General features: G+C 39.8%; 1 protein-coding gene, 1 long non-coding RNA gene, 3 other non-coding genes and 1 pseudogene across 10 annotated transcripts; 5 read left to right on the plus strand and 1 right to left on the minus strand.

The window, feature by feature from the left end:
* Positions 1–177,362: 177,362 nt before the first annotated feature.
* LOC137202994 (uncharacterized) lies at positions 177,363–793,297 on the minus strand. 3 transcript variants are annotated; one of them, XR_010932836.1, is made up of 9 exons: positions 793,171–793,297; positions 720,988–721,130; positions 587,921–587,996; positions 508,970–509,115; positions 393,782–393,927; positions 330,042–330,125; positions 203,670–203,737; positions 202,806–202,882; positions 177,363–177,734 (listed from the first exon to the last, which is right to left on the minus strand). It is a non-coding gene; the product is annotated as an uncharacterized lncRNA (long non-coding RNA). The 3 variants fall into 3 exon arrangements; XR_010932834.1 differs by lacking the exons at positions 177,363–177,734; positions 202,806–202,882; positions 203,670–203,737; positions 330,042–330,125 and adding exons at positions 356,168–356,686; positions 363,968–364,064; XR_010932835.1 differs by lacking the exons at positions 177,363–177,734; positions 202,806–202,882; positions 203,670–203,737; positions 330,042–330,125; positions 393,782–393,927 and adding exons at positions 356,168–356,686; positions 363,968–364,064.
* On the plus strand, positions 735,004–737,002 carry LOC137202687 (ribitol-5-phosphate xylosyltransferase 1-like; annotated as a pseudogene).
* LOC137203061 (small nucleolar RNA SNORA18) lies at positions 753,134–753,262 on the plus strand. Its single transcript, XR_010932889.1, has one exon. It is a non-coding gene; the product is annotated as a small nucleolar RNA SNORA18 (small nucleolar RNA).
* TRNAD-GUC (transfer RNA aspartic acid (anticodon GUC)) lies at positions 792,966–793,037 on the plus strand. Its single transcript has one exon. It is a non-coding gene; the product is annotated as a tRNA-Asp (tRNA).
* A 401-nt stretch (positions 793,298–793,698) lies between the features above and the next one.
* On the plus strand, positions 793,699–793,770 carry TRNAW-CCA (transfer RNA tryptophan (anticodon CCA)). Its single transcript has one exon. It is a non-coding gene; the product is annotated as a tRNA-Trp (tRNA).
* Positions 793,771–801,791: 8,021 nt separating this feature from the next.
* TMPO (thymopoietin) lies at positions 801,792–829,178 on the plus strand. Of its 4 annotated transcripts, XM_067697621.1 has the most exons (9): positions 801,947–802,367; positions 808,422–808,548; positions 810,800–810,958; positions 816,366–816,463; positions 824,182–824,301; positions 824,401–824,496; positions 824,912–825,022; positions 826,053–826,141; positions 826,922–829,178. In XM_067697621.1, the coding sequence occupies exons 1-9, from the start codon at positions 802,089–802,091 to the stop codon at positions 827,205–827,207; spliced, it is 1,365 nt and encodes a 454-aa protein (XP_067553722.1). In that variant the 5' UTR covers positions 801,947–802,088; the 3' UTR covers positions 827,208–829,178. The 4 variants fall into 4 exon arrangements, with proteins under 4 accessions (XP_067553723.1, XP_067553722.1, XP_067553724.1 ...); XM_067697623.1 differs by lacking the exons at positions 824,182–824,301; positions 824,401–824,496; XM_067697622.1 differs by lacking the exons at positions 824,182–824,301; positions 824,401–824,496; positions 824,912–825,022 and having other exon boundaries at positions 801,792–802,367.
* The last annotated feature ends 22,658 nt before the right edge of the window (positions 829,179–851,836 follow it).

The following is an 851,836-nucleotide window of genomic DNA, read 5'->3' on the forward strand; positions in this document are numbered from 1 at the left end:
AGAACTATTCAATAGAAATGTAATGTGAGCCACAAATTCAAGCCAGACATAGAATTATAAATTTCTCAAGATCCACATTATAAAAATTAAAAAGATACAGGTGAAAGTAATTTTAATAACATTTTATTTAACATATTATATACAAATATTTTCAATACAAAATTAATGAGATTAATTCATATGTAAATACAGCCTTTTGCATGCTAGTTCTTCAAAATCCAGTGTGTATTTTACACTTAATACAAATCTTAGTTCAGACTGGCCTTATTTCAAGTGCTGTATGGCCACATGTGGCTGGTGGCTACCATATTGGCAACATCATTCTAGAAGGTATGATCTACACAGGACATTTAAGGGATTCAGAAATAGTGAATATATATTAACTATTATTATTGTTGTTGTTTTCTTGTCGTTGTTATTAAAATAGAGATCTGGTTAAGACAAATCCCATAGAGTCAGACCACCGTGTGGATTACCCCAAATACTGGGTTAAGGGCTTTGAATTTTATTTAATGGCCATGAGAAAGCGCTGGCAATTTTGAGTAAAAATGCCAACTGGGCTGTGTTAGATGAATTGGAAGAAAGGGCAGTTGGAGGTGAGAAGACCAATTAGAAGTCCAAGAGAGAGGTAATTATGGTGTGGATTCCAGCCAAGGCAGGGGAAATGGGAGGAAAGCAACAAACGGGATAATGTTCACAAAGACATGGTGATTAATTTCATTTGGGATAGGGGTAGAGAAACAATAGAGTCAAAGATGACTCTGTGGCAGATGGGAAGGTCGGGGGAAGAGTTCGTCTAGGGTGTACGGAGTGATTCTGTTCAGGTTTATACATGTTGAATTTGAGATCTAAGTAAGATGACGTCCTGATCCAAATATCTAGCAGGTAATGATTGGTATGTGGTCTTGGAGTTTATCTAAAGGAAGGGTTAAACCAAAGAAGAAAGTAGAGAACATAACAGAGAAAATCTGTAGGGGAATATGAAAACTGTCTTTAAATACCTAACGAATTGATATTTGGGAAAATGATCACAGTTTACCAGTGCAGCTCTGAAAAGCAAAAATGGCATTAGTCAGAAAAGTCATAGAGAGGCAGAGTTTAGCTTCATATGTAAATAAATTACCTAACATTTAGATAATGGTCCATTCATAGAATAAGTGGCCTCAAAAGGTAGTAAATTCCTTGGCCCTTTTTAGAGCAAACATTTAGAAATAAAAGCACATGTAGATACAAATCAGATGTCTCTCTTCCTTTCTAACAAGACATTGCATCATTTCTGTAAGAGCTTATCTAAACTCCAGTCTTAAACACATACCCTGAGTAGACTGTTAACCTCTACTAAACTCCTTTATTCATAAGTGGCTGTGCTTATGCCATCCCCATTCATAGTTTAACCACTGGCAGACAGGTTTGATTAGCCTACCTGGAGTCATCCTTCCTCTGCTTCTCTCTGAGCCTTTCTGACAGAGAATTCTCTCATCACACGGCTCTTCTGTTCTCCAGCCAGGGACCTATCTTCTTTTGGCTTTCTTCACTCTATTCTACCACTGATATCTATTAAAATGGCATGAAAGCTTCGGCTTCTAGGAAGATTTCATTACTTCCTTTACTCCTCCTCCCTCTTGTTAGATTGAATCAGAACCAATAAAAAGAACATTTAGTCAATTATGGGGTTAAGTTGTGGTATGAGTTTGGTATGATGTGAAAGAAGTAAAATGTGAACCTTCATGAGGCTGCATGGTCTCTCTCTCCTTCCCCTTTCCCTCCCTCCCTCTCTCTCTCTTTCCTCCCTCTTCCTTCTCTTCCTTCTCGTTTCCTCTTGGATCTTTTTCTTACTTTGGCTTGACATTGGAAATACTGGTGGTTGGTTAGAAATAGGCTTAATATCCCACTACGAATAAGAACTCTTTCTCTTCCATCCTCATATTTTTACAAAACAAGCAGGACTCTGGGAGGATTTGGGACATGCCAGATGACACCATTGTGTTTCCTCTTTTAGTTTTAGGCACAAATCCTGAAAGCAAAAGTTTTGTGGATCCACGTGACCCAGGTTATTAACTAAAACCTCCTCCGTTAGAGTACAGTGTAGTCGGTAAGAGCATAGACTCTGGAGTCAGGCAGCCAGGTTCAGTCCTGGCTCTACCGCTCATTAGCCGTGTGTCCTGGGTCAGATTGCTTAACCTCTGTGTTTCTCCCATTCCTAACCTGTAAAACAGGGATGAATTATTTCTGCAGTTGTGTGGCTTGCACTGAGAGTAAAGCAGTATCCAAACAGATGACATTCCTGTTCTGATAGAGTTTGCATTCTAGCAAAGAAGACAAAACACAAACAAATAAATATATGATTTGTTGAGTAGTGATAAGAGCAAAGAAGAAAAGCAATACAAGGTAAAGTGAGAGAGAGTGATGGAAGGGGTACTAGTCTATGGAACAATCAGGTAAAGCCTTTGTAAGGAATCATGTCCCAGCAAAGACCTTACATATAGCTGGGTGATGCATGTCCAAGCTGAGGGAATGGCAGGTGTAAGGTTCCAGTGAGGGAAGCTTCTCTGGGTGCTCAAGGAATAGTAAGGACCAGCATAACTGGAGTAAAGTAAGGGAGGAGAAAGTGGCAGAAGATGAAGTGAGGAAATAGAGAACAGATCATTTTGGCCTGTAGGCCATGGATGTTGGATGGTGTTCTAAGTGAAATGGAAAGCCATTAGAGAAGAGTCAGAGGTGACTGCAAAGTATTTTGCCAGTGCAGTTAGAATTCTGCATAAAGTTGTCATTTACTGAGGTGAGGGAAGATAGAGGGAGAAGCAAAATGGGGAGATCAAGTGCTTATAACCAGACACATTAAATTTGAGATGCCTATTAAATTTTTAATTGAAAAAGTCAAGTAGAAAGTTTAATATATACCTTTGGAGTTTAAATGGTGTGGTTGCTATGAGTCCATATGAGATGAGAACTAAGAATTGACCACTGAGTTTGATAACAAAGAGGTCATTAGTGACCTAGACAGGAATATTTCAATGTTTTAATATTTCAGTATTTCAATGCGAGGATGAAAACTTGACAGCAGTGAGTTAGAAAGATAATGGGAAGATTCTGCTTCTGGCTATGAGGATTGAGCTTATATCAAACCAGTCTCCTGCTGAAATAACTAGAAAAGCTGGATTAAAAAAAAATCTCTTTGAAGATATTTGAGATAATACTAAGACTGACAGTACTGGAGAAGCCAAGAAGAGAAGAGAAAGGAAGTACATGGAGGGAACCTCAATATTTGTTGCTGTCTTTTTTTCCCCATTTAAGGCGTTTGCCTATTCATAAGTGGTGCTGAGTAGAGGCTAGGAGACAAGAAGAAAGTGATAGGCAAGGAATTAAGAAGCTGACTGGACCTATGGACAGTCTAACGGAGCTGCAGAGAAAAAATTAGAGAGAGAGCTGGTGAATAGCTCAGGATTTCATGTGGAGACCCTGAAGGGCCTCATCCTGAGAGCAAGAACAACCAGAAACAGACCAAACTTCCCAAAGAGTAAGCCCAGCTTCTACTCACCTCAGTCACAGCCTGCAGTAAGAGTCTTCCAAAAGCAATAATAAATCCTCTGGAGCAGAGTGTCCAGGAGAACCTTTCATGAGGAGGTAAATGTTCTCTATCTATGCTTCTAATGAGGTAGCCGCCAGCCACATGTGGCTAGTGAGCGCTTGAAATGAGACTAGTATACCCAAAGAAATAATTGTTCATTTTATTAATTTTAATTTAAATTAATTTAAGTTTAGATGGCCACATGTGCTATTGGACAGTGTAGCTCTGGAGGAAAATAATATATTTAGAGCCTCAAATTATCTGTATAATTTTTCACACATCATGTCTACTTTCAACCAAAAATTACCAGGCATGTCAGAATATAAGAGCAAATGACCAAAAGACAAGAGAAAGAAATTATTAAGAAGAACCATAGATGATCCAAATGGATTAACTATGATTAATATATTTTAAAAACTTAATGAAGAGATGGGGAATTTCAGCAGAACACTGGTACTAGAAAAAATAGAAATAAATGGAAATTCTAGAATAGAAAATTTTAAAACTCAGTAGATGAGTTTAATCATAGAATAGAAACAACTTATGAGAAGATTAGGAAACTAGAAGACAGATCATTAGAAAGTGGATTGAAGTACAGGGAAAGAAGAATGGAAAATATAGAAAAACATCCATATGTCATATGAAACGCAGTGAAAAGGTCTAACATACATGTAATTGAAGTACCAGAAAGAGAGGAGAAAGAATGGGGTATAAACAATCATTCAAGGCATAAAAATTTCCAAAACTGAGGAGAGGCTTCAGACCATATTCAGGAGGGGTGAGCTATGATGGTATAAATTTCAGAGTCATGGGCTCAAACAGTCTATCCGTTCTTAGACTAAATGAATCAAAGCACTGTATCTCTTACCTAACCAGTAGAAGCTGGCATAAATCGATACACAGTGCTGGATTAGTTATCAGGTTACCCCTATAAATCTAAGTAGTTGATCTTATTAGAATAACCACAGTTAGAAAAATTAAACACAACAGGACGATGCCTTGAAGAAAACATAAATGAAAACACTGATTTTGTGTTGAATACCTGACTGCCCTCCTTACCACACTGGAAACTTGCAGCGTAAAAATGATGTGCCAATTCTAAATTCTTATTCACCTCCATTTCGTTTTAAGAAAATAGACTGGACCATATACTTTAATCTGCCTCCTGGTTCTCTTTTCCATATTAATCAGAAGTACCTCACTTACTTTAACTTCTTTTTTAGGGAAAGAATGCAGAGAATGAAAGTACCAACAATGAACCAGATACTTAGAATGGAAAGCTTACATAAAAGTAAAATAATGGAAGGAGAAAGGACCTAAATGTTATTTAGTTCAGGGAGTTCTGGAGGGCTTGGAAGAAGGATGAGACAAAATAGGGGTGGGAAAAAGGTCTACAGGGGCTCTTCTGATTTCCTTCTTCAGCCAGAGCTGTCCCGAGTGTTCAATTATGGTTTTATTTGAAGAAATGTTTCGACTGATTACATGAAGGTAAAAAAAAAAATACTTTTCAAATTGAATGGCCGCCACTGGTCTAGTCCTGCCCACTCAGTGAGGAAACTGCCTCAGAGAAGAGAACAGCAAAGCTTTAAATTACAATTGTGTGGAGCTTCAAAGCAACTTTTTTTTTTTTTTTTTTTTTTTTGCTGCAAAAAAAACCTCCCACGCTTTATCCAGCAAGAGTACTCATGTGTGAAATCTTACATTAGTCAAGTTGAGAAAGTTACCTGGATAGTTTTCCTGGCAAATAAATCAGTAATCTGAAATGATTTAGCATGGGACTAATGACACTTTGTATCATTTTAAGTACAGTAAACTTAATTACAGACACTTTAGAGACTTAGAAAAATGGCTACAATAATGGCACGTCATTAATTCTAAGGAAACACAGCTTCCTGGGCAACACCTGCTAGATACATGTAACTTCCAAGTTAATATAGACTTTTAGAAATTAATAGTTTCCTTGCTTTTAAGCCGCAGTGAACTCCCAAAATCTCTACCCAGCTATGCCAGTGTCCACAGTGGTTCATTTCAATATTTCATAACTTTCAGAGACTGGAGAAATTCAGTACAAGTATTGAGTACTGGACACAGAATAAGTAGAGGCTGACTCCTCTCCTCGGAACTGCACAATCCTAACACGAATCTTTTAAGAGAAGTAATATGTGCTTAGTGCAAGTATAGAAGAGAAAATAAAAGATGGCACTCTCCACAAAACTTTTTCATTTCCAACTACAAAAGTTGTGTAAACAGTAACGCACTTATTTTTATCACTTCTTATGTGTCTGATGGGCTAAGAAACATATTTATGCTCATTTTCTTCAGCCTTGATCAAATGGTCCTTCAGCTTCAAACATGAAAGCTTTCAAATCTTCTAGTTCTTAGATTTCAGGCAGAATTTTGCCTTCGTGGGCCATAAGTATCACGTAACTGTAAGAAGGTAATTGCAGCCACATGACACATCCATGTTCTTTGTCTATCACAGAGCAGAATTCTTATATTTTAATGAAGTCAGGCTTATCAGTTCTTTCTTTCATGGATCATATCTTTGATGTTGTATCTAAAAAGACATCACCAAATCCAACGTCATGTAGGTTTTCTTCTATATTATTCTCTAGGAGTTTTATAGGTTCACATTTTATATTTAGGTCTGTGATCTATTCTGAGTTAATTTTGGTGAAGGATGTAAGGTCTGTATCTAGATTCATTTTTTTGGCATGTCAATATCCAGTTGTTCCAGCACATTTGTTGAAAAAACTATCTTTGCTCCATTGTATTGCCTTTGCTCCTTTGTCAAAGATCAGTTGACTCAATTTATTTCTATTTCTGGTTCTCTATTCTGTTCTGTTGATCTGTTCGTCTATTCTTCCACCAAAACCACACTGTCTTGATTACTGTAGCTTTATAGTAAGTCTTGAAGTCAGGTGCTGTCAGTCCCCCAACTTCGTTCTTCTTCAATATTGTGCTGGCTATTTTAGGTCTTCCTATCAATTTCCTTGCCTCCTCCAATTTTGCTTATCATCTTACTTCTATAAAGTGGTTTCCCTTAGCTCTATGCTCTTGAGCAAAGTAAGTTATCTCACAAATTCTGTTTCCTTCCCCATAATTAAAGTGCTTGCATTAGAAAAAAAATGCCAAAATTTCTTAAAATTTCAATATTCACTGATCCCCAAATCATTCTTTTTACCAGACCACCTCCCTGCTTAAACTTCCATGGCTCCCCATTTACCTACATTATAAACTCCAATATTTTTTAACTTAGGAAAATGTTCTTTTTTTTTTTGTGGTATGTGGGCCTCTCACTGTTGTGGCCTCTCCCGTTGCAGAGCACAGGCTCTGGACGCGCAGGCTCAGCGGCCATGGCTCACGGGTCTAGCCGCTCCGCGGCATGTGGGATCTTCCCAGACCAGGGCACGAACCCGTGTCCCCTGCATCGGCAGGCGGACTCTCAACCACTGCACCACCAGGGAAGCCCAGGAAAATGTTCTTTTAAATTGTGTACCAACTTACCTTTCCAGTCTCTTATCCTTTTGTTTTAATCATGATTTACTCCATGAATGTTGGTTGGTGCCAGGCTGCACTCCATGTTCTTCCTACTTCTGTAATTTTCTCTTCAAACCTTATAACTTTCCCTACAGAGAGCCCCAGGAGACTACTGCAAATAAAAGAGTATAATCTGAGACAATAAAATAAAATACTTAACAAATTTTAAGAGATAAAGGAATGAACAGAATCGATAATGAAAAATAGGATCTTATAAAGTATAAAAAGAAGATTTGAATAGGAACCAAATAGAGTCTCCATAACGAAAAACTAAATGGCAGACTGAAGCTTAAATAGAGCTGAAAAGAGAATCAGTGAACAGGAAGACTGATTTGGAGAAATCATTCAGAATGCAAAACAGAGAAATGAATAAGTAGAAAATTTAAAAGAACATTTAAAGATGTGAAAGCAGGAATGAAAAGTTCCAATAATACTTCTCTTAAGAATTATAAGAAGTGAGAGAGGTCAGGAGGTAATTTCAAAGAAATATTGTTTGAAAAATTTTCTTTGAAAAGTAAAGATTAAAGTGATTACAGAAACTGATTAGAAAGCTCTTGCAGGGCTTCCCTGGTGGCGCAGTGGTTGAGGGTCCGCCTGCCGATGCAGGGGACGCGGGTTTGTGCCCCGGTCCGGGAAGATCCCACATGCCGTGGATTAGCTGGACCCGTGAGCCATGGCCGCTGAGCCTGCGTGTCCGGAGACTGTGCTCCGCAACAGGAGAGGCCACAACAGTGAGAAGCCCGCGTACAGCAAAAAAAAAAAAAAAAAAAGAAAGCGCTTGCAGAAAATAAAAATAAATCTACTACTGTATAGATCCTAGTAAAATTCAGAACATAAGAGACAAATAGAAAATATGATATGGAGCAAGATAAAAATATAGATTGCCTTCATAACATTTTCAAACTGACAATCTAAAATTCTATATTCTGCTAAACTTCCCTACCAAAATAAGAGTGAAATATAAATGTATTCCCTACCTTTAAGGAATTTATACACTGCTAAAAAAGAGATGAAGATTGGCTATCTAATACCATCTAAATGAGAGGTCAAGCAAACTCTTTCCGTAAATATTTTAAATATTCTGTGAATCTTTTAGACTTTCTTGATCACATAGAGTCTCTGTTGCATATTCTGTATTGTTTTACATCCCTTTAAAAATATCAAAACCATTCTTACTTACAAAATCAGGCTCTAAGCAGATTTACCTGAGTCATATTTGCTGACCCTGATGTAAACTCTCAACTTCTTATTTAATGACCTCTACTTTCTTTGCAAGCTTTTTTCTTCTTTTTCTAAAACCAGTATGTTGAAAAAAATATCACCTCGACATTGGATTTTCTTTGTTCCTTTGGTAGAAATCAGTTGTCCATATATATGTGGGTCCAGACTTTCTTTTAAATATTGTTCCATGGAGACACTCTACTCTGATATATTTAACAGAATAGAATATGTTTACTACAAACAATAGCAGAGGAACATATATTGTGTTTCTGTACTGTCCCAAGTGCTATGGGTGACCCAGGCAGGGCACAGTTTTTGGCCAGCTGTATTCAGAAAAATGTGCCTCTTTAACAAGTTTATGATTTAAAAGTGAAGCAGGGGCTTCCCTGGTGGCGCAGTGGTTGGGAGTCCGCTTGCCGATGCAGGGGACACGGGCTCGTGCCCCGGTCCGGGAGGATCCCACATGCCACGGAGCGGCTGGGCCCGTGAGCCATGGCCGCTGAGCCTGCACGTCCGGAGCCTGTGCTCTGCAGTGGAGGGGCCACAACAGTGAGAGGCCCGAGTACCGCAAAAAAAAAAAAAAAATAGTGAAGCAGTCAACTGGAGGCTATATCAATTCATATTTATCCTTGGAATTATGATCAAATATACTAAGATAATAAAAATTAATAGGATTCTGATCCTAAGTGTGAGCAGCTCAGTTGAATATTCACATTTAATGAATACCCTGAGCAGGGCAAACAACGGCCATATTACAGGGGTTGGTTACAAAGATGAATATAACAGTCACCTACTTGGAAGACTTCAGAATCTACAAACAAGAGAATTTGGGTGCATTAGTCAATGAATAATTTTAAATTCATGATTATCAGTTTCAAATGATTGTGTATTAAAAGGACATTGCAGACAAAGTCAAGAGGTTATTTTTGGACACTTACTGTAAGTCATTTAAAGAAAGAAACCAAGATGCTTCTGCCATACAGATAAATGTCTAGTTATTTCATGATTCTGTTTTCTTTGGGCTGTAATTTATTACTTACACAAAATTTTTAAATATATCTATTCCCTCAGGTACTTATTTGTTCAGATATACTTTGTCCTCTTGGTATCAACCACTAAGCTCAGGGAGCATTTAGATTAAAGACTCCTCTAAATCTTTCTTGCTTTCTGTAGAAAGTGTGGCTGTCTGTAGTGTGCGTGTGTGTGTGTGTGTGTGTGTGTGTGTGTGTGTGTGTGTTGGGTGGAGAGTGAGGGGATTATATATTGCTGTTGGTAGAGGGATGGGAAGATCTCCCTTAACAACAACAACAAAAAACTACTTTCTTTCTTGATCTTTTAAACAACCAAGAAATCCCTGTGACTTCTGCTCCCAACCATCAATTACATCACTCAGTCAAAACCCCAGCACAATCACCTTCCAGCTCCCTACATAGCTAGCTCTATACAACATAACTCCAGCCATCTCAATGCGGAGGCCACAGTATTAACAGAATGTAGCAAGTTGCTTGTGTTGCTTCACTCACAGTAATCAGAAAAAGAAGTCAAGCGGGCACATTTATCATGGTGACCTCAGAGTCTGTAGGTGAGATGCTCCGAAGGGAGAAGATACCTTTGATTAAGTTAAGACAAACTATAATGGATGAGAATTCTGCGCAAGTCCAATAAATCACCAGAGCCTTCCTAGGCTAGCAGGAATAAGAATCATTGGTAAATTAAAACTTGCTGCAATGGCTATGCTGATACCTTTAGTGTGGATTCTGCCTGGACACCTCTGCAGAGGAAAGCTGTAAAGGAAGTCTAAATAGTCTTGAGAGGATCTTTGTGATTGACGACTCTAAAACGTATTACCCAGTGGACTTTTTCAGGGCAATGCTTTAATAAACCTCTGTCTCTTTTAACTGTGGGATGTGGTGAAAGGTCTCTGGGCTCAATTTTAGCAATCAGACTGGCAGGCTGAAATGGCAATGGTATTGGGACCATTGTGTATGTGGAACAGCCTCTCCTCTGAGGGTCTGAGAGTCAGAAGGTGTCATTTGAAATAAGAAAGTGTGAGTCTTTTTGTTTTGGGTTTCTCTATGTCTATACATTTTAAAAAAAAAATTTCCCTGGGATTCTGAGGCCATGAATAAAATATGAGTGTGTTCTATTTCTTTTTTTCCTTAATGAGAGATTGCCTTGGATGGTAGGCCATTCCCTGCACAAAGAAAGCCACACGGTGGATTTATTAACTCTTAGCAAATGTTTGTTCGATTCTGAGTAATGAGGAGGTTGGCCAGTGCAGCAAGATAAAAGGCTTTCCCACTTTGTGTTTATCCTCTGGGTAATGAAAAAACAAATTGGCGATTTTGTATTTTTCCTGTTGGAAATTCATAAGGTCACTGGGGGGAAACAGAGAAGGTTAACTGGTATGAACATTTGCCTGTAAGCATGGTGTTGGGAAAGAAAGGTCACAAATGGATGAAATACCCCAAACCATAACTAGTGCCACTGCAAATGTAGAGCCCTAGGAAAAGAAATTACATTCAATGAAAGCAGAGCCTTGGGAATAGCACTGAATGCATGCAAGGAATCCCTCATTTTCAGCACAGACACATTGAAAAAAAATCTTCTGTAAACCAGTAGGATAATATCTCCCTTTCAAAAGTTTTTCGCTTTTTTGCCACTTTCCATTATCTCCCACTCTGTTGGCATTTTTTTCCTTCCTGCCTTTGTATTCTGTTTCCCCACCCCCTTTGCTTTTACATCTCCCATCACAGAGAAAAGCTACATGCTAAGAGTAGCAGGTAGCTAAGGGTCGAAGGGAGATGGGAGGAGAGGCTGGCGAACCTGAAGCTGGAGACTTCTGGTGACTGATAATCTACAAAGAGTTCAGAGCATTCAGACCAGCCTTAAGCTTCACCTGATAACTTTTCTTAATATGGAGCAAGATTAGTCCCTTGTTTCCTTTGTTAGACTCATGAGGAGCCAGAGAAATGGGATTGCCTGCAAGTTTGCAGAGAATTTCAGTTGAATATTTTGCTGCAAAGTTACATCAGTCATTCCCTTTGGATGAATAAACCAGTTTGGCTAAGGAATCTGTTAAGTTAGAAGGCAAAGACCATGGTCATTTCCTGCCAGCAATCTTATTTCTCTGCCCTGGGAAAAACTACTTTTTTCCTACCCCTTTAGGAATCCCTATTCTGCTCTACAACAATCTAGATTGGGTTAAAATTGGAAGAAAACTCTTCTGGTTGACTGATTGCTTTCCCAGAATATGAAATAATCCCTGTCCTCGATGGGGAGGTATCACCAGAATAGGAAAACTGAAAGAAGGATTAGAGAAAGAAAGAAGATGGAGGGGGAAAAGGGAAAGACGAATGGAAAGATGAAAGGGGTGAAAGACCAGTCTTTGAAAAGGAGGAAAATTATAGAAAAGAGGAAGAAACTGGGAGAAACCAAACTGGAAAGAAAAGTCAGTATAAGCTAGGGTAGACGAGGGTCTTGGGAAATAAGTTCATTCAGAAAAGGATAATGTTGGATTTCAATTATCCCCCTAGTTCTGTCCTTCACAAGTGGAAAATTACAGGGTTCTGCCTGGAAAAGTACCACCTCTTCATTCTGTATAGGAAGGAAAGGAAGACCAGAAGGTGCTCAGAGGAAAAGAGCCCGTGTGTGCATATGTTAACTCTGAACTTTGAAGCTTTGAAGAAAACTATATGGTCATGGAATCTTCAAGTCAGAGAGGACCATTGACATCTATCTAATCTAAATTGCTCATTTTGCAGATGAGAAAATCAAGGTCCAGATTATTGGGAGGGCTTATCCCACATTGAGACCGTCTGTTATAGTGATACAGTTGGGAGTTGAACCCAAATTTCTGCCTCCCTGTCATAGAAATTCTATAGCTGTTGCTAGAGCTGACCATTTATTTCTCATTGTAGATGCCTGGCCCCTGATAGAGCGCTGGGCTCCCGCCAGCTGCTCGCCCCTCACAGCTCTGACACTAGAAACCACAGGGGCTACAAAAGCTTTCCACGCAGGGGAGTGATGTAACAAAACTGGGTTGGCAGAAGATCATTCTAGCAGCTGAGTGTGGTGAGCAGGTGGGGATAAAGAAATCACAACACCGTAAAGCCCTGATAAAGTACCTGTGTGACCTTGAACAAACCCGTTAATCCCTGAACTCAGTTTTCTCACATATAAAATAAAGGCATTGGATGGTCCCATGCACCTGTAACGTTTCATGATTCTGAACCACCCCTATATGCAGTCGTGGCACTTAACGTTACTTAATTGCAACAGCTGACAGGCTATGACATGCCTGTCATTTATGTCCCTCGATGTTGGCCAAACAGGCCCTGAGGTAAATTGGCCACTCCACAAACAAATCCCTGAGGAATGGCAACTCTAGCGACTTGCCAGAGGCTGGGCCATGCCATCCAAATGGGGAAAAGACAGGAGCACACAGACATGTGTTTAACACTACTCCCTTTGATTAATGACTATTATCCAAGGTAATAGTCATAAAGTACAAAGAATTTACACAGCAAGAGACTCCCCAACCCCAACTAGCTAATAGGAGTAGAATTCCAGGGGTTCTGGCTGAAATAGTTCAGTATCTAATTGAAGGCAAAGAAATAACAGTCAGCTAATTCTGTCACCGGTGACATCGTCATCATGGAGAAAACCCAACTCCTCAATTGTTTCAAACCAGTTGCTCTCTTATTTTACATTTTAAAAGTTATCATTTCAAAGGAAAGACAGTCTCTTGTTAGAATTTACCATTTAGAATCAGGTTGATAATAGCCCATTATATGGAGAAGGAGGTCAGTGATGAGAGTTCTAAAAAAATAGTAAGCTCTTGTCATATGAAGATAGAAAAGTCTGCCGAAAGAGAAAAATGTTACGGAGAGAATATTGTTCGAATATTTTCAGAAATGTTGAGTGAGCTGTTCATAAAGCATTCTCTGAGGTTTGAGAAAAATTAAGTTACAAGTGCTAAATTAACAAACAGCTTTGGGATATTGGATAAACACGGGGAAACGACACTAGAATTTATTATTGGACATTCAAACATTATACCCACAACCAATAAGAGGAGCAAAAGTGATGTCGGGGAAATGGATTTGCCTGGAAGGAAGAACCAGGTAAACATTGAACGTCCACCCATTCAGAAGTGAAACGGTGTGTGAGTCTAACTCATTGATCAGACTGAAGAAAGACCTGCGATTAGGAGGAGGCATCTTGTTCTTTACTAGATTTGTTTTTCCTTAAAAGGAATTCAAAGGGAAATCAAAGAATTGGCCATTGCATAACTAGGGCTTTTATTTTTACGGTAACCATTTATTACAGATTTTCATTTATCTGAATTGAGAAGTCTTCCGTTTGATTTCTTGATTAGAGATTTGTCTTGGGTGATATTCAGATGAGCGATATTCAGATGAGTCTAAAAATCCAAATAAATATTAATGGTATGGGTACCAACTCTGTCAAGAAAAGCAGCCTGAGATGGGAAATGAAAGAACAAAGAGAGAGAATTTATTAGTTCTCCTAACAAAAACATTGTAGGGCTTCTATATGTCAGACACTGTGCTATGAACATATAGATCTCTGAGTTTTCAGAAGTTTCCTTTGAATATTGTGTTGAATGACCATTTTCTAACAAATGCTTTCATTCATAACTTATTGGAAGTCATATAATGGATTAACAAAAAGAAAAGTAACACACTGCCTCGCTCAGTTCTACTATGTGAGTCTTTTAACCACAGATAAATCAATGAATTTCTCAGCACAATTTTTTAAAATATCTCATGGCTGTGAAATTTTAAATGAAGGTAATACCAACAGTAGCTTTTTGTCATCTCCCTTTCCTTTCCTCTTCCCTTTCCCAATTTTTTCAGTTGTAGGATAAATAAGTACTTTATATATAAGTATATATAAGTACTTTTACTTTTATATTATCAAGGGTGATAGCATTTACATGTTGTTCTCCAATTACAATGGAATCTTTACTGATTTACCTAAATGTTGAAAGCATTTAAAAGCATTCCTGTTATTATGACCATGTACGTATGTTTTACTGAAGAGACAATGTGTACTCATATTCCATCTCTTTCTTTATGTTTCTCTCTGCCACTCAAGAATACAATGTTTTCAGAACCAAGGTCAAAAGATTCTTTATTCCTACACTTCGTTAAATTCTAATTTGTTTTATTTGGGGGACACAGTATTCTTATTTGTTTTCTGAGTTTTTGATCGTCTCTTATCCTGAGAAAAAATGTTATTGATGTAGTTCGGCTCTTAATCATTGCAGCTACTCTTTGAGATCCATTCCCTTCTACCTGAAGCCATGCTTGTTGGATGACAATAACCTTTTGTTCTGTAATTAGTTTTTCTTTTTTGGCCTGTTGTACAGCTGTCATCCTGGTCGTTCTTATCATTGGACTCTTGGTTTAGTTCCTCCATTTCTTATATCCTATACCTTCATTTTCTTGTTCTTAATCTCTGTTTTGCTGGAGTACATCCTTAAATAAGTACTTTGAAATAAGAAGGTAAACTTGAAGAGTCTTCACATATCTGAAAATGACTTTACTTACATCTGATTACTAGTTTATTAGTTATAGAATTCTAGAAACAATATAATATTCTATGAATTTTGAAGGCCCTGTTTTGTTGTTTTCTAGCATTTATTACTGATGGTGAGATGCTTGATGATGTTCTGCTTTTTATTCTTTTGTAAATTATCTTTTGTTTCTCTTTGGTAACTTTTGAGATCTCTATCTTCGGTGTTCAGAAATTATACAATGTTTTTTGTTGTGGGTCTTTTTTGGCACTTGAAAAACTCTTTTGAAGGAAAGCTTCATTTTCTTTCAATGCTGGAAATTTTTCTTCATTTTGTTTTATTAAAATTTTCTTATGTATAATCTACTTAGAAATGCACAAGTCATAAGAGTACACTTAATTATTGATTACGAGCTGAAAACATTCTTGTAACCAGCACTAAGAATGAGAAATGGAAGGATTCCAGCACCCCAGAAGCCTTCCTCATGCTCTCTTCTAATCATTCTGCCAATGTAACCACTATCCTTATGCCTAACAGGAAGTTTCATTCTTCCTGCTTTTGCCTTTTATATAAATGGACTCAATATATTATTTCTTTCCTAATTTCCTTCTATGCAAAATTTTCATCCTTTCTCTGGAACTCCTAGTAGTCAGGTTTAGACCTTCTGGATTGATACTTTGTATCTGTTATCTGTTCTCTTGTATTTTCCATCTTTTTTTGCTCTTAGTAGTGGAACATATTCTTATCTTCTAATATTTTACTTTTGGGCCACTTTTTTTTCTCTGTTACTTTTTCATATTATGTAGGCTATTGATGTAAATCTGAGTGGTGTCACAATAGGCCCCCAAATATAGTGACTTAAATAATAAAAAACATTCTTTCATTCGCATGTAACTGACATGAAATGGATGGACTGACTGTGCTACATGAAGACTTTCAGAAAGCCAAGTTCCCTCCATCATGTCACTCTGGGTGTATGCACATGTTAAAACATTAAATTTGTACATATGAATTAAAAAAAAATACTCTCTTTCCTTCAGGATTTTGAAATCCTTTTGTCTTCTCTTTAATCATTCAGTAGATCTTTAGAGAACTCTGACTCTTAAGGAAATCTTACTGCTGCCAGAGGTTTGAGGGTATATGTTTTGGCTCCTACCTTCTTTTCTTATATATATTTATTATATTTCACAATATTTACCAGATATGTTTTATGATTTTTCCCCTTGGGATCATGTTAGTTTCTTTTCTGACTTGACTATGACTTTTTCCACTTATTTTGTACTGTTCTTGTTTCTTGTTTGATTTTAATGACGTTCAAGAGAGAAAGTATGGTAAGATGATCATAAACCACATGCATCCACCATTTTGAAAATTTTTTTTCTGCAAGAATATTTGTAAGACATACTCATGCCTTGAGAAATGATGTGATTCATACTAGACCCACTGGATGGGTCTATCACCAAAAATGAACCTAGATCTGTGCAACAGTGTTGCTGGAATACAGCAGAGCAGCAAGGCAAAGCTATATTCTTTTCATATGTAATTGAAAATGAAAGGGAAAAAAAGAAACAATTAACATCCTAATATTTTTGAAATGCAGATCTTTTTTTTCCCTGAAGACAAAAGTTCAAGACAAATACTTGAACTGCTTGGTTACTCATAAGTTTAGCAAGGATTACAATTGGGCATAAATTTGATATGAATCAGAAACATTGTGCTATTGTGAAAAGCTACCATTATTCTGGGTGATGTTAAGTAAGTATGAGGCAGAAGAAACCAGAATCGATACTTCTAGCAATCTTTGTCAGACCTTTACTTTAAAAAAGTATCTAGTTTAGTTCATAAATTTTTATTATGCATCTTCTTTCTTTCCCAGGTTCTGCACTGGGCACTGAGGATGAAATGGGGAAAAGTTTTATCCCCTCACCTGCATGCTTTGAGGTGCCAAGTTCCTCTCTGCTACCTGTACTGTGTGAGTCCCAGTCTCCAGAAACACCTTCCTCAAAGTTTCCCAAGTACCCATTTCTCTGTTTCACGAGGTACTGTCCAAACCAGCAGCTGGGGTGCCTCAGGTAGCCCAAGGAATTCTGGGGCTCAAACTATGAAGACCTCCTGGACCTCAGAGCTGGTACCCCATTCCAGGAAGGAGGCCTAGCAAACAAATCTCTTCTACTGACCAGTATGATATTTCTTTCCAGGATCACTTGAGCTTCCAGGATGGTGCTGACTCATTGTTTATACTGACAGAAATCACTGGGAATTTGCCTGGGACACTGCCTACCTTCAAGGCAAACCTGGGGTAAGAATCACCCTTTCGGTTCGTGGAGCAGGATGTTCAGAGGCCAGGTGCAAGAGAATGCAACAGGACTAGGGCAAGTAATTTAGATGCTAGAAAATGAGGTGGGACTTCCTGGTGGCTCAGTGGTTAAGAATCTGCCTGCCAGTGCAGGGGACACAGCTTCGAGCCCTGGTCCGGGAAAATACCACATGCCGTGGAGCAACGAAACCTGTGTGCCACAACTACTGAGCCTGCATGCCACAACTACCGAAGCCCGTGCACCTAGAGCCCAGGCTCTGCAACAAGAGAAGCCACCTCAGGGAGAAGCCCACACACCGCAATGAAGAGTAGCCCCCCGCTCGCCGCAACTAAAGAAACCCCACGTGCAGCAACGAAGACCCAATGCAGCCAAGAATAAATAAATAAAATTTTTTAAATTGTTTAAAATATAATTTAAAAAAGAAAACGAGGTGCCTTGTATCCCACAGAAAGAAGTTGGACCTATTATTTTTTTTTTAACGTCTTTATTGGGGTATAATTGCTTTATAATGGTGTGTTAGTTTCTGCTGTATAACAAAGTGAATCAGCTATACGTATACATATATCCCCATGTCCCCTCCCTCTTGCGTCTCCCTCCCACCCTCCCTATCCCACCCCTCTAGGTGGACACAGAGCACCGAGCTGATCTCCCCGTGCTATGCGGCTGCTTCCCCCTAGCTATCTATTTTACATCTGGTAGTGTATATATGTCCATGCCACCCTCTCAGAAGTTGGACTTCATGTTGAGGTCAGTGCAGAGCCAGTGAAGGGCTTTAAGTGGCGAAGTTACCTGGTCAGATTATTGTCACCTTACTTCAAAAACTAACAAACAATACCTAAGGAAGTAGAGCAAAGAGAAGCAAAATGGCCAGAGGAAAGAAGTCCATCCTTAAAGTAAAGATTAGAGGGATAACTTAAGTTTTATTGTCCCTATAAATGATTCGGGGGAGGAGGACATGGAATTTCTCTACAGCTTTCTGAGAGGAAATGGACTTAATTTATATCAGGGGAACATTTGTGTGAACATGAAGAAGACATTCTTTCCTCTGAGAAGGAACACAGGAACGGGCCACCCAATGGGTCTCTATCCCTGGAAACTTGAAAGAAAACATATCACCTCCAGTGGCTTCTATCTTCTTCTTGCCACAAGGATGATGACGAAATCGAGAACCTTGGGAATTAGCGAGGGAACTTTCAGTTTCAAGTGACAGGGATGCATCTCAAGTGAGTTTAAATGAGGGAAAATTTATTGATTTACGTAATTAAAAAGGCAAGGAACTGATCTAACTTTAAGCATGGCTGGACCCAGAGGCTTAAAATGTGTCATCTGGAACCTATTTTTCTCCATCCCCTCCCTTTGCTTTCCTTTTTGTTGATCATGTGGCCCCAAGCTGCAGTTCCTATTACATCCTAATTCTTTAGCAAACATACTCCTCTCTCAAAGAGTACTGGCAAAATTCTAAATTGACTCTGATTGTCTTGGTTTGAGTCAAGAGTTTACCCAGGAACCAATTACTGAGAGTGAGTCGTTTGAATAGTCTAATTGGTCACTCGAGTCATATATTCATCCTTGGAGCCGGGGAAATTGGGCCAGCCTCACCTAAGGGCCTGAGCACGATGACGAGCTGGTGGTGGGTGATTCCCCAAATTATACTGGAGTGTTTTAATAAAGAAGAAGGAAAATGTGCTGGACAGGCAAAACAAGCAAATAACAACAAAACAAAACCACCCTGCACACACGTACATGTACACACATATACGTCCTCTCTACCTTTTATAGACTCTTTAATGACTATATTTACCAAGCTTCGTATCTTAAGATTATGAATCCAGCCAAAAGTATTCCTGGTTTTACTCAATTTTACTCTGTGATCAGTTATGCATTTCCCGTCATGCTCCACAAACTTGTTTGTTTCCATCCTGCACACTTTACAGTGAAAGCCAAGGCATAAGGAAACTAACTCCTTGGCTGTGGGTCACCCAATAAAATGTGTTCCTGTATATTCTCTGGACTGGAAATACCTCTTGGCAAGAAAATAATGGAACTAGCTGCCTTCATCATAAGGGAGAAGAGCCATGTGTAGCTTATGTCTGGAATAAAAAATCCAGTGTACAACTTTCAAGCAACAGATTGTCCCCAGCAGTACTGAGCCATGGGCAATGACAACTGAAGCCTTCTCAGGCTGTCCCCTGTACCTTAGTTGTGTTCTGAACTGAGAGCCCCAGCTGAGAGTGGTAGAGGCACCGTGCCCAGTTAATCCTTAACGCTCATGCCAAGACTGCCGACAAAGGGTCCCATTGTCACAGCACAGTGGGGCTATGGTACCAGAACGCTAGGAACTGGATGGTCACCACCAACTCATTGACTGAATGTTGTCTCCCTCCCCCACCCCCGCTTCCCAAAATGGAAATCAATGGTTGGCACTTAGCATTCATGAGCAGTCTAACAATACCACTCTTGATGCGCACATGCTCATGAGGAAAAGGAAATGGATAAGCTAAAAGCAGTCTTCACTTCCAAACCTCCGAGGGGTTGCACGCATCACTGACAAAAAAATTGATTTACCAAAATTATGACTGGTCCTGACTGCCCTTTTAATTGCATGCGAAGTTCAGTGATGATGTGTCCGATTTTCCTCGTGCGTTACAAAAATAAAAGAAGGAATAGAAAGAAAAAATATGGGAATCAAGAGTCCCTGAAATTTCCTTTCAAATTTTCAGTTTCAGCACTTACCGTGCTGGCTCTTTCTCTTTATTGCTTGCTAAAAATGATCTCCCTTTCAATGTTGGAGCTTATTCTCTTGAACCATTTCAGACAGTTTTCTGTTATTACTTTAATTCTCAGTAAGCTGTTGGCAATTGCTATCAAATTGCTTCATGGATCAATTCTTCCCTCATAGCCCATTAAATTTTGCTTTTTCGTCCAGAGTAAGAAGTCACAAACACATTTGGTCACATTTGGTCAGTGGGCCATAAGCCCTTAACTCCTCTTTAGAACTTACTGCGATAGACTCCCGTTAGAATTTCTTAATGCCCCATATTTATGGAGCTTTACATATTCAGTACCATATCTTGCTATTATGGAAAGGTCTGTTGGGATTCAATGTTATTTCCTTGGATATGCAGTCAGGAAGGGGTGTAAGTATACCGGATGTAGTTATTGGCTAAATCCCAAGTCTTGTTGGTGATTGCAAAAATGGCCACAGATTAGTCCTTTCCCTTTATCGTGGCCACTTGGCGATGTGACTTTGCAGCTTCTTTTGCCAATAAGTGTGTCTCTTTCCCCACCTGTTAAATGGGAGCTGGTCCTGCGACTTGCTTTGATCAACAGCATGTGGCAGGAGTTGTGATGTGTCTGTCCCAGGCTGGGCTTCAAGAGGCTGTGCATGCGTCTGCTTGCTCTCCTGGAAGCCTGCTTCCGACAGGTGAGCAAGCCCAGAGGAGCTTGCTGGGAGGCGAGAAGCCACTGGAAGGAGAGCCACGGTGTCCTGGCCTACAGTAAACCAAACCCCAGCTGACTCTAGACGTGGCTCAAATTACTGACCACAGAGCTAAATTAATGGTTATTGTTTTAAGCCATTGAATTTGTAGTTTATTATGCTATAAAAATTTATTGATAAAATCCTTATCTTATTGGAGCTGGTGGTCCTTGCCATTTTTAGCCTGTAAATACCACCTTCTAGCTTCTATCCTAAACTAAGAAATCCTTGCTGTATGCCTAGTTAGAAAATTAATGACGATAAGGATCTATGACTATAATATTTATGTCTATGATGGTATCAGCCCTCTGTTAAAAGAATATGAACAGAGGCTTATTGCCATTTAAGTAATGTTCCATCTTATCAACCCGACATTTAAGACCCTGCACAATTGGGTTTTAGCCTACCCTTTCAGCCGTGTATCTAATTCCATTCAAAAACATTTTCCTGGACTATCTGGATTACTCTATTTTTACCAAATTTCAATGCTTTCCCACCACCTTCCCTTTCCTCATACTGTTTGCACTCCCTGGAATGCCCTTCCCCTTATCTCTGTGCTGTAAAACCCCACATAACCGTCAAGGTCCGTTTCAAACGTTACCCCTTCCATGATGTTTTCCCAAAACATCCTGATCAGAAGGTATAATTTCTTCTTCCCGTGGAATGCTGAAATGTCTTGGCATCTAGCCTTCAGGAGTCACCAAAGGGCCTTGGGTTCTCGTTGCTTTGACCCCAGTGATGCTCTGGTATAGGACGTCACCTCTACCATTGTCATCATCCAAACTACTGAGCACTTGTCAGAAGCCAGACCCCCACATATTCGCTCATTTAGTCCTCTTCATTACCCTGTCTGGTAAGTGCCATTGCTTTCAGTTTATATGTGATAAAAATGAGGCTCAAAAACCTAAGTAACTGGGACTTCTCTGGCCGTCCAGTGGTTAAGACTCTGCGTTTCCACTGCAGGGGGCACGGGTTTGATCCCTGGTTGGGGAAGGTCCTTCATGCCATGTGGTGAGGCCAAAAAAAAAAACCCTCAGTAATTGGTCTAAGGTACCACAACTCCTGGGTGGCAGGTGCAGTATTAAGCCTGAGCTTTCACTTTGTCCCTTAGGTCTCCCTCACAGCCCCTGTGCAGGGACACACAGCAGTTGCTAAATCAAGGTCTTGGAGAGAGCATTGCCGGAGTTTGACCGCACGCATCAGCCCAAATGAACGCCTGTACTGAGCTCGGGAGTCAAATGAAGGGGAGAAATTGCTGAGAAGAGTCAATGGGGGTAGCCAGTCAGTAATACGGGGCTCTATCAAGACTTGTTTCTTCAACTTCCTTTGGCTAACCTAGAATGTTCTGAAATGTTTTATGAGTTGTAATTGCCAGACAGTGGCTCACCACTAGAGACACTTAGTAAGCTTCCTGCTATTCGCTGCTAATTGGGAACTAATAACTCCCCCACCCCCATACTTTCTGGTCGTAATCAGTTTCTGTTTGTGGAGCCTAGCTTGTCTGTACGTTGCCCATGTGACTGACACCCAAGAGGTTGGCCCTAAAGAATCAGATTTCAATATGGCAGCTGCCTTTTGGCCTAGGTACTGGGAGCACGTCAGCAGCTGAGATGCAAGATAAGAGGCGGAAAGCTTGGCTGCTCTGGAGGTACAGGCGAGCCTCTCTTTTACGAGGACTTTTCCCAGGACTTAGTTTGTTTGTTAGTTTGTTTGTTTGGAAAGCCACAGATCATTCTCTCACACGCATCAGGAAAGTGGGACAATTTCCCTATACTTGTGAGTGATTTCTTCTTAAAATAGTAAAAACAGAATGGAACTCAAAAGGCATCACGTTTTGGTTATGGAAAGGTGTTCTTGTAGACAGAAGTATCTGGATTCTCGCTTTGAATGGCTGGAATGATGAGGCTGACTTCACGTCCTGCAACCTGCCTGGCCACAGTCTTGGGCACAAAGACCCGGCTGGGGATCTTTGGTTCGGTCAGGAGGTGGCGTCTGCTTGGAAGGGGGAGCTCACACTGGGGGTATCTCATTTGGAGAGGTTTGGCCTTGAACCTGGGTGCTATGGGATGCAGACTTCCTGACTAAACCCGTGCTCCCATCAAGGAGTTTCCTGGGTCTGAGTCTCAAATGGACCCCCCCCCCCCCCCGCCAGAACCTTGGGTGTGGCTGCCTCAGAACACAGCACACAAGCCCTGAGCACCACAGCCAGACTGCATTACACCCGAAGAGGCAGCTGCCCGCACAGAAGGCTCTGGCTCTATGTAGATTCTGTTTCCGCCCAAGCAGCACCTGCTCTGGCAGATGGTGATCTTTGCCAAGTTCCCTCCTTGGCTTCCTAACAGTCTTGACCACAGTGGAGTTGCAGCGGGCTGGTGCCAGACCCGATCCCAGTTCAATTTGATACAGCAAATATCTATAGACACTAGAAAGGCCCGGCAGCGTGCTAGGCCCAGAGGGGAATCGGACTTGGTTTGTATTCTCCAAAATCTCTTTAAGTACATGATATAAATAAATGGCATTGGAGAGAAAAAACAGAGAGAGCTTGTAGTACAAACTGCTTCTCGCTGTGTTTTCCATGCTTTTACTCCATCAGGTTTCATTTGCTTCCTCTCTCATGAAGTCACTTTCTCATGTTCGGTTCTCAGAACAGCAGCAACAACAGCTAAGCCATGTTTCTTTAGCATCTTCTTGACAATTACTGTGCTTCACTCTGAACTAATAACCTACCATTCGCAAGAAGCTGTTCCTGGAGGCTCACGATCAGACCCTTGCAGTGCCTTGCACATAATCGGTGTGCCTAAGAAGCTTATATACATATAAGCGTCCTTCCTCAATGTATCAAGGAAGGATAGCCAAGTGGTTCAGTGTGTGTTCTTTGATCAGGATGCCTGAGTTGGAAGTGCGGCCCTGCCACTTACTTGCAGTGACACTAGGGGCAAATGTCTTTACCTCTCAGAGTTTCTCAATGTCTTTGTCTGTCAAATAAGGATAACAATAGCAATAACAATACCTCAACTGAAGGCTGTTATCAGGTTTAAGCTGTAAGCTCAGCATGTAGGGCATGTTAAGCACTTAATAAATATTATTATTACTGTTATGATTTTTTTCTTTGCCAAGCATTCTACAACGTGCTTTATCTGCATGTTTTTCACTGAATGTTCATGGTGTACACTTTGAAACAGGTATTAACATATATATATTTATTTCCCAAAGCAAAATCAAGACTCAGAGAGATAATAAACTTATCCAAGGCCAGAGAAGGGACTGACTCAGAGATCTATTCTCTCAGCCCCCAGCAACCACAGAAGTCACCTTCTGTGCTGTGAGAAAAGAAAGGCTCTTTATGAACTTAAAAAAAATTTTTTTAAAACACTCTGTAAAGTTTGTGGGAGGCTTATTATTCCAGAACAGGCAAAGGTTATTCTACACAACTCCATTGGTCAGTAAGTCTGGCGGTCCTTGAAGCAGGACAATTCAGTTCAGGGCTAAGTTTTCTCTGCAGTCTCCTTGCAGAATACTACTGTTATTTCCCATCAAACAGAACACACGGGAACTCATTTCCTTTGTTACTGGAACCTCTCCTTTCTCAGGCCACTCGTTATACTGAGAACATGCAGCCAGGTTATAACTTAGCATCTCTTCAGCAGTCTCAGGGTCCCATCCCAATTTGGGTCTTCATGAAAGAAAACTAAAATACAAACTGTCTCTGATCAGCTCCCTACCAATCAACGTCCTGGACAGAGCCAAGCGTGCACTCGCTCACTGTGCCTCAGGGAACCGGGAGTGTCTTTGGCAGGGTGGAGGGGGCTCGAGGTCCTAAACGATAATATTTCTACAGGACTCAACTCTGGAATTTGGTCGCTCCTGGTCTGTATGACCTTGGGCTTTTCTGCAATTGCTTCTTTTCTTATAAAGCAGATTCCCAAAAGGCCCAGCTCCAAGTGGGTCTCCTAGTGATGACGGTGGCAGCTCCCAGCAGCAAGGTCTTCCAAGAGCTACTCCTTGTTCATGAACCTACTGTGCATGACACCATGCCTGCCCCTGGGGAGCTCTCCTTTAGTGTGGGACTCCTGGCAGCAGCACCTTTCAGCGATGGCAGCTGCCGGTTTCCTGTACTAGAGGCCGTGGACCATCCTCCCTGCACTGACCTCCATACCCCTCAGGTTCTATGGGATCTTAGAGCCCACACTGAGCATCATCTCTGGAGGCAGCTTCCAGCTGGGCCTCTGCAGAGCCCTCCACTGACAGCAGTGAGAAACAAGCTTTTAAAGAACATCACCTCAGCCTTCAGAACTGCTTAAGGAGTAACAATCGCTACTGCTAATGATAATAAATTAATATTAACAACAGCTACCATTTTCACACACTTCCTGCGTGCAGGAACTATATTAATATATTTTATCTTCATCACAATTTTATGAGGTAAATGCCCCAATACCCATTTAAGACATGAGGAAATGGAGGACCAGAGAAGCTAAAGGACCTTACTCAAGGTTACTGGTTGGTAGGTGGCAGAGCCAGCATTTGAACTCAAATTTGTCTGACTTAAAAGCTCTTGCTTTTATCCTCAAATTTCCATTTGTCAAGTGATAGGTACCGTTCTGAGAGCCCTGGACACGTCGCCTCACGTAAAGAACGTGCGGACAGGGGGCGCCGCACAAACCATCCATCCATCTGAGATGGCCCAGGGATCCACCTAGCTCAGGCTGAGCCCTCAGGATTCTGGGGAGGCGTCCCTACCACCTGGAAGTGGCTGTCAGGACACTGGCCACAGCTTAAATTCATCACATCTCTGTCCTCTTTGCCAACACCTCTCCCTCCCACCTCTACAAAGCAGATCCCTAAGACATGCAAACCAAATTCCCAATTTTGGCTAACCTACTTTCCCTGAAAACCGGTGGCAATGAACGCGTCTTACATGAAATAAACTGATTTGTGGGTCTCCCAGAAAGCAAGGTGAACTCAAATCTAATAACTGGCATGCAGCTCCAACTTTGATTATCCATGAGTGGAGTACCCACGGCAAATGTTTAATCCCACATGAAGTAACATATGCCAAAGGGCTTTGAAAAGTATAAAATATTCTGCAGATGTCAAATATGATTATGCTTGTCAATGCCACACTCACCCTCCCAGCAGGTATGTGCTGAGGGAATATATGTGACGTCAGGGCTAGTGGGAGCCAAGTATATTGAGAACATAGAGACTCTGATGGGGAGGCCCAGTGATGTCAGGGTAAGAGCCCTCATATAGCAGTCAGGAAACCTGGATCTGAACCCTGACCCTGCTGTTAACAAGCTGGGGAAACTTTGACAAGTCACTGGCCTTCTCTGATCTTCAATTCAATAATAATTCAATAACAATAGTAATGACATACATAAAACAACAATTGCAACTATTATCAATGGATGTATACTCACTCCAAGCCATGTGCTTGTCTAAGAGCTTTGCATACAATAGTTCATTTAATTCTCACAACAGTCCTCTGTACTGTTAACATCCCATTTTACAGATGCATAAATAGAGGCTCAGAGATATGAAATGACTTAAACTGGCTTCATATCAAGCAAGTAAGGAAGCCTATATTTGGATCTAAGCCAAATTCTTTTTTGCTGTTCATTGCAAAATCAAGTGATTGGTGGGTTATTTGTGCTCTGTCTCCAGTTCACTTGTAGGAAAATTAGCTATGGTTAGGTTTAGAATTTGTTAAAATCCCAGAGGGAACAAATAGACTCCTAATAAGTGAAGCAGACGCATGATTGATTATGACATTTTCCTAATACATGAGCTATGCCTGCTCTCTCTTCGGAAAATGCCTTTCAGACTGAGGGCATTGCTCCCAGAAGAGGCTACCTTGGGAGAAAATGGAATATTATACTTAACTCCTCATGTTTCAACTATCAATTGAGCCTTCTCTCTTGCTGCTTCTAGACTGTGAATTTTTTTATGGAAAGTGCTGGAACTCATCTACATCCCCAGCACCTATCACAGTGCTTGTCACACAGTAGATCAACATTCAATGGCAGATTGAATAGATGTGTTTGCAGGATGAATGAATGTATAAATGAATGAATGTCTGGCTCTTTGCCCTGTGATTCTTTGTCCTTTTCTAGTAGAGCTAATTGACTTCCTGGTAGAGCTAAATGACTAATCTCGTCCTCTGTCCCTTGGAGTCAAAGAAACCTAGTTCAGCAGCTCAGGTATTGAGTCAACCTTGGAGCTCATGTTTCTCTGCTGTTGTAGGTCTCTGTCTGACTGCTTATGAAAAGGTAGTGGACATTTGTTGTTCATGAGTACCCAGAACCCAGCTCACCTTCTTTCAGAAACACCTGCTCCATCCTTTCATTTCATGTGACTCCTGTTGGGAGGACACTCTTCTCTTCCCTCCATTCCTTCCCTAGGAGTGAACCCAGGGTCCAGATATGAACAATCAGGGTACCCCATCCTCTGGCCAGAGTAATTACTTGCTTCATAAAAAAGCACATCACAGGCTTCCCTGGTGGCGCAGTGGTTGAGAGTCCACCTGCCGATTCAGGGGACACAGGTTCGTGCCCCGGTCCGGGAAGATCCCACATGCCGCAGAGCGGCTGGGCCCGTGAGCCGTGGCCGCTGAGCTTGCGCGTCCGGAGCCTGTGCTCCGCAACGGGAGAGGCCACAACAGTGAGAGGCCCGCGTACCCCCCCCCCCCCCCACACACACACACAAAGCACATGACTCACACTGCCCCAGTGAATCATAGGACTTTTGTTGAGCCAATAAGGAAAAAGCAGCCCTTTTCCACTAGGGACACTAGACCAGTTCAATGCAAGCCTATAGCTGCTTGTGGCCACCTTGCTGCTGCAAAAGAATAGCCTGTGTGACAGTGAAGCCACATTAGGAAGAGTTGTGTTAAGAGCTGAAGAGAGATGTATTCTTGACAACACAATGTACATACTATTTACGGATTTATCCATGCTTGGAACCAAGTCTGCTAGTGGACTTTTAATTATGTAATCCAATAAACCCAGCCTCCTCTTGTGTGTGTGGGAGATCTGACCACCAGCCTGAACTGCTGTATACTATGGTTGTTGAGTACTATGCTTTAAGGACCTAACCTAACTTGTTCCCACTGCAGGATACAGCCAGCTCTTCTTACCAGTGTCTGCCCCATGCTGGTGGTTGTATGTAGTCTCTAAGTCCCTGTTCTTTAAGTGTGGGACGGTTCCATCACTAACAGAGTCCTCAAGTTGCTGTTGTGACATATGTTAGTGGAGAAAACTGGTGGTTTTCAGTTAAAGATAGAGTAGCATGGCTTAATAGGTAAGAGCCTTCAATCTCAGGTAAACAGGGTCCAAATTCCACTTTGACTATTCAGAAGCTATATAAGATTAGAAAGTTGCTTTATCTCCATGAAACTAAGCTCTTTTGACTATAAAATGGGGATAAAAATGTCCCCACTGCGAAGAATTAGATAAGTTATGTAAAGTGCCAAGAGCTTGGCAATACATAGTAAATGCGCCATAAAAGGTATCTATTGCATTCACTTTTTTATAAGCCTTAAAGGTAATCTACCAAAAAAATCCTCTTTGGTCCCCCTTAAAGCTGTATACTGACTATTTTATGAAAAACAGATATGCTTGTACTTGGAAATAAAAAACTATCTTAAGGAATGACCACTATAACAGATTGTGTGATTCTGAAATCTTCAGACACTGGAGGTAGGTGGTTAGGCATATAGAGTTGTGTAATGTAGACTTTGGAAGGAAAACAAAAGACCCTGAGGATTGGCTTTTTTTTTTTTTTAGTTTTAAAAAGTTTCTGAAGATGTTTCCTTACCTCTCTCTCTTTTTTTTTTAACATCTTTATTGGAGTATACTTGCTTTACAATGGTGTATTAGTTTCTGCTGTATAACAAAGTGAATCAGTTATACGTATACCTATATCCCCCTATCCCCTCCCCCTTGCGTCTCCCTCCCACCCTCCCTATCCCACCCCTCTAGGTGGTCACAAAGCACCGAGTTGATCTCCCTGTGCTATGCGGCTGCTTCCCACTAGCTATCTATTTTACATTGGGTAGTATATATATGTGGGTTGTTTTTTTTAATTGACAGCTCTTGGGCAGAACAATAAAGATATAATTTATAGGGCAGCAAATAATTTACATGAACACAAGAAGTATGGAAAGCCATTTTAGATTTCATTAAAAAGGATTAGAGAAATATGGGTAGGACTTCTTGATATGAAACCAGCTAAATCAAATATCACAAGTAAACAGTTATGTGGAGGGCTTTATTACAATAATTTATTTACATGTATGCGATACTGTACTATGAAATTTTTAGAAGACAGGCATATAATGTAGAAGGAGGCAAAGCTAGTCTGCGCAATTTTTTTGAATGGAAAAAAATAAAGGTACAACTTGGAGTGAAAAAGCAAAATAATTGTGGTAGAAAAGAAATAGTAAGGAAAACATAATGATATACTGAGAGAGCAGTATTTCTAAAGACACGAAGGTCCTTAGAGAAAGGATAAAGTATGGTTGGCAGCGACAGTAAAATGTATTGTCGGGGAGGGGAAATTTCCGCCTCTACCCTGCTTGAGTTCTTGTGACTGAACTAATAATAAAATTGACACAAGACAGATTAGCAGGAGAAAAAGAAACAAATTTAATTCCTGTGCACGGAGGTCTCATAGAAGTGGGATCTAAGAAGGGGTGAAAGCAGGCAGCTTATATACTTTTTAGACAAAGAAACAATGAATTTGAGAGGAATTGGCAGGACAAAGAAACTTCAGCTTGGCTGCTTAATTAGTAAGGAATTTAAGCAAAGTTTGGGCTTGGGTAGTGAAGTAGTAGAGAATAACAAGGTTTCTTTTACACTGTCTCCTCAGCTCTGAATTCCCTGTCTCTGGTGGTAAGGATGTCTTCCTTCCTCCGGGTACAGGGAGGCCTCGTTGCACTTGGGAGATTTGCTTCTTGCGTTCAGGGAGACAGAGAGGAGGGTCCGAGCGTCCCTCTTGCACTGGCTGTTTCTTAAGTGACTTTTAATTCAAAATGATCAGTATGCCATTGGGGCATATTTTAGGGTGACCTGCCCTGGGCCCCCATGTTACCGAGCAAAGGACTCGCTGCCCAACAAGGATAGAAGCCAATACTATGGCACCGACCATTGAGAAAAGGAAGAGCCTTATCGTGAGGTCTCAGAAATCCCGGTAAGGAGACAGGAGGCGCAGCTCCAGTCTGTCTCCCTGATCAGGGCTTCAGTTTTATGAATTAGGGGAGGAGGGCTGGAAGTGCTGGCGGGGCAGGTTTTGATTAAGTGAACTTATTTACAAAACAGAAAGAGACCCGCAGACATAGACAACAAACTTACGGTTACCCTGGGGGAAGGGGGGGAGGGGTAAATTACAGTTTGGGATTAACAAATACAACAGGACTTACTGTACAGACCAGGGAACTCTACTCAATGTTCTGTAATAGCATATAAGGGTAAAGAGTCTGAAAAAGAACGCATATATGTGTGTATATATATAACTGAATCACTGTGCTGTACGCCTGTAACTAACACAACATTGTAAATCAACTATACTTAAATTAAAAAAAGAACAAAGAACTTGGCTCTTTATGCTAAGTGTGGGAAAGGGGCTTCACCAGGTCTTCCTGGACAATGGATCCTTTACTTCTGAAAGGGTCCTGGCCTTTAGATTCTTGTCCTGTCCCTGTCCCTTGGTTTCATGGGGGGAGACATTTTGGTTCCAGGTGTTATTTAAGATCAAAATTTTCTTCTCTGCGTGTACTTCGGCTGCATGACTTGCGGTTTTATTCTGTTGTCTCTGGAAACCAGCTCCGTGTTTGTTAGGAACAGGATAGTGCCCACTTGGGGGTGGTTCTGCGGCTACGTTTCTGTATGCCAGCCACAGAGTTCTTTCCCCGTCGATACATTGCGGTTTTTGTTCACACCCCTTCTACAGCCCGGCAGTCACTTACCCTAGGAAGCAATTCAATGCATTAATACATGTTAACTAATGGGTCTAAATTCAGGCCTCATGCTCTAACTCCATCACTGACAAAAGTCTTCTTTCTAGTTTCTCAGAGTTGGCTCTTCCCCCCAAATTGATTGCCTTAGGAGGAAGAAGAATGAGAGGTGGGCACCCTCCTAAGAGCTCCCCTGATTAAGAGATGAGGGCTCTGCAATTGAAACCAATTTCCTTTTTGAAATGAGGCTGAATCCCATCTCTGTTGCCTTTGACCCTCTCCGTTGTCCCTTTAAATGTCACATCTGCCCGCATCACTCAATATGTTTTGCATAAGCCAGGGATGCTTTCCCACCTGAGCTGAGGAGGGATGACGTCTTGGACACTGAGAATTCATCATCTTTATAGATGCTGAATGTGCTCAGTGTTAGAAAGAAAAACCACACAGCAAGGCCTTTAGAGGAGGGTCTGTGAAATCCCCTAATCCCAGGAATTTAGTCCTAAGGATTATTTCGAATGCCATCCCAGGGCTCCTTTAGTGACACCAGAGAAGAGTGACTACTAACAGCTTGGTAAAAACCACTTGCTAATGGTTGAGTGGCTGCTGTGTGGTAATTATTTTCTTTTCACTCCTGGGTGTAAATGTCCATTGGGCACGCACATCCAATGCTGTCGATCCTGGTTGGAGATCAATCTAGATTATTGGATGGGAGGTCGAGCAGCAATTCTGCCTCTTAGCCACCAGATGAGTATTGCAGAATCCAGGCAATGCTCCGTGTCTAGTGTGTGTTGTTTCCACAGGAAAGTTATCCTTGAATCTTTTTCTACTCCCCCCTGAAACTTGTAATTGGTGTGTTGTGTTTAAATCATAGTCTAAGCTTTGTTTGCTGTTAACTCTCCCAGGATATCTACCTTGAAGAGAAATAGCAAGAATAGGAGGCGAGTGTGTTGCCTAGAGAATTAATCTAAGAACTCAAACAGCATCCTTTCCAGAGGCAAGAAAATTGATAGAAAATGGTGGGTGGGACACAGCTTGCTGTCAGAGTAATCATCTTTAGTTGTAGGAGGGTGGGGGGCAGGTGAGAGTGATCACCATCAAGTGAAACGCGTATCGCAGAGAATGCATTTCTGGGAGCACATTTTGACGGCAATGCCTCGTCAGCGGCCAAATCTCTCGGCGGCTCGGCGAGCATCATTCTGCAAATGGCCGTTGCGGCCTGGATTTCATCACTTCACATTTGCACCTTTCAGCTTTTAAGGGCCATTAGCACCTAAACACTGCCCCATCAAAACTCGATCTGAAAGGAGTTGTTGCTGGCAGCCAGATAGCCCATGGAATCTCAGCCTTCGACAGTTCTTAACAGGTAAATACCTTTGCTTATGAGACAGAATGATGATCTGGAAAGGCTGGTGCTTGAAAACTCTGACGGTGTCCATGAGCAATTGGAAATTTGACACTGTTGCTCATCACGCTCTTATGCTCGTGTCCCTGCCCCACGGGGTGGGCTGGAGTATCAGAGACCTCGCCTTTTGAAAATTTTGCCTAATGTGAGACATTAAAATTAAAGGTGGTGTTTACTGTTCAGTTATTACATAGATATTCCCAGATTTACAGTGAGATATTATTTCTCTTGAAATGCTTCCTGTCCTTGCCAGTCACTGAATGCAATCAGATAGCTTTGCGTGGGCTGGCATACCAATTAGAGGCCTTGTCTGGGTTACGTGTGATGTCTTCCCTCCTAAACTCGACAGCACGTCTGCACGTAAACAGATACAGAGAGCAGAAAGCTCAATTCCCAGAAAAACCTAGAAACTATTTCTGTTCTTAAAATTACACGTGTATGTAGACTCAAGGTGGAAGGCAAAATAGCCATAAAGCTTGGCGAATAAAGGAAGGTTAATGAGGGAAAGAATCTGACAAAAATATTTAATTAGAATGCAATGGCCTGGCCCTATTATCTTGTATTATTATACATCTTGTCATTAACCAAATCTGTAGCTAAACTGTGGGCATTTGTCTTCATTATGTAGTAAAACAATATAATGAGCAAGTTCCAAACAATGAATAACTGCTCTAAAATCCTCCCAAACCTGCAGAATGGTAAATGTTTCTATTTCGATTCCATGGGCTCAGGGAGCTAGAGCTCAGCCCTGCTTTGAGAGAGGAAGGAATTCTTTTGTGTTTAAAGTTGTGGGTAGATGCGTCAAACCAAGGTGTCTTACAGTGTGCCGTCCAATGAACTTGGCATCCCGAGGCCCAGGGGTCTGTCTCTGCTGTAAACTCACCAGGAGAGACCCTTTTCGGATTGTAGTTTCCTTATCTGTCAGACATGATGGATCTGTACCATCTCGAAGGTCCCTTCTGGTGCTAATATTCTGTGTTCAAGAAAATGATATGAATTGTTAATTCTCGTTTGGGGTCTAGTTTAACTGATAGGCAGGAAGCCATTCTTCATTCATTCATTTGTTCATTCACTAAACATTTATTGAATGTTAATAGAATGCCAGCTGCTACTTCAAGTATGAATGGTCCAGAGATGAAATTTCTGCCCCTAAGCTAGTGCTGTTGTTTCCAGTCCTAACTGCACATTAGATCAACTGGGGAAATATTTTAAAACCCTGATGCCTGTGCCCTAGCCCCAGAGATTCTAATTAAATTGGTTTTCAATAGGGCTCCGTTCTAAAGTATGGTTTGGCTTGAGAAACTCCTGATCCAGAGGAAGATGCAGAAATTACAATACATTATACTGTAGTGTTAAGTATGGTGTTTCTGAAAGTCACGCCTTCCACTCACGAGAGAACTAACAGGGTACAGGGGAAGTTCTCCTGTAGGAGGTAACATCTGAGGTCAATTTTAGAAGATGAACAAGAGTAAAGCTGGCTGAGAGGTGCTGGGATTCAGGGTGGGCTGCCCCCAAATATGCCACAATGGCAAATTGATGATTTTGAATTGAAGTTAAAGACACAGCCAATGCAAGAGGGTCACTCTGACCCTCCTCTCTGGCTCTCTGAAATCGGGAAATAAATCTTCCATGTGAAAGGTGCACTCCCAGCATCTGGAGGTAGAAGGACACCCTTACTGGCAGAGATAGGAAATTCAGAGTCAAGAAGCCTGTATAAACAAGCCTGTTACTTCTTTAATTTACTATCCTAAGCCCAGACTCAACAAATTCTTCCTAACTGAGCACCTGAAACCTAAGTTTCTTTGTCCTGTCAATTCCTCACAAAAGTATTCTTTCTTTGTCTAAAAATATAAAAGCTGCTTTGGCTACTTCTTAGGTCTCATTTCTATGAGACCTCCATGTGTAAGAACTAAAATTTGTTTCTTTTTCTCCTACCAATCTGTCTTGTGTATCAGTCCAGCTGCAAGAACTCAAGTGGGGTAGAGGGGGGTATTTCCCCTCCCGGACACAAGGAAAGCAAATGTACTCCCAGAAGAGAGAGCTGAAGAGACATCAGACAACCTGGAGGTGCCCAGAATCCCTAGAAGTTCAGTGTGGCCAAAGCCCAGGGGAAAAGGCTCCCCAGATAAGGTTTAGCAATAAAACACTTTGGTACACACTGCTAATTGCTCCTCAATAACCCTTCATTTTAAGCGGGGGAGGGGGAGGAGGGAGGGGGGGCCTATAGCTACCCAATTAGTAACCACATTCGCCAGGTCCCTGGCAACTAAGTATGGCCACAGAACTAAGTTCTGGCCAATAGGAATGTGAAAAGAAATGATGTGAATAACCTCTAGGTCTCACCCTCAGAAAAATCATCTGCTTGCATCCACATCCTCTTTCTCCCTGCCCATGAGCTGAAACACAAAAATAGCGCTTCAACGGTTGGTCAACAGCATTCGAGGGAAAGAGAGAGAACAGATCAGAAGAAATCCCTTCTCTAAATGATACCCCGATCATCCACTAGCTTGGACTTGTACCCCAAGGGAGAAATAAAGTTTTTATTTTCCTTGAGCAACTGTTTGATATTCTTTGTTACAGCAGTATAGACTCTTAATAAATATACCACTAGAAGGTTATTCTGGTGAAGAGAAAAATCACTACTTTTGGAGGGGTAGCTTTTATAAACATCTGCTTCTGTGAAGTTCTGTTGTGGAAAGTATAACACAGGATCTTTTCAAAATCCTAGTAAAGGAAGAAATTTTCTGAATGATCATTTTTCACAAAGTACCCCTTGCTCTCAATGCAGTTTTGGTACCTCTAACATAGGCTGGTGTTTCTACATATCACAAGATTGTAGGTAAGTGGTCTTCATTCAACAACCAAGTCTGTTCTTTGGTTAATGAAGGCCCAGTTGTAATTCCAAAGATTTGTATTGTTAGAATGGGCCTGGAATTTGTCTTTTGTTTAATATTCTGGAATGATTTTGGTGGATGATGCCCAGACTTCAGGATAGTACAAGCTCTCAGGCATTTTATGGGATTTTGATTGAGAATGTTTGCAGGAGCAATTTCCAGGGGAACACTTAGGTGATACGCCTCAGGAGGTTGCAATCTCAGGTCCCAAGGGAACAGAAATCACCAGTGGAAACATGACTATTACTGGGGAAATCGATCTTCTTGGCAGGACATAAATCCCACCCCCCGCCCCTTGGTCGTCCTACGAGAGCAGAGGTGTTAACATCATCAGGACAGGAGAGCAAAGAAAACTGGTTTGAATGCCAGAGACTTCCCTCCTGCTTCACTCTATGCTCTTCACAGACCTGCTTGCAAACACTGGGCAACTGGGGGAAGTTGGTCCTGTGTGCCGTGGTGCCTGCCTTCCCAACGGATGGTGGTTTCCACCTTTGTTCTCCAGGGCTGAGTGTCCTCGTCCAGTCTTGCCCCTAAGACTATATCTGGGCTGAGGACCCTCTCCCCACCATCTCTAAGGCTCCTATTCTTTCAGTCTCTCTTGCTGCTGCCTTGGTTCACATTCCCATGATCTTTTGTTTTTTATGAATTTTTATTGGAGTATAGTTGCTTTACAATGTTGTGCTAGTTCCTGCTGTACAGCAAAGTGAATCAGCTATACGTATACATATATCCCCTCTTTTTCGGATTCCCTTCCCATTTAGGTCACCACAGAGCACTGAGTAGAGTTCCCTGTGCTAGACAGTAGGTTCTCATTAGTTATCTATTTTATACATAGTAGTGTATATATGTCAATCCCAATCTCCCAGTTCATCCCACCCCCCTTCCCCCTTGATATCCACACGTTTGTTCTCTACATCTGTGTCTCTATTTCTGCTTTGCCAATAAGATCATCTACACCATTTTTCTAGATTCCACTTATATGCGTCAGTATATGTTGTTTGTTTTTCTCTTTCTGACTTACTGCACTCTGTATCCCATGATCTTTTATCTGAGCTACTGCAGCAATTGGCTCCTAACTTGTCTTCCACCCTCCCTCCATCGTCTCCACTCTAACTTCACACTGTAGCCACAGACCCTCCGAGAGCACAAATCCAACCGTGCTACTCCCCTGCTCCAGCCCTCCCATGTCTTCCCTTTGCCCACTGGATTCTTATCAGACCAGGTCAGCCAAATTCCTATAGCTCCCTTGGTCTTATTCCTCATCCTTCTTCCCTAGATTGGCAGATGCCTTGCTTCCCTTGCCTTCGGGAGTGGGTGACATCATTTTCATTGCAGGGGGTGAGGGAGACACTCCCCTGAGATATACTCAGGGTATCTCTGAGCCAGAGTTCCCACTCTGCTTCCATTTGGCTCAGCTCTTGGGGAGCAGCATTTCTGCATGGTGAATGCAGCCAAAGAGTCCAACTGCTGTTAGCATACCTGTAACTGGCGTCTCACTATTTATGCTGCTTCTGCTCTCAGGATAAGAGATCAGATTGGCTGTGGGTGGTTCTTACAATATAACTAGCAAGTGACGGTAGATGCTACTTTCTTTTATTGAAGTATAGATTTTTTTTGGCAGCAAAAATTTTGAGATTTAATGTTTTTTGTTTTGTTTTTTTGTTTGTTTGTTTTGTGGTACGCGGGCCCCTCACTGTTGCAGCCTCTCCCATTGCGGAGCACAGGCTCCGGACGCGCAGGGCCAGCGGCCATGGCTCACAGGCCCAGCCGCTCCACGGCATGTGGGATTTTCCCGGACTGGGGCACGAACTCGTGTCCCCTGCATCGGCAGATGGACTCTCAACCACTGCGCCACCAGGGAAGCCTGAGATTTAATGTTTTAAATAGATCTTGTACTTTCCAGTTCACTGTGGTGCCCACCACTTTTTAAAAAATTTTTATTTTATATTGGAGTATAGTTGATTTATAACGTTGTGTTAGTTTCAGGTGTACAGCAAAGTAATTCAGATATATATATGTATACACACACATATATATATATATATATATATATATATATATGTTCTTTTTCAGACTGTTTTCCCTTATAGGTTACTACAAAATATTGAGTAAGTAGTTGCTTTCACTTTCACATGTGGTATGATTCTACAAAGCATGAATGTCTCCTCCCAACACCACACACACACACACACACACACACACACACCTGATTCCTAAGAATCAAAACATTATTTTAAAAACCTAGGGCAGCAATAGAGAACAAGAGAATAGTAAATAGGGTGACAAAGTATCAAAAAAAGAAGAAGAGAGAGAATGGTTTTGAAAGGGAATTAAAGAGACCAACTCTGAAACTCTGAATACTTCTCAGCTTTGTCAACAGCTGCCCCTAGGCCCAGGCATCTGTGGTTCACAGCCAGAGTTGATTGGCTTTAGGTGGCCTGTGGATCAATGACTGTAAAGACGCCTAACATTTGTAATAACCTATATGAAAACCTTCTGAGGAGTTGGGATTCTTGGTCACTAGTCCTCTTTCTCTGAATCTCTCAAGAAATAAGGAAGCAAGATATTTAAATGCAAAGAGCACAAGCACCGAGGATGAGACAAAATGGCTTTCGGTCCCAGTTATCCCATTTACTAGCTGGGTGCCCTCAGCTAAGTAGCTTAACCTGCCCGAGCCTCAGTTTACTTAATGGCAAACATAGGAACATAAACACCAACTCACCAGGCTACTGTGAGTCTCAATGAGATAAGCATGTTCGGTTGGCAGTATTGAAGCAGCACATAGAGGTGATCAACAGATAGTTTAGCTCATCTCTTCTGAGCATGAATCCCATCTATGTTAAATGATGGGATTTAACATAGATGGGACAGCCCTTCTCTCACAGGGCTGTTAGGATCTTTCATTACGTAATGTTCATTGAAAGACCCCTGTACATTCTATAGCACTGTATGTATAATTGAAGTTATTGTTGTTGCTTTGTTAATTATTTTTATGATTCCTCTAGTGATTATTTATAGGCACCTGGAGGTTAATGATTCTTAGTCTAAGGAATACAGATACCTGGTGCATGGGTGATACACGTCATTCCTGGCAGCTGCCCACTCATATTGGAGAGAAGGAAGAAAACCAATGTCAGAGAAAGGCTTGGCAATGCCCTGGAAGGCAGAATGAATAGACACCTAGGTTGGGACCTGGTTTTTGCTCTCAGATGATACGAGAAAGCTCAGAGCTGCTTTGCTGAAGCAGGGTGATTGTAAAGTCACAATAGGGCGTTAATCTTATATGATTGTTGTCACTGTCTGGTGAACCTCTACCTTACCTCAAAACTCAGCTCAAGCATCACCTATTTTATGTGGGTTTAGTTCCTTTTTCTCTATGCTCTCACAGCACCCCATACTTACCTCTTTTCATGCAGCTATCATACTACATTATACTCTATCCATCCATCCATCCATTCATCCATCCATCCATCCATCCATCCTTCAGTAAATAGCTAGTGCATGTCTCTCCTGGGCTGGACACTGTGCTAAGTACTCAAGTTATACAGGTGGTTCATTCACCTATTCCTTCCACTAGACTGAGAGCTCTGTGACCCTTTTTCATTCATGCCTATATCCTAGAGGCTTAGCCAAGGGCCTGGTACCTAATAGACACTCAGGAGATGGTTCAGTGTGGTGATTAAGAGCACACCAAGTCTTGTGTAAGTGGCTGAAGCCTTAACCCTCATTTTCCTCATCTGTTATAATAATACCTACCTCTACATTTACTCTAAGGATGAAAATAAAACACTCCCATAAAACACTTGGAAAGGTACCTGGGATCTAGTAAGTGCTGTATAAATGATAGCCCCAGTCATGATAAATCACTCTGGCTTACACTCTCAGGCATAGGAGGCCGGTCTGTCACAATGGATGGGGCAGCTCATGCTTCTTTGTCCTCCTTTCTCTCATCCCTCCCCCCCGCCCCTCATCACCAATGCCCCCCGTAACCACATACATATTCAGAAGTATCTTCTGGGTCCCTCTTGCCCAGAAACTCACCTGGGGTAAGGAATCTACTAAGGTCTGTGACAGGCCTTCCCAGTACCAGGTGTCATCTGTCTAGTTTTTAGCAACTTTGTCCCTTTCTGTTCTCATATCCAGAAGCATCCCAAGGGGCAAAACTCATATCCCAGCACAAAACACTTCACTTTAGAAGCAATACCGAAACTGTCTGGCCACGAACAATGTCCTTTTCCCCAGGATTAATGTTTCCTTTTCATAACTACTGATCAAATTAAGACTACAATGTGAGCAAAAGCAGAGAGTGGCAGAAAGGAAAGTACAGAGGATTCTTCCCGCCCTCCTCCACTGCCAACCGTACAAGTCTCAAAGCTAAAATAAAATTAAAGGGAAAGAGAAAGAAAGGGACCAAACTGATTAGGTGCTGGTATGCAGTTTAGAAAATCAGTTTAACTGAAGTTAAAAAAAAAAAAAGTGCTGTGGTTGTTCCTGTGATTGGATTTAAAAATTCATCTCCTCAGATAAAATCCACTTTGTCACTCTGCTGCCCTCTGTCCTGTCTCCAGGTCATCCTGATGTTGGGTCAATAGTCTCTGAATCGTGTTTCCTAGCTCCATGGCCAGTCACTGTGATGCTCACTTAATGACAGTCACCAGGAAGAATCTTAATCAAAATGTGGGTTTGGGGTCAGTTAAACCTGGGCTCAATTCCAGATCCATGCCCTTTGAGTTATGTGGCTTTGAGCAAGTTTCTGAACTTCTCTGAGCATGTTTCCCCATCTGTAAAATGGGTATAATAACACCTACCTCCCAAGGTAGCTATGAGGATTGCATAGGATATATACAATGCTCAGCATACAGTAGGTGCTCCACAGTTGAGAGTTCCTTTCTCTTTGACACCTGAAGATGTTACTCTTGTTTTTGTTTTGGTCTCCTTTAACATGTAAATCCCCATTAAATGTGTAACTCTTTAAATTGTTATCAATTTGTTATTTGCTCCCAAATGGGTTTCAGATTTTTTTTTCTGAATACAGGCTTTTATAGAGGAAGAAAGAGGACAGAGAGAATGTGATGGATACAGAGTAACCATGGGATCCCAGGGCGAAGACAGCTGTGGAGAGTGGAAGGATTACAGAATCAGGAGACCAGGAGCCCAAATCTACTTTATATATAGTAGTATGTATATTTCAATCCCAACTAACACAACACTGTAAATCAACTACACTCCAATAAAAAATTTTAAAAAACGTATCCATTTCCTCCCTTCCTTCCTTCCTTCTCTTTCTTTTTAAATATTGACGCTGCAAATCACAACAGTCACATTGTATAAAGAAGTGAGTGAGAAGTCCAAAAAAGTGATCCATTCCCTAAGCACAGGATTGAAAGTGTCCTGCTGGCATTACTGGATTTTGTAGCTGTGGGCAGAGTCATGACTTGAAGCCTAGGCTATTTTTCTGCTTCTTGTCTCTTTGGGCAACTTTCACATGCTAAAGGGACACACACACACCCACACACACACACCGTGCATGCAACACAATGTATGGCTTTATTTATTGAACTCCTGCCATATAACAGGTATTAAGTGTCTTATGGAAATTATAATTTAATTTTCAAAACTCATGTATAAATTTTTTATATCAATTAAGATTTTTAGAAATCCAATTCAAACAAACCAAAACAAAAGGAGAATTTATTGACTTATAGAACAAACAAGTCTAGAGCTACAGCAGGATCTAAGGACTTAACTCTGTCTTTCTCCATCTCCCACCTCTGACTATCTCTGTCAGGTTTGTGTTTAAACAGGCTTCTCCAAGGCTTCCAGTAGCTTCTGGTCTAATTTCTATCGGCTCAGTTACTCCAGCACCCAGAGATCATTTCCCCAATCATTCCCTAATATATCTTCAGTGGGAGTCTCATTGTCCCAGCCTGTGTCACATGCATGAACTTGAAACAGCCCCCATGGCCAGTGGTCACAGTGCTCAGAAAGTCCAGAGGCAGATCCCGTGTCCTCTCCCAAGAGTCTGAGGTCATCCTCTCACACCACATGCCTTGAGAGTGGAAGCCATGCTCTTCTAGAGATAACTAGACTTATGTTCCTGAAAGTATAGAAATGGTGAGAACAAGAGATGTGCACTGTAGTACCCCAGGAGGTGAGTAGTATTGTCCTTGTTTTGCAGAAGAAGAGATTGTAGGTTAAAAAGACTGAAGGACCTGCTCAAGGTCACAGAGCTGGCAAAACGAACCCAGGACTTGAGTTGACATTGGCCACTTTCAGGGTTTTCACCCTTATCCAGGTCTATGCTGCATAAACTAGAGGTTGACACTGAGTGAAGCTGTTAAGTCTTAGTGTCCCTAGATTGAGAAAACTCATTTTTGTCTGTTTTAATATCAATATAGCATGAGCATTCCTTCCCCCTTCACTATGTTCAATCCCTCTTTCTCTCACTTTTCCTCCTGGACAGATAATGGCTCTTTCTATCTACACTTCTTCACAGGCAGAGCCTCTATGTAAGTAAGTTCTTATTAGTAAATTTGGGGGGGGGCATATCTAATCTGCTTCCAGCTTTTTAAATAAAGGAAGTAAGAAGTTCTCAGCAATGTCAGCCTTGTCAAACTGAAATGTGTGGAAATCTAAGTGTGGCCGCCAGGGGGTCCATGGCGGGGATAGATTTTTTTTTTTAATTTATTTCTACATTCGTGTTAAGGTCAGTGTATTCATTTCACAGTAGGGAAGGATGAATTTTGACATTTTTATAACGGTGATTGATTGGTTTGTGTCCATTTGTGAGACTCAACATGGCAAGAGGCCATGGCTAATGGAAGAGGAGGGGGAAAAAAACCTCAAAAATAACTACTTTTGTCAGAAGTCTGCCTATCACCGTTTTGAAAGCTGTCCAGAATTGTGGACACAGATCCGAGCAGAAGATAGAAAAGTGTTCAACACACATTCATTAAAGTACAAAGGGAAGGTTATTGACAAGGATTTCATTTGAAATATGCATCCCAGCTGCCCCTGCTTTTTGCTGACAAACCTTCTGTGTCCCTCTCACGGAGGTATTACGGAGGAATGACATCTTCACAAAAGGGACCTTCTGCCTGGAACCCTCTTGCCCACACTTCATGGTCTCCACTGACGGTTCGGCTTATGTGGACCTTCCTTGGGGTGTTGGAGGCCTCCTGAGCCCTCAACTAGCTCTATGTATCCTGACCTTTGACCTCCACACGATTCTAATCAGAGCACCTGTAACTCCTCCCTCAATCGTTGTCCTCCTGGCTAGACTCTGAATTTGATGAGCTAATGAGGCTAGGGGACATGTGTGTCTGCTCCTTGTCGTATCTTACTTGACAAGCAGAGGACATAAAATTTATGGCAGGAGTTCCCAAATACCTATTAAATGAATAGCTTTTAAACCATTTCAATCTCTGCCTTTTGAGCTGTAGTATAGAGTCATGCTCTCATGTGAGGGAGATATGCCCTGGCTGATTTTACTAGCCATACTCTGGCACCATGGATAAAGAAGTGGACCCTTCTAAGTAGACATAAGTCTTGGAGAGCCCGTAGTACCATGAGTAAACTGTAACTTGAGTGCTTAGGTTACAGTTACTCAACTGTAACTTGAGTGCTCATGTGGTTAGGTCATTGCTAAAGAATAAGTGGAAATAATGAGGTTAGCCACGTATGTTGTTATATTACTGCTCTGAACACTGATTCCTTTCCTTCTCTCCAAGGATGAGAGCAAGCTTCATCTAAATTATTATGCTTGTAGGTGATTGATAGGGAGCTGTGAACATTTAACTGGAAAGCATTTCTCTATAAAAACAGAATACTGTTCCTTGGTGATTTGTCACATTTTTCTGTTATGACCTCATCTAATGTTTAACCACACTGAAGCGTCCATGTTGACCCAGGACTGCTTATTCCTGTGACCTCATGTGTATTAGGCTTTGTTTTAGAGCATCAGAAGTCAGAGACCTCTGTGTGAAGGTCAACTCCGGTCACCCCAAAGTCCTAAAGCTGATCCTTCTAAAGGCAATGACCCCACGTTTGAGCATTCCATGATGTCAGTGATATTTCCACAGGGCCTGGAGGTGGAAGTCACATGGTTCCGTTGACTCCACAGACAGTTCCTGGAATAGTTAATAAGTTACATTGTTCAGAGATTCCCTGGGGTCAATAATAGCTAGAAAGGTAACCTCAAATATTGTATTTTCTGTTGGGATTTCGCTTGCATGCTATTATAAAGGGATGAAATTATTCACTCATGGATATTCCTAGCCTCTTCCCTCTCCACTCTCTCCCCTAAAAGAATTTTGGTTTTATGGTGAATTATTTCTCCTCCTCTGTTCTAAAAATTCCCAGGGTGGTTCTTTGGGTTTCCACATTGCAGAATCTGAAGGGTAGGGAGAGTAGAAAATACCTAATCCAGGAGGGAGTTTATGGCAGCAAAATGGGCCTGATCAAAGTGCACTCCTCAGAGGCCATGTGACAAGTTGAAGGGGAAAGAGTATGATGGGTAGGGAGCATATCTGTGCGTTCACACCAGCCTTACAGCATGGGATGGAAGTACAAGGAGAGATGAAAAGGTATGATTAGGAAAAGAGCTAGAAACTCCCAGATATTGCAAGATATTAGAAAAAATTGGTGATGCCTAAGGTCACTAATAACAGTTTCATGACCTATGTACCACAATATGTTATATGACTTTCAAGAGACTTTAGGATGATTGGAAATTCTATTTTGACCACCTTTCTCTGCTTAAAGCTCTACAAGTAGGTCAGGACCCAAACAAATAGACTAGGCCCAAAGCATTATCTGTGACTTTCCATGTGTGTCAACAAAATAAATGGGCTTCTTCCACAACTAGTTTCAGGTCCTGTCTTAAGGACCTTTCCCTTTGTTTTAATACCCTCTGATCCAAGTCTCTTCTTCCAACTCTTCACATCTGAACCAACCTTGGGATTCACTTCCAGACTAAGTGACTATGGAATCTAAATTGGGGGTGAGTATCCACCTGTGAACGTTCTCTTACTCCTCCTTAGTATAGAATTAATAATATGCAGACCAAGCCTTGTCACACAGGGTCAGGCTGCTGCTAACTGGCCAAGGGATCTGTATCTGATGTGGCCCTCAGAGTTGAGTTGAAGTACATGGATCGCATCCCTGATGGTTGCTTCAAATGAACCCCATGGGTTCGCCTCAATAACTCTTTCCTGTGCCATCTCCTTAACACAATCTAAACTTCTGAGGCTGTGTTTTATTACTGCATCCTAAATCATCACTTGGAATGAAGTGTGTTCCCAATGCACAACACACCGTGTGCATTTTTCTAAATTTGCCCTTTTCAAAAGTCAAAGGAGAGTTAGTCACACATAGATTTTTCAAAAGTTCAGCCAACCCCACTCCTGTCTCTTTCAATAGCACAGCTCTTCCTCCTTCCTCAAACCCTGTTTATTCCTTCATTTTTCACCCATAAACTTGGAATCTACCATTCCATCTTCTTCCCAGAAGCACTGCCCCGGGCACAGGGGGATAATAACCCAACTGAGAAGCTTCTTTTTCCAAGATTGAGCAACTAGCATAGTATTTGACGCATAGTAGATACCCAATAAATATTTTCTGAATGAATGGCTCTCCTTCAGAGATACCCGGGAGTGTGTTCTCATGATGTCAGGAAGAGTGGAGAGTCAAGTTATCTAAATAATCCACTTGTAAATCGCTCAGCAGCATTGTATAAGTTTTTATTCATTCAAACAACTCATCTGCCTGGGCTTCAGGGCAACATCCGGGGCCATGGCCTGGTCTTTATACCTCTTTCAGATGGATAAAGAACTTGAGTTTGGTTAAGTCAAAGGCTTTGGTTCAAATCTGGTTCTGTCCCATTCTACCTGTGTGAATTTAGAGAAGTGATTCAACCTCACTGGCTCTTATCTTACCCGACTGAAAAGTGGGGATGATAATGCCTTCCTCACAGAGTTATAATGAGAATGAAATGAGATAAGAAAGCCTGGCATATGGTGAATGTTCAATAAATGGTCCCTGCTGGTATTGATTGATTCACTGAAGAGTCTTCTCTGGAAAATTAGAAGTTTTGAGTAGGTAAGTTAGCATGGATTCACTTTAAGGAGAAACAAAAATCTATTTTTATTTTTATCACAGAATGTTGCTCTACCTTCCCTCTGCAACTCATCTATTCTGTATCAAAATAATCTTGCTATTAGAAAATTCAGGGTCACCTTACCTAGGCAGGGGCTAATTTCCCCTCTAGAACATAATTTCTCATAATCCTGGACATAATAACTCCTCATATGCTTGAAAGCCATTAGTCAACATAAGCTCCACAAAGTAATATTTTCATTTAATTTAACATGTTTGTTGTTTTCCCAGGCATAATGGAAATAGGTCTATGGTCACAAGCCTTGCATCCTGGGCCATTGCCCATAGAGGAAAACTATCCCTAATTAGCACCTTTGTGCGGGCCTGTGGAAGGGCTGCTTTTCTTTTTTTTTTCCTCCTGCTTTCATCCCTTTGGCAAACATCCCTTGAAGGCTAGTTGTAAATGCTAATGAAATCGCAGTTTCTGTTGGAAGATGAAATCCCAGAATATTTGAAAGCTCAAAAACTCACTTAACACTGTGGTGCATTGTCAGGTATATTAATATTCTTTTGAGACTTGCTTGTTTATGTAATTTAATATCTATTTAAAGAGCATTTGTCCAAAAGTGAGGCGATATCTATTATGCCTCTCACTTCTACACCATCAGCAGGGAGAGCTCATCCTAGTCACCTGGTGGGGGTAAAATACATCATCTTTATCCTTCGAGTTTCAAGGTAATTTGGTGATAAGAACTACATAAATATATCGGTGGATAGATGCAAGCTGTCAGTCTCTCGAGAGGGATATTAATATCCCTAAATATCCCTAAAAGAATATGGTATGACTATTTCAAGTGATGCACTTCCTTAGAGCTCTGGCCTTGCTAAGATGCCTAACACATTAAACGCAGAAAACTGAACAGCAGGAACACATTTTGCATTTCATTTAATCCTCTTGATAAGCAAGTCAACCTACTTTCTGATCCTAGCAAAAATGTCTGGGTATCAGGCCTAAAGCCTATGCACCCATCCTAAGACTCCACATGAGGCCACGCGGAGGAGAAGAAAAATATACACTTCAGTTAAATGACTTGAACATGGACGGAGCGCGCTCTGGAGAGTGAAGCGGTCTCGGTTACTTCGCCGTCATTTTAAATTCCAGCTTCCCAGTCTATCTTAATTGCGTCGTTGCTGTTTCTCCCACACAGCCCTCTTCCCTCTCTTTATCTGCGATTATACGCTGGTGTCTGATGCTTCACTATAGAGTGTTGGGTCTTGACAGTATTTCCCATCACGGTGGGAGAATTTTCTATTTTCCCAGGCCCTAGAGATCAGCTTTGTCTTTTGTGAGAAGGAGACTTTCAAAAGACAGCTGAAGTGGATAAGAGCGGCCCTGGGCTCGCCAAGGAGGCGGCTGCACGTGAGCTGCCAGGCGCGGCATTAGCCCTGCTCCAGCTCGGCTCCGGAATAGCTGGTTTTGAGGGGTTTGGCTTAAGCCTATGGAAATAAAAAGACTTTTCCATTTTACCTGTTCCCTGGGATGGCCCAGAGTTACCATTCAGAGAGCACAGGAGGCCCCAGCCAAGAGGAAAACCAACAAAACTTATTGTAACTTAGCAGCAGAATCCCACAGCACAATGGCTCTCACGAGGGCAGACAAATACAGCCTTTGCTTTCCCGGCCTCTGCTACTTCCTTGGTTTATTTATACATTCAATAACACCATCAACGGGAACGGGAACCCTCCTCTCCTTGAGTCTGCGCTGCCAGGAGTAGACGTATGAGCAAGAGCTCTGACATATCAGTCAACAAGATCGTTGTCCAGGTTAAGTAAAGAGAATGTTGTCATGTGTGTAATACAAGACAAAACCATTATGCAAAATCAATATCTCCTTAAACACAAATTACTCTAATTAGGTTGGGACAATGGAGGGACTGATCTGTGAAGAAGTGAACAGCTTATTGCGATAATTATTTATTCTTTCAAAATAATTTTTCATCAGGTGAGTCAAGACATTTTGGAAGCTCTCTCTTACACCCCAGAGCTGACTTCCCCTTACTCCTCTGCTTTCTGAGCTGCAGCAGAAAGACTAATGTATCATATGAAGATTATTAGAGGTGGCCTAGGAATTGGAAGCTGGCATTAAGTGAGCTCAGACTGGCCTGTAACATAGGCTCTGAGATGCATTTATTGCATGGTTCTGCGGGAAGCAATGCATGGAAAGAACATTCGTGTTATTTTTGGCTTAGTTTTCAGTAAAATTAATCTTCATTTCGTTGTACTGAAAACAGCAAGCAAAAACAAATACCTCTATCAGAAGCATTACTTTCTACACAATAACGTTTTGGAATAAAATCTGGGTTTTGGTGAAGACATATTTCCACACACAGAGACTTTTTGCTGTGAGTAAGAAACAATCCAGTATATGTAATTTAAAATGCAAAAAGATACATGTAATAGAAGACAGTTACTACCTACTCTTGATCACAAAGAAAAACCTAATGAGATTGATATTAATGTTGAAGCCTGTATTTTAGCAGTGTTTGTAACTTTTTTCTCCAATGGGAACAATAAATGTGCTTTTATCAGGAGCCATAATATAGCCAAACATTTAAAGTTCTCCAAAATCTAAAGGGAAATAATACACAATAGCTCCTTGGCATGATGGTTTGGCTGATGGAATGAAATGTTAGCCTCACTGTAATTGGTGGAAGCAGAAGTGGCTCTAGCGTGGACGCTAAGAGTGCCAGGTGTTTGATCTTGGTCCTGAACAGCATAAGAAGAGCAAGAAAGGGCTGGGAGACTGGAAGAAGGCTAAATGCTATAGGCACCTATTTATACTTGAATATGGACGTGGTAGGCGGCTTCTGAAATGGCCCCCCATTGTCTCCATCTCCTGGTTTTCATGGCCTTGTGTAATCTCCTCCCCTTGGGTACAGTGACTTAATCATAATGAATAGAATATGGCAGACAGGATGGGATGTTACTTCCAAGATTACTTTACAAAGAGATGGGGACTTCTGTCCTACTCGAATTCTCTCTCTGGTACTGCCTGCTTGTTTGCTCTGATGAAGCCAGCTGCCATGGTGGGAGATGCTCTTTGGAGAGGCTCAAGTGGCAAGGTGACCTCTAGCCAATGGTGGGGGAGGAACTGAGGCCCTGAGTCCAACAACCAGCGAGGAACTGAATCCTGCCAACAACCAAGGCTGCTTGGAAGCAGCTCCTTCCCCAGCAGCACCTTGAGATGACTACAACTCAGGCTGCCACTTGGATAACCGCCTGTGAGAGGTCCTGAGCCAGAGGACCCAGCTAAGCTGCACCTGGATTCCTGACTCACAGACTTCGTGAAATAATACGTGTTGTTTTAAGCGACTAAGTTTGGGAGTAATTATTTATGCAGCAATCGCTAATGAATGTAGTGGAAAACTGAAAGTTTTATCAAGTTTATCAAATTAGGCATCACTTCTGGAATGGCTCAAGCCTCACTATTCCTCTTTTCAAACGATTAAAAACACCAACCTTGTCTACGGCTAGGCACCCATTTTCCTCTTTTCCTAGCTACTATCAAGCCTTCCACTTGGTCAGGGTCTGGTTCTGATGACTGCGGTGCTAGAGTTGATCCCTCAAATCCTCCAGAGCTTTCTGATGGCTGCTAGGGCCAGAGATCATATGGGTTACAGTGACGCAGAAGAGTTACCGTTGATGGGAAAACACCTCACTCCCAAAGTTCTTCAGAAGCTGATCACAGTTCCATAGTGGTAAGAGCGCTAGGCCTGATCCATGGAGCTCAACTCAACAATGGACACCTCCTACATTATCTCCTTGACAGCTGTGTATCTTGTGCAGGGAAGGCACCATGCCAGGTCTCTGAGGAATGCCAAAACCAATAAAACAGTTCCTGCCCTTTAAGAAAGCCCAGTGTAATGAGGAAGACAGGCACATAAATAAATAACTCTAATATGAAGGTGGAGTAAACATCTGAGTGAAGTACTCTCTGGCTGCTTTGAAGTGAATGATTAAAAGAAAGGAAAGTTTGGGGAAGTTACTTTGTTTAGGACTCTGTTAACCTGGGACAACAGAGAGAGGTGCTTTTCAATGGCGAGACTCCAAATTTTCTGAGGGAAGATGGAATGGAGGGAGTTTGAACTTGAGATATTATCTTATCGCTAACATGGTATGGTTTGGACTATGTTGTCATGCTGATCATTGTGTAACCTCCAGAAAACCTGGTCAAACAGCCAAGCTGGTGGGTAGTGAGTATAGCTTGAGATGGGAAATAAAATAGGAGTTAAATATTGCCCTGGATAGAGTGTGATCTTGGAGCTGACTTAATTGACGTCCTCTTTCTTCTACTTTTGGCAACCTGTGAGAGCAATACCCACCTTCCCTGGTATTACATTGTTTTTCTTCTCCAAGGAGGCAGTCAGGACTCTCATGCACAGAGGCTTTGGCTATAAATTCCCACAGGTTAACAGGATAAAAATATGGAGAATAGAGAGGCAAGGGTTATATTTCTGCCCTTTTCCAAGGCTGTGTGCCCACTCCTTCTTTAATCCTCCCTAAGAAGAAAAAATACTGATCTTATTGGTAGGATCACAGGATGTTGATTAGATCCCATTTACTAGAATGTAGGTTTGCCTTGTGTCAAACTGTCATGCGTTTACCTCAGACCCTTTTCTTCTTTCTCCTTTAGCTAAGTGGCGGAGGGTTAGGTGGGGAAAGATTTGGAGGTAAGACCTGCCACACGGAATCTCCACTGTCTTGCTTCTACCCTTTCATCTCATGAACTGCTTGGGGGTTCTACTGAGACCTAATGGAGAAACGCCCTTCTAAGGCTCAGGGACTAAGCCACAAGCTCCAACCTAGTATTACTGTAGCTCTGAATTGGGGGCATAAGGCTTTGGCCCAATTAGTGACTGATTGGACTATTCTTTCCCATTGGACTATTGGTCCCTGTGTATGAATGCATGTGTGTTCCTTCAGAATTTCAAATCTGCTACCCTAAAGATGTACAGTGCCATGGTGCTTCAGGGAATAAAGAATTTAATTTTGATGAGAAAATCTAGGAAGACTTCATGGAGATATGAATTGATTCTTGAAGAATGGGTAAGAATTTGGTTAAGTGGGTATGAAAGGTCAGGGCATTCCAGCATGTTCCAAGTTTAGGAAGCTAACTCTGGTGGCCCTGTGGGAGATGCATTAATGCTAGAGGCAACGAGAGGTATTAGGAGACAGTTGTCATAGTTCTGAGATGAACCTGACAAGATACTACAAAGAATAATGCTATACAGACAGTGTGGTGTCATCAGAAGTGGCATGGAATGAGTTATTTTTTGATAGGAGACATCTTAGTAAAATCTCAGTCAAACTTGTGATTTTAAGATAGCTCTTAGGGCTTCCCTGGTGGCGCAGTGGTTGAGAGTCCGCCTGCCGATGCAGGGGACGCGGGTTCGTGCCCCGGTCCGGGAAGATCCCACATGCCGCGGAGCGGCTGGGCCCGTGAGCCATGGCCGCTGAGCCTGCGCCTCCAGAGCCTGTGCTGCGCAACGGGAGAAGCCACAGCAGTGAGAGGCCCGCGTGCCACAAAAAAAAAAAAAAAAAGAAAGATATCTCTTAGGTTAGAACATGAACTGTGCTTAAAATACTGTATCTGGCAAAGAAGTGTTATAAAAGGAAACAAAATGCTTGGGATCCTTCTTTGAGGAGACTTATGTATAACCTAGTTTTACAGAAAATACCAAGATATTCAAAATGTTTGAAAAACACTTCTGAAAAATTTGCCTTAGAAGTGCAAATAGATGTGATTCTTCCATCGCCAATTTTGAATTGTGAAGAATAACACTGAATAGAGATGGTGAGGCAAGGGAACCTGAGCATGAATGGGCTGAAATGCCCAAACATGTTCAAGGACGTAGAAGAGTACATTGAATTGGTGAGCATTATTTATTTTCATTCCTGGACATTGCACTTGCCTATGAATATTCAGAGCTAAATAATAAATGGTTCTGACCATAAGAATCTTACATCTAGTGTATGTCATCTGGAAGAAATAAGTTCTGAACAACTTAAGGAGATGAAATGCATCTGTTGGTGTAAAGAAATGGGCTGCTCATTCCTGCTAAGAGGAGAGAATTGTTAAGTGGTAAGTATGTAGAAGTGACTTAGTACATTCCTTTGGTAGAAGAGGAAATTTTGAAAAAATGAAAGGCCAGATGTGAGCAGCTTTGATGGCCAGACTGAGGATGTTGGTAGAAGTCTTGGTGATGGGTAGTTGTCACACACAGAATAGCAAGTGGTTGCTTTCTAATGAAATCTGAAGGATGCTAAGACTCTCACTTGAACTAAAAACATCCTCTTTGAAATGGACATTACTTTGCAAAGGTCATAAACTCTCTTAAAGCACAACTGCCTTAGAAAAGCTAACATATTAAGCTGGCCTTCAATCATTCACACTTTTATTGATATTTTAGATAATATAATGCTTTCCTCCTAAGATCAGTTTCTCCAAGGTTAAAAAGTTTTCAGAGACCAAGAGAGGACTGAGAAGAAATTTAGAAGACCAGGGTATTTTCCGAGAAGGACATCCTGAGTTGGGTTTCTCAGGAGGACATAGTCCATAAAGAGGGAACAGACTGATGAGACTGGGCCGAGGTGGATTAGAAAGTTAAAGAAAATTATATGTGGTATTTAGACCAAAGTTTGCAGAAAGTTCTCTATTGGAGGAACACAGAAGAACCAATAGCCAAGATGCCTCTCCTCTTACGATCATAGTACTGAAAGAAAAGTCAACATAGGCCAATTAGCAAAATGTTGCTAATTGGCCTTTGCCACTTGGTCCTCCATGGTAAGTTGTTATCTCAGGATAGGGCAGGCCAAGAGAGTTGTATATGGTATTGGGCCTGGCTGGAAGGTCAGGATAAAGAGAGTAGCAATATAACAAAATAACACATCTGGGGCTTCTGTTCGTATAGTACAGTGGTCAGCCACGTTTTAAAAGTCCACTTATTAAATATTTTAAGTTTTGTGGGCCATATGGTCTCTATTGCAAATAATAAATTTTGTTATTATATTGTGAAAACAGCTACAGACAACAAAAAAAATGAATGAGCATGGTTGTATTCCAATAAAATTTAATTTACAAACATAGGCTATAGGCCAGATTTGGCCTATAGGCCATATTTTGCCCATCTTGGCATTGAACAAATATGCTGGTACAATAAATTTTTAAACATTGGAACCAAGACTAGGTTCAGCATATCCTAGCCAATAAGTAGTTACAGTTAAGGTAAAGAGTCCAGAATTGGGATCTAGGTATCAGAATTGGGCAGCATGGCCCAGACTGCTACTGTGTCTGTCCTTTGGTAGAACTCCTTGTTCAGAGTCCGGACAGGCCAAGAGAAGATGGGTCAGTATGGAGACCAGAGGAAATCTCGAGATGAACGCATAGTAGCTTGCAAGGAGGAGAAAGGGACTAATTTGGTTCAAAGGGAAAACAACATATAACCAAGTGAACTATATGGATCTAATGTTAAGTCCCTTCTCTATGGACAGGTAGGGGTTGGCATTTATGATATTGACTGGACGCTGCTTCACAGGCAGAGTGGCACATGGTCCTGTCCATTCTAACAAGCAGCAATTTCTCATATGTTTACATCTCCCGCAGCCCTGGAGTTCGGCCCCCTCACCAGAAATGTGTTTATTAATATTCCACACAGTTAATTATGTTTCTAAATTTCTTCATAGAATTCAAAAATGTGATTTGATTTGGGACATTCCATTTACACTCAGAGAATGAAACTATAATTCATCTTTTATGCCTTTCTGCCTTGCATGCCAAATAATACTCAAATTGTCATTCTCTCTACAGAACAAAATACCATCTTGAAATTGTTTATTCTTATTGTTTAAAACAATTTTGATTCTAGATTCTTTTATCTCAAGTTCTTTTATCTCAAGTAAGCAATACACATTTAAGAAATTAAAAGTCATATTATTTTTTCTCACTGGAATAATTTTCTTTTAGGCAGAATATTGTTTTGTCAAAAACTGGGATGTCTCAATGCTTTCTATAATTTTTTTTCAGATAATGCTAGACAGTGTGTTAGATAATTGTCCAGAATCTGAATCCTAGTTCTAACTCTGCCACCTATTAACCTGTGTAACCTTGGGGAAATTGTCTATATTCATTTTGTTTTATTCCATTTTGTTGCTTCTCTTTTTCATCCCTGGGGAAAAAAAGAGATATTAATTCTTCCTCTGGTTCTCTAAGTAAGAATCTGATGTGTCAACATATTCAAAAGTATATTGTAAAACCCTGTAAGAACAGTAGGTATTACTATTCATCAAGCATTTATTTTGTTCTCAGTTTGTACCAGGAGCTGTATAATAGATGAGGGTATAAAAATGAATAAGACTAGTCTCTTCTTTCCAAACACTAACTACATCAAATAGTTAATTACAAGAGATAACACTTTTATAGTATTCACTATGTTCTAAGCACTCTGTATATGTTTCATTTAATCTTTGCAGTATAAGTACAGGTATTGTTCCCACGTTAAGATGAGAATATTAACCCAAAGAGAGGTTAAGTAATTTGCCCAAGGTCACACAGCTAGTAAGTGGTTGAGTCAGAATTACAACTTAGGATGTTTGATTCCACCGTGCTTGTGCTTCTACATCATGCTGTATTGAATATTAAGACTATACATACTTAACTGAAGGTGATTAGAAAGTCATTAGTGATTTTAGAAAGCAAATAATTAGGAAGAAATAAAAGTAGAAATGGCCAGAAGAAAGAAATATTTGCCTAAATGTTTTCCATGAAACACAAGTCCCATAGATGCTCTGTGGGAAAAAAAAAGGATTGTGTGGTCAGATGTTTGGGAAATATCTTGACCTTCCTCAGAAGCTTAGTGTATGGTAACGTGGCAAAGTCCTGCTTAAAAGTGCAGCAGAAAGGATAACTAGCTCCTTTTGGTGGGTCTAATGGTTCCCAAAAGGATTTGTCCTCAGGATCCTTTTTCACCAACACAGTTATATGATTTCTGCTGAACATTTTGTCTCCCTGAAACACTGGTGTAGAACTTATCTTTGAAGCAACTTGGCGTGGAGTAGGGTATTGATTTGAAACAGCAAAATGAGAATGAGAAAGGGCTCTGACCAGGGGCAAAATAAGGAACTGCTGAAGAGCTTGTGAACACAGCTGGTGTTGAAAAACAACCATTGGTGATCATGCCAACTGGCATGGTTATGGGGTTATCTGTAGCTGTGCTCAGCAGTTGTGGAGTAGGGGCAGAGAAAGTGGAAGTTTGGGTTGATCTAGGATTAAAGACTGACAAGCAGATGAAGTAGAATATAAGAAGGGAGGAAATGAATTTACTATTAATATTTTAAAAGGACAAGGCAAAAATGATGTTGTTTCTTGTAAATTGTACAATCTTTAATAAACCTAGAGTCTTCAGAAATGTCACTGTATAAGCAACTTGACAAAGAAAACAGAGTAATGTGCTCATCAATTTTTTTAAAAGAATATTTATTTATTTGGTTGCACTGAGTCTTAGTTGCAGCTTGCCAGCTCCTTAGTTGCAGCACATGGTCTCCTTAGTTGTGGCATGCGAACTCTTAGTTGCAGCATGCATGTGGGAATCTAGTTCCCTGACCAGGGATTGAACCTGGGCCCCCTGAATTGGGAGTGCAGAGTCTTACCCACTGCGCCACAAGGGAAGCCCTGTACTCATCAATTTTGAGGGAAAGATAACTCTCTCCCTAAGTTAATCTAGCGTCCCTTACACATTCCTGTTGGGGGTCTGACTAGGACTTTCAAAGCACTGATGCTCAGACACCTCTGACATTATTCCCAGTACGTAGTAAATACAGGGGTCTCTGAGGCATCTTGACCAGAGAGGGCGCAGCCTAGATTGTTATCTCAGGTGCTGGTGGCTGAGTAAATGGCCTTGCTCAGTCGTGCCTAATGCACAGAATCCGGCTAAGGAAAGCAGTTCACAGGGCAACTGAGGAGAGTTGGAGGGTGGGTCTCTTGAAAGAGAGAGAGGGGGCAGGGCTCTCCTAGAAGGCAACGGGAGGGGCTAGGTTCTCTCAGTGGTTCTCCCAGAAGAAATAGTGCCCTCTTGCAGCAAATGTCGGTTGAGTTAGTAAGCACACCCATCACTTCCTAGGGCAGGGGTGCTTAAACTTTTAAGTCTTCAGGACTCCTTTACATCCTTCAAATATATTAAGGTCCCCAAAGAGCTTTGGTTTCTGTGGGTTATATCGATCGGTGTGCTTTATATTTGAACTGAAAACTGAGAAACATTTAAATATTTATTAATTTCTTTCAAAATAGAAATAATAAACCCACTACATGTTAACCTAAGTAAAATAAAATTTCATGAGAAATAAAATTTCATGTCATGGACTTGCATTTTTGCAGATCTTTTTTTTTTTTTGCGGTACGCGGACCCCTCGCTGTTGTGGCCTCTCCCGTTGCGGAGCACAGGCTCCGGACGCGCAGGCTCAGCGACCATGGCTCACGGGCCCAGCCGCTCCGCGGCATGTGGGATCCCCCCAGACCGGGGCACGAACCCATGTCTCCTGCATCGGCAGGCGGACTCTTCAACCACTGCGCCACCAGGGAAACCCCCTGCAGATTTTTTTAATGATTGGCTTAATAGGAGACAGAATGTCCCACCTGTTTCTTCCATCAGTCTGTCATAATCTGTTGCACACGTACATATAATTAGAAAAGGGAGAGGCATTCGATTGCTTTTCCATATCCATTGGGAACATTCTCCTTTGAGACCAAACCAAAACTCTAAAAGCGAAAGTGGTAGTTTCTTAATGGTTAGTTGCAAAGAAGAACCTGAAACCATATTGATGAACCCTTGGTACTCTGTTATATTAAAATTCATTGCTCCACCTCAGACTTTAAGTGGATGTTGTATCCATGCAGGGCTTTGTAACATCATGCACTGACCATTTGGAAAACATTGGCTCACTGAGATATGCAGATCTTCCAAATGTTGATATATGTCATTAAACGATATAAAATACCACATTTATTAATATCATCTTCATCTTGGCAGAAGAGTCTTTAAGTTTTGAAAAGCTGTCGAGCTCACAGCAGCCGATACAAGTTTTCCAAAATTCTAATTTTTGCTCGAAAGCTCAAATTTTATCATTGGCAACAAAAATTGCCAGTGTTTTCTTTGAAATGACAGGTTCACTTAGGGTGACCGACCATCCCTCTTTGCCCAAGATTGAGGGCTTCCTGGGTGAGTGCTAGGGTTTCAGCACTAAAATCTGGAAAGTCCCGGATGAACCTGGATGAGGCAACCTAGGTTCATTCACTTTTGAGAAAATATTCATCAAAAACTCAAGTCAGAGTAACTTCAGTCATTCCTTCCAGCAAAATATGGTGTTCCAAACCAAATACAACTAGTTCAGTTTGTAAATCAAATAACCACACAAGTGCTTTTCCTTCAGACAATCATCATTCTTTGGTATGCAGCAGACATGCTTTGATTTTCCTATTTTGTCACTCAGAATACTAAAAAGACATGTACTCAAGGGTCAATGTTTAATAAAGATATTAATTTCTACTGCTTCATTACAGGCATCCTTAAATACAGCTGGCATTTTTTTAAACATAAGCATGTGACTGTGAAGTATATCTTAACTACAGTGGTTTGGTGCCACTGCCTTAACTCATGCTTAGGTTATCAGCACTTTGTCCCACCATGGCTTCTGCACCATGTGGATACAAGGTCAACAGAGAAAATAAAAAGGTAAATAGTGTCTTACTGTATCATGAAAATAGCTTTCATCTCATGAACTGCCTATCCTCAAGAGTCTAGAAACCATACTTTGAGAAGCCCTGTCCTGGGGCGTAAGCCTTGCCAGGGGCTCTGTGTAAGAACTGGTTCAAGCATCTGCCCCTTTGTGAACCCAGAATTACAATCCTCTTTTCCTCCCTCCAAGGATCTTTCCAGGGTTCGGGAAGGTTTTCCTTTTAAATTCTCAAAGCACATGAGCTTCGAATATACCTTCCTTTTGATAATAGAATTCTGACCCTATGTCCACGCTTCTGAATAAACTTACTTTCAGTGATTCAAAAGCTCTCTATCTTCATCCTTGTAAGAGAATCCACCTTCTATGATCCCAACATGGTTTTCTGGCCCTATCCATCTAAAAAAGAGTGAACACAAAACAAATTTAATCTCCATTGGGTCACAATCCTGCTATATATTTTAATACACTTTAATACCCCAGTGGTCTAATCAAGGTAGAAAACTAGCATTGAAAAGAGAAGAATGGGACCATTTTCAAATTCGTTAACGTACTAATTTTTATTATTTTACTACAGGTATTAATAGATTTTATTTTGTAACATATACTAAAATTTAGTATAGGGCTGTAACATATACTAAAATTTTTTTTTTTTTTCGGCATGCGGGCCTCTCACTGTTGTGGCCTCTCCCGTTGCGGAGCACAGGCTCCGGATGCGCAGGCTCAGCGGCCATGGCTCATGGGCCCAGCTGCTCCACGGCATGTGGGATCTTCCCGGACCGGGGCACGAACCCGTGTCCCCTGCATCAGCAGGCGAACTCTCAACCACTGTGCCACCAGGGAAGTCCTATACTAAAATTTGAGGTTGCTATTGCCAGTAAGAAACCTCAGTTGGAATTATAAAAATAAAAATCACATCTTGTAACCCTGAGGCTTCTGCATAAAAACAAGGCTTTGTAATAGAAAGTAGACTCTGAGGCACTTTTCCTCAAGTCTTAGAGCTGTCCAGGGTTCTCGTTATCTGTCACAACATCTGCCATAGGTTGATGAAGAATGAAATAAATGTAGTACGGTGGTGACATTTTGCTACATTTAGGGTTTGAAATAGCTTTTTTTATTAAAAAAAAAAAAAAGGACAGATGAAAGGAAGCTCAAGACAAGATTGACAGGTAGACATATTCCCTGGAGACATACACTGCTATTCTTTGGAGTCAGAAACATAAGCTAGAATTAATTTAATTACATGGTTCTACTTTCATTTTATATGGCATTTTACAGTTTATTAAACATTTAACATGCCCTAACTTATTTCTCTTCACAGCATTCATAAAGTAGGTATATACTTTCTCTCTCCATTCGACCAGACGAAGCCAAAGCTGAATGATTTGCCCAGGACACATCAAAATAACCCTGTCTGCCGACCCAAAGTGCAATGTTCATCCAGGGGACAGCGGTGGCTTTATGAAAACCTTGGTGGTGGAGAGGAAGAAGTGGGGCCTGAGAAGTGAAAGGTGGCAGACTGGAGTCACTTGTTGATCTCTGCTAGCTTCTTGTGCTAGGCTGTTGGGAACACAGCATCATTCTCCTTCTACTTCTCCCCGGGGAACACATTTCCTGAATCCCTTGCCAGAGTGTTTCCAGATTAGGTGGAAGGTAGAGGAGAGACAGGTGTGATTTCATGGGTGCTTTAGCAAGAGTGTGTGGAGATACAGCCTCCGTGGGTCTGAGGTTTACAGCTGCCTCCCCGTGGTTTGCTGTGCTGAACCAAAGTCAGGGTTATAAACATTAGCAATCACTGCAGGTGGTTTCTCATGGTTCCTGCAAACTTCCTGACTCTCTGAAAGCTAATGGAGACCTGAGAACAGGCAAAGCCTTTACTTGCTTGATCTTTGAAACGCCAGCCCTTACCACCATGTTCTAAACATCTATAGTCCCTAAATTAAACTCCTGCCACCTTGAAATACCTGAGAGGCTTATTATTTTCTGAAAAAATACCAACTGGTAACTCCTCAACCCCACAAAAATGACAGTAAGATTTTTTAAAAAGAAGCATAAACCTTTAAGGACAACAAGAATGTGAGTTAAAACAGCACAGAGATGCCAACAATTTTTTTGGATGATAGAATTGAGTTGAGTAGTGGTAAATGACATATCAGAGAAGAGAAAACTGAAACTCAGCTCCATGTAGTGGTGAAACGCCGATTAGAAGTAAGCAGATTTATGCTGTACTATTGATTCCTGGAAAGTTTCAGGTAATTTTGAAGTTTATAACACAGAATGAGATAGAAATAAGTGGATTGATTGAAAGTCTGTATAAGTATAGTTCAGGAGCTGGAAAACTTTCTGTAAAGGGCCAAATAGTAAATATCTTAGCCTTATACGTCATGTGGTCTCTGTCACAATTATTTAACTCTGCAGGTGTATTGCAGAAGCAACCATAAACAATACTTAAACAATGGACATGACAGTGTTCCACTTTATTTACAAAAACAAGTGGCAGGTCAAATTTGGTACATGGGCCATTGTTTGTTGACCTCTGTTTGGATCATTAGAACCTTTCATCAGCTTTCATAGTTCTCCCATCCAGGACAAGACAAGAAATTTACTCTCTGGAAAGACTGAAATAAAGTGATTCTATAGTTGGGGACACTAGACACAGCTGGGGTGTGGATATGGAGTAAAGAGTCACATAGAAAATAGAACTACATGCAAGCCTGCTAACTGAGCCATGGGACCCAGAGAGACCTTACCTAGACTGATTCCTAAGAAGCATTTTTTTTTTTGAAAAGTGGAGGTAAATAACAAAGGAAAATTGAAAGTGGTTGCCTAAGGGGAATGAGAATCAGGTATGAGGTGTTCTTTCACTTTAGAGGTATCACAGTAATTATTTGACCTTTAAAAACATTGCATGTATTATTTAGATAAAATTAAAATTAAATTAAGAAAAAAAATAAAGTAGAGAAAGTCAAGGTACTGCATGTATGTTTCATGACCCCATGGAGTAGGCAGCGCAGGTATTACTATCCTGATTTTCCAAGTGAAGAGGCTGAAGGGTTAAATTCGGAAGCTGAATAACTTAGAGGGAAAGTTATTGCACTGGAGAAAGGAAATACATTGGGTTTATGGAGATTCTCTTGGTTAATCCTGACCTGTTTCCTCTCTTTCTGATATTTAAGTAAGTGTATGTTGGTAAGTTTTCAATCCCTTACCTTTTGCAGTGGGCGCCATCACTTCAGGGGAGGAAACTACAGGGCAAGTAGATGACAGAGCTCGTAATCCACACGCTATGGCTGCAGAAATTTACTTGGAATCATCACAACTGCCTTCCCCAGTTAGTTTCCCCAATGATAGTGGCAATTCTTGCCACTATCAAGACGCAAAAAAACCTACTTAAACAGATATGGCTAGGAGGAAGGAGGAGTCCACAAGAGAAAAGGTTTTAGCAACCAATGCTTGGATATCATATCTGCCTCTCATAACCTGGATGACGTCGGGCAACTGACGCAGAGCCTCAGCTTCCTCTTCTGTTAACAAATATTTGGGGGATTGTGATGGTTAATTTTACATGTCAACTTGACTGGGTTGTGAAGTGCCCAGACATTTGGTTAAACATTACTCCGATGGTGTTTCTGTGTGAGAGTAACATTTGAATTGGTAGATTGAATAAAACAGATTGCCCTCCCTAATGTGGATTGTCCCCACCCCGTCCGTTAAAAGCCTGAATAGAACAAAAAAGCTGAATAAAGGAGAATTTGCTCCCTCTCTGCCTGGTTGTCTTCAAACTGGGACATTATTCTTCTCCTGCCTTCAGACTTGGACTGGAACTTATACCATTGGTTCGGCTGTGTCTCCCATGACTGAAGATCTCAGGACTTCTCAGCCTCTACAATCATGTGAGCTAATTATATATATATAATTATTATATATTAATATGATATATATTATATTCTATATATTATATTCTATATATTATGCATTACATATAATATATATTAATATTATATATTAATATAATAATATAATTTTATATATATATATATATATATCCTATTGGTTCTGATTCTCTGGAGAACCCTGACCAACACAAAGGTACTAATACCTTACCTTTCGCCTTTGGATTTTGGAGAAAAAGTTTTATTTTGTATCATACTTGATCAATTGTAAGTATATGCACATGTACAAAAAGATAGGTCTTATTATTATAACCATCTTCTTGGAAAAAAAAATAAAGAAAAATCCAGAGGTGTAAATATTTGTTGATTTTTCTTTGAGCACAAGCAGTAGAAGGTAGTAGATTAGAGTGTGAACTTTGGGGTTAGATAGAAACCCTGCTGCCACATGTTAGCTATAGGATTTTGGACGAAGTACCTAACTTTACATCATCTCAGTATCCTCTGCTATAGAATGGAGTCAATAACACCTTTTCATAAGCCTGTTTTGAGGATGAAATGTGATAACATAAATAACATCTCTCACTCAGTAAATGGTGGCTAATATTGTTAAAGGTCAAACAATGACCAAGACCACTTGATTAATGAAGATGGGACTCCAACTCAAGCCCTCCACCCCTGACTGTTCAGCCCCATGACCTCCCACTTTATCAGCACTCTTGTGGTTGGAGAGCCATCCCCCTGATTTTGCTGGGTGAGAAAGAATTTCTCTGGTGCTGCTTGAAAGGGAATGGACAATTTTCTACATGACCTTCCTTAACTATACACATTTAATGAGAGAAGGGAAGCTTCATTTGGCATGAACAGTTCCTTTCTTTCCTCTGCTACCCGCTGAAATCGGGCTGTCCCCTAAAGGGAGCCTGTGATCTTAAGTCTTGGACTCCTTTTAATTAAAGCTGTGAATGGCTAATGACCAGCCTGCCAGGGGTGAGAGTTGGGTGAGGGACCAGATAGAAGCAAGTCCATAAGGAGTAAGACGTCAGTGGTTGTACAGACTATTGAATACCAGGCATCCAAGGCCATGATGCATAATTGCTCAAAATGATTTCTCAGACTTGGCACGAATGTATTAGACACACACCCACCAAAAGCCTTCATCCTTCTGAGACAGTAATGGGGCACTTCCTTTTCAAATGGGAAGTACCTTTCAGGGCTGCATAACCCAAGAAACTTGAAATTCTGCAGGTCAGCAACAAATAATGATCATTTGTTTCTGGATAAAATCCTGAACCTGTCATCTTTTTCAGAATGTTGCACATTTCCTGGAATGTAGGACACAGCTTACAGTTCTGAGCAGTTTTCGAGAGTGTGAATTAGATATCCTGATACAATGAAGAGTTGCTCAGGTTGCTATTCCACTTTTGATTACAAGAGTCCCCTTGAGGCTTTGCCTATGGGTAGATGAGTACTTTGAAAACTGTAGAAGCACTTTAAATGATTTTTATTTTTTCTCATGTCTCTGTATTTATTTTATAAAAATAAATTCTTCTTGTATATTATAATACAGTAAACTCTCTGGATCTGTGGTTCTTAATTTCTTTAGGGGTTTGAAGGAGGCAGAGCTCACAGACTTCTTGGAACTTCTCTCCACACAGATACCTACACACACACAGACACAAAGACACACACACACAATTTCATATTGGATTTTTAAGGAATCCTTGTTCTAAGAGCCATTGATTGGGATAAGGGATGGAATTAGACTGAGGAATAATATGTTCAGGGCCACAGAAGGAGGATTCTGGGGAAGATGGCTGGATGTTTGTATGCACTTTCATGAGTCAGCTTCTTGAAGAGCCCATTCAAAGGGTTTAGGTCCTAAAAGGAGAAAAGAAGGAAGGCAATTGGATAGAAAGAAGAGAGGAGGGAGGGAGAGGAAGAGACATTGAGGGTGAAGAAGGCAGAGAGGCAGAGACAATCAGAGAAGCTCAACCAATACTACTGATTGCTTATCTCCTCTACACCAGGCACAGTCCCAGGAACAGGGCAGGCAGATATACATGAATGTTGTTTTGTCTGGAAAACGTTCACAGAACAGAAGGGAGCACACGTGCAATCATTTAGCCCTGTAGAGGGGTGCACACGATGCCCAGAGAGGACAGTGGGGGACACTCAGGAAAGGTTTCAAAGCAGAGGAGAGATTTGAGTTGGGCCTGAAATCTAACAAGGATTTCAGCAGGCCAGGTGGGTTTAAATATTTTTAGCCCTCTTGAATACCTGGGGCTTTGTACTGGCGGCATGACTAATGTCATTGTTTGGACCTCCTATTTCAACTGGAATCATTCAACAAGTACATATGAGGCATCTGCTCTGCGGCAAGGACTGGGGGAGAAAAACAAGCAGCATAGCCTGCAATCTGCAGGAACTTAGGCTCTAGGCAGGTTGAGGATGCTGGCGAACACAGACCAGAGAGAGGCCAGGGAAGGTAGGAAGCAGGGGGCCAGGGCGAGGCAGTGGGGACAGCCCAGAGCAAGAGGCCTCTTCTGGATTCAAAGCATCTAGGGCAGGAACTGGCAGCTGAACCCAGAGAACTGGGTACGCCTGACTCAGCATCCCAGCACCTGGGCTTTTCCCAGTAGGGAGCACATCCATTCATTAGGTGCTGAGGAGCTCCTCCTCTGTCTCTTCCATTTTCTCAGCGATGTCATTTTGTGAATAAAAAAAGATTATTCTTGTTTGTTTGTCTTCATTTTTGTATAATTCCTCGAAATGCTCATCTGGAATAAGAAGATCCTTAGACCCAGCAAGCTTCTGGTTATGTTAGCAGAGGAAATAAATATTTTACAAATGCAATTGTGGTGGTATTCCATTTTTAAAAATCTATTTCAGCTGTGTAAGGAAGGTAACACATCTTTTCCTTCTACCCTTCTAAGTTCTCAGCTGGGGCTCTGTAACAAAAGACAGATTAACAAGGCATATTCAGTAGCAAACTAATTGAATACATTTTATGTGACATGAGCCTTCATAAGGAAATGAAGACCCCAAGAAGTGGCTGAACCTGAGTGTCTTACATTAGGTGTGATGAAGAGGGGACAGTCGGGGAAAGATGTGATAGGACAAGGGGGATGAGCTGAGGGTACAAACCTGGGGAAACTTAGTAAGACCTGTTCATTCCACTTGGCGTCCCTGTGTCTTCTGAGATAAGGACACTCCTTTCTTGGGTTGGGGCGGGGGTGTGATCCCTCACCTGAGGGCTTAGGACCTGCTTCAGGGGAAGCTCAGAGAGTCTTTCCAGCACCTGCTATTTCTCAAATTCTTTCAGCTTAAAATATTCAATCTTCCAAAGCACCCTGTTTGGGGTGCTGTGTCCTGAATCCCATCACATGCTCTCCCCAGCTTCTAATAGATTTTATTATACCTCACATGGTTCCCTGTTCTTAGTTCTCGGCTTAACTTCCTTAAAAGAGAAGGAAATGAATCCTCTGTCATTAGAGAGGCAGCTAAGGAAAATGGAATAAGAAATACTTGTCCCACTCAGAGACTATTTGAGGTTCTTCTAGGAATGTAGTCACTGATTTGTCATTTCAGACATGTTTATCCAGAGCCTACCCTATACTAGCCACAGTCCCAGGACCTGAGGATAAAGCAGAGCAGGAAAAATCAGTAAAAATCCCTGCCCTCCTAGACCTTACATTCTAGCTAGGGAGATGCACTAAAAACAGATCATTAATTAAAATATGTACAAAAAAAAAAAAAAAAAAAAAAAAAAAGGGCTTCCCTGGTGGCGCAGTGGTTGGGAGTCCGCCTGCCGATGCAGGGGACACGGGTTTGTGCCCCGGTCCGGGAAGATCCCACATGCCGCGGAGCGGCTGGGCCCGTGAGCCATGGCCGCTGAGCCTGCGCGTCCGGAGCCTGTGCTCCGCAACGGGAGAGGCCACAACAGTGAGAGGCCCGCGTACCGCAAAAAAAAAAAAAAAAAAAAAAATGTAATATCTCAACTTGATAAAGACAAATAAATGAAGACAAATAAAGCAAGGAGGAGGCATGGGAATGCTAAGGTAGGGGAAGGCGGCAATTTAAAATGAATTGGTCAGGAAAGGCCCTACAGAGAGTGGCATCTGAGCAAGTGGCAAAAATCCTACAAACAGACTTCCATGGGTCCACAAAGCCCTGTTGTACCTCAAGAGGAGTATTATAATTCTTTGGAAAGTCCTCTTTTTAGTGGTAAAATAAATAAAATATAAAATTTACCATTTTAAACTATTTTAAATCTACAATTCAGGGGCATTAATTACATTCACCATGTTGTACAACCATCACTATTTCCAAAATTTTATTGTTTCAAGCATAAACTCTGTAAACCATTAAGCAATAACTCCCCATTCCCCTTTCCTGCTGAGCCCCTGGTAACTTTTTAAAAAAATTTTTTTACTTAATATCTGTTTTATTTATTAATTTTTTAATTTAACATATTTATTGGAGTATAATTGCTTTACAATGTTGTATTAGTTTCTGCTGTATAACAAAGTGAATCAGCTATACATATATATATATATATATATATATATATATATATATATATATATATATATATATATATATATCCCTATCACCTCCCCCTTGCGCCTCCCTCCCATCCTCCCTATCCCACCCCTCTAGGTGGTCACAAAGCACTGAGCTGATCTCCCTGTGCTATGCAGCTGCTTCCCACTAGCTACTTTACATTTGGTAGTGTATATATGTCCATGCCACTATATCCAAAAATACAAGGGAAGAAATTGGTTCATGCTTAGGCAGGAGTTGATCAAGGTTCCAAAGCTTCCCCCTGCCCACCCACTGTCTCCACCAGTGAAGGGTCTTCGTAGTGTGTGGAAACTTTTCCTCTTTCACAGCTCCCTCCCAGAGGTGCAGGTCCCATCCCTATTCTTTTGTCTCTGTTTTTTCTTTTTTCTTTTGGTCTACCCAGGTACATGGGGATTTTCTTGCCTTTTGGGAAGTCTGAGGTCTTCTGCCAGCATTCAATAGGTGTTCTGTAGGAGTTGTTCCACGTGTAGATGTATTTTTGATGTATTTGTGGGGAGGAAGGTGATCTCCACATCTTTCTCCTCTGCCATCTTGTAGGTCCCCTTCCCCTGGTAACTTTTAATCTACTTTCTGTCACTATGGATTTGCCTAGTCTAGATATTTCATATAAGTGGAATAGTACAATATTTGTCTTTCTATGTCTGGCTTATTTCATCTAGCATAATGTTTTCAAGATTCATACATGCTGTAGCATGTGTCAGAATTTTTTCTTTTTATGGATGAATAATACTCCGTTGTATGTATATACCACGTTTTGTTATCCATTAATCTTTTGACAGACACTTGAGTTGTTTCCACATTTTGTCTACTGTGAATAAAGTTGCAGTGAACATCAGCATACAACTATCTGTTCAAGTCACTGTTTTCAATTCTTCTGGGCTTATATCTAAGAGTGGAATTGCTGGATCATATGATACCTCTATGTTTAGCTTTTTAAGGAAGACACTAAACTATCTTCCATAGTGGCTGCACCTTGTATATTCCCACCAGCAATGTACAAGTATTTTGATTTTTCCTCATCATTGCCAATATTCATTTTGTTTTGTGTGTGTGTTTTTTTAAAATTACACCTGTCCTGGTAAGTATGAAGTGGTATATCTCATTGTGGTATCTATTTGCATTTCCCTAATGACTAATTATGTTGCGCATCTTTTCATGTGCTTATTAGCCAGTTGTATGTTTTCTTTAGAAAATATCTATTTAAGTCCTTTGCCCATTTTAAAATTGTATTGCTTGTCTTCTTGTTGTTGAGTGTTAAGAGTTATTTATATGTTTTGGATATTAAATCTGTATTAGATATATGATTGGCAAACATCTTCTGTTTGGAGAGATCTTTTAAATAAAAATTTTATTACAAACGATTAAGGAATGGGGCAAAATAAAGAAGTGAAGGAAGCAGAGAACAGACTAGTCTTTGGGAAATTAGGTGTTAAAGAGAAAGAGGTAACTAGGGAAGATTTGTGATAAAGCTGAGGGATAGTTAAATGTAACAGAAGGTGGAAGAGAAGGAAGGAGACAGTGAAAAGTGATGGATTCAAAGAGAGGATAGTTGATGGAGAAGGTGGTAAAGACTCCAGAGAAAGGAGTGGGTACAGGGCTACAGAAAGATAGAAGGATATAATCAGAAATATGAGTCTGGCAAAAGGATGACAGTAAAGAGTGAACTCTTTTTCCTGATTTAAGAAGGAAAGTGATAAATCAGGGTTCCATGTCCTCCTTGCCATCTTCATGGATGTGAGAAGCCAAATTAAAATAAATCAGGTCAGTGTCATCTAGAATTTATAATTTCTCCCTCATAACTTCAATATGCTTCATGAATAGTTATTTATCATCAAAAGAGCCTCAAAGTTAGGCATAACACCTATGTCTGTACATTACAAACTTGAAATCAATTGTCTTTCAAAAGCCCCTAGATTTCCTGGGCCTTCCAATTTCCAGGCCAAAATGTTTTGCAAAGACCTGCCTGCCACTGCTCACTGTTAACGGCAGTGATGATGGAACTCTTTGTTTTGATATACCTGTTCTTGTAATTAAAGACCCTGACCAGTTGTTCCTGCAAAACCAGCCTTGTATCACCTCTGCTCTTGACGTGTTCCTCACCATATTAAAAGACCTAAGAAGAAACCAATTTAACTTGGTTAACCCAGGTTTTAAGAAACTCATTCGAACACAAAACACTTTGTTTTATATTAGCAACTATTAACCTCCCAAGGACCAGAATTCCAGAAAATACACTTTGGGAAATGCTGACATGGATGAATAATTCCTTTTCTGGAGTGTTCTGCGTCTCCTTAGTTTTATCTCACAAATGTCAGAAGAAAACCTGCTTCATCTCTGCCAGTGTTTTTCTTGCCTCCTCTGTAGCTCCTTTGCACTTTGCTTTTCTCTAGGAAACATTAAGAGTGGCATTCCCATGAATGGCATTCTCCAGAATCTAGTCTCATACTGAAAGCTGAAATATAATGAAATCTATGTACATATATATATGTATATGCATACAAGCACACACACGTCTATATTATCATTGTTATTATTATTATTGACTCAAATTCTTTCTACTGTTCTAATCTTTGACACCTCTATAGCAGTTTTATGGGCAACAGTCCATCGCATGGAATTTTTGAGCAGAGATAACTCAGTAGGGGTGTGTAAATGTGCCCCAGGGATGTGGAGAAGGCTGAAAATTGAACCCTGTCCGACACACAGCCTAACAGCAAGGTGGTGTGGCAGCACACGCCCGTCCTACCCATTTGTACTTAGAAAGGGGCAGTTGGTTCATAATGAGCTGGTTCAACAAGCCTATAGCTTCTTTCCTCCTGCTGTGAACATGAGCCCCTACTGTAATTGTAACAAAGTGATTCCATAAACAGTATGACCATGTATTAAACATATGTGATAGCATCAGATAGACACCATAATAACTACAGAATGTTAACAAGCACAAATGTGTTTGTGTTTGACAAAGCATAACACAAAACTTCTTTAAGCAGTGCCTTTCCTTTTAAAGGGCACCAGCAAGTCTGGAACATAAGATTCACATCAGATAAACAACCAAACAAGCAACAATACATCAGGAAAAAGAAAACCTACAAAATATGGATCCCAATTCCAATTTTCAGGGAACATACTGAGTTCCTTATCCTTAGCCTAGAATCAGAATTAAAAGGTTATTTAGGTGTAAAAAACTGAAATTTAGTGTAAGAAAGAAGTACACTTGTTGGGAAAATAAGTGCTAGTTGAGATATTTAGAGGACAAGGAGAGATAGAACCAGACTCAGGTCAATATGAAATGGCAGGCATCTATTAGAGGATGTGGGTCCCACTGCTGCCACAATGGTGACCTCCCTAAAGGTCAAGATAAAGGAAAATGGATGAAGAATATAATCTCATTATGGCAGCAACATATAAGAAGCAGACATGTACATCTGTGAAAAATACAAAATTGATGGGAAATCAAATGATCAGTACTTGAGGAACCTGTTTTGGAGAATACATTTCACTCATTGTGCTGGGAAGTGGGAAAAACACGGACTGGACATTAGGAGACCTTAGTTGTGAACTTCCCTGGGTAGGCTAACTCCTACAACAAACATTTCCCAAATATGAGTTGATTTGCATAATAAAGGTTTATTTCTCACACATATCACAGGCCTATGTGGTCCAGCGGTGGGTTCTGCATCACCAAGGCATTCAGGGAGCTGAGGTATTTCCCTCTATTGGCTCCATGATTCCTAGGGCTTCATAGTCTTCCGGATCACATCAGATCAGGAGAGGAAGAGAGAAAGAGCGAATAAGAGGGACTGTGTGAGAAGCTTTATATGCTCGGAACCTGTAGGTATCGCTTCTACCCACATTCTGCTGGCCAGAACTCAATCATATGGTCCCATCTATTTGCAAGGGGGGCTGGGAAATGTAGTCTTCCTATGAGTCAAAGAGGAAAATGAAAGGGGTTTATCTTTGCCACATAAACCTACAAGTGAAACTTTTTTGTCACTTTTCTGTTCAGTGGTCAGTTCTCAAATCAGACAGAACTGGATTCAGAGACACATTTCCCCACTTATCAGCTATATATATGGCCTTGGACTAGCTACACAAATTTTTGGAGTGTCATTCTTCCTTGCTTTTAAATTGGATAATGGTAGTATATTCATCATAGAGTGCCTATGAGGATTAAGCAATATGAATTATAACAAGAATTTAGCATAGTTTCTGGCATAGAATAAGCACTCATTAAAGGTTAATTATACTGCAAGATTCATTTCAGGTCTAAAGTTTGAGATTTTATTTTTCTTATATTTGTTATTGGCTAGTCAGCCTATAGCCATTGTCATCAGAGAAGGAAAATGTTTCAGAGTTGGCAAACATTTGACATCTGTGTCACCACTCTCCTCTCCCATTAACATTTTATCCATTGCTAATTGACAGCCACATTTTCCCCCTTTACGTTTAACAAGTCCGCAGAGTCCTTATAAACTCGGCATTAGAGTCGGCATGCATGATGCAACATATCTGCCACTGTGAATTTAAATTTTATCCTAATAAGAAGTGAGATCAAAAGCTCTGGGACTGGGCTTCCCTGTTGGTGCAGTGGTTGAGAATCCGCCTGCTGATACAGGGGACACGGGTTCGTGCCCCGGTCCGGGAAGATCCCACATGCCGCGGAACGGCTGGGTCCGTGAGCCATGGCCGCTGGGCCTGCGCATCCGGAGCCTGTGCTCCACAATGGGAGAGGCCACAACAGTGAGAGGTCCGCGTACCACAAAAAAAAAAAAAAAAAAAAAAAAAAAAGCTCTGGGACTAGTTGCACCATACAGGTAACAGGTTTGGATACAAGAAAGATCTTGATTTCAAAATTGAATTTAGCATTACTCAGAGAGGAGAAGAATGTAAAGTAATATCCAGTTGTATGAAGTCTAGCTGGGGAGCACGTGAGCCATAATAAAGAAAAGAGAATAAGGATAACTGAAGCTGATAAAGAATTTTAATGGCCATGTATCCCCAAATCAGAAGCTAAATTCAATAAAATCAGAGCTGATGAAAACCTATTTGATTTGAGTGGTAAGACATTTTCAGGCAGATCTCTGGATGCTATTTGTGTGCTGTGATGAGTTCAGGAATCCAGGTGGGAGAGGTGCTGCAATTGTCTGCATCTGCAGAAAAGGCAGGTTGAGTTCCATTCTCAAGGAACATATCCAAAAATACAAGGGAAGAAATTGGTTCATGCTTAGGCAGGAGTTGATCAAGGAAAGATTTTTTTTAATAATATGGAAAGAACCCCAGAGACGAAAGTCTCTTTCATAATAGCAGCAGAAAAAGATGGAAAAATCCCAAAGAGAAAACCTGCAGGGGCATAGCCGAGTGACAAGAAGTCAGAGGAAATTAATAAGAGGCCAGACGCAGCCCTCACAAACCAAAGATTCCAAGTGGCAGGAGGAAAAATGGCAAACTTTCTGCAAGTTCAGAATGGTGCAGAGAACCCGTGAAAATTAGGGCAAATGGATCTAAAATGAAAGTTTCAAAGTGAGGAAAATAAATTCCATTTTAGATTAGGACAGGGCTGCAACTGAGGAGTCTGTGAGTCATGGGGAGAGGCTGCCCACATATAGTGGTTTTGCCAGGCCATGCTTTTATCTCTAGTTCCTCTTTTAACCCTCAAATCGTCTTTCCTCTCTGACAATCCCTCATGGATGGCCACCCTGTCCTTCCACGCAACTCACACGGGGGAAAGAAACACAGTGGAACAAAACAGTGGAGCAATAAAACAGCCCACAGTTTGACTCCTAACTCTAGTACTTAATGCTTACACCCACTATTTCCTCACGTGTTTCTCAATAATGACTATCATTATTGAAAAGCAAAATAATTCCACTTTATTGTTCTCATTAGTGAAAAGCAAAGGAATTCCACTCTGCAGTTCTTCTATAGATTGGTGCCCTAAATATTTTATTTGATTGCTTTGTACAGCATTGAAAAAATAAATTGGACAACTTTTATTCCTGGTCATGAGAGACTAACAGGATCCAGACTCATCTTCCACCATAAATAACTAGAAAACTGGACAAAATATGTAAACAGCTGCTTTTGGACATTGGACCATAGGCAACAGAGGACTGTGGTCCTTGATAAATAAAGGAAAAAAACCCAGAGGTTAGCCCTAGCTTTTTTCCCAGAGGCAATTTCTGGATCAAAATGCAGAAAGGAAGAACCCAAATAAAGCCCTGCACTCTCTCAGAGTTGAGGAAATGGAGACTGTACATTGGGAAGGCTGAGGGAGCTAAAAATTTCAGGGGAGAGTATCAGAAACAATGGAGACATAAGCAAAAGTGCTTATGAAATCTACATAGGGCTCACTTTGAGCCTTTGGCTGAATACCAATAAGTATTTAGTATGGCTGAATGCCGTAAGTAATGAAATCATGAAATTTGCTTCATGAAATCAAGCAAAGGATAATTTTCAAGGAAAGAACAATTCTGGGGACTTATAAGCTAATGTCCCCAGAGCTCACACAGGACTAGAACTCTTTATGTTTCCGGAAGCCAGAGTGAAAAGACTATATTGAATACATGGGGCTTTCAGTAGAGACTTCAGAACACTCACAACTTACTAGTGGAACTAAAGTAACCCTACACTTACAATAAATAAAACTTAAAATCAAGTCTCAAAAAGATCAAAGTGATCCACAAGTAACTTCACTGCCACCAACAATTTTTAAAGGAAGAGCAAAAAAAGCAGCACTTAACCTTGTAAAGTTCATAAAATTCATTCAATTAAAATTGCAGCTAGACATGCAAGGAAGATAGAAAATGAGTCCTATAAACAGGAAAAAGAATCAATCAATATAAACAGATCTGTCATGACAGAGACGATAGAATTGGCAGAGAAGGATGTCAAACATGCTCAGTGTGCTCAAACATTCAAAGGAAAATATAATGTAACAAGGGTAGAAATAGAAGGTATAAAAAAGAACAAAATGAAATTTGAAATAAAAAATAAAATACATGAAATAAAAATTTTACTGGACAGGATTTATAGCAATTAGACACTATAAAAAATTCAACAAACTTGAAAAAGTAATAATAGAAACCACCCCAAAATTAAGCACATAAAGAAAAAAAAATTTTTTAAAAACCCAAGAAGAACCTCAAAGAAAATATCAAGTGGTCTAACATACATATTATGAGTCCAAGAAAAGGGTGTGTGGGCAGAACAGAAAATATACTTAAAAGAAATAATGGGAGACTTCTCTGGCAGTCTACTGGTTAAGACTCTGTATTCCCAGTGAAGGGGACATGGGTTGGATCCCTGGTTGGGGAGCTAAGATCCCACATGCCATGCTGTGGGGCCAAATAAAATAAAATTTAAAAAAAAGAAAAAGAAATAATGGCCAGAAATTTTCAAAATTTGACAAAAATTGTAAATCTAAAGATCCAAAAAAGAAACAGAATGCAAGAAAAAGAAAAAAACCCAAGATTCATTACAATCGAATTGTTGAAAAACAGAGATAAAGAGAAAATCTTAAAATTGGTGAAAGGAAAAAAGTCAAATAGGTATAGAAGAATAATAAGAAACACCTCAGACTTCATGAAAATTATGTAAACCAGAAGCAACAGCATGATGAATTTAAAGTGTTGAAAGAGGGGGTTTCCCTGGTGGCTCAGTGGTTGAGAATCCGCCTGCCAATGCAGGGGACACAGGTTCGAGCCCTGGTCCGAGAAGATCCCACATGCTGCGGAGCAACTAAGCCTGTGTGCCACAACTACTGAGCCTGTGCTCTAGAGCCCACAAGCCACAACTAATGAGCCTACACACGGCAACTACTGAAGCCCGCGTGCCTAGAGCCTGTGCTCCACAATGAAGAGAAGCCACTGTGATGAGAAGCCCACGCACTGCAAAAAAGAATAGCCCCCGCTTGCCACAACTAGAGAAAGCCTGCGCACAGCAACAAAGACCCAATACAGCCAACAATTAATTAATTAATTTAAAAAAGAAAGAAGCTTCATATGTTTCTGCCATCGCCATAAAAAGAACTTCCCATGGGCAGCTGCTGCCTCATCAAGCTGGACTCCAGAATGAACCCACTTGGATCAGAGCCACCCCAACTGCCCACAGACCATCAGGGAAAATCAAAGCTACTGTGGATGCCACAGCTTGAAGCAGAGTCCTCCAGCCAAGCCCAGCATAGAATAACAGAACTGCCCCATCCTGCCTGTAGAGCCAAAGGGGGCGGGTGGGGAAAGATAAAAATAAAAGTGTTAAAAGAAAAATAACACTGTCATTCTAGAATTTTACACTCAGTGAAAATATCTTCCAAAATTAAAGTGAAAATAAAAACTTTTTTAGACACACAAAAGCTAGCAATTTATTGCTAGCAGGCCTGAACTGTAAGAAATACTAAAGGAGGGTCTTCAGGAAAAGGGAACAGAATACCATATGAAAAATCTGAATTTACAAAAAGGAATGAAGAGAACAGTAAGTGGTAAATATGTTGGAAATATAAAAAATATTTTGTCACTTTAAAAATTCTTTAGGGGATACTAGTTTAAAGTAAAAAAAATAACATGTCATAGGGTTTGTAACGTGTAGAAATAAAATGCATGGCAAAAATAGCACAACTTATGGAAGGGGACAAATAGAAGGTTTTTACATTATATGTGAAGTGGTATAATATTATTTTATATAGACTGTGCTTAGTAAAGATGTAGACTGTAAACCCTAGAGAAACCAGTGAAAAATAAAACAGATTATGGCTAATGAATAAGTCTTGGAGATAAAATGTAGTTATAAAAATGTTCAATAAATCCAAAAGAAAGCAGGAAAAGCAGAGAAATGAACAGAAACAAGTAGGACAAATAGCAACCCAATGACAAGATAATAGATGTAAAATAAACATATTGACAATTACATTAAATAGTTGGTCTTTTCAGACTGGATAAGAAAGCTTTTATGGTCTGAATGTTTGTATCCACCCCAAATTTATATGTTGAAATCCTAATGTCCAATGTGACAGTATTGGTGGGTTGGGCCTTTGGGAGGTGCCTAGGGCATGAGGGTGGAGCCTTCATGAGAGGGATTAGTGCTCTTATAAGAGAGATCCCACAAAATTCCCTAGTCCCTTTCACAATGTGAGGACGCAGAGAGAAGTCTATGACCTGGAAAAGGGCCTTCACCTCACCATGGCAGCACCATGATATTGAAATTCCGAACCTCCAGAACTGTAAGAAATAAATTTCTTTTGTTTATAAGCCACCTAGTCCATAGTATTTTGTTATAGCAGCCTGAACAGACTAAGACAAAAGCAAACCCCAAATATATGCTGTCTAAAAGAAACTGGCTTTAAATATAAAGATACAGGTAGTTTAAAAGTGAAAGGAAGGGAAAGATATACAACACAAACACTAATCATGGGATAGAGTGACTAAATTAATATCAAAGAAAGTGGACCAAGAAATGTTACCAATGACAAAAGAGACATAACCTAGTAATAAAACACCAATTCATCAAGAAGAAATAACAAACTTAAATGTGTGTGCACTGAAAAACAGAGTTTTAAAATACATGAAACAAAAACTGATAGAAGAAAGGAGGAAATAAAAAATTCACAATTATGGTTCAAATTTCAAAATTCCTTTTACAACTGATAGAACAAACAAACAAAAAAATCAAGAATATAGAAGACTCGAACAACACTATCAATTAACTTGACCAAATTTATAATTAGAACACTCTATCCAATAAAAGCAGAATATATATTCTTTTAAAATACACACATATATTTACTAAGATATTCTATTCTGGGCCATAAAAAATCAGTAAATTTCCAAAGATTGAAATCTTAGAACGTATATTTTATGACCACACAAAATTAAATTAGATATCAAAAATATATCTTCAAAGTCTTCAAAAATTTGGAAATGAAGTGATATATTTCTAAATAACTTATTGGTAGAGAAGAAATCACAAGAAATATTGAAAATATTTTGAACTGGAGAAAAATTAAATCAAATTTTGTGGTTGCAACTGAAGCAGTGATTAAAGGAAAATGTATATCTTTAAATGCTTACATTTTAAAAGAATTAAATTCTAAAATAAATTATCTAAACTTCTATTTTAAGAAGAAAATAGAAGAAAAATAAGAACAATATAAGTGAAAGGAAGGAAATAATAAAGATAAGATGGAAATCAATAAAATAGAAAATGGATAAATTATAGAGAAAAACCAATAAAATCAAAACTTGGTTCTTTGAAAAGGTTAGTAAAATTAATAAATCTCTAGTTAGGCTGATATTTAATGAGGAGTGGGGGTAATGAGGAATGAAGTGGGAGATATCACTACAGAAACTACAGATATTAAAATAATAATCCAGAAATATTTTAAACAATTTTATACCACTAAAAGTTGACATCCTAAATGAAATGGATACATTCTTTGAAAGATACAAATTATAAAGCAAACTTAAGAATAGAAAATTTCAAAAACCCTATATCAATGTAAAAAACTGAATTTAAACTTTAAAACTTTTCTCAAAAGAAAACCCCGACCCCAGCGGATTCACTGGAGAATTCTACGAAACATTTAATGAAAACATAAAACCAATCCTGGGACATTACAAAAGAGAAAAATCTGTAGAACAATATTCTTCATAAACATAGAATCAAAAATTCCTCAGTAAAATATTAAAATCAAATCTAGATATATCAAAGTAATACACAATAATCAAGTGGGAATGTAAGTTTGGTTTAACATTTGAAAATCAATTAATTCACCGCCATTGTAATTCACCAATGTAATTTCTTTAGGAAAATAAAGAATTTTTGGTTACCTCAATAAATGCAAGAAAAGTATGTGAAAAATTCAGCATCCATTAATAATAAAAAATGATGGAATTAGATACAGAAAGAAACTTCTTTAATTGGAGAGAGAGCATCTACAAAAAACTTTCAGGAGATACTTTACTTAAAGATAAAAGACTGATTGCTTTCTTACTAAGACTGGGAACAAGGCAAGGATATTCACTCTTACAACTTCTATTCAACATGTCCTGGAGGTTCTAGCCAGTGCAATTAGAAAAGGACAAGGAATTACAGGCATACACATTCAAAGAAAGCAGTAAACTTCTATTTTTTCTCAGATACAGAGAAGATCCAAAAGAATTTATTAAAACATTAGTAGAACTAAGTCATTTTAGCAAAATTGCTAAAACACACAAGTCAAAATACTAAAATCAAGTGTTGCTCCATGCTAGAAATAAACAATTAGAATATTAAATTTCAAAATACCATACCATTTGGAATCTCACTGTGAGTATTCATAGCAGTTTTATTTATAATAGTAAAAACAAAGTGAAATAATCCCTATGTCCATGAACAGGTGAATAGACTTTTTAAAATGTGGTATATTCATACAATGGAAAACTACTCAGGAGAAAAAAAATTACAAAACATGTATGAATCTCAAATACACTTATGCTAAAATAAAGAAGCTAGAGACATAACAGTCCTTAGTACTCAATTCAATTATTATGAAACTCTAGAGAAGAAAAATCTAATATATAGTGAACAAAAGTGCATCAGCTGTTTCCTGGGGTTTGGGGGTGAGAAGGATATTGGATGAAAAAAGGAATGATTAAATCTTTTGTCTTGGTAAAATATTCATCTCGATTTTATTAGTGTTACAACATATTTATCAAAACTTATTGAACTGTATACTTTAAATTGTTGTATTTTATCTTATGTAAATGATGTCACAATAAAGTAAGTTAAAAAATAAGTTGAATTTGTCATTCTCTCTCCATTAGGACCTGTCCCTATGACTCCCTACTGCCTCATGCCAAGCCCACTTGCTTCTATGAGAGGGCCAGGAGCAGAGTGGGGCAAAAGGTAAAGTACTGATAGAAGACAAAATCTAAGGAGGCTCTCACTCTCAGTGTCATGCACAACCCTGTTCTTTTACACAACCCGCCTTGCCCTACAGCCTGGCTTCCATTCTCACTATTCTCTTAAAGATCACCAAAAACAACAGACTTTCTGTGCTTCTACTTACCATATACAGCTTTGAGCAATGTTGACAATCCTAATAACCTTGGGGTCTTTTATGCTTATTAGCTCCCAATTACAGGTATGCTTTGGTTTTCTACATACTCCTCCTTAGCCTGTCCCTCCACTGCTGTGGTGGTAATTATTCTGCTCTTCAAAGGGCTTCTATATCTTCCTTTGAGCTTTGCTTTCTATTCTGAGCTCCAGATCTAAATTTTCTCCAGTCACTGTAGAGTAACACAGGAAGTCTCATATTTACTTTACACTTTCCACCAGATAAATATAAAATCATCAGCTTTGCTCCAAATTACCTTCTGACTTCCCTCCTCAGATGTTCTCCTAGTTACACTACTCCCTTCCATCACCCCATTCAGTCAACTCTGTCTCTTATAAATGTTGCCTCTTTCATTTTCGCTGCTACCATCCACCTCCCCTCAAACTTGCAGTATAACTCAATACCTTTTACAAGTGTTGCCTGAAGACTCCCAGCCGCTCTATGCCTCCCAGTCTCTGTTATTCTAATCCACCCCACCCACTGGTGTCATCTTCCTGTAAATCTAATAATTCATCCTCCTCTCAAAATTCTTAAACGACTCTCCTTCAAGTACTGAGTAACAGATTCCTAGTTTATGTTCAAGGTCCTCCATTCTTCACACCAAACCCCACTTTTTGCTCTTATCTCCCATTACTCCTCTACTCAAATCATCTAAGGGGAAAATTGCACTTTCCCTGAATATACCATCTACTACATGTCTAACCTTTGTTGCTGATGATTGTATTGGTTTGCTAGGGCTGCCATAGCAAAGCACCACAGACTGACTGACTTAAAAAACAGATATTTATTTCCTCACAATTCTGGAGGCTGGAAGTCTGAAATCAAGATTTCAGCAGGATTGGTTTCTTCGAAGATCTTTCTCCTTAGCTTATATATGGCCATCTTCTCCCTGTGTCTTCATATGGTCTTCCCTCTGTGTATGTCTGGGTTCTAACTTTCTCTTATTACAAGGACATTAGTCATATTGGAATAAGGCCCACCCAAGTGACCTTATTTTAACTTAATTAAAGACCCTATCTCCAAATACATTCTGAGGTACTTGGGGTTAGGACTTTAATATACAAATTTTGAGGGAGACACAATTAGCCCAAAACAATGGCTATTGGTTTAGTATGTCTTTGTTCTACATTACAACCCATCCAGTCTCTACCCAGCCTCAAAAACCAGATCAGATATTACCTCTGTCTTGAAGTTTTTCCATATGGGCAAACCAGATAGGCCCACGTACTCTGCTGAGCCCCGGTAACATTCGGTTTGTACATCTGTCAGTATATGAATCATAGTCACTATGCATTAAAGCTACTAGTGAATTTTTCTTCTTCTATAACGTAAGTTCTCTGTAGCAGAGAAGGTGTTATTTTCATTGTGGTAACTCCCTTGACCGCTAGCATTGTTCTGGCACAAATAAACTTTTGTAATTGAATGGGGTACTTCTAGCTAGGTCAGCCTTCACGATAGGAGTTCAGGAGCCCAGAAAGGTTTTTTTCTGGTCTCCCATCTCCTCATGTCCTGATGTACTTCATTGGTTCACTTACGGCATTGATTCTAGATGAAGTACAATATCTTGAGAAGTGTGGTGATATTTTAGGTTTTTAGAGTAGATGTTAATTTTGAGAAAGCATGAAGAATATTGACAGTTGGGGCAGGGAAGAAAGCGACAAAGGAGTATAAACATTTATTAAGGATTTACTGCAGGATAGGTCTTTCAGAAACTTTTTATTCTTTTAATCCTCATGGCAATGCTATGGAGACAGGCTGTAGTTTTTCCACATCTTACAAAAGAGAAATCTGAGGCTCAGAGAAGATAAGTGACATGTAGTTATTGGTAGTTAGTGGCACAACCAGAATTCCAATGCAGGCCCAGCATGTTTCCAATACTTGGCCTCAAACTCTTTCTAAGAAGTCCCACTCAACTGTAGTTTGGGTAAATCTGAGAGTAACATAATACAGTGGTCCCCTACCCCTGGGCCATGGACCGGTGCCAGTCTGTGGCCTGTTAGGAACTGGGCCACACAGCAGGAGGTGAGTGGGAGGCAAGCGAGCAAAGTTTCATCTGTATTTACAGCTGCTCCCCATCGCTCACATTACCGCCTGAACTCCGCCTCCTGTCAGATCAGCAGCGCCATTAGATTCTCATAGGAGTGCAAACCCTACTGTGAACTGTACATGCGAGGGATCTAGGTTGCACGCTCCTTACAAGAATCTAATGCCTGATGATCTGAGGTGGAGCTGAGGCAGTGATGCTAGCGCTGGGGAGTGGCTGCAAATACAGATTATCATTAGCAGAGAGGTTTGACTGCACAGGGACGGTAATAAATCAATTGCTTGCAGACTCATATCAAAACCCTATCAGGGGAAGGGTAAGCTGGGATGAAGTGACAGAGTGGCGTGGACATATATACACTACCAAACGTAAAATAGATAGCTAGTGGGAAGCAGCCTCATAGCACAGGGAGATCAGCTCGGTGCTTTGTGACCACCTACAGGGGTGGGATAGGGAGGGTGGGAGGGAGACGCAAGAGGGAGGGGATATGGGTATATATGTATAGCTGATTCATTTTGTTATACAGCAGAAACTAACACACCATTGTAAAGCAATTATACTCCAATAAAGATGTTAAAAAAAAAAACCAAAACCCTGTCGGTGAGTGGCAAGTGACAATTCAGCAGCATCTGGTGGCAGGCCTTGTAGTGGCAGTGAGTTGATGTATTTCACTTGTACAGCCGCATCTGGTGGCAGCCTTTAAGTCAGAATCCGACAATTATTTTAGTCTGCACGTGGCCTGCCCATTATTTTATTTATCACTTCTGTCCGCACCTCTTTCCCACACTGTGCACTGGTGTCAGTCACAGTTTTGGTAAGCCCATAAGCTAACCCTAGCGAAAATGAGTAAAAAACAAATGTCACTGGAGAGCTTCTTTGAAAAGGGGGAAAGACCCAATGATGAGACAGCAGAAGACTCTAAGACTGCCAACAAAACGAAAGCTGCAGTTAAAAGAAAATATGAAGAGTGCTACTTAAATGATGGGTTTATTGCAACAGGTGATTCACATTCTCCAAGCCTGCTTTGTATAATATGTGGCGACTGGCTACCCATGAAACCTTCAAAACTGCTTCGCCATATGGAGACCAAGCACCCGGCATTAAAAGACAAGCCTTTAGAGTTTTTCAAAAGAAAAAAATGTGAACATGAAGAACAGAAGCAATTTTTGAAGGCCACCACTTCATCAAATGTGTCTGCACTGAGAGCATCATTCTTAGTGGCTAATCACATTGCTACAGCTAAGAAGTCCTTTACTATTGGTGAAGAGTTGATCCTGCCTGCTGCTAAGGACATTTGTCGTGAACTTTCAGGAGAGGCTGCAGTTCAAAAGGTGGCACGTGTTCCTCTTTTGGCTAGCACCATAACTGGACAAATTGATGAAATAGCAGAGGATACTGAGGCACAGATTTTAGAGAGGATTAATGAGTCACTGTGGTACGCAATCCAGGTTGAAAAGTCTACTGACGTTGACAGCAAGGCAACAATGCTTGTTTTTGTGCAATATGTTTTTCAGGAGGATGTGCATGAGGATATGTTATGTACACTTTTGTTGCCAACCACCACCACAGCGGAAGAACTATTCAAGTCTTTGAATGATTACGTATCAGGAAAACTGAACTGGTCATTTTGTGTCGGTATATGCACGGACAGAGCAGCTGCCGTGACTGGACGGCTTTCTGGTTTCACTACTCAGGTCAAAGAGGTCGCTTCTGAATGTGAGTCTACACACTGTGTCATCCATAGAGAAACGATGGCTAGTCAAAAGCTGTCAACTGAGCTTAACGTTTTTCAGGATGGGATTAACATTATCAACCACATTAAAGTACATGCCCTTAACTCACGTCTGTTTGTGCAGCTCTCTGAGGAGATGCACGCAGAGCACACGTCTTCTCTTATATGCAGAAGTGAGATGGTTTTCTAAAGGTAGATCACTGGCCAGAGTTTTTGAGTTACAAGAGCTGCTCCAGAGATTTCTTTTAGAAAAACAGTCATCACTGGCAGCACATTTCAGTGACACAGAATGTGTCGCAAAACTTGCTTACCTGCGTGACATATTCAACCTACTCAACGAACTCAATCTATCACTTCAGGGGAGAACGACAACCATGTTCAAGTCATCAGATAATGTGGCTGCATTCAAAGCCAAACTGGAATTATGGGGGTGACGAGTGAACACTGGGATTTTTTGACATGTTTCAAACATTAGCAGGGATTTTGAAAGAGACTGATCTAGGGCCTTCTTTCTCCCAGCTGGTGCATGTTCACCTATCTCAGCTTTCAGAAGAGTTTGAGCATTACTTCCCAACCACACAAGACCCCCGAACTGGGAAGGAATGGATCCATGACCCATTTGTGAGTAATCCAGGTGAATCGACTTTGTCCATGCTAGAAGAGGATCAACTGCTTGAGACCTCAAATGACGGTGGCCTTAAAGGTATGTTTGAGACAATGTCAAATCTCCATACGTTCTGGATTAAAGTCAAGGCGGAATATCCTGAGATTGCTACAAAAGCACTGAGAAGCCTGCTTCCATTTCCAACAGCCTATCTTTGTGAAGCAGGGTTTTCTGCAGTGACAGCAATAAAAACGAGACTACAGAGTAGACTGATCATAAGCAACACACTTTGGGTGTCACTGTCTCCCATCACCCCCAGATGGGACCATCTAGTTGCAGGAAAACAAGCTCAGGGCTCCCACTGATTCTACATTATGGTGAGTTGTATAATTATTTCATTATATATTACAATGTAATAATAATAGAAATAAAGCGAACAATAAATGTAACGTGCTTGAATCATCCCGAAACCATCCCCCTGCCCCGGTCCGTGGAAAAATTGTCTTGCACGAAACCGGTCCCTGGTGCCAAAAAGGGTGGGGACTGCTGACATAGTATATGGTATTTCTAAAGTGACAGGCACTGATCCAAGTGCCTTAGATACAGTCATTCATTTCATTTTTAAAACTTAGGAGGTAGACCCTATATCATCACCATTGTACCTAGGAGAAAACTGAGGCACAAAGATGTTAAGTAATCTGCCCCGGATTAAAGTAATAAAAAGTAGAAGGTCCAGGATTCGGCCTAAGCTGACTAATTCCAGAGCCGCAGCCCTAAACTACTCTGCTGTACCGCGTCTCTTCACAAGTGACCATCTTCCCTTGTATCCCAGGCACCCCTAGATTCACATTCCCACTTGGAATCTCTGCTCATCAGCTGTCTGATGAACAGCCGTCTGGAAGCCAGTCAGACACAGACACACGAGACAGGTCAACCTTTCCCAGTTTATTTCTTTCTCCAACTTTTCATAGTTCAGTAACTACTGAAATAATAGGTACTAGACATTCACTTTTCACCCTTTGGGAAACATGTTTCCCAGTCCACATGCCAGCACACATACCATCCAGGCCAAGCTGGGATGAGAATTAGGGTTTTTTTTCTCTTATGGAAAGTGCGTTTCACACATCTAGTTGCTCTCCATGGGTTGCTTTTTGGTTTTGGTTTTATTTTTACTTTTTGAAAGAGGAACTTGTAAATTGGGAAGTTGTCCAAAAGTGTATCAATTATTTACACATAGAGTTGTACGTGCAAATACTGTATTTCTGCAGACATTGTCCCCAGCTGCTGCTAAAATGCAAAAAGACATTTTACTAAATATTTTACCTGTGGCAACTTGCTTCTGTTTGTTGCCTTTGAAGAAGAAAATGGAATTTTACCACGGAGCACTGTGAGGTGTGTTCTGATCATCACATCTCCCCTTCTGATTCTCATGGTAGGCGGAGGACTTTTTCAGACTCCTTAACTCACTTGGCCCCTATGGAGATGGAATAATTGATCTCATTGGTAAATGTGGGAAGAATGGCTGGCTCAGATGCTGTTCCTCTTTTATGCTGTCTTGAACTGCTTCATGACTAAGAGAGGGAGTTCACCTTAAATGTGTGCGGCCGCTTCATACCGCAAAAGACACTTTCCCCACAAGACTTCAAACTAACTTTGGATTTAATCATTACATAAGAAGCAGAAGGCTTCTTGGGACGAATGTCTCTCAGGCCTAAGCTATTCCATGAGGGGAATCAGTGTCAGTGGATAGAGCAGCATAAAATAAAAATGCTCACAAGATTTTGTGGAGGCCAAAATACCAAATAGAGTTCACAGAGTGTGTCGAGCTGCCACCATCCAAATTTCTAAACCTTGCTAGAATGTAGGAAGACCTCAAGGGCCCTTCTGTGAGAATGAAGCCAATATGGAGACGAATGCTTTGTCTCTTGTACATGGTAAACACAGATGCCAAAATTAAGCTCTCGTGGGAACATTTCTGTCAATAGTGTTTAAGTTCATAGACTGTGATTCTGGAACAACTGGCGTCTACTAGATAATATCCTGGTGAGGCTAAAACTTCTCAGAATCCATTAAGTTCCTGGAGCGTCTTTGCCGATACTAATTGAGGCGATGCAGAGGACCCGTTGTATGTGGATTGCTTTTTTGTTCAAATTTGGAACACAACCATTTGAGAAAATAAAAGAGATAGAGAATGAAAATACAGAAAAAGACTAAATTGGAGTGAGTAGCCAGTTCTAGAAGCCAAGCAGATTTATGACTACTGAATTTCAGAATCCCACAGACCTACCTACTGGGTCTCCCTGATGCTGAGGCCAGCAGTGTCCTCTCTTCCCTCCACTGCAGCCAAGGCAAAAGCATGTTCCTTGCAGGAAGCTCCCCTCGAAGACAGGACAGTGAGCTAGGATACGCATGCTCTGTTATTACTCTTCTCCAGTGTAAAGGTGGAGAAGCCAGAGAAAAATTCCCCTCCTCATGGAAACCAAGAGTGGGAAAATGGTGTTTCCATCTAGCAAAGCCAAAGTCCAATATAGCTCAATTTTCCTATTTCGCATTTTGGATCAATCTGTAAAGCATTCTACTGTAACTTATGCCAAGGAGATCAGTTCTCACACTAGTATTTTGTACTTTTGCAACTGCTGTGGTTGTGCAGTATAGCCATCTAGAATAGCATTAGCCCTTTACAAGTTTGCACCAGGACTGTAGTAAGATAAGGTCTTGCTTTTCCATGGCGGACTTCAACAATACCTACATCATTTTCTATTGTTAATATTTCAGTGTAGACCATTCCAGATTCTCATGTCAGAAAAGGAGAAAAGTACTTCCTCTTATTCTTGGGTTGGGCAACCATCATTTTTAAAATAACCTTCAAATACTGGGGTAAGAGGAAGGAATCAAGCACATCTCTTTTGCCTTTTGTCACATGGGGCTCAATCATCTTGTTCTCTTTCTTACTCATATATATCTCCCAGGTTTTTCATGTATATATATATATCCTTCATTAATCATACATTATTCTACCCTCTCAACTCCACAAAGTCCCTTCTACAACAAGTAGATTTATTCCAGTTTTACATCTTTTTACAACGCTTTATTGGTGAGTAGATAAGATAAAAATAAGCTATATCTTTTTTAAAAATGCAATTGGTATGGCAGGTTTAAAATCAGTGGAGTGTGTCTGTAGAGCTGTAAAACAATGACTCTCATTCCTCTCCATTGGAGTGACGGGTCAGTGACAGATATGACCATTAGTTGATGTCCCATCTGGACACCTCGACCATCACACATGACACCTGCCATAGGCTTTGCTAAGCTGATTTGCCAACATTGAAAAGGTTACCAATCTGATTGCTTAAATTTTATTCCTAAGTCAGTTCTTTTCAGGTATGCCACATCACTGGGGCTTGGGGAGGATTAATGCATGAAAGTTTGAATTTCAGAAAGCATGTTAATTTTTCTCCAGTTATGAAAGACTCTGAAAGGTTTTCTTTTTAAAAAAAAAAAAAACACTTTTTTTTGCAAAGCATTAACTCTCAGTAAGTGTTTACCTTCAATTTTAACCTGAAACTAAGTTTGAGAAATTCCAGTCCACATGGATTTTGTTTTTACACAACTCATCAAGAAGGCGTACAGAAGACTGTCTCTGATAAAAAATGATGAAATTGCTACTTCAACTCCAAAAAATCCAAAGTGTTTTACTTATTATGACACCATTAACTGAAAAAGCTCCAATTGGCTGGAAATCCAGTTTAAATATCAGAAATTTCTATACTTTCCAAACCAAGAAAAAAAGAAATAAAAAAAGGAAGGAGGAGAAGAAAGGAAGGAGAGGGAAAAGAAGGGAGGGAGAAGGAGAGGGGAGACAGATTGAGAGAGGTCGGGGAGAAAGAAGGAAAGAAAAAAAGAATGTTGCAGGAGCTTGGGATGGACACGTGCACTACTATGTATAAGACAAATGACCAATGGGGACCTACTGTATAGCACAGGGAACTCTACCCAATATTTTGTGATAACCTATATGAGAAAAGAATCTTAAAAAGATTGAGTATATGCATAACTGAATCACTTTGCTGTACACCTGAAACTAACACAACATTGTAAATCAACTATACTCCAATAACATTAAAATATTAAAAAAAAAAAAAAGAGTGTCGCAGAAGCTGCACTGACTTTCTGAACAGCATCCACAAGAAGCAATTAGAATAGGGTAGGAAGGGCACTGAGCTGGAATCCTTGATAAACACCTAGAAGAAATCTCCCAATAAGGGCTCACTCAGGACATCACTGCCAACCATCTCCATGCTTTCCTCTCTACATCACCTCATTCTGTTCTGAATCTGAACTTCTGCCCTGCTTCACCCTGGAAGAAAATGATCCCTGCAGATGAGAACAAATATAAATGATGCTTTCCAGCCTCCACCTGCCTCTTCGTTGCTCTCCAGCCTTTGTTTTTCTTTCAGTGACGCCCTAACACATTCCACAATTCCTTCAAGCCAGACCTGGAGGTCAGACTGGAGAGAAAAGACTCAGTTTTCAATGAGACTTTGGGCTTATCTCGCTTGGCCAGGCTCCTTCCTGCTAGTGTGCTTCACCTGCAGGGGTCCGCCTAGTGTGATGGGAGCAGCTCACTCCCTTTAGCTCCAGAGAGGCCTGAGCTCAAAGCCTAGCTCTTGATTTCATTAGCTGTATGGCCCATACCATGGCCAGTTTTTTTTTCCAAAATGCAATTCTGACTGGGTGCCTGCCCTCCTCAGAGCACCTCAGGGGGTCACTATTGATTTTGTGCACAAAAGCCAAACCTTGCATTGTGTCTTATAGGCTCTGCAGATTCTGGACTCTAACAGCCCCCTTGAGTTTCTCCCCACACCACTCTCCCACTCACACTGAAAACTACAGCCCTCTGACATCTTCCTCAGTATTGTGAGCTCTTTTACTCGACTCTAGGATAGGGGACAACATACTTTTCCTGTAAAGACACAGATTGTCAATATTTTTTCAGGATTTGCAGGCCAAATGGTCTTTGTCACAACTACTCACCTCTGCCATGGTGGTGCCAGTGCAGCCACAGACAATAAATGGACGAACGGGCATGTCTGCGCCAAGAAAACTAGCCTATGGGAGGTTGGGAGCAGTTGGTGCGGATGCAGATTTGACCCATGGGCTGTAGTTGGCTGACCCCAGCTCTATATCTTCATCCGTGTTCTTTATTCCTTCTGCCTGGGACACCTTCCACCTGCCTCGCACATGAGCAACATGTTTTTAACTGGGGCTGCTTCTTCCAAGAATCTTTCCTGATGCCCCACTCTGGGTCACCTGCCCTGTCCCCAAAAGATTCCAAGACAGAAGGAGAAAAACAAATATCATTTATTAACGCATATATGTGGAACCTAGAAAAATGGTACAGATGAACCGGTTTGCAGGGCAGAAATAGAGACACAGATGTAGAGAACAAACGTATGGACGCCAAGGGGGGAAAGTGGCGGGGTGGGGGGTGGTGGTGGGATGAATTGGGTGACTGGGATTGACATATATACACTAATATGTATAAAATAGATAAGTAATAAGAACCTGCTGTATAAAAAATAAATTAAATAAAATTCAAAAACAAAAAAAAAGATTCCAAGACAGCCTGCACTTATCCCACCACTGGCTCACCACTTTATATTATAATCGCTTATTTACATATTTACATCACTCCCTGGACTGTAAGTTCCACAGGGCGGGGATGAAGTTTGCCTTGTTTATTTTATACCCAGTACCCTCACCTAGTAGGTACTCAAAAAATACTAGCTCTTATTGTCATGATCATCACAGTAGGATTAGGTAAAGTGGGTCATTTTGGGTGAGCCTGAAAACCTACAACTCTTCTATCAGAAAAATCAAACCGACAGACTCACAAAGGCAAAGTTTTCCCAAATCAGGGTTGCCTCAGGGTCTGCATGGAAGTGATTTTTGCCAGTTAGTAGGTGCAACGTCCCGAGCCCAAAGTCAGTGGTTCTCAGCCTTCACGTGCATTGGCATCACCTGGGAGAGCTTTAAAAGTTACTGTTACTTAGATCCTACCTGTGGAGATTCTTCTTTAATTGTTCTGGGGTGCAGTCTAGCATGAGAATCTTTACAATCTCCTCAGGTATATTAGTTCCCTTGGGCTACCATAACAAATTACCGCAAATTGGGTGGCTTAGAGAAACAGAAATTTATTCTCTCAGAATTCTGGAGCCCAGAAGTCTGAAATTAAGTTATTGGAGGCTCTAGGGGAGAATCCTTCCTCGCCTCTTCCAGCTTCCGGTGCCTGTCCACATTCCTTGGCATCTTGGCTTGTCCGCATCCATCCAGTCTCCTCCTCCATCTTCACATCTTCTCCTCTGTGTTTCTGTTCTCCTCTGTATGTCTCTTATAAGGACACTTGACATTGGATTTAGGGTCCCTTGGGTAATCCAACACGATCTCCTCTCAAGACCTCAACTTAATTACATCCGCAAAGATCTTTTTTCCAAATAAGGTCAAATGCACAGGTTCCGGGAATCAAAACATGCACCTATCTTTTGGGGAGCCGATGTTCAACCCCAAACACCAGGGAATTCTGATTTACAGCCTCCCTCTAAGTAACATGCACACGTTTGTAGGTGGGATGTCACGTCTGTGCCGGGGCTTGTGTGGGGATTGATCCCTTCTCCAGCCAAGTGAGAATTATTTTGGAGCATTCCTCACCCTGATGAAAGAGGAACAGAGGGTTAAGGATGGAGGGTGAGGAAATGCCGGACAAGTGAGACAAAGGAGATGCAAAGCATGGATTTCAGAACCAATTTCCCTGTTCTCTGTTCTTCCCCGCTCTCTCCATCAGAATTATCTTTCCCTCTTTAGAGGAATCTGTACTATCCAGACTTTTCTCTCTTTTATTTTCTTTCCCTTCCTTGTTTGAAGCATTCCGTCTTAGACTGATTATCTACAATCCTATCATCTCCTATTATTTCAAAGACAACCATGCCACGCCCTTCATTTGGTCAGACTTATAGACAAAATTGTGGACAGGTTTTTGTATGTTTCTTTGGGTAACAGAGACATTCATAGCTATGATAAAGGAAATTCTGCTCTTCTTTCAGATTAGTTGAGGATAGGAAGTCAGATGTGCCCCTATATTTCAGTGAAACCAGAGCTGTCTCACATTGAGGCTGAATCCTTTAAAAACTAAAAAAGGGAAAGAAGTGAAATGTGTAATCCTCAAGAAATTAGGTTCATGCTCCTTTGTTTGCTGTTTAATTTTCAAGTCATTTTACTTTAGCTCTTATCAGAAATAACTTTGAATATCTAGCAGTGATGATTATATTCTGGAAGGAGGTCATGAGATTGGGGATAGAATGCTCAGTTACCTTTTGATTTTTCCTCTCTGCTATCTTTTGGAAATCAGATATCAGAAGCTCCAATAATTGGCAGTACAAACAGTACATTCATGGCAATCCCCCAGCAACCTCTTTGAAGGGAAATGTCTAGTCCTTATTTATAATAAGATAATAATGTGATTTTGAAAGAGGCAGCATGAGTGTGGATTTTGTTTTGGTTGAAAAAAATAGAAGCTGCATTTTATTTATTTGTTTATTTATTTATTTATTTTTAGGCTGCACTGTGTGGCATGTGGGATCTTAGTTCCCCGACCAGGGATTGAACCCATGCCACCTGCATTGGGAGCTCAGAGTCTTAACCACTGGACCACCAGGGAAGTCCCTGCATTTTTTTTTTTTTTTAATGGAGGAACGGAAGGCTGTTGGATGCTGTTTAGATAAGAAGTAGCAGGAAGGTTATACTCACTGATGGGCTCTGCTGTCTGGCATGTGAGCTAATTCTCCCTGACTGCTAGCACCAACTCGCCTCTGCCATTTTGTTAGAGAGAAAAGAAAAAAAAAAGAAGAAAATACCCATTCTGCCTGTTTTCACTTTATTGTCTCGTTCTTATTCTAATCCTCCAATAAAAAGGGCAAAGTCCTTTATGCTGATTCAAGACTTTTTGCAATTTGGAGAAAAATCCTATTTTTTTCCTCCCAATTTTGATGAGATGTTGAGCAATCCTGGTAGACTAATTTAGGTAACTTTTCAGGTGTTCTTAACTGAAATGAGAATTGCCAAAGAAATGCAAAACATGCCAGCACTTATCGGAAATGCAAATGTGGCATTTGTTCAGCTTAATGTGAATAGCCTGGCCCAGGCAACAACAGAAGAGACAATTAGAATGCAGTCGTGGTTCCCAAAATTCACCCTTTCTTCCTGCTAATATGACATTCTTTCAAAAAGAAAAGAAAGAGAAAGAAAAAGAGGAAATGTTTGTGGCTTTTCTTCAGTACCGGCACAAAAAATGCCAATTTGGTACGGGTTTTATTTAAACTCAGAAAATCTGTTATTGCGCAAGTACTGTCAGAACAAAGTAGCAATAAAGGAATTTTATGTCTGTACTGCCTTCATTATGGCTGGGTTTTAAGAGCAATGGAACTCAGGTCAACCAGCGTTAGGAGCAACTGTGGGTATTATTCGCCACTGAGGACTGTGGCGGAATAACCATGTTTACCGCCAATCAATTTTCAATGATTTTATGCCATCATTTGGGAGATGAATAAAATAACTCTGTAGCAGGCATGCATGTAAATAAATTAAGCATTAAGAACGACCGAGTTGTAATCATCTTTCTTTGAGAATGTACTAAATAGTTGCAATCAGTGAAATGGACAAGGAATTGCATTAAATTGCAGTTCCAGTTACACAGCATAGCAGCTAAAACAAGACTGGTTTGAGAGGATGTCTGCAGGCAGGGCAGAATGCAGTTGTCTCCTGGGTGTGTTTTAGACTACAAAACCACACTGGGCAAATAAGGCATGGGTCACTTAACCTTCCTAAGTGAAAGTATCTATTATTGATGAACAAACAGCAATGAATGAATTCTTTAGCCATATATTACCATTTCCCTCATTTAAGCATTCAAGCCTTCAAGGCCTGAGAACCATGGCAAATATAAAACCAATTGTCCCCTTGTATCATAATGCCTCTTCCACAATGACCACTTTAATTATTCAGAGGATCCTTTTAAACATTAAGATTGATTAGGAATGAGAGGAGAGGGTTTGATGCAGACATGTGGATTTTATTTTCCTTTTTCTTTTAGAAGGAAAATGGGAACTGTGTATAGGGAAGCATTTTCTTCACTTCTACTGAGGTAATGGTTGGACCTCAAGGATGCAGATTTTCCAACATCTTCTCCAAAGTAAAGAGTAATGGTGCCCTCCAACTTCTCCTGATTTTCAGTTGAATAGAGGTACATTTGGCATCCCTGGATATGTGCTTTAGTCAAGAGATATCTTTAGCCTAACATCTTGATTTGTGATGCACATGAGCCAGTTTTTTTGAGGAAAATCTCAATGCAGAAGAAAAAGTATAGGTTTCAATGGTCACCAGACACTGGTTCAAATCCTGATTCTGCCACTTACAAACTGTTCTTAGGTTAAGTTTCTGACAAACTGTTTGTCTTTAGGTTGAGTTTCTTTGCCTGTCTGAGCCTTTTTTTTTTCTCATGGATAAAATGGACATCTTATGCTCACATCATATTAACCTCCTGGTACTAAGTCTAGTGTAGTGTTTGCACAATTGGTGGAGGCTGAAGCTGTTAGTCTCACAGTTCAGAAGAGTCAAGATTGTTCTTGGAACAGTACAGACGACAGGCAGCTAATGTTTACTGAGCTCCTACCATGTGCCAGGTAATCTGATAGATGCTTTCACATATGTCGTCTCATTCATTTCTTATGACACTCAAGGTACTTTGCATAATCTCCATTTTGCTGTGGGACAGAATGAAGCTCAGGGAGTGTGTGGCTTGCTTGAAGACTACTTAACTACTAGAAGCTGGGGTTGGAAATTAGATCCAAGTCTTTTAATTCCAGGTTAAGACCTCTCTCTCCCCATTGTTCCCCCAACCACGTGTGCCAGCAGAGTTAGGAGGTCTAAACTTAAGGTCTAAAAAATAAAGCCTTTATCTATGACTACGTTATTACTATGGTTGACTTGGCAATTTTTTACATTCGTCAGAATTCTTTGTCACAAATAAGTGAAATTTAAATAGTACCAGATTATGAATAAAGGAGAATTTATTGACTCAAGTAATGGAAAGCTTCAGGAGAAGCTGGTTTTAGGCACAGGTGAATTCAGGGACCCAAGCAAGTCCAATGGCCCTTGGTTGTCTTCATTCCTCCTGACTGTTGGCTGCATCTCAGTGGACTCTCCCCTTCCTCTAATAGGTGACAATATGGCTGCCAACATTTCCTTGCAAATAGCTTCACAGTGGAAATAAAGATCCTCTCTTCCCCACAGGAAGAGTTTCCAAAATGAAGTCTTTCCTTGGCAACTTGGGTCACATGCCCACCCCTGAATCCGTCAGTCTAAACCAGGACAGCTGGCCAGAACAGGGTCATATATATAAACTTTTGGAATCAGGAGTAAAATTCCGTCAGCCGAAACAGCATAAACAGAGACACGAGAGAGATGTCCCAAGGGAAGTGTCTAGAATTAATGTGAGTGAACCAAGTTATAGTTGCTGTTATGGAAAGAAAACTTAGAACCAAGCCTCTTGTCTATACACTATGTGACTTTGAGCCTATAAGAGTTCAGCCTTTGGTGCAAGACACACCAGATGAATTCTGGCTCTACCATTTTTCAGCTGTGTGACTTTGGGCAGGATACATCATCTCTGTTCCTCGGTTTCCTCATCTATAAAATGGTGCAACTCATAGAGTTTTGGAGGAAGACTAAACAGTTTAAAATATACATATCTATATCTATATATCTATCTACAGCTATAAAATGCTTGGCTATAGTAAGTGCTCATTCATAGCTGCTAGCAATCGTTTTAAAATTATTATGCCTCAGTTTCCTCGAATTTAACACAGGACTTTGCCTTCCTTGATTAACACTCAGGACGAAAGTGAGAACAAACACGTGATGGCACACTGAAAGAATAAGAGACATTCTAAAACAGTTTTGTGTTTATGGCATTGTTAATGAACTTACAGGAGTCAGATGCCCTTCCCTCACGGTACCTCTTTTAAGTAAAAATTGTCTGACCAGACCTTTGCAGTGATGTTGCTGGGATCCTACCATATTTGCCACTTTCCAGTAAGCTCCTCCAGCACGACTTTGCAGATGAGTGCTTGGCTTTTACCCTGAGTGAAAAAAGGGGAACCATTGCCTGTGTTCGGCAGATCAGCTCTCTCCTCTGCTCAAACCTTCCAGTGGCTTCCTATCTTAGAATAAAATGCAAGGTGCTCACCATGGTCAAAGGACCCTATAGAATCTGCCCTCCTAACTTCTTCCTCTCTCATCTCAGTGTTTCACATTCCCCTCTTCTCTCACTGGCTTCATTCACACTGGCCACCTTGATCTTTCTAAAATGTGAACATGGTAGGTATGGTACAGCCTCAGGGCCTTTGCATATACTTTTAACTATTCCTTACCCACCTTCTCACTTCAGTTAAATATCTGGGCAAATGTCAACCTTGTCTGTGAAGCCTTTTCTAATCCACTTGACACAAAATATACCCTTCAGCCTACCTTAACCTGACACGTTTTCTTTTTTTTAATAAGGGTTTTTTTTTTTAATTTTTAAAAATTAATTAATTTGGCTGTGTGGAGTCTTAGTTGCGACATGCAGGATCTTCATTGCGGCATGCGGGATCTTTTGCTGTGGCGTGCACAAGCTCAGCAGTTGCAGCACGCGGGCTCTCTACGTGTGCTTCACGGGCTCAGTAGTTGCGGTGCACAGGCTTAGTTGCCCTGCGGCATGTGGGATCTTAGTTCTCTGACCAGGGATCGAACCTGCGTCCCCTGCATTGGAAGGCAGAGACTTAACCACCAGATCACCAGGGAAGTCCCTACCCTGTCATACTTTTTATAAACACTCAGCTTTACTTGCCATTTTAGATATTTATTTATTCATTCATTTATAATGTTTTCCTTAACTGGAAAAAAAACTCCTTAAAGGAAGGATCATTGTTACTGTTGTTCATGGCTCCATCCCCAGTGCCTAGAAGAGTCTGCACATAGTGCTAGAGATTCAATAAATATTTGCAGAATGAATGAATAAATGAGGGATGTAAAAGTATCTGTGCAAAACTGGGAACATAATCAATATTCAATAAATGTTGGTTTAAAAATATATTTTCAGAGAGACCTTCAAGATGGCAGAGGAGTTAGACGTGGAGATCACCTTCCTCCCCACAAGTACATCAGAAACACATCTACATGTGGAACAACCCCTACAGAACACCTACTGAACGCTGGCAGAAGACCTCAGACGTCCCAAAAGGCAAAAAACTCCCTGCATAACTGGGTAGGGAAAAAGAAAAAAGAAAAACAGAGACAAAAGAATAGGGACGGGACCTGCACTTCTGGCAGGGAGTTGGGAAGGAGAAGAAGTTTCCTTACACTAGGAAACCCCTTCACTGGTGGAGATGTGGGGGGGCAGTGGTGGGCGGGGGGGAAGCTTCGGAGCTACAGAGGCAAGCGCAGCAACAGGGGTGCGGAGGGCAAAGCGGAGAGATTCCCGCACAGAGGATCGGTGCCGACCAGCACACACCAGCCCGAGAGGCTTGCCTGTTCACCTGCGGGGGCAGGCAGGGGCTGGGAGCTGAGGCTTGGGCTTCGGAGGTCAGATCCCAGGGAGAGGACTGGGGTTGGCTGCGTGAACACAGCCTGCAGGGGGCTAGTGCGCCACAGCTAGCCAGGAGGGAGTCCGGGAAAAAGTCTGGAGCTGCTGAAGAGGCAAGAGACCATTGTTTCGGGGTGTGTGAGGAGAGGGGATTCAGAGCACCGCCTAAACGAGCTCCAGAGACGGATGCGAGCCACGGTTATCAGCGCGGACCCCAGAGACGGGCATGAGACGCTAAGGCTGCTGCTGCCGCCACCAAGAAGCCTGTGTGCGAGCACAGGTCACTATCCACACCTTCCCTCCCAGGAGCCTGTGCAGCCCGCCACTGCCAGGGTCCCGTGATCCAGGGACAAATTCCCCAGGAGAGCGCGCAGCGCACCTCAGGTTGTTGCAACGTCACACCGGCCTCTGCCACCGCAGGCTTGCCCCGCATTCCGTACCCCTCCCTCCCCTGGCCTGAGTGAGCCAGAGCCCCCGAATCAGCTGCTCCTTTAACACGCTCCTGTGTGGGTGGGGAACAGACGTCCTCCGAGGACCTACAGGCAGAGGTGGGGCCAAATCCAAAGCTGAATCCCGGGAGCTGTGCGAGCAAAGAAGAGAAAGGGAAATCTCTCCCAGCAGCCTCAGGAGCAGCTGATTAAATCTCCACAATCAACTTGATGTACCCTGCGTCTGTGGAATACCTGAATAGACAACAAATCATTCCAAATTGAGGAGGTGGACTTTGGGAGCAACTGTAGACTTGGGGTTTGCTTTCTGTATCTAATTTGTTTCAGGTTTTATATTTATCTTAGTTTAGTATTTAGAGCTTATTAGATTCGTTTATTGATTTGGTTGCTCTCTTCCTTTTTTTTTATACAGATATATATATGTTTTTTCTTTTTCTCTTTTTGTGAGTGTGTATGTGTATGCTTCTTTCTGTGATTTTGCCTGTATAGCTTTGTTTTACCATTTGTCCCAAGGTTCTGTCTGTCCATTTTTGTTTGTTTGTTTTTTTGTTTTTTTTTTTTTCTTTAGTATAGTTTTTAGCACTTGCTATCATTGGTGGATTTGTTTTTTGGTTTGGTTTCTCTCTTTTTTCTTTCTTTTCTTTTTTTTTTTACCGGTATGCAGGCCTCTCACTGCTGTGGCCTCTCCCACTGCAGAGCACAGGCTCTGGACGTGCAGGCCCAGCAGCCACGGCCCACAGGCCCAGCCACTCCGCGGCATGCGGGATCCTCCTGGACCAGGGCAAGAACCCACGTCCCCTGCATCGGCAGGTGGACTCTCAACCACTGTGCCATCAGGGGAGCCCCTTTCTTTCTTTTTTAATTACTTTTTATGTTTTTTATTTTTAATAATTTTTTTGAAATTTTTTATTTTAATAAAATTTTTCTTTTATTTTATTATTTTATTTTTTTCTTTCTTTCTTCCTGCTTTCCTCCCTTTTCTTCTGAGCCATGTGGCTGACAGTGTCTTTGTGCTTTGGCTGTGTGTCAAGCCTGTGCCTTGGTGGTGGACATTTGTCCACCAGAGACCTCCTTGCTCTATGTAATATCAAACAGCGAAAGCTCTCCCAGAGATCTCCATCTCAACACTAACACCCACCTCCATTCAACGACCAGCAAGCTACAGTGCTGGACACCCTATGCCAAAAAACTAGCAAGACAAGACCACAACCCCACACATTAGCAGACAGGCTGCCTAAAATCATAATATGGTCACAGACACCCCAAAACACACCACCAGAGGTGGACATGCCCACCAGAAAGACAAGATCCAGCCTCATCCACCAGAACACAGGCACCAATCCCCTCCACCAGGAAGCCTACACAACCCACTGAAACAACTTTAGCCACTGGGGGCTGACACCAAAAACAACGGGAACTACAAACCTGCAGTCTGCGAAAAGGAGTAAGTTAAGCTAAATGAGAAGACAGAGGAACACACAGCAGATGAAGGAGCAAGGTAAACACCCAACAGACCAAACAAATGAAGAGGAAATAGGCAGTGGACCTGAAAAAGGATTCAGAGTAATGATAGTAAAGATGATCCAAAATCTTGGAAATAGAATGGAGAAAATACAAAAAATGTTTAACAAGGACCTAGAAGAACTAAAGAGCAAACAAACAATGATGAACAACACAATAACTGAAATTAAAAATTCTCTAGAAGGAATCAATAGCAGAATACTGAGGCAGAAGAACAGATGAGTGACCTGGAAGATAAAATAGTGGAAATAACTACCAAAGAGCAGAATGAAGAACAGAGAATGAAAAGAATTGAGGACAGTCTCAGAGACCTCTGGGACAACATTAAAGGCACGAACATTTGAACTATAGGGGTCCCAGAAGAAGAAGAGTAAAAGAAAGGGACTGAGAAAATATTTGAAAAAAATATAGTTGAAAACTTCCCTATCATGGGAAAAGAAATAGTCAATCAAGTCCAGGAAGCACAGGGAGTCCCATACAGGATAAATCCAAGGAGAAACATGCCAGGCACATATTAATCAAACTATCACAAATTAAATACAAAGAAAAAATATTGAAAGCAGCAAGGGAAAAGCAACAAATAACATAAAAGGGAATCCACATAAGGTTAACAGCTGATCATTCAGCAGAAACTCTGCAAGCCAGAAGGGAGTGGCAGGACATATTTAAAGTCATGAAAGGGAAAAACCTACAATGAAAGTTACTCTACCCAGCAAGGATCTCATTCAGATTCGACAGACAAATTAAAAACTTTACAAACAAGCAAAAGCTAAGAGAATTCAGCTCCACCAAACCAGCTCTACAACAAATGCTAAAGGAACTTCTCTAAGCAGGAAACACAGGAGAAGGAAAAGACCTCCAATAACAAATCTAAAACAATTAAGAAAATGGTAATAGGAACATACATGTTGATAATTACCTTAAATGTAAATGGGTTAAATGCTCAAACCAAAAGACATAGGCTGGCTGAATGGATACAAAAACAAGACCTGTTCATATGCTGTCTACAAGAGACCCACTTCAGACCTAGGGACAAGTGCAGACTGAAAGTGAGGGGATGGAAAAAGATATTCCATGCAAATGCAAATCAAAAGAAAGCTGGAGTAGTAAATGTCATATCAGACAAAATAGACTTTAAAATAAAGACTATTACAAAAGACAAAGAAGGACACTACATAATGATCAAGGGATCAACCCAAGAAGAAAATATAACAATTGTAAATATTTATGCACTCAACATAGGAGCACCTCAATACGTAAGGCAAATGCTAACAGCCATAAAAGGGGAAATCAACAGTAACACAATCATAGTAGGGGACTTTAACACCCTATTTTCACCAATGGACAGATCATCCAAAATGAAAATCAATAAGGAAACACAAGCTTTAAATGATACATTAAACAAGATGGACTTAATTGATATTTATAGGACATTTCCTCCCAAAACAACAGAATACACTTTCTTAAGTGCTCATGGAACATTTTGTAGGATAGATCATATCATGGGTCACAAATCAAGTCTTGGTAAATTTAAGAAAATTGAAATCGTATCAAGTATCTTTTCCGAGTACAATGCTATGAGACTAGATGTCAATTACAGAAAAAAACTGTAAAAAATACAAACACATGGAGGTCAAACAATACACTACTAAATAGCCAAGAGATCACTGAAGAAATCAAAAAATACCTAGCAACAAATGCCAATGGAAACACGATAACCCAAAACCTATGGGATGCAGCAAAAGCAGTTCTAAGAGGGAAGTTCCTAGAAATAGAATCCTACCTCAAGAAACAAGAAACATCTCAAATAAACAACCTAGACTTACACCTAAAGCAATTAGACAATGAAGAACAAAAAAAACCCCAAAGTTATCATAAGGAAAGATATCATAGGACTTCCCTTTTGGCGCAGTGGTTGAGAATCGGCCTGCTAATGCAGGGGACACAGGCTCGAGCCCTGGTCTGGGAGGATCCCACATGTCGTGGAGCAACTAGACCCATGAGCCACAGCTACTGAGCCTGCATGTCTAGAGCCTATGCTCCACAACAAGAGAGGCCGTGATAGTGAGAGGCCTGCACACCATGATGAAGAGTGGCCCATGCTTGCCACAACTAGAGAAAGCCCTCACACAGAAACGAAGACCCAACACAGCAAAAATAAATAAATTAATTAATAAACTCCTATCCCCAACATCTTCTAAAAATAAAAAGAAATCATAAAGATCAGACCAGAAATAAACGAAAAAGAAATGAAGGAAATGATAGCAAAGATCAATAAAACAAAAAGTTCTTTCTTTGAGAAGATAAACAAAATTGATAAACCATTAGCCAGACGCATCAAGAAAAAAGGGAGAAGACTCAAATCAATAGAATGAGAAACGAAAAAGGAAAAGTAACAACTGACACTGCAGAAATACAAAGGCTCATGAGAGATTACTACAAGCAACGATATGCCAATAAAATGGACAACCTGAAAGAAATGGACAAATTGTTAGAAAAGCACAACCTGCCGAGACTGAACCAGGAAGAAATAGAAAATATAAACAGAACAATCACAAGCACTGAAATTGAGACTGTGATTAAAAATCTTCCAACAGGGCTTCCCTGGTGGCACAGTGGTTGAGGGTCTGCATGCCAATGCAAGGGACACGGGTCCGTGCCCCGGTCTGGGAAGATCCCGCATGCTGCGGAGCGGCTAGGCCCGTGAGCCATGGCCGCTGAACCTGCTCTTCCAGAGCCTGTGCTCTGCAACAGGAGAGGCCACAACAGTGAGGCCCGCGTACCACAAAAAAAAAACAAAAATAATCTTTCAACAAAAAAAAGCCCAGGACCAGACGGCTCATAGGTGAATTCTATCAAACATTTAGAGAAGAGCTAACACCTATCCTTCTCAAACTCTTCCAAAATATAGCAGAGGGAGGAACAGTCTAAAATCTTTCTATGAGGCCACCATCTTCCTAATACTAAAGCCAGACAAAGATGTCATAAAAAAGGAAAACTACAGGCCAATATCACTGATGAACATAGATGCAAAAATCTTCAACAAAATACTAGCAAACAGAATCCAACAGCACATTAAAAAATCATACTCCAAGACCAAGTGGGGTTTATCCCAAGAATGCAAGGATTCTTCAATATATGCAAATCACTCAACGTCATAAACCATATTAACAAATTGAAGGAGAAAAACCATATGATCATCACAATAGATGCAGAAAAAGCTTTTGACAAAATTCAACACCCATTTATGATAATAAACCCTCCAGAAAGTAGGCATAGAGGGAACTTACCTCAACATAATAAAGGCCTTACATGACAAACCCACAGCCAACATCGTTCTCAACTGTGAAAAACTAAAACCATTTCCACCAAGATCAGGAACAGGACAAGGATGTCCACTCTCACCACTATTATTCAGCATAGTTTTGTAAGTTTTAGCCACAGCACTCAGAGAAGAAAAAGAAATAAAAGGAATCCAAATCAGAAAAGAAGAAGTAAAGCTGTCACTGATTGCAGATGACATGATACTATTCATAGAGAATCCTACAGATACTACCAGAAAACTAGGAGAGCTAATCAATGAATTTGGTAAAGTAGCAGGATACAAAATTAATGCACAGAAATCTCTTGCATTCCTATACACTAATGATGAGAAATCTGAAAGAGAAATTAAGGAAACACTCCCACTTACCATTGCAACAAGAAGAATAAAATATCTAGGAATAAACCTACCTAAGGAGACAAAAGACCTGTATGCAGAAAACTATAAGACACTGATGAAAAAAATTAAAGATGGTACAAACAGATGGAGAGATATGCCATATTCTTGGATTGGAAGAATCAACATTGTGGAAATGACTATACTACCCAAAGCAATCTACAGATTCAATGCAATCCCTATCAAAGTACCAATGGCATTTTTCACAGAACGAGAACAAGAAACTTCACAATTTGTATGGAAATACAAAAGACCCCAAATAGCCAAAGCAATCTTGAGAAAGCAAAATGGAGCTGGAGATATCAGACTCCCTGACTTCAGGCTATACTACAAAGTTACAGTAATCAAGACAGTATGGTACTGGCACAAAAACAGAATTATAGCTCAATGGAACAGTATAGAAAGCCCAGAAAAGACAGCCTTTTCAATAAGTGGTGCTGGGAAAACTGGACAGCTACAAGTAAAAGAAAGAAATTAGAACATTTCCTAAGACCATACACAAAAGTAAATTCAAAATGGAATAAAGACCTAAATATAAGGCCAGACGCTATTAAACTCTTAGAGGAAAACATCAGCAGAACACTCTGTGACATAAATCACAGGAAGATCCTTTTTGACCCACCTCCTAGAGAAATGGAAATTAAACAAAAATAAAGAAACGGGACCTAATGAAACTTAAAAGCTTTTGCACAGCAAAGGAAAACCTAAACAAGACAAAATGACAACCCTCTAAATGGGAGAAAATATTTGCAAACGAATCGACTGACAAAGGATTAATCTCCAAAATTTACAAGCAGCTCATGCAGCTCAATATCACAAAAACACACAACCCAATCCAAAAATGGGCAGAAGACCTTAATAGACATTTCTCCAAAGACGATATACAGACTGCCAACAAACACATGAAAGGATGCTCAACATCACTAATTATTAGAGAAATGCAAATCAAAACTACAATGAGGGCTTCCCTGGTGGCACAGTGGTTGGAAGTCTGCCTGCCGATGCAGGGGACATGGGTTCGTGCCCCGGTCCAGGAAGATCCCACATGCCGCGGAGCTGCTGGGCCCATGAGCCATGGCCGCTAAGCCTGAGCCTGTGCTCCGCAGCGGGAGAGGCCACAGCAGTGAGAGACCCATGTACCGCAAAAAAAAAAAAAAAAAAAAAAAAACAACTACTATGAGGTATCACCTCACACCAGTCAGAATGGCCATCATCAAAAAATCTACAAACAGTAAATGCTGGAGAGGGTGTGGAGAAAAGGGAATCCTCTTGCACTGTTGGTGGGAATGTAACTTGATACAGCCATTCTGGAGAACAGTATGGAGGTTCCTTAAAAAACTAAAAATAGAACTACCATATGACCCAGCAATCCCACTACTGGGCATATACCCTGAGAAAACCATAACTCAAATAGAGTCATGTACCACAAGTTTCATTGCAGCTCTATTTACAATAACCAGGACATGGAAGCAACCTAAGTGTCCATCAACAGATGAATGGATAAAGAAGATGTTGCACATATATACAATGGAATATTACTCAGCCATAAAAAGAAATGAAATTGAGTTATTTGTAGTGAGGTGGATGGACCTAGAGTCTGTCAAACAGAGTGAATTAAGTCAGAAACAGGAAAACAAATACCATATGCTAACACATATATCTGGAATCTAAAAAAAAAAAAAAGGTTCTTAAGAACGTAGGGGTAGGACAGGAATAGAGACTCAGATGTAGAGAATTGACTTGAGGACATGAGGAGTGGGAATGGTAAGCTGGGACGAAGTGAGAGTGGCATGGACATATATATACTACCAAATGTAAAATATATTTCTAGTGGGAAGCAGCCACATAGCCCAGGGAGATCAGCTCCGTGCTTTGTGACCACCTAGATGGGTGGGATAGGGAGGGTGGGAGGGAGATGCAAGAGGGAGGAGATATGGGGATATATGTATATGTATAGCTGATTCACTTGTTATAAAGCAGAAACTGCAGAAACTAATACACCATTATAAAGCAATTATACTCCAATAATGATGTTAAAAAATATATATATTTTCAGTTAAAGCTTCAGTGAGATTTTGCTGGTAGTTTTTGAGTTACTGGAGATAGTATCCAGCAATTGCACTCCTAGGTATTTATTCAAGTGATTTGAAAATTATGTCTGTATAAAAATCTGCAAGTGAATAATTTATAGCAACTTTATTCATAACCACCAAAAGTTGGAAGCAACCAGAATGTCTTTCATTAAATAAGTGAATGGATAAACAACCTGTGGCACATCTATACAATAGAATATTACGCAGAAATAAAAAGAAATGAGCTCTCAATCCACAAAAAGATGTGGATGAAGATCAAATTCATATAGCTAAGTGAAAGAAGCCATTTAAAGGAAGCTATATGTTATATGATTCCAATTATATGGCATCTGGAAAAGGCAAAAATCTAGTAATGGTAAAAAAAAAATCAGTGATTGCCAAGGATTTGGGGGAAAGGGGAGGGAAAGTTAAATAGGTGAAGCATGGGAAATGTTTTAGGGTAGTGAAACTATTCTGTATGATACTGCAATTGTGGATACATGACATTATGCATTTATCAAAGCCCACTGAATTTTACAGCACAAAAAGTGAGCCTTAATATTTGTAAATTACTTAAAAAATCATTTTTGGAGATCTAGTAGTCACAGAACGTAAAGCTTACTGTCTTAAAACAATCTGTGTTGCAAATGTTTAAGACAACCTCACTGGAAGGGGTGGGAGAAAAAAGTGGTGCTGACCAAAGTAACTTTGGAAATGAGTGGAATATAAAACTAAAGGCAAAAGAAGTTGTAGATAAACACCATATTCTAGTTGATAAAGTCATATCCCACAAGAATATCAGTTAACAATCCTGATATTTCTCTATGTGTGGACTGGAATTGAACAATTAAGTAAATGGATGGTGGATGGTAGAAGCCAAGTTTATCACTGCTGGAGCGGAAGTTTACAGATATACACAGGGAAGAGGCTAGAGTGATCCATGTTGCAATGAATCAGAATTAGAAACATCAGTATGAACTCATGTTTGGCTTAACATAGATACAGATGGTTCCATATAAAAATAGGTATAGATATGCATGTATTTGCAAATGAATACCACAATACCTTGCTGCATCAGCTGAGTTGTTCTAGAAGCAACAATACCCCCAGTAGCAGTGAGCACACCTAGTAGGCAGATCTTGGTTTCTAAGACCATTCCCCAACAAAAGGAAGAAAAGTTCCTTGAAGAAATAGCTGAAATTGCTGAGTCCTGGAATGGGACAGGAACTATACAAGACGAGTCTGGAGTATCTTATAGTGTCAGAAAGTAAGGACCAAAAAATCAAAAACAAACAAACAAGACCCCTCAATGACGAGGGTATGTCCAAGAGACACAGGAACAAACGGAAAGAGCTCCCAGTGGCCAGAGCTGGAACAATGTGAGCAACAGAATAAATAAAGTAGTATTGGGTTATAACCTAATATATGAAATAAATATCCACGAGCCATACTTATGTAAAGTATTGAATAAATAAATAAATGAGGGAGAATAGGCAAGTTTCCCATACAGAAGAATTTCAAATAATTTTAGATATTTCACCTTCTGGAATATGCGGTATAAGTCCCAGATCCCTTAAGTATAGCTGCACACAGTGGAGAAAACTAACAAACACAACCTCAGCCAGGTGATCAAGGTCAACAATCTCAGTGATTAAGTCATGTTGATAAACGTACCCTTGACGTGATGTGATGAAAATAACACTTCTCCTCTGTGGTATTCCTCCCTCAAATACATAACCCTAGTCTAATTATGAGAAAAGCTTCAGACCAATCCCAACAGAAGAATAGTCTACAAAATACCTGACTAGTACTCCTCAAACTGTCAAGGTCATAGAAAAAAGAAAAAAAAAAGCACAGACTGAGAAACTGTCACAGCCAGAAGAGCCTAAGGATACGTGGTAATTAAATGTGCTGTGTCATCCTGGATGGGACCCTGGAACAGAAAAAGAACATTACATAAAAACTAAGGAGATCTGGACTTTAGTTAACAATAATATATATCACTATTGGTTCATTAATTGTAAGAAACACTAATATAAGATGTTAATAATAGGAAAAATTGGGTTCAGGGTATGTGGGAACTCTCCGTACTATATTTGCAATTTTTCTATAAATATAAAACAGTTCTAAAAATGAAGTGGAAAATGTTACTGAAGACAGTCCCTGGGTAAAGAGCACATTGAATAAGGATGTGGAGAACAGAATAAAGAGGTGACAAGGGGGACTACCATCAGTGTCCCAGACTTTAACTGAACTAATTAACAGTTTTATCTACCTTCATTAATACATTTATCCAACACAGATCCATGCACGTCTGCATTTACCAGACCTATGCCAGGAGATGGGGATGCAATGGTGAACCAAGAAGGGGGCATGTCTGCTGTCCTCAGGGATCCAATGCCTAGGGAACCCAAACATTACTAAAACAATCATGAGTAAATGTAAAATTCCAGCTGTAGTTAGTGTAACAAAGGAGAAATACACAGAACAATGAGAACACAAAAAGGGGCATCTGAGTCCATCAGAGAAGCTAAGAAATGTGTCCTTGTCTCAATGTTAAAATCACAGTGGTATTATATGTACCCCTGTGAGAGAGTAGGGAAATACTTGAGCTGTTTGCTGCACAAAATATAACTATTTGAGATGTCTTAGCTTCGTTTCGTTTGTTGCAGTCAGCCTGAACAGATTGACTGTTGTGCAAACAACTTCCATTTTGTTTAGGTTTTGATAATTGTCATTTTGTTATAAGCAACTGCTTCTTGTTTGAAGTGGGAAACTCTGTAAGGAAGAATTCAAAAGATTTTAAGACTACCTGACAGGATTGCTTCGTAATAACAAACAGAGCCATGAGAAATGTTTGAAGTGTGAAAGATTACTTCCTCAGCGTTTTTGTATTTTTGTTGTTTTTTTTTTTCCTGGGTGCCCCGCCCTGCAATGATTTCCCCAGATAGATAAGAAATAATTGCTTGTTTCTTGAGGAATAAAAAGAAGGAATATCCTCAGGCTGCTTTCCTCATATTTGGTATGAATATGACTAGTGTCTATTCTAATCCTTGAGGCATTCTTAAGAGCCAGTAGATGAATTAAAAAAAGGCTTTAACCTTTTTCCTTTGCTCATTATGTAAATTCTATTTTTCAGCTTCCTTTTTTTCCCCCTCAAGTCTCAGTGCCAACTCCCCTCCCCTTAATTTTTCTGAATGAGTATTCTTCTCTTTTGTCGTTTTCCAGGATGCAAATTCTTTTGGGGTGGATGGGTATCTATTAAGGCTATTAATGTGTTTACAGGTATACCAATTTAGAATGTGGTAAAAGACAAGGAAAAAAAATAAGTAAGCGGTGCCCTCTGGGTAACGCCGTGGAGCTGACGGTCATGGCAAAGTTTTTTCCGAGCATTACGTGGTAATCTGTCTGCACTGTTAGAGTCGGTAGGGTATTCAGCATTCTAATCTCTTATGGGTAACAACTACCCAAGTAAATTAATTACAACTCGAGAAACGAACGTGCGCATCTGACACACAGGCGCCATTTTCCTCCAGGCAGGATGAAACAGCATGAGCATGGACATAAAATAATCATCAGACTCACTGCCAACCTTTGTCCTCATTTTCATTCTTGGTTTATACAGGAGTAACTAAGCAGGTTAGTGTCACAGAACTGGCTGTGGTTATTTTTAGTTTAAACAACAGTGTCTGCCTAAGATGAATGCATGTGCAAGATAGACTTCGCCCCAGAGAGCAGTTCATCTTTCCTTTGGTGTGCCATTTTCCCTTTACTGCCCCTCAAATGGATTCTGAACGTAGTATAGATTACATTATCGCATTAAATAAGGATGCATAAACTTCAAAGCGTTCAGAGTTAAGATGCACCTGGACTTTTAGATTCGGACTTGAAAGCAAGCTCACATTAACTGATGTATGAAGCGGTAATGGAGACACCTAATGTCATTGTCAAATTCCTATGAATAGTTTTTAAATGAGGCAAACCGAATGTAGGACTTAGGGGCTTTTGAATTATCCTCTCGAAACTGATGCTGCAAAGGAAGGGAAAAGAAAGATTTAATATTTTTCTAAAATCATATATTATGAAAGTTCATTAATATCAGTACCCAGAGCTAACCTTACATCTAGCTGTGTCCATTAAGTCATTTAACAAGAAAAATGTGTAACTCAGTTCTTGGCACATAGAAACAATGCTTTACATAAATTGTTATTTTTGTTTATTGCTTTATTCCTTCAACAAACATTCACTGGACTTCCTGTATATCCAGGCACCATGCAATTAGGTGAGTTCGCGAGGATACCTCTAGCCACCAGGCTGTGAGCTGAAATGACATGTCTTATTTCTGAGCCAAAGGTTGTAATTGCTGGTGCAAGACTCCCCAGAGCTCTCTTCCTCTGCTGGGGTTACTGAGAGAAACACATGTCTCAAATGGGTGAGATACAATATGGGGGAGAGTGCCAGCCTGGGTTCCTGAGTGTGGCCCGCTAACCCATAGTGGACATGTAGTATGAGTGGAAAACCAACTTTTGTTGTATTAAGCCACAGGGTTTGGGGATTGATTTGTTATTGTAGCATAACCTAGTTGATCCTGACTAATAGCGTAGTTCACTACTTAACTAGTAATCATGATGATAAGTGTTGCCATTATTAAGTTTATAACAAAAATCCTATGCGGTAGCTATTATTGTTCGTACTTGAGGAGACTGAAGCTCAGAAGGTCAAATAACTTACTCAAAGTCACATAGTTTATAAGAAGCAGAGAAAGACACTGAACCAAAAGCCCATGTCCATGAATATGTCTCCCACACTCTATCATAATTAGGGGCTACCCATAAGAATAAAGATCTTTTACAATATTAGGAAGATATTTACTGATTCATTCATGTAGTTCAAACCAGAGTAGAAGGAACTATGGTAAGACTTCCCTTGATACTCAGTGCCCTTTGGTTGCCCACCTCTATAGCTCTCATCATAGTCACTATTCCTTGTTGACCTCAATACAGAACTAATCTAAGTGAATATGAAAAGCCAGTTTATGGTGTTGAATAAAGTTAATGCGTCACCTTCACGAAGTAACATTTCGTTCTTAGTAAAGGCCTTTAGAAGTATAATGTAAATGAACAGGTGGTGGTGGGATTTCCACTACAGCAACAAAATAGCAAAGGAGAAATTTCTGAGCCAGTTTCTTGCATTAGAGTCATCAACTTTGCCTAAGGATGAACAATCTGTCATCGGTATTAGTGCCTCCCAAGAATATGCTCATTCTTCCCAATAGGCAGGGTCTTATCAGGGGCACACTGAGAACTCTTGAGATATGGGAGGATACAGCAGGACTAAAGTGTTTGGTGGAGGAAGGAAGGGTAGGTACACTACTACCAGCATTTCCAGAACCATTGTTCCTCACAGTTGTTTTTCTGGGAAGTAAGCCTTACCCAAAACATGACAGTAATTCTGTAAATAAAGTGGTGAATCCCCCTAAGATGATCCAGACTTGAATCTGTACTACTTACTGTAGCACAGTACTACTTACTCAGTAGATTAACTCTGGGGAAATAGTTAAACCTAAGTTCTCTCATCTGCACATTGGTTTTAATAAATAATATCATATATAATATTATTATTATATATATTATATCATCATATAATAGCATATGTCATCAAGTTATCATAAATTTTAATAAGATCATGGTTCTCCCATTTTTTGTATGATCTTGGGCAAGTAACTTTAAATTGTCTGAGTCCTATTTTCTCCGTGTCAACTCTATGTTAGAGGCCTTGTTCAAATAATCACCAAGATCCTTCTAGCTCTGGTGTTACAGATCTATGCATATGAAAGCGTTAATTGGGAAGTGTTAGAGAAAAGTAAATTTGATTACCTTATGATTGATAACGTTTGTACTGTACTATTTTGAATGCAGCAGTTCTCGGGAACAAGGCTTCTCTAAGACATGAAAAAGCATGGTCCTTGATAGCTTCCATATGGGACTATTGTCAGTGGCAGAGATTTGTCTCTGTAAAGGCCATTGGTCAGAAGCATAGAGCCCTCTGCTCCTCCTGCTTGAAATTGATGACCTTCTGCTCTAACCACCAGCAGGGAGACATCATATGTTTCCTGTTCTGATTTACACACAGGAGCTTCTAGCAGCACGTTTGAAATTAATGAACCCACACCCTCCAGAAGTCAGAAGCAGCAGAATCATCAATTTCTCATTGATTTCAAGGTTGAGGAATGAAGGCTCTGCCCTCTCACCTCCTCTCCTCTCCTCTCCTTGGAGGATGCATGGAGTACTACAAAGAAAACGTGGTTTCCAAAGGGTCAAAAAATGCTTCTGGAAGTCACTTCATGTTATCATCCCTTTACAATGATGATAAACCACTTATTAAGAGTTGACTGTATACTTAACCCTGAGCTCTGTTGCTTGCCTATATTTTCTTATTTAATCCTCACAACAACTCCACGATGTAAATGTTACTCTTATGCCCAGGACACTGAGGCTAGGAAAATAACTGGCAAGTCAGTTATAACTTATATCTGTTTGACTCCAAAGCTAGTAACTCTCAATTTTTTGGTATCAGGACTGCTTTACATTCTTAAAAATTATTAAGGGCTCCCAAAAGCTTTTGCTTGTGTGTGTCCTATCTATTAATATTTACTGCTTTAGAAATTCAAGCTGTGAAAAACTTAAAACAATAGAAAACACAAGCAAACATTTCATTAGTCACTAGGGCAATGATGTGATCACCTTATTTAACCTCTGGAAAACTCCATTATACACCCAAAAGAAGAAGACTGGAGGAGGCAGATAACATTGCAGTATAATGTGAGAATAATTTTAACCTGTGAACTCCCTGAAAAACTTTTGAGGTCAGTAGAGGTCCCAAAACCATCCTCAGAGAGCTGCTGTTATAACTTTCACATTCTACATTCTGTGCTAACATGACTTATATGTCTAACATAATGGTAAAACTGACATAAATGTCTCCTACAAATCAGACAGAGGTCTACAATTCTCAAATGCCTCATCTCCATAGTTAGGAATTCATACCCTCTGTCCCTTTTGAATATGAGGGTTAGTCTTTTTTTGACTCTTCAAATGGTTATTGTGAAAGGTCTATACAAATGAAAGGTGATATTATTATTACTCATTATTCATAATTCTCCCCTGCTCCTGCTTTACTCATAACCTGAAATCAAAATGTTATCTGATAACATTTCATCATCTCACCCCATGAAAGAGATATTGTTGGAAGTAGTTCATTTTTACCTTCAAGAAATATTTATCCAATGCCTACTATGCGCCAGTCACTAAGGCAGATTTACAACAACGAATGTAACTCAGTCCCTGTGTCCAAGAAGCTTAGAGTCTGACATGATAGGAAAGAATATACAAATCAAAATGTAATTTACAGTACATAGAAATATCAGGGATAACTGGAAAAATCACCAGAGAAAAGTTCTGTGAAAATCAAGCTCTTCGGCTCAAAATGTCTCAGGGCTGAAACACACCCTCTATTCATCCAGGCAACAATGCCTCTTGCTTCTTATCAGGGATGCAATTGGTCAAGGACACTAAATGGCTTCACAAAGTAACTTTTCAAGCTTTCCTTTTGGGCCAAGGTCTGGGCCTAGGAGCATCAGGCAGCCCCGCGCGAGGGCTGGGAACAGCATGTCCCAAAGGTTCCAGGTTCTGGCCCTTCCTTCCAGGACACAATGTCAAACACACAAAAGCTCCTGTCATGCTACATTTTACATTTTGAAATATGCAAGCATGTTTTAAATACTCTTAAGGCATTTATTTCTGTGTTTTGTTGTTGTTGTTGTTGTTGTTTTTGAAATGAGGTGTGTCCAGTTTTTAAATCTAACAACTACTTTTGGGGACTTGCCCACATCTCTGGGATGTGAATGGGGGTTGTGTCCCGTTTTACTGTCTTTTAAGTTTACATTTAACGTGTTTCTCTTCTCTGCTCCCCTTGCCCACTGGGGCCTCTCCTTTGGCTCCTTAAAGTTTGCTGCTTAGAGTGGAAGTTCAGCAGGCAGGTGATCATGCTGCAAGTTCTTTCTGGACCTCTGGCAAAGGGAGTGATCAGTGAAGGAAGGCCACTGCTATCTTGGGATCTGCAAGGCTGGGTGTTTTCGGTACCTGCTGTCCACAGCCCTCCACTGTTATCGGAATACTTTGCCAGTGCACTAATCTCTTTGGAGATAAAAATGTTAACGTGTTACTAAATGTTAATTTTCTTTTGCAGAAAATACAGTACCATGTCTGAGTTAATTATTAATATTTAAAATATTTCATCCCTTAACTCCCTCATTTGCTTTGCCCACGGTCTATTCAGTTCCTTTGTTCTGTAGAATTCTGCAAAATGTGTGTTATCCACTACTGAGACTGTTCTGCCCTGATGTATTTATTTGTTTCTGGGGGTAGCTTGTCCTAAAATGTGTGTAGCAAGCAGGTGTTTTAGGATAAAATTGTTGTCTGGTGCATGCTTTGTGTGGAATTCAGAGGAAAACCCAGATTCAGTGATGAACGATGCCAAAAAATGCAAGTAAGTAGCCATTGTTCAAATAACAGTGGTGCCGTTTCTCCTTTGTGGCCTTTTAGACTTTGTGGCCCTAAAATTCCATTTTATTGAGAACCCATTTTCTACCTGGTCTGTCCTGACAGGGTTGTTTGCTACTTTAAACGGTCTCTAAATAAAATTCTGTATTTCAAGAAAAAAAAAAAAAAAGGTAATTTACAAAAACAGTATGATAAGTTCGGAATAGGGGACCACATGGTAACAGCACCTCATTCATCTCTCAAAGACCAGAGGTGATTAAGAAATACACTAGTAATTTTACTGCTGTATTTCAAAGGGCCCGTTTTTAAATTTAACTCCATTATCCAACTCCATGTCACTTTCAACATTGACTTCTAGTTTTCTCTCCTCTATTTAAATGTTGAAGGTTTCTTTTTTTATATTCAGACTCATTGCTTTGCATTTTCAAAGTCAAGTCTCACTGTTATTCCTTCTCTAGGTCCTATTGTATCATTTCCCTGATATCCTTGGTATTCATAATATCTCCCAAATGATTACCATCTGTGAATTTCATCAGTGTGCTGTCTGTTCCCTATTCTGCCTTATGAATGAAGATGTTAAATAAGAACAGACATTGTAGGGCAGCTGCTTCCTACAGCACCCCACCAGAGTGCTCTCAGCGTTTAGGACACCATCTCACTGGCATTCATTATATTTTGTTTATAGTTTTTCAGGTAGCTTTGACTCCCAAGTGGTAAGGATGATGTTCAAATGAATTCAGTTTTGTGAATAAAATTTGAGGTAAGATGTGGCATACTTTCTGTTGAGTTCTGGGTTCTCGAAAGCAGTTACCTGACTGCCTCCCCTCCTGACCTCTGGCCCAAAATGACTCTAGTATTTGCTGATAGACTTAAAAATCTGCATGTGGAGAGTACTTTATCTCAGTGTACAGGATGATGAAATGGAAGTAGGTGTCATATTTTGATGTGAGGTGAGAAACCATGATGTGGGATTTGCAAGAGAAGTAATTAAAAATCAGTTAAGAGATTCTTAACCCAGTACCACAACAGGTTAGATTATTGGAGATTACAGTGTGACTTTTGGAGTCATTTGGTCCCATCCATTTACTAAGGTATAGGAGGGGTACTTCCCTCTTCACCTCAAGCCAGCAGAGAGAGAATTTAAAATAACTCAGAGAGTTCGATAACTATGCTCTGAAGTTTGGGGGATATTATATATTGATATTTTTCACCAACACAGAAACATCTAATGGTAAGAAGGAGTCACTGTCCTCGGCAAACTGCTTTCCTAGAATTATCTGAAATAATCTGAGCAAAAACTATGGAACCATGTATGGGATATGCACAAGAGAAACCCACTTGGGATCATTGTTATCTTGTCCAAAACTCATAAAAAGGAATTTTGCAGAGAGAAGCTAAAGGCATCACTCAGTTTTTATTGATGACTAGTGAGATATAAGTGTTCATCCAGAATAGAAATGAATTCATCTAGGTCAATGAGCTAGTACTGGATATGGGGTAGGAATAGTGCAGCTTGGAAGAGCCCATGTGTATCAGTTAGCTTTTGCTGCATAAGAAAATACCCTCAAACTTAGTGTCTCCTAACCATTTGTTTAGCTTGTGATTCCTTAGGTCACCAGTGTAAGTGGGGAGTCAGCAAAGCATGCTTTGCAATTTTAGGCTGGCTCACTCATGTGTCTGTGGTTAGTAATGGGTCTGTTGGGGGCTCACTGATTTACTGTAGCCTCAACTGAGATAGCTAGTCTCTGCTCCACACCGTCTCAACCTCCAACAGGCTGTTTCAGTGGCATCATCGGTGGTTTCCAAAAGAGAGTGAAGAAATGCAGGACTTCTGGAGGCCTAGACTTATAACTGAAATATCTTCAATTCCTTCACATTCTGTTGTTCATGGCAAGTGACAAGGCCAACCCAGACTTGGTGGGTAGGGAACCAGATTCCACCTCTTATTGAAAGGACTTGAGTCCTTTCCTGAATCTTTCTTTGTGTAACATGAACATAAGCTCAGAGGTGCAGCAGTCAACTCCTGACCATGAGGTTACAAGCATATTGAGAAAGATCTCATTCTAAGGATAGCAGAGGGGGAGAAAAAACAAGGATCCTTCATGCTTAATGACATCATTGAGTCACCAACCTGCCCCGCACTGCCTACTCCTGTTGTCTTATTGCATGAGACAAACTAACCCCTTTCCTGTTTAAGCTACTGTTTGTTGAGGTTTTTGTTACTTGCAGGCAAACACATTCCTAACTGATACAATAGCAAATTTTTATATAAGATGAGCTAAACTGAGCTGCACGAATAAAGAGGGATAAAATTAAGAGAAGAGTCATAAAAAAATGGATTGAGTTATATGAGAAATCATCAAAGCAGGTCGACTTTTTCTGGTCAGAAAAGAAAATACAGAACTTGGAGAGTGAGTTTAGCAAAATTGTGTGAATCGTTAGTGTGTAAAGGATTATGAATAAGCTTTGTTTTTTATAGAAGGAAAGAAGCAAGACCCAAGATTATACTGTAAGATTGTTAGATGGATAAATTCATCTCTGAAGAGAACAGTGTAAACACTGGGATTCTGTTTGAGCAGAATTGGCTCTGAACCTCCATTTCTAGAAATTTTTAAGAAGGTAACGTATATTTCCTATCTAAACTTAGATATATTTTTGTCCCAAAGAAAAATAAATTAAGTAACCCCTTTTCAGTATTTTTCAGCCTTATATTTCTTCAAAAAAAAGTCTTAGTTATACATAGAAGAAATAGATAAATATGTGAGGCAAAACCTGGTACCTTCAATAACTGGAGGTAAGGCATTCTAAGGATATGCCTTAGAATGCTGTCCTGGTGACCTATGCTTCTATTTTCTACATTCATAGTCAGAATCTTGACTTCTTGACTCTCCATGCCTCACATTTAGTTTTATTCAATAAAAGAATCTCATTTTCTTGCAGAGATTCTTGGTGTCTCTATACAACTCCTTCATGATAGAAAAGTGATTTATTTTACAACAAATAGTCATGGACCTTATAATTGTCTTTTTAAATCTTGTTTAACTTTATCATACAGCACATCTATCAGTTGCTTGAATCTATTGCCATCATTTTCTTCATTTGCTCCACTTTCTATGTATCACCTGAGGAGCCACCATCCTTTAGAGTTTAAGCTTTTAGCCCAAGATACCCAGGTTTAGTTATTGCAAATAGTCTATTCATAATATAGGTGACTGTTTCAGTCCTTGGAATGTTTCCTTTGGTTGTAACTTGTGGCATGCCAAAAACAAAACAAACAAAAGCCTTATTAAGACAGAATTCTATGTGGAGGTTATTTATTCTGGTTTATCCCGACTTTGACACCAAAATCAGGACTATAACAGTTATGTAGTGCCCATACAGATCAGGTACCTGCCTGGAAGGTTTACAAAAACAAAGCAGAGTGACTTCCCTGGTAGTTAAGAATCCGCCTGCCAATGCAGGGGACACGGGTTTGATCCCTGGTCCAGGAAGATCCCACATGCTGCAGAGCATGTAAGCCCGTGCACCACAACTACTGAACCTGTGCTCTAGAGCCCGCGAGCCACAACTACTGAGCCTGCGTGCCACAACTACTGAAGCCCACGCGCCTAGAGCCCGTACTCTGCAACAAGAGAAGCCACCACAATGAGAAGCCTGCGCACCACAACGAAGAGTAGCCCCCGCTGACTACAACTAGAGAAAGCCCATGCACAGCAACGAAGACCAAACACAGCCAAAAATAAATAAATTTATTTAAAAAAAAAACAAAGCAGAATTTGAGAATGACTGGAATCTAGACTATAGGATAAAAAAATATATGTCTTAAAACACATTCTTATATTTAAAAATTATGAATAAGATACTTTGAATTCTGACAGAAAAATCAAATTTCTCCTCAGTTAGGAACTTCAAGATCCATGGGGATACTTCAACACCCTTTTGGATTTTTCTTGCAATCTGTTCCATGCCATTCCCACCAGTTGGCATTTTCAGAGAAGTGTCTATACCTTGCTTTAGGACCCTAATTATTAAATATGACTTACCTCTAGTCTTTGATAACGCCTTTTCTCAAAGGATAATCTCCAAATACTGTCATCATCAATTAACTTTTATGGAGGGCTTAGCTTTCCATATTTCCTAAGCACTCAGGAAAATGTTGGCTGGTGCCAGAGGTGGATTTACTATGAAGCTAATGAGGTCAAACTTTGGAACCCTTCAATTGCACAGGCCCCTTCCAAGGCTCTGGGAGAGGACCCTATAAATGTGTAAAATTTGTACGAATAAGATAATTTAACCACAATTACTTAAGGCTACTGTTTCTTTCCATTCCCATCTCCACTCTGTCCTACTTCCCTTCAAGTCAGATAGCGATGTGGCTGTAGGTATTTGGGGATCCAGCTAAGGGGAGATTGAACTGCTCATACCTTAATTTGCATGGCATATACTTACGAGGCTCACAGCCCCTTCAGAGTATAGTTGAGATACTGCTAACCTTCCTGGTGATGACATGTCTCCCAGGCACTCTCCTGCTCTTCACTAGCTGCCTCACTCGGCTTCATGGCACCAGGGTGCAGGGGCAGAGGTCAGAGCATCATGTGAGCGTGTCCGATGGCAGGTAGCATGGAACATGTGTGGGTCCTGGAGGAGAAACGTGGTTTGAAACATGTGGAGAAGGAAGCAGGCCTGTGGAAAATCTTCCAAAATTATATTTCCAAATTATTGTCAATTGAAGAAGCAATCAGAGAATATGTAGCCCAAAGTATCATAGAGATATAATAGGCAGTTAAATAAAAACTTTGTTATTTTTTGTAATGTTCGTGGTATTTGACAGCTTTTAAAAATGTATCATTTGTTGTGATTTCTATTCTTATTCTAAATAAATATTTATTCTAGTAATTAAGTTGTCCTTTATAATTTTGTATTCTTTTTCTTAAAGTGGGCTTCATAAATTGTAAAAGCTTCAGGCTCCCATAAACTTAAATCCATCTCTGACTGAAGTCCCTCTCTCTCTCTCTCTCTCTCCCTCTCTCTCTCTCTCTCTCTCTCTCTCTATATATATATATATATATATATATTTATATATATATATGTGTGAGTGTATATATATATGTGTGTATATATATGTGTGTGTGTGTATATATACACACACACACACACATATATATATAGAGAGATCTCTCTCACACACCCACACACATACACACGCACAAAAACACATAGAGTTTAGCGCACTTGACTTGAATTTTTGTTCTTTACAACATTGCTTTTTGTTCGTTTGTTAAATCAGACTTCTTGGTAGTGCGATGGAGAAGGATATTTTAAATCTCTTTCTTTCTGGGGGAATAGTCCCTTATCCAGGATTGGTGGAGGTCTGAGCTGATAAGATGCTTTCCCATTAGGCTTCTCTGTGAGGTTCCTTTTCTAGCAAGGGGTTAGAATGTTTAACCACTTCGCCTGCATGATCAAGTTCGTGACCTTCCCAGTGATGGCTGTCTGTGTGTCACCATGGTCATCTTCTTCTTCCTCCTGCTCCTCCTTTAATAAACCCTATAATTTACCTTTTATTTTGTCCAAGAGAAAGAGATAAGGAAAATAAATGCACCAGGAAGAGTACTTTCAGCCCACAAGAAGTCAAGCTGCATTCCAGGTAGGGCTGCTCTTCCTGAGGTACCAGAGGATGGCACAGGGCAAAGCAGATGTGGACCCTCTGAATAGGATTAGGAGGATGTTGAGGCCAAACTGCAAGTGGTTGGTTCGGTGGGAGGAGGAGGTTCTAGTACTGGGGAAGAATCCACATAGATATAAAGTTTCAGGAAGTCTAAGAACAGAACCAGGAAGTTCAGAGACTCATCTAAAATCTAAATTAGAGATTGAAAGAGTCAAGTGACCAGGGGATGGAGAATGAGTCCATTGGAAACACTCAGAGATGTGGGCTCAGTTTATGCCCTAGATCAGAACCAAAATGGAGGTGGTATCAGGGATGCAAAACTACAGTCAGAGGTATGTGGGCCGTGAATGACATCCAGGGCCAGGTTGGCAGCCAGTGCCCCAGCTGCTCCAAACCCTGTGCTCCTTACTTTGAAGGACTGGACCTGGCTGTTGGCTGGAAATCACAGTGATAAGAGTCTTCTTTCCCTGGAGAACAGTGTGGACTCCAAGAGACAAAATTCGCTGTGGAGTTCATGACATTACCTTCAAGCAATGATTCCAATTACAAATACGCACAGATATGACTCACTTCATACTTTAATGGCAGGTGTCATTTTTAGAAGAAGATGAAGGATTCCAGGGTTCAGAGTACAGTCCCTCCCATAGCAAAGTCCTTCAACCCAATGATTCTCTCCATTAATGAATAGCAACATCTTCTCTTTACCTCGAAAGTACTTGTTAAAATCATTTATTGTTATTAGTGAGGTGAATTTTTACAAAATAATTCATTGTATTAACACTGTTAGTCTGCTTTAGAGGTTTTTACATTCTTCTTTTTCATTTAATGAACATAGCATACATCCTAGATGTTAGAGTTGCTATTATTAGGAAGAAAAGTAGCATCATTTAATTTTACTTACATATTTTATTTGTCCAACTGAGTGCTATTATGTCCCAGAATAATGAAGGATATTCATAACTTTCTCCATTCTCAAAATAAACCAAGGACTTAAAGTTTTCCCCAGGTACCTCTAGCCTTGAATTTTCAAGTATTATTCCTCCTTACACATTCCTCCATTTTTTTCTGTCAGACCTTCCAACTTTAAATATTGCTTCAAACCCCTGAGGGTTTTATAAGCTTAACCACAGGCAGCATTTAAATGGACTTTACTTATAATTAATTAGTTGAATGTGTTTAACTATTACTCATTGTCCAAATAAATGTAAAATAAAGTGCCTCTACTTAAATGTACAAAATAGCCGTCTATAAAATCATAAGCAATAAAGTCACAGAGTTGGATTTGTTCTATTTCTTTGGCTGAAATAAAAATAGAACGTCAGCTGCTTAATAACATTTTCTTATACTAAAGGAAGATATAGCACTTTTGATTGCCTATCAACTTTAATATTTGCTGATATGGAAAAGCGCTAGTCTCTGCTAAATATGGAGAAGGCTTGACCTACTTTATTTGATTTTAACATCTTGCATTTTAAAATGTAGGATCAAGGACTGTAGATTTTTATCATCTTTCCTTAGCTTTCTCTAAAATAAAGGCAATACAGGGAAATTTTGGAAGGTAAAAAGATGCGGGACTCTTGAGGCCAATTTAATAGAAAGGATTATTTTAAATAAATTTAAAAGTGACATGTTGAGACTTGTGCAAGGAGGCACAGAATTTTCTTCAAATAGTATAAAAAATCAGTTATATTCACAATGAATGCTTGGCTTAGAAAGACTTTATAAGCCTGTCCCTCTCATTTGCTTGTCTCTCACAAATCTGTCAGATACCGAGGGGCATGAGATATTGGGAATTGTTCTTTGGGTTTAATGGGAGAGAGGGCTGTGTTTGTCTGGAGGGAAAAGCCCACTGTTTTGTGTCAAGTTTGGGGCCTGCTGATAGAGCACTCAACAGACACGATTTACTGTGCAAATCAACCAAATCTAGAACAGAGAAGAGAAAGGCAGTGATATTACCTTCAACAGACACAGTTGGATGACAACACAAGGCAGGAAAGGTTTGCAGCTATCAGTAACCTGGGCAAGAAGTTACCTGAGAAACTTCGACAGCAGATAAGAGACGGCAAGAGCTGTAGAGGGAAAGAGGTGTCTGGGGCAAGCCTTGAGCCTACATGATCCCCAGAGTACTTACATAAATAGATATCTGGGGGTGGGAGTTGATTAAGAAGGGAGTTGGTGTTTTTGCAATCATAGAGGGCTGAAGGGTCAGAGAAATATGGTTTAATAGCTGATGTTACCTATTTCTACTGTCCATTATAACATGAACTGGGATAACATGGTTCCAAACAGAATTTTCGAAGAAATGATGGAATTCCAAACACTGTTTCCCTATAATTTACAGTGTCTGGACTACTGGGCTCTAATCTGTTAATCAACTACTAAAGAGTGTTTAAAATTTTCTGATTTGTGCCTGAATGGTTATGGCATTCATATAAAAATATATTATGCCCACTTGTTTGGGTTTGAGTGCCCCCCAGAACAGATCCTGACATAAGGATTTTGGAGCATGACCTCTTCAACCCCCTCCACTTTTGATAATTACTGCAAATGGATTGCTGGAGAGGTATCACAGTGTAAGAGTTACAGGCAAAATCTCTCAAGCCAAACTACTGGGTTTATGGTCTGACGCTGCCACTTACTAACCATATGGCCTTTCAGTAGTCCCTCCTGTCTGTGACTTGACATTCTTTTCAAAAAATGTTGATGCTACTAGGAGTCAACTCTTAGCGTTGTTGCAAGTATAAAGTAAATTAAAACAAATACTGTGCTTAGAATGGGGCCAGGTGCATGACAATTACCCACTAAATATTAGTTCCTTTTATCATGGATTTTTTTCACACAGCTTCAAAAATCCTTCTCAAAACAGTTCCAGGAAGCCACTGTCAATGAATAAGGGTTCACATAAGAGATGAAATCAATTTGTCTAGTCTCCATCCTCTATAAAGTGAGAAGACAATGATACAAGTAGAGACCTGTGTTTCTGTGTCCATATAGCTTTAAAGACTTGTGAAATCACAGAATCTCAGGGGAGAAAAGGACCATAATAGTCAGCCACTGTAGCCTCTGTGCTGCTCTGGAAATGTCTTCTGTAGTATGCCCTAGCGCACATGCATGTGGGCCTCTGCTTGCTACTCAATGCTCATCAAATTATTTAATTTTAACTTTAGACATTGTCTTAGTTCCAGCTGCTATAACAAAATAACATGACTGGGTGGCTTAAACAACAGAAATTTATTTCTCACAGTTCTGGAGGCTGGGAAGTCCAAGATCAAGGTTCTGGCTCATTCAGTTTCTGGTGAGGGTTCTCTTCCTGGCTTACAGATAGCTGCTTTCCTGCTGTGATCTCACATGGTCCTTCCTTGGTGTGTGCACATGAAGAGAGAGAGATTTCTTTCTCTTTTTTTAAAAGGTCTCTAACTCAATAGGATTACCCTAATGATCTCATTTAACCTGAATTACCTCTTAAAAGCCCTATATTCAAATACAGTCGCATTGGGAGTTAGGACTTCAACATATAGATTTTGGGGGAACACCATTTAGTCCATAGCAAACATTTTTAGTCTTACTGAACTGAATTTAGCCTCACTATAAGTCACAATTTTGTTACCAAGGGCAACAAAGGAAATGAGACGTCCTCCACATGACATACGTATAAGAATTCAAAACACTTAAAGTGTCCTCTCTAGTTTGTCTTGTCTTCAAGTTAAATGTCCCCAGTTCTTTCAATAATTTTTCACCTAGACTTCTCACCATCCCATGAACACTATATCCTTTGTTAATTTCTATTGCTTAAAAATGGCATCTACAATTGAAAACAATGTTTCCAATGTGATCTGATCAATATAAAATGCAAAGGAGGGCTTCCCTGGTGGTGCAGTGGTTAAGAATCCACCTGCCAATGCAGGGGACATGGGTTCAAGCCCTGGTCCGGGAAGATCCCACACGCCACGGAGTGGCTAAGCCCGTGCACCACAGCTACTGAGCCTGCGCTCTAGAGCCCGCGAGCCACAACTACTGATCCCGCGTGCCACGGCTACTGGGCCCATGCTCTGCAACAGGAGAGGCCACCGCAATGAGAAGCCCGCGCACAGCAACGAAGACCTGACACAGCCAATAAATAAATAAGTAAAATAAATTTATTTTTAAAAATGCAAAGGAATTAGTATCTTCTCTGTTGTTATAACTATTCTTGCTTTGTCACAGGCTGACGTTGCATTCAATATGTTAGTCATTGGATGACAGTTTATAGGCAATTAGCTTATTCTAGCATTTTAGGTACTTAGTAAGCACTGGTTGAATTGAACTGAAGTCCACTCTGAAGGGGTTTTTTGTTATCTTAAATTTTATTTTTTCTGAATCATCTCCTGTCTAAAGGGTTCACACAAGACTAGAAACTGGGCCATTTTGGCGTTCTCTTGATATTTTTGAATTTACATTAAGAACAGTAAAAAAGGTCTGGACCAGTATGGAGAAAAGTTGCAATGGATCAATATAGAAAGTGCCTGCACAGAAGAAAAACTGATAATATTTTTTTCATCTCTTTCCAGAACAAGAGAGAGAGTGAACAAAGGACTAAGCTTCTGTTGCGTGTCTTCAATAATTGCTTTAACATGTGACTTACATTTAAGCAATAAAGGACATTAACTAAGGGTTTAATATATGTCAGCTACTGTGCCAGACACTTCCGTATTATCTCGTTAATCCCCTCTACAGACCTGTGAGGTAGGTCTTATTAACCTCACTTTACAGAAAAGTTATGGAGCTTGCCTAACTTTACATGCTAAAGATAGTCCTTGTATAGGAGGCCAAATCCCACGTACTTTCCACCACACCTGAGCTAGTGAAACTGGGGTGTGCTGTGGATACTGGTACCACAGCTAATATATGGCATATCATCCTGGGACATTAATATTCCTGCTGGCAGGTATATTAGTATATATTAGGGTTGCCATAACAAATACCACAGACTGGGTGGCATAAACAACAGAAATTTATTGAGTCCTGGAAGCTAGAAGTCCAAGATCAAGAGATGGGCAGAGTTGGTTTCTTCTGAAGCTTCTCTCCTTGGCTTGTAGATAGCCATCTTCTTCAAATATCTTCATATGTACTTCCTTCTGTTTGTAACTGGGTCTTAATCACCTCTTCTCATAAGGACATCAGTCATATTGGATTAGAACTTGCCCCAATTACCTCACTTAAACTTATTTACCTCTTTAAAGACCTTTTCTCCTAATACAGTCACATTCTGAGGTACTGGGGGGTTAGAACTTCAACGTGAATTTCGAGGGAACTCAATTCAGCTCATAATAGCAAGTAATCAAAAGCATATTAAAAAGTAGGTGAAATATAATGCACAGTGGCCTGGACTCGAAAGTTTGATTGCTTTGGTTGGATCCTGATTCTTTCATTAACCATCTGAATGACCTTGGGCAAGTTATTTACCTGTCTGTATCTCAGTCTCCTAATCTTTAAGATGGAGATTTAATAGTATGTTTATAGGTTTTTATAAGGATTAATTGAATATATATATTTATATATTGCATTAAGTCCTGCATATTTATTAACTCTTATTAAATTATTGAATAAAGTAAAATGCAAAATTCTTTTAAAGTTAAAACATATTGTAGAATTTTTTCACTTACAGAATGCTGATTCAATCACATATATCCATTCATTGTCCTCTTCTAATGGGGTCGAGTGGAGAAAAAGTCTGAGAAACAGTTTCTGCTACCATTGATTTACCCTTCATGCTAGGCAGACTTCTAAGATGCTTCATGCTAGGCAGACTTCTAAGATGCTTCTTGATGCTTTCCACCAGTGGTATTCAGGCCTGATAAAAGCCCTCCCTGTAAGTGTAGGCTGGACCTAATTAATCACTTATAATGAATAAAATACAGCAGAAGTGTTGGAATGGCACTTCCAAAGTTAGGTTATAGAAATCTGTGACTTCCATCTTGCTTGCTTGTCCTCTTTTCTGGATCTTTTTGCCTGCTTTCTTTGATGGGGCAAGTCGTAGTGTTCGGCGTTACCCTATGCATAGTCCCACATGGCAAGGAACTTAGTATAGCTTCTGGCCCACAGACTTTGAGGAACTGAGGCCCCTCAGTTCAACACCATATAAAAAACTGAATCCTGCCAACAACAACATGATTAAGTTTGGAACTGAATTCTTCCCCAAGCAAACTCTTTCCTTTAAAGGCTTGGATGACTGAAGCCCCAATTGGCACCTGGATTACAACTTGTGAGAGACCCTGCGGCAGAAGACCCAGCTAAGCTGTGCCCAGGTCCCCAACCTACAGAAACTATGAGGAAAATAAATACTGTTGATCCAAGCCACTAAATTTTGGGATAATTTGTTATGCAGCAATAGGTAACTAATACACTCTTCTGAAAGTGAAGAATGTTGTGAAAGAAGATGGAGCCATCAAGATTCAAGTGGAAAACAAGATGCACGCAAACACAGCAGAAGGACATAAAGAGGGCTAGAAAGGAGCTGTCCTCCGAAGATCACAACTGTTTTCTAACACTCACTCTGCTCAAGTGGTTTTTCCCCATCAGCATCTCTAGAATCAACCCTCAATTGGATAGCTTGCAAATACCCTTGCTTTGCACCAGTTGCATTTCAAAGCACTTAAATTGCTCAACCTGCTCCAATACATTTACTCCTACTGTTTTCATCATTCACGATGCCCTCAGCTTTTATAATCTAGGAGATGACCTAAAGATCAGAGTTAATTTAATTTAAAATCAATGAACTAGAGAAGAAAGCCCCTGCCTCCAGCATCGACATTGAACTGCAGGCTTCTGCAAACTCGGGGCAAAGACACATAACAGCATATGCCATGTTGTTATTTCTAGCCAGGTGCCTACAGTCACACAATCACAAAATTCTACCTAAAAAGATTTTGAAAATTGGTCCCCACCTGATTTAATACTACTTATAGGAGACTTTTGTTTGATCAAATGAATTGCAAACCACTTCCTGGATTCATTTTTGAGTCTTAAATCCCAGTGAGTAACTAAAACCAATATTAATGAATCCTACATCCTTGATATATTGGACAAAGTCGCTCATGACTGAGATAATCAAAGGGCTTAGATTTCTGAGCAATGGTTATTATAAAATATTTGTGTTTTTAACTGAGTTCTATTTGCAAAGTTACTAACTCCTACTGCAAGAAGTAAGAAGGCTCTGTGATGCAAAGCCTGGGGGTATCTAGTTCACATGTAATTGTTTTATCCTCAAAGTCTGATTTCTGGTTTTCAGGGGTCTGCAGTGAGATGGCTTCATAGCTAATTGTTTTCTATTCGTCCACTCCTTCATTTGTTTATCCATTCAGCAAACACTTACTGCATATCTCTTCTATGCCAAGCACAATGCTAGATCTTAGGGATTAAAAATGAATAACACAGTCCCTCAGTCAAATAAACTAAGTTTTGCTATTGTAATAAACAAGCTCAAAATCATCTCTATGGCTTATCCCAACAAGTTTATTTCTTGCTTACACCAAGCCTACAAAGCCCACCTGATACGTCCATGGCAGCCTGGGTTTCTGTGTTTGCTGAGACAAGGGACAACCAGAATGGAAATCCTGGTAGCAGTAATTAAATGCTTCCATCAGAAAGAGACAAGAGCTCTTCTGTTTGCATGGTCAGGTCTGCCCCCAAGTAGAAGTGCAACCGCCAGAACAGTTTCATTAAGAGGAGAAAGAGAAATAGAAAATAAGATAATTTTCCACACACTGACTTTGATCCCTGACACTCTCCATCCAGTTCAGTTTTGTTAGCCTGTACAGACATGTCATGGGCACTTGTATGACTTTTTTTAAAACATTTTTATTGGAGTATAATTGCTTTACATTGTTGTATTAGTTGCTGCTGTATAACAAAGTGAATCAGCTATATGTATACATATACCCCACATCCCCTCCCTCTTGTGTCTCCCTCCCACGCTCCCTATCCCACCCCTCTAGGTGGTCACAAAGCACCGAGCTGATCTCCCTGTGCTATGCAGCTGCTTCCCACTAGCTATCTGTTGTACATTTGGTAGTGTATATATGTCCATGCCACTCTCTCGCTTCATCCCAGCTTACCCTTCCCCCTCCCCAGGTCCTCAAGTCTATTCTCTACGTCTGTGTCCTTATTCCTGTTCTGCTCCTAGGTTGATCAGAACCTTTTTTTTTTTTAATTACATATATATGTTAGCATTCGGTATTTGTTTTTCTCTTTCTTACTTCACTCTGTATGACAGACTATAAGTCCACCCACCTCACTACAAATAACTCAATTTCATTCCTTTTTATGGCTGAGTAATATTCCATTGTATATATGTGCCACATCTTCTTTATCCATTCATCTGTCGATGGACACTTAGGTTGTTTCCATGTCCTGGCTATTGTAAATAGTGCTGCAATGAACCTTCTGGTACATGATTCTTTTTGAACGGTATATGCCCAGTAGTGGGATTGCTGGGTCGTATGGTAGTTCTATTTTTAGTTTTTTACGGAACCTCCATACTGTTCTCTATATTGGCTGTATCAATTTACATACCCACCAACAGTGCAAGAGGGTTTCCTTTTCTCCACACCCTCTCCAGCATTTGTTGTTTGTAGATTTTTTGATAATGGCCATTCTGACCAGTATGAGGTGATACCTCATTGTAGTTTTGATTTGCATTTCTCTAATGATTAGTGATGTTGAGCATCCTTTCATGTGTTTGTTGGCAATCTGTATATCTTCTTTGGAGAAATATCTATTTAGAACTTCTGCCCATTTTTGTATTGAGTTGTTTGTTTTTTTTGATATGAGCTACATGGGCTGCTTGTATATTTTAGAGATTAATCCTTTGTCAGTTGTTTCATTTGCAAATATTTTCTCCCATTCTGAGAGTTGTCTTTTCATCTTCTTTAAGGTTTCTGTTGCTATGCGAAAGCTTTTAAGTTTCATTAGGTCCCATTTGTTTATTTTTGTTTTTATTTCAACTTTTGTAGGAGGTGGGTCAAAGGATCTTGCTGTGATTGATGTCACAGAGTGTTCTGCCTGTGATTTCCTCTAAGAGTTTTACAGGGTTTGGCCTTACATTTAGGTCTTTAATCCATTTTGAGTTTATTTTTGTGTATGGTGTTAGGGAGTGTTCTAATTTCATTCTTTTACATGTAGCTGTCCAGTTTTCGCAGCACCACTTACTGAAGGGACTGTCTTTTCTCCATTGTATATTTTTGCTTCCTTTATCAAATATAAGGTGACCATATGTGTGTGGGTTTATCTCTGGGCTTTCTATCCTGTTCCATTGATCTATATTTCTATTTTTGTGCCAGTACCATACTGTCTTCATTATTGTAGCTTTGTAGTATAGGCTGAAGCCTGGGAGCCTGATTTCTCCAGCTCTGTTTTTCTGTCTCAAGATTGCTTTGGCTATTCAGGATCTTTTGTGTTTCCATATAAATTGTGAAATGTTTTGTTCTCATTCTGTGAAAAATGCCATTGGTAGTTTGATAGGGATTGCATTGAATCTGTAGATTGCTTTGGGTAGTAGAGTCATTTTAACAATGTTGATTCTTCCAATCCAAGAACATGGTATATCTCTCCATCTGTTTGTATAGTTTTTAATTTCTTTCATCAGTGTCTTATAGTTTTCTGCATACAGGTCTTTTGTCTCCATAGGCAGTTTTATTCTTAGGTATTTTATTCTTTTTGTTGCAATGGTAAATGGGAGAGTTTCCTTAATTTCTCTTTCAGATTTTTCATCAGTAGTGTAGAGGAATGCAAAAGATTTCTGGACATTACTTTTTTATCCTGTTACTTCACCAAATTCATTAATTAGCTCTAGTACTTTTCTGGTAGCATCTTTAGTATTTTATATGTATAGTATAATGTCATCTGCAAGCAGTGACAGCTTTACTTCTTCTTTTCTGATTTGGATTCGTTTTATTTCTGTTTCCTCTCTGATTGCCACAGCTAAAGCTTCCAAAACTATGTTGAATAATAGTGGTGAGAGTGGGCAACCTTGTGTTCTTCCTGATCTTAGTGAAAATGGTTTCAGTTTTTCACCATTGAGAACGATGCTGGCTGTGGGTTTTTCATACATGGCCTATATTATGTTGAGGTAGTTTCCCTCTATGCCTCCTTTTGGAGAGTTTTTATCATACATGGGTGTTGAATTTTGTTGAAAGATTTTTCTGCATCTGTTGAGATTATCATATGGTTTTTATCCTTCAGATTGTTACTATGGATTCTGTTTGCTAGTATTTTGTTAAGGATTTTTGCATCTATGTTCATCTTTGATATTGACCTGTAGTTGTTTTTTTTTTTTTTTTTTTTTTAACACCTTTGTCTGGGTTTCCATCTGGTCCTGGACTTTTGTTTTTTGGAAGATTTCTAATCACAGTTTCAATTTCAGGGCTTGTGATTGGTCTGTTCATATTTTCTATTTCTTCCTGGTTCAGTCTTGCAAGGTTGTGCTTTTCTAAAAATTGGTCCATTTCTTCCAGGTGGTCCATTTTATTGGCATATAGCTGCTTGTAGTAATCGCTCATGATCCTTTGTATTTTTCAGTGTCAGTTGTTACTTCTTTTTCATTTCTAATTCTGTTGATTTGAGTCTTCTCCCTTTTTTTCTTGATGAGTCTGGCTAATGGTTTATCCACTTTGTTTATCTTCTCAAAGAACCAGCTTTTTGTTTAATTGATATTTGCTATCATTTCCTACATTTCTTTTTCATTGATTTCTGATCTGATCTTTATGATTTCTTTCCTTCTGCTAATTTTGGGTTTTTTTGTTCTTCTATCTCTAATTGCTTTAGGTGTACGTTTAGGTTATTTATTTGAGATTTTTCCTGTTTCTTGAGGTAGGATAGTATTGCTGTAAACTTCCCTCTTAGAAATCTTTTGCTGCATCCCATAGGTTTTTGGACCAAAGTGTTTTCATTGTCGTTTGTTTGTAGGTATTTTTTGATTTCCTCTTTGATTCCTTCAGTGATCTCTTGGTTATTTAGTAGCATATTGCTTAGCTTCCATGTGTTTGTATTTTTTACAGTTTTTCTTTTCCTGTAATTGGTATCTAATCTCATAGCATTGTGGTTGGAAAAGATACTTGATATGATTTCTGTATCTTCTCATTTTGCTTAACTTAGTGTGTTTGGGGTCTCCTTTTCTCAGGCTGCAGGTTCGTAGGTCCCGTTGTTTTTGGTGTCTGCCTCCAGTGGCTAAGGTTGTTTCAGTGCATTGTGTAGGCTTCCTGGTAGAGGAGACTGGTGCTTTTGTTCTGGTGGATTCGGCTGGATCTTGTCCTGGTGGGCAGGAGCACATACGGTGGTGTGTTTTCGGGTGTCTGTGACCTTATTATGATTTTAGGCAGCCTCTCTGCTAATGGGTGGGGCTGTTTTCCTGTCTTCCTAGTTGTCCAGCATGGGGTGTCCAGCACTGGAGCTTGCTGGTCGTTGAGTGGACCTGGGTCTTAGTGTTGAGACAGAGATCTCTGGGAGAGCTCTGGCCGATTGTTATTATGTGTGGCCAGCAAGTCTCTGGTGGTCAAGTGTCCTGAACTCAGCTCTCCCACCTCAGAGCCTCAGGCCTGACCCCTGGCCAGAGCACCAAGGCCCTGTCTGTCATGTGGCTCAGAAGAAAATAGAGAAAAAAGAGAAAGAAAGAAAAATAAAATAAAGTCATTAGAATAAAAAATTTTTAAATATTATTAAAATTTAAAAAGTAATAAAAAAAAAGAAGAGAGCAACCAAATCAATAAATAAATGCACCAATGATAACAAGTGCTAAAAATTAAGGTATGATAACCAAAATAAATCAGAAACTAGTCAGTCACACACAGCAAACCTCAAGTCTACAGTTGCTTCCAAAGTCCACTGTCTCAATTTTGGGATGATTCATTGTCTATTCAGGTATTTCACAGATGCAGGGTACATCCTAGTGTGGGTTTCCTAGTGTGTGGAGATTTAATCTGCTACTCCTGAGGCTGCACGGAAAAATTTCCCTTTCTCTTCTTTGTTTGCACAGCTTCTGGGGTTCAGCTCTTATTTGGCCTCACCTCTGCATGCAGGTTCCCCTCTGAGTCTGTTCTTTGCCCAGACAGGAGGGGGTTAAAGGAGTGGCTGATTAGGGGCTCTGGCTCACTCAGGCTGGGGGGATGGAGGGGTATGGAATGTGGCGTGAGCCTGTGGCGTCAGAGGCCAGTGTGATGTTGTAACAGCCTGAGACGTGCCACATGTTCTCCCAGAGAAGTTGTCCCTGGATCATGGGTAGTGGTGAGCTGCACAGCCTCCTGGGAGGGAAGGTGTGGATAGTGACCTGTGCTTGCACACAGGCTTCTTGGTGGCTGCAGCAGCAGCCTTAGTGTTTCATGCCTGTCTCTGGTGTCCGCGCTGATAGCCACAGCTCGCGCCCATCTCTGGAGCTCATTTAGGTGGTGCTCTGAGTCCCCTCTCCTCGTGCACCCTGAAACAATAGTCTCTTGACTCTTAGGCAGTACCAGACTTTTTCCTGGACTCCCTCCTGGCTAGCTGTGACACACCAGCCCACTTCAGGCTGTGTTAATGCAGTCAACCCCAGTCCTCTCCTGGGATCTGACGTCTGAAGCCCGAGCCTCAGCTCCCCGCCCCCACCCACTCCGGTGGGTGAGAAGAGAAGCCTCTTAGGCTGGTGAGTTCTGGCTGGCACCAATCCTCTGTGCAGGAATCTCTCCACTTTTCCCTCTGTACCCCTGTTGCTGCGCTCTCCTCCGTGGCTCCGAAGCTTCCCGCTCCCGCCTCTCCCTGTCTCTACCAGTGAAGGGGGCTTCCTAGTGTGTGGAAACTTTTCCTCCTTCACAGCTCCCTCCCAGACATGCAGGTCCCATCCCTATTCCTTTGTGTCTGTTTTTTCTTTTTTCTTTTGCCCTACCCAGGTACATGGGGAGTTTCTTGCATTTTGGGAAGTCTGAGGTCTTCTGCTAGCATTCAGTAGGTGTTCTGTAGGAGTTGTTCCACATGTAGATGTATTTCTGGGGAGGAAGGTGATTGTGTCTTACTCCTCTGCCATCTTGAAGGTCTCCTCTCTGAGACTTCCAAGTTCTCAGTTCAGCAGCATGGACTGGCGCTCTGTGAACTGTAGTTCCATGGGATGTACTCCTTTTATGATTTTTGTCAGGCCTTCAAAATATTAAACATATCTTGGAGACCCCCCCATTATAGTTCTCATGGACAATTAAAGGAACAGGGACTCCCCTTTAGAAATGACTCATCTCCCTTCCTCTGAAAATATTGTGGTTCTTCCCTCTCTTCCCCTCTGTCCCAGGTAGGAAAGCCTGGTCACTCCTTGAAAGTGGAGAAATGAACAAGAGGACATAGTTCAGACCAAGCTAGACTTTGAGAATTACATTAAATTCTCCATCATTTATTTATCTATGTAATCATTTGACCATTTGACAACTATGTAATAAGCATCTGTACTATATGCTGTGTGCTAGGAATGAGATAGTTATCAAAATAGACATGATTCAAACAATATATTGAGGGAGATTGTCAAGAAATGAGCAACTACAATGCAGTGTAGTAAAAGCTTTGCTAGAAAAGTGCAGAGACCTCTGGGGACACAATGGGGCACCCAATGGATAAGGGTAGGCCCTTGGAGGAAATAATGCCCAAGCAAATGTCTAAGATCGGCAGAGGAATAAGTTAGGTGAAAAGAGCGGTGGGGGGAATGAGTGATTGTTCCACAAGAACAAATGCCAGGAGGAGAGAGAGAGGGAGAAGAAGAGGAAGACAGAAAACAGAGAGGAGAAAGCAGATGAAGTTTTTGACATAATCAGGGAACTATCCAGAGCATAGATTCAAGGTGGGGGAGTTTTGAGAGACAAGACTAGAGCCATGAGGAGGAGTCAGGTTTCACAGGACTTTGTAAGCCATGAATAAGAGTTTGGACTTTTTCCTAAGAGCAATGGGATACCACTGAAAGGTTTCAAATAGAAGAAAGTGATATGACAGGTACTTCATATTTGAAGTAACAACTGCCTACTTTACAAAAAGCCTAGCAGTTTTTATGCTGGCAAAAGACCCAACACAATCCAATGCTTGTTCACAGCAGTCCTGGTCTTCGGCTGGTTTCCTTAGTAGGGAGATTTATGTAGAGTGAATTGGGGATTTGTGTCTTTGGTATGATTAGGAACACCAGGAGAGCCTCTAACACAAAACTATACTTTCCACTCTCTGCCATCAACACCGAAACCCCACTCTATTCACTTTTGTTTTTTTCATTTACCTGTTCATCAAATATGCACCAAGCCCCTGCTATGGGAATGGAATAGAGCTTGTGCAGTAAAGAAAAGAAGACAAGGACAGGGCTCTTGCTTTCAAAAGGCTAAAAGGTCTAGCAGGGGAGATAAGACAAACTGAATAGTATTGAAACAGAGCAGGACCCTATGGTCTTTACCTCCCCATATCCTCAGCCTGCCTTTTGTCTGTGAAAAAATTTTAGCCAAACAATAAATTTAATCAGAGAAGTGAGAAAATGCAGAAACAAAGGAAACCAGTCAACAGAGACCAAATAATAAGAGTTTAGTCATTAAGCAAAGTCAAGGGCCTTTAGTTCCTCCTCAAGGGCTATAGATAATATTCTGAGCCATATCCTGTGAGCTGTCTTATAGATACTAAAACCCCCAAAAGGTGGAAGAAGTTAACTACATGATGACCAGCCTGTAGCCATGACATAAGCTGCCACAGTTTCGAGAACTGGCCTCATGGAAATGGGAACAAACTGATCCTGGAACTGAAGATTAACTGTACTTAAAATAATCAAAATGACGCTGGTCAGACCACAGTATGATCCATTTCAAGATGACTGGCAGAGCTGACTGTGCTGTTTCTACATGTAGCCCCCTCCCTCCGTCTATAAAAGCTTTTGTCCACTGGTTGGGGAGGGGGGAGTCGGCCTTTGGACAGGAGTCTGCCCTCTCCCCCACCCCCAACCACTGCCCCCAGTTGCCAGCATCCGAAATAAAGCAAAGTTTCCTTTCCACCAACTTACCTCTTTATTGGCTTTTGAGTGGCGAGCAGCCAGACCCCCATTTTTGGTAACAGTATCATGTGTGGGAGGAGAACAGAGCTATAAGAATCCAGAGGAAGAAATGAGCCTTTCAGACTGGGGACCCCAGGGAAGGCTTTGTGTAAAAAATACCACCATGGCTGGGCCTTCAAAGATGAATATGAAAAGCTTTTGCACAGCAAAGGAAACCATTAACAAAAGGAAAAGACAATCTACCGAATGGGAGAAAATATTTGCAAGGGATACAACTGATAAGGGATTAATATCTAACATGTAAAAATAGCTCATACAACTCAGCATCAAAAAACAAAAAACCCAATTAAAAAATGGGCAGAAGAACAAAACAGACATTTTTCCAAAGAGGAAATGCAGATGGCCAACAGGCATAAGAAAAGATGCTCAACATCACTAATCACCAGAAAAATGCAAATCAAAACCACAATGAGATATCACCTCACACCTCATAGTCAGAACGGCTATCATCAAAAAGAACACAAATAACTAATGTCGGCAAGGATATGGAGAAAAGGGGAGACTTGTACAGTGTTGGTGGGAATATAAATTGGTGCAGCCACTGAGGAAAACAGTATGGTGATTTTTCAAAAATCTAAAAATAGAACTACCATATGACACAGCAATTCCACTCCTGGGTATACATCCGAAAAAAACAAAAAAACAAATTCAAAAAGATACATGCACTCCAATGTTCATAGCAGCAGTATTTACAAATGCCAAGATATGGAAGCAACCTAAGTGTCCATCAACAGATGAATGGATAAAGAAGATGTGGTGTATACATACAATGGAATACTACTCAGCCATAAAAAAGAACAAAATTTTGTCATTTGCAGCAACATGGATGGACTTGGAGGGCATTATGCTAAGTGAAATAAGTCAGTGAGAGAAATACAAATACTGTATGATATCACTTATATGTGGAATCTAAAAAATACAACAAAGTAGTGAATATAACAAAAAAGCAGACTCACAGATATAGAGAACAAACTAGTGGTTACCAGTGGAGAGGGGGGAAAGGGGTAAAATAGGGATGGGGAGGTGGGAGATACAAACTATTGGGTGTAAGAGAGGCTCAAGGATGTGTTGTACAACATGGGCAATATAGCCAACATTTTAAAATAACTGTAAATGGAAAGTAACCTTTCAAAATTCTATAAAAACTTTTTAAAAGTTGTATGATTTCCTCAGTGCTGAGCCACGTTTTCATCAGAAGTCTTTCAGCTCTCCAAGAGAAAAATTTAATGCAAATGAGCATAAACAAAAAGAGAGCATTATAGGCTCCCACACTGGGAAGTCCAGAGGTGCTGCTGAATTCAAGCCTAGCTGGATCCAGGGACTCAAGGTTATAATCAGAGCTCAACCTTTCTTTCTCCATTCTTATGACGGGTTCTCTCTGCCAGGCAAGATGGCTCTCAGCAAACCCAGTGTATTCATTCCACAGGGCTGCTCTAACAAATCACCACAAACTGTGTCTTAAAATAACAGAAATTTGTTTTCTCACAGTTCAGGTCTGAAGTCTGAAATCAAGGTGTCAGCAGGGTTGATTCCTTCTAGAGGCACTAAGGAAAAATCCATTCCATGCCTGTCTCCTATCTTCTTGCATTTGCCAGAAATCCTTGGCACTTTTTTTTTTTTTTTTTTTTGCTTTTAGATGCATTCTACAAATCTCTGCCTCCACCTCACATCCCTGTCCTCTCTGTGTTTCTCCTCTGTGCCTCTTTATTTAAAATCTTCCTCTTCTTTCTCTTGTAAGGACACCAGTCACTGGATTTAGCACCCACGCTAAATCTAGAATGATCTTTCTTGAGATCCTAAACTCAATTATATCTACAAAGAGTTCATTCCAAACAAGTCATAGTTTGAGTTTCCAGGTGGACATAAATTTTAAGGGGACACTGTTAAACTCACTACACCCAGCAAAGTCATCTTTCCCACTATCTATGGTACAAAGTCCCCCTCCAGTGGACCCAGATGGGATCATGTGCCTGATCTGTGGTGAAGGAATTGGCTGTTGAGTTTAGTCCCACCAGAGCCACATGGAGTGAGTTCTCAAGGGAAAAAAAATGTTCTGCTCTCAGAACAGGAGAAGACACATCAATGACAGGATCCTGGAACAAGCTCCTGGCAGAGCTTTCTGAGGGAGGATATGGAAAGGTCTTTGGAATCATTATGCTTCAGAAGTGAATGGACTGCAGAGGTTAGTGTAGTGGCTTCCATTCCCTATTACAGATGAGGAACCAGAAGCACAGGACAAGAATGATTGAAGACCCCTGGACCTAACAGTCAGTGAGGGACATTCTGTTTGAGGACATTCTGTTTGAGGACACCTGCATTTCGGGAGCAAGAGGCACCCGGAGAATGGCACAAATCAGATGGGGAGAGGCCAGTACAGGAGACATGGATGGATCTTCAAAACACATTTTACAATAATTCCTACAGCTATCCCTGCCTTAGTCTACTTAAGCACTTTACCTATGGAGCTCAAAATTAGACCACTGGTTTTCAGAGGCAACTCTGAAGGCCTGTGTTGATGTCATGTTTCCATCCATCTTCAGTGAAATTAGAAAATTAAGATAATGTGGAAATTTTTAAGCTAAATTAATTCAATTTTTTTTAAAAAATCATTTATTTATTTATTTACTACGTGTTTGGCTGCGCCGGGTCGGGTCTTAGTTGCGGCACATGGGATCTTTAGTTGCAGTATGTGAACTCATAGTTGTAGCATGTGGGATCTAATCTCCTGACCAGGGATTGAACCTGGGCCCCCTGCATTGGGAGCATTGAGCCCTAGCCACTGGACCATCAGGGAAGTCCCGTAAATTAATTCAATTTAAATGGCTACATGATGGTCCCAAAATTCTATCCTTTCTACTTTTTTGGTATTTGTTAAGCTGTTTTTAAAAATTAAACCATGGTCAGAGTAGAAAGTAATTACTATTTTGTGTCATTTAGTCTTGTGCCTGTATTTGGCAAATGAAAACGTTGGCAACCCCAGGGTAGGTTTCCATATTTCTGGACAGGGAGGGGATTTTACCGGCTCATGAAATCCAAAGGTCTTGGATACCTAATCTTGGCCAACTGCTTCATCTCATTAGGTAGCTCCAGAGCTGAGAAACCCCAGGGAAAAATCACAGAGGACTTCCCTGAACATTCATTTTCTAAAAAGGAAGGTAGCCTGGATTTTGAATTGATTTTTATTGTGTTTGGAATGTTTTAAGAAAGCTTTCTTTCGCTCAGGATGAGATGGAGTTTGTTAGCAGCATTTTTAGTTGCTAAGGGATGTGCCGGGCATCCCTTAGTGAAGCAGGCATGTGGTACTTCCTAAAATCCTGTAGCTTAGAGACCGTACCACCATCACTGCAAGTGTTCAAAAACTATAAGACCCACTTGTTGGTCAAAGCAGCTGAGCTGGTTGAAAGCCTCTGATTTATATGAAAACATTTACCCGTGCTTTTTCAAACAGGAAAATTAGCAGGGCATTCTTCAGAGTAATTGACCTGTGAATTTGAATTTGATTTGTTTATCCACAACAGCCATCACACCAAGTTAGCAATAAGCATGTTTCAGTCGAACTTCACGGTTGGTGACCCCTGAGTTGTACATTATCCATCATGCTACAGGCACTCCTGGCCCACTTTATCCAAGCCACTCTTGTTAGAATAACTGTTTGGAAGTAGGAGGGCCATTGTGAAAGCTTATTTAAGGAGCTAGTTAGACATAAAACAATTCTTTCCTGGAATTTAGAAGGGTGAGTTATCTTTGCCTAACCAGGAGGCAAAGAGATACTCAAGAGTGGCATATTGGTCATCCACTGGGGTAACCAGAGAGACCTGAATTTTCATTAGGTGGTCCTATTGTATCTACTCTCCACCTCTCCCAGCTTCCTTTAGGTTTGTTCATTTCCTGAAGGATGAAGGAGATAAACAATGCTAAAAAGCCAGCAAAGAAAAGAAATAAGAGTAATCTAGTACGTGATCAATGCCTCACCGTCCAGACCCTAAAATAGAGAAAATAGTAAACATCCCTTACCCACTTCTTTTTTTTTTTGGTCAACATCTTTATTGGAGTATAATTGCTCTACAACGGTGCATTAGCTTCTGCTGTATAAGAAAGTAAATCAGCCGTGCATATACACATACCCCCATACCCCCACCCTCTTGCATCTCCCTCCCACCCTCCCTATCCCACCCCTCTAGGTGGTCACAAAGCACCAAGCTGATCTCCCTGTGTTATGCAGCTGCTTCCCACCATCCATCCATTCTACATTTCCTTACCCACTTTTTATTCACTCACTGGTGTGTTCATTGTTTGGTTGGTACATTCATTCATCAATCCATTAAAAATCAAAATTTTATTAGTGACTATTACATGCAAGATATTCTTGTCTTAGGACATTGGATAGAGAGGTAATTAGAATGGACTTAAAGTAAAGGAGCTTTTAGTAAACTCATTTTAGCCTAGTGTTGAGGAGATTGTTGGTGTCCTGCGGGTACTTGGGTATCCTGTTGGCCTCAAAAGTGCCGACCAGGTTTCAGGCTTCTATTTCAGAAGAAGTGAAGCAGTCCAACTGACTGATTAGGGCTTTCTCCAGGTCTAATATTTTAAGGGAGAGAAACACATCATTGATGAGTTCTTCCCAGGGAAGGAAAGCAGACAAGGACTCAAGGCATAAGCCTGTCCAGGAAGAATGCATGTGTGTCTCCTGGAACTTAAACCCAAGGGAAATCTTGCTGGGAAAGAAGGGAAAAGAGACAAGTCACTAACCACCCTGAGTTGCCATTAATAAAATTTGTACTTATTGATATTAAGAATCATTATTGATTATTGGATATTAATAAACAATCCTAGCACAGGTTTAGTGCCTACTCATGACCATCACTGGGCTGGAGCCACAGACAGACAAAACATAGTTCTTACCCTACAGGAGCGTCTTATATAGTCATGGATGCATATTGGTGAAGAAAAAGGAGACAGTCTTGGTTTCAATTGAGCTTTGCGAAACACAAGAGGGAAGATAAAATCTTTTCATCCTTCTGGCATCTCATTGGAGGGATGGTTCTATCTGTAATTGAAAACAATAATAGCAACATATATTGCATATGTACTGTGTGCCAGGTACTATTCTAAGTGCTTTGAATACAAAGTGGGCAATCTGCAACCCAGAAAAGGGTCCTCACCAGAACCTGACCATGCTGGCACCCTGACCTCGGAATTCAGCCTCCAAAACTATGAGAAACAAATTTGTTATATATAAGCCACCTATGGTACTTTGTTATAGCAGCTTAAACAGACTAAGACAGTGATCAAGGAAGGTCTCACCAAGGAAGTGACATCTGAGCAGCTAAATGAAGTAAAGGTGTGAACCACGTGGACACGTAGAGGAAGAGTGATCCAGGAGGGGGAAGGGCAAACACAAACCTGTGTCTGTTCACTTCGAGAACACAGGCTTTATATGTCATGTTGAGCATAAATAAGACGAGTCAGATTTGGACCCTGAACTCAAGGAGTTAATAGTCAAATAGGGGGAAATGGGTAAGTTTAAAAATGTAAACGATTAGATTGATTGACCTCACAATGCACCTGACAATGAGGCTTAGGGCACTGTGAGGGATGAAGACAGGACAGGGATGATCAGGGACGACCTCAGTTTGGAATCAAACCTTTACTTCCTAGGGTTAAAAATATAGCAGTCTGATCATCACATGCAGTAAACAAAATCATGGTTGTGATTGTTTCCTTTTACCTTTTCCACAATAAAACTTGCCAAGAGTAGCGGGTTATACCTAGATCTGCATGTTTGTGTGATGGCCTGTAGCATCTTCTCATTGATATGGTGATAAATCTGAAATCCATCAAGAAACAATGGACAAAGAAGCTTTGCTTCACAAATGTTAACCTTAAAATCTAACGTCCCGTTGCTGCAAATAAAGGGATATTTGCTAAGAATTCCCAGCTAAAGCCACCAGTCAAACTCACTTGCCCTTCCTGGCTTTCTCCTTTTCTCTCTCATGCACTGAAGAATGATTTATCTTTTAACTTAGCCTTAATTCACAATTTCACAATTAATTAAACATCAGCCTAATCATTATACCCACAAAACATTTAAACTGATGTTGGGAGAATAATGGGGAAATGAATAATGCTTTGAAGGTCCATTTCAAATTAGTTATTTGATTAATGAATATTCCACAAGGGCATTTGGGAGATGACCTCTGTTGATGACTTAAAAAAAGACATGTCTGTTTAGATAATGAGAAGACAAAGCGAGCTTGAGTTATCTCTGAGTGTACGTTGTGTAGAATTACAAGGATTAATCCATATAAAATGTTACTTTTCCTGTGGCTTGCTGGAGATAACATAGAGTTGTAAGATCAATAAATAAAGTTTGGCATTTCAAAGATGCTGCTTGATGATAAACTGTGCAGTGCGCACCTCAGACTGCCAGCCGTGGTAGCTCTGAGCACGAGACGCCCACCGGAGGTTTATGAAAGAAAGCTGGGCTTGTTCCTGATAAGGCTTGCAGTGGGGCAGGCTGTTTGCCTCATAAGCTCTCCATAATCTCTCCTAACACCTGACCTTTCGATTTCTTAGATGTAGAAGAAGAAAATTGGTTGTCACCTGCTTCCTGTATATTCAAACAAATAAGAAACAGCTTACCTTGTTTTGTAGTTTAGAAGGAACCTTTTCCCAGCAGTTTCGTGATCAAAAGCGCATATTGCAAAAGGGAATCAAATATAGGTCAAAGACGCTGACTGCAGCGCATGATAAGAGTAAGACTGAGAAGGAGGTGTTTCAATCACAACCAGACTGCCTTCTTTATGGAGAAATACATATCACAGACTTGACATTGTAATCTCAGACAGTTAGGTTACTTTTCCTCCTTAATTATGCTAAATCTTAGAACAGTCCAAGCTGAATCAAAAATGGGGGTCATCAGAGTCCCCAAAGGATTGGAGTTGTTTGAACATGAAGCAAATGCTAGAGAAGGTTTAATTGCTATGGCCAGCAACATAGTACTTCCTTCCCTCCTGAGCTGTTTTTTACTTTAAAGCGTGGAAGTAACCCTCTAAAAGCAGGATTTACATTCATTCAATAGATAACTAATAATCCAGTGCTAAATAATTTCTTGGGAGCAAGTTGAGAACTTGAACTCTTGTGGACCCCAGGGGACCTTTGGATGCCCGTCAGAGGGAGTATAAGGCAGGGCCTCTAACTGCTACACACAAGAAGTTGGTAGGAGACCAGCTGTTGGTGCCCACCTCCTTCCCAACGTATAAAGGATGAGTTAACATTTTCTAAAACCATCTGTTGAGCAACTCTGAATGAGTTTAACTCTAAGGTAAGAAAGATGGACTACTCTTTTAGAAACAGGAGACAGGATATGGTTCAGTCTTCAAGGCTCTAGACTGAAATAATAGAAATTTTAGAAACTAGATCCTGGATCTAGTGGTGGCGTTGACACTGATTAACTGTTCAGCTTCATGCAAGTCACTTCATTTCCTTCCTCTAAAAATGGAAGAGCACAAGGTCCTACTGCATAGCACAGAGAACTATATTCAGTATCCTGTGATAAACCATAAAGAATGTATATATATATATATATATATATATATATATATATATATACACAACTGAATCACATTGCTGTACAGCAGAAATTAACACAACACTGTAAATCAACTATACTTCAATTTTAAAAGATAATAATAATTTAAAAAATTAAAATGGAAGCGCTTTGATCAGCTTAAAGTTTCCATTCAGCTCAAAATCTCTCTTCTTCTATTCCTTTGCATGGGTGAAAAAAATCAAGAAGTGTGGCAGTGAGATTTTTTGTAGTTGTTGTCACATGACCATGAGGGAGAAGAATTTATTAGCCTTTTGGGCAGTTGTTCTTTAGAACTGAGTCTTCAATTTTTGCTTTGCAGATGTCCTTTAACATAAATCACCCAGCAGGAAGTTATTTATTACACTCTGCATTTATCTGCACTCATTTCCAAAAAGTACTTGAGAGCCAGGTTTCTCATATCACTTGTAGTATTGCATGATGATTTTGGCATCTTTTGGCATACAATCCTTTTGGATTTGAGATATTCTAGCTCAGGTAGTATTTCTAAAGGTAATTGTCAAGGGAAAATCCTTGCTTTAATTTGGCCTTGAAAAGATTTCCTTATGCTGACTATTTTCAAGATAACCTTCCTCCAGGAGATCATTTAAAAGTCAAATGACAAGACTGGCTTGAATTTTCCCTTTTCAAGTCCAGAAAGATTTTCTTGAAATATTTGGCATCTTACTCTTTGACAAAGCAGCATTTGGGGACTGCCCGGGATGTCAAGCACTTTTTGGTTTCTTATCCTTTGCTCTCTATTCTCACAAATGGAGACATCCTTGCCATTGGGATCAGTTCATACCTAGGGCAGGGGGGATTTGAGTATATCTTTTACCTTTCCCTGAGCCTTGTATTGTGTTTTCCTCAATACTCCTTTAGCTTGACCTTTGAGCTCCACTCCAATGACTGATTTTCTACTATTGTGCCTTCATCTTTGTATCTCCTCTAGAGCCTCAATATCTGAGAGCAATGGTCGCCTAGTCTTTGAACTGGTGCTCAGTGACTGGCTCTGTGATATTCCCTGAAATTTTTCCCTGATGCCACCCACTTGCCTAGCTTTATCAGTCAATATTAGACCTTGTTCTGGTTCATTAAGAGGCTACAACTCTTTAAGAGTGCTCTCAGGGACATCCACCCACAGGGTTCCAGGGACCAAGGTTTTGTACTTACGACATTGGCTGTTCCTTGAATTCATTTCTTGATCCTAGTCCAACCAGAAGTGATAACGCAGCTTTAACATCCTATGTGATTCCATCTTCACCTGTATGCATTACAATTTTAACAATGTACAACACTATCTTTAGTCAACTAACATAAAAATGTTCCTTATTAATAATTGATCAATGTGCAAATTCCTTTAGTTATTTTTGTTAATAACAAATCCCATCCTCCAGAGTCTACACAGGGACCTGGATTTCACAATACCAGATGTGCCTGGACTGTGACAATCCCAGATTGGACTCATAAATACAATTGCTTTACTGATGAGTTAACCATCATGATATCCTGGTCCTTCTGCTTCCCTTCATCAGCAAGCTCGTTCTGTTATAGATGTCTGATTTCCTGTTTTAAATCCTCCTCTTTCCAGCCCCAGGACAGCCAACTATACTCTGCTTATCCACATGCAAATAAAGACAAGAAACCTGACTGAATAACAGATTGACATAGGACAGCTCTGTTAACAGAAAATGTCCTATTATTCAGAACCTGTAATGCCACCAGTGTCTTTCCAGTTTTCCATTTGCTCCTATTCTTTGCCATCTTTCCCCTTTCATTGTGGGTGCCACCTTCTCATTAGTATCCCAGCAGGAAAGAGTCTTCACAGAGAAAGTTGCTGAAGCTGTCCTTGGTGGAAACCTGTTCCCCTGCTTGCATTTTCATGGCTGAAACCCATGGTTATATTTGCTACCTACCCTTTATCACCTGGGCTTTCATGAAAGAAAAGGAATTTGAGGAGCAAGTGTAGTAAGAATCTAAAAAGACCAGAAAGTGTACTTAAGGACTGGATCTCCAGCAGAGCAGAGGTGTCTGGGAGAGTAGGTGCAGTCTTTATTCAGAAAGGGACCCAATTCAGAGGGCTTTTAAGTGCAGAGAAATCACACAGCTGATAATCATCAGACATGATTTTTCCATTGAACTGCCATTGTGGAGTCACATTTTAAGACACTAAACTTATTTTCCCCACTCCGTGAAAGTTCAAAATCAGGGCTATTGTGAGTATACCATACCTTTAAAGTTGGTAGGAGGGAGGGAATTTCCCCTCTTTCCTAAAGCAAAAGACGTTTTTACACATACAGATAGAATACATGGATAGGATCCTGGCATATGGCAGATGTTAAATTTGGCCTTAAGAGTAACACCTCACAAGAAAAAGAGAAGTGAGGGAAGCCTTGCTGTACAGTGTCTTCAGTGCAAACTTGCAAGTCAAATGCTATGGCTGACTATGGGGCAGAAATCTGAGTTAGTATTATTTTGGACTCATTTCTCCTGGACAATCAGGACTCTTGTACCCCTTGGGGCTTGGATGTAGAGAGGATGAGACAGTCTCTAGCATTTCCCTAGGATCCTTGATTGCTGGTATTGTGATGTAAGAGGGCGCTACTGAGCCATTCTTAGCAAGAATTTTTTCCCCGGACAAATTCTAGGATTTGAAGGCATAAGTGGCAGTGGAGATGGAGCCAGAGGTGCACAGATACAGTGATCTATACTCTATCTTTGTGAGTTATCTTTAAGACACCATTTATGGTTTTTTGCTTTGTTTTGTTTTTTGTTTTTGAGGAACTGTGGCTCTCCCATACCAGGAAGGGAATGTAGGTAACTTTTTCCATTATGGTGCCACTGGAAGGACTGATTGGGGCAAATTTCATCACAAAGAACAAAAACTTTGCTAAATTAATTAAGAATACAGAAGGAGCTCATGGTACCCATTTGTAGGAGGTTTAGCAAAGTTTTATACTGGCCGGCCCTGGAAACATGGAGCCTCAAGACTGAAGGACTTTCTGCAACTGTTTTTTCTCTTCTTCCCCATGGCCCAATACGACCTTAGTTTGCCCATATTCCCATAGAGATAATCCAATTCACTCTGTTCAATTTGGGGAGTGTTTCCAACATCTTCCCCTGGTCTAAACAGGACTGGCCAGGAAGGGACTCTTCTATGCCTAATCCCTAGCATGCTAATGAAAACATGGTGAGCACCCAATCAATATATGTTTATCGAATTAATGAATGAATGAGTCAAACAACCTTTAAATGAATTAGAGAAATATCACTGCAAAACCTCTTTACCCAAAATATCAGGGAAGCAACGATCTCATGGAAAACAAAAAGTGACTTGAATGAGGAATAGACACAAATGTTCACTGTACAAGGACCTCTGCTTTATATTCTGGATGGTGTCACAGGAGGAGGGAGGGAGGCACAACAGAAAAAAAATAGCTATATGTGCCCAAGGACATCAGGGATGGGCTTACTTCTCAGAGAGAGGAATATGGGACGCCAAGATCCCCAAATCTGCCTAATACACTGGCTTCATGTTTCAACCTTCTCAGAAGAATCATGTCTTAAAAGAAGATTTCCAGGAGAGGGACCACAAAAGATAAAGGTGTAAAGCTTTATGAGCGTCGAAAACATTTTGCACAGTTAGACTCCAAAACTCTCCATAGAGATGCCCCCTGATAAAGACTCCTTCTTTGACCAAATTTAAGTCAGGATCCTCTAGGCCCTCTTTGACTAAGCTTCAACTCTGGCCTGCCTCTAGCAAGAATTCTGTTAGGCCAGTTTAGCAATAATCCCTCACCCTTGGTATTACCTCTTGGTAATTTTCTGTCTACTGACCCTCTCACTTTCCTATAAATCTCTGGCTGTCCTTGCTGTATTTGGAGTTGAGTTCAGTCTTTCTCCCCTGTTGCAATAGTCTTGACCCCTATTGCAATAGCTTTGAATAAAGCCTTCCTTGTCATTTTTTAAAAAGTGTCGGAATGGGGTGTCCCTGGTGGCGCAGTGGTTGAGAGTCCACCTGCCAATGCAGGGGACACGGGTTCGTGCCCTGGTCCGGGAAGATCCCACATGCTGCGGAGTGGCTGGGCCTGTGAGCCATGGCCGCTGAGCCTGCACGAGGCCACAACGGTGAGAGGCCCGTGTACCGCAAAAAAAAAAAAAAAAAAGTGTTGGAATAATTTATCTTTTATACCCCTTTTTCCACTCACTAGCTATTCTTCCCCCGCTCCAGGCTACGTTCCCTGGTCTCTCTGGGGAAGAAGGAGAAATGTCTGCCACTTCCCGTAGCACCATCTAGAATATAAGATAGAGATCCTCACATCACTGAATTTTTGTGTTTATTCCTCATTCAAGTAAATTTTGGTTTTCTTTGAGACAATGTTTTTCTTCTCTGGTATTTCTGGTAAAGAGATTTGGCAATGATATTTCTCTAATTCACTTAAAGATTATTTGATTCATTCATTCATTCAACAAAAATATATTGAGGGCCCACCACTTGTTCATCTTTAGACCAGGTACTAGGTAAAGAATCCTTAAAACTCATAGTCACGTCTTTTGTTTTGTTTTCAATTTTTTTTTTTTTTTTTTTGCGGTACGCGGGCCTCTCACTGTTGTGGCCTCTCCCGTTGTGGAGCACAGGCTCCAGATGCGCAGGCTCAGCGGCCATGGCTCACGGGCCCAGCCGCTCCACGGCATGTGGGATCTTCTCGGACTGGGGCACGAACCCGTGTTCCCTGCATCGGCAGGCGGACTCTCAACCACTGCGCCACCAGGGAAGCCCTGTTTTCAATTATTTTTTAACTGTTTTCTAAAACATAAAAGAATTCATTGGTAAAAATGGAATGCCCTCAAGCACGTACCATCTCACTCCCCTCTCCCAACTTCTAATCTCCCAGGGAGGTTCTTACAGATTTTTCTCCAAGCCCAATATAAAAACACAGGTTCAAGAGACCCAACCGGACCCAACTTGCCATTTACAATTGATATCTCATGGCTGTTCCATCTTCATTTCCTTCAACAAAAGTTTTAAAATAATTTTGATGTCAAGGGAGTCAACTCTCATATGCAGTGTCTAGAACACTGTACATGACCCACAAACATCTGCTGAATAAATAATCTTCCACACAAACGCCTTGGTTAATGCAAGATCACCTGTTGCTCCCATGGAAACTTCTATATGTACTTTGCCACCAACGACAGTTTCTTTATCTGATCTACTATCATATAATATTTTACCCTTGTATGTATACTGCCCACGTTATTTGGTTGCTCTAGTCTTATATGTATATATTGTCTCCCAAGTAGAATAAAAACTTCTTGAGAGTTCAATGGTAAAGTTCACATTATTAAAAGACAGCAACGTGCCAGTCTTTGGACGAGGTGCTGGGGATACGGTAACAGCTAGTATTTATGAGCACTTACTACCAGACACATACTTCATTAAGCACTTAAAGTAGAATTAACTCTTTGAATCTCCATTACAGCTATGAGGCGGGTACTACGTATTATTAGCAACACTTCACCTATGAAGAAACCGAGGCACAAAGAGGTTAAATAACTTGCCTAAGGCTGCGCGGTAAGAGGTAGAGCCAGGTTTCTAGCCCAAACAGTCCAAATCCAGACTCCATGCAGCTTCTGAGATCTCTGTTTTATGGTCTGACTCATAACTCTCAGTTAATTAAATTGAATATATGGGAAGATAAAATTTTTCTACTATTCACTCAATCTTAAGAGAACTGTGTTGGAGAAAATAGGTTGGCAAGTTTGACATCTTTTTAGCTGGTGTGCGTGAAGAGATGCCTGCTGTTCTGGAAATAACTTCAGCATGACACTGTGTTTTGCCAGCCTTCCAGCTAACTTTAAATCATGTGGGTCACAACTAAAAATGCTCTGTCCTTTTTCTTGTTGGGATTTTGAATTTACAGAGCTTACATAAGTAGATGTTGTTAAGAAAGGATGAGCGATGATTTGATTCGGGTATATTTGCTCAGGAAGAAAGTGCAATCGAGAATTAGCCCTGAAGGGAAGGACTTCTGATACCAGTTTTCCATTCTTCAGAGAATCCACTGTGCCTCTAAGCAAGTCACTTTACTTCTATCTGTCTCTTTACCCTTTTCTAAAATGTGTGAGATAATCCCTATGCCTCCTGGAAGCAGATAAAGATGCTAGCTTATTTAAGTATCAGAAGAAAACGGGACGAAAAATTCTATGATTACATGTTTTTGTTATACTAAACAACAGCAGATCCATAAAAAGTTTAAGTGCCTTGACGTGCAGGTAGCACACCCACAAAATTAAGCCCCATTATGGCAACATTTTGAAGGAAGGGCTGCTTAACTGCTTATACCCACCCACTCTGGGTCCCAGAAGTTTAACTGAAATAGGCTTTGAGAGTCTATTCTAGAGGAATCAATATAAAATACCATCAGGAGGGGCTTTAACTCTAGACTTCAGGAAGACAAAAGAAACGGTTCAGAATAATGTGAATACACACTATAAAAAGACTAGGACGTCATGATACATACATAACAAATGATAAATTCTATGTCCATTAAATTCTGAGATAAATTACCAATTTGTCCTCACTTAGAAACTGATGACAACCCTTAACCAATGAGGTCAAAAGAAAAGTTTCATCCATTAAGTCTTTATTCAGACTCTCCTGGTTTCCTGTGTATGTGTCTCACAATCCGTGCTGAGGTTGGTAGTGCCTTTGTATTAATTTTCATTTCTTTTTGCAGGTAACTCTCAGTCTCTGCAAATGTTTTGGCATAAAGTTCACTCTAAGTGTTCGTTATCAATTGACAGGTATTTTGACACTTTCCAATAGACCCCTCAAGATGCCTGTAGCCACAATTTGCTAAACCCAGACTGGTGTATCTAACCCACTCTGCTTTACATGCTCTCTACTGTGCTGTGTGATGAACAGACACATTGAGTCACCCAGATGGGGCGAAGCCGAAGAAGACAAATGCTTCTTTCAGCACCCTGAAAATCTCACTACCCAACATAGCCCTGAACCTGCAAACAAAAGCAAAACCAAACACCTCTATATCTAATATCGTCATGCTTTAAGTCTTTATTGCCTTAACATCAAGTGCCGAGTGGCATCTTGACTTTCTTTTGGATAATGAAATACAAAACCTATCGTGTATGTGAGAAAGTGATGAAGTAAAGGGGGCAATGGGGAACTAACTTCAGGAAGTGAAAGAGAAAAGGTGTGTGCTGCATGTCATATCTGGTTTTGCATAGGATGGTGGTGAGATGGCTTTCCTTTGTTCCTTCCTTCTGAGGAAGGTACATATTTTGTATGTGTCTCTAATGCAGGGAGTTAGATATCTTTGTTTACCTCTACCTCAGTCCAGGGGCTCTATCTTTTCCCAGTTATCAGGAGTTATTTGGAATATGAGAGTAAGAGAATAATTCTACATTTGAAATTCTGTGGAGTAAGAGGGATGGATTAATTAGGAAGAAACTCAAGTGCATTGACAACATAGCTTTCAGCCCAGGCTATACTATATTTCTAAGTCTACCAGGTATGCAACCATACTTTGTAAATGAGGAAGGGTTGTCTAAATGCAAGGCAGCTTTTTGTTGTAAGAAGAGTCTGGGTACTTGCACACCCTTTGGCACTTAAATATATTGGCAGCAGCCAATTAAGCTCAGAAGCATAAACACAGAGCTACAATAGGTTTTCTTCCGATCGGTGTGCACTTCAAGCCCCTTTCCCATTTGACTTGGACCATTCTTTCTAATCTACTTTTCAGTGGAGCTGAGATTCATTTACCAGGCAGGCCCTCCTTGTGATCTTACCTGAGAAGACACACTTAATGAGCTGCATACACGGTGACAAGATTTGTGGGCAGATATTTGGACAATTAGTTCTGTGTTGTTTGTGATGTGGTGAGGACAAGACAGTCCTGGAATCTGGTCCAAGCTCTTTATCACAATTCATCATTGCATTCTTCCCACAGGAGGGAGGCCATCCATGCTGTCTTGGCAAAAGGTGTGTTCTTGATCCCACCTTCTTTTTCTTTTTTCTTCCTTTTTTGCAGTACTCGGGGCTCTCACTGTTGTGGCCTCTCCCGTTGCAGAGCACAGGCTCCGGACGCACAAGCTCAGCGGCCATGGCTCACGGGCCCAGCCGCTCCGCGGTATGTGGGATCCTTCTGGACCGGGGCACGAACCCGTGTCCCCTGCATCGGCAGGTGGACTCTCAACCACTGCGCCACCAGGGAAGGCCCCCACCTTCTTTTTCAATATTCCACGGAACAATGAAGGGTCGCTTCAAGTAAATACTTAAGCAAGTGGGGTTGAAACTGGAGTTTTTCAATTTGATATGGCATTAGACATAGGAGGATTCCCTCACCTCTTTTCAGGCAACTGGTGTGTCATGAACGGCTCAAGGCTCCCCATTACTGACTGGAGGTGGAGAAACAGAGCCGTCTTCAGACTTGAATTTAGCTCCTCTGCTTGCCAGCTGTGTGAACATGGACAGGTTACTTAGACTTTTATAACTTCAGTTACCTTATCTACCAAACAGTGATAGTATGCACTTCAGAGGATAGTATGAGTATGGGCTTTACCTGCAGGTGTTCCTTCAGCAGAGGTTTCTTAAAAGTCCCAGCTTACTTTAAATCATTGTAAAAGTAATCTCTTTGAAGACTTCTAGCAGAGAGGTAGCACTGCTTGGTGATCAGCCCTCACTTTGGCCAGCAAGGTGCCAGACACCAATACATACAATGAAAAGATCCAAGAAAGAAGAGTGGATCTTATGCCCCAGAGAGGCTGCAATGGTACAGGCTTGGAAGATGGCAGATGTACTGTGGCCCCCAGGACCCATGCCAATGATTCAGGTGTACGTGTGCACTTCACACGCTCCACCAAACATCCCCCAATGTCTGTGGCTCCAAGCCTATAAACCAGGGCCTGTACTCACCCATCTGGATTTCACCTGAGGTATGAGGATTTTATGAGTGCTATGGTCTGAACATTTGTGTCCCCCAAAATTCATATGTTGAAATTCTAACCTCCAAAGTGATGGCATTAGGAGGTGTGACCTTTGGGAGGTGCTTAGGTCATGAGGGTGGAGCCCTCACAAATGGGATTAGTGCCTTATAAAAGAGGCTTCAGAGAGATCCTTGCCCCTTCCATCATGGGAGGACATGGTGAGAAGGCTACGAAGTCTATAAACCAGGAAGAAGGTTCTCATGATCTTGGACTTCCCAGCCTCCAGAACTGTGAGAAATAAAGGTTGTTTATAAGCCACCCAGTTTATGTTATTTCTGTTATAGCATCCTGAACCAACTAAAACACTTCAATAAACCCAGCACATAGCGGGTGTTCAAGAAATCCTAGTCTCCTTCTCATCCCCTCCCTTGTTAAAATGCACTTGGCTATCCTGTTAATACAGTCATGCTACTTGCATGAATAAACATTGTTTGAGTGTAGTATTTGGTGGTTTTCCTTAGACCCAATATTTTACTTACCAAAAGTAGACACTTTTTATCCATTCTGTGTATGGGCTTAAATAGTACATTAAACAAATAAGGAATAGTCATTTATCCTATACTTTATTGTAATGAAATTTTGTTTTAAATCAGTGAGTGAAATTATAGGCATATAAAGGCTTTACACACAATAAAAATAAGTTAGACTTGCTACCAATAATTTCATCCTGAAAACCAAACATTTCACTTAGTCCTCATTGTGTGGCATGCTCATTTAGTGAAGCTGCTTGGAAGTTATTTTTAAACGCAGCCACTTCAGTCATCATGTCTCACATACTGTCTAGAAGATGCAATGTTTCATTATCAAATGGAAACATTATGTACTGTGCCATATGAGTCATTAAAGAAACAGCAAGATATGTTTTCACTCCCAAACAATAAAGCTTGTTACTATTATTGATGATGTCCTTATAGAACCTCTTAACTGAGAAGCTCAAATGACATTCTAATTGAACTACATAAAATTCCAATAATGCAGATATTCTAAAAGATTTTAGTATCCACAGTCCATGCTTTCATTTATTTAACAAGCATTTATTGAGCATTTACTATGTGCTAGATACAGAGCTCAGCCCTGCAGACTCAGAAATGAATAAGGCCAAGACAAAGCCTTATGTGAATCAGTTGGTATGGAGACAAATTTAATTAGAAACTATTTTAAAGTCTGGTTTACTTTAACCTGCAGAGTAATCTCTGTACACTGAAGAACCTCCTATTTAGCATAATTAAAAACAGAACCTCTTGGGATGCAAATTTCAAAATAAAAAAGCAAAGATGATTTCTGAAAACCATGTCATTTGGAAGAAACTGAGAGATCATTGAAAAATCTTCCTATATTCTGTTTAAGGGTATTTTTGGTTTAAGGTATGAGTGAGAGAAACTTGGAGCACATCTCAAATTGGATTTTTTTTTTTTTTTTGGTTATCTTAAAAGATTTGAAGAAAACTGTGCTTTAGAAAACAAAGACCAGAATGAGGTTTATATTTGGACCAGTGATTCACACTATATATGTTTGTCATTTTTCCATCAATTTCAGATAAGAAAAAGGGAATATTGATATAGTCAAATACCTAAAAAGACTATTACTAAGACAATTAATCTATTTTTTCTGATAAGTGTGAAAGTACTTAGGTTCTTATTGTTAGAGAGAGAATTTCTTTAAAATTTTTGATTCCATGTAGCTCTGAAACCCCAAAGTACTAGAAATATATATACATATAAATATGTGTGTACAGGTGAATTTCCCAAGGACTTTCAGATTTTATCATTAAAACACAATTCATACCACTATCAAAGATTGCTCTATGAATCTGTAAGCCCAAATTAAGGAAACGTTGAAACAATAATCAATAAAATCAATACATGTTTTTTAATAAATTTTCTATTGTTTTCCAATTGTGTACTTTAAAATGTTCCTGTGACATGTGCACAACACTTCAAAATGTTAATTAATTTATTTTAAAGTAATATATCTTACTTTATAATACTTACTGTATTAGAGTTCTAATTTGTAATGAAAAGATGATAAATGAATAGAAAATTACATTCCATAATGTGTCCTCAATGTTAACCACACCTTTGGGAAACCCAACAACATGGATCTTGAGAACAAAGCCGAGGCATTATTGTCTATGCAATGGACATTTACCCAAAGTTCAGACTTAGTACCAGGGAGAAAATGAACCTTCTTGTAGCCATCTCAATCAACAGAAATATTTTATATAGTCACTTACCATTTAATGAAGGTCTACTATGTACAGGCATTGCCCTGGGTGCTGGAGATTCAACAATAACTAACACACACTCTCCTCCGGGAGTTCATTGTTTGTCAGTGAAGACACTCAAAGCACAATATGACAGAGACCAATGGAATTTTTTGTGAGACTGTACCACCACTTCCCTATCCAGACAGGGAGCATTGGGACATTCTCTTCCTGGAATGCCCATTCCTTCCTTTTCTGAACTAGCTAATGCCAATCATGCTTCAGATATCAGTTTAAACAATACTTTTCCAGAGACACTTTCTCTGAGACCCTGCAGCCAAGGGTAGGTCCATCTGTTTTACACTTCCATAGCACCCTGTACTTTCTTTCTTTCTTCTTCCTTTTTGAAATTCACAGCACCTTATGATTATTTGTTTGATGCCTGTCTTTCTGCTAGCATATCTGCTCCACAAAGATAGAGCTTATGTGTCTTCTGTTCACAGCTGTCCCCCACATCTAGAACAGAGATTTCCATATCATATGCCCTTGGAAGAGGGCATCAGAGGAAAGCTGAGCAACTGTACACTTTCTGAATCATGTGAACTCACCCATTTTTATCAGACTCCAGGACTTCACCCTCAGCCTGCTGTCTGATCTCTGTCTGTTAGCTTTTCGCTACCTAAAAACTGATCCTAGACTGCTTGCCTGTAGGAGCCATCCAAACGGTTCTCTTCACTTCTAAGAAGCACTCAGAATGTAAACTATTCTTCCCAGTTTGGACCCAAGCTCCTCCCAAGTTTCTCTTTAGAACGGTTGACTTCCCTGTTGTTACCCCATGTTTGCATCACATGATCCCCTAGAGGCCTAGGTTGAGTTCCAGTTGAATATTTCTAGTCAAAATTGATGGGTTTGTCAAGTCACAGTGCAGACAACAAGCCTGGCAAGCATAGATCACAAAGAAACATTGCACATCGAAGGCTTTGTGTATGAAATTTGGTATCTTTTAATATTTAGGTTTAAATATTAATGAAATTTGTATTTGTACAAATTAGATGAGAAAACAAGGTGAGAAAAGTGCTTCTTAGATTCTCACGAGACAAATCAAGCAAGAATGTGTGCTTCCTTCCACAACAGAACATGTTTTGAAATTCCCCCTTCATACATATTTAAATTTGAAGTCTAGCAGCAGTTATTTCTTTACAAGGATGACCAGATTTATACAAAAGAAAGAAACAAAATACATTGGCAATCCAACCAATTTCTTGGTCCACTGGAAAATTACCAAAACATCACAATTTCACCAAAATGGCACAACCAGGACAATGCATTTAGGAAGTGCACACATAAGCTCTATAATGATATATTTGCATAAAGGGATATATATTAAAACATGATTTGTAATATAAATTCCTTTTATTTACTCTCATTTATTTTTGAAAGTATCTACAGGGTATACATTTCAAGTTATTTATAATAACCCCTGCCCTTAAAGAGTTAAATGAGATTTTGCCTGAGGAAAAATTTTACTGCTAACTCCTTATTTACAGTTAGATTTAGGTCAATATTGCTCAAAGAGCAAAGCTAATTAATGGGGAAGTTAGATTGGTTCTTAAGATACTTCCTATTCTAGTCCTTACTTGAAAGTAAAGATACAATTTAATATCCAAAATAAGTGAATTAGCTTGAATCCTACAGCTTCTTAAAATAAGTTATCTTGTCACCTTTCTTTGAAATCATGAAATACTAAAAATTCAAAAGGAAAGGTTAAAGAGTTGTGATACATTTGTTTTCAAATATCAAATGAGGACACAATTATTCTCACCTCAACTCCGTAAGAAAACAAAGAGCATGCATGCTTACCATGAGACAGTGAAAAAGAAAAGACATCTTCCCAAGAGTGACTAAAATACTAGAAAAGATTATCAAAGGAGACCCAGAAATCACTTTTGTTATTTTTTAACATCATCATATCCTTTCTTCAGAATACAAATGTTGTACAGCTATATAAAATGCAAACATTATGGAACTAATACAAAAAGTGAATATCACTCCCAAAGGTAACTCTCTGAAAAGTTTGGTGCTCTTCTCTAATTTATTATTATTTTTAAATGAGATTATATTACATAATTGCTCTGCAACTTGATTTTTATACTTATCAATTATCTTAATCATCTTTTCATATCATCAATATTATTTTCTCTCTCTTTTATTCTATTCTTTCCTTTTTTAATGGCTGCATATAAGTAATCCATTAAAAGAATTTTCTCATATTTTTAACAATTTTCATAGAGATAAACTTTTCTGTTATTTCCATCTTGAGGTTAGTACAAAAAATACTGCAACGAATATTCTATTATGTATTTATATGTAAAATGTGGAAGCATTTCTGTAGGAAAAAATTTCTAGAAAGGTTGATTCTTTTAAAAATTAATAGATACTCAATATTGTTTTCTGAAAGTTTGTGCCTGTTTCTACATACCCTTACAAGTATGGGTACCATCAGTTTTTAAGTATTTTTAAGTATTCTGCAAATTTGATAAGACCAACATTCTCTTATTTTTGGTTTCATTTGTATTTCTTTGAATCCTGAGTAATTTGCACCGAAACCACTTATTCTTTTTCTGTTACAGTATCCCATCCCTCCCTTATCCACAGGGGACACTTTCTAAGACCCCCCCCCCCCCGCCCAACCAGTGGATGACTGAAACTGCAGATGTTACTGAATCCTATATACACTATGTTTCTTTTCCACACATACACACCTATGATAAAGGTTAATTTATAAATTAGGCACAGTAAGAGATTAACAATACTAACTAATAATAAAATAGAACAATTATAGAGCAATTATGTGAATGTGGTGTCTCTCTCTCTCTCTCTTTCTCTCTCTCTCTCTCAAAATACATTGTTGTACTGTACTCACTTTTCTTATTTCTTGTGATGAGGTGCAATTCACATGCCAGGCAGGACACAGCAGGATGGTGCATGATCCCATCTCACTACTCAGAATTTAAAACTTATGAAAAAACAAAAAACAAAAAAAAAACTTATGAATTGTTTCTTTCTGGAATTTTCCACTTAATATTTTCAGACTGCAGTTGAATGTGAGTAACTGAAACTGGAAAGTGACACCACAAATAAGGGGAAACTACCGCATTTTTTCCTTTCTTTTCTTTTGGTTTGTTTGTCTTTTTCTTATTGATTTTTAGGAGCTCTTTATATACCATGGACAAAACACTTCTTCCATTAAATATTTTGTTCTTATTTTCTAACAGTATTAATTATATTTAACTTGGTTAAACTGAGCCACTTAAGGTTTACTGGTTCGAAGTCAGTGGGACAAGAGAGCTTGTATTCATAATTTTTTTCCTTTTTGGCTACTGATAGATATATCCATGCCTTCTAAGTCTGAGAGTAAATAAATAGATTTTCAGACATGAACTCTCCCTAAAAATACTTACCACTAACTAACTCATTTTTAGGAAGCTACCAAAAATGTTCCACAAACTCTCTCATGTGTGTCTCTTCCTATAAGGGCATTAATCGCACCATGAGTGCCCCACCCTCATGACCTAATTACCTCTCAAAGGCACCATCTCAAATACCATCATGTTGGGGGTTAAGGTTTCAACATGTGAATTTTGCAGGCACACAAACATACAATCCATAACACTGAGCTTTTCAAAGGTTTTTATTGTTCTTTTCATTTTCTTCTTTATTTTTTATTTTCTACTACCTGGGTTGAAATCTCAGCTTCATTATTTACTAACTATGCAACTTCAGAAAAAATTTTTACCTTTTTATGCTCTCATTTTGCCATTTCTTCACCTGGAAAATGGAGGTTATTCTATTTCCCTCATAGGATTGTGATTAGAATTAAATGTCTGTAATGTTATTAGCAGAGGTCTGTATTGCTATAGATGTAAATATATAGATAATATACTAGTAAACAGAGTCAAGTAATATAGCAAACAAATAATTCACTACAAACAAGTAGGGTTTATTTCCTGATGTAAGCAGACTTCATTACTAGAAACTTAGGTCTATAATGTGAATACAGTCACCATTACTTGGAGATAATAATAGTACATACCTAATAGAGTTGGTATAAGGATTAAATGAAAAATTTTTATTGAAGTATAGTTGATTTACAATATTGTGTTAGTTTCAGGTGTACAGCAAAGTGATCCAGTTACATATATATCTATTTTTTCAGATTATTTTCCATTATAGAGTCTTACAAAATATTCAGTGTACTTCCCTGTCCTTTACAGTTAATCCTTGTTTCTCATCTATTTTTTGTATATAAGTTTGTATTTATTAGTCCCATACTCCTAATTTATCTCCCCACCCTTTCCCCTTTGGTAACCATAAATGAAATATTTTATGTAATGCTTAGCTCAGTAGCTGGTAAGTATTAACTTTGAATATATTTTGGCCATTTTTATTCTTAACATTATTATTATAGATTATAGGTAAGATAGTATATGATCATCCAGAGAAATTTTGATATTTTGATAAATCTAACAACTCTTCTTGATTTAAATATATGAATTCTTATAGGTAAGGTGTTGAAAGAAATTTCTTTAATAAGAGAAAGAATAGCTGTGTAAAGATAGCTGGCAAATATCATATCCAACAATGAAACATTAGCAGAATTATCATTAATCGCACCACCAAGGATACTTTCTATCATAGCTATAATTTAACATAATTCTAGGAACTGTAGCTAATGCAGTAAGTCAAGAAAAGTATGAGGCACAAATACCTAAAACGAGTGAAATAATTTATTATTTACTTATGATACATATTTCTACCCAGAAAACCCCAGAGAGTCAACTTGTAAGCAAATTTAAGAAGGTGGCTGCTGACAAAATAAATAGACAAATTAATAGCTTTTCTTCTCTACCAGCAATAACCAGTTAGAAATCAGAATAGAATAAGAGTTCTTATCCACAGAGCAAGGAAAAACCCTAGCAATGAACTGAACAAGTGATGTGCACAGCCTATGTGAAACAAAGAATAGGATGCCACTGAGATTCTAAAAATATGTTTAAATAAAGAAGAAAATGCTATCTGCTTGGATGGATATAATGTTCTTTATGAAGATATTAATTTTATACAAATAAATCAATAACTTCAATGAAATTCTAGAGAACTTCTGAAGAAATTATATACCAAATAAAATCATAATTAAAAGATATTATATTACATGGGGAAATTTTCTCAATACAATGTGAAGTGAGGGAAGTAGAATAGAAAACTATATGCACTATATGTATTGCTGCTGTAAAGCTGACCTTGAATGACATAGGTTTGAACTGCATGGGTCCACTTATATGCTGATTTTTTTAAACAGTAAATACTACAGTTCTATACAACCCGTAGTTGGTTGAATCCATGGATGTGGAACCATGCATGTGAAGGGCCGACTGTAAGTTATACCTGGATTTTCAACTCATTGGAGGGTCAGCGTCCCTAACTCCCCCATTGTTCAAGGATCAACTGTAGTTTTATTTATAAAAATAAATAAAATATTAATTTAATTAAATTATTTAAATAAATATATTTTTATTATTAAATTACATTTTTTAATTAAAATTAAATTTAATTATACATTTAAAATACAGGAGCAATACATATAAAATATCTAAAAACATACTGCAAAATTTTAACACTGGGATGGGAGGGTGAGGACAGGGATGACTGGCAATATTTTCCTGTATTTTTTCCATTTTACACAGTGAGAATGTATTACTTTCTGTATTTTTATAAAAGGTATATACTACAGAAGTAAAATCTAATAAAATGAATTTATCAGTGTGAACTAAGTTGATGGTGCCATTTGTTTTCTGTCATTCACACTTGGGCCCTGCAAAAACATCATTATCCACACTCTTTTTGTGCAATGGATAATATATTTAATAATTAACTCTCCACATCCACAGTATGTGGAAATTATGCTTCAGTACTAAGTTTTATTTCACATAATAGATTTCAGTAATGTGTTTCAGCACACAGTATAATTAGTTAATGGGGTTATAGTCATAAAGACTTGGTCCAACATAGAATTATGTTCCCTTTAAGACCTCTTCCTCCTGAAATTATGCACTTTGCTGTGCCTGGATCACACATATATACACACACTTAATTTTTCATTTAGATGATCATAATTTGTGGCTTTCAGAGAGTGCTTTCTATTTTAATTTCTATTTTTACCTTGTGGTGGAAAAATGTCAATAGATTGAAAATCAGGTGAGGTTTAGAAATATTAGGAAAATTTACTAATAAACCTCATTAATACATCATTAAATATTGTGTGTTTGGAGTGAAGTAAAAGAGAAAAGTTCTTGTCTAGAAAAAAAATATAATACATTAATTTTTTAAAATGCACTTTTAGGGCTTCCCTGGTAGCACAGTGGTTGAGAATCCGCCTGCCAATGCAGGGGACAAGGGTTCTATCCCTGGTCCAGGAAGTTCCCACATGCCGTGGAGCAACTAAGCCCATGTGCTACAACTAAAAGCCTGTGCTCTAAAGCCTGTGAGCCACAACTACTGAGCCCACGTACTGCAACTACTGAAGCCCGTGAGCCTAGAGCCCGTGTTCTGCAGCAAGAGAAGCCACCGCAGTAAGAAGACTGCGCACCTCAACAAAGAGTAGCCCCTGCTCGCTGCAACTAGAGAAAGCCCGCACGTAGCAGCGAAGACCCAACGTAGCCAAAAATAAATAAATAAAATTAATAAAAAATTTTTTTAAATGAGAAAGAATATGTTAAAAAATAATAAAATAGGGCTTCCCTGGTGGCGCAGTGGTTGAGAGTCCGCCTGCTGATGCAGGGGATACGGGATCTTGCCCCGGTCCGGGAAGATCCCACATGCCGCGGAGCGGCTGGGCCCGTGAGCCATGGCCACTGAGCCTGCGCGTGTGGAGCCTGTGCTCCGCAAGGGGAGAGGCCACAACAGTGAGAGGCCCTCGTACCGCAAAAAAAAAAAATAAATAAATAATAATAATAATAATAAAATAAAATATACTTTTACACATTCTAACGTAAAACATTTTATTCATATAAATGTTATTTTATATAATAGTATTTTTATAGAGGATTCATAAAAAATTTTTCAACAGGCCAAAAAAAAAAAAAAAGCTAATTACTATTATTTCAGTGAATGTTTTCTTTTGTAATACAAGGCATTAAGAGGCCGTCTCCTGGTAGAAAAATGAATATGAACTCTTGTTGGTCATTGATACAAAAACTGTCTTTATAAGTTGATGTAATAGAATGCTCAAATTTGGAAGTCAGGTAGACCATATCAAAATAAGCTTATTTCTCTCTTAGTACTTCGTGTTACACTTTCATACATACTATTGTTAAGTATTTCATAATAGTTTGTTAAGTTTGACATTATTATTGTAATGGTTTTATCAGTATGATATAGGTCGATGATGACATTTATTTTCTGTCATTCACATTTGGGCCCGGAAACATGTCATTATCAACACTGTTACAGAAAAAAAAACTTTAATGCAAAGCTATTAATTTGCCAAATAACAAAGAAAATCGTAGAATTGAGGACAAATGCTCTGCTAATTAAAATGTACAGTACTTTTATTCTTCATAGTATAATATATGACTGTCCATAATATTTCTTCTGAAATTATCAATACTTAGTTATATTACATTTTGATGCATTTCCATTCACCAAACTCAAATGTCATGTAATTTACATGGAAGGGGAAAGTTTGTCTTTCTCTTTTGCAAGTGAGAAAGATACCCAGTCTTCTGAAAACTGGGCATTACATTTAGTCCCTTCCCTTGCAATTCACATTCAAGCCTTTGGTGTAAGTCCTGTCAATTCTGCTTTAAAGTTATTGCACATCAATTATTTCTCTCCATCTCCATTGACCCCACTCCAAGTCAAACCCAAATCCCTCCACCTGGACCACTACAGCATCTCCTAACTGATCTTTCCCCTCCACTTTTTTTTTTTTTGTTTTAGCTTACAAACAACAGAAATTTATTTCTTACGGTTTTAGAGGCTGGAAATCCAAGATCAAGGCACCAGCAGATTCAGTGTCTGGTGAGAACCCTTTTCCTGGTTCATATATGTTCATCTTCTTGCTGTAACCTCACATGGTGGAAGAGATCTCCCTTGATATTCAGGACATTCTCTGCAAAGTAGAGTAATCATGTCAAGCTTAAATTCATTTGTACCATTCCCCCACACCTGCAAAAGACCACAGTAGCTTCCTAGTGCTCTTAGAATAAAATAATCACATCCTAATTCTTTACCCTGTTTGCAGGGCTCCGCATGCATGGATGACACTTGAACTAGCTCTTCAACCTCCACTTGTGCCATAAATACCTCTCTCTCCACTCTGGCCACATGATCTTCTGCTGGCACTCTCTGGAGAGAGCTCTTAGCTGTCTCCAGACAATTTTACTAGATTCTTCTTTTATCTGGGTTATTCTTCAAATGACCAACTTCTTATCCAAGTCTCATCTTAAATGCTACTTACTTAAAGAGTATTTCCTTAAGCATTAAATCTAAGTAGGGCCCTGTCTTTTTAATATGATAGTATACTTCATTTGAATTTAAATTTATGACTGCACTATATTTACATAATTTTAAAAGTCAATTATTTTTACAGGGCTCAAAACAAAAGCTATTTTTCTCTATCTCATGTCTTACCTCCCTTCAATTTCCTCTTCAGAGAAGCAGACATTTAAAACTCATTCAGTAGCTTCTCCTGCTGTTTTCCTACATATATTTTTTGTTTTATTATATAAATTTCAGGCATACAGCATTATAATTTGACTTCTGTAAACACTACAGAATGATCACCACCAAAAGTCTACTTATCATCCATCACCATACAGTTGACTGCCTTCACCCATTTTGCCCATCCCCAACCCACTTCCTGTCTGGTAACTGCTAATCTGATCTCTGTATCTATGAGTTTGTTTTCATTTAATTTTGTTTGTTTGCTTTTTTTTTTAAGATTTCACATATGATTAATATTATGCAGTACTTGTCTTCTCCATCTGACTTATTTTACTTATAACACCTTCAAGGTCCATCCATGTTGTCACAAGTGTCAAGATTTTATTCTTTGTTACAGCTGAGTAGTATTCCATTGTGTGTATATATATCACGTCTTCTTTATCCATTCATTCACTGATGAACACTTAGGTTGTTTCCATATTGTAGCTATTGTAACTAATACTGCAATTAACATAAGGGTGCATATATCTTTTTGAATTAGTGTTTTCATGTTTTTTGGAATAAATATCTAGAAGTAGAATAGCTGGGTAATATGGTAATTCTATTTTTAATTTTTTGCAGAATCTCCATACTGTTTTCCCTAGTGACTATATCAATATACAGTCCCATCAATCGTGTATGAGGTTTACCTTTTCTCTACATCCTCTCCAACATTTGTTATTTCTTGTCTTTTTGATAATAGGCATTCTAACAAGTGTGACATTATATCTCAGTGTGATTTTGTTTACATTTCCTTAATAACTAGTGATGTTAAACATATTTTCATGTGCCTGTTGGCCATCTACGTGTTTTCTTTAGAAAATGTCTATTCAGATCCACCACCCATTTTCTAGTCAGGTTGTTTTTGTTGTTGTTGTTCAGTTCTATGAGTTATTTATATTTGGATATTAACCCCTTATCAAATATATGACTTGCAAATATCTTCTCCCATTAAGTAGGTTGCCTTTTCATTTTGATGATGGTTTCTGTTGCTATGAAGAAGTTTTTAGTCTGATGTAGTCCCAGTTTTTCATTTTTACTTCTGTTTTCCTTGCCTTTGGAGTAAGATCCACAAAAACATCACTAAGACTGATGTCAGTGATGTTACCACTTATGTTTTCTTCTAGGAATTTTATGGTTTCATGTCTTACATTCAAGTCTTTAATCCATTTTGAGTTAATTTTTTGTATGGTGTAAGACAGTGGTCTAGTTTCATTATTTTGCATGTGGCTGTCAAGTTTTCCCAACTTATTGAAGAGACTGTCCTTCCTCTGTTGTATGTTCTTTGCTCCTTTGTTGTAAATTAATTGTTGACATGTGTGGGGGTTTATTTCTGGGCTCTCAATTCTGTTCCATCGATCTGTCTTTTTTTGTGCCAGTACCATACTGTTTTGATTATGATAGCTTTGTATTATAGTTTGAAATCAGGGAGCATGATAATTCCAGTTTTCTTCTTCTTTCTCAAGATTATTTTGGCTATTTGGGATCTTCCATGGTTCCATAAAAATTTTAGAAATATTTGTTCTAGTTCTGTGAAATATGCCATTGAAATTTTGATAGGGATTGCATGGAATCTATAGATTGCTTTGAGTAGTATGGACATTTTAGCAATATTAATTCTTCCAATCCATGAATATGAAATATCTTTTCATTTGTTTTTGTTTTCTTCAATTTTTTTCATCAGTTTCTTATAAGTTTCAGTGTACAGGTCTTTCACCTCTTCTGTTAAATTTATTCCCAGGTATTTTGTCCTTTTTGATGCAATTGTAAATGGGATTGTTCTCTTAATTTCTCTTTCTGATGGTTCACTACTGGTGTAGAGAAATGTCACAGATTTCTTTATACTGATTTTGTATCCTACAACTTTACTGAATTCTAAATTACTAATTACTGTTATTTGTTCTACCAGTTTTGGTGTGGAGTCTTTAGGGTTTTCTATATATAGTATTATGTCATCTGCAAATAGCGACAATTTTACTCCTTCTTTTCCAATTTGAATTCCATTTATTTCTTTTTCCTGTATGATTGCTATGGCTAGGACTTCCAATACTATGTTAAATGAAAATGGAAAAAGTGAGCATCCTTGTCTTGTTTCTGATCTCAGAGGAAAAGCTTTCAGCTTTTTACCAGTAAGTATGATGCTAGTTGTGGATTTGTCATATATAGCCTTTATTACATTGAGGTCCATTCCTTCTACACACACTTTGTTGAGAGCTTTTATCATAAATGGATGTTGAATTTTGCCAAATGCATTTCCTGCATCAGCTGAGATAATTGTATGGTTTTTATCCTTCATTTTGTTAATGTGATGTATCATGTTGATTGATTTGCAGATGTTGAACCACACTTACATCCTTGGAAAAAATTCCACTTGATCATAATGTATGATTTTCTTTAATGTATTGTTGGAATTGGTTTGCTAATATTTTGTTGTGAATTTTTCATCTATATTCACCAAGGATTTTGACCTCTAATTTTCTTTTTTTGTGGTATACTTGTCTGGTTTGTTGGACAGGAAATGCATGTTTTGGTATCAGTGTAATGCTGGCTTTGTAAAATGTGTTTGGAAGGTTTCCCTACTCTTCAATTTTGGGGATGATTTTGAAAAGGATACATACTGAATGTCTTTGAATGTTTTGTAGAATTCACCAGTGAAGCTGTCTGGTCCAGGGCTTTTGTTCATTTGGAGATTTTTTAATGCTGCTTTAATTTCCTTACCAGTAGTCAGTCTATTCAAAATTTCTATCTATTCATGATTCAGTCTTGGATGTTTGTATGTTTCTAGAAATTTATCCATTTTTCTCTAGGTTGTCCAACTTGTTGGCATATAATTTTATGTACTAGCCTCTTATGATCTTTGTATTTCTATAATATAAATAGTAACTTCTTTTCATTTCTGATTTTATTTACTTGATTTTATTTACTTGAGTCTTCTCCCTTTTTTTCTTGGTTAGTCTACTTAAAGGTTTGTCAATTTTGTATATCTTTTCAAAGAACTAGCTCTTAGTTTCATTGATTTTTTTCTATGTTTTTTTTGTTGTTGTTAGTATCTATTTCATTTATTTCCACTGTAATCCTTATTATTTCCATCCTTCTACTAATTTGGGGATTCATTTGCTCTTTTTTGTAGTTCCTTTCGGTATAAAGTTAGACTGTTTATCTTGGTTTTCTCTTACTTTTTGAGGAAGGACTGTATTACTATGAACTTCCCTCTTAGAACCAGTTTTGCTATATCCCATAGATTTTTGTATGTTGTATTTCTGTTTTCACTTGTCTCTAAATATTTTTTGATTTCTCCTTGATTTCTTTGATGAACCATTAGTTGTTCAGTAGCATGTCGTTTAATCTCCACGTTTTTGTGGCTTTCCCTATTTTTTTCTAGTGATTGAGTTCTAGTTTCATATCATTGTGATTGCGGAAGATGCTTGATAGTATTTCAATCTTCTTTAATTTACTGAGATTTGTTTTGTGACCTAACATGTTATCTCTCTGGGAGAATATTCCATCTGCACTTGAGAAGAATATGTATTCTGCTACTTTTGGAAGGAATGTTCTGTACATATTCTAAAGTCCATCTGGCCTAACGTGTTGTTTAAGTCTAATGTTTCCTTATAGGTTTTCTGTCTGGATGATCTATCCATTCATGAAAGTGGGATGTTAGACAATTACTATTATTGTATTGCATTAAATTTCTCCCTTTAAGTCTGTTAATATTTGCTTTATATATCTTGATGCTCTTCCCATTCTTTTATTCTTTACCAAAACACCCTATGGATTTATTTCTCAAACACAACACAATCAGTAATACTGTTATGCATTTGTTTGCTCATTTGTTATCTCTCCTTCACCACTAGAATGTAGGCTCAGCAAGAGCAGGACCCTTATATGTCTCATTCATCATTGTATACCCTGTTCCTGGCACAGTTCTTGGAGCATGTGGGCTCTCAATAAAAATTGAGTGAATGTATAGTTTTTGCATGATAAACACATTAAGGCTGTATAAAAATTTAGACACTCACTCTTTCAAATATTTCTAACTTCTCATGTAAATTTCAGTAATACAAAAAGCAAATTATGAGCCATAAGACAGGCTAGTATTCCATTATTCTCTAAGACCAGACTTTTGAAAATTGGCTTATGAAATATTCAAAGGAAAGCAAAATTTTATTCAATCTAATTCAGAAAGAAATCTGACTTTAGTTTAATTGCTGTAATTGTAGTGAATGTCACTTTAAAATATATCTTGGTAAATGGATATTGTTAACAATAATATAATGTTTTCTTTTGATAATTAGTTTCTTGAAGCCTGTGTTTAGGAAATCTTTTCATTTTCTAATTAGTTTTCTTTTTTTGTTTGTTGTTGGATTTTTTTTCCTGAATAGTTAATTACATTTCACAGTACTTAGGGTAGACAATTCACAATCTCTTTTATCCGACTCTAGGTTTAACTTTTCATTTGGAGTTTTGTCATCCTATGCTGACTTCTGCTTTGGGTTGCTTCAAACGATGATTTAAAAAGAAAAATCTAGGTAGCACACTATGTAAACTCTAATCAAGAAAATATACCACGTTGCAAGTTAAATAAATACTTTAGTCTCAGACATGGGCATTTATCCTGCTCCTACTGTATGGATGATTCTAGCAAAAAGTAAAAATAATACAAACGGTTGTAGGAAAATAACATGTGTTATATCCTGCTATTTTTTAATAGGCATCTTCAAAGAGATAACCCCCTAAGAAGAGCTTATCTAATCTGAACTAAAAACATAAAGGGATTTCTTATAAATGGACTGACTTGCCTTGAAGTTGACATGTCAGGATTAATTATTAAAATAACATTTTATTTATGGAATTTTGTAAGTTAAATTACTCCAAAGCATGTAAAAAGAAAAAAATGATATTAGCCAGGCAGTTTGCCACAATTAAAAAAAACTACTAAATTGCACACAGCATCTCTCTGCCACATCTTTCTTTTACACCATTATTCAAAAACCTGGGAGTAGGGCTTTGTTCACCAGCCAGCAGTAAATATATTGGTTATAATGTCAATGAACTTTAAAACAAGCTCACCAAAACGGAACTCATTATTCTCCGAGGCACATCACTATTGGCATATGGTACATTCATGCCATGACTTTTCATTGTACAAGTGGGTTATATTTCTCAGAATGATTCTATTTTTTTTTAATGCTTAAACTGGCATTCATTTTTATTTACTGCAGATCTGAGAAGCTTTGTGTGGAGAAATACATCTTTAAGTAAATATAAATTTTGTCCTTGGTGACAGGCTAATACATATTACACCAGGGAATTTGGTAGAGATTGATTTCTGTTTGTGGGTAAGAATAATACTGGCATGTTTATTCTTCTATAAAGTTCATGAGGGAAGGAGATAAAGAAAAGATAGATTTTTGGAGTGGTTCTAATTACAAACAGATTACAGAATTGATATCCTATGACAGTAATGGAGAAGAATATGCTTCAATTATGCATTGATGTAGAATGGTGGATTATGGACCTGTGACCTGGTGAATAAATCGGAGGCAAGAGTGATTTGCAGGGAGAAGCTTAGTGTTGAGTTTCCCTAGGTGAGGCACATCCTGAAATCAAGGCAATCGTCTGAATAATTCTCTGCCAGACTTGGGACCTGGGGTTGATCAGAATCAGCAGATCATCTCAATAATATCAAAAGAGAAGCATATTTTGCTCCATAGGGAATAAATACTTCTGTAAGACAATAACAGCTTGAAAATCACATTTTTAGTCATAGGAAATACATAAAACATAAAAATATCGTTTCTCTTTCTCATCTTGGAGCCAAGTCATCAACAAATGTATGGTTTTGTCTTTTTTCCATTCTATGTACAATGTTATAAAGATTCAAAATGAACATAATCAAGGTGCATCAGGCATAAAAGTAAGACTATAAGGGAAGAGGTAAACAGTAACACAAACAAATGTACATTTTGGCTATATTTAGTTCCTAACATTTGGATACCAAGCACTGTTTTTCCCAGAAGGGATGTTAACTTGCCAAACTCTCATTCGGTGGAACACTACGTAGAGCTTATCTTTTCTTCCCTTACATTTTAAAAGGCTATCTGTTTCCCTCTTTTGAAATTACTTATTACATAAATCACTTCAAATCTTTTCTTGTCCCCTTTTCCTCAAATGACCCTAATGTCATCCCCAAGGGACAGACAGATGCAATTTCGTACCCCAAATCTCGACTTTAATTTATTTTATTATTATTACTAATACCTAACATTTCTCATTAGGTCCCTGACTTTACTCAGTGATCTTGTATTAGGCTCAACACGGGAGGCTTGGCATTTGCTCCACATTTCTGTTTTCTTTTCCATCTTTTTTTTGGCCTTTTTGTGTTATGAGCAATTTAGCAAAACAAAATATGAAAACTAGAACTAAAATTTGTGAAATAAATTCTTAATTTCATAAGTAGGCCTTTGACTGTCTCCCTAAGAAAGTAAATAAGTAATAAATGAAGACATAAGTTAGGAAGAAAAGGTTAAAATGAGATGATGGCTGCATTTGAGAATAAAGGTCAGCTATTAGTTTGTAGTGGCAACTTGCACACAATGATTGCTGTTTCCACAGTTCCCTTCCTGGGGAAGGCGCATGCCTCGATGGCTGTTCTGAACTAAGCACATTGTCTGAACACTGCAAACATTAAAAACTTCAATACCTGCAATTTCTCATGGATGGTAAATCTAGTAAATTTAATTCTCCTAAGTTCAACAATTACATTTTAGTAGATCTATATATGTCTCCCTAAAAAAGTAAATAAGTAATAAATGAAGTAATAAATAAGTAATAAATAAATGAAACCTATACTAAGAATGATAACTATATGAGCTAATATCTGTTGCACTTACCCATGCAGCAGGTCTATTTTATATTCATTATCTCATTTGATTTTCTTAACCACCCTATGAAGTGGGTTGAATGAGTGGGACTTTTTGGGTATAATCATAAGCATTTTCATTTGTCTCCCAATGTTTCTTTAAAATTTGTACAGTGAGAAAGTTCTTTCCACCCCACCTGGAAACATGGTCAGGCTCCATAATTTCTTTGACTTCTCTTAAGGAAGCAAAACTCCTATAGTCACTTTAAGCCATAAAATATAATCTCAATTTTAGTATATAATTTATGAGGCATATTTAAGGTAAAAGCTACTTCTTCCTGAGCCCTCAATGTCCCATGGTTCACATTAAGCATTCCTACCCAGGCCTACTTGCTCAGCTATGCAGGCCCACAGGACGAATTCTATGAAGATTTCCACACCTGGAAACACTCATGCCTTCTTTTAAAAAATAGCTTAGATCAAACGTTTATTAAATACAAAAGGATTTTATAAGGTATGTATAAGATGGAAAGAATAACAGCATAATGAACCCCTAAGTACACAATATCCAGTTTAAGAAATAGAACACTTTGTGTGCCCTTTGTATTATGTAGCTGTAGTTCATTCATTTCCTCTATAATATTTCATTGTATGAACTTACTATGATTTATCCATTTTATTGGGTACTATGGATTGACATTGTGCTTTTAAGTTGCATTTCCTTAACTACTGATGGGATTGAATATCTTTTCATATGTTTATTCTTCATTCATACCACCTCCTCTGTCATTTGCATATATTTTCTATTGTTTGTCCTTCTCTTACTGATTTTTAGGAGTTCTCTCTCATATGTATATATATCCTGACCCCTAGTCCATTGACTGGTATAGCAGTTAATATTTTCTGCCAGTGCATAGTTTGTCTTTTCATTTTCTTCATGAGCATTTTTGATGAAGAGAAGTTCTTAAACTTAATGCAACGAACATATCAATAATTTCCTTTATGCTTTCCATTTTTAAAGTCTTGTTTAAGAATTCTTCTTAATCACAAAATTTTACAGTGTATTATCCACCTGGAATTGATTTTTGTATATGGTATGATATGAAACTCCATGTCTTTTTTATCCATATGAATGATCCTCCCAGCACCATTAATTGCATTAGATTTCCATGTATCTGTGAGTCTGCTTGAGGAATTCTACATTCTGCTCCACTGATCAGTTTGTCTATCCTTGCAGTAATGACACGCTATCTTAATTACTAAAGTTTTATAATAAGTGTTGACATTTTGTGTGCCGCACTCCTGCATAGTTTTTCTCCATCAGGCGTACTGTGGCTATTATTGGCTTGCTGCCCTTCCATATAGATTTTAGAATCAGCATGTCACAATTCACGTACACAATGCAACACAACAAAACAAGGATTATGATGACCTTAACTCCATAGATTAAGTCAGTGAGCACTGACATCTTCACCATGGCTTGGTGATATGTCTCAATATCAATAGGACAATTCCTTCTTTCTTAACTACGGTTTTCAATGTTGCCTTGATTGTTTAGAGACATTTGTTTTTCCATACAAACTTTAGACTAAGTTTACCGAGTTCTTCAAAACATCCAACTGAGATTTTAGAGATTGCATACGTGTGAATTAATCTGGAGAAGAATTTACTTTTCCATAAGGGATAGAACCACCAAAAAGCATAAAATGTCTCTTCATTTATTCAGAACATCTCTCTCTTTTATTCAAGTTTTAAGATATTCTCCATAGAAGTCTTGCGCGTTCCATTTAAGTTAAAATTCTTTGTACTTGTTGCTGTTGTGGATGGTTTTTACTTTAATTAAATTTTCTGGTTGCTTATTGCTTTTGTAGAAACTGCTATTAATTTTTTACTTTGGTCTTGTATTTAGCTATCTTGCTAAACTCTTATTAGGTCTAACAGTTTGTCAGGTTTTATTATTTTTTAAAAAAAATCTTTCCTTCCAATCCTCGTTTCTCTAATTTCTTTTTCTTTCCTCACAACACTGACCTGGACCTTCAGTACTATGTTGAACAGTAACAAGGGTATTGGTCCCATATCACACACTCCTAGTCCTGTTATAATCCTTCACTAGGCTTCAAGTGCAGGAGAAGGAGTAGGGATACCCACAGACCAGCAGCAGGTCTTGAGGTTATATAGTTTGCAACAGTGGGAGCTGTGACAAACACCTGCATCATTTAATTCCAAAGACCTTGATCTTTGCACTGTATTTACAAAAAACACTAGAATTTAATTTACTTTGATAAATATGTATTGATCACCTGTTAGCACTAAATAAATATACCGAGTCACTGAGGTTTCTGCATAAAATTTGTATTATAATTTCATGAGAAACACATTTATATATATATATATATATATATATATATATAATATATACTACTCAATCCAAAAAAATTTTAAAAACAAACCCTTGGAATTTTCTCAGCAAGGAGATGCCTCAAACAGATTCATTAACCAGAAGATTGAACAAGAACACTGTCATTTTTCAAAGCATTAAATTATCCAAGTGAAATCATAACATCAGTTTTATAAAAGGAATATTTTACTCTTCACTTGAATAGTAGGCCTTAAAAGCTAAAAGTTAGTCATTTCAAGTTTGCCCTTCTTTCACAGTGGTATTTGTTTATTCATAATGAGAAGCCAGTGCCTTTGAAAGTAGACTATAAGAGGAAATAGATCTTTTTTTTTTCATTTTCCTAGTGACTGCACAAATGCAGGACCTCATTAATCAAGATGACTCCATTGAAAAGCTGACATTGGACACATCACCATGCAGTTGTCATTTTTGGCCCCCTGTGATCTATTTCAGTTTCACACACTTGCAAAACAAGTTTTATCCCCTTGCACCCAATCAAGAATCTAACTGATTGTCTTCGAGTATTTGAAAATTATTATAGGAGGGAAATGCATTCAATGAACATTTATTAAGCACCAACGAGGCTCTATGTGGCAGGCAAGGCTCTCAGCGTACAGAGAAAGATGTAATCATCTCCTCACATGTCTCCAAAGCCAGAGGAGAGATACAAAGTAAGCAGAGACTTCCGATAGCAAAGAATAAGAGCTGTAATCAAGGTCTGTTGTAGTGTTTTGAACGTACAGATGGATAATGTACTAGGTGTCTATTACTACATAGTATTACTACAAATTTAACAGCTTAAAAATGATACATGTTTATTTTCACCCAGTGGGTCAGGTCCTAGCTGGGTCCTCTCTAAGTTCTTACAAGGCTACAAATAAGATGTCACCTGAGGCTGTGGTCTCATCTGAAGTTTGACAGGGGAAAAATCCTCTTCCAAGTTCACATGATTGTTGAGAGCCCTCAGTTCTTCGTAGGCTGTAGTAATAGTGGTCCCAGTCTCTTGCCAGGTAACATTGGAGGATGTCCTCCAGTTTCTTGCCATGTGGCACTCTCCATCATTGCAGCTTGCTTTTTCAAAGTTAGGTTAGCAAGGAAGAGAGAGACTCAGCAAGATGGGAACTACAAATGTGCATAACATAATTAAGTACAAAATAATAACACATTCTGTCTACAAGCAAGTCACAGGTTCTGCCTATACTCAAGGGAAAGGATCCCACTGGGGCATGAGGACAATACAATGGTTCTGTCTGACTCAGATATTTACTCTGGCCCTAGGTGCTAACTGAGTCCTGAAAACATGGATGGATGCTCCAGACAGAATTCATCTCATAGCATAAGAGAGCAAAGACTAGTCAGAAACTTCAAGTAGTCTTTGGGACTGTTATATGGTGGGAAGGGGGTGATCATGGGCTGAAAATGGATGCTAATCATAGTAACCAACTTTTCAGAGCACTTACCATGGTCAAGTTTTTTTCAGAGGAATTTACATGTGTTGTTTCCCATTAATCTTTACAACCCTTAGTCTGCTTGGACAGCCATAATAAAACACCATAGACTGGAGGTTTAAACAACAGACATTTACTTCTCACCATTCTGGAAGCCGAGAAGTTCAAGATCAAGGTACCTGCTGACTCAGTTCCTGAGAGAGCTCTGTTTCTGGCTTGCAGATGGTCAGCTTCTCACTATGTCCTCACTTGGTCTTTCCTCAGTGTGTTCCCATTGGTGGGGAGCTGGGGAGAGAAAGGAAGATTTTCCTTTTCTTATAAAGTGAGCAATCCCATCATTAGAGTCCCATCTTCATGACCTAATCCAACATTAATTACCTCCCAAAGGCCCCACCTCCAAATCACCATGTTGGGGGTTAGGGTTTTAATATAGGAATTTGGGGGAGAGACAAACATTGTGTCCATAAAAAATTCCATGATGTTACTTTTATTAATATCCCCATTTTTCAGATGAGGAAGTAGAAGTGGAAAGAAGTTTAGAAATGTTTCCCCAGACAGGCAAAGAGAGACCAGGTTATAAAGAACTTTGTATTCCTTATCAAGGAATTTTAATTTTATCCTGAAGATACTGAGGGAATATTTCAGCTAAGGAAGAATATAAGCAGTTATATTTATTGGAAATTCTGTGTGTGTGTGTGTGTGTGTGTGTGTGTGTGTGTGTGTGTGTTCAGTGATTAGGGTCAGGGCATAGTGCAATAGTCTAGACAAGAGATGCTGAGGAGCTAATCTGTGGCAGAAGAAGTAAGAATGGAGGAGCGGGACTAACATTAAGATATATTTAGGAGGTAGAATCTACAGTGCTAAGGCACTATTTGAATGTAAGCATTGAAGGGATCAGGGATGATCAGGGATGATTCCCAGGGTTCTGATTGGGTAACTGAGTGAATAATGGTGCCACTCACAAAGGGAGGTTAACAGGTGGTGGAATGGGTTTGTAGGGAAGAGGAGACAGCTGCAAGTTCAATTAAGGGAACTTCAGTGAATTCAATTTTCGTTAAAGCAGGAGGTAAGGTCGTCAGCTAATGTATGGTGACTGAGGGCATGGCTGAGAGTGGAGGAGGTCTGAAACATTGCTGTGATGGATGCAATCTGAAATTAATAGAAGGTGAAAAAATCATGGCTCTATACTCAGGCCCAAAGGAGGTTGGAGAACATGAATTTGTGGTGGAGCCTAGCATTGGGCTCATTGTCTCATTGGGTGTCTTTTGTTCTGCCACCAGGGAAAAGAAAATGAATAGTGACAGTTGTTCAAGGATGGAGATTGGCAAGAGGGAGCGTCAGGAGGATAAGGGAGCATTTGTACTGTGAGCACGGCACCATGGCTGGGTGGAAGGCAAATAGAGCCAGAATAGAGAAGGGACTACAAGAACTGGCAGAGTACTGGGTGTCAATGGAAAGTTCACTGTCTTCCAACTACAGAGAACAAAATCCAAAGCGCTGATCAATACCCATAAGGTCCTACACGATCTTGCCCCTGGCTACCTCTCCAAAAGTCCCAAGCTATATCTTCACTAGTGTAATGGGCATAGTCCTGTTGCGTGATGTTGGCAACTGCTGCGTCTTCTGCCCAGATCATTCTTTCCCAAGTAGTCTACATGGCCCCCTTGAACTTCATTCAGTTTTCTCTTTTCTTCTTGACTTCTTAGAGTGGACTTCCTTGATCCCTTATCTAAAATAGCACCTATTTTCACTATCCATCCCCTTACAGAAATTTACTTTTTATTCTTAGTAATTATCGTTATTAGACACTATGTTATATACTGTCTCTTTATTTTCTGTCTCATCTACTAGACTATAAGTGCCAAGAGGACAAAGACTTTACATTATCTTTAAGTAATTGTTACATATATTTCAAAAACCAAATGATTTTAATGCACAATGTAAAGTCTTGCAGTCCCCTATTCATTCAGTTACTCTTCTAGAGGACAGCCACATGTATTGAATTCTTGTGTATTTCTCCAGGCGCCCCATGCAAATATAAGCAAACACAAATGCATGTTCTTAGCTTTCTTCTTCTTTTCTTGCAGAAAAGGGCACATATTAAACACACAACCGGGCTTGCTCTTCTGTTGCAGACCTTTCCCAGCAGTGCATAGCAAAAGTCTTCATTTTACTTTTGTTTTAGAGATTTAGAGTCTTTGGATTGTTTGATTTACAGCCACCTAGTGTTTCATTATATAACTATACCACGGTTTATTGGACATATGGGAGTTTTCTATTTCTCCTATTTAATAACTAGGTAACATTGTACATACATTATTTTATCTGTGTGTAAATATAGCTCTAGATTAAATTCCCCAAGGTGGTTCAATGTCTACATACATTTATAATTTTTATAGATATCAAATTCTCCCCACCCCATAGGGATTGTGCCAATTTATACTCCCACCAGCCATGTGTAAAAATGGTGTTTCCCCACAGTCTTGCCAACAGTGAATTTTTTGCCAATCTGAAAGATGAAAAATGGTATCTTGGTGTATTGTTTTGTTTGCATTTCTCTGACTATGAGTAAAGTAGAGCTTCCTTTCTTATGTAAAGGTCTTTTATGCATTTATATGCATTGTTCTTTTCTATGAACATGAAGTAAAACATGGTACTGTGAGTTGTTCTGGGCAGAATGTGCATCCTTACGTCTGCCAAAGGATAAGGATAAAAATGATGCTGTGACTCTGACTGTCTGGTACTCTTCTTCCAAGATGAATGTCTGGGCATCCAGACCTGACTGCTTAGGTCTAACCACATTCCTTGGCCTCCCATTATTTTTCATTCTATCTTTGACTCAGCTAACCTAGGGTTATCAGCTCCTCTGGCCTTGGATCCACTTATTCATCAATGTCTTCTCTCCTTCTGCTTATTGTTGTTCAGATTTAGTCCCTCTCATCAACTCCTTCTTGGACTCAATGTTCTACAACCTGCTCTCGGACTCAGGGTTCTATAAACTGCCCCCTTCCTGCCTTTGTCCCCAGAGAGTTAGGTGTTGAATACAGAAAATAAATGTTCTTTTCTCTCTTGCTCTTGTCTTTCAGCAGTAAGTGAAATCATTTGTAATTACCAAAGCCACGTGCTGGTAAATTCCTCTCTCTCAAAAATGTGGACAGCTGTCATGGAAAATGACTTCCTAAACTCATATGACTCTTTAAGAAATCAGAGGATGACAATCACTAAAATGAAAGTGTGTCTTTCAAGTCTTTGGGGGGAAACATATAATCTGTTTTTGAACCTCTGTATGGTGTCACTGGGTTGCTTGGTAGGTTTTTCTTTTGTTTGCTCTGTGTATTATGAAAAACAATCCTATTACTGCAAATTCAACTGAATTTAGCAAGAATTTATTGAGCACCTAGTGATGTTCTTAGCATTGTGCTAGAGGTTGTGGGGAAAATAAATGAAGTGTATGATATACCCTTGCCCTCGAGGAGTGTAGGATTTTAAGAAGAAACAATATGTATGCAAATAATCCAATTAGCTTGGAAACCCACAGAGTGCAAACATGGAAAAGTAGGGAATAAAATAAGTCATCTGGATATAAATTATGCTCCAGACACACTGGAGCATTCATCTACTCTGGACAAGTCAAACTTGTTCCTTCTTTAGGACTTCTGTCCGGAAAGCTCTATCTCTAAGCCATGGAATAGCTAGCTTCTATTTCTGATCACTCAAGACTCAATAAGGTCTTCTGTTTTTGTTTTTTTGTTTTTTTTGGCTGCGTTGGGTCTTCGTTGCTGCACGTGGGCTTTCTCCAGTTGCGGCAAACAGGGGCTACTCTTCGCTGTGGTGCGCTGGCTTCTCATTGCGATGGCTTCCCTTGTTGCAGAGCACAGGCTCTAGGTGCGTGGGCTTCAGTAGTTGTGGATTGCGGGCTCTAGAGCACAGGCTCAGTAGTTATGGCACACGGGCTTAGTTGCTCCGCGGCACGTGGGGTCTTCCTGGACCAGGGATCAAACCCATGTCCCCTGCATTGGCAGGCAGATTCTTAAGGACTACACCACCAGGGAAGTCCCAAGGCCCTCTGTATTAACCAGTCTAAATTATCCAGCCCTCTCCAGCACCAATAACACTTTCTCTTTTTTATTTTCTCCATACCATTCCAGTCTCTGAAATTGTTTTATTTATTTGTTTACTTGCCCAGTGCCTTCCTTCTCCCACCAAATGTAAGTTCCAGGAATGCAGGCACTTTGGTTTATTCCCTTCTATATTCCCAAGGACTATGCCAGTGCCCTGTACATGGTAGTGGCTCAGTAAATCCTTGAATTAATGAAACAGATGTACAAAATGGATGGGACTGACACTAAGAGAGATGAGAAGAAATCAAAGTCTGCTGGTGTTGCTGGGTGTGGCTTCCTGGATGTGGCGGCAAGTTGGGTAGTATTTGAAGAATTATGGCATTTGCACTGAAAAAAAAAGAAGGATCCTGACTCAATTATCCAGTTAGCTGGTAGATGTCTTGATGGAGAGAAGATTTAACAGGCTTTTAGATTTATTTGTCTTCTCACCATAGAGATGTGTCAAAACCAGCAAGATCCGCTCCCAAGGGGTACAGCTGTGGTTTTCAAAGCACTGTACACTGAAGAGTTTCCTGAATTGTGAAGGAAGAAGGGCTCCTGTTGCCACTGATAATCCATAAAAACCCATCAGGATGCTTGATTTTTGCCAATGACAGAATCTCCTTTGGTGTTCAAAAGTATACTTAATATTATTAGAGGACATTATTCCAAAAACAAACAAACAAACAAAAACTACAAGACTCGAAACAAGGAGTATGAGGGAAGTTAAATTTCATGTCTCAGGGGATTAATGTGGCGATGAGTTTAAGTATATTTTTTGGAACTTATTTTCAAAGACAGGGTCAAGCTCTATAGCCCAAGAAATAACCTAGAGACACTGTTGTTCTCCTTTTCTTTCCCAATCCAGTCAGTCACCAACTCTCATTAAATCTACCTTCTTATAACCTCTTCACTCCATGTTTTTCCCAATGCTACTTCCTTTGTGTAATTCTCCGTAGCTCTTACTTGGGCTGGCTGCCATAGCCTCCTAACAGAATCCCATGCCCTCATCTTGACTTTCCACATTGTAGTCAAATAAGTTCTAAGAAGCAAATCTGGCCACATCACACCCCTATTTAAATGAGTTAAGGTTAAGGTCCTCCTGTTATCTCATGGATAAATTCCAAACTCCAAATCATGATATTCAAGCCTATTCATGATTTATCACTTTTTCTCTCCCCCTAGACTTATCCCTCAATATTCTCCTAAAACTTTCCCCATCCTCAGTCACCTGTACTCTACATTAGAGACATATGGAACTGCTTGTTGGTCCCTAGACTAGCAGCACTATTTCTTGTTTCTGAACATACATTCTTTTACCCTATTGACCCTGCATCACCATTCCACTTCTGCTCTTACCTAAGCAACATTTCCATGTCTCAATGATGCCTCTCCAATCTTGGATGCCTAGTACTCTGGGAAGCTTTTCTAGACAGTCCCCCTACTATGCAACCAACATCATCTATTCACAGTGCCTCCATCCTCTACTTCCCACTGTTGTACTTATACTCTATCTTAATACCCTGATTCTCCCAACAGCCTGGGAGAGCCTTAAGATCAGCATATGCCTTATTCATCTTTGTATCCATAGCATCTTACATAAGTCTGGCATGGTTCCAATGGGTACCCAACACACATTTGTTAACTTCCAAAATAAGATACCCATTGCAAAAGACAAGAAGAAGCAAAGACTAGAAAAGTCATGTTTGCCAGAAGATAGCAATTGCAATCTTATAGTATCAGTCAAGAAAATGCAGGTGGGGTGGGGAGGGTGGGATTGGATATAAAAGTCTATGAGTTCAGTGCTGTGAAGGAACTGAAGACGCAGCCAAGAATGATTTTAAGTTCTTATTTTCCCAGCAAGGCAGCAGCTGGTGCCTGGCAGAAGGGGAAGAGTGCTGCCATGTCACTGAACAGCAGTCTTAGAGTAGCCACTGAGCCAGCAGCCTAAACATTCTTCCCTGGGCCAAAACGGGGCTGCAGGGAAAAGGTGGCAGCACAGCAAGCGTCAGCTGGAGAAAGCAGCAGAGGCCATGGTGGCATACCAGCAGGGGAACTGCTTCTCCAGATGAACCCAGTTAATTAAGACTAATAGGGCACAAGGCCAGCCTGAAGGGCTAAATACCCAAATTTTAGTTTATGAAGTCTCCCATGCAAAGAACCTCAACAACACCCTTTCTTTGCTTCCTGCCACCTATATCCTACACGCCATCAAACCTTGATCATAATATCTGATAAATGTCTTCACACATTGCTTCCATCCAATGTTCTTTGCCACAACTTTTACTCAGACCTTAAGACATTTAATCTAGACTCTCCTTAGCAGCCTACTAACAGATTTCTGTGTACAAAAATCATCAGTCTAAACTCCATATTCTTGGATTTTATTTGTCTACAGAAATTGAGCAATGTCATGTCACCTCCATTCTACCTACTTAAGGAAGGTGCCTTTAGTTGTTTTCACCTATTAAAAACCACCCTGAGTGGTGGATTCCTCCTAAGAAGCTAAGAGGTGACAGATGATATGATATTAGAATGGCCCCCAGATGCCATAGTCTAATGAGAATTCTGTTAATCCATTAGCTCCTTAAGATAATAGCATGTGTTATCAATGGTTCCTGCTATAGGACAGTGACAGGCAGTGACTCTCTTCTTAGTGACTAGAGTCCCTTCTCAAAAAATCTGCTTCCCTGACCATTTCTGTGGGTAATTTTATACTTCCAGTCTTCAACTTCCTCTGCTTTTTTTTTTTTTTTGCGGTACACGGGCCTCTCACTGTTGTGGCCTCTCCCGTTGCAGAGCACAGGCTCCGGACGTGCAGGCTCAGCAGCCATGGCTCACGGGCCTAGCCGCTCCACGGCATGTGGGATCTTCCCAGACCGGGGCACGAACCCGTGTCCCTTGCATTGGCAGGCAGACTCTCAACCACTGCGCCACCAGGGAAGCCCTCCTCTGTTTTTATCTGACTGCACTTCCACTCCAGCGAATGACTTCAGTTTTCTATTGGGATAGCAGCTTAGTTGCTTAAGGACAAGTTCTCTTTAATCTTTTGGTCCTCCCCTGCTAAAGTTTGAAAACTTTGTTTTTTTGGTTTTTGTTTAGTTATCAGAAGTTTGGTCAACACCTAACCCTTTCAAAACTCCTTTATGAAACCTGGTTTCTTCAGACCCCAGGAACTACTGTCCATGTCTGCTTTTAGGTCCCCACTTCAACATTATTCAACTTATTTATTCTTCTCCCATGAACTTTTCAGGATGGTCTTTTGATCTATGGAAACTAGGATGGTGACTGACACGTAGTAGCTCCTTAGTATTTAATAAGTTATAAAGAAACTGATATAGTGCCCATCGCATCACAGTTTTCACTAAGTGGTGTCTCTTAGGTATATGAATAAATGCATGAACAAATGAATGAATAAACAAACATAGATGTTGGATGTTTTCATCACAGGATAAAATGCATAAACTGCTAGAATTTCCAAGGGAGACCTGGTGGGTGGTACATTTTAAAATCAGTAGTAGGAGCTACTTTTTTTTTTTTAATTTTATTTATTTATTCTTGGCTGTGTTGGGTCTTCACTGCTATGAGCGGGCTTTCTCTAGTTGTGGCAAGCAGGGGTTACTCTTTGTTGAGGTGCGTAGGCTTCTCATTGCGGTGGCTTCTCTTGTTGCGGAGCATGGGCTGTAGGTGCGTGGACTTCAGTAGTTGTGGCTCGCGGGTTCAGTAGTTGTGGCTCACTAGCTCTAGAGCACAGACTCAGTAGTTGTGGCACACAGGCTTAGTTGCTCTGTGGCATGTGAGATCTTCCCGGTCCAGTGATTGAACCCGTGTCCCCTGAATTGGCAGGTGGATTCTTAACCACTGTGCCACCAGGGAAGCAAGGAACTAGTTCTTTTTGATGTCTAAAGGAAAAGAGAAAATGATCAGTCGACTTGAAAAGCAAATACTTTGCATAATTATTTTATTAATATTATGAGTGATGCTGGGCCCATTTGTTGTAAAGTGACAACCATTTCACAGAAATTGCTTGGGGCCAGTTTGGGGATGAAAAGTGCTTCTTTTCAATGTGTGCTTTCATGTGCCATCCACAGGGGCAAGGGAGAGACAAAGAGCTAACTTGGATCCTGTTTAGAAGAATCAGTCCGTTATTACATACTCCAGCCTCTTTCCCTGAAAGCCTTGAGGCACGGGACTGACTACACAAAGAGTACACGACCACAATGTATAATCAACAACTGGCCCAAAGTTAAAATGCTTCCAAAGGATGAATCTATGAAAGCCACAGGAAGACGCAGTCACAGTGCCCAGCTCATGAGGCCCCAAGAAATGGGGAAAAGGCAAACATTTCGGTGAAGGCAAAGACAACTGCAGCCCTAATGAACCTCAGAGAATCTTGCCTTTGCCTTTCTAGCACCTTCACTCTGACTCTCAGGGTCTTGCCTTGAGAATTCACTTTATTTTTTACTCTTTACTTAATTTGGCTACCTGACTCTCAATTTTGCAATTCCCATCATGACCTCTGACTCTAGCCCCCAGCCAATTCCTGTCTAACACCATGGTCTTTGCTCTTAGAACTCAGACACTGGGTTCAGCTCTCTAGCTTTTGCCCATTTCAAGACAGCAGCTCTCCCACACTCCTCTTTCCCCCACTTAGACTTCATCTGAAACTTGACACCAAAGGCAAGTAATTTCAGCATTTTCTTCCTCTCAACTCCTGATGGTTTACTATCTGTCAAAAAATAATAATAATTCTTTAGATCTGAGAAAGCAGAATTCTACTGAGAAGAGGGAAATCACTAAAGCCCAGAATAGGTCAAAGAATGTGCGAAAGGAAGTAAGAGATAGAAAAATAATGTTTCCGTTAATTAATTTATACCCTACTTTTCTCTAAAATAAAGTTAAAGGCATTTTGAGATACAAAAATTTATAACAAGGTTAGAAAAACCAGCAAAGAAAAGACCAGTTAGAACTCTTGGATCAAGTTACCAATTTGAGTGATGTTCAAAATGTATTATCATAAAACCTGATACATTTGCCAGAGGTTAAGCACAAATCTGGCCTTCAGCTTATCCTATACAATCTTTTATTCTACTTTTATGACTTTACTCGACATAATAAAAATTTGCTATTTTATTATATTGTCACCATAATAAAATTGTTGAAAGTCCCATCGTGTTCCATTTTATGGTATCACTGGCACGAATCTCACTTTTTCTTCCGTTTTTCATTTTCTTCATCATCCACGGGATAATACGAAAGAGACTGACTGGAATAATCTTGGGCTATTGGTAATAAGGCAAGGTCCAGTTGAAGTCTGACTCAAAGAGACTTTCACCAAGACTATGTGAATCCCAATACCAGAGTCTTCGACCATCTCTTTTCTGCTCCTTTTTTCCATTGCTATGGAAACCCACGTAATTAAGTGGAGGAAAGGTCCCAGAAACTATCTTGTTCTGGTACCTTAGATGGTTCTTTGTGATTCCAAGATTTACAGTGCCACCAATTATGTTCAGCTTTGTGTTTTGAACATCTCAAATTACATATAGTTCATATATATATCTCTGCAGGAATGTTTATCTATGAGAAAAAAATAAGAATGGAAAAATAGCTGAGATTGCAGAAAGAATGAAACCAGGAGCAGAAAAATATTATAAAAATCTAGGCATCTGACACTACTCTGCCTTGAGGAGATACTGCCAGGTTCCTACAGATGCTGGCACTGGGGAGAATGGTGTGGCTGTTACTGAGTTTCCGAATGATTATTGAAATTCCTCAGAATTTCAGTGTACTACCATTCCCTTAACATTCTTCTGTTGTTAGACATGCTGGTGATCCCCAAATTCCTGCCCTTATAAATACATCTATATACACATCTTTACTCATGAAAGGTTTTCCACATTATGGTATTTTCTTTGAGAGAGATTCTTAGTGGAATGAAGAGCTTCAGCTCCACATTCAGATTTCCTCTTCTTAATCTTATCTCCACCATTCATTAGCTGTGGGGCTGTAGACAAGTTACTTTACTTCTCTCTGTCACAAATTTCCTCTTTTTCAAAATTAGGATAATGCTAGCAGCCAATGCTATGGGGTAAGTTATGAAATGTAGTTAATATAATATCTAGAAAGGGCCTAGAAATGTAACTGATACATAATAAATGCTCAATAAACACTGTATATAATTTCCTCCGGTGGAAGTTAAACTATGTTTTTTCAGTTATCTGTGAACCCCCAAGCCCACATGCTAAGCCTTCGTCTTATTTGTACCTTCAGATCACAGAACAGTGCTCGCTGTATAGCAGGTACTCAAATAAGCTCCATGAGGGCAGGGACCTTCTGTGCTGTTGACTGCTGAATATCCAGAGCCTGTAACAGTACCTGACACCCAATGGCACACAGTACACTTTTGCCGAATGTATAACTCTTTGCAGAACTAAATGTAAGTCATTTGAAACTCGTGAGGACCTGAGCAGGAAATAGTTCATCATTTTTGCTGTTGTGGCTTGGAATGCTTGGAGTATGAGACTGGAGACAAGTTAAGTGTTCAGTGTCTGCGTGTGTGGCAGGGGCAGGGAGGAAGGAAGGGAGCTTTGTATAAGCAGGGAGTGCAAGCTGGGGACTCAAGGAAGAGGCAGAACATGCCCAGAACAGAAGGCTGCAGGATTGCACTGGGAAGTGAAGTGGGAGCCCAGGAGACCCCAAACTCCTGGGAATGGGGTGGGTGTGGAGAGAAGAGGGCAGGAGGAAAAAGGCAGGTAGAGTTGCCAGAAAAGCAGACTTTGCTTCTTTCCACTAAGACAGCCAAAAGAAAGGAATAAAGTTCTTCTCCAGAACGGTTGCTGACACGGTCAAGCTGTGAAAATGATTAATTAGGTAGTTTTCATTAAATTGAGGGACCACGGCACAGTGGAAAGAATAAGATGCCAGGGTTGGTTAGAGCCAACAGACTTGATGTACGGTTCGGTCTGTGCCACTCACCAGTACGTGACTCAACACCGAACCTCAAGTTTCCTGATCCTCAGAAAAGGCCAATACAGCGTCACTTACGGGGTTGTGGTGAGGGTTAAAACTTCCCCGAGACAGGGCGCTTGAAGCTTCTCTGTTTAGCGCCTGGCACCTAGTGGGTCCTTAATAAACGGTAACTAGTTGTGTTGAAATTAATCACAGTAATCAGGCCTCACAATAAAAACTGACATAGGGCTTATCAAACGAATTCTCTCCACTGCATGAAAGAAACATGAGAACAAGCCCAAATTAGCTTCCTATTTTCCAGCAGCAAGCAGAGGAGACTGCTGAAGGTCACAGCAGCCATCTCGTAGAGAAAGAAAATGACATGGAACACTGGGTCCCTGCTCATCGGCAATGAATGCCCACCCAATTAAGCAGATTAAACATTCACTCCGTGTGATGAGAAAGCCCCATGCAGCTGAGCTAGGCCGCCTTCTCTGCTTCCTAGTCCAGAGTCTCTGTTAAATCACCCTTCCTTTCCCTTCCACAGTCACGAAATAATTGGCACTTGTTTAATGCCAAATCTACATTTGTTTTGCATGGGAACAAAATTTGCTTGCAAACAGCTCTGTGTGTGAGCAAATGGGCGTTTGTGCTGGTAAATAAAATAGACATGCAGTTTTCTAGTTTGCAGATGTATTATTCAACAAAACAAGCAGAAATGGCCTTTAGTTTTCAGTTATTCCTAAGTACTTAGGAACAAATTGTAGCAGAAAAGCCCTTTTTATTTTTGTCATTTATGCCTGTTCCTGAGGTTTGCACATTTGTCCTAGATGCATATGTTATCAGAACTGACTAGAATTTCAAAACTTTTAGATTACATCTCTTTGATGAAGCAATTTAGAGATTTAACAAATATTTGCTGAGCACCTACTATGTGCTGGTTTGTAGGGATTCAGAGATGAAGTCACAGTGCCTGCCTTTGGGGGATCTTGCAAGTCACAGAGACTGATCTGTAAATGGAATAGGACAATAAAATAAAAGAATTACCCTGAGAGAGTGCTATGTGACAAGTTAGGGAGCAAAAAAACCAGAATCATTATTTCTGCCTGCACAGTTGGAAGAGATGGTATTTGATTTTAGCAGTGAAAGCAAAGAAAGAAATGGGTTTCCCAGGCTAAGGGAAAAGCATGGGGAGTTGTGAGAATCCAGGATTTTGGAGGGCGTTTAGTGAGGGGGATTTCATGTGTCTGGAAATGGGTAGTGGGAGGATATGAAGCTGCATTTTGAAGGGCCTTGAAAGCTGTGTCAAGAATTTGGACTTTATCAGTGCTTCTGTAACTTCAATATGCATGTGGATTACCTGGGGATTTTGTTAAAATGGTCATTTAATTCTGTAGATTTGGGATGGAGCTGGAGATGCTGCATTTTTTACAAGCCCCTAAGAAGTGGAATGCTGGTAAATATTTAACAGCTGGCTCTGGGGCCAGGGATCAGAAGGGCATTTTCCAATTCCCATGGTATAATTACTCCCACCATGGCCTATTTCAAGCTGTCAGCATCATGCCAGTGAAGGTGATGTTGGAAAGAGATGTGTACAATTGGCTTTTTGAAGCCTGTGCAAGCTGGCAATAGGACACCATGTCCCCAAGGTGTTGCCCAACCTTGCTGGCCCAAGGATCCCTCTTTGAATAGGAAGACTCTAGTACACTGGTTCTCAGCCTTGGCTGCCATGGGAATTACTGTGGGATTTTTTGAAGCTCAGGAAGGAGAAATACAGAAAACAAGCTCCTCCAAGCCCCAATTCACATATTCAGCAAGTATTTTAAGACACAGTGGCAAAATGGTCAGAGTAGCTTTATATTTTCCCCTGTTCCTTTTTGTTCCCTTTTGTGTTTCCCCTTTCTCACTCCAAGTGCGTAGAGCCCTTATCCAGTGCTCATTTTGCTGACAAATATTGTTTTTTCTTCTTCTTCTAAGAGCCCATAAATTCTATTTTCCTTAAACTTTTTTTTCTGTTTCCAGTCCTCTTAAGGAAAAAGAAAACCTTTATTTCTCCACTTCAGACTCTGGCTGGATATTGGTCAGGTATGGAACAATCAACTCTGTTTCAGTAGGTATTATTATAATATAAGCATTATAAGGCCAACAGAGCAGGAGATGATTGTCATTGAAAAGATATTTTATTATACGCACAGATCCCAAAAGAGGGAGTGCACACCACGCTATGGAAGGCCATATGAGAAAGGCCTCGTGTCGGTTATAAGGCAGAGAGGCGGGCACGATGAGCGTGAGCTTTTATTGTGGGAATGAAAAGACAAGGCACAGTAAGCAGGTTTAGGATTGGCTAGTTTGAATATTTTCAGTGGGTTCTGGAGCATGGCGGCTGTTCCTGGTTATCTGCTACCTTCCTCTGGGGTGATTAGGGCCGGTAGACAGTGGCTCAGAGACTAAGAGCCCAAAAAGGAAGGCAGTGGGGGGCGTGGACTCCGGATTGTTTGGTTTATATTTGAAAAGCACGTCCCCAGGAGAATTTCTCTGGAGGAGGAGGTGGGGGGTTGACCAGGAAGTCAGGAGGTCAAGGCAAACTGACACAGGCTTATTATCAGGTTGTCCAGAATAAGGCATGTCCAACATATGCCTGCAGGACAGATGTTAAAGCATCAAGTTTACAGACACTAGAAACACAGTTACTACAAACTCAGAGTGAGATATACTTTACTTACAACCCCTTTACCTTGAATTTTAAGAGTAGATACATTTTAACACCAATGACTCTCTAGAGTCTTTAATATGGTATTATCAGCTTTTATCCTATTATTCAATTCAACAAAACTCTGAGTACCTGCTACTTGCCAGAGGGAGCCATGAGTGCTGAAGCTGGGGAAGGAGACGTGCCAGGAACAGGGAGTGATGGAGGAAGAATGAATATAACACAGTTTTGGCCACCCTACTCCTTGCTACCTAATGGGAGAGACCAACATGCAAACAGCTACCTGGAAAGCAAGGCAGAATAAATTGAGGCTTACAGAATCTAGAAGAAGAAGATATAACAGGTAATCCCTATGGGATGCTGACTGTCTCAGCTCATCTTTGACAAGAACTGTGTGGAAGACAATTAAAAGTGGAAATCACTCACACTCCCCAGAAATGCAAATTTTCTGTGGTGTTGATCGAAAGGAGGATAATTTTCTCAGTATATCAGCCCTCCAAGTAGTATGCAGGGTGTTTTTGTTCTGAAAATTAAAGAGTTTAACTTGTAATTTTGTCTAGAGTGAAGGCTACTTCTTCAGCTTAAGAGTCAGCTGCTGGAATGTTGGAGGACAGTTTGGATCCGTTAGAATATGTTGGCAGAAAATAACGGAAAAACTGCCTCGTGGTAGTTTAACCCATAAAGATATGCATTGGTCCAAAGGTGAGTGGTCCCAGCGTTGATTTGGTATTTGTGGCAGATGGAAAAATGGGTATAATTCTTTGTAGCTCCTTCCAAGAGACTGAGCCTTTACCACCTCTTGAGTCTGGATTGCCTTGTCGCCTTCTTGAACTAATAGAATGCAGCAGAAGAATTGTTGGACAAGTTTTGAGACTAGGCTTCAGGAGACTTTATGCACTTCCACTTTTACTCTTGTACTCCAACTAACCATAATATTCCTGGACTAACTTACAGGAGGTGAGAGACTATGTGAGTAGAAACGGGCCATTCTAGCTGTGTACTCTCCCCACCTCTGCCTACCAACCAACTCTCAACTGACCTGGCAGCTGACCATGGATGCACGAATCAGACCAGCTGAGTCCTGAAGACCCACCCAGCTCAGCCAGCCCAAACTGCCACCTATAGAATCTTGAGCTAAATAAATGGTTATTGTTTTAAGCAATATTTTTGGAGTAACAAGAGCTAGCAGATACAGCACCTTCATGATGTCACCAGGAAGCAGGTTCTTTCTGCTTTTCTCTCCTGCCATCAACTGTGTGTCATTAGCAGTAGCTCCATCATGGCTAAAGGATGGCCACTGAAACTTGAAGCGTCACATTCTTATACTATAGTGCCACAAGATAAAGGAAGGAAAAGAGGAAAAAAAAAAAGCCTCTCTTACTGGTCCAGCATTTTACCAGCAGCATAAGCTCTCTCAGACAGCTCCTAGCTGATTTCACTCTGTGTCTCACTGGCTGTGACAGATTCACACAGCCTCCCTAGACAATCCCTGGCAAATGAGATAGTGTATATAAAGTCATTACATATTTATATGATGTTTGGATCAATTATGATTATTTTATTTTTTCTGTTTTTGCCTCTCCTTGCCTCTGGCAATAGAGGACAGGATCAAGTTTTCTGGACAGGGAGAAGGGTATTTTATGTGACAAGCAATCCAGCAGAGAACATCCAGCTCATAAGACCATTAATTTGTTTGGTACCTTTAAAGTTATCATTCTGGTAAAAGAAAATCTATACAATCACAACAAAGTTACTTATTTTCTTATAGTAATATCCCTGAGAAGCAGATAATCTGAAAAAGGCAAAAATGTCGTGTTATTAAAGGAACAACTTATAATTGGGATTCCAATAACTTGCAACTGAGGTGTAGTTATTTTCTGTAAGAAGCTATCAAAACAAGTTTTCTATCACCTGTGGAGCATAATCAAATACTTGGGAGGCAAAGGAAACTCGCAAGAGCATACACTTTATCTTGTTTGGGTTGAAATGAATATTCCCCTACTGAATGCTTTTAGACAATCTGCCACCCTACTGTGAAATATAGGCACAACCAGTAGATTGCATTTATAATACGAAATATAAAGTAATTTGACTGTGATTAAAAAACAAATAAAACAAGGAGTTCAACTCTTGAGAGGACTTGAGAGGCTGTGATGATATGTCTTTAATACTTGGATTGCATGTAGGAAAAATTAAACTTGTTCTGTGCCCAATGCTTGGTGCTTTTTTTAAGGAAGGATGGAGAAAGGTAAAGAGGGAAAAAGGGAAGGAGGGAGAAAAAAAGAAAATACAAATATGAATAACTGAAGAAAGTGTGGGTCTGGAAGTCAAAACAAAGTTTCAAGAACACAAATCTGGGCTCCTCATAAGGAACAACTCATAATGAAATTCAAGTCTTGGCCTCAGTGGGAACAGGTTGCCTGGGGAAGTCAAGGGATGCATGCCACTTGAAGTGTTCAAGGAAAAGGTACATGGTCACTTGTTAGGAGTGTTGTAAGTAATTCTCATGTAATAGATGAGGTTTGGATAAAGTGATATTTAATATCCTTTCTAACTCTGAGATGATCTGAGTTACAACATATACAATATTGATTAACTTAGTTACCAGGGCCAGACCTAGTCAAAACTATGGATGAGCTGACAGCATTTCCCCCCCAAATTCCTACTTCTTCCTTTCTCTAAATCAGTCACTTTATTTCAGTGTCCCCTTTCTTCTCTGTACCAGTTCTCCCTGTCCCCTATCCCATAGCAATACAGTCACAATCAGTCTCCAAAGCAAGCAAGAAGAGCAACCTAATTAACTCACTGTATTTTTGTGCTATAGACACAACCCAGTGATTTTCCCCACCAGATAAATTCCCATTCTCAAAGGACCATAGAGGAAATGCAATGCTTAGAGCAAAGGTATAAGAGAATCACTGAGGATGGTGTTCCAGACATCAACCTTCCAGACATATGGCTCTGCTTGCAAAAGATACCTCCTTTCTACCCCTCAAGGCGTGTGGTTGACTACCCACACTTGAAGTCTGCCCTGTCAAAAACTGAAGACTCTTTGGCAGTCATACAGAAGCTGCTGCTGCTGAGAACTTTGACTTTCGTTGTACAAATGGCATTAATAGCATAATTACCCCTACCTTGTTTCAGGTAAACAATTATGACTCCAGTATCTATTGGTATAGGTAATTGGGGCTTGATTTATACTTGCTGACACAATTAATAAAGTATAAAAATTCGCAGACAAGAGTGATCCATATGCCACCCAGCTTCTTGGAAAAGGAGCGTTTATTCAGATTCTTTGTAGATCTGCCCTAACCATACATAAATAGTAACATTTTCCCAGATACTTACGACCATGTGTGAGAAGAATACACATTCGCTCAGGAACATGTAAATGAAACCCACCCCAGTGTCTTAGCCAAATCTCATCATCTCTTGCCTGGACGCCTAAAGTAAACTCCTAACTGCTGTCTCATTCTTCTGCAATCCAGTCCCTTAGTGCCTCCAATCACCTCACTAGAACACATCAGATCACGTCACTTTCTGCCTACAAACCTCCAATGTCACCCTATGGCCAGAAGAATCAAGTCCAGACCCCCTAGCCTGCTGCACATAAAGGTATCATAGAAATACTATTTTCCTGACAAGTCCCAATTGTAAAATATCCTCCCTATTGTTATTATAATTTCCCAGAAATGTCAACAACTACCAGTTGGACTCTTATTCCTGCAGCAGCACAGAAAAAACTTTTGTTAAGCCGTGGGTCCCTAATATTTTTAGGAAGTTTGATCACAGTGATTAAAACAGAATAAAAGCCCTTTCTCATTTCCTGCCAATACCACTTCTTTCACCTACATATATACCAAATAGTGGAGGCATTCTTCACTCCTCTGCTAAAAATAAATTAATTAATGATGATGATGATGATGATAATAATGATAAATGTCTCTTTGCTTTTATCATTAGAGTAAAATCCAGAAATGCCAACATCCCACAGGGTCTTGCATGATCTACTTCCTTTTCATTCTCCGCCTAGCCTGACTTCCAACCACACTCATCTTTCAGTTCCTCAAACCCTCCACATTTTTCTCTGCTCCCGACCTCTCCCCAAACACCTTCTCCCTAATATAGGTCAGGCTATTTCTAACTCATCCTTTGGAACTCAGGCTAAATACCACTTCCTCAGAGCTGTCTTCTCTACAGCTCATTTAGATGTCCTGCAGGTTTCCTTGAAAGCACTTATTACCATTTAAAATTCTAATGGAATTTGTCAGATCATTTGTGCTTACCTCCTCCTGTATGAGGACAAGTTTCAAGTCTATACCCAATTCATAATCCCTAAGAGGAACCTATATATATATATATTTTTTAACATCTTTATTGGAGTATAATTGCTTTACAATGGTGTGTTTCTGCTTTATAACAAAGTGAATGAGCTATACATATACATATATCCCCAAATCTCCTCCCTCTATATTTTTGAATGAAAAATGATTAGATGCTGAAGAATGAACTGTAATTCAAAGCCAGAACTGTGAACACCCCACCATTTTTTTTTCATTGCTTGATTTAGATATGCTTCAGTCTTTTTTAAAATTGGATATATACCACAAAAACTCTCTTAAAACTGAGGAGTTTTAAGAAATTTCCTGGGGAAATCGTTGAGGCTTCCATGCCTAAACAAGCCTAATTACTTAATATAACTTAACTAAGATTTCCATAAAATGTCATCCATTAAATCACTCTATAAATAGGTTCAATAATAATGATATTTTTGAAATCAATTTGTGTAGCTATGTATAAACAGAGTACAAATAGTTTATATTTTAGATATGTTAGGGTTGAGCATTTAAATATATCATATGGCAAACCCCAGATATATCCTTAGAGTTGTACAGAAATTTTATTACAATATAGCTGTATTCCTTGTTTTAGTTCTCTAATGAATAGAATTGGGATGGAGGAAAGATGAATAACTGGCACTCAAACTTCAAGCTATGGTGCTGAGATTATAATACCTACCTTACAGTGTTATGGGAATTAATTAAAATAATATTGGAAATGCCTACAAAATGCTGTTGCTTAGCAGGCATGTACTAAATAGCAGCTACTATTATTATTTATCATGTTGTTATTATCACCATGCCTCTTAAAACCATATGTGAACAGTGTTATTATGGAGCTAATAATCGAAGAGCAATGAATTATTTTCTGCGATGGTCATTTTTGTGCAATTGCAAAAACTTGAAAAGCTCCCCATTGCCAGTGACTCCCCATTGCCAATTGGATAAACTCCCAGTTTTCTAGCAGGACTTTCCAAATCCTTTACAAACAATGGTCAAAGAACATGAAAACAGAAGAGAAAACACAAAAGGTCAATAAACATTGAATTTATATTTGGCATCACCGGTATCCAAAGAAATATAAATTAAAACAATGGTATGCTATGTTTCACTATCAAATTAACAAAGCTAATTTTTGATAATTTTGTGATAACATTTACAGTGGGTAAAGATACAATAAAAGAGAGACATTTACATTATCTCTTGCAGAAGAATAATTCATTAAAATAATTTTGAAAAAATTAATAATGTGTATCAGGACCCTTAAAACTATTCTTATTTTTTACCCAATGGTTCCACTTTTGACAATAATAATTGTTAATATTTGAGCCAACTACTGTGCTAAGTGCCTCATTTACATTTTCTGATGAATAAAGCCTAGGAAAATAATCCAAAAGTTAGAAAAAATATTTATGCAAAAAATGGTCTTTACAGAACTGTTTATAATGTCAAAAACTTTTTAAAAAAATCCATCAGCCAAGGAACAGTTTCATTCATTGTAGTAGATTACAATGCAACTATTGAAACTACGATTATGAAGAAGGGGTAATATAGAATTATGTATTAGTTATAATGTTATTTGGAAAAAAAACAATATATAGAATTGTGTGCAAGATTTGATTTCAACAAAAAAAATTCTTTAAAGCATGGGAGAAAGCCTGGAAATAAACACAACACATCAAAATATTAGCAATGATTTCTACCACATGATGAGATTATGAATGATTTAAAATTTTTTTCCCTTTATACTTTTCTAAATTTTCTATTTTTACAGTAAGTTTGTATCAATATTTTTGCGATTAGAAAAAAAAAACATAAAATTCCCTAACCAAATCCAATACACCTTTCAACAATAGCTTACATCATTCATTCCAGACCACTGTTTTAGATTCATCTTATGCCAAGCCTCCACACTCACCCATTCTGAACCTGATATAGATGCTCTGCTTTTATATCCCACCGTGCCTTCCCAAGTATAAAATTGCCTTTATGGTGTTCCATTTTTCCTCCATGACTCATCCTTTGAACCCCTCCATTTCCTCCATGACTTATCCTTTGAACCCCTACCCCCAAATGTCTTCTTCTCAAATAAACCTTCCTCTCAGGTAGTAAAGCTAGGCTCTTCCTGTGAGAGCTTAGTGCTCCTTAAACACACCTCCAGCATAGCACTCGTCACTCCATGTTATGCTACAATTTGTTAACTTGTCCACCTCAAAACAGTCAGCAATCTTTTCCTGGCTCCCTAGCACCCAGCACAGTGCCAGGCATGTTTGCTGGACAGATAGATAGATGGGCAGGTGGATGAATGGTTAGAAGGACATATGGAGAATAATGTTATATTAAGCTCAAAGCCACTCCGCAGCACAGACACTGACTGGAGAGAGTCACAAAGGTCTTTGAAAGAAGAATAAGGGAGGTACAAAGCATCTAATACTACTTGGTTAAATATATCAGTACCAATTTTGGCAAAGTAAAAGGAAATTAAGACAAATTCCTTCCATTAAAAAAATAGGATACTTTTTTAAAAAGTCATGGAAAAAGAACATAACCCCCAAGTTTTTGTATTTATGAGTTTGAGTTGCAGGTTTCATTTCATACGTTGGCTTTTGGGATAGGATTCACAGCTTTGCTCTAAGTTTTTAATGTGAGTTTTGAAGCTGTTTAAGGGGCTTCAAGCAGAGGCCGGTCTTGAAATAACTTCGGACCAGAAGACTGGGAGATAAAGCATTTCTTTGAGTGTGATGCAGACAGCGATACTTTTCATAATATCCAAATATTATTTTTCATCAAACCTGTAGAAAATTTTCAACCTGCCCTAATTTTTACCAATGAATCTAATAGACCTGGATTAAACTGTAGGGAAGATAAGAACATAAATTTCATTCCTTTCATTTCTTGTAATATTAGGGTTTGTATTCTTTCCAGCTGTAATAACCTCTAGACTTCAACAAAACTGAAAACCTTTGAATAGCCTTTCACAACCTTTCAGTGGAGTAATGAAGTTTTAAGTGCTCACCGGGGATTTTTCAGTTCAGAAAAATCTAAGCAGCAGTAGATATTAAAATCGAACGTTTACTTCAACGCTTTTACAGCCTAATGGGTTTTTCTGACCATGTAATTTTTAAAAGGTTGGGTTTCATTTATTAATATAGTGTACCCATGCTGGAAACCTTTATTCTTTAAGGTCTCTGATGAGAGTCTTACGGTTAAACCTTGGTTGAAAGCCAGAGGGATCAGCGGGGACAAGGAAAACAGAAACCTACAAGAGGACTTGCGAGGGCTGCCCCAAGCAGGTTGTTTTGGGTTTAGAAAATGGGGAAAAGTCTTCTCTTTATGACTTAAACACCACAGGAAGTGAAAAACAAATGCAGGATGGAGAGCCCCTGTGTTCACATAATTATGAGTGTGTGAGTCACTGGAGTTCACACAGTTACTCACAACCAAAAGGTCTGCCTAGGAAATCCAGCTATTCGCTAAACTGATGGGAGGGTACTGTTCTCTGGAGCTGCTCTACCAGGGACCAGTGGGAGGATGTTTGGAAACCAAGGAGAAACTGCAGGGTGAGCAACAGGCAGGCCCACACTTAAGCAGAGAGGATGGGATTTGGAAAGATTCCATTTTACACACTGTATGCTGAAACCAGTATGCAGAGAAAGCCTGCATGAGCTCCAACCAAGTGGTAATAAAAAAACAAATGCCACTTCTCATATGCATAATGCCTCCATGCAGTTGACGGAGATTTGCAAGATATGTACACTAGAGCGGAAAGGGGCAGGATTTATTTCCATTGACTAGGATGTAGTAAAGCTACTCTCAGGTTTATATATTATCCAGTGTGCTCTTTTAAATTATAAAATAAAAGTGCCACTTGAGGATGTAATTGAAAATAATATTGTAAAGTAAAGGAGCTTGGGGGTCATAAGAACAGATAGTTTGGCGTGTTTTTCATCTTCACATTTCACAAATAGATGGTTTTGTTCTCGTATGTATATGTGGCTCCCAAATTGGAATCTTGCCTTAATAGATAAGGCAATTTCAGAAAACATAGAGAGTGTACTGAATTATCCCTGTAACAGTTTTATAATGGTATCAGCATTCATCATAACTACCACATGAGAGGTATTTATGGTTTTTCAGAGACATGAAAAAATTCAGATAGGCAAAAGCAAAGCCAAAATCTCTTATAATTGCAATGGCCATAGGCAAAAAATCAGTATTTGGGATATAACTTTTCAGTAGATTCTATTTAACATTATGTCCTGAAGATTTTTTTTATATATCCCCTTCTATATTAATTACATAACACTGCTTTGATTGTTCTGCTGTAAAATTTTGATAAGGGCCCAAATAAGAATCATTAGAAACCGTGCCTCATTCTTGCAAAAGCTTTCATTTGAATGATTAACCCCGGTATCTCAGTCAAGATCTTGTCCTGTTTCTCTAGCTGCCTTGGTGGATCCCCATTTTGGGCTACCATAAACCGTATGGTATAATCAGTTCTTCCAAACATCTGTCACATAGGTGCCTGTGGAGCCACTCCAATCATTTACGCTATCATGCCCAGTTTATTGTCATTAACCTACTAATCTCCTGTATCTTTTCTCTCCTACTTTCAAATATTACCCCTTGATGCCTGATTGATAACTAATTCATTTCATCATTGAGTCACTCAGTAAGTATGTATTGTATGCTGACTACGTACCAGGCAATGTGCTTGACACTGGGGATGTGAAACAAAATTGCATCCTTCTTTACTCAATGAAGTTACCAGTCTACTGGGAAATAAGAATACTAACCCAACAATTACAAAATGATCATCAGAATCAGTAGGAACTTAGAACAAGAAACACCTTGGCCTTTCTGAAAGACTCAGGAAAGATTTCATCTTTCAAAAATATTAATATTTTTATGTCACATCCACATGAAGAGAATTCTTAACTGCCTTCTACAGCGTAAAGTGCAAAGCCCTCAGTTTGGCTTCATGACTCTATAAAATCAAACCCCCTCCAATCTGTCTAATCCTGCCTCTCATTTCTCTGTACACACTCTTCACTCCAGCTAACTCACTTCCCATCTATAACTGTTGTTGATCATGCTCTTTCCTCACCCAGAATACCTTCCCCAATCCCTTCTGATTCTCCAATCCTAACTACTTATCCAGGCCCATTTCTTTCATTCAGACTCCCTGACATGCCAACTAATATTGATCTTCCTCTGCTTTGGCCTTCCAAAGCAATTATTATAATGTTTCCCGTTTTAGTAAATATTGTGTGTGTGTGTCCTACATCCCTAAATAATGGATTGTTGGATCCTGGAGAAATGATTTCTTTATATCCTCAGTACATGGCACAGCATTATGTATGTCATATAATCTAAAAAAATGCTGTGTTACCAGAAGAGTGAATAAGTAATTGCACAAACTGTTTAACTATATACCATATAACTATGGTATATAGCTCTTCATTATTCATTTAGTTCATTTAGTATTATATCAAATGATATGATACTTCCCAACTACTTAGAGAGACTCAGGTAGACTCACAGTCAAGGAGCATAACTTGAATTCACTGAGCATTTGAAAAATATAAAATGAGTGCCTACTGTGAAGTGTCAGTCACCACACTAAGTATTAGGTAGTCACTGGTAGGCAAGACTGCCATGATGCCTGCCCTCCCTGGGCATACAACAGTCTTTGATGTGATAAATGCTCCATCCAGAGAGACATGCGATGTGAAGGGAATGCATGGTGCTGAGCAGAATCTAACATAATCTAGGAGGTCAGCAAAAGCTTCCCAGAGGCAATGAAAAAAATAATAAATTAAATATGTCCTGAAGGATAATAAGAATCAACAAAGTAAAGAGACAATGGTAGAGGAAACAGCAAGCACAAAGGCTGGTGGGCAAAATGAGTGTGTCATATCTGAGGACCTAGAAAATATCCAATACAGCTAGAACACAAAATGAGAGGAACGAAAGATGGAGCTAAGGAGGTAGGTGAAGATGAGATCATGCTAAAAACCTTGGAATTGACCCTAAGGGTGTTGGGAGCCTTTTAAGGATTTTAACGAAAGCGGATCGTATGAGATCTGTCTCTAGAATGTTCATTAGGCAAGGTGGAGGATGGAATGGAGGAGACCAAGGAAGGAGTCAAGGAGATTAGTTGAGAGGCTGTTGCTTTAGTCCAGGAGGAAGCTGATGATAGGCTAAAGTTGACTACTGTAGATGACATTGAATTGGAAGTTAAAGAACTATGTAGGCGAAAGAATGGAGAGGATGCGGTATCAGGACCTAAAAATCACAGTTATTGGACTTGGAAAACACAGTGGTTCCGGAATCAGGTAGACATCGTTCAAGTTTTGGTTTTTGTTCTCCGGGTGACTTGGGCTGAGTTATTTTGCCCTTTCTAGACCAGTTTCCTTGTTTATAAGATGGTGATTATAGCTGGCTCATGGAAGCTGAAACAAGGGTGACTTCAGTAAGAGAATATAGACAAACCTACTTCACACAGGGTTTAGTGCATAGGAAATGCTCAGAATTGTTAGTCCTTTTTCTTTCTTTTCTCCTCCACATGTGAGAAAACTATGTCATCAGGAAAGGTACCCGTTCTCTAGCAAAATCTTACCTTGATACAGCCTTTTATTGGAAATCTTTCTAGGGTGACTATTTTGCTCTGTTCTATGTTGCATGATGGCAGGGGCTTATGAACAATTAAACAGGTCAAGTGTTATTGACAAATACATTGGTATATGGCAGGAGAGAAGAATGGAAGAGATGGAGGAAAGCTCAGAGAGAGGGAAATGGAAAAATAGGGAAATTAAAAGAAAAAGCATGAGTTTAGAGGGTGCATAGAATTTATCACCTGGATGCTTTCTTCACTTCTATCATAAATTTATACAAGAAGAGGATTTGCTTTGGGGAAGATTGAAAATTTGCAAGGGTGCAAGCTTCTAGCAGCATGCAAAGAAAAATATTCTTTTACTGCAACTGTTTTATGGCCTAACCCAGATGGAGCATATGTTTACATTTGAAGGATTATTTCCAGCATTTATTTATCACTCTAGTAAAAATGTTAATTCCACATACATTTTCCAGTTTTACGTTTCAGATCAGTAATTTAAACCTTGTGGCAAAATGGTGAAATTACCAGAGTGACTTCATTAATCTTTTATTCCAGTGATTAACTGCAGCTTTCTTTTGGTGATTTTCACTGGACTCTTTGTCACTCTCTTCTTACTCTCTGTCCTGTGTAGCTTTGAACTTTCCTGACTATATTGGTTGTTCCAGTGTCCCTTTCTTTGGGGAATGTTTAGATCTCTAGCTTTCCATAAAAAGCCACTTCAGCCCATAAAGTTCAAGCATGCCCATGATTTAGAATCAGAGTGTTCCTCTCCCCTATACCTGGTGGACACATGACCCAAGCTGGTTCAAATAGAGTCTTCCTCAGGAGCTTGACCAGAGCCATAAGGAAAGAGGTGCTCATTTCTATGGGATTGGAAGTTGAAAGGACAAGTCAACCACAGGAAGAGTTTCCTGCCTGAAACTGAAGCCAATAGGGGAGAAAGGAAAGCTTACAACTAGAGAGAACAAGACAAGCCTTGCTGATATTCTCTGAGTACCTGGATCCAGACACACCTGAATCCATCGATCTCTCCTATGGTTGAGTTATATGAACCATAAGGTCTCTTGCTTTTCGCTGAGGCTTCTTTGTGTTGGCTTTCCATCACAACTAAAACAACCTGACCCCACTTTCATATTCAGTAATACCTAAATGCTTATATATTGATAAAAATACTTGCTAAGAGACATCTAGAACTGTTTTACTAGAATTCTATCTAGATCAACCCTTTAGCCCAGTTTTATATTAAATCTTTCTCAGAAATGTCAATTTGACAGAACTTCTAATAAAGATGCTTTCACTCAACATAAGCAATTACAAAATAATATTTGTTACTTTATAGATTCAGGATGTTTAAGAAGCTGTGAAGCTTATTGGAAAGAAAACACACTTTGAAGACAGACCTGGAGTAATATCCTACATCGGCCACCTAATAGTTGTATGATTTTTCACATGTATTAATAGCTATGCTGAGCCTCAAACTTCTCATAAATAAAGGGGGAGTGATAACGTATCAACACTTTGGGGAAGATTAAATGAAATTACATTTATAAAGTACTAACTTCACAACAGGGATATACTTAGAGTGTATTATGCTAAGTGAAATAAGTCAGACAGAGAAAGACAAATACAGGATGATATCACTTATATGTGGAATCTAAAAAACACAACAAACCAGTGAATATAACAAAAAAGAAACAGACTCCCAGATATAGAGGACAAACTAGTGGTTACCAGTGGGGAGAGGGAGAGGAGGAGAGGCAAGATAAGGGTAGGCGGTTAAGAGGTACAAACTACTATGTATAAAATAAATAAGCTTCAAGGATATATTGAATAACACAGGGAATATAGCCAACATTTTATAAGTATAAATGGAATAGAACCTTTAAAATTTTTGAATCTCTATGCTGAAACCGACAAAATATTGTACATCAGCTATGCCTCAATTAAAAAAAAAAAAAAAGTACTGACTCCTAGAGGGAAAAGAAAAGGGTTTTGTTCACTGTTACATTCCTAGACCCTAGAACAGTGTCTGGCACACATTACTATTTGCATCAAACAGAAATATCTGGTACCTCGCGAGTGTTCATTATATGATAACTAGGATGATGGTGTAATAATGATGATGATGTACCCGTGGGCTAGCAAACTGAGTCACTCATGGGAAAGAAAGTGAGCTGGTAACCTCATAGGAAAGCTGTTGAAGCTATTCCCCTATCCAAAGCGGACTCCTGACATTATGGAAGCTGACAAATAAGTGGCTTACTAGAATACTTCTTTATAACCCAGAACGTAAATGAAGGCCATACTTTTTTTCATTAATATTAATGAGTAATAGTGAGCATGCACTGAGTACTATGCTAGGTGCTAGCAATGTGATGAAGAGTAGCAACAGTAGCATTAAGAGTAACGACTAAGTTTTCTGAGTATTCTCTTTGTGCCAGGTACTCCTCTGAGCACTTTACATGTTTTAGCTCACTCATTCTCACAAAAGCTCTATGTCATTGGTGCTACTATTATCATCACAAGTCTACAAATAAGGAAACTGGGGCATAGAGCATTTAGATAACTTGTCCAAGGGTAGACAACTGAATCTGAACGCTGTTGCTCTGGTTCTAGGACCCACAGTCTGCTACATTTTCAGATCTTCTTTTTTAAAAAATTTTTAATTGAAGTATAGTGGATTTACAATATTATATTAGTTTCAGGTGTATAACAGTGATTCAAAAGTTTTATAGATTGTATTCCATTTAAAGTTATTACAAAATATTGGCTGTTTTCCCTGTGCTATACAATACAGCCTTGTAGCTTATGTATTTTATGCATAGTAATTTGCACCTCTTAATCCCCTACCCATATCTTGCCCCTCTCCCCTCACTCTCCCCACTGGTAACCCCTAGTTTGTTCTCTATAATATTCAGATCTTCTTAAAGAGCAACCAGAATGTGAGGACCAGAGTGTGTGGTCTAATAGTAGACATGAGGTGTCTAGTGTGCAATGGAACGGTGTTCTCTTTGTCCTAAAGAATGAATAAAACATGGAAAAGTATATCCGAACTCAAATTGAGTTTTCTCAGCTCAAAGACAAGGCCAGATCTAGAAACAATGTGAAGGTGTTTTCAAGATCGTCTTCTCCTCCCTGCAAGGCCTTTCCAACCAGCTCTGGCTTCCTTGGACATAAAGGTCTAGGAATTATTCTTCCTTCCTCCCTTTTTCCTTATCCCTATCACATGTCTTTCTGTTACTGAATACTTATTCCTTGAATAGTTTTTACTTAATTCTTGTGAGAGAGATTGGAGACACAAATTCACACAGGTGTTGAGGATTAATCATCATTCCATGGTCTTTCCCTAAAGTAATGAATCTTATTTCTTCCCACTTAAACTACTAAAGAGTTCTCTAACTGTTCTTCCAGACTTCAGTCTCTGCTCCTTTATTTTGGACACAGCCGAAAGGCTAAGCTTTTCCAATGCTGCTTTGAGTGACTTTCCTATTCCAAAATCTATGGCTGCCCACTTACAATAGAAAACAATTCAAATTCCTTAAACCAGAATTTGATACTCTCAACATCTGCGTCAGCCTACCTTTCGGATGTGTTTTCTGCCATGACTTCACACCTGTTTTACTGTTTCTTATGCACATCCACGTGCTCCAGCCTCCTCACTGTTTCCTATACTCTTCCCGAAACCTGGAGTCTTCTTCTCATCTTTTTCACTCATTTCACCCATTTACATTTTTTGAGCCTTTGCTTCAGGCCACTCATATTCTAGGCCCTGGGAATACAGCATTAATCAAGTGGGACAAGATATCTACTTCCATGGAGCTTTTATTCTAATGAGTGAAAAGAGTACATAAATAAACACAACAATTTCACAGAGTGATAAGTGCTCTGAAGACAATAAAACAGAGTGATGTGATAGAAAGTGAGTGGGATGTGTCATTTCACTGAGTGTTCAGGGAAAGGTATTTCTGAGTGGTTGATGTGTGATCTCAAACTAAATATCCAGAAGGAGCCCAGCCATGTGAAGATCAGAGAGTTCCAGGGAGAGAGCTCAGCAAGTACCCCCAATATTCAAATATTATCCACTTTCGAAGGCCTAGTTCAGATGCAGCCTCAGCCTCAAACTTTTTCTTATCTTCCCACCTGAATTTCAGCCCATAATACTTTTTCTTTGCAGTGCTTACTACTTTATATCTTGGATGTTAGCTATTTATGCACAAGTCTTTCTACCCTATTAGAATTTCCAATTCTTCAAAATCTGCTCTTCTTTTTATCACCTCCTGTACTTAATGCAATATTAATCCAGACACTCAAACATTTCGTGAATAAGAGAATAAAGGAAGGAAGGAATGAGCAAAGGAAAAATGGTGGAATTTTATTTCACTTGTGGAAGGAATGCAGAAGACAGACAGTAGGGATACAGAGTCTTGGAGTGCCTCAAAAAGTGCCACAAAATCTGCGAACGAGACTGGTTCTTCTAATAGGAGAATAGAATCCTCCAATTTCATTTGGCCCATTTTGGAGGAAGTTCGAAATAAATTTTGTGTTTCCGATGAGTGTTTTAAGCTTCTGTCTTTCACAGGGTATGTTGAGTTGTTCTGATGGGGGCAGACTCCAAAGCCATAGGGAAATTCTCCAAAGATCCAACAGTCTGGATCCTGGGCATACTTGAATGAATTTAATCGTATACAGCTGGAGGTAACTGTAGCACCAGTTTCTTAGTAAAGTTGGTATTCATTGAAAGTGACAAGCCTGACAACTTCATTAACGGCATTGACATTAAGCAACACTGACTGTGTCTTACAGTTAAATAGGAAAGGAAAACTTACAATTTTGGTACATTTTAATCAAACTCCACTGGTAGTCCGTGTCAGATCTGTCCTTGTCATTTTGTGCTCTGTTTTTTCAGCGTGCTCTTCCTTCAAGTGTTGCTGGGGAGATGCTCCTCTCCCAGCCCTCTCTCTGCATAGTAACCAAGGGAGGTTGAGGAGGAGATGCTGCATAGTGTTCACAATAGATTAGCTGTGAGCTCTCTCTCTCTCTGGCATGCTACCTACCACTCAGTGTCCAACAGACAGTTGCTAACTTTCATCTATCTGTAGAATGCTCACAGCCAGGAAAAGATGCCTTAACACAGTGTTTATTACCTTTCTAGAACCACTTCTGCCTTCAGATATTCTCCTGTAGGCTGAAATGCCTTTGTTCTTGACTGAGAAGGAATCCTGAATAGAGAATTAGTTTCACTTCCCCAATTAACCTAAGAGAATAAATGTGGAGAAATATAGCAGGAAATATTCTATAAGATGGAGGAATGACACACTTAGTGTGTCATGTTTTAGCAACAAATGCAGTTCAAAGTTAAAAAAATAGTTGAATTTGATTCAAATGTCTGGTTGAAATCACATCTTTTTAAAGTGGTGCGAATATGTCTTTTAAAATACTATAATGGATTTTTTAGTGTTTCCATTTCCTATATTTACTTTATGTTTATGACAATATCACATTTAGTAAGAAATCACCATTTTGACATCTTTCTTTTGAAATGTCTTTATTTTGTACATTTATTTCTTGTCAATGTTTTGAATAACTTATCTCTTTGAATGAGTTCTCTAGGCTTGTGCTTGTGTGGTATTTAACAAGTAGCTCTTAAAGGGATGTTGTAAAATAATTTGACAACCAGACTTAATTTTTAAAGTTGCCCAGTAAGATTTGTATGGAGTTTTAAGTTTTATTCTTCCTTGATTATATCTCTGTAGCAACCCAACATTTTTTTTCCCTCAACACAGCAGTAACCTCTGACATTGAGCCCTGTCTGCCAAATCATATGCCCAAAATTGGTAGTAATGAATCCAGTTCTCAGGTGGAGTTGAGCTGTCACCTAATTTCCCTGAGACGGTGTCAGAGGGATAATGCCAATGTGTCCACAGTGACATAGTTGGGTCTGCACTCTTGGGATATGACACAATTTTAAGAATGTCCATGTCAAAAGGACAGTGTTTGGCCTCCATCAGGGAAAGACATGCTCCTATATAAAATATAAATTGTATGTTCAAATAAAACACATGGGAAGAAAATGTCTGTGTGAAATCTTTTTATGCCTTTGTGCATTTTTCCTCTTACCCTCTGAAGAGTTCCCACAGGGCCAGCACTAAGTTTCTCTTCATTAGAACCCAGATTTCAATTTAAATTTTAATTAGAATAGATGACTAGAATATTTACCATTCTCTGTAGTTTCTGCATGAAGCTAATCAGCATCTAGAAGCATGTCCTATGTTTTCATAAAAAGATTAGGATCTTATTCCACAAAGATTTACTGCTATCCATAAAATTATTTTATATCCACCATACCACTATTTTTGTTGGATGAATCATTTTTGGAAGAAAAATATTGTTTTTCCATTTATATAGTCACAAAACCCAGCAGAAAACTTGATTTTACATATGCCCAAAACTTTCATTTTTATAAGATCATAGCTTTACTAACACACATCCCATAAATCCCTGGACTTTCCCCCAGTATTTCAAGTGTAATTTTGAATATTGTAATAATTTCTGCAAACTAAAAGGAAATGTTAGCAAGCACCCAATACATGCTATTCTATAACCCAAACTGGTTCCATGATAATAAATACAGATCTGAGTGATCATGTTTAATGACTATGAAATCAACACTTACATTTTTGCACCTTACAGTTTACAGAACAATAGCACTTATTCATTCATTCATGTAACAAGTAACTACTGACCTACTCTGGGTCAGGGACTGTTCTAGATTGGGAGGGTGGGAGGCAGATTCAGCAATAAATAGGACTGGCAAGGCCTGACCACACACTGCTTACATTTTCTCAACTCATTAGGAATACTACTATCTGTATTTTACAGGCTGAAAGAGTTCAGGCTCAGAGGAGCTACGTGACTAGCCTAACATCATCACATAGCTGATGAGTGGCCAAGCTGTGACTTAACACCTATCGCATCTTCCCTCCAAGGTCAATGTATTAGATAACAGTAAAAATAGGTAAGAAATTCAAGGTTCTCTTTAAGACAGTTCTTTTCTCCTCTATGAGGTCTATAGAACAAATCTATCTTAAAATCACAACAAATACCAACAACAACTCAAGTGGAAAAGAAAATTAAAATAAAACATGGTTATTCTCTGGCACAACTAATGCTTCACTCCATCTTAGCTAGTTTCATTCCTTCCAAAATGAAAATACCTTGGTCATTTCTTTTTATTAGAAAGATTATGCAGGCTGTTTGTTATGGACTGAATGTGTCCCTCAAAATTCATATGTTGAAGCCCTAACCCACAATGTGATAATATTTGGAGGTGTGGGCTTTGGGAGGAAGTTTGGTTTGGATGAGGTCATGAGAATGGACCCCCATGATGAGCTTAGTACCTTTATAAGAAGAGGAAGAGAGACCAGAGTTCACTCTCTCTCTCTTTCTCTCCCTCCCTCTCTCCTCCATGTGATGACATAATAATAAGGCAGCCATCGCCAAGCCAGGAAGAGGGCCCTCACCAAGAACCAAGTCTGCTGGCACCTTGATCTCGGACTTCTTAACCTCCAGAACTGTGAGAAATAAATGTCTGCTGTTTAAGTCACTCAGACTGTAGTATTTTGTTTTAGCAGCCCAAGTAGGCTAATACATTTATAAAAGAGAAATCAAAATACTGAAAAGAATGATGAAAAAGTAAAAATAATACAGTTTCACCATCCAGAGATAACCATTATTGCTCTATGTCAGTACATATATATCCATATATTTATTATAATTGTTAAAATATGATCAAACTGTATATGTTGTTCTATAATCCAAATGCATTCCATGTTAATAAATATAGATCCAGGGCTTCCCTGGTGGCGCAGTGGTTTAGAGTCCGCCTGCTGATGCAGGGGACACGGGTTAGTGCCCTGGTCCAGGAAGATTCCCACATGCTGCTGAGCAGCTAGGCCCGTGAGCCATGGCCGCTGAGCCTGCGCGTCTGGAGCCTGTGCTCCGCAACGGGAGAGGCCACAACAGTGAGAGGCCCGTGTACCGCAATAAATAAATAAATATAGATCCAGGTGCTCATTTTTAATGACTCTATAGCATTCCATTCTGAGTTTATATCATAATGTATTGAACCAATCTCCTTTTAATGGACATTCAACAGTTTCCGTTTTAATTAAAAAACAGCTAAAATTAACACCCTTTCATAAAGATCTTTACATACTTGCCTATCTGTTGCTATTGTATAAATTCTTAGGGGTGAAATTGAATGGGTATAATGGTGGACACATTTTAATAATCATACATGTCTCAGTTTATAGCTTCTACCAACAGGGTATGAGGCACCCATCCCTCATGCTCTTACCTTTTTAATCTTTGACAATCTGATAAGCAGGGGAAAATATTATCTCAGTGTAGTTCTTTTTATGTTTCCTTTTCTTCCTGATAATAAATTAATATTTATACATTATAGAGAATTGAGAAAAGTATATAAAATCATCAAAAATAAAACTCATTCAATAATGGTACATCCAAGAGGTAAACATTATCAACATTCTGCTATAGCTCTTTACATTACATTATTTTTCAATGTTATAACTTTTTAAAATAAAATTGGGATTATACTGTAAACCTGCTTTTGTTTTCTTCCTTTTTCAAAGTAAACCTTTTAATTGAAAAAATTATGTATACAGAGAAAGATTAACAAATCATAATTGATTAATTTTTGCCAAGTAAACACATCTATGTAACCATCATCCAGGTCAAAACCAGAAACATTACCAGACCCTTCCCCCACCCGCTGGAAGTCTCCCTTGAACTCCCTATCAGTTAAACAATCCCCTCAAAAGTACCCACTGTTCTTACTTCTATTACCATAGATTAATTCTGTCTGGTTGTGTGAAATCATATATTGTGTTCTTTCATTTCTGTTTTTTCACCTGACAAATATATCCACATTGTTGCATGTAGCTAGTGGTAGTCTATTCATTTTAATTGTTATATTGCTATATTATTACATTATTATACCACTATTTATCTCTTCTACTGGTGATGGACATTTGGGTTGCTTCCAATTTAGGTTATTATAAATAATATCAATACTACTGTGACATTCCTTCCTAAAGTCCCCTCCATCTTCCTTTTCTGGACCACCTGATTTCCAAGGCCTACTGTACAAGGACTATCCTGGGAATTCCATGTGTCCCTGTCCCCTGGGCTGAATTCTTACCTGGATTCCACAGCTTCCTCATTCTTGATTTAATCTCTTATTTTTATGGGTACATTTCCAGTAGCTTCCTGAAAAAGATGGATATGAAATATATTTTTTGAGAACTTACAGGTTGGAAATCATCTTCTCTTTGAATTATAATAGTGTTGCTCCACTTTTTCTAGCCTACTGTGTTGCTAGTGTGAAGTCCAACTTCATTCTCACTCCTGATCCTCTTAATGTCCAGTGTTGGGAAACTCTATGATAATGTGCCATCCTGTATATTTTATCCCATTCTCTGAAATGGGCATTCAGTTGGCTCTTTCAATGATTATACTCATGCTTTGCAATTCCTGGAAAATTTCATCATTATTTCCTTTATAATTTCTTTCCCTCAGTTTCCCTCATTCTAGCACTACTGACAAAAAAAATTGAAACTACCAATTTGCATTTTGTGTTAACTCTTGGGAGACCTCTTGAACCTTGATTCATCTTTCTTTTTCTTCTTGGAAGATTTTCTTAACTTTTCTGTTGATTTTTAAAAATGTTGTGCTAATTTATTTTTAATGTCCAAGAGCTTTTAAAGCCCAAGGTTTTCTATTCTTTTAAATAGGCTCTTGTTTTTATTTATTTAAGGAAATCATTTGCTGTTTTTTATTTGTTTTTTTATTTTGCTATGTGTTTTATTTCCTTTACTTCCCCTTTTAATCTGCTTCTTTGTTTTGATCTCTTTATGTAATTAGAGAATTTCCTCAAAAATCTGCGGATTTTTGGCTATCTGGTCATATTTTAAAATGAAGCACTAAAAAGCTATATATTCATAGGCCAGTTTGATAGTTAGTAGATTTCACTGTAAAGTTACTGGGAATGGTACTGGGTGACCCTCTAATGTCAAGGTCCATAGGTTTTCATTCTTGGGAGATTCTGTTTCCCCAAAGAGGACTCCTTCATTATCTTTCCTGAAGTGTATAATCCTTATAACCAAGATTCTGAAGCAGAGCTTTGAAAGATGCTGCTCTTTTCACCATTGTGTGCATGTGTGTATATAACTCCAGGACTCACAGGAGTTATTCCACTTCCCTAGTGATACTGGGCAAGTCATTAAGCTTTCTGAACTTCAGTTTTCTTATCAATAAAATGAAATGACAATTCCTATTTCATAGGGTGTTATGAGAATTAAAGCAGATATTATACATATAATATTGAACATATTGGCTGTATATATTCCAGTGAACGTTCTAGCAGTTATCATTCTAATTGTTAGTATTATTATTATTATCATTATAATCAACTGCACAATAGCAAGAATCTTCTCGGATTTAATCTTACATCTCTTTGGAAAACAACTTGCTATAATGGTAGAAATGGGAAAGAGTAAGAATTAAAATCATATTGTTCAGGTTATATCACTATTTATCTTACAAAGGCTCATTCAAGTCAGCATAGACACATTTGATAAAATGAGTGGAACCACTACATCAGTTATTCGTAAAACCAGTAGTTTGCAAACATTTTCTATAAATGGCCAGATAGTAAATATCTTAGGATTTATGGGACGAACTCTCTCTGTCACATTTTATGCCACAGTACCATAAAGGCAGCCATGGACAACTCATAAACAAATGGACATGGCTGTGTTCCTAATAAAACTTTATTTAAAAAATAGGTGGTGGCCCAACTTGGTTTGAAGGCTATAACTTACAGACCCTGCTTAAGAAAAATATCTTTTGTTGAAACTACTATAGCTGGGTTAATTAACACTATTTCTATAACTAACAAGCTCAAATTCTCAATGATGTAACACAATCAGTGTATATTTCTTATACAGAATCTTGTGGGCAGCCTTCCAATGGTGCTTTGGGGATTCTGTCTCCTTCTCTCTTGTGGCAATCCCACCTTTAAGGGTTCCTTGGAGACCCTTGCTGGATCCTTTTCATCCAGCCAGTCCTTGAGTAAAAAGAGAGAATGAAGAGGATCATGTGGAACTTCTCATGGCCAGGCCACACTTGAACCCACATATTAGGGGCCAGAACTAACTACAAAAGAGGCTGAGAAATATAACTTCCTGTAAAAGAGCCCAGTAAAGAAATGAGGATTGATGAGCATCTAGCCAAGAGCTACCAAAAAAACAAAAGAGAGAGAGAGAGTTACAAGTAAAAAAAAAAAAAAAAAAAAAAGCCATTCAGCTTTTGCAGAATATTTTCCCTCCAAAAAATCTGGATCATCTTTCAGGGTTAGTTAGCTACATAATTTGTTGGACAGAGTATACAATGAAAATGTGAGGCCCCTTGAACAAAAACCAGGTAAAAAGCTTTTGCCTTCCTTCTGTCACTTCTGTAGAGCTGTCACAGTATCTTCTTAATTTGTATTTAACCTCTCATTCTCTTGGTCATGGGGATACTTACAAGGCAAGGGTGCTCATAGGCACCCAGGGCCCACCCATAATTAGCACATGGGACCCTCTGGACCCTGACTCTCCCTGTATATGCACCGAAGCCCCCCAGTGCCACCCCCAAGGTAGAGGGTCAGCAGCCAGGACCCAGTTTGGGGCAGATGAGCCTGTTGTAAGCCAAGACTCCAAGACCCAGCTCCTGCTCTGTTGTCATCAAGCTTCACTTACAAAACACAAATTCAAAGATAAAATTATTAAGAATTTCAAGATGGCAACCATAGAGCATTAAATGCCAAGAGTGGGGGCCCCATCTAAGGGTGGGGTTGTATACAACTGCACTGGCCACATCTCATGAGGCCAGCCCTACTGTCCTTTCAGCTTGATCACTTGCTGAAGGGGAAAGGCCTAGAAGTCCCCACTTCAAGAAGTTTACTAAGAAGTCAAACTCAGAGCCTCTACCTGCTCCTGCCCAGCTTTTTCCAACCTTGTTCTCCAGAAAAAACATTACATCAAGCTGCTGTAGAAACTTGACTAAGATTGAATTGGCCTTTAACAAGACAACCTTTAGCTCTGGATTGTCTAAATTATTGTATGGAGGGACTTCCTTGGCGGTCCAGTGGTTAAGACTTCGCCTTCCAATGCAGGGGGTGCGGGTTCGATCCTTGCTCGGGGAGCTAAGATCTCACATGCCTCGTGGCCAAAAAACCAAAAAAACATAAAAACAAAAGTAATATTGTAACAAATTCAATAAAGACTTTAAAAATGGTCCTCATCAAACAAATCTTTGAAAAAAAAATAAATTATTGTATGGTAAGGAAATGCTAATGGACTCAGCACTCCAACATTAAATCATTCTACTATTTTTCATATATAACATTTATTCCTATTTTAAAAGTCATGCAGGTGAACTTCAGGAAGTTAACGACCCATTCATTATTTATTCCACGCTAATAACACTGTGAAAGACTCCATAGAGTCAGGGTGGAGAGTTCTGACTGACTGATATCCAATCCTATTTCCTGGATTAGCTTCATGGCCTTATGCAAGATGTTGCATTTCTATGAGCCCCCGTTTCATCATCTGTAATACTGGTTTGATAATATCCACCTCACAGTACTGTAGTGAGGATGACAAGGAGATAACGTGTACAGATCCTGGCACATAGTAAGCATTCAAAACATGGAAACCATTATTGCTATATGAATTGGTGATAATGCCAGTCATTATTTGGAGGTGGGGGGAAAAAGTCTTCCAACACAACCCCTAAACTGCAAGATTATGAGTTTAGAGGGAGAATGAGTTCTAAACAAAAACTGCAAAGCCAGGCAGTAAATACAAAAAGCCACAATAACAGGACATAACATGTGTGTTATAAGAGTATTAATGGTGCTGTAGGGGTTTCTCATTTAGATTGGAGACACTTGTCAGAGTCTTTCCAGGCTATTCTTGAGTCTGCTGGCTCTAAAGGTAAACACTTTTACATAATTTTCGGGGGGGGGGGGTCGGGGACACAATTTAAATGCAATGCCATTTAGTGGCTCAGGAATTTACAATGGGTCAATTATTTATGTGCGTGAAAGTAAACAATGTGATGCATGTACCCACAGTAAATAATAAAATCAGGAAATGTAAATAATAAAAATCAGGAAATGTAAGTGATTTCTGGATATTGCCTTTAGTGCTGCAATTCAGCCAGCATTCATTATACGCTATAAGCTCAATGGGGAAGAGGAAGCATCCTCATAAAATAAACATTTGTCTGAAAATTTTCCAGTTGAAGGAGAGGCTGGCTCTTAGCTCAGCTACCTCCACTGCACATGATGACTGGACATTAGTGAATCACACAGCCTGGGTCAGCCTAAAATTGTCTTATAATGAAACTGAGATATAATGGGAAGTTGTGCTATTTTTGTATTTCCAAAGAAGGAGGCCTCTCATACAGCTGTGCTCCTGTGTTGAAAAGTGACCCTCAAAACAAACAAGAAAATGATATAGGACAATCTAAGCTCTAAGATTAAAGGAGGTAACAAGACAATCTTGTTTATGCTTCATAAAAGGATGTTCTCACAACAGAAATACCTCTATGGTTACTGGTAATAAGAAAAGATCAAATTAATCAGCTTTCCCTGAACTCTGGTGATCCTATACATAATTTTAAGTATGGGAGCCCTACTTACCTCATCAGGTTGATTATATTTTTGACTTCAAAAATATCTAACTATTCTTAGAGAGTCCATGTATAGAGATACAGAAGTCTGCTCAGTTCTATAATGTCCTAGCAGAGTACTGGAATTGCATTTAAATGTGGACAATTAGAATGAACAAAAATTGCAAATCTCTTAGTGAATCACAAGGCCTGTTTTATGTTTGAGGATACTGTTACATAAGATATTTGTATCTGACCATGCAGTATATATGGTCTATAATATATATAGACCATGCAGTCTATTGTCCCTAGAAACATGTCTAAACCTGCTAGTTTCTCAGCAAGAATAGAGGCCATTATATTTTAAATGTGTATGCCAACATTGTATTTGTAAATGTCAGAAATTCACTTCTATGACTGTATTAGTTCCTTATGGCTGTTATAACAAATTAGCACAAACTTACTGGCTTCAAACAACACAACTTTATTAACCTACAGTTCTGGAGGACAGAAGTCTAAAAATAGGTCCACAGGCCTACATTCCTTCTGGAGGCTCTCAGGGAGAATGTCTTTCCTTGCTTTTTCCAGCTTATGGAGGCCACCTGCATTCTTTGGCTCATGGTCCCTTTCCTGCATCTTCAAAGCCAGCAGTGTAGCATCTTCTCTCTTCTCTGACCACTAGCCTCCCTCTTATAAGGACCCTTGTGATTACATCAGGCTTACCAGCATAATCCGGGATAATCTCTCCTCCACAAGATCTTTCATTTAATTACATCTGCAAAATTTCTTTCACTTTGTAAGGTGACAGATTCGCTGGTTCTGGGGATTAGGAGGGAGACATCTTTGGGGGTCCATTATTCATCCTACCACCATGTCTGTCATCACTGCAACTCTTTTTTCCACTTCATATGCAAATGCTCATATGATTTTATATATCAGCATATAAACAAGTTCAACTTTCTTCCATGGCTTAAATAAATAAATAGACCCTCTCTTGATGCCAAATCTCCCTCTACCTACCCTTCCTTATCTTTCTTCCCATTCATAGTCAAGTAATTGGGCACACTAACTACACTATCTCCAAGACATGTTTCTTTTTTCCAGTCTTAAAATCTTAATCTGCTGCTGCCTAACACCTGCCCCCACCACTCCATCATCATTTGGCAAAAGTCAAAAATGACATTTCCATTGTCAAAATCCTATCCTTATTTAACTTCTCAGTAGCATTCTGTACTATTGATGCATCTTTTATTCTTCAAACTCCCTCTTCCCTTGGATCTTGTGATAGACATTTGTTGCTTTGTCACCCAGAATTTTATTTTGGTATGGGCCCTTGGTTTTCCTCTAGGGAACACTCCTCTTTCCCTCACTTTCAGTGGTGTTACATTTATCCCCAGTAACTGGACTGGGTATGTGACTTAGGCCTAACCAATCAGCGCATCATCTGTCCTTGGTCACAGTGATTGGTTCAGGAACAGGCAAATGGCCCAATCCAAGTCAGTGAGGTTCTATCCCAGGACTTTTATTGGGACAACTGAGAGAGACTTTTTCCAACAGGACTATAGAAGTTGGCAGCCAGTTTGACACTGACCAGAGTCTGTGAATGAAGCCAACATGGAGGAGAAACGTAGAAAAGAGAGAAGAAAAACCATGTTGTGTTTATTTCATCTCTTGATTTAATCTAGGCTGAATTCTACCTCTGGGCACTTTGATTATGTGATCTAGTATATTCCTTTCATCTGCTTAAACCAACTTGAGCAGCTTTTTGGCCACTTTCAACAGAAAGAGCTTCACTTGACATGGTTGCCACCATGGCATCCTTGCCTCTCTGTTCTCTCCTCCTCAAGACTTTTTGGTCCTCCCTTTTTTCTGCTCTCCCTTAAACATTGAGGTCTCTGGTTCTGACCTTGTCCCTCACATTTTCACCCCTACATTCTCTTCCAAATCAATGTTCACATTGTCAGTTACCACCTGGATGCTCATGATGCCCGCATGTATATCTACAACTAAGACCCCTCCTGAATTCCACTTCCATTTAACCAATGATGCCTCCTAGATATTCCACAGGCAACTTACATTTAATGTATCCAAAGCAAACACATCCTCTTCCTCCCTACCACCACCCTTACCCAATCAATTCCCTCTTCTGTATTCTCTATCTTAGTAACCACCTCTTAAGGGTTGAAATGTGTCCTCCCAAAAGATAAATAGACCCTCTCTTGATGCCAAATCTCCCTGACCCCCAGTACCCCAGAATACACAATTCCATTATCCTCTGCTAGGAATCATACAATGATTGCTTATTGTTTTCAGGATAAAATATAAGCTTCTCAAAATAAACACAAGATCCCGCATTATCTCACCTCCATCAGTCTAGCCTTCCCTCCTGCCACTTTTCACCTTGAACTCCACAACTCCCGATCACCACATCTTGTAGCTCCATAATATTCTTTTCTTTCTCATGGCTCTGTGTTTTGTGCTCACTGCTGTCTCTGTAGGACTGTCCCTCCAGCTGATATACCAAACTGTTACTCCATCCTCAAATCTCAACTTAGTGACTATCTCCTTGGAGATAGTCACTCTCAGAAGCCTTAAATATTTTTTCTTCAGTCCCATCATTTTTGGTGCTTCCTCCATCATAGCACTTATAGTACTGCCCTGGAGATGTTGGTTTGCATGTCTGGGTTTTCTCAGGAATGTGAGCTCTCTGAGGGGAGCAACTCTGTCATCAATTTTGTACACTTTACATCTATCACAAAGATAAGGCCAAGCAGGGGTTCAGTAAATATCTGTTGATGCCACACATGAATTAATTAAAAATTAATTAAGTAAATTAACTAAACTAGAATTGTAAGAAATTGCTGCAAACAATTCAATATATCAGAATTTGGCTTTCATTATATTGAAGAGAAGGGATGGGAATGATCATTTATTGTGTTAATGCTTATCATTCACATTCATTCCTTCATTTACCAAACATTATTGCATACATAGGATGTCAGACCCTGTGTCCACCACTGAAGACATGAAGACAAATATGACAGACCACTGCCCACAAGGAGCTCACAATCACAACTACAAACAAATGAGTGTTATCCAGGGCTATAAATACATAAACAAGAGCCAGTAGAGGATCCTTTTGAGGCAATGGTTATGGAGCAGGGCCTTGGTGGAGTGGAGTAGTGGGAAAAGGGTAGGGAAGCGTAATTTAATCCTCACATCACCTTACTGCAGATATTATCTACAATTTACAGGTAGAAAAAACCCACCCGAAGTAATTAAATAGGAATTCTGATCTTTCCTCTCTTCAAAGAAAATGAAAAGGATTTAATTTGCAACCTAGAGACTGAACTGCCCCGGAGCCTGAGGGGAGGGTGGACTTTCTGAGGCTGCTGGCTCTGAAGGGGCCCCAGCAGCAGAAGCTGCCACAGACCTGGGGACCGCAGGCCAGAAGCAAGAAGAACTACAATCCTGCAGCCTGTGAAACAAAAGCCACATTCACAAAAAGATACACAAGATGAAAAGGCAGAGGGCTATGTACCAGATGAAGGAACAAGATAAAACCCCAGAAAAACAACTAAATGAAGTGGAGATAGGCAACCTTCCAGAAAAATAATTCAGAATAATGAGAGTGAAGATGATCCAGGACCTCAGAAAAAGAATGGAGGCAAAGATCGGGAAGATGCCAAGAAATGATTAACAAAGACCTAGAAGAATTAAAGAACAAACAAACAGAGATGAACAATACAATAACTGAAATGAAAACTACACTAGAAGGAATCAATAGCAGAATAACTGAGGCAGAAGAACAGATAAGTAACCTGGAAGACAGAATGGTGGAATTCACAGCTGCAGAACAGAATAAAGAAAAAAGAATGAAAAGAAATGAAGACAGCCTAAGAGACCTCTGGGACAACATTAAACACAACATTCGCATTATAGGGGACCCAGAAGGAGAAGAGAGAGAGAGAACCCAAGAAAATATTTGAAGAGATTATAGTCAAAAACTTCCCTAACATGGGAAAGGATAAAACCACGCAAGTCCAGGAAGCACAGCAAGTCCCATACAGGATAAACCCAAGGAGAAACATGCTGAGGCACATAGCAATCAAATTGGCAAAAATTAAAGACAAAGAAAAATTGAGAGCAGCAAGGGAAAAACAACAAATAATACACAAGGGAACTCCCATAAGGTTAACAGCTGATTTATCAGCAGAAGCTCTACAAGCCAGAAGGGAGTGGCATGATATACTTAAAGTGATGAAAGGGAAGAACCCACAACCAAGATTACTCTACTGGGCAAGGATCTCATTCAGATTTGATGGAGAAATCAAAAGCTATACAGACAAGCAAAAGCTAAGAGAATTCAGCACCAACAAACCATCTCTACAACAAATGCTAAAGGAACGTCCCTAAGTGGGAAACACAAGAGAAGAAAAGGACCTACAAAAACAAATCCAAAACAATTAAGAAAATGGTCATAGGAACATACATATCGATAATTACCTTAAACGTGAATGGATTAAATGCTCCAACCAAAAGACACAGGCTTGCTGAATGGATACAAAAACAAGACCCATATATATATGCTGTCTACAAGAGACCCACTTCAGACCTAGGGACACATACAGACTGAAAGTGAGGGGATGGAAAAAGAGATTCCATGCAAATGGAAATCAAAAGAAAGCTGGAGTGGCAATATTCATATCAGACAAAATAGACTTTAAAATAAAGAATGTTACAAGAGACAAGGAAGGACATTGCATAATGATCAAGGGATCAATCCAGGAAGAAGATGTAACAATTGTAAATATTTATGCACCCAACATAGGAGCACCTCAATACATAAGGCAACTGCTAACAGTTATAAAAGAGGAAATTGACAGTAACACAATAATAGTGGGGGACATTAACACCTCACTTACACCAATGGACAGATCATCCAAAATGAAAATAAATAAGGAAACAGAAGCTTTAAATGACACAACAGACCAGATAGATTTAATTGACATTTATAGGACATTCCATCAAAAAATGGCAGATTACACTTTGCTCTCAAGTGCGCACAGAACATTCTCCAGGATAGATCACATCTTGGCTCACAAATCAAGCCTCAATAAATTTAGGAAAATTGAAATCATATCATGCATCTTTTCTGACCACAACGCTATGAGATTAGAAATGAATTACAGGGGAAAAAACGTAAAAAAACACAAACACATGGAGGCTAAACAATACGTTACCAAATAACCAAGAGATCACTGAAAAAAACAAAGAGGAAATCAAAAAATACCTAGAGACAAATGAAAATGAAAACAAAACGATCCAAAACCTATGGGGTGCAGCAAAAGCAGTTCTAAGAGGGAAGTTTATAGCTATACCAGCCTACCTCAAGAAACAAGAAACATCTCAAATAAACAATCTAACCCTACACCTAAAGGAACTAGAGAAAGAAGAACAAACAAAACTCAAAGTTAGCAGAAGGAAAGAAATCATAAAGATCAGAGCAGAAATAAATGAAATAGAAACAAAGAAAACAATAGCAAAGATCAATAAAACTAAAAGCTGGGTCTTTGAGAAAATAAACAAAATTGATAAACCATTAGCCAGACTCATCAAGAAAAAGAGAGAGAGGACTCAAATCAATAAAATTAGAAATGAAAAACGAGAAGTTACAATAGACACTGCAGAAATACAAAACAACCTAAGAGACTACTACAAGCAACTGTATGCCAATAAAATGGACAACCTGGAAGAAATGGACAAATTCTGAGAAAGGTATAACTTTCCAAGACTGAACAAGGAAGAAATAGAAAATATGAACAGACCAATCACAAGTAATCAAATTGAAACTGTGATTAAAACTCTTCGAACAAACAAAAGTCCAGGACCAGATGGCTTCACAGGTGAATTCTATCAAACATTTAGAGAACAGCTAACACCCATCCTTCTGAAACTATTCCAAAAAATTGCAGAGGAAGGAACACTCCCAAACACATTCTATGAGGCCACCATCACCCTGATACCAAAACCAGACAAAGATACTACAAAAAAAGAAAATTACAGACCAATATCACTGAGGAATATAGATGCAAAAATCCTCAGCAAAATACTAGCAAACAGAATCCAACAACACATTAAAAGGGTCATACACCATGATCGAGTGGGATTTATCCCAGGGATGCAAGGATTCTTCAATATATGCAAATTAATCAATGTGATACACCATATTAACAAACTGAAGAATAAAAACCATATGATCATCTCAATAGATGCAGAAAAAGCTTTTGACAAAATTCAACACCCATTTGTAATAAAAACTCTCCAGAAAGTGGGCATAGAGGGAACCTACCTCAACATAATAAAGGCCATATACGACAAACCCACAGCAAACATCATTCTCAATGGTGAAAAACTGAAAGCATTTCCTCTAAGATCAAGAAAAAGACAAGGATGTCCACTCTCACCACTATTATTCAACATAGTTTTGGAAGTCCTAACCATGGCAATCACAGAAGAAAAAGAAATAAAAGGAATACAAATTGGAAAAGAAGAAGTAAAACTGTCACTGTTTGCAGATGACATGATACTATATATAGAGAATCTTAAAGATGCCACCAGAAAACTACTAGAGCTAATCAATGAAGTTAGCAAAGTTGCAGGATACAAAATTAATGCACAGGATCTCTTGCATTCCTACACACTAATGATGAAAACTGTGAAAGAAAAATTAAGGGAACACTCCCATTTACCACTGCAACAAAAAGAATAAAATACCTAGGAATAAACCTACCTAGGGAGAGAAAAGACCTGTATGCAGAAAACTATAAGACAATGATGAAAAAAATTAAACATGATACCAACAGATGGAGAGATATACCATGTTCTTGGATTGGAAGAATCAATATTGTGAAAATGACTATACTACCCAAAGCAATCTACAGATTCAATGCAATCCCTATCAAATTACCAATGGCATTTTTTACGGAACTAGAACAAAAAATCTTAAAATTTGTATGGAGACACAAAAGACCCTGAATAGCCAAAGCAGTCTTGAGGGAAAAAAATGGAGCTGGAGGAAATCAGACTCCCAGACTTCAGACTATACGACAAAGCTAGAGTAATCAAGACAATATGGTACTGGCACAAAAACAGAAACACAGCTCAATGGAACAAGATAGAAAGCCCAGAGATAAACCCACGCACCTATGGTCAACTAATCTATGACAAAGGAGGCAGGATATACAATGGAGAAAAGACAGTCTCTTCAATAAGTGGTGCTGGGAAAAGTGGATAGCTACATGTAAAAGAATGAAATTAGGACACTCCCTAACACCATACACAAAAATAAACTCAAAATGGATTAGAGACCTAAATGTAAGACCAGACACCATAAAACTCTTAGAGGAAAACATAGGAAGAACACCTTTTGACATAAATCACGGCAAGATCTTTTTTGATCCACCTCCTAGAGTAATGGAAATAAAAGCAAAAATAAACAAATGGGACCTAATGAAACTTAAAAGCTTTTGCACAGCAAAGGAAACCATAAACAAGACGAAAAGACAATCCTCAGAATGGGAGAAAATATTTGCAAAGGATTAATCTCCAAAATATATAAACACCTCACGCAGCTCAATATTAAAAAAACAAACAACCCAATCCAAAACTGGGCAGAAGATCTAAATAGACATTTCTCCAAAGAAGACATACAGATGGCCAAGAAGCACATGAAAAGCTGCTCAACATCACTAATTATTAGAGAAATGCAAATCAAAACTACAATGAGGTATCACCTCACACCAGTTACAATGGAAATCATCAGAAAATCTACAAACAACAAATGCTGGAGAGGGTGTGGAGAAAAGGGAACCCTCTTGCACTGTTGGTGGGAATGTAAATTGATACAGCCACTATGGAGGACAGTATGGAGGTTCCTTAAAAAACTGAAAATAGAATTACCATATGATCCAGCAATCCCACTACTGGGCATATACCCAGAGAAAACCATAATTCAGAAAGACACATGCACCCCAATGTTCATTGCAACACTATTTACAATAGCCAGGTCATGGAAGCAACCTAAATGCCCATCGACAGATGAATGGATAAACAAGGTGTGGTACATATATACAATGGAATGTTAGTCAGCCATAAACAGGAACGAAATTGGGTCATTTGTTGAGACGTGGGTGGATCTAGAGACTGTCATACAGAGTGAAGTAAGTCAGAAAGAGAAAAACAAATATCGTATATTAACGCATGTATGTGGAACCTAGAAAAATGGTACAGATGAACTGGTTTGCAGGGCAGAGTTGAGACACAGATGTAGAGAACAAACATATGGACACCAAGGGGGGAAAACCACAGGGGTGTGGGGATGGTGGTGTGCTGAATTGGGCGATTGGGACTGACATGTATACACTGATGTGTATAAAACTGATGACTAATAAGAACCTGCTGTATAAAAACATAAATAAAATAAAATTCAAAAAAATTTTTTTTAATTTCATAAAGTCCATAATATTCCTTTTTTCTTTTGTGGATTGACTTTTTGTGTTGTGTGTTAAAAGTCAAAGCTCATGCTCTCCAGACCAAACCCAAGGTCGTGTAGATTTTCTGTTTATCTCTGTAATTTTTACATTTTCACATTTTAAATGTCTGTTAATAAATTTGAGTGAGTTTGGCATAAAAAAAAATTGTAACCTAGAGCCCTAAGTCTGAAAATATCTCCTTTTAAGTTGTCCTTCCTCTCTTAAATCTCTCATACTATAGCAGCTTGGAGCCTCTCCCGTTCCAGACAACTGACTCCCAACTTCTCTCCTGCAACTGCTTCCTGTCTCCTAACCCACAACCTCTTGTGATTACAGTTGGCTCTCAGTAGTCACAGATTCAGCATTTGTGAATTCAACCAACCGCAGTTCAAATATTTTTGATGTGCTCAAGAGACTTGAGAATCTGTGGGTTCTGGTATCTGTGGGGGATCCTGGAAGCAATCTCCCTTGAATACAGAGGGAGATTGTATTTCTTCCCCACTTCTTCCTCAAGCCCCATAATCTCCCAGGCCAATGAGTCAGACTCCCTAGGAAAGACAGAAAAGAGGTTATCTAGGGCCACCAACATCCCCCTAGCCCCCCAGTTTCTCCACACAGTGCCAGGGAACTCCTAAAGGGTGAGGCTGCTCTCCAACTTTAATACTTAGCTAAGAAGAAACCTCATTCTTTCATTAAATACATTTTTTGAGTATATTTGGAAAAACTTGTGTGTGTTGAATCTATTTTTTCAGCTGCTCAGTTTATGAAATCTGAATACGGATCAAGTGTTTTCCATGAACAGTGCTTAGCAGAAGCATGCAGAAAATAACTGTTCTCATAGAGTTTGAATTTTAGTTGGGGCATACAGATAACAAACAAACATAATAAATAAGCAAATTATATAATACACTTGAAAGTGATAAGTACTACAGAAAAAATTTAAAAGGGGCATTTGGAAAGGACAAGTTTACTCACTTTGAAATGGGAGAAAGAGCTTCACAGAGATTGCCCAATTAGCAACTGGAAGAGTTCAATCTCTTTTCCCTACACCATGCTGCCCTAATTAAAACAGATTATAAAGTCATTATGTATTAATGGTAATATACGAATATAATGGAATATATGTGATTTAAATTACAATCACATTTCTAGAATACATGGTCAGAATAACTTGGGAGCATGCATTCACAGGGATTTTTTTTTCATTTTTAAAAATTCTTTAATGTTTTATTTTTTTAGTGTACAACACTATATTTCTATTCTATATATACTCTGTAAACACCAGACACATTTTAAATGTATTCTGGTAGTAATTTTGGATTTTGCCCTATTTTTAAAAGAATACACATTTGATTGTAGAAAGCACAAGTGCTCTTTATTGGAGAAATATGGGATAAATGAGAGACTCAGAAGACCTGAGTTCTAGTCTCAGATTTGCCACTACGTACATGTTTGGTCTTGGATAAATTATTGAGCTTTGTCTGTTCTCAGCCAGGCATTGAGCAAAGGTGACTTCCACACTTAATAAAAGGTCCTCCAAAAATGACAACAGTCTGTGAAAGTTCATATAAACTTGAATACTCAGTTTAGAAATGAATTATTTACACACAGGTTAACTGCCTGTTTTCTAAAGTTGTCATAAAAATGTCTAAGGGGAGAATTCTAATTTTTTTAAACATTTTTATTGGGTATAATTGCTTTACAATGGTGTGTTAGTTTCTGCTTTATAACGAAGTAAATCAGTTATACATATACATATATCCCCATATCTCTTCCCTCTTGCATCTCCCTCCCTCCCACCCTCCCTATCCCACCTTTCTAGCTGGTCACAAAGCACCGAGCTGATCTCCCTGTGCTATGTGACTGCTTCCCACTAGCTATCTCTTTTACATTTGGTAGTATATATATGTCCATATATACACTACCACTCTTTCACTTTGTCCCAGCTTATCCTTCCCCCTCCCCATGTCCTCAAGTCCATTTTCTAGTAGGGCTGCATCTTTATTCCTATCTTGCCCCTAGGTTCTTCATGACCATTTTTTTTTTTTTAGATTCCATATATATGTGTTAGCATATGGTATTTGTTTTTCTCTTTCTGACTTACTTCACTCTGTATGACAGACTCTAGGTCCATCCACCTACTACAAATAACTCAATTTCATTCCTTTTTATGGCTGAGTAATATTCCATTGTATACATGTGCCACATCTTCTTTATCCACTCATCTGTCAATGGACACTTAGGTTGCTTCCATGTCCTGGCTATCGTAAACAGAGCTGCAATGAACATTGTGGTACATGACTCTTTTTGAATTATGGTTTTCTCAGGGTATATGCCCAGTAGTGGGACTGCTGTATCGTATGGTAGTTCTATTTTTAGTTGAGAATTCTAATTTGATCGCCCTGGTGGTGCCTATGTGAAGTGGACTGTATTCTCTACCCTGTTACATGGAAAGTGAGTTATTGCCCTTTCTCTTTTAATTTTAAAGGAATCAAAGGGAGAAACTACCACTGCTTCCCTTTATTCATTAAGTCTCATTACTTACTGTAAAGTTTTATTAACATTAGGCCTTTGGGGTGGTCAAACAAAAGCACTGAATATTATTACTCTATATCGTGGTGTCTCTTTGATGTCAAATATTTACATTGATGCTATGTGATTACATCTGTGACATGTTTGCCCAGGATAACTATGCCTTCTTTAGGCTCCTTTATTCCAAGTTCCATGTCTTTTCATTTATCCCAGCTGGAAATTCTTTCTCTTAACTATCTCTCTCTTTGAATTCCATTCCACCCAGTAAGTGTAAGAAGAGCTAAAGACAGGTTAGTATTTCAAGTAACATCTCACCACTGTCCCAGGGAACAAATCCCGCCCCTTCCCCAAATTCGCTGCTTCCCCATCTGTCTCCAAAGCTCTCTAGGCTTTATTTTTTCTATCTGAGAATAAGACTTAAAAAAAACTCATAGTTTCTTTTCCCTTTTTGTGTCTGTTTCAGGACTATGGCCATTCCCTTATTTCTTACCAACTGAATATTTGAGAAATAGCCTGGCAAATGGACTTCAGGCTTCTCTACACAGAAGTCCAATTGGCTGAATTACTGAGTCCATCTTGTTCCAACCGAGTCTCTTGAATTCTGGTCAGGCTTCATCCACCCTGGGGCTTTCTTCTTACCAGCATTGACCCAGTGGGATCCAGGACTGTTTCCAACACCAGCTCTAACCTCAAGAACCTCACAAAAATGGGCATTATTTTCACGTTCCATCTTAAATAAGAGTTCCAGTGACATCTACAGCTCTTGCACCAAACTAAGAGAACTAATCCAGAGGCACCTTGTGGTTAGAGAGAACAAAGAGAAAGTTCCTATTGCACTCCCACTGTTGGCTGATTATGTAGGGAGATGTACGTCCACCCTGTCTAGCGACACTTGGTTATCAAACACTTGAAGTATGGCTAGTGCGACTGAGGAATTGAAATTTTAATTTTTATTTGAAAAGTTAAATCAGTTAAATTTAAAAACTGATGCTCAATTTGGTTATTAAAAAAGTTTTAAGGAACAACTTGGGCATGTGACTCTACGTTGTCAACTCTTAATTTTATGAAGCCTAAATACAGATCAATTATTTCCAACGAAAATTTAGTGTCCAACTGAGATGTGCTGTTTAGAAAATACATCAGATTTCAAGAACTTAGTAACAAAAAATATAAAATATCTCATTAATAATTTTATGTTGATTTCAGATTGAAATAATATTGTTTCTTTCTTGGCTGTGCCCTCAACACCTAGTCCAATGCCCTGACATGTAGTGGGTGCTCAATAAAGAGTTGACTGAGTGAGTTTTGTAGATGAGCTAGAAAACTGAGAGGCAGTAGAAGCAGAGCTAAAGAAGAATGCTGGGCCCTTCTCACCACTGTCTGCCTGTGAGCTGCTTTCCCACTGGTGAACAATGAATGTATTTCTTTTACATATGAGATGTGTTCAGTTGTCCCCTAATCTTTGAGTCTGGCTTTTCAAATGGATGAAAATGAGGTTCCAGAGAACATCAAACCGAAGCAAATACCATAGTGGATGAGCCAGTCTGAGCCAATTATAGTCTACAGACAAGGAACCTCATTATAAAACCCTGCAGCTGGGGCTCAAGGTGTGGTCAAGATCCCTTTCATCAGGTCGTGAAAATGTCACACAATTGGAAAAACACATTAGAGTCAATATACATCCATCTCCACACTGAATTATTGCCAAAGCTGAACATTTGCATTCAGCTTGAAAGGAAGGAAGGAAGGGTGGGAGGGAAGAAGGGAGGGAGGAAGAGAGAGAAGTACAGAGTAGCTGTCTAGACCTTGGTCTCACATGGTGTTGAATACAACAATTTTAGCGTGCACACAGGCACTACCTTGCTGTGAGAGCCAGGAAGGACTTACACAAAAGGAAGGTTAAACCCCAGGAAACAAGGAAAGGCATGAACATCTAATTTCCTTCAATTTGGTATGATGCTAAATAAAATCCAGCAAGAACTAAAGTGCACAGGACCACCCTGGCAGCAGGGGAGGAAAATCCAACACTTATAAACAAGCATCTTTCAGAAACCCAAACAAATTTTGTTTTTTAACACTTTGTAGTCAAGTCATAGAAATGTTTAGTTCTGATTTATTTATCTCTTCTTCCATTCATTTAATAAATTCAAACCACATGTCCTGTGCTAGGCTAGGTACAGGATGTAATAGGTAACTAACACGTTTTGTCTTTCTGAGGACCTTCAGTCTATTACACAGGAGAGACAGTCACAAACGAATAATCATATTGTAAGACATTTTTTTAATAGATAATTCTAGAACCCTAGTTTCCTAGGGCTGCTGAAACAAATTACAACAAACTTGCTGTCTTAAAACAGCAGAAATTTATTTTCTCATAGTCCTGGAGGTTAGAAGTCTGAAATCAAGGTGTCAGCAGGGACATGATTTTTCTGAAGGCTCTAGGGGAGAGTGCTTTCTTCCCTCTTCCAGGGTCTGGGGGCTCCAGGTGTTCCCTGGCTTGTGGCTACATAACTCCAGTCTCTGCCTCCTCTTCAAATGGCCTTTTCCTCTTCTCCATCTGTCCCTCCTCTGCGTGTTTCTTATAGAGACACTAGGCATTAGTTTTAGCTCCCACTCAGATAAACCAGGATGTCTCACCTCAAGATTTTTAACTTAATTACGTCTGCAAAGACTGTTTACAAATGAGATCACATTGACAGGTTCCAGGAGGTGGACAGGTTGCTCCTGTGTGCTCCTAGCTAAACCCCACTCTGCCCTTTTCTCAGCACTCATAGTCTCACCACCACTATCCGCCCTGTCATTACCACAGTGTGCCTTTTACACCAGTTACCACAGGAATCCCTGAATACCAGGCTAGCCTCATTCCCAGGACTGCTGAGGCAACACCCACCGCATCTGTCACTCTCTATCCTCCTACCTTTCTTAATTTTTCTTCATAGCACTTGTCATCACCTGAAATAATATATTTTAACTTGTCTATTTCCTCCCAGTAGATTGGGAACTCCATGGGGGGGCAGGGATTATTGGAATTTTTGTTTATTTTATTCCCTGCTATATCTCGAGACTCCAGACGACAGTAGGTGCTCAATCACTATTTATTGAATGAATGAATGAATGAATCTCATTGGTCACGACTTATACACATGACAAGACCTTCAAGGGAAACTAGGAAATGTTGTCTTTCTGCAAGTGATCATAAGCCTTGCTAAAAATTGGAAGGAGGAAAGAAGTATTGTAGGACAATCAGCAGCCCCTATTGGAGGGGGCACCCATTAAGTGATCTTATATAAACCTTATAAATATGTTTACCTTCACTAAAATAAAACTATAAAGCAGCGTGCAAAAATTATGTGCCTTAGGAGTTCTGGTGACAGAAAACCCTGTCAGCAAAAAAAGAAAAGAGGGCTTCCCTGGTGGCGCAGTGGTTGAGAGTCCGCCTGTCGATGCAGAGGACACGGGTTCGTGCCCCGGTCCGGGACGATCCCACATGCCGCGGAGCAGCTGGGCCCGTGAGCCATGGCCGCTGGGCCTGCGTGTGCGGAGCCTGTGCTCCGCAACGGGACGGGAGAGGCCACGGCAGTGGGAGAAAAAAAAAAAAGAAAAGGAAAATAGATATATACATAGATCATGAAACTCTACTGTTCATGTGAGCAAACTGGTCCTCAAGGAAGTAACAAAACTTACTCTGGGACACGAAATCCACTAAGTGTCAAAATGAGGGCCAAACCTTTTGGTTTTGTGTTCTCCCAGGTATGCCATGAAATTTCTTGTTATACTGTTAGGTTGTTGTTGACTTTCCATAAACAGAGACATGCGGGGAGAGAGAGATGACTATACCTGTGGTCAGAAAATCCATATCCTTCAGACAGGGTTAAAGAGTAAAAGGTGAAGGAAACTCAGGAGAAATGAGAGGCCAAGAAATTCTGAATTTGTGAACTCTTGTGTTTTAGGTGAAAAGACTTTAAAAATGTTGCACTAATGACTGTTGGAGTCCAGCTAGTTCTAGATGTCTTTCTGTTAATCCAATACCTTATCTGCTGTATTATTTACTTACTGAATATTGGACCTGTGCTTTTAAATGTAACCTTTTCAACTGGAATCATAGGTAAATTTCCAGGTTCATTTGTGTTAGCTGATTGGCTATACATTGTTGAAAATCAATTAAAGTAAAAAAAAAAAAAAGTCACCTTTCTATCTTTTCCAGATCCCCTCATAAGATCTGTGTTGTAGAGTGTGGACGATTTTGCTGGTGATGTATGAGGTTGAGCCAAACTCAGTTTCTCCTGTTCAGATGTTGAGTCTAAGGAAGTGCTGACAAGCAAGAGTGAAAAAAAAAAGAAAAAAAAAAGTTGGCACTTCTTTTGGCAAGCTATTTAACATGTGGAGCCATTATTATTTTAGAAAGAAAGATGGCTTCCTGTGACAGACCTAATCCTCTCTACCTGCCCACCCCCACCACTACCACATACACACAGAAGATCATCACCTTGCCTGAAGTCCTGAAACCAATTACTAAGAAATAATCTCTAAACCACTTGTGTCTTCATGCTGTGAAGTTTAAAGTACAAAGAGAGGAGACAAGATCTTTCTAACACAGGCAATTGATCCCGCCTCAAGGAAGCAGGATGTGAGTGGTACCGACATAGCATTGTGTTTTCCCTACCAGAGTCCTGACTCCATTACACAGTAATTCCTCCACTATTAGTTTTCACCTACCTACTCTGTGCTCTGTGAGGGAAGGATCTGTCTCTGTCTTTTCACCTAGACATCTCCAAATCTTCTATAGAGCTTGGGCATAACAGATAATAAATATTATTGAATTGAATCAATCCAGCTATCACAGATAAAAGGGAAGATTTGAGGGCTAAAGTAAGTGGGGGCATGGAGAGCATCAGGGTTAAGGAAGGGATATGTTAACATAAAAAAAATTGTTGAATACAAACTCAATAAAATAAAATATCTGCTCACTGAAATTTAAGTCTTCATAATCAGATGACCTCACTTTATAACCTAACAAAAAATTTTAAAGCAAGATATATTTCCTTAGCGTGCAAACAATATAAAGGGAGTCTAAACAACTTAAGCTATTGTTGTTATATTAATAGATGGCATTGATTTGGGTCAGTGTCATTTTAAGCTTCACAGGAGATAGAAAGAAGCATAAATTGGTTGTCATAGAAATTAGGACATGATTCAGATTCTTAAAGAAGCTTGATTGGAATTTGGAATTGACTTGCAATTCAATATATTTTTAGCTGATGTTGAAGCCAAACTCAAAATGAAATCTATCAGTTAATTAAGTGTATAGAAGAGTTTTTAATTAGATTTCACCAAAAGAATTGCTGTGATGAAATAATGGTATCCTATTTAGCATATTTGCTCCAAATTTCTCCTCCTAGCCCCCAATTCTACTCCAGCTTTTCCTAACCCCTCAAACAAAAAGAAACAAAAACAAACAAAGAAACAAACAAAACAACCTTTATGAGTATATGGGAGAGCTGTAATTTCCTGCCTTACTTGTCATAGGTCACTAGAGGTCCTTTTCAGGAGGTATTGTTTTGAGACAGAGAATGCTATAAAGTCCTTCAAATGTGTGAGTTTCACCCCAGCTATCAGTGTTAGAAGCCTCAAAATTCTAAGAAGTAGGTGACATGAAAGTTGATTAACTTAGCATTTGTATTTCTAAACATATATAAATTACGAAGGTATATATTTCTATAAATATAGTGCTAAGGGGAAAAGGAAAGCTCTTATATAAACCTTATATTACCTTTAGTAAAATGAAACTATAAAGGCAACACCTTTTATAAAGAGACTATCCTAACATTTTAAACTTATTAATTGTGTAATTATAGTCACTGCTTTTTGTTTATATTTACAATTTCTTCTTCACTAACTACTTTTCAGTATAACAAGGGCTAATGTCTATTCAGCTCTTACTATGCTTTGGGTGCCATATTAAGTATTTATGTACACTGTGGCATTTAATTGTCCCCAAAACCCACGGGATAGATACTATTATGATCTTCATTTTACCCATAAAGAAATTCAGCATAAAGAGATTAAGTGACTGGCCAAATAAATGGCAAACTTTTTTTTTTTAAGGACATAAGATCTTTTTTTTTTTTTACATCTTTATTGCAGTATAATTGCTTTACGATGTTCTGTTACTTTCTGCTGTATAACAAAGTCGATCAGCTATAGGTATACATATATCCCCACATCCCCTCCCTCTTGAGCCTCTCTCCCACCTTCCCTATCCCACCCCTCTAGGTGGTCACAAAGCACCACGCTGATTTCCCTGTGCTATGCAGCTGCTTCCAACTAGCTATCTGTTTTACATTTGGTAGAGTATATATGTCAATGCTACTCTCTCACTTTGTCCCAGCTTCTCCTCCCCACCCCGGTGTCCTCAAGTCCATTCTCTACATCTGTGTCTTTATACTTGTCCTGCCACTAGGCCCATCAGAACCATTATTTTTTTAGATTCCATATGTATGTGTGAGCATTTGGCATTTGGTATTTTTTTCTGACTTACTTCACTCTGTATGACAGACTCTAGGTCCATCCACTTCAGTACAAATAACTCAATTTCATTTCCTTTTATGGCTGAGTAATAGTCCACTGTATATATGTAGCACATCTTCTTTATCCATTCATCTGCTGATGGACATTTAGGTTGTTTCCATGTCCTGGCTATTGTAAATAGTGCTGCAATGAACACTGTGGTACATGACTCTTTTTGAATTATGGTTTTCTCAGGACATATGCCCAGTAGTGGGATTGCTGGGTTGTATGGTAGTTCTATTTTTAGTTTTTTACGGAACCTCCATACTGTTCTCCATAGTGGCTGTATCAATTTACATACCCACCAACAGTGCAAGAGAGTTCCCTTTTCTCCACACCCTCTCCAGCATTTACTGCTTGTAGATTTTGTGATGATGGCCATTCTGACTGCTGTGAGGTGATGTCTCATTGTGGTTTTGATTTGCATTTCTCTAATGATTAGTGATGTTGAGCATCCTTTCACGTGTTTGCTGGTAATCTGTATATCTTCTTTGGAGAAATGTCTGTTTAGGTCTTCCGCCCATTTTTGGATTGGGTTGTTTGATTTTTGATACTGAGCTGAATGAGATGCTTGTATAGTTTGGAGATTAATCCTTTGTCAGTTGCTTCTTTGGCAAATATTTTCTCCCATTCTGAGGATTGTCTTTTCGTTTTGTTTATGGTTTCCTTTGCTGTGCAAAAGCTTTTACGTTCCATTAGGTCCCATTTGTTTATTTTTGTTTTTATTTCCATTTCTCTAGGAGGTGGGTCAAAAAGGATCTTGCTGTGATTTATGTCATAGAGTGTTCTGCTTATGCTTTCCTCTAAGAGTTTTATAGTGTCTGGCCTTATATTTAGGTCTTTAATCCATTTTAAGTTTATTTTTGTATATGGTGTTAGGAAGTGTTCTAATTTCATTCTTTTACATGTAGCTGTCCAGTTTTCCTAGCACCACTTATTGAAGAGGCTGTCTTTTCTCCATTGATAAGGAGATAAGGTGACCATATGTGCGTGGGTTTATCTCTGGGCTTTCTATACTGATCCACTTATGTATATTTCTGTTTTTGTGCCAGTACCATACTGTCTTGATTACTGTATCTTTGTAGTATAGTCTGAAGTCAGGGAGCCTGATTCCTCCAGCTCTGTTTTTCTTTCCCAAGATTGTTTTGGCTACTCAGGGTCTTTTGTGTTTCCATACATATTGTATAATTTTTTGTTCTAGTTATGTGAAAAATGTAAATGACAGGGCTTCCCTGGTGGCGCAGTGGTTGAGAGTCCGCTTGCCGATGCAGGGGACACGGGTTTGTGCCCCGGTCCGGGAAGATCCCACAAGCCACGGAGCGACTGGGCCCGTGAGCCATGGCCACTGAGCCTGCGTGTCTAGAGCCTGTGCTCCACAACGGGAGAGGCCACAACAGTGAGAGGCCCGTGTACCGCAAAAAAAAAAAAAAAAAAAAAATTAAAGAAAAATGTAAATGACAAACACTTATCTCAAACTCCAAAGCATTCACCACCTCCCTTACTTTTAGGAAATGCTTATACATTTGTATCATCTGGTTACAGATAATATGCATAATAAAGACCCTTATCTCTCTTTATAATGACCACTCATTTTGTGATTTTATGACTTTTCGAGTGGTTCTGACTAGATCCTGAGTCCCACTTCTGTCACCTTCCCCCATTTTCATCCTTGTCCTGAATTAACAGTTCTAAATGTCAGCTTTATCTACTAACTTTCTGATGAAAAAAACCTCCTTCTCTAACATCCATTTTGCCTCCTTTTCCCACTTCCACTAAGAAAAATATTCCCAAAGGAAATATTCATAACATCTGTACACAAGAACAAGAAGAAAGAATTCTCCCAGTTGTCAACAAGTGTACTGTCACTCTTAAAGAAGCTGGGATCTGTTAAGATAAAATTTGGGGAGCTGAGTTGTACCTTGAGTGATTGCACATGGACTTCACAAAAGGAAGCCTACATACAAACTTATGCTAGTCCCTACTTTGAATTAAGCAATATTTTGAAAAATTACATAAAATTGTTTTATATTGACAACCAGATGAAGTGAGAATTGTGTGTGGATCCAGATCACCCTTTTATTTTGATAGAGTTATCACGTCTGCTACACAATGTCACCAATGTGCATGATGTTCCTTAGACCCTGGTATGATAGTTTTTCCTCTGGGTTTATCTGTGAAGTGGGAGAAAAAAAAATTAAAGCAACAGCAATGAAAGAATTCTTATTATGAGATGCATCAAAAAGAGTTAAAAAAAAGAAGTGTAATGAGAAGCATCCAGAAATGCAACCACTTCCCAATGTTTCCTTTGATTGTGATGGATTTCAACTAGAGTTGAAAGACATGAACAGTCTCTAGGTCCATACAGAGTGAAGTAAGTCAAGGAGAGAAAAACAAATACCGAATATTAACAACATACAGAGTGAAGTAAGTCAGGGAGAGAAAAACAAATACCGAATATTAACACATGTATGTGGAATCTAGAAAAATGGTACAGATGAACCAGTTTGCAAGGCAGAAATAAAGACACAGACATAGAGAACAAACATATGGACACCAAGGCGGGAAAGGGGAGAGGGATGAATTGGTAGATTGGGATTGACATATATACACTACAATGCATAAAATAGATAACTAATGAGAACCTGCTGTGTAGCACAGGGAACTCTACTTCACTTTATTGTACAGTAGAAACTAACACAACATTGCAAAACAACTACACTCCAATTAAAAAAAACAAAAAGACATGATGAGGACCTTCAAGATGGTGGAAGAGTAAGACGTGGAGATCACCTTCCTCCCCACAAATACATCAAAAATACATTTACATGTGGAACAACTCCTACAGAACACCTACTTAACACTGGCAGAAGACCTCAGACTTCCCAAAAGGCAAGAAACTCCCCACGTACCTGGGTAGGGCAAAAGAAAAAAAGAAAAAACAGAGACAAAAGAATAGGGATGGGACCTGCACCTCTGGGAGGGAGCTGTGAAGGAGGAAAAGTTTCCACACACTAGGAAGACCCTTCACTGGTGGAGACAGTGGGTGGGCAGGGGGAAACTTTGGAACCGTGAAGGAGAGCACAGCAACAGGGGTGAACAGGGCAAAGCAGAGAGACTCCTGCAAAGAGGATCAGTGCTGACCAGCACTCACCACCCTGAGAGGCTTGTCTGGTCACCTGTCAGGGAGGGTGGGGCTGGGAGCTGAGGCTCGGGCTTCGGAGGTCAGATCTGAGGGAGAGGACTGAGGTTGGCTGCATGAAAAGAGCCTGAAGGGAGCTAGTGCACCACAGCTAGCTGGGAGGGAGTCTGGGAAAAAGTCTGGAACTGCCTAAATATCAAGAGACAATTGTTTCAGGGTGCACGAAGAGAGGAGATTCACAGTACCGTCTAAATGAGCTCCAAGACGGGCACGAGCCAAGCTATCAGCTTGGACACCAAGGACGGGCATGAAACGCTAAGGCTGCTGCAGCAGCCACAAAGAAGCCTGTGTGCAAGCACAGGACACTATCCCCACCTAGGCCTCCCGGAAGCCTGTGCAGCCCACCACTGCCAGGGTCCCGTGATCCAGGGGCAACTTTCCCAGGAGAACACATGGCCCGCCTCAGGCTATTGAAACATCATGCCAGCCTCTGCCATCACAGGCTTGCCCCACATTCCATACCCCTCCCTCCCCCTGGCCTGAGTAAGCTACAGCCCCCTAATCAGCCGCTTCTTTAACCTCCTCCTGTCTGGGTGAAGAACAGGTGTCAGAGGGTGGCCGACATGCAGAGGCAGAACCAAATCCAAACCTGAACCCCAGGAGCTCTGCAAACAAAGACAAAGGGAAATTTCTCCATGCAGCCTCAGGAGCAGCAGATTAAACCTCCACAATCAACTTGATGTACCATGCATCTGTGGAATACCTGAATAGACAATGGCTCATTCCAAAATTGAGGCAGTACACCTTGGGAGCAACTGTAGACTTCGGGTTTGCTATATGTGACTGACTAGTTTCTGATTTTTAGGTTCATCTTAGTTTAGTTTCTAGTGCTTGTTATCATTGGTGAATTTATTTATTGATTTTGTTGTTCTCTTCTTTTATTTGCTTTTTTAAATTACTTTTTAAATATTTTTATTTAAATAATTTTTTAATTATTTATTTTAATCACTTTATTTTATTTTTCTTTCTTTCTTTTTTTTTTTTTTCCTCCCTTTTCTTATGAGTCGTGTAGCTGACAGGGTCTTGGTGCTCCAGCCCACTGTCAGACCTAAGACTCTGAGAGCCAAGTTCAGGACATTGAACCACCAGACATCTCCTGGCCCCACATAATATCAATCAGGGAGAGCTCTTCCAGAGGTCTCCGTCTCAGTGCTAAGACGCAGCTCCACCACAAAGCTCCTGTGCTGGACACCCAACGCCAAACAGCTACTGGAACAGGAGCACAACCTCACTCACTATCAGAGAGGCTGCCTAAAATCATACTAACTTCACAGACAACTCAAAACGCACCACAGGACGCGGTACTGCCCACCAGAAAGACAAGAACCAGTCTCATCGATCAGAACACAGGCACTAGTGCCCTCTACAAGGAAGCCTATACAACCCACTGAACAAACCTTACCCCCTGGGGGTAGACACCAGAAACAATGGGAACTACGAACATGCAGCTTGCGAAAAGGAAACCAAAAACACAGTAAGTTAAGCAAAATGAGAAGACAGAGGAATATGTAGCAGATGACAGAGCAAGGTAAAAACCCACCAGACCAAACAAATGAAGAAGAAATAGGCAGTCTAGCTGAAAATGAATTCAGAGAAATAATAGTAAAGGCAATCCAAAATCTTGGAAATAGAATGGACAAACTACAAGAAACATTTAACATGGACCTAGAAGAACTAAAGAGCAAACAAACAATGATGAACAACACAATAAATGAAATTAAAAATTCTCTAGAAGGAATCGATAGCAGAATAACTGAGGCAGAAGAACAGATAAGTGACCTGGAAGATAAAATAGTGGAAATAACTACCACAGAGCAGAATAAAGAAAAGAGAATGAAAAGAATTGAGGACAGTCTCAGAGACCTCTGGGACAACATTAAACACATCAACATTCGAATTATAGGGGTCCCAGAAGAAGAAGAGAAAAAGAAAGGGAAGGAGAAAATATTTGAAGAGATTATAGTTGAAAACTTCCCTAATATTGGGAAGGAAATAGTCAATCAAGTCCAGGAAGTGCAGAGAGTCCCATACAGGATAAATTCAAGGAGAAACATGCCAAGACACATATTAATCAAACTATCACAAATTAAATACAAAGAAAAAATACTGAAAGCAGCAAGAGAAATGCAGCAAATAACATAAAAGGGAATCCTCATAAGGTTAACAGCTGATCTTTCAGCAGAAATTCTGCAAGCCAGAGAGGAGTGGCAGGACATATTTAAAGTCATGAAAGGGAAAAACCTACAACAAAGATTACTCTACCCAGCAAGGATCTCATTCAGATTTGAGGCAGAAATTAACACCTTTACAGACAAGCAAAAGCTAAGAGAATTCAGCACCACCAAACCAGCTTTACAACAAATGCTAAAGGAACCTCTCTAGGCAGAAAATACAAGAGAAGGAAAAGACCTACAATAACAAACCCAAAACAATTGAGAAAATGGTAGTAGGAACATACATATCGATAATTACCTTGCATTTAAATGGATTAAATGCTCCAACCAAAAGACATAGATTGGCTGAAAGGATACAAAAACAAGACCCATATATATGCTGTCCACAAGAGCCCCACTTCAGACCTAGAGACACATACAGACTGAAAGTGAGAGGATGGAAAAAGATATTCCATGCAAATGGAAATCAAAAGAAAGCTGGAGTAGCAATTCTCATATCAGACAAAATGGACTTTAAAATAAAGACTATTACAAGAGACAAAGAAGGACACTACATAATGAGCAAGAGATCAATCCAAGAAGAAGATATAACAATTGTAAATATTTATGCACCCAACAAAGGACCACCTCAATACATAAGGAAAATGCTAACAGCCATAAAAGGGGAAATCGAAAGTTAACACAATAATAGTAGTGGACTTTAACACCCCACTTACACCAATGGACAGATCACCCAAAATGAAAATAAATAAGGAAACACAAGCTTTAAATGACACATTAGACAAGATGGACTTAATTGATATTTATAGGACATTCCATGCAAAAACAACAGAATACACTTTCCTCTCAAGTGCTCATGGAACATTCTCCAGGACAGATCATATCTTGGGTCACAGGTCAAGCCTCGGTAAATTTAAGAAAATTGAAATCGTATCAAGTATCTTTTCTGAGTACAACACTATGAGACTAGATATCAATTACAGAAAAAAATCTGTAAAAAATACACACACATGGAGGTCAAACAATGCACTACTAAATAACCAAGAGATCACTGAAGAAATCAAAAGGAAATCAAAAAATACCTAGAAACAAATGATAATGAAAACAAGATGACCCAAAACCTATAGGATGCAGCAAAAGCAGTTCAAAGAGGGAAGTTTATAGCAATACAATTCTATCTCAAGAAACCAGAAACATCTCAAATAAACAACCTAGCCTTACACATAAAGCAATTAGACAATGAAGAACAAAAAACCCCCAAAGTTAGCAGAAGGAAAGAAATCAAAAAGATCAGACCAGAAATAAATGAAAAAGAAATGAAGATAACGATAGCAAAGATCAATAAAACAAAAAGCCAGTTCTTTGAGAAGATAAAAAAAATGGATAAACCATTAGCCAGACTCATTAAGAAAAAAAAGGAAGAAGACTCAAATCAAAAGATTTAGAAATGAAAAAGGAGAAGTAACAACTGACACTGCAGAAATACAAAGGATCATGAGAGATTACTACAAGCAACTCTATGCCAGTAAAATGGACAACCTGGAAGAAATGGACAAATTCTTAGAAAAGCACAACCTTCCAAGATTGAACCAGGAAGAAATAGAAAATATGAACAGACCAATCACAAGCACTGAAAATGAAACTGTGATGAAAAATCTTCCAACAAACAAAAGTCCAGAACCAGATGGCTTCACAGGTGAATTTCATTCAAAAATTTACAGAAGAGCTAAGGCCTATCCTTCTCAAGCTCCTCCAAAATATAACAGAAGGAGGAACACTCCCAAACTCATTCTACGAGGCCACCATCACCCTGATACCAAAACCAGACAAAGATGTCAGAAAAAAGGAAAACTACAGGCCAATATCACTGATGAACATAGATGCAAATATCCTCAACAAAATACTAGCAGACAGAATCCAACAGCAGTTTAAAAGGATCATACACCATGATCAAGTGGGGTTTATCCCAGGAATGCAAGGATTCTTCAATATATGTAAATCAATCAATATAATACTCCGTATTAACAAACTGAAGGATAAAAACCATATGAACATCTCAATAGATGCAGAAAAGGCTTTCAACAAAATTCAACACCCATTTATCATAAAAACTCTCCAGAAAGTAGGCATAGAGGGAACTTACCTCAACAAAATAAAGGCCATATATGACAAATGCACAGCCAACATCATTCTCAGTGGTGAAAAACTGAAACCATTTTCCCTAAGATCAGGAACAAGAAAAGGTTACACTCTTACCACTATTATTCAACATAGTTTTGGAAGTTTTAGCCACAGCAATCAGAGAAGAAAAAGAAATAAATGGAATCCAAATTGGAAAAGAAGTAAAACTCTCACAGTTTCCAGATGACATGATACTATATATAGAGTATCCTAAAGATTCTACCAGAAACTATTAGAGCTAATCAATGAATTTGGTAAAGTAGCAGGATACAAAATTAATGCACAGAAATCTGTTGCATTCCTATACACTAAGGATGAAAAATCTGAAAGAGAAATTAAGGAAACACTCCCATTTACCATTGTAACAAGAAGAATAAAATACCTAGGAATAAACCTACCTAAGGAGACAATAGACCTGTATGCAGAAAACTATGACACTGATGAAAGAAATTAAAGATGATACAAACAGACAGAGAGATGAAAATGACTATAGTACCCAAAGCGATCTACAGATTCAATGCAATCCCTATCAAACTACCACAGGCATTTTTCACAGAAGTAGAACAAAAAATTTCACAATTTGTATGGAAATACAAAAGACCCCGAATAGCCAAAGCAATCTTGAGAAAGCAAATTGGAGCTGGAGGTATCAGGCTCCCTGGCTTCAGACTATACTAAAAGCTACAGTAATCAAGACAGTATGGTACGGGAACAAAAACAGAATTATAGAATAATGGAACAGGATAGAAAGCCCAGAGATAAACCCACGCACATATATGGTCACCTTATCTTTGATAAAGGAGGCAAGAATATACAATGGAGAAAAGACAGCCTCTTCAATAAGTGGTGCTGGGAGCCCTGACAGCTACATGTAAAAGAATGAAATTAGAACACTCCCTAACACAATACACAAAAATAAACTCTAAATGGATTAAAGACCTAAATGTAAGGCCAGACACTATAAAACTCTTAGAGGAAAACATAGGCCGGACACTCTATGACATAAAGCACAGCAAGATCCTTTTTGACCCACCTCCTAGAGTAATGGAAATAAAAACAAAAATAAACATATGGGATCAAATGAAACTTAAAAGCTTTTGCACAGCAAAGGAATCCATAAACAAAACGAAAAGACAACCCTCAGAATGGGAGAAAATATTTGCAAACGAAGCAACTGACAAAGGATTAATCTCCAAAATACACAAGCAGCTCATGCAGCTCAATATCAAAAAAACAAACAACCCAATCCAAAAATGGGTGGAAGACCTAAATAGACATTTCTCCAAAGGAGATATACAGATTACCAGCAAACACATGAAAGGATGCTCAACATCACTAATCATTAGAGACATGCAAATCAAAACCACAATGAGACATCACCTCACACGGTTCAGAATGGCCATCATTAGAAAATCTACAAACAATAAATGCTGGAGAGGGTGTGGAGAAAAGGGAACCCTCTTGCACTGTTGGTGAGAATGTAAATTGATACAGCCACTACAGAGAACAATATGGAGGTTCCCTAAAAATGTAAAAATAGAACTATCATATGATCCAGGAATTCCACTCTTGGGCATATACCCTGAGAAAACCATAATTCAAAAAGGGACATGTACCACAATGTTCATTGCAGCAGTATTTACAATAGCCAGAATATGGAAGCAACCCAAATGTCCATCGACAGATGAATGGATAAAGAAGATGTGGCACATATATACAATGGAATATTACTTAGCCATAAAAAGAAACAAATTTGAGTTATTTGTAGTGAGGTGGATGGACCTAGAATCTGTCAGTCAGAAAGAGAAAAACAAATACCATATGCTAATACATATATATGGAATCTAAAATGATGGTTCTGATGAGCCTAGTGGCAGGACAAGAATAAAGCCACAGACTAGAGAATGGACTTGAGGACATGGGCAGTGGGAAGGGTTAGCTGGGATGATGTGAGAGAGTGGCATGGACATATATACACTCCCAAATGTAAAATAGGTAGCTAGTGGGAAGCAGCCGCATAGCACAGTGAGATCAGCTTGGTTCTTTTGACCACCTAGAGGGGTGGGATAGGGAGGGTGGAAGGGAGACGCAGGAGGGAGGGGTTATGGGGATATATGTATACATATAGCTGCTTCACTTTCTTATACAGTAGAAACTAACGCAACAGTGTAAAACAATTATACTTCAATAAAGATGTAAAAAAAAAAAGACATGAACAAAACAGTCAATTTTTGCTTTCTGACTATGGTGGGCATAAAAATTAAGTGGGATTATTGTCTAACTAATCTTTCCCTAAGCACTGTTAAGAGATAAACTGAAAAGTATAAAAAATATTTGGAGTTTGAGCAAAAACCGATTGGACTCAACACCAAACAGGAGGTGGTTAGGGGTACTCTGAAGACAGTGGCCAAAGATAAGACTTATGTAGAGAAGGTACGGAAGCAAAACAAGGAAATTATTTGATTGGCTATAGTTTAAAGCCTAGTTGGGCTCTGATTGGTTGTTCCTAGGTTTCGATCTCATAACTTTGAGGCATTTCTAGGCGTTAGTTTCGGTTTGCTTACATAGGTAGCCTGGCAACAGAGCCACACCAGTCTAACAGCCTCCTGGTTTAATTAATTGAACAGCACATGGCTGAAATTACTTTTTTAGAGAAATATAATACATCTTGCCAAACAGCAAATTGAGCTGGAAGAAGAGGATTGGAATGAATTTGGAGTCAACACACCTGAGCAATTCTAAACAACCTGGAAAAAAAATCCTGTCTAATTTTGAAAGATCTTATAAAAAGCTTTCAAATTCCTGCAGACTCTCTACTCCATGTTAAGAAAACAAAACAAAACAAAAAAACTCTCACCAACAGTAAATGGTGGCTTCTCCAACTGAAGACCTCCATATGTTAATTTTCACAGACTCTTTATTTTCTTAAAAATTTTAAGCATTTCTTAAAGTAAATGAAGACAGAGAACTATATATCTCCATTCTCTTAGTCAAAACTTTCTAAAATTAAAGATTTTTAGTTTGAACTTTCCTTATTTTCTCTCCTTCAAACTGAAACCCCAAACCCATTTAGTTCTTTGCTCTTGGATCTTTCACTATATGTATTAGAACAAGTACATCTGAAAGCAAAATTTAGATTAAAATGCCTTAGGTTGAAGTGTTTTCACTAAAATATTCTCCATTTCAGAAAACTCTTTTGGCTTTTATTTACATTTGAACACCTTTGTAAATTAGGTTGTTTTTTTTCCCCCTAAAGTGGCTTAAAACTTCTGCATCCTTAACTGAAGATCCCTTGATTAGACTCAATCCAATAGGTTAAAAATGAGCTTCCAATAACTGCAGCTTCAAAGAAGCCTTCCTAGACTATAACTATAAAAAAGTCTACTTAGCCTACCATTGCTGAATAAGGAACAGTTATAAATGTCATTGAAAACCAGACTATTTATTATATTTCCCCATCTGCTTACTACATTGGTTATTTGAGTCTCTTCTAGGTGTAAAATGCTTTACATTAATAAATTCAAATGATGTCTGTTGTCTTGTACAAACACAGATGTCATTTTTGCAGCTTGAACTTGTTTAAGTTCACAAAATAAAATATTAAAAAATAAAAACATGAATTTTGAATTGAAAGAGGGAAAAATTGTAGTGAGCATGAAAAGCCCATGTTCAACTTTTATACATTCATCTCTTACTCAACTACACAATGTTTCAACTAATCACTAACCTCCACTAAATAACGCACTTTAAAAAGTTTTTTTGGTGTGATGGCATCACATGTAACCATTTCTTATCAACCCTTATAATGACTCATCCATAGATATCCAAATTCATAACCAGAGCAAAATCTGTTTTTCATTTTGTTTATGAAAATTGAAACAAGTTAGGGCATTGGTTACACAGGCCAATTGGTCATCTGTCTATTCTTAGCCACAATGATTTCACCAAAAAATGAGAAGATTTATTGGACCAATTAACATAGCCTAAAAGGTACTCTGAGGACACAGGTCTCAGCTTTTGTTTTCAAAGCAATACAGAGTAATAATGCTTCAATATGATTGCAGGGAAACTTTAATATCAAACACTGGCCTGGCTTGGGAATCTAGCTTCAAGCAATCCTCTCTCTATTTCTGTGAGATTCATATTTGACACATTCCAGCTCATTTTCAAGAGCCATGTCCAGCAGCCAGGAATGGGAAGCATATTGTTAAGACTGCATCTGTTTTCTCTGAGTGTGAATTTTGCACACTTTAGAACAACACTTCATCCTCCTGGAAGATGTCGTCACTTCATCCTCCTGGAAGATGAAATTGATTATGATGACCACTTATTGAGCACTTACCATATGCCAGGCATTGGACTAAGAAATTTTTATTATTTAATCTATAGGACAACCCTATGATACAGATATTATTATTATTTTCATTTAACAGATGAGGAGAAATAGAAGCTGAAAAGCCTCAGCCTTCACTGAGATCATACTCCTATAAAATGAGAGCTTCAGAACTACAACCCAGATTTGGCTAAGTCCAGAATGTATGCTCACAACCACTATGCTCTATTGATTTCAACTATTTAAAAAATCCAAACTCATTGGGTCTAAGATTCAAGGATGTTTTCTTGTTCATTTCCTTTGAGACGCCTCTGCTACTTTTTAATACCACTGACGAAAGCAGTAGATAAAGGCATAACTTCTATGGTTGCTGAGCTCTTTGGACTTATGTGCTTTGAAATTAAAGGAAAGATAAATCCTACTCGTCTCTTGGGTTTACTACAGAACTTGATAAAGAGTCATCAGCCTTTCTGCTGGGATATTTATCATCTTGGCAACCACAGAGGAGGAGATGATTTTGCCTTCAACAATAAGATTTTCCTCAGAGGTGTATATAAGGTAAACACTAACTGTCCCCGGTATCATTGAGGTCTATTTTAGCACAGCTGGGCTTATGTAAGGAAGCACAGAAGAGTTCAGACATTGTCTTCTACATTGGCTGAGGTCCTTGCAAGATGGGAGCCCACTCTCACCCCATCTTCCCAGTTTCCTAGCATCCAAGGCTATACTCTATGCCCAGATATTCACAGCTGTCCTCTGCTGCAGCCCACACATACAGAGCACCCTCTGTGGTGGCCTTAATTAACCCCTTTCCCTTTGGAAATACAATTTGTATTATATCCTCTTAAAGTCCTGCTTAATATTAAGTTATGGAATTCCAAACTTCAGACATGAGTAAGATTGTAAATATCATCTCTACAGTATCTCCTTGATACAGATAAGAAATCCAAAGCTTAGACACATGACCCAGATCACCCAGTTGGTGAGTGGCAAGGGTGGGAAAATGCTATACCTGCCTGGGGACTCTCAGTCCAGTGTTCTTTACATTGCCCTAAGTCACCACCTCCTATATACCATGCTGTCAGCCAGTTAACCCAAAAAACTAATCTGCAATGTAGATCCCCGTGAACAACACTTTCCCTTCCTTTCCAATTACTTTATGCATTTCAGCAGGGGATGCTTTTGAAGACAGGAGTAACAAATAACTTTAGTGATTTAAGAAGATCCAGGCCTAAACTGTCCAGTTAGAGAGACAGCCTTCTGGGCAACCAACACTTATATTCATTGTTAAGACACATTCATCATGGTTGTCTTCGGTTTGGCCCAACAAAAACTCTAGAAAGAACTTGGAAAGGCACAGTTAATCATAGAATGAATTATTAGATCAAAAGCAGGGCCTGTGAGAAAGCTTATAGAATTTAGGATTACTCAGCCTGAAGAAGAAGAAAAAGCAACTTTTGGAATTGCCTTTGGTCAAGGGGATTTATAATAGAGAAAAGAGTGACTTGTCTTCCATGGTTAGGATACACAAAGAGAAATTGGGCTTAAAGTGCAGCAAGATAAATGGATGGCCCCACTGAGTGCCAGTGTGGTCAGTCAGGTGGCCTCTGGAGGCTTTCTGTAAGCCTGACTGCAAGGGGAGAGCTTGACCTGCACTATACAGAAAGCCATCTTATCAGAGCTTTGGAGGACAGGTGTATGTCTGTAATGGTCAAGCCAGGCTCTTTGCTGACAGCAGAAGCATGACTGTGCAAAGTCTTCCTCACAATCACATTACCTAGAGTTGATTTTGTTTTGCTTTATAACTGCTGAGAAATTTTGAAGAATCACCTACCATACACAAGCTTCTATCATGTGGGCAATGAAGCTTCTACTTGTCATTGACAAAGGGATCAAATTTCATCCCATCTCAAAAAGAGAGTCCAATTTTGGACCATAATCTGGTTAAAACTGCTCTCTGCAAAGAGGTTTCTAAATCAGTTTCTTTCCTAGCACAATGGCATAAGATCTGCAATTCTCCTCTTTGAATTACTCTGACTGTGCTCTGAGAAGCACAAAGTCAATCTTCATTGCTACCAAATCTGAAGGTTAAGTTTCTGGGCAAGAAAGGAGGTGATGCTGAAGCCATGATCCATCAGTGATGTCAACCTGCCAGAAGTAACTTATCATGGCACAGGTATTGGACATTTAATTTGAAGCCTTCTTTTTTTTCCTCACTCCTGAGAATCTGACGTTCAGTCACTTTATTTTTTCTAATTTGTTGGAAGAAAGATGAAGAGAAGAGAATTTATGATCTCCAAACAATGAAACACCTTTTCATTACCATCATTATTGATTTCTTGTACCCCAGTCCTACTAGCATTTTGTCGTGTCCTTTTGAAAACTTGCAATTGTTTGAAGGCTAATTGTGAGGTTTGTTGGAACACATGTAAATCACCAATTCCTGTTTTTAAATTGAGAGAGAAACTCTGGTAGGAGTTCAAGGTAGGAGAAGCTTTTTTTATTATTAATTCCAAATGTGAAATGGCCTTTAGTTAGTTCATCTGGGTGATCTTAAGATGAAAGTCATCTTTTCAACGCCTAACCCCTCATAGATAGGCTAGTGAGTTTCAGGTTGGTAGGAAAGTAAGTTATCCTCTTCAGCAAAGCTTTTTGTGTATGGGGTGGGGGGGTGGGGTTAGGTATTTAGACAGCGGTCTTAGTGTTTAAAAATACTCTTTCTTACTAAGAATCCAAAATTAGCAAATCTAAACAATATGAAGTGAATTATATTTGCAGTGGAGAAGAAGACAGAGAAAGAGATTGAACTGTGGGGGAGATTCCATTCAAGAGATAATTCTAGAGGAGGAGCTTCAAGATAGCGGAAGATTAAGATGCAGAGATCACCTTCCTCCCCACAAATACACCAGAAATACATCTACACGTGGAACAACCCCTACAGAACACCTACTGAACACTGGCAGAAGACTTCAGACTTCCCAAAAGGCAAGAAACGCCCCACGTACCTGGGTAGGGCAAAAGAAAAAAGGAAAAACAGAAACAAAGGAATAGGGACAGGACCCGCACCAGTGGGAGGGAGCTGTGAAGGAGGAAAGGTTTCCACACACTAGGAAGCCCCTTCGCGGGCAGAGGCTGCGGGGGGCGGAGGGGGAAAGCTTCGGAGCCACGGAGGAGAGCACCGCCACAGGGGTGCAGAGGGCAAAGCAGAGAGATTCCCACACAGATGGTGCTGACCAGCACTCACCAGCCCGAGAGGCTTGTCTGCTCACCCGCCGGGGTGGGTGGGGCTGGGAGCTGAAGCTCGGGCTTCGGAGGTCAGATCCCAGGGAGAGGACTGGGGTTGGCTGCGTGAACACAGCCTGAAGGGGGCTAGTGTGTCACAGCTAGCCAGGAGAGAGTCCAGGAAACAGTCTGGAGCTGCCGAAGAGGCAGGAGACTTTCTCTTGCCTCTGTGTTTCCTGGTGCGCGAGGAGAGGGGATTAAGAGCGCCGCTTAAACGAACTCCAGAGACAGGCACGAGCCGCAGCTATCAGCGCGGACCCCACAGACGGGCATGAGATGCTAAGGCTGCTGCTGCGGCCACCAAGAAGCCTGTGTGCGAGCACAGGGCACTCTCCACACCTCCCCTCCCTGGAGCCTGTGCAACCCACCACTGCCAGGGTCCCGGAATCCAGGGACAACTTCCCTGGGAGAACGCATGATGCGCCTCAGGCTGATGCAATGTCACGCTGGCCTCTGCTGCTGCCGCAGGCTTGCCCCGCACTCCATACCCCTCCCTCCCCCCCGGCCTGAGTGAACCAGAGCCCCCGAATCAGCTGCTCCTTTAATCCCGTCCTGTCTGAGCGAAGAACAGACGCCCTCAGGCGACCTACGCATGGAGGCGGGGCCAAATCCAAAGCTGAGCCCCTGGGAGCTGTGTGAACAAAGAAGAGAAAGAGAAATCTCTCCCAGCAGCCTCAGAGCAGCGGATTAAATCTCCCCAGTCAACTTGATGTACCCTGCATCTGTGGAATACCTGAATAGACAATGAATCAACCCAAATTGAGGAGGTGGACTTTGGGAGCAATGATATATATATTTTTTCCCCTTTTTCTCTTTTTGTGAGTGTGTAAGCGTATGCTTCTGTGTGTGTTTGTCTGTATAGCTTTGCTTTTACCATTTGTCCTAGGGTTCTGTCTGTCCGTTATTTTTATTTAATTTTTTTAGTATACTTTTCAGAGCTTGTTATCATTGGTGGATTTGTTTTTTGGTTTGGTTGTTCTCTTCTTTCATTCTTTTTTTTTAAATTACTTTAAAAATTTTTAATAATTATTATTTTTTTATTTTAAAAACTTTTATTTTATCTTACTTAATTTTAGTTTATCTTTTTCTTTCATTTTTCTCCCTTTTATTCTGAGCCGTGTGGATGACAGGCTGTTGGTGCTCCAGCCAGGCTTCAGATCTGTGCCTCTGAGGTGGGAGAGCCAAGTTCAGGACACTGGTCCACCAGAGACCTCCCAGCTCCATGTAATATCAAATGGCGAAAATCTCCCAGATATCTCCATCTCAATGCCAAGACCCAGCTCCACTCAACGACCAGCAGGCTACACTGCTGGACACCCTATGCCAAACAACTAGCAAGACAGGAACACAACCCCACCCATTAGCAGAGAGGCTGCCTAAAATCATAATAAGGTCACAGACACCCCAAAACACACCACCAGAGGTGGACATGCCCACCAGAAAGACAAGATCCAGCCTCATCCACCAGAACACAGGCACTAGTCCCCTTACCAATGAAGCCTACAAAACCCACTGAACAAACCTTACCCCCTGGGGGTAGACACCAGAAACAACAGGAACTAGAACGCTGCAGCCTGCGAAAAGGACACCCCAAACACAGTAAGTTAAGCAAAATGAGAAGACAAACACACAGCAGATGAAGGAGCAAGGTAAAAACCCACCAGACCTAACAAATGAAAAAGAAATAGGAAGTCTACCTGAAAAAGAATTCAGAATGATAGTAAAGATGATCCAAAATCTTGGAAATAGAATGGACAAAATACAAGAAACGTTTAACAAGGACCTAGAAGAACTAAAGAGCAAACAAACAATAATGAGCAACACAATAAATGAAATTAAAAATTCTCTAGAAGGAATGAATAGCAGAATAACTGAGGCAGAAGGACAGATAAGTGACCTGGAAGATAAAATAGTGGAAATAACTACCACAGAGCAGAATAAAGAAAAGAGAATGAAAAGAATTGAGGACAGTCTCAGAGACCTCTGGGACAACATTAAATGCACCAACATTCGAATTTTAGGGGTCCCAGAAGAAGAAGAGAAAAAGAAAGGGAAGGAGAAAATATTTGAAGAGATTATAGATGAAAACTTCCCTAATATGGGAAAGGAAACAGTCAATCAAGTCCAGGAAGTGCAGAGAGTCCCATACAGGATAAATTCAAGGAGAAACATGCCAAGACACATATTAATCAAACTATCACAAATTAAATACAAACAAAATATATTGAAAGCAGCAAGGGAAAAGCAGCAAATAACATAAAAGGGAATCCTCATAAGGTTAACAGCTGATCTTTCAGCAGAAATTCTGCAAGCCAGAGAGGAGTGGCAGGACATATTTAAAGTCATGAAAGGGAAAAACCTACAACAAAGATTACTCTATGCAGCAAGGATCTCATTCAGATTCGATGCAGAAATTAAAACCTTTATGGCCAAGCAAAAGCTAAGAGAATTTAGCACAACCAAACAAGCTTTACAACAAATGCTAAAGGAACTTCTCTAGGCAGGAAATACAAGAGAAGGAAAAGACCTACAATAACAAACCCAAAACAATTAAGAAAATGGTAACAGGAACATACATATCGATTAGTACCTTAAATGTAAATGGATTAAATGCTCCAACCAAAAGACATAAACTGGCTGAATGGATACAAAAACAAGACCCATATATATGCTGTCTACAAGAGCCCCACTTCAGACCTAGAGACACATACAGACTGAAAGTGAGAGGATGGAAAAAGATATTCCATGCAAATAGAAATCAAAAGAAAGCTGGTGTAGCAATTCTCATATCAGACAAAATAGACTTTAACACAAAGACTATTACAAGAGACAAAGAAGGACACTACATAATGATCAAGAGATCAATCCAGGAAGAAGATGTAACAATTGTAAATATTTATGCACCCAACATAGGAGCACCTCAATACATAAGGCAAATACTAACAGCCATAAAAGGGGAAATTCACAGTAACACAATCATAGTAGGGGACTTTAACATCCCGCTTTCACCAATGGACAGATCACCCAAAATGAAAATAAATAAGGAAACAAAAGCTTTAAATGATACATTAAACAAGACGGACTTAGTTGAGATTTATAGGACATTCCATCCAAACACAACAGAATACATTTTCTTCTCAAGTGCTCATGGAACATTCTCCAGGATAGATCATATCTTGGGTCACAAGTCAAGCCTTGGTAAATTTAAGAAAATTGAAATCATATCAAGTATCTTTTCTAACCACAACACTATGAGACTAGATATCAATTAAAGGAAAAAATCTGTAAAAAATTTAAACACATGGAGGCTAAAAAATGCACTACTTAATAACAAAGAGATCACTGAAGAAATCAGGAGGAAATCAAAAAATACCTAGAAACAAATGACAACGAAAACACGACAACCCAAAACCTATGGGATGCAGCAAAAGCAGTTCTAAGTGGGAATTTTATAGCAATACAATTCTACCTCAAGAAACAAGAAACATCTCCAATAAAAAAACCTAGTCTTACACCTACAGCAATTAGAGAAAGAAGAACAAAAAAAACCCAAAATTAGCAGAAGGAAAGAAATCATAAAGATCAGACCAGAAATAAATGAAAAGTAAATGAAGGAAACGATAGCAAAGATCAATAAAACTAAAAGCTGGTTCTTTGAGAAGATAAACAAAATGGTTAAACCATTAGCCAGACTCATCAAGAAAAAAAGGGAGAACACTCAAATCAGTAGAATTAGAAATGAAAAGGGGGAAGTAACAACTGACACTGCAGAAATACAAAGGATCATGAGAGATTACTACAAGGTACTATATGCCAATAAAATGGACAAGCTGGAAGAAATGGACAAATTCTTAGAAATGCACAACCTTCTGAGACTGAAGCAGGAAGAAATAGAAAATATGAACAGACCAGTCACAAGCACTGAAAATGAAACTGTGATTAAAAATTTTCCAACAAACAAAAGCCCAGGACCAGATGGCTTCACAGGCAAATTCTATCAAACATTTAGAGAACAGCTAAGACCTAACCTTCTCAAACTCTTCCAAAATATAGCAGAGGGAGGAACATTCCCAAACCCATTCTATGAGGCCACCATCACCGTGATACCGAAACCAGACAAAGATGTCACAAAAAAAGAAAACTACATGCCAGTATCACTGATGAAAATAGATGAAAAAATCCTCAACAAAATACTAGCAAAACAGAATCCAACAGCACATTAAAAGGATCATATACCATGATCAAGTGGGGTTTATCCCAGGAATGCAAGGATTCTTCATTATACGCAAATCAATCAATGTGATACACCATATTAACAAACTGCAGGAGAAAAACCATATGATCATCTCAATAGATGCAGAGAAAGCTTTCAACAAAATTCAACACCCATTTATGATAAAAACCCTCCAGAAAGTAGGCATAGAGGGAATTTACCTCAACATAATAAAGGTGATATGTGACAAACCCACAACCAACATCATCCTCAATGGTGAAAAACTGAAACCATTTCCACTAAGATCAGGAACAAGATATGGTTGCGCACTCTCCCCACTATTATTCAACATAGTTTTGGAAGTTTTAGCCACAGCAATCACAGAAGAAAAAGAAATAAAAGGAATCCATATCAGAAAAGAAGAAGTAAAGCCATCACTGTTTGCAGATGACATGATACTATACATAGAGAATCCTAAAGATGCTACCAGAAAACTACTAGAGCTAATCAATGAATTGGTAAAGTAGCAGGATACAACATTAATGCACAGATGTCTCTTGCATTCCTATACACTAATGATGAAAAATCTGAAAGTGAAATTAAGAGAACACTCCCATTTACCATTGCAACAAAAAGAGTAAAATACCTAGGAATAAACCTACCTAAGGAGACAAAAGACCTGTATGCAAAAAATTATAAGACACTGATGAAAGAAATTAAAGGTGATACAAAAATACATGGAGAGATATACCATGTTCTTGGATTGGAAGAATCAACATTGTGAAAATGACTATAGTACCCAAAGCAATCTACAGATTCAATAATTCCCTATCAAACTACCACAGGCATTTTTCACAGAACTGGAAAAAAAATTTTCACAATTTGTATGGAAACACAAATACCCCGAAAAGCCAAAGCAATCTTGAGAAAGAAAAATGGAGCTGGAGGAATCAGGCTTCCAGACTTCTGACTATACTACAAAGATTCAGTAATCAAGACCGTATGTACTGGCACAAAAACAGAAATATAGATCAATGGAACAGGATAGAAAGCCCAGAGATAAACCCACGCACATATGATCATCTTTTCTTTGAGAAAGGAGGCAAGAATATACAATGGAGAAAAGACAGCCTCTTCAATAAGTGGTGCTGGGAAAACTGGACAGTTACATGTAAAAGAATGAAATTAGAACACTCCCTAACACAATACACAAAAATAAACTCAAAATGGATTAGAGACCTAAATGTAAGGCCAGACACTATCAAACTGTTAGAGGAAAACATAGGCAGAACACTCTATGACGTAAATCACAGCAAGATCCTTTTTGACCCACCTCCTAGAGAAATGGAAATAAAAACAAAAATGAACAAATGGGACCTAATAAAACTTAAAAGCTTTTGCACAGCAAAGGAAACCATAAACAAAATGAAAAGACAACCCTCAGAATTGGAGAAAATATTTGCAAATGAAGCAACTGACAAAGGATTAATCTCCAAAACATACAAGCAACTCATGCAGCTCAATACCAAAAACACAAACAACCCAATCCAAAAATGGGCAGAAGACCTAAACAGACATTTCTCCAAAGAAGATATACAGATTTGCCAACGAACACATGAAAGAATGCTCAACATCATTAATCATTACAGAAATGCAAATCAAAACTACAATGAGGTCACACCTCACATCGGCAGAATGGTCATCATTAAAAAATCTACAAACAATAAATGCTGGAGAGGGTGTGGGGAAAAGGGAACCCTCATACATTTTTGGGTGGGAATATAAATTGATACAGCCACTATGGAGAACAGTATGGAGGTTCCTTAAAAAACTACAAATAGAACTACCATACGACCCAGCAATCCCACTACTGGGCATATACCCTGAGAAGACCATAATTCAAAAAGAGTCATGTACCACGATGTTCATTGCAGCTCTATTTACAATAGCCAGGACATGGAAGCAACCTAAGTGTCCATCGACAGATGAATGGATAAAGAAGATGTGGCACGTATATACAATGGAATATTACTCAGCCATAAAAAGGAATGAAATTGAGGTATTTGTAGTGAGGTGGATGGACCTAGAGTCTGTCATACAGAGTAAAGTAAGTCAGAAAGAGAAAAACAAATACCGTATGCTAACACATATATATGGAATCTAAAAAAGAAAAAATGGTCATGAAGAACCTAGGGGCAAGACGGGAATAAAGACGCAGCCCTTCTAGAAAATGGACTTGAGGACACGGGGAGGGGGAAGGGTATGCTGGGACAAAGTGAGAGAGTGGTAGTGTATATATGGACATATATACACTACCAAATGTAAAATAGATAGCTAGTGGGAAGCAGTCACATAGCACAGGGAGATCAGCTCGTTGCTTTGTGACCAGCTAGAAGGGTGGGAGAGGGTGGGTGGGAGGGAGGGAGACTCAAGAGGGAAGAGATATGGGGATATATGTACATGTATAACTGATTCACTTCATTATAAAGCAGAAACTAACACTCCATTGTAAAGCAATTATATTCCAATAAAAACATTAAAAAAAAGAGAGCTAATTCTAAGTACAAAAGAGGTAAATTCATGTTCGTCATTTTGATACACGTCTTCCACTGTATCATTGTATCATTTGATACAAGTCTCCCAAATTTTACCTGAGATTTGTGACAGTGACTTAATCTACTGGGATCACCATAACAAAATACCATAAACTGGGGGAGCTTAAACAATAGAAATTAATTTTCTCACAGTTTTAGAGGCTGGAAGTCTAAGATTCAAGTGCCAACATGGTCAGGTTCTGGTAAGGTCCCTCTTCCTGGCTTGCAGACTCACCTTCTGGCTATGTGCTCACATGGTTTTTCCCTAGTGAATGCATGCAGGAGAGAGAGAGCAAGCTCTCTGGTGTCTTTTCTTTATAAAGGCACTCATCCTATATAAGGGTACCACCCTCTTGACCTCATCCAACCCTAATTGCCTCCCAGAGTCCCCATTTCCGTATACCATTATGCTGGGGATTAGGAGCTCAACATGTAAATTTTAGGGAGATATAAATATTCAGCCCATAACACACAGTAAAACTAGAGTTGAACTAAACTGTGCATCATACTCAACAAAAGCTTTACCTAGGTAAATCTTCCTTCTGTCTTTTCAGACTCTTAGGAATCCTTCAGAAATCCACCTCCTCCATCACCAGAGCTGCACCTTCACTGGCTCCATTCAGCCACATCTGCATTCATCCAGGAGGCTCCAGCTCTCTCCCCTTCCTGTCTTCCCCATCAAACTGCCAGTTGTCACCCAGGAGGTCATAAAAGGGACAGTGTGCATGATCAAAGGGGTGATCATGTTGCATTTTGTGTCATTCCAGGGAAATATCCCTCCTCCTTTTTCTTCTTCTATATCTCTGCCACCTGTCTTGTATATCTCTGATCTACTCTCTCTGGTTCATCAAAGACAAGAATCTGCACTGTTCCCAATGCCTTAGCAGCCTGGGAGAAGAACTTGATTATGGTTTACTTGGATAAAGTGACTTATAACTTACAGTGCTTTCATATTTTTCCAGTTTGTGTGATCCTCACTTTTATAAGGTATTTACCTGCATTACACAGATGAGGAAATTAAAATCAAAGAGTTGAATCGCTTGCCTGAGGACCATGGAATGTAAGTAGTGTATTCAGGACCCAAACTAAGTCCTCCCAACCGCAGCTCCCGGGCCCTTTCAAGACATCACAGATATCCCCATAGAAGAGCATCACATAGTCAGTAAACCAGCCAAATGTGGTTTGAAAAGATTTCTCCACAATCTTTGCAATTATGATACAATAAACTTTCTGTTGTCCAATTATTGTGAAATGCTTTTTTAAACATAAAAACTAGTAAATGTTAATAACTGAAATTCTATAAAGGAATGCATACATACGTGTACATATATTTTTTAAAGGATGGAGAACACAAACTTTTCTACTGAGCTCCCACCTCAGGCTTCTCTCAGTCTCACTCTTTTCATCCAGCTGCCTCCAAGGAGGGAACATGTATTTTTTGAGCTCCTAGTAGGTTCCCAGCATTAAGCTGCATCCCACATGAGAATCACAGGGTATTGACCAAGGGAATGCATTGTAAAGCCAGACAAACCTCAGTCCCAAACCTGACTGTGCCACCTAGCCATGGGACCTTGAGCTTATTAATTTTCCTTTCCAAGCCTCAGTTTCCCCATTTGCTAAACTGGAATAAAAGCAATAGCCAGAATGATTTTGAGTATTAAACAAGCTAACTCGTGTAAAACGCTCAGCACGCTAGCTGCCACGTGGTACGTATTGCCTGTCATCATTATTTTCGTTACCAGTTATTGTTCAAAGATAAGTAAGACAGTTCTACCTCAGAAGACTCAAGATACAGTGGGAAAATGAAACAGGCATAACTAATGCCAGTACAGGCAGATTTTGGAAAGGGAATGGAACAGAGACATAGATTGTCCTTCCACAGCTGTCTCCCTGCTAAGTCCCAAATGCCATAACTCTCGTGCCCTAAGACTTAGCAAAATCCTCACTGATTTAAACCCTAGTACATTTTCCCTTGGAAAATAGAAATCTTAATGCATGAAATTATGTCTGCAGAAATGGTAAGCATATGGGGTAAAAACTCAAAGCAAAAAAAAAAAGTGTAACAGTTTAGGACTCCAGCTTGATGTACTGTTGCAATTCGCAGCCTTGTCAGTCTGTTTTATAACACCATTGCTCAAATTTGTGACAAAGTCCCAGCCCCAGAATCCTAGAATGATGCAATTTGGCATGGATAGACTTGTTTACACTCTCTTCTTGTGAATATTTTCATTTAGAAGTTTCTTTCACTGGTGTTTCTGGTGTAGGCACCCCTGATTATAAGCAGGGAGGTAAAAATATCAAACCTCAAGGCGAAGTGGGACAGAAATTAAGCTGGGTCTGAGATGATCTCCCCAAGCCCCTCCCACTTACCCACTTTTCTGAGATGTCCCTAACAGAGATGTAAAGCCAGCACAGCTGGTTCACCAGGCATAATTGTATTTTCTTTTATTTACCAAATACTTCTCATGGGCCAGGGTTGCTTCAGGAAATTCATAATTAATATAATTCATTAGCCCTCATAACAACCCTATGAGATGGAAGCTTTTATTATTCTTAATTTACATATGTGGAAACTGAGACACAAAGAAATTAAGCAATTTACCCTAGGGCACAGAGACAGTAAATGATGGGGCATGAATTATGAACATAGGCCAGCTCTGGAATCCATATTTTAACCTCCATGCCAGTGTTTATTTGTGGGGTGTTGGTGTTGCTGGTTTTTCACTTATGACTACATGGCATTTATGAAACTGGCATTAGAAGTACAATGACTGTGAATGTGATTAGGACTCTTTGGGCACACCGGCCTGCAGAATTTGAAAGCATTAATGTTCCATCTCAAGAGTTAATTCTTGCACACTGGTTCATAAGGATTAAACCTCTCCTACTGAGATAATGATAGTTTTATATACTTCAATTTTATAATAACATGAATTCTAATGCAATTAGGTGGCCCTAATTTTTACTAGGTTTGTGATCTATGATCTTAAATTGTAGTTGTATGGATATGGGAGGAAACAGGGAACACCAGATATCGAACATACGGCTTTTTTAAAAACAATTTAAATTGGACTTTTATGTAATTTTTCATTTCTCAAATTCCTCTTTCACACTCAAATTGCAGAGCCAAATTCTACTTTAAACCAGATGATAAGTGGACAGATATTACAGTTCAGTTTTTTTTGTTTTTTAACATTTGTTAGAAGAGAAAGCAGTATATTCATTTAGTGCCTTCCTTTTCCTGCCACCATGAAATAACATACCTAAATTCAGTTCAGCAATTAAGAAGCATTGCAGCTCTATTACAGGTTGGAAAGTATGACTACTGCATGGCCACGGATTAGCACTTAGTTGGTATTCAATAAATAATTGATAAATGAATAGTCCCAGAGATTCAAGGATGAATACAATTCTTCCCTGCCCTCCAATGGCTTATGATCCATTAAGTCAGTCTTGAAAACCAACAACTAAAATGCAATGTGATAGATTTTGAGAACAATGTACATACATGAGCACTATAAGTAAGAATTGGTGGTAGTAATATTATATATACACAGATATATTAATAAAAAACAGGATAATCTCCCTTGTTCCCTATCTTTAATCTCAGCATCCTGAAATATTCTTAATAATAAAAGTTAAGTATGCTTCAATATATAGAGTTTAATTTTCCTAATAATAAAAGAGGGGTACACTATACATACTTTGGAATTCTACAGATATCATGCATATACCTCCAGGCCAACAATATGCATGTAATCCTTTAAAAAAATACATTATGTTGTATATGTTGAATATATCATAATGTATTGAATGATAAATTATAGACAATCAGGTTATAGCCTTGATTTTACTTTTTTGTTTGTGTGTTTTGTTTTTGTCTTTAAAAATCCCCATACATCTATCTTTCATTGTAAGTGCTGTTTATTTGTTTTAATCAGCTTTACTGAGGTATAGTTTATAACCAATGAAATTCACCCCTTTAAAGTGCACAGACTGATATGTTTTAACAATATGTATACAAAATATGTACTGTCATGTAAAAGCCACAAAAAGCAAAATGTAGAACACATCCACCACCCTCAAGAAGTTTCCTATGCCCCTTTGCAGCCCTAGCCCTCCACAGCTGCTGATCTGCTTTTATGACTATAGTTTGTGCCCTTTCTTCTTTCACTTAGGTTTTAGAAATAATAAACTAGATGTTTTCCAAAAATGTTCTCCTAATCTGTGTCTTGCCTATTCATGGCCTTAGTGTCTTTTGAAGAGCAAAATTTATAATTTTGAAGAAATACAATTTATTAATTTTTCTTTTCTGGTTTGTGATATTTGTGTCCTATCTAACAAATCTTTACCTAAAACAAGATCACAAATGTCTTTTCTTTTAAGACGTATAATTTTAGCTCTTAGGTTTAGATCTCTAATATACTTTGAGTTGGCTTTTATGTATGGAGTGAGGTACGGGTTGAGTTTTATTTTTTAACAGTATGGATATCCATTTATTATGAAACAATTTATTAAGGAGAATATATTTTCCACATTAAATTGTCTAGGTACTTTTGTCAAAAATCAGTTGAATATGTATGAATATGTCGATTTTTAGCCTCCACTTATACTAATATTCATATATATATGAATATTAGTATATTCATATATATATTCATATATATATATGATATATACATATATATACAATAATACTATATTCAACTACTGTGGCTTTGTCTTTAAGTCAGGTGATAAAAGCGGTCCAACTTTGTTTTTCTACAAGGTTATCTTTGTTACTCTAAGTCCTTTGTACATCCATACAATTTTGAAATCAATTTCTCCAATTTTATTTTTTTCTAAAGCCTACTGGGATTTGACTGGAATTACATTGAATCTACAGATCAATTTGAAGAGAACTGACATCCTAAGAGTACTAAGTCTTCCAATCCACCATATGCTTCTCCATTTATTTAGATCTTCTTTAAATTACTTTAGCAAGGATTTATAGTTTTCAGTGTAAAAGCTTTGCACGTTTTGTTAAATTTATTTGAGAATTTTATGTTGTTTACTTTATTGCAATATGTTTAAATTTTGATTTCTAATTACTTGCTGCTTGTATGTAAAAATACATTTGGTTTTTGAATATTGACCTTGTATCCTGAAACCATGCTAAGTTCAATTAGATTTTTTGTAGATTCCTTGGGATTTTTCATATATAAACTCGTGATTATACGAAAGAGATAGTGTTACTTTTTCCTTCCCAATATGTATGCATTTTTTTCTTGCCTTATTGTACCGATAAGGACTTCTAGTACTTTGCTCAATAGAAGTAGTGGGTGTGGACATCCATGCTTTGTACCTCATCTTAAGAGGAAAGCATTAAGTATTTCACCATTAGTATGATGTCTGTGGTTTTTTTCATAGATATCTTTTATTATGTTGAAAATTTTTCTCACAATTCCTTGTTTGCTACAATTTTTTTAAAAAATCATGAATGGTTGTTGAATTTTTTCAAATGCTTTTTCCTACTCCATTGAAATTAAACCTTTAAAAAACTTTTAATCTTGTTGGTATAGTGAATTATACTGATTGGTTTCCAAATGTTAAATGAACATTGAATTTTTTTGGAATAAATCTCAGTTGATCATGATATATAATTTTATATATTTTACATAGTGATGGATTTGATTATATTGGTCTGTAGTTTTATCTTGTGATACCTTCTTTGTCTAGTTTTGATATATTGGCCTCATGAAGTGAATTGAGAACTGTTCCCACCTCTTCCATTCTCTGTAAGAGTATGCAAAATTGGTATGATTTCTTCCCTAAATGCTTGACAGAATTCACCAGTGAAACCACCTAGGCCTGGAGTTTACTTTTGGGGAAGTTCTTAAATATAGATGTCATTTCTTTAATAGATATACGGTTATTCAGGTTATCTGTTTTTCTCCTTAGGTGTGCTTGGTAGTTTGTATTTTCCAAGACATTTTGTGTAAGTTGTCAAATTTATTGTAATATTTTTCATTTGTTATCCTTTAATGTTTATAGAATCTGAAGTGATGTCCTCACTTTAATTCTTGAGGTTGGTAATTTCTGTTTTCTCTTTTTTTTTTTTTTTTCTGGATTAGTCTAGCTAAAGTTTTATCAATTATATTGATTTTTTCAAAGAACCAGCTTTTGGTTTCATTTATTTTCTCTATCTAATTCTATTTTGTTATTTTGCATTCATCTTCATTATATCCTTTCTTCTGCCTACTTTGGGTTATTCTGTGTGTGTGTGTTTTTCTAATTTGTTACAGTTAAAGCTTGGATCATTTTTTGAAATCTTTAAAATCTCTTCTAATATAAATGTTCCATGTTACAAATTTCACACAAATTGGATAACTCTGTTCCATGAATTTTGATATTTTATGTTTTCATTTCAACTCAATTTAAAATGTGTTTTGCTTTCTCTTGTAATTTCATTTTCAATCAGTTATTTAGAAGTGTGTTATTTAATTTCCAGTTAGTGATATTCCTGATATTTTTCTTTTGTTGATTTCTAATTTAATTCATTTTTGTCACAGAATATAATCTATGTTTTCAATCCTTTCCAATTTATTAAAGAGTTCTTTTATGATCCAGCATGTTTTTTCTTTATAGAACTGATCTCTAAAGCGACACTGCTGTCAAAGAATATGTTCATTTTTATTTCAAATAGATATTGCCTAATTACTTTCCTTAAAAACACAATTTATAATGCCATTTCCCATATTGTCTTTATTGTAATATGTTATCAAATTATATTTTTCCATATATTTAGTAAAATATAGTACTTTTTAAAAAATTTTTGCATCTCTCAGGAAACAGGTAAGGTTGAGGAATCTTTTGGAAGTATATTATGCATTTACATTTTCTTATGACTTGCTTGTCAGTGTTCTTTGTCCAACATTTTATTTTAAACATAAAATTTTAAGAATTTTCTTGAATCTTTTGAATTTGGCACTATTATTTATGGAAATGACACATTTCTTTTCTTAATGTTTCTTTTATATAGTAGGTAAAAACAAACAAATATATGTGTATAAATATATGTATATATATTTGCTTTTTATAGAGTCTCTATAGATATATTTTTCTCTAATCCTTAAAACAGCCATCAAAGGACAGATACATTTATTTATATGCCATCAGTGTGTGTCTGGTACTAGTATTACAGCTTTCAAATTGTAGCTGAAGAAACAATTAATTGGAGTTACTCGTTGAAGTTTACACAGGAAGTGAATTACAGAGCTGAATTTGAACCCAGGTCTGTCTATCTCCAAAGTCCATGTCCTTATCACTGCAACATGCAGCCTTCTCTTAAATAAAGAAAAAGTTCAAAGTGCCAATGGTTTTTTTGTTGCCACTATTATTGTATGCTAAAAGAGAATAACAAGCCATTTATATATAAATGTTGCAGTCATCTCACCATAGGAATCATGGAATGCTACAGTCAAGAAATAGTCATGCAATCTCAAGCATTCAGAGCCAAATTCCATCCTCCTGTCAATGTCCAAAGATCACACCTAGTCTGTCCCACCCATATTGTGCACTTTCTCTTTCTGTGGACTCAAAATCTTACTAACTACTATGCCAGTTCCTTTCCCTCTCATACTAACTATAGTTCTAATGAAAAAATTCCAGAGAGTTATCTATAAAAGGTCAAGGTCCAAGAGCCTGGACTGATTCACGAAACATTCAATCACAGTTTCCACTGTAGGCCATGATCTGTATCCGTTTAGATGAGCCACAGGAGTCAGAGAGTTGAGGAATCCTGTTTGGCAGAATGGCAGTAAGTAGCCCCTCAAAATGCTTTGCATGCAATCATTATTATCTTAAATTCTGGAAACAAAGAGTGAGTAAAAGAGATGTTCTTCCCATTATCCTTATTATCTCCATAGAAGCAATTTGTGCTGGGTTGTCATTTTATAAAACTATGCATTGCAAATGCATCTGGCCACTGCTATGGTTCCTCCATTATGTAATGGCAGCTGACCTCCGCTCATACTGACATCCCTCTAACACATTCTGTCCACCTCATTAACACAGGCTTACGATGATATACTTACAGCCTCTCTGGTTGTTTGGGTCAATCCAGATAATTATTCCTAGTTAAGAGTTTTATCTCTTCCCTGAAGTTGTTGCTACCAGTAGGAGTACTTAACAGTTTTGACAAAAAAGAAAAGTCAACTACATCATTCTTGGCTCTACAGAGCAAACAAAAATAACATGGCTTAGCTCTGTTAAGATCTATTGAATAACGGTATCCAGGTGCTGAGGGCTTTTTAACTGTGAATCAATGCCAGGCAACATTCTAGACTCTAGGACACAGCAATGAACAAAACAGCAATTAAAAAATTCCTACTCTCGTGGAGCTTATATTCTAGAGGGAAATATATGTCTCCCTCATTTTATCATGCTTCACTTTATTGTGCTTTGCAGACATTGCATTTTTTACAAATTGAAGTTTTGTGGCAGCCCTGCATCAAGCAAGTCGATCATTTTTCCAACAGTATTTGCTCACTTCATGCCTCTGTGTCCCATTTTGGTAATTCTCACAATATTTTAAACATTTTTATATTTGCTATGGTGACCTGTGATCAGTGATCTTTGACATTACTATTGTAATTGTTTGGGGGCACCACAAACCACACCCATATAAGGCAGCAAATTTAATCAGTAAATGTGTGTGTTTTGATTTCTCCACCAACTAGCTATTTCCCCATCTCTTCCCCTCTCCTGGGGCTTCCCTACTCCCTGAGACACAACAATATTAAAACTAGGACAATTAATAACCCTACAATGGCCTCTAAGTGTTAAAGTAAAAGGAAGGGTCACACATCTCTCCCTTTAAATCAAAAGTTGGAAATGATTAAGCTTAGTGAGAAAGGCATGTTGAAAACCAAGATGGGCTGAAAGATAGGCCTCTTGCAGCAGTTAGGATAATATGAAAGTGAAACAGCCTTATTGCTGATATGGAGAAAGTTTTAGTGGTCTGGATAGAAGATCAAACCAGCTACAACATTCCCTTAAGCCAAAGCATAATCCAGAGCAAGGTCCTAACTCTTCAATTCTATGAAGGCGAGAGAGACGAGGAAGCTGCAGAAGAAAAGTTTGAAGCTAGCAGAGGTTGGCTCATGGGGGTTAAGAAGAGAAGGTGTCTCTATAACATAAAAGTGCAAGGTGAAGCAGCAAGTGCTGATGTAGAGCCTGCTGCAAGTTATCCAGAAGATCTAGCTAAGATCATTAATAAAGGTGGCTACACTAAAAAACAGATTTTCAGTGTTGAAAAGGCAGCCTTCTATTAGAAGAAGATGCCATCTAGGACTTTCATAGCTAGAGAGGAGAAATCAATGCCTGATTTCAAAGCTTCAAAGGACAGAATGACCCTCTTGCTAGGGGCTAAGGCAGCTGGTGACTTTAAGTTGCAGCCAATGCTCATTTACCAGGGCCCTTAAGAATTATACTGAATCTACTCTGTCTGTGCTCTACAAACGGAACAAGAAAGACTGGATGACAGCACATTTGCTAACTACATGGTTTACTGAATACTTTAAGCCTACTGTTGAGAAATACTACTTAGAAAAAAAGATTCCTTTCAAAATATTACTGCTCATTGAAAATGCACCTGGTCACCCAAGAAATCTGATGGAGATACACAATGAGATTAATGTTGTTTTCATGCCTGCTAATATAATATCCATTCTGTAGCCCATGGATCAAGGAGTAATTTTGACTTCCAAGTCTTATTATTTAAGAAATACATTCTGTAAAGCTACAGGTGCCATAAATAATGATTCCTCTGAGGGATCTGAGCAGAGTCATTTGAAAACCATATGGAAAGAATTCATCCTTCTAGATGCCATTAAGTACAGTCAAGATTCATGGGAAGAGGTCAAAATATCAACGTTAACAGCAGTTGAAAGAAATTGGTTCCAACCCTCATGGATGACTCTGAGGGGTTCAAGACTTCAGTGGAGGAAGTCACTGCAGATGTGGTGGAAACAGCAAGAGAACTAGATATGGAGCCTGAATTTGTGACTTGAATTGCTGCAATCTCATGATAAAATTTTAATGCATGAAGAGTTGCTTCTTATGAATGAGTAAAGGAAGTTGTTTCTTGAAATGGAATCTACTCCTGGTGAAGATGCTATGAAGACTGCTGAAACAGCAATAAAGGATTTAGAATATTACATAAACTTAGTTGATAGAGCAGCAGCAGGGTTTGAGAGGATTGACTCCAATTTTGAAAAAAGTTCTACTGTGGGTAAAATGCTATCAAACAGCATTGCCTGCTACAGGGAAATCACTCATGCAAAGAAGAGTCAATTGATGTGGCCAACATAATTGTTGTCTTATTTGAAGAAACTGCCACGGCCACTCCAGCCTTCAGCAACCAGCACCCTGATCAGTCAGCAGCTATCAACATGGAGGCCAGACCCGCCATCAGCAAAAGATTATGACTCCCTGAAGGCTCAGATTATGGTTAGCATTTTTTAGCAATAAATTATTTTAAAATTATGTACATTGTTTTTTAGACATAACGCTACTGCACACTTAATAGACTACAGAATAGTGTAAACATAACTTTTACGTACATTGGGAAACCAGAAAGTCGTGTGACTTGCTTTATTGTCGTGGCCTAGAACCAAACCCGCAGTATCTCTAAGGTATGCCTGTAAATGTGTCCATTAAAAAAAATATGGCTCCCAGCTCTGTCATTTACAAGCTCTAAGTGCTTAGAATTTACATAAGCTGAAAGTTACATAAACTGTCATTTTTCTCATAAGGGTAGTGATTATAGCTAGGGTGGTTATAAAGGTGAAAAGAGATAATATAGGTAAAGTGTTTTAGCACAAGGCGTAGTACATAATAAGCCCTAAATACGAATGAGATTTGTTATTATTATTTTACTACATTTCTGTTCACTCCTATTTTCAGAGACATTATACACACTATTTTAAAAATTTATTTTATATACTCTCAACCTAATCAGTCAGATGTCCACAGTCTAATTCTCTGTTGTATTATATCTGACAAAATTCTAACCATGTCCCCCCATATTATCTCTGCTCAACCACACTGCATTTTCTTTATTTTGTTTAAGTCCTTGTTACCTTAAAATGGATCAGATATATCCTCCCAAATCCAATTTGTTCAGCTCAAAGTTAACTTCCCTATACATATAATGTAGGTCACACAGGAGAAGGATGTTGATATCATGGGTGATTCATGGAGATGGAAGCAGTCATGAGAATCAACAGCACTGTGGAAGCTCTTGCAGACAAACAGACAGTCAAATGCATCATAAGGCAGGATGCTAAGGGACCAGTCAGCTCAGAAACATTGACTCTCTGTCACACACTGCTTAGAAGAAATGAATGGCAAAAAAAAAGGGACAATAACAAAAAGCTCTTATTTAAATCACTATGCAAGTGAGGATAGGGGGAGACATGGGGTGGTCTTAGAGCATTCAAATAGAATGAATAGGTCTGGAGTTCTAGTCTTCCCTCTGTCTCCAACCCGATGCATGACACTGAAAAAGTCAAATACCCTCTCCATGCTCATCTGTAAAATCAGGCCAGGCCATCTTATGCTTCCTTGTTGCTTCTATATTGCTTTTATATTGCTTCTATATTGCTAATCTCTGCTGCATAGTTATTTTTGAATGAGAAGCCTATAAGAATAGAATTTTTTTAAGGTAATTTCCTTTCTTCTTCATCAATAATATGGAGAAGATAAGACCTACCTGACAGGATTGCTGTGAAGGTCTAATTGGAAAGTACATGCAGAGCACTTAGCATGATGTCTGGGATGTTGTAGGTTACCAAAATGTGATGTTCCATCACGTCATGATAATCCTGACAATGTAAAATCATCAAATTAAAAAATGGCCTGTCTTTAAAATGAACTACCAAAAGAGAGAAGAAAGTAACAAATACAGAAACAAAATTAAAATATCTGGGTGGTGAGATTATGAATATTGTGGGTTCATTTTTCTATTTGAGAGACAACATAAGGTAATGGTTTGACTCATGGCTTTTCTTGGCACTGAAACCAGCTCTTTCACCAACTGTGGGACTTTTAAACAAGTTTTATAACCTCCCTGTAAATGAAGATGTAATAATACTTACTTATCAAGAAATGAGTTTATATTTGTGAAGCACATGTTAAGCACTATTTAAGTGTTTGTTAAATAAAATACTTTCCAAATCTGCAATCATGGACATGTGCACTCCTATAATGGAAAGGAAGGGATATTCTTTTATAAAGCAATGATTATTGTCCCTAATTGAGTAATTTTTTTCCATGCCAGGCCCTGTTCAAAGAACTTTATGTGGATCAACTAATCCTCATAATAATCCTGTGAGATGGGTACAATTATCATCAGAGGTGAGAAACATCCAGAGGGAGACAGTCCTGGTCTCTTCAGTCTCACCAAGTCACTAGGGCGAATCTGCTCATCCCTGTGTGCTCCCCTAGTTTGCTGGCTTCTGCAGATGGTATACCTTGGATCTCATTTGCCCAGAAGCTGAGCTGCTCCGGGTGAACTGGGACAAAACTGGACTAGTCTCACCTTGTCCTTTTCTCTTCCTGGCACCTGCTTAGGGATCCAGTTCATATGCTGCTCTTGCTTCTCCTCTTATCAAAACTAATTCTCTTTTCAGGTTCTCATGGAAGACAAAGTGATAGGCTGATGGTCCAAAGACTTGCTTTGAGTCTTGGTTCTATCTCAAATGCTGTATAGCTTTGAATAAGTTACTGGATGGCTTAGAGTGTGAAATTCATATGTAAATTTCAGTCCACTGTGTTTCTGAGAATTTTTGTCAGAGAGAAAGATGGAGATTGTTACCCATTAAGACACTGAATGCATGTTGTCTCAGAAAACTGAAAGGCGGACAATGTTTAAAATACCAACATCCACTCTAGACTTTGTGCTAGACTTGGAATGGCAAAGACTGCCCGAAATTACGAACCTCCATTTCCCATGGTGTTATTATACACCAATATAGGGAAATGTACTTCTGAGGGTCACAAAAGGTTCTAAAATTCAAGGTTAAAGTTTTTGACCCATTGATTTCCTGTAGTTGGATGCAGTGATTTCCATTAGGCAGAGTACCGAGTGATTTTCACTGTGGTGAAAGCCTGCCATTGAAATTGTCAGTGTCTTCTGAATATTTGCTGCTCCCAAGAAATAAGAGGAAGAGAAGCCACCTATAGAGTGATGTTTGTTTGCTTTCAGTTACTTTTATTACCCAGAATAATCCCAATTTGAAAGTCTCCAGCCAGAGGACTATCAAATGGGATAATAAAATGCTTGCAACATTTCTTTTTTGCTTTTCAGAAATTGCACATTTTGACACTATTTAGAGCAATATTAGTGTTTTCAGAAAAATGCTACTAGGTGGCATGCATGTAATTTGGCCTACCACTTTAAAAATTACTCTAACTTATAGTTTAGGACCTGTTAAATTTATGGCCTGACTTTTTAAAAAAGGAATGAATAAAAAGTTTCAGTGGAAAACTACAAATTTATTTTTACCCTAAGCGTTTTAAACTTGAGAAAGTAAAAGAATGTATTTGTTATTTTGACCTTTTACAGACCGATTTGTCTTGCAGGTAGCATTAGTAATTCTTCAACATCTACTAAAATTGCTAGCAGTTATGTGTATGAAGAAACTATTTCTCAGCCATTTCTTTGTCCAGAGCCTTTATGAAGAAGTCATTCTAATGTTCTGGTTCAAAACATTAACATCAATTGGAATAACCGTTTTCAGTATCACCAAGTAAATATCCACTCAGTATAAAAGAGGAATGGCTGCCTTTTGTTGAACAACTCACCAGATCTTCAGCTGGAAGAGCTGCATGTATTATCTATAAATTCACAACAACTGGGCTTCCCTGGTGGCACCGTGGTTAAGAAGCCGCCTGCCAATGCAGGGGACACAAGTTCGAGCCCTGGTCCGGGAAGATCCCACATGCCGTGGAGCAACTGGGCCCGTGCGCCACAACTACTGAGCCTGCACTCTAGAGCCTGTGAGCCACAACTACTGAGCCCGCACACCACAATTCCTGAAGCCCGGGCTCCTGAAGCCCGTGCTCTGCAACAAGAGAAGCCACTGCAGTGAGATGCCGGTGCACCACAAGGAAGAGTAGCCCCTGCTCACCTCAACTACAGAAAGCCCGCGCACAGCAACAAAGACCCAACACAGCCAAAAATAAATAAACTAAAAAAAAAAAAAAATTCACAACAACTCTGCGATGCAGATATCATTATCCTCACTTCACAGATAAGAAAGTTGAGGATTCGAGGATCTAAGATGCTTGATTGAGATCACACAGCTAGCAAGTTACAGAGCCTGGAGTAAAAACCAGGTTTGTCTTCTTTCTGATTCACCATAACTTACCAAGCTTTTTTAGAATAAAAAAGACAGCCAGGCAAAGAAAAGATTGATATGAAATTTTCCAATGCAGAGCTGATTCTACTTATAAGTTTCTCTAGTTAGAGGGAGCTGGCAGAGTAGGGTTAAAGTAATTTGGGCTTTGAAATCTACCAGACCTAGATTCAAAATCAGCTCTACCACTTGACAAATACATGGCTTTGGAGAAGTTACTTAATATCCACCATATCACCTCATAAAGCTGGGAAGATTAAGTAAGATAAATCTCATAAGTGCTGAACACATTACTTGTACCTGGCATGGACTTAATAAGTAGTATGCCTCTTTAGCCTATTACTATTTTTTAAAAGAACGTGATTCTAAACTGCCTAAAAATATAAGTATTCAAAAGTAGTTGTCTCATAACTTCTCAAGGCCACAATTATTGTATTTCTTTTGTTTTGTCACTTATCAGCAGGAACATAAACCACCTTCTTACAGGGGATCTGGAGGATTTGTAAGAGGACCCGCTTCCCCTGACACGTGTGAGAAGGAGCAGTTCGTTTTTTTTACCATCAGAAAAATAGAGACCACTTTCCTTCCTCAGATGCACAAGGTTTCTATTATGTGAAAGCAGATTGAATGCCGGTCTGACAAGATTTGGCATGGGGTCTAATAGGAACCGAAATGGAACTGGGACTCAACATGATTTATCACAGTAATTTTTATAAATACCAAAATGGAAAACTTTTTGGTGCTGGAATGAAAAAGTGAATTGACTGTCTGATCAAGGATCGGTCAGTACTTTTCCTAGGTCATTTGAACGGAACCCAAGGGATGTTAAAAGGACTTGAAATACCGATGTCTGTAGCTACTAAATGAAATCTGACCAACACCCATACATATAATGGGATTGAGCAGCAGTTGCTTTGAATGGTGGACAAAGTTGCTTTGCTAAAAGATGGTGGAGAACTGTATTTACTGGGTCTAGGAAGAAGTGACAATTGATTTAATCTAAGGAGTTCATGAGAGGGAAAGGTTGGCAGAGCTGAAGGCATATGCAGGCCAAGACCAAAGTGCTATCTGTAGGGAGGGCTCTCCAGGGAGAAGTCACTGCTCTCTCCCAAGTGGAAAAGCCCATGGAAAATCTGTGCCATGCAGAATTTTTTTTCACTTTTTTCCCACTATACTTTCTGACCAATCTGCAATGTTCTGCTGTTCTGCTGAAGTCTTGGGATAGAATTTTTAATCTTCTCAGTTCCATACTTTTGTCATAATTAAGTTTTGAAATAACATTGTTCTCATGTGTATCCTACTGGAATAGTCTTTCACTCATGGCTGCTGACTTTAAGAAACTCGATGACACTAGGAAGTGAAATCTATCTGCATTCTATATAGGCATTTATGTATTTATACAGTGTCTATGAAGCAGCATAAATGCAGTGTTCTTCTAGCCAGCTGCTCTGTCAGAATGATGATGATATATAGCTCTTCCAAACGCCTTACAGTTTATAGTGACTTTTCATACAAGGAAAAAAGAGGGAGAATATTTTACTGGGGACATATGATGTGTGGGATTCTATGCTAAATGTTTTATTCAACCCTCTTCATCACCTGTAAGATAATCATCATCTACATTATTCAGTTGAGAAAACCAAGGTTCAGAGAGGTTCAGCAACCTGTTCAAACACACAGCTAATAAATAGCAAATTCTGGGCTAAAACCCAGATATTTCAATCTAAGCCTGGACTACTATAGGAAGATAAAGCTCAAAAAGTACACTGGAGTGAGAATACTGAAGTCCAGCTAAGGAATTTAGACTTCAGTATTTATTTTGTAAGTGACAGAAAATTACTCAAGATTATGAGGAAGGAAATGTCATGAGTCTTCTGGGTTCTCTCAACTCAAGTCTCAGTGCCTTTCTTTTTTCTTTATTATGATATTCCTTATCTATATTCTTTCCATTCTTTCCATATTCATTCATTTATACTCTTCCATCTTATGAGGAAACTTCTCTTATTAACTCCACTTAATAAATCAGAAAAAGAGGTACAGAGGAGTAAAGGAGCTTTCCCAAGGTCAAAACCAGGGAGAGACAGGATTAGAACTCAGGTCTCTCTGGACTCAATCAATCACAGAGCATAACTCCGTGCATCTATGTACATAAATATGTATAGTAATAAGTATTTGAATATATAAACCCATATAAATTTCAGCTTACTGTAAACCCCGCTGTCAAAAAAATTTTCAAAACACTATATATTTCAGGTAGGGAATATCCGAAATGCCACGATGACGTATAACAGGAAAACAGCAAAACAAAGGAATACAAACAACTGTTGCAATCACCAAGCTGAAGTCTTGGGATGCAAAAGATTATTGAACTCTTTCACAAATATCTAAAAAGGAGTGCCTCTGTATTGATAACGACTCGTCATCATTTTTCTCAGCTAATATCATTGCTGCACAGAATATCATAAAGTTTAGGAACAAAGAAAATAATTTGAGAATCCTCTTCAGGAAAAAAAGTACATTTCAAGGAGAAGTGGATTTTTTTCTACTTGTTTTTGCTTTATCATGGCACATTAACTTGATGAAAATTTCCCTTGTGGATATGAGGAATGGTTTTGACCCTATGTACCTGTATATTTATTTTGATGGTTCTAAATTTAGCAAAGCATTATTGTCACCATTGATCCTAGAGAATTATTCACCTGTTAGTGAGTCAATAGCTGCATGGGTTTATGGTATCATGAGGGATATTGACTGTCAAGTTTCTTTACAGTAATTTATAATTTTTTAATTGTTCTCTGTTCCTATTCCTAAAATAACTAAGCAAAGATGATCATTTCACTGGATGAAGAAAATGTTCACATAAGTGATAGGGGAAAGAAGTGCCGGTGTATGTACTTGAGAAGAAATAGGACATGCCTAAAGGCCCCTAGAACTTTTCTAATGCTGGCAAAGCCTTAAGCAATCCTCAGAAGCCAAGTGGACTGTTGTCTCCCAAGAGAAGTGTGCCCTGCATGAAGTGGTTCCCCCCCTTCTCTGTCTCTCCATCCTGACTTACCTCTACCAGCTTTCACAGTGGATGACCTTCTTTCCCTACAACACTCAGATGCGGAGTATGCACTCAATAAGTATGTCAAATTACTGAAGTCATTCACAAGGCTGTTTCCACTTTTTTTACCATGAGCTCTTTAAGTACAAAGATGATGTGTGTTTATGGACTTTGCATGCCCAGAGCATTACTTCCTGCTTGGACCTTCATACATGCTCAGTAGATGTTTTTTAAGAGGCAGTATGGGCAATAGTAAGACTTTGGAGCCAGTCAGCCTGTGTTCAAATTCTGACTCTGCTGTTGACTAGCCTTGTAACCTTGGGCAAGTTACTGCTCCATGCCTCAGCTTCCTCATCTGCAAAATGGGATAGCAGAGAACTTAGAAGATAGCTGTGAGGATTTGGTGTGTTTTTATACATAAAGTGCTCAACAAAATAAAAGTTATTTCTCCAGCACAGATGGTCCTTGCCAAATGGCTGCTCTCCAGGTAATGACTCCAGGATCAAACTCTTCCTATCTTGTAATGCTATCATCTTTAACACCTGGTATCCAAGATTCCATGGAAGGGGAAGAAAGAGGATAATTATATCTGGAAGCTTTTCTTAGGAGCTAGGCCTAGTAATGACACGTGAGCCAGTCTCAGGACTCTTCCTAGATGCCAGGGAACTGGTCAACAGATCTGTCATTATGTGCACTGGTATAAAGTGAACCAGTTTAGTGGAGCATAGCATTCTCCCTGTCACTGGAAAGACTTCAATAGATGCTAGCAATTATTTATAAAAATCAAAGCTCTAAAACCATATAAGTAGATGTTCATAGCTGGGTAGTTTAGTTTCAATTGCTTAAGTACCACTATTTTAATTTTAAATTCAACTGCTTTCTTCATGGCCCTCTGGATAATTCTGGCAACACTCTACTACCATTGATGCTTCCAGTCCACCTGAGACCTTTAAACCTGAGGTCACAAAGACCTACTGAGGAAATGTGGGTGACATAAATGAACAATGCAGCAGAGGTGGGTGGGGACTGCAGGGCTCTGGGGAGTAGCACCTGCTCCATCAGGCACCATGACAGTGGTCAGTAGGAACACCAGCCCACCAGCCCAGAGTATGGGTCTCATTCTGCCACCCCATCCCCTGATTGTGTTCCCCCTGACATTAGGATATGGCCCCTATTGTAGGATGGTGGCTAAGTGCCTAGATTCTGGAACCAGTCTAGGAAGGTTTAAAGACCAACACTAAAACTTAACTGGCTGTTTACCCAGTTCCCCCATTTGTAAACTGAGGACACTAGTGGTATCCAACTCAAAGGATTGCTGAGTGGTGTCAATGAGCTAATATGCATAAAATATTTAGAACATGCCTCATGTGTAGTAAGTGTTCAATATACATTAGCCATTACTTTTCTTCTCATTACCTCTGGCTTAGTGGGCTGAATTTGAAAGTTGGGGCTTCAATTTGCAATTTTTGCTTTAAACTGTAGCAACTGGGATTCAAATCAGAAAGCACTTAGCAGCGTATAAAACCCAGCTTTAGAGAATAGCCCCAGCTTCCTGGGAAATGCCTAGCACCCCTTGCTTTGCTTTGCCCCACCTTCACTCTTTGCTGCCTACTCCATTCCTGCTTCTATCTGGCTCTTGATCTCTGTAGTTGTAGCTCAGATTTTTAACTCCATTCTTGCTTTTTGCATTGACAATATTATTTTTCTGCTTTGAACGCATTTCCCCCTAGATAAATTGAGTTCAAAGGCCACAATGCACCCTGACCTCTCATCCCTTTTGGCCATTACTACTGATTACTGGTCTGACCAAGCTGAAACTCCCAGAAGAAACAAGACATTAAGCAATTCATCCAAAGTCACACAGCCAGTAAGGCAAGGAACCAGGATCTGAACCAGATCCCATGACTATAGTCAGGGATCCCAAATTTTCAGCCATACTGTCATCACTCTATTTTGCTGAGGCAGAAATTTGAGTCTCAAACAATTTGGGGGATAACTTACGAGAACAAACCACTTAGCTAGGAAGTCAGCCTCAACCCAGGAGTCATACCTCAATGGGCCTTTGCTGTTCTCTGCTCATTATGGAGGTGTGCAGAATTCCCAAGAGGTGAAAAAAGCTTTGTTTCTCTATGACAAATGGCCATACAGTGAAAGATCAAGTTTTAGTGAAAGTTAAAAATGCATGCAGGGCTTCCCTGGTGGCGCAGTGGTTGAGAGTCCACCTGCCGCACGGGTTCGTGCCCCGGTCCGGAAGGATCCCACATGCCACGGAGCGGCTGGGCCCGTGAGCCATGGCCGCTGGACCTGCGCATCCGGAGCCTGTGCTCCGCAACGGGAGAGGCCACGACAGTGAGAGGCCCACGCACCGCAAAAAAAAAAAAAAAAAAAAAAAAAAAAAAAAAAAAAGCATGCAGTTAGCATCAGTGACAGAGCTGCATAGGAAGTTTGTGACTCTCAACAGAATTAAGAGGAGATTCATAAAGATCTGGATGTTTCTCTCGGAAAAACCACGGGTCTACACACAGAGTCACAAAATGATGGCCCACAAGCTAAGTCTTACGATTTGGGGGAGGAAAGAACATATTGTTAAAAAGCATTTGAAATCTGTTAGATAGACATGGACTCTCCAGTATGCCTCAGCTACTGGCATTCTTTTTTTGGAAAGAACGTCTATTATGTAATACATAATAGAATAAATGAGTATGAAGAATTAAGTTTCTATACATAACATTTTGCATTCCCCCTAAAGACACCCATTAATTATGTTACCCTATTGCTTAAACAACACAGAATAGCCGTTTGAAATATTTTAACACAATGCTTTTTTTCCCCATGAATCTTTAAACTCATCCGTAAAAGTCATGAGCCTGGAAGAATATTGTCTAAGGATCAGTGAAACGTCTTGTTGGTTCAGATTCAGGCTTACTTCACAGAGTTTACACAGCATGTGCCAGACACAGTGTTAAGAACTTTCACAGACTTTTCTTCTGCACAAAAATCCAATGTGCTTTAATAATATTATCCCCATTTTACAGTTTTGGAAACTTTGATTCAAAGAGGCTTAGTCATTTTCCCAATATCGTACCACTGGGAAATGGTGGTTTGGGGGTTCCTACTTAAATTCAGGGCTTTTCACCATTTCATGCTGCCTCCCATTAGTGTGATTCAGCCTTTGGAAATAATTTTCCAAAAAAAATAGCCTAGAAGAGTATCCATCCATTAAAAATTATTCCATTGTCCAAGTACCTTGTCATGACTGAGATGGAGGAGAGCATCAGTTGTTTGAAATATTTAATAACAATTCCTTGGATGGTAGTTCTAATTTTAGCTTCCTGAGGTCCCTGTTTCTTCAGGCAATGAATAATTTGCATGGCAAGTTTACTTCTGAGTAAGACACTAGAGTTGAATCCAAGGACACTTAGAATAGTTTCATAGGACAGTTTGGTTTCAGAACTGCATAAAAACTTGCTAAAAATTCTACATTTATGGTTCACTCTTGATTATATACTTAATTATTTTATAGTTTTCAAGTGTCCATTGAATTCTACTTCAACACAATAACCATTTATATTTCATAATGATAATGGCGAGATGGTGACTTTTTAAAGCTCATTTGAAACTCTATTTTTATTCCTGGTAATAACCTTTGACATTCCGTGGCCATTCTCCCTCCAGGTTTTCTAAAAATATTAAGAAGTGTGGGACCCAGGACCCAGTTTTAATCTCAGGTCATTAGACTCTTCCATCTACTACCCTCCTTGGTGCAGTCAATTAGTCCATTTTCCCTAATTTTTTGAAGATTTTTACTCCTATCTCACTGTCACACCCTCCAGCACTATTTTTACCTCAATTCTTTGTGAAGTCTGTAGATCAGAGCCTAGCCAGTAGTAAACATTGCAGGCTTTGTGGCTCAAGAGACAAAACAACTTACTTATGTAACAAAGCAGAAAATTCCTACCTGAGATGCCATCAGAGTCAATTTCACCCTCTGCCCCAGTGACCCAGATCCTAGAATCCTCTTCTTCCTGGAGAGCCCAGCCATTTCAACTTGGGCAGCTAGCCAGAGGTGAGGGAACTCACTGAATCTCTGCCTGCTGGGCTGAGATTCCACACCCTGATGCCTGGCAGCTGCCAACAGTGAAGTGTCCAGTAGGTAGGTGATGAATAGCATGAGTCTTAAGCAGTGATGAGGTGTGGTCACCAGTTGGGTGGCAGGCACTGGAGTGGAGGTGCGCAGAGTGAAGGAATGCACCGGCTGTGGTTCACAATGCTAGCCAGTTCCAGCAGCACCGGGGGCCATACAAAACCGGGCACTGGGCCAGAATGGGCCAGACTGGGCTGTGGTTTGCCAACTTTTAATGTAGATTATCATTCCAATACCTAGTCTCTCAAGCTCTGGACGCTTTTTCTTCCAATGATCTTGTCCTCACCCTACCTTTGACATACGTTTTCATGGTTATGACTTCTCAATGCAAAATCCTGCAACCACTCCACATAAATTCCATTCTAAGCACCCTCTCTTTTTTTCTTAACATCTTTATTGGAGTATAATTGCTTTAAAATTTGTGTTAGTTTTTGCTGTATAAACAAGTGAATCAGCTCTGTGTACACATATATCCCCATATGCATCTCCCTCCCACCCTCCCTACGTCACCCCTCTAAGTGGTCACAAACACCGAGCTGATCTCCCTGAGCTATGCGGCTGCTTCCCACTAGCTATCTACTTTACATTTGGCAGTGTATATATGTCAATGCCACTCTCTCACTTCGTCCCAGCTTACCCTTCCCCCTCCCCGTGTCCTCAAGTCCATTCTCTGCATCTGCGTCTTTATTCCTGTCCTGCTCCAAGGTTCTTCAGAACCTTTGTTTTTCTTTTAGATTCCATACATATGTGTTAGCATACGGTATTTGTTTTTCTCTTTCTCACTAACTTCACTCTATGTGACAGTCTCTAGGTCCATCCACCTCACTACAAATAACTCAATTTTGTTTCTTTTTATGGCTGAGTAATATTCTATTGTATACATTGTGCCACATATTCTATATCCATTCATCTGTCGATGGACACTTAGGTTGCTTCCATTACCTGGCTACTGTAAGTAGTGCTGCAATGAACGTTGTGGCACATGTCTCTTTTTGAATTATGGTTTTCTCAGGGTATATGCCCAGTAGTGGAATTACTAGTTCATATAGTAGTTCTATTTTTACTTTTTTAAGGAACCTCCATACTGTTCTCCATATTGGCTGTAGCAATTTACATTCCCACCAACACTGCAAGAGGGTTCCCTTTTCTCCACACCCTCTCCAGCATTTATTGTTTGTAGATTTTTTGATGATGGCCATTCTGACCGGTGTGAGGTGATATCTCATTGTGGGGTTTTTTTTTTTTTTTTTGACATATAACATTATATTCACTTCAGTATAGAACATAATGATTGGACATTTGTATATTGTGGTTTTGATTTGGATTTCTCTAATGATTAGTGATGCTGAGCATGCTTTCATGTGTTTGCTGGCAATCTGTATGTCTCCTTTGGAGAAATTTCTATTTAGGTCTTCTGAGCATTTTTGCATTGGGTTGTTTGTTTTTCTGATATTGAACTGCATGAGCTGCTTGTATATTTTAGGGATTAATCCTTTGTCAGTTGCTTCATTTGCAAATATTTTCTCCCATTCTGAGGATTGTCTTTTCATCCTGTTTATGGTTTCCTTTGTTGTGCACAAGTTTTTAAGTTTCATTAGGTCCCATTTATTTATTTTTGTTTTTATTTCCATTTCTCTAGGAGGTGCGTCAAGAAGAATCTTGCTGTGATTTATGTCATACAATGTTCTGCCTACGTTTTCCTCTACGAGTTTGATGGTATCTGGCCTTACATTTAGGTCTTTAATCCATTTTGAGTTAATTTTTGTGTATGGTGTTAGGGAGTGTTCTAATTTCATTCTTCTACATGTAGCTGTCCAGTTTTCCCAGCACCACTTATTGAAGAGGCTGTCTTTTCTCCATTGTATATTCTTGCCTCCTTTATCAAAAATAAGGTGACCATATGTGTGTGGGTTTATCTCTGGGCTTTCTATCCTGTTCCATTGATCTATATTTCTGTTTTTGTGCCATTACCATCTTCTCTTGATTACTGTAGCTTTGTAGTATAGTCTGAAGTCTGGGAGCCTGACTCCTCCAGCTCCGTTTTTCTTTCTCAAGATTGCTTTGGCTATTTGGAGTCTTTTGTGTTTCCATACAAATTGTGAAATGTTTTGTTCTAGTTCTGTGAAAAATGCCATTGGTAGTTTGATACGGATTGCATTGAATCTGTAGATTGCTTTGGGTAGTATAGTCATTTTCACAATGTTGATTCTTCCAATCCAAGAACGTGGTATATCTCTCCATCTGTTTGTATTATTTTTAATTTCTTTCAACAGTGTCTTATAGCTTTCTGCATACAAGTCTTTTGTCTCCTGAGGTAGGTTTATTCCTAGGTATTTTATTCTTTTTGTTGCAATGGTAAATGGGCATATATCCTTAATTTCTCTTTCTGATTTTTCATCATTAGTGTATAGGAATGCAAGAGATTTCTGTGCATTAATTTTGTATCCTGCTACTTTACCAAATGCATTGATCAGCTCTAGTAGTTTTCTGGTAGCATCTTTAGGATTCTGTCTATATATTATCATGACATCTGTAAACAGTGACAGTTTTAATTCTTCTTTCCTGCTTTGTATTTCTTTTTCTTCTCTGATTGCTGTGGCTAAAACTTCCAAAACTAGTTGAATAATAGTGGTGAGAGTGGGCAACCTTGTCTTGTTCCTGATCTTAGAGGAAATTTCACATTTGAGACTGATTTCACCTTTGAGAATTATGTTCGCTGTGGGTTTGTCATTTACGCCCTTTATTATGTTGAGGTAGGTACCCTCTAAGCCTACTTTCTGGGGAGTTTTTATCATAAATGGGTGTCGAAGGCTTTTTCTGCATCTACTGAGATTGCCCTATGGTTTTTATTCTTCAATTTGTTAATATGGTGTATCACATTGATTGATTTGTGTATATTGAAGAATCCTTGCATTCCTGGAATAAGCCCCATTTGATCATGGTGTATGATCTTTTTAATGTGCTGTTGGATTGTTTGCTAGTAGTTTGTTGAGGATTTTTGCATCTATGTTCATCAGTGATATTGGCCTGTAGTTTTCTTTCTTTGTGACATCTTTGTCTGGTTTTGGTATCAGGGTGATGGTGGCCTCATAGAATGAGTTTGGGAGTGTTCTTCCTTCTGCAATATTTTGGAAAAGTTTGAGAAGGATAGGTGTTAGCTCTTCTGTAAATATTTCATAGAATTCACCTGTGAAGCCATCTGGTCCTGGGTCTTTCTTTGTTTGAAGATTTTTAATCACAGTTTCAATTTCATTACTTGTAATTGGTCTGTTCATATTTTCTATTTCTTCCTGGTTCAGTCTTGGAAGGTTGTGCTTTTCCAAGAATTTGTCCATTTCTTCCAGTTGTCCAGGTTATTGGCATATAGTTGCTTGTAGTAATCTCTCATGATCCTTTGTATTTCTGCAGTTTCAGTTGCTACTTCTCCTTCTTCATTTCTAATTCTGTTGATTTTGTTGATTTTATTGATTTCTTTTTCATTTAGTTCTGACCTGATCTTTATGATTTCTTTCCTTCTACTAACATCTGGGTTTTTTTGTTCTTCATTTTCTAATTCCTTTAGGTATAAGGCTAGGTTGTTTATTTCAGATTTTTCTTATTTCTTGAGTAGGATTGTATTGCTATAAACTTCCCTCTTAGAACTGCTTTTGCTGCATCCCATAGGTTTTGGGTCATCGTGTTTTCATTGTCATTTATTTCTAGGTATTTTTTAATTTATTCAGTGATCTCTTGGTTGTTTAGTAGCATATTTTTTACCATCCATGTGTTTGTATTTTTTACAGTTTTTCTTGTAAGTGATATCTAGTCTCATAGCGTTGTGGTTGGAAAAGATACTCGATACGATTTCAATTTTCTTAAATTTACCAAGACTTGATTTGTGATCCAAGACGAGGTCTATTCTGGAGAATGTTCTGTGAGCACTTGAGAAGAAAGTGCAATCTGCTGTTTTTGGATGGAATGTCCTATAAATATCAATTAAGTCCATCTTGTCTAATGTGTCATTTAAAGCTTGTGTTTCCTTATTTATTTTCATTTTGGATGATCTGTCCATTGGTGAAAGTGGGGTGTTAAAGTCCCCTACTATTATTGTGTTACTGTCGACTTCCGCTTTTATGGCTGTTAGTATTTGCCTTATGTATTGAGGTGTTTCTATGTTGGGTGCATAAATATTTACAATTGTTATATCTTCTTCTTGGATTGAGTCCTTGATCATTATGTAGTGTCCTTCTTTGTCTCTTGTAATAGTCTTTATTTTAAAGTCTATTTTTTCTGGTAAGAGAATTGCTACTCCAGCTTTCTTTTGATTTCCATTTGCATGGAATATCTTTTTCCATCCTCTCACTTTCAGTCTGTATGTGTCCCTAGGTCTGAAGTGGGTCTCTTGTAGACAGCATATAAATGGGTCTTGTTTTTGTATCCATTCAGCGAGTCTGTATCTTTTGGTTGGAGTATTTAATCCATTCACGTTTAAGGTAATTATTGATATATATGTTCCTATTACTATTTTCTTAATTGTTTGGGGTTTGTTTTTGGAGGTCTCTTCCTTCTTTTGTGTTTCCTGCCTAGCAAAGTTATTTTAGCATTTGTTGTAAAGCTGGTTTGGTGGTGCTGAATTCTCTTAACTTTTGCTTTTCTGTAAAGGCTTTAATTTCTCCATCAAACCCGAATGAGATCCTGGCTGGGTAGAGTAATCCTTGTATTTTTCTCCTTTTCATCACTTTAAATATGTCCTGCCACTCCTTTCTGGCTTGCAGAATTTCTGCTGAAAGGTCACCTGTTAATCTTATGGGAATTCCCTTGTATGTTATTTGTTGATTTTCCTTGCTGCTTTTAATATTTTTTCTTTGTTTTTAATTTTTAATTTTTGATTAATATGTGTCTTGGCTTGTTTCTCCTTGGATTTATCCTGTATGGGACTTTCTGCACCTCCTGGACTTGATTTACTATTTCCTTTCCCATGTTAGGGAAGTTTTCAACTCTAATCTCTTCAAATATATTCTCAGACACTTTCTTTTTCTCTTCTTTTTCTGGGTACACTATAATTCAAATGTTGGTGTGTTTAATGTTGTTTTAGCAGTCTCTGAGACTTTTCTCAATTCTTTTCACTCTTTTTTCTTTATTCTGCTCTGGGGCAGTTATTTCTACTATTTTATCTTCCAGGTCACCTATCGATTCTTCTGCCTCAGTTATTCTGCTATTGATTCCTTCTAGAGAATTTTTAATTTCATTTATTGTATTGTTCATCATTGTTTGTTTCTTCTTTAGTTCTTCTAGGTCCTTATTAAATGCTTCTTGTATTTTCTCCCTTCTAATTCCAAGATTTTGGATCATCTTTACTATCGTTACTCTGAATTCTTTTTCAGGTAGACTGCCAACTTCCTCTTCATTTGTTTGGTCTGGTGGGTTTTTACCTTGCTCCTTCATCTGCTGCATATTTCTCTGTCTTCTCGTTTTGCTTAACTTACTGTGTTTGGGGGTCTCCTTTGTTCTTGGCTGCCCTAGTTCTTTGCATTTTCACATAAATTTTAGATTCCACTTGCCAATTCCTACCACACACACAAAAAAAGAAACTGCTGGATTTAAATTGGGATTTTATTGAATCTAAAGATCAACTTTAGGACTGTTGACATCTTAACAATATTGTTGTCTATAAACATGGAATTTCTCTCCATTCATGTGAGACATCTTTATTTTTTCTCAGCTGTTTGGAAATTTTCAAGTTTTCACTATAGAAGTTTCATACCTCTTTTGGTAAATGTATTCTTATGTATTTGATACCTTTTAAAGCTAATGTAGATGGTAATTTTTACCTTTATTTTAATGTGTTTATTGCTCTAATATCAAAAGGTAATTGATGTTTGTATACTAATCTTTTATCCAGAAATTTTGCTAAACTCACTAGTTCTTATAATTGTTTGAACATTTCTTTGGATTTTCTGATCACATTTGCTTTTAACTTTAGTAGTCCTACTGACTTGACATTACTTCTATGAAAAGTTCATCTCTACTTCACTTTTTACTTTTGTTTTCCTGGGGAGAAATTAGAGTAATGTGAGAACATAATCTAGATGACGAGCCAAATAGGACCCAAAGACATAAAATATACAAAAGATAATTCCAGTTAAGCTCTCTTTTTCTAGTCTTATCTTTCTCATTTCTCACTGAGAATTCACTTCAAGGACTGAAAACTTCTGGCATATTCCAGAGGAAAGTAAGACTTTCCCAATGGCATCTCCGGAAATTATTCCAAAATTCTCCTCCATCCATCTTTTCTATCAATTCTCTTTTAGGCCTCATCTCTGAAGAGTAGCAGATTAAACCATAGCTTCAAACTTTTATACCTTTAACAAAATCAGGAGTTACCTAGATGGCAATGTGCATATAATAAAAGACCAAAATTATGAGATGACTTTCTGATCTTATTGAAGAATAATATAGAGAAGTGAAAAGAGTTCAGGTTTTGGCATTTCAAGACTTAAGGTTCAAATTCTCTCTCTTCTACTTGCTGGATGAGTGGTCTTGAATAAATTACCTTTGTAAATCTCATTTTCTGCATCTCTATAAAGGAGATATTAGTCACTTCCTCTCAGAGATGCTGTAAGTGTTCAATAAGATGACACATATAGAGATTGGTTCAAGATGGCAGAGTAGAAGGACGTGTGCTCACTCTCTCTTGTGAGAGCACCAGAATCACAACTAACTGCTGAACAATCATCAACAGGAAGACCCTGGAACTCACCAAAAAAGATACTCCACATCCAAAGACAAAGGAGAAGCCTCAATGAGACGGTAGTAGGGGCACAATCACAATAAAATCAAATCCCATAACCATTGGGTGGGTGACTCACAAACTGGAGAACAATTATACCACAGAAGTCAACCCACTGGAGTGAAGGTTCTAAGACACATCTCAGGCTTCCCAACCTGGGGGTCTAGCAACGGGAGGAGGAATTCCTAGAGAATCAAACTTTGAAGGCTAGTGGGACTTGATTGCAGGACTTTGACAGGACTGGGGGAAACAGAGACTCCACTCTTGGAGGGCACACACAAAGTAGTGTGCACATCAGGACCCAGGGGGAAGGAGCAGTGACCCCACAGGAGACTGAATCAGACCTACCTGCTATTGTTGGAGGGTCTACTGCAGAGGTTGGGGGTGGCTGTGGCTCACTGTGAGGACAAGGACACTGGCAGCAGAAGTTATGGGAACTACTCCTTAGCATGAGCCCTCCTGGAACTGTCATTAGCCCCATCAAAGAATCTGTAGCCTTCAGTGCTGTGTCCCTTCAGGCCAAACAACTAACAGGGAGGGAACTCAGCCCCACCCATCAGCAGACAAGCAGATTAAAGTTTTACTGAGCTCTGCCCACCAGAGAAACACCCAGCTCTGCCCACCACCAGTCCCTCCCATCAGGAAGTTTGCACAAGCCTCTTAGATAGCCTCATCCACCAGAGGGCAGACAGCAGAAGCAAGAAGAACTACAATCCTGCAGCCTGTGGAACTAAAACCACATTCACAGAAAGATAGACAAGATGAAAAGGCAGAGGGCTATGTAGCAGATGAAGGAACAAGATAAAACCCCAGAAAAACAACTAAATGAAGGGGAGATAGGCAACCTTCCAGAAAAAGAATTCAGAATAATGATACTAAAGATGATCCAGGACCTCAGAAAAAGAATGGAGGCAAAGATCGAGAAGATGCAAGAAATGTTTAACAAAGATCTGGAAGAATTAAAGAAAAAACAACTAGAAGAATTAAAGAACAAACGAACAGGGATGAACAATACAATAACTGAAATTAAAAATACACTAGAGTGAATCAATAGCAGATTAACTGAGGCAGAAGAACGGATAAGTGACCTGGAAGACAGAATGGTGGAATTCACTGCTGTGGAACAGAATAAAGAAAAAAAAAATGAAAAGAAATGAAGACAGCCTAAGAGACCTCTGGGACAATATTAAACGCACAAGCATTCGCATTATATGGGTCCCAGAGGAGAAGACAGAGAGAAAGGACCCAAGGAAATATCTGAAGAGATTATAGTCGAAAACTTTCCTAACATGCAAAAGGAAACAGCCACCCAAGTCCAGGAAGCACAGAGAGTCACAGGCAGGATAAACCCAAGGAGAAACACACTGAGACACATAGCAATCATACTGACAAAAATTAAAGACAAAGAAAAATTATTAAAAGCAACAAGGGAAAAACCACAAATAACATAGAAGGGAACTCCCATAAGGTTGAGAGCAGATTTCTCAGCAGAAACTCTACAAGCCAGAAGGGAGTGGCATGATATATTTAAAGTGATGAAAGGGAAGAACCTACAACCAAGATTATTCTACTGGGCAAGGATCTCATTCTGATTTGATGGAGAAATCGAAAGCTTTACAGACAAGCAAAAGCTAAAAGAATTCAGCACCACAAAACCAGCTCTACAACAAATGCTAAAGGAACTTCTCTAAGTGGGAAACGCAAAAGAAGTACCTAAAAAAACAAACCCAAAACAATTAAGAAAATGGTAATAGGAACATACATATCAATAATCACCTTAAACATGAATGGATTAAATGCTCCAACCAAAAGACACAGGCTTGCTGAATGGATACAAATACAAGACCCATATATATGCCGTCCACAAGAGACCCACTTCAGACCTAGGGACACATACAGACTGAAAGTGAGAGAATGGAAAAAGATATTCCATGCAAATGGGAATCAAAAGAAAGCTGGAGTAGCAATTCTCATATCAGACATAATAGACTTTAAAATAAAGACTATTACAAGAGACAAAGAAGGACACTACATAATAATCAAGGGATCAATATCCAAGAAGATATAAAAATTATAAATATATATGTACGAAACACAGGAGCACCTCAATACATAAGGTAAATGCTAACAGCTATAAAAGAGGAAACCGACAGTAACACAATAGTAGTGAGAGACTTTAACACCTCACTTACACTAATGGACAGATCATCCAGACAGAAAATTAATAAGCAAACAGAAGCTTTAAATGACACAATAGACCAGATAGATTTAGTTGATATTTATAGGACATTCCATCCGAAAACAGCAGATTACACTTTCTTCTCAAGTGCACATGGAGCCTTCTCCAGGATAGATCACATCTTGGCTCACAAATCAAGCCTCAGTAAATTTAAGAAAATTGGAATCATATCAAGCATCTTTTCTAACCACAATGCTAAGAAATTAGAAATCAAGTAAAGGGAAAAAAATGTAAAAAACACAAACATATGAAGGCTAAACAATACATTACTAAATAACCAAGAGATCACTGAAGAAATCAAAGAAGAAATCAAAAAATACCTAGAGGTAAATAACAACGAAAACATGATGATCCAAAACCTATGGGATGCAGCAAAAGCAGTTCAAGAAACAAGAAAAATCTCAAATAAACAACCTAACCTTACACCTAAAGCAATTAGAAAAAGAACAAACAAAACCAAAGTTAATAGAAGGAAAGAAATCATAAAGATCAGCACAGAAATAAATGAAATAGAAACAAAGAAAACTATAGCAAAGGTCAATAAAACTAAAAGCTGGTTCTTAGAAAAGATAAACAAAATTGATAAAGCTTTAGCCAGACTCATCAAGAAAAAGAAGGAGAGGGCCCAAATCAATAAAGTTAGAAATGAAAAACAAGTTACAACAGACACCTCAGAAATACAAAGCATCATAACAGACCACTACAAGCAACTCTATGCGAATGAAATGGACAACCTGGAAGAAATGGACAAATTCTTAGAAAGGTATAACCTTCCAAGACTAAACTAGGAAGAAATAGAAAATATGAACATACCAATCACAAGTAATGAAATTGAAACTGTGATTAAAAATCTTCGAACAAACAAAAGTCCAGGACCAGATGGCTTCACAGGTGAATTCTATCAAACATTTAGAGAAGAGATAACACCCATCCTTCTGAAACTCTTCCAAAAAATTGCAGAGGAAGGAACACTCCCAAACTCATTCTACGAGGCCACCATCACCCTGATAGCAAAACTAGACAAAGATGACACAAAAAAAGAAAACTACAGGCCAATATCACTAATGAACATAGATGCAAAAATCCTCAACAAAATACTAGCAAACAGAATCCAACAGCACATTAAAAGGATCTTATGGGCTTCCCTGGTGGTGCAGTGGTTGAGAATCTGCCTGCTAATGCAGGGGACACGGGTTCGAGCCCTGGTCTGGGAGGATCCCACATGCCACAGAGCAACTAGGTCCGTTAGCCACAACTACTGAGCCTGCGCATCTGGAGCCTGTGCTCCGCAACCAGAGAGGCTGCGATAGTGAGAGGCCCACGCACAGAAATGAAGACCTAACACAACAAAAATAAATTAATTAATTAATAAATTCCTACCCCCAACATCTTATTTAAAAAAAAAAAAAAAGGATCTTACACCATGATCAAGTGAGGTTTATCCCAGGAAGGCAAGGATTCTTCAATATATCCAAATCAATCAATGTGATACACCATATTAATAAACTGAAGGATAAAAGCCATATGATATATATACACTACCAAATGTAAAATAGATATATAGTGGGAAGCAGACTCATAGCACAGGGAGATCAGCTCGGTGCTTTGTGACCACTTAGAGGGGTGGGATAGGGAGTGTGGGAGGGAGACGCAAGAGGGAGAAGATATCGGGATATATGTATATGTATAGCTGATTCACTTTGATATAAAGCAGAAACTAACACAACATTGTAAAGCAATTATACTCCAATAAAAATGTTAAAAATATATATATATGGTAATCGCAACAGATACAGAAAAGCTTTCAACAAAATTCAACACCCATTTATGATAAAAACTCTCTGGAAAGTGGGCATAGAGGGAACCTACCTCAACATAATAAAAGCCATATATGACAAACCCACAGCCAACATCATTCTCAATGGTGAAAAACTGAAACCATTTCCTCTAAGATCAGGAACAAGACAAGGATGTCCACTCTCACCACTATTATTCAACATAGTTTTGGAAGTCCTAGCCAGGGCAATCAGAGAAGAAAAAGAAATAAAAGAGAATACAAATCAGAAAAGAAGACGTAAAACTGTCACTGTTTGCAGATGACATGATACTATACATAGAAAACCCTAAAGCTGCCACCAGAAAAATACTAGAGGTAAACAATGGAGACACAAAAGACCCCGAATAGCAAAAGCAATCTTGAGGGAAAAATACGGAGCTGGAGGAGTCAGACTCCCTGACTTCAGACTATACTACAAAGCTACAGTAATCAAGACAGTATGGTACTGGTACAAAATCAGAAATATAGATCAATGGAACAGGACAGAAAGCCCAGAGATAAACCCACGCACCTATGGTCAACTAATCTATAACAAAGGAGGTAAGGATATACAATGGAGGAAAGACAGTCTCTTCAATAAGTGGTGCTGGGAAAACTGGACAGCTACATGTAAAAGAATGAAATTAGAACACTCTCTAACACCATACACAAAAATAAACTCAAAATGGATTAAAGACCTAAATGTAAGAATGGACACTATAAAACTCCTAGCAGAAAACATAGGAAGAACACCCTTTGAGATGAATCACAGCAAGATGTGGGACCTAATGAAACTTAAAAGCTTTTGCACAGCAAAGGAAACCATGAACAAGACGAAAAGACAACCCTCAGAAGGGGAGAAAATATTTGCAAATGAAACAACTGACAATGGATTAATCTCCAAAATATACAAGTGGCTCATGCAGCTCAGTATCAAAAAAACAAAGAACTCAATCCAAAAATGGGCAGAAGACCTAAACAGACATTTCTCCAAAGAAGATATGCAGATTTCCAGCAAACACATGAAAGGATGCTCAACATGACTAATCATTAGAGAATTGCAAATCAAAACTACAATGAGATATCACCTCACACCAGTCAGAATGGCCATTATCAAAAAATCTACAAACAATAAATGCTGGAGAGGGTGTGGAGAAAAGGGAACCCTCTTTCACTGTTGGTGGGAATGTAAACTGATACAGCCACTATGAAGAAAAGTATGGAGGTTCCTTAAAAAACTAAAAATAGAATTACCATGTGACACAGCAATCCCACTACTGGGCATACACCCAGAGAAAACCATAATTCAAAAAGACACATGCATCCCAATGTTCATTGCAGCACTATTTACAATAGCCAGGTCATGGAAGCAACCTAGATGCCCACCGACAGACGAATGGATAAAGAAGATGTGGTACACATATACGCTGGACTATTACCCAGCCATAAAAAGGAATGAAATTGGGTCATTTGTAGTGATGTGGATGGACCTAGAGACTGTCATACAGAGTGAAGTAAGTCAGAACAAGAAAAACAAATATTGTATGTTAACGCATATGTGTGGAATATAGAAAATTGGTACAGATGAACGGTTCGCAAGGCAGAAATAGAGACACAGATGTAGAGAACAAATATATGGACACAAAGGGGGAAAGCAGGGGTGGGGGATGAATTGGGAGATTGGGATTGACATATATACACCAATATGTATATAATAGATAACTAATAAGAACCTGCTGTAAAAATAAATTAATTAATTTAATTAAATTTTTTAAAAATAGGTAACACATATAAAGCACATAGCCCAGGGTCTGGTATGCTATAGCCATTTAGGCACTAGTTCTCCTTCTAGCTGTATTGTTTTTGAGATATACCACAGTTAAACTTTTCCCAAGATAACCTGGAATGTAAGTCACTGGAAATTAATTTGGGATTTTATTAAGTATATCTCATTTTTTTTCTATTTTTTAACTATAACAACATGTGAAAAATATTATTTTATTTCAGAAGAATTTAAAACTTGAATAATTTGCTATCACCACAAATAAAAGCAGCGACGGCAACCACTACAAATTCACATCATTACGCTTCTGTTAGAGCCTGATACTTTACTGCATCCCTAAATATCTCTTTCTCATTCCTTATAGCAGCTCTTTCAAGTCTTGTCAATTCTTTGCAATGCCTCAAGGACATCTCAGTCCCATAACTCTCAGCAGATAGGAAAAAATAAAAGCCATCAGCCATGAAATTCCCTTAGGACTTCTCCCCACCTACTTTGTTATGTCTCTGGCTCTTCACTTCTTCTGGCTCATTTTCCTTCTCATTTCAAGGATATTTTCCCCCTTCTTTCTAAGAAATCTTTGCAGTTGTATCCTTTATCTCATACTGTTTTCTCTTCCTACAAATTTACTCAACTGTTTATTTCCTCCATATTTCACACTCTTAATTTCTTCATCTGAACAGACTCTTGCCCCTGGCTTGCAAGCAGACTGAAAGTTTGGTCTTTGCTTTTTTCCTCATTCTGCATTAGCTTTTGGGGATTCTCTCATACTCTATCCACTCTCTTTTTCTAGTGAATCTCAAATTCTCAGCTCTGGCTCTGACTTCATGCGTGAACTCAAGGTCAATATTTCCTATTACTGCCTTCTTGGTATTTTCACTGGGCTATTCCACCCATAATTCAAATTCAGTGAGGCTAAAATGGAATGTTATACTCTCCCACTTCCCACCCTCATTTGGGCTTGACGCTGAGGAACGCTAAGCCCTCTGTGCTGGGCTAGTGGAAAAAGGGAGGAATTGGAACTGGCAGGCCTGAAGCTAAAGAAGCAAACTTAACCGTCAGGCCTATCCAGATGTGAAAAGCAAAAATCAGCACTGGAATGACATATAAAAGAGGAACTAATATAGTGAAGCAGGAGTCAGTAATCTAGAGCAATGTGGAAGGTAGGCGGGTGGGAATGTATTGCTCCCGAGTTATACTCCTGGTTGGGAATATGGTTCCATTTAATGGTTGAGGATATAAGAGCAACAAAAGCTTGTACGTTTCCAGGGCCCGTTTCAGTAAAAAGGTTTGAACCCAAGGTAGTTTTCCTTGCCTCAGAGATAGAATTGGGTACAGGTTGAAAAGGAAAGCTGACCCAGCAATCCCACTTCTGGGAGTATATCTGAAAGAAATGAAGTCACAGTCTTAAAGACATATCTGCACCTCCACGTTTACTGCAGCATTATTCACAATAGCCAAGACAACATGGAAACAACTTAAGTGTCTGGTGTTGGACAAAGGCCCATGGGATAATAGCCATAAAAAAAAAGAAGGAAATCTGCCATTTGCAACAACATGGATGAACCTTGAGGGCATTAAGTTAAAGTGAAATAAATCACTTTAATATGAAACTACTGCATGGTCTCACGTATATGTGGAATCTAAAAAGACTAACTCATAGAAACAGAGAGATTGATGGTTACCAGGGGTTGGGGGCGGTGGGAGAAAAGAGGAAATGCTGGTCAAAGAGTACAAACTTTCAGTTATAAGAGGAATAAGTTCTGAGGATCCAGTGAAGATACAGCATGGTGACTATAGTTAGCAATACTATATTGCATATTTGAAATTTTCTGAGTAGATCTTAAATGTTCTCACCACTAAAAAAACTAAGGTAACTATGTGAGGTGATGGATGTGTTAACTAATCTTCCGTGGTAATCACTTCACTATATATATATATATATATATATATATAAAATCATCCCATTTTACACCTTAAACTTACACAGTGTTATTTGTCAATTATATCTCATAAAGCTGGAAAGAAAGAAAAGAAAAGGAACGATGGGAGTGAGTCATAACAGGAAAAATACAGCAGGTATGAGACGTAGGTTCCTTGGGTGCCAGCTTTATGAAACCCAGACTAATTGAGCCAAATGTATTCTCTCTACAGACCTTTACTGAGCACTTACTGTGTACAGAGCAATACTAAGCTGGGGTCTCGGAATGCAATTGTGAATAAAAAGAAATTCACACTACACAGCCCTTTTTCTCACAGGCAGTCTAGGGAAAGTTATAAAACAGTGAAGAGCTGATTATGATATGGAGGTGGGAGGGAGATGCCAACATGGGGAAGTATAGTGTGCTGAGGGGCACCTAACACAGAGTCACAAAAATCAGGAAATGGATGGTGAACATTTGTTATGTCAGCTGCTAGCCCAGCATCTTTGATCTTTCTTTGAATCCTCAGGAAATGTCCAGCCTTATGCATCCCTCTTCCCTAAAATAGGATCCAGAAAACTTGCCACCCAGCCTCTTTTGTAACTGAGGCACAGGTGTGTTCCCTAGACCACACTAACCTGACTCATCTTTGAAAGACTTTGACTTAGAACTGTGAAAGAGGAATACAAAGGCCCCCATGGAACAATTTGGCTTTCAAGGCACCCAAGCCTTAGCAGCTACACTGGTTGGAAAGTCAGGTTTCTGAATCAGGTTAGTATCAATTTTGGCAACAGGAGCATTTCCAGTCAAGTCGAGGCTCCAAAATTTTTGATCCATGTAATAACATTTTCTTCTTAATAAGCCAGCCTTGGTTTCTACCACTTGCAACTAAAAAAAAAACCCCAACAAATATAAAAGGCTTCCCAGGGTAAGTGTTATCTAAACTGAGATGTCAACAAGGAGTGGGGTAGTTAGGGAAAGAGGAAAAATGTTTGGAGCAGAAGGAACAATATGGTCCAGTGAAGAGAGAAAGTATTTGTGTATTTAGGGGACTAAAAATGTTAGGTGGCATGGCAGATGGTGAGTAGTGAGAAATGAGACTGAACAAGCAGGGGCCTGGCCATGTAGGATCACACAATCCAGGTTAAGAAGCCCTTTACCAAGACTGACTCAGCAAATGGGCAGGATTGAGGTTATTGAGTTCATTGCCAAGAACTTAGAGGCTGAGCCAACTAGGTTGGCTCAGGCCAACTTCATTCCTGTATGCTGCCTCCAGGAATGATATTTTCCTCAAAACTCTCTAGCCAAGGCTGAGTCTCATTACCTTTATCTCCAAATTAGACATTGCAAAAGAGCAAGGTGTCTATCATGAAATATTTTCAAACATGGACTAGAGAACTACCTACGAAACTTTTATCTAACAGAGGTATTCAGTGGATGGACTTTCAATCCAGCACAAAAATGTAAGAAGATCTTTTAATCATGTCATTTACTCAATATCTCCATGTCAGTGCTTTTTCCCAGGGAACCCAGCTCATATTCTATTTACCACACCCAGAGACCCACTGTCCATCCAGACATAGTGCATCAAAACAGCACCAGTCACAAGTGCCAATTTGTGAAAGATCGTCACAACGTTGGCCACACTAACTTGATGCACCAAAGACCATTTGCTACTTGAAGACCTGAGATCAGCGTGTTCTCAGGATAATAATAGATATTGTTATAAAAATAGTGTTAAGGTCAAATAACATTGAGAAACACTTGTTGAAAGGCTTATGTGCTGAAAGAATGCTTGATGTGCACCAAAACCTCCAAAACAGAGACGATATGCAGCAGGTTCCAAATTTATCTGATTACTCTCTTGCCCACAAAACCCATCCTGGGTCATGATGTCTCTCTAATATGACCTGCAAGTCATGTAAAGCTGAGTCTCAGGTCAGTATTTACCTGAAAGAGAAAAAGATGAACCGAAAGAAACAACCCAGGTCATGTCACTCGTCCAGTGGCTTCCCATCTCACTTCAATATAGTTTTCCCTTTTGTGAAAAAGACCTAATTCCACATATCTAATATTTTCCTTTTTCACTGGGTTTTTTTTTTTCACTTCCTTGGGTTTGTTTGTTTGTTTTTACTCCCTTGGTTTTTATTATTAACTTCTTCCCTGTGGTGTTGGTCTCTCTCTGTCTTGGGGAAAAAGTTCCTTCATTAAGTTCACATGGAAAAATCTACACTTCCCAGGGTCCAATCAGATTTTTCACATCCTAACCTGGCTCTGGCACATTTTCCAATTAAGATACACACACTCCAATATAAACAAAGCCAGGACCTTGAGGAGAGCAGAGGAAGTTTCTTAATGAGGTCATCTGTTTTAAACAGCAGTTGATAAGAATCAAAAATAAAAAAGCTCAGGGACCAAAGATCAGTTTTAAATCAGTGTGGGGTAGGCAATGAAGACAGAAATCCCAGACCATGAAAATGCTTTGAATCTGCAGCTTAAATAGAAAAGCTACTTCCCGATTATGGCTATCCCCGCAGAAGGAAATGAATCAGAATTACCTTGTTGTCTGACACTGTTGGACCCCAAATGAACAGAAGGGCTCTGCAGAGCCTTCCATATTTGCCTAGAGCAGTGGTTCTCAGACTTTAATTGGCAATCAATCCTAGGCTTGTCAAAACTCAGATTTCTGGGTCCCACCCCTTGAGTTTCAGATTCCGCAGCTTACCCATTTCTATCAAGTTTCTAGGTGATGCTGACAATGTTGTTCTGGGGACCACACTTTGAGAACCAGACTTAGATGACAGCAAACTATGGCCTGGGACAAATCTATTGTTAATAAGTTACTTTCTCTTTTTCTTTCTTCCTTTTTTCATTTTTTTTCTTTAAAACACGAACAGCCTAATAGCAAAATGCTAGAGAGCAGACATGTGGATCAGAGAGACACTGGGTTCAAGCCCAGATATGTCACACACTCTCTGAGGCCCTAGAACAATTTACTTACCCTATGGAAACCCCAGTTGTCCCATGTGCAGAACAGGGCAACAACGGCTCACAACACATGGACTGTTGTGAAGATTGAGTAGGACAACGCTCTCAACAGAGACTCTGGCTCAAAGCAAAGCGCTCAATAAATGGGAACCACAATGAGTATTGTTTTGTTGATTTTTCACTGGTGCTATCCTGACCCTAAACTCCAAGTAATGAGCAAAGAGAGTCTGGGTGTTTTAAATTGCACTTTTCAAAACTCCCATGGGCAAGGCATATTAAATCTCCAGCCCTCCAGGACACAAACCAAGAATTAGTATAGAACTCATCCCCAAATTACCGAGGTTGGTTTTTTTTAAGATTCTTTTTTAACGGGAAAATATTTTCTCCAATTGCTTTTCCCTTTAGATGGTTCCCATCTGCAGCAGACATTGTACTTTGGGGCCCCCAGGCAAAAAATTCCAGAAGGGCTTCCTTACCCATTACTAACTGTAAAATAAGTAGGGAGTCCTCTATTTCTTGGGGATCCTCAGATCACAGTGTAAATATCAGTCGTTTCCTATCAGGCTTGGTTAGAACACACTGCTGTGAGCGCACATGGTATCCTCCACCCTTACCTCTTAATATTTTATACATCTGTAATCATTTCATGAATTGTTTGTAATAATTAATGTTTTTTTTCTCTCATCTAGCACACTTTTCATGAGATAATCATGTTTACTAAGTTCCCCACTGTACCCCCTAGAATAGAATCTGGAACATAGAAAAGTCCATAGTAAATATTTGATGAGGATCAGACCAAATGACTGAATTACCAAGAATTTGGAACAGCAGAATGAGAAAAGCAATTTATTTCTCTTGTGCATCTACCAATCGGCATGTTTCATGAATGTATATGCACTTGACAAGAAAAAATAAAATTTGATTCCGCCAACATGTTTTGGTGATTGGATACTGGAATTTCCCACTGAATTTAGGACTTCATTAATCCATTGTTTAAGAGCCCAAATCAAGAACCCATAATATGAGAATGTCTATTTAAGAAATAATGAGGTGTGGGGATTTTACACATGTTGGAAATTCAAATAATGGTATTGCATCTACATAGTATTTGGCAAAATTCATTCAACTCAGTTGTATTTTTTTCTGTTGAAAACTCTGATCTTTTTCCTTGTTACTTTCCTTGGTATATTTCCTTTAATATGGATACAAACGTAAGTGCATTTCTGAGCCTTTGCTTTCTTATTTTAAATTACCTCTCCACTTCAACACAAATTGTATATTTGGAATTCCATTTGTGGCCAAAATGCATTGTTTAATTGTGCAATATGTAATTTGTAATATAATTATGCTGGTCAAATTATTTCCTGGGCTGCTCAATTACTGTGATTATATTTGTTAAGTTTACAAGCCACATGCTGTTATTCTCCTTTCCCTCTGGCTGGTAAATAGTTTTATTTAGCTTTTAGTTCTTGGGTTCAGGGCTTCAAGTGGGTGTCATAAAGGGGAGTGAAATTTGATATCTTGTTTTCTACCATTACAGCCCCACTTGTGTTAATGAAGATGGGAGCTGAAGCTGAAAGACCCGGAACAACTTTTACTGTTATGTGTCCACTCAACACTTAGAAAGAGAGATTGATGATAGCACATTTCAAATTCATCTTCCAGAACATTCCACCTCAAATGGGGAAATGGCTAATGTTTATGGGGTGCTTTCTCTGTGCCAGCTACTAGACTAAGCACTTTACATACATTTAAATGTTCATCTTCAGAACAACACCGTGAGGTCAATACCATGATGATCACTGTATCTTAGCCTAGGTTCCTCAAAGAGCAGAGCCTGTGGCAGGGGCTTGTGTGCACGTAGCTGAATTTAGAAAGCGAACAAGGAAAGGGAGTAAGGACTAGGAGGAAGGAAACAGGGGAGTGTGGAAAGCCAAGCCAAGGGTGTGCTGTCTGGCTGATCTACTCTGTGGGCAACAGGGGTTCTAATTCATGAAGGTAGCTCTGAGAAGCTGTGCAGAAAGCACCCCAGAATTATCTAAGACTCTGAAGAGAGGAATATTTTCCCCCTGGACTTTGTCCCCTTGGTCAAGAGTTGTCCTATAGGGTGTTGACACCATAACACTTCCAGGACTGCAATGCCTAAGAGTAGTGAGTCTGGAAGGTGCCCCATGTGGCTGCAGCAGAGACACCCTGGGGCAAAATGTAGCACATGCCTGGGGAAGCCAAAGGGAGCTTCTGTAAATTACACCTAGAGTAAGACGGTATGCAACATGAAACTGGGCACTAGAGGCGTCCTATACACACTGTTTTTCTTTTTTTTTTTTCTTTTTTGTGACATACTTCAAAGACCTTTTATTAATATTCTTATAATTCACCAACATTTTTGTAGCTTTATTGGGGTATAATTAATATATAAATATACCCCCAAACTGCTCATGTTTAATGTATACAATTTGATGAGTTTGGACATACGCATCTACCCATGATCCACCACCACAATCAAGATAATAAATATATCCATCACCTACAAATGTTCCCTCATGTCCCTTTGCTTTTTCTGTTTTTGTTTTTGTGGTCTGAACACTTAACATGAAATCTACCCTCCTAACAAATTTTTAAGTGCACAACATCGGATTGTTAACTATAGGTACAATGTTCGCACAGCAGATCTCCAGAACTTATTCATCTTGTATAACTGTAACTTTATACCCATTGAACAACAATTTCCCATTCCCCCCCTCCAATCCCCTGGCAACCACCATTCTATTTTCTGCTTCTATCATTTTGACTATTTTAGATACTTCATATAAGTGGACTCATGCAGTGTTTGTCCTTCTGTGACTGACTTATTTCACTTAGCATAATGTCAAGTTCCATCTATGTTGTTGCAAATGAACCATTCTTGCATCCTAGGGATAAATCCCACTTGACCGTGGTGTATGATCCTTTTAATGTGCTGTTGAGTTCAATTTGCATGTATTTTGTTGGGAGTTTTGCATCTATGTTCATCATGGAAACTGGCCTGTAATTTTATTTTCTTGTACAGTCTTTGTCTGGCTTTGGGGTAACTCTCTTTTTCAAAGAAGAAAACTGAGGCTTGGAGAGGTTACCTAAGGATATAGAGCTAGTATCTGGCAGAGCTCATGATCTTGTGTCAGGATTCCAGCCTGTATTAATTTCCTAGGGCTGGTTAACAAATCACCACAAACTAGGTGGCTGAAACAACAGAAATTTATTTTCTGACAGTTCTGAAGGATCGAAGTCTGATAGGCAGTGATAGTCTATAGGCAGTGACATATGTACTGGGTTTGAAAAGGAGTCAGGAGTTTACCACAGGGAGAGGACAAGAAACAGCGCTCTCAGCAAAGTGAAGAATAAGGACAAAAGATGGAGGCACAGATGTGTATAGCATATTTTTGTGACAGCGCGTGTGGTTCTAAGAGCAGAGGGAGGGAGGGATTGGGGGTGGAAGGAGTAAGGGGTCAGGCTGTAAGAAACTTTTTTTTGGGGGGGGGAGTATGCGGGCCTCTCACTGTTGTGGCCTCTCCCGCTGCGGAGCACAGGCTCCAGACGCGCAGGCTCAGCGGCCATGGCTCACGGGCCCAGCCGCTCCGCGGCATGTGGGATCTTCCCAGACCAGGGCACGAACCCGTGTCCCCTGCATCGGCAGGCGGACTCTCAACCACTGCGCCACTAGGGAAGCCCTGTAAGAAACTTTTGAGTGCCATACTATTCATTCTACCTGTAGCCAACAAAATGCACCACCATATACATATATGGGGTATATATATATATATCTCCCGTCATTCTTTCTCCTCTTTCTCTTTCTCATTCTCTCTCTCTCTCTCATGCACATACATACAGGTACACACACACGTACACACACATACAATCCTGTGATGCTGTTTCCCATCTTAGTGTTGCAAATTCCTCCTTGTCTGTATCTGGAGACAAGAAAAATAAGGGAAAGAAAGGTTATGTGGATAAAATGTTCCCGAATGAAGATAAAGATAGCCCTTAACAGGTGGATCTCGGTGACGGCAGCTTTTGCAATTCACAGGATAATTTCTTTCCCATTTTCATCAAGACTACCCAGCCAACAATCTTTACCCCTTCAAATCATTCTAACATCATTGCCAGATTCATCTCCTGGGGAAAAATCAAGTGTATATCACCTTATTCCCCTGTTAAGAATCTTTCCCTAGTTTTCTAAGCCCATCAAGGAGATCCTGCTGTTCCCAAAAGCCACAGAGCCCACCAGAGGGAAAAAGGCTGTAAGGGGGAAAAATTCCTCTTAAAATTTTAAGATGAAATAGAAATATTTAAGGAAGGGAATCAAATAAATATGTTCACCTGGATATGACTCACATAGTATTTGTAGATAAGAACATGTTTGATGGTTTCTGAACTAGTGGTGTAGGATGTTGGCCTGGAAGAGAATTGTCTGTCAATACAATCATTTAATATGTTTGCTGTTTTGGAAGATGGTATGTGGGAGGAAACCTGAGACAGGTGGTTGTACTATATTTACACCTTGCTGCTGTTTTTCCTTCATAATCAAAAGTGACACTACCAGTGATAACTGCTATCTTCCGGGGCAGCTGTGGGTAAAAAAGCAGATATGAAGCCCCCATGCGCACCGCTTGCCTCTAAAGATGGAACCTTGATTCGTGGCTCTCACAGAAGTGCCGTCCAGTAGGTCTTCCTGCAATGATGGAAATGTTCTTTCTCTGTGCTGTCCCATTGCATAACTATGAGCCACATGTAGCAACTGAGCCCTCAAATTGTGGCTAGTGCAACTGAGGAACTGAATTTTTAATTTCATTTCATTTTAATTAATTTACATTTGAATAGCCATATGTGGCTAAGGCTATCATATTGAACAACACAGTCCTATACCTACCAGGGTCCTTTTTTCTAGTCCTGGGTCTCTTCTTCGTGTGTGTATGTGTGTTTTTATGGGTGGTTGTATTTGTTTCCTGAGGCTGCTGTAACAAATTACTTCAAACTGAGTAGCATATAACAACAGAAATTTATTCTTTTACTATTATGGAGCCCGAAGTCCAAAATCAAGTTGCCAGGGTTGGTTCCTGCTGGAGGCTTTAAGGGAGAATCTGTTCCATGCCTGTCCCCTAGCTTCCGGTGGCTGGCAGGAATCGTTAATGTTCCTCGGCTTGTAGGTGCGTCATTTCAATCTCCGCTTCTGTCTTCACATCACCTCCTTCTCTGTGTCTCTGTTTCTTTGTCTCAAATGTCCCTTTCTCTCTTCTAAAGAGATGCTGGTGTGGGACTTAGAGTCTATCCTAAATCCACAATGATCTCATCTCCAGATCCTTAGTTTAATTACATCTGCAAAGACCCTGTTTCCAAAAACGGTCACGTTTACAGTTACCAAGGGTTAGGTCTTGGACGTGTGTTCTGGGGGGACACAGTGCAACCCACTAGAGCAGTATTCTGGCACTTTCTTCCACAAGCAGGCTTTCGTGTGGGACACAAATTACCTTCCCAAACAACAATTCGCATGTTTGTCCTCATGATATCCAAAACCACACACATGCCTCTTTCCCCCAAGCCAACCCCTTTTCCTACAGCCTTCATACCTTGAGCTATTTTGACTCTTTTATATTCAGTCGATTACATTTTTAGGTGTTCTCCAATATTAAAGGTAATTCCCTGCTAGGGAAACAGACCTAACTTTGTTCTGTAAAAGCAATGCAACAGAGGTCTCAGGACACTACGAGAGCATTCAAAGAGTTTCTCTCCTGCCTCTTTTGGATTCTTTACTTGGAAGAATATTAAGTGATATCAGCACTTAATAAGACAGCACCCAGCTTTGTTTCAGCCATCTGCATGTGAGATTTCTTTTTTCTCAGGTGTAGGAGGACATATGGAAACTTCCTGCCACTTTGTGTGGGGAGGGGCAGCTACAGACACTGGAAGACTGTGGCTTCGGGGAAGAAAAGTGCCCTGACCCCATTCCTAGGTCCCCTGGAGTGGAAGCCATCGGCAGGGCAAGATCCAGCATAACCCCGTCATCTCCTCTGAGGTGGGATGTTCTTGGTAATGACTCTATATTTAGCAAGCTGGCACAATTTTTAGACAGAGAGTTCTCACAAGAACTTGGCAAACATTCCATGTTTCCTTTGCTGCAATATGTAGAATTGATATTTCTGACAAAATTGCTCACACATCTTAGTGTAACCTGTTTAGTAGTTGCACTTTGTTAATTTTATTTTTTTTCCCAAGCAAAAGGAAAAAAAGGATTAACTGTAAGGTGTTGGAGGCTGGGTAGGGGAATTTGACCACAGGTCTCCTGGAAAGTCAGGCCTGTCAAGTCTTCTTTGCTAGGGTTTCACATACCAAAACTTCCCATCCAGCCTCCCGCCCATCCTTGAATCACAACCACACACCTACCAGTAATGCTGGAATTGAAAGACCCTGACTAGCCTCCCTGTTCAAACATTCCACCTTTCCATTCATTCTGCACCACCCTAACAGCTTCATCTTCTAAAACACAAAGGCATTTAAATAGCATCTGGGCGGGAGGCTGATCCTCAGTGAATAATACACTGGTTTTTCTGCACTTTGCTGCACACTGGAAATAGTTCCTAAATATTTTTTAAATAAATGATAAATATTATAGTGAGTCCAAACATAATTGTTAGAACACCAAAGCCACTCCCTCACACATAATTAGAAGACTAAATTGATTTTTTTTTAAACTGTTCATTTAAAATTAAAAATTAGGGCTTCCCTGTTGGCGCAGTGGTTAAGAATCCACCCGCCAATGCAGGGAACAGGTTCGAGCCCTGGCCCGGGAAGATCCCACATGCTGCGGAGCAACTAAGCTCGTGTGCCACAACTACTGAGCCTGCGCTCTAGAGCTTGCAAGCCACAGCTACTGAGCCTGTGAGCCACAACTACTGAAGCCCACGTGCCACAACTACTGAAGCCACAACTACTGAAGCCCGCGTGCCACAACTACTGAAGCCTGCGTGCCTAGAGTCCGTGCTCCGCAACAAGAGAAGCCACTGCAATGAGAAGCCCACACACAACAAAGAGTAGCCCCCGCTCACCGCAACTAGAGAAAGCCCGCGCATAGCAACGAAGGCCCAATGCAGCCAAAAACAAATAAATAAAATAAATTAATTAATTAAAAATAAAAAATAATTAAATTAAAAATTTTAAAACCTGTAGTTCCCTCAAATTCCGAACTCCTTTTCCCAACACTCAAGATCCTAAAGCCTCACCCTCTCCTCTTCCACTGACTTCATCGCTCACCTCTGCCCTTTACAAATCATATTACTCTTGTGTTGTTATCAAATAGCTACCATTATTGCGTGTCAGTGGCTTTATACACTTTTTCTTATTTAATCTTAAAAACTATCCTATGAGATGGTTGTTATTTTTCCCATTTTACAGATGAGGAAAAGGAGTCTTAGAAATGTTAAAAGGTTTTTTGCTCAAAATCACACAACTGGTAAGCAGCAAGGCAGGAGTTTGAACCCATACTTGTTTGATATCAAAATTCACATGCTTAACCTAAGCACAGTCTCAGGCACAATGGTAGTGTTCAAAATCCAGTAGTTATTATTGGGTGTAACCAGGTACAATCACAGTCTGCTCTGTCCTGCCTCCCTGCTTTGGAAGGTCCTGTCTTAAGGACTTCTGTGAGCATTGGACAAACTGTACTCCCCTGAAAGCCAATGGCAGGGATTCTGGTTGCTATTGTTACAAAACAAATTATCCCCAAACTTAGCAGCTTAAAATAACTATTTTAATATGCTCACATTTCTGTGTCTGAAATTCAGACAGGGCACAGTGGGCATGGCTTATCTCTGCTCCATGATATTTAGGACTTTACCTAGAAAAACTCAAAAGCCATTGGGGGTGATTCGATGGCTGGAGATGGAATCATCTGAAAGTGCAACTAGCTGTCCAAGATGGTCTACTGATAAGGCTGTCCACTGATGCTCTCTGCCAGCTGGGGGTTTAGCTGGGAGTATTGTCTGGAGCACCTATTCATGGCCTCTTCAGCATAACTCAGAGTAATTGGACTTCTTAACGTGCTGACTAGCCTCCTTAGAATGAACATTCCAAGGGAACCAGGAAGAAGCTGCATGGTCTTTTCTAAACTAGCTTCAGATGTCATATAATGCCACTTCCACTGCATTTTTTTGGTTAGTAGGGAGTCATTCATGCCAGTTCAATTCAAAGAGAGGGAACATAGACCCCACCTCTTGACTGAAGGCATGTCAAAGAATTTGCTTACATATTTTAAAATTACTACATCAATATCACCCATAATGAAAGAACAATTTCAGTGAGAGGATGAACATCTGCTCCTGAAACTCAAGTATTGGAAGGGACATCTACATGGATGCTGAAGTCGCCATGATGATGACAGTGTTTGGAGCAAAAAGGAAACCTATGAACCAGTTGCCAAAGTCTTCAGAAAAGAAATATGAAGGGGTTTCTTGGATGTTGGTGGCAGGGGGTAGTACATGGCAACAACATGCAGAGGTAGAGGATGTCTTAACCAGATGGTAGTTACTATTAAACATAATCAGGTATAAGCACAATCTGTTTCCTCCTGCCTCCTCAAAGCAGGAGGGTTTTTTCCTCATAAGAGCAGAAAATTAATGGTCTACCAAGGCAATGGGCATCCAAGATAATGTCATCCTTACCTTTGACTCCTGTGACATTTGGAGAAAGAAAAATGACATGAATTTCTGAAAGGACTGCAACAGACTCAGTGCCCTCTGAGAAGAGCCAGGGTTCAGGTTAGGCAGAGACAAGAGTATTGTGTGATGGCCTCAGAATTATTTACAAAGGAACTCACTTTCCAGAGGTTCCAGTAAAGTGAGTTAGGAGGGAAGACAGCAGAAGGAAGAAGAGATATAGAAGATAAAATCTAGCAATGTTTGTGCCTGCAAGTAAAAGGAAAAAACACATAGAATTAAATCAAAGGGACATTTATTATATCTAACAAGAAATCCTGACAGAGATTGAGCCTGGATTCCTTTGATTCTACCCATCTGTCATCTACTATGTGTAGCAATGCCTCCCTCCGTAATACAAATATGTCTGTCCCAGCTACGTGTCACATCTTCAGAAATTAGCATCTACCCTTGAAGCAAAGGGAGAAGAAGCAAAAAAGACTTTTCTCCTCACTTGCCTATTTTTTTAATGAGGAAGGAAAGTTTACCCATAAGCCTTCAGCCTTCAGCTGACTTCCCTTAAATTCCACTATCACAACTTTCATCCCTATATCAATGGGGGATAAGGAAGTTTAATCTTCTTCCTCGTGATAGCACTTCAATTTGGGAAAATAGTAACATGATCCTTCTGAATCTTTTTGCTATTATGTTGCTTCTATGTAAATGGTTCCTTTCTGTATTTCTCTTAATGTACAGTGCCTACAAATGCTCAAAATTCTTATGTGAGAAAATAAGAGCAGATTTTATCCTCTTGCATCTGAAATACTCCATACTTGTAGTTGCTATATTGACAAGCTACAATTTGTGGCACTGTCAAAATACAACATTTTTTTGTCTCCTACCTTTCCATTAAAATGTAATCAGAGATGGTTTTTAAAAATGATATTTTTCTTACTCTTAAGTAACAGACATTCCTAAGGTCACTTTCAATTACAAACATACACTCAATTCGGTAATGAAAATGTCCATTTCGAGATAGGAATCAAAATCATCAACTTGGTCAAACGCTATATCCTTTCCACTTCCTCAGCTGGAGTCAGCTTCAGGCTGGAAGCCTGCAACATGAAAAGGGTGGTGGTTTCATGTGCTTGTGAACGGTGGTGGGTGGTGGTTGGCTTCTCTGTTTTTCCACTTGCTAGGTAATTTCTGACCTTTCCACACTAAGTGTGGAAAGTGTGGATAAGATGAAAGGAAAGGTGGATAAGATGAAAGGAAAGGTCTTAAATCATAACCTGCTCTCTCTCCGGGCTTGGCAGATGTCTAGTGCTTTTTTTGTGTGGGCGGGTGGGTGTTTTTGTGCACTTTGGTTGAGAATTGCATCTCTGAGGACCAGTTTTCCTGAAAATCTCTTGACCCTACCACACATATTTCTACTTTTACTTGTTGTCCTGATGATTATTACTTGAGACCTTTCCTTAACCCCTAGAAGTCAGCATTCTCCTTCATGTTCTTGTTACTGGGGCCGTTCTTCTCATACAGGTAGACAGATTAAACAGGACTCAAGAAAGCCTTACATCAGCTCTCTCTCATCTGTGTGGCCCACCTATGGTCTACTCCTCACCCCAACAAATGTTGGATGTAGCAGCTGGTTTTTATGCAGCCACCTCTATCCTCAGGTATGAGTCAGGCACCACCAACCCCGCCACGCCCCCCCCCCCCCCCCCACCTAACAATGTAATGGATGGAGCAGACACTGAAGTTCTCCAAATGGCTTCATGGAAGCTCCCGTCAGGGGAGCAGGCTGGAGGTAAAGTTACAGCTTTTGCCAAAGTAATTTTCTGCCCACATTTACCTCCTCTCCACATTCTGATCCAGTTTGTAGCTATTTCCTTAGCAACTCTGTACATGGTAATTTGTCTAACCCTCACTGTGGTTTCTAATATCTATCATGCTGGAGTCCAAGATAAACCCAAGGTAAGAAGAGTCTCATTCTAACCTGCTGTTTCATACTCATAAACATGTAGCATGAGGTCTTACTAGCCATCTTAGTCTTTCAAGCCACATTGAGTGTATTCTTTGCCATCATCCCTGTGGCAGACTGCCAGTGTTCTACAAAATCTGCTCTTCCTTTCTTCTTAGTAAACGAGTTTTAGCTTGTCCCTTACCTTCAGCTGGAGGATGCATTTCCTGACTCCTTTGCAGCTAGGTGTGGCCCTGGTATTAAGTTCTCACCAATAGGACGTAAGTGGAAGTGAAGAGTGTCCCTGTCATTCCATGTGTTTAAGAGGAAATCATGAGATTCAATTCTGGTTATGATGGAATAAACACACCCTACACTATCTCTCCCACTTAATTCAACAAAAAAGTTTGGGCAAAGTATATAAAGCAACTACCAGAGGACTCTGAAAAAGTGCTTAAGAACATGAGGACTGAATAGGAAGTTCAGGGCTCCAAAGCAACCCAGCAGTGTTGTTGTTATTGTTTGTTTGCTTTTGCTTCTGATATATGTTGACTTGGGCTCTGGATCGGCCCAAAAATGGAATCACAAAGAGGAAGCTCCAAGAGAAGCCCATGTTCTCTCGTCAGAGAACCAAGAATGGTAGTTACAAAAATCAATGCATGCGTGAAAACTCACAGAACTATACACCCCCCAAAATGAAATTTACTACATGTAAATTAAAAATTAAAAATTAAATTAAATTAAATTAAAAATTATAAATTAAAAATTAAATTAAAAATTATAAATTAAATTAAAAATTATAAATTAAAAATAACTTAAAAAAGAAATCACTTTTCCTGGGTATTCTTCTTCCAACACTTTAGAAAACTGGCATAAAACTGGGCCACTTTGCCCACTCAGGCAAGGATAACACCCTAGTGGATAGCAGAGGAATGGCACAGCGAGCACACCCAGCAGTCTGGACTACTATCTGGGAGGTCTGCTTTCTGTAACAACTTCACCTCTACTTTACCTAATCAAACCTCTAATGCTTTCCACGTGGATGACAACTAAACTGTGTCTGCCCCATCTATCATGGGTGCAGGCAGCTGTTTAAACTCAGGCAATGTGTCATCCAAGCTAATCTGGATTGTATTGGATTCACATTCTGTCATAAAACATATTTGCCATTCCTCCCGAGTAAGCCATACCTGAAAATTTAATACTGATAAAGGCATGGATAAATATGTTGATTAAGACCACAGAGAGAGCCACAGGGCACCAATGAACTTTACTTCAAGGAGAAAAGGAGAGAATGGAGCATGCTTACCAAAACATGAAGAACTGATAAAACTTTTCAACTGGAATTTCTATCTAGGCTGATAGCAATTAATGCTTTGTCAAACAAAGCATTAATCCATCTAATTATGTCAGGTCTAGCTTATTTTTCCCCATTTTATCCACAAGAAAATAATGGGAGATTTTTCATTAGTGACTTGCTAAAATGCAAATATACTCTGTCTCTCACATTTCTCTGGCAGTCTAGTTTTCGACAAGGCAAATAAAAAATAAATTTAGCCAACAAACCTCGGTTTTAGTATGCTAAAATTTGTCTTGGTGGTAAACTTCCTTTAGAAGGCAGACAAACAGTATAATGATCAATTCTAAAATCTTGTTCAGGAGTGAGTATACCAGTCTGAGATTTGCTGAATCTATACTTTACCCTCTTTTTGAAAATCAGAGTATCTTTTTTTCATGTCCAGAGTTTTCTGGCACATCTTTTCTTTGTCTTAATTTATCAACAATCATCAAAGCAGTTCAATGACCTGACTTACAAGTTCTCCACAACCATGAGAAATAATCTGGTTCACAAGCCCCCCCCCCAAAAAAAGTCACCTGTAGTACCTGGGTTGCCTGTCTTTCAAACTCTTTATCCAACAGAGGTTTCAGTCCTTCATATCAAAGTTCATTTATTCATTAGCTCATTCACCCATTCAGCATACATCTGTTGAGTCTCCTATGAGAACCAGACTTTGTTGGAAGTGTTGAAGATTCAGCAGAGAACCAAACAGACAGAAATCCTTCAAGGAGTTTACAATTAATCAAATAAAAGTATAAAATTATAGAGTGTCAGATGGTGACCAGTTGGATGAAGATGGATATTTTAGGGAAGAGGAGGCTGGTATGAGTGTGGGATTAAAATTCTTAAAAGCATGGTCAGGAAAGGAGTTACTGAAAAAAAGATTCACTTGAGCAAAAGATTGAAGGTGGGGAAGGAGAAAACCATGCAGATTTCTGGGGTAGAGGGCTCCAGGCAAAGGAAGTAGCAAGTACCAATGCCCCGAAGACAGAAACATGCATGATATGTTTGATAAACAGTAAGGACAGTGTTGCCGGAGTGGAATAAGTGAGTGGTAGAGAACTAGGACATGAAGACAGAGACGCGATGGGTAAAAGACTACATAGGAGAGGGTTAGTCTCCAAGTTCTACATTACTTAACCCGCACTGGGAGTTTCTGGGGGAATTTAAAACATTAATGACATATAGTGTTACTCTGCCTCCTTTCTGGAGGAGTCTCTTCTTAAATTTTTTTATTTAGCAAATATTATTAAGTACCTATAATGTGAAGGTGCCTTGTAGGGACTGTATAAACCTCCCAGGAACCTTATAGTCTGTTGGGAAATAAAGCCTTTATAACTCACTATGGGGACTTTAGCTTTTACTCTGAGCAAGAAGGCAAGCACTGATTTGAGTAGAGTAGTGACTTTGACTGACTTAGGTTTTAAATGGATCATTCTGGCTGCTGTGCTAAAAATAGATTCTAATAGTTCAGGAAGGAAACAGGGAAAACAATTAGGAGAATATTGAAATAATCTATGCAAAAAAGGATGCTTCAACCAGCATAGTAGTGAAGACAGACAATGTCAGAATCTGGGTACATTTTAAAAGTAGAGTCTACAGAATGGATGTGGGGATGGAAAGAAAAAGAGATGTCCAGGATGGATCCAAGGTTCCAAGTTTTTGTTTCCCCCTCCGAGGAATCAAAAAGAGTCACCACTTCTTTAGCTGGAGACAACAGTGGAAGAGGAGAATTGAGTGGAAAAAAATCAGGGGTTTTGTTTAGGACATTTTAATTTTGAGAGGTTTATTATATATCCAAGTGGAGATGATGAATAGGCAAGACTTGGAAAATGTCCAGGTGTGAGATAGAAATCAGGGAGTCATAAGCATATAGACAGAAGTTAAAACTGTGAAGCTCTAAGAAGTTACCGAGGAAGTGAGTGAAGACTAATTCCTAGGGCACTTGAATACTTAGAATTGGGGGAGATGAGGAGAAACAGCAAAAAAAGGATTGAAAAGAAGCAATCAGGAAGGTAGAAAAAGAAGTAGCCAAGACAGCGAGGTGTGTTGGAAGCCAAGTAGAAAATCATATCAAGGAGGACAGAGTGATCAAGAGTTACTGTTAGGAAAATTCAGACAAGGACTAAAGACCAACTATGTGGAGGTCATCTATGACACTTACAACAGTAATTTTGGTGATGTGCTGGTCTGAAAAGAATTGCAAGAGTGGGATGGGATCAGCAAGACTAGACATCTTTTTCTGTAAACTTATGAAGACAAGGAAACAAGTTGAATTTTGGTTTGTTTCTTTGTTTTTGATTTTTTTAAGGGAAAAATTACAACATCTTTGCATGAGGGAATGATACAGTAGAGCACAAAAAAGGTATAATTTTAGAAAAAAAAAGAGAGAGAGAGAAATTTCTGCAATGTTGTCCTTGAGTAGGTAAGGAGATGAGATCCAGTGGGCAGGTGAAGAGCTCGACTTCAGACAGGTGCAGAGAGATGGTGGCTTTTATTCCCACCCTCCATTTTTTCTAAGTAAATCAACAGGCCCCTCATCTTTTAGTTTTACTATCCTTATACATAATGAATGCTACTGCTTTCTATAAATAAGATTTAAGCTTTTATCCCCTGCTCATTGATCAGGTGAAGTGGCTCCTGGATAATTTTGTATTCATTCGTATTCATTGAGACACTTCATTGTTCCAGGACTGTCCTGAGCATCTGAGATGCAGCAGTGAACAAGACAGAAAAGGCCCTGCACTCCTAGAGCTTGCACTAACAGTAGAAGGAGAAGGCCAATGTGCCAGTAGATATGCAAATGAAGAAGATGAGTTCAGATGGTGATGAATGCAGAAACAGAATCTCCCTGGAGTAAAGAGGGTGGGAGCTTGTTTAGAGCGAGCCAAGGGGTCAGGGAAAGTCTTCAACACTTGAGCTGCAACCTGAACTTTGAGAAGGAACCTATTGTGGGTGAGGGACAGATGCTGGAGATGGAGCGAGAGACGATGCGGGGGAACAAAAGAAAAGAACAAAGGGAAGTCCAGTTTGATTGGAGTGTAGTGAGCACAAGATAGGCAGGTGCTAGAGAAGGTCAGGTGGTAAAGACTTGGGAAGGTGCTACAGACTGAATGTTTGTGCTTCCCAAAATTCCCATGTTGTGATCTTAACCTCCAATGTAATGGTATTAGGAAGTAGGACTTTTGGGAGGTGATTAGGTCATGAGGGTGGAGCCCTCATGAATGGGATTAGTGCTCTTACAACAGAGACCTTGAGAGCTCCTTCACTCCCTCTGCCATGTGAGGACACATCAAGAAGACAGCTTTGAACCAGGAAGCAGGCTCTCACCAGACAGTGAATCTGTCAGCACCCTGATATAGGACATCCAGCCTCTAAAACTATGAGAAACAAGTATTTATTCATTAAGACACCCAGCCTATGGCATTTTTGTTATAGTAGCCCAAACGGATTAAAACAAAAGGAGACTCAACTTTATGCCAAAGGCACTGGTAGGTCATTAGTGAGTCACAAGCCTGACCCCTATTCCCATTTTAAAGATATCCTTCTGGTTACTTGTGTGGAGAATGGATCGTAAGGGTATCTGGGAGCAAAGGAAACAGGGAAGAGGCCTCTGCAGTCCTCCAGGTAAGAGATGGGGAGGCTTGTTCAAGAACAGTGGCAGCGAACATGAAGAGAGGTGGATGGATTTGTTTTCTATCTCAGAGGTTTGACCAGAATGACTTGCTGATGAATTGGATGTGAAGAGTAAGAGAAAAAAGAGGAATCAGCGGTGATTCCTAAACTTTTGGCCTGAGTCACTGGGTCAAGCTGCTATAGCAGAGATGGAAAAACAACACAGGGGAGATTGGTTTGGAGGAACAGTGCAAACTTCAATTCCATTTTGGATTTAATTCGGAAATACCTATCAAACATTCAAGTCAAAACAATTACTAGGCAATTAGCTATAATAAGTAACGAGAGCTGACACTTCTATGGTGTTTACTACGAACTAGGCACGGTTCTCAGCACTTTACAAACATTAAATCGGCATAGATTACATTTACATACTGGGTGAGTTCACCTGGGGAGAAAAGGCAGATAAAGAAGGAGGCTCAGGAATAAGCCCTGAACACACTCGCATTTAGAGGTCAGTTAGATTCCCTTCTTCCCCAGATCCCCAGGTAAAAGTCACTGGTTATAGGCTTTTACGTAATAGATCAGAATTCCAAATCCTATTTGTTGACAACATCTGCACAGACAGCTGCTTACCTCCTATCTCTTGGTGTGTCTTCCAAAGTCCCAGGCATTAGTGGGAGGAATTCATGTAAATACCAGCTGTATACATAAGCCTTTCTGTTTTCTGTCTAAAAAATGATTGTCTCTAAGGATGCTTACCCAGTCTTAGATTGCTGTTTATCTCTATTTGAAATCCCCCCACCTCCCAAATGCACTGCAGTGGGAAAACGTATTAAGTTTCAGCTGGCTCTCCATCACGTTTGCTATACGCTTCAGGTTGTATATCTCAATTGGCCTTGCTGGAGAAAAATTCAGCTGCCTTCTTCACCAAATTTACAGCTAATTTCTTCCTCCCAGGGTAAGTTTTCACCTCCATCAAAACTCTACTATCTGGTAAGTGACCTTCTCAATTGAGTACTAGTATTGATATACATAATTCATGTTTCCTCCACTTGGAAAGTAAAAGGAGGAGGTTGCAAATTCCGCTTTACAGGAAAACCCCATAGCCAACAGCATCAGTCCCAAGGGAGAATGGGTTAGGGAGGGTTAGTGACCAGCATGGTAGCTGTGCAGGCCAGCACCACTCTTGGGAAAGCAACCGTGAAGAGTATACCTACTACTGCTGGATCAGTAGTTGCTTCTACACAGAAAAACAGCCCCTACTACACACAAATTTCAGTGCATTGCATTCTTAGGGCTAATTTAATAGCACTTACTTGAACCATTTTTAATGATGTGGGCCAACTGCTTAAATGGTAGAGGGTGCATTATCTTTTTCTCCACTGTTTTATTATTTGGGGAGATCAGACTTGGCTTCTATTCATGATCAGCTCCAAGAGACTTAAAAGGGGCTTTGATTCCAAAGTATACACATAAATTGTGTGGGGTTTTTGCCTTTTGGAGATGATGAAAGGCCAATATTTTTCTTTTATGCTTCAACAGTAAACAGAAGTCCTTCTGAAATCTTTTAAATAGCAATTCTTATTAATTACAAGTGAAGGCTTAAAGAGGGTTTAAATAAGACAAACCAAAATGATCATGTTGGTGGCAGTATTTCATGTATTATTTCTTATATTGTGCTCTCTTGCATACAAATTCTCTTTCTCTCAATCTCACCCTCTCTTTATTTTTCTCTACCTCTCTCCCTCCCTCCCCTCTCTCCCTCTCTCATTGTTTCCAATTTTCAGTCCTTGTCCCATGACATTTGTGTCTCTGATAGCATCGCTTCTGACCTCTTCCCTGGGGTTTTCCTGCTGGCTTCTCACCACAGCATCCAGGACGTATCCAGCAGGGAAATCATACGGAAAATGAATCTGAAAGCAAGAATTTGGCTCTTCAAGGAGATAATACAAGTCAGAAAATGTCTCATCTAATTCTCTGGATTCTGCCTTATAATCTGCCATGAAATATTGAACCCCTGATTTTAAATCAGAACTTGAAATGGGTCCAAGATGTAGATACTTAAATGAAAATCTTTAGGGGTTTTCCTCTCCCATATAAAACTAATATTTTGATTTTCTGCCAGTTTAGTATATGGATTTCAGATATGCTGATGAACTGATTTTTTTCAAAAGGACTACAGAAATAAACCACTGTGGTATGACTTTATTTGGGGAAACAGCTTCTAATTAGAAAACTGCTTCATTATTATTTATAACATGTTATAAATTAGGTTTGTGCCATGGTTTCTTAACCTAACTATTTTAAAAATCCTCCTCTATATTTTTAGGTGGAAATGTAATACGTAGAGCTACATTATATGGGAAAGAAACTGAAGCCCCTGGGTTACGTATTTTAACTTCTTAAGTAAAATGTAAATTTTTAAAACAGATCTAAGAGGAAAAACTGGCATAGTTGTATGATGGTAGAAAGCCCTCAAGGGTGTAAAACCTCTGTGTTGAAGGAACAATCTAGAATTTGGGAACAGCTAGAGGCAAAAGTCCTAGTGGATGAACACAGAGTGTTTAATCCCAAACCCCAAACCTATCAGGACAGGGCAGCCATAGAGTAGATTGGATGAAAGTTCACATGAACAGATGGAGGATAGGGTTCCTGAAGCAGAAGGAAAATCCTGTAGAGAAAACTACTAAGAGACTTTATCATATTTTCATATTTAACCTACTTCATTAATTCAGTTTTCCTAATGGTCTACCGTATGATTTCTAAAACCCATGAGTTGTTTTGTTCTATTTTTAATAAGAAATTTAACAGAAAAATAGCTCTAAGAGTCTGTTCTGAATCGCCTAAGAAAAATACCTGTATCCCTTCCCTGCAAGCTTACAGGAAAGAGGAGGAGAATTCTTGATTTAAAAGGCCTTCCTGTCCCCTCCACCCGCTCCAAGATTAGAGCCCCAGTGATCAGCTTTCCTAGCTCTCTTGATTTCTGCTTTATCATACTAGCAATTAATTCATCATCTGACACTTTTTGTTCCATGGACATCTTCCCCACTGAACTCTTCCAATGGACATCTTCCCCACTGAACTCTTCCAGGGATTCAGGAACCATGTCTGTCTGGTTCACTTTTCTTAGGCGAGGCACTGTATGGCATAGAGTCAGTGTTCAAGAAATACCTGTTGAATGAGAACACAAAGGAGCATGCTCTGGTATAGGTACAGACCCCAAGGAAGCTGGGAAGTTGGGAATGGAGCCACATGAGAAGGGTAACAGTAACAGCATCATCATCAAAGACAATATCAGTGCCCTTCTATTAAGTGCACACTCTGTGCATTATTGCCTTATGATTAAGAGCACAGGCCATGCTCTTTGTCTGCCTGAGTTTGAAAGCAGTCCCTACTCTCTCCTGAACTACGTGAACCTGAGCATGTTATTTAAGTGTGTTCTCTCTCTTTCCCCATAAAAAGAGGATTCTAATGTTATTTTTACCTCTTAGGGCTATCGTGAGGATTAACTGAAGTAGACACTGAGAAGGGTTTAGTATAGTCAGGCCCTCAGTGGGTAGTGTGCATTAAGCACTGGGTTGGAGTTCAGGGAATTCCTTTAGGAATACTGTGCACATGTGTCACTAACTCCACTTTGCGAAGCTGGAACCCCGTCTCTTGCTCTAGGTCATCCAGTGGTCAATCATGGAGCTGGGATTATGCCAGGGCATGCCCTCTCCCGAGGTGGAATCTTCACACTAGTTTCACTGACTCAGAGAAAGTTACTCGCCAACTAACTACTAACTACTACCATAGTTAAGACCCACTGAAGGGCCAGAAGAGATGGCCCAGGTGGTAAGAGTGAGCCATGGCTGCCACACAACAGGAACGAAGCCCAAAGTTGAAAGGCAAATTCTGGCATGGAACTCCACCTCACTGGCATACAGCGGGCAAGATGTTGAAAGCCTTGTTTGCTGCTGAAGTCATCAATGGAGCATCCCCACGGGGCCACAGAGGCCACTTCCAAAAGATTTCACCCACCTCACTCATCCTCTAGAACTGGCTAGGCATTGTCCTACCAACAAGGTGCCGATTAACTAATAAGTCACTCAAGGCATCAACAAACCTGGGTTGAATTAAATAAAACAAGAGCAGATAGTCTGAAAGGCAGTTGTCTCCCATTCAGTTAAGGAGGGAAAAGCCTAGAGAGAATTAGTAAAGAAATATGGAATATACATTTGCCTGCAGTTGAATCGTTAAGCGAAATGGCTCATGGTGCAAGCTAAACGAGAGTGCGGTTGTTTCCGTCTTGTGGTCCGTGTGACATTTTCCCTCCACTTGGGTCACTGACTCTTCAAATGCTCTATTGTGCCAGGCTGAAGGTATAAGTATTGGGTAGCTCTTAGTGATTCCTAATGCATAGGCCTACCTCTCTGTCAATCAGGAAGAAGGTGTTTCTTATGGAAAATACGGAGATAGCCAGCCAAAACTGGGTTTGCATTCTGACTCTGCATTGTCTAGCTTGGTTAAGGGACTTCAACCTTTCTGAGCCTCAGTTCCCAATAAAACAAGGAAGTGACTTCACAGTGATATAACAGAGATTAAATTTATTGGCCTATATAGTGCTTAGCACAAAGAAACAAGCATCCCCTGACAGTGTTCCTAGCATTTTCAGTCACCTTATCTATCAGTACTTTATGTAATCATTACAGAAGCCCTATACGGTCACTAATTGCTTAGCATCATTCCTGGCCTTGTAGACTAAAGATCTTGGTCTTTTCCTAAGCACAGCGGAAAGCCATTGAAACATTTCATGCTGAGAGATGTTGGGAATGGGGTAAGTGTCATGTTCAAATTTGCATTTTGGAAAGATTGCTCTGGCTACAAGGTGGAGAACAGTCTGCAGGGATGGCAGAATAGATTCGGAGATATGTTATGTGGTAATTATAGTAGTAAAGGTGAGGGGTAGGATTAGGATGGACTAGGGTGGTGGAGGTGATGGAGAAGGAGAGAAGTAAAGAGATTCGAGTGATATTAATGAGTAAACTCAACAGAACTTGGAGGTATATTTAGTATGAAGGATCAAAGAGTGGGAAGTGTCAAGAATGATACTAGATTAGGAATGTGTGATGCTCACAGAGATGGGCAACACTCAAAGAAGTCACAGGCTGGAAGTAGAGTGGGAGCAGAGCATGAGTTTGATCTTGGAGAGACTTTATTGGTATTGATTTGACTCACATACTATCAGAGATACTGAGTAGCCATTGACTGTACTGATTAGCAGCATGGAAGAGAGACTGGGGCTGGAGGCAGCATATAGAGAGTCACCTGCATGTGACTCTATTCTTTTAACCTTTCCATTGGGAATATTTACTTGTTTGTTTGCTTGCTTGTTGAAGGGTTGGTTGATTGATCGATTTGATTTCATTGGCTTTGGCTGTCTGAAATAGAAGCCCCTTCCTAACTGCGCTTTTCTGACACTGTTGAGCCTTCCTTGACGGAGCACAAAGAGCTTGACCAAAGTTCCCCTCAGCTCAACACTGCCAGAGGATGGGCTATGACTTAGGCTCGGCCAGTGGGATACTCTTAGCCAGAGCTCACCTATGACCCAAGGTTGTTGGGTCAGATAGAGGTCCTCATTAGCCCCAGCAGCAGCCCAAGTGGCCTTGAGTCCAATCTGTTTCTACTTCACAGTCTTTGCTGTGGTTCCTGTTGCCCAGCTCTAGATTGCTACCCATTATCCAAATTTCTGGTAGAGTCTATGAGCCTCCCATATCTTCACATAATTGTTCTTTTTATTTATTTTTTATTTTTTGCTTAAATTGAGCAGTTTCATGAAATTAAGAACTCTGATTGATACCTTTCCTTTCAATGTATTTTTCTTTCTTCCTTTTTCTCCAATTTCCCTAAAACTTCTTCTATCCTGAGTTCTTCTTTCTGACTGGCTACCTCCCTACCACCACCATCCTTTCTAAACTCCATCTTGCTCTTTACCTGTCCTTCCACAGACCCTCCTTATCTGGTCATAATATCAAACTAGGGATTCAGGGTTAGAAATAGAGTGAATACAAGGACTTTATAAAATCAAGAATTTAAAACTTGTGACAAGTTGGAAAGAGAAGCTGAAATTTATGGGATGAAATTTAATTGAGATAAATGTACATTTCTGAGCCTAGTTTCTAAAATGAAGTATAGAAGATAAGCAATGGTTTAACAGCAAATTATATTAAAAAACAAAACCAAAAAAACACTTAAGGAAGATTGCCAGATAAAATATCTGTGACATACTTATTCTAAATAATTATTCACCATTTATCTGAAATTTTAATTTAACTGGTGTTCTAGGTTTTTGCACCCCAATGTTCATAGCAGTATTGTTTACAATTGCCAAGGTATGGAAGCAATCTAAGTGTCCACCAACAAGTGAGTAGATTAAGAAGATGTGTTATATATGTACAATGGAACACTACTCAGTCATAAAAAAAAAAGAATGAAATTTTGCCACTTGCAACAACATGTATGGACTTGGAGGGCATTATGCTAAGTGAAATAAGTCAGAGAAAGACAAATACTGTATGATATCACTTATATGTGGAATCTAAAAAATACAACAAACTAGTGAATAAAACAAAAAAGAAGCAGATTCACAGATATAGAGAACAAACCAGTGTTTACCAGTGGGGAGAGGGAAGGGGAGAGGAGCAATACAGGGAAAGGGGGGAAAAGGGCTGTTATGGGCTTATATGAAATCATCTGTGTGAAACTTTTGAAAATTGTAAAGTACTATAGAATTTAATGACTCACTCAATTTTTTTTTAAAGGAGAAAAAAATTTAACTGAGTGTTCTATATTTTATTAGTAAATCTGGAAGACTTACTTTTAAGGTTCTAACAGACTGAAAGCTCAGTATAGGTCTTCAGACCTGGGTGCCCTGGAAAACAAATCAATTTTGCAGTATATGAATGAAATAATGATGACTAGAAGAAAGAAAGAAATCCCAGGATTTACTGAGCTCAGAGCTCATGTATTGATTGTTGTGTGCCTTTCCAGGACCCACTCTTGGAGAGATGCTAGTGAACTAGAGCACTGTTCACAGTGAGCAGTGATCATGGAAACCACATTTTAGGAAGAATAGCTGAAAGAATCTGAAAAAGGAAGACCAAAATGGATCATGCTGCCAAGACACCCAGAAGGACCCTGATTCCTGTCTTTTCTACTAAGCCTGGTTCTCCAGCCTTCTCCTTAACTATGAGCAGCCTAATGTCTCACCAAGAAATTTCTTTTCATCTTAGGTTTGCCAGTCAATTTCTGTTACTTGCAGCCAAAGATCTCAAATGATACAATGGGTTTTTGTATGAAGGGATACAAAAGGGATCTTTTACAGAAGAGAATTTGGTCATATTTAGAGAGCAAAGCTGAGAATGAAATCACACAAGTCAATATGGGAAAGAACTTTCTAATTATCTGAGTGATTCCAAATTAAAAAGGCCTGCGGATTGGTGAGAACCCATTACTAAAAATGTTTAAGAAGAGGTAGGATGACCAACAAATAGGGACAAGATTCCTCTCCTAACTGGGATAATAGACTGGATCAGATGTCTTATATGGCATGTTTTGTTTTGTTTTAACTTAGAGGACTTTGTTCAAATAAAATCTTAAATAGAATTAAAACAAAATATCATCCAAAAGCTGAGATACTGTGGTAGTTGTAGATAGGGATCAAGTTACCCCTGTTTATCCTTCCCCTAAACTTATAGACATTCCAGAATGGAACTTTTGGAACCTAGGACTTATTAAAGCATAGTTTAAAAATCACTGAACTAAAATACTTAATATTTCTTTGAGCACTTTCAATGTCTCAGGTACTCCACTAAGTACTTTTTATGTATTATCTCATTTAACCCTCTCCCAAACTACATGAAGTACAATTATTAGCCCCGTTTTACAGATGAGGGAATGGAAGCACAGAGAGGGTAATTAAGTTACTTAAGGTCACACAGCTAAAAGATAGGGGACCTAAAATTCAAATAAAGTTGCTCTGACTACCAAGATTGCACTATGAACAGCTATGTTATTTTGCTTTTAAGATTTATGACTGAGGGAAGTTTGATGTTCAGTGCTATCATTTCTACTGAGTTCTGTGCTCCTTTCATTCATTTACCATCAGATTAATTTCAGCTTTTCTAGGCTTTTCTAAAATAGCACCAACTCAAATGAATTTAATTTGTTTTTCATGAAAGTTCACAGTTTTCCTTCTAACTGGTTTTCCTTAATTAGTATTTTTTTAGAGTGGTTCACATACCTCTCTAAACTAGGTGCTTTAAGGTATCACCTCTTAGGGTTGACTGTAAAAGACTGTTACCTGCCGGGGTCAGCATTCGTTCCATCACTTTAAGCGTTCATTGTGCCTCCTTCATCTTTTCACAGCAAAACAAAGTGGGGGAAAGAGACTGGGTTCGTTTGCCTGGCTTCAGTTGACCAAATGAGGATGGAGATTTCTCTGATGATCACAGCCTGGAAAGGGAGGCAGGCAGAGGAAGAAAGCAACGGCTCACACTAATTGTCCTGGTGTTGCTACGACCTCTCTTGCCGCTGTCATGAAGAGTCAGACAGGTAGTTTGGAGGCAGCAGAAGGAGCAGGCTGACCTAATCAAACGCTGTCCTGACCATTCCTAGGAAAGCCGCCAGCTGCGGCTCGCAGGAAGCAGTAGCCAACGTGAGCAGTGTTGCTGTCACCCATTCTCCTCGGCTCAGTGTGATCCTTGACTCATGCTGTTAACCACGTCCTACCGTTCTCTGTCCCCATGTGAGGAAGCAGATTCCTAAAGGCACAGGCCACCAGGACCAGGCTTTATGTTAGGGGCCTGGGTTCCTGAGAAGGGGTACAAAGGAACAGCCTCCCCTCCCTCGTGCTCCTGCGTTCTCCTTCCCACACACAGGTGGGCGCTCTGTCACCTGTAAATCCACCCATCCATCCCATTACTCACTGCCGCTAACAGGCTGTCAGGGCCTCAGTTTTCTCTTTGTGAGGTGCTCTCAAATACTGTTTGTCTAATGTCGCCCATGAGCCCCAAAGGCATGGACCGTTATTTCATATTTTGTAAAGGATGGTGTAAGTTCAGCACTCCATACATATAAAATAGTGAATAGCAGATTTCCCCCATACCGAAGCCATTTCATTTTCTTCCACAAAACAGCTGCTTTTATCTCTATGCAGAAAGCCCAACGAGGGAAATATCTTCATTGCTCAGACAGCTACAAAATGTGATCACATTTTTCCCCACAGCTAATGTGCTCTTATGTATAAAATTTAAATTTGAAAGTCTGAGCAGATGGCCTATAAAGTTCTTGTTTTCCCTCTGAATTTAATTTCTTCCTGCTTAGAGTGGGATTTTTTTTAATCATTTGAAAAGGAACAATAAAATGTTTCTGTAGAGTGTAATAATCATTATCTTAATGATTGTTCACTGCCAGAGGTATCCCAGAGGAAAGATTGGACCTTGACTTTGGGTCTGGAATCTTACCTGCCCTGTCACGTTCACAAACATTAATCAGTTCCACAAAACCTTGCCAACTGGGCCCTGCACATTTTGGAATTGGTCATCATTCTTACTTGAACTAGGCAGAAGCTTACCTTATTTTAGAAAACAAAATGACCTAAGTAAATTAGTTGTATAAAGAAAAGAGGCAAAATATTAAGGCTCATTTAGAAAATATTGTTTTTCAGTGCTTTTAGAACTATTTTATTTCATTTCGTTCAGAGACATTAATGAGCTAATTACCTTTTTTACTAAAGGAGGCCCATAAGACTCCAACTTAGCAATACTTAATTGATCATCAGTTTTGGTGATTATATGTAACAAAATTGTGTTGTTTTTCAAACTAATTCAGATTCTTTTTTATCATTTACTACATTCAAAGGTATCTATCCTGGGCTTCCCTGGTGTCGCAGTGGTTCAAAGTCCGCCTGCCAATGCAGGGGACACGGGTTCGTGCCCTGGTCCGGGAGGATCCCACATGCCGCGGAGCGGCTGGGCCCGTGAGCCATGGCCGCTGAGCCTGCGCGTCCGGAGCCTGTGCTCCGCAATGGGAGAGGCCATCAACAGTGACAGGCCCGCGTATCGCAAAAAAAAAAAAAGGTATCTACCATAGGAAGGTTAAATAAGTTGATAAAATGTAGGGATTGACATCACCTTTTACTCCAAACATTATTTTGCAAGTTGAATTCATTGGCATCACCCTGCCCTTAAAATTTGCAGAGCTGAGTGGTGAGAGTACAAATGGATACCTATCTACTATATGTCCACATATTATTTATTTATTTTGCGGTACGCGGGCCCCTCACTGTTGTGGCCTCTCCCGTTGCGGAGCACAGGCTCCAGACGCGCAGGCTCAGTGGCCATGGCTCACGGGCCCAGCCGCTCTGCGGCATGTGGGATCCTCCCGGACTGGGGCACGAACCCGTGTCCCCTGCATCGGCAGGTGGACTCTCAACCACTGTGCCACCAGGGAAGCCCATACGTCCACATATTTAAAAGTCATAAATGAAGCTAACACATGTGAAATGAAGTACATTCTATCTGTCTATTTTCAAACATATACCTTGTCCTATACTCCTTAGTCTGGAAAATTGAAGGCCAGGTTCAAGTTTAGAACTCTTGGATCATCATGTACTATACCTGAACATGGCAGCACAGGGAGCATCAGTGCCCAGCCTACTATTCACTCACCTTCTCTTCCCAGTCCAACTGCATCCTGCACCGTGCAGGCTATCATGCGCTCACAGTGCATGCACCTCCTGGCTCAAATTTCCAAGCTCCAGCTCTACCTTTCTCCGCAGCTCCCTGCAAACAGCTGCCCCTTGGCCATCCTTCAGGCCTAAGGATATCAAACACTGGCATCATAGTCTTCCCTTGGAAGAGACCTATGCATATTCTGCAAGTGGGCTTAGGGCCATTGGGATAGGAAATTCCAGGGACATGGATATGAAGAATATAGTCTAGTAGGTGCAGAGAAGGGAGGGGTCCAGGTAGAATCTTATTTATCTATCATGTCATGTTCACAACCATCTACTGAGATAATAAAACCTTCGACTCTTGGCCCCAATAGTAGGGTTATAGCCACAGGAGACCCAGGGCAGGGGCCCTGCTAGCAACAGGACTGCCTGCTGTCACAGTACTATGAATCAGGCCGGCAGTACTTGTTTCACAAAGTAGTCACCAGGCACTGAGAAGTAGCACTGGCAAGGGTCCTACTATGTGCCGTAAGAAAGACAAACATCTATGAGATTTAGTCTCTGTCCTCAAAGAACTTACAGTCTAGCTGGGAAGATCAAAAGCACAGAAAATAATAGTGGTACAGAGATGAAAGCCCAAAGAAGAGGTAGAAGTCAAGTCAATGGTTTATTCTTCCCCAGAAGCAGTTAGGGACTAAGAATTATTAAATAAACAAGTCTTCTTTAACCACTTAGATAAAATGTTCTACCTTCCTAAATCAACCTTCATGACTCTCCTTGAAAGAAGCTTAATATTATCCCATAGAACACTCTGGAAATGAACAGGTTAAGATTTTGGCTTCCATCCCTGAGCAAGTCTGATGCAGGCAGGATTAGAAGGAGAAAGATTCAGCTCCCAGTTCAGCACATTGTGTGCCAACCCATCTGCCCACATCAGTGTCTATTTAAAAGTGAAGCCAATCAGACTAGCCCCATCTTCACCTGTCCTACTGATCGCCTATAGCAAGGGAGGAACAGAAAGCCCACACGTTGGTCTGGAAAATTGAGCCTCTGTGTAATTTCCAGTCGTGTGTCTGCTTGGAGGCACACAGCCAACAAAGCCATCAATCTGGCAGTTTTCTAACACTGACCCAGTATATATTTGCTAGGCCATTTGCACCATCTGCCATGCAAATGTCAGTTAAGGAAGTAGCAGAGAGTTGTGGGAATATCAGAGTTAAAATGCTATTTAGCAGGAATGCCCAGAGGAGAACAAAGAGCTGGGAGAGCCAAGGGCAATAAAAAGAGAACAGAGGTTTAACAGACCAAGGCTCCCAACCTTGCTCTCTCTTCAGGCTTATTTTATTACGGCACCTTCAGAAACATGGGCCTTCCTTACTGACAAAGACACTCTGTATGATTCCACTGAATTAAAGCTCTCATGTAGCAACTATATACATTACATTTATGTATAAACTTACATTTCATATATATAAATTATAATTTATATGTAACTATATATATAAATTTTGTAAGTTTGTATATATAATTTTATAAATTTTTAAAATTTATATATAATGTATATATAAACTTTATATATTCAAATACATAAAAATTTTAAGGGGAAAACCAGCATCCATAGTTCCATCTCCCTAAGATAGCTCCCCCCCCACCCCCATGAATATTGCCTCCTGGTTTGGGTCCATATGTTAGCAATACTTGTAACCATCTATTGAGCCCTTACTATAATATGCTGGGCACTGTATTAGCTTCTAATTATATATTTTTCTAAAGTTTACATCAACACTAAAAAGTCAATATTTTCTTCTAATTTTATAGATGCAACAAACAAGGCTCAGAGAAGTACTTTTTTAAGCCCCAGGACACCCAGCTTGTAAATGAAAGACCCAGACTTCAAATCAGTTCATCCATGTCCTTCATACTGAAGCCACTCCTGTGGGTATGCACACTTGTTTATACAGGGTTAAAATCACAGAGCATATACTATTTTGTGTTTAGTTTTGTTCAGTTAACAGGACATCATAAGTATTTTTTATGTCACTTTTAACAGCTAGATAATAACCTAATGATTTATATTGATTTATAGTTAATACTACAATGAACTTGTTGGTATATATAGGTTTTTGCATCTGTTGTATTATTTCTTTAGGATCAATTTCCAGTAGTAGATTACTGGGTCAAACAGTATGACCATTTTTATGGCACTTGGTATACATTGTCATATTGACTTTCAAAGATATTCTATTAGAAGCATATAAGTGTTTCAACTTATAATAACCACACCAGCACAGGATGTTTTATTAAACATTTTCCAATTTATTACATTTAAAATAGCACCTCAAGCTTGCTTTGGTTTGCCTTTTTTATTCCAAAGTTGTGATGGCTATTTCACCCATCTACTTGTTTATTGCTTTTAGGCTGTCTTATATAGCTGTTCTCTCTCCCTAGCCCAAGTCTCAAGGTGCTTTGTATAAATATGTACGCACTCTTCATGTGGAGGTACTATGACCTCTTTGCCTTATTGTCTTTATTTTTGCAGAAATATCTGAAAAGGAAATGCTAACATATAAAATGCCACTGACAAATCCTTCTCCAGAATGATGTCTAAAACTGAAATAAGAGATAGCAGTATGAGCAAGTTATTTGGAAATATATAGGTAAATATCAAGAGAAAGAGCTGAAAAGGCTTTAGAGAAGTAGCCTCTTGTGGGGTAGTGGGGGGCAGAGAAGGGGACAGGGCTGGGAGCTACTCGTTTTCATAAGTCTTGCATAACTATTTGACTTTTTATGTGGCAATTACAACTGAAGAAAAAAATTAAATTTATAAATTCTTCTCAACAAATGAATTGGAGGCTCACATAATGCTCTGTGCCCCTGCCTGAGAAAATCTTCCAATTAAGCTTCTTTCTTTCAAAAATTAACATGTTTTGTATTTCCTTCTTATTGCTCACAGCCACAAGATATTAAAAGGAAGGGACAAAATCTGGCCAAACTGTGTTCAAGGATGCTATCAGAGTCATGTCTTTCTGAATTCCAGATTCTCATTATTTCCCTTTTTTATGTACTTTGCATAGCATTAATTGGAGTTCCTGCATTGCAGTGGGGATTCATAACAGGAGGGGTCCTCTCTCCAGAGAAAAACTGATGCTCATTAACAAAAGAGAAATGAATCTTCAAATTAATTTTTTCTTGGGAACCTAGGATTCAAATACATGTGAGTAGTGGTCTGTCATTCTACTCTCTCTTATAGGAGAAAATCAAAATTACCTGAGATGAATCATGTCCCCTAAGACCAGGCTGATTTCTAGACCCAGACCCCCTGAGTTGAATCCTTGCTCTCCTACTTCCCAGGCATATGACCTTCGGCAGGTTATTTAACCTTCCTTTGTCTCAGTTTTCTTCTCTGCAAAATGGAGATAATAATAACACCTGCCTCACGGTTTTTGTAAGAAAGTCTTGAGTAAATACATTTAAAGGGCTCAGAACAGTGCCTGCCACAGAACAAGAACTCTATAAATGTTTTCAAATAACATTATTTTTGTTATTATTCTCATTTTGACAGTTTATCCTAGAGAGTAGGAAACTTTGTCCATGATCATAATGCATGGCATAACTGTGAATAGAGATTCGTATTGAATTAAAAATCAGATATATTCAAATACTAACTTTGACTCTGCTACTTATCAGCGGTGCAACTCTGTGCAAGACATTAATTTCCTCATTATACACTGGATCCTGATATCTAGACCATATGATTGACTGGGAAGATCAAAGAAGAGAATGCGTCTGAAATCTGCTCGTCTCGTTTTTGCCAGGATATGTTGCTCAAAGGGACAAAGAGAGCAGGGGCACATGAAGAATTATAGCAGTGACCTGAGATGGCTGAAACTGAACCATCTTCTCTTGCCCTAATGGTACCAATTGCAGGTGACTGGTGGGAGAGCAGTGGGAGCAGAGAAAGCTATTGAATACATGTTCATTACTTAACACATAATTACTGTTGAGCCAGGTGCTGTGTTGGGAGATAAATCAGGTCACTGTCCTCAGTGAGCTCAGCGCAGAGCAGGAAACAAAGGTAAACATCATTAGAATACTGTGTTCTAAGTACAAGAATAGAGCTATACAGATGGCTGCACAAAGGAGAGGTGCCTAGGGTGTGGGGAAGCTGCTTGGAAGGGAGGTGTATTAGTAATCTGTTGCTGTGTAACAAATTACGCCAAAACCTAGTGGCTTAAAACAGCACAGGTATGTTATCACACCACTTCAATGGGTCAGGAATCTGTGCATGGCTTAGCTGGGTCCTCTGTTTCATAGTTTCTTGTGAGGCTGCAGTCAAGGTGTTATTCCAAGTATGCAGTCTCATCTGAAAGCTCTACTGCAGAAAAGACCCACCTCCAAGGTCTGTGGTTGCTGGCAGAATCCATTTCTGTGTGCACTGTTAGAGAGAGCATCAAGTCCTCTCTGTTGGCTGGAGGCTGCCCTCGGGTCCTTGCCATGTTGACCTCTCCACATGGCAGCTTGCGACATCCAGTCATTCAAGCCAAGAAGGCAAGGGAGAGAGCTTACTCATAAGATCAACATCACAATTATTTGTAACCCTACCATGGAAGGGACACCCCATCACACTTGCCACGCTAATTATCCCACTACTTTTGCCAATGCTTGGCAAATCACTAGGGTTCAGCCCAGACTCAGGCAGGAGTTGGGGGGGTGGGTGTTGCACAAGGGCATGAATACATGGAGGCAGGAAACACTGGGGTCCTTCTTAGAAATAAGTCTACCCCAAAAGGACTCCTGAGCTGATTCTTGAAGCAGGAAAAGTTGATCTCAGTCTACATGTGAGAAAAGTAGAAGGTTGTGGAGGAGACAGGACAAGAAAACAAACCAAAAAAAGGGAATAAAAGGATAAATGTTATCTTATTTCTTAAGGTGTTGTCTTGGAGGAAAAGAACAAAGATGCACTTTAAACAATAGAAGGAAATTAGACAACTGATATAGATAAGGGAAGAATAGGGGTGAATTTTGAAGGGAAAAACGAAGACTTAGTCTTGCTTGTGGAATAGCTGAAAGCCACACTGCTGATGAGAGCGATTTTCCTAGATTTATTTTGAACTGGTGAGTGGATAAGAGGTCAGAGTGACAGAGGTGGGCATGTGCTGAAGCAAGGATGGCAGCCACAATCGTTCCCTTGGCTTTTTGTCTTTATTTCCCCAATAAATAGACCTCTTCAGGCTTCCCTGGTGGCGCAGTTGTTGAGAGTCCGCCTGCTGATGCAGGGGACATGGGTTCGTGCCCTGGTCCGGAAGATCCCACATGCCGCGGAGCGGCTGGGCCCGTGAGCCATGGCCGCTGGGCCTGCGCGTCTGGAGCCTGTGCTCCGCAACGGGAGAGGCCACAACAGTGAGAGGCCCGCATACCGTAAAAGAAAATTGAAAAAAAAAAATAGACCTCTTCATTAGACTGTGGTGGCCATTTAATTAATTAATTAATCACTTAGTGCCAGTTGCAACACTTTCCTGAGTCTTTTTAGCTTTTAGTGTAGCCCATGTTCTCATGTGCTTGTTTCCCTCATGTGCTTATAAAAAAAGAAAAAAAAAATGATGGCAAAGAATCATAGCCATTACATTGAGTATTTCAGCCTAGAATTTGACTTTCTCACTGGTCTCCATTATTCTGGCCAAGATTTAAGTGATTACAATGAGGAAGGATGATGAGTGCTCTCAATTGGACTTTGGAGTTCAGTTTGGTCACTCTCTTCTGCCTTGATGTCCACGGTTATAAAATGGGAATAACAGGACCTACCACCCCTATCTTTTCTAGTTGATGTCACTATTGAATGAGATAATGTAGTCAATACAGTCTAGAAATTATAAATAATACATAAGAAAGTAATTCTTTCCACAAATGGTTATTGAGTGCACTGCACAAGACACAGTGCAAATGTCTAGAATAGAACCCAGCCCTTATGTCTGAGTGGCTCAACAGTATTGGGAGAGAAAGACAACATTTCAACACATCCTTAGAATACAATTTCCTAAATGTGATGACAGAGACTTATACAAAAGCCATTAAGGCTATTGACAAATTTATTGCATCATATATTTTCTCCACATCTTTATTGGGGTATAATTGCTTTACAATTTTGTGTTAGTTTCTGCTGTATAACAAAGTGAATCAGCTGTATGTATACATATATCCCCGTATCCCCTCCCTCTTGCGTCTCCCTCCCACCTTTCCTATCCCACCCCTCCAGGTGGTCACAAAGCACCGAGCTGATCTCCCTGTGCTATGCGGCTACTTCCCACTAGCTATCGATTTTACATTTGGTAGTGTATATATGTTGATGCCACTCTCTCACTTTGTCGCAGCTTACCCTTCCCCCTCCCTGTGTCTTCAAGTCCATTCTCTAGTAGGTCTCAGTCTTTATTCCCGTCCTGCCCCTAGGTTCTTCACTAACACATGTCTCTTTTTGAATTATGGTTTTCTCAGGGTATAAGCCCAGTAATGGGATTGCTGGGTCATATGGTAGTTCTATTTTAGTTTTTAAAGGAACCTCCATACTGTTCTCCATACTGGCTATATCAATTTACATTCCCACCAACAGTGAAAGACGGTTCCCTTTTCTCCAACCCTCTCCAGCATTTACTGTTTGTAGATTTTTTCATGATGGCCATTCTGACTGGTGTGAGATGATATCTCATTGTGGTTTTGATTTGCATTTTTCTCTAATGATTAGTGATGTTGAGCATCCTTTCATGAGTTTGCTAGCAATCTGTATATCTTCTTTGGAGAAATGTCTATTTCTTCTTTGGAGAAATGGTCTTATGCCCATTTTTAAATTGGGTGGTTTGTTTTTTCGATATTGAGCTGCATGAGCTGCCTGTATATTTTGGAGATTAATCCTTTGTCAGCTGCTTCGTTTGCAAATATTTTCTCCCATTCTGAGGGCTGTCTTTTCATTTTGTTTATGGTTTCCTTTGCTATGCAAGAGCTTTAAAGTTTCATTAGGTCCCATTTGTTTATTTTTGTTTTTATTTCCATTTTTCTAGGAGGTGAGTCAGAAAGGATCTTGTTGTGATTTATGTCATGGAGTGTTCTGCCTATGTTTTCCTCTAAGAGTTTGATGGTGTCTGCCCTTACATTTAGGTCTTTAATCCATTTTGAGTTTATTTTTGTGTATGGTGTTAGGGAGTGTTCTAATTTCATTCTTTTACATGTAGCTGTCCAGTTTTCCCAGCACCACTTATTGAAGAGGCTGTCTTTTCTCCATTGTATACTCTTGTCTCCTTTGTCAAAGACAAGGTGACCATATGTGTGTGGGTTTATCGCTGGGCTTTCTATCCTGTTCCATTGATCTATATTTCTGTTTTTGTGCCAGTACCATACTGTCTTGATTACTGTAGCTTTGTAGTATAGTCTGAAGTCCAGGAGCCTGATTCTTCCAGCTCCGTTTTTCTTTCTCAAGATTGCTTTGGCTATTCGGGGTCTTTTGTGTTTCCAGACAAATTGTGAAAATTTTTGTTCTATTTCTGTGAAAAATGCCATTGGTAGCTTGATAGGGATTGCATTGAATCTGTAGATTGCTTTGGGTAGTATAGTCATTTTCACAGTGTTGATTCTTCCAATCCAAAAACATGGTATATCTCTCCATCTGTTTGTATCATCTTTAATTTCTTTCATCAGTGTCTTATAGCTTTCTGCACACAGGTCTTTTGCCTCCTTAGGTAGGTATTCCTAGGTATTTTATTCTTCTTCTTGCAATGGTAAAAGGGAGTGTTTCCTTAATTTCTCTTTCTGATTTTTCATTGTTAGTGTATAGGACTGCAAGAGATTTCTGTGCATTAATTTTGTATCCTGCTACTTTACCAAATTCATTGATTAGCTCTAGTAGTTTTCTGGTAGCATCTTTAGAATTTTCTATGTATAGTATCATGTCATCTGCAAATAGTGACAGTTTTATGTCTTTTCCAATTTGTATTCCTTTTATTTCTTTTTCGTCTCTGATTTCTGTAGCTAAAACTTCAAAACTATGTTGAATAATAGTGGTGTAAGTGGGCACCCTTGTCTTTTTCCTGATCTTCGAGGAAATGCTTTCAGTTTTTCACCATTGACAATGATGTTGGCTGTGGGTTTGTCATATATGGCTTTTATTACGTTGAGGTGGGTTCCCTCTCTGCTCACTTTCTGGAGAATTTTTATCATATAGGAGTGTTGAATTTTGTCGAAAGCTTTTTCTGCATCTATTGAGATGATCATATGGTTTTTATCCTTCAATTTGTTAATATGGTGTATCACATGATTGATTTGTGTATATTGAAGAATCCTTGCATTCCTGGGATAAATTCCACTTGATCATGGTGTATGATCTCTTTAATGTGCTGTTGGATTCTGTTTGCTAGTATCTTGTTGAGGATTTTTGCATCTATGTTCATCAGTGGTTTGGGCCTGCAAGTTTCTTTTTCTGTGACATCTTTCTCTGGTTTTGGTATCAGGGTGATGGCGGTGTCATAGAATGAGTTTGGGAGTGTTCCTCCCTCTGCTATATTTTGGAAGAGTTTGAGAAGGATAGGTGTTAGCTCTTCTGTAAATGTTTGATAGAATTTGCCTGTGAAGCCATCTGGTCCTGGGCTTTTGTTTGTTGGAAGATTTTTAATCACAGTTTCAATTTCATTACTTGTGATTGGTCTGTTCATATTTTCTATTTCTTCCTGGTTCAGTCTTGGAAGGTTGTGCTTTTCTAAGAATTTGTCCATTTCTTCCAGGTTGTCCATTTTACTGGCATATAGTTGCTTATAGTTGTCTCTCAGGATCCTTTGTATTTCTCTGGTGTCAGTTGTTACTTCTCCTGCATCATATTTTAAATATTCATCTTATCAATACTTCTGTGAAGTCACATAACATTTAACAAGTATTATTGTGCATCTTTTTGTTTGCGTGTGTTTGTTTTTTTTTACTGTCACCATGGTGTGGTGGTTAAGCACATGACTCTGGAGAAAGCCTGCCTGAGTTCAAGTCTTGGCTGTGATACTTTCAAACTGTGTGAACTCGGGCAAGTTACTTAAACACACTGTATCTCATTTTCCTCTTTTTTAGAATGTGGATGATAATAGTATCTATCACATAGGGGTATTATGAGGGTTAAATAAGTTAGCATAAGTGAAGCTCTTAGAACCGTGCTCGACATGTAATAGGCACAGTACAAGTGTGTGTTTTCATAACCATGGGCAAAGTCCTATGCCGGGCCCACGGATACAATGCTGAACAAAAGAATGTAGTCCCTGCTTCCTAGTAAGTTGGAGCTTAATGCATGAGTCTTATGCTCCATTACACACCAAATCATCTAAGCCAGGAGCCTGGAAGTTACCTGAGACACATCTGTCTTCCTCAATTCCACCACTGCTCACCCAGTCCTCATAACTGGTCACTGAGTCAGATCATGTACATTTTCCAAAGATCCCATATCTGTCCCCTTCTTCCAAACTCCATGACTCCCACATTCATTCAGTAACTCATCTTCCCTCACCTGTATCAGTGTCTTTGGCCCCAGTGCCTCCTTCATGCTGTTGGTTGTGTGTCAGTCTGAACACCTTTACCCATGACTCAAACCCCTGTAGTGTTCTTCACCACTTCCTGGAACAAAATCAAATTCCTTAACAAGACCCTTCATAATATGCTCCTGGAACATCTCAACACTTTCCCAGAGGCAGTGTTGCATAGTGGTTTAAGGACACAGACTCAGGAGACAGGTAATCAGAAGCGAGCTCCACCATTTACAAGCTCTATAATCTTGGTCGGATTAATGATTTAACATATATAAAGTACTCTGGCACAGAGTAAGCATTATATAAATGTTAGCAGTAATTATTACCTATGCAGTCTTATCTTGAATCTCTCTTTCTTAACTCCTCCATCCTATTACAACCATATAGAACCATTGTTCATACCCTATATGCCATCTTACCTGTTTATCTCATTCCTCTCATCTTCCTATGTGATAGACAGACCCTAGGGTGAACCCCAATGAGTCCCTCCTTCTGGTGTTCACAGCTCTGTGTAATTCTCTGTCCTTAGGTGCAGGTCAGACCTGTGATTTGCTTCTAACCAATAGAATATGTCAAAGGCAATGGGATTTTGTTACACTGTATAAGACTCTGTCCTAGACTAGACTAGAGATTCTCCTTGTTGGCCTAGTGAAGTAAGAGACCATGTTGGAGAAGATCACATGGCAAGGAACCGTGGGCAGACTCTAGGACCTGAGGATGGCCTCCATATAATAGCCAGCAAATTATGGGGCCCTCAGTCATATAACCACAAGGAAATGAAAACTGCCAACAACATGAGTGAACTTAGAAATACATTCTTCCCCAATCAAGCCTCCAGATGAAAATTCAGCCCATCTTACATCTCGAGTATGGCCTTGTGTGACCATGAACAGAGAACCCAGCTAACCCATGCCCAGACTCCTGATCCACAGAAACTGTGAGATAATAAATGTTTACATCATTAAGTTTGTGGTAATTTGTTACACAGAGATAGAAAACAAATATACCCTCATTCCCATTCTCTTGGTGAACTCCTATTCAAACCTCTGTTGAAGTGTTACCTCTTCTGTGAAGCCTTCCCTGATGCTCCCATGCACAGATGGCCTCTCCCTCCTGATCCCCCTATGGCACCTCTTGCTCCCTTTCAGAACAGAAGAGTTGCACTGCATTGCATTTTTACTGTTTACTAAGCTCTAAGTCCTTAAGGATGGGAGCTATATTTTATTCATCTTTGAATTTTCAGTTTCTGTAATACAATGTCAATTTTGTAGGAGACAGGAAGGAAGAGAATGAAAAAGAAGAAGAAAAGGGAGGATACCAGGGCAACTAAATGCTCAATAAATGTTTGTTGATAAGAGAATGAATAAACAGCACTTTGATTATTTTCTTCTCTGGTCTATTGAATTCCTCCGAGACGCTTTCATTTCACTCTGATCGGCATCTCAAATATTGAGGCTATCATCATAATAGATGACTAAATTATCACTAACTGGATTGCAAGCGAAAAATGAAAACAGCATTGAGAAAAGGATGCTACACCAAGAGAAATATTTTTATTTACTTCTATTTTTAAAAGAAAACCTGGGCAGAATAAGGTCCAAATAGTAGATGAAGAAGTGACGGGGGTAATTTTTTCAGTATGGCAAATACTGGAAATGCATGTTGAAATAGACCAATTGATAGGAAACGTGGATAAAACTCAACCAACTTGGAAAAGATCTCTTTTAACTTTATTCAACAGAGATAAACAATAGAACTAGCATGATTCTCAATTTCTCAAACTTTTTATGAAAAAGAAATCGAGTTACTTAATTTCTCTGATGGAAAAGTAAAACAATTAAATTACCACTTCTTCCTTCTCTAAGATCCTTGTCACTCCAGAGTGCATCGTTACTTATCCTTATTGTGCAGACTTCTTGTTTACCTTGTGCGTTATGTTATATCCAAAAGGAAACAAAAGCAGAAGAGGCCCACTGTACATTATATATATATAAAACCTGGCTGAAGCACACTTTAATCACAGGTAAATTCTGAATTGTTCCTGGAGTCTGCTTTCTGCAGATCAGGGCCACTGAGGGCAGGCAAATGATGAGCAATCCAGCTGCTGGGATGGAATGATGGATGGGTACATAGACAGGCACCTGCTGTTAACATTCAGTGACAGCGGCTGCCCTACAGTGTTATGGTACCTGCTGAGAGGAATAAGCATTAACTTCTGACAATAACAGCTACTTCGTGTTGCATGTGTGTCCAGGAACTTTTCAGTTTACCCACTTAAACTTTTCAGTTTAAGGAGATATTATACACGTCAAACATGTCATTCCCAGTGCCTGGCACTTAGTAGGAATATAGTAATATTAATTGAACATAAATCTGAATTGCTGCTCCTAAATTGTTCCCTGCCTTTGGGAAATGAATGCCTGTGATTGGAACTGGCGTTACCGATACTTAGGTCAATTTGGATGGTATTCTGGCCTGGTAGGCCAAACGTTGAAAGTTTAAGGGTGTGACCTGACACCTGATAGAGAACTGTTTCTTTTAAACTTAGACTTGTACAATGCCAAAAAGAAAACACAAAAACAAGAACATTGGATTTGACTCTGATCTTTTGTGTTCAAGAGGGAAAAAAAAAAAGCCAGTGAGTTGTTGGGGAAAACAACAAACTCAGTTAGTTGGTTCTATCGGAGCAGCAAATGGACTGTGTTTCTCTAAGCTTTGTACAGCCTGGGAGTCTCCCTTCTTGGGCCACCCTGAGTCTGCTACGTAAGGATAAGGACTGTCTCAGTTTCCTATTCCTGCTTCACAAATTACCACAAACTTAGTTGCTTACAGCAAGATATATTTATTCTAAGAACTCCAAAATCAGTCTCACTGGGCTACAGGCAAGTGGTCTACAGGGCTGGTTCCTTCTGGAAGCTCTGAGGAGAGAACTGGTTTTCTTGTTTTCTTTAAGCTACTGATAGCTCCTTGTATTTCTTCGCTTCAGGACACTTTTTCCATCTTCAACACAGCACCCAATCTCTTCAGCCTTCATCACACAGCCTCCTGCTCTGATAGGACCCTTATGATTACATCAGGCCCACCCAGATAATCCAGGATAATCTCCCACACCTCAAGATGCTTAACTTAATCACACCTGCAAGATCCCTTTTGCCCTATCAGGTAGCATATTCCCAGGTTCTGGGGATTAGCACGTGGACATCTCGGAGGACCATTGTCCAGCCTACCACAATGATTAACCACAAATCTAATTGATAGAATATTGAGAATTCAACAAAACAATGCAAACTTAGGAACAAAACCAAATCTTGGACTAACAAATGTGCTTTTAAGTGTAAACAGGGCATGTTGTTTTGAGTCTTTCAGCCAGCTGTTTCTCAACCTATTTTCCTTCCACAAGACAAGGTAGCACACTTGAACTTCTCATCAATAAAGATTGCTCACTCCCTATCATCTCAGTATTCCATGGCTGAGAACCACTGTGTTTAGCCCTTGAGAAGTCCACAGGGATGAATAATTTCCTAACTTTTGCTGTGAGGATCCTCTCCTGGACCCCTCTGTGATCCCCTGGTGACCAAGTACGTAAATTTATTTCTGATTGTGTTTAACAAACTCGGAGGGAATTTACTCACCCTTTATCAGCATAAAAATGTCCACACATCATGCTTTCTCCTGACTGACTTCATTTTCTGCCTCAAGCTCAGCCAGTGCAAAACAAAATCAGCTCCTGGGTTTTTACATCCTGTGCCTTGTACTCGTCAGGCCTATTGCTTCCAGTGGATGGGTGAAAATTGGGAGCTAGGGGATAGTGGGCTGGGTTGAGCCTGATTCATTCCTCTTGGTTTAGTTGGCTCCTGACGTCGTCAAAGACCAGTGTTCTATTATGTTTCCTGTATTAGATAGTGGCAGAGTTGCCAGCTGGGAACAGCTTGCCCTCTGCCCCTGCAATAAAGCCAAGCAAAGTCTGACTTGCCAATCTTGTGCCCCATCAGAATATCCATGGGCAGAGATTTTTCTCTACTTAATTAGAATCTGTCTTAGTGGGCCCACCAGGCCCTGGGAGCCCAAAGATGCTCCTACACAGCAGTTTTCCTTCTTTCTCTCTTCTTTTGGTTTGGCACTGCCTTGTCAACAGGTGTGATCAAGAGTAAGGAGACATGCAATGCCAGTGCTCCCGTTCTGGTCCAGGATGAGAACCCACGACTGAAAAGATGGCACTCACAGCATTAGGCAGGCTGCCACAAAATCATCCTTCCTTGGCACTGGTGCCCATGGTGAGCATCTAGGCAACTTTTGATTGGGCACCATGCCCTCCAAACAGATGGGCATGAATGTAGGCAGGCAAGAGACCATTTATTTATATCAACTGTATTTGCTGAGGGCAAGGTTCCCAGCTGGGAACATCAAAACAGCTCTTTGTCCTGGCCGTCTGCAGCTCTGATGGAGGTGAGGCAGCCTTGCAAATTCAGCTGGATTAATTTTGAAAAATAAGAACAATGTTTCTATGGACACCAGGGGACATTTTTGGCTCCCTTCAATGGTTCAGAGTACAGAGCAGGCTGGTCCCAAGTCATTTTAATAAAATCTCCCGTCCCTGTTTGGATTTGGTGGGAGAGAGCCAAGAAAGCTTTCCAAATAAGGCCAAATTTAGGTGAACAGAGTTAGCCTCACACGGAAGCCGGCTTTGTACACACAATGGTGTGGCTTCCAGAGAAAATTAAGCTTAAGTCACCAAGGCTCAGGTGCTAGGAAAGACATTCTGGTTGATCTCACCACTGCACCATTTTTCTAAGCATCCACTGACCTTCCTGTTGTCCCTCTTGTAAATGATGAATGGGATCAAGTGTAAGCTTAAAGTGCAAGGGTAGACCTTAGGCCAACTTCCATAAGAGCTTCAGTTGGCTTTAAGGGTAAATAGATAAATTTTAAAAGAATTATTACCTACATTTAGACAATACAGAGCAATTGAGCAATTGTAGAGGTCTCTGAAGAATACAGCCTTATTATTAATATTAGTATTAACTACTAAAACACACCGCTTGCTTAACAATGCATCTGGCATGGTCTTAAGCACTTTGCAGGCGATATTTCGATTCATCTTCACAATAATCCTATGGAAGTGGGTACTATCATTAGTATCATTACAGATGAGCAAACTGAAATTTAGAGAGACTGACCCGAAGTCACACAGCTAGTAACTGGGATAACCAGGGTACAAACCCAGGGCTGCCTGACAACAGAGCCCACGGCTGCCCCCCTTCCTCTAGAAACACTGAAAGCTGCCATTCTGTTTAGTAATTGGCTTGCTAACTTGGGGATGTTTCTTATAACAGGTTTAGGCCAATGTTTCTCAAACTTTAATGTGTCTACAGATCACTGGGGAGATTTTGCTAATATGCAGATTATGATTCAGCAGAGTGTGTTCAGTAGAACTGACCTGATTCAGTAAATTTCTGCAATTCTAATAAGCCCATGAAGGTGGCACCCAGCTGCATCGAGAGCAGCGAAGTTTCAGGGTAGAGCACTAAGTCACATAAAAATGACCAAGGAAGCTTTTAAAAATACCAATGCCCATGTCATACCCCCAGAGATTCTGATTTAATTGCTTAACAACCACTGGGTTAGCGATTCTCTTACTCACCAGCTTTTGTCATTTATTTGAGACAGGAATGCTGAATTCTAAAAGATGTCCTTGGTTGCATTCCTTACAGATGGAAAATAAGACAATGGATGAAGATGCGTTGTTGGAGGGCGCTCCCAGTTCCTAGTCAGTTTCTTTTCGTGATGCTGATTATATATAACAATCCCAGAGGCAACTGATGGGATGGACCTGTTACTCACAATGGTCTTGAGCGTGAACAGCTGGGAACGAGAGCAGGCTGAGATCAGCAGCACCGCTGCGATCGCTTAAGAGCAAAGTGTGACAAAATGTATGTTGATGGAGGTGACAAAAAATTATAATCAGAAACATCATCTTTCTATGGCATAGGTTTTGTTGATTGTTATTTTCTGGTTGAGAGGATCTGAATAGGGAAACCCGGAGCCATTCAAAACTCTACTGTGTCAAACCTTTCATTAATTACACATAACAAGCAATAGTATGGATCAGGTGCTCAAGGATTCCATTTATTAGAGAGGAGAAATTGATTCCATGTTGGCGGATATGTGGCCATGGCTCTTTCTGGGGTTTCCTGCTAAGTGTGATCAAACCAAAAGGACTATAGATTATTAAATCCAAATCAATATTTTTGCTGCAAAAGCAAAGCATTCGATGAGAGGGGAAAATAAAGTATCCTCTTTTCAGAAGATCTCAGTCTCATGTATTATCGATGCAAAGATCATCAGATAAAAACTAGATTTTGGGGTTTCCCTGGTGGCACAGTGGTTGAGAGTCCGCCTGCTGATGCAGGGGACACGGGTTCGTGCCCTGGTCCCGGAAGATCCCACATGCAGCTGGGATCATGGGCTGGGCCCGTGAGCCATGGCCGCTGAGCCTGCGCGTCCAGAGCCTGTGCTCCGCAACGGGAGAGGTCACAACAGTGAGAGGCCCGTGTACCGCAAAAAAAACCACAAAAAAATAAACTAGATTTTGGCAAGCTGTCAAATAAAAAATGCAGAGCGAATCAAAAATTTGTAAAATAGTATTGAGTTATTACAATTCTATTACAGATACCAGTAATCATTTTTACTGAAACAAACCTCTTATATGACTGTATAGCTGGGATGTTACGGTACGAGGATTTAGGACTCGACCTCATTTGGGGGAGGGGGAAAATACCACAAAATTAAAAATAAAATGTGAAGAGTAAATGATTTAGTCACAGTTCAGTAGCAGATTGAATAAAAACAATAGGGTTTTCCTTCCTGGGCTACATTTTGCTGACTTCCTTGAAAACTTACTGGCATTAGATTCAGAGCAGGATGAATTGCTTTATAGAATCTGTAAACTTAATGTGTGCACGTGCCACACATGCACAACGCAAGACATTGGAGAGGAAAAATGACTTGGTGAGATATTTTGTCACTTACGGATTTTCTTTTATAGAAAAAAATCCCAGTTTTATACTTTTATTAGCTGTCTCGTTTTATGTAGGAGCCTTCTCCCTCCCTCTTTGGGACTAAAGCTCTGACAAAGCCAGAAATATATTCAAGAATGGAGAGATGGCTGTCACCATTCCTAAATATTCAGAAGATAATCGCCAACCAAAGTTAGAGCATCTTGACATAAAACATCCCTTCAGCTCCCAAGCCGATTTGCCTATCCAGGATCAAATAAATAGCTGTAGTTATAAAATCATACATACTGATACGTAGTCAGCATCAGGAAAATGACACCAAGAACGTGTGACAGGGATGGCTGCTTTCTCTCCTTGGCTTTTCCTCCGTACCTGGGCAGAGAACAAAGACAGTTTCTTGGAACTAAAAATGACTCTGAAGGAAGGTTAAGTGTAGAATGCAACCAAAAGCATCAGCCCTGGGTTTTCCCACTTTAGGGCTAAAACTGAAATGTGACATTATTATAAGGATTGAAATATGAAACAACTTTGTCTTTAAGAAACAGAACTGACTCCATGTAAATGGACTTTGATCAAGAGGCTGAAAGGGGGAAATGTTTTACTTAATCAGACCCAGAGCCAAACTACCCCATGCCATGAGCCATTTCAGTTCTACTTGGGGATGGGAGAGTATGGTCAATTTTAATTCGACTTTGATAGGCGAAACTTTCATGTGAATTACATATTTGCCAATTTGCGTTAATATTAGACACTTAACACCTCACCTAAAGTGCTGATGCCAGGAAAGCCTGCAGGATTCATCATTCCCTATGCCTGAAAGAGCACAAAAAACTCAGATTCTCTGCCATGACCTATTAATTATGTTGAATCATTATTTTTGACTTGATGGTTCATTCATGTCACTGTGGCTGTTTTCAAGAATGTAGGAAAAATGCAGATGCCAGGGGAATTTTCATTTCTTACCTAGAGCCAACTTTAAAAAGTTCCCATGACACTTGAATTTGTCTAGGGTAACTGGTTACACGCTCTGTGGCGTTCATCTTCCCAAGACTAGGGCTTGATTATGCAGTGGTGGTCCTCGCAGTCACTAGACTAGGGAACTCAGCATAAACTAGATTAGGGTTGGAGACACCTCGAGAGAGAACAAATGTGTTGTTTGAAATGGGCCTGTTACGTGTTGCGTGTTACGTGCCCTGCCTCGTCACGGTCCAGTCAGGAAAACAGAAACCACACTCATGATTTCACACAGAAGGGATCTAGTACACGGAGTTGGTCATACAGGTGCAGATGAGGGCACAGGCCCTTTTGGCCAAAGTACAAATAAAAATCTCTAGAGCGAAATGCTTTCAAACTGCACACAGGGGTTTGGTCGGCTTAACCAAATGCCCTGGTTCAAATTGCATTTCAGCCATTTGGACCGCCTGACTTGCTTCTTTTGGGAGGTATAAAATCTCTCATTTCCTATCGTCAATTGCAACATGGAGTGGCTGAAAATTGTTCAGGCAATTACCGTGCTTCACCAACTGGATGCCTTTGGCCATAACGGGCATTTGGGGTTTGCAATAGCTCTGCTGTCATTTCCCTTCTTCTGGCTGATCCTGATACAAAGTGCTGACGGCTCTGAGAGCATGTCCTCTTGCTCACTGGAAGGGAAGTCACATTCCTGAAAAAATGCTGTTTGCTTTTAGATGTGCCACGATGATGGGAGTGGAAGGGTGGTGGACAGGAGGATAAGGACAGAGGAGATGGCTCCCCCCCAATGTTAATCGAGCCACCACTGATGAGTCCTGTTGACTCTGCCTAATTATCTCTCAAATTCATCCCTTTTCTCTATTCCAATGAATGTTCCCACTATGTTCCTTCAGGCCATTTCATTCCTCAGCTTAAATATCACAATGACCTTCTAGCTGGTTCCTCTGCCTTTGATCCAAACTTCTTCCTATTAATTCTCATGGCAGTGGTTCTCAGCCAGGGGTGTACCGCCCTCAGCAGCAGCAGGCATTTGGAAATGTGGGAGTGTTTGGGGGTTGTGATAATGGGGGTGGGGGGGATATGCTGGCATTAAGGGGGCAGGAGCCAAGGACACTGAAATACCTAATGTATTCATCTCCTATTGCTCTAGTAACGAAATACCACAAACTTAGCAGCTTAAAAAAATACCCATTTATTACCTCACAGCTCTGTAGGTCAGAAGTCTGACAAAGGTCTAAAGGGCTAACGTCAAAGGATCATAGGGCCCTGGAGGCCAGGTGGGAGAATCCCTGTCCAAGCACAGTCATGCTGTTGGCAGAATTCAGTTTCATGGGACTGTAGGACTGAGGCTCCAGTTCCCTGGCTGACTCTCAGCAGGGATTATTCTCAGCTTCTAGGGTCTCCCACATTACTTGGCTCATGACCCCTTCATCTTCAAAGCAGGTAATGATAGGTTGAATTCTTCTTATGCCTTGTGTTTCCTGCCTCCTCTTCTGCCACGTCTTTCTCTGACTTCTGCTTTGCTCTTCCATTTTTAAGGGCCCGTGTGATTAAATCAAGTCTACCCACTCTAAGTAAATCAGGATAACCTCCCCATTTTAAGGTCCTGTCTTGCAAAGTCCCTTTTGCCATGTAACATAACAGAGTCACAGTTTCCAAGAATTTGAACATGGACATCTTTAAGGAGCCATTAATCTGCCAACCACACCTGGAATGATCTGCACAACAGAGAACTGTTCCACCCAAAATGCCAATAGCAGCCTCACTGAGAAATATCTATCTAGAATGCAAATCTGACTGTGTCTCTTTCCTGCCTTAGAATCCTTCAGGGAACCTTCACTGACTTCAAGATGAAATCCAAGGCAGAGACCAGGAAGGGCTTTATGATCCACTGTCTCTTTAATCCTCTAGCTCACATGTTACTATCCTGACTCTGCCTCTTGGCTTCAGCCATACTGAATGATTTTCTGACCATCCGGTGTGTTCTCTTACCTCTCATTCCTTATGAAGTCTCTTTCCTCCACCTGGAACACTCTTTCCCCAAATTCTCACCTACCTTCCTTAACCTAACTTACTCCAACTCAGTTTTCAGGTCTTTCCTGATCTTACTTCCTCATGAAAGCCTGCCATGACCCTTCAAGTCTGAGTTAGGACTCTTCCCACATGCTCCCAGAGCACCTGCATGCCCACTCATACGATTCATCACACTGCTTTGTAATTTCTTGCCTGTTTGTTGGGTCTCCCCTAAGCTCTAAGAAGACAAGGACGGCATCTGTCTTGTTGCTGTGGTATCCATGGCACTCAGCTCACACCTGTCATGCACTCACAGTTTTATTAAATAAATTACGTGGTCATGTTGACTTTGATATAAAGGGCAGAGTAAATTTGGTTCCAACTCTTCCACAAGAGACATAATCATAACAATAGCCATGTACCAATCTTTGACAGTCAGAGAGCATTTTATCAGAACTTTATATCTGCATGAAGTTGGAAGTATTATTACCAAATCAGTATTACAAAGGAGGAAACTTTAAGTCAAACAGAATAAATAACTAATCATAGAAGCAGGTGGCCCAGAGGGGGCAAAGCTAGGAACCAAGTCTAGTTTCTGATTCTCAAGCCAACCATGGTACTTTTCTGAACCAACAACTAGTGTCTTATGGTTTATAAAGCATTATGTCACAGAGTCCTTATAACCTCACTATAAGATAAAAATGTTGATCCCTTTCTCAAACATGAGGAAAGAGACTCATCAATGTTAAGTGACCAAGGTCACACAGTGTATGTGGAAAATTCAGAACTAGAAGCCAGATATTCCACTCCTTTTGCTTTAACCATATCACCTATTAACTAGGAAGATGGCAGAACTTGGAGAGTAGAGAAGCCTATCTTGGCACTTTATTCTCAATTTCTTCAAGTCATCATCTCACACCTCCCTGCCCACATGCAAGGAACTTAAACCAGTGAAAAATCTATTTAGACAAATAGGGAACCCCTCTATTCATGAATCATATGTATATATATATATATAAAATGTATGTGATGAAAAGAAAGAGAATTATGTGAATTTAACATCCAAAAAGATGATAAGTGATTAATAATGGCAATTACCTTAAGAATAAATAGATTACCTTAGTGATCACAACACCTATGTGAAATAAAATCTAACCTTGAGGTGGAAACATCTGCCACCATAATGTATCAGTCAGCACTCTTTTGGTTCCTTTGTACCCAACCTCCAAGATAGCCTCCAATAGTCTTCATCTCTTGGTATCCACATCCTTGTGTATTCCCCTCCCACAATGAATCATGGCTGACCCATATCAACAATAGAATACTAAAGAAGTGACAGTGTGTAACTTTCAAGGCTAAGTCATAACAGACATTTGCATCTTCCACCTTGATCTCCTGGATTCCTTGTTCTAGGAGAAGCCATTCACCATGTCATAAGAGCACAAGCAGCTCGGTGGAGAGGTCTGTAGGAAGAGGACATGAAATCTCCTACCAACAGCCAGTATCAATGTACCACCACGTGACTGAGTCACTTTGGAAAGATCTTCCAGTCCCAGTCAAGCCTTCAGGTGACTGCAGCTCCAACCAACACTGAATGAACCAACCAACCCCAAGTCAAGACCACCCAGACAAGCAGCTCCTGAATCTCTGACCCACAGAAACTGTGAGAGATAATAAATGCATATTGTTGTCTTAAGCTACTATGTTTTATAGTAATTTATTAGACAGCAATAGACAGAAATACAGGTTGCAAGTGACAGAACTCCAATTTGAACTAGCTTTAAACAGAGTGGGACCTTTTAACCTATGTAACTATAGGAAGGTCTGGGGGTACATAGCTTCTGGGAAAATGGAATGAGGAACCCAAAAGGAATCAGACCCTTTTCTTTTATCTCTCATCTCTTTCTCTCTGCACATGTTTTATTCTTAAGGCAGAAAACACAGCCACCAAAATGATCAGGTGTTACATCTCACTTTCTCCCATCCCAAGGTCTGAAAGCCTGGAAAGTGCTCCAATTGTCCTAACACAGATCGCATGCCCATCCTAGACCAATCAGTGTAGGCCCAGCTGGTGGGATCCATGAGAATATGTCCAAACCACATGATTAGGGTGAGGAAAACATTTCTTAGAAGTGGAACGGGGCAGGCAAGAGTTTCCTTGGAAGTAGAACAGGAGGCCCACTGCCCACTGTGTGTTTGATTAGGAGCATGAGGGTGCATACATGCATGCTCAGGGTTGCTCTGTGCTAATCCCCTGGTGACACTTGACATTACTACTTTCACGTATCATTTCATCACCTGGCCCTAAGGACAAGCTTCTGACCAGCAAGAAGATCTTATCAGCCAAATTTCCAATAAGAAGTAAATCTTGGGGCTTCCCTGGTGGCGCAGTGGTTAAGAATCCACCTGCCAATGCAGGGGACATGGGTTCAAACCCTGGTCCGGGAAGATCCCACATGCTATGGAGCAACTAAGCCCGTGCACCACAACTGCTGAGCCTGCGCTCTAGAGCCCGCAAGCCACAACTGCTGAGCCTGCACACCACAACTACTGAAGCGCGCGTGCCTAGAGCCCGTGCTCCGCAACAAGAGAAGCCACCGCAATGAGAAGCCCACGCACTGCAATGAAGAGTAGCCCCCGCTCGCCGCAACTAAAGAAAGCCCGTGTGCAGCAACAGACCCCATGCAGCCAAAAATAAATAAATATAATAAATAAATTTATTACAAAAAAGAAGTAAATCTTGTTTTTCAAAGAAGGAGAGGAAAAAGAAAAGAAAAATTAACCCAAATCAGCTCAATATTAGAAAACCCTTTTTAAAATGCTTTCCCTAGAATGTAGGACCTAGAAAATGAGGTAGAGAAATGGTAATAATTAATGATAACAGACACCATCTATCAAGCACATGTCAGACACATGAGGTTTCTGGATATCACATAATTTGCCCCATCTCACAGAGCAGGTAAGTGCCAGAGCCAAGGCCACTCCTGGGTCTGTTGGTCACATAAGTCCAAGCTCTTAATCACTATGCAAAATACCAGAGATGGGGTCACATAAGTCCAAGCATTATCCAAGTTCCCATTTAGCACCTAAGCTAAACAGAGGCAGAGCAAGCTGAACACAGCTCAGGATTTATTCTCCTGTATCTAGCTAGACTTCACCTCAGCACTCCTCTGAGCTCCATCTGGGAGAACTGAAATCCAGCCCACACCTGCTGCTCTTGTCTATGAAACAGACCCAAGGCAAAGGTTTTCAGAATTTTTTTATAGCAAAACCTCTGCTTTTCATTGTCCTCAGAAATAAGCTTTGCTAAACCAGTTTCATTTTTGGGTGGCTCTCAGAGGGAGTTACATAAAAAGAAAACCCACGTGACTCATTGTGGCTGAGAGCAAACCACGTGGAACAAAAGATTTTGAGTGTTCATCAAGGCAGGCATGCCATCATCAGTGACAAGTGAGGTCAACATGCAGTTGAGGACCGTTCCTGTGGCACAACAACCATCAACTGTGTCTTGGAGAAGATATATCTCCATCTCGTGGTTTCCTTACCTGAAAAGTGGAAGTAAATCACATATCTCACAGTTATTGTGGAGACCAATTGAGGTATCATTTGTAGAAACACCCAGCACGGTACTTGATAAATATTGCTGGAATTTGTCTTTCATCAACAGGAATTTGTTTTGTTCTGTGTTTTAGTGCATGAGACTTTTCTCCTCAAGGAAATTATAAGTTCCTTATGTCAGAGACACCCTATTCTTCCTGTTCTGTACTCTACACATCACCTATGAGCAGGTAGTGCTCGATGTACTAACACAGTGGGCTGTGCTGGGCTCCATGGAGAGCACATTAAACAAACCAGCAGGCAGCATGCTTTCTGGCATGCTGCAATATGCCCTCATTTCAACCAGGTAACAATAATATGGATGAATACCTCAAAGGTTGGATAAACAGATATCCAAGCTAACAGGCTCAGTGACTGTAAGAGACAAGCCTGTAGATAGATATAAATATTTTAATCCTACAAGTCAAAAATAGTGTCAGTAGGTATAGGAGGTCAGTTGATAGGACCTACTCCTCCACTACCTGATCTAGGCAACCATGCCCTCTCTATGACCCCTTTGACAAGGAAACCCAAGGCGGCCACATTTCAAACCACATGATCCTATCACCTTACTCAGCTGCACAGATGATTGGACCAGAGCTAGTGTTTTAAGATACAACTAGGCACAGAATGAAGAATTGGGCCAATGAGATTCCTTCCCTTGGGAAACTGTCTTAGTCTGTTTGGGCTGCTGTAACAAAATACCATAGACGGAGTGTCTTAGAAACATTTATTTCTCACAGTTCAGGAGCCTGGGAAGTCTAAGATCAAGGTTCTGGCAGATTCAATGTCTGGCAAGAGCTGCTTCCTCATTCACAGCCATCTTCTCTCTGTCACCCCACATGGAGGAAGGAAGGTTTCTTTAAGAAGGGCAATAATCCTATCATGAGAACTCCACCTTCCTGATTTAATCACTTCCCAAAGGCCCCCACCTCCTAATACCATCACCTTGGGGGTTAAGATTTCAGCAAATGAATATGAGAGGGACACAAACATCCAGTCTCTAGCAGAATGTGAACCTAGAAATACTGAGAGAATAAGGCAGTGTGAGATGGAAGTTAAAACTAAAGTATACTATTAGGAGGCAGATTACAGTAGGAAATAAAGACTGGAGTCAGATGGCCTGGATCCATGTACCAGCTCTGTTAGTTCCTACCTGTGTGATCTTAAGCAAGATACTTCACCTCTCTGCATCTCAGTGCCCTCATCTGTAAAATGGAGATGATCATAGAACCTGCCTTGTAGGCTTAATGCAAGGATTCAAAGAGTATATGAATATGGAAAGTTCTTGAAATGATAGCTGACATATAGTTAGTGCCATACAAGGGATGGCTAGTATTACCAGGTAGACTCCAGGATCAAGGCAAGTCCATGCCATGTGCAGGCCATTAAGAGAAAGCAGAAACTATGAGAGACCATAGGAAGCTGGTCAATACTGAGGGATAATGAAGCATGTGCAGGGAGAAGCCATGAGTCACAAAGACCCCCTAGCTCATGAGAGAGATACACAGAGCATAACCTGTCTTGAAGATGAATTTCCTCCAATTTCCTTGAAATGGACTCCCTGGAGGATGGGTCAACCTGCCTGTTCTCTGAGCTGGGCAACCTAAAGAACCTAAAAACTTGGTTCAAGAAGGACCCTGAATAAGCAGAAGCATTATGTCTTTACTGCTAGGAAGTCTGCAAAGGCTAGATGGAAATAACATACCCCAATTTTTTCAGTAAAGAGAAAAATAATGAGGCTCTGAAAAAAATCCATCAGTATGCCCCTTACCTCATCATGAATTTCTGGTGCAAGCCCCAAGTTGGCATATAGGAGCTTTCCATATCTAGCAAAGTGATAACCCTTATCAAAGAGGCAGAGTCTGAAGCAAAGAATGTCTTGCAGCCCTGATAAGCTCTAAGGGGCTGGGCCAGGGTAATGGACCATAGGAGATGGAGCAGGGGTCTGCCAGCCTCAATAATACAGCATTGTTGCTGCACTGGAAAATGTTTTAATTTACATTTTCAAGTGCAAAATATTTCCCCCTCATGCTTTAGCTAAATTAGGTAGTTAAAGTCTGTGAAGTGGCAGTAATTGGAAACAATGGATTTTATATTTGACATTTATTATTTTAGTGGAATCTGTTTTACATTTATATCAAACATCCAAGGACACCTGAAGAAGTTGCTTTTGCTATTGCATTGCCATTTAATTCTAATAATGCACTTTGAATCCCCAAGTCTTGATTATAATTATATCGTTTCAGATGGAGTAAGAGATAGGATAGAGGTAAACCTTCAATGGCAGTTGTACCCCCATGCTTTCCTCTCCTTTGTTGAACTTTCATAGGCTGATAATTTGTTCAATGTATTTTACCCTAATTTTTTACACTTTCATGTCATTCTCTAATTACTTTATATACTTTAGTCTTACTTCACCACAAAGCTACTTAAGGGCAAAGAGCATGGCTTATAACCTCATAGTACTTGCTTTGAATTCAAGCACGTAATAAGAATGAAGAAATGTTTGACTGACTGTTCAAAACACATTAGTGTTATCTTATAGGCAACAGGAGAGCAGACCCCAGGGGAGGCAGTTGGAAAGACAAAATTCCAGTTTGGTACAAGGAAAGACTCTTATAGAGCTACTTAAGTTGGATTAGGCTGATCCAAAAGTGGTGAGTCCTTTGTCCCCAGTAGTGTTCAAACAGAAATTCAATGACCACTTGATAGTGAGGAAATCAGCCAGTAATTAAAAGGTTTGGAGTCAAAAAGAATTGGGCCAGACCCCTAGCTCCATACCTTAAAACTGTGCAACCATAGCTAAGTTACTGACCGCCCTCTGAGCCTCAGCTTCCTCATCTTTCAATGGGATAAACTGTCTACCTCTTATGAAAAGTGAGGAAACATATCCATGTAATGAATCAGATGTCCTGAGGGGCCCCCAGATATTCAGTGGTTCTTTCTCCCTTAAGACAGCCCACGTCTTTCATGGTGGAGGCAGGTCAAAAATTACCATTTCATTCTTGACTTTGATAATTAAAGAAACAGAGACTAAGCAAAGCTTTAAAATAAAATTCAAAGATAACACTAGAAATAAAACCAGAATGCATACCATCCAAATTATAGGAGAAGCTGAAAGTAACTGAGAAAAAAGGGAAAAAGAAAATCTAAGATGACAGAGGCTATAAAGTAAAATGATATAACAAAAATAACATATTTATTAATGTAGATGAAAGTATTGGTGCCAGGGCCCATAGTAAAGACCTTATGTACTTTATCTCATTTAGTTCTCACGTGCCCTAGAAATTGGCATCATCGTTATGTGCATTTTACAGGTGAGAAAACTATGGCTCAGGGAAATAGAAAATTCTTAAATTTACCCAAATTTGAACTGCAGTAGCCCAACCACAGAGGGCATCGTCCTAAACATTATGACACCATGTAGGAACAAAAGGAGGATGCATCTCTCTAGATTTCTAAATATGCTCACAGATCTACACTGGTAGAAGTGAATGGGTCATAAATAAATGAAAATATTAAATAGTGTTTATTTCTATATAGGTAGTGGGATTATGAGCAATCTCAATTTTCTTTTTTAATGTTGTCCATATTTTCTGAAATTTTCTGCAGTGAGCGTATATTTTTATAGTCAGGGGTAAGGCTGTAAAATTTACAATAGATTGTTCCTTTTCTTTTTATACTAGGAAGCCCTAAGTCATGGTAAAAAATTCTTGAGATTTTCATGGGATTTATGCTTCCTGAGGGAAAATGTTTCCAAAGGGTTCTCATTATTTCTTCCAGTGGAACCAGAATTAAAACTAGTAGATGAAACTGTTTCTTTTGTTGTGTCTAGTATAAGGACTTTAAAAAAAAAAGTAGAGGAAGGTTTTGTCAGAGGAAAACTAAATAACCTCTCATCCTATGTTACAATTTGATTCAAAGTAAAAATTTTAAAATATGGTTGTCAGAAGTTCTACAATGAAGTTTGAAGCACTGGTATAAAGCATGTCTCATCTGAGGAGTTCAGAGAGAACCCCACATCCAGGAAAAGCCCCACCCAAAAAGCAGCATGTGAGAGTGCATGCTACACACTAGTCATGTGGTCACACAGCAATACACTCTTCCCCAAAGTATTTCCATTCCACCAAACCAGAGAAATTGCCGGAAAGCATCCTAATGTTGAGTCCAGCCTTTCTTTTGCAAAGAGGAAACTGAGAACCTGAAGGGCTATATCACTTTGTTTCCAGCATTTCCTCCCTAGACAAAGCTGTGGCTGTCACTCACCTGGATTCCTCCCTTGATCTGATTCGTGCCCACTCCAGCCTCTCTCAAATCCACTTACCACCCACTGATCACCCCACTCTCCGACTCATGGCTTCTTACTGCTCTTACAATAAAGAACAGTGTTCTTACCATGTTTGACAAGGTCCCCCATAATCTGACCCTATCCCTCTCACGTTATCTAAATCACCTTCTTTAATTCTCTAAGTTCCGACTGCACTCTTCTTTCTGTTTTCCAAACTTGCCATTCTACCTTCCACCAAAGCACCTTCACGGGTGCTCTCTTCCTCCATCTGCTGGTCTCCTAGATAATTTCCACTCAGAAGCCTTCCCAGGCTCTAGTCCGAGTCAGATTCCTTTCACCCATCATCTATATGTCCTTCCTAGCACTCATCACAGCTGTAGCTTTACATTTCTGTGTCTGTTTTCTCCCACTAGGTGGTAAATCCCAAGGGATAGGGACGTGTCAGTTTCATCCACCATTCCATCGCCAGAACTAGCCCCGTGCCTGCCACATTGTAGGGCTTCATCAACATTTGTTGGGTGAATGAATGGGTGGCACACAGCAAGTCAAGGATAGAGCAGGCTAAGTCCTTCATCCCACACTATTTCTTTTACACTTTGGGGGACAGAAAAAGAACTTCTGGAATCCCAGGAATTTGTCCACCCTGCATTGTCTAAAATTGCTTATTCCTCTTATCTTAGAAACACAGTTTTAGAACCAGTGGGGCATTAGATGTCATCTAATCCAAGCTTCTCATTTTATAATCAAAGAAACAGGGGCCCAGAGAAGTTACATGGTTTCTCCAGGGCACATACCAGTAGTGATGTAGTCAAAACCCAAAACCCAAAACTAGGACTCCAGCATTGTTTCTAAAGAACCCATTGTCTCTTCCAAATAGGGCTGCCTTTATCCATCAGTTGTAGCTCTAGCCCAATACTTTTTTTCCCTTCTGACTTCTCTCAAAGTCTCCCTTTCCACCCTCGATCCCAAGTCCCCACTGAATTCCTGCATTTTACTTAGAGTGGCAAAACTACTTGCTTGTGTTTGGTTCAACATGTTTCCCTGACATTCTGAACTTTCAATAAATCAACCAATGACAAAAATGTATTCAGTCCCTCCTGTGTCTTCAGACTAATCTGGGCACCACAGGGAATAAGGGAAAGACACAAACGTCCTTATGACAGTCAAGAAACAGAAAAGCTACTTAAGGAAGTAGGGTTTGCACACCTAACACTACTAGAAGGGGGAAAAAAACAGTAATGTTAGTAATCAAGCTTTTGAATATAGACTCTAAGTGCTACAGAGATTCAGCCAAAGAAAGACAAGGAAGGCTGCATGTGGAAGGTAGAAGTTGATCTGGAGCTTGAAGGAAGGGAAGAACCTGGACCTGCAGAGAGGAGAGAGAAAAAGCAAATCACCATCTTCCAACAAAGGATAATGTCTCAATAAGCCTCATCAGCAAGTTTTGTAAAATATCAACCAAATGAAGAGCAGGGCCAGGTTTGGCAACATGAAGAAAAATAAGGGCGGAACGTCTTTTCCAAATTCCATAGGGACAACTGACAGACAAGTTAGTGAGGCTTGGAGTATGACTCTTAGACTCTGCTATGACCTCTCTGTCATCATCTTGTCCAGATGTCAATATTAATAGTTAATAATAAAGTCAACCATTATTGAAATCTAACTACATGGCATGCATTGTGTTAAGTGCTTTGCATGTATTGTCTCACTTATTCTCACTTAATCTTCCCAATACTCCTATGAGAACAGATAATTTTATTATCCTCACTTTATATGAGGAAACTGAGGCTTTGGCAGAGTAGATAACTTGCCAAAGAAGATTACATGGCTGGATTACATAAATCCAGTCTCAACTCAAATTCTCTGATCTCAGCCTGAGCAACAATAAAAATAACTCAGAAGTTTCCAATGCCATTTTTAAAAACCTAAATAATAGCGCAGAGCATGAACTGAGAAAACCATTCATTCTACCTATTATGGATAATTGTAAGCAACTTTTTTGCGTTGTGCAGGAATCCAGAGATGCAAAAGGGTCAGTTCTCACAACTTTACAGTATTAAAATTTCATTAGTTTAAAACCATTAAGTCATTAAGGGGGAGAAAAGCTACAGTGTATCTGAACTGGCAACCCCAAAACTACACGAATCCCTTTCCATTCTTCCCTCAACACTGAATTGTTCTTCCTGGTGTTAATAACAGCATTTTAACACACCCATTAGGTGTAACAGATGTAAACTGCAGCACCAAAGCAAAGAAGAAAGGGAGGGAGAGAGGGATTCCAAAAAATTGTCTTCTGTTATTGTCAAACGATGCTAGCCACCGCTTCTATCTTCCCTCCACCTCCGGTAATGTGTGTTGACAACAGTGACACCTCCTGGTGAAAACAAACTCGATCTCCTGCTGCATTTCATTTTGCTCACTCACTGCAAATTACTCTTGACTCTTCTTGTTGCCTCCAGGTGTAATTTTCTTTTCCTCATCTGTAAAAGCATACACTGACCGGCCCATCTTCAACCTCAGAAACTCAATAACTCAGTGCTAACCTGACCACAGAACTCCACTACACAAAGCCCCCCGAGTTTCATCCTGAACACGTCAGCATGATTAGCTCAGAGACCAAATTCATAGTCTTCCTACTTACAGCTACATTAAATATACGTAAAACAAACTAAATACCAGCTACTGAAAAATAGTTCAATTAAATCCTACAATGAGACTGCCTCTTGATTTTAATGTGTTTGATCCCCTGGGAAACATGGTTGGTGTATGCCTTTCTTTTCCTGTAGAATGCTTTTTTGGTCTCGGACTTGTGTAAATCATACAGCCACCAAAAAGACTAAAAGATGTTGGTATTATTGTTAACCAAAAGCAGTAAAAGATTTGTTTAATGAGTGTGGAACGTACTGTTTCATCTCATTTGCAGAACATTCTAGGGCATGATCCCTGTGGTTACCTTGAGAATAGTATATTGGAAAATATAGTAAGGTGTTTTGTCCCTTCTTTGAAAGCAGTGCAGCATTTTATTTGTTAAACTAGACCACTGAATAAGCATAGTTGAAGGAGAGAGGAATTGGCCAATCACAGGAGAGAGTGGAGAGCTCAGACTCCACGGTATTCTCCAATTTTATAAAACAGCTGAGGGCTTCTGTTGTTCTCTCTAAAAGGAAGGCATTGAGTGTTTCAAGGCATGAAGAATTTACCTTGAAACTGGGTTTGCTTCTATTCCATGCACAGTCTGCACAATGTGAGTGTTTGGCTAACTAAACCTTGTAAGTTCACAGGTTGGAAAATGTCTATGAACTTTCCCTTAGTTATGCTTTTATTTTGAAAAGGTTCCTCTGAGAGATCTGCACAGTAATTCTCAGGTGAACTTGCATCCTAAATTAATAAAAATTCAAACCCTAGCTCCTTCCCACATCTAGTGATTCTTTTGGCAAATAAATCTTGGAGATTAGATTATGTCTTTGCTATGCATGAACAGAAAACACTTGTATTAGAGAGAACAAAAGCCCTTCAAACTGATCAAAAAGGAAAAGGCAGTTGGGTTATGGAAGCTATGTTTTTGCTTCTGTTTTGTTTTTCAATGAAAATTGCGGTTGAAATTTCAACTTCATTCTGACATAGTGACGATTCCAAACATGGGCATTTCAAATCATGCATGCAAAAGCAAATTGTGGTGGAAGGGCCAGTTCCTAAACTCTCTGCTTGCTTTAAAACACACATGAAATATAGACAACGGGACTAGAGAATGTGTTTCATGATTAACCAAGCATTAAAATGACAGATCTGGATCATGTCAGCACATAATATACAGGTACTGAATTTATGTTTGGACTTCATTAAGTAGTTTATTTATTTCATCAACAGTGACTAAAGTGTGTGCAGTGGGTTAAGCAAAATGCTAGGTGTTGGGAACAATGATGACCCCTGCCCTCAAGGGAGATCAGTCTAGTAGGAGAAGAAAGAGTTGTTTGGGACATACATATACTAAAAATTATTCCTTATTTATCTGAAATTCAGATTTAATTAGGTGTCCTGTATTTTTATCTATTAAATCCTGTAGCCCCAGGAGAAGGTAAATGGGCGATTTCATCACAGCGTGAAGTGGTAAGTATGATCTGAGTGCTAAACAAGTGCATACAGAGGTACAGGTAACCCAGATTTGGGAACCAGTATCTAAACGATGAATAGGAGTTAACTAGGAAAAGAGAAAGAGGGAAGGGATTTCAAGAGGAAATGCAAGTTCAAAGTTCACATGGAGTCAAAGAGACTGGCACATGTCTATCACTGTTGTTAAAAATGACAGAGCATAGGGTGATAAGGCAGGGCAGATAAGCAGATGCCAAGCTATGGGGGCCCTATAAAGGCATGTGGGCACTTTTAGGACGGTGGAGAGTTGTAAAGGTTTCTAGGCAGAGATGTTATACAATCAGATACATGATTTAGGAAGACTATTCTGGGTGAATGGTGGAAAATGGATTGACAGCTGGCAAGACAGGGGGCAAGAAACCCGTTGAAATAATTTGCCTAAGGGACACTGGTGACTTGAACTAAAATCGTAGCAATGGGGATGTAAGAAGTGGGTAAATTAGACAGACACCTGTCGTAGAAATGGACTACGAGATAGGCACAAGAAGATTTGATAATCAACTGGATGTGGGGTTGTTGGAAAGGAAGGAATGAAGTATAATAATTGAGTATAATTGAGCACTTATAGATCAGTCACTATGCTAACTGCTACATGCATATATGTACAGTCCTTACAAGTCTATGCAATAGGCACTATTATTCCGGTTTTATAAGTGAGAAAAAATGAGATTTAGAGAGACAAATAAGTAATTAGCCTGTAAAGCTAATTGTAAGTGATGCAGTAAGAATGATGACCAGGTTTGGAGGCTGGGCAAAGGGCTGAACAATGGTACCGCTGACCAAGATTAGAAATATAGGAGGGTATACATTTGTGGGAAAGATGCTGAGCTCCTTTTTAGAGTTATTGAGTCTTAGGTGCCTGGGAATGATGTCTGAGGGAAACTGGATAGATGGGGTTAGAGTTCAGCCAAGGGACTGGACCAGGAATCAGGACTGGGAAGTCATCAGAGTAGCACTCAAAATTAAAAATATAGATAAGGTGACGGAATTCCCTGGCAGTCCGGTGGTTAGGACTCCATGCTTCCACTATAAGGGGCATGGGTTGGGGAACTAACATCCCGCAGACTGTGCCGCGAAGCCAAAAAAAAAGGAGTATACATAAGATGAGAGTACGGGTCACTGTAAGAGTATAGATAAGATGACCCAGAGAAGGTATACAGACTGAGACCAGAAAGGGGCCTAGGGAAGAATCCTGAGAAACACCAACGTTTAAGGGTCAGGAGTGGCCAGAGTAGTAGGGGAAAGACCAGGAGAAAATTGTCTCAAGGAGAAAAAGAGGACACTCTAAGATGTAGGAAGTGTCAGCACTGTGATTTGAGCTATGCGAGATGTGCTCTTGTATAGGAGCAGAAAAGAAAAGTTCCAAAGCTAGCTGGTTGAAGTAAAAGGATTTAAAAGAGTAAATTTAGGGTATATACTGGTGTACAAGGAGAGACAGATAAAACAGGGGGAGAGGAAGGTGGAAGTGTAAACTGCTGTGTATTCTTGCCAGCCCAGTGACCAGGTAGGAGTAAAGTCAATTTCAATAAAGACTAAACTGTACATTTTAATAAGTTCAATACAGACCAACACCACTCCTGGTTGATCTAGTCATGGGGAGGGGGGTGCCACCACCCCATGCTGATGGTGTTATTAGGAAAAACAAAGGTGGGGGTGGAGCCATATTCAACCAAGCAGGTTTGACCCAAAGGAAGAGTCTGGGGAGGTGCTGGGGAAAGGAAGGAGTTTAAAGTGGTTTCAGTTGATGATGAACCCAAGTGATTGGCAGAATGAAATTCAAAAAGAAATTTTTTTAAACATCTTTATTAGAGTATAACTGCTTTACAGTGCTGTGTTAGTTGCTGTTGTATAGCAAAGTGAATCAGCTACATGTATACATATATCCCCATATCTCCTCTTTTTTGTGTCTCCCTCCCACCCTCCCTCTCCCACTCCTCTAGGTGGACACAACGCACCAAGCTGATCTCCCTGTGCTATGCAGCTGCTTCCCACTAGCTATCTATTTTACATTTGGTACTGTATATATGTCAATGCCACTCTCTCACTTCATCCCAGCTTACCCTTTCCCCTTCCCGTGTCCTCAAGTCTGTTTTCTACGTCTGCATCTTTATTCCTATCCTGCCCCTAGGTTCTTCAAACCCCTTTTTCTTTTTATATTCCATATATGTTAGCTTATGGTATTTGTTTTTCTCTTTCTGACTTACTTCACTCTGTATGACAGACTCTAGGTTCATCCACCTCACTACAAACAATTCAATTTTATTTCTTTTTATGGCTGAGTAATATTCCATTGTATACATGTGCCACATCTTCTTTATCCATTTATCTGTCGATGGACATTTAGGTTGCTTCCATGTCCTAGCTATTGTAAATAGAGCTGCAATGAACATTGTGGTACATGACTCTTTTTGAATTATGGTTTTCTCAGGGTATATGCCCACTATTGGGATTGCTGGGTCATATGGTAGTTCTATTTTTAGTTTTTTAAGGAGCCGCCACTGTGCTCCATAGTGGCTGTATCAATTTACATTTCCACCAACAGTACAAGAGGGTTTCCTTCTCTCCACACCCTCTCCAGCATTTATTGTTTGTAGCTTTTTTGATAATGGCCATTCTGACTGATGTGAGATGATACCTCATTGTACTTCTGATTTGCATTTTTCTAATGATTAGTGATATTGAACAACCTTTCAGGTGTTTGTTGGCAATCTGTATATCTTCTTTGGAGAAATGTCTATTTAGGTCTTCTGCCCATTTTTGGATTGAGTTGTTTGTTTTTTTTTTGATATTGAGCTGCTTGTATATTTTGGAGATTAATCCTTTGTCAGTTGCTTCATTTGCAAATATTTTCTCCTGTTCTGAGGGTTGTCTTTTAACCTTGTTTACGGTTTCCTTTGCTGTGCAAACACTTTTAAGTTTCATTAGGTCCCATTAGTTTATTTTTGTTTTTATTTCCATTTCTCTAGGAGGTGGGTCAAAAAGGATCTTGCTGTGATTTATGTCATACAGTGTTCTGCCTATGTTTTCCTCTAAGAGTTTTTTAGTGTCTGCCCTTACATTTAGGTCTTTAATCCATTTTGAGTTTATTTTTGTGTATGGTGTTAGGGAGTGTTCTAATTTCATTATTTTACATGTAGCTGTCCAGTTTTCCCAGCACCATATATTGAAGAGGCTGTCTTTCCTCCATTGTATATTCTTGCCTCCTTTGTCAAACATAAGGTAACCATATGTGCATGGGTTTATCTCTGGGCTTTCTATCCTTTTCCATTGATCTATATTTCTGTTTTTGTGCCAGTACTATAGTGTCTTGATTACTATAGCTTTGTAGTATAGTCTGAAGTCAGGTAGCCTGATTCTTCCAGCTCCATTTTTCTTTCTCAAGATTGCTTTGGCTATCCGGGGTCTATTGTGTTTCCATACAAATTTTAAGATTTTTTTGTTCTAGTTCTGTGAAAAATGCCATTGGTAGTTTGATAAGGATTGCATTGAATCTGTACATTGCTTTGGGTAGTATAATCATTTTCACAGTGTTGATTCTTCCAATCCAAGAACATGGTATATCTCTCCATCTGTTTGTATCATCTTTAATTTCTTTAATCACTGTCCTACATTTTTATGCATACAGGTCTTTTGTCTCCTTATGTAGGTTTATTCCTAGGTATTTTATTCTTTTTGTTGCAGTGGTAAATGAGAGTGTTTCCATAATTTCTCTTTCAGATTTTTCATCATTAGTGTATAGGACTGCAAGAGATTTCTGTACATTAATTTTGTATTCTGCTACTCTACCAAATTCATTGATTAGCTCTTGTAGTTTTCTGGTAGCCTCTTTAGGATTCTCTATGTATAGTATCATATCATCTGCATCAGTGACAGTTTTACTTTTCCAATTTGGATTCTTTTTATTTTTCTTCTCTGATTTCTGTAGCTAAAACTTCCAAAACTATGTAGAAAAATAGTGGTGAGAGTGGACAACCTTGTCTTGTTCCTCATCTTAGTGGAAATGGTTTCAGTTTTTCACCACTGACAGTGATGTTTGCTGTGGGTTTGTCATATATGGCCTTTATTATGTTGAGGTAAGTTCCCTCTATGCCTACTTTCTGGAGGGTTTATAACATAAATGGGTGTTGAATTTTGTCAAAAGCTTTTTCTGCATCAGTGAAATGATCATATGGTTTTTATCCTTCAGTTTGTTAATATGGTGTATCACACTGATTGATTTGCCTATATTGAAGAATCCTTGTATTCCTGGGATAAATCTCACTTGATCATGGTGTATGATCCTTTTAATGTGCTGTTGGATTCTGTTTGCTAGTATTTTGTTGAGAATTTTTTCATCTATGTTCATCAGCAAATATTGGCCTGTAGTTTTCTTTCTTTGTGACATCTTTGTCTGGTTTTGGTATCAGGGCTATGGTGGTCTCATAGAATGAGTTTGGGAGTGTACCGCCCTCTGCTATATTCTGGAAGAGTTTGAGAAGGATAGTTGTTAGCTCTTCTCTAAATATTTGATAGAATTCACATGTGAAGCCATCTGGTCCTGGGCTTTTGTTTGTTAGAAGATTTTTAATCACTGTTCCAATTTCAGTGCTTGTGATGGGTCTGTTCATATTTTCTATTTCTTCAAGGTTCAGTCTCAGAAGGTTGTGCATTTCTAAGAATTTGTCCATTTCTTCCAGGCTGTCCATTTTATTGGCATATAGTTGCTTGTAATAATCTCTCATGATCCTTTGTATTTCTGCAGTGTCAGTTGTTACTTCTCCTTATTCATTTCTAATTCTGATGAATTGAGTCTTCTCCCTTTTTTTCTTGTTGAGTCTGGCTAATGGTTTATCAATTTTGTTTATCTTCTCAAAGAACTTCTCAACTTTTAGTTTTATTTTTCTTTGCTATCATTTCCTTAATTTCGTTTTCATTTACTTCTGATCTGATTTTTATGATTTCTTTCCTTCTGCTAACTCACGGTTTTTTTATTCTTCTTTCTCTAATTGCTTTAGGTGTAAGGTTAGGTTGTTTATTTGAGATGTTTCTTGTTTCTTGAGGTAGGATTGTATTGCTATATTCTTCCCTCTTAGAACTGCTTTTGCTGCATCCCATAGGTTTTTGGTCGTCCTGTTTTCATTGTCATTTGTTTCTAGGTATTTTCTGATTTCCTCTTTGATTTCTTCAGTGGTCTCTTGGTTAATTAGTAGAGTATTGTTTAGCCTCCATGTTTGTACTTTTTTACAGATTTTTTTCCTGTAACTGATATCTAGTCTCATAGCATTGTGGTCAGAAAAGATACTTGATACAATTTCAATTTTCTTAAATTTACCAAGGCTTGATTTGTGACCCAATATATGATCTATCCTGGAGAATGTTCCATAAGCACTTGAGAAGAAAGTGTAATCTGCTGTTTTGGGATGGAATGTCCTATAAATATCAATTAAGTCCACTTTGTTTAATGTATCATTTAAAGCTGTGTTTCCTTATTTATTTTCACTTTGGATGATCTGTCCATTGGTGAAAGTGGGGTGTTAAAATCCCCTACTATGATTGTGTTACTGTCGATGTCCTCTTTTATGGATGTTAGTGTTTGTCTTATTATGTATTGAGGTGTCCCTATGTTGGGTGCATAAATATTTGCAATTGTTATATATTCTTCTTGGTTTGATCCCTTGATCATTACATAGTTCCTTCTTTGTCTCTTGTAATAGTCTTTATTTTAAAGTATATTTTGTCTAATATGAGAATTGCTACTCCAGCTTTCTTTGATTTCCATTTTCATGGAATATCTTTTTCCATCCCCTCACTTCAGTCTGTATGTGTCCCTAGGTCTGAAGTGGGTCTCTTATAGACAGCATATGTACAGGTTTTGTTTTTGTATCCATTCAGCCAGTCTATGTCTTTCGGTTGGAGCATTTAATCCATTCACATTTAAGGTAGTTATTGATATGTATGTTCCTATTACCATTTTCTTAATTGTTTTGGGTTTGTTATTGTAGGTCATTTCCTTCTCTTATGTTTCCTGCCTAGAGAAGTGCTTTTAGCATTTGTTGTAAAGCTGGTTTCGTTGTACTGAATTCTCTTAGCTTTTGCTTTTCTGTAAAGGTTTTAATTTCTCCGCTGAATCTGAATGAGATCCTTGCTGGGCAGAGTAATCTTGGTTGTAGGTTTTTCCCTTTCATCACTTTAAATATGTCCTGCCACTCCCTTCTGGCTTGCAGAGTTTCTGCTGAATGATCAGCTGTTAACCTTATGGGGATTCCCTTGTATGTTATTTGTTGCTTTTCCCTTGCTGCTTTTAATATTTTTTCTTTGTTTTTAATTTTTTGTAGTTTGATTAATATGTGTCTTCGTGTGTTTCTCCTTGGATTTATCCTGTATGGGATTCTCTGCAAGTCCTGGACTTGATTCACTCTTTCCTTTCCCATATTAGGGAAGTTTTCAAATTTAACCTCTTCAAATATTTTCTCAGTCCCTTTGTTTTGCTCTTCTTTTTCTGGGACCCCTATAATTCGAATGTTGGTGCGTTTAATGTTGTCTCAGAGGTTTCTGAGACTGTCCTCAGTTCTTTTCAGTCTTTTTTCTTTATTCTGCTCTGTGGTAGTTATTTCCACTATTTTACCTCCTAGGTCACTTATCCGTTCTTCTGCCTCAGTTGTTCTGCTATTGATTCCTTCTAGAGAATTTTTAATTTCATTTATTGTGTTGTTCATCATTGTTTGTTTGCTCTTTCGTTCTCTAGGTCCTTGTTAAATGTTTCTTGTATTTTCTCCATTCTATTTCCAAGATTTGGGATCATCTTTACTATCATTACTCTGAATTCTTTTTCAGGTAGACTGCCTATTTCCTCTTCATTTGTTTGGCCTGGTGGGTTTTTACTTTGCTCCTTCATCTGCTGCATATTTCTCTGTCTTCTCATTTTGCTTAACTTTCTGTGTTTAGGGTCTCCTTTTCACAGGCTGCGGTTTCAAAGTTCCTGTTGTTTTTGGTGTTGTTTTGGTTTCACAGTTCCTGTTGTTTTGGTGGGTAAGTTTGGTTCAGTAGGTTGTGTAGGCTTCCTGGTGGAGGGGAATGGTGCCTGTGTTCTGGTGGATGAGGCTGGATCTTGTGTTTCTGGTGGGCAGGACCACATCCGGTGGTGTGTTTTGGGGTGTCTGTGAACTTATTATGATTTTAGCAGCCTCTCTGCTAATGGGTGGGGTTGTTTTCCTGTCTTGCTAGTTGCTTGGCATGGCGTGTCCAGCGCTGGAGCTTGCTGGTCGTTGAGTGGAGCTGGGTCTTAGCGTTGAGATGGAGATCTCTGGGAGATCTCTCACCGACTGATATTACATGGGGCCAGGAGTTCTCTGGTGGTCCAATGTCCTGAACTCAGCTCTCTCACCTCAGAGGCTTAGGCCTGACACCTGGCCGGAGCACCGAGACCCTGTCACTACACGGCTCAGAAGAAAAGGTAGGAAAAAAAAAGAAAGGAAAAAACATAAAATAAAATTTAAAAGTTATTAAAATAAAAAAAATTTAATAATATTATTAAAATTTTTAAAAAAAGAAAAACCAAGAAGAGAGCAACAAAACCAATAAACAAATCCACCAATGATAACAAGCACTAAAAACTAAACCAAGATAAACACAAAAATCAGAAACTGGTCACTCGCATACAGCAAACCCCATGTCTACGGTTGCTCCCAAAATTCACTGCCTCAGTTTGAGGATGATTCGTTGTCTATTCAGGTATTCCTCAGATGCAGGGTACATCAAATTGACTGTGGAGATTTAATTCACTGCTCCTGAGGCTGCTGGGAGAGATTTCCCTTTCTCTTCTTTGTTCGCACAGCTCCTGGGGTTCAGCTTTGGATTTGGCCCTGCCCCTGCATGTAGGTCACCTGAGGGCATCTGTTCTTCACTCAGAGAGGACAGAGTTAAAGGAGCAGCTGATTAGGGGGCTCTGGCTCACTCAGGCTGGGGGGAGGGAGGGTTACATAATGCGGGGTGAGCCTGTGGCGGCAGAGGCCAATGTGACATTGCAACAGCCTGAAGCGCGCTGTGTGTTCTCCTGGGGAAGTTGTCCCTGGACCACGGGACCCTGGCAGTGGCAGGCTGCACAGGCACCCAGGAGGGGAGGTGTGGAGAGTGACCTGTGCTTGCACACAGGCTTCTTGGTGGCTTCAGCAGCAGCCTTAGCATTTCATGCCCATCCCTGGTGTCCACGCTGATAGCCACAGCTCGCGTCTGTCTCTGGAGCTCGTTTAGGCAGTGCTCTGAATCCCCTCTCGTCGCACACCCCAGAACAATGTTCTCTTGCCTCTTAGGCAGTTCCAGACTTTATCCCGGACTCCCTCCCATCTAGCTGTGGCGCATTAGCCCCCTTCAGACTGTGTTCCTACAGGCAACCCCAGTCCTCCCCCTGGGGTCTGACCTCCGAAGCCCAAGCCTCAGCTCCCAGCCCCCAACCGCCCCGGCGGGTGAGCAGACAAACCTCTCGGGCTGGTGAGTGCTGGTCAGCACCAATCCTCTGTGCGTGAATCTCTCCACTTTGCCCTCCACACCCCTGTGGCTGCGCTCTCCTCCGTGGCTCCAAAGCTTCCCCCCTCCGCCACCCACAGTCTCCGCCCGCAAAGGGGCTTCCTCGTGTGTGGAAACCTTTCCTCCGTCATGGCTCCCTCCCACTGGTGCAGGTCCTGTCCCCATTCTTTTTCTCTGTTTTTTCTTTTGCCCTACCCAGGTATGTGGGGAGTTTCTTGCCTTTTGGGAGGTCTGAGGTCTTCTGCCAGCGTTCGGTAGGTGTTCTGTAGGGGTTTTCCACATGTAGATGTATTTCTGATGTATTTGTGGGGAGGAAGGTGATCTCCACGTCTTACTCCTCCTCCATCTTGAAGATCTCCCCCCACCCCCCGGAAATTCAAATTTTTCAGGTAAGAAGTCACTGTCAATCCAGGCTAACAGTGATTTGAAATGTTATGGACTGTAAAAGATGTTAAAATGTGAGAAAAAAAATAAAGAAATAAATAAAAAGTGCCCTAGACTCTATGAAATAATATAGTTATTTCATGTTTCTAGCAATTGGCCCGAAGGAACCATGGACTTCCCCTGGTGCCCCAGGAAATTGACTTGGATCAGAACTTAGATGGGTTACCCTGGGATCAGAGCTTACATTGCTCTGTCTTACTCTTATCCAAAGTACTGGCCCTGCCCAGAAGAGGTCCTGAAAGGAGAACAGGGAGTTTTATCAGGCTTGGCTCAATGATCAGGGTGATGGAGGCTTCAGGCCATAATTGTTCCAGTCCAGCAGAATTCTTCTTAGGGCAGATGGCAAGCTGTGTTACTGGGCTCACTGCAGAGACCAGATCACACTCTTCTTCCAAGTTAATAAAATAAGGACTAAAATAGTCCAGTGGGTTTAGTAACTACATTACTGCTTTTCTTTCCAAGAACAATTCTGATGGAATCGAGAAGAAAAATTGCATTGAGCTGAAGTTGGAAAGGAGGTGAATAAACAGGCAGTATGTGAAAATGATACTTATGATAAGCTCAGTTCTAAATGAAAGGACAGATATTTTGATCCTCAAATGTGGTGTCTGCCCATTTTATCTATTATGGAAGGTCAAAATAATACATTCCTGGAAAACCTTTTGGGGGTTTCACTGGTGAGGGAACCTAGTTTAAAATCAGTAGTTAGGGCTTCCCTGGTGGCGCAGTGGTTGAGAGTCCGCCTGCCGATGCAGGGGACGCGGGTTCGTGCCCCGGCCAGGGAGGATCCCACATGCCGCGGAGCGGTTGGGCCCGTGAGCCATGGCCGCTGAGCCTGTGCGTCCGGAGCCTGTGCTCCGCAATGGAAGAGGCCACAACAGTGAGAGGCCCACGTAATGCAAAAAAAAAAAAAAAAAAAAAAAAAAAATCAGTAGTTATATAGAACCAAAAGCTCTTGAAATGAAAGATTTCTTCATGCACTTGCTTCCAGATGTGTTAGATTAGACCACTGAAGAGACATAATACATTTTTGCATATTAAATGACTTTTATCTTTTTGATCCAGTGTGAAAGAATTTTTAAATTCGACTTGCTTTACTCCACTGACTAGCGTACATTTATATCTTTCTGTCTAGTATGTATTCCAGTTGACACCAAAGTGCTCTTCTTTAAAAACTTCCCACAACCATATTATCAGCTGCTGATGGCCTCCTCCACCCTCACATCATTATTCTAAACTAGTGAGGTCTTGCTGTCTAGGTAGTAGTTATGTTTAGAGATACATGGAATAGTTCTTAAAGTTCTGTTCATGATTTCCAAACTTGAAGAATAAAATGTAAAATAGGCATTGCCTCTGCTATCGAGGTTGTCCAGCGAAAGATCCAACTTTCTTACTCTCCAAGGAGAAGTAAAGCCACACAGATATGTTAACAGTCCAATGGTTCAGATTCTTTTTGCTTAGAAGATACATATTATTCTAGCTTCATCAGTCTAGCCAAAGAGATGTTTTGATGTATTCTCTTTATGCAGCTTAACTCCCTAAGTGAAATGGAGCTAGTGGAGCCAACAGTAAGATGTCTTAGGAGAAAACTGACCAATGAGAAAGATCATCTCTGCCCTTCTGACTTAACAGTCTTGATGAAAAGGACGTTTAAAAACTAGGGCTGCTTTTATTCCCTGGGGATCAGTGAGAGATCAGAGCCTCATTTAGGGGTGGGAATGCTGTGGTGTGGATCTTGCTAGACTACCTGATACTCTGAGACCAAAGTTAACAACTCATGACTTCTGCAAGAACATGGCAAGCAACTAAAGATGGGAACATAGCAGTAGCCGGATCTTCAGCCAAGTAGCGTTATTTGTATCATATCTAATGCCATCTACGTCCTTTCTGATAAAGAGCATCCAGGTTGTAAGAACTTGTACCTTTAGGCCAAAAATAAGAGGAAGGAATGAGCTAATGGGTGCCAAGTCTATATTTTCCTTTCGGTCTATTGCCTTTAAATCAGTAGGCTGGCCTTCCCTGGTGGCGCAGTGGTTGAGAGTCCGCCTGCCGATGCAGGGGACACGGGTTCATGCCCTGGTCCGGGAAGATCCCTCATGCCGCGGAGCGGCTGGGCCCATGAGCCACGGCCGCTGAGCCTGCGCGTCCGGAGCCTGTGCTCCGCAACGGCAGAGGCCACAGCAATGAGAGGCCCGCGTACCGCAAAAAAAAAAAAAAATCAGTAGGCTTATTTTCCTTCTGCTAAATATTTTGTGCTTATGAATGCTGAATTTGAAACAGGCAGCTGGACTATTCCAACTAGCCTAGAAGATAATTTGCAAAAATGGAAATTTTAGACACTGTGGAGGTTCATTAGCCTGGCTGGTAGGCCCCATGTTTGGATGTTCTGTGAGTTCCTTACTCTATTTGTTTCCTATCGCTGCTATAAAAAATTACCACATTCTTATTGGCTTAAAATAACAGAAATTTATTATCTCACAGTTCTGAAGGCCAAAAGCCCTAAATCAGTATCACTGGGCCAAAATCAAGGTGTCATCAGGATCACACTCCCTCCAGAGACTCTAGGGAAAAATTCATTCCTTGCCTCTTCCAGTTTCTGGTGGCTGCTGGCATTCTTTGGCTTGCAGCCACATCACTCCAATCTTCAAGGCCAGTATCTTGAAATCCTTCTGCTCCACCTCCACACCAGCTTCTCCTCTGTGTGTGTCAAGTTTTCCACTGCCTTCCTCATATAAGGATACATGTGATTGCATTTAGGGCCTAACTGGAAAATCCAGGATATCTCCCCATCTCAAGATTCTTAACTTAATCACATGCATAAAGACCCTTTTTTGAGCCCAGTAAGATAACAGTCACAGGCTCTAGGGGTTAGGATGTAGAGGGCCCATTTTTCAGCCTACCACACTCACTGCTTACCTATCATTGAACACATACAAAGTCACACAGATAGAGGCAGAGATCCAATCTGAAAGCAAATGACAAATTATCAGTTTACTCTTCTTCAAACTTTGCTATATTCAGTTATCAGGAAAATTCACTTGCGAAGAACTGTTTATTCAAACAATGCTAGATGAATAAGATGCCTAGAAAAACAAAACAAAAAACCTCTTTGGCTCACCACTTTGCATCATGCCTTAGGAAGAGCTTAATAAGGAAATGAGAGAGAAAACGGAGAACTAAAATCTCTCTACATCCTCTGATTGTGCTACATCTACCCTCAGTTTTTGTCAACTGACGCAGGTGTGTGAGGAGAGGAGAAAGAATGGAGTTGTCCACCCTTGGAATTCAATATATCCTTAAAATCCTTATAGAAACTCTGTGACAATGTGAAAGCCATTTGCTTTTGTATTGGAAGAGGACATGCTTCCCTGGGGTAATAAAACTCGATTCAATTCCCGACCCTAGGGAAGATACAGACTTGGATTCAGAGTTAAACCATTCAGAATTTAAATACATCAAATTCCTAATATCTTAAAAAGTCATGTTGGTGAGTCATCCAGGCAAGATGGTGTGGTGGATGAGATTAGGGGTGGGTATATATCAAGAGCAAAAACAAGATCTGAGAGCCTGCAACTCTAGAAGAGCCCAAAGTGACGCTGAACTTCAAAAACAGGAGAAAAACTGCCAGTGAAGCCTTCCAAAGGAAACTTTTGCTTTTTGTTTCCACCTTTTATTTCCACTATTTTCTCTCTTCCATTAAATATTTTCTAGCCCTATAATAAATGTGATGTTCTGAGTGGATATGAGTAAGAGGCATTCTGGGATTTAGACCAGAAATCACCCAACAGGTGAAGGCACACACGCGCGTGCGCGCGCGCGCGCACACACACACACACACACACACAGAGCTATCCTCACACAGAAGGCTGTATGAAGACACCCGTGTATGATGTGGAGGGTAAAGTGACTCTGGAAGCTAAATTGTACCGACGGTTTCTAATCCCAGCTCACCAGGGATTTATATTATACAATAAGGAAATGACTTGTTGGATAACTTCCAGAGTTTGTCTTAAAATTTAATTGCAGCCTATCTAACACTTTTATAAAACATATACATTTTACTTAGGTTTCTTAGTCAAAATATTCCTCTAACTTTTTTTTTAGTAAGTGACAAAAGTGTTCTAGCTGTAATTAATGGAGTACAAAAATATTGCGGAAACATGCCTTAAGGCTTAAACTATAATTCTATTACTAATATATTCCCTTGGCTTGCCTTTTGAACTCTGCTGCCTCTTGCCTTGCAGCTGTGTTTAATGAGTGGAGAGATTATTCAAATGAGCCCACAGCAGAGCATTATTTCTGAGGTGCTCGCCATCTTGAACAGGCATCCTCTCTCACAACCAGGCGGTCAGAGCAGACCATCCATTCCTCTTTAGTTACCCGGCCATGTATGTGGTAATATAATTCCACAGACATCCAATCACATCCCTAGATTTGGAAAGAAGCTACTAATGATACTGTGACCAAACAAAAGGACAGCAGAAACGGCCTTCAAGGTGACAAATGAGAAGATACCTACACCAGCCTCTACCCGGCTTCAGCTTTCAATTTGTCACTGCCTGTCAGTGATGGAGACTGTCAGTGTCTAATAATGAAAACATGCAGCCATACAAAATAGTCTCTTTAAAAAGCACTGTTTGCAGGCATATGGCCTTTGCCCCAACTTATATTGAAACGCAACCCATTATAAATGGGCAGGCCAATGTTTAATGATTTTTAGGATGTTAAAATGAGTTTCTACTCATGTAAGATTTAAAAGTAAGTATAACTCTCTAGGGGAGAAACCCCTGAGACGATTACAAAGTTGCCAAGAAAATTTAATAAGAACTAATTTTAAACTGATAAACATTCAATCCAATATGGTGAGATTAAGCAATAAGAATTCTTCCTGGGAATTTACAGAGAGATAAGCATCTCATGAATAAGTAAATTCTGAAACAGGAGGCTACAGGGTGTTTATTGATTTTGAAATCATTTGTTTGAGAAATTGCCCTTGAGGAAAAGACTATTATGTCTGATAATATAATAGTTATATTCAGAGACAACCCACTTCTTTGGCTGATGGCAGAATATAAAGATTACCCACCCAATACAAAATTTATAAGCAAAAATTTAAATTGCAAAACCCGGTTACTCATTATTATAATCTTCCATTTCCTAATTTCTAGAAGTTAATTTTCGCATGTAATACAAAAGTCAAAAATAAGTAAAAGCTAAATAACTGAAATCCTCGATTCACAAATAGTTTTGCTACAACTGGAATTGGGGAGTTTTTTTTGGAAAAAAAGGCTCTCTCCATGGACATCCTAAATTCCATACCCATTAATCCCAATTCCTTACACCATCTGTATCTACCTGTGCAACTCGGGATAATTCGAATTAAAATTTGGAGAAGCTTCTGAATCACTTCAAAATTTTAAAAACAAAATGTTCTTTCAATTTATCATTCTCATGAAAGAAAAAACTGCAATCATTTTTAACAATGGTTGGAAACATAAATGGTGTTTTGTAAATTCTGAGTTAGTCAGAAAATTCCAATACAATGCTCTGTGTTTTCTAACAATTAAAAAAATTATTTTTTTCTAAACACTTCCCCTGAAGAAAGTTGCCACATTTCTTAACTATCATCCAACATAAAGTGAGGTAATAGAATCCAATTTAGTTGCCAATGACTCAGTTTCTATAACAATACCATCTTCCATGATGAATCATTATTGGGTTCCACAAAAGTGGTAAAATGCCCATCCTCTCCTCCCTACCTCTAGTTTCTGAAAACGAAAGAGCAAACTCTCTCTCTCTCTCTGTCCTCTCAATTTCATCCCTTCTTATCCCTTCTAGAACTTCACTACATCAATTGTGCCCTCTTCTATGTCTATTCTGTTGCCTCTTCTGTTGGCTATTTCCTCTTAGCCTACTAACATGCTCAAGTGATCTTACTTCACTAAAAATTAAGATCGTCCTCTCTCAAGTTACCAGCTCATATTCAGCCATATTCTTGAGTAACTACACACTGGTCTCCACACTGTCACTCCACACACTGCTTCATCCTTTGATCCATTTTCCACCAGCAGGCTGAAACGTCTCCTAAACCTCCCCTGTGTTCAACTGCTTCAGGTTCTCTTAAAGTCACTCCCTTAATCCCTCTCTCTGCCTTCCATGACCCTGCATTCTCCTGGCTCTCCTGGCTCTAGCAGGCCTTCCTGCTAGCCTCTGAGCCTGAAATACCATCCTACTTTTCCTCCTAAAGAAACACTACAAATCCTTCAAGGTCAACATAAAACACCACATTGTCTGTGGAATCTTCCCTGACTCTGTCCAAAAGAAGGAATCATCCACACCTTGTACATACCTCTTTAAAGCTCTTATCACATGAAACGGAACTTCCATTCATTAAGTCACCAAACATTACTGAGCATCTTCTTGGCGCCAGGTACTCTTCCAGGCACTTGGGACATCTCAATGAGCAAAACCAAGGTCCCTGCCTTTAAGAAGCTGCAGTCCAGTGGGAATAATTGTGACACATAAGAGTATTATGTAGGAAAAAAAAGAATATTATGTAGTATATTAGAAGGTTATATGCCCTACAAAAAAAAAAAAACAAGAGTGCATCATGGAAGGATTGCAACAGTGGAGAAAGACCGCAGTTGTATGACAAAATATGATGTTTGCATGTTTGTCTCCCCTACTGGATTGTGATCTTCTTGAAGGCAGAAATCATGCCTTATTCATTTTTGTACGTCCAGAGATTAGCCCAGTGCCTGGTACATGGTAGATTGTCATTTATTCATCTGTTCCTTCAATAAACATCTATTGAGGAGTAACTGCCCCCCAGGACCATGCTAGGCACTATGAATAATAATAACAGCAACACTTATTGACTGTTTATTCTGTACCAGCTACTTCCATTTCATATATGAAGAAGCAAAATCTCAGGGAGGTTAAAAATCTTATTAGTCCAAGGTCACAATGTTAACAAATGGCTGAGCCATAGTTTGAATCCAGCCAGTCTGACTCCAAAGCCTGTAATCTAAGCTACGTTACGCTGCCTCTATAGAACCTATCCTCAAGCTGTGTAAAGCTAGCAGATAGGACAAATATTAACAAACTGTTCCAGAGGGACCAACCATCCTGGTTTGCCCAGGACTCTCCTAGTTTCAGTACTAGAAATCCTGCATCCCAGGAAACGACTCCGTCTCACGCAAACTGGAATAGTTGTTCAATCTAAATCTCTGCTCAGATTTTGCTTTCTCCATTAGACCTACTGACCTTTTAATCTACCCTCCTGCACCACACCCATATCCTGAACTACTCTTTCCTACCATACGTACTATCTTATAACAAACTATATAATTTGCTTATTTGTTATGTTCAGTGTTTCTTGCCCATCTATCAATTAGAGTGTAACGCAAGCACCCAGAACAGTACCTAACACTCTATAAAGAGCTGCTTTCTAGCACTCAAGAATGAGTGACCCAGCATGGCACGTGCCCTTAAGGAAATATGCCTCTCATTTTATGGAGTCAACAAGGAAGGTCGGAGACACCTTCCTGAAGGAACTGTGGCTAACTCAACAACTGAGCAGCAGATTGACTAGCTGACAAGGAGGAGCCCAAGGGTATGGGAAAAATATTCTGAACAGAGGGCATGACAATCACAAAGACCCAACTGGCATGGTGCTGTAAGTATGTATGTATGGGATGTGGGGTGCTTAGGAGAAGTTTGGAGTTGCTGGGATACAAGGAGCGAGGCAGGAATTGGCCAGATATAAGGATGAAGAAACAAGCATAAAATATATTTGGGTTTCCATCTGTCTTTAGCATAAAGTCCAAGCTCTCAACATACAAAGTCCTTTACTATCCCAACTTCTAAGCTCCCATGACTGCTTCATGTATCCATTCCAGTCAAGCTGGACATTCTCTGTTCCTACTCTAGACTGTCAAACCTTCTATGTCTTTACAGAGAAATACCTCTATTTTAAATGCTTTTCCCCTCCAGCTTCTCAGGCAATCTCCTTCAAGGTACAATTCAAAACCACCTTTTCTATGAACACCCAATGGCCCTATGAAAGCAATAGTCCTTTCTCTCTTAATGCTCAGAACCATTAATCTGCACCTCTAACTCTTGCCTGCTTTCTTCTCTCTGTAAGGTTACCTTTGTGCAGCATGTTCACGCCCCCTATCTACCTCTAACCTCATTTCTGACTCTCACCTCCTCTGAGGACTTTGGCTTCTTTCTGCTCCATGCAGTTGCTAGCTCCTACCTCAAGACTTTGGCACTGGTGTTCCTTCTGCCCGGGACTCAATCCCTCAAGATCTTCATTTGACTGTTTTTTTCACATCATTCAGGCCTGCTGCTCAGAGAAGCATCCCAGAACTCTCCCCCTGTCCCAGCCACTTTCTATCAAATTACCTCTGTATTCACTTCTTTATAGAGCTCACCAGTACTTTTTTTTTTTGGCCATGCAGTGAAGCTTATGGGATATTAGTTCTCTGACCAGGGATTGAACCCCAGCCCTGGCAGTGAAAGTGCCAAATTCTAACCACTGGACCACCAGGGGATTCCCTCATCAGTACCTATTTTTAAAATGTGTTTACTGGAATGCAAGCTCAATGAGAGCAGAGACCTTGTCTGTCTTGGATTCGGCTGACTCCCCAGTGCTTGTAACACATAATAGGATCAATATGTGTGGAAAGAATGACAACCTCATGGCCTCTATTAACTTACCAGCTAATTTGAGAACATAGAAATTCCTTTATGTCTTTGAACCCCCAAGACATAAAGGTGCATAGTCTTTTTCCTAATGGATAGTAGTCATTCAAATACTTACTGAATGACTGAACAAGATTTCTCTAGATATATTCTAATGATAAAAACCCTACAAACCAATGGCTTTTAAACTTTGCTGCCCATTAGAATCGCCTGGAGAGCCTTTTAGAAATGCCAGTGCCCTGGTCCCACCCTCTGATACTCTAATTCAATTGGTTTGGGAAGGGGTTTGGGCATCAACATTTTTTTAAAGCTCCTCATATGATTCTAATGGACAGCCAAGGTTGAGAACTGCTCTAAACCCTGCAAAAGAATGCTAAGTCCAAATAAAATGTTGAATTCCAAACAAACTTTAGGACATGGCCATTGATTTCTTGAATTGCTCTTCATGAGGAATTGTGAGCAACTGCCTGCTGAAAGAGAACACTTCGAAGAAAAAAGAAAAAAAGACTTCGGCGCCATACACTGAAGGAGGTGGCCTTTCAAAGCAAACACTTCTTAGACCCATCTACTGTTCACAACTTCTTTGGAAAATTCATTGGCAATAGCACATGCAGGACCCCACAATCAGACTAGGAAAATACTGTGTCATAAAGGCATTTAGAATCATTCTTGAAGTTATTTGGCGGCTTTATGCAAAAGGGTGGATTATACCTCCTTATCAAGGTATTAATATGAATGTATAAGCCCATTGTGCTCAGGATTCAATAGACCTGCAATGATTTAGGCAGAGAGTGTGTTTGTGAAGCAGAAGAAAGCCTGCCTAATTAGGAAACAAGGAACGGGAAAATAAATAAAGGGGTTGAACAAAGTCAGCTCTGGCTCTAATTTGCCTGGAGACATCCTAACACTTGCTGCCGAATAAATCGAATTTTTGCTGTATACATTCAATATTTGTTAATAAGCTGCCAGCTAGCAGGGTTTTTTTTTTTTTCCCGTTTTTCCTGTACATGCAGGGAATGGTGTGCATATTGTCAGGCTGGGACATGCAATGAGCCACATGGAGGCAACTCCCAGGCTATGGAGGGACAGCTTGGGCCAGGAGGGGACTGTCCCCAACTTGCAAAAACAGGGGATGGGGAACACAGGTGAGATCCATGGGTTTCACATACTATCTTGGGAGGAAAATATGATTTTTAGAGGCAATTTGACAAGGAATTTCTATCCTGCTAGTCTGGGTTAGCGTTTCTGAATGTGATAAATAACAGGGCTCTTGGACAGCTCATTTTTTCTTTATTTTGATACTCTTACAGCAGTAATCATGCCTCTTGTCAAGTGTTATAAAGATAAAGACAAATGTTCCCTATTGCTATTCTGTCAATGCAGCTCAACCCAAGCCAAAGAAAGGCACCCCTGCCAGATGTGTGGAATGTACCATTTGTCTTGTCTCTGTCACAGACTGAGGCCCATCCTATCCCAACAGGATCCTCAGGTCAGAAAAATTGAAATCCACTGCAGACAGTGTTGAGGTTTGCTTTACCTGATCTAGAATCCAGCACCCCATGCATGTTCCCTCCATGCTGACACCGAGATCTATCTTCCTTTTCTGGGTCTATTGATTAGAGCGTGCAACACATCTGTAAGGTCAAATAAGCAAAACAATCGCTTTGTCAAATAAGATGGGCTTTGGCATCAGTGATTTTTTTTTTTTAATCAGAAAGATTCTGCACAGTTGTCATTTATTGATGGTAGCAATATTTGAAAAACATGAAATGATTTCCAGAGATGTGGTTCAGGAACCCGTCTGAAAAATTGTGTATGCCAAAACAGATGGAGTTTGGCTTAATTGTTGAAATAAATTGCCATATGGAACAAAACACAGCTGATTACTGCATTAACACTAATGTTAATATGCTTCATTATTCTATTGTCATTGTAGCTACAGTTGTCACCAGACTTTAATCAACGTTTATAAGGGAATTCAAAGTGTGAAATTTGGGGCCCAAAGGAGATTTCAGACATCATCTAGTTATTTTACAGATGAGGAAACTGAGGCTTACAGAGGATGAATGATTTGTATTAAGGCATATACCCTACATCCTGAAAATGAAAGGTATTTTTAAAATGTAGGCCACATTTGGGCAAGTTATTCATAAACAACAAGGCCATTATAACTCAAAATAAAAAACAACACTACTGCAAATGAGCATGACAGGAGATTTTGTGCAATTAGACAAAACAGACAGGACTACCTAATTTGACACAATTTCTTCTTCATGCTTAGCATCTCTTAGTTAACACCCAAGATATTATATATGTTCTCTTCTGGAACTTTTGCAGTGATTTCTCGCTTAGTATCTTCTTCCCAGGATATTCTCAATATAAAATAAAAATCATTGTGGATGATAGGAGGAAAACACAAATAAACCACAGGAGATGTTGGGGAATAGAAAATGGGATATGAGAATAAAGAGATATCTCCCATTTCCAGTTGTGGTGAGTGAAGTGTTTTCCTTAGTTTTTCTCATAACTGTTGATTCTTCCCTGGTCCCCTTTTCTCTGTAAAGTTGGAAATGAATGGGAATTGATCTGAAAAGCTATTTCAAAAGTTATTACAGGATTGTCAGTAATCCTCTAAACCTAACTTTCGTCCCTACTGCCACCCCTACACCCGACACACAAAACCCTTTGAAAAGCTAGTGTTGGAAGTCTGAAGTGAGAAAACAGTAAGCCAGTAGCCATCCCCTACCCCCGCCCCAGCTCAAGGTCAGTGACCCAGAAACAAGTGAGAGGAGGCTCCAAACTCTGTGAAAGAAATTGTACAGTTGTGTTGAATGGATGCTTCGTTTCATGATTTGTGTTTCATCCTACTGCGGCAAACTTTTAAGAGATGTCCAAATCCTTTCATTTTCTCTGGATACCACCCCTGACAGAGTCCTCTGTTACAGTTCTCGTCACCTTTAATTTCCCTTTTATGTTAATTTTTTTCTATCTTTCCCTTCTCATTTGTTAGCTCCCGACCAGAAAAAAAAAAAAAAAGCAATTACCTGTGCAACTTTCTGCCTAATACACAATAGGAGCTCAGTCACTGTTATTGAATAAGTGCATGAATCTAGCATTTACTGAGCTCCTGAGTTCTAAGTACTGTATTAGGCAGTGTGTGTTTATGTGTTTGGGTCTGCAATGTTAAGCATGAGTTAGGGTAAAAGTCAAGCTGCTATAATAAAGAGACCTGAAAATATAGTGGCATACTTAACATGGGAGTTTATTTTTCTCTCACGTAACACACCAGCGGTAGGCAAGTGGTTCAGGATGGGTAACTAGATCTGATTTGCAAAGTCATTCTGGGACCTGAGCTGGTGGGTTATCTCTGCTACCCTTAACATGTGGCTTCCATCTCTGGGTCTAAGGTGACTCAATATGCCAGCCTGAGAAAACGAGGAGGGGAAAATGAGAGGAAGGAAGAGAGAGTGAAGAACAAGCAGCTTTCTAACCACACATTTCTCCCACTCACAGCCCACTGGACAAAACTTCGTCACGTGACCACACCTTAGCCACAAGAGAAGCTGGGAAATTTAGTCTAAGCTGGACAGCTGTGTGCCCAGATAAAACTCAAATATGAGGAGGTAGAGGAAGTGGGGAGGTCTATTAATAAAGAAAAAGAAAAAAGTGGATGTTGGGGGACTAGCTGTCTACAACACTGTGATAAAAGAAATATATATCTATATTACTCAGATGACCAAAATACATTTCTCTGATGTATTTGATCTTTGTCCATGGTTCCTGGCTCACAGCTCCCAAAAGCCTTGGAATTTCCTGAGCTATAAGAGCAATGGGAGTATCTTTGGTCTCTTGTCCTCTTCCTAAAATCACTTCAGAGCCATAAAGGTGAAATGGGTGTCTTGTTGTTCATAACAAGCCCCTTTTCACCACAACTGGGTTTATGTTAACAAGGTGACTTTTACAAAGCACCTAAAGATGGGGGCTGGTTGCCAGGGGAACCAACCTTAGATAAAGGGGTGGAACTTTCTGTCCCACCCCCTCTAATTTCTGGGGACAGGAAAGGAGCTGGAGATTGAATCAACTACCAATGGGCAATGATTTAATCAATCACGTCTATGTCATGAAGCCTCCGTGAAAACTCAAAAGCAAGCAGTTCAGAAAGCTTCCAGGTTGGTGAATCAGAACATTCCACATGTCACTATGCCGAGCCCAAACTCCGCGGGAGGCAACTCCTTTGTTTGGTACCTCGCCCTAAGTATCTCTTCATTTGGCTATTGATTTGTATCCTTTAATATCCTTTGTAATAATCTGGTCATCTAGTGAGTGAATGGGTTTCCTGAGTTCTGCAAACCACTCGAACAAATTTATTGAACCCGTGGATGAAGTCATGAGAACTTCTGGTTTATAGCCAGTTGGTCAGAAGTACAAGTAACAACCTGGATTTGCAAGTGGCATCTGAGGTGGAGGACAGTCCTGTGGGACTGAGCCCTTAATCTGTGGAATTTGATGCTGTCTCCAAGTAGTGGTGACAGAATTCAGTTGAATTGTAGGACACCCAGCTGGTGTCAGAAGTTTGGTGGTGTGGGGGGAAACTACCCCCCTGCCGTACGTTGGCACTCATGATCAGAAGCCTTATGTCTCTACCACAGTGTGTGTTTTGGAGAAAAGAGAAGCAAAAAGAAAATACACTTTGGGGTTCACAGAATATAAACAAATAGGGATATGAGCTATATCAGTTAGATTTTTCTGTCCCAAACTTAGCACTTAAAACATTTATTTGCTCACAGTTCTGTGGATTAGCAATTTGGGTTAGGCTCAGCTGACACCATTCATCTCTGGTCCACATGTTGTTGCTCAGACCCAATCATGTGTCAGTTAGCTGACAATAGCCTCATTGGCATGTCTTGTGGTTGCCTGTCTACTGCCAGCAGCAAAAAAAGTAACTGGTCATATGTTACTCATCATCCAGCAAGTAAGCCTGAGCTTATCCACATAGTAGTAGTAACAGGGTTACCAAGAGCAGCCAGGGAGGGTCCCGTGTGCTATATTTTTGAAGGTTCTACTTGCATCACATGTGCTAATGTCCCACTGGCAGAGCAAGCCCAGATTCAAGTGGTAGAGAAACTGATACCACCTCTTGAGGGCAGCTGCTGCAAAGTCACATCACAAAAGGGCATGCGTATAGAAAGAGGAAGAATTCCGGGCCATTTTTGCAAACAATTTATCAAAAAAGCTAGACTCAAAGGACACAAAAGAAGTATCATGTAACTTTCTGCAAAGCTTTATAAGAGAAGGCATGTGCTAAGATTCTTGGTGAAATTTTGTGAAAGGAATAATTATATATCTGTAGCATCATCAAAAGTCCAATCTAAGCAGAATGAACCATTTCATTCTCTAACTTAAAGAATTAAATAAACTCTTAAAAAAGAGTGTCATAGAAGCATTAGGAAAACAAAAATAACTCACTTTCTGGCTATCAAGAGTCATGCTCCCCAGAAAGAGTATATTTTGAGCTAAGCAAATAAAATTACATTAGCCCTGAAGAAACTTGGAGAGCATTTTACATATTCTCCCATTTTACCTTTCTAATTCAATTCCGTAAGTTTTTATTGCATACCTACTACATGCTAAGCCCTGTGGCAATTATGTAAAGACAAAGAATATTATAAGATTGTGAGTTTGGGTATTATTTTATTTCTTTTTTTCTTGTTAAATCATTAATAAAGTGAATTTGATGAGAGTACTCCTATTTTCTTGGTAGGAGAACTAAGTTCTGAGTGTCTTACAACCCAGTCCAAAAATGGGCAGAAGACTTAAATAGACATTTGTCCAAAGAAGACATACAGATTGCCAACAAACACATGAAAAGATGCTCAGCATCACTAATCATTAGAGAAATGCAAATCAAAATCACAATGAGATATCACGTCACACTGGTCAGAATGGCCATCATCAAAAAATCTACAAACAATAAATGCTGGAGAGGGTGTGGAGAAAAGGGAACCCTCCTGCACTATTGGTGGGAATGTAAATTGATACAGCCACTATGGAGAACAGTATGGAGGTTCCTTAAAAAACTAAAATTGGAACTACCATATGACCTAGCAATCCCAATAGTGGGCATATACCCTGAGAAAACCATAATTCAAAAAGAGTCATGTACCACAATGTTCATTGCAGCACTATTTACAATAGCCAGGACATGGAAGCAACATAAATGTCCATCGACAGATGAATGGATAAAGAAGATGTGTTACATATATACAATGGAATATTACTCAGCCATAAAAAGGAATGAAATTGAGTTATTTGTAGTGAGGTGGGTGCACCTAGAGTCTGTCATACAGAGTGAAGTAAGTCAGATAGAGAAAAACAAATACCGTATACTTATGCATATATAGGAATCTAAAAAAAAGGTACTGGGACTTCCCCTGTGGCACAGTGGTTGGGACTCTGCCTGCCAATGCGGGGGACTTGGGTTCAAGCCCTGGTCCGGGAAGATCCACATGCCGTGGAGCAACTAAGCCTGTACGCCACCAACTATTGAGCCTGCCAGCTCTAGAGCCCACGAGCCACAACTACTGAGCCTGCGTGCCACAACTATTGAAGACCACGCGCCTAGAGCCTACGCTCCACAGCAAGAGAAGCCACCACAATGAGAAGCCCGCGCACTGCAACGAAGAGTAGCCCCCACTCACCGCAACCAGAGAAAGCCCGTGCATGGCAACGAAGACCCAACACAGCCAAACTTAATTAATTAATTAATTAATTTTTAAATGGTACTGATGAACCTAATGGCAGGGCAGGAATAAAGACGCAGGCATAGAGAATGGACTCGAGGACACAGCAGGGGAATGGGAAGCCAGAACGAAGTGAGAGAGTAGCATTGACACATATGCACTACCAAATGTAAAATAGGTAGCTAGTGGGAAGCTGCTGCATAGCATAGGGAGATCAGCTTGATGCTTTGTGACGACCTAGAGGAGTGGGATAGGGAGGGTGGGAGGGAGGCTCAAGAGGGAGGGGATATGGGGATATATGTATACATACAGCTGATTCACTTTGTTGTACAGCAGAGACTAACACAACATTGTAAAGCAATTACACTCCAATAAAGATTAAAAAAAAAAAAAAAAAGAATGTTTTACTAAAGCTACCCAAGGATACAGTGGCAGAACCCAGGAGAGCATCCAGAGCCGCCTCTGCAGTGTGCTGGGGCACTGTTGACAGGAAGAAGGCAAACGAGACAAAAGAGGACTAGATGGGGACATCTCTTATTTTAGGAATGTTTAGATGTAAAAATAGGATCATGAAGAATTAGATGCAAGTTATAAAATTAACTCTATGTGGTTAGCATACATACTAATAATATGCTTCTAGAAGCTTCCATCTGACTCAGAATAAAATCCAAGTCCTTACTATGTCCTACAAAGGCCTGAAAGACTTAGCTGTTCCTCTGACCTTGTCTCCTAGCATCTCCTCTACCTCTCTCTGCTCCCACTACCTTGCCTTATTGCTGTTCCTCAGAAATACCAAGACATCTCATCTCAGGGCTTTGTACTTCCTGTCCTCTCTGGCTGGACCACTTTTCCTTCCCAGATCTCTGCAAGCCTTCTTCAATTCTTGGCTCAGAGATCACCACACTAAGGAGGCCCTTCCTTACTATAAACATACTATATGAAACACAACCCTCCCTCTGCCTTTCATTCTCTGCCCCCCTAACATGTTCTCTATTTTTATTCTTAGAGCTTATCATCTCCTGATTCTACATATATTTATTGTCTGTTTCTCCTACTAGAATATAAGCTCTTCAGGACCTGGTCTGTTTTCGTTGACTGTTTTATCCTCAGTACCTAGGAGAGTGTCTAGCACACAGTGTTAAGTAAACATTGGTTGAATGAATTTTTCATCACTGATGTACGTGCATAGATATATACCATGTATATACATCTATGCATATATCTATATAATCTACATATATCTATATAATCTACATATATAAACCTATATAACCTATATAATCTACATATATAAACCTACATAATCATACATGTCAATGCAGAATAATTATTAATGAAGCCCAGAACCATACTATAGCAATCTCTTCTCATCAGGGCCTTGCTGTCTCTCTAAAGTTGTTAACTTTATGTTTCTACCTGGTTCTGATCTTCTTTTGTTATTCTGTTTCATCGGTGCTCACTGATTGGTTTCTGATTCACATTTCACACAGATTCATGAACTTCACCGTCTTTTGTCAGACCAGGTATGACTAATTAAAGAGAATCCCAGTGACCTTCAATTGCTTAAAGTGTACTCTTTCAAGTAGAGAGAACATCTGCCTTGCAATGCATAGATGCCACCGATAATAGTTAATTCTATTGCTCTAGATGTTCCCTTTCATATTTGCTATTACATAAACCCAGGCAATGATGAAAGACAATGTCTCCATACAACAGATTCTGCATTACAAAATGCACCCCACAAAATTACTGTTACACAGCATCCACTGCAGATATATAATGAAGAGGTTCAAATGCACCTCGCAATAGTTCGGTATCCTATAAGAAAAGGAAGACTTTCAGATTAATTATTGCTTGGAAGCCTCTCAATTACACAAAAGCTCTTTGTTGTGTGATTGTCTTCTGCTTCTAAAATATCCCCTACCTTAAACAAGTGAGAATAAAAGCTGTCGGCTTCCTAGTTCACTGAGGTCTTGCCATTCAACCCTGTGGTTAGGTACACGTGAGTTACTGAGTACAGCGGGATCACCATAGAAGGAATTCCACAGAACCTGGGTAGGTGGACAGGAGGAACCATAGCTTGGAGAAAAAGGAAAAATGTTCGGGGGGAATTTGCAAGACAGCATCTACTTTCCCAGCTTTCAGTTCTAGCCCTTCTTTTCACCCCCAACCACTTCTCCAATTTAGACCCTCACAATCTCTCACTAGACTATTCTAATGGCCTCTAACTGTCCTCTCTGACTCCAGTTTCTCTCTCCTCTAATTTCTCCTTGACAGAATCACATGTGTCTTTCTCCCAACTCACAAATGGTATCATATCACTTCAACAGCCTTCAATGCTTCCTATTGCCCGTACAGTCAACTCCGTACCCCTTAGCAAAGCACTAAACTTCTTGCTGATCTAATCCCAGACCACTCTCCCAACTTCATCTCCCAGTTCACGCCCTCATTCAGCATCAACACTGCAGCTAAAGAGAGCTGCATATCAGGTACTTTCTGTGTTTTCTCATCTGATTCCTCTTGTTTCTTCCACCAAGAAATCATTCCCTTGAATCCAGCTCACTCCTCCATACCTAGACCACAGTGGACCTAATTCATGAGCCCTTCCCTGGGCCTTTCAGTAGAAATTAATTGCTCCCTCCTCCATGCTCCATCAGACTCTACAATTTCTCCTCTACTGAATATGTATCATACTCCTCCTTGTTATTGGTGTATGCTTTAATCTCCTCACTAAATTGTCAGCTCTTTAAGAATGATTTCATCTCCGTATCTCTTCTCGGGCTTTTACTATATGCTAGGCATGGTTTCAAATGCTGCAGGTGTACTAGTAGTTTTTTTAATACTTACAGCAAACCTACGAAGTAATACTTTTATCTCCATTTTATAAATAAGTAGAAAGAGGTACAGACAAGTTAGGTAATTCATCTACCCTCACAAAGGGTATTGGCGCTAGTCAAACTGACCCCAGAGTCCATATACTTAAACACTGTAGTATGAATATATTTAAATTTATCCGAACAAAGCATTTAAATAGTTCCAAAGACTGATAGAAAATGCTATAAAAGCAGGTGATAAGAATATTAGGGAGTAACTCAGACTAAAAAAGCCCAGAGAAGTTAAGCTGCTTATCCGAGTTCACACAGTGAGTTACTGGCAGAGACAAAATGAAATCTGGGTCTCTGGAGGCTGGCCTAGTGCTCTTTAAACTAGATCATGGCTGCCATGTGGTCCCTATGGAGTGACTGGTGAGAAAAAAAGAGATGAGAAATGTAAGTGAGTCTCATGTAACTGTAAGAAGTAATAAGGAACTCAGGCAAGGATGGATCTCAAGATACTGTAAGCAAACTCCCTAATAAACACACCTCTAAGGATGAATTTTTTTTAACTCTGAAACTCGAAAAACCTAAATCCATGGACCCAAGTGAAAACATGGGCAAAGTGTGAATGGACAGAACCTAAAATTTAATAGCAAACTCTTTTTTCAGTACTTACCACATGCTGGAGTTGTGTTAACACTTGACCTGATATAATCCTCACAACAGACCTATCATCATTACCATCAGCCTCATTTTAAAGAGACAGGAACAGTCTACGAGAAATTGAGTAAATTTCCTAAGGTCACAGAGAGGGTAAGAGGTAGCACTGGGATGCATATTCCAAACAAATGAATTTTTCAGGTAATAGAAGCTCATTCCTTGAAGCCCTAAAACCATTTTGGATTTCAGCACCCTTATATGCAGTATATACTTTCCTGCCTTCCAAGAAAAAGAACTGCAATATATTTTAATTTTTCACTTGGTTCCCAAAGTCATCAGTATGTGTGTCCCTATGCACCAGCTTCCTTCAAAATGGTTGTAAAGAGGCAATTATCATACAACAATGCCATACTGAGGCAGGTATACCTAGTGTCTGACAATAAATGATCTCTTAAATACTGTTTTCTTAGTCCCTTTGCCTGCTATTATAGTTTTCCCACTTTTCCTCATCAAAACATGGCAGCTATGATTTCTTGCAGTTATATGCCTTCATCATCCTCACCACTTGCTGCTATGGACTGGGAGACCACATAATGGTCATGTTAGAATTTGGCAAAAATTCAGAGCTGTTAAAATTTGAGCGAGGAGCAGAAATACTGTACCACAAGCAAAGTTCCTGAGCCGAAGTGAAGCCATGTGGTTTCCTTTTACTGGTCAAACCCCTTTCTTTAGCTGTATTCCTGATTATGTAAATGCTAAACAAATACTGGGGGCAGGGCTGGGGCTGGAGATGGCAATGTAACATTACCTTGTAAGGGTAGATTTATCAGAGTGAATTTTAAAAAGCACCATTTTTAAAGAAAAAATAATAAAATATTCTAATAGAATCATATTCTAAAAATTCAAATGCTGCTTTTAATCTTTATTAAATATTAGAGAGGTGATATGGTGAGATATAAGAACCTGGACTTTAGATCTGGAAATACTTAAGTTTTACTCTTTCTCCACTCCTTTCTGACAATTGACTTTGGACAAGTTACTTAATTTTCTCTGAGCCTCCATTTTTTATTTTCATATCTTAAATTGTGGATAATGATAAAACTTATAAACTATGTAAAGTACCTGACACATAACAGTTAGCTTTAAAATCCCATATAATAGAGTGGAGATCATATTTTTATTACTTGAACTTAAAATACACTTAGTCTCAAAGTTACTTTCATGGTCTAGAATTTATAACTCATAATAATATTGCAGAAAAGTTAAAAGAATTCATGTTGTCATCTCAGAAACTCTGAGGCTAGCAGAGTTTTACCTTTAGAGTTTTTGTATGGCTTAAATTTACCAGTCATCATTTGAGCCAGATGGCTTGAATTCAGTAGTTTCTTGCTAAATATCAGTTGGAAGGATGGATGGATGGAGGGATGGATGGAAAGAAATACCAACGCTTGGACACAAAGTTAGTATTTAAAGAGGATGGATTTTCAGTTGAATACATATGTGTACTTGCTATTTTATCGAGATTGGAAGCATCATTTAATACAAGATTGATTTGGCAATACCTACCTGCACTTGAGCTTTATGTTTGAAGAGACCTCAGAAACATGGGACTGGAAGAAAGAGGAGAGAAACCAGGTAGAGTTAGAATGGTGATGGGGATAGCACAGCATCTGGCCCAGCTACAGAGGCTGGCCCAGGGAAAGGCAGCTGTCTAGACTTAGAATCCAAGGAGTCCAGAAAACTCAGCACAATTCCTGGGTGAGCTGGTCTGACAGAGTGCACATGAATAGCAAATTGAAAAAGGAGGAGAGTAAGAACTCTCGGGAGATGGAAGAGGACAATAATGGCAGTGCTGGGAGCTCTATCCATTCCCTTTAGAGTTGGGGCCTGCAGTCTGATACACCAGGATGATGCCCTAACCCTCAGGGAAAGAGACTGAATGCAACCAAACAGGTTGATGTTTGGGGCCAGAGGGCCAAAGGAAATGGACAGAGAGATTTGGCTGACAGAAGAGTGGGAGGTAAGGTGGAAGTCCAGGAAAAGGAAGGTGCCAGACCAGATAAAAGCAAAAGAATAGCAAATACTACAACTCCAGCAGTGTGATGACAAAACAGTGTCCCTTCCAAATCTAACTGTTAAGAAAGCAACATGCCCAGCGCCCTTGCCTGGGTCCTGGGTCCTGGATCCCAGGTCCAAGAGTGGGACTCATTTTCAAGTCCTTCTGAATAGTGAAAATGAGGCTATATTTCTGCCTCACTCAGGATGAGCTTTAGAATCAGGACACAGCTGATGCTGGGTAGTGAGAATCAACTAATGAGAAACTGGGAAGGCAGAAGCAAGAGAAGCAATGCTGATATTATGTTTCTGAGGTAAATATACTTTGAAAACCTCCTTGCGGGCATGAACCAAGTTTTCTTTATCTACTCATACCTTATAACACAGCCTTGCATAGGGAGGTGGGCACTATAGTTAATCCTAAGCAACAGCTAAATCTATACTCATGGGTACAAAATAAGTACATCAGTACTATCTGTTACAAGCACCACTTACCTTTTTTTTCCTGTGTATCTGTAGACAAGGATATCCTGTCACATCCCCTTTGCTACTCAAAAATATTTTCATAGCTTCTGACTTTATCTGGGCCCACATTGCTTTTCAAAGGGAAGTGTTAATTACTTCACAGGATTTATCTGTTTATCTGAAACTCTCTTATCAAAGGTATTTTGACCCATACAGATTAGAGCTCTGAGCTTCTGAATAATTTTCTCTTCATAGTAGTGCTAAATTTAATTAAACAAACATTTGTTTAGCAACTGCCGTGGAGATTAGATGAAAGGATGCAAAGGAATGGCAGGCATATGGAGCAAATATGATTAAGACAAGGTCCCTGTCCTCAAGAAGCTTTAAAACTAGTCAAGAAGCAAGTACAAATAATGAAGTATGCTAAAGCTGAATGAAACAAATACTGTAATGAAAATGCAAAGAACATGGAAGCAATTAATTCCTTCTCAAACTGTGTATAATCTCAATATCACCTCCCTTGTGCATATCCTGGGTCCTCCAACAAATTGCACTTATTCTCTTCTCTAGTATTTATTCCAACCTATTCTCTTTAGTATTTATTCCAACCTATGAAGGGACTTTCTTAGGCTTTCTACCATCTTAGTTACATGTTCCCCACCCTCCAAGGAGACTGAAAGCTGATGGATGACTTTTGTGACTCTGGCACAGATTCTTGGACATAGAGTGCATTTAATCTCCATTTCTTGAATTGAACATAAGCACACACACACATACACACACACACACACATGCACACACGGACAAACACACACAATTAATGCCCATTGTTTCAGGAGCCAATAATTATTCTTAATACTTGGATTCCAAAAGATACCCCCGCAAGTATCCATGATTAAAATGTTGAATTAGAGATGGTTCATTTCCCACGTTTCAAAACAACTCTCTTAGCTATTTTTACTAAAGAAAGTTATAAAATCATGATTCAATTTCCTGATGTAGGAACATAAATACTTTACAGGGAAAAATCTAAATACATCACTACTTTAATACCCACAATGTATAATATCTATAAAATGAAATGTTAGCTCTATCTAGGCATACAAAATATTCAAAAACATAATCAAATAACAAAAACTCACTCTTTGCAGAAGACAGTAACTATAGTCACTTGGTTACTGCTTTAATGCATTTACTGCTTAAATGCATTAAAAGAAAAGACAATAATGTACAGCATCTGTATTAATTTAAAAGAATTCAAATCTTGAAATTGGGGCCAAATCCAGAATGTGGAACACTGAAATCAATAAATGCATAATTTTCACCTATGTATACTCCTCTAAATCACAGAATACAGATGATTTTTGAAGTAAACATTCCATTATAAAAAGACCTTGTCTGATGCTTACCAATGTAAACCTCTTTTCCAGGCCACACCCTTCACTGGGAATCCAAGGGCTGGCATTCAGTGTCCACATCCAGAGTTCTTGGATCTCCAATCTTTGCAAGTTATTCCTCAAAGAGTTTGATAAACAAGGATGGGTGGATAAGTTACTTTCCCCTAATGAGACTATGGCAGGGCTAGAGGTCCTAATAAACATGTGTTGGAGGAAGGAAGGAAGGAAAGAAGGAAGGAAGGAAAGAAGAAAGGGAGGATGGATTTCATTTTATCTGATGAATTTAAAATTTTAAAGTCTCCAGAAGTTCTCCTAACAGCATACAGCAAATGGAGAAACATAATTGAAGAAAAATCTAATAAATCTTGATAAGAATAAGAAGAATCAGTGGCATTTGAGTCACAGCATGCTCATACACTCTACAACCCAACTCAGTGCAATGGAAGCTCTATTCTGGGCAGTTACAGCCAGGAAAATGGGGCAAGAAGGGAAGAAAGGAGAGACTGAGGGAGTTTAACAGTTATTATGTGTCAACTTGACTGGACCACAAGGTACCCCAGATATTTGATAAGCATTATTCTGGGTGTTTCTGTAAGGGTGTTTTTGGATGAGATGAACATTTAAATCAGTAGACTGAGAAAAGAAGACTGCCCTCCCTAATGTGGTGGACTTCATCCAATCAGTTGAAGGCTTGAATAGAAAAAAAGGCTGACCCTCCTCCAAGTAAAGAAAGATAAAGTATTTTATATAGTATAGTGAATTTGAGAGTTACTCTTGCTTAGTTAAGCAACATTTCAATAATGGGAATACAATTTTCACCTTTGTTAAACTTGGTCTTAAAGTTATAATTTATTTTATGTTAACACACCTATCCTTTGTCATTGATTTTAAGAATTAGACTTGATTTAATTCTGCACCATTAAAAATCTTCTATACTCTGGTTCTAAATTAAAACTAAGTTCTGTTTAAAACTGTTGGTCCCCTATTAAGCACTCAATAGTGAGGCCCCACCAAAAGGAAGAACTCAGGTAAGGTGGATCCTTGGAAATGGGGCATTCATCTTCTACTCAGTCCTGGAAAGATCCCCATCTCTGCTGCTGCATAGAGCACATTGTCTCCTGAGATCAACTTGGAGACCTTTTGGAATATACTCCTGAGATATACATCTCCCACCTCAGAGAAACATGCAGTAGTAGGGAGGTCCCATGGTCCCCTCCACAAAACTCACATTTACACACCAATGAGAAAGCAAGGATTGGATGCTGCCACACAGAGAGCACAAAATGGCCATCTGCTTTAGTTTGTTAAGCTGAAAGAATTTATTAAAAGATAATGTAACCACACAGTTACACTAAAAAATAAATATTCATTTATTTATTCCCTTAATCCCTCCTTCCAGACCTAGAAAAGGAAATGGAAGGAGGTATGCAAAAGCAGATTCCATACAACCTCCCCACTTCAGGTCTTTTAAGTTACAATTGAATCTGAAAGAAAAGGCACATGGTGGGGGTGATGAGAAGATGGAGATGAGATTAAAATCAAATTTGAGGAGTACCACTTCTACAATGATGGTGTGAGAGTCTCCAAGAATCTTCCCCCCAGCAAAACAACCATAACTGATGAAATTTATTTTTTAAATAATTTGAAGTCTCTGGAAATTATCCTAATGGCATACAACAAGTGGAGAAACATTTATTTAAGAAAATCTAATAAATCTTGATAGGAAAAGCAAGAGTCTGTGGCATTTGAACCATGACCCACTCCTTCACCCGACACTCCAGCTCATTTCAATGGAAATTAAATCATGGAAAGAGCAACCATAGGAGAGCTAGAATAGCTATTCTAATATTAGACAAAACAGACTTTAAAACAAAAATATGTTACTAGAAATAATGATGATCATTTAATAATAATAAATGGATCAACCCATGAGTAAGATATAACACTTACATGCATATATGCACCTAACAACAGAGTCTCCACAATACAAAAGCAAAAACTGACAGATTGAAGGGAGAAACAGACAATTCAACAGTACTGGTTGGAACCTTCAGTGTCCCACTTTCGAAAATGGATAGAACCACCAAGCAGGAGATCAACAAGTACATGAAGACTTGAATGACACTAAATCAACTAAACCTAACAACATGCTATACAACAGTCCACCCCATAAAAGCACAATACATTTTTCTCAAGCACACATGGATCATTCACAAAGATAGACCATGTGGTAGACCATTAAAAAACCTCAATAGAAATGGAAAGATTGAAAGTATACAAAGAATGCTCTCCAACCACAATGGGATGAAGTGAGAACTCAATAACAGAAGGAAATTTAATAAATTCACAAGTATGTGGAAATTAAATAATATACTTCAAAATTACCAATAGGTCAAGAAGTAAATCACAAGGAAAATTAGAAAATACTTTGTGATGATGAAAACAAAAACCATAATATGGCAGACTTTATGGGATTCAATTAAAGCAGTACTTGGGAAAATGTATCAACTAAAGAAGCATTTGGAAGGAAATTATAATAAATGCTTATAGTTTTGAAAAGAAAGATCTCGGGCTTCCCTGGTGGCGCAGTGGTTGAAAGTCAACCTGCCGATGCAGGGGACACGGGTTCGTGCCCCGGTCCGGGAGGACCCCACATGCCACGTAGAGGCTAGGCCCGTGAGCCATGGCCGCTGAGCCTGCGCATCTGGAGCCTGTGCTCTGCAAAGGGAGAGGCCACAGCAGTGAGAGGCCCGTGTACTACAAAAAAAAAAAAAAGGAAGATCTCAAGTCAATAATCTAACCATCTACCTTAGGACACTGAAAAAAGAAGAGTGAACTAAATCTAAATCAAGCAGAAGAAAGGAAGTAATAAAGACTAGAGCAGAAATAAAAGAAATAGAGAATAGAAAAACAATAGTGAAAATCAACAGAATGAAAAATTGATTCTTTGAAAGATCAACAAAATTGACAAACATTTAGCCAGACTGATCAAGAAAAAGAAAAAAGGCTTAAATTACTAGACTCAGAAATGAAAGAAGGGACATCACCACCAAGCTTACAAAATAAATAGGTTTTAAGGGAATACTACGGAAAAACTGTATGCAATGAATTAGATAACTTAGATAAAATAAACAGATTCCTAGAGAGACGCAAACTACCAAGAAGAAATGGAAAATATGAATAGACCTATAACAAATAGGGAGACTGAACTAGCAATTTTAAACTTCCCACAAAGAAAAGCCCAGGATCAGATGCCTTCACAAATAAATTGTATCTAATATTTTAAAAAGAAATAATAGCAATTTTTTAGAAACACTTGAAAAAAACAGAAGAGAACACTTCCTAATTCATTCTATGGGGTTATTATCCTAATACCAAAACCAGACACAGATATCATAAAAGAACACTATAGAAAAATATCTCTTATAAAGATAGATGCAAAAAGATCCAACAAAATACTATCAAATCAATCTAGACATATAAAAAGTATTATACAACATGATCAAGTAAGGTTTATTTTGGTAATGCAAGGTTGCTTTAACATCAGAAAATTAATTAATGTAATCACCATATTTATAAAATAAAGGAAAAACCCACATGGTCATCTCAGTAGACACAGAAAAACAGTTGACAAAATTCAACACATTTTCATGATTTAAAAAAAAAAAACACTAAAATACCATAATGTGAAAGACCAATGCCTTCCTCCTAAGATCAAAAACAAGACAAAGATGTTCATTCTCATAACCTCTACTTAATTTTGTACTAGAAGTTCTAGCCAGGGCAGTTAGGCAGGAAAGAGAAAATAACAGCATCAAGATTAGAAAGAAAAAGTAAAAATATCTCTATTTGTAGATGACATAGTCTTTTATGTAGAAAATCCTAATAAATCCACTAAAAAACTATTAGAACTAATAAACAAGTTTAGTAGAGTTGCAGGACACAGATCAATATAAAAAATAAACTGTTTCTATAAATAAGCTATGAATAATCTGAAAATAAAGTTGAGAAAACATTTCCATTTAAAATAGCATTTTAAAGAACAAAGCACTTAGAAAAAAATTTAACAAAAGAAATACAAAACTTGTACTCTCAAAAACACAAAACATGTTAAAGAAAGGGAAGATCTAAATAAATGGAAAGATATCCCATGTTCACAGATTGGAAGACAATATTAAGATGGCTACTCCCCAAACTGATCTACAAATTCACTGCAATCCCTAGAAATATCTGATCTGGCTTTCTTGCAGAAATTGACAAGTTTATGCTAAAATTCACATGAAAATACACAGGACCTAGAACAGTCAAAGCAATTCTGAAAAAGAATAAAATTGGCAGACTCACTTCTCCCAATTTCAAAACCTGCTATGAAGTACTGGTATAAAGACAGACATATAGGTTAATGAAATAGAATTGAGAGTGTGAAATAAACTTTTACATTTATTATGGTCAACTGATTTCTGACAAGGAAGCCAAGACAACTCAATGGGAAAAGAACAGACTTTTCAACAAGTGGTGCTGGAACAACTGGATATCCACATGCAGAAGAATGAAGTTGAACTACTTTCTTATACTGTACACAAAAATTAACTAAAAATGGATGATAACCCTACATATAACAGCTGAAACTATGAAACACTTAGAAGAAAACATAGGAGTAAAACTTTGTGACCTTGGGTTAAACAAAATCTTCTTAGATACAATGAAAAGTACACGTGAAAGCACAAGTGAAGTGTACTTTTGTTTGTGATAAAGAACACTTGATATGAAACCTACCCTCTTAAACAAATTTTCAAGTGTACAATACAGCATTGTTTACTATGGGTACTATGTTGTACAGCAGACTTCCAGAACTTATTCATCATGTATAACTGTGTAATTGAACAACAACTCCCCATTCCCCCGTCCCTTCAACCCCTGGCAACCACCTTTCTGTTCTCTGCTTCTATGAATTTGAATATTTTAGGTACCTTATATAAATGGAATTATGCAGTATTTATCTTTCTATGACTGGCATATTTCACCTAGCATAATGTCATCCAGGTTCTTCTGTGTTGTCACAAATGGCAAGATTTCCTTTTTTTTTAAGGCTGAATAATAGTCCATTGTATGTATATACTACATTTTCTTTATTAAGATCATAGACTTTGAAAACATATTCCTCAGTATAATCACTCTTCCATGATATACTACCTGTTTGACCTTGGGCAAGTGACTAACCTCTCTGAGCCTATCTCTCTGCCTGTAAGATGGGAATAATGTACCTTGGACATAGTTCTTGCCCTAGTCCCTGACATGATGATCCCACAACTTCCCAGCCTATAACAAGTATTCAATAGTTGTTACTTCTGATCCTCCTTTTTCCCTTTTTCATTCCCTCCTTACCTCTTCTGGTTCAATTTGGATGCAGATATAAAGAGATTCACAAACATTTTCACTCTTTGGTTGTTGTTGTATTTAAGAGTTGAATGAGGGAAGTTAGTCAAGTTTTTGGTTGGTTTTTTTTTTGTTGTTTTTTTTTTAATACCAAGTTTGAAGGACAGTGAGGTAACAGACATGACCAGTAGCTCTCCATTGTAATAGCAATTCTGAGTGGTGAGAACACTGAGAAGCCCTCCAAGAAAAAAAATACTTTATGGCTTGGTTTCCCTATCTACAAAATGGGAATAGTTATAATTAACCTGCCTGCCAAGTAATATTTTTATAAGAATCAGATGAGTTAGAAAATGTGAAATGTTTATTTAAAAACACCCATAAAGATATTATACTCACACTCTTCTTTCACCTATCTATATGCTTCACTCAGTGAGAAACTGAGTTCAAAACAATTAAGAAATTCACACACCCCTCCTACTCTTCGCTCACACCCTCTCAACCCAAGCACCCCCCCAAAAAAATGATCATTCATTCTTGAATTGAATGTGGATTTTGTTTACTCTTCAGGAAAGTATCACTGCAGTAGAGCAAAAGTAATAATTCATACACATTCCACTATTAGCATTTCTAAAATCTTCAAAGTTAGAACTAGGAGATTTACTGCAGCTTTAGGAGATGCTGAAGGTGCCCCACAGCAATAACTGATGCTCTGAAAGCACACAGAGAGAAGAAATCATCTGAATTCTTTCCAGCTGTTTCTCTTCAAATTTATGAAATATTGATAGAAAAATATAAATAGGTATTAATGCTGTTTTAGTAATGATTCGGTCTGGTGGAGACAGAGCATAATTTATTTCCAGCCTGCAGGATTAACACTGGAGTTGCCACTGATTCTGCATTAATAGCCAGAAATGTGTTGCATCAGTCTGTGTGCTCCAGGTTTCTCAGGCAGGAAATGAGACCTGATCTCCCAAGGCATGTCTGTGGAGGACACTGCTTAAAGCCTCAACTCCAGTAGAGATGCCCTACTCACAAAATCATGAGCCAGAGACTCTATCCTGTCCTGTTTCCCCTGTTTTTCCAATGCCTACCTATATCAGTCAAGGATTGCATTTGGTTCTGAGTCTTAGAAAACCCAACTGTCAGGGTTTCTACAAGAAATCTGAGAGGTAATTGATAGTGTTGATTTATCAAGTGTAGGATATTAAGGCCATGGTCTCTCATTTTCTTTGTCTTACTATGGCTGCTAGAGCTCCAGCAATCACATTTATTACAGGCAGAAAAGGAAGATAGAGTATAAAATAAAGGTGGATGGTGCTGTCCATTGTATCAAGAAAGCAAAGGCCTTATCAGAAATCACAAGTAAGACTTCCTACTTACATTTCATTGGGCAGAACAGTGTTACATGGCCACCCATGGTTTCAAGGCAATCTAAAAATGTGAGTGTATACATGGAATCTAAAAAAAAAATGGTTCTGACGAACCTAGGGGCAGGACATGAATAAAGATGCAGGCTTAGAGAATGGACCTGAGGACACGGGGAGAGGGAAGGGTAAGCTGGGACGAAGTAAGAGAGTGGCATTGACATATATACACTACCAAATGTAAAATAGATAGCTAGTGGGAAGCAGCTGCATCGCACAGGGAGATCAGCCCGGTGCTCTGTGACCACCTAGAGGGGTGGGATAGGGAGAGTGGGAGGGAGATGCAAGAGGGAGGGGATATGGGGATATATGTATACACACAACTGATTCACTTTGTTGTACAGCAGAGACTAACACAACATCGTAAAGCAATTATACTCCAATAAAGATGCTAAAAAAACATTTAAAAATTTTAAATGTGAGTTTTAGCTTTGCAACTTCTATGGTAAAGGCAAGGGAAAGAGTTTGGAATGGATACTGAGAAAGCTAACACAGTAACTGGCTTGCAAGCTCTAAATTATATTTGACAGATGAATGAGGTCATTGGAACTGATTCTTGCCTCACTAGTAACTGGTAGAGAGAATTCTGTGACCCTAGAAGTACATTTGTCAGATCCAAATTAGGGTTCCCCAAATGAAACTATAATGGGGGGGTCAGTAATACAGATAATATCCCGACAGAAAATTTAGATGGATGGATAGATAGATATAGAGATACATACATACATACAAAGACACATAGCTACATACATAGAACATGGATAGAGACATAGAGACACAGATACATAGATAGGTGATGTGTGTATATATATATAATAAAAAACAGATATCTTCTTTATTAAGTAGAATAAAACCTTTTCGGCTGTGCAGCTCAGGCTCCCTAAACCACTCATCCTCACCTGGGGTGTGTGACCTACCCCACACCCCCAAACACACACATACACACCAAATATGCATCACACTGAAAGTGTAAAGGAAACAAAAATGAAGGAATGTTAAAGAGAGCCAACATATACAGGGGCACATGTGTATATTTGGGGAAGGGGTACAAAATAGTTGGGGGGAAGATGATCATGAATTGCATCTATTTATAGTCTCTGCTCCAGAATGTGGGAGATACTTTGCATCCACAGAAAGAAGAGAAACACCTTTCCCAGCAGCAAGACTGTGAGGCCTTCTTTCCTTCCCCATGGCTTCTAACGCCTACTCCCCTCCCCCTCCCTGCCTTCCCTGCTCCCACCTACGCACCCCACCAACAGGGAAGGAAATGAGGATGTGGGGCAGAAAGCCTGTGTTTATGAGCACTGAGTCCTGTTGCTTCCACCTCTTTAGTATCTCTCAGATCAACCAATTCCATTCCCCATGCACGGCCTGGGTTCAATCTGAGTCTACTCTGGCCAGAGCCACTACAGTGGTTGCCTGTTAGTGGCTCTCCCTGCCCTAGTGCTTGATCCACAATGTCCCCAGGGTTATTTTTCCCTTATCCTTCAAAGAGTATTTATGCACGTGTGTGCATTCATACATGCATGCATGCATATACACACACATACATAATATGCACACATGCATACACATACATGTGTACATACATATGTACATGCATACATTTATGCATACACACATATGTTTATAGTATTGTTTTTCTATTATACCTGATTTTTAAAAATTAAATATAAATCAAAGGTTTAAAATGACAAACAAGTATCTCCCTTCCCTCCACACACCTCCCATTCCCAGGACCACATGCTAGAAGCAATCATTTCAGACCTTTAGCTGATTCTGTAGGTAGTTGCCTCTATATTGCTAAGCAACATGCTTCTGATGCTCTTGCTGGATGTATCATTTCAGTATCACCTATTTCTGTTGTGATCTTCCTAAGGCACAAATCTTATCATGGCTCTCTGTCACCATAGATGGCTGTGCAAGCTGTGCACTGCCGGTCACCCAGAAGCACGCTTCCCTTTGTACTTCCTGGAGATGGTCAACGTGGCAGCCCTGTCTTCCCCCTAGATTGCAAGGTCTCTGAGACCTACGAGGGTCCTGGGCCAGACCTACCCCACCAGTTTCTCCTGGTCCACAACCAGGTAGTCAGTTTCAGGGTGACTGAATGTGATGGCTAATTTTATGTGTCAACATGACTGGGCCAGATATCTGCTTAAGTGTTATTTCTGGAGGTGTCTTTGAGAGTGTTTCCAGAAGAGATCAGCATTTGAACTGGTGATGGACTGAGTAAAGCTTGTGTCCCTCCCCATTGTGGGTAGGTATCATCTCACATTGAGGGCTTGAATAGAACAGGAAGGCAGAAAGTTGGAGTCCCTCTCTCTCTGCCTGAATGTGTGAGCTGGCCCATCAGTCTTCTGCCCTCACTGTCCTGGTTTTCAGGGTTTCAGGTCTGGACTGGAATCTACGCCACCAGCTCTCCAGTTCTCAGGTCTTCAAACTACACCACAAGTTTTCCTGGGCTTCCAGCTTGCAGATGGCAAATTATGGGCCTCCATAATTGCATGACCCAATCCTTATAATAAATCCTATGTATTATAGTAAGAATAGGTAGATAATAGATAAATAGATAGATACATACATACATACATACATACATAGATAATCTCCTATTGGTTCTATTTCTCTGGAGAACCCTGACTAATACGTTGCACAAGTCTGATGCCTGAGATAAACAGCAAACATGGCTGGCCCTGGTACAACAGTAAGAAATTAGGCCAGAATTTTGATATTAGATCTTGGTAACATGCAGTCTGTACAAGAGGCTTGAGAAGGCACCTTCCAGGGCTTTCCAATACCTGGTCCTCTCCATTTCGACAGGAGACAATCACACCATGAAATTCCTAATGAGGGAGCTAGAAGCTCTGCTCACCCTACAACCTCCAAGCTGGAAGCCACCTCATGTACTGTGTTGAAAACTCTGCCATTTGTTCTCAGTTCAGGAAGGTGTAACTTGTAGCAGGTTTGTGTCAGCATGTGAGCCAATTTCAGGACAGGGGTCATGCCTCTTTTTGACTGAAGATGTAGCTCTGAGCCAAGCCGGGTAGATCTGAAGGGAATGAGCACTATTTCTGTGAGAAGTCATCAAAGTTTGTGTTCTGCTTCTGCCTCTTTAGCATGGACCTTGCCCATTCCCTGAGAAACTGTGTCCCACTTCTCTGAGTCCAGACAAGAATCGGGGGATACACAAGGTTCTCTCTCTCTCCCTCTCTCTCTCTTCCCCTCCCTTCCCTTCTCCTTCCTTCCTTCCTTTCTTCCATCCTTCCCTCCTTCCTTTTTTCTCCATTCAAATTTATGTTTGTTTTGAGTACCCATAAAAATTTTTTCTGAGCTGGACCTGATCTGAGGCCTAAAATATGGGAAACTCTGATCCAAGTAAATAAGAAAATCTTCTAGAAATCAAAATACACAAAGCAGTATCTAGTCTTTATAAAATAATTAAAATATATTCTACTTTTGACAATAAACTAAGTCTTGTTAGGTTAGAATTTTGAAGTAGGTATTCAACAGCCTTCTCAGTTAAATAAGGCACTTCTTCTTTGCAATATGTAACTTGTTGCTGTAAGAACTTTGGTCAAAAATAGAGTCAGCAAGGTCTTAGGATAGAAGGATAAATAATGTTAGTTATGTCATAAACGCAGCAGTGATAGAGGATACATTTTCAAGCATAGATCCATATGGCTGGATTTGAAAGAATGTGTGTATATGATCTGTTTAAACTGATCTCTCCTTTTGTTCTCTGAAATTTCACCATTAGAGATTCAGTCCTTTGCTATAAATATTGCCCAGTCCCTGCACTTAACATGTAGCTATTTCTGAAGGAATTAACATATTAAGTGTCTAAGAAAGCATGAGTATACTAAAAGTGAAATAGGAACAGGAGGCGAAATGCAACAAAGACTCATTCCCAAGGGTTTACCCTAGGGTGTTTTTAATTAGGTTTCATTTTTTTGCAAATGAAAAGTAATTAAAATAGAAATCTAGTAAAGGCTTCCATCAAATATTTTAAAAATGAAAAAAATGAGCATTCACGATGATATTTCATTAGCATTTTCATTACCAATTTTCCTTTATCCTTGTCTACAAATGTCAGCATATAGACTGGGCTTCTTTGGTTTTGCTTTCTTTCATAGCTTCATGTTTTAAGCCCAGAAAATCTGGCCATTAGAAATTTATTTTTAAATGGATTAAGTGCTCTCCCAGGAGCGATCTTTAAACTTTTCCATCTATATTTTGATAAAACTCCACATGAAGTCAATAACAAATTAGAACATAAATATTTAAGCAGCTCAAAGATAAAATGAGAGCTTCCTTCTTTCTCTCTTTTTTATGTTGCTGGTAATATGCCAAACAGAGAGGGGAATTAAGGGTCTTGGGGAATATGTCAAAAGCCTCTGCTTGTGCAAACAAGAAAAACCTAGCAAAAGGTCACTAATCCAAGAGAGGCTGGTGTCACCTTGGAGTTGATCTCATTCACTTCAGGAATTCCTAATACTCTCTCCATCTTCTTCCTAGAAGTTTTTAATGCAGGAGGAAAGGCACTAATGATTTTTCTCGTGGGGCTTTTGCCCTTAATGAAGGCTTGCTATTAGAACTCTGCTATTTTTATTTTTTTTAATGTACAGGAAATTCTATTTATTTTCAAAGGACACCTAAAGAAGAAAAGGGTTCTTCATTTCAAAAGCAAATCAGATGAAATAAGGAGCAGACAGAGTATCCCCATTGAAAGAAACAAAGAATCAGTGAAATGAATATATGCTAATATATGCAAAGACGATTTCAGAAAGTGATGAACTTAAACAGATAAAACCCTGAATAAGCCACCCATTTGCTAAAAATCACTCCGAAAAGACTGTTTACTGGGATCACCTAGGCATGGAGATTGTCTATCAAGGAATGAACCTTATCTGTTCTGTGTGCCGAGATAAGATCTCCTGCCAGGGAGGATTTTTCTCAGGCTTTCATGATAATTGTAGATATTTGATTGCAAATCAGAATGTTTGTTCTACCTAATGAACAAAAGCACTGGATTAGTCAGAGCTGGTATTAAAAGTTGTTTTTGTTTACAGCATGATTTAGACTCTAATGTTCTTGGAGTACTCAAAGAACATTCTCAAATGTCATGTTTGTAGCACACACTAGTTCCCACTTTGTGCAAGCTGGAAACTGACAAATAAGTCTCCGCTTGCCCTTGACTAACAGAAGCATCTCCAGGCTGTGCTCTGACTAATAGGCAAGTGTGGGGAACAGTCCGGAGGACAGTGGTTTGTTCTGATTCACTTCCATTTCATTAAGGATAGGAGAAGGCATTCAGTGTCATGTCATGTCATGTTCTGTCATGTCCTGTCATGTCATTAAAGGTGTACTTTCAGAGTAACTTCATGATGTTTTCATCTAGCCGAAGGATAATAACACAAGGGATACTGAGAGGGGATGCCCAGCCAATCTCTCTAATCCATCTCCATGGGAAGGTAGAATGACTAGAATGCATGCATTCGTTCATCCAGCAAATATTGATTAAGCAAGTTCCAGGTACTGAGCCTGATGTTGCAGATATGACAATCAGCAAGAGAAACACTTTCCCTTACCACCTTTCCAGACACACACAACTGAGCTTACATTGTCCAGCTGTATGAAATTTGAGCAAAAATGAACATAAAGTCAACAGTATTTGTATTCAACTGTCAATTATTAGCAAGGAAGGGAGTCGATGTCTGCCTTATAGAAACCAGAATGTTAGCACCGAGAGAAAAAATGCGGACCATCTCTTTGTTAGGAGAGGTGATGAAATGGGATCAGAAAGCTTAAAGGTTTCACATGGGTATTTGAGTGGTAAAGTCAAAACTTGAACTCAGACTCTACTCTTCATCTGCAGCTTCTGCACCACCCCACAAGGCCTCCTTCTCCCACACCCCCACCATCCATGTTTGCTTCAGAGAAAGACAAAGTCTAATTTCTGAATGATGGCTACATAGATTACATCACGATGTAGTTAATGACAAAAGCAAGACTTCAATACAGGCATACTTTAAATAACACATTAGGCTTATCACTGCTGATATCTTTAATTTTGCCAAGGCAAAACTGGAGACAATCTAATGGGAAATACAGATTACTTGTTAAAATTATTAACAGAGTTAATGTGCTTACATTTGTTTACGTGTACTGGAATCAGCTCAGATATTTGACTGCAATGACAATATGTGTAAAGATCAATTAAAAGTCATAGAGCTGAGATATTGGATTTCCAGACCCTAATAGGATTTCATCTGCACTTGCTATATTATGTTATACAATTATAATTGAGCTTCCATCAAACCACAGAATCTGTCACCTCACCAATTTATTTTCCAAGCACTAATGCAACTTATTTCTTGCTGAGAATGCTTTTAAAAGCATAACCCTGAGGAAGAGAGGTGACACAAGAGATGACAGGCTTCTATTTACTTAGCAAACCTAGGTAAAAACGTGGACATAGGTAAAGTGAATTTGACAGTTTTAGGAGGGTCCTCAGCAGGCATTTGTTCATATTATGAAGAGCACCGAAGTGCTTTCAAAAAGAACTGTAAACAACACATACAACTCATGCTCACTTTAAGCCCTAATATCAGATTGATTCTCCGCCTCTTTATTGTAAGGTAGTCAAGCTAAAGGCAGAATTGATACAATATTTTCCTCTGGATCTTTCTTAATTATTTTTCCCAAATTGATATCATGCATTGAATTATAAAACAGACGTCTCTGTAAAAGAACTTAGTGAGGCTACTTTCACTTGATAAAATGAAAATTCTCTTTCCAATTTTGTTCAGAGAAGGGAAGACAATATCTAGAGACCATAGTGTAATACAGCTGTAAGATGACAAACATCTGGAATGACAGAACAGTGATACTCTTTGGAGAGACTCAAAGCTCCTATAATAATAATCTTGTGCTCCTCAAACTGACCTGTGATTGTACAGTGACGAGTGAGATGGACAGCTACCCCTGGCTGGCAGGGAGTGTAATTCCTTAGAATCATTTATTTACAGACAGTCATTAAGGGACACTAGAGATCATGTGATGTGGACCTCAACAGGAAAACCCCTGCCTGACAGATGTATGGCCAGATCCACCTGACATATCCAGGAATGAGGCATTCACCTCACTGAAACAATTGCCAGACAATTGTCAGAAAGTTCTTCCTCGTGCCTTGCTGCTATCTTCCCCTTTGTAACTTTAAGCCTACCCTCTGAAGCCCCACAGTGCAGTTCAGGTCAAGAAGTGCTTACTCTGTACCCACGTATTCCCAACAGACAGAGCAGATCGCAGGAGCTCTGCTGCCCTTTTCTTCAGCAGTCCTAACTCCTCTTCCTCACCCGTGGGTTTGTGATGGAGAATACTTGGACTGGGACACACTCCCCAATTCTACGATGCAATGCATGAGCTCAGAGCACACCTACACTCATTTTCTTTGGACATATAATATTTTAATAGATGCACTCTTGACTGGTCATTTGGAGACAATAAATTTAATCAAAACATTTTGTAAGCAATGCTATACTAAATATTTGAAAATCTCTCTCATGTATCCTCTTCACTCTACCTCTCCTGACTAATGCTCAATTCTCTTAATGAATTTATTCTCTGTCCTCTAAGAGAGAGTTTTCCTGAGGGTATCCAGGTCACCCCTCACACCCAATCAGTCACCAAGTCCTGCTAATAGTACCTCTTTTAAAGCTCTTCATCCCAAACTCCCACCCTGCTGCAGGCCACTGCCATCCCTCAGCAGGTGACTGCAGCAGCTTCCCATGCATCTCTGTGCCTCCATCCTTGCTCCCTTCCAATTACTGCTTTAGATCATCATCAGTGATCTTTCCAAAATATTAATCTCACCATGCCACACCCCTGCTGAAAACCCTCAGTAGCTCCCAATTGCTCTGAAGTCCAAACCCTTTATCTTCTCTAACATAAACTCTTTATAATCTGATCTCTTCTTAATTTCTCTTAAGTCTTATCTCTCTCCAGTCTCCCCCTTGGAAATCTTAGCCCCAGGCAAAGAAAACTCCTTTCAGTTTCAAGAACATGCTACATGGCCTTTGCCCATGTTGTTTCCTGTACATGAAACATTCTCTCCTAAATCTTCACCAACAACCCCTTCTCCCAGCTAATGCAGGCTTCCAGTCTTACATTGCCCTTCCTCAAGGACATCTTCTCGGACACTTAGGACACCAGCCATGCGTTCCCACGGAACCTTTCAATTCCCCGGGCCTCATGCTCATCACACGTTTGTTCATTACTTATTCTATTGCCTCTCTTCCTCTCTAAAACATCAGCTCTCTGACGGCAAAGCCCATGCCGTCTTGTTTACCATTGCACAGTGCCTGGTACACAGCACATGGCTATACACGTTTTTGAAGGAAGAGGAAGAAAGGAGGGACAGGGGACAAGGGCAGCTCTGAAGACACTCTGCCTTCCTCACCATTTTGCCCAAGTCTGACTCTGGCGACTTCCTATACCTTTATTGAACTACCATTCTTTAAAATCGGATTGTCAGCAAGAATTCAAGTGTTATCTATTGAATTGCAGCAGAGCTCAATTCCCCAGATGTGCACTGTTTAGGTTTGGTTTATCCTTCTCTCTCTTTTAACCTGTTATCCAAAGCATCAACAGAAAAGGTGATGCTGATAAGTGATGGTTCTATTTGCCTTAAAACTTTCCCTTCAAGGCATGGATGTAGGTATGCTTTCAGAGGCTGCTGAAAATATCATACTTCATGGAGGGAGGGGGAACATACTGGTTTTACCATATTTTTATGGTGAACTTAAAATGCTGAAGTGGTGTGGGATACATTGTCCTGGAAATTGCTCTCAGGCCTCCAATGACTTGGATGGATTCAGGATGAGGACTGTGAGATTTATGGTTATGACTGCAGTTTAAACCCATAAACCACAAATGCATATCTGACTGGAAATAAAAAGGAACTGAGTGTTACATCCTCCTAAGCAGATTCTTCCATAGAGTAATGTTGGAGAGGAATCTAGCCCCGAGTGCTTAACTTTGCAATTCAGAAGAGTTGTGACTTAGCTACCCTTATATAACATGGGCAGCTTTTCATTATGTTTATTTGATGCAGTGTTATTGAGGCAATATTTCATATGAATAATTCATTTCTACTCCAACTTTATCTAGCAAAGTCAAAAGCAGAATCCTAAATTTCAAAACAGATCAAAGAGTTCCTTAAATAAATTGGAAATGCCTTGAGTTGCCTGCTTTCTAAATCTCCCTGTCTTGTCTATGCATTAAGCAAGCACTTACTATGGGTGGTTAGATACCAAAATTATTAAATGTTCACAGCTCTCCCTGCATTTTCTTCGGCAAAGATGAATTTTAGTGCTCCAGTTTTGCACTGTTTCTTCTTGTTCTTATCCAGAAATTGAGTTCTATGAGAGCAGATCACATCCAAGTAATTTTTTTTTACATATTTTTAACTTCGGTTGTACATGCCTGACTTTCTGAGGCCATCTCAGCCCTGATTCCCTTCTGTTCACTGGCCAGCCTGATGAACACAGCGGGCAGGCTGGGGTGAATAAAACAGAGCAATTACATTTGGATGCTCAAGACTGCCAGCTGCCTGGGGACGCCTCACCACAGCCTCCCCATCGTGGCTATCCTCCTTTCAGATCTTACCAAGTCATGCAAGAAAGTCGCCCTTCAAAATGATTGACATCCAAAGACTTGCCCAGGCTTTATCCAGCCACGAGAGTTGCAAACAAGAATGGAGCAATCAGAGAGAAAAATTTAAAACGGAGGGAAAAAAAGTACTCAGAATCACTGAATCATACCTAAGTGTACTTTTTTTTTTTTTAATGCCTTCAGGTCAATAGGAAAAAAATTAAAATAACTAAAAGATCTCTTCAAACCATCAAAGAATGCTCACTTCGTAGATGACTGTGTTAGAAAGGGCCTCAGAGGCAGTCATCTGGCCATCTTGTTGTGTCCCAGAGGAAGACCATGTTTCCGGGCTGGGGCAGGTAAGCATTTGGGGAAGAGTGTGATGGAGACAAAGAAGTACAACAAACACAGGCATCAGAAAACTCTAACTTCCAATTGTAACTCAGCCACTTACCAGCTAGGGGGCCTTAGGCAACGTGACATACATTTCTAGATCTGTGTAATAGAGGAATAATACTACCTACTTTATGAGATGTTACTGGAAAACATAAATAAGTTGATATTTGTAGAGTGTCTAGTACATAGTAGGAAATGGCAACTCTTATTCAGTAATCTGGATTAAGTGTCTACTCTTCGGATTTATGTAGATATTCTGGAGGTGTTTACTGTTGCCTGTAGCACCGTGTGTTGAAGCTGAGTAAAAATATCTGCTACAAACATATTCCCTTAGTCACTTATCTCTGGAGTAGATATGTTTAGTTGCTTACCCAATAGCCAGATCTACCCGCTGCTTCCTCTGGGTGGAGCCTGTTTCCATCATGGAGGCTCAAAATGCCACATACTCATTTCCCATCATGCCTGTGGCTACGCATAAATAAGAGTTGCTGGGAACTTCTGGGAAGGAGTGTCTTCCCTGATAAAAGAAAGAAGAATGTGAGGAGAAAACCCTTTCCCACTCTCCAATCTTTCTGTCACATAAGGATATCCTTCAAGCTGCTGCAGCCACCTTAAATCTTGAGGAAACAGCCGAAACAGACTCTGACCTTACTCATTAATACCAGACAGCCATTGAACTAACCCACAAATGACCTAGCACCACACTCCTTGTCATGTGAGATAATGAAGTACTTTCCTCATTTAAAATATAGCCCCTCTCATTATTTATAACTGAACAATACAGCCCTTATTTCCTTTTCTTCCTCCAGGGCATCAAGAGACTCTTTCCATTTTATGTTTGAGCATTTGAGCAGGAGTATGCAGAAGTTATTAAACAGGAGTTTATCTTTATGAATAATGCTAATGAATTTTCCAGAGAGGTTGGGTAACTCATCCAATGTCACACAGCCAACAGCAGAGAAGAATTGGAACTCAAGTCTATCTGACTCAAAGGCCAGTCTTTTCAGAACACTGCTACTACATACATGTAGCTGTTAGCCAGTCCAAGAAGAAATATTTTAAGTAGGTATATTTCCCTTTTCTTTTCTACCTCTGCTTTCAGTTTCTATTCTGCATAATTCTAAATCTCCCAAAGTTTCACCTCCTTAAGCAAACTGACGTTGTGAAATTTCCCCTTCTTTGTCCTCCTTCTTATCAAAATGTTCCTGTTCTGGGTTCCATTTCCTCAGGAAGCCAATATGTCTAAAAAGTTAAAGCTAGATAATAAGTAAATTTCTTTAATGGGATCCTAGTTTGGAGAGTGCCTTCAATGGAAGTTTTCAATGCCCTAGTGGACACAAAGGGCTGGTTCAGCCAATAGGAGTTAACTGAGGGGTATGGAGCATGATTAGAATCCGTTCATTCCTTAAGCAGGTACTTATTAAGCACCTCACTTACTATGCCAACAGTATTCTAGACGCTAGGAATATAGCACTAAACCAAATAAATTCTCTCCCTTCATAAAATTTAAACTCCAGCTGAGGAGAGATAATTTAAAAATAAATATGTAATATTTCAAATGGTGAAAACTGCTCTAAAGAAAAATAAAGCAGGCTAACAAGAAGAGATTGGTGGGGGTAGACTGCCTCATTAAGAGTGAGCAGGACACACCATGCAAAGAAAAGGACGTAAATGTTAACAATATGACAATATAAAATTCATGGAAAAGTACAACGGGAGAGGAAAGTGAAGAAAACTGCAAGAAAGCTATTACCCTCTTCTTATAAAGTAGGACATCAAGAAATACTGCTAAACTGGATTGAACAAAAAAGAGAAAATTAACCATATTACTTAAAGTTACAAAGATGATCAGTAGAAAAACTAAAAAATCCTAGAGAAGAAAGGATAGGAGAAGGGATATTTTAAGAGAGCTAAATCCTCATTTTTCATTTCTAGAAGTCAATAGAAACTGCTTAATTGAGAAAATAGGTGTTATCTCACTTGCTAACTTTCACTGATCAGTGGTGGCTGCCTGGGGGTCTCCTGAGTAGAACTCCATACACAAGACCAGCTCTTTAAGAAAGTGGACTGTAATCAATTAATTAGTGCCGTCTGTCATGGAGGCAGAAAGTATCGATGATAGCCCATAGTCCAAGAACTGTCATCTCCATTTGGAGCAACGCCGAGTCATTTGGATATGGGATGGCCCAGGGCAAGGCGAGAGCAATAGCAGCAGTAAGAATAGGTTACACCAGATTAGAGAAAGAGAAATAGGATGATAAGGGGATTCCTGATACGATGGATTCTTATGTCATACTTTTCATTTTGATTGACAACATTCTGAAATGTACAAGGGAGATAAACTATAGAGAAGACTGACAGAAAAGAGTTAGCTTTACATCACTAATATAAGAATTAGGGGGCTTCCCTGGTGGCGCAGTGGTTGAGAGTCCGCCTGCCGATGCAGGGGACACGGGTTTGTGACCCGGTCCGGGAAGATCCCACATGCCGCGGAGCGGCTGGGCCCGTGAGCCATGGCCGCTGAGCCTGTGCGTCCGGAGCCTGTGCTCCGCAACGGGAGAGGCCACAGCAGTGAGAGGCCCGCGTACCACAAAAAAAAAAAAAAAAAAAAAAAAAGAATTAGGTGTGTTGGGCTTCAAACCCTGCCTTTCTGAAGTCTCAGAGAAGAATTTAAGCAACAGAGTTTCTAAGACGTGTGCCTTCCTTGGCTGGATTGTATCCAGTGACTCATTTAAAGTCAGTGAAATGTACTTTGGGTATTGTAAACCTTCAGTGGAGAAAACTTACTGTTGGTCCAATGAAGCCCTCCCTGCCGTACCAATTACCTAAACAGAGGATGCCAAAATACCAGGGTCCCAGCTGTACCATCATGCCAAATCCTGGGAACACAAACAAAGCTTGAAATCTTGTCTCTAATTAAATCATGTGGTGCCTGGTGACTCTGCTGGCCACCTACTCAGCAGAAAATCATGTGAAACTCTGAGCCGGCTCCCTTGGTGGCTAATGTCTCTAATAAAGACACAACCCCCAGCCTGTCTGTGCTCCCCAGGACTGGCACCAAATGAAGAGGACAGCAACACTTGTGGTTATCAAAAGGGCACGGTTAGAAAGCTGCCTACTCACTAAACAAAGCAACAGTGAAGCTTCATTAACACTTCAGTACTCTAAGTCCGTCTCCACCTCGGTGACAAGCACCCAGAGAGGTGACTATTGCAAAGAGCCCTACACTAGAGGTCTCATTCACACCCCAGCTCTGATACGTTTACTAACTTGTTCAACCTATATTCTGCCCAATCCTATGCTAAGTGATAGACGACCCAGGGTCTCCCACTCCAGTACCCCAGGCTCCATCAGTATCTGGGGCACCTCACTTTACAGTGTTAATTCCTAGGCATAAATTGTTTCCAGTGTGGACAGACAGGCTGCCTCTGTGCTGAGCATCCCATTGTCCATGAGGAATGATTAGTGGAGCCCTGCCTCCAAACACCTCTCCCACTTGGTCCAGGAACCTAAAGTTAGACACTTATCCCTTTAGATTCCTTATTAAATGCCCCTATAGAAATGGTTCTGCACAGTTATCAGCCATTAACACCTTAGTATGATATGTTCCCAGAGGAGAGCCTACTGTGTGCCTTAAATAGACTCTATAATCCTCAAAGTACTCCAGCAGGACCTAACCATTCTAACCATTCAACACACACACACACACACAATTTTTTGAGGACCTACTATGTGCAGGGCATTTGTGCTCAGGTGGAAGATGGTTTGGCATGTCATAACTAAAGGTAAATCACGTATGGCCCTGAGCACCGTCTAGTAGGAGTGATAAGACACATACATAAATAAATATTATACAGTGAATTTATTGCCATGACAAAGGTACACAGTATTATGTTTGGGATGTAGTTGCGCTAGAGACCAAGCTAGGACCTAGACATTCATTCAACACCTATTTATAGAGCACAAATGGACTCACTCATATGAGAGACTTGCAGGACCAAAGACTTTAATGTCAGAAAAAAACCAGGGTATCTGTGGGGTGCATATACAAGTGAGGGGTAAAGAAGGAAAAATGGAGAGACTCATAAGACTATCAGTTTGGGGTAGGATGATGGGAAAGGGGGGAAATGGGATATAAAATTAGAAAAATCAAGAGGTGACAGATCATGGAAGATTTTGCATGTCACACTAGAGAGTTCTAACCTTATTCTATGGTCAATAGAAATTGGGGGGCTATAGAAATTTTAGGGCTGTAAATTGACATAATCAAGACACTGCTTTCTACAAATTAACCTGGCAACAACATATGGAAGCAATTAAACTAAAGATAAATAAGGTAGGAGACCAGTGAGGAAATTACTGAGTGCTCAAAGAAAGAGGGAATAAGGGCATGAGCTGAACATTTGACAGTGGAAACAGAGAGGAGGATAAATGCTGGCATTACTGGGTTCTGAAATAGCCATCATCAGCTCCTTAAGCCCAAGTCTTGGGTCATATTTTCTACCGAGCACACCACATGGTGCCTGGCACAGAGTAGGCACGGGATAAATGTCAGAGGTAGGTAAATGGATGGATGAGGGAGAGGGAGGAATTAAAGATGGCGATGCTTGGGGCTAGATGTCTGGCACCACCTTTGGAATAGGTTTGGGAAAATGAACCATGATGGATCCATGTTGTTGACTGAGGGAAATAAGAGATCAGAAAATACCTGGATCATGGGGTTTGGAGACAGCACAAGGGACCTGGGATTTTGACAGGAGAAAGACAGAAAGCAGGAAAGAACAGCAAGGGGCTGATTCTAGGCTGCCTCTCAGAACAGGGGGTTCAGACTTGATACCCCATGGGTTCAGGGGGTGGCTGACCCCTCCGAGGACTGTCAGGCAAAAAGGAGGTTGATAAGCATTGCAGCAGGACAAGTGCTGGCATGAGGCACTGGTTACAAATACAGGATTTGCACTCAGAATTCTGACAGGCCTGTGCAGGAATCCTGATTATACCACTTACTTAACCAGGTCATGTTATTAGAAATATCCAGGTCTTGATTTGCTCCTTGATAGAGATAATCATACCAAATAGGGTTATTCAGGAGATGGAAGAGATAGCAGCTGTCCACCAAAAATGCTCACTCTCTGAAACTTGCACAGTCTGAGTCACTGCTAGGAGGAAACCACCCAGCCAGACAGCTGCATAACCCAGTCCCCCTTGTGGCCAAGTACTCCATGTGTTAGACAAAAGAATGTGAGCAGAAAAGACACATGCCTCTTCTGGCCAGTACTTTTTAAGGAGCAGGTAAACCTTTTCTACTCACTTTTCCCCAGCTAAGTGCTAGAGGCAGAGGATCCCAGGTCCTGGAGGATGTGCAGCAGCCCCATGGACAAGGCCTTCATAGCAAACCATCGTGTGGAGGAAAGCTGCCCTGGGACCACAGCTCCAGCAACAGAGGGCCCTGTGGACAAGAAATAGCCTCTTTGGTGTCAAAACACTGCAATTCTGTGGTTTATCTGTGATGGCAGGACACCTCATGCTAACAGATGCAGCAAGGATTACCGGATAAATAAGAGATAAAGCATGTAGGACTCTATCTACTCATGGTAAGTACTCAATAAACGGTAGCCAGAAAAAAAAAGTTAGAAGAAGAAGAAAAAAGAAAAATAGAACTTGCGACAATGAGCAAAGAGGATGGTTCTAGGGAGCTCTGAGATCTGTGGGGTCTGGCAGCTCTTTCTTTTGTTTAGGGCCTGAAGCAAGGTCTTAACCTAGTAGAAGTGAAGGTACTTTTGAGAATCTAAAGAGAGGGACACTTTCACAGGAATGAATGAATTAATGATAGTTCATGGGCCTCCTGAACCCTATCTTTGTACAAAACACACACACACACACACACACACACACTTCCCGCCAGCCCCAACTGATGCGCACACATGCTTATCCATCTCCCCACCCCCAAGCCAGGTTAAATTCTTTGGCTTGGAATTTGGAGCTGCTGACAACCTCCTACCTCCTCACCCTAGAGCCCATCTGCCAGGCCTGTGACAGACAGAATAATGACCCCTTGAAAGATGTCCATATCCCAGTTGCCAGAACCTGTGAATGTGTCACCTCACCTGGCAAAAGGGATCTTGCGGATTGATTAAGCTAAGGATCTTGAAATGAGATTATCCTGGATTATCCAGGTGGGCCCAATGTCATCACAAAGGTCCTTATAAGTGAAAGAGAAGGTCAGAGTGAGAGAGAAAATGTGACAAGGGTAACAAGGTCAGAGAATCAGAGATTTGAAGACACTATGCTGCAGGCTTTGAAGAGGCAGGAAGGAGCCACCAGCCAAGGAATACAGGTGGCTTCCTGAAGCTGGAAAAGGTGAGGAAACAAATTCTCCTCTGGAGCCTCCAGAAGGAACCAGTCTACCAACAAACAGCCTGACTTTAGCCCTGTGAAATGGAGTTGGGATTTCTGACTTCCAGAAATGGAAGATAAGAAATATGTGGAGATTTGTTACAGCAGCAGAAGGGAACTAATACACCTCCCCAGAACCAGTCCCCATGGCCCTGCTGCTGGGCTCCTCCCTGCCTTGGCTTGCGACACTCTCCGCACAGAGATAAGAGGCCACTGGGTTCTCAAAGCTTAGTCCCTAGAGCAGAGAAGCAAGGCCCTATGCCGATGGGCAGAGCCTCTTCACAGCACAGCTGTCCAACTATGTAATCCAGCCATTATCCATCACGAGCCAAACCAACCATGATGGCACACTAGATAACCACCAGCTCTATTAACTGGGAAGTGACTTCTCGGCAACCTAAAGGATTTCACAGTCAGCAGATTACTAATCCATTACTGGGAAGGCTTTACACTTTTTCTCAAGTTCTTCACAAGGTAGTCAATTAGTCAGCGGGTGTCATAAGATAATATTTTTATTGAAACTTCTACATCCGCTAGATTTGTTTTGTGTGTTAAACAATATAATGGGTGAGTTTCCAAATTCACTTCATATTTTAAAAGATGATAATGAGCACATAATGGCACCTAGACCCACATAAAACCTCCTCAGGTGGAATCAGGCCCTCTCTATCCCCCTACCATGGCTAAAATAGGGTTGGCAAGGTAGGAGAGGGTTACAGGCTGAATTTTATGCCCTGAAATTCCTATGTTGAAGTCCTAACCTCAGTACCTCAGAATGTGACTGTATTTGGAGATAGGGTCTTCAAAGAGATAATTAAGTTAAAATGAGGTCATTAGGGTGGGCTTTAATCCAATATGACTGGTATCCTTAAAATAAGAGGAAATTAGGACACAGACCCGCCCAGAAGGAAAACCATGTGAAGACACAGGCAGAAGATAGTCACCTACAAGCCAAGGAGAGAGGCCTTAGAAGAAACCAAACCTGCTGACACCTCAATGTTGGACTTCTAGTCTCCAAAACTGTGAGTAAATTAATTTCTGTTGTTTAAGCCACCCAGTCTATGGTACTTTGTCATGGCAGCCCTAGAAAACTAATACAGGGTTTTTTCTTTATCAGCACCCTAGAAATTGCACTGAAGATTTCTTTACTAGGCAAATAGCTGGAATTAATGTACTAAGATCTTGTTTCCAATATATTCAACTCTTTTATAAAAGTAGCAAATTGGTATCTTATATTCTGTCAGTGCAGTAAATAATCAGGCAAAAGGAACTAACATTTTTCAAATTCCTGCTATAAACCAGTCACTGTAATAAGCTCTTTACATCTGTTATCTCATTTAATCCTTAAAGGGGCATTGTTGTTTCTTAAAAACAAACAAACAAAAATACGCATGAGGAAATGAAGGCTCAAAGAAGTTAAATAACCTGCCCAAGGCCACGTGGATGCTTTGTGAAATTAACATCTCAATCTGTGTCTCTCAATTTCCTGTTTACCCCAGATTTTGCACAAACTTTGCCACACAGCTGCATGATATCTTTGCACTGAAAGTGGTGAGAGTTCCTAAAGAGGTATAAAGATTAATAGAGGCCCTATTCCATCTCCTTTGAGCATTCGAGCTGTTTCTGGGGAGAGGGGTACAGAGTAGTAAGAGTATGAGAAAAGGAAAAGCATCCTTTTTTTTGTATACATAGGAAACAAAAATCTGGCTGCCTATCGAGAGGGTATGTGCATCATTTCCCCTCCCTTGGTAACACTGCGGATGCTGCAGATGCTTGGGAGTGCAATAAACAAGTTGTAATATATTAGCACGAACAGTTGCAGTGAGCTCCTATAGCTGGCAGAATTCCTGAGAAATGGTTTTTATGGTACCGATCTCCTTGGAGACCTTAAATAACGGCCTCAAATGTATGGTACAGGGATCACAGGGTTTATTACTTTAGTTTTAGCCTGGTGTTCTGCAACTTATAGTTTTACTGATAAATTGGGATCCATTCAGCTGGTACATATTATGTGAGATTGTAGAACTGTCTCTCTGTATTGAAGGATTAGAAATGGGCAGATGCCTTGATTGGGTAATAATGGCGCTAGCCCAAGCTGTGCGTGTCAGACAGGGCCCGGCTGTGCATCTGGGCTCATTTTAAAGAGGAATGGGCTCACACAGTAGGACTGCACCCCTTCCTCTATACCTTCTAGTCCCAGAGAAACCCGACACGGAGTTAGTAGTCTCATGCTTTCACTACAACCTGGCTAAAGGCAAACAAATTCAGCTCCCTTTTGGGGAGGGTGGAGAAGATCTCCACTAAAATAAAAATTACACTTCTGAGTCTAGCAATAGAGGGGTGGCTTTTTATGCAGAACCTAGGAGTACACTGTTCCCTATTTTCCATGGATTAAGTTAAAATAAAATCTGCTTTTAGGGCTTCCCTGGTGGCGCAGTGGTTGGGAGTCCGCCTGCCGATGCAGGGGACATGGGTTCGTGCCCTGGTCCGGGAGGATCCCGCGTGCCGTGGAGCAGCTGGGCCCGTAAGCCATGGCCGCTGAGCCTGCGCATCCGGAGCCTGTGCTCCGCAATGGGAGAAGCCACAACAGTGAGAGGCCCGCGTACCACCTCTCACTGCAGAAAAAAAAATCTGCTTTTAGTGGCTGTGGCTGCTTTATATACACTTAATTTGACATTGTTAGCAATCAGATTTTACAGGCCATGAACATAGTACATTTGAGAGAAAGCTATTCATGTTCCTGATTTTCAACCAGTTGATCAGCCTCTTGGCTTTAAAAAAAAAAAATTATTATTATTATTATTTTTTTTAGGAAAGGGACATCAATTGAATTTTGTTGTGTTGGTGGTCTAGTTTTTAAAAAATCAAGCTAGTATGCAGGAATAGTAACTTTCTTTCAGCTGAAAGTCTGGTATAGATTTTAGAATTTGGACACTGGAGCCCTTTCAAATCCCACCTGACTGTTAATCTGTAAAGGATGAAGGATTTACACAAAGAGCCTCAACTCCAAGGTGTCATTAAGTTCTATGGGGTCAATAATTCCTGAAAATGAATTTAAACAACAAAGCTCAATAATTCTATAAACATTGTTAGCCTGTTTCTTTGGGGAACAAAGAGGACAGGGGGAGGAAGGAAATGGGCTTAGGTATGAGAGACTGGAAAAATGGTTCGAAGAGAAGAAACAGTCCCCACCCCCACCCATGAATTCTGGATCTTCCTTTGAGCTCAGAAGGTACCCAGTCTTCTGTAGTAAGAAATGCTTTCCAATGTGTGGATGTGCTTTGGGCTCAGTCCTGGGTAGCCAACCTTCTTCCTAGTGGGTCTGGTCCTGAGACAGTTAACAGTTCTTTATGATGTCATTCGGCTCCTTGGAAAGGAGATGGGGCAGAGGATGAAATGGACATCCAGTGTTGTGTGAGAGTTGCCATATTCCATGCCTCAGTTACATTAACTGCTGCTGCAGAGCCATTCAGAGCCAGCTCTGTTGAAGGCTCCTACCTGGTCAGGTACAAGGTAGCATCCTCATGGGGATTTTATCAAGGATCAAGCTAATTATTTTTGATAAATGGGAAAGATAACCCAGGGTGCTTACTATTGTTTAACCTATGGTAAGATTCTCAGTGGCCTTGTCTCCTGGGAAAGATGCATTCTGAAAATGACTCCTGTGAAAGCAAAGATCCAGTGTGCAGTGGCCATTCAAATAGAGGAGGGAGGGAAATGTGACAAGATAGAGGGAGAAGGATTCAACGATAATTATTGCTAACTTAAAAATAACACAGCAAGGGGCTTCCCTGGTGGCGCAGTGGTTGAGAGTCCGCCTGCTGATGCAGGGGACACGGGTTCATGCCCTGGTCTGGGAAGATCCCACATGCCGTGGAGCGGCTGGGCCCATGAGCCATGGCCGCTGAGCCTGTGCGTCTGGAGCTTGTGCTCCACAACGGGAGAGGCCACAACAGTGAGAGGCCCGCATACCACAAAAAATAATAATAATAATAACACAGCAAAGGAAACCATTGCCAAAAACCAAGACAACCTACTGAATGGGAGAAAATATTTGCAAATGATATGACTGATAAGGGATTACTATCCAACATATATAAACAGCTCATACAACTCAATATCAAAAAAAACAAACAATACAATTTTTTAAATGGGCAGAAAACCTGAACATTTTTCCAAAGAAGACATACAGATGGCCAACAAACACATGTAAGGATGTTCAACATTGCTAATCATCAGAGAAATGCAAATCAAAACCTCAATGAGATATCACCTCACACCCGTCAGAAGGGCTATCATCAAAAAGAACACAAATAACAAATGTTGGTGAGAATATGGAGAAAAGGGAACCCTTCTACACTGTTAATGGGAATGTAAACTGGTGCAGCCACAATGCAAAACAGTATGAAGGTTCCTCAAAAAACTAAAACTAGAGCTACCGTATGACCCAGCAATCTCACTCCTGGATATATATATGAAAAAAAACCCCACTAATTTGAAAAGATATATGCATCCCAATGTTCATAGCATCATTATTTATAATTGCCAAGATACAGAAGCAACCTAAATGTCCATCAGCAGATGAATGGATAAAGAAGATGTGGTATATATATACAATGTAATATTACTCAGCCATAAAATGGAATGAAATTTTGTCATTTGCAACAACATGGATGGACCTGGAGGTCATTATGCTAAGTGAAATAAGTCAGAGAAAGACAAATACTGTATGATATCACTTATATGTGGAATCTAAAAAATACACAAACAAGTGAATATAACAAAAAAGAAGCAGACTCACAGATATAGAGAACAAACCAGTGGTTAACAGTGGGGAGAGGGAATGGGGGAGGGGAAAAATAGGGGTAGGGCCTTAAGAGGTACAAACTATTAGGTATAAAATAAGCTAAAGGGATATATTGTACAAAATGGGGAATATAGCCAATATTTTATAATAATATAAAGGGACTATAAACTTTAAAAGTTGTAAATCACTATATTGTACATCTGGAACTTAGATAATATTGTAAAGCAACTATACTTCAATAAAAAAATAAAAATAACATAGTTATGTTATGGGCTAAGTTGTATCTCCCCAAAATTCTATGTTGAAGTTCTAAACCCAGTACCTCAGAATGTGCCTACACTTGGAGATAAGGCCTTTAAAAATTAAGGTAAAATGAGATCATATAGATGGGCCTAATTCAATATGACTAATGTCCTTATAAAAAGAGGAGATTAGGACACAGAGACACACAGAGAAAAAACCATGTGAGGACACCAGGAGATGTCTATCTACAGGCCAAGGAGAGAGGCCTCAGAAGAAATCAACCCTGCTGACATCTTGATCTTGGACTTCTAGTCTTCAGGACTGTGAGGAAACAAATTTCTGATGCTTAAGCCACCCAGTCTGTGTACTTTGTCATGGCAGCCCTAGCAAACTAATACACTCTCTAAGAAAGAAACTAATAAAAGATAGTACATGACGAAGGTGTTTCTTATAAGAGCAGCAATCTTGCCCCCCTTGCTCACCTTTCTATTCTAGCAACTCAAGAATGGTGTATCACAGGTGCCCCATAAATATCTGTTCCCTGCATGTGCCAAGCACACCTGGCCTCAGGACATTTGCACTTGTTACTCCCTCTATCTTCATGTCCCCATTCTCCCATCTGCATTGCTCACTCTTGCTCTTCCTTTTAATCACTCTCAGTGCCTTCTCCTTACTTGCGCTTTTCTTATTGCACCAACCACCTGACATGGCACATGGCTGTTTACTGTCTGTCCCCTCACACTGCCCACCCCCACTGGAACAAAAGTTCCATGAGAGTATAAGCTTTATCTTTTCTGTGCAGTTGATATCTTCAGCATTTAAATGGTACCTTGCACAGAGTGAGCACCAAAAAACCCTTGTTGAACAAAGGCATGCATTGGTCCTACAGTTATACTCTCCCTCAAAGTCATCCTCATACTTTCACTCCAATTCTGTGTTCATCAAACCACCTAATTAGTATCACTGATCTTAATTCAGTGAGCTTAACACCAGGAGACTTCTCTGAAGAGTGCTTTTTATCTTCTTTTTTTCACTTTAACAATAAGGTCAAGACAACAGACAACAGTTTTATAGATGAGTTCTAGTAAACATGGAAGGGTTTCCCATTGTCCACAAGACCAAGGCCAAATCCTTAGTATGTCATACTATGCTTTTTGTGATCAGGCTCCTACCCACCCCTCCACCCTCACTCTCACTACTCTCTGCCTCCTATTTTAAACTTTGATACATTGAGCCACTCATGACTAATCCATTCACTCACCCAGTTAAGTGGGACCTCCTCTGTGCCCGGGCACAGTCGTTCCCTGCACAGGGACCTTTGCATGTGTTGTTTCTTCCCCTCACCAACACCCTCCCTCTAGCTTTGCCAAGTGTTCTTTCACAGGCAGATTATAAGAGCTGAAATTCAGACATAGAAGACCACACCAGAGGAAGATCAGAAATGGCCACCAGGGAGCTTCAGGATCATGAAACTTATGCACAAAGAAGGGAGGGAAACCAAAGATAGCTACTTTATTTTATGTGGTCACTTGATGGCCATTTTTTCCTATGTTGTCCTTCATATCTGTCCCCATCAATGTAAATGTGTAAAAAGCAAGGGCTTGTAGTGATTTAACTCAACCTGTACATTTCATCCATTTCATCCCAGTATGTAAATGGGAACTTTATGAAAACTTGATTGACATTAAATAACAGCAAGATTCCATTTTGCATTCATGAGATGAGTAAAATGCATAAAATTCAAATGATATCAAGCATTGGCGAGGATTTGCAAAGTGAGTCCTCTTGTACACACTGCTGGAAGTGCTAAAACCTCTTTGGACGGCACTTGGCTCAGCAGTTCCATGTCTTGGCATTTACCCCAGAGAGACATGCACATGTGCCCAAGGAGGCATTGATGAGGGTGCTCATGGTAGTATTGTCATAGCCAAACATTGGAAACTATCTAAATGTCCATCAGTACAGGAATGGCTAGATGAATTCCAGCATGTCTATGCTATGGAATACTACATAGTCATTGAAAAGCATGAGATGTATCTATTTGTACTACGTAAACAGATCATCCATGTGAACTCCATGAACTCAGGGAGTTTGATTTTCTCAGTGGGTTGTCCAGTGTATTCTTAGCAATTCAGAACAGTGCCTGGCACTGAGCATTTACCTGAAAAATATTCATTGAATAAATGGAAGTTGAGTTAAAAAAAACATATCACAGAATATGTACAGTATACTACATTTATATGTGATCATTTGTATTAGAAAAAAGGAAAACAATAGTATTTTCTATGAATGCATATATGTGTATTAAAACTTAGGAAAAGATCTGGAAATATACAAACAAACTGGGAATTCACTGGGGGCAAAGTAGGGAGGGTCAATGGGGACTTCAGCTTTAATGGTAATGTTTTAATTATTAGAAGGAGAATATTCACTTATTACTTGGTTAATAAAAATTAATTTTAAAATGTTCCAATGCATGATTAAAACTATGATGCTTGCTCCTGAGGGAGAGGAAAACAATTAGTCCAGTATTAATTTTCTTTTGTCTAGAAATGGGATGAGTCCCAGAATTTGAAGATAGAACCCAATCTGCAACTGCAAGAAAATCGAGATCTACCAGGGCAAGAGCCAGGCCTTTAGGGAGCAGAGTGATGTCTGTGGAATTCAGGATGAAGAAATGGGTCCCAGAAAATTTACTTAGGAAGAAAAGTAAGGGATAAATAAAAAAGGTGGTTCATAAAGGATTCCAAAGTAAGGATGACTAGCATTGTTGAGTTACCAGCAGATGAACTGTTTTGGAGAAAAACCTTGCTCCAAGGGGAGACAATTTGTGATTTTGGAAATCCTGGGCTTGAAGTGACTGTGAGATGTCCTGCTGGAAATATCTGGTAGACAGGGGGATATTTGTGGAAATGGAACAGGGGTGATGCCAATTTGGAAGTTATTTGCGCAGAAAGGATAATGAAACAATGGAATTTGAACCAGCTCTCCACTGGGGAGAGTATGAGGAGAGAAGAGTAGGGGGCAGGTATCTAGTCAACAGCCATCCCAGCTAGGGAAATACCCAGGGATGGTGCTTGTCTTGCAGTACCTCTGTCACATCACTCAAAAGGTCAAGCATTCGGGATTCAGACAGTAATGACAATGACTGAACTTTGACCAATGTAAGTCAATAGGAAGCAACTATTAGCAAATTCATTAACTAGAGTCCTGTTGCCTGGACAGAGATGTCCTTGATTGCTAGGTCATCCCTGCCTGTAAGAGTTATGGCTTGTATGAAATGCATCAGTCTTGTGTTTCCTGGGAAGGTGTTTTCCCTTCATGAAGTATAAGATTAGTTTTACTGGACCACCAGGGCAGATTATCCACAGAAGAACACCAAACCACTACTTCTGTGCCATAATTTCAGGACAAGGATTCCTCGAAAGAAATGTCAGACTGATGCCCAAAACTCTATTGAAAGAATCAGTTCCTGCTTGTTAAAACTCTCAGTTAAAATGCATGTAACCCCCATGGCAATGGCACCTTGGAAAGCAGGCTGGCTTTGGAATCAGCCCAGCTAGAAATCAAATCCCACTTCTACTGCTTTAGCTGTCTGAGCTTACTTCTCAAGGTCTCTATTGCCACATCTGTAAGATGGGGTGATAATGTCTATCTGGCAGAGTTCTATAAGAAATAAAAAAAACAATGTATGTAGACCACATGGCACATAAGAGCCCTAGTATCAACAGCAGTGCCTTATTCCCCTGTCCCCTCTCTGAGGGAACAAAAGGAAACAATTCCTGAAAGCTAGGAGTGAAGAGACATGCTTGACCTACAATGGATTTGTTTCACCAAAGAATTCCAGACAACTCTAAATGATCACTATGCTGATAACTAATTCTTGACGAGGTAGGTCTATGCTCACCTGGATCTTGCACATCACCAAAGGAAAAAAAAAATCAACCTGACATTAAGAAAGGAATACCTAACTAAGCAGAGTCATAGATCTTTTTCTTGGAATCCTAGGTATGAGAAGAGGAAGAGGAAAGAAAAGTAGAAGAGTTCTTTCCTGGAAGAAGACAGTCCCGAGGCATCCCCATCTCACTTTAGATCCCTAACTCACTAGGCTTCTCCTCCTGCTCTTTGTGATGAGGCCAGTCCAGTATGTACTGGAAGTAGAAGGAATTAGGAAGACAAGAGGAGGGGAAAGAGCAGCAATTAGAGTGGAGCCAAGAACCCGGATCCCGCTTGCTGTCTCACTCTGCCTGCGTGGTGCCAGAGCACCTGGCCTCACAGTGGAACAGCTCAGCCATCAGTATGTTCCATCCACATGGTGCCAGATGCTTGAGTAACTGCCCCAACTTTTCATATTGTGTTTGCATGTGTGGCTGTCAAAAGACCTAGTCATGCTATAGAGTTGCAAATAAATAAAAAATGGTGGGAACAAACGGATCTCCTCCTCCTGTACCTTTCCCAATAACTCCTAGTCAGAAAGTGAATACACACATCCTAGTCACCCACACGCACTATTTCAGGGACATTTTAACCAACTGTCTCAGCCTATTTTACATTTCTTTACAGTATATATAGCCAAACGTATGATGACATAAAGATTGAGAGAACAGGTTCTAGAGCCTAAGCACCACAGTCCATCCCTGCTTTGCCGTTTATTAAGTTGAGTGACTTTGGCCTTGCTACTTAGTTTCTCTGTGCCTCAGTTTCCTCATCTGTAAAATTGTAAAATGTGGATATATTAGTACCTACTTTATTATTACAACCTGTGTTATGGGTTTATTCTGAGGACTAAGTAAATAGACATAAAGCTATTAGGACAGTAGATTCTACTAATGCAATAGCAGATCAGGCATATAGTTAGAGTTTAGTAAATATTAGTTATCATTATTGCTAATATTAACAGCAATTTAATATCACAAGATTGTGAGGGATCATAAAAGACCATCCAATCCCTGCATTTTGAGTATTATTTTCAACACTACTTCTTATCAATCATTCTATGATCTCACTTAATTCTATGATTAACCCTCAATTTTAGTATACTCTTGAGTATGTGTGTATATGCTATTTATCTACAGCTTTTAATAATGCTGACAAAGCATAACACAGTGACCACATGTCCCAGATTTTCTTGGATAACCTAATTTTACTCTTTTTTCATAAAAGGCTTTGATTTGCTGAATACATAGATAAATGGGATTTAATTTTTATATCATGGCAAGATTTCTAAATACATAATTTTAAAAATCAAGTAGAAATCTTTTGGTCCTGACTTCCTTATGAAAATGGTTATAATGAATGTATGTAATTTTAAAAGAATAGGTTCTAATGATTCCCATGTTGGTAACAACACATCTAAGAATTACAAAAAAATGTGGTGAAGGCTTTTGACCTAGAGATTCGTTTTGTCTCTAAGGAAGCTTGTTTGTACCTCAGTCAACAGAGTGCTTTATGCAGGATGTAAGCAATTAGAGTACAACCTTTGTGATTCACACTAATGACCACAAGACCCAATGAACACATGATCTACTGACTTTTGCTTATTAGTGAGAATGTAAAAAGATGAGATGAAAAACAGGCTGCTTTATACACTAAAAATATGAGAAATACATCTTAGTGTTATTTGTGCTTAGTTATTTTCCAATTTAGGATATTCATGTCGAAGGCATCTGAGAATCCAAAGCACTTTTAAAGAACTAACTGATTTTTGTCATCCTTGCTATTAATTATAGTGTGGCGGCTTCACAGAAGGAGATTAAACTGGCTATATCTCAACAGGAAAATACTAGAAGAAACTATTCTTTAGGTTTTGAGTGAGAAGACCTGGATTCTCCATTCCTGACTCTGTCATGGAGCAGCTATGTGGCTTTAGGCAAATCATACACTCATTTTTATGACTGGACTGCAAGACCACTGAGGTCCTTTAGAGCTTAGCAACCCATGAATTATAAGACTGATCAATTTTGTAAAATAAAAAAAGTTACAAATAAAAAAATAAGGAAATGCAAATCAAAACTACAATGAGGTATCACCTCACACTGGTCAGAATGGTCATCATCAAAAAGTCTACAAACAATAAATGCTGCAGAGGGTGCGGAGAAAAGCGAACCCCCTCTTGCACTGTTGGTGGGAATGTAAATTGATACAGCCACTATGGAGAACAGTACAGAGGTTCCTTAAAAAACTAAAAATAGAATTACCATACGACCCAACAATCCCACTACTGGGCATATACCCTGAGAAAACTATAATTCAAAAAGAGTCATGGGGGCTTCCCTGGTGGCGCAGTGGTTGAGAGTCCGCCTGCCGATGCAGGGGACACAGGTTCGTGGCCTGGTCCGGGAGGATCCCACATGCCGCAGAGCGGCTGGGCCCGTGGGCCATGGCCATTGGGCCTGCGCGTCCGGAGCCTGTGCTCCACAGAGGGAGGGGCCACAACAGTGAGAGGCCCGCGTACCGCAAAAAAAAAAAAAAAAAAGTCATGTACCACAATGTTCATTGCAGCTCTATTTACAATAGCCAGGATATGGAAGCAACCTAAGTGTCCATCAACAGATGAATGGATAAAGATGTGGCACATATATACAATGGAATATTACTCAGCCATAAAAAGAAATGAAATTGAGTTACTTGTAGTGAGGTGGATGGACCTAGAGTCTGTCACACAGAGTGAAGTAAGTCAGAAAGAGAAAAACCAATAAGTATGCTAACACATATGTATGGAATCTTAAAAAAAAAATGGTTCTGAAGAACCTAGGGGCAGGACAGGAACAAAGACGCAGACGTAGAGAATGGACTTGAGGACACAGGGAGGGGGAAGGGTAAGCTGGGACGAAGTGAGAGAGTGGCATGGACATACGTACACTACCTAACGTAAAATAGCTAGCTAGTGGGAAGCAGCCACATAGCACAGGGAAATCAGCTCAGTGCTTTCTGACCACCTAGAGGGGTGGGATGTGGAGGGTGGGAGGGAGACACAAGAGGGAGGGGATATGGGGATATGTGTATATGTATAGCTGATTCACTTTGTTACACAGCAGAAGCTAATGCACCATTGTAGAGCAATTATACTCCAATAAAGATGTTGAAAAAAAATTAAATTAAAAATTAAAAAAAAATAAGGTGTTTCAAAAGGATATTTTTCTGGATTCTTCTTTTGAAATTCTGCCTTTTCTTCAAGATTAATGGGGATTACTTAACTGCCTTACCTTGTTTAAATTGCACCCCTCTCCCAAAAGCTTCTATCTGGATAGGGCAGAAGAAACCACAGCCCCAGTCAGCCCATAGCGATACCCTCTGTCCACCCATGGACATGAAGTACCCTACACTAGAGCCATGCCTGTGCAGTCCATTCAAATCAGCTAACGCATAAATGGCTCCAACTTGGAAATTTCTGGTGGGGGTTATGAAGCCCCATAAAACTAAAAGTCTTTTGAAGAAGAAGGATAAGTTCATAAAACTTCTGCCTTAAGGCATATTATGGTAAGTTCTGAGGTAAGAGGTAGAAGGTACTCTGAGAGTTTTTAAAAGACCGTTAATGCTAGGGGACTCTGGGGAATTCTCATGGAGAAGTTGGAATTTGGGTTACATTTCAAAACTGAGTTGGAGTTAGACAAGCCAAAATGGTAGGGAGGGCATTTCAGAAGCAAAGATTGTCGTAAAGGAACAATTCAGAGGACAGAAGTGTAGTGAGTTGAATAGCTTCCCCCAAAAGATAATGTCCAAGTTCTATCCTCCAACATCTGTGAATGTGACCTTCAAAAAGAGATTCTTTATAGATGTGGATCTATGTAAAGGATCTGAAGATGAGATCATCCTGGGTTTAGAGTGGGCCCTAAATCTGATGACAGGTGTCCTTATAAGAGACATAAAAGGAGAAGACACACAGAGACAAAGGGGAAAAACTATGTCATGATGGAGGCAGGGATTAGAGTTATGCTGTCACAAACCAAGGAACACCAGGAGCCATCAGAAGCTGGAGGAGGCAAGGAAGAATTCTTCCCCATGGCCTTCACAGGGAGTGAAGCCCCGCCAACAGCTTGATTTTGGACTTGTGGCTCAGAGAACTTTGAGAGAATAAAGTTCTGGGTTGCTTTGCTTTTTTCTTTTTTTTTTTGCTACCTAGTTTGTGGTAATTTGTTATGGGAGCCCTGGGGAACTAATACAGGGGATGTTCTCAGGAATGGAATATGAGTGGTGCACCTGGCTCTTTCTTGAACGGTGCTTGTTGTCAAGAGACTGAGGGGAGAAAGGAAAGAGAATAATGAAAGGATAAGACTTCAAAGAAAGCCACAAATGATGTGGCAAGCTCTTTGAACAGGAATGGAGAAACCCACAAACATTTGAGACATAGTAGAAGTAGGCAAAGTAGGAAAAGTAGGCAATTATTAAGACTGGATAATTGGTGTTATGTGTGAGACAGACTTGCACGGGAATAAGCTAGAGATGGGAAACTATTACAAAAGCTAAAGGAAACGTAACATGGGGTTAAATGGAAGCAATGGTAACAGAGTTGAGATCTAGCAGATGTTGGGCTGAGGATTCTGTGATTAGCTGGATGGGTTAGGGAGCATGAGAGAGAAGGTCAAGCGAAGCTTGTGGAAGCTCCAGTTTTAAGGGTTTAAATAAGGGAAGAGAAGCCGGTAAATGAGATCTGGATTCCACCAGAGGAGGAAAAAAAGAACTGGTGGAGTTCCAAAGGAGGCTGGAATTTGGAGGAGCAGGCACTGTCTAACGTTATGGACAGGTCAACAGGCTTAACAAAGAGAGTTTGGTGATTAGGTGGTTGGTGGAAATTTTTGAGAGCCCAGTAGCTATGGAATAGCAAGAAGGGCATACAAATTATAAGAGAGTAAGAAAGGAAATGGACCTATCAAGTATAATGTACTCCCTTAAGATTATTTTGGTAAAAGAGAATAATATAGGATGTAGCTTGAAGTAAACAGTGTGAAGAAAAGGTTTTTTAGACTTTGATTAAGCTTTAGTATGTTAGCATGCTATCTCCAGAGAGCCCCTGCTAACCTGCAAATTATATGGGAAACACTAATTCATAGCATGAATACCTTTGCCAGATGAGCTAACTGTCACTCAGAAAGAGCTCTCCTTCAAGGATGCCTGAGGGACTGGAATATACCATGAATCTGCATTTACTAGGAAAGAGATCAGAGCAGAACAGCTTATGTTTTAATGGCATGTACAGCTGATGGTCCTGGGCAGCAGGGAGGTAGCATGAAGCCTTGGGAAAACAAGAGGTGGGAAGTGGGGATGGGGTAGGGAAAACCAGATGCACCAAATGACAACTGTGCCTACTTTGCCATTCTGTCTACAGACAGCCTCTGCCTCGCAGGTCCGCTAGTCACTCAGTGATTTGTCTGGTAATTATCTAGCAAGTATCCTCCAAAGAGAATTCAAGAAATGGGTAATAACCTGAAAGTACACACTGCCTCTGATTTCTGGGCCTTTTCATATACTCAGGAGTATTTTTCAAGAGTTTTCAAGAAAGTGCAAGGCAATTGCTGCCAGTCCAAGAAGAGTTTGTCCAAAGATCCTCTCAGAGTATCAGAAACAGAGAATTTCTAAATGGAAAAGACAAGTGGTCAGCCAGCCCTGCTCTCTGCAGCAACACAGGTCATTATCCAATACGTATATCATGGAACAAGCCCTCAGCAACTCATTTCTTCCTGTTTGTTTACCAGCTTAAATATTGGGGCCCATCATGCACAAGTTTCTTGCTAGCAGAGAATATCTAGAAATTTAACGACATTTATAAAGAAACATGAATACGGTCAGAAAATCAAGATATTCAATGGTCATTTGAAAGCTCCCTTAGCCTCTCGTTTTCCTATCCCAGCAACTCTGCCTATGCCCTCAAAACTGGTAAGAATTTACTGTGGTTTTTAAATGTTTTATTCAAAATTCCACAGCCATGTTTAGCAGCTGAGGATTACGCAGAGGGAGAAAATATGGAAAAACAGAAGACTTCCATTTTGTGGAAGATTAGACAATTCATAATAACAGCTGACTTGGTTATTGTAAGGTTTGAATGGAGAACACAGTCTGAATGAGAACCTACAAACTCAGCGTTTCATGGAACATACGAAGCGCTTCAATCTCCTGGGAACCTCAGTGAACACGTTAAGGTTGGCAGTAAAGATCCAGTGACAATGAGGTTAAGACCTGAACAAAGAATAGCAATACATATTTACCCCAAGCTCAGAAGACACAGACTTCCACTCACTCAACAAATATTTACTGACATCCTGCCATGAGCCAGACAGGGCTAGAAAGGCAAGGAACTCGTTATGAATCAGGAAGAAGCCAAAAGATTCAGCCTTTATTATAGTATGAATCATTTATAATGTGACATTGCATGGTGGTCCTCAAATGTGGAAAGAGACTTCCTCAAGTTTCAGAAGTGGTAATGCATGCGGGTAAGACAGAGGCTACGGGACAGATGGTGGCAATAACCCACAGAGTGACTGGAGATGAGGAGCATTCTAGCAACCCTTGGAAGTATGTGCCTCCAATGGGAGAGCAACAAATAGACTCTGAGTCATCGTCAAGGGAAGACTCCAGTGGTTCGGCTGCCCCAAGCCAGGGTCCTGCACAAATCCGATGGATGACTCTTCTTGCCCCTGCACAGTATCTCTTCTCCCTCTTTCTACTAACAGAACCCCAACTGCCTCTAGAAAATCCATTCTACATGACTCAGGTGAGACTAAACCTTCACAATACTCATCTCCCTTCTTCCTATGGCGAGACTACCAGAGTCCTAGACTTTTATTGTCAGACCTCTCTTTCTGCTGCACTTGAGAAAGTGCTTGTCCAAGAGGTGAAGAGAAATGCAGAACCATAAAGACATGGCTGGGGCACTGGAAGCCAGAATCTACCCCTGGACTTTTCATTACTTGAGACTTAGCTGCTTTGAATCAGCTTTCTGTTAAAAAAAAAAAAAAAAAAAAAAACCTTCAAAACTGCTAACTAATACAAAAGAAAGCTCCAAACCACTCCCAAACCAGGCTTGCTGAAGAACAATTAAAAAGTGGGAGGACAACGCTTTGAGACTAGATATCAATTATAGGAAAAAACCTGTGAGAAATACAAACACACAGAGGCTAAACAACACACTACTTAATAATCAAGAGATCACTGAAGAAATTAAAGGGGAAATCAAAAAATACCTAGAAACAAATGACATTGAAAACATGACAACCCAAAACCTATGGGATGCAACAAAAGCAGTTCTAAGAGGGAACTATATAGCTATACAAGCCTACCTTAAGAAACAAGAAATATCTCAAATAAACAACCTAACCTTACACCTAAAGCAATTAGAGAAAGAAGAACAAAACTCCCCCATGGTTACCAGAAGGAAAGAAATCATAAACATCAGATCAGAAATAGATGAAAAAGAAACGAAGGAAACAATAGCAAAGAACAATAAAACTAAAAGCTGGTTCTTTGAGAAGATAAACAAAATTGATAAACCATTAGCCACTCATCAGGAAAAAAAGGGAGAAGACTCAAATCAACAGAATTAGAAATGAAAAAGGAGAAGTAACAATTAACACTGCAGAAATACAAAGGATCATGAGAGATTACTACAAGCAACTATATGCCAATAAAATGGACAACCTGGAAGAAATGGACAAATTCTTAGAAATGCACAACCTTCTGAGACTGAACCAGGAAGAAATAGAAAATATGAACAGACCAATCACAAGCACTGAAATTGAAACTGTGATGAAAAAGCTTCAAACAAACAAAAGCCCAGGACCAGATGGCTTCACAGGCGAAACCTATCAAACATTTAGAGAAGACAACACCTATCTTTCTCAAACTCTTCCAAAATATAGCAGAGGGAGGAACACTCCCAAACTCATTCTACAAGGCCACCATCACTCTGATACCAAAACCAGACAAAGATGTCACAAACAAAGAAACTACAGGCCAATATCACTGATGAACATAGATGCAAAAATCCTCAACAAAATATTAGCAAACAGAATCGAACAGCACACTGAAAACATCATACACCATGATCAAGTGGGATTTATCCCAGGAATGCAAGGATTGTTCAATATATGCAAATCAACCAATGTGATAAACCATATTAACAAATCGAAGGAGAAAAACCATATGATCATCTCTAGATGCAGATAAAGGTTTCGACAAAGTTCAACACGTATTTATGATAAAAACCCTCGAGAAAGTAGGCATAGAGGTAACTTACCTCAACATAATAAGGCCACATAGGACAAACCCAGAGCCAATTTCGTTCTCAGTGGTGAAAAACTGAAACAATTTCCACTAAGATCAGGAACAAGATAAGGTTGCCCACTCTCACCACTATTATTCAACAGAGTTTTGAAAGTTTTAGTGACAGTGATCAGAGAAGAAAAAGAAATAAAAGGAATCCAAATCGGAAAAGAAGTAAAATGGTCACTGATGTAGATGATATGATACTTTACATAGAGAATCCTAAAGAGGCTACCAGAAAACTACAAGAGCTAATCAATGAATTGGTAAAGTAGCAGGATACAAAATTAATGCACAGAAATCTCTGGCAGTCCTATACACTAATGATGAAAAATCTGACAGAGAAATTATGGAAACACTCCCATTTACCACTGCAACAAAAAGAATAAAATACCTAGGAATAAACCTACATAAAGAGACAAAAGACCTGTATGCAGAAAACTGTAAGACACTGATGAAAGAAATTAAAGATGATACAAACAGGTGGAGAGATATACCATGTTCTTGGATTGGAAGAATCAACACTGTGAAAATCACTCATACTACCCAAAGAAATCTACAGATTCAATGCAATCCCTATCAAACTACCAATAGCATTTTTCACAGAACTAGAACCAAAAATCTCACAATTTGTATGGAAACACAAAAGACCCCGAGTAGCCAAAGCAATCTTGAGAAAGAAAAACAGAGCTGGAGGAATCACGCTCCCTGACTTCAGACTATACTACAAAGCTACAGTAATCAAGACACTATGGTACTGGCACAAAAACAGAAATATAGATCAATGAAAAAGGATAGAAAGCCCAGAGATTAACCCACGCACATATGGTCACCTTATCTTTGATAAAGGAGACGAGAATATACAATGGAGAAAAGACAGTCGCTTCAATAAGTGGTGCTGGGAAAACTGGACAGCTACAAGTAAAAGAATGAAATTAGAACACTCCCTAACACCATACACAAAAATAAACTCAAAATGGATTAAAGACCTAAATGTAAGGCCAGACACCATCAAACTCTTAGAGGAAAACATAGGCAGAACATTCTATGACATAAATCACAGTAAGATCCTTTTTGACCCACCTCCTAGAGAAGTGGATAGAAAAACAAACAAATGGGACCTAATGAAACTTAAAAGCTTTTGCAAAGCAAAGGAAACCATAAACAAGACGAAAACACAACCCTCAGAATGGGAGAAAATATTTGCAAATGAAGCAGCTGACAGAGGATTAATCTCCAAAACACACAAGCAACTCATGAAGCTCAATATCAAAAAAACAAACAACCCAATCCAAAAATGGGCAGAAGACGTAAATAGACATTTCTCCAAAGAAGATATACAGATTGTCAACAAACACATGAAAGAATGCTCAACATCCAAATCATTAGAGAAATGTAAACCAAAACTACAATGAGATATCATCTCACACCAGTCAGAATGGCCATCATTAAAAAATCTACAAACAATAAATGCTGGAAAGGGCGTGGAGAAAAGGGAACGCTCTTGCACTGCTGGTGGGAATGTGAATTGGTACAGCCACCATGGAGAACAGTATGGAGGCTCCTACAAAACTAAAAATAGAACTACCATATGACCCAGCAATCCCACTACTGGGCATATACCCTGAGAAAACCATAATTCAAAAAGAGTCATGTATCAAAATGTTCATTGCAGCTCTATTTACAATAGCCAGGACATGAAAGCAACCTAAGTGTCCATCAACAGATGAATGGATAAAGAAGATGTGGCATATATATACAATGGAATATTACTCAGCCATAAAAAGGAATGAAACTGAGTTATTTGTAGTGAGGTGGATGGACCTAGAGACTGTCATACAGAGTGAAGTCAGAAAGAGAAAAACAAATACCGTATGCTAACACATATATATGGAATCTAAAAAAAAAAGGAAGAAAATGGTCAGAAGAACCTAGCGGCAAGATGGGAATAAATATGCAGACCTACCAGAGAATGGACTTGAGGATATGGGAAGGGTGAAGGGTAAGCTGGGACAAACTGAAAGAGTGGCATGGGCATATATACACTACCAAATGTAAAATAGGTAGCTAGTGCAAAGCAGCCGCATAGCATAGGGAGATCAGCTTGGTGCTTTGGGACCACCTAGAGGGGTGGGATAGGGAGGGTGGGGTGGAGGGAGATGCAAGAGGGAAGAGATATAGGGACATATGTATATGTATAACTGATTCACTTTGTTATAAAGCAGAAACTGACACATCATTGTAAAGCAATTATACTCTAATAAAGATGTTAAAAAAAGAATCAATTGTAATGTAATCAATAAACTGTAGTGTTTATTTAAAAAAAACAGAAAAACAAAGAAGTGGGAGGAAACTTAAGTCATAGAGTTCCCTTTCCAAGCCAGCAAAATGGTGAGTCTTTTGAAAGAAGCTGTTTGATGCATAGCCTCAAACTGCCCCCTTACCAACCACCCTGCTCAAAATCAAGCTATTCTATTTATTTTTAAGATTGTAATGACATTTATTATGTTTTTTAGTTACAAAAGTTACATATTTTTATCATAGAAAGCACTTAAAAACAGAAAATGTACTCCCACCACCTGGAGGAAAATAGTATTAAACACTTTAACATGCAGACTTTTAAATGCATATACAACTTATAAATGCATATACTACTTTTAAAATTATCCTTCCCCCTTTTAACTTTAACTTAGTACTACATAAACATTTTCCACATGAATCATTATTTTCTTAACGTCTTTATTGCAGCATAATTGCTTTACAATGGTGTGTTAGTTTCTGCTTTATAACGAAGTGAATCAGCTATACATTTACATACATCCACATATCTCCTCCCTCTTGCATCTCCCTTCCACCCTCTCTAACCCATCAATAGGTGGACACAAAGCACTGAGCTGATTTCCCTGTGCCATGCAGCTACTTCCCACTAACTATCTATTTTACATTTGGTAGTGTATATATGTCCATGCCACTCTCTCACTTCATCCCAGCTTACCCTTCCCCCTCCCCGAGTCCTCAAGTCCACCCTCTATGTCTGCGTCTTTATTCTTGTCCTGCCTCTAGGTACATCAGAACCACTTTTTTTTTTTTTTGATTCCATATATATGTGTTACCATATGGTATTTGTTTTTCTCTTTCTGACGTACTTCACTCTGTATGACAGTTTTGAGGTCCATCCACCTCACTACAAATAACTCAATTTCATTTCTTTACATGGTTGAGTAATATTCCATTGTATATATGTGCCACATCTTCTTTATCCATTCATCTGTCGATGGACATTTAGATTGCTTCCATGTCCTGGCTATTGTAAACAGAGCTGCAGTGAACATTGTGGTACATGACTCTTTTTGAATTACGGTTTTCTCAGGGTATATGCCCAGTAGTGGGATTGCTGGGTCATATGGTAGTTCTATTTTTAGTTTTTTGAGGAACCTCCATACTGTTCTCCATAGTGGCTGTATCAATTTACATTGCCACCAACAGTGCAAGAGGGTTCCCTTTTCTCCACACCCTCTCCAGCATTTATTGTTTGTAGATTTTTTAATGATGGCCATTCTGACTGGTGTCAGGTGATACCTCATTGTAGTTTTGATTTGCATTTCTCAAATGATTAGTGATGTTGAGCATCCTTTCATATGTTTGTTGACAATCTGTATATCTTCTTTGGAGAAATGTCTGCTTAGGTCTTCTGCCCATTATTGGATTGGATTGGGGTTTTTTTCATATTGAGCTGCAGGAGCTGCTTGTATATTTTGGAGATTAATCCTTTGTCAGTTGCTTCACTTGCAAATATTTTCCTCCATTCTGAGGGTTGTCTTTTTGTCTTGTTCATGGTTTCCTTTGCTATGCAAAAGCTTTTAAGTTTCATTAGGTCTCATTTGTTTATTTTTGTTTTTCTTTCCATTTCTCTAGGAGGTGGGTCAAGAAGGATCTTGCTGTGATTTATGTCATAGAGTGTTCTTCCTATGTTTTCCTCTAAGAGTTTTATAGTGTCTGGCCTTACATTTAGGTCTTTAATCCATTTTGAGTTTATTTTTGTGTATGGTGTTAGGGAGTGTTCTAATTTCATTCTTTTACTTGTAGCTGTCCAGTTTTCCCAGCACCACTTATTGAAGCGACTGTCTTTTCTCCATTGTATATTCTTGCCTCCTTTATCAAAGGTAAGGTGACCATATGTGCGTGGGTTTATTTCTGGGCGTCCTACCCTGTTCCATTGATCTATATTTCTGTTCTTGTGCCAGTACCATACTGGCTTGATTACCATAGCTTTGTAGTATAGTTTGAAGTCAGGGAGCCTGATTCCTCCGGCTCTGTTTTTCTTTCTCAAGATTGCTTTGGCTATTTGGGGTCTTTTGTGTGTCCGTACAAATTGTGAAAATTTTTGTTCTAGCTCTGTGAAAAATGTCATTGGTAGTTTGACAGGGATTGCATTGAATCTGTAGATTGCTTTGGGTAAAATAGTAATTTTCAAAATGTTGATTCTTCCAATCCAAGAACATGGTACATATCTCCACCTGTTTGTATCATCTTTAATTTCTTTCATCAGTGTCTTACAGTTTTCTGCATACAGATCTTTTGTCTCCTTATGTAGGTTTACTCCTAGGTATTTTATTCTTTCTGTTGCAGTGATAAATGGGAGTGTTTCCTTAATTTCTCTGTCAGATTTTTCATCATTACTGTATAGGACTGCAAGAGATTTCTGTGCATTAATTTTGTATCCTGCTACTTTACCAAATTCGTTGATTAGCTCTAGTAGTTTTCTGGTAGCATCTTTAAGATTCTCTGTATAGTATCATGTCATCAGCAAACAGTGACAGTTTTACTTCTTCTTTTCTGATTTGGATTCCTTTCATTTCTTTGTCTTCTCTGATCACTGTCACTAAACATTGCGAAACTCTGTTGAATAATAGTGGTGAGAGTGGGCAACCTTATCTCGTTCCTGATCTTAGAGGAAACGGTTTCAGTTTGTCACCATTGAGAATGAAACTGGCTGTGGGTTTGTCATATATGGCTTTATTATGTTGAGCTAAGTTCCCTCTTTGCCTACTTTCTGGAGGGTTTTTATCATAAATACGTGTTGAACTTTGTCGAAACCTAGAGATGATCATATGGTTTTTCTCCTTCGATTTGTTAATATGGTTTATCACATTGATTGATTTGCATATATTGGACAATCCTTGCATTCCTGGAATAAACCCCACTTGATCATGGTGTATGATCCTCTTAATGTGCTGTTGGATTCTGTTTGCTAGTATTTTGTTGAGGATTTTTGCATCTGTGTTCATCAGTGATATTTGCCTGTAGTTTTCTTTTTTTGTGGCATCTTTCTCTGGTTTTGGTATCAGGGTGATGGCGGTCTCATAGAATGAGTTTGGGAGTGTTCCTCCCTCTGCTATATTTTGGAAGAGTTTGAGAAAGATAGGTCTTAGCTCTTCTCTAAATGTTTGATAGAATTTGCCTGTGAAGCCATCTGGTCCTGGGCTTTTGTTTGTTTGAAGCTTTTTCATCACAGTTTCAATTTCAGTGCTTGTGATTGGTCTGTTCATATTTTCTATTTCTTCCTGGTTCAGTCTCAGAAGGTTGTGCATTTCTATGAATTTGTCCATTTCTTCCAGGTTGTCCATTTTATTGGCATATAGTTGCTTGTAGTAATCTCTCATGATCCTTTGTATTTCTGCAGTGTTAGTTGTTACTTCTCCTTTTTTGTTTCTAATTCTATTGATTTGAGTCTTCTCCCTTTTTTTCCTGATGAGTGGCTAATGGTTTATCAATTTTGTTTATCTTCTCAAAGAACAAGCTTTTATTTTCATTGATCTTTGCTATTGTTTTCTTTGTTTTTATTTCATTTATTTCTCATCTGATCTTTATGATTTCTTTCCTTCGGCTAACTTTGCGGGTTTTTTGTTCTTCCTTCTGTAATTGCTTTAGGTGTAAGGTTAGGTTGTTTATTTGAGATGTTTCTTATTTCTTGAGGTAGGATTGTATTGCTGTAAACTTCCCTCTTAGAACTGCTTTTGCTGCATCCCATAGGTTTTGGTTTGCCATGTTTTCATTGTCATTTGTTTATAGGTGTTTTTTGATTTCCTCTTTGGTTTCTTCAGTGATCTCTTGGTTATTTAGCAGTTTATTATTTAGCCTCCATGTGTTTGTATTTTTTACAGATGTTTCCTGTCATTGATATCTAGTCTCATAGCATTGTGGTCGGAAAAGATACCTGATATAATTTCAATTTTCTTAAATTTACCAAGGCTTGATATGTGACCCAAGATATGATCTATCCTGGAGAATGTTCCATGAGCACTTGAGAAGAAAGTGTAATCTGCTGTTTTTGGATAGAATATCCTATAAATATCAATTAAGTCCATCTTGTTTAATGTGTCATTTAAAGCTTGTGTTTCCTTATTTATTTTCATTTTGGTTGATCTGTCCATTGGTGAAAGTGGGGTGTTAAAATCCCCTACTATGATTGTGTTACCATCAATTTCCCCTTTCATGGCTGTTAGCATTTGCCTTATGTATTGAGGTGCTCCTATGTTGGGTGCATAAATATTTACAATTGTTATATCTTCTTTTTGGTTTGATCCCTTGATCACTATGTAGTGTCTCTTCTTTGTGTCTTGTAATAGTCTTTACTTTAAAATTTATTTTGTCTGATATGACAATTGCTACTCCAGCTTTCTTTTGATTTCCATTTGCATGAAATATCTTTTTCCATCCCCTCACTTTCAGTCTGTATGTGTCCCTAGGTCTGAAGCGGGTCTCTTGTAGACAGCATATGTATAGGTCTTGTTTTTGTATCCATTCAGCCAGCCTATGTCTTTTGGTTTGAGCACTTAATCCATTTACATTTAAGGTAGTTATCAATATGTATGTTCCTATTACCATTTTCTTAATTGTTTTGAGTTTGTTTTTGTAAGCCTTTTCCTTCTCTTGTGTTCCCTTCCTCGAGAAGTTCCTTTAGCATTTGTTGTAGAGCTGGTTTGGTGGTGCTGAATTCTTTCAGCTTTTGCTTGTCTGTAAAGCTTTTAATTTCTCTGTCGAATATGAATGAGCTCCTTGCTGGGTAGAGTAATCTTGCCTGTAGGTTTTTCCTTTTCATCGCTTTAAATATGTCCTGCCACTCCCTTCTGGCTTGCAGAGTTTCTGCTGAAAGATCAGCAGTTAATCTTATGGGGATTCCCCTGTATGTTAATTGTTGCTTTTCCCTTGCTGCTTTTAATATTTTTTCTTTGTTTTTAATTTTTGATAGTTTGATTAATATGTGTCTTGGCATGTTTCTCCTTGGATTTATCCTGTATGGGACTGTCTGCACTTCCTGGACTTGATTGACTATTTCCTTACCCGTATTAGGGAAGTTTTCAACTATAATCTCTTCAAATATTTTCTCAGTTCCTTTCTTTTTCTCTTCTTCTTCTGGGACCCCTATAATTCGAAAACTGATGCATTTAATGTTGTCCCAGAGGTCTCTGAGATTGTCCTCAATTCTTTTCATTCTTTCTTCTTTATTCTGGTCTATGGTAGTTATTTCCACTATTTTATCTTCCAGGTCACTTATCCGTTCTTCTGCCTCAGTTATTCTGCTATTGATTCCTTCTAGAGAATTTTTAATTTCATTTATTGTGTTGTTCATCATTGTCTGTTTGCCCTTTAGTTCTTCTAGGTCCTTGTTAAACGTTTCTTATATGTTCTCCATTCTATTTCCAAGATTTTGGATCACGTTTACTATCATTACTGTGAATTCTTTTTCAGGTAGACTGCCTATTTCCTCTTCATTTGTTTGGTCTGGTGGGTTTTTACCTTGCTCCTTCATCCGCTGTGTATTTCTCTGTGTTCTCATTTTGCTTAACTTACTGTGTTTGGGGTCTCCGTTTCACAGCTTGCAGGTTCATAGTTCCCGTTGTTTTTGGTGTCTGCTCCCAGTGCGTAATTTTGGTTCAGTGGATTGTGTAGGCTTCCTGGTGGAGGGGACTGGTGCCTGAGTTCTGGGGGAGGAGGCTGAACTTTGTCTTTCTGGTGGGCAGGGCTGCGTCTTGTGGTGTGTTTTGGGGTGTCTGTGAACTTATGATTTTAGGTAGCCTCTCTGCTAATGGGTGGGGTTGTGTTCTTGTCTTGCTAGTTGTTTGGCATAGGGTGTCCAGCACTGTAGCTTGCTGGTCATTGAGTGGAGCTGGGTTTTAGCGTTGAGATCTAGATCTCTGGGAGAGCTCTCGCCGTTTGATATTACGTGGGGCCAGGAGGGTCTGGTGGGCCAATGTCCTGAACTCGGCTCTCCCACCTCAGAGGCTTAGGCCTGACACCCGGCCAGAGCCCCAAGACCCTGTCAGCCACATGGCTACCCCAGGGCATAGCGTGGAAGTGGCTGGAGGGAGAAGAGCCCAATCAATATTTTTATGCAGCATAATTTTAATGAAGCATAATATTCTATCAAACACATGTTCCATAATTTATTTAACCAGAATTTTAGGTTACTTCCAATATTGTGCTGGTATGCATAACATTACACACATTATAAACTTTTACATATATCTTCATCCTTGAGATATGCTCCTAGAAGTTCATCACTTGATAACAGGTATTAAGTCTTCAAAATTTTTGATAAATGACAATGGGATTTTTAAAACACTGAAAGAACTTCTTCCTTGACCCTTTTTGCACCAGTGGAAAAGAAGATTCACTAACAAGCTACATTCCTAACACAAACGTTTTGGGATATGTATTAACATATAGTAGTAACATATTGCTGCAGCATGTTACTACATGCTGTGGTAACATATTGCTACAAACTTCACAGTTACGGCATCCATTCATTGTCTCACCATTCTCTAGGTCAGAAGTCCAGAGGGCTTGGCTGGCTGCTCTGTTTAGGTGTCAGTTAGCCTGGGTTCTTATCTGGAGGCTCTGGGGGTACCTCTTGTTTCCACACTTGTTCCAGGCTCATTCAGTTATTGGCAGGATTCATTTCCTTCTCACAGTTGCCACATGACTCCTTCCATCTTGAAACCAACTACTGGGGTCCTTCTCATGCCTGGAATGTCTCTGACTTCTTCTGCTACATCTCTCTGACTCCAGCCAAGAAAGTTCTCTGCTTTTAAGGGCTCATGTGATTAGAATGGGCTCACCCAATAATCCAGAATAATCTCCCTATTTTAAGGTCCATCCCTTAATTACCTCTGCAAGGTCCCTTTAGGCATGTAATGGAACATATTATAGCTTTCAGGGATTAGAGTGTGGAAACTTTTGGGGGTGGCTATCCTGCCTACCAGAGGGTAGAATCACAAAGCTGCACTAAATAACTTTACCATCTACAGTCACCTGACTAGACATCTTCCCCCCCATGGCAATGTTTGGGGGACTAGTTCAGTCTTTTCAAGCATTTATGGAGAGATGCTCTCTTCGCACCTACTGCACACACCCCAGCAAGTTCCCAATTGGTCAAAGGGATTATCTTGTGAAACTTTCCAACATCTTTTGTTGCTAGGAAACCATGGTCCCCATTCCCTGAGGAGCAGGCTTCCCCTTAGATTTACATGCAGTGCTGTACCACTGTAATAAACTACATTGTGTCATGTGCTCAGGCTGTTGCCAGTCAAAAAGAATGTAAAAATTCAAGTGATTTTACATACAAATATAGACATGGGTGGCAACTCTGTCCCGAACATATGTATAGGTGTCTACATACATATAAATGTTATTGTGAGCTACTAAGTTTGTTCTTTTTCCCCCCTTGAATCTAACTCATTTATTCCTTATTAGTTTTCTGCAAAGGTTTTCTTTTCTATGGCTAATTTCGAAGGAAGTAATGTGAGAGTTTTCGCAAAAGCAGTTTCCATGGTTACACTGAAGTCTTGCTAAAAATAGCATATGATGTAATCAGTAAAACTTAGCTGCTAAAGTAACTAGACAAAATGGATCTGCATTTCTGTAGGAAGTTTGTTCTGTCGTTCAAGCTGTGTCTATGACACATGAAGAGAATAGTCTGAATTATTTTTGATGCCCGAGATTCCAGCTCCACAAACACTTCTGTGGGCAGCTCCCAAGCTGTTCACGCTCTGGAATTATTTCTAACACTGTGTGAAGCACAGAGGCAGAGAGAGACAGGGGAGAAGGGGCAGGAGGGAGAGAAGGGAATGGAAAGAGGTAAGTACTTCCCTGCTTCGTTTCTCCCCATGAGATAACCTCTCCCTTTTCTCAAACAGTCCCTTTAAACTCACTAACATGTGGCATAACATAAGGAAGAGGTGTTACTCAAATTTGATTCGTCTACACAGTCTAAATTCTACAGCGAGCTATCTACTCCGTCTTCCTCACTTTGTCTAGTGGGCTTTCTCTTGAGTGACTGAATCAAGGTTCAGTTCGGTACCAGAAGGCACTACAAGAGGGGGACCAATTCACGTTATTATTTCTCTTCCATTATTGCTGCTTGCTCCTTTTATATGACACTAGAAAACTGCAGACACCTGAGATTAAAACATCTTTCCTCTTGCACTTGCTGTTCTTTGTCCTCATTACATTTGAACTGTCACTCTGCACATCTGGGTCTCTGTTTCTAATATCCTTTTCCCCCACACTTTATATAATTGGAAAAGAGAGTCAAGAATGGCAGCGCCACCTGCTTCCAAGGCCATTGTCCCCCCAAATCTTTGAAGCCATAAGTCAAAAGAGGTACCTGCATCTTCCCTGCTTGAGCACCACACTCAGCGTCACCCCCTCTCTGACCACAGAGCCGACTCTAGCCTCCAAGGCTGCCATTTTGTTATTTCTGCCACAGTGTCTTCCTCAGACACCATTCCCTCCCTCTTCTCCCTCAGTTGTTCAAAAGGACTCTCTCAAATAAAAATTCAATCTCCGAACCAAGTTCTTTTCACTGGGTCTCCATCTAGAAAAGCCCTAGAAATATTTCTGGTTTCCTTTTGGAGCCAGAACAGCAATGCTTGTTTCTTGTCAGTTTGGGGACTCAGGGGGACACCATCATTTTATTTAGAGTTGATAGCCCTGGAGAGAGAAGGCTGGAAATGATTTTTAAAAGGCCATGCCCATTGCATATGTTGGCAATTTCTGAAATGCATCTTGATATCAGGGACATTGTTAACAACTGTATGGCCAAAGCAACTTAAAAGTCTATAAATTATGCTGGACCAAACTAACATGACAGTGTTCCTTTAAAAACACTGTCTTCTTAAGTAACTGGCTTTAGAAGGGTACTTGGAGCCAACATTTTTAAGTGACTTTTTATGGCACACCTCTAAGATTCATTTGCTTCTCATTACCTTCTATGGAATACTAACTCCTGAATATAGTCTCAGGGATAGTACCGGACCTGGTCCAGGAATTCTCAAAGTAATATGCATAGACAGTGTAATTCAAATGTAGAGTACATCAGGTTGGAAGCAGATGCTGTGAATTGAATGCATTTAAATTCCTACAGTTTTATTTATTGAGCTACTTGAATGGAGACATTCAGTGAAGGGTTCTCATTTCAAGGCCTAATTAAAGAAATCCACTTCACAGAGAGATGGAGGTGAGAGGAGAAAAGATGCATGAGGGCTGAAGGCCAATGTTACACAGTGATGGTAGCCCAGGTGTTCCAAGTGGGGGGTTCGGGAGATGCAAAGGGCTTCTTCCTGCAGGAGATATTTGTATTGAGGGCAGGTGTTTTCACTAGGCATTGTGCCAGAAATCTTTTCTGAGTTACTGATCCCTCCAGATGCACTCTAAATCCTCCTCCCAGCTCCCTACTCCCTGCCCAGAGAGTGTCAGCCCTGGGGGGCACACCCCATCGGTGGCTCCTATACTCTCTGGCTTCCAGCTGGGTCAGTCAATGCAGAGTCCTGACAAGACATGTGGGGAGTAGGGGTGGGAGGAGAGTGAGGTCAGGATATTTATTTCCTTGGTTCCTTGACTGTAGGGTCTTCATGAGGTGAATCCAATCATTGATCTTTCCCCTGATCTCTTCAAACCTGGAGGTCATAACAGAGTCTCTGCTAGTAGCCCTGGGTTACTGCACTGTTTTTTGTGGTTCACACACCCTATCCAACTTTTTGTTTAAAAAACAAACCCTCCTCAAATTAATATAATTTGCTAATTCGTGTCATCTATTGTTGGTACTCTAATTTCAGAATCTTTAGTAAATGAACACTTGTCTTAGTCCATTCAGGCTGCTGTAACAGAATGCCATAGACTGAGTGGCATATACATAACCATTGTTTATTTCTCACAGTTCTTGGGGTTGAGAAGTCCAAGATCAAGGCACTGGCAGTCTAGTGAGAGTCTGTTTCCTATTTCATAGAGGGACATCATTTTGCTGTGTCCTCACATGGCAGAAGGAGTGAGGGATTTCTCTGGGAACATTCTTGCCCCCAGCTTACTGATAAACAAAATTATAAGCTATTTATGATAATTTGATATATATTGTGAAAGGAGTCCTGCCATTGAGTTAATTAACACCTCCATCCCTCCTATATTTACCCCCTTTGGTGGGGGGTGGGGGGTACCTTTAAGTTCTACTTTCCTAGCAAATTTAAATTATACAATACAGCATTATCAACTATAGTCACCATGTTTTACATTAGATCCCCAGACCTTACTCATCTTATAACTAAAACTTTGTACCTTTTATCAACCTCTCCCTGTTTCCTTCATCATTCAGCCCCCAGCAACTACTTTTCTATTCTCCATTTCTATGAGTTTGACTTATTTTTTTAGATTCCACATGTAAGTGATACCATGCAGTATTTGTCGTCCTCTGTCTGGCTCATTTCACTCAGCATAATGTCCTCCAGGTTCATCCACGTTGTCGCAAATGACAGGATTTCCTTCTTTTTTAAGATTCAATAATATTCCACTGTATGTATATATCACATTTTCTTGATCCTTCATCCACTGACTGACACTTAGGTTGTTTCCTTACTTTGGCTTTCGTGAATAATACTGCAATGAACATGGGAGTATAGATATATCTTTGAGATAATGGTTTCATTTCCTTTGGAGATATACCCATAAGTGGAATTGCCGGATCATATGACAGTCTTATTTTTAATTTCCTGAGAAACTTCCATTCTGTTTTCCACAGTGACAATACCAGTTTACATTCCTACCAACAGTGCACAAGAGTTCCCTTTTATCCACATCCTCCCAGGCACTTCTCTTTTTTTTTTATAATGGCCATGGGATCTCTTTTATAAGGACACTAATCCCATTCAGGAGGGTTCCACCCTTAAGACCTAATAACTTCCTAAAGGCCTTCACTTCCTAGTACCATCACATTGGGGATTAGGTTTTAACACATGGATTTGGGAGGAAACAAACATTCAGTCTATGGCAACTCTTGACCCTTGATTATCTCATTTCTTCAGGGTGTCTCCTATGAGAGCTGGATATACGTATATATCCAGTTTATATATACATATATAAACTGCTTCAGAATGAGGAGTCATATGGGAGATCTAAAAGTGATCTAGAGAAAGGGACACTGAGTGTAACTAAAAGCACCTAGAGATAAACAGAGAAGATGGGGAGAGGGTAGAAATCACTAGGATTCACTGGAACTAGCTACAAAATACAAAGAATTGGTTAAAGCACAGGGAAAGTAGAGTGAGGTCATCTCAATGTCTAAAAAATATTATTTCATGAGTAATTTACTATCAATATGAAGCCAAATTACTCACTTCACATTACTGTTTGTCACTTTTAGAGACATATTTCCAACACGTTATTCTTTAAAAATAAGTTCAGGGACTTCCCTGGTGGCACCAGTGGTTAAGAATCCTCCTGCCAATGAAGGGGACACGGGTTCGAGCCCTGGTCCAGGAAGATCTCACATGCTGCAGAGCAACGAAGCCTGTGTTCCACAACTACTGAGCCTGTGCTCTAGAGACTGCGAGCCACAGCTACTGAGCCTGCGTGCCACAACTACTGAAGCCCACATGCCTAGAGCCTGTGCTCCACAACAAAGAGAAGCCACCACAATGAGAAGCCTGCACACTGCAATGAAGAGTAGCCCCCGCTCGCTGCAACTAGAGAAAGCCCGCACGCAGCAACGAAGACTCAACATAGCCTAAATAAATAAATAAAATTTATTTTAAAAATAAAATAAAATAAGTTTAAAAAATAAGTTCAATTCTTTGGGACATTCTGACGCAGTGTTAATCATCCCAGTGACGGTGATGATGATAAATAGCATCATTGTGATCCCAGCTGCCAATCATTTAGCTCATTCTGCTCAAGACGCTGGGCTAAGCCCTTTGCATCCTTCATCCTCACAGCAGTCCCTAAAACTGGGTGTTGCTATTCTCCCCATTGTCAGAAAAAAACGGAGCTGAGAAAAGCTGCAGGCTATAAGATGGAAGTGAAGAACTGGAATTCCAATCAGAGCTCCTAAGTCTTGGTTGCAGTCATCTTCCAACCTCCTCTTTCACTACCCAAGTGCATGTGGCTAGAGGAAAACACACAACTGTGCTAACATGTATTACCTTAAATGATCCCAAAGCTCAGAGGTATCTCAGCATCACCCAGCAAGAAATTCCCTCTCCCACTGTCCAGTACTCACACCCAGTCTCCATGCATAAACCACCCATAAGCTGATTACTTCCAAATTTATATCTCTAGGCCTAACCTCTTCCTAAAATTCCAGTCTCAGGTATCCAGCTGTCTTCAGAACATCTCCACTTATATCTCTAATAGATAACTCCAACATGTCCAAAATTTCTTAAAATTTCATCACTCCCCAGAATCTGTTCCTGCCTAGCTTTTCCCATCTCTATTTCAGAATGTAGGCACATTTATCTCATTGCTCAAGCTGAAAACATAAGGTCACTCTTGATCCCTCTTTCCTCTGTGCCCCCCTACAACCCACAGCAAGCCCTGTCCTGAGTCTGATATCGTACCAGCTCCATTACTCACCACCAGAGTCCAAGGCATCATAACCTTTTGTTAGGTGACTGCAGGAGTGTTTTGACTGGTCTCTCTGCTTCCCTTTTTACCTTCTTAAAGGCATTTAACCATACACTAGGCAGAATGATCTTTTCAAAATGCAAATCAGATCACAGCCATTCCTTTGATCAAAACCTCTGTACCTCCCACAATCAGCTCCATGGCCTACAAGGTACTAGAGGGCCTGACTGCTGTCCCCTTGCTGTCCTTATCTCTTACAAAGTTCTGCGCCATTCGCTTCATCCTAGACACACTGACCATATTGCTCTTTCTCAAAAATGCCAGTCCTCCTCACATCATGACCTTTGCACTTGCCATTCTTTCTGCCTGGAATGCTCCTCTCTTAGATCTCTCGTTTCATGCAGGCTTTTGCTCAACAGTCAGCTTTCCCTACCACTCAAAAATCACCCCATATTCCCTGCCCCCCATTACTCTTTATTGTCTCTTCTTATTCTCCTTCTTTTTGGGATGCTTTCTACTACCCGACATTTTGTTGCAGGGGTATTCATGCCTTTATCTTTCATTTCCTTCAAATGTAAGCTCCATGAGAGCAAGGACTTGATTAGTCAAGCTCTCTGCTGTATACCCAGAACCTAGAATCATGATTCAACCTTAGAGGAATGCGTAAGTATTGGTTTAATTAATGAAAGAAGAGAGAAGGAAGGAAGGAAGGGAGGAAGGGAGGAAGGGAGGAAGGGAGGAAGGGAGGAAGGGAAGGAAGGAAAGGGGGAGGGAGGGAGGGAGGGAGGGAGGGAGGAAGGAAGGAAGGAAGGAAGGAAGGAAGGAAGGAAGGAAGGAAGGAAGGAAGGAAGGAAGGAAGGAAGGAAGGAAAAGGGAATCTGGAGCCTATTGTGGTAAGCAGAATTACTGCCCCTCAAAGATACCCACGTCCTATTCCTGTGACTATGTTACAGATGAAGTTACAGTTGCTAGTATGATGATTTTAAAGTAGGCATCTCAGCCTAGATAATGCAGGTGGGCCCAATGCAATCACAAAGTTCCTTCAACATAGAAGGAGGCAGAAAAGAAGGTGAGAGCGATGTGATTGATGTAGAAGGACTGGATGCAGCATTGCTGGCTTTGACAATGAAGAAAGGGGGACATGAGCCAAGGAAGGCAGGCAGCCTCTAGAAGCTGCAAAAAGCAAGGAAACAGATTCTCCCCTCAAGCCTCCAGAAGGAAACACAATGCTGCTAAAACTTTGATTTTAGCCAGTAAAACCCACGTCAGACTTCTAACCAACAGAACTGGAAAGATGATAATTTGTGTTGTTTCAAGCCTGTGATAGTCTGTCACAGCAACGATGGAAAACCAATACACCGATACACATGTTCTAGGCTATACCACCTCTCCTAATTTTCCCTATTACTCTCTTAGTGATTTGGGGCTATTCTTCTGTCAGTATAATTATATAGTTATACTTCCCTCTTTTCCAACACACAAAAGGCATATTCTCCATCTCCTGTCTATATGTTAGCTATTAAACATGCATGATAAACATATTTTTGAATCAAAAATAGGACACTGAAATGAAAAATGTAGGTAAGTTTCCCGGCTATGTGACTTTGGGCAAGGTACTCTACCTTTCTATGCCTCAGGTTCTTCACTTGTAAAATGTATATTATAATAATAGTTCACTGTTCCCCAGACACTTAGAAGTAGATAACAAATACTCAATAAATATTAGCTACTATTATTATTAATGCATCCAATAGGAGAGATTATTGATGTCAAGCCTGTTTTAGAAAACTGAAGAAGCATAGACCCTACGTCATTAAGCCATGTTACCACCAAATTCTATACTTTTCAGTAGTTTTGCAGTCGATGGCTTTCTCATGCTGTCAAGAATGATTTAATCCATCACCTGAGCAAAGACTTTAAGTCTGACACTGCTCAGTGTGGGCAAAGATACGGAGAAATGGGCCCTCTCACACTCATTTGTAAGTAATTTGTAATTTGGCCTGAGTGTTAGATGTAAGCCAGCTGACCTATCTTACGTTTGCTTTTCTGTGTTGCTCAAAATTTGTATAATAAGTATAAATTATATTTAACCTACAAAATTTAAAAGCTGTTTTTATTTTGAACAAAAAAAACCAAGTTAGCCTCACTGATTAAAGTTTAGAAATTGTCTCTCAGTCTTCTCTGGAGTATATTTGTGGCAGAGAATATATGACCATGGCATATTCAATGCTCTTGTCCTCAACCCAGACCAAGGACTAGTACTTAGAATTTCCAAGGAGCACAACAACAACAAAAGAACAAAACCCTGAGAGCTCGAGGCTATAAATACGTATGGAGAAGTAATAATCTCTATTGCATTTTTCCCACACAGAATAAGATTGTTGCAAAACTTAGTAATGTGGTTCTTTCTTGAGTGGTACAAAGAGTCCATGGGTTACACTGCAACAGTGAAGAAACAGAGCAATAAAAAGGAGTTAGACATTTGGTCCAGTTGTTGGAGTCAACTCGCCTCTTTTGAGTAAACCAAATTCATTAGCATGTATTATGAGGATATGTGCATTCTACAGCTGCTTCCCACATTTCAAATTTGACACTAGATAATGCTTCTGACAGGTTTCTGATGAGTTCTTCCAACTTTTGGAAATTAAAAAATCACTTTCCACGGCTAGTTTAATATTGCTAGGGGGAACGGACTGGGGTATTGAATTGGTCAGCAGGAAGATTTTAAATACTGCATTCTGAACTGAAAGGTAGAGTGATCCTTTTGTATTTATTGATTTATTATTTTATTCACTCACTCATTCATTCACTCAGCCATTTATTCATTTAACAGTTATTTGAGGTCCAAACATGGTGCTAAGTGCTGGCAATGCAGCAATGGACAAGACAGACATGGTAGTGTCTTACTCTTCATGTAAAAATGAAAAGGAAGAATCAAAACTAAAATTTCCCTAGAAATCCACTGACAAGGACTAGTAAAAATTCCCACTCCATATTCTTTGATTCTGCATATTCTTTCACCTTTATTAGAGAGAAAAGGAGACCTACACATGTCTCCCAAAAGGACATTATGGATATGTGACAAAGTGCAGTAAAAAGAGACCAAGGGCAGGCATCTTGTCCATTCATTAATTCATTTACTCTTTCAACAAAAATCTGGGGGGCATCTACTATGTTCCAGGTACTTTTCTAGGTGGTAGTGATACAACAGTAAACAAAACATATAACATGCCCATTCTACTGGAGCTTAACATTCTAAGGAAGAATATTAACTACTTACATTTAGGAAGATTAAACATTAACATTTACCAAGAGAAAAAAAAATTAGGAAAATAGGTCTCTGAGTACCCTTCCCTCCTCCATTCTAGCCTACTGAAATATTGCCTTTACACGAGTACAAGGCTCAAATACCAAGCTGGCTATTTTTGCTCCTCTATATCCCTTTTATATCTTGCTGACTCAGAGCTCTTTATGCCTTGTGTTGTGTTCATGCTTTATACCCATTATAGATGAGAAACCTCTTGTCCATCTCCTAACAGCACCTAGGATATGGCACAACCTTAATAAATTCTCCTCCAAATAAGCACATATAAATAAAAGGATAAATGAATATTAAGATGGTTAATCATATTCCTTTCCTAGAAGAAAGCTGAATTAGATTAATACTCCTCTAGTCCATAAATAAAATTATTTTGATAGAAGATTCAATTAGTTTGCTATATAGTAATATTAATGTCAGTTATATTTGATGAGTTTTCTCAAGTTCAACAGAGTCAAAATTAAACTTTTTACTTTGTCTCTAAAACCTACTTCTCCTGTTGTTTTCCTTATATCATATAATGACACTGAAATCCTCTTGGTTGCTCAAGTTAAAAACTCTGGTCTCTCTTGATTCACCAAGCTCTTTTTTTGTTTATTCACTCTCCAATCCTCACTGATTTCTTTTTATTTTCCCTCATGAATATTAATACATTGAATCCACCTGAATTTTTCTCTTCCCCTTGGTCTCAATTGCCATGGCAATAGCAAGTCTAATTATCCCTTGCTTGAACCACTGAAGTTGCTTCCAATAGTCTCCCTGTCAACATTCTTTACCATCTTCAATTTCATCTTGCACACATTTTAGGTCACTCTCATAAAAATCTTTAATGACTCTCAAATTACATTGTTAGAAATGTTTCATTGAGAAAGTGTCCTATGGTTAAATAATTTGGGGCAATATTGGCTTAAACGCATTTAAACAGGTTTCTTTGTTGCAGGACTTCTTAGAGTTTGTGATACCCTACCCCGTATGATGAGTCTCCAAGAGGAAGTAAGTATTTCCCAACATATTTGATTTGAGACTTTTTTCATGTGAAACTGAGTCTGATATTGTAGGTTGGCTCACTCCTTAACCATGCCAACATCTTAATTCTCTATATTCTTCTATTATAGAAGTTAGAATAATAAACAAAAACAAACTCATTTCCTAAACTTCCTGGCTGCCAGGGTGCCTGAGTGACAGTTCTGATCAGTGGGATATAGACAGAAGCCATGGAGAGCCCTTCCTATTACCTGTTTCCCGTCTTCTCTTCCTGAGGGATGGCACTATCTAGGGAAGAGCAGGAACATGGCAGGAGCGTGTTTCCCTAATAACATCATTAACCCATGAACCAACCCTGGACTTCCCATAAGAAAATTAAACTCCTTTATCATTTAAGCTACTCTGTTTTGGATGTTCTGTTACTTGTAGCTGAATGCAATCCGAATCAATACAAACAACTCACAGACGCTGAGCACTGTTTGGCAAATAACAAAATACAAAATAAAGTTTAGATTTCCAAGCATTGCATACAACCCATTATTTTCCATACCTCTCCCTCACTGCTAACCCTTCGACGGTGCTAAAATTCTTAATAGTCCCAAATATCTCTTGCTATGAATTTATGTGATGTATTTAATATGTATACAATACATATAATATGTATGTCGCTTACCAGTTCTGTCCATTATGGCACCACAATCTTAACCGCAACTGTTAGTTGTATTCTTCTGCTTCAGATGTCTCTCTTAGGTAACACCTATAAGTACTGTTTATTGAATTAACCATAGCCAGGCCTACTGCTGTTAGTAACTCTACAGATCATTGCACATTTGGGAACTTCAGGAAATACATCTTTCCTTTACTGCTCACTCTGAAAACTATGCCTGCTACAAATGCAGAGCAACACCTTCCAGTCTCTCCTGAGTTAGAAGTTTTGTTGCTGACTCAGACTCCGTGGCAATAGACCCTTCTGTGCTGAGCGCTGCCTCAAAGTGTTTTTCTGCCATTACCCCCATAGACAATATCTGAGCTGCATCATCAACACACTCCACTGGTTATAGCTTTTGCTTTTCAGTTATTTTATACCCACTATCTTTCTCCTTTGGTATGACCTGCCCTTTTCTTCATTCACCTGGTAAATGACTCCTCATCTTGGAAGACACTGAGATGAAATTTCACCTCCCCTGTGAAGTCTTTTCCACAATATCCAGAGCTTCTAGAGCCTGTTCCCTTCCTTAGCATGTTGAACACACCTCTACTGAAGCACTGACTGCAAGGGAATGTAATTTCTATTCATGTGGCTCTCCATCCTAATAATCTGTAAATTCTTTATGAAAAGACATCATGTCACCTCTACATTTGAAACTCCAGCATCCTATCTTGTGCTTGATATATGCTAGATGCTGAATAAATATTTAATCAATGAATGAATAAATGACTCAACCAGTCAATGATATATAGTTGGTAGGAATATGGTCTTACAAATGCTTCAATTTAGCCAAGTTTGAATTTCTTCTCTTAGCAAAACTGTGTTAATCACCAAGAAGACTAGTGAAAGGACAGAATCCAATTCTAAACTGACTACATAGTCATAGCTTTATCATTACATATTAGGTACTACATATTGTTTTATCAAATACAGTTGACCCTTGAACAACATGGGCTTGAACTATGAGGGTACACTTATATGAGGGTTTTTTTCAATAAATACGCACAGTACTATACAATTTGCATTCAGTCGAATCTGTGGATGTAGAACCACAGATATGGAGAGCTGACTATGGGACTTGAGCGGTCTCAGGTTTTGGTATCCCTGTGGGCTTTTGGAACCAATCTCCTGCATATACCAAGGGAAGACTACTTAAAGTATATATGAATTATACTATAATTATTATCAAGATATAAAACGTTTTTAGCTACTTGTGAGAATATGTAAGTTACCCATTGAAATATAATTGCTAACTATTAAATGTTACTGATAAGATATGCTCCCAAAAATACCAGTACAAGTAAAGTCACATCTCTTTCATTGTTGCCAATAATCAGTTAAGTTCCCACCTGCCATAGAAGCAGGAAGTCCAATATTATCCTGTGTCCCTGCCAATTATCCAAGAACTCCTGAGAGCTTCCAAAGGTAAATCCCTTCTCCCCCTTTTCCAGGTGCACAGAGAATTCTGCAGATCACCACCATCACTGCTCCTCACCATCATATGGTGTCAAAATTAAAGCTCATCCCTACACAGTCCCACAGTCCCTGAGCTCATGTTCACTCTGGTTATGCCATGTCCAGGTTCTGTGGTCTCATTTCCTCAGTGCTCCAAGATTGTAATTCTAGTAGACATCTTTTCGGTTCACATAATTCCCAACTGTTAGGGCATAAGTCGGCATAAGGGCACCTAAATCCATCCCCTCCCCGCAAGGATATGACGTCTAAATTATCCCTACACCTAAAACCATTCTTACATCTCCCAAAGGATGAGTCCTCTTCCCTGCCACCCCAAATATAAAAAGTCTCTTGTTACCCTTTTTTCCTGATCATTCATGTCACTTTTCCTATATAACTCTACCAAGAGAAGCTATTAGTGTTTCTATAGTGTGCATTATGGACTGAATGTGTCTCCCTGCCTCTCCAAATTCATCTGTTGAAATCCTAACCCCCATTTGATGGTATTAAGAGGTGGGGCCTTTGAGAAGTGATTAAGTTATGAGGATGGATCCCTCATCAATGTGATTAGTGCCATTATAAAGAGACCCTCAGAGAGCTCCCTCACACCTTATGCCACCTGAGGACACAGAGAAAAGACTGCCCTCTATGAGGAAGCTGGCTCTCACCAGACACCAGATCTGCCAGTGCCTTGATCTTGGACTTCCCAGCCTCCAGAACTGTGAGAAATAAATTTTTATTGTTTATAAGCCACCTCATCTATAGTATCGTGGTATAGCAGCCTGAACAGATGAAGACAGTGCCAAAAGCTACCTTTTTGAGAAAAGCTAAAATTAGTGGTTACCATGCTGAGTTAACCCTTGCATGGTCTGAGCCCTAACAGGTAACTTCTGTAGGTAAAGAAGTGAGGATCAGGGGGCCTCAAGCATGACATTCCCCGGATAAGACACTCAGCTACATTAAAAGGAACATCAGGCCTTTGAGGCAACTGTCCTTTATTTCCATGGAAGAAAAGAGAAACAGAAAGAAGCATATCAAGAGAAGGTAACCAGGCTAAGAAGAGTATTTTCAACAGTGCAGAATACAAAGGTATACACACGTGAAGCAACGTAGTGACTTTGGGCAATGTTCCTGTCTAATTGTGCTTTAAGGGCTATACATCTTTAGAGAGACGAGGTCAAGCTCATTGTTTAAAAACACTGGCTAATATGCTTATCAGCATCTAGTTTTCCCTGCTTAAATCTGATTTAAATTGTCTAGAAGCAAAGATTGTATAGTGAGATCCTGATATATGTCATTATATGTGATTTGCTTGTCAAACATTTTTGCTTGAAAAATAGAAGTTTTTTCAGATAGTAAGATACAGAATGGACCTGCCAATATTTCACCCCCTCATAAACATTGATAATTTTACTATCTACAAATAGAGTCATCAAGACAGATGCCTCTGGGTGACTGAAATCCCTCTGTATGAAATGTTATTTACTGGCTAAAGAATCTTGAAACTGATTCTATTTTTCAAGTGTCTCACAGGTGAGCCATCATCCAGAAGCTACAGGCTATGAATTGGGGAGTGGGGGGGAGGCATCTTTTTCATTCTTCTGAATATACTCTTCACAGTTGACAAGATGTATTGTGGTATTGTGCCAGAGGGAGCCTTTTTCTACAAATCTTCACAAAATAATTTCAGAACCGAAAATAAAAATTAAGACACATAACAAAATTCTCTCCTCACCACCCCCCCACCCATCTCCCCTCTCTTGCTCTTTTTCTTCTTCTCTTTCCCTTCAAGTTCACTGAAATCTGAAATCCTATAGAAATTGCCTGTGGAAGTAAGAAGGTAAGATAAGGGTTTTAATACCAGTACTTGTAGAGCTAATTCTGGCAAACCAAAAGCTCCAGAACACACCATGGAAGCTCTAGATGAACTGTATTCTCCTTGAGGGCTGTGACTATATTTGTAGCACACTTTTCCTTACTACTCATAATCCATTTCCCATTTCTGGTACTAACTTCATCAGATAAGGTTCTTTGATTGCAAGAAACAGAAACCAACTCTGCTAATTTAAGCAAAAAGGATTTTATTTTAAATATATGGAGGAGCCCAGAGATAAAGGACTTAGCTTAGAAAGGCCAGAAACCAGGGAAGCTCTGATAGTGTAGGTCCAACAACCTGAGAACTAGCTCTCCAAGCTACCATCACTGAGGATGAGTCAGTAATTCAGTTCTTTGCAATTTTGCTCAGGATTGAAATTCCAATGAGAAAATATTCAATTGGCTGTGCTTGAGCCTGTGCCCACTCTTTAGAAGGGAAATTAGGGAGGTTCAATTTACAATCTGTCTATATGGTACCCAATGGGTAAATTGTAGCTTAAAAAAAAAAGGGTACTGTTACTAGAAAAAAGGGTAACAGATGCTGAGGAGTAAAAAGGGGAAAAAGGGAAATGACACATGTTCCAGGTGATCTGAATTTCTCTTAAGAGGCTTTACTGTATTATATTTCTCTGGTATTCCCCAGAGTACCTAGCCAAAAAGTAAGTGCAGAACACAGAGCAAGAACTCAATATATATTTTACTGATTGGTTCCCATCACCACTCACTAGACTATTACCTCCATGAGGGCAGGGACATTATCTTTTATGTATTACTTTTTTTTTTTTTTTTTTTTTTTTGCGGTACGCGGGCCTCTCATGGTTGTGGCCTCTCCCGTTGCGAAGCACAGGCTCCGGACGCGCAGGCTCAGCAGCCATGGCTCACGGGCCTAGCCGCTCTGCGGCATGTGGGATCTTCCCAGACTGGGGAACAAACCCATGTCCCCTGCATTGGCAGACAGACTCTCAACCATTGCGCCACCAGGGAAGCCCTACTTTTTTTTTTTTTTAACATCTTTATTGGAGTATAATTGCTTTACAAAGATGATATACAGATTGCCAACAAACACATGAAAGGATGCTCAACATCACTAATCATTAGAGAAATGCAAATCAAATGAGGTATCACCTCACACCGGTCAGAATGGCCATCATCAAAACATCTACAAACAATAAATGCTGGAGGGGGTGTGAAGAAAAGGGAACCCTCTTGCACTGTTGGTGGGAATGTAAATTGATACAGCCACTATGGAGAATAGTATGGAGGTTCCTCAAAAAACTAAAAATAGAACTACCATAAGACCCAGCAATCCCACTACTGGGCATATACCCTGAGAAAACCCTAATTCAAAGAGAGTCATGTACCACAATGTTATGTATTACTTTTATGTATCCTCAATGCCTAGCAGAACATCTAGAATAAAGGACCCTCAATAAATATTTGAAAAATAAATGAATTTTTAAAACTATCCCAAGTATTTAGATAAGTTCCTCTTAGCAACTTTTTTCACCTTTCTCTATTCTTCATTTATTCAACTTTCGCTTTCCTTAACTTTAGCCTGAGCCAGATTTGTTTTTTAATCAGAGACAAAACACTCTTAAGTGTCTAAACATTAGGAACAAAAAAATCCACCAGAACAAAGAGCTTTACCTGACGTCATGTTGATGGCAGTATGGTTTACTCTATCATATTTCCTATCATCTGAGCAAGAGAATCTGGAATAATACATTTTTTAAAAATCAACTTGTAAGCAAATTGGAGACTCTTAAAAATTTGCCCTCAGCAATTAACCACAGGCAGACCACATTCTCCATATGCCTATAACAATCTCAGGATTCAGAAACGCTGCTTATTATAGGAGACAGTAACTTGGAAAACCCCTTTTATTGGAAAAATTCCAAGGCAGAAAAACCATATAGATCTGATATCTGAATTTCACCTTTAATGTAGCCCAACTTTTCTTTAAGAAGAAATGGAGGGGGGGATAATAGTGTTCTTGACAGTTCATTTAATAGTTCAAATTTTAATTATATTTTGTTAATTGGAAGGATACACACTCCCAAGGAGCATTCTCTCTGCATAGCTGTTAGCCAGTCACAGTGAACCTAACTAGCCTTTTGTACAATTAACAGAGTTCAGTGGATGCCACTGCTGCCACTTGGCATGGCCTCTGTGTTTTGACAATGCGACTTCTATTTATGACTAGACTTGCTGACACGTGGGGTAAAATCTTAGGGTGAAGGTCAAGGGAAAGTTTCATTAGATAGCTTCAGCCTCTGAACTTCCTTCTTTTGAAGAAAAATATTTGCCAGATAATATGGGTCTTAGATCTCTGCAATTTTACTGTGTGGTCGATTTGGTAAATAAGTGGTGGGAGGAAAAGGTGAGAAACTTAATAACTCAAAGTACCGGTGTAAAGTACGAGACTGTATCAGTACTTCTCAGACTTTCACATGCATTCAGGTCACTGGAGGTTTTGTTAAACATTCACACTCTGATTCAGTGAGTAGGCCTGAGAGTCTGTATATCTAACAAGTTCCCACACCGAACTGCTGCTAGTGGTAAGAACCTGAATAATGAGTTCTGATCCACCCAAAGCATTATAAATCGGTCTGCTTAGAACATTCTCCTCTTGGCTAAAACTTTTGACACATCTTCCTTGCACACTCCAATCTTCTTTCGAGCTTCAGACTGTGAAAATTATCAGATACAAAGAATTTCTCCTTCAATCTATCATCCCCACATTTTCTTGTTTCTGAGTTTCACATGCCACCCTCATTTTGCATGAGCTCTGAACCTAACATATTAGGCTTGCCTCACACCTCAAACTTAATATGTATTTGCAATTCTTCATGAAAGTATAGTCATACTTCATTCTTTTCATGACTTCTTTTCTAATAAACTTCTCTTCGCTTCTTACAAGGATAAAGGGGGCACCCTCAGATATACACAAGGTATTATTTAAAGTATCGCCTCGTCTACTTACCAAAAAAAAAAAGGAAGAATAATCAACCTGCCCCTTAAGAAAAGCCATGATGGTTAGCTTGATTATTTTTAAATTTCAACCCACATCCACTGAGGGCAATAGAATCTCTGCTTAACTTTCAGTTCTTCCATCCTTTACAACTCACGATTATGCAGCACTACTTTTTCATCTCTGTTCAGAAATGGAGATGGCATTCCATCCACAGTGAACTTCTTTCCACAATGCAAAGAAGTCATTTCAAAGGGGCTCATTAACTACTTCCAGGCTCTGTGTTAACAATGGACTGAGACAAAAAACTCTGCCAGAGCCGCAGCCATATCTGTTCACAGCATGTCCTTGGGAGATTTCCCTGAGTCCTCCCGGGACCAGAATAGTTAAGTTCACAAGTCCTCCTGCCCTCTCTACTAGACCGGATTGATGGCTCACTGCTTTTTTTCTCCTCCAAAGATGACATTCGTCACCGAGCAGGGGGATCAGTATTGTAATCCTTCTTAGATTCTGTTGAATTGGAGTTTACTGCTTTGACCTTTGCAATGATACGTATTTTTTTGAACGACTGCATGTTCCATTTCTTCAGGGGATTTGAAGTGATGAGGGCCAAGGAGCTAGCAGTGGTGGGGAGGGATGCTGGAGGAGGGATCTAGAGTGATGGTGATGTGGTTTTTGACCTTCTAGCCCAGAGATCTGTACTCTGTGACTGAAGATATCCTGTGGCTATATGGATTAACATTGCAGAGGCTAAATGGCAAACCTGAATTGCATGTAGCAGGAAACTAGGGAATTTTTCAAGTCTAACCAAGTGCTGTACTGAAGACAATGGGATCATCCATAATGGCCGTCTGGCGCACCACGTCAGTCCGGACGGTTTTTCTCCATTTTATACACTCTGCCCTAAAAAAACCCACACTGGGCTTATTCACGTGCCAGTATGGGACATTATTTCATCAGATAAGAAGTCATGGAATGCCAGCAGAGATTGAGCAGGGGTAGACATGCTGCCCACCGCTATTTTTAAACACCATGACTGGTAGCCATACACCAAGCAGGAGAATAAAAATGCACAACTTACACTACTAATTACATGGTCTTCTTATATACCTCTTGATTTTTGAAATCTGACTTTGCAGAGAAAAACACTGGCATCCAAATTCAGAGTCAAGGTACGTTTGCAGGTGCCACTCTGTGCCTAGCACTGTGCCAGACCTCAAAAAGCCTTACAAGTTCCAGAGATGGTCAGCCCCAGTGGGGTTCGCAGATCTGCCCCTGTGCGTGATCTTGGGAAGTTACTGAACTGGGTTTCCTTATCTGTTAGAGAGAAAATGATTTCTATCTCACAGGGGTTGTTACAAGGATTAAATGATTAGAGAGAAAGAGAGAAAGAGAGAGAGAGAGGGGGGTATAGAAAGACATCAACATAGATAGATGTAAATATATCTTAGAATAGTAAAGTGAGCTACTATTATTATGAATGCTGTATTTAATTCTTACAGGGAAGGTAGAATTTGTTGTGCTCATGTCTTAGTCTGTTCCGACTGCTATAAAGAAAAACCACAGAGACTAGGTGGCTTATAAACAACAGAAATTTGTTTCTCACAGTTCTGGAGGTTGGAAGTTCAAGATCAAGGCACAGGCAGATTTAGTGTTTGGTGAAAGCCTGCCTCCTAGAGGGTTATCTTTTCACTGTGCCCTCACATGGTGCAAGTGGCTAGGGAACTCCGTGGGGCCTCTGTAATAAGGGCACTAATCCCATTCACGAGGGTTCTACCCTCATGGTCTAAGCACCTCCCAGAGGCTTCACCTCCTAATACCATCACACCGGCCTCTGTAATAAGGGCACTAATCCCATTCACAAGGGTTCTACCCTCATGGTCTAAGCACCTCCCACAGGCTTCACCTCCTAATACCATCACACTGGCCATTAAGATTTCAACATTATGAATTTGGGGAAGACACAAACAGTCAGACCATAGCAACCCATTTTACAAATGAGAAAACTGAGCCTAGGGAGCAAGACTGATGGGGAATTGCATTAACTCTTTCAAGCCATTTGATATCCTGGAGTAAGACCAAAGGAAAAAAGAAAGACCCCTCCACAAAAGGAAGAAAGGACTTTGCAACAGTGCCAGAAGTTGCTGAATAATCCAGAATCCCAGCTTAGATAATGTCCTGTACAACTTTCCTTCCACTGGCCACGTGTATTTCCTTCCATTTGCTACTCACTAAGGATTGGGTAATTTGAGGAATATGCAAAGTTAAAGGAAATTCTTGTGTATTAATACCTGGGGTTTCACGTACCCACCCTTTTTTTTTTCTTGTATAAATTTATTTCATAGATAAACTCACATAAATTTGCAAAGTCATGTGTACAGGATGTTCCTTGCTGCTTTTTAATCATAATAAAACAAACACATAGATACTAACAAATAGCCTAAATGTTTTTCAAAAGGTAGAATATACATTCATTATGGTACATTTTTCCAGCTTTACTGAGATACTGTCATATAACATATATAAGATTAAGGTGTACACATGGTGATTGGATACACATATATACTGCAAAATGTTTAGCACAGTGAGGTTAACACCTCCATTCTCTCCTCTCCTCTCCTCTCCTCTCCTCTCCTCTCACATAACTACCATTGTGTGTGTGTGTGTCTATGTGTGTGCAGTGATAACAGTGATATCCTGCCCCATGTTCTCTGATGATTAATATCTCCAGAGAGAAGTTACTCAGGGAAACACCTAAAATGTATGGCAGTGATTAGTACTTGTAGCCTGAATTGGACCTGTCTAACTGGGCTTTGTTTTTGTGTGTTTATTTTCTTTTCCCTGCTCAATACCAACTCAGAAAATAAGCGCCGGCTTTACTGGGGCTTTCTACATTTGCAAAAGAAGACCACAACTTTAAAATAAGTCTTGGATAAATAGTGATATAACTAAACTGTAGAAACTAGGGAATGTTAGGGGAAAAGTCCTTGCTGGAATGTTGGCAGAAAAGTAAGAGGTAAGGTTAGTAATGAGAGGCCAACTCTAAGGTTTGGGGTGAAGGAACAAGCACTGGGCTGCCAGCGTGTGGTCCAGTTCCTTTTCTTTAATCAACAGATGATTACTGAGCTTCTCCTCTCTGCAACCTGTGTGAGGAGGGTACTGGCAGTACAGGGATGAGTGAGATGCTGCCTCGTTCTTCTTGAGAGGAGGAACCTCTTACCATCATAACTGTGATAACACAGGGTCCTACCCTTCCAGTTCATATCCCAGTACTAGCCCACTATCCCTCAAATCCTCTCTAAGCTTTAACCATACAAACGGTTCAGCATGTAACACTGACTTCAGCATGGCATGGGCAGTACTGGTTTTGCCATTTAGTAGTTGTGTTACTTTTGGCAACCTGCTTAAACTAATTGAATTTCCATTTCCTCATCTGAAGAGTAGAGTTTATAACCCTCACTTCGTCAGAAAACTACTCTGAATGTTAGAGATGGTTTACATCAAGAACTTAGAATCAGGTATATACTAAATGGTCAATACTTGGTACACTTATTAACATGTTCATTGTAGTCAGACTTTGAGTTATTAACAATAACAAATACCATTACTTGAAATATTATTCAGCCATGAGAAAGGAGGATATCCAGCCATTTGCAACAATGTGGATGGACCTTGAGCACATCATGCTAAGCAAAATAAGTCAGAGAGAGACAAGTACTGTACAATTTCGCTTATACATGAAATCTAAAAGAGCCAAACCTATAAAAACAGACAGAAAGTGGTGGTTACCATAAGGGGACAAGATCGAGGGTGTTAAAGGCTACAACTTTGTAATGAGTAGTAAATAAGCCACAGAGATCTAATGCACAGTGTAACGGATATAGTCAACAATGTTTACACTATATAAATGATGTAATGTGATAAACACTACTACATCAGCAATCATATTACAATATACAAATATATCAAAGTAACATACTGTACACCTCAAACTTACACAATGTTACGTCAAATTTATTCAATAAAAAATTAACGATAAATACCATTACTATTTTTTTTTTTTTTTTACCATTACTATTTATTGCAAAAAACACTCAGTCCACTTTAAAGAAATGGGGGTTTATTTGAAGGATACAGCTGTATCCATTTCTGGGCCCCTGTCAGCCCCAAGCTCAGTGCTTTCTTCACTAAACAGGTTGGGTACAAGCTCTGGACCCAGAGTCAGACTAACGAAATTTGAATCCCTGCTCTTCTACTCATATGCTGGGTGGCAGCAGGGGGGCCTTAAGCATGTTGCAGAACATCTCTCCGCCTCAGTTTCCTTGAGTGTGAGATAAGGTTCATAACAAACCTCGTCTCACAGGAGTGCCATGAGAATAAAGTGACACCATCATGTCAAGTTCTTATCACCCAGCACCCAGCACAGAGTACATGCTTGATCAATGTCAACCACTTCAAAATTTTACAGACTTGTGTGGAATGGAATAATACAGGCTTGGACGTGGAAAGCTCCAGCATGGAAATATAAATCAAGTGCCCTTCAGAGGCAAAGGTGGCAATAAATATGTGTGGCTGGAGAGACCCAGAAGGGCTGTAATTCCTCTTTTTGCTTTAGCCTCACCATCTGTGAATTAACAGACCAGCTGGACAAGATGGTCTCCAAAGGCCAATAGTAGCTCAGGTTGGCTGTGATTTTAAGAAATGCCCCAGAGGAGCATCTAGTCTTCAGACTCAAGTGTGGGGAAAATCCTGGTGAGGATGGGTGGGGAGGAGGGTTATGGTAGAGGGGTCAGGACGAAAAGCCACAGGCATGACCTCTCCCCTTTACAGTCCAATCCACCTCCCCCCCAAACCTGGCTCACACCAGTCAGCACCCTCATTGCACTTCTGCTCATTACTTCACAGAAATAAGCCAAAATGTGGTGTTCCATGACCTCATAGAAAAGCAAGACAATATATATCACTCTGTAAATTGAATAGTGTGGCCAAATTCTGGTCTGGTTTGTAGTTAGGATGTAGAGAAAACACAGGCCAAATAGAAATCGGCAGACTAGAAGCCAACCCCTGGTCAAGCAACATAAAAACAAATGGCTAATAGTGGAGACTCTGGCCCACTTCTGAAGCAGGAACGTGGGCCCTCCGGGAGTTGTGGCTGCAGCTCACAGCTCATAATCTCTGCCACCCTTCAGGTATTTGGGGATCGTTTCACTTTTATTGTGATTTGAAATTATTCCATGACTCAATTCTATTGTTGTTCTGTGTACAATGAGTAACGAAACATTTTTAACAGCATCTTTTGGGCACCTGTTCCTTTGATTTTTCCAGCTTAATGACATTATTGTGAGGGCTTCAGGGACTGTTATGCAGATGTACTTCCTGGCGAAGTTGCTGCTTCAGGAGAAGTCATTACTTTTCGTGGGGCCCACAGGCACTGGAGAGGCTGCTCTGACAAACAGCTTCCTGCGACAGTTACCTCATGAAAAATATGTTATGTGTCAAATTAACTTCACAGTGCAGACCTCAGCTAAGCAGACCCAGGACATCTCCCTAACGGATCTTGAAAGGTGCCCAGAGTTTTAATTAAAATCAAGAATGTAACTGTGCTTAGTTTACTCCTCAGAGATTATCCACAAAATAATATGAAGCGCTTGCCTTCGCTTTCTGACAGAATAAATGAAACTTGATTTGTTCCTCCCTGTAATGTTTATTACCAGGGAAACTACATTTTAATTGTTGTTGACAAATATTCTGATTTATGGGGTGCATAAAATGGAACGCCGTCTAGATAGCATGTGTCTGCTTAACTTTTTCTTTGCAAAAATTTTGCTGCAGGAGGCTGTGCTAGCTGTCTGTCATGGGTATTCTTTAGGCCAAAGCATATTAAAGTAAATCACCAGATTGGATCTTGACTAGTAAAAAGAGCCATCTGTTAGGGAAAGATGTAAGCAGTGGGCGAGAGAATTGGTATTTGCCAACACAGGGAGGGCAAAAAGATCAGCTGGAAGAATGGCAGTGTCCAGGGGATTCTATCCAGAAGCTGGTTAGCTTTCCAGCATCCAAATCATGCATTTTTAATTCATCACATGGCAAAAAGACAAGTCAGACACTAACTGGCACCATAAAACAAAATGTGCACCATACCAGGAACTGTTCAGTCAGAGAGACTTTGTAGCCCATTCCACGTGGACCATTTTGTATTCTGTTTAAAGTTTCGAACTGAAACCTGAGGATGCAGACGTGGCTAAAGCATCTACTTAAATCATAGATTCCATTCATAATGCTCATTCATTATTAGGAAAACATTTGGAGGTAAATATGCCCATGGACTTTTTCAGAATATAGTAAAAGTAAATAGAGTAAAAAGTAACTTTTTCAGAATATAGTAACTGGCGTATATGGAATGTACCAATTTTACATATATATATATAGTCTTTCACATATATTATAATCTTTCAGGTATATTATATACTCTTTCATATATATTATATATAATCTTTCATATTCATATATATATATATATATAAATCTTTCACATGTTATTGACAGAAAGTGTTTGCTACCATATCATCAATGTGACGGTTCTGATGGTGGTCACCTTTTATATGTGTCTTTAAGAAAACTAGAATAGGGATTAATTCTAATGCTATATGTTAAAATATATATTAATATATTTGAGAACTATTAAGTTGAACAATCTTAAGACTCACAGTATTCCTTTCCACTAGGGATGGTTAGGCCTCAACAATACACAAAATTACTATTCTGTTCTCCCAGGTCTTTGTCCTAGAAAAAGCAAAATGGATATTAATGGAGGATCCTCTTTGCCCTCAGCACAGCTGTGGGCGATTACAGTCTTGCATACTTTGGTCTCAAGATTTTTCTTAAGGCTGCTATCTCAAACTTGTATCCCGACACATTTCACTTTTACTGCATTTTTAGCTCAAAAAGCTCTTTCAGGCATAATTAAATCATTTAATGTTCCTGGAGTGTTATTTCCCTCCTTAAGAAATGCAATTTCGTGTCATTTCTTTAATTTGAACTCCTATTAGTGTTTCTGCTTTGGAATATAGCTGTCTTTACGAAGTTCCTGCAGGTACATTTCCAATGCCTAGGATTTTAAGAAATTAACCTACTACTGCCCCACTGCAGATGGGCAGGGCCAGACCACTACCCCCACTTGTGTACTTTCTGTGGTATATTTTGAGACTTGAACATCACTGAGAGGGCTCAGCATTACATCTTAGCCAAGTTCTCCATCCCTGTCTCCTGGGAAGAGAACAATGTGACAATCAAACCTTTTCTTATAGTTGACATTTACAGGGTTCAAATAGAAAAATGGAGTTTTTTCTTCTTTAGCCTTGAAATTTTTCAAATCTCATGGCAAGTCTGGAAAGATATTAAAGAATTTTGATCACAGAGGCACGAAAGAATGGTTGGGACTCAGAGGGGTCATTGTAGAACCTGGAGGAGAATTTTGGAATAACTGCTCAATTTGGCAACTTTACCAAAAATGAAACAGTATCAAAAACAGCTGCTGTCTTAGCTCAGGCTGCCATAGCAAAATATCACAGACTGGGTGGCTTAAACAACAAAAATTTATTTCCTTACAGTTCTGGAGGCTAGGAGGCCAAGAGCAAGGTGTTGGCAGGGTTGGTTTCTCCTGAGATCTCTCCTTGGCTTGCAGATGGTATCTTCACACTGTGTCCTCACATGGTCTTTACTGAGTGAGTACATCCCTGATATCTCTCCCTCTTCTTATAAGGACACAAATCATACTGGATTAGGGCCCACTTATATGACCTTTTTAACCTTAATTAGCTCTTTAAACACCGTACCTCCAAATACAGTCATATTCTAAGGTGCTAGGGGTTAGGACTTCAACATATGAATTTTGAGGGAACAGAATTCAATCCATACCAGCTGCAAATGCTCTTAAGTGTGGAGAGAGCAGCCAGTGGGCATAAAATTAATTAAATATGCCCAAGATGCAGAGCACCCCACTGGGCAACATGAATAAAGAAAGGCCCATCCTTTGGACTTGAAGTATTTTCCTTCTGTGCCTGAAAGGGCTATATAAAAATCTATAGGATTCACAGCCCAAGACAATATCTTGGAGATAGAAAAAGATTCAAGAAATAGATAATTAAAGCTAAGTAACTGTTCATAGGATGTTCCTGGTTAATCTAGCCTCAGATTCATTCTAAGCCCAGTATTAGGGCACCGGATAAAACTTCTCCCAGCGGCTCTAGACTGTGCACTCCTCCGAGGCAGGGACTCTGTGTCATACATCTCTTGTATCTCTCACGCCCAGAGAAAAGCCTGACACATTCTGGGGAGATGTGTTTCCTAAACGGAAGCAAAGCCTTTGTCAGCAGAGCAAATGAAGAGACTGTGGAGAGCCTCAAGTCCTGCTGATTTCATTACATTAGGTGGAACTATCTGGTGTTTCTCTCAAATTAGAGCTTTTTCTGCCAGAGTGGTATTTGAAATAGAATGCACGACAACTGTGAATAAAATGAAGAATTCCCTTTAAAATTCACTTTATTCGTTCCCAGTGTTTACTCAGAAAGTACTTGCAGAGCATATTAAAGCATTCAAAGTTTCAGACGGATTAACAGCCCCCTTGGAATGTCAGGGGCCCCATGGAAATGATCTAAATATTTCCTGAAAACTCTCATCAAACTTCAGCACACTACATCATTTACCTTTACATATTTTCTTACAGAAATATATGACATGTGCTTTCTTCTCCCACTTCTATATCTCTTCTTCTACAGTGCTAGATGGAAATTTCTACTAAGTTCCTAATTTTACCCCTTATTGGTTTTATTAAATACCAGCCATTCAGCCAACTCACTCTCAGACAAATCATTGTTTTTTATCAACGAACTCTGGTTTTCACTCATTAGCATGGCAATAAGGGAACTTGTAAATGTTTTAGGTGTAACATATTAACTTTTCAGTTGAAGACTTAGCTGGGAAGCATGATGCAGAGCCCATGAAAGAATCAAGCCCATCCTTCAGACTCCAAGTGTTTTCTTAAAAGAATAGCTGGAAGAGATTATGGGAACATATGTATATGTATAACTGATTCACTTTGTTATAAAGCAGAAACTAACATACCACTGTAAAGCAATTATACTCCAATAAAGATGTTAAAAAAAAAAAAGAATAGCTGGTGTAAATCTTGGCTTGACTGTCCAAGATTTTCTTTATTCTTCTAAGTACTCAAAGCAATTTCACAAGTGTTCTTTTTTATCTTTACAATATCCCTCTCCAGAAAACCAGCCTTGGTACCTCTGTTTGGTGAATGGAAACTCACACAAGACGAGGTAAGTGTTTTCCTACAAGCCTCAGTGTGCAGAGAGCTGGGCTCCGGGGCTTCGCTGATTTCAGTGGTAGACCTGACTTTAACAGCTTGGAATGACCCTTCTTGAAGGTGCCTGTTATCTGTAAAGCTCCTGGCATTTTGTGGGCACTCATTTCAACTCAACTTGATGTAGCAATAGATATCAAATCAACTGAGCTTCAGCTAAAAATCTCTACAGTGGTTCAGGACCACTTATAAAACAAAGCCCCCTTGTAAATACTGTTTTCTTGATGGAAAATTATCAGCAGAGCCACTTTTAGCAACCAGGAGATGACAACTGGGAGGTGTTAATAATCCTCGCTCTGGGGCTTCCCTGGTGGTGCAGTGGTTGAGAGTCCGCCTGCTGATGCAGGGGACACGGGTTCGTGCCCCGGTCCGGGAAGATCCCACATGCCACGGAGCGGCTGGGCCCGTGAGCCATGGCCGCTGAGCCTGCGCGTCCGGAGCCTGTGCTCCGCAACGGGAGAGGCCACAACAGTAAGAGGCCCGCGTACCGCAAAAAAAAAAAATGAAAAAAAAAAATCCTTGCTCTGTAAGGAACAGAATTGTGACTATTATTGAAAAGACAGAAGGGACTTTTCCCTCCCACCACAGGACTCTGTCTTAACGCCATTGTTGACTGTAGCTCCAGATGAAGTTTAAGTTAGAACCACGTAAGCATAGAATCTTAGGGTTGTAAGGGGTCTTAAGGGGCATCTTATCCAGCATTCCATCCAATGCTTGAATTTCTTCCATAATATCCCCCAAATGATTGCCACTAACTCTTTGCTGAAGCATTTCCAATGCTGTAAGGGGCATTTCTCCTCTGAACATGTCTGAAAGATGAGGGCCTTCCATGTTTCACTGCCATACAATGAACAGAAATGTCTAACTTTGACATAATAATTCCTGTTCCACCTGGTGGGTTCCCAGACAGCTGATCTAATTCTTCTTCTACAAAATAGTACTTTTAATAGTTTGTGATACCCATCCTGTCTCCTTTTCTTCCAGCTAAACAATCCCAGCTCCTCTAACTGAGACAGGTTGGGAACTGGGACCTGGGCTGCTTTGCTGCAGTGCTTGCACCTGGACAAACATCTCCTTGAGCAACAGGGTACTGCACATGCCTCCTGCACACAGCACCACCAAGGCGGTGGACAAACCACCTAAGCAAACCCTCCAGCCTGACCCCTGGACCCACCCCTACCCTTCGCTCCATATAAGGAACCAGCTCCCACCCCCAACCCCCACCCCCGCCAGTGAACGTGAGCAAAGGAGACTGTTACTTGTTTTCGTTCCCTCCTGCTGCAGCAGGAGCCCCAGTAAAACCTTGCCTGAATTTCTGGTCTGGCCTCATTAATTTGTATTGATTAAGGAGGCCAAGAACCTAGGTCGGTAACAGACCCTGTTTTGCTACCGGTAACCTGTTTTTGTTCTCAGCTCCTCAGAGGTGGCAGTTGTGTTTGGTCTTTTTGTATCTTGCTGTTCATAATTTGCCCCAACAGTGCAAGCACGCTGTTATTTTTAGTCCCTTATAGTTTCTTTGTATTCTGTTGCTTGAGGAGATGTTTGTCCAGGGGCAAGCACTGCAGCAAAGGGTCCCAGGTCCCAGGTCCCAGCCTGTCTCATAACCACCCTTAATAGGACATGAATTCAGGTCACCATCTTTCCTTGTGGTCATGTCACAGACTGTATACATTTCAGTATTTATTCATTTGACAGATATTTATTGAGTGCCTACAGTATGCCAAGAACTCTCTCAATATATTCATACACTCTCATGTGAAGCAAAGAACTAAAAATCACGCTACAGATGTGATTTACAGCTCTGCAGACAGACTACAAAAACTTGGTCATTTAGTATCTTTCTGGATGAGTTTCTTCCAGAATATCATTTCCCATTAGACTAGAAGCTATACTTCTATTATTATAACTGAAGACTGAAGCAGTTTTATCTTGTTTCTATTTTTGGTTGTTGTTGGTTTTAGTCGGCAATAATGGCGGTCATTGTGGCAACAATTCCAAAGTCTCCATGGCTTAACCCTTTAATGGTTTTCTTTTGCTCACTTTTCAGGTGATATGAGGTCACAGATCAGAAGGCAAGGGCAGGGGAGGGGCTCTGCTCCACGGAGTCTTTCATGGACCCAGAATTTGGCATCTCCTAGTGTAACAGAGAGGAACAAACCTGACTCCATATTGGATCTATTCATCTTTTTTTCTTTTTTACTTTTTTTTTTTATATTGGAGTATAGCTGATTAACAATGTTGTAATAGCTTCAGGTGCACAGCAAATCAACTCAGCCATACACATACCTGGATTTCTTCCTTTAGCTCTAACCCTTGGGCTCTGTTGTCTGTGCTTAGTCATGTTGGCTCTGCACCTTTGTAAAAGAATGTTGCCTAGAGTCTGAAATATACAGCCTACTCTCAAGTCCATTCTCAAGGCTCCGACCTTTCAAGGTATATAGAGATAAAAAGTTGCAGAAACAGACAATAACACTTGTTCTCTTGTTGGAAGTTTACAGGAACATTGTGACCAGACGTGTGGACAGCTGCAAGAGCAAAGGATTCCTACACCAAGAAGTCTGAAATAACCAGCAACACCCCCTCCCCTTTTAGTAGAAAAGAAGCCTGAATTCTAACTCAGGTGAGATGGTTCTTTGGACACTAGTCCACCATCTTCTTGGTCTGCTGGCTTTCGGAATAAAGTCGCTATTCCTCGCCCCAACACTTTGTCTCTCAATTTCTTGGCCTGTCTTGTGATGAGCATTATGAGCTTGGACTCAGTAACACTAGGGCCTCAGAAGGCCCCAATGGATGAAAAGGGAAAAGAGAAATTGTGGAGAAGGCTTAGTGCTCTTAACTATCTTGGCCCACAGGGGAAGCACATCTTTTCCTCATGTTCTATTGGCAAAAACCCATCACTAGGGAGGTTGGGAAATGTAGTCTAGATGGGTGCCCAGCAAAAAGAAAGAAGCTGAATTACGTTGATTACAGTAGTGTCCACACAGCTTTTTTGGCAGCTGTCACTCACCATGGCCTTATAGCAAATTCACTGCCCATTTAAACCCTAAATCTCTTACAAAAGCCACATGAATTGTACTGTCCTAAATTTGTATAGTTGTTTTATTAAACTCAAGAGTAGATATGTTTGTTAAATTTTTGTCTGATTCAATTCAGACCATTTGTTCTGTATAGTTTATAATCTTTATTTTCACAGGTTTTATTTACTATCACTTCCATGCTCATATCATCTTATCATCTGTACATTTCATAAAATTGCTGTTATATCCTCATCAAAGACATTAATTGAACAGTTAAACTATCTGGGGCAGAGGGCGGAGCACTATGGCACAGTATTGGCACCCCCTTGGAAGGTAACAGAAATGAGCATCCTTTGTATTTATCATCCTTCCAGTGATGAAGCCATATATATAGTCATCCTGCAAAAATGCACATCTCTACATTATTCCCTTGTTTGAAGTCTGTCATTCATTTATTGAATGGACAATTATCTACTAACCTTTACTGTAGGCCAAGCACCTTGCTAAGCTTTTGATACATTTATCTTTAATACTCACAACTACCTATAAAGTAGTTATGTTCACCTTACAGATAAAGGAACTTAAATTTAGTGAGGTAAAGAAATCCACTCAAGCCACATAGTTTGGAGTCAGAATTTAAACCCTGATGTCTTCCTCCAAAGTGTCCTTTGACATGCACTTCACTACCTCTTCTCTGCTCTCCTCCCTCTCGGGGCCCTATGGGCATGGGATCAGGAAGGGAGGATAACTTCAATAGCACATGTCACCATTATCCTCTAGGAACCATTGTTATATTCATTATCACTTATTATTTTCCCAAGATCAAATGTCAAATAACCAAACCATGGGATTCTCCATATCCAGTAGATCTCATTGCTGGCCTTTTCTCTGGTATACTCTGACTCTTTTGGCCACTCCTGCTCTTTGAAATACCCTCTGTTCTCAGCTTCAGTGATACCTCACTCTCCCGATTTCCTTCTCTCCCTCTAGCCATTCCTTCTTTTTTACTTCTCCTCTACTTAGCATAAATGTTGTTGGTCCTTAAAGTTGGAATCCAGGCCCCCATCTTCTCTTCTATGCCTGTGGTTATGTCACCACATACATGCAGATACGTCCAAATGTGCATATGCCATTTTAGACTTTCCTCTGAGCTCCAGACCCAAATATCCAGCTACTTCTTTGATGCACCACACTCAACAGTCCAAAAAGAGACATTAGCTTTCCTGGTGAACCTGGTTTTCTTCCAGGGGTCTCTTAGCTCACTGAACAGTACCCCTATGTGCACCAGAATCTGAGAATCACCTCTCTGCCCATTACCATCCTGTCATTTTTGCCTCATAATTATCTTTTTTTATATATAAATTTATTTATTTTATTTATTTATTTTTGGCTGCATTGGGTCTTCGTTGTTGCTCACGGACATTTTCTAGTCACGGCGATCGGGGGCTACTCTTCATTATGCTGTGCTGGCTTCTCAATGCAGTGGCTTCTCTTGTTGCGGAGCACAGGCTCTAGGCGTGTGGGCTTCAGTAGTTGTGGCTCACGGGCTCTAGAGTGCAGGCTCAGTAGTTGTGGCACACAGGCTTAGTTGCTCCGAGGCATGTGGGATCTTCCTGGACCAGGGCTCGAACCCATGTCCCCTGCATTGGCAGGCAGATTCCTAACCACCGTACCACCAGGGAAGCCCCGTCTCGTAATTATCTTTACATTCATTCATTCTCTCTGTCCCTGCCACTTCCACCCCAATCCAGCCCTTCTATGCTATGTCTCCTGAAATAGCTTGCTGGCTGGCCTGCCAGCAGCCATTCTGACAATCCATGCTCCACGCTGCAAGCGGAGTGATCTCACCCAAACTTAAATCTACTTACAGCTTCCTCTGCTTTAAACTCTCCAATGGTTCCCCATTTTTCCCTGACCCCTAGCCATCTTTTCTCAACCCCCCTTAAATGCCACACTCCCTCCTGTGACAAGACACTTGCACATGTCATTTCTTTTGCCTGAAGTGCCCTTTCCTATGACCATCCCACTCCCTTACCAGAAATAAATCACATTCCTGCCTCACCTCAGGGCAACCACTTCCCAGGGAAGACTAGGTCAATCTCCCTGTCATATGATCACACTTACACACCGTTTTTTGTTTTTTTTTTAATCAGGGTTGTCATTTTACATTTATTCTGGTGATTCTTTGATTAATGCCTGTCTTCTCCACCAGACTGTAAGCTCCATAAGGGCAAAGCCAGTACCTCCTTGTACCCCCATTGTATTCCCATTGCCTAATAGAGTGCCTAGCACATTTCTGTTGAATAAATGAATGACCCAATGCATGCTCTAACTCTAGTCATTTGACTTCCAGGAAACTGCCCTGATTTAATGAAAATAAAATATTTACTTCATTATTAAATTTTGTCTTCACGAGAATTCATTAAAGGTTAGGCAGGAGCCCACACTTCACCTAACCGGTAGCCACATATTCATCCGTGTGCATGGAATTTGCCATATTAGTGCACAGCACGTGGTGAAACACAAACTCCAATGCTGGAATGTTTTCCAGTCATGAGCTATTAATAATTTAACAAAATTAATTCAAAACACTTCACTCAACAGTGAAACAGAGATGAGGAGGAAAGGATGTGTACACTGGTCTTCCAGGGTTGAATTAAATATGGCAAAACAAGTAAAAGGAAAAAGCCACTGACACTTGTTTAAAGTGAATGTCCCTGTTTAGAATTTAATACAATTTTTACGTTTTTCTAAAGATATTAAAGAACAAACATCAGAGACATAAATAAAAAGCTTTCCTTACACAGGTGAATGATTTAACGTGGTAATAGTCATTTGTCAGGACTCAGAAAAGGAAAGAAAAATGGAAGGGATTTTTCTTCTCCAGCATGAAGCAGTAATCAAGTCAAAGAAAAGCCTTCAGTAATTATTATTATTAGGAGTCATCATTAGGAGTAAAAAGTGAGATAGACAATCCACAGAGCATAGAATTAGCTCCTACCCAGAGGATCCTACAATTTTCACTAGAACAGCGTGGGGAAGCAGGAGACATTTATTAGGTGAGCCAGTAATGGAGCAAAGTTTCCCACTTGAAATTTTACTTTGGATAGGGAAACCAGCTGAATTCTCTACCCTAGACACCAAGCATGAAAAGGAGAAAGATGTTGGACAAGCCGCCATAATCATTATCCAGAAGACAGAGAGGGGAAGGCGAAAACAGATGTACAGCCAACAAAATGTAACTTTGGTCAACAAGAAACACTGGTACACAGACCAGTGGTGCCCAAAGATTAGAGCATCACAATCACATGAGGGCCTGTTAAAATACAATGACTGGGACCCACCCCCAGAATTTCCTATTGGGTAGGTCTAGGGTTGAAACTGAGTCCCCCTAAAACTGAGTTCTTCTGCCAAGTTTATGATCCAAAACTTTACTCCATTTCTTTTCCTGAAACTGTTCCTCTCAAGGTTGAGGGGTATCAAAGAAAAGGGGGGAATGAAACCATATACATGCCCCTGTTTCCCTGTCTTTTGAAGTAAAAGGTTTTTGCCTTAGTCTTCCAGGCCTCCCTTGGGTCTCAAACGGCTGACTCAAGAGTTAATGATTAGTACGACTGTTTTTCTCTTGTAAACACTGTGAAATAAATTTTTTTGATATATATTTTTAAAAAGAGTTAATGATTAGGAAATACGAAGATGGAGAAACAAAGAATAGGTGTTAGATCTGGAAACTGGAAACAATTTAGACTATAAATCCACCACATGGCAGAATCACCAAGCTCCCAGTTCCTGGGAAGATACAAAGGCCTGACGCACGTTCTTAAGTTGTTACAGGAAACAGACCCCCACCAGATGGAAACTGCTGACCGCAAGCACATAGACGCTAGGCTGGTTGAAACCAGAAGGCTGACGATGCTTGAAACTTCACCTTGATGCCAACCAATCGAGAACTGTGCATGAGCTGATCACACACCCTGCAGCCCCCCTCCCTCACACTGCCTTTAAAACCCCATCCCTGAAAGCCATCAGGAATTTCAGGTCTTTTGAGCATGACCTGTCTGTTCTCTTTGCTTGGCACCCTGCAATATACGCTGTACTTTCCTTCACCACAACCCAGTGTCAGTAGACACTGTGAAGGGGGAATAAATATCTCCATTTTACAATGACGAAACTGAGGCTGGGGCATTAGGTGACTGGCCAGCTCAATGAGTGGAAAATTCAGTCTAATTCTAAAGCCTAGTCATCTTAACTGCTACTCTGTACAGTCTTCTCAGCATTGGACCCAAATTTAAGAACCTCGCTTCAAACTAGGGCACTATCAATTCCAAATAAGTCATCACTGACCTTCCCCTGCCCACCCCCCAAAATTAAAAAAAAAATCACTATACTGGGCTTCCCTGGTGGCGCAGTGGTTAGAGTCCACCTGCCGATGCAGGGGATGCAGGTTTGTGCCGCGGTCCGGGAAGATCCCAAATGCCGCGGAGCGGCTGGGTCCGTGAGCCATGGCCGCTGGGCCTGTGCGTCCGGAGCCTGTTGCTCCGCAATGGGAGAGGCCACAACAGTGAGAGGCCCACGTACAGGAAAAATAAATAAATAAATAAAATCACTATAATGACTTTCAAAGTCTATAGCAGCAGTAAGCCCCCAGACACACCGAAAGATGTTTATGGTTAAACGTTATTGGTGCTGCAATAATGCACTGTGAAAGGATAATTAACAATACTGCAGACAGCATCTGAATGGATGTGCCAGGCCCAAAGGGAGAGAGAAATGGAATAAGAGAATGGAAGGCTCCAACAGAATTGCATTAGGAACTGAGAAGTGTGGATCTTACCACGAGTGAGTAATAGAGAAGACCGCCAGGAAGCCATCAAGAATCCTGGAGAGACAATGGGGACAGTCAAAATAGAAATGAGTTAGAAATCAGAGATCGGGACATGAAGAACACCGCCAAGGTGAAACAATGACCTACACAGGAGCCAGCGGACAAGCAGCAGGGTGGTTGTAGAGGGGCTTCTATGTCATATAAATGAATTCCCACCCACAGTTACCCCCACTGCCCTCCAAAGAAACCTATATCCTAGAGAAAAGGGAGCAGTCAGGAGGACGGCTTTGGAGTGTAACAGAGGGTGCATGAGTGACATTGGTTACAATACCCCTCCATACCTCAATTACTCATCTGTTTAATGGAACTAATAATTCCTACCTCAAAGGGTTGTAAGAATTAAATAACATGTGTAACATTAGGCACTTAGTGCCTGGGGCATCATACTAGTTCAGAAGATTCTGGCTCTTTTATTATTATTGCTATTGTTGCTTGATTATTATCATCATTAATATCATCATCCTCGAGGGAAGAACAATTATTTTTAAAGGCAAAATATAATGGACTAAATCGTCTTCAGTGAAAAGTTCATGGGTATTCCTCTTGTTAGTCAAAAGTTTGGCAGTTTGGGTCGTGCAGTTTCTAATGACACAGGTGCTCCTGATAGAATTAGCAAAAAAGTAAAATAAAATAAAGCAGCATTTGGTGCCCTACTTTTCTCCAGTACCGTTTACATGTTCTCCTAATTAAATTTTTGAGTAAATTCTGTTCCACAGCCATGCTGGGTTTGCTCAGATGCACTGCAGAATGATTCACAGCCTCGATATAAACTTCTCCGCTCTGAGTGCCAAATTCCTTCTGTAGGTGCGATATCAGAATCCATTTATTATTTCACCCTCGCTTAATTAATTCTGCTGCCAGCTACCTGTTGATGATGGAGTTCTGTTGACAATGCTGAACAAAGTTTTAATCCAAAGAGTTTTAATAACGTGTTTACTGCTAGGTGGTCTGCCACTTTTGATTAAACTTCATGAGGATTTATAACCATCATTCCCCCTACATGTCTGTAACCTTTAAGGGATGTCTGATAAAAAGTAAAGGTCGTGGGCTCCAAAAGCCCTTGTTCTAATAAATATGTTAGACAGCTGATTCTGAACATGTAGCTGTTTCTCACCCTTCCTCCACCCTTCCCTCTCTTACTTTTTACAGCAATCCCCAACAAGAATAAAAATTAACACGAATAGAATTAATGGTTTAATTTTGCCAGAGAAAGAGAGTTTACGATGTCTCACTGGGGAAAGGGGCTTCTGTCTTTGCTGATGACCCAAACATGTCTGCCAAGGAGAAATACGGTGTCCAGTCTCCCATTGAACTGCCACAGGAATGGATTGGCCGTGGCTTCTGGCTTGACAGGTGCAATAAATATTAATTAGTGTGCTTGGCTATAGAGGGAGTAATGATATACACTGCTCCTCTGAAGCGTTAAATTGTAGTGTTAGTCTTGATAATGCCTCATCTTCTCCATCACGGCAGGAAAACATTTTGAGTTACATGCGTCCCCATACAGGCAAAGGAATAAAGGTTTATCTGTTGTCAGGAATTACAGGTGCGAAAAGTGGGGCTTAAGACTGATCCTGAGTTAGGCGCTAGGCATTCCCTGTGTGAATGCTGTATTCTTTTTTTAAGTCTGCATTTCAGGTGGCACGAACCAATTTCTAAAATGTTTGCTGTTAAGTGATAAAACTGAAACATTTTGCTATTGTCGATATTTGATTATGTTGGAAATGGATTTGAAAACTCCTTGTCTAAAACAACTGCCGCAAATATGCATTAGATATTAGAGAAACTGTGTTTATTAGATAATGGGGAAGTTGATAGGTTTATGATGTTGGACTGAATGATTAGGATGTTCCTGAGTGTTTGTGAAGAAGTATTTATAACAGCCTGGGAACTAGAGATTGCTGTATTTGGGAACTAACGATAAAACTGCTCTTAAAATTCAGCTCTGATCAGAAACAAACAAAAACACCAGGCGAGGAAGCCGTGATAAGCAAATTAACATTAGCACAGATTCTAGGCTTGCAACAAAACACGTTTTTGAAATGGGTATGTTTAGCTGTTTACACCTGAAGTTACAGCAAAACAACAGTATTTCACCAAGAAAAGAGGCTCTAATTAAATACTGATATTTTCCAAATCCTTAATTATAACGGCTTACAGTTCTGTCTAAGGGCTTCTCTAGGAGCTAATTTACTGGAATATTAGCATTTACACTTCTTCATTTGTTGAAGATCTTGCTCCCTCATGAATTGCCCTTTTTTAGTTTGTTGTTACTTCCTTTGGCATTCTCTTCCTGGGAATGTTTCCTACCCCCTGTATAGGAAAGACTAGCAAGAAATTTGGCAAAAAAAGTTTCATTCTGGGTGGAATTCTTTCCCCTCCCACATGGCTCAAATGTACAGATACCTGTTTCTGTACTGCAGCTGCAAAGAAATGGTTTTGAACAATGTGGATGCATGCTTGTTTCTTATTCTCTCCTGGAGCCCTGGGTTCTAGCAGCATATCCCCAAGCAAGCATTTCTGGAGCTACAGTGAGCACAGGAAAGCAGCACCCAATGGGCACTGAAATATTAACTAATGATGAGTCGCCCTGAATCAGCAGGTGCCTGGGGACTGGGTCCAGATCATCTCTGCAAAGTACGCCCACCGGGCAATCTCCCAGGACACAGGCGGCTCCAGTCAGTGGGACATGCCGTTCCCCTACTCCCTCTTCCTCTACAACATCTCCACCTGCTTTTCCAGAGAGAAGCAGAGTCCATCTTCTCCCCAGGCACTTGGAAAAGGTTTGTCTACCCTCTGCAGGTGGGCTCCACAACTATAGTCCTCTATATTTCCTGCCAAGATCCTAAAGCACAGAGATCACTGTGTATAGGCAGCTGATGGGAAGTAGGGACAAATACGTGAATGGTCACCTCTTGTCCCCAACATGGAGACAGATCCTAGAACTTTGTCCTGGGAAGGGTGGACCAAGAGGAGAAGAGGGAGGCCAATGGGATAAGAGCAGGGCATATTCTCTAGCGTCAAGTAATAATGTGCCCCTTTACAATCCCCTGGACTAGAAGGTTCTGTCTCGCTGTTATGAAACAATTCATAGAAATGGCCAAGATTCTGTCAATAAAATACAGATAATTAATGAGATCCTTGAAGAACATTAGGATGCAGATGCTACGGCGCTGTTATTAAACACTGCCTTACTCGTGTGTGCTTGCTATCTACTTTGAAAATTTCCGAAGCTCAAACCCCTCAACCAAAATCAAGGTATGTATATCCAAAGGCAAACCAGGAGATCGTATTCAGGAACAAATTGGTCCCATGAAAATTAAAATTCCACCAACTAAATATTGAGAAAAGCATATAAAAAACTCAGCAAGCTTTCATCGTTTCCTTTGAGCTCCAGTGATTCTTTAAAACTCTCTTTCACATGTAAGGTGCCATATCTACTCTAGTCCTGGGCTATGACCTAATGATTGGAATTACCAAGCTCCTCCTATGCATGGTTAAGAGACTCAAACAGAAAAATGACTAGTTAGATGCAATTATGCTTTTGCCCATAAGAACAGAAAATATCCGGCTGAAACCTCTAAAAATATATACCTTAAAAGCTAGTCTAAGGGGGGGGGTGGGGTTTAAATCAAAACGCTAATGAATTTGGAACAAGACAGATCTGGGTTTAAATATGGATTCATCAGGAGATTTTTGGTCTTGGGTAAGTCACTTGAGCCTCAGTTTCCTCATCTGTAAACTGAGTATAGTGGTACTTCTCTCAAAGGGCCACTAGGAGGATCAAATGAGATTATGTTTACAATGTTTGGCAGAGTACTTAGTGCTAATAAATAGATACTATATATAGTAGTTACATGATAATAGTTATCACTATAATTATTGCCATTAAATTAAATTCCAAAATCTTCATCATGACCATAAATCCCTACATCATTAGATTCCTCTCCATAGTCATCATACCTTGTGGTAGGCAGAATTACGGCTATCAGGAAGATTCCACGCCCCAATCCCCAATCCGAGACTGTGAATCTGATGAGATATCACTCCCATGAATATGTTACAGTAAATATGTTTAAGCAACTAATCAATTGACTTTAAAATAGAGTATCACAGATTATCCAGGTGGGTCCAATAAAATCGCATGCACCCTTAAAAGCAAAGACAGGCAAGGTACACAAGTGAAATCTGAGAAGGACTTAACCTGCTGTTGTTGGCTTGAGGATGGAAGGAGCCACATGGATAGTGTGAAAAAGAAATGAATTCTGCCAACCACCAGTGAAGCCCCCCGAGCCCCAGATGAGAACTGCATCCTGACTGACAGCTTGATTTCAGCCTTGGGAGACCCCAAGCAGAGAACTCAGCTGTACCCAGACTTCTGACCCACAGAAGCTGTTAGATAATAAATGGATGTTGTTTTAGGCCCCTAAGTTTGTGGTCATTTGTTATGGCAATGATAGAAAACTACTACAGCTGTCCACCCTATACCATAACGAACAGTTTTTGAACATGCCGTGATCTTTCTACCTCAGGGCCTTTGCACAGGCTGATTCCTGTATGATCTCTTTCCCCAACTCCTCACCCAGCTAACACCTTTTGTTCATATTTTGTGTCAGGTCAAATTTCACTTCTTCATAGAAGCAGTCTTTGAAATTCTTATCTGAAGTGGGTCCCCCCCCATTTCTACTCTCTTTGAAGACCCTATTGGTCTCTTTCCCAATCTTTGTCAGAGTTTATAATTATTTTCTTTGTCTTTTTTCTTGTTTATTTTTCCCTACTTGACTGTAAATGCTGCACATACCATGATTCAATAAATAGTTGTTGAATGAATATCGGTTAATGCTTTACCTCACTTGATCTTTATGAATCGTGTCTACTTCCATGATGAAGTATTATTATTCCCATTTCCATGAGTACTATTATTATCCCCATTTTATAGATGAGGAACCTGAAAAGTAAAGAGATTGAGTAATGGTCCCAAGATCACACAGCCCCTAAGTGACTGAGCCCAAGCATGACCCCAAAGTTAGTGCTCTCAATCTCTGAACTTTTATATCCCTCTGATGTTAAGTTCTATAGGTAGGAAAATATAACATCAGAGCGAGCCAACAGATTTTATGCTCCTAAATTCAGATATTTGGGGCTATCTAAGATGTAACACACCCTTACATTCAAAACTTCATGCCACAGCAGTTGAGATGTGGTCTCTGTATCAGTGTCAGGGCTGCCAAAACAAAGTGAGAGGCTTAAAACAACAGAAATTATTATCTCATGGTTCTGGAGGCTAGAAGTCTGAAATCAAGGTATCGGCAGGGCCATGCTCCCTCTGAAACCTGCAGGAGAGAATCCTTCCTTGCCTCCTCTTAGATTCTGGTGGCTGGCTGCAATCCCTGGTGTTCCTGGGGCTGTGGATGCATCACTCCAATCTCTGCCTCTGTCTTCACACAGTGTGCTCCCCTTGTGTGTCTGTGTCCAAATTTCCAAATTATTGTGTCCAAATAAGGACACCAGTCATGCTGGATCTAAGGCCCACCCCACTACAGTATGATCTCATCATTACTTAGCTAATGACATCTGCAATCACCCTATTTCCAAATAAGGTTTCATTCTCAGTTACTGAAGGTTAGGATTTCAATATATGAGCTTGGAAGCCACAATTCCACCCCTAACAATCTTCAGACAACAATATGTGATTTTGATGTTTATGTCCATGCAGGTCCTGCTCCTCTCTCTGCTGATGTGTGTGGCTCCTTGTTACCCAGGTAGACCACAGCGGCTAAGGTCAGAGGCTGCTGCTGCTGCCGTGGTGGCTGCAACAGGAGGGAGCAATCAGAGAAAAGGCTTGTTTGTGAAAGCCAAGCTCTGTCGCCTCATTACTTTCTCTCCCACTTCCTGCTTCCTTCTTGCTCTCTGCTCAGGCTCTTGGGTGGTCATTTATGGGAAAGCACGTGATAGGCATGCATCACTGTGAAAGTGTGATCACTGTCTTGGACATGTGATTTTGCAAATGAGAGTTTTACAAAAGCGTCTGCAGAAATCTGGTTGGCTCCTTTCTTGACGGTTCTAACTGGAGACAAAAATAGAAACATGTATAGCAACCACCAAAATTAATGATGCCAGATTATCAAAACACTAAATACCTGCTCCTAATTCTGCAGCCAGTCACGACTCATATATGTTTTATTGTACTAGCAAGAGACCACGGCACAGCTTGAAGTGTGACTTTGAGGTCACTGAATACAGGGAATTCTCCAACTGTTTCACAGCTACCTCTGGGTGTGTGTGCAGAGCCTGCATATTTGCAAGGGGGAAAAATCCGTGTTTTAAAATTAGCCAGTCAAAATTTTCCAATAACAGAAAAATGTGAGATGAAACCTTTGAAATATGCCTTAGGGCATCTACCATATATTGGTTATACTGGGACTGGAACAAAGGACCTCTGGCTTTTAGGAAAATATATGTTGTGTTTCTTGAGCTGTTTTGTTCACACTCGTCTCAGGCTTCCCTATAGCCCATGGCTACCAAAAGGAAAGCAGTAAGGGAAAAACACTGTAATATCTGAACCACACTGCTGTTCATGGAGTCCTGGCATTTCTGGTTCACGTGTTCCAAAATAATAATTAGATATTTAAAAATTGGTATGGCTTGGACAAACTGGCAAAGAGAACAGACTCTGCCCTTTGCAATACAGGGACAGGCATTAACCTGTTAGTGCCTAGATGCTGGAGGAGGTCTGAGGGGTCCAGAAGAAGGATCAGGGTGGCCAGGGTAACAAGGGACACTCCAGGGACACAGGATCATATTTACCAACTGATCAATTGTATCAGTGTGAACCAGGTAAAGACCAACTCTGTGCAAATTTATACCGCAAAACTCGCCTTGACTGTAACTATCTGTAGACACACTACCATAAAGGATATTGGTAGGTATTTTCTTTGGGGTACACTGTGAGTTCTCCCAGCTGTCCCTTGCTACAGCTCCCCAAGGTCCCCTTAAGCCACTGAGCTGTGGCCTTGTTTTACCTGGGCCTTAACCGTCCATGTGAGGGGGGTCTTGCTGAGTCAGAGGAGTCCCTATGTCACTAGCTGGTTAGCCCCCACTCGCAAAAGGTGATATTTTCCCAGGCATTTCCAACACAAGTTGCAGCAATTTTACAGGAAGCACTACGTTTACAGGAAACAAATATATTCAAAGATATTCATACAAACAGATTTTCTGCTCAAAAATAAATGGCACTTGCTTAAAACATAGCTTCAGATGCCCTCCAAGTAATTTCCCATTTTACCCTGTGACACAGCTGTCACAGGTCAAAACAGAATAATGGCTAATTCCTACAGTAAAAAAAAGAATTGGAAAATCCATTAACTGTTTCTCTTAAGCTTAAAGGAAGCAAACTGATAGCCATGAGGATAATTCATATTCTTGAACTAGTTGTCAACAATTGAAGCTCAAATTTCACATTTAAATAAAATTTGAATTTCCAGTTTGGCTTTAAAAATTGGATGATCTGGCCACCCTGGACCTGCCTTCCCACATCACAGCAGAGTCAGGAGGGGCCACTGGGCCAGCCCCAAGTCACCACAATGCCCACCTTCTTATCTTATTTCTGTTACCTGTCTGACCTCTGTGGGCACTTGATTATGTCTGTCTATTGCCAAGGCGAATTTCTTTCTGCAAGGAAAGGCCTCTGTATTGATTAAAAGTTTTCAGGACATTAACCTGGATTTTCTTAGTCTTGGTACTGCCTGTGAAATTCAATACTCAAACTATCCCCAAACATCCTGAATTGCTATTCAAGTCAGGTGCATTTACTTAAGTAAGCAATTAGCCTTGGCAATAAAGCCTGAAAAGAAATGAAGTGCATGAATCTGCTACTTGTTCTTCCCTAGATGATGCCATTAGTCAGTGTGCAAGTGTGTAGCAAATATTGTGCCAATTCTGGTACCAAGAAGATTGAAGATAGGAATGTCTATTGTTTCAGAAACTTCAAAGGGGCAGAAGGTGGGGTTGGCTGAGAAATGGTAAGTGAATCTACTAAATGTCTGCGTGAATACAACACTCTACTAGGCAGGCTGTGGGCTTGGGAGGAGGGGGTAGAGGCTGAGACAATGGACCCTAAAATTACATAGTGTATTATATATATGAATAGTGAATACATAATGTGCATATTATATATGTGAATATGGATATACACATATAGCACATGTATATTCATATATATACACACACACACGCACACACACACACACACACACACAAAAACATACTTGCCACTGGGTAGGAAATCAAAATAACCATAAAATGCACCTGTAAATCAATGACTGGTATTTAAGGCACAAGTATAACTTAAATATTTTACAGCCTAAATATTTTATAAATCAGAAAAACAAATTCACTGTGTTATCTAAAGTCTCTTCATAGAAGATTGATAGACTGTCAAATATATGCGCAGACATGCTGAAAAAGATTCAAAAATATATATAGTCGTTTTTACCTCTCTGCGTGGAAACTAGTGTTGCCTGTTGAGTTTTCTCTGTGAAAGTTGACTTGGGTTTTTCAAGAGGGAAAAGATGGTTCAATTAAAAGGCCATACATATTTTACCATTGTCTACAGTAAAGGGAAAAGGAAGGCTTTGTAGAAGTCACTCACATGCTCTCATCTCCCTCCTTTTCTCTAAATCCCAATACTTTCCCTACCCTGGGAGGCATCTTCGCCATATCCAAGATCCAGCACATGTCCTCCCCTTGGGAAGTCTCAAACCATAAACTGGAGCTGAGGTGACTGACTGCTCCTTCTCTTGGAGAAAACGTACTTAATCTCCAAATATAAGGCTTGAAAGGAAAAAACTTTAAAGACTAAAAACACTTTTCTTTCACAATTAAGCCAGACTAGACTGAAACAGAAGCTCTTGCTAAATCTGAATGGCCATGAAAACACATTTGACTCAATTGTTTTGTAATAGATTAGGGACAGGTGAGTTGATGTACATTTACATTCCTTAGGTTAATAAATATTTCTTGAGAACATACTGTGTGCTAGATACTAGGGATATAAAAAATACAGCCCTTGACTTAAAAGGACCCAGTCCAGTAGAAGAATCAGACATAATGAATGCTATAACAGTATGTACAAAGTGCTATGGGAGTAGTTCAGAAAGAGGCATAGTGGATTTATCAGGTAGCTATTGCTGCATAACAAAGCACCCCAAACTCGGACTACAAACACCAACCATTAATAATTTCTCACAAGTCTAAGGGTCAGTTGAATGATTCTGCTGATCTCAGCTTGGCTCAATTATGCATCTGCATGGGTCATGACTTGGCTCTGTTTCACGTGTCTCATTTCCAATGGAACTCCCTGTACATGTCCTCAGAGAAAAAAATGAAGAGGATCAAAGGGGAGAAAAAAAAGCTTTTTTAAGCCTCTGCTTGAGTCAAGTTGTTACTGTTTCATTAGCCAGAGCAAGTCACATGAACAAGCCTAGTGTCAGTTTGACAGGGAAAGCGTATTCCAGGTATAAGAGGAACAGACACACAGTTTCTCCCCTGCAAAGAAGAGACTGGAAGAAAGAGAGGAACTGGAAGCTAGGGAACCAATTAGGAGCTGCTGCAGGTGCACAAACAAAAAATAAATATCAATAAAATAAGTACTTGAGCCAAGGTGGCAGCAGCAGAGAAGACAAGAAGGGTAGAGATTGAGAGGCATCGTGAGAGGAGAATCTACGAGAATGAATGGATATAGGAGCTGGGCAAGAGAGAAGACTCAAATGTGCACTGAAGTATATACGATGGATATGAGCTGATGACAGTGCTAGTAACAGGTCATAAAAGAGAAGCAAGTTTGGGGACAAGGATGAGCTCTGTTTTTGTCAGGTTGATTTAGAAGTACCTGCAATAGTACTGAGATCTAGTAGTCTACCATATAAAGAAGAGAATTTTCAAAGATTAATGAGCACTGCTGAGGACAGTTGTGATAAATTGGAAAGAGCCACAAATGTGGAGCTAGAACTGCTGGAATCCCAGTTCTTCCCCTTATTAATTGTGTAAAAATATGAGGATAAAGCAGAGAAGAAAATGTGGAAACACGGGGGGTACCAATTGTTCATTTACTGATATGTTTTAAATCTTTGTCTTGCTTTCACTCTAGTGCTGCCTCTTCCCTCAGCCTACATCCCCTGTTCATTTTTAAAAACCAGCCATGCCTACAAAATTCTTCACAAGAAAAAAAAAATCTGTGCATCCAGAGGGACATGCATTTCACCTACAGTTTTTGTAAACCATTTGGGACTTTTTTTTTAATATCAATGAGTTCTGTTCAGATAAGCTACTGCTGTAAATTTTTTCTTTAAAACTTTAAGTTACTGTAATTTAAAAAATAACAGCTGTTTTGCATTTATATTGACTTATTTTTGTATTATTATTTCATCAGGAAAAACTTGACTCAAATAAATTTTAGATATGATTTCCAAAAGCTGAGTTTATAAATGTGATTTGATTGGATTTGGTTGCTAAAAAGTTTTCCAGTGAAACATATGTGCAGTTTTATGTTGAAAGCGTATGGAAAAGTAGAGGGTCATTATACCAAAACCGACTGCGCAGATCAGCTTCAGGAGTGTATCTACTACAAAAATTCAAGTCAACTCTGGAGTGAAGAGAGCGCAGAATGACTAAGAAGTCTTTGAAATAACCAAGTCTATAGCCAGGCCAATCATGCTCCTGGATGGGGCTGAATTTAAGCTCAGTTTGAAGGAACAGAGAGTTGTAGGTTGAATGAGAGGGAGAAGACAATGCAGAACTGGCAAGGAAGATAGTCCATTATGCATTTGCACCTGGAATAAAGACTTGAGTTGAAGGCAGAATCCTGAGACCACTGAAAGCCCCCTGAACTACGTATGAAGATCAGACACATTTGCTTGGCCTTTATGGCCTTCCTAGGCCTGCCCCACTCCTCTCCAAGCTTCTCTACTCCAGTTAGATGGGTCCACCTCAATATCCTACCAGTCCACCATACTTCAGAACTATCAGCCTAGATTGAAAATATGGTTCTCAGTGCTGGCTATCCATTAGTGTCACCTGTGAAATTTTGTCAGCCTTGCTCTTTGTTTTTATTGTATCTATCCTCCCTCTCCAAAAGAAGAAGGGCAGATATATTAAATTCCGTGGCATCAGAGTCTAGGTCTAATGCAAGATTGTGGAGACAATGGTGAAGAAAGTCGACATTTGTTTTGAGGGTGATTTTAATGAGTATGATATTGATTGACACCTCCCTACAGAAACATGATACCTAGGTCACAAAGAGATATACACATTTGTCCTCCTGGTGGTAGATTAATGACTTTTTGAAAGCTGCCATCTTCAAGAGGCTGCGTGAAGCATCATAGCAAGAGACCACTGAAGAATAAAAGTCAGCAATTCTCTCCCAATCTTTCAGCATTCTGCAGATAGGCCAGCTTGGTCTGTAAGTCAGTTACATTCACAAAAGGGGCTTTAGGCTTCTGTTTTCCTCCTTTTAAAAGGTCTAGTATGAGAAGGTCTTGTAAGCAGGGCAAAACAGCCCAAGTTTGGTTGCCAAATAGTCTGCATGTAGGTGCGAGGTGTTTATAGGAGTTAGGAACACAGGCTGCAAAGGTGAGTGCAAGGACAGCTCCTCCCACTGGACGAAGGGTGCTCTTGAAGGTCCCCCACTCCACCCTCAGGTTCACTGATGCCTAGAAGGACTCACAAAACTCAGAAAAGCTGTTATATTCACGGTCATGGTTAACTACAGAGAAAGGATACAGATTTAAATCAGCAGAGGGACAAGGCACAAACCTCCAGCTATCTTTTTCCAGTGGAGTTATATGGAGAGCACTTAATTCTCCCAGAAACAATGTGTGACAACACATATAGAGTATCGCCAACCAGGGAAGCCTTACTGTTCAAGGTGTTATTGGGGGTCAGCCACGTAGGCATGGATCACCCTTGTGGCTGACCTTTGTTTCTTAGCCTCCAGGAGTTCCAGAGGTCAAACTGATACCATGTGGTCCCAGACCCCCACCATAAATCACAACATGAGTATAAACCATCTGGTATGGTTCAAGGCCACAGGTAAACAATGACACTCTTGTCAGGTATCCTATTCCAAGGTCTCAGAGGTTGTCTCTCAGGACCCAGTCAAGGGCCTTGACTTTTCTTTGGAATGTGCAGGGTTTGAACATTCCAGGCCTGCTGAGTCAAACCTTTGCAGCACCGAAGGGGAGCTACTCGGGTTGTACTCTCAGGGCTGTCCACTGGAAAACCCTGCTTGTCTTTCCAGGAAGGGAAGGAAGCGCTGCTCTGGGACCCCACATTCCTTATTCTTACAGCAAAGGCCGAAACTGAAGTCTGATCATACGTATCTTTGAAGTCTCGATTTTAGGTCTATAAAGCACAATACTCTGCAATCTCACATATAACAGAAGAGCACAATGTATACGCTAAAAAACAAGAATGAAAACTCAAGTCTTTCAACATTTTCTATGCTAATTAACCTTCTGCTAAACATTTTGAAAAGTCAAGAAATAGTCTTTAGCCTTGAAATAGTCTTTGGTTTTCAGTATTTTTTTTTTCCCTCTTCCATATACTTGGTATCAGATATTTTTTAAATATGTATTTATAGAAAAATCCAGTATTGAAGTTCTGAGAGACCTGCAAGTCAAAACATCTTAATACACTCCTCCTGAAGAGAGACTTATATAATATATACAAGACAATCCTCTCCCTCAGATTATCCCGCCTGTGAAATCTCTCTCTTGTTCTGTTTTAACACAAAACTCTGAAGACCTTTGTCTATCTTTTTGCTGCCTACTTTAAAGTACTTGCAAATTAAATCTATGCTCTTTGATCCATGTTGATTTCTTAGTGTCTGTATTTAATACTTTTCACCAAAGGGCAAAGGCAGCTTCCAGATACGCTAAGAATCCTATCTTTTCATGGGTTGAGAGGAAAACAAGCTGCAACACTCAGAGAACTGAACAAAGATCAGAAGTTTGCACGGAAACTGAGACTCTCCCACACCATACCCAGGTCCATGCCAAATTTGTACAGGTGTACACCACAGGAACAGATGAAGAAATGTGATCATAAGAGCTCTCAGGATGCGCCTGAGCCCATAACGCACCTCTCCCAAAGTGGACTTGTGCATCTGTTATGAACTTGAAATATCTGTTTACTTGCCAGCAAAAACCTACTTAAATTGCTAACCTTGTACTCTATTGTGTCTTACGGTTTTAAAAAGAAAGAAAGAAAAACATGATAAGATGTCATGAGAGGGGTGTCACGGTGTGCTCAATGTGAAGGGAGTGTAGAGCACAATAGAAGAGGCACAAGATTTGAGGTGTCCCAATGCTTGGAATATTATAGTGATTAGATTTCCATCCTTTTGTGCTGGGAATGCATTGTTACTTGGGAGGAATGTTGAACTGTAAAGGTTATTTAATGTGGCTTTTATAATAAGGTTTGTTGAGGGCAAAAAATATGTTTATTTGGAAAATAAATATGGGAAGGTTGTTCCCCACTCCAGACCCTGGATATTTTCAAAGATAGTCTCTTTATGTGGTCCTTATCTTCCTTCTCAGTAATACCCTCGATTCTTGCTCCTCTCCCTACTTCAGTCTCCTAAACCTGACTTTTTCCCTATAAACTTCTCAAATTTTTTATTCACGTGACAAACGGTGTTAGTGCCCAATTATTCCTTGGCCCCATGGAGCTTAAATTCAAGTGGGGCAAAATAGATAATTAACATAATGTGTATGCAAATTAAGTACGTTAGAAGGTGCTGAGTGCTATGGAGAAAAGTAAACAAGGTGAAGGGGATGTGAAAGTGCCAGAGGGTCGAACCAAAACTTCCCTGTGTTCCTTCTGTTTTCCTTATACTTCTCAGCTGTCCTAATACACTGATTCTGCTTGATTGCCTGCTGGGAGAAAGCAAGTTCTTTTCCTTTCTCTCTTGTTTCCCACTAGGATGTACAATGTGCCAATAATAATTAATATTTGAATGGAGGCTTCATAATCATATTTCTTTTAATCCTCTAAACAATCTATTTGAAGAAAACAAGCCTCAGAAAAGTGAATAACTTGGTTAAGGTCAAAAAGCTACTAAATAACAGATAGGAATCTTGAACCCAGGTTCTCTGAAATCAAGTTGCATGGATTTTGTATACACGGTCACTCTCATTGTTTGACTCCCAAAAGAAAAACAAGGTATGAATAACAGCACAAGTGGAGGAGAGACTGCCTCAGGTAAAATGGCAAAAGAATCATTCATGAAGGCAATAGGTAAATGGTCTTGGTGGATACTATGGGTGCTCAAGCAATCATTCAACAAACGTTTATTGAGCACCTATTATGTGCTAGGTGTTAAGAGTCATCATCTGCATGACTTAGATTTAAATCAATATGCAGTGTCAGGCTGAGGCATAAATGTTTTAAATGATAATTTAAATATTAATAAATGTCTCATGGGTCTATTAACTCTAATGGGGGTCTAGAAAAAAGTTACTAATATATGGACAAGAAGAAGAAGAAATAAAGGACATAGGAAGTGCAAATAAACTAAATTTAGACCTGAGGGCAGAATTAAGTGTTAAATCAGAGAGTGCTCCCATTACCTTAATCTATGTTCAGTAGGGCGAAGTCAGGCTGTAGCATTAATCACTGTAAATTCCTTTTGAAAAACCTTAAAGAGAGACGTTGTGGGAAAGAGCTATGGTGTAACAGACCAAGCACAAGACTTAAGACTTTTCACTCCTGACTCTGTCATTTAGCAGTTTTGTGACCTTTATCTATAAAATGAAGTTAATAACCCTTACCCAGCAGGGTTGGGACTGCATAAGGTCACACATATAAACGTGGCACCAAGTGAGAATATTTGTCTGAGCTCTTGCAACTGCAGGGACAGAAATGTAACTCCAAAGGTTATTTATTGGTTTGCTGGGGCTTTAGGTGTGTCTAGAGGCAAGAACTCAACTGTTGTCACCAGGAACCCAGCTCTCTCTATCTCTTGGCTATGCTCTCATTTGTGCTAACTTTATCCTCAGGTTGGTGCTTTCCTTGAGGGAACAAAATGGCAGCTGGCAGCTCTAGACTCAATTCTTCCCAGTTACAGAGCTTTTTCACCATAATTCTACCCAAACCCTTAACAGTGCCCTCGTTGGCCTGGATTGGGCCATGGGGCTACTTCTAAACCAATCATTAGGGACAAGACAATTCACTGCTCTGATTTGCCTGGCTTGGGTCATATGCCTTGCTTTGCAGCCAGAGATAAAGTCAGCCCCAACTGACTTACAAACACTGAAGGAGAGAAGGATGATGTCCCAGAGGAACCGAGAATGCTGTTGTGAGAATGGGGAATACAATATGACCAAAACAAATTAAATCCACCAATACAGAGGTTCAATTAGTATTTGTTGCTTCTGGATCAGTTGCATTTGGGTATCATGTCTCTGGATAGAACAAAAATAGAATACAGAACCCAGCCCCTGTGCTAACCATGTTTTCTAAATAATGTTTCTTCTACAAGAAAATGTAATAATAAAAATAATGCTGTTTTCTCTGAGCACAGAGAGCCCACTCAAATAGTCTTGTGCTTCAGAAAAAACATTCATTGCTATGAAAAATGCATTTCTTGCTTGGCTCATGAGCTGGGAAGAGAATATTGAAATATTAATATTTAGTGCATGTACCTAGAAATGACCCTGTATACATAAATATGCCTTAGCATCTCCATTTATACCTACATCAAGGAAAAAATTAAATTATGATATGCTGTGAAGAAATGAAATGAAACACCGGACATATATTAAACTTAAAGAATAGAAATGAACCCACAACACGAGAAAATTTGGAATCTCACATACTCTGCTTTCCTTAATATGGCTCTCTGTGCTTTCTTGTCTGTTTCTATTGACTAGCTGCAAACTGGGTGATATATAAAATTAACAGCTTTTTACCTTTCACTTTGCCTAAAGAACTTGATAAAGGAGGCCTTTCGCATCTCAAATACAGTATGTTTTTCTTTCTACCACCCAATTTCTCCCTTTCTTCACAGCCACAGTTTTAGATAAGGCAGTCTACACTAGCTGTTTCTACTTTCTCAGCCCTGCCCCCACTCACACAAAGCTCATGAAAACCTGGTTTCTGTCTCTAACACATAGAAATTGCCCTCACTAATGAGCTTTTTCCAAGTCCAACAGATCCTTTCCCATCCTTACTTTATTTAATGTGTCTATAACATTCTCTCTTCTGGAAACTCTCCTTCCTCGATTTCCATTTCACCAACCTCTTCTAATTTTCTGTCTACTTCTTTGGGTGCTCCCTTTCAGTCTCCCTCACAGCACCCTTTCCTCCATGTGTCTTTTAAATATGATTTTCCTGGGTTGGTTCTTACTCTTACATAATCTCCCCTAATCCTATGTCTTCACTCTCCCCTAATATGCTGACAGACCCCAAATCTTTTATCTCAAGCCCAGACCTCTATCTATATAAAACTGTCCCTGGACATCTCTCCACTGGACTGTCCCATGCTTGCACGAACTATAAAAAAAATAAGGAGGACCAGGAAAAGATCCCTTGGGAAGAGCAATACCTAACAGATGTATGGAGGAAGAACACTGAGGGCTCAGAGGCAAAAAAACAGGAGTGAGTGATGTCCTAGCAGCCAAAACAAGAGAGGTTTCTTCGAAAGAAAAAGAGGCACAAAAATATTGTATGCAAGATCAAGTGACATAAGGACTTAAGACTATCCCTCTAAACTCATAGCTAGAAGTACCATCCACATTTTTTTCTTTATGTGCATGTAAATCAGAATCTTTATTCTGATTTAAAATAAAATTTAGAAACAAATATAACCACAAAAATAAACCAACTAAATATCTCACTTAAAAAAAAAAAAGAATAGGTAGGAAAGCACATATAGAGAACATGAGCCATTCTTTTAAGAATTTGACTTCCATCTCAACATAGGAAACTGCTTCATGTGTCACATTATTCGTCATTTTATTACAGTAATATAACCACACAATTACAAAGTTAAATTTCTGTAAAACCATGTTATGGAAATTCCTGGAGTAGACAGTGAGGGCTGTTCGTACTCAGTCTGCTAATGAAAGGACCCATCTTACCAAAAGAAAGCCAAGTGAAGAAAATATTTTGCTGTACTTCCTCTGGTTTATTTTGAAGATGTAAAGGATTCTGTTAAGAATGTTTCCCCCCAAAGGCTTTAATTTGGAAGAGATGGGGAGGACAGACAGAAGTCTGTGTTCAACCATTGTTAAAGAGGCCACCTTGGGAGCTGGGGAATGTTCCCTTTGGTTTATTGTCTATTCAGCAAGGCTGGTAGTATTTTCGCTCCCAACTGATTAATCTACCAAACCCCCAATGTTTTCAAGGAACCATAGACTATGCAGGTAACCCTTATCAGGATGATGTTCCTGCATCATGAATCTAACATTCATTTCCGTAGATGGCAGCATGACTAATGATGAGGCTTTGAATTTCTATAACAATTTACAGTTTCCAGACCACTTTCACATTCATCATCTCATTTGATTCTCATGACAATCCTGTGAGGTCTTCAGGGCAGGAATTATTGCTCTTATATTTCAAATGAAGAAGAACTCAAGGCTCAGAGGGGATATCCCCTCCCCAACCAAGTAAATAATGAAGTCATGACTCTAACATAGGCCTTCTGATATTAATTTCAGTGTTTCTTCCATAGACAATTTCCCAAATTTTTTCCTGAAGGACCATAGTTTTGAGAGCTATGCCATGAAAACAAAAGCATTTCTGAACTAATAAGACACAAACACACACACACACACATTATATCCCTTGTATCAGCTGAGGTTCAGTACAGGAGACAGAAACCACTAAGCGTTTCAAGCAGAAAAGGAATTTAATATGAGAAATTCAGTGATTACAAAATTTTTGGAAGGGCTGGAGAAGCAGAAGTCATGAGCTGCCCCAGGCTATTCAGCCCAAGAGCCCATCACTGTCTCCACAATACTGAAGTCTGGAAGCTGCTACTGTCACATGACAAAGCCAAAACTGCCTATAAATAATAATGTCCCTATGACCTTGCTTGCCAGCTTCAACAACAGCAGGAATATTGCCGGCATCTCACTTTTACTTCCCAAATTTCATAGGAATGCATGTGATTGGCAGAACTGAATTCTCAACCAGATTTTAATTGCAAGGGAGTCTGGGAAATGTAGTTTTTAGAATGGGGTTGATAACACCAATCACAATCTCAATCATACCCCTTTTAAAAATTCATGATGCTGGGCTTCCCTGGTGGCGCAGTGGTTGAGAGTCTGCCTGTCGATACAGGGGACATGGGTTCGTGCCCCGGTCTGGAAAGATCCCACATGCTGCGGAGCGGCTGGGCCCGTGAGCCATGGCCGCTGAGCCCGGGCGTCCAGAGCCTGTGCTCCGCAACGGGAGAGGCCACAACAGTGAGAGGCCCGCGTACTGCCAAAAAAAAAAAAAAAAAAAAAAAGCATGGTGCTTATTAGCATTTTTAGGCTATAAAAAATATCCTGCAGTAAAGGAAACTATTAAACTTTAACCTTGCTAAACTCAGCTTTTCCCCAAAGTATTTGACCATGGAACTCCTCATGCAGCAGCCCTTCATTAAGCAGAACACGCTTGGGGAAATGCACTGCAGCAAGCTGGGGGCAGTCATAATGCAGCACACACACAGGCATCAATGTGTCAATCAAGCAACCGATAAACATAAAATCAAAGAGCATCTGCTGCGAGCACTATGGTGGGCACTGGGGCAGCTCCATAGGCTAATAATCCCCATCAGCGCAACAAACGTAAGGCAAAATCCCTTTCCCTGGAGAGACTGCAGTATAGTTGAGAAAACTACTGTTTAGGCCTAGGCCCCCAGAATTTAAGATGCCAGAATTTATACAAAGTGAGAAACGAGCTAAGACTAATAATTGCGGTAGAACAGAAATCATGACCCATCATTGAGGGGCAAATCCAGCCAGCAATCCGAGGTTTTGAAAATAACTGAATATTGTTACGTGAGTCAAATACTTTCTGTAGACAGGCCACACCATTCTCTATTGTCTCTTATCTGCCCAAATCACAAAATTATGTTTCTCTTTGGCACCTGTAGGCATTTGAATATGACTTATGCAGGTGGACACGTGCCGGAGAGAAAACCATGGAAAAGGTGAGATTTGAACTGAGCTTTGAAAGCTGAGTGGGACATCCTCAGCAGTATTTCTCCGGGACCCCTAAGAGAATATGTGAGTTACCTATGTTAGTGGGCATGATATGGTTCAAGGGGAATCCCTGATTCAGCCTCGCTGAGCACTCTGGAAACATGCTTCTGCCTCTCTGCAGGGAGAAATTTCTAATGAGAACAGAATATATGAGGCAGGTATCAACTGTGATTTAGGGGAGAGAATGTATCTTTCCTAAAGGAAAGAGGGTACAGAAGAGGAAGCCAACATATCCCTCCTCATTTATGGGAGAGAGAGAGAAAACACATGCTATATTATAGCTATTGCATCTCATTGTTCTAGTGGGGCTACCATGAATAAAGCAATCTTTTCTGCACCCAGACTCAACTTTTAAGTGGCTTAAGTGAAATACTTAAAACACAATTCCCCATGCACCCAAATTTGGAAATCTTATCCTATAACAATTGGGATTTCTTTTCTCCCCTCACTTCCCACCCCCCACTTACTTATACTGAAAAACCTAATACAACCTATTTTTTTTAGTGCTTTCAAAGAGAAATCCATTTTCAGGAGGACTTTTAAAAGCCCTAAAGACCATTAATTAGGGAACATAAAAATGAAGGGGTTTTTTGGTTTGTTTTTTTATTTAAGGTAGCAGCATTATTCAGGCTCATAAAACTAGCTTTGGGAAATTGAAGAGAAATTAGAATGAATGAAAAACATTCATTTTTTCTGTACCACAAAAAATACATCTTTTCGTACCACATTATTAGAATTATTTCCAAGGTGATCATTATGGAGTAAGAAACTACTCACCGTAAATGTAACCTAGCTGGTTTTATACCATAAACATCACTATTTATTTGAAACCAACCATGGTATCTTTGTCTTTAAAAGGGATAGCTAGCATTCATTCTGAAAGAAACACACGTTTCATTCATCGTCAACTTCCTGGAAGCTGGATTAATGTTGCTTTCCCTCTTACAGCAAACGCACACATATGTCACCAGCAAAGGATACCCTCAAGGCACTCAGCAAGTGAAGGGAAGAGTTGGGTCCAGGATGTGGAACTCTGGCTTCCTAGCCTATGTGAAATACACCAAAACCAACACCTCTCAGATATCAGCCTGTTGTTCATTCAGTAAATAGTCAGAGTACCTACTAGGCACCAGGTACTGGGGTAGGCACTGGGGATACAACAGTGTATAAAAGACATGTATCTCTACCATCATGGAGTTTACAGTCAAGTAGGACAGAAAGTGCACAATCAAATAAATATATAATTCTAAGTGATGGAGGACAATGGGGGAGGCAGAATTCTACCAAGAGAGGGTTACAGGGACAGCCACTCTGAGGAACTAACATTTGAGCTAAGATCTAAAGGACCAAACTTTCTGAGAAGAGGCCAGTGAAGGCAGAGACACTGCACTGGGAAAGAGTGGGATGTCTGAAGAGTGTTCAGTTTGCAGTGAGCAAAGCAGATAAGAAAGGGAGGTGATGTGGCCAGAGACGGGGCCCATGGCGAAGAGCCCCGATTTCACTCTGGGGGCCATGGGAAGCCACTATAGGGCTTTGTATTAGTCAGCTTGGGCCACCATAACAAAATACCATAGCCTGAGTGGCTTAAACACCAGAAATTTATTCCTCACAGTTCTGGAGGCTGGAAGTCCAAGATCAAGTCAGCTTGGTTCCTGCCGAGGGCCCTCTCTCTGACTCGTAGACCACTGCCTTCTCACTGTGTGCTCACATGGCCTTTCTGTGGTATTTGTGCAGAGAGAGAATAAGCTCTCTGATCCCTCTTCTTATAAGGACACTAAGCCTTATAACCAGATCAGAAACCCACCCTTATGACCCCATTTAACCTTAATTATTTCCACAAAGACCCCATCTCCAAATACAGTCACTTTGGGGGGTTAGGGCTTCAGCATATGAATTTGGAGGAGACATAGACATTCAGTCTGTAATGGGTTTAAAACAGGGAAATAACATCATCTGATCATCTAATTTCATTTTTTAAAGGTCACTTTGACTACTGTGTGGAGTGTGGCTCATGAGGAAAAAGAAAAGAAGCAGAGGGACCTGAAAAAAGAAAACAATGACTTAGACCAAGGTGGCAGTGGTGTTGCAAAGAAAAAAATGTAGGAGAGGATTGGGTAATCAGATATTTTTTTAAAAAATTTCCTAATATTTGGAGAAAATGAATACAAGCTGGTATATTATGAAGGAAAATTAGAGCAGGAAGTAACAAATTACCCACTTTTAAATGACTTTTTAAAACAATATCATTTAAATCATTTAAGGAGAGAGACAACCTGCGTGGTCCCCACATGGTAATGCTGCAGAATTGTTTTGATCATTAGCCTGCCTTCTTGTATTATCATTGTGATTCATAGTTATGGAAAAATTCAAGAAGGTTGCAAGGTTCAGTTAAGATAAGCAATTAAACATACAAATGTTTATTAGAATACTTATTAGGTTCATATTTCTATGTAACAAATTTCCACAAAATTAGCAGCTTAAAACAATACCCATTTGTTATCCCACCCATTTCTGTGGCTCAGAAGCCCTGGCGTAGCTCAGCTGAGTACTCTGCTCAGGGTCTCATAAGGCTAAAATCAAGGTGTCACCTGGGCTGGGTTCCTGTCTGGACCTCAGAGTTCTCACTCAAACTCACATGGCTGTTGGAAGAATTCAGTTCCTTGTGGTTGTATGACCGAGGCTCCTGTTTATTTGCTGATTGCCGGCTGGGGCCACTTTCATCTCCTACAAGCTACCCGTGGCTCTTCATTTAAAAGCTCCCCAAATTAGATCAGGCCCACCCAATAATCTCCCCCTTGATTAATTTAACTGATTAGTGACCTTGATTACATCTGCAAAGCTCTTTTTGTCACATAACACAACATAATCACAGGAGCAATATCTCATCATAGTCACAGCCTCCACCCATACTCAAAAGGGAGGGAATTGTACAAGGGCAAATGTTATTAGGTGGCATCTTACCCTGCTGACCACAGAATATCACCAAATCCTTGAACCTTGTGTAAAGACTTCCCACATCACAATCTCTTGCCATGAAATTCCTCACAATATACTCTGTTGAAAATCACAGAGGTTGAAATAGAAAAAAAGTCAATATATTGGCTTGGAAAATGAATCTGTTTAAAATGGTCATGTTTGTCAAGGGCCAGCTTCTCGGCTGGTGCATAAGGGCTCTTTCAGTCCATCGCAATGTCTTCCATATTGGTTTTTGTCAGAAGATATCTTTGGAGGCCATCTTCTTCTAACTTGGGTTCTTTTCTAGAGAGTACTGCTCTCTAACTTCTATTTGCCCTTCAATAAAGCAGCAGGAACACATCTTCCTATAAAAAGGGACAGTCCTTCTCCCTAACTGGTCTAGGCTAGACTGGCTAATCTGAGCAGCAAACATGTAGACAACCATCAGCTCACCAAGGAACACTTTAGAAAATCTAAGAAGGAACCCTGAGATAAGGAAAGGTGACAAAAGATGAACTAGAGGGTCCGGAAAAATATTTATGGAGGGTGACCTGGAATAGGATGTGTGAGATAAGGAGCCAGATATGCTTAGCTGGGCTAACCAACTTTTTCGCAGCCTTGCCATCAAAAATATAGAAATTGAAACTGAGATTCTGCAGAATGAAAGGAGACTATGGGATGGACATACTGTCTACCTCATCTATGTGACTTCATCGCAGTGGACGATGTTTGATGACAGCTCTCTTCCTACCTCTCAGTATCCTAACAACCGACTCCACAGTCCCTGGGCATCCTGGCTGTTACCTTGTCCTGCCCCCTTTGTCAGAAAGAGCAGATGTCCTCTACTTCTCTAGTTCCAGCCATACCACAAGTTCCATCTCTCTGACGTGACTTCCAAAATCATGTATCTGGGAGTCACTCCTGAGAATAAATCCTGCAATTTCTACAGCCTGCTGTACATTTCCATATCCTACAATTATTTATTGAGCACCTACTATGTACTACCTGGAAATACAAAAGTGAACAATATATAAAATGTCCTACTCTTACGGAGCCTACACAGTAGCAGGGAGTACAGTGTACAGCCTCCACTGTAACAGAAAATAAACAGATAAATAAACAACAACAACAAAAGCAAGATCAATTTAGATCATAGTAAGTGCTAGAAGGAAACTAAAACAGGGTGAAAAGATAGACAGGAATGGGAAAGAGAAGGTCTTTTGGAGGAGATGACATTTGAAGTAAAACCTGAATGCTCAGGAGTATCCAGCTTGGGAAGAGCTGGTGGAGAGGAGAAAGACAGGGCATAGGAGAATGTTCCCGGCAGAGGTAAGGAAGGGTTGCAGTGAACTTGATGGTGGAGGAAAAGAAAGCAGTCGCCATGGCTGCAGTACAGTGAATGAGGCAAAGAGTGGAGTGAGGAAGTCACAGAGCTGGGCAGAGGCCAGATCACAAAGGATCTTTTATAGGCTTTAGGAAGATTTTTGAACTTTAGATCCTAAATTATGTCAAAATTACCTCCTGCATCATCTTCCCTCAAACTATTCTTGTTAAATTTCCCATCTCTACCAAAACAGATTTTACCTCCATTCTGCTTCACTTGGCTCAAAATTTAGGATTTAACTTGTCTTCTTATGTCCCTTGGTCCTTAATAATCTATCAGCTATGTCAATTCCCCCCTCCTCCTTTTACTCCTCATCCTTTTACAGTCCCACATGACCACTCTGCCGCAGACTTTCCCCACCTCACGCCTAGACTATTGCAGTAGCATCCTAACTGGCCCTCTGACTTTCATTTCTCCTTGTACCAATCCATCAGACATGATTAACATGATTATTGTCTTAAATCATCATATTCATAATGTTACTCCCCTGTTTACAACCTTCCAGTCGATATCTAGGACTTAAAGGATCAAGACCAAATCCTTCATAGGGGAGGGGGATTCAAGTCCCTAAGCCCCGACATAACTTGAACTTGATGTGAATTCAGACCTTCCCTCTCCATACTCCTTTTTCTTCTCTCTCCCAAACACAGCTTGCTCACTTTCTCCTTCTTGACTTTTCTCACACTGTTTCTTTGCTTGGATGCCCCATCTTTACAAGTCTAAAATCTATTCCTTAGACTCCAGCTCGACATCCAGCTCTTTCCTCTCTCTCAGTCTCTAGAAGAGTAGTTTTCGAAGTGTGCTCCTGGGGGTCCTGACATGCCATTAGGGGGTCTGTGAGATCCTCCTTTCCCAACTATAGCCAGGTGAGGCCAGATTTTCTCCATGTACTTCAACCAAAGCAACATATCACAACAGACAGACTGAAGAAGCAGACAGTAAACCAGATATTAATGAAATTTGTAAAAATCTAAAACAATTTCACACTTCTCATTAAATTTTTTTGGTTTTGAAAATGCCAAATAAAAGCAAAACAACACTTAGATAAGGGAAAACTTTATTTAGAGAGACTATTGCAATGAGGGAAACACTTTGACCTCAGGACCAGCAAGTGTCTCAAACTCCGACAGACAAAGGCTCCTCTTATATAGGGAGGGGTTAGCAGGGGTAGCAGGGACTTTGTGGGAGAGGAGGACCAGCTAATGGGGTAAGAAGGACACTTCAACAAGAAATGTTTCTTTTTGTAGTTAGCCAGCGCTCAGAATGACCTGTTAAGGAGGGGATGGTCTGCAACTTTGTGCTTTGGTGTGTGTTCAAACTTGGAGGCAAGCCAATATTTAGGGGCCTGTGGGGAAGAGAGAAGCCTGATTAAAATTTGGTCAAGCCAAAGTTCAGTGGATAAGTAAAAGGTGATTGTGAGCTCTTGGTTAAAAAATATGGTTATTTTTCATGAAAATAATTTTATGTTTACATGTAATAGGTTATTTATTTTGGAATTAATTAGTAAATAAATATTTTAAGTGTCTCATTTTTGTATTAAATGCCAGTTATATATGGTTAATGTTGATAGATATAACCCACATAAACAAAAGCTCTTTGAGGTCCTCAATAATTTTTAAGAGCATAAAGGGATCCTGAAACCAAAATGTTCAATAACCATTGCTCTGGATCACTCATAACTGTGCCCATTAATCATAGAACAATGATGTGACTTAGAGATCTTTCAGTTCAATCTTTTCATGCTATACATGAATAGAGACTTTGGAAGGCTGTGTGACTTGCCCAAGACCACAGTCAATAAAAAGCACCACTAAGATTAAAATGCTGACCTCCTGATTCCTAATCCTATGTCTACCCTACTGTTGCTACTTTGTTTTTCAGATGTGTGTCTAGGATGTATCCAACCTTTGAGATCAAGTCTCTGTTTTGTACTTCTTTCATAAACTTTAGAGCAGCTGACACACACCCCTAATAATCATATGATAGGTACTGAAAATTCCTGTTGGATTAATGGATACAGGAAGGAAGGAAGGAAGGAAGGAAGGAAGGAAGGGAAGGAGGGAGGGAGGGAGGCAGGAAGGGAGGGAAAGAGGGAAGGAGGGAGGGAAGGAGGATGCTTTTTGCAGACCCACAGACCTTGAAACCACTGCTGTCTTCCAACAACACCTACACCCATACCATTTCACACACATAAATCTCCTAGTAGTTATTTTTAGACTCCCAGGGCCACAGAAATCTGTTCTAAGAAAAACTCCCAAATATTCCTGAATAGTTTATTCTGCAGCGTGAGATATCCAAAGGAAGGCCCACAGAAGCAGCATGGCTTGTCACCATCCCGATGTGCACAGCCCGCCGTAAGCCACAGCAGGAATGTCGCTGATGCTTTGCTCTGTCCCACTTTGTTACCCACATCCCCTGTGACTTCACAGAGTCCTGAGTCCTGCTCAAAGGGTTCAAGTGGACCAGAGGAAAAAGGGAGATGGAGGACTGTGTCAACACAGACAACAGCTTCTCCAGTCAGGGGGTGCTAGAGCAGAGCTACAAGGGGGAGATGGGGTCAGGGGAACAGACAGTAAATGTTAGAACAGGCTGCTTTAAAAAACAGAAGAAACAAGAAAGGCTATCAATCTTTTAAGAAAAAGGAACAAAAAGCTAGGAAATAATTGGGGGAAAATTATTTCTTAACAAAAGGAAACCATCCCCTCCTTATTTTAAGTGACAGTCTTGCAAAGGCTATAGTCAGACATTGTTCTGTAATCCCAAGAAAATTATCCAGACCTCAGGTTTTAGAAATTAGAATGTAAAGGTGGGAGCTTGTGATGGAGTTATTAGCTTGGATCCAATTGTTGATCACTTCACGACCATAAATGAGGGCTTCAGGAAATGTCCATACTGCATAGGAGATGATCCAATGGTCATTTGTTTTCCACAGTCAAGTCAATGCCAGCTAAATTTAGCCACAGATTAATCAATCCTGCTCAGGGTGCTCGGAAACTTTACATAAAGCTCACAGATCTATCTCATTTCTCCACTGTCTTCCCTCAATTCCAAAAACTTCCTCAAGTCCATATATTTCCTCACCCTTCACTGCTGTCACCTGGGTCCAAGTTACCATTGTTGCTCATTGCATCAACCAGGATAACGCGAGGAAAATGAAGTCCAAGCTCTGATTAGAGGGAATTTAATATAGGGTGCTAGTTAGAAAGGTGTTAGAAGAGCTGAAAAGCCAAACGGGGTATGATGATGCAACCTGGAGATTAGTGACATCAGGTAGCCACTATTCCCTCCAGGACTGGAGGAACCGAGGGAAGAGATGGCACTGCTAAAGTTTAAGAACTAGAGAAGCCAGGTAGAAACACGAACCATGAAGAACAGTGTCCTGCAGGATCTGGGCCCACAAACAATGGGACTGTCCAGGGGGCAGAACAGCTGACACCAAAATGACTAACATTGCTAGGGATGCACCACAAAGAAGAAAGAGACAAGAGGAAATATCCTGGGTTCTCCCTTCCTCTAGTTCTGCTATCTCCTTCCACTGTCTTCCATTGGTTCAACCCACCCAAAAGGTAGTTGGCCAGAGAGTTTGGGAAATAGACTTCGTTTTGCAAGGGAAGGGTGGAGAATGGATTTGAGAATGAACAGGTAAATGATGAACAGGTAAATCACTAACCCCATGGTAATTTCCTCCCAACTGGTGTCCTGGCTTTTACTTTTGCCTCTCTCCCATCCTTTCTCTACACAGACATCTTTATAAATTGATCTTCATCACCTCTAACCTTCAGTAACTTCCTATTGCTTCCAGGATAACAACTAAATCCCTTAGCATGGTCTACAGGGCCCTGTGTGGTCCTGCCTCTACAATCTTCCCAGTTGCATTTCAAGCCATTCTCCTCCTCAGTCACCAAAACACAATCCTAAGTGCTGCCTTCCAAGTCCCTCTAATGTGTCAAACTGCAGGGCCTTCGCACCAGTCCTTCCATCTGTCTGGAAATATCTATTCCCCCTGCTTTGGCTAAATCTTACTCACCCTCTAGGTTTCAGCTTAAATGTCATTTCTTAGGAGAGACTTTGCTGAGCTTTCCTGATTCAATGAGGTGCAACATTCGGGGTCTTCATCAATTCCTGTTCTTTTTCCTTCGTGGCACTTCACATAGTTTATAAGTATATATTTACTTACATCTCTATTTTTTAAATATCTGCTCCCCACCTGTCTAGAAACTCAACAACAGTAGGTGTTTCACTGAGCATCACCTCTGGGGTAGCTGCTGCATCTAGCACCGTGCCTGGCATTAAACTACTCACTAAAGAATGGCAGAGGACATGTACAGAGGGATGCTGTGGTGGGAGCATATTATTTAATTCATATGTTTTTCCAAGATGCATCCAGTCTCCTTTCTGATCCTTCATTTAGAAACCCAGGAACTAACCATTTCTGAATAAAGTCTCCCCAACGGGTGCAAACTCGTTGCTGCTAAACTGAGCTTCAAGGATACATTTTTTTGACTTCTGTGTTTAGAAGGACAAAAAGTTTATTGTGTCCTTTGGAGAATAACTCTTGCTGAGAAAACAGGAGAATTCTGAGGCGGCTAGTTATGCTTTCGTGACAACATGTGAAAAAGCTTCTCCCTTTTTATTTTCCCATCAACATTGTAACTTGTCCTTATTTTTTTTGTGTGGTTGTGATTCTGTCATGCTTTGTAATGTTCATTTAATAACATAAGGATATCACAGCATGTTTATATTACTCACAAAAGACCATACCATTCTTTCTGGATGTGTAGCACATTTTTAAAAAGCTCTTGTAAGTAGGTTTTGTTTTTCATGCAGGAAAGGCTACTAGTTTAATACAAGTCAAGGACACATCAGTGGTTGTAACCATGGCCCCTCCTTGTGGCAGAATACATGCAATGACTCCAAATGCCATCTCTATTTTTTTTCTCTCTATCTAACCTTTATCAGCAAACCAACAGAGAAGCACAATCCCCAGGCAATCTTGGCCTGGAATTTTAGCCATGGTTTTGCCGCATTCCTGCAAGTTTCCTTACCACCCAAAGCATTTTCTGAATGGGGCAACCCTCAAGCCTTTTTAATTCTGGCTCATTATTTTTCATTCTACTGAGCTAAGTGTGTTAGTAATGAAAACAACACAAAAGTTAAGTATGGTATACACACTGATCTAAACTTTTGAGTTGGCAATTAGTTGGAGCGAAATGCAATTAGATGTTTTCCTTCAAGTCCTAATTTACATCCTGGAAAACATGGGCAGCTTTCACAAGTAATTGCAAAAATAAGCCCTGCTTTCTGTGTTTGTGTGCAAATACAAAGCTTCCCAGCACACCTGCCTTTGCCTAAATAGAACAGAGTCCCAGGGGTCTTCTTGCTTTATGATCATTGAGATATACAGCAGAAAAGAAACTGATCAGCCTTTAGGTAAAAATGTGTTTTCTCTCCATTGCAGAAGCTCGTCGTTAATTGGCATTAACTTTACCCATGGAGAGCTGGTGTGTATAAACTAAGTCTGACAGTATCTCCATGTAACCCCATGAGGTGAATTAAGGCTCTTCAGAGATCTAGCACCCCTTTTTGTGTACTTAGAGTAACAGCTAATGCAATTCAATTCATTAAACATTTCATGAGCACCCACCCTATGCAAGACTGTTTGGAGCCCTGGGGGGTGTACAAATTGAATGAGATACAATTTGACATCAAGAGGTTACAGTCTAGTAGAGCAGATAAGGCACGAGAGGTTACAGTCTTGTTGACGTCAAGAGGTTACAGTCTAGACATCAAGAGGTTACAGTCTAGTAGAGCAGATAAAGCACAGACACAAATACTATCATGAGATAGGCTCCGCAAGAGGCTGGCTGGGTACGGAGTGACTAAGGAGTAACACTCCTAGAGGCTGCACCTCCATGTCTCCTGACGAATGGTGAGAAGCGGGGGGGTATCTCTACCATGTCAGTGCCCAACAGAGAATCTAGTTTTAGCTCAGATCCCATTCAAGAAGTTACTCTTTTTTTAACTGAAGTATAGTTGATTTAAGAAGTTACTCTTGCAATACAAGGACATGGCAGAAGACTTCCCACCTCTGCAGAAAAACAAAGTACAGAAAGGGAAAAGTACGGTGATTTTGTAGGACATAAGAACAAATGAAAAATCAAGAAGGACTATGGGTTTTCTGCAAATAACATTAAGGGCTCTGATAGAAGAAAGCAACATTTTACTGCAAATGTGGGATCAAAACAACAAGGGACACACAGAAAGAATCCAGGAGCTGGTAGAACTTGGAGGATACAAAGAGGGGAAAAAAAATATCCAACACAGAACAGAAAACCTTCTGTTGGCCACACTGCTGAGTTAGGTTATCAATTCTTTAGTGAGGAGAAAACTGACCAACATCAGACTCCCCCCATGTATAATGTATAATTCCTTCTTTATAAATAATTTTGTCTAGTAACTGCATGTAGTTCTCATTGCATAGTATGGGTTCAGTTATTTTTTACTTATTTATACCCCACGTTGCTTCAAGGCAGCTAACATTTTATTATCTTGATAAATTCCTAAGATAAAGAGCGCTTTTTAGATATTGTCATATACATGTAATTCTAAGCTGGGTGGATCCCACCTGACTGCAATGATCAAGATTTTAATGCTCAGAGCTTATAAAATCTCACAAGTAACACACTGCATTGTATTTGCAAAGGGTCAAGACTTTTTTGTGCCTGAGTGTGCTATAGATTACAAAAATGCAAAATGTTGCAAAATGCTGTAGCCAAGATATAAACAGAGAAAATAAGTAACCTCATGGGGGGAGCACCTCTTAAAGGATGGATGGGAGGGTAGGAAGAGAGGCATTTCTGACATGGGAATGGTGTGTGCAAAGCTACAGAGTTAGGAAATTACCTGGCTGTATGCACTGTAGAGAAGAAGAAAACAGAGAAATGCTTCTCCATTTATGTTCTCACTTTTTAAGTCTTTGTTCTTTTTACATAGAGGGAATACTTTCATAGGAGATGAAAGATAGCACAGTACCTATTTCCCTATGACAGATAATGAGATGCTAATGGGGCCCGCCTCAAACCAGATGGAGAATGTCCGCCAGCACAGTTATGAGTTAGGGAAGGATTTCAGAGAAAACAATTCTTCTTAAAAATGTCCTCGCATCCTTATACTCAAGTTCACTTTAAATTCCTCTAATAGAAGCAAAATCTTTCATTTTACAATTGGTAATGGTGTGTTAAAGGGAAATACTCTTAGAAAAGACAACAGAGTAGCTGTCATTCCATGGAAGTGTAGACGGCGTCACTGTCTGTTGGGTGTGGCCAGGATTCTGGAGAAAGGAGAGGGGGACAACATAATGAAACTGTAAGCCTGAAACAGGGACCAGGTTAAGGTCCAGGTTTGAGTTAGGAAACAAGCAAGGTGAAAAAGGTCCAGAAGAAGAAGGTCGGTAGTAAGAATAACTAGTGTGGCCGATTTCATACTTATATGGGAAATAGTTGTAGGTGCAGAGATATTTCCCAAATGCCTTCTTGAGCAGGGCAGGGCAAATTTAGTCACTGCATTTTGGTACAGCTCTCTAATAGTCACAAACTTTCCTATAAAACCCAGCACAAGTATGTCCAAAGACGTCAAAATTGCTATGTTCCTTGCTGCCATTCCAGGTTTCAGTAAGATCTTTTTTTTTTTTTTAACATCTTTATTGGAGCATAATTGCTTTACAAGCATGTTAGTTTCTGCTGTATAACAAAGTGAATCAGCTATACATATACATATATCCCCATATCTACTCCCTCTTGCATCTCCCTCCCTCCCACCCTCCCTATCCCACCCCTCTAGGTGGTCACAAAGCACCGAGGTGATCTCCCTGTGCAATGCGGCTGCTTCCCACTACTAGCTATTTTACATTTGGTAGTGTATATATGTCCATGCCACTTTCTCACTTCGTCCCAGCTTACCCTTCCCCCTCCCCGGGTCCTCAAGTCCATTCTCTATGTCTGTGTCTTTATTCCTGTCCTGCCCCTAGGTTCTTCAGAAACCTTTCTTTTTTTTTAGATTCCATATATATGTGTTAGCATACATATGCTAACAAATACATGTATTTGTTTTTCTCTTTCTGACTTACTTCACTCTGTATGACAGTCTCTAGGTCCATCCACCTCACTACAAATAACTGTTTCACTTCTTTTTATGGCTGAGTAATATTCCATTGTATATATGTGCCACATCTTCTTTATCCATTCATCTGTCGATGGACACTTAGGTTGCTTCCATGTCCTGGCTATTGTAAATAGAGTCAATAAGATCTTTTTATTCTACAAGGAAGACCAGAACTATGGACTGCTGAACAATTATTTAAAGGAGAACCCTATTTTTAAACACAGACTTATTTTAATTTTTTTCAATATTCAGAGGTAATGCACCGGAGGTTTGGAAGAGGGAGAGCTGCCACAGAAATTAAGAACATGCAGGACCACTGCTTAATGCCAGTATAGGAAGGGCTTCTAAACAGGAGTGGCATGATTGAAGAGGGGCTCCCTTTTCACGGGAGAGGGACTATAGGCTGATAAATCAAGAGGTGCTTTTATAAAGAGAGCATCACTAAATGGACAGGGGAGCCTGGGAGCTGTCAACTACAGTCCCACGCTCTGTAGGAGACATAAGGAGGGATCACAGGTGATTAGAAGTGTTTTGAGCTAACTGACTCTCCCAGGTAGGGTTAAGCTTAGCAAGAAGACCCCTGCCAGACTACTGCTCCAGCTTTGATCTGCGCCCAGTAAGCAGCTGGCATCATGACCCTTTATCAAAAGCATGTGTGAGTGGATGAAAAGATAAAGTAGAAGACGGTAGGTAGGAAGTATCCAGGTGTCCATGGTTAATTGCATTAAGCCTCACTTGTGCATCTGTGCATCACATGGGGTCTTTTTTTCTTTGTATACGAGCATCATCAGCACAGAGCAAAGGGCAGGGAGGTTCGCACTTCCTTCATCAGTGATGTAGAGATTTACTTATTTCCAGACATCAACTGTACTGCACTGTTTTATTGTCACCACATTCTCTTATGTTCCCTGCTGAGAATGCCTTTTAATAATGACCAACTATTCTAATAGGAGGATTCCTGGCTTGTTTTAAATTCACTCAAATTTAAAATCAACAGGCAGGTAAGAAATAGCAAGAGCCTTAATTAGGATAATGGTTTTTTAAAAAAGATAATTCCAAGAAAAAATATAGGAGTTAAAATCCGCAGGAGTTGGTTATTAACTGGATTCAGTTGAGAACTATGGGCTATGAGTTGGGTGACTGAATAGAGGACGGTGCCATCAACTGAGGTGGAAAACTGACTACGTGCAGAACTCAAGGTGCCTAAGGGACACTGTATTAATAAAGATCAAGCTTACTGTGGCAACAAATAGCCCGAAAATCTCAGTGGCTTAACGAACTTTTATTCCTTGCTCATATTACAGCCTATTGCAATTTGGGCAGTTCTCCTAGGAAGCTCCCCTTCAAGGAGTGACTCAGGAATCCAGGCTCCTCCCATATTGTGACTCTGCCATCTTGGAGAACTTTGCTTCCAGGCATGAGGATAGGAAAGTGAGGGATTGGTGCATATCATTTCCGTTCACATCAATCCATAAGCTAGGGCTCATTCCCAAACTAAATGCAGGAGAGGCTAGCAATTATAGTCTTCCTGTGTGCCCAGAAAGAAGAACAGGGTAGGGTAAGCATCCAGCCATTTCTGCCACAGACATCCAAGTAATATTAGGGTAGATAGCTGAATAATCCAGCCTAGGGCGAGAGGGGCAAGAGTCAGAGCTAGAGATGTAGATTTGGATGTAACCAACTACTTACACCTAGAAAAATCTATCAGATCAATCAAGGGGAGCATAGATCACAAGAAAAGAAGGGAAATCTGAGAAACACCAAGTTTTAAAGAACCAGAGAAGGAAGAGTCATGGAGAAAGATGGCCAAAGTAGAAATTCACCAGGGACGAGGTGGGGAACACAGAAAGCAGCATAAAGAATTTGCTTCTAATAATTAAGAGATGTATTCAGCATTCACTGAGGTGAAGCCGATTAAGAGTGAAGGGACCATGTTTACAGAGTCAAAACATTAGCTCATTCTGATGAAGAATTTTTATTCCTTCTGGGTAATAGAGAACTGTTGGGATTTGTGGTTTGGATGCTGGATCAATGAAATTTCTAGGACCTCTCCATCGTATTAACATAAACAACATTAGGATTTTGAGAAAACACTTTCAGAACTGTTGGCATCTATATAATAGAAGGTAAACTGGGCTAGTAGACATATGAAGTGAGTCCTAGTTCTGGCTCTGTGTGGCCATGATGAAGTCAGTCTCTCTGAATGTCAGTACCTGTCTCTGAATGTGGAAATGCACCTTTAATAATAGCAATAATGGGTGACATTCAGTATTCACAATAATGAGTGTTCATGATGTATCAGACCCTGTGCTAACTCCTTCTCACAGATTATCTCATTTATTCAGTCCTATGAAGGAGATTATTTATTTATTTATTTATTCCAGTCCTATGAAGGAGATAATTTGAGAATATCCACTTTACAAATGGGGAAACTGATGCTGGGAAAAGTTAAGTAAGTTGCCCCTGATCACACAAATGTGAAATTTAGGTACAGACAGGTAGAAATATAGGCTCAGAAAGATCAGGATCCCCACACCAGTTGATGCTGCCAAGCTTTCTTCATTTATTCAGAAAATATATAATGAGTGCTTCAGAGACATTGTCCCTGCTCTCAATGAGCAATTTTCCAAGAAATGGGAAGCCAAGCACAGCACAGAGGTCTTTAACTCCCAATACCCAGGCGAGGGAGCTAATCGGGAGCTATGCTCTCCTCAACACACACTTCCTCACCCAGGCGCTAAGTGGGATATATTTCAAGTCCAGAATTTGATGGGCCCTTAATACATTTGAAAAGGTGCTTTTCCATTTTTGAGAAGGTGATTCCCCCCATCTTTGTTAGCTGAGTAGGTTAGTAATTAGGTTCTTTATCACTTTGTCAAAAATGGAGCAAGGAAAGCTAAACAAAGCTAGACTTCAATGACCTGTATTCCATAATGTGAAGAAAATGAACAAGGTGACCTAATTTTTAAACCCCTTTCAAGGGAAAGAGCTCAATCTTTTCACTTACCAAAAAAAAAGTGTTTTTCTTTTAAAGCTATCTATCAATTTACATAGTATAATATCCTTATTATAATAAACCACAGAATTTAATGTATTCTATGAGATTGTGAATATGACCATGTAATACAAATTATCAGGGAAAAACTACAATATCACAATAAACTAAACTAGCTTACTATTTTACTTTTTAATTTCAATTTAAGTGCATTCTTTATTCCCCTGTAATTGTCAGTAAAATTAAATTCTCTTTTCCAATTAGACTAAAATCAAAATGTTTAGCTGTTGAGCCTGAGCTCTCTATAAATCTTCTTTAACAGGTAAAATAAAAGCCATATCTGGCACCCTATCAGTCTCCAACAGTGTTACTACACATTGTACGCAATAAAAAGATGGTGACTTTTTTTTTAATTTTCAAAGCCCAACTTCAGAAAAGATGCCTCACTAATGATTTTATTTTCCTATTACTACCAATAAACCTATGAAGCCAAGTCTTTTTACTGCTACATCCCCAGGGCCCAGCCCAGGACCTGGGTCATAGTGCATATTCAATATTTGGTTCTTGAATGATTTGAATAGATAAAAACATATTATTTATTAAGGATAGAGCAGTGAACACGACATATAAGGTCCCTATCAAGAAGCCTACATTTGCGTGATGAAGGATGGAATAAAAGCAAACAAGTAAATAAAATAATTTGTTTTAGCAAGAGATCATAGCTGCTAGCACACTCTTGACACCCGCCCCCCCAAACAGTCCTCATTTATACCATTGAAGGTCATCCTCTTTAACTGACTGAACAGCTTCTGGAAGAATAAATATGGTATGATATAAGTGGGCACCCCATCAGCCAGTTTTGTCTACTGAGGCCTGGTTATCCACCTTGACCAGCCTTACAATCTGTTCTTTAATAAACAGATGCCCTACACCACCCCAGTTCCAACAAAGCGATGGCTAAAATAGCCTGGAGTTGTCTGCATGCTGCTAGTCTCTCTCACAGGCTGGAGAATACTCCAGGGCAAAACTTAATTTCAATTATTCTGCAGGGCAGAAACTAAAGACTAATGTCATCCGGGTCTGTAGATGTACACTTGCAATGGTTCACTTAAGAATGTTGTTCTGGGTGAGCTGTATGCATGCCTATCTCAAATGTTTTGCACACATAGTTCTAAATTGTCCCCATTTGATGGAAGGTAAACACAGTGGCCCTAGGCAAAACTGAAAATCAAGACAAGTCTGTCTTAAATATCTAGCCTCCTCTTTCTATACCCTGCTATATTATGCTCATATACTCACTATTCGTCAGGGTTTGTGAAGGAAAACGGAAACCACTCTAGGTATTTCAAGTAGATTTTATTTTAGTTCAGATAATTAGGTGTTATCAAATCATTGGAGGGGGGCTTGAGGAATGAGCCCAACTGGAGCACCAAAGAAAACAATTATTGTGTGGGGGAGGAAGGTTTGGATTTTGAAATTTAATTTTCATATACAGCCTGAATAAAGTAGCCCTTAGTTGCTCAAAGAATAAGAATTGCCTATCAAAAACTCTATTCAAAAGCTTTTGGCTTTTCTAAAGAATTCTGGCTTCAAAAGCAGATTTCTAAAATTTAAGCCTTACTTGGTACATAAGAAAAGTCTTTAAAATTCCATGGAAAATAACTATTCACTCCAAAAATATCATTTGGAATTCAAAAACAGAAGAAATAAAGCTAATATCCAGCATTGAGAGGACTGTTTTAAGTGGAAGAAACCTTCTAAAGATCAAAGGTAATACAATAAGTAATTCCAACCTTTGTCTTTTACTACCATTTTGTGTAGGTTTAGGTACTTTGGGTCTGTGCTGTCTCCTCTTTCCTTTACTAAGCCCTAGGAATCTGTAGCTTGCTTACAGACCACAGGCAGCAATATTACCCATTATAACAGCACTAGATCTACAGTCTACCTTCTCACATTCAAGAATCTGACAAAATCATTCCATAAAGCAATTTATGCAGAATTGCTCTATTACTTTAAAAAAAAATTAAACTTCGAAGGGAAAAAATTTTAACTATAATAAAGTACAGTTTAGTACTTACATGGTTCTAGTACCAAACTGTTTTATTTCTCTATTTTTGTTTGCAATATGTATTGGTACTTTCCAATTCTCTTTGAAGATCTGCCCATGCTGGCATTCCCCGCCATTACAAACACCTATGGCAGTCCTTTCTTCCAGAGCTGCACAAAGGATGTCTGTTCACATGGTGCTTGGTCCTGACTGCCTAAGAATGAAGCCATCTCCACAGCTGTGGAAGCAAAGCCTCCAAAGGGGCTATGATGCTCTCTGTGCCTTTTCCTAAGTCAAAATAAAGAAGGCGAAGCGTCCAGAAAAACCCAAAAAAGGAGGGAGTTCAGTGAATTTCCGGGTTGGCAAACACGCAGAGATTTGGGGAGAATGGCAGGCTGGAAAGGGCATGGGAGCTCCGAGCCCTCTCCCCATACTTTGCCCTCTGCATCTCTCCCACCTGGCTGTTCCTGAGTTTTACCTTTCATAATGAGCTGGTGATCTAGAACTTATGGGGACAGAAGACAGGGGCCTTAGACCCTAAGGGCAAAGTGTGTGTCCTTCATCTGTGCACTGAGAATCATCCATCCCTCACTGGCTGAGTCCAAAACAGACTGGAAAAGAGAAAAGCCATGTGGTTGACAGGGTCTTGGTGCTCCAGCTGGGTATCACGCCTGTGCCTCTGAGGTGTGAGAGCCGAGTTCAGGACATTGGTCTACCAGAGACCTCCCGGCTCCACGTAATATCAAACGGCGAAAGCTCTCCCAGAGATCTCCATCTCAACGCTAAGACCCAGCTCCACCCAACAGCCAGCAAGCTCCAGTGCTGGTCACCGCATGGCCAAACAACTAACAAGACAGGAACACAACCCCACCCATTAGCAGAGAGGCTGCCTAAAATCATAATAAGGTCACAGACACCCCAAAACAAACCACTGCACACGGTCCTGCCCACCAGAAAGACAAGATCCAGCCTCATCCACCAGAACACAGGTACCATTCCCCTCAAGCAGGAAGCCTACACAACCCACTGAAACAACTTTAGCCACTGTTGGCAGACACCAAAAACAATGGGAACTAAGAATCTGCGGCCTGCAAAAAGGAGACCCCAAACACAGTAAGTTAAGCAAAATGAGAAGACAGAAAAACACACAGCAGATGAAGAAGCAAGGTAAAAACCCACCAGACGAAACAAATGAAGAGGAAATAGGCAGTCTACCTGGAAAAGAATTCAGAGTAATAATAGTAAAGATGATCCAAAATCTTGGAAATAGAAGGGAGAAAATACAAGAAATGTTAAACAAGGACCTAGAAGAACTAAAGAGCAAACAAATGATGAACAACACAATAAATGAAATTTAAAATCTCTAGAAGGAATCAATAGCAGCATAACTGAGTCGGAAGAATGGATAAGGGACCTGGAAGATAAAAGAGTGGAAATAACTACCTCAGAGCAGAGTAAAGAAAAAAGAATGAAAAGAATTGAAGACAGTTTCAGAGACCTCTGGGACAACATTAAAGCATCAACATTTGAAATATGTGGGTCCCAGAAGAAGAAGAGAAAAAGAAAGGGATTGAGAAAATATTTGAAGAGATTATAATTGAAAACTTCCCTAACAAGGGAAAGGAAATAGTCAAGTCCAGTAAGTGCAGAGAGTCCCATACAGGATAAATCCAAGGAGAAACACGCCAAAACACATATTGATCAAACTATCAAAAATTAAATACAAAGAAAAAATATTAAAAGCAGCAACGGAAAAGCAACAAATAATATACAAGGGAATCCTCATGAGGTTAACAGCTGATCTTTCAGCAGAAACTCTGCAAGCCAGAAGGGGGTGGCAGGACATATTTAAAGTGATGAAACAGAATAACCTACAACCAAGATTTCTCTACCTGGCAAGGATCACATTCAGATTTGACGGAGAAATTAAAACCTTTACAGTCAAGCAAAGGCTAAGAGAATTCAGCACCACCAAACCAGCTTTACAACAAATGCGAAAGGAACTTCTCTAGGCAGGAAAAACAAGAGAAGGAAAAAACTTACAATAACAAACCCAAAAAAATTAAGAAAATGGTAATGGGGGCTTCCCTGGTGGTGCAGTGGTTGAGAGTCAGCCTGCCGATGCAAGGGACGCGGGTTTGTGCCCCGGTCCGGGAGGATCCCACGTGCCGTGGAGCGCCTGGGCCAGTGAGCCATGGCCACTGAGCCTGTGCATCCAGAGCCTGTGCTCCGCAGTGGGAGAGGCCACAGCAGTGAGAGGCCCGCGTACCGCCAAAAAAAAAAAAAAAAAAAATTGTAATAGAAACATACATATTGATAACTTCCTTAAATGTAAATGGATTAAATACTTCAGCCAAAAGACACAGACTGGCTGAATGGATACAAAGACAAGACCTGCACATATGCTGTCTACAAGAGACCCACTTCAGACCTAGGGACACATACAGACTGAAAGTGAGGGGATAGAAAAAGATATTCCATGCAAATGGAAATCAAAAGAAAGCTGGAGTAGCAATTCTCATATCAGACAAAATAGACTTTAAAATAAAGACTATTAAAAGAGACAAAAAAGGACACTACATAATGATCAAGGGATCAATCCAAGAAGAAGATATAACAATTGTAAATCTCTATGCACCCAACATAAGAGCACCTCAATACATAAGGCAAATGCTAACAGCCATAAAAGGGGAAATTGACTGTAACACAATCATAGTAGGGGACTTTAACACCCTGCTTTCACCAATGGACAGATCATCCAAAATGAAAATAAATAAGGAAACACAAGCTTTAAATGATACATTAAACAAGATGGACTTAATTGATATTTATAGGACATTCCATCTAAAAACAACAGAATACACTTTCTTCTCAAGTGCTCATGGAATATTCTCCAGGATAGATCATATCATGGGTCACAAATCAAACCTTGGTAAATTTAATAAAATTGAAATCATATCAAGTATCTTTCCCAACCACAACGCTATGAGACTAGATATCAATTACAGGAAAAAACTGTAAAAAACACAAACACATGGAGGCTAAACAATATACTACTAAATAACCAAGAGATGACTTCAGAAATCAAAGAGGAAATAAAAAGATACCTAGAAACAAATGACAATGAAAACAGGATGACCCAAAACCTATGGGATGCAGCAAAAGCAGTTCTAAGAGGGAAGTTTAGAGCAATACAATCCTACCTCAAGAAACAAGAAACATCTCAAACAACCTAACCTTACACCTAAAGAAATTTGAGAAAGAAGAACAAAACAACCCCTAAGTTAACAGAAGGAAAGAAATCTTAAAGATCAGATCAGAAATAAATGAAAAATAAATGAAGAAAACAATAGCAAAGATCAATAAAACTAAAAGCTTGTTCTTTGAGAAGATAAACAAAATTGATAAACCATTAGCCAGGCTCATCAAGAAAAAAAGGGAGAAGACTCAAATCAATATAATTAGAAAGGAAAAAGGAGAAGTAACAACTGACAATGCAGAAGTACAAAGGATATGAGAGATTACTACAAGCAACTATATGCCAATAAAATGGACAACCTGGAAGTAATGGACAAATTCTTGGAAAAGCACAACCTTCCGAGACTGAACCAGGTAGAAATAGAAAATATGAACAGACCAATCACAAGCACTGAAATTGAAACTGTGATTAAAAATCTTCCAACAAGGGCTTCCCTGGTGGCGCAGTGGTTGAGAGTCCGCCTGCCGATGCAGGGGACACGGGTTTGTGCCCCGGTCCGGGAAGATCCCACATGCCGCGCAGCGGCTGGGCCCGTGAGCCATGGCTGCTGAACCTGCATGTCCGGAGCCTGTGCTCCACAACAGGAGAGGCCACAACAGTGAAAGGCCCGCGTACCACCAAAAAAAAAAAAAAAAAAATCTTCCAACAAACAAATGTCCTGGACCAGATGGCTTCACAGGTGAATTCTATCAAACATTTAGAGAAAAGCTAACACCTATCCTTCTCAAACTCTTCCAAAATACAGCAGAGGGAGGAACACTCCCAAACTCATTGTACAAGGCCACCATCACCCTGATACCAAATCCAAACAAAGATGTCACAAAGAAAGAAAACTACAGGCCAATATGACTGATGAACACAGATACAAAAATCCTCAAAAAAATATTAGCAAACAGAATCTAACAGCACATTAAAAGGATCATACACCATGACCAAGTGGGGTTTATCCCCGGAAAGCAAGGATGCTTCAATATACGCAAATCAATCAGAGTGATACACCATATTAACAAAATTGAAGGATAAAAATCATATGATCATCACAATAGATGCAGAAAAAGCTTTCGACAAAATTCAACACCCATTTATGATAAAAACCCTCCAGAAAGTACACATCGAAGGAACTTACTTCAACATAATAAAGGTCATATATGTCAAACCCACAACCAACATCATTCTCAATGGTGAAAAACTGAAACCATTTCCTCTAAGATCAGGAACAGGACAAGGTTGTCCACTGTAACCACTATTATTCAACATAGTTTTGGAAGTTTTAGCCACAGCAATCAGAGAAGAAAAAGAAATAAAAGGAATCCAAATAGGAAAAGAAGAAGTAAAGCTGTCACTGTTTGCAGATGACATGATACTATACATAGAGAATCCTGAAGAGGCTACCAGAAAACTACAAGAGCTAATCAATGAATTTGGTAAAGTAGCAGGATACAAAATTAATGCACAGAAATCCCTTGTATTCCTATACACTAATGATGAGAAATCTGAAAGAGAAATTAAGGAAACACTCCCACTTACCATTGCAACAAAAAGAATAAAATACCTAGGAATAAACCTACCTAAGGAGACAATAGACCTGTATGCAGAAGACTATGACACTGATGATAGAAATTAAAGATGATTCAAACAGATGGAGAGATAAAGCATGCCCTTGGATTGGAAGAATCAGCATTGTGAAAATGACTATACTACCCAAAGCAATCTACAGATTCAATGCAATCCCTATCAAACTACCACAGGCATTTTTCACAGAACTAGAACAAAGAATTTCACAATTTGTATGGAAACACAAAAGACCCTGAATAGCCAATGCAATCTTGAGACAGAAAAATGGAGCTGGAGGAATCAGGCTCCTGGACTTCAGACTATACTACAAAGCTACAGTAATCAAGACAGTATGGTACTGGAACAAAAACAGAAATACAGATCAATGGAACAGGATAGAAAGCCCAGAGACAAACCCACGCATATATGGTCACCTTATCTTTGATAAAGGAGGCAAGAATATACAATGGAGAAAAGACAGCCTCTTCAATGAGTGGTGCTGGGAAAACTGGACAGCTACATGGAAAAGAATGAAATTAGAACACTCCCTAACACCATACACAAAAATAAACTCAAAATGGTTTAAAGATCTAAATGTAAGACCAGACACTATAAAATTCTTAGAGGAAAACATAGGCAGAACACTCTATGACATAAATCACAGCAAGATCCTTTTTGACCCACCTCCTAGAGAAATGGCAATAAAAACTAAAATGAAAAATGAGACCTAATGAAACTTAAAAGCTTTTTCACAGCAAAGGAAACCATAACCAAGATGAAAAGACAACCCTCAGAATGGATGAAAATATTTGCAAACGAAGCAACTGACAAAGGATTAATCTCCAAGATATACAAGCAGCTCTGGCAGCTCAATATCAAAAAAACAAACAAACCAATCCAAAAATGGGCAGAAGATCTAAAGAGACATTTCTCCAAAGAAGATATACAGATTGCCAACAAACACACGAAAGGATGCTCAACATCACTAATCATTTGAGAAATGCAAATCAAAACTACAACGGGGTATCACCTCACACCGGTCCGAATCGCCATCGTCAAAATATCTACAAACAATAAATGCTGGAGAGGGTGTGGAGAAAAGGGAACCCTCTTGCACTCTTGGTGGGAATGTAAACTGATACAGCCACTATGGAGAACAGTATGGAGGTTCCTTAAAAAACTAATAATAGAACTTCCATACGACCCAGCAATCCCACTACTGGGCATATACCCTGAGAAAAGCATAATTCAAAAAGAGTCATGTACCACAATGTTCACTGCAGCTCTATTTACAATAGGCAGGACTTGGAAGCAACCTAAGTGTCCATCAACAGATGAATGGATAAAGAAGATGTGGCACATATATATAATGGAATACTACTCAGCCATAAAAAGAAACGAACCTGAGTTATTTGTAGCGAGGTGGATGGACCTAGAGACTGTCATACAGAGTGAAGTAAGTCAGAAAGAGAAAAACAAATACCGTATGCTAACACATATATATGGAATCTTAAAAAAAAAAAAAAAAGGTTTCTGAAGAACCTAGGGGCAGGACAAGAATAAAGACGCAGACGTAGAGAATGGACTTGAGGACACAGGGAGGGGGAAGGGTAAGCTGGGACGAAGTGAGAGAGTGGCATGGACATATATACACTACCAAATGTAAAATAGCTAGTGGGAAACAGCCACATAGCACAGAGAGATCAGCTCGGTGCTTTGTGACCACCTAGAGGGGTGGGATAGGGAGGGTGGGAGGGAGATGCAAGATGGAGGAGATATGGGGATATATGTATATGTATAGCTGATTCACTTTGTTATACAGCAGAAACTAACACACCATTGTAAGGCAATTATACTCCAATAAAGATGTTTAAAAACAAAAAACAAAAAACTAACCATCACAGTCACATACTGTGACTCCTCTACTCAGAGATGAAGTTATTCCAGATCAGGAAGTTATCCAGGAACTACAGAATGTAAACAACTTAGGCAGTGCTTTTTCCAACGCTTCGCCTTATATACTCAGCATTATTGTAATCATTTTAGAGATAAGGAAACTGAGGCTGAGAGAGATTTAAAGGGCTTCTGGTATAGTCGTAACTAGAACTCAAGTGTGTTTCCAATTCAGCTTTCTCTTCATGACACCACAATTTTGGGTTGAGAGGAACAACAAGATTAGTGACCTGGGCTGGTAGAAGGAGTCATCATCTTGGGGCAGATCATGAGAATGCAGCCGTGAGCAGTTACTGGATTTGCCTATATGAACGGTGTTGGGGAAGAGAACGGACTTGGCATTTCAGACAGATGATAGGACCCTGCATCCAGGACAAACCGGTCTCTTTTCTTTCAAAATTTAAACTTTTCTACTCACTAATAACTTGGGCTTTTAAAGGAGTTACATATGTTAATTTTTTAACTTGCATAAATTAGAGGAGAGTCTTACAATATTCTTTCTCTTAAGTGCCAGGATTATCCTAAACTAGAGCAAAGTATGTAAAACTTCGTCACATCTGGCTGAGTTTTAAAGATTTCAAGAGCATGTTTCCTGGGGTTTGCTTGCCTATGTATTATTATGCTTCTCTAATATGCCTGTGTAATTATTATACAAATTTATTGATTTTGCAGGATTCATAGTCCCAGCAATTTCTCATTGATTAGTTCAGGATTGATTTTATCAAAGGCTAAACGAGGACCTCCAGGAACTGAAGAAGCTCAAAAATGAATGCAACTGGGAATTTCTTTCTATCTGCTGAGTCTCATGTGGAAACTTTTTGCTAGCATCCGTGAGTGGAACTTCCTAAGTACCAGCACAGAGCTAGGAAGCTTATGGCAATTTTAAGAAAAATGTTTAGGTTCAATAATAACAGTTTACTGGAAGCACCTCTGATTTTCTTTTCCTGCCCTTTTTTATGGGCTTGGTTGTTTTGCTAAATTAAGTTTGAGGTTCACTCGCTTTGTTATAACACCACGTTAATGAGGCCAAAATGTCAGGCTCCATCTCTGTAGTGACAAACTGCGCCCCTAACCTCAGGAAGCTTCCCTGGTAGATGAAAACAGGGAGGATATTTGCAAATACAGGGAAAACAATTTCAGGCCCTGACACGGAGACTGGCATTGCCTTCACTTTACACAAAATAGCAAATTGTTCCCTTCCGTAAGAAAGAGAAACCCAAAGGAAATTATTAGTGTCATAGAAGAAATGAGATTGTCAAAACAAAAAAACAAATTAGAAGGTCCAAAAATGATTAACACAAAACCAAACCCATGGTTTAGAAGACAGAAGTTTTATTTGGTTTGAGATGCCCCAGGGATTACTCGGCATAAATGTGCTAAACAGTCCAGGTTGCACATCATGTAATTAAAATCTGATTAATTCTTATCGGGTTAGCAAAGGATGGTGCTTTTTACCCCCCAAACAAATTGGCAATGCACCTGAATATTAAATTTAATTTGTCATTTTGCACATTTCACTGGCTCTATTGTAACAGACTTAGAAGCACATTTGCCACTCTGTCCTTTTTTGACATCAGTTCTCCCTACACTACGTACATTAGGTAAATACTAAAATGTAGATAGGAAAGAGTACTTTTAAAATTCTCTCATTTAGGAACATCACAATGAACTAATTGTGATTCAAGATATCAACACTACTTCTTGGCAGTTGCTACCAGCAAAAGACAATAAAATGTAAATGAACAAATTACTGTTTAAACAGCAATACTTTTGATAATCAGCAGATACATTGAGGGATAAATATGGGGGAGAAAATCTGAAAAGGGAAAAAGGGGATTTAAATTTAAACAGAATTTCTTTTAATGTTTCCCCCATTGTACTAAAGTCCATCTTTAATTCATATTACAGTGAGTAATTTGTAATGCTATGTCAAAATAAATATGCAGGGCTTCCCTGGTGGCGCAGTGGTTGAGAGTCCGCCTGCCGATGCAGGGGACACGGGTTCGTGCCCCAGTCCGGGAAGATCCCACATGCCACGGAGCGGCTGGGCCCGTGAGCCATGGCCGCTGAGCCTGCGCGTCCGGAGCCTGTGCTCTGCAATGGGAGAGGCCACAACAGTGAGAGGCCCGCGTACCGCAAAAAAAAAAAAAAAAAAAAAAAAAAAAGATATGCAAAGAAGATATGCATTTAAATTTTGAATCTGACCCCTAAGTTTGAATTTAACATTGTGCCCTAACTGAGTCCTGTATGTGGAATGGGAATTTTGAATCTGTTTTGAATGTCACAAGGATCAGCGATCATGCATAGTGTTATCATTGTTCATTACCTAATATGACTTGTGAAAAGAACATGAAATGGCATTAATCATTATTTTCTACTAATAATAATATACTTTCAATGCAAATTTCACCATTTTCTAAATATCTGGCAGCAGGAAATTCTTCTCCTTCATCACAGTCACCAACCACCCCCACTCCTTTATTCCGGATTTGCAGCTGGAAGCCTTGGTGACTGATAAAAAGCTAGACCTTACAACATTAAAGAAAAACTGAACTCCTGACCCCAAACCCAAACACCTAGAATCACAAAATCATGGGGCCCATGGGACCTCAGGAGTTGCCGAAGGTCACCCAGCTGGTTAAAGGCAGAGAGGGAAATGGAAACCAGAGCTCCTGACTTCAGGTTGAGTGTTCGTCCGCATACACAAAAATGAGCAGAATAACATCAGCTGGAGAAGCACAGACCTAGGATCACACAGACCTGGGTCTGAATTCTGATTCTGCCAATTCTTTGCTTTAATTTCTTCATCTGAAAAAGGTATAAGCTAACGATACATACTAGGCATGTTATTGTGAGGATTAAGTGATACGATACACAGAAAGTACTTAATCATAGGCCTGGCAAAGAGTAAATAATAAATATTGACAATGGATATTAACTCATGTTGCCTAGACAACAATTTTTGTTCATATAAGTAACCTTTGTCTCCCACTCTCCTCCAAAAAAAACACAAACTATACATATAGTTTTATATATATATATATATATATATATATATATATATATATATAAAGTCATATATGTACACAGTTGGTAAGGATGAAACTTGGACTCAAGATCAGTGTATTGCTTCATCAACAGGGAAAAACAAGAGATTCAAAGAAGACAACATAACTTACTACAGGGCAAATAATATCCAATGTGTCTTCAACGGCCTGTAAAATGATCCTAGTGACCTTATTTGTCTGCCCATCCAACTCCCAACACACATCTGTGCCCTTTAGCACAACTGGAAAGTGAGCAAGCATGGTGATGGAATAAGCAAAGGGAGCTGGTGGTGTTTATCTAGGCCAATGTTGCATGTGTACATGTCGGGGGGTGGGCGATGCATGTGAGTACTCAAGGAGGAGGGGGGAGGGAGACACAGAGGGTGAGAGAGAGATTGACTAGTGAGGCTAACTGCTTAACCAGAAAAGTACACCTTGTTTCTACCAGGGCAAGGCTCCTAGGTACTGTTAAGTAGCCATAGCCTAAATGTCAGAGCTGGAATAAGGGAGTCATAGTGGCAGTTGCCAACCTAGAAGGAGCCCTAGACCCTCATTAGAGATGGAGACAAGTGTGTTCACCAGAACTCTCTCCAGTCAGAACACAGTATGTGCTGAATGATTTAAGAAGCTGTTGGGAATTGGGACTCCACAGGGGTATTTCTTCAGTGTGGCTGTATTGGTCTGGACTTTCGAGTTTTAAATTTATCCTCTCAATTAGGACACTTCCAAGAGTGAAATAAAACACTATTAATAACTATGCTGGGAGAACAGGTATAAAGTAGGACTGTCCCAAAATGAGGACACATGGTCACCTTAGTTTTAAGTGTTGGAAATCTAATCGAAATGGCTTCAGCAAAATGACATTTATTGGGCTCAGTGTTTTAAAAGTCCAGTGGTAAGTCTAGCGTCAAGGATGCCAGTTTCCAAGACTCAGTCTCTCTCACTCCATCTCTCTGTTCTGTTTTCCCTCTCTCAGGCACGCCCAGTCCCCGTAGTGGCCCCTGGCACCTCCAGGCTTACATCCTGCATCTTAGCAACATCAGCTTCTGTTTCCCAACACTCTACTAAAGTCCAAGAAAAGTTTCATTGGTCCACTTGGGTCTCAAGCCCATCTTTGACCCAGTCACTGTGGCCATGAGGGAATGGAATAGGCTGATTTGTCAAATCTGTATCATAAGGCCACTTCTGGACTTGAGGATAAGAGAGAGGACGAGTCAACCACCCAAACCACATGGACCAAGCTTAATCAAGGTATGATTCTCCAATGGAAAAGCAAGACATAAATTTGCAAGAAGGGGAATTATACTGGCCAGGTAAGATCAATAATGTCCACTAACTCCAGGACTTGTGTTTAGCTAATAAACATTTTTTTGGTAAGATCCTTATGTGCCAGGATCCATGTTAATGACTCTATCTGGATTACCCCATTTAAACTTCAAAACAATTATACAAGCTAGATACTTTATTATATGCATACTATAGATGAGGTAGCTCAGGTACATAGAAAATTAAGTCACTTCCCCATTCACAAGCCAGGGCATGAAAAATTCAAGAGTGGAAGCCAGGCAGTCAGATTCCAGAACACATGCTCTTAGCTCTTACCTAGGGAAACATCCCATGCAGGCTATGGCAAGCACATTTGGTTAGATCTCTTGGAACAACACGGGAGAGGTTTGGAGTGGATTAGAAGAAAGAGCCTAAGGCCAGTCAAGAAAAGCGTCCTGTCTGTTGATTTAAAGCCCCAAAGTCCTGATACAAATTACTGCAGTACCTGACAGAGTCCGGAGGCCCTGCAGTCAGCCAGCTTCTTGGGATAAGAATGAGAAGCAGCTTGATCTGTCTGGCTTCAGCTGTATCTCCAAAATACCAGCAGGGAAGTCTCAACACAACTGAGAGAGTATGCTCCAACAGTGGGCCCTATGAATTCAAAAAGCCCTCCATTAATAAACAACAACAAAAATTTAACCTCAAAGAATGGGAAAAAAAGGAGGGGGGGTATTTACAAACTACTTTTCTTACAGCAAAGAATTTCTTATTACAGTTACGCAAAAGGAACTTCAAAGATTCCAGAAATAATTTAGTTATGTCAATGCAGAGCATTACTTGGCAACTTTGAGTGCAAGTATATTTAAATATATTTGGCCATGTTTACTTGCACATTCCTAAATTAGACCTGAATAACTAGCTGATAGACACATAGTACAAACAGCTTGTTTGTAACAGGAAAACTGTTCAATCTATCTTCCTTTATAACTGAGCTTCCACAACCTTGATTTATTGGTGTAGTTCAGGAAATTTATTCCACATAGTGTTATAGGGAATCACTTTCATTTGTATGCTAACTGCTTTTGATTATTTTTTTTAGCATCGCCAGTGGCCTTGATGATTGATTTTCAATCTAGCTAAATGAGTTCGTATTATACATATTTCCCAGTAGGAAAGAGATTATCTTAGCAGATAGTACACTTCATGGCACAAAGAAAGTTCTAGCTCATTCCACTGACATTTGGAAGTTTTCAAGGGACATGCCACATGAGCAAGGCTTCTGGGCTTTTGAAGGAAAGATTATAGCAACAACCAAAAAAAGTAGTTAATTCTTTAATGAAATGACATAGATACAGTGAGGGTACACATAACAGTTAAACAGTTACTTAAGAATTTAGTCTCTGGGGTCAAGACTCTGGGGTTTGAATCTTAGCATCACCACTTACCAGTATGTGACTCTAGGCAAGTTACTGAACCTGTCTAGACCTTCGTTTCCACACCGCAAAATCAGAGCCACTAGCAATATCAACAATATTGAGTTGTTTGAGGATTAAATAAAATGATGCATGTGTGACACATATGGCATGGTTCTTGGCTCATAGAAAGCCCTCAGTAAATACTAGCTCTTGTTGCTGTTGTTGTTGTTGTTTTTAGAGTTGCAAAGGAAATAAACACAAAGATACCTCTCTGGCCACCAGATACCTAATAACTTAAGGGGAATGGAATACGAGATTGACCATTTCCACTTAGCCCACTGTGACTTCTCTGCACATAGGCTAGAATTTATTCTTTTGATTATCAACCCACATTTGTCACAATGTCCCAGTCAAAGAATGAAGTGGGATCATTATTCCGAGATGCTTTTAATTAATACAGCAGTAAATTTTCATTCATTTCAGAGTTTTCCTTCCTGACCCATATCTATCATATTTGATCATATATCATATCCTGACCATATAAACAAAGCCTTTGTCCTATACATTGCCTTTCTGTATCTTTCACCCCCAGCCCCCGCCATGCCACCAATTCTCCTCCAAAAGACTTGTAGCATTACTAGCTGTAACTTTGCAAAATCTGAGGATATGCTTCACATTATACTTGAGGCAGGTACCAGACAGCGCATTTCCCATCCTCGTCCCCCAGCCCTCCAGGGAAAATAGGACTGTATGATATGTAATGGACATACCTGTGGTTTCTGCACCCATCCATGTTCTTTTTTTTGATGACACTACTGGATTTGCTTTGGGGAAGTCCCTTTAGCCCACTGCACACAGTTACAGTGAGGTTGTCAGTTAAGGTACCTACTTCTCCTGGACAAAGAATGGACATATGACCTGTATTTGTTTCCTAAGGGTACCAAAACAAATTAAAACAAACTTCCTGGCTCAAAACAACAAAAACTTACTCTCTCACAGTTTAGGAGGACCCCAGTCCAAAATCAAGCTGCCATCAGGGCTGGTTATTTCTGGAGGCTCTGAGGGATAAACTGTCCCCTGTCTCCCTTCCAACCTACAGTGGATGTTGTCAATCCTTGGTATTCCTCAGCTTGTAGACACATCACTCCTATCTCACCTCCTTCTCCCTGTCTCTGGGCCTCCTTCTTTTCTGCCTCTCATTAGGACATTCTCATCAGATGCAGGACCCACCCTTATCAAGTATGGCCTCATTTCCACCCTTACCTTAGTTACATCTGTAAAAAGCCTTGTTCTAAATAAGGTCCCATGTTTTGAAGTTCTGGGTGGACATGAATTTTGAGGGGATGCTATTCGACCCATTCCATGACCCAAGACAGGCCAATCCAACTCTCTTTCCCTGGAAAACCAAAAGAACTAAAATTATTTGCAACACGTTTGTTTTACCAGCAGAATCCTGAAGAGACTGCCCACTAGTTCCTGTTACCTATGTCCCAGAAGCTTCTCTGGTCTCCTACGTTGCATGGCTGAGTTATTCAGGGTCTCCTTCATTCTGTGCATTACCCAATACCCTGGCAATAAATTCCCATGTAGCTTAACCAGGTGGAATCAGGTTCTGCTACGAGAAACCAAAGGAGTCTAAAGCAGAGACTACAATGTCTGAACCACCTCAGTCCTGAAATGTAGAAATAAGAATAATTGATGTCAAGGCCTGTTTTTTACACTTTCCACTAACTAAATAGTCCTTTGATCACAACTCTTCCACCCATCTAACTTAGAATATTTTATTTCTGGAGGCTTTACCTGCTTGTCACAGTGATTTTTCTAGAAGTCTTAGAAGTTTATGCAAATATGTAGGTGATAGTTCCCAGCATCCTTCCAAATCCTGAAAGTGCTGACAGACTGACTAAACTAAGAAGTTATCTTATAATCCTAGGGCAGACTAATTAAATCCTACACATTGACATTTTTGGCTAAAAAATGGTAACTACACTAATTAGCCCATTAGAAAATGTGCATATCTCATTGTGCCAAATGAGAGGGGATTCCTTATAATTGTTCCTATAGGATTGCACACAACTACTGGGGACATGAGCTAATTGCAGGAAACGTCATTACCTTCCAAGTCCCATCACCCACTTAACTACTGAGGAGGTTCCCACCCGAACAGTGAGGAGGAGTCAGAGCTGGATGGGTTTTCCTAGAATCGTGGCTCATCACCACCGCACTCCAAAGTTTTTAGGAACATAATAAGTCTTTGCAAGTGGAATGAACGTGGCCTCTGACTTTCTACCAGATCCCACACTGTCTCAGGACACCAGGAAGCCAATAATGCTAACAAACTAGTACAGAGTGAAAAATTAAAACATTGTAAACTTTTGAAGACACTGCAGAAGCTATAGCCCATGTTTATGAAGAACATTTGGAGCTTTCAGGAAATCATTTATTTAAGTAAAATCCCTAAAGATTTACTAAATGTCAGGCAGAGAAATTAAAATGTCAGTATACTGCAGCAAGGTCAAAACTGAATTAATAGCATGGAGGCAAATTACTCAATTGGATACAATTTAACCAATCTTTGTGGACACCCACCATGTGCCTGACACTTTAGTAGGCCCAGCAAGGGATCAAAACTAAGAAAGAAGAGGCTAAGGCCGCCAGAGAGTTTGCAATCCAGTAAGAAGAATGAGAGCAGAAGGCAAACCCCAGAAATACAAAGGGGAAAATGCTATAAGAAAGAAAGAAACAAAGTGCTGGAGGAAAAAGGATTACTTCAATTGCAAAGATCAAGAAAGGCTTTCCCAGAGGAAGTAAAAATAGGGGTGGTCCTTGACTGACAGATATGCAGAAAAGATTAACCAGATGGACAGTCAACCCAAGTAAAATCATAAAGATAGGAAAATCCATGGTATATTCAGAGGACAGAAATTAGCTTTTCTGAGATACAGGGCTTCCTAAAGAGGGAGACACGGCTGGAAAAATAGGTTTGCAGCTACCCCAAGGAGAGGCTTACAGGATAGGTACATGGTCTTTTTTATTCATGGAGGGCAATGAGAGTCATTGAAAGTTTTTGCAAGGGAGCATTCTGTTCAGCACTAGCTTAAGGAGGATTCATCTGGAGGCAATGTGAATGACAAACAGGAGCCAGAGATATCAATCTGTTGGGCATCTGACTCAGTTTTAAGCAGGAGAGTTTGGAAAGAAAGCAGGAAGGAGGGAAGGAGGACACATGTGCAAGAGACAGGACCATGTCCCAACCCAGAAAAGAAGTTCTCAACCCTGGCTGCATGGTAGACTCTCATGGGTAACTTTATTGAAATACTGAATGCCAGGGCCCACCCCAAACCAATAACATCAGAACCTCTGTGGTTGGGCCCAGGCATTGGGATGTTTGAAAAGTTCACCAGGTGATTCCAATACACAGATAGTACTGATCCTCGCTTATTCTTCAAGGTATAGTCCAGGGGCCAGCAGGCCCAGCATCACCTGAGAGCACGTTGGAAATACAAATTCTCAGACCACTCCTCTCAGAATATGCACATTAACAAGATGACCAGGAAATATGCCCATGAACATTTAAGTTAGAGAAGTACAAACAGATGCTTCTGGGACAGGCCCTGAGATGATTCAGGTCTAATCAGCACCCAGGTGAAGCCAACACAGGTCCACAAACCACACTTGAGAATGTGTTAGAAATGCCAACACTGCACATGGCCAGACCACTCACTGGGGCTTCTGCTGTTTTCCTGAGGTCCAGTTTCTTCCCTTTCACTCTGTGTTCTAGTGTCAGACCTCATCCCCATCTCTGCAACCCGTCACCATGTTCACAGGTGTCAAGAACAACTCCAGGAAAACAGTTTGGCTGTTCCTCAAGAAGCTACACATGAATTACTATATGACCCAGCAATTCCACTCCTAGGTATATACCCAAAAGAATTGAAAGCAGAGGTCACAAATCAAGCCTCAGTAAATTTAAGAAAATTGAAATCATATCAAGCATCTTTTCCGACCACAACACTATGAGATTAGAAATCAATTACGGGAAAAAAAAAACAACTGTAAAAAATACAAACACATGAAGGTTAAAAAATACGCTACTAAATAACCAAGAGACCACTGGAGAAATCAAAGAGGAAATCAAAAAATACCTAGAAACAAATGACAACAAAAACATGATGACGCAAAACCTATGGGATGCAGCAAAAGCAGTTCTAAGAGGGAAGTTTATAGCAATACAATCCTATCTCAAGAAACAAGAAAAATCTCAAATAAACGACCTAACCTTACACCTAAAGCAAATAGAGAAAGAAGAACAAACAAAACCCAAAGTTAGTAGAAGGAAAGAAATCATAAAAATCAGAGCAGAAATAAATGAAAAATAAATGAAGAAAACAATAACAAAGATCAATAAAACTAAAAGCTGGTTCTTTGAGAAGATAAACAAAACTGATAAATCTTTAGGCAGACTCATCAAGAAAAAAAGGGAGAAGTCTCAAATCAATAAAATTAGAAATGAAAAAGGAGAAGTTACAACTGACACCACAGAAATACAAAGGTTCATAAGAGACTACTACAAGCAACTATATGCCAATAAAATGGACAACCTGGAAGAAATGGACAATTCTTAGAAAAGTACAACCTTCCAAGACTGGACCAGGAAGAAACAGAATATATGAACAGACCAATCACAAGTAATGAAATTGAAACTTCATTAAATAAGTCTTCCAACAAACAGAAGTCCAGGACCAGATGGCTTCATAGGTGAATTCTATCAAATATTTAGAGAAGAGCTAACACCTATCCTTCTCAAGCTCTTCCAAAAAGCTGTAGAGGGTGGAACACCCAAATTCATTCTACAAGGCCACCAACACACTGATACCAAAGACATCATCAAAACAGAAAATTACAGGCCAATATCACTGATGAACATAGATGCAAAAATCTTCAACAAAACATGAGCAAACCAAATCAAACAACACATTAAAAGGATCACACACCATGATCAAGTGGGATTTGTCCCAGGGATGCAAGGATTCTTCAATATACGCAAATCATTCAATGTGATACACCATATTAACAAACAGAAGAATAAAAACCATATGATCATCTCAATAGATGCAGAAAAAGCTTTTGACAGAATTCAACACCAGTTTATGATAAGAACCCTCCAGAAAGTGGGCACAGAGGGAACCTACCTCAACATAATAAAGGCCATATATGACAAACTCACAGCAAACATTATTCTCAGTGGTGAAAAACTGAAAGCATTTCCACTAAGATCAGGAACAAGACAAGGTTGTCCACTCTCACCACTATTATTCAACATAGTTTTGGAAGGTTTAGCCACAGCAATTAGAGAAGAAAAAGAAATACAAAGAATCTAAATTGGAAAAGAAGTAAAACTGTCACTGTTTGCACATGACATGATACCATACATAGCAAATCCTAAACAGGGCACCAGAAAACTACTAGAGCTAATCAATGAATTTAGTAAAGTCGTAGAATAAAAAATTAATACACAGAAATCTCTTGCATTCCTGTACACTAACAACAAAAGATCAGAAAGAGAAATTAAGGGAAAAATCCCATTTACCACTGCAACAAAAAGAATAAAATACCTAGGAATAAACCTACCTAAGGAGACAAAAGACCTGTATGCAGAAAGCTATAAGATACTGATGAAAGAAATTAAAGATGATACAAACAGATGGAGAGATATAGCATGTTCTTGGATGGGAAGAATCAATATTGTGAAAATGACTATAGTGCCCAAAGCAATCTACAGATTCAATGCAATCCCTATCAAACTACCAATGGCATTTTTCACAGAACTAGAACAAAAAACTTTACAATTTGTATGGAAACAAAAAAGACCCCAAATAGCCAAAGCAATCTTGAGAAAGAAAAATGGAGCTGGAGGAATCAGGCTCCCTGACTTCAGACTATGCTACAGCAATCAAGATAGTATGGTACTGGCACAAAAACAGAAATATAAGATCAATGGAACAGGATAGAAAGCCCAGAGAGAAACCCACACACCTATGGTCACCTACTCTATGACAAAGGAGGCAAAAATATACAATGGAGAAGGGACAGACTCTTCAATAAGTGGTGCTGGGAAAACTGGACAGCTACATGTAAAAGAATAAAATTAGAACACTCCCTAACACCATACACAAAAATAAACTCAAAATGGATTAAAGACCTAAATGTAAGGCCAGACACTATAAAACTGTTAGAGGAGAACATAGGCAGGACACTCTTTGATATAAATCACAACAAGATCTTTTTTGACCCACCTCCTAGAGTAATGAAAATAAAAACAAAAATAAACAAATGGGACCTATTTAAGCTTAAAAGATTTTGCACAGCAAATGAACCCATAAACAAGACAAAAAGATAACCCTCAGAATGGGAGAAAATATTTGCAAACAAAGCAACTGCAGCAAAAAAAAAAGCAACTGCAAAGGATTAATCTCCAAAATATATAAGTAGCTCATGCAGCTCAGTATCAAAAAAACAAACAACCCAATCAAAAACCCAAACAAAAATGTCTGTTTAGAAGACCTAAACAGACATTTCTCCAAAGATGACATACAGACAGCCAACAAACACAGGAGGGAAAAAGTCCATTTCAAACAGAAAACTCTTAATACCCAGAACCCATGAGACCTAAAATGACCAAGATGAATAGAGTGAAAACATGAGTCCTCTCATGCACATTCTCTTCTTGAAACTGAGACGGTCCAGCTTGATGTTTGGTACAATGACAAATTGTTCTAGGCAGATTTTCCAAAGTAATCCAAAGTCCCTGAGTCCCTCTACACAAATTGTCTACTGTGGTGACTTAATTTCATGTTTTTAGTTTTAAGGAGAAGAGATTTGGATGAATGTTCTAATGTAGTAATTAGCAATTACATTAATATTGTTGATTTCCCATTATGTTGTCCCATTATTCTAATTATGTTTCTCTTTAAACAATTTTTCAGACTGCAATCTCCTACTTAGATGAGCCTAATACCCTGAATAACCTCCCCTCGCCACTGTCCACCCAAGTTGGTAATGAGTCCTGTGCTATTTAACCTCACATCACACAATTTTTTAAAAATCATTCCAAAGAGCCCTGAGTCAATGTACTCTCTGTGTAATTACCTCCAGGACCCAGAACCAACATTGCAGTAATCAAAGCAGGTGGTCATTTGGAAGGGCTCTCTACACAAATAGCTCCTTGACATCTCACTGATATGCCTGAAATCCTACTCTTGAAGAGCCCTTTTGGGAGATCTTTGGGGGGTTTCAGTCTTCAATCATTTCTGAAGAGAGCAAGCTGTATCAAGCAAAAATCTGGAGAGAATACCATTTAACAAGAGCCTATAAGACACACCAAATACTCTCAAATGAGAGCTAACACTCTATGTTTCATGCACCATTCTAAGTGCCTTACATATATTAACTCATTTAATTTCCTCCAAAACTTCTGTAAGGCAGGTGATATTATGATCCCCATTTTACAGATGAGGAAACTGAAGCTGACACAGCTAGGATTCAAACCCAAGCAGGCTGGCTCCAGGATCTGTGCTCTTAACCTCTGCTGTTCTGCTCTCTGATGTATTTCTTTTTCAGTCATCTCATGAAGCTGGCATTTTATATCTTCTTGGACAGGTGAAGCTAATGATCACAGAGGTTAAATAACTTAGCCAAAGGCACACAGCTAGTAAGTGCCCAGATTAATGTAAACCCAGGTATTTCTGACTCCAGAGACTTGCTCCTTCCCCTCTGCTGCCTACCCAAGAAGAATATATCACAATATCCAATCATGATGAGCATTTATGAGCAAGACCTAAACAACCAGGAAATAAAAAATAATATATAGTCTATATGGTTTACTAACTAAGGGAAAGAGTGACAGATAGGTATGGCGGAGCCTACTAGCTAATCAACAAACCTATTTCCTCTTCCTCTTGGGCACACAGTGCATTTTCCAACATCCTTTGTAGCCAAGCGTAACCAAGTGCCTGAGTTTTAGTCAGTGAGTTTTGGCCAAAATATTGCAGCAAAATCCTCCAACTTTCTTTCCTCATAGCCTGACTAAATGGAGAGGCTCCAAGAACCTAGAGCAGGGAGGAGCCACAAGAGTGGAGGAGCCTGGGTTCCTGATTGACCATGTGGAAGGCTGACCAACCAGGAACAGGCCCAAAGGATTATGGCAATAAGAAGTAAGCTTGGGGATTTCCCTGGTGGCCTAGTGGTAAGGATTCTGGGCTTTCACTGCCGTGTCCTGGGTTCAAGCCCAGGTCAGGGAACTGAGATCCTGCAAGCCGTGAAGCATGACCAAAAAAAAAAAAAGTAAGCTTGTACTGTGCTGAGTCACAGAGATTTCAAATTTATCTCTTATAGCAACTACTGTTACATTAACTATTGATAATATAGGATAAAAGTTGAATGTTGTCATCAAAAACTTAAAATATATGTCATTGATTAACAGTTGGATTTTGAATAGAAGAGAAATAAACAACTAACTCAGGTTGGAAAGCTGGAGATCATGCGATATGTATCCACAAAACATTTGGTAAAATTGTCCCTGCAGTAACTTGGAAAGGAGCTCACATGCCTACTGGCTTTCACTCCAAATGAAATGGGCTGCCATTTGGATGTTTTGAGTAGCAGGATGACATGGTCTGATGTTATTAAATGGATCACCGCTGGCTGCTTTGTTGAGACTAGGCTGGGGGTCAAGGGTAGAAGATGGACAACCAGTTAGGAGGCTACTTCCACTGACCACAAAGAGTGAATTCATAGGTTGAAGACTCTCCTCCTGCATCCCGATGATGCTTGGTTCTCCTAAAGACTGTTTCTGAGCCACCAGGCCAGATGAAGTTACTACCATTGGTTCTGAGAACACTATTATTTCTGATCAATGACATTTCAAAAACAAATTGAATGTGGATAAATGACTTGCATCTGAGCATTCAGTTTTTTCTTTGTTAACATATTCTTTCAGATGGTCTTGATTTTCTTTCTTATGATCTTATTTATATTAAAAAGAAATGGATGTTCAATTAAATAATTGGACACGGATGTCCAGTTTATTTAAAGAATCCTTAAATACCTAATTTTGTTGCTTGTAGAATCATGACTTCTCTAAAATTTGGGTGTATGAAAATAGAAGTAATATTTAGGGGTCTGCCAACTGCAACAGGGCTGAGAGATTTATACTTGGCCTTCCTGAGATAGACATATACAGTTCACTGAAACTCCCCAGGGCATAAGCATAAAGCTCATAAAGCCAGGTAGTAGGAAACACCACCTTCAATGCTTCAGTTTAACATCTCTCTGTCCTACCCTCAAGTAAGTCTAGAACATATGTTCCTCCATGGACATACTGCATCTGTTTTCCAGTTACAAAGGCCTGCATTATTTATTGTATCTCTGCCTACGGTGTGATCACATTCTAGTAAAATCCTAAGAGATTCACAGGGCCGGGAATAGTGTTCTTGGAAAACTATGAAGAAGTAGGAATTCTAGCACGTGGTGTTTATCCTTCACTTATACCCAAATTCCAATTTAGCCAGTAATTAGAGAGCAATCACAGCACCCCACGCACTGGATTTGCTTAATTGCCTAAGTGTGAGAGGTAGGCTTGTGTGTCCACCACTTGTTTCTGATCCATGTCATTACTGAAATTTACATCTTAGAAGTTCAGGCTTTTGTAGTTTGCTTTGGGGTTGTTTGAACATTTTTAAAAACTAGAGTGGACAGCCCGGGAGTCACAGTTTTCCTCAAATGGAGGAAGGAAGGACTCTCTTCCAAGTCAGTATTCAGATACTGCATGTTCTCATCAATGATGAAATGATCCCTTGAAGGTGCTGAGAAGGAAAAGGCGAAATGCGATACCCACTTTTTTCCTGTTTGCTGACCATCATTCAAAGGTAGAGTTAGCCGTTACTGAAATAAACTGTGGAGACAATATCAAAATAAGCCTATTACACTAGGACCCAACCATTACAGCCAAGGAAATAACACAATAAATCCTTTGAAATGAAGAAATATAGCAAGAGGCACTTGAAAATTGAGAGGTGTTTTGTCACTAAATTGCAGCATTAATAGTGCTTTGATGCTCCTTGCTAAATTGTATAGTTCTGACACTCAAAACGAATATTAGGAAAATCATACTTATTTTATACAACTCGTTAGCAGAAAGAAAGAAAATAAGATGATGTTTTAAAATCATAAATCTCCTTTATAACTAACTGTGAATCTGATGATATTGGAAGGGGAAAGCAAATTGAAAGGAAAAGGATGATTCTAAACTGCATTATAATCTTGGATGTAAATGAACTATTATCTCATCAGTAGAGGATTAAGTCCTATTTGGAATATGATGCTGAATGCTGGCAATATTCCTTCTCTGATAATGATAGGAAACTAGGAATCACGGAAGAAGTTATTTCTTTTTTCATTATCAGCGGGACACTGGTGTCATTTCTATATACCTGTGATCTTTTTTAACCGATTTTTCTTCCCTACATATATACCCATCTATCCCAACTAATGAAATATCACTTAAATTTACGCTACTTGATAAAAATGACAAATTCAAAGAATCAGAAGGAAACTGGATGTTCACAGCACAGTGCTCCATAGGCAAGGTTTAACTGATCGCCGGCACCATTTTCAGACTCTCATTAATGCTTGCCTGGTATTCTAGATGTCTGTTTACCCAGTCTCGTTTTAATTTGTTAAAGGAAGTTAAAGTCATGACTCAGCTATAATGTGGCAGCATTTGAGTATTAAACAAAAATGCAAATCTAGCAGTATACATCCCTAATGAGACGTAGCAAGCTCATTTTTCTTCATATTTCTAATTCAGTTTCTTTGGTTTGGGGCAGAATTTCTGTGGCACATGGTTATGTTTAAACTTTATTACTAAGCTACTCCCACATTATTAGCCAACTTGAAGGCCTAATTCTGAAATCTGTTGGCTTAGAGACATGCGTAAACACTTGGGAAAATATTTTTTTTTCACGCAGCCACTGCACTGAAAGCGGGGAAACGTCTGAGCTGTTCTAAAACTCTGTCCTGTCTGTGCACAAAAGTGACAGCTATGTTTCAGAGTTCCCAGTGTCTTTAGACATATACAATGAGTCTTTCTCATCCGTCTTAATTTTTCATTCTAAATAATGCATGATTCTGTCATTAACCAGCAGACAGAAGACCCCCTGAGGGGTACCCTAGTTGTCTTAATTTGGATCTTGGGTGAAGGGAGTATTGGGGAGGTGATCTCAGGAAACACCATGAGCAAGAAGGGGAAGCTAGGAAGACTGTGAAAGGTGGGTTAATGAGGGATTACTCTGTGGGCAACCCAGACTCTATCCTATGGGGAACTCTCTGAGCAGTTGTGTAGAAAAGACCTGAAAATTGCTGAAGGGCAAGGAAACAGGGTATTAATCTGTCCGTTTCTAAACCTCAGTGGTTAAGGGTTGCTCCTGAGGCATGAACCCCTTAGCACTTCTGGCCTGCCCAGTGTCCTAACCAAACACATTTCAGCAGCCGGAGAACACCCGAGGACACAGCACTGCAGGAAGCCACCAGCAGGTCAAGTAACTTCCGTGCTGGTGCCTCCAAGAGAGCCAAGGGAGCATGGGCTCCCTGCAGCACTGTGAGGCAGAATGCTGACAGGCTCGGCTTGAATCTGTAGGGAAGCAGAACTTACCACCCTAAAACGCGTCTCTTTAGCATGCAAATTATTTTAGCTGAAAACGATCAAGGCCCAAATGACTCAGGAAGAAACTCTGACCTTCCCCAAAACTGCCAAAAAAAATTTAGATACAGGGCCTGAAACTTCACATAAAACACTGACCAGCTAAAACTGGTTTTGCCTCCTTAAATAGGTTGTTGATTAACCAAACCTAGAGTTATTTTACAAAGACAGCACTGCACATGTGCAAGATGGGAACCCATGTCTCCCAGATAAAGCCGGAATCAAGAATCTCCAGTATACAGAACTCAAAGAATAGAAATGTTGCCACCTGGGCCTTTTACAAAGAGAGAAGTCCTTCAATAAGGAAAATGTGGCTTCTAGCAGCACGAGTAGATTATATGGACTGATTCTAGACTAGCGAATCAGCTTCCAAGTTTGAAAATCCCTTACCCCTTAAAATTCTGCTCCAAACCCTGAATTGGGGAGACAGATTTGAGCCGTGCCTCCTAAGGCCCATCAACCTCTTAACAAAGCTCTTTCTTTTCTCAAAAGCCTGTGCTGTAGTATTGGCTTCTATGTGCTTCATTGGGCAGGGAGCCTTGCTCCGTAACAGGCCTATTGCTGGAACAGAGCTATCACCAGAGATACCTGCAAAGAATATGGGCTAGTGTGGTGGAGGAAACAGGGCCTAAAGATCAGAGTCCTCTCAATGGATAAAGAAGATGTGGTACATATATACAATGGAATATTACTCAGCCATAAAAAGAATGAAATAATGCCATTTGCAGCAACATGGACAGACGCAGAGATTATCATACTAAGTGAAGTAGGTCAGACAAAGACAAATATCATGACATCACTTATATGTGGAATCAAAAAAAATTATATAAATGAACTTATTTACAAAACAAAAACAGACTCACAGACTTCGAAAACAAACTTATGGTTACCAAAGGGGAAATGGGGGGGGATAATAGGAGTTTGGGATTAACATATACCCACTACTATATACAAAACAGATAATCAACAAGGACCTACTACTGTATAGCACAGGGAACTCTACACAATATTCTGTAATAACCTATATGCGAAAAGAATCTGAAAAAGAATGGATATATGTATATGTATAACTGAATCACTCTGCCGTACACCTGAAACTAAAACACTGTAAATCAACTATATTTACTCCAATATAAAATAAACAGTTAAATTTAATTTAAAAAAAGAAACGCAAAAAAAGAGAGTGATTAAATAAACAGTAGAACATCTTCAAAAAAAGATGGTCAGAGTCCTCTCTGTATCCCATTGTCTCCACAGGGCCCAGCCAGAAGAAGCTAGAAGAGTAGAGGAAAATGTCTTCTTCCCTGACAAATCCCTGCTTCCCCTCTACTCAGGTGTGATTTGGACACAGTACTTAAGATCTCTGAACCTCACTTTTCTATACAGTGAGGTTTGTGATGCTGACCTCTCGGGGTGATCATAAGGATTCAATATAATTATGTGATGTTATATGTAAACTCCCAGCAAAGAGCTAAGCACACCATAGGTGTTCAATAAATGCTAATTATTTGGGTTGTGATGATTATAATCTTTATTAATTATAACGCACAATAAATATCCTCCAAACCTCGGCCTCTCCTTGCAGAGTAGGATAGTCCTGCCGTGCTCACCTCACCCCCACGGCAGGTGGTCTAGGATAGGAAGCAGCAGGAGTCTCTTAATCTCCACTGCATCACTTCTTAGCACATTTCTCAAACATAACACATTCTGTGACATTGTGTGCTGGACACAGGTAGGCAATTCTCTGAGAAACCCCAGCAGCCGAGCAGGGTGTGAGACAGAGAAATCAATCCTCATCTAAACTTCTCATAATACTCATCAGAATCCCTTATTACACTCAAAAGAAAAAAGTCATGTGATAAAGTCTGTGGGCTGTGGATATTGATGTAATCTAAGGGAGATACTGATTCTGATATCTATTAACCTTAAAACTGTTGACTGAAAAAACTGAACAATGTAAAAGTTGAGAATTACATTTTATTCGGCCAACATATTGAGGATTTAAGCTCGGGAGACAGGCTCTCAGCCGCTGAGGGACTGTTCTGAAGAGGTAAGGAAGGAGCCAGGATACATTGGAGTCTGCAACAAAAACGAGGTAGTCTGAACATCAAAAGATTATTGTTAATTAAAGAAAAGCCAGACATCTCAAGTTAACGAATTTAGTACTTTTCCGTATATGGGAAGATACAAGAGTCTGGGCTCACTGAAATCATTCCTTTGATGTGCACCTAAACAATCTAGGGCTACTATCCTGTTTTTCTCCATCCTGGATCTCCTCAGGGTGCACAGTCGGGGATGGCTGCAGTGGCTGATGGTCTGACGGCAGCAGCATCATTTATTAACTGACATGGCAGGCAACATTTTTCATCCACAACACTGAGACCCATTCTTGCCCCTATCCTTCCAGCAAAGCTCCAATCCTCTTGGGCTAATAGTACCAGCAGGTCAAAGTCACCTTTGTCCCAACCCCTAAACAGCTGGACCTCCAAGGTGAAGGAGACATAACAATAGCTGTCTTCAGGTAGTCCTAACTGTTAGAAGGAATACTGCTCCCAAGTTCTACCTAATGTCTGTTGATTTTTATAATGCCAAGCTTTTCATATTCTAGTTCTATTACTTTGTTTTCCCTCTCTGTTTAAAAAAAAAATAGTAGAAAAAAATCAACAACTCATGTTCCCAAGGTTATTCTGTAGGAAAACAATGTCTCCCTGGATCTGAGTTCTACTACCATTTGTAAAGTCAATAAAGCCCTCAATTCCATCAGGAGGCCTGGCCTTTGATCCTTTTTGTTTACATGGCTAAGTATCCCTAAACTATTCCTCCCAACTCTGTCCTTACAAATAAATGTCCCAGGGAAGAATTAGAAATGAGAACTCTATGCCCTCTTCTATCCCTGTGATCCCTTCTACTGACATTTCAGAAGAACCGTAGGATTGGAGGAAGGAAAAAAAAAGGGCAGGGAATGGAGAATCATATCATCCATGAGTTTACTGTATAGTACATTCATTTGCATTGGAATCAATCAGCTTTCTATTACATTGGGTACCTAAACAGTACACTGACTTACACGTTATTTTTTACGAAGGAAGACTGAAGTGAGAGAATTATTTATATGGCCCTCACCTTTACAAAAAGAAATGAATGGTTAATGAAAATCTACCCAATTAGTGAACTTTCCTATCTCATTCTGACGTGTCTGCATATCTGGCTGGCAAGCTGAATCATAAACAGTTGATGCTCTAGTCTGATGCAGCTGTGCTTATGGAATTGTTGCCCCCATAAACTGTTCATGGGTTCTGCTGTGGAAGTGAACCAATTAAAAAGTTTTACCCATTTGAACCCTCCACTTAAAGTATCTTCAGCAAGGAGATAAACATCTTTGATGCCTTTGACTTCTTGGTGAGCTAAAATTTTATTCAAATTGGCTTGGTAATATCTTAAAATATATATGCCTGTGATGTTTTGCTCTTACATTCATAGTAAATGAGTATTTGGACATCATTAAACAAGAACACTTGCTGAATTTTTGCTCCCCCTTTTGTAAAATGAAATTTCAGGACAGACTTTTTAATTTGTTCAAAGCCTCCTTTTTATTAAATTCGTTTGTATCTCTAACTATTCCATTGTGACCTCCCTGGCATCAATGTGAAGAAATGCTTTGAGAAAAAGCTGATAGCTATGTTTTATGGAAGCCAAAGTTCTCCTTGCAAATTAAAATTACATTCCACTTTGCTGAACACTAAGAAAATCGGCTTTGGAAAATTACCTCAGCCCTAAAGATTGGGCTGCCACATACCAGTCAAACCCTGTTCTTTTAATGCGCATCTGTGAGCAAACATGCTTGGCTCTGTCTCACACTGGACTAAACAAAATCTCATTAATAGACTTGGCCTAAAGAAGCACTTGAAAAGACAGCTAATCATGTTCTACATGATAGGAAATGTCACACAATATCAGAACGGAGGTGAATTTTGGACAAGTACTTCCATCAGAGGACTGCACCCTCTTCCAAAAAATAGTTCAGAATGTGTCAAATCTGGTCTTTCAACTGTTCCCACCCCTCGACTGAGAATATTAACAAGCCATTTTAAGATGAGGACCAGAAGAAAAAAGAAAGAGGGCAAGGTGGCAGCTTGCTTGTGACAGGGAGAAAACAGGCAGTAACAATGGGCACTGGAGTTATGGACGTGAATGGGAAACCAATCCTGCTTTCCAAGGGTTTACCGTTTAGAAGGGAGACAGATCAACAAAGTGAAACGAAACAAAAACGCAATTACAAAACAGTAAAAGTGTTGCTTTAATTGAGACTGAAGCAAGACAAGAAGCTCTAAAGTCAACTTGGGGGAGTCAACAACCTACAGAGGATGCTGAGTTGAGGCTTCAAGAATGAGTAATTTAGAGGACAAACATGGGAGGAAACTGCAAGCTGAAGGAACAGTGTTTGCACATTCAGTATTGCCAGAGCAGAGGTTCAAGACGCTAGAGGGAAGGGGTGAGGCTAGGCAGGTAACATGAAGCCACTTCAAGAAGGACCTTGAATGCTTTGAAAAGAAACTTGGATTTGGTTCTGCAGTTAGTCTAGAACCAGCTAAGATTATTGTGTAGGGGAATAACAAGATTATACCCAATTATTAGAAAAATCTCTCTGCTCACAGTACAGAAAAGAGATCTGAGAGTTGCAAGAATACAGTCAGGCTGACCTCTGGGAAGGACAGGATTCCTACCACCAATATAGTGGTGTATTTCAAGGGCTATGTCTGTTAACACTCTCCATTAGATGTCTATAGCATGATGCTAAACTAAAACCAAACTTTATGAGGAGGCCAACTGGTCTAAGTTAAGGCTCTCTGATGGTCCAGCTTAAATCTGAGAATAAATTGTAGAATTTAGACTTTCCAATCACATAAACATTATTTAAGTCAAGTTTTTGGTAAGTTTTGGACAGCTGTAAATCAAAGATTATATCCTCCCTGGCACTTCCCTGGTACACAGTTTCCTGTAAGCCCATTAAGGACATGCATATGCTTTAACTTCAGTACCATGCTATCTGTGAAAGATCTAACCTTCCCAGTCATTTGAGACTCATTCAGTATGCCTCAACACATTTAAAATGATGAACTCTGGAGTTCCTTCCCTGTCATATCCTGATTTGCCAGGTGTTGTCTTGCCTTTATCTGATTTCAACTTCTCAAGAACCCAATCAGTCCAATTTGCTTTCCTTGAGTACTTTTGGCAAGAAAAACATGATGAGATAAAGCTCAGACTAGTATATGCCCCTATTTCTCTGTGCTGAGCAAAGTTAAGTGAGGAAGAATTCAGAACCTCCATGGCACTTAGACATGAATACTACATTGGCTAAGTCTTCATTACTCAGGTTATAGTGTTGGTCTGTCTAGTAACATAATGCCTAGGACATTAGGTGGTTTACATGCAGTAGCTGTGTAGAAACAGAAGCTCAGAGAGGTTAATTAGCAGCTTGTAAGCAGCAGAGTTGGAATTATTGCCCAGATCTTCCTGAAGCTTTAGCCTGAGATGTTCTACAATGCCATTCCACCATCTTGGAAGTAATACTCCTTCTTAGTTTAGTTTTGGTTTCCATTCAGGAATATAACTGAATTTCATCAAAAATCTAACATGAGGAAAGAGTAGATTCAAACTTCTCAGGTACATCCTCACATCCAAGTTTCCAGAGCTTAGGAACTTGCTAAGCTTTCTGTTGTTCATATTTTTCATGTTTTTCCCCCAAAGTCTTTTTCTGTTTTTCTCAATAAGAATTCAATTCCTATACCACTTTCTTATTTAAGGAGTTGGGTTTTACGTGTGTTATGACAGTTAAATATTCAGTATTCTTATAATGAAAAACCAATAAATTGAGGTGTGAATTTTCATAATTTCACATGAGAATGCATCTGTCTTTGGTTTCATCAATTTACATGTGGTTATTTCTTTTTTTTTTTTTTTTTTTTTTTTTTGCAGTATGTGGGCCTCTCACTGTTGTGGCCTCTCCCATTGCAGAGCACAGGCTCCGGACGCGCAGGCTCAATGGCCATGGCTCACGGGTCTTAGCCGCTCCGCAGCATGTGGGATCTTCCTGGACCGGGGCACGAACCTGTGTCCCCTGCATCGGCAGGCGGACTCTCAACCACTGCGCTACCAGGGAAGCCCTACATGTGGTTATTTCTTATCATAAATAGGTTTTGAGCTGTCAGGATGATCCTTTTCTTCACACATTTCCCAAGCAAAAATTTTGCACAGAGCTATCTATACCCCCAAGAAGCATGAAAAATTCAGGTTTCCTGACAAGGAAGAAAACATGATAATTGATGACTAAGATAGGCTGCCCTTCTCTGGAGATTTTTAATTACTACCTTTCATTTACATAACACTTGAAGCTCTTCCAAGAGCTTTCAGGTACATTATCACATTTGTTCCTCAGCACAACCCTGAAAAGAGAAAGAGCAAATACTACAACCAACACTTTCAAGAATAAGCCACTAAGAATGAGAGAGGTGAAGTGATTTGACAAGGTCACACAGCTTGTTATGGATGGAGCTGATGCTGGAACTCAGGATACCTAACACCACTGGCTAGAAAGATCTGGCGTGGCTTCTCTTAAAGACCTAAGGAGTGTGCAGCTGATGGCAAAGTTAGTGTAATAGTTTCTTTTATGAGCATTCGTTATCTTTCCATTGGACCCTTCAAAAAACTATGGTTTGAGACAAGGGGTGGGATTGTGGGCATCCATTCCAGCAAAGCCTCTTGGCTTTGGAGTCAACTCAATCACTTGCTAACTAAGCATCTATAAGTCTCATTTTCCTTAGCTATCAAATAAGCATGATAATAGTACCTATCTCATGGAGTTATTGTGAGGATTGGAAGAGATGGTGCAGGTAAGGCACTTAGCATCATGCCTGGTACATAGTAAGTGCTCAATAAATGATTGCTGCTATTTTAGGGTTGTTGTTGTTGTCACCATCATTGTCATTATTATTATTATAGATCATGAAGAGTGTAATTCTGAACTCTGGGGGTAAGACTCTCCAAATACTGCCAAGATGTCATATGGGGATTATATTGGCCTGTACTTTTCTGACCCTGACTCAAATAATGAGGTTTGCAATTTCATAGACCGGGTGTGCTAATTAGAAGCTTTTTAAAGATTTCTCTTGTCCATTGAGGCCACTAAATAATCTCCACGTGGGTCAAGCTCTGTAACCACCCCCGTTGTCTCACTGATTGTACAAGTCGGCAGTTACAGCCATGATGGAAGATGTGTGGTGAAGCAGAACAAAAAGTGTCTAAAGACCCAAAACTGAACTTGTCTGTGGTCTGGTTTATTCTTTCATCACACCCAATACCCAAATTTATCTTCATAATAATTAGATAATAGGACATTTTCTTAACCAGCATCCTGCCCATTTTTAAATACATCTTTTATTAGATGGTAGAGCTTATAAAATATTCATCAACACAAGCTACTGCAGTTTTTTGTTTTTTTTTTTCTGCTGACCTAAACTCAAAGCTGCTCAAGTGGAAATTAGATTTTTTTTGTTAACTTGCTGAAACTGTCTGCATTTGCTTGATTTCCTAAGGAGCAGGGAAAATGTAATTCCGTAGGATTAATAAGGGCAACGTACATTCTTATTCCAAAAAGACACACAAAAAGGGGGCAGAAATGCTTTTCAGTGAGTATAATTGATATTGTAGCACAGGGTTCTGCCCAAGATCGTTGTATTTTGAATAGGTGCACAGCTTCTTTGAATCCCCATCAAGAACAGCTTGTGGGTCTCCTACGTCTTACCTTGAATTAGAGAAGAATTTTAGAGACCTTGTGAAATATATAATGAGATGCTTGTGATGTTAGTCAGCAAAAACAGACATCTGATTGCACTTCCAAAAAGAACAAGAAAGAAATTTTGTCATTTTACAGATTTTGCTCCTAACTTAAAAGTAGGAAAACCTAAGAATTATTTTTATCTGTTCTTTGCTCAGCTCACATATATATTCCCTATTCTTTCCATGCTCTCTTCTTCCTTCAGTACCTTGTGCTCCTTTATTTCTCTCTCTTAATTAAAACGTTGAAGGTTCCAGAAAGTTATTGGTTTGTTACTGAAAGTCTTGCTTGTTTTTCTGTGACGATTATAATGCCAGGACCTCAAAGCACCCTCTCCATAATCCCATGCCTTACCTCGGCATTTTGGCTTTGAGGTAACTTTGCCGCAGACTCTCAGAAACCCATTTGATGAGAATGTTCATCAAAACACTAAAAATAGACTAAAACACTCAACTTCATCCAGCAAATCTCGACTCCTCTACTGTAAAAAAGCAGCCCACCCCCTCCACGGCACTCCTCACACATGCTCAGTGTCTCAACCATGACATGAAGTGAAGTTTCCCTATTTTAATTAGGTTTAAATTTATCTCATTAGAAAAGAAGGAGGCACAGGGATATCGGCTCGGTGCTTTGTGACCGCCTGGAGGGGTGGGATGGGGAGGGTGGGAGGGAGGGAGACGCAAGAGGGAAGAGATATGGGAACATATGTATATGTATAACTGATTCACTTTGTTATAAAGCAGAAACTAACACACCATTGTAAAGCAATTATACCCCAATAAAGATGTTAAAAAAGAAAAAAAAGAAAAGAAGGAAATCTGCTTAGCATGTACATCACTGAAGGGAAGGCCACTTTTAGCCCCACGGAAGAGCTTGAGACCACCACCCCCTTATATTAACAATTATTGCAACAACATTTTCTTGCAGAGATATGTTTCCTGCCCACTCAGTCACTAATTTTATGATAATTGAAATTTATGCTATTGATATTAAGAAAACTGAACCATGTGAAATGAAAATATAATACGGTATTATTGTACTAGTTAAGTTTTCTGTTTGTAGTTTAAGGTCCTCAGGGCCACATACCAATAATCTGCTTGGAACTTTTCTATCTCTGAAGTAACCTTAGGAAGGGGATAGTGTCACAGTGGTACTTCCACTGACATACTTTCTGTTTGATTAGAGTGTGTTTATCTCAGGTTTGAGATAAAATGGAAGTGGTGGTAACTGCCATGCCCTCCTGGTAAAGCTTTACTTTCCCATTTCCATCTCCTGTTCTCATGTCACTCTCTCTCCCTCTCACCTTTGGAATCTTCAAAAACGGAGAATCCACGTCAGTGGTTTCCACTCAGTAAGCTCCAAGCTTTTTGGAAGGCTTCAGACTTATTACACCGGGTAGAAAACCCAGATGCCCTCCAAGCATTAGCTCAGTTTTGTCACCATAAGCAACCTAAAGCAATGAGCCTGCAGTGATTAAGCCCCCCAGTTTTCTGAGTGGAGCTGAGGATATAACCGCACTTCTGAATAAAGCCCAGAATCCCGTGGGCCTGTCCTGCTCTGTTAGACCTCCAAACTTGACACATCCATCTGGTTCAGATGATGTCCTGACATCCAACCCAAAACACAGGGCCATTAACCATGATGCTCAAGAGAAGGCTCTACCATCCTGTCCACCATCAAACACATCTGCCCTAAGAAGAATGTTCTGACTGGAAACATAAATGAAACAATGAAAAAGGAAGAGTTGGTGCCGTCTGCTTCTTTTCCCTACTGTATTCAATAATTAGGCTTCTCCTCACCCCACTTTTTAAAAAAATTCTCGTCTTAATCTTTCACCATGTAGCTGAGCTAGACTTCTATTTACTACATTTACTATAGTACTTACTAAACTTTTGTTTTTATATTTTAACATGTTTGAATTCTTGACATGCCTAAAAAAGCAACATGTACAATGATTGTAGTATTTCCTTTTTTCTAAAATGCTATTATTAAATCAAGAAGTGTCTAATAATCTATGTCATCCTAAAATCACTGAAATCAGGTTCTTCTGCTGGGTAACTTCAGAACAATCTAGATCAACACCCAAAGGTATACCTATCTCCCAGGATTCCTAAGCCCCCCATGCTTCAATGATGAAGTCACTCAAACATTCTGTAAATTCAGCCTCACTTTTGGACCCTGTGGCCAATCCAGTTCCCCTTATCCCCCAAATCTTAACAAACACAGGCCATCCTTACATCCCAGTAATGGTAACTGAGTTCTTATCTTGTCTCGCTTCCTTTAGCGACGTTCTCCCACCACAACCTGCTTGTTCTGTGGCTCCTATAAGTCAACAAATGCATGTCATCTCTGCTGAGTATGCACCAGGGTTCTACAATGTGTTTTCAGGCACAGGAAAAAAAAAAAGACCTATTGAACTTTGCAATGTTTACATTTATTTTTGGTGTTTCTCTTGTTTTCACTTTGAACTGATTTGGCAGAGGGTATTATAATCTCTATAGCACTTATGTCCTTTTAAGAATATAGGTCTTACCCCCTTTCTTTTGCTTATTACCAGAGCTTCGTGGCATCTCAAGCTACCCGCTTCTTGGGGCACTCACCATTACCTACATCATGGCCGCAGCAGCCCTCACTGACCTTGGCTTGGGTTTTCTCCTGTTTCCTGCTGATGACTATGGTCTCAACCTTTGCTTTGTCCTTGGAGGACTGTTGGATTTTCAGGACCCACACTGGCCATTTTACCTTGGGCGGTCTTGGTTATAAGGGTTATTCAGTGTTTCATGAGCAGGTTAAGGGAGGAGGATCAGTGTAGGAGTTCAAAACACAGATATAATATCACAGGGACCTTGAGTAGGTTATCTAATTTCTCTGAACTTTAGCTTCACCTGTAAAATGAGAATAATAATACCATTAGTGTTATATGAGGATTAAATAAGAAAATGTATGTAAATGTCTGATCACAGTTTCTATTATACTAAGTATTCCCTAATCTGTGGAAATTATTAACTATTATTATTAGGTGACACGCCCAAAGACAGAGAGCAAGTGGGTGACATCAGTTTAAGCCACTCACTTGCCCTGCTTCATTTTCAGAGCTGACCTAATGGTGTGGATCAGTGTCCCAAGTAGAAATCTCTCCATCCTGGAGCTCTCTGATCACCATGGCACAACAGGGACTTTGGAGGGGCCAACTCTGGGTCTCTCTTCCCTTTCCCAGGAGAAAAGTGATCATGGGGGAGAGTAATTAAACTTATGCTGTATTGGTTATACTGAGGAAAACCTGGATCTATTGGAAGAAACAAAAAGTGACTCAAGAAAAAATTATTCTAATCATCTGTGGTATATGACAATGGAACAGATCATTGCATAAGATGATGAGTCCCCTACCACTGAAGATGTTCAAGCTAGGACAGATGTTGTAAAGGGTTAAGAACCGACAGCCTGACCCTGAGATTCTAAAGATTAGGAAACAAGGCAGCTGCTAAGAGACTACTGATTCATTCAACATTAGCTATCAAAGAATACAGCATGGCCCCAAGTCGTGGTTTGATTTGGAGATGTCAAAAGCACTTTTTTTAAACCACTATAGAGGGGAAACCATGGTATAAAGCTGAATCACTTTGCTATACACCTGAAACTAACACAACATTGTCAATTAACTATACTTCAATTTTTTTAAATGGTTTAAGAAACAAAAAGGAAAACAAAGAAGGGCCTTGTGGTGATAGCTCCCTTCATGGAACAGGTCATCTACCTAAATTCTCTTATGCAGTTAAGAGGAAGGTCCAAAGTTCTGCCTAAGTCTTTTGGGGCTTGATTGTTTTTAGCTTGAAATAATCCACATGCCAAAGAGGTAGATTTTGGGGTGGCAAATTTTTCTCCCCTACAAGAACAACAAGCCAACGTCCGTACAATGACTACAAGGTCCTACGTGATCTGGCCACGCATAAGCTCTCTGACCTCAGCTCCCACTACTCTCCCATCCATCGCTCTACTGTAGCCACACTGGCCTCTTTGCTGTGCCTGGACAATCCAGACACTCTCTTGCCACAGGGCCTTTGTACTTACTGACACCCTTTCCCCAGATCTCCACCTGGCTCACTCCCTCACCCTCTCCAGGTCTTTACTCAAATACCACCTTTCCAGTGAGATGTTCTCTGACCACCTTCTCTAGAATTTCAATAGCACTCACTCCCCCCAACTTTTCCTACCCGCATCCTTGCTTGATTTTTTCCCCCATAGCACGTATCACTATATAGCATGTTAAACATGTTACTTTTCATCATGTTCAACTGCCTGGTCACACCCAATAGAATATTAGATTCATGAGGAGAGGGATTGCCTCTGTTTTGTTCACTGCTATGTCTTCAAGGCCTGGAATGATGCCTGGAACATAGTAGGTGCCTAATGGATCTTTGTTGAATGAAGGAAAGGGACAGAAGGACCTCGGATCCCTGACCTTATGGAGCAGACATATCACCTCAAGCTCAGAGAGAACCACCGTTTTAAGTTCCTTTTTACGTTCTCCCTTTGTTACAGCAGCCAAACCAATACTCAACTAATGCAGGGATAGTGATTCTCTCTTCAGCAGAGGTGAAATGATGCCCCACTACAGCATCATCCTCAACTTCCAGGGGGTGCTCTTCTGAAAGGGGATACACTGGTGACTAAGACAGACAGGGCCCTGCCCTCACAAAGTTTACATCTGAATAAAGAGGAAGGCACTAATCACATAATCGCACCAACAAATAACAAGTTGCAAGCAAGTGAGACAAATGAGAGGTGGCAATGGGAGCCAATGTAGGGAAGACCTGACCTGCTGGGAGGGCTGATGTGTGAAAGGTGAGGAAGCCTTTCTTTGGGAAGGAGGAGAGGGAAAAATCTCCCAGGCAGAGCGGACGGAAGGTATATGCCGAGTCCCTGGGTTGGGGGAAATGTGGCAAATGTGAGGGACTAAAGGAAGCCTGCTGGCTGGAGCAGACTGTGGGGGACTGGTGAGCGCTGTCTGAAGGAGCCCAAGAGGAAAGAGCTGAGGAGTTTTGGCTTCTTATCACAAACAATGCAAGCCCAAGATGTGCTTTAGGCAGGAGGGCAGGTGGCGTGACTGATATCCGCCTCCTGGCTTTCAGAAACACCTTGGGAACCTTCCTTTGTGCCTCTCTCTCCAGCCGAGTGGCTCCCCTGTCTCCCCTGAGATGAGGAAAGCCCGGAAACTTCAGAATGGGAAGTTTGCTCCTGTTACAGCTCTTTTATTGGGCTCCTCGCAAATCAGTTGCAAGAACCTGCCCTGGAGACAACAGGATGTAAATGCAGGCGATGTGGAATTGTAATCACATAAACATTATGAAACAATGCAAACCAGTTGGGCCCCCTGTGGAGAAATAATCCCCATGCTCCTTTCTGAATTGTCTTTATGGAAATTTCATAAAATTTGCCATTATTAGAACTGAGTGCCAATTATTTCTTTATTTGGTTCATCAGTTGTGGGAAGAACATTAATTGCTTTCTCCTTCTTTTCTGGAGTTCATCAGGTAGGAAAGAGGCAACAAGGATTGACAGGGCTGGGGCCTCTGCTGATGGAAAGAAGGCAAGAGAGCCTGTGGGACGTTATCACAGATGTGGCTTTAGAGGTGGGAGCGGCTAACAGAGTGGTCGTGGCAGATGGGGCCACGCTAACAAGTGTGCTCAGGAAGCCGAAGTCATTACGGTGTGTTGACATAACATTTGCCAGCTTCACAGGGGCCATCATTGTAAATTAGATTTAATATTGATCAGGCCATTCACAATCAGGGCCAGGAGAAAATTGGACACAGAGTTCTTAGTCAGAATTGGCTCTTAAGATTCTGCTTTCTAATTACCATAGAAGCACAGAAATCCAGGGCCTGTCTGGCTGACCCAGCGTGGCAATAACTGCTCTCCTGTTCCCTGAGGGCAGGGCGGGAGTGACAGCAATTTCCACTGTCTTTCCATTTTCTCTCCTAGGCCGGCTGTGCCGCAGCGGAAGAGAGAGGAAGGGGTGAGCGGCAGGCTGTGGCAAAGCGGGCAGAGGGATTTCACGGTACAGATGGCTGCACTTCTCTTCTCAGTTGTCACTTCAGAAAGCTGAGAAACTTTTTAAAGAAATTTGGTTTTCCCATAGTCTAAATAAGCCTTTTTTTTAAGTTCATTCAGGATTAGGAGTTTGGAGAAAATGCCAGTAGTATCTCCCACCACCACCAGCCTACCTCACCCTTCGAGGCGGCATGGTGGACAAGCCTGGGTTTGAATCCTGACCTTGACACTCTGCACTATCCGACCTTGGGCAGATGACTTGACATCTCTGCACTTCAGTTGAAGAAACAGAAATCATGAAATAGAAGTCACGAGACTACATACCTCAAAGGGTTGCTGTGAGGACGAAACGGATAATGCATTAATTAGGCATTCAGCTAATATCATATATATTTTTCAGTACTATTATTGTTATATGTTTATTGTTGCCCTTATTATAATATGGTTTGTCCTATTAGACAAGAATACTCATACTACTAATACTAATAGGAGCATGACATCTAATTTTTTACTTTAAAAACAGTAACTGGCCAGGACAACTCCAAGACAAGTATCAGAGAGCAGCCTCAGCACATCTGTGCTTCTCTCTACCAACTCCAGCTCCAATCTAGAGGTTTTCAGAACCCTTGAACTTCAAGTTTCTCATTTTTACATCTTTTCCCTGTGAGCTTCAGGTGGACGTGATAATTCTCAAGACTTATCCTCACCTTTTGTGGACTTCCCAGGCAGGGGACGTGCTGGAATCAGAGATCACGTCCAATTTATCTTTGGATCTCTTGACATCTTACACAGACCTTGGCCCTTAAAAGCAGGGCCAGAACTGGGGTGAAGCAAGGGAGGTTCCTTGGGCATAAAACCTAAGGCTGTTATTACTCTCAGGCACCAGCTCTACACTTTCACTCTCACTACACTGAGAATGAGCACTTCCTTAAATGTTGTGCCCTAGAAGCCTCACTTGTGTCACCAGAGTCCTGGCTCTGCCTAGAAGAGATGCTTTATCAAGATGACATGAACAGATGAATGATAAGAAAAGGATCTCCCAACTGTTCTATAATGCAAACTCCCAGCCCTGGGCCCCCAGATGCTAGTGCTCATTTGCTGGCCTGGATATACGTGGGAAGAGAACATTTTGAGACAAAAAACTTTTAGAAATCTGCTCTACCAATAAGAAATGCAAAAGTACCCATTTTTAAAAATCTAAACAGCAGTCCCAGGTTTATCTTACCTGCAAAGAGTTCTTCCTCTAAACATCATGGAGTTATTGGTTCAGAATTAATTACAAAATTCAAGTCCAACCAGAAACACCTGCTGCCCTCTAGGAAAAGGCTAACCAAGGAACTGAAAGAAAACAGGTCCCAGGAGCCTTAGCTCCCCATTTATTAATTTACAAAGCCTGCGTCCTCCTGCCCCCTCAAACAATTTCCAGGAAGAGTCAGGCAGGTCTACAACCTCTGTGGGATTTTACTCTCTGTCCCCCAGGACTATTTCTTGCACAACCGACACCTTTCCATAGGAAAAAAAAATTATTTCCCTTTGACTGTAACCTCTCATTCAATTCCAGCCTCTGCCTTCAACTGCACAATCTTTCTGCCCTTGAAGCCATAAGTTGTCTAATCCATCCTTCCCGCTTCTCATTTTAGTGAGCTCATCTACTCCTGGACACTAAACTGCAGCTGTGGAATTTGTTTATGGAGTAAGACCACGCACTAAATATGTTCAGAATTTTATCATAAGCAAAATGCACGTGATAAAATATGTGTATATGAGGGCTTCCCTGGTGGCGCAGTGGTTGAGAGTCCGCCTGCCAATGCAGGGGACGCGGGTTCGTGCCCCGGTCTGGGAAGATCCCACATGCCGCGGAGCGGCTGGGCCCGTGAGCCATGGCCGCTGAGCCTGCGCGTCTGGAGCCTGTGCTCCGCAACGGGAGAGGCCACAACAGTGAGAGGCCCGTGTACCGCAAAAAAAAAAAAATGTGTATATGAAAAAGCATCCAGATGATGACATACCACTAAAATCTCAACCATTTGTTGTGCATTTACTATGTGCCCAAACTTCTTTCACTTTATCATGCTACTAATTAACTCAGTTTTCTCTTCTATAAAATGTGCCATGTGAACTGATTTAAGTTACCTTATTTAAATTTGAAGGCACCCATTGCAGTGCTACTCGGGTTGCTGAAGCTCTGAGGAGCCCAGGGCCTGACTTAGTTATACACACTGCAGTGGACATCTATCGTTTTTTCCTACCCAGCATCCATTCCCCTGTTTCTGGAAACACTGCCCCAATTTTCTTTTAGAAACCACCTTTCCTCCTCTCTCAGATCATATGCACGGGGTGGAACTCGCCCCTTTGGTTTCAAAGATGGGTATGGGTCATAGATTTAGCCAATCTGAATGATGCACATCTGAGCCCCTGCGACTGCCCATGTGTGGACATGCAGTGAAAGCCAGAGTGATGGAATACAGACCCAGAACATTAGCTGGAGAAATTATTCCTTCTCTGCAAAGGATGGCCATCAGCTGGGAGTTACTGAATGGTCACTTTGCTTTCATGCAGGAAGACCCTGCCTGCAGAAAGTAGACCTGGAGCTGGGGCAGAAAGATTCTAGAACACCTTAGGTGCACTTCTGGAGCCATCTATGCCAGAAGTTGGACTTTGCAGTTACATAAACCAATTTGTTTTCACTGAAGCCAATATGTGATATATGAGACAGTCATTCATAATAGTCTAAAGCAATGATTTAAATCAATTGGAGGGTAGTGACTTCCATAACAATGCAACAACTTGGCCCAGACCAGTCCTGCCATTGTCTTCACAGTCAGATCTGCCAGGCATGCACCCAAGTGATCAGTCCAAATTGACCCCAAAACAGGCTACTGTAAGTATCTTCATTCATTATCCATAAACATGTGGGGGGTGGCGTGGAATAGATCCCATCCCCTTTCAGAGAGAGAAATGTAGTGCAGAGAACATCAGGATTTTGACAATTCCCTTCTGATGAAACTGACCTGCATTTAAGAAAGCAAGTTTTTTGCCCTCCAGTTAAATACTTGAGTGGCAAGAACAAGGGCCCACAGACAGGGGTGTTTTATTTTGCACTCCAGAACGGTGGAGATTAGGTGAGCTGCACCTTCACACCCAGAAGCTGCAGAAGCTAATGAAAGCTGAAATGAGCCAGGAGCCGGCATGCTGGGCAAGGAGAAATGGATGAACTTGGGAGAGTGGCTGCTGCAGGGAGCTGCTCACAGGCAGCCATCTCTAATTGTATGAGCAATAACCCTGACACTGCGGGGGCTGGAGGCTTGGCAGAAGTCGAATGTTGCTTAAATGAGACTGCACTGAGTTTTTAAACTTCTCTCTTGGTCAGTAAGACCTGACTGGTCCATTTACATAAATCCTCAGCCCACAGAGCAGATTCCATGAGAAAGCTCTGGAAGCACCATGATAGCTAAGGGCACAATAGCACTATTAAAGGACCTGCAGGCATTTGTAGCTCAGCCTTCTCTGATGTGCTTACCAGATTTCTGGGTTCTCTTTGGGTTCCTCTAAATGTAAATGCTTCTTCAAACTGAGGCATCTCCTGCTGAACAGTGCTAGGGAGAGGCAATGTTGGACCACGTAGCACATTTTTAATGATGTGGAAAAAAGCTTTAATCACCATATTATTTACAAGATAATGTCTTCCTTGCATTTGGTTTAACAGCACTTTGCCCACAGCTTTCATCAAAACAACTACCCATCTGACTTATTGGAAGATTATATTAAATGTCAGAAGAGCTCCCTAGACTCATAAAGTGCTTCCTCGCCAATCAGGAGTTTAATTTTGGGTAGGGAAATAATAAATACAATAATTATTGAACACTGTGACATTAGCTGATAAAGATACCCACTTCCCTTGAATTATCAATTTCACACTGGCATAAAAATAGATCAGTGACAATTTAATCCCACATCTGGTGACCTTTAAGTAATGTTGTAACACTTCACAGGTTTGTCATTAGAATGTCATCTGCCTTCTCTCTGAAAGAAATGATACCTAAATGCTTCATTTTGAACTGTCTCCAAAGTTTGCTAATGTTTAATATCTGGTAACGAATCTAGAGAAGTATAAAAGACCCATACCAGGCAACTTTGTCAAAAGCAATTTTTAAAATAATCCTATCATAATTTACCACATGAGAGAGATTGGGTAGTCAAAAAGCCATAGAACCACGATATACATTGTGTTCACGGGGAGGCCCGCTCACAGCCTTCCCCTCCTGGTGGGTAAGTATGTTGGTGCCAGCACTGGGGGTGTCCACTGGCTGAATCCAGCAAGATTTCAAATGTACGTCTCTTTCTACTCAACCATTCTACTTTTAGAACCCTAGTCTACAGAAATGTTTATACATGGGCACAAAAGACTGTTCATTACAGCACTGTTGGTAATATCAACCATATCCAAAATTGTAAACAACTTAAATTTACTTTAAAAGAGGAATGCCTTTAGTAACAGTATTCATTTTCACCTCTGAATACACTGTCATGGCACCTATCCCACTGTAGTATCTGTTTCATGGTAGGCAATTAATACATATTAATTAGAAATTTGCTCTTGCCAGTTTAGTAATTATAACCAAAAATACTTTTTGATTTTGTTTGTTGAGATAATTTTTCAGATGATTTATCCAACAATTCATTCATTTATTCTTGTAGTCACTTAACAAATACTTACTGAGGTTTGTACCATGTGCAAGACAATGTTCTAATTGCTAGCTTAAGTGGGGTTAAACCGGTGAATAAAAATAAACCATCCAATCCTCAAAAATAAATAAAAGAGGAATGCTTAAATAAATTGGTATACCTGCATAATCGTGTACAATGCAGTCACTAAAAAAGAATGAGCTACCAGACATACTGACCTAGTAAGTTCTTCGTGCTGTGCCGTTAACTCCACATCCAACTTATCAAGACATCTTCTTGGACTCGTTTCAAACTATGACCAGAATCCAACCACTTCTCACTACCTCCCATGCTCCCACCCTGATTCAAGGCATCACCATCTCTCATTTAAATGACTGCAGTAACCTCCTAACAGGTCTCCCGCTTCTACCTTGTCTCCAAAAAGTCTATTATGAACACAGCAGCCAAAGTGATCTTTTCAAATGTAATTCAGATCAAGTCTCTATATCAAAACCTTATAGTGACTTCCCATTTTACTCAGCATAAAAGACAAAGTCCTCACAATGGCGTGAGGTCCTACATGATCAACTCATTCCCTCCACCCCAACAATTACTTCTATGACTTCATATTCTTCTACCTGCCCCCCTCCAACCCTTACTCACCCTGCTTTAGCCTGACTTTCTCTCTTTTCCTCAATCAAGCAGAGTCCTCAGGGCCTTTGCACTGGCTGTTCTCTCTGGAAAACTCTTCCCCAGACACCCACATGTTCACTCCCTCACCTCCTTCAACTCTTTGTTCAAATACTACCTTCTCAATAAGGCCCACCTTGACCACAATGTGTAAAAACAGCAAAGGGTCATCCCCCTGGCATTTCTAATCCCATTTTCCTTGCTGTCCTTTTTCTTTCCACCATAGCACTTATCTTCTAATCTACCACATAATTTATTTATCTGCTGCTTATCAGTTGCGTACTGTCTACCTACCCCTTTCCCCACTAGAATGTGAACACCAAAAGGGCAAGGATCTTTGCCTGTTTTGCTCACCAGTGTATCCCAAGAACCTTGAATAGTACCTGGCACATAGTAGATGCTCATATATTTGCTGAACAAATGACTGAATGGACATAATAAAATTATGTTCATAATAAAAATGATTTACCAAGCACTGATCTCCTTATAAGCACTAAACTAAGCACTTCATATATATTGTCATTTCATCCTTACATCGATTCGAGGGAAAGCAGGAAGGGCAGAAGAGAGGGTAAGGTATTATAATTCCCATTCTGTAGCTGAAGAAAATGGAAAACCAGAAGGTTAACCCACGAAGGTTATACTCTAATAAGCAGCAGAATGAATCAGGGGAGGGGAAGAAGATTTGCTTGCAAGTCTGTCCACCTGCTAAATGGGAGATCTTAACCACTTTGCCTTATTGCTTCTCCGATCACAGCCCAACCAATTAAAAAGCTACATATCCACTCAACTTCTTGTTCCATCCTTTTTTAGGTTTCCATAATACCTACTATTTAGATGAACGTCACTAAACTGAACATGCTTTAACTTTGTATATATAAAAATTAAGTGTGGTCCTGGGTAAGATGATGGACGAGGTCATGAGTCTTTAAGTTTCCTTCAAGCTTTGTGACTTTATCAATATTAAGTTGCAAATCACATTTTACTTCTGGGAGTGGTGTTTTGGTTTGTTTATTTTTACTGTGAGGGACTGTATCTCTCCCTCTTGCCCAACTGTTAGCTTTAGTCATAAACAGCAATCAGTGGAATATGAGGGTTTTTTTATGAGATAGTTCATTCCAATGTGATATTCTTTGGTATTCTGGAAAATTTTTAATGTTAGCAAATTTGCTTTTGGATTTACAAATATGATTTTGTTCTACATGCTCCTGTTTCATGAGTGAGATTAATTTAGTCAGGACATTGCTAAAAAAAAGACTCTTTAAAATTTAGTATAATATGTCAGTAAATAATTTCTCTCCCATAAACTAAATGAGTTCTGGTTTAAAAAAAAAACTGGTAAAATATCTAGAATCTAGGTGGTAAAATTAAATTGGAATGTTTTAAGGAGGAAACACCCTCACTGATTTTTTTAGAACTCTTCTAGGATCAGTGATGTTAAAGTTAATCCCACACTCTCAACACTGATTTGGAGACCTCACTGCGTGGGTAACAAAGCAGACTCTGTGGGTGCCCCACCCATATCCTTCTGAGCCATATCACTTCCTACATACAGCCTGATTTCTAATGGCCAGCATCCATATCTTTTGCTTGAGAAGTTTCTTAGGCCTCCTAACCCTCTTCTGTCCAAGCACACAGGCCAGAGTGTCAAGAAGTGTATACCCCTGGGAACAGCTCTCAGTTACTGGGGATTAGTATATAAAGACCCTAGCTCCCTCAATCCATAGGATGACTCTGGGGTGCCTCTGCTACACTGGCTCCTAGTGTAGCCCAGTGAAGCTCCAGTGGTCACCTGCCTTACCATATGTTCTCTATTTGTGCCTTCCTTTTCCTATCTCATTTCTCTACTCCCTAACCACTGTTTCCTGGGACTATCTCCCAAGTAATTTACTTGCATTTGAATCTGCTTCTGGGGGAACCCAGACTAATACAGCTTCCTTCATTTGGGGCTTAGCTGTAGGTCTAGGGAATAATAATAATATATCACTTCCTTCTTCAGCAAATATTTATTGAGTACTTACCTTGTTCCAGGCATTGTTTTTGTCACTGAGGATCCAGCAGAGATCAGATAAACAAAAATCTCTGTCCTCGTGGAATTTACATCCTTGTGGGGGAAAATAATAACCAAAATAAAAATATATTGTAAGGTAGATTATGGTAAGTGCTATGGAGGAAAACAAAGCCAAGGAGTGGAATAGGGAGTGCCAGCCATTGACGTGTCCAATTGTGAAAATGTGGGCAGTGAAGCCCTGACAGGAGGGTGAAATGTGAATAAAGACCAGAAGTGGGTGGGGAGCAAGAGAGGAAGGAAGAGTGCTAGCCTAGGCAGGAGGAAACAGGTACAGAGGGGGCCAGGCCTGGAATGTTCCACAACAAGCAGGGCCTCTGGGGCTGGAGCAGAGTTAGGAAGGAGAAGGTGACAGGAGATGAGTCATTTTTGTTATTGTTGCCATTTGTTGTCAGTACCACTGCTTAATAGGTTTCTTTTGCTTCCACATTTTCTTATGAAAATTACAGAAAGGTTGGAAGATTTTTCAGTGAACACCCATGTACTCACCACCTGAATTCTACCATTTTGCTATGCTTGCTTTTCCACACATCTAGCCTTTGACCCATCTATCAAGCCATCTTGTTAATGCATCTCAAAGTAAATTACAGACATTTAACAGTCATTATACAGATATTGTTTCTAAACCCGACAACAGCCTTGCAAGGTGGATGCTATATCCCCATGTTACAGAAGAGGAGCCAGGGACTCCGAGAGGTTGAATATCTCAGCTAAGGCAATAACACAGGCACTGGCTCGGTGATTCTAGTCCAGGTCTGCTCAAGGCCAGCGCTCACATCTTTTCCACTAATAACACACTTGCTGCTCTTGGCCAACAGATTAATGCTGAAGAACAGACAAGGAGTTGATAAGTAGCTCTGCTCTTCTCTGCAGGGAACTGTTTCCCCTTCCCTATTTCCTATGCATCTGAAAGGTGGAGATCCAGTGATTTGCTGGTGAATGTTTACCAATCAGCTCTTTGGATGGGGGTGGAGAGAAGGGGGAAACCCCAGCTTGCAACATTTGCCAGTTCCTGAGATATAAATACTCCTACCATGGTGATCTTAAGCCACCAACCCGACATCAGGTGGCAAGCTCTTGTGAGCTGGTGCAAGCCGGCTCCAGCAGAGCATGGCAGTTTTTCAGCCTTACCCTGTGGATGACAAGAACCACTGGCCCTTATGACTAGCATCAGATTCAGGATCAGAGCCCAGTGCCTGTACCCAGTGCTCAGTAAATACAAGTGGTGGTGGTGAGGATAGAGATCTGTACCTTTCCACCCAGGCCCATGTCCAGCATCACACATCTGCTCACACATATGCACACACACATTTTCTTCCCAGGGTGGATGATAGTGCATCTGAATAATGAATACAGGACACTATATATAACACACTTGTATAAGCAAACTTCTCCACAGAAAGTAACTGAACCCCTTTCTCCATGTAATTTCTAGCCCTCGGTCCACTGTCCCTGCTTTTCCCCTTTTCACCATCTCTGCTCCTCCCTGCGCTGCTGGCCAGGCTCTTTTCGGGCAAGAACACTCATGCTGTGCCTGATATCAGAGAACACCATATTTTACGTGGGTTGAGGTTATAAATCACATAAAAGACAGACACTCTGGCTTCAGAAGCTTGCCTTTCCCTCCTCCTCCTTGAGCTTCCTTTCTTGGCTGAAACATTTGCTCACCTTCAAAGCATTTCCCAGAGCTGCCCCAGTCGAGGTTCTGCCTGTTTCTTTTCATCATGCCATCCTGCCACCTGAAAGCCTAGTTCTTTTTATCTCCCTGCTTCTCCTCACCCTGACTGCTCTCTACCTTCTTCTTTCCCTCTGCAGCCTTTCCCCAGGGGCCTCACACACATAAGATAACATACCTGATCCCATCACCTAAAGCCCCCTGTCTTCCAGACCTGGCTGAGCTCCTTGCACCGACTTTGGTAGGTCAGTTCAGCTCTACAGACAGGCTTTTCCAAATTGAATCCCTTAATCATTTCCTCCTTCCCTACCTCATCCCACCTCTCACCCAAAATCCCACCCCCTGCCATACTCTTGCCCCATGCAGGCCACATCCCTAGCATTCTGTAGTGCAAATAACAATTATTGCTGGCAGAATCAGCATGAACAAAATCTGACACTTGACGACTTCAAGGCGTTTTTATAGTACAGCAAATCCCATTACCATGCAACAAAGAACAGCTAATTGTTAAGAATTAATAATGAGAAACAAGTATAGATAATGGTTTAGCTGACACTGTCATATACACTGTGTTCTGAAATATTTGCTCCTTTCGGTTGTGAATGTGCTATTTTTGTCACTAATAAGCCTATAGAAGCCTTGTGGAAATGAGAAGCTTCCTCAAAGAAAGTTATGCATTCTGAGATTTCTGTGATAAGGGGAAGGGGTCAATGTGCCTGTAGTTTCCGTGCTTCATTAAAATTCTGCTTTCGTACTGCATAATGTGAGTAATATTAATTTTCTAAACATTCGTGTACAGCAGCTGCTAACTAATTTTCATAACAGTGTTCCTATTCTACAGGCATTTTTAAAAAGGGGAAAGGAGATGACTGCAAAAAGAAAGGCTCATCCTAACCCACTCTGAATCATTCAGACCAAAAGAAGGACCACATTAGGAATGCTGGCACTCCACCCACGAAGATGTCTGGGATTTGACAAGCTGCCTGGGACCTAGGGCTGACATACATGGAATGAACTGTGTGGGCTTATTCACAGGGTTGCATCTTTCTCCTAACACCTCCGTGATGGCCCAGTTCATGTAACCTAGACTGGCTAATAATCTGGGAATGTCTACAGCCCCAAACAGACTCAGCACTAGCTGCTCCCTTCCTGCCCTGGTTGGGGCCGCTGAAGTCTCAGTGAGACAGGTCGCAGTCACAGCTGCCCAAGCTGTTTTGGGGAGGGCAGCGTAGCTGGTGCTTGTGGACCCCTTGCTTTCAGGGGCTTGCCTCAGGGCATCCTCCACCCAGCTTCCTTCAGAAAACACTGGGATGCCCAGGCTCACAGTCAGAATACAATTCTAAGTGTTTTCGTTATACACATTCTCAGTCTGGACTTCTGTTTTCTGACAAGATGAAGAACAAGTAATGTCATGAACTTGAACAATTAAATCTCCCTTTACTCTCTCCATCAGTCCTGTACTTTTGGAGATATCATCCAGTATGGCATCCATTCACCTTTGCAACCCATCTTTACCTTCATACTCTAGCCCCAACTTATCTCTTTAGCCTTACTTTCCACTTCTCCTTTCCAAGTGCTCAGCAATCCCACCACATCCGTCTACTTGACCACTCCCCCCAAAAAAATCACATCAAGTCACTCCTCCAAGTCTTTTCTCAAGCTATCATCTCTGGCTAGATAACCCAACCTCTTCAATCCCAGTAAAATTTTACTTTTTATCCTTTTCTAATCACACAAAGTTACTCACCTCCATTTTCAAACTGTCCTCAGCTTTTGTCTAACTTAGCACTTGTCATGATGTTGGTTGGTTGGCAGATTGGTTGGTTGGTCAGTTATATGCAGATCTGTTTCCTTTGCATCTTTGTGACCCTTAGAATCCATGAGCCAGGGTTTTACCCATCTTTATACACACTGTGCTCATAACATCACAGGGACTAAATAAATCCTTATTGAATGGAATTTACCCTCAAAATGAGCCTGCACAGGATATGTAAAAATAGGTGACCATAAATTTTGCAAAGTCATACACACACATAATTAGAGCCAGCCCGTGTAAAACTAAGTAAACTGGCTCCTATTCTGTAGGTCTCCCATTCAAAAACTGGCTACTGTTTACCAATCAATTACCATCCATATAGATTAGCTAGTGAGGGTGCTCCAGAGAAACAGAACCAACAGAGGACGTGTATGTATATATCTGAAAAAGAGATTTATCATAAGGAACTGACTCATGCAATTATGGAGGTTGAGAAGCCCCACAATCTGCCATCTGTAAGCTAGAGACCCAGGAAAGCCAGCGGTGTAGTTCCAGGCTGAAGCCAGAGGCCTGATAACTGAGAGCTGATGGTTCCAGTCCAAGTCTGAAGGTCTGACAACTAGGAGCATCCATGCTGTAAGTCAAAGTCCAAAGGCTGGAGAAGACCAATGTCCAGCTCCAGCTGTCAGAAAGAGGGAGAGTGAATTCTCCCTTCCTCTACTTTCTTGTTCTATTCAGGCCCTCAACAGATTGGATGAGACCCACCCACGTTGGGGAGGGTCACCTGCCTTACTCACTCTACCGATTCAAATGAGAACCTCATCCAAAAACACCCTCACAGTCACACCCAGAAATATCTGTGCCAACTACTTGTGCACCCCGTGATTTAGTCAAGTTGACACACAGAATTAATCATCACAGTGTTTTTTATGTAGGTCAATGCTAATCCTCACCAACAACCCTACAAGATATGTATTATTATTGTCACATTTAAACAGATTATGAATTGAAGAATCATAGAGGTGAAGTCACTTGACCTAAGCCACACACCTAGTGAGCGGCACAGCTAGTGAGGGACTCAAACCTGAGTCTGGGTGGCTCCAAAGTCTGTGCCCCTGCCATCCCGTCTACTAAGTCTTAGCACAAAAAGGCTACCCCTGCTACCTCACTTCACAAAGCAGTCCAAAGGAAAAATCAGGAAAACAGCTAAGAGAGGAGCTGCTCCTTCCCATGGGATCTACTTCTTAGGGCGGTGTGGACGGAGCTATTGGAGCCCAACCACAGTAAGTAAATGTTGAACGAACATTGTTGCTGCAGAAAGGGCATCACGGAGATTCATACAAGGCTCGCCGGACCCCAGGAGAAGTGGCATCTATTTTCATGCTAGACATTTTCCCCTGTGTTCTCTCTTCCACCTTCCTGACCCATCCTCCACCCTCCTGAGTTGGCTTCACGACTCTCATTCTGCTCTCTGTTAACGTGAAATTGTTCCTTCCCCCTTTCATATTTCAGCACTTACAGAGTCAGTCCCCAGAGTCTCTGCCTTCTCAAGAACTGTCAAAATCATCCGAGATACAAAATTGAAACAATAAACCAAAATGAGAATGCAAGCCAACAGTGAAAACTCCCCATATGACAACAGTCAGAAATGCAAAATTACTGTTCCCAAGTCTGCTATCGTTGAGGATTCTATGACTAAATTTTTTGCCTTAATTCTAAATGTGGTACTGGCCTCAACATACACTAAAATGGGCAGGAACGTTCTGCAAACAATTGCTCTTGGAAGCCAAAGAAGCAACTGATGTTAATCTTAACATCAGCGCTTCGAAGTCATCAATAGAGTCAGAACAAGACTAGGTTCCGAGTAATAAAAGTGAGAGATGGACTCCATAGCCACCTGGTGAAATCTCTATAGGTCTTGACCACTAACTGAGAGGTGGTGGATTATTTTATTTTTTTAATTGGGTGCCTTTTTGAAATACATAATTTAAACACCCACCCAAAAAGCACCTAAATGTGAATGGCAAAGAGTCAAGAGCTAAAGAATGGGGGCTAACGAACAGTTAGATTCAAAAGATCAGGCATTTACTTGGCTAAAAATGTGCCTGAAGGAGAGATGGGTCAACTTCGTGTAAACTGTAAAGGAGACCAGCCCAGGGATTCTTGAAAAAATATCCTCAACACAAAAAGTTTCCCCAGCAGCTGGCACAGATTAGGCACTCAATATATGTTTGCTGAATGAACAAATGAATGTACAGTTAAAAGAAAATAAAATGTATTTTAATTTTATAAATTAAGTTTAAAAATTTTAAATTTAAATTTTTAATATAAATTAAATTATAAACTTTATTGTGCACAAAATAATCAGTTCCTCCAGTAACACGTTTCAAAATCTTGCAATAAAGTTTATTAAGAATTCATACCTAGACAGAAGGAATAGGAAGATGACAACTAGACATGTTCTTTAAATTCTGCTCAACAAAAGGATTTTGTGAATTTACTGTGTCCCCAAGACTATGGGGGGATACTGAGGCAGACTGGAGGTGGTCCCTGACATCGGGATGACCACCTGGTGACGTTCCCTCAAGCAATCCCAAAGGAGCAGCCCCTGCCCAACTCTATATCCCCGTTATCCCTCACAGGGCCTTATATTTCACCATTGAAGATTAATTCCTTCAGACCTTGAAGGTTAATTGAGTCTCTTAATAAAGGTTAAATACTCCTGGGATGAGTACCTTCTTAGGCCATTATCACCTGAGACTGGGCCCGAGCATTGGATCTCAGCTAGCCGAGAGCATGCTATAGATAGAGGACGGAGGAGCAATGGGGGAAAGGTTTCAGTACTGAAGACACAGAGAAAGGAGGCACCTGAGAGCATCCTTGATTCACTTCATTTGCAATTTCCTCATTTTTCCTGTGTCCTAACCACTTGAGAAGGCACAGAATATTCATACAGGACTGCATCAACACCCCCTCCACCACCACATCCTCTGAAATGCCTTCTCCAGTTCCTCGTCACTGGGTTTCTGGGCTCAACACCCGAGCCAGTTCTAATAATAACAGGCCATGCTCACTGGGTGTTTCACCTGTGCTGGCCAGTATCCTAAGAGCTTTATAAGAATTATCTCCTGTAAGCCTCACAAACCATTCTATTCCTACCGTACAGGTGAGAAAAGGGGGGGGGGGGGTCAGAGAAGTTAAGTAACTTTTTATGATCACCTAGCTTTAAATCACAAAACCAGGATTTTAAATTTAAGTCCAACTCCAGACCCGAAGTTCTTAATCTCATTACTATAATTCCCCATAACTTAGGCTGAAATTATTACAATAGCCCTATTAGACAGACCTAAGAAGCAATGGTCCCATTCTAACCTAGATTCAAGGTCCAGTTCAACTGAGGAAGCTTGGACCTTAGTGTCCTCATCTGTAAAACAGAGTTAATAAAATCTCACGTGAGATCAAGTGAGGATCAGACGAGTTCATGAAGAAAGTGGCCAGGGCAAATACTCCGCAAAGAGCAGCTATAAAGGCATAAACTCCCTGCCTGGGCTTCTTTGTTCTGGTAATGTTCCTCTTGGACTTTAGGGGTCGCTCAAGCCTCCACTCCCTGCCTCACGCCCTGAAGTTGTCAGTGTTCTCAGCCTCACTGTGCACTTAAATCTCCCAGGGATAAATACATACACACATGTGCATGTTTCTTTATATATGCATAGGTGTGCACATCTGTATAAATATGTATACATATGTATGTGTGTATATATAAATACATGTCCAGGGGTGGGGCCTGGACATTTATTTTTTAGAGTCACCCAAGTGACTCTAATGTACAGCAGGGTTAAGTGCCACAGCAAATGAAGAACTGACAGAAAAGGCCAATGACTTTCTGGAGTTGAAGCAACAAGGAAATGGATGTTTCTGAGCAAGAAATTAAAAGTTAACTAGAAATTAAAAGTTCTAGTGCCCACTTGGCAAGGTTCCAAGTTCAGAATCTGTTCTTTCACTCCTCCATTTTAGACTCTCCCTCTTTATAGGAGCCCTCTCTTGGCTTACTAGTAAAAATCCTAGCCATACTCAGGCCCTGGACCCTGAGCTTGACTCTTCCCCCAGGGCCCACCTTCCCACAGCCTAGATTCCCTGACATGAAGCCCTGATGACCACTGGGACATGACCCTTTCCTTGATGCTGTCTTCAGCCAGCCCCCTTTAGAGGTTGAGGCAGTCCTCAGATGCCATGCCCTCCACCACCATGGATGACCTTCCAGTATCAGCCCAAGCAGGCAGGAAGGTGTCCCACTTCTATCCACCCCACAAGTATGACAAGGACCAGCTCGATCTTGCTTCAAGTAGTCCCCTTTAAATCCTGAGCTGAGACAAGACTCCTAGAACCAGGGTCTCTTTCCCCAAAAGCAAAAATAAACACATATTAGATTTTGTTGATGACTATTGCAGGATGATCACACACTCACAATTCAAAATCCTGTCCTCGTCCACCCTGAGTTCAGCTGACAAGGCCATTCCCCTGCCCCAGATGGACCTGCTGCCCTCATAATGCAGGATTCAAATATTCCCTCCCCTACTCCCTCTCCAGATCCTTCAGTTCCTCATTCACGGTTTTCCCAAACTATGAAAGACCCACAGAGGAAAGCACGCTCACTACCCACCCTGCTCTGAATTAGGAATCCAAGCAGTTAATAAATTATCTGGTTATAATTAAGAGCATCACAATTTTTTTCGTAAGAGGTGAAATGATGCCCCCCTTTAGTCACACACTTGTCACTCAAAGGGGACTGAGCATATAGTCACCAAACTTGGCAGCATTTCACTCTGAGACTGAAAACAAACATGATAAATTTCTCCTCCAGAGATAATTCTGGTGATGTGCATAGGCCACTGAAAATGAGAATGTTATGACTTTAGTGCTGTGATAATATATGGTAGTAATTATATTAACAAGGGAAATTACATCCCTTTTCAGCAATTTCAGCTCATACCACCCACATGAATAGTGGGCAGAAGCACAAATGCTGAAATGGCACTAGTAAAATAGAAGGAGCAATATTTGCTGAATTTAGAAACTACTTTAATCACTTTTTTTAAAGTATTGAGTTCCTACTATGTGCTAAGCACCATATGAGCACAGCAGGGCATGAATCCAACATAGCCTCTAATCTCAAGATGCTTACCATGTAATAAAGGAAATAAGGTATGCACATAAATCAGTGTAATACCAGATAGGAAGTGAGAGATGACAAAAGAGGGGTACAGATAGAGTTCTATGGGGATTGAAAAGAGGAAGCTATCACTTCTAGACAAAGCTATGATGAAGCTCTGGACTGCCCAGAAGTCAATCAGACACCCAGGAGGTGATGAGTAAGGAGCACTCCACAGTTTTCCAGCATCAAGATAAACTGCAGCTAATTAACACTGGAAATTCTGCCCATTGACCTGGCCCCAGAAAATATCCACCAGAATGCTCCATAACTGGATGACCATGAAAGCAAACCCATATCCCACGGCTCCAGAAATCCTTCTGAAAAGTCTTTTGGGGCTTCCCTGGTGGCGCAGTGGTTGGGAGTCCGCCTGCCAATGCAGGGGACACGAGTTCGTGCCCTGGTCCGGGAAGACCCCACATGCCACAGAGCGGCTAGGCCCATGAGCCATGGCCGCTGAGCTTGCGCGTCCGGAGCCTATGCTCCGCAACGGGAGAGGCCACAACAGTGAGAGGCCCGTGTACCGCAAAAAAAAAAAAAAAAAAGTCTTTTGCCAAGGACATACAAACGTGTGGATTAATGAACTATAAATAGGGATTAAATGCATGAGTAAAACGCCATAATTTATTTTGAAATTTTATTGGAACCAAATTTGAGTTACTCGCTCTATTTACCTCTACCAATTTGATTAGCTTTTGTTTCGTTTCTCCCATGTGCAAGAAGGTATAGAGGATTCGAAGAGAAATAAAACATAGCCAGACCATGAAGAATCTTGGAATCTCATATAGGAGAGGAAGACATACAAAGTAAATGTAAAGATGATCTGCTGTCTTATCAACATGATCTGGTGGAAGAAATAGTTTTGAATCAGACAGACTTGAGCTGAATTCCTACTTTGTAGCCTACCAGCTCTGTGACCTAAAAAAGAATTATTGACTCTCTCTAGGTTAACTTTCCTTTATCTGTAAACTGTTCAAATCACAGGGCTGTGGTAAGGATTAAATAATATAATATCATGAAAGCATTCTGTCTAGTGCCTACAAACGTCTAATGAATCCGCTCAATAATATGAGTCAGAAAGCTGGGGTATGTCAGAAGGTTTTTTAAAAAGAAAGACATAAAGTCATCCTCAAAGAAAGAGCTCATCTTGAAGTTGGAGGGACCAGGAAGTCTTCATGAAGAAGGTATCATTTGAACAGGACCTTGGAGGATAGGTAGGGATTTGTCAGTATGTCATCCACTTTGGCTGGTAGAGATGAGGTGAACAGAGCTGTGCTGAGATACGACATTGGATTCTTAGAAGGCTAAGAATTTTGTGAAAACGAATTTCACAAAAGAATTTTTGTGAAAACACTTGACTTAGAGATTCACTCTAGACAAATCGGTAATTTAACACACATAGCCTCCAAAATACCAACCCATGTACTCAAAACTCCAATGGTGCCCAGGACAAAGGACCTACACATGGCAAAGAAGGGCAGTTCTTCCAGAACACAGAAAAAGGAAGAGCTTCAAAAAGTCAGCATAATATTTATACCATAATTTTTTTTAATTTCAAACAAAAGACTAAAAATCTTTCCTATAAATACTGAAGTAAAAAATGCTATAGTACATTGGGAAACAGAATTCAGAAGCATAATAAAGGAATAATATAATCCAATTCAATGGAGTTTACCCTGGAATTGCAAGGAATTTGGGGATTAAGTACTAGGAAATTTATTTATAAAATTACTTTAAGAGGGTAAGAAGAGAAATATATTGTCATTTCCACGGGTGCTAAAGTCATTTAATAAAATGTAGTATCTATTCCTAAGTTTAAAAGAAAAAAAAGATAAAATGTGAATAGATATATCAATATGGCAAATATATAAATATATGCATCAACATAAAAGTTATCACAATTAATGGGGAAATACTAGAAGATTCCCATTAAAGTCTGGAACAAGTTCACTTGTGCTGCTAATATTTCACATTACCCTGGAGCACCTAGATAGTTCATAAAATTTGGTACCTAAAAAAAGAGAGAAAAATCATAAAGGAGAAAGTAAAACTGTCATAATTTGTAAAAAATGATGATTGCCTAAAAGCTCAAGAAAATCAACTGAGAAACTAGTCTTAATGTTTGTAACAAAACGAATTAAATAAGGTAGTGCTCAAAAAAAGTAATATATGGAAAGAAACAGTCTTCACGTATACACATAACAATTAGAAGAAATACTGGAAGGAAAGACCCTTATTTACATAAGTGGCAAAAAAAATGTAAGATACCTATCGATAAACTTAACAAGAAAGTGCAGAAGCTATACAAAACAATTTTAAAGTGCTTTTAAAAAATCCCACAAAAAAATGATTTAAGCTAATGGAAAGACATTCCACATTCTTGTAGAAAGTCTTATCATCATAAAGTTGTAAATTTTCATCAAGTTAGTTTAAAAATTTGCACAAACCCAAAAATCTACCAAGGAGACTTCTTTTGGAACTAAAATAATTTATTCTAAAGTTCATAAAAGGAAAAAAAGCAACAATAGTACAAAAGTTTGGTGGATAAAAATTGTAATGTGAGATTAGCCTTACCAATATTAAAATGTACAATAAATCTACAATAATTAAATAATATGATATAAACCATAATATGCAGATAGACAACATAAAACAGACTAGAAATCCCTGAAAAAGACTCAAATGCATATTGAAATTTAGATACACTGAAGATGATATTTCAAATCAGATAGTTCAAATCTTATTTTAAAGATAAAATATTAAGCTATACTCCTGCGACAACAGACTATCTGTTAGAGAAGATATTGACTACTTACCTCACAATATCTGCAAAAATAAATCCCAAATAGATCAAAGATTTAAAGGTGAGAAAAAAAAAACCTTAAAAGAATTAGAAGAAAAGATGGGGAAGTAATTATTTTTTATTTTTTATTATCTTCAAGTGGGGAAGACCTTTGAATCCCAGGAGTCATAAATAAATTATTAATAAATTTGACTACATAAGAATATTTTAAATCTCTGTATGGAATAGCACAAAAAAACAAAGCCAAAAAATAACCTGGGGAAAACTTTTGCAATTCACAATAAAACAAAAGGATAATTTTCCTAATATATGAAAAGCATCTACAAATCAATAAGCAAAATATGAATAACCCAGTAGAAAAATGGGCAAAGGATAAGAACAGTTTTTACTAGACAGAAAATATGAATAGCAATGTAAATATACAAAGGGCTGTTCACCTAACCCATCATGAGAGAAATGTAAATTCAAACTACAACTAGATATTATTTTTCACCTAACATATTGGCAAAGATCACTAATGTTTGCTATATCACTCTGATAATGAGGACGTGGGGAAACAGCCTTTTTTTTTTACATTTCTGATGAGATTGTAAATTGCCACAATCACTGAGGGCAATTTGGCAATATCTGTCAAAAATTAAAATGCCTGCTATACCCTTCGATACAATTAGATTTCCAAGGAATTCACCCTGCAGACTACACAATCACTGAGGGCAATTTGGCAATATCTGTCAAAAATTAAAATGCCTGCTATACCCTTCGATACAATTAGATTTCCAAGGAATTCACCCTGCAGACTAAAGTATGTTCAGAGATAGTCCCTTCAGTATGAAATCTTTGACGTGGGCAAAAAAGGTCCCTTTTGATGGTTTGAGAAGGCTCTATTTATCACATCCACACAATAGATTTACTAAAGAGTGCAAGAGCACCTTTATCACACAGCACCTGGCACTCAGCACAGCATAATGCAAATTATAACCCTGAACATCTGTTCATATTCTTAACACTATTCAGGTCCCAAGGAAAAGCTCCACATTTTTTGCCCTGTGTCTTCAAAATGAAAGGCAACTCTAACCAAATATGCTAGAAATTTGTGGGTTGTGCCACTGCCAGCATCAGAAATGACCACTGCTTTGGGGAACAGGAAAGGTGTGGGCTACAGAAGCATTTACTAAGAGCAAAGACCAATTACCTTCTTAAATGTTCCTCTCAGATAGCAGGAACGCGGTAGATTCTTGCATTCTTTTTTTTTGACAATAAAGCTGATCATACATTTTCTTGCTTCATGTGTTTTATTTATTTTAATGTTTGAATTGTGACAGTATCCACAGAAGTTGCTGAATAACAACTGGTTGAGGAACATTATCCAATGTAGACAACTAATAATTCTAATTCTAATTGTGGCATGATGTAGATTCCTTACAACTTGGCTACTGGAGGGACTCTGAACACCAGAACTGAAAAGCTTTACTTTTATATTAAATGAAGTTTAATTTAAGTTGATATATTTTACTAACGCAAAAATTATCATTTTATTAATTACATATGTAATTAAATGAGATTTAGATTTCAAAAAGTAAATATGCAAGAAATTTAGCTATATTCAAATTTTTATTTTTTATATTCAATCATTAAATTTTCCTTTTGCCTTTACATTTAGTGGTTATTTTAAAAGAAAAATAACTTTTCAAAGACATAAAAATTAATTTTAATTGATTGATATTTTATACTTTATTTATATTTCGATGCAAACATATCCAAATTTTGTACACTTTGAATTACATGTTCAATCCTAAAATCATTATTGAAAACCTTGATTAAAATATCATACTTGGGCTTCCCTTGCGGCGCAGTGGTTAAGAATCCGCCTGCCAATGCAGGGAACACGGGTTCGATCCCTGCTCCGGGAAGATCCCACATGCCATGGAGCAACTAAGCCCGTGAGCCACAACTACTGAAGCCTGCGTGCCTAAAGCCTGTGCTCTGCAACAAGAGAAGCCACCGCAATGAGAAGCCCGCACACCACGATGAAGAGTGAACCCCGCTCTCCACAACTAGAGAAAGCCCGTGAACAGCAACAAAGACCCAACACAGCCAAAAATAAATAATAAATAAATTAATTAAAAATATATATATATCATACTTATTCATTTTGCTAAAATGAAAGAAAAATAAATTTTATAGAATACATAGATAATGAATTATATGCTTTATTTTTATTATCAATCCAAATATCAGTGTATCACCAGAATACCATGGCATGTACAATAATTGAATTCCACTTTTTATATTTTGCCAAGTTTCAGTTACATAAGAAACATAGCTTTATTCACATTTTTCTATTTCATGTTACTTGTCAAAGTAATAGGGGTAGACATATTTTAGATAATAGTTTGTGAGCTTGATTTATAACTTTTAAATATTTAGACACATTATGTGGAGGCTCCACTTGTACTAATGCCCTGAGCTCCACAAATGTTATGAGAGGGGCCGAGTGCAGCACTGCACATAATAGAAAAAAATATGAGATTCTTAATATCTATCAATGTGACACTTGCTGAATACCTTATATGTATAATTTTTAAAGGACATATAAGTGTTTGTGTGTGGCTGGGTGTGTATTATCTCTAGAATGATACACAAGAAACCAGTAGCAACAACTGCATCTAGAAAATGAAATCTTTAAAGACTATTTAGTTCACTGAAACACCCCTAGGACCAGAAGAGTTGTCAGACACACATTAAGTACTCAATAAATAAGTCTGTGATGAATGAATGAATGAACCAATCAAGAGGGAAAATTAGCTGATAAGCACTTCACTAATTATCCTTTTGTATATACGTTGAATTTTGAACTATATACATGTTCCCCTTAATTCGGGGGGGGGGAGGGGAATCCAATGACCAATAAATCTTAACATTCCAAGTAGTTTTGATATTATCATCTCAGAACCAAATACCATCAGATTTTCATAACCATAATTTCTACTGTTCAATGTCCTGAAATTGCAGTGGACGTACATGCGTTGTAACATAGCACTACTTTGCATATGTCTGGTTCTTTATAGTTAACCACATTCTGTCACATGCACAGTGTGGCTCATTCAAGGTAAGTAGAGAAAATGTCATCATCTCTAATTTATAGATTAAAAACCTGCCCAAGTTCAAACAATGCAGAATGCTATTCACCTTCCATAGCCCACACAGTTGTTGGAAAAACATGTTCATGTCATTTTTTTACATTGCTCTGGAAAGACAGCTTTGTTCTATGGAATAGGCAGCAGATTCACTTATCTAAGCAGTTGGCATCATTTACTATTATGACATCCACTAAAGTTGAGTTTGCGGCCAGTTCCAAACTCACACTTTATGAAGAGAAAGAGGAACTGTATTTTGTCTCCCCTATTGTTTATTTTTATGGTGCCCTGTCTTTAGTAATAAATTTTGTTACACAATTGTGGTAAAATATAATAGGTTTGCCTGAAAATCCTTCTCTTAGGTGATGAAACTTTCTAAAAAGAATTCTCCTTTCCATGTTTTGCTTTTCCTTTTTAATCTACTTCCCCATGACTTTTTATTTAAAACATTTCACTTTTTTAAAAAATGACTATCACATTTTTCTTAATTCCATCTTCTTTTCAACTCCCTCATCCTTTATTCATTGTGCTTTTGTATCCTTTTATTTTCAAGTTCTTTGCATGTTTTCTCCCTTTTGTTTTATTTCCATGGGAGTTTTTATTATCATCTTAGTCTTTCTGTCTAGCCTTGTACACTGAGGCCTGACCCAATAGTGAGGAAATGAATAGGGAAAGTATCACAGCCATGTTACAGTGGAAGAGGCAGACAGGTGCAAAGGAGGGGGAAAAAGAAAAAGACTGGATGAAGACCTGATTATTTTTTTAGTCTCCAGGGTGTAATATCTTTGAAGATGAAAAATAATGACATTTACACAGGCACCTAAATAGAAATGTGACTTGCAGAACATAGAAATGCAGAGAAAACAGCTTCCTTTATTTAGAAACTTGGTTCAGTGTCCAATAGACCGAGTCAAATTTACTTTGAAGGCATGAGTGAGAGTATTGCCCTGCAAGGCCAAACCTGACAAATGAACTCGGTCTCTATCTTGAAACAAACTCACTAGTAAGTGAAATTCAGAATTCTGCTTGGCTTGTTGTTTTTTTTTTACATCTTTATTGGAGTATAATTGCTTTACAATGTTGTGTTAGTTTCTGCTGTACAATAAAGTGAATCAGCTCTATGTATACATATATCGGAAGCAAGCCCATGCTCCTTAAAGATCTCCAAAGCAAGATATCTATTTAATAAATCAGTAAGAATGATCATAGTATGATTCTCATGCAGAAAGATCAACAATCAGTATTAGAAATTTTGACAAGTAGGTGTTCCTATCTCTATTTAATAAGCATTTTTGTGTTTCAGATCTAGCTGTTTACAGGCCCTCTTTCCTTGGAGCTCATCCTGGTTTGATTTATCTTTCACCTGCCTGTCTTCCCCTGATATCGCCTTACTCTTTAGTCCATCTATAATTCTACCCTGACTATCCTATAACCCCTGGAGCATCTACAGAGCAAAAATGAACAATTAAAATAAGAGATAGATCTCTGCTAAATGGGAACATGTATATTTTATAAAGTTTTTATTGCCTTTGCAATGAACTAAACTAAATCTGAAAATTTCATCTCACAAAAACATTAAGAGACAAACTGATGCATGTGCATGGGTGTGTCTGTGCATATGTAGGTGTAACTGTGTGTGTATGAGTGTGTGAATATTTCTAAATGTGTCTGTGTGTGAGTATGCAAGTGCGTGTTATGTGTATTTGTGTCTGCCATGAAGAGGTAACGAGGAAAATTAGTAAATCAGACCATTTTTTATCTACCTGGCACTAAACATCTAGTTACTTGCAAGTATGTATGATTAATTTTTTTATTTAAAAAATGAAAATCTGGATATGAACATATATAGCAATTGTGAATGACTTTGCCTTTGCCTTAAACTCTTTTTTTCATTTACTCCTTTTCTTTCCTTGTCTGCTAGCTTTCACCCTTATTTTGCTTTTCCTATCTGGTGTTTCCTAGTTCTGCTCAGTTTAATTTATCCAAATGTCATACCTGATAAGTTGCTGAATTTCCACTCCATTCCTGCTGAATTATTGTATTACTTTTAAATATCTTGCATCTGCTCTTGATTCTTCCATCTGCTTCTCTTCCTCTTTACTTTCTCATCAGGAGGCCTGGCTCTAGGTTAGAGACATTGGCCAGACACCCTTTATTTTCCATTTCTTAACGACTGACACAAAGTCCATTATCCTTTCAGACTCTCTCTCTGAAAAAGCTGGACCCAGGCAAATTTGTAAAGTAGGTCAGATATGTGAGTGCCACCACGCCCACCTTAAGTACTTTCTCATTCATGTTTGTCACGCTCCTGCAGAGGTACCCCGCATTCTAGACCTTCCAGTTTTTTCCTTTTAACTCCCATCCTTCAAAAAGTACACATCCAATGTCCCTTTTCCCCATTACCTCACTTCTAGGAGAAATTCACTAGGAAAATCCATCAAAATATTACTCATAGACAATAAAAAGTTTTCATCTTCTATAGAATGAGTTTCAAGATCTTTGCTTCTATGTTGTTGTAATTACAGGCATGTGAGGCAGACCCAGAAAAGTAACCAGCTGTAACTGATTTGAGGCACTTGTAAGCAGAGTTGGCTGCTCTCTTAAACAAGAATTTGATGGCTAGGTCAACTAAAAAACTGGCATATGGTTGTTTGCTTGGATAAAAATATTGTATCAATATTAAATTTCCTGAAGTTGAAAAAAAAACAGAATTTGATGGCATTTTAGAAAAAGAAAGGAAATTAACATTTGCCAAGTTTTTACTTTGTGCCAGACATAAGCTAAATGTCACACTCGTTTTAGTCAATGAAAAGCTAGAATACTTGCCCAAGCTAAAAAAGTCATATGGCTACAAGAAGTGGAGATGCTAGTAAGCCAACAGCAAAGCCCAATGCTCTGTCCACTACACCGGCTACACCTGTGCTGCTGCTTGAGCCTAGAGTCGCGGACTGATAGCTTTCCTCTGTTTTGGGTTCCAACCAGGAATCATACATTGGCACCTTTTATGTGTCAGGACAAAGATGGAAGTGAGAAACAGCTTGGAATGGATGGTGCACTGTTACAAGAGCACAAAGTCTGGAGCAGGGATATGTTCTAAGGAGGATCAGCTGGGACACCATTTTGAAGGCTTTGTAGTATATGCTACAGAACTCAGACTTGACACCAAAGACATTGGGGCACCTGTAAGGGTTCTAAGCAAGGAAATGAGATGGACAGGGTTGAGTGCTAGATTCATCATTCTAGAACAGGATACATACCATCTTTGAGAGGGACAAACCCTAACTAGGGTGACTAGTTGGGCAGCTACATTGCTGTTACCCAGGCAAGAGATGAAAGTGGGCTTAAATAAGGCAACAGAGGATGTGGGGAAACCTGTATTTAGGAGGTAAAATCAGTAGGACTTGCTGATCATTTGGATACAAAGAGTTGAGGAGAGAAAGGAATCAAAGATGCCCATTTTTCCTTTGTATTTGTTCCCAAGTGCCACATTCTTTTTCTAACTCAAAGGAAACTATTATAATCAACAGGGGTGCCTTAGGACAGATTCCCAAACTGAATTTATGAATGTTTGAGGCTGACAAAATTATGCCTAACCTGACCAGTGATACATTTGGCAAGTATAGTTTATGACCAGAATATATCACATCCACACAATTAGAGAATAATTTAGCCTTAAGAAAGGGCTAGAATTCTCTTTTCTGGAAAATTGTCTTTTCCAACCTCAAGAGGAATTCCTGAAAGAGACAGTCCTTATAATTCTTGGTTATGTTTACAGCAATTTGATTTTAGAAATCATCCTAAAGACAGATATTTCTATAGTAAATATTCCCAGCTGCCGTCTTTGGAAGGAGTAATTTGATTAGCAGTACTGTGTTGAATTGCATTACAACTGGTTTCTTCACATAATGTCTATTACCTACATAAAGAAAAAAAATAAATCATAAACTAATGTCTAGGTGATCTGCTTGGCACAAAAGTGATGGCAGGATGGGGTTAACAAGTGTTTCTGGGGAGGTAACAGGGAATGATGAGCTCTCAGGTTTTGATGTTTATTAAAGAGTTTATTGAAATCTCATAGACCAGTAACAAATGAGCTAATAAAACAAATAAGATTAAGCAGTGCCAGTAAACAAAATTATAATAAAACTCCAGGAGAGTAGACGTAAACCATTTTTATTTTTTTAATTCTTGCTAAAATCATATTAATATTTCCAAATCTTATAAGGAGTTTTGGAATTAGTACCCTGTTTGAAAATGGGCATAACCATTCAAATCATGATTCATGTAATTTATGAATTCATTTAACGGACTATTTAGCCACAGCAGCAAACTTTTTAAAGGAAAATAACTTTTCCTGGCATGAGATAAGGGGAAAACCACTGAAAATCAATCAGCAAATAAATGGTCTATGCTGCAGAGTTCTGTTGGAAAATGAAAATCAAGTAAACAAGCTTGAGTTGAAGAGGGGAGGTAGGGACTGGGTTAGAAGAAAACAACTTCCTGAAGGAAGAAAGTCTTGCTGAAGGAAGTTATTAGACCTTAGGAGATGTTTCTAGCTGCCTCCTTCCTTGCCCATTTTTCTAAAAAGAGCAAATGTCTGCAGATCAAATACAGGCAGATGGGCTGTGAACAGCCTCCAGGGATTCCCATATCCAACATGGCCTGGGAACAGTAAAATGACTATTTTGGCCAAAACAAAATAGTTTTTGGCTCCTAGGTAACAGAGCAACCAGCCTGAAGGAGCTAAATGGACAAGAACCAAGCACATCTCAGCAGCAAAAGTGTGGACCCAAGTCCCCACAGGACAACAGTCTTCTCAGTGGATTCTTCCATGCACAGATAAAATTAGAGACCAAATACTCCCTAAATACTTTGGAGTTATGTGAAGTCACTCAGAAGCTAGGAGGTGATATTATATTGACTGAGTTTCTACCACTCTGGCAGAATGGAGACTTGGCACAATAAGTTGAGACATAGGAAAACAAAGGTCCTATTTCTTACCCACCTAAATAGTGGACTAGGGGTTGTACCTGCTACATACGGGAGAATGCTTTAAATCTCCTGGGCAGATATGGACAGGTTGGCAGGGAGAAAGAAGAGAAGGTGAAGGCAGCCTGGTAAGAAATTAGGGAAATTTCTTGAGACCCAGGAAGGTACCCAGAGGAGCAGGATCACTAATTTTTAAAGACCTTGGATTTCTGAACCTCCTTCTGAATGGGGAAGGGTATTATGGACTGGATGTTTGTGTCCCCGCCCCCCCCAAATTCATATATTGAAAGCTTAACCACCAACAGTATAGTATTAGAAGGTAGAGCCTTTGGGAGGTAATTAGGTTTAGATGAGGTCATGAGGGTAAAACCCTGATAAAGGAATTTGCGCCCTTGAAAGAAGAAAAAGACTAGGGCTCTCTCTCCTCCATGTGAGGATACACCAAGAAAGCAGCCACCTATCAACCAGGAAGAGGATTTTCACCAAGAAGCTGACCCTGTTGGCACCCTGTTCTCAGACTTCTAGCCTGCAGAACTGTGAGAAATAAATGTTTGCTGTTTAAGCCTCCCAGTCTATGGTATTCGGTTATAGCAGCCCAAAATGACGACCAGAAAGGGCAATTCCAAGGATGACACATGGATCCTGCAATTGGTGCAGATAAATGCTTGGGCTGGAGTTCTTAACTGCGATCCCAAGATTGAGCTTTGAGTTTTTATCTCTGGGCTTCCTGACACCCAAAAGAAACGTGAAATATGAGTAAATTATGTGATTCACATCTTTTAAGAAAAGCTATATATGACAGTTCTTCTAGACACCAATAAACATTTAAAGAAATATATTATTTTTGCCTTTATTCCATGGATACTGCTCAACGTAAGACACAATACTTCCTCTGACAGTTTTGTAAAAAATAAAAGTGGAATTTCCATCTTTTTCTTGTTTCAACTCTTAATAAAACTTTGTATCTTAATATTATTATTCATCTTTGCTGTGTTTATGTACTCATCTTTTCTGTTGGATCAGGTTTTCTGCCAGGATAAGGTCTCTGACTTATTACAGAAACCAAGTTCCTAGCACAGTGGCACATGCAAGGGCTTCACAAATGTGTGCTTAACCAAAAGTAAGTAATGCAGTGGAATTACTTTTGATGGAGAGAGGGTACTGACCTAAGCTAATCAGCTCCAGATATGTTAACTTTCAGGATCTCAGTCAGCTTGGGCTGCTATAACAAAATACCATAGACTGGATAACCTAAACAACAGACATTTATTTCCCACAGTACCACAGGCTGGGAAGTACAAGTTCAAGGTGCCAGCAAATTCAGTTCTTGGGGAGGGCCCTCTTCCTGGCTAATTTCTCACTGTAAATTCACATGATGGAGAGAGAAGCTCTGCTGTCTCTTCCTCTTCTATAGGGGTGCTAATCCTATCACAGGGGTTCCACCCTCATGATCTCATCTAAACCTAATCACCTTCCAAAGGCCCCACCTCCTAACACCATCACACTGGGGGTTAGGGCTTCAACCTATGAATACTAGGGGGACACAAACATTCAGTCCATAACAGGATCTAACTTGAACAGTACATAACAGGATCTAATTTGAATGATTGATAAAAACCTAAAACACCTAAACTCTCCTAAGCACATAGCTTCCTTAACATACACTGAAAAGAAGCCAAAGCCTATTATATCTACAATTTCTTCTCTAGATATGTAAAAATGTTTCCTTATTTTGCACTAGGGCTACAAAAGTCTCCCTACATTTCTAGATCCTTTTTTAAATGATGGATCTTTGGTTCAGTTACAAAATAAGATTTGTTGAGTCAGGGCAAAAGTACCTAAGTATCTTAGAAATAAAGCTCAATCTTGAATCCAATGTTTGATTGTGTAAATAACCCATTTTCAAACTTTTGTTAATGACACAGCATGGACACTGACTAATCAGAATGGATACCAGCTGTAAACAAGTGCTATGATCATCTGGGCGTGTGCCAGGGAAATATCTGTGGGTTATCAATGGATTTAAAACTCAAAGTACTCAATAGATGGTGAGTAACTAAATTAGCAATTAATTAGTTGTGATTTTATTCATACAGAACTTTCTAGAAGTAGCAGCTGTAAGAACATTCTTATGATAATCTAAGGTCTTTGCTCAGGTAAAAACTGATATTTTTTTCACAATTGAAACCACCTAGCCAACAAATTTATATGTGTAATTTGAACCTCAGAAAAGCATTCAGATTTCCCCAACATGATTGAATGTTGGAACTAATAAGGCAGTGACAATATTTCCTTTATACAAACAATTTTACAATTATGCAGGACAGTGGCATCTCATGACTTCTACCAACACAAAATCACTGGGCAGCCAGCTTCTACTTTATGCAGCAAGGTTAGCAATTATTCTGTAACACTTAATTTCCTGTTATTAATGCTTTCCCAGAAGTATTTAAGCATGATATGGCCTTATGAATATAGTTATCAGTGGAACTATGTTTGGTATTTGGATTCTTTTGGAAATCTGATAAAGATAATATTCCTCCAAAGGTTACTGTCCAGATTACAAGTCATTTTATCATCAGACCTAAGTTCCATCCAGCTGTCATTAAGAGTGTCTCCCTAGCCAGTGAAGGACTTTGTAGCTGGGTCAGGGCCATGGAAGTCTGGGGCAAGATTGCTAAGGTAACAAATCTGTCCAAAGACTTCTCTCAGCATCAACCTTTCATCTTGTTAAATTTATATAAGCGAAGCACTGTGAGGAGAATGCTAATAGACCAAATGACAGAAACAATTGTACAAAGATATTTTTAAGCTTGATAGGTGTGTGTTTAAGCTCCTTTATAAAGATACAACGATATGTGTGGGCTTAGAGGTGTTCATGGAAATGAGCTAAATTACCCTGGGTCCACACATCGTTTACATTAGCATATGAAACATGTGGCTCTACAAACCAGAATTTAATATAATGATACACATTGACTGAGTGCCTCCTTGGTACCTGAATTTATTTTTCAGTGTAACATTTGAGTCTGAGAAGAATTAAACCCTAAAGAAAGTGACGCTTAACATGTCTTCCAAAGAGTCCAGACTCAGTGAGGTAGAGAAACTTCAATTCTTGTACATGGGAGTGTTGGCTAGGTGGAGTGAGGCTGTTGTATTAAAAATATATAGGATATCCAGCAATCCCACTCCTGGGCATATACGCAGACATAACTATAATTCAAAAAGATACATGAACCCCTATGTTCATAGAAGCACTATTCACAGTAGCCAAGACATGGAAACAACCTAAATGTCCATCGACAGATGAATGGATAAAGATGTGGTATATGTGTATACACACACACACACACACACACACACACACACACACACAATGGAATACTACTCAGCCATTAAAAAGAATGAAATAATGTCATTTGCCGCAACATGGATGGACCTAGAGATTATCATACTAAGTGAAGTCAGAGAAAGAAAGACAAATATCATATGATATCACATATGTGGAATCTAAAATATGACACAAATGAACACATCTATGAAACAGAAACAGACATAGAGAACAGACCTGTGGTTGCCAAGGGGGAGGCGGGTGGAGGAGGGAAGGATTGGGAGTTTGGGATTAGCAGATGCAAACTATTATATAGAGAATGTATAAACAACAAGGTCCTACTGTATAGCACAGGGAACTATATTCAATATCCTGTGATAAACCGTAATGGAAAAGAATATGAAAAAGAATATATATATATATATATATGTATGTATAACTGAGTCACATTGCTGTACAGCAGAAATTAACACAACATTGTAAATCAACTATACGTCAATAAAATGTTTAAAAATACATATATATTTATATAATATCAAAGGCTAATGGGGTCATGCCTAAAGGATACAAGAGTCAAATCAAAGGGCTCTCTGGCCTAAGATGGGACAATTTGAACCTGAAAAAGAGTAATTATGATCTGGATTCAAATACATCAAAAATAGAAAAGTCCATGAGTTCATAATGATACTGAAAAAAAAAAAAAAAACCTCATTGACCTCTATCAGGAGTTGCTAAGGCCACCAACTCATTACTGAAATTTAACAAATAACAGGAAAGAATGAAGCACATGTCTTGCCTTTCCTGCATGAATTGTATTTCTATATAACCAAATTGCTGATAAAAATGTTTTTAAAAAACAATTCCAGATAATAACTGCAGAAGAAATAATAGGATTAAAAATCACCACTTTTCAACTCTTAATGAAATGATGGATCTAAACAACATATATCAATGAATGCCAAAACTATTAGGTGAAATGTTGGTGCGGAACTTGAAGGAGAGACTATGTTGACAACATCTGAACTCACTAATCAATCAAAACATCATTAAAGATGGGACAATCAGACCTGAGGTACCTCATGATGTAATGCAATGGGAAGTACACCCATCGCCTATGAAATAGTGTTGCCTAGGAATGATGACTGAACCTGAATCTAATCAACCCTCTAGTTCTAACTATAAGGAATAGAGGAAGTCGTTTTGAAAAAATGCAAAATCCAAAAATTGGGACATTTTAAAGACAAATGACCCAGTTTCTCCAACAAATCAATAGTGTGAAAATAAAGCAGGGAGGAGAGCTGCTTTAGAATAGAAGGGCCTTAAGAGACATAACAGTCAAATACAATGGGTAGACCTTTTTTGATTCTGAGTTGAACAATCAAATGTAAAACAACATCTTTGAGAAAGAAGAAATTTAACATTAACTGAGAAATAGATGATACAAAATTATTATTTGTGTTCAGTATGATAATATTAGCTGGTGATGTTTTAAAAGATTCTAAGCAGTTAGAGATGCATACTAAAGTTTTTACAAGTGAAATAAAATGGTGTCAGAGGTTTGCTTTAAAATGCTTTAAAATGCCAGGGGGAAATGTGGGAAAGTTGGGTAAAATACATTGGCATAATGTTTATGAGTGTCAAAATACTGAAAACAAAATACCTGTGGAAAACTGGGTTCTTGAATTACAGTGTTGGAACTGATTGACTAATTTTTTTTACAAATTCAACATTGGGAGAACCAGTAAATTATTCTTACTTCTGGCAAGAGTTCATATTCAGTGGAATCAGCCAAACCACCAAATTTAAAAGTTTATGTTTATCCTGGCCTTTATTCTGAAAGAAGACAACTTGTCAGTTCCTAAAGATAATCTGAACTCTGAAACTTGTCCTTATCTGAAAATATGAACAAAGGAAGAATTCGATACACTGAAAACACTGCCCTAAGATAAGGTTAAATGATTTGGTAACTCAGAAGAGCATACCATCTAATCACCAGCAGTAACCTCTGAAGATTCTAAGCTTTCTGCTAATTGGAGCTGCAATAAAGCAACTGAGGCTGCTTCCTTACCAAGCCAGACACTCAGGTTTCTGTCAACAGCATGAAAAACTGAAGGAGAAAAAACTAGAACTACATGGTCACTCTTCCTATTATAATTATGTTAATTAAGAACAAAAGAGCTTTTAAAGAATTAAGGGGTTACTTATAATGTGACAATGATAATATATAAAGCGTTCCTACAAATCAATAAAACAATGAACACTCCAATAGAAAAATGGCAAAGGACACAAAATCAATTGAGAGAAATACAAATGGCCAATAAACACTTTTATTATTTACTTCATTACTTTTTTTTATCTTTATTGGCATATAATTGCTTTCCAATGTTGTGTTAGTTTCTGCTGTACAACAAAGTGCATCAGCTACACGCATATGTATGTCCCCATATCCTCTCCCCCTCTTGAACCTCCCTCCCCCCCTCCCTATCCCACCCCTCTAGGTCATCACAAAGCATTGAGCTGATCTCCCTGTGCTATGCAGCAGCTTCCCACTAGCCATCTATTTTACATTTGGTAGTGTTTATATGTCAAGGCTACTCTCTCACTTCATCTCAGCTTCCCCTCCCTTCCCCCATGTCCTCAAGGCCATTCTCTACATCTGCATCTTTATTCCTGCCCTGCCACTAGGTTCATCAGTACCATTTTTTAGAGTCCATATATGTGCATTAGCATACGGAATTTGTTTTTATCTTTCTGACTTACTTCACTCTGTATGACAGACTCTAGGTCCATCCATCTCATTACAAATAACTCAGTTTTGTTCCTTTTCATGGCTGAGTAATATTCCACTGTATATATGTGCCACATCTTCTTTATCCATTCATCTGTCAATGGACATTTAGGTTGCTTCCATGTCCACTCCCAAACTCATTCTAAAAGGCCACCATCACCCTGATACCAAAACCAGACAAAGATGTCACACACAAAAAAAAGAAAATTACAGGCTTGTATCACTGATAAACATAGATGCAAAAATCCTCAACAGAACACTGGCAAACAGAATCCAACAGCACATTAAAAAGATCATACACCATGATCAAGTGGGATTTATCCCAGGAATGCAAGGATTCTTCAATGTATGCAAATCAATCAATATGATACACCATATTAACAAATTGAAGGATAAAAACCATATGATAAAAGCGAGAGAGAGGCATGGACATATATACACTACCAAACGTAAGGTAGATAGCTAGTGGGAAACAGCCGCATAGCACAGGGAGATCAGCTCGGTGCTTTGTGACTGCCTGGAGGGGTGGGATAGGGAGGGTGAGAGGGAGGGAGACGCAAGAGGGAAGAGATACGGGAACATATGTATATGTATAGCTGATTCATTTTGTTGTAAAGCAGAAACTAACACACCACTGTAAAGCAATTATACTCCAATAAAGATGTTAAAAAAAAAACCATATGATACAATATTAGGAAAACTTTGGGGATATATTCAACAACTAGTAAATTTTAACATAGTCAGTATTTCAATACCATTTTTTTATCATGAAAAGTCTCATGTGATTGTGTAATAAAACACTGTGAAAGGCTAAAAAAATAAAAACCATATGATAACCTCAATTGATGCAGAAAAGGCCTTTGACAAAATTCACCACCCATTTATGATAAAAACTCTCCAGAAAGTGGGCATAGAGGGAACCTACCTCAAAATAATAAAAGCCATATATGACAAACCCACAGCCAACATCATTCTCAGTGGTGAAAAACTGAAAGCATTTCCTCTAAGACCAACAGACATTTTAAAAATCATTTTTAAACACTTAAATATCAACCTCAATAATAATCAACAAATGCAAATTAAGACAAGGAAATACCACTTTTGTCTATCATACTGGTGAATGTTTTCAATGATAAACAGTAGTGACTTTTTTTTTAGGAAGAAGTAATAAAACTTGGTTCAACACTTCTGTAGGTCAATTTGGCAACATGTATAAACATCATTATCTTTGAATGAACAATTCTACATCCTGGAATTAGTCCAAAGGATATAATTATGGACATGGACAAGGATTTAGGTAGAAGGAAGTCCATTCCAGTGATGTTTATAGTAGTAAAAATTGAAAATAACCTAGATATCCAATAATAGAAATAAATTAAATAAATTATGATACATACATGAAATAGACACCCATGCTGTCATTAGCTATGTTGTCATAAAGCTATCCGGATAAACATGGAAAGATTCATAAATTGGCTTATATAAGTATAAAAATGGGGCTATTAAAGGAGTATGGGTTATATGTGCATATGTAAATATATGCAAAACAGTTACCAAGAAAATGTACTCAAAATGGTAATCAATACTCTCTTTGACTAATGGGCTTGTAATTACTTTTATTATCATCTTTTTTATTAGTCAATAGTCTCTAAAAATTTTACTCTGAAAATATAAGGATAAGAACTATTTTTTAAGAGTAAAAAGAAAACTTTCTAAACACTAACTTCTACTACTCCAGCTGTGCTCAATTGTTCTTTCACTCAATCTGGGTTTATTGTACTCTATTTCCTCACTGGTGGAACATAAGAGGGAAGCCATAGCCCTGCCATTTCTACCTGCTGGCTCCACTGAGAGCCCTAGAGAAGAGACTTACTGGTAGCTGGCCTCTAAGTGTGGAAAGCCTTTATCACTCAAGTTACTATACTTAGTGTTTCATTTTACCTCACAACTATTCCAGCAGTACCAACACCTCTATCTTCACTCCCTGGCTAAAACTAAAACTCAAGCAACATGGAGCCCCTGTGCCCTTCTCTTCTATGTCAGTGGTCCCCTATCAGAAATATACTGACACCAAAAAGCTCATTCATCTAGCCTGACTTCCATTCCAATAAATGCTTAATCTACTGGTTACAATCTTTTCATAACCTCATGCTCCTATTTCCAGGGCAAATCTATATTACTTCTTAGCTGTATCCATTTGGGGCTCTCAAAGGCATAGTGCCTTTTTCTCTCCTTTGGTAAGTTAGTTTTAAATATCAGAGCTTAATTAACAATTTTTAAATACAGAAAATAATTGTTTTGTCCTATTTCCAAATTAAGACAAAATTTTAAACCTCTATCCTTATAATTTAAAAAAGCAATTAAGGTCACAGAAATCAGTTAAACTGAACATTGTACAAAGCAGATTAGAGAAATTTAATCCTTTTTTTTTTCTTTTCTTTCTTTCTTTTTTTTTTTTTTTTGCAGTATGCAGGCCTCTCACTGCTGTGGCCTCTCCCATTGCAGAGCACAGGCTCTGGACGCACAGGCTCAGTGGCCATGGCTCACGGGCCCAGCCACTCCGCAGAACTTGGGATCGTCCCGGACCGGGGCACGAACCCGTGTCCCCTGCATCGGCAGGCGGACTCTCAACCACTGCGCCTTCTGAGATCTTATAATTTCAGGCAAATCACTCACATTTGCATAGTGTGAATGTAAAATTTCATATACTCATTCAACAAGTATTTGTTGAGTACCTACTAATGGCCAGGGACACTCCTTCCACTAAAGTCCTGGTGGCATGGACACTATTTGAGAAGCGAATGGATTAGTCAAGGACAAAGACATGTAAGTGAGCAATCCAAGCCAATGGATGAGTGTAATAATGGAATTGTGCTCAGGGTATCCTGTGCTGTGTCCCCCATAGGGACAACTAAAGAGCCACTCTTTATTCACTAAAGGAGAGTTTCTCAAATGCAGTGTTACTCCAGGTGCTAGCAGGTGATAAACAATAAAGTGTTTCCTAAACCCTGGAACAGACTAGGTTAAACTGAGTTCAACAGGTGTCTTTGCTGTATAATTTATCAGAGCTTTTAATATCTAATGTTCATCGTGAATTCCCAAGGATAAACTTCCAAGGATTTGCATTGTGCATCTCCAAGGATAAGCTTGCACTTCCCAAGCTTACTTGACCACAGAACCCTTTCTTCACAGATTGTCTTGATTGAGAGCTTTAGAGTTCACAAAGTGGTTTTCCATGATATATGATTTCATGTGCCTGAGACTGCAAGCTTCTTGTGAAGATGAACTGGAGACATCCATGAGATCACAAAATAGGAAAGTATCTTACCTATCTTTATATCTCCAGAGTCTAGCATAGCATTCAGCACAAAAAAAAGATACTCAATAAACAGTTGATATATTTGTGACTTACTACACCTTCCCAGCTGAGCCACCACAACCCAGAGGGAGTAGTTCAAGCATGTATTATCCACATTTTACAGAAGAAAAAATACAGCCCAGGGACATTAAGTGACTCAACCAAGATCACAGAGTGAGCTAGTGATACAACTAGGATTGGAAACCAGATCCAATCCCAAGTCCAGTGCCCCTTTTCTTATAATCTGAATTTTCTGGGTAGTCTTAATTTCAGATATTCTGCTTCACTTTTAAACAAGGCCAGGTAACACCCTGGTTTTTTGTTTGGGAAATAGCCTCCATAACCACAACTTTTTATGTTTTATAGACATAAAAAAGATAAACATCTACCTAATAAATATAAAAACATAAAATACAGTCATGATATAAGTGAAATCTACATGATATTGTATATGAGTGATTAAACAAGAAGGACCTTGAACTATAGTCCGATTATTCTGGGGGAGAAGGGCATTTACAATAATGGTAAAGTCCATTTTCAGTTCAGATTCTAGGTAGGAACAGCCACAGCCTGGCAAAGATGCCAGGAACCTCCTACAGAGACATCACTCAGAGAAAGAAGATGCTCTCCAGAGCTGGATGTAGGTCCCTCAGAGATACCACAGCACAAAACACTGTCAACCACTCCTCAGCTAACAAGCCTGGTGGCCCCCCAAGGCTGCATGTCAGGAAAGCATATAAACAAAGATGAGACCAAGATGGATCAACAAATTTTCTGTAGCAAGAGGTCCCCTGAGCAGCATGGGCTGCATGGGATGATAGAAGATAGCATCTTCTATCATCAGACCAGCCTTAGGACTGTTTGCTCAGCCACACAAGTTCAGGGTTATTGCTAGCCCTTTATGAGCAGGACAGAGGTAGCCATAAGAATGACCTCTGTCCTGGAGGCAGAGACACTCTGAGTCAGAACCTTGCCTCTGCTATGATACCTTGCCAAGTATAGAGTTTATCTCTATAACCCTTCATCTATAAAATAAGAATAATAATTTTAGCTTCCTCACAGGATGACTGTGGTTTACATGAGATAAAAGGACCAAGTGCTTACCAGAGGACCTAGAACACAGTGAGTGCTCAATATTTTTATTATTAAAAGGTATTATTTTAATTAATAATTCTATTATCATAACACATCACACACATTAGGCTATGCAATCATTCCCATTATTGAATGTAGCTTAGTCATCCTTAGTTAGTCTTTTTGTCTTCTCCTGAAAGTTCCCAGTTCAAGACGCTTCCAGGAATCAACAGAGAAGTTAAAGTAAGGGGACCTTATCTATACCTTACAGTCATTGCTCAGGGACCCAGAATGGCTAAAAGCATGGAAGTAGCCTCCTTGTAGACTGCTGTCTCAATAAGGCTTTGTTCTGTGTGGGAATCCCAAATTATGAGTATGTACTTGTCCAAATGACCAAGTCCTCAAATAGATCAGAGACAGTATCGCTGAAATAAAGGGAACAGCCTCTCTCTGCTATTCCTCTCAGTCAAGATCATCTTGCTCTTCCAGCACAGTTACAAAAACCAATAAGAGTGGGTCATTTCTAGGGCTAGGATCACAACACAGGTTTTTTGGCTCACAAGGCATTGTTTTACATTGAACATAGTATTTCTTAATTTTAGTTTTCTTATCTGAATAGAAAGCCCTAAAATTTTTAAAAGAAGAATGAAGTTAACAGGTTGATAAGCATAGCCTTGATCAGTCACCACCTAATTCCTGCTGGGTCTCTTCAATCTAAGCTGTGTACTGACTAATAAGTACTCTCTCCTGTCACATGCAATGGCTTGCATGCATCACAGAGTTATTTGCAAGTTAATATATATTAAAATCACATATGCCCACACACATTACTTCTGTGTGTCAGGGGACCTCAAGAGATAATACATCCATCTTCATTTGTGACAGTGTATGCACCCATAGTTCATAAATGGTGATAAATGAATTGTCATGCCGTCCCAATGGTATAATACACTTATCCCCTATTCTTGCCATATTAATACATGTTCGTTTCAGCACCAGTCAGATCTTTAAAATGAATGATCCAACATCTGCCTCCTATTGGTAACCACAGAATGCTAATTTCACCTCTCAACACCCAGTATAATTTGTTTGGTATGTAAATCAACAGCAGAAGAGAGGAACCAAAAAAGTAATAATAATAATTTCAACTCATCATGCCTCTCTGATATGCTAAGATAAATTGAGATGGAAAATGTTTACTTTGTTTATATTTCAGTAAATCCAGGAGGAGATTGCCCTCCGCAGCTGACCCACCCCCAGCTCATGGCCAGCCACAGTGGGGAGAATTGTTCGGGTTGATGAATGGGACTGTGAACTGTTTTTAAGCCAGTCCGATTGATGTGTTTATCACTTTAGCATCTGCCTGTATTAAGTGATTATTAATAATTGCCATCCTCACCTTACTTTATGCAGCCAACTTTCAATTTTTCAGAGGCTAACAGTAGTTTGTAACTTAACCCTGCCTATAGCTTTTTAAGGAGTATGAAATATCTTTCAGCCATTTCAGCCCTTCAGCACCTGCACTTAGTGATGGCTAACAAAAGGAGATACAACCTGAGGTGACCAAACCTTGAGACTGAAAGGGAACTTAGGGTCCATCACCTCTTCACCTCTCCCTGTCTCTTCTTCCCACTCGCTCAGCTTCCCTCCCTCACACCTTCCTTCTACCCTCAAAGCTTTTCAGTTTGGCTGGTACTATGATATTTAGGACTACAGAAATAAGACAGATGGCTAAAATGAGGCGATGCATTAAGAGTGAATCTTGTTAACTAGTTTTCACTAAGAAAGATGACGCAGCACTAATTAGTTATTTTTCTGATCATGCACCCTATGGGTATAAAAAAAATTTAAAGCACACACCATATGTATAACTAAGTTCTATACATATAGGACTTTATATATTGTAGATTATTTAAACTTACAGCAAAAGGAGATAAAATGGGAGTAGATATTCAATTTTTCTCTTTTTTACATGTTGGAAACAATAGACCCAGATAAGCCATGCCCTTTAATGAGCATTTCCCAGATCCCGAATGGTCCAATATACCTCTCTGGGTGGTGTCTCGTGAACAGACACTTGGACATACTCCTCTTGGTCAGGGTTCTGCAGACTCAGCATAGAGTTTGTTTAACCTCTTGCTTGCCTGAGGTTTGCATTCTGATACAATTATCTGTTTTGGTAAGTTTAGGAGTAAAACTTAGAAAACAAGAGTCAAACCTTCTGAAGTTATGTATGCTTTAAAAATGAATATTTTCTCAATCACTTCTCCATTTAGGACTAACAGGTGGCCCTGGGACGCGGCCAGGGCCAACTTGAGGCCTCAGTCAAAAGCAAACAAAGAACAGGTGAAGCTTCTCACTGGGGTGGTCTCAGGGGCAGCTGTCTGCACAACTCGCAGAGAAAAGAACGCTGGAGGGAAACACGGAACTGACAAAGTCGGTGATTTATAATCTCTCCCTCCCATAAAATGACTCTCGTTATTCTTGGGAGCTTAGACTCTGAAGTGAGCTGTAATGGGCCACTGGGCTAAAAATGAAGTGCAGATTTATTTCTATAATCACCAGCAGACAAACCCTTCCCTGGGAAATCACTAAATTGGCTTCTAAAGTGCTGGGATACCTTTAGAATGCTTGAGATTTATCTTTGGGATTGAGTGCTTGTGTTGCTCTGGGAAATTCTAACTATTTGAGTTGTAGATGCCCGATCAGTGTGCTGGGGAAGTTGGAAAGACAACAGAGAAGTGAGCTCTGCTTCCCTTTCACGCTCTGTTCTGAGAAAATTCTTATGCCTCAGAGATGGTAAGTAAATAACAATTACAAACACATCAAATACTGAGCCAAGAGACTACCTGATACAGCTTCTGTCCAGGAAACCAAATAAGTTCAGCCTCAATGTAAATTTAAATTCCTGAAATTGAACTTGACTCATGGTAAGGCATGAAGTTGACTCATGGCTCTTGGCTGAAGGTGCCGTACTTCCCTTGTTATTCAAAAAGTCACTGGATCTAGAAAATATTCAGGTATAATTGTATAGCTGTGAATCTCAAGAGTTACGGTAAAAGATACATACAAAGAAGTAAAACAAAAAAACAAATAAATAAGAACCACAAGATCCTTAGTGTAATTCTAGCTCACAGCTCATTTATAATACTGCCCTTACTCTGGCACACAGGTGATCAAGCAGCCACTGCAATTCTCACCAGTGCCTCTTGGCAGAGGTCTTAACTCATAACAAATTCATTTATTGCCTACGTGCATGTAGACATCCTTTTCCTGACTTCTTTCTGCCTCATCCTTAAGAATCTTACCAACTCTTTTTTTTTTTTGCGGTACACAGGCCTCTCACTGCTGTGGCCTCTCCCGTTGCGGAGTACAGGCTCCGGACGCGCAGGCTCAGCAGCCATGGCTCACGGGCCCAGCCGCTCCGCGGCATGCGGGATCTTCCCGGACCAGGGCACGAACCCGTGTCCCCTGCATCGGCAGGCGGACTCTCAACCACTGCGCCACCAGGGAAGCCCTTACCAACTCTTAATTGTGTACAATGGCAAAAGTACTTCAAGCAGTTTCTGAAAGTGAAAACTACGAATCTCCATTTGTGGAATTACCATGATATTCAGACCATAATCAAAAAATGCAGAGAATTTTAGAGCTGGAAAGGTTCTGAAGGAGCATTTACACCCATCTTTATGGACAAAAACACTGAAGCCCAGTGAGAATAAGTAAGTTGTCCAAGGTCACCCAAGCAGTCAGTGGCAGAGCTGGGAGTAAAATCTGGTTCATCTAGCTCTGCCATGATGCCTCCTTAAAATACTTTAAAGAATTATAGACCCAGAAGAATGACAAAAGAAGAAAGATATTTCTTTGCTCTGAATGCGTCAAATGTCTGAGCAGGTCAGACACTGTTTCCAACATCTAGAGCTTTAGCCCATAATGGGATAGACTGCCAATATTTGCTGGAAAATGGCTTCTTCTCTCACTGGCCAATTAATTTTTTTAATGATTTATGGGTGATTCTCAAAGAAAATGCTTTTCCTGTGAGAAGAATTAATATGCTGAACTTAAAATATTTGCACTAATTACTAAAGGTCAAAGTGAGACTGCAAAGACATTAATCAGAGGGCCCAAGGGAATGGGAATACATTGAACAAATAATGTGAAACTCTGATCAAAATATTGAGGAAGGTGCACTTTTTTGCTTATGCAATTACAAACTGGAGCGAGGACATTCTCCCTTAAATCTAGACCACGAGGTTCATGATGACTTGCAAGTAATGACCATAGCATCAAAACCTCTCATGGCTCTGAATGCCCTTAAGAGAAACTTCAAAGTCAGTTATTAACATGGAGATAAGGCTCTTCCTAATCTGATCTCACCCTGCTCATCTCTTTCCACCGTTTTCTTCTATCCATCCACACTTGCCTTCTTTCAGTTCCTCAGTCTCACCATGACTCTAGAACTGCCCACTTGTTGTTTCTTCTGCCTAGAACACGTCCTCCTCTGACTATCCCACCCACTCCCTTACATCTGAATAAATCCTACTCATCCTTTTGGTCTCATTAGGTGTCATGCTCTATGTAGAAAGGTTGCATCACTCTCCCCAGTTCTTCACTTTTTACTGTATTCACAAAATTTGTCCTGTGACTTTTCAGTTTCTCCCACTAACGGATAAGAGAATATTTTCCCACTCATTAAATTTGAGTTCAGCTATATGACTTTATTTGACCAAGAGATTGAGGCAGAAGTAAGTGTGCCAGTTCTGATCATAATGCTTTAAGAGGTCTCATATGTTTCCGCTTGCCTACTTTGATTCTGCTGTAGCATGAGAAGAACATACTTGGACTAGCCTACTCATCCCAGGAGGAGGATGAGGGATATATAGAGCAGAGCCACCAAGGAAAACTTCATCAACAAAGCCCAGACCAGGTCAGCTGTTCCCCAGGTGACCCACGGACATATGACCAAGTCCAAAAATAGATCTGCAGAGCTGTTTAGCCTAGGTAGCCAACCTGAAGATACCTGAGAAATGACAAATGATTGCTATTTTAAGTCACTAAATTTGGGGGTGGTTTGTTATACAGCAATAGTATTTTTTCCACCATAGCAGTTATCAAACGTTATTACAGTCCTTGGGTTCATTTCCTCTCTCTTGAGGATTGTACGTTCCAATACAATTGAAACTATGTCCATCTTGTTCAACACATTATTTCAAGTTTTAGTACAGTCTACTGGTACACAATAGATACCCATTAAATAAGTGGTTGTAGAATGAATTCTTTATCATTGCAAAACAGTTTCTCTTCCATTATTCTGTCTCTCTCTAGCCCCGACAGCAAACTGCCCACCTATACTTTTTGAGGTCCTCCCAAAGTAGGTACAGTATTTAACCTGACAACCATCCTGCAAAATAAATTATGCTTATTTGACCATGTGCTAGACAGAATGATTGTGAATACAAGGCCCTATCTTGCTCGTCTATTATTGTTTATCTCGTGGTCTTATAGTCAGTACTAAACAGATGGATGAACATTAACAAATAAAACATATTCTTACATTTGGCACCACATTTCTATGTTCCTCCAAATTTCTTCAACCTGTATAAATTAGATTCAAAGTCAGTCTTTGAATACATGCAAACCTGTTAGGAATTAAGACCCTGTTCTTCTGTAAATGGTTATTGGAAACCTGAATACAGTGGTGAAAATTGCACTTAAAATAGTCATCAAAGAGCCCATCTCATGCACCTGTTTCCACATGGTGCTTTGGAAAAGGGGGAGAGACGCAGAGAATTTTACAATCTTTTGTTAATCCCTTGTGCCTTTGTACCACATCCCAACTCTCCACTTGCGCTGAAGGTTCATAATTGTAAAGGTTTGGCATTGTCAACGGCTCAGCTACCATGAACTAAGAGAAAATGGAGATATTCATTTAGCCCATTTTTTAAACTTATTTTTTAATTACTGTGGTAACAATGTTAAGGTACTTAATATCGTTGAACTGTACATTCATTTAGCCCAACTTTGCTGCCATATGGTCCCAAAGTCCTTAATCTCGGGGACCCGTAGGACAAAAGAAACTGAGAGGCACACTCTTATGTTTGAGAGGCACACTACTGGTCTCCACCACTGGAGAACTACACTTTCTTCTCACCTATAGTCTTTACTCTGTGATCTGCCCCCCATAGGAGAGGGGAATGAGGGAAAAGTACCCTTCATGTTAGAACGTTCCAGTCTCTTGCCACAGTCACCAGCGCCAGGCGTGAGCTGAAGAAGAAAATCACTAACAGAGCATCCCATGAGCCGGCTTTCTTATTAAAAGATCAATATACCCTTAGCATCTTTTGAAAGGGACGGCCTCATTTTCTGAAAAGTAGGGCTGCAAAAAACATAATATCTTCTTGGAACATATCCGTAAACGGAAGCCTAAAGGGGAGTGGAAATTCCATCTCCTGGGTAAATAGCAGCCCCTCTTGAACTCACGGTTCTTTTAATACATGACCAATGAGATTACAAAGATGTTCTACAGGGAACAAACCTGTCCCACATGTTCAGTGCACACCAGCTAGGGGACGGTCCAGTGTTCTCAGCTATCTTCTGCACCGGCAGAGCATGGAGAAGGGACTCTGATTTTGTAGTTCTGGGCCTGGCACCTCCATTTTGAACAAGCCCCCTAGTTGGTCAGATGTAGGTGGTCTATAGACAATGTTTTAGAAATGTCTCCATCTCTTTCATGAAACCAAAACAAACTGGATGCAAAAGGAATCTTTCACCTTCCCCAGGCACCCGTGAATCTTATGTGGAACCTAGGAGCGATAATAACATCTATGTCATAGTGTGAGGATTAGACTAGATAATGCATGTAAGGATTCAGAAATTTGCCTGGCCTCTTGAAGGTTCTTCACAAATGCCAGTTATTATTATGATGCAGTCTTTTATGCATGGTTGATTCCTGAAGTACAAACAAGCCTCCAACTTTTCCAACCCTATGTGTGAGAAGGTTAAAAAAAAAAAGGACTTAAAGTAAGATCTATTTTCCCCTCCCTCCTTTGTCTTGTGAATTCCTGCTTTATAAAGATAATTCTTAAATAATGCCCTTTCTGTGTTCTTGCCTCACCCAGAGCTAGATTCCTCTTCGAGGCTACCTGAGCAGTCATGCTTTCCTCTCTCACACCACTTGTTACTTGGTACTGGAATACTGTGCTGACTAATCTGCCTCCTCACTGGATTTTAACTAGCTTCAGAACAGGGTCCATTATTCCTCTAAATAAGTACTCTGGGTATTGATCTGCACCACCCAATTGCCCAGTACAGTGCCTGGGCCCCATAGGTGCTCAGTAAAACTTTAGGGAACAGAGAAGAAACAGAAAGGCACACTTAGACTAAAAGAGTGGACATGATGACAGGTATGGCATCCCAAAGCAAGCAGGCAAGTTGAGAAGTCCAAGCAGGAGAGCCACAGTCTGTGTCCAGAACCTAAAGAAGGGCACAAACCAATGTAGGATCTTGGCATATAGGTGGTAGGGCATAGTGGTTAAGGCTGCAGGCTCTGGAGCCAGGAGCCTACCTGAGCTTGGATCTAGGTTCCATCCCTTACCAGCTGTGTGACCTTTGACAAGTTAGTCACAGATGAGCCTCAGTTCCCTCATTTGCAAAATGGGAATAATAACACTGATACCCTCCTAAGATTCATGTGAGGATTAAATGAAATAATAATAGGAACTATGTGCCTAGCACATAGTTAAGTGTTTAACAAATGTTAACGGCTGCCACTGCTGCTGTTGTTGTTACATAATAAATAATGGTTGAAATTATAGGCTTTGTAGTCAGACTTGAATAGAAATCCATGTTCTAGCTCCTATTAGTTTCTGTGACCTTAAGCAAGTTAGTTAAATTTTGTAAACCTGTTTCCTCATCTATAATGAGGCAATAATAGCTGTGTCAGGAAAATAATAAATAAAAAATAGCACCATGATGCCTGGCACTTATTAAGTTTTCCATAAAGGATCATTAAGGCAGGAATTCCCACACAGAACTCAAACCGAGGCAGGAACAGAGTGGAATCCAGACAGAATTGGAGCAGTGTCGTGGAATCAGGCCAAGGGAAATGGTGTCATAGGCCTATTGAAAGAGGCCTGGTTGCCTTCTACCTGCTTAATGCATGTGGACAAGGACCTAGGTGACTGTCATAGCCCAAAGTGAGGCCGGACTTTGGGGATGTGACATCCTCCCCCACACCCCAGGCTGGGCATCTTTTGCACTCCTGCAGCTTATTGTTTTCCTCTGTCTTATCCTCAACTTAGAAGTATTTATGTGGGTATCAACACCACGACTCATCTCCCTTGGTGCCCCTACGGGCATACTGAAGGAACCCAGTAACATTCACTGAGTTGGCACTAACAATCCAACAGCCTCGATAGATGGCTGGTTGCTCTGAAAGTGTCTCAGTTCCAACACTTGGGGTCTACTGCCCTCAGTGTATTTCTTAACATCTATCCTCACCTGTATTTTTTTTTTTTTTTTGCTTTAAGACTTGGAATTATCTTGTGCCAACTACAAAGTAAACTGGTTTAAATCCTCAACCTTAGGTTGTATAAAATTTCTGAGTCCACAACCCTAAGAGAAAGGTCAAACTGCCTTCCATCCCCTTCCTATCTCCACTCCCTGCTCCCCAACAAAAGGTTCTACAAAATCTCACTGGCAGTAAATCAACTACTGAAAACAACGATTTCTAAAAGTAAAGTTTTGTAATCAATTTTCCCAAAGAAGAGGGGAAAAAAGCAAACACGGTGTTTTTTAATCATATATACATACACACCAAGAAAACTTAGTTCTTAATCTTAGTGAAGTTGATCTCTGTGTGTTTCAGAAACTCAATTTGCAGCCTGGGAAAGTAATATTTATTTGAAGGAGCTTATTGCCAAAAGTGAATCATAAATCTGCAGGCTTTTGAGACTTCAAGGCAGAGAGAACAGAGGCAATTATTAGTCTGAATGTTCCACTGACAATATGAAATCTTTGTCTTTCAAAGCATTTGTTTAAGTAGGAAAAAGTTTGCCTAGCCTGGAGAACGTTCTATTGTGGGAAATGAAACTTCTGAAAGCTCCAAAGCTTATTTATATATTTGCTAGGCTTCTCTCTGCCAACTTTCTCCTCTCCCAGAGCGTCCGTTAATGCTAAGAAAAGCCTCCGAAAAGCACACATTATAAGCAGAGAAAATCTTAATGAATGTAATATATTTGGCAAATCTGTTTTATCTACCAAGGAAATTTCCTTCCTCTCTTCATCACTCATCTCTTTTTTGTTTGTTTGTTTTTTAATGTTTTTCTCCTTGATTCATCTTAGGCAGTTTATTTTTCTCTCCTTCCAAAAATGAAAAATAAAAATAGAAACCCAAACAATCTCTTGACTTCCATTCTCTTGTCATTTTCCATTTCTTCCCACTTACTCGATTTCCTTCCTTTTGGGAAACTAGGAGAAGGCTGGAGGTGGCAGGGGTAGTGCAGGGAACCTTAAGAGCCCTTTGCTAACTTCCCTTCTCTAGCTCAACCAGAGAAGTAGCCATTGCAAAACCCAACTATGAAAGCGTGGACTATACACTTTATAGGTCATCCTTGGCCAGTGTGCATGCCAAGCTCACCTCCCGCTGCCGCTCAGCATGCTGCTTCCCTCAGCTCGTGTGTGCTCAAGAATTGCTAAGCCATCTTAACACAGACCTGAACAGCCCCACCTAAGCTGTCAGCTATAGAAAGTGTTTTTTTCCATCATACAAGGCATTCCAAATCCAAAAGATTAGGAGTTACCTGGATAATTTCCTCCTAACACTAATGAGGTTAAAGTTGAATGCATTTGTATATCTTTGTACATAATTTGATTCTCCTTCCTACTGAATCTGTGCTACCTGAGACCACACCTATGACCTGAGATTCCCTTAAAACTTTGCTAATCAGAGCATGGTGCCTGGGCCAGAGGCATCAGCATCACCCGGGAGCTTCTTAGAAATGTAGCATTTCAAGCCGTTATCCCCTGACCTACCGAACAGGAAACTTCATGGCTCGCCTGCACATCAAGGTTTGAGAAGCTCTGTTAACCCAGTGCATACAAGGCACCTGGGGTTTGGCTTGGAGAAGTGAGAGGGCTGCTGCTTCTGCTGTGCCACACCCTCTACAGGGCAGTTCGTAGCGTCTCCAGATCCCCCACCCCTTCTCCATCTCTAATTGTCTTCACCGCTCCATCCGCTGGCTGCACTGGGCTGCTAGGGCCTTGGTCTCCGTTAACTGCAGGTACTGCTGGTGCATGGGCCGGCCACACTCTTCCCTCCTTGCCAGGTCTGCCCGTACCTGTGTGAGCTGTTATCGCAGAGACCGATGACATGACATTTACAGTTCCTTTCCCAGAAAGAAGCATAAGACATTTCATGAAAGCTGCACATAATCCTCCTCAATCCACTGTAGAATGGGGAGGGGGGATACATTTTAAAATAATCCCATTTGATTCATCCCACCTACATGGTATTCTCTCCCCTTCTTGAGTAGAAGGAAAGCAAATAACTAAAGACGCACTGCCCCTGGGGGAGGTGTGCTCGTGTGTGTGTGTGTGTGTGAGCGTGCATGGAATATTTTTAAGTTTTAAAAAGGAGTCTGGTTTGTACAACTTCAGATTCTTCATAGGACTTCTGACTCTCTGACAATAGGCATTTGTCTAAGTATTCCACTCCCCACTCTGCAAACCCTGGCTGCCTACTGGAAGCCCATAACCCCAAGTCCCCACATTCCCATGCGTGCCCGGGCTGGAGACCACATGTGATGAGCTTTGTCACAGCTTCACACTGAAGACACAACCCCAAACCACATCATTAGGCTTGCAGCAGATACTTTCCATGCTGGGGCAGTATAAACACTTCTCCAAACGCATACCCATGCATTTTAGTTCCTTGTTTTTTCTGGGCTTCTCATACTCCCAAGCAGCCTCTAGCATTAAGCCATTCACTTGGAATCATGAGTTCTTCCTTTCTTTCCTTTTAGGCAGACAAGAACGTGGGCAGGCAGCCTCTGGCTGATGCAAACGCAGTGAACTTCTCCCAGACATCAAGGGTTCCAGCCAGTTTGTTGTGGTTTTGTTCTTCTGAATAACCTGTCAAGCTCATCTGCTTGACACTCAACATCTCAGCTCTGTGAGGAGAGCAGGGTCTGGAAGCTTCCAAAGAGATCACATCTCCTGTCAGATCACTGTTGGGCATAACACCTCTTCCCAGCGGTATTTGTGAGAGATGTCAGAGTGTGTGCTTCCTGACATGTAGCATTAGGCCTAGGGTTTTTAAAATACCTTCAAGAGCAAAAAGAAAGAGTTGCATCCTCCTTCTACTTTAACATGGCTGCAGACATTGTTTCATGTTAGCCTCCTAGCAGTGCAAGAGTAAGGGAGATAGAAACAGGTAGCTAAGGAAGAGGACTGGACCTCTCATAGGGGTGCCCACCATGTGTTGTTCATGGACTGGAGCATCTGGTCCTCTGAAAGTGTCTGGGCAGCTCTGTAAGAACACAGCAGGGCCCCCCCCTGAACTCCTCACTGAGCTATACAACATTTGCAAACTCTAGGACCCCTGCTTCTCTTAGGAAGTCCCCACCTATGACCAGATTGAGAGAAGAGTCTTCTCTCCTAGCCAGGGAATGAAACACAGCCTCTCAGAAATGAAATTTTTAATCTAAGATTCCATTTACATTAAACCCAGTTAACTCAGCTGCAACAGAGACCACAGGGATGTGTTTTTGAACAAGGAGGAATGCCCTTGTTTTAACTGAGTTCCAGCAGGGATTCATAACTTAGAGTGGGGCCTAGTATGTGCCTTTTCTGTGAGTCTTGGGGGTTTGGAAAAAATCCAATCTGAATATTTTAAAATCCTTAGAAGGATCTGGTTGGTAACAAGGAGGGACTTGCTTTCCACAGATTAACTCAAATGGAAAATAAGATTAGTCTAAATGACTCCCATGCATATTTCTAGAAGAGTCCCAAAATGGAATGTCCTTCTCTCACAATGCATTTTGTAACACCATTCTTTAAATCTACTCAAGAAAGGAACAAAATGTAAGAATGGCCCTCATTTTAGTCCTTGGTCCTAATTCTGCCCATTTTTAGAAGCTATAAGATTGAGTGGCATAAAATCCCTTAGGTTATCACTGTTTCCATACTGTGCAACAAATACTTGGTGTCCCTATTGAGTGCTTGGGAGCACCGTGGAGGATACCAAAGTGTAAAACTCAGTTTACTGCACAAGGTTGTAAACCACATAAAGCAAGGATGGCCTTTTCTCACCTAGAAGTCAGCCTTAGCCTGGAATCTCAGTCAAAGAAATATACTCAGAAATAACCAAGAAGAAATTTCTATCTATATGGAAATCTATTAAAAATTCTCCAAAGAGATCCCTCTCACAACACACAGCAAAACTGACTGAAACCAGCTTTTCTGTCACTTTTTATCTACATAAATATATTATTTGTGCGTGCATCTGTATGCATTGCACCTGCCCCCAGAAACTCTCTTCTCCAAAATCTCTCAAACTCCCACAAGATTTCTTCTGTCTCCCTTCCCTGTGTCTGTAGGTAATACTTTTCTCTTGTCAGTAGATCTCTGATATTTCCAGTATAAACCTGGCTGGCCTCTCCCACCTTCTTCCACAATCAGTAAGTGACTGGCCCAGGAGCCCACCTGGTAAGACACAAGGAAGGGGAAGCAGGAGGAGGTGGAAACTGCTTCTCCTCAGCAAACTGAGGAGGGGAAAGGCTATGAACGTTTAAATAATATTCATTTCCCTATCAGGAGGGAACTGTTTAACAAATATTAATTGAATACTTATTTTATGGGCTACACACAACCCAGTATGAACTTATTGATAAAACAGACCTGGTCCCTGCCCTCAAGGAGTTTATTGTCTACAGGGGGAAGCAATTCTCAGTAACTGAGTAATTACTATTATGATAAGTCCTGCAGCCACCAGCAGGGTACAGCTCTAATCCGGATGTCCCTTAAGATGTAAGTTAAAGCAGTCAGATCCCATTCCATATCCAGTGATTAAGTCCAGAGCCCTCTTCAAGATGCCTGCAAAATTCCCAAGGAGCGGAAGATGGGGGAATGAGGTACATTTTCCTACCCCTGCTGAATTCTCTCTCATTTCCTGCCTCTGCTGAATTCTTGTTCTCTGCTCTGTGCCTGGAGGTCAGTCCTTCATCTCCCTGATTCCCCACTCAAGCAACAAGGGAACAAAGCCTGTGATGTGTAGCAAAACTTTCGCTGAAGTTTTCTAGGTCACTGCCAAAGAGTTACATTCCTGCATGCCACAGCAAGTAACTTAAAACTACATATTAGTCATCTCATCTTATAAGTCCCTTTGGCCACCATGACACAGGGGATTTCACACTGGGCTCCCTACTCCAGTTAGCACCCAGTCGTTTACCATCTTGCTGCTGCTGTGAGTATGCACGCACACACACACACACACGCACACGCACACACACACACGCACACACAATTATCCAAGTAATTCCAAATTCTTTCACTTTGTTATACACAGAAATTCAGTTCTCTCCAACCCTTATATCCAAACTCAGCTCTAGACCCAAACTTTAGTTACTCAGAGGAGCAAAAGAGTTGGCTGTATGTTAAAAGCAAAAAGAACCACAAATTTATAGTCTTTTCTCTAATAAGAACTAGCCTCCTTTATTAAGTGACAAAAAGAATTATGCCAACACTGAGAGATATAAAAATTGTCCGTTTCTGTGTAATGAGATTAGACCAAATACTCTCTAAGACCCACTAGACTATAAGTTCCAAAAGAACATGGACAGTGTCTGTCTTATTCTCTTCTGTATGTAGTATCTAGTGATCTCAACAAATGTTTTGAATAATTTACTAATATCCTGTTCAGTACTAACATTCTGTAATTCTTTAAGATCTGCAATTCTTTTATCTATTTTTATTTTTTAATCATACTTGTCTCACATATGGAAGAAGTGTAGAACAAAAGCTTTAGCCAAAAGAATTAAAGCATTAAATCTATATACTTATTATTATATCAGTTAGGATTACTTCGGCTATGAATAACTGAAAAACCAACTCAAAGTGGCTTAAATGATAAAGAAATTATTATTTCACAGAATAAAAAGTTCAAGGATGAGGTCGTCCCAGGGCTAATCAATTTTCCAACTTGGCAACATTATCGATATCCAGGTTCTTTACAACTTTCTACTCTGCCATCCTCAGTGAGGTCCTTCAGAACATCTTCTCATAACTGCAGAATAGCTGAAGCCACATGAAACATCACACTCCACACAACAAAGCCCTTCTCTGGGCCCTTCATCAGGAACAAAGGTAACCTTCCCAGAAGCCACTCCATAGACTTTAGCTCACATTTCACTAGCCAAAACAACATTACCTGCTCAGTCCTAAACCAATGCAAGGGAAATGGAATAGCCACTACTGCCTAAGACTAACCTGGATTCAGCTCTTGGAGTTGGGACACCAGAGTCCCAAAAGAACCCAAAGTCCCTGAAGAACATGGTCACTCCTTGCCTGAACATAAGTGGAGTTCTCTTAGCAAGGATAAAGGAAGGAGTGTCTACTGGGTAGTCAACCAACAGTATATGCCATATATACTATCATTTAAAAAATGTCATTCTGAATGCAATGAGAATAATTTTGACTGGGAAACTAATTCCAAATGAAAGGAATGTTTTGAAGATTGGGTCACTGATTAACCCAAAATTGTCAATATTGATGTATTAATCTCTTTTTCCACAAACCTTTCATTGTATTTTGTGTCCAAAGTTATTGGGAGTATTAGAGATAAAAATTGTCCATGTCTTCCTTACCTGGATTATTTAGGATTCCTATTTTAATTGGAACTTTTCAGAAGGATGTTCTGATGCCATTCCTGATGCCATGACACTGAAACAAACAGAAACCACATGCAATAGGTTACACCAAACTCTAGGAAGCTGTTATTTATTTCAAATACAATACAACCCACCCTCTTAGAAATATTCATTATCTTGCAGAAATTTCTCTCCTGGATACCAAGCTAGAACACACAAGAGCTAGTCATTAATGCTAGGGACCACAGCAAACTGTGAGAGACACTGAGGCTGGAAATGCAAAGTGTCAGGCCATGTAGTAGAGATCCACAAAGACAGAACACCCTTTTCATCTCCACTGCCCTCGATAAATTAAAGACTCTTCTAGATGCAAGTGACAAAAATCTGACCTAAACTATCTTAAACAAAACAGAACTTTTATTGACTTATCAGAACACTCTCTGTGAATCTCCATAGAAAGGAAACTTCTTTCCATTTTAAATTTTTGTATCATCTTCTTTTAGGATTTTTTTTTGGAAGAGCAGAAAGTTTAAAGGCTTCCTACTTGCTTGCCAAATAGCACAGCATGATAAATCTTACAGCACCCAAATTACAATCAGCAGCATCTCTGTAGTTCACACCTGCCTGTGGAATTCCCTTTACAATAAATCAGGTGTATTGAAAAGGCCTTTGTGATGCAGAAGGGAACAAAAGTCACCTGTGTTTTTCAGTTTACTCTAATTTGTACACAAGATATAATTTGCTACACTGCAGGTCTCTTGCTCAAAGAGATTCAAAACAACAAAAGCAAAAATAATCACTACTATTCTGAGTGTGAGATAAGTGATAGGAAAACTAGCTGTGATCAGCTGGGAATTACATTAAATCTAAACCATATGCAGGAGCAAAGAGCTTTAGTAGGGGAAAAGACCTAAAAAATGTAACCATTGTAATCTTTTATTTCATAGATGAAGAAATGAAGTCAGTGGCCTTGTAGTTAACATGGCCAGTTGGATACATAAGGTGATTTTCATTCCCTCCTCAATCCCAACTAGACTATCAGTAAAGGAATACAAAAAGTGTAAACCCAACTGGGCAAAAGAGAACAGGAGAGGAAATACATAGTGGACAGGAGACCACAGGGTAGTGGATAAGTGGTGGTCATCAACTTAGCAGCCAGAGAAATCTGGAAACTAAGTGGCAAGAAAACCTACTTGTGCCTCTAAACCGCAGAAAGCCCTGGGAATTGGTGATACCAGGTACCTCTGAAGGGTTGAAGGATGGAAATGAAGATCCAGAGGATTGGATGAAAGTCAGGATAAGGAGCCAATAAATCTCTTAGGTCACCTTCCCAAATCTACTTAGCCAAGAGATGGTTTATCCTCCACTTTGGCAGAAGGTGGGAGGGTTTCCACTCTAGAAACACTGAACGGGAGAAACTCCATGCTAATGCAACAGAGGGAGGGATGGGGCGCAATGGGGGAATTATACTGAATTAATAATGATGACAGTGATGATAGTTAAAATAGATGTAACTATTTAATGAACACTCATGATGTTTAAAACACCACAAGCAGGTTATAGGCCTTGATTCACTTAATCCTAAAAACTACAGGTATACTCCACTTTTCAAAAGTTTGCTTTACACCACTCCACTTATGAAAGGCCTACCTTAGTATCGGTTTTTGCTAACTGAGAGAAATCAAAGAGGATTTTCACTTTTACAAAAAAAAAAAAAAGATGAAAAGTGAAAATAGCATTCAACTGCCTCAAACCACTTGCAGTGAACCACTGCAGAGGCAGCTGGCAACCCAAGCAGTGAGAGCGGCCCCACCAAGCTCCTTCCCCAGGAACCACACTCAGCATCTCAGCATCAAGCCACCACAGCTTTGAACTGTGTCTGTGAGCATCTGTGCTTTACCTCGGTTTATTTTGCGCCCTTTAAGCAAAATGTTTCCTACGGTAATTGCTTCTTCTCTTTATGCCATTTCAGCTTATGGAAGCCTTCATAGGAATGCTCTGATTTCAGATAGCAGGGGAAACCTGTACCCTATAAAGTAGGTATTACTAGTGCCCTCATTTTACAGATGATGGAACAGGTCAAACAAGTGCAAGGAAGTCACAAGTAACAAAGCAGAACTTTGAAACCAGACAGTCTGATTTCAGCAACCGATTATTAACCACTGTATAGGGGATCATCATCCCCTAGTCATGGTTTCCAGAAAGCCCTCATTCAGATGTACAGCTGCAACAGTAAATTGGAGTATTCATCTTTAGAGCAGTTGAAGAACCACAGAGAAAAGACCTACACGTCCTGCCTGATCCAAGTCACCAGCCAACCTGGTCCACCAAGCACCCAAAGCCTTATTCAACTCCTTAGAACATTACAATTGCATATGAACAGAGAGCCTAGGACACCATATATTTGAGGAAAGTCTCTAAGGTGAAAAAGAGGAACCAAAACAAATTGGAAAAATGGAATTCAGAAAAATCAAAAAGAAACTAAAATATCTTCAGAGAAATAAGAAAAAATACTGCATCCAAGAAACAAGTGCAGAATGCTATTTTTTTAAAAAAAAGAATCTTTTATTTTTTTTAATTTAAAATCTTAAATAGAAAAATCAGAAGTTAAAGTTGAAATTAGAAAATACATAAGAAAAACTAAGAAAACTATATAATCAATCTAGGATTCCAATATCTTATTAATAGGAGTTTTACAAAGGAAAGGGGAAAAAAAAGAGAAAACGGAGGAGAGAAAAATTACCAAAGAAATGATACAAGAAAATTTCTCAGAACTGAAAAAAATGAAAGGGCCTATTGAGTGTCCAACACAATGAACAACAAAAACAACTCCAAAGTACATTATTAATTTCAGAATATCAGGGATAAAGAGACAATCCAAAAAACTTCAGAGAGGACAAAGAAAACATGTACAAAGAATGAGAAATCAGAACATTAGATCTCTCAAAAGGAACTCTAGAAGTTAGTAGACTGGGGAGAAACATCTTCATAATTCTGAAGGAAAATGATTTCTAAAACAGCTTTGGCTAATTCTCCAACCTTTCCTGCTCTTCCCTACCCTATCCAATCTAACTTGCAACCAGTTTCAAATCCAGAAGAAATTAAGTTCCCGGGGGCCCATGGACTAACGTGCACTGGATTTGGTTGGTTTGGTGGCAGTAGCTAATACTGTAATCCCACCACTGCTGCTGTCACCATTCCAAGGAATCCAACATCGATTTATATCATTTGTTGCAGACCCAGACTATTCCAACTTTATGATACGTTTCCAAAATCTGATCTTTTGAAACTGGCAAATTAACTTCTATATTTGTTTTCTATTGGCTGCTGTAACCAATTACCACTAATTCAGTGATACATAACAACACAAGTTTGTTATTTCACAGTTCTGTAGGTCAGAAGTCTGGGTAGACGAGACATGGTTTCTCAGCTACTGGTCTCACAGGCTGAAATCAAGGTATAGTCCAACCTGAGCTCTGATCTGGAGGCTCTGGGGAAGAATCTGCTTCCAGATGCATTCCCATTGTTGGTGGAATTCAGTTCCTTGTGGAGGTAGGGCCAGAGTTTTTCTTGCAGACTGTCAGCAAGAAACTTCTCTCAGTTCCTAGAGGTCTCCATTCTCTGCACATAGCCCTCTACATCACAGGGCCAGCAACAGCACACCAAGTCCTTCTCACACTTGGAATCTCATTGACTTCTCTTGCTGCATCTCTTCTGCCTCCAGTCAGAGAAAGCTCTCTGCTTTTAAGGGCTCTTGTGATTAGATTGGGCCCATCCAGATAGTCCAGGATGATCTACTATTTTAAGGTCCGTAACCTTAAATACACCTGCCAAATCCCTTTTGCCATGTTACGTGACGTATTCATAAGTTCCAGCATTGGAACGTGGATCTTGGGGGAACCATTCTGCCTACCAAAATTTCTAAAGGAAATAAACTCAGTTTATTACAGCAATAGATAAATCTGTTTTGTCCCTGACCCCTCACTGGAATAGGAACATTTGTACTTTCATATGCATCTGATAAGACCAGCAATTAACTAATACCACAAAATTTGAGTGCCTACTATGTGAAAACACTGTGGTAGGCCTTGGGAATTCAAAAGTAATTAAAACACAGAGTCCATTCTCAAGATGTTCACAATCCAGTATACGAGACAGAAAAATAATCATAAATACATATGGAAAATTCAGTGTCAGATAAACTCAAGAATCTTTAAAAGCATAATAATGGGGCATCAACCCAGCCTTAGAGATGGGGGAACTTTATCAGAGATGACCCACCTGTCACCTGATGAGACTCAGATCAGAAACCAAGCCATCCAGATCCAGTTAGAAAGTCCAGTACTTATTTCACTGCAGTGCATCACCTCTACTTTGCAAGTTTTCTGTTCAATTTACTTAGCTCTTTGCCTCATTTTTATAATGCATGTGATATAATTATGGATTTATGAAACACCCAAAAGACACCAATTGAGTTTTACTTTTTGCCTTTGAGCTTACTGCACAAAATAGGAGCAAAATTATACCCATACTCAGACATTATTGCTTTGTTGATTTTCGTGTTTCCCAAAATGGATAATATTTTGTTGTTCTACCACAGTCATTAAAAGAAATAGAAGATCTGATCTGTAGAAACATTGTGATTGTCACAGGGAAGCTTCCTGGAGGACATGCAGGCTATTGATATTCTCTCCTCAAGCTGGAAAACGGTCTCTGGAGATCCATGAGAAACACAGAATCACAACAAAGACTGGAAAACAAATTGATGAAATCAGAGATGGCTGCAGACCTGTAAATACCTTTTCACGCTGTTGCCATTTCAGTTTGAACTCTACTTTAGTTTTGCAAATTGATGGAAAAAAATCTAGTTTTATTTCAGTGTGTTTAACTTTTCAGTTAAAGACCAAAGAGTAGGTTTCTACACTCAAAATGGTTCCTTTTGATAGCTTTGTTAAAAATCACAAAGCTCCTTCCCCACAAAAGAGGCCCATTCATTACATTGCAATGTTAGAAGCAAACTCAAAGGAGAATGTGTGACTTTCTTTGAAAGAAGGTTTTAATATTTTCATAAAGATCCTCTCTTCGGCTCCTCAAGCATTTGCCTTTCATTTTGTTTTATTGAATTAGGCTGCAAAGCACTCGAGCATGAAGCTCTTTGTCATTTCTAACCAGGCTTACATTGATTCCACATATCCATATGCCTCGTCTTGGTACATTAATCTATACATCTATTCCACTGAAAAGAAGAACTCTCTAATTTATTATGTAAAAGGATAAGCCACCTCCATAGCCCATTTGCATGCAGGTATGCTTAGAAGTAGATCTGTTTCCTCAGACTTAGAGCTGACTCCTTTAGTGGCATTAAACCAAGGGAAAAATGAAATTATACTATGATTTTTATGGTGGATTATACTACAACCATGACAAAAGCAGGACAAAAATCTTGGCTTTTATTTCTTTAAATATAAGCAAATTTTAACACAAAGAACTCTAAACCAGTATAAACAAAACTCTGCACACACACCCCTTCAAAAATGCAAATCACACTGTTAATTCACCATCTGCAACTCATTTGGGTCAGATTGCCCTTAGCCCAAGCAAAGGATTTCCTGGGGTGGTAAAGTGCATTATGGAAGTGACCCCCCAAAATGTATTTTCCTCCTAAATATTACTCTTCCAAATATTAATAAGGGAAATGTATAAAATAAGCAATAAAACAATCAAGGATTTCAGAGTCGGAAGACCTTAGTTATTGTTTATAACACATTATCAGCTTAACCTTTCTCCAGTGTTCTTGCATTTGAAGCAAGATAATTAATGAATATTTTCTGAAGGCCATCTCCTTAGTCACAGAGAGTTTTTAGGTACATTTTAAGCTTCTCTTTCACCTTATTCTGATTCAGAGGCATCTTTTCTAAGAAGAATGGGTACCTGGTCTGTCCGTTCTGCAAATATCTATTCAGTGTCTCTTCTGGGTGCTGGCATATAGTAACAAGCCAGTCAGATTAGTTCCCTGCTGTTGTGGAAGACAAACAGCAAACATGTGAATATATTAGAAAACTTCCAAAGCTGTGAAGGCTTTGAAGAAAATTCAATACGACAATGTGAAGACACTGACTGATGGAGCAACATCAGATGTGGGTATCAGCAAGGACCAGAGCTGAGATCTAAATGACAAGAGTCAATCACATGGAGTTCAGGAAAAAGTAGTCCAGCAAGTGCAAAGGCCTGAGCTGGAAATGAGACCTGAGGCTGGTTCACGCCAGCTGGAACAGGAAGATAATCCATCCTCCACTCACTGAGCCTCTGTTCAGTAGGGCCTAGGAATACAGAGGTGAAAACTTTCATTTCTGTTCTCAAAAAGCTCAGTCTAGTGGAAATGACAGATAAACGATTAGAACATAATACAATAAATGCTATGATAGCAGTATTCACATGGGGTACGGGACAGGAGAGGACAGATCAGGTAGGGTTGTGGAACCAGTCATAAATTAGGTGCCAGCCAACATGGGTTTTCATACTGGATCAACCATTAATTAGCATGAACCTTGGCAGGTGAAAGTCATATTTTCATGCACCCAGTAAATCAGTCAACAAATACTGAGTGAGTATAATATTGCAGGACTATATTAGGTGTAGGGGATCTACATTAGTTAGGGTGCTTTTGGTTGCTAGGAATAGAAAGTCAACTCAAAAATCTAAAAATGGCTTAAACAAAAGAGGAGCTTTCTTGATTTGCCTAACGGACAAGTCCAGGAGTTTGACTTCAAGTACAGTCTAGTCCAAACTCTCAAACAATAAAGCTAAGTCCATCCAACCTCAGAAGTACAAAACTGTAGGCCTTCAGTTATAGATAACTTACTTATATTTTGCACATAATTAAAATTTTCCTGTTCTTTGCAATGGCATTCTGTCTCTCAGTTTGATTTCTTTAATTAGCCCCACATCTTAAAAGGGCTGCGTTCAACATTTGGTATTTGATGATCCCATGGGTCTTTGTTGCTGACAACAATGCTGCCATCTCTATGTCTGGTTTATAGTCAAATGCATATGTGTCCCTAATTGCTTTTCTTTTTAATGGAAATTTGATGAGGAAAGTTCTCAGATTTTCTATAACATTCATCATAAAATAACTCCCTGTCCCAGAATTGTGCTCAAAACCTTAAGTCATTTTGGCTGGAGTATGAGTTTTGTCCACACCTATATTTGTTGAATATAAAAATCAATAATACCACCACTCTGTACATTTATCTAATGTAATAATCAATACCAATACCTTTCCTGATATTTACTTAATATAATAATCAATAACAATACAGTTTGTTTATTTGATGCCATTGATCAAGGAAGAACACCAAATCTATGTGCTTTACCCACCCTATGTACATTCAGACCGGGCCATCCACTGCTAACATCTCCCTTCTGCTTCCCACTCTCCAGACTAAAGAGAGAGCATCCTTCAGCTCCTTGTTATGGAAGGCAATGGTCAGTAAATTGTCATATTTTTGTGAGGCAGCCAGCATTGATGGATCCTCTCTCTACATTATTGTAGGTATTGTGAAGGAAACAGAGAAATAGTAAATGATTTACCCCTATATATGTTAGTGTAATACTAGCTGCTGCAACAGATCCCAAAAGCCCCAAGATCCTAGTGCTTAATGCATGATAAATTGGTAAGTTGGTTGCTTACCCTATAACAGCATACTGTGGTTATTTCTGGTTGATCAAATATTTCCATATAGTACTTCAGAGACCTAGGCCTCTTCCATATTACCTTCTCCTAGAATCCTACAATCCTCTGCATTCAGACAGCATACATGAAAAGAGCATGGAAGACCATGTCATGTGTACAGTGTTTGAATAAGTCATACCTGGAAGTAGTACTCATCACTTCTGCCTATATTCCTTTGGCTAGAACTCAGTCCACATCTAACTACATGGCATGCTGAGAATATGGTCTAGCTATATGCCCAAGAAGAAGGGAATGGACTTGTTAAATAGCCAATCTCTGCCACCATCCCATCCTTGAGTTGCCTATAATTCAAAGAGGAAGACAAGATGAGACAAACGAAGTATTATACACATGATGAAAAGGATTAGACTGGATTAGTCAGGCTTTCTAAGGAGAAACTTTAAAAATGGGTAGAATTGGGGGGGCTTCCCTGGTGGCGCAGTGGTTGAGAGTCCGCCTGCTGATGCAGGGGACACGGGTTCGTGCCCCAGTCCGGGAAGATCCCACGTGCCGCGGAGCGGCTGGGCCTGTGAGCCATGGCCGCTGGGCCTGCGGGTCCGGAGCCTGTGCTCCACGACGGGAGAGGACACGGCAGTCCTGGCCCACGTACCGCAAAAAAAAAAAAAGGTAGAATTGGGGGATAAACATGAAGAACCATCCCAAGAAGTAAAACAATACAGTATAGGCAAAAGCAGAGATAGATATAGGCATGCATTGGGCGGAGGAATATAAATGGCTCATCTGACAATTGTACAGAATCCATGCCAGAAAGTAGAAAACAACATACCTGGCTAAGGAGACTAGTATGAAAATACCTTGACTAGGACCACTGATTCTGCCACCTTGAACACATGTTTGCAGTGCATGAGGATTCCTCTGATCCAGCCCAAAGAGCCCATCTATTGCCATCTATTTCTAAGTAATCTCTAAATCTCAGCTGACTTTTCAAGTTTGAGTGGAAAATGTTGACATTACCTACAGGGTATCTCTCACTAATTTTGAGTTTCTCAAAGAACAAAGAAAAAACAAATAGCAAATTCTAAGAGACCATGAATAACTTAAGTAACCATTTCACTTGTGGATTAAACTGCAAGTCTTTGTAACACAACAAAACTAAGACGGCACTGAGGATCAGACGCTCCAGTTGAGGACACATAGGAGTAGATAATTAAATTCTTAACCATGGACATGGAGTTACAGCAAAATTAAAGTAGAAATTAAACACCAGTATTTCTCTCTTTGGATTAACCCCCAAATAACCATAGAATCAGGGGGACCACAGCTCTAATCAAATACTCCCTACAGAAGAGGACATTTCTAAAGGTTAATTCACATGGGATCCCAATAGAAGTCCTTATGGGTAAGTATTTCTAAACCTTTTAGGGAGGACTCTCTAGTTGGCAACCTGTTCTGATACTTGCTCCAGTGTTTCAATATGCTCCAACACTCCCCTTGCTAAATTGAGAACTACATCTTCAACTCCAACATGTTTTGTACTCCATGATATAGCACACAAATCAGGACTGTCCTGTCCCCTTGTGGAAATTTTAGGGCAGTGGTTATTTACCTTAAAGGAATTTTGAATTCTGAAAATCCAAAGGAAGCTATGGCTCTTGTCCGCAACCCCCCAGAAAAATTCACATAAGCATAGAAGGCATTTCAATTTTATGTGAGGGAAGCATTCCAGAGAACCTCTTATAATTCAAAATCCCCATTTTTCAGCAACAATTTCCCATGGGATCACCATAGACTCCTATGGGGCAGCACAGCATATTAATAAAGACTGTCTGCTTCCTGTACCAACTCAGATTTCCCCCATTTTACAGATGAGAAAAATGACACATGGAGACATCAGGCAACTTATCATTTTCCACCTCCAGGAAGTGACAGAGCAGGAGGAAGTGACCAAGCAGTCTACTTCCAAAGACCTTGCTCATACGTATAACCATAGTGAGATACTGTCCCCACTCCCCTGTTCTAATAATACATGCCTTTTATTTAACTTAAAAAAGATAGAAACTAGTACTCCATCTCCCTCCCATGCCCTTTGATCAGGTTAGCAATGAGGTATACCTTCACACATCCTTAGGAAGAATTCCTTACTTTCAAAAACTTAGGCAGATGTGGTACCAAACGCTGTGCCTCCTCTCTCCTAAGCTCAAGCCAGGCCACTTGGTTTCTGCTAATACTAATTACTGAACCATGCATAATGGAGTCCCCATATTTCTTCATTTTTAATCTCTCTGACTTTCAGGCCATACATCAAGAGAAAGTCCTCCTGGACCTAGTATCGTGTTACATTCTCCAGACACCATCACAAGAACAGTGGTATTCGCCTCTTAATTTGCTACAGCTCTGGAGTCCCTAAAGTTTGCAGTTAGACACACCACTGGTCAGGGAAAGACTATAATCAAAGCTCTCTCAGTCCAAGTTAATAAAAAATCTTCTTTAGTTTTCAATTTAAATCTCCTCGTCTTGGTTTTTTCTGAGGCTAAAACTCAGGGTCATATCTAACTAAATGGGGAGACAAATATTTTAATTGATTTACTTATTTTCTGTAATCTTAAGCAATCTAACGCCTCACACTTGATTAAGTCAACTGTGTTACAATTCACAATAAACTCAAACATTATTTAACACTTTTTAAATTTAATCCACATGCATATGTTTTCAATGTTGTTTATGAAGCATTCCCTCCTACCACCTCTCCAGAGAGGCACTGTGGCTGATAGGTGCCTTTATATAATTCCAGACTGAATATATAGCTTTAACCACAAGTGGAGGCTTAAGATTATTTTCACTCCCCCATTATCTCTGGCAGCACTTCTCGATCTACTTCAAATAAACACATATTATAAGTAAAAACACTATTTATTTCAACATAAAGACCATGTAGAATTTCTACACTCAAGCTATTCCAAATAAACATGAATATCTAGTAAAAATATTGTGTTTGTTATACAAGTTGCAAATGCAACTATAATATATTGATAGATTCCTTAACAAGCTCTATCACCTTCCAGATAGCAATTTCGCATTCCCATTGGTGTCAAAGAATGCCAAAGCAACTCTATGGCTTAATTCCATATTTTTCCTACCTAAAGTATTGAGTGTGGGATCTGAATTTATACATTATTTAAGTGGTGTAAAAATTTGTAGCCAGGAATTTGACATACAAACTACTCTAGAATCACCAAAAAATATAGACCCCTAGCAAAGACTGGATAAAAGAACCCCATATAGGTGCCTCCTCAACTCAAAGCTCAAACAAGACTCCCCCCGTACGTAACTCCAACTGAAGATGAGCTCATAACACAAAATTGTGAAACACATGGAAACTCACAGTCCTAAGAGAGAAAGCAAACACAATAAATGGGGGGACTTACAGCGGGAAGAACTCAGGTAATGGAGCAATCTAAAATGAAGTCTTTAAAATAAGTATGTTAGTAATGTTCTGTAAGGTAAAGGAAGGAAAAATATTAACAAGACAAAACGAAAATGCTATTAAAAAAGAACAGGCAGACTTGAGAAAGGAAAAAAATTTTTCTAGAAATTTTTCTAGAAAACCATAGTCTACGGCCATACCACCCTGAACACGCCCAATCTCATCTAGAAATGAAAACCATAGTCATTGAAATAATCAATTGATGGCTTAAACAAAAGACTAGACATAACTGAAAACGAAATTAGTGAGCTGGAAGGTAAAGAACTAAGGCAATCACTGGGAACATGAAAAAAATTTAACAAATACAAAGGATAGAATAAGAAGTTTTAGTACACATATTATAGGGGTTTCAGGAAGAAGGAAAAGGTAATGAGAAAGAAGCAATACTCAAAGAGATAGTAGTGAAGATGTTTCCAGAAATGAATAAAGGCATGAGTCATTAGATTTTAAAGAACATAGTGAGTTCGTGGCAGAATTTTTTTTTTTTGGCCGTGCCATGCAGCTTCTGGGATTTTAGTTCCCTGACCAGGGACTGAACCCAGGCCCTTGGCAGTGAGAATGTGGAGTCCTAACCACTGGACCACCAGGGAATTCTCTTGGCAGAATTTTTTTTAAATCACAAATCATACTGAAACTTTAGAAAATCTGAAATAGAGACAGTAAAGCTACCTGGAAGAAATGACTGTTTACCTGTAAATAAACAACAATCAGACTGACAACAAGCTTGTCATCTGCAAAAACAGGTTCCAGAAAACAAAGGAAAAACATATTCAGTGTTCTGAGTAAAATAACTGTCAACCTTGAATTCTCTGCCCAGTGAAACTAACACTCAAAAGAGTGAGAGTAAAATAAAGACACTTTTAGACATAACAAAGAATAAAGGAATTTGCTACTTGTAGACCACCCTGCCCCCCACTGAAAGAATCACTAAAAACTAAACTGGAGCAAAAAGCAAAAAAGCAAAGATGGAGTGGAATATAAGAAACAATGGTTTAAAACAAGAACTTGGTTTTCATTTGCAAATCTAAATAGACTCTATAACATAATAATAATCATAGTAACTAATATTGAGGGGTTGTCTAAAAACACAGTGGAGCTAAAAATGTGAGAATAACAATAACATGGAAAATAGGATGGGTTCAGAGGAAAATTGACACGTCCTAAGGTTCTTGCCTTTTTCAGGAAAATGAAGGGGAAAAATAAACCAAATAGCACAAGGGAGAAAAGGTTATGCCATAGTTGTGTTTGGGTTATGAGTGGGAGAAAGGGTGTTAAGATTTCTTTTTCCTAAAGATTCTGACAATAAGACTTCATCCTTCTCAAATGAGATTGATATAAATTGCTTTAAAGTTGTTTTTCAAATATTTTTTCTTCCCATTAGAAGTGACTACCATTTATCTAGAAATTCGAAGAGAATGGCTTTGATCCAGAACTAAGAAAAGTTAACCTGTTTCCTCCTTACCTGTTTGTGACCCACTTCATGCAGAATTAATCATGATATTGTTTCCAAGATTAATATTTATTTCTTTGAGTTTCTATGAGCTCTAAAATCCTCCATCAAAGTAGATAAATTATCTCAGGAATTACACACACTTTACAAATTAAAAATAAAAATATTTTCTGCAAGAATTGAATGTCCTCCATAATCATTGTAAACAGAAAATTAGATCACGGAAAATATTCATTTGGGGTTTTGCAATAAAGTAGATATTGAAAAAAACAGTATCCCAATGGCCTTTAGACCCTACTGTCAAAAGGAAACAATTCTGGTTGCAGAATTTTGTGATTGGCTATGTATTTATATATCCTCTTAGACTGTATAATCCAATTAAATGCTTGTCGATTGGTTTTAAATGTATCACAGTGACAACATGTTGGGAACTTCATGTTTAAAAATATTTTACTGGGCTTCCCTGGTGGCGCGGTGGTTGAGAGTCCGCCTGCCGATGCAGGGGACACGGGTTCATGCCCCGGTCCAGGAGGATCGCACGTGCCGCGGAGCGGCTGGGCCCGTGAGCCATGGCCGCTAAGCCTGCGCGTCCGGAGCCTGTGCTCCGCAATGGGAGAGGCCACAGCAGTGAGAGGCCCGCGTACCGCAAAAATAAATAAATAAATAATAAAATAAAAATAAAAATATTTTTGCATTAGCTACTGTTTAGAATATGCATCATTTGAAATATAGTTTCCCATAAAATTCTGACTCTGAATGAAACATGGATCCATGCTCTAGAGCTTCACAATTCCCATTTACTGAGCTACTTATTCTAACAGTATTTAAATTTATCTAGTTTTTGGCCTTCGTTTCTGGTCAAGTGTCAAGCAATAAAAAGTGTATATTTCTCAAACAATAAATAATGTTTAATGTTTATCAGATTTCATTCTTACACTTAGACATTTCAATTGATACAGCAAGGTGTCCTGTCTGCACTTAACAGTAACTCTAAGACTCCATCATCTTTTGTCAGTCAAAACAGATTATAGTATTTCCACTTAAAAATGTAGTATCATCTATTTTTCTATCTGTCATCTCTACTTTAAAAAAAGAGCAAATTTTATATAAAAAAAAGAATTAAATATCCTAAAAAGCCCTCAAAAATAGCATCTTTTATATTCACCTAAAAGAAAAATTCTCAAGTACCCCTTTCATTTTTCCTGGGAGAAAATCCATAGACAATAAATGTTAACTATAATTTATGAACAAATATTATCAGTATCAGTGCTGCCCTATCACCAAGGAAGTGACTTGGAAAGTCACCTGCAGAATCTACATTCGAGAAAAAAATGTCCATCTATAAAATGATATTTTAGGGATTTGTTGTACTAACTAGCCACTGTTGCCTCAAAGAATCATTTTTACTTGAACACAAGTTGCTAAAAACTTAACTTTGCTTTTTTATTTGGTGCTTTTGAGAGACTAAATTGCAACTCACAAAGACAGCTATTAAGGTCTGAGTGGAAAAATATTTAGATTAAATATGTTCACATTCAAGAATCATTGTAATTGGTCCATTAAACAGCAGCATTGCAGTGGGGTCTATATTTTTATTTGCTCCATTACTTAAAACTAAATAGCAGTTATTATCTATGTTACAGTGGTTAAAGATTCTACAGTTTACATTGCTGAGGTTGAAATTTAGCTTTGTATCAACTCATTGACAATTTCTTCTATTTAATTTATTAAATGATAGATGATAGTTTGGCTGAATTCTCTGCTTTTATATCAAGTTTTTTTAAAAGGAAATTTGGAAAGAATCCAATGAAGAAGATGTTTATATAAGTCGAAATATAATGGGTTATCAGCAATAACAACAATTCCAAAATCTCAATGAAAACAAGGGTTTATTTCTTCTTTGTGCTATATATCCATTGCTGGTTGGCCATGGATCTGCTCCACGTCAACTTCACTCTAGGACCTAAGAATGACTGAACACTCTCTGAGGCAACATAGGTCTCTGCAGCAGGGAGAAAAAAGATAAGGCAAACCATGAGATGGTTATATAAGCTTCTATTAGAAGTGCCACACACCACCTCCACTCTTCTTTTATTGGCCGGAGCAAGTCACATGACCAAGCCTCCCTCAACAAGAAAGAAAATGTGTAATCCTCCCACAGGATGAGACACCACATGAGGGCCATCAAAATACACGGTAAGCAGTCATACAATACATCACAGTGACCATGCCAATATTTTCTATAAAATGGAGGAAAGAATCACTTCAATATGCTAATTGTTTTCCAAGGCAAAATTGGTCCTGTTTCTTCACTGAAGAGAAAAAGTGACTCTCACTTAAGAAAAAGAGAAAATTCCAGATAAATTAAACATATTGACTTGAACCACTGGACAGTATAACAAAGAATGAAAAGTGTTATTCTCACCTGAAAAACAAATTTTGGTTCAAGATTACAAAAATTAAATTGTCCTCTGACTTTCTACTCAATAAGGAATGAGAGGACATAGAATGTCCACTGTACCAGACAGCCTTAAAGGACATGTTCATTTATGAAAAGAAATTTTTCAGAGAAGTCTTCTAAGGGCATTTCACCAAAAGAAGCTTATATTTCAATTTCATTTCACATAAGGGATGGAGAATATGCTTAAGAGGTGAAGGCTAAAAAAAGTGAAGTTTAAACTAATTTAACACTGCCAAAATCAACTGCCACCTCAGGCACCTTTATGATTTGTACTTCAAAAATCTTGAGAGGTTTTCAGAAAGCTTAGAGTATTCATTTTAAGTCTTAAAAATGTTTTGGTGTTGTGGACAACATTAAGAAACCTCCAGATTATAGAACAAATTGTCAGTATTTGAAACTGCCCTTTTTTGCTTTTACTCAAGGAAGTAAATTTTATCACAGCAGTTACTTGATGTGATTATTAAAACAAGGTCACACATTAGAAGCCACGTCCCTAGTTGGCTTAAATGTCAATAATGCTTTGCATTAAGTAGCTCTGTATATTTGCTGACCACTGAGACCTGGCCTCTTTTATGACTATGTGCCAAACCCCAAATTAAGTCAACATGAACCCAAGAGGGCTTCCTAATGTTTGGATTCAGAAGAATATATAAAAACTTTTAGCACCATAATCACAATAACAATCAGTAATGAAAATAAGTTAAAATGTGATGCTCATCCTCAAGCCCATCCATTCAATAAACATTAACAAGCAATTCTGTTCATTCTTCTAAGAAATTTAACATCAGCCACATCAGCTTTTCCCAGAGTACATCCTGTAAATTGGTAGCTCTGTAGGATTTAATTGATATATGAATCTATATGACAAATAGATTCAGTAATCAAATGAGTTTGGGAAACAAAGTTAAACAAAAATAAAATGTTTGTTTATTGAAAAGTTCTCACAGCTATTAAAAGACCAATGCACATCAAGAATCTCCAAGAGAGAAGTGTAGCATGTAGCACTTCCCAAAATTATTTGACCACTGAATCCCTTTTTATTTTTTTGAAGACATCAACAGTGGGACTAGCTGTTCCACACGATACACTTCAAAAAGTTCTGAATTAGACTCTTTCAGATGATGTCTACATTAGATTACTATTGTAAATATTATGTAGAGTTCATGCTTTAGTCACAACATCTGTTCAAAATTATTAAATCACTCCATTTAGACAAAAAGTGACTAATTAGACAGTAATGGCCATTACACAGCTGATTCCACCATAACACTGCAGATTTCCTTTCCTCCATCATCTTAAGACCAAATTTAAAGAACCTTTGACAATGTGATCAATTGCTTCATTATCAGGAATTTATGAATAGAAAGGAAAGGGAGAAGAACAAATTAATCAATGAATGTTTTCATTACCTATATATCATATTTTACCATCCTATCGTATAGAACCGGCCAATGCAAACCCAATCTCAGAGGTCCCTTCAGTGACATGGAAACAATATATGTAAATGATAAGAAGCAAGCAGTTTTCCCAGAAAAACAATCTGGCTGGAATAGGGGTTGCTCACATTTTGTGAGACGGAGCCTATCTCGATTTTACAAGGGTCAAAGTAGTAAACAGGATTGAAGTGCTGATAGTGAAGAACATAAGAGCAGATCACCAGCAGCCCTCTTAGTTCAGGTGCAGAGAAGGAACCAATGTCAGTTGACTTATCTTCTTTACCAGTGGGAGGTATGGTATAAAAGGAAAAGTGATGGCAGAATGTCTCTAGTTAATGATGTTATGAAATTATCAAGGCCTGTTGGCCACCAAACCCCAATATCTTCTCAATGAAGCCTACCTCGACCCCTCCATTAATACTGCAACCTGCCCTCCACCCTCCATCAGCCCCACGATACCCCGGAACTCCCACTAACCTTGTCCTACATTTTTTTCTGTAATTCTTGTCACGATCCAACACATATAATTTGCATATTTATGATGCTTAATGATTATTGTCTGTTTCCCCCACTAATTTAAGCTATACAATGACTGCACAAATATTTGTTGAATTAATGAATTAGAGAAAATAAGTACTGAGAACTTTGGTCCTGGGAAGTTTCCCTTGTAGGACTTCCAAAGACATTCGTTCCAACAGTGCCTGTCCCCGTCTGCACATTCCCCCAGGAGGGGAAAGAAGATGGGGAGACAGCTGAAATCCCCCCACAGCCCCTTGCCAGTGCTGAGGCCTTTATCTACTACTATCCTCACCACTCTGTTACTAACCCTCTTTCATTGAAAAGGATTATAAAGAACAAGAAAGGCAGAAGTCCCTCTCCTGACAATATTCTCTAAAACCTATGAAGCAAGAGAACATAGTGCAGAAGCCTCATAACTGAAGTCCCTGCATTTTTACCTCAGTCTATTCTTTTTTAAAAAATATTTTGGGGTGTTTTTTTTATATTTTATTTACTTATTTATTTAGTTAGTTAGTTGCACCAGGTCTTAGTTGCAGCAGGCAGGCTACTTAGTTGTGCCTAATGGGCTCCTTAGTTGCAGCACGTGGGCTCCTTAGTTGCAGCAGGCAGCCCCCTTAGTTGCAGCTCACTGGCTCCTTAGTTGTGGCATGAGAACTCTTAGTGACGGCATGCATGTGGGATCTAGTTCCCTGACCAGGGGTTGAACCCAGGCCCCCTGCATTGGGAGAGCGGAGTCTTAACCACTGCGCTACCAGGTAGGTCCCTACCTCAGTCTATTCTCAACACAGCAGCCAGGGTGATCCTTTGAAAAATGTCAGGTCACAACATTCCTCAGTTCAAATGGTCCCTATTTCCCTCAGACTAAAAACCAAAGTCTTCAGGCTTCCCTGGTGGCGCAGTGGTTGAGAGTCTGCCTGCCAATGCAGGGGACACGGGTTCATGCCCCGGTCTGGGAAGATCCCACATGCCACGGAGCAGCTGGGCCCGTGAGCCATGGCCACTGAGCCTGTGCGTCCGGAGCCTGTGCTCCGCAACGGGAGAGGCCACAACGGTGAGAGGCCCGCGTACCGCAAGAAAAAAAAAAAAAAACAAAGTCTTCACTACCGTATGTGTGGCCTTCCATTCCCTCTCAGACCTCATTTCTAATTACTATCCCCACCTCTGGACCCCACTCTTAGCTCCTCACTGTCTCTCAAACATGATAAGCATGCTCCTACCCCAGGGCCTTTGCACCAGCTGTTCCTTCAGCCACATGGTATAGGCCATGTGGATATCTCCTCTCAGCAGATATCCACATGGCCTATACCATCACCTTCTTCAAATTTTTGCTCAAGCACCTCCTTGTCAGGGAGGTCTTCTGTGACCCTCATATTGAATACTGACACTTGTCCCCTGCTTGTCCCCAGTATGTGCCTGCTCTCTCTTACCCTGTTCCATCACCTTCTTACTTATACATAACTCACTTATATCACATAATTTACTTATCATGTTTATTGTTTTAATTCTCCACTAGAACTTAATTCGAAAAGATACATGCACCTGAATGTTCACTGCAACATTATTTACAATAGCCAGGACACAGAAGCAACCTAAATGTCCATCAACAGAAGAATGGATAAATAACATGTAGTACATATATACAATGGAATATTTCTCAGCCATAAAAAAGAATGAAATAGTGCCATTTGCAGCAACATGGATGGACCTAGAGATTGTCATCCTGAGTGACGTAAGTCAGACAGAGAAAGAGAAATATATGATATCACTTATATATGGAATCTAAAAAAAGAAGGGTACAAATGAACTTACCTACAAAACAGAAATAGAGTTACAGATGTAGAAAATAAACTTACGGTTACCAGAGGGTAAGGGCGGGGAGAGATAAACTGGAAGACTGGGATTGACATATACACACTACTATATATAAAATAGATAACTGATAAGGACCTACTGTATAGCACAGGGAACTCTACTCAGTACTTTCTAATGGCCTATCTAGGAAAAGAATCTAAAAAAGAGTGGATATATGTATATTTAGAACATATTCACTTTGCTGTACACCTGAAACTAACACAACACTATAAATCAGCTATACTCCTATAAAAATTTTAAAAGAAAAGACTCTTCAGAAGGGCAGAGAACTGTTGCAATTTCTCTTCCCTTTTTTATCCTTAAGACCTGGAATAATCCTAGCACACAGTGCTCAACAAATGTTTGTTGAATTAATAGAGTGGTTTAAATAATGCATTTTGGTTACACAGACTGGATTTGAATCCCAGTTCTATCATTTATTATTGCCCATATAATCTCTGAACCCCAATTACTGTGAAGTAAGGATAAAAATACCTAAGTCATAGAGTGAAATGCCTTATACAGCTAATAAATAGGAGGCATTATTATGCATTGTGGAGGCTTCTGGAAGCAGAATATAGAAGCAAATGAGGAGGCAGGGGGTGGTATTATGGTGGGAGATTGGAAATGGAGAGAGAATGTACTCAGCTCTTGTGCATCTCTGAATATGTACGTGTAAAACCAACATATATTAAGGATAAAAATGGACATAATTTAACCAAAGTGATCTACTACACAGTGGATTTGATGAATAATTCAAATACAAATTAAAGTGGTTGACCAGTATGATGCTCTGAAGTTGCTCTCTTCCTATTGGTTGATATGTACTATAAAGTATTTTTCTTTTTAATACCTCAGAAACGATATTTCTATGGTATCTCAAGGTTGTTCAGGTTGCCTTCATTTCATACATTCTAGAATGTCTTTAGAATGACTTTGCACTTGCCATTTCTTCCCTGTGTCTCTTAGTCAGACTGGCTTTGGCAGCAAGGAAAGGCCATATGGTGACCATCCATATGGATGGGCTGGCTGAGTTTTAGAATCTTATTCCCTATTGATATTCCTGTTGTGTGAACAAAATAACTTCTATTTAAGAGTAGAAGACGTGGGATTCCAGTCTTGAATATTACATCAGTTAGAAAATGTGTTCAACTGTGAATAGCAGAGACATAAAAAGCAGGGGTTAAACAAATTAGGAGTGATACAATGGCTCCGTGACCTAATCATAGACCCTCTCTCTCTCTTCTCTGCCTTCTACCTTCTGACTTGTGACTTCCTTCCTGTCACAATATGAGGCTGCCTCGTATACACGAAGTGGCTACTAGAACTCCAGCCAGCATTTTCTCATTCCAGGTAGGAAGAAGGGAAAAGACAAGGAACAAAGGGAGCATACCAGATGAGCCACTGTCCCTTTTTAAGGAGTTTTACCAGAAGACTCACCCAATAACTTCCTCTTATATCTCACTAGCTAGAATTTAGTCATATACCCCTCCCATCTTCCCGGGAGGCTGAGAAATCCAGCATATTTCAGTGAAGCACGATGCTGCTCTAATAAAATCAGGGTTTTATAATCCAAAAAAGGCAGAGGTAGTGGATACTGAGTAGGTATCTAGCAGTCTTTTATCCGGAAAAATATTTGATTTCTCCAATAAATAGAGAAATTTTAAAAGATGATGGTCATAGCTTGCTAATGACTTTCTAGTTACTTCTGCACCAACCTAGGAATTAAAATCCTTCCCTTAGTTCTCCAAATGGTGGTTTATAGAGATTATCTTTTTTAAAAAGACAATCGTTACATTGGTATCTACCCTACATCACCAAGACTCCAGCTCAGCTTTTGCTGACCAGGTCTCTATTTGGCTGACTACACAGTTGATTCTAATCATTCTTCACTGGGCTCTGTAGGAAGAAACACTTCTCAGAACCCCATCATTGGGATCATCATTTCGCTGCAATGCTCCAGGATCAGAAGCTCCCTTGTGTAACCAAGAACCCTGCCTGCCTCTTACCTCTACACAATACATACTGTAGAATTGATATTTGGAGAGCCATATTTGTTTTTCACTTGGGAAACTCTCCAAGAATCCTTTAAGGACTCGTTAGCTCTTTCAGGTGACCAGGGGGTCATTTTGTACATTTCACCCTTGCCAACAACTTGTATGGGTACCCGTTCCAAGGACTAATTTACTAAATGGCCCCTCAGTTGCCTGAAAGAGTGACACAGCTTCAGAAAGTACCTGACATACTCCCATGCAGCGGCCCATCTACTAAGAAGATCTGGAGGCAAAAATATATATATATATATATATATATATATATATATATATATATATAGGATTTTGTTGTTCCTGATTATTTTCTAATACTGCTTGAGGAATGGGAAAACATAAAAGTCAACGATTTGTGCTAAAGACCAAGTACGTAGTCACTTGGGACACAGCCACAAAAAAAACACATGCCTACACATACCCCACATCTTTCCCTCCACTCCCAGTCCAATGCTTTCCTTTTGTTCTCTAAATAAAATAGAACCTGCATTCACTACAAGATAAGCCTTTGATTTCTGATCTGAATTTCTTTCCTCCTTCATGGAGATGGCTCCATGGAGCTTTCAAGTTCTCGAATATAATCTTTTCTGGCCACACAACCATGAGAGGACTACAGCCATAGAATCTGTGGTGTCAGATAAAAATGGCATGAATGCAAATGCAAAGGCATCACAGAGATGATGACCGTGAAGTTCTCTCTACCCGAGAAGGAACGAACAAGATGCTGGACCCGGAAGGAGCAGTTACAACAAATGACACGGGCTTCTGTGGACAGAGTGTAGCCCAGAGCCTCAGCTGGTCATGTGGGTAGTTCCCAAAGGCTGCACATCCTCACATCTCTCTTGTCACTCCCACTGAGACCTTTTGGAAAGAGGGCCAAGTCGCCCTTCATCAGGATATGCTGATTCAGACAGACAGCTAAGCCGAGATGGCTTTGGTGAACACACTCTATGGGATGAAATGAGTTCCCCCGTGGTCTGCTGCCCTGTTGCTGTTAAACTGAAAACAGAGGAGCTCAGAGTTGCTAAGAGATTGTCACATTGCTGCAGGAAGAATTTACACGATTGGCGCCCTCAGGCAAGGACTGCTGAATCTGTCAGTATTCAAGACTGTGTAATTTTTTTTTAGCTATTTCTTCATTCTAGCCTCTATGGAGTACAGCCTTCTCTCCGTACTGACAGAGTGGGCATTTATAGCACTTCAAGATCTGAACAAAGGCAAAGATTGGCAACCAGAGGTGTGGGTTTAAGACCTGACCCCTGGGGCAAAACTGGTAAGAATGCAAACTGTCAGAACTGGGAGTGTGGACAGCTCCAGGGATAGACAGAAAAGGCATCTGGAAGGAGGTGAGCCAAGGCATTGGCAGAAATGAGGAAGTGTCCCTAGAAACTGGGAGTCATGATAGCTGGGGTCTGAAACTTCTGAAACCCAATAGTAGGTTTGCACTAGGAATAAAGATCCAAGTTAAATGGCAGGGCAGAACCAAGATGCAGCATGTATGTTGCTCAATTTGCCCTACCCCTTCCCCACTAATCAGAAAATCAACACCCATAGCCCCAGCTGATGGTGCAGGGAGCTATGTAGCCTCACATACCTTTGCCACACATCACTGGATCTCAGAGGAACATCAGACTCAAGCACAGCCAACCCAGCAGCTGAGCAGCGACCATCTGATTCTCTCTCTTGAGAATTTAAAATAAAAGATACACTGATTGCAGCTGGTCAGATAGTGCTGGGCACTAAATCTCTAACATCATACAGAATGGGACCAGAATCAATGCCAAAACAACCTTGAGTCACATGCAAGCCAGAGTTTCAGGGGAGCCTGAGGAAGGAAGCTGGCGTGGAAAAGAACAAAGATATGCAGAGAGTAGCAAAGGTGAGAGATCATGCAATCCCAGAGGGAAAGGAAAATGCGGAAAGTAGATATCTGACAGTTTTCCAGTTCCTAAGAGGTCCAGAGGTAATTCCTTCAATCTGGTTCTCTGAGATCTCCTGCATCCTCATCATCTAACTGAAACCTTGATCCTGCATGGCACCCCACATTCAGCATACACCCCACTGTTGTAATGGGTCTCTTGCTCCAAACAGATTCTTTGGATTGCAAAGAACAGAGCACTCAGGCCACCCTAAGAAAGAGTGAATTACCAGAGAGATACGCATGAACGTGTCCAGGGCCATAGAAACTTCTGAGAACCAAGACAGGCTAGGGATCAGATGCTCTCTGTCTCTCTGCTTCTCTCAGCGTCTTCACAGTCTGTCTCTGGTGGTGCCTCTGTCCCTCTCTGTGTCCTGCTCCATTCTCCTCTCTATACTAACTGGTTTATTCTTTCCGTCCACTCTGCATAACTTTCCTCTACTTCAAAGATTCTGCTCCCTCATAGCCTTTGCTTTATAACTTCAGCCTGCTGGGAAGCTTCATGGCCCTATCTTACCTCACAGCTTCTCTTTATAGACTCCTTCTTCTTCAGAGACCGCTGCTAACTGTATTTTCTAGTCCACCTTCAAAAGAGGGAATATGATGAGCCCTGCTTCATTCTTTTGCACCAGGTCATGAGCTGGCCAGTCTCTGGTTTGACTATTCTTGGATCAAAGCCCACTCCTTATACAGCCAGCCCCAGCCAGTAGGGCAGAGTCCCACTGTATAAAACAGAGCAATCTAGGCCTGCCCATTTAGAGGGGGGCTCTGAGCATGGCAGACACGGTGATGGGCATGTTTTATATGCCAGCCCCTCCTTGCCATAAATACCCTTGAGATACCCTCCTCTGTTTTCCAAGAAACAGTTAATTATGTGATAAAGCAATTGATCCTGCGAGATTAATAATCATGTAATTTTTTTATTTTCTTCTTTTCATTTTCAGAAGTTTCCAAATTTCCATAAGTAATATGTCCTACTTTTATAATCAATACTATTGCATTAAGTATTAAGAAAACAGATATAGAATCATTTATACAACAAATATATTGAGCATCAACCATGGACCAGGCTATATGCTAAACAATGCAGATACAGCAGTGAACAAGAAACGGACCTCTTATCATGGAACTTGGGTGACTGCATAATGTTATCAGCCAAATCAGGACACTTTTGAGGGTGAAAGGAATGATGCTACTAATAATCAGATAAAGACAAAACTGGGACTGTGGGCTTATGGTAAATGTTTCCATTTATGCATGCCAGCTAACATTTTAACCTTCCTGTGTTTTTGAGCAGAGGACTAAGTCTTTAACTCTCCTGTCAAAAACTAATTTCTAAAAATCAGAAAATTCAGAGACTATGCCAGGCAGGTACTGGGGACAGTGAAGTCTTTTATAGTCCTTCAAATCTCAGCATTCTCATGGGATACTTTGGAAAACACATAGGGTTCCAGTTTAATCAGGAAGGGCAAGAGAGGGAAGAGCGAGGTAGGTGGTAAAGAGGGAGAACTAGAATTTGTTGATCACTTACATGTGCCAGCTACAGGGCTGGGTACCTTCCATATGCAATCAAAATTAATTTCATGACAACTCCTTGATGTGGTTATTATTATACCCATTCTCATAATGAAAAAGAACCCAGGGCTCAGAAAGTTTAAGTTGCCCAAGGTAACACATCCAGCATTGGGACTAAACTTTGAACCCAGCTCTAGCTAACTGCACTACATCAACCCACCTCTCAGAACTTAAATTTGAGACCTAAAGCACTGAAACATTACAACTAATTTCCTCTAAAGTAAATATGAATAGTGATGGGGCTGTCATTAAAAGTCAAGTTATAGTGGTCATTTCTTCCGTATCATCAGTGTTTCAGCTTATACGGTAGAAATGTAGAAAATGAGCTTAACTGATGCTGCTTCTTGGAGTACTTCTCATGGTCCTTATGTAGGTGAATTTGCCATGTAATTTGAAAATGAGATTTTTGAAGGCAATTACAGGAAAACTTCTGAAGAGTGCAATTAGCCCAGGGAAAAACACCAAATATGCTGAAAAGCATTTGGAATTAATTTCCTATGAGTTGAGTCAAAAGAGAATAATTCCATTGATACCAGATTGGTTAGAGAGGTATGTCAAATTCTGTTTTGACAAATATCATCACAACTCAAATCTCCATTCTCTTTAATGGGATTTGACCTGCATCAAATTCTTCCAAAGCATGTAAGTGGAAAAAGTAGATTTTGCTGGAAGAGTTTTGCTTTGTTTGTTTGGGCTTTTCCAATTGCTATAGTCTATACTTACTGCCAAATGAAAGGCACTCTGGATCAAAAAGTCATAAGAGCAAAAAAAAAAAATTCTTAAAATGAAATCACCTGTAAGACACTTTTCACTGCCCTATGTTAACAAAATTCATTTACAGACTAACATTATTAAAGAATGTCAAAACACATGAAAACAGCATAGAAAATCATACTGCATCTGTGATCTGTTTCATCTCTGCTTCAGATCACAAGGTACATTTTGGACTAAATGTCTTCGGAGGAGCCAAACTGAAGATACTGCCATTGGAAGACCCTTCTGAAACAGAAAGTCTCTTCTTATCCTCAGATCTCTCTTGAAACAAAAGAACTTCCTAATGACATATTTTGGAAAGTCTGAAATTAAAGTTCAGAATTTGTCCTTACTGTACTTAAAATGTGAGAGATGAAGAGATAGAAGAATAGAGTTTGATGAGGAAAGGAACTTTCAGACCTAAATGTTTGGGGTCAGTACATAAATAGAATGGGTAATTTCACTCAATGTAAAAGGAAAACAGATCCTTTTGTCCCAAATAAGTAACTGATGCATCTATTCCAGAACTTGCAGTTCTTCACTTTTAGATCTCAAGGCTGCAATTCAAACCAGTGTTTCAAAATACTTAGGGTCTTTATTCTCCTTCAGTTTCTTCCATTAGCAGAGAACACAATCTTCTTTCATGTTGTGTAGCTGATAACAAAAACTGACTAGCGCAAGAATGCCCCACTGAATTCACAGTCAGCTTTTCAGAGCTTAATTGTATAGAAATAAATGCAACTACTTAACTGTCTCGCTGAATTATGGATTTTAGAAAACTGTTTAATAAGGAGGAAAACACTTAAGACAGCTTCTATTGAATTTTGCAAACACAGAAAACTAACATGAAACAGGAACTGATAACAGACTTTGTTGGGAAAGTTAAATTGTAATTTTATGACCATTTAGAAGCCTAGATATCTTCACAAGGACAAACCACACTATTATCTATATGTTAGTAATCTAGGATTTGTGTAATTATATTTTAAATGGTCAAATCCTTCTTTACCTACAACTTTACATTTAAAATTTTTGATACTTCTTTTATTTATTTAGCTCCTGGAATCTACAAAAAATAACAAACCCTCCAAATGTTTGCCACTTCCTCTCCGGCAACTGTTCTATTGTTCAGGAGACTGGATAATCATCAGAATCACTGATTGTAAATTCCTCAGTGGAAGGTAAACCTCTTAAGACCTAAAAGGTATTCATTTTTATTTTATCCAGGGCACTTAGTAAAGTTACAGGCACAAAGCAGGTCCTCAGAAAATCTGTTCTAATTGACTTGAACTTATACAGTAAACCCAAAGACTCACAAGACTTCTTACGTTTATTTGTTATTTTTAAATTGTTTATTCACTTAGATTTGCTGAGAGCTCACCGAATGTCACTCAAGGTGATTAGAGTAAACCAAGCACAGTCTTCACGCTGCAGCAGCTCCCAGCCTAGTGCAAGGGAAAAAAATAAGGAGACAGGAAATCATAATACTGTGTGATAAACACCAAACATGATAGAAGCATGGGAGAGAAGCACCTAACTTACTCAGAGGACTCAGAGCTTTAGTAGAAGATTACGTCTAAGCTGAAACTATAAGCACAAGCACTGAAAAGAGAGGGGCAGGAGATTCTAGGCAGAGGAAAACGCACACTGCAAAGATCAAGGTTCAAGAGAAAAACCACGTATTGGGGAACTTCAAACGATTCAGCATGGCTGGAGTATATGGAGTACGCGGCAGGTAGGGACAAAGACAAGACTGAACTATGAGTTCTTCACTAAAAGTGAAGAATTGCAAGTTCTGGAATAGATGCATCAGTTACTTATTTGGGACAAAAGGATCTTGTTTTCCTTTTACATTGAATGAAATTACCCATTCTATTTATGTACTGACCCCAAACATTTAGGTCTGAAATTTCCTTTCCTCATCAAACTCTATTCTTCTATCTCTTCATCTCTCACATTTTAAGTACAGTAAGGACAAATTTTGAACTTTAATTTCAGACTTTCCAAATGCAGCGTGAAGACTGTGCTTGGTTTACTCTAATCACCTTGCATTTATTTCTATACAGTAAATGGGGGGAAACTCTGGAGAGCTTTGGGCACCAGGCTAATTTGTTCTTTTCTTTTTCAGTCCATACCTGGCATAAACTGTGAGTATTTATTTGTCTCTTGTGCATTTGCCAGTCCACTAGGGTTTGGTTGATTCAGGCTCTACCAGCTGGGCTTGCCTCCCAGTTGCAGGCTGGATTTGGTTCTGTACCACACATCTCTCATGCTCCTTAAATCAGGGGTTAGCAAAGACATGCTCTTCTCATGATGAGAGTCAGGAGCTCATTTTCACTTCTCTTTGGATCACCTGTGCTAAAAACCACTGGCCAAAGCAGGACAAGTTAGCCAGACTCAAAATCAAGAGGCCAGGGAGCACATTCCATCCAACTTGAAGGTCAGGGGTAGGGGAGAAAGTGAACATATTTTGAAGCATGATCTGATCTATGAAACTTTTCTACTCCAGGAAGCATTCAATGACTATTCTAATTCTTCTCAGGAAAAATCAAAATCTTTGTACCATTTTTTGGGTTTGTTTTTGTCTGAAGATTTTTTTGTTTTTAATTTTTATAGGAGTATAGTTGATTTACAATGTTGTATTAGTTTCAGGTGTACAGCAAAGTGAATCAGTTATACATATACAGGTAGCCACTCGTTTTTGTTTTTTTTTTAGACTCTACTCAATACTCTATAATGGCCTGTATGGGAAAAGAATCTAACTCATTCTTTACGTACAACCTTGGAATAAAAATTGTTGATGCTTCTGTGTTCTTTCCCATTGCAAAGCGTTGGGTTTTATCCTAGCCCCCAAAATGATGTCGTTACTAAAGCCAACAGGAACAAAAGAGAATATGCTTTAAAATCGGGGAATATAATTCAGCAGCTATCCTTCCAGATGGTTTTAGCATATGGACACAAACACATTATATACTTCTTTTTCTACTTCCACTCTCTCTTCCTCCCCCCACCCCTTAATCCTCACTAGATTCTGATCCTAAGCATGGAAAGTCATCCTAAGAAAGGGGGGAGGGCATGTAAGGGGAGAGAGGTATAAGAGGATGTTAATTTTGAAAAGGTACTTGTGGCTACATTATACACAGGATTCTACCCTTATGAGCCCCCAAGATATTTTTTTGAATAATTAAATCTATCTGTTCTCTATGCTGCATCCACATAGAACTTTCAGTAAGCTTTTGCCGAATTATAAAAGATAAACACTAACAATATTGCATTTGGTCAAACTGAATATATCTACAATAGGACTTTGCTGTTGAGCAAATAAAATGACCTAACCTTTCTGGTGAGCAGCTTAACAAAACATGCAAAACTTAAAAAATTTTCATACCCTTTTATCCCACATTTTTACTTCTAGGAAATTACTCTTAAGGAATGAATAGGGACATGCACAAAGATCTGGCCAAACATCATCATGCTTTGATGATCATCATGATGAACATTAAAATGGCTAAACATCATCAAAAATATTCCCATCACGACCAATTTCTAACTACCAATATAAAGTCACTGAACACAGAATTAGGAAGAGATACACGTATCAGCTTTAACACATCACTGAAAATAAAGTACATGGAGATCTTACTCCCTGTTTTTTGTTTTGGAAATGACACATCTCACACATACATGCGCACACACACACACACACGCATACTTCATTTTACTCACAGCCCACTGGTCAGAATTAGTCACGTGGCCTTCCTAACTGCTAGGGTATCCAGAAGGCAAAAACAGGATATTGGTGAGCACAGCAATATTCTCCACAAAGCCCAATCCTTTGGCATCCTCTTTCATACCTGGCAAATCCATCATATACTTTTTTTTTTTTAACATCTTCATTGGAGTATAATTGCTTTACAATGGTGTGTTAGTTTCTGCTGTATAAGAAAGTGAAACAGCTATACGTATATATATATCTCCATATCCTCTCCTTCTTGCGTCTCCTTCCCACCCTCCCTATCCCACCCCTCTAGGTGGTCACAAAGCACCAAGCTGATCTCCCTGTGCTATGTGGCTACTTCCCACTAGCTATCTATTTTACATTTGGTAGTGTATATATGTCACTGCCACTCTCTCACTTCGTCCCAGCTTACCCTTCCCCCTCCCCGTATCCTCAAGTCCATTCTCTACGTCTGTGTCTTTACTTCTGTCCTGCCCCTAGGTTCTTCAGAACCTTTTTTTTTTTTTAGATTCCATATATATGTGTTTGCATATGGTATTTGTTTTCCTCTTTCTGACTTACTTCACTCTGTATGACAGATTCTAGGTCCACCCACCTCACTACAAATAACTCAATTTCGTTTCTTTTTTCCATCATATACTTTTCTCAGGCAAAAATTATTCTCTCCATAAAAGAAACTCTACCACTAGCTTCAAAATAATTATTTGTTCTCACTTATTACATATATGATACACAGATATAAAGAAAAAAAGTAAAATTATTTCTGAGTGATGGGTTTAGGAATTTTTAATTTTCTTTTGATGAATTTGTACTTCCTAACTTTCCATAATAAACACTGATTGCTTTTATAATAATAAAAATATTTTTATGTTTAATATATATGTGTGTGTCTTTCTTGAATAATTCCTGCAAATTCTTCTCATTTTGACTCTAAGATGGGGGAGGCAGAATACATAATCCTTTGGTTACCACTTTTCTGGTCACTCCCTGCAACTGTGGCAATCTTCCTTTATCTTTAGAAATTGCTCTTCCATTTTGCCTTACAAACGTTACTTGGCATTGACTGGCAAAGCTGCTTGGAATCTAGATTTTCTTATAAGTTTCCCTTCCCAGTCCAACACCATAGCTGCCTCCAGATCAATGTGCCTCAGGCAAATCTGATTAATGTCTTCTCGACTCCTCCCATGCCACTAGTTGATGTCAAAAAATGGAAATATGGAAAACATTCAAGGAAAATAGTCTTCCTGATTTCCTCCAATAAATTTTCTGAAGAAGAACACTTTTAAAAAGGTGGTAAGTCAAGTCTTTGATTTTCATTTTCCATCTCATTTCCATGATCTGAAACTTAATCCTCAGAGTACATAAGAAGGTTTTCTCCATCTATGAAAACCCAGAGGTGAGAAGATCACTCAACTGGAAAAAAATACTCTAAGTGAGCATTCTGGTTGAGTGTACTTATAATATCTAAGAATTTTTACAAAGTTATTATAAAATATCAACTATATTCCCTGTGCTATAACTTATAGCACTTACAGCACTTGTGCTGTAACTTATTTATTTTATACCCAGTAGTTTTTACCTCTTAATCCTTCACCTACTTTGCCCCTCCCCCACTTCCTCTCCCCACTGATAACCACTAGTTTGTTCTCTGTATCTGTGAATCTGTTTCTGTTTTACTTGTTCATTTGTTTTGTTTTTTAGATTTCACGTATAAATAAAAACACACAGTATTTGCCTTTCTCTGTCTGACTTATTTCACTAGGCATAATACCCTCCAGGTCCATCCATGTTGTCACAAATGGCAAAATTTTTATTCTTTTTTATGGCTGAGTAATATTCCATTGTGTATATACACCACATCTTCTTTATCCACTCATTTGTTGATGTGCACTTAGGTTGCTTCCATTTCTTGGCTATGGTAAGTAATGTTACTATGAACATGGGGGTGCATATATCTTTTTATAGAGTATAACGTATAAAAATATCAAATTAGTATGTTGTATACCTGAAACTAATATAATCTTGTAAATCAACTATACTTCAATTTTTTTAAAGAAGCAACTGACAGTTTTCCATAAGCAGTATATGAGTGTCCATTGCTCCAAAGCAATTCTAGTGAGAAGGTAGGGTAGCTCATTGTGGTCTTAATATGTGTTTGTACAATAAGCTACTGATCCTCTGCAATAAATACCAAGTAAATCTTGGTGAAAATGATATTAAAATAATTATCCTGACGTACTACAATAACAGGGTTAACAAGGTTGTCAATCAGTTTCCTATATATATTAATAAACCAGAATATCGTAAAAAAAATCTAAGGCTCTAAATAAGTATAAGGTATTATTACTACATTGTAGTATATCTAATATTCATTTGTACTTAGTATACATGAGTTTTCTAGGAGAGGTTGTTACTTGTGCACAAACTTTTATTTATCTTAGTTTCAGCATAATGCATTTGTTATTGATTGCCTTTAGTATTGGAATAATAAAGATTTACATCTACATTTTTAACCTGGAATAAATTATAATAGCAGTCTCTCTTAATTGTTTACTTGTAATCCAAGTTATCTTTCAAAGTGGATTTTAGAATAGCAAGTTCATAAATCCAAATTATTCTATTAAAGGTAAACAATAAAGCATGAGGACAAATTTATAAACATTTTAGAGGATTTTTGATACAACTTTATTACCACTGCAGTGTTCCCCTACATATCAGGTAACCATATCCCAGCACTGAGTGTTTTGTCAGATAATGGAGGAATATTCATCAAATTGAAAAGGGCTAGGGAACGACATTAGATTACAACTTTTATATACAGGAGAAGTACATCATAGCAATACCTTTTCTTCTTTTTATCTGCTTCCCCTTTCCCTTCAGGCACAAATATAAATGAAAAATGCCTTCTACCTTCAATCAAATGCCAAAGATAAAATGCCGATTGCTTGCTCAACTCCTTACAATGGAGGTATAACAAATGTTAATCTATTTCTGCAGCCAACAGAGAGGGGAAGCTGGAAAGAGGAGAAAGGGATTAGAAGAGCTTTTCTTCGGTGGCATTTTTGAGACTTCAAAATGCTCTTAGAAGCTACTTAACAACAAAATCAATTGATCCCATTGTTGTGGCAGAATTCTGTTTCAGTATATCACAGCTGAGTGAGGAAACTAAGGTGCTGGAGTGGCATTAATGCATTGCCCATGGATACTTCCAAAACCTTTTCATTATAGCACTTTAAAGAAACCTTATGAAAATCCTCTGGCCTGCCACAAGACCTATGTCCCTGAGGGCAGGCCCACCGTGGAGAAAATCAAAGCCCAGATCACCATCTCAGAGGATCTCACATGATTTATTTCTGAAGCTCTAACTCTGCCCAGCCTCTACCCACCTCCCAACCCACGCTCTGGTTTCACCTCCCCTCTGTAGTGGGTGTGTAGGAGACCCTCTCCCTTTCATCATGGGTTCCATGTGGCTCCCTGTTGTGCTGTTATGGTTTCTGGTCTCACCCCTTTGCTTCAGACACCAATGCCCAGCCTTGAATACTAACACCCCCTGGGGAAACCCTGACCCACCACCACCACCACAAATAAAGGTTCATATCCTGCTTAGCTGCTGGAGAAGAGAGGAAGAAGAGAAGGAATTTGAGACAGCATCTTTCCTCCCTCCCTGTGATGGCTAATTTTGTGTCAACTTTACTGGTCCATGGTGCCCAGCTGTTTGCTCACACACCAGTCTAGATGTTGCTATAGAAGTATTATTTAGATTAACATTTAAATCAGTAGACATTGAGTAAAGCAGATTGCCCTCCATGGTGTGGGTGGTCTTCATCTAATCAGTTGAAGGCCTTGAGAGGAAAAGACTGAGGTCCCCTGAAGAGGAAGGAATTCTGCCTCTACACTGCCTTCAGACCCAAGACTGCAATATCAACTCCTGCTGGAATTTCCAGTCTGCTGGCCTGTCCTGAAGACTTTAGACTTTTCAACTCCCGCAATTCCATGAGCCGAGTTATATATGTATTTCTATTATTTCTGTTTCTCTTATTGGTTCCGCTTCTCTGAAGATCCCTGACTAATACACTTCCCCAGCAGCTTCCCCCTCTTCGTGGGACAGCATATATGGCCTAAAAAGGTGGACTTGCACACTCAGGATCCTAATCCCCTCAACAAAGGGATCATCCAAACCTTCAGGGTGTAAGTTGTGAAGTCCAATCATGTGACTTTTCTCTGACCAGTTTTTGAGGCCTTTTATACTGACCCACCCCCTAAGGCTTGAAAGGAAATCATTATCAAGAGGACCCTCCCTTCTCGCCCTGTTGCTGCCTCAAACCCAGTGACCAGGGGGCTTTGGCTCCTCTCCCAACCCAGGGGGACACTTTCCTTCTCTCTCTCCTTTTGGTGACTGCTCCTGAGGAGAAACAGCTCTTTCATTTAGTGAAACTCTGTCATCTGAGAGACCAAGAACTAGTGGGTAGGCCACTTCTGGACATGTGTCTGTACCTACCACATACTTCACGATGATTGAGCCTCAAGACAGACTGGGGTTTCCCTCAAGCTTCCAGAAAGGTAAGAGATCCCCAATGGGTGTTATAAGATGAAGCTGTACATTATTCCATTTATCTGCCTCTGTGGAACAAGAGTTTGGACAAGAGAACAGACCTAAATTCTACCTTGAGGCTTTTCATTCTTTCTAGCTCTTCAGTTTAAACTCTGAGCTGTTCTCTGCAGGCATAAGTCAAACTCCAGTATCATCTTCTAAATTCCTCACTAGGCACTTAGAGTCAGGACTCTCCAAACCAGGATGAATCTTCCTGATCCACGCCCTTTCCAAGTGACCTTAGTGTGTTTTATCATCACCCTTCATCTTTTGAAAGTCAAAACCAGTTTTTCATATGCTTTCTTCCTTACCGTTCTCCATTCTCCCTTCACCATTTTCCCTTTCTTTGTTTAGTCTCTCTCCAGTATTGGATTTGACCTGAGTTATTCCAACAACTGCATTTTCCTTCTATTTCAAACTTGCTCTACAGACCAAATCTCAACATATTTCTCCGTTCACTATACTCTGGATTTTTTTCTCTTATACCATGAGTTTATGGACAATCTCGGAAAGCTTGAATTACAAGTTGCCGATTGGCTTATCTACTTCATCCGTATTTATTATCTTTACTCACAAAAACAGGGCACCAAAATTCTCTGGGAAATCAGCTCTGCTACTCCCAAAGTATAAGGAAGAAATTGTGTAAGATTCCCTGAGAGACTTAAAGTCATCATCATGGTAACTTGGAAATAACCAACTACAACTGCTCCATTGAGGCCAAAGACCCAGCTAATTACCACTGCTTAATTAATCCAAGAAACTCTAACTGAATGCCCAAGTGGGTTGTGAAAATAATCACTAAATAACCAAAAGGTCTTCTAGAAGCCAAGAGAATAGTGCTTGGGCCTGCCTATAAGAACAGATATTGAATTCCTCCCTTCTGGCTTCCTTCATGTTTACTGCAAAGTTGATTACCCCTAAGAAGAAAGGGAAGGAAAAGGATCTCTGAACAGAGGAGCTTTGCCCAAAAATGAGGCTCTCCCTAGACAGTGAGCCACATTTTCTGGAGAAGACACAGAAGCCCATGAACCATGAAACAGAAAGAATGATCTGTAGGTAACTAGTGTCTTGACCCCAAAGGAAGGATATCCTAGGTAACTACCCTGACAAAATGTATGGAGGTGCCCTGACAAGGCTGAAAGTAGAGTTTACTGTCCAGCAATGCAAAATAACTTTTAAGAATACAAGATATAGAGATGGCCTGAGTTCAAATCCTGACTTCCCATTTTACTAGATGTATCATCTTTCTGAGCTTATCAAACTAAGCCTCAGTGTCCCTATCTGTAAAGTGGGAGTAATCATAGGATTGTGGTGAGGATTAAATAACATCATCTAAATTAAGTACTTAATTAAATAAGTTACACATGGTAAATGCTTTTAAAATGTTATGACTGATTATCATATATGAAGGATCCCATTAACAGTTATCCCATGCACCAAGCACTGAATAATTTGGAAAACAATTCACCATTGTAGAAAGACTTGGATTTTGAGATACTCAAGGACCAAAGAAGAAAATGCAAAAACTGAACTGATGCGTAGCATTAGTGTTTTATCCCAAGTAATGGTAAGAAATTTGAGAAATAAAAGAGGAATCAGTCCAGGAAGTGAGCAGCTGGTGTTATTAGACAGTGTCAGAGAATGGGTTTTGGATTACTGAATGATTGTTTAAGGTCCCAGAACAACAGACACCTGGCTGGAGATAGGGCTGGTGTATGAGAAAATCTACTGTCTATCAGCAGAATGAATAAACAAAATGGTGGTCTATTCACGTAATAGGATACTATTCACAATAAAAAAGATAATTAAGAACAAAACACACAACACATGGACGAATTGCAAATACGCCATGAATGAAAGAAGCCAATTACAGAAGTATATACTGCATGATTCCATTTTTATGAAGTTCTAGAAGAGACAAAACTAATCTAATGATGACAGAAAACCAAACAGTGGTTGTCTCTGTGATGGGGTGGGAGGGGAGGCATTGACAGGAAGAGGCAATCTGGGGAGCGATGGAAATGTTCTATATCTTGTTTTGGTGGTGATTTATCAAAATTCATTGAACTGAACCATGTGTTTTTTTACTGTATCTTAATTATCACTTAAGAACAGTACAGTGAGAGCAAAATAAACACATTTCAGATTAACAGAGACTGAGAGTTTACCATTCACAGGCCCTCTTTGAAAAATGTACTAAAGGATATTCCTCATAAAGAAGAAAATTAAATGAAGAAACGAAAAATGAGAGCAAAGAAGCAAAGAAACTGGGGAAGCATCAACTGTATAAAAGAATGCCAAAAATATTCACTAATCTTATGTGTGTGTGTCTCAAAAGGTAGAATTAAATACTATACAATAATAACACGAAAGGCAGGAGCTATTGCTTTTTCATGAAAAGAGCACAGATATTGATTAAATTTAGACTTTTTAGGTCAAGTATGCATACAAAAAAGGAAAGATAGTGCCTAAGAAGGTATAACAATGTACAACTTGTGGAGTGGAAGGGGATGTGGAAAGGCACACAGAGATAAAGAATGCTCAATGAATCTAACAGACACAACCAAACACATAACGCAAACACACACACACACACACACACACACACACACACACACGAGAGAGAGAGAATGAAAAAAATCAAAGAAATATTGTAGTCATAAAGTACAAAATAAAATGGTGGAAATAGAGACATCAGTAAGGACAAAAAACGTACACACACTAAACTCATCAGTCTTAGATTGATTTTGAAACATGTATACTCTCCAATTACATACTGCTTCCAGGAGACACACCTAAACATAATGCCAAAAAGATTAAAAGTAGAGAGGTGCAAAATTATACAATGGGCAAATACTAATGAAAGTAAAATTGATATAGTCATATTAAATCAGACAAATATATATTTACAGGAGAAAACATGTGATGAAAAATATTACTATGTAGTGATAAAGTGAACAAGTTTTCTGAAGGGTATAATAATCTTGAACCTGTATAATAACATAGCTTCAACATATATAAAGCAAAAACAAAAAACTCACAAGGAGAAATGAACAAATCCACAATCATTAGGGGAAGATTTTAACATCTTGCGCTAACTGCTGTATAAAAATTAATAAACCTTCCCAAACGCACTGCAATGTATACCCTACACCAAAAATTAAAGAATACATTGTATTTTCAATTACACATGAATGAAGTACCAAAATTTGACTGGGTACTTGCCTACAAAGCAAGATTCAATAAATTCAAAACATTCTGTAGCATACAGACCACATTTTGTGACCAAAGTACTGTAATATTAGAAATCAGTAGTTCAAAAATAAAACTCAAAACCATTTTAGAAAATTCTAAAATATCTCATAAATCATTTATAAGACCAGGAATAAATCATAAAGAAAATTATCACTATGCAGACCTGAATGGCAATAAAAGTACTACATACCAAAATTGATGTATGCAACTATCAACACTCAGTACTTAGGGGCAATTGTAGTCTTAAATGCATATATTAGATAAGAAGAAAAATCAAATTCAAAAAATTAGAAAATGAAAAGTAGTAAACCCATATGAAGGAGCAGTAGAAAGGAAACAAAAACTAGAAGGGCAGAAATTTATCATGTAGAAACAAAAAAACAAAACAAAGAGGGTCAACAGAACCAAAGCCTGGGCCTTTGCAAAGACAGAAAAGACGCCAATCCTCTGGCAAGACTGAATAAGAAAAAGAACTAAGGTACAAATTAGTCTTATTAAACATGAAAAAAGATACATAATTACAGATATATTCAAAATTTAAAGCATCTTAAGAGAATGCGTGAACAACCTGATGCCAATAAACTTGAAACCTAGAAAGGCATGCATTGTTCAAAAAAAAAAAAAAGCTTGAATCACCAAACTCTCTCATAAAAAACATAGAAAACCTGAAAAGACTTACGATTATTAAAGTTGAATCTGTAATTAAAAACCTATGGGCTTCCCTGGTGGCGCAGTGGTTGGGAGTCCGCCTGCCAATGCAGGGGACACGGGTTCGTGCCCCGGTCCGGGAGGATCCCACGTGCCGCGGAGCGGCTGGGCCTGTGGGCCGTGGCCGCTGGGCCTGTGCGTCTGGAGCCTGTGCTCTGCGGCGGAAGGGGCCGCAGCGGTGAGAGGCCCGCGTACCGCAAAAAAAAAATACAAACCTATGTTCTCCCCACTCTCCAGAAAAAAAAGGGCACAATGATTGTACAGGTAGATGCCAAACCTGCAAGGAAAAAATATTTCCTAACTTATGTAAATGTTACCAAGCATATAGAAAGAGGAAAAGCTCCCCAACTCATTATGTGAGGCTCATAACCTTAGTGCCCATGGAAGAGGAGGATACAAAAAGTGAAGATTACAGGTCAGGCTCACTCATGAACATGGATGTCAAAGTCTTAAATAATTTATTACCAATCAAACGCAGTGAAGTATTTAAAAACAATTACCCCATAACCAAGTAAGGCTTATTTCAAGAATGCAAGGATGATTTAGTATCAGAAAATCAATAAAAGTAATAAACAACCCTAATAGATAAAAGGAGAAAAACCCATGTGATAATCTCAAAAGATGCAGAAAAAGAACAGATGAAATTACACTGACTCAAGTAAAAACTCTTAGCAACCAGGACTGGAGGGGAACTTTCTTTACTTGATAAAGGGTATCTACCAAAAAACGTCAACAAATAGCGCACTGAACAGTGAAATGTTAAAAGCACTCCATTTTAAGGAATAAGGATGTCCTTTAAAATTGCTTGTATTCAGCATTTTCCTGAATGTCCTAGCTAAAGCAAAAAGACCAAGGGAGAAAAAAAGATGTAATGATTGGGCAGGAAGAATCAAAACTGTCATTATTCATAGATGATATGATTGTCTACATGGAAAAATCTATGAGATTATATTTTTAAAAACTATTAAAAGCAATAAGAGCTTGGTGGATACAAAATAATATACAAAAATCAATAATATCTCTATACACCAGCAACATCCAATTAAAAAATATAATTTAAAAATCATATCAGTCACCGTAGCAATAATACATTATACCTATAAGGTATGTAAGAACATAGCTGACAAAAGACATTAATATTATAGAAACAGTATAAAATTTTATTAAAGGATGTAAATTTTTAAAACCTGGAAAACAAATGAAAAATGCTGCAAGTTCATGGATAAGAAAGACTCAATATTTTATTTTTTTAATAGATCTTTACTGGAGTATAAATGCTTCGTAATACTGTGTTAGTTTCTGTTGTACGCCAAAGTGAATCAGCCATACGCATACATATGTCCCCATATACCCCCCTCTTGACCCTCCCTCCCATCCTCCCTATCCCACCCCTCTCCGTCATTGCTAATCACCGGGCTGATCTCCCTGTGCTATGCTGCGGCTTCCCACTAGCTATCTACTTTACATCTGGTAGTGTATATATGTCCATGCTGCTCTCACCTCACCCCAGCTTCCCCCTCCCACCCCATGTCCTCAAGTCCATTCTCTATGTCTACATCTTTATTCCTGCCCTGCAACTAGGTTCATCAGAACCTTTTTTTTCTTTAGATTCCATATATATGTGCTAGCATACGGTATTTGTTCTCTTTCTGACTTACTTCACTCTGTATGACAGATTCTAGGTCCATCCACCTCACTACAAATAACTCAATTTCGTTTCTTTTCATGGCTGAGTAATATTCCATTGTATATATGTGCCACATCTTCTTTATCCATTCATCTGTCAGTGGACACTTAGGTTGGTTCCGTGTCCTGGCTATTGTAAATAGTGCTGCAATGAACATTGTGGTACATGTCTCTTTTTGAATTATGGTTTTCTCAGGGTATATGCCCATTAGTGGGATTGCTGGGTCATATGGTAGTTCTACTTTTATTTTTTTAAGGAACTTCCATACTGTTTTCCATAGTGGTTGTATCAGTTTACATTCCCACCAACAGTGCAGGAGGGTTTCCTTTTCACCACACCCTTTCCAGCATTTATTGTTTCTAGATTTTTTGATAATGGCCATTCTGACTGGTGTGAGGTGATATCTCATTGTAGTTTTGATTTGCATTTCTCTAATGATTTAGTGATGTTGGGCATCTTTTCATGTGTCTCTTGGCCATCTGTATGTCTTCCTTGGTGAAATGTCTATTTAGGTCTTCCACCCACTTTTTAATTGGATTGTGGGTTTTTTTGATATTGAGCTCCATGAGCTGTTTGTATATTTTGGAGATTAACCCTTTGTCTGTTGTTTCATTTGCAAATATTTTCTCCCATTCTGGGGGTTGTCTTTTCATCTTGTTTATGGTTTCCTTTGTTGTGCACAAGCTTTTAAGTTTAATTAAGTCCCATTTGTTTATTTTTGTTTTTATTTCCATTACTCTAGGAGGTGGGTCAAAAAGGATCTTGCTGTGGTTTATGTCAAAGTGTGTTTTTCCTATGTTTTCCTCTAAGGGTTTTATAGTGTCTGGTCTTACATTTAGGTCTTTAATCCATTTGGGGTTTACTTTTGTGTATGGTGTTAGGTAGTGTTCCAATTTCATTCTATTACATGTAGCTGTCCAGTCTTCCCAGCACCACTTATTGAAGAGGCTGTCTTTTCTCCATTGTATGTTCTTGCCTCCTTTGTGGTAAATTAGGTGACCATATGTGTGTGGGTTTATCTCTGGGCATTCTATCCTGTACCATTGATCTATATTTCTGTTATTATGCCAGTACCAGACTATCTTGATTACTGTAGCTCTGTGGTATAGTTTGAAGTTGGGGAGCCTGATTCTTCCAGCTCCATTTTTCTTTCTCAAGATGGTTTTGGCTATTTGGGGTCTTTTGTGTTTCCATACGAATTGTAAAAATTTTTGTTCTAATTCTGTGAAGAATGCCATTGGTAGTTTGATAGGGATTGCATTGAATCTGTAGATTGCTTTGGGTAGTAGAGTCATTTTCACAATATTGATTCTTCCAATCCAAGAACATGGTATATTTCTCCATCTGTTTATGTCATCTTTGAATAAAGACTCAATATTTTAAAGATAGCAATTCTCTCCAAATTAATCTATAAAGTCAATACATTCCAATCAAATCTTCCTAGGTTTTTCATAGATGTCATCAAGCTGATGCTAAAATTCCCACAGAACAAGAAAGGACAAAGAAGAACCAGGACAGGAGGCTTCCCTGGTGGCGCAGTGGTTGGGAATCCACCTGCCAATGCAGGGAACACAGGTTCAAGCCCTGGTCCGGGAAGATCCCACATGCCACAGAGCAACTAAGCCCGTGCACCAAAGCTACTGAGCCTGCGCTCTAGAGCCCATGAGCCACAACTACTGAGCCCACGTGCCACAACTACTGAAGCCTGTGCACCTAGGGCCCGTGCTCTGCAACAAGAGAAGCCACTGCAATGAGAAGCCCGCGCACCGCAATGAAGAGTAGCCTCCACTCGCCGCAACTAGAGAAAGCCTGCGCGCAGCAACGAAGACCCAATGCAGCCAAAAAATAAATAAATAAACAAATTTACTTAAAAAAGAAGAAGAAGAACCAGGACAATTTTGAAGAAAATAGATGAAGTGGAACTCACCTTAGGAGATATCAAGATTTACTATAAAGTCAGATATAGGGCAAGGTGAGAGAGTGGGCAATTGGAACAGAACCAGATACTGGAAACAGACCTGGGTTTATGTATTGGAACTTAGTATGTGACAAAACAGGCCTTGAAATTAGTAGGGAAAGTATGATCTATTCTTTCACAATATAAATTTTTGAAAACTTTTAATGGTTAATCTATTAACACAAACTGTTGGCAAGTGCGTGGGAAATGGAAACTCACAAATATCCTCACAGGAAGGCAAAATACCTAGTCAATCAGGAAGGATGCACAAACTTTTGACTGGCAGTTCCACGCCTGGTTTCTACCCTAGAGAAACTCTGGCACATGCATACAAGGAGAGATGTATAAAAATGTCCACTGTACTATTTCTAAAAAGAAATAACTGGAACAAAGTGCTTATCAGAACAGACTATAAAATGTGGTTTATTCACAGAATGGAACACTTTAAGCTATTACGATGAACTAAATCTTGATAGAATGTTGACGGAAAAAAGGAAGTTGCAAAATCATTTGCACTATATATATATATATATATATATATATATATATATATATATATGTCATTCACATAAATTTTTTCAAACACACAAAACAATCTTCCATGTTAGTAAAAATTAAAAAGCAAGCATGGGAATGATATCCATTCAACTCAGAATTTCTTTTTTCTGACATTTGCTTGAGTGGCCTGAGGTAAAAATATAAAATGTGAACCTATGGTAAATCTGGGTGATGATACATGAGTGCCTGACAAGTTATTTTCTGTACTTATTTGTATGTTTAAAATGGGTGAGACTAAGCCACTGAAGATGTAAGTTAATAACTGTCTGTAAAGCTGTGACTGAGAAGACCTAAGTTCAGTGAAGCTAAAATGGAGCTGAACACAGGTGGACAGAATGGAAGGATAACTGAGTGACGTAAGGTTTGGGGTGGGGGGTGGAAATCAGACAGCAGGAATATGGCAGGGGTCTTGCTGTCCTGTGCAGTGAAGAGCAACACAGAGCACTGCTTTTTCTCCGGAAAAGAGATAATTCATGGGCCCTCACCTTATGAGCCTTCAAGACCTTATAAACTACTCCATCAAAATTCCTTCCCTCCCTTTTCTCAACTCCATGTGTAGTTAGCCACCTCTAATATTAACCCAGCTTCCAAGGTACCCTAACACTCTGCCATGGATAGACTGGACAGCATTCACTGGAAAGGAAGATTCCTGCCATTGAGAGTGTAATGAAGCAACTATGGCTTGGCCTTTGGATTAGGATCCAGAAAGCCCAGAGCTCAGATCCTGCACTATCAGTAGCTGTCTGGCATTGAGCAAGTTAACCACCCTCTCTGAACCTCCATTTCTTCATCTTCAGAAGGGGTATAACAAGAATACTTGCTTCATTGGCTTATCCTGAAGTTTTTTTTTTTTTTAAAATATCATGTACATTTGAATTTTCTTTCATAATGAGAGATAGTCTGTATCAAGGACTTTCTATTTGCCAGTCTCTAGCCTGGAAAATCAACACACATAGTTCTGTTTGATGTTAACAAAAACTCTACGAGGCAGGTATTAATATCAGTCCCAACTTACAGATGAGGAAACTGAGGCTCAGTGGGATACATAATTCGGCCTTATAGCTAGTAAATTACAGAGGTGGATCTCAAGCCCAGTTTTCTAACTCCAAAACTTGAATCTTTTCCACTGCAGCACACTCCTAGAAATTTAAAGTTATTCTTGTTGAAAATACTACAAATTCTTTACCAGAAGTTTGCTTCAAAACACTGTGGTTTGGGATTTGCTCTTTTTGGAAAGCTTACAAAAAGATTAAGAGTCTTAGGACTGATGCTATTTTTTAAAAGTCTCAGAGCTGCGAGAGACTATTATCAAACCCTAACCCTATTTGGTTAGGATGACAATCCTGGAATATTAGTAAAAGTATTTGGCTAATGCCTTTAATAAACTTAGCACTTATCTAGGTGCTACGTTTTTTTAAGAGGTTCTTTGTTTTATTTTCTCCCATTTTCTAAAGATAATTTTTAGTTTCTATTTTTAATACAATTTTTAAAAAAATACTATTTAAGCCATATTCAGTAAACTAGTGGAGCATAATATCCTAACTTAGATTACAGTTTAAAAATGGATTTAAGAATCATTTAAACAAATTCCTAAATATTATATTTATGTTCTTAAAAAATTATACTCTCCCATCTAATAGTATTTAATAATACAGAAAGAAGATTGGCCTCATGAGTATGACCCAATAGCAATCTTTTTTTCTTTGAATTTTTTAAATTTATTTTTTATACAGCACGTTCTTCTTCTCTATTTTATACGCATTAGTGTATATGTGTCAATCCCAACCTCCCAATTCATCCCACCACCACCTGAAGTTTAAGTAATATGATGTGTACAAAGAGGTTAGCACATTACCAATCATATAGGAAATGTGAAACAGACCAGCAACATCTGCACCACCTGGGAACCTGCTAGAAATAAAAATTCTCAACCCTGCCCCAGACCTGCTGAATCAGAAACTATAGGGGTAAAGCCCAGCAGTCTGTGTTTTTGTAACAAGCCCTCCAGGTCATTCTGATGGCAAAAGAATTTGAAAACTACTGGGTTCTAATAATCAGGAGCACCCCAAAAGCTGAAGTCAATTAGCCTCCTCCCCTCCATGGACTGCACAGAGGAGGGGTGGACACATGAACAAAATTAACATACTTTTAAGAAAACGGAAGGGGGATGCTAGGTAAGAAGCCACACATATGCTGACATTCCTTGAGTATTTACTATAAACCATTGGGTTAACCATTTTGCAAATATTATGTAACAACCAACAAGACAGGCAGTATTTTTACACACATAACAGATGCAAATATTAAAGGACAGAGGATTTACACAACTTGCCCAAGATCACAAAACCAACCAGTGATGGAGCTGGATTCCCATCAAGCTAGACTCCAGAGATTGCCTCCTAAACCATGCACGGGTTTTTCTTTTCAAAGTTTCTCTACTTCCAAAATGGAGGACTCGCTCCAGATCTCTGGTAACCCTCATGCTGCCGGGAGGAAGCCAGCTTCCTAGGTGATATCTGTAGCCTGCTTCACTTTACAGTTAAGGATGAGGCTAAGAGAAGCTAAAATACTTCCCGAAGCCAACGAGTCTGTCGGCACCACAACCAGAACTTGAAGCCCTGTTTTCTTAGAATAAGATTTATGATATCTGTTAAAAGTACATCTGTCTTAGCATTCAGGGATATTTATCTCCTTTTTTTACTTCGTTTAATCTGTTGTTAAATCTGGAGTTTTAAACAACTGAGTTATTAGCAACTTCTTGACTGGAGCTGCTGAAAAGATCCTAAATGAGCAGTTTCACTTAGAGAGGAAAGGCCCTCTTCTTCCTTCATAAGCCCTCTGAAAAACTGCCATCTGTGCTGTGGTAGCAGCTGTTCCATTCTCATATTTGACTCCATGGGGAGTCAACTAACTTTGGGCTCCTTTTTGAAAAATTGGAAATCAACATCAAATCAGGTGATGGAGAAAGCCAGTGAATCTAACCCTAACCCTTCTGTTCATATTCCCTTGCTATGGGGCACAGACACTCTTCCCTTCACCAGCTTTGATCTGAGAGCTGATAATTGTCTGCATTTCTTATGTTGGCATACCGAGATCCTTCAAGAACTCTGAGCCTGGCATAGGCTGGACTTGTTTTAGACTAGAAAAAAGAAATCAATATTTCTTTCTAAAAGTTTTACTTGGAGCAGTATTCAGAAGCCTTCTATTTCTGCTGCTTTGGTCAAAATGATTGAAAGATTTAGTATGAGACATTCACTCTGTTCTCTGTAAATTGCTGCCTTAAATTCCTAAAGTGACCAAAGAGTGGGCAAAGTGTTAGGGCTATCAGTCAGCAAAGGAGGAGTCAGCAGAATGGCTGTTTCTTTTCAAATTATCACCCTTTGTGATTTGGGTACCTAGTTTACCATTTGATCATTTTCTAGCTTCATGGCACTATCTTTCATCTTTTCACCTTCTCTGTGGTAGATTTAAAGATGGGTTCCAGTTCTTCACCCCTCCCTTGCTGTGGCCTCACCATGGCCAGAACATATTTCCTGCCTTTAATGTTGGGCTCTACTATCTGGCTTGCTTTCATCAGTGGCAGAGGAGGGAAGTGACGGCCCAAAGCCTAGACATGAATTTTTCTGATGGCCATCTTGCTCCCCTCCTATTGCCATGACAAGAACTACCCCTGCTAGCTGGGGCTGGATGGCTCCAGGGAGGATGAAAGGCATGTGGAGCCCGTCTAGCCTAGGCCTGCAGTGAAAAGCAAGCCACCCCAGACACTGCAACTCGACAGGTGACACCCAGCTGAACCCAGCCCACATGAGCCAATCTCCACCTAACCTACACATTCATGAGCTGAATAGGAGCTTACTGTTGTATGCTACTAAGATTTTGTGCTGCATTGATGTAGCAATAGTTAACTAGAACACTCTTTCAAAAGAAAATTAGGTAATTCCATGCATAAATAAGCCTATAAGAAAACATGATTGCTTTTGAAACACATATGGAAAATGGTCAGATCCATGAATTTGTCCCCTTTGGAGGCTATACCTTTACTCCTTTGGTGCTGCCTTCTTCCAAAAAAGTTTGGGGAAATGTTTTTAAGAATTCCTTTCTTAATCTATAGCACAGATTTTGGATTATCCTCAGTAATAGCAACCCTTCATACTTTGAAAAAGCCTTGATTTTTTCTTAAGCTAAAAGAAAGACATTAGGGGGTATTTTAATTTCTTCAGAATCAACCAGAATCATTTTAATGTTTAGTCTGGGGAAAATAATATAAATATAGTTTAGAAAGTTTAGAAAATTAAAATAAAATGTTTCAAACTCACAACCATAACTCAGTTGTTGTTTTGGTGTATTTAATTTCTTTTTTCCTCAAATGCATATTTTTCCTAACGTGTTTCAAAAGTTCTTTGACAAGAAGAGGTGGGTTTCTTGTTAAAAGTTTGCAATGTGAGACTTGAACTGAAAATAAATATTTGGTATCAAATGGAATCATTTTTAAAACATCTCTTTTATATGTATCTTACTTTATTTACACTAATTACAGCTTCCAGAATGTGTGCCAATAAAATTGCCATTCATGTATCTCTCTGTTTCCTCTGAAATAAAATCAGGAATAGGAAGACAGTGGCAGGAAAATTCAGGAGTTAGAAGAGTTAGAAGGTATGATCCAGGAGTGTAAAAAGCAAGAGCCTCAATGGGGGGCTTGACTAGATCTGGCGACACAAGGAAATGGTACATGGTTGATGAAACTCTGAGAGAAAAGATTCTCTACTTTAAGCCAATTCCAGATGGTTATTCCGTGAAAGCTAAACTGAGCTCTGAAGAACTAGAATGTGTATATGAGTTTTAACCCCTGCTACCTGGCTTCCAGGCTTTGGTCTATCAAAATCATCATATTCCTTCAACAAAGCAATATCCCAGCTTGGTGAAAACTTTCGATGTCAGTAAAAATCTAGAATTTGGATGGGGTCCAAGTTCTGACACATTTAGTGCCACTACACCATGGTTCTTCCAGACCATGGCCATATTTCTGTGCGAATAGTCCCCAGTTCTTTGCCTCTAATTCCAAGGAGTGACACTAACGCCCAAAGATGAATCATAATCAACAAATATGACAAGCTATATTTCATAAAATACCTTTATTTAGCACCCAGTGGAACATCTTAAGGAAATGAACTTCTGATAAGCCTTTATGTATAACTAAATGTTTTCTTGTTAGTTTCTTTAAAAATTTACCCTAATCTTTGCACAGAGTTGTAATTATGGTATGCCTACAAATTTCTTTCCTTTCTTTAACATTTGTATCATAAGCATATAACTACATATATTTAACAAGTGTGTAATATTCTACAATTAAAGACATTTATTTAGTCATTCCCTTACAGCTGGATATTTAGTTTTTGGGTTTTTTAAATAAATAATAGTGAAAGTAACATACCAGTGCATATAAATTTCCCCTTTCACATTAGTTTCTTGTGAAAGATTCCTAGACATGGAACTATTAGATCAACAGCTGTGAACATTTTTAGGGCACTTTGTACATAGTGAGATGCTGTTTTCTAGACGGTTATGCCATTTTTACTGGAGTGAAGAATACCAATTTCACCAGTGTTGCAAGTATTAGATATTACCATTTATAAATCATTTTTGCTGATGTAATAGGCAAGCAGGTTACCTCTTTATATTTTTAAAACAGCATTTATTTGATTACAAGGCAGATTATTTTCCATGTTTATTTATAGTTTTGTGTCATGTTTATTTGCTAGCAATCTTTTCATGGTTGGTTTGTTTGTTTTTGCTAGTTTTATATTTAGTAAAGAAAAGACATCAACTAAAGAATCAGTGATTTGCTGCGGGTGGGGAGACGGAGGGAAGACAGACCTCAAAATAAAGAGATTGTAAAGAATCATCTTTACCAATAAACACACTGAAGATGTTCCCACCCCCAAAATATTCTTTGAAAATTGTTGGATTAAGGGATAATAGGGAAAACTGTGTTAAACGCATAGAATACGCTAGACCTAATTGACATACTGGAAATAAACAATGTAGATGGGATAAATAATAGCAACATAAGAGTTTTTGAACCACTCAGAAGTGACACTGTGGAGCAAATGCGCAAAGAGTAAAAGCTATGGCTAAACTTGGTGTCTGTGCTAAGAACCTGCCAGTGGGGACCCAGTGCACCAACTCTCAGGAGAGCCTGGGCCTTACAAGGTTAAGCTCAGTCCACATTTGGGAACAGTGACATTGAGTGGTATCCTTGGACCCACAAACAGATATGACCTCTATTGAGGACAATGACAAGGATCTTTAGGGAAAATATAGTAGCATGGTTAAGGGGCGAAGATTTCCTTTTGATCTCTATGACCTTCTAGCTGTGTGACCTTGAAAACATGGCTTCCTTTCTCGAACCCTCAGTTCCACATGTGCAACTTGAATAGCTGCGTTTATCCCGAAAGACTGTGAGAATTCAATACGACAATGCTTGGAAACTGATTAGCTCAGTGCCCAGCCTGGATTTAGCTCTCAGCAAATCTGATTTTCTGAGCAATTATTATTAATTGCCTGTAAAAGAAATGTCTACATGAATGATATTTTAGACTTCTTTAATAGACTAAATGAGACCAAGAGTAGGGAGTTACTTATAGCCATATTTGCCAGGTCTGGACTTGCACCTTTGATTTGGCCACCTTGCCTGACCCCCATGTCATGCAGCCAGCACCCAATAAGAGCACATCTATGACAACTTAAGATTATTCCCAGCCTGTTTTGAATTTTACAACAATGAATTATAATTTAGCAATTAGGGCACTTAAGCAGATTCTACGGTTCTGGTAACAATCTAGGTATTAAACTGAAAGGCAGGTACCTGGATATTGGTTTTAATATTATTTTTCAATTGAACATACTCATTTTATTTCACAAAAAAAAAATCAAAAATAAATTGGTGGTCCGTAAGCAGAAAAAAAATAAGTTTTACAAATTACTTAGACCTAGATCTACAGAATCGCTAAGGTTCTAAAATGGTCATTAAATCACTGTTAACATTTTACGGTACTTTTCCGAACAAATTATATGGCTCACAACTATTTTAAAGACAGGGAAACAGAGGGTCAAAGAGATTAAGTGCCCTGCCCAAAGCTAGAAATGTGGCAGAACTAAATCTGGGACAAGGTCTACCTGGTTTAAACCCTGTATTCTAACTTATTCCTTCTCTCCTGATTTCTGCCTCTCCCTTGGAGCTGACACTAACACAGTTTTCTGAACACTGAACTTGTCTCCTTTCTCAGCAACAATCTGCATTCTCACTCTTCCCTCCCTCAGGTGGTGGCCAGCCTCCAGGCACTCAAGAAAATGAACCCTTTCCCCATTCCAGTTGAGACTAGCCCCCAGGGTAAATGCATATGACCAGTGTCCCTATGAAAGCTCCCCCTTAACAAGGAATTAGACATTAATTCAGCCATACTTCCCTTAAGACTTTTATTAAAATTAACACGAATGTATTTTTTTTCTTCAAGTTGAGTCAGTGAGATTTAAGAATTTCTAAAACTATGAGGATAGTACATTCAAATCAGTTATTATTAAGGGAAGCTAGAGGTGTTTAGGGTATGTCCTTCAACCTCCTGAGATTGATATCAAGGAAAAACATGCCCTTTCAAAAAAGATTCTAGAATGCCACCGTGAGAGAGAAAATGCTAAGCTGGCCTGACCCTTTTGCCATTTCTTTGGATGAAGTCTAATAAATTTGTTCTTAAAATAATTTTTTTCTACTATCGAAGTAGTTCCTGTTCATTACAGAATAACTGTAAAATAAAAGAAGGATTCTAACTCAAAAAGAATCACTGTTAGCATTTTGGTGTTTTCAAAGCAGAAATAGAGACACAGACATAGAGAACAAACGTATAGATACCAAGGGGCAAAAGGGAGTGGTGGGATGAATTGGGAGATTGGGATTGACATATACACTATTGATACTATGTATAAAATGGACAACTAATGAGAACCTACTGTATAGCACAGGGAACTCTACTCAATGCTCTGTAGTGACCTAAATGAGAAGGAAATCCAAAAATGAGGGCATATATGTATACGTATAGCTGATTCACTTTGCTGTATAGTAGAAACTAACACAAAATTGTAAAGCAACTATACTCCAATTATATATATATATATATATATATATATATTTCGTTGTTTTCAACTTGCAGTCTCTTTGCTTAGTAAATGGTTTAAACCCTTGCAATCATATGGCAGATAAAAATTTATAAAGAGTGATTGTTAACAGTAACTATTTTTATTTTTCAAGTTATAAATACAAATTGCAAAATATTTGGAATTTAGAAGTCTGAAAATATAAAATCACCCAGAACGTCTATGTACAGAGAAAATTAATGAAAAACATTTTAGTGTTTGTCCTCCCAGCCTTCCTGCTATATATATTTTACATTATTTAAATCAAACTATAGAGGTTAGCTTTAAAGTAAATTCAACACAAAAACACCCAGGTACTATATAGATGTTGCAAAGAGTCTTTCCCTTGGAAACCCAATGTCTAAGGTCATTAATATGAATTTTAAAGAAAGAGAACGTCATCTCTCAAGTTCCTTGGCAAAGAAAATGGCTAATATATTGCTCTTTGTAACTCTGATTTTGTGGAAGGAAAAGAATATAATTTGTTTAGTAATTTTTCTGGCACAGTATCCTCAGCATGTAAATAGTTTTGTCATTCTTAGTAAGTGCTTGCAGAATAACACCAATTCGCATTTCAAGTGGTTTTCAAACATGGTGACAACGTCCATCTGAATTATGGTGGGAAGAATGTAGCCCAGAAAAACACATTTCCTAGTACTATAAAAAGCATAAACAAAAAATAAAGAGCAGAGACACCCACTCTCTTAGTCAGTGCAGGCTCTTATGACAAAATATCATAGACTGGGTGGCTTAAACGTTTCTTTCCCACAGTTCTGGAGGCTGGGAAGTCCAAGATCAAGGTCCCAGCAGATTTGCTGTCTGGTGAGGGCCCATTTCCTGGTTCACAGATGGCTGTCTTCTCACTGTGTCCTCACGGGATGGAAGGGGCAAGAGAGCTCTCTGGGGCTTCTTTGATGACGGCACTAATCCCATTCATGAAGGCTCCACCCTCATGACTAAGTCATCTCCCAAAGGCCCCACCTCTTAATACCATCACCTTAAGCCTTAGGTTTCAACACATGAATTAGGGAGGGGGAGGGAACACATTCAGTCTATAGCACCCACTTTCTCTCTTTTTATCTTTTCTCCTCATGCTGTTCACTAATACATCTGCTGTCTTCCTTCATAGAGGACATGGCTTCTTGCTACATCTGTGTTTCCTCCTTCCCGCTTCCTGCCCTCACAGTTTTCTAAAGACTGCCTCCTCTGAATAGATGAAGACAGATGGGGGAGGCTGTAACTCACACTGTGGACATATAAAGAGGTATATGCACACAGAGGTGCAACTGAAACCCTGGCACAAGGATCCTCAGAGCTCCACAACTCTGGAATTACATCTGTAATGAGACCAACAAAAGCCACGTAACATTGCTAATTATTGCTCAACATTGCTAATTATTAGAGAAATCAAAACTACAATGAGGTATCACCTCACAGCAGTCAGAATGGCCATCATTAAAAAGTCCACAAATAACAAATGCTGGATTAACACAACATTGTAAATCAACTATACTTCAATTTTAAAAAATGCTGGAGGGCTTCCCTGGTGGCGCAGTGGTTAAGAATCCGCCTGCAAATGCAGGGGACACGGGTTCGTGCCCCGGTCTGGGAAGATTCCACATGCCGCGGAGCGGCTAGGCCCATGATCCACAACTACTGAGCCTGCACTCTGGAGCCTGTGCTCCGCAACGGGAGAGGCCGCAACAGTGAGAGGCCTGCGCACCGCGATGAAGAGTGGCCCCCGCTCGCCGCAACTGGAGAAAGCCCTCGCACAGAAATGAAGACCCAACACAGCCATAAATAAATAAATAAATAATTTAAAATAAATAAATAAATAAAAATAATAAAAAAGTGCTGGAGAGGGCAGAGTGAAAAGGGAATCCACCTACACTGTTGGTGGGAATGTAAATTTGTGCAACCACAGTCTGGGAACCAGTATGAAGATTCCTCAAAAAACTAAAAATAGAGTGGCCATATGATCCAGCAATCCCACTCCTGGGCATATATTTGAACAAAACTATAATTCAAAAAGACACATGCACCCCTATGTTCATAGCAACGCTATTTACAATAGCCAAGACATGGAAGCAACCTAATGTCCTTCAACAGATGAATGAATAAAGAAGATGTGGTACATATATACAATGGAATATTACTTAGCCATTAAAAAAAATGAAGTAATGCCATTTGCAGCAACATGGATGGACCTAGAGATTATCATACCAAGTGAAGTCAGACAGAGAAAGACAAATATCATATGATATCACTTATATGTGAAATCTAAAATATGACACAAATGAAATTCTACAAAACAGAAACAGACTTACAGACATAGAGAACAGACTGTGGTTACCAAGGGGGAGGAAGGTAGGGAGAGATGGAGTGGGAGTTTGAGATTGGCAGATGTAAGCTATTATATACAGGATGGATAAACAACAAGGTTCTACTGTATAGCACAGGGAACTATATTCAGTACCCTGTGATAAACCATAATGGGAAAGAATATGAAAAAGAATATATATATGTAAAACTGAATCACTTTGCTGTACAGCAGAAATTAACACAACATTGAAAATCAACTAAACTTCAATAAAATAAATTTTGAAAAAAAAGAAACAAGCTGTTGGCACTCCTGTCTTCCACTAGACCCCAGGGGAATTGTCATTCTTGTAGGCTTCCGTTCTCCTCTTGAGAATACACCTAGAGTTTCTGGTCTTTTCTTGCAAGAAGAAGTGGAGGGCAGCCAAGAGGACAAAAGGCAAGTGAAAAAAACTGTGGTTTTCAACCCATTGTCTAATATGGCTCAGGATGCAGTCATCTAGGAGGAAGGAGATGGTGGTGGTATATGGACAGGAAACCAATGAGACTGGAGCCCAAAGCATCACCACTCCAGGGACCACAGTAAAGTGCAAAGCATGCTTCTAAGATATGTCCATCCTTCTCAAGCTCCGAAACTCTTGCACAAGAGCCTGTATCGGACATCAGGGGAAAAGCTCATCACCTATGCAAAGTTCACGCAGAGGGTATGTGAGAACATATATCACACTGGAGACAGAGCACTAATAACCTCCACCAACCCTCCACACCTCCATCTCCTCCTCAACTGCCACCAGCCACGACCACCAGTACCACCTGCACCACCACCTTGGTGCAAGTTACTATCTCTTTCCTTTTTAAAGAAATTTTTTAAATATGAAAAATATAGAGAATAAAAGTCCCACTGAGAACAGATCTTTGTTAGCATCTTGTTATGTGTTCTATTCTGTTTTATGATTTTATTTATACTGAGTTGGTAAGATATTCACATGTTCAAAATATGAAAGGTAAGAGAGAATATATATCTCCCATCCACTGTTGCCCAAACATCCAGTTCTCTGCCCCCTGAGGCTACTATGTTTCAAGTATTTTTTAAATAAAGGAAATAAAACATTATAGATATAGTTGAAGTCTCCTTTTTCCCATTCTCCTTCAATGCTCCCGAAAGGCAACCATTATCATGAATCTGACACATCCGTCCAATGCCTTTTTATGGTTTTTACATACATGTGCATGTATTTGTGAACCACAGAAAGTTTTGTACTGTGTGCTTTTTGTAATTCATATCAATGATATCATACCTTTAAGCACTAGCCTATGTTACCAGTTCATTCATTTTAACTGATATATGACATTCTAGTGTATGACTATACTATGTTTTGTTCATTTTCCTGTTGATAGATAGGAAATTCTTTCCCATTTTTCAGCATTATAAACAATGCTACCACTTTTGTGTTTTCTAAATTAAAATAACATTTAGGGCCATCTCTCCCCCAGGTGAATCTGTAAGTTCAAAATAATCAAGTCAAAATCTAAGAGGATACTTTATGAAAATAGGTTAATTCTAAAATTCACCTAGAAGAAAAAACAGGAATGAGCAAATGTTTCTTGAAAAAAGAGGCAAGGAAAATTGCCCTTTAGTTTTATATCTGCTATTTTCTTTCACTTTGTATATTATGCATGGGAGAGGAAGGATCAGCTGGATGCTTCTAAAAAAGAAGAGGTGATTTTTCTTTCCCTGGAGGTTTTTCTCTCTAGAAGGGATGCTGGAAATGGTACAGCCATCTAGATACCAGCCTGAGAGGGAAGCAAACACAGAAAAGTCTAAAGAGTCAGAATCAAAAGAAACTAAACCAAACATTGAAATACCATAGTTGGGACCAGCCCTACCTCCTCACTTGTTATTTAGATAATAAGTGTCTTCAGTTAAATACCTTAATTTAAAGGAGCAGGAGAGAGGGGAGGATTATCCTACTTGTAGCCAAAAGTATCGTGACTGATACATCTTAAAACAATGTCTGATTTAATCAGTCCTGGACTGTTGGATTTTTTTCATGTGATTTTCAATTTTTTAGCATCCCCACCAAACAAAATACTGCAAGGAATATCCCTGTTGCTAAATCCCTATGCAAGTCTATGAGACTTTTCTTAGGATAGATTTCTAAAAATTCCTACTGAAGTGGAATTACTCAACCTAGAAAATGGGGGGGGAAGAGGTTTGCTTGATAGAAAACAATGTAACAAATTCTAATTGAGCAGAGAAAATATAAAAATTCAGAATAATTTCTGAGTCTTAACCCGGAACCCAGTGTCTCCAGCTTCAATTACTATCTCCAGAGGGTCAGGACATCTCCCTGCCCTGGACCCCAAGGCCTCAACTGTATTTGCTGCCAGCAGAATAACAGTAACATTAATGACGATAGTTAACATTAATTAAACATTTAGTCTCTGCAAAAAGGTATCCATACATTATCTCATTTAATCTTCATAACAATCCCATTAAGAAGATACTGTTATTATTCCCATTTTATAAATAAGAGAATGAGGCTTAGGGAGAGTTAGTGACTTGTCCGGGATCACACGGCTACACAAAGGACCTGGGATTCCCTCCTGCATCCTCTGCCCACACTCCTGCTTCTCTGACCTCTCCCAAAGTCTTTGCTGAGAGCTCTACTTCCAGATCTTTCCACCCAAGTTTCCTAGCTTTGTCGTGTTCTTTTAGCTAACATTTAAAAATATATATTAAAGGAATATTCCAAAAAATAAGTGCCAGGGTGGCCAGGAATAAGGCTAGTAATCAGACATGTTGCCAGCAGCCTAACCTGCTCCCTCAGTTACTCCAGAGGTGGGGGCTTGCCTGGAGGGACACTTTGGTGTTGGTGGAGCTGAACAAGGGAAAACATCTCCCAGCACAGAACTTGGATCACAGTCTCCCAATAATAGCAATGCTAATACTTACATAGCACTTACTAGATGCCAGGCACTAACTTAAGCACTTTGTGCATATTTTATTTATTTAACCCTCACAACAGCCCTATGAAGTAGGTGGGATTTTTTTAAGCCCGTTTTAGAAATGAGGAAAGTGAGGCACAAAAACAGGTTAAATAACTTTGCCAGAGCTAGCAGGTGACAGGGCCAAGACTCAAGCCCAGACAGATCCTCTGGCTGTAAAATTCTTGGTCTTAACCGGGTGCCAGCGGCTCACCCACTGTTGTCCTGGATTCCCTCATTAATGGGGTCTAACAGCACCATATTGGCTTGGGGAAGATGGGAGTGGGATGTGGGCGGGGGATATGCAAATGTTTGTTTCCACTTTTTTTTTAGGGAACCTAAAGGTATGCATGTCAGTTTTCATTATCCCCAAATCCAACTGAGAATTTGACTATGTCACTCTCTCAAGTCACTAATGAAACTTTTTCTGCCAGGTTATTTCTCAACCGCTGACAGTGGTTGTCTACAGCTGGGTCGATATTTTCATGTCTACTCATAATCCTGTGTGTCAAGGTCACTGAAAAACAAACGCCAGGGTTTTTTCTTGGTGTTCTAGCTGTTGCTGTGATTTTAGACACAAAATCTAAAGTCTATCTCCCAGGTATTATGTGTGCAGAATTCAAGAGGTATAAATTTATGTAGAATTTATTCACATAAACATGGAAGTATTCTCAACTCCTGTGCTTTTTGAAGCAAAACAGCCCATGCATCATCTTCATTTTGCTGAGGTAGCTGTGGAAGCTTCAACAAATGACACATGGGTTTCAAACTATGCCTTTATCTCCAGGCCAAGTACTCTTACATCTTTTATTAAAAAAGAAAAAAAAAAAAAAAAAAAACCAGGGTACTGCAAGAATTCTCTTTGCTATCAGGAGCTTGTGATGTTTTAGATTAATAATAATCTTTAATGTAACTGAATGGGCACTATTCTATTACTTTATCTCTTCCTCTCTTTGTTTTTGCTGTTTTTCTATTTATTAATGCAATCATGAAAGGGGCTCAAGAAGGAAAAGAAAAAAGAAGAAAACTGTGGGAAGTACCTGCAAGTTCAAAGACGAGCTGTTGGGAGATCACAATTCGTAACAACTGAAAGACTGAGATGTGTTCGGATACATACATTTCAAAGTAAACCAGAAATCTTTCCTTGGGGGGCAGAAGGGAAAAGGAGGTTTCCAATATTCTTGTCCTATACAAACGATTCTCAGAATGGTCTGTGGAATTAATGACACCATGGCAAAAATACACAATTTAGCCACTAGCACGCATTGCATTCTTACTTTTTATTTAATGATATGTGCTTCCTTTACTCCCCAGTTTTATTGAGATATAATTGACATAAAACATAATTATTTCTTTATCATTTTATCACAAGCTTTCTCCCTATACACCTCCATTTTAAAAGAAGCTGGAATCTATCTGGCAAATATAGATTTGTTTTGCACGGGGATGGGGGGACCCAAAACATCACTTCTCAGAACCTTCCTTTACTTTTCAGTATCTATATGCAGGCCAAACATAAATGCACATAAAGTGAGACCAATTATTAAATGTTTACTAAATACCAGTTTCTAAACAGCATGCTTTACCTTCATTATTTAAACCTATGAAAGCTCATGAAATGTTAACCATCCCATTTTAAATAGGAGAGGAATGAAGAAACTTAAGTTCTATTGCAGTGAGTAACAGATGCAGGCTTGTAACCCTTCTGATGGATGCACTTTCTGCTACCATGCTTTTCTTCTGGAACAACTAAAAAAACAAATATACACAGGGCCAATGATTTCAGTGGACAAGCCAGTATGAGATAATTCTCAGTATGAAGACTGTTCTCTCCCATCTTCACACAGCCATAGAAGGCAGGCATATTTGCAAAACTGGAACTTACTAAACTTCCAGTATCACATATGTTAATACAGTAGCTAATAGGAATAGGAATATAACCAGTGTTATAGAAAAGCAGTTGATGAAGACCTCAAGCTTTAAATATAATTACTAAAAATTTACAGACTGAAAGACTGACATATACCAGCTTAGATATGCACATCACCAGCAAGAATGAGGCACCAAAACTGACAACACAGACCCAAGACACCAATGGAAGAAAAGTGTCCAAACAGGACCAGGATACTTCCCTTAGGTATTTTATTAATACGTTAGTGTAGACGGATTGGTAGGAAACACCAAAAGACTATGGTGCTATGTTTATCAGTGTAATTTATTTGCAGCTTACTGCACTATTATGTAGACTATATCATCCTTTCCTTAGTGTAGATTTAGCCATCTTCAAATAATCATTGATGAGCTTTTAGAGTCCTGTGTTAAAAGAACCACTCCAAATAAGAGAAAAGTACCAGAAATCAGGGGTACTATTTCTACTGCTGTTGGGGATAGTAATCAGACTCAATTGAAATAACAGTTTTATGTCTGTTTGATTTCCTGAACAAGTTTCATTACATACTAAATAAGTATTATATTTTAAACCTATAGTGCTGACAAGATATACGCTGACAAGCGTTTTCACAAACACTTCACTAACTTATGAAGAAATATGTTTGAAAGCCTAATTCTTCCACAGATAAATCAGAGATTAAAATGCATGCCTTTCCATTTTTCCTCCAATGCTTTGTAAGATGCTAGAAGGAAGTGTGCAGGAATGTATAGATGTCAGAAACCATTTTGTACCATGAAATACTGGTGGACAAAGAAGATGCCAGATTTTTCTACAATTTACTTAATCTTAGAGAAGCTTCGGTAGTTCAGATACATATTCCTGATTACCCTTTAAGAAAAATGCATCCTTTTCAAGGCCTACTCCAGAGATATTAGCCCCTTGTCTCTCACTGGTTTTTTGACACATTCTCATGAGTCACTTGCACACTCCTGGAGAGCCTTGGAGAAAGAGGCTTTGTTTTGTTTTATGCAAAACCTTTGATTCCTGTAATGTGCAGCGCACACCTTTAGTGTCAGGTAAATGACAAACAATCATTGTTAGAGGCAGTAACACACTCAGATGTGAAATTTTACAACAATCCCTGTTTTCCTTGAGCTACTAAAATCATTAAATTTATGACATTGGTGGATTAGTAGAACTGTATGCCTCTGCTCTATTTATTTAATTTTTGAATTGACTGGAACATGCTTTTAATGTGGAAATCGTATTATGGTGTTCAAATATCTTGTGCTCTGAACAAGATTATTAGCTGTAGAAACCAAATGGGATTTTATCCCTCGTCATTGCCCTCTGTTTTCCTTGACGTGTTCATCCCATCTATTGCAAACCAAATTTGATCTCAGAATTTGCTCCAAAATATCAACAATACCAGGTTTTGTAATTGCAAAGCTCACACATATGAATAATAAAATTGCAAGCAAGCAGAGAGCCATCAAAAATTCAAGATGATTATTTTTTAATGACTGTATTACTTCCTGTATGTGATAGTATACAAAGCGTGGGGGCACTGTCTTTCTCAAGATTGAATTCCAGTGAATTTCTGAGCCTGAGGACCGTGAGGGCAGAGGCAATATTTTTTCCATCAATCTCATAGTAATTCGTCTCTTGGAAAGCAGCAAGTGAGGTAAGAGAAAAGGATTCCTAGCTCATGCCTCATCTTCCCCAAAACACCTTTAAGCTAATTACATGAACAGTACATGAGGAATGAAATATCCTTTGCCTCCAGTGCTAGTTCAGGGGTTGGGAAGAAAGAATTCCAATTCTAGTCCTGTCATTGATCTGTGGGACTTATTAACATACCCTCTAAAATCTATCTCAATTTAAGTTTATCCTAGAACCACAAGATGATAGAGACTACCTAGTAGTCTAACTCCGTCATTTTTAGGTGAAGAAGCCAAGGCTCAGTTAGCTTCAGGGACTAGCCCAGAGCCAACCTCTTTGATGCTACATGACTTGTTTAAGTGTAGACCTATCCCACTGCGTCACAGCAGGGATCCAACTTCCCCTTGGGATTCACTTTCTTGGTCCCAAACTACCTGCTCTGACCCAGTCCAAGCCCCACAACCAACTCTCTTTCAACCCACTGCCCTTGCGTCTTATCGCATTTCCTTCAACACCAACGGTAGAACTATTTCCCTTTAAAGTGTTCTGTTCAATTGCAAACACACTGGGAGGTGTGATGCTTTACAATGTAACAATGTCTACCATTTATTGAATGCCTTTTATACCCCAGACACCATATCAGGCATGCTGTGAACACTTGCATTTAACCTTCACAACGCTCTAAGATTGGTACCATTATACAGATGGGAAAACTGAGGGTCATAGAGAGCATAATTAACGTGCCTAAGGTAAGTGGTACAACCAGAATTTATACTTGCCTCTGTCTGGTGCTTACTGCCTGTCATTTCCTCCTAAAACTTTTTTTTTTTTTGCGGTACGCGGGCCTCTCACTGTTGCGGCCTCTCCCGTTGCGGAGCACAGGCTCCGGATGCGCAGGCTCAGCGGCCATGGCTCACAGGCCTAGTCGCTCCGCGGCATGTGGGATCTTCCCGGACCGGGGCACGAACCCATGTCCCCTGCATCGACTGGCTGACTCTCAACCACTGCGCCACCAGGGAAGCCCCCTCCTAAAACTTTCGATCATTCAGTTCAACACACATTTTCCAACATCAAATATGTACTGGTCACAGTGCTGGCAGAACAGGAAATGCAGGGATGAAAGAACAACTTGGGGCACTGGGGGAAGCTGTGACACTTGAGATCCTGAACTATTTGTCCACAAAGTAGTGACACAGTGCCTGAGCCTAGTAACACCACAGGGCTTACAAAGAGGCAGATCCCTGGACAGTTCCAGGCAATAATAAATTAGATGTGGTCTGAAAAGGACATGCATCCAAGCCTCCATATACTCGGATGGCTCTACAAATTCCAAATATCTCTTTCCTCCCAGCCCTAGTTGCTATTCCCCAGCAGCTCCTCAATTTGCAAGAGTTGCAGGCTGTCTTTGCCTGGCTCTGTAAGGCTAAGGAAAGGGTGGTTCCCGCCCCCCACCTGCATACCTAGACAGGATGTTCAGCAATTCGCTCCTCCGTCTGTTTTTATTTGTTATGCACTGGCACTCTGTGGGTATTTTATAAATCGCTAATGTTTGCAGAATTTGGTTCTCTGGCTGCTTCCCCGCCTCTTCCCTCACTCCCCGACTTCAACTGCCAGTGTAACGGCTGTTTTTCCCCTCATATTTGAACACTGGCTCAAGCTTCCTCTTTTAAATTACTTCTGCTGTCAGCTCATTTAGTGGCATCGCTCATCCACAGGCCTGGGGTTTGCTTTTTTTTTAAAGTTTCTTTCTTCAACAAAACCTTGAAGATAGGGTCCCAGACTGATCACACTGTGTTCTGGTCATTTGCCACTTGCATCTTAAATGTATTTCATCAGCAATATGCTTTTTCTACTGCCTCTTCATCTCCACAGATTTGTGAAGTGTTCTGTATTGCGGTATATGAGATGGGGTGAGAAGGGGCGGAGGGTACCTTGCCATTGGTTCTGATTTCTCTATTGAGTTTCCACGTTTGTCTTCAGTGGGTTCACTGAGCTTGGGAAAAACAGCAATCAAAGCAACTAAGTATCCGTGAGATCTAAGCAAAGCAAAACAGTTAAACCCTACAAAGATGAATCGTGTTTAAAAAGAAAATCAGATGATTTACTCATAGCAAGAAATTAAAAAGTCGACTAGAAAAGGAACAGTGAAGTTCGAGAAGGAAATGCTGACAGCTAAATTACCCTTCAAGTAAAGAGAGATAATCCTCCTGCCAGGCCTGGAAGAGGGGCCATTCATGCCAGAGCTCGAATTTAAATTCTGACAGCCTTGTATGGACATTCAGCCCATTATTCTCTTTCCTGTATTTAGTTACTGGTTCATTCTTCATTGCAATAAATGTTTGGATACATTCAGCCAGAGGCTTTTTGGATGATGAGCACATTTCTACAAAGCAGAAAAAATAAACATGATATGGTTGCTGCCTATTTCCAGAACCCCATGTGGCTGTTCTTAGAGGGAGCTGTCTACCTCTGGAGGCCAGCTTCCCATTTGAAAAGGTGTGTCCTGAGACCAGCTTTCTAAATCAATTACAAAATTCCAATCTCATTCTGTCACTCACTTCAGCTTTGTAAGAAAAGAAAGGGAAATTTTTAACGACTCTGGAAACTTCCATATGCATAAAAGCTACAACCAGCAAATACACATTTTCTTTTTTGGCAGATGACTCTGGTAAATAAGGTAAACCACTAATAACCCTTTTCAGAGCGCAGGATAGATCATTCCCAAATATATTGAGAGGAATCATATTGAGCAGCTTGACGTCCAGACAGATCTTTAGAGAGAGCCCTGCCAAGAACAAAAAATAAATAAATAAATAAAACTGCCCACAAGGGGAAAGAAAAAATTGCCCACAAGGAAAAAATAAACTTGAACAAATCAAAATCCGAGTCTGCACCAGAGTTTTAATCTGATGCATTCTATGCTGCACGCTTTTATAATTTGCTTGCGTTCCAATTCTTCTCAAAAGTTGATATAAATTTGATCAGTCCTTTTTTAAAGCAGGTGTGTTAATGACTGCATTTGCCATGGTTAGCAAATTTTTGCTGTAAAGGGCCAGATAATCAGTATTTTCAGCTTTACTGGCCATATTATCTCTCTGGCAACTATAAACTCTGCGTTGTAATGAGGAAGGAGCCATAGACAACAGTAAACATATGAGTAGTCTATGTGCCAATAAAACTTTATTTATAAAAACAAGGTGGCATAGGAGCCACCTATGTAGCATAGGAGCTATAGTTTCCTGAGCCCTGCTCTTGGGAATAAGGTGGTAGGGTATGACCAAGAGCAAGCCAGCCACTTCCGCTTCCCAGGGTATGGGCTTCCTGGTTCCAGACGTAAGCAGTATGTACCACCTGGGGAAGATGAGCTCAGTCTATGGGGAAAACCACTCATTTTGGAAGTCTAGACTTCCTGAGCTGTCTGACAACTATGACACATCACAGCATTATTTCATCTCTCGCTCACTTACAATGAGTCACTGCTTGATTTGCAAATTTCCCTACTTCAATGATAATATTGAAAGCTCACTAATATTAGTCACGCAAGAAGCTGCCCCTAAAGCTGGGAGAGGAAATTATTTTACAGTTTTAATTTCAGACTATAAACTAGAATGACTATATATCAGATGGTTTTTAATGCTGCCTTTGGTACTAACACAAACAAGAATGTTCACTTTCAAGTTATGTTGTTCTCCATAGCAGAATATTGCCTGGAGCCTTGCATCAAGAGACAAACAGATATACCCTACAATACAGAAGACAAGACATTGGCTCTGGACTCAGAGAGATCTGGGTTCTAACCTCTTCTCTGCCATTTACTACCAATGAAATCTGGCAAGTTATTCAACCTCTCTGAGTTCATTTCCCTGATTGCAGAATTATGCAATAAGCTCTGCCCTGGCTCTCTCTCTCTCTCTACCTCAAAGGATTATTGGCCAAGAATTAGGGTGTTGGGGACAGAGGGCTGTGAAAAGAGATAATGGCTAAGGACTAGCTCTGTCCATTGTACGGTGCTCCTCACACAAGAAGTGTTATAACTTTTGAGCCTGGAATCAGCCATTAGACTCGAGAGTCCCTCCACTTTCATTGCATCAATTTGTGCCTCTGGTGTGATCCTCAGAGTAGATTTACCCGTTGAAAAGCTATCTGGTCTCATGGATTAAGTTCACTGAGGAGCATCCTGATGACCAGGTATTGACACTGAGACATATGAGAACTCAGTTTACCTGCACCATTTCCTATCTTCAGCTCTTAGGGCAAAAATCACTGAATAACTTGAGGTAGAAAAAACAGGCAGGCAGGTGATGCAGGCTCAGTGAGGGGTCACCTCTTCCCCCATTCTGAACCCTTGCATCTTTCTTACGTTCTACCCTGGAAATCTACAGAAGAATGGTGCACTCCACCATTCTCTTGGTGACTAATTTATCCCTAGGCCAGACATTCTTCTCACAAGGAGATTTTTCTCAATTTAAGATGTCCCCGTCTTGATATTTCCACCCCTCCTGATTATAAAAATCATTTATTTCTTGCCATGATATTGTGTCTTTGCAACGGTCAGAGGCAATTGGTCAGTCTGAGACAGGCCCAGGGCATGAAGTAGAATTTATCAAAAATATCCTGTAGAGAAGAAAATGTAATTTAAATGGGGTGAGCAGTGGGGATGCCAACCCTGATCCTAGATGATAAAACTATTATCAAGGTATCTATTTCTTACCCAACTAATATCATTTCTAAGATTTATATAATTCCCAAGCAAAATTCCAATGCAGGGGGAGTATTTTGTCTTATATACCTTGACAAGATTATTCTAAAGTTCATTCAGATGAATAAACAGGTGAAACAAGTTGAGGAAAGTTTTAAAATGAAGAGTGATGAACAGATGCTTGACCTAACATTTCTAATTTTAAAACTGTAATACTCACATACGAAATAAAAATTGAAATCCAGATGAATGGAAATAGTTTCACACTGAAACAGATTCCAGTGTATTTATGGCAAAGTATCAAAGCTAAATGGTAAAGGTACACCTTAAACTTATACAGTGCTGTATGTCAGTTATATCTCAGTAAAACTGAAAGAATAAATAAATATGTACATATCCCAAAAAAATATATATATGGCAAAGGTAAAGATTAAAGATTGAGAACCACTTCTTATAGGTAGCCTTCCTTGGTTATCTCAGTTCTGGATTAAATGTCCATCTTAGGTAATCATATAGTATCCTTTGAATGTTTCCTTTTTTTATGTATTGAAGTATGCCATACAGTTGAGTACAAAGTATAGGGGTCCAACTCAATAAATTTTCACAAAGGGAATACACCAAAGTAGCCAGCAACCAGATCAAGTAATAAAACGCTATCAGAATGTTAGAAACCCCCTCATTCCCCTTCCAGGGACCATCCCCACCTCTAGCACCAAGGTCTCTGATGGTCACTATTATTCGGACTTCTAACAATGAGATTAGTTTTGCCTATTTTGGAACTTTCTATAAATGGATTCATATAATACATACTCTTTTGTGCCTGGCTTCTTTGGTTCAATATTATTTTTGTAAGATTTATCCATGTTGTTGGAGTTCATGTTTTCTCATTGCTGTACAGTGTTCCATTAAGTGAATACACTGTGATATATTCTTCCAATTTATCACAGATGATATTTGTCATGTTTCCATTTGGGGGCTATGTGCAACTACAAACATTCTGGTGCAAGTCTCTTGGTTGAACATATGTGCACATTTCCACTGGTATATGCCTAGTGATGGAGGTACTGGGTCATAAAGTATGTATACTTTTATCTTTAGTAGACAATGCTAAGCAGCTTTCCATAGTGACTGCACCAATTTCCACGCCACCAGCAGTGTATGAGAATTTCCTTTGCTCCACATCCTCACTGACTCTTGATATTATCTGTTCCATTTTAGCCATTCTTGTGGGGTTCTAGGCGTACATCTAAAAGTACTCTGTCATACTTTATCTGGTTACTTGTCTATCTCCATCACACATTTGCAAGAATCCATTCTAAAAAGTTAAGAAACCAAGGCCCCTGGGACTTCCCTGGTGGTCCAGTGGTTGAGACTTTGCCTTCCAATGCAGGGGGTGCGGGTTCGATTCCTGGTCGGGAGCTAAGATTCCCACATCCCTCGCGGCCAAAAAATAAAAAAATTTAAAAAATGAAAAAAAAAAGAAACCAAGGCCCAGAGAGGTTGAAAGATATGCCCAAGGTCACAACTTATAATTATCCTTTACAGCACAGAAATCCCTACTGGGCAATGTTAATAGGATCAGGGAAGACAAACTGCCTTCTTTAAAAGAGTTTTAAAAACTACTTCCACATGATTAATACAACTTGCTCATATAACCAGAGTGTTGCTCAGACATGTGTGCAGGCGCATGCGTATACGCACACATTCGGCAATTCTAAATGGAAGGTTTAATTTGGAAACCAACTGCTGTTAGTTAAATGACCCTGCAACAAACAGCCACACATCTCTCCCTTATCTCCCTTTGGTTAAATGTTTTGAAATGAGTTTCAAAAGGGGTTGGCTCAAATGACAGCTCTTCATTTCACCTTGTTTCTGCAGATGCCATTTGTGGGAATGTTTTATGGTTCGGTTAATTATCTACGTCAAGAGGTTGTTTTATTGTTTCTAGAGAAGTAGAGTTATAAATGTAAATATTCTGAGGCAGCAAATTGCCTCAGCAAAGTAAAATTAGGAGTTCTTACTACATGAACCAATGCATATATTTAAAATTTGCATTTTTTCAGCTATTACTAATATCCTAAAATATTTTTCAGGCACAGATCAATGCATGGAAAAGCTGAGGCAGATTCTGTGCTTTAAAAGAAGACTGGAAGTCCAAAAGATGGGGATTTGAAACCCAGTTGTAGCATTCAAACAACATTCTTTTTTTTCTCTGGACCTAGGTTTTCTCATCTCTGAAGTGGGAAATTATAATACTAGCTATCCACTAGTGTCACCGCGGCAAAGCCCATTAACAATTCCTGGGAAATAAAAATAGAATCTGGGTCATAAAATAAAGTCTAACCTTTTGTGTTTGTGGGTGTGTGTGTGTGTGTGTGTGTGCGCGCGCGCGCGCACGCTTCGTCTCGTTTCACATGCTCATAGGGGGCCACGTGCAGAAGCCTTGCACCCAGCACTTCAGACCAGAATTCCCAGTGTGAAACGGCTGTGCTGACACCTCAGCTCCGTGAGCAGGACGCTCAATCCTAGATGGCAGCGGTGGGCTGTGTGCGGAGATGCTGCACCCGCACTCCGATCTGGAGCCTGAGCAGCACAGCTGCGCTTGCCCCCCGAGAGCTCTGCCCCCTCCCCGCTGACAAGAACCCTACAAAGCAGCTCCACCACAGCCTGTCGGGGAGAGCATGAACTCTACAGCACGAGCCCATACCTCTGCGTTCTCTGAGCAAAGAATAAAGCTTTCCTTTGCTTCTGAACCAAACTCAGTCTCCATCTACAGGCTCGAATGACATCGGGCAGAACCTCTATTGGGGACCAACTTGGGAGGGTCAGTAACGCTAGTGTTGTTGTGAGGCTCTTACATAAAAAGACCTGGCAATCATAAATGTACAATTATTGCCTACTGATGATTGAGGGCTGAGGAATTCTATCCCATGATGAATGCATAAAAAGCTTATAGCATAATGGCTGAGAGCTGAAGTCCTGGAGCCGTACTGCCTGGATATATATTCTGACTTCACCCCTTACTAGCTGTGTTTCAGCTTCTGTCTCTATAAAATGGGTAGCCATAGTACCAGTTTCACGGTGTTGTGAAGACTGAGATAATCCATGAAACCTGCTTAGAACAGAACTTGACACACAGCTGAGTAAGGTATAAACATTAGCTGCAAACATGTGTGGGTTTGTCCCAGGGGATGATCAAGTACGTTTACCTTGATGACCAGATAGTGTGGAAAGAAGGCTGATTTCCTTTGTTGCATTTCACTTGTCCCAACCCGGCTGGCACCCCTCCAAGTCTAACATTTCTCCTGCTCTGTTCCTTGAAATGGAAAATAATGCCTTAATTATGAATATAAATGGAATGTTTCTCTCCTAGGTGTCAATAAAAATGATTTTTTTTTTTTTTCCTGAGGAAGAAAGTACTCTTTAGCCCTCCTGGCAAATCCCAGCATCACAGCCTTGCTGTGCTCAGCGTGAGGGGCTTGGCCCTTGCCAGGAGCCGCGATGCATATGCGCCTCAGCAGCTCTGAGCACAGCGAGGGGTCTCAGCACCTCGGGCGGGCAGCAGTGGGAGCAGCTCAGCATCCTGGCACAGACCAGTGCCCACCACGGAGTCCTTAGAGAAAGGGTGCCCAAGAGGACCGCCTCTCAGGCCACGGACACCAAGACGTTGCTTCACACAGGACCATGGCCCCACCACTCCACAGCCTTGCTCCAAAAGGGACGCCTCAATTCTGGCATTGGGAGAAAAGCCTAGATTTTGAAATCAGCCTGAACTGGGTTCAAGTCCCAGCTCCACCAACTTAAAACAACATGATCCCAGACTAGGTTATTTACCCTTTCTGACCATCAGTCTTACCTCAAATGTGATCATGAACAATGAGATAAGGTAAGTTTGTAAAGTTATGTCTGACAAACGTCAAACGGAGAATTTAATTCAAAGTAACTAGGACTGACAGTGCCTCGGGTGAGTGGCAGCAATAAATGCAAATATTATTTCAGGCAAACACAGGATTACACCTCAATGATTTCATAAATCAGCAAAGGATTTTACACAGTGTTATGTTGTAAGGTTAAAACCCAGACCCATGGCCAGGCTGAAGAACTCCTTTCCTATTTCCACCCCTTTCTGGCCCAGGTATCTTGGACAAATTATGTCTAGTCTCAGGTTCCACATGTGCAAAATGGCATCATAACAGCACTAGTTTTAAAGGGTTGTTGTGAGAATCAAATGAAATAATTCACATTAAATGCTTACTACTGTATCTGGTGCATGATAAATACCAAATAAATGTTGGTTATTATTGTTCTAAAAAAAAAGAAAGAAAAAGGTTTCTAAAGCACGTCTGCCAGGAGCTGGCACATAGCAGCTATGATTATAATTTTCCAAACCTCAGCACTAATGTATCTGGACCTTTCCACATACGACCTCTACAAGAGCCATGAAAGAAATAGGAGACTCCTGCAAAGAGCTTGGACTGCATCTTTTCTGCTCTTTGGAGCACAGAAGCAATTGGCTGTTTCAGTCCTGAAGGGCCTCACGTGACCTGACCCTCAGTCAATTTAGGCTGCAGGCCACAGGCAGAGAAGGCAAGGCCTCCCTTCACACAGCTTAATTACCTTTCGTCTTTGCTTACAAACAGGCCAGATTTCCTTTTTTTTTTTTTTAATATTTATTTGGCTGCGCCGGGTCTTAGTTGTAGCACACAGGATCTTCGTTGTGGCATGCAGGATCTTTTTTTTCTTTTTTAGTTGCAGCATGTGGGCTCTTAGTTGCAGCATGCAGGATCTAGTTCTCTGACCAGGGATCGAACCCGGGACCTCTTCATTGGAGAGCAGAGCCTTAACCACTGGACCACCAGGAAAGTCCCCAGATTTCTTTCTTATAGAAGTTTGCTAAAAATGTCAAGAAGCAGCCAACACACTTCAATATTCTGACCTTTTTCAACCACTTCCCCTAGAGGAACAGGCTCGGGAGACACATGGTCTCACTTCCAAGGTTGTCGCAGGCAATAGTTTACTAAACGTTTCACCACATATATCATTAGAAGGGTCACCAGCTTCCTAGACTGCAGTCTCTTCATTTCTGCTGTCCAACTCTCAACACCTGCCCAGGAAGCCAAGATCACATATTGTTAGGGTTTTTACAGCAGTGCTTTATTCCCAGTTCCAATTCCATATTCAAAAGGATTCAGATTTTAGCTATTCTAATATATCAGGAACTGAAACAGGGTACAGGCTCTGAAGTCAGACAGGCTGGTTGCAGTCCAGACTCTACAATTTACTACTGCATGACCTTGGACACTAACTTAAGTGCTCTGAGCCTCAGTTTCTTCATCTGTGAAATGGAGGTGATAATCATATTACCCTCCTCATGCGGTTGTTGTGAGCATTAAATGAGTTGATATTATATAAAGCCCTCTGTGCCAGGCATGTGATAAACTCTCAATAAATATTAGCTCTCATTACCATTAAACACCTAGTTGTTCTGAGCATTGTGCTAGTTTGGGAGAAGATCATGGATAACAGGCTCTGTACACTGTCCCTGGTCTCATGGAGTTTATAGTATAGAAGCAAACCTATCAAACATATAATTACACAGATAATTATTTATATTGCAAGAATAATAAATGCTATGAAGATGTTCCACATTGTTTACATCCTTGGTAAACTGGGGCTTCTGAACTGAAAGGAGATTTGCTGAGGGGATCAAATGAACACAGAACCAGCATTTGTAACATTCTGCTTGGAAAGTAAACCTAGAAAAAGTCAACTCTGCTCACTCATTTCACTTTATATAATGCTTTAAAGTAGTTCGCATTGCATTTTAACCTCTGTATAGAGGCAGGATAGTATTGTGATTAAGAACAGCCTCAGCAATCAGACTGCCTGAGTTCAAACTCAAGCTCTATCATGGACTGGCTTTGTGACCTTGGATACTTTCCATATCTCTCTGTGCTTTGGTTCCTCATCTGTAAACTGGACATGCCAATAGTTCCACAATGTTATTGGGAGGGTTAACTAATTTAGTTGATATCCATAAATTAATTAGAACAGTGTTTAACCTATAGTAGGCACTAAATAAATTGTAGCTCTTATTACTATGTCATTTGAACTTCTCAACAGCCCTACAGGTAGGGTAGTTATTGCTTCCATTTTACACATAAGGAAAGAGACTCTAAGAAATAAGGCAGTAATTCACAAAGCTGGAAATCAAAACCAGAGCTCCTGGCTTCATCTCAGTGGTGATTCCCTCTCCTCCCAAAAGTCTGTCAATTGGCAAAACAATTCTCTTTGAAAAGTCAACACATAAAATGTGTAGGTTAAAGTGTTTCATGAAGAGAGACAGTATTGTGACATGTAACTGACTAACATAGTGAAAGAAACTAAAAAAAGCCAAAGGTTTTATTTTTAAAGATAAATGAGTAGCAAATCAGCTGACTTAAAATGAGAGAGGGCTTCCCTGGTGGCACAGTGGTTGGGAGTCCGCCTGCCAATGCAGGGGACACGGGTTCGTGCCCCGGTCCGGGAGGATCCCACATGCCGCGGAGCGGCTGGGCCCGTGAGCCGTGGCCGCTGAGCCTGCGCGTCCGGAGCCTGTGCTCTGCAGCGGGTTGGTTAGAGTACCACAGTTTACATCAGGTTAAAACAAAAGATCACATTAGCAATTGCACAAGCTTATATTCAGTAGTTTATCCACAGAGCAACATTAATAAGCCAATTTTAGAGAGTCTGATCAAACTGTTACTGTAAGATAAAAGCAGCATGATATTTAGGGGTCAAGATTTTCAATGCAGCACACACGGAAAACCTATATTTATTCTATCACCAGCACTTATCAAGGAATTATTTTATAGTTTTTATTTTTTTAATTGTGCTGAAATATACACATCAAATTTAGCATCTTAATCTTTTTAAATGTCCAGTTCACTGGCATTAAGCACATTCATACTGAAAAACCATCACCACCACTCATTTCCAGAACTCTTTCCATCTTGCAAAACTGAAACCTTGTACCCACGAAAAAATAGTTCCCCATTCCTCCCTCAGAATTATAACTTTTAACTCAAATAAGTTGTTTTTGTTTTTGTTTTGCTGTACGTGGGCCTCTCACTATTGTGGCCTCTGTCGTTGTGGAGCACAGGCTCCGGACGCACAGGCTCAGCGGCCATGGCTCACGGGTCCAGCCACTCCGCGGCATGTGGGATCTTCCCCGAACGGGGGCACGAACCCGTGTCCCCTAGCATCGGCAGGCGGACTCTCAACCACTGCGCCACCAGGGAAGCCCTCAAATAAGTTTTTTAATCAGGATCACTGTCTTTCAACTACTTAGTTTTCTTTAAAACAAAATTTACCACAATTTAAAAGCTTTTCAAGAATTCAAATATGCTGCAGCTCATTCTAACTAGAAAGTCATACTCAGTCACTTCAGGTGTTTGGAGACTGTCCCCCATCTAACGCTATGCTGTTGTTTTTATGGCCCTACCCACAATTTTGATTTTAGAACGTCAAACAACAGAAGACAGCTGTTTGTAAATCCAGCCCAGATGACAAGGATAGAGGTTTCTAGAATCCACCCTAGGAACAGTTTGTCACTTGATATCAGTGTCATTTCCACTGAAACAGGATAAAGCAGAGGAAGCTTCCTTCATACACACAACCCAGTGGCTATCCGGTCAGTCTGGAAGAATGTGCTGGTCACCCCAGCCTACACCCCGCAATTACGCCTTCGAACATGTTTGCCATAAGAGGCCGTGTATTCTAGTTGCTATCAGAGCCCTCAAAAAGACTTCATAACATCCAGTTCAACAGATAACAAGTCACAGAGAGACACTATTCTTTGCACATGATAACGAATTTTTCATCTCAGGCTTTTGATGTGTAAGGACATATATTTAGAAGGAAAAGCTTTTAGTACAGCTAATCAAAGAAAAGGGGATTTTTTAAAAAGAAAAATTTATCAGGAGTTTCTTCAGGACAAACAGTGTGATCCAGGGCTTTGTTCCTGGAGATGATGTGTGTTTGAGGACAACGGAAACTGCCTCGGAGTTGTCTGATTGCCCCCTCCCGTCAGCACAAGGCAGCTCCTTACAAATGGGCACCAGCCCGCTGTACAGGTGGTGATGAAAACAGTCAACCACCTCACATTTATTTGGCCTCATGTGGTTCCCCCCGGGTATCATTTCTTCACTCTGAGCTTTGTAGATGCTCCTGTTCTGCTTGCTAATGACATTAACAGGAGTGTCGTGTCTCATCTATGAGCTGTGGCCATTTTTAGCAAAGCACTTGGTCTGGAAAGCTCCAAATTCACCAAATATATACATGCAAAGGATTCCTTTAGTAACAAACTATTCGTACTAGATTTGACTTTAAAAAGAACTGAAGCAGAAATATCCGTGTGTGTGTGTGCATGTGCATGTGCATGTATGTGTGGGTGTTTGAAGGGAAAATCATGGAAATCCACCATTGTAAAAAGCAGATATATTATGAAGGGAAAAAAATTTAGCTGTGTTTCTGCACTTTTGAAAGTCGACTTTCTCCCTGTAATTATATTAATATTATGTCAAGTATGGTATCTGTATTTCAGCCTGTGATCCCTGTTTGTTGATTACGCACACAGCACTTCAACTCCCGTACCTTTTCTTAAGGGAATTAGAGTAGCCTGACCAGCTTGCCTCTCAGGTGAAGCTGGCCTCCTCAAGCCCGGGCCACAGTCATTTTTTCCTGTCTCCTGGCCTCAAAGATTCAGTGAAAATAAAAACATCAGAAGCATCTCAGTTCGGGTAACACTCCTTGTGAAATGTTCACTTTAATGACACTAATGTTGTGCCCCTTGGTGTGCCATCTTATTGTGAGACTTAATCAAAGGCAAAAAAAATAAAGATGTCTGGCTTGGGTGCAGGTGCTTCTTTGTTGGAGTGCTTCCTGGGGGTGGGGGAGTGGTCCACAGTAGTAGGGGCTTATACACAAAGGCTGAGCTGCCCAGGGTCTGGGTGTGTGTTTTTGCATGGGTCCAGAGGTTTGCTCTGTGTGTGTGTGTGTGTGCTTTGCATAGTCCCATATATATGGACCCCAGGATTAAGACAGGAAAGAAAAAAAAAATATATATATATATATATATATAGTGCATGTGGTGGGTGTGTGAACACATGAATGTGCACTCACATGTCCATGTATTTGTACATATGATCTGCAGAGTCCTTTATAGCCCTGGGATTCATGTGCTCATTATATAAAAGTGTCTTTTATTTGTGGCCACATGGGGCCAATTGGGCTGCCTGTGGCCCCAGACACTGTGTATGGGGCCAACCACTTTTATTCAAAAGAAAAGACAAACCACTTAACCAAAGGGCCAGGCTCACAATGGTCACTCGGTTTGGTAAATGTTTTTGAAGAAGAAGGGAGAGAAGAAGAAAAAAATTCCAAAGAATCTCAAAATTAGGATTTTTTACCTTGACGTGGATGTTAGGATTTAAGGGATGATAATAATTAATCATACCTCTTCCCTGATGGGTTCTGAACCCACTGAGGAGCTAGATAGACCTAGATCAGCAGATCTGAAATGATCAGATTTATTTCCAAAAAAGGCTGCCTTGGAGAACTTGCCTTGACCTCTGACAGAACTGACTTGCCAGCCAGAACCCCAGGTTTCCTTCCAAAGGGCAGAACCTCCCTGCTGAGTTTATGGTTCAAAAGGACTGAACTTTCACACATCATGACCCTCTTCCCAGCCAGGGAAGGGGATGGAAAAAAGGACAGAGGCTTTCTTCCCAAGTTTTCCATTCTTCCACAAGGTGGAAGTTCCTACTTTCCAGAACTAGGCAAATAAATAAATAAATAAAACAGGAGAAAGAAAATAATTTTGCTTATGACTCCAAAGATTTTGTTCTCTTAACCTGCTAGGCTTAAGCATCCAGGTCAACCAAGAGTGTGTGAAGAACTGTGGAGTCCCCATAGGGGAGCAGATCAGCGGTTCACCAGGACAGCTTCATGTATCCCACACATCATAGTCCTCCACCATCTGGTCCCTTTCCAAATGTATCTCTGTTTCTCCGCAAATCCTCTTCTTCCAGCAAACCCAGACCTACATACCCACATGAATTCCCATCTTTCCACTTTTACATGAATGTCACATCTTAGATAAATTAAACTTAGGAGAATTCAGCCTTATACAATCGTTCCACCACCCTAGTCATTCCTCCATTCCACTGTATGGCACATCAGATATACACAGATTGTGTCTCCTTTCGAGTGACGTTCACTCCACTGCTGACTATTCTTCCTTCTCAAACCGAATACCAGCACCTCAGCCTCGCTTTTGTATCAACTTAACTTGGGCATCAGAAATGCAGATGCAGTCACGTCTCTGTCTTTCTCTGTCCTCCAGGAAATTGAGATGGAGCTTAGAGACACCAAAGAGGTGGCCACAGAGGCAAAGGACCGCCTCCTTGTCCTGCACCAACCTTTAGTTGCCTCATTCTCAATATTACAAGCATCTTGCCTCAACAATTTGACTCTAGTGGTTAAAGCATTGCTATTTTTTGTTCAACACCATCCCAAACACAAGCCAACTATAGAAATTTGAGGGGTGGAAGAGGCTCTGTGGTCCAAAGAAATAGCAATCTGTGCTAACTCTGCAGGGAAAAGTGATTGTGCTGAGCTTGAAGACAGAAGGTGCATGCACACCACAGAGTCAATACAAGAGCCTACACTTTCTTGTCTATTTAAGGGCATTTTAAGAGTAAAATCTAACTTTCCATGAATTTATGTTTATATGCCCCTCTTTTAAGTGCAACTCTTGCATAAGACATGACACTGCCAGGCCTAATGCAAGTGCCCAACACAATACCCTCTTTGTTTCAATGCACAATTGAGCCCCACCTACTCCTCAGTGCTGCCTCTGACCACTGAGGCCTCAGTGATCGCTCCCTCCTCTGGGCTCACTGGATACTGGTATCATTTTCCTGGAATGTAATTTAGCAACCTTGTATCATTACCCATCTCGTTTTGGGTGGTGTATATGGACACAGCCAATCTGTCTGATGGCATTATAACCCCTGGAAGACAGGGACCTTATCTCTTAGTCTTTGCATTTCTAGCATCCAGCCTGAGTAAATTCTGCATAAACATATGTGACGTCGATGAATTAATAAAAATTATCATTCTTTGGAAAGACCCCGAAGGTACTAAGAGGTCCAGGTACCAAGAAAAATGTTTGCATACTCTGTCCACCTAGAGTTGCCTGCTCATCCTTAACAATCCAGACCAAATGCCAGCTCCTCTTCAGTGTCGTTGAGACAAACACAGGCTTTGGCGTCAGCCAGAGAGAGATTCAAATCTTTTCTGCACCACAACTGGCCGAGTGACTTTGAGTGACAAGCGTCCTTGAGCCTTAATAGAAGTTTCTACTTCTATTAAGTGGAAATAGTGATAACCACCTTAGAACCTTAGAAGGCAAGAATAAAATTAAATAACATATGGAAGTGTTTTAAACAAGGTAGATATGGAAGACAAGGTAGACATGGTAATTATTAATATTTTCTTCAAAGTCCTCACCTCTGTGCTCCTACCCCACTTTGTACCTGCTGCTGTCACAATCCTTATATACTGCATTGTGAATATCTGAGTCAACATCTGACTCCTCCACCAGCTAGGCTGGGAGCTTCTTGAGGACAGGGATTATTCCATCTTTATGAGCACTTACTTACAGCCAGACTCTGTGCTAGGCCCTCTACATACATTATCTCATTTAAACCTCACAACAAACAACAATTATCCCCATTTTAAACATGAAGAATTTAATCCCCACAACAACCTACTATTATCACTACTTTAAACATGATAAAATTGACCTTGGAGGGTTTAAAAAACTTGCACACAAGTTCACACAGGTACAGGTAATGGAGGTGGTCTCTGCACCCATGTCACTGCAAATCCAAGTCCATATGCTTAATTGCTTCACTATGTTGGAACCAAGGACATCTCAGCCATCCTTGTGTCACCCCTCCAATACTTACTAGCATGTGAGTGGCATGAATAAACATTTACAAAGTGATTATTTAGTAAATAAAGAGATTGTGATTTCATATAAATGATTATCTATGTTCCACCTTGAGGTGATCCTACATCTGGAACACTGCCTGAGACATGATTGCAATGACATGAGTAACTTTTTCAGAAAAGGGCTCTAAATTTACCAGCTCCTGTTTCATAGGAGGCACACATTTAGTACATAAAGGAAAATCATTGTTTATACCCCAAAGAGATTCTCCCATAGGTCCGGAGGGAGGATGTTCATTGCAGCATTATTTGTAAAGGCAGGAAATTGCAGTATCATCACTGGGACAGTAGAAAGGCAATATGTGATAGATGTTCACCCTGGGGTACAGCCATCATAGGAATGGATCATAAGTGGACAAAGAAACATAGGTTCTTCATAAAGGCAATGTGCTGAGTGAAAGACGAAACAAACTGAGATTTATAGCTGTGCCATTTACACAATACCATTTACATAAATTAAAAATGCATATACGGGCTTCCCTGGGTGGCGCAGTGGTTGGAGGTCCGCCTGCTGATGCGGGGAACGCGGGTTCGTGCCCCGGTCCGGGAAGATCCCACATGCCACGGAGCGGCTGGGCCCGTGAGCCATGGCCGCTGAGCCTGCACGTCCAGAGCCTGTGCTCCGCAACGGGAGAGGCCACAACAGTGAGAGGCCCGCGTACCGCAAAAAAAAAAAAAAAAAAAAATGCATATACACAAAGCATAGTACACATTCCAGTGGTATGGCTGGTAATTAAGAGCATGATTTAAGACCTCAGCTGCCTAGGTTCAAATCCTAACCTCTTTGCTTAGTCGCTGAGTGACCTCAGGCAAGTTACTTACCATCTCTGTGCCTCAGTTCTTTCTTCTATTAAATGGTGTTAATAAAGGTTCTTAACTCAAAAGATTGTTACGAGAATTTGATAATAACACATAAAGGGCTTAGAAGAGAACCTGGCACACAGTAGGTTCTATACAGGTGTTATTTACTATTACACTTTTTAGAAACACAAAGAAGAAATACATATGAAACACATTAGAATTACTGTCTATAGGGAATGGAATGGGAATGGGATAAAAAGGAATAAATTCAGACAAACAACAGGAGCCTTGCATGAAACAGCAATGATAATTTACCTTGTATTCAGAAGTATGATTAATCCTCTTTGATATACATTTTTCTTTAAAAAAAAAAAACACAAGAATTTACTAACCAAGCTGTTATTAACCATTCGCCTTACTGAGTTGGTAAGTGATTATTTGCAAGTCACATTTGTGGTAAGTCAACCATTCAAAATTCAAAAACTTCACTCTGAAATTAGGATCCACGTATACTGAAGATATGACTACAGCTAAGCCCAGTCCACACCACTACCCATTCTGAGCCAACAAAGCCACTGGATAATAAATAAACGAGCATTTATTAAATGCCTACTATGTGAAGGACACTGAATTGGCTATAATGAAACAAAAGAAAGTCATGAATGTAAACTTTAAAATATAAAGTACTGTTTAAGGGCCAGTTGAGCTGTACCAGCTACAGCTGGTGAAAGTCATTTTAAACTACTAGCAGCTGGAGTATTAGAGAAAGAAAGTATTCACAGGAGAAGTGGGAAACAAAGCTAACCCCATCAGTTGCTTGAATAACTTCTGTGGATCTCCTTATTAAAAGATGCTTCAGAAACAACCTATGCATCCATCAATGAATGAAAGGATAAATAAAATGTGGTATATATGCATAATGGAATATTATTCAGCCATGAAAAAGAAATAAGAGAATCTTGCCATTTGCAACAACATGGATGGACCTTGAGGGCATTATGCTAAGTGAAATAAGTCAGACAAAGAAAGACAAATACCATATGATATTATATGTGGAGTCTAAAAAAAAACTGAGCTCATAGATACAGAGAACAGATTGGTAGTTACCAGAGGCAGGGACTAGTGGCGGGGGTGGGTGAAATGGGGTTGTCAAAAGTTATGACTTCCAGGGCCTCCCTGGTGGCGCAGTGGTTGAGAGCCTGCCTGCCGATGCAGGGGACACGGGTTCGTGCCCCAGTCCGGGAGGATCCCACGTGCTGAGGAGCGGCTGGGCCCGTAAGCCATGGCCGCTGAGCCTGCGCGTCCAGAGCCTGTGCTCCTCAACAGGAGAGGCCGCGGCAGTGAGAGGCCCGCGTACCACACACACACACAAAAAAAATTATGACCTCCATAAGTCATGGGGATATAATATACAGCATGTGACTATAGTTAATAATGCCGTATTGTATATGTGAAAGCTGCTAAGCAGGAGGTCTTAAAAGTTCTCATCGGGGCTTCCCTGGTGGCGCAGTGGTTGAGAGTCTGCCTGCCAATGCAGGGGACACGGGTTCGAGCCCTGGTCTGGGAAGATCCCACATGCCGCGGAGCAACTAAGCCCGTGAGCCACAGCTACTGAGCCTGCGCGTCTGGAGCCTGTGCTCCACAACGGGAGAGGCCGCGACAGTGAGAGGCCCGCGCATCGCGATGAAGAGTGGCCCCCGCTCGCCGCCACTGGAGAAAGCCCTTGCACAGAAACGAAGACCCAACACAGCCAAAAATAAATATAAATAAATTAATTAATTTTAAAAAAAAAGTTCTCATCACAAGAAAAAAATTTTAACTACTTAAGGTGATGACTGTTAACTAGACTTACTGTGGCAATCATTTCATAATGGATACAAATATCAAGTCATTATGTTGTATACCTAAACCTAATATAATGTTATATGTCAATTATACCTTAATTTTTAAAATTTTAATTAAAAAACGGTATTTTTTAAAGAGACACTTAAGCCACAAATCAGCTAAGAGCTACACATGAAGGGAAGACTCGTAACAAAATAACTTCAACTGACCTTGGCCTCCAGATTAACTAACACCTCCTGATATCTGGTACTACAATTAAGATGGGTTCATTCCCTAAGAGGTGAGCCAGCAATGCACTGTGGACAGCAGATAAATAGGGGGAAATTATTATTATGGAGATTAGGGGAGGGGAGAGTCCTTACACCAATTTCTTTTGAATCTTATCAAATCATTAATAATTACTAAACTCTCAGTAATAAGATGCAAATGCAAAGTGATAGGATTATGCTGTGGGTAAAGCATTTTTTTAATTTTTAAAATACATGTTTTAGTACAAACATCAATATATATATATGTATGCTTCTTGTGCTATCACAAATGATCCCAAAATCTAGTCTAAAGAGAAGTCTTATTAGTGTATGATTACTCTCATCAGGATTCTTAGCAATTCTAGACTGCCATGGTCCAAAATGATGCAGAAGTTCAGAAATCAGTAACCTGTGCACAATGACACTATCTATGTCTTCTTCATTGGTGAAAATGTGAAATCAAAGCTTTGGCTTGGCCAGCCTTGTACAGGAAACCAATAGGCTTGGTTGTTTTCCTTACTTATTTTGATGGGATGGAATTTTTTAATAAGTTCTTGTGAGGAATTCATATTCCTTTTGGGCCTAGACTTTGTCTCCTAAAATATTCAGGTCCCTTTAAAGCCATGTCTTTCAGTGACCGTATCAATGATGAAATAATTCTTAGGATTCGCTTTTGCTGCAAGTGACCAAAAGCCCAAACAACAGTGGCTCTGAAAAGATAGAAGTGTATTCTGTCTCCAATAAGCATCGGCAGTCCAGTGCTGAGTTGGCAGCTCCACAGTCATAAAGGACCCAATCTCCTCCATCCTTTAAGGAGGCCCACACCTTGGAGCCCAGATGACTGCCCTATGCAGTTCCAGCCATCACATCAACATTCCAGGCAGCAGAGGAGGAAGAGAAGGAAGGGAGCACATAATATCTCTTTAAGAAAACATACGGTAGATGGCACACCCCACTTCCCCCTCGTGGCCCATCATCCGTGGCCACACTTCCCACAAAGGAGGCTGGAAAATGATGTCATTATTCCAAACAGCCATGGGCCCATCTAACAAGGGATTCTATCACAGCAGGAGAAAAGGAGAATGGATTTAAAGGATAATCAGCAAACTCAGCCACACTATTCCCGAGTAAAACAATCATTTTTATTTTTATGCGTTCATTTCCCATCTTGGGATAACTACTCTGGTATACCATACATTTTCCAAATGTTACTTTTTCTGCCACAAGGAGAACAAAAAAAAGGAAAATAATATTCAACTACTTCTAGCATTCAAGAGATATCAGGCATTGTGTTGGTGCTTTCACATTTGTTATCTCATTTAATTCCCACAACAAGGTATTATCCTCATTTGGGGAAATTAAGATTCACAGCATTGATATGTGAAATGGGAGTATTTTAAGCTTAGAGCCTCTCCTAGTTTTCTCCCCTATGAAATGTATTTAGCTAAATTCTTTTCTTCCTTAGAATTTATCAGCAACCCCTATTCAACTTTCCCCATAACCAAGACCTTTTTTCTGAAGCACCAGTTAATAAATCAGGATTCTGCATTGCGTCTGTGGAAAGGTAATTACCAACACTTGCAACGTGGAACAGAAATTCTCAAACGTTTCAGTCTTTGTTTTGTCATGAATTCATGTTCTTCATACCCCCGTTATTAACTGGATGCTTTATTTTACTGTGTGCTGTTCGGAAGTACCACGTAGTGTTATCAATGGCTCTAGTGCCACGTAACGTTGGGATGGGTTTGCCTGGCTTCCACCCCAGAAAAACTCCCAACTTTCAAGATTACTCCAGCAATCCCTCCTTCCTCTCCACTCTGGAGTATCATCATATCACTGGGACTTTCAAGGCAATTGAATTCATAATTGTAGCAGAAGATATTTATTGAGTGTTTCATATGCGCCAATGATGTGGAAATGATCTATGAGGTAGAAAGAATTGGTATAATTATTATTATCCCCATTTTACGGATGAAAACACAGGACCTTAGAAAGGCTTAGTAACATGCCCCAATTCCAGTAATCACTATGTAGAAGAGCTGGGACTTGAACTTGCTTCTCTTTGACCAAACAGCTCATACTCTTCACCTGCCTGCAAGGAACCAGGTACCAGCTGAGGTGTTGACAACACAGCAGGTGTGCCAGAATTGGTCCCTGTCCTCAAGGAATCACAGTCCAGTGGGGTAAATGGTGCTGTGCCTTCAATTACACTACACTGAGACAAGTTCTAGGACTGCCCGAGACCCGCTGTTGTTGGTGCCAACACAGAGGAGTAGCTAATCCCACACTCAGAATGTAAGACCCTGCATTGTCTTCTGTCTTTTATGTGTTCAGCACCTCTCTACCTGGGGACCAGAGTCTCATACATCTTTGTTTCCTTAGTCCCTAACACAATTCCTGACACATAATAAGTGTTCATGAAGTGGCCCATGCTACAGAACCAGTACAGCCCAGAATGAAGTGTGGGTACCCTGACAAGTAAGACAATCTAGGACTAAATCCACACTTTCTAGCTGAGATGCTACCCACCCAGATTTACACCAATTTCATTTTTCACCTAGTGGTATTAGAAGACACGTGAACTAGTTGGACAGAAAAATCCCAGAGTGAGCAGCAGCTGGACTGTTTCTAATCCCTGGGCCAGCTTCTGGCAGAGTGAGAAGGAAAGACATAGGTCATGTGATTGAGGAAGCAGCCAAAAGGCAGAAGATTTCTGAGAAGTGGGGGAGACCTGGAATGCTCAGGACTAAGGTTGTTTTCTTTTTCAAAAATGCCTGTCAACTGTTTAAAAATCCTCTGTCCAGGCTTCCCTGGTGGCACAGCAGTTGAGAGTCCTCCTGCCAATGCAGGGAACATGGGTTCATGCCCTGGTCCGGGAAGATCCCACATGCCGCGGAGTGGCTGGGCCCGTGAGCCATGGCTGCTGAGCCTGCGCGTCCGGAGCCTGTGCTCCACAACAGGAGAGGCCACAACAGTGAGAGGCCCGCGTACCACAAAAAAAAAAAAAAAAAAAAAAAAATCCTCTGTCCAGCAGCAAAGATGAAGACATTATGCAATGACCCAAGTAGACACTTGAGAGAACTGGAGGTCAGTTCAGTAGCAAACTGGAACAGAAATAGCTAAAGTGATAGAAATACAATTGATCAACTGATGAAGTCACAGTGCTTTAAGTCTGCACAGTGAGCAATTTCAGACAGACAAACTGAGAATTCTCTGCAGTTGCAATGCCAACTCAAAATTAAAAAAACAGCAACAAAAAAAACACGTGAACCTGTTTAAATCAGCATGGAAAGCAGATTGGTGTGGAACATGAAAAATAATTAGCATAGCCCAGAGAAAATACACGGTGACCAGTGTGGAAATAAATGAAGACTGATCAGATGAGAACAAGCAAAGCCTGTTTATTCAGAGCTTGCTATATAGCAAGGGAGTCGGCCACTATCGCTTACATTTGGCAGACCCAAAGGCAGGCAAAAGAGTGAGAAAGCTTTACAGTGGAAATATGAGAAGGCTTCAGGGATGCCCTGATTGGAAGCTGTTGGCATGGGGAAGCTGTAGGCAGCCTCACCAGAAGAGGAACATCCTATGTGATTGGTTATGGGTGTATATTTGGCTTTCTCTAATTGGTCCTAAGTTAGAAGTGGGGACAAAAATTAGGGACGCTGTCAGTTATTAAGCTTGGCCATGTGAGGCCAATCGCTCCAGAGGCTATTGTTTGGCTTCCTGGACCACTTGCTAGAGATAGTGATCCGACTTCCTGCAAGTGTGACTGATAGACAGCAGGCTGGTGTCCTGGGCTGGTTACTGTTGATAATGAGTTGGTTTCCTGGGCTGGTTGCTGCAGACTGTGGGTCAGAGTTTGATTTTTATAAACGGTCTGGCCTTTGTCTGTTTGTATATTCCATCTCTCACTGGGGAAACACATTTTAGAACAATCCAGCACAGGACTGACGTCAGTATACTGTGAGCAGGCCCAGGTCCACAAGCCACTTTCTAGTTGTATGACTTACACCAAGTTGCTTGACTTCCTTAACCCTCAGTTTCCTCACCTGCAAAATGGAGATATTACACAGGAGTTTGATGAGGATCAAATGACATAGGGCACATAAAGTGTTTGGCATAGTGCCTGGAACATGGATTGTGGCCAATTGATATGAGATGCTATGAACATTATGAACATTATCATTATCCTTTTTTACCTAAGCTAATCTAGGAACTTAACCAGATAAAGGGGATGAAATTCCAAAGGACACCATTCCAGGGAAAACCCTATAGAGAGGTTTAATAAGATGTAAAGAATATATTGGATGCTGTATATGATCACAAAAAGATTAACTGGGAAAGGGATATGCATCCCCCCACCCTCAGAGAAGAATACCACCAGAGAGTTGCCTTTAGTATCTTATGTTTGCTATCTTATGATTGATACTAACTAATTTACCTGAGAGTAAACTAACTCCAGAGAGAGTTACATGGCAACAATATGGGGAAAAAAAGTACAGGGGAGGTTAAAACAGTCGTAAACTTGTGAGAAGAAACAAAAGAACACAAGATAGTAGGAATCTCGTGACATCTCCTGAGGTAGGCAGTATCATTACACCTATTTTACAGACAAGAAGACTGAGGCAGAGAGAGTTAATAACCTGATGGTCACAGTAAGAATCAAGGAGATTTAGCAGCTAAGTAGAAATTTGCAAAAAAAAAAAAAAAGTCCTGGATGGTTCTATTAAGAACACACCAGAGAAATAGAGGCTTACGGATTTCCCTGGTGGCACAGTGGATGGGACTCTGCGCTCCCAAGGCAGGGGGCCTGGGTTCGATCGCTGGTCAGGGAACTAGATCCCACATGCATGCCGCAACTGAGAGTTTGCATGCCACAACTAAGGAGCCCTCCTACCGCAACTAAGACCTAGCGCAACCAACTAAACAATATTTTTTAAAAAAAGAAAGAAATACAGGCTTAGGTACAAATGAACTGAGAGTGTGGAACAAAAAGTTTATAACCACCAAGTTGTCTTAGTTATATTTGCTTCCCACATTTTGCATTAAGTTTCTCAGAAGTGTTATTCACCTTCCTGTGGGGAGAAGATGCCTGAAAGAGGCAAATTATTCTTTTTGCAACAGGACCTAAACTTCCTGTCTCTCTCAGCCTTGGCCTCCAAGATCCCAAGGACCTCCTCTAGGCAGCCAACACCAGGGCAGGCTTTGGTTCAAAAAGCCTGAGTCTGTATTGTAAGAAAAGAAGAAGAGCCACTAAAAATGTTTGGATGATTTAACAAGGCAGTTTGTACCTTCTGGAATGTACAAGTTGTTAATAAATTGCATTTCTTCCCTTTTTATAGAATACATTCCTAGTGTGGTGTTTGGTTTACGTTTTATAATAGGTGCTATAGTTTCAGCGTTTGAACATGGGTTTCATTAATCCTTAATTTGCGCCTCCACCAGAAGGAATTGTCTTCTAGACTTTGGGAACAGTGCCCTCTCCTGGATGAAGTGACATCTACCTTCCTGATTTGCAAAGCTTAGCAACAAGGACACGAATGCTAAAAGACAGGAGAGGCTCCGGAGATCTCACATAGTGGGAACTGCTGGTCTCTCTTGGGGACGCAAAGAGGGGTGCCCTAGGTGGTCAGGAAGACCCAGGCCCAGTTATATCCCAGTGAAAGGTGAGAGCCCTGGACTTCCATGGCTATAAAGGAAAAAAAAAAAAAAAGGAGAGAAAAGAAAAGAAAAGGAGAGGATGTGATCACTGCCTGGATCCAGAAGTCTAAATACCTGACAATGAGTTGGATGGATGAATTTAATCTCACTTCAGATTGATGCAGGGATTCAAACAGAAACTTGATGGGCTTAAAGAAAAAATGTCACATACTTAACGCTTAGAATGACTCCTGGAAATTAGATCTTGCTCATCTACTAAATTTGTTTAGCTCCACCAAAACAACAGAGTTAGACTGCATTTAAAGGATGCTTTTTGAAGTGTTAGTCTAGAACTTGAGGAAATACTGGTTTCTCTAAAAAGAATAGGGAAGGGGTGTGTGATCACAGGTGCTGTTCACCAACATTTCCGGTTCTCTTTCTGGACAGGGATGAGGACTGCACGTTCTGTACCTCCATGAAGTTAGATGTGGCCATGTGGCTTGCTGTGGCCAATCAAGTGTGAGTGGAAGTTAAGCCTTAAAGAACTGGTGCAAGGTTCACCACCTTTCCTTCTCCTCTCCACCACAGGGTGGGCAAACTACAGCCCACAGCCTGAATCCAGGCCACTGCAAATTTTTATAAATAAAGTTTTATCAGAGCACAGCCATGCCCATCCTTTTACGTATAGGCTATGGCTGTTTGCGTGCTACAACAGCAGTGCTGAGCAGCTGCAACAGAGACCATACGGCCTGCAAAACCCCAAATATTTACCACCTGGCCCTTTACAGAAAAAGTTTGAGAACCCATGCTCTCAACAGTGGGGGTCCCTGAAAGAAAATATCATGGAGCACAGCTCGTGCTGGACAAGATGGACATGTAGCACAAGAATGAAATAAACTCTCATTTTAAGCCACTGAGATTTGAAAGTGGTTTTGCTACCGCAGCATGACCAAGCCTATCCTGACACACAGGTTAAAAAAGTCCTCTAACAAAAAGAAAAAGAGAGTGTATACCCAGAATCTAAAACACCTTGAAAGAAGCTCTCCAAATATTAATGATACAAAATATGCAAATTCAATGTCACTAACATTATTCTTTTAACCTGGTGGGGAATAAACGTGATTCCCACATGCAAATGAGGCTGTTATCAAGTAAGTGTGATATTTTCCCCCTAAAATCAAAATGAATTAATTTCTGTATCTAAGGAAGGCCAGCCAGCTCTAATCAGACAATGGTTTGCTTTATGAAAGGAGTAAAGAGGCTCATTACAGGAAATCCCAGGCATGTTGATAAATTCCCAAACTTGGACTCTCATAAAACTCAGGAACACACTTCCCATTGCCTTCCACGTTTCTTCTGAGTCACTGAGCCAGAGGCAGCTGCCTGATTTGTGACCTTCAGCCGTCCACCATCCCTCATAGATCATTTCCACCTAATACAGCCTTAAAATTGTCATCATTTTCTTTACTTCAACATTTGAAAGAAATGTTGAAGATTGATCCACCACTGAGTTGGCTATTTTGCAACTTCTCCCAGCTGGTTAAGAAGGAAGTCGTTGTAAATAAATGCAGCTTTCCTGGATATTTTAAATGGTAACAATCACAACAATTTTAGCAACAGAGAGAGTAAGGGAGGAAAGGGAAAGAGAAGACTGGATAAAACGGTCCACAGGCAACTCATATCACCCCTAGGGAACCAGAGTAGAGCTTTTCCCAGTTCCCTCCAACTGAAAGCTGTAACCACTTAGTAGTCAGGAGCTTGGAGGAAAAGGAGCGCCCCCTGCCCATGTTTTCCATCAGGCTTGACTTCACATCTGGCTAAATCTAAAAGCCCTTCTGTGTCCCAGGCAGGACACCGAGCACTGAAGAAGCATGGCTCTTTGCTGACCCACTAGCAGTTTAGAGGTGGTTCCACTGGACCCTGGATGAAAGAGAGACAGCAGGTTCCCCACAAGGTCATTGCAGATAAATAGGGAGATTCCATCAGAAATGCGTCTGTGGACCTAGGACTCAATTCCTCTGAAACTGGGAGTGGGACAGAGGGGATGGCAGGAGTGATGTACTACTCAGTCTCGGGGATCAGCCTCCGGGCATTCTGTAAAGCAGCTCCATGCCCCTGATGCTGGATGTGTGCTGCTCACAACTGCTTCATCCAAATTCGACTCAGAGGGGCTTCCCTGGTGGCACAGTGGTTAAGCGTCCACCTGCCAATGCAGGGGACACAGGTACGAGCCCTGGTCCGGGAAGAACCCACATGCCATGGAGCAACTAAGCTCGTGTGCCACAACTACTGAGCCTGCACTCTAGGGACTGTGAGCTACAACTACTGAGCCCGCGTGCCACAACTACTGAAACCTGTGCGCCTAGAGCCCATGCTCCGCAACGAGAAGCCACTGCAATGAGAAGCCCACGGACCGCAACGAAGAGTAGCCCCCGCTCGCTGCACCTATAGAAAGCCCGCGCACAGCAACAAAGACCCAACACAGCCAAAAATAAATTAAAAAAAAAAAATTCGGCTCAGAATGGAAATTCTTCTAACTAATACAGAACTTCACACTCTCTCAGCCTGTGACTCGTATTCTCTATGGGCCCAAAAAGGAGAAAGGAGAAAAAAAGGAAGGGTTTTTCCTTTTGCCATTAGTGCCAGCCTCCTCTGTGTGCCTGTCTGATTCCTTCCAATTTATTCCAGGACAATAAGTAGAAATGAGTTTCCCAACCCCTTCAGGGCAGGTAGGAGACATAAGAATGGAAATAGAGCTGGGGGCCTCAGCTGGGGTGGTTGAACTGAGTCTGGCATTTTGGTTTTGTCAATTGCCTGTGGTTGCTTGTTAAATTCACAGATAATCTGCAACTAGGGCAGCTGCTGAACACACTGGAAAAACAAAGTTCAAAACGACCTCACTAAATTAAAGATGAGATCCAAAGCCACCAGCAGATGAAGGTTAATAGAGGGCCCCTACTGCATCTCAGATTAAGGGGAAAACACTAAAACTACACAAGTACAAACAGCATGGGAAAGTGCTGGCCATGAGTGTGTATGGCTGAGGAAGATCTAAAGGTCTTAGTGGACAAGTTCACTGAGCCAGCAATGTAAGAGAAATGTTAAATGTTAAATAAGAATATAAAAGACAGAAATTATGAAATAATCTTCATAGATTCATACATCCTTTTATTCAACAAACTTTACTGAATGCCTACGACGTGCCATGCATTGTGCTAGGATCTAGAGCAAGAGTCAACAAACTAGAGCCCATAAGCCACATCTGCCATACCACTTGTTTATGCGTGTCCCTTGAGCTAAGAATGATTTTCACATTTCTATAATATAAAACATAAAAAAGAGTATTAGCCTTTCAGAGACAACAGCTGTTCAAAGAATATAGGACACTGCCTCTTGGCCTGCAATGACTAAAATATTGCTATCTGGCTCTTTTTAGGCAAAAAAATAAAAGGGTTGCTGACCCCTAATCCAGGGGTACAAAGTTGAATAAGAAATAACCCCTGCCTTCAAGGAACTCACAGTTTGGCATGAACTCAATAATCAGTATCAGAACACTTTGTCCTTTCCTGGCTTCACAACTTAGAAGCAAGATAGAAAAATTGAAGGAAGCTCATGGAAAGTTATAAAGATTAATAAAAGAATGGGAAGAAGAATTTATGAGAAAATTTTAAAGGAATTTGGATTATTTATTCTTAAGAAAAGGAGACTATGGGGAGACTTAAGAATAGTCTTCAAATATTTGAGGGGATATTATTAAGCAAAAGGCTTTTCCATTGTGGACATAAAGGTTAATAGAATGTAGGCTAAAATTTTTTATTATAGAGATGGAAGGATTTCCTAGAAGGCTTTTAAATTTCTACAATGAATTGAGAAATCCATTTTCTTTAATCCTTTAAAACTAGTGTCTTTTCTCATCTGTCTAGGAGCTGTTAAGTGTTGTTTGAGTGTTGTCTGAGCTAAAGGTAGAGGTGCACTAAACGCCCTGTGTTCAAGCCAGCTCTCTGATTCTTCCATTCAGAAGCTGGGGCTTTTCAGAAGGATAAAGTCTTTTTCCCCCTCTGGGTCTCAATTTTCCCCTCTTGAAAAATGAGAGCCTGACATGCTCTGAGTCTGTGATTTCCTGGGCTGAAACTTTGAAATGGTTCAGTAGCCAAGGAAAGCAAAGGAGCTTCAATGATCCCCTCTCACAAGAGAGGAGGCAATGGATGCTGTTTCATTCTCGACATGAATAAAGAAATTTAGACTCAATATCTGTTTTAATTCAAAGGTAACTACTGGTTGGAAAGAAAAAAGTAGAACATGTTTACTAGATGGAAAAGACCAAAGAAAACTTGAATAAATGCCTAAAGAGTATAAAAGGGGAAATGTCAAGGAGGCATACACAAAGAAAGACATAAAATAAGAAGACAGAAGCAAGAACTGACATTCCACAATCCCAGTCAATGTGATGGGGTGATAGGCTCCTCTTTAGAAGATGTACTCTTAGGTTAGACCCAAATTCAAAATTCTACTACATGCCATTTACAAGAGAGCCACTGAAAACCAATGAGGCACAAGTGTAAAAAATAAAGGGTTTAATACGGAACTTGGTTCATGATATGCATGCTGAAGTCTTTAGGCGGAAAGTGTACTGAGGGGTGCAGTTGACCATGGTATTCATCAAAAAAGTAAGACAGACATTTGAATAGAGGGATGGATGGACAGATATGCGAAAAAGGAAATATAGGAAAATATTAAATGCAGAAGCTAGGAGGTAGATATATGGATGCTTACTGAACAATTCTGTATGTTTGAATTTTTTATCATAAAAACTTAGGGAAAAAAATAAACCAAACAGTACAAAGAGTAAGATTTCATTTTTTGTTAATTCTATCGATGCATAAAGAAAAAGAGAGCTTTTAAAAAGTTGTGATATTTGAAGTAGGCAGAATCTGAGTTATTTGGGCTTCTTTGCCCTGCTCTTTTTATGACTTTGATAATAATTCCAAGGCCCACACCAGGAGGTCAACTTATTTTAATGTGCTCTGTGCCTCTGTCCAAATGTGGCCATTCCTTGCTTTTTAGGGAAGATCATAAAGAAGCACAGTTTAAAGACAGTTTTTAGGAATTGGTGCTATTAGAGGCTTCTTTCTTTATACTTATTTATATCCAGAATTCTCCCTCAGTAGAAGGACATTGGTCTTAGAATCAGACAGAGTATGATTTCATCCCAGTTTCATCACATTGCAGCCCTGGGCATGTTAATTAAACACTGGCCTTTGGTCAAAGAGAGATGTAACATTGGATGTGTTATACGCTGCTTGATATGACATTACGTCTCCACTCAGATTCCTAATAAGCACCTTACACTTAATATGTTAAAACCAGCACTCCTGATCTTTCACCTCAAACCTGCTTCTCTTATAGCTTCCCCATCTCAAATGGGGACATTTCTCAGGCTAATATCCTTGGAGCCATCTCTTTTCCCTCTCCTTCTCTCATACCCCATTTGTGAAGCAAATCCTGTTGGCTCAACCTTCAAAAGATACCCAGAATCAGATTGATTTCATCACCTCCTATGCTACATCTCTGGTGCCACCCTTGCTTCTTTTCTGGATTATTGCAACAGCCCTGGAACTGATTTCCTGGCTTCAAACCTAAGGTCCTGTAGTTTAACCTCAACATAGTAGCCAGACTGATCTCTTATAATTGTATCTGATCATGTCACTTCTCTGCTCAAAACTCTTCAGTGGCTCCCCATCTCAATCAAAGTCAAGCCTGAAGTCCTTCTTCAATGGCTTACAAGGTCACCCTGCTGCTACCTCTGAGACCCATTCTTCCCCATTCCCCCGCTGCTCACTCAGCTCCAGCCACGCCAGCCACCTTGCCATTCCTTGAACTTGTCAAGCACATACCAGTCCCAGAGCATTTGCTGTTTTCTCTGCCGGGAATTCTCCTCTCCCTGATATCCACATGACTCACTCTCTTCCACCCTTCACATCTCTGCAAAAATACCCCACTTCGTCATTGCCCTTCCCCGCCCACCCAGGCGACACGGCTACACCCCCACCCCCGCACTCCCTGTTACGCTCACTCTGCTTTATCCTTTTCCACAGTGCGTACCTTTCTCCGTCATATTACATACTTACTTGTTTCCTAGGGCCTGTGTCCCCTGCACCTCGTGCATAAGCTACAAGGGGTCAAGAGAGACTTTGTTTTAGGCTCTACTGTACGCTCAGAACTAGAACAACATGGCACTTATTTTCTCCTCAATATGTTGAAGGAATACAGAAGTGCTTTGAAATTTATAAAGCCCTAAATACATGTGGTGGGGCATTATTATTATTTACATGAGTAGGCCAAAGGAGAGCCTTTCTTTAAAAAAAATCTCCGGTTCATTTTTCTCCTCAACTTTGCTACATATAAGGAGATCCTCTATCACCTGCAGATTAGATACTGCCAAACATGGTCCCGTGACACCCAGGGGTGTGACTCAAAACAGTTCACAACCTGCTCCTCAGGAGCCCATCAGAAAGGACACAAGGACCAACTGTCACCGGCAAAGCCCATTAACAATCCCTGGGAAATAAAAATAGAATCTGGGTCATAAAATAGTCTAACCTTTTCCTTTCCTCTGCGCCGAGTCTGGTTTCACTGGTCAGACCAGAGCTCCCAGTGCCAAGGGGCCGAGCCGACACCTCAGCTTGCAGGGCGCGTGCGGAAGCGCGGGGCCCACACGATCCAAGATGGCGGCGGCGGTGGGACGTGTGCAGAGGCTCTGCCTCAGCCCTGCAGTCCTGAGCCTGCGCAGCACGGCAGCGCCCGCCAGCCCCGCCCTCCCCAGAACTCCACCCCCTCCTCCATGACAAGAATCCTATAAGGGGACTTCCCCGGCGGTCCAGTGGCTACGACTCAGCGCTTCCACTGCAGGCGGCAAGGGTTCGGGTAACTAAGATCCGGCATTCCGCGAGGCGAGGCCAAAAATAAAAAAACAAAACCCTATGAAGCAGCCCCTCCCACAGCCTGTCAGGGAGAGCATGTACTCTACAGCGTGAGCTTGTACCTCACTGTTCTTTGATCAAAGAACTCTACTTTCTGAACCAAATTCAGTCTCCTACTGGTGTAAGCGACACTGGGCAGAAGGGTCCTTGCTGGGGATCAACTTGGGAGGGTCGGTAATAATCAAAATAATATCAGCTGAAACTACCAGGTACCAGATGAACATCGTCCTAGAGAAACTTATGATCAATGACAGTTCTACTACACTGTTATCTTTAAAATCTTGTAGAGAAATAAGCATTGAATTGGGAATCCGAAAAACCTGGGTTCACCGCCACTCCCTCCAACTCAGGGTTTCTCAGCCTCAGCACCACTAACATCTTGTGCCATATAATACTTCGATGTGTGGGGCTGTCCTGTGCATATAGGATACTTAGCAGCATGCCCAGCCTCTGCCCATCAGTAGCATTTCCGCTCACTTGTGACAACCAAAAATGTCTCCAGACGTTGCTAAATGTCTCCTGGGCATTGAGAACTACTCTGACTCCTAGCTATGGAAACAAATAAATCAGTAAAACCCTTTGAGGGTTAATTTCCTTGTTTGTAAAAAAGGACCAGTAATAATAGCTTTAACGACTAAAAGAAATAATGCATACAAGTACTCACAAATTTTACCATATTACTATTTTTGTACCTATTCATTTTTACTCCCGACAAATAATAAGCTATTTATCCTGCTCTAATAAATGACTTTGCTTATGTAGGCTACACTGATGATGGATGGGCATACTGCATTTTTACAATCATAATGTTGAGCTTTTTAGTGCCTTATCAGGTCACACCTGCAACTCACAAATTATCTCCAAATCCATTCCCTGGTTGGTTTCTCCCCTGAAAGAGCATGCCCTTTAAAGAGTGCATTAAGAGACAATCTGCTCACCCATGGTTAATTTTATGGGCTGTTTATCTACAGTAGGATTTACTTGAGTCTATCTTAGTAAATGTAATGAAGCCTGAGTGTGCTTTCATGGGGGCTGTGAGGTGAGGCTAGTGAGAGTAGAGAAAAGCCTTAGGCTAGTTTTGGAAATGTCACTTCAGAATCACTTAAATTGGAAAAGTTCTAGACAGTTCTAAAAGAAGAGCTCCAGTAAACAAACCCATCACAACAAATAAGACAGAAAACCCACGTCCACTCTTTGGAGGCAGAGAATAGTGCAGCATTTGATGTGGATTCTATCTTGAAAACTATTAATAATCTGGTCTGCCAATTTTTCAGTCCCCTCAGGGACTAGACAAGTACATTGTGCAGTAGCCTATATCCATTGTGATATTAATTTATGTCTTTCTCTGGTAAAAAGATTTAAATGGATGGTAGGACTCTAGGACGGATGGATAGAATTACCATCATTTTACAAATGAAGAGATGTGAAGAGGTTTGGTAGCCTATGCAAGGTCACACAGAGATAATAAATGATGGAGTCAAGATTTGAACTCAAGTCAGCTACCTTTAGATCCTGGCTCCTTTCATTAAACTGCACGGAAATAATTCAACATTCTTGGAGTGCGTTACCACCTGCCCCGCAGAAAGCAATGGCAGGAAATATAAGTGGCTTTTAACAGGATCAACACCTTTACAAAAGGAAAAGCCCAAAACACTGAGAAAAGAAGTTGGGTGAATGACAGGAAACACTATGGGCCCCTCCCCTGGAGCAACTGTTGATGAAGGCACACAGGCAAGAGCTTACACATCTGAACGCTCAGGGTGATTCGTATTCTCTTAGAGGGTTGTTAGGGTGCTGAGCCCTAATCTGCCAGGTGGCATGTGCGCCATGAAAACTACCTCCACCAATAGATGTACATCCAGTGCAGCAGGGAAATCACCCAGTGAGAGCAGATGCTGGCCCCAGACCTCCTACTGTACAAACCCCTCTCTAGTTGGCTGACCACAGAGCAGGCCAGGGGTGTGTGGACACTCAGAAGAGCTTGTGATGCCTACTTACTACTAGAATAGACATTTTTCAGTATTTTAATGGCTTCCCCAGCTATTCAGCCCTGCTCCACACTTCCTAGATATGTGACCTTACCTGAATTACTTAACTCTTCCAAGCCTTCATTTCATTTCTTTGTAAAATGAAGATGATGATAACAGTGCTTACCACCCAAAATTGCTGTGAGGATTAAATGAGATGCAAAGGGCTATGCACTGTTCCTGACATATATTAGATGCACAACTATTAGTGCTCCTTATTATTAAAGGGGAAAGCTTGAAATATCCAACATATCAATTAACTTTGGTAAAAATGAACCTGAGTCCCATATATTAGATGTGACTATTCCCTAAGGTCAGACAAACATGGGGTAGTCTGCACCCTCACTGAATCACACCATCCAACCCTGGTAACTGAGTCAACTTGATTCCCTTTTAGTTCTATTCCAGGCACTGGTACTAAGTTTGTCTCCAAATAAGACAAATGGGATGGCCTCCATGGCAGCAGGGTGCCTTGCAGAGTCAATCATGATTCATTCTGTGTCTCCCAGGGGCTGAGTCCCCCATGTGGCATCTCAAGTTTTCAACTGGAAAGCCCCAACCTTCCCGGAAGCCAAACCCAGAGTCTTACGTGTCAGCCCCCAATGGCAAGGTCTCCTGTCCCTCAATGCCAGTTACCAGCTCCCTGACTGCTGATCCCTGGCTTTCCCAGTGCTCACTGCCAATGTGATCAGAACTCAGCTTCTTCAAAGCTGTGTGAGTCTTGGGCAAATGTATTTCCCAGATCTTGGATCCTCAGTAGACCCTGGATTAAAAGTTCAGGAATCCCACATATTCTTCCCCTGGACTTAGCTCCCCACAGTGGATCTTCTAAACATCCCTATGTGCAAACCCTGGATATGCTCCTGTATTTGGCCCCTGCCGTTGGCTGACCCAGACTCCAGGCAGTAAAGCATGGTAGTTATGAACACAGTGTTGGAGTTACACAAAGGAGAGTTTGAATCCCAGGTGTGCCACTTACTAACTAAGGTCTTGAACAATTACTTATGCTTTCTGAACCAAATTATAAAATGAAGATAAAAATGCATACTTCTGAGAGTTGCTATAAGAGAGGAAGGTTAAACTTTGTTCCATAGTTGGCATGGAGAAGCATTCCCCAAGTAGTCTTATTTTCGATGGAAAATAGCACTCCCCCTCTCCACCGCAACTTGACGTCTGGTCATTTTCTATCTAAACTAGATCCTTAACAAAACTACTTGGAAATTACTCAAAAGTCTAGAGAGCGACTCATACCAATACTTCTAGTTCTCTCAATCAAAATTATGCAAAATCAAATTTGGACATGCACTGTTTTTACTGTTTGTTTACAATTTTATTCCTTCAACCAATACATAGTGAGCATCTAGAGTGCCAAGGACTGGGCCAAGTGATCAAGACAGACCTGATACTTACCCTCATGGAGGTTACAGCCCATTGTTCCCCAACCAGATTTAAGGGACCTTCTTTCATGGAAATCTCCTTAAATAATCCAGGATGGTGTCTAGCACAGTGCTTGTGAAATAATTCTTCTGCTAGTACTTGTCTACATTTTCCAATATTTTCAACAGGAGTACATTACTCTTACAGTTTAAAAATTCATTAAATTTGAAAAATACTGGCTGATTCTCTGAGAAGTGCATAAAAGTAATTTGTCAGACCACCTTATGCAGCAGGAAGTCCCATCCATCCCACTGCCATAGCTGTGTCTCTCCAAGGTAAACTCCTGAGCAAAGAGCCACTGCTGGCTCTTCATCTGCTGCCCAACATCTATTCTCTTCCCTCCAAGGACTTTGCCATTTTTCTAGGCCTGAACCACCCAGTATTCCAAAATAAATACTGTGTTTAAAATCCAACCAATTTCCTCTGGAAGTTTAGAACAGGCACCAGTTACTTTATCCGGATTCCTTAAGCAAGGAAAAAAGACTCCAATTGCTACAGTCAGCCTTTTAGAAAAGCAAAGCAACTTCTCTCCTTGGGAGTTGCTACGTATGATGCCACACTGTTTTAAAGGGTCTTAGATGAGTCTTCAATTTCGTGGCGTTTAGAGATTAATAATACCTTTGGGGAAAAAATGCTGAAAGGTAGGCAGGACTTGTCACAGGAAAAGAAAAGAATCTTTCCTGCTTTGCTGTGATTAGCTGCATCAATTGTAGTGCGAGTTCTAGAGCTAAATGAATTAGTATGCATCCCACCCAGAGTTCTTTATTTGTTGAAGTAAAATGCTTACAATCTTTGCTTGGGGGAGAAAAAGAGGGTATGTCATTGAATGAATATGAATTAATCAGTACTTTATGGACAGAACCCATAATTTTAAAGCAGCGAAAAAAGGCAAGGCATTTATCAGGGTTCCTCTCAGCAATCTCCCTCCGTCATTGCTAATAAATCTTTTATGAAATATGGAGTGTTGCAATCTTTGCAGGAACATCCCCCTGCCCACCTTCCTTGGAAGAAAAAAATAAGTTAGCATTCATCTCTAATATTTTCTCCTCCCCTCCCTATTTGAATTTCCTGTACTCAGAAAATATCTGAAGCACTTTATTTTTTAAGCTTTTTTCCCAAATTTATAAGTTCAAGACCTCTTTCATCAGAAGAAATAATTCACATGAAACTTCTCCCAAGAGAGTGGAGGCAAGAAGCTGAGTTTCAGGTGAGAAACACAATATTTTAGTAAGTATAATGTCCTGGGCCTGCTAAACAATCAATATTTATATATGGAGTGACACAGTCTGTAGATTAAAGGAGTTTGGAGATAGATAAGGAGATAATTAAACGATACAACATTCCAGTTCTGATGCTTTATAATTTTCATATAACCACTCATAGAAACAAGATTCTACCGAATTATAAACAGCCTGCCAATAACTTCACGATGCCCTGATTTAATTAGGATTTTATGCTCCTACTTGAAGGTTAGGTTCATTAGCTGTGAAATACACCACTGGATGTCTGGATTAAGATTTTAAGAGAACCCTAAATATGGAGTGGCACGTAGCCAGTTTCTAGCCGCTTAAACTGTGCAAAGGGATGTGTGATCATTCTCCCCGAGGTTGGTAACTTTTTATTTTTAGCCACAAATCCACAGGCCATCTCTCTTGGATAGGGATGGGGCCTGATGGCCGGTGGAAAGATTGAAAAGGTACGTGACTGAGAAACAAGGTGTTAAGAGGCTATAATGAAGGGCTGGCGGGAGAGGGGTAGGATGCCCGTAATGATTTTGCCATTGAGAGTACGTGCCATTTTACAGCCTGGATTTATTTATAACAACAGGTGGTGGTATTTGTGGGGAACTGCTTGTTTTTTCATTTGAGAAGGGCAGCTCCATACATCTGTTAGAAGGCGAAACAAAACCTTTTCCAAACACCGTTTTCCTCGCTTTCTGCATCACCATTAGGAAGCAAGAATTTGTAGCAAAAGGCCACCCTGCCATTATTTCTTCCTGATGACACTCATTTAGCAGCCATTAAAATGCAAATAGAACTATGATTTTTAGATCACAAAATTAACATTAACGGTTGGATGATTGATTAAAGGTCATAGCAACTGTATAACTTAATTTCTTAGATAATTGTGTTCAGTTTTCTGCATACTGTTTGGGTCTCTGAATTCATTTGATCTGTTGTTGAACACTGACAGGTGCAGTAATTGGCAGAGTCTCCTTGGGGCTCACTGCTTCCCTTGAACCACGCCCTCTTGTCTTCCTCGAAGCCATCGTCTAAAACACAGACGAGAAAGCCAAACCAGCCAGTGCACAGCCAGCAGACTTGTGAGTCTGGGCGAGGTCACTGGAGAGGTTATTACAGACCTGGAAAGCTCCAAATAAAATTTCATTCCATGGTTAACGAGTTTTCCCCCTAAGACCTTCCTGCATGGGGCTCACAGGGGTGTAAAATGACCCCTAGCCCTCCCCTGGGGTTGAGGCTAGCCTCTTCAGAGCCGGGGTTGAAGGATCCCATCTCAGACCCATTTTTCTTTAATGGAGGCAATAAGCCATAAAGAGAGGTAATAATAAAACACCAGCCTTTTCATGTCACCTCTGTATGTGAGAGTTCAGGCAGTGACCCAGTAAGCTGAAATGGGAAATGGCCAGAAATTCTATCTCCTCTGCTTCTCAAATGTCAAAAAATCAAATATATATGGTGCTTACCTGGTATACTAAATACCTTTGAATTCTGTATTGTAAAGTTAGGAACTCACTGGGAAAGCAACATAGCATTGAGAGAATTGAGTTAAGCTGCATTATTATTATTATTGTCATTATCATTTTTATTGTTATTGTCGTTATCATTATTATTATCTCTTAAAGTACTTTCTCCTGGAAATTTCACAGGACTTTGTTTTATCATGATGGATTCTATTTTGCAAACCTCTGTCTATCAGCTGCTAGATTTCTGGCTCAAATCAAGCAACGCCTCCCCATAGCCGAGCTACAACTAATGTTGATGACATCATCCTGGCACACCTTCCTCGATGTAAACAAATTCACCCTTAGATCAAAACACCTTCACTTAAGTCACAAACAAGTGGATTTGAAATTATAACAAACCAATACACAACAAGGTCACAACCATGTCTCATCAGGAGTTCATTCAACACAAGTATTTATTCAACAAATATATACTGAGCACCTACTATACAGGCCAGGCTCTGTTCCAGGGCTGGGGATACTCTAATAAGGAGGACAGACGATCGCTTCAGGATATAACTTACAGCCTCTGAAGAGATACAGGGAAGGGAGAGCAAGCAATGAACAATACCTAAAGGTGGGCTGAGCACTACAAAAGAGAAAGCAAAAAGTGAAAAAGTAGTGATGGAGTTTGTAGCAGTCTTTGTATTCCCAGCACCCTTCACCGTGCACACTCGGTCCTAAATTAAAGCTTACTGAAACCATTAATCTCTTCTTTAATGAATCAACAAGAGGATATAAGGATATAATTCTGGGAAATCCTAGGAGAGTCCATGAAACAAATGAGGCTTGCAAGCCACAACACTGGCTACTGTCAGTTCCTCAAACGCACCGTGCTTCCCTCCTATATGCCTAGTTAATGTCTACTCATACTCCAGACCTCAGCCCAAAGGCCAGGACCACAGGGAAGGCATGCCTGACCTCCCCTTCCCTTTCCCAACCCAGGTCAACTCCAGGTCCTGGGTACAGAGGCCCAGTCAGGTGCCCAGGTGCAGGTTCCCACAGACTCCACCACACCAACCTCCTACCATACGCCCTCTGCATGGCCCACATCACACAATTTACACTGATTTGGAGGATTATTAGATGAATGTCTCTCTCCCCACTGTGGACTCCAGGCTTTGTGAGGGCCTAACAATGTCTGTCTTGCACCATTGTGTTCATGGCAGCCCCTCAATAAATAGTTGTTAAACGCACAGATGGAGTTTGCTGTGTTGGGTCTTTAAAAATGGCAAGAATATGAACAGGCAAAGAGGAAGAAGAGCAAACACAGAGGGTGGAAAGAGTGCAGAGTGGGTCCCACAGGGCTGCACAGGGTGGATGCCAGACATCTCACCAGCTGTGCGACTGGGCTCAGACCACACAGAGCAGACGCCTGGAGGCTGGTGCTCCCTGCCTGCGTTAACCCTTTTGCTCCTGGGTTGTGGAAGGGTGGGTGGGTCCCAGACAAAGGTAAGCCTGGGGCTAGCCTGTAGGGGTGCTCTTCAAGGCAGCCGCTATCTACCAACATTTTTTTTAGTGTTTTCTGGTTTTTTGGGGGGGTGGGGGTGGGAAAATACAGGTGAGAAAAGGGCTGGAGAACAGGTGACCCTTTCGTTTTTATTTTTTCTCAGACAGGAAGTACTGTCACTCTGATGGCAGGTTCACCTGAAGGACACATCGTGAGAGTTTGTAACGGCCTCCAGGACTGTCCAGTTGAATTTCAAAATGAGAAAGCCTTTTCTCCTTTTGACAAACAATGTGCACTGGAATTAGGTGTGAGGGGTCTGGCCATGTTTCTAAGTGTAGTGTGTGGCCGCTGCAGGAGCGGCCAGAGCAGAGAGGAGCTCGGTCAGGGTGGCTTGGTCCGGGGACAGCAGCCAGGCGCTTGCAGGGGAAGGGGGACAAGAGCAGGTACGTACACAGGGAGCTCTGTCCAGTGGGCAGCCCTTCAAGGAGGGATTTCAGAGTAAAGGTTCAGGGGATGAAGGAGAACAAAAAAGACAAGCTAGTGAGAAGTAAGGTCTGAGGGTGGAGGCAAGGAGGGGAGTGCTGAACGTTATCAACTGAGCGGTGAAGCATCTTTCACAAAAACTGGCCTCTCTGGATGACGCTGGGAGGAGCCCTGCATCCTTTGTCAGGAGGCTGTTGTTCCCCCACTTCCTTGAAGCAGTGAAGAGCAACAAGTGACTTCAGCGGTTCCTAAGGCTCTTCTTTCCCTGTGTTCCGCACTGGACAGAGCTTAGAATCACAGCCCAAGTTGCTATCACACACCAGCGGCAACACCACGGGTGGACTCTGCAGGGCATGCCCCACAATCGCCTACGGCCCATCCTCTGAGCCAGGTCTTCCCTGGACCGGCCAGCAACGGCAGGTAGATGGCGGGTGAGTTACTCTCAAGAGCGTGTTCAGGGACTTCCCTCGTGGTCCAGTGGTTAAGACTCCCCATTCCCAATGCAGGGGGCCTGGGTTCGACCCATGGTCAGGGAACTAGATCCTGCATGCCACAACTAAAAGATCCCACACGCAGCAATGAAGATCCCACATGCGGCAACTAAGACCCAGTGCAGCCAAATAAATAAATAAATATATATTTTAAAAAAAGAGCACGTGCAAAACTTCAAATTTCCCCTTGCCTTTTCTTGGGATGACAGAATTCAGGATGATTTCCTTCTAGCTCTTATTTTAAAAACAAACAAAAACTAGCATAAAATGCCTCACATAAACATTTTGATAGAGGCAGCTCTGCAGACTTAAGTGGCTACCCAGGCTGTTTTGGGAATCACAGTCAGCCCTGCAACCCATTCTCCCCTTGGCCCCTGCTCCGGCCTCTAAAAAGACTGATACCCACTGCCCAGCTCAGGCCTCTCTGTCCCCACAGCCTGGGTCTGCTGCTGGGAGTGGAGAAAAGGAAGCCCTCCCAGCAGGCTCCCAGAGCTCACACCTCTGTTGCAGACCCAACCAAACCCCCGTCCATGTGCCCGTTGCCACAGGGATGAAGTGCATGGTCTCTATCTGCCAACATTATTAACAAGCTGAAGATTCAGTCACAGTACCAGCTGTCCGAGGGCAAACTCAGAAGTAAAGAGGGCCCCCTGGGGGGCTACTCCTTTATGGAAAATATGAAATATACATTAGGAAGATAAGCTAAATTATGAGAAGCCTTAAAACTCAGGCATAGGCTTTTTTTTTTTTTTTAACATCTTTATTGGGGTATAATTGCTTTACAATGGTGTGTTAGTTTCTGCTTTATAACAAAGTGAATCAGTCATACATAAACATATGTTCCCATATGTCTTCCCTCTTGCGTCTCCCTCCCTCCCACCCTCCCTATCCCACCCCTCCAGGCTGTCACAAAGCACCGAGCCAATATCCCTGAGGCATAGGCTTTTGATATTGAGTTCAGCAAGCAACACAGGAAGTCATTGTAGATCCCTAAGAAAGGGAGAAATGATGAAAGGCGTATTTTTAGGAGGACTGATTACAAAGTTCAGGCCAGGGACTTCCCTTGTGGCGCAGTGGTTAAGAATCCACCTGCCAATGCAGGGGACACAGGTTCGATCCCTGGTCCAAGAAGATCCCACATGCCGCAGAGTAACTATGCCCGTGCGTCACAACTACCGAGCCTGTGCTCCAGAGCCCACGAGCCACAACTGCTGAGCCTGAGTGCCACAACTACTGAAGCCCACACTAGAGCCTGTGCCCCATAACAAAAGAAGCCACCACAATGAGAAGCCCGTGCACCACAACGAAGAGCAGACCCCGCTCGCCACAACTAGAGAAAGCCCGCACACAGCAACGAAGACCCAAGGCAGCCAAAAATAAATAAATAAATAAATTTTTTAAAAAATAAAATAAACAAAGTTCAGGCCAGATGCTGTGTAAGGCGCTGGAGAAGATGTAAAGATGATACCTAGACATTAGGCTTTGCCAAAATGAAGTTTCCCATTTATAATGCTCAGAGGAGAGTCTGAATTTCCCCAAGAGTTAAAGTCTCCACTTTCAACTGCTATGAGGCTGGTCTGGGTTGTTTTCTTTTCTGGTGTCTTAGCTCCCTAAAAGCAATGCCTTACATCCTTAGTAATGAGTCTAGCCTTTGGTAAATGTTTGTTGAAATGAATGAATGAATGAACGGCCTTTTTCAGAACAAAAACATAAAAAGTGGCCCCCAAGTCTGTGCTACTATGGAAATCCTCTCCCCCCTCCAACCTTTCTTAAACAAGTTTCCCCAACTAAAGCTTGTCTTTCATCAGCTTTGCCAAAACCAAAGACAGCCTAAATCTTCTCCCCTTCCTTGTCTGCAGTCTGACAGAGCCCTATCTCTGAGTGAGATTGCCCACCCCCCTCTGAATCCAACCCAGTCCCCCTTCTTGGCAAACACTAACTTGGTAAGCTGTATTTCATGAAGTTAACCAGGCTCATTACAGAGAATATATTTCCAGGAGGAGGGATGTTAATTTCTTCCTCATACAAAGACCAAAAATCAATATCGTAAATCCAGGAAATCTCCCCTAAATGTCTCCCCTGGCATCACTCTCCCCTGCGCTCTGGGTAAATACCATTATGACAGGTTAGCTAGATTTCAGCTCAGCAATATGATATTGAGGTGACTGCAGGACAAGGCATGCTGCTGAAGTAAGGAGTACTGGCTGAGACGTTATTCCTCAAGGTATTTTGTGACATTGGAATTCCACCAAATCGAGTTGAATGTACTTTTAACTTTTAAACAAGCCCCAGTTCCAATCCTCAGCCTGCTTAAAACATGCTGAACTTGGATGGTGACCTATAGATTTTCAACCTGAGTTAGAGGTGGATGAAAAGGAAGCAGTTTCCCAGGGCATGTTTTCATCTCAATATATTCATTTACTCAAATGTGTAATAAACACCAACTGCACACATTGTATGAGAGATACATAAAACCGTGAGGACAGAGGCACCAATTTTGCAGGAATTTACAGTCTAAGTAAGCAAAGAGAGCTTAAACTAAGACTTAGTTTTAATTTTAATACACATCAGACCCTAATAAAAATTTCTCTGCAGAAACGTGAAATCTCCAAGTAATGTTTTCCCTATCACCTTTTGAGAGTCCCTTAACCTCATACAACACCAAGAACACAGCTTCATTTGAGGAGTAAACAAGAATCTAATTTTAGAAATCCTCCAAGATGTTGACCTTTGTGTAGGAATCTGTCAGCCTAAGACCCAGGGTCTTCGATGGGTTATTATAAATTAAAATCTAATACTCCTTCCTTCTCTCTGGATCTATAATGCCCCATTCAATCAGCAACGTCCAGCTTACGTGTGCAATTCAGCTCCAAGAGGTAGACTGCAAAGCCTAGTGACTTCAACATCCCAAGGGTACAGGCGAAATTAATTAAGGCATTGCCACTAAATATTAGCTGTTCTTGAGTCCTCCCTCCCAAGTTTATTTCTAATTATCTCCCATTGAGTCACGTCCCCAACGAGTCAAAATTTTTATTAGATTTTTAGGAGCCTATCTCCTGACGGCTTCAAAGGATTTTTATATTTTAGCATAGTCGATTCCTTCTAATATGCTTCCGTCTCTTAACTAATCTCTGTCCTGAATCATATTATAAAACTACAGAGTGGAATAAGTCCTTTGAGGTCACCTAGCCCAACTTCATCTGATTACAGACAAGGAAACTGAGGCCTAAGGAAGTTCGGTATCTTGAGAAATATGAGTAAGTTAATGCTGCATAAACCTGATGTTACGGAGACCTCCTGTTAGATCCTATCAAGACCAAATTGGAAGTGGTCCTACAATAAAGGCTTACACATTTTGATTTTGAAGATATCCCATCAAAATGTTACCCTAGGCTCCAATCATCCTACATAAAGTCTCCCACATCAACAAGCCCAGCCCATGCACTCAGAGCTTCCAAGTGATCTTTTCAGTGCCTGCTTCTTTAATGTGGACAAAGAGACAAGGAATCCTCATACATAGGAGCAAAGATTCCACCATGAGAGACACTAAAGCAAACTAAAAGCAAGACAGAAGAAAATGAACCTAGAGACAACAGAAAATCCAGGAAACAGAAGAAAATCTCAAAAAAGTATAACATCAGAGTGATATTTTATACATAAAACGTGATGCTATGAAAGGGAATTTATTAAAGAACAAGAAAGAGTTCCTAGTAAATATATGAAAAATGAGTCTAGTGTAGTCTATAATTACTAGAATATCGTGCACTAAAATGAATCAGTTAAATCAAAGTGTAATAGCAAGAGTCAATCCCAAATACCTGTGAGTTTAAAACAATAAATTGAAGTATGTTAAGTACAATCTGATGTCATTTATGAACATTTAAGAAATAGTACTGTTTATGGACACACATACACAAAGCAAATGCACACAACAAGAACTGGAAGGAAATTCACCAAATTCCTTACAGTTGTTATATCATGGGAGGGAGGAAGGGGCATGAGATTAGAGAGGAAAATAAAGACTTCAAATTAAAAAAAAAAAAAGAAAAGAAAGAAAAAGTCCCTAGATATTAAAAATATGAAAGCACATAAAAAACTTAATAAGGAGTTTGGACAATCAAACCCAAAAACCTCACAGAAAGGAAAACAAAAAAATTAAGAGAGGAAAACTAGGCCAAAAAAAAGATAAGAATACTAGGGGGGTTAATTCAGAAAGTCTGTCATGCAACCAACAGGAATTCCAGGAATTCAGCAAATGGAGGGAAGGGAACATCAGAAGTATAAAACAAGAACATTTCTCAGGACTTCAGAACAGAAGTCTGCCTGAAGGAGCTTTCTGAGTGCCCAATGCCATGCTACAGCTGTGTGGAATTCCAGAAGGCCAGGGATAAAAAGGAGATCTGGAGAGCCTTCGAGAAGAGAAGGAGAGTTTTCATCAAAGGACCAGTAGTCAGGATACCTTTGCATTTCTAGACATTGGGAATAAAAAAATGATGGAGCAAGGCCTCCAAAATTCTGAGTGGAGATTATTTTGAAACTTAGCCTTCTATACCAACCAAATGATGAATCAAATGTGAGGATGGAATATTGACAATTTCACACCAGTGCAATTTCAGTGCATGTGTCTCCTACGCATTATTTTTTAGGAAGTTACTGACGGGTTGGGCTTCTGCAAAAAGAGACAGAAAAAATGAGAGGAAAACATGGCATTCAGGAAAGGGACCCAACAGAGAAGAATACTAAAGGGAAGCTCAAAGGGGAAAGCTGTGAAGCAGGCCATGGAAGGAACCATCTGGAGAGAGGACTAAAGAGGGAGGTGTGCAGGAGACAAAAAATAGGAGCTGTAGACGACCTGCTGATTTGGGGAAAGGGAGCACTTTGGCAGCCTGCACAACAGCCATTTCTCATTTGTCTATGCAGCTAGATTTTGTTTGGGATGCAGTCTGCCCAGCTCCCGGGATGAATTGGGATTGGCCTAAACCAACCATGACATCCCATTCCCAAAGGCCAACAATTTATCTAATACAGACATGTGACTGGTTCTGGCCTATGAGATATACATGCAAGACTTCAGAGGGATTCTAAGAATTTGTTCCCTGGTAAAAGAGAGCAACCAAAGGCAAAGGCCCGGTTTTGACTCCTGCCATCTTCCTTCCTGCTCCTCCCTGTGTGGTATAAGGACATGACACTTGGAGCTGCAGCAGTGGTCTCAGGACCACCCAAGAGATAAGGCCAACATGCTGAGGATGGCAGAGGAAAAAGACAAGGAGAGCCAGGTCTAAACCTACTCTGGAGCCAACTACTGCCGTGATTCTTGTTACGTGAGATAATAACATGTCTTTGTTATTTAAGCTACTATTTGTTGGGTGCTCTATTACTTGAGGCCAAAGCATCGTAGCTGGTATGGAAAATATCATGGACAGGTTTTCGCAGATATGTCAGAACATCTGCTTTAAAAAAATTAACAATAGGTACATTGAAATCTGAGCAAATGAAGGTGAGACAACATCTACTCCACAAAGACTGGCCAATAACCTTATGAAAAGATTTCAACCTTACAGGTGAAAGGGAAATGCAAATTGAAATCACATTTAGATGCCATTTTATGTCCATGATATTGAAAAAATACTAATAAAGTCTGACCATTCCAGGAAAGCCCTCATAAAGTGCTGGTGGGTATTTAATTATTTCAACCATTTTGGAGAACAATTTGACAATACCTTGTAAAATTGCCAATGCTTATATACCAAAATTCATCATATTTAGAGAAACTCTTCCACATTTGCACAAGAAAACAATTATGAGAATGTTCTTTGCAGCACTGTTTATAATGGCAAAAAATGGATAGAAAAGAAATTTTGTTTATCACTGGGAAAACAGATTAATACAGTGCATTACAGCTATGCAATGAAATACCATACATTAGTTTTAAAAGCCAGAGTTACATTTATCAACATGGATAAATCTAAAAAGCAAATATTGAGGGGAAAAGTAGGTACAAAAGGCTAAATAAAGTATTATGTCATTTACATTGAATTTTAAAACAAAGCAATACTACATATCGTTTAGGAATACTTGCGTATATAAGTAAAAAAATAATCCACAGAATAACAGACAGAACTTCAGGATCATGGTTACTCTAAGGAAATAAGTAAGGAGAAGAACAAGAATGAGATTAGGAAGAGAAACCCAAAGGGTTTTCAATTGTATCTATAGTGCTTTTTTTATGCCTGAAACAAATGTGGCAAAATGTTAGGTTATGACTAAGTAAGATAATAGGTATCTGGGTGTTCATGGTATTTTTTTATATAACGATTTGCTTGAAATTTGCATAATGTAATCATAGTACCCTAATTGGCTCAGTAATGTGCTCCTAGTCAAAGTAATGTTAAAATTGGTTATTGAATAAACTAAAAATTGTCATATAAAAATATGAATAGAAGAGAAAATAAGAGGCTTGAGAATTCTAACAGAAAGTAGATCTAAAATGTTCACAACTTTTAAATTAAGGAAAAAATAGTAACTTCACTATTTAGAAATAAGAGCAGTGAAGACCAAAAGAAGCTTTCAAATTTGAGGTGACTGGCTCTGGCAAGTAGGTAGGGAGTGGTTGGGAGAAGGAAACTTCTTATTGTTACTGACAGAAGACCGAAGACAAGTATGTGTTATTCCAGTTCTTTAAAAGAAAGTATTTCAGTGATTTTTGCTGTCAGTCTCAGTCAAAATTATCTAATATGGTTATAAATTATGAGCACTTGGAAAAGGAAGTAGTGATAACCAGGACCCCTGAGGAATTTACTAAGATCAGTTTAGTCTGTTTTGCCCCAGAAACAGAGACGAGTAGGGCTGGTGTCCAGGGTCATTTGGGGTAATCAGGAAGAGAGTGGCAGTCCATCATCAAGCACCTGAATGGCAGCAGTTGGCAACGAATGGGCTGGGCAATGGATACAGAATGGGGGGAGGCAGAGGGAAGGGATTATTTGTGGCCAGTACAAACAGTCCATGGACAAAAGGCCAGTGTGGTGTTGAGACCTAGCGCAGAGGAGGTCCTGATGGGGAGATAAGTGGGAAGGGAAGAGAAGATCTCATCTAGAAGGCAAGATAGAAACACACACCCCAAAGGGAGCCAAGGTGGACTTAGTAAATGTTTGCTGGTATTCAACTGGGCAGAACAAGAGTCAGGAGTGAGTGTGAAGAGCAGGAACAGTATTTCCAGAGTGATGCTGAAGGGACAAATACCAGGAGCCAGAGAATGTGGGAACTTGGAGACCTGAAAAATCTTCCAGATGACTTCCTCTTCTCCCAGCATGGTTTTTACTCAGCTGTTCATACATGCAATATGTCTCTTCCCCCAAACCCCACAGAATCTCAAAAGCACTCTCTGGCCCATGTTCCTACTGCAATAGTCCTAACACAGACAACATATTGGTTTCCACAATGAAGAACAGCTAGACCAGATGGTTTGGCTTCTACCACTTACTAACCCTGCGAATTTGGGCAAGTATTTATCCCCTCTGTGCCTCAGTTTCCTCAACTTTAAAATGGGTATGAGTTCCTAACCTCATAAAGCAATGTGCTTATCAAAGGGCTTGGCACATAAAAATCATTCTATAAATCTCAACAGTTACTATCATTTGTTTTGGAAGCCAGACCTCAAAAAAGAGTAACCAGAGACACACTCAGAGGAAAGCAAGCAGGCTGGTGAAGGAAAATGAAATCAACTCAAGGGAAAAACATTGGAAAAAAATTAAGATCCTTATCATGGCTTGGTTAGTCGAAACTTTGGTGCCAAAGAAGTAAACAGCTTTGGAGAGAGTAAAGAGAAGTTCTAATAAGTAGCATAATTTTGAGCAGCTACTCTCTGCCAGGCCCTGTGGGAAACACTCAGTGGCAAATTCTATTAGTTTCTAGTCCAGGTACTATTACTACACAAAAAGTTATCTCCAAAATTTAGTAGTTTAAAACAATAACCAGGGACTTCCCAGGTGGCACAGTGGGTAAGAATCCGCCTGCCAATGCAAGGGACACGAGTTCAAGCCCTGGTCCGGGAAGATCCCACATGCCGCAGAGCAACTAAGCCTGCATGCCACAACTACTAAGCCTGTGCTCTAGAGCCCACAAGCCACAGCTACTGAGCCTGCGAGCCACAACTACTGAAGCCCGTGCGCCTAGAGCCTGTGCCCCACAACAAGAGAAGCCACCGCAATGAGAAGCCCGCGCACCACAATGAAGAGTAGCCCCCGCCCACCGCAACTAGAGAAAGCCCGTGTGCAGCAACGAAGACCCAACGCAGCCAAAAATAAAATTAAAAATAAAAAGACAATAACCATTGAATTATGCTCACAGATTCTATGGGTTGGGAATTCAGACAGGCTTGTCTTATTACATAATGCTGGGGCCTTGGTTTGGAAGACCCAACAATGCGGGGCGGGGCGGGAGGTGCTGGAACCACCTGAAGCCTCATTCACTCACCTGTTGGGACCTGGGGTGGATTAATTGGAAGACCACGACTGCTGACCAAAGTACCTACATGTGGCCCCTCTCTGTGTGACTTGGCTTCCTCACAGTATGGCAGCCTCAGGGGAGTTCAACTTCTTACAAGGTATCTCAAGCCTCCAGGTGCAGGTGTTCCAGGAAACAAGGTAGAAGATTCATGACTTTTTACGACCCAGCCTCAGAAGTCACACAGCATCACATCTGCCCATATTCCACTGGTTACAGATGAGGCTTGAGGGGAAGGGACGTATATCCCACTTCTTAAAGGGAGGAGTGTCCATGAATTTGTAAATATGCTTTAAAAACCACACAGTTATCTACCTGATGTTTATCTCCCATTTCATCCTTGCTGCAATGGACTGAACACTCGGGTCCCCCAAAATTCATATAGTGAAATCCTAATCCTCAATGTGATGGTATTAGGAGGTGGAACCTTTGGAAGGTGATCAGGTCACCAGGATGGAACCCTCATGCATAGGATCAATCCCTTATAAAAGGGACCCCAGAGCGCTCCCTTGCCCTCTTTCCACCATGTGAGGACACAGCAAGAAGACAGCCATCTATGAACCCAGAAGTAGGCCTTCACCAGTCATCAGATCTGCTGGTTCCTTGATCCTGGACTTCCCAGCCCCCAGAACTGAAAGAAATAAATATTTGTTGCTTAAGCCACCCAGTCTATGGTACTTTTTTATAGCAGCCCATACTAGACTAAGACACTTACCAACACAACTGCAATTTTGTTCAGAGTAGCAGTGTGACCAGCCCAAGGTAATGAACCGTTAACAATCCTATTCCTTTTCGCCAGTAATCTGTTATGCCAGGGTCCCTTAAAACTAAGAGTGGTGGGACTTCCCCTCATGGTCCAGTGGTTAAGACTCCATGCTCCCAATGCAGGGGGCCCGTGTTCGATACCTGGTCAGGGAACTAGATCCCGCATACCACAACTAAAAAAAAAGAGCCCACACGCTGCAACTAAAGATCCCACGTGCCACAGCTAAGACCCAGCGCAGAAAATTAATTAATTAATTAATTTAAAAACAAAACAAAACAAAACACTAAGAGTGGTCATGTGACCCGGCTCTGACCAATGAATCATAAGGAAAACTCTGCTAGGGGGCTTCTAGGAAGTGTTTTGCTTTCCTACTAAAAGAGTCAGACTCGGCCATTACCAAAACTTCCCCTTTTCTTCTTTCCTTGAGTGCACATATCACACTTGGATATGGCCGCTTTCATGTGACCATACAATAAGCATGAGGATGAAAAGCCAATATGCTGAGGATGGTCGTGAGGAAGATATAAAGAGTTTGGATCCTTGTTTGCATCATGAAGCAGCTAAACAAATGCCAGCAGCCACTTACCACCAGATTTCACGTTATGCAAGAAAAATTAACTCCAGCAGTTTAAGCCAATATTAGGTTTCTTTTTCTTGCAACTGAAAGCATTCCTAGCTGATACAAACTCATAATTTCATTTAAGTCTCATAATAAATGAATTAGGTATTATTCATTTAGGCTTTATTATCCCCATTTTACGGTTGGAACTTGAGTAACTTTTCCAAGGTCTCAGAGCTAGAGAATGATGCTAGATTTTGAACCCAGGGATAATTTCAAAGCCCAAGCAAGGTTTTTCCTCTACTCCCTTGCTTTTCACAGCATGGCCCTTGAACCAGCAGGGTTGGTATCACCTGGGAGCTTGTTAGAGATCCAGAATCTCAGACTGTGTCTCATATCCACCAGATCAAAATGTGCAATTTAAAAGATCCGTAAATCTGGCCTAGATATCCCCGGGGGGAAAATGAGGGCCCCTGGTTGAAACCTACGGGAGGCCAGATTTCAGCTCAAAGAAAATGAGAAAAATTTAGTAATTAAAACTATCAGGAAGGAAAGGATCTGCTTGTAAAGCAGTGAGTTCTCCATCACTGGAGGTATTCAACACCAATGGAACACCCAGTTGGTAGGGATGCTGTGGTGATAACCTTGAGGATTTTCCATTCTGTTGAGCATTCTCATTGACCTTTCCAGTGCCTGAAACCTCACCATTACAGATATCCCTGGACATTAAAGTCCTGTCTAATAAATGTCATTTAAAGTCATTGATATTCCACATAGTAGAGAAAAGTTTGCAGTGCTCTGTGCACGGGTAGGGATAAGTAGGTAATGCTGGGAGATGGGGAGAAGAAGGTCTGGGGCCAGGTGTTGGCCCCCTTAAGGGCCAGCTCTCATGAGGCAGCCCAGCTGGAAGCAGGAGGAAGAGCACAGAGGCTGAGCACCTGAACCTGGGGCAGCAAGTGGGTAAGGGAAGGGACCTCAGGGCCATGGCTATCAGTGGCCTAGGATGCAAAATCTGCAGCTGCCTTCGCTCCAAACGGATGCCACCTGCCATTGGGTTTGAGGCTTCCCTCAGCTTCCCCTGCAGTTGCATCATCCCTGCCTGAGCCCCAGGCAAAAGCTGCAAACTGAAGCCGGCTTTGGAAATGTACACATGTAACCACATTCTCACCCTTTTGAATTTACTTCCACAGTATAATTAAGCACATATACTGAACACACATGGCTATAATACGAGCTGTCGATTCAATCTGGAAGTGTGCATTAAACAAATCCAAGTGAGGAGCAACAATCTCTGAGCCTTAGGCCTGGGGAGGAGCCACACACCAGCACCACAAAAATGAGCATTTCATGGGACACACTGCCACCCAGTGGCCATAAGGGAAATTGTCAAGACTTGGAAGCACAAAGCAAACTGTGCCTTGGAGTCCTTGGACCACCTAATGCCTGGCAAATTCTCATAAATGTTTTGAACCAAATTACCCCTAGGGCTCAAAAGCCTCAGGATGATGGCAGAAGCTCTGCTCAGGGGAACATAGGTCTGTGTCAAAACAGACAGAAGAAATGAGTTTTCTGAAATTTGCATCAATGCTACAGTAAGAATGCCTTCCTGCCTCCCTTCTTCCTTTCTTCTTTCCTTCCCTCTTTCCCTCCCTCCCTCCCTTATCTGTCATGTGATGGGTACGGTGCTAGGCACATGGGATCAAAAGCTACCTCTGGATGTTCACACCCCAAAGGGGACAGAGGCTTTAAACCCACCATCACTATTCAATGTGGAAATAGCACATTAGAATGGAAGGAAAGTGTTCAAGGTGCAGTTGGACATCAAGGAAGGGGCTCCTGAGACTGATGTTGGCAGTTAGGAAACTGTTACTTCCATGTTGGCCTTGTTTATTAAGGGTTTGAGTTCATATTTTGTTTGTATATGAAGATTTCTGTACTTGTTTACTGAATATTTATTTGTAAGGTATCAGAAACAGGATTTATCCTGGTAGACCGCATCTGATCACCATTTGAGCTAAGGTACTCACTAAAGCCTGACTTTTCGAGATCTTTTCTGATAAAACTCTCTCCTTTTTCTTGATACAAATTGCAGGGAGGATGTTTCCCTTTGGTTTAAAATATACTGTGCTTTCATGGGTTCAGGAGTAGTTCATAAAACCCCGGCCATTGTTCCAATATAACCCTTCCTTCTCACTTCTCCCTGTGGCACCTACACTTTTAGAAAGAGCCCTTGAAAAGCTACCCGAAGCTTTTCAAATCTTTATCCCATCATGGTTATCCAGGAAACTATTTACCAATGATAAAATCCCAGGGAGAAATTTTGTTAAACCAGGTATGAATCACAAGTGAGGATGATCTTTTTTTTTTTTTTTGCGGTACGCAGGCCTCTCACTGCTGTGGCCTCTCCCGTTGCGGAGCACAGGCTCCGGACGCGCAGGCTCAGCGGCCATGGCTCACTGGCCCAGCCGCGCCGCGGTATGTGGGATCTTCCCGGACCGGGGCACGAACCCGTGTCCCCTGCATCGGCAGGCAGACTCTCAACCACTGCACCACCAGGGAAGCCCGAGGATGATTTTTAAAGAAATATAAAGGCATTCTAGGGAGAAAGGAGGAGCAGGGGAGTCTTTGCTGGGAAGAGTATTTAAATTAGGATTTTCATTTAGAGCTCAAATGAGTCCAAAACTGACAATATCACCACCATGAGAGCAGGCTATTTCTGTGCATTAATATTTTTACATTCATTTTTATTTTCTTAAAAGAGTCATCACACACACACGCGTGGACACACACACACACACCTCTGTCTACTGTGAAAACTCTACTCTTACATCAGGGAGTTCACAGCTAACCCTCTCTGTGAAGCTTTTCCAACTGGCCCCTTAGGCTGCCAAAGTACCCTCTCCCCTTCTGCAATGGACTGAATGTTTGTGCCCCTCCAAAATACATATGTTGAAACCCTGATCCTAATGTGATGGTGTTAGGAGGTGGGGTCTTTACAAGGTGATTACGCAGTGAGGGTGGAGCCTTCATGAACGAGATTAGCGTCCTTAGAGGCCAGAGAGCTCGCTAGGAAACAGCAAACCATGGGGACACTGCCAGAAGACAGCTATCTGTAAATCCAGAAGAGGGTCCTCACCAGAACCTGACCATACTGGCACCCTGATCTTGGACTTCCAGCCTCTGGAACTGTGAGAAATAAATTGTTGTTTAAGCCCCCCAGTCTGCAGTAATTTCTTACAGCCACCCACACTGAACAAGGCAGTCCCTCTACTCCCTAGTACACCCTGCATACTCACTGGCCATTTTGGTTGCTTCACCAGCCCATAAGCTTCTTGAGCTCAGGAATGGTGAGAAAGAATAATCATCCCCCTTTGGAGTTCAGAGAACAACCAAGATGATTCTAGAGAATTATCAAACCAGTCACAGGCTCACAGTTCTACCCAAATACTACACTGGACCTGATTTATTGAGTTGAAAACCAAATTTTTTATAAATACATCATCATCTCAGATACATGCTTGTGGCTACTGTCTGGGAAAGGGAAGATACACATCAATGCTGCCCTTGGAGAATGTCACAAAGATGATGATAAAAAAAGCCTTCTTTTTAAAATGAGAGGGGTTTATCTTTCTCCAGCTGATCCTAGAGGGTTTAGTTTTCAATCCTTATAAAGCTCTTTTCCCATATTACCTTACAGTGTCAGTTTTCAAGCTATGAATTTACAAGTTCCTTGAGGGCAGGGACCGACCCTCCTTCAAAAATGTATCAGTGGTTCTTAACCTTTTTTTGAGATGTAAGTTTTACAGAATCCAGTAAATAATGCCCTGTCTTCCCCTTTCAAATTCCAAATCAAGTGAGAAATAAGGTACCAGCATCATGGAGATCAAAGTATAATAGCAATTATTAGTAATACATACTGTGTTCTAGGAACCATAAGTACTTAGACATGTTAAGTCATTTGATAGTATTACAGGATGGGAAACTAAGAGACATGAGGTTGAATCATTTGGCCATGGTCATGTCACTAGTAAGTGGCAGAACCAGGATTGGTATCCAGCAGTGGTGCCAGGGCCCAACTTGAAACCACCACGCAGCGCTGCCCCTCAAAAGCCAAACATGCCCATGAAGCTGGTTGGAGAATGAGCCTTGGTCTGGGGCGAAACGGACTTCCTGTTCCTAAAATATGCCTTCTAAGTTGAAATTTACCCTCCATAACTACAGGTCTCCCCTTGCAAGGGCAGAGCCTTCTCCTTAATGGAGAGCCAGTGAGAATCTGCCTTCTCTTCAGGACCAGCTACATAATTTACAAGGACAAGTGCAAAATGAAAATGCAGGGGCCCTTATTTAAAGATTGTTAATAATTTCAAAATGACAAAAGTAGAACATTAACCTAAGCACAGGGCCCTTCTGAGCACAGGGGCCTGTGCAACTGCATAAGTTACACACTATGAAGCTGGCCCTGCCTCTGCAGCAGGCAGATTCCAACGAGATAGAGGCCCAGGAGGCTCTGAAGGAGCACACTCAGACTCCCCAGACACAGAAGGTGCTCCAGGGGACGAGTGAGCCAGGTTGCTGAGAAAATAAAGGCGGAACTGGTCTTCCCAGCCTCTGTCCTGCTGGGGAGTAGAATGAAAATTCCTTCCTTCTCCTCAACAAAAAATGAGGAGTGGGGAAGAAACAAGCCACCATCAAGGGACCTCTTTTGAGAATATGGTGAAAATTACACACGTGCACACTGCATTTTGCACGCACTTTCATGGGCTTCACAAACCTCCTGGAGTATTGTCTCAGTCCACTCAGGCTACTGTAGCAAAATACCATAGACTGAGCAGCTTAAACAACAGACATTTATGTTCTTCCCAGTTTTGGAGGCTGGGAAGTCCAAGATCAAAGTGCCCTCCAATCCAGTGTCTCGTGAGAGGCTGCTTCCTGGTTTGCAGATGGCCCCCTTCTCACTGTGTCTTCTCATGGCTAAGAGAGAGGGAGGGAGCAAGCTCTCTGGTGTCTCTTCTTATTAGGGCACTTATTCCTTCATGGGGGCCCCACTTTAATGGCCCCATCCAAATCTAATCACCTCCCCAAAAGCCCTACCTCCAAATACCATCACATTGAGGGGGCAGGGGGTCAACATATGAATTTTGGAGGAAGACAAACATTCAGTCCATAGTAGGTGTATCTCTGCAAATCTGCTGCCTTAAGCATAGAAGGGGATAGGAATGGGTACACACACACATACATACATATGTACATACATAGATATATATACCGTACACACACATGTACACACATACATATACACAAACATACATATATATATATATATATATATATATATATATATATATGAGAGACCCCCTCAAGGTACCTTCCAGCTCTCAAATTGATCTTCCTGAAACTTTCACCCCAGCAGCACTCCACCTGGCTCAGAATTAGTCAACTCATCCTCTTCCCCAGGTAAAGGTCAAACTGCATCTACTGTGCACAGGAACCCTCAGTCTCTGTCACCCACGGCTGTCAATCCAAAGGGCCAGATTTACACTCGGTGCTGTCTGGGCTCTCATTAACCTTGAATCACCTCCCCCTACACAGAGCCATGACATTTAAAATCCTATCAAAGTCGTCTAAAACAACCATCAGATTGAACCTTTGGGGGATAAAATAAATGACCCATGAGCCCAGGATGAGAAGGAAAGAAAAACAGGCCCTAAAGAAGTAAGGTCTCTAGTGAAAGCATCACTCACAACATATCACTTTGTGTTGGTGTCTGTCTGTGGTACACCCGGAACTGAATGAGGTTCATCAAATTGAGCCCTTTAAATGTAATTTTGGTTCTGAAGCCACCTTGAAAATGCCGACTAATCGAAACTTCCAAGAAGGTATATTGCAATTTTTAATGGGTTTCAATAAGTGTTATACAAATTCCAAAGACTTTGGTCTTATTTTGTAAAAAACAAATGATGATCCATACAGGCCACTGTAAAAGTGATTGTTTCTCCAATATTTTTATACTGCATCAAATATCTCTTTCCCCAGCCAAGCTAGTGGGAATCACTTATACTTATTCATTGGTTGAAAATTTATTGAGAACCTACTCTGTGTCAGATGATGTGATAGGTTCTAGGAATACAAGGATAATAAAAACTGGCTTCTATCTTAAAGAGCCTCCCTTTCTTATTACAGTGTAACAGGCATTTCTTGGGGTATTGGGAGAATACTTAAACACCTTTGTTGCCACAGTTGCCTTTGGAAGACAAGGGGACACATGAGTATCCCTTTGTTAAAAGTGGGGTATTCTAGGCACCAAGCTCAGGCACCATTGCAGGAAACAGTCGTATGGGGATAAATGCTGTGATAGTGCCATGTTCACAGTACAAGCTCTAGAAGGACTGAAAAGGGCCTGACAGAATAGAGGAGGAGACGTTTTGATGGGGAGAACATTCTAGGCAGAGGAAAAGGCATGAGCAGAGACGTAGAGGTACAAATGTGAATGTGGTTTAGGGAGTACTAAATGCAGCACAGTGTTGTGTTGGAAAGATGAGCCTCAATCCTGCCATTTGCTAACCTCATGGTCTTGAATAGATCATCTGACTTTCAGAACCTCAGTTTCCTTATCTGTAAATTGGGATAATTATCCCTATTCACAGATATGCTAAGAGGTTTTGATGAAAATTTATATAAAAATGATTTGCAAATTTGATGAGCTCTACAAATGTCAGTTGTGCTTGCCTTTCACTATTAAGCCTATTATTTGTCTTTTAATCATGACAAATAGACTCTCAGAAAAGATGTCATAGGCCACCTGGTTCAACTCACTCAGATAACAAAGCTGGAGCCCAGAGAGACAGTCGCCAGCATCACCATCAACAAGAGCAAAAGCTTCAGCTGAGCACCATGCTTGCCATCGTCACCATTTTTGAGTAATTTCTGCACCCCAGCTTCTTTCCCAAGGATTTTATTTACCTTGCCTCATTTACAACAACCCTATGTTAGCAGTACAGTAATTACGTCCATCTGATAGAGGAAGAAACTGAGGTTTGTCTAGCCACCCAGAGTTTAAAATGGCAAAGTCAGAAATCTGAACCCAGGTCTGACCCGTGATCCAAGCCCTTCAGGTTAAGCGGTAATGCCTCTTCTGCTGTCCTTTTCTTCCTTTCTTCTCTCACTCTTTTACTTCCCTTCCCGACATGAATGTAGACCACTTCTAAACACCCAGGCTTTTCAAGGAGGTACTTTTCAAGGAGGAAGTGAAGGGAGGGAAACTGGCAGACAGGCCCCCAGCTGCAAGTGTCTGAGCCCCGAGTCACCTGTGGCCAGGAAAGCACCACGGTACACAGAAGAAGCCTCTCCCCAGAATTAGGGCTTGCGCTGGAAGCAGGAGCTGCGCAGTGGGAGCTCCGAGCAGATGGCCGGAGAAGCTGGCTGGACAGGAACCTTCCCGACCCATTGGCGGGAACAGTGCGGCGCACCCACGGTGGAAGTGGACAGAGGGGCTCGGCAGCGCTCACCTGCTCCGCTTTTCACGACCCGCTCAGTGCTCCTTCGCTTCCTGCGGGTGCTCCTCCTAGGTTACCTGCTTCCTCCTGACACACCTCTTTTTGTTTGTCCCACCACGTTTTTACTTCTGGAGTGGAATCATTGCCTCCCTTTCTTATTACAGTGTAACAGGCATTTCTTGGGGTATTGGGAGAATATTTAAACACTTCGTTGCCACAGTTGCCTTTGGAAGGCAAGGGGACACATGACCATCCCTTTGTTAAAAGCGGGGTATTCCAGGCACCACGGCATGAATTCGTAGATAAGCGTGGGCCCACAGGAACACAAACCCAAGGAGAAAATAAAATCTATAATCTAAAAGGAATCAGGCTGTCTTGGTTTGGGCACCAGTGTCCCAAAGGATAAGCTATACCCTACAGGTGCATGCCTCTGGGGGAAGGCTGGAATCCAGCATTGACTCTGCCATGGATCTATTTCAAATTTCTCTCTTTAGAACCATTGGCAGGTTTAATCCAGCCAACTCTAAATCTCATGAGAACAGTTTCTGGAGAGACCCAGAGCCTGCCACTAAGTACAATAACTCCCAACAGATATTTGTGGAGGGAAGGAGCGAATGAATGAAGACATTGAAGGTCCTAGTAAAAATGTAAATATGTCGTGCAAGTGGTACAGGAAAGGCAGTCGTGAGGCCACACTCCCCACCAAGAATTTGGAATTGCCCTCTGAAAATGAAGTATGCAAGTGATAGTGAGAAAATATAGACTCTAACCAGACTTGATTTGTCTGATTTTCTCTGGGAGAGAAACCATTTATATGTTACATGCCAATTCCAGTCAGTTGACTGTGGTCCCTGGAATGCTGTGTAGAGGAGGACTTTTGAGGCTTCATCTGAGCCCAGTGGGAAAGAAAGCCATGATCAGTTAGTAATATCAGCCATGCAAAGAGGAGGGGATTGATGGCGAGGACAGCATATACTTGCCATCCCTTTATTGACATATCCAAAAAACTGTTAATCAGAAGTGGGATTGATCAACCACAGAAGAATGGATAAGGGGGACCACTGAGCAGATTAGACACTGCCCAAGAGAACCCTAGAGCAAGCATTTCCCTTATGTGGAAGGGCATGAAGCAGACGCACGTCATTAAGTATACTTACCACCCTAGCGCTGATTCCAGATTTACCAAGCAAACTCTTATTTGCCTTCCCATGTAACATGTCTTTAGGGAAAGAATATCCTGGGTCAGGACACACTTAAGAGTCAAGTGGCCAGTTCCCTTGACATTTATAGTTCTTGGTGGAAATTAAGAGGATATCTTTCTGGTTTCATTGATTACTCTCTGCAGACTAGGTTCATATGTGCCCATCCCAGAAAGATGAATCTGCACTCAGGGTAAATTAAATCACTGGCCATTGTTGATTGAGCACAACCTCCAGCTCAGCTCTCCTCCGTGAAGGTCAGGGGGTGGGGCTGAAAGTTCCAAACCTCAAATCACACAGTTGGTCCTTCTGGCAACTAGCCTCCCCACTTCCTCTAAGAGTCACCTTATTAGCATAAACTTAGGTATGGCTGAAGGGGTTTTATTATGGATAACAAAAAACACCCCTCATAGCTCTATCACACAGACATTCCAAGGGCTTTAGGAGTAGGAGCTGTGTGCCAGGACCTGGGGATGAAGACCAAATATATATTTATTATTATATCACAATATCAGAGGTGCAGAATAGCATGGGAGCAAGTAATACATTTGAGCTATGCAAGCACATCAGAGAAGGTTTGCCTAAAGCAGTGATGAGAGCTGAGACCTAAAGGGTAAAAGCAGTTGTCCGATGCAAAGAGTGTAAGAAAGTGTGCTTCATGGGGAAGGGAGCAGCTTGGCGAAGGCTTTGTGGTAGGAGGAGCTGCAGGAACACAGAAGGAGGACGGTGCCAGATGGAGCTGGAAAGGGAGGAAGGAGCCTGACCCCATGGGACTTACAGGGCAAATGAAGGATGTTTTTCTTTATTTGGGGAGAGGGAGTGACATGCTTACATGTGTGCTGCAGACAACCTCAGCGTGAAGAGTAAATTATCACATCGCATTCACGCATTCAGCATTCCTGCGCCCTGCCCTAGGCCAGCCACAGGGAAGGTGAGCAGAGCTGCCTTCAACAGAAGCCCCTAGACTCTTGACCCATCTTTCCAAGACTGACTCGTACCTTGATTACCACATATGTGTATGCTATGCGCAAGAAAAACACGCCTTTCCAAAGAACACTTTGGAGAGAAACAACCTGGCTCTATCCCTCACATTCAGAGGCATAGAGAGTTTTATATTGGCTTTTTGCGTTTAATTTATTTTGCAGAAAGAAATTTAAAAGTCTTCGGGATTGGAGGTTTCCTTTGAACTAACATCAAACCACCAAACCTGGTAAGGAACGTTCAGCCTAGCTTTGATATGCCTCAGCACACACATAGCATTGCTTCTGCTTTGGACATGCAAAGGGAAGGAAAAAATAGCACTCTGCGTGGTGAATCACTCCTTATTAAAAATAATTAGTGGAGATAGTGCATAAGTCACTTTTAAACCCACCCTTTTCTCTAATTATCCTCTTAAACACATACCAAGACCAATTCACTAAACACTGCTTTGGACATTTTAGAAAAATATGTTTTTACTGTATCCAACAAGAGCTTAAGCAAGAAATTGTTTACACTCAGGCCAAATAAAATATGAATTAAACTGACTTTTATTTCCTTGTTTTTAAATCTCACTCTTTTTCATGCTTAAATTGTGTCTGTCATGTTTTAGCTAAGAATTAAATGAACTGCTCCCCCACTACCACCACTCAAGTCCAAGAGTATGGGTAGATCCACAACCACCATTAAATTTTTGTGGAATTTTATATACTTTTCGGGGGATTAAGCAGAAATTTTGCCCAAAACAGGACAGTGTACCTTGTGGAATAGGTTTTTTAAAAAAAAAACTAAACTCCGACTTTCCATAAATTCTAACCAATACCAATAAAATCTATTTTACGTTCATGATCATTCTAATCTGGCTCCGCTCCTTACCAACCACATGACCTGCCCAAGTCACTCGACCTGTCTGAGGTCTGGTCTGCTTACCTTTATAATGGGAATAATAATTCAGCGAAGGTTTAAAGACAGTTTCAAAGCAAAAGGTGAAGCTATCAGGCCTGTGTTTCCAAGGAATGCTGGAAATGCGCTGGCTTTTTCAGAACCTCAGTACGTTAACCACGCTCTCTCCTTAGCACACGTCACTTCTGCTGCCCTGAAAACACGAGCCATGCTTTTCATTGCTTTGTGCCTCTGCAGATGCTCATACCTGCTCTGCCTGAACTTCCCCAACTTCCTTATCTCGAGGTGATCACCCTCTACTCTGGTGTTTTCATGATCTTCCCCCAGCTTATCGCACCATATTATAGTTACTTATTTATGTCCCTGGCTCTCTCAACGTGGGAGGTTTTTCCTTGGGGCAGCAAGAATGTCTTATTCATCCCTATATCCTTAGCCTCTTTCAGATTTTCTGATATTAGAAATGCATTGACAAGAAATGAATGCACGACAATATGTAATAAATCTAGGAAAAACGTGTAAGTTATAGGGAGACTAAAAATTATCATAACATATGTCAAGTTTACTAACTACTGGTTTTGCCTCCATTCAAACATTATGGGCAATTTTAATTAATCGTTGAGCATGAAAGGGTGAGAGCTGCCTTTAACCAAATCCACTCCATCTAGCCACCCTCTGCCTCTCTTATTCTTTCTTGCCCTTTATTTCTTTCCGTCCTAGAAATAATCGCGATTCATAAGTTTCCTTTTGTTACTATTTTTTTTCCACTAAAAGTTCTTGATGGCAAGGATCTGTCTGTGTTGTTCATTGCTGAGGCATAGCTCCTGAAACACAGTATATTTTCTTTTTTATTTGTTCAGGAAATGAGTGAAGCCAGAAAGTATGGAACAAACTATAATATAGAATCTCTGCATTCTATCAAGTTAGTAAGCTTTCAAGATGATTAAGGAGAGTCATCATTTCAGCTTTGTTGGGACCTAAAGAGGGCCCAATAAATAAGGCCCTTTCTGAGCCAGTTGAGAATTAAAACAAAGGAGCTGACAGAATCAAAATTTTAAAAATTGGCAAATGACCCCACGGTACTAAACCTCAGAATCATATAAAGTCAACCCCTAATCTCTGGGCAGTCTCTGCTTGGGGGTGGGGAAAGCATCCCTTAAAAAATTATGTCATAGGCTACAACATGGATGAGTCCTGAGGACATTGTGCTGAGGGAAATAAGCCAGTGACAAAAACACAAATACTATTATATACAATGAATAAAAATGAGGAAATCCTACCATCAGCCATAAAAAATGAGGAAATCCTACCATTTGCAATAGTGTGGATGGACCTTGAGGGCATTGTGTTCAATGAAATTAGTCAGACAGAGAAAGACAAATACTGTATGATCACTTACATGTGGAATTTAAAACAAAACACAAAAAATCAAACTCATAAAAAAAAAAAGAGATCAGACTTGTGGATACCAGAGGCAGGGGTTGGTGGGGTAGAGGGAAGTGGTCAAAAGGTACAAACTCCCATTCATAAAATAAATAAGTACTAGGGATGTAACATAAACATGATGACTATAGCTAACACTGCTGAATGATATATAGGAAAATCGTTAAGAATGTAAATCCTGTGAATTCTCATCACGAGGAGAAACTATTTTTTCTCTTCTTTTCTTTCTTTCCTTTTTATTGTATCTATATGAGAAGATGGATGTAGCTGAATCTCTTGTGGTAATTATTTCATAATATATGTAAATCAAACCATCATGCTGTGTACCAGTGTTCATTGCAGCACTATGTACAATGGCCGGGACATGGAAGCAACCTAAGTGTCCACTGACAGATGAATGGATAAAGAAGATGTGGCACATATACACAATGGAATATTACTCAGCCGTAACAAGAAACAAAACTGAGTTATTTGTAGTGAGGTGGATGGACCTAGAGACCGTCATACAGAGTGAAGTTAAGTCAGAGAGAGAAAAATAAATACCGTATGCTAACACATATATATGGAATCTAAAAAAAAATTTTAAATGGTTTTGAAGAACCTAGGGACAGGATAGGAATAAAGACGCAGACGTAGAGAATGGACTTGAGGACATGGGGAGGGGGAAGGGTAAGCTGGGATGAAGTGAGAGAGTGGCATGGACATATATACACTACCAAATGTAAACCAGATAGCTAGTGGGAAGCAGCCACAGAGCACAGGGAGATCAGCTCGGTGCTTTGTGACCACCTAGAGGGGTGGGATAGGGAGGGTGGGAGGGAGACACAAGAGACAGGAGATATGGGGATATATCTATATGTATAGCTGATTCACTTTGTTATAAAGCAGAAACTAACACACCATTGTAAAGCAATTATACTCCAATAAAGATGTTAAAAAAAAAAACCATCATGCTGCACGCCTTAAACTTATACAGTGATGTCAATTATTTCTCAATAAAGCTGGGGAGAAAAGAATTATAAAAAATGACGAATTCTGTACAAGTCCACTTACATGAGGTTCCTAGAATAGTCAAAACCATAGAAAAAGAAAGAAAAATGGTGGTTGCCAGAGGCTGGGGAGGAAGGGGAATGGGGAGTTATTGTTTAACAGGTGTGGAGTTTCAGTTTTACAAGATAAAAGAGCTCCGGAGATGGATGGTGGTGACAGTTGTGCGTGAATATATTTCAGATCACTGACCTGTACGTTTAAGATGGTAAGTTTTATGTTCTGTGCCTTTTACCACAATAAAAAAAAATGGGGGAAATTATGGTAGAGAATTGCAGAAGAGAACACAAGTTCCCTGTGGACAGTTAATTCCCAAGAGCAAGGGTGGAAGGGTATGGCCCCAATGCACAGCTTCTTGGTCCACTCACTGCTCGGGGCAGCCCTCTGCCCCCTGCAGGCAGAGAGAGGCAGGAAACAGAGAGGCCAATAAACAGACGGGGCTCCCAGTCCCTCCCATGGAGGAAGACACTGGAAACAGAGAAGTCTCCCTTCTCCCACCCCCCAACTAGCCTTGACTCCAAATACACCTGTTTTCGGATGCTCTCTGCCAAGATTCTGAATTTGGTCACGTGCATTAAGTCAACCAGGTCAATGTTAACAGTTAGAAGAGATAGCAGACAGCATCACTCTCAAGCCAGTAAAATAACAAGAGGCCCAGGCATCCTAGTTAATTTAGTCATTTTCCATCAGTTTTGGGACCCACAATACTACTGGGTGGTAATATAACTAAGAGGGAAAAAACCTTACAAAATAATACTATCACCTGTTGTCAATCCAGCTTTGGTTTCATGGCTTGTTCTACAGCCTCCGAGCCAGTTTGCTACCTGATTTGATCCAAAATGCTCCCAGCCACTGAGCTGCCAGCGAAGGCAAGAACCTTGCCTTTGTGGGCAGAAGCCACCTAGGATAGCCCTTTCTTAAATATTCGAGATGCCCTGTATTGAAGTCATTCTTTTCCTGGATGGCTAAAGGGCCTGAGGAATTCTCTGGAAGCAGTGTTCTCCGGCTGGGAAAGCCAGATAGAGGAAGGCAGGTAGAAAGGGAGGAAGAGACTCTTTAACACTCTTCAAGAATACTCCTTCAAGATGCCAAAAAGGAGAAACTCTGAACGGCATTTTCCCCAGACCTCTCAGGCTACTGGGAGCAGATCTTTGTGGAGGGGTTGGAGAGAATTTATCACAAAACAGAGAGAAGGCCCCAAATGCAAATGTTTGAAGATTTGGTCTGGTGCCTGCCTTTTGAGCTCAAAGGGAAAAGTACATGGGGGAAAAGGCCCTTAAAACTACTAGGTAATTTTTTTTCTGCTTTGCTTCCCCCCTGTGTAGAGCAAACTCTTGGGTTACATCCCAGCCTGGAATAAATCTTCTGGGCTGAATGATAAATCATGGATTGTAATGGAAATCACTATTGACCTTTAAAAGGGCGCTGTCTTTATATTTTCACACTGTGCTGTTTGAAATGTCAACTCAGAATCAGGAAAATAATATACCATGGATTTCTCTCCATACCTCTAATAACAGAGCTTGAAACTGACCTGGGAAACATTGGTATGGGTTTTCTCATTACGGTTTCAGCATCATCGGAAATGGTGATTAATGATTCAGTCTTGGGAACAGCATTGTTAGACATTGTAATTACTTTGCGAATTGTGTCCAAACAGCAACTAGCTTACCCTGTTCATTCCACCCCCCCTGAGAAATGGATGTATTTCAACCCTCATGTGGTAAAACTTTGTGGTTCTTGATTAAAAGCCTACATAAGATGGGAACATCATTTTCTTGTATTATTGTTTATCTTGTTTACTGTCTTCTCCTTGTCCAATTATTCCTTTTTCATTTCTCCTCCCATTTCTTTTTTTTCCTTTTTTTTTTTTTTTGCGGTATGCGGGCCTCTCACCGCTGTGGCCTCTCCCGCTGCGGAGCACAGGCTCCGGACGCGCAGGCTCAGCGGCCATGGCTCACGGGCCCAGCCGCTCCGCGGCATGTGGGATCTTCCCGGACCGGAGCACGAACCCGTGTCCCCTGCATCGGCAGGCGGACTCTCAACCACTGCGCCACCAGGGAAGCCCTCTCCTCCCATTTCTTAATGTACCAGGTCTCTCCGGCAATTCATTAGTTTTAGCTTTTCATTCTTCATTCTTTTTATTTCTAATTTCTCTTTCTATTTTTCCTCTAATTTCATAATCTTTCTCTCTCTCTGTATAATTCACTGGTCTTTTTCACTCCTTTTTCATTTTTCTGTCTGATTTATCCATTCCCTTTCTCATTTGCTCCAGAAGAACCTTTTAAAGCCCACAGATTCCCTTAGCCTTGTCTATTTGGGCTGACAGCCTGGAGTATCTTCCATCACCTGCCTTAATCTTCACATGACTGGCCAACATGATGGCTGAGCTGCACATAGCCAGCCCTTCCTGCCGGCTCTCTCAGCAAACTACCATGGAGAGGCATCGATAGACTTTCAATTGAACACAGAAGCTGGTGAGCATAACCTCTCTTCATTTTAAAAATACCTAGGTAGAAATGACTAACATTTTTCTCTGTTAAAAAAAAATTTAAAAAGGTTTTAGGGCTTCCCTGGTGGCGCAGTGGTTGAGAGTCCACCTGCCGATGCAGGGGACACGGGTTCGTGCCCCGGTCCGGGAAGATCCCACATTCCGCGGAGTGGCTGGGCCCGTGAGCCATGGCCGCTGAGCCTGCGCGTCCGGAGCCTGTGCTCCACAATGGGAGAGGCCACAACAGTGAGAGGCCCGCGTACCGCAAAAAAAAAAAAAAAAAAAAAAAATTAAATAGGTTTTAGATGACGTGGCTCTGCTGAGTTGTTCTGAGGGGTCTGTTGCAGCCTCTCTACAGAAGCGGGAGGGACCCCCACTCAAAATTTAGTTTGGATGTCAAGACGGAGAATGTCACACATATACCAGAAGGCTATGAAAAGGCTATGATGTATATAATTGAGGCTTTTCTGGGGAGATCAGGGCAGACCCCCCAGTCAGGCCCAAAATGCCTTGGGAACACAAAGAAAGGAAGCTGGGTAGGGTTATAGGGTATAGACAGAGTGTAGGGTCAGAGTGAGGGTACCCACATGCTGGCAGGGGCTAACATCCTTTAAATCTCCCACCAAGACCAAAGGAGAGACCACTGTGGCTTTCTTACCAGCTTGCTCAGATGTGGGGCAGAGAGGGAGAAGAAGAGGTGAGTCTTAAGAGCTGTCAAAAGTGGAGCATCAAATATGGAGTTAGACTCCTTGCGAGATCTCTGACCCATGATAACTTAAAGCAAGTTGACAGTCCCAGACCTAAACCACAACTGGGGAAGCCCAGGGAGAGAGATAGAGAGAGTTCTACAGAGAATCTCTGGGGCTTGGAAAAGAGAAGCATCACCAGGCATGGTGAGCTCATTCATGCAATCTCTTTGGCCAAAGGACCCACAGGAACCTAAAGTCTTAGCCAAGTTAAAAAGCAAAGAAGAAGAGCTCACCCTGCATCTAGATGCAGACAGGGCCACCCACAAAATGTGATATAAACTTCACAGAAAGTGTTCCCTGGCCCAAAAAGTCTTTTGACTCAGGGACGGCCTAGAGTCAGACACACTCCTTCAGCCCTCCTTTAAACTCAGGGGTCAAAGACTCCCATAATGTTTAGAAGAGCACGGAAGAAAGAGCATATTTTGTGGACCTGGATTCAAGTCCCTTTCTTGCTACTTTTATGATCTTGAGAAATATACTCATTTCTGAGCCCCAGGTTCTGCATCTAAACAATGGGGATAAAAATACCTACTCCATTTCATCAATTCTAAAATGTCTTTTTCCTTGCATTTTAGCATCTCCAAAAACTGGGTACATTCGAGGACATCTTACAAATTTTAACTGGCAGCTTTTTTTTCTCAGTGGCACATAAAATAATGGTGCATCTTATGACAACTAGCATCTTAGATTAATGAAATTCAGTACTTCACAGGGCTTAGAAAATGCAAATGTGAAAAGATCTTGTTCACTCTAAACTCTATATAAATGTATTGTATACCTCTTGGAGTCTCATCCTTAACTGTAAAATGGAGGTACCAACTATGGCGTTGTTGCAAGGGTCAAGTAAGTTAACACATGGAAAGTGTTCAAAACAGTGTATGGCTCAGAGCAGGAAACCTTCGTATTATTATGATGCCAAGACCTCTGACTGAAGAGAAGTTGGTCATTGATCTATTCCCCAAACGCTGAATGTTCTGTGGGTGCCAGCAGGGCTCTAGAGTCAAACTCAATGGTTCTGAATCTTGGCTCTGCCACTTACTAACTCCGGGCAATGGACATAGTTTCATTCAGCCTCCTCTTCGGCATCTGTGAAATGAAAATTATAGCACCTGCTTCAGAAAGTGTGGGTGAGCCTTAAATGGGTCAGTCCTTGGAGAGAGCCTAGCATGGTGCCTGGCAAGTGGAAGTCCTCCATACATGCTAGTTACCATCTTTAGTAAGTGATTCTGCTTTGAAAAACATCTGGTCTAGCTGTAGAGATGGCCCAGAGAGAGAGAATTACAATACCACAAATGAAACGTGGCTCCCCTTAATACACTGACCTTGTATAAGTCCTGTCAATGTCCTCTAGTCAAAAACCATCCAGGAACACACCTGAGGTCAAATAGAGTTGGTGCTGCACCCTGCTATGAGGCCACCTGACATCATGAGGAAACATGAAGCATCTCAGAAAAAGGGTATCAGGGGGACTTCCCTGGTGGCGCAGTGGTTAAGAATCCGCCTGCCAATGCAGGGGACACGGGTTCGAGCCCTGGTCCAGGAATATCCCACATGCCACAGAGCAACTAAGCCCGTGCGCCAGAACTACTGAGGCTGCGCTCTAGAGCCCACGAGCCACAACTACTGAGCCTGTGTGCTGCAACTACTCAAGCCCGCGCACCTAGAGCCCACGCTCCACAACAAGAGAAGCCACCGCAATGAGAAGCCCGTGCACTGCAACAAAGAGTAGACCCTGCTCTCTGCGGCTAGAGAAAGCCCACGCACAGCAACGAAGACCCAATGCAGACAAAAAAAGAAAAAAAAAAAGAGAAAGAAAGAGTGTTCAGGAAGGGCTTGCTCTAGGAGTCAGGCCTGTGTAAGCTGATTTGCAGGAGGACTCAATGAAGTGAATTGGGAGTTGTGAGAAAGTAGGTAAATTTAGTGATTATCTTAATTTTTCTTTAATAGGCAGGAAGAAAGAAGCAGGCCTAGAGTTGTCACTGAAGAAGAAACAGTAGTCCCTCTTGTTAGCCAGGAGAGGGGGGTATTTGGTCATTTTTGCAGTTGCAAGGTGCCTGTTTTTATTCCTGCTCAGACATAATTTCAGAGTAGTCTCGTTTTTGTCTTGTTCCATCACATCCATGAAAGTCCCATCTGATGCTGATATCCCGAGAAATTGCTTATGTTCACCAAGGGCACATCCCCTAACTGTCAGCTATAGGGTGACCAACCGTCCCAGTTTGCGTGGGACTGAGGAGGACCCAGGGTGAGGGGCTAGGACACAGGATTTTCAGTGCTAAGATGGAGACAGTCACGGGCAAATCGGGATGCACTGGTCACCCTAGCTCTCAGGGCTGCTTTCTCGTTTCTCGGGCCTCACCCCTTTTGAGAGCATGTCCTGTGAATTACCTAGTTTACACCCTATTGACTGGTTCATTTGTCTGCACGTGAGGATGTGCTTGGGAGGCAAAGTCCCAGCTCTTTCATTCACTGGCCACGGGGCCTTGAGTGCTCAAGGCCTCTGAGTCTCCGTTTCCTCCTCTCTAAAATGAGGTTGGTACATACTTCGTAAGGAGGCTTAAGGAGATAATGGCATCTTCAAAAATGCCTCACACATCATAGGTGCTGCATTGATGTTACACCTCATTCCTCCCCTAACTTCCACCTCTACCCCATCAGCTCTGAGCCATTTCATGCAACGGCCTCGGATTACCAATTACATCTCGGGAAGCTTATTTTTATAGCTCTTACTATGGTTCCAGATGCCTGTAAACACTTAAAAATTGATTTTAATTATATTGCCGCTGTTCCTTTTCTTCTCTTCAAAACTCCATTTATTTCTTATGCATCTCTATTCCCTTCCCCCGCAAGTAATGACCTGTAAGTAATGACAATAATAATAACAAGCCCTGCATTTCTAGAACACTTTACAGATTATAAAATGCCTTTCACCAGAAAACAAAAACAAAAAACCTGATAGGCCAGTATTATTACTTTCCTGTTTACAGATTAACAAACCGAGGCTTGGAGAAGCTGTGTGCCTGATTCGAGATCACATGCCTCGTAAAGAAACAGAACCAACCTTCTGAGTCTCCACTCTACTCTAAAACAACTTTCCCCAGGGGCTCAAAACTGGATTCCAATGCATCCCCGTTGCTCGAATAACAGAGGCCCTGGATGGGGCCTCTTGACAAGATGTGGCTACTGAGACAAGCAGCTCTCGTTTGTAATTTCCTGTGTTATCCCCCAGAGTCCACAGCTTAATTTCACTTAAAATCCAGTGTGGCTCTTGCCAGTCCCATGAGAAAATCCTATTCGAGATGGAAACACTGAAATCTGATTCAGAACTCTGCTGGATTTTCTTCCATCAGTTCGGCTTAGGCCCTGGCAGCTGGGCTCAGCTGGGACTGGATAATTCTAACTTCCTTTGACTTGCCATCCCCTTCTCCACTACCCCAAGAAGGGATGCCAAATGGACTCACAACTGTTGCCCTTTGGAATCCTTTAAGTGCTTAGGCCTAAGCAGAAATTACAAATAGGGTCTGGTATTTAACTCAGACTGATTCCAAAATATTTCCCCGTCTGGAGCTCTTCCATGGAAACCATTTGCCGTATGCAGATGCAGGGTGTGGGGCTGCAGGAGACCCAGGAATGCACGATCTACTAGCAGAATGTGTATGAACACAGACTACCCTTTCCAGGGTAACCAAAGCCAGTGGAATTTGTGATGAGGCAGAAAAGGCTAAGTTTGGAGACAGCAGATCCAGGTTCAAATACAGGTTCCCATGATCACAAGGTGAGCAGCCCCATGCTATGCACTCAGTCTCTTCAAGTATGTGCTTTCCTTTGTAACAAGAAAACAATAATGCCTGTACTGCCCTTCTAGTTAGGGTAGTCCTGAGCTAGTGGACATAAAAGTACTTTAGAAACTGGAAATCACTGGACAAGCATAGGCTGTTAATATCACAGGGAAGCTTTCTAAAGTTTGCAGTATATTCTTCAGAAAGAGATTCACTGAGCATTCCAATTCTCTTTGGTCTTTGTTTTTTTCTTCTGGTTCCTTTGATCTCCCTGCACAAGCTCAAAGTAGCCAGAGAACAGATCTGCATTCGTTTCATAATTCACACAGTTTATTCAAGGCAGTATCTGGTATTCCAACTCACAAAGATAGCCCAAAAGAGCTTAAGTGATTCAAAGGAGGGAAAAACACTTTTCCCTCAAAATTTGCTTTGTGTTTTTTGTTTCTCTAATTTATAAAGAAATTTTACATTCTGTTTCAGAGGGAAAAAAAGAAACAGGAAAATAAAAGTACTTGAGAATTGGAAAGGGAAATTACATCTCTCATACTTAAGGATGATTGAAAAGGGATTACATTTATAAATAACAAAGAGTTATTCATAATGTAGAGTCAAGGAGGAGTTGTGAATTCACAACACAGAGAGATAAAATCATCAAAGTGATTGTTCCAAGTATTTGCAAATCTTTGCTAAGCAAAGATGAATTTGCTTCTTACAACTCAAGTCAGAATACTAGTAGACCTTTGTCCAGGGAAAGAGACATTTTTAGAAAACATGACCCACCTGTTCTTTACATCGTAATAATATTTCTTTCACCCACACAGGGGTTAATATGTTTTCTGAGAACTGGCAATATCGTTTACAAATAATTCACAAAGGACTGGGACTAGGGAAGTCCAGAAATGTGTTTCTCTGTGCTGTCCTTCCAACCTGGCCCTGCTTCTGTTTACGGTATCCCGTTGTTATATGTTTCCAGCAGAACTTTATTGTTTTAGGAACTTTCCATTTCAACAGGATGATTGACAGATGAATCTAGCTGTAAACAGGTGACAGGACACGTGCATACATATTAACCACATAGCATGAAATCCTACAACACGCACCAGCCCACAAACAATGGAATTTAAATTTGACAGTTGAATCTTGGACTCATTCCAGAAGATTTCGTTAAGGAGATACCAAAAGTCCTCACCACTGTGCAGCAGCCTCAGTTTCAAGGTCCCACCTCAGCATGAGGGGGTGCAAGTGTAGGAACGCAAACAGCACTGGGTGTCGGAAAGCGGAAACTTCTCTAAGTGGCCACAAGATGGCCTCACTGTTCGTCTGAATGTTAAATGTCAAATTTAACACTAAATGTTCATGTTAAATGTTCCAGTTGCAGCTTTAGCCCTCAAAGCAGGGTGGCGGGCACAGAGATATATTTTTTAAATTGCCATTGACAAATGTGACGAATCTTAAAAGTTGATTTCCCCACTCCCACCTCCCTTTTTGGTCTCTGGTGTGGCTGTCTTCTCTTTCCATTTGTCTGGTACATCAGAAAGCCTAGTTGCAAAGTACTTTGTTATCGTTAGATGACAGAGGCATCATGCTCACTACTGCGCCTTGAACTTGGGAGGCACTCCGTAAATAAGACTTCGTTTTAAGATCAAGGAAAAGAAGTTGGTTAGTAGAAGTCTGGTGAGTTGTTTTGTTTCAGATGAAGTTGTCACTCATTGTTTCACATAGGAAAGTAGCATTCTGCACAGTGTCCTTGTTTACAGTGCCAGTTTAACATTACTCCCAAGCTCCCCACCCCCTACCCCAGGCTTTGTCACCTGAACACTGGTGAGTGCCATGGGGGGTTTAGTTGGCTCTTGGGTATTCAGTGGGTTTTTGTTTGTTCAGTTTTGGTTTTATTTTTTACAAATACCACCACTGAGGGAAGGGCAAGGAAGGGAAATTCTGTGATCTTTTAGTGTTTCTAATTAGTGAAGGAGGGATTAGACTAAACAAATATTACAGAGTTGTGACACTGATCCCCCAGTGGTAAGCAATAATTGTGGAGATTGGATTTCAAAAGCTCTGACAATTTACTTTCAGTTTATCTATTATAATACTTAATATCCAGTGATGCAGGTGGGTAAGGATTAAGTGGAATTAATGGTAGAAACAATTCTTTCTTATGGTAGTTTTCTATGCCTTCCCATTATAAATGAAAAGAATTGATCATCTATTAATGTATGTTCCTCAGAATGTACTCGGTAACAAAGAACCATGGCAGAAATCCCAGATTTCATTTTAAGGAATCCTTTGCAACTGATGTACAGAGCACTGTCAAGAAATGAGTACCAAAACACATGGTCTGTCTGGCTACCTGATACCTGGGCTACTCGCCTAAGAACGCAGAAGGCTACACTACCTTTAATATAATTCTTTTTAAGAGAGAGTAAAAAAAATTGATGGTTAAATAAAAACTTGAATTTAATGTCACAGAAAATAAAACAACATCAAATTAGTGAACCCGGAAGAATGGTTAGTGAAGAAGGTTCTAGTGGGGTCTGTCTCTGCCTGTGTGATTTTTCTTTTTTTTAATATTTTTATTTATTTTTTTTTAAAAGATTGCCATTGAAATTGTGATCAGGAAGTGGCAGCTTTTCTGTTGTTCTCTAGAAACTTATCTGGAAAATTATCAATAACAACATAGGTATAAAGTCTCCGGTGGAAGAAAATAGAATTTTATGCATTTTTCACTCTAATGCTACAGCTAAAATACTTTCTGTTCAACACTATATACTTTTGTTAAATTTCCCTGGTATCTTGATGCATAGCGATGAATTCACTACTTAATAAGTATATTCCCATAATTTTTAAAAATTGATATACTGAGGACTCTTTAAACACATCATAAATTGGTTCTGCAAAGGGTTGTAAAATAGTCTTAGGCTAACAGACAAGATGAGAATGTCCATTACCTGTACCTCATCACCACTGAGTATATCATTTCTTAAATCTCTCTTTTGTGTCATATGTTCTCTTCTGGGTCTCCTCATGTAATGCACTAGGGTTTGGGTGAAATTTCACAACATCCCATGACATGGGCTAAGGAATAAGCTTAATTGGATAAAGAAGCTTTCGAGGCCAGGGTCAGCATGACAAGGACCCACGGTCACTCCATCAGCCCATGAAGAGGCATGCCAGGGTCTGCTGGACCCATGCCCTATTCTTTCTTATATGACAAGCATGAGAGGGCAGCCTTACCAGCATGCCAAGCAATCTGGTTTGGGGGTGCCAGCTATTTACAGGAATTGTCTTGGAACGCCAGCTACCCAGCACCTGGAGACCCTGGAGCCCCAAGGATGTTTCAGTTCAGTCCCTCCCTTGGTAGGGGGAGGAAGCCTAAGTTCCTCAAGAAGGTGACCTTGGGGATTGCCCCTCCAGCTGGGGGAAGAGCAAGGCCCTGAGCCCTGTTAGCCTCTGGCCCAGGCAACTTAATAGTCCACTAGGGCTGCCACAGTCTGGAGCGGTTTAAACAACAGAAATGTATTTCTCACAATTCTGCAGGCTGGAAGTCCAAGATCAAGGTGTTGGCAGATTTCGTTTCTCCTGAGGCCTCTCTCCTCGGCTTCCTTCTCATCACTGTGTCCTCGCATGGGCTTTCTTTGAGCACATGTGCTCCTGGTATCTCCTCCTCTTCCTATAAGGACCAATCTTATTGTTAGGGCCTCTCACTTATGACCTCATTTAATCTTAATTATCTCCTTAAAGGGCTTATCTCCAAATCAGTCAAATGGAGGGTTAGAGCTTCAACCTGTGAATCTTATCGGGGTGCAATTCTGTCTACAACACCAGGTAAGCACACAGGGTTATTTGGGACAACCCTGCTCCTTGCATAATACTTAGTCAGCTGATTAAGCAAAAAGTGGTATGACATAATAGCTTTTATTTTCATTTCTTTGATTACTATTGAAATTACGTACCTTCCACATACTTATTGGTCAGTTCTGTTTATGAACTTTGCCTATTTTTCTTTGGGGATATTAGTGTTTTACTCTTTAATCTGCCAAATATTTTTATAGAGAATGTCTTTTACTCCATTACAATTACCATGTTTTTTTTTAATTGACTATGTTGATGACATAATTTGCATTGATATAAAAGATATTTGTTGATTATCTCCCCAGTATCCACACTCACCCCCTTCCCAGTAGCCTCCTAATGCTTTTCAGGGGATACAAGTGGGTCCAGAAAAGCTGGCTCCACCCCCAACCCCAGCTATGGTATAGACCTTGACCAAGTTAATCAGCATAAGCCGTGCCCTACGATTGGTCCAGGGTGGGCATGTGACCCAAATCGGTCTAATAAGGTGCTTTAAATACTGACACAAAGACACTCCTATTCCTAAACAAGAACAATGAAGCACATAACCTCAGGAGCTACTGTCAACCAGCTTGGGGAAATACGTTTAGGATAAAGCTCACAGCAAAGACAGCAGAGAGGAGAGCAATTTTTCCCAAATTTTACACTTGTCTCATCCTTTTTTACTGCCTCACTTGTGTCGAGTTCTCCCAATATATTCAATTTAGCTTTCACAGGAACAATTCTTTTTTCCACAATCATATTTTATCAGCGTACACAAATGCTTAATTAGATTGCATAAATACCGAAACAAATGAAACTGACATAAACTGGTTTGGAAACATGTTATTATCTGAACAAAACTGCAAGAACACACCAGAGCAAACTGATCTTGAGCGTTCGTCCTTCTGTGGTCATCAGTCAGTATGTTTTACAGAGGAAATGATGAACTTTTCTTAATCTAATGAATTGCTTAAGTGGAGATTAATCAGCTGAATGCAACTGAGTTTAATTTCTTTGTTATTTCATTTAGAAATTTCCCATAAATACTTGCACATAAAACTGTTCTAGTTTCATATTTTTGCTGTTCATTTATCAGGTCCTAGTGGTAAGGTTACGCTAACTTTATAGAATGAATTTGATGGTATCATTTGTTTCGACATAATTTACAGAGCATAAGAATTTGGTGTTTCTTGAAGAAATGCACTAATAACATTAACAGATCTCAGAATCTCTTTTGGAGGTAATTCTTTTATAAGTTCTTCCAGGGTTGCTTTTCTTTCAGATTTTCTACTTCTTGAGTCAGTTTTAGTAATGTGTTTTCTCAGAAAACCATCTACTTCATTAGGAAGATTTCTAAATGTATTACCATAGAGTCAAACATGACATTCTCTTTTAAATTTTTCAACTTTTAACTGCAGAAATTTTTACGCACACATAAAATGAGAGAGAATATGTAATGGATCTCCACATATACACTACCCAGCTTAAAAGTAATCAACATTTTTGCCAATATTCTTTCATTTATTCCTCAATCACCTTTTATAAATGGAGCCCTATATTTTTTTCAGCTTTACTGAGGCATAATTAACAAATAAAAATGTAAGATATCTAAAGTATACATAATGATAATTTGATAGGCGTATATATTGTGAAAGGATTCCCCCAATCTTGTTAATTAACACATCCACTTTATCACATATTTATCTTCTTTTTTCTTGGTGAGAACATTTAAGATCTAAAATCTTAGCAAATTTCAATAACACAATACAGTATTAACAACCATAGCCACCATGTTATACATTAGATCCTCAGACCTTACTCATCTCATAGCCAAGAAGCACTGTAAATTTTTTTTGTTTTGTTTTTCCATACGTGGGCTGCTCACTGTTGTGGCTTCTCCCGTTGCGGAGCACAGGCTCCGGACGCGCAGGCTCAGCGGTCATGACTCACGGGCCCAGCCCCTCCGTGGCATGTGGGATCTTCCCAGACCGGGGCACGAACCCATGTCCCCGGCATCGGCAGGTGGACTCTCAACCACTGCGCCACCAGGGAAGCCCGAAGCACTGTATTTTACAACAAGTCCCAGCCTTCCTATTGTTCCATTCGTATAAACTTCAGTAATTCTTCTTACAGAAGAGAACTTTTTAATATAAAAGTTTAACCACTTCTATGCCTATAATTTTATCTTATTTCTCTTTAAAAATTTTTTTTCTCTTTCCGTCTCTATTTTCCCAAGGTTTTCTTGACAAAGATATTGGCTTTTCAGTGAATTGGCTCTTAAATTAATGTATTAATTCTACAGTTTTTCTGTTTTCTAAGTCAGAGATTTCTGTTAATAGTTTACTTAATATTTCATTCTTACCACTGCTTTCCTTAAGTTGGTTCAGTTTGTTTTTCTTAGGTTGAATGCTTGCTTGTTGAATAATGAACTCCCTTAAGAATATCAATTTGCTGAACACAATTTTGGCCTCATTCCTTATGATGTTCTCATTTCCCATATTCTCTAAATCGTCTATAGTTGTCGTTTTTAATCTCTACTTTAAACTATGAAATATATAAATTGTTTCTTCTTTTTTTCCCATTTCTAAATGAATGTGTGTTTGTTTACAATGTCTATTAATTTTATAGCATTTATTACCTTTCACTCACCTCCATTATTATATCACATATTATAATAACACTATATTTTAGGAAAATTATTATTTTTAAATCATATATATTCACTTTAAAGAATGTTAACACATTCTGTTTTGTGTCTACAATTAGTCAATTAATTAGACTTTATTTGGTAAATTTTGGCACTCTCCACCAACTCTTTAAAACTAAAATACTGCAATACTTTAATACTATGACTTTCACTTTGATATACGTCTTGGTCATCTAGACCACATCTTTAAGAAACTTCTTGCCAAGATGACATTGTAAGTATATATCTTGAGGTCCTCTCTTCTGCTCCTTTATTGATAGATAAAATACAAAAGAGGACTTCCCTGGTGGTCCAGTGACTAAGACTTCACACTCCCAATGCAAGGGGCCCAGGTTCGATCCCTGGTCGGGGAACTAGATCCCACGTGTCGCGACTAAGACCCAGTGCAGCCAAATAAATAAATAAATATTTTTTAAATAAATAAAATACAGAAGAAAATAAAAGTCACAGCCATGTTAACTAGACATTGTGGTGGTCATTTTGCAACATACACAAATATCAAATCATTATGTTGAACACCTGAAACTAACACAGTTGACCCTTGAACATGGATTTGAACTACATGGGTCCACTTGTACACAGATTTTTTTCTCAACAGTAAATGCTACAGTACTATACCGTCCACAGTTGGTTGAACCTGCCAATGCTGAACCGTGGATACAGGAAACTGAGGATGTAGAGGAATCACAGATACCGAGGGCCGATGCTAAGTTATACCCAGATTTTTAGAATTTTAACTGTGCAGAGTGTCAGCGCCCCTAACCCCTGAGTTGTTCAAGGGTCAACTGTATAATGTTGTGTGTCAATTATACCTCAATTTTTATTTATTTTTTTAACTTTAAATTTTACATTTGTTTAAAAAACAAAATGAACAAATGCCCAGAACTGGAACAGAAATACAAAGCATTAGATGTAGCAGTGAAAGCTACAGGCCTCCTGGGCTCCAGGTCAAGAAGCAATCTGAAGTGGCCAGAAACTCAGCTTCTGTGGGGTTAACAGGTCAGGTTGATACTGATAATATTAATAACCAGCACAACACAGGCACCAAACAGTGAGCATGGATGCAGCAACCACTAGAATAAACTCTGGATGGAAACAAATAATTGGGCCCGCCCAGAGCATACAGGCTGACTATCGCCCCTAGCGACAGGAATAGGAATACCCCTTGGGAGGCCAGGCTCCTGGCCTGAGACCAGGGCCTGTAGTGAGGCTCCCCAACTCAAGAAAGGAAACTGAAAGCAGCGGCTGCCTGCGACCTTGACCACGGCATCTGTGATGCTGCAAGCTTAGGAGGGCACACTTCAGCCTTTCCACTTGGCTGCCAGCCAAGCTGTCTATGGGCTCAGTGACTGTATCTGTGACATCCCCAACATCATTGTGGGGCAGGAGCACCAAGCAGCCAATATAAGACCTGGGGACCCCACGGACCAGGTGGAGACAAACCTCAAAACCACAAGAGTCGGGGTGCAGGGGATCAGAGAGAGAAAATAGGCAGAGAGAATAATAAAGATATAAAATCTTCCTTTCAAGAAGGGCCTGCAAACCGAAATCCAAAACACAGGAAGAAAAGTAATGTTAAGAAAGAACACCAACTCCATTACAATCAATGGATGAAATCGCTGTTAAAAGAAAATTAAAATGACACACTTTAAATTTTTTTTAAATAAATGTATTTTAGTATCCTCAAGAAAAGTAATTTTTTTAATTTTTAAGTAGCCATGAAAAAAAAAAAGAACAAGAAATTATGAAACTAAAAGAGGCAGAAGCAAAACAGGAGAAGGTTGATATGGAAAAGAAAACATCAGCGAGTAACTTTTTCAAGAGAGCTCTATGTGTGGTATGTTTCATGAGCCCTTACACATCTGTCATTCTGCTATGTTTACACCTGAAAAACAACTTGGCTGAGTATAAAATTCTCAAGCTATACCTTCTATCCCCCAAATGTATAGTCATCATTCCATTTCCTTCTGCCATTTATCTTTGCAGGAAAGAAGGCTAAGGCCAATCTGTATATTTTTCTTTAATAGATTTACAAGGGGGCAAGGGAGGCTGTCTGAATGCATCTGAGGTTCTTTCATCTTTGCAGTTCAAAGAATTTGTACCAGTGTGTCTAAGTATGGTTTTCTTTTCATTCATTTTGCTGGTACAGATTGAGTCCTTTTTATGTTTATTTATCTGGTATTGCTTCTATATCAGCCAGTGTTCAACTGTGGAAAACACAACCCACAAGTTTAAGCAGAGAGAAATTTATTACAAGGTATTAAATTATTTACTAAATTGCCAGGAAAATGGAAAAAAAAGGACTCTAGACCTGTGTTGTCCAATACAGGAGCCACAGACAGCTGAGTGCTTGAAATGTGGCTAGTCTCAGGTAAGATACGCATCAGTACGAAAAAAGTGATATCTTGACTACATGTGGAAATTATACTATTTTTTGATATATTGGGTTAAACAAAATATATTATTAAAATTAATGTCACCTATTTCTTTGGACTGCAACTGCAGCTACTAGAGAAGTTTAAACGATGTACGTGTGTTCTTACATTTCTATAGGAGAGTGCTGCTCTAGACTGACCTTCCGTGAGTGACTCCCAGATGCACGTCTGAGAACTGGGCTGCCAGTACAGCTGCTGCTCCGGCCCCCACAGGGCAGTGTAGAGTCAGGAGGCTCCTGCCAAGACAAGAGCTGTTGCCACACCAGCTGGCTCCAAAACTCTGCCGCCTCTGCCCCCACCAGGAAGCCGACCGCCGAACTGGAAAGCTGCCTCCAGAGTTGCCTCTGCCATAATCAGCACCAGCAAACTGGATGCCTCTGACCTCCCTACCTGCTTCTCTCCCACACGACTCACTTCTAAATCCAGTCTCACTTGAGTGCGTCATCTTGGAAGAACCTAAATCATATTCGAAACTGCAGGCAACTGTGGGAAGAGTGGGACTTGGCTCTACATACTACTAGAGGGTTGGAATGCGTTTTGAGCAAGCGAGTCTGCAGTAACTAGCACTGCTTCCATTAAAAGCGCTCTTGTTTCTTCATTATGAACACAAATCCTTCTTGGATTGAATCACTGTAGGTCTACTATGTGCTTTCCCATTATCCTTCTCTTCAGTCTAGGAAAACCTCTCAAGTTTCCTCTCAATGTTACCACTTCCATTTTCTACAGTATTAGTTTGGCTCCTTAATACTTCCAATTAGGATTTTAATTTTTCTAATAAATATTAGTTTCCTCAGAATTCTACGATGAACAGTACAAAACTGGAAGTTATAGAAATGTATAGCTAGGGGCCCCAACCGAGTCTAGGGATGCTGTTCTTTTTTCTTTATTCAACAGTAGTTTTTTCCCTAGACCCCATGTCTTGTTTCATTTTATTGTTTGCTTATCTTTGAAAGAAAAGAGATTAACACTTAATTGGTATTTGCCCAGTAGGTATCATCCCATTCTCTGTCCTTCGCCCTCAAACCAAAGGCCAATCAGTTTTGCATTGAACAAGTTGGATTTATTACCAGTTGTAGTAAGACAGAATTATGACATGGGGAACCACAGGGCAATTCAGTACAAGGATGTAGAAAGAACTTATTTTTGGATTTGGGCTTTGATTGGGTGATGTGGCGAATTAGGCAGTGTCAGAAAGCCAGGACAATTTTATCACTGTGTATCTTAGTAAGACTGATTTATAGGGAGGGCAGAATGGAGCAAGGTGGAAGGTATAATCGACAAGGAAACAGCCATTACTCATTTTAGCTGGCAGAGGCTTCTTGGTATTTTGTGACTTGGACAATGTTCATGTGTTGTCTGTGTTCAGACATAATTACCAAGTGCTCTTTGTTTTGGCTTTGAAGCATCCTGGTCATGGAGTGGCCCTGTCTGATGCTGATGTCCTGTGAAACTACTCATGTCCAACAAGAGCACATCAAAACTTAACTGAGCGCAGGCCAGCCTATAATGACACCAAGGGCTAGTTCCTGAATGTCAGGGACTGCTTTTCTCCTTCGCATCACTTAGGTGCTAGTATAACTCCACTCTGAAATCCGCTTCTGGAGAGAAAGCTGTTGACAGTTCCTTGGCCCAATTCCCAGGATCAAGCAGAAATTCATCTAGTGTTACTGCATCTCCACTGTTGGTTCTCTCACTCTCTGAACAGATGCAAAGTGTCCTAGCTTTAACTCGTACTAGGGCTCATCTCCAAGATGAAATGCACCAACCCCAATCCCTTCGTGCTTTCCTGCCATACATCTCTGGAAATTACAGACTATGAGAGTATGAGGAAAGAGAGATACCCATGGGAACTGTGAGGAGAGGAATACTCCAGGCCTCTCCTCCAGCAATACCCACACTGTACAGGTAAGGTCAAAACATACCCTGCATTTTGAACCAGGGTACGGGCAGTAGAAGACTGAAAAATAGTCCTTTGAGAATTTTTTTTAATTTTTTTTTTTTACTTAAGTATAGTTGATGTACAATATTATATGATTACAGGTGTATGGTATAGTGATTCACAATTTTTAAGGTTATATTCCATTTATAATTGTTATAAAATACTGGCTATATTCCCCATGTTATACAATATATCCTTGTACCTTATTTTATACATAATAGTTTGTACCTCTTATTATTTTTAAGCAAAAATACTTCCTCTATTTCCGGCCACATTGCATTTCTCAATCCATTTCCACTGGCTGTTCAGTAAATGAAAGTTCTCCCAGGTTCTGCCAATACATTAAAAGTTTATTCTAGTTTTTGAAAATGTATTGCCTTTTCTTTTTTTGGAGAAGATATACCAGGAACTTGTAGCCAGGCACCATGATTTTCAATTGGAAACTTGTCAATCCAAATTTGTATTGAAAACATTCTTACCTTGTCCAGCTTTCCATGCCCAAAGATATCTCTGAGAAAGATACCAAACTTGTCTTAGCAACTCACACAGGAGTCTGGATCACCCACTGAAGTTCACTAAAAATGGCTATTTAATTAGCATGTCTAACTACTCCCTGCTTATCTTTATAAAAACGAACCAAATGTTAATGTAATCTTGGCCTGCTGAGATAGGACACAGAATGTGGAGAATGATACGTGATTTTTCTCTGTTCAGGCACCACATAGACAAATAGAGAGACCCACATCTACACCTGTATATACAACTGGAGCTTGTTTGGGATAGAGTGATCCACGTGTGAGATGACTTAAAACCATGTCATATGAGTAACAGTTAATGGAACTGAAGATGGCCAGCCTAAAGAAGAGAGGATTTGGTGGCAGGAATGGGGGATGGGGCTTCAGGGCAAGTAGAAATATAATGGTCTTCAAATATTTGAAGGCCATCATATAGAAGGATTATTTTAAAGGCAAGGACCAGGTAAGGACCAGAATCAATAAGTGGAAGCTTTAAGAAAGAGAATCACAGTTATGAACTTCCTTATAGAGCTGGGCTCCATTAAAACAGACTGTCACTAGAGGTGTCTTCTTACCAAAAAAACTGATTAGCAGGGATTTTTATAGAGGGGATTCAAGAATATACTGGGTGATTCATCTAGGGGACCTTTAATATCTTTTCCAATCTTAAAATTTAATGATACAAAGAAAGACTAAGGAGGAGACTGTGGATAGTAAATGTAATGTGGGATCGCAATTTGGATTCTGGACAGAAAAAGAACATTCATGGGGAACCTGGCAAATTCAGATAATGTCTATAGATTAGTTAGTAGTATTGTATCAATGTTAATTTCCTGGTTTTGATCATTACACTATGGTTATATCAATATAAGATGTTGACATTAGCAGAAGCTGAGAAATGAGTATTTGGGAACTCTGTACTATTTTTGCGACTTTTCTGTCGTTATAACATCATTTCAAAATAAAAACTTTTAAAATATTAAACAGAAATATTAAAAACTTCAGAAAAACAAAGAGTCCATAATACCAAGGTTCCAGAGAATAGTCTGTTACCTACCTATCCCTCAGGCCCGGCCTTCCTGTAATTTTCCTAAAATTACTGTTTATTTAATCAGTTTACCAGACAGGCTAAAGTTGGTGGTGTACACCAGGTAATAGTTTTATTTTTCTCTAATCACTCCTTCCCAACATGTTCTGTCAAATCATCCTTCCCCACCTCTGGGCAATATCTCAGGTCTACCCGAGATTTTTAAACTTACTTTCAAGAATTAAAACTCATTAGGGAATTCCCTGGCAGTCCAGTGGTGAGGACTCTGTACTTCCACTGCTTGGCTGGGGTTTGATCCCCGGTCTGGGAACTAAGATCCCACATGCCGCTTTTCACAGACCAAAAAAAAAAACTCATTAAAAAGTCCTGTTTAAAACTTCAATCACATACTCAAATCAGAGTCCCCCATCACCATACCCCAGCTCCACCCCAACCTAAGGCATAGTGACTACAGCCTACAGCACGGAAAGGAAGTACTGTCTATCCTTACTCCATCTCCTTCACTGTCCTTCCCCCCCACCTCCCCCGCCACTGCTGCTTCCGGCTTCTCCAGGGTCAAAGCATGGGGCAGGGGGATTAGAGGAAAAGAAGCAAGTGTTTCTTTCATGGCCGGTACTGTTACAACACAGCAGACCCTGGTCTTGAGGTAGGAGCCCATTTGCTGGCTCTCTCCAGTGGGGTCATTTGTGGGGCTTTCAAAGGCTCACTGTGCGGACTAGCCAGCTGGAAAGCCCCCTCCAAAGCAAATGCACTCTCCCACTTCTCCCAGAAGTTTCTTGCAAACTGCTCAGCTCCTACTCAGAAATATATCATAGAGCAGCTTATTGCTGGGGTCCCTTCACCCCACCAGCAATGCTCCTGGTTCAAGGCCAGCTGTCTTCCACTGTAACTCCTGGAAGACGCATGTCCTCACCCCTAGAAGTTCTGGTAGCGCAGACATGCTCACTGTTGCCCTCTTCACTCATTTAGGGATCACTGTTTGTTCTGACCAGCCTCCCGCATTCCAGACTCACCAGGCAGGAAGCAAGCACCAGGTCCCACTCATTCATATCCCTAAATTCCAAAGACACACATCCATTTCTCCATGAATTCTCCACCCTGCTCTATTTCAATCCCAGGGTACCACTGGAGCCCCCAATTCTCTCAAAGGTCACCTCATAAGAAGAGAAAGGGAAATGCCACAGTACCGTCCACTACCCCAGAGAGTCTTTAATCAAACCCTTTCTCCTGCATGAGTTGGAAGTATGTGATGGAAGGTTGATACCAGTTTTGCTGTCTTTTCACAATTTCTGCATGCATATGGCAGCGCTAGTACACCATGCAGAAATCTAGGGATAATTATCACTTTTTGTTCTCAGCACTGGGGCTTCAGATGAAATATCAAGACACCATGAAAAATTCCATTTGATATCCTGTTACACTTAAAACACACCATGAACGCCTTCCATATAAACCCTCAGCCCTCAGCAGGGCTATCTGCAGACTACACAATGAGAAACAGAGAAGCTGTGACTACTGGCACAGTGCTGCATCTGGGCTGCTCAGATAAGACTTTGGGAAAGATTCAAACCACAGCCTTTTGCAATAGTTACGCAATCACTTCCGGCCCACTGTCATGCTGAATTCATTCCAGAAAACTGAACCTTCCTTAAGAGGCTATCAGAAAACTAAAGTAGAAAGGGTTGTAACTGATGTGTAGAAATATCCTTTGGGAGACTGAAAATATAGGAGAAGAAAAGACTCAATTAGGACAAAATAGCTTTATACAGTTAAAGGTCATTCTGCAAAGAAGAGAATTAATAAATCATTCTGAATCGTCCCAAGGAAGATGTTATAGAAGCCACAGAGAAGCCAGTTTTGGGCCCAATAATATTTGTTCATTCACTCATTCATTCACTGACTTCCTGCTTTGCTCCAGGATCTGAGTTGGGGCTGGTGTTGCCATGGTAATAAGATTTGGTCCTTGCCTTCAAGGAGCTCAAAGAAAATCTCCATAATGGAATAAACACGGGAAGTAGTATGACCCCCCCTGGATCCCATACTTGTATATCCTGGATGACAGTGAGGAGAGATGATTCAAAATTCAGGAGTGGGAGGAAAGAAGCAATGAAAGAGCTGATCTTTAGAGCCCCTCCAACCCACCTAAACCTGAAGTTCTACCTATGCTCTGGAAGGCGTCGACATAAGGCATGATGTCCTGCTGGCAATGTGCATAAAATACAATGAGAAAGTGAAGGAACTGACTTGGTTGCAGAAATTAATTTCAGACCAGAAAAAGGAGCAAAAATATACAGAGCCCAACATGAGGGATGTGTTCATCAAAATGCAGAGGACACTCAGTAACAGGATTTCCATCAAGGAGTCCTAGTGCAGCAGAGGAATTCAGGTAGCTAATGAGTAATGGAAATGCTTAGAAATGGTCTATATGTGCTTGTACTGAAACACAGAACAAGGGACAAAGATTTACAAAACTTGTCCAACAATATTAAATGGGACATTTTCTGCCTCTACACTGTGACTGAGCGAGTGAGGGTGCTTAAATAATGTGCTGGACACACCAAGACATCCACCATTAGCTTATATACAAGAAAGAGTGCCAACAAGATTGTTAGTCCCATGGTGTAGAAAATTACGCCACTGCCCTCCCAAACCGCGTAGGAGGAGCTTCCAGAAAAGCAACAGTTTGTCATGTGAGGTAACATATTCACAGGTTCCAGGGCTTAAGGCAGGCACATCTGTGGGGGGCATTTTTCTGCCTATCACTAGAGGGTTTGATCTGTGTTTCCTGGAATTTGGGGAACACAGAGACTGGTGCCTGATTCTCACCTAGTAAAGCCCAAAGGGGAGAGGCCGGCTGGAGCTATCTATGATGGAGAGCAAAGAGAGAACACTGTACTGCTAGGATTTAGAGAGGCAACATGCCAGGTAACCTGGGCTAAATGGATGTTGCAGAGGAGAGCCAGGCTAGAGCCTCCTTAAAAGCACCCCATCTAAGAACACTGCCCACCAGGGTCCAGACTGCCTCAGCAAAAAGGTTACACAGTGTGAACTGCTGGAGTAGGGTTGAGGGCATGACACAAGAGGGCAGCAGGAGACTACCTCTCCCACATCAGGAAATGTTTCAACCTCAGAGGTCTCCAACAGGGTGGGTGTCCCCAAAGAACCAACAAAAGCACCCTATTTGATAAATGGTCAGTATTTGGATGTCGACTATGCAGAGGGTTTTTGCAGACTAACACCAACTAGGTTTATTCTAAAAAAAAGTTCCTCAACTTCTAGCCCCTCCTTGCTACCTAACCCTGGAGCATCTAGCAAGTAGATGCAAGAGGTAGAAAGAGGAAGAAAGAAAAGGCAGACACTGCCTCCCCCACTTCCCACTTCAAGACTCTGGGAGGACATGGAAGGAGAATCTTTTAATAGACATGCGATTGAAGTCTTGATTGGGCTAGAATTTTTAATAACTGAAACTGCTCTAATCCCCCACGTCCAGAAAAACAAAAACCTGAGCCACCATCCAGGAGCTTGGAATGGAGTTTATATCAAGGTTTTATTTGAAGGCAGTGGTAAGAAAGAATAAAGTTGTTTCCTCCTGGCAGAGCACCCAAAGCCAGTACATCCAATATACTGATCACATTTGGGGGTTGGGGCCCATCTAGGATCCTTTAAGAATCTGAATACTGCCCAACAGATGTGCACTTGCTCAACAAAAAACTGTAGACACATAAAAGAGAACCACCAATCCATCTCAGAGAGGCTAGAGCAGTCTTTGATGGGTGAGATTCTGCCCAGAGACTTACCTATGCAATGGCACCTAAACTTCCCTGGGAGGGTAAGCTCTATGCTGTGCTTTGTTTTGTTTAATGTCAGACTTGATTTAGGGCTTGACAAGTGAGTCTAGTTTTAAGCGAGGAAAGGAGGGAAAGCATTCCAGGAGGAAAGCATTACACAAAGAAAGTGCTATAGACTGAATGTTTGTGTTCCCCCAAAATTCGTATGTTGAAACCTAATCCCCAATATGACCGTATCTGGAGGTGAGGCCTTTGGGAGGTGATTAGGCCATGAGGGTGGAGCCCTCAAGAACGGGATTAGTGCCCTTATAAAGTGACCCCAAAGAGCCCCCTTTCCCTTCCACCACGTGAGGACATCTATGAATCAGGAAGCAGGCTCTCCCCAGACACCAAATCTGCCTTGATCTTGGACTTCCCAGCCTCCAGAACTGTGAGAAATAAATTTCCGTTGTCAATAAGCCACCCAGTCTAGCGTATTCTGTTCTAGCAGCCGGAACAGATTGACAGAAGGAAAGCAATGGGATAACAGGTGGGAATGAACAGGGCAACTGCAAGGAAAAGAGACCAGAGGTACTTGACTAGAGCAAAAGATGAGTGTCCAGGAAGTAGGAAAAGGAAAGTTACCTAAGTAGGGCAGAGTCTTTAAAGATGGCAAAAGAAGTTTGGGTTTGTTGCAATGTATAAAAAAGAACCATTAGGGCTTCTGAGACTGAGAATTGGCACATAAAAGTGTTATGTTCTGTTCTGTTAATGAAAATAAGCAAAATGGGTTAGAAGAGAGGAGTGGGGGTGAGAAAAGCTCAGGATCTGCTGCCGAATTCCTATGGTGACTCTGCTTTTTGAATGGAAGTTGGAACCCGTGATGGGACAAGTAGGATGCACCTTAGATCAACAAAAAGAATATCTGAATTAAGGACATCCCAGAAAATCTTTGGTAATTGTAAGTACAGTCATGTAGCAATGAGGAGGTGTGATTTCTTAACCCCTCCTTCTTTGTTACAACATGTTGCAAGATGAGATCTCCCCAATCCTTCTGAAACTGGCCACTTTGCAGACACGCAGGAAGTTATTTAGCAACAGTTGCACCATTGTGAGATTTCATTCCTTTCCAAAGCTATGCATTAGTTAGACTTCTATTTACAACCATTCATCTCAAGCAACCAAAACAAAACAAAATTATTCTGAATGTGAATAAACTAGGTGGCTACCTCCATGAAGCTAAATTTCTCAGAAAGTGCCACGCTCCCTTCTTCATTCTTATTGCACAGTTGGGCGTCATGGGTACCAGCCATGCCAACAGTATTAATACTTCTCAGGAACGACAGTATAATTCCTCTCTGGGAAAACGTTTCTCACACACACACACTCCATTTAACAATATAACTATTAGATAATTAATAAGTACCTACTGTATAGCACAGGGAACTGTACTCAATTCTCTGTAGTGACCTATATGGGAAAAGAATCTAAAAAAGTGGATGTAATGGCGGACTCCGGGAGGGTTCCCACAAAGGAGTACTTACCAGAACTTCTGCTGCCAGTGTCCTTGTCCCCGCGGTGAGCCACAGCCACCCCCCACCTCTGCAGAGACCCTCCAACATATTAGCAGTCCTGTTGAAGTCCTTCAATCAAATCCTGCTAGCCTTCAAAGTCTGATTCTCTGGGAATTCCTCCTCCCGTTGCCAGACCCCCAGGTTGGGAAGCCTGATGTGGGGCTCAGAACCTTTACTCCAATAACTGCTGGACCATAGCGGATGAGAGAATATGGAGCAGACTTGGACCCAAGCCATAGACTAAAACCAAGCCCAGCCAATCCCAGCCTCAATCAGCTGAACCCCAGATGAAAACTGAAGGAAGGTTCAATCACAAATAGTTAAATAAAGGCAAATCCAAGTAACCTGCACTTCTTGGCCCTGAAGATAATGGCCAGCATCAAAGCCACAGGAAGGGCACTGAGGTGATAATGATGATGAGATGAGCAATGGCATGTGCACATGGGAAGGTGTTCGTAAACACCTAAGAACATCGTAAGATGCTCTGAAAACACAGAGCATCTTTTCCAGCCTTCTTTACCTATGTGCAAGTTCAGTGATAAGGAATGTGCCCTCTACTTATTAGTCATCACTGAATGGCTCTGGATGAGAAGGAAATAATTGGGAAACTTCTGGAAAAGACAATCTACTTTGAGAAGTGAAGAATGGAATCCTTGGGAAGAAGATGAAAAAAATGAGCAAAAACACAGACTTCAGATATTAAATAAGTCCACAAAAGAGAAAAAAGACTTCCATGTACAAATCTGGGGCAAAGCTGCCATTGGTTTGTATTTGGGAGCATATTTTTGAAGGTTTACTTGAGCCCACTGATGTGAATGCTCAGCGGAGAGAAGGAAATTTAGTTGTTGGAAGAACACATTACAGCTTCATTACTGGTCCAGCTGTGGTCCCCGGGTACTTCTCTGTTGATGAGAATAATGTGGTACTCGTTCCAAATGGAAGAGAAAAAGCAAAGGTCTTTTTTGCCACCCAGTGGTTACTTTATGCACAAAATTTAGTGCAAACTCAAAAACTCCAGCATCTTGCTGTTGTTTTGGTTGCAAATGAACATTGTAATAATGAATGGATAAACCAATTTCTCAAAAGAAATGGAGGCTCTGTGGAACTACTTTTCATAATATATGACAGCCCCTGGATTAATAACATGGATGTTATTCAATGGCCTTTAGGAGTAGCGACATACAGGAATTTTCCTGTGGTGGAGGCAAATTGGTCAATGCTGCATATGAAGGGCCATACTTGTGTAATATTGTAGGAATCATTTATGAAAATTCATCCAGACAAGCACTAATGAATTTTGAAACAAGATGGGAATGATAAGCTTTGTTGGGTTTCAGCAACAGAACAGTGGCAGCCTCAAGAAACAAGTGAAAGCCTTAAGAATTATCAAGATGCTCTGCTTCAGAGTGATCTCACATTGTGCCCAGCAGGAGTAAACAGAGAGTGTTACAGAATATAAGAGGCTTGCTCCTATGGCTCCGTTCCCATGGTAGAAGACGTAATGACAGCTGGCAGCTGTGGAAATTCATCTGTTTACCATAATGCTCCTCTGCAGTTACTCAAGTCCATGAATGCTCCCTTTATCTTTATTAAGAACTGGAAGGAACTTCCTATTTTAGAAAAAGAGAAAACTATAATTTTACAAGAAAAGATTCAAAGAAGAAAAAGGTTACTTCACTGGTATCAATATTTCAAAGCAGAGCTAAAAATGAGATTTATTAATATTGTGGAAAGTTCACTTTTAAAGAATAATAAAGGTTAACTGTAATTCAAAAATTAATTAATTAAAAATTTTAAAAGTGGATATGTTTATGTATAACTGATTCACCTTGCCTGTACAGCAGAAACTAACACAATGCTGTAAATCAACTATACTTCAATAAAAATTAAAAAAAAAAAAAACTATTGTATAACCTTAGCTCTCTCTGTCTTGATTTCCTTATTCAACTCCCACTACCATTAAGTTCCCCTCCATGCACTACAGCCACATGAGGTTGACATTAAGTTTGACATAATTTTCTAAGTTTTGAAGCAGTAGAAGAAATTACAAATGACAGGACCAATCATTTTATCATTAAAAATTCAAAATTTATGCTAAAATTTTTTTTAATGGAAAGAAATACAAAATACAAAATAATATTTATAGTAATTAAATAAGCAAAGGGTTAATACCTACGTTAAAATGCACTTGTGAAAATTTCATAAGAATTCTACTGAGGGTCCCTGGACACAAATGAATATATGGCATAATCAAAGAGTTTGCATCCAAAAATAGAAATTATAATTAGTAGACACAATATGGGGAAATGTTCAATCCACCTAATAATCAAAGAAATAATCATTGAAATAACAACAAGGCACCACTTTATACCAATGTGATTTCAAATTAGAATACCCAGATAAGGTAGTGCACTTGTACCCGCATAGAATAAAAAGGTATGATAATGATTTTTGAAAGAAGAGTTAACATAGTAAAGAACTATTAAAATGTTAATGTTATTTGATTCAGAAATCTTATTTCCATGGACTTATTCTAAGAAAATAATGCAAAAGTTTTTCCTAAACTTACATAAAGATTGGCAATATACTACTATATACTACTAAAACAAAACAAAACAAACCTGGGCTGTCTGCCTTATAAGTTTGGAAATGGTGAATAAACAATGTTCCACCTAATTAATAGAACAAAAGAATCCTTAAATCCAGATTGATTCTTGGGTAGCAGGAATGTGAGTGAATTTTTCTCTTTTATTTAAAGTTCCACTGATGTTGCTATAATAATGTTTGTATAGTTAATTTCTGTCTTAATCAGTGTACTACTATGGTACCCACGATAAAGAACATTCCTTTCTTCTTTCCTCTCCTTTTGCCCTTCTCTGTAGCATTGGCAATTCAAAACAATCATTAAGTAATCCTCAGTTTACATTATAAATGCTCCATAGAAAGACATTTCAAAACATGCAATCTATTAATTTGTCCTTGGATTTCAACTTTCCAGACCAGCCAATTCGGAGTTTCCTACGCCCAGCAAGACTCTTCATTTCTTTATTATCTGTCAATTTATTTCATTTTGCTTCAGGAAATTATCACCCTGAAGTAGCATGTGTGTATTATTTTACTTCTAAATATAACTAGAAAGCCATCTGTGAAAAGTAGAGATATTTTCCTGAATCATTACCACTTTACTTTGACAATCAATAAGCACTTTTTAGAGTGACATTGACATTCTGAACTAAGAACTAAGCCCAAAGAACATGACACAGAGTAAGAAGTTTTTCAAGTGGGCCCAGTAATATATAAAGCTGCTTTAAAAGGCATTCATTTCAAATCAAAGCAGATCAAAAGTACTAAACAATGGTTTGTTTTGTAAATCATGGTCTACAAGTAGCTTAGAACTAGAATTTCTCAAGGAAATTGTGCCATTTAAAACGCAATCATCTTTATCCTAATGGGATGTGTTCAACCAATCAAGAGAGGTAATGTCCTTGGGAGACTCAGCAGAGTTAAACAAAAATATCATTACAAGTCTCTTTATACATTTAATATTGAAAAGGAGTAGGAGAGCTGAGACTTTTATATGAGAACACAAAACATTTTGAATTAGATTTTAAAGTGGTCTAAATAATTCAAAAGTATAGTTCTCTTACTTGAATACATTTTTTAAATTCATGCAAGATGTTACAATTTTAAAATATATTTAGAGCCCCAAATATTATAGTTTCATATCATTTCATGTAATACATGAAAGTTATCACTAATTTTATCACATTACTGATTTTTTTTCGAGGAAATGGCCTCTTGGTTATTAAGAGGCCACGTCCATTTCACAGGAATCATGTTTCCACAAGGGAACTTCCACTATAGCAGTGGTTCTCAATCCTTGCTATATATTAGAATTAGCTGGGGTTCTTTAAAAAAATATAGGTTTCACCAAAAACCTATTCATTCTGAAGGGGTGGAGTGGAGAATTTGCATCAGACTTTATAAAAGCTTCCTCTGAGATCCTAATGTTCATCCAGGGTTGAAATCACTACAGTAAACTCATACTTCTATTCTCTCTCCCCATCCCTCACTTACTCATCCCCAAGTGAAAAATTTACCTGCCTTGTGAGTGTTTAGAGTATGACATACATTGGTTCTTGTTCCTCCACTGGGTAGCATTAATGCTTTAAAAAGCAGTACACCATTTCTTACACAGTTAAACAAATACCATATGATCCAACAATCACACTGCTGGGAATTTACTCAAGAGAAATGAAAACATAAGTCCACACAAACACCTGTAGACAAATGTTTACAGCAGCTTTATTCATAATAGCCAAAAACTTGAAACAACCCAAATGCCCAGCAACCGGCAAACAGATAAACAGTGATACATCCATGCAATGGAATACAACTCAGTGATACTGATAGATGCAACAACATGGAGGCTACGTGATGTACAATTCCATTTATATAACATTCTAGAAGCAAAACTGTCAGGGCAGAAATCTGATCAGGATTGCCAGGGTCTGGAGGTAAGAGCAGAAAGGAGGGGAGACTGACTGCAAAGGCACAGAGGGAACCTCCTGGGGTGATAGAAAGGCTATACATCTTGATTGTGATGGTGGTTACGTGATTCTATACATATGTCAAAACTCATCCAACTATACATTGGAAATGATAAATTTTACTGTATTTAAATTATATTTCAATTTTTTTAAGTACCCAGTTATGTATTTCTTCTCTGTCTGCTCACACAGTTAGGGATCACAGAGGGTAAGGCAGAAATTCTGAGTATGCTAGTCACTCTAAACACTCAAACTCTCCCTCAGGCAGTTAACCCAAGGTCTAGAACCTGGGGAGAGGAAGCCCAAAGGTGAATTCAACCACATTTTCCAATCCACTTTACAACCAGGCTGATATGTCCATCACCTGAATGACCCCTGAATCTACTTCTCAAATAGTTCTAAATTCAGGGGGTAAGAGAGGAAGGTAGAAATAATCATCACTCCAACTCCCCTCTCCCCAATATATGGCTATAATGATCAGGAGATCTTGTGAGATCAATACTACACTAAATTAGGGCAATCAAAATAACACATGGAAAGATGAAGGCAGACAGAAGGTCTTAACCTCAGTACTTTTATGAGTATTGACTGTGGTAGGCTGCAACACATCATGCCTTGGCTGACGTTTACAGACACAAAGCCAGTTTCCATTAGCATTAATAAGAAGACTTTTCTGACAGACTTAGATCTAAGCAGGTGTGACTGAATCAAACACTAATTTGCTGGAAAAAAAGTATTTTCATATCATGCAAGACATACAAAACTTCATTATACAGGGTTATTATGCATTGGTGGAATAATTTTTACTCCCTATAAGTTATTTATTAGAAAGGACAGTAGACCAGGGGTTGATGTTACATAAGACAGTTAAGTACACATAGATCACAGAGGACTGGCCTTTTTTTTTTTTTTTTTTTTTTTTTTTTGCGGTACGCGGGTCTCACTGTTGTGGCCTCTCCCGTTGCAGAGCACAGGCTCCGGACGCACAGGCTCAGTGGCCATGGCTCACAGGCCCAGCTGCTCCACGGCATGTGGGATCCTCCTGGACCAGGGCACGAACCCGTGTCCCCTGCATCGGCAGGCAGACTCTCAACCACCGCACCACCAGGGAAGCCCAAGAGGACTGGCCTTTTAATTAAAGCATCTGGGTATTAACAGGCAGCAACAGTTCAGCAGACCCAGGTTCTATTCCTATTCTATTCAAAACTGTTTTGAACTTCAGCAGTTCAAGGGCGAAGGAAAGAATTGAGCGTAAATCTCTTGAAATCATTTGGCTTGTCAACCATAATTTGTTAATTACATAACATATTTTAGAGACTGAAATTCTGGCTTCAAATACAAAAGAGTGAAAAGTGTTTCAATAGATAAAAAAAAAGAATTGGAATGCAATGCATGAGCCTTGATGGTTCTCAAAAAACAAGCAAAAAAACAATAAAAGACATTTTGGAGAAGATGAGGGATATCTGAATATGAACTGAGTATCAGATGATGTTAGGAAATTTGTTCATTTTTTTGGTGTGATAATGATATTGTAGTTATGTAAGAGATTATCCTTATTTTTATGTGATATATGCTAAAATATTAGGGGCCAAAGTGTCCTGATTTCCATAATTTGACTTCAGATGGTTCAGAAAATTATATACCATATATTTTTTCATACACATATACACATTCATAAACACAAAAATATTTAAATATATGTATACTTATGCACATAAATACACATATAAATATGGATAGACATGGAAAATACAGTTAAATAATATTGTTGAATGTGGGTATATGAGAGTTTATTGTATTTTCTTTCAATTTTTCTTTAAATCAAATTTTTCATAATAAATTTAGAGAAGAATGTAAGCATTCTATAGAGGACATGTCATCTTCTTGGCTTTAGGAAGAGAAAGAACTCAATGAAATGGTAAATCAAAGGTTAAATATAATTTAAACACAACAGTGTTATTATACTTATAGTTCAGTGTATACTGAACTATACACTTAAAAATGGTTAAGATGGGGGCTTCCCTGGTGGCGCAGTGGTTGAGAGTCCGCCTGCCGATGCGGGGTTCACGGGTTCGTGCCCCGGTCCGGGAAGATCCCGCATGCCGCGGAGCGGCTGGGCCCGTGAACCATGGCCGCTGAGTCTGTGCGTCCGGAGCCTGTGCTCTGCAATGGGAGAGGCCACAACAGTGAGAGGCCCGTGTACCGCAAAAAAAAAAAAAATGGTTAAGATGGTAAAGCTTCTGTGCTTTTACCGCAATTTTTTTCTTTTTAGGAGAAAGGGGAAGGACCTAGAGAAAAAGCTAAATCAATATAAAAGAAAAATAGGAAATCTTCAAAGCCAGGCTAGAACACCAAAAAGTAAGAAAGGACAAATATTCCAACCTGTCTATAAACATTATACCAGAAAATGAGAAGATGATACTAAGAGAGGATATCTGGAGTGCAAAGAAACCTTACAGAGGAGGGGCCAAGGTATGGGAGAGAAGCTTGGAGTGAATTGTGTCCCCACCAAAATTCATATATTGGAGTCCTCACCGCCAGTACCTCAGAATGTGACCTTATTTGGAGGTAGGGTACTTGCAGGTGTAATTTGTTAAATTAAGATGTGGTCACACTGGAGTAGGGTGGACACTTTATTCAATGTGACCACTATCGTATTTGGACACAAGACACAAACACACTTAGGGAGAAGATGATGTGAAGAGACACAAGGAGAAGACGGCCATCTGCAAGCCAAACAGAGAGACCTGGAGCGGATCCTTCCTTCACAGACCTCAAAAGGAACCAGCCTTGCCGACACCTTGATCACAGACTCTGGCCTCCAGAATTGAGACAATACATATCTGTTGTTTTAAGTCACCCAGTTTGTAGTATGTACTTTTGTTACAGCAGCCATAACAAAACAGTACACCCCTCAAAGGAAGCCCAGGTCAGAAAACTGCTCAGAAGCACCCCACTAAAGCTGTTAAAAGTCTATCAGGAATTGGGGAACCATCCTGAAAACAAGGAATGCTACACAAGGTCATTACAGACTATGTGGACAGATTGGAGAGGGAAGACTGAAGCTGTCAGGGCAGAGATCTTAAAACCTTATTAAATAAGTTTGGCAAGATGAAACAGCTATTTTAAGAAGAGACACATAGCACGAGGAACTCCACTCAATACTCTGTAATGACTTATATGGGAATAGAATCTAAAAAATAGTGGATATATGTATATGCATAACTGATTCACTTTGCTGTACACCTGAAACTAACACAACATTGTAAATCAACTATGCTTCAATAAAAATTAATTTTAAAACAACAGACACAGGTATTACTTATGTCCTGAGGAAACAGGCCTGGGAATTTTAGAAAGTAAGGACTTTAAGATGCAAAGAGAGAGAGAGAGATGGTAAGGGCAAGACAATAATATATTGAATCCAGGCCTAACCACGTGCTAGTCTGATGGGAGAATATCTCCTAGGTAGAATTACACATTTTAGGAAGTTGAAGGCAGACAAGATGCATGTCAACAATTAATGCTTTAGGCAAAGCCAGAACTCCTTGATTTCACCTCTCTCATTATGAGGAAAAGTCACAGTAGAAATATCTAATAAGAGTATGTTAGGTGGGCTTCCCTGGTGGTGCAGTGGTTGAGAGTCCGCCTGCCGATGCAGGGGACGTGGGTTCGTGCCCCGGTCCAGGAAGATCCCACATGCCGTGGAGCGGCTAGGCCCGTGAGCCATGGCCGCTGAGCCGGCGTGTCTGGAGCCTGTGCTCTGCAACGGGAGAGGCCACAGCAGTGAGAGGCCCGCGTAACGCCAAAAAAAAAAAAAAGCAGCAAGGGAAAAGCAACAAATAATATACAAGGGAATCCCCATAAGATTAACAGCTGATTTTTCAGCAGAAACTCTGCAAGCCATAGGGAGTGGCAGGACATATTTAAAGTGATGAAAGGGAAAAACCTACAACCAAGATTACTCTACTCAGCAAGGATCTGATTCAGATTTGATGGAGAAATTAAAACCTTTACAGATAAGAAAAAGTTAAGAGAATTCAGCACTACCAAACCATCTCTACAGCAAATGCTAAAGGAACTCCTCTAGGCAGGAAACACAAGAGAAGGAAAAGACCTACAAGAACAAACCCAAAACAGGTAAGAAAATGGTAATAGGAACATACATATCAATAATTACCTTAAATGTAAATGGATTAAATACTTCGGCCAAAAGACACAGACTGGCTGAATGGATACAAAGACAAGACCTGCACATATGCTGTCTAAAAGAGACCCACTTCAGACCTAGGGACACATACAGACTGAAAGTGAGGGGACAGAAAAAGATATTCCATGCAAATGGAAATCAAAAGAAAGCTGGAGTAGCAATTCTCCTATCAGACAAAATAGACTTTATCACAAGAGACAAAGAAGAGAGAGAAAGAGACAAAGAAGGACACTACATAACAATCAAGGAATCGATCCAAGAAGATATAGCAATTGTAGATCTCTATGCACCCAACCTAGGAGCACCTCAATACGTAAGGCAAATGCTAACAGCCATAAAAGGGGAAATCGACAGTAACACAACAATAGTAAGGGACTTTAACACCCTACTTTCACCAAAGGACAGATCATCAAAAATGAAAATAAATATGGAAACACATGCTTTAAATGACACATTAAGCAACACGGACTTGATATTTGTAGGATATTCCATCCAAAAACAACAGAATACACTTTCTTCTCAAGTGCTCATGGAACATTCTCCAGGATAGACCATATCTTGGGTCACAAATCAAGCCTTGGTAAATTTAAGAAAATTGAAATCATATCAAGTATGTTTTCTGACCCCAACGCTATGAGACTAGATATCAATTACAGGAAAAAAAACTGTAAAAGATACAAATACATGGAAGCTAAACAATATACCACTCAATAACCAAGAGATCACTGTAAGAAACCAAAGGGGAAATCAAAAAATACCTAGAAACAAATGACAACAAAAACACGATGACCCAAAACCTACAGGATGCAGCAAAAGCAGTTCTAAGAGGGAAGTTTAGAGCAATACAATCCTACCTCAAGAAACAAGAAAAATCTCAAATAAACAACCTAAACTTACACCTAAAGCAATTAGAGAAAGAAGAACAAAGAAAACCCAAAGTTAGCAGAGGGAAAGAAATCATAAAGATCAGATCAGAAATAAAAGAAAAACAAATGAAGGAAACAATAGCAAAGATCAATAAAACTCAAAGCTGGTTCTTTGAGAAGATACACAAAATTGGTAAACCATTAGGCAGACTCATCAAGAAAAAAAGAGAGAAGACTCAAATCAACAGAATTAGAAATGAAAAAGGAGAAGTAATAACGGACACTGAAGAAATACAAAGAATCATGAGAGATAACTACAAGGAACCATATGCCAATAGAATGGACAACCTGGAAGAAATAGACAAATTCTTAGAAAAGCACAACCTTCTGAGACTGAATGAGGAAGAAATAGAAAATATAAACAGACCAATCACAAGCACTGAAACTGAAACTGTGATTAAAAATCTTCCAACAGGAATTTCCTGGTGGCGCAGTGGCTGCGAGTCTGCCTGACGATGCAGGGGACACAGGTTCGTGCCCTGGTCCGGGAAGGTCCCACATGCCGCGGAGTGGCTGGGCCCATGAGCCATGGCCGCTGAGCCTGCACGTCCGGAGCCTGTGCTCCGCAACAGGAGAGGCCACAACAGTGAGAGGCCCACATACCTCCAAAAAAAAAAAAAAAAAATCTTCCAACAAACAAAAGCCCAGGACCAGATGGCTTCACAGGTGAATTCTATCAAACATTTACAGAACAGCTAACACCGATCCTTCTCAAACTCTTCCAAAATATAGCAGAGGGAGGAACACTCCCAAACTCATTCTACAAGGCCACCATCACCCTGATACCAAAATCAGACAAAGAAGTCACCAAAAAACTACAGGCCAATATCTCTGACAAACACAGATGCAAAAATCCTCAACAAAATACTAGCAAACAGAATCCAACAGCACATTAAAAGGATCATACACCATGATCAAGTGGGATTTATCCCAGGAATGCAAGGATTCTTCAATATATGCAAATCAATCAATGTGATAAACCATATTAAAAAATTGAAGGATAAAAAAACCATATGATAATCTCAATAGATACAGAAAAAGCTTTTGACAAAATTCAACACCCATTTATGATAAAAACTCTCTAGAAAGTAGGCATAGAGGGAACCTACCTCAACATAATAAAGGCCATATATGACAAACCCACAGCCAACATCATTGTCAATGGTGAAAAACTGAACCATTTCCTCTGAGATCAGGAACAGGACAGGGCTGCACACTCTCACCCCTATTATTCAACATAGTTTTGGAAGTTTTAGCCATGGCAATCAGAGAAGAAAAAGAAATAAAAGGAATCCAAATTGGAAAGGAAGAAATAAAGCTGTCACTGTCTGCAGATGCCATGATACTATGCATAGAGAAGCCTAAGGATGCTACCAGAGGACTGCTAGAGCTAATCAATGAATTTGGTAGAGTAGCAGGATACAAAATTAATACACAGAGATCTCTTGCATTCCTATACACTAATGAAAAATATGAAAGAGAAATTAAGGAAACACTCCCATTTACCACTGCAACGAAAAGAATAAAATACCTAGGAATAAACCTACCTAAGGAGACAAAAGACCTGTATGCAGAAAAGTATAAGACGCTGATGAAAGGAATTAAAGATGATACAAACAGATGGAGATATATACTACATTCTTGGATTGGAAGAATCAACATTGTGAATATGACTATACTACCTAAAGCAATCTACAGATTCAATGCAATCCCTATCAACCTACCAATGGCATTTTTCACAGAACTAGAACAAAAATTTTCACAATTTGTATGGAAACACAAAAGAGCCCGAGTAGCCAAAGCAATCTTGAGAAAGAAAAACGGAGCTGGAGGAATCAGGCTCCCTGACTTGAGACTATACTACAAAACTACAGTAATCAAGACAGTATGGTACTGGCACAAAAACATAAATATCGATCAATGGAACAGGATTGAAAGCCCAGAGATAAACCCACACACATATGGTTACCTTATCTTTGATAAAGGAGGCAAGAATACACAATGGAGAAAAGACAGCCTCTTCAATAAGTGGTACTGGGAAAACTGGACAGCTACATGTAAAAGAATGAAATTAGAACACTTCCTAATGCCATACACAAAAATAAACTCCAAATGGATTAAAGACCTAAATGTAAGGGCTGACACTATAAAACTCTTAGACGAAAACATAGGCAGAACATTCTATGACACAAATCACAGCAAGATCCTTTTTGGCCCACCTCCTAGAGAAACGGAAATAATATCAAAAATAAGCAAATAGGACCTAATGAAACTTAAAAGCTTTTGCACAGCAAAAGAAACCACAAACAAAACAAAAAGACAATCCTCAGAATGGGAGAAAATATTTGCAAATGAAGCAACTGACAATGGGTTAATCTCCAAAATATACAAGCAGCTCATGCAGCTCAATACCAAAAAAACGAACAACCCAATCCAAAAATGGGCAAAAGACCTAAATAGACATTTCTCCAAAGAAGATATACAGATTGCCAGCAAACACATGAAATGATGTTCAACATCACTAATCATTAGAGAAATGCAAATCAAAACTACAATGAGGTATCACCTCACACTGGTCAGAATGGCCATCATCAAAAAATCTACAAACAGTAAATTCTGGAGAGGGTGTGCAGAAGAAAAGGGAACCCTCTTGCACTGTTGGTGGGAATGTAAATTGATACAGCCACTATGGAGAACAGTATGGAGGTTCCTTAAAAAACTAAAAATAGAACTACCATATGACCCTGGAAACCCACTACTATACCTTGAGAAAACCATAATTCAAAAAGAGTCATGTACCACAATGTTCCTTGCAGCTCTATTTACGATAGCCAGGACATGGAAGCAACCTAAGTGTCCATCGACAGATGAATGGATAAAGAAGAAGTGGCACATATATACAATGGAATATTACTCAGCCATAAAAAGAAACGAAATTGAGTTATTTGTAGTGAGGTGGATAGACCTACAGTCTGTCATACAGAGTGAAGAAAGTCAGAAAGAGAAAAACAAATACTGTATGCTAACACATATATATGGAATCTAAAAAAAATAGTTCTGATGAACCTAGTGGCAGGACAAGAATAAAGACGCAGACGTAGAGAATGGACTTGAGGACACAGTGGGGGGAGGGGAAGCTGGGACAAAGTGAGAGAGTAGCATTGACATATATACAGTAGCAAATGTAAAATAGCTAGTGGGAAGCAGCTGCATAGCACAGGGAGGTCAGCTCGGTGCTTTGCAACCACTTGGAGGGGTGGGATAAGGAGGGTGGGAGGGAGACCCAAGAGGGAGGGGATATGGGGATATACGTATGCATATAGCTGATTCACTTTGTTATACAGCAGAAACTAACACACCATTGTAAAGCAATTATACTCCAATAAAGATGTTTTAAAAAAAAGAAAAAAAATGGAGCAATAAAAAAACCTTAAAAAAAAAAGCAAGCAAGAAAGAAATGTAATGGAGACTTATTTTCAATCAAGAGTGCAGATAATCCAATTCATGTTCCTCTTCTGTCCCATTTCAGAGCCTTCTGGTAGCAAAAGATACACCGCCTACCTGTTGTCACAGGAGGATACTCAGAGGAGCTGTGGTTGGTATTAGGAGTGTGGTTTCAAGAAATAAAGAGGAGAAAAAACAAAAAAAACAAGAACTTACATTGCTAGCATCAGAAGATAGGGGGAAAAAAAAAGGAGGAGAAATTGACCATCTCCTCTACCAAGGGAAATCATCACACGGGGCATGGACAACCCTGAGAATTAATAAAGAGCAAAAAGCTGGGGACTATCAGGGAAGGGCATTACTACCTTGGGTGAGCTGTCCGAAAGTCAAGGCTTAGAAAAACAACATCGGGATACCTGGTTGTTACCACAAACGCAGGCTGCAATCCCCAGTTGAACTTCAAAAAATCTCCATCTAAATACTGCATCTACTTCTCGAATGGTTTGAAAGATGGAAGAGGAAAAGATGTGATTAAAACCAGAACAGACACACTTAGAAAACCTTCAAGCAGAACACGTCTTTCGAATATAATCTTAGAACCTGAAAATATAAAGCGAATAAAATTGGAATTATTTTAGTAAAAGGAGAGAAAAGGAAGTTAGGAAGCCCATCCAGCATGCCCCTCACCTCCTGCAGAGCTTCTGAGTGCTCTTTGGAGCACAGCTTGAATATCACTGCCTTAAAGAATTAGAATCACTGGCCATTTAATGCATATGGTGAATTGGCCATTTTTAAGGACCTATAGGTTGACCAAGGACCTATGAGCTGCTCTGGTTCAAAACCCTGAGCACAGCAGATCAGATTAATTGTCTCAAGAATCTGGGGAGAACACACACACAAGGAAATAAGGCTGTTAAATGTAGGTGACCCTGAAAGGGTACTAAGAAGGGTCATGAACTTGAAAAGAACCATAAAGCGTAAGTAAAATGAAGAAGCAAAAGCTGTAAGAGGAAAAACCTAACCCAGCAGTTAAGTCAGAAGGAAGCAAGACGTGCAGAAAGTGAGTCCCATTAATAGTGAAGCATTAGAGTAGAAATCTACCAACAGTTGTAGCTGAGGTCCCTTCACTGGGCATTTGGGGATTCCTTCCTCGCCCGGCACATAGTAGGCACTCAAGAAATAGATACTTTGAGAATTGAAAACAGAGGTCATTTGAGTCTTGTCCCATTCTCCAGTCCCTGCTCTTCTTGGAGCCTTGGTGTTTGCTTTCCCCAGGTTCCCACGTGCGTCCTCCTCACAACATGCTCCTCACTGCTTGGCAGCTTGAATGAGAATTTCTTCACACCAAAGCAAGAGTGTGACTGAAGCAGGGACATACCGCATTTAGGGTACTTTCAAAAAAATGAGGAATAGAGAACAGAACTTCTGGAAATATAGAACTAGAGCTCGGGACAGAGGCCAAGGCAAATGTTGATTTGAAGGTCATGCCCATAAAAGCGCTACAAAGCAGACACACAGAGAAAAGAGCTAAGCATAGTCCTGAGGAAATCCTTCACTTAGGGGAGGAGAAGAGACAAAGGAAGCAAAGGAGACAGAAGCCGTACTTTCGGAAGGCCCCAGCCTGTTTTTTGCATCAGGCTCATATATAATCTTTTGCACTGACCACACAAACAGGGCTGCTTTTATCTTATACAAAGCATTGTATAGTGGAATACCTCTTTCCCTGGCTTCAAATTTTCATGTAGAGGGACCGTCGCAAGACTAACAGTCCCGGCTTCTTGCCCTCCTCCTTACTCCCCAGGAGAGGAGGAATGACTTACCTAACTGATGAACAGGTAATAGGAACAGCTATAAAACAGGCTCAGTGGGGCAGACTCTGAGTAAATGCACTTGGGAATGACATATGAGAGACCCATTAGGCTCTGAGCTGTGTTCTGTAGTCTCAGCTCTGCAATAATCAACCTAAGAGGATCTTTTGAATCCATGTGCCAATCTGTCAACTGGTTCTAAAATTTGGGCAGGGCAAAGAAAGGCATTTTATTTTAATTTTCAGTCTGTTGCAGACTCGTTACTCAGAAGCAGACTCTGAGACAGAGGTCAGCATGCAGGAAGTTGGTTGGGGAATGAGGGAAAAAAGCGGAAATACAGGACAACAGGTTAGGCTGTGATGTCTCAGAGGGCTGCCAGATTTAGCCAATAAACATGCAGGGTGCCCAGTTAAATTCAAATTTCAGAGAAACAGCAAAAAGAATTTTAGCAGCAATATGTTCCATGCAATACTGGGGACATACTGATTCTAAAAATTTATTTGTTGTTTATCTAAAATTCAAATTTACCTATACAGCCTGTATTTATTTTATCTGGCAACCCTAAAGCCTCAGCCACCCGGCATGGAGCTTTGGAGTTAGGAGAGCCCTTTCAACCTGCCGTGAGTTGGGCAAGGGTGCTGGGATGTTACAGCTCCACACAGGTTAGTCATTGGAGGCAGCTGCTCCCAGGAATAGGGTAGAAGCTTGAGCAAAGTGGTTCTCTTCAGCCACAGGCAATTCCTGGAAAGGACTGGCAACTAGAGAGTGTCAGCCAACTATGATCCCAACAGCAAGGGGGATAAATCCTTCAGTCCTGGAGGGGGGATCTAGGTGGTACAAAACAGCTTCCACGCCCTACATCTCTCCCCAACAAAAAACCCTCTAACGATGAAACATTATTTATTTAGCCCCTTCTTTGTTTTCAGCAATGTGCTATGTCCCAGAGACACTTCTGCTCTTACTGAAAACTGTCAGCTGATGAAAAGAGGGAAGCCAATCTAAATATATATTTGGCGAATGAATTCTCAATTTTTTATATTGAGATTCTCAATTTACTTTTTTCCTTGGTTTTTTGATATGTGTGGACCCTGTTTCAATTTTTTGTTCAAAAATATTTTTTTGAAGACACATTTAATCCTATTACCATCCCAAATAAAAAATTTACCGTAAGTTAGGGAAACAGGATAATTCCTTAATTTGAAAAGGGGTTTCTACCAAAAACCTAAAACAAGTCTTGTTCTTTTCTTTTTTTTATTCGACTCTCTTTTTTAATTTAACTCGTTATCATAGAAATTTTCAAACATACACAAATATAGGGAAAATAGATCAATGAGCTCCATGTACCTATCACTCATCTACAACAATTATCAATATTTTGCCAAATTCCAAATATCATTCTGAAAAATAAAATATTAGAGCACATCTCCATAAAAGTCAGGAACAATATAATATGATGCCTACTTTTATGGTCAATAATTTTGTCCTAGAGTTACTGGTCAATACAAAAAGATCAGCACAAAAGAAATAAGTATGAATATTGGCAAAGTAGACAGATACCTAGAAAATCCAAGGCAATCACATAATATCTGTATGGACTAATTAAATTTTTCAGAAACATAAAAACAAGATTAACATATAAAAATCTACAGGGGCTTCCCTAGTGGCGCAGTGGTTGAGAATCCACCTGCCAATGCAGGGTACACGGGTTCAATCCCTGGTCCAGGAAGATCCCACATGCAGCGAAGCAACTAAGCCCGTGCACCACAACTACTGAGCCTGCGCTCTAGAGCCCGTGAGCCACAACTACTGAGCCCACGTGCCACAAGTACTGAAGCCCGTGTGCCTAGAGCTCGTGCTCTGCAACAAGAGAAGCCACTGCAATGAGAAGCCCGCACACTGCAATGAAGACTAGCCCCCGCTCGGCGCAACTAGAGAAAGCCCATGAGCAGTAATAAAGACCCAATGCAGCCAAAAATAAATAAAATAAATTTATAAAATATAATAATAATAAAATAAAAATCTACAGCCTTTCTATAATCAACAAAAACTTATTTGAAAATGTAATAGAGAAGAAAGCCAAATTCGATTCCAATGAAACCTTGAATTACTTAGGAAAAAACTTAAAAGTATGAAATTTATTGAAGATAACCATATAATTTTAATGAAGGCTGTGAAAGATATTCCTAGATAAAAAGGTTCAACATTATACAGATATTAATACTCCCCAAGTTAAATAAAAACTGTGATGCAATTTTAGTCAAAATGCCAACAGGATATTTTATAGAGTTGGCAAGTTAGTTTTAAAGTTCATCTATGAGATGTGCCAAAAACGTCAACATTTTTTTTTTAGAAAAATGAACAAGAAACAGGACTTACTTTGCCAAGTATCAAAATGTATTATGAAGTCACAATAATTGAAATAATGTGAAAAACATTATTGTGAAAAACAGCCAATGATCTTAGAATGTGATAAATGAAGCACTTAAAATCATACAGGTACTGACAGATTATTTAATAAATGGTGTTGGAACAAGGAGCTATCCATTTGAAAAAAAGGAAAACTAAATGCCTTCCTCACACCATACTTAAAAATAAATTCCACATGTATTTAAGATGTAAATTTTTTTAAGGATAAAAGAAAAATGGGAAAATATATCTATAATCTTGGGAGGAGAAAACTGTCTTGACAAAACATAAAACCCAAAATATATTATGTGTATGGCAGAAGACATAAAGTCGAAAAGCAAGCAAATTATGACAAAATATATTTGCAACTGATATAATACAATTTTATACTTTATTTTACTTTGTATACATATATATCAGTTTATTTGAATTATTTAAATATAGACAAATATATTAAATAGATAAATATTCATACAAAGAACCTATCAATCAGTAAAAAACAACCCTATAGTTGAGGTCTATCCCTATGGGGCTTTTCCTGTAGACTCACATTGTTGGAAATGCCTCACAGAGTAACTGTGTGGTTTTGCTTTACTCACAGAACTATTTGTTAGATCTTCGGAAAGAACTACAACATCTGCTAAAAGTATGAAAGACCTAGTAGTTAAATTTTTTTACCTTAGGTATTGGCATATCCCACAGTCTATATTATTCTTGGAGCGAATATGATTTGAACTCAGTTTTAGAGGGTGTCTGAAAACCAGGCAAATCCATCTACTCTGAGCCTATAAGTGGTCCTAAAGTAAATTACATGAAGAAATTAGATGCCCAAGATTCTAGTGGGGAAATGTTTGATGTTATCAATGTGTCCATATTCAAGTGGAGACAAAAGAAGTCCAACTAAAAGAATTATGGGCTAAAAGATAGGACAACTGTGGATTAAGCATAGCTTCTTTTTAAAAGGGCTGTCTTGACGATAAACCCTGACTCAAACTTTGGAGGAACTAAGGTGACCTTGATGGACAGTGGAGGCGATCACATGTAAAATTCTTTAAATAAAAATGTATTGACCTTAGTTGAGGGATAAATCAAGAGCCTTGGATGAGCATACATATACTACTATATACAAGTAGTAGAAAAAAGAACTACTTGTACTATATACAAGATAGATAACCAACAAGGCCCTACTGTATAGCACAGGGAACTCTACTCAATATTCTGTGATAACCTATATAAGAAAAGAATCTAAAAAAGAATAAAAAGGGAATTCCCTGGCAGTCCAGTGGTTAGGACTCTGTGCTTTCACTGCCAAGGAAGGGCATGGGTTCAATTCCTGATTGGGTAACTGAGATCCCACATGCCACGCAGCGTGATCATTAAATAAATAAATAAATAATAAAAAAGAATAAATATATGTAAATGTATTCAATATAACTGAATCACTTTGCTGTACACCTGAAACTAACACAACATTGTAAATCAACTATATTCCAATAAAATTAAAATATTTTTAAAAATTTATTGACTTTAAATAATTTGCCTAATGTTATAAATAATATTTTTAAACCCTTTACACTATAAAAAAATTGACCATCTAATTAAAAATTACCCAACTGGGGCTACCCTGGTGGCACAGTGGTTGAGAAGCCGCCTGCCAATGCAGGGGACATGCGTTCAAGCCCTAGTCCGGGAAGATCCCACATGCCACAGAGCAACTAAGCCTGTGCACCACTCCTACTGAGCCTGTACTCTAGAGCCCATGAGCCACAACTACTGAGCCCACGTGTCACAACTACTAAAGCCCGCACACCTAGAGCCTGTGCTCCGCAACAGGATAAGCCACTGCAGTGAAAAGCCCACGCACCACAACAGAGAGTAGCCCCCGCTTGCCACAACTAGAGAAAGCCCAGGCACAGCAACGAAGCCCCAATGCAGCCAAAAATAAAAATAAAATAAATTAATTTTTTTAAAAAATTACCCAACTGAAAATAGGTAGGGCTTCCCTGGTGGCACAGTGGTTTAGAATCTGCCTGTCAATGCAGGGGACACAGGTTCGTGCCCTGGTCCGGGAGGATACCACATGCCGCGGAGCAACTGGGCCCATGCACCACAACTACTGAGTTTGTGCTCTAGAGCCCGCGAGCCACAACTACTGAAGCCCACGCACCTGGAGCCCGTGCTCTGCAACAAAAGAAGCCACTGCAATGAGAAGCCTGCACACCGCGATGAAGAGTAGCCCCCGCTCGCCGCAACTAGAGAAATCCCGCGTGTAGCAACGAAGACCCAACGCAGCCATAAATAAATAAATAAATAAATAAGAAAGAAAGAAAGAAAATAGGTAAAGAATATAAGCATACAACTTGCAGATGACAAGATACAAATGTTCAAAACCACATATGAAATATTGTTCATATGAATAAACTCAGTTAATAAAATAATGAGATAAAAAGTTAAGAGTAAGTTAATAAATCAAGTTAATAAGATAATGAGGTGTCAATTTTTTAATATATTTATTTATTTATTTTTGGCTGCATTGGGTCTTTGTTGCTGTGCACGAGCTTTCTGTAGTTGCGGCGAGCAGGGGCTACTCTTCTTTGCAGTGAGCAGGCTTCTCATTGCAGTGGCTTCTCTTGTTGCAAAGCTCTAGGCATGCAGGCTTCAGTAGTTGTGGCACGCAGGCTCAGTAGTTGTGGCGCACAGGCTTAGCTGCTCTGCAGCATGTGGGATCTTCCCGGAACAGGGCTCGAACCCGTGTCCCCTGCATTGGCAGGCAGATTGTTAACCATTGCACCACCAGGGAAGTCCCAAGGCATCAATTTTTGACTATCATTCTAAGTCAGAAACCGTAAAGGGCCTGTGATTTTACCCTACCTGCAAGCTAACAAATTAGCTTACCACAGTATAATATACATTCTGACAAAAGAATATAAGGCACCCCCCTAAACAAAATAGATGCTCTGATCAGCAAATACATGTATAAAAGCTGTTTGGTGCTTATGTTCCTACTTTTAAGCAATTGGCATTCTGGTATATGCATCAGTCTCCTAGAAGTTTGGTTAGTGTGAGTCAATCACCACATATATGATCAACTCTGAATATTAACTGATACAGTGATATTCTTGGACCTGCAAGTCTGGGAACAGAGTCAGGACCCATATTGATTACATCAAGGTACTGTCGACCTGCTGGGCAATCAGCCTTTCCCAAAGACATCTCTCTCTCTGATCCTTCGCAGGCCTTCATCAAATCAGAATATTTTCAGCTGTTGCTCTTTTGAGATCACTTCAACCTCTCTCATTATCATAGTCATTTCCAGTTTGTTAGTACTGGTTAAAAAATACCATCCAAACTTGAACACACTACTCCAGACACAATCTGAACAGCACAGAGTATATCATCTGCACTGGACCCTATTCTTGTCTGAATGTGCCCTAAATATGAACTGGCTTTTTCACCAGCTGCTATACTTGTAGAATCTTCTCAAATTTGTATTTAACCCCAACTCCCAAGTCTTTTTCACGTGGGAAAGGAAGATAATAAACGTAGATGAGAGCTTGTGCTGTGGAATCAGACTTCCTAAGTTTGAATTCTTGCTCTGCAGTGTGCTGACTAGGTAATGTTGAGAAAGTTACTTCTTGTCTTTAAACCTTAATTTTCTCACCTGTAAAATAGCAGTGATAACAAGAACATCCACCTCAAAGGTTTATTGTAAGGATTAAGTAATTTACCTCAGGAGAACTACTTGGTACAATGCAGGCTATTTCCCATGCATCCCACATTGCACTGAATACATCTTATTTAATCCTCACAAGAATATTATGATGTACATATTATTGCATCCATTTTACAGATGGGAAATCTGAAGTGCATAGAGTTTAAGTAGCTCGCCTAAGGTCAAAGAGTTGCTAAGTGGCAGAGCCAGGGTTGCAGTAAGTTCTTCCTGACTTCTAGTTCTCTCTCTTGCACCATTTAGATGCATTCTTCCCCTTCCTGTATTTCTACATTTTTTAAGCCTTTACAGAGCATAATAAACAGCTAGGAGTACAAACTCTTGGGGCAGACTGCCTTGTTTGATAAACTGGAACAAGTTACTTAATCTCTACTTAAATGATCTGGGATAAGTTACTGAACTTCTCCATGCCTCAGTTTCCCTATCTGTAAAATAAGAATTTTATTTAGCAATACCTAACTCAGAGATTTCAGAGCTGATTAAGTAAGACAGCATTTAACACAGTGTCTATCCACTGGCTAGTACACAATAGACGTTGGCTGTGTTATTCCCTTCCCACTCCAGGTCACCTTGCCAATACCAGCCAAGTCTGCTTAGGAAACCATCCTAGAGTATTTCCAGGGATCCACATCAAATTTACAAAATTTCTCTGAACTCTCTCAAACACATACTTTCCTATATCTGTCAGACTATGTCTAGAGTTCTTTTACTCACTTTTATGAAATCCAAGATGATAGGGTTGAAAAGAGGGAGAAATAAAGGCCATCGTAACTCATAATATGCATAATAAGGCCCAGAAATAATAGAAAGTTGGCTTCAGCTATGACTCATCAAGGGCTATTTGCATCAGTTCCTCCTGCTTTGCCACAACTCACTCCTCTTATTGCTCAGCCCTATATATTTATCAACCGCAACTCACATTTGTGGGTACTGATTACAAAATGTTCTTTTGTACATCGGCCCAGATGCCAGGAGATCCCACCCCCACACTCAGAAAAAATGGGTTCAGATAAGTAAGCTTTCAGTATTTCAAGGCTGAAGGAGAAGGAACTCATAAACCCCACATAAGTTCTGTGAGATATTTATTACTGTCCCCATTTTACGGCTGAGGAAGACGGGGCTTGTCAAGGCCATTATTTGTATTTTACCCAAATCACTGAGTTGATTGGGGTAGAGATAAGAGTTGACCCAGATCTCCCACAATGCCACTCCAGGCAGAAAGACCCTGTGGGTTGCCAATAGCAATGCTTCCCAAATTGGTCCTCGATCCACGTGGCACCTACAACAGTTTTGCAATACCTTCCTACCTCCTATGGGATTATTTACTTAATTTTTTTTAATCAATGTACTTTTTGCTAACTAAATTAGTTAGAGAATTCCCGTCTAAATAGTAACGACTGTGAAACAACAGGTTTTATATACCATGTATATTTTATATAATAAATTTTAAGTGTATTCATTTCCTAGGGCTGCCATAACAAAATACTATAAAACTGGGTAGGTTAAAACAACTGAAATTTATTCTGTCACTAGTCAAGAAGCCAGAAGTTCAAAATAACGGTGTCAATAGCGTTGGTTCCTCCTGGAGGAGAAACTATTCCACACCCCCTCTCCTAGCTTTTTGATGTCCCTTGGCTTGTACAGACATCATTCCAATCTCTACCTCAGTATTCACATGAGCTTTTTCTCTCTGTATGTCTCTGTCCAAATCTCCCTCTCCCTTCTCTTATAAAGTCATTGGATTCAAGGCCCACTCTAAGATTATTTCATCTCAAGATCCTTAACTAATTACATCTGCAAAGACCCTGCTACCAAATAAGGTCACATTCTGAGGTCCTGGGTGAAGTTCTGGAATTTTGAGAGGGACACAATTCAACCCACTACAACATGTGAATAACGACTACAATTTTTTTGAAAGTTTATCCACACACCACCAAAAATCATCTCGCATTCTGATAGTGGCTTGCAAATCATGCTAGGGAGACACTGATGTACACAATATTTGGAGGTCCTTGGGCACCTCCCCTAGCTCTAAAAGCAGATTTTATAGTCAAGGTGGTTGCACTTCCTTCACTACATTTGAACCAATGTATGTTTTTGGTAAATCAAGAAGTTAGTCCCCTAGATAGAGCTGATTCTCTGGTTTTGAGATTTCAAGAAATATTATTAATAATATATTGTTTCAAGTGTTATTTCAAGAAGGTAGATGAACACTAGCTTATTGCATGATTCATTATTTTCTGAAATCAGCAGCTGGGCAGGTACAGGTCTCTGTGGGATTGTATTTGGGGATTTAATTAAGTCTTCTCTCCACAGAGAAAACCAAAGCCAATTTAAAAGAAGCCATTGGGCAACACTGGACATTGTGAAATTCCATTTTGTGCAGAAACGCAGGATGCCTGACAGCATGGTACTCAGGAACCCAGAGTAAGCCCAATAACATTCGGAAGACCTTACTCTTCTAAGTGCACAGACTTCATCCCTCTCTAAAGGTATGCATTGGATAAAGGAAATTAAAGATCTCCGGGAAGACATTTTTACTGATCATTCTTCTTTTTAACTTAGATGCTTTTTTGCTCCAAAATCTTAAAAATTATCATTTATCAAAAACATAAGAGGGCAAACTGTCTTAAATTAAAAATTATCAGATGGTGGAGATCAATTATTGCATGGGCTTAAGGCAAAATATTATAAAAGATGTATAAGAGCAGGGCTTCCCTGGTGGCGCGGTGGTTGAGAGTCCGCCTGCCGTTGCAGGGGACACGGGTTCGTGCCCCGGTCCGGGAAGATCCCACATGCCGCGGAGCGGCTGTGCCCGTGAGCCATGGCCGCTGAGCCTGCGCATCCGGAGCCTGTGCTCCGCAACGGGAGAGGCCACAACAGTGAGAGGCCCACGTACCGTAAAAAAAAAAAAAAAAAAAAAAGATGTATAAGAGCAGATGCTGTGCTTGGAAACATCTCAATAAGCACATTTCCACAAACACATATGGTGTAGGAGCTTTCACATACATACTACCTTAGTTTTAATAACTGAGTTAAATAATTCAAGATGGTGTAACCACCATAAAACACTTTAAATAAACTGGGTTGTTGCCGTAACAAATAACCTAAACAAAGAAACAACAACCAAAAAAAGCCACTTAGACAAGGGGAGGTGGAGAAGGTGCCAAACTGAAAGGTTCAGTATTTGTTGGCAAAAACTCAAAGTACAAGATCTGACTAACCCGTACCGTGTGTTTCTACCAACAAACACATTTTAAAGAAGCCACCCAAACTTGCATGTAAGGCTGCTGGCCTTCAAACAGTGTTTGTCACTATATGACTCAATATCACCCAACACCATGGCCGACATAGAGAGCTTTGTAAAACTTTTCTGCAGAATTTCCTCAGAGACTGTCCACTCACCTCACAAGAAAATGTGTTCCTTTACTTTTTAGTAACTCTTAGGTTTTTCATGATGTACATCGCCCAAATAAACAGGAAGGTTTTGGAGGGTCAAGGATGAGCAACTCCAAATGAAAATGTATTGCTTTGCCAGAAACATACATTTTACACAAGAGACAGGCAGCATTCTGATATGCTTTTAGAGGGAAGGAAATGGGGATGGGGGGGGGTAGAAGGGCCCACTGGAGGAAAAGTTGGAGAATGAAAAAGAAATTGTGGTGTACTCTACCCCTTTCAGGAATTCAAAGCAGGTATCAATGTACTAAAAGCCATATGGAAACACTGCAGGAAAGAAACCTATTTAACTTGGTTTTACATATCTTTTCTCAAACTGACTTGACTGCAAATCCCCTTCTTCATGTAACAACTTTTAACATCCCAAGTCTTCAGGATGTGTTTTGAGGAATGTGCTAGACTAAGACAGTTCCAAGATGGCCCCACTAATTCTTACCTCCTGGGAATCACACCCTTGTACAGTCCCCTCCCACGTTTAATAGATCTGACCAATACGTAGAAAATGATATTGCAGAAATGATAGAGTGTGACTTCTGAGACTAGGCCATTAAAGACATTATGGCTTTCACCTTGCACTCTCGTGGGATTGCTCATCCTGGGAAAAGCCAGCCACCATGTCATGAGGATACTCAAGCTGCCTGTGGACAGGACCACATGTAAAGGAACTAAGCACCATGTGAGTAAGCTGTCATGGAAGCAAACCCTGCAGCCTCAGTCAAGCCTTCAGATGACTTCAGCCCCAGCTGACATCTTGACTGAACCTCAGCAAGGACCCTGAGCAGCTAAGCCAGTCCTGAATTTCAAACCGCAGAGACTATGTGAGATCATAAATATTTAATGTTGTTTTAAGCCACTAGTTTGGAGGTAACTTAAGCAGCGATAGATAACTAGTACAGGGAATATTAAACTAAAGCATTTGGTATTAATCATTTTGGTTTGTCATTTAACCATCACCATGGAATATGTTTTTTACACTATCCTGCCTCTCTAGACACAGTTAATTGGTTAAGGGATGGATTCATACCTAAAGCCAAGCCAATTGGGTCATTCCTTAGGATTTTTGTAACTGAAGCTGGACAAAAAGATTTATTCTCTGGTGGTAAGGCCAAGAGATATGGGACTCAGGAGCTGCCAGTGGCCATATTTCAAATTTCAAAAATTTTTTCCTAAGAAAAAGAAGTTGACAACATAGAGAGAAGCAGGATTGAGAGACTCAGAAAAAAAAAAACCTAGTAGGATTCAAGTGCCTAGTTCCAGTGACTCCTGATACCACCTGCCCCTCACCCTTCTCAATGTGAGCCTTCCAACAAGTTCCCCTTTTTGCATAGGTTGGCTTAAGCTGGGTTTCTAAACCTTTGTCTCCAAAAGAATCTTGACTGACACACTCCCACACAACTTCACGCTCCCCCTAGCATAGCACTGGTGACACTGGGCTGTAATCGCTGTTGCTTATCTACCTTCCTGTCCACAGAGAGTGGCCTTCAGGTTCACAGCATCTGCCTTTCTCTGGAAACTGCACTCAACAGGGTAGGCCTCTGACAACCATGTCTATACTTCATTCACTCAAGGTGGACCAATCAGATTTTCCCTCTAGGAATTTGGAACTGAGACCCACAGAGATTGGACACAGAAACCCCTTCACACCAACAATAGCACTCTCAGAGAAGATTGTTAACCTCTAGCCAGTAAGGTGCCCAAAGCTGCCATAGTCCCTGCTCCTTCTGTGAATTCTCTAAGAACCTCCAGTATTCTTCTAACAAGCTTGCAGGATCAATTCTCCTCCCCAAAGCCAAGAGAAACTTGACTAATGCATGCCCACATTACTTAATGCTCCATGCAAGCAGAGAGCTCGCAAGTTCATCACTGTATCTCCAAGGCCAGCACAGCCTCTAGAGTGCAGTCAGAACTAGCTAAATATTTCATGAATGACTGAAGCTCACCGTACTCAGTGGTAGATACTCTTCTTCCCACCTAGATGGGAAGATCTCAATCCTTTTACTTTCTTGCCTTCAAGGTCTTGAACTCCTCTTTCCTGGCCTTGGTTCCCCCTTGTGCTGTCAGCTACAAGGACTAGTGAGTCCTTTGTAGGCAGCACAGCACATCGCTGATCAAGGATATATGTTAGAACTAGAAGTCCCAGGCCTCCCAGCATCCAAGAAACTTTACCACTGACTACACTCCGAGGGTCACGAGCCTATCATCCTGCTTGTACTGTGTACCTTGTCTATGCTGAGCTAGAGCCATGTTGACCAGATGATTTCCATGGCCAGTGCTGGCTTTATCCTGACAATGTCATGTTTCCAGGAGGCTCCTCTGGTTCTTGTTCCCAGCACAGTAGAAGGGGCTTTTTATCATGACCTCACTGTTTTGGGTGGCAAAGGATGAGTTCCAGGGAAATTTCCACCTTTCCAGAAAACCATCCTTCTAAGAACAGACTTCGTGTATGAATAGAACGAGAAGAATTGGTGGGGAATGGGACAGAGCATGGGGATTATAAATCAAGTTCAAGAACTTCCAACTGCAAGAAGAGGAGCTAAGAAATCATGAGTAGCAGAGGATAAAGAAGCAAACTGTAGTGGGCAATTGTTTAGTTGATTACCTAAAATTCCCCCACTTTCTCCCATTTCTAAAAGTACTCAGAGTTTCCTTTGGGGAGCTGGCCCTCCTCTATGCTTAGTCATGGGTGGAATTGATACCCCTTTAGCTTCAGACCTAAATAGCCAGAGACAATCACCTTTTACCTCAGTGATCTATCATCATGTGGCATTTCTCTGGTCACAGCAACTGGTGACATGACATAAACTGGTTTAATAAGAGTGAAGCCCTGCATTTTCTTTGATATTTGGAGGAGAAAGTCTATCTTTCTCTGACATGGAAGAAGTATGTAGACCCAGGAGCTGTTGACGGCCATCTTGCACCCATGAGGGCAGGAAGCCTTTGGATAAAGCTGGCACTTCGAAAGGTGAACTTGAAAAGTGAACTAAGTCCTGAGTGACATCACTGAGCTCCTATAGCAAACTAACCCTGAAGGCCATTCTACCTCTCAGTTTTACAGTGATATAAGCCAATAAACTTTCTATTGGGTTAGGTAAGTTTGAGTTCACCTTTCTGGTCCTTAACACCTAAAAGGTATGAACCAATACACAAGGGCTAACTAGCAGGTGCCACATGCTAGAGTCGGTACAGAATATAGGGATGGTTTTCTACAGTCTCTTGGCCCTGCCCCTTAGTGGGTATAAACCTACTGGTTTTAAAAGGGTGGACTGAGAGCCACTCTCTCAGAGTTGTGTTTTGTATAGCTTCTTTTCACAAAGCGAAAAAATGATTCAACCCCCTGAGTCAACTATATTTCAATTTTTAAAAAGATGTGGCATGTACATGTATACAATGAAATTTTATTCAGCCATAAAAAAAGAAGGAATTCCTGCCATTTGCAACAACATGGTTGGTCCTTGAAGGCATTGTGCTAAGTGAAATAAGTCAGATAGAGAGATACAAATACTGTATAATCTCTCTTATATGTGGAATCTAAAAAACAACAACAAATAACCAAGCTCATAGATACAGAGAACAGATTGGTGGTTGCCAGAGGCAGGGGGGGTGGAGGGTGGAAGAACTGGGTGAAGGGGATCAAAAGGTATACACTTCCAGTTATAAAATAACTAAGTCCCAGGGATGTAATGCACAGCATGGTGACTATAGCTAAGAACACTGTATTGCATATTTGAAAGTTGCTAAGAGAGTAGATCTTAAAAGACCTCATCACAAGAAAAAACAAAATTTTTAACTCTGTATGGTAACAGATGTTAACTAGACTTATTGTGGTGATTATTTCAGAGTATATACAAATGTCAAATCATTATATTATACATTTGAAACTAATATAGTTTATATATGTCAACTATACTTCAATAAAAAAAATTTTTTTAATTAAATAAAAAAGCTACCCCACTCCTGCAACACAATGGAAAAAAGACAGTCCCTTTTCCCACTGGAAAACAGAGACAATCTTTTGCAGTTAACAATGGTACAAGGAATCGCAATGAAATTTCCCCCTTAAGGGCCTACACTGTAAACACTGACACTAGACAATTGTCTCATTAAACTTTGTGTTTCCATAATGCTGCACACATAAGAAGTGCACAAGTGTAAAAAATAATTGAATCATTTTACTCTTAGACCATTTTATATTGTACTATCAAAACTTTAAAACTTTGTATAAATGCAGTAGATTTATTCAGAACACTCATTATTGAGACAATAAGAATTGGATAGTGTTTTCACATTTTCAAGAATTTGAGGTGGGAAAAATAATTAGCAAACTGCAAGGAAATTACTATAATACAATTTTTATGATAATGAAAATCTTTCTACCCTGCTCATTACTGAAACTTAAAAAAACAATCAATGAGGGCTTCCTTGGTGGCACAGTGGTTAAGAATCCACCTGCCAATGCAGGGGACACGGGTTTCAGCCCTGGTCTGGGAAGATCCCACATGCCACGGAGCAACTAAGCCCGTGCACCACAACTATTGAGCCTGCGCTCTAGAGCCCACGAGCCACAACTACTGAGCCCACGTGCCACAACTACTGAAGCCCGCGTACCTAGAGCCCGTGCTCGGCAAAAAAGAGAAGCCACCGCAATGAGACGCCCCCGCACTGCAAGGAAGAGTAGCCCCTGCTCGCGGCAACTAGGGAAAGCCAACGCACAGCAACAAAGACCCAATGCAGACAAAAATAAATTAATTAATTAAAAAACAATCAATGAACATAAACCTTTGGAAATCAAAATGCTATTTAAGTTTTGTTTTGATACACAGGTCTTAAGATCTTAGAATAACATATATATATATATGTGTATATATATATATATATATATCAATCAACAGGTTACTCAAGAAAAACACATCATCTGTTTTTCCTCTCTAAAAGGTTCACTCCTAGATGACTTCCATGGCTTAAATCCTGGTATTGTACTGATTTCAGCAGTCTGGAAGCTTCCTCTGACTCTCTCATTATTTAAGCTTTCCAAGTTTTACAACTTGGTTTAAAACATAAAATCAAAACCACAAATTTTCCTTTCCAGAGCTCTCCTAATAATCTCATTTATCTTCAAGGAGACTGGCATCTCCAAGGGAATCTTCATTTTCCTCTATGCTTGGTTGTCCAGAATGCCAAGCCCTCTCTCATAGATGATGTCGGACACACATGTCAGCCTGGTGGCAAGAACAGGCTCTGGGCTGAAGAAACTGCCATGAGGCTGCCAAGAAAAACAGCACTCCCATCTCCCCTCCCTCAAGGTCTCTGTGAGTCTGAACCAGACTTGTAATCTGGACTAGGATCTAAACTTCTAGCCTAGGGTAAACCTATCACTCCAGCCAGGGGCCTAGGATTCTTCCAACCTAGGAGTGACTCAGAAGTAGGCAAGTTAAAATCCACAAACCTAAGCTAACCTACACCAGGGGCTGCCTCTGAACCAAACCAGCATTTACTCTTCATCCAATGATTTCATTAACCTCCGATAAAATTAATCAAAGAGGTTCAAGTGGGTTATAACTCTACTCCTTTAAATATATACCCTAGGGCTTCCCTGGTGGCGCAGTGGTTAAGAATCTGCCTGCCAATGCAGTGGGTTCAAGCCCTGGTCCAGGAAGATCCCACATGCTGCGGAGCAACTAAGCCCGTGTGCCACAACTACTGAGCCTGTGCTCTAGAGCCCGTGAGCCACAACTACTGAAGCCCTTGTGCCTAGAGCCTGTGCTCCGCAACAAGAGAAGCCACTGCAATGAGAAGCCCGCACACTGCAACAGAGTAGACCCCACTCGCCGCAGCTAGAGAAAACCCGCGCGCGCAGCAATGAAGACCCAGCGCAGCCAAAAATAAATAAATAAACTTATTTTAAAAATATATACTCCCGGGCTTCCCTGGTGGCACAGTGGTTGAGAATCTGCCTGCCAATGCAGGGGACACGGGTTCGAGCCCTGATCTGGGAAGATCCCACATGTCACAGTGCTGCTGAGCCTGCACGTCTGGAGCCTGTGCTCCGCAACAAGAGAGGCCGCGATAGTGAGAGGCCCGCGCACCGCGATGAAGAGTAGCCCCTGCTTGCCGCAACTAGAGAAAGCCCTCGCACAGAAACGAAGACCCAACACAGCCAAAAATTAATTAATTTTTTAAAATATATATATATATATACTCCCTAAATATCCTATTGGCAATGTATACTAATATTTAATTGAGTGCTACTGTATTACAGTAATTGAAGTTATATCCTGGGATTATTTGATATTTTTAAAACATCAATTTGCTACAATTGGATTAAATGGACCAAAATTTTTAATCCTATGAGTAAATTATACTTCTTCATAGCATAAAGTTTAGAAATACAAACAAAAAGAAATGGAAAAACATTCCTATGATTTTCTCATCATCCAGATGTACATAGTTCCCTTTCCTACGCATACGCAGCAGGATGACATATAAAATATTAATTGCTTTGCTTTCTAAGACTCTGTGTTTGTTGCTCCCCGCCCCCAGCTAGATGGGTGGGCACCCATGATTTTCGAGATTTTTAGCAGAGGTATCAAAGAGAACACACCACATTTTTTTTTCTTTTAAGACCAAAAGTCACATTGCAGTGTAAAACAGAAAGGATTGGAAAAGATATGCAAATAGTTGAAAACTGTTTTTCCTGGACCCTCCCCCCCCCCACCTCCCACTCCCTGGCTGGTGAAGAACCTCTAAGTTGGGAAATGGGAGGAGAGTCAGGAGAGGAAGCAAGAGGCTCAAGTGCAGAGTGTGGTAGGGGAACTGGGCCCTGCAACGGACTCTGCTGACTGTGCCCTGGTACCCATCTTCCTCTTTCTTTCTTACTCTCAGAACCCCAATTTTACTCTGGTGCCATTTTCCCAGCCTTCTTTGCAGTAAGGCATGGCCAGGTGACAAAGTACCAGCTAATCAGATATGGGCAAAAGTCTGCTAGAGATTTCTAGAAAATATTTCACTTTCTTGATATAGATGTCATCTTTTCCTTCTTCCTCCCTTAAGTGCAGAACTGATACCTAGTGTGCTGCAGCCAGTTTGTAACCATGAGGAAACAAGGCCACAGGCTAAGATAGGTTAGCAAACAAAAAGATAAAGGCCCTAGATGTACACCGTCCAATAAGTAGCCACTCGTTACATGAGGCTATCAAGCAATTGAAATGCAGCGAGTTCAAATAGAGATGTGCCGTGAGTGTAAAATACACAGCGAATTTTGAAGAATTTTAGTACCACCAAAATGTAAAAATATCGCCTTAATAATTTTTATACGGATTGCATATTGAAAGTTTGGGGATATATTGGGTTAAATAATACATATCATTAAAATCAATTTAACCTGTTTCTTTTGCTCTTTTTAATGTTGCTACCATAAATTTTTAAATTATGTATGCAGCTCCCATTATATATCTGTCGGACAGCACTGCCCCAGAACATGAAGGACATCATGGAGTCATTGCACAACTCTTGCTTGTGAGAAAAATAAAGCCTTACTGACTTAAGCTGCCATACACCACGTTCTCTGTTTCTCACAACCAAAAGCATTCCTGGCAGATACAAGAGTCCTTAAGGTGGAGTTTTGGAATGGGTGGAAATTTTTTAAACCCTTTAAAATTTGGGGAGCCCAGAGTTGAGAAGATCTATGAGTTGCGTGTAAGCTGGTGAGGTATAGAGGAGCAGCGATCAGAGAGAAGAAGGGGCAGAGGGGCACATGCATGTATTAAAGGAGCCTAGTTGGCACCCTGGATCTCCATGGCTCCCAGGTTGTCCTGCAAGAGCATGCACAATCTCCCCAGGGCCCAAATGGTGCTCGGAAATAAGCTGAGAGATGAAAAGAACAGCCCAGAAGAAAAGATTATCCTTCAGCCCAGACAAGAAATTGCTACAGTGTAAGGATATGATTTGCTGCCCTGGGGGAATGTTGAGGATGAGGCCCCATCTCCAGAGAGACCCAGCGTCAGGAAACCAGGTGGACCCAAGCCAGGGCCTTCAGGCTGACAGATGGGCAGAAAGACAGCTGATGCAGGATGTCGTGGGCAAGATGAAAGAGTAGGCACCCCCTTCCTGTTGCTGCTAAAGTGGCATTTACACAAGCTCCCATTAAATCAATTAAACGAGGAGGCCATTAGACTGAGGTGGCTGTAAAGTCATGGCGGCCAATGTGAGCAAACCAAAATCTAAGCCTGTAAATGACTCAAGGTTACGAAACCAAAATGCTAAGGACAAGCAATCACAAACAGCCATCTAGGCTTCAAGCTGTAGCCAAATAATTTCCTTCCTTTGCTTCTGCACCTTCTCTGTAGGTCCTGCCCCTGGCTCCTGTCCACAGAGCACTCCTAACCACTTCCTGTTTGGCACTGCCCCATTCGAATCAATTTTTGCTCAAATAAACTCTTAAAATGTTTAACATGTCTCAGTTTTTCTTTTAACACTCCCCAGGGGTTAGCGTCAACTCCAGGGGGGCAAGAGGAATACAGAGAGGAAACAATCCTGAATCTGTCGGAACTTTAAGACTGAAATGACTGAGAAACCACTGAAGTCAACTGGGTTCATCTGGAAGCAACTAAGTACCACTTTCTGTATCCAGAAGAATGGGCAGGGATGGACTCTGGGGGTGGGAGTATGGAGCTAGTAGTCAAAAATTGCGTTTTAGAAAATAATTAAGTCATATTTCTAGCACACCCAATTTCTGTGGCCTTGACACACCCATAGACATACACATGCATGCATTCACACACACATGCACACACATACAGAGTTTTGTGCGTGTGTGTGTGTGTATATATATGTACACACACATATATATGTACACACACATATGTACACACACACACACATATATATATATATATTTTTTGGCCACACCACATGGCATGCAGGATCTTAGTTCCCCAACCAAGGATCAAACCCGCACCCCCTGCAGTGGAAGCGCAGAGTCTCAACCACTGGACCAACAGGGAAGTCCCTGCATATTTTTAAACAAAAATAGAATTGTACTGTACACGCTGTTCTATAATCTGCTTTTCTTGTTTAATGACATATCTGGAACATTTTTACATGGACCAAACTTTCATGCCAGGCTGAAACGTGCTCAGCCTCTGGGAGATTGCATTTTCCAAAGAGGCCTCAATAACATCTATCCCGCATGCTCTTCTGCAATGTGACCTGGCCACTCCACCATCAGGAAGTGGAGCCTAATTCCCCTCCCCCTGAATCTAGGCTGGCCTTGGTGATTCACTTATACCGACAGAATGTAGCAAAAGTGATGGCTTTGTGACTTCTGAGACTAAATCAGAAAGGCTATGTAACTTTCCCCTGGTTACACTTCGATTGTTCGCTGTCTGGATACTCTGTCTTGGAAGCCACTCACCCTCCTGTAACAAGCCCAAGCCCCATGGGGAGGCCAAGTGTAGATGCTCCAGGTGACAATTTCAGTTAAGCCCAGCCCAGGTACCAGACATGTAAGTAAAAAGTCTCCAGATGATTCCAGCCCCTCACCTTCTGAGTCATCATTAGCTATTCAAGTCTTCCCACCCGAAGCCCCAGGCATTGTGGAGCAGAAGCAAGCCATCTCTACAGTCCCCTGTTAGATTCCTGACCCATGGAATCTGGGAGCTTAATAAAATTGTTGTTATTTTACGCCACTAAGTTTTACAAGGGTTTGTTCTGCAGCAATTGAAAACCAGACCACAGGTCCAACAGTATCCAGAGGGCTATAGACAAAATGTTTGTGCTCCCCCCAAAATTCACATGTTAAAACCTAACCTCCAATGCAATGGTATTAGGAGGTGGGGCCTTTGGGAGGTGATTAGGGCATGAGGGTAGTGCTTTGATAAGAGAAACGCCAGAGAGCTCCCTCACCCCTTCTATCATGTGAAGACAGAGAGAGAAGACAGCCATCTGTGAACCAGGAAGAGTGTTCTCACCAGACATCAGATCTGCCACAATCTTGATCTTGGACTTCCCAGCTTCCAGAACTCTGAGAAATAAATTTCTGTTGTTTATCAGCCACCCAGTTTATGGTATTCTGTTATAGCAGCCCAAACTGACTAAGACACAGGGGAAACTAAAATAATGTTGCCAGCCTAAAACTAATTAACAAAGCGAATTCTGTATAAACAGCTAATGCAGTACAATGAAAGTCAAGTCCCAATTTAATTTTTTAAAATTATTTCTGCTACCTTTCCCCTTTGTCAATGTACAACTTCATCATGTGTGGCTAATGCACATTACGCGTCAGACACTTTACTAAGCACCAAACATACTAAGCCTTCATTTAATTCACAAGAACCCTGAAAGCAGCATATTTTATTTTCATTTACAGATGCCAAATCTGAGGCTCAAAACAGTTACTCAGCTAAAAAATGGCAGAGCAGAGATTTGCTTGCCAACCCTGTGACTCCAAAACTGCCCACTACACTCCAAGAGAGTCAGCTGTGTAGCACATGCAGAAAAGCTTACGTAGCATAATAAAACCATATTTTCACCATTCATCTAAAAATAGTGAAATCTGGTCATGGAGAGGATTCCACTGCCCCATCCTAGTTCTTTTTTGTAATGGTATACTCTCACAATACATCCACTAAAGTTTTACTTCTCAGGGATGTTTATATAAGTTAATATCCTTTTCTCAGCCAAAATTTTTATCAAGCCTATTTGTCAACATATGCACATATAGAAGACCCCCTCCAGCAAGAAACACTAAACATAACATTGTCGATATCAACATACATTGAGCTGTTCTTTTTATACTTTGATTTTTTTTTTTTTACTTTTTGGCCGCCCTACACAGCATGTGGGATCTCAGTTCCCTGACCAGGGATCAAACCCGTGCCCCCTGCTTTGGAAGGCAGAGTCTTAACCTCTGGACGACCAGGGAAGTCCCTATACTTTGATTTTTAAGAGGGCATGTGTTGACTTATAACTGGCATTCTGTGACTGTAAGAGTGGACAAATAAAGGGGTGGGGGAGGCACAAGAAAATGGTGAGAATGACTGAAGCATTTATAATTTATCAGGACATTGGTACTAACCCTTCTTGGTGGTTGTTTGGTTTTTACACCGGAAACGGGGGATGTAAGTTTAATACTGAAACTAATTCCTGGGACAGAAACTATCAAATGGTTTCTACAAAGATTCATTTTTATATCCTCAGCTTTGATTGTCCTTTTACATCAACAACAGTAATACCAACAACATCAACAAAAACAATATGAACTTGTAATGAGTGTTCACCATGTACCTGCACCAGGCACTAGGTTAAATGCTTTAAGCGTTCCCTCGTTTAACCTTAACAGCACCAGTGTGATGCCATCATTATCATTATCTGTATTTTACATATAAGGAAACAGCCATGAGTAGCTGACCCAGAGTGAACGTAGGGGAAGCTGTGGAGCTCTCCTTGAACTAAGGTCCATCTGACTCCAGAGTCCACGTTCTTAGCTCTGTCTATTCTCTTTCCATTTGGCATACGCGCTCTTCACGGCGGCCCTGCATCTATTGTACATTCTTCCCATGTTTGGCAAATTTCCCACGTTATGAGTCCCACTCTCAAAGGCAGAAATCAGAAACTCGCTTTCTTGGCCTCTCTTGCAGCCACGGTGCTGACGTGTGACGTAGGCTCTACTAATCAGATACACCCATATGTAAATTCAATTTGCAGAACAATTGGAGGAAACAGGCAGTGTACAGAATTATTCTTCTGGGAAGGGTGGAGGTGGAGGTGCCCAACATGGGAGGTGGGAGGCGGCAGACGTCCCAGTGCGGGTCTTCACGGCAGACAGCAGTAGAGGGCGCTCTAACAGGGTCTTCAGTGGCTGACGCTGTGATGGAGTAGTCAGCGTAGCCAACTCGTCCTTTGCTTCTGGTTGTGAGGCCACCAAGCCTGACTCTGACCCTCCCAGAGTTTCTCTGAGCTATCAGTTAGACCTTAATAAATTATGTTTCTGCTGAAACTGGCTAGAATAACTTCTGTTACATGGGACTAAAAACCCAACTGGCACAATTCCTTCAGAACTTGAGAACAAATATTTCAAAAGGAACCACACATACCTGTTTGTTTGGTTTTTCACAAACTACAATCAATTTTATCATTAATGATTTATTTTAAATGCACACAGCTTTTTCTAAGTGGGTGAGCCTTCGAATAATTCATCAAAAGCAGCAGGACTAGCTAACCTCCTTAGCTATATAGAGAGGTCTACTGACTTTTTCACCAACTGAGAACCATTTCTTTCATAAGCAGAAATCCCCCCAAAATTTCAGATGTACTATTTTCCCCTTTGGAAATATTTTCTTTCTTGGCTTTTTCGCTATTAATATTGATGTGATATATCTGGTTCTAGCTGTGAATTTAATCAAACTCTTACTCCATTGTCTTAACTTTATTCCTAAAGCCAAACTCTGAAACTTTTGCTAAATCTTGTCAGTATTTCATTCTTATAAAATATAATCCTTATCCTCTACCTCTGTTCTACTGATGGATTGATCACTGCACCTTAAATGATGTTATGTAATTGTGAGACATTCAAAACATTTTAATCTGATTTTGCCCACTGATTGTCAACTAATCAACAGTCTTCAATATTACATGTGGTGTGCTTGTACCAGAAATATGGTAACAAATGTTGACTGCCTACTTAACAGCCCTTTTTCCTTATTACTTGCTCACAGAGCTCCCAGTTTGTGCAGGCATATGGCAGAAACATGCTCCAAGATGGCGGGCTCTCCCCCCAACCACAACTAATGAACCCTGTTGGTTTCCCTTCCCTTTTGCTTGATTTAGGGGTGGACACGTGGTGGGCACACAAATCTGATCAATCAGACTGAGGGGTGGTCTAACTTTGGAGCAATTTATCTTCCTGGTAAAAACCTCTGTCTTCCTATTTTGAATGCTATAATGCATGGATGTGATAGAGTTGGCAGCAGCCATCCTGTGACTCTGAAGGACTTAAAAAATAATAATAATAAAATAAATCCACAAGGTCTGCGAGAACAAAAGAAAAGACAATAGCAAAAAAAAAAAAGTGCTGGAAACTAGAAAACAGATGGATGAGGTGTAATCAATGGCAGACCCAATAGAGTTGAATCCTAAGCTGGCAATGAGGAAAGCTGAGAAACAACACATCAGAATCCTCAAAGGTTTCAGGAACTGGTAGTACCAGAGACCTCTGGTACTGGAGATGGAAAAAGATGGTAAAATAAGGAGGCAGCAGTTAACCCGCTGGAACAATTTATTTATTCCACACAGCTAGATCAATGCCCGTTTCCAACACCAGCAAAAAACTGATGGTTTATTCACTAGAGAAGGTAAAATAGTGTTCTCTGGACTTGAGGACTGTTTAAATTATGGATACTGTACTGAAATCAGGTGTATTAAGTAACGGTGTGTTCACTGAAGGCTGAATGCTGAGACCCTCAGCTCTCTTTCCTTATTTGGCTCCCAAAACATTGGCAAACAGATCTTAATCCTCCAGATAGATAACTGAAACGCTTTCCAAGTAATCTAAGTAGCCCAAGAAGAAAGAACTAAAGATACCGTCAAAGGGATCGAGGTTAATCATTCAGGACACCTACAGTGAGGTTCCTAAAGTGCAGAAGTTACCCATACTCTCAAAACTGCAAATTATTATTTTGGGGTCTCACTCAATCAGGAGCAGACAATCCAGGATTTCCAATGATCTGAGAAAAGCCCCTAGCGTAAACACTGGGAACCAAACAAACAGAAGGAGAAGGAACTTGAAGGAAACAGAAAGGAGAGGAAAACTTCTGAGACTAACGTTCTCAAAGAGAAAAGAAAATATTTTGCTTTCATAAAACTAGAACTAGAGGGCTTCCCTGGTGGCGCAGTGGTTGAGAGTCCGCCTGCCGATGCAGGGGACACGGGTTCGTGCCCCGGTCTGGGAATATCCCACATGCCGCAGAGCGGCTGTGCCCGTGAGCCATGGCCGCTGAGCCTGCGCGTCCGGAGCCTGTGCTCTGCAACGGGAGAGGCCACAGCAGTGAGAGGCCCGCGTACCGCAAAAAAAAAAAAAAAACCTAGAACTAAATGCTACTTTAAAAGTATAATCTGAAAAAAAATAAAAGTATAATCTGAGTATAAGAACGAGCACTTGATGAAGTAAGTCAGAAAAAGACAAATACCATATGATATCACTTCTTTGTGGAACCTAAAATATGACACTAATGAACTTATCTACAAAAGAGAAACAGACTCACAGACATAGAGAACAGACTTGTGGTTGCCAAGGCGGGGGGGAAGGGATGGACTGGGAGTTTGGGGTTAGTAGATGCAAACTATTCTATATAGAATGGATAAACAACAAGGTCCTACTGTAGAGCACAGGGAACTATATTCAATATCCTGTGATAAACCATAATGGAAAAGAGTATGAAAAATAATGTATATATATATAACTAAATCACTTTGTTGCATAGCAGAAATTAACACATTGTAAATCAACTATACTTCAATAAAAGAATGAACACTTGGAAATTTAAAATATGCTAACAGATTTAAAAAACAGAGGATAAATTTGTAGAAATCTCCCCAAAATGGAGCAAAAAGACAATGCTATGAGAAAAATTTTAAATTAAAGAACTAGCCCAAGAAGTCCAACATCCAGATAATAGGAGCTCCAGAAAGATAAAAGACAGAGAAAATAAACAGAAGAAAATAATCAATTCAGAAAAATGTCCTAGAACCACAGGGCATAAATCACCAGATTGAAAGGACGCTCTGGAAGCCATACCCCATGGATTAAAAACAGAACCACCCATGACACACTATTGTGGAATTTCAAAACACTGAGGGTCCAAGAGATGATTCTACCAGCCTCCAGAGAAGAAAAAAGGGTCTCATATATTCCGTATTGGAAACAAAATGGTTTCAAATCCAAACAGCAATGCTGAAAGCAAAACAACTGTATCAGTCAGAGTTTGGCCAAGAAAACAGAAGCCACTCTAGGGACACAAATAGAAGCGTTTTAATAGAGAGAATCAGAAGCTTATACAAACTAAGGGTTGAGGGTGTGAAGGGCAGAGGAGAAGCCAGTGGAAGCAGTGATTTACAGGCCCGGCAAGCCATAGAAAATCTCAGCATCCTAAAATGAGACACTGCCTTTAATCCCAAGTGCTGAAGGACCTGAGGGCCACCTCTAAGAGCTGAGAGCAGTCCTCATTGACAGCCAGCAAGCCAATGGGGATTTCAGTCCTACAGCTGCAAGGAAATGAATTCTGCTAACAACCAGAGGGAGCATGGAAATGGAGCTTTCTCCAACCAAGCCTCCAAGTGAGGATACAGCCAATCGACATCTTGATTTCAGCCTTATGATATTGTAAGCAGAGAAGCCAGCTAAAATGTGCTGAATTCCTGGCCTGTGAAAACTGTGGGATAATAAATGTGTGTATGTGTGTGTGTGTTTAATAGATCTTTATTGGAGTATAATTACTTCACAATACTGTGTTAGTTTCTGTTACACAACAAAGCGAATCAGCCATATGCACACACATGTCCCCATATCCCCTCCCTCTTGAGCCTCCCTCCCATCCTCCCTGTCCCACCCCTCTAGGTCATTGCAAAGCACTGAGCCGATCTCCCTGTGCTATGCTGCTGCTTCCCACCAGCCAACTATTTTACACTCGGTAGTTTATGTATGTCGATGCTACTCTCACTTCTCCCCAGTTTCGTCCCCCACCCCATGTCCTCAAGTCCATTTTCTACATCTATCTCTTTATTCCTGCCCTGCAACTAGGTTCATCAGTACCTTTTTTTTTTTAGATTCCATATATATTTGTTAGCATATAGTATTTGTTTTTCTCTTTCTGACTTACTTCACTCTGTATGACAGACTCTAGGTCCATCCACCTCACTACAAATAGCTCAATTTTGTTTCTTTTTATGGCTGAGTAATATTCCATTGTATATATGTGCCATATCTTCTTTATCCATTCATCTGTCAGTGGACATTTAGGTTGGTCCCATGTCCTGGCTATTCTAAATAGAGCTGCAATGAACATTGTGGTACATGTCTCTTTTTGAATTATGGTTTTCTCAGGGTATATGCCCACTATTGGGATTGCTGGGTCATATGGTAGGTCTATTTTTAGCTTTTTAAGGAACCTCCATACTGTTTTCCATAGTGGTTGTATCAATTTACATTACCACCAACAGTGCAGGAGGGTCCCTTTTTCACCACACCCTTTCCAGCATTTACTGTTTCTAGATTTTTTGATAATGGCCATTCTGACTGGCATAAGGTGATACCTCATTGTAGTTGTGATTTGCATTTCTCTAATAGTTAGTGATGTTGAGCATCTTTTCATGTGCCTCTTGGCCATCTGTGTGTCTTCTATGGTGAAATGTCTATTTAGGTCTTCTGCCCATTTTTTAATTGGATTGTTTGCTTTTCTGATATTGAGCTCCATAAGCTGTTTGTGTATTTTGGAAATTAATCCTTTGTCCATCGTTTCATTTACAAATATTTTCTCCCATTCTGAGGGTTGTCTTTTTTGTCTTGTTTATGGTTTTCTTTGCTGTGCAAAAGCTTTTAAGTTTAATTAAGTCCCATTTGTTTATTTTTGTTTTTATTTCCATTACTCTAGGATGTGGGTCAAAAAAGATCTTGCTGTGGTTTATGTCAAAGAGTATTTTTCCTATGTTCTCCCCTAAGAGTTTTATAGTGTCTGGTCTTACATTTAAGTCTTTAATCCATTTGGAGTTTATTTTTGTGTATGGTGTTAGGTAGTGTTCTAATTTCATTCTTTTACATGTAGCTGTCCAGTTTTCCCAGCACCACTTATTGAAGAGACTGTCGTTTCTCCATTGTATATCCTTAACTCCTTTGTCATAGATTACTTGACCATAGGTGCGTGGGTTTATCTCTGGGCTTTCTATCTTTTTCCATTGATCTATATTTCTGTTTTTGTGCCAGTACCATATTGTCTTGATTACTGTACCTTTGTAGTACAGTCTGAAGTCAGGGAGTCTGATTCCTCCAGCTCCACTTTTACCCCTCAAGACTGCTTTGGCTATTCGGGGTCTTTTGTCTCTCCATACAAATTTTAAGATTTTTTTGTTCTAGTTCTGTAAAAAATGCCACTGGTAATTTGATAGGGATTGCTTTGAATTTGTAGATTGCTTTGGGCAGTATAGTCATTTTCACAATATTGATTCCTCTAGTCCAAGAATATGGTATATCTCTCCATCTGTTTGTATCACCTTTAATTTCTTTCATCAGTGTCTTACAGTTTTCTGCATACAGGTCTTTTTTCTCCCTAGGTAGGTTTACTCCTAGGTATTTTATTCTTTTTGTTGCAGTGGTAAATGAGAGTGTTTCCTTAATTTCTCTTTCAGATTTTTCATCATTAGTGTACAGGAATGCAAGAGATTTCTGTGCATTAATTTTGTATCCTGCAACTTTACCAAATTCATTGATTAGCTCTAGTAGTTTTCTGGTGGCATCTTTAGGATTCTCTATGTATAGTGTCATGTCATCTGCAAACAGTGACAGTTTTACTTCTTCTTTTCCAATTTGTATTCCTTTAATTTCTTTTTCTTCTCTGATTGCTGCAGCTAGGCCTTCAAAAACTATGTTGAATAAGAGTGGCAAGAGTGGACATCTTTGTCTTGTTCCTGATCTTAGAGGAAATGCTTTCAGTTTTTCACCATTGAGTATGATGCTTGCTGTGGGTTTGTCACATATGGCCTTTTTTATGTTGAGGTAGGTTTCCTCTATGCCCATTTTCTGGAGAGTTTTTAGCATAAATGGGTGTTGAATTTTGTCAGAAGCTTTTTCTGCATCTATTGAGATAATCATATGGTTTTTATTCCTTAATTTGTTAATGCAGTGTTTCACATTGATTGATTTGGTTATGTTGAAGAATCCTTGCATCCCTGGGATAAACCCCACTTGATCATGGTGTATGATCCTTTTAATGTGCTGTTGGATTCTGTTTGCTAGTATTTTGTTCAGGATTTTTGCATCTATGTTCATCAGTGATATTGGTCTATAATTTTCTTTTTATGTGTTATTTTTTCTGGTTTTGGTATCAGGGTGATGGTGGCTTCATAGAATGAATTTGGGAGTGTTTCTCCCCCTGCCATTTTTTGGAAGAGTTTGAGAAGGATTGATGCTGTTACATTTGTGGGAATTTGTTACATGGCAATAGAAAACTAACACACTCACCATGGCCTGCTGTTTGGATGAGCTGAGGAAATTCCCTTCACCCACAGAAGGGGTCAGTTTTGATTTCCTCTAGAGAGTAGAAGAGGGGCCATAGAGGCAGGAAAGCATCAGATAGAGAGCCATCCATCGCCTGACTATATTTCTGCAGATGTCTGTCACCTGACCCAAACTACAGCAGATGGTCCAACTGTGGCATATCCTGTGTTTCCCAGAACTCACTCTTGATCTGACCCCTGACTTTCCAGAAGGAGCTCTTGGATTCTCTCAGAAGTGCTAAAGACAAACTTGACTTGGGGAACTGTAGCTTATCTTCTGAGAACCTGCCACAATGGTTGTGCTTGCTACTCAGTTGTCAAAAATATGAGCAATAGGGCTTCCCTGGTGGCGCAGTGGTTGAGAGCTTGCCTGCTAATGCAGGGGACACGGGTTCGAGCCCTGGTCTGGGAGGATCCCACATGCCGCGGAGCAACTAGGCCCGTGAGCCACAACTACTGAGCCTGTGCGTCTGGAGCCTGTGCTCTGCAACAGGAGAGGCAACGACAGTGAGAGGCCCACGCACCGCGATAAAGAGTGGCCCCCGCTTGCCACAACTAGAGAAAGCCCTCGCACAGAAACGAAGACCCAACACAGCAAAAATAAATTAATTAATTAATAAACTCCTACCCCCAACATCTTCAAAAAAAAAAGAAAACCACAGCTTTAAATATATCTATCTATCTATCTATCTATCTATCTATATCTATCTATCTATCTATCTATCTATATGAGCAATATATTACCTAAGGTAAAAGTATAAAGCAAAGCAAGGGATAATTACCAAAAAATAATCAGGCTAATGGTTACCTCTTGAGGAGGAGGGTGGAGAATTTGATTAAAGAAGAGCACACAGTGAATTTCAAGTCACTGCAATGTTTCACTTGTTATCCCAGGTAACAGGGACACAAGTGTCATTTTATCAGTATTCTTAAACCCTACATATATATCTTATACTGCCTTCTGTGTGTATTATACTTCACACATAAGTGCTTAGCAAAAGGTAGTGTTATTAGAAAATCAACGGTGTAAAGACATGAAACTAAAGATTAACTTTTCATCCTGACTGCTTTGCCCTTGAATGCCTTTCCCTAGAATTTACTAGAATGTTAAAAGTACTGGTCATAGGAAATGGAGTCCCTAAAATCCAGAAACGCTTTAGAGTCTCCATTATGAGAAAAAGGTGGAATATTCAGTAAACAATATTAGATTGGATTCATACCTGCAATATTATGATTTATACATGTCTCATATATATTTGGTCTCCATCCACACTTACTGGCTCACAGCTCCCAAAACCCTTGGAATTTCCTGAGCAGCAAGAGCAATGGGATATTTGGTCTCTTGTCCTCAGTCCCTGAAAAGGCTTCAGGAAAGGTGACTTCTGGATTCCTCCCAAGGGTGGGGGCTGGTTGTCAAGAGAACCAACCATGTGCTTAGAGTGTTGGAACTTTCAGTCTCACGCCCCTAACCTCCAGGGAAGAGATAGGAGCTGGAGGTTGAATCAATCGTTAGTGGCCAATGATTTAGTCAGTCGTGCCTGTGTAATGAAGCCTCCATAAAAACCCAGAAAGACAGGGTCTAAAGAACTGCAGGGTTGATGAATAGGTGGAGATTGGGGAGAGAGGCCCCCCTGGAGAGGGCATGGAAGCTACACACCCTTTCCCCATACCTCACCCTATGTATCTCTTCATCTGGCTGTTGATTTGTATCCTTTAATATCCTTTTATAATAAATTGGTAATCTAGTGAGTAAATGGGTTTTCCTGAGTTCTGTGAGCCATTCTAACAAATTAAGTAACCCCTAGGAGGGGGCCATTGGAACCTCCAATTTATAACAGGTTGGTCAGAAGCACAGGTAACAACCTGGGCTTGCACCTTGTGGGACTGAGCCCTTTACCTGTGGAATCTGGTTCTGTCTCCAGGTCAACAGTGTCAGAATTGAGTTGAATTCTCAGACACCTGGCAGGCATCCAAGAATTGCTTGTTGGTGTGGGGAAGCCTCCACATACAAATTGGAATTGGATCTGGGAACTCTTTTGGAATACCTCAAATCTTACACCAAAATAAATTACAGGTGGGTCAAGACTGCCATGTAAAACAATGAAAACCTAAAAGTACGAGATGAAAATACAGAAGGATTATTTTCTAATCTAGGAGTAGGAAAAGCCTTGGTGAGCATGATATAAAACATAGGAGCTATAAAAGGAAAGCTATGTCTGAATACATTTTTTTAAATTCTGCTCAGGAAAAAAACAAACAAACAAACAAAAAACACCAAAAACAAACTCAAAAGACATGAAAAACTGGAAACAACTATTTGCATTCCTACAAATCAATAAGAAAGAGACCAATAACTCAATCGAAAATGGGCAAAGGATATGAACAGACAGTTGCCAGGCAAGGAATTCCAAATGGCTTTTAAACATATGAAAATATGCTCAACCTTCTCCATAATAAGGGAAATGCAAATTAAAACTACCAGATTGGCAGATACAAATTTTGATAACACCATGTGGCTGGAGGTTAGAGAAACAGATGCTCTCACATATTGCTGGTGGGAGTGTAAACTGGCTCAATCCCTGTAGAGAACAATTTGACAATATCTATCAAAATCTAAACTGCATGTTTTGGCAGGCACCATTAGTTTACACCCCAAAATCATTCCTCCATGTTCCTTGCTAACTGAGTCCAGGTGCTCAGGCGGCAATGGGCCAAGTTCTAAGCACTAAGTTTATTTATTGACTCATTCTTATTTATTAAGCACTTACTCTCTGCTAGGCACTGTTCTGGGCTCTGGCGATACAACATCGAATGAAGCCACCAAACTCCAGCCTTCATGATAATCTTGCACCTACTGATTGAAATTCCAGAACATAATGGCAACTGTGGCATTCTGATGTATATTTTAAGTAATAGATACCATATAGTTTTTCATCCAAATTGAGACACTTTTGAAAGTGAGTGGACTGCTGTTAATAAAATACAGTGGGACAACAGGCACAAGCTAGGACTGTCCCAAGCAAAGTGGGAAATATGGTCACTCCTAGTAATCCTGAGATCACGATGATGTCACCATCATCTCAGTTGCTGTTCTAAAATGATTTCACCAGGAAACTCTGGAAGAAAAGTCAGACCAAACTAGCTCTGGAGAAAGTACAAATGACAGATACATATGAAAAGACACTCAACCTCTTTAATTATGAGGAAAACTGGAATTAAGTCAGTAGTAAGATGTCTTGAAAGAACTTGAAATAGAGGAAGGATGCAGTCAGAATGCTTTCAAAACATACGCACCTTTGTTTGATTTGAAATTTTAATGCAGTATGTAATTTTCCAGGCATATCTCCAGACATAAAACTGATTAAAACATATTGTTAAATTAAGGAAAAACAGTATTATACTAACAGATTTCAGTTCTTATTAATAGCACAGAACACTAGAATATCAAAACCTATATTGTAATCACTACTCATTTGTACCAGGTAGTCACTTTCCCAGACTGCTGGTGACCCAATAGGGGTTAGAGAAACATAGGGAAACAATGGTCAGAGTACTTCTGGAGAGGCTTTCTTAAGGGACAAATTCAAAAGGAGAGTTTACTGGAGCTGCCTCTCCTCATGCTCCAATGTTGAAAGTGGCCATAATGCCCGGAGCTGCAGCAGCTATCTTGTAACCATGAGGTGACAATCATGAAAAGAAAAATCAATTTGCTATGGGTTGCACAGAAGAAGACCCAGAGGAATGAGAAGAAAGAACCTAGAGCTCTTGACAACCTTGCTGAGCTGCCAGACCACTCCTAACATCACCTGAGAATTGTAGCTGTGGGTCAAAGATGGGAGAGAGACTTTCCTCTGCATACCCTTCAGAACTTTTTGAATTTCATACTATGTAGTTTCATACTATTTCACCATATGCCACCCCAAATAAGTACTATTTTGAGATTTTTACTTGAAAAACAACAGGAGAAAAAGGAGCTCTGACCTCCCCTTTTTTCTTCTTGAAAGCAAGGGGTAAAACTCCATGTGAAAACATGACCTCCCTATACCAGGAGGAAAGAAACATTCTTATCACCAGAGATGAGGTGTCAAGGCCAAGAGAATTCTGTACAAATAAACCTTGTTAAAATAACTCCCATCTTCCTTTGGCCTCCCCATGTATTTTGATTCCTTGTCCACAGTTGCCTCTCTTTGTTCAACCTAGTATAAAAATATTCAGATTTTGCCACTTCTATGTTCTTCATTTTCCTATGGGGGTTCCCAGATATATGTAAAATCTGTATACTTTTCTCCCCTAAATATGTCTTATGTCAATTTAATTCTCAGGCCCAACAGAGACCCCAAGAAGGTAGAAGTAAAGTTTTGTCTTCCCAACACCTATTCAAGTAAGACTGTAAAGCCTGGGACCCCATCAATCCTTAAACACTTAAAACAAAAATATTCTTTGTCTACATTGGTTGGTTTGTTTGCTTTTTAGTGGAAATATAATTTTAAAAAACATGTGGTTTGATATTTACAAAGAAGTAAATTATAGGGCTTCCCTGGTGGCGCAGTGGTTAAGAGTCCACCTGCCGATGCAGAGGACAGGGGTTCGTGCCCCGGTCTGGGAGGATCCCACGTGCCGCGGAGCGGCTGGGCCCGTGAGCCATAGCCGCTGGGCCTGCGCGTTCGGAGACTGTGCTCCACAACGGGAGAGGCCGCAGCGGTGAGAGGCCTGCGTACCGGGGGAAAAAAAAAAAGTAAATTATAGACAAAAAGGTCCTTCAGTATCAACTCTCACGTTATATTGACAAAGCTCAAAGTGGCAGAAATCATTATCACCAGTCAAGCTGAAGCCTAGGTATCCAGACCCCTTTCATCTAATTTATTTGCACTCAATCCGAAGTACTGATTTATATTTTAATTATAGAACAAAATTTGACTTTCCTAGTTTCAGAACCCAGAAACCTGTGCCAAATCCTTTGAGAATTTACTTTATTACAAGATTTTTTTTAAATACCCAGATGCCGACTTTGTCTTTTAAGAATCACTTTCCACACCTATGGCTTCAAAGACTAAACCTGTCAGGCTTGTTGGTGTGTGACTCCTTCCTCTAAGATTCCAGACATTCTCGTCTGCGGCATCACGCTGCGGGGAGACCGCAGTGTGAAATGGCCGTGATCTTTGTGGGTTACTGTCTGGCTATACCTCACTGGGACACCAGAGGGCGCGCGGAGGGCTGGCACTTGTTTTTCTTTAAATCCTGAATCTAAGTCCGCGCGGAGAACAACAAAAGACTGGGAACACAGGGGCCGGGAGACAAAGGGACAAGGGAAAAAGGCTGCACGCCCTGTTTTACTGGCGTTGAAGTTTGCTTACTCATCCACCCACCTCCCCGCCTTAAGGAACTAGATATAAACAACTTATGCTGCAAAATAATGAAATCTTGGGCTAACAAGGAAAATCAGAGAATGGATTAGTCACCCTAGTTCTATGAAAGACTATCACAGGTGTGCGTTTGAGCTATTTGCTTTGTTTGATATTAGTAACTTACCCCCAAAAAATTTTTATTTCTTGTTTTTCTGCGTTCATGAATAATACAGGTACATAGCAAAAAATTTAGAAAATACAGAAACGCAAAAAAAAGAGAGATCATCAACATACTCTAACCTAACATTTTCACATATTTCTTTTCAAACTTTTTTCAGTATATAGAAACGCACAGAAAAACAGTGCACTTCATATTATTTTGTGCTGGCTTCCTTCTCATTTACTATATCATCAACTTCATTTTTATCCATAAATTCTGATAACCTTGCTAGTCACATGAGTGAATCACAGAAGAATAAGAAATGTCAGAAGCTTTTTCCCTAAAATAGCAAATTGAATGCCAAACCCGAGTCGTGCATATGAAGCGGGAATTTTTCTGTTGCTTTGCATTTAGAAAAGGAAACAGGTAAAGATTAAAGAAAAGAAGTAGAAACTATGCCATCCCACCCAAAAAAGGGGGAATGAACTTGTCCTTCCCGGCTGTCTGAGGATGACTTAAGGTCAGACAGATCAATCTACACAGCCACTAACCGGCAGGTCAGCAGGTGGCCAGCAAGACCCAAAAAAAGTTAGAAACAGGAAGGTCAGTGACCTTGAGTCTTGGGGCCAGTGCCAGCAGGTGGCTTCCTCAGAAATCGGAACGGAAGCTGAGACCAGCCCTGGGGCCGATAACCACAGCCAAGGTGATACCGAGATCTGATGCTCTGGAACACTGCCTGCATCACACACACACACCTAATCACTCAGCTCACAGATTCCCTTGCATTAGTACAGCAACAAAAAAAGAAAAGAGTGGTGTTCTCAGCCCTGAGAATTTAGGAAAATCACTGGAGCTCTCTGGGTCTCAGTCTCCTTACCCAGATAACTGAAACGGCGGAAAAGATCCAAGGCTCCTGCCAGCCCCTCAAAGTCTGTGATCCTTTATGATCCCCGACTGTGCATAACAATGAAAAATGGAGACATTCTCTGCCTTCTGCAGCCCAGGAGCAGCAGACCCTCTACTTGCTGTTTCCCAGATCCCCACATTCTCCTTCACAAGCTCTGTGCCTTAACCATTAGTGCTTCCCCCTTGCAGAAGTGCTGGAAAACTTTTCCCCTTCTCTTTCAAAGTTCATCATCCTTTGAAGGCCCAGCTAGGTTTTCCTCAAGCACCTCAGGCAGAGGTAGTCCTCCCTTCTCTGTAATTCCATACTATTTTGGACATACTTCCATCACTTTCTACCTGTGACCGTAACCTTCCTGTGTCTCAGCTTCCTCATCTGTAAAAGGGGGAGAATTATTGTACCAAACTCAAAGGATTGTAAGAGGATTAAACGGTTAACAGGTGTAAAGCATTTAAAGCAGAGCCAACATTTATCAGGTTCTCAATAGGCCTGGATTATGCCTCCACCATAACACTTAACAAAGTGTTGAATAATGATCAGTTAAAGGGTCTACCTCCCCCATGATCTGAGTCCTCAAGGCAGGAAGTGAGTCTTATCCATATCTTTGTCCCCACTGCCTAGCTCCATGCCTGGCACAAAGAATAAATCAATAAAGGTTTTTGTTTGTTTGTTTTCTTAATGAGAAGGAAAAAAAAGACTGAAGGGTTGATTGAACTAGAGGGGGACACACTTTTGCCTCTCAGTTTTAACTTTGGATTATTGTTGAAATAAATTAGGCTGGGAAACAGTGAAGTATGACTTTTTTCCCCTTCATAATCTAAACATGTACCCATCCAGGCCCAAATCATAAACATTTATCTTTGAATTTTAATGTTTATGAAGGGTTAATTCCCATATTTGCAGGGGAAGTTCGGTGTTTTAATAGATATAATGTTTCAGTGAATGAAAAATTACAGAATCCAAAAACTACACAGGAGCAATTTAGGCTCTTTAATTATGGGGAGAAGGGAAGAAGAAGGTTGGGTAGTGAGCTAGCCCAAGTTCTTGTTTATATTATGTTCAAAGGCTGGGTTGAGGAAGTGAGCATAACAGAAAAAAGGGAAGAGACACAAGAAACTAGGTCATGCATCCTCTGATAAAAACAAAAAGTTATTTAAGAGAATGAAAAGACAAGGCACAGCTTGGGAGAAAATACATCTCCCAAGATATATATGTGTTTATATATATATGTATATGTGTATGTATATATATATATGTGTGGGGGTGTGTGTGTTGATATATCCCAAGATATATATCATATATGATATATCTGACAAAGACTAGTAATCAAAATGTACAAAGAACTTTCAAAATTCAATAACAAGAAAACATCCCAATTTTTAAAAGGGCAAAAGATTTGGATACTTAAATAAATCCATAGAAAAATGCTCAGCACCATTAATTATTAGGGAAAGGCACATTAAAACTACAGTGAGGGCTTCCCTGGTGGCGCAGGGAAAAGAGTCCACCTGCCGATGCAGGGGACACGGGCTTGTGCCCCGGTCCGGGAAGATCCCACATGCCGCGGAGCGGCTGGGCCCGTGAGCCATGGCCGCTGAGCCTGCGCGTCTGGAGCCTGTGCTCCGCAACGGGAGAGGCCACAGCAGGGAGAGGCCCGTGTACCACAAAAAAATAAATAAATAAAAACTACAGTGAAGGGGAAGGGGGAGGGGAAGGGGGAGGGGGAGGGGAGGGAAGGAGGAGGGGAGGGGAGGGGAGGGGGAGGGGAGGGGAGGGGAGGGGGAGGGGGAGGGGAGGGGAGGGGGAGGGGAGGGGAGGGGAGGGGGAGGGGAGGGGAGGGGAGGGGGAGGGGAGGGGAGGGGGAGGGGGAGGGGAGGGTTAATTTGGGAACGTGAGTCTAGCAGATGCAAACCATTATATATAGAATGGATAAACAACCTCCTACTGTATAGTGCAGGGAACCACATTCAATAACCTATAATAAACCATAATGGAAAAGAATATGAAAAAAGAATATGTATAACTGAATTACTTTGCTGTACACCAGAAACTAACACAACATTGTAAATCAACTATACTTCAACTAAACAAAAAAATTAACACCGACATCACCAAAAAAACAAACTACAGTGAGATCCCGCTACACGCCTATTAGAAAGGCTTAAATAAAAAATACTTACAATACCGTGCTAGCAAAGATATGGGACAACAAGAACTCTCATACATTGTTGGTAGAAATGCAAAATGTTACAGCCACTTAGGAAAACAGTTTGGCAGTTTCTCATGAAGGTAGACATACACTTACCCTAAGACTCAGCAGTCCCACTTCTAGGTATTGACCCAAGAGAACTGAAGATCTATGTCCACACAAAAACCTGTACACTAATGTTTGTAATAGCTATTTTTATAACAGTCAAAAACTGGAAAAAATACAAATGCCCATTAACTAGAGAGTGGATAAACAAACATCCATACAATAGAACACTAATCAGCAATTTAAAAAAAAAACTACTGCTACATACAACAACTTGGACGACTCTCAAAAGCATTATGCTAAGTGAAAGAAGCCATATTCAAAAGGCTACAAACTGGGTTTCCCTGGTGGCGCACTGGTTAAGAATCCGCCTGTTAATGTAGGGGACATGGGTTTGAGCCCTGGTCCGGGAAGATCCCACATGCTGCGGAGCAACTAAGCCCGTGTGCCACAACTACTGAGCCTGCGCTCTAGAGCCCGTGAGCCACAACTACTGAGCCTGTGCTCTAGAGCCCATGAGCCACAACTACTGAACCTGTGCTCTAGAGCCCGTGAGCCACAACTACTGAAGCCCGCGCGCCTAGAGCCCGAGCTCCGCAACAAGAGAAGCCACCGCAATGAGACGCCTGCGCACTGCAACGAAGAGTAGCCCGGCTCACTGCAACTAGAGAAAGCCCACGTGCAGCAATTAAGACCCAACGCAGCCAAAAATAAAATAAAATAAAAGGCTACAAACTGCACAGTCCCATTAGTACGACATTCTGGAAATTGAAATCTCATCAGTGGTGCCTGGGACTGGAGACAGAGGACTCACTGCAAAGAGGCATAAAGGGACTTTGTGATTAAAGTGGTGGAAAGATTTTGATTATGGTCAAAATTCATAGAATGCTATGCCTAAAAAAGAATGAATTGTACTGCTTGTAAATTATATCTCAATAAACCCTAAAAATAATAAATAAATAAATAGAAATGAATAAGAGGCCGAAGTTCTTAACACAGCCTGCGAGACTTTGTCCCACTCCGGGTTGGCCTTTCAGCCTCGTCTCTTCCGTGACCTTCCTCTTGCTTCCTGATCACATCAGCCTTCTTTCAGCCCCTCTGCTCACCACTTTTCCTCATTTCCTATAATCTTTGCACATCCAGTTCCATCTACCAAGAAAGCTCTTCCCTCTGCATCTTCTTCTTAGTAATTGTCACAGTGGTGATTTTACATTGTTGTTGTTGTTGTTACTATTCTGTGTCTCCTCCACTAAAATGGAAGCTCCTTGAGGTCAGGGTCTGTCTTTGTTCATCACTGTATCTCCAGCCCCCCCGCACTGTGCTGGTACAACGACCTGTACAATGAATACTCAACTACTACATTCAACTGCCTTCTCTATGTCTCAGTCTTAACACATCCCAAACTGAAATGCTTCTTATCCCCCAAAAGACTGCTCCGCAGGCAGAGCTGCTTCGTTGCACAGTTCAAGGAGTGCCAGCCACAGAGCGTCCATGGGAATGGCGCCGTGCTTCCCCCAAGCTGTGCCCTTCACGTGGACTCTCCACATGGATGCAGTGCTCCGAGCATTATTCTTCTCCACTGCAGTTGATGGCAACTCTATCCTCCCAGTTGCTCAGGCCAAACATTTTGGAAGCATCTTTGATTCCTCTTTCGCTCTCACACCTCACAGTCACTCTATCAGGAAATTTTACTGGCTCTACCTTTGAAATATATCAGCTCCTCTCACATTCCCAACCACTCCCACTCCAGCCTGAACCACCATCACTACCGCAGTAGACCTCTTTGGTCTCCCTGCTGCTGCTCTTGTCCACTACAGTCTATTCTCAACCCAGGAGCCAAGAGTCCTTTAAAACATAAACCAGACCATGTCATTTCTCTTTTCAAAGCCCTATAGTAACTGTCTATTTCCCCTCAGAATAAAAGCCAAAGTCTACAATGAACTTTAAGGCCCCACAGGCCTCCCAAATAGTTATACGACTACACCTCTTACCTCCCTCAAGTCTGTTCAAATGTTACCTTCTTAAAATAAAGCCTAGGGCTTCCCTAGGGCTTCCCTGGTGGTGCAGTGGTTAAGAATCTGCCTGCCAATGCAAGGGACACAGTTTCGGGCCCTAGTCCGGGAATATCCCACATGCTGCAGAGCAACTAAGCCCGTGCGCCACAACTACTGAGCCTGTGCTCTAGAGCCCACGAGCCACAACTACTGAAGCAGGCGCACCACAACGAAGAGTAGCCCCTGCTCTCTGCAACTAGAGAAAGACTGCGTGCAGCAACGAAGGCCCAACACAGCCACAAATTGTTGGGAGCCAAGAAGTTTTCGCCATTAGAAGATGGCCGACACCCTGCTTCTCTTCCTGATTTATGAGATAGAAGTTCGCGCCTAAAATGAAAGCCCGCGCACGCAGCACCAATGATGATTAGCCAAGTACTTCCCTCATTCTGAATCCCGCCCCCCTTTCTCTGCAGTGTATAAATACAGCTACCGCAGCAATAAAAGTTTGAGGCTTGATCAGGATTCTGTCTTGCCTCCATTCTTTCGCGTCTCCTGCCCTTCCCCCTTTTTTCAACCCCCACAGGTTCCTCCTCAGACTCACAAGGATTTGTCCTGCTGGTCGGGACTCCCGGGGACGCCCGGGGCCGTACACAACAAATAAATAAGTTAAAAAAATAAATTTAAAATAAAATGAAGCCTACTTTGACCACATTCTGTTTACTTAACTTGCCACTCTCCAAACCCACTTACCGTGCTATTTTCTTCTATTTCCACTCTTGTCACCATCTAACTTATTTATCTATGATCATCATTGTTTATGGTCTGTCCTCCTTCTGTTAGGAAATAAGCTCCACAAGAACAGAATGTGTTAACCGAAACCTCCTCATGCATCTAAAGCAATGTTTGGCATATTGTAGGTTCAACAGTGAATAAATAACTACAGTGTCTGCTAAGTAATTAGAGGTTAATAAATATTAGTACAGGAACAAGTGTGACACATACAAAGTGATAAAACTTTTTCTCTCCATAACTCATATTTCTTTGTTAATATACATGTATGTGGAACTGTGCAGCAGGGTGAAAACTGCACAAGATTTGCAGTCAAGGCTTGGGTGATTCCTGGCCTCTCACCACTTCCTACCTGTATAACTACACAAGATTCCCGTATAGGGATAAAACACTTGCCCTGTTAACCTCCCAGGGCTGTTGGGAAGAGAAAATGAATGTGAATGCTTTTGCAAGCTGTGATAAGCTCTACAGTTACTTAGGTAAAGCAAGATTTGAAACTTTCAATCACATCAATTGCCATCGTGCTGTTTACCTCCAAGGAGAGTTCTATGCCCTCTGTACTGCCAGTCCGATTGTAACCTTTACTTTCTCCCAGTGCTGACAGTGAGGAATCTCTGAGCTGCCTTATCCTGTTCAGGTTAGTTACCCTCTCCTTTCCTTCCATTTTAGGAAGATGGACAGCAGGTGTTGTGTTCCCTGCTCCATAATCTCTGCTGACTCAGGCTGCTTCTTCCCATCCCTAGGGAGGATAAAAGAGGAGCAGTAACAACACATGTAGAGCCACTGGCATAGCTTTACAGAGCTTAGGTGGAGAGGATGGTGTCTCTTCTGAAGAGACAAAGATTAAGCCTGTTCTCCCACAGTGTGGAACCTTGTGCAAACAGTTCAGAAGACCTGGCTTCCCACTGCCCTGAAGCCTCTCCAACTGAGAGACCAGAGGGAAGTCTCTTCAATCCTACCCAGAAAAGGACATCAGCATAGTTATCGCAGGGCCCTTTGGACTTTACAAGAGTTAATGGAGGGTCAGAAGTAGAAGGAGGCCCAGGGACAGAGTTTTATTGAGGCTTTGGGTGTATTTAAGAGTGAAAAAAAATAAATGTGCCAAAACAGGCCTCAGAAATCGCCATTTTTTTAAACTCAAGATGGATTAAAGACCTAAATGTAAGGCCAGACACTATAGAACTCTTAGAGGAAAACACAGGCAGAACACTCTGACATAAATCACAACAAGATCCTTTTTGACCCACCTCCTAGAGAAATGGAAATAAAAACAAAAATAAACAAATGGGACCTAATGAAACTTAAAAGCTTTTGCACAGCAAAGGAAACCATAAACAAGATGAAAAGACAACCCTCAGAATAGGAGAAAATATTTGCAAACAAAGCAACTGACAAAGGATTAATCTCCAAAATATACAAGCAGCTTGTGCAGCTCAATATCAAAAAAACAACCCAATCCAAAAGTGGGCAGAAGACCTAAATAGACATTTCTCCAAAGAAGATATACAGATTGCCAACAAACACATGAAAGGATGCTCAACATCACTAATCATTAGAGAAATGCAAATCAAAACTACAGTGAGGTATCACCTCACACCAGTCAGAATGACCATCATCAAAAAATCTAAAAACAATAAATGCTGGAGAGGGTGTGGAGAAAAGAGAACACTCTTGCACTGTTGATGGGAATGTAAATTGATACAGCCACTATGGAGAACAGTATGGAGGTTCCTTAAAAAACTACAAATGGAACTACCATATGACCCAGCAATTCCACTACTGGGCATATACCCTGAGAAAACCATAATTCAAAAAGAGTCATAAAAAAAAAAAAAGAGTCATGTACCACATCGCAGCTCTATTTACAATAGCCAGGACATGGAAGCAACCTAAGTGTCCATCGACAGATGAATGGATAAAGAAGATGTGGCACATATATACAATGGAATATTACTCAGCCATAAAAAAAATTGAAACTGAGTTATTTGTAGTGAGGTGGATGGACCTGGAGACTGTCATACAGAGTGAAGTAAGTCAGAAAGAGAAAAACAAATACCGTATGCTAACACATATATATGGAATCTAAAAAAAAAAAAAAATGAAGAACCTAGGGGCGGGGCGGGAATAAAGACACAGACATAGAGAATAGACTTGAGGACATGGGGAGGGGGAAGGGCAAGCTGGGATGAAGTGAGAGGGTGGCATGGACATATATACACTACCAAATGTAAAATAGATAGCTAGTGGGAAACAGCCACATAGCACAGGGAGATCAGCTCAGTGCTTTGTGACCACCTAGAGGGGTGGGATAGGGAGGGTGGGAGGGAGACGCAAGAGGGAGGGGATATGGGGATATATGTATATGTATAGCTGATTCACTTTGTTATACAGCAGAAACTAACACACAGTTGTAAAGCAATTATACTCCAATAAAGATGTTATAAAAAAAAAGAAATTGCCATTTTTTAATGTCTGCGTTTAAATCCAAAATCACTTTCATCAGATGGAAAACACCATGTAACCTATGCTCTATAAAAATACTAATTCCTAGTACAAGGAATGGATTTCTTAAGACATGTAAGTTTAAGTTCTATAATAAAGACATTTAATCATGTCAGTTTGTGACTCTATAAATTCACTTATTTAGAGTTAACCTTAGAAGTTTGTAAGTGAGGCCCTCTTGGTCCCCCTGGGAACAGGCTTGATCCTGTTTATGAAAAGGCTCAGGATAATATAAATTATTATATTAATGTACTTTCCTAACCCTATGTTTAATCAATGGCACATCCTTGTTTTGAATTATTTAAATGTATTATTATTTAACCATTTAAGTGTTTGTCATTTCCGTGTAAACTGTAGACGCCTCAGGAAAAAGACCTAAATACAGGAAAAATCAGCTAATAAAATTTCATTTGGCCTGCGTGAGCCCTTTTGTGTCTGAAAAGCTTACAAATAGTTTGAAGAGGCACTAGACTGTTGGGAAACTCCGACTGCCCCTGACATCTGGCAACCATATGATACCCTTGAACTTTGACTAAAGAAAAAATATATAAATTTGTGAAAGTAAAACTCTGCTTCCTAACACAACATTCTAAATCAACCATACTCTAATAAAATTAAAATTTAAAAAAAAAAAAAAAAAACCCTGTGTCAACTCGGTATTCTTGGTCACTTAAAACAAAAATCTCCCGCCAGAAACCTAAATCATCTGGAAAGCATGAAAAGTCCTGGCAAACTATGTTCAATAGTTCACCATCACTAAAACTGGAAGCGCATTTTGTTTCATTTATTCTAAACCATTTACTATTTTCAGGGACGAAAAGAGTCCAAGGCGCCCAGAATGGTTAATGTGAGGAGCAACAGGCTATTTTCACACTCGCAGGTCAGTGGTAGGAGGGGAAATCTCTCCTTACCTTGAAGTAGTACTTGAGAGACAGAGAACAAACAGCTCCTCGTTAGTATAGTGGTTAGTATCCCCGCCTGTCACGCGGGAGACCGGGGTTCAATTCCCCGACGGGGAGAAGAGATTACTTTTACTAACCACTACTATTTTCTGCGTAATTCAACTGCCCAGCATGGCTGACAAACACAACATGCGGATATTTTTTATAAGTGCGTCTTTTCAAAGTGGTAACTTTTAAGCTTAATGCTCACCGTGAGATAAAAGCCAACTCCGAGAGTAAACGCTTTACACTGTTGTCAGAAGGGTTAAGAAAGGCGAAAACGTTCGTTAAAAACCCACTGCTCGCTCCCAGCCGGTAGCTGACGCTAGCTGGCAAAGGCCTACGCATGCGCAGTAGCGCCCCGCCAAATTCCAAACGGAGGTCACGAACTCAGCCCACTGAACGCGGAGGGGGTGGGGAAGATGAGGGCCGAGTCTCCGCCCCTAGCCGGGCAGGTTAGAACGGAAATCGCTTGCAGAAGAAGGGGAAGGACCGGTGTCCTTTGACCCTGGAGACTCGACTAAAAGGGAAACTCCATTCTCCCGCCTCTGCTAGTTCCATCCTTGCCTAGGTAGAGGGATAGCTGTGAGGAAAATCTTGGCACTAAAAGAATCAGTCTCCAGTCCGACCTAAACTGGATGGAGGGGCAGGGAGAGAATGGAAGACAAGGCGAGGCGTGCCCGGAAGAGACGCCATGTTACCGGAGTTCTAAGAAATTGCGTGAGCCACAGCCCAGCAGGACCTCGTGGCGCAACGGTAGCGCGTCTGACTCCAGATCAGAAGGCTGCGTGTTCGAATCACGTCGGGGTCATGGTTTTCATTTTTAGGCCCACTGGTTTCTATAAAGCTAGATGTGTTCTCGCCATTTTTTGAAAATGCCTCTGATTTTAGGATTAAATCTTCCTCATTCAAATGTTATCCCAGTAATCCTTAGTCTGCAAAAAGACAAGGATCACTATATATCGTGAAACGTTAAGGCTGGTTTTGTTTTTTTTTTTTTTTTTTACTGTTTGGCCTTGTGAGTTCTCTGTCATTCAAAGTGCATAATGCATAGAGATGTGGGCTATTACTGTCGTGCATTCGTGGGCATGTGAGCCCATGGTGGTCCTTAACAGGAAACATATGATACATATACCGTACAAGCTGTTTTTCCAAAAACAATTTTAGACCCGTTTGCCTTCGGAAAGCAAGTCCAACAGGGTACAGTTTCTAACTTTGTGTAATAGTTTACATGCTTTAGCCCATGTGCCAGGCACTGTAGACAACCCTGCAATGTGTGCACATTGTACACGCTTACGGATGAAACTGTGGCACACAGAAGAATAGCTACCCACCCGAGACTCTGAACCGCGTGACTGACCCCAGATCCCACTCTTTACTAAATGTTTTATAATAAAAGTGGAAACTGTTGAAAAAACTTGCTAGAATCCATTGGACCTAAGTGATACCAATGCATCTTTTATATTTTCACCAATTAATGCGAGTGGTGACAGATCAGGTACCACTTTCAACTATTAATCTCTCATAGCAGGGAGCAAAGTTTACTCATTCACCTTTGTAAGCTCCAGTACTCTTAGTAGTGAATAGTGCCTTAACAGGCATGTGTCAAATGTCTATTGTACAAAAAATGAATAGCAAGACTAGGAGAAATTAATTTTTTTTATTATTGGATATGTTCTGTGGAAGTCACCAAGTTTTCCTGCTCAGTATTTTGAAAATAGCAAATATTAATTTCTTATGTTTCAACGTAATATAGCATTGGAAATTGTGTTTTTATTCTGTGTAGTTTGTTCTTCCCTTTCTTTTTTGGTGGTCACTCATTTCAACAGATATTTATGGACCACTGATACTGTGATAAACACTGAGGAAAAGGATACAGAGTGAAAGTGGGGGTTTTTTTGAGCAGCAGGAAAAAGATACATTAAGTAACCAAACACCGTAATATGTTGGGGTGAGTGCCATGAGAGTAGCATGAACAGAGTGGTGTGAGGGTGCTTAAAATAGGGACATTAACTCCGCTTTGGGTAGTTCAAAAAGTCCTCATAAAGGAAGATCTTGGAAAATAATGAAAGTTTCTTTGTGACTTTAAGGCATTTATTCATCCAATGGACATACATAAATGCCTTCTATGAGTCAAGGTCACCCTGTGATCTGACTTCTTCAACTATAAAAGTAGAGGTTTATATGTATTACCTTGCTAGGGCCGCCATAGCAAAATACCACAGACTGGGTAGCTTGAACAACAGAAATTTTCTGACCGTTCTGAAGGCTAGAAGTCCAAGATCAAGGTGACAGCATGGTTGGTTTCTTCTAAGGCCTGTCCTTGCCTCATAGATGGCCACCTTCTTGTTGTGTTCTCACATGGTCTTTCCAATGTACGCACACTTCCCTAGTGTCTCTCTGTGTGTCCAAGTTTCCTCTTACAAGGACACCAGTCAGATCATATTAGGACCCATTCTAATGGCTTCATTTTAGCTTAATCACCTCTTAAAAGGCCTCATCTCCAAATACAGCCACATTTTGAGGTAGCAGGGGAGTAAAGCAATATATATATATATGTCATTATTAATAGTGCTATAGCTCTAAAATTGTCACTTCACAGGTTCCAGCTTCTTTCCCAAGGCTGGACATTTGTAGTTTCTCAGAATGACCTATTTGCTAACTTGCTGTAACTTTGAAATGACCCAAAATCCAACACTTCATTTTAACTTAAACCTCTACAATCATTGTATAGTAATGATATAAAGAGGCTCTGGAATACACAAATTCTTATTTGAATTCCCAAATCCTGACACTTAATAGCTCTGTGATTTTGTTCTATTTCACTAAAAAGTTTCCAGTGTATCTTTTATTCATACAAGTGGATTTATCCACTAGTACAGAAGCACTGAGCATTTATCTCACCTGTTTAATAAGCTTTCTCTTTTGAATTATTTTTAATCATTTACCTAAGACTGATGTACTCTGGATAAACTGATAAAATGGAGACTTTGGAAATGAAAACTGAAAAACAGATTCTGAATTCTGATAAGCCAAGTGATTCCCCAGTTTCTCACACTAATTCAAAGTAGTTATGATTATAAAATCGTATGTGTTCATTGTAGAAATCTTGGGAAATACAGAAAAACATAGGGAAGAAAAGAAAAAACACCTGTCCCCATCACCTAGAGGAAACTACTACAAACATTCTGGTCTGTATTCATGTAGTCCATTTAAATATACACATATCCATACACATTTCAGTTCTTTATAGAACTGAGATCTTACTGTAACATTGGTCTCTTTTTCTATTTGTATTTTACTTACTGCTGTGTTGTAAACATTCTCTCATATTCTTAAATAAATGTCAAGAACATGATTTTCATGACCATGTAGTATTTCATCAACTGCTGTTTGAGGTGACATCCTTAAATCCACAACCAAGTCCTATACAAAACAGGATATGAAAAATAAAAAAGTCACCTGTATGTTAATAACATTAAGAACTCCAAAAAGGGAAATGAAGGCAGTTATCAAGTGTTTTAGGAAAAAAAAAAAAGTTTTGGAAGAGTTTTCTGACAAAGTAATAGCATCATTAAAAAAAAAAAATCTGTGGTTTCACATAGAAATATCCTTCCACTGTTTCCCAAAGTTTTGGGTACCAGAGCTGTAACATATATATATATATATATATATTTTTTTTTTTTTTTTTTTTTTTTTTTGCGGTACGCGGGCCTCTTACTGTTGTGGCCTCTCCCGTTGCGGAGCACAGGCTCCAGATGCGCAGGCTCAGCGGCCATGGCTCACGGGCCCAGCCGCTTCGCAGCATGCGGGATCTTCCCGGACCGGGGCACGAACCTGTGTTCCCTGCATTGGCAGGCGGACTCTCAACCACTGCGCCACCAGGGAAGCCCCCGAGCTGTAAAATTTTAAAGATTTTTTTAAAAAAACTCTAATACCTGTTTCAACATAAAAGATAATTAAAATATTTGTTATATTGGATGACTGTAACACAAAATAAAACATCGTCTTTTTTTTTAATTCAGAAATTTCACAGGGGATGACTGAAAGAATCAAGTCCTTGAGGACAGAAGGGTGAGATCCGGAGTACAACTGGTGGAATTCACTCTGATAGAAGGACACCACTTCAATTTAAGCAAGAAAGATGCAAGAGAAAATGAGTGCAGATTTGACCGTCTGAAGTTGAGGCATTCCTACAGATGGTTTCTATTTTCTCAAGTATGAAGCAAGGTTACCAGCTGAAAATGGGGAGAGGTACGGGGAAGGGATGTGAGGAATTTGAGAAGTGAAGATATGAATGGTTAATCCAGAGAATGAAGAGCTTTGTCAGCCAGTGTCGAGTGCTCCTGTGAGGTCTGAGGTCATGAATTAAAACCAGTTGTTGTATGATTTTTCTCCAGCAATCTTTGCTACTTGGGCGCAAGCAGTGAGAAAGTTTGTTCCAGCAAGGTTCAGTCCCAGCAAGGTTGAGGCTCTTCCAAGCAAGAAAGACAGAGACATTGGAGTAAGAGAGTTGAAAATGTTTGCAGAAGAGTGATTACATAGATTGATCACGGAATCTACTTCAGTTGAGTTGGAATGATTATATGATGGCAGGAGCAGGATAATAGGTTTTTCTTTAAAGTGTTGGGGTTAATGAATTGCTGGTCACTGAGAATACGATAAATGAGCTGAGGAAAAGAGGCTAGTGATTGACAATTGGGATGCTTGAATTTGAGATTTAGAAGGTAAAACAGCTATTGATGACAGGGTTCAGAGTCTTACCACTGGAGTGGATGGATGAGATGGAATAGAGGAACAAGTTATTGGAGATGAAGAGGTCAAAGACCTAAGAGGCCCAATGTCAGTGTTACATGGGCCGTCTGTTAGAATGTTGAATTCACAAAGAACGTAGACAAAAGGGATGGTGAGGAAAACTTAGAGCATGGAGCAATGGTCTAATTTCTGAGGGAGATTGGCCAAGGGTTGAGAAATTATAGCAGTAAAGAGGATGAGGTGTGATTTATGATGATATGAACTTCAAATGTTTTTGAAGGAGGAAAGAGGAGAAATCGTTTGGAAGTGGTAACCAGGAACAAAGAGGCCACCCAAACTCTGTAGCCCAACCTCTCGGCCTTAAGGTACATAAGAGTATGAAAAAAAAAAAAAAAAAACCCTCTACTTCGGAGCTCTACAGCAGAGTTAAAATCAAAATTACCTTCATCACTAAAAATAGTGGAGCTGGGGATATACCTGGATGCATCTAGGATAATTCCAAGTCTGAATTTGGTAACTCATGGCTTTGTGGATGATGTAGAAAGTCAATCTCACTGTCTGATAGCTACGACATCAACCATGTCTCCTGAGAAATGTAGAATCTGCAAGTAACCTCCTTTTGATAGTGTCCAGGGATAAGAAAAGGAGAGAGAATTAATGAGAGGGAATGAGAATGTTTTTACTCAGGGAACATTGATTTCAGGCATCTAGAATGCAGTTCTTTGTGAATCATGTTATCTTTAATGTTGGCCTGTAGCGTACAGTACTGTGTATATTTAAAAGAACTTTCAGAAGACATACAGATGGCCAACACACACTGAAAAGGTGCTCAACATCACTAATCATTAGGGAAATGCAAATCGAAACCACAGCAAGATACCATCTCACACCTGTCAAAAGGGCTATTATCAAAAAGACAAGTATTGGCAAGGATGTGGAGAAAAGGGAATTCTGGTACACTATTTATGAGAATGTAAATTGGTACAGCCACTATGGAAAACAGTATGAAGTTTCCTCAAAAAATTAAAAATAGGAGTACCATATGATCTAGCAATTCCACTTCTAGGTATTTATATGAAGAAAACAAAAATACTAATTCAAAAAGATATATGTACCCCTATGTTTATTGCAGCATCGTTTACAACATCGAAGATATGGAAGCAAACTAAGTGTCCCTCCATAGGTGAATGGATAAAGAAAATGTGATATACATTGATAGACATAGACACACACACACACACACACACACACACACACACACACACACACACACAGGAATATTACTCAGCCATAAAAAAATGAAATCTTGCCATTTGCAGCAACATGGATGTACCTGAGGGGTATTAGGCTAAGTGAAATAAGTCAGACAGAGAAAAATACTGTATGATTTCACTTATACGTGGAATCTGAAAAACAAAACAAATGGACAAACAAAACAGAAACAGACTCTCAGATACAGTGAACAAACTGGTGGTTGCCATAGGGGAAGGGGATTATGAGGTACAAACTTCCAATTATAAGATAAATAAGTCATGGGAGGGCTTCCCTGGTGGCGCAGTGGTTGCGAGTCTGCCTGCCAATGCAGGGGACACGAGTTCGTGCCCCGGTCCGGGAAAATCCCACATACAGCCGAGCGGCTGGGCCCGTGAGCCATGGCCGCCGAGCCTGCGCGTCTGGAACCTGTGCTCCGCAACGGGAGAAGCCACCATAGTGAGAGGCACGCATACCACAAAAAACAAAACAAAACAAAAAAACGATAAATAAATCATGGGAATGTAATGTACACATAAGGGAATGGTCAAAAATATTTTAACAACTTTGTATGGTGATCATTTCATAAAGCATAAAAATATAGAATCACTGTTGTACACTTGAAACTAATATTGTATTGATGTGTTTATTATAACTCAATCAGAAATAAAAATAAAATATAACAACTTTCAGACTCAACAGGTGATTTTTTTTTTTTGCTTGTGGTAAAAGGTAGGATTAAACTGCCTGGAAAATTTCTGGTACAATGGCCCTATGAAAAAAGCAGAGTTCCAGTGCAGCACCCTCAGATGTCCCTCCAGGTGGCTCTGTGATTCCAGCATTGTACTCTACTGGCATCAAATTTACGTAGATTATTATTTTCAAAGTGTCAGTGATGCCTCCTCCTCCTCTGAAGATCCACTTCAGGAACCTAGCTGCCCAGGTATCCTCAGACCATAGGGCAGCTATCAGAGGCTGGAGATCCTTCTATGTACTCCACCCTCGTCAGATCAAATACTATAAGCCCTGGTAACTCTGACCCTTTTCAGTTAGAGCGGCAAAACCTACCTCTTAAAAACTGTTAGTACAGTCAAGTCAACCCCTTCAACTAGCAAGGTAACGATTTAACAGGATAACTTGCTAATTCAAATAGGATAGAATAAACCCGTTAACTGTGGCCTTGCAGATATTCTGCTCAGGACTTTTGCCTTGTGCGTAATTTGAGACTATACTGGAAGAAATAACTGAACTGTGCCAGGCACACTGCCTGGGACCATCCCACACTCACTGACTACATTTATGGGGTTACCAGTCACTGCGAAATTATGGTCGTTCGCCTGTCAGCTCAGTTCACCGTCTGAAGATGAAACCGTTGCCTCTGTACCTAGTGAAGCTGGGGGTGGATAGGTAATGGTTAAGGTAACTCTTACACAGCAACCTAAAGACCTACGAAACAACTGGCTAATTAAAATACAATTTTTATTTTGCATTTCTGGTCTGAATACTATTGCTCAAATATATGTAAATACTGATATTTTTAGAAAATAATTAGTAAAATTGCCTCTAGGAAAATAGACTATCGTTAAAAGAAATGTCTCCTCAATTTCTAAAAATAAAATGGCTTAATTCATAGGAAACATTTTTAGTATTTCCAGTAAATTTACTGGAACTTAAACAACCATGCAGAAATCAGATAAACTTTTTTTTTAAAGTAGCTTATGAAACATAGTTTGGAGGTCAGAATCTGGGGAAATGATTAAGACACCCTAAATCCAAGATCAGCTTCTTTCTTTTCTTGGAAGAAAATATCTTGAAACATATAAATTCGAAAGGTATTTAAACGTTTGTCGTTAATGGTATTTGTTTTCAGAAAGACATTTTTATTGTAAAATTTCTGAGACTCCACCAAGTTTTAACTCGGATCTGTAATAGGGGTTTGATTAGGGTTTCCGGCCTAATTATTAGTCACTAGGCTTCCCCTAAGATTAAAATCTAGAATGCACCTGTCTCAGTTGTAAGTTATCCATTAAGGAATTCCTAAATCATTTCATTTCGTTGTATTATGAAGCATTAGGTTTAAGTTACGGGTAAGATACTTACGGGTGGAGGGATCCAACCCAGAGACGGCTCTGAACAAAATGCGATTGAGCCCCAAATAACTAAATGAAATAATTTAGAAAGGTCCCAACCTTCTTTAGGGTAAGAGGCAAGTGCAACATTTGGCAATACAATTTCGTCACAAATTCAAGGGTAGTTCAAAGTGCCCCGTAGTCAAGGTCTGGCTTTTTCCGAATTTCGGGAACAAAAGAAGCGTTCGCAAGCAGAGACGGAGATTTAACTGCCCGCTTTCCCCTTGCCTCCCCCAAGTAAATCAAATCGAGGAAGATGAGCGTCCACATGAACGCCTCACTCCTTTTCTTTCCCTTCAAGGCTAGCTTTTGGAGAGGAAAGGCTGCGGCTATTCTTCGGTGAACCAGTGTCCCGAGATTGAGAAAGGCCCAGACCCGGGTCCTCGCAGCTGCCGTGAAATCCGGCCCATTCGCCGGCGACCGACCCCGGAGAGAAAAGCCGCTTCGCCAGAGGGCCAGGGAGAGGAAACGGCGCACAAAAAGCAGTACGACTTGCCTCTTATCGCCATCCTAAGAGGAAGGATGGGGAAATGGGAAACAGAAACGAGCCGCACAACGGAGCTCCCGCCCAAGCGGCTTTTAAACTGCGTTTCCACCACCTCTACCAGAGCGCCGCGGCTAATGGAACCCGCGCGAGGCGTCCCGCCAATCACCGCCGCGCTTCCTACGGCCGCGGGCCAATGGCGGCACCCGTTCTTGGGGCGTGGGCGAAGAGGCTGCTCTCGCTTGGCCGTGGGGTGTGCGCTGGGGTTGGTGCGGACTCCTGGCTTGGCTGCACTGGGCCCCGCTTGTTCTGCAGGGGCTTTTGTGTCCGGCGTTGGCTTGGCTTTGTGTGCGCGAGTTTCCGCTGTGCTCCGTGGCGCAAGTCCCGGCCGAGAGCTGTGAGACTCGGAGGCGGTAGCGCGGCCCCCCACCCCCCCCGGGCAAGGAGCGAGCGCGCCGGCGTGAGCGGCGGGTGCAACGGCTGCGGGGAAGTGGATTCGCCGCCGCCAAGATGCCGGAGTTCCTGGAAGACCCCTCGGTCCTGACGAAAGAGAAGTTGAAGAGTGAGTTGGTCGCCAACAATGTGACGCTCCCGGCCGGGGAGCAGCGCAAAGACGTGTACGTGCAGCTCTACCTGCAGCACCTCACGGCGCGCAACCGGCCGCCGCTCGCCGCCGGCGCCAACAGCAAGGGGCCCCCGGACTTTTCCAGCGACGAAGAGCGCGAACCTACCCCGGTCCTGGGCTCCGGGGCCGCAGCCGCGGGCCGCAGCCGCGCCGCCGTCGGCAGGGTAAGGACGCACGGCCGGGGCCACAAAGGCAGGCGTTTAGCGGTGGGCGCCCCCCCCCCCCCCACCTCGCGCGCGCGCAGCCCTTCCTCGGCGGCGGGGCTATTCCCCCACCCGCCCGGGGGGCTGGCCTCTGGGTCTGCGGACGCCGGGCTCGGCCCCTTCGCCGCGGGCTCTCGGGCTCTGAGAGGGAAGGGCGCCGGAAAGGAGATCCCCGAAGTTAAGGCCGCGGGGCGCGCGTTTTAGCCGCGGTGTGTCGGGGGGTGTGAAGTTGGCGTTTGCTCTCGGGTTGCGCGCGGGTGATGGGCGCGCGCAGGCAGCTCTGTGTCCCTGGACGCCCGGCCGCTGGAGGTGGGCAGCTGAACAGGGACTTCCCTGCCCTTTTCGAAAGCCCTAAGGAGGGTCAGTTCGAAACGGCTACAGGTTACGTTTGAGCGTTTTCCCGCTTTATTAACAGAAATGACTAGTAACCGGGTCTCAGAGCGCTCCCTGGAGGGCAATTTGTGACATACTGATACCTAACCAAAATTTGAAATAAAGAAATTCCCGCCTTTTTATGTTTTTTGCATATGGAGGGCTTTTTGAACGGTTTATGTTTTTCTTGTTTGTGTTACTCCTTTCCAGCAGCAGGCCGTCTTTTGGCGGGGCAGCGTTACTCAAAATTAAACGAGCATTTTAAAATACACCTTTGAGTGGTTATCATAGACGCTCAAATATTTAAAAATTCTAGTTAGGGCTTGGGTTTTAGAGGTTTGGGGGGTTGTTTTTCCTTTTGGTGTATTTGCATGAAAAAAGGAGAAGCTTCGGAATCAGGAGAAATGTTTATTTCATGACATTCTGCTCTGTCATTGTTGCAATTTGGGATATCTAATCCCGGGTAAACTCAGATTGGCTCCAGCAAATGCATATTTCGTTTGAGAATAGTTGGGTTTTCTCTGGGGTTTTATGTGCTATTAGTATGAATCAGCCTGGTTATCAGGCTACAAAGCATAATAGAATGTAGTTAAAACTAGTGACTGGTGTAAAGTGCAATGCTTTGTAAAACATTGAAAGTGGAGTTTAGAGTTGTACTGATTACTAGTATAACTCAAAATGACTGTTTCTTTCAAAGTTATCTTAAGTTTTAAAAAATTTATCCAGTGTATTTTCTGGACTACCCAGATGGAAATGAAGGAAAGATATAATAGACACATGTAGATTTAATTAAATCTTAGCCTGGGCTTTAGAGAAATTGAAAACCTTATGTCTTAAATCGTTGCATGGCACATAGTAGTGCCAAATAAATATTGGTTTGTTAAGTAAAAGATGGATCGCACCTTCTTGTTTCTCATGTCTTGTTTTTGAATTTGAAGAAAGCCACTGTACTCCATAAGAAGAAATTTATTTTTGAAATAAAGTATATCCCTTACCTGTTTCTCCCCAACCCCTCTGAAAACGAAAGTAATATTCAAACTATTAGTAAAAATTTGGTTGAAAATGAAATATCTTCCATTTAAATCAGCACATTTTTTTTTAAGTCTTCTATAGAACCTTATGTTGGTCTCCTGTGCAAATGTATCATTCTTGAGCTGTGGAAGTATTTGGTTGTATGTTTATGATAGGATTATTCATTCTTATTTTGACGATGATTCGCTGTCGACAGAAACAGCTGTCTCGGTTTTGATGTTTTTCCTTCAACTTTTTCAAAGAGTGTATGTCCCGCTCTACCCTGTGTTCTTTGGGGTGTAAGAAGAACCTGAATGTAAAATTTTTTAATTTCAGTTCAATTATCCAACATTTTTGAGTTCCTATCATGCGCTCTTAACTGCAGGAGTTTGATTTCTGCAGACCTGCCAACCACCATAGTTAATTTTTTAAGAGAACCTCCTATGTCCAGTAGCATGTATCTCAATGTTTGAATCCATATAGATATCAACTGTGTCAAAGACAGCTTTAAGTTTTTTCTACCTTGTGTATTTAAAACTCAAAAAAGTGTACCCTGGGTTGGGTGCAGTGGTGTCAACAACTTGAAAAAGCTAATAGTGGTAGTTGGTCACTAACGTCACTTTCCTCTTTAAATCACATTAAGTAAAAATGAGTCCTAATTTAACTAAGGAGTCTGATAAATTTTTTTATCAGGCATAGGAAAAAAATATATTGAATTTATAAGAAGACAACCTTAGACCATTTATAATAACTGGTATATAAAATTATTCTCCTTTTATATGTACAGTGTTTTATGTTCTAGTCATTGTTAGCCCTATGTGTAATAACAATATAGAGTCACATTTCTTAAAGAATATTTATGCTCTAGGAGAAAGCCAAATTATGTTTGACAGTTTCAGATAAGGCAGATTTTTTTAAATGGTGAATTTTTAACATTTTAAAACAAACATTAACATGGATTTGGCCAAGGACATAGCATATACCTTCGATTTAAACATGGGTTTATGAAGAGTATTTTTAACTAAAGGAGAAATTGTTTCATTTCAGCCATTGCCATGGTCAGGTACACTTGGTGTGATAGGGCAAAATATTTGCATGTTCAAAATTTGGTTTTAGTTTTTAGTTTTCTTATTTCTATGCTTTTTATGCATCTTGATGGTAACCAGTATTTTCCAGTGGTGAAATTATCAGCATTGTCAACACAAAAATAAACATTTACATACAGAGTTGATGGTCTGCCTTTTCGTTCAGGGTGCAAAGCAGTGTAGCTGTTTGGAATCCATTGGAGCATAGCATTCTTGAATGGTCTGATCTGATGAATTATGAATTCTTAACAGGAAATATTTAATGACATGGAACAGAACAGTAAAGAGTGTGTTAGGTAGTAAAAGTTAAATCATAAATTGACCACTATATTCTACACTAAGGTGTTAAGTATACAGACTTCTGAATCAGAATTATAGATTCAAATTCCAGTTCTGCCCTTATTCAGATGACCTCGAACAAAGAGCATTGCCTATCAGATGCTCAGTTTTCATCTGAAATAGGAATAATCTAATAGCAACTTAGAGAATTACTTGAGGTTGCATTTGTGAAGATGTCTAGTGCTCAGCAACTACAGCACGTTAGCTATTACAATATGTGATTTCTGAATTTTGTCGTTTTTATTTAACGCCAGAACAATACAGTGCTACCATAATGTATTCAGAAGTGGATGAGGTAAGTTTGTGAAAGTGATATGTACGTAAAGTCTGCTCAAATGTTACCATATAACTGGGTATGCAGATTGCCTGAGTTACCTGAACAACTTTGGACTTGTTTCCTCTCTTGTAAAATGGGGATATTAGTATCTATCGCATAGGATTTTTAAGATTCAATAAGTTAATACATATAAGGCACTTAGAACACAATTTGGTATATATATGCTCAATAGAATCTGTTCTGTAGTAATAATTAGTTATACTTCAGCATCTTTGCTACTAATGGTAGAGATTTAAATAAGAGTGGTTCATAGGTGATATCACAGAACTTTTGGATTTTAAAGTTGAAAAAGAAATTAGAGATCATCTGGTAGTTGGGAAGAAACTGGAGAACAGTGCCTGGCACGTAGCTGGTACTTGGTATTTTGACCGAAGGAAACTAAGAGATTACATGATTTGCTTAAAGGAACAAAGCTCTCTGGAGGCAGAAATCATTACAACTAATGGCTCCTTCTTCCTGGTTGAAACTGCTGGCTTGATAAATATGTATACTCCCAATTTTTATTCTTATTAAATTTGATATTTCATAGAATGGCATTACTTTTCTGGAGCTTTTCTCTGTAAAAATAAAACTCAGGTGGCCCGTTATGAGCACCTGCTCTATTTGACTTACCTTATGCCAGTTTATTGGCCTTTACTTAAAATTTCCTTGTACAGCTGTAGAGTTTCAATATGTTTTAAGAAAATGTGAGGGAGTTGGTTTCCTGCTTGGGTATGCTAAATCTTTGTTTTTTCTTAATAAGAAATTGGTTTTTTAAAATAAGTGGCTAATTTCCCCCTCACCAGATGGCACTTTGATTCATTCATTCAACAAAACATGTATCAGGTACCTATTCCTGTGTCAGGCACTCTTTAATTTTAGCTGCTTGGGATACAATATGACAGTGCTCCTGCTTTGTGTTACCCTCTTAAATGCTACATCTAAAATCACCTGAGCTGTACATCAAAATACAGATTGTCAGGCCCAATATTAGGACTCAGAATGGGGTAAGACTTTTTAAAATAGAGGCAACTTTTCCTAAAGTTTTGAGGTTTTGATAACAAACCAGGCTTAAGGACTATTGTTCAAGGAGTTTACCATCTGGAGAAGGTAAAACATATGTACAGATAACTAATAAAAAGCAGAATGTAGTTAGTGCCAAAGACAGATTATTTCTTGAAAACCTCACGCTGCTTCAGGAAGTTGAAATTCCTGGATGTTTGGTTATAGGAGTAGGATTTGAACATTCTTATGGTTAGAGGGATTTTTTTCTACAAGTAATCTGTACCTGACTGCTTTTTTTTCTTTAAAGTATTTATGTTACACAATGGGGTTTTTCTTCCCAACCTGTCCACACTTTTGGAATATTCAAGTAGGTCACAGGATTAGGTCTCTTTGATTAAAAAAAAAAAAAGAAGTCTTTTCTAAAGAATTCAAGGATTTGATATATAGAACTCTTAGACTCTGGGCAGCTATTTTGACATCAAGGTGTGAGTTGCTTAAGATTTGAGCTTAATGATCCTACATTAGTACAATATTAAAGCCTTCTGAAAGTACCCTTGGTAACTTTTCACAGACATTTAAAAAATTGTATTGAAGATTTCTCATGAGTTGACATCATTGTTCTTATTATGTTCTTTATATGAAGTATTTCACATTTTTATTTGATTGAGAAACAAATTCTAATACATGACAAATAATGCCTGATTTTTCTTTCCCCCTCAGCATCACTGGAAAGTAAACAGCCCATACAGCTCTATGATTTTTTTTTTCTTTTTTTTTTTATTTATTTATTTGGCTGCACCGGGTCTTAGTTGGGGCACGCAAGATCTTTAGTTGCAGCATGTGGGATCTAGTTCCCTGACCAGAGATCGAACCCGGGCCCCCTGCATTGGGAGCCTGGAGTCTTAGCCACTGGACCACCAGGGAAGTCCCCAGCTCTATGATTTTTGCTATTTTCCATAAAATATTTCTAGGATGCAGTATTGGCTCTTCTGCCTTAAACAGTAATTTGCGCCTACATTGACTTTGATGTTTGTGGCCATTATTTAAACAGCCGTTTATATTGTCCTCTGATGGTTACTGGGATTACTGAGACATTTGTAAAGCTATTTGCCACAACCCTAAAAGCTAACCATACTTTTGCTCCCTTACCCTGTTTAACCTTGGAAGTTTATATAGTTTTTCCAATAAAGAATGCCATTGCTTAAATTATTTTAAAACCTGCCTTTAAAATTTTTCTCAAAGCTTGTTCCACGCTTTTCAGCTAGTCTTAGTGAAATGGTCATATAGACTATGTGTGGCAACAAAGCCATGTCAGAGGTGATATGTAGCCATAGAGTCTGACTTCCTTCATGAGTCAAAAACTGGCTTTTAAAGTCACTGTATTACAAGAAGAATATTCATTTGGGCTTCTTAAATTTTGATATACTTGTTTAAAATAAATCATTTTTATATATAACATGTATTAGCCTTTATGGTAAAATCTTAAACTTTCCTGGATTAATTTAAACTTTCAAGGATTATAGAAAAACCAGTAGTAAATTGTATTTACAGTTATCTGGATGAAAATGTTTAGACTCAGACTTTTTGCTCTTTTGAATTTTTGATGCCGTCACCTCTTTAGATAGTTAACCAAAATTGACTGTTTTAACAGTAATATCTAAAATTTGAGTTACTTGCTTGGCTTATTAGGTTTGTATAATTACAGCTGAACTTAGAAAATACTTTTGAATAATAAGTTGCTTTTAATTTAATCAAATTGCTAAGCTCTACTATAAGTCAACTTGAAGGTAAATTTGCATGTTTATTGTATGCAGTGTTATTTATATAGTATCAATAAATGAACATTTAAAAATTCATGTGGAAATGACAACTGGACTTCCTTTACAGAAAGCCACAAAGAAAACTGATAAACCCAGACTAGAAGATAAAGATGATCTAGATGTAACCGAGCTCTCTAATGAAGACCTTCTGGATCAGCTTGTGAAATATGGAGTGAACCCTGGTCCTATTGTGGGTAAGCTGATAAAATTTCAAATATCTTTTTATGAAGCAGTACCCCACACTGTTTTCCCCTCTTGTCTAGCAGGTAGAGTTTTCATTCTAAGGACCAGTCTGTCATTAATCATTTATATGACCAGCACCTTAGTTTCCCTAACTATATAAATGAGGGAAATAAAACGAGAGAATTGAACTAATTAATCCCCAAGATTACCTCTGTTGAGATTGTTTCGTATTGTGCCCATTGTCATACTACTTGATGAGACATATGGGTCTTATATGACAATTGAGGAAAATCTGAGGTAACATAGCTGGCCAAATTAATCCAAATCAGTAAGTTAGTGACAGACTTCTTAAAAGAACTCAAGTTATTCAATTCCCAGCGTAGTACCCACTTTCAGTTATCATTAAAAGTACCTATTAAAAAGTCTTGTTTTGATTGGAATTCAGGAACAAACTGAAAACTAAAGAACAAACCGAAAAGGAAAACTTAAAAGTAAATACCCTGGATTTTCATCATTTGATTACTGTTAAGTCAGTGAGTTTGCAAGGCTGATTGTGCCTTAATTTTGGAGGGTCTTGGCAATAACCTCAAGATGAGAAAGTTCTATTTGATCTTCTAAGTTGTGTAAAAAAAAATTTTTTTTTTTAATTGACTGCATCAGGTCTTAGTTGCAGCACGTGGGATCTTCGTTGTGGCATACGGGCTTTCGTTGCAGCACATGGGCTTCTTGCTAGTTGTGGCACGTGGGCTTAATTGCCCCACAGCGTGTGGAATCTTACTTCCCTGCTCAGGGATTGAACCCACGTCCCCTGCATTGGAAGGCGGATGCTTAACCACTGGACCACCAAGGAAGTCCCTGTAAATTTTTGAATACTGTAGATTTGGGGGTTGTTTTTTACCTATAGGTGTAGTTGCAAATAAAAATTTAGAATATTGTCTTTCTTTTGTCTTATTTAATGTACGGCTTCCCAAGAGATGATAATAAGCCTATTAGTATAATTACCAACAGACATTTGATACCCTTTTTATATTTTTCATTTAAAATTACAAAAGGGAGGTGCTGAAGACTGTGTATTGTGTATTAACATACATTAAATTACATGTTGATATACCAGTTGTTTATTTTTTCCCCAGCTTTATTAAGGTATAATTGACAAACAAACGTTGTACATTTAAGGTGTACAACGTGCTGTTTTAATATACATGTACATTGTGAAATGATCACCATAATCAAGCTAATTAACATATCCATCACTTCAGAGTTTTCTTTTATGCATGTATGTGTGGTGAGAGCACTTAAGATCTACCTTCCTAGCAAATTTCAAGGATGTAATACAGTGTTGTTAACTGTAGCCCAAGCTACACTTAGATTTCTAGAACTTATTCATCTTGTGTAACTGAAATTTTAAGGCCAGCGTCTCCTTATTTCCCCCTCCCCAGCTGTTCGTCTTAAGACTACTTATCTGTAACATTCTGAGATACGTATTGTTTCTAAAAAATATATGTTTATCATTTTATTCATCTTATAGAAATCAGGGAAAGACATATAGCTAGTGTAAAACAGAAAGTAAAAGCTATTTTTAGTTTTAAATTGTCATTGAAATGACAATTGACATGTCATTGAAATGATAATCAATTTTACTTTGCTATCTAATTGGCAAATCATTTCTCTTTGTAACACACATTTTCCGTAAAAGGTCATTTTTACTGCAGCAGTATATTGAAATATGATTTAACATCGTAAATTTACTCAGTGCTAGGTGTCAGAGATACTCAGTTTTAAAAAATGTGACTTTTAGGACTTTTCCCATAACTAAATGGCCTTTATAGGCATATTAGTCTCTTAGAGTTGTGGGATTTTAATCATAATAATTCAGAGGAGTACACTCTGTTTATAAACATGATTTTTCTACAAAGGCAAGTACTATTAGTACTAGAGAAATTACACAAAGTTCAGAACTTTTCAGTCAGAGATACTCAGTCATACATGGCTCTTCAATAGGTTATCCATAGTAAGACTTAAATCAATCTATTATGTATTCTACAAAAAAAAAAAAACCAGAAAACCATTGTTATAATCATTTATTAACATCCCAGAAAAACACCTATTTTAGAAAAGAATCCATTATGTAGTATTTTTAAGCATTTAAGTTTAGAAAAGGAAACAGTGAAAAGTAACACTTTAATGTTTCTAAAGCTAATGTCTGAGCTGGATCTTAAATAAGACAATACAAGTAATAAAGCAAATTCTGCCTTAATACAGGAACAACCAGGAAGCTATATGAGAAAAAGCTGTTGAAACTGAGGGAACAAGGAACAGAATCTAGATCTTCTACTCCTCTGCCGGCAATTTCTTCTTCAGTGGAAAATACAAGACAGAATGGAAGTAATGACTCTGACAGATACAGTGACAATGAAGAAGGTAAAATTTTATATGATGTTAATAAAGTATATAATCAAAAAAATCAAATTTTTTTCAGACTCATAAGATACAGTAACCATGAAGAAGATAAAATTTTAAATAATATTACCAAGATATATGTAAATTTTGTTCATATCATTAGAGTAGTCCTCCAAGTAATTTGATTTAAATACCTTTTGTTGAGAATTCTAAGAAACAGAAAAGTAGAAATGTCTAATTTTTTGTCACGTAAAATCACTCTATCTTTTTTGCTGCAAATTTCATCTTTCTAAGAGAAAAAAGTATTACAAGTAGAGACAAAGTTTCCCCAGTTATCCCTTTCTAAGTATCATCTCCAGAGAAGCAACCACTATCATTAATTTGATGATTATCTTTCCAGCCTGATTTTAAATACTTTTTCATATGCATCTGCCTAATACATGGTATTATCTTGTACTTGAAAAAAAATTTGTGTAAGTGATATGCTAAATCTTATCACTTGCTTTTCTTTACTCTGTTATATTAAGATCTCTTACTGATTTATTACATGTGTCTGATTTATTTCTCGTAATTGATATGTAGCAGTAGTATTTACATACGGCATGTTTTCTCTGTTCTCATATTGATAAGCATTTAAATTTATAGTTTTTGCTAGAAGATCTGATTTCAAGAAAACTTTATAGTAAATATTTTGACATGTTTTTAGTAGACTATTTTAAGAAAATTTGGCCATGGTATATAAATATTTTTCGAGTAGTACATGAAATAAACGACCTTTTAAAATTTATTTTAAGAACAACTTGACACTTATAAATTTTTAATTCATATGACTTGTTTGTTAATTTCATGACTATTTAATGACTCAAATTGTTTGTATCTCCATAAGCATTGCCTGCCAGGGCACAGTCTGTCAAATTGGTTGTTCAGAATGTTCCTTCAACAGCACTATGTTATTAGCAAAGAGGCAAAGAATAGAATCAGCTTAAACACAAGTAATGCTTAAACTTCCTGCCTCTTTTGCCTCTACAGGAAAGAAGAAAGAACACAAGAAAGTGAAGTCCACTAGGGATTTTTTTCCTTTTTCTGAACTTCCAACTACTCCCTCTGGTGGATTTTTTCAGGGTATTTCTTTTCCTGAAATCTCCACCCGTCCTCCTTTGGGCAGGACTGAACAACAGGCAGCTAAGAAAGTACATTCTTCTAAGGGAGACCCACCTAGGGAACCTCTTATTGCCACAGCCTTGCCTGGCAGGGAACAGATGCAGAAGTTAGCTTCTGGAGGGAATTTGTTTGTTTCCTCCAAGTCTAGCCATGATAGATGTTTAGAGAAAAGTTCTTCGACATCTCCTCAGCATGAACTCGCTGCCATGTTGGTCTCTGCTGCAGCTTCTCCTTCACTGATTAAAGAAACCACCAGTACTTGCTATAAAGACATAGTAGAAAATATTTACTGTGGAGAGAAAAGTGGAATTCAACCATTATGTACTGAGAGGTCCCATGTTTCAGATCAGTCAGTTCTCTCCAGTGAAAGGAGAGCACTAGAAGAGTCTGAGAGATCACAAGTAATTTCTCCACCACTGGCTAAGGCAATCAGAGATTACGTCAGTTCTCTGTTGGTCCAGGGTGGAGTAGGTAGTTTGCCTGGGACTTCTAGCTCTACACCCCCACTGGATGTAGAAAATATATGGAAGAGAATTGATGCACCTAATTTTCGAGAAACAGAATCCCTGTCTCCTCCACGAAAATTACCTAGACTCAGTGAAAAGTCAGTAGAAGAAAAGGATTCAGGTTCCTCTGTGGCATTTCAAAATATACCTGGATCCGAACTGATGTCTTCTTCTGCAAAAACCGTTGTCTCTCACTCACTGACTACCTTAGGCATAGAAATGTCTAAGCAATCACTGCATGATAAAATAGATGCCCCCGAACTATCTTTTCCCTTCCATGAATCTATTTTAAAAGTAATTGAAGAGGAGTGGCAGCAAATCGGCAGGCAGCTGCCTTCATTGGCATGCAAGTATCCAATTTCTTCCAGAGAGGCAATACGGATATTATCAGTTCCAAAAGTAGATGATGAAATCCTAGGGTTTATTTCTGAAGCCACTCCACCAGCAGGTATTCAGGCAGCTTCCCCTGAGTCCTGTGATAAACAGTTGGACTTAGCACTTTGTGGAACGTATGAAGCTGCAGCATCAGCATTGCAGATTGCAACCCATACTGCCTTTGTAGTTCGGGCTATGCAGGCAGACATTAGTCAGGCTGCACAAATTCTTAGCTCAGATCCTAGTCACGTGCACCAGGCACTTGGGATGCTAAGCAAAACATATGATGCGGCCTCATTTCTTTGTGAAGCTGCCTTTGATGAAATAAAAATGGCTGCTTATACCATGGGATCTTCCACTTTAGGTCGCCGGTATCTCTGGCTAAAAGATTGCAAAATTAATCCAGCTTCTAAGAATAAGCTGGCTGTTACTCCCTTTAAAGGCGGAACATTATTTGGAAGAGAAGTATTCAAAGTAATTAAAAAGAGTGGAAAAAAACACTAATAAAATTAAGAATAAAGACATCTATCTTATCTTTGATATGGGGAACTTGGCAGCTTTTCTAGGAATTTAAAGTACTCTTATGCCAGAATTTTCTAATGTCTTTTTAGTCTCCAGAATAGGCTAATTTCAAAGTGTCAAACTTCTACCAATTAAATTTTAGTATAAAAGTAATTGCCTACATATATCTGCCTTTTTTTTTAGTTGCACAGAAAGAAAGCCTGATACTAACAGTTTAAAGCTTTTCTAGATAGCATTTTTTTCTCAAATAGTTCAGTCTTTCCTATTTTAAGATTTTACAACTCTTCAAAACTAAGAAAATTCCATTAACTAGATTATAAGTTGAGTCTCCATGGTTTTAAATATTACTAAATATTTTATTACTTTCCAGAACTTGTCTACATATTTTCTCTTATTTTCTCACTTGTGTTGTTTTTTACTGATATCTACAGTATCGTTTGTAATAGTCCAAATCAGTGCAACTCAAAGTGCCAGTCTACAAACTGTTACTGATCCACAGATAAGATAAGCGTGTACCAGAATTTGAATCTAGATGAATGACAGGTTTTATTTTTGTGGTAAAACTTTATTGGTAGAGGAAAGACAGTGCGCTGATTTACATTCTGGCGCAAATGCCTTGTTTTTTCATGGACTGGTAGCAAGCAGTTGGTGGACTACACTTTGAGAAATACTGCTCTAGACCATAGTATTCTGGGATAGTGCATTCTCACCATCACTGTAAAACTGTAGTCAGATGAATTAGGAAAGATGGGACTTTTTTTTTAATAAGTAACACTTTTAAGGTACGTTGTAATTCATGTATGATTAGGCTTAATCTAAGCTAAATTCTAAAAGCAAATTTAAGTTATTTTTTTTAAGTCATAAGAAATCCTACTATATCCCAGTTTCTGTGTGTCTATATAAAGCAATATATTATTCTCTGTTTTCATTTCTATGATTGTAAGATGAGAAAGTCTAACTGTAGAGGCACTTGATAATCGAATTTCTTTGTATTTTTATGGAAAATAGTGGTATTAATTATAAACAAAATATAGTCCCTTGGGACTTACAGCCATTACTATATTCTTAGACTAACCTATCCATCTTTGCAGCTTTCTGGGAGTAATTCTATTTGTTATTTGTCTTCTGAAATGTACATGTATACATGTACCTACTAAGTACTATGTGATTTTTTTTTAATGTATTACTGTAGAATGCTTTTGCAAATTCAATAAAGTTGTTAAATTTGAACAGTTTTGTGTGGTCTCCACAAACATGTTGTATGTGTGTTTTATTCTTAGAGTTGCAACAAGTTAGATATTTGTGGATGAACAACATCCCTTTTCCATTTCATCACTGAAACTCACTTGACATTCCAGTGGTTTAGCTGAACATATTCAAATTATTATTGAATGTTTGGGGTTTTTTTTTTTTCCCTATTTGAGGACAATGGTTTTGGGGTGTCTTTTTTTTTCTAATTGAAGTATAGTTGATGAGGACCATGTTTTTATTGGCTATTGGAATTTAAGTTTGTAAGAGGAATTATTCTGTAACCAGATATCTTATTTGTTTAATCAATTTCTGCTCAACTACTACTGGGTTCTTTTTGCTTTCTGATTCTTAGGTTCTGAGTTAACGTAAGACTTTATAATGCTGAAGATTGTCCCATAGATAATAGAGCCATTAATAGAATTACTGGGAATTGGGGGATGGAATAGATACCTTAATCCTAAATAAAGATGGAACTATTTGAACTAACATGGTAAAAAAATCACTGTTTATTTTTGGGAAACTTGCAAGTAGACTGGACTGACTGGTACTAGGCTAGATATTTAGCAAGACACATAACTATCTTGACTACTTTTTAGCACAACTGCATTGAATTCATGCAAAACTAAGCTTTTGTTTAAGAGTTGACTCCATTTCTGTGTCATAAGAAAGTAACTTTTTGGTAATAGAAGTTTTAGAAGTGACAACTGACGTTAATTTTGCTATACTATGATAAATGGCCACAAAAATGTAGAAGCTAACTAAAATTTTTATCAAGTCTCTTGAAAAGTCTGGCCCTTCAAATGGTGATAAAATCAAAACTAGGAGAATGGGATATTGAAGCCTATGATAAAAGATATACGTATTTGAGTTGTTATGGTAATAACCATCATGGTGATTTGCTATAATATACATGCACTAGCTTCTCTTCCAAGAAATGGTACTTTATTATGGGGGAGGCTGAGGAGAAGTGACCTGTGGTTGGTTGTACTTTTCTGTGAACAAGTTTCTTCCATACCTCTTCAGTTGTACCCAGGGTTTTTATAGTCACATCAAAAAAGGACAGACTTCTAAAATGCACTTATGTATAAACGTCATTGTACTTATTGTTATTAGTGGCTTGATACCATACAAGTTTTTTTCAGTCTTAAAATTCTCTATAGCTTTTTCCCTTCCATATTCTAAATTTTAATTTAATAACTAACCTTTGTTTATGTAGTAAAAATGCACTGTATGGACAAAAGAATGGTAACAACTATGTATTCTAATGTACTTTTCCCACTTCCTAATTGTTTTCAGTGAAAAGCCTCCATGGGTTTTTACTTTGTTTCAGGCTATTAGTCCCAGAAAAAAGAAAGAATAAACAGGAAGAAGTGGTGATCATATTAAGGAGTGGGGGAGATAAACAAAATGGAATGAAATAAAAATGGAAAAGAAAAGTTTTTAAAGACAGAAATTGCAGTTGACAAGTTTGGGTCTGTTGAGGTAGTACTAATATACAGACTTATTTTATGTATCAGTGTGCCGAAAAACCAGGGTTCCAGAGTAATGTTAGGATGACATTGTAGTTTATTGTGTGTCTCAGAGAGTAATGATTTCTCCGATGTTATTTCCAGACTCTAAAATAGAGCTCAAGCTTGAGAAGAGAGAACCACTAAAGGGCAGAGCAAAGACTCCGGTAACACTCAAGCAAAGAAGAGTTGAGCACAATCAGGTATCTTTAGCTTTATGGTCGCTGTATTCAGGTATAAGTAATCTGACAACACTGATGTGCCTGGTCCCTGCCTTTAGTTCATAGTTGACACCCAAAATCCAGCACACTCGATAAAGCATTCATTAAATGGCACTAGAAATCTAAACTTTGTGTGTTTTGTCAGTAGTGTAGCCTGTGTTTACTGCAAAAGCAAGTGTTTAATAAATGTCTCATTTGTGTTTGACTCTATGCTAAGCATAGTTCAGAGCCAGTCATACTGCTTTTTAAGAGACATTTTAAAAGGTGGAAATACCTAAGCAATTCTGATATAATAAAAAACAGGAGAATGGTTTTATATTTGTGCCTTTGTCTCTAGATTTTTGACTTTGCTTTTATTTTTGCCTGTCTTATAATAATTCTGTGGCTTTTCCCTCAACTCTGAAGCTAGTCTGATCCTAAGACCACACTGTTTTTTTTCCTTATTCTAGACAAAAATTCACCTTTTTATGGGTGAGGCAAGATGCAGTTTTCCAAAAGGAAAATGTAGGAAACTAAGGGGAAAATAAGCACAGGAATAATGAAATCAGTTTACAGCGAACAAATTATTGACTAATCAAGCATTGATTTGGCTGACGATTTACAAGTCAGCTATCCCTAGAGTCATTTTCCTTACCCTTTTTCTGTCCAGCTGGAAGATTTGTCTAGTTGGCTATTTATCTTTTCCATTTTCTCTTTGTCATTTTAAAGTCGCACATCATCAGTGGAAGTATTCTTGATTTCTTAAGCCATGTGTCTTTCTTAGTTTGATGTAGTTAAGTTGAATTTCAGAACTATTTGTTAGAAATGAGCTTGGTGACTGTATGGAGAATGTATAGAGCTTTGAATGAAAGAAGATTTGGTTTAATATTGAACCAAAGACTGGAATAAATATTTTGTTGTCTTTTTATCTGGTGTTGCCAGGGAAGAGCTGCAGGGGCACACCAAAGAATAAGGAAATAACAGAGCAAGAGAAACTAGGAAAATCTGGTGAAGGACACTGAAATGGACAGACATGGAGAATCTTGGTCCATTTTATGTAGGCAAGATGGTATAGTGCTAGCAAGAATGCATTGACTTGTCAGATAAGAGGTTAAAAGGAGGGTGGGAAAATGGTTTTAAATATGGTTTAAGGTGTAATTGTTTGACCTGAGGAATCTAAACTGAGGGACAGGATAAATAGTCAAAGGAGAGAGTAGGTTTAGGAGATGAGAGGCAGGATTAGACAACGGCCTTATTATACAAATTTTTGTTTTTAATTTTGGCTGCACTGGCTCTTCTTGGCGGCGTGCAGGCTTCTTCTCTATTTGTGGCATGTGGCATTTGGGATCTTAGTTCCCTGACCAGGGATTGAACCCATGTCCCCTGCGTTGGAAGGCAGGTTCTTTTTTTTTTAAATAAATTTATTTATTTTTGGCTTTATTAGGTCTTCGTTGCTGCCCAAAGGCTTTCTCTAGTTTCAGCGAGCGGGGCTACTACTCTTCGTTGCGGTGCACAGGCTTCTCATCGTGGTGGCTTCTCTTGTTGCGGAGCATGGGCTCTGGGCGCACAGGCTTCAGTAGTTGTGGCTCGTGGGCTCTAGAGCGCAGGCTCAGTAGTTGTGGCGCACGGGCTTAGTTGCTCCGCGGCATGTGGGATCTTTCCAGACTAGGGCTCAAACCTGTGGCCCCTGCATTCAGGTGGATTCTTAACCACTGGACCACCAAGGAAGTCCCACAAAATTTAAGTCATATGGAAGAGTAAAGGGAAGAGTTTACTGACCCTTCAGTCACAGAACCTCAACAGCTGTCAACGTTCTGCCAGTTTTATTTTATCTTCACCTGCACCCTGCGGCGTTTTTAATTCCTTTGGTTTTGTTGTTTGTTGCTGAAGTATATTAAAACAAATCTCTGCCATCATCTCATTTCACACATTAAAATTTCAGTATATATCTCGAAAAGATTGGAGCTGATTTTTGTGTTTTTTTTGTTTTTTGGGGGGTTTTTTTGGTTTTTGTTTTTTTTGCACAGGCTCTGGACGCACAGACTCAGCAGCCATGGCTCACGGGCCCAGCCGCTCCGCAGCATGTGGGATCCTCCCGGACCGGGGCATGAACCCGTGTTCCCTGCATCAGCAGGTGGACTCCCAACCACTGCGCCACCAGGGAAGCCCTGGAGCTGTTTTTTATTTTTATATATTAGATATATATGTTAGATATGAAAGAATTATTAATTTTATTTGGAGTGATAGTGGCATTGTGTGTGTGTATAAAATCTTTCATATCTGTGTTCAAAGCTTTATACATTCTCCATACAATAATCTCCAGTTTCAGAAATGTCTCTTTTATGATTGAATTATTCAAATCAGGTTCCATACAAACTCCACATATCATTTGGTGTTTTTGATTTTGTTTTGTCCTTTTTTTAATTAATAAATTTATTTAATTTTAGCTGCATTGAGTCTTCATTGCTGCGTGTGGGCTTTCTCTAGTTGTGGCGAGCGGGGACTACTCTTCGTTGCGGTGCACGGGCTTCTCATTGCGGTGGCTTCTCTTGTTGTGAAGCATGGGCTCTAGACACACGGGCTTCAGTAGTTGGAGCATGCAGGCTCAGTAGTTGTGGCACGCAGGCCCTAGAGCGCACGGGCTTCAGTAGTTGTGGCCCTTGGGCTCAGTAGTTGTGGCTCACGGGCTTAGTTGCTCTGCGGCATGTGGAATCTTCCCGGACTAGGGCTTGAACCTGTGTCCACTGCATTGGCAGGCGAATTCTTAACCACTGTGCCACCTGGGAAGCCCTTGTTTTGTCTTTTAAGTCTGTAGCTATTTCCACTAAAACGGTTTTCCGTCCCTCCGTTTATTTGGTGAAGAAACCAGGTTAGTTCTCTATAATATTTCTCACATTGTGGATTTGGCAGATTGCTTCTTCAAGGGTCGTTTAATTTGCTCTTTCATACCCTGGATTTCCTGTAGACTGGGAGTTAGAACTATAGTGGGGCTGTGCAATAGACCTTTCTGTGATGATGAAATTGTTGTATATCTGCTGTTCATTAAGTAGCCACTTAATACTTGGAATGTGACTTGTATGGCTGAGAAACTAAAATTTTGATTTTATGTTATTTAAATTTAAATAACTACACGTGGCTAGTAGCTATCATTTTGTACAGCACAGATCTAAGGGGTTGGTTAGATTTGAGTTCAGTTACTTTGACAAGAATACTTCACAAATGGCGTTGTGGCCTTCACATTGCATCATTTCAGAGACACATGATGTCCTTTTGATGATGCTAAAATTAATTAGTAATAGGTTCAGGCGTTGAAAGCCTAATTCATCCGTTATAAAGTTCCACATCGCCCTTTCATTTAATGGTTATGACAGCCATTATGATTATTTCCTAGATACGTTATTTCATTACTTCAAATGAAATAATGGATCTAGGAATTCTCTGATTCCTTTACATCTGTAACTGGAATTCTTTTATAAAGAACTTTCCCTTGTGAATTGCCTAGTTACCTTGAAATAAAATTCATATAGGAGAGCCAGGATAAATGCTTACATGCCTTTTATTTGCCAGTTATCAAGTTAAAGTGCTTTAGTCATTTTGAAAAACGATCAATAATATCTTTTTACTACTGTGGTTTTTATATATTTGATTTATGATCAATTGCAGTCATTATTCTTTTTTCACATTCAAGTTACTGAATTGAGTTGAGTTGATTCCTGTATCCTTTTAGTGACTCCATTTGTCTTTGATACTTTCTTGTTTGCTGGCACAATAAGAAGTCCTGGGCTGTATATTTCCGGCCTCTTATCAAGTCAGTCATTTTTCTTAAGAACCCCTTATCCTTTTAATAGAAAGTATTATTTGGAAGCTACCTACAGCCTGGATACTAGTGTGTTCATTCCTACTGGGTTGTCATTGTTCTAGGCTTTTTCAGTAGGTAAAGCTAGGAGTACTTACTTTTTAGAAAGAGAAGATAGGTCATGAATTCCTCAAATTTATGAATGCAGGCTAATTTCTAGGTGTCACACTTGTATCACTTTTCTCTTATGCTGAGTATCTTGGTTCTTAAAATAATATTGTTTCTTATGTAATTTTCACTATATATATGTTTTTAAATAACAGTATTACTACTAATAGTAAAGCTGCTAATTGTATCTTCAGATGGGGGGGCAGTTTTTCTTATGTTAAGGATATAAAATCAAAATACTGTGCTTAAAGTCACTTGAAAGAATTTTTTTCTTTCATATTTATTTTTTAATTTTTGAGAATATATATGTGGCTTTATTTGGGCAAAAGAAGAGTCAGAAATCTGGCTTCTATCTTTGTTCCTTCTATCCATAGGTTACTATTTTTATTAAGTTTCGGTTTATATTTTGTTTCTTTTTGAAAATATAAGTAAATAATAGATTTATATATTTATTTATGCTCCCCTCCATATATGAAAGACAGCCTACATTGCACATCTCTATTTTTCTGTTTTTAATCTAAACACTTATCCTGAGATCATGTCAAGATATAGTATAGCCTTCTTCCTCATTGCTTTATACCACTGCATGGTATTGCATTTTATGGATTTACTGTAATTTATTCAGCCAGTTTCTTTTTGATGGATATTTTGATTTTTTGTTATTGATTATTCAGTTATGTGCTATTCTGAATAATGCAAAGGTACACCAGTGAACAGCCTTTTTACCTGTGTTGTTTCATGTTTTAGCCAGTTTATCTTCAGGAAATCTAGAAGTAGAATTGCTGGGTAATTTTGCTAGATGTTAGCAAATTGCCCTGTGTAAGAGTTGAAGCATTTCACATTCCCACAAGTAATGTATGGGAGTACCTTTCTCTAATGGAGGAATATGATGCTGTTTTTTAAAAAAATAAAAGTTAATATGAATAACCATATTGGTCATGTTTTACTTAAATTAATAGTTCATTAAAGTAAGGTGGCTTTTAATTATCTTGATTATTTTTTTATAACCTAGTTAAAGCTTATATTTTTACTGAATGAGATTTATAGCCTCCTTTAATAACCCAGCTCCTGCATTCTCATGTGCCTCAACTGCCTGATGTCTTCTGAATAACTTTTTACCTGATAGGGTTATTTTGTTTCTTCCTCCTGTTGTCTCCATGATAAATTGAGGACTTTCTATAGAACATCTTGCTGAAAATAGATGACACTACAGTCCTTATTTTGACCACAGAGCATATAGCAGTCACATTACTAATTTTATGTAGCAATGAGTTTTTCTTTTCAGTCAATAATTGCTTGGTCCATCTTACTCTAAGTAGTTATAACACTGAATTGTAATTATGTTTTTTATTTATATTTTCTTCTCAGAGTCACTTGTTGCATAGTGAATTCTGGTAGAAAAATTTTTTTTCAGTCTTCAAGGTATCTTTTCTGGTTGTATGAAAGATAGTTTTCTGTGCAGATGATTAATTCTAAATTAGATGATAGGCAAGAACTAATAAAATTGGTTGACAGTCCTCAACCAAAGAATTTAATAAACCTGAGCAAAAGAAAGCATAAATGATTTATAGTTAAAAGTGTCCATCCTACCCCTGTTCCCAGCTATTTCCACAGGCAACCAATGAATTTCTTGTGTTTTCTTCCATGGGAGAAAATTTAAAATGGAACTTGGCCTTTAATTTCAAAGATAACTAATTAAAATGTAAACTTTTTTTTGTATTAAGTGTAATAGTTTCAATAGATGTTTGGTAAAATTTTTGATGAAGAGATTATTTCAGTTATTTATTCAGAATAAAACATAACAAATGGAAAGTCCTGGAATTTGGTAGATAACCAATTTTAAGGGAAAAGTATGTCTCTTCTTCCCCCCTCCTTACCTTCATGGACGTAGGTCAAATATCTAGGCTTTATATTGTATTAGTTGCATAACTGATAACTTTATTAGCCCTTTAAAGTAATGTTCTTTTTAATTCTTTGAGGAGTTTTTAAATACTGAGTATACATTGATAATACCAGGTAGACTATCAAACTAGAATATTTTTTAAATACTCTCATTGTTTTTATTGGCATTGAGCAATTGATTATTAAAGAGGAAGCAGTGTTGGAAGTAGTTTGAAAAAAATACTTGGCTTTGAGACGCATCATAAGTCAGTTACATTATTCTCAACCCTGGCTGCACATCAGAATCCCTTCAGGAGCTACAAAATTTAATTAAGCCCAGGCCGGTCTAGAAGAGATTCTGACTTAATTGGTCTAGGGTGGGGTTGGGGCACTTGGTATTTTTTAAAAGCTTCCCAGATGATACTGTGCCACCGGGATTGAGAATTTAAGATTAAAACTAGTGTTCCCTTCTACTCAAATAATCAGGAATTTATTAATAAGCATCTATTATATGTGTATGTAATTTGTTTACAAATTTGTCTTTTGACTAACAATGTTTGCATTCAGCAAATTTTTCCTAATTGATAGCTGGAAAAGAAACCCAGAGATTCAGATTGTGAGTCAAAGGGGAAACTCTTATAAAGTCAGTTCCAAATATAGATAAATACAAAACCAGATGTATGAAACTATGTCTGTATCTTGTGGTGTTTTGGTAGTAATGCTTCCAGCCAAATAAGTGTACTTATTGGATGACTGCTCTTGTCCCGAGATAAGAGTAAAATATGTCTATCTTTAAAATTAATAGACACTAACTTAGATATAAAAACATCAGTTATCTACATAAAATATTAGCTTGAAAGCAAAAGTGATAGTGTAAGCATATTCTAGTATAACTAATCATTGATGGATGTCCTCTAGTTAAAAGAATTTAAAAGAATCATCTGGTAATAAAAGTTTCAAAAGTTGAATAACTTGATCCTTGGAATGTAGAATCTCAGGCCTCACCCTGGAGCTACTGAATCAGAATATGCATGTTAACAAAAGCTTCAGGTAGAAGCACTAGTCTAGTGCTTTTCAAATAGTTATGTGAGGACTGCTAAATTATTTTTTAAATGAGGAAAAATCAGTCGACTTTTCCAAGGAGAAATAAATCTGGGACTGGAAATGGACAGTGGTCTATCCCTATTACCATTTTTTCTTTTTTTTTCAGTAGTGAGGAGTGAGTGGCACTGAGTCCTGGCAGCGACATTTTAGGCTTGCCTGTTCACAAAAAAAGATGACCATCAAGTTTTTGTTGCTGCTCAATTTTATTACCTGTTTCTAAGATGAGTTTGACACCTGGGAACTTTTAAGTCAGATAGCTGTGTATAGATTATTGAAACTGATTCTATTTAAATAGTCCTAACCGCACGACAAGAATAATGTTTAATCTGTGCTAACAATTACAAAATTTGTATTTTGTTTTAAAAGGAAACTGACTTGTTTTATATAACAAATGACTATCTTACAAGTCATGATCAGCCTGCTTTTTTGTTTAGACAGCTAGAGATGCAGCTGTGATACTGGAGCCAGATAGTAAACAGCAAGTCACAAAAGGAGCCAGTGATAAATTGATGTCTTTTTTCCCCTCTCACTTTTATCATAATATGTGAGCTCCTATAGTTGGACTCTAATGTATTTTACCATATTTTAAGTGTTTTCTTATGCCTACATATCTATTCAGTCAATACATTTGAAATAGTTTGAGGGCATAGCATTATTTTCAAATGCTGGCATTTGGAAACTTTTCATGGATTCTCAGTATGCTAATACGGCCATCATTATTAAGGTGTTTGATATTAGAATATGACTTTTTAATGTGTTGATGCTTGAATAGAGCTATTCTCAAGCTGGAGTAACTGAGACTGAATGGACAAGTGGATCTTCAAAAGGCGGACCTCTGCAGGCATTAACTAGGGAATCTACGAGAGGGTCGAGAAGAACTCCGAGGAAAAGGGTGATGCAAGGCTTATTGCTTAGAATGGGGTTCTCAGATTGGCAGGGTTTTAGTGGTTATTTTATATTTATTGTTTTTGTTTTGTTTTCAAACTAACAGGTGGAAACTTCAGAACATTTTCGTATAGATGGTGCAATAATTTCAGAGAGTACTCCCATAGCTGAAACTATAATGGCTTCAAGCAACGAAACTTTAGTAAATATGTTTCATAAACTATACAAGTGGTATTCTTTGTCAATTATCCTTTACTTAGAATTGGGGAGGTGGCGAATTTTGGCAAACCTCAAACACATGTTTTTAAACATATTTTAAGCTCATTTTCCCCATATAATTCTGAATTTTAGAAGTTTTCAGTGTAGCCACTTTAATATATATATAATTCATTGTGCAAGAATACTTAGTGTTATAAGGATACTTTTTTGCTAACATGTTTAAAGAATAATAAGGCTTCCTTCACATATGAAACACTAATGTATTTCTAGGTTCTTATGCCTAAATTTTTATTAAGGGAAAGTTTCAAATATTAGAGAAATCGACTATCATTTTTTCTTTTAACGTGTCTTTGTTATGTTTGGATAATTCTGAGTCTGAATAATTTGAATCTTGGCAGGTTGTCAATAGGGTGACTGGAAATTTCAAGCATGCAGCTCCTATTCTGCCAATCACTGAATTCTCAGACATACCCAGAAGAACACCAAAGAAACCATTGACAAGAGCTGAAGTAAATGAATAAAATTTAGATCGATGCTATCATTGATCTTTTAATGAAGAAATATTTATTTGTTTTTTGGAGTGGGAGGGAGCAGAGCTTTGTTGGGTGGGGGTGTGTGTGTCTATTTATGTGCATATATTATCTTAAAGACATACTTTATTAGTGACAATGGAAAGTAATATCGTATGACATGCTAATACTATCCTCTTGCTACTACTGTGTGCCTCTTTAAGTTCCAGTTTTCAAGGGAGTGCTCATTTGTGTGCTGCTTGTAATATGTTCTCTTTGTTAAAATGGACATGAGTGGAAAGTGTTACCTGGGCTGTGGGGGAAGCTATACTTACTACCTTTCATTGAAAGGTCAGATAATGGGACTTTAAAGTGACTTTGTATTATACTTGAATTGATTAACTCCTGTAAAATTAAGCTTTAAAGTACTAACTGCATGGATACATTATAATTTTAATGATTCTTTAGCAAAGATTATTTTGATCTGGGCATAAAGGTAATTTAGCAAAGCAATCAGGTTGTTTAAAAACTTATTTTATGTTTCTTAAATTAGGAAGATTGGATTGACTCTCTAGTTAAAAGCATATACTAAAATTTGTTAAAAGATCCATCTTAATTTGATATCTTCTATATTTGATCATTTATTTTATTACAAAATTAAGAGGAAGAAACAATGTACTTTTAATGTCAATGAAAAGCATTGGAGGGAACTTACACTGCCATATTAGCTATACTAGAAAGAAATAAAAAAATTTTATTTTTTGTTTTTTTGTTTTTAACTTACTTGAATATGTGCCCCCCCCCCATTACAACATGAACATATCTTCACACTGAGGAAATTTGAAGAGAGCCATGGAAATGTATGGATAATTAAGCAATAATGAATTCAGAAATGGCAGTTGTAAAAGTTGGATAGATTTAAGTGCATTCTGTTCTCCAAAGCTTCTGTTTAAAATTATGTTCTAATTATTGCATATTTACACTAAATTTTAACTTCTGGTTGTTTTTTTGTTTGTTTGTTTCTTATTAGGTGGGAGAAAAAACAGAGGAAAGAAGAGTAGAAAGGGATATTCTTAAGGAAATGTTTCCCTTTGAAGCAGCTACACCAACAGGAATTAGGTATTCAGATACACTGAAACAATTATTTAGTGTATTCAATTAAGGCATTTTTATTTATTTGTTCCCACCTTTATTGAGGTGTATTGACACATTAAACTATATATTTAGGGTATACAACATAATTATTTTATATATACATACATAAATGAATTCTAATTTTTAATTCTTCACAAAATTACTGTACCTCTGCTCTCATAAGTAAACTGTTCTTTTTGGGAGCACTTTAATTCTTCTAAGCACTAACTAGTTCATATTCTTGAAAGTTGAGTCAGTTTCAAAATTAACTTTGTTAAGCTGAAAGGTTGTAAATAAATCATTTACCTACTTTTAATTCTTATTTTTAAATCTAAACTGAAACCTGGTAAGAAGGAAATCTGTTTTATTCCTGAGAGTCTCTCTTTTCTAATTGAAAAGACTGCTTTTAGATATCTGTTGAATTGTTTCCTGACTGAAGGAATCACAACCAAACTACCTTATTTTTTCCTCTTATCCCCTAAATATATTAGCTTGAAAAACCTTTAAGAAGGCAAATTTAGTGAATATTTATAATACTCTGAATATTATTTTCTAATAAAAGATACAAATCTAACTCTTTAAATGAAAAATGTATAGAAGTTTTTAAATAGGTTGACTGATCTCACTGTTGATATTATATGACAATTTTCTACTGTTACCTCAAGGAATGTGTTTGGAATTAGGAGTAATAATGTCATTTTATGTTATTTAAGTTATGACTTTATCTAATAGTTGTTTTTCTCTTCCTCCTTTCACTCCCAACAGTGCTAGTTGCCGCAGACCAATCAAAGGGGCTGCCGGCCGGCCATTAGAACTCAGTGATTTCAGGATGGAGGAATCTTTTTCGTCTAAATATATTCCTAAGTATCTTCCCTTGGCAGATGTCAAGTCAGAAAAGACGAAAAAGGGACGCTCCATTCCCATGTGGATAAAAATTTTGCTCTTCGTTGTCGTAGCCTTTTTTTTGTTTTTGGTCTATCAAGCTATGGAAACCAACCAAGGAAATCCATTCTATAAGTTTCTTTCTAATGACTCTAAAAAAGTCAACTGAATGATATCTCTTCGGCACATTCAGCTTGGTCTCCTATTTTTAATAACTGTATTAAAAAAATCTGTGTACACTTGACTCAAGAACAAAAAAAAATGTGATTTCACCTCAGTAAATGTAGTATTCCATTGAAAAGCAAGCAAGATATATATAAATGGACTTCATTCAATGTTTTGGACTTCGGACTAGTAGGAGATCACTTCGTGCCATATGAATAATCTTTTTTAGCTCTGGAACTTTTTTGTAGGCTTTATTTTTTTAATGTGGACATCTTATTTCTTTTTTGAGAAAAAATGTATATTGTTTTTGTGTATTTGGGAAACAAGAAGGGCAAAACGTGGTAGTATAATGTGAAGCTACACATTTAAATACTTTGAATTCTTACAGAAAAGATTTTAAGAATTATTCTCTGCTGAATAAAAACTAGAGACATGTGAAACGTGAAATTCGGTAAGAGAAAAAGTAACTTGAGATTGTAGTTTTGCTGACTGCAACAAAGTTTGATGGTGTTTATGGGGAAAAGTACAGTGATAATCTCTTCTGTAACTTTTATTAATAGTAATAATGTTATTGTTGTAGCCCTATTGTACTCACTTTTTAAAAGATATCTAGTATTGTGAATGTCCTACTTCGGTAAGACCCATTTAAATGCAGTTGATTTTTAGCAGGGATCTATCAGTGCAACTTACACATGTTTTAGAGAACTGTTAGCTGGCTGTACATGTTTTTAAAGACTGTTTAGCTAGCTATAAGGCTATAATTGGAAACTTGTACTTTTTATTTAAAGCAAAACATTTATTCTATCAATCCATTACCAAAATATTTTTTAGATAAATAGGTGTGTGTGTGTGTTTAGAAGTTAGAAATTTTAAACACCAGTCTTAGGTTCCATTTGGATTCATTATTGAATTATCTTCTGTTACCAAAAATGCATTTTGCCAAGTTTTTTTGCCCTATATTTCCCAACTTAATTTGATTTGAAAGTATGTGCTTTTAAAAGCAAAAAGTATGTGCTTTTAAACTACATAATAAACTTTCCTTGGATACTCAATAGTTAATACATAAATTTTTAAACTCTGAAATTGAGGCGGGCATTATGATTTTTGTTTACTTTTGAAATGTTTATCTTTGTGGTTGATTAATTTTTTTTTTAGCTAAAACTTACCTCATGTATAACTTTGTTCGGTAAAGTAGTAGGTAATTGAAATTTCAGTAGAATCAAGTAAAACAAAAATTTCAATTGAATCATGTGAGTTTCAACTTTACAGTCATTGACAGTAAAGCACATTAAAAATGTAAGTTTTTAAAAAATATCTTCTGAAATAAAAAAGATACTTTTTAAAAAGGAAAAGCTGAAGATGTATATTTAGACCAACACACAAGTTTGATTTGCATCAGCCATAGTCTGATATTTAGCTTTTAGATATTTTGTAGACATTTTTCACTTTGCAGTTGACCAGAAATATTCGTAGGTCTCGTCTCTGCAAAGGCAGTGGGAAACTTACTCCTAGATCAGAAATGCTTGCCTCTCCAAGTAAAAGTGTTTTGAGATGAGCCACAGAGGGAGCACATTTTACTCAGCGTTGCCTCTATACAGTGATAGCAGTCTACTTTTACTTTTTTTGTTTTTAAACTTTGATTCCCATATTGCTTTCAATCTTTCGTTTATAATTAGAAATTGTGAGAAACTGCATTTAATGTTCAGAAATGTGGGAAGATAAATCAGACTTAATATGTACATGAGATCAATTTTCTAATAGGAAAGGTATGGTCCAAAATAGCAAAGTAGGACCAGGTAAAACGCGTAGTCTTTTTTTAATTTTTTAAATGTGTACTTGGTCTTTTGTCTGTGTCTGTTTTCTTCCACTAGAATAAATGTGTCCTTGATGTAAATGCAAAGCATTTCTTCCTGATTAAACTTGTAGATGTAGACTTTACAATTTAATTCAATAATAAAAAAGTAATTAACCTCTAGTTTTGTCATTGCAATAAATACTTTTCAAATAGCACAAACTGTAAGGTTTCCTGATAACGTTTTGTATGTGAGATTTATGGATTGTTGAATTTTAGTTCTCTTTTCGGTCTGCTCCTTTATGTTTTGCTTCTAATCATTGTAGTAATCTGGTCCTCTCTTGTTCCTAGGTAAGCAGTGTATAGGCATTATACTCACAGAATGTTGTAGGGAAGCTCTCAGAGGCACCTCTCTCACTTTCTACAGTATAGCAACTAATACTTTTCAGTCCACACTTCCTTTTTTCCATCAGTTTTCCTGTCTTCGTACTCATCTATGGCGCTCATGATTGTTAGTCTTGCTTTGAGACTAAGCAAAGATGTTGCTGCCATATATTCATCACGGAGCTGTGTTCACAAGTTGAAAATGCTTTTCTCTCTCCATCATTCATGTGTCCCCCAAAGGTGATTTTATTTAAATTAGTGATTCTCAAGGTAATATGTACACTGTAATTAATTAGAAAGCAAGTAGCATCAAAGGCTTAAAATAACAATAAAGTATGCTTTATTGCATGCTTACTGTGTGCTAGATACTGTTCTATGTACTTAATATGTATTGACTCACTTAATCCTCAAGATAGTCCTATGAAATAGGTATTTTCTTATTCTCTCATTACAAATGAGGAAATTGGTGCTTGGAGGGGTTAGGAAACGTGCCCAAATTTGCACAGCTGAGAAATGATGAGTCTGGTTAATGGCAGAGAGGACCTAAAAGACCGAAACTCTTAAACAGACTCTGAACCAGTTCTCCTGTTCAGCCTTGCTCCTTCCACAACTTCAGTGGTGCCTCTAAGTTCCAGACCTCTTTAAGGGATCTTTAAGGTTCACTTGTAGTTTTAATCTTTGTCTGTAGCCATTTAACTTTGAGCCTTCTTACCCTTAATTTGTTTTCTATTTATTAATCTGTTTTCCATCTTCATACAGTTTTTTGCAACATATTGTCTTCTGATGTCTCATTTCTCTTCCATTCATGTAGTCAGTCTGTCGCTTTGAATTAGCAGTCACTGAGAGCTATTCAGAGTTCATATAGTATCTTCCCACCAAAGATTTAGGAAGAAAGCAGAGAAGGAAACATGGAATTTTTAGTGTAGGGAGACCCAAAACAGATCAATTCTGTTATGTTCTGGTATAAAGTCATTAGTTGAACTGACACTTCATGACGTTTATTGCTATTATCTTCCCAGCTCTTTGAAACTGACTGCTTGTAAAATTTTACACCCACTTGAAGAAATATTTATTCATTGCCTCCTCTTGCCAGGTATAATGTTTGGCAATGCTGGGTGCAGTTTTTTTGTTTTTGTTTTTGTTTTTTTGCAGTACGCGGGCCTCTCACCGTTGTGGCCTCTCCCGTTGCAGAGCACAGGTTCCGTACGCGCAGGCTCAGTGGCCATGGCTCACGGGCCTAGCCGCTCCGCAGCATGTGGGATCTTCCTGGACCGGGGCACGAACCTGTGTCCCCTGCATCGGCAGGCGGACTCTCAACCACTGCGCCACCAGGGAAGCCCTGGATGCAGTTTCAAGAATATCTTTGGGTATTCTTTGGGGGAAGTTTTTGGGGTCAAAAACATTTGTCCCATTAACTAATAGCAACATAGTTTTATTTAGCTGTTTAAGTATTAATGGGGGACTTCCCTAGTGGTCCAGTGGTTACGACTCCCCACTCCCAGTGCAGGGGTCCTCGGTTCAATCCCTGGTCAGGGAACTAGATCCCACATGCCACAGCAAAAATATCCCGCGTGCAGCAACTAAAAATCCCACAATGCCACAATTAAAGATCCCGCACACAGCAATGAAGATCCCTCATGCTGCAGCTAAGACCCAACACAGCCAAATAAATAAATAAAAATTTTAAATCTATTGTATTAATTGTTCTTTAGCTAATTAAGAGGAATTAGTAATGTTTAACCCTTGTAAATCAAAGAACCAAAAATTTGTCAGCTTGTTTGGAATAAATGAAAGCTGACTATGAAAATAAAATCCTAATCAAATGCGTTTATACTAGACCAGTACTGACTTTGTTGTCCAGAATTTAACACATTGATCTTGTGGTAGTGAATAATTTGAAATTGTGAAGCAGTGTAAAGGGTACTTGTTTTATTTGTCCCACTGACAGAAACTAGTCAGCTTCTGGTTTGATTGGGAGAAGTAAGTTATCTATTGCTTAATAGCAATTAACCTCAAAACTTATCAGCTTAAAACAATTATTGTAGTTTTTATGTGTCAGAAATCAGGGAGCAGGACTTCCCTGGTGGCACAGTGGTTAGGAATCCACCTGCTAATGCAGGGGACACGGGTTCAATTCCTGGTCCGGGAAGATCCCACATGCCGCGGAGCAACTAAGCCCATGCGCCACAACTACTGAGCCTGCACTCTAGAACCTGTGCTCTAGAGCCTGCAAGCCACACTACTGAGCCCACATGCCACAACTACTGAAGCCCGTGTGCCTAGAGCCGGTGCTCCACAACAAGAGAAGCCACTGCAATGAGAAGCCTGCGCACTGCAACGAAAAGTAGCCCCTGCTCACCACAACTAGAGAAAGCCTGCACGCGGCAACGAAGACCCAATGCAGCCAAAAATTAATTAATTAAGGCAGCGACTTAGCTGTGTGGTTCTAGCTCAGGACCTCATGACTTTGTAGTTAGTTGTCAGCGATATAATCTGAAGGTCCAACTGGGGCAGAATGTGCTCCCAAGCTCACAGGGTAGTTGGCAGGCCTCAGTTCCTTACAGGCTGTTGGCTGGAGACATCATAGGTCACCTGAGTGCCCTCATGACATGGCAGCTGGCTTCTCCCAGAATAATCCAAGAAAATGCACCCATGATTGGAGCCACAGCATTTATACAACCTAATCTTGGAAACGATATACCATCACTTTCGCCATATTCTATTGGTTTTACAGGTCAAATGGGGAAGGGACGACACAAGAATGAATACCCAGGAGGCAGAGGTGATTGGGACTCTTGGAGTTTGGCTGCCACAACTATCTTAATCTGAGGGGTTATATAGATATTTAGTTTGGACATGCTGTATAGCATTTGAAAATAGTGTTCAGTATTGCTTTGGAATGTATACGGACATTTCTTTGGAATGTTTGCTTTGATCTGTCCATCATTCCAAAACATTATATATAAAATTAAATATGAATGAAAAGCAGTGAGACTGGAGAGGGGGGTAGATTTGAGTTATCTTACAGAGGTAAATTTAACAGACTTGATTAATACATGGTCAGAGAGAGAGAAGTACAAAGTTACCTGGAGATTTTCTACTTGGCTGACCTAGTGGAAGGTGGTTCCAGTCACTGAAAGAATTCTGAAAGAAGACTATGGGGGAAAGAAGATAGACTTTGAATACATTCAATCTGATATTTCTGTGAGAAATTGTAGCAACAATATTTGACCCATAGTAAGCACTCAGACACTGTGTGAATAAATCCAAATGCAGGTCATCTGTTGGCAATTAGGTAACTATCTGAAGCTTAGGAGAGAAACTAGAAACAGTTGAAAGTCCTTAGCAAATAGATATATTCAGAATGATGGAAATATATAAGATTATACACAGATTTGGAAGTGAGAAAGAGCTAAGGATGAGAGTATCAGTGTTTAAGAGATGGGTAATCAAGGAAGACCAAGAGAATGCAGTGTCATCGAAGAGGGCATTTTAAGAAGAGTGGTCAACAGTTATGCTAAGTAAAATGGGGGCACAGAATGATGTGTACTGAATTTAGTCAGGTGACTGGTGAGAATAATTTCAGTGTTAAGGCAGGGGCAGATGTGTAGACAACTCTTAGAGAACAGGGCAGTAGCTTGAGAGTTGGCAGTATGTCAAGAAAGGTGGGTGCTTCCCTGGTGGCACAGTGGTTAAGAATCTGCCTGCCAATGCAGGGGACACGGGTTCGAACCCTGGTCCAGGAAGGTCCCACATGCTGCGGAGCAACTAAGCCTGTGAGCCACAACTACTGAGCCCAAGGGCCACAACTACTGAAGCCCGTGCACCTAGAGCCCGTGCTCCACAACAAGAGAAGACACCGCAATGAGAAGCCCGCGCACTGCAACGAAGAGTAACCCCCGCTCACCACAACTAGAGAAAGCCCACGCACAGCAACGAAGACCCAATGCAGCCAAAAATAAATATAAATAAAATAAATTTTTTTTTTAAAAAAAGGCGTTTGTTTCTAAAATGAGAGACCATGCAGCCATACATAGATCAAGAAGCCATATTACCAATCCCCCAGAGATTCTCAATCTCCCTTCTAGTTTCTATCCCTCTCCAACCCTCCACCTAGAATAACCACTGTGCTAACATAGCACTATGGATTTTTGTTGTTGTTGCTTTATTAATAAAATCATACATTATTTACTCCTTTGAGTGGCTTTCACTTTGCATTGTGTTCATGAGATTAATCCATATATGTAGTGATAGATTTTTGTCACTGCTGTATTTCATTGTGTGGATATAGCATAACATCCATTTAACTTTTAATGGGCATTTGGGTAGTTTGAAGGTTTGGGCTATTACCAAAAATGCTGCTGTAAACATTTCTGTACATGTCCTTTGTGTGTATATATGTGTAGTTCTGTCTTCATTTTGTTACAGGGTTTGCTTATGTACCAGTTGTCCATCTTTCATAATGATTTGTGGAAGTTCTTTATATGTTCTGGACTCTAGCCCTTTGTCAGTGTATCAGATTCTAATCAAGAGGCAAAAATGACATCAGTTACTTGAACAGAAATACTTTAAAGAATTATTAACCAGTCATAAAGTTAGGTAACTGAAAGTAACAAAAGAATTTTGAAGTATGGAGAGAGCACTGCAGCAACTATAGAACCTAAGGTCAAGAGAAAAAAGAGAAGAGGTTGGAATTATTAAAACTTAGAAGCTTGGGGCAGGAACCCTTGGGGCTGAAACTCAGACCTCTGAAGAGGGCATGCTGCCACCTGAAGGGAGAGGAAAGGCACAAAGAAACTCCACACTGGATTCTGAAACTGATATAGAAACTGTAGCACCACAGAGAAGAGACATCACTGGGTTGATACTCAGAGGAGCTGCAAGAAGATCGTCCACAGGAAGGACAAATCTTTCTCCAGCCTTTCAGTCTCTAGTAACCACTATAAGCAGAGCCTAACAGGGAACCAGCCTGCAAAGTAGAAGTGTGGTTGCAGAGTCCTAACCTCAGCATCACAAAGCAGAATATGTAAGGGGTTGCTTTTGGAGCCAAGAGACAGGAATTGGTACAAGGCAACTGACCAAAATTAACTTGAGAAAAAATAATAGTACTATATCTATTAAATTGAATATGTAATTTTAAACTTCACACAAAACTCAGTGATAGCATTCACTAATGAATTCTATCAAAATATAAGGAAGATATCATACTAATCTTATACTCCCAGAGGACAGAAATAAACACTTCTCAACTTGTCCCATGCAATTCTGTCAGTGAAAGGATGATTTTTAAAATAGTGCTGGAGAAATTAGATCTCCATATAGGGAAGAGATTAACCTTGACCCCTAACTCACACTGTGCAGAAAAAATTAATCTGAGGTGGATCATTGACCTAAATGTGAAAGCTAAATCAAGCCTCTGAATAGAAACCATGAGAATATCTTTCTGACCTTAGAGTTGGCAAACATTTCTTTTAAAAGACCCAAAAAAGCACTAACCAATTAGTAAATTGGATTACATACTAAGAAGTGTGAATCAAAAGACACTTAGAAAACAGGTCAGAGAATGGCAGAAGATATTCCCAATAAATATGTCTGACAAAGGACTTAAACAGAATGTTTTGAAAAGTCCCACAAATCAATAAGAAAAAGACAACTCAAACAAAAAACTAACAAAAGCCTGAAAATCTCATCACAAAAGGAAATATCCAAATAAGCATTTGAAATTGTGGTTAAAGGCTGACAGCAGCAAATGTGAAAAAGCTAATGGAGCAACTGAAACGGCAACAGCATTACACTGGAATACTATTCGGTAGTATCTACTAACGCTAAACATGCTTATCCTGTGACCTAGCAATTCCACTCAGGTATTTACCCAAGAGGCATGAAAACATAACCACAAAAAAGAATTGTTAAATGCTCATAATGATGTTTTATTCATAATTGCTCCCAACTGGAAATAGTTCACACATCCATCAACAGAACAGATAATCTGTAGAATACTCTTATAATGCAATACTATGTTGCAATAAGCAAACTACAGCTACATGTAACAATGTGGATGAATTGCACAGACATAATGTTAAAACAATCCTGGGGCAAAAGTATTTAGTGTATGATTCAGTCCAAAATTCCTAAAGTAGGAAAACAGGCAAAAATATTCTATGGTGATAGAAGAACAAGGCATACATACCTTTGGGGAAAGGGTAGGTATTAGGTGAACATGAAGGATTCTTTTGCAGTGATAGAATGTTCTATATATCTTGATCTAGGTTGTGGTTAACAAGGGTATATACATATGTAACCAAGAGTTTCATCAATCTATACACAAGATTTTGTGCAATTTACTGTGTTTTAAACCTCAATAAGTAAAACAAAAAAAATATTTCTTATCAAAGAGATTGAGAAAATTAATTTAAAATTAATGCAGCTTTCATCTAGTAATGGTCTTTTAATCTCATTTTTATTCATTGCCCATTTGTATTTTTGCCCACTTTTGGTAGTTGGGAGGCTTGGATCTTATTGACAGGTGGGATCATTTTAATATTTTATGTTTATATTTCAAGTTTTTCCTAGCCTCTTTCTATTGGTCTACAGTGTTTTTGTCTATTATTAGTTAAAAAAACAAAAAACAAAAAAAAACATTGCTTTTCACATCTGTCTCTGGACGTGACAGAATAACCAGTAACAGATTTGTCCTTCCATTGTAAAAAGTTAGAAAACTAGGCAAAATATCAATATATGAAACAACTGCTTTTCGACATTGGATAACAGACAGTATGTGACTGATCCCTGAGAGAAGAGAAACAAAAGTAGCCATACAATTACACTTTTTTCCTACAGCACTTTCCAGCTGGTGACAAAAGGAGGGTGAGTCTGAAGCAGAGCACAGGGTCTCTGGTTAGTTGAAGACACGGAAATCAAAGTTCAAGGAGGCTAAGGCAATTAGAATTTGTGGGAAAGAGTAACAGGAAAGGGAACTATGCAGGAAAAGAGCTCCAGAAATTTGCATAGGGGTCTCTTGAGTCTGGCTAAATACCAAATTGTGTGCATAGGTTGAAGAACACCTCCCCAGAGGCTCTGAGCTCAACACTTTCCAGAACTCACACAGGGCTGGGAGACATTCTCATCACAAAAACCCAGAGTGGAAAGACCTTGTAAAATGCCCAGGATATTTAGTATAGATCCCAGAAGGGCCACAACTGAGTAGTACTAAACAAGCTCTAGAATAAAAGCTACTCTAGATACATCCTAACAGAACTTAAAAATAAGCTTTGAAAGGATTAAGCTGACCTCCTAGTAAATTAAGTCTTCCGGAACACAGTTGAACACTCTTCAAAGGAAGACAATAAAATGCACTCTCAGTAATATTCACAATATCAAGGATCCAGTAAAATATTAAATAGAGATGCAAAGGAGCAGGAAAATGTGACCTATAAGCAGAAAATAAATCAATAGACACAGACCAAGAAATGATTCGTTACTAAATTTACTCAAAAAGTTAAAAACATGAACATAATGATGAAAGTAATGGGAGCTACAAAAAAAAAAAAAGAAAAAAAAACTTCTGGAGATGAAAAATTACAATATCAAAACACAATTTTATTGGATGGACTTAGCAGATTAGACAGTGCAAAAGAAGACGAATGAACCTGAAGACAGAGCAATACAATTATCCAAACTGAAACACAGGAAAAGCCTCAGTGGATGATATCAAGCAGTCTTTCATACATGTAATTGGAATACCAGAAGGAGAGGAGAGAGAGCAGAAAAACCATTTGAAGAAATGATGGATGAAATTTTACTAAATTTCACAAAAACTATAAACCCAGTCATGTGAGTAGTACCAAAGTCAAGATATAAAATATTTCTATCACCCCAGAAAGTTCCCTTATTGACCCTTTGTAATCAATCTCGTGCCTCCAACCCCATACCCTGGCAAGAACTGCCTTTTGTTCCTACAGTTTTGCCTTTTCCAGAGTGACGTAAATTAACTATACAGTTTGTAGCCTTTTGAGTCTGGCTTCCATCACTCAGCACACTGGTTCTCAACTGGTGGTTTTGCACCCCAGGGGACACTTGGCAATGTCTGGATATTTTTAGTTGTTACAGCTTTGTTTGGGGGAGGGCACTAACGGGTAGAGGCCAGGGATGCTGCTAAACATCCTACAATACACAGGACAGCCCCCATAACAAAGAATTACCAGGCCTAAGATGTCAATAGTGCTGAAGCTGAGAAACTTGACTTAGACTAAATCTTCTGAGAATTGTCGCATTTAATTTGTTCCTTTTACTTTGGAATAGGATTTTTATGTCCTTATTTCCAACTTACACGTCTCATTTGCTCAAGGGTCTGTTCAAATCTTTTGACCATTTTTAAAAGTAGCTGAGGGACTTCCCTGGGGGTCCAGTGGGTAAGACTCCGTGCTCCCAATGCAGGGGGCCCGGTTCGATCCCTGGTCAGGGAACTAGATCCCACATGCATGCCGCAACTAAGAGTTCGCATGCTGCAACTAAGAGTTCGCATGCCACAACTATGAGCCCACATGCCGCAAGGAAGACCCAGAGCAGCCAAAAAAAGAAATACAAAGCACTATTATCTCCATTCTATATGAATCTAACTTCATGGGAATATATTTTATAGTATATACAATTTGTGTAGCATATATCAATTTCTTGATTTTTCCCTCTTTTAATGTTGATTGGAAAATTAGAATTGTTCCATGAAATAGATAACCCTTAAAAGAAAAAAAAATACTGAGAAGCCAATATGCATTTGGATGAAAAGAAAGTTAGATTGGTAAAAATCAAGAAATTTTTTATTGATTAAAAGACTTAATCTTAGGCATTATTTAAAAAAAAATAAAGGATACTGTATGTACAGTCCCAACTGTTCTAGTAAGAGCTTGCCTTCTGTTAAGTAGAAGTCCTCTTCCCTTCCCAGTCAGGATAGATTTAGGGGTACAGGTTGGAGAAAAGTCTGGGGCAGGTGAATTATTCTGTGTAAATAAAGGAGATGAATAAAGGAGGGGAGAGGGCCACTGCATGTGGAGAGAGGGAAGAAGTGAGAATTTTCAGGGCAGAGCAGCCCAAAAGGGTCTTTGGGAGAGAAAGAATGACTAGGAGATTTTTATTTTATTTGCTCTGAGGAGTGCTGTGCAGCTCTTTCGTTATCAGACTAAAAATGTCTTTGATAAAGGCTACATTGCTCACCAATTCTTTTTTTTTTTTTTTAGTATATTCAAAATTGCTAGCTAGTCATATTTTTTAAATTTTTTGTACAATTTTTAAAGGTTACTTTCCGTTTATAGTTTTACAAAGTATTGGCTGTATCCCTCGGGTTGTACAACACATCCTTCAGCCTGTCTTACAACCAATAGTTTGTACCCCCCACTCCCCACCCCTATGTTGCCCCCCTTCCCCCAATAACCACGAGTTTGTTCTCTATATCTGGCTCACCAATTCACTTTTGTGAAAGTGAACAATTTTGAGTGAAGTTAAAGGTGGGGCTGGTTCTCTGGGTTGAGGAAAGGCAAAAACAGATTACACAGGGAAGCTGGACTTGAGGACAGAAGAGATCAAGAGTGTATAATTTCTTGGAATTTAGCAAAAAGTCCTAGGAGAACTTCAGACTGTGGGATTAGTGAAGTATGAATTTAGATCCCCAAGGAGTAAATAATCCGGCAAATATCTGACTTATAGCTAGATATTCAGCAAATAGCTGACTTATAGCTGGGAGATATATACATATATATTAAAAATATATATATACGTATATACATATATATATCTCCAATCTGTGGCCACTGAACCACTGTATTTGGTAGTTTAACCTAGAGCCATCTGCCATACCTACATAGATGTCTGAATGTATGTCAAAAGGTTATTGGGTTGGGCTTTCCTGGTGGCGCGGTGGTTGGGGGTCTGCCTCCTGATGCAGGGGACACGGGTTCGTGCCCCGGTCTGGGAGGATTCCACATGTCGTGGAGCGGCTGGGCCCGTGAGCCATGGCCGCTGAGCCTGTGCGTCCAGAGCCTGTGCTCCGCAACAGGAGAGGCCGCAGCAGTGAAAGTCCCCCGTACCGCAAAAAAAAAAATTATTGGGTTTTTTTGGTTTGTTTATTTATTTATTTATTTAATCATTTATTTATTTATGGTTGTGTTGGGTCTTAGTTGCTGTGTGCGGGCTTTCTCTAGTTGCAGAGAGCGGGGGCTACTCTTCGTTATGGTGCGAGGGCTTCTTATTGCAGTGGCTTCTTTTGTTGCGGAGCATGGGTTCTAGGCGCTCAGGCTTCAGTAGTTGTAGCACTCGGGCTCAGTAGTTGTGGCTTGCAGGGCCTAGAGCACAGGCTCAGTAGTTGTGACGCAGGGGCTTAGCTGAATCGCACCCTGAGACTCCTCAGGGCTCACTGTGAGGAGTGGCTGCAGTCTGATGGCAAGTATTCTTTGTTTCCTTCCTGAGTTCCCTCAGGGCTCACCAGCTCACCCATCGGCTGGTGGCTGCAATCTCTGATGACTGTGACATCCTTTGTTTACTGATATGACAGGCAATATTCCATTTCTCACATTAGAAATTAGGTAGGCCCAGAAAGGGTAGAGGGATCTATCTACTAGACTGAAACAGTGGGCAAGGGCTACAGATTCACCTTCCTCTCTCTGTCCCGCCCTCAGGACCCCTTTCTGACTATTTCATAGCTCTGTTATAGGGGCCTGTCTAACGCATGCATTCTCCATGCCCAGTTGCCTGAGGCAGAGTGAACTTCAGATCATGAAGAACTACTTTTTTCTGAGAGGCCTTGCCACTCCACAGCTGAGCTTGAACTGAATATGGTACCAACTTCCCATTGCTCCGGAAGTTGGGACAAAAACTGTGGGGCAGGGCAGGAGTTGGAATGAGAACTAGGGTCTGAAGCATAGAACATCTGTGTAGGTGTGGTAGATGACTCTAGGTTAAACTACCAGACACTGTGGTTCAGTGGCCACGGATTGGATTACTGAGAGCGTTCAGGCTCCCTGCAGAGCAGAGGCCCTCGTACACCTCAGCTACCTCCCCTCAGGTGTCTCTGGGCCAAGCATTTCCTCGGGCTGGTCTCCAGGCCAAGGCAGAGCCTTTGAAAGTCTCTAAAGGAACATCATGGATCTGTAGGACTGAGAGTCTGTGCCACTCCTCAGCGAAGGATCACTGACTGAAAACCCAATTGACAACCCCATAAAGAAGACCTTTTCTGAGTTTTTCAAAGAAGGGAAATAGAAAATACTTGAATCCACTTTTAAAAAATGAACGAAAGGGAAGGAACACAGACCTCCATTAAATCACTTGACAGTGATGCTTCCCCATGTTGGTTTTTTTTAAACCTTTAATATCCACCTCCAACCATATAATTTTCATTTATTCTGTTCTTCTGATTTTATATTAATCCTTTCTTCTTTTCAAATCAGACACTTATGGCTGAAAATATCCCACAAATAATTGCTTTTGCTGCACAAATGTTAATAGGTAAGGTATAAGCATTCACCTACAAGTATTTGGGTGGACACGTCCTCATTTTTCTTAGATAGATACTGAAAAATGCAATGGCTGAGTCTTATGGTAGGTGCATGTTTAACTTTTTAAAACATTGCCCCACTCTTTTCAAAATGGCTGTAACATTTCACAATCCTACCAGAAAGTACTGCCATTAGTATTGTCAGTCTACTTAATTTTGGCTTGTCGACTGAAAAAAAAAAGCACAACATAAAAGCTGAGAATTATATTTTATTCAGCAGACTTTCTGAGGCCTTAAGCCCGGAAGACAGCCTCTCAGATAGATCTGAGGAGCTGCTCTGAAGGGGTAAGGGAGGAACCAGACTTTATAGTAGTTTTTGCAACAAAAATGAGGCAGTTGGCACATCAAAAGATTACTGTTAATTGAAGAAAACCAGACATCTCAAGTTAATGAATTTAGTGCTTTTCCATGTCGGAGAAGATGCGAGAGTCTGGGCTCATTGAAATCGTCCCTTTGGTATGCACCTTAACTATCTAGGGCCAGTATCCAGTTCTTTCCCATCCTGAATCCCCTCAGGGTGCACCGTTGGGGCGGCTGTGTGGCCAAGGAGGCAACCTGTTTGTCTCCATCCTGAGTTCTCTCAGGGCTCACAGTGGGGGCAGCTGTAGTGGCTAGATGGCTGGGCTGTGACATCCTTTGCTGATATGGGAGGCGGCATTCTTTGGCCACAGGCACAGGAGGTATGTACCAGTATCTCATGGTGGGTTTCATTTGTATTCCCCTGGTGACTAAGGATGTTGAACATCTTTTCATGTTCTGATTGGGCATTTGTATATTGTCTTTTATGAACTGTTTATTTCAATCTTTTGCCCATTTTGGGGGTTGTCTTCTTATTGAGTTGTAAGAATTCTTTATACATTCTGAATGCATCCCTATGTTGTTTTAAACAACTACGTTTTGTATGTTTTTTGTTGTTATTGTATAACAATTGAAAACTGATATAACACATATGGAACACCTCATACAACAAAGACAGAATCCATGTTGTTTTCATTTTCTATTGCTACCATAACAAATTACCACAGATTAGCGATTTAAGGCAATACCCATTTATTCTCTCACAGTTTCCACGAGTCAGAAGTCTGGGCACACTGTGGCCCAGCTGAGTTCTTGCTTATGGTCTCACAGCACCAAAATCAAGGATTCAGCAGGGTTGTATTCTTTACTGGAGCCTCTTGGGAAGAATCCACATCCAAATTCCAGTGCTCCAAGGACAATGGTGCTTCAAGGACAAAGGACAACCTTGCCTGAAAAAGTGTCAGCGTTACACCCCCTACCAGACTCTTAGTCACCCTCCCTGCCATGTTGCGATGGTTACGAAATTCCTGAGCCCACCTGGCCAACAGGACCTGTCCCAAATAAGGAAAGACATTTGCCCTGTCCCACTCTAACCCCATAGAAGGAAGGTGTATGTGCCTCGACCATCAGTAAACGAAATTTTCACCTCGGACCATTTCTTTGTTTTCTGGCTATAAAAACTGATCAATAGCACATGTTCGGGCTCGACTCTTCCAGACTACTAGGAAGTCGGACCACTGTTCTAGCAGCGACACTTCCCTCTAATAAATTCTATCTTCTTTACATTCTGCTTTGTGTCTGGAAATTCTTCTCCAACCCGCGTTCAGACCAAGACACAACATTCAAGAATGTGGGAGAATTCAATTCCTTTTCATGCTTTGCCTTTGGCCCCTCCATCTTCAAGCCAGCAGAGGCAGCTGAGTCCTTCTTATGTTTTTAATCTCTGCCTTCCTCTTCTGCTTTTAAGGGCTCATGTGATTATAGTGGACCCATCTGGATAACTCAGGATAATCTTCCTATTTTAATAATTACATCTTCAAAGTTCCTTTGCCATATAATATAACACATCTGCAGATTAATACCAGGAGGTAAAGGTCATGAGAGTCCAAACTCTACCACACATGTTCTTTTCAACCAGAACTGGAACATTATTCAAAATTGACTAAATGCCATGCCATAAAGCAAGACCTCCAAATTTTAAAAGATTGAAATATTTCGCAGCATATTCGCTGACTACAGTGCTATTGAGCTAGAAATAAATAACAAAATCGAGAAAACCTCCAACTGCCTGGGAATTAAACAGCACGCTTTCAAATAACTCATGAATTAAAGAAAGAATTACAACAAATTAGAAAATATTTTGACTTGAGTGATAATAAAGATACAACTATGAAAAATTCTGTGGTATTATATAATTAGTGATTAGAGTAAACATACTCAGTGGTAAAATTTTGAAAGCTTTCCATTTGAAATCAAGAATAAGGCAAGATGTCCACATCACCACTTTTACTCAACATTGTACTGGAATTCTTAAAAAACAATAAGGCAGGGAAAATAAATAAAAGAAAAGTCTTGAAAGGAAAAAATAAAAGTATTCCATTATTAGAATAGGTTTACTTAGCAAGGTCTCTGAATATAAGATTTTAACACTAAGATCGGTTGTGTTACTGTATATCAGCAATAAACAAAAAATACCCTTTACAATAATCTCAAAAACATGGAACTAAACCTATCAAACAATGTCAAAGACCTTTCACTGGAAACTACTAATTTTGAGAGAAATTAAAAGAAATCCAAATAAATACTATGTTCATAGATTGAAAGAGTTAGTATAAACATGTTAATTCTTCCCCAACTCATCTATAAATTCAATGCAATTCCAATCAAAATCCCAGCTGATTTTTGGTGTGAAAATTGACATGAAATTTTGATTTAGGTGATTTTAAATTTTAGATAGCAATGCAAAGAGACAAGAATAGCTCTGGCAATCTTACAAAAGAACAAAGCTGGACAATCACACTGCCAGTGAACATGACGCATTATAAAGCTGTGGAAATTTATTTATTATTTTAAATTTTTTATTCATTTACTTTTGGTCGTGCTGCACGGTATGCAGGATCTTAGTTCTCTGACCAGAGGTTGAACCTGTGCCCCCTGCAGTGGAAGCATGGAGTCTTAACCACTGGACCATCAGGGAAGTCCTATTTATTTATTTTTTAAGCTTGGAAATTTAGACAGTATGGTTTTGTTCCAACAATAGACAAATAAGCCAATGGAACAGAACAGAGCCCACAGACAAGTTGAAAAGAGTCACCTGATAGATGACAAAGGCTATATTGCTATGTAGTGGAGAAAGGACAGTCTTTTTACTGTGAATATCCTTATGGGAAAACATTAAACTTGATCCCTACCTCACAATAATATAAAAATTAATTCCAGGTGGATTGTCCATAAAATTGGAAAGATAAAGCAATAATGATTTTAGAAGAAAGTATAGGAAAGTAATATCTCTGTAAACTTTGAGTAGGAAAAGCCCTTTAAATAAGACACAAAAAGCACCAACCATAAACAAAATAACTGATAAATTGGACTCTAGTAAAATTAAGAACTTCTGTTCACCAAAAGACACCATTAAAAGGGTGGAAAGGCAAGCCAAAGAGTGGGTAGAGATATTTGCTATACATGTGTCTGACAAAGGGCTTATATTCAGAATATGTAAAGAATTTTTAAAAACTGATCTGAAAAAAAAAGACAGGCAGACAACGAATAGAAAAATGGGCAAAAGATTTGGCGTTTCACAAAAGAGGATACCCACATATTCTGTAAATGTGGAAAAATGATCAACTTCATTAATTAGCAAGGAAGTACAAATTAAAACCAGAATGCCATATTACCGCACACAGAGTAGCTAGAAGAAAAAGACAGAATACCTAGGTTTGGTAAAGTTGAGGAGCAATTAAAATTCTTATGCATGGTGGGTGAAAGTGAAAAGTGGTAGAACTACCTAGGAAAAGCATCTACTAAAATAGAACATCTTTATAACCAGCAGTTCTAGTCCTAAGTACATACCCAACAGAAATGTGTTCACATGCTCACCAAAAGCATATATGAGAATATATATGTGTAGCATCACTATTCATAATATCCCAGAACTAGAAGCAACTCAAATTTACTTCTACAGTAAATGGATGATAAATTGTGGTATACTCATACAGTGAAATGTTATAGAGCAATGAAAATGAAAAACCTATAGCCATACACAAAACATAGATAAAGCACACAAAATGTGGAACAAAAGAAGCTCATAGATAAGAAAAGGGCATTCTATTTTTTTGTTTGCTTGTTTGTATTGTGGAACTTGATAAGATGTTTCTAAATTTCTATGGGCAGCAAAATATAATTCTAATGTGTTAAACATAATTCTCATACAAATAATGTGTGTCAAACTTTAATTCATTACAAGAGAACCAAACAGAATATGAAAAACTAGGATTTTAGACTCAGTGGGAGGGGAAAAGGAATGCTAAGATCAAAACTGGTTAATATTTTCTTGGGCGATAAACTATAACCTTTGGGGTTATCTTCTCAGTTGGATAGAAAAGAAAGTCATTTTACCTCAGTTTTATAGAATTGTAGGGGCGAGGGATAAATTCAGAGTTTGGGATAACATATACACACTACTATATATAAAATAGAAAATCAACAAGGACCTACTGTATAGCAGAGGGAACTCTACTCAATATTCTGTAATAACCTATATGGGAAAACAATCTGAAAAAGAATGGACACATGTATATGTATAACTGAATCACTTTGCTGTACACCTGAAACTAACACAACATTTTAAATCAACTATAATCCAATATAAAATAAAAATTAAATAAACAAAAATGTGAACATGGAGAATCAATAAGACAAACTCATCCACATCAAATCCAGTTTCCATTCCATCTCCAGAATTGGAGCTAAAAATCAAAGCAGGCTGACATAGATGAGATATAGGAGATCTCATATAGATTTTTCCTTTCAAGTGCTTGTACTAGGTTAAATACTCTAGTGTTATATGTCAATTAATATTTCCTTTAAAATGATATTCAGCAATTAGAAGTATTGAAAGAACGAATATCAGAACTGATATCCAATATGGCTACATACCAAACAATGAAAAAGTGCCTTTAATTTGAATACACTAAGATTTCATCTGAGGATAAATGCACAAACCATTTTATCAGACAAACTTCTCCTTCTGTAGAAAAATATCATCAGCTATTTGAAAAACCACATATGCTAGGACATCTGTACAGATTAATTATGGCAGTTTTTTTTTTTTTTTACCAAAGGTACTGACACCTTCACTGAAGTTAACTTCCTTCTTTTTAACTTGGTAACAACTTATTCAAAGTATAGTACTCTCTGTTACTCTGCAACAGTTAATTTGTTGCAACTGACAGAGCATTTACAGATAATAAAATATTTGTAAAAATAAATGTGTATCATCACATGCTTAAATAAATATTCAAAAAATAAAATACTGGGGGACTTCCCTGGCGGCGCAGTGGTTAAGAATCAGGGATATACGGGTTCAAGCCCTAGTTCGGGAAGATCCCACATGCCCACCACAAGCACTGAGCCTGCACTCTAGATAGAGTGCATAAGCCACAACTACTCAGCCTGCGTGCTGCGACTACTGAAGCCGGAGTGCCTAGAGCCCATGCTCCGCAACGGGAGGAAACACTGCAATGAGAAGTCTGCGCACCGCAAAGAAGAGTAGCCTCCCGCACGCAGCAACAAAGACCCAGTGCAGCCAAAAATAAATAAACTGCACTTACCAAAGTTAAAAAAATAAATAAAATAAAATATTGGGATTGACATATATACACTAATATGTATAAAATAGATAACTAGGGCTTCCCTGGTGGTGCAGTGGTTGGGAATCCACCTGCCGGTGCAGGGGACGTGGGTTCAAACCCTGGTCCGGGAGGATCCCACATGCTGTGGAGCAACTGGACCGGTGCTCCACAACTACTGAGCCTGCTCTCTAGGGCCCACAGGCCACAACTGGTGAGCCTGCGTGCCGCAACTGCTGGGGCCTGTGCACCTGGAGCCCGTGTTCTGCAATGGGAGAGACCACCGTGGAGAGAAGCCCACCCACTGCAACAAAGAGTAGCCACTGCTCACCGCAACTAGAGAAATCCTGCATGCAACAACAAAGACCCCCCCCCAAAAAAGATAACTACTAAGAACCTGCTGTATAAAAAATAAATAGAATAAAATTCAAAAAAATAAATAAAATGATATGAGGGAAAAAAAGAAAAGATATTTGCACAACCATGTTCATAATTCACAGCATTATTCACAATAGTCAAGAGGTGGAAGCAACCCAGTGTCCATAAACAGATGAATGGATAAACAAAATGTAATATATACATACAATGGAATATTATTCAGCCTTGAAAAGGAAGGAAATCCTATCACAGGTTACAACACGGATGAAGCTTGAGGACTTATATTAAGTGAAATAAGCCAGTCACAAAAAGACAAATACTGAATGATTCTACTTATATGAGGTATCTAAAGTAGCCAAATTCGTAGAAAGTAAAATGGCAGTTGCCAAAGCCTATGGGGAGGGGGTAATGAGGAGTTGTTAAGCAGGTATAAAATTTCAGCTTTGCAAGATGAAAAAGTTCTGGATATCTGTTGTACAACAGGGTGAATATACTGAACTATAAACTTATAAATGGTTAAGATGGCAAATTTTATATTGTGGTGTTTTTTAACCATGATTTTAAATTTTTTAAATATTTTAAAAGTCACTTGTGTCTGAATCTATGAATTTCTAAAGCATATCCTAAGTAGAATGAGTGGGGCTTGCATAGAAGACATTATTTAAACATCCACATAGTTATTTTGCATTAATTGTGCAGTCTTTTTCTAGTTACAAATGTTATACAAAGTTCTCAAGATTTATCTGGTTTTGTGAGTTATTTCTATCATGGTCCAAAAACCATTGACTCTTGTAATCCTATGTCTTTTTAAACATGCTGTGCCTTACAATTCCAACCATGTAATCATCTCAAGAGATGCAGAAAAAAACATTCAATAAAATTCAACACCTATTCATTATAAAAAAATTATAATGGGGCTTCCCTGGTGGCGCAGTGGTTGAGAGTCCGCCTGCTGATGCAGGGGACGCGGGTTCGTGCCCCGGTCCGGGAAGATCCCACGTGCCGCGGAGCGGCTGGGCCCGTGAGCCATGGCCGCTGAGCCTGCGCGTCCGGAGCCTGTGCTCCGCAACGGGAGAGGCCACAGCAGTGAGAGGCCCGCGTACCACAAAAAAAAAAAAAAAAAAAAAAAGCAGCATAAAAATTATAATGAATTTTGGCCCAGTGCACCACAGCTCCTGGGCCCTAGAGCCCGAGGGCCACAACTACTGAAGCCCGCACGCCTAGAGCCCGTACTCCGCAACAAGAGAAGCCACCGCAATGAGAAGCCCGCACACCGCAACGAAGAGTAGCCCCCGCTCGCCGCAACTAGAGAGAGATCGTGCACAACAAAGAAGACCTGCAGCCAAAAATAAATAAATAAATTTTATTTTTAAAAAAAGAATGTCTCTGATATTTTCCCTCAGGTGACTTCTAATTTCCCAATATTCGACAAACAGAATTTTTGTTTTGTGTACAGAGGTCCCTTCTAAACCATTTTATAATGTTATACCTTGAGTTAGGCAGCTTTGATTTGAAGAGTTCTTAATAATTTTAAAATTTACAGATAGATTCAAAATTTCCCAATTTTTCTCATTATAAACTATGTAAAATTTACAGTAAATTTTTAAAGCAACCAAACGTAACTATTTTTATACTGCAGTGTCAACTGCTGTAGTGAATTCTATCCAGCTAAAACATGTACAGCGAGAATCCCCCAAAATACCACATTTTGCACTGTAATCTAAAAAATCATAATAAGTATTAATAAGCAGATTTTGGTTAGACTCTTTACTTCAGGACTTTAAAAATAGTACCTAGGGCTTCCCTGGTGGCGCAGTGGTTGAGAGTCCACCTGCTGATGCAGGGTACACGGGTTCGTGCCCCGGTCCGGGAAGATCCCACATGCCGCGGAGCGGCTGGGCCCGTGAGCCATGGCCGCTGAGCCTGCGCGTCCAGAGCCTGTGCTCCGCAACGGGAGAGACCACAACAGTGAGAGGCCCGCGTACCAAAATAAATAAATAAATAAATAAAAAATAATACTTAGTCATATGGCCACAAGCTATCTCAGAAATAATATCCCAGAATCTAAATAATTTTACCAAAAGGGGACACTAGATGTCACTGTGGAACTCACTGTAGTTTGTAATATATCCTACTATCAGAAAGCTTTAACCAAGCAGTGGGTCACCTGAAAGTAACAGTTGAAATGTTGAGTTGCTATTATTGCATGCTGGATGGAAAATGCAATACAGTTTCAATCCTTATGTTCATACCATTACTCTAAAATGAGCATGAAGGTAGTGTAATAGAAAATCAGTAAATGGGAAATAATTGGCCTTAATTTGGGCTTATTATTTCCAATATAATATAACTTGGTTATCAAGGTTTTTAAATCAGTTTAGGATAATTTAATTTCTATTGACAACATAACTCTTTCAGTAAAACAGGAGCCCTTTACCTTATTAACTTGCACATAGTAAATCCTGAAATATCCAGAAACATCAGGGTAATCTAGTTCTCTACCCCATAGGCAACCAGTCTTGGGTTTTGTGTGTATATCTTTCCAGAGATGTTACATAGACACACAGAAACACACACAATATTACACGATGGTACTATATTCTTTCTGTACATGTCTTACTTTTTCATTTAACAGTATTTTGCAGATCTTTATACATCAGTAAAAAAGGGTCCAGTTTTATCTATCTATCAATCTATCCACAAAGTATTCCATGTATAGCTATACGATAATTTGTTTTTTAACCCTATCGGTGTACTTACTGCATTGTTTCCAATCTGTTGTAGTTATAAATAATGCCACAATGAATCCTCTTGTACATACATAGTTTTGCACAAGTGTTGTAAGTGTGAGATAAATTTCCAGAAGTGAGATGACTGGACCAAAGAGTACATGCATTTGTGATTTTTGATAGATGGACATTGTCAGGACAATATGTCTTGATAAGCTAAGGTATTCTCGCTCTCTTACTCTCTCTACACCCTCTTTTAGCTGTGTGTGTGATAGACAAAGATATATGTAACTGGGTACCATGTAAAGTTGTTTAATCCTAAGTGGGGCTGGAGCCAGCTGTATATTTTCAGTTTATGAGGTTTTTTTTTCTAGTTTTTCCTCTGATTATCTATTATCTGTCCCTCCTTTTAGCTGTCAACTGACTTGTTTGTAACAGCTTCCTGCCTACCCTCTCCTAATTTTCATCTTCTAATCTTTCAGTGCCTTAAAAAGCAGATCTAGGGCTTCCCTAGTGGCGCAGTGGTTGAGAGTCCGCCTGCCGATGCAGGGGACACGGGTTTGTGCCCCGGTCCGGGAGGATCCCGCATGCCGTGGAGCGGCTGGGCCCGTGAGCCATGGCCGCTGAGCCTGGGTGTCCGGAGCCTGTGCTCCGCAACGGGAGAGGCCACAACAGTGAGAGGCCCGCGTACCGAGAAAAAAAAAAAGCAGATCTAAAAGTATATTAGGTTTCTGTCAAGAAAAGATCAAACGACATTCACTAACTGTATGATTTGTTTCTCAACCAGAGATTGAATTCTACCTCTGTTTCAAATTTGTAATCTGAGTTATTCAGATTATTTGTTAGTAGTGCCAAATAATAAAATACTCAACCATTCATTTTGAATTAACACCTCAGACTTTATAGAATGTCAGTACTCTTTCAATCTCAGTTAAAAGGAACGACATTTACTGAAATCACATCCTAGCTATTTAGAAAATTGTGAAAACAGGTCAGTCTTGAAAAAGGGACACCGAAAAATTTTGGCTAAACTGTTGGCTCCTAAAGGTTTCTAATACAATATAAAACATCAAAGTGAAGAGTAGGACACATAAGACTGTTTTAAGCTATGAATCTGCAGCATAAGTGGCCATAACAAATGAATGCAAAGAATGTAACTGCTCTTTAGTGATCCTCGAACTTAAAATTGGAAACATATTTCAAGTAGGTTTCTGTTGGCAGCGTGTAAACCATTCAGCAAATATTTATGGAACACTTTCTTATGCATCTCTGGCACTCTAGGTGCTGAGAACCCACTGATAAGCAAAACAGATCTTTGTAGAATTTAGGATCTTATAGAAATGTAAAGGAGGTAAATGCTTTCTCAGCCTGAGCAAATGGGACCTAATTCACTTCTGCAGTTAAAACGCCCAAAATAGGGCTTCCCTGGTGGTGCAGTGGTTAAGAATCCACCTGCCAATGCAGGGGATACGGGTTCAATCCCTGGTCCGGGAAGATCCCACATGCTGCAGAGCAACTAAGCCCGTGCGCCACAACTACTGAGCCTGCGAGCCACAACTACTGAGCCTGTGTGCCACAACTACTGAGCCCGTGAGCCTAGAGCCCATGCTCTGCAACAAAAGAAGCCACCGCAACGAGAAGCCCGTGCACCGCAACGAAGAGTAGCCCCCGCTCGCTGCAACTAGAGAAAGCCTGCGTGCAGCAACGAAGACCCAACGCAGCCAAAAATAAGTAAATAAATAAGTAAATTTATTTTTAAAAAATGCCCAAAATAAGTAGGTTCAATAATCTAAGCCCTTCCTTAAGAAAGGACTAGGTTCCTAAATACTATTACTCTGTAAAAGGAACCAGGGATTCATGGAGAAACGACTGATTCGAAGACTAGGGCATGAAAAAAACAAATGACCCAGGAATATCTTGCCTTGGAAAGCAAGGATATGTGCAGGAAGTGATGGGACATGTTAAAAGAACAAGTCAGCCTGAAGGGACTTTCACTGGGATAATATGAACATCAAAATAACAGTAATGTATTATAACCCAGAATCCAGAGTCTACACTGATAGTAAATAAATTTTTTTAAAAGGGAATCTCATTCTTAAAGTAGAATGGACAACTAAAAAAATGTAGAAGGAACAAGGATTTAGAAAATTACCATTTTCAACC

This window comes from Pseudorca crassidens, chromosome 11, assembly GCF_039906515.1.
Source record: "Pseudorca crassidens isolate mPseCra1 chromosome 11, mPseCra1.hap1, whole genome shotgun sequence".
Classification (NCBI taxonomy): domain Eukaryota; kingdom Metazoa; phylum Chordata; class Mammalia; order Artiodactyla; family Delphinidae; genus Pseudorca; species Pseudorca crassidens.

Bases quoted from the DNA above. Each gene is read 5' to 3' on its own strand.
- TMPO (XM_067697619.1), top strand. From the start codon at position 802,089: ATGCCGGAGTTCCTGGAAGACCCCTCGGTCCTGACGAAAGAGAAGTTG. The intron at 802,368-808,421 runs GTAAGGACGCAC...CTTCCTTTACAG, and splicing joins GCCGCGCCGCCGTCGGCAGG to AAAGCCACAAAGAAAACTGA. The intron at 810,959-811,966 runs GTAAAATTTTAT...TTGCCTCTACAG, and splicing joins ATACAGTGACAATGAAGAAG to GAAAGAAGAAAGAACACAAG.